Source organism: Chironomus tepperi, unplaced genomic scaffold (genome assembly GCF_022539635.2).
Source record: "Chironomus tepperi strain 1889 unplaced genomic scaffold, CSIRO-AGI_Ctep_v1 contig_196, whole genome shotgun sequence".
Classification (NCBI taxonomy): Eukaryota; Metazoa; Arthropoda; class Insecta; order Diptera; family Chironomidae; genus Chironomus; species Chironomus tepperi.
In genome coordinates, this window is record NW_027226318.1 from 53,097 (window position 1) to 1,198,072 (window position 1,144,976).

The window sequence follows — 1,144,976 nt, forward strand, 5'->3', positions numbered from 1 at the left end:
TTAGAACTTGATGTTTGAATTCTAATTTAGTGAGGTTATGTTGGGTTTGCTTATAACAAAATAGCACTACGATCATCGATCATCGAATCCAATGAGGTTAGTCTTGTTCCATTTGATTGGTCAGGTCCATTCTAATTCGTTGCTCTTGTTCCTTTGCTTTACATTACATTTCATGTTCCGGACCCATTCCTTAATCCAACGTTGCTAACAATTCTAATTCATCATGATCTTGTACATTAAGCAGTTGACTCTAACAGACAAAAAGAACGTGTTAGGTACCGTAGTGGTATTACTGGTTGTACGTGGTAGTCGTTAGCTGTGTGCGGTTTCGGTTGAGGTTTACGATCAAGGCGTGCATCGAAAAGTAAATGGTTGCCCATCACTGATCTAAACTATATTCAGATCATATTACTAAGATTCCTCGCGAAGTTTGAGAAATTGATTCAAATTTATGAAAAAGCTTTATATTCAACAAATCTTAACAATTCATCCTAAAATGCGCCACAGCCACCACCAACCATCCATCATTCAACAAATATGTCACAAAATTTCCCACTCCTCATCATCAAATAGATACAAACTTTTCAGCAAATATAAAAAAAATTTGCATGAATTTAAATGAGATACAAAATTTCTTTTCGCCTTCCTTTTCAAATCGTAAAAAAATATGAAAAGAGGAAGAAAATATAAAAAAAAAAAAATGAAAACACGTAAAAATGTCATTATAATTTTCATGCTTCAATTAACTTCAATACCGTATTTAAATTATGATAAAAGAAAGAAAAAAAAAGAATTATGGTAATGTCCCAAATGACTTTGTGAATGAAGCTAATTCAGTTCAGATGAGTGTGCGTATATAGCCACGAGGGAAATTTAGAGAGAAAATTTTAGAGTACGAGAAGTAATTTGAATTCTTAGGTAGCAAAAAGGCTAATAACAATAATGAAATTGTAAATTTTTTTCTCACCATTTGAATTGAAATTAAAAGCTTCAATTAAAGTCGTAATTTGATGCTCGTAACTAATGACATGAACAAATCGAGTCTCTAAGTGAATTCACCTGCAGGAGGAATTTTGCGTCATCGCGGTTGATAAAATTACCGTTCCACATAAACTAATACTGCTACATTACCGCTCATTTACTTATTCATTCATTCATCTATCCATCCCGTGTCGCTAATTGGTATCAAATTATCTATTAATTTCAAAATAATATAATAATGGCTCCTCATGCATGTACGTCCGAAAATATAAAAATATTTTTTGGATGGCTGATATATAATTGCACAAGATATCATCTACACTTAATTTTTTCGGTTGTGAATAATTAAAGCATAAAATATGAATCAATTTCTGTGTGCCATCAAATGGAAATGACGAATTTTTATGAACTTGACTTTTTAAGAGGAATTTTTGGCGCAATTGATCTCATTTTGACTTATTGGCTGTGTTGAACTTAAATCAAAGCTTCCTGATATTTGTAGTTTAATTAAAACGACTTCCTTACGGATTTATAAATTCACGATGATGTTTATGTTTCGAAGTTCAAACACAAACTGAACTTTTGTATGAAAAGGGGTTTTCAACTATGTACAATTAAATAATATTCAAATCTCAAATGAACGTTAAAACATTACATTACAAATTTAGCAATATTTCATCAAAGTAACCTAGAAGTAGCAAATAATGCGCTACATGCAAGCAATCCTCAATCACAACATCTGCTTTATTCTCAGAAAAATTGAATCACAAAAAAAAGTCCCATGCTGTAATTAAAATTATTGAATAATTAACTTGAATTACCCGAAAAGTATTTTGTCCATCCATGTGCAAAGTAGCTGCGCACAATTTTTACTTCATTCACTGAATATTTTTTGGTCTTCTTCATCATCACCAGCTACTACTCGATTGATGATGATGATCATTATTGCTGTTGCTATTATTATATTTGTTTAATACAGCAGATCTGTGACATGAAGACCACCCATTCATTATTAGGGGCAATGTGATATCAAATTATTATTAGATTTATTACATGTTATTGAGCAGTCAGTACAATGAGAACATGGTATATTATAATGCAGAGAAGTAAATAAAAAATATATCAAAAATTATGCTAACTCACATCACATGACACTTGTAACGGAGAACACTATTTTGCAAAAGATATATTCGCTCTCTGTGTGTATCGATACTTTTTTGCGTCAAGTGAAATCGATTGTAAAAGAATTGAATCCTTACAATTTTTAATACAGATATATGCAAAGAGTTGCTCATATGCTGAAATGATACATGATTTTTTGTGAGATTATGAAATGATCACATTTGACACGCTTGAAATGACTTATGAAACATGAAGCTTTAAAAAACCTGTGTATTGAAGGAATGAAAACATTCCTTTTGATTGTGAGAACGGCTTACATAGTAAAATGTTAAATGTTTTTATGGAATTTGTAAATTTAAACGCATTTAAAGATGCAAATTTTAACGGATTTTAAAAAATTTAAAAATAACGGATTTTTCTTATTTGAATCTCAAGGAGTGTTTTGATTTTTTACTGAACACACCAGTTTTTCACTAAATTTCATAAATTTTGCAATTTTAAAAGATTTGATCAATTTAAAGTAGATTTATTAAATTAATTGAAGCTACAACATCAATCAGAAATCAAGAACAAGCTTCAAAGTCTATGTAAACTGCAACTTAAGCAATGTAAATTCAACAAAAGGAGAAAAAATCAAAAATCGTCGAAAATGGAATCTTACGATCATCCAAAACGTATTATTCTATAAATTCAATTAATAAAACATTGCATTTACAGTAAATGTGCCGAATTACTGTTAAAATGAGACAATTTCAACGCTGCAATCCATCTTACAATGTAATGAGTTGGTAAGTGGATTTACAACTCTTCAACTCATTTCCCTTTTGAGAAGTAGTTTAATATTTCTTTACTTACTTAAAGGTATAAAATATAAGATAAAAGTCACATAGTCGCACAATGAAACGGAACATAATCTTACATCTTAATTGCCCCAAATCATCCATTCATGCAGCATTATTTACTACTTTAATTTAAAATATCAAATTCATTTAATCTACCAAAAAAAAGAAACTTTCGATAATTGAATCTTATGTATGATCTGAATGGCTTTTTCATGTTGCAGAGCTTTCCACAGCGTCATCATCATCAACATCTTTGTAAAGTAGTTAAGATTCATTAAATCATATTTTCTTTTATTTTTCTCTCAATGAAGCCCAACGAGAAGAATAAGAAGTAGCAATGTGAAGCGTCAACCATTCTTTATAAATGTTCTTTCTTCTCTTCTTATTTATGCCGCGCACATCCTGTGTGCCATCCAATTATTATTTGATAATTTTAGATCGACCGTGACAAGTTATGGAGTCATATGTAGTAGATTGATATGGAATATGACGAATTTTTAGGATGATTGTAGGTTGACTGATTATTGTGTGACAGGAGAATTAAAGGAACTGCAATCTAGTGTTTTCTTGCCTTACATGTGTAATTAAGTAGCTCTATTATTCGACCAAACAGTCAGCAGATCAATCCAATGTGCCACTATTGGTCATATCCTTAACAGACAGGCAAAAAGCATGCTTTCATGGTACAGAGGTACCATTACGTACTTAAAAGCGGACTTTTTGCCTGTTATAGTATGCAACTCCTCAAAATCGCAGTGCTGACAAAATAGAACCTTTTTTGATATATTTAGCTAGCTATAAAATAATTTTCAACTCTAAGAATTTGTTTCTTCTTTCCTATATCTTTTAGAGATCTTTATTCCACTTCTTATTCATCATTTATATCTTGGCGTAATTTCTTCGAAATATCTTTCACATTTTAAATATATTTTTGATCAATCTACCCGATAATTACATCTAGCTACTCTATTGTGCACTGATTTTTTTGTTATTTTGAAACTCCATTCATGGAAAGAAGTTAAAGAAGAAGTAGGAAAAAAAACATTGGCTGCTGCTGTTTCTGCTTGATGTCGAAAAATGCTCCAACTTTCAATCTACAATTTATCATCGAATGGATTATAATAATCATTATTAGCTTAATGATCGATTTTAGCTCGATATTTTTTCGGTTATTTTGTTGCTCTTACTTCATATTTTTGGACTATTAACTATTAATATTGTTATTGTTGCTAGTTGTAAATTAACTCCTATTTCCACTACTTGTTGTATATCATGTGTGTGTATATGTAACTAAACAAGTACAATAATTGTAGGAGAATGAGAGGCTGTGGCTCAATTTTCATAAAGAGTTTCATTTTTATGGAGTTTATGTTCAAGCTAGCGTTAAAATCATTTCCAATCAATTCAATCAAGTCAGTTTGAAATGATGAACGAATTTTTAAATAGTTCACTTTTTTACCTCGTTCCTCGAACAATGGAACGAGTTGAATTAAAGATTCATAATTGCTCGTAAACTTATGTATATCTACTTAATAATATGAGCACTGCATGCTGTATGCATCATAAATAACAATGAAATTTTATATATTATCTATGCTGCTGCTGATGCTACCTCGTCATGTATTGAACGTCGTTCACAATTGTTAAGAAAGTCAGAGAATAGGAAATTGATGATCTTTCTCTTTAATATGTTGTGTACGCGTATAAATATGGATAGATGGATAGATAGATCAATAGGTAGAGATGAAAGGAATCTACATCCACATATAGTTAGCTACAGTAGTAGTATCATTAAGTCCAATTGCTTGTAGAACTGTTAACAGAAATAAATTAAGGAACCATTATTATTGTTGTTATTCGAGTCGAGTACGATGAATAGAAATAGAGAGCAATTGACCAACAAGATGAATATAGATGGAAACGATTACCATCTCGTTACCACTTCAAGATGAGTTTCTTATTGTTGCAATTTGAAAATAACACAAATAATACATAAAAGAACATGAAATTCAATCAAGCTGTATTTAAGTAAGAGTATGGAATGAAGTAAATCAGTTTAAAGCTTTATTAATGATGTATTTTATTAAACATTTCATCTTTAATTCATTTTTTCTTCCTTTGATTTGTCTATAACACATTTTATATACATGCTTACACATATAGACGGTAATTAACACATTTTACTTCTTCTTCTGTTTCTTCAATTCTGGCAATCCACTGTCAAATTCTGAAATATTTGATGTCTTTCCAAAATTCGTTTTAGAAAAGTCAGCATGCTTCCTTTTAAGACGTTGAAAAGCCCTTTGATCACCTCTCGGAACATGAACTCGATGTGTAAAGTCGAAATTCTTATTCCTGTATAGAAAAAAATATTAAAATCCACTCAAAAATTCCCATAAAAACCACATACTTCTCCTTCCTTCCTTCTTCACCCTTTGCATACTGCCTAACGATCGATTTCGGTGCATCACGTAGACCAAAATTATTTGCAAGATGTCCCATATGAATCTCATGCAAATTAAACATATGCCGGAGCTCTTTTGAAAATGTTTTATAATAACAAATCCATGATGTAAATGCTACAGTCAGACGTGGAATTGAGAGAAAATAAATTGATTTTAGCATAATAACTACTTGAAATATCCAGCATAGAAAAGTTATTTCCCACAATCATTATGAAACCAGCAAAATGAACACGAAAGTGAAATAACTTTTTTTGATACAAAGTTCAACGATGCTTATGGAATCAAAAAGGTGAAATGATCTAAAGGCTTACAAAACTCTTGAATTTTCAAGTATCCACTCTAAAATGCACAACAATCAAAATGAGCAAATGATACGATTTCTCGTTTCAAAAACCCTCAAATGGTTTCAAACAAATGAAAATTACTGTAATTTTGCAATTTAAAAGTACTAACATTGCGCATATCATACAGTTACTTGCTCTATTGTCGTCACCATAAATAATTTCAACGTTCACTTATTCCATCCCTTCCGTTTCGTTCCGTACATTATTGAGAAAGTTAAATAAATATATGAATTTTCAATAAGGACATTGTCAATTGAACTGGGTTGTTAGTTAATAAATCAGAAGTGGAAATTCTAACCCCTCAATAAATTAATTTATATGTTCAATATTACACGAACGGTGATGACTAATGTGACTATGTTGAAGTGTCTTTAATTTGAAACAAATAATTATGAGACCGTCAAATTAAAATCGAGTTACGGGAATCGAAAATGGAAATGAGGGAAATACAGTGATCGGAAATTATGTTTTTATGATTTTACTGTCATCGGTGATGTTTGAGGATAATTATTAAGTTAAATATAGTCATGTGTTGCTAGCTCTCAAAGAATTTTGTTGTGGTTGTGGAAGATTTTCAATATGGCTTTTAACGGTTAAGTTAATTTTGAATTTTACTATCTAAGCTTAGTTGCTTACCCCTCTGAATTGTTTTGGTTTTCAGAATTTGTTCAAATTTCTAAGAATAAGCATCGATTACACAAAATGTACTTTAATTTAATTATTAGACACATAATTCGTTAGCTAACTAGCAAATAGACTCAATAACTTTACCAACATCGTTTAAGACAACGAAAAACAAGCAAATAATGTCTAAATTTTAAAAATATTACAAAAATTTCATTGATTGATGTTTATAATCTCATAATTCATTGAAAACTAAAATTAACAAAGCAATCATTGCAAAATTTCATTCACCAAATGCCTCAAATCAAACAAAATTGACTTTATTCGCAATTTGATTATCGATTCCTTTCTAAATCCGTAATAAAAAGAAAGAAACATTGAAGCTCGATTCATGAAGGATTAAGCAGAACGTAACGAAAACGAAATTGGAACATGATAGGGGATTAAAATCATTTTGATTATTTTAACACTCACTATATGTTCATGTTCAATCATTCAAAATCACTGAATCATAAATAATCTGCTAAAATAGCTTGAGGTCATTTCTTTTAATGCACATAATTTTCCATTCATCTCCACTACGGAATTATGATGAGGCTTCTTTTGTCATTTTGCCAAAATAAATCGCTTCATTACATTCGAATTGTAATTTTTTTGGAAATATTAGGAAATGTCAACAGATTTTTTTTTTCTTTTCATGCGCAGTCACATCCCCACAGAGTGCTCTTAAATGGAAGGGATTCATAGAAATTGTGTTAAACACTTCTCGCCTTCATAATTGGCTTTAAGGGTGTCAAAATAGAAATAACATTTTGAGTACTTTAAATTAAATCGTTTACACTTTCATGATTCCATTTCCTCCTTTGTGCAAAATAAAATTAATTCACATTTTGATGATATACATCCACACCCCTTACATACCTCGTGATGCTTTCATTCGCAATTCCTCATCCTCACCCAGCAGGTCCTCTAATTTACGCTGAAGTATTATAACTTTCTCTTCAAATACTCTCGTCTTCATGTTTGGTAATTGAACATTCTTCAATGGCTTCGTATAATCATCCTCTGTTATGCTGTATATATTAAATTTATTAGATATATTAGAAAATTTATTATTGACAAAAGACAAGTTTGTGCTTCATACTCAATCTTTTTTTCACGCAAAAAGTCTATAAATTTATCTTCATTTCTTGTTAGAAAGATGATTGCAGATCCTTTGTTTCCTGCTCGTGCTGTTCTACCAATTCTATGAACGTAATTACAAAACTCCTGTGGTGCTGAATATTGAATAACCAAATCCAATTGTGGAACATCTAAACCTCGCGCTATATGTGCAATAATAATAAAATTTGTTTTATTTCGCAATCAGTTTATTGACTTAGATTTTAGGGGTTCTAGGTAGGGTTTCTGGAAGCGGTTTTCCGAAAACCGCATAACCGCACTTTTTGACCCTAAAATGCGGTTTTTAAAAAACCGCGGTTTTGAAAGAAAAACCGCAGTTTCAGAACTTTGTATGGAAAAATTCTCATAAATCCACAAAATAAAATTTTTGAAGAAAATTTTTCAAAAATAAATTTAAATTTTCTACTAACTTAAAAAATGGACTAAAATCTGGTAAGAACAATCATAATAGAATAATTTGATACTTTTATGCATAAAACTCCAAATATAGGGTAATCAATGTATTTTTGGTGGTATTTTCCCCTTTGAAAACTTTGAGTGTTAATATTTTCGTAATTACTGGACGAATAAATGAGTTTTATGTACCAAAATGTCAAATGGTACTGCAGAAATCATATTCCATGCACAACTCTTTGGTATTTCCATTCATTTAAGCACAATTAATGATTTTGTATGCATTATTTTCGTTTTTGTTTTTGGAGGTATCAAATTTGTTTTTGGAGGTAAAAATATGTATTTTTGGAGGTAATTCAAAAAATGACCGTTGATAAAATTTTCGCAGAAAAAAAAGCTAAAAAATCCATTAGAGCAATCTTTACGGCTAAAATATATGGAACAGACGTTAATTAACTTAACATTTGGCGTTAATTTTACGTTATCGATCCTCTAACACGAAAAAAAAATAATTTTTTTAAAAGTGAAAAAAATGCTTTTTTAGTAGTCTAGATGTTACACATTGCTTAATATTACCTTGCTAGTGTGTGCCTATTACATTGATTCTCATTTAAGAATATGTTTTCATATTTAATATGATGAAATCAATTATATTTTTTTCCAAATTCTCATTCATTGTATCTTTTATCTTCCATTTTGCTTAATTTTTCATCGAATCACTTTACGTTTTTCAAAAATATCTCTCAAGTAGATAATTACACTTAAATTAATTAATTTATGTATAATCACAAATATTATTTACTCAAAAATTTTAGTAAACAAAACCATTTTTTTCGACAAAATTCAAAAAATTTCCGTTAAAAATACCTCCAAAAACAAATTTTTTTACCTCCAAAAATACATTTAACGCGTCATTTTTTGGAATGCTGTTTTCTCGAATATTAAGCAGTAAATACTGTTAAAACCTTCATGGAAACACAGAAATACATGGAAAATGTCATTTTTGGTTACTCATAAGGAAGAAAAATGAGATTTTAAGGACAAAAATAATCGATAAAAATTGCTCAAAATTTTCTTCATTCTTAGAAAAAATGGCTGGAGTAATAAAAAATTAAAAAACTTAGTTAAATAACTGTCGAATAGGGAATATTGTCTAACAAAACATATTTTGCCATGTTTATGATGATTTTCGTATGTTTTTGAGAACTTATAACGCGCTAAAATCAAAAATATTTACAAAATAAAAATTGAAGGCATATTACCTCCAATAACAAAATACCACCAAAAATACATCGATTACCCTAAATTGTTGTAAAAAATTTCATACATTTGTATGAAAATTAAAAACCGCGAAAAAACCGCAAAACCGCGGTTTTTGCAATATTGGAAAACCGCAAAACCGCGGTTTTCAAAAAACGCGGTTTTTCAGAAACCCTAGAACTTCTAGGTTGTCAAATGGATGTATGTGAAAATGTCATTAAGGTTATGACTTCATAATAATAATTTGTACTAAAGTCGCACGCCGCATACGATTTTGAAAATTCTAGATTTAACTAAAGTGTTAATTGCTTAAAAAATTGACTCATAAATGGTGTGCATCGTACGACTTTAAAAACTTCTTCATAAGACACATAAGCTTTATGACTGATTCACATAAAATATTTAATCCTTAATAAAAGAAACTTACCCGCGACATCAGTACACAATAAAATGCCAGATTTAGAGGCTTTAAATTCACGAAATACAGAAACCCTCTCAATTTGTGTCATCGATCCGAAAAGTCTATATAAATAAACACAAAAGAGAATATACAGCATAGAAGGTAAATTGCATAATAAAATAAATTTTATGTGCCACTTACTTAAAAATTGTCACATTAGGGAGCCAAATATTTCCTTCATCCTCTTCATCACTCTCTTCTTGTTCCTCAAGCATATCGTCTATATCATCATCATTATTCAAATATGATTTTGCTGTTTTTGGCTTTTTCGTGAACGATTGTGTGAGAAATTCAACTAATGCATCATAATGATAATCAACAACATGTTGCGTTGGGAAGAATATTAATATTTTTCGTGATCCTTTCGACATTTGTTGTACTAACAATGAACATAATACAATAAATCGCATCTTAGGTGGCATGATAAAGTACTTTTGCATTATGTCTGATGGAATTGTTATGTTCTCATCTATGTCCGCAAACTGATTTATTGTATTAGCATTTTCATTATCTACATAAACTGGATTGTCTAATGTTAGACCTGCCAATTCTTTAACCTTTGCAGTAAGTGTTGCTGACAAAAGGATCTTCTGGATATCTATATTAGCCTTTTTACTATGTTCAGCTATTGTGTCTGTAACTTTTTTGACATCATTCTCATACCCAAGTTCAAGTAATCGATCTGCTTCATCAAGAACAAACATTTGGACCTTATCAAGCTTCATAGATTCTGTATGAATTAAATGATCACAAAGACGTCCTGGAGTTGTCACTAGAATCGTAATTCCGTTCCTTAATCGTGCCTTTTCGGTTTTTCTCTTTTCACCACCACTTAAATATCCAGGAACTAACCATGTGAATGGCTTACATAATTTCTGAAACACTTCAAACGTTTGTACACAAAGTTCACGTGTTGGAACTATCACAAGTGCATGAATGCCTTGATTTCTCGTCAATTTAGGTGTAATTTTCTGTAATTTTTCGACAATTACTAATGCATAGCAAAGAGTTTTTCCAGATCCTGTAGCACTGCGAATTAATAAATCTTTTCCATCTAACGCTGGTGGAATTGCTCTTTGCTGAACATGAGTTAATTTATGGAAATTTAACACTTCTTTCAAGTTCTTAATGGAAAACTGATGAATATTTAATGAATCAACACTGTCGACAGTAAATACACTTGAATTTTGACTTTGAACTTCTAATGAGGGTGAATCTTTCACTTTTATATCCTTATTCGGTGATTTTGTTTGCCGTTCTTGCTGTTTATTCTGATTTTTTTCTTGTTGCTGCTTTGCTTTGACATTTTTTGATGGCTCATTAGGAAATGGATTAGAGACCTTTGAGAATTTTGTTTTTTGCTTTTTACGTTCATTTAAATTCATGCTTTTATCATTTCTGATCGGTTCCTTCGTGAAATCAACTACAGGTAATTCGTTCTTCTTCTGTTGGTTCTTTTTGTTCTTTTTACTAACAATGACTGGATCGTCTGGAAATTCTACAATACCTAATGGCTTCATTGGTTCAGCATTTCTTCCAATTAACTCATCTATCGTCTTGTCAGTTCCTTTACTTTCCTTTTTGCTGCCCTTTTCCTTCTTTGACTTTTCTTCTGATTTCTCATTATTGGCTATTAATTTGAATTCACTACTTTTTGACGGTTCTTCTTTTTTCGGCGGTCTTTTCCTGGCTAAAACTGTAGCTTTAGGCTTATCTTCTGGATTGAATTCGAACGAAAATCCTGATGGTGCAAAACTTTGTTGATAACTTTTGCTTTCCTATTGAATTAATATATTTTATTAATAAAATCATGCATGAACATTTAATAAATTACCTTCTTTGAACTGTTATCGGTATTTCCACCCGTAATATTTAATAATAAAGCCATTGTTTAATTAAAATCTTTGAAATTCTCGATTAACAATTTTGCGAAATATTTTGTAAATAAAAAACACGTTGGATCAATCCGGGTCAATATATTCGGTAGTTTTTGCGAAAATTTGAATTCGAATTTTCCGTTACAACAAATCGTGTGTTTTTGTTTAAAAAGTTGTTGAAAATTGTTAATTATCGTAAAAGTCAAGAATTATTGTATTTTTTAAAGAAAAAATCATGTTAAACACATCAGATAGCGCTATTGTAAGTATTTCTAATTTGAAAGTTTGATTATTATTCTTAATTAATTCATTAATAGATCACTAAGGAAGAAAATCTTACACTTTCACCTTGCTCTGAATACCAAAGTTCTGGAGATGACGATTCGGACTTTTTAGTAGCCGATATACACGAAATATTGAAAATACTGGATATAAAAGTCACAAAACTTATTGATTATGTAAATTATTCATCAAATTATGAAAAACTGGATGTTTAAAATCTATATTTTGTGTAGGTTATGAATGACGTCCATATGCTGAATAAAATATCCAAAAAGAAGGCAGCAAAGCAAGATGCTGACAAGGAAAACATCAATGACGATAAATGGAAGTGTAGAATTTACGTGGGAAACGTAGATCCTAATACTTCAATAGAAAGTCTCAAGAATTATTTCTCAATGTGCTGTGATGAAGTTGTTCATGCTTATTTCTTCAGATTCTTCCCAAATTGCAAAAATGCATTTGTCGAGTTCAAGAATCAGTCGTCTGTTGAAAAAGCACTCAAACAGAATCATGTATTTGAATATCGAACATTAAATGTTGGACCAGCAAAACGTAGAAGTGATAATGGCGCAATGAAGGAACCTTTGAATTTCAAGGCAAAATCTACCGATTTGAAGGTCTTGCGTTATCGTCCTTATTAAGTCAATTAATATTGTTCAATTTTGAAAATTAACAAATTCCATTCTTGACTTATTTAATTCCATTAATACTTCATATTAATGTCATTAGTGCTATGCACTTCATTTCTGACATTTTCACTGTTTATTTTGTGTAAAAAGTTCATTAACTCGCCAATAAAGAATCCTAATATTCCCATAATTACAGTAAATTTAAAATTTAGAAAAGTGAGCAGCATGCAGCATGCTCAACAAATATCAATTGACACGTGTCGTGGCGTGGCATATAAATCCACAAATGTAACAAATTTTTAATGTTTCCTCATGTCTAATTTGCTCTTAAAGTGGCAATTGTTTGTCTAATAGATTTTAAGAGACAAAAACATCCTATGCAGCATGCAGCACAAATTAGAGGGGTTGATGATATCCAGTAAAACCACAAATTATTGTTTGTTTAAAGTTTTTAACATCAATTTTCTATGCTTAATGCGTAAATGGGAAATCGATCAATCTTCCTAAATGTCCCTTTAATCCCTTCTTGCCTAACATGATTTAGATTTTGTGAATTGTGAACAGTGCATAAGTCAAACAAGGAAGTCATGTGTAAAGATGCATGACTTATTATTAAAATGACCCAAAACGAAAGGAATCGATGCCAAGAAATGTTTATTGCTGTAGTTTCATTGTTATTCTAATTCCGTGTTTATCCTTTTATGGAACAACTAACAACATTTATTCACTCTACAAAGCCATTATAAAATTTTGGCAATAAAATTTTACAACATTCCTAAATGTCTCAATTTCTATATGCTGTATGTGCTAGAATGAGAACTAGAAACAGGAAATTTTAGCATGGAAAATTACTTTTTATACATTGTGTATCGCAAATGGCATAAAAAAGCATAAATTTATGGAACAATAGCGAAATAATAGTCGCAAATAGACAAACAGAAGAGACTACAAACTGCACACAGCACTCAGTTATTGTTACAGATATAAAATAAAACTTTTTGTCAATTTCCGGAAGAAATTTTCGTTTTTTATCATCATACTCCGATTATGTTGGGACTAGCTCTATTGGGATGAGGAAAGGCAAGGAAGGAGGAAGAAAGCGATAAATTAAGTCAATTTGATATATTTTGAATGGGAAATTTTTTTTTTTCGTGCCTTTTTATTGAGTATGTGATGGGATTCTGGATGTTTTGACTGACTATGTTTGGGATGGCTTGCTAGGGAACATGCATATGTAGCATCTATAACTTTAAAAAGGTAAAAAAAATTCGTCAACACCCACTATTACCAAGATTGAAAAATCTAATAGGAATCGAACCTAAGTTCCTCATCATTGAGAAGTTTTCGTATTCTTTATCTGTTTCTTAAGAACTACGCTATAGTGACTTTTGATTACAGCTGACACAATAGTCTACATAAAGCTCAATACCCAAGATATCACACAGCTCCAAAATCACAAAACCCCAAATTCAGTTCCAACTTGAAAATAAAATTTTGCATCCCTCAAAAAAAAATTCAATTTAAATGCAAATAAATCATAAAAATCGATCATAGCTTGATATTTCCATTTGGGACTGTTCACAAATTCATGCACAATTCTGAAATTGCCAATCAGAAAAAATCAATTCCCTCATGAACCATAGCCAAGCATTTTGATTGTTGGAACTTTTTGCATTAAATGGACATTAAAAGAATTTTAAATTATTTCTCAATCAATTGCTTTCTTTCCTCCTTTTTTTTTATCAATTTCAGTTCCATAAAAGATTCTTATTCATGGAAAGAATGTAAAAGTTGCTCATCCGAAACATATAAGCTAATGGAATCTCTTTTTGGAAGAACATTAAAAATTTAAAAAAGCGAGTCATTTTTAAGGGATTGAACAATTTTTGTGTCACATGAGCATGAGTCAGAATGTTTCGGGAAAGATTTCCATAAAATCCACCACATAATCCTCACACACATCCATTGTCATCATGAATAAAATTAACAGAATGTAATCAGCATAAAGGACGACGAGAATCTCGTGTGAATAGAACAGAAACACGAGACATGTTGATGTTATCATCAAGATAAAGGCAAGAGATGAAAGCTAATTGAGAGCATTTAAACGGGAACAATAATTTGAATTGTCAATTAGGGACATAAAGCAGATCATCATCAAGATAATAATGAAACATAAAGTAATAGAAATAGCAGATAAATGAACACAGCTAATGCACATACAGTCAGGAATAACTTTTCTTTGTGACAATATTGTATGATTGTCTCTATATGGGGAAGAAATTAGCAACCCTACACATATATATGACACAAAATTACTCATGCTGCTGCTTCCATACAATGGAAACAATCTTTATCCCTTACTGTGATAAATATCAACATGGAAAATGAGATAATTCATCACAATTATGTTGTTGTTGATAGTACGCACGTATGATGAGTATAGGGGTTCTCAAAGACTGTTAAGGAATTGAGTTGCTTATTCAGTAAATCGATTGGAAGATTATCAGTCATTTAAAAACAATCACAACACTAATTTTGGTGTTGCATCCTACAAATAGATTAATTGTGATCCAAGACATCCATCAGATTCCTGAAACTGGCCTTCCGCTTGTCAGTTTCCGATACCAAATGCAATAATGTCTCTGTCAACAGCTTACTTCGATGAATTATTTGGACTCCAATTCTAACCTAAAAAGCATTTCTAAAGAATCTCAATAACACATTAAGAACCCCTATTCCCATCCATGTATATACATGCCAATAAAATTAAGTAACTTAAGTACATTATCAGTATGAATTAAAAATCTTTCATCGCATTACCGTTATACAAACAGGAAGAGGGAGGAAACCACCCTCATAATTTGATGAAAATCACTCTTAATGCATAATAAAGTAACAATCTCGCATAACAAAAGGGATTTTGTGGTTGAGCATGAAGAGTGTAAAAAATCTGTTGAAGAAAACTTCCTTTCATCCTTTTTATTCAGCATTTCCATAAAGTCACACATGTGTAAAGGGGGAATGAATGGAGTTAATCCAAAATATTTTACTTCCATTGTTTATTAAATAAATCTTTACGTGACCTTTTTGTTCATGCTGTTTGAAAAGCCAAAATCTTAAGTGACACCATTTTAGGTTTCCTCATTTTCACTTCCTTATTTCGCAATTTTTCATCTCCCTTACAATTGTGGACCGAGAATTTTCACCCCAATAAAATATAATAACAAATGGCGTAAATCCAATTTCAAGAGCTCACCTTTTAGTCCTTTGTCTCCATCCCTCATTCTTCATCAAATCTTGCCACTTGCTTCTCAATAAGAAAGGGTAGTTTGTAAAGTCAATAGAAAAGTTTTAATTAAATAGCAAATTTAGTTAATGGAAATATTTTCCTTACAAAGGACGGCGATAATTAACAATTATGAAAATATTTAATTGGAATTTTATTTCTTCTTGGTGTTGAATCGAAAAATATTAATTAGATTTAGTGACGGGATATTAAGAATCTCCTATCTCGACCAAAAGATGTCACTTTTTGTTGTAACGGAAATTTTTCAAAATTTGAATTTTGTGTCTTGGGTGAAAAAAAATTCAAAAATAAAAAGTCAGTTAATTTTAATACAAAGTTCAAAAGTCAATAGCAAATTTTAATAATTAATGGGTAGATGAAAATAATTGAAATTCAATCTTTTTCCTCAAATATTTCCTTCATACCGATAATTTTTATCTCATTCCTCCATAGATTTTAATTAAATTTTTTCCATCCTCCTACCTTTTTTTTACTCGATATAATCTAATGTAATATAGTATCTGTAAACATGAAGTGGCTGTTAGGACGAGAGAGTGAGAAGAAAAAAATAATATAGGAAGAAGTGAGAATCAAATTGCTCGCATCAATAGCCTCGAGGTGCAAAAAAAAAATATCCTCTTAATTATCTATCATCAATAATATATTGATCTATGTATGTCTATGAATATATAGTTATGATATTCAGGTGACACACGAAACAATCAATGCCGCTCACATCCGCGCGTGTATGCAGTTTATTTAAACATATTTTTCATTTGAATTGTGCTTTTTGTTCTCTCTCGTTGGCTTAATCAAATATTTGCAATTTAAACACCAAACACAAAAAAATTGTATAAATGAAAAGTAAGTCAGGATAAAAATATGTGAGCATCACCATCATCATCTCTATACAACATACATAATACTCACAGAAAACAGAAAAGAATGTTAAACGGCAGCATGGAAAGAGGAGAAAAAAAAAGTATTTTCTGTTCCTTCCTTCACACAACACACAGCAGTGTGCAAAACATAACAGTGAAGGCAAGACACAGTGAGACGTATAAAAAGGATAACAGCAAATATTAAATTTCTTAATCTTCCTCCGGCCGTGCTATCGTAAAGATCTTTTATCCATCCGCACACAAAAACGATGATAAAAATTCATTCAGTCAGACTGTTTAGTTTGAGATGTGAAACGTAGAACTGTGCACCTGTTTTATTATTTTCTCCTCACAATAATACACAATTCCTATCAAATGATTTCATTCACAATTCTATTTTCTACGGTAAATATAGTAGGCAATAGGTAGAGATAATAAGATTAACATCAATTGTGGAAAACAATAAGTGAGAGTGATAGTGACTGTAGAAATAAATAAAAAAGGATATAAAAAAAGGCACAAAAAAAAATAAAAGTTGGAAGCTTCACATATCATTATCGATTCATTTATCCCTCATGAGTAGCTCTCAATAAGTACCTTCATTAACGAGTTTATCTCAGCAAAATTATCAAGGATATAATATATTCTCATCAGTTCCAATTTTTATTTTCAAGGAACAAAAAAAAAGGCATTTAAAGTGTAATAAAAGATTATTGAAGAGAGAAAAATGTCTAAATTAAAAGTTTCAATGTTCCAAGCCACGACGATGGTGCTAGTTTGTCTTGCGGTCATTTGCTCTGGAAAGATTCATCGTCACCATGCCACAAGTGAGTTCTTATGGATTATATTTAATAGTAATTGATTTTCGTCCCAAGATTAAGTCAGACGAAAAATATAAACACATGAAAATCATAGACGGAGATAATTCCCATGCGGAAGAGCTTCAGGTGTCGTACATGTGTGACGTACGAAAGGTAGTTAAAGTGCAAAATTTTGAGGAATTAAGAATTTTGAGTATATTTTGTGATTGTTTTCTGTTGAAAATTGCTGTAAATTGAAGACAGTTTTTGATCGAGTCTCCAGTCTTGACTGTGTCCTTGACATCCACAAGTGTACTAGGGTGTACTCCCAGTGTGAATTCTTAAGAATTTCTATTTTTGTATGGAATTTTTGTGTTGCAATGAAGGATGTAAAGAATGTTTGAGAGTCATATTTAGCTCCCGAGCAGTACAAGCTAGTATTTCGATCATCGCTGCACAGCAAATCATTAGATGATAGATCCAAGAATGCTATGACTGTGCACATAGTGTGTCACTCGAGTCATCATCCTCATCATTAGCAGAGTCGTGTGAAATTTCAAAGAATTTAAGAAGCTTGATTGAACGAAACATGAGAATGTCATAAAAATCTTTTATGGAAGCTATCAAAAGGAATTAATCTCGCTCTATATCCCCAATTGCCATCACTAACGAACGACTCCCAACATTTCTGGCTACTTTCCTTGTTTGAGGTGCTCAAGATTAATTGAAAATTATCCAATGGAAAAAAAGGGAGAAGTAAACAAAAGGATTTTGCTTTGATTTTCACCATGTGTAGGCCTTACTTTAATGCTACGGATGCTTTTAATAGATATGTGTACTAGAGCGTGTGATAATATAATTTTATTGAGTTCATAAGCTCAAACAACGACAGTGAAAGTGAAAGGTCGACTTTTAAGGTTGACTTCATAATTTGGCACAGAAAAACTTTTGTTTTTTACTTCTTGCTTATTAGTGCCAGTCAAATAATTCCTGTTTCTTATTTCTTTTTTTTTCGGTAATGCACACACGACATCTTGAAAGCTTATATATGTTATCACGATACAAAACTGTAATATAAACACTTCTCACATATTGAAATAGATATAAACGTTCCTATCATATTGAAGAGATAGAGATGGAGACACATTCATATTACATCTACATATTATATTTGATAGAAGTAATAGAAAATTGAAAAAAGGAAAAATATGTGGACTGGGTGGGGATGAGAATGAAATAGGAAAATATTTTCACGTTTTTCATATCTCCATCTATTCACATTACTATCGTCAATTCAGTTCACTACCAGCTTGTGTCTCATACTAATAGAACGAAAATGGGCCAAAAACACCCCATTCAAAATGAACATTCGAGCTCTTTAATTTTCAAACACATTTTCCAACATAACAATTCCTCCGACTCTCAATGGCTTTTGCAAAAATTTTCGTATGACGAACGCCTATTCGGACGGCACTTTGGATGTTCGAGGAATAAATTATAATTATTTTGAAAAATGCCAAGCATTTTTTGTTCATGCTTGCTTAAATGATGAAAATTATATTCATAATTATACGCTTTAATGTTTTTCAAATTATAATAATTAATATTTATACAATTATAATGGGAAATGGAATATGTCTGCAATGCAACAAGCTATTTTTATTACTGAATTGGAATTTGCAAGGTTTTCAAACTTTTAAAAACATTTGTTCGGTTTTCAAATTTAAATCTTTGTTTACAAAAGCTTTTTTTAATCAAATTCAAGTAAATTTGCTTACTGTCTAGTCACAAACTAGTGGAAAGTCATCAACAAAACTAATAAAACATCAACAAAATGAAGGTTGCTCAAATAATCACAGAACTCATTTAATAATTGAAAAGTTTTTCAAATTTTCAAACATAACCTCAAGATAAAATGTGAATTCTAAAAACAGCGTTCAATCCCAAAACTCAATCAATTATTTAATCACTTAGATCCAACAACTTCCGATTATAAAGCTCAGGGCTGAAGACTTTTTGCTTCAAGTTAGAAAAACGAATAATATTATGTTTCGCTGTGCTTAATTTTCAAGTAATATCAAGCCCATGAAAAAAATGTATCAACTTTTAAGGCACGAACCATAATGAAGATATACAACAAGACTGAAAATTCCTTTTTCTTTTGGGGCACTTTTTGTGTATTTTGGAGACGAAGCGAGCAAAAAACAAAAAAAAAATTGAAAAATGAATTTTAAATTGAGTGAAAAACATTTTAATGAGATCTATGAGAAAGTATGACTATAAACATAAATGAATGAACAATTAGAGACATAATTAAACTACCGCAGTAACCAATCCTCAATTCCACAACAATGATGATAATGATAAAATTCCTAAAAAGAGTGAGTGCGAGAGTATAGTAAACGAATGAATAGAATATAGATGGATGGATAGGAGATGGAAGGATGAATAGAAGGTATAAAAAATATTTTCATGCGGGATGGATAGAAATGAATGAAATTCCTCATCGGAATCATTGATGAAGATATGATGGAATGATATAAACTTGGTATGAAGTGTCAACATTAATTCTTGTTTAATTGTGCCGATAAGTATGGAAGAATGAAATTTCTTCCTCATTTCCCTCTGTTGAGCTCATCTTGTGAATTGTTTTGTTTTTAAGGGAGTTGGGGAGGAAGTTTTGAACGTTGCTGCAGCGTCGAAAATTTTAATCTCTATTCAATGTCTTCATGAATTATTCATTAACGAGGCAGAATGTAATAAGGCGGCGAAAAACAACAAATTTTTTGACAGCGATAATGCTCTCGTGATGTTTACATTTTTATTTATATTTCGGCCATATTTTGTCAAAACTTCTCAGAAGGGAATCTAGTGCTTATTTCCTTCGCTTAGTCCATAAGCCTGTTTGTTTATTTCTGTCTGATCGTTTGTAGCCGAAGGAAGTGGTCCGTGAAATGTAGTCAGGATTATGTTTGCTTTTAAATTTGTCGAGATATCATCAGGACTAATGAATTACTTCCTTTTCTTTTATAAGTGCAGACTTGAGGTTGTTCACTGGAAGTTTGATGAAGGAACGGTTTTGTTCCTTTTTAAGGACAATGTCTGTAACCAAAAGTCTAAATGAACTCGAATTTAAGCAAGCTCATAGTCAAGCAAGCTTCAAATTGACCCATAAAGACTAGCATGCTTAAAGCTTGCTTTAAAAGCATTGATTTTATAGACATGAAATGTAAATAATCCCAAACGACATAGCCATCCTTTAATGTGCGCAAAAATTTCCATAAAACCACTTCATTCACACCCTTTAATTTCACGCATAACACAGACTGCCATCGATCAATTCCGCAAATAAAAATTAATGAAATGTAATTAATTTTTGTATAACGACCTTTAAATGAATAATCTGTGAACATTCCATTCTCCATTGAAATTAAACATTTTCTCTGTGGTTGAATTCCTTCAATTCCAGTAGGGGAAGTACAAACTTTATTGTATAATCAAATATCTTCAGTCTTATTTCCATCTTTAAGAAATTTAATGAAAATAAAAGAATTTTGATTAAGGAACAGATGAAAAATGCGCCTTAATCAATCAAATTATAAGTCTGTAACCACAAGCATTTTAATGTTCTTGTTATTTTAACCACAAAAGCGTCCCTAAACGAATGAGTAAATAAACGAGACTTTTCTTTTCATGACAGATATCACACCAAACCAAATGCACAAAGTTACACTTGATCCCACCGAGAAGGTTAAGCTAACATGGATGGTCGATTGGCCAGAAAAGAATGTCTTCTTTCAAATCAAGAACGGCATCAATGAGAAATATAGCTGGTTTGCTTTAGGATTTTCAAGACGTGGAGAATTTCCTCTGACAGATTTTTGCATATTTCAAAGAGAAAACGACCGGATCGATACTAATATTGTAAGTTATAAATCATCATTTGTTAGCGAGTCTTTATAAATTACATGTTTTAGAAATACACCATTGTTCATTTTTTCTGTTCCTTTTTACTCCTCAATATTATTATATTACATCATGTATTTACTTTGTATTCCGTTTAATGACGATACTGGATTGGGGTTGTTTGGATGTTAAGTAGCTCTAAAGAAGAAGTAGACAATTGATATGTCAAAGACTACTTGATTTTGATCTGAGATAACCTAAACATTGAGAATTTAACCTAGAACTTGAGGACGACTCTGATTTTGTATGGAATAATTGAGTCGACTTCGATCTCTGATCTAACCTACTTTGCTTACTTGCTTGTACTTACATAAATCCGTTTTCGCTTCGCTGATTAGTCTTAGAATTAGCTTCTCCGCGACACCCAAATTCCGAAGCTCCGTCCAGATGAACTCTCAATTGAGGATCAAACTTAACAACACGTAATATCCAAACATTCCCAATTATTGTTATTGTTGATGATGGTAGTGGCAAATTATATATTAGGAAATAATAAGAAGTTGAAAAATGAGAAAAAATTACATTTTTTATATGGAAAAATTGAGATGGGACTGTTTGTGCCGTTTTTTTCCCCGCAAATATAAAATATATTATTCACGAGCAAGTGAAATGTATAGAGAGTAGGATAAAGATGAAGAAGAAAAATACCGTCTGTTGCTCTTGCTTCTTTCTAAACAATTTTCATCATTTTTTTTTGCTTGCTTTTCTCCTTCCTTGTTCCTAAAAAACTTTACAATGATCAATTTTAAATAATTTCATTGCTCCCATGTGATACAGCAGCAAATAAAAAGGGGGAAGAGATTGTGTTAGGAGCAACTGTGAGTTGTTATCTATGCTTTGTCTGAGAGATTTATTGTCTGCTCAATGTCTGGGCAAGTCGTTATATTGCGATAAATAAACTTTTAAACTGCCAGTATTAACTGTCAAATTGTTCTTTAAGTCATTCGATCTGAACAGCTCAAAATTTTGTTCAAAGAAATCAAAAAAGCTTCGAAGTAAGAAGAAAAGCATAAAAAAAGTTTTGAAATTATTTCAATTGGAAGGACGGTTTATCAAAACGAATAAATTTTTAATGTTGGGGACTAATGATGATTATCAATGCTTCGTCTTACTTGATAATGTTAGAATTTTTTGGAAAATTATGAGTTTATTATCCGTAAACATTTTCAGGGGGGTTGATTTTGAATTAAAAGTTAGAGATCTAGAAGTTTAACACGTTTTTACAAAATCAATACAGAAAATTTGCTTTTCTTAATGATATTAGAAATGCGCCTGCTTTGATTTCAAATGATAATATTTACAAAAGCCTAAAACCTGTTGGCCATTAAATTTTAATCTAAAATGAGTTTCTTGTAAATTGGAAATGAAAAACATGAATTCGAGTAGATATTCTGTTATAGGAGATCTGTAATGACTAGTTTGTGGTTTGTAGATTCAGTTGTAAATAAGATTACTAAAATAACATATTGAATAATACAGATGTGACTCAAAACTTTAAAGAAATTGAATTTTCTAGTCTGTAAGCTTTCTTAGCAACTATTCAGACACAGTTTTAACAAATTTTCAAGTTGAAGATTAACTTCAAGATCAAATCTCTTGGAATTTTCAATTTTTTCGCAATTCTAGAAATCCACTTCAATAAATTTCAATTATTTTGACAAAAAAAATAAACTCAAGAGATCCGAAAAGCTCAGTTTACATTGATTTGACTTTTGCTCTTAAAGCAGAATAAACATAGACCGGCATAGACCGTTAGAAGGCATAAAAACAATTTAAATATCATCCAATGTAAATAAATGCCAACAATTTCAGTATTCATCAAAATTTTCCAATCCAAAAGGCAGCAATAAATTTTTGTATTCCCAAGGCTACTTTGCCAAGTAAAAAATCCAAAACAGATTTTTCACATTGAAACCTTCACTTATGAAAATTCTTGTCTTTTGTCTCATTTTTTTGAGAAAGACAAACAATATGCTCAGTAAACATAATAACAAACCCTCTGCTATGCCTCAGAGATGCTGTTTCCTTGTTAAATAAATGTTAAGCTATTTTTGTATTCAAACAGAAATAAAAAGAGTTTGATTGACAAAAAAGCTTTCTTGGATATTGTCTTGAGCATGTTCAAATGACTATATCAAATAGCTTTAATCAGCACACAAGTTTCAAAAAATTTCTTAATCATCAGAAATTTATCATTAATTATTTAGTGTTGTTTAACTACCTGGAATACCAAGAAGATTGTGATTATAATAACAGTAAATTGTTGATAAATTATTCATTAAGGTTTTCCTATCCAAACAGTATATCTGTGAAATTTCTATGCGCCACTGCCATTCTTCAAAATAAACATCCGTTCGTCTTTCATATTTCATCTCCCAGTTGCCCCATATATATTGTCTACTTTCTATCTCTCACTTTTTATGCCAATATATCCTGTCAAAGGATGCATGGTCAAGCAAGGACGGTCGAGATATCATTATTGATCATCAACAAGATTGCATCAGCATTGCACGAACGAGCAAAGATGAGATTGCATTCAGGAGGAAATTTGACACATGTGATGAGGACGATTTTCCATTTCATGAAGGAACAATGTATATTTATTGGATGCGAGGTGAAGACTTGTTAGAATTAGATGGCGATAGATTTCCAACTCCTGATCTGCCAGAATCAGATTTCGGAATGTCACATTTGCAGCTATTGAGAGCAGATTCCATTAGTATTCCGGAGAAGTGAGTATGGCTTTTAAAAAATTCATGTGACTGGTGATATTTTAAGGTAGAATTTATGTAGCTCACTCAGAAGTAGACATCTGCAAATATTATTCGCCTTTTTCTCCGTTCTGTCTGTGATGAACAAAAACATTTTCTTTGTAAATAAATGAGTTTCCATTATTTCCACAAACGGAAACAAAAATACGACGAAACTAAGTTTCATTTTATAATTTGCATATACATGAACTTTATTTATTTAGGTCTTTTTCTGACATATTTTATCATACAGAAAATGAATTAATTCTTAATGTTTTTGCCATGTTTTCATTTCGTTTCTGTATCGTGAGACCTCAAATCCTTCCCAATGCTGAATATCTTTAGTTACCTTCGAGAAGACACTATAGGTGATAAAATTTAATTTAGATATAACACAGAATTCACATTTACTTTATTTGCTACTCTTACCTGCTCATTAATGTTTTATAAACATTCATTTCCTTCTCGTTAAGACCATCAAGCATTGCATTCAAATTGTGATTTAAATATTCCATTTTCTCCATACCCATTAAAAATGTACTGACTTTCCCGGGAATATTCATTGAATGATATGCTGCCAATTTTCCCAATTCAACTCCATTTGATTTACAAAATTCCGATGCTTCAGCTGCTATAGCTTTCAATTCATCATTACCCGGATGCCATGCTGGGGGACCGTTGTTTGTTAGTAATCCCAATGCTTGTACGGCAGCACATATAATCCCGACATTCATGTCATTGAAGAATGGCAAATAATCAAGTAGCGAATCATCAGTAAGAACATAACGAGAATATGTCAAAACGGTATCAAGTTTCCCATCCCCTTTCATTATACCTTCCTTCAAGACGCTCAATGGATATCCATTAATTCCAATTGCTCGTATCTTTCCCATTTGCTTTAATTCCAAGCACGCTTTGAATGCTCCATTAATGACCTCATCAATATTATCTGCAAACTCAACGTCATGAAGCTGATAAAGGTCTATGTAATCAACACCAAGTCTCTTCATACTTTCATCAACACTTTTCATGGTACGTTCATAGCTAAAATCAAATTGATTTGGTCCTGCTTTCTTAAAGCGACATGTTTTTGTTGCTATATAATAAGCTTCACGAGGAACTTCTGCCAAAATTTTTCCAATATTGCTTTCTGACTCGCCTTCACCATAATAAACGGCCGTGTCAATATAGTTAATTCCTCTTCGTAATGCCTCAATGACAGTACGTTTGGCTTCATCAAAATCCAAAATACCGTATGCCATGTCACACAAAGTTCCTCCACCAATGCTTATTTTTGATACCAACATATGGGTTTTGCCCAGTTGGCGATATTCCATTCGTCTAACTTGGTCTTCATAATGAAATCCTTCCACAAATGTTGGCGGTAATGACATTCTTATAAGATTTACTTTTTCTTTCTTTGTTGTTCTTTGCTTTAGTCTTACGCTCTGTTATTATTATACTTTAATCTTCTTTATATCTAATTTCTCTCGATTATTTTATGTCTATAGATTCGTTGATGCTCTACTACACGTTACTTTTTACCTTGTTTATATATGTTGTGTGCTTTAAGCAAAAGTTTTTTTTAAACTGATACAATAGAAATCGATTTTTTGCCGGTTTTATACTTAATCTGATTCTCTCTGTTATTATATATTTCCTTTTATGAGAGAGCTCTTATCGTTATCAATAATAATGATAATAATATACTTGAAATCAAATATTTATTTATTATTTTATTAAAACAACTCGTCGTCGCGTACTGCAATTTGTTCCAAATCACAATTTTTGTCGTTGAATGTTTTCTTTCACTTTGTTTATGTTTCTTTGCTTTATCTTTAATGCTTCTTGTCAATTTGTTTATTGCTTTTAATTTTATTTTTGGAACGTTCACAGAGGTGTAATGAGAAAATGTGGCAATAACTTCTAATTCCTCTTTTTTAAAGTTTCATTTTCTCTCTTGTTTCCACATAAAATCTTCTTATTTATTCTCTTTGAACATCTCATCGTCGGATGGAATGTGTAATGAAATTTGCTCAATAATTCAAGTGTTAAATACCAAGCATTTATCCTATTTTCATTTGATAATTACTTTCTGAAACTCTTTGTTAATTTTATGGATAAACTTTCTGTTTATAAACTATGAATAATGAAAATTATAGAAAAAAGTTCTGAGACTTTGTGAATTAAATAACTCGTTAGACTGTACTTTTGTTAATTATTTGCATAATTTAATGGCTAGTTTCCTTTTTAATTTATTGTAGTTTTTGTTAGTTTTATAATTTGTGGTTCAATTGTTTTTAAGAAGGTGACTTCAGTAAAAAAAACAATTGAAAATTTTTCAAATAATAAAAATCCGTTAAATTCTCATCAATTTCTAATTTATCATTCCCTAGAAATGTAGCAAACGTCGACATAGTCGTAAAAGATGTTGTAATTCCAACATACGACACAACATACTGGTGTAAAATTCAAAAGCTTTCGGGTTCAATGAAACGACGACACATTGTTGAATTTGAACCACTTATACGAAGCCAAGAAGGATTTGTACACCACATGGAGATATTCCATTGTGAAACAGATGCGAGCGTTGATATTCCTTTATATGAAGGTAATTGTGATGATTTACCTGAAGAAGCAAGGGTGTGTAGCAGAGTTATGGCGCTTTGGGTAATGTTAAGCTTAATTTTAGGATCCAATTTGTGTTTACATTCTAAATAAATTATTAAGGCAATGGGAGCTACAAGATTCACATATCCAAAGGAAGCAGGCTTACCGTTTGGTGGTCCGGATTATAATCCATACATCCGTTTAGAAGTACATTACAATAATCCCGATTTAGCAAGTGGTGTCGTTGATAATTCCGGTATGAGAATCAAATTTGTCGATAAATTAAGGAAGTATGACGCAGCAGTAATGGAACTTGGACTTGAGTATACAGACAAAATGGCAATTCCGCCTGGACAGCTTGCCTTTCCATTAAGCGGCTATTGTATAGCAGAATGTACAAAAATTGCATTGCCACAGGAAGGTATAACTGTGTTCGGTTCACAACTTCATACCCATTTGCGAGGCGTTCGAGGTAAAAAGTCGTTCATTATCCGTAATAAAACTTTTATATGCAAATTTTATATACCGAATATACCTTTTTACATTATCTCCCATCCATCGTTCTGAAAGTAATGACAAGACAATTTCGTGATGGAAAGGAACTTGTGGAGCTTAATCGAGACGACTTTTATTTACAGCATTTTCAAGAAATCCGTCATTTAAGGAGAAAGCCTAAAGTTCTTCCTGGTGATGCTCTTGTAACGACATGCTTTTATGACACTCGAGGGTATCAAAATGTAACACTCGGTGGCTTTTCCTTCCGAGACGAGATGTGTGTCAACTATATACACTATTATCCAGCTACTGAATTGGAACTGTGTAAAAGCTCCGTATCAGAGAAGACACTTGCCGACTACTTTGAATTTATGAAAAAGTAATTTATTTAATATCAAATTTTTGAGCATAACTTGATAATTTTTTTTATGTTTGTCATTTCCACATCCACATCGACATCGACTATAAATTTAAAATACAAAAAAAACAACAACAGAAAGGACCATCAGAATATTGACATAAGGAAAGGTCGAGCAGCATGTTACCGAGGTATAGAATGGACATTGCCGCATGTAAATGAACTGTTCACAATGTATACAAATGAGCCATTGAGTATGCAATGCAATCGTTCAGACGGCCACCGATTTGATGGATTTGAATGGGAAGGAGCACCAGTGACCGAAGTGCCCATTCAACCACCACAGCCTTATACATCATGTTCTCGTGGCGGAAAGACCCTTCAAAATAGTGACGATTGCGATATGTTTGGCATGTGCATTTACTAAATGAATAATTCTCAATATGACATGTAATTTGTATGTATGATATATTGAATTTCACTTCCATTTACCATTAACAAAAAGCAACAAGGGAAGTAATAATAACTTTTTTTTGTTGTTGCAAATGATCATTAATATTATGAAAAATGTAGATGCCTAAAAATCTCTCATGCTCTTCATTTTTTAACAAGCTAGATAGATTCCATACATAAATATGATGCGTATGCTTCTATCATAATATTATATGATGATGATGAATATGAACATGAAAAATCTGATGTTTTTTTGAATAAAAATTAATGAACTGTTACAATTATGTTTTTTGAAATATTTACATACCAGCCAGGCACTCGACATCATAATCAATCCGCATTTGCACATTCGTGTCTATTTGATTGACAGACCAAAAAAAATTCTTTTTTTTTTTTTCATCATAGTAGGCTTTTGAATTTTTTATCAATTTTTTCCAATATTATCATCAACGGTGCGACAGGATCGAGTAGATTATTATTTCCGGGCTAAACTTAACATCGATTGATTCGACAGTATAAAATAATAATCGAAGCATGGCGTGTTTTGCGGAACAAACTGGAAACATTTTTAATGACGATGATGATTTCTTCAGTGATACATCCACAATGAAATGCTATTCATATGGAAATTCAGACAAAATTCAACGGTATGATAAATTATAGAAATAACTCATGTCTGTACTTTTTTCAAGTAGATCCAGTGTTGGTAAAGGGGATTATCTAGGTTATGTTGTCTTACTCACACGAACTAAGTGAGATTTGAGGTTAACTTACTCTTGATTCCATTCTTATTGTCTTCTAGGAGACATAAAGCTCTAAAATTCACACTTAATGCAGATTAGCTTCTATTGATCCACTGTGAATCATAGGATATCAATAAAGAACTTCAGTTCCATACTAAATCCACTCTTCTCCCTCTTGTGTCATATACCACAGCCATCAGAAGTGAATAATCCAATTCAAGTACAATTCCATTGTACAAACACGACTAACCCTTAAGCTGTACATGTAACAACACTGGATACAAACAGAAAAAAATAGAATAAAATATGTACATGCTTCATTTAATGCAATTCACGTGAAATTCCTTACAGTTATGTCAATTCCGCAACATACGTCGAGAACGAAATTTACAGAAGCGGAGATTTTGAGACAAATTCAAATTCCGATGGTGAAGAAGACACGGCATATGAAGATGATAATAATGATGACAATATCTCATCATTTACATTTAAGAAAATTTGCCGAATTGATATGTCGCCAGAGGCTGAAGCAAAGAGACGTGAGGCGTACAATAATTGGTTAAAGGCTGTAAATGAACGTGAAAAAGAAAAGAAAAGACAACAAAAGGAAAGAATTGAAGCTGAACGTAAAATGAAGCTTGAAAAGGAAGAATGTAAGAAATTGAAAAATGATGAGAAGGTAAAGGAATGGAATGAAAGAAAACGTCGGGAGGCGGAGAAGAAAATTTGTCGTCTTAATGATATGAAGCAAGTCGCAGAGAAAAAAGTGAATGAAAAGCCAAAAGAATTTAAGAAAGCTATTCGATTTGAGGAATGGGTCGCAAAAAAGAATGAGGAATATAAGGCATTAAAGGCACAACAAGTAACAGAGAAAATAAAATTAAAGGAATATAGAAAGACACGTGAAACTGTATCGGATGTCGTCTTTAAGAAATGGCTAAAAAATTCCAAAAATGTTCCTAAGCCGGTTCCATTAAACAGAGGATTAGAAAGCTTAAGAGGATCAACGACAAAGCTTTATGTCAATCCAACTCCTTGGAAATCATTAGAGGAATAAAAACTGATTCCATTTAGTCATGTCAATCAGTTGATTAATGAGATCTTGGCTTTTTTTCTATTAGATCTTCATTTATTTCTTGGAAAAAAGTTAAATAGGCTAAATTACCAATGGATGTTGTGTCTTAATAAAGGAAATCATCGATACGGATGCAATTGCGCAGATTTAATGTTTGTCTTAATACTTGATGGCATTTTGCCCATTTGCATAGGTGGAATTCCTGGTGATCCCATTTGGACTGGAACTTGTCCTGGTACGCCTCTAGCGCCTGGCTGCTGCATCATCATAGGACTATTTGTTTTAAGTCCAATTCCTAAAGCAATTGCCTTAACTAATGTCTGTGTATCACCTTGATTACATGTTTCAGTTCTGACATTTCTATGAAGTGATTCCATTTCCCATTCATCTCTGGATTTTGATATCAGGTCAAATACATGAGATACAATCTTATTGAATTGGGCAACTTGCTTTGATGCAGCCTCATTAGTTATAGCATTTGCTTTCGCTTCATGTAAATTCATTCGATTTTCAGCTGATGGATCTGGTTTTGTTCTTAAATAATCAGGAACAATTTCTGCTGCAAATATTGGTAAACGTCCTTCAGTTGTCTGCACTAATCGCTCGTCTACATCAGGGCTTAAGTTAAGTGGTAGAACTGTCAAATTTCTAATAGGAGGCGTATATTCCAGTGACAACAATTTCGACAATCCGGCAAGCTTTAGAAGAAATACAGAAAAATTGATTTACTATTTATAAACATATTTTAATGATGCAATAACTTACATGAGATGATATCAATGCGAAATTATCCAGAAATGTTGGCCAATTGATTGTTTCATGCTCAAATTCTGTAAAATACAATAAACATTAGAAAAATTTCAGATTTAGGCAATTTCAATATTTTACCTATTTTTTGTATCATTTGTCCTATCGCAATCTTTAGATCTTTTAGCTTTGATAAGGAATTATCCAAAAACATTTCCAATTGCTTCTCTTCTCGCTGCATTTTGAAGTTATTTTAATTTTATTAAATTTGTTGTTTTTATTATTGTAGACAATTTTTCCTCTAAATATTTGCATGACGAGGGGAAGGCAACACGATTTTTAATTTCACCTTTTTCATGGTTTGTGGTGGAATTCGAAGATTGCAGATAGTTTAATACAGATATATCTGCTATAATTAAGTACTCTACATGCATAATTAAGGGAAATAAATGATTAAATTTCAGTTGAATTTTAAAAAATTCTAACGGATTTTTCAAATTTTGGCGGCTTATTTTTCGAATCAAGGTAAGGACATTCGTACAATTTTCAAAAAACTTAAATTAAATGATATCATCATAACTAAGTAGGCTTTGAACAACACACATTATCATAAAAATTATCTTAAAATTCTGATTCTTCTTTTCTTGTTACCCAGTCAGTTAAATAAAAATATAAAAGTCTTTAACGGTAATTGTTTGTGTACAGTTGAAGTGTCCATGTCTTGATCCGAAATTCATTTCAATTGAATTTTCCAGAAAAGTAAAAAAGTTATTTTCAACAGTAAAACATTGAATAAATAATTTATATTTGTGATAATTGTATAACTAATCAAACAATTGAGTAATTAACGTAAAAATAAGATGTCTGGAATTGCAATTGCCCGTTTATCTGAGGAACGAAAAGCTTGGAGAAAAGAACATCCATTTGTGAGTAAAAAAGAGGCTTTATTTTCATGTTTCGCGCTATATTTCACAACTTTATGAATTACAACATACTATATTTCATGAATAAGTCGTCGAAATTGTTTAAAGTTGTGAATTAGAGTTTGTTAATTGATCCCAAACATAACCTCGAATATTTCTGTATTTATGTATTGAAAAGTTAATTAATGTATTATTTACTTTCAGGGGTTTGTGGCTAGACCAATGAAGAATGCTGATGGCACATTAAATTTAATGACTTGGGAATGCGCTATTCCTGGAAAGAAAGGAACACCCTGGGAAGGTGGACTGTATAATTTAAGAATGATTTTCAAGGATGACTATCCAACAAGTCCACCAAAATGCAAATTTGAGCCACCACTTTTCCATCCAAATGTGTATCCTTCAGGAACTGTCTGTTTGTCACTTCTAGATGAGGAAAAAGACTGGCGTCCTGCAATCACAATCAAACAAATTCTTCTTGGCATTCAGGACTTATTAAATGAACCAAATATCAAAGATCCTGCACAAGCTGAGGCTTACACAATCTACTGGTATGTTCTCTATTACTCTTCAGTCATGAATTAGTTAATTAATGTAAACATTTCATTGCAGTCAAAATCGATTGGAATACGAGAAAAGGGTTCGAGTACAGGCACGAGCTATGGCTGCACCACAATAAGGAAACAACAAATTTACACATCTGATTATGGATAACTCTTCATTTTTACAAACATACAATTAGGAACAGATCTTTTCTTCTTAAAACTATAAACACACTTAAAAATCGCCCTAAATGTCATTCAAGATATATAAGAAAACAGTGTAAAGCGATCTGCTTTGCAGATTCATTTGAAGAATTGATAATATATTAAATATACTTTTAAGTTACGCAGTTCTTTTTCTTATTCCAACAAGTGAATTTTTCATTATTATTTAATTAATATCATCCTTTTAAGTATGCTAGAGTTTAAGGATTCTTTTCTTCTATATATTCTCTTTAAACAGATGATATGTAATAATAATAAACATTTTATGAACGTGAAAAAATGACTTTCTTGTCTTTGTATTTGTTTCTGTGCCTTTTAGCTGCTTCACTTTCGCTCACAATTTGTCAATGCTGCAATTTTCAGTGTATTTTATTTTCGTATGGCTACTATGTATTGCTGTTTGAGTGACCAGGTGAAAAATTGAGATGCTTAGTCACTAGATGTGATATTTTGTTAGGTAACTTAATTATTTAGTTCATAAGATGAGAATTGACTCAATTCGCAAGCTGCAAAATGTATTGACATTCATTGGAAATAAAGGAAAAAGTAAATAAGCAGTCTCGACAATGGACGATATGAAAAAATAAAGAATCTGCAATGGACTTTGTACTTTATTTGACAATGACACAAAAAACTTTGTTCAGTTCATTTTCGGGTGAACAGTCAGAAAAGTATCAAAGATTATTGGACCCAGGTGTTTTATATTTTCAGAGTTCATGATCTTCTTCTTTTCGTCTGATAAAATTTCAAACGCTCATGAATATTATGAGAAGTTTGCTTTCACATAAATCACATAAAGCTCGTTTTCATTAGCTGAGTTTGTTGTGAATTTGAAAACCATGGCAAAAGAAAATTTCGGTCGTTCAAAATTTAAAAAATAACAGAAGTTCAAAATTTAAAAGAGGAGTTCGAAATTGAACTTCAGGAATTTTGGGCGGGAACTTTTAAGTATGAAAGGAGGAATTTTTTGGAAAAAAATTTATTCGAGTTCTAGCAATGAAGGTTCGAGGAACATCTGAAAGGAAAAATAATATTTAGCAATTGCATAATTAAGGAGTAATTTTCAGTACTAAATAAAGGATAACATAGGGTTCTTAACGAGTAGTTTAAGTATATTGATCATCCCAATTATGGAAGATATAGGAATACAGAGGATAGAATCATAAGATATTATCGGACATAAATCGTGTTGGCAACACGGCAGCAACAGATTTGGACTTAAAATTTATAAATTCTCTGGCAATTTCCAACAACGAAAACCAAAAATTGCTTACCTACACAGAAATTGCGTCACTTATGTACAAGCACAAAGCAATTTAGTTCAGAGAAAAATGCACTCAAGTCAATCGCATCGAAGAGAACAATGGCTTATTTCTCTCTCGCACACACATTTCAAAATCATATGACATTGCATGATCTCACCTTGTGTTCATTTTAGCAGACTGCAATTCTCGTAAAAAATCATTTGTTAACAGAAATGAAGGTAAACGATAGATGATGCATTTACTGTAAATAGGAAGCAATTAAAACAGATGTTTTTAGGTTGTTCTTTTTAGTCGATTTTTATTTGCTTTTTTACATTTTTTTTTTTATTTCCTTTTTTATCTTTTTGACGCTATTTGATTTATTGGAAAGCGTGAAAATTTAAAAAAATCTTCACCACACTCTCACATTTTTTCATGTTTCATACATTTTATACTTTTTTTAGTTAATTTTTTAAAAATTTTTACATTTTTTTATCAATTTTTTTCACTTTTTTTTATTTTTTGTTTTTATTTTATACATATTTATGTGTGAGGAAATTTTCTTTCATGTTTAGCTTACATTAATATCCACCTAATTTCTTCAAAAACGACGTTTATGTTTTGTTTTTTGTCTCATTTTATTATTATTATTTTTTTATATGAAAAACTTTGTTATATGCAAAATGAATTCTTTTGATTTAAATAGAAATAAATATAAATGGTTCTTTAGATTTTAGGGATTTCTGTCAGAGATCCTTGCTGGAAGATATGTGACTAAGTTGCTAGTGACTAGTATTGAGCTAGTTGACTTGACTAGAGTAAGGAAAACTAGATTTCCCAAATGTAAGTCAGCAAAACAAGCTCATGACTAGCTCATCGCTTACCTAGTCACACCCCCACCCCAGCAAGCACCTCTGATCACTGATAAGATGGGAAAATTAATACAAGAAAATTTATTTATCCTTTTCACATAATAATATAATTTGGCTAATTTCTTTCATACATTCTTTTATCTATATGAAGTTAAGATACATTTTTTAAAGAGGAAAAATAAGAAAAATAGAGCTTTCATATCAGGAACGAAAAACAGAGATGAAAACAAATAAAGAAAAAGTGATCTATGATACACAACAAAGAGATTATTGAGAAAATAATAAAAAAAAACTCAAAAACTATAACAAGAAAAAAATAGAAAATAAAATTAACAAGGAGGACAAATTAGAATAGTTTATAACTATATAGAGAATTATCCTTTGATATATGATAAGAGATAGATCCACAAAAATAATTTCTTCATCTCAACAATCAACTATTATTTGTTTTAAATCATAAAAGATTTTTTGAGAACGCTCTTTTAATGCCAAACCACTTTAATTAAGGAAATTTTCCATTAACTATGAAATTGTCCTGAAACTTTACAATTTCTTAGATTTTAAAAACATTTGAAAGGTTTTAAATCAAAAAAGTTGCTTCAAATCAATTCAAATGTTGTCAAATTTGTGTAAATTGTATAGTTTTCAAAAGGGTGCAAATCCTGATTAAAATTCAAACTAAATTTAGCGGTTATTCTTATTACTCTTAAAATAATGGTAAGAACAATAAGTTTTAGATGGTAAATATTCACAGTTTTTGTGGCAATTAATAAAATCTTCCCGTGGTTTGCCATAATAAGAGCAGGTTTCATTCATACATTGGAATTTCTTTGTAGAACAGATAATTATCATTTTTTAAAAATAATTTTTTGTTGTCTTGAATGAAAAATTTTTAATACAAAAAAATTAAGTGTTTGTGTATATTTATGTGTGTGTGTGTAAGTGATAAAAGTTTCAATTGCATGAATGTTAGTAAACTTGTGTTCTTTGTGTGCATAATTATTATTCTTCCAATTACACAATTTTTTTTCCTTAAACTTCATCATTCATTAAAATTATTCTTCACTAATCACAATATTCAATTTTTTTTTTTCATTAATTGAAAGAAAGCAAATCCCCCTTTTATAATATATTGGATTTGTACTTTCTTTCCTATACCTTTTACAGCAAAAAATAGACTTCTTACTTGTAAATTTTTTTTTTCTTTATCTTAAATTTTTTGTTTCGTTCAATTTTGAAAGCCAATTAAATCAATAGAGAAATTTTTGGAACTGAATTAATTCCTAATATACTTTCTACATGTTCAAATTTAAAGGTTTTCTTTATCGCAAAATAAAAAGTTTAACAAACTTTAGTTCCACATCACAATTCTCATTTAAAAAATTTTACATTTTTCCAATATTTTAAATTAAAAATGAGAATCGTGATCGAGGAACAAAAACATTTTGTTTATGGAAATTATTACTTTAAGCTACTTTACTCTACAATATATACCGAAAAACTCAAACAGGAAAATATTTGTTCAGAAAATAATCATAAATGATTCATTTCATTACAGTTAGCCCCAATAAAAGCATTAAACCCCTTAAGACTGACTTAAATAGATTTTATGAATTACTAGATATCTTCACTAATGAAGCATTTTCAAACTTATGCTTCATACTTTTTTTTATTTAACTTTTTTCTTCCTTCATTTGGCATTTAAAGAAATTTTGTAATGGAAAATTCTTCGTAAATTTTCCACTTTCTAGTAACAAATCAAACTGTAATCGTCTATATTATACAGTTAAGAATCTTTTACTAGAAATACTTCTTCAAATTGGTTTTTTGAATAATAAATAATAACAATTTTGTATGCAATAAAAACTTGAACGCAAAAAAACATACATTACTCATATAATATTGCATATAAAACTCTTATGGTGAATGTTTTTTTTTATTGCGAAAAACAAATAATTTCGTTCTTCCAACAAACTTTAAAAAAATAATAAGCATGGTAAATAAAAAATTATTTTTTTTCAGCACAATTCTCTTGCAAAAACAATAATGCACTTATGTGTGCTTCTGGATGTTTGAATATCTGAATGTAATAATACTTAAGTGGAGCTTCAATGTCTTAGAGGAAGAAATTTCATTAATATTCACTTTTAACCCTTTTCAATGGCTTCGGTTGCCAAGTAGCTCAAGTTCTACTTCCAATATGACAAACAATTGAAGGTTTTAGTCCTCAAAATGTCAACTTTCATAAAATGATGAAATATCGGTAATTACGCTACACTGTCAGTTAGAAAGAAGCATTCAAGATGTTTTATGGTTAAATGTCCGGGTTCAAATCCCAATCGAAGAAATAGTTCATGTGAAAATAATATTGTGTGCTTTTTTGCATCTAATGCAATTAGTGAGTCTTCCCAAAGATCAAGAAGACTACGATGGTCAAGGATAACAGTTGTTCCACTTGTGAATGATCGATGAATATCCAGTTTTTCCAAATATAAACAAAAGAGCATTTTGAGTTTGTTTTTGCAAAAAAATTGCGCTGCTTCTTCTACATTTTCTTTGTAAATAATAAAAGGTGTTTAAACTGATAATAAATGTTCGTTTAATGTTGGCTTTTTAAATCGTTTTAACAGAAAAAATAAAGATATATATTTCAAATATTTAGTTTTCGTTTATAAAAGTCTCAGTAATTAGGATAATCAACTCATAAATACGAGAATTATATGTTTTGACAATAACTGAACTATTATTTAAAGATTGTGAATTGAAAAATAATAGACATATTGATTAATTAAAAAAGTTAGAAATAAGCATACATTGAGGATAATAAGATGTTTTATATGATTACTGTTTATAACCATTATAAAGGCAATGTGATGAAATTAAGAATGAATTCTGATAATTATATCCACTTTTTTATATAAAATAATGAAATATATGTGATAATAATTTGATTCCTTTTTTTTCAAATCGATTTTTGTCTCATTATAAAACGCCAACGTGTTACTTCCTTTTTTTCACAAAATGTTTCCTTATGCAAATTTTTATGTAACCATTATCAAGAAAAAATTTACTATAATTATTATTTTTTTAAAATTGATTTTTCCGAGCTTTTTTATGATTTTTTTGTATTAGTTGTAGTATTAAGCACGTCCTTCACATATATATTCATGATTGACATAGTCAATATTACAGCTAATTTTTTTTTAAATCTTTTTTTTTTTACTGGATTCGAAATTAATTTTTGCTTTTATATATGTGACTGAATTGAAAAGCCATAAAAAGAGGCTTTTCTATATAATTTGCAGACAGTCACAAATTTGATGATTTGAATAGAAAATGATCATCCAACAATCCGAAAAATTCTTGAAACCATTATTTTCTTCTATATTATTACTTTTTTTTTGTTGTTGTAAATAATTATTTACCGTTTTTAATTTAACTTGTATTTCCATCCATTAATCCGTTGTGATTTGCCTTGGTTTTTATTATAAATCTTATGCGTGTATATGTGTGTGTTTGTATGTAATAAAGAAAAAGCGCAAAATGTATTTCCTACATATACAATGCTCCCATATGTATTTTTTTTTGTTATTTGCTCGTGTTTTGATTTTTTTTTAACGCGTAAGAGGCCGAGAAAGATCAAGCTGTTTGATAAGTGTATGCTGTTGTTGTAATATGTTTCGATAATAATTTGCGCCATCAACTTGATCCTTGTAATACTGCGATTCTTTTATAAGAGCTCCAGCCATATCATTAGCATTATTATTAAAGCAAGGATCAGCATGAATGAGGAGGATTTTTTCAATATTAACTTTAAGCATTTTAGCAGCGTCAATGAAATAGTTGTTTGCAGGATCTTCAAGAAATGATGGCGGTGTTGATGTGTCGAGATTTAAATGATACGTAAAGCCATCTTCATGGGTATGATAACGTTTATTTTCCAAGAGATTTTGGCATGTTGAATGTCTACGTTTACGATTCTTTGGTCGGTGAACTTCATTTAAATTTTGACAATCATTATTGTTTGTGTCTGCAGTAGAATTATTATAATTATTTATATTAAAATTATTCGTTACAAGCGATTCCTTGATCCAATTCAATAGTTTCAAATACTTCTCATGATTCTTATCCTTTTCCGGGTTCTTATTCCATTGCCAATGCGTTAAAGTTATCTCGTCAAAATTCTCCAAATTAAAGACATTATTTTTATGATGTCCACTGCTCACGATTGCCGACGTTAAGTTCTTTTGATTTTTTGCATCGACATTCGTTTCATAGAATTTATTCTCGTCTTCTTCAATTGTACATGTCCCATCCATACTATCATCCATAATCATATTCATATAAACATGATTCATATCAAATTCCTCACAATCATCCTCTTTCTCATCATCATCACAATAATCGCTCGTAATGTACAGATTTTGTATTACATTCATGATTTCATCACCATCCATTTTCAATTCATCTTTCATCAAACGATTGGCTGGCAATGACTTATCAGCATATGGGTCTTCATTCATTTGTGCACAACTTAAACATTGTTCCCAAAGACGATGCATGCATTGCGTTTGCTTATTATATTCGGAATCAATCATATTATTGCCATCAACTTTTACATTCCTCCAAGATTCCGATGCATCATATGATGATGTTATTGTGCATATTGATGACGATGAAGAGTTTGATGATAGAAGAATGTCTGGAAATGTTTGCGATGATAGATTGTTGTTACTATTGTTGGATGCTGTATTATTTTTGACACGATTAACTGTAAAGAATGAGTAGTCATTTGAATCATCAGAATTGTTTACGAAACGCCACTTATTTCTGCTTTCAACTAACGTGGAATCGTTGACGCCTTTAAAATATTCATCATAAATTTTACGCTTGCAATAATCTTCATTAATTTCCACGAAACTATGATTCTTTCCCATTGTGGTGACTGCGGTTTGCTTTATAAAGCCATTATCAATTGTCTGACACTCCTTATTATTCTCAATTACAGCATATTTGAGGACGAAATTTTTCTGTGATGAATCCTTTTCTATTTCATAGAGATCAATATCAGTTTCATTATAGCGAGCAAGCTTTTTCTTATTCCAAGTTCTGTAATGCTTATTCTTGTATATCAAACCTCCACTTTCTGAACGCTCATACTCAATTTCATCCCAGTTACTATCAATTATAAATGTATGTCCGTCACGAATAATTGGCTCAAAATGTGTCTTTTCCGATGTTAAATAATTTTCAGCTGATTCCTCCTCTTCAATATTTGGTTCGACTGTACGCTCAATATAATCTACATTTAATGGATGATAATTGGCTCGAATAATTGTTGTGGATATTGGAATAGGACGAAACTTTTTGAATGCACTCTTTTCAGCATGATTAAAAAGTGTAACTTCTTCATCAGTATTTTCTTCGTGTGCATCATTCATATTATTGTTGTTGCTTGTTTCATTCCAATGTTGCTTCATTTCCGCACCAATTGAACTCAGATTTTTGTAGATGTCATCATTTGAAGTCGACGATTTCGGATCAGCGACCTAAAAATAGCCCGCGCAAAAGAACAAAAAGAGGAACAAAAAAAAAAGAGAGAACATGAATCATGTGAAAAACAGATGACCTTGACGCGACTTGCATAAACGTAAAATGAAATACTAATACAACTGAATGAAAAACGTGTGCAGCAGTCTATATACATTTTCTTTCCTTTACTACGATACTATATAGTATAGCAAGCAGGCAAAGGAGAGAGAAGAAAAAAAATACTACAACGCAATCAGTCCGATGCAATGCAAAAATTATTGTGCTAGACTTACCTCTTTGAAAATCAAGCTCTCGGCATCACTTGTAAAATCACCACTATCTGACCAGATTGATGTTTGAAGATTAGTGCCTGATTTAATGAAATCAGATTTGGTCATTTGATCTGATGAAAAGAATTGTCGTGGACTTGCAGTAAATGAACTACTTTTGGAAATGGCGCCCCGTCCGCCATAATAAGCCATTGGATTATTGTTATTGCAATCGTAGTCAATGTTCTTGTAAATCTGCTGCTGATAATTTTCGGTGCATGGAGCATTGAACTCAACAAAATGATGTGTCTGTTCATTGAAGTTGAATAAACTGAGCGAATTCTTTTCACTTGTAAATGAACTGGCGAGACTTGCGCTGCCTTCATCCTCCAAGTGTTTGTGTGTCAATGGCTTTAATGTATCACATCCACCATCAACATCACTCCATATTGCCTTGACATTCTCATCAAATTTCGATTTCAATGAACTGATTGAAAGAGCTTCCTTGCTGTAAGATGGTTTGTTTCCCTTTGCATTTAATGGATCATCGACCAGCGATTCATCAATTATGAGCTTGTTTGGTAGGCATTTCATTAACAAGACATCTTCTTCGTCCTCATTTAAGCATCGTCCATTTCGATTCAAAATAGTATTATAATTCAGATTAATATTATTATTATTATTATTATTGTTGACGAAAGGATGCATTTGTTGCTGCTCTTGAAACTTGATCATCATATTAACATTATTATTAATATTATTATTATTATTGAAATTCATAGATCCATCATTCTTTAAATAATCAAATTGATCCATTTGATAATGATAATTATTGACTTCTTCCTTTTGTTGCTGAATAAATTCACTAATTAAATCGCGATCCATTTCCCAATGGCCTTTAAAATCCATATCCCAAGGTGCTCCAGAACATGTTGTTAATTTATCCAATTTCGGGGCATTTTGAGCATTTGAGAAATTATTGTTTCGAATTCCGCAGTTTTTATCGTACTTGTTTATGGTTTTCGTTGATGCATCTGCGGATAAAATATAAACAAGCTTATTAATAACCAACCACAAGCTATATTGAGTTAATTAGCTATATTACATAAATTTAGTAGGAAACTTATTATTAAAATTTGTTGTAAACAAAAATAATTGAAAATTTAGAAAATTAACTTTTTTATAGAAAAATGCCAGAGAATCAAAGTTGCTTTGATTATCAACTGATTAGATATGTCCAAAATCAGCGTTTGCAGTCATTTCAAAGGTATTTAAACAGGTAAAAACTTTGTAAAATTGAAAAGGTTACGAAACTTTTTACTTTCTATGTGTTAGTGTAGAGAAAAATTTAAATTTTGACCGTTAAATTCTACAAAATTTAAATTTCATACGTTAAAAAAATATATCACGTGACTTACCATATTGATTTCTTTGGTGATTTTTTCTGTTGCTACTTTTGACCATTTGCATTTTCTTTGGCGAAAATGTTGCATTATCATACATAGTAAAACTTTTGGTGGTGAATTGCACGTCATTTTTCTTGGGAAAGCCTTTATAAGCTTTACCACATCGTCTCTTTCTACGTGGTGTCCTATTATTACCATTATCGTTATCTCTTGCAAGCAAAGATGAAGAGGAAATTATTGAAGCTTCTTTCTTATTCGACATCAAATTAGACCAAGAGAGTAAATTTGTATTGGACTTTTTACTGCTGTTATTGTTATTGCCACTACTCTCTTCAATTTCTGTTAATAACGGTTTACGCTCTGCACTTGTTGATGTCGTCGTTGTTATTTTCTTATTACCATTCAACGCTGGAAATGCTAAATAGTAATTCTTTGTAGAACTCTCATTTCCATGATTTCTCTTGATCTTCTTTAAATTCTTATTGCTGTTGTTATTCTTATCATACTTTGGCGATGATGCTAAAGAATTTGTTGCTCGACTGTTTGTATTCATTGGACTTTCCTCACAATTATTGATTTCAAATTTTCTCAATTTCAAATGTAATTCTTCAACCAAACTTATAATGCTTGATTTCTATAGATAAATAAACAGACACACAAAAAAAAGAGAAAGAGAGAAGATTAAAAAGTGAATTTCATGTGATCATCTCTAGTCGATGACGAATTCATCTATTATATAACAATCCTATATATATTTTGGCTATTGAAATGATATTTTTGGTTTCGACAAGCAAGAAGAAGGCACAAAAATGTTCATTTAATGACGTCGCAGCAAATAAAATTGAAATTAAACTTACATTTTCTTCAGCCGAAACTTCCATTAAACTCTCAACAGCAGCAAGTCGCTTCAATTCTTCATTATTTTTGTTTGTAAAACGATAAGGTTCTTTTAAGTCCTAAACAAAAAAAAAGTAATTTAAGTGTCATAAATATGTCATTATAGATAAGCAAAAATATTGTCGTCTAGTCCTTTCTTATTCGTTATTCCTTTACAAAACAGTAATATCAGTATTACTAGAATAGATAATCTTAATGAATCACAAAACAAGTACATGATGAATATTTTTTAAAAAAGTATTATCTTCATTCATTTGTGACTCACGTGATAATAAAGTATAATTATCAATGCATTAATAGGAATCTGTTTATTGTTTCTGTTTCTGTTCTGTAACTTGAACGAACATGTTTTGTAAAAAAATAAATAGAAAAACTAAGGACAAGTGATTGTTATATACAATCGGTAAATAAGGCAAGTTCTATATATTATTAGGCGTCATTCACAAGTGACATGATTCAGGAGTGTGGGAGGCAAAATGTCAAAATTCTTGGATATGCTAGGGTTGTAGAATAATCCATCCAAATTATTAGGTTCAACGCCCCTGTTGGGAATGACTAAGCTATTCTAAATAATTTTCTAATCTTGACGACACAAGGTCACGCTTGACGGCCAAATAGAATTTGAAGTTCAAGTTAACTCTTTGACTTATTTTGTCTGTTTTGTGTCGCTCGGAACTTTAAAATTTATCAATGTATTGGGAAAACCCCGAAAAATTGATATAATGAGACTGTCTGAACAGAGGTTAAAGGTATATACACTACCTCGAATACACAAATTATATTTAAAATTAATTGATATCCGACGCCAGAACCCCGTGACGTAAACAGTGCAAAAATGACGACGTGTCATATAATTTGCTATTTTTAATGCCACTCGAAATCAACAATCCTATTATGACGTCACAAGTGATTGACCCCATCCATATCAAAAAAGTGAAAAAATAAATTTTTGCGACTTACCTCCAATAAATCAATTGCATTCACTTTAAATGGCGTGTGGAGAAGAGAGAGCAAAAGACGCGAATAAACGCCTGGATGCTCAATATCCAATTCTTCCAAACGCTTTATAAGCCAATCAGAAATTTCATTAACAGCTTTTGTAGACACCAGTTGAGGATACTTCATAACTTTTTTGTTGAAAAAAGAATTAACGTGATGTTGATGTTTGATGAGAAAAAAATAAATGGTTTAAAAAAATAAAACAAAAAATCGCGGGAAACACAAGAAAGCAAACTCAGCGATGCTTATCTTGAAGCAGAACTATGGAATGAAAAAGAGAGAAAAAAGAGAAATGTTAAAAGATAATATATTATATATGATCATGTAAAAGAAGAAAGAAAGAGCAAGTAAATGGTATGCGAGAAGATAACCAATGTTGCTGAGAATGTGGAAGTGGAAATAAAGAAAAGAAGCAAAAAAAAAACTTTACGGTACTCATCTACTTAACTTGGCCGAAAGAAAGAAGACAAAAAGAAAGAAAAAAAAAATTCGTAAGGAAATCACATGCATTATTCTCATACACACGTCTCGAGTGCGCGCGAGTAGAATAAAGCACTTTATATCTATCTTTCCACCTCACACATTCGCATAGCTAGTAAATACGCAAGGTTACTAAAGGTTAAGAAATCTATGGAGCGTTAATTTAACAGAATGTTGGACCTACCTTAACGTAGTTCGGTATGACTGATAAAAGAACTGAGATTGATGATATTTACTTTGTAGTCGGTTTAATTTATTATTGTTGCTAATAAGATTCGCTGTTCTCTTAATTAAGAACACCTTGTCTTTATATCGATGCAGTTAATGATGATGATGATGATGCTACTATATATTATTTCTATTGATATAATATAACTTCCTCTATTTACTTGCAAATGATGATGTTAGTTGTCGTCTCGACATTTAATAACATAATTCCTGTGAATATGTTACTAAACATTTTTTTTGTTTTTTTGGTAATTAATGCGCGTCGTATTCACACAAACTGATTTGAACTGATTATATCGCAAATAAATGTGTAAAAGAATTCGTGGTTGATGGATGTGGTGATGATGGATAGGATTCGACTAATAAAAGAAAATTACTAGTGACTCCTAATTAGATAGATGATAATAGAAAATTCTTTTGCTTTGTCTTATCCAGTGATGTTTTAATGCATCATTTTACGTCTTTTTTGATAGGCATAAAGCCAAATTGTTTTGGGGATGATAAAGGTATTGTTTTTAAACATTCATGATGATTCTATTGGTACTTTTTTTGCGACAATCTCTCTCTCAAAGATGATGGATGAGTGTCGAAACAAGAATTTTTCAAATTCAGCAGAATGGCTGGATGGTTCTTTAAACCTGGGTGGATTTTTCTTTTCTCTCTTTTTAGATCATCATCATTTTTGAAAACAGGATTTTGATGTTTCTCTTCCTTACTGGTTGATATATATTTTAAATATATTCTATATCAAATTAAACGCAAAAGATACTCCGATTAGTAATGGGGAAAAAAATGAATAACAAGCAAAATAAGATAATAAGAAATCCCCGCACACATTTCTACACTCGACAATTCATAGTAAAATAGAGAAAATCATTTTCATTCACTCCGTACTCAAACCATCACATTTATAATACATAGCAGCAGCAAGCACCCTACCCCACAAAAAAAAATTATTTCATCATACAAAGAAAATTTTTCAACTTCAATTTAAGCAACTTGAACTCATTCAGAACTTTAACAACTATATATATTCACGATCCTCACACACTTATCTCACTTTTTGCACTATTTTAAGGAATTAAGTGACAAGTTTTACCTAAAATAAAATTAAAAAAAGTTTTTAGGGAATGATTCCCAAAACTATTCAAGTCAATAATGTTCCACACGATTTAAACTAGGGGGTCCCTCACTTATGCAATAGGATATAAATTATTTGATATAAAAATTTTAAAATTTGCAAAATGTTGTTGCTAAAAATTTTTTATTTTCAAAATTTAATTTAAAAAGCAAATAAAATGATTGATTTTTAAATTTCAAATGTTTAATTATTCCAAAGCCTACTCTTCATTTTCTTTATTTTGGCGCTATAATGTAAGAATTTAAAATAACATTGTTATTAACAACGTTTGAAGATTAATAGATTGGATTTACAGATATCCACATTATAAGCTGTCAATCTAATGTAAAATATTTTAAAAATCAAAAGCTCAAATTGAAAAAGTTTAAAATTTGAAGATTTTTAATTTTAAAAATTTAGCTTTTTCATTCAAAAGTTATCAATTTTCCCCTATTTTGCAACCTTTACACGGAAATTTCTGGACGAATTTGGATTAAAAACGACCGTTAAGACAAATTGAATAATAATTATCATTAATTTTTACTGAATCATCATAGCAATAAACTCTAATTAATTAAAATATATGTAAATCACATAAAAAACCATTAATAAAGTAACCTTTGACACAGTTGATTTATTTAAATATTTGAATGATTTTTTTGCACAAATTACAGCATATGTGCGCCCCCTTTTTGTGACCGATAATTCGAGAAAAGCATTGTCTCATACAAGAAATAATCTAGAACAAACTTTGAAGCAAATCAATAAAAGTAAATTGTATTAATTAATTTTAGTAAGTGTTTTCAATAAAGGATATCAATAAGAATAACATGGCAAAGTGGGGAGAAGGTAAGAAAATTGGAAAATATTAAATTAACTAAAGTTATTGAACTTGCACAAAAAATCTAAAATTTCTCGAAAACCTTGATAAATTAAATTTTTTTAGGTGACCCGCGATGGATTGTTGAGGAAAGACCTGATGCAACGAATGTAAATAATTGGCATTGGAAGGAATCTAATGCAAGTGGATGGAGTAAAGATAAATTAAATGAACTTTTATTGCATTTTGAAATTAATTCACCCGACAAGAACCTCAGTGTGAAAATCATAGAATTTGATAAATTAGAAGGAGAAGCTACTGCCAACAACCGGAAAGGAAAGCTAATCTTCTTCTATGAATGGAACTTAGTTTTAAAGTGGCAAGGAACAATCCTTAATGATGAACAAAAGGAGAAAGTCAAAGGAAAAATTACAATTCCGAATTTGAGTGAAGAAAATGAAATAGACGAAATAGGTCAGTAAGGAAATCTAAATCTTATAAATAAACATCCAGTTACACATAATATTATTATTGTTTCTTATAGATATAACTGTCACAGTCGATGAATCTAACGATAAGTCCGAAATCCTAAAACAATTTATGTATAAGGTAGGAAGAGATAAAATAAGGGAGCAACTGGATAAGTACATAAAATGTCTTAAAAGCGATTACGCTAAAAATCTCATCCTCCCTAAAAAGGATGATGCTGCACAGGTAATGAAATTACTCCCACTTTCTTTAACTATAATTTATATAACAAAATTTCTCATTATCCTTTCAGGCACAAACAAAAACTTTGCCTGCAAATCATGTAACATCCAATAAAGCCGTTATTAATGATTCAAATATTAAAGCGCCTTCGACAGAAAAGTCTGAAAAACCTTTGGGCGTTAAGCTTGATTGTAAAACTTTATTGCTTGAAGAGAAGTTCCAATGTAAAGTTTCAGAATTGTGGGATTGTTTCAGCCGAATTGAGCCTATGACTGCATTTACACGCGGCGAAGTTAAGCTCAACTTTTCCAAGAATGGAGAGTAAGTAGATTAAGTATTTAATAAGAATTCAGGTCTAATTCAGATCCTTATTTAGATTCGTTCTGTTCGGAGGAAATATTAGTGGCAAATTTACTGAAATTGTCGATAACAAGAAAATGGTAATGACTTGGAGATATAAGCAATGGCCAACTGCTCATTACTCGAACGTCGAAATGGAATTTGATGACATGGAAGATCATACATTACTTAAAATGAAACAAACCTTTGTGCCAGCGAGCGAGTATGACACAACAAGAATGAACTGGCAACGATACTACTTTGATAGTATTCGAGCGACTTTTGGATTCGGAAGTTTCTTATATTAAGCAAACATTATTTTCTTTAAATCATGATTCAATTCATACCACACACAAACCTTTCTTCCTTCTCGTAAATTAATTAATTCATTTCCGTTCGATATAGAAGTTCTCTGTAGACACGTTCAAAATATCTCTAATGAATCGCTTTTTGCTAATTTAATACAATTATTATTCAAAATAAAAACCATCAAGGAATTTTAGTGAGATCAGAAAATGACATAATTTGTTTTGTTGACTAAATCTGCTAGAATTTATGGATTTTATGGACGGCATTAAAAAAATTTTAAATATCAAAAATTAAATTAGCAAAAAAATCCTTCGAGCCGGATTTGAACCAGCGACCTATGGATAGCTGATATGTCTCCGAAGAGTTGATTCCACTACAGTCCACCGCTCTACCAACTGAGCTATCGAAGGGTACAAATTGTTGAAGTCTGCTTTGCCAAAGTCTATTTATGACATTTTACTCAGTTATTGCTGGATATTTTGGAATTTTTTATTGCCATCATATGCAATTTCTATTATTGCTGAGAAAAATTTTGGCATAACTCATCAAAACAGATTTTAATCGTTGAAGGTTGAATCACGTGAACATATAAAAGTCATATTAGCGCTTTATTTCATAACATTTCTAGAACTTAGAAAAATTCATCAAGGATGAAACTGTTTCATTTCAATTTTGTTCCATTGTTCTTGAAAATGCATTTTAGGTTTGATCGATAGCGATGAAAATATTGTAAATTGTAAGCACATCACGCTCAATGCTGAAAAAAGAATCGAACTGAAACCTTTGAATTTAAAATATTTGTTAAAACGCTTTTTTGATTAATGAGTTAAAAATCTCATTGTACTCATGATGCATGATGAATTATGCTAATTTATGCTGTAAGTAAATGTCATAGGTAAAGTGCTCCAACATAAATGGGCTAATGTAAAGTTGTGAATGTATTTTGGCACCAATGCTTCATAATTCAAATAACCTTCGGTAGCTCAGTTGGTAGAGCGGTGGACTGTAGTGGCATTGAAATTTCAGATATCCATAGGTCGCTGGTTCAAATCCGGCCCGAAGGAATTTTTTGCAATTTTTTTTTTACTTTTTTTTTATAAAATCAGATCTAGTAAATTTAATTATGATTTTTAAATGGAACAACTACACAAAACCCAATAATTTTAAACTGATACTCTTTATTTTTTTTGCATCATCAAATTTTACCATTTCAATATTACATTTTATTTTAATTTGTCTCCTGAACTAGCATTATTCTTTTAAAGTTTATGTTTTTATTTATTTTTTTTTTTCATCAATCAATCATTGGATTCAGATTCTTTTTTTATAGGTATTTTCATTTTGTTTAATAGAGAAATGTTTATATACTTTAATTAATGTTTTTTCAGTAAAATCAAGTGAATAATAAAAGAACTAAGGATGTCATACACGTTAAAACGATAAACACTTACACCATTAATTAGTTTTTTCTCAATTAGTTTCTTATACGCATGGTATCTTGACATTTTAATTAATTACCATATTTTAAACTTAATTTATCAATGAAATTTTTATCATGTATTCACATCTACCGAATCATTATAATATTCAAATCGTCTCAATTTCTTGTTTTTTAGACACTAATTATCAACTATCATTAAACAAATCTATAGCTACGATTGCAATTAAATCTTTTTTCACCAGACATAGATGCACATTAAGTCACATCCATGTCCAGGACTCTCTTTTGAGATAAAAATTTTGAGGATTTTTAAAAAAAATTTTGAATTTTTTTCTTCACAAAATAAAAATCAAATAAAATAAGGAAGAAGTCTGAAATTGCCTTAGTAAGTTTTAATAACGTAAAAAAATCTTTCATGTTAAACATATAAAATAATAATAATAATATAAACTCTATAAATCTATCATTCTTAAAAATTATTTTGTAAACTAGTATTAATGGTCATTATTATGAACATATTCACACCAGTTTTAATTCAATTCTTATGTGACGAAACATAGAAAAACATGAATAAGAGGTCTACTTAACTTCTATAGCTATTATAGAATTTCAAGTGGAAATACTACTTTGAAAATCAATTTCAAAGACATTGGATGAGAGTTTATGTTAGTTTAGTGTTTAAGAGATATCTAGGAAGTAGCTATGTCTTGTCAAACTGCATCTTTTGGATGATTTATGAATAAATTCAAATTTTAAATAAACCTGAAGTTGGCTTCAATTTTGAAAAAAATTCAAATATTTCCGTTATTTAACGAACATTTTAATTCAATGAATTTTAATGTGAATGAGGACATGACTGGACATCCTTCAAAAAGTTATGGAAATAAAATGAAACAAGTGAGACTTGATTGAAATTTAGAAATGCTGACACTGACAAATTTGCAGCACTTTTAAACAATTACAGTAAGAAATAGAATAAAACATCCGCACATATGTGGAATGATTAGGTGTGAATATGATTATAAGTTACTCGACGTTGTCACAATGATATTTTGTTTTAATACACTTTCCATTACATTAAGTTTTCTATTTTAGTTTAAAAATTAAAGCATCAAAAAAATTAAATTGTTGACGAATATACTTTCATTCTTATAAAAGGAAAAAAAGGACACGATACACTTTGTGTGTGTACTTACTAATTCTCTCTTAGCTAAATGTATCTTCATTTTCTATTCTCATTTAAAATTTATAGTTTAATTATCTTTTTCTTTAATTTAAATAAGTAATAATTTTTTATATCCACTAAATCTTTCATTTTCTTTTAACCGTGATAATTATGATAACGTGTTGTGTCGTCTGCAGTCGGTTCCTCCAAGACTTTACTTCATTCTTACTTCTTCTCAATTACTCAATGCTAATGATTATGAGCATAAACATCAGTTTGATGTAAATTGAATGAAATATGAATGAAGCTTGACTTTTAAGGATTCCGTCCACAGACAACTGTAATTTTTTTAGCTAAAGGGTTTCTTTTACGCCAGAACGTGTGTTTGTTTTGTAAATATTCGATTTAAATGAATTAGATTAGATTATCAATTAATATTACTTTGATTACATATCCAATTTTATGTAAGAAAGAAAATATTACCATTTTTGCTAACTTTATACTTGATGTCATTAAATTTAGCCTCATCATTTCTTTGATCGTGTATTACGGGCTCTTGATGATGCTTTTGATGTCGATGATGGCTCTGAGGATGTCTCTACACTACTTGTTGTAGATGACTTTTCTTTTTCCTTTCCTGTATTTTTCTTTGACGGACTTTCGGGAGTCGTTTTTGCAGCTATCACTGAATCATTTGCCTTTTCAGTTACCTTAGGTTCTGACTTTTTTGCAGGTGATTTTTTCTCAGTTGGAACTGCTGCTTTCTTACTCTTTGCGCCTTTTTTCTCCTCTACTTCAGCCTTCTTGACAGGCTGTGGCACAGCTTTCTTCTCTTCAGGTTCGATCTTTTTCTCTGGAACGTCCACTTTTTCTAAAATATCAATAAAGTTAGCATAGAGTCATGGATTAACGTCAGCATTATGCTCACCATTTTTCTTAGGTACGCCTTTAGCTTTTGATACTGTTTGTTTGACAGGAGTTGTTACCTGTGGCTTTACTTCTTCAACCGTTTCTGTTTTTTGAACTTTTGGACTTTTTATTGCAGGCAACGGTTTTTCCGCGCCACGTTTTCGTCCTCTACCTCCTTCATTATCCTTGCTTGTCGAAGGTGTCGGCTGTTGATTATTCTTTTCTGTTACTTTCTCCTGTTTTGCCGGGGTTTGCTAAAAATTTAATTTTATAATCGTTAATTAATGTTATATGATGGAACTTTCCAGCATGTATTTTCTTACCTGGCTTTTAGCCTTTTTCTTAATTTCCAATAAATTCTCTTCATCACTTTCTGAACTGTCATCATCTTCAGCCATAATTTGTTTTCGCGCCGTTGATCTTGGCGTATTAGCTTTTTTTGGAGTTGATGTTGATGACTTTGTAGCTGCTTTCTTCTTTAACGGCTCATCACTATCAATGTCGTCACCTTCATCACTGCTCTTCTTTGAACTCTTTCGTTTCTTCGATGAAATTTTGTCAAGCTGTGATTCATCCTTGTATATCGATAAATCCACTATAAAACAGACATGAACATTATCATTTCATAAAGGTATAAAGCAATAAATACTTACAGCCATCAGGATTTTCTTCAGTAACATCTGGTCGCGGTAAAATACCTTTTTCAACATCAATTGCCTTCTTTAAGATATTTTCGACTCTAGATAGCTCTTCTTTTGGTAATTCATATGTTTTAGAGTCTGCTTTATCCAGTTCAACAGTCGTCAACACGCACTCAAGATCAGTTTGATCATAAAAGTCTAAATTGTAAATTCGTCCACCATTCTCATTAATCTTTCCTTCCACTTTCTCATTCAACCAGCGAATTTTAATTTTTGGTGACGATTTATAGACATTATGCATTGCTTGACATAAGTAAAATCCACCTTCACCGTTGCGAACAGCAAGAAATTCGTTTCTTAAATGGAAATAAATGATTATCAAGTTAATTAATAGATAGTAACAAACTGTATACTTACTTGTAGAAAATTGTCAATTTATCATCTCCGTTCTTTGTCGGATTTGCAGCCTGTGTTGATAATTTAGTAACAAGTGCAAGTTCAGGTGTTGGACTTTGATATGGTTGTACTTTAGTGCGAACTCGTTTTGTTTTTGGAGTGACATTTTGATTTGTCGTCGATGGTCCCGCAGTATTAGATTTTAGAGGTGTTTCTGTCTTCTTGACGACTGTTGGATTATTTGTAACAGTTGTTGGAATTGATGAAGTGGATGCCGATGGCTTTGAGGGTGTTATATCTGCTGGCTTTTGTTCCTCAACTTTTGGAGTTTCCGCTTTAACAGGAGTAGTTGCCTTTGTAGGTGTTTTTTGTGGATTCGGTGTCGTTACTTTCTTCGGAATCGTTGGTGGTGGCTTTTTACGAGGTGGCGTTGTTACTGTCGCCAATCTCATTGTACTTTTGCTGCTTTGAGGTACACTGCTCGTCGAATTTGTAGCTTTTGGTGGAGTTGGTGCCGTTACTTTTTCTGGTGTCACTTTCTCAACCTTATTGCTGCTTTCTGCTGGTGGATTTAAAGGAACTGTTGCTGGTTTCTTCTCGTCATTTTGTTTAACCGGCTCTGCTGGTTTTACAGCTGGAGATTTACTCTGAACTGGTTCCTTTTCCTTATTAATTGGTTCAGTTACTGCCTTTTGTGCAGCCTGTCCTGTCTGATTGCTAGGATTATTATTGTTATTTTTGTTAGCTGAAGGCGATGTAGCCGTGTCATTTGGTCCAGTTTGTGCTTTAAGGTTATTGGGAGATGATGAAGGGACATTTGATGGTAATGGCACTGTATTAGATGTGACAGGATTAGGAATAGTCGGATTATTGACTGTTATTGGAGGCGTTGAGACATTAGGTATGTTCGGAAGAGAAGTAGATGGAACTGCAGATGAAGTTAATGGCTGTTTATTTGGTGATGTAGAAGGTAGAGATTTATTAACTGTCGGGGGTGTTTGAGTGACTGGAACTGATGGATTATTTGTTGGACTTGCTATCGATATTGGAGGAGTTGTTATTGGAACAGAATTGCCAGATGATGCCACAGGTGAATTTAAATTAGGTGTAGTGGAAGGCACATTCTTAGTTTGCTGTGATGTTGGAGAATTTTGAACTGGATTTTGTGGAACAGATCCTGGAATTTGAGGCTGTTGCAATGTCGGAGATTTCTGTAATTGACTTCCTGGCGTTGCCAGCTTGGCAGTTGTTTTCATTTGTGGATGAATCGGCTTAGTTGGTGAATATTGAGAATGTGAAGCTGAGCCTTGATTTCCAAATGGCAAATTTCCACCTCCATAATTCATGTTAGATGCTTTCATTTGTTGCTGCTGAGACTGATACATTTGTTTGTTTTGATTCATTTGTTGGGGAATCGATGATGCTTGAAGCTTTTGGGATTCTTGAACCAGAGAATGCATGTGTGGCTGTTGATGAGACTGTGGTACATTCTGTGTTTGCTGTTGAGAGAATTGGGAAAACTGACTTGTCATCTGTAAGAGATTGTTGACTTTACTGATTGCAGCCATTTGTGTTATTGATGTCATCAACTGTTGCTGTTGAAAAGTAGCTTGCTGCTGAGTTGTCATTTGATGCATGTTTTTATTAATTTGTTGATGACCTGCAACATTCATATTTCGATTCATATTCATATGGGGTGCTTGCGTTTGTTGTTGCATTAACTGAGGAATATTTCCACTCATTCCATGATTATTATTATTGTTTTGTGAATGAATTGATTGCTGATTTGCCATCGGATTCATTTGGGGTGTTTGCTTATCATCATTAAGCTTTTGTTGATTCTGTAATCCGCTTGCGGTCGGCTGATTATTTGGGAATGATGTATTTGACATGTTACTTCCAGTATTTGCTTGAGAATTTTGCTGCTGAACTCGAAACGAATTAAAATTTATCATCTGAATTCCTAAAATAATTGATTCCTATGTTATTAACAATCATCAATGCACTCTATCCACACAAACAAACAACATTTTATAATGTATTCAGTTTCCAGTGAGCGATAAGAAAAAAATGTATTGCAAACATAACGCGAAAAATTGGCATTAAAAAAATTTGCAAAAATCCCGCAAACTAATTTGTCAATTTACCAGATTAAAAATAAATTTCTCCTTTTCCCTTCTCCTTACTACTTTTCGCCTGCTATATTATGTATTTATTAGCATTAACTTAACAGTTTAATGCTTTAAAACACGCAGAAAAATTCGGTTTTTTCTTTCGGTTATTTTGTAATGGCTGCAATACAATGATCTAGATCCGAAAAAAAATGTTCAGAAACTTAAGAATGTCATGTTAAATAAACTATTTGTTTTGAATGTCAGGTAGCAGATTTTAGGATGTCATTAATAACATAAATCTATGTTGGTACTTAAAATCATCAAAGTTAGCATATTATATTTGAAAAATACTCCTTTGTTTGGTGCTTTGACTTTTTGCAATGCTTACTGATTGAGTTCTGAGTCAAAAATAAATTTGTTTACAAAATTTCCATCTTTTATTTTAATAAATCGGCGCCAAAACTAGTCAAATTTCAAAAATTTGTAAAATAGGATTTTTTGAACATTTTTTCAAAATCTAGATCATTGTGGGCTGACAACAACGGATTTACTATGTTTATTCACCCTCAACTTTTCCGATTTTTGAATTTTTTAAAACCGGTAAAAGATTTATTGTTTTTCTTCTCTTCTTTGATATTGTTGATTGTTTTAAAGATAATATACAGGCAATTAATGCATTAATTACAGTTGAAGATTCCATCAAAAATCAAAGTAAACTTTATCATTTGTTATAACGGATTTTTACAAATTTAAAATTGTTTTTATGCTATAAAATAATGTGAAAGTATGTCCTTGAACTTTAATTGTCGGAATGTCCAAACATTTCATAATATTCGATCACAATTTATAAGATTTTCAATTTTAATTAATTAATTACCCAGTGATAGATGATTATCTTGTGCAAATCCTGCTAGTTAGTCATTAAACTTAATTAAGACGTTCAAGTTTAGTAAAAAATCGCTTTCCTAACTTTCATCAAGTATTTTTCAGTCTGGATATTTTGTGAAAACATTCATTGTCTCGAATATCAATAAAGCGGTAAATATACATACTGTTAATTAATTTAAGTACCTCAAAGTGCCCATTAAGATCCTTAATAGTTAAATTGCATTCGTATTAATTTAAAATTATCAATTTATCTGATTAAGATCAATCAGCACAATGACACAACAAGAAGCACATTCACAGCCTGAATTAGAATGGATTCAAATGAAGAAGGATTTTGATTCAGAAAGAGCAAATGAAGAGACTGCAAAGGAGAAATTCATCAGAAAATTTAAGGCAAATCCCCTAGTCCCAATCGGTAAGAATTGCATTTCTCATTGATCGATAAAAACAGTGCACCTGACATTAGATATCTCAGGTCGATACTCGACATCCGGCAGATTATGTAAAAGTTCCGATCTGTTGCAAACATAATTAATTAAAAGAAGCAATATTGATAGTCATTGTTTATCCTTTTAAAATTGTGTAGGTTGTTTGGCAACTGCTGGCGCATTATCATTTGGTCTGTACAGTTTTAAGCAAGGCGAAAGAAAAATGTCGCAAATGATGATGAGAGTAAGAATCCTGGCTCAAGGACTGACCGTTGGAGCCCTTGTCGTTGGTGTTGCTGCTACATTTACCACAGATAATTTCAACAAAGATACTAAGTAGGAGACACAAAATTATTTTATCAAGTGAGCTTATATCAGTGTGTAAATTGCATTAACAAAGAAAAATATTGGAAGTCATATACTTTGTACATTTACTGTTATTAATGAATATGTAGTTTTTTGCTATAGCGCGTACTAAAAGTTTTATTTCATAAAGTTTAATTAGAATGTGAACATTTCATATTTTTATTAATTAATTAATATTTGTTCTAGAATCCAGCAACACCGCTATGATCTTTACGATAGTCAGATATTGCATAAACATTTCGTTCATCTAATGTCAATGCATTGATTATTGTTCCTCTATTTCTGTATCTATACGTCGCGTGACCTTTCAGCATTAGTCCTTCAATTACGTTATTAATAATTCCATACTCATATTCCAATACATTTGGAATTAGCTGATGATGAAATCTTGGTGCATCGACAATTTCTTTTAAATTATTTGAGCAACAAAGAAATCTCAAAATGGCAAGTGAAAGTGCACTTATTATTTTACTACCTCCAGCGGCACCAATGATAATTCTAGGCTGATTAGTTTTTCTGTCTATCACAATGACTGGCGAAATTGATGATAAGGCTCGCTTTCCAGATTCTGGATAATTTGTAGCTGTTTCTTTCAGTCCAAAATAATTGAGATCACGTCCTGGATATGAAAAGTCATCCATACCATTGTTAAAGATTAAACCGGTTGACTCGCCTGTGATTCCTGCACCGAAGCTGTAAAATAACGGATTTTAAAATTTTAAATATTATCAAAACCTTACAACAGTTCTAATAACATTTATAAGGTTTTGCAACATTAAAATAATTGACTTACTAATAATTAATTGAACTAGTTACAGACACGGAATCCCTATTATCAGTAACGATTGAGATATGAGAAGTTCCATGATTTTGTGGCACTGTGTCATTTAGGCCATAATCGTCAATATTAGGCTTCACTGATGTATCATTAATTGACTTTAAAATGTAATTTGTAAAATTGTCAGATAGTAGATAATCGGTAACGTTACTTATGTCTATAAAGTCAGGATCACCAAAACGTGATCTCATTCCAAATGCATATTTAAAAGTCTCAATAATTCGATGATGTGTTAAAATAGTATTATTAATAAAATTTTCGCCTTCAAACCACGACGAAGCATTAAAGTTAAATTTCATTAAAGTTTTTAAAATTGATGGAATTAAAAGAGCTAAAGAGTTAGGCACAACAATTGCATGATCATCATTAATGTTAATAATTTTTCCATCATAAATCTTAACTTTATATGATTTGAGATCGTCAAGTGTGATAATGCTGTTTACTTGTTTCAAGTCATTCATGATCATTTCACCGACGGCACCAGTCAAAATGTCATCAGTATCATTATGATTAGATAATAATTCAAGAAAATTACATTGCTTATTTAAAATTATTTTAGTTCCAATACGTTTGACTTTTCCTGAGGATCGTTCTATAAACAAGTCACGTAAATATGTGTCATTAAGGATTCGTTCATTAAAGTCTATCGAGTCACGCAAGTGCTTTGTGAGGATTATTCCATTTTTACAGAGATCAATTAATGGATTTAAAATTTCCTTCCATGAAAGTTTTGAGAATTTCTTGTGCATTTCCCAAATTCCTTTTAAAAATCCAGGAACTGCTATGGCTAGACCACCATGCTTGACTGTGTCAAAAATCTCAACAGGCAATGGAAATTTCTTTGGCGAAACCATTTGTGCATCAATAATCACTGATTTCTGTTCAGATGGGATGTAAGCAGTAAGTAGAAATCCTCCAAATAATCCAGTTGATTGAACATTTGTTAGACCATTGCAAATTAAGGTGCTAATTGTTGCATCAAAGACATTTCCTTGATTTTCTTTTAGCAGATTTCTGTGAATAAAATAACGGTTAAAAATTATTTAAATTGGATTCATTGAGTAATTTTGTCAATACAGGGGGAAAATATTTGACAAGTCAATTGACGTCATTAGTTGATAGGCCCCCGCGAAAAAAACATTGGAAAATCATTCGAAAATTTTCAGTCAATCGAGTAACATCGTTTCTTGAGTAAAGAAAAGCAAACTAATTAATCAATAAGATTAAAAGACTTAAAAAACTGATTTCTAGTACAAAAAATCGAGTTTGAAGCCAATTTAGTGATATTAAATTATAAATTTTAGTGTTTTAACAGGTAAATATGATAATAAATAGTAAAAAATTCCATTTTTCAAAAAGGATCATTGTTCTTTGCACGCGCAATGTCTATTTTTTTCTTCCTCATATCTAAATCATTTTAATTACATCTGTGTGCTATTTCTCTTACACTTATACAGGTAGAATTTTCTTGAAATAAATAACTTTATCAACATGAGCAGCAATCAAGACTATGAGAAATATGAACAATACGAGTTCGAGAATGATAAGCACATGTATAGTGGACATTCAGGCAAAGGTAGAACAAAGACTGAAGCTGCAACTCATACAAATCACAATGATCCAAGCGGACATACTCGTAAAATCGTGACAAAACTTCAAAATTCTGAACAAAAAAAGAAGGAATCAAAGAATTAAGTATTTTTTCCTGATTTTTTTTATATCTATAATGTACAGCATTAAAAAAATCATGAAAATCTCTGCCAATCATTAAACTACGCGGAAAATCAACACTACTTAATATTTCTTTCCTGTCAACAGCTAAACAAAATTATCAAAAAAATCGTGAGAAGTATGTTATTGATAACTACTATTATTAAATATTGCGTTGTTTTCTTTAAGAAAACAACCTTTAAACACTTTTGGTAAACTGGATTTCTTATTTACGATAACACAACACTTGATGCAAATGATGTGTTCATCAGTCATTTAATGAATTAAATTAATTGTAAATTCTTTCATCCAAGTTTAAGGCATTTTTATCACGCAAACATTACAAATTGCGTAATTCTTCTAATCTTTTTATTTACGTACTACTAAAAATAAAGTTGATTTGCTGTTTTTCTATACTATTTTGTTCTTAAAGATCCCCTCTTGTCATGTAATATCTTTGAAAGAAAATTATAAGCATTAAATAATGAATAAAAAAAAATGTTGTAAGAAACTCAACTGCTTTCATATATACATGCTTAGCCGCGACGAAAATAGAATTGTATTTATTATTTTCAGACATTAATGTGCTGCAAGTGTTTGTGACTAACTCGTCAAGACACAACTATAACTTGTGGCTGTATACTGTGTATTTTCCGTTTGTTTTTGTTTATAATGTGAAATGCCGGTACGCGATCTTGTTATTCTACTTGTTCTCTTTGTTCAACTTCTTTTACATCCATAATCGGTCAATTTTTTTTATATTTTTTTTAATACAATGTGTTTAAAGTCTTATCTTATCAAGACTGTTTGCACTGTCGAACAGTTACACAGAAGCACATATTTTTTGGAACTTCTGTCAATATATCAAGTTGAATGAACACTTTTGAGTTCATATTGGATGTACATTTTTTTTATAAATTATATTATTCAAAAAGCCACAATGTAAAGTGAATAAGCACCGATCGCATGACCTTCACTTGTTTTAAAAGGTTGAAATTCCTGAACACAAAGACGCATATAGCTTGATAATAAGGCACGCTGATTGAATAGTCAGCAAAAAAAACTTTATCACCTACATCCAATTGACCTATTTTTTTTGTAATTTTTGTGTTCGTATCAAAATTGTAAAAAAGTAGGTTGTTAATGTCTCCCACTATCATAAACGTGCCCAGCACTTCCTCATTTCCTGATTCTATTTTTGCTCATGCTTGATCGTACAAAAAATGAAAAGTGAAGAATCAAGTTTAAAACGAAAGTCAGAAAATAATGAATTGTATGTTGGTTCTTGTGGGAAATAAGAATAAAACAAAATTATGAAGCACATATACAAGTCAGAACTTATACAAAATAACAAATTCATGGACTTTGAGAATCTATAAAAATTACTTTACTTATGCACGCATACACAGTAAGTATGTAAGTACAACAGAATATATTTCTTTACCAAAGTAATTCTCATGCTTTATAAAGCTTCATGTGCATATAAAAAAATATATATATTTCAAAACTTGACGATGAACAAAATAAGAAACGATTTAATTTTTCACGTTCATACATGTTATATTGCGGCACGTTGTGGAGATGTTTTCATCATATACAATTTTAAAATATAAACGCGAAATTCATCACGAAGCTGCTTCATATCCAAAGTATTTTGTTTTTTATCATGCAAATAGGATAGATAAAGTTTAAACAGCTGTGATGGTTGTATTCGATAAATATTGCTGTATGTCTTTGGACATTCTTTTCTGTGGAGTCATTTACATCCATTCAAGGATGTCATTGTGTTTTTGTTTTTAAACAATATTCAAATTGTTTTAGAGCCTGATCTGCTCAATAACAGTAAGTATTCTATGCTAATCGCTAAATTAAGAAACCGGTTTCTGTCTATTTCATTCAAAACTCCTCAAAAGTAATAAAACATTATCAAAACCCTACAACGGCACTTAAACATTATCAAAATCATACAACAGCACTAAACATTGTCAAAACCCTTCAACAATTAAATTGAATGGTTCCAAATCACAACACTTCATATTATTTTGAAACAATACACATTATTTTTCCAAAACTATACAACAGCTTTCATTTCGGAAGCATTTATACGGTTCACAAACATTTTCAAATTAATTTTTCCCGTTTGAATTAAAATTAATTAATCAACTTCACTGAACACATTTAATGAAGTAAGCATTGAAAATTGAATTCTACGCTTCAAGGAAATTTTACGAATATATCCCGAAATTCAAGAACAATCAGCATAGGTTATTGAATAATAAAATATCGAGCGAGTTTACCTTGCAATATCACTACATGCTTGACTATCAGACGATATTGCTGCATGTTTGAATGTATAAAGCTGAGAAGATGACGGTGGCAGTGATTTTTCTGGATCAGGAATATTTCTTTTGTTAATTGGTTCCTTATTGTCTGGTTCGTCATTTTTCAATAGAAGCACAATAAGAATCAGTAGAAAAATTAGCATGCTGAATATTTTCCTGAAATAAAAATTCTTAATAATAATAATGCTTGACTAGAAATGTCTGATTAACAATTTACCATGGTGAGGCATGTTGTTCGCTATTTGCATGGAATTTATTATGCCGGAAGAACTTTCGATCCAGAAAATCCTTTGAACGTCTTGGTCTACGCTTAATTATAGCCATTTTTCAAAATAACTCATGGCACTCGGGAATTTATCGAATTTTTACTAAAATATCTAAAAACAACGATCTGCGCAAGTCCAATTGCGTTTTTTTGTAAATTATACAGCATACAGTCATAATGACAACAGAGTAATGATACAAAACATTGTAGGATTTTACAATCAATTTATTATATCTTCACTATATGATTTCCATATTATATTTATAAGGGATAATGATGAGGTTTATGGCCATGATGGCTTATACCCTGGAGCTGAAGTGTCTCGTCCATAAAGTGAAGACCTATCTCTGTACGATGTCATTCTCTCCTTTTCTTTTTTCTCAAGCATCCATCCTAAAGTAAGTCCAGTCAATGGAAATACCCAAACCCAGTAATCTTTTGTAATTCCGATATATCTAAGAACCATTGTGGATGTGTTGGATTTACTGCAATTCTAGTTGCTGTTTTTTCTGGAAATCGGCTAGCGATTTTTTATACTTTTGTGTGTGAGCGTAGTCGGCGAAAATGGCACCGATGCTGAATGTTGGGAATAGAATAGACACACGATATCTACGCCAGAAAACTCCGATCGTACTTGCTTGGCCCATAAAAACCTAAAAATACATAAGAAAATCAAAATTAGAGTTTATTAAATAAGAATTCACGTGACTAAATAGTGATATAAGCTAAAAATGTGTTACTGTTTAATGTTGTATGTCTTGTAATGAAAATAGAATGAAATTAACAATATATAATAGGAAAAATTGTGTAAAAAATTTACCAAAACAAAATCTTATGTAAAATTCCGAAAACCGTTGAGTTTGTAGGGTTTTTAGGTTTCCCGCACTATTTCAAACTATTTTTTGAATCGTGTATATCAGTTAAGAGAAATCAAATTTTTAATGAATTCGATGCATTATTGAATAGTCGGTGGTAGCATTAAATGCAATTACGTTTATGATGTACAAATATCAGATGAAAGTATTAAGAATTGAGCGAGAAAAAGCAATTTTGTATCGTTTCTAGTCATAACGGTCAAAAAAATTTTGAAATGACCAAAAGATGCAACAAAATAAAGAAAGTGTTGTGCACCCCTCGACTTCTCGATTGATATATAAAATTAAACCGCTTAAAATATAAACGCGAATAACTTTAAATAAACATTTCTAAAGTCTTTTGAACAGTAGATTTACACAAAAAGTATTTAACGATGTCTGATGAAAAGAAGGTAAGTAATAGTTCATCAATAAAGTGCATATATCCACGAATAAAGCGAACTTTAAATTTTTTTCGGCGTCATGGCTTCCAGAAAATTTAAATTTTCATATTAATGTATTACACATAAACTAAGCATACTTTATGCTTATATTTTATTTAATCATAAATAAAACTATATTTATAATGTTAAAAGTACCTAAGAAGCATAGTCAATTTCTGAGAAAAGCCATTATATGTATGTAAAAAAATTTAAAACCACTTTGTGATATCCAAACAAATGGATATCTCCATAAAAACAATAAACAAACTTAATTTACACACAAAATATAGTTATGATATGAAAATGAAGTTCAAATAGACGAGAAAAGCATCTGTCTGGATGTTGGGAGCATCGTTTGGACAAATTTTCCGTGTATTTACATGAAGAAATTGTGTTTGTGTGTGAAAAGTTGTGAATGTATTAGTGGAGAAATTTCGAGGTTAAGTTTTTGTGTCTTCCAAATGATGGATTCTTTCAATTTTGTAGGAAAAGGGAAACGAAAGTGAGCATATCAACTTGAAAGTGTTGGGACAAGATAATGCAGTGGTTCAATTCAAAATTAAGCGCCACACACCGCTCAGAAAGTTAATGAATGCATACTGTGACCGTGCCGTAAGTATCAAATTATGCTGCATATGCGAATTTCATCAACTAACAAAATACGTTATTTTATGCTATTCTATCATTTTTTTCATTCCCCAAATATCTTTAGGGCTTATCTATGCAAGTCGTTAGATTCCGTTTTGATGGATCTCCGATCAATGAAAATGATACACCTACGTCTCTTGAGATGGAAGAAGGAGATACAATTGAAGTTTACCAACAGCAAACAGGAGGATCGAATTAAGGCGTGAGATAACAAGATATGATTCAATTTCCCTTTCTCACAAACACACACACACACATAATTTTAATTATTATATTCATAAGAAAAAAAAATCAATCTTTTCCGCAAAAATATACATTAAAGTAATAACAATACTTAATGATGATGATACATTTTGTTTAAATATATTGATAAATAAGGCCGATAATATCCGATTCATATGAGGAAAGAATATAAATATAATGTAATTTTTTCTTTTTAAATTAAATTAATAGAAAATAATAAATTAAGGACTTGTCTCTCATTAAGGAAAACTATATTGATGATGGAATTTACTCTTTTTCTACTATTATTATAAACTTCTAAGTTTATTGTTTTTTCTTTATATTTCCATTTCTCTCCTTTCTTATGATTTTTTATTATTTGGGTTTTTCATTATTCCCGCTTCTTTTCTACATAAGGCTAATTAACTTTTGTTTAGGATCAAAACATCTTTATATGATTTTTCAAGATAAGGAAGAATTTGAAGAATAAAAAAAGGATATGTAAGCAAACAACCAACAACATAGCATTTTTAATTTCTTTTTGAACATTTTATTCAATTTTTTCTTTTTTCATTCTCAGGAAACAATAAAAACTTTTTTAGAATATAAAAATCGTCCAGCCGAAATTCGGAACGATGGGCGCATTTTCCCTAACAGATGCTCTATAAATTAATTTTCTCATGACAATCACTGTCGATTTTTTTAAAGGAACCAACTCACAAAATTGACAAAATAGGGCAAAAAATCTTAAATTCTCTTTAATACCTAAAAGGGTCGAACAAATTGAAGATTATATCCAAATAAAGCTTACTTTGATCTAAAATGACGTCACCAATCAACACTAACACAATCAAACATTTTACGTAAAATTTTATGGTAAGGTTAGTGAGATTCTGTCAAATTTCGATCATAACAAGCTTTAACTTGTTCGACATACTACACTGACAGACACAGACCGTGCAAATTACGTACATTCCATTCGGGAAAATGCGCAGAAAATAAGGAAATTGATAGTTACGGTTACATTTTATGTTATAAACAAAGAAAATAAGGAAATTGACTCAAACATAAGCAATTTAACATAAACTTTTTAACTGGTTCCTGCATTACATGTTTTAGGTATAATAATATTATTAATTATTTACATTACTAATCTTATAATCATGATTGTGATTCACTTGTTGAGAGCTAAGATCTCTTCTACGTATTTTGCAACATCAGTTTCTTTCTTAGTATGTTCAACAATAAATTCATTGGCAAGAAGTTGTTCATAGTTTGGACGTTTTGTGAAATCTTTTTGAAGACAAATATTGGTTAAATCCTCAAACGACTTTGAAAACATGTCGGATGGAAGTGATGGTGATTTTTCTGTTACGACCTGCTTCAATTGCTCGAATGGTGTTCGCCATGTTGCGTATGGGAACTTTCCTGTTGCCATTTCTATCAAACTTATTCCTAATGACCATACATCACTCTTGATATCGTAATTTAATACTCCACTGCCTTGTGGATCGATCCTTTCCGGTGCCTAGACATGAGAAATAAGAATATTAAAATTATTAATTGATCTCTAAAGCTTCATAGTCTAACGGTCATTTTTCAAAATTTTGAATTTGAATTTTTGAAAACCGTTATTTTAACGACTTTTTTATATTATTTGAATTCAAATTTCAAAAAGTCGTTAATTTGAACTAATTTTGAACTTGAAATCTTACCATGTAGGGCTTACAGCCAGCATCCAAGGTTTTCGCAACGCTATCGACAAGATATCCAGAAATGCCGAAATCACACATCTTCACTTCACCCCTGCGATTTATGAGAATATTTGACCTGAAAAAAGAATGATTAATTTAATTAATAGTAGGCATTGATGGATTATGTTGTCTACAGATATTTAATTATTGTCACAGCAACCACTGAGAGAATATTTAGCATACATTTCTGTCACCATGACGAGTAAGATCAAAGGCAAATTTTTCGCACAGAAATCATATTAACGTAAATGTAGTACTTTTAAGATATGTGGATAGTGTATATGTATAACTTACGGCTTAACGTCACGATGGATCACGTGTAATTTTGAATGTAAGTAGTGAAGTGCATTAACGACGGCGACCGATATTTTACCCAAAATGTCTATAATCAATAAGTATGGCGAAATTAAGTTAAAATAATACGAAATAATACATAATTTAATTATCAGCTACTGACCTTCTGGCATTTTGAGATTATTGTTGAAGACGATAGGATAAAATTTATCTAAACTACATTCCATAACTTCCATACAAATCCAGACGTCGCCTTCGCGAAAAAGAGCGCCATAAAAGTGAACTGTAAATGGACAGTCACTTGAGCGCATCGAAATATCCAAGTCCATAAGCAATCGTTTCTAAATGGTAATTATTATAGCGACTTTATAATTATATCAGTCATAAATAATTGATCGAAATGGACAAACCTGCTCTTGTGTATTTACGGTCGCTGTGATTCTTTTAACTGCCATTACTGTGCCCGTTTTAATGTGCTTCATTTTTTCTACAACACCATAGGCACCGCGACCTAAATCGGCAATCTTTTCTAAATCATCAGCCTCTACCTCAAACGTTTTATCGTCAATAGTAATGGTCGCTTTCTTATCCAAATTCCTTGGCGGCGATAGCACTTGAATTGGAGGTGATTGTTCAGCTAAAACTAATTTAATTCCAGGCCTCGGCTTTTTTGACATTGTCTATTGCTTTTGAACTATACAGATTTATGTGATGATAACGAATTGATTTCAACTGGATGATAGATAATGAGGAAATTAAAAGTTCCGCGAAAAATTTTCCTTCCTTTATGGAATTTTGAATTTTTCTATAATTCTATAAATTTCCTTTTGTGTGTGGGCGAGAATTAATCATTAATGTTCACTTAATTTTATCGATCCACACATCTAAGATTTCACTGGTACTTGTTTAGTATAACTCACAGATTATTATTAAATATTTAATTATTATTATTTATAAATCCTAAATTCCTTAACTCTAAATTTTTACCGCATTTCCGCGTACAAAATGCCTTTTACGCCTTGCACAATGGCTATTTCATGAATTATCCAGATTTTTATTTACTGTATCATTTTCTTTTGATTGCTTTGCGCGAAATGTACTATACCTTCAATTACTGTATTATTCACTTGTATGCTGTTCAGTTAATTAAAGGACAAATTAGAAAATTTTATTTTTTAAAATAAATACATCAATGACAGCAAACTTATCAACTTTTTTCGTGGATTTTCTGGTTATTTGAATATTTTTCTGGCCGTTATTTTTTTAATTTTCAATTTTTCTTAATTAATTAGTATAGTTAATGATTTAAAAATGTATAGAGGATGTATGCTGAATTTAACAATATTCGCTCAATGTATGCCACCTCAAAAATAATTTTTAACTTTTTCCTAGTATTCTACACTATGAAAAGACATCAAACGTGCAGAAGTTGGAGCTTATTTCCATAGATTCTCAAACTGTGTGTCGTAAATCGGCAGTTTATCGTGGACCGTATGTGAAAAAAGTTTGAGAATTCCTTACAACGAGTTTGTCTTTTAAAAACATTTCTGTATTTTCATTAAAAATTAAATAATTAAAAGGAATTATTATTTTGTGCAAAAATGGACGTGGAAATGAAGGAAACACCAAAAACTGAGAACAGAAAAAGAAAATCAACAGAGCATAACAGTGAAAATGTAAAGATACAGAGAGTTATGAATACAAGAAAAATCGCAGTTCCAATTCATAGGTTAATAAAAATAATAATAATCAAAATAATCAAGTCTTAACAGCTGTAATTTATCTAATTTTAGGATAGCACCGTTGAAGGAGAGCTGGATGAAGATTTTCAGTCCAATAGTTGAACAAATGAAGTTACAGATTCGTTATAATATTAAAACTCGTCAAGTTGAGATCAGACAACCACAAAAGGAATTAACAGACAGTGATGCAAGTCTTCAGAAAGCTGCAGATTTTGTGAAAGCATTCATTTTAGGCTTTGAAGTTGAGGATGCACTTGCATTATTGAGATTAGAAGATCTTTTCGTTGAATCATTTGAAATTAAGGATGTCAAAACACTAAGAGGTGATCACTTGAGTCGATGTATAGGACGATTGGCAGGAAAAGGAGGAAGAACGAAATTCACAATAGAAAATGTCACAAAAACACGTATAGTCTTAGCTGATTCCAAAATTCACGTACTCGGATGTTATAAGAGTATTCAGTTAGCAAAGCGAGCAATAAGTAACTTGATCCTTGGTTCTCCTGCCTCTAAAGTCTATGGAAATTTAAGAAATGTCGCTGCAAAAGTATCAGATTCATTATAAGCACTAGAATATTTTTTTGTTGATATTGTAATTTTTATTGGAAATTCAAGAAAAAAAAATATTTTTACACTTATTACAGATGGATATCCGAAATTTAAATTTTGTGTGTATAAAAATCATACAATCGAAAAGAAATTCAATAAAAATGAAATCTATCACAAACTTAATCTAATCTGTTTTTATTATGCATCATTCACTACATATTTTTCTTTTCAGCTAGCTAGGTGCGTCACAATTAAGTCCTTCAACGGACAATCTACATCTTTAGTATTGATTAGTATCTTTGTAAACATTTAACGGTTTTTATAAAATTCAAATTTTAACGTTTATCTAAAATTTAAAACTGAGTTGATTTTTTGGTTTCAAATTTAAATTATGACGGTTAAAAGGTTAGCAGCATGTCCAATGTGCGCACCCATGCTTCTTTGTATGAATAAAAAAAATCTACCAAAACCAATGAAATCTTTAAATTTTTTAACAATTATGAAAGGAAATCTTTTTTTAAAAAATCATACCGAAAAATATGAAAATACTTAAGGAAATTAGAATCATAAAGTAATAATTACTTAATTAGCACATTTAAATTAGGTGTTTAGGAGAAAAGTAAAGAGCAAAAAACGTATTAGTTTGTATATGCACTTAAATCATTGGATTTCTGTCATAAGCTTATTTATAATTATTAGATATTATGTAGTAGCCTTATAGCAATAGATTTTAATATTCGTTGCTCCATGCTTAACTCTGAAGGAATAAATAAAAGCTATCTTCATTTTTAAAATTACAATTTCTCTTCATTGACGGAGGCTATTAACCATTATTTCATGATTTGATAGTTAATTAAAGTACTTTCTCTTTATACATTATTAGAAATATAGAATGAAAATTATCAACCGAAAGAACAAAAAAAAATCTTTGTAATCCCAACTTATAAGTTGATTCTTGTTTGGGATATAAACTAAATTAATAATGGTTATATAAAATTTTTATATAAGAACTTCCTTAATTATTAGTGTAAAAGTTAAGGGAGCGAGGCTGTAATGTTGTCTTCTTTAACGTCATACGGGCTAAATGGGTCATGTAAATTTGATCTTTCGTCTGACCACATGTGTATTTTTCCCATTTCGGATCCAGAATCTAATTAGGAAGAAAGAAAGTTAAAATTAAAAATCATTAAATTTTAATTAAAATTTATGTCTTTACCTTTTCTGCTGGTTCTTGATTTCGTCTTCTAAAGCATAAACCATCCTCATCGTCGTTCAAATAAAGTTCTGAATCATCTAATGCATCCCGCATTATACTTGGCGGTGAGAAAATGACTCCAGAGTCCGATGCTAGTGTCTTACTCTATTTAATTTAATTAATAAGAAAATTATTTTCAAGAAATTTAAAGAATTCAAAACAATCTAAACTTACCGGTGTTTCAACTAGGAAATTCATGTCTGAATTATCCCATGCTTGATTTTCATCATTATCATCGGTTCTCATTCTCTTAGCTGGTCGTTCATTTTCTTTTGCATCATCTCCTTCTTGTGAATCATTATCAGATCCTTCCTTTTGCATTATTTCACTGATGTCTTCATCCAAACGATTTGGACTTGGTGGGACATATCTAGATTAATTAAAATAAAATATTCAAATTAAACGTTTTTCAAAAATTCAAAATTGAACTGTTTTCAAAAATTCAAATTCAAAGCAAGCATATTCAAATTTAAGCAGTTCGTTAAAATTTTCAAAAAAAGTAAATTAACTTACAATTCTGATCGTCGCCTGCCAACTTCAGCCATTGCATTTTTGAAAGGAGTCGGAGTTCGAGTTACTCCGGAAGATTCTGCCAATCCAGCAATAAGTTTGTTTTTCAATGGAGTTTTTGTGTCCAAATCTTTGCCTGAATCTTTAACAATTGGTGTGGATAATAAACTTGAATCGTGTTCTTGTGGCTGCTTAACTGGTGTACTTGACGAAACGCCATCGGCAAATGTCAAATTATTAGCTGGTGAGTTTAAGAATTGACTCGGTGAGAATGGTAAAGGTTTAATTGGAGTCGTGGATGGTGGGGGAGAATGTGCTCCTCTTAATCGTTCAATTTCTGGCTTAATTGGCTTTACACCTCCATATACGATATTCTCGTACATATCATCTTCAGTTTTAATTGGCTTTCTCTTTCGTAATATATTTGGGACATGTTCAGCTTTATAAATATCGCCTAAATGCTCACTCGTTACTTTTATCGGCTTACGGACATTAAAAATATTCTCAATATTCTTGAATGGAGATATGATGTATGGCTTATCATAAATATTTTTGTACGAAGACGGTGATTTTAAATAATCAATTCCACGTATTGAGTATGTTTGAGCTGGAGATTTATAGCCTGCATCGACTTTACTGGGAATTGGACACACAATGAAGTCACCTTCATTTGTTGTTATTGCAATTTCTTGAGTTATTGGACCAAGATCATCGTGATAAATCCAACTATTTGGTATGTTTCTGTCTTCTGGTCTATTTCCAGTATTGACACGATATGAACGTTTCTCGCGTTTTGGTTTGTCTTCTTCAGGTCCCTCAATTGCTTCACGTTCCTTCTTTTTCTGTGCAACACGATCAGCCACACCTTCATATTTTCGACGCATCGTTGAATTCCAATGATTTTTAATAGCATTATCTGTACGGCCTGGCAAGAGCTTTGCAATTTTAGCCCATTGATTGCCCCATTGCTTATGTGCTTGATAAATAATATTATCTTCTTCTTCTGTCCATGCTGATTTCTTTATTGATGGATTTAAATGATTGTGCCAACGTTCACGACACTGCTTACCAATACGACCCTTTAAATGTCTTGCAATTAGTGTCCATTTCTTTGGACCGTATCTTTCAACAAGCTCAACAACTTTATCATCCTCCTGTATTACGGAAATAAATTATTTATTAGAAGCTATTACATAATTCATAATTTACTAGACTTGACTATCCAGAAGTTCCAATTGGAAAATTTCACTCAAAAATAATAATAATTTGCATAACTTACCTCTTTTGTCCATGGTCCCTTAATTAAATCGGGATTAACAACTTTTGTCCATCGCTGTTGACATTGGATGTCAGATCTATCGGGTAATTGCTTAGACACTAAATCCCACTTTTCACCATACTGTTCTACTAACGATTTTAGTAGTGTATCTTCTGATTTAGTCCATTTTACACCCTTCAGACCGGGTTTGCGCTCTCCATCTGCACCAAATGAATCTGTAATGTCCGTAGACATTTCATCTTCTTCGGACATTTCATCATTATAGAGACTGAAAAGGAATTTAAATTTTAATAAATTTTAAAGAAGAATTCTCAACATGCACAGACATGTTAATACATGCTGTTCATAAAAAGTACATTTAATTGCATTAGGGGAAGTACTGAATGCACGACTAATTCATTACAGGTTGAATAGCTTTAATTTTGCATTATATTATCCCCTGGTTCTTATATACAGAATAAACTTTTTTTACGTAAGCACGCAAACAAGCACAGATCATTAAATAAAGCAATGCATCCCCTAAAAATGATCATATTGTTTCTTCCGAAAAGAAGATGCAAGGAAAAAGAGATCAAAGACCTTTCATTCTTTTCTTTTATATAACATTGGAAAGGAAGCAAGATGAAAAGGAATTTCACTCATGTCTAATAGTCACATAGGAACGAATGATAATAATTGAAATGAAAGAATATCATTTTCGGGACCTCATCATACATGAATGCACATGTGTTAGTGTTAACTTTACGAGAAATTATTTCAAGCAGATGTTACGCGCTGCTGTTGTTCCTTAACACACCCTATTACTTTTTTTTTACACATCGCTACCAGCGTGTATAAATGTAATCATTTTCTCTATCTTGAATTTCTATATATATTATATTTAAAGTAGACACATGTGAAGGGTCGGGAATAATAATAAATAGCAAGAACTTGATGGTTCCGTTCTTCATACTTGACGGATTTTCGGGTCTTTCTTTCTTTTTTTATTATTTAAAGAACTTGTACATGCATGAATTATGTTCCTATTGCAGATAATTTAACTTTTTAGGGGACCGTGTTTTTCCTTAAAAAATTTTCCATGCTAGTTTTAATCTTTTTCACACAAAAAGATTCTGTATATGCTCAATATGAAGGAATTAATGTAAATAAAAGTTTCTCATGATGAGATTTTGGGTTGAAACTTGACGTTTAATTTTGTAGCAATTGACAAAAATGATCCAGTTATGAAATTCAAATCTTTTTCTCGATGAATTAAAGTTTCATGTACTTAATCCAATGAGTTTTGCGATAATTTTTCACTTAGCATCATAGAATTTCAGTCCATAACTCATCCATTAATACTTTATATCCAATATTTGTCATATTTCACTCCATTTTTTCAACAAATTTCAACTTTAAACTATTCATTTAATTGTACAATGTCGTTTTTTGTTCATAAATGTAGATCCAGTTAGTTAAAATATTATAATTTACCTTAAATCATATCCAGAAACTGTGGCTAATTCCATTACAACAACAATTCACACTTCACAACGAAAAATGCTAAATATTTTATTCAATTCTTGCACTTTATCCACAATTTTCTCGATATATTCGATTATCAATCGAATCCTTTATGGTCAAAGTAATGTTTCTTGACCGAATATTATTTTCTTAATTAACTTATCTCCGTATTTTCCGACTTTTTAATAATTGTAAATCGTTGAGTTTTGAAATATTCGTTCGCGTAGCCTATGCGCGTTTGAAAACCATTATTATGCGACGGCTGAGCTGTAAATTTTTTTCACGCGTCGGCTGAAACTTTGTAAACACTGAAAAATATTTATCACTTCAAATTGAAATGTCTGATAGCGATAATTCAGTGGATGAAGATATTACCGAGAACTTTATAGAGAATCCCACTAGAGAGTTGCTTGCAGAAGGTTTTCTAGGCTTTTTTAGTCCAATTGTTGAGAATTTAGATTCGAAAGTTAAGCAAACCAGGTACGAAAAAATAGTTTTTTCTTTGTTTACCAGGTTAAAAAAAGTTTATTAATTTATTTATTTACCAACAGTTTAGTACAGTTGAACGTTAATGCTCAGCTTGATATTTTACAATCAATAATAAAAGATCAGATCAGTAGACAAAGCAAACAAGATACAGCAGAATTTGATAGAGCACTGAAATCACTTAATGCTATAAAAAGTCGAGTTACTGTACTATCCAACGTATTACAAACAGCACAAGATAGGCTGATATCAATGAATGAACGTGTCACCGCAATTAATCAAACTAGATCTATAAACCAATAATAATGGAAACTCCAATTTTTTCGCATTTAACTTCTGACGACTATGAAAATGTCTATGAACCTGCTGAAGATACATTTGTATTATTAGATGCTTTAGAGCTTGAATTATCATTCCTAAAATCTCAAAAACCTTTAATTGTCGCTGAAATTGGCATTGGATCAGGTATCGTCATTAGTGCTCTTTCAAAATATCTTGATTATCAATCTTTTGGCTTCTTTGGCATAGACATTAATGAATTTGCATGTGATGCGGCTACGAGAACAGCCAAAAAAAATAACGTCAATGTCGAAGTAATCAACATGGACCTTCTTACATCATTTAAAAAGAAATCTATTGATTTGTTAGTTTTTAATCCTCCGTATGTCGTAACTGATTATGAAAGTGATTCTGATGGTCCTGAATGGAATAAATGTTATGATGACGAAGCTGAGAAAATGTTCGCAAGACACGATAAGAAGTTGATTAAAAGTTGGGCAGGTGGTGTCGATGGATGTGAAGTCATTAATCGTGTAATTTTTAAATTAAATGAAATTTTATCACCAAACGGAATATTTTACCTGGTTTTAATAAAAGATAATAATCCTGCAAAGATTAGAGAGCATCTTGACATTCTGGGATTTGATTCACATCAAATAATTGAAAGGAAGATTCGAGGCGAACATTTGCTTGTATTAAAAATTACTCGTAAATTAACAAAATGTAATTAACAATAAAATTATTTTTTTGCAAAGAAGGAACTGATGGATTTTGTTCCTTTCGCTGCTTTTTCAAACTTTGCTGCATTTTTTACAGGCTTTACTGGTTGTACCTTGTTCTCTTTTAATACTTCTTCCGGCTCTGATTTGATTTTCTTGCTATCTTGCTCATTATGATTTACGTCAGATTTCCTCTTTTGAGTTATTGGTTCTTTTGACTTTTCACTGATTCCGAAAATGTTGCCAAGCTTCTCATACAAATCAAGTGAAATATATTCACTTATGATACCTAATGCAGTCGATTCAACTTCATCCTCATTTTCAGTCTTATCACAATCTAATGTAGATTGAACAAAATTCATTGACGCAGATCCTGCCTTAATTATGTTCTGTCTCTTTAGTGATTCCTGGATTCTCTTAAATTTAATTTTTAGCCATTTGATAGTCTTTTCTTCATTGAATATAAATGCTTTTAAGTCATCTGGTCCTTTCTGATCAGCTACTAATCTCATTTGATCCATTTTGAGAACATCCAAGAATATAATGGCATCTTTCTCTAGTATTTGATCCAATGGCTGAGCCCTAGATTTACAATGAGCCTCAATATACTGAATAAAGATGAATAATGGATCGATTCTGGTTGTAAGGTAGATTTTCCCATTACTACAAACAGTGTTGTCAACAAAGAAGCACCTGTTCTTCTCATTAAACTGTAGAAGCTCGTAAATATCATTACTGGATCTCAGGAACATTGAAGTCTTTCGAGGCAATTCGATTTTAAAAATTTCATTTTCTTCTTTTATTAAATTTTCTGCAATTGGATGTTTATTTTGTCATATAAGAATATAAAGTAGCTATTAATTATACTTACTGTCAAGGAGAAACACTTTAGTTAAGCTGTTTTGGGTGTTTTTAGTAATTTCTTTATTTTTATTATTTCTTGCCATTCTGTGCGACTTTTTAGCGGGAAAAACTGTTTCAAGCAACTTTTTAGCGCAATTTTCAAAAATATTTTGACAGTTTGTCCTGCATAATGTTTGTAAATTTATTCCTAATTAATTAATTGATCCTCATTTAAGCTAAGAATATAAGTCAATTTTATGTAATTATCATCTATCGTAACTAGTTAAAATTAACTTAGACAGCATTTGAAAAATGAAACAATTTAGCGTATTTTGAAAATTTGAATTTAGTATGAATTTTTTCATGAATTCTTTAAAAACGTGAGTTTCTTAAATATTTAATTGAATTAAATTAGCTCTTGAGGAGTGCATATTGAACAAATGCAACCACTATAAAATGCGTACTAAACATTTACGGACATAACAGGTGATGAGTTTTTAGCGTGCAAAAAAATGGAGCTTTCAAATCATAATAATATTATTTCTTCGTGGAATTCGATAATAGAGCGAATAGAGAGTAATTTAGACAATAAGGATGAATTTAAAGAACTATTTTCATTGATATTCAACTCTTATTGGTAAGTGACGTCAATCAATTAATGAGAAAAATGAGATATTAATCTTTTATTTATTACAGCTCAGAACTCGAGAGGAATAATAATCACTCAGAAGTCCTTAAATGCTTTGAAATAGCTTTAAAATTTTACGGCCAAGACAGTAATATTCTAGTGGAATTAGGGTCATTTTTCGTTAAGTAAGTATATTAATTTATTCATAAAAGATCCGTCTTGAAAAGAGAAGATTTTTGAGGATGAAAAATTTCTTGTAGAAACTGCATAATTCATGACATAACACGACGTTGCTTTAAAGACATGAAAAAAAGAGTATCGTGGAAACAGATTAGGCACATATCAAATCAATTTCAAGCAGTAAATGATGAAAATCTCTTGAAAAATTCATTCCTGTATGATTGCGGGAATGTCGACGTTGCCAGTATTAAGCAAGTTGTAGAAAATTTACAAAACAGACGACTTATTTCATGTGACATAAGAATTGTGACATTGTCTCAAGATATTTTCATCCTCAATGTTAAGAAAATTTTGAGTCGCGAGAATTCCTCAAAATTTATAATTGACGTATCCGGAAGTAATGACAAGCCAATGTTGGTGCCGCAAGACAAAATGAACAATTTTAATGACATGTTTGAAGGAATAAGAAAACAATTAACACTTGGCAATAACGATGAAATTATAGATTTAATTATTGCGGATGATAATTGGTGTGTCACATCCATTTTCGGATATTTAATTAATTATCCAGTACTGTATTATCTACCAAACAACATCGAATCTAATTGTTTAAGTAACATTGATCTCAAAGTATTTCAAATTTTACTCGAAGATGATATTGTCATATCTTTTAGCGTTCCACTGGACATACTAAATGATAACGAAACAATTCAATGTCACATTGCGGCATATCTCAAGACTTATCAAAATTACAGCAATAAATATCAAATTAAAAGTTTTATCGCTAATCATTCACATGTCAATTTATAAAATAAATATTCTAGATTCAATCGAGATGAAGAAGCACGAGAAATTTTCAATCAAGCTTATGACAATGATAGGAAGAACCTTCGAGCCTATCAAAGCTTGCAAAATATCAAGTCTAAAATCCCAAGATGGCACTTTAAGATGCTCAACGATGAGATGAGAAATGAAGCATTTCGAAAAGCTATAAAATATTGGATTGAAAAAGAAGACAAAAATGAAGTCATTGATATAGGAACTGGAACAGGCTTATTATCACTATATGCAACAGAATGTCAAAATGTCAAGAGTATTTATGCAATCGAAGCTGATTCAGTAATGTCCAATATTGCAACAAAAGTATTTAATGATAATAATCAGTCTGAGAAAATAGAATTAATTAATAAGAATTCGATGGATATTGAAATTGGAAAGGATATAAAGTCAAAAGCATCACTAGTTTACTCGGAGATACTCGATTGTGGAGTATTTGGCGAAGGAATATTAGATACTTTTATTCATGCAAAGGAGAGTCTACTTAAAGCTGATGGTAAAATTGTGCCTCATAAAGTTATTATCTATGTTACTGGATATAACTCTAAATCCTTATGTTCAAATCATATATTACTCAATGATACCTTTAACGAGTACATTTTCCTGGATAATTATCGATTAGTTGCTGAAAATACGGAACCATATGATGCAGAATATGTCGATAGAATTAAAGACTTTCGGTTAGTGACAAATACTTGTAATCCATTGGAAGTAAACTTTAACTCAATCAAATCTATGAATCAACACTTTGATGGCATTATTATGAAGAATTTTCAGTTACAAAGTGAAGCTAATGACTACCTGGATGGATTTGTTGTCTGGTTTGACCTCTTTCTGAATGAAATGGAACCAGGAAATGTAATATCTACAAAGCCACAATCTAATTCGTGCTGGAATCAAGCAATTTTTAAGCTACGCGAAAGAGTTTTGCTGTCCAAATATGAAATAATTAAATTAACAATCTCTTGTAGAGATGGAATCCTTAAAATTGACCATACAATAGATGAACATTTAGATACTGTAGACATTCCTGTAGATCCTTATATCCTTAAATTCCTTAATGATGAAGATTACCTTGAGCATTTAGAATATGCAGCAAATGAGTACAAAGGAAATATTAAAAATTGCCTTGACTTATCACCATTTCCATATATAGGATTTTTAATGTTAAAGGAATCGCGTGCCGAACAGCTTTGGTGTTCTAAGAAAAATGAGAAAATATTGAAATTATTGGCGAGTAAGAATTGTATAGACTATAAGCAAATTGCGTTTGTGGACGAAAATGAATTATCAGAATTTTTAGAAGCTCGATTTGACTTAATTATATTAAATCCATTTCATGAGCTTGGTGACTTGAACAGTGACATTTGTAATAATTTTATTTTGTATAAAAAACTCTTGAGTAGTGAAACTAGCCTGTTGATTCCATATAAAGTTAGTCTATTTGGCGAGCTCATCAATAGTGATTGGCTGTCAACATCATGTCGTGTCGTAAATGAGAAAATTAAGAAACTTAAAATTGATAAATATATCAATGAATATTCTACAGAACTATTTTTAGATATTGAACACTTTCATGAGTACGAGAAATTGACAGATGAATTTAGAATAGCTCCAATTGTCATGAATGATGATTTTCATGAGAAAACTGTTCAGCCATTAATGAGAAATATTAATTTGCCATGTACGGCAATACTTTTATTCTTTAAAATTCAAATGACAATGCGTACAAATCGAGAATTTTCAACTCATAGATATGGTAAGAACTGTTTCTTCCGTAAATTTGCTCACATCTTACCACAAGAAAAACTTATTAGTAATGCTCATGCAAAGGTTCGTTTTATGCAAAACTATGGTATACTTAAAATTGAATGTGACTAAATAAAATGTCTAGATGAATGGATATGTGATAACTTTTCAAGCTATTAAAACTATTTGTTTCAATTTTAAAATTTAACGGTTTTCAAAAATTCAAAAGTGTTCCAAAAATCATTTTAAATTTTTGAAAATCGTTTGAATTTGAATTTCCAAAATCCGTTGAAAATATATATTTTTTATTTGCAGCATAAACATTTCTAATGCCTAAACATCTCTAGCATGGCGCGAATATTTATTGCGCTTAATAGTCCAACTGAATATATTTGAATTCATTCTGATTCAGCGAGAAAAAAATGTTTTAAAATAAAAATTTGTAAACAAAAAAGTTAGGAATACAATTTTTAAATAAATTATGGCTTTAAAGCTGCTCAGGCAAAGTTTCAGCATGAGATTCTTCTCATCGGCACCAAGTTCTAATCTGGTAATATGATAGTTTCATAAATCATTAGTTACATTCATTAAAAAAATCAATTTTAGGTACAAAGTTTATCAAATTCGGCAATTTCAAAATATTTGGGAAATGTGGACGAATTACTTACAGTCGCGCCTGAATTAAGCAGGTATCCAGCAGAGCAATGGGAGAAATCATTCAATACACTTAGAAGAATTGGATTTAATGCAACAAAATTCGCTCACATGGTATCACAACACCCAAAAATCTTAATTAAATCTGAAGATAAAATTACAGCAGCGATGAATCAGTGGCGAGGCTTTAATTTTGGTGAAAAGCAAACATTTCAGCTATTGGAACGATATCCAGAACTGCTTGATGTTAGGAATTTTCATCTCTTAAGTGCCAATTTAGGAGCAATCAACAGCTTTGTTGGACAGAAGAATGGATACAAAGTATTAAGGAATTCACCGAATGTTGCAACAGAACAAACAGATTTACTTAAAGAGAAAGTAGAATATTTACAGGAAGTCATGAGAGTAGATCCAGTAGAAGTTTATAAGTCTGATGTATTTTCAAATGATTTATTAAAAATTAAAACCCGTCACATGTTCCTCGAAAGACTAGGCATGTACTTTAAAAAGAAGAAAGGGGACAAGAACGATGCGCATGAAATTAACAAAAATCCAAAATTATCAAAAATTATCGACTCCAGTGACAAAAGATTTGCAACAAAAGTATGTCATGTGACGCTAGATGAATATGAGACATTTGTAGAAATTTACAAAGAAGAAATTGACAAACTTGAAGGCAGATATCAAGAGCCATACGAAGAGGAACTAGACTCAGATGAAGATGAATTAGATTTTGAAAAAGTCCGTTAAATGAAATGTTTGAATTTTTTAGAAAAATAAAGCATAGAACTAAGTTGATTGCCCCCTCAATAGTAAACATTTCTAATTCTGTGTGTTTTTAAAAAAGTCGATAATAAATCTAACAGTCACTATATTTCTGACATTGAACAAGTTAATTAATGAAGGATGATTAAGTTTAAGCTAAAGCAAGAAGGTAATATTTCATATACATCAAATAATTGCTGATAATTGAAGTTGTCATTCTATTTTTAAGGTCCTCATATTGACGATGAAAAACTTATTGAAGAAGTCAGTAAGCACAGCTTCCTGTACGATACTCGAAGCACAGATTATAGAAATTTACCATTAAGAGCAACAATCTGGTCAAGCATTGCAAAAATGCTGAATGTAGATGATCGTAAGTATAGTTGGATCTTATTTTGACCATCACTGGATCTTATGAGAAATTTATATCTTCTAGAAAACATTGTACAAAAACGATGGAAGGTGATTAGAGAGAAGTTTTCATTGGCATATCGAAAGCAGATATTAGAGGAAGTGAACTCTCATTGGAACCTTTATGATTCCTTAACATTTCTCGAGCCATTCGTAAATTTAAAGCCTGAATCTAAAAAATATAAATCCGAAGAATCCTTCGGATCTGATAAGTCATGTATGGTCACAAAAAGTCCACTGGATGAACAAGTATTAATTCAGTTAGTTAAGGAGAGACCTGTATTATTTGATAAGAAGCACGAAGACTTCCGAGTTGGAAGTGCTAGAAAAAAGGCATGGGACGAGATATCAGCAATAGTCAATTGGGATATCGATACACTACAAAAGAGATGGCGTGTCATGAGAGATAGATTTGTCCGTGAACTACGAAAGTCTAAAAATGCTGATACAGAAACTCAATTAAATTGTTCCTCATTTTTCCGCGAGATGCTTTTTCTTACACATCACGTGCGTAGTAAAAAGTATGAAGTAGAAGCACATTTTGATGATTCAGAGGATTCAAGAGGATATGAATACGAGCAGTGTGACACGAAACAATTTATAGCTAAAAAGGAACAGAAATTTGAGGAAAATTCAAATATTGAGATTGTGACTGAACAGAGTTTTGCACATTATATCGACGATAATGATGACATGGATAGTTCTTTGAGATATGAGGAAGCAGTTTTAGAAGAACACGTCGAAGTACAAGATGATGAATTTATCGAGGAAATTGTGGAATGTTCACAAAATGACCAAGATGAAAATGAATTAATGGAACAAGAAGTTGATGATGTAGTCGCTATGGAAGAAATAACAAAAGATCATTGGATCAAGCGTGATAATTTACTTACAGATAATAAAATAATAATCAAGAAACGACGAGTTTCTGAAGATGTCCAAAATCAATCGACAGCTAAAAGCATGCGACTTACTGAAGCACAATCTTCAACACGTAATCCAATGGATATGACTGACAACGATGAAGATCTCACATTTGGAAATACTTTAGGTTGTATGCTGAAAAGAATACCACAACATTTAAAGACAGCTGTAAAACTGAAATTATTGCAAAGTTTAGCCGAATTTGAGGCTGAACATAAAATTTAATAAATTAACTTAGGTATAGCTTTTTCGAACAAAAACTGTTTATTTCTCTTTCGAATTATTTTATAACACAATTTTGAAGATCATTCTGTACAAGAACAAGTGTTTAATTCACTTAGGTAGCAATCACATTTTACAAGTAGAATAATTTACAGCATATCAGTAATGATGGATGAGCATTATATGTTTGATTGATGACATTAAATTATAATTGTTTACCACCATCCTTTTGATGATGAACCACCATAACCAGATGAACCAGCATAACTTCCAGCTGATGAGGCTGATTGCCATCCGCTTGAACCACCATGGCCTCCTCCGAAACCTGATCCGCTACCATAGCCTGATCCTCCTTGTTGCCAACCGCTTGATCCTAAACCTAGTGATTATAAAACATTAGAAATTTTTAAGGAATAAAATCAAAAGTGCAGTATTACCTGATGAAGCTGATTGCCAACCGCTTGAACCTCCATGGCCTAAAAATTAATAGTCTTTAGTTTACCAGTTCATTTTAGAAAGATAAATAATCCGTACCACCTCCGTATGAACCACCGCTTCCGTATGAAGAGCCACCATGTCCGCCTGGAAAAATAATAAATTTGTTTAAAGTTGAAAAAGCAGAAATTTAGAATTTGAATGTATAACGGATAATCAAAATTTTGAATTGAAGTTCAATATTTGAACTTTAAAATTAGTAGAAATAAAAATTCAAAAAGTAAGCATGTAACAAAAAGTGAAAAAATTAAATATTACGCTAAAATAAGAATGCAAGCTCAAACATGTCACAATGGCATGAAAAGGTTTGGAGACAATATTGGAAATTAGTTTTGTCAAAACTACAGAAATTAGGTAACATTGGGAAAGATCAGACAAGTTTCGCACAATTATGAAACAGATGCAACAAAACAGCTCATAAATTTCAAGCTTTATCAAATACGAGTTAGTAACTGAATAATCATCTTACCTCCGAATGAGGATCCACCATAACCTCCTGCTTTTAGCAATTAGTTACAAATAACATTCAATTAGCACTTCTAAACTTAAACAACTTTTCAAATTTGAATTATACCTGATGAGTGTCCGCCGCCGAATGATTGTTGTGGAGCTGGTGCAATAACTTTGATTATTTTAATAACTTGTCCTATTAAATTATATAATTTATTATTTTTAAATATTTCATTTTCTAATTTTTAAAAACATTACCTCCTCCGAGACCTGAGCTACCTCCATGTCCACCGCCATAGGATCCACCTCCATAACCACCTGATCCGCCTGAACTCCAGCCTCCTGAAGATGCACCAGCTGAACTCCAGCCTGTTGAAGCTGCTGGTTTCCATCCACTGGAACTTCCTCCGAATGAGCTTCCGCCATATGAACTTCCACCTCCATAGCCACCAAGTGATTTGCCACCTCCAAATCCTAAAGTAAGATGGAATTAAATTTAATTTAATTTGGAATTGAAAAGTTTACAAAAGTTTTGCTGCTATTGCAAAGTTTTTTCATATTTTACGGATGCGAACATTATAACTTTATTTAGTCAATCTAGAAAGAGCATTTGATGAGATTTTGTCACATCGTGAATGCTTCGTATAAAATTCTCAGAACTAATTTCAAAGGATCATGCTAAACTTTTATAAATCTCGAAATTTATATTCTTAAGCCACAAGATTTATCAAAATATTCTATTCAAATCACGATTTTGATGCACTGTCAAATTTTGGTTTGTCTCAAAAATTAAAAATTCTGATCATATCTGCAGCTAAGTTATGTATTTACGACTTGCAGCAATTTATACAAGAATCTTTGTTCAATTTTTTACCTCCGCCACTTGACCATCCACTGCTTGATTTTTGTGGCCATCCACCTCCTCCTGATGACCATCCACCGTTACCACCACCATAACTTCCTCCATAGGAACCACCTCCACTACCTCCTGATGACCATCCTTTGCTGAATGTTGCAGAAGCGACTGCGGCGCATGCCAATAAGCAGATAAACACCTGCGAAATTGTTAGGGTATAAAATTAGATTTCTTGACTTAAACGTTTGCGATGAGTTATTAAATTAGATGCTTTTTAGAAAAAATGAGTTATCCATGCTTTGAACATATTCACTTTCAATTTCACATAAACTATGTCTTGACATTTATTTGATTTTTGGTTTTCACTTTTGGTTTAAAACCTTGTTTTTTTAATTTAACAAAATCACTTGTAACTAATTCAGAATATGTATATCCAAGCTAATTCACTTTTGATTCACTACAGTCCATAACTTTTAATTTATTTAAACTCTTTTAACAGTATAAAATTTGAAAATTTCATAAGAAATTCTAATAATCATCAAGCAAGCACTGAAGAACTTCAAACTTTTTTTTCTAATCCACAAACGTTTAATCCATTGCTGTATCGTACCTTCATTGTTGTACAAAAATAACTTAAATTTCTTCAAAATCCTCAACTGGTAGTTCACTACACTTGACTTCTTGAAGACAGGAATTAAACTGATGCTTAGAGTGATGTTGGCAGCTATTTTATATCGAAAAAAATTCTTCTTCAACCACAAGCGCTGGAGTAGACACAACACAGCTTTTCATATCGAAGATGCGTTTTTTTCCCTTTCAACAGTGGATTTTCAGAGAGTAAGCTTAGACATTGAGAGAGCGGTGGAGAGCGGCAAGTTGCACACTTGACGCGGAGGGGATTAAGATCGCTCAATGCGGCAAGATGTTCTCAAATGAAAGTGAAACAAATGAAGTAACAACAACATTGTTGATGTCATAAATAAAAACAAATTTACACATGCTTAACTTATGTATGTTTGCCAAACATTTTGTTAAGCTTTTTGTCTTCTCAGAATACTCGATGGTAAAGTATGAACATTTTTAATAGACAAGTGTAAATGGGAATTAACTAACCGGATAATTAAGTCGCAAAAAAAACTCCCGGTAATAACAATTTTGAAGGATTGAGGATGAGAACTTTATTACTCTGTATAATTATGCCAATTGTATACATCTCAAGAAATAAGAACTAATTTAAATCCATTGAGAATCTCGATTCTTTTATTCTTTCAAATGTTTGTTTGCCTTTAATCTTTTACATTGTGTAAATATTGATGATTTTTGTGTGGTCAGAACCGGCAAAAAGGTTTTATTAACTGGAAAATGCCTAACTCATCTATTATAGATCGTAAAGACAACTTGATATACATTTCGGAAATACTTTATAAATCATGAAATAATGATGATGGTAAATTAGATGATCTTTAAACAGGATACTACGTTTTAGATGATTTTGAGTTTAGTATTCCTATCGTTGCTTAGGCATACATTGTAATTTGTCCAAAAAATTAAAATTCTTGAAGATTTTGTCAATAATATCTAGATTTCTTGTGATGTCAAAAGGTTAACTCCAAATGAATCATTAATTGAGTTTTCTTTGACCATATTAGTCACAATTTGTCATATCAAAAGTTTGTTCAAAATAATCAGACATGTGAAAATCTATTCGAATTAAACAATTGCTTGTTAATTCCATATCAAGTGACTCAGAGTTTAGAGCAGTGGTGGACAAATTGTGTGTAGTGGAAATGACATGAGGTTGCCACCAAAACTAAAAGGTTGCCCACCACTGGTTTATAATATTTTTTTGAGTTACTAGAAGCGTCTTGAAATAACAATTTTGATAGATGTCAAAAATCAATTGCACATCAGGTGCGAAGCGGCAATTTTCAAAAAAAATGGCAATAATTTAATCAATTATATGATCAGCTAGATTAAATCACATATAATTTGTTCATACCTCTTGAAACCTCAATTCAGAATATTTTTATTGCACTATAAATCAAACAAAAGACAATCAAAAACATCTCTCAATCATATTAATCTCACATGCAACAAGCTGTTAATTCTTGTTCACTTGTATTCTCATAAGAACCGGAAAAGGTCAAAGAAATACAGAGGAATTAACTAAAGTAAAAAAAAACTTAATAATCACAGTTATTACGTAATGGGACGAGAGGCTTCTTGCTTTACTCATCATTTGGATACAGCTTAGCAGACGACCTTGATTATCAAAATTAAACCTTTTTGAATGTTCCATAATTAATTTTTTATTTGAATCCGATAGAATAAGAGTTCTTAATTTGCTTTGGGAAACATCTTTTTGACTGACAATATGTTTTCATTACTGAATGTTGATCGCTTCCTATTTTGGAATTAACCACAGAAAAATAATAATAATTTTCATGCAGATGATGGAAATTGAAAGTTAAGAAGCATAAAATTTTTTAATTAATTTAATCTTGCAGTTTTTAAAAACGATCTAAGTAAAGAAGAAAAAAATATCCATGTCAGGAACATCATTAACGCAATTGTGGTAGGCAAACTCATTGCCAAAGTATTGTGAGCATTTTCATGCCAACTGTAAGTCCGATTCTTAGTGTTTTGTGAATATTTTATGCAAATGAGCAAGCACTTTGGAGGTGGGAGCGTCAGTGCAATAAAGCGAAATCATGTCTAACGTATTAAAAATATTTAAATTAGATGAATGAAAATTTATAGTTTTTTCATGGAATTTTGCAATTTCATTGACATGGATTCTATTACCAGGTGAGTAATTACTTAAATTTAGTATTTTGGAGTTATATAGATGCACAAATGATGACATAAGCCAATTAAAACAATCAACAATCAATCAAGATACAGAATAAGAAGATGGGAAAACCAGGAATTCCATGAATGCAAAGTCGAAAAACTTCAATTTGAGAATGAAGTGTAAACATTCATCAGCAGACAATCAATGACACGTTGACACCTTCATTTAAAACCAGAATAATCATCGATTCAATTCAGTCAACAGCTTTACAAATGAATTTGAGCTCATCAACTTGTTACACAAATTTGCGAGAAAAAAGGATGGCAAAATAAACATTAAAAATGAATATTATTGGATCAAGACTTCCATGAAAGTGAATTTAATTAAGATCTACTTGATACATTAGACTTGTTCTTGAGAAAAAATATATCGACAATCAAAAAAGCCATCAAAATTTTAATGAATGGAATTGTTGCAAAACATTAAAAACGGCAATGATTCTTCCATGTTTTATAATTATGGAACGGATTTCATCATGTGTCAAATTCACAACACCTTCAAATAATTTTAGTAGCATTAATGTACTTAATGCAAAATCTTACACACTGTTTTCATTTTATGGTTCAGAAATTCTCTAAAATTTTACTTGACCCTCATCTTGCTCACATACATCAAGTTAGACTTTAATTCCAAAATAGTTGTGAAAGTTAAAATTTAAAAGTTTAAATTCACTTCGTGCAATTTTGTATAATTTCAATCTAACATCCGATGTCCCTGGTATCTCATCTGTAGATTCATAATTTACTATGATGTGCCAATAAATCTTGCACTCGCTGCTCGCATAGAGAAAAAAATCACCGTAATTTTAATTTGTTGCATCTGTGCTAATGAAAAATCAATTCGATGAATGAAAAATTGTTTGTAAATTAACCGAAGCAAGCTTAGCAATTATTCTTAACTCGTTCATAATTAGTTAGCATCAATTGCATACAAAATAAACACCCTGTGTCATTTACTTCTAATATACAAAACTCATACGATTTGTAAACGATGCGCTCTAATGGTTTAGCAGCTGTTTATTCATAATTTACAATGTAATGATACAGATGGTTAAAGATGTGACTCTGTTTAGGTAGTAAAGTAATTGTTTAAAATTCTATAAAGAATAGCCATGTGTTTAAATTTAGGGATGTTGAATCTTAGTTGAGTACTTAAAGGTGGAAATAAAAAGGAATTTCTGAACAATTACAATACAATGTCTTGAATACTGTAATTGATGACAATTTAGTTTTAAGTGGCTGTTCCTTTGTTTAGAACTGATATGAATATCTATCTTAAAGAAGCTCAAATGACTATACCGAATGTCAATGCTTCATCCCACCCCCTAAACATTCAAAACAAAGCAACCATTGCTCTACATCATTAGTTTCTTTCTAACCCACTTAATGACAAGTTACTTGACATTTACACCATCAAAATATTCTCAAAGACTTGACTCATAGCTAATTTCAGTAATTACAGAGGTTGGACATTTTTTTGCCCTCAAAATTTATATTTTTAAAAGTTCAAGTCATTTAAGTTTTACGAGTTTTACTATAAAATTGCTATAAATGTGAACAAAAAAAGTAATTCATTCATCCACAAATGAAGTAAATCAGATGTTATGATCCACAAGCTCATCTTCAGCTCATTACATTGTATTATAGTACTCAATGATTTGATCCATTCCAACAACCTTTAAAGTGGTTAATTTGCCATCTAATTTGTGCCTCCCCGTTCATGTCATTTAAACTTTTATGTGAATCAAGATCTTTGAGACTGCGCAATTATTTTATTTAATTTGCACATAGCTATTCGCGACAAAACAATATGCTTAAAAGTAGGTAATCAACAGCATTTCCTCAATTAGAGGAACTTTATTTAAATTGAGTAAAATGTTTTGCGTGTACCGCAAAAAAAAAGTCACAATTGAAAGTGAAAGAAGTGATTCTTGAGGCGCAAACATATTAAAATTCAATGCACGAGTAAGTGACGAACTTGAAAACTTTTATGAATGAGCTTCGATTATGCTTAACTCATTTAAGGTAGGAACAATGTGTGACGATGTTACGTTTTGAGAGAAAGATGATAGACTGAATAATGCGTATGGATCAGATTTCAATGGTAATTGTTACACGACAATTTAAGACCTAAATGGTCGTGTTTACGCATTAAGTGATGGTGTTATGTTATGATTGGCTTTTTGTAACAGTAAACACATGTGCTGTGTATTAATTCATACTTAGAACAGCGTATGAGCAGCAATGAAATTGTTTTAAGGAACAGCAAAGGAATCAGTAATTGAGAAAATGCATCTTAAGCTTAAATTGAACTTTTATCAACCATAAGCATTATTCATACTCCAGGGGCGAATTCGAGATGGAGGATTAGGGTCAAAACCTTCTTGTTACGTCCCTGTTGTAAACTTTTCAAAAGAGGCATGAATGTGCATTACAATAGATATGAAGACCTGACAATATGTTGATGCGTCAACAAACGTAAAGAAGCAATTTAGATGTCAGTTCCGCAAGTGAAGTGTGCTTGAAAGGCTTTGTTACAACATTCAGTTCATTAATCAACCTTTGCGGCTTGATCGATTGAATAACAATCAATCTAGCAATAATACTGGATTGGAGATTGCCTAGGATTTAAAATATTCAATATTATTCATTTAAGGAACTCAAAAGATCCCTTCAGATGAAATAATTTCAAACAGGAATTGATTAAACAAACCTCATAATTTGCGAAGTCTACAATATTAAGCAATCAACGCTCCTGACATACTTAGTCATCATTCAAATTCAAATTGATCGAATCCTTTCAAATAAATCTGCCAATTGTTGCTAGCTGTTGCTTTATAAAAATTAATATTCTTTCAATGTTCATTAAAATTGATGATCAAAACATAGCATAACATTTCATACGAAGAATAACTTATTTCTACAGACCCACTAATCTACAATGTATAATAATCCCCTATAAACTTATTGGCAATGGATAGAGAATCAATTGGCAAGTGACGAAAAGTCCAAGCATATTCTTTTTATTTTTCATTAGGCTTATAATGCTATGGATTATGTACATCATCATTTGAAGATGAAATATAATAAATCTTTAATGAGATTCAAACGAATGCTACGTCAATCAGCAGAAAACAGTGAAGAAGTGAAAAAATTATAGCATGAAAAATTCACTTTTATTAAATTATTCGTCTATGAAAGGCATTACTCAAAAATAATTTTAGCAGTTGTGATGTTTGCATCATGATGTTAATCTTTCACAATTTTTTTTTTGGAATTGGACGGATATAAGAAGAGAATGAAAATTGCATTTAAGGTCAACGACTTAAGAGTTTTTAATGAAAAGATCAAGCGACCAGCCCCAATTTGTAATTAATTTGGCAAGTTCTTGCTGTGCTTTTGGATTAAAATTGATGTTTGGGATAGTTCAAGTCTGTTGAGCTTTAATGTGCAATAACTAGATTAAGGCTAATTTAGTCATGATGTATGGAGATCACTGTTGTTTATACCAGATTAAAGGATAATGTTAGCATAAGCAGAAGCTCAATGGCGATGCTTGGATCCTTACCACAATTAAGGTTCTCCACAACATAACCCGGATTAGGACTCGAACCCACGCCTTCTTAATTACATGTCAAGTGGAATTATCTACTGAGCTATCCGGAGTTGTAAGGGAGTTTGGCACAATGCTTACTTATGCATAGCTTTTACTTTGTTTTGGAACATGACTCAACAGTCGACGAAAAAAGAATCTAGATATGGATTAAGCACACAAAGTTGTCAATATCTACATCAGAAGCATTGAGCCAAACACATCATCAGACTTCATAAAGCTATCAAATTTGATAATCTCCTACTATTTGTCAATGACTCAACACTTCGTTGCTTTCCCACCCAGGAAATTCCAGCTAAAAAAATCTAATTTAGATAATTGTGATGCACAATTTAATTTAATTAGCGAATGTTGAATTTTTATTGCAGAACTATTAATTAATTATACCCTCAAAAGCAGTGCTTGAGATCATGATTAATCAATAAGAAGAGCTGTAAGTATATCTATGGCAATAATGTTGCAAAATATTTCATGAAAAATCGCTTTAATTCGTCAATTGCATCTGAACTATAGTAATGCATTAAAAATGCAGTATAACACTACTCATGACCTCCAATAATTTATAAAGGAGTTGGCGAAGATGAAAATAATAGAAGAGACGTGCCATAAAAATGAGTTATAGACGTTTTGCAATTATTTTCATTATGCTATAATCATTTGGAACAAATGTGGATATGAATGGTCGTTGACTTTAATTATCATATGCTTTTGTGACTGCATTGATCATGATTTATTTGTGTGGATTACTTAAATAGGTGATTCTTTAAGTCCCGCAACGACACCTCTTTGTACTCAAAAAATATTAATATTATTTGCAAAACTTAAATGATTGATCGTGATGTGCGCACGACATGCTGCTTAAAAAAATTCTCAAATATGAACCGGAACTCTCGTCTTAAAAAAGTTGAGTTCTATATTTAGTTAGATCATCGGAATAATATGAATTACATCAGGTAATTTTCCTGCCTTTTGTGCTGTACATTTACTTTGAAGAATGAAGATTAACAAGCAGATTAATAATTTCTACTTAACTAGTCACTTTTTGTAGAGGTTAAAGCTCATCATGATGTGAGGGATAGCTTTGTTTTAGACGGAATTGTCGGGGGGTTTAGATAATTGTTAACAGGGTTGTCAATGGGTATACTTAACTAGATATAAACGAACGTATTTACTTACGACTAGGCATTTGCTAGCTAGCCATGGCACACATTTGCAGCAAGCAGAGACTGCACAAAGCATGCGATTAATGGCATAATGTGCCGCGGCATACGGTTTAATCAGCACTGGTCTATCCTGAACCTAGTCATAGACTTCTATAGCTAGCTTCAAATCTCGAAGTTAATACAATATTGTCATCATTCAATTTCGAGTCGACTCGACTTCAATTTCCATCACTCTAATTTTATTTGAAAGTTCCGAAAGTCGTGTCCAAACATTTTTTTGATTGAGAGAAATGGCAATCATATGCTTGATGTCAATTTCCTTCGATTAAACTATAATCATTTGTTGAATGAAGCAATCATTGACTTAAAACGTTTACTTCCCACGATTTTGGCAAGCATTTAAATGATTACGACTGTTGCATAAAATTTAGCAGTTAGTGAATTTAGCAGTTTATGACAAATTTGGCCTAAGATGTTGTGGAAGATTGACAAATTGCGACAATAAGTTTTGACTAGCTTAAGACTCAACATCCTAAATCTCAGACGTCATAACTCAAAATCATCTCCAAACATCCAAGCATTCCCAAATCCAAATTAAGATCATGCTTCAAACTATAAACGAAAACACGTAAAATTAATGTTGATGACAGTGACTATAAATGAATTTATTAGCCTTCAAGACGAAGTTATGTAGAAAAAAATATCAGTTCCAACAACAGAATTTGCTATTAATCATACCCGCAAAACATTTGATGTGGTCAGATTCATATGCGGTTATTTAACATGAGCTTCAAATGAAAATGAAAAGATTAAGATGGACATGCTCAAAAAGAACACTGCTCATTTGTTTGTTATACATATTTTCTCATTGCAAATGCTTTTTTATTGTCAGTTCCCTCCTTTTGTTTCATTCGTGTGCTCTGAAATTAATTTTTTTTTGTTTTGTTTTCAGCATTTGAAACGTGACTTACGCGATATGAATTCACGACGTGATTGCTTTTTCAAAAAAAGATGATGAGGAGAGATCACTTAACTTTTTATTATATTTTTGGCCAAATATTAGTACATCATGGCTGTAGAAACTATGTAAGGTAGCCTTATACATCAAATTTATGTATGGCTTTGATGTTTTATCTGTCAGATCGTAATGAAGATGTGAATTTGGCAAGAAATGCATACAGGAATGGATGGTAAGTAATTGTTTATTATTATTTGTTTTAGTTGCTGCAAATGACAATGAACTTTCGGTGAACCTTAATATTTTTTTATTGCCCATAAATAACCCATAATAATGAATTTGAATATAATTTTAAGGTAATTGTTTTAACAGAAGCTAGTTGCAGATCGTGTCAATAGCTTAATAAGCATAAATTTGTATAGTAATCAATTAAGTGATTACATGAGCCTTATTGAAATAATGAGTTTATTAATGGCTAAGTCATGATTTATTGCTTGTTTGTTTTACTATGTAAGTTAATTTATTCTTATTTAATCACATGTTGGTTCTTCAAAAAGGACTTGAGAACAATAATTTTCCAAACTGTCACAAATTATTTGAATATTTAACGGTCAAATTTTATTTGAAATTGCCATAATTTTTTAACAATAACCAAACATTTGTACGGTTTTGAACTTTTCTCGAAACATTTGTAGATATTTCAACATAAAATTCAAATAATTTTCAACCGTCAAATGTTATTTGTCAATTCACATAAAATTAAAAGTCATTTACCAAACATAATAAAGCAATTAACATTCAATGACTATCAAAAATAGGTTACTTGACTCTTATAGACCGCAAATTATCTCCATATTTGCAATAAATTTCTATATCAAGATAATAATGGCCAGACGACTGGAACAAAGTTGTTTTGTATGTAAATCCACCGAATAAAAATGCATGCACCAAATAAGTTGCTCATGAATGAGTGCCTTGCCGGTAGTCGTGATATTCATTAAACGATTTATATACAATTAAATTTGATTTGAAAGGAGGTAATGACTTGAGGCATCTATTGTTTCTCGGATAGAAATGTTTCACTGACTTCTGCTATAATTATCCAATTTTTTGATGATCTTTAAGAGTCCCTATTAAAATAACGAATTTTAAAAATTCGAAACTTCATTTTTGCAAAACTTCATTTTTTCAACCATATCATTTTTTCGAAAAATTCTTCAAACAATCTCTTATAATTTTCAAATTTTAAAAAACCGTTCATTTTTTCAAGCATTTTATTTTTCTTAAAAATATATTTTACAGCTAAATGTTCTTCTTATATTGAAGAACTAAGCTAATTTAATTGTTTTTAATGTGAATAAACAGTTTTATTGTAGAAAACATTGGAAATTTGATGTATAAATGCATAGTAAATTCAACGGTTTTTTTAAAATTTGAAAATTATAAGAGATTTGTATGAAGAATTTTTCGAAAAAATGATACTGTTGAAAAAATGAAGTGTTCGCAAAAATGAAGTTTCGAAATTTTAAAATTCGTTATTTTAAGAGGGACTCGATCTTTAACTATGATCGATGTGCACAGGCATTATTTTTTGCAATTTGGAAAAGCATTTCTATTATTTCATTCATAAATCTCAATTTTATGCTTTTTAAATTTATGCAACTACTTCCAATAAAAAAGGTAATTTTAAGTTTAATGTAATTAACAAGAAGACGAAATTAAGCGTGCAAAAAATATTTTTCAACAGCTTCGCTTAAACGTTCTCAGACATAGCATCTCAAGTAGCACGGCAAATTGAAATTTTCAGCTTTATTATGGCACTAAAAGTTAATAACTATTAAGTCATTTAAAGTTCTTTTTTTGATTTTATTTTATATGTGATGTTCATTGCATGCCTGAACGTTTGCCTGACAAATGATTACTTTATTTCATATTTCTACTATATGCTTGGTATTTCGTTTCATTAAATGCGGTAAACTTTATGGGTATTATAGCTAAACTGTGCATCATTATTAAATTGATGGGTTTAAAAGATGAGATTGAGGTACGATAAATTTAATTAAATTATTTTTTGGTGTTTTGCAGGAAATATTTAGCGGTCAAATAAAATTTAAATTTTTAACGGTCATATAATATTTGAATTTCAAAGGAGAAATAAAATTTGAAATTTTATAGCAAATTTAAATCTCATAAATCCGTTAAAATCAAATTATTTTTTATGACACCATAAATTCTTATAGGAAATAATTTTATCTATTTATGATTGTTCCTTATGTGCATTCCTAAACATTTTTATGAAAATTAAATGCAATAATTGATGCATATCAAACAGCCTTCAATATACCCATTTAGTAAAAGGAGTTGCACTTAATGAAAAATACCTGACGCAACATTTAACGCCTATACTATCCTTGAGAAATATCAAAGCGCAGCATAAATTAATGAACAAATCTATTACTTAGATGAATCACTTGGATGGCGTAAACTGAATTTTAAATTTACCGGCAAAGTGCATTAAGAGAAAGATGAATGGATAAATGCGAATCAAGCCATGCGTGAATAAAATCGTCAATTATAATGCAGTTCATGTTACCACATCAAGACATTACAAATTTTCACCTTTATAGGGAAGTGATTAAGTGTGTGTAAACTTGTTTATGCCCTGACTTGACCTTTATACCTTGACATTTTATCGCATTGATGAAAAGTCCTTAATATCAATTTACAGCAAATAAGAATCATTTATTACTATCAATTTCTTAATGTCTACAGCATTTAATTCCTTTAAATTGAATTACATAGTTCCATGAGTTTGTATGGATTTGAATTGCTCAAGAATTTTAATTCTTTGTCAAAACCTTCTGATGTATTTTGAATCCATTTGCGATTCACGTAATATGAAATACAACTATCGAATTGCCTTTCGTCATATTTGTCCACTTTAATCGGCACAAACGGATCTAAATGCTCAAAACCTTCTTTACCAAGCAAGTATCTTGGCAAGTATGATTCACGTTCCCAGCCTAGCATTCCAATTATGTCGGCAGTAAGGACACAAACGCCATTACACCAGTCATAATTTGTAATGTTGATGAATGGTTGAGTTAGTGTGACTTTATCTGGCGTTACTGGATGTTTCTTTCGCGTGTCACTAAATACTCGAGTTTGCTCATAAAAGAACGAATTATATCCATCAATGAGAACCATTGTTTTAATTTTTCCAGCAGTTGATGCAATCTTTATTTCATCCATTAAAGCCGCAATAACGTCTGATGCATATTTTGCGCGATTAATGCCATGGTCAACAAGTTCAATAAATTTAGAACCAGCCGCTGTTTGTTCACGTTTACTCCAATCATATGTTTTAGAAATTCGTACATCATTTTTCGTGAATAAGTCGTTGTTTTGTAGCTTGAAATGAATAAGCCAAGCTGCTGCATCTAATGGCAAATCGACCATTCCTTCGTGAGTTGCTGATGGGCCAAATTCTTTTGGTCGTTTATACCAATCAGGTGCATATGGAACATGAACTAAACAGAATCCATTCTGATGACCATAATGTACTAAATGAGCCATAGTCATTGTCTTTCCAGCTCCTCGTTCTCCATAAAGTAAATATCTAACGACTGGTTTTGAGAAATCTGTTCTATTGATATAATCCATTACTTCAACTGCTTGTGGACGAACCATTAAACAAGCTTCATTGAATGTTTTGATTTGTTTCTCATACTTTTTCGGCAATCCACCTTGACCGAACAGCTTCTTTTTCAGGCCATCGTCAATTTTGTAAAATTTTCCAATATGCTGTTTCGAATGATTCACTGGATCATTTTCTTTTGTTCGGAATTCTTCTAAATTGAGTTTTGGTTCAACTATTGTTGAGTAAAGCCCAATGTGCGGCTTAATTAGTCGAGTGGATCTTCTAAGCAGCATACTAGAAAAACCTATAAATGATTTTATGTAAAATTTGATGAATTTACGAGATGATTTAAGTCAAATTATAGCTACCTTAGTTTATGTAGTGATGATGTATAGAAAACTATTTAAATTATAGTGGATTTGATGGATAAAACAGTGTAAAATGACCAAAAACTGATTTTGTGAAGAATATTTTTATTTGATTGAATTTTACAATTCTCAATTCAAATTTTACAAAACCGTTAAGCATTTTCTTTAAATCTACAACTCAAAGTAGCACAACGGTCACTCTAGATTTGAATTTCAAAATAAAAATATATTTTCATTAGCTCTGCTCACAAAAAGAATTCTAAATTAATAATATTAACAGGTTATTCTTAATTTAATTAAGTGTAATGGAAGTGCATGATGATATGAATTTGTAAGTATTATGGAATATCTAATAATCCAGTGGATTAAGCGTGTTCCAACAATTTTCATAAATCAGCTATAAAATCAATAAATTTTAATCATATTTTCCGTAATTAGTTATATTACTACAGATAAATTCTATATAGAGCCCAATGGGAAAAATCAAGTCTTGATAATTGATCGAATAACCGGAGAAATCAATGTTCAAGGTAAGTTCACACATCATTATTTGTTTTACTTCGTGACATCATCAAAAATATCGTACTTGAATTATTCTCTAACTAATTAACTTGTACGCTTTATTTTAGAGAAAACAAATCAGATTCCGAGTATTGCGAGCGTGAGGAAGATATGTGGCGTACTTGGTTCTATAAATCTAATTTCTGGCAATCACTTAGTTGTTGCAACCCATCGTGTAGCTGTTGGATTTGTAAATAATCAAGTTATATGGCGATTAGCTGGATTTGATATCATTCAATACATTCCGTCGATGCTTCATTTGAACGAGACTCAAAAGAAGGAAAATGAAACATATTTGGCTATGATACGTACTATTTTGGATACTCCGTATCTCTATTTCAGTTACTCGTATGATATTACACATACTCTTCAGAGACTTCACTCGATGTCTCCAGATCAGCTATCGCTTAGCTTATTAGAGCGTGCTGATCAGCGGTTCGTCTGGAATTCACATCTTTTGAAGTCCTTCCAGCGACCTGAGCTCATTAACTACTGTCTTCCTTTACTTTTAGGATGTAAGTTATGTCACATTTTATGATCCAGTAAGCATGTTTAATTGATTTTTAATTCCAGTTATATCAATTAATGACGTAAGCATTAATGGTCATGTCTTTTCGTGGATTTTAATATCAAGACGGTCAACACGACGTGCTGGAACACGATTATTCTGTCGTGGAATTGACAACGATGGAAATGTATCGAATTTCGTCGAAACAGAACAGATTGTTGAGTATAATGGCGAAAAAGTGTCCTTTGTCCAAATTAGAGGAAGCATTCCAGTATTTTGGTATCAAACACCCAACTTGAGACTCAAACCACGTCCAAAACTTGATAAAACTCGTGATAGTTTGCAGCCATATCAATCTCACATGGATGAGCTTGTCTTGAACTATGGAAAAATTGTTCTTGTCAATTTGATTGATCATCGTGGTGCTGAAGATGCAATGGAAAAAGCATTTAAACAGTTGGTTACTCGTGCTGGAAGTGCTAATGAGCGATATGAAGCATTTGATTTTCATGCTGAATGTAGAAAGATGCGATGGGATCGCTTACATATCTTGATTGATCGTTTGGCACATGAACAGGATGAATTTGGAGTTTTTCATCTTCGGTCAGGTTCTTTATATTCAGCTCAAGATGGAATATTCAGAACTAATTGTATTGACTGTTTGGATCGTACAAATGTCGTACAAAGCATGTTAGCTAAACGATCACTTCAGCAGACATTAACAAAGCTTGGAATTTTATATAAAGGACAAACTTTAGAAAGTATCGGAAGTAGCATGATTGAATTATTTAAGAATATTTGGGCTGATAATGCTGATTTAATTTCAATTCAATACTCTGGAACTGGCGCATTGAAAACTGATTTTACGAGAACTGGAAAGAGGACAAAACAAGGACTACTTAAGGACGGAATGAACTCGTTAACTCGTTACTATAAGAATAATTTTAATGATGGCTTTAGGCAAGATGCAATTGATTTATTTGTTGGTAATTATGTTGTAAGAGAAGGTGAGGGTGCCGCCATTCCTTGTCCATTAGAGCAACAGAAAGATTGGAAATATGCAACTGTGAGTATCTGCATTTAGTGAAAAGCCGTTAGTAGAATTTTTGAAATTTTCAAATTTTACTTGACGGTTATTTTTCAAATATTTTTTAACCGTTGCTAATTTTTAATTTTCTTTCCAGTTCCCAACTGTATTACTTTTTGCAGTATCAATGTTCTTTGCCACAGCATTATTCTCGCATGAATACAACACAGAGTCGCTTTTATTCCTCATGTTTTGGGGAGCTATGTGCTTTGGAACAGGCAGCATGATTCTTCGTAATGGACGAGAATTCGTAGATGTTCCAAAACTCAACATTTTAACACTCCCACCTAGTGACTTTGGACCTTAAACACGATTTTAATTTTTTTTTGTACAATCAGAGCGATGAGAATTAATGGTAGATGTAGGTAGTTGAACTTTATTCAATCAAGAATAGTTTTTATTGGTGCAATTATTCCTCACCTTACAATATACAAGCTTTGTGGTAAATCAATCCCTAAATTATAGACATCAAATTTATATATTACACGTTTATGACAAAAAAATAATTTTTAGATAAATTCGAAATAAAAGAATTGATTCCTTTTCTTATGGGTTTTATTATATAAAAATCATAAATTGTTTTTATTTCAATACAAAAAATCACTATTTAAGTAATTGCAATTATTATTGTAGGATTTGAGTTGATTGGTGATGAGTTTGTAGGCTGATGTCAAAACTGTTTGGTTTGTGCGTTGAGAATTGACATGTTTATGATGGTAAGGAAGTTGATTCCAGTATGTAAAATCCTAGAAAATGATCCAAAGATTTCTGCTGGATCTTAATTCAAATTTTCAAATTCGATGGATTTATTTTAATCCGACGGATTAATTTTTAAATCTTATTCAAAATCATATTTTATGCACCAACAAGCCCATTTCCAATCACCTCAAACCCCACACTTGTTCATAACACAATAATATTAAGTAAATGAAGATAATTTCATCATCAATCAAGGAGTAAATGAATCCTTGGCACTTGGAAATATTGCAAAATGGTTTACTTTGAAAATAAAAAATTGATTAGAAACTATGCGACATAAAAATATTAGTGGAAATAATTGTGCTTTAAATTTCTCGAATGCCCGTTCCATAATTTGCACCTTGAGCTTTCTGTAGAACTTCCTTAAAGTAAATTAAATCCATGTCGGCTTCACATTCTATTTGCAATTCTGCTGCAAAATTCTGTAATGAAATGGAATGTCATGAATGTTATGTGGGAGGTAATGGAATTTAAAGAATTTCTTACGCTTATGACTTCTTTCATTATCGACTTATCTGTAGACATTTTCGCACGCTGCATGACGCCTACGTCACATCCGATCCATGTGAGGAATAAAAATTTGCTTCTTTTTGACATCTCGTCTCCTATAATGTTGAAAATAGCAAATAATTAGAGATTGATGCTTATTATTGATTCTATTGCTTCTCATACAAAGATTTTGTCCGTTAAAAATTCAAATTTTTGAACTTTCAATATTCAACTGTAGCCAACTTCAAGTGATACTGAAGTTTTTAGAAAAAATATCATCTTTTTGTTCATTCTGGCAGTATTAAGCAGTTTAAAGGTGGACAAGATGGACATCATGTATCAATGAATTTAAAACAAATGATCAGGAATTGTAAAATACTTTACAGACGTCAATATTCAAGAAAATTAAAATTGGAAGAAATTTAACGGTCAAATATTATTTGAATATTGTCTGACCAATCACGTACCACAACTTCTGTATGAGAATTGAATCTATGCACAATAAAATACCAAACATACCCATTTGAATTCTTATGTAACCAAATGCTCGTTCATCATCCATAAATTGTTGTTGAAAATCCTCAAAACCAATACCCTTAGCCGCACACACAATCTCAGACGACTCAAATTTAAATACTGCCCACTCTGTGTCAGTCAAATTACTTCGAACGTCTTCGTATGCTTCTCTTATTGTTTCTCGATCCATTGATGTTACCATTGGCATCTGAAAAAAATTAGAATGAAGAAAAGAAGAATTGAATGAAGATTTCTTTCTTGAAATTAATTTAGCATAAGAACGATGAGCATCAAATGACACAATAATGTAATTCGATTATTTCTTCTTATATCAATGCTTTCTTTGCTTTCGCAGGCATGGCTATCGTTGTGGTTTGATGAATTTTTCAAATTTTAGATCTTACTGGATCATGTCATCCAGGAATTTACGTAAATGACATGAAATCGAATGATAAAAGGGTAATAAACACAAAGTACGATTGCAGCATCAAACCAGCTACACCCTCAAACCTCTAAAACAATACGCTATCTAATTGATTCCTAGAATTTAAAGTTCACTTCAATTAGTGAGCACAAAATAGACAAAAATAAAGTTCAATGTGTTTTAGAGAACACTTGTGTAGGTGACTATGAACACAACAAGGTGGGAACTGTTGAATGTGGGCGCAGCGATGCTTTTAAAGTAATTAAAATTCTCATGAAAGCCTCAAGTTGACCAAACGTCAATTATTAAATCTCTTATCATCCTCTAATCTCCTCGAGTATTGAATTAATGCAATTATAAACTTTTTATGGCCAAGATTGAAAGTGAAACCAGCAAAAAAAGGCAAAAAGACAATGTCAGGCACGGGAACCCTTATTAATTGCTTTAAAAAAAAGGCCATCAACGAAGTCAAAATCCCATTTTGCACGAGATTCAATTTCCACTGTTTATCAATATGACGTCATCAAGTCCTCTCGCTCTCACCGAATCTCATCCGCGTGTAAAAAGTCAATGGAAATGCACGCGCGACAATTTCTTTTTCCTCTCTGTTTATATTCGTTTTTTCCTTATCATGCACATGGTACATGGTGAGAGGAGAGAAGCTTTTTACATTTTTGTGAGAATAACATTTTATGGTTTCTCTCAAATTTTCCTTATATCCTTGCCCTACTGCTTTCCCTTCATCTCATTTGTGTTTTAGCATTGCAGATAGATGGAAGCTTCATTTTCTTGTTTCGATTTTTTCATCTTCTAAGTTTTTGCAGTGAAAAAAAAATACAAAAATTTCAATGATAATCTGATGAAAAATTTGTTGATAAAAAAATGATGAAAAATTGCTTAATTAAGTAGATAAATTTTATCATTTTTGTGCAAAACTAGCTAAGTAACAAGTTGTAGTGTTTGTTAAACTGTAGATGAAATCTTAGTGAAACAATTTATCGCCATTTCCCTATCAAATTGAGTGGAAAATAAGAGTTAAAATAACAAAAAAGTTCCAAAAGTGAAGGAAAAAAGTTATAAAAAAAGAAAAAATTTAATTTGTGTACAAAAAAGTGCCTCAATATCCAAAACTTTTTTCCCTTATCATCGACACAATTTTCTCTCCTTTTTATTTCACCTTTTTTCCTTTTTCCATTTTCAATTAAGTGAAAAAAAAAAAAAATGAAAATGATAAACTTTTCTCAATTCTAAAAAAGCCTTTATGCCTGCCTGTGTTGTGAAAAAATAATTTTTAATGATCGAAAAGTTCCTTTTTGTTAAGGACAAAGTTAAAGTACTCGCAAAGATTTATTCAAGAATTGATATTAACACATTGAATTGAGAAGGATTGCTTTAATAAAGGCACAAAAATAAATAAAGTTTTTCGGTGCGTGTGTGTGAATAAAAGTCACGAGGATTTTTCTCATCTTTCGATCAACTTGATAAAAGTTTGAAGTTACACAGTATTTTCGGAGAAAAAACAAGAAAACTTTTAACCCAGTTAGATCACAAGTAAGTATAGTGTAAGGTCGTGTGGATTGAATTTCAAGTGTTGTGTCTTTAATTGTTGATTAAAATTTATTATTTTAATTCAGATCTAGACTTTGAGATTAAGATTTTGTGTGTTAAAGTGTCTTGTAACAGTTACTTGATTGTTAATGACAAATCCAATTAATTCCTTGCTTACTTCCTGGAATCATACTCCGATTTGGAGCCTAAGTTCTTTCGAAAGGCTTCAATCTAGTTTGAATTCATAAAATACGTTATTGTTGTAATTTAATCAGATTATCAGAATTGTTTGCTAAAATCTCAGTTACCTTTGGATTTTTAATTTTCAAAGAACATTTTGACATTCTGCTAAAATACAATAGATTAATTGTCTGAACACTTAATTATTGTTAATAAGTATGAGGTTCAATTCCCATTCGGAACTTAAAGAAAATTTCATTAGGCAAAGGGTCAAGAGAGATATTTTTTTTTAAAAAAGAATAAAATTCAGTCTAGTTTAGGTGCAAATCCGTCAATCCACAGAAACTGTCCCCAAAATAAATCTAGCAAGCACAAAAAAGAAGTCACAAATAAGATTTCATTTATTATTCGAAAGAAAATCGAAATGCACAAATCTTTACTTTGCGGAATAAGCTCTTTCACAAATGAAATAAATATTCCTCCTTCCTTCTTTTGTCTCATCGTCTCATATCATCTCATTTCCGACAATAACAAACTTTGTTTCCTTTTTCCATCATTTGTGTCAAAATCTCTCACGCACACCTCGACATACATCATTTATTTTGACATCCATCGTTCCAATCTTTTTCCCCTCATTATATTCTATGTTGTTGTTACTAATTTGATGTGATGCTGAAAAAAAGATTCGGTGCAACGTCTCGATTACTTTGAGGTGAATTGTTTTGTGAAAACAATCTCAAACTTTTGTGCCTCGCACTTTGGTCTTTCTTGCATTTTATGGATATTTGAAAATTGAGGAAAAATTACGAAGAAAAATTCAAGTTTTAAATTACAAGGAGGAAGATTGAAATAGGATATTGTGGTATAGTCCAGTATACTGTTAAGACTATAGATTCAAGTGGATAATTGAATCCTTTTAAAGATAATTTTAACTTAAGAAGGAAATGTTGTGGTTTAAGATTCTTTAGCTTCGTTCAAGCTTTGCTCTCCCTTTGGAAGTAGATTGAAATTATTCAGTTCTTAAGAGTTTCTGACAAACTTCTTAGTCAAGATTCAGATAACTTAGTGATAAGAGTCTATCACCTGTACTCGTTAAAGTTTTGCTTAATTTAGCATTAAATCTGAAATCTGGATCTTTTAGATTCTTAAATTTAGAACAATTAATGTTTTACAAGTTGCTAATTTAAGTAATTTCTGTATCTAAACATATTAATATCATTAATGAAGCAGTAGACCTGATAATTTATCAATAACAAACCATTTAAATTACAAAAATTTCTAACTAAAAGCAATTTCGAAATTTGTAAACAAAGATTCAAAAAATTCGAATTGCAAACTCTTTTGAAAGCTCTTCTAAAGAATAAAATAATTCTAATCATCTCTATCATTGATTCAACACAGTTTTGAAATTGAAAATCAACCAAAACTAATTTTTCACAAAGATTTCCATCAGAGCTTTCATCAAACTTTCATAAAAGTCGAATCTACATATTTAAAAAGTCAACATCCAAGTATTCATAAAATTATGAGCCATAAATTCAAAAAATTCCAAACATAAGTTCAAGCTATTTTCATATTTTTATGGCCAAATGTTCTTCTTATTCCTCTCATTCTTGTTTACATTCTTTCCAAACTTCAAAATGCGTTTTAAATCTCTCCAAAATTTATGACTTTAAAATGTTCGTTCCTTTATACATTCTGCAATACATTAAATTTTTTATGCTTTACAAAGTTCAAAGGTAAATGAAAAAAATTTCTCTCCCTTTCTCTTTCGTTCATCCACTCTCCCGTCTTTTCGCTTTCATGAGTTTACCCTGCAAAGCTTTGCAGCATGAACAGCAGCAAGAAAAAGACGATGACATGGAGGAAAAATTTTGTACATTTGCAGGAAGGAAATTTCCTTTTTTCTGCATTTCTCGGCAGAAAAACATCCTCAATATTTTTCAGTATGCCCATAAATATTTAACAATAACAGTAAAGAGGAAATGACACATCAGGCACAAAAAAAGAAGAAGAGAATATTGCTCTATCTAAATAATGGACCTTTTCGCCGTTCCATTGAATCAATTCTATGTGGCATGTTTTGATAGAATGAGAAAGGTTCAACAGGTTCTTTCAACACAGCTCTGTATCATCTGCATGCTTAAGCATTTTTTCCTTTTTTTTCTCCTTACATTTCCCATAAGTTTTATATATGTGGGTGCTAAGAATGTGGAAAGGAAACAAATTGAAAAAAGTAATATAATTTCCACTCTCATATCAATCGGCTCATATTCTGAATCTACTTTTCACGTTCCGATTTTGTTGAGAAATGCTTTTTTCTGCTTCGGGGATATAAAAGGAATTGGAATTCAAAGAAAAATTGAGATGGAAAAAGCGCAGTTCTGATTTTCTTTTGTTGTATCACAACTCTTATTTGATGTCTTTTGCTTTTGTATTGCTTTACAAGGTGTATCTAATTCTATTATTATAAATATTGAATCAACTACAAACAGATTCAACCCCAGATGTTGCTTTATGTCAGGTGTGAACAACCTGTTGGTTTTCGCGGCATACTTTGATGGTTTACTTCGATCAAAACCTTACACGGTGTACGGTTCTAAGCTTTTTTGAACATTTTGACTGCATGCTAGTTTGCCGCAGCACATAGGTTGCTCATCACTGCTGTATCTTAACAACTATCCAATTTTAGATGGTTAATATTTAATTGCATTAATTACTAGGGAGATTCTGTAACCGTTGGTTACTTCGATGTCAATAAAAGATTAATTTTATCCTTTTTTCTATTTTTAATATTGAATTATGACATAATTGGATCTTTTGACATCCAGAATAAATGATTTATTCTAAGAAGGCTTTTGAAAATTGAGAAAACATTTAAAAATTCTAATTTCTAACCTAGAAATTCAATAATCTATCAAACAACAAGCAATTCATGACGAAATATGGAAATACACACAATAAAAATGCTAATAGCTACTTCAATTCTATAGGACACATAAGGATTCATACATATTTCAGTATGTATTAATTCAAAACATATGAAAAACACAGTAAAAGTTCATGGCAGTCTAATAGATCAAAGAAGAGTTCAAGTCAAAGTGCCACACGGGAAATAAAGTACAACTGGGGATATGAAAATAGCTAAAAACTCCTTTTAGATTATGTACATTTTATATTTCATTGAAAATATTTATGTTATGTTTACATTACATAGGCGTTAGCTATGATGCATGAAGAGAATGTCGGATAAAATGAGTAAAATCATCTCAGCAGTGATGAAAAAAAAAGAAAATGTGAAAAAATGTATTGCTTGGGAAGAGGAAATTGATTTTCCTTCAATCCTTATGTATATTCATAAATCGTAATTGATAGAACACAATCATCGACTGTAAAATATGCTATTCTTCTTGATGATGTGAAAATAGCATGAAATGAGTGAGAATTGGAGCGAGTTGAAATGTTAAACTTCCATCTTAGATATTTTATTTTCCAATTTACTTGATCGATTGAGCAGGAAGTTTCATAATAAATGGAATTCTATTCGATTCATTATCCGATTGGTGTCAACAGACACAAAAATTTCTTATGTCACCCTCAATTTCCTTCATATTTGTTACAATATTCATCACATTAATGATGATTTCATAAATTCTTCTTTCAAGTCTATGCGTGCGTGTGTGTGTGTGTGTACGTAAGGGAAATTTCTCATGTCATCATTCCATTATGAATACATGTGATAATGTTATTCATTAAAAAACATTAATTCTAATTCAATGCACACACTCAATATTAATATCTACATTCCTAGCATATTTCCATAGCTTCATTGTAAAAGAAGAAGCTTTTCCTCATATTTTTCCCATGTCCGTTCATTTGGAAAATTTTCTATGGTAGTTTTATATGCTGAATAACATTAAACTCTTTATACCAAAGGCTACTGCCCCTACAAGATAATTGAATATCCTGTTTATGATCCAGAACTAGGGATGAAGTTATTCAAGGATAAATTAATAAATAACTCATTCTGTTTAAAGTTAGCAAGTATGGAAAATTATTTATTTTACACTATAGGAACTAACATCTAATAATGCAGCATATTTTATAATGAATTTATTATTATGACCTTTCAATTATGTTAAGGATGTTCATTTTATTATCAACAGAGTTGTGGTTTGTATTTTAATACAAAATGTGATGAATAATTAATAAACCTAGTTGTAATGTAGATTGAAGCTGATAATGTTTATTTTTCTGGTTAGAAAAATTCACAAATTCAAATATTAATGGTTTTTTGAGGAAATTGAAGCTTGTTAACATTATCAAATGGAATTTTTAATTCCAAATGTTAATTAAATTCCTTTGTATTCTGCCTGTTTGCTTTAACTTAATTAAACAGCAGTGAAAAGTGTCTAATAATTAAATTAAAGTATGAATTCTATGAAATAAAATGTAAACAATGATGAAGGGTGTGAAGCTATGAGAATTGATTTTCAAAATAATAAAAGCCGTTAAAAATCATTGATTTTAACTCAAAATTCAGCAAAATTTTCTAAAACTGCAGCAAACTATGAAAGCTACTACTCTTTAATCCAATTTAATCATAGTATGTTTGATAATTGAATCTTTCAACTCGAGCTGCATGTTTCAATACAAATGAAATGATTCAACAAAAATTGATAAAAGCTGCGCAGCGTGAGATCTAAATACAATATTTCCAAATGTGTCAGAATTTAGTTATAATGTTGAATGAACATAAATGCTGTTTAAATACGTTGCCTAACGAAAGGATAAAGTTTTTTTTTAATTGAATTTCCTTCTCCTTCGCATCCGCCATTTATTTATTTATTTATACGTATTGGTATTTGTGTAAATATTCATCGTTGATTGAATTTATTGATATTCATTCAATTCTTAATCGAAATGTCAAAAATAGATTTTAAATAAATAAGCAAGTATTAAGCTATATATATTCATATCACATCCACCCTCATATGAATCATAGCATTATATATGGCTAAAAGATCAAAAATATTACAATAAAAACGTTTATAGTATCCATCCTTATAACAAGAATAGCTAAAAAAAAATGTAAAAATTATTTCAATATAGACACAATCCGCTTAGGGCTATGCTGCATATTTTCCTTTCATTCATATTGAACGTTGGGATGAAAAAACGCGATTTTTTTTTTCGTATTTATTTTTATTACAGCCATACTCCTACGTTGACTCACTTTTAAAGCCGCTCTTTTCATCGTCTACCTCTCTTATATTCTCTTTATTTTAATATTCAGATGATTTTATTAATGAAAATTGGTTGCTCGAGGAAAGCAACTGGAGTGTAAGAAATCAAAATAAATAAGTAAAAAGTGCTCTGTTTGCTATTTACATCTGATTTGAATAAGGATTATTTTTAGGTCCAATTTTCAATTTTTGTATGTTTTCTTTGCAATTTTTTTTGAATATTTTTACTCAATTTTACTATCGATTTGTTATAAAATTGATGCTCAAAAGCATGAATGAACAATATGAAGACATTACCCAGAAACACCATTAACTTCAAGGATTAGCAAAGCATCCTAAATCTTGAATCTAATTTTCATAATTTCTCACGGTCAAAAGGTATTAAAAGGGATTTTTTCACATAAATCTAGAAATAGGTGTAAGAAAATTTCTAATGTTAATTAATTTTATGAAAGTCTCTAATCTGTTTAGGTATTTTTAACTTTTTTGAACATTTCCATCTTTGATTTTAAGTTCGTTACTTCAAGATTTTAACTTTGCGTGGGATTAAAAAGGAGTAAAGCATACCTTTTTATGTAATAAGATCGTTGTCAATATTCATTTTTCGTATTTTGAATTTTTATATTGTGGAAATAAATAAATAAAAGGAAAATAAGAGACAGGCGAAGGTAGAATAACAACGAGTTTAGGATTTCTTGGAGATAGGTTGAGATACTCAGTAATTTTGAATTCTGTGATACCTGGAAGCATCTACACCTTCAGTGCTATCAAAATACTTAGAATCTAGGCTTGGAACAACAAATCATTGCTCTGCTTCAAAGAACTGCTTAAAATTCAAATTCTTACTTCAATTCTATTATAACGTTCATTTGAGATTTGAACAATATTTATCGTACATAGTTGAAAACCCCCTTTTCGTACAAAAGTTCAGTCTGCTTTTGAACTCCGAAGAATAAACATCACAGTAAACAAATAAATCCATAAGAAAGTCATTTTAATTAAACTACATCTATACATTTACTTCAATTCTATCAAATTACAAACCATCCTTAAATAATAAACATCAAAAGTGAATCAATCCCCTTTCTGCATTGTATTACTGGCCCACATTCTACAGCAGATAAAGTAAGGCAACAATTTCCTGTTTCTCTGCATGAAAATTTCTCTTAAAAATGGAGTAAGCTTATCAAACAAAAGCAAATTCAAATTGAGGAAAATAAAAGTAATCTAAGACGAAGGGAAAGAAGATGAAAAAGTGAAATATTCATCATATCTTCGTTCCTTTTTTGCCTTTTCTCCTTATTTAAATTGTGGATGAAAACAATATTTTGAAACATAGGAAAAATGAAAGAGTCTTCCTACATCCTGAATTTATGTTAATTTTTTTTCATTAAAGGAAAATTTTAAGAGAGAAGAAACTGTAAAAGTTTGCATAAAATTAATGCTGCTCGGTTTCCTAAGCTAGAATAATTAAGCTCATATCAAACCCACTGTGTAGATCATTTGTCTGTTCAGCATTAAAAATAAGGAGGTAACTCACATCCTCATTTCCTTCTTATGTTTCACTTTTCATCCTTTATTCCCCCAAGTGAACTTCATGAGCAATGAATAAAGACTATATTGTACTATGTGTGTTTATTTATATCATACATAATGTTATTATCAATGAAATATTTCTCATATATTATTAATATCCTTAATGAGCAAATCTCGTAGTTATTAATGTAAAAATTAATTTAACAAGAAAACTCAAACTTTTACAGCTGAAAAAGAAAGTTTTCTTTTAAAAAAAGAAGTTTAAAACCAAAAAAAAAGTTTTTGAGTGCTTTTTCACATTAAATCCAGAAATGAAAAACTTTCGGCAAGTACTTAAGTTATTTCATAGCGATGGCGGGGTTTATTTTTTTGACATTTGCTCGGGAAAGCATCTCAACATTTCATTCTGTGAATGTCATTTACTGAGAAGAACTTCTTTGAGGAAAGATTTAATGATCCTTGAAATTTTTTGGTATATTATGTAATTGAAATTGTCAAGAAAAAGGGATTCATTGATGAAATTTTCATGTTGAGATACAAATTCAGTGTTTTGGGCTTTAATCTGGCTTATCAATTTGAAGTAAATTGAAATATTTCAATGTTATTGACAAATCTGAGTTTTAAAATGAGATAAATAGTTAATTAGCAGGTTAGATCAATAATAATTGAAGTTTTGTAACCCTTTTTAAGCTTGTCATCCTCATTTTAACAGGAAATATACAAAATAATACTGAAAAGTCTGCGAGGGGCAATATACTTTTGGTAAACAAATACAAAAGGGGATTGTCACACAAATTTCAAATAAAATTCAAATAATCTCTTAAAAACTGTATGAAAATACCTCATAAACTCAACAAATACTTGTCTAGACATTCCAAAAGCAATCCCAAATCTCTCCGTTTACTTTAAAACTCACTTTAACTTCCTTCTAATCTTAATGTAAAATTCAAGAAAACTCATCAAATGAAAAATTAAAATTTACGGCATGGCATACTTCGTGGATTCCTTTAATCATTTTCCAAGAACTCAAAGCTCATAAATTTCCGCAACAAAAGATTCTGCTGAATATAAATCTCGTCAGTAAAAATATATAAAATTTCCCGCATCAAGTGTTTAAACTTTTTAATGTTTTTCATGACTCAACTTTTCTTATCAAACTTGTCTTTTGTTGAAAATATCTTAATCAAATTTTGTGATTGAGGCTCAAATTTCATTTTCAAAGGAAATAATTTACATTTTATCTTATAAAGGTTTATTATGGAAATTATAAGTGAGTTTTATGAGAAAATTTATCGTGATTTTCTTTGTATATTTTCATTGACTAGTTGCTATCATATAAAACAGATTACGTGTTGTTGCCAACACATTAATTCCTTTCATCCACCTACACACAATCCCATAGAAACGTTTCTTTTCATAATTCTGTCTACTCTTTTTATTATTGTTGTTAAGCTTAAAAGTAGGGATCGTATATACAACAGAAAATATCAAATGATTTTAATAAATATCTGCTCGTGTGTATATTTGAATGGAATTGGAAATGATTTGGTGTCCTTGTAGATTTAAGTCGGATACTTTTTAGTATCAGGACAGGAGATTTTGTATTTTGATGGTCTTCGTTCTTGAGATTATGATTGTTGATGCATAGATTTATTGAGCTAAGTAGGCGTTTTTATTGTGAATTGGGAATTTTTAGAGATTTTCTTGGATTTAACGAAGTTTTTAATTTTGAATGTTGAATCAAAGCTTTGATTTGTTCTTTTCGAAGGGTGTGAAAGTAAGACAATTTCGTTATTTAACGGTTTATTTGAATTTGAATGAAATTTTTATCTAAATTTGAATTTGAAATGAATTTTAAGAATTTTCCCAAATTCCTTCAATAAACAATTGATGTAAAGGAATGACAGTGACCTAAATTGATAAGCAAACAAGAATGATAACCTAAAATTCCTTAATTCTTTAAAGGATATTCTCAAATATCCTAAAATGCCCAAAGGAATATCCTCGTATATAATGAAATCCTCCGCATAATAGAAAACATTTTGGGCATTTAACTAAAAAATCTGAATTATCATCAGCCGTCCAACGAATTCCGCCCACTACCGTTGATATGCTCATAAAAATTTCATCGTTAGGATTTCTGATAAGAATACTTTTATTAATTCATATAATTTTGTTCCTCTCATGAACATTTAAGTTGAATTTTCCTCTGTTTTCATTCGTTTAATAAATTGCTCGTGGCTTTATGTTACTTTTTTTTATGTATTCCGCTTTCATTTTGTTGTTGTTATTGCAAAAGAGAGCACATGTATGTAAACATGGGACAATATTGAAATAATAATGAAGGTCTTGTATGCTTACAATTTTTTTTACAGGAAATTCATCAAAAATGCCTGAAGTTATAACAAGCGATGGTCCCATGGCTGCTGACGAGCCTGATTTTACAATGTTTGAAAATAAATCTGGATTGGCAGAGGATTTAAAATTTCTCGCATCCATACCGGAATTATGTGATGTGACATTTTTAATAGGCGAAACACGTGAACCGGTTTGTGCTGTCAAAGTGAGTATCCGTTAATGTACATGCGTACTGATTTACAAAATATTAATTATTACCAATAAAATGCAATGTCATTTACATTCTCATTATGCATGTACATGACCAAATCTCCCCCGATTACCCCATGCTGATCCTTTTTTTTAGTCAGCAGTCAGCACATTGTACATGATATAGATAATGTAAAAGAGGATCCGCAATGAAATATGAACGAAATGAGATGAAAATTGCTTAAATATTTAATTTTACTTTTTTTTTTACGTACCAAAAACAGGCAATTTTGGCAGCTCGCTCACGCGTATTTCAAAAAATGTTGTATCAAGCACCATCGCCACAGCAGCAGCGGAGTAAAAAGGAAAAGGAGCCGCAACGTGAAACAAATAAACTACGTTTGTTTCTGAAACGTAGCAGTGAACCATTATTGAATTTACAAAATGCCGCGCAACAGGTAAGAAATTGAGTGTTATAATATTAGGTTCATATAATACACTGCCATCAGCTCATGAGCGTACATGATGTTGATGATGATGGGCGATGGTAATGACATTTATTATGGATGAAGAAGGCGCATTTTTAATCATTATTTGAAGTTTGAAGGATGTGAAATTGCAAATAATATTTAACCGTCATTTTCAAATTCAAATTTTTAGAAACTGAAAACAATTCATAGTTTTACACCCTTTGAAATGAAAATCAAATGAAATTTCACATTTTCAAACAATTTTAATGCACATAACGTGTAGCAACGAAAGCTTTTCAGCCATTTACCCAAAATGCCTATCAAAGTCCCCCTTCATTTCATTCTAAAATGCAGCCCAATAAAGGAAAAAGAGAGACGAGAAATAAAATGAAATGCTATGTACCATTTTGCTCATTTTTATACGTAATAAATAATGTTGACATGCATGGCGGTGGTATCATATAGCATATATATCGTTCTATGCAACATGCTCTATCTCAAATGTGTTTATATCTTGTATTTCCCAAAGCTCTATTAAAGGAATTTTTATTTCATTTATTAGACTCTACTTCCTCATAACTTTTGTTATAGAGAAATTTAAAATATTTTTGTTCTTATTTCATTCAACCTTCTTACCGTACATAAATGTCAAAAAGTTGTAAATGAAGAAGGAAAATTCAGGTCAAGAAGGTTGTCAACTAAAATTTCAACGAGCATAAAATTTCTTTCCTCTTTTTTTTTGTTAATTTTATTTGGGAAAATGTTCCTTTACACAGTGAAACCCATCAAGCTTCCGCTCTATTTGGATTTACTTTTGTTTTTTGTTTTCTACATAGAGGTTCTGAAGTAACGTGACTTGGATGAGGATGATGAGAGTGCTTTGTAAATAATTAATTAGGCAATTTCTAAGAAACTGGAGTCTTTTGTTAGGGATTGTTGTTAATTCTAATCTAAATTACAAATATATTGGGGCAGGAGGCAAGGAGTTTGTTGTATAATTCTGGTAGGAATGTTTTCTGTTGATCTGAAGATGGTTCTTTGGGTATTTTTATGGTTTGAAGTCCAGAACTCGAGGTTTGTTGAGTTTTTGTTTGGAAAACTAGATTCTAAAGCTAAAGTTGACTACAAGTTGCATCCAAATGCATTTAAAACCACTCCCTTAGACTCCTAACCATGAAGATCGAAGATGTCATCGCCAGATATACCAAAGAAATCAAAACAATAAGAATTAGCAACAAAATTTAAAATTGAAACTTTAAAACAATATAAACAAGAAAATTAACGAGCTAAGCCACTAGTGCCAGTATAATCTCCTTACAAAAGACAACCCTTATCCAACTATAGTCCATAAATCATACAATTTAATGTCAAATATTTTCATGACACGTAGATTGAGAATAAAATTGTACAAAACTTTTCGGTCGAAACCTCTATTTTAACAACATACAAATAAAAGCACTCGTCTACCTCCTTCAATGTCTAAAAAAAACATACAAAGGCAGCAATAATGGAAGCCTTCTTTCCATTTCTCTTATACGAGAACCTTTCTTTTTACTCTCTCACAATGACAGAATACATGCAATGATAATTGTGTGTTCTTTCTCATGTTCTCAAGTCCTTTTAAAATTAAATGTTCTATTCAACTGGAAAAACCTCCCCGAATCTGCTCTTTATTCAGTTTTGCCTCTCCTCCTTTGTGTCTGTTGTGTCCCTCTTTCTACCCTTTTTTATTATTATTTTTTCATCTCTGCTACACTTTTATTTATCTGAATGTGTAAGGTAACAGCTAACATTCAGCATATATACAATTTTAGTAATAACGGAGAACAACAGCAGTAGCTGTAGATGTAGAGAAAATATATATGAAAAAAAGTTGAGGCATTAAAAACGGATATAGTAGTCGGATCAAGGGAATGGAATTGAATTAACCTAAAAGCTTCTAAAGTATGTTGATAAATTTGAACAACTCAAAGTTAGTAGTTTTTAAGATGAATATTAGCCTTTTCTGAGAAACTGAGCAATGATTGACAAATTGAGTACAATTCTTGACAAACTGAGCAACCTTTTCCTTTTGGCAAACTGAGCAATATTTTTGATACACTGAGCAACTTTTATTTTGACAAACTAAGCAACATTTTTTGTGACAAAACTGAGCAACATTTTTGACAAACTCAGCAATAATTGACAAGCTGAGCAACTCGTTAAGCAAAGTTTTCCAAATTAAATCATTTCAAGACCATTTAACACCAATACCCAAACAATCCATCCCTTGTTCAGTCTCTATATAGTAAAAAAAAATGAGAACTAATATACAGAGTGTTTTTGTAATAACAAAATGTGTTGTCTACATTGATACTGAACCGAAATATGAATTCCCCATGTATTCTAACTTTAATGTTGAATGTATGTATAAATATATACCTATTTGTAGAGAAGTGGCTTTACGCAACAGCTAGCCCCTATATCAGAGGTAAATATTGTAATTGAAAATCTCTTTCTCTCTCAATTTCCATTTTTCTTCCTCTTTGCTCGTTCACAATAGTTCTTTTCATAATTTATAAATAAATGTATATGCACGTAGATGTGCCCTTATAGGACTATAACTATAAATGTTATGTTTCATTTACTTTTCCTTTTTTTCAATGTTTTTTTCGTTAATTAAACCCCTCGTAGCCAAAACATATTCAACATTTTTTTTTGTTCCATCATAAACTTCTTAAGTAAATGCCTTAAGAGGAAATTTCCATAATAATTAAATGTTCATGCTTTCTCAGAGTTGTTATTGGATTTGACTTATTTTTATGTCAGATTAGATTTTTTTTTCGTTCGTGGTTAGTCGGATAAATTGCAGAGATTTTTTTTCTGTATAAAGCTTCGCTGTTTTTTTAACGGATTTATTTCTTAGGGGCATTTTTACTTAGCATATTCAAAATCAAGCATCGTTCTCGTGTATTAGATGTTTACTTTCTTCTTGCTGAACAAATGCAAATATGATTTCAAGTTAATTCGAAATTTTTGGTAAATGGGGGTGGGGGATACTCTGCTTTAATGTTTGGTACACTTTTTGATGGAATTCAATGGCAGAATTTTGGGAGATGTGGAAAATTGTTTTCTAAGTTTTCATACTTTTTGAGGAACTTTATGAATCTTTATGCTGGTAACATGACTAAAAAGCTCATTGCTGTGTCATTATTCGGATAATGAATAAACAGCTTGTCCTGGTTTGGCATATGGATAATGACATATTTAGGAGTATGAAGTTTAACTAACTCAAAATAGAACAAATCGATTAATTGATCAAAAATCTGGCGGCAGGCTAGGTGTGACTCAGAATTGAACCTGTCTAATGCTGGAATGGATTTAAATCACACCGACCTGATGATAGATTTTGGATCGACTAATTCGACTTCTGATCGATATAGTTAAAAAGTGAGATTTGAACACCTACTTTGATGATATTTCTGTCTATAACCATAAACCGAGCTTATTTTCATAATGCAATATGATTAGGATTCCTTATACGTGATTAATATTCTATGCAATATTGGAAATTACTGCATTACTGAACACTTCATGTCACGGTCAAAACACCTCTATAACAGTGGTGGATAACCTTTTATTTCTTGCGGTACACCTTGATGTTAAGCCTAGAATAAAACCACACACGGCATTCATTCAATGATATTTCGAAACATTTTGGAGGCATACTAGTGTACTGCGTCACATTGGTTGTCCATCACTGGTCAATAAACATTCATGACTCAATAACGTTAGCTTGATCAGAAAAAGTAAGCTCTCTCAGATGCTCTACTTACAATAATATTAATAAATAAGTTACAGCACATTACAACAAATTATTCATTCAATTGTGTCATCATTAAAGCTCCTGTCACCCATCCAACAACTCTGAATAAACTCAATTTTTTAATGAAATTAGTCTGATGAATAAATATTCATTCATAAGGGAAATTCGCAATAATTAATGTTTATAAAAGTTTATGATTGTACAGCAGATACTGTATAATAATTATTGTCGATAATTAAAAATTATTGAGTTCGTTTATTGATTGATTAAATTTTGAGAATAATTGAAAAAAAGCTTTTTTTCCCCCGTCCTCGGTACATAAAGTAATAATGAAACTTTCAGCATCGCTTCAGAATGGAAGACTTTTTTTTTGTATGTTAACAGCGGAAAAAATCTAATTATTTTAATTTAATCTTTCTCGTTCCTTTCAACGTCCCTCACATAAAACCGCTTTATTCAGTGAAATAAAATCACTTTCATGTTTAGTAATTTGCTTCAACATCCATTTGGTGTGGATTTCATACTAAGTAACTTCACAAAGCAATTTTTTTACTTGTTGTACTAAAGAGTTTGAGTAATTTAATTTTTATTCTTTATCTGTTCATGATGTTAGTAGGCTTCGTTATTTCCTCATGTAGAGGGGGTCCTGTATTTGAATAATTGAGTTTTTATTCAAAATCTTCTTAAATTTCTTTATAAATCGAGCAAAAATCATCGCAGCAATCCAAATTAATCTAAATTTTCTCAAGAAACAAACCTTAAAGGGGTCCTCGATTTGAATAATTAAGTTTTCATTGGACATTCTTCTTAAATGTTTTTAAATTGAACAAAACCACCACAGCAATCCAAGTTCCGGCAAAAAAACATATTTTGAACATATTAAGGAAAAAAATGCAATTATTCAAACCGAAGACCCCCCAATTTCTTGTATTAGAATTTTCTACCAATATGTACGAAATAAAATATTCTATTTCTATGGCATCGAGATAATATTAAAATCTTTCAAAAAGCCATTGAAAGTAATCAAAACTTTTTCCATACCCACTTTTTTTTTGCCAACATCTTGCCAAGTTTATTTTTTTGAAGAATAATAAACATGAAGTAGCATATTATCTTCTCCATAAAGGGAGAGTTTTTCTTTTTTGTTCAAGCACATCTGAGCTCTTCCAGAATATAAAATTACTTTACCTAGTTTTGACATTAAATTGGATTTTTGGTTCTTCTTTTTTGGTCAATTAAAGTTATTTTTTGTAATTTTCATGGGAAGCAACAAGTTGGCAAAGTAATGTTTTTGAAAGGCTTTTGAATGGTATCTAGAGATTATTGGTCAGTAGATAAACCTAATTCTGAAAATTGTTTACTAATTTTGGTAAAAATATAATTAAGGATTTAATTTATGAGTCAAATTTTCATTAAAAAGATGAAAAATCCAGCCATTAGTTGCCTTGAACTTTAAATGCCAATTTGACTTTTATATTTCATTCCATAAAATCAGCTTCCAGCAGTTTGGAAAGAGCAGACGAAGACATAATATCCTTGACATCATTTCAAAGAATTTTTCATTAAATTTCAATTTTTTTCCACATTTTCTCAAGTATTAATCCTTACAGCATGCATGCAAGACTCCTTTTATTCCAAAACACTTTAACGCCAAAGTACTGTGATAACAAGCCTCTCTCTCCACGAGACATAAATTTTCTTGTTCAAATCCGAAAAAATTGTTACGCCTACTTTGATTGCAATAAAGTTTTTCAGTATGGTGTCGTAAAGGTTGTTCATATGATCCCCATGACAATATTTATTCTAGAAATTTTCCACTGACTATTACGTAGGAAATCGAAAAGCAGATTTCATACGGTCGTTTAACTCTTATAGCCTAACTGACTGTGGATAACTCTTCATGTCAAGATTTTTCATATTTTTCGTATTGTTATTGCTATTTAAGGATGGATGTTTGTGAAGTGGATCTATTGTAGTGATAATCCAGATTGATTCGGGAATCTGATAGAGCATCCAAATGTTCTTGGGAATAAGAACAACCACTTGACATTAGATCCAAAAAAGTATTCCCACATGAAAATTAATCACCCATAAATGGACATGAAAAGACCCTTTAAGATTTTTTATTTTTTATGTGCCTTTATCCCTCAATTTCATTTCCTTTCCACTTAACTAAAAATCTCCTATCCAACTTGATTGAATTATAAAAAATTTTCTCTCCTTTTTTTTGTTGGATATTCCTAAATTTTTTAGCCATTAAATTTTATCGTCTACCTTTTTTTCTCCTTCCTGCCTACTTCATATAAGCAGCAAAAAAATAAAGAATTCCCATTGCTTGTGGGTGTAAATTCAGTTAACTTTAATTCTTTTTTCATTCTCTATAGCTAACTGCTGTCTGCACCATCATATAATTGGATATAATAAAAAAAAAATTTCTCCTTCTCATCTCATCGCACGAGATGTATAAAGCACATTTATATTTGATCTTTCTAGCTTTATGCTTCTCAATCTTATTTCTAACTCTAAATTACACGCATAATAGTCAATAACTGAATCTTTCTTCAATACCCTTTATACATTATATTTCTATTATTTGCCATTATCATCATCATCATCATAATAATTCTCAACTTAACTTCTTTCTCTTTTTCTGTTTCCATAAATTTTGTTAGCCAACTGGTCAACAACATCAGACGTTAATCATTGAAGAATTTGAGCCCGATGTTTTTCGGCAGCTCATTGAATACATTCATACCGGTCAAGTGTGCTTACAACCTCGCACATTATTAGGTGTAATGAATGCGAGCGATTATTACGGTTTGGAAGAGCTACGTCGTGCTTGTTCGGGTTTTGTTCAGTCTTGCATTAATGTCGATACAGTTTGTGCTCTATTAAGTTCAGCGGAGAAGTACATCCAATATAAGTGCACAAAGTCACTCGTACAGAAAGTTTTAGAATTTGTTGATGAGCATGGAAATGAGGTATTGAATTTGGGTTCATTTACTCTTTTACCGCAACACGTTGTGAGACTAATTTTGGTACGAGAAGAGCTACAGGCTGATGAGTTTACAAAATTTCAAGCTGCTTTAATGTGGAGTAAAAAATTCTGCGATGCAAATCCATTGGTAAGTATATTGTATATGCTTATGTCTACAATTTATGTCATTTAAAGAGGGGCTTTAAATGAGTGTTTAATATAGATTGATATTGATGGATCGATGAAATGGAATGAATGAGTTTGTCAATATATACTTTATATTTTATGTATATGCCTACGTTATTTTTTCAACATTCTCTCCTTTTTTTCGTTCATTCATTTAGACACCTCTCAAAGATGTAATCAGCAACTTTTTAGAGTATATACAATTTCATAAAATACCTGCAAATGTTTTAATGCGAGAAGTTCATCCATTGGGAGTAGGTAAATACGTAAATTTATTTATACAATGTTATCTGTCTTATTCAATTGACTTTTTACATTGAACACTTTTTCAAACAAAGACTGCAATGTTTGCACATTGATTTCTAGGAAGAAGGCTTGTATTCTGTCCATTTATTTATCTCACAAGCGTAACATTAATCTCTTCTGATAGAAAAATGATGAATTTGATGTGTCAGAGAGTTTTTATATCTTAATTTAGTATTTTAATGGATCTTTCTTCTTATACTCGCAATTATTCTACTTCACTACCGTAGCAATCTTTGTTTTGTTTCTCTATTCTTACTTTTAACTACTCAAACTGTAGATTTCAATTAAAACAATTAAAATTCTCTGGAAAACTTCACTTGTAAATAAACATTTGCTTTTTGGCGTAGCTTTTTCCCCTTAAAATAATTCAAATTAAAAAAATACGCTACAAAATTTAAAACCAAAACAAATTTTAAACTCATTCTTATTGATTATTTTTCTCCATCTACTTTCAACCTTTCAATGATTCTTTTCATGTACCGCAGTACCGTATTCAATTATAATGAATGCTCTCGCATACCAAGCAGATCCTGCTTCTGTTGATCCAGGTAAGCTCTCACCGAACTCAAGTCGTGTACGGAGAGCTCGTCAATCACACGGTCGTTCAATGTCTGTACAGAGTTCATTAGATCCTTATGGTTCGAATACAACATTAAGTTCAAGCGGTAGCAGTGGCGAAGCAGTCAGTGCTCCACACAGCAAATAGCATCGGCTTAAAGACCCTCACGCTGAGGGTCGCTTGCGAAAGGCAAAATCCCAAAGTTTTCGTACACGACGTAGTCCATCTGAGAGAAGAAGTCCATCAGGTTCAGCACAATGGAATTTAAGTATGGAGCAGTCACGATTAACAAAAAGAAATTCAATCGGTCAACGTAGTCCAAGTAATTCAATTTATGAGACAGCAAAAAGTCCATCGCCATCATCTCAGTCACAAAAGAGTTCATTGTCAAGACAAGGTACAGTAAGAGCATCACATCGTCGAAAGAATAGCGCAAGTCAATCATTAAACTTGAGTGGGAGAAGAAGTCCATTAATGCCACAAGATCGTAGTCCATCGGGACGTAAAAGTCCCAATTTTTTATCACACGATTTAAGTCAATTTCCAGATGATAGAAAAAGCCCAACGAGAAGTCCGACAGGACGACGTAGTCCATTGGGATTTTCACAAAACTTTTGCTTGCCAATTACAACCCCAGATATTCGACGTAGTAGTCCATCGAAAGAAATGGCAATACAATGTTGGAATGAGCGTCAAAAAAGTCCAACATCATCGGTTCATATGCTTGATAGGAAAAGTCCCGTCGGATTTACGGGACCAAATTCAGGTGGATTCTTTTTAGATCCACGTCGTAGTCCAATTAATACACTTCCGATTCCAATTCCGCCAATTACAATTTCAAATCCATCAGAGACTTGTGGATTATCACCAAAATCTGTCGATTCTGGACGTTATTCACCAAGAATGTCTGGTGTACCATTAACGCCAAGAGATCAATCACCACTTAGAGAATATCAGCAAATGCTTCAACAAGAACTGAATAGTAAAATTGAGAAGGAAAAGTTAGAAAAGGCTGAAAAGAAGGAAAAGACAAGCGTAATGCGTGAAATTTTAGCATTTGTAAGAAAGCCATCAAAAAAAGTGACAACACGTACAAGTCGATTTGCTGCTGCCTTTTCCAAATCATCAAACAATGATTCCAATGCTCCACTTGTACGTCAAAGTACATTTTCAAATATGCCAAACTCATCGAGTCGTGCTGGTAAAGCAGCTATAACAAAGCAAATGTCATATGAGCCAAAAATATCATCAAAATTGAAAAGTGTTGGAAGTAAAATGTCATTGAGATTACGACGAGCAACGGAAATTAAAAAGGATAAGAAGAGCAGTGGAGATGAAATAAGTGATTTGGAGAGTAGTGAGAAGTTGGGTGATGAGATTAGTGATTTTGATAGTAGCGGGATGTATTGTGAATTTGAGAATGTATATTTTGAGAAAGTTGGACATAAGAAAGTCGATCAAATTGTCGAAGAGGATGATTCAAATGAGAGAATTAATGATGGTGCATCAACAAGTAAGAATGGACTTGATAAGCCAAGGAATTTATATGAGGAACTGAAAAAATCAATTGAGACTTTATTTGAGCAAAAGGAACCAATTTTCGAGAGTATCGACAGTGATCATTATAAGCGCGAAAAGAGTCAAAGCATTGACAATGACGAGCTGTTTAATTTAAAGACATCAATCCAATGTCCAATTTCTATCCAATTTGAGCCTCCATCTCGTAGATCCTCATTTGATCCACCACGATCGCCATTTCTTGAAAATTTTAGAAGCTTAAGTGACACAGACCATGACGTACCAAGTGGTGAAAGTTTTGAGGTTGTCGAGACATGTCACCGAGAATCAAGCTTCGAGGATAGACATTCATCAATGGATACAAGCTTTGACATATCTCGATATCAATCAACAAGTTATGAAGATCAAACGTCAAGTTTTGAGATTGTCGAGTCACACTTATCAGATTCTCAAACACCACAGCCAAGTGCACAACAATCATCAGTACTGCCTGTTGTAAAAGAAGATAGACTGAGAGCATCAAACATCAATTTATCGAAATCATCAATCGAAATTGTTGATCCTGAAACGTTTCAAAAGTCATCATCAGGATGCGGAAGGAAGTCGTCACTCGAGACACACTTTGACTTGTCAGAAAATTATCACAAATCTGGCAGTGCTTTTGTATCAACAGGTAAATCACATGAGTGTTTTCCCATCGGCATGAAAGCAATACATCAAGCATCGCTTCTACAACAGCCATCACATCATCGTACAAAAAGTCCAATATTATCAAATCAAACATCATCGAATTATAGTTCACGTGATAGCTATGAATCGTCATCAACATATGAACCAATACCACATTCTCATTCACAAATGACTGACTCAAAGAATCCATTTGCTGATTTAACAAAGCATCATTATCCATTACCAAGAAAGTATTCGAATGATAAAACTTTTCTATGCATTGATAAACGTTGTGCATCAATATTTGAGCCACGTTTACAATCACCACGTACATCAATAACATCAGCTACAGGTAATATGAATCAACAGCAATTGCTTAATACAACAGATACATCAAGTGGTAGTGAATTTGAGGCACCATCACCACGTCGTGCATTGTCAGCATCACCAAAACATACATTTACATTTCGTATTGTTATGAAGAAAGTTGAGAGCTCACCAGAGGATTTATGTGTAACAAATAATGCAGAACGACATACTGTACGTCAACAAAGGGAAAGGGAACGACAAAGACGTGACAGTCGACGCCGTAAAATGCGATTGAATGACGGAAAAGGAAAAAGTTTTTAAAGCACATAATTTAATTTTTTTTCTGTGTTTGTTGCTGTTGAATTCCTGTTGAATCCAAAAAATAATACAAATATATATGATAACATAAAGACATTCCTCAACATCATCCTCGATGTGAAACAAATCCTAAATTCTAAATTTTTAAGATATAAAACTGGTAGGTGAAAATTTGTAGGTCACACAAAAAAAAAGGAGGATTTCCAAAAAAGTTTATGAATAATGAAGCACTGATTAGAGTTAATGGAACATGACATTATTATGTCTATTGCCAAAAAAAAATAAAATATTTATGATGCTTAACATGTGCAGCTAAAACAGAAGATAAATGCTATAGAATTTCAAATAGGATTTTGGGGAAGTAAATTTATGGTAGTTAGGTGCTGATTTTTTGGTGGTGGAAGATAAGATGTGGATATAGACGTAAGCACTGAAGGGGTAGAACTGATCAAAAGTGATTGAGCAGTTCTGTACCAATTCAGGCATGGACACGACAATTTCTTTAATCCGGTTTAAAAGAAACTTCATTCGGAATAATTGATTGTTCATCCAGATTCCATGCCTGGATACCAATGGTTAGAACTTGGACTATAATTCAAGATAAATTGGCTCATTTGATGCATTGCAACTCGAATATCTTGGAATATCACTGAATGTCTTTAGATTCTTAAGTATTGATACAACCCTGTCTTTTTGGACATTACCCTGTAATGTTTAGTTAATGTCTAGTCCTAACTTATGTTTGTCTACTCGGAATAGGAGTGCATTGTCCTGATTGAGATTCTTTCAGAATTTGTCATAGAAACATTAATTTAAGTCACATTGAAGCAATAGAATCAAGCTATAAACATAAAGACTAATCTGCAAATGCAAAAATAAGGTCTTTATAGCCATTTTGATGAGACAACAGTCTGCAAATCCATTCAAGTACATTCAGTTGGAAAAATAAAGGGTTTTGATTCTCATCAATAATCGATTTTTCAATCATTTTAAAGGAAGTACAGTTATTACATGTATCAAAGTGCACTAGACAATGATGAACATTTACATGTCTACATGTCTGTAGTAGAGATCTCTGGAAAACTGTATGTATAAATAGAATCCTCAAAAAAAGTCATAATAATAATAACAAAGGAGCATAGATCAATCGAATTGATCATTGAGATTCACAACAAGTGAGTCATATCCACCTCTACACCCAACTAACGACCATTAATTACTCCCCATCCTATTTGAAAACTGTTATTTAGTTTTAAAGCATTTAAAATTTAATTTAAAACGTAAATGAAATTAAAATAATTTTCGAATTCATCAATTATTTCCAATATTTCATTAACCTTACCCCGACTCGATTCATTATGACGGAAACAAATATTTATTCATGATATAGATAGAAAAAAATTACAAAAGTCCTCGTGTTATTGATCGAGGGACTTAAGCGCATTTTTGTCCCAGCGATCAGTAATTGACTAATAAATCAGTTCTCGATCTACAAAACTAGATCCAGTTCACTTCTAGACCCACAAAACAAGATCCAGTAGGATCCAGGTCACTTCCAGATCCAGTAGGATCCATATAACTTCCAGACTCACAAAAACAAGATCCAGTAGGATCGAGGTCACTTCCAGACCCACAAAACAAGATCTAGTTAATTACAGGTCACCATACTAGAAATTTAAGAATTTCATAATTTAACGGATTTTGATAATTTAAACCATATAACGGTCAAAAAAATTTAAACATTGCTCAGTAAACACTGTTAAAACATCGAAGAACATTGAAAAACATTCAAAAGCAATGAAAAAACGTGTTGATGTTTTTGTTGTTGTTGTATTTGAAAATGAAAAACTGTTAATTATAGTATTTATGCTTTGATTTGGAAATTTTAAATGGCCGGCGCCGCAATAACTTTATGGAACTGATCTTTTAAAACCATTCCGAGCTCTCTACGATGTCTAGTTAAAAAGTTTTTAGCGTCAGCCGAACGCCCGAACAGCCGAACGACCGAACGAACAAAGTGATTTAATAAGCTACCTTTTTGAAAAAAAATTCAAAAATGCGCTAAAAAATTTAAAATTGACGAATTTATTCAGAGAGAATTATCATTCAATTTATTCTGTTATCATCATCGTATATTATATATATATATATATGTATATATATAGGTATGGCATTGTACAATGCGAAATAAAAATTCAAATTTTATGTAGAGAAAGAACAAAAACAAAATATTAAATGAAAATGAAAATTTATGCATTGAAAAAGATAATTCAATTTTCATCATTCAGAATCAGCGGTGTTGCCAGGAGATGGTAAATTTTATGTATTTTATATTTTGTCAAGATTGATGGATTGGAATGAAAATTAATTGGTTGGAGTTCAAAGAAATTTTGTTTAACTGAGGTATTTTGGCATATGCGTGTGTCGTATGCATGATGGGATATAAAGGGAAAGTAATTATCTTTGGGGGAATTTTGTTGTTTAGGTTAAGGTTTAGCTGAATTTGAATTTCATGGAAATTGGTCTGATTAGGGTAATCAGATACGTGGATTAGTTCTGCGGTCAAACAGTTAAGGGTTCGAATCCCTTCAATGATTTAAATTGAATTCTTCGTACTGTTCTTGAGTTCGATAATTTTTTTGTATTTTTAGAAGAGATTTTCTTACCAATTATATAAGAATCCTTCGATTATGTGGGAACTTAAGCTCGAATTTCGAACTCGAAATCGAATTTTGAACTCAAACTTTAATTTCGAACTCGACCTTAGATCTCAAAATCGAACTTGAATTTCAAAGTCGTATTTTGAACTTTAAACTTGAATTTCGAACTCAAATTTTGAACTCGAACTCGAATTTTGAACATAAACTTGAATTTCGAATTCGAAATCAAATTTCAAACATGAATTATAACTTGACAATTAAAATAAAAATTTACGTTAAAAAGATAAGTAAACAAATTAAAATTCAAATTAAACTTGAATTCGGTCGTTTTTGAGAAGGTCACATTCTCTATCCATCCCCTGACATCACCAAATCTGATGCCTGAATTTGTTATTTCATGAAATGTTTAAGAGATGAAAAAATTGTTGCTGATAAAAATTATTAAAAAGTTGCTGTTAACTTTTTTTGGAGTAAAAAAAAATCATGAACATCCATTAAAAAAATAGTCGAAAAACTCTCGAATGTTATTTCAAAATCAAGTCAGGCGTTTGAAAGTTCTTGAAAAAAAGAAAGAAAATTTACATTAAATGAGATAAAAAGTTTATTTTTTGCTGCCTGTAACTCTTTTTCAAATAAAAGAAAGAAAAAAGCAATTCAATTTAGTATTCTACAGATGTTTATGATGATTTCATGATTTTTGTGTGTATATGCTTCCTTTTCTCAACCCCACAAAGCCCATTCAATTAGAAATTAGAATCAAAATGAGAAAAAAAAATGTTTGCTATGATGAAAGCAAAAATTCACATGAAATTACGCATAAAAGAAACTTTTTTTTTATCTATCTGCACACATACTGAACATTTCATAGACGTTACTTCAATTAATGTATTTTTCTCCATTTGTGATTCCTTCATTCCATCATGTAATTTACTGATTAATGGAATTAATGTGATTCTTTTTTTAGGCAAATTGGCAAGATTCTTGATTTTCATGAGATATAGAAACAATTATAAATAGCTAATAAATGTGAAAAAAATTATACCTAGATGTGTAAGACGTTTATTTGCTCCAATTCATTATGTGTGTATTTTTAAATTTTTAAACAAGAATTTCTTGAGAATTTTTTTCCGCATCTAAAAATGAACTTTATAGCCGCAGAATGTTTGAGTCTATTTTAATAAGTTTGTATCCTCGAGGTTTTGGATATAAACCTAGTTACTGCCACAGATTGCGTAATCGATTAAAAATTCTGCTTTTGGTTGACACGACTTTGGTACTGGTTTTGAATTAAATCCTACACCATGCCAAGTACCGGATAACGGATCGATTAATCGACTTGAACAATTCGAGGACAGAAGAACTACTTGAAAATGTCCTCAATTTTGACAATTTTCTCTTTAATACAATTCAAGTCATTAAATAATAACAAAAATAGACTTTGAACTTTCTAAAAAGCCTTGCGGAATTGGAATTAGATTGTATGAAACGATATAAGACTTCCACCTCCACATGAGAAGAAAAAGGCCATTCAATTAAAAAAAAATTAACCAGATAATGCTCAAGCTTATCGAGTTGTGAAAGTGAAATTGGCAATTCTTTTTTTTTATAAAATAATTAATATTAATTAAATAAATAAAATTTGATGTTTGATCTACAGCATTAAATCATTTTTTCCCTTTCCAATTAACTGAAGCAACACTAAAATGTGATGTACACACAATGAAACGTGATTATGACTTTAAAATGCAATGAAAGTGCTTGAATGCACACTCGTTATAATCGATTGATTTAATTCATATAAAATTCACTCGGAAGTTTCAATTTCTCATTTGACTTGTACAAAAAATTTTCGAAAATGTTTTGCGTTTCACACGTTGGTGCTGTATAAAAAATTGTTCTAATTTTTTACCGCTTGAAATACTTTTTCATCTCTTGAAAGAATGTATGAATGTGTTTATTGCATTGGTGTGGAGTGCTCTGATCTAGACAAAGACTGGGAAAGTTCATTAACTGCTGCATATGTCAGTAAATCACTAAACTTTTCAGTCTGAATTTAATGTTGAATTTTGTTATGTCTAATTCTTGATGAAGAATGAAATTTATTGATTTTTATGAATTATTTGGACATAAATTGTAGATTGAGATCAAGTAGATTAACAGATGCTTGATGGAGTGCACATGTCTGTATCTGCTGGCTGATCAGTAGATTTATCTTACTTGATAGTTTAAGTGCAAGATTTCTAATTAGAATTCATAATTAAGTTAGCCAAATGCAGGCAAATCTGTCAACTCAAGAGTAAGGGTTCGATTCCCATCAGAGACCTATCTCCTTCAATCATTACAGTAGGAAGGTTCAAGTCATCCCACACCAATGAATTCTTATTCCAAAGTCATTTATCCATCAATTTCTCATCTAATCATCCTCATCCCTCAAGACAATATCCTTAATTACTTCAATTAAGTTCGTGCTTCCATTTCGTTTAAGCACATCACTAACTTCTTTTTCGACTACATTCCTTAACATTTTTAATGAACCACAATCACGTTGACCACGAGTGAATCACGTGCCGCAATTTTTTGGTTTTTACATTGCAGAGATAATAGACTCGATTTATGAGTTGGACTGTGTTGCTGATGCTGAGCAATTTGAAATTCTCAGAAAGAATTGTCTGTGACATAAAATTATAGTTACTGCATATCAAAAAATTGTTATCAGCTAAATAAAAATTGCTTCAGAATTTGAATAATTTAGTTAGTTTTGAGTATACAAACAAATGTGCCAAATAAGTTGCTATAAAATATTTAGTTAGACATGTTGACGAAATCTAGAAATTCGTGGAATAATTTTCAATTAAAAATTGAGTAAATTTGTATTTTCCCACACATATCAAAAGTCCCGGTTGACAGAAAGTTACTGGAATTGTGAAATTTTTAGAGTATTAGGTCAAAACAGTAAATAATTGCTTATAATTTATAAAATTGTATGACAAATCTAGTTTACTATGATTGTTGAGATATGATATAGCGCTTATTTATGGATAAGTTTAATTAAGCAACGGATTTAAATATTTACAATGATGTTTATTCTTCGGAGTTTAAAGACAAACTAAATATTTACATAGATGAAGGGGATAGAAACTATGAAAGGGGAAAATCAACTGAAATGAATTACTAATTTGAATTTAAAATGTCCGTTGGCATATTCTCAACAATAATAGTCAAAATAAATTAAAAACAGAGTTTCAAATTGTGAATTGACGCGCAACAAAGTTGTAAATCCAATTCCAGCAGTTGTCTGTCAACTGGGAAGTGGATTCCAATTTATTTTGAGAATGAAAATTAAAACGACTGAAGTATGACATGACGAAAGACTACCACAGAACATAGTGTAACATATAATGTAGACATTTCAATCCATTAGTAAAATGTGAGAATCAGAAGTTCTCAAAATATATCAATTCTAAAGTGTCAGACATTTTTATTAAATGTGAAACCCTTGCACTCTCCATAAACTTTTTTTGAGTGTCGATGTCAATACAAGAAACAAGAAAATATATAAAAATATATAAAATATGATTTAAATTTATGGTACACAGCCACAGAAACCTACACAAGTGCTGGTCTTTATTTTCTTTAACAAGAAATACTCTCTGTGTGAAAAATGATGAATTATTTACATAACACACAACATAAAAACATAACATAAACATTCTAAATGTCGTTTAAAAGTTATATCGTAAGAAATAATAATAATAATAATAATAATAATAAGAAAATAAAATTAAATTGAAAAATATTTTTTGATGTTTTCAAGACAACATAAAAAACTCATTATTGCAATATTTGCAGATAAAAAAGAAAGAGAATCTTTAACATTATTATGATATACTATCTGTAAATGTGAGAGGAAATAAAAAACAATTTTTTTTTGTTCAGTCAATAAAAAAAATGATGAAAAATTTCAAAAATGAATTTAAGTCAATGAATTTTTTTTTCTAATTCTTTTTCAAGAGTTTACAGCTTTAAGTGGATTTTTGATCGACTTTTTATTCCAGAAGTCTTTTGAAATGGAGAATATGGCGGTCATTTATGGATGATGTCCAGTATAGCAATGAGTATTATGGAATGCGTTTAGGGTAAGTGTAGTTTGTAACGTATTTTTTGAATTTAAAAAATTCAACGGTCATTTATTTTTTGAAAACATAGTTTTTATCCCCGTTATAATAATAACGGTCAACATTTAAAATTGCGCTAGTGAACCTTGAGTCTATTTAATTACAATGTTTCAGTCCAAATTCATGATATTCCAGTTCTACGGAGTTCTTAAAGCAACATCATCCCAGTCTTTATCACCTTCATGCCATACAAGCCAAAATCCCACAATTTCAATTGACATCACTTCCAATTAAATCCAAAAAATTAATTTTAGCACATTTTCATTTCATTTTTCTTTTATTTCTCGAGCTCATAGTGTTATTGTTAGTTTGCTTATTTTTGCTCGATCATCTCACGATTATGGCATGCGATGAGACAGGCTGATGAACTTTTCAGTCATGGTTCATTTTACACTTTACATTGTTTGTATATTTGCGATTAATGTGTTTTTATTATTGGAGTTTACATACTTATGGGATTAATGTGGAGTTGGAATGAAATACAAGGGGATTTGAGAGTGCTGCATTTAATTGAGAATTATAGCAAATTTGAGCAGAGTTGATGAAGTAATTAGAATGGTGTGACTATTATTAGACATTGATAAATGTAGGAACATGCACAATCTAAACCAGGGGTGGTCAACCTTTTATTTCTTGTGGCACATCTAGGTGATAAGACTCGATTGATGCTACATTTGGCAGTCCCATCAAAAATTGACAGCACACACTAGTGAGCCGCGTCACACAGGTTGCCCACCACTGATTCCAAACCATCAAAAATTCTTCCAAATTGAGGAAAATTCTCAAACAGCATGAAAATCCAGCAGACGTAAATTAAAATAGAAAGAAGTTAATGCGGCATGAAATTTTTTCATGGAACTACTTTAACGCTAAATGAAATTATTTTGTCATAATGTCAAAAAATCGTGTTCAATGCCAAAACTTGTTGTTGTTTAAATCGTTAGTGATCCCCTCAGTACAAATTGTTGCTGACATAAAAGAAGAACAGCATAGCTAGTCACTGACGTTACTGCTCTGCTCTTATTTACGTCTCAAAGAATAACATCATTTCAGCTTAAATGGTGCTGAATTTCTACGAAACAATATTTGTAAACCTTTTGTGTATTTGTTAAGCATCCCTTAAGGTAAGCTTTAAGATGAAAATCGTGATTCGCAATAAATTTATTGTTGTGTCTTTAAGGAGTCATTCCAATTTCAGGATGGTGTAGGTTTGGAAATTGATAAAAATATTTTGAAACAATCAGCCACAAAAAAAGTCATTTACATCTCGGCATCGACGAAAATGTTATTTTAAATGAGTTCCAGCAGCAAACGATGAAGTCATCAACAAATGGAGCATGAAATTGAAATTGTGTTGAGTGACTAAATGTAAATATGGGGATAAATAAAAATAAAGAATATTTGCCAAAGGAACTCCAAAAATGTGTTCAAAATGAATCTCATATGTGTATTATTTCGCATAAATATGCGAACGGGTAAAGAAGACATGTAACATGTGCAAATTCTCCTTAACATAACATATTTATTTGTTTCTCCTTCTCACTTTACCAGAAACTCGTTCAACATACGAATTACAATTGTATAGGGAGTCAAGAAACGATGACTCAGATGAAAATTCGTAAATGATGATGATGAATCATGGAAAAAAAACGATTCCTTCTTCTTATATCCATTTCATTCATTCTTATTATGGGTAGCACACAGTATGCATTATATTCTATTTCTTCGATATATGATTAAGTTTTCGATAATATGATTTCATTTGTTCGCAAAACAGCAACCACAGAATAGCTTATCGATGATTGTGCATAAAAATGTGAATCGCTCATTTCTTTTGTTTTCCTTTCACTTGTGTAATTATTGTGGAATGTTTGTTTGCTTGTCGGTGAACTGAGGCATTTATCTTTTGGTAATTTGATACTTTTTCTGACTTTTTTTGCATTTAATTGTTAGGAAAAGTTGAAGTTTGATACTGTTAGGTTGAATTTCGATAGGAAACATCTAATTTCAATAATTATAGACTGAGTTTTAATTAAAGATTTCAATTTCGAAGTCGAAATGTACTGGAATTGATCACGAATTATTAAATACTTCAATTTTAGCATTGAAAATCCTAGATTTTTGAAATTCAAATTATTTTGTCTTTTAACGGTTAAAAATTCAAATTTTTGGATTTTCATTGTTTTTGTAAACAGAATTTGAATTTGAAAAATTCAAAAACCTATAATTTGCTCTAAATTGAGACCTTTAAAGCAGTTCTATCATACAATCAAACTTCTAGCTACATGCTAAGACAGTATAACTTAAATAAATCCAGGTAATTGTTGAGATTTTTGAATTTTTAAAAAACTTGAGGGGAAAACAATTCTCACCTCGAAGGGTAAGTTCACCTCAATTTCACCGCTTTTTTTATGCCTTCCCCTCGATTTTCTCCAATAAATGTTCAAAAAACCATTCAACCGTTACAAATATTTTTCATATTCCGCATTTCCCTTCATATTCGTCCATTCCCAATCATAAAAGTAATCAATGACTGATATTATTTATCCATGACTTTTTTTTTTCATTTCATTAATTACTCAACTATGAATAGTATTTAATTGATTAATTGATGCCATGTGGCAATATCGAGATATGATGAGAATTTCCAATGTAAATAAGGTGTGCTCGTACACAATAAGCCAAATGAAATTCGCACATTCACGATTACATCAGGTGTTTATAATATAAAGTAAAATTGAATATATGAATATGCTCTCATCCCATTCTAGTCACACAATAATGCTGATTGAAACTGCTTTTTATGGTTTTACAATATGAAATTTTTGTCACATTTGTTTTTCGGTGCTGTTGAAATTTCTGTGCTGCTTTTTTTTGTGTATTTTTCAAATCCGATCTAATCGTAGTCAGCGGAAACCCATTACGATGATAAAAATGTCAACGAAATAATTTTGTAATTTGATGGAAATGAGTTTTTTTGGGTATAATGTGTCCAATATTGTGCAAAAAAGTTATCACGACTAATTTATTTAAGCTAATTACGCATTTTTTGATGGAATTTATCAATTCGGGAATTTAATGCGATTTTGAAGGCTTTTTTTTGGATATTTAATGAATAATGAAAAGGGTTTTGTGATGTTTACTATGATTTAGGGATTTTTGGGAAGTTCTCTTGGTGATTTTTGGAGTCTTTTAGAAGTATATAGCTATAAATAGCTGTGGATGTATCTGTACTATACTTCAGAAGTTGTTTAACTTGATTCTTGTCCTGGATTTACAATAATTCAATGCTTGAGGTTATAACATAATAACTAACAATCCTTTACAGTTCCCTTGATGCTAAGCTACTCCTCCTAACCATCAAGTCAAAAAATAACAAACTCCATACCCAATTCTGACTAAATTCTCCCAATTCCATTCAATATAAATCTCCAAAATCACTTCAGAATCGCATCGCACAAGCTGAAATTCTTCATATTTCATCTTTTTTTACTTGAATTAATTGTGTTAGTCGAATTATGTTTAATTTTAGATATTTGCAGCTACTTTCTAGACGTGTGTAGCTATAATTATAGCAGTCGTAAATCACATTCTTTCCAGAGAATTTCTTAAAAAATTCACAGAATTAAAGATTTCTTCTTGATGGAGATTATTTTGGTCTTATGTGCTGTTTTTTGGAGGTTTCAAGATGTTAGTGAGTTTGGGAGAATATTTGAATGTAATGTCATGTTGATGATGCACTTAAAGGTTAGGTTCTATCGTAATTGATTGCATGATACAAATTTAAGTATTTTAACACATTTTTCAAGCTTTTAACATACTGGATCCATAACTTCAAGCTGTAAACCAGCAATAGATCGATATCATGATAAGGAATTATGTCCAGGAAGGCTGAATTTTGAAAAAAGCAAAGACAATTCTGTTTTTAAACAAAGATTTGAATTTTGAAAATTTGAACCAGACTATCACCATTTCAAATATTGACCGTTATTATTTGAATGAAAAAACGGGGATAAAAACTATGTTTTTAAAAAATAAATGACCGTTGAAATTTTTTAAAATCGAAAAATACGTTACAAACTAAAAATCAATATTTATTCAAATTCTGATGCATGTAACTGTATGCTTTCAAATGAGCAATGATATTAATGATCATTTGAGTCTTAATTTCATGGAATTTCATGAAAAGAATTGATAATTTTTAAAAAATATTTTTCGTTGTTTGCATTCATATCAACGGTAAAATATTTTTTAAATTTTCGCATACAATTTCGAATCCTTCGAAACCAATGTCGAATCCTTTCGAAATGAAATGGCGCGAGTCTGATTTGAACTTTATTTTAATTGTAGTAAGCACTTTTTAATTAGTTCCAGTGAATTTGAATGCTGCCCGTCAATGACAATACAATTATATTTAATAGGATTACACAAATGCCTCCAAATGTTTCAATTATCAAGTAAAACCACACAACAATGCCAAATTGAAATTTACCTCATCTGATGGTATTTATTGTCATAGTGATATGCAGCCTACCCCCTTAAAAAATTTCCACATATTTCAACACACTTTTTCAATAAAAATATTTTCAGTTGCCGATCAAAAGTTCCCATTAGAAACTCCAATGGGATTAAATGTTCTCGGAAAGCTTCTTAAAAAAAATTTGACAAGAGATGTGAAAAAATTCAATATCTTTTTGTCAATCACAGCCGGTAGGATTTTATTCCTGCATGTGTGTGTGTTTCATAAAATTAGAATCAACCTACACGTCTCAATATCGGTCTCAAAAATCAGTTACTCATACAGACTGAATCACTTAAAAATTATAATTTATTCATCATCAACTTCCTTACTGTATTTTATTATTCTAAGAAATTATGAAATTAAATATGGGAGGGATAGAGTGTCAGGAAGGTGACATCTACCCTATCTATCGACACATGTCCATATGCAGCATAAAATGATAAAATTTTCAAAATTAAAAACTAACGGTTAAGAAAATTTTGAATTTTTTTGCCTCAGAGGGGAAAAAATTATTCAAAATTAAAAATTAACGGTTAAAATAAATTTGAATTTTTCACTTCAAAGGGGAGAAATTGTGATTCACGTCATTTGCATACATTTCCCAATAATTCTCATACCTTGAATTTTCAGAACAATTCTCCGACACATTATTGACCGCACCATATGGCAAGTGAATGTGCTCATTCAATCATATGATGTAATTTCTACTCGTATTTCGCATAAATTTTTTCTATACATTCCCCGCTATGAATATTTAGCACATTTTCATTTCAATTGTTTTTATCCAATTAGCAAAAAAAGTTTCAAAAAAAAAAAACAGCACGAAAATAAACTTTTAATTCTCGCATGTGTGTGTATATGTCATGCATAAAAATATGTACAAAACGATTCAGATGTGAAGGAAATTTATTATATTTTGGAAGTGATGCTTGAAGAGATTATAATCGGATTGATTAATTGCTTATATGGTAATAGGCTGGATATGACTTTAATAAGAAATGAATCTTAACTATTTTCACTTTAATGTCCATTGTCACTTTCGACGACAGACAGCCACAAATAAATATTTTTGCTATAAACAGATGTTTATTATTCATCAGCAATTCAATTAAATCTTAATGGAAGCCTTTCACATGATGACTTTCAGTAAGCAATTTACACCATGTCCATGTCCATGTCCATCCCGTTCATCGCACTTTCAACTTTAGGTAATAAAACAATATTATAAAGTTATTTGCAGACAGAGAGATTATTAATGTGAAAGAAACTTTAATTTACGGCACAAAATACATGAGATTCTCATATATTCTCAGCAGAGATGGAGATTTAGATTAAATTAGATTTATTTTTGTAACGGTTTTTTGAATTTTAAATTTTTTTCTGCTTTCAAGATTTCAAATTGTAGAAAATTTGAAAAATAAGCCTTTAAATCAATTTATGAACGACTCTTAAAGGTGTTAAAACATTGTTTCCATCACGAACTTCATGATAAAGTCATTAACACTTGATAAACTCATTGTTTAAGTTGTAAATTCCAAATAAAGTAAATTCCAATTGCTATGAAAACAATTTCAAAATATTTACGACCGTTGAAATTTTATCAACCATTTAATTATTTTCCACTTGAAAAGGAATCGAATTTCCCCATTTATTTACAATAATCAACAATTTAAACACGCCACAATTTTCATAATCAAAAAAGAAGTCACTGAACTCGATCAGTAAAAAATCAACAGCAACAACAATGTCATCGACACTTGCAGACATTAAAAACAATCACGAAAATCAGTTTTTAAACCGTCAAAAATCAACTCTGAATTTAAGCACATATATGTATGTATGAGTGAAAGAGCTGAAGAAAGGAAGAAGAAGTAGAAAAATGGATATAATCAGCATCACAGTTAATTTCATCGTAAGAACCTTGGCAAGATGAAATATAAAAATATATATATCTTGGTACATAAGGAAAAGATGAAAGTACATACATTTTGCATATATATGTATATATATTTTGACATGAACTTCTGTATGAACAGGAAATTAAATAAGAAATGAATTTATGCGAGATGATGTTCATATTTATATCATCATCATCATCATATGTTGCGGGTTATTAATGGTGTTCTAATGGTGGACCAGGGATGTGAAAATGAACAGGATATGAGTCTCTTCATTTCCCATAAATCTCAATCTTAAGCACTCAAAGACACCCAAAAATTTATCATTTTTTCAAGCATCTCTAGACACTCAATTAAATTGAGTCTGCTTTGCATCAAAAACCCTGAGATGTATGGACTAAATAGCAACAACTAAAATGTGTAATAAGAAATGCACATAAAAAAAGCCGTACATACACTAGATGGTGACTGAATATGTAGCATAAATGCAAATGTTTCTTTTATTCTTTACATGAAATGGATTCACTGAATGATGCCATCCATCCGCTATAATTTTAATTTTAAAAACTTATTCTTAAGTGTTGGCAAGAAGCAAACAAACACACAAATGCCTCATTTTCTTTCAATATTCATGTATATCCATGTATAAAGCCATAGATATATCTCATTTCTTTTCTTAATTGATTAATTTTGTTGTTTGAAAGATTTATGAAGAGTTTTGTGGATTTTGGATGTTTTGTCTTGATTATTGTTGTATTCGTGAGACGAATGGAACTAAAAATCAAATTTGAATTATAAAAAGCCGTTATATTTTGAATTCAATTTGAATTTTGAAAAGCCGTTGGATTTTGAACCAGTTTTAATTTGAATTGTGAAAAGACGTTCAATTTTGAATTTTAAAAGTTCGTTAAACTTTGAACCGGTTCAATTTAAATTTCAAAAAGTCGTTCAAATTTTAAAATCAAGCAGCATATGCGCTTCCATCAAATCAGAATACAACCACACCAATCTAGATAAAGCAACAAAATTTCTTGCTCATTCATTTCAATAGAAAATAATGATACGAAAATAAATGCTGTTCATCATCCATCGTACAATAACATCACTCACATCGGTATCGTGGATGAAACTGTTATGGGGCAATTAAATCATTTCACATTAATTAGTCAAAATAATTGCCCGAAATTCTTTAATCACTTAATAATTCCATGATGAATAATTTTAAGGTTAGGAAAGTGATGTGATTCATGCAACCGTGAGCTTTGCCCTATATATTATCTTTGCATATAACTGGAAATTCTAAATAAAGAAAGTACAAAGCTAATCCGGCTGTAGCTGCAAGATAAGCAAGACTTTCTTTTACCAAAAAAAATTGCTCATATTTTTTTTCGGCAGTCAGTGCTTAAATCATTTACGGCAGATTACATCTGAGTGAGTTGATTAACATTTAAAAAAAGATTTTTTTAATTCTTCTTCTTACTTTTCTCATTTCACGATTCTATTAAGTGCCTCCACATATTGGAATCGCAAAAATCTAATTGCTCGATTTTTCTTTTTACTAAATTCTGTTCTGACTTAAGAGCTCCTTAACTGTAACTTATATTTTTTTTTATTTCTCCTCTCTTTATTCATGACTGTTTCATTTTGCCATTAAAAAATTTGTGTGCTTGCTTCTCAAATATCTCAAAAGTATCGGAATAGCATGTAAGAATATACAGTGAAAAAAAATCATCAAATTTCTTAATATTCTTTACATTTCTCCGACCAGTAGTAGCACTTTATAGTGGCATAAGTAGGTGTAATTCTATCCAGATTGTGTTCACAATTCTATCCAGCACAAAATGTCGTTATTTTTGAATTTTTGTGACGCGAAAGTTTCATTGAATAAGTTTTTGATTAAAAAGTACTTAACAATGCAATGCATAACATGCATGAGCTTCATTTTACAGTCAATAAACTTGTTAACAACAGCAAATGTGTATTTTTAATTGTTTTTGTGGTTTTAAGGCAATAAAATCTTGCAAATTAATATTTTGTCAAAAGAAATGATGCGAAAAATTGAGATTCAAATTCTTGAAAACCGTTGGAATTTTTCATGGTTATAATAAGGACAAATTGTGCAATTAATCAAGTTATATAGCAATTGGTAACTTAATTTATGAACCCTATGATAAGATACTTAAATTATTGTTGCTATAAAAAGCTATAAATCAATTTTTATTGCCTCATTAATTACTTTGAAAATATAACGGTTATCAAAAATTCAAATTTTTTACATCACTTTCTCAACAAAAGATGCAAAATATCCACAATAGCCTTGCCAACTTCCAGAACGACTATCAACAGTCCATATGCTTCCCGGACAGTGAAAGCGTGCTTTATTCACTTCTACTTTACCTTGTGCTTCTCACATGGCAACAACAACTCTTTTTAATCCAACTTAACATTTTATGTCAAAATTATTGTTCAAAAATAATAATTTGGATGAGACATACATTCCAAATTTGTAGGCGAGACTCGCCCATATGTCACATCATATTGATTCATTAAGTTTACTCATATAAATGTGAATAAAAAACTGATAAAAATAATTATATTATTTGTAGAACACTTAAAAGTTAAAATGTAACACTAGCTGATTCACCGTAAAATAGCCAGAAATATATTCTAAATCACCCGGGATTTATGATTTCAAACCATAGTCGGGTATGCGGTGCATTGTGAGTAAATGAAAACCCACACGCGTCTTTTGTCTGCAACTTATGTATTCGTTCTCGTATGGACACAGTGAGACGAGTGAAATCGATAGCCATGCAGCAGCAACAAAAAAAAAAATTAATAAAAAAGTTTTGTTTTCACCTTTTTTGGTCGTGATTCAATGATTTGAATTTGTTCAACTTCAATTCCATCTGCCATTGTGTTTAATATTTGTAATATTCCAAGTCTGTATGTACTTTATGACTTTCCTTGACGGAGTAAGTAAGTAACAAGTAAGTTAAGTTGAGGGATGTGGGTGGAAGTCTATTTAATACACTTAATATTTATTTTTCTTATTTTATTTTATTATTTTTCTATGTATCTTTAAGCTTTAACCATAAAGCCGGCCTTATTCAACGAACGACGCGATCAAACTGAATCGAAGAACAACAAGAAAAGGAAAAAAAAAATGTTATATGTATTAAAGTTTAAGGCACAAATGGGTTTTTTTGATGCAGCTAAATGAAAAGAAAATGATTTTAAAGAGAAATGAGAGAAAAAAAAGAACTAAAATTTTTGCTGCTGTTTCATTTCTCGCGGTTTTAGTCACCGACAAAATTCTCTTGTGCATTAATATCGTGTATGACTTTTATGTCTTATCAGTAAATTAATATATTTTTGGATATTTTTTTTTGTTATCTTCCAATAAATGTGAATTTGTCCTGATGTCGTAAATGTCAGTAATTGCTTTTGACAATAATTTATTGCTAATATCGGCAAATGCTACTATGACTCATAAAAAACCGTTAAGATTTGAATTTACAACAATTGAGCAACAGTGAGCTATGAGGAATTTTATTGTAGAAAATAAATTATTTCTAAATGAATATTGAGTTACATTTAGAGATGATTATACAGAAATGTTCAGTATTTTATGGACTATACGAATAAAATTTTTAATAATTTTAATTCAATCAAAAATTTCCCACCGACGTGAAGTTGGCTGCGGTAAAAATATCAACAAAAGCTTTCAGAGTTGCATTATTGATATTGCTCAATAAGCTTTGAAAATTCTGATATAGAAGTACCAAAAGAAGTGACAGCTTATATTACCTTAATCATAAGTAAATACCAAATCTATTAAACTATCCATAACTCTTCAAGCTCAATCATTAAAGTAATTTTCTCGTAGCAAAAAACCCTTCTAAAGCATCTCTGTCCACTTCAGAAGTAAATAATCGAACAAGTAGTAAAAATTTCCTAAAAATATCTAATTAAATATTAATGTCATTTAATTAAATTGTTAAATGATTTCAAGAGTGTTTAGTACCTTACCAAATAGAGCTTCAAAATCAGCTACTGCTGCTTATTTCACATGTAATAAATTATTGATAAAATTCAGTCATAAATTTCTAATCAATTCTAATTAATTTCAATATAGATAAATCTTGGTTACAAAACGGTTGGAGAGGCTGTCATAGCAATCAAGCATCTGTCACAATGTCTGATATTAGTGTTCATATTTTGCCTGCTTTGTCTGATAATTACATGTAAGTTATTGATTCTACTGGATGTTCGGCTTTTTGCTGGAATGTTGATATTAAAGTCTGAAGCTCCTCTTTGGAATGTTTAAGACTGACTAATAATGATCCAGCAATTAATTCTAATACACAATTCTTAATCTCCATAAACAGGTACTTGATAATCTGTAATCAAACAAAGGAAGCAGCAATCGTAGATCCAGTTAAACCTGATACAGTTATAGAAGCTGTCAACAAGGAAGGTGTTAATCTAAAGTCTGTATTAACGACTCATCATCATTGGGATCATGCAGGTGGAAATGAGCAGCTTTTATCGCTTTTCGGTAAGCCATTGACAGTTTATGGCGGAGATGATCGTATTGGTGGATTAAATAAGAAAGTAAAGCATGACGATGAATTTACGATTGGAAATCTGAAAGTAAAGTGTATTTTTACGCCATGTCATACGACCGGTAAGTACAGCTATGAAGAGAAAAATCGTGAATTGACTATTAATTGGCTATAAATTTTATTTCCTTCCATTTATTGCGTTATCAAGGTCACATTTGTTATTATATCCAGTCGCCGGCTGGTGATCAAAAAATGGTTTTTACCGGTGATACACTATTTCTTGGTGGCTGTGGACGATTCTTTGAAGGAACTGCTGATCAGATGTATTCAGCCTTAATTGAGAAGCTATCAAAGTTACCTGACGATACTCAAGTCTTTTGCGGTCACGAATATTCGCTTGGTAATTTAAAATATGGAAATCATGTTGAGCCTGACAACCAGGATATTCTAGCTAAAATTGAATGGTCCAAGACCAAACGTGATGCAAATGAACCAACTGTTCCTTCTACCATTGCTGAGGAGAAGCTCATCAATCCATTTATGCGAGTCAATTGCGAATCAGTTCAGAAATTTGCGAACGCTGTCGGACATCCAATTGAGACAATGACTTATATTCGTAGAATTAAAGATAATTTCAAGTAATTGATTACTTCCTTTTCGGTTCAGGAGCTTATTGTAATTATGTAAATGTTTATGAATTTAATAAAATTTATGGCTTTTTTTGGGAAAATAAAGGCTGTGAACTTTTTATGATCAATTTTATATGCTCATTATTCAATTTCAATTAACGACACTCGATACAAGCCAAAGCTTTTCATTTTACATTACATTAAACAGCGATGCTGTTAAATTTCAACGAAAAAAATATGATAAATGCGTGTCAGTAATTTTTAATGACATCGGTTCATTTTTATGAGAAAATCCATTGAAATGTCCTTGAAAAGAGCACTTTAATGGATCTTTTTATGTTTGTTTGAAGCTCTTTAATTTGGAGTAGGCTTGTGTTTTCTGAAAGTTCAAAAATAACTGAATCAAAAAATTTGAACATTTTTGAAATTTTTAAGTTGAATTTTTGAAAACAGTTAACATTTGAATTCTGGAAAACCGTTAAAATTAAAGTTTTTTTCTGTTTTGTTTATTAAGCTTTACGCTCAGCAACCTTTAAGCTCCACTAAAACCAACACAAAAAAAAATGAGGAAGAATCAATTTGAAATGTGTCTATTTCCTACAAATGTTACGGAAATCCTAAAAGGCACTTGTAATTGAAAAAGTCTGTTAATTGTTCCATAATGGCTCTTTGGCAAGTTCATTGATAAGTACAGATAAGTATTTGAACATAAATTTCATTCACTAATGTCATCAATTAGGTATTTAACAAAAACAGTGCTTTTATGTCTCAAAAGCGCGTGAGAAAAAAAATCAAGTGATCACTCGACAGGCTTAAAAATTATAGTTTACGTGCTGCTGTAATGAGTAGTAAGTACGTGCTTCTCTAAATTAAATTGAACAATTTTTTCGGTGAATTAAGCTGCAATAACTAAATAAAGTGGATTTTAGAGCTTAATGACACGCTTAAAATTATTCAATTCTATTTCAAGTGTTCTATTGAATTTAAACTTCAGAATATTAGGATTCTTGGTAAACAAAATCACTTGACTCATCGTCTCGTGCTTGCATTAATTAATTCTAAATATTCCCAATGACTACTGTGACTAAAAATAGAAATTTAGAAGGATATTGAAATCAGATTATGGATAAAATTTTACATAACAGATTAGAACAGCAGTTAAAGATGCCAAACCTGTCTATGCATTAACAAAATGTCTTTATTAAATTCTTGAGGAATTTTTAAGTTAATTGGAATTTATTTCCGACGTATCAGCTCAGCATCTTGAATTAGCATGCATGTTTGGGTCGTGTCAAGATTATACCGAATTTAAATGCGTGTCTTCTGCTAATATGTTGATATAAATCACATTAAGGACGTTTAAATTAACACTAATTTTGTTCCTCTCAGGTTTATCTTGTTTTGCATGCAAATTATGCTCTATAGTGTCTAAAATCGACCAACTTTTGATCATGATCGCTTAATTATGATTGAAGCTCATGAGAAATATTAAGATTTTGAATTGAAAATAATGATGTTAAATTGTTCATCGCAGTAAGCATCTTTAACTATCCATCAAAGTATTAAATTGAATGATTCGAATTGTTTCTTAACAGCAGCTGAATGATGATGCTTTAATTTTGCATATCTTTTGTGATTTGTAGATGAATAACAACAGTTCATTGCCATAACATTATGCGTGTTTTTCGTAAGATGTATCACATAGTTTTAATCTGGTTGGGGATTCGATGACTTTGTTTTTCGTAAAATTTCCTTTGATACTGGATTTCCGCTACTTTGAAGTTTTGTTTACAGGTGTTTTTAAGGAATTTTCTATTTACTGATTCTTGGAAGTTTAGCTAGAACTTGAAGTGCTTTTAATTAATAGAAGTATTTAAATTATATGATTTATCTGATAAACTGCTAATTTCTTTATTAGATAATTTCTAAACCAGTGAAAGAATGAAATTTTACATTCAAGGGTCTGAAACTATGATTATTGTCTACAAAAGGGACTCAAACTACGAAAAATAAATTTGAATATTGCAAAACCGTTAAAAAGTAATTTTTGCATTCACAGCGTTTAAAGGTTATTCTACCTTGAATTCCAATCATATTTTGGCAAATATTAAAATTAATTCATTGATATTTTTCTCAACTGCAACGGAAGCTAAACGGAAGCTTTTAAAGTGTTTATGACAGCAGATTATTAAGTGATCCGAATGGCACAGCACACAAATATTTTGATAGTTTAGATGAGCTTACCAAAAATGACCACAATTGTTGAAGTAATTACCTTAAACTATTTTACTTTAAGATTGCATTGATACAAAATTACTTCACCAAGGCTGAGTATGATTACAAGGATATTGGCTACTTTATATCCTACATACTCAATATTCTGTATACATCTCATTAAAATTTATGGTATGAACCACTCAAGCATCTCAATTTCTTCTAACGACCGACCAATATGTCCAGACTTTTAACATGACCGAGACAAATAATCATCATAGAGTGATCATTACATCAGCAACTAAAAAACTATTTATTATTAGTTAAAGTATTAAAAGTCTTGTGGTTTAAGAAGATGAATAAGAAGAGGCGATAGACGAGAGACAAAAAGCACCGAAAATCGATATATAAGATGAAACTTGATTTTGGAATCTTCATTTGGTTTTCGACTGACCTAGTGCTAGTATCTTACATCTTTAAGAAGCCGCGTTTGTGGATTTATTAATTGTTTTTGTGTGTGTTTGTGTATTTGAAAAGGAATAGACAGACATAAGTGCAAGAAGAGTGTGACAAATAACTGAGAAAAGAATCCATAATGGTAATGGCACTAATGATGTTGCATAATTAGTTCAATGATGATCGCGTCTTATTGTGCTGTGTGTTTACATCTTTGTTGATCAATTTCAAGATCAAATTTCATTGTACCTTATTAATTATCGATTAATTTCCGTGAATGCGTTGTCAAGTGTGATGAAATTTGTTGATTAATAAGCAATTCAGAGACTGATGAAGCTGAAACTACGAAAAATTAGTTATGTGCTTAAAGTGCACTTGAGTTCTGAAGAGTTATGCACTCAAAGTTACGAATGAAACAATAATCAGTGATTCTAAGTTAGATACAGGATGTTCTTCTGTTTGTTTAAAGTGTTAGAATTAACTTTGACATTTGACATTCAAATTACTGGATTTAATGTGCTTATTTGGTTATATTTTGCTGCAAGTACCATAATATGCTAGTTGAATGCTTTGCTAAGTACTTTGTAGAAGCGGTGTCACTAAGACTGCAATTTTGAAGTTTTTTTTAAAGCGGAATTGAAAATGTTGATTCTACAAAGAAGAATTTATATCACGTGATGTGTGAATAAGAATTCTTAACTCGTGTGGCACAGGATAATCTCTATAGCAACGCGTCATCGTGTTTTCGTAGATGTCTCAATCAAAGAATATTCTTCTTGAATCAATTATTTGTTACATTATAATCTCATAAAGCAACGTTTCATTCTTGAAGCCTCGCTTCAATTTTGGAAGCTTTGCTTCTATTTTGAAGCTTCGTTCTATCCTTGAAGCGTTGCTCTATCCGTGAATTTTTTTTTTATACTTGAAGCTCCGTTTTATTCTTGAAGCTTCGCTCTAATCTTTAAAACTTTGCTCTATTCTTAAAGCATTGCTTCTAATCTTGAAATGTTTGAATAAAGTCCCGATTTGTCAAAAATAACCAAAACATCAATGTAAAGATCAAGGACCTCTTCAGGCATTCATCTATTTTCCTCGAAATCATCAAAATCTAGTTCGTTGTCGCTATTTTCAACTGTAACAGCATCAAATTTATCATATTCAAGGATACTACTACTGGAACCATGCTCCGACTTGGAGCCTAGGTTATTACAAAAGGCCTTCCATCTGACTCTGTTACTGGCCACATCACAAAGCTTGTATAAATTCTCTGTTTTGACATCTAATTGACATTCCCGCATTACTGTTCTACGCCAAGTTGCCTTTGGAGCACCAGGGCGTCTCTTTCCTTGTGGATTCCATCCAAGCGCGGTGAAACAGGTTTGTGTTTCAATCCCATTTACGACACATTCTCTAGTGTTTCGTTTTCGTAGCGTGTGTCCTATCCATCCATACTTTCGTTTGAGGACTTCCCGATTAATGTCTTCCTGACCAGCTCTTTGCAGCAGTACTTGGTTTGACGGCCAATCAAGTGGATCACCAGTCCACCATACTCTGAGTATATGTCTATAGCAGCGATTCACAAAAACCCGTAACTTTTGTTGTATGTTTGTAGTTACAAGCCACGTCTCGCATCCATAAAGCAGCACCGACTTGACACATGCATTAAAGATCTTCATCTTCAGTGACTTGCTTATGATGGTGGATTTCCATATGTTCGAGAGTCTCATAAATGCACCTCTCGCCTTCTGTATCCTCTGATCCACGTCCTTCTTCGTACCGCCATCTGCTGAGATGTTACTGCCGAGATACGTAAAATGCTCAACTCGGTTTACGACTTGTCCACCGATAATCAATGGGCTATTGTTCCTCGCGTTGACTCGAATCTCTTCCGTCTTTTTGACGTTGATGACAAGGCCCACTTTTGCTGATTCTAATTCGAGATCTCTGAGCTTCCCTTGCATGTCCTGATGGGTATGTGCCAACAAACACGCGTCATCGGCGTAGTCCAAGTCTTCCAGACGATCATTTAATGACCAAACGATTCCTCTTGGCTTTCCTCTCGTCGCCGAACGCATTACTTTGTCCATAATAATTAGGAAAAGTAATGGTGACAGTAGATCTCCTTGTCTGACTCCAGTTAGTGACACAAACGACTCTGATTGTACCCCATCGTGCAACACTCTGCATCTAAATCCATTATAAGCTTCACGTATCAGCCTTATGAGCTTCTCGGGAACTCCTAAATTTCGAAGTTCAGTCCAGATGCACTCCCGATCTATTGAGTCGAATGCCTTCTCGTAGTCTACAAAAACGAGGTAAAGTGCTGATTGCCACTCGACTGACTGCTCTACGATGATCCTCAATGTGCTAATTTGATCGATGCACGATCTATATGGACGAAAGCCTGCCTGCTCCTTCCTCAATCTCGTTTCGATTGGTTCCATTAACCTCTGCAGTATCACAGACATAAACACTTTATTTCATATTCAAGGATGCCTCAACAAAAAATGTATTAAAATTCAAAAAATTAATTAAGATAAATGCCGAAGTTCTCGCGGTCAAGATACTCTGAAGAATTTAAAAGTGATACATCGTGATCGATGTCTAGTTTAATGTCCGTGATTCTCACTTAATCACGTTAAGTAATTCCAAAAGTTCAAAGCACGCAAAAAAATGGGGAAGTACTCAATTCAGCAAGAAAGAGCAAACATTTATTGCTTACCGAAAGCAGGTTTGAAGACTGAACGCATAACGAAATGACCATGAGTAGCCTTGAGCTTGAGAATGTGTCTGACTCGGCTAATGAAATCAAAAGAAGGAAAAAAAACATTGTTGACAATTTATGGATGCTTTTAATGTCACATTATTGAGTTAAGGTTGCGTATTGTAACGAGTTTATATTAAATTAATGACTTAATTATGTAATTTAGCTTCTGAATTTAGCTGAGTGTGATGATGAACATCAAAAATGTCTCAAATTAATTTAGAAATTCTGAAGTTTCAACCTTGACGAAACACGGTTCTTGCGAATCCAATTAAACTGCTAATTTAATCAAATCTAATTAGTTTTTATTGTTACTAAGCTGTGCATTGTAATAAAGCTGATTATAATGTCAGATCCTTTTCAAATTGGTAATTGAGAATGTCGGCAATTTTTTGTTACTATCCGCATATTCATCAAATAGAAGTGATTGTTTTCGCACGCATGAACGTTTTGAAAGGTTAATGATATTATTAGCTGAATGATGTGCTTGTTTATTGATGTTTAATTCATAGATATTTACTAATTTCTAAGAATTGTAACGCAATGATTGCTTTTTTTTTGTTTACATAAAATTGGCGGGAATTTTATGTTCAATTCCTTGTTTTGATTGATTAAATATCAACAATTCCACTAAATTTCATCAATTCCTCATTCCAGAGACAAATCCTCATTCTAATAGCGATTACAGCTAGTGTATCATGTCAAATTTACACACAAATTCAAGCAGATGGCTATCATTATGACAGACCAGGCGTTGATGCAAGATTAAACTTACCTAGTAATGCACCACAACCAAAAGCTCTTCCTGTCAAACCGTCATTGCCTGTAAAGCCCAATGTGGCACCACGTGTTCAACCTGCTGTTCCAGAACTGCCACCAACTCCATCATTCCTTCCTCAAATTAATTTACCTAAAGTGATTCCGGTTAAACCAGCAGTGAAGAATTTACCTGTCAAGCCTGACATTCCAGAACTTCCACCAGTACCTTCATTTTTGCCACAAATCAATTTACCAAAAGTAATTCCAGCAAAATCATTGCCAGTCAAACCAGACGTCAATGCTCAACCTGTGATTCCAAGTTTACCTCCAGTTCCTTCATTCCTTCCACAAATTAACTTACCAAAAGTGATTCCAGTTAAGCCAGCATTCAAGCAATTGCCAGTAAAACCCGAAGTCCAAAAGCCAGCTCCATTTGCAGCTCCTAAAATTGACGTTAGAGGCTTAAATGACTATTTACCTCCAGTTACCAATGACTACTTGCCACCTATAACAGATCAAATTTTACCGCCAACCGAAGACTTGACCATTTGGGAGGAATGGAAGGTAAGTAACAAAAATTGTAGTAAAACAGCTTTGATGACTAAACACAAATTTAATGCTTGACACAGAAAAAATTCAGCAAACGTTACGCAACACCAGAAGAAGATCATTATCGACAGACAATTTTTGAAGACAACGTCAGATTTATTTTAACCCAAAATGAAGCTTTTGAATCAGGAAAGATATCATCTGAATGTGACATTAATAAGTTTGCTGACTTAACGACACAAGAGTTCATCCTGTTCAATACTGGAATCAGATTAAAGGGTAGATCAGCTGAACAGTCACCAACTCGATTCTATGATGCTCCACATGGTAAAACTCATGTTGCAATTGATGCTTCAAGCATTGATATTACAAGTTCTGGATTCGCAAGTACAAGTGGATCATTTGGAAGCTCAAGAAGCTCATTCGATGCCAGTGCCTCATTTGGCAGTCAAAATGCATCAGCAGGCTTAGAATTCTCAACTGGATCTCGTTCATCATCATCACAGTCATCTGACGGAACTGACCAAGGTCAATTCAAAACAAACATTTTCATGCCATCACCGATGTTAGAGAAAGAAGTCAAAGATGAAGTAGATTGGCGAAAGGAAGGCGCAATTACACCAGTTAAGAATCAAGGTGAGACTTTTATTGTTATGACTGAAATGTCCATAAAAGTTGTAGACATTATTTATGATCATGTTATATCTTATTTTATATATATGATTATTGGACTTCCTCAATAGGTAAATGTGCTAGGTGAGTTGCCATTAAATTATCTTTTCTGTGCATCATGTAATGAATTTATCTCTATATTCATCAGTTGTTGGGCATTCTCGGCTAATGGCGCATTGGAGGCACACAACTTCCTCAGAAAAAGGACAGGTCCGATTCCATTAAGTGAACAGAATTTGATTGACTGCGTTAAAGGTAAATGACCTCAAGTTGAGCTTTTTTGGAGCTTTCAAGCATCTTATAACAATCTTCTTGAATCGTAGAAAATGACGGATGTGACGGCGGGTACATGACCAATGCATACATCTATGCAGAACGTAATCCAGGAGTCGATACAGAAAGCACATATCCATATGAAGCAAAGCAATCAAAATGCCGTTTCAACAGAGCTAATGTTGGTGCTGAATGCATGACTCATATGGAAATCCAAATCGGGAATGAGAAGGCACTCGAACAAGCTATTGCCACAGGTAATACATAAATAGTTCAAGTTCATAGACTACGTGATTTACCCAATTTTGTATGGAATTTTCCAGTTGGACCAGTTGCAGCTGGAATTGATGGCGGTCAACGTTCATTCCAGTTCTATAAATCAGGCTATTATTTCGAACCTAAATGTGAACAAGACGTTAATCATGCTGTACTAATTGTCGGCTATGGAAAGACTGAGAGTGGAGAGGAATACTGGTAGGTTGATGTTATTAAGACTCTATTCGATGATAATGATACTTAGAATTAACATTGAATTATGATGATGTAGTTAATGATGATTACTGCGGTGATTTTGTTTGTTTTGGTCTCAAATAGATTATAATTTAATTATTTTATTTTTTTTTGTGCTTTCCATTTTAGGATCTGTAAAAATTCATGGTAAATATAATTGTAGCTTATTGACATTGAAATAAGATGGATTGGCCTATGCTGAAGTGGATATGACCTAACAAGTTGTTCAATTGCGGGAATGCTTGAATGTTTTATGTAACGGAAATTTAATTTTCAAATTTTAAATTTTGAATAACCGTTAAAAATTCAAATTCTGAAAAGTCGGCAAAAATCGGTTAACAATTCAAATTCCAAATGACGGTTAAAAATTCAAATCTAAAATAACCGGTAATTCAATTTATAAATTTTCAGGGACACTGACTGGGGTGAAGATGGATACATCAGAATGGCCAAGAACAAAAATAATCATTGTGGTATCACAAATCTTGCCAGTTATCCAATTGTCTAGTATCTGATACGAATTTCGCTACATTGCATGCTCACATGACTTTAAATTGCACAATGTCTGCAATAATTTACTAGAATTTCATTATTGTTGTAATTTCCATGTAATATTGTAAAAAAAAAACTGTTAATAAATAAAACTTTACTAAAGCCTACACATTGTCAGCTAAATGTTTACATTTTCAATTCAACATGCACTATAATTTCATTTTAATTCTAGTGATTTATTGAATTTAACTGCAAAACTATCGATTTGCTTAAGTACTTCAATGGTTATTAAAATAATTGAAGTATTCTGTGTGTTTTGGATTAAGTATAGTTCTCATAATTGGTCACTTAAAATGAGGCTTCCTTGAAGATGAGTTAAAAGCTCTTGAAAGTTTGCTATTGAGCTTTTAAGCTGATTGGAAGTCAACTTTGTGGAGCTTTTCAATCATTAAAAGCTTTATAACCATCACAGTAAGCTTAGAGGCATGCAGAAGATTTTATTTTGAGCTATGGAGATTGATGTGATGCCGGTTGATGATTTATAATGCAAATGAAGCTTTTGGTGAGTTATTAAGATGCAGGGACATAGGTTAGGAGTATGGGATCTTCTTAAAACTCTTGGATATATCCCTGGAACTGTCCCTAATATGGTAAGTGTATATTATAAGATATACTGGACTAGTTGGACATCAATTGGATCTCTGGATGTCATTAATCATACATTTGACATCATCAGCTGCCGGTAGCAATTACTTAGCACCCATATAATCGCAATCTAGGCTAATTAACCATCATCCATTCCCAAACGAGCCAATCTGCTAGTAATACCTCACTAGCAATAGTCATTAACATCAACATATATAACTTACTTCTCATCTTTTTTTGCATCTCCTAATTGTCATTTGTAGCACTTAGTTTAGTGCTTCAAAATGTTTTCATCTCATCTCTGCCTTCAAGTTGTTATGAATGACCCAAATATTGAATAATATTTGTAGTAAAAATTATTTTTCTCACGATCTAAAGTTGCTGTTTATTACTAAATTGAGTGCAAAGCTTTTTTTGTGGTTTGTGCTTCTGGTGATGCTGAACATAAGATTCACTCTCAGTTTTCGCATTCTCCAAAAAAATATCGATTCTTTTCAAGAGAGCGAGAGCAGGTTTTGTGAAATAATAGCCGAAAAAAAACAAAACAAGAAGAAATAAAGCGGAACAAGTTTTGTTGCTTTTGGAACTACATGCATTATGCAGTAACGAAGGTAAGTTGATTATTTATTAATTTTATTTACTTGTGTGTAAAATCCCCGTGATGATTCCATTTCAGGTTGAACAATGCGGCACAAAACGATACATTTTTTGAATGCTGATTATTTCTGCGAATAGTTTCATAATTTCTGCGAATGTTAACCGCATTTACATGTTATCATCATCATAGTAATCAAGATTAGTGTTGTAATACTAGAATTTGGACTCTTTTATTGATTTGTCTAATTTTTTATAAGTTTCAGCTTTGTAACGGTTATTTATGATTTAAATTCATATGAGCTTCCCTTCAAAATGCAAATTCATAGTTTCATACCCTTTAGTATCGTAAAAAAATATTGTGAGAATTTCAGTAAATTAATTAAATTTTAAATAGAATTGCAGTCAAGAACGTCATCAAAGTGAGTACTTGAAGAATTTCAACCTTAAATAAATCAAAGCCACTTATTTCCAGCGCTTTAAAATGATTAAGTATACCAGAAATTAAATTTTATCTCCAAATTATTTCTCATCACAAACAATCATCAGAAACTATACAAACAAGCCATTTGAATGCTTAATGAAAAAGTGAAAAGAATGTGCAAATTGCTTATCTCACGTAGTCATAACTTTTTGGGTGTGCAGTCACAAATTAGTACATGAACATATGTAAAAAATTTGAATATAATTGTGATGCCTATAAAATCTTGATTTTACAGCAGTCGGCATAAATTAAAGTCAACAATGAGAACTTTCCGCAAATTCTTAATAAATTCATATGTTTAAATAATTTTTAGTCATTTTACACTCGTGTGACTTTTGTAATTAAAGTTTAATAGCATTAAAATATCATCGTCTGCATTGATGGAGCAACAACGAGATACTTCAGACAAAATTCATTATAAATTACGAGTTGAGCTCATTTGCATAATTTATTTAAGGCATCATTGGGTAGAAGAGCGACGAAATGTGCCAAAATAGACGATCGGTTGATGAAAATTTGAATTTTTTGTTCTTGTTGAAAGAATTGTCATTCAATGAATGTCCAGTCGGGATTTTTTGGATGAGCAAATGAGGCAATTTTGATATTAGTAATATTTTGTGAATCCCCCGTGCAGTGCCAAACTTATGTCAAAGATGCAAATTGATTGAATCGTCGCATGGCGTGTTTTGAGATGTTAAAAGTCAGATAGAATAAAATCAACAATTTCAGGTTTATATCCGAAGAGATCATTGACCTTTTTGGATCAAAAATATTAACATTTATATTGACGACGTTAAGCTACCACAGAATTTGATACAGCAACTAAAAGTCAGCTCACTTTCAAAATGTAGCAATTAGATACCTTACATGCTAATGCAATCGCGTGTCCAAGTAGTAAAAAAAATATTACAAGGTAATCATCTCATTGATGCGAATTAATTTTAGTGCTGTTCGGGATCAAATGACTTTATGGTAAATGATATAAATGTTTAACATTTCCTCTGCTTTAAGATGTGCATTTTAATTTTCATCCATAAAATTATTTTAATTGCTCGATACTCGCAGCTGCTGCTCTGTTAATATATTAGAATCGATTTATCACATTCTAATTGAGTTTTTTCAATCTTATCCATAATCATTAATATTGTAGATTGAGATTAGATTAGCTAAATCGGCATTGGAATCGAAGGAATGAATTGATTGAGTCAGGATTTTAATTGAGGATTATTGTGGGTATTTTTAACTCATTAAGCATCATTGAGGGTTGTTGGTTTGTGGATTCAATTAGAATTCGAGTTTGACTTGAGTTTTGGATGGAGTTGTGTTGATTCCAACCGATTTTGAGCTCTGGATTCATTATTTTAAGTGTAGATTGTCTGGATTTGTGACTTTATTCATTCTTCTGATTATCATCACACAAACCTAACTTTAAATCATCTTATCTATCTTGTTTTCACTGAATATTCAACGCGTTTGCACACTTCCTTCAACCAATCCACAATCTTCTCAAAACTAACATTTCGGTAAATGTTGCAAACGAAATTAAAAGTGAATGATTTACTTAAGCGTAATTTACTCAACTTATTAGCACGAAAATTACTTTTAGCATGTTTTACGCTGCAAATTTACAATATTTACTTAAACTATTTATTAATAAATGTCGACTGTTTTGGAACTTAACAGATTTGTTATTGGAATGAAATGAATCTTGAGCTTGTTTTAAAGCAATAGTCAATAATAATTCCTTTTGTATTCCTCATGGCTAATTTTCAATTAATTTGTAGAAAATCTCTAAATTTACCGAGTTTACAAAATATAAAAATAAGCACTGCTTTAGGATATACCACGTAAATTCAAGATTAAGATTCCAGTCTTTGACATTCAATTGTGTTTTAGTCATAAGAACTATTTTTGAACTATATGCGTCTTGATCTTGCCAAAACATACATTTACGGTTGAAAAACTAGGCACAAAACAATAAAAAATTCCAAAACTTACTATTTTAGTGTAGCTGTTTGCATTTGGTTGACCAAAAACTATATTTAAACAATTTTATAGTATTTTAAGATTCACCTCTTTAAGCTCAGTCGGTATAAAGCAAACAAAGACCATCGCATAAATTTAGATGTCTTCTATGATAAGGGAATCATAAATGCTTCCTTACCTTGAAAGTTCTGAGCAGAACAATGAAGCTTTAGTAAAAATCTAATTAAAAAAGTAAAATATGAGCAATAAATTTAATCAGACGTTCCTCTTGGCCAGCTTCATAGCGTAAATGACATTTCTTCGCGGCACTTTAATGTGTCGTTAGCTTGCATTTAAGAATATTATGCTGAAATTCCCACTGGTACGATTTCTGCTCTAATTTCTATTCCTATTTTGCACAACATTTATCATTTTGATTTTTATTTTTCAATAACATTACTTCATATTATAAATAGCGATAAGATCTCGAAAATGTCTCAGGTTGAGATTTTTTTGCTGTATGTTTACGTAGCGTAAACAGTTGTGTCTAGTCGCGATGAATAAACCCAAAATAACACATTGAATTGCTTAATTTAATTTAGCAAAAACTTGACGATATTAGTGGGGCAAATTTGACTAAAAATACTTAAACGATTAATCAAATAGAAAATAGAATTAATCAGAATGAGTCGGAATGGAAGTAGGAATTGTATGTTAGGTACAAGACGCTGTTTGAGGTAGATTGACATGGTTAGACAAACTCTAAGTAAATCTTTTATTTTTCGCTGCACACCATAGTAAAAGGTCTCGACCAAAAGCGCACACGGCATACGGTTTATGGCATTTCCAAAATTTTTTAGCGGCACAGTAGCTTATCGCTGCTTACAGGCTGTCTATCACTGCTCTAAGTATACTAGAATACTATATGATGGATTAATACTCTAGGTCAGTGGTGGGCAACCTAAACTAAACCTAAACTGTATTCCGTTTGCGGTTTCAGTCAATGCTTACCACTAAGATGTGCCGCGGCACTCAGTTTGGACAACATTGCTCTAGGTTAACTCTATATCCTGCTATAAGATATCAATCTTCCTGAAATTTAATTAAAAATATCAAAAATCATCAATATCCATCTCTTAATTAATACCAACCTGAGCATCAATCTCAATGTTCTTCTTCTTGATCTACTTGATTTCAAGAAATCACCTGTTCTCATCAAAAATTCGTTAACATTATTTAAGCAATCAATGCCGACAATGTGCATGGATATAATACGTGTTTATATTAACCATACAATGACATTAATCATCGTGTTTAATGGTACATTTGGTTGACGTTCACATCTATTTGTAGATTTATATTATTTAAAATCTGCATAATAATGGATGATCCAATAAATTAAGAATGCTTTTGATGCCGTTAAGGGGATTAAAATGTTGACACTCACGTGAAGGATTTATTAAGAGTATTAATAAGATAACAATAAAGTGGCCTTTGTTGTTCTTGTTGTAGTGTCGCGAGAGGTAAGCAAATAGTAATGACTAAGACTGAAAAATTATATCCAATATAAAAGTCATTTGTGATTTCGCGCATTAGCAGTGATATGGGGAAGTCTATTGGTATTTAAGCTTTCTTTATGATTTGATCGTTGGAATCTCCTTAATTTCCTTAATTTGTGAATGAATTTTAATGTGAGGTCGCGTGTTAGTTTTGCTTCATTATTTTAATGACGAATTGACTTTTTATGGAACTTGAAATTGTTCAATTATATTGAATTTTATTTCAGATTTTTAGGGTTTGTATGAAATTGCATGTCTGCAGCCTTGGACGAATTATAAGGTTAAGCTGCAAACTGCTGCTGGTCTCTGTATCTAAAGCACAAGTAATGTAGGCATGCGGTGTTAGCTGAATCCTGCAGATTTATCATTAAACTCTAGATTTTGCTTAATTAAACGAAGTTGTCGATAGAGACAGTATTGCATTTGGTGTTGGCAATTGGCAGGCGGAAGCTGGTGATAGAACCAGCTTTAGGTGACATCTGAGGAAGGCTATGGATGCTTAGTTAAAGGAATTGATGATTTGACTAAGCATCTATACAAATTCAATAATTCCCTACATTTGAATCTGTCATTAGTAGCAGGAACTAAAACTCTAAAATATGCATATTTAACATATATCCGTTAAGTGACATACGCTAGCATTAGTCATAGCTGGAATTTCATACACGTTACTCGTTTCGGAATCTATTTTAAGAATTCAGTAGTAACCTGCTTCAAAACAGAGCACATGCTACATATGTCAGATTATTAAGTAAGAGAAAAGGGGAAACCCCAACCATAAATGCTCAAGATGTTCTGATGTGTCCTGGACAGAAGGTGATTTTTGATAAAATTTAGACAATTAAATCCGAAAAAAATCCCCTTCTGAATCAGCATCAGAACTTTTTGATACGAAATTTATTCAAGATAATTTCACCATCGTTGCTGATACATGTGGAATTTTTAAGTGCTAGATTATCTTAGAAATAGTCCAAAATTTTATGTAAAAATTGTTATTAATGACTATATAAAGTTTTCGAGACCTTTCGAATCTGTCTAATTTATTAAGAGATTTGGAATAATTTGTGGTAAACTTTAAGATCGAGAATCATTCCTCAAATGTATTACACCATACTTAAACAATCCAAATCCTGCTAATAGCACTTTAGACTTAAATTAAGCCTTAATGTCGTTTAACGCCCCAAAAGAAGTATTAAATCTCAGAACTTAAAGATAATCTCACAACGAACTAACAGTTCATGTATTTATAGCATCATTAAGTGACTAATTAGTTTTTAATATTCAGTAAAAGTAAGGTTTTCAAAGATCCAAATCCGATATTAATTGCCAATGATCGAATAATACAAATACTGAAGCTTAATGAGTTCCTTCATATGATTTAACATCAGCATTGCATTGACTCAATTAAGTAAATAATAAAAGCAAAACTTAAATCCTTTTTGGAATGTCTATTAAGTATAAAACGGTTAATAAAGGCTTAATGACCTTTCCACTCACTAAATTCATCTTTTCATCCTCTCACAATGCAAATTCAATTCATTGAACCCAGCAACAACGTCAACACAAGTCATCATTATTCAATGTTTGTTTCAAAACAGCTACAAAAAATGTTGAGGCTACATCTATTGGAACCGTTCATTCATGAATTGAATTGATTGGAGATGTTTATAAGCTTTCCTTAAATGGCCATAAGAATATTTACGTGTTATGTCAAGTGATCTTTAAAAACTCATTTTTTTTTTGGGAAAGGTAAGACTTTCATGGCAAGAACTCGAGTCAAATTGCTATAATGATAAATTTGCCCACTTATGGAAATTTGTCAGCCTCCAGAATATTTCTTTATTTTGATGTGTTTGATTTTTGATGGAGATAAAAGGTTATTGGTCAGCTTTTTGGTGAGTGCTGTAAGGCTGGAACGAAAGGTACTACAATTTGGGATCAAATCTGCCCTCAAGCTAGTTCTTTGTTAGCTGTTCATCCCTTTGATTCTTGAGTGAATGGAGAAGGAGATTTAATAGCAGACCGGATCAGTATTTTTGGACATATTCAGCTTTTTGCCAATGGTAACGCTAAGGGATACCGTATTCAAGGGCTATAATACACTGCACTCATAAAAAATGCACATTTATGTAGTTAGAAATCGATCATCGAGCTATATGTAGATAAATTTGCCAATGCTAGATCAACGTCTTTATTACCGAGTGGTTAGGTCATAAACATGAAGTTTCACCTCACTCTTTCATCAGAATGATGGTTTGATTCCTACTTAAAGCCATTCTTCCAATTAATAGAATTACGTCCTGCTTAAATGATAAAAATCAACAATATTGATTATTAAGCCATAAAAGTCAACATCCTTAATATATCTTATGAACTAAAAACGATTTTTACACAGGAAACTCTTCAAGTGACTTAACAACTGCCTAGCAACAATGGTAACAGATACACATTAGTAGATACAAAAAAAAAATCACAATCTAATATCCATAACCAAATGTGGTCAAATGATCATATGAAGTATATAGAACACTTGTAGAATCACTCATCATGAAACTCAAGGATCCACATCAGTAGCAATAGCACTTCAGATCATGATCTTTACATCTACATAAAATAAAGCTTAAGTTTTGCGAAACAATCACACGATCAAGCTTAATGTAACAAAACGTTGCAAGCCATACATATGAAGAATTAACATTTCAGAAGCAGAGCACTGTGACGCATTGGACAAAAATTATTGGCAACATTGTAGATCCAACCCTGAAAGTCGTAATTTGATGAAATCATTGAACGCAAAATATATCGCTTTATTGTTACTGTTACTGCTTGCGCTCTTCTCACACGCTCTGTCGCGTTGCTTCATATAACATTTTTCTTCTTTCCTCTCTCATCACTTTTGCTTGCTTTACCTCTCTTATCCCCCAAGCAGTATGGATGTTAAAGCACACAGCACACTACAAAGCAACAAAATGTTGTGTATCATTGTAGTTGTCCAAGTGCTCTTGAAAAAATATTAACTTTCTCACTGTTCTGCTTTTTTTTTGTTGTTACTGCCTTACCGTAACGTCTTCGAGTTGTGTGAGCTGTGTAGTGTCCCATTGTAAAGCGTTGTGTGTAATGTTTGTTACTTTAGTATAAACTTTTTTGTCCAACGTAGAACATCGAAAAAAACAACGATCTCTTGATATATATTCATATATTTTTTTGTGTAAAGGAATAAACGACACAAGAAGCATCTTCAAAACGTGATCGTCTACATCGATAGATGGAAAACCGGATGAAAATTTTTGTTATATAAAGAAGTCATTCTTTCGCAATTTCATTTTATTCGGGAATAAGACAAGCACTTGGAATCATCTGTGAGGTGTCTTTGAATTTTTTTTTATTTTAATTTTACTGTGGATTATTAAAAGCAAAAAAAATATAATTTAAGGATATACCGAAAAGATTTTAAAATCGTGAAAAAATTAAATAAGTGCTGTTTTTTGTTTCATTAATTAATTTGAGTTACTGCTGTGAATTCAAAATGGTAATTAAATTAAAGCAAAAAATTAAAAAAAAAAGTTTAAAATTGTGATTATGGACTCTGAAAAAATAATTGTGCAAAAAAATTGAAATTTAATGCAGAAGTTGGCATATAAATTATTCAATGAGGTTTTTAAGATTTTTTGAAAGAAAAAATGAAGATTTTTGAAATTTTGAAAATTTGAAAACCTCAAATATTAAATTTTTAAATCAAACAAAAAATCCTTTTTATGGTGAAATAAAAAGTTTTAAATTGATTCGAATAAACACTTAAAAATCATAAAATTCAATTTCATCCAAATTGAATAAATCCTGATTTAAAATTTTTGAATAAAGTTTACTAAAATGTATTCAAAAATTCATCAATCCATTCAAGTTTTGCAAGATCAAAACTAATTTGTTCAGATTTTTATACAAAAACTTGAAATTCAGCTCCTTAAGTTTTTAAAAATTCAATAAAAAATGAATTAAATTTGAAAAAAGTCAAATCAAATTTCAAAAACTTCAAAAAATCACAAAGTAGCCTTTTTCTAACATTCTAGTGTTAAACTTTAAAACTGTCATTTTAGGAAGTTAAAAATCAAGTTAAATAATCTCAAACTTCAAATGTAGAAAAAATCTTCCTTAATGAACTCTTAGAATATACACTTGAACCACTTAGGTACATACCAAAAAGATAACAACGCGACAGGAAATCTTCTGTAAATAAGTCAAACTCAAAATAATCTCGTGCGCAATTCCAAAAAAGAGATGTTTAATTTGTAGTTTTTGTATTGTAAAAATCACTTCAAATATAAATCAAATTCAAAGCCAACTAGAATTTTTGAATTATGAATGAATTTTCAATCGAAGTTCTCATCGACTTCCAATTTTACTTTATAATTCTCAAAAAATTCTCATATTTTCAACAAACTCCAAAGTATTCTCATCTCCATAAATTCTTTAAAATCCAAATAAGGTGGACACAAATGAATAACAAATCAAGCTCTAATAATGAATAGGATGACAAAACAAAATCCAGTGATTACGTGCAACTTTCTGCAGATCCAATGAATGCAATAACAAACTATGAAGTTTCATAACATCTTAGTCATTGAAAAAGTTCAAAAAGGACATTCAATAATTTTTAAATCCAAGCAAGCTATTCCATAAAATGCACACAAGCCTCGAATTTATCGACTTACTTAAAGCATTTATTACATATTTTGTATATAAAATGAAACTGACTGTATACAAATTAATTTTCACTTACGCATCCAGTTTTACGTGATTGTATTTATTAAATAATACATATAGGAATTGCAAGTCTACAGCAAATGCATCTAAAGTGTAAACTAAAAGTTGTACAATTCTCATAGAAGACACTCAGATCATTTCCATGCAAATTAAAAGAATATATTTAGATTCATATCGAAAGTTTATAGTTTAATTAAAATTCTTCTTCCATTTTTTTTTGCATGGAATGTGCAGCACATGGAGGTTGATTTCAATTGCTTCTGGTTGTTATTGTGATGTTTAAAGTTTGAGGTCAGGATTTTTTTAGAATTGGAGTGATTTGTGAATGACTTTTTATTAATTTATGAGATGTTAAGGTTGTTGTAAGCTATCAGGGGTAGCTAGATAAACAAATGTAGTCTCCACAGTGCCTTGAATGTCAAAATTGCATCAATTTATGAGTTTTTGAGATCAAATCTAGTAATTAACGAGGCAGAACTGCATAATTCCAATTAAACAACCAAACATAACCTCCAAAAATTGACAAATTGTATCAGGAAACTCACAAATCTCAATCTTAATATCAATAAGCTCTAGTCAGTTCAGACATTAATTCAAGTATACTATCACTTTCAAAAGCTATAGTTTCGCATTAATGTGATACTTTCATGTAATTGTCAAGTGTTGGTGACCTAAAAATCGATTATCTGTATGCAAGGAAGACATTAAGTGGTGAAATTATTTCGAATGTCTCTTGATCTTTGGGATTTGTTGCTTCAAGTGACTGGATTTAATTATGTAATAATTATTTCATTTAGTAGATTCAATTTATGGATTTTGCAACTATATCTGATGATTACTTCTCAGAAAATCCATTTCACAATCCAGTCCTTCCTCATATCCATCTCCTTAAGCTTCATAATTAGATTCACATTCAAAATCAACAAAAACTTTCAAATTATAAAATCCAAAACTAAAATTAATCATTCCTTACCTCCATTCTCTTATCATCATTTAAACTTCCATTGAATCCTGCTACTGATTCACGTCAGCCTTGTCATCCACACTAATTCTCATCAATAAACCACGATTAAAATGCTCGATAGCAACAAAATTAATCTCCTATATCATACAAAATATGATTAATAATTTTTTAAAATTATCTAAAAGCCTTGAGATTGTCGTCTTTGTGCTCCCGGGCAATGTATCATCCATCCACGCTGAATATTAAATTGAATTTTTACAGTGAATATATTTTATGCTCGATATAATCCATCCATATATTGTTAAGACAATATTTACCTAAAAAAGTATCATCGATGATGGAAGTAAGCCTAAAATAATTATATCCATATTTGTGCGTTACAGATAGACACAAAAGGATGGGAGATGTGCTGCTCTTTTATCATTTGATATTTCTAGCTCATTGTTAAAGTGCAAAAGCTTGTGAGAATGTTAAGTGGGGTATTTGTTCTAGAATTTAATGCGAATTGGGTTAGAAGCACCTAGGGATATTGTTCTTTATGCTCTATTGAAATCGATGCATTGTTGATATTGTTCAAGGACGGAAAAACAGCTTGTCGGAAGGCTGTTTTAATGTATCAATTTACAATTTTGATACATATTTTTGGAACAGAACAGAATTGAAGATTTATAGACTGGAAAATTGATTTTATGGATGGAAATGTTGTTGAATTTAAGAGCTTTGTAGAGCAAAGAACTAGTTTGTGGATACAGCTCCAAAAACACTCAATAAAGAATCATTCACAACTGCAGAAATGCAAATTCAGTTCCTCGTTTCTTTCTAAAATGCTAAAGAACTAAGACAGTCTAAATAACAAAGTTGCAGCAAACAGAAACTGCTAATTCTTATGTCACTTCAATTCCAAGTGTCGTGATCGATTGTTGACTTAACTGTAGGCAAAAGTAAATAGTAAATCAAGTGATTTCATAATAGTTCTTGTAGCTATTACTGGTTCTTGTTGCTACTTATTCTATTGAATTTCATTATTCTTTTCTATGGATTTCAAATCAGCTTTGAGCGATGTATTGTTACAATTTAGTAGTTTATTGGAAGTGAACTAGATGTTTGTTATAAAATTGGTTGATATTTTGCTGTTTTGAGTAGGAAATACCCGAAATTTAAGATTCCTGTTATTGCAAAATTGACAAAAAGTTAAAAAATGCATAAAATTCCACTTTTCACATTCTATGGCTTAACATGGATTCAATTTCTAAACTAAAGTCAAACTTACTCACTTACTCATTCATCTAGCCATACAAATCAATTGTGGTTTATGATGTTCAACCTAGTTCTGCAAATTTCATGTCTCTTACGTAACATTGGCGTCTGTTAAAGAACGGTCCATATAAGGGCTCCATAATTGCCGTATCTATAGCTTAATTGTTTAATAATGGCTAACAAATGTCCATCTGAAGGCGTAAAATAGCAATGAATGAACGCTTAAAAAAGTAAAGAATAATTTTTTATTAACCATCTTCATTGAGATTTTTTAAGCAGTTTGATTTAAAATGTTATTAACTAAATTGATTGCTGCTATTATCTTAATTTGTATCGCTTTTGAGGATCTTGTGATTCTTTCCATAAAGATTAAATTTATTCCTTTTTTAAATAAGTCATAAAAGTGGATAAATATGTACAGAGATCTGAAGATGCTTTTGTATGCATTCAGTTATGTAATAAACAGTGAATAATAAATAACAGACACGAAACTGTGCGATTTTGAGTAATGAAAAGAAAAGTATTTAAGGCTGTGAATCAGAAAACCCATTTATAGGGGGTCATAAGGCATTGGAATGGTTATTATAGGCTTTAATGGATTTTTTATATTTAACGGATTTTTGAGATTTGAAATCCACTCAAAACTCAATGATTGCTTCGTAAATCCAATGACGATTTTGAAAATTTCAAATTTTGAAACTTTAACGAACTTTAAAAATTTAAAAAAAATTCAAATTTTAATAAATTCAGCCTAAATTACAAAATACCATTCCAACTATTACTTAAGCACTAACACAACATGTCCCACATTCAAAAAAAGCAAAACTATTTCGCACAACTTTATGAAAATTTTTAAAGTATACAACACACAACGCCAGACAGATGATACAATACAAAAAGATTTATAAATAAGTTGAGCAAATAAAAAACGAAAGTGAAACCTTGATCTTGTTGATCAGTGCTTTGAGTAAGATTTTACCAATATTGAGAAATTTTTTTGTATTCACGAGAGATAATAAGTGAGACTTAATGAGCAACAGAAAGGAGTGTGAAGGGAAAGGAATTTTTTGGTGTTTATGGCATGTCGAACAGAAACTGGATTTGAGTCATTAAAAAGTGGAACTGCTTGTGATCTTTGGGGATTAATATAATTTTTTTGGCATTTCTGTGGATGTTTTTGAATTTTGTTTGGAATATTTCTGGAATCGATTGCATAATCGATGGTATTAATTTGTTTTAATGGGATTGTTTGGGTTCTGAAAGGAATTAGTCGACGATATTTTGAATATTTTTATCTAAGTTGCTTATGAATTGAGCTGAATTGGTTTTAAATCAACAATTCTTTAGAAAATTGAACAAATAGTGCTAAATTCAGCTAAACTGGAATGAATGGTGATGAAATTCAGCTAATGTTAGTTGAAAAGTGTTTGACTCAACTTAATAATGCTGAATTCAGCTGAAAAATGATGAAAAAGTGCTGAATTTGATTAAATTGAGTTAAATCGTGATAAATTCAGATGAATTGAACAAAAACAAAGCTAAAATTAGCAAGAATCGCCAAAACTCCAAAAACCCATTGAATAATATAAACAGAGTCCAATTAAATCATCAAATCCTGAATCTTAAAATAATTATTACCTAATTAAAAAATTACTTCTTATTATTTCCAGAAGAGATTATTATGCATTGCATTGACAATCATCAGCGTAACAGCTGATGTTTCTCACCTTTTCAAAAACGATGGATACAACTACCAAAAACCAGGCGGCGGATATGATTATCCTAAACCAGAAGGTAATTAATCAACTTTATCTCTTCTGATCATCAACAGCAGTAAATTAATTTAAAATTCATAATGATCGAAATTAAGTTGATTTCTGTTGATGAGCAAAACTATATTAATTCACGCGATCAGCTGGGAATTTATTTGATGAATAATTTGCTACGATGACGTACTAAAATCATCAAGTGCGAAATTAAATTGACTTTAATTAAAACATCATGAAAAATGAATTTCCAGTGTGAAAAAAAATTGATGATGATGATGATGAGGATGTTCAGACTAATTAATTAATTTATGATTTATTTTTGTAATTCACAGTGCCATTCACATTGCCACCACAAACTCCACCGTAAGTTACAATAATAATTATTATTTGATTATCACAGAACTGTCTTCTGACTATAATTAAATGTAAAATGTGAAGAAATGAAATTGTTTGAGGGTTGAAGGAAGTTTTTCTTATTAAATGAAAAGTTTTTCTTTAATTGTTGAGGGAAAAGTGGATAGAATGGTGTTTGAACATTGGGTTGGGTATGTTTGTTTAAGAAAATTGAGTTAATTTAAATAAATTATTGAGTTTTCTTGATATTTTTCGGGTCATTGGACTCATACATTTCAAATTTTAAATATTTTGTTTAGAAAAATTAATTTAGAATCATTTTGGCGATAATGTTTGGGTAAAAGTAGGAATTTCAGATTCTTACTCAATAATATCAAGCTATTTTCTCTAGTTTCATGCTTTAGAATGTGAATTTCTTCAATTTTTCTTGATAACCTCACAAATTTTAATCAAATTCGCCTAAAAACTACAAGTTATTCCACTTCAAATCTACCAACAAACCTCATAATCCTCTTTACATCAACCAAAAGCTCCCAGAATGCTAAACATCCAGAACAGCATAAATCATTCCTTCTAATTAAGTTTCGACAAATTAACTTTATGAATTTATAAAAATAAATTACAAAATTTCATGCTCCGGGAAGCTAATTAAATGACTATAGAAGTAACATCATGTAATCTTGTTTCCTCTTTCAACAGTTCATTTAGAGTAGTTGGAATAGTATAGAAAGCCACTTTTAATTTAATTCTCATGAATTGCCAATTCTTTTGAGGTTTTAACTTAGTAAATTTATAGCTTATTTTAAAGGAATAATAGGCTTAAAGTATTCAACACATGATATTTAAAAGGAATTGAGCATCTTTATTAGTTCATTCCTTCCACATTTACCTGTAATCCTTGTAAATATTAATGATGCAGCAATTTAATAAACAGATTCAATTATAATCCGAATTTAACGGTCATTTAAAATTCAAAAATTAAATATTGAGCAATTTGCCTAAAATTATCGATTTAATGCAGCTGAACTCAATTACTTCAGAAATTTATTAGTTAATTTAATAGCATATACAAGATATTATTCATCTCATTATTGCGGAAAAAGATTAATTCACATTTACTGCAATGAACTTCCGTTACTCAATACAAGCTTTAATCTTTTCATTTCTATAATTTAATATCCAATTCACTTCATGTCAAGGATTTTAGAATTTGCCACAAATTATAATGTTAATTATGCAATATTTAATCAGATTAGGAAATTAGCACTTCCATATGAATTATGGAATTTGATACATGACTTGCACAATATCAATGAATTGAGTTACATTTTTTGAATATAATATCATTACGGTAAAGTTTCTTGCTGCAATTTGCACTTATTTCGATGAATGAAAATCAATATAGAGGCCAATGACATAGAAGTGATTTGTAAGCTTGAAATTGATATAAGAATGTTGAATAATCTGAAATGTGAATATTTAGCAAATAATTTATGATTTTGAATTTTCAACGGTTTTTTGATATTTGAATATTTTGCTTAAATTTGAGCAATTTTCTTTGCTCAATTTTGAGCAACTTGATTGCTCAGTAGTATTTAGATAAAATTTGAAGCGAAATTATAAAATAAGGTAAATTAAATTAGTTTAAACGCGTAAATCTTCAACATAAAATCATTCTGGTTAGGTTAATATTCATTCTGAAGACTATATCCTGGATAGAACTAATAAAACACAAATTTATCAATAAAATTCAATTTTATTGCAAAAAGTTTTCTTAAGCATCGAAAATTCTTAATAATAAAGAAGAGATGACGCTAATAAATTGTATTCACAAAGCTTACCACATACTTATAAGTAGAAAACCGGCAATCGATACAGAAATGAAAAGAAAAAAAAAATCACCGTCAATAATATTACGAATGGGTTTCTTAGTGATGTCATATACGAAAATCCAAATTTATTTAGCTTACCAATTATGAATATCTTAGAATCGTGTATTGCTTTAACTTAAAAGATCTTCTCGTATAGGTATTTTTGTTGCTGATTCAGAATTAATTAAAATTGACTTAAATTCTTAGAAAATTTATTACAGACTTTACAATACGAAGTCTACTTTCAATATTCAATCAAATGTCAATCCGCATTCTTTTCAATAACTTATAGCTAGTTTCCTTTTCCATCGATAAATATTAATGATTCCTCTGTCGGATGACTTTGAAATTTATATTGTAAATTAAATGAAATATTATTTAAAATAAATTTTTAATTGACCTGCTGCACAGCGTGTATCGAGTAGCATAATCTGTATTTAAAAGCGTCATCACATTTGCAATATGAAGCACGTACGGTGCACTCGAACGCGTGTAACACAAAAAATATTTTAAAATACGATGACATATAACCTTGGTAAAAAAAAAAATATTTCACTTATCGCATCCGTTGTCCAGACATTTTTTATCGCGTAAATATTTTGTTGCTTCATAAAAAAATAAACAAGTTTAAGCCTCAGTTGCATAATATTAATTAATCATTCCCCTTTCCATTCCTCAATTGACAAGGCACTGAGCAAATAACACTTGATTATCTTGATAGAAAATATGTTACCAGAATGCTTAATATCCAGCATTATGTGCATTTTATTCTCACATGATACAAAACATTAAAAATGAAAAGCACATCCAACAATTTTGTAGTCGCATAATGTAAGCTGGTGAACTACTGCTCTTTACAATAATCATTTTTACATGCATTCTTTGAGATGCCCACAAGCGTTTTAAATTGCTGTGAAAAATGTATTGCACATTGTGAATGAATTCATTTATGGTGCCTTTTAATGCAAGAAACTTATTATGATGTCAAGATCAAGTTTATTGTGAATTTTCCATATTCGTGTAATATTTTTTTTGTCAACGTAAATGCATTTATGGATGTTCATTTGAATACCGTGAATAAAAATCTTTTTAATGGATTAATGTGGGTTGTGGTCTGTATTTCCTTTGTTATTTTGGGAATGCAATTTCTGAAAATTAATTAACTTCCCGCGCAATTTAATTTGAGAATATCCGTTTATTTTTAAATTAAAATTTTTTCATCCAGACAACCGGATTCTGCTGTCATTAAATAATTATGACTTGATTGGATATAATTTTTATAGTTAAACGACACAAAAATTGATTCCTTCCAAAAATAACCAATTTTTATGTCTTCTTTCATTTCAGACCAGTCACATATCTTCCGCCAGTAACTACACCACCAACACCTCCACAAAATACTTATCTTCCTCCAGTAACTACACCACCACCAGTAAGTTCTTACATATTTTCTTGATTCCTTCAAAACTTATAAATTTAAATTCTTTAACAGTGTCCAAATGGAGGAAGCGGACCTTTCTGTTGCATAAACGGCGCTAGTAACCCCGATTGTTGTACTACTGGAAGCGGACCATACTGCTGTACTAACGGAGCTAACAATCCTGATTGTTGTGAAAACGGTGGAAGTGGACCTTTCTGTTGTACCAACGGAGCCTCAAATCCAGATTGTTGTGCCAACGGAGGAAGCGGACCTTTCTGCTGTACCAACGGAGCCTCAAATCCAGATTGTTGTGCTAATGGAGGAAGCGGACCTTTCTGCTGTACTAATGGAGCCACAAACCCAGATTGTTGTACAAATGGAGGAAGTGGACCTTTCTGTTGTAAAAATGGAGCCACAAACCCAGATTGTTGTGAAAACGGAGGAAGCGGACCTTTCTGCTGTACTAATGGAGCTACAAACCCAGATTGTTGCACAAACGGAGGACGTGGACCATTCTGCTGTGCTAATGGAGCTACAAACCCAGATTGTTGTGAAAACGGAGGAAGCGGACCTTTCTGCTGTACTAATGGAGCTACAAACCCAGACTGCTGTACAAATGGAGGACGTGGACCTTTCTGCTGTTCTAATGGAGCAACAAACCCAGATTGCTGTGCTAATGGAGGAAGTGGACCTTTCTGTTGCACAAACGGAGCTAACAACCCAGACTGCTGTACAAATGGAGGAAGTGGACCATACTGTTGTGAAAATGGAGCCACAAACCCAGATTGTTGCGCCAACGGAGGAAGCGGACCTTTCTGCTGTACTAATGGAGCCACAAACCCAGATTGTTGCACAAACGGAGGAAGCGGACCATTCTGTTGTAAAAATGGAGCAACCAACCCAGATTGTTGTGAAAACGGAGGAAGCGGACCTTTCTGCTGTACTAATGGAGCCACAAATCCAGATTGTTGTACAAATGGAGGAAGCGGACCATTCTGTTGTAAAAATGGAGCAACTAACCCAGATTGCTGTGAAAACGGAGGAAGCGGACCTTTCTGCTGTACTAATGGAGCTACAAACCCAGACTGCTGTACAAATGGAGGACGTGGACCTTTCTGCTGTTCTAATGGAGCAACAAACCCAGATTGCTGTGCTAACGGAGGAAGCGGACCATTCTGCTGTACTAATGGCGCCTCAAACCCAGATTGTTGTACAAACGGAGGAAGCGGACCATTCTGTTGCAAAAATGGAGCCACAAACCCAGATTGTTGTGAAAACGGAGGACGCGGACCATTCTGTTGTAAAAATGGAGCCACAAACCCAGATTGTTGTGAAAATGGAGGACGTGGACCTTTCTGCTGTGCTAATGGAGCTACAAATGAATTCTGTTGCACAGGACCATACATTAATCCAGGATGTGTTCCAGATACAACAACACCACCAAACACATACTTGCCACCAACAACAGGAGGATATCATTATCCAAAGCCTGCCATTCCATTCTTCTACAGAAAATAAGACAATAAGTAGTTTTAAACCAATTTCCTCTATAACATCCCTTCATTCCGATTCCCTTGTAAAAACTCAATTGTATCCAAATAAAATTTCATGAAAAGACATTCACACAAGATGATATGCGAAAATCAACGAATTTGACTTCAATAAAGCATATGACTATTTTCGGAAGTTAAGAAAATGAATCTCAGAAAAAAAAACTGGTTTTTTTACTTTACGCCTTTACAGCTTTCTGCATCATAAAATTAAAATTTATTAGCTAGCAGTTGAACTTAACTTCTCTTTCTACTCGTGTATCTATTTCAGAATTCAGGTTCATTAATTCACAGTCAGATATGAAAATGAAAGTTCTGCTTTTTTTTGTGACCGATGCTGCGCTGTTCTTAAATGGAATATTTTAGCATCTAATTGTCTTTCAAAAGTCATTGGCACCAAAATCGTTCCTTTCAAAGATTAAAAACGTCCACTTGTCTGCTTGTTGATCTAAAATCACGTTTTCAGCACACTCTATTAGCAAATACCGAACGTTCCGACAACTGGTTCTTTATGCGACAGAGAAAAGTCCTAATGAGAATATAAAGTTTTTAATCTGATGCATATTGAGTTACGTAAACGTTTTTTTAAGAAGCTTTAACCTCACGAAAAAAATAATAATTCCATTTATAAGGAATTTATGGTTCTCGTGCCGGTTGACGATTGCAATTTTTTGAATTTTTGTGGATATTTGTGGTTTTTTGAATGTATTTTGGGATCGATCTTTGTTATGGACGATGATAATTACTTCAAACGACGTCTTAATGCAGTGGTGGACAACCTGTGTGCCGCGGCACATTATCAAAGTTCCATGAACCGCATGTCGCGTACGACTTTGGTCATGGCTACCACCAAGATGTACCGCGGCACAGAGTTTGCCCATCACTGTCCTAAAGCAATTAAATTGTATATTCTTATCCCGGATGTATTCAACCTTTGAATTCTCCCTAAGATTAATCTAATCCACTTATAAACAATTTAGCTTACATGTCCCAAATGTCACTAAGCAATAAAAATGGCCCTCGAAATCAAAACTTTCAGTTCTTTCAACCAGAACAGCCATAAATTAATGACCACAAGATTCTCGCTCGTTTTCAACATCTCGTGATCATTAATCCCTTTATATAATCCAGAATAAATTATCTCGTTCGAAAAATTGTTGCTGCTTTTGTAACTTCACTGCCAATTTAAATGCTAAAATATTCAAATGCGTGTGTGTGAATTTAAATAAATAAATAATGAAAATGAAAGGAAAAATTGGAGCAGAAAATAAACATTTTTAAGGTGAAACCCACTATGCCAGTAACACGAGCAATTTATAGCTGAAGAATCTCATCTGCTCTAAAATGGAAGAACTTTAAAGTCTTAATTTTTCTAGCGAAATTCTACACGCGTTTTTATTAATGGACAATTTTATTGTGATTGGATTTTGATAAGCCATAAGCCAATAATATGCTAAATTGCCTTTCCTCGTGCTTTATTAGGTCTAGTAAAATTCAGGAATAATAAAAATATCCAGCTATGATTAATATTAAGAATGTTTTAGTCCAGAAGTGAACGACCTGTGTGTCACGACACGCTTGTGTGCCATTAACCGTGTGCTGAATGTGGTTTACATCAAAGCTTATCTCCAGGATGTCCCACGAAAAACAAAAGTTTCCCCACCACTATCTTAGACGGCAAAAATTAAGAATTTCATAAATGAGCTGTCAACGGCTTGTGTTTGAAGCAGGCAGGATGTATAAACAACTCATTTGTCATCTAAAAAATAGATCAGATAAAATTTTTATCAGGGATTATCTTGTTAACTTATCGTACCATACAAATCTCCTCACATCAATTACAGGAAGGCTTAGCAAATCATTCAAATTTTTGGAAATTGTGGGAAATAGAGTTTTAAGATTTATAGGTGACATTTGAGATATCTGAAGGGCTTCTAGTTTGAATAATATGGTGTAATGTATACTTTTAGGAATTTACTGCATTTTAGTTTGAAAATGACAGCTTTCCTTGACAGGCAAAGAGCATGTTTTAATAGGACAGAAAGGCCACTATGATACCTAAAAGTAGTCTCTTTGGCTTTAAGGGTTTGAATGCCTAGTTGGTTTCAGTGCCTTTTCACTGTTGTCTATTAATCATACTAGATGCTACAATGTTTGTATAGCATCAGTATTGAATTCATTTATTGCAGCGGAAATGCTGCAATAGTCTAGTTGGTTAGAAAATCGGGCAGCCAACTCAAAGGTCCAAAGTTCGATCCTAGAGAAAGTCAAGTTGAATTTCGGATGCTTTTTCGCTGTTCCTAGTCATTTCAACTCAGTTTGCATATTAGCGACATTCAAATTGTGGATAGATACATTGCATTGATTTATCCTGTATTGCAGCGTGCAGAATTGGATAAAGCGATGCGTCCATCGGGACAAAACCATCATCATGACAAGAACCAACGTCTTTAAGAAGGCATATCTAACCACTCAACATTATCTACCAATTTACTAAATCTAAGAGTGTGCAACTCTTCCTGATTATAATTACTGTCTATCCACCTGTACCCAATCATTGAAAAGCTCATCTATCAAATAATCTTGACATCGAATTAGCTGATTGCAGAACATTTAGAATTATTGTTGTCATAAATCTTGCCAAAATCTATATAAAACCTTATTTATCGGTGATTCCTATATTTTTATCTCCACTGCTGTGCTCCGCAAGCTTTAAGATTTTATCAAATTTTCATAATTAAATTTATAATCAATCACAAAGTCATCTTTTAAGTATAAATAATAACCTTACCTTGTGCATATAGATTATATTTATAAACTGAAATCAATAGATTCTATCGGTGCAGATATGTGGATCTAAAAACAGACATTTTAAGAATTTGATAGCTATTTTTTTCTCATTTTGAATTTTATTAGCATAAAATTATATAAAATAGATACATTTTACATTCTTAGATATTTTCTTTTTCTTTCGAATCCAATGCCCGCGTACAAGGCCACCAAAAATAATAATAACAATATTAATATTAAGATATGGAATTGAAAAAGATTCTCATTCAAGTTTTTGTTTTGTTTTTTTTTAGCAATTAAGCAAGATGTAGGAGCTCTTTTGGCTCGTTTTGTTTGGACTTAAACTTCAATTTTTATTTCCAAAATTAACGAACATTTGAAATTTGAATTTTCAAAAAAAAAAAATTGTTCCAAAAATGAACTTTTTCAATAACGAATTTTCAAAATTTGAATTTTTTGACTAAAGAACTAACTTAATTTGAATCGGAAAAAACCGTTAAATTTTAAAATTGAATTTTGATACAAAAATGCGTTTATTTTCCAATTCCTGATTATCATTGCTGATAAAATATTTATAAAACATTTAAATTCAATCCAAACAAAACCGAAAAGAGCAGCTTCATCTTGACTGCTATTTAATCCTTTTAATTTTCATTTTTATCAAAAAAAAAAGATTCCTTTCAAAAAATTCCCCGCTGATGACAATTTGCTTCTGCATTTTTTTGTGTGCTATAGAATCGTGTGTCTGAATATATTTAATACAGTATCTATGTTTGGAATCGCTATATAAATAATAAAAAAAGAATTTTGACACATGCAGCAAGAGAAAATACTAAGCAGTATGAGAGCAAAATTATCAATTCAGCAGAAGATCCAATAATTTTTAATTTTTTTTTATCGACGATCATTTCTAATTAGATTTTTAAGTCAAAGGCTTGTGATTCTTATACTTTAGAATTTTCTAAATCCGTGAACAGTTTTTGTTTTCTTTTGGTTGATATTAAATAATTAAATTATCATCATTAATAATTTTGTGTCTGTTATGGTTATTTGAGATTTTTTAAGGAGGATATGCGTCCTGTGATTGAAATTATTTAATTGGAATTTGATATTTTCTTAAGAAAAATCGACGATTTTTATCAATAAAATTCATTAAAATCTCCAAAAGTTGAAGCTAAAATGAAATTGAATTTAACGGATTTTTCCAATTCAAATTCAAACATTTAACGGAAATTTTCAATTCAAATTCAAAATGTAACGGAAATTTCCGATTCAAGTTCAAAATGTAACGAAGATTTCCAATTCAAGTTCAAAATGTAACGGCTTCAAATTGTATTTTCAAAATTTTGAAAACCGTTAAATTGAATTCTTCGATTTTCTCATTTTAATCCAATTTAAATTCCAATTCTAATCAAAATCCAATCAATTGACACAACCCGGATCCTCAAAAATCTCAATACAACGTCTCACTAATCTTCATCTCCCCACAACATGGACAAAAGTAAAATTTCGGGCGCTTCGGTTCCTTCTTTTTCTTTTTCTCATTTAATTTACTAATTTTAATTAAATTCATTTGTCGAAAATGTAAATATTTCCACCAATTAATTAATAATTTCATCACAAAAGTGTCATTGGCGTGTATCAAGGCATGAAAATTTGTTTGATAACGTGCGAGAAAAATCATAAATCAAATTAAAAATGTAAAAAATAAAAAAATAAAATTAAAGAAAATAAAAAGAAAGAAAAAAGAATAAAAAAATAAAAATAAATTAATTAATTTGACAAAAAAATAAATGCAAAATAATAAGAAATACTTTGAATATTCAAATCGACATGAAGATTAATATTGGAACTGAATATGACATTAATTATACTTGTTATCAACAACTCTAAATTTATAACAAAATATATCTTGCGATCAGTTAATTTTAGAACTGATGCAGTTCTTAATGTGTTAAATGGACTGAGATTTTGTTATGGTTTCAATGTCGAATGAAGTCGATCCAGAGATGCTGACGTCGGTCCAGATTGGTGAATAGCTGTTTTGAGGTTAGGATACTTGGAAGGTATCCTAGTCATTGCTGTATATGTTACAAGTTTTTGGAACAATTTCAGTCAAAATACCATTAAGGATGTCGACAATTAGGCAATCAAACCATCTTCCTTCCTACCTTTGCAGCTTGTATGCTTCAAAGATCCAAAAACAATTGCCATGGCACCCACAGAAACCACAAATTAAGTCTAAAACTTCAATTACTAACAAAATAATTCCAAATTGTCAACAGCAACAGCTTAATCTGATTACATATGAACATTTAATGACATTACATAAATTCATCGGAATTGAAATTTTCAAAACAGCAAATCTATTTTAATTGAATCCCAAAAATTATTAATTTTCACATCAACAAATAATGTCAATGTCAACATGAATCGTGATAATTTAGTGATGTGGGCAATAATACATAATGCAGCATGTGTAGGCTATCTATAGCTTCATTAAATGCATTAGGTCATTATTGTGGAAAATTTTACCACGAATGTTCTAATTGATATCACGATTTTGAGGTTTGATTGAATTGACATTTATTGTTTCTATACAATGCTTAGAAATTAGCACTACAGTCAATTCTAATTCTGTATATTTACTAATTTGATTTGGTTCTGACAAAAACAGTTAATTGTTCAAATCATTAGGCATTTGAAATTGTGTTGGGAGATAGTTCTAAGCTAATGAATGTTTAACATGTCATTTTTGTAGACCGTGTAGTATAGGCATTCGCTTAAGGCATATGCAAATAGGGTGCTCAAACACATATCATGCTATGGCGAAATAACATGTTGCAAAACAGGAACTGCAAACAACTAAACACTTGAAATAGAAATGGCTGGCGTCAAGATCGACTTAACTCTTATTTGAGACCAGATTTCGTCGAATCTGTTTTAATGCCTGAGGAACGATGTACTGAGGTTGAGTTTTCTACCATATCTACTCATTGTTCCTTCCGAATTAGTTGTCTATGAGAATCTAAAGCAAATATAAGGATTTGAACTTCCTCTTTTTAGCCTTTAGTGTCTGTAGCCAGTTTGCTGCTTACAAATGAAACTAGGAGTGGCATATGATGCATAACGGCAATAAAATGTCATTTTTAGCATATAACCCTTCCTTATTTTATTAATTATCCACAATTTGATTCATTTTTGGAATAACATGCTCTATGTCTTCAACCCATAACTATTATATTAGAATTGCTGAATTTGGAAAAGCTAAGGGCTTCAGTGCCAGTATTGAAAAACTAGGGTTTTTTCTCAAATTACAAGCCTGCAGACTTGGACGAACTATAAGATACATCCGGCTTGCGAATCTAAAATGCAGAAAATGCGGATCTGTGATTATTGACATGAATATTCCGAGTAAGTCTTATACAATTATGCAATAAAATCAGCTACTGATTCCCTAATTGATGATGACTGTATAAATATTGCGCAATCTAGTAAATCTTTGTTAATTCTTACACAATTCCCAATTTAAAGCCATAATAAACTGTGTAAATATGGTGTAATTTGTGGATCAACTTCTAGTAGATCACGTAAATCCTGATTTGCCATTCTTTGCAAAAATCATAACAAAAATTAGCACCAATACTCTAAAATTCTCACAAAAAGAAGCGACAATTTCTAGCAGCGATAATAAATTAAATCGGAAATTCCTCTGAAATCTTCAAAAGTAACTTCACGACTCGAGAATATATATAAATGTATTGATATTTACATAAAAAGAAAGGTTCAATAGTCTCATAAAGGATCTAAGCATTACGAGAGAATGATTTGAACTTTCACAAGTCACAGAAATGGTAAAACGATAAAAAATAAAATAAAGAATAAAGAATAAAATAAGAAAATAAAATTTATATGATACACGTAAAGAACATTCTTGACTGAACTTTAGACTGGTGGAACATAAATGATGACGATGGAGAAAGAGAAAGATAAAAATTTATGATTAAAAAATTTTTTCACAGAAAAAATATTCTTAAGAAATTTTTTGGCAATTATTAAATTTATATACGTTAAACATACACAAAAGAGACACAGAGACGAGAAGATTTTTTTTTTGTTGGATATTCACGTTAGAGTTGCGTTTGGATTTGTGTAACTGAAGCCTTCAAATTGCTTCTGATCCATGCTTATGAGTATGTTTTTGTCGATAGGTGTGAGTCTGGCACGTTCTCGAGTAAATTGACTGTCAAAGTACTGTGTGTCGAGTGGATGCCGCTAGAAAAAAATAAAAGATAGATAAATAATAGAAACAAAGATAAATTAAGAGTTATTACATGCTTAGAATAGTTAATAAGAAGTGCATAAATGAGTTAAATCATAAATAATTAGGTATTTTTTCTAGTAATTTCTAATTAAGCTTGAAATTCAGCTCAATTAGGCTTGAACAGTTCACTTTAGTTATATGAGCTCAATTCAGCTAATTCAGCTCAATATAGCCAATTCAACTCAATTCAGCTAGTTCAGAGTAAGCTGAATTCAGCACAATCTAACAAAATCTGCTCAATTCAGCTAATTCTGCTTAGTTCAGCTGAATTAAAATTTTAGCTGAATTCAGCTAATTTGACTCATTCTGCTCAATTTAGTTGAATTCTTCCCAACGCAACTAGTTCTGCTGTGTTCGACTAGTTGTGCTTAATTCAACTAATTCAGCTCAATTCAGCAAGTTAAGTTAAATTCAGCATGTTTAGCTTAATTCAGCTGAATTTAGTAAAATCAGTTTAATTCAGCAACCAAATCAAAACAATTAAAATCTACTTACAACTTGCGGTTTGAACGGCGGTTCCAATTCCCTCCTATCCAACTTCTCCCAACTAATTTCAGCAAAGAACGGATGATACTTAATATCTCCGTCTGGTGCACCCATTGATCCTAATCGTATACTAACATCCTTTTCTAATAATGACTGAAGAATTTTCAGTGACTCCTTAGACAAAAAGTGTGGATACCACGGAATCTCATTACAAATTGACCAAAATAATTCGTCCTCATCACAACCACTAAATGGACTTTGTCCGATGAGCATCTCGTAGAGCAGCACACCAAAACTCCAATAATCAACCGATTGATTATAATGTAATCCCTGAAAATTATTTTGAAAAATTTCACCCTGAATAAATTTGAGGAAATTGACACAAATAAGGATGGGCTACATCTAAGAGACTACTTTAACTTACTTTGATGATCTCGGGTGGCATGTAATCTGGACAAAGAATCAAATGAATCAACATTTTAGTTAAAAAGACCTTCAAAAGTGAGAATAGTATTTTTAAGTACCTGGAGTTCCGCAAAATGAATCTGTTTCATTCATTCGCATGAAATAATTTGAAATGAAAAGAATTGAATTAAATTTTAAATAAACAAAAGTCTTTTTTTGAATAAATATTGAGCAATACCTGCAGTCTTATCCAAATAAATCTCAAGTTTACACATTCCAAAATCGGCTAGTCTCACATGTCCATCATGATCCAAAAGAACATTGTCAAGCTTCAGATCGCTGCGAATTTTTTGAGAGTATTAAAAAAAGGCATAAATCACTAATAGTTTTAAAGTAGAAGAAGAGTTGAGGTTTTATGGATTTATCGGAATTTGTGATGCAGGGGTGGCTTTGAATGAACTTAAATTTGAATTTTCAAAACTTAAGACTGTCAAGATTTCAAGAAAAAAAATTGTTAAAAATTCAAATATTTTTTGACCGTTATAAATTTAAACTTTTTAAAACCGTTACAAATGTAAAAGATTTTTTGAAATTTTGAATTTTTGACCGTTACAGATTTGAATTTTTTTATAATTGTTAAAAATTCAAAATTTTTATGACGGTTTCAAATTTTTGTGACATTTAAAATTTAAAATTTTTATGACCGTTACAAAAAATTTAAATTTTCAAAATTTCAATTCCCAACTCTGCGTATAATCACATTAAAAATTTTGCTTACAAGGACTATCTTAAGGAATTAATCTTAATTGTTGAAACGAGATACTAAAATTAAGATTCTAAAGAACCTCAATTCATTGTGTAGATGAGATAAATGTTTTTTGGCTTTATTTATTTTTTAAGCAGGTAAATAAATAAAGAAATTCAAGAATGGCAAAATTTATGATATCATTCGAAATTGAGAATGTATCTTGACTAAAGAACACTTGAGATTTCTTTTCGGGTTTTTTATTCCATTCCATAAAAAGTCCTCAAGTGGTCAACTTGATCATTTAAATTATTCAACTTGACCGGTTGGAGTTGAAGAATTATTTAAAAAATTATTAAATTCTAGTTAAGGTATTGAGAAGCTGTTCTGATGAATTTGCAGCTTCTGTTGGACATCTGATGATTTAAATTGATTTGTAGAATTGAAAATCGTTAAATTGAATGATTTTTTGAGAATTTTTGAAAATAATTAAAAAATTGAATTTTTGAAAGCCGTTAAAACTTTTAAATTTTTGAAAACCGTTAAATCTTTGAATCTTGTTTCGGTTTTCAATAACCTTTAAAATTTTGAATTTTTGAAAAGTGAAAACTGATTGATCTTGAATTTTTGAAAACCGTTAGATACATTTTTGAATTTTGAAAACACGTTAAAATTTTAAAATTTTTGATATCCGTTAGACACAAACATGAACAATTACTAATTTAACCTTCAATTTTGAATGATTTTTCCATATCCAGTAGCAGAAAATGTCAAATTTATCGCACTTTTTTAACATTTTGTCATTTGAGATTATCAATAAAATTTATTTCCACATTTTTCATCCAAAAAAAAAAAAATCTCCATGATTAATCATGTTCATAAATAAGCCCGAAAAAATTTATTCAAATCCCTCATAAACGTGATAAATTAATTAAATACCTTAAAAATGATGATAAAACTTTATTTAATCTTACCGATAAATAATTCCTTTTCGGTGCAAAAATTTCAAACCCGAAACAATTTCAGCGGCATAAAATCTCGCCCTTTTCTCCGTAAATCGTCCGCTTTGCTGTATGTGAAACATTAGATCACCTCCCGTAAGGTACTCCATCACAAAAAATAAATGACTCTGCAATTTGTCAATGTAAAAATTTTACTTAAATGTATTTAAATTAAATTAAGATTTCAAGGGATTTGGCATCGATAATGATGATGGTGATTGTTGTAATTTCAATAGCTTTACATTTCAAGTTCAAGGTCAATTGAGCTTGAATGAAAAAATTAAATCCTGTAGGCCGATTTACAAACTGTAAGTTTTATGGCATATGGAAGATCAAGATCCACGTGCTGATGGAAATATTAAGTCTAAACATCATCGAAATTGACTAATTGAGTAACTGGATGTAAATTACGTGAGATAATTAAGAAAAATTCTCCGCATTAAGCTTCTCATCAAACAAAAGAAATTCTTTTTGCACCTTCGAATTTTTCACATTTTTCCTACAAGCAATAACAAACTTGCTCTACGTGTAAAGGTGAAATGAATCAGGAAAATGAATTTCTTTCTGGGATTGAAGAAAAAATATTTAAAAATAGACATTGAACTTAATTTTTGCTTTAAAGACGCTCTCTTTTCTTGTGATTGCTGATTTTTCGTGAACACGATTGAACTCACGATCACGTTACGGATAGATAAACATTGTCATGTGATTATTATTCTATACTGCTTATGTACACTCATCAGTTGAATACGTATGGATTGCTCATGACTGCAATGAGTTGTAATTGCGTGACTATTTTTTGTGGAATCATTTGAAGGATTATTTGTTGATTTTTGGTGACTATTTTGAATTATGGAACTGATTTTTGTAGAATCTTGGTTTTAGACAAGGCGTGGAAACATCGAAATATTCTAGAACTTCCTAATATCCAGAAACATTGAGTATACTCATGTAAATAAGCGTACTAATGAATAAAGTCAAATGAAAACAAATTGTAGCTATTCAGACGTTAAGATCCATAGCTACGTGTTATATGCCTTTAATCCAAAAGATGAGACAAATTCTTCAATTTTCAAATGAATGAAGCCTTGTTCTAGTGTCAAAAAATTGTCATTAGATTCCTAAATTCTCCTTTTTCAATCCAAATCCAATTCTAACCTTCCAAAGTTCCATAAAAATACACAAAAACTTATTAAATAAAAATATATTCCATCAAAAAAGTCTCAAAAATGCTTCTTGTTTCTTCTATTCTGAATAATTTATAGTCGTTGCTTTGTTTCAACAGCTAATAACTGTTTCAGTTGTAGATACATATTTGATAGAAGCAAACATCATAAATAATATAATATTGCTGAAGAAGTCTCGGGTGGAAACACGAGTTTGTGGATTTACATGTTGTTGAAATTTTTGATTTAATGATGTTTTTGGCAAAACAAGATTAAATATGAAGAAATGACCTTGAGCAGGTGAACTTTCTCTGGTTTTTTTGATAGCAATTGCGTTGTATTTTGTTGGGGTCGATTTGGGAATGATGTAACTTTGAAGATAATGTAAGGAATGCGCTGCAAAGTTGATTTTGGGAAGCTTTTAGACAATATTCAACAATTTTTAGGTTATGCAGGGGAACTGGAACATAAAACATCAATTTGGGACATTACTGTACGATACGGAACATCCATCCAACTCCCAATCCTCATTTCAATTCCCAAAACTGTCTATTTACATTAAAACTATTTCAGCAATGCAAGCTTGTTTAATATCAAATTTTCATTAAATTTTTGTTGACTTTTGTGATTCTCGGAAGGACAATTTTGTGTTTTTCCTTCCTCATACCCAACTTTTTTTGTTCCATCCACTCATTCATGATTGTTTATTCAAACATTTTTGCCTTTAAAATTTTTTCAAGTTTGTTCCAATGAAATTTGTTAAATGAGCCTTAATCTTCCACAAGTCACTTCAAAACTCATTAAAAATCTGCTGATTACATGATATCCAAAGAAACAAAATTTACAGCATGAAGATTAATTTTTAATCAACATTTTTTTTTGGTTTTCATTTTCATCACTGTCAGAATTTTGATTGATAAAGGTCTCGAGACTCGATTGTACTTTTTATTAATATTTCAGCACCAAGCATGGATGGATATGGATGGCGAGTAAAAGTTTTTAGATGTTTAATTACTGAAAAAAAGTTTCGGAACGGAAAAATGTTATGTAATGAGGTTGATCAATGGCAATAGATTAATATACGATTGGAAAAAAAAAGTTTTTCGATGAATTTTTGTATTGGATTCATTTTGGAGGTTATTAAACTTGAAGAATCTAAATTTAGAAGGATTTCTTTGAGATGAATTCTTAGTAAAACTCTGATTTTGATTCAAAATGAAATTATGAAGCGCAGAATTGAACGGTGAATGGAAATTAGAAGCGCTGAATTAAGTTCAACAGCATTGAATCAAGTTCAAATTGCTCAATTTAGTTTGAAGGCGCTGAATAACATTCAAGAGTACTGAATCAAGTTCAAAAACGTTTTATTAGGTTCAAAAAAGCTTAAAAAAGACGAAGAGCGCTAACTTAGATTTAAACGTGCTGAATTAAGTTCAAATACACCGAATTAAGTTCAAAAATTTTGAAAAAAGTTCAAAAGTGCTGAATTTAGTTCAAATGCGCTGAATTAGCTTTAGAATCGTTAAATTACGTTGAAAAGCTGAATCAAATTGAAAAATGTAGAATTTACGAATTTCATTAAAGTTTCAAAACATAGAACTAATTCCAATTGTTAACATTTACAAATTAGCAGGTTCTCATTGAAAACTATTCAAAACAGACAACTGCTTCAAAATTTCAGCTCTCAAAGATTCATATCAACACAAAACATTTTCTAGATCCTTCAACATTGTTGCAAAACAACTCATCACCATCATCATGTAGTCTACATCTCATATTTAGAACGTTTCATCAAAATGCATTAAGAGATTAAAAAATAGTTCATTAAATATTAAGTAAAACTGTCAACATAGTCGTTGACAACAACTTACATCAGTTTGAAATGTACAAAACAAATGACAAAGATACGGATGTCTCGTGCCCAATGCCAATACTTTTCTCTCTATTAAGGTACACTCAACATCGTCATCTTCCAATACAACATCTTTCTTTAAACATTTTACTGCATAATAATAACTTGTGTTTTTCAATTCAGCTAAAAATACCTGTGGATGATTAGAAATAAGTCAAAATGTTAAGGAGGTGATGAAGCATGTGTGCCTTACTTTTCCAAAACTGCCCTTTCCAAGAACAGTCAAAAAATGAAAATCTTCTACACTATATTTTCTAAAACGTGGAATAACTGTTGCAGGTGCCGTCATCTTTCCAGTCTTCTGGAATTGTGTATACGTGTACGATGTCTCTGTTGAGATGAATAAAGGGTATTATGTGATTAATCAGTATAAAAGATGAAAAAAGAGGTGATAATTGTCATCATTAAGCTGCTAAATATTGTTTTATTAAAAAAAATATCTCTTTTTATGAAAATTAATTAGCAACTCATAAGCAGCAGTTGACTTGTTCAATTTTAGACACGTTTTTGTATTTCTTGTGACGATTTCAGGTCATGATGACGATTAATCCTTTTAACTTAATTAAGATATACCATTTTTATATACAGAGATAATTAATTTAATTAAAATTAATTTGTCATTTTAGAATATGAAAAATTGAAATCTATTTACAAATCGTAATAAGGTTTAATTCTCAAGGATAAATAGCCATAGCGGGATGAAGAGAGATTCTTTCGTCATTTTTCCTCATCATAAATTAACTTTTGCAAATCTTGAGATTGTTGGTTTTTTTAATTGTCTGATTTACTTAATTGCTTGATGTTTTGGAAGGTTGGAGATTATCTTAATAGATTTGTGGCTGTTTATGAGATTGTTTTTTGGCATTTTCACACTTAAGATTGTGAAATTTTCAGGTGTGAATTTTACAAATTTAAAGTTCAATGATAATTCGATTGATTTTAATCAAAATAATTTCAAAATCAAATTTTGATTTTTGCGGTCAGTAATTTTAAATTTTTTAAGACCGTTGAATTTTGAAGTTTAAGTTTCCGTTAGATTTTGAATTTTTTAATGACGGTTGAATTTTTAATTTACAATCATTTATGGATGTAATATTTGAATTTGTAGTGACGGGTAAATTTTGAATTTACAATGTCTGTTGACTTTTTAACAACAATTTTTGAATTTGCAGTGACGGTTAAATTTTGAATACCCAAAAACCGTTGATTCTCATAAAAGAAATTTCAAATGATTACTGTAACTAATTTACATCAAAAACATGAATCGATTATCCAATCTGTAAATCAAACCGCGAACCTAATTTCCTAAATGTATCTCATATTCAAAAATACAAATTAGACATGCATGATATTTTATTAACACCTTCAACTTTGAATTATTGTCTTTTAAACGCCTTAATTTGTCTGTTGTGCTCATATTAATTTATATATATTTTTTGGCTGGCACTTATAACTAATGAAGCCAATAAATTTCTCAGCAGATCTGAGATTCATGTGAGTGACGAGCAAAAAATCAGTACCTGAGTCCTCATCATGATTTAGATGATCAATCTGATATGTCGGCTTTAAATTTGGCGGTGTCAGCGACTCTCGACTATTCCTCGATGCATCTGCTTCAAGTCTTTCTGTAAATAACATAATATGGCACATGCAGAGGGGTCGTCTATTATGATATTTTTTTTATTATTTATTGTCTATTCCGTTGTTGCACACGGACGATGTTAATTAAGTCATTCAACTTTGAAATTTAATTACCTTCTTCTCATTCGCTTACAAATTTATTTTTTTAATTGCTTCTTTTATGCACTTTACTCATTTTATGAAAATGCCTATTTACACAGTAAGTCACAGCTGATGGTAAGATTGTGTTAAAATAAACGGAATGTTGCAAAATTTACTGTTGATGAATTGTACTCAATATTTCATAATAAGCTCCTACAATGAATCTATATTGCAGGTGAGAATGTCTGAGATAACTTGAAGTAGATTAGTGTCGACTTCCTTTATGGATATTGTCTTGAGAATTAACGAAAGGTTTGTTATTGATTAAAACAACTCCTTGACGACTTTTAAAGGAGGAATGGGAATAATGACTTGCATTTATGTCTTTATAAATAATTTATTCATGTCATGGGATTTGACTTGTGTAAATTTATCAGACCTAACGATCTGTAGATTTTTATCTGTTTAGGTAGTTTTACATTAAATGCTACTTTGTAAATGCAGAAAAAAATATGAAATGCTTCATAATTATTTCCATGCAAAAATAATTATGAACGAGTTCGTGAGAAATTAATGTTTGCCAAATCTTGTATCCGGTCTGTTGCATTTTCTAGATTTTGCTAATACTAACTGGCATTTAGTAGTTTTTTTCCGCTTGCAAACTTTTGTTGGAAACTATTAGTTAGATATGACAAAACTAGCTGTCAATAGAGATTCAGAACAAATTGCTGAATTCATTAAAATTAGCTGAATTGGCTGAAATCAGTTAAACTAGCTGAATTAGTTAAATTCAGTTAAACAATCTGAATTGTCTAAATTCAGTAAAATTAGCTGAATTCAGTAAAACTAGCTGAATTGACTGAATTCAGTAAAACTAGCTGAATTGGCTGAATTCAGTAAAGCTAACTAAATTGGATGAATGCATTCAAACTAGCTGAATTTGATCAAATCAAAAACGAAAACTTAATGAAATATTGCATATAATTTCCATCCATGCCTTAATTCTGTCAAAGCATCAAAATTTCTAAAAATAGCCTAACTCGTCTCCTTTCACTGACAAGAAATCCCATTACATGTATCAAATGACTTGTAATCAATTTCGCTCCATTAAATTGAATCTATCATTAATATAATGAGAAAATAAGCACATTTCATCATGTTGATTCTGATGAAGAATCTGTCACATCTATAATTAAAAGCATATTGAATCAGACTCATCGTCCATATTAATTATTATAGCAAACAGTAACTATTGTCACAATCTGCATTTTTAATGTTTACAACGTAAAATGTAAATTTGTCTTCGTCACATAATGAATGGTCTCGTAAAGATACATTTTCATTGTGACAGATGGACCTGAGACAAAAGCAAAATGTTTACACGACGAACGGACGGACTTTAAAGCATTTTCATGTAGACGATGTTTTTTTACACTTAATTACTAATTCCAACGCATCTTGAATGTTATAAATTTACATTTTTTGTGTCTTTTCATGCTTATTTATGTGTCTTCTGAATGCGGTAACTGAACTTGGCCCATTGAGAGAGTCTTTTGATCTACAAACACATCACAGAAAGCGAAATAGCAAATCATAGTGTATGGCACTTTCCCATCGTAAATTTAGTTTTTCGTGTCTATTTTCACATCAACATCAAACAGCACGCAACCTATGACAATTGTGTTAATTTAATAATTGAAAGATTAATTGCTGGTGATGAACTGAAAAATTATGGAAGTCAGTAATTCGTTAAGGTAAGAAATTAGGGGGAAAGCAATTAAAAGGAGCTGGTGACTATTGTAGTTTTGCTAAATAAGCTGAATTGTCTGAATTCAGCAAAATAAACTGAATTGACTGAATTCAGCAAATTAACCTGAATTAGGTGAATTTACCAATTTGATCTGACTTGACTGTATTCAGGAATTTTAACTGAATTAAATAGATTCAGCAATTTAGGCTGAATTGGCTGAATTCAGCAACTTAAGCTGAATTGACTTAGTTCAGCAATTCGAGATGACTTGACTGTATTCAGCTATTTAATCTGACTTATCTGAATTCAGCAATTTAAGCTGACTTGGCTAAATTCAACAATTTAAACTAAATTGACTTGATTCAAGTCATGTTTATAGAATCAGCACATAAGTTGCATATCCCCTTTCCAAGAAGTCACACAAAAAAGCTCAAAAAATTCGTCACGCCTGCATAATGACTGAGTAAATATTGCTACAAATGTAAATTGATAGTTTTGTAACAATAATATAGAAATAAAAAAAATTTAATTAAGCCATTTGATGAGTAGTTTATGGTGAGAGATTTGTGGATAGCTTGACGCTGACCTTGCAAAATTGAAAGATACAAAAGATAAATAGATTAATTGATAGTTTTGAATGCTACCATAAACTTCCACTCGCAGATTATGCAAAACTGGCACAAGCTTAACATTTCGAAAGAAATATTGCTACGTAATTGGCAATGACATTGGGTAATTGTTGCAACAGTTGTGCTACAAGCAATTTATCATAAATTTATAATCATTTAAAGTTTGTTGGAAGCATTAAAAAAATCAGCATAATTTTTATTCAATTTCCAATGCATTCATCAATAACTTTATTATTGCTTTATACATGGTCCGATCTATTGTCCTACCGAACTGCCTTAATGAGCCACTCACGACATCCCCAAAAAAAGCACTAATTGAAATAGTTATTTATGGAATGCGCTTAATTGCGTGACCAAAAAACTATAAAAATCCATAAATAGTTTCGCAAACATCCAATTTGACAAATGATAACTGTCTACTGTTGTCGAGATTAGATGCAAACATTAATGACACTTGGATGGAATCAGCAGGCAGATTTTTTATTTTGTTTGTTTGTAGCTTCTTTTCAATTTATGCAAATCTTGAGATGATTTTTATAAGCTTCCGTAAATCAAGAGATAGGAACAAAAAATTAAAATTGATGTGTGGCATCCGATTGCTTTACGCGATACATTTTTTGAAGCTGTTTTGATTGACAATTCAGTGAACAAAATGATTGAAAGTCGTTAGTTGAGAATGAATTGGATTTTTAAGGGTTAAAGCGCTGTTATAAGGAATCATAGAATTGGTTCGGATCCCGCTATAAACTGTAGGTCTTGGTTTGAGCGGAAGATCTGACGAATGCTCACACTCGTGTATTTTCTATACACTCTGTAACATAGAAAAGCTTATAACGAGTAGCTACGGATCTCGGAGGTCTGAACAGCTATGAGAACAGCTGAACAGATGTTGACTTCAGTCGTACTTTGCATACAAAATCTTAGTTGACTTCATGGTCTGTTCTAGGGTGTGGCTTAACTTATAATTTCTAAATAGTTTTGGTTATGCTTTTGTCATGTGGGTAGTCAAAGAACTCAAGGAAAGAAGTTGTCGATTAAGACAGTAGTTCACTTGGAATCGAGAATTGGCAAGCAGTAGTCAACAAAAGAGCCAGTTTAAGGCGACTTCTATCGGAGATTATGGAACACAATTAATTTAAACGACCAGCGAAGAAAGTAAGCAAGTTAGATTATACCTGGAGATCTGTTGATCTATTATTTAGATCTTGGGTACTGTTGCAAGCACCTCCTAAGCCAGACGTTCTACAGACTCTGTTTGAAACCCATTCGAGCTTTGTCTATAATATACTGTTTCTACTGCATGTTCTAAAATCATATAACATTTGCATGACATCACCAATTTAACCCCGCCAAAGAATGTCACTTGAATATTAAAACTAAATGAATTTCTAAGAAAATTCCATCACACATGAAAGACCAAAAAAGCTAGTCATAGGATTTTACCTCAATCTAAATGCTATAATAAGCTCAGCCATGAAGTCAAAGTGTACAACAACAATCCATTGTCATCCACATCACGTGTGCATGCAAAGAACGCCTTCACAAATCAAATTTTTTTATTTCTGTGTTTCTGTATCATTTTAAGAATAACAAAAAGTATGTCGTAAAGATCTTTCCGGATTGTCATCTTTTATATTTTCGTCTTATTTTATCTCATACTGTCTTGTTGATCTACGACAGTGAGAGGCAGATGATTTGTGAGTAGAAGATAATTAAATTTCAATGACTCAAAAAAAATGTAAAGAACAAGAAAGTGCATGACTTAAAATAACACCTTGATTTTCTCGTCGCACGGTTGCAATTGCTTCTACAATTAATTTCTGATTTACACCACACAAATTTGCTGCGAGCTTCTCACATTTTTTGTGACAATTTACGTCACAATCTGTAAAAGAAAGAAGTTAAGAGAGTATTGTGTTTATTCCTTCATGATTATTATCACTACTCAACATTCATACATCCAATCACAAGCTGGTGATGTCTCACGCAACATTTGATTCACTTACTACTTGTTGGACTATGTCTTTGGGCAATGAAGATGAGAAAAAATAGTCATGCTAACTACCGGGTAATTAAACAGCTTTTAATTCAATTGAATTTTTATGTCGACTGTCTATATTTGATATTAATGAGTACCAATAAAACCGCATGTCTATTTATCTATTTAATATAGTTTATGACACTCATTTTACATCTTTACTGTTAGTATAAATAAGTAGTTATGTCTTTATTTGTGGCAATTCATAATAGTAGGATGGTAGTTGGCTATTTTGGATCGAGATGTGACATGGCATTTTTGAGGCGCATTTTTGATTGATTTTCTTAAAATTGACAGATTTATGGACGTCAATTGATTATTAGTTCCTATTCATGGAGCCACATTAAGGATTGATTGATTGACTGCTATTCCACGATCCACTGTGAATCATAGGAACCTTAAAAGTCGTCGCCCTCAAATCCTGTTCGATTCAGTTAGTGACACTTCAAGTCTGGAGTTGGAGATGTCAGCTAAAACATCCAGACTTGCCTGTTAAGCCGTCAACATGCCGCAATCACGCCTCACTGGTAACTTAAGAGGAAGAATTGATTGGAATTGCGGATCAATCCATAATCTAAAACAGTGGTATCTTATGGCAGCCTGTGCATCATCACAGGTGCAGCTTATTGAAGACTAAGGCACTGCAATCTGCAATCCAATGAAATCAAATCCTCTGATTCATAAGGATGGAATGTAAGGAAATTTCTCAATAGATTACGTAAAGATAAGCCAGCAAATGCAATTTTTATTACCAAATCCGAAGGTTTACAATGAATCAAGCAATAAATTTATTGCATCGACAGACGAAGGTGCTTTAAAAAGCATAAAATGTCTCGTCATTTCGAAGGATAAAATCAAGATTATGAAATAAAAAATAAGTCACTTAAAAATGTAAAAAGATATCATTGAGGATCGTAATATTTAAAATAAAGTAGCAGGCAAGATAGAAATTTCATATCTGTTGATCAATAAAATTCATAAATGTCTATCAATAAAATCACAAAACACATCTTAATCAATAGATAAGCGACACGACAATGTGATTTACTTTACATAACATAAATGTCGCTAAAAATATTTCTGCTCTAAAATAGCAACATCCATTGCAGTGGCGGACAACCTTTTATTTTTCATGGCACACCTTCATGACAAGCCTAAATACAGCATACAGTTCATGGCATTTCCAAACAATATTACCGATACACAGGTTGTCCACCACTGCCCTATTGTATCTTGGCTATGAAGAAGTTATTGAAATTCATGACCTTGATATTGGGAAAGATTGAAGTCTGAAATTGAATTAAAATACAGACACAGCTAATTTGTCTAAGGCAACACAACAATAGTGGGAGATTAATCTACAAATATATTGTTGTTTTCTTTTCTTGTGACTTTTTTTTTCTTGAGATTTGATTTTCTTATTCTTTATTTTCACAATTTCACTTGAAACATTTTAATTGTTGCAGTCTGTGAGAAAACTTTAAAGTGTGGATTAAGACGTAAAATATTGTCGTCTACGCGATTACGTGAGATATTTATGTCAGACATTTAGTTTGTTGTATTTATGTCAATAGAATATTTGAATCAAAAGAGATATTGACTGAATCATTTTAAATGAAAAGAATTTTGATTGTTTCGGGTAGGAATTTTAATGAATTGGATATTAAAGTGCTGAATAACGCTGAATTGGATGGCAAAATCGCTAAAATATGCCAAATAAAATTACAAGTGGCTTAATATGGCTGAATTAGACGTGAAACTGCTGAATAACGCTGAATTAGATTACAAATTGCTAGAAAATATTTGAAAAAATGCTGAATTAAATTTGGAATCTGTCGACAATTGCTGAATTAGATCAAAAAGGGCAGAAGAATGTTGAATTAGATCAACAACTGCTGAATTGGATCAATTAAGCTGAATTGAAGTTGAAAATACATAAGTATCTTCAATCAAACGTAATCAAACCAGTTAAAAAACGCTGAATTAAATCAAGAATTCTCAATTTCTTGAATACATCATCCTCATCAAGCCCAAACACTTTACATTACTATCTCGAAGCTAATAATATACTTCTCACATATCCCATAATTTAATTAATTAGCACAAAAACCAAGCAATTTGTAATGATGATTCAAGATATGTTTAGGCGTAAGTAATGACATATTTTACCTCTGTTGTCATCAAGCTCATAACTAGCAAGGTCATTTTGAATATTACTGCCGTTAATTGTAACTCGAGAAACAATAAAAGAACAAGGCGCTTCGAGCATATGTGAAGTATCACTTTAAGGTATATTAAAAGAATCTAGGTTACAATTACAAGTGGATAATGTTACAACCTTTACACATGATTGCTATGTACGTCAAAAAAATATTCACAAATATTTTGCAAATATACAATTTTAAGGAAATAATAACCTTAGACATTTCCTCGCTCATCCATCATCGCCACAACAGCTTCAATGATAACAATCCGCAATTTCAATTTCAAATGTGACATTTCTAGCTCGTTTAAACATTCGTCGTCTTATGATTGCATTTATACAGTAACACGTTTATTGGTCATAAGACATTAAGCTCCCACGCATCTAATAAAAGAATCATTTTGCATGTGTTCAATTTTTATATTTATTCATTTATAATGAATGGTAATGGATTCAGAATAAAGATGCTGGAACTTTCGTACTGTAATTTATCTTGTTGGAGCAAACAAATCAAGGATGAGGATCTGATGGATATTTGGGAATTTTTGATGCGATTTTAAAGTCAAAATTTGCACTCTGTCAGCACTGTTCAGCTTGGAGTTGATTGATTCAGCACTATTCTGCGCTTTAATATAGAATTCAACATTGTTTCATGTATCATTGAGGAATATAACATTGTTCAATGTTTCAGAGAAGAATTCAATGTTGTTCTTTCTAATTCATTTCAATTAGGCGTTTTACAGAGCAATTCAGCAGTATTCAGCTAAAAAATTCAATTGGCCAGAAATTCAGCAGTTCTAACATCAATTCAGCACGATTTTTAAAATGTAAACTATAAAAAGCATCCAATTAAAATTCTAAAACGTGAAAAATTCTGAATATTCGTCCAAAAATAGCAAAAAATCCATTAATTCCTCAATATATAAACTATATTCATTCGAAATAAAATCATCAATGCATTTAATGAATATAAATATTCAATGAAAAGTTTCAGGATTTAAGAATTTTATAGCTTATTAATAGCAAGTTCTAAATTCTTTAACACAATAAATTTATATTACTCAATAATATTTTCATTCAGAATATTGTGTGCGTCTATTCATGAACATCTGAATTGTTTTGGATTTTATAGAACATTTTATAGCTTAACTGTCAATTTTTCTTATTTATCTGTAAACATAATAAATGTTTTTATTCAAATTTAAGGTAATAAAAAAATCTTTACAATAAGTCACAAGTGCAAATAAATTTAAGAAGACCACGCTCTATTGTGTCTCAAGAAGAGATTTATATTATATCAATTTCTCAAAAGAATCGTCAACAATGAACGCTAGTAAGGAAACGATAAATTGGCACCTGAATATAAAGAGCAGAACATCGAATAATTGAGACACATTCTTGTTGCTGATCTTTAATTACAGTTAATTAATTAAGACTTTGCTAAATCTCTACGATTAATTTCTGAGCTATTTTAATAACCTCCTTATTGATTACTGTTGACACTTTGGATGTAGCTTCTGCTGTTGAGCTAGACTAAGTCTCATCGCCCAATTCATTTCAAGCATCATTTAATTAAATTTGATCGATTAATTTCATGTCAAACTTCAAAGATTCTGCCGACTATTTGCAAATTGCCATTTGCAGTTCTTGCACGTTTCATTTTTGATTTTAGCAATGCTGTGCTAATATAAAATTCACAATGGAATTGTGCCAAGCAACAAAATTGACAACAACAAGTTGAGTGATTATAGGATAGATAGAGAATTGGATTTATGGCGATGATATTAAATTGAGTAGGTTTAATTAATAGCTAAGGAGGTTTGAAGGGTTTTAATGATGTAGATAATACTGAGGATGTGGTAATGGCATTGATTGGTGCTGGTTGGAGATGACTGAAGCTCCTGATGGACATCAGCAGAACTAATTAAAGATTCTTCATCAGATCTGTGATAAAATGACTTAAAATTCAATTTTTGAAGAATATCATTGACATATGAATCCTAAACCAGATTGGATTTGAGGACATTGCAGGAACTATCGATCATCCAGTTCAACAGAGTTTAAATGACAATTTTTCTAGATTTTTCATTAAATTTTCCGAAATTTCCTATTTCTATTCATCTCTACAGCTCATCAAATTTTTGATTGACATCTATCAAGCTATATCCACATAGTAGCAAGCATAAACTCACAACAAACAAGAGAAACTGGAATATTTACAGACTTTATGTCAACTAATAAATTTTTCTCATTAAAATTTTTTCCTCATTCACGCGGTTTTTCATTTTCTTTTTCCGTCCTACGTCACAAAAACAGAATCTGAGACTGTTTTGATTTTCCTTCACGCGGTTGTTGCTTTTGAGTCAAACGACGCACTCAAGCTTGCGTAAATGTTTTTAATAAATTAATATTTTGCCTACATTCCTGAGAAGTGTTCGTAAAGCGATCAAAGATGATTCATAAATAACAGACTTAAGACTTGTGCTCTAGAAAAATTTTCATTCTGTTTGTTTTTGTGATACATTGGCCATAAACTTATGTAAATTTTTATTACTTTGTGTCTTTTTGCGGATATATGTAGATCTACCAACTAGTTTCTGCACATCAAAGGAATTTTGCTTTATTAGATTTAATTCTACTAAAGATTGTATTCGGATGTGTCATGGGAATATGACATTAATTAAAATTTGCATACAATTTGCCATATAAGTTTTTTAATACTCTGATTGGGGCTTTTGACTCAACGATGATGATGAAAGTGGGTCTGGCTTGATTGCTTTTGATGAGATTTTTAGTTTTGGTGTGAAAAATTGCAATTTTTATATCAAAGATGTTAAAGTCTAACCGAACAGCACATTGTGGTCGCTAGGGCGTTGCTACATCGTTGTATCAACAGCAAGACGCAAAGTTGCTTTGATGACATCATGACAACTAGTTGTGCTGCTCGCACTAGTGGATTAAAGCTTTCTGTTGTACATTTCATGATTGAGAATGGAATTTGGCAAGATTTTGATTAAGTCCTCAAAATTAGATTTTTATCTATGTTTAATAGGTTATAGAGGAACAGAATCCATGAAAATAACAAAATTTGAATCCATGACACCTCAAATAATCCTTACCCAATCTTTCCATCCTCAACAACAATTTTTCATCCCAAAATTACCTCAATTACTTCAAAAATGCCGCATTAAACTCCCTCAGCATGCTCTATAACTTTACAACCAAATGATCTCAATTCATTAAGGCACAGAACAATTTGATTAGATTTTTTTTCTAATTTAACGCTCATCATTTACAGCAGGAAGTTTAATAAATGAATTTAATTATTGGTTTATGGCTCTTTTGTAGCTTTTTATGGCGTTGATTTTAAAATAATGTTTTGTTGATGTAAGACTTTTTATTGGCGTATTCACTGACGTTCTCAGATGAATTCTTTGAGAGAGAGAAGCTTTAAGGAAGTTGAGCCGGATTCTAAGAGACGAATGACTATGAACAAAGATGTTAAAAATGCTGCAGTTTTTGAAAAGAATTCTAAAAATAATTTATGGATGTTATGCATTTTATAGCTTATTTTATGGCAGAATGTTGTCTTTAATGAGTGGGTTTGCACTTCCTTCATGTTTGATATTTAGGTTAATTGTCATAAAAGTAGGAATTTGCACATTTGTTAGCTTTAAGAAGCTGTGGACTGGAGATGATTGAAATATTAGATTAAGATATCCTCATCGGTCAGTATACAAGGATTTGCCTATGCATATTACGATCCAAAGATCGAGAACGACTTAAATTCCAAGAATCAACAGATTACTAACATTAAACCATATCATCCCCTCTCGTTAACCCTAACTAATGCATCCACAATCAGCATCAACTCTTCCAAGATAAAAAAATACATAATTGCATCCAAAACTAATTAAATTAAATCCAAAAGCATCAGAAAAATTATTGATCTATAAAGATAATTGATATTTTATTAAAATAATCGATTCCGCTGTGTCTATTTGTTCTGCACGCCAGCAGTAATCATCATAAACATTTTTAATTATACCAATAGTAATTCCAAAGCATCTTGCATTAAAATTTAATAGTTCTAAGGATGTTAAAGCACTTTGCATTGCTGATAAGACTAAGGTGTGTCATCAAGGCATTTGACTCCTTCAAGCCTTCAACAAAATCAAGAAGAAGATCAGATTTGAAGGTTAAATCATAGTTTCCTGACACAAAATCTCACGAAAGTCATCAAATCTTTTATTGTCACGAAAACAGAAATTTACAGCCACACGTTTATTGCATTTATAGTGCGATATTTATTTTTATAACATCATAGACATCAATTTTATGTGAATCCGCAGTAGGCCATTGTTATTAATTTTTTTTCTCTGCATTTTTTAATTAACCGATCCATTTTTTCGAGTGTGAATCATTATGGATATTGTAAAATCAGCACGAGTGTCTGTAAAGTGTTTGGCAAGCAATTCAATTGGAAATTCCTCAACTGATGAAATCAAGGAGTTTCTCAATTCATTCACAAATGTTTTAATTGCCTTGAAAATATCGAAGCAAAAAATCTTCAAGGACATTTGTCGGAATCGCAGCTTCTTAGAAAAATTATTGAAGTCATTTTCTTTAGACACAACGCCAGCAACAATTACACACTTGGTTCTCTTACTAAATTACTTGTCAAAGACTTCAAGTTCAACGATCCTCAATTCAATGCGATTGCATTATGCGAATATTGAAATTATTCAAGCATTGCTTGCTGTCGTCGATGCAAGTTCAATTAAAATACTTATGAATAATAATAATTTTACATCCAACTGTGCAAATGAAGTAATTAATGATCGTGTAAAGGAGGTGAGTGAGTTTCTTTACTTAGCATGTTTTTCATGGTGTGTGGTGAAATTGTTCTGGCTTTGAGGAGGATTATCGATGAAATATCATCAATAGTTTAAGATGTAGGGCGTTGCAGGTTATGTCATTCATTATTCCAGCTTAAAAAGGCTGTATTATCAGTATTTTATTAATATGGGACGATTTTCTGGGAATATTGAGAATATTTTAACTGCTTAACAAGCATATTGTTCGGATTATAGTCCGTTAACACTAGATATTGCAGCTTAAGGGTATAAATTTTACCTTTTATCGATAGCGATTACGTTAAGTTAAGGAAGGGGAAAATGTGGACTGAAGGACACAAGTCAAGATTTAAGGTGCTTTGTGACACTTAAGGACGTGTTCAAGGCTCCTTCTTGAATCATTTTTACAAAAAAAATGCGCCCTATCCACCAAAACACCAATAAATTTCCTTACTTATTTACTAATTAAAGTAAACAAACTAATTTTGCAATTTAAATCATAGATTGAACATTTAAAGGCAAAATTGAAAAGTTTCTCATTACCGGATAGTACATCAATTAATTCATCAATATATACTACAAATTTCCATAAAATAAAAAGCTTCGATACCGAAAGCAGCTATGAAAAGTCATTACAAATTAAACAGAAACAAAGAGAAATCAAATGCAGGAAGAATGTTGCATCAGTATTAAGAACTGGCGCAATCATGACAAAGAAATTGAAATTTAATGATGCAATTGTGGAGAAAATTATTGCCGGTGGTAATAATCCGTTTGTACTCGAGTCGAATGTCAAGAATATCATTAAAATGGCACACGAGGAAGAAGTAAATGAGATTGAGCGTCGTCATTTGTTGGGTTTGATAAGCAATGAAGAAGTGAAAATAGCAAAATTAGATGCAATTAAACGAAAACAAAAGGCAGCAAATGATCTAAAAAGGGAAAAAAGGCATTTGCGGAATCTAATGAATGAGGAATTTGAGACAAGTGTGTCAAAGTCTAGAGTCATTGTACGAAAAACTCACTTGAATCGATTAATTCTAAAACGGAAGAAATTCGATTCCGTTTTTAAGAAGAAAATTAATGCTGATGAAGTTAAGAGAATTCGTAAAAAATTACAGGATGAAATTAAGGCAATAAAGGAGAAAGAGATGGAAAGAAAAATCAAATTAATTCAAAAGATAAGAATTCTTGAGACGAGGAAAAATTTGAATGGAAAATCGTCAAATGAATGCCTGAAAATGTCAATAGATGAGGTATGTAAGCAGATTTTCTCATGAATATCATTTTTTTTTGAATCTTTAAGTTGTTTAAGCTACTTGACATTTTCAATTTCTATGGAATTTTTTATTATTTATTTAAATTTCTTTTAAGCATTTCTGAATGGAAATCTAAATCAGAATTTTGTTTTCTTTATTTCTGTCTCGTGAATGAATCTAATTTTAAAAGCCTATTAAAAACGTTTATTTTTGAAGATTTGTTAGGAATGATAATTAGGAAGTTGTCTTTAGAGAATCTGAGGCGCTTTTCTATTTTGGTTCTTTATATTTTTTGTTTTTATCATCTGAAGGTCTTTAAATGTTTATTTTTAATGGCAAATCTACATCTAAATCTTAATATATTTTTGAGATGTAACGAAGATGTTTTTGAGTTGATGCTTCCTCATTCGAACAGAGATTAATGTTGACTAGAATGTCGAGTTCACAGAAATAGGTTAGAGTTAGACATTCTGAGTCGAAGTGGCTCGGTGGCGGAATGGTTTAGTAATTCGGTAAATAATTATTGTAATACCGACTATGCGGTCATAGGCTCGAAACTCGACAGGAGAAACTTTTCAATTGTTCTTTTTCGAATCTTATGTAGTGGAAACTCGACTCGCAGCCTTCCTTTGCAGAAATAAGTTAGGAATGCCATCATAGAAGTGGTTCTAATCCTACTATAAACTTATCTAGTGATCTTGTAGATCTATTGAAAACAGGGGTCAGCAACTTCACTCGAAAAACATTTATTAGCCGCGAATCGCTCTAGCGCAGCTCTGAACCTCAATGATCTGAATAGATATTAGCTAGTCAGAACAAATTTATCAATATAGAATTCATATATGAAGTCTTAGTCGGCTTTAAACAATCATTTAATACAAAATCAAGCTCTGAAGAGGAGACCAGACACTAATTTTCATTTGCTATAGTCTGTATTTCATTTCCCTACAAACTTCACACTCTATAACTACTAATTTGATTGTTATACACATAAAGCGAAGCATAAAAATTCTTACATTAACTACGCCTGAGTAAAAAAGTTCTCCTTTTGATCTCAAAACTTTGTATGAAAAAAACTTCTCATTTAACTAAAACATTTTTGTTTCCACTAGCTGCGAGCATCAATAGCAAAACTACAGCAACAGATAAATCATGAAAGAGAAAATCGTCAGAAAAGAATTCACGACGAGCACAGTCGACATAAACAGCTGATACAAAATACAGAAACGTTGATTGAAATTGGCCGTAAGCTTTATCGTCATCGCGATCAAATCAAAATTGAAAAGGTTAAACGACATTCAAATGTTTCGACTGCTCCAGATCTAATGAAGTTACGTGAAAAACTAGTTCAGGTGCGCAGAATTGTCTCTAATTCTATAAATACATAAATTTATTGTCAATTTTTTTGTGGATCATCCTCGTCGACTTTTAAGACACAAGAATTTAAATAAAATGGAAATAAAAATAAATTTTAAGAATTTTTTGGAAGTGATGCGATGACTCTATCTATAATCATCAATTTATAATAAAAGAATGCTGTGTCGTATTAAACAAAAAAAAATAATTTAAAAATAAATTTCAAAAAAAGATGCATCTTGGCATGGCCTTTCAGACTTCTCGTGTTTTCTCCGTCTGACTGAGAGTTTTTCGCAAGAGAGGAAATTTTTTATTTATCTTTTATTTTATAAATATAAAAGTACATCACGTCATGCGGCAATAATAGCGAGAGAAAGAGCTCTTCTAATTATATAATTTCTCTCATTTAGTTCCTCGACATGAGAATAAATTAAGCTTGAAAAATGATTTTTTTTTCGCAAAGACATCACATGCTGTCTTATTTCGTTCTTCAGGTGAAGGAACAGAATATATAAATTTACTTTAATGACATTATGGGGAGGAACAATTTTATTGTAATTTATTTTTGTGCCACATTAATTTCTAATTTAATTCGTAAAATTCAAATTTTAAATGTCGATGCATTTAATTAAATATTTTAAATGATGGCATTCTGCATTGTTTTGTTGGAATGAATTTGGAGACGATAACAGACATGGTACTTAAGATAGCTGGAATTTATGCAAACTAAGTCCATTAAATATGGTTGTTGTTGTTGTGGAATAATGGATGAATTTTTTGAAAGGAAGATTGAATGGAAATTAGAATTTTTGTCGATTAGAGTTGACTTCGTGGTCTGATTTATTGATTCTATCAGGATAAGTGACCAATTTTAGGTGCCGAAGTGATTTTTCTGTACCATGAAAGCATACCCTTTGCCGGATAGTGCGAATGAGCTTCTTAATAATATGGCCTTCAAGAATAGAACTAGAGAGCGCTTACATCAAGCAAATGCCTGCTTGAGTAGAGCCAATCAAGCATATTTTAGGTCAGAAAACTCTAAAGAGCAAGGTTTCAGTAAGAAGTAAACAAAAATTCTTGTTTGGAGATAATTCATAATATTAAGACTGGAATGGAGATTATGAGGCAATAATCTTCGATTTTTGCTCCAGATTCAACTCAAGACTTGATCATTGCATACTCAAATGTTATGAATGCATCAAACTATCCAAGTCTGTCACTTTGTTCTTATCAAGCCTTTAAATCGTCAGGAATTTGATAATTAAAATAAATTTTTTATCGATTTTGGCTTCTTGAAGAAATCTTAATATCCAGAATCAGCCCAAGCTAAAACTTCTGAACAGAGTAAATTAAGTCATTCAAAAAACAAATTTAAATGTGGAGCTCCATAAAGGAAATGAGACAAAAATATTAGGAGCGGTAGCTATAAATGCTAGAATATTTTTTTCGTTTATTTTCTTTGCGGTGAAAAAAATCAGGAATTGTGGATTTTATGGACTTTAGTTGATGCTGACATTTGTGATTTTTGGCTTCATTTCATCTGACACACATGTTGAATATAAAGGTTTGGATGAAAAATTATGACATGACTTTTTGAACAAATGTGATAATTAGATGAGTTTTATGGAGCAATCTAATGTTTATGGACGTGACAAATCTTATTAGGTTAGGACTTTAAAATTAAAAGGGCAATAAATTATTATCTTAATTTCGATTGTGATTCTCAAAATTAAAATTTATAATAAATTCTAATCTTCATAATTCTTAAAGATTTATGGACAAATTATACATTCCTTTGCATTTCTTTTGTCCCTGTCAAGCTATTCCCCTTTTGCAATTTCTAGACATGCCAATAACGTTTGTTAAATATTTTTGCTCAAGGAAATTTGGCTACAAAACTTAAAAATAGAAATTGAAAACTTATATCAAAGAATTTATAGACACTTAAAAAATTGAGTGATTTATGAGAAATTTTAAAAGAAAAATTAAATTATTGCAGGTGGATTGGCCGTCTTTTGAGACTTGCATGATGATAAACACATGTTTTTAGAGACCTTAGAAATAAAATTGCATTATTTTTGTGTGTGTGGGCTCACGTTAATCAGAATTGGATAATTAACAAATATTTCAAAATAAATGACTTCTTGGATTGGCTGTAATCTGTGAATCTTTAATAAAAACCAAAGGTTTATTTCATATAAATAAATTATTTGAAATCCGGGAACATCCTTAAAATTTAAATTGTTTTTTAAGGGTTCATGCGTCAATGATGTGTCGGAAATATTTAAAAAATATCAAATTTCCATTTATTTTGAATTCACTTCCTGACATTAGCTTTACATATTAAGCACCTGTCTCTCTATTTCAATTAACTCTAATCATGAACCTTGGACGTCATTAGTGAATTTTTTTTGGATCTTTTGAGTGAAATCTTTCAGAAATTTATCAGAAATTTGCATAATCACCATCACTTGCATGAGGTTCTTCCATCTTTCTGAAAAACAGTCTGCAAATGCCAGTCAAAATGATAATTTTCAAAAGGAATCCAGACCATTCGCCGCAAAATATAACGAAAGACTATTTTAAATAATTAAACAATAAAAACTTCACGTGAGAATTAAAAATATTCTGGATTTAAGAATGTTATGCAATAATATTTATCACATGTTCCAGTCGTTTAATTTCATAACAAATCTTAATGACTGCCTTTTTTCAAACTCGATTAACGATAAAATAAATTACTTTATTTTTTGATGCTCAAATATTTTTCAAATTCGATCGGAAAGCAAAAGCTAATAAAGAAATGAAATTTATGTGTGAATAGTACATGAGATACTTCATAGTCTTCATCAAATTAATTATTTATTTTCTTCTCCTTGTTAGTTCACTAATTGATTTCCATCGGCGCGAAAAAATAATTTTTTGTTTTTACAAACATTTTAAAAATATTTTTGAAAAAAATTCAACACATCTTTTTGATTTTAATTAATTTGAGAGAGTTTAATGTGAAAAATGTGCAGTCAGACTGCAGACGATACAAAATAACACTTTTGTTGTGAGTTTTTTGTAATTAATTTGACGCAATTTAAGATTTACAATCGTTTTATCGACTATAAAAAATTATCAAAATCTCCTTATTTGGCCGTTATTGTTCAAAAACGGATTCAATTTTATCACACAATGCCCAACTGTCCTAATTTCAAAACAATAATCTCAGGTGTTAAATTACAAAATCTTCAATAACAAAAGCATCCAAATTCCAACAAGTGACATAAAGAAAGTTTTGCAGATTATTTAATCATTTGTCTCTCGTGCATGAATGATTTTCATGCACATCTACATATATTTTGTAAAATGTCATGTCATCGTCTCAATTAGCACCAGCTTGTAAATTCGCACTACATGCAATTCATTGTTATTTATGACAATTGCGATTAGAGAAACTTCACTGATCCAATATTTCATCGTAAAATTGCTTAATCAAATAAATATATGGATGCTAGAAATAGTTTATCGTGTGCTCGTTTTGTTATTCATTTGGATTAATATTATTAATCGTAAATTGTTGTTATTTACTGTTTCAAAGAAGTCCGATCGAACTATTTTGCTATAAATGTTAACTAGCTTGTTATATTTGATTATTACATGGACTAGTGGATTTGCTCGTTAGTTTGAAAGAGTTTTTAGAACCTAGTCTTGCTGATAGCATTCTATGAGATGGAGGAATTGAATCCATGTCTTTGAGAAACAAAGAACTTGAAGTTGTCGGTCAATTGCTTAGCTAATCGGCAAAGCGACATTTCATTTCCAGGCAGATTCAACTGCATGCACATAAAACTTAAATCCTCAGGTTCTTGCCCACCCAGTACATATCGAGAGCAAAATCATCAAGCTACCTTTCAATATTTTACACAATATAGTAGTTTTCAGGTAGATATGCCATGAAAAGGACAGAAATCCAACAAACTAATGACGCTTATTATAATTCAAAATAATATTCATCTTCAAACTTGTTTTCGGATGCCTATTAATAAGATTAACTAAAGTAAATAGCAACGATAAATAATTAGTGTCAAGTTCAATAAGATTTTCATCGTCATCATCAAGCACAGTCGTCGCGAATCAATTAAGAAATAAAATAAAAAAATATATCGGAGCAGAAATAATTGTCGATTAAAATCTGAAGTAAATGTCGATTGAACAAGTCAGCTGCTCATCGTAGATATTCTGAAAATATTCCACTCACCCAAAGCCTTTCGTGGACTCCTAGCAGCAGTAGCACCGATTGAACTATATCCTGAGTCATGGCTACTTGTACTAAAACGAGTTTGCTTTTTCTTTCCAGCATCTTCGCTGGCATTATCATTATCATCATTATCTTCATTAAGATTAAGATTTTCCATAAGTGCAACAATATTTTCTGTTGAAATTTCATTTCCACTTGATTTCTTTTTACACACTGTCTTTACAACTTTTTCACTATTTGTACTACTTTGACTTCCACCTGTTGCCGAATCACCGCCACAAATTTCTTCAACTTCCTCATCGTCAGATTCCGATTCTGACGAGCTAAATTTCGCGTGTCGATTTCTTTTAATTTTCCACAAAGGTCGAGGACGTGCGACGAGTTTTATCTTTGACTTTTCATCCGTTTTAAAGAACTTTTGCATGCTCGTAAAGTCTATTTTGACTTTCTTTTGTGGATCAAAGTCTTTCTTCCCCATATCTTCTTCTTCTTCCTCACTACTCTCTTCCTCGTACGATGATTCTTCTTCTTCTGATTCACTCTCCTGTTGCAATTCTTTCGTTTGCTTCTGTTGCTCAGAAGCTGTTACCTGTGAAGGTTCTAACGCGATACTAATTTTCTCTTGCTCCGATTCATTCAATTGTTCACTCGCGATTGATTGATTGTTGTCATTTGTTGTTTTATTATCTTCAACTGCATCATTCATTGCAATGCTATTTAAATTATTTAACGTTGGGAATTTCGATAACGTGCCAAAACTTTTCTTACTTAAACTTGTCGGTGATATTTTATTGTTGTTAGATGTCGTCGAATTTAATTCATTTTCATTGAGAACTTCATCGATTTGCTCCTTCTTCTTGTTACTTTCAATGCCATCGTCATTTGTTGTAGCATTAAGTTTATTCTCTTGGTCATTCACACTCGTCGATTGATTAATTAATGATTTAGTGTCTTTCTTTGGTGACAATTTTTTATCTACGGTAGGAATTGATGTTTCTACGTCAGCTGATTTGACGCCGTCCTTAGACGCCAGTGATTTATTGTCACTCGTGTCTTTATTTCCTTGTAGCTTAATTTCTGTTTTCTTGTCTGTTGCTGTCAAAGCGGCTTTTCCATATAGTTTTTTGGCGACTGTTGGTTTTGGGGGATCTGATGGCTTTGGTGGATCTGATACTTTCGCTAGTTCTGGAACTTTTGGAGTTTCTGTGACTTTTGGAGTTTCAGTGACCTTTTGAGGTTCTGCAGCTTTTCCAAATGTCTTTGGTGGTGACTTTTTAGCTTCTTCTACTTTGTTTGCCTCTGACTTATTGACTTCAGCCTTCTTTGTTGGAGATTTCTTAGCTTCCAGTGGTTTTGGCTGAACAGTCTCTTTCGGCTTTGGTTTTTCCTCAATCTTTTGTGTTTCTGTTGCTTTTGGAAGTTCAACTTTCTTTTCAGGTTCTGCAAGAGCAAGCTTATTTCCAACTTTGGATACTCCGTCAGATTTTGTCTTCTGAATTGCCTTTGTTGGAGATTTCTTAGCTTCTAAGCCTTTTGGTTCAATCTTTGCAGTTATTTTTGGTTTTTCATCAACTTTTGAAGGTTCAACAGGTTTTGGAGTCTCAATTTTAATTGATTTGTCATTAGATGGTTCAGTAATTCCATAATTTGTTTTGGTCTGCTTAATTTCCTTGCCTTTTAATGCGTCACCGATTTTCGCAACATTTTCATTCAATTTATTTTCAATTACTTCTGTTCTCTTTCCCTTCAATTCAATTTTATTCAATACTTCAGTCTTCTTGGCTTCCAGTTCCTTTTCATTCATTTTCTTGGCATTTACTTCAGATTCTTTGTCGGCCACTTCAGACTTTTTATTAAATTTGATATCAAATTTCTTGGTTTGTGCTTCCTTTTTGTCGCTGGTTTCAAGTTTATTTGGTGATTGAGGCTGCTTGTCAGCAACAGGTTCTTTTTCAGATTTTAAAGGCACTTCAGGTTTCTTTTGACTATCCAAAGATTCAACAGGCTTGCTTGCATCCTTCAGATCCATTACTTCTTTAACCTTTATAACCTTTTCAATTTTAACATTTGATGATTTAACTCCAATCATTTTCTCGACGGGTTTCATGGCAACAGATTTGCTTGCATTACCGAAAAGTTTTGTCTCCGCCTCGAGCTTCTTTTGTGGCTCAACACTCTTCTTTAATACCTCAACCTTATTATCATTTTCTGTTGAAAGTTTCTCAACTTTTCCTTTTCCTTCATTTTCATTCACAAATGCAGAGATTTTCTTTGCGCCCACGCTTTCATAACTTTTTGTGTCAACTGTATCTTTTAATAATGACGACTGCGATGATGATGCACCTTTAAGTCTATTACTTTCACTTGATTTTTGTTCTAATTTTAGGTTGTTGACTTTTTCAAGTGATGAATTTTCTTCATCTTCCTCATCGCATTCCGGAGTCCATGCAATTTCAATGATTTTCTGTTGCTGTTCCTCAATCACTTGTTGCTTACGTTTTGCAAAGACTGTTGTCTCACGTGATCCTAACATACCCCAAAAATCATCAGCGCTTGGCTCTCGTTTCAAGGGATACATTTTCCCCGGCACTTTTACATCTGACTTCATTGAAGTTTTTAGATTCACTGAACTCTTTTGATTTTTCTTAACCTGCTCTTCACCGGGACTAGAACGAGCATCATTTGCATTTTTCGCTATTAATAATTTTGTATCGAGGTCAGAAGAATGTTGCTTCTGCTGTTTAGATTTAATATTAATGAGACTTTCAGGCTGCTTTAGCTCTGTTGCATGAGTTTCCGCAATTTTTCTTTCATTTTCATTCTCATTCAACGTCATTAATTCTGTGGGCGTTTGTATGTGTGATGCCGTTGACATATCTGTTGAATTTAAATCACAGGTAGGAGTTTTTACATCTGTCACTTTCTTTTTCTTACGGAGTGGCACTTTAAACGTACATAATTCAATTTCTGTCTCGTTAGGACTTTTCATGTCTAATGCAGTCTCTTTTATTTCATCAACTTTTTCAGCTATTTCACTCAACAATGTCTTTGATGTTGTTCTCTGTTTCTTCTTTATTTTACGATTCTTCAGCTTTGGTTCAGTCTCATTTTCATCATCACCATCGGCATCAATTTTATTATTATTTTTATTGGCATTATCTTCATCACTAGTCTTTTGCAATTCCAAATTTGTTGATTCAATATTTGTTGTGAAATTATGCATCTCTTCCTCAATGATGAAGGATGCACGACGTCTTAAGTCGCCTGCATTCAAATCATCTGTTAATTTATCGGATGAGATATCAGAACAAATTTCCTTAAATGTTGGCAATTTTGGGGCACTTTTTCGTCTGATAAAATCACGCTGTTCATATGGCACATCATCAATTGTTAGATAAACTTTTGGTTCCGGTGCTGGAGTTTCTTTTATTGTATATTTTTCAATAAAGCTCTCCCCAAGACTCTTTGATGTTGGAGATAATGGCATCTTCTCATGTAATTCCAAATCATTTTCGAATTTTTTACGCCATGAACCACTTGATCGTTCACTCGATCCATATCCAGGATCAATGTCAGTTTGTTCGACTTTTGGTTTCTTTGGTTGCTCAATTGGCTTAGCATCAGGTGTAAGTCTTATAGTACGTAATCTGACTAACCCTCTATCTCGTCTAATTGTTGTTCTAGCAACAGGAGCATCTTCTTTATTTTCATCTTTCTGTGCAGGATGTGACTCTTCAGTCATTGGTATATCAACGATTGGCTTAACCTCACTGATACGACGATTTTCAAATCGACTTGCTGACACATCAATGTCAGACGTATCCATTCGTCGTGGCCTTGGTGGGATATATTTTGATGTATTATGTGCATTATGAGTTGCAGCCATTCGTGATAAAGCAGCAATTCGATGTTTTGATAATGGCGCTTCTGAGATTGTTGTTAATTTTGGCATAAAACGTGAAACGCCACTTCGTATTACAGGGGAATAAGGCAACGATGAGTAGCTTGGTGACGAATATGATGGGGAAGAATATGAAGGTGACGAGTATGAAGGTGATGATAAAGAGTAGGAAGAAGATGCAGTACTATAGGAGCTATAATTTGAAGATACAGACGGTGAGGAACTATAGGAGCTATAACTCGACGGTGTCACCGACGGTGGTACCGAATTTAAATAATTATAATACATATCCGAATAGAGTGGCATGATGATAGATTATGTAAATATTTCTTCAAGTTCAAAGTTCTTTTTTTTTGCGTATTTCTACTTTGAGTTTATGGATGATGCTTTTGATATTGACAAGAATAAATTGAAGGTCTCGACTCTCTCTTACTCACAAAAAATTAAATAAAAAAAAACACGAAACACTGAAAAATTCGACTATTTTTCTTTCTTTTCACATAAAGGATCTTCTTCTTCTATCATCAGCATCATAACGATATTTTCATTTTTTTTTCTTTCTGATCTGTACTGTGTGTCTGTTGGATCGGTATCAAGAAAAAATTTTTTTTCTGTTCACTTCGTATTTTTTCAAATTCGTGGGAAAAATTCTTTAAAAATACTTTTTTTTTTGTTCCTTAATTAACGCCTTTATGTATGATTGTGAATATTAGTTTTCACTGCCTTACTAATTAATTGAAAAATTGCATAATTTTTTTCTCATTTACGATTTGCACAAATCAAAGGGAAAATTTAATTTTCCATAAAAAATCGAAGAAATTTTCTTTCTCGTGATATCTTTAAGCTATTTTAAAAATAATTTTCTTCTTCTTTTTTTCTCTACCCCGCACACGATATAACTTGTATTAAACTTTTTCCGATCCGTATTGAAAGAAAATTTCGTCAAGACTGAGTTGAAAATTTTTGACCGCAAAAAAATTGCCTCGCTTTTTTCAGTTTAAAGAAAAATCTTTTTTAATTTGGCGCAATTTTTTACTAGACAGGTGACTTGAATCAGTCGCTTTGTATTGATTGGAAATTTGTGACTTAAGCTGGTATGGGAATTCTTAAATTTATGTCTGATATTGAGGTTTGGTAAGAATCACTTTCAAGATTGATATTTACTTTGATTAAGCTAAATTCTTTCCACGCAGTTCAATTTGTAACAATTTGAAAATTATTTTGTCAAAAATTCAAAATTTGCTGTTTTTAAACTTCTTAACTAGTTTTAATGCTTCTCCTATGCTTTATGGTTGCTTTTTCCATACTTTTTGTTAGTTTACGGCTATTTAAATCTGTTACATCTTACTTTATTCCAAATTGAGTTAAAATTTTCAAACAAAATAGTTTGTTTACAATATTACGGTTGATAGTCCCCTTAGTATTCATGGTATTGCATCATCTAAACAATTCAAACTAAAACTGACCGTTACATTTTTTATGGTGAAATTTTAGCATTAAAAATGCGCCTAAGGCATCTAAATCAACACAATCATTCCTATTAGCATTTTCTTTTCTTTTCGGGGAAGAAAATGTTCATTTTCATTTGATTGAATTGCTCACAGAGACTCTCGTGAGAAAAAATCAAGTAAAATTCTTGTATATATTTTTTGAGATAAAAAGATACAAAAATAAGTTCTTATTTATATTTATATTTTGCTTTTCTTTTCTCTTCTTGTGCACAAAAAACATGTGAAAATGTGTAAATAAAATAGGAAAATCGTGTGATTGAGCATTTTCATATCTTTTTTATTTTGTTTATTTCACCGAATTAGATGTGACATGGAAATTGTAAATTTTGTTGTCAAATATTTCATTTCCCTTTGTAGATTCTCTCTTTAATGGTGAAATAACAAGTTGCTGTTATTAATATGTACACGTTTTCTAAACTGTCACACTTAATCTCCAATTTGCATATTGATTTGATATTAATGATAAGCAAGAGATGAAAAATGTATTAAATACCAAAGCATTGAGACGAATGATTATCATTTTAGAATCGAAAATAGAGTAATAAAATGCGAAATGCGACTTGAATATTCTTGAATTTGGCTAAGTCAAATCTTTGTTTTGTTTTGGATATTTATAAGATTTTAAAAATAATTAAGAGGTCAATAGCTTCTGGAATCCAACATCTGTGAACGTCATTTGTCTGTGACCTTTTAGATTTGTTTTGATTCCATACATATGCATGAGCCACACTCTATATTATAGAATATTGTTAAAGTATAATCTAGAAACCTGTTCGAAGAGTTCGGATTAAGTCCTCAGAGTTGGATAGATTATCGATTGCGACACGGCGCACAGTTTGGACAACAACTGGTCAAACCTTTCAGTCCAAAGTTTATAAATATAAAATCAAAACAAACACTCAAATTTCTCCCACCCCTGCTTAACCCACAATCCAATCACTAATAATAGAATTCAATTCTTAATTTGGAAGTTCACTTAGTAAAGAAAAATATATCTTTAAATACTTTCTTTCATCATATTTTAGGACATTGTATCAACAAATTTTAAACACGTAGGTATTTAACACTTGTGTCATGATTCTTTTTAAAATCTGACATGCTTCCGTCATCATCCGTAATTTTAGTTATTGGAAAAATTGTTTTGAAAATTGGCGAGGATGATAATAATAAGAGATTGTGCCTGTGTAGTTTTTAATTTTGGCTAATAAAAGCATTTGCAGCTCGTAAATCATCAAGAATTAAGAATTTCCAATGTATATCAACTGTTTATACAGTTTTATAAACATAACAAATGATAAATTCTGCTTTTATTCACAGAACTTGACCTTTTATACCACAACACAGTCCATGATTCACAATTACGTCCATAGCTGTCGATGTAATCAAATATCAGCTCATAACGGTCTCCTTTTGTGGAATATTTGCATTAAAAATTTCTCAAGTTCTCTTCCTTGTACAATATTAAATATATTTATATTATATTTGCTGAAAGTAATGCCTCATATCATCCTGCATTCCATGATTTTCTTTTCATTCAGCTTACACGCTTTATGAGCATTTTACATTACATTTTACACACAATAATCATAATGAAAAAGTTATTAGCATTTTGCTGAATTCATTGAACTCAATGCAAAGATGAAGATTATTAAACTTTACTTTTGTGACGATGTTACAGTTGCTTAGATGCGGAAGATTCAGACTCACAATATTTCATAGACAATAATCTTTGAGATATCGTGAAATATTAACATGCTCTGGCTTTATTCAATTTTGTTTAAATTTTCTGTTGAATATGAAGGCGTTTTTGAATAAATAAATTGCACAAGATTGAATCTAGGCGGCATCTAGTGGTGAAAATTTTAATTTAAATGAGTAGATTCGGTTTGAATTTTTAAAATACGTTAGACATTTTTAAAATTTGAATTTTCATTAATATTCTAAATAGCACAAAATGAATAATCGATCCCGAATCTTAGACCAGACCGGCGTGACACTGACTTGATGCCATGCTCGATTTAAATCAGGTTTGAACGATTTATGCTGCCAGGTATTGTTAATGAAGTATAGCAATTTAAGCTGCTTTCATTAATTACCCAAAGCCTCCTTTTTCTCATCTTCTAAGAATACCTTTGTAGTTCTTTTGTGACAAAGTAATTTTATTCCTAAATATTTGTGTGAAAAAATTAAATTTCCCACAGGAATTCCTTTTTCTTTTATAAAATCATCACATTCATGCAATAAACATTCACTCGATCATCAAAGAGATATTGTTCAAATCAAAGCTTACCTTCACATTTCAAGCCTTGTCGGAAAAATCCATACAGAAGTGATCCTATTGAGCAATAAAGAGAAAAGAGAGAAAATGAAAAGCTAGTCTAATGATGATCATGAAGTAGATGATGAGACACCGAAAATGATCTGAGTAGACATGTTTTTAAATGGAGAATGAGAAATGAGATATTTTTGATTTTCGTAGCAGTCAATTAGCGATTAATTTTGGGAAAATGAAATGTTGTTCATTCGAGATGCTGTGACTCTTGGATTTGAATTGAAATGAATGATTTTTGATGGTTTTTTAAGCACATACAATTGAATAAATTATGGTTTAGATTCAGAATTTGTCAAATGGATTCTATGAGTTTGGAAGACAATCCCGAAGGGCACAAGACATTTGTCAGGTCGATGTTAAGCCAGATTGGGAGAGAAAGTGTCATTAAGCCGGCACAACACCATCCTCACGCCACAGTTTCATCCTTTTAGGAGCCATGTGCCATTCGGGAAAGCTTACAGGTAAGTTAGATCTTCAAAATCCAAATCAATACTCACCACAATGATCACAAAACGTTGGACTCATAAATGTATACACCTTAAATCGATGCGGCAAGTCAACTTTAAATCGTTCCCTTAAATACTGCAATAACAATAATAATAAAAATTAATAATTTTTTCACATTTTCTCTTGATGATTTACAGACTGCACTCTTTTATGGCACTGCTATTAATTAATTATAAGACAAGAGAAATTGCATCCATGTACTCACAATTGTACTTTGAGAGTTAAAACTAGATTCTGAACATGTTCCCAGTAATTTATCATGACACTTTTTATGTACTGCCGTTTGACATGCTAAAAATAATATAAAGAAAATTATGAAAAATATATGAAAATAAGAAAATAAGTGTAAAAAGAGACGAAAAATGTCGGAAAAATTATTGACAAAATTTAGTTTGCAGCTTCGACTGTGGCCAAACATTAATATTTCCTTAATTATTTTAACGACTTTGTTCAATTTTCAATTCCGATTGAATCTTAAAACAGCACTTTTCACTTTGTTTTTCATTATTATTGAAATTTCTACTTCTGATAAAAATTTTAACTCATTCTGAAAGAGCTTAAGAAGTGACATTTTTATGGAAATTCGTACGAGTCATAAATTATTAAATAAAAAGCCGAAAAATAAGAAAAGTAGACTTGGAAGTGACCACAGAAAGGAGATGATGATAAAGCTTGAATTATTATTTTTTGATGATTTTTAATAAGATCATAGAATGAGATTGGGAGGTGCTATCCAAGCAAATATAATTTACGATTCTTTTTTCACACTCGAAAAATTGTTGAATAATTTGACAAACTTTATTTTGAGTCTTAATGACTTCCACACGCAACGTGAGATTCCTTTGATGCTTGATATTGATGAATTTAGTGTATTTTGGCATTAAAAGTCTTAAGTTAATGAAAATCAGATTTATTTGAATTTAATGAGTTTGATTCAGCACATTTACACTCAATTTAGTAAAATTTACCACAATTCAGCTCATTTTAATTCAATTCAACTCAATTTAGCTCAATTCAGCTAGTGTTGAATGAGATAATAATAGTTAAATTCAGCACTTTTCAATCTAAATCAGTACGATTTAATTTCATCCTCAAATCTACATTCAAAACATAGTTATTAATACCAATAATATCCCACAGCAGCTATTCAAGACAAAATATTCATCGCCACTCAATCAAAACATTCCAACAGGTCATTTCTTGATATTATGAAAACAAACTTTCTAAAAATATTTACCCAAGATCGATTACGAATTTAAAAATACATGAAATGAAATGTTTCTCTTCCTTCTGATACTGACATTGAATTATCACGTCCTTGAAATGTTTGAGATCTTAAACTGATTGAAAATTTGAAAATCTTTGAAAAAAGATCACGGTGTGTTTCGAATGCGATCAAATAGGTGATGGTTTCTTTGATTATTTCATTGTAGCCATTGGAATATAATAGTTCCTTAATTGGACTACTAAATTAACATTGAATTCAATCTAAGGATTATAAGAATTCAATGAAAATCATGTTGAATTATTAGTGACGATCATCTAAAGCTTCTTTGTCGTTAAAAGAACGTCACATATACTACTCCAAGTTTAACGACTAGACGTGCCTATAAAACACAATACAATAATTTATCCTCAACTAAAACTTAATCCCATTTCTTCCCAACTTAATATTCCAATAAATCTCACTTTAATTCGCGACTTATCCGACTTAATTATAAGGAAATTTCATCCTATAAATAACATACTTTATCTACATTGTGTGTGGAAGTCAACAGATCTGAGTCACAAAAAGCAGAAGAAGAACATTCAACTTTATGATTCATATAGATTTTGGCGTGATGCTAACACAAATTATAAGTGACAGTGAATATTTGTAGCAATATAATGTGGTGAAAATACTCACTTTTACACTGATACCCTTGCTGTTAGTAGATGTAGGAACATCATGATTGATGGATATAAAAGTAGAAATTGTTAAGATTCTGATTAAAATTTATTAAAATAAGTGACCAAACCTTATTAAATCCCCAGAGGAACTCTTTGCAATAGGCACAAAACGTGGGCTGACGGAAAAATTTTGATATAAATTTGTGTCCATTAACTTCGTTGATTCTATTGGAAGAAATTTGATATTGCAGAAGACATTAAATATTCAGAAGCCAGCAAATGTTGCGAAAAATTTATGTCCCATAAATCATATTTTTATCAAAAAATTTTCCACAAATTGCATAGCCTCAAAAATAAATCTTACGTGAGTCGCTGGATGAGTTTGATAGCACCACGGCGCTTTGTGATATCTCTCGCTCGGGTTTTTTGCACATAAAAGTCATGCTTTGGCTCATCTAATTCAGGTATTGTCATATAAGATGAACTATTACTCGACCTTGGTGTAGAATAGTAATTAGACGAAGCTGATGGTGATAATGATGAGGAATGGGATAGTAAGTATGAACTGCTACATATTGAATCTCTTGAGTTCTCTCTTGGCATTCTCTGTGCTGATGGAATTCTGTTTCGTCCCTGGAAGTTTGAAATGACATAGTATTAAATTCATAGATTCCAGGTAATTGGAAATGCTTACTTCAGAATTGACGTTCTTTCTTCTCTGACTGTTACTCTGTCCATTGTCTTTTTGGTAACGTCGTTTTGCATTGTTACCAGTAAATATCATTTTTTCATTAATCAAACAAAATAAAATTATTGTGGCTTAAAAGTCTTGGTCCTTCTCCTATCAAATACTACTACTTTTATCCATTATTTATAATGTTTCTTTTTGAATTATAAAAAAACAAAAACTTGAAAGGAATTTCTTGTGCTTCTGAAAAGAGAAAATTTGAAATAAACAACAATAAATCTTTTGTTGAATCAATCGGAATAGGAAGAAACAATAGGAGATCTTCAAAAGAAACATAATTACTACATTATTTTTGTTAAATCCACCATTAAGTTCTTTAATGTAGGAATTAATAAGATAATGAGAAGATTTGCTTTCATTTTGTCCGGCGAGGCACAAATTATCTAAATTTTTATATAACTAAGCTTGAAACTGATCTAAATGGTGAGTTAATTAGCTTGAGCATTAAAATGCTGCACTGATAGATATCTAATAATTAAATTAAGGTAAAATTGATTGATGTTTCACGTTAGAAATTCAAAAACAGACTAAATATCAAAACAAAACAAAGGGGGTTGAAACTAAGTTTAAGAATAATAAAATTCAAAATCATAATGGCCGTTAAAATTTCCTACATTTTGTGTTTCATAATTTGAAAGTATGCGCTTCCTCAATCATCCTTCAATGCAAGTATATCTCGTTGAAATTTATTAGTATTTAATTTTCTGCATGAAAGAAAGCAACGATGACAGCAATGAGAAGTGAATGAGTTATATTAACTCATCATCTGTTAATGAACCGATGAGGCTCTTGTTATGCATAAAAATTAATTTCATTTATCTCACTAGCGAAAAAAAATGCATTAAGACACTTGAAATTCATTTCTATTTAACTTTATATGCATAATATTTTGTGCCATATGTACAGGACTGTGAATTAATTTATTGTACATATGCAATTTATTTATTTAATTTGCTTTGTTTGTTTTTATTGAATGTAAATGATTTAAATGTTTAAATAAATCAGACGAAATAATGAGGAATGTATAGAAAGTTTTATAGACATCAAGGGATAGACAATTGATCAAAGCATTCTATATTCTTAACCTTAAAGATTTCAAGTTTAAAGACAAATCAAAAATTTCAATTTTTAATTAGTTTTTAAAGAAATTTTCCACACGTGCTGCTTAAAATCGTCATAAATTCCTTTCCTATTCCTAATATTTATTCTTTTTCACATCATTCAATCGTCAATCAATATTTTGACTGTTGTTGCAATAACATTTGAACTTAAACAGATTTTTATGAATAATTTTCAATTTTATCATCGTGAGAAAGTCATAACTTTTAAAATACAATGTCGGGATCGTAATTTTGCAGTGAATTTATAATTTTTCTGCAAAGAATGCATGAGTTTTATAAAATATAGACTTTAAAATATGGTTTCAGGTGAAGCTGTCATATGCAATATGAATTTGAGATCATGGCTGTTGAATAATTGAAAATACTTTGTAGATTTTGCAGATTGCACAAGACTAGTTAGTCAGGAATCTACATACAGAAGCAATAATATCCTATTAAATATTTTAAATGTATTTTTAAGTGACTTTACAAGCTCAAGTTCATGAATGAAGATTTAACAAGCAATTTAAAAATGTTAAGGATTTAAAGCTACATTTTATGCACATGTAAGCACGAAAAGGTTGAAATTTTGAGTTTAACAATGTCAGCAATATGTAATTGAGGCGAAAATTAAAGGAAACGAAATGACGAAGGTGATGAGCTTAATTAAGGGTAATTATACAAGTTTATTAAGTCGTGGTATTAAGCTTGAAAGAATTTTAAACAAAATGTAAGATTTGAAGAATTTTGAATTGAGGACCGCAAAGTTAACTAAGATTTTTGTTTGAAAAAATCAACTTTAAATCCGAATCCACCCCATACCTGCAAACTTGAAATTAATTTTGCACAATTCATTTAGAATGTTGTGTTTTGAAATTCAGACAATGTAAAATATACAAAATTAATTTTAATTCTCTTTCAAGATCCACACGAGTGGCAATTTCCATAAAAAAATCTTTTTAATGTATTTCAATCATGAAAATTGATTTTTCAAATCGTAAAGTCCCTTTGATATTTATTTACTTTCCTCTCATTCCACATCCCATTCCTTTAAATCATTTTAAAGTGATTGAAAGGTCGTAAAAAAATTCTTTTTCAATCATAAATGAATAATTGTTCACTTCAGCACCACTTGTTGTATTCATTTATGTTTACTTGATGTTCTACACACAAAGTTATTTTACGATCTTCATTCATTTTCAGTCCGAATGATTGAGGAAGGAATTGAGATGGAAATATTTCAACATGGAATTGTGACTTTTATGAGAACTTTTATATGATCATGTTTGTATTAAAACGAGCGGGAATCGTAAAAAGTTTGTTCATTTGGTGATTTCAAAATATTTTTTAAATTATTTGACTGCATAAAAGTCATTTTGTGTGAGGTAACACATAAAAATTTTGTAAAATGAATTTTTTAATGTTTTTCTTGATTTTGGCATTTTCTTGAGGTTGTTAGCTTTTATATTACCAATATTTGTTATAACGGTCATTGAAGATTTGATCAATATTAATTGTACTTAGTTGAAACCCCCTTTTCATATAAAAAGCTGAGTCTGTTGTTGAACTCTGAAGAATAAACATCTCATTTATTGATAAATCCATAAGGAAATAGTTTTAATTAAACTAAATTGACAATCATATTCAAACTTTACGTAGACATATTTCATCACTTTGCAAATAAGGAATTACACCGAAAATCTCAGTTTTCAATCTTCTTCAACTCAAAATTCTCATTCCGCCTAGTCACAGACTTTTTCAGTAATCTTTCATTTCTCCATCATCCTAACGTAAACATGAGAGTATTTTAAACTTTCGTTTGATACACATGGAAATGAAAATAAGAACACAAAATCAATAAACAAGCTCACAATCATGTGATCAATATTTAATTCACTCATGCTATTTTATATTCAATTGTTATTCGATCTTTTGTATAAACATCCTTTTTTATTGTTAGAAAAACACAAAAATTCTTCTTTTGTTTAATTTTAGGTATTTTGAACTGGATTTGAAGATTTTTACGATTTTAGAGAAGATTAAAAATAGGATTGGAATTTGACTAGTTTGAGTCTTGGCAATTAATGTCCATTTAATATTGGGATTATTGGAACAGTCATCAATTCTTATTTAAACAACCTCGACCTCCTGAAAATTTGTTTAGCCAAAAAGACAGTACTTCATGTCTCATGTAAATAATATGTCAATATTGAGATCTAATTCAATTATCGTGTCAAATCTATCATATAAATTAAATTGAGCATATGTTGATTAAACATTAGAAAAATATTCTCTGATCAATTTTTTTTTCTCTAAAATAAAACGTCTGTCAGACGAAATTAAATTACGTCAATCAAGGGATTTGATTTTTGATTTGTCATTTTGCAATATTATTGCGTGACGTCAAGATGAAAATATTTTCAAATTGATTTTTAATTTGATTTTTTGGTTTTTGAAAGAATGGAATTTAATTTGCATTTTAAAACGGAAAATTCAAAATTGAAAAGGGGTCTTAAACTACAAATTTCTTTTGTAACTGTCATTTTGAATTTAAATTCATAAGTAAACAGAAAATGTTGAAAAAAATTCAGTAGGCACTGAAAATTAATTAAAATACATTTTATTCGTTATAAAATCACAATTAACCTTTATCAAATCATTCGGTAAGTAACAATTATTGAATAATAATTAAAATGACATGAATTGAATCTTAATTTTCAGAAATTTTGTGTCAATAACTTTTAAAGGACAATAAAAAGATCAAGGACTAAATAAAAATGGATCAAATGGACAGCAATTTTGAGAGCCAACAAGTTTTCTGGCAAAATTCTTTTAACAAATTACCAACAATCAAAGAGGATAATGAATCGCTTTTATTTGAGGTAAGTTCCTCTACAACCTGTTTTTATCTGACAAAATTTTAATTTACAATGCTTTTTAAGGATTCATCATCATCCGATTCATCGTATAAGGACATCCAAAGTTCAGTAAAGATTCCAGAACAAGAAAAAGACTACACAGGAAATCAAGTGCTGTCAGATTCCGATACAGTGGAAGATTTTGAAACTGAATATCAAAAAAATGTTGATCAACGATATTATGAGAATACAGACATCAATAATAATGATATAGATGATAATGATGGAAGGTCTGAAGCTTCCAATTTTGGATCACTGGATGGTTTATCATCATATGATGAAGAGGACAAAATTGATGAGGAAGAGCTGGAAAATTTAGTGGATGACGACAATGAATCGATGATTTCTATTGACAAATTCATATCATCACTTCCAGTTGACGATGAAATTTTCTATTCACATCTTCCAGCGATTAATCGTGATCCAACAGCAACAGTTCCATTACAAAACATAGAAAAGGATTTTGAGGACAAATTAGTGTACATTTCGGAAATCTTTGATCCTGTTCATTTCTGGTTCCAGTTTGTGACTGGTGATGAAACGTATGAAAATTTTGACAAGCTTCATACGAGACTCAATGATGATTACACAAAATTAAAGGAACGTGAATTAATGATTGCTGATAATAATTTTCATCAAGGATTAATTGTTGCTGCATATGTCGATGAATTTAAGAAATGGTTCCGTGCACGAATCATCAAGAACTATAATGGCGAAAAAAAGTTTGTGAGATTATTTTTCATCGATTATGGTACAAATGGAACTTGCGAAAAGTCAAATATCCGGTATCTGTTCACATACTTCATGAAATATCCAAAATATTGTTTTCGTGGACGTCTTCATGGAATCGTTCCAATTAAAAACGCAAGAAGCTTTGACATTTGTCATATTGAGGAATTTTTAAAGAAAATATCCAACTACACAACATATGCAACAGCTGTTAAGTACGAGGTTGAAGATGATGTATATCAATTAAAGTTAGTTCGCCGTAAAGGCTGTATCGATATGGCTGAATACATTATAGAAAATAATCTTGGAGAAAGAATGCCACCTTGGGATAATGACGGTGATTTTTCAATTGGACCACCTTGCTACTTAATTCCAACGTTCCAGAATCTTGAACTTAATTATCCGACTTTTGCACAAATTGAAATTATGAAAAAGTGTGATATTGACTTCAATTGGATCATCGACAGCAATCATCTTCACATCTTCCGACGCAAGGACATTGAAAGTAATGAAGATTTAAAAATGCTTGTTAATCATCCTCAATTCTCAAATATGAGAAAGTATTTCTTTGGACATAAATAAATCATACAAGATTTATTGACTTAAGGTTGAAGGTAAGGGACATGTTTGAGATTTTTAATTGATATTTTACATTTAATTAGTTAGTAGTTTAACAATCTATGTAGACGATAGTAGAAGAAAAACAGACAGTAATTGATTTTGAAGACATTTAAGTTTGAATAAAATTTTGAAAAGTTAGAAACTTAAGGTTGTCTGTGAAATTCAATGCTCTACTCGCTATGATCCACACGGATAGATTATAAAAAATCAATTTGCATATTTTCAAGAGTTAATCTCTTTTTTGCGAAAAAAAAAAATGCTCAAAATTTTCATTTCTGGCAAAAATCTTTTCATTGAATCAATTAAAAGAATGTTTATACATATCTTTCGTGTTTCATAATTTTCATCCATACGAAAGGAAATTAAAATTTTGCAAGGTTTTTTCAGCTTCATTAAAAAAGCTTACTCTGCTTGATGGAAAAATGAACTGTTTAATTTGATAATGATTTGATGCTTTTCTTTGTTAATGGAATGTAGATCAGCTTTTTATTGACTGTGAACAGTTAAAATAGCTAGTTTGTCATGATTCGAGTGGCATCAAAAGATAAGCAGAATAGAAACAAATACTAAATTATACAAAAATAACAGACGGCAAATCATAATTTACACAGTTTAAATTTCATCCGAGTTCAGTCCACTCAGTTAGTTGAAATAATAGAAATCAGAAGCCTCTTCTTCCTCACCACACGCTTAAGACAGTTTGAAGTAGTAGAAGAATAGATAGATAAATTAAAGACATTTCTTGAAACGTTTGAGGGAAAGATTTATCTTGAGTTTCACGTGAATGAAGGATTCGCAGATGTTTTTTTCGCGTTTGGGTATTTACTATAATATAATCTACGTACAAAAATTCTTCTCTTGTTTCCTCACCGGCTATATTTCGAAAAATTACTTCATTAGCATTAAAAATTCTTCCTTCTGCTTTAGTTAGAAAATTTACTTTATACATACCAATAAACTCAATCGACTGTATTACGGCTATTCCAAAAATTCAGTTTCTTTTCTTATTTCTTCAAATAATATTATTCACAAAATATAAATTTCACTTGGTTATATGTAAGTAATATCGTTTTACACACATATCACGTTTAAATGAACATTCTTCAAATTTATCTTACTGTTGTGTGGGCTCAACAACTCTCACTCACTTTATTATTGCAGTGAAAATTTTTTGGATTCACTAATTCTGTAGGGAAATGGGAAAAATTTGTGATTCTTCTTTCAATTTTCATATTTTTTGTTGTTTTTGTGGGATTTGAGTAGTCAATTTGTTCACATTGGTGCGTTAATTAAGTGGAATTACAGTCTGTGTTTGATAATAGTGATTTGATGCTTATGGATTGACTTTAAATCCAAATTTGTACAAAATTCCTTTTTTTAAGCAGATTTTGTGTCAATTTTTTTTACTGAATGACAAAACTTACTGAACTTTCAAAATTTCGAATTCTAGAAATCCGTTAAATTTTAAATTTTCCCTCTCATAATGCGCTATAGTAACATTTACTTACTGAAATTTAATCCTCGTTTTCTTGCCTTCTCGTGCAATAAAAAGACAAATTAGTATTGTATGTGAAAATGAGAAGAAAAATTTCAAATATTTATAAATTCTTAAAAGAAAATCTGATGACTCAGACCTGAATTTTAATGTAAAAATTTTTTCTTTTCAGCACAAAAGTTTTGCGAAATAAATTTTTGTGTATTTTAAATAAATCATTCTTATTAGGTGATTGCAATAAATTTTAAACTTTTTTTGTTTCAAAATTTTAAGCTTTTCTAAGAAGAATGAAACGAGTACTTTGAGGATGAAAAGTTTGACATTTATGTGAATTATCTGATGATTTTTAGCACAGTTTTATGATCTAGAGTTGGAGTAGTTAAGTCTAGTGAGTAATGTGGTATTTTTGGTGATTTTGAATAGAATGACTGTATTGCTAGTGTCATTGTAGATCTAGAGACTATTGAGTGTTCAATTCTTCTGCTCGTTCAATTTCATAATTCATCAATAAACAAGTTATGTCACAGAAATGCTTTATTGCAATAAGAATATCTCAGAACCCAATCTAATTAATTACTCTGGCAGTTAATAATCTAATAAAATAGACATTTATGTTTCTGTTTGTGACTTTCTTCAGGAAATTTCAAGTATTTATAGGTTTTTGCGCACATAATGCATAATTTACGCTGAAAAAAAATTGATGACCTAAATATATGCTTCAAGATTCAAATAATGGGAATTTTTAATAGAATTTGAGAAAATAAAAAATGCATTAAAAAGTTTTTAACTATTTTTCAAGAGTCCTTAAATTAAAAACGTGTGAGAGTGGCGAACGTGCAAATCAGAACAAATTCAGATGAGGGGATTAGAAATGGAAGTATTTTAATAGATTTTCGGAAAATTTGGAAAATATTTAATATATATTAGATTTAGATGATCTGCAGACCATTAGATCCAGACGTCTAGATATTCAATCAACAAAGAATCATATAACACTAACATATACTTCCTGGATATGTATGTAATTTGCCCTTGATTTTAGTCAATAAATAAGCCGTAACCTAATCTGGATAGCAAAAGAGATTCAATCAAATGAAAATTCGTACCCAGGCTAGGAAAGACTTTGTAGCATAGGCAGTGCTTATGTAAATTTCATGCTATGGTGAAATAGCATAGTTGCAAAACATGAACTATACATAGCTTCCTGAACTACAACTTGTGTGTCTGAATACGGTTTTCCGTCACCAAGTCTTGTCGGAATTGGTTTAAATCCAGGATCATGTCATAGTCACGCCGGCCTTTCGTGTAAGCTAAAGCCAACGCATAAACATAAAAGCTTTTAGTGTCACTAGAAACTAAAGTTGCTATGACTTGAACAAATGACATGATAAATTGAAATTATGGACATCATTTTCACAAATTGTCCTCCAATGTGCACTTGTGTATTACTAAGGATAGTTCTGTCATATCAGCAAATGACAAAGTAGTTCCATATAATGATAATGGCTAGCAACAGACTTAATTAACCAATTCCCAATAAATTTATCAATGAAAATCTAGAGATTAATAATTTAACAGCTTGTACATTGTATGACTTGTAATAAATAACAGCAGTTGTTACAGTTCTTAATGCACCTATAAATTTATTTTAATTGCGGCATTGAACTTAAAAATATATTACAAAAAAAAGTGTTTTTTTTTCTTTCGAAATAAAAATAATAAAAAATGTAGAGAAACAAAATTTAATTTAGACGAAATGAAAGAGAAAATTTTTATTTAATGTGCCTGAAAAAGAAGAATTTTCATCCTCGAGTAAATTATTTTTCGCATTTTTTGACACATAAATTGCCTCATTTCTCCAAAAATTTATTGTCACCTTTTCGACTTTAAAGCGGATTTTTTCTTTTTTTCGAAAATGGTGAAATTTTCTAAATTACTTTTTTATCAGTTTTTTGCTTTTTTAATATGTCAACCAATAAATTATCAAACACTAATGCGCTGAGTATGCAGCATCGTCTGAGAAATCTCGGTGATTCCACAAATTTATATTCACAACAACAACAAAAAATATGAAAAAGTTTGAATGTATTTGAAGAAAATCTTTTTTTTTTCTTCTCTCATAAATTTTCATCACTAAAAAATAGCACAACTGATCACTGACACACGTTTGAGAATAAGTAAGTAAAAATGTTCAATGATTTGCTCTCATCAGTATGAAATTTTATTTCTTTTTTGTAACTAAATCATGACGAAATCCTTCAAGTATTTTCATGTCAAAATTCTTATTTTTTTCATATTTTCATTTGCAAAATGCAGTGTGAAAAACTGAGAAAAATCAAAATTTATTTATAGTAAGTGTGAACAATTGGAAATATTGATCCACAAATGCACAAAAAAAATATTTTTCTTTACTTTTTTTTTTATTTTTCAAAAATTCACAAACTTTCTTCAAGTTATCCAACAATTGCTTATAATCGACAAAGTCTAGTGCTACAAAAAACTTAAATTATCAATGAATTTGTCTCCAAATGTGCCGACAAAAAATTTAAAATTTTCTATCTAGAAAATTTACTAACAAGAAAGTGAACTAAACGAGTGAAAAATCCGTTCAATACTGATGAAGAAAAATCATCACACGATCAGCTCAATGCTCTCAACTCAATTTTTTAGTGATTTTTTTTTCGTTTCTTTCCTTTCCGTTATTTAGAAAATTCAATAATTTTCATGAATTTTTTCTTATTTTTCTCACAGAAAAAAACGTTTTCATTTACGTGAAAAAATTCCAAAACGACATTTTCACTCACATTTCGATGTAAACATTTATAAAGCACTATGTGAGATCTCGAGAGCGACGAGAATATTTTCAAAATTATTTTTTTCATCCACAACCACATAAACTCACGAAAAACTTGCATGAGATATTTTTCTCATTTTCATATTCAATATGGAGGAGTCGGTTCCTACACGTTCACATATTTAGCAATATCATCATCGTCATCATCATGAATTTTCATACCTATACGTACATATGCACATATGAACATTCACAATTAAAACAAACATTCTCAATGGATCATCTATAAATAAATAATAAACAATTTCCCACTCTTTTCGTCTTTTTGGTTTTTGTGGATTTTTTTTAGCGCAATTTTATTGTTGATACAAAATTATGTTTAAAGATTCACTTTGGGGTGGGTGGTTAGATGATTAGTTGGATGACTATAGTTACTGGATGGGTGTTGTTTGGGATTTCATATTATTTGGTCCTGTAGTTTCGGATCGTTTGACTTAGTTAGTTTTTTGCGTGCCGTGGACCATGTTAGTAAGTAACGGCAGAAACCGCATACGGCATGTGACAATATCTAGATCTTTAACTCAGATGTCAAGTCAGTGCCTCTTATTGGTGCCAAGTCATGCATAGAGTTCAAGTTACTTACAATTCTAAAAAACTGAGACTAGAGTCCTCGATCACCTTCGTTAAACTCTTGGATCGTCCTCGTTTTTAGATTGCCTCAAAACTCGCAACTGCGTTCGAATCATCTTCTGCTTGATAAATACACATTCATATTGACGATTTTCCTACAATGTAGTTCGATTTTCCTTTCACATTCTCTTCATTGCTTCCACTCGATCACTTCTAGTCACCCAAAAAGGTTTATAAAAGTGTGATAAAAATAACAATGAAGAAAATTTATGAATGAAAAGAAAAAAGATTTTTTTTACATTTTCCTTCAGTTTGCTTTAGTCATCGAACAATTTATATTTAAAAATTTGAAATATTTTTTCACAAGAAATTTTCGTATTTTTGGTCCATTGATCTTGTCGATTAAATTTATTTCTTGGTAACAGAAATGGTTGCGGTCGCTTTTATCCTCGATATAATTAAAACGAATCAATTTTTTCAAAAATAAATCATTCAATTATGTTCGCGTTAAAATCTCAACAAACATCTTTATTACATATTTTGACAATTCTAATTTTAATTCGCTTATAAATAAATTTTATGTATCAAAATATCAAAGTTTAATTTCTTTGATACAAAGACTTTACGTCACTGGTCATCGTATGTTGACGCAAATAATTTTCTATAGGAAAAAGTCGAGGTGATAAATTTGAAAATTGTTACCTAATTAATGGTGCTGAAAGCACATCCTGTTTATACCGAAAAGGAAAAATGCCATTGTCAAAAATAACGCAAATATTTGCGAGTTTTTGCAGAAAATTGATTTTAAATTGAGTTTTTAAAGGAAATGAGGTAGATTTGAAATATTTCAATTAGTAAACGGATGTCGTTGGTGATTAAATGAAGGAGAGTTAAAATTTAATTTCTTGGTATCGATCATTTCAAGGTTGTGTCTTTTACATTGTGAGTTTCTGTGCATGTCTTAAAGTCAGGCCTTTTAGAAGGATGCTGTCGATTAAGACAGTATAACACTAAAATCTGGAATTTGCAAGCGGTAGCCAGTAATATAGTCAATTTGAGAGCGATATCCATGAGAGTTCATGTTTTACAATTGATCTGTATAGTCAGTGAAGTACGTGAGTAAGCGGACGTAGTAAGAAAATCTACAAGTCAAAACTCCGTTCACATGCGTGCAATTTAAAGTTTATAAAAAAAAATTCTATCAAAACAGGAAATTATATCCAATAAGATTTTTCTTTACGATTTATTTATAGTCTTGCAAATTAAATCGAAATAAGAGTTTCACACTTTACTTGAATATAATTGAAAACACGCGCTGTATCATTTACTCAAGTTCTTAAACCACGTGTAAAATTAGTATTTCTTGGAAATGGTCATTAAGATAAAGTACGAATGCTCCACTAATTTTGCTATATATTCCTTTTGATATTCTCACTCATTTTTAAAACTTTTTTACAATGCAAAAATGTGGATTGTTTAATTTGAAACTTAAAAAGAAATAGGATGAACTAAAACTTTATTCCCTCCGTTTTATTTTGATGTGAATTTCGCGGTCGGGGAAAATTTTTGCATGTTTTTGAATATTGTTTTTATAAACAAAACAGGAAAATTTTTTTGGATTGAGTTCTGATGGAATTATTGGAATAGTTGGCAGGAATTTGATCTGAATTTCAAAACAGAAAGACGCAATTTTTGGAGGTTTTTTTGATTCAGGAAATACATTTTTTAAGGTGGACTAAATTGTGTTAAGCATTAATCATCAAAAAACAGTCATCCAATGAAGAGTCTATGGTGAAATTAATAAATATATCAGCTACATGTCAAATGTAAGTAGATACAAACATCATTAAATGAATTTGACAGTATTTGCACCACGTGAAAACTCCTCTGTTTTCATTTTCATGACTGCAACTTTCAAAATAATATTCATACAAAATAAACACGTGTCCGTCGATGAATCACGGATATATATTAAAAAATTTTGATGACAAATGTTTCGGTGGAGTAAATTTAAATGTGAGAAATATGTGTTAACAGAGAGATTGATTGAGAAGTGAGAAATGTGACAACTTATTGCAGAGCTGAGCTTACAATGAGACAGTAAAAATAATTGTTTTAATTTAAATTTTTATAAAGAAATTTTGGGAATATTTGAATCATGCATTAAAAGAGTGATATCATTTTATAGTGGATATAGACATGACAGTGAAGTCAGAGAAAATCTTGTGGTAAATAAGCTGTAAAATGGTGCAATTTCCCATGGATACACAAACTTGGTATGCGTTTGCTGCATTTAGATCGCTGAAACAGACCTCTAGGTTTTCTTGAACTTTATACGAAGTTAACTTCACTATTAAATCACGATCTTGAATCCTACAACCTTGCGTACTTAACAATACCATCAAATTCTTATTCATAATCAAACCCCTTATGAACCAAACAATAACAAAATCAAGTACACAGCCAAGTGAAATCATTGCAAAAATTTTATCATTTGCACTTAACTGGAATCGGTCGATGACAAAAGTCGTGATTTATATGGAAGATAACAGTCTGAATTTTTGCGGAATAAACTGAAACTTAATCAATTATTGTCTTTTTTCCCCCACTATAGACAGCAATAAAAATACCCAATATGTGTTTTTCCTGAGTTGATGATTGTCAAGTGCTTTTAATTCAACATTATCACTATCATAAACGAATATTTATCACTTCCTCTTCAAAATGTCGTCATTTTGCAAAAATGTGTCATTAAATTTCCACACTGCACGTTAGGAAATTTTTCAATATTTTTCCAGAAATTCTAACTTTTAGTGATTATGATAGTTCCTTATGTCTAGTATATGAAACCGCAAAGAAAAAATTTTTTCAACCCATGGCTGATGAGATATAGGGTTTTGAAAATTGGAAAAGTGTATCGACCACTTTTACTAAAAATGCTCTAACTTTTTAAGGTTTATATCAATTTCATTCAAATAACTTTTACTTAGTAGATATAATTAGGAACTATATTTATAGCAACAATTTCAAAAATTTCAAGTTCCTTGGTGCTTCTAAAACTTAGATTTTTTGAAAATATGAGAATTCTTCATACATATTTTCACTTTTCACAGGCCGAATAGTGCCGATTTTATTAAATGTTATTTTGTGTGTTAGGTACTACCAATATCTACCAAATACTATAAAAATTATTTTTTTCGACTCCGGTTTATGTAGACAAAAATGGACTTTTTCCTCAAAAAATAGCGTTTTTTCGACATTTTCGAGCATAGCTCTAAAATAAGGGTGCATGGTACGGTATATTATTACAGTTTTGAATAACTCCTATATTATGCTACAAGATTATGGAAAAATATATGCAACTTTATCTGCGCGTTTTCGAGAAAAATGACAAATTATCTATTTTCTTGCAACATTTTCATAAAAAAATTAATTTAAAATCATCTAATGGCATTTTATGAGGTAATACATATGTTAATTCAACATTTTATGATAGAACTAGATTATATGATAATAATTCAATTAAAAATTTGAAGTTTTTTTTCTAACCTATGCTGGTTGCTTAGCTCAGAAATCTACTATGTACTCAAACCTCTACTGTTCAGCACTGCTGCAATATTTTTTATTTCTGTCTTAAATTATATTTAGCTAAAGTCAAGAGCTTTCCAACGATATATAATACTTATGTGTTTAGTCTTATATTAGTGGCTAAATAGTCAAAAGTTTAAAATTTCAATTTTTCGACCTCATTTTTTAAGTCAAATTTTCATTAATTGATGTTTGGGAAGGTTTTATAAGATAATATGTAATTTTTTTGACTGCTTGTGACTTAAAATGATCAAAAGTAATGATAGAAATGTTTTGTGCTCATCCCATAGTGTAACTGTGGACTTTGGACCTTTGGCCATTCGATGAGCCGAAATTTTTTTTATATCCTCTTTCAGTCATTTTATGTCATAATCAGTCGAAAAAATTACATATTATCTTATAAAACCTTCCCAAACATCAATTAATGAAAATTTGACTTAAAAAATGAGGTCGAAAAATTGAAATTTTAAACTTTTGACTATTTAGCCACTAATATAAGACTAAACACATAAGTATTATATATCGTTGGAAAGCTCTTTACCTTAGCTAAATATAATTTAAGACAGAAATAAAAAATATTGCAGCAGTGCTGAACAGTAGAGGTTTGAGTACATAGTAGATTTCTGAGCTAAGCAACCAGCATAGGTTAGAAAAAACTTCAAATTTTTAATTGAATTATTATCATATAATCTAGTTCTATCATAAAATGTTGAATTAACATATGTATTACCTCATAAAATGCCATTAGATGATTTTAAATTAATTTTTTTATGAAAATGTTGCAAGAAAATAGATAATTTGTCATTTTTCTCGAAAACGCGCAGATAAAGTTGCATATATTTTTCCATAATCTTGTAGCATAATATAGGAGTTATTCAAAACTGTAATAATATACCGTACCATGCACCCTTATTTTAGAGCTATGCTCGAAAATGTCGAAAAAACGCTATTTTTTGAGGAAAAAGTCCATTTTTGTCTACATAAACCGGAGTCGAAAAAAATAATTTTTATAGTATTTGGTAGATATTGGTAGTACCTAACACACAAAATAACATTTAATAAAATCGGCACTATTCGGCCTGTGAAAAGTGAAAATATGTATGAAGAATTCTCATATTTTCAAAAAATCTAAGTTTTAAAGCACCAAGGAACTTGAAATTTTTGAAATTGTTGCTATAAATATAGTTCCTAATTATATCTACTAAGTAAAAGTTATTTGAATGAAATTGATATAAACCTTAAAAAGTTAGAGCATTTTTAGTAAAAGTGGTCGATACACTTTTCCAATTTTCAAAACCCTATATCTCATCAGCCATGGGTTGAAAAAATTTTTTCTTTGCGGTTTCATATACTAGACATAAGGAACTATCATAATCACTAAAATTTAGAATTTCTGGAAAAATATTGAAAAATTTCCTAACGTGCACTGTCCATCTAAATATTTAATTACAGACACTAAATGTGTCTCATATTAATCACATCAAAAATATTTAGCAAAATTTTGTAAATTATAAAATCACACCTGCACATTACCGGTATCTAATTTTAAAATCAGAAAATCAGTCATTTCCTTCACAGTATTAAATCATCATCAATAACGTCATCATTAATCACTCCGACTATCACCTACCTCTTAAAATAATTTTCATTTTTTTTGCTCTCTTTTTTTTGTGCCTGCTTAACGTGAATATAAAATAAGCGAATTTATGAATGAATTTAAGTGTCTATTTTCGCTCACGAAACTTTTTTCCTTTCCTTCATTTCTTTTGATGATGATGATGTTCTTACCAAGTACTTATTTGCTTGCGAAAAAAATATTATTTCATTTCAAGTGGTGCCAGTTTGTCACAGTGGGGTAGATATTGAGATACAAAATGTATTGTTTAGGTTTAGAAATATTTTCAACTTTATTTATGGTGAGAATGATAAATTTATTGAATATTTTGAGGATTAGTGATGAGTTGATGTGAAAAATGAGTTGATTGAAGTATTGGCGTGTTTTTAAACTTTTTTTGAATGTTTGTTATAAGCTTGACTACCCTGTGAGATGCTAGGATTGTTGAATATACATATTGTTTCTGTTAAATTATGTCTGTTGATGTGGAACTGTGTGCTTTATTGATTTAACTTAGTTTCTTTCCTGGTCGTACAGATCAAATGTGATCTATGGTCTGTCTGAGTTGGCGTCTGAAGTTGGTTCTCCCGCTGACTTCCGTGTGTTAATTACCAATATCAAATGCTACTGTCTCTGTCAACAGCCACTTTGCTGATCTTAAAGACCACTAAAGATCGATAGATCATCCAATACTATGTTGCTGGATGGTCGTGAATGAATACTATGCTGTCCTTCAAAATTCAAAGACAGACAACTCGACGTCCAAGCTTCTGTAGCTTCTGTTTAAAATATATTTTCACCATTATTCCCAAAAATGCCTCAAGATGGACAAGTAAATCATCACAGATGCTCACTCTAACTTTTCACTAAATGGAAATCCGAGAACAATAAACGAAACACAGAGAAATGTCAAATCGTAAAGCTGGTTGTAGGAAGGATTCACAATAATATTTACATCAATCAACCTTGAACTTTTTTTTTTCTTCGCTTTCTACATTTTGTCAAAGAAAATGCTTCACATACGAGCAAGCAAAAATATTCCGCAATATTTCACACAGCACATTATAAAAAAAAACCTTATTTTTCTATTTTAATCAATATTCATTCTTCTTTATTTGTTCGCCTGGTTTTGATACACAAAAAAATGTCAAAACATAAATTAAAATCAAATTAAATGATTCGCAAATTTAATTTAAAGTCCATCAATTACAGTGAAAGAGAAAAAGAATTTTTTTTTCTGCTGTACAAAAATAAATGAAGGAAAAAAAAAATTATTGTGGGTGGTGTGAGTGAACTTGACTCTCTCCCTCTCGTGCATTATACTGTCCGGCTGTGTGTATACTCTTGGGTAATTAGAGATGAAGCAAAAGTGAAATGTAATTACGATATTTATTGAGATAGATTTGATGCTGGTTTGGATTGTCTTTTTTGGGAAGGTCAGAGATTCCATTGAGAGTTCTTTTAGAAGCTTTTGCATTTAGGAATCTTTAAAATGCAGTCTAAAGCTCAATTTTTGGATCAGAAGAATTAATCCACAAAATTGCTCAGAAAATGGACGGTTGCTTTAGTATTGGATTTGTTCACAAACGATCCAGGTCAATCTTAAATAAGATCTAGCCTGAAATTCTTAATTTTGCATATTTTTCCTAAAGTTTGAACTGCTTTATTTATATGGACAGTCTTCATAATTCCATTCATCAGTAATTTACTCCACTAGCCTAATAAAATCAAATTCCAACTATAATTACTCCTCATATCATTAATTCTCAACAAAATTTGTAAAACTCGTTAATAAATTCATTAATTTCATGATAAATGTCGTGATGAAATGTTATCACGTTTTTCTATAGAAAAACTTTTGTCATTAAGCAATTTAAATTTTCTCAAGCTCATTGACCTTCCATGTAGATTCTATTTTTCTAAGGTAAAGTGGATATCGCTTCAGTTTTAAGAATTTATGGTGTAATTGGAAGTATAAAACGCACTTAAAGTCAAGAATCGGAATGAAATATTCAATAGCATCAGGCACGATAAGATAAGATTACATAAATCCCACTGATAACAATAGAAAATGCTTTTTTACCTGCTTGTACCGTTAGCCAGATTCCATTTCTATTAGACAGCAAGCCGACAAGCATTTCACTTCAAAAAGTGTAAAAATGACCACATTTGTTGATCAAAAATGTGCTAAAAAGTGATTGGCAATGAACACTCGAATATTATTGACAAGTGAGAGAGAAGAAAATCGACAATCCGCGTCACGCGAGAATGAAACGTAAAGTGAGTACAGATATTGTCAAAAGAAGAAAAAATATCACATATTTTAGAGATTAAGGTGCCGCTAATTGCTTTTCATTGTGATAAAACAAAAGGAATTGAAGTGGAATTTTTTGATATACTGCATGTGCATATTATATCCCTTAATCTAATCTCTTGACAGCAACACTAGTCGCGAATGTTCTTTATAATTACCGCACTTAAGTTCCTCATACATTAATAATTTTACCATTTATTGGATGATTATTGCTGACTATTTATTTTATTTTATTTCTGTCTGAGTAAAAATAATCATTGATTTATAATTTTCATTGCCATGATGGCCCACATTCAATAAAGAAAATGAAAAGAATTTAATAGGCACAGGACACGGAAAGTGAAAACAGAAGAAGTTAAAAAAAATATATATAATCATAAATAAGAGACTACGATGTGAGGGAATATTCATTAATTTTACTTGCCTGATTTTGTCTAGCCTAAAATCAAAATATTCAAATTTTCGATAGATTGGAGATTAATGGATAGAAAATAATGGAATAAGGAAGTGAATTGATTGAAGACGCATTGGTAAATTGATGAAATATGTCAGAAGGTAGCTTGCAATATTCTGAAGAATGAAGTTCTAGATCTGTGTGGCTCCATATGCAAATTTTGATGTACATCTCTTTTAAATGACACCTCGAAGCTTCTATTCTTAAGTATCTAATGATATGATACGAAATTATGGTTAAAGGTATGATTTTTCAAGTATTTTTCATTGACAATGGAATTGATGAATTATATTTTATTACTTTTGATAATTTTTTAATCGTCTTAAGGAGTTAATTGTATATTGTATACTGGACACAAAAAGACACAAAAAATTCAAAAGTTCAATGCGTTTTGAATGTTTTCATCAATCTTCATAGTCATAGTCATAATGACCCAGAAATTGTTTTTCATTTTCGGCCAAAATGTGCTAAAAATGAAAGAATTGTGAACTTGGGAATTATCGGAATTATGAAATAATATTTTATATATTTAGGTATATTGATAATATTTTTTTTACCTCCGTTTATCGATCATTGTGAAAAAAAAATATATATATTTTCGCTCACTTACCTACACTCACACTAGAAATTAATGCCAAGTGCTCATTTCATGCATTTTGGAAAAAAAATTATCAGTCTACTTTAAGCCTTCGAACTGAACACATTCATACTCGTGCCTTAATGTGATAAACATTATCGGAAGTAAACAAAAGTGAAAAAAATGTATAACAAAATTCCCGACAGTATCGGTATGGATAGCAATTAAAAAATAATTAACTGGACATTAAGAAATATTTATTTTTACTATTTAGTTACAATTTCATTCATTCCGACTGGACTTTGTCTGGGGCACTTATTCTTCTTACCATGGATACATCGAACACTTTATGACGAATTTCACGTATGGCCATACTTTACACTCCTTTTTGCTATCGTCACAACAGCATCAATTATATCAATCATAAAATTGAGCAATGGCAAATATATTTTTGAACATTTCATTTACTTGTCCGCTGCCAGTGTCCTCTTCATCATTAGTGGTGTTCTTTTTATTGTATTCAATATTGAAAGTGAGTATGACACATTTATAAAATATTTATTTACTTGATGCTCGGTGAACGGTACGAAAATGAGTAGAGATTTTGTTTGTGTACCATCTCTAGTGACTTAATGCGCATTTGGATTTTCGACAAATTTTCGGTTCTTTTTGCAATATTTGAAAATTCAACGATTTTGTACAATTTGAAATTTTAACGGTATTGTAAAATTTGAATTTTTAACGGTTTTGTAAAATTTGAAATTTAAACGGTTTTGTAAAATTTCAACATTTAAAATTGGAATCTAAATTCAAAGCTGACTGTGAATTTCTTCATGACTCGACAAAATTAGACATTTGTTCCTCATTTCATTACCTAAATAAAATGCTTCAGTATTTATTTCTTCTTCGTGTCGTCATTATTTTTAAGTGGAATCTGAAGTGAAAAGGAATGTACACATATAGTGTTGACTGTGTACAAATACATATGATATCTTACAATATACACCAATTAATCATTTTGCGCGCGGATTATTTTTAAACCCACAAAAGTTGTCACCACGTTTTTTTTTTTCTATTATTATATTTTCATCTCTTTCTTTCTTATTTTCCCATTTTCTTCTTCTTGTTCCTTTTCTATTTACAATAGAGTATTAGTGATCGTTTGTATCTTCTTACTATAAATTTTTATTACCCTTCATTAATCTTATCTGTTATATTTGACTTTACGATTTGCCTCTTTTAATGTTTATGTATCAATCAATTACAAAACAATCTATAGTCAACTGTGGTAGACCATTTATAAGCGGTTACAACAGAAGTATCTTTGAATGTATTTTTACTCATTAATGCGGTAATAGAATGTGATATAGTATGAAAGAAAAGGAAGAATTAAATATTATTTACTTTAGATTATACGCAGTCATATATTGTGCGTAATGACTATGAATTTATTACAAATCAACAGTAAGCATGGTTGAGTTGTTGATATAAGGAATGTGGTCAGGACAAGGAGATTCCTAACAATTTCTAATCGCACAACGCATTCACTAGGACACAACTACGTTGCTGGATTAACGTTAAGACGTCTTGAAGGTACATGACAGCTGATTCCTTTCGTCTCATTGTGCCGGTTGACTAGACCGGCTTTGTTCACCGAGTATCCTAACTTACGTATCCATCATGTTCATACATGAAAAACTAATTAAATTTTTATTCCTCCCTAGACACTGAAATTGGACTATTCTTAACTGTCATAGCAAGTGGAATAACAATAATCGCGGGACTGTCATACGTAAACATTCGAACAATTAAACATGAGCGTCCTATGAGAATAGCCATATGTCACATGTGGAAGTTGTTTGGTTTTTCAGGAACATTTACAATTTATTTATTCTTATTTTACAACCTTGACGAGACATCCAATGTAGATGAGAAACTTAGAGAATTTTACCAAATTTATGGATACTCAATTATTGGATCGACTGCTATATTCCTATTATTTTTGATGGTCAACGAAGTTTTTCAACGTCAAGGTCTTTTGTACAATTATCGTGATTGTTTGGATAATGACAATAATATAGCCAATAATTACTGTAAATTATTCTCAAAGAATGAAGTCACAATTGAGAGGAACACGACAATGACAACAGCTGGAATGTGGAAATCAGCTGAGAATCTAAATTCTGGTACAAAACAAAACAGCTGCTTTAATGCTTTATGGACAATTTACGTGTTGATTGGAAAGCTTCATGGTGCCATACTTTTCAATTACTTCCTTATGACTTACTCTATGAATTCAGCATTTGCTACCTTTACAAATGTTGATTATGTCCATGGAATGGGATTGTGGTTGATGATAGCAGAAGCTTTTATTGGATGTCTATTTATGAGATTCGTGCATAGTGTCAAAGTTTATGTTGGCACTTCAATTGTTGCTGTAATTGCCATAGGTGTATCAATAATTTTCTACGGTGAAATTCCACCGACTGGTGTCGCAATTTGCTTGTGGATATTTTATGCTGCAATGGCTATTTCTATTTCTGTACCTGACATAGTGTTGCTTGAAATGTCAAAAATACGTTTCAATGAAATTATTCTTGCGGCTGGATATTTTGTGGAAATTATAACAATAGCTTCACTTCAGCAGTGGCATAATGATGCACACATACGAACAAATTTATTAGAATACACTGATGACTTTTTCATTCCATTTGTGATTGCATCGATTGTTGTTTTAATTGTGACAAGCATAATCTACATACTTCATGTTCCAAATACCTTTGGCAAGTCCTTACTACAAATTCAGAATGAATTGCTGAAGCACCAAAGTTATTTTGCATTTATACCAAATGAGAAGCAAGAGCAAGTGATAATTGAAAGGAGGGAAGAGAGCCGCAATCATAGTCAAATGACAGACGTGCATGAAAGTTCTATTGAGCCAAGAAGTCGACTAGAAAGTACAACACGATCAAGTATATATGCTGAATTGCAATCAACTGATCCACTTCCGATTGTCAATCAAGCCAAATTATTTGATCCTTATTCAGAGATTACAAAGCCACCTGCAATTATACCTAGAGCGACACTTATAAAAGCACATCCAAGTTATGAAAATATTTAATTTTGTTACATTTGATTCTCAATCCATTAAAGCCAAATTCGTCCGCAGACACTTTCTGTGGATTTAACAAAAATATGAAAGTGCAAAGAATTAATCGTGTAAAAAATCACAAGATGTAAATTATTCAAAAAAATCCATGAACCAAAAACTTAAGTTAAATTATCATAGACAATTTATTATAATCAATAAAAAAATCTATATTTTTTCACCCGAATTTCACAAAAATATATATTTTATTGTGTACATAATAGTTGATGATATCATGCAAGGACAAAGGCTATCATAACATACATCTGGGGAACTATCTAACAACTTTGCTTAAAATGTTGAAAATATTTGAACATTCCTATCTACTATATTCCTTTCAAAGCTCCAGAAACACAAAGTTCAGATTCAAAAGGAAATTTAGATTGATGAACCAGCCAACAGATGGCAATAGCTGTACTTTAATGCTTTTTGGAATAATATATAGTTTATGATATGTACGTTTATAGAAGTTTTATATGTTTGCTTTGGCATTTCTTTGGCAATTTAATGTTTACGAGCTACAGCCTTCAATCTAACATCATGATCAGGTCTGAGTGGGAAACTTTTGGTATCAAATTTAACATCTTCGTGGTATAGTCGGTCGTCATCTAAATAGAATGTGAAATTCGATAATAGTACGGCGATAATCAGTTTGAAGCTTGCTCTGGCCATTCTCATTCCTGAAAGTAAATTATTAAGGCTGATGGTCATGAAAATGAAGAATAATACTCACCAATACAGTGTCTCGGTCCATCGCCAAATGGAGAATAGAAAATTGCACTTTTTTGGTCATCTAACTTTGAGTTTCCAGTTGGTGAATCCAAAAACCTTTCAGGAATGAATTCATGAGGATTTTCATAAATTTCTGGATCTCGATGAAGTGACATAATTGGAACTTTGATGTCTGTGCCTTTTTGAATGACCAAATTAGTATTTGGAATCTTGTAATCCTTTGTACATTCACGGGAATGTATTGGTGCCGGCGGATATTTTCGTAAAGCTTCAAGCATGCAGGCTTCGAGGTACTTAAGGTTTTTAACTGCATCGTAAGTCACATCGAAAGCTTGAAAGACTTCATCAACTTCATTTTGAGCTTTCTTTTGTAATTCTGGATTCCTTGCTAATTCTATGAGACAGAAAGTCATAGCTGCACTATTTGTTTCAAACGCTGCAAGATAAAATACAAAAGCTTGTGCTGCCAATTCATTAAATGTCAATTTTTTTAAAGTTTTTTGATCTGTTCCAATATTTTCTGTTTCAATATGTTCTTTCTCATCATCCAAATCCAAATCATCTTTATCAGCTGAGACGTAACCTTGATTTTTTAGTTGAATCAATAGGTCCATAAAGTCATTTCGACTAAAATTGTTTTTTTCTCTGTATTCAACAATTTCTCGAACAATTTTCATAAAAAACTCATCAACATCATTTGGTGCGAATTTGACTTTGAAGACAGACATTAAGCTTGGCATAAATGTGAATAAAAATTGTCTGATTGCATTTCTGAAGCTATTCTCAAAATTCTTTAATCCATAAATATAGAAATCATTATTTGGATTGTTGATGCAGTCATTGTCGATTCCAAATGCAACAGATGAGATTAAATTTGCATTGTAACGTCTGAAAAGTTCACCAAATCCAAAAACTGGTTCATTTTTGTCCAATCCTTTCTGAATAAAATCCACAAGAACTTCCGAGCTTTGCTTCATGACTGGGAACATCCATCTCAATTTTCCAGCCGTAAATGTTGGGGAAAGCTTAACACGCAAGTCCCTCCATTTCTGTCCTGTCAAGCTGAATAAAAATCCAGCCAATGGATCATGTTCTGTGTCAAATTCAATTGAGTGATCGTGAAAGTATGCAAAGTCCTTGATAAATATGTCATGGATCATATGTGGATCAGTGACAAGGAGGGAAGGCTTGTACAGGTTGTACATTCCAATAAATTTCTCGCCCTTACTCTTGTAGTAAAATTCATCAAAAACTTCATAGAATGATGCTGTTTGTGCCAGTAACCTCTTACTGTGGCCAAGAAGGAAAGTCGGTTCAAGCTGCTTAAATCCATTTCTTTTCCAATAACTCATTAAGTATCTATCGAGTAGATACCAAGCAATTGCTATCAAAATAAGAGCAATAATAAATCCCATCTTCACTCTTTCAAGCTCACGAAAAGACTGAATATGAAATTTTGCATCATTTGGAATGATTTTAATTTGAGAAAATAGATTAAAACGACCTTCGGAATCACTTGTTGATAATAATCAATTAAGTGACATGATTTTTTAATAAAATTGCTCATTTTTCCATATTAGGAATGAACGGGCGCAAAAAAAGGTCAACAGCACGTAGCGTTCCCAAGCGGCCACCCATCTAAGTACTAACTATGCTATATGCTGACTAAAATTGGATATATTAAGAAGTAGAACGAGCCACAACAAACCTCGTCAACGTCCATATCACGTTGAAAACACCGGTTCTCGTCCGATCATAGAAGTAAAGCAACGTCGAGCGTAGTTAGTACTTAGATGGGTGACCGCTTGGGAACGCTACGTGCTTTCTCAAAAATTACTATCTGTCTAAGGAAGAAAACACATGAAATCATGGATTGTTATCATCAAGTGATTCAGAATGTCGTTTAAATTTGTGAAAACAAATTATTTGAAATGATGCAAAATTTCATTTTCAGTTCTGTTCGTTACTTGAAAGAGTGATGAGAGGATTTGTATTTTCTCCTTTCTAATTCTAGCAAGCATTGAGCTAAGAGCTGAGAGCATTTTTGTGTGTTAGGTTACATTCAAGCTTAAACTTGTTGACTTAAATCTTTAGCACACAGAACTTGATTTTGAACAGTTAAGGGAACAGAAGCAATATGTATTGACAGTAAAACAAACTATGGTCAAAAATGTCTTAATGTTTTTACCTTCTGTATTAACTTTGTGTGTTAAACCATAATAGGTAATTATATACTAAAATGTACTTAATTACAGTTATAACACCGGTTTAAAAGCAAAGATGGCAATTGTTTATGTTCTGTTTGATCATCCAGAACGTGCCGAGAACCTTTTTGCAATTCAATAAAATATATTGTATTTAATGGAACTAAACGATTTCCGAGAGAGTTTAAGAGAACCAGTCAAGGTCATTATCAAGAGAAGATTTCTTAACTCACATGAAGAACATGCTGGTTCCCGATCAACACATTCTTGGTGTGGCTTTTAAAGGAAATTTTTCTCAAATTTAATTTTATTGGAGTCAGGTGGAGTGCAAAGGTTTTTTTAGTTCTAAGCCGATAACATGCCACTTAGTGTTGCCTAGTCTGATCGACATTCACTCAAATGTTATCAGCATGACCCGAAGACGGCAGTTTATTTAAAGGCTAATTTGTATTTGACATGATATGAATTTATTTTAGTGATTTTTAGGCGCCGCTTAGGATTCATTCAATTTAGAGTGTAAAGGACGAGGACAATATTAGAGAAAGATAAACAATTGCTTGCATGATGCCTTTTTACAACTTTGCCAATAGACCCACGCTGTGTCTTTATCTACATCTAGCATGAACTTCTATATTTTTGAGGTAGATAACCTCAAGATACAATAGAATGTTAAAGAACAGATGTATTGTTCGGACTAATTTCACTGTCATGACCACACATTTATCTTCTTTTAAGCAATCAATTGCTCATTACAGAAGACATAAAAAGTAAGTATGCAAATCAGGTAGGAGTTGATAATAAATGACGTGATTTAAAATGTTATTTAAAGACTTCCTTATTCTTATCCTAACCGGCAATGAACATACTCAGCTAAATGACCATGCTGATGAGGATAGTCATTTAATATAATTGAGTATGATCATCAGCATGTTCGCTGTCTGTTCGAGTCATCAATGTCGTACAATTCCCACTGATAACAATAGATTACGCAGGGTTTTTCTACAATCACCCAATTTCCAAAAAATGATTATTCTGATGACACAAACTTGAAATCAGATCAAGAAAATCCCAGACGCCACAAAACAACAAAAGAAGAATGCCGGGTAATTTTACGTATGTGTTTACTATTCCTGCACAACCATAAAATAATTAGCTCAAAGCAGATTTACTCAGAAAATCTCTATAAAAATGAGATGTTCCTTCTCTTTAACAAACTTATGGCTCATTCTCTCAATCGGTAGACTTGCACTCGACTATAAATTAAGCGACAAACTCAAATATTCTTACAGTCTTGTTATAGCCTTTTGAATAAATTAACTTATTGTACAGAAAGTGAGAATTAGAAAAATGAAATTATCAGTAATTCTAGCCTTTGGATTATTATCCGTAGTGTCTGCATATCCATCAGCATGTAAATAAGCAAAAATATTCTTGTGTTTAATTAATTAGCATTAATGTTAAACTTGATAATTTTTTAGTGTACATCCACGATGGACATCAATTAGTTCGTTATGTCCGCGATTTGTCTGGTTCAGCAGCAAATGCCGGTAAGTTATTTTTAGAATTTGTAATTTATTTTCTGTGGAAAAAATAATTTACTGATAATGATTAATTTGATTAGGAGCCTCAACACAGACATTAAATTCAGGAATTGGTGGAACTAGTGGTAGTGCTGCTAATGCTGGTATGAAAAAAAAGTGATAATTTTAAGTTTGGCTAATTGATATTAATGCATTTTACTCACTTAATTAGGAGCTTCAACACAGACATTGAACTCAGGATTAGGTGGTGTTAGTGGAAGTACTGCTAATGCAGGTAGAATAAAAACTAATGCATTATTAATTAATGGAATTTAATGGGAAAATGTCAATTTCAATTAGGTGCATCAACTCAAACATTAAACTCAGGTTTTGGTGGTGTTAGTGGAAGTGCTGCTAATGCTGGTGCCAGTACAACATCATTCAATCAAGGTGGATTCCCAGGTGGTTTCCACGCTGGCTTCCCAGGTGGTTTCGGAGGTTTCCCAGCATTCTCAGGATCAGCTGCTAATGCAGGCGCTAGCTCACAAACATTCAACCAAGGTGGATTCCCAGGAGCTTATGGAGGTTTCGGCCAATCAGGCAGTGCCGCTAACGCTGGTGCCAGCACACAATCATTCACAGGAGGTGCTCCAGGTTTCGGAGGTTTCGGAGGTTTCGGACAATCAGGCAGTGCAGCTAATGCTGGTGCAAGCACACAAACATTCAACCAAGGATTCGGAGGTTTCGGACAATCAGGCAGTGCCGCTAATGCTGGTGCAAGCACACAGACATTCAACCAAGGTGCTCCAGGTTTCGGAGGTTTTGGACAATCAGGAAGCGCTGCTAATGCTGCCGCTGGTACACAAACATTCACAGGTGGTGCCCCAGGATTCGGTATTTCAGGAGGTCAAGCCGGTGCTAGTGCTGGAACCCAAGCCATCACTGCCCATTAAATGATCAATTCTTAACGTATTTCCCTAAAAGTCCTCATTTTCTGTACTTATTTTGCAATAGAATTTTGGAAAAAATTAATAAATATGAAATTTTGTGATTAAACTTTATATTCCTTTCACTTGCTGAACTTTCGTGACCCTTTGTTTAGTCGAATATGATGAAATCATCTCAATTCATTATGCTGATAATGGACAACTAAAATGTCTTATATTTAGCTGATATGAACGAGTGTGACAATTTATTTTTGTGTTTATTTTGGGCATCGACTTGACCTAATGTGATGTAAATAATATTACATCTTGATTTCTTTAAATTTGTTAACCGATTTTGATGCAAAATGTACAAGATTGACACGGCAGTCAATGCTTTGATGTTGTTTATCCTTTTAATTATCGTGATACTTGTAAAGTTGTACATTAAGTGTAAATATTGACAACTTAGTATTGTAATAATTCTTGCTAAATTGCTTGTTTAGACATTAATACGGAATTCTAGGGAAATTGGCTGGGGTTTTACGTAGGAAGTTCTTGATTTGTTGTCAGTTTTAATTGTGATTATTTAGAGGTCGTTGACATGCGGATGATGTCTGAAATTTAGAAAAATATTAACTTTTGTGAATCATAATGGAATTAGTGATTATTATGAAATCTAGCCTAATCAGTGCTCTCCATAGCCATAACAGAGTAATCAGTCCTAACATACGAAAAGCATGTTCACATTACCTATATCTTACTTCCTAGACTGGGGTGCACGAGGTCCCATTGTCGTGAGTAAGAATGTCTAAAGATAGTTCAATCCTTCGAAACATTCTGGCAGTTCGGGATATTAAGGACTCTAGCGTCCTTTTCAACACATCCAAACCAGGAATTCTTTGGTCTTTCTCGTGATCTCTTGCCATCTACAAAGTGGATTACCTCACATTAATGAGCATATTTAAAGAATGATTTTTTCATACAATTGAGCATGCTTACAAAAGTGAGTATTCTCGAAGTATGCTCTTTATCTGTTAGACTAACTGGTAAAGAGCTTGCCCTCCATAGCATGTGAACAACTTTGTGGACGACAAACAGAGGCAGCCTCCATTTGGCATTAATAAATAAAAGAGGATTGATGAACTGTTTAAAGTTCCGTGACGTAACCTCATTTATTTGTGTCTCAGGTAAACTGAGAACAAAACTAACGAGAATGCTCATCTAGTGTACCTGAGATGAAAATGGCATGACTTCATTCTAAAGAATCGTGTTAATTAGATCAAGTAAGACAAAATACAGCATGATGCACCCAACGATCAACAAATATTCAAACAAATCTCAAAGATAATCCAAAAAACCACTCAAATGTTATCATAAAAACCTCAAAAATGTTTCAATTCCATACATGCGACACAATGAGAGAATTGCTCTCCAGTGAGTGTAAATCGAGAGCATGAATTAAACATTTTACAACTATCCATTCATCTTTCTGCTAAACAATACACGTTGTTTGGCTAAAAACCTTAAATATTCTCTCAAAACAGAGAGAATTTTATGGCTGTATTGGTGAGAATTTAACGTTATTTTCCTACTGTGTGTGCTACATCATTTTACATTTGCTGCTCGCACCGTTGGAAAAAATAAATTGTATGTGAGGAAGAAAAAAAAAAATTATTTCTCAATTCATACAAAAAGTCTGAGTGAGGTTTTTAAGATGGCTGTCTTTTGGTAGAATAAAAATAATTTTTTTAGTTAAAATAAAGAAATTAGAAGGTTTAATGAGAAATGGATTCGAAGAATCAGAAGATAAAGAGACCGAAGAGACAACAGAAAGTAATTGAAGACTATTGGGATTGTTCAGTTTGTACATTTAGGAATACAGCAGAAGCCTTTAAGTGCTCAATGTGTGATGTCAGAAAAGGTGAGATTTGACAGAAAATTGACAATTTAAAGCAATTTTTTGAATGCGGAAGTGAATGAAGTGAAAATATTAAGGATGTAAAATGTAAATATCGTAATTCCGTAGCAAAATTCATAGCGGAAAGTCCAGAAAAAGAAGTTTGATGAAATTTTTTTCCCACAAAAATTTTTCTTTTCGAGCTATTAACAGCTGCAGACAGTCAATATACTCTGCACTAATACAAATATTCCCAAATGTTGTGAATGTGTTAGTGCATGAATATGTAAACAGTAGATGAAAATCAATATTTTTATGATTCATGTCGGGAAACAATAAATACACAAATACCGCAAGTGTTTTGTTTTTATTTCTCTCAAGCATAAATGGAGCATGAAATTGGCTGAAACTAATTGCCATAGTAATAATTCTTAAAATATTTTCGTCATTCCACCGCATCATCTCATTACCGACTTATACTCATATTAATGAGGACATTATTTTCTTTTTAGGTACATCGACACGTAAGCCACGTTTAAATTCCGCACTCGTTGCTCAACAAGCTGCCACACAAATTCAATTCCCCGGATCTAGTAATTCACATCCCTCAAAATCTTCCAGTAAAATATCACGCAATAAAAATAAACGATCAAAGTATGTACGATTGAAAAATATTGACCGAACGACAGGACAGACACGTGAAGTCACGGTGAATAGTGTGACTGTTGTCATAACAGAATATAAAGCAAAGATAGTGAATAATCGTGAATCGAGGCATGATTCAAGTGATTTTAGTGAAAGTAATGATTCAAGAAGTTAAATTAAATGAAAATTTTTTTGTGGACGGACGGGAAAAAAATCGATTTTTGTGATTTTTTTCGTGGACATTTTTTTTGGTGAGGACGGAATCCTCAGCCAACTTGTATAGTGTGTAAAAAGAAAGAAAAAAATAATATTGGGAAATGTCTTAAGACCCACTTAAGGAACATAAAAAAAAATAATAATCCCACATCCATCCATTCATATTTATCCCATGTGCTATTAATATAAACATTTTTTATTACTGTCTATGTCTTATGGAAATTTTGTTTCTGCAAAGTGGACTTTTATTGATTAATCGTGAGGATTGAAGATCAACAGACTATGGCAATTACCATTAACTACCAGAAATTGTGTATGAATTACCATGAAGTACCACATCCAGTGTCCTAGTCTAAGAGGATGATAATGATAGTTTATTAAGATCAATCATCATATTGGAAGCTTGACTTATAAAGATCAAGTGACAATGAAGTTTAAAGGCAGTTATTTAAGGAAGCGATAAGTTATCTTTGCATTTACTCCTGTAAGAAGTAATGAGGAGGTAGTTTCAATGTTACAATATCACTTATCACAAGCATAAATGTGAGAAGATGTAAAAAGTTACAAGAGATGGATCACAATAAATCAGTATGGCCAGTGAAAGAAGTAAGAAGGACAAGGGATTTTTTCATAATTTCAATATCGCATAACTTTGGAACTTATAGTTCATAGTAAGATAAGAACCACATTTTGATGCCGTTTCTGTCTAAAGTCTCCAAAAGGAGGCTCTGATTATCGTTTACAGTGCAAATGATTTGAGCATTTTTCAGAAAATAAGGCATTAATCAAAGACTTCCTCTGCCAAGTCTCAAACCCCAGTGATTACTTTGTCGGAACAATTAAGTATCAAAGTTTAAATTCATCACGCCATCGAACTACTTTAGCTCACAATTTTAATTTGTATATCGAGAAAATCTAGTTAGATTGCCACCGATAACAAAACTAAACTGTTGGAAGCATCCTTCTTTGTGAAAAGGATTTTAAATTCTGATTGAAGTCAGTTGTAAAGTCAAATCTGGATCAGATCAATTGCTGAAATTTTTTGGGATAGGACATTGTGAACTCGATAATCTGGACTTACTAATAATAGATATAAATACTAGTGCTTTGCCATTTTCTGTACTGTATCCTAGTTCGAATCATAGGAAAGTGTTGCTAACAATTCAAATAAGACCTAAGATATGCTTGGATTAACGAAGAGGATCTAACCATAATTGCCATCATTCCTTGATCTTCTGGATTATCAAACGAATTTCACGTGAAACTTCAAATCAATTTAAACCCAAAATTCGGCATTAATTCACCAAAAGATCAATCTAATAAGTTCAATCATCTATAAGAAATCCAACTTCAAAGGTCCTCAAAGGAAAGCTTAATTGAAAATTAAATTCCAAGAAAACAGCATCAAATCTCCAATTCGCAGAAATTAAATTTCCATAACAAGAACCCCCGTTAGTTTAAAGGATATTCCTATCAAATTATTTAAAGTGCGCGCACAACAACTCCTTAGTTAATTTAAAATTGATTAATATTATTAAATTCAAGTGGAAGTACATTATAGCAGTAAACCCAAAATTATTTAGTTTTAATTTATAGATAATCATAAAGGAAGATAATTAAATAAACAACAACAAATAAAAAATGTGGTGAATGTGTCTTCAAGCATATTAATTTACATATAATGGAAATAATCAGCACATCCATCAAAAAAATAAGTTTTTTTAATTTTTTTTCTTGTATTTTAAATTCATATATAGTTGAAAAATACAATGGATGCATTAATTAAATACTGCCATTACCTTTAGTAGCACGAAATAATCACAATTGATGAATAAGATTCATTTTAAAAATGTGTAATTCAAATTTATTGACTAAAAAGTTCTGCCAAGTTACAGCTAACTGTAAAACTTCGAGGGGATGCAATTGTGAATGTGGAATAGAGTTGATGTGTTATGAATCATAAATATTATGGACATCTATTGTGTTGTGGAGATTATTGAATGAATGGCTGGATTCTTGAGGATATGAGATTGGAACTGGAGGTCAAAGTCGACTCGAGTACGGAGTTGAGTTGACTTTCAGAGTTTGGAAGTCGACTTGGATTTTGCATGGAGATGAGTCGTCTCAAGTCGGCTATTGCATACAAAATCAGAGACGACTTAGAGCTCTGATTGAAACTTTTTGTATTTATGACATGAACAGATCACAAAGTTCCGTTACAGGCAAAAATCATGCTCTTGAGTGTCTGGTTATCCTAAAAACTAGGTAAGCAAGCTCATTAGCGTGTTTTCAGCATACTTTGCTCTTGTGAGCACGATCTTTGCCTGCCAGGGACTTAAGTATACAAATTCTGTTTTTACAGACATGACAGCCATTGCCTACCAATTGTCGCTCAGACTAAAAGTCCACAAATGCCTGTAAATTCAAATTCAAAACATCGACTAATCAAATCACAGCAAAAACACATTTTTAAACAAATCAAAACTCAATCAACAAGCCTACAAATGGCATCACTAACTTCATCGAACTACATTCGACCAATTAAACTCAAAAGCTGCCAATTTTGTGCATTTTGATATCCACACGAATGAATGCCGCCACCAATTAAAATACATTTTTGTGATCCACAACACATTTTCATCACTTCAACATTCTCAATTTCAGGCAAACTCTCATTTCCAATCCATTTTGAAAAAAAGTTAGCAGTGCTTAATACAAATTTATCCTCTTCAAGTTTTTTAAATAATTATTGTCTTCACTACATTTTTGAAAATGTACATTAAATGAGTAGATATCACAATTATTGTATTTATAATAATAATAAAAGAAGTCTTCATGTAAATGAAATAAATGCCTCATCGAAATGAAGGAGTAGACAGTAGAGTCAGATGACTCATTATGATGAAAATTGCATGGCAAATACGTGTCATTATTATTTGTCGTAATTTTTACCGTGAAATTTTAATGATGTTGACTGTAAGAAGATAAAAAAATTGTGAATAATTCATTGTGATAGGAGTTCAATTTTTTTTATGCTGTTGATTCGAGGAAGGAAGTGGATAATTTGTTGTTGGGTGGTTGATTTTATGGGCAACTCAATGAGTTTGGGTGCTTAATGATGAATCAAGACATTGTTGTCATCTAATGATCGGTCTAGACAAGGATTGTGTATAAAAATGGCTGGGAAACTAAGACAGAAGTATATTTCTGGACAAGATATGCTAGGCATTCATAGATCTAGTTAAAAGAAAAGTTTCCATGATACATCTTGACATTTTTATAAATGGACTTCTAACAACTCTGATACAAAGATCAACTCGCATATCTTGAAAATATGAGAGCATTTAAAGCATGGAAGTTAAATGAAGCACTGAGATGCTGTAGAACAGAGAAGAATTTAGGGTATTTAGTCTAATGAAGATGATTCTGCATATTTGAGAGAAAGATCTCTGTATCCGAGTGGTTGTGTATCAAATCTGAAATCTGTGAACTATCCCTTCATGAGAACAAGTTTGATTCCCACCAGAAGTCAATCTCTCTGTCATAAATAATCATTTCGAAAGTCAGAATGCCCCTAAGTCGGTGTTAAGTCAATAATAATCCGAATGTGACAATAAATTGAGACAAAATAAATTAGAAGCTGCTTCACGGCAATATGTTAGCATTGTATGCCAGCCTGGATGACATAATGTTCAAGTCTCTTGACACAACTTCCAATAAAGCTGAGAATATCCAATCCACTTCCAAAAACAATTCCTTAAATTTTAATCAACAGCAATCATAAAATAATACCATTAAACTTAATGACTGATAGATAAATCAATGAATTCCTCCCCAAGATAAAAAGTATGTAGCATTCAACAATTCCTGCCCGAAGTTCTCTTCCCAAAAAACAAAACAAAATCAATGTCATGTTAATCCTTAAATCACAGCATCTTACTAGTTGGGATGTATTTATTTATCATTCACCTCACGAACCACTCAATAATACCTATAAGCATCTTACTGTCTGTCTACATGTACGAAAGACTATGTTGAATGTCATAAATTATGACAATTGTGAACTTAACTCAACCTAAATTTCTAATCACATAAGCACACACCGTTTGTCGTTCATTAACATTGTAATGTGACTTTTTGCTTAAAAAGTTTTTAAATTCTTGTTTCTTCAATGTACAATTGGACGTTGAATTATTGGCAGTGAAAAGAAAATTTCACGAAATCAGTTCTGAAAATTAATCATAAAAAAAAGTATTTATTCAGCATAAGTTATTAGAATCGATGGATGTCAAAACGTGAAAGAAATTGATGAGAAATTCTTTTATTTGTTTAGAAAATGGAACTAAAGCCTATTAAATGAAATTTTTATGTAGCTAAGAATTTTTTCCCTCTTTTAATCTTCATCACTTAATTATTGTATATTAACACCATCCATTAGACTGCTTTTATTCATAATTTGTAAAAAAAAACGAAAAAATGTTTCTAAATCTTAATTTATAAAGCAACAATAGTAATGAAATGATTCTGTTGTAAAATTATTATTATTATTATTATTGTATTGACTATTATTATATGCTATACATATATTTTTTAAGTATGAAAAGAAAAATCGTAACTATTGAGAAATAAAATGAAAATGGAATGAATCACTTTTTATCTATGCAAAAAAATTGACTGCATGATGAACTCTTTGCTATGCTATTTTGGCTTTACAGATTTTTCAGTGGATAATAATTGCAGAGCTCGAAGTTGACTCGGATTTTGTATGAAAAGGATGACTCAAGTCTACTCGACTTCATACAAAATTTGGGTCGACTTCAAGGATTGATTAACTGGGCTTTTGCTATTGCCGAGTGACATATTGCTGCGAACTGCAGTTTCCAATGTAAAATCAACCGTCAAGATGAAATCAGGGCAACTTTGCGTTCTACCGGTAATCCGGCAACAAGTCAATACCTTTGCAAATACGTTATGTTGTTCTTGATTGTTCTTTAGACTTTAAGTTGTTCAATTTTCATAAATTAAGTTGATATTACTGTCTGCAAGATGTTTGTTTCTTTGTCAAATCAGAAAAAGCAAGGAACTTTCCCTAACTCTGAATACTGCATAACCCAGAGTTTATGAACGTAACGCCACAATTTGGGTATCGCGAATTACAAAAACCTAGTTGAAGTGACTAGAACATCGAAAAAGCACATGAAATCAAGGAGCAGTTAGTCGAGAAATTGAATAGTCTGATATGGAATTGTTGTAGCTCCATAGTAGTCCGAATTTGTAGCAAATTCTTCATATTATCGTAGTGATATCCATTCGTGAATTGCAAAAAACCCGATTTTAGGGCATATACCTAGCCAATAGCTAAAACCCTCTCTTTTGGACCAAATTCTTCAATTACATAAAGATCTTAATAACAAATTCACAACATATCCCCCAAAAAGATCTTCAAGCTGCGTCTCTGATAGACACCATAACCAAACGACCACTAAGAAATTTCAATAATTCAACATCTTCTGTTATACCAAAAAAGTAAAACCATAACTCTTTTTTTACTTACAAAAATACCATCCATTAAGTCACAAAAATGCAAGTAACAAAAATATTTCCACACGCTGAGTTTCCACGTCGTATTTTCCATAAATCCATATGTGTCGTTCCATAAAAAGTGTTGACAATGTCTCACAGCATTTTTTTCTGTCTTGTATCGTTGCTGTACATTAAAATATACGAAAAACTACTGTAGCGCTTCAATCGGCAACTCCAAAATGATTTATTTCTTCCTACAGTTAGTAAGACGAAAAAAAATGTCAACGAGTAACGACAATTCAAGTGCATCCGTTGGTTGTTTTCGATTTTCAACTCGATCTGTCTCCTATGAATTGAGACTTTTTTTAAATTATTTTTCAAAGTGCATAACTCCTGTTGACTTTTCATCTCAGTCATCATCTTCATCTTGATGACTTTAAGATGAAAGAAATATTTTTTTTTTCTAAAGTTAAATATAATGGACATACTCAAGAGCACTTTATGAGATTTTTTTCTTCTTTTCATTTCTATGAAATAGGTAAGTTGAGGGGACTTTAAGAGACGGCGATGATGAAAAATGTATTTTTGATAATTGTTTTATAATTTTGGTACAATGTCTTGAATATTTTTTGAGTTTATTAGAGCTTCTTAAGTGTATTTATAGGACAGCGTAAAGTAATTTGCTATTGACGATCAGAGACGCAGTAATTCTTGCTCATGACGTTGTCAAGGAAAGCATTCCTAAGTTGGAATCATTTCTCATCATTACTTTTTGAACAATTTTGATACTTACTTACTTAATCATGATCCTATGTGGAACTTATGTGGAAAAAAACTAAACTAAGGAACATTCCAGGAAAGTCGCAGAATTTCTACTTTCCTAAAAAACGACCGTTATAAGGGAATGGCTACATACTAACTTACTTACTTCGCTTGCCTTACAGATCAATTGTCCATCAATTGTCGAATTCTTGAAAGGAGGCATCACTTGATATTGATAATTGACAAAGAACAGTCACCGATAGAGCCAGTTTCACAAACAACTGCAAGAGGTCATGGATTACAGTTGAACTGTATGGCCAGAGAATTAAATTGAAGTAAGTGATATAGAAGAACCTAACACAGTCATGTGAGATTTTGATCATCTAAGAACTCCACAAACATTCCAATTCGGTTCAAATCTCCTAATACTTTACGCTAAGGTGCAATCTAAACAGAACAAAGTCCCACAAAGTTATGTCATATTCCCATTTGAAAAACTATAAATTATTTATTAAAATATCTAAAAATAATCCTTTGTCACCATTCCTCATTCACTATACGCCTTTAGTTTCATTCTGTGAATTTATTATTAGGTATATTCTTTTGTCAATTCTCAAAAATGTAAACTAGCGAATAAATTATAAAAATTACTTGAAATAATGTGCAAAAAAAAAGTTGTCAAGATATAAAAACAGAGATTCTACATCAAAGGCGGAAAAATATCAAAGAAATTGAAATGAGAAAAGTGAAAAAAAAAAAATATTTTTTTTGATTTAGATGAAAAAAAAAGAAATGAAATTTATCTGCGCTTAAATTGAACAAATAGTTAAAAATAGAATTTTAGAATGTTTTAAAAAATCTAGTTTTGAAAATTTCAAAACTTTAAATTTAAATTTGACTGATTTGGAATTTCAAAAATTTTAAAAGTGACGGAATTATAAAAAAATTCATATTTTTAAATTCATTTTTGATCACAATTTAAAATTTTAATATTTCATTCAAAATTCATATTTTTTAAATTCAAATTTTTAATTTTAATCAAAATTGAATTTAAAAATTTGAAATTGTTCTTTTTAAAATTCTAAATTAGAAATTTCAAAATTTTTAATGAAATTCAATTTGAAATTCATTAAATTAAGTTAAAAAGGTTAAATAAATTAAATAAGTCACTAATTCATTCAATAATTAATATCTTGTTAATATCAAAACTGCACAGTTTCATCCATAAAAGCTCAATCCTCAATTCATTTCAATCCTCAATTCCAAATAAAATCTTCAATTAAGACAAAAATTGATGACCAAATCACTTAAAACTTTATGATCACCAAAAAAGCTCGATTGGATTTTAATAATTCTAATTTATTTGAAATATTAATGCACAAATCTAAAATTGGTCAAAATTTTTAATTAAATCAAATAATCCTCAAAAATGTTTTCTTTTGATCTATCTGAATGAAAATATTTCGGATATAAAATTTGAAATTTAATCCCTCAAAGCATTTACGCGAAATTTGCATTTTTAGCAATAAAATGCTGTGCCTAGTGAAAAATTTTATTTATAAATTTCCAATCATTTTATTCAGTGATAAAAAAATCGGCAACTTTAAACTTAAAAATTTATTCCAAAATTAATTCGTCCATAAAATAATTTTTAAAATGTCATCTTAATTTTACTATAATTTGCATGCAAAAACTATTAGCCAATTTTTTACAACGATCACAAATTTTCTAGTGTTGACGTTAACGATCAGCTGTTATTGTTATTTCCTCGAGTTTTACGAAACTTTGGACGACTTGTAAGTTATGAGACTCTTAATCTAATTCGATTTACACATTTAAAAGCTTCCAAATATTTATTTATGGCAAAAATGATTTTATTTGTTTTTTATTGATAGAGTATGGGGATTATAAAGCTGTAAATTCAAATTGTTGAAGATTTTCAAATTTAAGCTAGTCAGTAATTGATGGTGCTGTGATAGTTTTGTTTCTTATTGTTTCTTAATCTAGGTTTATTTAGAAAATTTATGGAAAATTCAACAATTTTAGCAATATTGAGTAGAGTTCAGTCAAGAAATGCAAGTCTGGATTTCTTGCGTTTTAGAGTCGGTCTCTTTGCCGTTGTGGCAACATTTCAATATGTGCCAATCCGGTTGGAGGCACGACAGCTTGTTCCACTCGAGATAATTGAAGATCCTATTAATAACTTCAGCAACATTTAAATTAACAACTTGTAACAACCAATTACCCTTTACAATACTCAATACCCAGTACTCAATACCTCCACATCAAATGTCTTCGATCACGCATGTTTTCTCAAAATTTTATCTTTTGTGTATTCTTTGTTACATAAATTCAATAAAAATTCTCATTGAACATCTTTAAGTCATTCGTCTGCACTTTGCATTTTCCCAAAGGGAAAGGAAGTTCAAAATTACTTATGTGCATCACAATTTCTTACCATTTTGCGATAATAATATAGGTTTACTGATTTAAGATGCTTTTGAAAAGATAGTAGACATAAAAATGTTTCAAATGACTTGTGGGAAAAATATTGCAAAATAAGACAATGAGCAGTATAAAAAAATAAGAAGTATATAATTTTCCTATTAAAAGTATTTTACAATGTAGTTTAAAACTAAAATTAAGATTTACGACCTTTTAAGGGCAAAAGACCTCATGAGATAACATATTTATGTCATTAAGACGATCAGCTTTCATCCCTATGTAATTTACAGTATTCATGAGTGTGCTGGATGTCATAATCCTTTGATAAAGTAATTTGTGTAGGAATGTCCAGTTCAGTTGAGGGATGTAGTACTGTTTTTTGAGAAAAATGATTTTTTTAATGGTTTTACATTAAGGACTATGGATAGGAATCAGAATAGTAAGTAGGAAAAACAGAATATTGAATAATTAAGTTTTGCAAAGAATATGTCATTAGGGGATGTATCTAGGGAGACAGGGAGGATCAATTGTTTCAAATTATTTGCTAATCAGCTTTTGTTCCAAAAAGGTCACCAAATTTCGAAATATTCATTTAAACATCCCAAAAGCTCATCATTTCAATGTATCCACAAATTCAACACAAAATGTGCCAAAAATATCAATAAATAACCCGAACAACACGCATTGAGATGTTGTCCACCGCACGATCTAGCAAAGAAATGTCAAAAAGTCCAGACACAGGTCAGAATGATCCTGACATGTCGCCAGATTTGGTTTAATTCGATTTTAGTCTAAACTTATGTTGGCTTAAGTCCAAATTAGCAGTAACTTCCAAATGTTCATCAAATGACTGCCATTGTCAAGTGAATGCTTGCTTTTAACTACAATATCCAATTGCCTGCCATGAGAAAAACCATTTCAATGTGTTCTGACTAGGGTTGGGCAAATATACGTATATATACGTATATATACGTATAAGAACAAAAAAATAAACGTATATATACGTATATGTATACGTATACAGATTTTTCAAATCCGAAAAAATACGTTATTTATTTTTTTAAAAATGATCTTTAATGCTCAAATTAGAAGTCAAAAGTGGTTATTACATTGTTTTCTTACATCCTTTAGCATTTAAATGTGCTTAACTTATGATTTATGGTGAAAATTAATTAATTTTGTAAAAAAATAATTTTTGTCTGTTTACAAATTTTTGTTGAAAGTTTGAATTTTTTCGACCGTTACAAATTTTTTTTATTTTTTGACAATTTTAAGCATTTTAATAACATTTTATAAGGAACACAACTTTAAAACAGTTTCAATTTCATTGCAGTTCAATTTGTTACTAAGATTATTGTTATAATTACCAACTTTTATGGCTTTTGAAATGTAACGGAAAAAAATTTGAAAAATCTGTATACGTATACATATACGTATATATACGTATAAAATATACGTATATTTGTATACGTATATATACGTATACGAATTTGCCCAACCCTAGTTCTGACCGAGTATACTTCCCAGAAATCACCGATACATTTTTTGTATTTCCTCAAGACATTCGGAAATGAGTCATAAAGTAAATTATTCAAAACTGATGCTTTTCATACGAACAACTTTTGATCTTTAATTTCATCCATTAGACACGACATTGTGCCAATGTAAACAGAACATTTTGCCACATCAAAAAAAATGTGGAATTATTGATAATTTAAAATTCCGTAAAATTGCAGACGAAAAAAATTTATGAATTTGCGTTTTTATGTCGATAAAAAAAAACATTTTGCAACCGATGCATATATCATGTATCCATGAGCATTATGTATATGCGTAGGTATTTAAAAAAAACTTTAAATGCAAAAAAAAATGTTTGTATGAGAAAAATCCATTAAACTTTAAATGAGCATACCATAAAACTAAATTACATCTCATTCATCAATTCACTCATTCATTTCATTTCATTCATTCATGCTACGTGGATATAAAAAAAAACTTCTTAGTTCCTCATGCACAGCAAAAAATAAATAAAAATTTAAATGAAAATTAAGTAAAAAGTTTTCAAAAGAAAAATAAAAAATTGCACTTGAGTGATGATAAGAAAATTAAATGGGGAAGTTCAGCTTGATGACCATATACGTATATATATGTATAGAATTTCCATTTTTAAATGCAGTATAATCGAAAGCTTGATAAAAATTGCTGCGAAATAATTAAAATTTATGAGTAATTTGCTGAAATTGATGTTACACATCGTAAATGCCTTAATGACTTAATTGCTATTCACTGCATAATGAGAAATGAAATCAGATGGAGTTTGTGTTATGTGATCTGGACAGATGAAAAGGTTGGAAGGTGCAGCAGACAGAGGAGCTCGTAATTAAGTCGCATTTTTCAACGATTTTTTGGGTGAAATTTGGAAATTCAGTTAAAGGTCAAGCAAGACATGCACAGTCTGGGGACAAGATCTTATCGACTTTAAGCTGATAACTTCCTGGATTGGTGTCGGATGCTTGTCACTTGTGCTATCCAAATAAGTTAGATCCAACTCTTGAAAGGGAACCATTAGGTGCCAACCTAACTCAGTTTAGCTTCTGAAAGGAATCGAACACACATCTTCACAACAGATAATATTACAGATCTCTTCTCGCTTGCTGCCTAGCCAGTCGTCTATGGAGGCTGCACTCTTACGTTGATAGATTCACCTGCAAATAGCTCGATTACCCAGATTCCACTAAACGGCACTTACCTAAACAAGAAGCTCATTCTATTGAACCATGTAAGTTGTCATCTCAAAATACTTCAAATGCACAACAATCCACAGATATAAGCTCAATATCTCATTGTAAAATACTTTTTGAACCACAAAACACAACTTACCACAGCCAATTGTCAAACATAAACCACCAGATTCAAGGAATAATAAAAGATTAAGGCAAGTCCACCCAGCAAGTAGCTTAAGACAAAAATATTTTCAAAACATATAGATTACAGAAAATACAAATTCCATCCATGATAATAAAAGACACAAGAAATAAGAAAGGAGTAAAATCTGTATGGAGAATGAATTCCCACATTCATCAGAATAAATCCACATAAACTAGATAGATGTATAGTTTTAAACCACACAAAAGGATGTGTAATTTGTTGCATGCGAAACAAAAAAGCAATAGAAGGAATAGAATGAGAAATAATGAATACATTTCCATACTTAAAGCCATAAGACACATACAGAGAAGGAGATTATCCTAATGAAAATGGGAATTGTAAGTCGTACGGGCTGATGATGATGATGTTGATAACACAGGAACGAAAGCGATACTTTCGGTAAAAAACAAGCAAAGCAAAATGAAGAAAATCAACTCAAAAGGGCGGAAAATCCAACTAAAGTGCCCGTCTGTGTCTACCTTTCATCCTTTCTTTAGCACTTCAAAGGATATTTAGCGCTATTCAATGATAATTAATCCTTGAAAGCAATTTTCGCCATTTCTTTTCAACGCTCTTCTTCATGCTTATGGTTATACATTTTTTTATTTTACTCAGCACTGCTGCAGACTTTCGCATAAAGGATGCAATTTTCTCTGTCTTTATGCTTTTCCGCATGAATGCCTACGAATGAATCTCTTGTGCTGCAAAGGAATTTACTCCTCATAAATTGTTGTTTTTTATGTTGTTGCAATTTTACTTCCACGTGTCGCATCCTTAGTGCTTTACACTGAATTCACGTGATTAAATGGGGAAAAAAAATCTGACGATGTTGATGACGATGATAGGAAATTCTTCAAGTATGGTGAAAATTTTTCTATTTCCTCTTTTGTACGCTCTTTACATTCTACGTGTACCATGTATATCCAATGCATGGGCAAACGATGAAGGAAAAAAATGCTTTAAATTCTTTTGAAAAGCAACAAAAAAAAAGAATGAATTCCTGAATGCTGGAGAAAAAATTATGGTTAAAAATTGGAATGGCAAGGGTTCACAGGGGGTAAATTGAACGCATTTCCCAGAGTTTTCAGAGTCTATAGCTGATTGTAATTGTCTACTGCAGTTGTGGGTAATTTTTTTTTCGCGACACACCTTTTGTTAAACCTCGACCGAAACCTCACACGTCATTCGGTTCATGGCATTTTCATTAACTTTTGGGTGCGCCACGACACACAGGTTGCCCATCACTGGTCTACTGCATTGTTGTCCAAACTGTGTGCTGTGGAAATGTCATGAGCAGTATACCATATACGGTTTTGATCGAGGCTTACCGCCAAGATGAAGCTTGGACAATACTGATCTGCAACACTTAGGAAATCAGTTCCTATGTTTATACTTCTTATCTATGGGCTGCACCTTTTAGGAATTTTACAACCAAAGCCAATCATTTTCATGACTCGCGTCTTATTTTCCCAGACGGTCAAGTGCTCAAGCCACAGCAGTCAACCCATCAAAATTACATCACTGCCGCATATCCATAATAAATATGCATCAAAAAGATATTTCAACATCAACACAGAAAGAGAGAAAAGAATTTCCAACTATTTAATCCATCCAAGCACTTTTAGGAATGGCATTTGCATTGGGATTCTCTGACAGCTAAACACATAGATGAAAAAGGATGAAAGGAATCTCTCTTCTTTTTTTCAATATGAAAAGAAAGCTCTTGTATGAATAGAATGAAACATCAAACATGTAGAAGATAGCACACACAAAAAAAGGAATGAGGAACGAGAGAAATTGCAATATTGCATTAGTGATTATATGAATTTCTGTCTAAACTCGCCATTCATATACTCAACATGCCCGAGATGCAGCTTTCAATTTCAATAGATCCTTTTTTTGACTTAAAAGGATTTTTTCTATATCCATCTCACTCTCCCACTTACCATTCTTTTCATTCCTTCATCCTTCTTTGTGCTGTCAGGCTGATTTTGTTATACATGTATAGACTGACTATATCCATGTATAAGTAGATTTTTTATTTCAATAACAAAATGAGAAAAAAAGGATTTTTTTTGAAGCAAATAGTGAAGGAATTCCGATGAGTTTCTCATAGCAAATTGTTTCGTTCTTCTTTAAATTTAATTTTCTTGAGGATTTTGAGGCGAAATTTTCTCACAGACTAGATCAGTGGTGCACAACCTTTTATTTTTTGTGGCACACCTTTGTGGTAAGCATCAACCAAAACTGGACACAACATACAGTTCTTAGAATTTCTAAAAAAATTGCAGCATACTGGTGTGCCGCGGCTTAAAGGTTGCCCACCACTGGACTAGATTCAACCCTTTTTTGTTTGCTGATGTTTTAGCTTCATCTGAGCAAATCCAAAGATCCATATTTCCTAAAATATATTAAAGCACACGAAATTCAGCTTTAAATATTTTAATTCCAGTCATCTCCCCAATAATAATTCCTATCCGATACCTTAGTAAATTAAACCACAATGCAGCCATATCACTTCAATAATTGACGATCGAAATGACACCTTGGTTAATATGAGAGCATCGTACATTAATTGAAAATTTTCGAGGAATACATTATCCAAAAGGTTTTTGGTATGGTTGATTCATCAACCACATATTATGCCTCATAAATGAGTCGCATTGAATCCTTTCGGTAATGTTCTGGTTTTAAAATTATGAAAATTAATGCTAATTGTCAATCAATTTGGTAACATGATGGAGAAAATTCAACTTTAATTCACAATCATATTGTAATTTTACAGGCACAGCCTGAAATACTCAATGTTACTGATAAGACACATTCATCAATGAACAATAATCATTCATTAAAAAATTTCCATAAATATTAAAACTGTATTTTCATAACAAAATTCCATGACTGACATGACTTTCATGACTTCATGTCTACATCAAGAAATTAGATGATTTAATGTCTTATCTTGTCAATAATTAAGTGTCAAGTAAGATTAGTTTTGACATGTTCTATGAACTATTTGATTATGAATGTTCACTTTTAAACCTTAAAGGAAATGAATGTTTATGAGATTGAGTATGGCTGTTGATAGTTTGGTGTATTTTAAGGTTGGGAGATGCTGATGTAAATGATGTGAATTGTTTTAATTTACAGGAAGAGTACAGTGAAATCGCTAGGACTTCGTTACTTTACTTACTTCGCTGGCCGTACAGATCAACTGTGATCCATGGCCTCCTTCTGATGTCGCCTATAACTGGTACAATCGCCGGCTTCCGCCTGCCAATTGACGACTAGGGCTTCGATTCGTCGCTGCATTAGCTAAAGGAGTTAAGTTGCCGTGACAGGTGATTTCGGTCCATATTTACGACAAAATATGAAGTTTGCTGCAATATGTCACTCAGATTTAGTTGTAACAACTCAGTTTAAATCTGAAACAGAATTCATATTGAGTAGCTTGAAGCTATAGTCAAAATGTTGCCCAAACAGCAGCCAAGTGGATGCTAAATATGATTAGATCAGTCAAACGCCTTCTATTCCTGCCTTTAAGACGTAATATTCAACTGATCACTCAGTTCATGATCACATTGTTGCAGCCATCAAATGTAATAAATCTCTAGGAATTCACACTATTAAAGACAGACACAGCCCATTGATATTGTCCATTGACAATCAAATTTAGTAAATTATCAGCCTTATAATCCAAAAATCAAATCAAATTTATTCAATTATTCCAATCAAATCTCATCGGAATCATCATAATAACTTCCAAAATATCATCAATAATATCCTCATCATCCATTAAATCCATTGCACTGACCCAAAAAACCTATAGTTATTTTTATTCAATATTTGCATAAAGTTGTGCATATACACTTGAGAGAAGCACAAAAAATTATTCATTATTTGGTAAAGTCCTCCACAATAACAATGCAATGAGATCATATATGAAGTCAAATAAGAATAACAAGGAGAATAAGAAGATGAAAAAATATTTATACACATGCACACATATTGATCTACACGTAGATGTGTGTACATATATATTTATATATATATTTTGGGTAAAAGAAATGAGTTCTTTCCAGTTCTTCTAATGGATAGAAAAATGAACCCCTTGAAGCAAGAAAATCAATTCAATTTCTACCTGCCCCCGTTCTCTATATTGTTTATTGCTTTTTGCTTCATACATGCCTAACTCTCCATCTCTCTTCCTCACTTTAGCATTGTCGGTGTAGGTTCAACTTTAACGGTCACGCAACAGTGAGTTGGTTGAAGGAGAACGAAGCAAAAAATGAATGCGATGTGCCAAAGGAATTGAACAAAAAAATATAAAATTGGAATAAATACAGTACAAAAAAATGCCCTAAAATTAAAGGCGGGATGAAAATTGCTTTAAATATTTTTTGCCTGCTATTTTTTTCTGCCTGTCTCGTGCATGGCAGCGAAAAATATGTTTTTGTTGCTTCTCTTCCATTTAATTTTAATTTTTTAAACATTTTTTAACAAAAATTCTTTTCACTCTCCATCAGTCAGTCATTCAATCGGCAATGGTATTTTTTTATACTGTATTTCTATTATTACCAGCATGTGTCAATCGGGTAATACCGAAAATAATTTTTTTTTTATCGTGAATGCAATTTGCGTTATCAACAATGCACAATTTTTATTACCTCTTTCCTTTTAAGCTTGAAATTTTGTGGAGGTTTATTGGACTAGTTGCATATTGTCTGTCTGGAATTATTGTGATTCTGATTTGAGTTAGTGAGTCTTACTAGGTGCTTGGTCAATATTTTCAACAGATAATTTATAGACAGCAGAGATTGACTAAGATTTCTGATGATCAGATGGCTCTACTAAACATAATCAATGCTCATGTCTCTGCCTGAAATAGTCTTATAGCTTATTATTCCGTATAAGCCATCTTAGAGAGGACAATGATCTGAATTGATCTGTATAGGGAGTAAAGTTAGGATGTATAGTCTTATTGCTCTAAAACCTAACTGGTATTTTTGTTAAAAACGATGCTTTTACATGCCAATACCAAGCTTCAACTCCAAACTATACAAAAATTACCTATTCGAGTCATATACTGCTGATTGGTAAGTCATCGAGTTGCGATTCCGCTGTCCTTAGAATTTGACTTGAACTAGATATACAACTGGTCAATTAAAATCTTGTCTACACGAGCAGTACAGTATGCTACTCGGAATAGCTCCTAAAAGTAAAACAGCAACTCCTACATACTCCCAATAAACAGACTCTACTTTTATATCTCTCCAGAAACATTCAGAGGAGTGCCTACCAACTCAGCAATAAACACTTTTATGCCAGTAACTAAAGTTATTCCCAAGCTAATCAATACCCACTGCTGATCGCAATTCAGACACTATAACTGATAAGAACATTTGATAAAAAAATATGAAATTTTCACGGCGACTCCAAATAAAATTTGATAAAAATGTCATAAATTGTTCAATTCCGTAGGACTGTAAATTTTATTTTCTTTTTATCACTAGCGGCATGTGTCGAATTAATACTGTATGGCAATAAAATTCGGGAAAATTGGGACTTAAGTTGAAGTTATGCTTATTTTAATAATTTATTGCAGGAATGGTGCCAAAAAGTTCCTGAAATCTTGAGAATTTTATGTTTCTTAGCATCCAGTTGGGGTATATCCAAAATTAATTGAAGATTTTATGGCTGAGTACATGGGAAGTGGAGCTCGACAGTTGCTCATGATTTTGAGGAAGATATCAAGTCCACGATTTGAGATTTATAGCTTAATAAAATGACATTAAACTTCAATCTAGTTCCAAACGCTTCACGTCAACTCAGGTCGTCTTGACTCCATCCAAAATGGCTCGACTTCGAACTTTGTTCAATACTAAAGACAGCAGCCATCCCCAACAAATGCGCCAAAACCAAAATCCCTCCCGAACCTCAAATTTACTTCTTTTTTTTCCTCACATATTATAAATTTTTTTCATTCAACCTGTTTTAATGTCATGCATTGCATTTGCATTTCAACAACAGTAAAAATAGCGACATCCATATGTACAGATATAAATGAACTTATCTGCCGATATACACACAATGTGTAGTATAAAGCAACAAGAAGAAGTAAAATAATAAAAAAATTGTAGATGGACAATCAAATAAGTAGGCTGACAGACAGGAGAGGAAGAACAATTGACAAAAAAAGAGGCAAAGGAAATAAGCACAAAAGAACTGTTATGATCCATCATCATCATCAGTATCATCAGCATATAAAGGCGTAAAGTAGGTAGAAAGATGACGGTATGTAAATTAATCTGAAGGATTTCCTCGAAAAAGTACAGTAATGAATAGTCGTATGGCAATGAAACATGAACCATAGATGATGGTTGGATTCATCCACACAAAAGCCATGCAACTTAACAATAGTTGGGTATGATGATGATGGGGGGGACATACGTAGAGCATGAAAAGGAAGAGCCACACATTTTGAAATTAAAATTCCTTGTTCAATAGGCAAGAAAAGAACAGAACAGCACAGCAAACATTCCAATGATTCTTTGTCGAATCGTATACAGCACAAAGCAGGCGGAATGAGTAGGAAAATGGAAAAATTCTTGCTCGCACTTTTTACTCATCCATTCCACAATTGGATAGATGAAAATTTCATCTTTAAAGTTTATTTTTTTTTTTCATGTTCAGCTGGTTCCTGCTCCTGGCTTCAAAAACGCTGATGCTTTTTGTAGATTCTACATTTTTTTTTGTTTCTTCTCTTTCCTTCTTTTCTTCTCGACTGTATGGAACTTCTAAAAGAAGAAGAAAAAAAAAAGTTTTTTTTCTGCTCCTCTCTGCTGTGCTACGAACAAAAAATATATATAAAACACTATACAACAACGGAGGAGCCTTATACAATGTGCCTATAGTCGACAAATGGATTTCATTGAAAATGTAAACCGACGATACGAAGTGAGCGAACAGTCTCGTGAATCGAACGACTGTACTGTATCGTACAAGAAAGTATTTGAATTATCATAGCACATTTTATGTGCACAAGATTTTCATATACGATAGTACGGATCATATTCCTGTTTCAAATGCATAGAAAGTATGAAAATGTTGTGCCACAGACAATATCTGACAATTTATTTGAATTTTTCTTGTGCGACGCACAATGAAGTATCAAGTAATGCGAGTATTTTGACAGATAGGAAGAAATTTTTCTACTTTCTGAGCCGTCGTCGTACAATCGTGAATTAAAATTTTCATCCAATTCAGTCGCATGTTAAAAATTTTCATTATTTCTTGTGCGATCGTCTCATCAAGTTGCGAGTTTTTTTCATTATGCCATGGCATTGTTTGAAATTCCATACATGATGGGTCGAGCACCATTGCAATACGAAAAAAAAAATTGTATGTATATAGCTATATACACTCTGTGTGCTATGTGTGGAGCTAAAAAAACTTCTAAGGCAACGTTGCTTTCAACTTGTCATTCTCTCTCTCTCATCTCTCTCTCTCTTGTTCTCTCTCTTACATGCATGCATGTGTGTATGATGATGATATGAATGTGTTGGATCTAAATATAATTGTATGTGTAGTTTATCTATAAGCAAGTGCTGGAACTTTGAGTAAAAAATTCTTACTCTATAGAGTTAAGATCGACCGACTGACTGAGTAGATTCATACACACATGTGTATTTCATATTCTTGAATTCTATTCCTATAAAGGCATACGGAGAGAGAGAATTTGAAAGATATCATAAAGGCAGGCAGGCAAAGACTTGTGTAGGTATTTTGTATTGCATATAATGTGTAGAATTCTCTCTCACTCACTTCTATTTCCATCTTTATTTCTATTTCATCTCACTTACATATATGTATTTTATCGACAATATTCTACTCTATGCTGTATACATGCCTTTGTGTTTATATATTTTTTATACACTTTGAAGATGATGAAAAAAAAAAATTAAAAACATGCACTGGCACTATTTTCATTTCCATCTATTCCGTACATTCAATACTACTTCTTTCGTTCCTTCTGTCTTTAAAAGACAGTGAATGCAACACACAACATAGTAAGAAGAAGAAATAAAAAATAAATTTTTACTTCAATAACGCGAAATGTTTTATTTTTTATTTTTTCATTCTCTGCCATACGCTTCTTACGGATTCTTTTCGCATATTTTTTTTTGTGCCGTTCTTTTTGTCTTCCTTCTTTATTTTTATTCATTGTAGATTTGAATATACGATGGATGATTTTTCCTTAAACTGAGAAAAATATGTACGAATTTTTATATACAACATTTAAATTGAATGAATAAGAGGAGAGACTTAAGTGAGGTTCGGATGAAATGACTGTGCTTGCTTGTGATGCTAGGTTTTTCCCAATTTTTGTGCATTTGTCGATGAGATGTATTCTGAGTTGTAAATGGAATTTACTTTGTTTTGATGAATTGACGACAAAACTCGAATCTGAAGGGTTCTGGATACCAAGAACAGATCGATCTCGAAGATTTATCGAGGCTGAGACTCCGGGAAATTTTCTTAAAGTCTAGATCTCGAGAATTTGTCATACCCAAGACTTCAAGAAACCTTACTATTCATAGGACTAATGACTTCATAGGACTTCGAGCAATTTTTAGAGACAGAAAAATATATATTTTTTGAGCCATATAATCTAACAGATAAAGAACATGCTTTTATAGTACAGTAAGACCATTACAGTACCTAATAGAGGTGGTGCCTATTAGGAAATGTTTTTGCACTCTCTTATTGAAACTACTATAGATGCACGGAAAAATTTCTTCATTTTGAATAAGTAAAGCAATAATGTCACATCAATATCGTCGCTATCAGGTCAGTATAAAGCCTCGTTTTAACTCAAAGCCTAATAGTTTGAATGTTCCAAAAAAATTATCAAAAATATAGGGAATTCGAGCAGTTTTTAGGGACAGAAAAATATATATTTTTTGCCAGTTAGAGCTATATAGCCTAACAGACAAAGAGCATACTTTTATGGTACACTAAAATCATTACGGTACCTAATAGAAGTGTTGGAGCCTATTAGGGAATGCTTTTGCACTCTCTTATTGAAACTGCTATAGATGCACGTAAAAATGTCTCACATCAATATCATCGCTATCAGGTTAGTATAAAGCCTCGTTTCAACTCAAAGCCGTATTTTAGTATTTTGGCTGCCAAGTGTGTTCCAAAAAAAAATTATCAAAAATATAATAATGGGAGACATAAATACAACTTTGTACAATCTTAATAAGTTCTTTCAAATGGGATTTGAACCCAAGTTACCACAGAATCTTTACTATTGATTCCGAATATTTAAACTTTTATGATTTTAAGTTTTGGTTAAATCACTTTATGAACTACATATTATGCTCAAAATCGACAGTTTTCATGCAAAATAGTGAAAATTGATAGAGATCTAAGGTTAGTCCTTCCTGGAATGAATATATCAACGAAAAATACCTCATTATGGAGCGAAGTCAAGAAGATCTAAAGCCTATCCAATAGCAATAAAGCACCACTTGCAGTAATCTATCCAAAAACCAGTTGAAATTCTAACAAAATTCGGCTAAAATCATTCCAAAATCTCATTGAAGTACGTTCCAAATCTGAACAATTTGTTCCCACAAACCACCCACATAAGAAGTCATTTTGATGTTCAGAGAAGCTGTACAGCCTATAAAACATTTACTCAAAAATCTCATATTAATTCTAGTCACAATAAGAAAATTTCCATTTTTCTCCGTCAACCCCCCGACTAGAACTTTATAAGACGCGATACTTTGTTGTGATTCCTTTTTATTTTATTTTAATTTTTTTTTCTTTTCTCTCGTCTTATTGTTGTTGTTGTCATCATTTTGCAGGAGATGACGAAAAAAAAATGGAAATAAAAGAAGAAGAATAAAATAAAAATAAAGTAAAATAAAAATTGAGAAAGAAATCAAATGAATTACAAATCAAGTGAGAAAATGGAAATTGAGAATTAAGTTCTTATTTTTATTGCGTGATGTGACCATGAAGAGTAAAAAAATATCGTTAAATTTGGTTGTGATTTGATTTGAATTCCATTCAAAGGTGGAGTCGTTCACAGGCAATATATTAAGGTTTACTTTATGTTCATTAAGGAAGTCTGTTGCTGAGTTACATTGTGGGAAGATTTTTTTAAAATGCATGAAAAATTTTTCCATCCTGTTTACATATGACTGCATATGACATCTTTTTAAAAGATTGTTAGATGAGAATGAAGTGGATATGGGACAGTTTTAAGTGTTTAATGGCCTTAATGAAATGTGTTTTCAATTATCGGGTACAGTTTCGATTTTTTAACAAAAATTTTGAAGCCTTAAAATATTTTTTTACGTATTTTAAACTTAATACCCGAGCGACACAATTGAAGAAGGTTCTGCCATGGCTTCCATTTTTTTTGTCTAATTTTGGAAGCCATAAGGACACCAAAATGAGTTGACTTCCATTTGGTGCCAATAAAAGACGTTAAGCTGGGCCTACATGGCGGACCTTTCATTATGTGTGTTGCTCGGGGTACGATTCAATAAAGTTTCAAGTCGACTCGAACGTCATATGAAGTCATCCCATAAAATTACTTCAAAAACTATCTTAAATTCAAACCTCAAAATCCATAATAAATTTAGAATCCATTCACAAATTTATCCCATTCGCTTTGCACACAAAAAAAGGATTAATCCTCTGAAATGCAATAAAATTTACCTGTAATTAAAATTGTATTCATCCACCTGTGAATTTAAGCGTTTTATTGGCTCAGAGAGAATTAAAGCTTTAATATTTAGTGGGGAACTTCTGTGGAAAGGTGAAAGTTTTTGATAGGTTTTAAAGGAAAATTAATGGATGCTTGAGATAATTTACTGAAATTTTAAAGTTTGTAGCTTGAATATTAAGACTTTATTTATCTTAAAGTTAAGGATTTGTAGTTTGAGATTTTGGAATTAGAAAGGAAGTTATAGGTATGAAATGATGGGAAAATAGTGATTTTGGCATTTTAGACTGGAAGAGATTACAAAGGAGTTGTGAATATATATTTCAAGTGACATAAATGAACAAGACTCTTCCACGGAACTTTGAAGGCTTCGCTGAATCTCTAAATGATATCCGCCTCCATTTGATGTCCATATGGCTGTTTAAAGTTCCGAAAGTAAACAAAAGATTCCATGAGAAATTTATACAGAGTCGTAACGGACACCGATCTCCTTTTGGCTTCCAGATTGAGCCTAATTAAGCTTTGCGTCACTTAACAATTAGCTATTCTAAAGTCTTAAATATCCAATTGTTTCAATTTGAATTTTTCATTGAAGCTTTAATTACAAATTTCTCCAAATCTCAAAATGTGTTCACTAAACTTATCAATATCAGACATAATTCATCTAATTTTATAGGAAATCCTCCTCTGACCAAAATTCTTTACTAAATATCCTACATAGAAAATTCAATACAATTTCAAAAATTCATCGTCAAAGGATGCCAAACCATCAAAGCTCAAAGAAAACACGACTAAAAAAAATATATTCATTGAATTTCAAATTCTTCCTTTTCATTATCAAGAAAATTCTTCGTTATTCAGCACCAGAAACAGAAATTCATTCAAAAGCTTACAAAAATAAATTCCATCTCATATTTTATTCTTTAAATTCCATACCCATCCTTAAAATATAAATTTAAAATTCTAAAATTAAAACTTTTCATTCACAAAGAATTTTTCCATCTCAATTTTAATTCCTTGTCGTTCCTCCAAACTTCATCCATATCAGTTTCGATCTTTATAGTATAAAAAATAGAAAATTTCCACCCTTTTACAATTTTTTTTTGTTTCCGTCGTGTTTGAATATCAAATTCATAAATTTTATTTTTGCGATAACACAAGCAGTATAAGAGACATAGCGCACGATAGATGGATAGATGAGACGGAGGGAAAGAAGGAAGAAGGGAGAATATTTTTCTGTGAGGTGCATCGATAGCTATAAAAATAAAAATTTATTTTATAGTCGTCGCACATGAGATCACCATGACCATAAATGAAATGTATGTGTGAGTGAGATGGAGAGAGTCAATTCAATGCATTTTTTATGTGGGTTATGTGAATTATGAAATGCACCTTACATCTTTTGATTCAATAACAGATTTTTACACGTGCGTGTCAACTACAAGCTTAACATTCAGACTTACTCTATTGTCTTTCAATTGGCAATATATTTGCGTAATTTTATTATGTCAGTTTTCTTTTTGTATTGTCGTCTCCGAAATAGAATTTCTTTAGATGTTTGTTGTTGTTGCTTTAAATTCGCATTGTTTCAGAAGAAGATATACGAATAGGCATTCAGTTTTTATTGTATGCGCTCAATTTTCCTTTGTTTCTTTATTTCTTTTCCTCTATTTTTCATTCTTTTACGAAGAAATTTCTTCAAAGCCCGTTTTTGTGCCTTTTTTTTGAAAATCAAGAAGAATGAAAGAAGAAAAATAACCAAACATTCAGTTCCTTGCGATTATTTATAGTTGATTTGATAGTTTATTGTAGCTGGATGTGTTTTATTAAGATTGTTGCTATTTTAGCTGTATCTTAGTCATTAGCGGTGTTAGTTAAATTGAGCCCGTTATGACTGGTTGATTGCAAGTTAATGTCTAGTTGGTGACTAGTAAATGGGAAGCTAATGTCCAGTTGATGACTAGTTCTAACGTATTTTTGTTTACTCGGGAATTTGGCATACATATGTATTTGGAGTCTTCATTAGATTCATAGATTCAAATGCCAGATTGTTGTGGTTTTGGTCCGATTGAATTTGTCGGCTTAGGGCCCTCAGGGATAAGTTTAAGTATGTTATCTGAGTAATTCGATAGATTTATTGTAGAATGTTGATAAGAAAATACTACTATAGTCATAGTTTCTAACAATCTAAGCTGATATTGGCCTTCATGACATACTTGACCTCCTTACTCTTTGTTCACTTACTTCTATTTACCATTACCGCATGGAAATGATGTTATAAGCCGGCTCAACCCTTCGAGAACTTCCGTCAGTTCGGAATGCTAAGGACTTTAGCTTTTGTGTAATATGAATTCAAATCGAAATCTTTGGTCTTCTTTGAGACTCTTTGTTCACTGATTATAAAAATCAGCTACACGATCCTTTAACTTATCGTGAATATTTCGACATCAAGTCCTTAATATCGTCCTAAACATGAAATTGTTTAAAATTTCGTTCATACTCAATCCCACTCATTTCTATAAATTTTGCTTAAAAAATGTGAATATTTACAGCTAACTCAATTAAAACTTAGAGAACAAGCATCATCCACAAAACATTTCCGCTTCTCCTATTCATTAAGACTAGAAATCTTTTATCTTAAAACTTAAAATCTTCAAAGACGATTCCCACATCTTGATAGCTTCCCCCCGAACAGCATCAATAGCAGCTGATCAAACAAAAATTCCCTACAAGGGACCCATCTGTAGATGTACATATACGTATATAAATGAACAACAAAGAATTATTGTGGAAGCAAATCGCAAGCAGCAAAAAAAAAAGACGAGAAGAAAAATGTTTGAAATAAAAAAAAGAGAAATGAAAATCGTATGTTTGCAATGCCTTTAAAGTTGTATTTTATTTTCATTTTTATTTCTTTATTTTTACAGTCTACAAAGCGATTCTCCGCTCCGCGTGTATTTCTATATTGAAGCAGCTATATATACACAGAGAATGAACGACTGGCAAAGAAATATAAATTTCCATTCCTCGCACTTTTAGTACACCATTTCACATTAAAGTTCTTTTTTCCTTTTTTTCCTCTCTTCTGTGCTCGTTCGGCTCAGAGATAGCACACACAGGGACGACTATGTGATTCCGATGGATGGAGGAGATGGAAAAAAAGGGAAAATTAATGTCGAAAAATATAAAAAGGAGGGAGAAGAAAAAATCCTTTTTTTTCCTCATCAGGCCTTTTTTTCCTCTTTTGCTCGGTACATACCGTTGAGTTGAACAGTAGCAAGCAGCATCAACAGCAATGCCGCGCTATGTGAGAACAGTTGACTGTTGTTGTCGAAAGGCATTGAACGGTATAGAGATGAAAATGTTGAAAAAAAGAAGAACTAAAAATAAAAATAAAAGAAGGAAAAGCTTCTCATATATACTCATACATAACCGAGAGCATTATTCGTTATCAGAATTTTTCCAGATATTTTTTTTTTCATCCTCTTCCTTTACTTCACTTTTTTTTTTTGTTGCTTAGACTTACGTACAATTTTTTTTCTCATGTTTTTACTTTCTAGCAGTTTTTCATGGAGGAATGAGTGTGCAGTTCTTATTTAGTTTGTCTTCTTTTTTATGATGGAATTTTTATTTTGTTTAAGATTATTTCATGTGAGTTGGCAGTTGGGTTCTGAAGAAATATTGTCTGTATGATAGATTTTTGTATATGTTTCAGTGCATGTTCCCGATCGGTACACTTTGAATTGTTGTCCAATATGCAGCCAATCAGACTGTATACTAATGACCCAGGTGATCTCATCTCTGAACTCGTTTCATAAGCGGGCGCTGCTTTATTTAAAGCATAATAACTGCCTAGAAAGTGGAATTTGGGAACTCAAATTCTGACTCAGAAGCTGACTAAATGACAATTGAATTCCTACTCGTGGTATCCTTTAATACCGCTAAATACACCGCTGGCGTCTGAACTAAATGCTGGGATGAGAACGTTAAAGGATTGTGTAAAAGACTGTCCAAACCACCTTGCCTGAACTATCACAGCAGCACAATGAGAGTAGAGAGGTTAAGCAAAGAAAGCAACATAAGCCAAAAAGGACCCGCTTAAAAACAATATAGATAACACTTCAGCATGTGCCGATCGGAATATCAATCTTTGAATTCATCTTAACATGTGTTCTATGCTTTAATCAATGCTGACTCTATTTCCTTCCAAGCGTCACATCCAACACACAACTATCATCAAATCTACTCAAAAATTCTTACTTCCTACTTCTAAAAAGCTCAAGAAGACATACTACAACCATCACATTGCCTTTTCATGCACATTGTATGAGAAGTAAAGAAGGAAATTTCAAGTAACAAAGCCTAGTGGATGGTGGGATTTCTCATACTGCAGCATGCCTTGTCTTAACAGGACACATCTGTAAATGATGAATCCAAAATGACTAGAATGATGAGGAGAAAAGGAGTCGTAAGTGGATGGAGAAAAAGGCACTTAAATTTAATGATCCAAACTTTCATTTTCCATTTTTTCTCACCATCCAAAAAAAAACAACAGCAGCAGCAAGCACGAAATAAAGGAAAGCGCGAAAAAACGTTAATTTTGCATCATCAAATTTTCAGCAGAGAAGCAACACATTCCATAGCCTTAACGTTCTCAAACTTTTTTTTCATCTCCCTTTTAAAGCTGACAAAGGAACAACTTCTGTTGCCTATTGCCGAACGTTTGGGAAAAAAAGGAAAAATTTAATGAATGAAAAACTGAAAATGTTTATCGCAAAAAAAGAGTCGAATAATATTGGAAAAAAGGCACCCCATTAAAGTGTATTATCTTTCATCTACGGGGCCTCTATCGATATATGCTACACACTATCTCGCATACATTTCAATGAGGGGTTCGAAATGTTTTTTGAAAAGTATAAAAAAGTGACTGTACAGGCAAAAACGAAGAAGAATGAGAGGAAAAATTAAAGCACTACGATGAGAAATTTCCTCAATGCGCACTTCGAATTCTGAAGAGTTTTCCCAACAGAGACAGCAGAGAAATTTTTCTTTTTTATTTCGGCATCAAAAAAAATTTTTTTTTTATTTCTCTTCCTTCACAAAAAAATTTTTGCTGTTCTTCCTCCTCCGTACACCCTTCATTCATTTTCAGTTTGTTTCGTCTATTTTGCTCTGCTGCTGCTGCTGATGCTCCCACACCCCTCTCTTCGCACACTCAACAAAACATCAACAGCTCACTGACAACAGTCAGAATAGAGGATGATGATAGAGAGTGTGGGAGGATGGGTAAGTGAGTGAAGTGAAATTAAAGTCGCTTTTTTTTGCTATTGTTAGGATGGGTAGGGAAAAATGAGACATAGAAAAAGTGAGAGAATAAACTGATGAATATACTGAATGTGTGAAGGATAGATAAATTTTTTGACTATAAGGTGTGGAAGCTACCTTTGTTGACGGAATACTTTTTGAAATTTCTAACCTAAAAAATTCCTTAAAAATTATTTTAGACATTTTAGAAAATTCCTGCGACTTTTTTTCCGAATTTTCCCACCCTAAATAGTAGACACATACCTCATCATCCTCCCCATCCATCTTCATACTCCAAAATATATTCACATTAAATAGTACAGTCGAAATTTTCACTTCTTTTTCCTTTCGCTAGCGATAAGAAAAGGGAAAAAGGAACGAAAATACAAATGCCATACCAAGTGGAATGAAAGCGTCGCTCATCGCATTGTAGAAACTAAACAAAAAAATATAAAGGCATCTATGCTATGTATAATGGATAAAAAAATTTACTTCGCATAGTGAAATGGAAATTCCTCAATGCTTTTATTTTCTTCGTACTTTTTTAGTTTTTTTTGTGTGAGTCTTCAATCTATATTTTTGAAGGATGGATTCGTTCTGTTGATGAGGGGAACTCAGTTTGTCCGGATTGATCGATAATCAATTTTATTCGATTAGGGAGTCAATGAACAATTTTTGGAAATGCATGATAACTTAAATTCATGGAACTTCAAAATGTATATAGCTTAAAGACTTCATTTATGTGTCAAAGATTGAGAATTAGTTCAAAGAGTCACTCGAATTTTGTTGAATTAATTATGGTTCAAGTGTGGAAAGTCTGTTTAGTTTGACTCGTCCAAACCAGAGCTCGAAATCTAGTCGAGTCGAGTCAGGTGGACCGGAATAAACCTGGGGTTATAGCAACGGCACTGCGAGTCGACTAAATTTGAGAATCATATCGACTTCGAGCTTTGGTCCAAAATCTAAAGGACATAAAGTACATAAAGTGCATAAAACCTCATAATACCCTTTCGGCACATATAATCGGCAGCACACTTAGAATTAAGTGGCTACCGTTTGACTTTAAGCATACTGCCGCTTCGTCGACGTATTGGCAACATTTCAAAATAAGCTGATTTGGATAGTCTTACTCTTAATCCTTTTTTGATTTAATGCTAAATTAAAGACGAATAGGTCCTACAGATATAAACATTAATAGCATGGATTGCTTACTTACTTAATTCGCTGGTAGTACAATTGTGATCCATGACCTCCCACAGTAGTCGCCTGAAGCTGGACTGGAACCGGATTGGATCAATCAACAACAACCAAGGCTAAACGTAAGCAAGGATTATAAAGTAGTAAAAATTGATAATTTATGCGTCTGCCTCACAATATTCAATCTACCTTCCATACTCATTTATTCAGTTAATGCTACTTTCATTCTATTTTTCATTCTAAGGCTCCAAAAAGTAAAAAAGAATGAATGAATATAACTAAAAAAAAATACATACGTATGTATCTGAAATGATGATGGCAAAACGAAAGAGTTTTCTGATAAGCACAGAACAGAAAGAAAATGTACAACATTATACATCCATCTATACGTAGTACTATAATATCTATAGAGAATGTAAAAAAAATCTCATTTTGCTTTTACCAACCCCAAACATCTCCTTAACTTCTACATCTCTCGGTACTGCTATTTTGCCCCCATCTCTTCTTCAGTTTTTGCTCTTTAGATCGTCGTCATGTGTATAGTCTCGCATTTATACACTATATAGAAATGTACTATGTGTGTGCACATAAAAAAGGGACATCAAAGTCATATCAAGTCCATGCTTCGTAGAACATTCATAGATATATCTACTCTAGTCACTACTATTCTTAACATAACATGGTATTATACTCAACATAGCATAACAACATAACATTGAATGTTGTAAAAATGAAGGAAAAGTAAAGTACAAAAAAAAAAGTCCAAAGTGAGTGTCGATGGCACAGGAATAAAAAAATCTCATTGAATATAACTTTAAGGATATGTGTATGTAACTGACTTGATTTTTTTTTGCTTTTACTTTGTAACTCTTTTAGCTTACCTTTTCTGGAAAGGAACTGAAGTGTCTAGAGAAAGGGGTTGAATGTGAGCTTACATACATATATTTTTACTGTTATTACCTTATATAAAGAGAATTGCATGGGACTTTTCAATGATAATGGAAGGTCTCCAATACATATATTGCGTATGGGCATCAATGACTTGCCTGCTAAAGGAACAGATATGAAAGGTAGGTGAAATGGATGAGGCATATCAAAAAGGCATTTGGATGTTTACTATCGTCATTTATTTTGCAATTTTCTTGACATTCTTGTCTTCATGCCAGCAATACTTTGAGAATACAAAAAAAAAAAAGTTAAAGTTAAGGAAGAAGACTTTAAGTAAAAATGAGGGTTATAGTAAGTAGGAATTGAGAGTAATGGGTGGGCTTGCACAAGATATTGTGGAAATGTGAAGGGCGTATTGATTTTTTAATGTAGCTCATATATTGCCACCCCCTCACATACATTCTTCTTCATTCCTCTATTCATCCACATCCATTTTCATTCCTTTCTCTCGTACACTCACTCTTAGTGCTCTAATGTATAATGTTCAACTATATATGCTATACGTAGACTTATATGAAATATATTTTACACAACACAAAATATTGCTTTTCACTTTTTTTCCCATCGCATTACTTTCCTATATATGAAACAGTAAGAAGAAAATTTTGTACGTACGGTATGTAGAGGCAACAGTATATAGCAAAAATTTGAATAGAAGTAGAAAGCCGACATGAGGGAAATTCCTCGCTTTACTTCTTTTTGCATTGTTTTGCTCTCTTTTTCACTTTTTTGTATGTGGGTGGCAGAAGGAAAAGGGTTGCTTGGCTTGCCTTGCTTGCTTTTGTTTTAGAAAGGCTTGATATATTTCAAAAAGGGGGGTGAAATGTGTGTGTGTCTCTATAGTTCCGTACTTGTTAATGAGAAATGTTTTTTAATATTTTTAAGTAAAACTTTTTTGTTTTTTTTTTTGAAAAATTCTTTGGGGCTCTCATGGGATTTGAGATAATGTCTAGCGCTGATAAATGATCAGCTATGGAGAATTCTTCCATGGGGTAAGGTATGGAAAGTCAGGAATTTTTTTAAATTCTACTCATGGCTGCTTATTTGTAATGAGCTATAAATTTTCTTCTGGTTGAGTCTGGATCGTTTCTTCTGGATGACTGTATAATCCAGTGGTGAACAACCTTTTATTCTCGCGGGACAGAATGGTGGCAAGCCTCGACCTAAATTGCACACGGCATACCGATCTTGGGATTTTGGCGCACACAAGTGTATCGCGGCACAAAGGTTATGCACCAATGGTAAAATCAGATATAGAAAATTTCTAAGCTCCAAATCTACTCGAATTTTATATAAACTAGTTCCAGCTCTACAAAATTCTTTCAAATTAGACACAGCGCAAGACTGTATCAAGCGGTTGAAAAGACTGGACATTGACATTTGACCAAAAAGTGAGACATTTACCAAACTACCTACATCTGTCTAACTTTAATTCCAAATAAAATCCAAAACTGATTCAAATTCAATATTATTTCATGTAAATTGTCACAATAATTCAACCCCTCGACAACATGTACCTCTAGTATCTACCCCAAAACTTAAAAATCTAGTAACAAGTCAGCCCTACTCATGGAACAACAATTCTAAAGAAAATAAATGAAAATATTTCTTTGCCTTTTTTTTCAACCCCTTTTCGTTCCTTTTCAAAAACTCATTTTCATTCACTGACAGAGAAGAAAAGAAGGCAAGCAAGCAAGCAGAGAGGCAGGAAGAACCGGTTGTTTTGTTGCCTTTTTTTTCTCCAGATACATTTCACATTGTTTGGTATGTATCCACTTGATGTAGAATTTTCATACCTCCCGAGATAAATTAATGAGCAAGTTGCACAAGAAAAACTTTCATTCTCCACTGAGGATGTATGAATGTGCAAATGGATGATAAATAAATGGAATGAACATTTTTTTTGGATATTATTTAATGTGGGAAATCTTATCCATACATAATGTTATTGGGGACGCAAGATAATATGTGAGATATTAAATATAAATATAAATTTATAGGTGTGCATTTATGTGCTGTACATTGGGGACAATGGAAATAAAAGTTTTCAGCCATTGAGGCTTTTAATATGTCCCCAATGAATAGATAGGCAGGCAGGGAGAAGTTTATTTATGAAAATGTTACCCTATAAATGAACTTTTTGAACTGTTTAAAGGGCAGTTATGCTTCATTAAAGTTAATGTATAATTTTGTTTGAGTCTTTTTGTGCTGGTCTACGTAGGAAGGAAAGTTTTGGGGATTCCTTTTGTGATGAAACAAGACTCAATTGTCTGTGAATTTTTTTTAAAAATTTGAATTTTCTTAGAATTTTATTTGGTCTTTTTTGCCAAATTCAAGCTTTCAATCCTACACAAGTTGCATCCACAAGCATTTAAAGCTTGAATTGTATGCCGTAAAAACCTAAAGCAGATTTCAAGAACTGCCTCATGCAGTAGCTTCAAACTTTTCTTCTTTCTCGAAATTTTTTCTTTTTCTCTACTTGCTCCCACATAAGAGTTCGATTTCATGACTGAATAGTCAACAAGAGAATGTTTAAAGTCAATATTTCTACACATTTAAAGCTTCCCAATGAAGGAAGGCAATGAGGAAAATTTAAAGTGCTTGGTTTGGTTTGGTATTAAGTTGAATAAGGTTGATGAATGGGGTTTTTTTAGGTTTGGTGCTTATGAGTGCTCGATGTCGAATTGTATTCGGAATTTTGTGTCCGTATCCAGAGCTCTGGTCTTTGAACTCTAATGGACGCACGTGATATACCATGACAATGACGTTGTCCGTTATAAGACAAAAATTCATCATGACGTCATCAATACATCATTGCAGATACACCTGCAACGTCAAGCCATGCTGTGACATTCGGAATAACAGCTAGAAATCGATCAAGACTTCAAGAAGGTTCATGCACATTCCATAACATCCAAACAACCCCTTCCTTTCGAGAATATTTCCACAAAACTAACAATTCTTGTTGTTCCATCCACAATGTAGCTGCGGATGTTTATTTTTCATCGAAACAAAAATTCCAAAAAGTGTGAGTTAAGGAAGAAGTAGAAAAAAAAAGTTTTAAACCAACTTTGCGTGGCAAAAGTAAAATTTTTTTCATTTTTCTCACTTTCAACGTAAATTTTTTTGCTCTAAAATCATCAATGAATCATAATAAATGAAGCATAGACCGCCCTAGTTGATTCTGATTCTATTCTTCCACCTTCATAAGTTTGGAATGAAGTCAGTAGAAAGTGGATAAGTCATGCAACGTTGAGAGAAAATGAGGAACATGTGAAGTAATTCCCAACTCTTTACAAAGGGGTTGTTTACTTGTGATGTGGATGTTGAGGAGGAAATGAGGATCTGGAGATGAAGGAATTGAAATTGGCAATAAAGTCTGGATTGACATCACTTATGGATGGTCCCCAAAAATAGTTTGAATAAAATTTTTTAAAGACTTTCCATCAATTTTTCATGACTTTACTATTTTTTTCATTCCTTTTCTATTTTTCATCTCGTCTAAAGAAAACAAACGAAATAAAAAGAAGCACCAGAATGAGAAAAGGATTCAGTGGTTGATGAGGAAATTCTCTGAAAAGGAAGACGAAAAGAAAAAAATTGTGTATTGGTAAGAATAATATGAAATATGAAGCAGTAGAAGCAGCAGAGAGCTTCAGCATGAGATGAAAAAAAAGGATCAAAATGCTGTAGGCAATGTATATAAATGTAGATATATACATTTTCAAGTTGTTTTTCTTACCGACGAAACGAACTGAACGAAAGAAAATTTTCTTGTGTATACAAAAAGTTTTTTTTTATATTTTGGCATTGGCAGAAGTGAAGTGAAAGGTTTCCATTTTTTAGCTGAAAATTTTCAAGGAGATTGCTGCTGATCGAAAGTGTGGCAGATTGTCAAGATTGATGGATTTTGGTGGAGGAAGTTTTTATTGAAGGTTTATGAAGGTTTTGACCAGTTTTGACATTGAAGTATTAGAAAGTTGGGGAGTTTGGTGAGAAGAATCACGTGCAAACTGATTATATAGGCATAATTGGTCCTTTATTGAATATTAAACAATAATACGTATCCAAATGACAAAGTAATCAGATCTAGATAATGCATAGTAGCGCCAGGGACATTCGCGGTTGGCTGTAATTGAACGAGTTAGGTTTAGCCTAGATACCGCATTCAGACCTAAATGTACAGTTTTTGGTGGGATTCGAACCTCTTTTTTGACAACATTATTGCTTTTACCATACAAAGGAAGGCTTTAGCTCATTTATTTAGCAAATATGATTGACATCCTGAGTCTCGAATCTTTGATTGTTGAGTAAATGTATAATGACTTATCCAAATAGTCAAAATTGGTTAATCAATCCGAGATCCAGCACTAAGATGGCGTGACGCTGACATTATGATGTATTTAAGTCGAATTTGACACGAAGTCAGTGTCATGCCAAAGAAGGAAGCCACGTCCAATCCAAAAGATCAAATACTATCTTGCAAATAGTTTGATTAAGCTATGGACTTTACAATCATTCATAAATTTAAAATTCGATAGAGCGCTGAGCTTCACAACTGACCAAATTGACCATATCAATAAAAATTCTCCAATGCTTTTCATCTATCAAGGATCTCCAGCAATATTTATTGCAAATAAAAACTGAATATGCATACAAAACCAAACAAATTCTTCAAGTCATTTTCAACTCATTCGTATCTAATGAATCTAGCATTTCCATCTACAATTCTCGTACACAAAATTTCCATTTCAATATTATGACTCTACTATTCAGGCACAGAACAAGAAAAACAAATTTCATAGTTGAAATCTTAAGACATCATGTGACATAACTGTCATTTTAATCCTCATACATAGCATTCAATGCTTCTTCTGAACGTTGCTGGAGATCGTTAGATTGATGTATACTTTTTTTTCATCATCATGAACATCCCCAAGGCAATTTCTAACTGTGAAGAAATTCTCATTCTTTCCATCTTTTCCTCATTTTCCATTATAATGCATGTTGAACAACTAAAAACTAAAGAATATATTCTGATAAATTTTTACAATGTGAACCTTAAGGTGGTACACATACATTTTCTTTCTCACATCCATGTCTGCTCCTTGTGTGGGTCTTAAAGATATTCTTCTGTTAAATTTCAAACTGCAAAAGCACAAGAAGCGACGAAGAAGAAGAAATTTTATGAACTGTGAAAAAAGAATGACGAGCGAAGTAACTCATTTGAAACGGAACGTTTGCTTTGAAGGTTGTTCATTGTCGGAATTGCTTTTTTTTCGGGTATGAGAAGAAAAACAGCACAAAAAATATTTCTTGTAAAACAAATTTTTTTTCTTCTTTTTTTTTGTACTTTTGCATATCAAACATCTGTTTTGAAGGCTATAAGGAACAAACATTGGAATTTACTCGTTTTATATCTGCAATAATCCTTTTTGGAGCGAAGCAAAATTATCGTGTCGTAAAATTGTCTGTGAAACAAAAGAAATTTAATTCCCTTTTTTTTCTTCTTGCTTTCTGCTATATGTATTTTGTATGTTCACATCTTGCAGTTTTTGGAAATGGAAATGGGTTGAGATTAAGGGTGTGATCTAGTTACAGAAAATTCTGCAGATGTAAAGTTTCAGCTGATAGTTTTTTTATTAAGGGAATTACATTCTTATTTTTGGAATTTAATTCAAGTAAAATTAAATAAACTTTAATGAGTTCTTAGTATATTGAAATATAAATTGGTAATGTGTAAGGAAGGCAGTGGAGGGCAACCTTTTTTATTTTGCGGTAAATCTTGGTGGTAAGCCTCAACCAAAGCTGCACACGGTTGATTGCATTTCCAAAATTTTTGGTGACACACTAACGTGCCGCGGCATACAAGTTGCCCACTACTGGAATTAGAATTGTTCTCAACTATCCTTAATAAGGAATTCTTGATGCTTAAATGCAGAAGGGAAGCTAGTTGGATACAAAACTCCTACTATGATAGAAATTTGAGGCTGACAATAAGACAAATCATATTGAACATTTTATGATCAGCTAGACATGGTAAAGCATTGGCTATCTAGCGAAACATCAATGACACAAATTCAATGTCATGTTGTTGCTAACCCGGAAAGGACACTGCGTGTAAAAGGCTAAAAATCAAGATAAAAGCTGTCGTTAGTCTAATTAAGTGCCGAATTTCACTGGTCAGAGCTAAGCTGGCTTGAAGCTGGAGTTTTTTGCCTTTTCTACGTCGTGTGTCTTCCTGTAAAGTCTTGCTCGCTTAAATCAACATCACTTAATTGTTCTAATATAAGTCTATTTCTTGTCAAGTGAATTCTATATAAAATTTGGTTTAGTTCAAATTTTAAACATTAGTATTAGGTTCAATTCCTAAATTATATCAAAGAAATATTTCATCTGATGAACATATACTATTTGTTTATTTTTTTGCACCGCTCAAATTATTATTTTTTTTATCTCAACATTTCCCACCGTGGCATTGGCATATGTTAATATTGAGATAGAATTCAACAGCAATTACATCAATTTCCATCACTTACTGTTTTACATGCTCACCATATTACCATAATATCGTGCTGCTTTACATTCATTCATTCGCTTGCATACGAGTGCAACGTGTGGAAGGAAAACAAGAGAATGCTGAAAAGACAGTCAGGTGAGCAATTGACGTGGTGAGAAGGAAAATGGCAATTAAATATGCAATTGAAAGTTAGACATTCACTTTTGTTCTTGAATTTTTTTATACTTTACAATCATCAAATTGCTTACCTTTATGCATACTCGAAAAAAACAAAAAATGTGCTGAACGTGGAAACAAAAATTACAAATCGACATATTTAATGGCCATAAAAAAGGCATAACATATTGCGAATAAAAATGTACATAACCTTTTCAAATTGATTCTTTTTTTGACGAAAATAAGAAGTTTGTGAGGAATTTAAAGGAGTTTGGTGGAACTTAAGCGCATTTTAGAGGAATTGTGGAAATTGTCTTCTATTTAGGCAACCGATCAGGTCAACTAGAGCTGTAGATTTCCAATGTCTCGACCTCCACAGTTTGGGCATCGAAAGCTAAACTGAACTGCACATTTGGAGCAATTGGGTCTAAAACAGCCATCACGATGCTTCCTATATTATTGTCAACTAGGCAACGTAGCTACGCACTAAGAACTGCATTGTACTGCTCGGGTAGAAATTATCGAGTAGTTATATCCAGACAGTAAGTCAATTCACAATCAATCTCTTCTCAATCCGCTCAAAAAACAGCTAAAAATTGCCGTTTCCATTTCCAATGTGACTGTTCACAAAACTACATTCATTGTGCATATTGTAAGAGGGTGCAACCTTAAAAAAAATTTCAAAGAAAACGCGAAATATCATGCAAAAAGGCCAAACAAAATAAAATTCCTGATGATTAGAGACAAATAAATTTCGTATTTACGAAATTTCCGCGAATTGTTGCGAAAATTCGTATTTTTTGGCGATAAATGCGAAATTTCAAAAATTTAAAATAAAAGCGAAAATCCGAATTTTTTTGAAATTTTAGCGGAAATTTTTAATGAATATTAAATTTAAAAGTAAATTAATTGAATATGTAACTTCAGGGCCCAATTTTCGTGATTTCTGTTACGAAAATTTAATTTTATCTCATGAAAATTTTTCAAAAAAAAATTTCCGGTATGAATTTCAGTAACAGTTTTTTGAGATTCAAAATATATAATATTTTTATGCGCGAAAATTAAAAAAATTTGAAGTTCTACTTAAATGAAATTACAACAATGTTATGGTATAATGATTTGTAATTTCTTTAAATATATTTTTTCTGCCAAAATATTTAATAAAATTCATGTTTTTAATTGATGCGAAATTTCAGCGAAATTTTTAATTTCCAAAAAAAATAAATGCGAAATTTACAAAAAATAGATGCGAAATTTATCTGTCTCTACTGATGATGCATGAGGGGTGCATTTTGTTAGGATATTAATACAAGAGTAAAGTTCAAGCAAATGAAAATTTCATTTGCATATTTATTGGATACAATTTTCGTGAGTGAGGATTGAGGGAGAAATAAGTTTGACCTTTATTTTTTCCTGAGTTATTGTGCCTCACAGCAAGAGGTTGAGGAATTGAAAAATATTTTTCATTGCGCCTTGATTGTAGATAGGGTAACAAATCACTTTAGGGATCAATAAAGCACTTCCTTATCTATGAATCATTCGAGAATTTTGGATATTCTCTTATACTTATCGATTGACCTAAGGCATTTGGATTGAATGCCTTGTGTTGATCCTGAATGGAATGGTAAATTTTTTTTGATTGTGGACTTGCTGGATGTGACTGCTGAGGATATTTTTGTCGATTTTTAACCTCAAAATTGAAAAAAATGTTGATTTTGAGGAATTAAGTTGGCATCGAATTTCTAATTTTTGTGGCTAGTTAGTGACTATTCAGTGACTAGGTTAGTTCATTAATGACGTCAATCATCCTAAAGAGACTCGCAATACTCAAAATATCGCATAAACTTCAAGCTAACCCCATCTCCCCTAATAAAATACGAGACATCTTAAGCTAACCATTCCTTAATTTATAGTATTCATCATAACTTTTATTATATAAGTTAACAGAATTAACATAACGAAAAATATCAATTTTCGGAGTTTTATTGTGAATTTGACAATCAAGAAATATTAACATACAATACTGATGAAATGACCAGATGCTATCAGGTAAAGTTTTTAAATGTGAATTTTTTGGTATAAAAATTAAAATATTTATGCATAAATTTTGGTGACATACATAGCAGTTGTTATTCTTGGAAATACTTCTGTTTTTGTTTTCCAACTCCCATACTTAATTTGGTATTTATTAAGATATTCTGTATGCAATTTGCGTCATTCAAGCTTCTATTTATTCATCGAAAATTTATTCTTATTTTATTGAGGAGAATATGTTAAGATATCGTTGGAATATTTGGGTATCTATCTAGGTATGGATATGTTGAAAATAGACTTGCTTCAGTTCCTTTTATGTGGAGCCTAGATTACTACAAAAGGCTTAGTATTTGACTCTTACTCAGTAATCATTAGCATAACTTGAAATGTAGCAACGAGACTCTTTGTATAAGGATCTTTGTAGCAGCCATTCGAAAGTCAAATGTGTTTTGTGAGAGTTCTTCTTGTCTATTTTGTGTTGGCCAGGCCAATAATGCAGGTACAACTCAACTTAAGTCTACTAGTTGATTAAAACCAGCTCAACTTCATTTTAATTCTTGTTGACTTAAAGCTCTACCTTTCTAGCCATTCAGATCGATTGATGGCTATGGCCCCTTTCAGATGGCATCATAAGCTGACTCTATCGTTGGCTCCAGCTTATTAATTACCAAGATCAATACCCGAGCGGCATAATGCGAAGAGTTGCATTTTTGCCAGTTAAAAAGAATCGAAATTAGGCAATATGGATCTAGCAGGGAAACCTCGTGTTTGTACAGGGACTTAATAGCGCCCAATTAAACATGCTGTTCTGTTCGAGATATGATCCCAATATCATTTACCCATAAAACAGCTAAATCTCCAAACTAAAGCATGTTTCCGCTTCAAATCATCAACAAATTCCAGTCCATATTTCCGCACGCTGCCAAACGCACAAAAATTCACGAAAAACAAAAGTATAATTAATTCAATAATTTTCTATGAAATTTTCTGCATAGAAACAATAGCAAGAATATGCGCATAAATTTCCCTACTTTTGACATAAATGAACTAACGCAATAGAGCATTTGCAAACAAAATTGAAAATGTTTATTTTGAAGAAGCAACAGCGAAGAAAAAAAAAGAAATTCTTGAAGTGAATTTCCTTTCCAAAAACGACGAAAGACACGAGCTATGTTTATAATAAAATATGAAATCGAAAAGGAATGTCAAAAAATGAAAATAGGGAGTGAAATGAAATAAAAATAAAAATATGTATATACATTTACATGCTTGGATATACGCGAATGAAGAATGATGAATCATAAGACATGAAAATGCTTTTTCTTAGATTAAAATATTCTCTTCTTTTTTTGTTGATTCCGTTCCTCTAAAAAACTAATTTCTGTGTTGTTTTTGATATCGAAAAAAAAAACGCAAAGAACCTGATTGTCGACACGACGTGATTTTGCAAATTTTTATATCTCCTCTCTCATTTTAGATACGTCTTTGAGCAATGTCGAGCGACTCACATGGCGTGTGTATATGCAGCAAAAAATATTTATTTTTTTTTTCAAGCCTCATCCGTTCCGATATTTCAAGAAAAAAACCTGTCTTCAATCTTTCTCTCCACCTTTATCTATCTACCGTAATTATTTATTTCTGTTTTTAGTTTTTCTCTTTTAAATATTGAAAATATTTTTTTTTTGTTGCCTGATTTTACGAATTCTTAATTCTTCTTTATCACGGAATTGTTTCTTGAATATTTTGTTATTTTTTCTGATGAAAATTGATGCAGTTGAGGAATTTTTTTATGGCAAAAGAAATTTTTTTTGATGCGAATTCCAATGAAATAAAAGGAATCATTTAAAATTTTTTAATAGGATGATGAGGGAATCAAAATTATCGAGGGGTTATTTGCTAATGATGTATAGAGGGCGTGAGGAGTGGGTATTAATATCATTGAGGGGTTGACTAAAGATGTTCAGAGAGTATGAGGAGGTGTTGTAGCTTGAATTCAACCACAACATAACTCAAACTCGAGTGGACAACTTGACAAAATGGGTAATTATTAACTAGATCTATGGTCGACTAGAGACATTTCCTCTTGAACGTTCCGTAGCATTTATCATTAGTCGACCTTAGGTCTAGTAATTTGCTTGACATTATGTCAAGATGATTCTTTAGTATCAATATTCAGTCTCCCCCCAAGTCTCCTCGATTTCTGATTCTTCCCTAAACTCACACATCATTTACTAATTACCCCCCTAACATAAATTTCTTAATTTCGAGAATTTGAAAATTATATTTAATTTCGAAATTAATACGTGCAAAAAATTATGAATATTTATAGGTGATTATATGATTTGTGGTGAGATTTGATAGCAATTTTATGATCGAAATTTGATTTGATAATTAAGATTGGAACAAAGATAAAGACATGCCTGTGTTTTTTAAATGTTCATCAACATTTTGAAATTTTTGCGTGATTTTAGAAATTTTTGAAATTTATGTTGAAGCTTTGCTTAAATGCTGAATTAATTAAAGATTTTTGGCAATTGTCTGATCCTTGGCTGCGTCATAATCTTACTTACTTTCTTCGCTGGCCATATAGGTCTCACTCAGATTTCCCCTAAAACTGACCATATCGCTTGTTGCCAATCGCTCATTATCACTCACATCTAATCCTCAAAATCTCAAAATCACGGGCTACATAAAGCCTTAAAAATCAATATTACCATAGCGCAATTCACCTAATCACACAATAATTAACTGCCTATGAATCTCCTCTTCCTCCTTCCTATCAAAAATACCATAAATGAGGCAACTTCTTCCCATTTCTACAAAGCAAACCAATTCGAGGAAAATTTTGATTGAGAATATTGCAAAATATCATTTTAATTAAACTCCCACGAAATTGTCAGTCAGTCCTCATATCAATTTCTCATTACTGACATCAAATAATTTTAAATTTTTTTTATGCCAATTATGTTTAAGGAATTCAGATTGAACAAATATTTTTCCGAGAAAAATGCACTATCAGAGCACACAAAACAAGCAAACTTTAGAGATATTCGATAGTAGAGATGCTGGATCATATTTCATAGTCTTTTAATTAAAAGAATGAAAGCAACTGTCAAGAATTTACAGCATATACTCAAAATATAAAGCTCAGACATGAAGTTGGAATTTATGTCTGCTTTTATGAAATCACAAAAAATAAGGTATTCGAAACAAGAATTTTTATGAAAATATTCATCCATTCCTACATAAATGTACAAAGTTCTTTGATAAATTCCTCACAAAAAAAAGTTCTATAGACTCGAAATTTATTAAACTTCAAGTTAATATTAATTAAAGCCTGTAAAAAATCATTCATCAAATTTCTTCAATACCCAAGACTTACCAAGGAAACATCGATGCAGGAGCATAAAAAAATGATGAAATTTAAAGCGAGAATGAACGTTTCTCTGCTGGAGGGCGTCAAGAGTCATACAACAGAAGCACGGCGTACGAGAAGCAAATTCATCTTCTCGATCGTATTTTCTTCTTATTTCATATAGCTACTTGGATGATGTTACTACTCGCTACTCCTGCTTTCCATCATGTAATTTATAGCATGAGAATTTCTTTGCTTGTCTTCTCGATATCGCAATTTTTCCTTGATTTTTTTGTTCATGTACACATGAACGGAAGGAAATGAGAAGAAATTTTTTTGCTTGGGATTGGTTTGGATGGAAAGTTGATGATGTTAAGGTTGTCGATTTGATAAGTTTATAAGGTTTGAAATGTTGTTTTGGATTTGTAAGCTAAAGTGGCTTAGTTGAGCAGAGATCTGGTGACTTAGTTAATTGAAAATTGTCCTAATTAATTGTGCTGGGTTCGAATCCCAAGACATCAATTGGTCTCGGTTGAATTCTATAGATCGAATCATTAAATTCATGGAAATACGCTGTCGATGGAGATAATACGCTGTTGATAGAGATAATATTGCTGTTGACATCTGTAATTTGCAAGCTGCTGCCGCAATAGAGTGAGAATCAGTTCTAAACCATGTCAGCTATTTGAAGAATCATCCTCAGAAAAGCGTCAAAAATCTTCCCTAAAAAAGTCTCAGTCAGACTAGATTCCCAACTAGTTTGATTTAATTCCTCATTGTTCTTCATTTTTCCATCTATCCATCCATCTTTCCTTACTTACACCAGAGATGAAGTCAGGACTTTTTAAACAAGTTTAAATTTAAGGAGAATTTTGAGATTTTTTAACTTAAAACCCTTAAAAATTGAATAATATTGCCCAAATACTGTAGATTTGACCCCTAACTACACCCCTGCCTTACACACAAAATTCCCTTCCTTCGCAGCATCAGAAAAATTAAACCTCCCTCAGCATTGATGCTGTGTATACACACATATATTTTTCATACTATACAAATAGAAAAAAAAATCTCAAAATTAATGAAAAATTCTACAGAAGAAGTAGCAGCAGAAGCAACATCAGTGCTCTGCTTCTCTCCATTTTCAAGATGCTTAATTGGATTTTGTGCTGTTAATGAAACTGGAGATGTTGCCTATACATCGATAGCAACAAAAAAAACACAAGGCAGCATAAAGCATTGGAATGAGAAGTTAGAGATGATATTTCGATTCATGACAAAATGAAATTTTCTAATTTAATTTTTTTTTCTTCCTTCTCGTCTCGTTCTCTGGCTCATTTTATTTGTTATTTGACCTCATCGCACAAATTTTCACTTGAGGCAAAATGTAGGAACAATTTTACTTCTATCGTTGCCGCCAATGAGTCCAAAATATAATAAAATAAAAAAAATACAAAAACAACAATTCTCATTTTTTCGATATCAAAAAAAAGGCTAAGAATGTAGGCAGGCAGGAACTCTTATCACTCACATATATTTCATTTTTATTCGTACTTACGATAGAAACAAACAAAAGGCTTTCATTCTCGCTTTGTCTCCCCTTTTTCTTTATATTTTCCCTTACTACCCCTCCTTCCCCACCATAATAGTAAATACAGTCAGTCATTTGATAAGATAAGAAAATTCTTTCTTTTCTTTCTTCTTTTGCTGTCTTTCGCAACCATTAAATGTAAGCGAAATGAAGGAGGAGAATCTTATGCTATTATATAAAGCATGCCATTGCCATTTCGATATCAGTAAGAATTAAAAGGAAAGGAAGAAGAAGAAGAAAACCTTTACTGTTATAATGTATAATATGAAAGTCGAAAGGAATAGATTCAAAGAAGATAAAGAGGTAGAAAGCAGAGGGATGTGATAAGAAAGTTCTGCACGTGAATATTCCAGTGGGAAGATTGATATGAATATCATTTATAGTTATTTGATAACGCTCATTATAATTATTATTCCTTTAACTTAATGTTTATGTTGGATGGAGGTAGGCGGTATTCTGTATGGAAAGAAATGTATATTGTAGGAATTTAATTGAATATCCAGTCTTTAATTGCGTTTTTGGCATTTGAATAAAATTTGATATTCATGAGTGTAATGCGGGCTTTTAATAATTTGAATTTTATGATTCTCCATGTGGATTAAAGATTTTTTTGGGGGGTTGAAAGAGTTAGGAATGGGGTTAAGTGGTTTGTTTTTAAAATGTCTTTTGGGTATTGCAATCCTCATTGAATAACCATCAATTCATATCAATTTACTTAAAACTATTATTGTAATTTCATTAAGAAATTTAGTTTCTGTTGGAAATCAAACCTTTGCCTCGCATTTTATTCTGGGATGCTTCAGAGTTTTTAATGTTTAAGGGTTGGACAAATATTCCAATTTATTCGTTTTGCTCAACACTGCCAAGTTCCAGAAACAACTTTATAATCGCATTGACAGATAGAGTCTCTAGTATATAACACGATACATATATGATAGATTTGTGCAGATGATCGAAACTTTCGGTGGATGTGTTTAAGTATCTGCCACGCACAGGGCTACATTAGTTAGATATTGAAGTTAGTTTCATCGAATATGTTCAGAACATACTTACTTCCTTATTTCCCTGACCATGTAGATCAATTGTGATCCATGACCTTCCTCAGATGACGTCTAAAGCTTACTCTATCGCTGTCATTTGTTTGTTTAGAGCTTTCTTTGTCAGTTTAATTGATTATGTTCAGTTCATGAAAGTGTATATTGTGCTTTACGTGTACTAATCGCGTAGTACTCGAGATACTCAATATTTTTCGAATAATCTTCTCGAGAACTTAAGTATCTATCGAGTATTAATCCCTATTTCTAGCTCACCTCAATAAAATAGTAACTTAACCCCTTCATGACCCTTAAAGCTAGCCCTCTTTCAAGATTAGCAAATACTTAAGCAATCTACGTACACAACAGCCGACATCAGCAACACACAATCTGGAAGACGGAGTCTAAAGCAACACACAAGCTGATTCTCATCAGAAAAATTCTTCCAGTTCACATGCTTCATCTGCAAACCACTCACCACCTCGCCATAAAAAATATTCTTCATTGAACTCTTAATTTTTTTCACACATGCATCGTAATGTATGTAACATATTGAAACCGAAAAAAGTAAGGAATAAAGAATCGGTAATAACAATTGCATGTGCGAAAAAGTTGAAGAAAGGAGCACAAAAAATGAAAAAATAAAATATGCTCAAACAATAGCAAAAACCTGAAGGATATCGAAGAATGAATCACTAAATCATGTATTTCCTCCTTCATTTCCACCTCATAGCTTCATACATCACAATTTTTTTATTATACACATACCCGTCTCTCCATCTCACTCATTTCTTTTTCCTTTCATTGTTCATTGTGCCTTTGCTTCATCTCCACACCATCTATCCTTCTCTCCTACCCATTCATTCACATCCTGTGCATTATTATCGTTGACACACAATAGTGCAATTGTTAGTTTTTCATGTGAAGAACGAATAAATGAATGAATGAATGAGAATCATGATGTTTAAAAAAAGAAGAAGTGTATAATGCATTATATGTATTTTCAAATTCACAAACACACACTCACGTTCTCATTATATGATGTATGAAAGGTAAACTAAAGTACCTTATACGTTCAGCACGTAAAATTGCCAAAAAGACGATTCTTTTTCTCTTCTATATTTAGAGACGACTTTTTTTGTCGTCTACTACTGGGAATTGCAATGGAATAATCAAAGAAATTTTCTGATGGAAGTGAAATTATGTTAAAGACGAAAGATCTTTTTGCGATAAGAAAGGAAGAAGGTTTGAAGCTCTTAAAAAGGAACAAATATGAAAAGAATATTTCACGTGAATTTTGAGTCAAAAACTGAAAAAGGAACTGGAATAAGACATAAAATAAATTTTCGATCTGTTTGCTGATTTGGATGTGAGATTTTCATAATGAAGGAACGTGATTATGATTTTTAATTTCAGGTTAAAGACTTCATTTGGGGAGATTTTTTAAGAAGGATTATGATAATTTTTTGAGTATTTTCCTTAAGGGCACTATTGCTGGAATTTAGTGTGAAAGTAGTTATCTTGATCAATATTGGAAATATCTTCATTAAGACTATTTGTAATTTCCTTGAATTAGGTAGTGAGCAAGTGGCATTGGAGTAGTTGCTAGAGTGTCTTCCGACCGAGTTTGATTCCCAGAAGGGTCTATTAGGTGCTTTTCAAAAAGGGGAAGTAGCTGAATACTTCCTTCCGACCCTAAGGGCCTACCGACCCTAAGGGCCCAAGTTTGATTCTCGAAAATGTCTAGTCGGATTTAGGTGATTTCCAATGTTCTAGCGACGACAATTGGGCCAGTTCCTTGAATTTTGTAAATAAATAGCAACTAGGGACAATGACGCGTAAACAGATAAAAATTAGAATTGAGTACATAGGTCGCATGTTCCGATATTGATTAGTCACAAGACTGTCCATCAGATAGTTCAGTGATGGACATCGTGTGTACCGCGACAAACTAGCACTAGTTCAGAATTCAGAAATGCCAAGAACCGAATGCTGTGTTCGGTTTTGGTTCTTGCTAGAGTATGAAACCTAAGTGAGTTCAGATACTTCTGAAAAATCTCATATAAAAAATATATTTACGAATATTGATCCAGCGCATTTACAGATCTCCATCTCCCTCACGATCTATAAACAAAAAAAATATATATGAATATTCAAACAAGAGAAATGATAACGAGCAACATGAGGCCTCCATCTCTCACGATAAGCTCGTCGATGATGATAAAGCCACGCATATATATACAGTCATATGCAATATCACATCAATATCATTCTCATATGTTTGTTTACCAAAGTAAAAAAAGGAAAAAAAATCTTTAATAAATAAAGTACACATTTTTACTTCTTTTTTGTCTTCTTCTTCGTTGTCTCATTCTCTTTGCTGCGTTGCATGGTTTTAACTTCTTTTTATTTCTACACAACGGAATAAGCAAAGATTTTTTTGGGATTGGAAAAAAGAAGAAAACCAGTTTTAGGATGCCTTCTTCTTTTTATGTCTCTTTGTAGCTCCATCTTTGTCTCTTTTTGTTTTTTTGGGATTTGTGACGCAAAAAAGTGAGGAATTTGGAGGGACCTTCGGTGAAAATATTGAAAAAAAAATTGAATAAGTGGAGAAGGATCAAAAAAAGTGGTCCTAATCTATTCAATAGAAAATGCTTTTAATTTTTAAGATTCGAACTTTTGCATTGATATGAAGATATTGCAATTGATTTTATAACTTGATTATTCGCTTTAGTTATTGTGGATAAAATACTATAATAAATGTAATTTAGAATATCCAAAACTGTCAATCTTTGACGTGAAGGAATGCTCTAGACACTGGTGGTGGACAACCTATCATTTTCAACGGCACACCTTAGTGGGAAGCCTCGATCGAAATCGCATATGGTTCCAACTTCTTCTTCTACTGCTTTTCAGCTTGTCAATCTTAAGATTAAACGCTAAACTTAAGAATTGAATAATTTATTGATAGTACAAAATGATATGACTCCGAGCGACAAAAATAAAGAAGATTTTGCCACGGAACTTCAATGGATTCATATGGACGCCAAAGACAGGCGACTTTTATTTGGTGCAGAGTTGCAATTCTTATAATAAACAGCTCAATTTCTTGATAATATGTTTGGTTTTTGCCTGTCACATGTGCCAGTTTTGCTAGCCTAAATACTCAAAAGCGTAGCTTTCTTCATGTGTGTCGCTCGGAAACTTAGGTGATAAAACGAGACAGTGTCACATTAATGTGCAAATGATGATGAATATAATATGAAGCAACATTGCTACTTACTTTATATATTTCAAAAATTTAACATTTCTAGTATGTTTACAAAGTTTGAAATGGAAAAAATTCAACAATCAAAATCATCGACACATGAAAATTAACATTTATTTAGGGATCATTCATTGATTACGTCTATAATTTTGTGGATCGGAGTACATAGAATTGTGAAATGGCGTTGGGAAAAGGTCGACAAGAGGCAAATTTTGTACCTTGACACCAAAGTACGAAAGTCCTTGTGTGAGGAGATAGAGCGCTTTTTCAATTTTTCAACTTCAAACGGTCATAGCTCGAAATTGTGCTTTATATAATTTGGATTTGAAATGTTAACTAAAATTCGAAATTATTGATGAACATCATAAGTGAACGGCCACTAAAGTAAACAATGGAAAGATATTGAGCTAGTTTATATACAAAAGTTTTCCTCAGTGCTATGTAAACTATCAAAAAAATAAAAATCTATTTGAATGATTATGAAAATTTCATATCAAAATATTTATCGACATATCCCAAAAAAGAGTGTTCGTTTCCACATTTTTATATTTATTAAATAAATTTTCGTATGTGTGAAAATAATTTCTTCTGTGATTTTCACCCCTTTTTTCATATTTGAGCTTTATTGTAGTTGCTCCACAAAAAAAATAAGTGTATAAAATAAATATTATTATCAACAGTTCGAAGTCAAATATTACAAAAGTAAACATCACTTCCAGCGGAGTCGAAACAAACAATTGTCGATTTTTATAAACATTTTTTGAGTCATTTTTTGCCTTTTTTTTTGTTATTTTTTTTATATATATTATTTTTCAATACACACATGTGTGTATATCGATATACTTTGCAGTCATCTCTAAGAATTCTTTTTTTTGTAACGTTTATCGTTTGAGGCTACAATTTCATGAGAAAACAAGTTGCTGTTTTGGACCGGGAATGTATATTTGGTGCATTTTGTTGGGATTTTGAAAAATGAGTTGGGGATTGTTGCATTTTGTCTGGATGTCTTGATGGATGAATATGAGATTTGTATGATTGGGGGTCAAATTCATACAACTGACAACTGTAGGACTGTAGGACTGGAGAACTGTAGGACCGTAGGACTGTAGGACTGTAGGACTGTAGGACTGTAGGACTGTAGGACTGTAGGACTGTAGGACTGTAGGACTGTAGGACTGTAAGACTGTAGGACTGTAGGACTGTAAGGAAAGAGGGAGGGGGACAATATTCATGAATCATAATACGGTTTTTCTGTGGAACATTCAAAAGTTAAAAAAATATAAATGTTTCATACATAAAAAAATAAAACCAAATCAGAATTAAATCCTATTAAATTGATTTTAATTTAAATTCTGGGATTCGAACCACCAAACTACTAATTTTCAGCTTTGCAATCATCCAACCAATGTTATCACATTTGTATCAAATCTACAAATCTCACAATATAAGCCAAACAGCCGTAGAATAATAATGCGCCTTAAAACCCCAAAGCATCAACATTCTTGACCAACTCCAATTCTCTTATGCGTTTTTGTTGCCGATTGAGTCAGATTTCACATATACACATGGATATGTACACAAGAAAAATACGTGCATGTGTGTATATTAGTCACTTTTTTGTTGCCTTTTTCGCCTGAAACGTCAAGAATCGAACAAAAATAAAGAAAAAAAAAGAGTCGGAGAAGACGAGATTTCAAAGTACAAACAAAAAAAAAAGGCACCGAATGCGTCTGAAGAATCGAATGAAATTTCTTATATATGAACGACTAACGACTAAAAAAACAATTTTTTAACAGTAAAAATATAAATTTATATTCATTTATTCTATCCATCCACATTTCTTTCTTTCTCTCTCGCATGCCTGCCTCGACTTTCTTTAAGTTAGAAATGAAATTATGAAAAAAATACAAAAAATTAAAATTCTAAATGAATATTTATTAGGAAGTAAGCTGAGGAGAGTCCCTATCGCGCGAATGGGTCGATCAGTTATCATGGGGAGTGAGAGGAAGCACCTCCATACCATTCATGGACTATTACTTTTTTGTTGTTGTTGTTGTTATTGCGCACATTGCACAATTGTTGAATATCTTCAAGAAGAATGGAAAACTACGTGATAATATGCAATAAAGAGAAGAAAAAAGTGGAAAGACTGTAGAAATGAATAAAAGAAAAATGTAAAAGGGAAATACACAATAAAGCACTTTTACTGTTGCTTCAAACGCTTCAATACATATTGCGATTGAAATCGAAGTGACGGAAGCGGAAATGCTGAAAGAATATTAAAAAAAAATATTCCCATCAGAATGAATTTCCATTTTTTATCTCTGCTTTTCTATTTGTCACCTTCAAGGGAAAACTGAGTTGAAATTATTCCCTTTGGATATCATCATCGATCGTGTCTCTGGAGAGTGCCTTTTTGTCATTTTTTAACAAGCTTGAATTACATAAGTTTTATGACACAGTAATGATTCTGGGAAATTTTCGAAATAAATTTGTAATGCCTTCTATGGATCTTTGTATGTCTAGATGTTGGATTGATAATAGTGAGTCTATTTGTGGAGTAAATAGTTAAATTGAAGTCTCAGTGGACCTATGGGGGCATTCAGATATTAAGTGTAAGTTGGAGTTGAGCGTTTTGCTTTCCGATGGCTGGTTATCTGGTTTTTAATGCTCAAAGTCGACAGACTTGATTTCGGCTTGAGTCAATTCGAATCAAATTCCGATTTTGAGAGTGTCCGCTCATTCCAACTGTTAAGTTTCATATCATGTGTCTGTTTCGATTTGGCTGTTATCGTCATTGTTAGTTCCAAACAAACCAGTTCGCTCTTTGGCTATTTTCGCTAATTTAAGGATTTTTAGGCCAACTTGGCTGTTTTCGAGTGAACAGAAAACCGTCTGAACCACTCGGGGTATTAATTAGATCCTCGTTTGACTCTGTCTCACTGCGTGGCTTAGATTGACGGTCTAAGCAGTTGACACAGGTAAAGTTAAGCTAAGTGCTACATAAAATCATATATTGTGCATTTACCATTTTGGGAAACCGAAACTAATTCATAATTATGTATTAAGAATTGAACCTTACAACACCTGATGTATTTCATAGACCATACCCTACTAAATTATCATATTCAACATCACATCCAAGAAACAACTTACAAAGCTAATGATCCACACAAATAAAAAGTTTAATCATGAATTAATAAAATCTAAAAGAAGCCAGAGCTTCTAAGAACAAAAGCATCTGTAACAGCATCCATCCTTTAATTCCATCTACAAAATTACTGAAAAAAAAAGACATCTCATTCCATATTATTTCACAAGATATCTGTGATACTTTTCATTCTTACTTTACTGTAATGCCAAACTCAATTCGATATTAACATCATAACCCTTTTTGTGTCGTTACGTTAGAGCATCTGCCTTAGTTCACAGAATCACCTTAATTTTCCTTCAACTTCATTTCAATTCCGAAGAAAATTTGTGTCAACTGGGACAAAAATTTTTAAAAAAAATATACACAAGTAGTGTAAAGCAACAGCATCGAAACTCCCTCGATAATATTAAATGAGAAAAAAAGGAACGAAAATTGAGAATATGCAGTAAAGTAAGTAAAATTGTCCATGCATCGATATCGACATCTTTTTTTTTCTCATCATCATCTATACTCCCTGCACGATGTGACTCGATATTTTTACAAAAAAAAAACTAAAATTATGGATTGAAAAAATTTTTTTTATTAAGAAAGTAGAAAGAAGTAAAAAAAGGTCTGCCTTGAATGTAATCGACCGGCGACGAAGAAAAGAGTAAGAGAGAAAAGAAATATCGAAGCATTTATTTCTTATAAATATTAAATGAAAGAATATACGATGAAGATGAAGGAAGAAATGTCCATAATGCATATATATAAGTATACAGAAAAAAATGGATCGAAATTTTACTCAGAAGTGTATTAGTGAATATATTCTTCTTTTTTTCTCAACTTTACTGTTGCTCCTCCATCGAATCTACAGAGCAGGTAGATTTTTTTCTTCTCTTTTTTCATCATCTTGTTCATGAAATTACAGAAAAAAAAGAATCCCAAAAAATGAAAATAAAGAATAAAGTTTTTTTTTCTTTTTCTGTGGATGATTATGAAGCATTTTTCTAAGTTTGGTGCATTTTATGTTATTTTAATAAATTTAGAACATTTAAAAATTTCAAGAGTTTACTTTCCTTAACTTAGAGTGACCAGAAATCTCGAGGAGAACAACATAGTCGTTGGGATGAAGCTATGTTGTCGTATTGACAGTAAAACAGCCAAATAACCTCGTGACCGAGTGGACAAAAATATTTTAAAACTAGGCATCAACTGGACATTAACTTGCCTTCAACTGATCATAGAGTATTTATGTTCTATCGGGGTGTTTTTGGACAATTTATTGACAATTTAATTTAGAAGTATTTTTATGCTGCTGTCTTTACATAAGCAGATTTCGCAAATGATCGGTTGTAAACCTTATTATCCCTAGCCTGATTGTGGGTCTGCCAACCTTCAAACGAGGTGTTTTTGATAGGCTTTTACTCTATCATTTGAAATACTTATACTGGCACATAGTTGAGTCAGCAGTGGTTTATTTAGCGATATCAAAGGATACCGCGATAAGGTATTGACCAGCTTCATAGTCAGACTTTGGATTACTCAATCCCACCAAAGAATATTTACAAATAGACAAAATAGTGCAGAAATACCTCAAAAGACTTAAGAAAATGAAAGAAGAGAGATCAAATGCAATTCATAGATAGTGTCATTATGTCCTCAAAAGCAGAGTTCGTAGATGACTCGAATTGTATGCGGAGTGGAGTCAACTTCGAATTCTACTCAGAATACTATATTCCGACTACTACACATCGTGTGCCCTTCAAGATATAGACTGCTAAATCTTCCTGACAGAGCAACAATTCAACTAAACTATACTTAAATCACTCCTAGTCAATTAGCTGCCAACAACTAGGAGCTTAAACGTAATTGTAAACTAACCCACCCAAACTGTACTTCCTTACTCATTCATACTCCAATAAAACTCCCATACTCGAAATTGTATAGAAAACGAAATGAGAAGAAACCTGAAAAATGATATTTCGCTTCGATTCCTTTCAGTCTTTCGCCTTCTTTATGGATTAGGAAAAAAGGAGAAAGAAAAAAAAAATTCGTTCATTTAAGGGGCGAGCGGAATGGTTGTACAACATATAGTGATAAATTTATATTCAGAGGAAGCCCTTCAATGAATGCACGTCGAAAAATTAAAAAGAATGAGTTCTCTCATTTTTTTCGAAAATCCTTTGGGGATTCATTCCCTTTTTTTCGTTTCTTTTGATTTCATGCTTCTTTTTTTTTGTGTGTATGATCAATTCCTTCAAATATGCATCGAATGCAGTTCAAATACATATTCATAAAAAAAATTATTGTATAGGGAAATTTGAGATCAGAAAGCGTAGATTTTTGCTTGTACGTTCTGCATCATCTCAATTCCCTTTGGTACAATAACTATCCGTACTTCAATGCTCTCTGATTTTTTCAATTTTTTTTTATAAATTTTATTAAATATAGCAAATTCTTACACCGTCTTTTTCAATAACGGTGAGCACAAATGAGAATGGATGTGTATGGAATAAAAGACTTTGAAAAGATGAAGATGATCGTCACATAACAGCCTTGAATTTCAATCTAAGCGCGAATGAATATAAAAAATATATGTAATATGGAAAAAAGAATTACAATGGAAGGCATGGCAAAAGGTAAATTGTGGTTTAGGTTTGAACGCTTGAAAAAAATTCATTTTTTGGTTGAATATTTTTTATGTGGCTTTGATTTTAATGAAGAATTTCGTAAGACATATGTTCTGTGATTTTATTATGTGTATAGGTTGATATTGTCTTGTGTTTAGATATGGTTTGTAAAAGACATTTGGTAGGAAATGTTGGATTTTTTGATAGTTAGCTGGAATTTGAGGAATTGTCGTAGAAGTCGAAGTCTAGTCATGTCGACTAGAGGCCAACTTAAGGCATTAGGCAAGAGATCTTAACAACCAGACATCGTTGAGAGCTCCGATTTGAAGCATTAGATCAGTACTCTTGACTTATTAGCTTATCGTTTGGTTTTCTAGCCTAAAACTGTAGTTAAATGCTTTAATTAATGATTTTTTTGCTTAATTTGTACAAAACTTCTTAGAAACTTTCCCTTTGACAACAATTTGAATTTATTTTGATCGTTAATTTTCGAAAATTTTGACCGTTATTTTTCAACATTGACTTATTTACATGGATCGTAAGTAGAACTTAGATTGCATCAAAATGCTTTCTCTGTTGCTATGTGAGTTAATTGCTTGTTCTGTCACCTAGTTTAAGGATACTTTTTGCTAACTAAATACTGATTGCTGGGCTAGAATACCACTTATGTCCCTCAATCAATAACACAAGAGCTTCAAACAATTTTTAAACTCTACTCCAGACGACTTCTAAGTATAATTTGAAAAGATCTATATAAAGACATTCCCTACAAAAGTCTTCATAGTTGAGCACCCTTCACATCATATAACCTTCTCAGCTCAACTTTAGAAAAGTCACTCTCAAGTCAATTCTTATTCCCTCCTTTAAAAAAGTCAATGAACAATCCACTCGACTGAAAAACAAAAAATTCTCTTACAAAACCCAAACAAAAAAGCAATCAGTTTCACTCCCTAACCTAAAGAATTCATTTGTTTTCCTTTTTGAAACTTTTATTTTTGTTTTTTCGAGACAGTCATCGTCGTCATCATCAATATGTGTTCCAAGAAATTGAATGTATAATTTCATATACATACACGCTTATATAAAGTATAAAATTTGTTTAAATGTTACAGAAAACAATTTTTTTTTCTTCTTATATTTAAAATTCATTTCATAAAACTTGAACGAAATGAAGAGAAAAAAAGGAATTAAAAATGCTGGTCAACCACTTGCCGCACACTCTCCAAATGTGTTTTTTCGCCTTATATCTCTACTCTTCTTTACATATATGAGCAGCACAAGATATTTATATTTTTTTTATCTTTGGCGACAGCTCATGGAATGAATTAAAAGGCAAATGAGAGACGGAGAGAGAACCAAACCAGGCAAGATAAAGAAAAAAAAAATTATTTATCGTCAAGAAAGCTGAAATTTATCGACAAACAAAAAAATTAAATCTTGTTTCATCAGCAAAAAATTTACATATCCCCTCATTGAATGCGATTGTGATGTGTGTGCGGTGTGTTATGGTCAAGTGGATTGGATAATTTGTTTTAATCAATCTGTAAAGAGATTGTGGGAAGAAAATGTAACGGATGAAAGGAATTACATATTTTTGTTCTTGTCGTAGAACATTACATGCGATTAAATTCTGGGAAGATTGAGAGAAGTTAAATGTTTTGTGGATGGTAAGGAATGTGAAGGGTGGGTTAATGGAATTGGAAATAACTTAATAAAGTTCTTTAGCTATTCAGATTATTGAGATCCTGAGTTGCGCTAAGATGGATCCAGAATTGCGCTAGAGGATTCAGAACTGCGCTAGGAAATCCAGAGTTGCGTCAGCTGATCCAGAGCTGCGCTAGTGATTCGCGACTAGTAATTTCAGAGCTCGAAGTCAACTTGAGTCGGCTCTTCGATAAAAAATCCGACTGGACTTCGAACTCTGAATAATTGTTTGACGAGAGATGGGTGCGCCGAGCCTCTGAAATCAGTAGACCTACGGTTCATGGTAGAATTAGAACCACTCCTTTGATGACAAATACAGACTCTAAAGGAAGAACCGCGTTTCAACTGCATATGATTCGAAAAAGGGACAAATGAAAAATTTCTCCTGCCGAGTTTCGAACCATGATCGCTGGGTTGGTATTGTAATAATTAGATACCGAAGAACGAAACCAATCCACCACCAAGCCACTTCTACTCACTAATAAAATAATTAATATATAAAGTATTAATGTATAGCTCCTAAATCCCATTGGGTCATACCAGTTTTATTCATTCAATATCGTAGCTTACTAGCTTATACTAGCTTGTAACTTCAAAATTAAACCATACATCGCACGGTACTTAAAGACCCACAGCAACACTTAATTATTCTCTCTAAAAAAAGTATAAAATATAAAAAAAAACCATTGGCACTCCTTGGGGAGCTACACATAACTAAATAAGAAGATGACACACAAAAGAGGAGAGGAAAATTATGAAAAATTTATGAATTGTATGTGGCTTCAGAGAAAGAAAGAAAAAATTCATTAGCAAAAAACGTTATCAATAATTAAAATCAGCTACGACTTCAATATAGCATGTTCAAAGCAAAAGAAAAACGAATAGACGAAAGGAAAGAGAAAAAAATAGCAGAAAAAAGGCGACCACAGAAAAAAACCAGTCATTGATAGTTGTTTATGAAGAAATCGAGAGGAAAGAAAGAAAAAAATAAGCATAAAAGTGGGTTTTTGGTCAACAACATCCAGCTAACCAACCCGACCGAATCGATCCATTCATTTATATTTTATTTATTTTTTTTGTGTTTTTGTCTTGCTGCATCGATGTGAATATTGGCAACAATGTTTATCATATGCGAGATATCTTCTTATATATTTTATGAATATTCATATTATGAAATTATTTTTACTTCTTTTGAAATGCAGGTTTTTGAGGCGAATATGTAATGATGACGGATTGGATTGTTTGACATTCTTTGAATTGGTAAGCTGATATTGAGGTTAAAGCTTGAGGAAACTTGAATATCCTATCGAACTTAACTTACTTACTTACTGCAACCATGTTCTTTTGTGGAGCTTAGATTACAACAAATGGCTGTTCATCTGAATCTGATCCTAGATCTGTCACCTAATTTGTACAAATTGTCAGTCTGAACATTTGATTGTCATTCTTTCACCACTGACGATGGCCATGCCTAACCCTTTGGTCACTGACCTGCTGCTTTGGTCTAGAGACGTGTGTTTTTCGTTTGCCGACTTGCATTTTTTCTCTGCAGACCTGCAATCTTAGTTTAATTCTATGTTTAAATCGTTTAGCATATTCTGATCCAGACACTATGAAATATTGACAACTAGGCTGCCAAATAGACTAAGTAAACAATATCAAATGGCGATCACTTGCCGTGACTGGCAGCTACTGTTAAATAAGCTGGAAAAGGTTGATCTAAATGTTTCTTAAAACTACAAATCCAGAACTCGAAGTCGGCTCAGATTTTGTATGGAAAAGTCGACTTGACTTCATATTAAATTTGAGTCGACCTCAAGTTTTGCATAAATCAAATTTTATCAAGATCATGACAGAATTAGTTGATTAAAGCCAATTCTACTGTATTTTAAATTCGAGTCAACTTCAATCGTTGTCAGAATCTCAACCATTCAACCACTCCAACAGATCCTTTCCACAGCAGCCACTATCTCGATTCTATCAAATGCACCACAAACCACTAAACCCTCACAAAGCATTTCTCCACTTGTTTCCTCCTGTCTCAGCCGAAACCAAAAAAAAAGTAAAGAAAGAAAAAAAAATTCATTTTCTTGTGTATTTGTGCAATCATCGTCATCATCATCAGAGATACAAATGAACTGGTTGTTAGAGTTTTGAGACAATGAAACATTGTATATACAAAACTATAGACAATAAAAATATGAAAATCAAATAATATAAACAGCACACACATGCGATGACATCATTGATAACTAAGCGGGAAACAAAAAAACGTGGAAGCAGCAAGCAGCAAGCTGAAAACATATTTTTTCGAGACTTTTAATAAATGCAAAAAAAAAAAATGAGATTAGTGGTGATAGGAATTTGGTCAGATACACGATTTCCATTAGTAAAAAGTCACGTATGACAAAAACAGAAGTAAAAAAATTTTCTCAATAGGATGAGAAAACAGAAGTAAGCAACATGAGTTGAGAATGTTAATGGTTAAACACAATATTTTCCTGGTTTTGATAATTTTTATTAGCAATAATGAAACATTATTTTTTTGTGTTCATATCGCGAGTTCCTGCTATTTCCAATTCTCTTTCAATGAATACCTTTAGGCTTGTTGCTTGCCATGCATTGTTATTATTCTCTTTATCAAAATCTTGTAGTTTTAACTCTGCGAAATATCAATTTTAAGGCAGGCATTTGAATATTATAATATGCATTATTCATGGTCAGAGGTGGGGTTTTGGGGTAATTAGAGGTGATTGTTTTAATAGATTCTGGCCTAAAGAGTCTCACTCGACTCAAGACATTCGCATTCGACTCAAGACATTCGCATTCGACCCAATAGAGTCTCATTCGACCCAATAGAGTCTCATACGACTCAATAGAGTCTCATACGACTCAATAGAGTCTCATACGACTCAATAGAGTCTCATTCGACCCAATAGAGTCTCATTCGACCCAATAGAGTCTCATTCGATCCAATGAAGTCTCATTCGATCCAATAGAGTCTCATTCGACCCAATAGAGTCTCATTCGACCCAAAAGAGTCTCATTCGACCCAAAATAGTCTCATTCGACCTAAAATAGTCTCATTCGACCCAGTAGAGTCTCATTATACTCTAGAAAACCACATTTGATCATAAAGAGTCTCATTTGGCCTTTCTAGTCACCTCTAAAAATACAACATCTAATGCCTAGCTCAATCCATTCAACTCTGCCTCATTCAATATTTTTCTCTTCTCTTCTCACTAATGTACATTCATTATCTAGATGCAAGTAATATTCCATGAAGGAGAAAAAAATTAGATTTGCAATACACAAAACTTATTTTTTTCTACTAGAATTAAAACATTATTCATGCATTTCTACGGAATGAACAAAAACGAATTGCTGTTCTCAATATTTGATTCTTGATCAAATGTGATCGATTTGTGGTTTCTGTGTTGTGTAACGATTAGTTATAGAATTTTGTAAGCAAGACATTGTGTGATCAATATGGAAATGAACAGCACTGAAAAATATTTCGAATGTAGTTGGTGCTATTGTTTCTGTAGTGCAACTGTCGTTTTGTGGTCATTGAAATTTCATTTGGAAAATTTTTTGAATTTTCTATTGTGTCTTGTACAGTTTACAGTATTTTATGTTCTTCACACCAAAAAGTGCTTTTGTAAATGATAATACAAGTCTTAATTGGAATTGACAAGTCAATTAATTCTTGGATATTTTATTCTTTTTGGATGTTTCGTTGGGAATTTTGATAAAGTGCGATACAAATTATTAAATTTGTATCTACACGCTTCATACTTGTTATTTAATATTCCCCAGTCATGTCTGGAACCCCTCAAAAATTACCAAAACACCCAAACTACAACCAAAAAGCTTTAACAGAACAAATCGTTGCAAAACCTTTTCGTTTCTAATTTATTTGTATGTTTAATATAAATTTTCCCCCATAAATCTTACATATGCGAAATGTTAGAATGAAATTTATGCATAAGTAAACAAAACAATGCATGCAATCAAATTGTACTAAAATGTGGCGCCGCAGTGATTGCCTATTGACTTATGGTGTAAATGAAACCTTTTTTTAATTTTAAAAGAATTAATTTTTGCATTTCCAATTATTTTTAATTTAACAATGTTTTGGGTCAACATTGAGTACAATGGATATGGTTTGATATTTGTGTGACTAAGTCGCGAATTAAAGAACTGTGCAAAGATCACTGCTTCTCTAGCTTTAGTCTGTGACACAATCGCTTAAGAATGTCAGCGACGTACGGACAGAGAATTTGAAGAAGCTAGACGACAGTGCCAGCGATAAAGTATGATAACAGATGATAAGCATTTTATTGTAACCTAAGTTCCACAAGTCCTAAGGAGCATAGTAACAGTAAGTAGTAGTACACTTTAGCAGATAGAACCTATCAAAAGTTTAGGCAAATTTACTATGAGTATTAAGTCACAGTTACCTGATTAACCAACTAGTATCCATAAAATTGACAATTATTTATGCTCAGAAGCTAGCTCATTAGTACTAGATCACTTATCCCGAGCTACACATTATAGTCTTTAGGACGTCGCATCGCAACCGTGTAGACAAATGACTTTGGATACATTTTACGGCGAAAAACGATTTGTATCCTGACGTCCCTTAACCCAACTGTTCCATCCAGAAAACAGAACAAGCTTCCTCTATTTCATATTTAATGAGTAATGCCTAACTGTGAATTTTACAATCTTAGTTCTCGAGAATACTTGAAAAGTTTATTAAAAATACATGCACATTGCAAAAAAAAAATAATAAAAATTTTCTCAGAATTTTTTACAAGTCATTAACGTTAATTGATTGAAATTATATATTCGCAAAACGTTAATCAAGATAACACATATTGGGGTGTTATCAAACATATTTCAATCAATTTAAAAAATGACATGAAATATTTTGGATCATAAAATTTTTGAACATAAAATTTGTTAATTTCTTACAGCCATAAAATGATACACAGCAAGTGTGCGTAAAATGTGCGATAATTATTTGAACAAACTTTCTTAAGTCACACAATACTTGGTTGATGGAAAAGAGTTCCCTTAAATCCTTAATTCCTATAATTATTTCACGATAACATCTGCAACACGAAAAAATATATAAATTGATCATTTAATTACAATTAAATATATTTCCTCCTTTTTGTAACCAATTAAGTTCCTTGCATGTATAGCATAGAGACCTATCATCATGAACAATTTTTCATTCCCAACCAGCATTAGAGTTTTAACTTTTTATACTCAATGCCAAAATTAAAATGCAAAAAATATTTTCCATGAATAACCAGCACAAGATGTTTCTTTGCGGTTCTGTTTTTTGCAATGAGTACTTCAACCATCAGACCAACAAAAAAAATTGGCAACAACAATGCAACAAGACGCACATTCAACCCGCACATATTTCTCTATAATTTTTTATTTTATAATATACAAACAACAGCAGCAGCAACGACAAGCATGGAAACCCATTTCATGCAATATTACCCCATTGTTAATTATGCACGCGATTATGTGTCGCAAGAGTTTCACTTCACCAAACTGAACTGCCTTCTCATGGCTGTCAATATATAAATATTTTTTTTTACAATGTTCGACTGCGAAGAGAACTTACTGAAGCGAATCGAAATGATAAAGTGAGCAAGAATGATATTTAATGGGTAAACAAAATAAAATAAGCAAGCAGTCATCAAGTTGTATATTTATTTTTTTTATCAGTTTATAAGTTACACTCAATAGAATTTTTTGAAGACTAATGTGCCAGTATACAACTTACTTATTTACTTCGCTGGCCGTACAGATCAAGTGTGATCCATGGGCTCCCTCAGTCGGCTTGTGAAGCTGGCTCTATCGCTGGATACCGCTTGACAATTACCAATTCCAAGTGTGACATTATCTCTATCGACAGCTTCATTCGATGTGTTCTTTGGCAAAGAGCAGCTAGCGGTAGAGTCAGAATTAGATGCCAACTATGAGAGGGTATGGATCACATCTGATCTGTATGGCTAGTGAAATAAGTTTGTAACGGAATTTTACTAAATTTTTGGACTAAAGTCGACTTACTTATTTACTGTATTCATGCTCTGGTGTGGAGCCTAGTTCAAACCTAGGTTACTACAGTAGACTTTCCATCTGATTCTACTGCTGGCATCATCACAAAGTTTGCACAAATTATCCTTTTTTGAATCTTACTCTTAGAACTGTCCTACGTAACTTTGCTACTAAAGTCGACTGGAACTTCTTAAAAAAATTTGAGGAATACTTGAAAAAAATTCCATAAAATATGATAAGCAAATTTAATTCCATCTGATGTCTTATTAAAAAGCTTTTAAGCACCTGATAACTTTCCCAAAAATCCATTCTTCATCATCAAAATTGAATCATCATTCAACTATTGTTACCCATTTCAAAACTTTTACAAAAGATAAATCCTCACAATTCAATAATTTTTCCTGCGTGTAACTGTATAAAAATACATACTGATTCCCACTTACTCCCATTATCAATGATAGACAGGTTTACAAATCAAAATATTATTATAAAAAAAATTATTCTGAAGTACATAAATAACAGCAGTACATGATGAGATAGTGAGAATAAATGATTAGAGAGTTAATAGTCGTATTGAGGGCATCGCATAAAAAAAATATGTTTACGCACTTTTTTACACGGTTGTCAGTTTTTTGCTTAATTTACGGTTGGGTGATGAAAAATTTCCGAGAAGAATCAGAAAGGTGGAAAGTTAGGTTGAGTGTTTTGGTGAATATTTGAGGGATTTTTTGATGGAAAAAGTTTGGGCATTAAAGCTAGTTGTTTTAGATGAGTTTTCAGGCAATCTTTACATACTTACCAATAATTTACATATTGGAGATTGTAGCCTAACTACGCAAAATATTGAAGACTCCGCCTTGGATCTTTTAAGACTTTTTAGGCAGTCACACGGATGACAAACGAAACAGCTCCATGGAGAAGTCTTGTTCATTTGTGTCGCTTGAGTTTTAAATAGCCATTGACAAAAACTTCTGGTTTTAGAATTCTAATGACTGGAATCATGATTTAGATCACCTAATTCTATCATAAGTTTTCCTAAAGTCTTGGCTTTACCAAATTTTCGTGTGCAAGACCAAGAGCAAGACCAAGGCCGGGACCTAGATCACAAAGAAATTATTCAAAGTCTTAGTCTTAAGAGCCTTTAATTTCCAGTGTCACCAACCTTTATGGTTCATGACATTGGTGGCACACAGGCTGCTCACCACTGCTTTATCCTAAAATTTCCAAAAATTTCTCACTTTTAAATCCAAAAATTTATTCAAAACCCAAATAAACTCCATTATCAATTCAAAGATTCAAAACAGCTTATTTTCAGTCCATAAATCAGCTCAATCTAAATCAGACTAGAAATTTCGCTCAGCCTTGAAATTAAAATTTATGTCAACAAGACTCCCAAGAGCTGCTAAATATTCAATAATTTTAAATATATTTTAGATTGTAGATAGAAAGATTTAAATTAATTAATGCATTGGCAACAAATACCAAAGAATCAATTTGTTGCCATCGACCGATTTGCCATTTTTTGCGCAGATCCCGGACAGCAGCCTTAATATTATCATAACGGACACATCAATGTGCAAAAATATAAATATTTGTCATAAAAATAATATGGAAATTTCCTCTCACTTTTAAATGCCCCAAATATTCTCAATCTGTGACTTCCAAGAAATTTCAACATTTTTTTTGTGTATATTTAACATTTTCCCATTCATATGTACAATACATCATATCGTAAACATGTCATACAACATTATACAAATCTTGATATTTTTGCCTTATTTTTTTTCAAAGACAATTTATTGTGCAAGCCAAGTCTCATGCTCCATTCATACTCAGTCAGTGTGGTGGGCGATTAAAAAAAAGCAAAAGATTTTATAATAATCTCATATCTACTTACATATACGTCGAGGAAAACAAAACGCTGAAAAAAAATGAAACTAGTTCTATACAAAAAAAATGTACGAGACATTCGCATAAGATTAAACAACACACAATGCGATTTTTTATTTTGTTTGTGTCTCTTGTTGAATCGTCTTCCAGAAACAACAGTCATTCATGTCAAATGAAGCTAAGCCTTTGTGATGACAATAAAGATCTTTCTCAAGATGATGCTCTGAGAATAAAGTAGAAAAGGCAGCGGAGAAGATGAATTCAATGGGAAGTATTTTAGAAGGCAAGTTTGAGATTGGAGGTTGATGGGTTGAAGTGGATAGACGCATAATTGAGGTTGTGAAGAGAAATTTGTTCGTTTTATTAGGAACGATGAACATGGGAAAGTTCAGAATTTGTTCGTAAAATTTCGGATTTTATTCGCAACTCATTCGTTAAAATCCGGATGTTAGTCGTCTTCTTCGGATTTGAATAGTAAATCTCGAATTTGTTAGGAATAGTTCGGGTCTTATTCTCAAAACTACGGATATCATTCTCAAAAGTACGGATATCGTTCTCAAAAGTTCGGGCTTCCATAGGAAATCTCGAATTTAATTCAGCAAAGTTCTTATTTTGCCCGAAAAGGTTTGAGTTTGGTTCGGGAAAGTTCGGGTCTCATTCGTTAAAACTCGGTTCTCGTTCGTAAAAACTTAGAATTTTGTTACTAATTTAATCTCCGACAAAATGACCCAACCAACCACCCCATCTTCCCTAATCTAATGGATAAACAGATAAGAAGCAAAGAATAGAGGCAACAGCATGCATATCAGGAAGAAACGTCAACGATGAGAAAGCAGCGAGTTACAATAATAATAATAAAATAAATAAAAATCAGAATGATAAACATCCAAGATGGTGCAATAAAGCATATACAAAAGGCAGTATCAGCAGCATCTCACTTGCCAGGTAGTCTTGATGATGAAAAGAAATGAAAAAAATGTGGCGATTCATCTTTTCATTGCCGTGCAATCGCATTTCTTTCTCGCTCAGTTTTACGACGCATCGCAATATATAACAGCAGCGGTATATGGCACTGAAATGGATGGATGGATATAATGTGCATTTTTACAACACAAACAGCTATAAAAAATCAATAAAACAATAAAAAAAAATTTTTTGTGTAGATTTTTAAATTGTTTAATTGTTCTGTTACTTTTTCCTCTTCTTTCTCCCCTCAATATCATGTCTCAGGCACAGTCAACTCAAGCAATTCCATTCCTCTCCTCTTGTCTTTGTTGTTGAGGCTGATCAAGATATGCAATAACTTTACAAATATGATCTTTTACTGTTGTTGCTGTAATGTAATGGCTCTTTATGATTGAGCATTTAAATGCACATTTTTCGATTCCTTTTCACTTTTTGTTTCTGCCAAACAATGCTTTATGATTATGATTTTTTTATGGCTTTACAATGTAACCTATCTGTACATAGAAGACAACGATAGGGGGTGTGGGATCAAAATAATTATTGATGCAAACAAAATGAAAGTTTTTATTAACATGACCTTCATCCTGAATATTATTTTTTAAGGATTGTAAAATTTTTGTTCCTTTTGTGAAATGCCGACCAACGAAAATTTCCTTTTATTTATGATAATGGGAGTGATAATTGCAATTTCTCTATTCCTATTTTTATTGAATTTTTTTTACAGTCGGGCTTAAAGGTATTGAATAATTTAACTATATATATTTTTTTTATTGCTGCTGTCTCAAGGCTATCTGACATATGGAAATGGGGGAATTTTGTGTTTTATTTTTTGTTATTTAAGATTATTTCTGGTGCGCTGTTTATGATAATTTAGTTCAAGTTGTAAAAACTTTAGTTGCTTTTGCTTGACTTATGGAATGTTATTAGATTGACTTGGAACTGCAGTTCTGAGGAAATGTTTTGGGTTGAAAAATAAATCATGATGATTCATGTGAGATCTGGAGGTTAGATGAAATTAGCTAGAAATATGCAGCGATAGAGAAAAAGTCGCTGGAGACAGCAACAGAAGCTTGTTTAGCATTCATAAGAAAATCAAAAAGAAATAGATTTATGTAGGAAATTTGAGATATTGTCAGACTTGGATCTATGTATGAATTAGTGCATTTATTCAGAATCTAACCGAAATCGAATTAAGATTCGTTTTAAATCCAGAACTAAGCAAGTGTCAAGCCAGCTCTGTGCTGGATTTTGGATCGATTAACTGACTTGCGTCATTCGGGTAAGCTTCTAGAGATTCTACACTATTTTACAATAATAGCCTGAATGGAATTAGATGCCAAATGGTCTTATCTCCTGAGCTACCAGGAGATGTTAGGGATCGTGGCACAATGCACATTTAAACATTTTCATCTATTTATCACCGGCTGGTCGAAGTGTAAGAGTGCGATGTTGGATGAGGAAGAATAAGTAGCTCTCTCCAACACAAGCTACACATTTATAGGCTTCATTCAAAACTGCAGATTTAATGCTGCAGATACACTTAAAGATACTGCCGATACCTGGAGGCCTGCACATCTAAAATGCAGGATACGCAGGTCTGCAGCAGCTCTCAAGCCTGGTCTAAAGTTACCCAATTTTGATTTTTATCTCCCTCATTCTACATCAACTCCCACAAAAAAGTCACCTTCCTTCATCAAAATGCAATTATTCTGATTACATCCCCCTTTCCCATACCAATTTCCACATCAAAATGCCTGCAAAAAATTTCGATTGTTTAATTTTTAATAAAAGCACACACACGAAAAAACCAAAATCTAGAATTATGAGCACTTAAATTTTTTTTAATCTCACACAAGAACTATATTTCATGTCAAGTCACCATTACACCCCTCCTGTAATTCCTTTAAAGCTTAAAATAATTTTTTATTTTGTGTGTACTGAAAAAATAAAAGTTTAATGTTGGAAAAAAAGGCACATAAAATCATTATAGAGATGTAGATAGACAATTCAACTGTAAATTTATGCAATTATATGTATTATTCCCCACATGACGTAGGCTATAGCATGAGGTTATCGAAAAAAAAAACCCTAAAAATATTCATTTTTTGTTGAATCGTGGAAAAAAAATTTTCACCTCATTTTCCTCAGTTGTGCACTATTAAAAATTATTTTTTATGCACTAAATGAAACACCAACAAAAAAAAAGCATTTTGTATTCGATACGCGATATGCGAGGTGAGAAAAAAGTGCATATATCTGCAATAAACATTCACATGTGTGACTGACTCCCTCGCAGTTACTTCCATGCTTGAAATTTTTTATTTTTAAAAAAATTGTATATATTGTGAAATAATTACAGGAATTGTGGCAGTTGTGCCTTGGGGGTGAAAATTTAATTTACAAAATTTCATGTCCAGTTGCTCAAAAATCAATTGTTTATATTTGTTGCAGTTAATAATAGAATTTGTTACATTATATTATGCATTTACTGTCAAATGATTGCATTAAAGTGAATTTTAATGAATTTAAATTTTGTTTAAATTTGATCAAAAATTTAAAATTTATTAAAAAATTGAAATATGTAAAAAAAAATTAAATTTGTATAAAAAAATTGAAATTAATCAAATTTTTGTAATTTATTAAAATATTGAAATTTATCAAGAGTTGAAAATTTATCAAAAATTTAAAATTTACAATTTAAGTTTAACTTTTTATTTAAAGTTAAAGTAAAAATTAAGGTTATTTTAAAATTTAAAATTTCATCTAAAATTGAATTTATATTAAAATTCAATCTTAAAATTAGATTTTATTTGAAAATTCATTTGAATTTCAATTCAAATTTTTAACAAATTTTCATTTAAATTCTTTAAAATTTACATATTCTAAAAAATTCATTACAAATTTAAGTCAATTTTTTAGCAATTCAAATTTCAGTTCCAATAACTTAATTGCATTCATTAAAAAATATGAATCAAGTCATTGAACATTTCTATTGATAATTTGACTTTAAATTTTAATGAATTAATTAATTGCATTTTAAAATGCCTGGCTACTGATGACATAATCTCAAAGAACCTAAAATTTATTAAAAATTCTTGCTGAATATTTATTATGGCAATAAAAAAATTTCAACAAGGTAAAGATTTGATCAAAAAAAGGCTGGCTAAAGAATTGACGCCCATTTAATATTTTAGGGTGCCTGACCTTAAACATTTAACGTTCTAAAGTGACCAAGGTAGAAATATCCTAATTGAGATGAAAATATATTAAATTGAGGTGTTAATTCATAAATCCCGAGCAATATGGGATTGCTGCATTCAGAACAAAAGATATATTTTGTGAATCTAGTCACAAAGTCGGTTGATGCCTGAGAAAATGTTTCAAAATTAAGTATAACATGAGTGTGCTAAGAAAGGTTTTAAAGAGATATTAAACACGTGTGAATCAGCGATCAGCGCTAGAAGCAGCATTTTAAAATATTTCCATGTCAAGTGTCATCAATCCATGATCACTGTGTCTATGCTGCGATGAATAATGCCGGAATAAGTATAAACTACTTCAGGTTACAAAACTATTGGATAACAAACTGATTTATCAACGATATTCTACAGAAAGATCAACGAGGTTGGTTCAAGAACCGCAGGCCTGTATTTCTTGCATTTAAAGTGCGCAGGCCTGCGGTATTCAGTTGTATCTAAGTTGTTCCTTAAAGTTTGTCATCAGACATGCAATTTTGAACGAATTCTATTAAAAATTGAAGTTTATGGCCTTAATTAAGGCCCTACTCACTTTATAGACATCAATCCTGAATGCATCCCAATCTAGTTAGCAAGAAGATCTCACATTCCATCCAAATCACATGACAAAAATCCACAAACTACAAACCTTCATAAAATATCAATCCACCAGCAGTACACCAATCTAGAACACGAATCAAGTAGTTCAGTAAAAAAATAAATTCTGTCCACGTTTGACTTTTTCAGCCTTGACACAAGCCAACAAGCTCATGCATTGTTCTTCATTAATTTTGTAAATTAGCTACTTATTTATTTAAGTTTTAAGCTATTCCATTATTGACATTTGAACTGTTTCGTCGCAATATCAAGGACTGACTACAAAAATACTACGTGGAAGTCAAATTATGCACACCAATCACATTTTTTTTTTGTATATCCACAATAATCGGAAAAAATGCATCGCGAAAACCCAAAATGAATATGAATTTAAAATATATATCTATATACTTTTTTTTTCGAAAAAAAGCAGCAACAACACGAAAAATATCATCATTATTTCAAAATTATATATGTACGTGAATGTATGTACGACTGTATTGTATATATATAAAAAATATATACATTGAAATGCATTTTTGGATTTTTAATGCTATATAAGCTGAAAGCACGTAAAAATATTTAATCCATTTTCCATCATGATGGATATTTAGTGCAGATTGCAAAATGCATTTCGTGACCTGCACGGATGGAGAGGAGAGAAGCGTAAAATGAGGTGTGTGGATATATATATTTATGGGGGTGGGCAACAATGTGAATTGAGTATAGGTGGTAGAAAATTTCCAAGCTAGTAGCTTTCTGACAGTATGGTTGTAGTACTTTAATAAGCTATATAAACCGCGATACTTTTGTCTGTATATTTGCTTATTTTTTGGGTAATTCTGAATTTTGCGGAACCGCTTCAATAACTTCATCTTCTTTTATTTTGTTGTTTCACTAATTTTATGCACGCCATGTACAACATCACATAATCTAGTTCATGATGAAACATACGTACGTACGTAAAGAAAAAATATAAATAAAAAATATTGTGTATGGAGAATAAGAGAGAGAGAAGGAGAGAGTGAGTAAAACGCATTTAATATTCATGCATGTTAAACTGCATGTTTTACATGAGAAGAATCAGCGAGAAGGAAAGAAGAATTACGATGAATTGGAGCAGAGCATAAGAGAGCTATACTTTATATATTTTTATTGCAATCATTATATTTCGTTACGTACCACCTTTGCGATCTCATTGACAAATGGGACTGAAGACAGGCATTGATGATGATGATGACGACGATCATGATCGTTGATGATGGAGACAAGACACCTGGAAAATTGATAGCTTATAGTTTGAATTCCTTTTAAACACGTTTTCATTTATGCACACAAAAAATGCATGGACTTCAGTTGATGGCTGGTGTACAATGAAAGTAAAGCTTGCATGATGTGATTGATTTGATGGGGATTAGAGCGCATTTCTTGGAGATGCTGATGACTGGAATGCTTAGAATGTAGGATTGTTGTAGATTATGCTAAGATGAAGCAGAAACCAGCTGACTCTGGTATCAAACTGTATTTTGTGCAGCTTATACAAATTTAGGATCCTCCATGATTCTGTCCTAGCTTATCATGATTACCTTGTATAGTTCAAGGCTCCTTCACACTGTAGAAACAGGACTAAGATACCCTACTTTATATTCTACGCTAACATACTTTCGGTTCCTAACTCAAGCACCTCATGGCTATCCCTTACTCATACAATAGGGCCGATATTTCATTAGGTCCGTAACCCTCAGCCATCCAATTCCAATATCACCAATACCTCATCACCCAGTCAATCAAAATGACAGCCAAATCATCCCTCAATCCAAAAATTCCAGTAATAAAGCGAGATGGAAAGATAAATAAAAATGGCAATGGAAACCCCCATCGATCGTCGTCGTGGATGGACATGTATACATTATACATTCACATAAATGTATGCAAATTATAATGTGCTGCAGTGGAATTTTTTAAAACAGATTTTTTTTTTTTTTTTTTTAAATAAACTTTTTATTCATTAAATTTTTAACTTAATTATGTACAAAGTTTGGATACATTTTATTTGTATTTAAATTTTTAAAGGATTCTGGCTTATCGCATTCATCACTTAGTTTTTGATTTTATTTTGAAATTGTTTTGCTTTAATTTATGTTGTGGTTTATTCGGTGTTTCGCGACGCAAGACGAGTGTTGAAATTCGTTTGCAACTTTCCGACGTAGTCCTCAATAGAGGGTATTTTTGCTTCAGTATGTAGATCTGATATCCTTTCATATCTTGTTTTGTTGAGAACAATTCTCAAGAATTTGTTTTGTAGTACTTGTAGTTTTTGTCAAGGGGGAGGAACTTACATTTTTTTCATGTAAATGCAGGTGAAATGCATGTAAATGCATGTAAATGCATGTAAATGCAGGTAAATGCATGTGAATGCAGGTAAATGCAGGTAAATGCATGTGAATGCAGGTAAATGCATGTAAATGCAGGTGCCATAGAAAATGAAGCAATATATCGGAATTGCCTCGATTTTCCTATAGATGGGTGGAAAATTCCCGGAAAAACCGATTTCGCCTCAATTTTCTTACTTATGAATAAAAACCAAACGATAATAACCAGTAAATTGGTATTTAAAAGTAGTCTTGAAAAAGAAAGTAATAGTTCGAAAAAGTCCAATTTTTCCTTGGAATTTGGATGAAAATTCCTCAGAAAAACCGAATTGTTTATTAGTTTTCCTTATTGCCAAGTCAATCGATGCTTAACCTATCCGCTTAACCTGACCCCTTAATTTTGTATCAAGCTTAGCCAACCTGAAATACTTTTTAGGGCCCGGTGTGAATATATCAAGTAGGTAGGGCTTCTATCCAAAATACTAGTTGATACTGGATGCTACTGGATTTTAGTTTTGTGTACTATAGATCTGGAAATTACTGGATCTTATTATTACACTTTAAATTGACTTGGATACACTTTGATGTTTTGTACAAAGTTGTTACGTATCGAATTATTATCAAAGGCAAAAATCCATCACAGATATTACCTTTAGAAAGGAAAATAAATTTGCTTCCTTGTAGGTTTGACTAGCCAAAAACAATACCTAGGCAAAGGCACTGCCTAGTCATAGGTAATAGTATTTATCTAGGTACATCATTTTTTCTCATTTCTACAAAAAACATTATATATTTACTCAAATCTTTGCTAGGTTTGCTTAGGCATAGGCATACTTATCATAAACAAGTCTATGTAAAGACAAAAAGTATTGCCTTTGGCTATACAGTGCCTTTGTATTGGTATTGTTTTTGGCTAGTCAAACCTACAAGGAGGCAAATTTATTTTCCTTTCTAGGCAAATTAGTTTGCCTTTCTAAAGGAAATGCCTAGGCTAAGTCAAAATATAACAAGAAATAGCTAGCCACCTACTCACAGACATCTATCTGACAATTCTGTTATATATTTGAGTATTCTGGATGTACCTGGATCTTATTATATAGTAACCTTGTTTTGGATGTTACTGAAATGTAAACATACCCGAGCAGATATGGACCTTGCTTGATAACAAAAATGTGCATTCTCTATAATATTGAATGATTATAGTCATGTTAACGCTCATTTAGGGGAGTATGCTCATTGTCTGTTAGGGATAGTAGCACTGAATGTTGCTGGATAATATTTTAAACCTGTACCAAACAATTTAATGGGGATTATAAAATCTAGTACCATCCTGGATCATTATTTCCTTCAATAGATAAACTTAAAGACAATTTTCAGAATAATAATAAGACTCAGCAACTTTTAGAACCATTATGAACAAAAACTAAGATCCAGTGACATCCAGCGCGAACAAATAGAGCATAATAAATCTAAATAACATCCAGAATCCTCAACTCTTTAATCTATGAACATCTAGACTCATTATAAACAAAGAAATGATATTTAATAATGAACAAAACCACATACATTTAACGGTTTTTGTGATTTTGAGTATACATATACGTAAATTTTTTTGTATAAAGTACGCATATAAACGTATATTTATCCAACCCTAATCTACAGTGAAAAACTCCTCTTAAAAATCGAATTTCGAACTAATTTTCTTATAAGAGGAAAAAAATTCTTCAGAAAAGTCGAATTTTGTCATTTTTTGAATCACTAAGTTGTTAAACCATAAAAAAAATCAAATTTCGGCTCCATTTAGTTACCAGAGTGTGAAAAAATCTTGGAAACATTATCAAAAAGTTTTTAGGATGAATATAGCCGTTAAAAATCCAGTTTTATTAAAATGCAGGTAAATGCATGTGAATGCATGTGAATGCATTTAAATGCATGTAAATGCATGCAAATGCATGAAAATGCATGTAAATGCAGGTAAATGCATGTAAATGCAGGTAAATTTTTAAGTTCCTCCCCCTTGGTTTTTGTAGATGTGTTTTTGCCATCCGTTCAAATGCTGGACAGCCGTATGTGAAGATGGGTCTCACGGCTAACTTGTAGATGAGAAGTTTGTTTCGAACGTCGAGATGTGAGTTCCTGCTGATGAGGGGATAAAGTAGTCTTAGTGCAGTGTGAGCTCTGTTGGTCACATATTCTACATGCTGCTTTAATGTCACTCTCTTGTCGATTATCATTCCCAGATATTTAGCTTCGGTTTCCCATTTGATGTTTTCGTTGAGGAATTTGATGTTGTCTCTAGGAAGTTGCCTGGAGTACCTACTTGTGATGAATAAGGCTTGAGTCTTCTGTTTGTTGAGATTTATTTTCCATTTGTTCATGTATTGTTGTACTTTTCTTCCAGTGTGTTGTAGATGTGTTACAATATCGGCTGAGTTTTCTGCAGAATGATACAATGCAGTATCATCTGCGAAGAGTGCGATATTGTTAGTTGTTTCTCTTACAATATCATATGTGTAGATGTTGTAGAGAGTTGGTGAAAGCACTGCTCCTTGTGGTACTCCAAATTTGATTTCATTGGTTTCTGAGAACTGACCTTTAATAAAAACTGAGAAAGTTCTTTCACTTAGGAAAGATCTTACAGTTTTTATAAGTGGTAGTGGAAACCCTAATTTGATCATTTTAAACAAGAGTCCGTTATGCCAGACTCTGTCAAATGCTTTCTCCACATCTAGGAAGATCATTCCTGTTGATTTCTTCCTGCTTATGTTTTCCTTTGCTGTTTTGATTACTTTGATGAGTTGGTGAGATGTTGATCGTCCTGTGCGAAAGCCACACTGTTGAGTCGGAATGATGTTGTTATCCTCCAGATGCTCGTTTATTCTATTCAGCAATACTCTCTCCAATATTTTGCTTAGGGAACTAAGCAAGCTTATTGGCCTATAGCTGCTCACTTCGTTTGCTGGTTTGCCAGGTTTTGGGATCGGGATTACTTTAGCTTTTTTCCAAACTTTCGGAAAATAGTTAAGTTTGAGACACGTGTTGATGATGAACTTCAAATATTCGAAGCCTTTTGGTGGAAGATTTTTAAGGAGTATGTTGTTGACATCGTCTAATCCTGGTGCTTTAGGATTTTTCAGATTTCTTACAATGTATGAGATTTCCTCTACATTTGTAAGTTCTGTGCAGTCACTATTTTCTCCTTCCAATGCTTCCTTCACTGCGTTGTCTACTTCCTGGGTATGTACTGGGTTGTTGTCCTCAAGTGGATTTTCGTGAGCTTTACGAAAATAGTCACTGAGGACGCTGGCTTTTTCCTTATTAGTGATGAATGTTCTATCTGCATCAATCAACGGTGGCATCGATTTTGAACCTTTCTTGCAATGCTTTGCAATCCTCCAGACTGTTTGGTTTGATGGTTGGATTTCTGAAAGCCGCTTATTCCAGTTTGTATTTTTGAGTTCCTTAATTTTGTCTTTGATGACTTTCTGCAGAATGTTTAATTCAGTTTTGATTTGATTATCTCTGCTACGTTGCCATCTTCGTCGAAGACTTCTTTTCGTCCTGATTAAGTCTTTGATTTCTGGTGTGAGCTTTGTCGATTCAAAGTTGATCTTTTTCTTCTTCACAGTTTTGTTTCTGGAATCCATGATGAGTTCTGAGAATACTTTGATATGATGTTCTATCTCCTCTACTGTGTTGCATGGGTTTTCCAGAGTGCTGTCTTCGATGCGACGAGTTATATACGATTTGAATTTTTTCCAGTTGGCATTTCTGTAGTCATATCTGTAAACTGTGTTGTCTGTTCTGTCAACTTTGGATGTCCTGATTTGAAAATACACAGCGCAATGGTCACTCATTGCCTCTGTGCATTTTAGTTCTGTAGTGTTCAGACTGGAATTTGAGAGCATCAGGTCGATTGTTGATACAGATTTCGTCGGATCTTCTGGATAATACGTTGGTGAATCGGGGTAGTAGATCATGAACTCCCCGGACATATCCTGTAGTATTGTCCCAGCTTTGTTTGCTACGTTGCAATTCCACTCTCGATGTTTTGCATTGAAGTCTCCGCAGATGTAGTAGTTTCCTCTGATGTTTGTTATTTTGTTGATGTCATCTCTTAGATGATCGTCTATTTCCTTCCTTTGCTTCCTCCTGGAAGATAGACGGAGAGGATGTGGCAGCTTATTGATTCGTTGATGAAGACTTTTATTCCGATGCATTCTATTAGCTTTGTGTTGTAACTTGGTTGAAGCTGATGTTTTAGATTTCTTTTGACAATGATCGCAACACCGCCTTTTGGTCTATCAATGCGATCAAATCGATGAATTACGTAGTCAGGATGCGAGTCTACTTTGGAGTTTGGTTTTAGGAATGTTTCCGATATGCACGCAACATCAACGTTTTGCATGCTGAGGTAGTCGAGAAATGCTAACATCTTATCTGCAAGGCTGTTAGCATTCCAGTAAATTACGTTGATTCTTTGGTGACTACAATCCATGTTGACTCATGTAGATTTTGGCAACTTTTTGGCCGATGGCTTGTTGTACCTGTTCCTCTTTTAGGTACTCTGGCTTTTTGGTGATGATTTCGATGAATGAGTTGATGAAGAACATGCATTCATCGATTGTGCCTTGGGCTGGTGAAATTTGTTCCTTTGTATTACCACTGGATGAAGGTTCAGGATCGACCTTGTTTGTTTCCAAGGTTAGTGAATTGAAGTCTAGGTCCATAATTTCTACAACCTGCGTTGAGTTCTGTTGATGATTGTTATTGGTCTTTGGCTTTGACCTGTTGTTATTTCCATTCCTTCCCCTTCTCCTGTTTCTTCGTGTTTTGTTTTGATTTCCCTGATTTGAGGGTTTCTGTTGTGGATGATTATTTTGCGATTTTATGGTGACTGGTGCGGAGGTTTCAGAAGCTGGTTTTCTAGATGTTGTTGGTACCGGTTCTGGGATACTCCTAGCTGGTCTTTGTGATGTAAATTGATCAGATCCGCCTGATCGTTCACCTGCTTTTGATGTTGGTGGAGCATTCCTTTGTCCAGCAGGATTTCGTGGAATCCTTTGTTGTTCACCTGATGGTCTGTTTTGATTTCGGTTGTTGTCATTCGTTGATTTAGCTTTCCACTTCTCGATTATTTGTTTCCTGATGTTGCATTCTTGTGAGATTGCTGTATGTTTCTCGCCGCAGAAGTGACACTTTAGTTTTTCGATTGGGACCTTGTTGGTTTCAATCGAAATGTAAGGACAGGTTTTTGAATCATGCTGTTCAGAGCATCTGAAACAGATTAGTGGTTTGTTACAACCACGTTGTCCATGACCAAACTGCAAACATTTCGAACAGAAAGAAGGTCCGTTACGCCTGTTGTTGTATTTAGCCCATTTTACTTTGAAGCCGTAGACACAGTTAACCTTTCGAAGGTTTTCCAAAATGTTACCTTCCTGTACTTTATTAAAATACAGAAGGTAGTTCTGGTCGTCGTCGTTTTCGTGTCTCCTTTGTTTCATTGTCATTTTGACAATTTTAACTGGTGATATGTTTTCCGTTTTCAACTCCTTTTCCAAGTCTACGATCTCCATCATTGGAAGTCCGTAGAGCACGAATTTCATCTGTGGTTCCTGGTTTGCATAGGTGTGAAAGTGGTGTTGTTTTTCTCTGAGGAGTTTGATGAATCTGTCGTAGTCGTCCCAACTCTCCGTTGATACAACTTTTGTTTTGAGTTTATCCTTTTTGACGTTGATCATAAAACTCCTGGGTTGGTTGTTGATCTGGGTCATCAACCTTCTGATCTCCTGTCCTCCACCACTAGTTATATGGATCGGTGGTGGTTTTGGTTTCTGCTGTGATGTTAGGTTGTTGTCTTTCGATGATGATGATATTTCACGTTGTTTTGGTTGTTCTGGTGCTTTGCTGTTATCTCCGCTGAAGTTGAAAAATCTGTCATCGTACAGATTCGTCCTGGCATTTGAGAAGTCAAATTGTTTTTTGTTGTCATCTTTCTTTTTGCTAGCACTAGATATCTTTTTGGCTGGCGCACTGAAGATTTCAAGTTGGCTGCGACGTTTTTCTGCCCTTAATGGTTGGACGAATTGATCCATTGTTGTCTGTTTTGTTTTGAGATTTTCCATCTCAATGTCATGTTGCTTTTCGTTGTTTATATCCTCGGTGATGAGAGTTGTCACGGGTGCTGAATCTTGTTGTTGAGATTCAGGTTGTTTTTCCGAAAGTTTTAGGTTACTTTCCTCGTTGTTGAGATTTGTTGTTGTTTCTACCATTTTGCCGAACAAGTCAAAACACGTTTGAACAAGTTGAACTGAGATTCGAAACTTTAATCTCTGTTGTTGTTATCTGGAGCTTTTGAGGTTTTTAAAACAGAAATTATCATAATAAAATTTATTATTTTACAATTTTTTTTATTCATTCATATTCCAATTTTTTCAAGCTACACCAGAAATTGTGTGTGTAGGTGGACAGCAAGTGACAGTAGCCAGTGCATGAATGGACATAAAAAAATAATGTCGACATAATGTGCAATGCTTATTTATTAATAATAACAGTTTCCATCTCTGATGATATTCAATGAATGTTGCCTGCCTGCTTGCTACCAGTCACACAAGACACCTCTCACTATAATATCAACATCTCTTACACATATCACATACGGTCATTGATGGTGTGAAGCTGAATAGTTTTTCTTTTCCTTCTTATTTCTCACTTCTTCATATCAGGAATGCAAGTCAAGCTGTGCATCAGCTAAAAACAGCTTGAAAAGTGTTTTGTCATGTGTGTACTGTACATTATAATATTTTTTTTTTTCATGAATAAAGTATACTAGTTGGCAGTGCTCGTAAATGTAGTTAACATGAGATTCTAGAGAATCTTGAATAAATCAGTATGTACAGTGAATATTCATGACTTTTGAGGAATCTGTGATATTTTGAATAAATTAAGTATTTTTAGCCACAGAAGTCGGAAATTCCACTGATAAGCGAGTATAATACATTTTAAAATCAAGTGCTGTATTGCAATGGAAGTGAAACATAAGTTGAAAATCTACGAATAATAACGCAATTTATCTTATCACAAATGTTGTTTAAATTGTAAGGAACTGTTTATAAATATTGTGACACTGAAGTGACACTCAGATCTAGTTCATTTTTAAGCAGATCCGGCATCATACCGACTTGACTCTGTTCTGAGGCCGGATTTCATCAAATCTGGAGAGTAATAATAGCCTTCCGAATGGACAAAGCTAAGTTACAGCTATTTGATTGCAATTTAATGCCCAGTTTGGGCCTTGAGCTGGCATTTGGTTGTTTCTACGCCGGTGACTTATGGACTAACCTTAACTCAGGGCATTTACGCTGCTAATAGAGACAGTCCTGTGAAAAATTTGAAAATGGTAATCATCAATAGAATCAGCTTCAGACAATGTCTAAAAGAGTTCCTGGATCATGATTGATTAGTAATAAGTGTACAAGACTTGGAAATTCCTGAATTTGAGGTATGGAGTTACTGAACTGAACTAGAAGAAAGATTGCTAAGAATTTGACATGAGTCAGATATTCCCTAGGGAAAGTAGCAGATGAATGTGCAAGAAGCCTAGGAAGTAAGGAACATTTGATAAGCTTATATTCATTATTACCTATGTGAATTCCTCAGTTAACGGTATATAGCATCCAAAACAGACATCCAACGAAAACTTTACAAGACCCTCAACATTGCCTTTCTCAATTCCACCGCTAGCAGCAGCCACAACTCATTCATTTTTCTTTGTAATTTTCGTATATGTTCACGCGCTCCATCTCACTTCCCGCCTTGCCACTTGTGATGACTTGTCTAAATGAATAGAAGTGATGCACTGTCATTTTGCGAATTATATATTTTAAATTATATATGCGAACCACACGCGAAAATGTATAAAAAAAACTGCCTCTAAACTTCATTTATTATAATTCTTTTTATTTCGCTGTATCTCTCTCCCACTCACTTACTCGCTAAATGTATGTACATACACATCCATTCGCATTCATCACGTCAATAAATTTAATCATCATTTTTTTTTTTTTTGTGTTATGTGCTTGTGGATAGTGTGAAAAAAATTGAAATAAAGAGCCATAAAAATATGCTTCCTCATAAAAAAACAGACTTTTTATTGTTGCTGTTGCTGTTCATTTTAATATTTTCATAGCTGACGGCATGTACAATATTCTTAATCAAATTAAAGGAGCATTTTTGTTTCACATTTTTTTTATATTGATGGATATAAAAATGCACAACAGTATATTTCAGTCGTAACCAATTGGCCTATCTAACTGACCGTACGTGTAGCAATTGATTGATAGAATTTTCAGCACAACGATTAATGCATACACAAAAAAAAGAGTGCACAAAGGAAAAATAAATAGAATCAGAATCAACTTGCCGCCGCGTAATTATTAAGCCATAGCGAAAAAAAAGATAAAAGAATGGTCGATTTAGTCAGCAACTATTCCTATCCACAGTGATGATGATGATATTTCTGATGGTGAACAAAAAAAAAATTCCCGCTTGCGGATTTAGTGATGAGCGGATTATACTGTTGTGGCAATAGCGGTGAGATGGAGATCAAAACATACAGCAGATAGTAGAATGAAAAATAAGAAGAGCTGGCTTTATACCATGAATACATGCATACATGTGTGTTTACTTTACTCTTCTTTTTTTGTGTTTTGTGTATATAAAAATGCACAGCGGCAAAACTGCATAAAAGCGAAGCGGCAAAAAATATTTTTTTGCATACAGCAGTTCGCCTAAAAATTCATGAGGTTATTGGTGAGAAAATGAACGAAAAAAAATCGGAGAGACGAGGCAAAAATTGGAAATGAGGTACGGGGTAATTATTTTAATGAGGATTGTAGATGAGACGCATTTGGTGAGGTTGGTGGAATTAGAATACTTATGATGATTAAATAGCAATAAGCTATGGGCATAGAGTTTGAGAACTCTTTGAATGCTCAATTGTACTTACTTACTTAAATCGCAGATCAGCTGTGATCCATGGCTTCTTTCAATTGGCGACTAAAACTGGCTCTATGGCTGGATTCCTTTTGCTAATTAAGTTCCAGTACCAAATGCTTCACTGTCACTATCAACAGCCTCTCTTCAATAGTTCTTTGGCCACCGTTGTACTCTTTTGCCATCTACAAATCAGGCTTATCGATTTTATTAATGGGAGCTTCACTAAGTCACCTAACCCATAGTACACCTCAGTGGTAAGGGTATGAAAATAATCACAAATGTTTCTGGCTGTATCGTGGGAGCTTTTGTCTTTAGTTGGGCACATTCTAGGCCTATTTATGCTTAGGGTAATGCAAAACATTAGGTTTTGTCTATACTTCGTTATCTTATATGCCTTTGTATACTTAAAGTAATGCAAATATCTTGCCTTTGAGTAGACATGGCCTTGATAATCACCATAGCAGACACTCTACCTTAAATCTGTTAATAAGAGCTCTAACTCCAAACTTTAAGTTGACTTTAAGTCAATTTGAGCAACATTGTGCCTTATTAAGCATCCAAAAACCCAAATATGGTCGCCAAAAATGTCACCTTTAGCATCACAATGCAATGATCACAAAGCAGTTCTAACAAATAATTCACAATGACACCCAGACACTCCAAATTCAATCCCACGCCATCCTCTAATAATCAGCAATAAAAAAAGAGTCGCTTAATGCACAACATCCAGTGGTGGTGGAAGCTGAAAATTATAATAATTTACCTGAAAAAATATGCATCGCCACTGTGCATACAATAAACTGTGTTTTTTCGAAAAAATTATGCACCATTGTGCAAAAAAATAAAAATATTATTGCATTATAATATTTTTCACGGACCTCTGAAAAAAAGAACTGAAACTACACAAAAAAAAATCATTTTAATTCGAAATGAGAAATGAGCTGAATTTATAATAATAAAAAACACAACGAATTTATAATTTTTTGCGAATTTTTTTTTTATTCAATAATGAATTTTTTTTTTTGCTGCATTTTTTTAATTTTAAAATTGAATTTTTTTTTTCTCTTCTTTGTGTGTGTATTTTTCTTTTATAATATAATTTTTGTTTTGTATTTTTTTTTTTTCATAAAAAAGATGGCACAAAAATAAATTAAATAACATTTTTTGGTTTTTATTTTCATAATCATTTGTGAATTTATAATTTTTATTTTATTTTCATTATTTTTATTATTTTTTTTATACTGAGAATATCTGAGAATGAAAGAATGATAAAATATATTGGAGGATTTTTTTGATGGAATTATTCTAATAAATTTGATTATTACGGCTGCGTTAGAGCTTCACGAGATCGCAAATTCTGGTTTCATGTTTCATTTTATTTGAAATTGATAGGAATTGTGATTAAAATTGATATTTTATTGGGTTTTGAGTCAGTTGAAAGTGATACTTTGTGATCAACATGAGATAGAGTCATTGTGAGTTTGCATGAGTTTCCAAAAATGAGCAGAGTTGGAACATTGTGGCAGTTATCTACGACTTTAGTATCTGATCTTCCCTGTGGTCCTAGGTTCGAATCCTAGAGCCAGAAATGAAGTCCACAATCTATAATGCTAGTCTATCATAGGCAGTTTCAGGGTTTGTGCTTGAAAACCCTATTGGCATATGCTTTGGGCAACTGCCAATGCTACTCTAGCATGTAGACGTAAATAGAGCCATTATCCCAAGTCTAACCTCGAAAACTTCTAGTCAGACACAAAAATATCCCTTCCTTAAATCCAATTAAGTTCAAAATATCCAAACTCTTTAAAGTTTAGACCAAATTCCTCCCCTCAGGCTCCAGTCCATCTCAACCTTTTCGACAACACATCTTAAAACTTATTTCCATCACAAAAAGAGAGATATCTAATCCAGAAAGACAAGCATGGCTCACAAAAAACATTACAATTATAATCTCAATCATCATCGTCTTCATGACTTGTTTCAATCCTCAACTAAAGTGGACATTGAGGCCTCTTGAAAACATCAAAGTCAATCAATTCAGTCAGTCGTTATTATTGATTGAACCTCAATCGTCAATGTGATTTACTTGTTCTTCACTCACTCTCATCCATGATGTGGATGCCTAAGAGGGGAAGAAACAAATCTCGACTATGACTTTAAGATGTTATATTGATAGAATCAGATGAGATTTAATCCATGCTCAATCCGAAAAAGACGAAGGAAAAAAAATATAATCTTTTTGATGTCACTCTGACAGGCGAGAAAAATTGCTGCTTTCGTCCAAAGAGCGACAAGCCAAACAACATATCCGGCACATGTCGCAAAATATATATAATACATAAGAATGTAGAAACGAATGGCAACAACAAGAACGACACAGAAAACAAAAATGTATGTAGAGTGAATCACGACTCTTATCGTTACCCATCACTCTCTCTCATGCTGTATGTATGACTTCGTGTATATGTCTATCTTTATTTCTATCTGGCTTACTCTGCACGCTTCTTACTTCCTCCCCACATCATCTTATGTATATATGTGAAAGGTCTACATGTGAGACCAGCAGCTGTGTGTGGATTTTTATGCTACCATGGATTGAACATCATCTTCAAATCTTCTTTTAAGGGGGTTTATTTATGAGTGATGGCTGTTGGAATTGGATATTTGTGGGAGGTCGGCATGAAATGGTTGTTTTTGATAACATTGAGAAGCAACAGATTTATGTAAAATTGTAGTGGAAGATCAAATGGATTCCACATGGATTCTTAGTTTTGAACCTAGATTGTTCGCAATTTTAGTTAAATGGATAATCTCTGTCTAAGAAAAGCCGCTATGTCAAGAGGGGAGCAAGGGGTCTCCCATTCATGAGATTCTTCTCATTCAGGAGGGTCCTCTCATTCAGGAGGGTCCTCTCATTCAGGAGGGTCCTCTCATTAAGGGGTCCCTCATCGTTAGATCGCTTAATATCACCAACAAATCACCCCTTATTCCCAAATCAACTCCACATCAAATAAAGAAACTCAAAGATTTTTATACTTCAAAAACAGAATCTCTTCGTGAAATTTCATGCTTTTGATAAAATTCATAAATTTTCCAAAAAAAACATTTTTTTTCTCGATTCCGTTACGTAAAGAATATTTTTTTCTCTTTTTACTGCTAAAAAAATCACAAATAAATTTTAAAGTGTACATAAAATGTGATATTTATGGCTTCTTTCTTCTTCTGTCTGTGAAATTTATATGAAATTTAAAACACAACTTTTTTCACATAGTTTTTCATATTTTTTTCTTAGAAATTTCTCAACTTTATTTTTTTTTAGCGTCGATTTGAAAAACTTTAAGAATTTCAAGTGGATTGAAAACTTTTTTTCAGCAGAAGTATTTTCTACACCCGCAAACAAAAAAAAACTTTCTTCTTTTTCTCTTTTTGCGTCTTCTTCTTTACAGTTTTTTGCTCCATAAAAAAAAAGAGTTGAGTCTGTTAAGAGGAAGAAATAAATTGTGTATTTTGTGATAGTGAAAATTATTAATGATGGAGATTTTTCGCTTTTGGATTTTTATGATCTTTTTTTGCTTGCCTTGCTTGCTCTTACAGTTAGAATTTTTGATGATCAAATCGTCTGGAAGATGTTCTTTTAAGTGATGGTGTGGTCATATTTTTAGAGGGTTTGGCAAATATTCATGGAAGATTTTAGGGCATTTTTGGAGATTCTGTGAGTATTGATACACAAAATCAAATGGCTTTGCAACAATCAACAATTAAATTCAAGTGACTGTCACTTGATTTGTCCAAAGTGTTCAGCTGCCCTGTCGTCATGATGATAACAATTCAATAAACGACAAAATCCCTCGTTTGGCGTCCAAGTGGCAATGTTCATGTTGACTGCCATAAAGATTGGCACTTGGATGGCATGAGGTATTCATCTACCTGTGATGTTGAACTTGTGCCGATCGAGTACTAATCAGATATGACTATCAAGCTAATCTTAGCAATTGTTCATCGAATCATACCACAGTTCAAACTTCCATACAAATCTACTGGTACATAAAAAGTGCGTGTTCATGACCATGCTTAAAAAATTGATTGATTATACTCAGAATCGCGATCATTTAGGTGAGACTGCTCATTGTATGTTAGGTATAAATTCTAGTTTTGCATAATTTTCAGTTTATTTGACTGAACAAATCTCAAAAAGATTGAAAATTTCAGCTTTGAACCTAAAATTTCTCTTTTCTTCCCTGCTCAGAAACTCCTAAAACCTCTTCAACTCCACAAACTCTTCCTCACCTATCAAAACACCATAAAAAATTCCAAATCCACCGACAAAAACATTTCCTAACATCACATGTAATGCTCCAAAAACCCTTGACTTTCATAATCAAATTTCATCAAATCCATTCCATTGTTGTTTACTTAAGCATTGCTCGCCAAACAATATTAATTATTATCAGAGCTACACCTGCACATAAGCAATTAGTGCCGCTTGCAAAAATAATGTATTTCAACTTGACTGATAACGAAAATTTTATTTTTTATGTATTTTCGCACACAATTTTCATCTCTAAAAAATCAGCAGCAGAGATGAGAATCAACATAATCTTTAGTTAGTGCTAACTACAAAGTACTTAATATTAAAATAATGTGCTAACTCGCTTTTCTTTTTGGCCGCTTCGGGGAAGATCTCATTTAGATAATATCTCAATTTGATTATTCATCAGAATGTAATAATAATTTTGAAGGGAATGAGATATAAAATTAAGGCTTGAAATGCTTGATGGAACTTGAGATTAGTAGGTAGATAAATAAAATTGGTCTATGATGTACTGTATAATTTCGTATTACAAAGTTGCAGTAAATATGATTTTGTAGACGGAGATGAGGCTTGATAATTCCCCATAATCTCATTCATAACGGATTTTAATAAAAAATAAGGAATATTTTCACTGTTTACACGATAAAAACGGAATCAATTGGCAGATAGTAAGTGTAAGTTTTTCAACGATTCTCACGTTATTTGTGGAAAAATTACAGAGTTTGTTGAGAGAAAAATTGCAGTTTTAAGAAGTAGCTGATCATTAATTCTTTAGAGTCAAAGAGGTCATCTTTAAGTACTTTGATGATGCTTTTTGCTTCTCTCGCAGCAACACAGAAGCTGTGGTAATTTATTTTGTTTTGAAATTAATGGTAATGGGTGTGAAAAGCTGTAATTTTTAAGGAAAATTGCTGTAAATTTTGAAGTTTGAATTTCTTAAAATTTTGAAGATTGTTGTGAAAGTTATGGGTTGGGGTTGCATTGATTTCCTTAATAACTATGCTAGTATTGTTCAAACTGTTTAGTGCCACGGCACAGCTTGGTGTTAAGCCAAGATTGAAACTGGTCGTGACACAGACTACACTGTCCTGGGCATTAAAAATGCTAGTTTTAACTGCAAAGCTTGAAGTCGATTAGGTTTTTGAATGAAAATGTCTCTTTAACTCTATAGAGTCGACTAAGAGCTCTAGTTTTAAGTCGCGTTATCAGAAGTCTCAGTCTCGATATATTTTTGAGACCGAGACCAGAAACGTGACCGATATTCTAGGGAATTCCTCGAAGTCTTTGTCTTAATGAAATCTCGAGAACGTGACTGAGAAGTCTTGGTTTCGGTCTCGAAAACCGTAAGTATCAAGCCAGACCATAATCAAACCGATTTATTACAATTTACAAAATGAATTCCTATCAAAATTTAGCTGAAATTCCTGAAATTTTTCATATAAATCCAAAAAATCTACATCATTCACCTATCAAATACTATGAATTCTTTATACTGACATCCCTATTCATCACAGCATGTACTTCCGCCTCAATACATAGAAACAAAACTGCACGATAGAAAATGCATACTGCACCGTAAATTCCAAACGAAGAACGATCCAAAAGAAGCCAAAAATCAACAAAATTTTCAAAATTTAAAAAATCACGAACGAAAAACAATTTAAGGCCATTCTTTGCGAGATTTCCTTAAGGAAAAATTTTCACTGAATTTCTTTTTCATCTCCTCCTAGAAAAGTTTCTAATTTCCATTGAATAATTTCATTTGCTATTCCGTACACGAAAAAAAAACATAATTCTTCTCCATTCGTAACGATCAAAAATCTGTAAAACTTTTTCTTTTTGTTCAATCAACTTAAAAAAATTATAAAAAAAAAATTTATTGACGAAAAAATAAACTTTTTTGTGTCGTTCCTTTATCATCAAGTGAAATGAAATAAACTAACAAGAATTCATTCTTTTATATTTCTTACTATTACTATTATTTCTATAGTTTAGTTTTTTATTTATTTTCTTTTTCTTTCTTCTTTATCTTCCTAAAATTTTGTCCACATATTGTTTTGTATCACATAACTTCTTAGAATTCTAATAAAAAAAGTGTCATTTTTGAGATATGGATGGATCAGCATGATGCCGATCGATCCTTTACTGTATTTTATAAAGATTTTTTTTTATTCTCACAGAAAACAAAAAAGTCGTGTCCATACCGAAAGCATAAAAAGAGTCAAAAAATGAAGTTTTAAGGCATTCAATTCTTGGAATTTTTTATTTTTTATTTATTTTGTGCCTTTCCTTATGTCTTGTGATTGTTTATAGAGAAAATAATGTTAGATAATAATTCTGATAGTTCTTAGTGATTATTGAGTATCTTTCTGTTCCTTTATCTTCCTGACTTTAGGTTTTGTTGAATGAGAATTGAAAGAGATTTTTGCTGGAATTTTTAATGAAAGATTTGCTTCTTTTTGTTCTTATTTTGCAAGCAATTGTTGTTATTATGTCATTCACAACTTTTCTTCTTATTATTGTTGACTTCTTGCAAATTTTTTTATGACTTCATTTCTTTTTGGATTATTTTTTTGTTCTAGAGTTTTGTAAGGTTTGAGGATGATTCTATTGTTCATTAATTAGAGATTCTTGGAATATCCATATGAGGATGACTGGGGAAAATGTTTTGAAATTGGAATTTTGGATGATTTTTAAATTTTTATGAACTTGATTCAGATTTTGTTGGATTTACCAAGAATATTGGAATTTTAAAACTTGATGTTACATTTTAAGTTCAGAATCAAAATCCACAGTCTACCAAACCACAATTCTCATAACATTCCATCTCCAAAACAACAAAACTCCCGATCGTCATCACCAAAACCTTACATCATCAAACAAAAATCACCAAATTATTCTAAGAAATACCAGAATTAATTCAGCAACTCATTTCATTTTGGTCATCTTCACAACTCTAGAATAATCTGAATTAATTTTGTCTATCCACATCATTTCCATTCTTTTAGTAAACAGAATTAATTTGGTGATGATGATTAAGATTCTGGGAAAATTTTTAAATCTTCGGTTTTTCATTGTAAGTGGAGAGACTAGGTTCTGTATAAATTAGCGTTTTAACAATTTTTCAGTCAAACTTGAACTAATTTATTGAGAAACTGAATTGGAGTTTTGATGAGGAATTGAGAATTTTTGGGAAAATTGAACAATTCCTTTGAAGATTGAACAATATTGAGAATTGACTGGCAATTTTGTGAGTGAGAATCAGGGATTGATTGGTATTTAATACTCAAGTTACTCAAATTTCCTCGATTCTCAATACTCGAGTCTTAGAACTTCGATAAAGTATCAAAAATCCTAAACTAGAATCTAATATGCTGTAGAGCCTATACAATCAATGTACTCAGTATTTCTCATACAGTCCTCAACTCCAGTAACTCTTAAATCCAACAAAACTGAATAGTTCAGCATCCCAAAAACCCTCATCTCATCCCCAATCCAAAATATATATTCATTAAAAAAATTAAAGCCATTGAATTAATTTCAATTCCTATCAACATCAACCGATAATGTGGAAAAGCATTAAAGCAGCACAAAAATATATGAAAATATGAGATCAGCCAAAAGTTTTATAATTTTTTGCTTATTTGCCTCCATAATTTATTATCAATTTTTTTGTTAATGTTTGCATTTAATTTTTTTGACCATTAAAATATGAAAAATATATATTTCGAGGGGGGATAAAATAATAATAATTTTTTTTAACTCTAAATTATTGCTAAAATTTTGAAATAAAATTTTTAATCATTTCCCATAAATCATGCTGATTAAATTCATCCTCGGATATTTCAACTTTAAAAATGTCCATAAAATTCATGATTTTTTTTAAAGAAAGTAAGTCCATAACTTACATAACTTTATGAGACATCTTTGCTCTCATTTTCGTCCATAAAATAATTAATAATGAATTCTCTGCTGGACATTCATGAGTGACTGTATGTGTGGATGCAAGTAGAACACAATAAGAAGAAAATTGAGGGCAAAAAAGTATCTTTTTTAATTAATCTCTTCTTTTTTTCTATTCTTCTCATCTTCCTTTCTCTCCCATTTTGTTATTTTTATTTACCTTCCAAGAATTTTTTTCAAATTCCTCTTTATCTTCATTTTTTGATCCTTTTTTTTGCTTTACTTGACAGACAGGTTTCTTTCATCTCAAAAAATTTCGTCTAATAATAACTTTTCTTTGAAAAATTTCTTTCCATTTCTTATTTCGGTTTCATTTCTTAAAGCAATTTCTTATCAACTTTTACTTTTACTTAATCCAAATGAGAAAAATTTCCTTTCATTTTTTTATTTTTAAAAAGATTTTTGTTCATTCCTGAATATTGCAAATTAATTTTAACTAAAATAAACATTTTATGTGCACGAACGTTGCATTGCATTTTTGTTTTGTAGTTTTCGTTTTTTTCGGACACGAGAAATTTTAATTTCTTCATTCATTTGATTTTTTGTGTGGCTAGGGTGGTGATTTGATGAATATTTAAATGGATTTTTTGTGAATTTTGAATTTTTGAAATTTTGATTGAAATCTGTATTTTGTAGAGTTTAAAACTAACAATATTTAATAACTTTAAACACGTGAATCATAATTTTTTCAAGAAAAACAAACTCGTGTAAAGATTAAAAATTAAATTCAAAATCAATATTTTGTTATTTTTAAAAGAAACACAATGAAGTTCAAAAGAAAACATAAAAAATTATTCCACATGTGCAGAATGGTTTGAACAGCAACAAAATATTTTTAAAATAAGCAATTTTATATAATTTTTTAACAAAAACAGAATTTTTTAAACAAAATATTAACTTGAAAATTTTGATTTTAAGGAAATATTTTATTGCTTTTTTAATTTACTAACTTAAACTACGCAAGAATTTAGTTTAATTCTCAAAAAGTGTTCATAATTTGTCAGTTGAAAATATCCAAAACTTGAGTTTGCTGAGAGAAAATCTCAAAATGTTTAAAAAACTTTTAAAACTCTGAATTTGAAGTTTCATACTTGAAAATCTTAACTAGAATCTTGAAATTGAAATTTTTAATTTAATTCTTTTTTTGAAATTTAACTTTTAAAAATTTTGAGAATTGTCATTTAAAACTTTGAAATTGAATTTTAAAGTCTTCAAATTTAAAATTGAATTTCAAATCTTCATAATTAATTTTTAAAAGTTTTTAAATTTCAAATTGTAATTTCAAAAGTCTTCAAATTTAAAATATAATTTTAAATCTACAAAATTTTAAGATTCTCAATTTCAAAATTCTTCAAATTTCGAAATTGAACTCTAAAAGAATTCTTAAAAATTTTAAAATTAAATGTTTTAAACACTCAAAAATGAATATATTCAACGAAAAGTTACAAAAACTCAAAAACATTTCAATTCAAATTGTCTCAACATTATTCCATCAAATCTTCAAAATTCAAAAATCCTCAACAAATCTCCACCAAAGAATCCATCACACGGACACCCTAAGCTCATCCTCCGAACGATAATAATAGCAATAATAATAATAATAATAATAATAACATTTGTTGTAGTTCTTTTTAAGTGTAATAATCAGAAAGATAATAGTTATGTCTGATAATAAAAATCTTTTCATTCCACATTTTCGCTATAGCTATGAGAAGAGTTCATAAAAATGGAATTTCATCGTATCGTAAATGTTTAATTTATCAATTATTTGGAGTAACATTTTTTGGGACGTTTATTATTATTATTATTTATTTATTTTCATCTAAATCTTTCATTTTTTTTTGTCATAATTAATTATTTTATTTTAATATTCTTTCGTATAAAATCTTGTTCTAGATTTTTTTATATAATTTGGGAAGCATGCAGCCATCCATCCAAATAGTATTTAGTATAAGTAGATGCATTATACATTATTTATAGTCTTTTATGTTTCCAACATTTATACGTACACACAATAATAATAGTAAATTTTAATAATAATAATTATAATAATAATAATACCACAGTCAGAGCATCATCATCATCATCGTCATCATCATGAATGATCAGTATTTCAGTATTATCATCAGTTAGGTAGACAACAATAATATTCTTTGTATACACAACATCATCAACATCATCATTCTTTTCACCTTACAAGCCATAATCCGAGGTTGACAGATTTTAATTTTGGTAACTTCATGATGATGTCTATCCCTTTCGATGTTATTTTCGTACAACCATACAAGTCAATTGATTGTAAATTTACTAACTCATTGGCTAATGTCTCTAATCCCTTATCGGATATCTTACTGCATTGTCCGACGTTTAATACCTCGAGCTCATGCATTTTGCCTAGCTTCTCTAATCCTTCGTCACTAATTTGACATGAACTAAGACTAAGTGATTTAAGATGAAATAGTCCTTGGGATAAATGATGAAGTGCCTGATCGCCAATCTTCTCACAGAAACTCACATCAAGTGAGCGTATTGAACAGCCACCTTCTTCAGCTAATCCAGCCATACCTATGTCCGATATATTATCACATGCACGTAAATTTAATTCTTCTAATTTTGGCATTTTTGATAAGAATTTAAGTCCACTATCTGTCACGGATATGCAGAAGCTTAAATTAATTACTTTTAAGCTTGTGAGTCCTTGTGCTATATGCTTTAATGACTCATCTGATAATCTTTGGCAATCTTGCAATCCTAAATATTCTAATTGCAGGTTACCTTCGGCCGTCTCTTTACTTAATCCAGCTAAATGTCCAATACCTTGATCTGATATATGCCAGCATGACCTCAAGTTCAAACGTTTTAACTTTTTCAATCCCCATGCTATTAGCAATAGACCGGTATTTGTTATATTACTACATCCGCCCAATTCTAATACTTCTAAATTTTTCAAATGTTGTGCTATACGACCCAAACTTGAGTCAGTTACTTGCTTACATAATGATAAATCTAATACTTTTAAATGTGGCAAATCGAGACTAAATGCATGCGCTAGTCCTGTATCAGTGACATTATAACATCCAGATAAGTTAAGTTGTTCTAAATTTGTTATTCCAGTTACAACATCCTTTAATGTTCTACGTAATGATAGAATTTGGACATGACGTATACCACGTTTCATGAGTGATTGAAAGAATGATGGCGATGATCGTCTTAGATGAAGTTTTGCTTCAACTCCCTTCCATACACTTTTTGAATAGCATGCATCTCTCCATGATGTACACACTTGTGCGGCATTGCCACGATCACGTACATCCAGATATGAAAATATCATTGTTAAAATTTCTGGATATAAATGTCCAATATGTGTACCCTCGGGCAATGGCGGTGATGGTGATGCAATTGGTCGAATAATCGGTGCTATTGTTGTCGGTAAACGTCGCGGTATATAAACAGGCGCTGGAGCTGATTGTAAATGTTGATGAATATTATAAGGTGCATATCGATGTATACTTAAACTACGTGTATGATGTGTATACTGATGCGGATGATGATGTGTGTATTGGTGAGGATGGTGATGATGAGTAAACAGTCCAGGAATCTCCGTTAGCATTAAATGTGGCTCGTCCATTTTTCACTTTATAATCACACAAAAAAAAATGTTTTTTTTTTATTTTTCCTTGAATGTATTTTTTTTATTTTTTTGTTCGTTCTCAATTGACTTTAATTTATTCTGTGCTGTAGCTTAGCTCTTTTTTTTTGCTTGCTCGTTTGAACACAGAAGTATAAACACAAAAACAAAATAAAAATAACGTTAGAATCAGAGAGGAGGAAAAAAATACACTTTCAATTGCAAATATCTTCAAAATTCATTTTCAATTGTAATTATTTTCCATCATTGTTCCTCACTCTATCTCTTATTCACTCACTCACTCACTTAATTTTGTGTATATTTAATTCTTTTCATTGTTTTAAATTTTAAATTTTATTTCAAGTTTTATTTTTTTTTTAGCACTGTAAGTTATTCCAAAATTTATTATTCGGTCGTTGAGTCTCTTTTTTTTAAGCAATTTACTAGATTATGCTGTATATGAAAGAATTACACACTTTATGCACGCATTCAATTGATAAAACTTTGCTTACTAAGGTTATTTTATTTTATTAAATAATTTTTTTTTTGTTTTGTTTTCTCTTTCTGTTGTAACACCAGCGGAGTCTCTATGTGGATATAAACTTTATTTTTTTTTGTAACTTTACTCTTTTTTCTATACTTTATAGAGTCTCGTGGAGCGTCTTTATATATCGAACCGTACCGAAGAACGTTCGCTTTACATCTGATTTCATGTTCAGTGCTTATTTTGCTTTGTGTTGAATCACAAAACAGAATTGCTCATTTTTATGAGAATCAGAGAGAGAATTGAGAGAAGGGTTAGTGCTTATGGTTGTGGATGATGAGAGAGACTTGATTGGGGAAAAATTCTTATTGGAATTATTCTCCTCAAAATTATTTTACAATTTTTTGGATTTCCTTAAATTATCCAAAAGTTCAAATTTGTAAAATTTGAAAGAATTGCCAATATTTCACAATCAATTTATTTCATTGTCACTAGCCCCTCAAAAAGTGCATTCGTCTCTCATCTCTTATCTAATAGTATAAAATATTTATTGTATATACACAATATTCAGTAATTGTATTAGTGATCAAGAGAGCGGAGAGAATGTAAACAACTTCTTCAAACAATAAAAAACAACGTGGATGAGAAAAACGTTGAAAGTGAAATTTGAAATTTTTAAAACATTGAGAACATTACAAATGTTTTGATTGAAACAGTTGAGGGGTTTTTGTGTATGACAAGGAATTGAAGGTGTAGTTGTGGATTTTGAAATTATTTCATACGTTAGCTTTATTTTTGAGGTTGATTGATGGATTTGGTGATCACTTACTTACTTCACTGGCTGTTCAATTGTGATTCATGACCTCCTTCAGATGCCGTTTAAAACTGAACCTATTGCTGGCTTCCGTTTACCAATACCGAATGTAACACTGTCCTTATCAACAGCTTGTTCCATGAAACTTTCATACACAACACTCTAGATTGCAGTATGCCATCCAATGAAGGTTGTCCACAACTGTTTTAAAGATCTTAAATCAGAGATGAAGCCAGAAATTGCAAAATATATTGAGGAGTGCTGGTGGAGTGCTTCTTGTAAAAACGAGTTTATCAAGGACATGAGCCTATAATATCTGATCTAAATCTTAGATCGACATGAACTTGAAGAACTAGTTCACTTCCTTACCTAGTCAATTTAGTCATCTCATTCTTATTCACCAGTATATTCATATTCTTCATTGGAACATCCATGGAAGTCTATAAACTAAATTCAATAAATCATAGACCGCGACGAGCAATGCAAATAAAGGCTGATTTTCCAAATCAAGGGGTCAATCCATAAACTGCAAATTTTTGACATTCAAAACCATCCAAAAGTCAACTTTCTGCAATAAAAAGTCTTCATAAAGTAACAAATTCAGTCATAAATGGAACTAAATATCGAACAATGAATGATTTTTTAAGAAAAAAGTTCATACTCATCTCATTCCTGACCATAACGTCGAAGACCAGTTGATGAATTATTTCATGAACGCTTGTCAATTAACCATTTAATAATGATATTATACGCTTTCTTAGAATGGATATATACGTGATGTATAAAGTAATATAACAAATGTGCTAATTATATAATGGACATTCAAAGTCACGCAATGTATAGTAATAATAATAATAATCCTCAATGCCTTATTAAATACATTCCTTTGAGGAATTTTTGACACACTCACATTATGTGATAAATGATCGTCTTGCGGTTCATTTCATATATTTTTATATAGTTATTCTATAAATGTTTATGAATATTGAAATTCATTTCCATTCTTTTTAGCCAAATGATCATCTGATTTTAAACAATGTACAGAACAGAAAGGGAAAGAGAAAAAAATTATTCTAAATGGGGTTGATTGTAAATGATGTGTGGCTATTGGAAAGGGAATGAGGTTTGGGGATGCTTTAGCAGGTTTGGACTTGAGCCTTACTTACTTACTTACTCTCACGTCGTTGACTGTACAGATCACAATTGCGTGATCTATGGCCTTCCATAGATGTTGCCTAGAACTAGCTCTATCGCTTGGTACAGGTTGTCAATTCTCGACTTCAAGTGCAATACTGTCTCGATCGACGGCGTACTTGAGTCTTACCAGGGATAAATGCCTCACTATGGACAAACCTGAGCCTTGTCATCGTAATCATAAAATTGGAGATCGCAACATTAATATTGCTGGCTTGGATGAATTTATGAATAAAATCAGACACCAGGTCGGAATCAGATCAGTAAAAAGCCGAATTTGACATTAAACCAGCTCCAACTCATCATGTCGCTATCTCCATCCTTCATTATTGACTTATTTGACTACATAGTCCCAATAATGTAAATACTAGACCTCATTCTAGACATCAATTCCAAACAACCCCAAAACCATTTATAACAAAAAGTCTATGAATGTTCCAATGTTATGTATACATAGATACCTGTTGAATATCTCCTTCAATGGCCTTTTTCTTCTTCTTCTACATGCCGCATTCACAAATACACACACACATAGTTAGAACATACAGCATCTCTCTTTTATATCGATATGCCTGATATTTCAACCGTAAGAAAAATGCCGACAATTTAACAATTTATAAGTGATTCAGACTCTCAACTTGCTTTTGCTTCTCCAACTGCCGATTTCTTCTTTTTCGACATTTTTCTTTCAACTTTTCGAATTTTTCCGAAACAATTTTTTGTTATTCTTGCGATAGTTTTGCTTTCTATGCTGTTGGATCTCTCTTTTTTTTGCTGCTGCAATTGACATTCTTCTTTCATTGACTTCTTTTGCTTTTCTTTATAGCTCTCATCGATGTGTATTTATTGCTCCATTATTGAATTCAATTCATATGCTATTGTGTATGTTTCAACATTAAATTTATTGAGCTGGAATATTTGCGAAATAGATGAGATGTTAGAGGTGCTTTGGATGGTTTTGAATTCATTTTAGGTAGGGATTCAAAGAGTTTAGTTAGTACCGAATTTCATAAATGAAGAAGGCTTCGTCACTGAGCGTTTAAGGCTCTGCAAACGTCCATATGGACATGGCTGATTCATTCTTCATTTGTGTCGCTCGGTTTAGCTAACTTTAATGGACTAACTGTTTCTAATTTCTCAAAAATTCAAAACATTCATTACAGAACCTCTTAGAACTGCGCTTTAACCGCAGTCAATTCCTTGCCATTTCCATTCATCCACAAAAACTATTTTATGGTGAAAAAATACAGCAAAAAAAACTTTTATTTTCTTCCTCTTTTTCAGCTCAATTTTTAAAAAATCCCAAAGAAATTCCACAAAGAGAAGTTTACCGCCAGGAGCTAAACAACAATATCTATTGATATCTATGGATATATCTATATCAGTTTTTACTTTCTGCTTTATCTTCACATTCGTTTCTTTTGTTTCTATTTTGAACTAAGTGAGGCTTAGGCACTCAATTGGAAATTGCAGAGCTGTAAACCCCGAACAGCACAACGTGTTTTTTTTTAAGGTAGCGCTATTTGGACATATTCATGACCTGACGGCATTGTGACAGCTAATTTCGACCTATATTTTGCGAAATATGCGGTTCGCCGCATTGTATCACGACTCGGGTTTTATATGAAAAAGTCAAGTCAACCAAAAGTTGTAAAGAACTGTCAAACAGCCTAATGAGCCTCTCACCCTTGATCACAACTTGCATTTCATGGAAATTAAAAAAATTGCAGCTGATGGCGTCAAAATAAAAAATTTACGAGATTTAAAGTGAGAAGAATTGGTTTGGTTATGCTGGAGTTGTAAATAATTTCTTATGTGGAGCTCAAGGGTATAGTTTGATAGAAAAACTCTCTACAAGACATGCTACATAATGATGATTTGAAAGATTCTAAAGAATGAATTAATTGTGAATTTTAAATAATGAATTTTAAAGCATTTTTGATTGTAAAAGTTAGTCAAGAAGCTGCAGACAATTTATGGTAGATATTTATAAAATCTTTAATGACTGAATATAATCTGCATTGAAATGTCTGAAATTCAAAGTTCTTTCCTGAGTGATATGAGCCCTGATGACATCGTACCAGCTGTTCTTGATCAATTGTCACCGAAAAACTAAGATTAGACACACCATGATGTTCGGGAAGGCTTCATTAGGCAGCGATAATAAAGGTATACCAAATTCGGTGTCCATTAGGATTCCGTACTGGTTTTTTCGTCTACTGCGATTTGGTTAGGTCTCCCGGATGTGTTGGTCACAAATGATGAATTTTATGCAGCACAAATGTTGGACATCCTGATAACTTCATTTCCTGATTGACATAACATCCAAATTCCTCCCAAAAAAGACAGTAAATAAGCCTTCCCGAATCCAACAATGCACAAGAAAAATATTTATGTTAATTGCCTCAAAAAATTCTCAGAAGAATTAATTGAATGTCCAAAACAAATCCCTAGCCAGAACAGATAGTCAGTATGGTATGCTATAAAGTTTTCTCACAACTTCATAATTGAATTCTCTTCAGGAATTTCTTCCAATTAAATTTCAATTAACAATTAAATGTTGAATAACAGAAATATTTTCTCATTTAATTCTCCATCGAATGCACCTCCCAAATTATTCCTTCCACTCTAATTTATGCTTCCACAATCTGCTGCTCTCAAACCGCAACGTTCAATTCTCATTTTTCGGTTTTCTATTTCTTGGGCAGTTTTTTTCCTTCCTTTTGTGTGTAGCATAAATAAAAAATTGAGAATTCCAGGATCTTCTTTTCTTATTGTTGCTTGATAATTATAGACTTCTGCCACATACAAAGTTCACCTTCCAAATGACTTTAGAATTATAAATCTTACTATTGTATGCTTCATATTCATTTATTAACACAATATTTTATTTTCCTCCTTGTTGTTATTGCTATTATGAATGAGATGAGGAGGATGGGACGCTGAGTAGATGCGAAGAGATGGACATGTTGGAATTTTGAGTAATTTTTGGGTTTTAAGAAGTTTTGGAAATTTTTATTTTTTAAAATTTGAAATTTTCGATAAAAAAATCTTTGAAAAAAGCTTAAATGTTCAAAAGTTTCAAAAAGTTAAATTTTTAAAAAGTTAAGAAATGTAAAGACTTTTAAAATTTTAAAATTTCTAAAATTTTCAAGATTTTAAAAATTTTAAGAAAACTTTAAATTTTCAACATCATAAAATTTTTAAAAAATTCAAATTTATTGAGATTGCACCAACTTCTGCAAACTTTAATATTGAAATTCTTTTGAAAATTTTGAAAATTTTGTTTAAAATTTAGTTAATTCAAAATTTTGATTTTTTTTTTACAATTTTGAAATTTTAAAAATTTTAAATTTCTTTTCGAAAGTTTTTTTAGCTCTTTAAAATATTTAAAATTTTGAAAGACCTTTGTAATTTTTGAACTTATTGAATTTTTTGAATTTTTTGAAAATTCTGAAAATTTTGAATTTTTGGTAAAATTTTGAAATTTGCAACCAAACTACAGTCATAATTATATCAATAAGCATTTCATCATCATACCACAGCCTCGCAACCTTCAATCCAATCTTATTACTCTTGCATTTTATCGACCCAAAAATATCACAAAGTAATGAAAATGATGAGCTTAAAAAATTTTGAGTCTCATTCAAGAAGAAATTATTATTTCGACAACAACAATAAAAAAGCTGAATATTCTTTGAATTAAAGAAGTATAAAGAGAATGATAATGATGAAGAAATAAATTTTCCTCGCTTAATTTTTATTACCACAGCATCACATACCCTGAATTTGAATAAATAATTTTTTTAATCTCATTTCTATGGAATTTCTTTTTTCGTATTAAAATATTTTTTTATATCAAAATGAGAGTCATATTATGAAAATTTAATTAAATCACATCAATGCTTGTAAGCGACGATGAAAATCATTGAGGATGGAAAATTGAATTTATTATGGATGGTGAAAAAGCGGGCCTGTTATGCTAGTTTTTTATGAGCATGCATGTTGTTGTTTGTTTCGTTGGAAGTTAATAAATATGCGTAACAAATTAACAAATGTCTATTAATATTCTTTCATGCTCAAGCCTTCCTCCTCCCCATAATACCTCCTCCTTCTTATTCTTCCATGTCCATTATTACTCATTTTGCTTTTTAATTTTTTCATAACGAAATTGTATTTTGGTAGCATGACTTCATATTTTGGGTGGACATTCATATTGTCATGCTTCAATTTGACTGGCTTGATTTTTGAGTGATCTGGAAAGCTGCTTCAGTAGTTGCAATCTTGTCTTGTGAGCGTGTCTACTGATATTGAGTAATGTATTGATATTCTAGTTAGAATATAGAATGAGACATGAAATTACCCGGTAGCATGATGTGTAATGTAATATCTGTGACTCCACATAACCATCCTAGGTTCAAAACTTAATCTGGGATATTTTGGATTTTCACATTCTTCTAACACCACTAATCATGCAAATCATACCCGATTAGCACAAGTTGGTTAATCGATCTACAATCTGGGAATAGGCAGCTTGATTCTAGAATGGTATCGGAATTAAACCTAATATGACACCAAGTAAGAATCACGCTGCACTGAAACGGATTTTTGAGCAGAGTTTTGATCGATTTATCGATTTGTGTCAGAGATCGAAGTCGACTCAAATTTTATATGGAATTGAGTCAACTGGAATCGATTTCGGGCTCTGATTAATGTTTTACGGGATATTTGATACGCAACTAAAAATACTCAACAACCAAAATTTAGGGTCTATAGATTTCAAAGCACATCCTGAAAAAATGCGTTTCTGTCACCAACGAATCAACATAATAAACCCTTTCAGACTCATTTCATCATTGTTATGGATATATCATTAATTTTCATTAATTTAAATTACTCATAATTTTCTCTCTTACTTCGATATTCTTATAGGTAGTAGCACTCGAAGGAATTTCACAGTAAAAAAGAAGTGAAGTGAAAGAATTGATTCTTCGACACAGATATGGTCAAATATTTATTTATTGTGTGTACGATTAGTGTCCATATAAATATATTAATGAGATTCCAAGCTCCTTTCAGCCGTCGAATTGGATTAGGCAAAACGTCGCGACACATATATCCAAAAATATGAAATATTTTTACGTCGCAAGATTTTGTCATTTTTTATCATTCAACAAACACGTTTTCTTCTTGCTTATTATTTCGATTGTCACCAAATCGATCGATCTTTTTATATCCAATATTTTTTGCTTTGTTAAGCGCAGTTTAATTTATGACAAAAAGTCTCTTTAAATGGTATAGAGTGGCAACAGACGGAATTTTTGTTTTCATCCATTCGAGGGTCTTTGATCTGTCAGTAAAGACGATTTATTAATTAATAAAGCTATTGATACCTCTCTCAGCTTCCTTTTTTTCTCTACTTTATTCAGTCACTATACATAAATTTAAAATTGACTACTCTCGGTTGGTGGGCAAGTAACAGAGAGTTGTGTATATCTTACCAGTGGGAAATGAAATTGATACCTAAGACATTAATAGCTTTTAATGCTTTCTGGATTGATTTGAGATTCGTTTCAGGCTTGTGACTTTAATTTGACTACCTTGTTAATTTATTCTGTAGTATTAAATGCAAGATGAGATGAATATTAAGATGTCTTTGGATGATGACTGTTTGTTTTTATGATTGAGTTTCAGTCGGAATTGACTTAATTGAGATTTAATTATAGATATTTGGTGGAGATTTTTGGCACGTGAAGAAGGTGATAAAAATTCTCATTGAGTGATTGAGTTTCACTATAAAACTGATGCATCTGATGTCTGAATTGTTGTATTTATTGCTGGGGTCTGTTTGGTCATATGAACGCTATGAGTACAATTTAGGGATGAATGTTTAGTGTACTTTTAGGTTATGGCTTAGAGTACTAGAGTGTATAAGGATGTTCAAAATAAAAGCCTAGGCTAAGCCTTAGAACCATCAAATCCTATAATGTAGCTTAAGATATATTTGAATATACTGAGTAGCTAAGAGATCGTTCACTTATTACGTTCAAATGGATGGTGCAGTAGACAAGAAGATTAAAATTTCTCAAGAGTACCCAAGTGCTTAGTATCCCAAAACCCTTAAAAATGCAAACTTAATCCAAAAGCATCACATAGTTAATCATTACTGGAAGTCTAAATAGACACGAATTTAATTTGGTATCGACTGTTCCATACATTCTTTAAGTAAACTTCTAACACAGAATTAACAAATAACCCAAAAATTCCCCACTAGGTTTCCAAAATCTCCTCATAAAACTCATTCCTTCATCTCCTTCATAATGATCTTCTAAATATACTTTTTAACATCATTTATAGACTTCTCATCTAACTGTATCAAAAGGATTCTCATCCAATTTATTAAAGCATCTTTAAAGATCCAAAAAAAATTATTGTTAAATCATCAGCAGTGCCCAATTATAGAACTCATAGTGAAAAGAAAGCGAACATCATAAAAACGTATGAAGGAACAATTCACTTTGAACTGAATTTCATATAGATATGTGAACAAAAAAAAATAAAGATTCATACTGTATAATCATGAAGCTAAAGAAAATGAAATTTAAAGGAGGAGAACAAGCTTTACAATGTAATTAATTACTTCAAGTATTGTTAATAAGATGGGTATAAATTAATAAAAGATGACTCGTCTCTGTGTGCATGACTGATGCGTTAAAATTTATTCCATAAAAATATATAAATCTCTTCTCGGAGCTTAACCGAGAAGCGAGAGTAGACGACGAAATGGATTAAGATAACGCCACTGAGAAATTTTTTTAGATGATTTCTTTTTCTCTTTTAGCTGGTGATGAAAAGGCATATGAAAGGCTGCAAAGGCAAACACTTTTTCATCTTTGTCTTATTCTTCTTGTTGTTCTTTTTAGTTTGAGAACTCTACTTAACTTAATTTTTAGTGATTTTTTTTTCATAAGTTTTTGTTGAATGTGACTTATTGATGGATGGATATGGAGGCATTTTGTTCTGACTGGTCTTTTCCATTTTTCCACCTACTCGAGATATCTTTCTGTTCCCGAGATATCATTCTTTACCCGAGTAGGTAGAGATTTCAAAGGTTAACTCCTATACCCCACACCTAATTTAATCATATGGCATCAAGCATAGGGTAATATTGAGTAGCCTAGAGTAGCTAGGATAGAATATATAAGATAGATAGAAGATCTTAGAAAGCCTTTAGACAACAAGGATAGATTACGTAGGATAGAAAGGATATCATAGGAAGCCCTAGGAATTTTAGAATAGAGTGAGTAGAGTAGAAAGGACATTCTAAGAAGTCAAGATAAGGTAGGCGAATCACCCTGGATTTATTCAAATAAATTTTCATTCAAATGGACTGATCAAGGAATCAGAATTGTCTAATAGATTCGCTCTTACTCCATAATTCAGAAAACTGTACCCAAACCCTTACAGATGATGAACCTGCTCATTTGAATGAGAGTGCTGATAATTTTACTCAATCATTTCAATTAGGAATGCTCAGTTTTACGAACATGTTCTTCATCTGTTATGGAATATTCCTACCTTATACATGATAACCCTTGTCGTCTTCTTGCTACTCAACCGAGATCCTTAAGGTCTCCTCCTGAGAAAAAAATTGATAATTTGTAACTCTTAAAACAAATGCGCCTAAATCACCAATTCATCACTAAGCAATCAATTCCTATTTATGTATTATGTCGGAACTTTTTTTCTCCTCACATCTTTTTCGTCTTCTTTTGATTCCTTTTGAAACAATAAAATGTATGAAAACATAAAAAGAAAGAAGAATGAAAAGATTTGTTTCAGAAAGTTGAAGAAAAAAAGAAATGAAAACAAAACAAAACAAGAAATGAAAAATACCATAAAATGAAAACCTCGAGATGTGGAAGAAGAAGTAAAAAAAAATGATGAAATGAAATGTTGTACTTAGATATTGTTGATACACTAAAATGTAAATAAAATAATGAATCAGAAAAATATATGCTCTTTAATGCTATTAAAAGAAATTGTAAATATTGTTATTGGAAGTGTTGCTCACAATTTCATTTTGTTTTGTTTTTCTCTCTCTCTCTTTGTTGTGTTATTATTTTTATGTTTCATTGCCGTAAGTTGGAGTTTCTTTGATCTCGATTACATATTGAGGATGATTGTGATTAGCATAATTTGTTATTGAATGGATGTAATAAAGTTATTGATATTTGAATCATTTTCTCGTTATAGACAAGTTGGGGATTTTTTAAAGTGTTTTTTGAGTTTATGATGATTATTATGGTAATAAAGATTTCTTCTTTCAATTTTATAGCTTCTCAATATGTGTATTATAGACTCTAGTTGAGGATGGGCTTTAATAATTGAAGGATTTGATTTGATATCAAACTTGGGAGTTGGAAGGCTGTCAATCTGACTCGGTGTATGGTCAAAGTCTAAGTGCTCCATATCCTCGCCTGAATAAGCATCACAAGGTAGGGACATCATAAATCCATGAATCCATGATAGCTTCACAAACAGACTAGATCAGTGATTGGCAAACTTTTGGGAATGTCATTAACCATATGCCATTGAATAGTAATAAGGTAATACGGATGTACAGAACAACTGAAAACAGTGATTAATTCAGACAAAAAACTTGTTAAAAATTCACAATTTTTTTTGGGTTAATAATCCATCTAGTACCCATTTACTCCCAAAAATAACTAAAACACAAAAAATCAATTTAAAAAAATTAAGTGAACATCCCAAAAGAACTCCCAAAAATTGACAAAATACTCAAAAAAATCCTTCAACAATTTAGGTAAGTCCTTTAAATCCAAACCTTGCAAATCACAAAGGAATTTTAATTCTCATAATCTTAATCTCATAAGTTTCTTCTATTTATGTACATGCACAGCACAAAACAAAAATCTATAATAACTCAAGCAACACTCTCTTGACATTATCTTTCAATCTCTGCTCACAATAGATCACGTATTTCGCACGAGGAACATAAAAGTTTATAGTTACCTACAAAACTTCGCTTTCTGATCATAATAATAATCATACATAATCCTTCGTGTTTCCAATTTAATCACTTGGCAAGTTGATGTGTAATAAATTTAAACCTTACAACTCTTTCGCACAAGCCTAATTTGCTGTACAAACGATAAAATATAAAAATTGTACCCCAATTTTCGATCGACTTCAACTACAAAAGCATGCTTTTATGTCTCATCACATGAAAAAAAAATCTCGTTAAACGAAATAATCATAAAACGCGATCACAGTAACTCAGTCAGGTTATTCAGTCATATTTTTTAATATAACATTTTTATGACTTGACTTGTGAAAGAAAAGGAAGAGATATTTTATATATATCTCGTCGAGTTAAAAGAACATTGAGGATAAAGAAGAAGTCAGTTGAACGATCAATTTAACAAGCGCCTTTAATAACCTTCCTTACTTGCAATCAACAGCAAATGTTGCGCACGACTTGTGAATGTGAGATTTACGGGACATCATAAAAATGATTAATTCTCTTATCATATATATTTCATGTGTATGAATGCACATAGCATGACTGTATTTATAGTTTTTTTGTTTTGGAGCATGATTCTAAGATGGAAGTGATTTATGGTGTAGAATTGTCTTACGGACTGTAATCTACTGAAAACTGATCGATGAGCTACAAAATTTTGGATTTTTAAAAACATCAAAGATCAAGGAAATCCTTATTAGATTCCAAAAGATTAATTTGAAATCATTAGGATTTGTTTAGACATGTCAGAAGCTATTGAAGTCAGTTTATTGTTATACACCTGCATCTACATACGAATATATCATTATATCTTTCCAGCTGTATTTCACAAAGGAAAGGAACGTCAAGTCTTGTCAAATTTAGTCAGATTTAATTAAGTCTAGTAGAATATAGCAGAACTTGTCAAATTTCATCGAATATAGTGGAATTTAGTAGATTAAAGTCGAGTCTAGTAGGTTACAGTCGAGTCTAGTAGGTTATAGTGTAGTCTAGTAGGATCTCGTCGAGTATAATCGAATTTACTCAATTCTAGATTCTATTTCTACTATTTCTTGGCCCTACTAATTCGATCGTTCTAATACAGATTCCATAAAACTTAATTTAGTAGAATGAAGTCGTATTAGTCAAATTTTGTCTAGTCTGGTCAAATAAAGCCGAATTTTCTTAAATCAAATTAAGTTTACTCTGATGTATTCATCTCTAGTACGCTCTAATCAATCTAGTTGTGTCTTATCAAGTCGAGCATAGTCGTATAAAATGGTAAAATCGTATAATATGGTCAAATCTAGCTTAATCAAGAAGTGTCTAGTCGATACATATAAACTTTATACTTCTACAAGTCAAAAAACGTGACTTCCTAGTCATCAACTAGTCTCTCCTCATCATCAAAAAATGCGCTTAAAGATTTCTAATCCCCAAAAAAATATATCCCCAATTCATGCTCATTGTACAAAGAACATTAAAAAACATGAATGAATGAATAAGTGCCTTTTACATGCATCAATGCTATTAAGTATGAAAATATAAGCATCTCGATCAATCATTTGTATAGCATGCCATTTCTCACGCCTTTGTAATAAAATCTAATTATAAATTAACACCGTCAATAATGTTATTATTACAATAGCTTGCTTGCTTGCTTTATAGACCCGAGATGAGGTACATGACATGATTCTTTCTAATCTTTAAATTATACATATTCTCTCTATTTTTAGCAATCATATTCACACAGCAAAGTGGTTTCGTTTCTCTTCTTTTTCATCTAATTTGCCTCTTGGCTCCGCCTTTTTTTCATTTATTTTTTTTTCTCTTAAGCAACACTTCTTCTTCTCTCCTTCACTTGCTCGCTTACTTACTTATTTCTGCTTCATGAGGAAGAAGACGAAGAAATAAAAAAAGGAATAATAGAAGCAAGAAGAAAGCAAATTGAGAATGAAGAGAGTTGGGAAATCTCACAGCATAAAAAACACGATTATACACGATATTTTGAAATAAAACCTTAGAGATGAAGTGGAAACAAGTAAGAGAAGGAAAAAATAATATTAAAGAATTAAAAAACATGAATTTTTTTTTTCTTCTACATGCTTTGATGTGATGCCGATGAGATATGAGTGTATGTTGTTAAGAAAGATTACTCAGTCTATTAGCAAAGATTTCAAATGTTTTCTGTACAAAAAAAGCTGATTGTTGGGGATTGATTTCATGTCTGTGAATTATGCGGTACGTTTTGAAATTCGCTGTAAGCAGAAATAATAATAATAATTGGCAAGGACTTAAGGTCGTCTTGAATTTCAACTTGATGTTGTTAATGTGAGCAGTAGCATTTTGGTTAGGGATCGGCTGAATATTCTGTTGTGTAATGGAATGTGTGGGATGGAAAGACTTTCTCATGCTTTGCACAAGTTTCCTTACAGGCAAAGAGCATGCTTTCATGCTGCAGAGAAACTACTAGAGTCACTTAAAGCGGTCTCTTTGTCTGTTAAGGAGTTTTGAATTTTCTGACCAAATTTTGGTCTGAGATGGCTTGTTAGGTTGAGAATTTCAGCTCTAAATAAGGATAGGAGACAATACACCGGAAAACAACCTAATTCCAGCATTTTCGATGCCGTATCTCATCCGGATCTACTGATATTTTGTCTTTCCAGAGAATTCTAGTAATCTAGTCACATTGCGTACCGTCTTCAATAAAACTATTTCCCCAAACAAACAAGAATCACAAAATGAACCATCCCTAACTTCTTACCAATCCATTCACAAATCTAAAGCCCAGATTCATTCAAAAGCCTTATCATTTCAATCTAAAAGCACAAAGATAGACATAACCTTCTGTTACGTCAACTGACAGGTACCCCAGATGGCAGAAAAAGCCGAAATATTCACAAAAATATTTATAGATGCAGAGATAAGAAATAGTAGCAAAAAACCTTTGACTTTCCTTTTGCTGCCATGTGGCTAATGTTGATTTATATTTACCTCAAAACGATTATGGTTTGGCTTTTTTTGTGTCTGAATTTCTTGAGATTTAGTCACATTTATATTTAAGCTCTAGGTCAAGGATGTAATATTTTAAACTGTCTGGTGTTCCTACAATTCATTCCATTTCTCTAGAAATCAACCTAAAAGTCATGAAAGTTGACACCTTTCGTGTTTAGTCTCGACATTTATGACTCATCAAACAAAAATTTAACATTGAATTTTATCTGCTTAGATTCGACATTCACAGCTCTCGAGCTAATCAGCTATACATACATATTTAGTAAACCAGACGTCTCCTCATGATTAATATATCTTTTCAATTAATAAAATCTTCTTTGATCTAAAAATTTTGTTTATTACAATTTTCGACAACATTTTCAAGTTTATTAAGAGGCTTCCTTCTTCTTTTTTCTCATTTTTCTTTCTTACCGGTGCTTAACGTTAAGATACTGCTTATATTGCTAATTAATATGCAATAAGAGGATTGAATGTCATGTAATGATGTGTAATTAGGGTGATCAACTGTGTGGGAATCTTTGGGACTTATTAAGTTAGTCTAGGAAGTGTTTATGCCTTAGACTCGGATTTCTGCCTTGACTCAGGTCCTTACTGTATAAATCCGCAATCCATAACTTTCTTAAATACCAAAAATCATCCAAAAACTTCTAAATTACATGAAAAGTCAATAGTCATCCTAAAGAAAATCCCGAGCAGCACATTAAAGTTGCTAATTTGCATCTACGTCGACATGATAACGTCAAAACATTATCAAACGTAAGTTACCATGTTGACTGTTCCTAAACACGCTTGAAATCAAAAAATTGAAAATTCCCTTAACCTGACACTTGGAAATCTTAAAGCAATTAATTGAAAATACACAGAACCCTTACAAATTCTTAATGTCAATATATGTTTACTGCTCATACTCACTTCTAGTCTATTTTTACTCAAAGTAATCTGATTAATTAAGAAAGATTCATTTAGATTTCTTTTTTGCTTTCGTCATTTATTGGAAACCTTAAGAATATTTCTGTTTTTAATGAACTTGAGATGTATCTATGGAGAGTTGATTACCTGGAATAATTAGAATAGATTGTCGTAGTCTTGATGTGGGACGTTGGTGATTTCTTTACATTATTCTACGTCAGAGACATTATAACATTGTTGATGGTATGTCAGATGGCAAAAAAAGATGGTCAAGGGAAATTAATGGGGGATGTTAGTGTAATGATGAGACTTAGAGCATTCTCGAAAGTTTGGTGACAAGATCATTCAACTTCTTGATCTTGAGATTCTAGAGATATCTTGTTCTAGAGCTCGAACTAGAATTTTATAAATTGCAGGCCTGAAGCCTTGGACAAGCTTTAACCGAAAACTGCAGGCGTGCTGATCTAAAATGCAGAATTGGCCAACCCCAGATTTTTAAATGAAGTCTTAAATGCGAACACTTTAGTCAACTTCAAGTCTAACTAGTTCTAGTGTGATATGTAGCTACATATTTCAAGAGTTGTATAAAATCATATCATAGTATGAGTTATTAATAGCTTATTGAATAGCTGCTGTCCTCATACCTGCATAACCTTCATAACCTCTACTAACCCAATGAAAAACTCATCATACGTCACATTATCATAGTGAATATTAATTTCCACAAACAGGATGAATATCAAAATTTTCCCACAAAAGCTTTCATAAATTTTCCAATTAAAAATGTCCAGCTATTAAAAACCAACAAACTCACACCTAATTAATTAAAAACATCAATCAAGTAATTTTACCCAAAATTATAATCCTAATTGCATGTAAATTTTGATGCCTAACACCCAACATTATTGCAAATTAGCTAATTAGCCAATATCAATGCTTAAATTTTTCGTGTCTATTCATCATCGTCTCTAATGACGGCTAAATATCCATCAATTAATAGTCAAGGATCAAAACCATACGAGACAAATAAATCTCCCGAGAGTAAGAGAAAGAATGAATAAAATATGAAATGTTAACCTCAAGCACATGGGGGGAGATCCTTGAACTGTAAACAGCAAAACAAAGCTTTTTTTTTCAAGCCAATGTTCACAAATTTCAATTATCTTTAATCTCCACAACTTTTTTTTTTGTCTTCATTTCTCATGATAAACAAAGCAACTTAAAAATTGCAATCAATCAAAAGACTTAAATCGACAAGAAGTAACAAGAGCGACGAGAAGCCGAACCGATGTGATGTTCGTGAGAAATGAGAGAGTAAGAGTCAAAAGAGAGTCTCTTGAAATTGCTCCGAATACTCTCACGATTTCGCCTCACTTGATACTATGACTTGTTACGAATCTTTCTTCTTTCCATACACTTTCGTCTATATATCCCATATCCATTTATACTGAGCCCGTTTTACTGTTTTTTTTATTATTAATATTTTTTTCTTCAACAGAACCTTCGGAGTATGCTGTTTGACTCTCTCTCACATGTTATTCAGATTTCATCGCGAACGGATCGTCGTTTCATTTTTCTGCAGTTTGATACTTTGATATTGAAATAATAATTTTATTTGTGTTGTGGATTGTGTTGAATGCAAAAAGTGAATTTTTAATTCCTCGATAACAAGGAATGAAATGAAAAAAAATTTAAATTGGATTGACCATAAAGTGTGAAAACTTAACAAATTCAAATTTTGTGCATAAATATTTAAGAAAAATATAAAATTATGCTTTGATTAAAAATTCGATATGCATTAAGGTTAACACAGAAATAAATTTTCATTTTAAGGCAGGAGAAATAAAAATAAAAACATCGAATTCGTGAATCGTTTTTTTTTTTTGTTTTTTTTTGAAGAAGTAGTAAACCGAGAAGGAAGGCAAGAAAGAGGAGAAAAAATAAATATTTTTAAGCATACCGCAGAATTGCTAATTTAACATTATCGCAATTAATTTAAATTTTTTTTTGTTACTCCATGCATCAGTGAATTATGTTGTGTATATTTAAGCAACAAAAAAAAATGTTAAATTCCATTTTGTGTGAGAAAATTTGAATATCAAGAGAAAGAAATTGATAAAGTCACTCTGTAAAGTTGAATGAAGATATAATCAGTGATTATTTTTATATATTTTTTGTGCTTTTTTTTTTTGTGTGGAATTTCTTGCATAATTAACAATGCAATTTTTACTGTAAAGGCTTCCTTCGCAATAATAATAATAATAGTTGGCAGTTGCTATATCTACAAGCAGTAGTGCAGTGTATGTTATTTATTTACTTATAATCTTTATTCTCACGATAGCATTTGGTGAATAAAATATAATAATTCAAAATATAAAAAAAGGAAATAAAAATTGATTGTGAAAGTTTTTCTCGAGATCAGGTTGAAGAAGGAAAAAGAAGTGAAAAATGGAAATTTAAAAGGGCATAAACAGCAGCATAGATATCTATCGTATATGTGTGTGCAGTTCAAAATAAAATAATCAAAAAAAATCGACAAATTCAAATCAAAACAAGGGAAGAAAAAAAAGCGAATTATAAGAAAAATGTCGCGCAATAAATTATTTTGGATTACACTTTGCTCCATCGTCTGGTTCATTGAGAGCGGAAATGGATTACAAGGAGTGCCAACATGGATGTGAGTAGAAATGCAACTTAGCCAAAATTATATAAATTGAAATGAAATTATTTATAGTAGACACTAAATTGTCATATGTTGTCCATCATCACGCATCAATTGTTTAATTGAAGCAGTTTTTTTTATTTTATTTTTTTGGATGAAAGAACTGACGAGCTGTATTGTTCGTTAGAAAGAATTTTTGTTGGGTTGATAGGTTGAATAGGGGTTCTTATTATTCTAATGGGTGAATTGACTTGAATTATATGGATGATTTTTATGAATTTAAATAAATTCAAATTTTTATTTTACTTTACTCGAAAGTATTAATGATTTAATGAATGATATTTTCTGGCTCTTGAAATTTCATTTTATTGGAAGTCATGTACTCAAAAACCAGACAAAATTTGAACAAAATTTCAAAATTTTCAAATAAAATTTACGAATTTTTATCAAAATTATTTTTTAAAATGTCTGACTTCAACTTTCATGCTTCTCTATCTAGTTAATGACTAGTTCTAATGATTTTTTGTCCACTCAATTTAACCTCAAGATTATAAGTTATGATTTTGATAAAATTTCAATAAATTTTCTGTAATAACAATTTATGATTAGCACTATAATTTAAACTAGAACAATTTCAACTAATTTTCTATAAAATCAATTGAACCGCACCTAAATTTCACATAAAAAATCAGCTTTTCAACATCCGACAATTTCCACAATAAGCTACTTCACAAAAAAAATCAATCAAATTAACACCAACACCCTTCATATTCCAGTCCTCCATTAACTATATAGTCACAATTCATAAATTACTCAATAGAATTCGATAAAGATCTCAAAATTCAACTCGAACCTCTAAAACAATTCACCCCTTACTTAATTCCATTCATCCATTGCATGCATAAATTCATTTAGTCGTCCATACAGCAGGCAGCGAGGAAAAACATATCGTTTGATTGAGGCTAATGATTGATAATTTAAATTACAATATATTGAACAGAAAGAACTATAAAGGAGAAGAACATTAATTTAAATTGAATCATTTTTATGTTCACACTTTGCCTTCTTATTATTTCGCTCTGTAACTCACATTACGTCGTGTGCTGAAATGCTTTGATCGCTGTACAAAATTCACAGAACTAAAGTTGAGAAGTTTCAATTTAAAAAAATGAAAAAAAAAATTGTTTGTTGTTTGAATAAATAATCAAATTATGAACGCCACAGCCATAATCGAAACAGCAAAAAATGTATCAGACAAACGATCGAGTTAGACTAGCTAAATTTTATTTTTTTTACCATATTAATTGCCTTTGGAGCTGTTAATGCAAATGAATTTTTGATGGAAATTAATTAATGAATGAAATTAAAAAAAAAAATCTTTTCGGCATTTTTTCTCTCATGTGGTGAGTTTTTGGTGCTGTTATATTTCTCATTCATGAATTTTTATTCTTTTTCGACTAATAAGTTTCATCATGCACGAGGATAAAATATGAAACAAACACGCAAGATACAATTTTTTTTATCTCATTTTACTTCCACCTACAAAAAATTTATTATTTGCTTATAGTTCATAGACTTTTTTGTTTTTATTTGAGATGCACTTGTGGTACTCATCTGTATTCAGTGATGAAATTGTTGGGGATTTAAATTTTTTGAACTCATTCATGTGTGCTTGCATCATGGGGTTATATTGAAATTATGGAATTTTGAGAATTTCCGCATTTGCTTGATTTTTTATATTTTATGAAAATTTATTCAATTTTTTGTTAGACTTTTAACGATTTTTATTTGAGTGGAATTTCGTCAATAATACTTTAAGCTTCGACAAATAGGAGACTGTTGTAAATTTAGTATTTGATCCCTATCGAGGGTCGTCAATGAGCTATCAGAACATTCTTAGTTCTTTCTGAAAATTTGTAGTTTCTATAGCGACACGATAGGTTTATAAGGCTAGTTTTTCGAATAAACCTTAGACAGTGATGGTCAACCTGTGTGTCGCGGCACATCAAACATTTTTAGGAACGCTTTATACGAATCCTGCCTTAAAATGTACCCTATCTATAATATCTAGCGTATCATAGCCTAAAGCGTATATATTCTAAACCATTGATTCTTCTATCCATCCTAGCTACCCCAACATATTATCTCACAACATCATCTAATAAAAACAAAAAAGAATTCACAAAGTGAACAATTAAAACTTTTTTGTAACAATTTTTATGATACCTAAAACCAGCAAAAACTCATTCTTCTTACAAAAAGAACCAAAAAATTCTCAAAAAAAGAAACTTTTTCCATAAAATCAGATTGAGGTTGAATTATTCTTGTTGTGCATGCAATCTCTTGATATTAAAGGTATAATCCCTTCAACTATTTTCATTAAGACGACAGGTGTATCTAATTTGCTGAAATATTGTGGTGACTACATGAATTATTAAGCATCCTCATGCATACGTAAATATGACGTAAGATGAGTTATTTTTTGTGCTGATTCTATATCTATAAGCTTGATAATGAATCTTATTAATTGTTAATTAATTATTCCATGAATTATTAAACGATAATTAATTTACTTCCGTATAATCAAAGAAATTTTAATTATGTTGCAAGCTTTAAAAAGATGAGAATTTCTCTGAAATTTCTTTAATATCCGCTTTTGAGATTTCTTTTTTTGTCATAATTATGAGATTTTCTGCGTTTAAAAAAACATTCTCATGATACAATACTTGAAACAAATTGTTAAAGTAAAGAAGATTATGGAGTCAAGTGTAGTCTAGTCAACGGCACTTGGATTGAAGATTTTTTTTGTGAATGTTGGGAAAAGTAAAAGTGGGAAATTAAGGGAAATGTTTATTTTAAACAAATTTATGAAGGATGAAATTAGAAATTTTAAAATTACTTGCAAGAAATATTTTAATTCTTTTAAGATATTTTAAGGTTTTAAAAATTTTTAAAAATACTTTCATAAATTTTTCATAAGATTTCTAAAAAGATGTATGTTAAATATACATTTAAATGTTTTTCAAATTTTTAAAAATTTTTCAAAAATATTTTGATTTTTTTAAAATTCTTTAAAATCTTTAAAACTATTCTCAAATTTTTTAAAAAAATTTTGAATTTATTTTAATTTTTTTAAAAACATTCTCAATTTATTTGCAATGCCATAACTGCAGCTTAACTCTCGAATTCAACAAGAAAAACATTTAAATCTAAACAATTGCAAAATAATTACTTCCAATTAAATCTAAAAATAATTAAATTTACCAAGAATCAACTTTTTGAACATTTTTTCACAAATAAATTTCTGGCAAAAACATTAACAAGAATTGAAATTTTCAATTCACTCATGAATAAATTTACAGAATCGAAATTTAAATTACTCAGAATTAAGACGAATTAAAAAATTGCAGCGACTAATGTAAATAATTTACTTCCGAAAAGTCCAAATGTTTGTTTCATTGGAATTTTATTTTTGACTTAATCCTCATCAAAGGGTGAATTGATATAAACTGAATATTATTTGAGTATCTCGAGTGCATGACTAATATCACGTACTTAGCGGACTAGATTGTTTTTTACTGAGAAATATTTACAAGCTTTTATGAAATATCGGACATTAATAACATGAAAATTCATGCAATGTTGATGTATATTGCTGATAAAATAAAATATCTAAAGTGTATATCATATGTGATTTGTGTTTTGGGATACAAAGTGTGGAAAACTAGAGATTGGAATTTTTAACTTGAGAATTTAATAGTTTTGTAATTTTTAAAATTGAAATTTTATTTTAATTTATTGCAAACTTGAATAAAAATTGAATTAAATATGAATTTTTAAAAAGTTTTTAAATTGATAGAAATTGAATTTTCAATATTTTAAAAATTTAAAAAAAAGTTTTACAAAGTTTTATGGATAAAATTAAATCGAATTTTTAAATTTAAGAAAAATTAAAATTTAAAGAAAATTAAAATTAAAATTTTAGAAACTTTCAAAATTTAGAATATTTAAATTTCAAAATTTAGAAAACTTTAAAATTGAAATTTTAAAAAACTTTAAAATTGAAATTTTTAAAATTGTTAAAATCAGAATTTTATAAAAATCATAACTTTTAAGATAACTAAAATTTTTGAAAATTCAAAGCTTTCAATCAATCAAATTTGAAAATTTAAAATTGAAATAATAATTTAAAATGAATCCAAATTTATACAATTTTATCAAACACCAAATCGAGAATATTTTCATAATTAAACACTTTTGTATACACAACAAAATATCAATTTGCTTCTAATTAAAATGTTGATCCATAAAAAAGACATTATTCAAATGCAAATATCTGCCTTGTGCCTTTAACAAAAAGCAATCAAGTTCTAAAATAGAATAAAAAAATTGTGAATATCAACAAAACAAGTAATTTCAATTTCATTTCTCGCCCACCATCATCATATTTTCTGTCTATTTAATGAAGTAACTGAAACAATGAGATAATTAGTAATTGATGAAAAGGACGAATATTGCCTACGCAGCACAACTGACTGCCTTGAAACATATAAAAATTGTAAAAATTCGTGACAACATTTCATTCCTGCATTCAATATATCCTTCACATGAAAATCCCTTCCAGATGTAGCTTAACAGCCAGCAATCAATTACAGATTTCTCATTTCATTTAACCCACCTGGGTCTGTTTCATGACCGTCTTGTTCTCCTTCAAAAAATTGTTTCATTGTTTGTTCACGAAAACTTTTTTCCTTTTGTTTGGGGCATCTCCACCTCCAATATTGTTTAATGAAAAGAATTAATTATGATTAACTTTTTTTTTTTCAATTAAATAGCATGCATGAGAAGGTATAAAAGAGATTTCATGACTATCGACTATAATAAGACAGAAGAAAAATATTTGCAAGATAAAAAGTAGAAGACAATGAGTAGCAACAATGTCGTAATCAGCATTTAATGAGAATTTTAATGCCTGATTGGCACTGCTTTATGCGTAATGCTTATGATTCTTCTTGAACTTTTGACTTTTTATTATTTTCGAGAGTTTCTTGTTTTTTTTGCAGAACAAAAATCTTCTTCAGTTCTTCTAATTTTAACGTGAGCGATTTCTTGGTAATAAATTTTAGACAGTTTGGACTTTTTATGGAAATTTTGATAAATTGGCGTGAGATTCTGAAGAAGAAGTTACTGAATACACTTATGAAGCGAAAATTCTATCTAGGATGCAAAATTTCTGCTTCAACAGTTACTGAACGCACTTTTGATCCAAAATTTTTACTTCACAAGTTACTGAATGCACTTTGGATGCAAAATTTCTGTCTCAAGACACTGAATGATCTTTGGATGCGTAAATTTTGACTCAAAAGTTACTTACTCCACTTTTGATGAGAAATTTTTCAAGCAAAGTTACTGAATGCACTTTTGATGCAAAAATTTTGCTTCAATATTTACTGAATGCACTTTGGATGCGAATTTCGATTTCTGCCTCAAAAATTACTGAATGCATTTTCGACTCAAAATTTCTGTCTCAAAAATTACTGAATGCACTTTTGATGCAAACATTTGTCTCATAAATGGAATTAAAGAACAAAAAGTCAGCCTGAAAGTCACTGAATACATCTCTGATGCGAATTTCTTCCTCATAAGTTACTAATCATCCATTTAAAGGCAAAAAACCAGCTTCAAAAATTTTGTAAACATTCCTTTAAATTCCGAATGCGTTTAAATCATCAACCTAGTAGACCACAACTGTTTTTATTCTCTCTGCTTCCTTCATCTCATTCCATTTCTTCTTCATAAATATAATCGACGTATATCGATAAAAAAAAAAATTCTTTCTTCTTTTTATTTATATATATATTTCATTCTCTTCCATTACTTTTGCGATATCTTTCTTTTTTCGTATATATACAATTTCTTGTCTCTTAATGAACACGCTACTCGAACTTTACATCTCAAGCTGTTTGATTCAATTTTTTTTTTTTTCGCAAATACAATTTGTAGCATTTCTGAGACTTGTCTATACTTATCTTTATATGAGCTCATCGAGAGACGACTTTTTTTTTAAAGACAATAAAAATTAATTTTTGCATTAAGTGGATATTATATTTATTTTAACGGCAAACATTATTGAGATTAAGACAAAAAAATACTCGACGACAACATTGTATGCAAAACCCTAAGGAAGTCGTAATTTTGAGTTTTAAATGATATCTGGATAATTTGTGCTGTCGAAGGTATTGGAAGTAATTAAAGATTCTTTGGCTGAAATATTTTGATGATATTTTCGAAAATAACGGTTTTTTGAAATTCAAATTGTATTTTCAAATTCAAAAAATCCGTTAAAATTTGAATATTTTTGATCCGGTAAATTTCTCACGATTTTTTGCCATTTTTCACAATACTTCTACCCCATCAAATTGACATTTTAATTTAAATGCAACAGAAAGAGTAGCTCCAGCTCCATTGACGTTAATGAGAATAATTTGTTGTAATATTAAGTAATGGCAACAAACAACAGCAGCAGCAAATGGAATAATGTGAAAAGTTTCTGATGCAAAATTCGTTTGAATAAAGATTTTAAAATGATGTCTGAATTATTTTAATCAGGTTGACTATATAAGAATTGGATGTAAAGCTTTTGCCGGATGAGGTTATAAAAGTTTCAAGCTCTTAATACCAATTATGGACTTAATAGGATGATGAGTTACGTAAAAAAATCAGAAAGCAGAAATTCCATTGAGATTGACTATATAAAAGGCTCATTTATCTCTTGTAACAAGCCAGCATGTCGCTTCCGAACCTCATTTTCAGCAACCGAATAGAAAGAATATTAAACCATCCATCTCCTTAATTATTCTTAATCTCCTTTAATCCTTTCGATAATATTTACCATGACTATATTTCACATCCTTCTAAATAGCCTTCAATTTATCTCTCAGCCAATACAGAAGCTGGTACGGAATCTTGATTAATAATGCATAAAGGAATGTATTTTTCATAGATTAAAATATTCAGCAATTCATGTACGTACACATGCTTTACATTTTTTATGATCTTCAATAAATTGAGATTGTTTTTGGAGCAGGAAGGTTGTGAAGGAAGTTTGGGAAGACAAACTGATTGGCTGAAGCAATGCATAACAGTAGAAGATTCTGAATTTAATTTCAAAATTTATAAATTCGTTAAAAATTCAAATTTTCCAAATTTGATAAAAATTCAAACTTTTCAAAACCAATAAAATTCAAATTTCTGAAATCCGGTAAAAATTCTTAAATTTTATAGACAGATTCAAATTTTTGAAAAACGTTTAAAATTCAAAATTCTCAAATCCGTTAAAAATTCAAAATTCCTAAATCTGTTAAAAATTCAAAATTCTTAAACTCGTTAAAAATTCAAATTTTTGAAAACCGTTGAAAATTGAAAAAATTTTAAATCAATAAATATTCAAATTCGTTAAGAAATTCGTTGAGAATTCAAAATTCTTAAATTTAGTAAGAATCGTAAATTCCTTAAAATTCGTCCAATATTCAAAATGACATAACCTTTAAAAATGCGTTCATATCCACCGCTCATTACCATAACAGCAACCTGTTTACTAGCTTTTTCTTCTTTCGTCAAACTCTCATTAAATTTTAATGAGACTTGTTTGAATGGAGCCTTTTGTGTAATATTAGAACCTTCGCCAAAAAAAAAGCATAATTACAGTTCATTTTTCTCCTAGCAAAAAAAAAGAAAAGAAAGAAAAAAATGAAGCAATTGATACATTTACAAAAAGCCGCTCATTCTGTACAACACAGAAGAAAATATAAAAATGAGACTTGGATACTTAATAGCAGACGTGCATGAATGAATATTGCCCTGTCATAAATTCACAGATTTGTAAGTAACAAGAAGTGGAAGTAAAAAAAAAACTGAAACTTCTCGTCTTTATTTTTGTGCAAACATAAATCGGAATTCTTATTTTAAAGGTTTTTAATGGTTTGAGCTTTTAGAAGGTGCATGTGAAATAAGTATAAATGTTTATGACTAATATGTAGTATGTACACATCAAAGAAGAAGAAGACAAGCTCGTCAAATAAACGACAATGAATTTATATTAATAGTTCTTGCCTTTTTTTATGACTTATCGCATTTCACTCAGTTTTTATTTTTCAATCATTCACTTATTTCTCGTGTGGTTTATGCCAGCCATCGTACCGAGATGAATGAATGTAATAAACACAAAGCAAATCATCATCATGAGCATTGCATTTGAAATAAAACATTCCTTCCATCTAAATTGAGCTTCAATAACTTTTCAATTTTTTGGAAATGGAAGTTGAAAAATTTTTTATTGTGTGGAATTTTATTGCGCATTATTATGGCTTTTAAAATCATATTCAATCAAATAATCTGTAAATTTTAAAGGTAAAAATGCTGTCAAATTTTTATTATTTTAAAGTAAAATAAAGAAATGATGAAATAATAATGAAATGCAATCGTAAAAATTCACAAGAAAATTCAATCATTGTAGTCTTGGATGTTTACAATGACAATATTAAGTCATGGAATTTCTTGTGTTTGAGTATGTTTGCAACATTGTTGCAGATGCTCCTTTTTTGGGATGTTGAATGGAATTGCTTGATGGCAAAGTGTGAATTGATATTGAATTTTAAATATTTGCAGAAATTCTTTTTATATTCAATTTAAAATTGATTTAAAATCTTTTTAATTTAATTTAAACGGCTTTTTACGATTTGAATATTAACAACTTTTTTAATTTGAATCTTAACGGGTTTATTTAATTTGAATTTTGAAGATTATTTGAAATTAGAGACTTTTAAGAATTTTAATTTTAGTTTTTTTAAAAATTTTAAATTTAAATATCCTCTTTCTGGTAATTTAAATTTAAGCTATAATTTAAATTATAACGGATTTTTAAAAACTCAAATTTTACGAATTCTGGGAATTTGAATTTCTAAAATGTTTTAAAATTTGAATTTTAACGTTTTTTCAAATTTTGAATTCTAAAACATTTTAAAAATTTTAAAAATATATTTAAAATCCAACATTTTGATATTAACTAGACAAACTGCATTTTATTCCCCTCCAATCCACTCAAATCTCCCAAAATTCCAAGCACCAAACTTCACCACACTCAAGTCATATTTAGACAAGAATTACACGAGAATTTAAAGTTCTTTTTATACGTTCTATAGCAGATAGCATAGAATTATTTCATGATTTATGAATTCTCAAGAAAATGAGCAATAAAATGCATTCTTATCACCTTTTTCTTTTCCATTCTCTTTTTCGTTCCATTTCGAAGAATAAATTCTACACAAAAAAAAATATTCAACTAAATGACATAGGGACAGGTTATGATAAAAAAAATAGACGAATGAGCATGAAAGAATGGAATATGGATGGGGAAAAAATTATCATAGACTGATGATTATTTATTGAATGCATTTTTCAGAGGATAATATTGGAATTAAAGTGAACAAAATGTATGGTTATGGCATATGACCATTATTCAATGTCAAGCACCAAACATTTTAGTATAGAATGTTTATAAAAAAAAGTCAAGAATATAAGCTCAAGAACCAAAAGTTTTCAATAATTTTTATGATATTTACAACACAATAAAATGAAAAATTTTTTGAGACAAGGTGGTCCAATGGAAGACGAGAGGCATGGAGTAAATAGGGATTGATTATAAGTTGTGGCTGTTTTGGGAGCTGAAGTGTCTTGGTGGTGTAGTGGCTTCGTGTTTGGGTACTTATAATGCTAATATGAATGTAACAGTCGATGGTTCGAATCTCAACATGAACAAATTCTCATTTGTTGCTTTTAAGACAGACTTGTTGTCAAGACAGTGGTTCAAATCCCAATTAATTGTTGTAATTACGAATCAGAGGTTTAAGCCGGCCTTCCTTGACTGTAGTCGACTAAAGATGAATGGCTAGATCTCAATTTAAATGCTTGACATCATTATTAAGCATCCCCATGACATTATCAGAACCAACACGTGCACGAGCCTCTTTTATTCATTTATATCTATTTCAAGACACCCTTTCCACGATTTACGCTGAAATGTGCTTCGACCTTAAATTTTTGTGATCCCTTATTTTAATCAATTTAAATTTGACTCACTGAGCTTTTCTTGTGCTGAATTATTGACTTTTTGAATTAATTATAAGAGATAGATATGAAGCTTCGAGGATGATGGATGAAAATTGAAATATCGCGACTGTCGTCTGCAAATAAATTATTTTAATGAAAGGAACTAGTCATTAGTTATTTAATATTCAAGATACGACAGCTCCTGCTCGTCAGCTTCAGCTGCGCTTCAATAAAATTGTAAAAATGTCTTTAAAAGGACAAATCTGTCACTTATCTCAAATTTGTTCGACATTAAGCACCAAATTTCCATTTCATACCCAAATGTTAAAAAGTTTTCCACACATTACCTCCAATAAAACTCAAACAAGCAACACAAAAATCTCATTTAGACAAGATGTTGACTTAAAAGATCATAAATGCCATTTCTATTATCCAAAATGAATGTTACATAAGCTGTAACGTCACACATATTTCCCTCTCATACCCATTATTCATTACTCAATCACTCCTCAATTCTTTTATTACCTCTCCTCGTGTGCATGTGTACAGTATTTTTTTGTTGTTAAAAAAAGGAAAATATGAATGAAAACCTTGTTGAACCTTAACAAAAGAAAATTCTGTCTTTGAATCGAATAAAATCAAGGATTTATTCTTCATGCATCCATTGATTGAAAGTGTGTTGAGCTGGTTTTTATGAAGTATGGTGTGACATAATGGTTGCTTGTTGGATGGCTGGGTATCTTGATGTGCATAATTGAATAAGAACTCGATTTTGAAGTTCCGAAATGTGAAAAAATTTAAACTGTCAATTTTGAATTTTGAAAAATCGTTGAAATTTGAATTTTTTAAAACCGTTAAATTTTGAATTTTCAAATATTATTAAAATTTAAATTTCAGAAAACTTCAAAGTTTGAAATTTCAAAATTCATTAAAGTTTGAGTTCTTACGTAACTGTCAAAATTTGAAAATTCATTCAACCAATTAAATTTGAATTATTAAAAACCGTTAAATTTTGAAAAATCCATTACAATTTAAATTTTGAGAAACCGTTAAAATTTCAACTTTTCAAAAATAAGTTTATATTACTAACAAAATGACAACCATCACCAAATGCGCTTCCTTCACCACCTAAAACCATTCCAATCACCTCAAAAAGTAATTTTGTTTTATTATTTGTGACATAAAGTATTAAATAAAGTCTCATATGCGTGTGATATAAGCAATGTTATTTTTTCCTTCATATTTATTCCTTTGTTGTTCCTCAAAATCATTCGAAGCGAAAAAAAAAGAAATGAGAAAAAATAAAGATTCTCAAGAGGAGGGCAGTGAAAGATTTCTTCTAATGCCGTTTCTATTCAAATCTACATCGCATTAAGCTACTTAGTTACTTACTTAAAAGTTAGAATAGAACAGTCGTATATATATGAATAATGAAAGAATAACATTCTTCAAAAAAAAATACATTTTGAGGATTAAAATTCTTCACTCACTCGTTATTTGTGTCTTTTTTCCCTTTCTTTCCATCTCACTCACTTACTTTATTTCTTTTTGAAAATCAACAATGCGAGAAGCATTTAAATAGAATAAAAATGAAGATCAATCAACGATATGATTAGAGATATGCTTAAAGAAATATACATTCAATACTTATTGAATGCGATCAATATACCTACAAAAAATAAAGTAAGTAGTAAGAATACAAAATGAGATGAAATGAGGAAATATGAAGAATCATATGTGAGTAATGAGATGATGATGCGTAAAGATTTTTATCGAGAATTTATCATTGTACTCTCTTTATTTTTTTGATGATTGAGGAAAAAATAAGTATCGATTGAGACTTGAAAGGAATAAAATATTGAGATTTGTCGCTATAACAATTAAATGAGGTATTGAGGTATGTCGAATAATTCTGGATGATGAAATTCATATGACGTATTTAAATTCATCCTTAAGATGCTTTTGTGATTGATTCTATGGAAATCTGAGATTGTTATCTTATAGATGACATAGGATGCTGTATGTATTACACTTATTCATACTTAAATTGGATTAAGCTGTATGATTTGAATTGTCATTAGTCTTAAGTGCCAATACTAATATTAAATTGAAAATTGGTAGCATTTTGTATATAAAATCAGGCTGCATCCTAGGTCACCGTCTTCTTTATACATGATGAAACAAAAATCAAGGCACACCGAGTAGAAATGACTGAAAATCAAGCCTCAAGCCAACTTGACTCTGGCCTAAAGCCAGATGTCATCAAATTTGGCGTAGAAACAAAGCAACGTTAACCTTGAGCAGGATTTACAGCCATTTCAACGATGTATGCTTTCTAGGAACTAAATAAAAAGCATTAAATGGCAACTAAGATCCTTCGTCGAAGCCACAGCACTCAATTACACATTGTCATACACAATAAACGTCGGAATCCAACTCTACTAACTGAAATCTTCATGCTGCTCTAGTTACATGCATCAATTCCACGAATATCTCAAATTCATTTCCATTCCGACATTAGATTCACAAAATCCTTCAGTTTGAATGCTTCTAAACCAAGAATTCTTAATTAAATCATCCAGTTATCCTACCTCAGTATCCATTTACTCAACATAAATCCACATTCCTCATCCATGAACTCAACAAAACTTTCTCAAAAACTTTTTCTTTGTCTTCAAAATCAAATTTAAAAAGTAATTCAATTGATGATCCAATAAAACTTTATTAAATCATTCCTTCCTCAATTCAGTCTCATCTTTCCAAGTCTCTGGCAATGTCAACATACAAAATTTAATTCTTCTAGTTCCGTAAAATATTTTATATTTATTTTTTCTTGCAAACAACACAAACCTGTAACAATATTTCATGCCGAGAGTAGAGAAAAATCAATACCGTATCAAATTGAATGGCTGTTTTTAGATTGAAAAATTAGCGCCAATAATGCTGTGAAAATTGCAAATTGTTCCTCACATCAAAGCGGAAAAAATTGTCAAAAAAAATTCCAGTTTTAAAACACAAAAAATCTTGGTCGATAACAACAATTTTTTACATCTCCGTAAACAACATAGCAACTCATACATGAAGTCAGTCAACAATGTTTCTCATTTTGTTCTCATTATTTCACCTTCTTACGTTGTGCCGAGCAGCACATTAAGGGGTTTTGGGCTTGAAAGAGCTCAGCATATTGATCCAAAGAAGGGAGTAGGTCTGACCTCAATCCTCCTTGCATTGTTCAATGCATCATGAGCACCCTTCCTCATCCTTGGCTGCATTTATTTTGGAATCAACACATTAACCTGACATTTATCTAGCAACTCTTAAAACCCGTTGAGTATACCTCAGAATCCTAACACAAAGAGCCACCATTGCGCTACTTAAGCCTCCCGTTGTCTCTCTCAACATTTGTCATTAACATGTCAACGGATGTCAACATGCCGACACCCCACCGACCAAGATGTATCACCCGGTCACACCATTAAAACTGTATGGTCGGTTAACATCAAAAAGAATGTCTTAATGAATAGTTTTGCAATAATTTTTCTTTTTATTTCACAAATATTATATATATGCACTCTCATGTATGAAGGAAGTAATTGAATAGCTTCATGCGTCAATTATTTCTCTCATAAAATGCGGTTAAAAATTTAATTTTTTTATTATATTTTTCTCAACTATCAATCAAAGTAAATAATATGAAAAAAATAAGACAAAGTATGTGAGACAGTTGAAAAATAATGTCAGTTGACGATACAATGATTACAGTTTGAAAGTACTTTTGACATTAATCTCGGCCAAGTCTTGGGAAATTTACAAAATAAATTCCAAAAGTTTTTCACATCAAGCATAGTCATATGACTGATGAGGAGGAGAGAAATTGAGTGAAAGGACAGGGGAAATTGTAAACAGCATCAACAACTTCCTTGACAAGAAAATTCCCACGATTGAGACACTCGATTCTTAAGTATTTGCAAAGAACAATTTTGTTTTTGAGACTGGGGGTAGGAACAGTGATAAGAATTACTAGGCTTTTGTTGTTTGGCTGGTTTTTGGTCTTTAAGGGTGATATTCGGAGTCATTTGAGGGTTTAAAAGGGTTCACAGAATGAAAAAGGCAGTAATGGATCCAGTTAAATTCATCGAGTTGCTTTCTAAGCTATAAACAGTAAGCAAAGTCTATTCAAATGCTATATCAAGTCAAGTTGATTAAATCCGACTTTTTGATACAAAATCCTAGTCAATTTCAAGTTCTGGCTATTCAAGACTCGCTTATAAGGAGCAAAAGAGTTCGATATCGACTAAATTACTCAATTGGTACAAATTTTATGCCAGATGCCATCCAAGTGACAATTTTATGGCAAATAACATGAAAAAATGGCAGTTAACATCAAAAATGTCATTTGCCTGCCGACTGCCGTGAACATTTCATGCTGATCGGATGAGAAGTCGATCTTAAGAAGCAACAACATTCTAATCCTTTGAATATGAGCCCCCAACCCCATATCCAGTACAATAAAATCTAAATCAATCTCTCAAAAGCTCATGTCACTCAAGTTCAGATTCCAGCATTTCCAACCTTTTATCTATCTCGTTTGACATCCAATTCCTCAAGACAAAAATTCCTCAATGTCAAAACAAAGCGAAAGAAATTTCCATCTGGGATATCAAAAAGATGAACTTGAGCTGAGAAGTTTTCATTTGAAAAATAAATTTTTTATTCTTCAGGCATGACTTCTTATTTATGTACCTATAAAATATTCTTTTCAAATGGATATCGATCATAATACTTACTTTGGGAATATATTTTTTATTTATCGAGAAGGAAAAATTGTTTAAGCGTAAAAAATTGATTGTTGAATATTTTTCTCATGAATTTCTAAGCATTTTTATTTTTGAATGTCAAAGACATTCTGAGGAAATATCAAAAAAAGAAGACACGATGAAGACGTAATTTAAATTTTATTTTTGCAAGGCGCTGAGGTGTGCATTTATTATTTGTATTTGACGACCTTTTTTAACAAGAATTTTTGGTATTTTTTTATCATAGCAAGGTCAAGGAGATATTTTCATGATTTTTTAAGGATGCAGCATCAAGATTCCTACTACGCTGTAGCAATCCACAAGCGGAAATGCAATTTTCTGATTTTCAAGTCATGACAAGTGCATTTATGAGAGTTTTAAATTTTTGTTCTGTCAAGTTTAATCAAGTTGAGTTTAATTCACTTGAGTATTCTCATTCCATTTGCTGCTCATCAAGTATGCTGGTAGACAGTTTGTGTTCAAGGTTTGGATCTTTTCTTAACTAATCCTAGTAAATTTTTTAAATAAATCAATTTTGAAGCTTCAAAAGTGGTTCTTAGCAGAAATGCTGACGACTTCAGAAGACACTGGCACAGTGGCTCTTAAAATTAGCTACATCGCTTCTGTTTTGGACTGATGAGTCATCCTGAGTAGACAAAACTACTTTATGACTAGACAGCAACTAGTCTCTGCCTTAGCATTACCTATTAATTAGGCTTTTTTAGCATTGGAGCTTTTTTATGGACTGAGAAGTTTTTGAACATCTCCGCCAGAGTTGGCATTAGTTTGGAAGTCTGGACTCCAAAGCAAGTGCCTTCCTATAGCAGTCCTACCAACTCTGATCTACCAGCAACAAGATCATATTGTGTTTGGACAAATCCTAGCCCTTAGTTTCGACTTTGAGCTTTGCTCTTCATTTTGTCGTGTCTTTGATCACGAAGACTCTTGAGAACTTTCCAAAATTATGGAAATCCTTCCTCAAAAAGCCTGAAGAACTAGATAAACCCCAGCCAACTCATCCTAAAACCTAACCTTAATACAAAATCCTCACCTGTATCTCACCATCATAATCATTTCAGTCACACTACAACTTTACATTCCAATCAGCATATTCAACCATAAATTTAAATAAAACTTGCAACGACGTAAAAGATTCAGAAATAAAACTTTTTTTCTATAAGACAACAACAAAAATGTAAATTTCAAGCACCTTCATTATCCTTTTTTTCTTTTCATTTTTCATCATTTTCACTTGTTTGTTTTCCAATAGAGTTTGCAATACAGTTATTGAATACAGAAAATTTACACTGAATTGCAAATTCTCATTCCTTTTATGCTGTCTGCATTTGTTGTGTTTACGTCTATCAAGATGTATTATCCGTTTTTTTTTGTGCTGCTTTCAGCGCAATTTTTTGCACATTATTGCTGCACAATTGATGTTCATCTCATTGTCGGAACGAACTATTGCACACAGCAAGGTGAAAAGGAGCTTTAGATTGAAAAATATTCGAGTGGAGATAACAAAATCCCTCAAAAAAAAAACTGTTATAAATTGTCAAGAGTACTCAGCTAACACTACAATGTGGATTCTCAATTCAACATTGCATGTCATGTAAATGTCTGCGAATAATTGATATGATGTAAAGGATGGAATGGGATGGTGTAAAAATCAGGAAAAAAAAATCCATTTTATGACATGATTTTCATTGTTTGGAGATGTTTTGTGGAGTGACGATGAGACTAAAATGTGTCAAGTCTGCACAAAATGAGCAAGAAATTTTTGAGGGTTTTTGAGAGGATTTTGTTGGAAGTTGATGAAAATTTGGATGGTTGTTCAGTTATTAAGAAACTCAATAATGTGAGGCTGGATTCTCGGGTATATATAGCTACAACATACATCCAAAAGGGAGATTCATTGGATGGTGGACTGCACAGACAATGCTTTGACTTTAGCTTGGAGTCGGATCAGATTTACACTTTCCTTGGTCAGATTTTCGACCATTTCTTCACCATGTGCCGAGATAATGCGAGATAATGTAAATGTCATAATACAGCCTTTTTTGGACAAGAATCTTCAAGTTGCTTGAGTTTTTCGAGTTAAAAATCCTAAAATGTTTACATTTCATATCTCTGGATCCTGTATCCGTTTGACCTGATCCTTGGCAGTCTTGGTAGCCTACTGCTTGTTTGACTACTGTTTGCTAGCTTGATACTTGGTATTAACCTCCTTTAAAAATCATAACCTTTTGTTGACTACATCCTGAAGGCATCTGAAGCAATTTATCAGGCAATCAAATCGTTTCTCATTTAATTCCACATCACTTAATTTATTACTCAATATTAAAAATTCATTCTACTGAAAACGGGCACTTTTACGGACGACATAAACTGCAGACTGTTTAACTGCTTCATTCATTCACAAAAAGAATGAGAAACAGTTAATAAAAAATGAAATAATTTCTCCATATAAAGTCGTACAAATTCTCAATAATAAATGTCTAAATGACCGAAATAAAGAGTTAAATTACTACTATAGAAATTCTAGACACAAGTGAATGTCTTCAACTGATTGTATCTAGTCATCAAAGTACTTTGAACTCGAAATAAAAAACCGCTTAGGTATCATATTAAAATAGTGGTTTTATAGCGATAATCAATCTGTAACATAAACATTTCATTCCATAAATGCTGCTAAATTCATGAGCCATTCAATTCAAAAGAAGGCACAAAAGGCAGCAGCACCAGAAATTCACACAATTAATTTTCATTATTTTCAGCATCATAAACTCACATTAAATGATGAATGACTTGGCTTGAGTTGAAACTAGAATTCTACTTTGCCGTGCTGCAGAACAAGAGAAATTCGAGAAATTATGCAAAAAGAGAACCGAAAAAAGAACAAATCAACAAATTAATTAAATTGCATTTTAAAAGTTTTTTGCTCATTCACTTCCAACATAAATAAAAGAAGGAAAGGATTTTTAATGAACACAAATCTGTGTTTAATTAAAATTTATAACAATTTTCATGTAATTAACAATGCAGTGTGCATCATTTAAAGTGAAATTTGTGACTTTATATTCTCTCTCACTGCGTGCATTTTAAATGAATTTTAATTATTTTGTCGTAAAGATTACTGTAATAAATGACTAGAGGAGAACAAATAGTATGTACAATATAGTAAGTAGGAAAGGCAGGAGGTGATCTCTTACTAGATTTAAATTCTTTTGGGTTTGGTTTGTTCGCGGAATTGTGAGTTGCTAGCTAAATTGAACAGTTTATTGGCTATTGAGTCGTTTTGGATATAATTCATTCTACTTGCCTGCCATAACCTCTAATCTTCCAAACCATTCGCGAGTCTGGAGTTTCTAGTCATATACAAATATGCGAATCTGCCAATACAATACTTCTGTGAGGACTTCGTGAGGACTTGAGTTCGATTCCCACCAGAGATCAATTTCTAAATTGATTCAGTATATTCATAGAGTCCTGTCGATATGACAAGGATTCGCACAATGGTCTCGAAGTTTTAACCATAATAAGGATAAGAGAAGAACATTGAAAAGGAAGATCCAGGAGTAAAGCCAGAAATTTTACATAGCAAATTGAAGACACCTATTGCCGAGGAGGTAATTGAGTCAAAATCTCTTCATTTGCTTTGCCCATGGGTAGAGTAAATCCAGTATTAAGTGAACAGCTTAGAATCATCTCTAAAATAGTACACTGTCCCCATTACAACTCAACCAGGTACACCTCATAACCCACAAAATCTCAGATTTCCTTCATTACTCCACCTTAACCAGCTAATATCATGTCAAATGACTCATATTTTCATGACACATCTAAGTTTATATGCCAATAAACTATAAAACTAATTCTTCCTACCGCAATTAATTAACTCTATACATCTCCATCTCACTCACAAGTGATTGTCTCAAATTGAAATGTGAAGAAAAACTTTTTTTGTACGTGATAATAAAATAAGGTTTACATAACTACTTAATCATTCCGGAGAGTCAGAAAGCTAAGCTATGTATGTTTATGAATCCCGCTGGACGATGATAGAAAGCTCATTTCCCACAGAGCAATTAGCCATCTCGTTTACAATCCTTAATGAATCTATATGTCTGAGATCAAATTGAGATGTCAATAAATCCGACATCTACATTGACCGAGAGACTAGGAGATTGGAGCGGGCATGTATGAACAATTTTAATCGTAAATAATTTCTCATTTACAATCGTAAAAAAAGCAGTAAATAGCAAGCAACTTACAGCCTTATTGGGATCAAATGTAGTCGTTTTAACGATTACAAATTGGATTTGGACAAATATCAAGTCAGCGATGGATATCAATGAGAAATGTAAAGATTGAAAAAACTGCTTAAGCAAGCACAATTAACTAATTGATATGAAGCTACCGCCTACGATGTCATAAGAGTGATATTGGATTTGGATTTGTAAATAGGTGTGCCAATGGGCTGGGTTTATGGAAGCTGGGAAATTAGAAAAGATGGGAAATTGAGGCTTTATGGAAGAAATATTGGAATTTAGGATGAATTTTCTTAAACATGGTTAGGCTGTCGGCCTAGTGATCTAATGAGCAAGGAGCTTTCAATTCTGGATTCGGCAGAAGGTAATGTTCAGAACTAACTGAGTATCAAGAGTATTAATAAGAATACAATGAAACTTCATCAAAATCAGCTCCGTTTTTAAGGTACAACATTCGTTAAGAACAGCCACACAACTATTGACAAGCACCTCCAATTACCGATTGGCACACCCAGTCAATTCCATTATCGCTCACATTATCATATCCTATGTAAATTTATGTTCCGTCTGCTCTTTCCTCATCAATGAGCTTTCATCGACTGAACTATATGCCTAATGTAACTGCCAAAGATTAAGCTTTTCAGCTCTGTCTCAAATGAACTGTAATGATCGAATTGATGTCGATATAGATGAGAAGAGAAAAATAAATCAATGCTTAATGCTCTGTGAAAGTGGAACGATTGAGATGGATCTCATTATTGGATCATAAATTGATTATTTTTTGCTTCTCTTCCTATTCTTAAGCGTATGTCAGGCATTGAAAGTCAATTAATTACTGTGAATATGAGAATATAATTCATTTAGACATTTATAACGTTAACTGACTTTAGGCTAAATAAAAAATTATTAACTTAAGGATCTTCTTGTTACTTTTTATGATTTCTCTGACATTTTATAGCCTACGGATTGTAATAGAAGTAAAACATTGTAAATTAAATTACGCAGAAAAAAACATTTAATTCACTAGTTGTTGTTGCTGTTGTTGTGGAATTTTCCCTGCCTATGAAATTGATATTTATTGCGTGATTGGCTCGGCATGTTTGCCTGTTTTGTGTAAATGTGTTTAAAATGTAAAAGTGCTAATGACAAATTTGTAATTGAGACTTCAAATGGTTGAATAAGAAAGGGTTTTAATTTGGAGGTTGATGATTGATTTGTGTGGCACCCACAGTCGATTCAGGAGTACGACAAGCAGCAAAATTGATCAAAATGTGCTTGATAAAAATAACGGTCAAAAAAATTTTGAAAAATTAACGATAAAAAAAAATTGAAAAAATAACAGTCAAAATAATTTTGAAAAATAACAATAGTCAGGAGTCGCTCTTTACCCCTGACCATCCCACCCAAAAGTGTACCGACTCATGCTCAGCTTAATTTCATCATCATTACCAAACAACCTCTCAATTTTAAAGTATCAAAACAAATAAAAACAACGAATAAAATCGCATTCAATTAAATTTTTGCTCCTATAAAATTGAAGTAGGTAATCAAACCGTGATCCATAGGAGTCTATCTTATTATACCCACCATGTACATGAATATCATGCAAGTAATAATAAAGTTAAACTTATTATCTTCTATTTTTTTATTATTTTTAAATGAATATGAATATAACTGAGATATTAAAAAGTTTAACGACGTTTATAGCATTTATAGTCGCAAGACATTAAATGCCTACCTTTATAAATGAATAAGATATTTAACAACATCAATACATGGACAATTTTCAACTAATTACATTAATTAAATTCTTTTAAATAATCATTAAAGCTCATTGTGAGCATTAAGATACAAAAAATATAATTATAATCGGCATGAGCATCTGGCTGTACTTAATATTATGCATGATGAAAAAGAATCACGTTTAGAATGGCTTAAAATGAATTAATAATATTTTTTAAAATTGGCCTGTAATTGAGTCATTGAAAAATGTCGAGAATGGATAAGAACCATGACCTTTCACTACCTCATTCACTTACCGAATTGTTGACTGAATCTCATTTCGATTACATTTTCGATTCCATACACGAGTATGGCTTGCATTATAATTTAAATGTTGCTGTTTCAGAGCATTTAAATGGGGAAAATTGAGTTGACTGCTTTGTATGGATTGTTGGGTGGTTTACTTGTTGCTTGACTGACTACTTATTGGAAGTTTGTTGCAAAATTACTTAAAATGACAGTTAAAATTTATTTTTGAATTTTTTATTCAATTCAAATTCAAAATTGCCGTTATTTTTGAATTCCTAACGACATTCATTCAAAATCAACTCGAAATGGCAGTTATTTTAAAATTCAAACGATAATTTGTTTAGAATTCAAATTTCAAACGATCGTTATTTCTGAATTCAAAACTTAACAAACTTTTCAATGAAATTTGATTTCAAATTTTGAATAACCGTTAAAATTCAAATTCAATATTTCGGTTAAATGCGCAAATGCGTCTCAAAACTTAAAGCTATCAAATTTCATGTACACAACTCCATTTTCTCTTTCATTCTGTTGCCGTACTCCGTCTTCCAATATTAAACTGATCGATGCAATGAGTATATTTTATATGACCGCGCCGTGCCAGTAATCAGCAATAAAATGCACATGCAGATTGTTTCGAATTAATTAAAAAAATAAGCGAATGAAATATAAGAGTTTCGGACCACACACACCGAAAACGCACAAATTACTCGATATATGTATTTTAGTATGGTTAAAGAAATGAAATTTTAATGCATAATACTGGCAAATTATATCAACAGATCAAACCACATAAATATTTCACATCAATGGAAAAACATGGAATTATTTATAGCATAAATGTGTATATTTAATGCAGGATGCTCCACTAAATCAACATGCCGCATCCGATTTTATTTGATCAATTTAATTATGAAAATTGAAAATGGAAATTGGTCGTTTTTTGAATCAATAATCTCAATGTTTGTACTGTTTTTTATGGATTGATGATTATCTTCAATTTCAAATTTATTTGCCAATGCTTCAAATTTTATTGTACAAATTCTGATGAGAAAAATGTTTGAATTATGAAAATTGACTTTTTTTTTTGTTAAATTGGATTTGAGTAATTGAACTTTTGCTTTTTGTATTGTTTTTTGTGCTGAGATTGGCATAAGTTTGATTGGAAAATTAATCTTTTGGATCTGATTTATTGTCGGAATTGGAGATTTAAGTTTGCAATTTATTGTTTTTATTTGAATTTTTTTTAATTTCTATATTATCTGTCAAGATTTGATTCAAATAAATTGATATGAATGATGAGTTGCTGTTCTGCACTGTGAATCAGTACGCCATTGCTCAATGGATTAATTGAAAATTCAAAATTCAATTCAATTCAATTCAAAATTTAAATTTTTTAATTTGATTCAAAATTCAAAATTTTGAAAAACGTTACAAATTTTTGTGTCTTAAAATCGATTAAAATTCAAATTTTTGAAAGCCGTTAATAATTTGAATTCCAAGTAATTGTTAAAAATTCAGACCATATCAAAATGAACGCAAACTTTTGTCAACAAAATATGAAATTAACTTTCAAAAAACTTTAAATAGTCCAATAAGGGTCAATTTACCTTAAAAATTTATGATACCTTGAAATATATCCGTAGACTTGAAAAGTCCGATAAATAAATTGTTTATTAATATAATCCCCAAAACTTTATAGCCAAAATGCAAAAAAATTAAGTCAATTGATGTCCATTACGATCTCATACATATCCAGTAAGCTAGCTACAAAGTAAAAGTTAATTGAGTTATCATTTTAATTAAATTTTATGCATTAATTTACATATAAATATCCAATTTCATTTAATGTTTTAAAATATAAAGGAACTGAAATTATTTAAAAGGAAATTTTCTTTCATATTAAAAGATGTGTCATAATATTTATATTAATCCCATCGCATATTCATATTTTACAAAACATTACAACCAAAATAAGATCATCGCAACGAGCTGAAAACTGAGAGAGAAAAAATATAAATTGGATCAAGCGTTTATTTCTGTTTATTATATAGACTTCTTCTTTTTTTTGTGTGTGCATAAAGGCAGAAGTAATTTTGTGAATATGCAGGAAAAACATAATCTTTCTTTTTTTTCGTTCAGCACTCGCGAGGCAAAGCAGAGGAAATATTTAAAGATTCTTTTTTTGGATCAATTTTTTACATCAATACAGGTGGATTGGAGCGCAGTTGATCTGATTAATGTATGAAAATTTAATGAATGAAATAACTGATTTTTTGGATTTGAATCTTTAACTTCTTTTTGAAATTTGAATTTTTAACGGTTTTTGGGATTTTGAATATTGACATTTTGAGAATTGTAGATTCTGAATTATCAAAGGTTGCTCGATTTTAGAATTTAAATCAGTTTTCTGTATTTTAAAATTCCCAACGGCTTTTTAAATTTTAAATCATTAACGTCTTTTCAGATTTTGAATTTTAAACGACTTTTTGAAATTTGAATTTCAAATTTTGAACTTTTTTTTGAATTCTAAATCTTAATAAAAATAAACATTGGCAAATTATCAGAAAGATCTATTAAATAGACACCCAAGAACCACACCTTATAATTGCCTTATATCTCACAAAAGTGCGCTAAACTTTATCTTTCGTTACGTTTTTTTCCAGCTCTTTCATTCCCATTCACATATTCGATTGCAATCTTAATTCTCCAATATATTTATTTACTTTACTTAAATCTCGTTTTCTTTTCTTTTTGTCTCAGTCATTTCATTTGCATCGGCAGTTTGTGTGCAATTTCTGGTTATTGTGAAAGATCTTGTTGAATGCATTTTATCAATCTGCAGGTTATCATACATGATACAATAAATGCCGTACATAAATTATTCGAGACTAGGCTTGCCAGATGTTACCTGGCTACTACTAAATAAAACATTCTTTCAGACTTATCTTATGAAATTATGCAAAGGAGATTAGAAACTATGTGGAACACCACCCATGAAAATAAATCTATATATATGCACTGTGCAAACATACTCAATTAGAAAATAAGAAACAACAAAATAATCTGCTAATAATTTACTTTATCTCAACATGTAGTTGGTAAATGCATGCGAAGAACTGGGAACTGGGTATGATAATAATTCTAAATTGTGCCATAAAACCGTTGATCATTTAAGTTTCAGATTACAGACTGAATGGCTGAATGAGAAAGATTTTGCCGCTGATTCTATTTCATAAATCTTGAATGAAATTTCAACTTTTTTTGATTGAAATATTTTGCATATTTTTGTGGTTTGGCATCAAAAAATAGCTTTTTTTGCGAATGGGCTTGGCCTTTTGTGGATTTCTGTCAATGACGTCTGTTAATTGAATATTTGATTATTTAGACCGTGACTCTCTGATTATTCATTCACCTCTTGTTCTAAATTCTGAATTTAGAAGTCTCATGTGACTGTTGGCTCACCCTGTCTAATTTTCTGTCATAGACCATCCTTAATCAGTTTAATCTTACCCAGCGTCACTCAATTTCTTCAAAATTCTCTGAATCAAGAATTGAGATCGCTTTAGTTCGTTAGTAGCTGGTTGAGACTTTTATGAAATGTTATACTTCACAAGAGTTAGCAGAAAAAAATGTTATTCATATTTTTAGTCGATTTTAGCAAACTTTCAGTAAACTTCAATATCTGGATCAAGACTTTGTGATTTAGAATTTCATAAAACTACAGAACATAGACATACAGACCATAGACATCACAACTGTATTGCCCCCATTTAGAAATCTCAAATCCATCGACTGAAACAAACTATGAATCTGGTTTAGATTCACACAAAAATATGCGACAAAAAGAATATTGATGAAATTTATCATTTTTTGCAGCTTCGGATCTGCTTCATAGCTCAGAATTCAAGCATATCTAACGATAATATCATTGAAAATTGATATGACTGAGTAGCTGAACCCGCGATCTAATCGTAATTAATGTACATATATTAATTACTTTCTAATAAAATCCAAAATACATCACAAACTATTTCCTTATTTCCCATACACACAATATCTCTCCTTGCCTTTGTGAAAGTTAGTCACCGATTCCTGTAAAACAGAATGGAATTTGCCGGCTTCCAATTACTTTCACAATTACAGCGAAAAAAAATGAAGAAAAGGAAGAAAAAAACATCGGCTCAATTACTCATAACATCGTGATCAAATTTTAATTAAATTAAATTTCACTTGAGGAGGTACAAGAGCATCAGACAGTGAGCTAATTAAATTGTTGATGAAAGAAAAGATCGATTAACAAATCAACGCACATCTGTCATACGAGTACTGTAAATCAATCAATTTAATCATTTTTTGGTGCTGATTTTTGGGTGAGGAAGTAGGTTGAATGAACAGATTGACATGATGACTGGGCTGCTGTAGATTTTGCAGACAGGGATTGAGAAGTTGGTGTATTTTTTGGGTGACTAAATAATCACTTCTAAGTAGACGAAATAACGGTCAAAAAATTTTTAAAAAAATAACTGTCAAAACTTATTCAAAAATTAGTAGTTTTTTTAACAATTCAATCAAAATTTGAATTTTACAAAACCGTTATTTTCGAAAAATATAAGAATATTGTTAGATTTTGACAAACTTTGAATTTTACAAAACCGTTATTTTTCAAAAATTGTCTTTAGTGAAATTTTGAACAATTTTTCATAATTTGTAATCAAAATGCACCTTAAAAGCGTCTAAAACATCCAAAAGTCGAATTTATTTACAAAATTAATCAACAAAAAACATCATAACTAGGAATTACAATATTAATCTCCAGCTAGACATAAGCAAATATTAAAATTAAAAACAACAATGTGGTAAATCAATTTCAAGAAAAAAAAGTATTAAAGCCGCAAAATTAATTACATACGACATGCACATAGTGAGATGAAAGAAAAGTAAATTTCTTCTTTTGTTATTCTTTCTTCCTCTATTCGTTCATAGATTAACTTTGTCATATGAAAATTCATATTCATGGCTGTAAAATTCTGTTTGTTTTCATTTCTTTTGTAGTTTTGTGCGGTTTTTGTGGTAAGCATGTATGATGCATATAAGTGAATTTTAAATAATTAATATAAAGTAATATAATTACTTATGATATGCTGAGAGAACTTGATATGTCTTGATATGGGTTTGTTGTTTGATGTTGATATTGGGAGTAAATTTTATGGAAACTGACAAGATGAGTTGATGTGCATTAAGTCAGTGAAGTATAATGAAACAAGAATTTCTTTCTTATGTAATAATGTATGTGAGTGCTGCATACGCGGAATATTGAAGATTAAGTCATTACTTTGGTAATGTTTTGCGGAATTCAGTTGAATTGTGCTGAATAATTCTAACCAAGCTTAATTGCGTTAATTATACTGAATTCCACTGAATTAAGCAAGTCTGCTGAATACTCTGAATTGTGTTAAATATGCTGAATTGTGCTGAATAACCTGACCATGCTGAATTACGCTTAACTGCAATAAATAAGCTGAATTCCTGGACAATGCTGAATACTTTTGATAATGTTGAATAAGTTCAACTACAGGCAATTGCACTAAATCAGTCTTAATGTGCTGAATAAACTAAACTACACTGAATTGCCCTCAATATGCTCCCAGCACGATATTTCAACATTTTACTATCAATTTCGCAAGACAATAATGTAAATCACAACAAAATCTTAAGTCTACAGCAGCGATAATAAAATTCCAACAAGCTTCAAGTCATCACAATTCGCATATAGTTGACAAATTACTGCTAAAAAAATTTATAACATTTAAATACAGTTCAACAATAAAGACACAGGCACAACAGAAGGAAAATAAATTAAAAGTCTTGTCTCTCCGAGCATAATAACCTAGTGACTTAGCGATTTTTAACAAGTAATAAAGCGATAAAAAAAAAAATTTCTACAACTTATGCGATAAATGTCTCAGCTAATTAAACTAGCTACTCAATTTCATGATTTTGTCTTTTCTTTCCCCTATATAGAACCTTGAACTCGATTTATTTAACAGAAACAATTCACAAATCATTTAAATTTCATGTCTCAATTCTCTCGTTGCTCTCTGTTAGAGCACAGTTCTCACAAAATGTGATGAAAATGAACAGTCAAGCTTAAAATTAAGTGGAAGTAAATCAGTATCATTCTGACAATTCAAACAGTCATACAAAATTTGTACAAATCATGTTGGAAATAATACAAAAATCATTTCTACTTCAACATTGGGAATTTCTTGTTCTGTTCATGACAATTGGATATTTTATTGTGCAACTTACAAGGAAGGAAGATAAAGACGAGAATAAAAATTCAAATAAGCGAAATAATGATGACGAAATGATTGCAAGAGATTATAGACTAGATCATGATGATCATGGTGAGAATGAAGACGATTTAACGCCAGCACTTGAAGAGATTGAAATGATTCCGTACGGAGGTGTGCAAGTGAAATTATCAGGCGGTGTTGATGAGTTCTATAACCTCATGAATGACCGAAGAAGTATCAGGATGTTTAGTAACAAGCCAGTTGATATGGAAATTATTAGGAAGTGCATACATGCTGCTGGAACGTCACCAAGTGGTGCTCATACGGAACCTTGGACTTTTTGTGTTGTTAAAAGGTTATTATTAATAGATTTTTAATTTATTTTTGGTTATTGTGTAGCAATTGACATGGAGAATGCGGAAATCAAATGACTTAAGCTGCAATATTTTAGCAAATTCATTAAGATTAATGAATGTTATGCTGAATATTGAGCAATTAAAGTTTCATTGTATTAAGATTCGAACTCTTTTCTTCTTAACAATCTCAGTTGAGACTTCAAGATGTGTTCTGCTTATATGGGGATTTGAACCCACGTCTCCTAAGCTACTTTTCCTACATTAACAGTTCCTTCCGATCAATTCCTTTGCCAAAATACAATAATCATTAATCCACAATAAATTTAAAATTTCTCTTCCAATCCTCATCAACAGTGACGAGATGAAAGCCCAAATTCGTGAGATTGTCGAGTCCGAAGAATATACAAATTACACTCAGCGTATGAGTAAACAATGGACAACAGATTTAAGCCCTTTGCGCACGACATATATTAAAGAGTATTTAACTGAAGCACCGTACATAATTTTAGTGTTTAAGCAAGTTTATGGAACTCGTTCAGATGGCGGAAGGAAGACACATTATTATAATGAAATTTCATGTGCTATATCTGTTGGAATATTATTGTGTGCACTACAAGCAGCAGGCTTATCATCTCTTACTACAACGCCACTAAATTGCGGACCAGCACTAAGAACTTTATTAAATCGACCAGTTAATGAGAAATTGTTAGTTCTGTTACCTGTTGGATATCCCACAGACAATTGTGTCGTTCCCAGTTTACAACGAAAGAGCATTGAAGACATTATGGAAGTTTATTAATGCTTAAAATTATCATTTTAATTTTTAATCACAATAATTTCATTAAAAATTTAGTTCATTCCTGTACAACAACATTATCAAAAATTTAAAGACTCTCTCCCCACTTTATTTTATTGTATGCCTTCTCTTATTCCTTCTTCATATACTTTTAATTGAGTTCGAGTGCCCATGAGCCAAAAAACGCAGTCTGTATAAGATCAACTTCTTATTAACTTGTCAGTGAAATAAAAAAGTTTATTAAGCATGCACACAAAAAAATATCAAAATCTTATGAGACTTCCTTTATTCCCTTCTCGTGCCCCTTTCTGTCATCAAATTCACATAATATAGTGAGATGAGATGAGATTCTTACTTCATTTTGATCTTTTTTTTGATAATTTCATACACGAGAGAATCCAGTGCTGGAAGAAGAAAAAGGAAGAACGAGAAAGAGAAGAGATTCTTTTTTTTTATTGTGTGCTGATGATGATGGTGATGAGGTTGTTTAAATTTCCTTTCATGAATGATTAAAATTTAAATTCTTTTCACTTCTTGTCTTCTTTTGATATGAATTGAAATGGAATGTAAGGCTGTTGTGAGTTGTATTAAAAGGGATTATTGGGAGTTTAGTGGATGTAATATTCATAATGGACTCTTTTGTCTTGTTTTAAGTGAACTTTTTGATGCTGTAGATTAAGTCAGATGAGATTCTTATTTGTAAGAGTGCAATTTGAGGAGATTAAATGTTGTGAAGTGGATTGTCAGGGGTTCTGGGACTGGCTTTTGCAGAATACACAAATGTACATCTTGGAAGATGCAGAAAGAATCTTAAACTACAGCATGAAGTCAACTCGAAGTGAATAAGTCGACTTTCTGTCAAAAAGTTGAGGATACATCCGCTTTGAGCCACGTCTTGGTTGGAAGCCAATGTACTGTGCCCCGGCATACATGTTGTTCACTGTGTCCTATTTCATACCACTCATTCTAGAATCCTAGCAAATCCTCAATCCAATTTCAATATCCAGCATACCAACAACATATCATCGAGTCTATGAACACCTAAGTATTAATCCACAATCAATCATCTTTGTTTACAAAACAAAAATTTTTGAGTTATTTTTCATGTCAAATTTAATCAAAAACAAAAACATTCAAATGCGTGTGCTTTATTTTGAACTCTATGGCACACATCTAAATTGCTTTGGAGTAGCCAAAATATTAATCACAATCGGTTCTTATCTGTGTATTGAAATGTCTATAGACTCGCGGATTTCTGCATGTAAATTTGCTGTTATCTTATCAATTATTTGTCAATGACGAGTAATCAGAGCTTACTTGATTTCGTGGGAATGTTATTAGTGGATTTCTAGGAAATTTATAGTGAAATTTATGGGCTAATTCAATAAACAGAAGCATGTTTACATAGCCGGTGAAATTTATGGAAGTAAGCTTAGTTGTTATGCAATAGAATTGGAATTTTACATTCAGGTGTGAGTCATCTGCTCTATTCAATTTCCAGTCATATCCTCAGCTACGCCAAACACTAAATAAGCTTCCATAGAAAGTGAAAATCCCAAAGCTACTTAGCACTAGCAATATCATGACATCTTTAAACTATTAGATCACTTAACAAGCAAATCTTTGCAGAAATTAATTCACATGCATGCATGATCACGTAGGTTAATATTTAACAATTCGCAATTCGCGTGACAAAATGAAATTTACTTTTGCGGAGCTAACATCAAAAAGACAGATGGATGTTCGCTATTGATTATTCATACCTCCAATCAGCATGAACATGTACATTAGATGAGCTCTTTAAATTCGGTAGTAAAAAAAAGTCGATTGACTTGACTAAGCTTTTAATGAGGTTTGTGGTTTATTTTTGGGAATTGGGTTTTCTGAGGATGAGTAAGAAAATTATTTTGGGATTTTTATTCATCTACCTTTATGCTGATTCAAGAGGGATTTGAGATGTGTTGGTGGATTGAAAGGTTAAAGTTGAGGATATTTGAATGATTTCTTGGAACTGTAGCTTCATAAAATGAGATTTTGTTCTTTTGATGTCCAGTGATTGGGTAACGGAGAGATTAACTGGATGATTGACTTTTGGATCAAACAGATGTATGAGGAAGTGGATACGGATGATCCTATAAGCTCAACATGTCATCTAATTCCTATCAGGTCAACTTCTGCTTTATACCAAATTCCATTCAAATATTCCCATGAAACAACAAAGTCAGTATTCAAATTAGGAACTGACACTACTTCTTCCAAAAATGTCATCATCATTAGTATCAAAAGAAATTTTTGTCTCTCCCACTTCTTCATGTAAATACTTTAAAATTCACAAATTTCTTTCCTCATGCAAAAACGACACCAACTTACATAATACAAATTTATTTGTTTTGTATATGCGTGATGTAAGGGAACAAGAAGAACATATTGAGGAGACATTAAAGAGAATCCAATTACTTTACTTTTTAAATGTCATTAGAATAATTCATGAGTTTTGAGGCAGCTGAGGTGTTACGCGAGAGAATTTTCATGCAAAATCACGTTGAAACTGAAAGTAAGGCATTGCCCATGACTAAAATGTAGTGGATTAAGAAGAAGAAGAAGCAGCAGAAAAAAAACATTCTTTCTGGCTGACTTTGGAAATATTCAATTTTTAATCTCTCATTTCTGTGGTATTTGAGAAGCACTCTTCTGTTGCTGTTTCTTTATTTATATTGTAAAAAAACTTGTTTCGTGATACCTCTTAGTGAAAATAAAAATAAAGAATTCTTGTTACTTTTTGTGGCTTTTTTTTTTTCATTCTTAATTCCATTCTTCTTATTTATTTCTCTTACTTCATTGCCTCTTAGTTAGTTCTTTACCTATATCAACATCATCATCATCGTCATGTTATGCAAAATCTCTCTGAGAGAATCGAAACATGAAAATAAGAAGTAACTCTTTTTTATTTCATGTTTAATTCACAAAAAAAAATTATTTAATATGAATTGGGTGAGAGAGATGGAGTATTTTGTAATTAATGTCGACGCCACTGAATGATATTTACGTTTTAATTTCCTCTTTAACAAAAATGTATTTCTGGTTTTTAGCATAGTTTCGTATGAAATTATGGCTTGAAGGTTGTTTATTTGGCTACTGGACTTAGATATTTTAGAATTGCGATGTGATGTTTGTACTTACTTTGCTCTTGTTTACCTTGCTAAGTCTATAATTGAACGAGAGAGCTTCCAAATATTGAAAAACGTTGTGTTCTGATGATTTTGAAATAAAGATGAAGATTTTTTGTTCATTTTGTATTTAAACCACTTAAATTTCACTTCTGATGGACTTTTAAACACTTTATTAAACAAATTGTAACTTATGAGTTCTTTTTCAGTCTAATTTAGCTGAAAAGTTCAATAAATCAGCTGCTTTTTCACGAAAAATTATTTAAAACCTTACAATTTTTCGCATCTCTTTCAAAACCGTACAAATTTTCGCATCTTTTATTTGAATTTCAAAAGTTCGTTGATCATGAAATTTCAGTAAATCACGAAAATCTAACTCAAATTTCAATAAATTCACTCCAAAAACATCAAAATCTTTACTCACAAAGCTCTATAGGTCTTGAAAAAATGCGCTCCAGCCTCAATCTCCCCAACATTTTCCACAGAAACCATTTTTCTCTCCTTTATTTATTCCAAAAAAGAAAAGAAGAAAAATTCATTTTTTTCTGCTGCTTTTCTTTTCTCCATCAGCAGTCGACACACAGTGTAGATATGAGATTGTGCATGAAATTGTAAATGTACGTATATAAATTAAACGGGGAGTATGATTTAATGAATTCTCAATGTAATGTAATGCAATTAATGTAGATGAATTGCAACTTGCCCTCTTACGCCCATCATGAGCATTAAAAATTGATAAATACATGTAATTTTAGCTCTCCTTTTTTCTCAAGTCCATTGGTGATGCATTTTGTTTTATTTACTCTTATTATTCTTACAAGTTTTTATTGAATAAAATTACAGTTGAGGCAATAATCTCGCATGTATTGATTATTGTAATTTCATCACATTTAAGCACTAATCATTATTATTATTTTGTACTTAAAGTTCAGTATTTTTCAAGAGATTTAAACGATTCGAGTGATATTGGCATTAATAAGTATCATCCGTTAATTTTCTTTAAGATTTAATTTTCTTAGTGAGGTTATATGGAGGGTGCGCCAATAGACTTGGTGGATTTCTGAGATTTGTAAGGCAAGAGTGATGAGTTAAGGTCATGAAAGGTATTTTGAGCCATTAGAACATGATGCGAATTGAAAATTAAGTATTTGAACACCAATCTAGCTAATCGTGACTGTTGGCTCACCCTCAAGTATGAATTGATACTTATAACCTTAATTCATAATAATGAGAAGCATTTCCAAGATTTCAAATCTAAATTGACCCCAAAACCCTTCGAATTTCTCCTTAACAAAGGATCAACTTCCAATTTACCTTAAAATCCTCTTTTGTCTCCAATTCCATAATAAACATTGCAAAACAAAAGTTATGACATTAAATACATTTTCTACATATTGCAACGCCCCGAGAGAGAGCATCCTAATGATAAATGAAGCACTCAAGCTCACAAAAGCGTTCAACATTGCAATTTTCATTCTTCGCACGATGCATAAGCTCAGAATTAATAATGTCAACTCATTTATTTTGCTTTATTTTCATTGAATTAAAAAAAATTACATACTCACCTATTTATTCTGATAAAAGATGATCAAGGCGAGTCAGAAGCTTGATAAATTACTCGCATAGCGACTTAAAAATAAGATGAAGAAAATTAATTTATTAACTTACATTAGATGTCTAACAAAATGAAAAGGAAGTCAGCAAGTAAAGTTGAAAGACATTCAACAATAAGTGCACTTTTGTGGTTTAAGAACAGCAGTTGAATTTAATGTTGATGTTTATCTGAAAATGAAGTACATGGACGAGATAATCAAAAAAATGTAGTTGCAGAATCATTTGAAAAACTTTGGAAGCTATGGTGGTTTTGGGACGATTGTTTAAAAATTTTATTAAGGAACATTTTTTGTGGTTGGTGACTTGATGTGGATTTTGAGTCATTGAACTTGAAGATTTTGGTGAGTTTATAGGTTTTGTTGCTAAAAGGTGTTGAAACCACAGTTGCTCACAGTTGCCCACAGTTGCTCAGTTTCTGTAGACTTAAGGATCAGGTTGTAATGGTGTACCGGGGCCTCTCTTGCCTCTCTTGCCTCTCTTGCCTCTCTTGCCTCTCTTGCCTCTATTGCCTCTCTTGGCGGTGTACATCCGACGACCGGAGGTAATACAATATCCAGGGTTATACGACGCCTCGGGATAATTCAAGGCTCCAGGGTCACGCGACGTCCCGGGGTAGAAGTGATCAGTCCAGTGTTTCTCAAACTTTTTGAAAGACACCTAAAGAGCGTAACGACACACTAGATTGCCACGGATTTTTAGAAGCACTTAACAAATGCAACGGTGCTCAACTTATGCTTAGTTTCACACCCCTTGACTTTTATTCCTTCACAAAACCACAAGCTCATTTCTTTACAAATTTGCAAAACAATTTTCATTATAATTGAAAAAGAAATTATCAACTTAACAAAGCAAATCCTATTTAATCTTGCAGAATTATCTCTGTGCAGAACAAGAAACCGTAAAAAACTACAAAAGTGCTTCTCGAACTCAAAAGAGAACAATTTTATACTTGAAATAGTAATTTGCAAAGAAAAATATCATAATTACATCTAAAGACAGAGTAAGAAAGTTTGCATTCCCAAAGATTAAGTCCACAAAAAGAAGGAAAAAAAATTCTCTCCATTGTTTAAGTTCCTCATTCATTTCCGCACTTTTGAAATCTATTTATTAAAAAAAAAAACTTTCTATATGTTCAAAATAAATTTAAAACAGAGCTATTTTCAATACACAAAAATATGTGCTGCATTTGCTGCCCGAAATGCACATAGACATTAAAATGGTAAAAAAGATCATTCATGCGGATCGCATAAAAATCCATTAAGCGGTGCGCGGAAAAAAAAGTATTTACAATGCCACAATTGAATGCTACTTCAACAGCAGTGGTAATATAGTGAGAGAAGAGAACGAGTCTATTAAGTTCCACATATAGCATTTTGAAATGACATTATGAATAAAAATTCCGCTTCTTTTGCATTTTGCTTTTGCCTGATTATAATTTTTTGCCTACTGAAAGCGAAAACTAGTTTAACGACGCCCCGTGGATGCCGTGAAATGCAGCCACACAAAGAATCGTCTTTCATTTCTTCCTCAATTGCAGCACAGAAATAAATGCATGCAAACAAATTCATCATCATTAATAAATTATAAATCTTCTCATATTTTATTCCAAACAAACAGCATAATACAATGAACAAAGGAGCACAAAACGCCATTAAATTGAATTAGAGACATTCTCATGCAAATATCATCAACCATATCATGTGGAATCTTTTTTTTTTATTCTTCTCTTATTTACCAAATTTAATTTATTTGCTATGCAGAAGAAAAGACGATGAGAAATACACTCTCACGAAAGATGATTCAATTGGAGATGAAATGGACAATAAGTTGGAGTGTTTTGGTCTGTTAAAGCGCATTTAAGATGCTTTTTGTGAAATTTTGAGTTGTAACGGTTGTTTTGAATTTGAATTGAGTTATAACTGTTTCAAAATGTTAGTTAAAATTTGAATTTTTGAAAACTGTTAACATTTAAATCATTGAAAGCTGTTTCATTTGAATTTTTGAAAGCAGTTAAAATTTTGAATTTTTGAAAGCCGTTAAAGTCTGAATTTATGAAAGCCGTTAAATTGAATATTTAAAAGCCGACAAATTTGAATTTTTGAATGTCGTTAAAATGTAGTTTGACACAATTTGAAATTAAGTCAAAGGAATATTAATTCATAACAAGCAATTTCGCACCAAAAGACATGCTAAAAAGATTCATTTTAAACCCAAAAAACTAAAGTGAGAAGAAGAAAGAGCAGCGAGAAATGTCCATAAAAATAAATTAACATAAATGAGGCATTACAAAATAGCAGAGAATCAATTAGGATGAAATTTTTCCGAGATGATATCAACCTGACACCATAAAGCACCATCTTAAACTATTCATATCATAAGAGCTTATGAAAAAATCATGAGAATATTGGCTAAAAATATATAAATATATTTTATTCATTCAGAATGGTACGAGAGTGACTGTATTTTGTGCCATTCTTTCACCATTCATTTATTCATGAACAAATTATTTCTCTTTTGTTTGTGTGTTCTTGTTGCTCTCCTGTTTGACGTTCATCCTCTCCTATGAGACAACTTGTCGCTTTTTGTGCAAAACTAATCTCTAACAAATCGCAACAAATTTGTATGACATTTATCACTTTGATTTTAATTTGATATGATAACTTGTGATGTTAGGTGAATTAATGAATTATTCATGCATGACTTTAGTTGGTAGTTTGGTGTTTTGGACCATTGATTCGGGTTAAATTTGAGATGTTGGGACGGTAATTTGCTGTTTGTTTGGATGACATTAAAATTTGGACAGAAATTATCTACATGAATAGGTTTTTGGAAGTTGTTTTGGGAACCAGTCATGCTCTTTCTGGTGATATTGGTGAATTTATCAAGTTTTTGTGTAAAATTTTGATTACCCGTTACAATTTAATTTGAATTATTCGAGGAGTCATTTGTTCGGCAATTCAAATTTTACAATTTTGTAAAATTTTGAAAACTCAATTTGAATTTTTACAATTTTAACGGTAACTTTTGTAAAATTCTGAGAACTCATTTTGAATTTCTACAATTTTAACTGAACTTAGTTTAAATTTCTACAATTTTAACGGATTTTTCTGGAAATTCTGATATTGTTGCCATCATTTTTTCAAAAATCAATAAAATACAATCGAGTCACAAACTTGACTTAAAATCAACAGAAATAACTTCAAAGAATTTACAAAATACTTCCAAATTCCCATTTAAATTCAAACAAAATGTTCAATATAAATTCTTTTAAATTCCCAAAAAAGAAAAATCATGCAAAATCAATTCATTTTCGTGAATATTTAACAAAAATCTCTCACTCTATAAAGCATTCAAATTCAATCAAAACAATGAGGCAAATTGCAATCACTCACATATTTGATATTTCAATATGCGAAAATATATCCAAAGCGACAAGTCACAAAGATCACAAAATGTACATAAACTATATCGAAAAGAGCAGAGGAAGAAAAAAAAATTAAATTAACTTGTTGCACATTTCTCTCTCTCTCACTCTCCCCATTCGGAAATCATCTCGACAATCTGTGCTCTGCATGAATTTATACAATTTTTTTCTCTTCTTTTTGGAACTTGATATAAAAGTGAATTCTGAATGAAAATTGGCTATATGAAACATCTGTTTGTATATGGATATGAACTGCGATTTATTGAAATTTCCATCCCATCCTGAACTTTTTTATTCATCTCCAAATTGAGCAATCAAAAAAAATTTTTGTGCCCCATACGTATATACTATCAATCACTCGATTAGCACAATCATGGATGCTTGCATTTATTGAATGAAGGAGAAATAAAAAGAGAAGTTGAGACATGTGTGATATGATAAAGTCAATATGAGCTGTGATGATGAGCATGGAAGGAGGTGGGATTAAAATTCATGCATGTGTAGATGTGAGTGAGTTATTATTGAGTCTGTTTTATTGGCGATATTGAAAATTAAATTTATGGGTTTTTAAATTAGCTAGAATTGAAAGCTAATTTGTTCAAGTGTGAGAATAGCTTTATATCTATTTTCTGAGTCGTTTTGGTTAAAAAGTCATAAAATAATCTGAAAATGTTTTATTAAAAAAATCAAATAAATTAAGACTCAGATTAAGGTCACTTAAATGACGGAAATTAAGTTATTTATATGAGCTGGAAAGAGTTTTTTAATTGACTTGATTATTATCCATAATATAATTAAAAATGAGGCTTCTCTAAATTTGGTTTATGGTCTCAGTTCCTTAATCCGAATAACACAAGTCGAATCGATTCAACATTCAGTTCAAAATCCAGCACAGGCTGACGAAACTCTAATTTGATGCAAGATTCGAATTTAATCCCACATCATGCCTGAGTTACGCTGACCGGGGGCTGGATTTTGAATCTATTAACCGACTTGTACTATTTGGGTTAGGTGTCAAAATTACACTAGGATGTGTTGGTGTCTCAGGAGGTTTGGATCCATATATAAGCTAATCTGCCAGTGCTTCAGTAAGGCTTCTGTAATCAAATGATTAGGCAAATGTTCGAAAATCAGAAGACATGCTCGAATTTCTGAGGATGTGGGTTCAATTCCCATCAGACACTCATCTCATAATCATTGTTAAGAATTAAATCAATATATGAGGTCATTTACTTATTGCGCTCGTTTTTAAGATGGACCTCCCCTATGATTGGGAACAGCGTGATAAAATGAACGACTTCTGTCAAGAATTGGTAGATTTTTAGCACAGATCTATCTCTTTATTGGGTTGGTTGTTGGCAATAGTCTAATTATTGATGATTTTGTTAGTATGTCAGTATCTTCCAAACATCTATCCCAAATCCTCATCGATAAACCATAAAATATTCATTTTTAAATCATACTTGACTCAAGATAACCCTCAATTCCAAATATATCACCATCACCATTCAGTCCACTCATTCATACATTTCATAGGAATAAATTCATTAAATTCCTAAACTTAATCCATCCAACATTGAAAACATCTCAGACATCTTTATTTATAATCTCAATTAAAATATGTTCAACACATTTTCATTTCATAGTTCATCTATACAGTCGCATGTGACAAGCAGTTTGCCATAATAATCATTATTAAAATGGCAGCTGAAAACTCTTTTGAGAACCTAATTAATATTTTTATTCATATTTCTGGTCTGTTTATATCCGAAAAAAATTTGTTTATAGACGAATGTTGTGTTTTTTATGAGCAGCCGCAAAGGATTAACGAGGAATTAGTGAAAAATGTATTTTCTCGACATGACACAAAATTACTTTTAATTTCATCATCATCATCATCACTTGCCTTAATCACATTCGAATTAATAAAAATTTATATAAATATTTTTCTCGGGGGTCGAAATTCAACTGAATTCGATAATCTCCGGAAGCATTTAAATGGTTGAAAAAAAATATATACTGAATGAAAAAATTTGTTCTGCAATCACGTCAACGACCATTCATGTCTTTTAGCACATATCTCTAGAGTGAAATTATTAGTGATGAGCTTTGATTGTCTGTCTATGAGAATAGTGGTGCTGTAGGTCAGTTCCTAGAGTATAGAATGTTTTATCTCGTGCTGCACAATGCGAGGAACTACATTTTTTATCGTCGAAGTCAGCAGTCACGATGCAGTCAGTGAAATTTCCCTAGGTTAACAATGTTACAGTTACCATTGGCACGGTGATGTCTCGGTGCCCTACCAACTATGTTGTGCTGTTAGAGTATTAGATTTGGAAGGTTCCTAGTTGGAATTTAAGCATATGCACCGAAATAGAGGCAATATCGGCGCTGTATACTATGTATCACTCCCAGTGGACAATTTGACATAATATCTAGTTAAGAGTTGTCAACTCGGGAACTGATTTAATTTTGTGTAGGTTATTTGATGACCGAAATGAGCAGAAATGAGTATGGCATCTGTGTAGAGAACTGGTATTGATTTTGCTTTGGTGCCGATACTGAATATCCTGATTTTAACTTTTTCATACAAAATCTAAATCATCTTCAAATTCTACTGATTTTTTCGGTCGGTAAGTCACTATAGTGATCCCAAGTCTCCCTTAGATGACAGCTCGTACCTCAAAGCAATCCTAATCCCTAGATTCATCACTTCTTCCCCATTCAATGCGCCTCACATCCTTCACATAAACTCCAAGAACTTCATTACCAATTCTCTGTTATTTTTATATTCCTTTCGGATGCCAATGCCATAAAAATTAATTTAATGAATTTTTTTTTTCTCGGTTGTGGCAAGAAAAACTTTTTCTTGTTTTTCATTTGGCGCACACAGAAAACAACAAAAAAAAATTTATGAACTTTTCCTCGAACAACGTCAAATGTTGTAAAAACACACAAAAGTCCGCAACAAATAGAGATTTTTCAACTGTCCTTAGTGGCGAGCATCTGTTACATTTAATAAATTTAAGTAAATTTGTTTTCATTTCCCATTTTTTTTATAAATTTTTAAAATACGTAGAATTTTTGTTTTACCATCGCGAATAGCTTTAGGGAGATGTTGTTCTTGGAAGGGATTTTTTCGAATATTTTTTGGAAGCAAATAATTTTTTTGAAAATCAATACTTCGATGTACATCGCCTACTCTTCTATAAAAAATAATCGCATAATCTATAAAAATTGAAAAGAAAATCTCGATGTTGGTCTATGCCGGGCAGCACATGACTTCGTGTGGCAATCGCTAAGAGACCCAGAATCTAAAGTTCAAGCGGATTTAATTAGGATTTATTTCATAACTTCTAGATCAGAGCTGCAAGTCTAATTGAACTTTGTGTAGTGTAAAATCAAATTTTCCATTCAAAATTCGAGTCGGCTTTGAGCTTCGGGGGTGGACAAGTCAGATGGCAAGTGACAAAAATGACAAAACTGCCAAATTTTGTCACTTAAGCTGTTCGTTTCCTGTCGAGCTCTAATTGACAATCATTCAAATTTCTTCCACACATCTTTGTTGCCTAGGACATGTCTAACCTCCTCCCTATAGGATGCTCACACCATCCATCCTCTTCCTTCGCTAATCGAGCTGCATTAAATCAGTCAAACAATCACAGCTTCAAGCAAATATTTTTAATACATTTACATAAATATCTGAAGTTTAGATATCCGCAGAACATTAAACCAGAAAATATTTAGCAATTAATTAAATTAATGATGTTAAATGTGTGGTTTGTTAATTATTTTTAATGAGTTGAGTGAAATATAAATGATTATGTGGTTGAATAATTCAACAGCTACAAAGCTTAGCTTAAACTTTTGACATATTATGATTGAGATAGTGGGTAATTAACCTGTAATCAACCTGTAATTGATTAATGTTGTGCGGAGTAATTTAGATGTTGATATGATGTTTGTTAATTTAAGTAAATTGTTAGCAACCTGTGTGCCGCGGCACTTCAATGTGTCGTCAATATTTTTCTGGAATTGTCCTGAATCCTACGTCGTATATGGTTTCTGTCATGACTTACCATCAAGGTGGACCGAGAAAAAAAAAGGTTGCGCACCACTGGTCTAGGTATAATTGTAAATTAAGAGGATAGAGGACAGCCCTCAAAGAATTCTGAAAAATCGCTCAATCCTCAAATTATCATTTCCTTGAATTCTCCAATCCAATCCACTTCCCAAAGCTCAATTGCCTTACCTTCCAATATTTCAATTCTACACAAACCACTTATGTTTTATTGATCCATCCAATCAACTCCAAAAAGTACCCATCAAAGTCACATTTCAAATTGAATATAATTTTGTATCTTGTTGGATGTCTACAGATAACAAGATGAGCTCTTTACAGTTTTTATCGTTCTAAAAAATTCTTGAGAAATACAGCAAACGAAGTCGATAAGGAAAAATGGGTATGGCTGTCAATTATGTGTAAAAGCCCTTAATTCTCTATTCGAAATGGCTCAACGAGGAAATTCCAACGAGATCATTTGAATTTTTGCCGAGACTTTACACGGAACAAGCAACAATAAATCGACAACTAGCTACTGTTGTTAATATTTCCCATGGATATGCCGATGTCATTTCACACTTTTTACCTCTTCTGTCACTTTACATTTTTACATCTCATTCATTCAACAATATTAGCCATAGACATAGGTATGTGCATAATTAATTAACGGAGACAAATACAAATAATGACCGAAATGTATTTTATCAAGCAATTTGTCAGCTACTTGTGATGAATGTTTGCGGTTGTCAACGATATTATTTATTTAAAAGATTAAAGTCTTGAACCGTCGATTATGTGGTGAATGTGATTGAGGCACAAGAGGAAGAAATCTTTGGAATTACTGAATGGATTAAAAGCTTGTCAATTATCTTGGCCTGGGTATGCCATTAGGGGCCGTTTGGATGTTGCGTGACATGAAAATTAGCTTTTTATGCTGGGTTTAGCCAAGCCTATATTTGCGGCATTTTAGGAGCTTGTTTCTTAGTGTTAATAGATCGATTGAGGCTGAAGGATAGTCAGCTGTAGCCCCACAGAATAATAAGTTAGGCCACCCAGTCTAAGTACCGCAATAGCAGCCAAACTTACAGAAAAATGCCAAACGGACCACAAATTCAATCTAGACATCACTTACGAACGTCCCATTACGTTATCAGGTTTCTTTCTTTATTTTTAGACACTGATTTATGCTTGAATTTATATAACGTTATTTTTAATTTCATCCATCAATGATGCTAATTTATTCAAGACATGATATTATCATATTTTGGATTAAATTGATAGAATTAAGTATTAATTTTTTTTGGCTGGGGATTTGCATAAATTGTTGTCATTTTTAATAATTATAATTGACATATTATCAGGAAGATAATCGGAACTGGATTGATTTCAAGCTGTTGATGGAATTTCATTCATTTTGGGGGTCGTTCACTTGTTGTGTGATGCAGCAGGCTGGTTTTGAGACCATATAGCTTCAAATAATTGCGAATTTTGATGATATTGCACCAAGACTGCTTAAAATGATGATCGCTTTCATAATGTCAACTTCCCGTCGCAATTATTCAACATCCAATACCTAAACCTTCTCAATATTGCACAACAATTCCAAAATTTGTCAATCTCTAAAATCAATTTCATCAAATCTTGACAGAGACAAATCAATTACTCACAATTTCCCAACAAAAAAAGAAGAAGAGTCTCAACTTTCGATAATGTGACATTTATGCTCGATTCTCTCCCATTCACTTGTCGGTTCTCTAATTGTACACTTTTATCTTTGTCTATGGCATATACGTAGAAATTGAAATTGTAAAGAAGAATGAGAAAAATTGCGATTTTATCGAATGTGTCTGGCAGACGAGCAGCATAGAGAAAATGTATTCTGGATGAATTTGGAAGTGATGTTGATTTCAACGGAGGTAGACACTTGATGCTATCTTTGACACTCAATGGCGTGTCATTTAACTTTTTCTATTGAAATTAGATGCATTTAGGGATTTCAGTGTCGCATCCATTGTGGCACAGCTACTGAAACTCCTAGACATAACACACGTACCGACCCCATCAAGACCAATTTGTATACATCAATAAATGAGCAAAAATCTAAATATCAGCATCGATAACAGCAATTTATGTATTTCCAACATATTATTTACGTCATTTGAAGCTTAGCAGTGAAAATCCTCAATTTTTCATGACATCCATAGAAGAAAAGAGCAGAAAAAAAGTCAAGCATGGTTTATCAATTTCACGGCACACCGCCAAGATCATTATCATCATGTATTCACAATTTTTCTGAGAAAAGTTTCAATGAAAGTAAATTAAAAAATTATGGTGTGGCACTTGATGAGAATTAAGTTCTTACATCGTCGGCATAACCATCATTATTACATGTGTAAAATATTAATGGAACGTATAAATATTTACATGTCAATTTTCAACATCCTATTCACACTCGCGCATACATTTTAAGGGAATTGTGCGTAAGTGACGTCCGAGTGGGATTTTTAGGTCATTTAATGGCTATTAAGATTGAATATTATACGTAACTAGTGGCTTGCCCCTCGGTGATGCAAAGATGTAACCTTCGTTCATCATCTTTATGCTCGTTAATGTCCATCCATCTTATAATTATTATGCTACACAATTCGATATCAATATCTGAAAATATTTATCTCATTTTTACATCAGAAATGCATTTTCGTATTGACTCTTCTTTTGTTTTTAATATTGACTTATGGACTCGTTCGTGGGCGCCGATTGAAAATTTACATCGAATTTATTGTCTTTTTATGAGACACATTTGAGGTGTCTTAAGTGTTTCTAAAAAAAAATGAAAGACAATTTTGATGATAAGATTATGAGGAAAAATTGAACACATTTTTTTATGTAATGTATTTGAATATTTGAATAGATGTATAAGCTAGCAGTGATGGCTCGAAAATATGAAGATTGTTAAAATAGATAAATTTAAATTTATGTGCTTGAATGTGATCATTGAACATATTAGGGGTGTAATTTGTTGTAAACTCCTCAATTATTTCGAGATAAGACAAGTTTATATTTTAATTTATAGACAAGAGATGGGACAGACTCAATGGCTTTGGCATGAGGAAATTTTTTCGGTATTTTATGTAAATTTGTATATTTTGTTTGTGGTTTATGGGGAAGAAATGAGCAATATTTGATATTCAAAGTGAAATTTAAAATCCACAAGATAAAATTTAAATTTCAAAGTTTGCGCGGGAAAATTTTCCTCCACTTCGAAAGTTTGTGATGAAAATTTTAATGTAATTTCTCATTGTTGAAGCATTTATAGGAACGAAAAGTGTTTTAAAACTGTGAGCAAAGACTTTTGAATTGAAATTGTTTCTAAAATTGACCTAAAAAGCGAAAAATTTGACAATTTCTTTTCCACGTGTTTTTTTTTTTTATTAAAAATATTTGTCTATGATTGAAAATTGCTTAAGAAAACACTGAAAACATCAACAACCTACAACAACCAAACACGAGTAGCTTCTCCAGTTCATTCACCACACAATGTGATCAGCATCCAAAATATATTCAAACATATATCATCTAAAAAAATTCACAATTTACAGCAAAGCCATTCAAAAGTGACTCACCGATGATTTGTAAATCCAAAGAATGACAAAAATTAATCCCAAACAAAAAATATCTTTCATATTTTTGTAAGAAAACAATAAATTCCCCCCAAATATGGTCATTGATGAATTTATTTATTTTGCTATTAAAAAAATATTGAATTTTTCTTTGTTGTCTTTTCGGTTAAAATGTAAAAGATTCTCGTTTTTTTTTAAGAGAAAGACCAAAAAACAAAGAAATACGAGAGTAAAAAAAAAAGTTATGATAAATTTCAAGTTTATTTTTTGTGGTCTTAATGCATTTTGATTATTTGGGAAAAAATTGACATAAATTTCTTGTTTGACTTTCAATAAAAAACTAAAATAATAAAGCATAAAGGAGAGAGAGCAAAGAAGGTAGACGTGACATCTTTAAAAGCAGATTGTCTCCATTTAAGTGGATAAAAAGACAAGCTCATTAATACGCATTTTGAGCAGCAACTTGCGCTTTTCTAATAGATGAAGATCACCGGACTGTTGAAAATCTTATTGGCGTCAACATTCCAAAAAAATAAATCTATACGATGTGATGTCTTTTTATACATTTTTCAAATTAAGTGTATAATCCGTAAAAAGAAGACATTTTAACGTCGCTTTAATAAATTTATATCGATATTATCCCAAAAATAGAGAAGGAAAGACAAAAAAAAAATTTAAAGACGACATCAAATGACTAATAGAGTCGACGACGGTCAACGAAATAAGGAAGAAGATGAAGAACGAAAGAATTTAAACATTTGACTTATGGCTTCGAGAAAAGAGAATTATTTGAAGTGAGAAAAGGGACTAAAAGTATTTTTCTGTTATTTGATCATCTTAATTATAGCAGAATGGCTTGTTCATGCTTTAACATGAGAATGTCCTTTGAGAGAATGGGTAGCAACAAGTTATTTTGACGGAATTTGCTCTAAATTGTTACTTCTATTTGTACTTTTTAATATATTTGTGTTTATTTAGAAGGAAAATGTTAAATTTGTTGAATTTTAAATTAATTTGTTATTAACGGCAACTTAAGATTTGAAAATTACTAAAGTGATGCGAAAATTCTAGACAAAAATTCCGCAAAAACTTGAAGTCAATTCAAAAAGTGACCGTTAGTCAATTAAATTTCAAAAATTCTGAAAGTGATGCAAAAATTCAAATTTTTTTTAACCGTTATTTTTAGAAAACTATCAAATCCAATTTTTTGTGATTCCTAGCTACATTTAGAATGTAAATCAAAGTTCTATCAATTGAATTAATCCCAAACATGCATTTCTCCATAAAAGTAAAAACTCATTCCAATCCCTTATCACCAATAATTAATTCCAGTCATCAACTTACCTCAAAATTCAATTTAGGCTCTCGAAAAAGTTGCATCGCATTAAGATAACAAAAGAGAAACGACAACAAAGGGCTAATAGTCTTAAAACAAAAAAACAAGAAGACAAAATAAAACAGAATATTTTTATTGTAAAAGAGATGAAGTGTAAATGGTCTTAGTCCGTGAGAAGGGAATCAAAAGAAACGGATCTTGTTACTTACTTCTATTTCGTTCTTTTTTTTTGTTGTTTATTTTGTCTTTTAAACATTCATTCGAGTCGAAAACTCATAAATCTGGTAAATTAAAAGCGACAAATGGAATTTATGACAACTGCTACCGATTAAGTTTGTAGTAGCATGTCAAACAAGAGCTCAAATTCAATCAAGACAATGGAGGGTATGAATCATTAAGCAATTTTTTCGTGATTTATTGTGCTCGCAATTTTCATGCAAATTTTTTTCGAACCATGGTAAAGACTAAAGTGTAATAATTTTATTTACGTACGAAATGGGCATGAAGCAAAAGAGAATGTAGAATGACAGAAAATGACTGTTGTACCAAATTATGACGATGTTGTAGGACAATGTTGTGCATGGGTGATAAAGATTGTTTTATGCAATCAGACGGAATCAGTTTTTATTGCTAATTTTTATTGAGTATGAAATGGAAATAAAGCAATTTGTTGAGACATTGAGGAGGTTTGTTGGAATTAGTTGATTACATTGTATATTGCTGGATCTGTAGTGAGTTGAATCAGCAGTTAAGTGACTGTTTGTGGCAATCGGCAAGACGCTTTGCTCAAATTCGATTTGATAACTCGAAAGTCCATAGGTTCGAATCCTATCAATACTAAAATACGAGATTAAGCTGAAATTAGAGCTCTTGGTAACTTCGAGTTTCCAAAATCATGAATGACGTAACTTATGAACACCCCTAATACTCATCAACATAATTGCGTCCTCAAAAATATTTCCATTTGCCCCTAAAAAATCTCAACATTGAGTCATGTCAATCAACAACAAAATGAAAATATTTGCAAAACAGCACTCAAAAATTTGTCGCATAAAAATTAATAATAACGTCAATCGTCACCCATCATCACATCAATTTTCGACTTGATGCTTTCGGATGTCACAACAAAATAAATAAAAATACAAATGTTTTCTTTCAATTACTGAGCATTGATAGTGCTCAAAAAGTATGGCAACAGAGAGAGAGATACACAGAATTAAATAATTTATTATAATGCATTCGATTTTGAAAAATTGTTGGCAATTTGATATTTGATTGAATGCTATGAAGGGAGCAGTGCCTTCCTCATGCAACAATGAGCTTCAATTTATATTCCTTTTCCGTTCTAATCCATCTGAACGACTTGCCAGAAATTATCGAATAATTTTTCATAAAATAAAAGCCACTTGACATAATCTTAGTCACAGTCGTAAATCTCTTTACTGAGTGAGAATGAAATGAAAAATCCTGTGCATCCTTATAAAAAGTATAAAATTTATCATGGTGTGTAATGAACTAAGGAAAATGTATTTTTTGAAGAAGTAAATGAAAAACGTCGAAAACTCTTCGATAATCCTTTTGAAAAAAATTGCTTTCGCTTAATGTCGCTTATGTAAGGTTTGAGAATGAGTTATGGGAATGTGAGTTTTAAATTTTTTGGACGCATTTTTAAAGAATTGAAAAACACATTTAACGGTTTTCTAAAATTCAAAATTTAAACGGTTGTCAAAAATTCAGATTTTTCAACGGTTTTCAAAAATTCAAATATTTATCGGTTTTCAAAAAATCAAATCTTCTAACGGTTTCAAAAATTCGAACTTTTTGACAGTTTTCAAAAATTCAAATTATTTTACGGTTCAAAATCGACTCTGAAATTCACTCAGCCATCTAGTCAATAAAAAGTCATCATAATCTCATTTCTCTCATAAAATTCTGCCTCAAAAAATTATTAATTCACATTCATATCCAACACAACATTCGTCACAGCTGAAAAGTTTTGATTTATTAAACGAGATCAGAAGAAAAAATCTTTCATGGATTTCGATTCCTCGAGTTTATTTTCTCCTAAACACACGTGCTATAAGTACACGGCTATTAACTTTACAGTTCCAAAAGCATCTAAGACGTGACATTTATGTTAATCTCAATTGGAAGTAATTTTTTAATGTGACTAGAAGAGATTTTTTTTCTTCGCACTTAATTAATGCAGTTAATTTGCACACATGCGAATCTACATCAAATAAATCGGGGAAGAGATGTCAGACATGTTAGTGTCTCTATAAATCCCCAGCAAATTGCGACATCTTCCTTCAAGAGGCATTCAAAAGAAAATGAAAATTAAATTACGAAAAAGAAAATATTTTCAGCCACGAAGCGACGGATAATCATTTTAATGACTTTATTTAAAGAGTCCCCAATTTTGTGTCTTTTTCTTTTCTTTCACAATATCAATGCTTTGATCTAAGCTCCACGTTTCTTTCTTACTTTACGTTTCTTTGGGACACTTTTTTATGAAATTAGCTTAAAGGAATTAGTGGAATTGGATTTTTTGGTTAATTCGTAGGTATCTGAACAGCACAATTCAAAAACAAGCAACATGTAGCCGCAAGAAGACCTTAAGTCCAACAAAACACAGCGACGTTGGAGAGACTAAGAATTTTAACGGTTTTTAAAAATTAAAATTTTTTAACGGTTTTCATTAATTTAAAAATTTAACGGTTTTCAAAAATTCAAATTTGATGCTTCTTTTATAGTGAAAAATCAAAATGAACACAGTCACCCACGACCCCCAAAAAATGAATTAAACTTTTCCATTACCCCATAAATCAAAATGTCATGTTCTGCATATGAGATACACATATCACAAATCATGATATAGCATAAAGCACTCATCATAGTACAAAAGGATTATCCATTATGGATTACATGTAATCTACAAATGTAACATAAACTGAAACAGAAGAAGAAGAAGACACAAATTTATTCATTCTGATGAAAAATGGAGATTAGAGAATCTGAAACTCTAAAATGGTCTCTAAAAAGTTCCATTGTCGTGCAGAATGACGAATGGATGTACATTTCTCTTGACAAATTTCCATAAAAAATTGAGTCACTTAAAGCCATTTTTATCGATAAAATATCATGTGTGACCAACAAATTGACCATTTCCTCTAAACATCATTTTCATCTTTATTTTAATAGACAGCATAATGGAGACGACGATGACGAAAAATGAGGAGAAATTTGTCAGATGAATTAAATCGATTACAATTTATCAAACTGCAATCATAGACCTATTGAATGGCAATAAATGATCGACAGTATTTTAAAAAGAGAAATAAGAAATTAAAAAATGATGTGTGATTGAGAAATGAGCTGCTCATAATTCTCATCTCACCTTGGGTTCGACATGCAAAAGAACGCTAAAGGCTTATGAATATAGAATAAAGAATTCTGATGAGTTTCATGGATGAGAAGCTGGAAAAAATTGCTGAATAATAAGTGTCTGTTATTATTCACTATCATATGTTATGCTGCATATTTATGTTGCGATATGAAAATGTATGATCGGGCACTGAGGGAAATTTTGTCTAGGGAAATTTATGGCTGATGGACATCACTGGGATTCTATGAAAATTTTTATCAAATCTTCCTGGATTTTTGGAGCTATTTTCGTTAATTGTAGCTTGAAGCTATCCATTTGATGATTTGAAGGGCTGTGAAACTATGAAACTTCCAAAATGAAAGGGTGTGAAACTATGAAATTTACAAATTTAAAGGGTGTAAGTTGATGCCGATTAAAAATTCGATGTTCGATTTTAAAAACTAAGTAACTACGTCATTTTGAATTCGAAGGGGTGTGAAACTATGCAAATGAAAAATTTAAAAGGGTATACAATTATGATATTCAAATACTTGAAGGAGTTTGAAATTACGAAATTTTAAAACCTCAAAGGGCCTGAACCTAGATCAAACAAATGAACCAAGGGGTGTGAAACTACAAAATATCATGAATCCAATAATTCCCCTCAGTGAATCCACAATCTACGCGATAGATAAGTAAGAAAAGTGCTAGGCTTACACCCAACAGCAAAAGTGCCAAGTCTTATAAGTTATAACTTGAGAAAGAAAATTGTCATAATTGCATTCTCGACACACTACACTACGTAATGCACATACTTACCATAGTCACTAAGGCGACTCATACACATTCATCAACATTAATGAACCACTTTATTTTATTACTCGTGCAAAAGATAAGTTGAGTACAGAAAAAAAAAATAAAGTTTCTAGGAACGTATGGAAAAACTAATGTGCTTACGGCAGCTAGCTATTATGCAAAAATGTATTTTTAAAAAAAAATCTACATGCTCATGTACTAGAGTGAAATTCCACTTGAACACAAAAAAATATATATTTTTCTACTTAGATTGCATAGTTCATCATGTATTATGTTGCAAGAATGAAATTTCATCTGTGCAGTTAAATCATTATGTACCATTGGGATCGTTGATTAGTGACGGTCAATACAAATAGTGCTGAAGACATTCTAACGGTCATTTCATTTTCAAAATTTAACGGTCATTGAGATTTCAAATTTGAATTTAACCGTTAGTTCAAAATTTGAACTTTAAAAGTGGTTCTTTCGAGTGACGTCAGTTGTGGACGACTCCATTCTGTGATTTCTCACTTACTATCTATTTGCATCAAGTGTCATTGCATCCACAGTTGAAAATGTTTTCATGAATGAATTAATTTTCTGAGAAAAATTTAATTAAGACATACTCGAGTGTCATGTAAGTCGTTTGACACTTGTTATGTCCTGAATAGTTGCATGTAGGCTTTCCACGACTAAAATAAGATTTTTTTTATATCTACAATAAAATAATTTTTTTGTCGTTATCTCAGTTCTTTCATTCTACCCACCCACAATCATACACAACACAACATCATTGCTTAGAAACAGCAACATTATTGTCTCACTTTTCATTTGTTTTTCACGAGAATTTTTTGTTCCTGCATACTAAAAATGAAATGTGATAAGACAGCTCAAACTCTTTTTTTGAGTTATTGACATTGGGCGTCAGTTGATAATGTAAATGACGTACGTGTGAATGATATATATACACAAAACAGAATTTGATGAAGTTATTTAGAAGAAAACATTGTAAATCAAAAGATTTACATTTATTTTTTTATTGCTGATAAACATTTTAAGCTCCCCAAAAGGGAACGGCTGATGAATGTTAATCAAGTATATTTTAGTGCTGTCAATATTGATGTTTTACTTTATATCGAGATGGGAATTAGGCAAATTAGATTAGTTCGTGATAAAATTAGAATGACACTGATACGATTTATAGAAATTCGAGAGAAAAAAGTTAAATCTAATGAAAATATTGATCTGATTCATCCAGTTATGCTGAAAGCAGCTTTATTTAGAGGTTTATTAAGATCCAGTTGACTTTTAAGGCAGAAAATTAGTTAAAATTTGCCTTTTAAAGCAGTAAAAATATAGCAGCCAACTTCATTGCAATTGAAATCAATTCAAATTTCAAAAAAACCGTTAAAAAGTTCAAACTTTCTTTGTTACAATTTAAAGTCATAGCAATCATTTAAAAACCGAAAAGCCCTTGTAAAATAATAACTTTATCAAAAAAGCATATCTTTTACGTTCCTTCCATAATTTACACCGCTTAAGGGCTCCATTATGGTTTCAATTACACATCACTCATTTTCACGTAATTAAAATGAATGTATAATTCAGCTTCTGCGATGCATACATGACGTGTGATGTGAATTTTGAACGATATACATCAGCAGTATGTATTTAATGATATACGAATATCTCACTCTGTCTGATAAGTGGGGGCTTAATTGGACAACAAATTTTATTTAAATTAATTTCATTTCACTTTTTTAAAATCATTTTAATTAATTCAATTAATAACAATTTTCTTTCATTCCTTATTCAACAGGTGCTTAGGTATCAAATCTCCATTTATAGAATTTACGGCTGATTATGAGACGATATCGGATGTGAGTGTATCTTTAAATTTAAGCGACAAAAATCCCGATCCAAGACATCGTAAAAATGGTCTACACAATTTGGGTAATTTTATTAATCCCATTGGACGTGATGAGAAGACGGCGGGATTTAAAGGCATTAATAAAACAAAATTCAGCATACAGAGTGATTTACTTGAAGCAAAAGACGCACGAAAGCATCAAGAACAGCAATTATATGAATTACAGCAACAACAAATTCAAGAATTACAGAATCAGAATCTTAATAAGTCAGCAACAAATAAAATTTTGATGGACATTATAAAGCCAATTGTGACAGACATACATAAATCTGAAGATGATGAGCATAGTTATAATAATAATAATAACATCCAAAATAATAATAGCAACAACAATAGTGATCATCCGACGATACAAATCATTGCCAATGCCAATAGTCATTATGAACAAATGGATTCATATTCAGATGATTCACGTCATAAGGTGATTATGCCATTGGCATTAAAAACAACATTAATAGAACGAGAACGTTCAATTCCAACTCCAACACCGTTACCAAAGCCACAATCAAATATTGAAGATCTTAAGAATCACCTTTTAATGTTAAAAAATTATAGTGAGGTAGATAAAAGCTTTCAGAGTAAATTTGTAGTATTTAAGAAGGCAACATCGACAACAACAACAACAACACCAGAACCAACGACAACAGAAAAAGTCACGACAACATCAGTTAGAACTACCACGATGCAATTTCCAATGACAATTGGTACAATGTATCGTACGAAGCCATCGATAAATATGCCAAACGTACAAAATTCACAAATTTTACGTGATGTCTCATATCCATATACGCGAGTTGAGCGTGTAACAATTGTGCCGCAAGTCTTTTTACAAAACGATCAACAGCAGCCAGACACTGAAGAAGAAAAGAGACAACGTTCGATAGAGGAACGCCGTAAGAATCAGAAAAATGAAAAGAAATCGAAAAAGGAGAGGAAGAAGAATAGGAATAATAAGCAACAAGCATCAAACATGATACCGACAACGACAACAGCTGTGCCATTGCGCTCTATCCGACGTGAACAAAGACAAAGACAATTATTAATGCGATCATATAATAATGGAAGTCAGGTGCTAATTGGCACATCACCGACAACATCAAGTGAACCTTATATTATAAATTTGAATGACAAACCATACGGAAATAATCCAAATATCAATCAAAATGACAATAATCGTAAATTATCACGTGCTATAAGGAGTAAGCAAAATAGAAGACGTAACCAAAATAAAATGCAACGTGATGTATTGATTCCGATTGAGTCATCGACTGTTAAAAATGAAACGAGTGAAAAAATCGATTTAAATCCAAAGCATTGTTACGATGTGAGTGGAATGAGTAAAGGACAGCAAAAGATGTGCGAGCAGTTTACGGGAATTATGCCAGCTATATCACGTGGAGCACGTGCTGCAATTCAGGTGAGTTGAGATTCAGATTTAATTATGCTATGTACGGGGTTGAGATTATGAGGTGAACTCTGTGGACTGGATGTTTGTGTCTCAAAAAAATCGTTAAATTTTGAAATTTAAAAAAAAAATATTTAAAATTCAAAAATCAAATTGTCGTTAAACTTTCAAATTTGAAAAAGCCGTTAAAACCATTTAAATCTCAAAACCCATACAAATTCAAACTTTTAAAAGCCGTTAAAATTCAAATCTCAAAAATCCGTTAAAAATTTGAAAACCAATCTTACTTGCATCAACTCTATCATATCCAAATGAAAACTTTGCACCAAGTTGACCTGACATTTAATTATTATTCCACCTACAACTTTATCTACACATAAAAAATTAATAACAACAAGGAGTAATGGCAAACAAAAGAACTCAATCAACAATAAATAAACACATTTATGTAGGATGCTGTGAGAAAAATGAAATTTTCTTCGAGAAAAAGTTAATAATATTGCATAAAAATCTCTGAAGCATCCAGCTGTTGACACAAAAAATCCTTTCACGTAAAGAAAATTACTTTCAATTCACATCCACCATTCATTTTTAATGTCCTCACATACCGATATCAATATCCCGTTGAATTTTTCAAGACTTAACACCATTCTAAAGTATTTGATGGAAGAGAAAATCCTTTGTGCATGTGCAGTAGTGAGAATAATAAAGGATGTGATGTCGTAAAGTTTTAATTTAGAATTAAATAAGTTGTGCTGCTGTTGATGCTTTGGGGATACTCGATGAGGTAGGAAGGTCGATTTGATTCTCGGTTTAGTGATTTTAGATTTTCAAAATTCAAAAATAACGGATTTTTAAAATTCAAAAATAACGAATTTTTAAAATTCAAAAAATAACGGATTTCTGAGATTCAAAAACTGCCGTATCTTTGAGAATCCCTAAATACATCTCAGACTCATGAAAGAGAAATGATGTTGAAGGAGTTTAGCAGCATGTAGAGGACTTCTATATCCATTCATGTATATACAATATTTATTTCACGTGTATTATATGAAAAAGCACTTAAAGCTTTCTTTCATGACATCCACTTGACACTTAAGGTATAATGTAGAATGCAAGCTGTCGAAATGTTTATATAAATTGAGAAATATTGCTGTTTGCTAACTCACTCACACACACATATGCTGAGAATGCAGAGCTATAAACAAAAGGCTCAAATATATAAAAGAATAATGAAGGAAGGAACGAGATCTTTTTTTGAGGGTCAGTTGTTTCAATCAGATTGCTTTCATTACAAATAGCCTGCTTCCTATTGCGGTCATTTGACCCTTTTCACCGATCCTATGATGGAAATTTGTAAGCTTTTTCACATCGTGTGACTTGCTTTACATCCTTTGATGCATAAGCTTTTCATACACATCATTATGGCATCCATGAGAGGGTTGATTTTCATAAATTTACATCATCATCAATTTCCGATTCATTACGGCATAAAATCTTTATGCCTCATGTGCTGCAGATTACTTTTCTTACCTCAAATTCAAAAATCGACTTCCAGAGGCTTTCCTTTGAGCTTCAATAAAAAAGAAAGATTTTATGCATCTCGTGAAAACATGTGAGTGGAATTAAGTGTTTTTAAAAATATTTTTCCTTTTAATCCTACGCGGATTTGACGTGACAAAAATTTTTGATGTGCGCGACTTCAAATGACTAAAATGTTGAAATATAAAAAAGGTGCTTTTTGGAACGGATGTAATGTGATTTTTGGGGAAAAAGCCCTTGAACTTGGATAAAGTGTTCTTCTGGGAAAGATTTTGTTAAATATTCATTAACATCCGATGACATGAAATGGATAGAGAATTAGTTGTATACAGTTTGTAAAGGATGTTGTTAGTGGATTCGGGGAATGTCAACTATTTTTAGTATTTTGGTGACTTATTTGGAGTGAAACATGAATGATGTGATTCCTTCAGATCATTCCAGATTTTTAGAGATTGCAGTTAGAAAGCTTCGAAATTAAGTTCGAAAAATTCGAAAATAAATTTGACAACTTCGAAATTAAGTTCATAAACTTCAAAATTAGGTTTAAAATCTTTAAAATTAAATTTGAAAAGTTCAAAATTAAGTTCAAAACCTTCAAAATTTGATTTAAAAACTTCGAAATTAAATTCGAAAAGTTCAAAATTAAGTTCAAAAAATTCGAAATTAAGTTCGAAAATTTGAATTTGTAAAAAACGGTCACTTTCGATATGACAATTCTACAAACAATAATATGACCTCTCAAAGTCATAAAATCGACCTTCTATTCTTCTAATCTTCATTATTTCCATTCCTTCTATTTGAAAGACTTTTTTTTGTCTAAATTTTTATGAAAATGTTGAGTTTTTTGGAACGGAAAACAAAACCATAAGCTACTTTTCCTTTCTCTTTAATTCCATTTTAGGTAGGATCCTTTATGTGTCTTATAAAAGAAAAAAATGAACGGAGAAAAATTAATTATTATTTTTTGTCTGTGTTTTTGAAATGTTTAGTTTTTAAACTTTATTTTACACAAAAAAATTACTTTGTTTGAGTTAGAAAAGTCCACATCAGTTGCAGTTTTTAAGGGAAAGTCAACAATTCATAATGAGGGTCTTTAAATGTTGGTTCTGTTAGCTTATGGCAAATTTATTCTAATTTGTACCGAAAAAAAGAGTCCTTTATATAAATTATTATAATTTTATGTTAATTGAAAATTTCAAAGATTTTTATCTTAGAAAATATACATCCAGCATTGATTTATTGACCTTTTACCATCTTATCATTCAAAATTCATCAAATTGATATCAAAAATAAATTTACTTCATATAGAATGTAAATAATTAATTGAGATCAATCTTGTAATGTTGTTAGGGACTGTTTGTAAATGATGTGTACTCAAAATTGAGCTTGTTGAACCAAAAGTCATAGAATCTTCATGTCGATATATCGCAATTTCAGATCAAACTCTTTGAAATTTTTTCGAAATTAATTTCGAGTTTTTCGAAAATATGAAAAATTTAAAAAACAAACTTCGATACTCCAATATTTGATTCTAATGGTCTGTGCCGTACATTTTGGTATGTCTTTAACATACCTAAGGCGTGTAAACTTAGAAAAAGTCGACTTTTCGGTCTTTCTGTTTACATTGCGAAAGAAAAGTTTCTCTAGTTTCTTATTCGTCAAGTCAGAGGCTTAGTTAGGATGAAGTTATACCCGACACACCGAGAAGCCTCGCTACACTCATCTCAAGCTACTTAATTGACGAACAGAACCCCTTTCTTTACCTTAATATCGAGATTAATGAAAATATTTACTTTATATGTGAATCTCTGAAGCTAATTAAAATTTTTGACTTGAATGCATAATTTTGTATCATGAATAATGAATATTGATAGACTTACTTGAAATTTATAGAAGTTTCGATCAACAAAACTGAGATTTGTAAAGAAAATTTGTTAGTGTGTTTAACTTTGTGTTTGTGCAGATGATGCTTTTTGGGTTGTAGCATGGAGAATCCCGAGCTGTAGAGTCAGGCAATTGGAGTTTTGGCAATTGAAGCCTTGCTTTTAGAGAGACATATTGATATCTAGATGCAAAGTTGAAGAAAGGTTTGGAACTTTGCATTAAAAATTCATTAAAATGAGCTGCAAGGTTAATCATGACCTTTGATTTCTACAAAAGCATTGTTAATCCACCCAAAAAACACATTTTCGTGGGTTAACAATCGCCATGACCTTTTTTATTATCGAATAACTCGGGGCGAAAAAAAAGTAAATTTGCATACAATTTAGTATTCAGCAATTACGATTCGGAATCAAAAAATGCTATTTCACTAACAAATTAATTATAGCAGTCAAGAAAAGGATCAACAGTTGAAATATTAGAAAAAGGCAAAAGTTTCTCACAGATAAAAAAAGGATTCTTTTCGTGCTGACTCATCCAAAACAGTTTATTTGACTTATTACTTTACATTAAAAAGAAAAAAATTTATATAAAAAAAAACTTTTTTTAAAAAGTACACGCTTTTATTCAAGAGTGAACTAAAAAGAAGAAAATAATTTTTTTCCGGACACACAAATATAAAACAAAATTTTTAACTAAAAATAAAAGCGTGGGGCGCTCATAATAGACATAATGTTATACATTCTTAGTTACTTGGATATAGTCTTGAAATTGTATATATGTCAACGTTTACCATATACAGTAATCGAATACCCTTGCAGACAATGAATATTCTCATTTTAATGAGCGTGTTTATATGTACACTCAATTAATATAATTGAACATGCTCAACTATATGAGCATACTCATGAGCATGCTCCTTATCTGTTCGGGATACTTGCTTACAATTTCCAAATTCTTTTTATGCACTAATTTAACTTTTTTTAGTGCTGAAATTTTCTTATTTGAAATATAGTATATTTAGAATTTTATCAATTTAAATATCAAACCTATTGGAGTAAATCTGCTTGTTATAGCTTGTTGTGTAGTGGGCTTGAATTTCCAAGTAACTAAGAATGTCAACATTATGTCTATTATGAGCGCCCCACGCTTTTATTTTTAGTTAAAAATTTTGTTTTATATTTGTGTGTCCGGAAAAAAATTATTTTCTTCTTTTTAGTTCACTCTTGAATAAAAGCGTGTACTTTTTAAAAAAAGTTTTTTTTTATATAAATTTATTTTATCCTTTTTAGTCATATCAAGTAATAGATTTTTCGATTCATGTGTATTCAATTCGTTTAAGTAAATACTTAAAATATTTCGGTGACGGTTCACTTCGCTTCGCTTCGTTCGTCCGACTGTGTATAGATCACAGTAGTGCCGGACTCCACTTCGCTTCGCTTCGTTCGTTCGACTGTGTATAGATCACAGATTGGGAAGATCCAGTAACATCCAGCACCATATTTGTACAGTTTAGTAAGATCCAGTAACATCCTGCACCGTATTTATACAGTTTAGGAAGATCCAGTAACATCCAGCACCATATTTGTACAGTTTAGGAAGATCCAGTAACATCCAGAACCATATTTATACAATATAGCAAGATCCAGTAACATCCAGCACCATATTTGTGCAGTATAGTAAGATCCAGTAACATCCAGCACCGTATTTATACAGTTTAGGAAGATCCAGTAACATCCAGCACCATATTTGTACAGTTTAGGAAGATCCAGGAACATCCAGAACCATATTTATACAATATAGGAAGATCCAGTAACATCCAGCACCGTATTTATACAGTTAAGGAAGATCCAGTAACATCAAGAACCATATTTATACAATATAGCAAGATCCAGTAACATCCAGCACCATATTTGTGCAGTATAGTAAGATCCAGTAACATCCAGCACCGTATTTATACAGTTTAGGAAGATCCAGTAACATCCAGCACCATATTTGTGCAGTATAGTAAGATCCAGTAACATCCAGCACCGTATTTATACAGTTTAGGAAGATCCAGTAACATCCAGCACCATATTTGTACAGTTTAGTAAGATCCAGTAACATCCAGCACCGTATTTATACAGTATAGGAAGATCCAGTAACATCCAGCACCATATTTGTACAGTTTAGGAAGATCCAGTAACATCCAGAACCATATTTATACAATATAGCAAGATCCAGTAACATCCAGCACCATATTTGTGCAGTATAGTAAGATCCAGTAACATCCAGCACCGTATTTATACAGTTTAGGAAGATCCAGTAACATCCAGCACCATATTTGTACAGTTTAGGAAGATCCAGGAACATCCAGAACCATATTTATACAATATAGGAAGATCCAGTAACATCCAGCACCATATTTGTGCAGTATAGTAAGATCCAGTAACATCCAGCACCGTATTTATACAGTTTAGGAAGATCCAGTAACATCCAGCACCATATTTGTGCAGTATAGTAAGATCCAGTAACATCCAGCACCGTATTTATACAGTTTAGGAAGATCCAGTAACATCCAGCACCATATTTGTACAGTTTAGTAAGATCCAGTAACATCCAGCACCGTATTTATACAGTTTAGGAAGATCCAGTAACATCCAGCACCATATTTGTACAGTTTAGGAAGATCCAGTAACATCCAGAACCATATTTATACAATATAGCAAGATCCAGTAACATCCAGCACCATATTTGTGCAGTATAGTAAGATCCAGTAACATCCAGCACCGTATTTATACAGTTTAGGAAGATCCAGTAACATCCAGCACCATATTTGTACAGTTTAGGAAGATCCAGGAACATCCAGAACCATATTTATACAATATAGGAAGATCCAGTAACATCCAGCACCGTATTTATACAGTTAAGGAAGATCCAGTAACATCAAGAACCATATTTATACAATATAACAAGATCCAGTAACATTCAGGCACATTATGTTAAGATTCTGTTAACATCCAGTCACACTATTTCCATAATATCAAGATCTAGATTCATTATGTCCCGATTCAATATTACTGAATAAATTTTGATGGAAATTTCATTTTAATTTAACGGTATTTTAAGATTCAAACTATAACGGTTTTTTGAATTTTAAATATTCCGCGAGAAAAATACTTAACTTTGTTTTTCTCTTCCGAAAATACTTTGAACGAATACTATATTTAACATAATTAATAGCTGGTATTATTAATCAATGCACAGTAAATCATAGAAACTAATTTTCAACCTTATAAATGGTCTAATTCATGTACATTAGAAATATACTTGATTGACTTCGGATTTTTTCCCATCTCAAATTTTATTTAATTAATTATAGCATAATTAAGAATTCTTGAGATTTCAAAATGCCTAAATATTGTATTGTCATCGGGAATACACATGTAGAAAAATTTTGAGCTCAATAGGAGCAACAGAAGTGGTCGAAAAATCGATTCCAAGATTTGACGCATACAAACAGAGTGACTTAAATAAAAGCGTGTAATAAAAAGATAATTTTTTGAAATGTTAAGTCAACAAAATTTGTGAGACAGAGAGAAAAAAAGTTGTTTAAACAGTCAGAAAAGAAGTTTCGGGGCAAAAGATAATTTTTTTTCTCTAATTTCGTGCCTTTTTTTGTGATAATTAAGAAGAGTTGCTGATATGATCTCAAACATGCAAGTGTCATACGTCATGACAGTAAAGTTAACGATTAAGGAACATTTTAATTTTTATGAAGATATGAAATCTCGCTCATTTTCATGTCGTAAAGTTTGTTTTGTAGTATAATTTTCAATGTTTGTCTGTCGATGTTTGTTGGAGTAAATCTTGTTTTAACTTGTTTTCTCGTTATTTTCAAAATTGTAGTCTTGAATTTATTTTGGCCGTTGATTTTTGAAATTTAAGTTATTGCTTCAAATTAAATAATAATGACAGACAAGGCGTCTTAGTGGGAATTTTCATACAAACTGTCATATTGCACACTATGGCTGCTATTTGGCTACCATGAGTCATTTAACAAGTTTCGTCTTCAATTTTGAGCTTCAGTTCAGCAACCTTTGAAATCAAGAATCTTGTCATTCTTAACGAGTCACAACCCTAGTAATCAAATAGTATTAATATTCCGTTTATTTTTTGGTACAAAACGTATTTTTGGTACGGTACCAAAAAAAACAGTGTTGTCAATGTTTATACAATATGGAAGCAGGTGTAGAAATATTTTTCCGACAACATCCAAAATAAATGTCAATGTCTGTACAAACATCTGTATGTGTATATACTTTTTTTTGCACAAAAGGCTGCCATTTAATTATCCAGGGAGAGATTTTTTTTTTTCGGCATAATTAAAAATTTTCTGTGGTATTTTAAGCCACAAATTAGATTTTTTTTTTGTGCAGAGATATTTTAATGTGCAGTGCAAATATTTAGATTTAATTAAAGCGTAAAGTGTTTTGAGGGTTAAAAATAATAAAATTAGCATCGTGTTAATGTGAATGTGTGGTGTGATCGGATGTTGGTGATTTGGATGAGGTTTTAAATGTGCTGAATTTTTTTGGATGTGGATTGAAGGAAGTGTATGGCTTAGAGTTGCTGTAGAATGAAGTATTTTAATGATTTTAAGCTTAGTTCCGATGCAAAATGCTTCGAAATCTAGTTAAGCATCTTAAAGTCAAGAAAACGTCTTCAATGGAACCAAAAACATCCCTGAGTATCCTAAATTCCAGCCAACTTCATTGCCTTCCAAATTTAAACATCTTCATTACAATCTAAACTTACTAGCCAAAATAAATTACAGCTGTAATCATGATAGTGTCACATTTGATGTTAATATCTTCTTCTATTAATTTTGATACAATCATATTCCTATAAATCTTGCCAAAAATGTTCTTATTACCACAGAGAAAACAGCTCTTAGCATCTAAAATACTTAAGATTCATTACGTGAAGCAAAAAGCTTTCACATTTTCATCTTACATAAATTTTAGATATAATCCCTAGCGTAAAACATTGTGATCCTTTGATGAAGAAGATGATGCATTATCTATTTAGTAGAAATCAAAAGAGATGAATAAAATGGAATTAAGTTGTTTTGATGATGTTAAATGGAACTAAATGTTTGAGATTGAATAGAGAAAATATTTTTATTACTCAAATGATTTTCTGATTTTCTGGAATTTTAATATTTTAATGGAAGATCAAAAGGGGAACAATTGAGGAATTTTGTTGTTTTGATGTAGGTAATTTGAGAGAATTTTATAAAAATTTGGAATTTTAAAAATGAAATAAGCAAATTTGAATTTTTCTTTTAATTTAAAATTTTCAAAATTTGAATTTTCAAACATTTTTAAATCTTAATTTGAATTTTCAAAATTTTTTAACTTGAAATTTGAATTTTAGAAGTTTTTTAATTTAAAATTAAATTTGAAATTTGTATTTTCAATTAAATTTGAAATTCGAATTTTTAATTTGAATTTTGAAATCTTTTTAATTTGAAGTTTAAATTTTCAATCCTTTTCAATTCGAGAGTTGAATTTTTAAATTTTTTCGATTCGAAGTTTGAATTTTCAAATTGTTTATCAAAATTCAAATTTTAAAAAGGAATTTGGACTATTTTAAAATTTTTTAAAATTTTTATATGTAAACATTTAAAACATCTTAAAACATTTTAAATTAAGTTTTCAATTTCAAATCTTCAAATCTCAAAATGAAATTCCAAATCCCTTCCAATTATGCAAAAATTAATATCTCAAAACACCATCTTAATACCAAAAGTTAAGCAACTTAAATCTAAATCGTTAAACAGCGACCAATAAAAATTTATATTCAAGTCACACAACGACCACCATCATGGCAAATATAATCTAAAACTTGATTATAAATTCAATGCAGTTCAGAACAAAAGCAATTCATTTAGCAAAAATATTGAAAAATAATTTATTATTTATCTCGTCTCTGACCTTTCTTCGATGTGACTTGCTGGATTTAAATGCTTCAAAATGAATGGCATTCTTAAATTCATTTAATATCCATTAATGTTCATAAGACGAAATTCATTCAGGATGACTTTAGAGGTTAATTAACAAAATATGTCTTAACAGAAACGAAGTTGAATTTAATTTATAGTCAGAGATATTCGACTGTGTCCCAAATTGCTCCTGCACCATCATAAATTACACCGTACGAAAAGAGACACCTCAACATTAATTTAATGACTTTTTGAATCCTTTTTTAATTTCTTTTTTATTTCATTCACAGGAATGTCAACATCAATTTCAACATCGTCGTTGGAATTGCTCAACAACTGATGATAATACTGTCTTTGGGCCAGTCAGTGCTATTGGTAAGTCTTATTCTTTTATCTGAATAAATTTACATGTGAAGATAAAGAAGAAATTCTAACTGGGGCTTCTTTTTTGATGTGTCATGAATAATGGAATGGAACGAAATGCAGACGAGACAAAAGCGAATAAAAATGTGTGTTTTGTGCCTTAAGATATTTCTCATCATTAAGGAGATAGAATTTAAACAGTCGAGAATTTGAGAGAAAATTTCAATTTCAATTAAAAAGTCTTTTGGACGTGGTTTGGAATTCCTTCAAAAAAACTAATTAATCGTGAGATTAAAAATTAATCTCAAGATTTATGAAATATGTTTTTTGAATTATCAATCTAAAGTTTGTAATTAAATTTTCATAATATAAATTATTTATGAGATTATGCTTAAAACCATCTGTTGAAGGGAGGAATTTCCTCATCAAATGTCCGAAAATTCTCATTGTGTTGTGCTAGATTAAGCCGTAACTTTTTACTTCTTTTTTTTGTGTTCGCTCTTCATACTTTGTAATAAATCCTTCAAACATTCTTGCTGCTTTGAAGTGAAACAAACAATTTTGGATTATTTTATTTATTTATATCTTGGGTAAAAAGTATCTTTGGGGGCTTTGGGGTTACAAAGGTTTTTTTTTTCATACAACATTCAATTTCATGTGGATCACATCTTATCGACGACAATTAGATTTGAGTGGATTTAATACAATAACTCTAACGGTTTTCAAAAATTCAAAAATCCCAACAAGACAGAATAATAGAAATTTAAAATCAAAATGACCGTTAAAAATTCCTACATAGTATTTTACGAATATCAATGATCAAGATTGTCTCAAAAACAAATTTTAATGACTTACTTGCTTCTTTGGCAATACAGGTCAATTGTGATCCATGGCCAATCTCAGACAGCTCCTAAAACTGGCTCTTTGATAAATTCAAATTCACATCATTTTAATCTAATCCCATAGATTGTCTAAATTCCATATCTCCTTCATAATTCCTTTATTAATCTTCTTAAACAACAAGTTTATGCGAAATGAAAAAATAATAATACTTAAAAAAACGATGAGACTCACAAACACAAAAGAAGTACCAAGAAGAAAGGAAAAACTTTCTTCAAAAGATTTAAATTCCTTTATAGCCACAAAAAAGGATGAAAAGTTTCTCTTTTTACTTTCTATTAAAAAAAGTTCTTTCGGACAGGAATTTTTTTGTTACGTAAGAACTTTTTTTTGTTATCCTACAAGATATATGCGAGATAAAAGAGGAGAACTGATTGTTTCCCTTTCACTTTCATGCCTGAATAACTACATGATCCTCGGATATATATGATGCCATAACAAATTATTATCCATAAACTCCTTCCACGGTTATTGTTGAGCGGAAATGTAATGAGAAAAAGATTGGATGGAATCCAGCAAGGGATGGGCACTTTTGTTGGGATTTTGCATCGTAGATTGGAGGTTTTGTGATCAAATCTAGTCTGTAATGCTTGAAATCCAGACAATTTGAGTAAAATTAACATATCCGTGATTATTGAAGTGTATCCTAAGAATTCCCTAACTTCCCATCCCTTGAATATCCCTTCAAAACCCGCATCGTCATCAATATCCTCGCAATGCTTCATCAACTTTGATTTGATAAGTTTCCTCAAAACAAAATAAAATCACGAATGAATACTAAAATTTATGATCATAAAATCTCGCATTCAGTCAAGCACACAATGACCTATACATGTCTAATAATGCATTGACCGCTGCCCGAGGATTTTACCATTCCATCAATGATTTATGACTTTTTAATTAACAAGTATAATTTTGATTATTATTAATAAAATAAACGCGATGCATTGTGAATACAGCCTGCAAATATGAGAAGGGAAATGGCATGTAATTGAGGTAGATAATAGAATTTGTGGAATAAAGGCACAGTTTAAAGCTGTTTTTCAATTAATTGAAGTATTTTAGATTGAATCAGTTCCTGCAATATATTAATGTACCAGCAGCATATTTTGTGCTAATTGCTCATTAAAATTCACTTTTAGTTCCTTTTGTGACTTATAATTTATTAATAAGAACTAAAATCATTTAAATCTTTTCGTCAGAAATACAAAGTCATTTGAATATTATAATCATAAGCACCCATGAAGACAATAGAGTATGGGAATCAAAAATGGGGACATTCATAAGTGATGTCCAGTAAAATTTGAATGTTGGAGCTTAAATTTCCGATTTTACCACGTCTAAACTGTTGTCATACTTAGTTTGAACATTGCATAACCTCTGACTACGTCCATGACACTCCTATAGATCCTATGCTTAATATTAGACATCATAACTTAACTATACCCTAAAGATACTTCCAAGAAAATCTAAAAATTCACCAACTGTGTGAAAAAATCGTCTCGTCTTTGAATTATTTCGTTATAAAAAAATATCAAACGATGATTCAAATGTTATTTAAGTTGGTTCTGAACGTCTTAATCTTATTTTTTTTTGCAGTAGAAAATATTTTAAAAGGCGTGAATTCTGACATGAAACTGCATGCAATGATCATTAGTAAGGAATTTGAATAATTAAGTTTGAAAGAGATTAATTTAGACATTAAACCCAAATAGCACACGATTGGAATGGACAACATTTGTTAGTCTGGTGTTTAAAAAAAAAGTACAAAAGTCATATGATTAATGTGGTTAGGTGCGAGAAAAATATTGATTTTAGATTCCGGGATTGTTAGTAAATAATTACTTACATATTGACCGTTATGGACTGTATATCTGTGATTTGTAAATTGTTTGGATTGCGGCAATAATCTTAGGTTTGTGGAAGTAAACGTCGGTGAATTTTTTAATGGTTTTAAGGGTCTAAATTTACTAATTTTGCCCAATCAGACGTCAGAACTAGATCTGTGGTTAACAACCTGTGTGCCGCGGCACATCACTGATCAAGAAGTCAAAGATCAAGATCTCAAACACAGCCTTTAGATGATTTTTGAGACAATTTTATGCAGGCCTGATATTGCTTAGTTCAAAATCATCCACAATAATTCCAAATTCCCAAAACATTCACAGACACATCGTCAATTCCATTCCCAAAACCAAATTCACTTAAAGCTTCCCCAATAAATTGCTAAAAAAATATTGTTAAACAACCTAATAAGCGGAAATCTTTATCATCATAAAATAGTTTACGCAAAAATGCTTCTGCCGTACTCAATTTGTTGTTAAAAAACAAACACTTGAGGAACCATAAGTTTGCAAATTGTTGATTCAGCACAACACAAAAAAAAATCTTCTCAAAATCGAGAATAAATTTCACCCTTCTTTATTTTCTCCGCTCTGTTTATGGTCCTCCTAGTTCAGTGGTGGACAACCTTTGTTCCACGACACTCTAGTATCGCAAAATGCCATGATCTGCATTAGCTGGTCAGCTTCAGTTGAAGCTTACCAATAAGATGTGCCGCGGCACACAGGTTGTCCACCCATACCCTAGCTACTGCGTTTCCTAAGATTTCTATAATCTATACAAAAACCAAACATATTTCACTGAAATTTTTTGTTTTGTTAACATTATGAGAGAAAACAATGGAAATAAGGCAACAATGTTGAGGATGAAAGGAAGAGAACAAAAATCAAATCAAATTAGTGTTGTAAATTTGCCCCTTCATCATACTTATTACCCATAAAATATAATACATTATACGCTCAACAGAAGGCAACCTAACATAAAGGAAAAAGAATTCTTAGACTTGCTTGCATTGTTCTTGCTGTAGAAAATAGAACGGCAAGCAACGAAGAAGAAGGAAAGGAATCAAATTTGATATGGATCGCGAAGCTGTTGAATGCAATAAATTATTTTATTGTAATTCCTTTAAAAAATTCATTCTGCATCGTTTCGTCAAAAAATCTCACTTGAGAATACTGGCTGCTATAAATACTGCGGAGGGTCTTGATATGTATTGGCATTTCTGAATGCTGGAATTAAAGTTGCACCACAAAAATTCTTACGTAAACTTTAAAATTGAGGCAATCAAAAGGATTTATGGACGTCTTTTTAGCTTAATCACATCAATTAATTCATCGTACTTACAGCATATACATGGCACAATGAATATGTGGGGAGAATGAAAAAAGTAATTGAAACATCGAAATTATTTATTATTTTCAATAAAATTTCAATTGCCATTCTTTGTTATGTGGAATGCTGAGGGCAATAGTCATTCATAAATTGACATTTCCTCCACCTCTTTTTTTTCTACTCTACATGGTCTTTATTCTGTTATTTTCATGTTATATAAGTTTTTTTTGTTAGTTAGGCAATTGAAACATATTGTGCTGGTGCTGCAAAATATTATGTTGTGCTTCATAGAACATACAGTTGGTCTGAAAGTATGAAAGGCAGGTTTGAATCTTAGAATATTTGCAATTTTAAGTTCGAATCCTAGAATATTTACAATTCTAAGTAAGAGTAGCCCAAACAGGCAAAGAAACACGTTTTAGGTACCGTTGTGGTCTTTCTGTACCATAAAAGCACACTTATTGCCTATTCCGGTACCAAGAGACTGTCATATGACTTCCGAATGCGCACATTAGTTTATGGCAAATCAATGTCTAGTTGATGACTAGTTCTAACGTATTTTTGTCAGCTCAGGGCTGCTAATGTCAAGTCGACTCCCTCTTATTCTTACTGTCATCTTGTCTAATGTATGTCGATCGGATTACGACATTCTAAACTGACAGAATCTGGATGCACTCCAGCCAAGGAAGTAAGTAAGAAGAATGCCGATCGAATAGACATTCATGTACATCTCGGGCCACAGCAAAACAGCACATTAATAAATTCAACCTCTTTAGCAATGAATGAAAAGTACTTAAAAATAAATGTCAGAGCAAAAAAGGAAGAAATTTACAAAACATTAAACAATTAGAAGAAATTAAGAAGCTACGGCGGCAACGAAACAAAAAATCAAAAGGGAAGTTGTTAAGAGGGGAAGTTGCTCAGATTTCAAATAAAAATAAATATATCCTTTTATAAATGAGACAAACTGAGAGACGAAAGCACTTGAAACCTTTTTTCTAGTGTCTAGTAGTTTCCACATCCAAACCAGAAAAACAACAGACATAATCCTTTTTTGCGACATGGCTAGTGAAATATTTTTTTATAGAGGAAATAAAATTAAGTAAACACAGTAAACGATAGTGTAGAACATAAAACTATCAAAATGTCAGCAAATTTACTGTCAATTTAGCAAGCCAGCAACAATGTAGCCGTGATTGTTTATCCGCCTTTTTGTTTTCATAATCGGAGCCTTTTTTTCATCGCATAGGCTTTGATAGCTTGATGGCATATTTTTATGTTATTGTAAATATATGCGAATTCATCGAAATCAGGGTCAAGGATAAATGACGTCGAGATTTTATGAGACAAATGAGGCTCCAAATGAAGCTATAAAGGCTTCATGCAGTCGATTTATTGGTTGTAGCTTAGGTGAACAAGATGGTATGGCTTAGATCGGACTCTGGTTGTATGGATTGGGCTTTATTCTTAACATAAGGAGTTTTATGGTTAGGCTTCGGCTTTGATCGGGTTTCGACTAAAACACAAGATGATTTTGGCTTTAGTCCATCCAGCGCTCGATTCAATGCCAATCAACTCCCATCATCGCCAAGATCCCCAAATATGGGACGTAATCCATAGATAATTCCCATTTATAACAGATTCATTTACTGTGGCTCCATCGGTTTTTAGTGAAATAAAATAAATAAATAAATTTTCTTGTTTACTATAATAATATTTATAGCCTCGTAGCTGGAACCTTTTTTTTTGTTGCTCTTTAAATAACAACAACATTGATATCTATTTTTTGCGGATCAAAATATTTCACGCATCAAAGGATTTTCATGTCAACTGATGGAGAAAAAAGGGCGACTCTTAATTATGATTTCAAATTATTGCCAATGGGAACCTGAGCATTGTCTTGCTCATTTATTATGGCATATGGCTCACGGCTGCTTATGGAAAAAATAAGAATTAATGGTAGGATGATTCTGCATGAAAAACAACTTGATTTTTCAGTACAGCTGGCATTGCTTACGCATACATACACATTATGGACAGACACGCATCATGTGAATGGTACTAAGTAGTAAAACCAGATTCACATAAATTGCTAATTTGCCCGCAAACAATGACACAATTTTTCAACTGTTTCTAATTTTTCCACTGTCAACCAGCATGTCCTTTTGTGTCCCTTTATATGAATTTTATAAATTTTTAAATCTTTTATGTTTTTGTCACATGATTCTGTGCAATTAACCCCTTTTTAAAAGGAATACATTCTATTGAAAAAAATCGACGTCATAAATCAGCATGCTGTGGTGAATTTGCCTTCAAGCTAAACTTTTTCCTACATGCTATACATCCACATTCGTACATGAATAATGTTAATTTGACTTACTATATAAAAACTTTTCAAATAATTTTTTTAACGAAAATTACTAAGGAAGGAAGTAGGATGGTGGAAGAGAAAAAAGTTTACTTTTTTTCAAAGTAAATCCAGCTGTATTAAAAATGAAAAATTTGTTTTACGTAAAATAAGGGAAGCCACTTTCCATCGTGAAGCTTAAAATAATCTACCAGAAATAGCATTAAAATCTTTCGCATCGCAGCATTCTGGAGCTCTCTTTTTTTTTTGTGCTGAATTTTCTGTACTTTTTCAACTGTTTCAAAGCAATTCACATGTGATTTTTTTTTGTAAGAGAAGATAGGAAGAGGAGGAAGCATTTGTTCATGGCATAAATGTTTATTTTGAAGAGTTAAAGGGAATAAAAATGAGCATAACAACAGAATGTTATGGATAATTGCTGAGTAGGGGTTGGTAGGAGGCGCATTTACTTGTAGGAGCAATTCTCTGAAGAGTTCAGTTCCATAAATTCACAGAATTTTGCGTCATAGATTCAATATTCTCAAATTCCGCCTAGAAACCAAGGAACTTCTGTTTAGACAAAAATACGTTAGAACTAGACATCAATTGGGCATTAAACCGAACAAACAAGCAGTATGCGCTTGAGTATTTTCACAAAATTGAGCATACTCAACTATATTGCTTGAGTTTACTTATATAGGTGACTATGCTCATTGTTTGTTAGAGCTACTAGCCAATACTTAGTTATAACATACTTTAGTCTTTTCAGTACAGTCAGACAACCAAAACTCTCAGAAAAACCGACAACTACAGCACCATATTTACACTAAATCTCCCAACAACTTTACTAAAAAAAATGTATATTCACTTACATACAATAAGCACATAATGTATACACCGGGTGGAAGATTAATGCCCAGAAATAATTCTTCTTAAAGTCAATGTTTGCGTAAGTGTGGAAAACTTTCATTTTGAAGTACCTTTAGAATAGATAAATGTTCTCTCATTGAGTCTGTAAATGTTCTTGACTATTATGGATGGATTTTAAAATGAAATAAAATATTTCATAGTCAACGTATAATCCGCATAATATCACATATCCATATCCATTCAATGAATGTAAAGATATGTTTAACATTCTTAAAATGTTTCAAGATTTTGTATATTTTGGCATTAAAGTCGTGCTGATTGTGTTTTATGATGTGGGGATGTTTGCTTATTATGGTTGGGGACTGGGGGGATGTTGCGTGGTAGGTGGAGCATCTGAAAATTAGTTACTGTAATATTACTTGCAAAACAAGGCAATTATCAAAATATTTCGAGTTTCTTGGTTCCGGGAGGTTCCGACAGGTTCCGATAGTACTGATCATCACGATCGTAGTATCTCTAGCTCACCATATCGCTTCGCAGCGTCGTATAATTGGTATTCTAGTCAACAATTCAGTGTTCGTCTAAAAGAACAGGCCATCAAACATGCTGCCGTGGACTAGCTATAAATTAGAGTCGAAAACTGCAAGCCTGCACTTCTATCTATATGCAAGTCTGCCGTTCATGGCTAAACCCCACAATAATCATTATAGAACTGGGAATTATATTCAAGCTACATAATATCTAAACGACCCCCAAGAGCTATGGGGTAAAATAAATCTAAAAAAATTGAATTTGCTCCGATTATAACGATACGAAAAATTATCTAAATTTTGATACACATATCTACGCAGCAAACTAGATACAGATTTCATAAATACATTCTCATTCCCGACGAAGAATATTTTTCGACAAAAATTAATATTAATTTCAATATAATTCGACTCGGATATAAAATTATACGCTTGAAAATAATAAATTTCCTACCATATTTGCCTCTCCTTCCCTTTCTTTCATTCACTCATTCATAATATTTTGATAATACGTAGCATAACTTCCATCTCTTCCTTACATGTTGTATGCTCGTCTTTTCAACAAAGAATTTCAGTCTTTTTTATATGTATAGCTTGATAGATGGATGAATTTGAAACATGTTGGATTTCATTTTAAAATCCAACTCTTCTATCGCTGACGTTCACATGCTGTACATACAAGTTTTTCCAATATACATACTCAAAAAATAAAAACTTTTCTTCCATGATATATAATTAAAATTACATACAATTTTTTTGGGATGGATGGGGAACATTAAAGGAAGGAAATTAACAACAAAATTATATCTATTCTGTATTTTTTTTGGAATTTTTAATGCAAACTATCTATTTTCTCATCCAATGACTTCAAATATTATAATTTCTTATGCTTATGATTTTTATGTATCTCATTATGTTTTACTATGCGCTTCTCCGAAATAGACAATGCATATTTCTCTTCTGACGAAGACGGGTTTTTTTATCTAGAAATGGAAATTCTTGGTAAATTAAGTTTTACATTTAGTTATTTTAATATGGTGCTTTCGAGAAATTTTGTGGAGCGTAGGAACTATGCATGCATTCTTTGTTTAATAGAATTTTTTGAAGCACTGCCAATAGTTTTTAATGAAGAGGAATTAATATCCTCTTGGCAGTTATTTTTATTTAGCTATTTTCACTAATGAAGACATTGATTTTGATTGAATTAGAATGGAACTCTTGTGTGGGAAATGTTGCATTTTTTGCAAAGTTAGGGATCGTTATTCAGTCCAAAAGATCGTTGTTGGTACACATTATTTCAAAAATTAAAATTCGAATTCTAATGTTTTGAGATTCAATTTCGAATTTTTCGATATTCAAGGTTGAATTTTTCGATATTCAAGTTCGAATGTTTTGAGATTCAATTTTCGAAATTTTTGACTTTCAATTTCGAATGCTTTAAATTTATCCATGCGATGCAAAAAAGTCATAAATACACTGTATTATCGCTTTATTAACTACAAAATCATCACTAACTTAGGGATGGTCTTACTAGATCAAGCCATCGAGAGTCCTTACTGAAAGCACTATAATACTCAATAAATCCTCTGATGCTTCAAAAGCAACAAAATATAAATGATCAAATCTATCAAAACTCAACCTCAATCATCCTGAATTCCCTTAAAATTCCACAATAACAAATTACTCTCAAATTCATGTCATTAATATCATTGTACCGCAAATTATTTACTAGAAATTTCCATCATTTTAAAACTACATTTGATAATCATCATCATTATCTATAAAGCACATGCATATTTCACGTCTAAAAATGTTTTTGAAAGGGTTCAATTTAACATTTTCTGGTATCGAATTAAATTTCTTTTGATTCGGGATTGAGGAACACACACAGATGTAATCGAAGAGATTTAAAAGTTACACTATTATATCTAACATTTTAAAATAGGGATATCACTGAAAATGAAACTAATTTTATTACCGTGAAAAATCAAAATTATAGAGATGGAATCAAGCTATAATTTTCTTTTGTTTCGATAGTACAGAAAGAGAAATCGTGTGTGGGATTTCTGTCAGTTGCATTTGCTAGTAACACAAAAAAAAGAATTAAAACATTTCGATGATGATGAAATGCGGGAGAAATGAGAAGCTAAAAAGGCATCAATACAACAATGTAAAATGGAAATTGGTCTCAGTCATCAGTATAATTGAAATTTGTGACGAAATAATTGCGTTCAACTGGATAGAGAAAGAGATTCTTTTTTTTTGGCCATAAAGAGAAATGGGACAAAAGGAGAAACAGAATTTCGGATCCCGAGGGTAACAAAAAAAGACAAAAACAACTGAAATGTATGCCTTAATATCCATGACGAATTGGATGTCGCATTCAAAATTATCTCTCTGTGTGTTCTTTAAAATGTGCCAAAAATTTAATAGAGAAACTACAGAAGAATAAGCATATCCAACGGGAATGAACAGCGCAGAAAACTATTAGGCATCATTTCCTCCCAAATTATATAAGGGATTTTTTAATCCTATTTCATAGTTCATAGCAACACAAATAGTATTCCTTATTACGTTTTAGACACACACAAAAAAGAAGGAATTCTTCAATACCAGAAACTTCGCATGAAAAAGTTTACTCAACCGTACATAATGCAAGCATTATTGCAATGAAAAATAAAGATATTTTAAGATTTTTCAACATTTAACTTCAAAAAATTTCCTTTTTAACTTCAAAAACTTCTGGTTGTGGATGAGAAAATAAAAATTTTTAATTACGCAGTCATCATCAAATAGTTCATGCAGAAAATATTGTTTCCACAAGTTGTTCCTTATTGTTAAATCGGCACTAACTATTTTTCATTGAAATCAGTATCGAGAGAGCCACTGAAGAGATCTATTAAAGATCTAGCAGAAGCGTAACTAGGTTTTTAAAGATTTTTATGAAAAAAATGTTAAAATTTATGAAATCGAAATAAGATATACAAAAAAATTTGTTAAAAATTAGCAGATTTATTATCTGGATCCATATAAATTACTTCCATTATTTGTGGGAATCGAACCTGATTTATCAAATTGTGATCTTTATGTTTCTAGAGTTTCAAAACTAAGCATATTTTTCCATAGATTCAAATGCTGCAAAATGATGAATATTAGCGAGTTTTTCAAAATTCAATGCAATTTCAAGCTCTAGCTCCTAAAACTGAAAATGATCTAGTTCTCCTTACTACTATTAATATTTAACATCAAATCCTCTTCAGAATATTAAAAGAAATTCACTGTCAATAATCCTAATTGAAAGTTCGAAGACATATTTACTACATCATCCATGAAAATAGATATACCAAGTCATAACTACCTTCCATCTAAACGACTGACAAGAATAATCAATTACTAATATTTTCATGACACAAAACAACCCATTAGTAACATGGAAATTCTCATATTTCATCTTTTATGCTTACCGTTTGCAAAAAATATCAAGCCATGCATTGACAGGTGTCGAGAAAATTTATCTAGTCAACAGAAATTGTTGAGTAATAGATTAATTGGTTCTGTTTAGGAAATGTTTTGATTTGGGATGTCTTCTGGCAAATGCTTTTAAGTTTTAAATTTATCATTAAAAACCCTTTTAAGTCTCTCAAATCCTCCAATTCCCATAACATCAAAAAACCGATTGCTCTCTTCCTCTCATGTCCCATTCATGCATGCATGCTATTAACCTTATGAACAATCACAGATTTAATACTGTTCGAGACAAAAAAAATTCAATAACCGTTTCCATTCTATTGAGGGTCACGAATTATGTTGATGAATTCTTCTAAAATTGTAATTTATAATTTCATTTCATAAGCAGCAAAAGGAAACAAAGAGTGAACTGCACATTAGGGCTTGTTCGTTTATTTTATTGTAACTTAATCGCATTTTAAACAACTGATGAGAGTTTGAAGTGCATTTTTAAAAAAGCATTCAGATGGGAGAATAATCGTGATTAGCATCTTTTTTATTTTATTCCTTCCGAATTGACAGAATCAACAAACACAAATGCACATCATAAAAAATAAACCATGAAATATAAGAAGAAGCATCAAAAAAAATTTAAATATATTTTTTCTGCATTTTAGGGTCACCCGAGATGGCATTTGTATATGCTATGGCATCAGCAGCAGTCACAAGTTTCATAGCACGTGCATGTCGCGATGGACAGCTAACAACATGTGGATGTTCACGTTCAGCACGTCCAAAGCAGTTACACGAAGATTGGACGTGGGGAGGTTGTGGCGATGACCTCGAATTTGGATACAAGTGAGTATTTGAAAAATATTTTTATTTTAGATGTAAAATAGCCAGGATTATGTCAAAATCCATCCTTTGTTATTAACAAAAGGGATTTCTACTCATATTAAATGCTTATGTCCTATCAATATCGGATATAAATGTATATATTTTGTTTGTGAATCATATTCAATGCTATCAGTTACCCAAACAGTAATTTTCCATTGTGGAAAACAAACATTCAGCAGAAGCAAACACAGTAGCATAACCATCCATACGATACTGTTTATTTGCCATAGCAAAACACAAAGATCACGAGAGCATGTTTGCATACAGCAAAAACCAAAAAAAGAGCTTTCCAATATTTTTATTAATCCTCTTTTATGCCAACATTAAAAGTGAATGAGAGGGTGGTGATAACATTGTAGAGGCGTATGTACACACAGAGAATATGAAAATCATTTTGAATTTTGAGATACTTTTTGAGTTTTGAGTCGTAGTGACGAGTAGAATGAATGTTGACTATTCATGCTAGGGACGAGTTAGATTGTTAATTTTGGTGGGATTATTAAAAATTGAAAAATCATTAAAATTTAAGAGGGAATTGTCGAGATTCCCGGTCGATATACGACGAAGTACTGTCCACATGGCAGTCTTGCTACCGATGCAGACTTAAGAACACTAAGCACAATATTTGATCAGTAACATCCAATGGAAATACTCAAAAAACTCCTTTTGATGCCACAAAAATTTAATTTTGCAAATATTGGAAATACTTTCACTCAAAAAAGACGTACCTATCAATCACTTAGACTTGCAAGCATATACATACTTACTAAAAATAACAATTTTCTTCCCACAACATAACAGACATCATACAAATCTGCCTTTTGTTATTTTAATATTTAAACAAGATTAATTTGTGATGCCAAAATCAAATCATTTTATGTCATACAATGACTTCCTATATTCTACATCACATTTATCTGAACATATTTGTATCTCTTGCATCAATTGTAATAAAATGATGTGAATATGTTTGGTTGGAGAGAGAGAAAGGCAGAAAATTTATATTGCATTAATATCAGATTAAATGCAGTTATGGAAACATACATTATGAGAAGATATAGTTTGTATTTTTTGTCAAGTGCAGTAACCACACAAGCACAAGACTTAAAGTGGATGACAGGAAAGTCATAAATTAAAAACATAAGTGAAAGAAATTGTATCTCTTACACAAATATACATAATATGTATTACATTGTATTTTGGTCTTAAGTCTGAAGTGAAAAAATGTGTAAATTCCTTTCCTTCTTTTTTTTGGCCTGAAGATCGTGGGGTCCATAAATTAACAAACGATAAGACGGAAAGTATAAAAATATCCCTTGACGCTTCCTTTTTCTCTGTTCTACTTCTTCTCACAGTGCGTCATTAGAATGTATGGGCATTTGTGTTTTTGTCGGAATATGCCGAAAAAGGAAATTGTTTTTTGAGTACCTAAGTATTGTGATAATAGTCGGTAGGATTCTTTTGAGATGTCGGCAGATTTGCTTTTCTTGTGGTTTGGATTTTTTTGACTTCTTCGGATATTAATGGATAGTTTTTGCAGGATTTTAACAAATTAGTTTCTAGAAGTATTGTGGGAAATTTGAGCTTTGTTTCTGGTAAATATTGATGCTTAATTAGACAAACTAGGTTTGGAAATTGATCCTTAATGTACCATTCAAGTGAGCAAATTCAGTGATGGACACGATGTACGGTTCATGGTATTTCGAAAAACTTCCAGGTGCACACGGATGTACATAGGCTGCCCACCACTGATTTAATCCATAAAAATCTAGATTTAACATTGATGATACCTCCAATTTTCACCAGAAATCTAGTTCCTCATTTCAAAATTATAGTTCTAGAATATTCAAAAATATTCCAATGCTCTTAACACTTCCGCCCCTAGTTACTCAGGTCATATAATCAAGCAAATTAATATATCCTCAAATAAATTATTCAGACAGACAACAACCCAGAGAAATTCAACATTTCTTCCTATCTTTGGCCTAATATAAAAGAGTAGACACGGAATAAATTCCGAACGAACATATCGAATAAAAAGGAAAAGAGCCTAATTTAATATAAAATGGAATGTCACTTAAGAAACATTTAATCTGCCATAAATATCTTACACAAAAAATGACATGTCAGAATGTATCAAGGAAAAGGCAATAACGTGTTTAATTTCACAAACAATAAAATTTATTGTCTTCTTCACTTATTCCGATTATGTCCAATAAATTGGTATTTAGAATCCGAAGAAAAGGAAAAATCACCACATTTTTATGACAATTTTTCCTTTTCTTGACTTCCTTTGTTAGTTGACTGCATATTGATATTGATATTTATTGAATAAGTGAAATGAATGTTGAAGGGACGGGCATTGATATGCAGCATGGTCATCTGTATAGAACATTTATGTCCCTCTTCATTATCGTTTCGTCACTTTGAATTTAATTAGTCACACTATTTTCTACATCAATGATTTTTACCCTCTGGTGTTGAAGTGCTTGAGTAGTGTGAGTCAATAACTAGTTTTGAGTCATCTAATGTCAAAAAATGTAGAACCTAATGATTGTAAAATGATCAATTACAGTGAAATGTTTGAAAGATCAGTTTTTGATAGGAATCGAACCTTTATTATCTTCATTGGATGAAACTCTACCACTCAAAGCCTATTGGCACACCCTGGCAATATTATAAACACAATACAAATCTCCTGATCTCTCTGACCAGAAAAACTTTTAATAACATAAATTCTAAATATCTTTTCCCATCCAGATTCTCTCAAAACTTTGTCGACATCCGCGAAAAGGAAAGAAAGCGTGGCGCACGTGGATTAGTAACAGTTCCAAAGACAACTGAACTGATGGGAAATGAGACAGCTGCAGATAATTCCACAACTTCAACCACATTGAGTCCCGAAGAGCAGGCAAAAACAGATGAGATGCTTAAACTCCAACAGAAAATCACGCAAGAAATTTTAAATTCAAATTTAAAAGAGAAGGAAATGAATGAGTTGCAGGTAAATTGAAAAAGTTTCCCATTCGCTATTCATTGAGTGCTGTGCACACAATGACTAGCTGCAATTAGCTACAGCAATTTATAAATATTAATTTTTCAATGAAATTTTATAGGAAAAAATCAATAAGGAAATTCTCAATTCAAAGATTTTCAACATCAATGCGGATCATGAGAATATGGGACGTAAAAAGAATCGCTTTAAGACAGCATCCAATAAGGCGCGTGCATTGATGAACCTTCATAACAATGAAGCTGGACGTAGAGTAAGTTCAATATTTGCTTAGCAATAAAGTCTTGTTTCAATATTTGATAATAAATTAACTTTTGCTATTTTCATAGGCTGCAATTAAAAAGCATCAAGTGCTGTGCACATGTCATGGTATCAGCGGTTCATGCAGTTTAATCACATGCTGGCAACAGTTATCGTCTGTTAGAGAAATCGGTAAGTAGTTTTGAGTAGAATTTTGGATCTGAGTGAGCTAAATCTATGGAAATATCATAGAAGCAGCTATAATTAAGGACTTGTCCAGAGTTCTATGAAATGCCTTTGGAAATCCACTCCAAGTTTCCATTAAACTCAATAGTCCAACTTGTGCATGCAAGATATGTTTGAATGATATCTCGATGATTAAATCAACCGTTTTATTTACTAATAAATGAATAATTATATTCTAGGCGACTACTTACGAGAACAATACGAGCAAGCAACGCAAGTAAAAATGAATAAGCGTGGTCGATTACAAGTAAAAGATTCCAGATATAAAGTACCAACAGCACTCGATTTAGTTTATCTTGATGAAAGTCCTGATTGGTGTCGTGCAAATAAGCAACTGCAATGGCCAGGTAAGAATACATATACATTAATCATTATTTATGCATCTGCCACTTGAAAAAAGAAAAAAATTTAATTAATTTCCATTTTTTAATTTTTACTTTTACTCGTCTCATCTCCCTTTAGGCACGCACGGCCGTAAATGTAATCGTACTTCAACAGGATTAGACAGCTGTTCAATTCTTTGTTGTGGACGTGGATATAATACAAAGAAAATTGTACTTTATGAGAGATGCAATTGCAAATTTCAATGGTGTTGTAATGTGAGATGTGAAACATGTAAACGAGTTATTCAGGAATACACTTGTAAATAAGATAACTTTTAATTTATGGCTTAAATTAAGTAAAACGAACGTTGATAAATTTTTTAATAATAAATCAATTGAGATGAATAAATATTTAGAGATTCGTTTTTTTCGTGCACAATATACAAAAAAAAAAAGATGTAAGCATAAATTAATGAATGAAATGATGATGACAGAGATGAGAGTTAATTTTCTCATTCTATTTGATAGAGAAAAATGTTGATTGAATTCTGTTATGGATCGAACATTACTGTAGCAATTTCATTCGATTGGAAGATTTTGAATAACTCATTACTTAGCTGATTGGTTCATGACCGAGCGATGCATAAGTTGATGTGGGAGTTTTGGAGGTAAACTTTGAATTATTAATGGATTTCTTGGATGAAGTTGAGCATCAAATGAAGAATTGTTGAAGATCAAATGATTAAACCTTCAGAATTCTTAAGCAGAACTGAAATAGATTGTTAACGCAATGATCAATGACTTCAGTACTAAAATACTGAACATTGTCATTCTTTGATGATTCTAGACTTAGTAAAGTAGCTCAAATCTTGACTGAAACTTTACAAACCATCTCCAAATGATCTGACATACCAAAAACCCAATAACTTCCTGCACCACTCGGTCATGTCAAACGAATCGATAAAAAGCTTTTGGAATTTATCCAAAAAAGAGTTAAAAGTTATTTCATCGAATTTCCAACTCAATCAACACATTAAGAAAAATTAGACGAAAGGAAAATCAATTTTCTCTCTATCTGTTCAATGTACTCTGTATAAAATTTATACAAACAATTAATTAATTAATTATTTTTGTTGAAGCTACTAATTGATAGAGAATAGAAAAAAAAGAAGTAATTTATTAAGTCATGAAATCATGTAAGCTCATCCCAATGAAATTTGATAGCCATTAGTTGATGAATTTGTTACTTAATTACTACATCAGAACATTTTTTTTTCTTCATCTACAATAGACATACGTGTATCTATAGAAACAATTTTATCTATTAATATATGAATATACAATAATAAACTTTAATTTGCGTAGAGACTTTTGTGAATAATAATAAATAGTAGGATTGTTAATATATTGAGGATAGTCGATTGTGAAAGATTTTTTTGAAATTTTCATCAATTTTTTTAATCAGAAAATTAATCTTGAAAGTTTATGGAATTAGAATTTTTCATTATGTTACGGCAATAAGTAAGTCTCTTGTAATAATATAAACGCATCTTGAATTTTAATTTATTTGAATCGTTTTGGATAGTAAAGTTGATTTAATGATTAATTTCAAAGCTTGATCCTGAGGAGCACATGACTGTAGAATTCAAATTTGCTGCATTGGCAATGACACAAGAATTTGGCAGAGCTTGAAGTCGACTCGACTTTTGCTTACAAAATCCGAGTCGATATCAAGCACTGCAAATCGGATTGAATCTAGAACTTTACAACACAAAACGACACAACGTACAAAAAAAGAAATAAAAATTTTCACAAGAAAATCAGCAACAATTTCCGTCTAATTTGCAACTAATTTAAATATGAAAGCTCTGATAAAGCTAGATGATGATGATTTGTTCATATAATTATGGATTTAAAAGATTAATATTAATAAATTTCTAAACAAGGAAGAAAAAAAGAAACAAAATCAATGTAAATATTCATAAAATGAAAAGTTTGTAGAAGTATAAGTGTAATGATTCATTTCCATCCTCCATAAACAAAATTTACATAATTTTTACATAAAAAATTTCTTTGAGGAAGAAAAAAATATTTAAAATTTATTAATAATAAATTAAATTAAATTAAGGAATAACAGTATTACCCGCATCACGAAAGAACTTTTTTTTTTGTAAAGATTTATTTCTCTTTTTTTAATTACAAAGCGATAATTTATGAGCTAAATTGACAAATTTGGTAATTTATGTACAATATTGTTTTAGATAAAGAAGATTTTAATTGAATTTTTGGTGTAAATTTGAAGATGATTTTGGCAAGTTTTTTGTAGGCTTTTGAATTTCCTTCTCATTATTCAAGGCTGAAGAAAGAGAGACTGATGTAGTGTGGACTTTGAAAATAAAGCTTATGGAACTTCATGAGGATTGTGTAAATCATTAAAACATCCAAAAAACAGATTTGCAGACTTTTTGCTAACCCTTCGGCTACAAAAGCCTTATACAATATGCAAATATGCTTAAATATGGCCTCGATACCTAAGATTCCATTCAGCTAGAACATTAAAACCTTTAAAATAAATTGAACAACTTTAATCCACAATATCAAAGTTACATCACACCTACAACCGTCAATTCTATGAAAAGTCGATGAAAAATTGATTCAAGAAGAACTAGGGCAATCAGAACAGAACAATCATTCATGCCCGATAAATAAACAAAAGAAAATCCAACAATCATCTTCAAATCATCTCGAAATTAACGTTGATTGATATTTTTTCATTTACAAATAAAAATTTACACAGAATTTTCGTAGATTCCACATAAAGGCTTAATAAATCACTTAATTAATTAATTAAATTCTCTCTAAACTTGATGTGGTAACCAAAATCTCAATTTTTAAAAGAAGATTTCTCAATAATATTATTAATAAAATAATAAATTATACTTTGTTTTCATTTTTCTCACGAGCAAAAAAAAATAAAGGAACAAAAATTAAAATGAAGGTGTAAAACTTTTTATGATGAAAAAAAAAAAGAATGAAAAGATTTTAAAAAAAGGAGAAACAAAAAATAAATAAAATAAAATAAAAGTGAATAAAAGTTTCAATGATATTTGAAGAATTCACAGCATGATTTTTTATCCATTTTTTTTTTTCATAGCTCATCATCTCCATTATTATCATCATCGGTAAATCGAAGTGCTCTTTCACAACGCTTCATTGGTTTTTTAAGCACTACCGTACCTATCGGTTCATCAGTCTCATTTGGACGATTTGCATCATATACAAAATATCCGCGAACAACTGTAGCATAAACTCTTCCTTTTACTGTCTTTCCAAAATATGGACATATTTTGTTTTTGAACAATGCCGCTTCTTTTGTGATAGTCCATTCCTCCTCTGGATCCCAAATACAAAAGTCAGCATCATAGCCAACTTTGAGTTTACCTTTATTCTTATCAAAACCACAAAGCTTTGCTGGATTACAACTCATCAATTGATGTACATCATGAATACTCATTCGATTCTTTATACATTCCGTCCAGAATATCGGAAGTCCAAATTGAAGTGAAGAGATTCCATTTGCAGCTTCAATAAAATTACCTCGATTTCTACCGCCAATCAAACATTTTGTTTTAATTGAACTTGGCAAATGACTGCTGGATATATTGTAAAAATCGTACATTTTCATCGAATCCCACAATTGATTCTTATTTTTTCCATTTCGTATGGGTGGAGAGCATTTGTATTCAGTCTTTCCATTTCCGATTTCTTCGGATGCTAATGACAGATAATGTAACGATGTTTCAACAGACAATGTTGACTGCTTTGGGGTTTTTTGGTTACGATATTTTTGTATCAATGCAGCAAAGTCGGATGATGATAAGTCTGTTAAATGAATTTTCATTTTATGCTCCTTAATTAAATCAAGTACCATTTCAATTCCACATTTTTCCATTGATGAATGCTTCATTGTTAAATATGTATTGTAATCTTTCAAGTTAGCATTTTCAGGTACAATGGGTTCTTTTAATTCTATATCAGGCTTTATCTGTAAAGTACAAAGCACTCAAATATTGATTCTGTTTAAAATTTGTTTTAGATCCTGAACCGAGCTACACATTATGGAATGACAATAAAGGCAACTTAATAAACTGCTTCAATAGTCTGAGACATAGCCACGTGCTTTTCATCCCATAAAGACCAACTGATTCTCTACTACTCGGTAATATTCAATTCAACAAAATCTGATTACTTACAGCAAAAACACAATTGGTTTCCTCCAATACTTCAAGAGCTTTCTTCAAATCTTCTTTAGTTAAATGGGAAAAGTCTGGGTAGCTGTCTTGTGGATTGAGAATTGCCTTAAAACCACAGACACCTTGATTTGCCATAGGAATAAGCTCATCATGATTATCACTTGTAACACCTCCCCAAAAACCCACATCAATATTTAAAGAGTTTTTGCTTCTTGCTTCCACAATCTTTGCCTTTAAGTTCTTTAATGTTGTTGTTGCCGGCTTTGAGTACCTTAAAAATATTTTTTATATTTACTAGATGGAAAAATATAAAAATATTTATAAATACATTGGATTGTCAACAATGCACGTGTATCCGCCCGCACTAGCTGCTTTTGTGATGGATGAAAAATCTTCCAAGTCGCTTCCCGAACAAATGTTTACGTTTGCATCGATCAGACCGCTCATTATAATGTTGTTTTTAAAATCATACACCTAGTGAGTAAATTAAGTCATTCACTCTCGGATTTTCATTTACTCTCAAAAAAAATGAAAAGAAAAAAATTTTACATCGGCTCCCGTTGAACGAAACATCCAAGAATTGATCTCTTCCTGAGACGTAAATATTCGTTTAATTGTTCCATCAATATTTGACACAAGCACTCCACCTGATACAAAATCTTTACATTCATCTGTATCAACTAGTATCCGTTTACTAAGATACAATGAATCTAATTCCAATACTTCCATAATTAAATCTTGAAAATTTTTTATTTCACTTTTCTATTTTCATCTACGATTCGATAAGAACTAAAGGAAAAATGAGAAAATGAAAACATTTTCTTTTCTTTCAGCATCACTTTTTGGCATATACGAGAGAAAATGTTCAGACAATGAGATTTCACGCTCTGAGGTTTTACTCAATGAAATGTTGGCTTTTACTAGATATTTTAAGTAATTAAAGCTTTCAATACGAGAATTCAGTTCGTAATTTATGACTAACTTTAGGCACGTGCTGTTATATATATAAAATAAATAAACTGACAAAAATGTAAATCATTTACCTAAAGTTAAATTTAAAGTCCAAAAATAATACCAAAAAAAGTCAAATTCAATTATTCCGAAATGTAAAAGTTTAAAGTTCATCTTTCGACAATTTCAAAGTGATTCATACTTTGTTTTAATATTAAATTACATATTTATATAGATTTAAATTATATATCTATAATTATTTATACATATCGATATTGATTAATTAAATTGACGAAAAATGTAGACTGTTCACCTCAAATCAGCTTTGAATGTCGAAAGCAGAGTTGGACGTACTTTGGGAGTCAAGACTACAAAAGTTCCAAAAGTTGCCACCATTTTGGAGTCGCTTCCCCCAAATCAATAGAGTCGCCTTCAATGGAGTCCGGACTTTAACGCAGGCGACAACACTTCTTTTTAAGGAGGTGCCTTCACTGGAGTCCCGCCAACTCTGGTCGAAAGTTATTCTAAAATTAATCGATTTCAAACTAATTTCCATGGTCATTGTTGACGTTACTTATTAGAAGTATGAACTCAATTTGTGGCCAGTTAAAATATATTTAGTGAATTGTGAAGACATTAAAATGAAATTCTCAAAAGGAAATTTTCACCCGTTTATGTTGCACGACCAGATGATAGAAAATTTATTGAAAAATGATGAAGCATTGTATCATCTTCCAACAATTCCTGAATTTTTTGCTGGTCAAGAAGTTTTTATAACTGGAGGAACTGGATTTGTTGGAAAAGTGTTGATTGAGAAATTGTTGCGATCATGTCCAGAAATTAAGACTATTTACATTTTATTGAGACCAAAGAAAGGACTATCCATCGATGAAAGATTAAGATCCCTTTGTGATCAAGTTGTATTTGATGCATTAAGAGTGTTTAATCCAAATTTTAAGAATAAGCTGGTCGCAGTAGGAGGTGATGTGTCTGAACTTGGACTCGGACTATCAGAATTTGACAAGACTCTAATGAAGGATGTGACGATCGTTTATCACTCAGCTGCCAGTGTTCGATTTGATGATTCAATAAAGTTTGCAGTTCTGATGAATACAAGAGGAACTAGAGAACTTATGGAGTTTGCCACTACACTAAAAAATATAAAATGTGTAATGCATGTATCAACAACTTATAGCAATCTTGGACATGATTCTGTAAAAGAAGAGATTTATCCAGGAATAGCGGACTGGCAGAAGACAATTGAAGTCTGTGAAAAAATGGATGAAAATATACTAAATTTTGTTACAAAAAAATATTCAAATTTAATGCCGAATACTTACGTGTTTTCGAAGAATCTTGCTGAAAGTGTAACTCAACATTATAGTGACCATTATGGACTTCCAGCGATTGTTTTTCGTCCATCTATAATCCTCAGTGCATGGACAGAACCTTTTCGAGGATATGTTGACAATTTTAATGGACCAATGGGAATGCTATTGGCTTCACATATTGGGATTATTAAGACTGCCTACGGCGATCCTAAGAATGTACTTGATATGCTACCTGTCGATGTGTGTGTAAAAGCTATGATCATTTCCACTTGGAAACGAGTTCACGAGCAGCCAAAGTAATGATATATATTTTATTATTTCCTGTTTCAAATCTGTAAAAATTATTTCCAGTGATCTTCCAGTCATCAATGCAGCTGCCGCTAAAATGATAGCAGTAACAATTAATCAATTGTTTGAAATAGTTGAAAGCGGTGGTTGTGTAGAATTTCCTCCTGGAGATTTAGCAATTTTTGTTCAAAGTGGTGGTGTGACTTTATGCAGAATATGGAACTTAATTCGTTGTTTCTTTTATCAACTTATACCAGCAATGATCATTGATACAGCGCTAAAAATGAAAGGAATGAAGCCTAGGTGATTTTACTATAATTAATAAATTATTTTAATAGTTTGACTTCATGATTTTTATGTTTTAAAGATTGATGAAACTACAACGCAAAATTTTTGATGCCAACAATGCACTAACATATTTCACAACTCACAACTTTGACTTTCAAAATGAAAATTTCTTAAAGCTATCTTCATATCTAAGACCTGAGGATTATAAAGCATTCGAATTTACTTCTCAGCTAAAGTACTCATTGATCACATATTCTCGCTTTGCTATTTATGGATTCAGGCGTTATTTATTGAATTTTAAGGATGAAGATCTTGAGAAAGATAGAAAAAGGGAAGAAAAACGAAGATTAGTTACAAATATTTTTAAATTTTTAGTTTATTCTGTTCTATTTTACATTATAATTTTTAAAACAGATATTTTAAGCTATATACCACAATGAAGCATCAACAAAATTCAATTTAAACTGTGTAACTTTCTTTAAGTTAAATAATGATTTTTAATAAACGAATAACTGTCATAAATTTTTGTTTAAAGTTATCAATTCCATTATGGTTTGCAATTTTTTCATTTAGGTTTAATGCACAATCTATCTTTTCTAACCAATTTACTGACTTTACGCTTTTTCCTATATATTAATTAATTCACAGTCATTTTGATTGTTATATTTTCTTGTTCTTGAGGGTCTTCAACTAACAATCTTTTTAAACATTATAATTTAATTTATATCGTGGAATTTGATTTATTTTAATTCATGGAATCTCTTTTAATAAATTAACAATAAATTTTTCAATTTTGTATCAAAATGTATTAACAAGTTGTTTAACTTTACTTTTTTACATACATATAAACACATTAAATTGACGAAAAATCGAAGACTATCCACCTCAAATCAGCCTTGAATAACGAAAGATATCCGAAAATTAACCGACTTCAAATTAATTACCATTGTCTAATATTTTTATGCTTATAAGAAGTTCATATTAAATTTGTGACCAGTTTGATTGCAATTATTGGATTGTAAAGACATTAAAATGAAATTTCCAAATGGACATTTTCACCCGTTTATGTTGCACGACCAGATGATAGAAAATTTGTTGAAAAAGGATGAGCCTTTAAATCATCTGCCAACAATTCCTGAATTTTTTGCTGCTCAAGAAATTTTCATAACAGGGGGAACAGGTTTTCTTGGGAAAGTGTTAATTGAAAAGTTGTTGCGATCATGTCCAGACATTAAGACTATTTACATCCTGTTGAGACCAAAAAAAGGACAATCCGTGGATGAAAGATTAAGATCCCTTTGTGATCAAGTTGTATTTGATGCATTAAGAGTGTGCAATCCAAATTTTATGGATAAACTAGTCGCAGTAAAAGGTGATGTGTCTGAACTTGGACTCGGACTATCAGAATTTGACAAGACTCTAATGAAGGATGTGACGATCGTTTATCATTCAGCTGCTAGTGTCCGATTTGATGATTCAATAAAATATGCTGTTCTGATGAATACAAGAGGAACTAGAGAACTCATGGAGTTTGCCACTACACTAAAAAATATAAAATGTGTAATGCATGTATCAACAACCTTTAGTAATCTTGGACATGATTCTGTAAAAGAAGAGATTTATCCAGGAATAGCCGACTGGCGGAAGACAATTGAAATCTGTGAAAAAATGGATGAAAATATACTAAATTTTGTTACAAAAAAATATACAAACTTTATGCCGAATACTTACGTGTTCTCGAAGAATCTTGCTGAAAGTGTAACTCAACATTATAGTGATAGACTTCCAGCGATTGTTTTTCGTCCATCTATAATCCTCAGTGCAATAAAAGAACCTTTTCGAGGATATGTTGACAATATTAATGGACCAATGGGTATATTTTTGGCTTCACATATTGGAATTAGTAAGACTATGCTCTGCGATCCTAAGAATATACTTGATATGCTACCTGTCGATTTGTGTGTAAAAGCTATGATCATTTCCACTTGGAAACGAGGTCACGAGCAGTTAAAGTAATGATATATATTTTATTATTTCCTGTTTCAAATCTGTAAAAATTATTTCCAGTGATCTTCCAGTCATCAATGCAGCTTCCGCTAGAGCAGTAACAGTGACAATTAATCAACTACTTGAAATTGGAAAAAATAGTGGATGTGTAGAATTTCCTCCTGGAAATTTAGCAATTTTTGTCCAAAGTGGTGGTGTTACTTTATGCAGAACATGGAATCTAATTCGTTGTTTCTTTTATCAGCTTATTCCAGCAATGATCATTGATACAGCACTAAAAATGAAAGGAATGAAGCCTAGGTGATTTTACTATAATTAATAAATTACTTTAATAATTTGATTTAATGATTTTTATGTTTTAAAGGTTGATGAAGTTGCAACGCAAAATGTTTGAAGCAAACAAGGCACTAACATATTTCACAACTCACAACTTTGACTTTCATAATGAAAATTTCTTAAAGCTATCTTCACATCTTAGAGCTGAGGATTATAAAGCTTTTGAAATTGTTTCTTCATATAATTACTCATTGATCACATATTCTCGATTTGCTCTCTATGGTTTTAGGCGTTATTTATTGAACTTTAAGGATGAAGATCTTGAGAAAGATAGAAAAAGGGAAGAAAAACGAAGATTAGTTACAAATATTTTAAAATATTTAATTTATTTTGCTCTATTTTACATTATAATGTTTGGAACAGACATTTTGAACTATATACCATAAAGTTCTTTACTCTATTGAACTAGTTTAAATGTAGATAAATCAATTGATCAAAAATAAAGAATAAAAAACATATTAAACTTGCTTTTGAAATTAAATGTGTCCAATCGATGTACATAAAAGTTGATTCTATATAAGGAGCTGATGATAACTAAGTCAATTCATTAATGAATGAAGCTTTATCGTTTTATTTTGTGACTTTTCCCAACTTCAATTTCCACATGTAATGATGATTCATCAACAAAATACAATTTAATTTTCACTAAATTTAAGGCCAATAATTGATCAAATTTCCAGAATTTTTTTTTAAACGACACTAATGCTCAAGAACACGTGCTTTCATACACATAAAAATACATTAAATTAACGAAAAATCGAAGACTATTCACCTCAAATCAGCCTTGAATAACGAAAGATATCCGAAAATTAACCGACTTCAAATTAATTTCCATTGTCATGTTTTTAAAATTTCCATACTTATAAGAAGTTCAAATTAAATTTGTGACCAGTTTGATTAGAATTAGTGAATAGTGAAGACATTAAAATGAAATTCCCAAATGGACATTTTCACCCGTTTATGTTGCACGACCAGATGATAGAAAATTTGTTGAAAAAGGATGAGCCTTTAAATCATCTACCAACAATTCCTGAATTTTTTGCTGCTCAAGAAATTTTCATAACAGGAGGAACAGGTTTTCTTGGGAAAGTGTTGATTGAAAAGTTGTTGCGATCATGTCCAGACATTAAGACTATTTACATCCTGTTGAGACCAAAAAAAGGACAATCCGTGAATGAAAGATTAAGATCCCTTTGTGATCAAGTTGTATTTGATGCATTAAGAGTGTGCAATCCAAATTTTATGGATAAACTAGTCGCAGTAAAAGGTGATGTGTCTGAACTTGGACTCGGACTATCAGAATTTGACAAGACTCTAATGAAGGATGTGACGATCGTTTATCATTCAGCTGCTAGTGTCCGATTTGATGATTCAATAAAATATGCTGTTCTGATGAATACAAGAGGAACTAGAGAACTCATGGAGTTTGCCACTACACTAAAAAATATAAAATGTGTAATGCATGTATCAACAACCTTTAGTAATCTTGGACATGATTCTGTAAAAGAAGAGATTTATCCAGGAATAGCCGACTGGCGGAAGACAATTGAAATCTGTGAAAAAATGGATGAAAATATACTAAATTTTGTTACAAAAAAATATACAAACTTAATGCCGAATACTTATGTGTTTTCGAAGAACCTTGCTGAAAGTGTAACTCAGCATTATAGTGATAGACTTCCCGTGATTGTCTTTCGTCCATCTATAATCCTCAGTGCATGGACAGAACCTTTTCAAGGATATGTTGACAATTTTAATGGACCAATGGGTATATTGTTGGCTTCACATATTGGAATTAGTAAGACTATGCTCTGCGATCCTAAGAATGTACTTGATATGCTACCTGTCGATGTGTGTGTAAAAGCTATGATCATTTCCACTTGGAAACGAGTTCACGAGCAGTTAAAGTAACTATATATATATATTTAATTATCTCCTGTTTCAAATCTATAAAAATTATTTCCAGTGATCTTCAAGTCATCAATGCAGCTTCTGCTAAAACGATAACCGTGACAATTAATCAATTACTGGATATAGGAATACATGGTGTTTGTGAAGAGTTTCCACCTGGAAAATTAGGAATTTTTGTCCAAAGTGGTGGTGTTACTTTATGCGGAATATGGAATCTAATTCGTTGTTTCTTTTATCAACTTATACCAGCAATGATCATTGATACAGCACTAAAAATGAAAGGAATGAAGCCTAGGTGATTTTACTATAATTAATAAATTATTTCTTAAACTAAATTCATGATTTTTATATTTTAAAGATTGATGAAATTGCAACGCAAAATGTTTGAAGCAAACAAGGCACTAACATATTTCACAACTCACAACTTTGACTTTCAAAATGAAAATTTCTTAAAGCTATCTTCATATCTAAGACCTGAGGATTATAAAGCATTTGAAATTGCTTCTTATAGAAACTATTCAATAATCACATACTGTCGCTTTGCTATTTATGGATTTAGACGATATCTACTAAATGTTAAGGATGAAGATCTTGAGAAAGATAGACAAAGGGAGAGAAAAATTAGATTAGCTACAAGTGTCTTTAAATATTTAGTATATTTTGCTCTATTTTACATTGTAATATTTAAAACGAACATTTTGAGCTATTTACGTCAAAGTAGACATGATTTGGCAATATCTGAATGATATGTTACTTTAAAAATTTAAATTCTTCTCCAAATGGATTTATGGATTGAGTTAAATCATTTTTAAGTTTGAATATAACTGAGAATTGTGTTTGAGAATCTTGAATGTAAATTTATTAGAATAAACAATAAAATGCATTTTAAGGTTTGTCAATGTCAATGAATAGAATTAAACTAAATTAAATTTACAGCACAGAAAATACAAAGAAATTTTTCGAAACTAGACGTTAAGATTCCTTATAAAGATTTCAGTCTGCAATTTGTAATTAGGGTGATACTGAAATTTAAATTGATTCACTTTAACTTTTCTTTATATCATCGAACTGTTAAGTTAAAGAACTTTAAATTTTTCATAACAGTACTTTTAATATTTGAACTGAACGTGTAAATGTACATATCTACTTATTTTAAAGAATATGCATATAGCAGAAGGTTGGCGTTGTTTACAACTCAAAAATAACTTAATTTCCATATTGGTTCGTTTGCCAATTTATTTTCACTAATTTGATTCGAGGATATGAATTTTAATAAGTCGGATAAGAAAAGAAAGTCTTAACTTATGCAGTTCTGAAATTATAATTTTTTTATTATTGTACTTAATAAAGGTTGCAATAATATTTTCAACTAGTTCGTTGTAAATTTGTGCATTGTGAAGTCGTGAAATGAAATTCCCAAACGGAAACTTCCATCAGTTTATGTATCACGACCAGATGATACAAAATTTGTTGAAGAAGGATGAAGCATTGTATCATCTGCCAACAATTCCTGAATTTTTTGCTGGTCAAGAAATTTTCATAACAGGAGGAACTGGATTTGTTGGAAAAGTGTTGATTGAGAAATTGTTGCGATCATGTCCAGACATTAAGACTATTTACATTTTATTGAGACCAAAAAAAGGACAATCCGTGGATGAAAGATTAAGATCTCTTTGTGATCAAGTTGTATTTGATGCATTAAGAGTGTTCAATCCAAATTTTATAAATAAACTAGTCGCAGTGGCAGGTGATGTGTCTGAACTTGGGCTCGGAATGTCAGAAAATGATAAAACCTTAATGAAAAATGTATCGCTAATTTTTCATTCAGCTGCTAGTGTTCGATTTGATGATTCATTAAGAGACGCAGTTTTAATGAATACAAGAGGAACAAGAGAACTCATGGAATTTGCCATTACGCTCAAAAATGTTAAATGCGTAATGCATGTTTCAACCACATTTAACAATCTTGGCGTGGGCAGTGTTAGGGAAGAGATTTATCCACCGATTGCAGATTGGAAGAAAACAATCGAAATTTGTGAGAAAATGGATCGTGATATACTTGCAAATCTTACAAAACGCTACATAAACTTAATGCCTAACACTTATGTGTTTTCAAAGAATCTTGCTGAACATGTATCTCTCGATTACAAAGATAGAATTCCTATAATTATTTTCCGTCCATCTATAATATTCAGTGCTTGGGAGGAACCATTTTGTGGATATGTTGACAACTTTAACGGTCCGATGGGAATATTATTGGCTTCACATGTTGGAATTAGTAAAACTATGTTATGTGATCCCAATACAGTTTTAGATATGTGCCCCGTCGATACATGTGTGAAGGGTATGATAATTTCTACTTGGAAACGAGCTCATGAACAGCCGAGGTTAGAATAGTGTGAAAAAAGTTTGACATAATGAAATATATTTTGTTCATTTTTTTCTAGTGATATTCCAGTAATCAACTCAGCCTCATCGAAAAAGATAAATATAACTTTGAGACAACTCCTCGACGTAGGAATGCACGGAACATGTCAAGAGTTTCCGTTGGGTGATTTAAATATTCTTCCTCCAAGTGGTGGTGTGACTTTATGTACAACAATGAATTATATCAGGCTATTTATCTACCAGCTTATACCAGCGATAATTATTGATACAGCCCTAAAAATGAAAGGAGAAAGACCACGGTTATTATAATGCATTTTAGGGATTAATTTGAATTTAAAGTTTAAATTTTATTCTTTAGATTGATGAGATTGCAGCGTAAAATGTTTGAAGCTAACAAGGCACTAACATATTTTACAACACACAATTTTGACTTCCAAAATGAGAAATTTTTAAAACTATCTTCATATCTAAGACCAGAGGATTTTAAGGCATTTGAAAATACGTCATATTATAGAGGATCCTTATTAACTTATATACGATCTGTGCTCTATGGATTCCGAAGATATTTAATGAAATTAAAAGACTCCGATCTTGAAAAGGATAAAGTAAAGGAAAGAAGACTCAGGAAATGTGTCACAATTTTCAAATATTCTGTGTATTTTTGTATATTCTACTTAATACTGTCAATAACAAAAATTGTAGAGAAAATTTGTTAAATTTTAAAATAAAATTACTTTCAACACATCGGTTAATAAACTTGGTGATTGAATAAAATTCAAATAAAATAAGTCTTTTTTTAACAAAATTTAGTCGATTAGAGAAATTTTTAAGTTATTTTCAAAATTTTGCACATTCGAGGATTTCAATTGACTGTGCTGAGAATCCAAAGTAATTAAAAAATTATCGAAACTTCTAGAGCCTTTACTCACAGAAAACAAATACTAAAAAATGTCAGAGGGTCTCATAAATGTCTATTTTCTACATTACACATTCATTTGTTTGGAATCAAATTAGTTAATTAGCTTGCATTTCCATAAATTAATTGTGATTTAATTAAAATTCCCTTTTAAAATGATACGCACAATTTCTCTAGTTAGTAAGTTGAGTTTGAAGGGTTACAGACGTATAAGTGAAATCGATCAATTAAATATTTTAAAATGATTAAATTCGAAAATAGTCCGACAGCACGTTTGAAAACAGATGAGGAAATATTGGAGACTTTGTTTGCTAAGGAGGAACGTTTGGAAAATTATCCAACAATTCCAGAATTTTACAATGATCAAGAAATTTTCATTACTGGAGGTTCAGGTTTTATTGGTAAAGTATTGATCGAAAAGTTGCTAAGGTCATGTCCAGGAATCAAAGCAATTTACATACTTATGAGACCAAAGAAAGGCAAAGATATCGCCGAAAGGTTAAAAGTTATTACAGATCTTGAGCTTTTTGAGCCACTCAGGCAAAATAATCCAGAACTTTTTACAAAATTAGTGCCTGTCGCGGGTGATGTCACTGAACTACAATTAGGGCTCAGCAAAAATGACTTAGACAGAATGAAAAACGTTTCAGTGATTTTTCACTCAGCAGCAAGTGTCAGATTTGATGATTCACTTAAATATGCAATAATGATGAACACAAGAGGAACCAGAGAAATTATGAGATTCGCTGAAACCTTGAAAAATATCAAAGTAGTCATGCACGTGTCAACGACTTATAGTAACCCTCATCTTCGTACTGTGGAGGAGCAAGTTCATCAAGCACCTGTTGATTGGCGAACAGCAATTGACATTTGTGAAAATGCCAACGAGGATCATTTGAATTCATTAACTCAACATTATACAAAGTTTATGCCTAATACTTATGTGTTCTCGAAAAGTCTTGCTGAGCATGTTACTGACGACTACAAAGAAAAATTACCAGTCGTCATTTTTCGTCCATCGATTGTCATATCCGCTATAAAAGAACCACTTCCTGGTTGGGTAAGTTTAATTTAAAATTTTCGAGTAAATCTCTAACCACATGACATGAAATCGACAGGTTGACAATTTTAATGGACCTGTTGGTCTTCTTGTCGGATCTGGTATTGGAATCGTACGTACAATGTACAGTAATCCTGACAATCGATGCGATTTCTTGCCTGTTGACGTATGTGTTAAAGGAATGATCATTGCAGCATGGAAGAAAGGAATGGAACACGAGTAATTAACTTTATTTCATCAAATTAAAGCTCAAACTTTAAATATATTTATCGATTTTTCAGTAATTCAATTCCAGTATACAACTGTGCCTCGTATAACGTTGCAACATTGAAAATTCAACAAATTATTGACATTGGAAAATGCCTCTGTGCTGTGACACCACTTGATAATGTAAATTATAGTTGGAAATTTTTTATTTTGTCATTCCGTATGTACTGCTTATTCTATATATTTAGATGTTATTCATACCCGGCGGACATATTACGAATAGTCGTTACTCGAATTATGTTAAAGTGATTTTCTACCAGTTGCTGCCTGCATTAATTATCGACGGTATACTAAAGCTCAAAGGTCATAAAACATTGTGAGCAACGCTGTCGAAACTCTGTATAAACTTAATTCCTGATTTTTATTGTTTTATTTTTTTAGTATGACAAAAATCCAAAGGAAAATTTATGAAGCAAACTTGGCACTAAGGTATTTCGTAATGAATGAATGGATCTTTAAGAATGACAACTTTTTGACGCTTTGTGATAAGATTAAGCTCGAAGATTTGAAAGAATTTGACTATCGCGACTGTTTTAATCATGATGTTATAATGTACATGCGGATTGCTATGAGAGGCGTAAGGAAGTATCTCATTCATGATAACCTAGAGAATGATGAAAGAAATCGTATGAAGTACAAGTTCCTTAACGTTATCCACACCCTTTTGTGTTCGGTTCCTTATATTTTATTGTATTTTGTCTTGAAAATTTTGATTTTTGACAAATTTTGGCCACAATAGGTTGATCAGAAATATATTTCACAATACTTAAAAATATTAGGCTGCGCTATGGGTGTGATTTTGTCTAATAATTATGTTTACTACAATTGAAGTTTTCTAGCACTGTTAAATTATTTTTGGAACTATATTGGATGTAAAGTGCAATGACTATTCAAAAATATTATTTTGATACTGAACAAATGCATTAAAAACTTCTAGAAATTTCTGTGCATTTTTAAATTGAAAGTAGAGTCCATTTTTATGTTAAATAAGATGTTGTACGAACTCTTAATCCATAAACTTAGTGAAACTTAATTGGTAATAAGGAACGAATCTCTCTACTATAAAGTTATTTAAAATTATTTCATTACCTACCTTAATCAAATTTATAAATGGATATGAGCTATGTTACTGCTATAACTGATTATGCATTTTATATTATCACGTAAACTATAAACCTAAAATACAATCTTGTCCTATTATAATTGATTAACACCACAACAATGAAATAAAAAAAATTGAGCAACCGAAAATTTAACGCTTACCAAAAATCAATGTATATGCTTGCTGTGTTAATTAAATCACTTTCAGTTGTGAATTGTCATTTGTCGTGTAAAGAGCCAGCTAAGAAAAAAGTGAATAGTTTGTGAGAAATATGAGAATTACAAGCCACACATCACAGCCCACAAGGGACAAAAATGAAATTTTTGAAAATAATCGTAAGCAATCCGAATGGACTAAAAATGTCCCATCAATACCCGAATTTTATGCTAATCAAGAAATATTCATAACTGGCGGCTCTGGATTTTTGGGAAAGGTTTTAATAGAAAAATTATTAAGGTCATGCAGTGAACTAAAATTCATTTACATACTTCTACGGCCAAAGAAAGGAAAGCCAATTGAACAACGTTTGAAAGAAATTTTAGAATTACCACTATTTGAGCCTCTTAAAAGATACAATGCTGAATTGTTTAAGAAATTAATTCCAATCGCAGGAGATGTCGCTGATAAGAATCTTGGATTATCGACTGCTGATGTTGAACGTATGAAGAATGTTTCTATAATTTTCCATTCAGCTGCTAGTGTCCGATTTGATGATTCATTAAAAGATGCCGTCTTTATGAATACTCGAGGAACTTTAGAAATTATGAATTTTGCTAAAGCTCTTAAAAATATTAAAGTAATTATGCATGTATCGACGACCTACAGTCACCCTGAATTGAAAGTAGTCGACGAATGTATTCATCAGCCTTATGTTGATTGGAGAAAAACTATTCAAATTTGTGAGACAATGGATGATAATTTGATTGACACACTAACTGAGTTATATACTGGATTTATGCCAAACACGTATACGTTCACCAAAGCTCTCGCTGAACAAGTCGTTGATGATCATAAGGATGAACTTCCGCTTACGCTGTTTCGACCTTCGATTGTTATTTCTGCTATGGTAAATTGGATTCTCGTAGTTAATTTTTTAGATTTTTACAATTTTCCTTATATCCTTCCAGAAAGAACCTCTTAGCGGATGGGTAAGAATTGAATCCTTTAAATTTCAATTTTATAGCATTTTCTTTGCAGCTTGACAATTTCAATGGACCTGTTGGAATGTTAATTGGATCTGGATTAGGTATAACTCGCACAATGTATTGTGATCCTGAAAATATTGCCGATTTTACGCCCGTCGATGTCTGCATTAAGGCGATGATAATTGGTGCATGGAAGCGCGCACACGAATCAAGGTGAGCTATCTTACAGGTGATAAATGATGTTATAATTGAGTATATTTCACAGTGGTCTGCCGGTAATCAACTGCTGTCTATCTAACTATCGAAATGCTACGATTGATCAAATTATTGAAATGGGAAAAGCTATTCAATATGAAATTCCATTAGGACAGATGCTTTGGGCTCCAGGCGGAAGTTTAACAAGGTGTCGATACAGCAATTACATCAAAGTAATCTTCTTACACCTTATTCCGGCGATGTTTATTGACCAACTTTTAAAGCTGTCTGGACGAAAACCATTGTAAGATTTTCCGTATTTAATTGCAGCCTTAATAATAAAGAACTTGAAATTACAGCTTGGCAAAGATTCAAAGAAAAATTTATCAAGCAAATCAGGCACTTCACTACTTTATTCTCAACAACTGGCACTTTAAAAATGATAATTTTATGGATTTATGTTCACATTTAAAGGATCAAGACTTGAAAGCTTTTAACTTTCACGATTTCTTGGAATTTGATTTGGTTTTGTACTTCAGTCATGCAGTCTTGGGAGGCAGGAAGTACCTGCTGGGAGAAAAGGATGAAGATATTCCAAGAGACAAGAAGAAATACTTCCGAATGAAAATGATTGATAGAATTTTAAAGATTATTATTTATGGAATTTGCTTTTGGTACATCTTCATACGCTACGATATATTTGGCATCAGTGGAATGTATTGTAACATGGTTCAACGTTATCATCCTAATATTATTAATTACTGATTTTGTTTAATGATGTGAAATTTATGCTGACAAAAAATAAAGTTTTTATGGTTTCGGAACTAAGCTTTTGGTATTTGGTACAATTTGTTCTAATATCCTTTCAGATACAAACATCTAGCTATATTAAAAAAATAAATAATATAAGTTTAAGATCAAGAGATAAGCTCAAAACTTTTAAAACCAACAGACCAGAAAAAATTTACACAAATTAATTTAATTATTTCGTGATATTGTGCAATCTTTTGAAACAAATAAAGTGCTGAAACTATTGCGCGCTATCAACGATCGCCAAAAACTTCAAACAAAAAATAACGGAAAAATAAATTTTAAAAAAATAATTTCCTTGAGAAATAGACTTCGGATTGTTCGCGTGAAAATCAAAACAAATCAGAATATTTCATTGAAAATAAATAATTTTATATTAAAATGTCTCAACAACCACCGCAACAATCACGTCCAGACACCTCACAACCAGCACCAGCTCAAATGTCTAGTGGATATGCTACATTAGAGCAAAGATTGAAATATATATCAGAGTGTAAGTATAAATAATAATGAAAACTGAGTAAACATGTTCAATTTAAGCTAACATGAATATTTTAATGACTTTTAGATAACTTTCCTTTCTGTGATGAATCTGCAAAGTATGAAAAGGTAGCTAAGATTGGCCAGGGAACTTTTGGGTGAGTGAAAAATTTTGAAATCCAAGTTCACTGGATCTTTTGGTTTAAATCCAGAAAATAATTTCAATTTCTTTTAATTCTTTTTAGTGAGGTATTCAAGGCCAGATCCAAGAGTGACAATAAGTTTGTGGCTATGAAACGTGTATTAATGGAAAATGAAAAGGAAGGAGTAAGTTGAATTAAAATGAAAAAGTGAATAATTTCCTAATTTGTTGTCATTTTTCAGTTCCCAATTACAGCTTTACGAGAAATACGGATTCTACAACTCCTCAAACATGAAAATGTCGTGAATCTGATAGAAATTTGTAGAACCAAAGCAAACAAGAATAACAAATACAAATCAATCTTTTACCTCGTATTTGACTTTTGTGAACACGATTTGGCTGGATTGCTGTCAAATGTTAATGTTAAGTTTAGTTTAGGTGAAATTAAGAAAGTTATGAAGCAACTGCTTAACGGTCTCTTCTTTATCCATTCTAATAAAGTAAGTAATTAATTTAAGTAAGTAACCCTAATAATCGATAATTAATCTTGTAGATCCTTCATCGCGATATGAAAGCCGCCAATGTCCTTATTACAAAGTTAGGAGTATTAAAATTAGCCGATTTTGGACTCGCTCGAGCCATTAGCATTTCTAAAAATGGGCAACCGAATCGATACACAAACAGGGTCGTAACACTTTGGTATCGTCCACCGGAATTATTACTTGGTGACCGAAATTATGGACCTCCAGTTGATATGTGGGGAGCTGGTAAGTTCAATTAATTATAACTAAAGATGAAATAATTAATGTAAGACTGATTTAAGGATGTATTATGGCTGAAATGTGGACAAGATCACCAATCATGCAAGGATCAACAGAACAACAGCAATTAACATTATGTGCTCAATTGTGTGGATCATTTACTCCGGATGTTTGGCCTGGTTTAGAGAAATTAGAACTTTATCATAAAATGGAACTTCCTCAAAATCACAAAAGAAAAGTTAAGGAGCGACTAAGACCATATGTTAAGGATCCCTCTGCTGTAGATCTACTTGACCAGTTATTAATTCTTAATCCCGATAAACGAATTAATGCCGATGATGCACTTTCACATGATTTCTTTTGGACTGATCCAATGCCCAGTGACCTAACGAAAATGCTCTCTCAATTGACTCAAAGTAACTTTGAATTCCTTGCACCGCCACGACGTTCCAATCAAATGATGCATCGTTATCAACAACAAGGAACAAATCAAGTTGTACCGAGACCACAAGATAACAGCTATCAAGATCGTGTTTATTAATTTCCCTGCTTTATCATTTCTTTATTTTTTACTTTAAATTGCCACAAAAAATATCCGAAACAAAAAACTTATGAATCATTAGCCAATTGAATGGACTTTTTTGACTTCTTATTAGTTTATGAGCGGCAATTCCTTTAGTTTTATGATAAATCAGAGAAAAACAAGCGTAAGTTGTTTTGTAACATTTAAGTTCGTAGTTTTTACGTTTCATGAATCATTCAAGCCGCAATATTTTTTGCTTTTTTTAATTTTTTACAAATCACATCTCATCTGTATGTAGTCATTTAATATATGCAACTGAATAAACTGTCAATAAAGACGTTAGATATCATGAAAAATTTTTATCTCTTAATTAAAGTTCATTGTACGCTATTATTTATTCTACGTATTTTAGTGTTGTGTTTATCACTTACCTCATATGTAGCAGTATGTAGGCTCTTAAATTTATGTACACTTTAATTATTTCACAATTTAGAAATATAAATCAAGGTTATGTCTTTAAAATTCAAATTTTTGAAATTTTTTATCAAATTCATTGTTGTTCTAAGCATCCTTCACCATGCTGCTGTTTCACTAGCTTTGTTGATGACTTTTCACTGATTTGCGACATGTAGCAACACCAAAAAGCTTGAAATTTCACAAAATTTAAATTTTGAGCGCGATTTTCATATTTTAAAAGGTTACTAAGATTTCAAATTTGATTTATAACTGAAAAAAAAAAAGGCACATAAAATACAAAGATCAATAGCTTCATTTTAAAATCAAATTATTCTTTTATTGCGCTTAATTTTCATTGAAAATAAATTTATTTTAACTTTTCTTATTTGCAATAATGTATTTACAATGCATTAAAGGAGTTATGCGCAAAAAAAAAGTCTTTCAGTACATATATAAATTAATGATCAGGGACTGTGAATGACACAAAAAACTTATAACGACAGCATCTTTTGTTTTAAATTAGGTATTTTTCTAGTACTATTAATTAGAGATAATTCTTTGATGTAGATTCGATACGCAGTTTTGTCCAGTATCGTTGGGAAACTTCCCGTTAATTTAGCGTACGAGGAATTTTTACACCGTAATTTGTAATTTTTTGTAGCTTACTAAACTTAATTTATGAAATCTTACTGATCGGAATAAAGAATTGATAACATAATACATTCGATATTAGACAATGTAATGCCTTTAAGCTGATATAAAAAAACAGGTTTGTTATCAATTAATCAACTGTAAGTTCCATGTGATGGTTTCTTTCCTGCATTTTCTTTATTCTCCTGACTACCATACTTTTTGCATTTAGCGTACTAGAAATGGATCTTTTGTGTTGATGCCGAAAGTTCGTCCATTGATTTTCTCGCTGTGTCTGTAATACCGTCCAACGATTTCTTTGTCTGTGTCAGTAAATGATCAATCTCTTTGACCTATACGAAAAAAATAAAAATAAAAATTAATAAATTGATAAGTCATGCTGTAGACAATCATAATTTTCTTTCTGAACGCATCTTTCCCCAAAAATTTTTTGGAATGTTCCAAAAATATGAATTTGTAGGGGTTTCAAACATTTTGGAAGAATTTGTATGGTTTTGGAATTTTTAAATAAAATTTGTATGACTTTGAGACATTAAAAATGAGAAAAATGCGTTCAAAATTGATAAGCCTCGTCACAAATTAGACACGGGCACGATTAATTTCGCTCTTGATAATGAAATCCGTATACTCACTTCTGTGTTAATTTTGTTAATCACCCACTCAAGGCCTTGACGACCACGATTTGCATTAAAACTAATATTTTTCGTAAGTGCGTCTTCCATGTACCGACATAATGGAACTCCCTCAACACTGACTGTCGCCTGTTGTTTTAAAAGTGTCTTTGATGAATCTTTCGGATGTGGTGCATACTGAAGAACTTCATCGACCGAAAGAAAAGTTCCGAATGTGACATTTGTGGTTTTTAAAGTCATTTGTCGTCCTTCTGCATCTACTGTCGATCTCTCACTTGCATATACTACTTTTGGAACTCCAATGATCTATAAAAAATAAAAATAAATTAATTAAATTGGGTTCCTCGTGATTGACGTAACAAAAGATCAGAATAAAAAAAATCGCAACGTGCCGTATTAGCATGTGGAAACCACATGACAACAATAGTTTTATTGCAACTAGTCATTTTGCACACTTGTTAAGTTTCTGTCTATTAATACACACATAGTAACTCAAATCAATGTCAATGGCATTCAAATAACTTTTTTGTTAAGGAATTCCTTCCTCTTCTTGTTTATAATAGAGTGTACATGCTCGATTATTATGACGGAAAGAAATTAATTCTAGGAAACAGTAAGATATTAAAAATCTTGGCCTTGAATTAATTTTTAATCCGTCAAAATAAAATTCTTAGACTGACAGACGACATTATTAGGTAATCAAAATATTTACGTAAACTTACTTTTTCAACCCATTTTGGAAAATGCCACTGTGAACTGACAATTCTGTGAGAATGAAGGACGCCGTCTTTAATATCTCTCTCAACTACATCTGTCCCAATAACTGCAGTATTCATTGGATTTGGATACTTCCGCCACGCAGCTTGAACAACTGTCTCCCAAGGATGACTAGAAAAATAAAGAAAATAATTAGATGTTATGATTATGTGAACTTGAGTTATGCACAACTTGTTTACGCACTCAATGAAAATTTCTTTTAATCACGAGAATCAGTAATCGCGTAAACACAGATATTACGAGGATTATTTTTTCTTTTCTTTTTTCATTCAAAAAGCAGCAGCGGAAAAAAACTTTCCGACCAAAGGTCTTTATGACGTTTGCAGCATATGTACGACAATCATTTTATTTCTGTATAGCAACAGAAATATTTTACATTCTTCCCGTTGCTTTTCTTGTGAAATTAATATGAGTAATACTCTCTGAATTTTTCATAATACACTTGAATCAATACCTATCTCAATAAATTTTTCAGCGCCATAAATGACTGGAAAATTTTCCATTACATCGCATTAATAATTTCACAAAAGGTTAATAATCGAGGCAGACATTTAAGGCAATCAAGAAGAAAATTATCACTGTCTTTCTAATTCATGCCGATAAGATTATGATAAGTGCGCCGCACTAACATCAATTTATAAATATAAAATCCAGCATGTGAACTATAGTCGTGTTACGTCACGAAATCAATACACAGTACTCATTTTAATATGAATGAATGAACGATAGGTGAGCGACTTGCATTTTTGTGTTTCTCATGACCTTGTAGACAATACATCTTTTTATTCTGATACTTGAAGCAGAACTTAAATTGAGCATTTTCACGCCTTTCACATTATCATTTATATATAGCCTTTAGTACTTTATTGCATAAGATATCACAAGTTGCTTAAAAACACTTTCTTATAGTCACTTAGCAACATAACGAAACATTTCATCAATCTTTTAATTCTTCTATCTGGTCCACAAGTCTTAATTGCACATTCCGGTTTTTTCAAACTTTTTTTTCTATCAAGTTCAACATTTACGGTTCACGTGAATCAACTTCTTTGGAAAGACCGTGGAATATTCTGGATAAATGCTGTGCATTATAATTTTCTTTATTGTTTTTCCTCAATTTACTTACTTGAATATATGCTCACTCGTCCAGATTTTCATTTTTGTATGTGTTTAATTAATTATTTCTTAATAATTATCTATCACTTACGTTCTAAACGTTGTTAAATTAATAAATGAAGTGCTCTTACGAAATTTTTCACTAAATTTTTCAAAGAGCAGCAGAAAGAGACAGAATTTTATTGGAGAGCGAGACGGAGAATAGAATTTGAATGGTTTTAAAATAATTTTTTCAAAATTTAAAAGTTCGTTAATCTTTATTGACTTTTCTCGATGAATTTCTCTTTGTAAAATAATTAAATATTCGCTCATCAATGATTGCTAAGATTATAGACAAAATTATTCCAACAGTATAACAAATAAATACGGTTGTTTCCTTTGGCATATCACATTTGGAAATTGTGTAATCGTCAGGTGTGAATATAGCAAGCATAAAGCTTGGATTATTAACATTTCTCCAATTGAAGGAAGTTAATGTGTATTCCTTAATTCCTGCAGTGTTTTCATGAAGACAATAATGATGGGAATGTCCACTAAAATATCCTCTGGGTTGCAGCATTTTCTCAATGAAATTCGATGCATCCTTCGACAGTACTTCCCACTTTTCTCTAAATTTGCCGGTATTAATCGAGTCTGTTTCGATACAATTTTCATCAGACGGTCGGTATGTTGGAAAGTGCTGCATCACAAATGGCTTGCTGTATCTGTCTTTAGCTTTTAATTGGTCTAATTTTCTTTTAATTGATTTAATTGTTTCTTTGGCTTCATAGCATAAATTACAGTCATCTCCTTCCATTGCCATTGAATTGAGTGTCACAAAATTTATTGCTTTTCTGCCATCAACTGTGTTGACTACTTCCCTTATTAAACTAACTGAAGTTGTATTGAATGCAATATTAAATCTATTAACTAAATGAGGATGCATTGAGTAGTGGAAGTTGACATCATGATTCCCATGAATGGCATAAAGCCTTGTTGATTCGGGTACCGAAAATATTGTATGGAAGCGATCGACATATTCCTGAAAGCCTAAAATTAATTCGAATTAGTAAAGTACACTCATAAGTGTTTAATCATGTAATAATCACCTTTGTCATTTACCCAATTTCCTTCATCAAATACATCACCAAGAATAAACACGACTTCAGGTTTAAATATTTTTATGGCTGTTTGGAATGATCTAAAATTTACGATAAAAATATTTATTCTTATCAGCTCACGTATTTGATTACAACTTTGTATGAAATTTACCTCTTCATCTGCCATTCTCGACGTAATTTGTCGACTGGATGTCCTTTAAATGGTCCCAAGAGATGTGTGTCAGCTAGAATAACTGCTTTCAATCCATCGGTAATGTTTTCTGTATCTATGTTTTTGTAGTTACACTTGAAATAAAATTATAGCTTATTACTCAATGAACACTCTGTGGATTTTGAAATTTTTGACACTTACTTGAAATATTACGATGTAATAAATTAAAAATTCACAGAAGAAGACTAATATTAATAGATTTCTTAATAATTTTAAGAAAAACTTGAAAAATCTTTTCATAATTTTTGCGTATTTTTTCGCATCTATCAACAAAAGATCCAGGGAAAAATGAAAATTGTTGCAATAAATTAATTCAATTAATACTATATTACATGCTATGATTCCACTTACAGCATAACTTTAATTAATAAAGTAATCCAAAAACTACAATCCAGCATTGAATTGATGATTAAAATTTGTATACCGATTAAACATGACAAACATGGTCTTTTTTGCGTCTCTATTGAAGCAAAGTCCTTTTCGCCTCGTTTTTTAAAACGAACACATCGAGTAAGTGAATTTCTTAATTTTATTTAATTACCAGTGTAGTATTTAATTAATTTAACTGTTTAAGTATATATTTTGGAGGTTCGTATATCGATAGAATATAAAATTTACGCAATGTCAGAAGTTTTAATGCAGTTTTTGGACATTAAAAATTTTTCACTTAGAAAGGTCCATGCAGTCAATATTAATGGCCGTAAATCAACTATATTTGCTTATTTTATCAAGCACATGTCGTTTCAAGCATTCAAACTTAGAGTTTTGTACAATATATAAGTAACAAAATGATGTATTTACATGAAAACATCACAAAATATTTGGACACAAAACATTGAGGTTAACTTTATCTTCTTACTCCAAAATATTTTACTTTCACTAAATTAATTTGCTTGCAATAATAAGTTATTAATAATACTTATATAATTTCAGCGTAAGTAATCATGGGATTCGTTAAGGTAGTCAAGAACAAGCAATACTTTAAGCGCTACCAAGTTAAGTTCAAGAGGCGTCGTGAGGGAAGAACAGACTACCAAGCTAGAAAGCGTCTGATCTTCCAAGATAAGAACAAGTACAACACACCAAAATACCGTTTGATTGTACGTTTAAGCAACCGCAATATCACATGTCAAATTGCATATGCTCGCATTGAAGGAGATCGTATTGTCTGTGCTGCATACGCTCATGAATTGCCACGTTATGGAGTTAAAGTTGGTTTAACTAATTATGCTGCTGCATATTGTACAGGATTATTAGTTGCCCGTCGTATCCTCAACAAATTGGGACTTGACAGTCTTTATGCTGGATGCACAGATGTTAACGGAGATGAATACTGCGTAGAACCATTAGAAGATGGCCCAGGAGCTTTCCGTTGTTACCTTGATGTCGGTTTATCCAGAACAACCACTGGTGCCCGTATCTTCGGAGCAATGAAAGGTGCCGTTGATGGTGGATTAAACATTCCCCACTCAGTCAAAAGATTCCCTGGATACAATGCTGAAGATAAGAACTTCGACGCAGCTGTACATCGTGAACACATCTTTGGACAACATGTAGCCAAATACATGAAAGAACTCGAAGGTGAAGATGAAGAAGCCTACAAACGCCAATTCTCCCGCTACATTAAATTAGGCATCCGTGCTGATGATGTAAGTTTCTTTTTTCAAATATTTAAATTATTGACGTCCATTCCGTATTACCAGTCGATAAATGATTTCAAAAATCCTCTGGCGTCGCAAATGGACCACAGTAAAGCCCTTGATATTATCATCTGGTAGATAAGTCAAAGATCTTTGTTCGAAATTGTGTAACTTAAAGTGTGCACCATTTCCTGTAAAGTTTCTAACATAATCCCTTAAATTTAACACGTTTACAAAACATCCAGTAAAGGAAGTAAATTAATAAAATATCATTTATTTCTCAGATCGAAACCCTCTACAAGAAAGCACATGAGAACATCAGAGCTGATCCCGTCTACAACAAGAAAGCCGAAAAGAAGGTTACTAAGAAGAGATGGAACAAAGCTAAGCAAACCCTCGACGAACGTAAGGCTGTCATCAATAAGCGCAAGACAGATTTCCTTGCAAAGTTGGAAGCAGAATCTGAAGCATAAATCACTTGATGATTCTCTCCGGAGACCTTGCGAGCATGTAGCGATATTCAACATTATGTTGCATTATGAATTATTTTACATCAGTTTCATATGAATTTATGAAGATTTTATATCCAGTCTTTGAGAATAAAAATGCAAGGTTTCTACAAATATTAAAAATTATTGTAGCTTTTAATTATAATTTTAAGTCAATCTTATTTTTCAATATAATAAACACATATTGTCATTAATTAAAGCAACTTTTTGATTCAATTCACCATTAAATCATCAAACTTCACTTTAAAAGGTAATTTACAAATATCACTAACACTCAAAAACTATTTTTGAAGGAACCGAAAATAACGGTAGAAAAAAATTTAAAATATTTTTCGTTCCCCTGGCATGAAAAAAAAATTGCAAATATTCCCCTGATAACAAAAATTTTATTTAAAAAAAAGTTAGTTTCAGAACAAACAACGATTAATTCAATGGATAACGAGTCAAAAAACAGTCCGTCAACACCTGAAGAGCAGGTGCAAAATGTTGAAAAGAGTAAAAAGTCCAAGAAGAGATCGAAAAACAAGAAATCATCAAGTCAAGAAAATCCAAAAACGAGTGAGGTGCAATCACAAAATAATGAAATTAATCAGGAACAAACGGAGAGTAATGAAGCCGGTTTTCCAATGTCAACAAACCCAGCGGATATGTTAAAGACATTAAAGGCTCTAAACCTAAATGATGTGATGAAAATTGGCAAAGATGCTGGATCAACAAAGGTTTACAAGTTTTGGAACACTCAGCCAGTTCCTCAAATGCTCGATGAGGAGGAAAAAGTAGAAGAAAGTGAAATGCATCAAGCGATTGAACCTGACAAGCAAATTAGTGAGATTAAACAAGATCCATATTCACTTCCAGAAGGATTTATTTGGGATACACTGGATCTCAATAATGAAGTCACTTTGAAGGAACTTTACACATTATTGAATGAAAACTATGTTGAAGATGATGATGCAATGTTCCGCTTTGATTATCAACCTGATTTCTTACGTTGGGCTTTACAACCACCTCATTGGAGAAAAGATTGGTAAATAACATGTGACTACTCGTGCATATATAAATCAATAACAATGTTTTTCTAGGCATGCTGGTGTTCGAGTAACAAAATCTGGTCGATTGATTGCCTTCATTTCGGCAATTCCAGCAACAATTAAGATTTATGAAAAACCATTGAAAGTAGTTGAGATTAATTTCCTTTGTGTCCATAAGAAATTACGTTCGAAACGTTTGGCACCTGTTTTAATCCGTGAAATCACTAGACGTGTAAATCTTACTGGAATTTTCCAAGCTGTTTATACAGCCGGAGTTGTCCTTCCAAAGCCGGTGACAACATGTAGATATTGGCATAGGTCGATCAATCCAAGAAAGCTTATTGAGGTAAGTACGAGTTTAAAACCATCAACAACAGCTAGTCAGCCGACTTGAAATTTACAGCACATTGTCAATTGTATTAATAAATTGTTTATGTGTGAAGTAATAAAATTTTAATTTAATTATAGGTGAATTTTTCGTGTCTCGCAAGAAACATGACTATGCAGCGAACTATTAAACTATACAAACTTCCCGATCAACCAAAAACTGCAGGATTTCGTCAAATGACCGAAAAAGATGTGCCTCATGCCTTCAAGTTGCTAACTGATTATCTTAAAAATTATCAATTGGTGCCAGATTTCAGCGAGGAAGAGTTTAGGCACTGGTTTTTGCCTAAAAAGGACATTGTAGAATGTTTCATAGTTGAGAATGATGGAAAGATAACTGATATGGTCAGTTATTATGCCTTGCCATCAACCGTTATGCATCACCCAGTTCATAGACAAATTAAAGCCGCGTATTCATTCTACAACATCGCTACAAAAACTCCATTAAATGACTTGATGCATGATGCATTAGTGTCTGCTAAAAATCTTCAATTTGATGTTTTCAATGCATTGGATTTAATGGAAAATCAGAAATTCTTACAAGAATTAAAGTTCGGCATTGGTGATGGAAACTTGCAATATTATTTGTACAACTGGAGATGTCCACAAATGAAACCCGAAAATGTCGGTCTAATTTTATTGTAGAATTACTGACAATTTATGTAGATTCGCACATCCTTTCTATTTCTAATCATTTTTCTTTGTGCATGTTAAACGCGCTGCATCATTTGGAGCAATGTTAATGATGTATGGGTAAGGTTTTGAGCCTAAACATAAGTTTTCTTTTCGTATTTGCATTTCTCAGAACTTGTTCACAAAACAAAAAAAGAATATAGCTGTAATGTCCTACATTATACACATAACAATAAAAAGTAATTTCCAAAAAATAATAATATGCCTACTTAGATTTCTTGGGAATTTTCATTTTTCAGGCATTTTGTGGGAAAATTCAAGAGTTTCAACTTTGGCAAGAAAATGCTAAACCTGTGTTAAAAGCAGTAAATGTTGGGGATAGTCATCAACATGGTTAATCAGACAGCATTCATGAAACTCAAAAGGATGTTGAATTGATTCAAAATTTGAGAATTTACAAGCATAACCTTAAGACAACGTTGAAGAAATCAAAGCACTTTGAATCAAGGCATTACAAGTTATCGATAAGCCGATAACATCCCTAAAAGTACACAAGCTATTAATAAAACAAGTTGACGTAATTTTTTCAAATTTTTTTTTTTATTATTAATTCTTATCAATTTTTAATGATTCATGATCAGTTTTTTATCTTCATCTTCCTTTTCATTCATTCATTAAGACAATTTCATGGATCTTCAAATGTGTTTTTTGCATCTGTTCAGAAAAGAAAAAGTTGTATGAAGTTGTGTCTGCAGCCCATTATTATTCTTTTTTTACAATAATACTAATTATCAGTGGATCACATGTAAAAATTTCCATCGTCAGTTTTATTTTTTGGATCTCAATATTATTTAGTTGTTGTCTCAAATTGATTATAGCTTTGCTTTCTTTACAAACTCATTCTTATGTTGATTTTTTTTTTCGATTCAGTTAATGCAAATTTCTTTTGAATTTGATGCTTGGATGATGATGAGAAAGGAAATAAGGGAGGAAAAAAGTGAAAAAGAAAATAATAAATGCGCGCGTAATCGCTTGATCCATCATTACATGATGGACAATACTTTATCACGCGCATTTCAACAAGTCATCAATTAGCATCATCGAACAGCATCATTTAAGGTGTAATGAAATAAAATTTTTATGTATGCATAATTTTTTTGTATTATCTCAAAAAAAAAGGTCTAAGCGAATTGAAAACATGCATTCAACAGCATCATTTAACAAATTTTTTCATCATATTCTTCGTCTGTATCCTTTAATATTTAGGTTTTATCTTTTTCTCATTTAGAAAATTTTTTATATTCAAATTAAAAAAACATCTTCTTTTATAGTTACGATCATAATTAATTCTTGTTTTTCTCAATTAAATTCACTTTAAATTTCTTCTTATATATTTCTTTCTTTTTTGTGATGAACTATGCCGTCATCAGGGTGCGCTGATTTCTAGTGAGCTGATATTGATTTAACACTTTATAGAAAGCATTCCGAGTGGACAAAAAACAGTTTGAACTAGTCATCAACTAGATATTAACTTGCTTTTAACTAGTAAACATATTTTTGTCCAATCGGGTATCGAAAGTCATCCAGAATTCCTTCAAAGTTTAAATTTTCAGGATTAAATCGCAAGATTAATTTTTAATCTCACGATTTAATTTTAATCTCAATCTTTTAAACCGATTCCAAGTTTTCAGGATGAACTTTCCACATCAGCACAGTCGAAATCAGCGCTAAATTTCGTTTAAAAAGGAGAGAGTACCGGAAATAATTTCCTTACCTAGCTTAGTCCGCATTTTACTATAAATTTATATCTTCAATAATCTTTTTAATCGACATTACAATTTTCCATGCATAAAAATCAAAGTTTTTTAATAAAATTGAGCTTAAAAGTGCACAGTAGGTAAACCAGACCTTCAAATCTCTCAATGGATATATAAGCATACAAATGGAGAATTTTAAAAATCTTCTTTTTTGAGGGAAATAAAAAAAATAATTAAGCATTTTCATTGAAATTTTTTTCTATATTCTTTTGTTGCAAAACGACTGTTTTTTTACTAATAGTATAAAATAATTTTTTGTGTTTAATGAATTTTTTACGTAATTATTGAACAGAAAAGAAATATACAATTAAAATTGCAGCGTAATTGAAAAAAACCTTTCCATTGCCTGAATCTTCTTTCATTTGTTTTTCCTTTTGTTGTTTTCTATTAAAAAATGTTCATGTCTCAATGAGACTTAATCTTTTCTATAAGTTTTTCCTTGCATTTATCAAAAAATCATATTGATGTAATGACAAAAAAATTGTTTTTCTTTGTGGGTAATAAACCTTTCTTTTCACTTTTTCATCTTCAATTTGTTTTTCATATTATTATTATTTTAATGTTGATTTTTTACATTATGACTACAAAAATTTGCATCGATTTGAATCAATTCAGGTCTTTGTCTTCTAAGTACTTATACTCAAATGTAAATCCTTCCTTTTTTCGTTGACCCCACTTCTCGTAATCAAAATATATGTAGGTGCCCTACAAAATAAAAACAATCATTTCCATATATTAGCATACATTCAATAAATAAATTAAAATAAATAGACACATAAATGCTGTGCCTATATCAGTGTCTTCAAAGCTTTAGTCCGTGGAACTCACAACTGTTTCAAGTTTCATTTAAAATTGTTCAAAAGAAAAGTTAGTGACTATTTTAATTTTTGAAAATTTAACGGATTTCTAAATTTCAAAAACATTTGTATGGTTTTTGGGAAAAATATAACATGCAAATTCTAAAAATTCGTTAAATTATAAAAAATTGTTTAAAGTTTCGTTTCACGGAGTAAAAGTTGAGAAGACAGAAACGCTAGCATGTATTTGCAAAATTTACCTGCTCAAATTCTTCATTAATGATTTTGGGTTCTTCATGTCGTTGGAACCACATCATGTATTTTGTATGAAATCTCCAACTTTGTTTTTTGAGAGCTTTTGCCGCTAGATATTGAGCTTTCGTTCCTTCCATATAATAAAACACAAAGAATAGAGTTTCTGTAGCAAGACGTTGAAAAAAGTCTATAGTATCCGAATGTGGAAGTTGAGTCTGTAAAGATGGAAACTTTTTTAATAAATCAGTTGTAAATAAAATTTGTGAATTTATATTCATACTTGTGGATAGTGTGGTGGAGTTGCGACTTGTTGCCGTTGAAGATAAGGTTTAAGTCGCTCGGAATCGCTCGCTGATGGTAAATGATAATAAGCTGCTTCCATCATTTGGAACTGAAATTAACACAAATTACATTCATTATTTCATTATTTTAAAGCATTTTAAGCACATTTCACAGTTAATAGACATATCCGTGACTTATTAATGAATTTCCATTTAGAAAGCATTAATTGTTTATTCGTGCATGAATCACTGTTGATAAATTGTGAAACTCACGATTTATCTCTTTGGGTTAAAATTTTTAATCCAACGGATTTATTTAATCCATCAAATTTAATTCTAGTCCAGCAAAATTAAAGGGTCGAGAACTAGGTATTTACCTGCTGTTGATGATCTTTTTGCAGCGGTGAAGGACCAAGAGGCGCAACACCTAAGAGTGGTGGAATTAAAGCTTCATTTGTTCCAGTAGTTTTTGCGGTGACCGTTGAACTTGTTGCACTTATCAAGCTATTGATATTGGCAGTTGATGATGGATCAATTGACGTTCCGTCGATAACATAAGATTGCGCCTGCTGTTGCTGTTGTTGATTTTGATTCTGATTATTCTGATTTTGAATAGGCGGGGTCGGCACTAAATTCATATTAATCGTTCTATTCACAACTTCTTGTGCAATTGTCTTTAATGTAGACGTAGACTCATTGGATGGATCTGTTGATGTATGCGATACAGTATTCGCCTGCGACGTTACTGGCGCTAATTTTTGTGAAGATGGTCCATTAAGGACTTGCTGTTGCTGTTGTTGCTGCTGCTGGGTTTGTGGAGACATGAGACTCGTTGGAGATGTCCTACTGCTACTCAATGCCGCCGACTGACTTGTAGGCGATACACAATTACTTAATGAACTGCTATTATTGTTCATATGATTCTCAATTGCCGCATTATTTGACATCACATTACTGCTATTATTAGTACTATTGTGTACACCTGAAGCGTGTTGTAACTGAATGCCTAAAAGTGCATAAAATTATTTAGCTTTCAAATCCTTTACGTCCTTAAAATGTTATAAATTACTTGACGCTGATGATACATTATTCGATAACGTCGGTGCCGCTGTTGGTGCACTGCTTTGTCCGCTTAAAATCATTGACATTGGGCCATTTTCTAGCGTTGCAACTAGACATAAATAAATTAATTAGTAAAGGTAATACTATAAGGCTCTAAAAGTAGATTTAACTCACCTGGATTTTGCTTTGCAACGGCCGAAAATGCGATAGGAGTTGGTAGAATTGTCGACGGTGATTGAATGCTATTGTTGTTTGTATTATTAGCCAATATCTGGGCAGCTGACTGTTGATTCTTACTTGGCGTTGAAGTAATCAATGGCTTAGTGCTTGGATTTTGCGAGGCAGCAACGGAAGAAGCAGTGGACGTATTGTTATTATTGTTGAGCGACAACGTTGTAGTTGGTAGCGATGTATTATTGTTTTCAATTTTCGGTTTCACGGCTGTCGGTTTCACTGGCTGCAACACCATTGTAAGCTTTAGTCGTTTTTGAATGATAAAGCAAGTTATATTAGGGAACGATTGGCACGAATGCCAACCTGACAGAATTTCAAGAAAAGAGAGGAGCACATCAGTTTTAGGAATAGTACTTACCTTTGTGATGGAATTCTCAGACACTTTATTCTTTTTAAGATCCGAATAATCCACTGACGTTGATCCACTGCTATGATTATGTTGTTTACTGGTGGTATTTGTTACTGATGAAGTTGTTGTTGGAGCACTACAGTTAAGTGTTGGCGAATTGATCGGACTAGTTGACGCGGAACTTGTTGGAGAATCACCTGTTTCATTGCTGTTATTACTCTCAGTCGTGCCCGCAACAAGATCTACATGATAATAAAAATATTAATTAATATATGGAAAAGAGGTAGCACGAAGAAAGAGAAATTACCACTCAATTCCACCTCATCGAGTCCTTCAATGTCATCATAGATGAATTCATTCTCCTCGAAATCTGGCTCTTGTGATGAATCAATATAATATTCCACATCGTCACGAATTTTTCTTATCTGCTCAACATCTACACTGTCATTATCAAGCATTCTTAAAAGCGTTTCGAGCTTTGTTATATGAAATTTATGACGCTCAAGCTTCGACTTCAGATCATCCATTTTGTCTTGTTTTTCCTTATCCAGTCGCTTCTTCTTGTTCGCTAGCAGCGACTCAATCTCACTCTCGTACTGATCAGTTTGAATTTGTAGGGAACTAATGGAATTTTGAAGCCAACAACATACAGACTCTTTCTCTCGCTGTGCTGGATCAAGTTTCTGTGCTGCTCCAAGACCTTCTTTCGAGTATGCTTTTGTTTTTGTCTCTCTCTCCACCACTTTAAACCTCTCCATTTGCTATTATCGTGTTCGATGACAATAAAAAATAATAATAATATTATTATAGTTTATGAATCAATACAACTAAGCTGTAAATCTAATTACCGTCTCTATAAGTCGTCTGTTATCCAGAAGCGATGTTTTATCCTTAATCTCGCCCGATGCAATCCATGATTTAATTTGATCTCGAAGCCTCTGCAGCTTCTTAATTTCTTTTTTGAGGTCAGCTTCATATTTCTCCTAAATTGTTGACAATTTAACGAATCAAAAACGGAGAATTAGTAAATTGGCAGGGAATAAAAAGAAATTTGGCGCTAAGTGGCAAAAAATTATATACACAAACTTTCTAACCTTCTGATTACTGTTCGTGGCATTATGCACTTTTTGCCAGATATCTTCAAATGTCTCGACACCTTCCGTCACCTTTTTTAAGCAACGATCAATTTCACCTAAAATGAACACAGAATAATATAATATTATTAATGTAATTGTTGTGCATTTATTCACTAGCGCGAGAGATTATATTCCAAAATGATAATTATTAAGAATAACAATAAAAGAGAATTGCATGAGATAATGACATAGGTAGAAATCGCCGGAGAAGCATTTTTATTTCATTTACTTGACGATCAAGATCCAACATGCATAAATTCCAACAAGATTATGTCCAAATGAGCTGTTTAATGCATAATTTATGTTTAAGTAATGATTTTTTGGTAGTTATTTGATTGGCAGATGATATCAGTTATCTGATGAACTCGTTTGTTTATTATAACTAATGCATTAAACTTTTATTATGCTTTACATTCGCCCTAAATTTTTTATTATGTTTGCAAAAACATAAATCCCAAAAAATTGCAAACTCACCTTGTAGTTTTCTTGTGGCTGCCATGGCTATGTATGAATGCTAATGAAGAAATCTGACATAATCTAAGCATAAAAACAGCTCTCAAACTTTTGATTTTCGCAAATTTGTTTTCCTTGAAGTAGAAAAAAAAATTCTTCACTTTTCACTCGAAATCGCCTATTTGACACAATTCAATGCAACTTTTGACGCTTGCCAATACTAAAGCACTTCTATTGTAACTTTTTGATTGAATATTGTATTATAAACTATTTAGTTAGCGGCTCTAGGCTTTTATTAATGAAAAATCCAAGATGAAACTGAGCAAAATTGAGGAAAAAGGGAAAGATGGGGCAAAAGATGATTTTCTGCACAATTAAACGCGTTTAAATCAACTTAAATGGGATATCCTTTACTTTAGTATCCTTATTATACGATCCTATAATTATTAACTTTTTCCCAAGTCTCGGCGTGTAATATTTTAATGTTTTCTAATCGAGTAACTTCAATTTTTTTTAACAATTATGGCTGATGAAAAGTAGCTTAATTCTTGTTCAAATATTCCACGGCCGTTACACAAATTTATTTTCTACCTGCTATTTTTAACCTAAATTTATATTTTTTGCTGTTTATTTTGGATCAGTTAGTAATATAAATTAGTGCTTTGTTGATAAGACATCGTAGATACCTCTGAATTAGGAGAATTTAAGTGTTTTTAAAGGATTTTTGATTGGATAACAAATAACGGTAAGATGCGTGAATGACGTGGATTTGATTGAATGAAACTGTACAAAAATGATGTTCATAACAAAATTCGGGCATTTTTAACTGTTTTATAGTTTGTCAGACACTACCTTAATCTACAAAATCTTCAGTATTTTATCAATTAACGGCAGTCACTTAATTATAGACTTAGGTAAGTTAGGAAATATCCCCTCATGTTAGACATCATTTGTAAACGATCCCCATAGAAAATCTTTGATTCGTTTCTTTTTCGAACAGTGCTCTAATTAATAAATATTTTTAATTAGAGAACGAATCAATTAAAAGTAAGGAAAAGTTGAAAAAGTGTTAGATAACGGAGTTCTGTTCTTGTGAAAAATGAAATTTTAATTAATATCCTTGTGACTAAGTGAACATTTCAAAAAAGTTTTCGAGAAAGGCTGCAAAAAAAAGTAGGAGAAGAAAAAAATCAATTATGCGAATTTAATTAACTAGCTGATTAAGAAAACAAATGTGTATATCCTGAGAATGCTTAATTAAGTGAATAACACTTATGTAAGTAAGACATAAATAAAGAACCTTTTCTTCTTGTTTCATAACCCTTTGTGGACGAATGACATCCAATAAAGTACAAATCGGTGATGATAAGTGCAAAATACAATTTTATTTTCTTCTATGCTAAATGAAGTAAATTGAAACAATTTACTGTAAGTAAATGGGAAGAAAATGTAAAGATCGCTTGATTAGTGAGTTACTGGAAAATGTGATAAAGCACAATTGGAATAGACGAACAAAACGGGCGGGGAATATAGGTCAACAAAAATTTCTCCAATTCGATTTTTCAATTTACTTGCCAAGTCTTGTAAAGTTTTGACATACCCGAAAGTATTTTGTGCCTAAAACGTCATAATAATAATAATTTTACTTGCCAGAAATTCAATTGCTTTAATTATGATACAGTTATTCAGCTCATTGGCATAAAAAATCGCAATTTCTCATATATCACCCCTCAAGTAGTTTAGTGCCAAATGCCAAATGTTTCTAAGAATATCATCGAAATGTGTTAATGAAATTTTAATCTACGAATGTGATTTATACTTATTAGTTTTTCTTTTTCGTCGCTGTTAGACGAGCTGTGAATCTTAACACAAAAAAATAGAGATACGAGTCTAAAGCTCAAATAAAAAAAAAATCAGAGTTTAAAGCAATTGAAAGGCAAGAACAATAAAAGAAATATATTTCCATTTGATAAACAAAATGTACATTAAACTATTTCCACACATTCACATATAATGATGTGTGATATGCAGTCAGACTGAATTCCAAACAATTGCATTCAAATGCATTTCAATGAAACAGCTTTTTTTATTTTTTGAGGAGTATAGAAGGGAATTGAATATGCTGTGAGTGGGTGGGTGTGTTTGTGCAAAAAAAAGATGCTTTTTGTAATCGCAACGGGAACATCCATTAGAAACAACAAAAAACGAAGCAAATGAAAGCATAAAAAAAATCGTGTTGATGACTAATTCAGACATAAGAAGAAGAGATTAAACTATGGAATTGTTTATGAATGACGTACATATGTGCAATCGGTTAACAAAAGTGCTTTATATCATCTATATCTGAGAATTTAATGAATAAATTGTGTGATAAGGAGGAATGAAAAGCCATTTGTCATAAATAAAAGTAAATGGCAGTAATTTCGGCATTGCTTAATTTGCGTACAATGCCTGCGAATATTCTCATCTATTGACATCGATTAGCCTCAATGAGAATAATAAGAAGAGTATACCTAAAATGCAGAAAAAGAGCTTAAAGATCTCGTTCGTATTTTTTTAATCCAATTTATATGAACGATAGCTTTAAAAGAACTAGAAGAAGTGCCTATATTAATGATTTTTGAAAACTTTCTTTTTCACGAAAAAAATTGTTTCTTTCCACATTTCTGCTCATACATTTCATATCGTTTTCTATACCCAATGATTTATGTTTAATTGATGAAAACCCGGCAAGTTGCTGTTCGTTTTCATCACTTACTTCTTTTAGTGTTTTTAAAGAAGAGGCACATATAAACAATAAGAGAAACAGACAAAAAAAGATAAAGGAAAACGATATTGTAATTCCGAGTGTTTAGTTCGCTAGTAAAAAAAGCTGTTGCTGTCGTACGTACTTATATTGTCCGTGAATAAACAATTTTTTTCCTTATACGAATTCAAGTTTTCAAATTTTTTTATTGATTTTCTTCTGTTTTTTTTTTCTTTTGCACACATTATACTTATTTATGGTGCTCTAATACTTTCTATCATCGATTTTTGACGCATATTTGCCAATGCCAATCGACAGTTTTGTCCTCATCTTGTCCGTTTGTTAGTTTAACACTAGATTCCTTCAGAATGGCCTTTTTATTGGAATTTAGTTGGAGCAAATGTCTTAAAAATTTGTGAGGCATGAGTCTGAAAATTGCATGAACACTTATTCAAACCGAAAAGTACTTAAAAAGACTTCAAAAATTGCTATTCAAAATATAACGGTCAAATAAAATTTGAAAAATATTGTTAAAAACCATTCTTCAAATTTATTTTAACCATTAATTGTAATTGCTTGTATTATTAATTTATGATACATCATTTCTCAGCGCAACATGCGAAATTTTCTTCTTATCAATTCATTGTCCAATTTCTTAAAAAATATTTTAAAACTTTCCTCTTTCAGACTAATTTCATCTATATTTTACATCGAAAAATAATTCACTTTCAATATCGCGGCTTGATCAATTGTGCTTTCGTATCAAAATAATAGTAATAATAATAATAAACAACAATAAAGAAAAATATCTTCAGGAAAACACAACAAACAGAGATATAGAAAGAAAATAAACCAGTACAGCTACAGCACCCATAAAGAGCTATTATATAGTAGAATTAAATAGTGAAATTCATAAATGTTTTATATGTCTTCAAAATCTATAAAGTGATATACAAAAATGATGGAAGTAAGTTTACAGTCAAGTAACAGTAATCACAGCACTAAATCGTCCGACATAGAAAAGGACATAATTGATTTAGATATCAATGATAAAAGTACAGATAATGAATTAAATGGAAGTTCAAATGGCGTAAATAATCTCAGCAACGAAAAGTTGAATACGTTAAAAAAGCGTATTTCGAGCAGCAAAACGCCCAACAGGACGACAACGAAAGCACGAAGAGTCAGATTTTTTCGTAATGGTGACAAATTTTGGACTGGATATTTGGTTGCTGTTAGTCAAGAACGCTACAAGTTAGTATACTATAGAATTCATTATGTTTTATTGTTCTCAATAAAAAAATATTCAACCACATTTTCATATTTTGCGTGCCAAGAGCAAGCGTCTAAAATGAAAGTGCGTGTTGATCATAATTACATATAGTTTTTGTATTTTTTGACTGGACTTTCGATTCTAATCGCAGAATGTATTTTTACCCTCTTTTTTTTTTGTTATGTAGATCCTTTGATAGCTTAGTTGAAGATTTGACTAAACAATTGGGTGAACGACTTAATGGAGCGATTCGATGTATATACTCAATGGACGGCAAAAAGGTAGAGAAACTTGAGGATCTTGAGGATAATAAATCGTATGTTTGTTCGTGCAATAATGAGGTTTTCAAGAAGATTGAATATTCATCGAATAGTATAATGAAGGTTGTCAATAGAATGTCAAAGAATGGACGACCTTCATCGCCGATGAAAAATGGGACCAATGGCACATCCACAATAGCTACACTGAATTCAACAAAAGATAATAATGAGGCGTCCGTTGTTTTTCCACGGATTGTTACACTAATCAGGAATGGCGTAAAGCCAAGAAAGATTATGCGATTGCTCTTAAACAAAAGGAACAGTCCAACTTATGATCATATATTGACAGCTATAACTCAAGTTGTTAAATTAGATTCTGGCTGTGTACGTAAAGTTTTCAAGCTTGATGGAACGACTGTATCAAAATTGGCAGACTTTTTCGACGTTAACGATGTATTTTTTGCATATGGAAATGAACGTGTCGGAAATGATGATTTTGAGCTCGAACCTGAAGAAAGAAAGGCAATTAATCAAGCTAAGAAAACTGTAAAGAACGGTACGATGAGAAATGGACCAAAACCAAAAATGCCAATTAAATCCCACAACGACACTGTCAACCACCTCGGTGCTGAAGAAGAAATATTCAATGGTGTTAGATCTGATTCACTTCCTATCGAAATACAAAATCGCTTTACACTTGGACAGATTATTGGCGATGGCAATTTTGCTGTTGTTCTAAAATTAAAGGATAAACTAAATAGTGATTGTGAATATGCTTTAAAAATCATTGACAAGTCAAAATGTAAAGGAAAGGTAAGCACGGCACAGCAAAGCACACATTTTCATCTCTCACATTTTTCTTTTATTCTCGTGCGACGATGAAAGATGACAGTGACACTGAAATATATAAATTTACTGCCGTTTAAAAAAATATCTATTTAAGTTTTTCTTATTTTTTCGTTTTGTTGATTTTTTGCGACACAAAACGTGATCATTTAGTCGCTTAACTTGCTTGACTGACTTGAAAAATAACTTAAACTTTTACCCGCTTTCATTTATTTCGAGAAAATTCTTCGTTTACTGCTAATTATTACGATTAAATTGTTTTTATATCATTCACTGATAGTCTAGTTTCATGTCTCGTAATTGCCCTATTTTCAACTGATTCCGATAATTTTTGATAAATACCGTTTGTAAATTTTTTGAAAACTTGTAAAATTCTCAATTTTAAATTTTTGAAAACCGTTAAATTTCTTGAGTTTGAACTTTTGAAAACCGGTAAATTTTAAACGTTTAAAATCCTTTAATTTAATCTTATTTAAAATGTCACTGACCTCAAAAGAAAATATGCGCTTTAAAATTATTAGCGATGATTTACTAATTTGCTAATTGAAGACAATTCTCTTTCTTTTTGTGTCTAAATTTAGGAGCACTATATCGATGCGGAAGTGCGAGTGATGAAAAAGCTTAAGCACCAACATATAATATCATTATTGCTGGATATAGACACGATAACAAATATGTACCTTGTTCTCGAATTGGTTCATGGCGGAGATTTATTCGATGCAATAACTAGAGTGACACGATTTTCAGAGGCACAGTCGAGAATTATGATAAAGCATTTAGCATCAGCCTTGGCCTACCTTCATGCAATGAGTATTGTACATAGAGATGTAAAGCCAGAAAATTTATTGGTAAGAGAAATTATTCTCTTGGGTATAACTAATTGATTCATAAATTTCATTTTCAAATAATTAATTCTTTAAAGGTGGAGCTAGACAGTGATGGAAATGTGGTGATGCTGAAGCTGGTACGTTATTTATAATTACAAATTAATTCATTTATTTTTAAAACGTTAATTGCTTTTTTAGGCTGATTTTGGTCTAGCGTGTGAAGTAAATGAGCCATTATTTGCTGTATGTGGAACGCCAACATATGTTGCGCCAGAAATTCTCATGGAAACTGGATATGGATTAAAAATTGACGTATGGGCAGCAGGTATCATACTTTACATTCTTTTATGCGGATTTCCACCATTCGTATCACCTGATAACCAACAAGAGCCTCTTTTTGATGCAATTTTATCGGGCATTTTCGAATATCCATCACCTTTTTGGGATGATATTTGTGAACCAGTACGAGATTTAATTAACAATATGCTTCAGTCAGATCCAGAGCTTCGTTTCAATAGTGAAGACATCTTAGATCATTATTGGGTTACAAATGAAGATGATTTGGACAATTATTTGTAAAAAATATTTAATTCTTCCTCGCTTCACATATAATATACATACCAACATATATTTTATCTCAGCATAGACATAATAATTCTTATTTTATTGATCCTGCCACAATTTTTGCATGCATTTTACAATTTCCTACATTTAATAGTTTATACTTCTTGCTCCTTCAACCTTCCTTATTTTTATCTTCGACAAACACATAGCAGAGAGTTACATCAGGTTTTCTTTTTGTATATGAAATATGGATTTGAGAATATGATGAATATATTTTATTGAGAATGAATCAAGTGTTATAGTCTATTACGAGAATATATACTCGTGTGATAAAAAAAAGTATGCTTTTAAAGAATAAACGGAAATCATATTCACGGTTTGACAGATGGAAAAAAAGAAGTCATGTAAATTTTTTTTGATTTTGTAATTTTTATTTTTTTATGAGAACCAACCAAAAATCCAAGGATGTGTTACAATGAAACAAGATAAAATAATAGACACAGTGAGAAATAAAAAAAAAAGATAATATTTATTTTTTGGACATAAAATATTTATATATGAAGAAGTCAATATGCCGTCACCTCACATAAATTCCGTGAAAAATAAATAGACATTAATAATAGTATATCGATGAGCAATTAGTTATGAGCGTGAACGTAATATGATATGTAGATGAAGAAAAATGGAATAGACGAAAGAATAATTGAAGTATTTCTTTTTAAATTAAATGATTACAAAAGAAATGAAAAAAGTCATTTGGACTTAAATTACAACTATTATTATGTATAATAATTATTATGTAGTTAATTAGCTTGTAATAAGATGAAAGATTCATTACTTATAGGTGCAGTTTTATTATTTTTTGTTTGTTATATTTTTTTTATTTTATAAATTAGACTCAAGTTACTAAAATGATACAAATATGATATCAATCGCTTTGCAAAAATGAATTGATGCATAAAAAAGTTTTTATTTATTTTTATTATGGTTTTTAATATCAACAAAGATAGATTATGTTCTCGCTTATTAAGAAGAAATCGTCTTTGCGCTGGAAAGATGATTTAAAAGCATTTTCAACGGCTCGACTCGATTAGTAAAATCTGAATTTTGGGATGTTAAAAATTTAACGGATTTCTAAAATTTGAAAATTTTGTCAAAAATAACGGATTTCAAAATTTTGAAAAATAACGGTTCTCAAAATTTTGAATTTCTTAAAAAATAACCGTTTTATTCAAAACTGAACTGAAGTATTACTGAACGATTTTCTGTTCAGCATTGCATTCTTAAATGAACATCCAGTCAGTCAAAGTTAAGGCAAAGCCACATGCTTCGAACGAGACCGTTGAAAATGGAAGTTAATGGAAACAAATATTTATTGAACATTTTTTTGTTGGCATAAGTTAATGCTGCTCATATCATCATATTGCAAATTAAATATTTAGAATTACCAAATTTATGGACTATAAAATTAATTGGAACAAAAAAAAAAAATGCTGATAGACTTGAACAATTATCAAATTATTGGAAACTTTAGTAGTATACATATTTGGCACTAATCCTATCAATAACTTCCGTACTGTAATTGTTAGATAAAAAGTACATAAATGGTGCACAAAAAAGAGAAACAAAAATTAAGCAAAAGCCTTGTGTTGAAAAGTCTGAATTGAATTAAATTTTTATTTTATTATTTCTAATTTTACTCATTGCTCATCTCCAGCCCTTGTTTGGAAAGTCTGTTAGATTCTATTAGTTCTTACCATCCAAATATGAAAAACTTAATATGTAACAAAAAAAAAACCTTAAAAAATCAATTTTTGACAAAAATCGAAATATTTTTTATTGCAATCAAAAATATAAAGAATGATGATAAAGCATCAAGTAATAATTTTATATGCCGAAATATGATAAATAAACAACAAGAATTAAAAAGAAGACAACTAAAAGTTTGGATTATAAATCACTCTCGTCATTCCAATTATCGTCATCACCCCAACCACCCTCAACTGTTTCTATCACTGATGACATTTGCAATCTACTGCTGTTATTTGAATTTAGATCAGTCTTGTCTGACTTTTCCTCAACTTGTTGTTTCGCTTGACTTGCTTCCACGACATGAACGTTGGAAGTTTTGAAGGTCGGTGTCATGTCAAAGTCACTGAAAAAGTCTTCAGCTTGTTCCTGTTGTTTTGTAAGTTTCTTATTCTTGATGTCTAGGTCATCGATATTATCCACAATTTTAGGTCGCACAGTTGTTGCCGGTTTCTCAATTATTATCTTCGTCGGTGTTTCTATTTTCTCTTCAATTATTGTCTCTTGCTCATCCTCTTTCCCATCCTGATCCCAATTCCATTCAATTTCATTGTCTGTAACATCGTCATCATCTATATCATTATTATTCACAGGGGTAACTTCATTTGGAACTATTGTCTTATCATTAATATGTTCATCGTCTACAATATCACTTTTTGATATAAATCCATTTGATAAAATTAATTTTGATGATCCTCGATCGGAATGTTCACTGATATCTACATGATCGACTGGACTTGATGATAAAATGTCAATTGATGAATTAATTGGGGTGATTGATCTCGGTAAATTTTCATTCGTCCACATTTCTACATTCTGTTGAGGTCTACCGTCTGCAAATAGCTTCCTGCGATTCTTTCCAATGACTAGACTCGCTCCTAATATAGGAATTAATTCCGCTAAGCATAAAAGTGTTTTTGTAACTAATAAATCGTTGATATCTTTAATTCCTAATAACAATTGTGGTAATATCTCATCAACTAGTTCCTCTTTTGTGAAAACATTTACGTACAGATGAAAATTCTCCAATAAAATTAGTCGAATTTGAACATCCAGGACACAAAAGACTTGCTTAAGTTTTGGCACAATATATTTGATAAATCCAGCAGTAGTAAAAAGATAATCATCTGATGAATTTTCCTCATCCTCTTCCAAATTTTGGGGCTTTAAAAGAAATGGGAGAAGATAATATTGCGCTGATGGTTCCAGTAGTACAAGTCTCGATAATAATAAGTCACTCAATTGACTTCCAATGATATTTTCATCAAATTGTTTCAATTTGTCATTTAAAGTCTTGAAAAATTCCTGCTTTGCAGGCTGAGTCTTAAGTGCCAATTCTGATAAGAAACTATGAATTGTTATGAAATCATGGCAGAAAAAGTTGTGTAGTTGCACAGCTGATAAGAGAGGTCTCATTGTTGGATTTTTATGCTTTAAATGTGATTGACAGTAACTCAGGAAATCCTGTGCGAATGGAATTTTACTGTCTTTCTTAATGACTGTTTCACATAATGTCGCAAATGCATATTGTTCCAAACCGGTTCCATCACTCTCACTTGGATCTATATATTCCGGATCACGGCATCGTTTTGACTGTCTTGATTTCTTTAGAAATTCAATTGAAATTTCAGAATTCTTAAATAAATGTTCAGCACCTCCTAGCTTCCACGTTAAATTATCTGTTACAAATATACTTTCAGTTGATACATTCAAGTGTCTCACATTTGCTGCCTCAACTAAAAAGATTAATGCATTTAGAATGTTCTTAAGTCCAAGACAAATTTGTATTTCATTTTGATTCTTGAGATATTTATCGAGACTTCCTATTAGTAATTCAGTAATTAATGTTTTGTCGTTTGTTGACGCAAGGAACTTAATAATTGAGTACGGATGACGATAAATCTTAAGATTTCTTATCGCCCTTGCCAACGGTCTCTCTAGTGAATAATCCTTGAATGGATTCTCTTTATTATCGCCAACGTCTTCAAATATTGAGATTTTTTGATTCGTGTGATTTAATTTCCCATCAAACATCAAAATATCGTTTTTAAGCTTCTCGATAAGCTGCTTCTCTGATATCGTTACGCTCTTCATGTGTGAAGAATTCTCAGCACCCATTATATGGTCTTAAATTACTATAAATCTCTAAATATTTCAATTATTTTCTTTTCTTTTTAATAAAAATGAGAAAGTTATGAGCTATGACTCTACACATACGGAGACTTGTGTCGGATGTCGTTTTAAAATCCAAAAACACGTTATAGTTATATAAAAAAATTCTTTATTCATGGAATTTATAGTTCTGTCTTATCATCTACTATCTAAACAGCATTTTTAGGCTGATTTCTTATTAGCTATAATATCGATCTCTTTTAAATAATCGATAATTCCTTTAGCAATATTGCGATATGCTTCGGTAAAATTTGAATCAGGGAACTTGATACATGATGGGGTACCGTCTTCACAGCATCTTATGATTTGCTTTTCTAAAGGAATCTTTCCAATTATTTCCATGTCAAGATCATTGGAAAATGTGTCAATTGCATTGTTGTATAAAATATTCTCATGATTGCAATTCTCACAAACAACATATGACATGTTCTCAATGATTCCAACAATTGGGACTTTTAATGTCCTATACATATCAACAGCTCGTCTGGTGACATTTAATGCAGCCTTTTGTGGTGTACTAACGAGAATAACGCCAGAAATTGGAACGTTTTGAGATAATGAAAGGTGGACATCTCCAGTACCTACAATTAAACCATACAAATTAGATTAAATAATGATTAAAACCATACAAATCACAAGAAATGTGATAAAATACAATATAAATTATTTCAAAACCATACATATGTTTTGAATAGAAATTGTAAGGTTTTGTGATAATTCAATTAATATTTGAAAACCATACAAATGTTTTTCATATCATAAATGCAACGTGCATCAAAACATTTTCAAAGCATAATGACTACGTGACATAACAGCACCATACATTTAAGGGCTTATAAAATAACAAAAGAATTTTTACCTGGCGGCGTATCGACAATCAAAATATCAAGTGGACCCTGAAAAAATATTTTAACGACGCAATTATCTAGCCACAATCTATAGAAATGACGTATTTATGATTTTACCCATATGGCTCCTTTCAGAAGACGTTGAAGTGCTGACATAACTAATGGACCACGCCAAATGACTGCTGATGAATCCTCAACGAGAAGTCCCATTGAAAGGCTGTGGAATTGGACATAAATTAAAAAATAATCAACAAGTGGACAACAGGACATACCATTTGATTCCATAATTTACTGGTGGAATAATCATGTTATTCTCATCAGTCAGTGGGGTTTCCTTAATATTCATCATTAAAGGCACTGTTGGCCCAAAAATATCTCCATCCAAAATGCCAACACTCTTTCCCTCAGCAGATAATGCGACTGCTAAATTAACAGCAGTTGTTGTCTTGCCTAAATAATATAAAATATGCATTTACTGGATCTTGTTGCTCATTATTAGTCAGTACATACCAACACCGCCCTTTCCACTTGCAACAATAATAATATTTCCAACATCCTTTAGCTTCTTACGATGTGGAAGGGATCTTGCCATCAATTCAATTTGCCTGACATCGAGCTTACGACTACTTCCTTTAATAGGTGTACAATAACATCGCTATAAATAGAATAAATTAATTTATTTAGATCATCAGATAATGCTCGAATGTATTTTTGTGCATTGATTGATGGCTGTACTTTTTATAAACAAAAAAACTCGCATGAAATATTTTAGAAAGATGTAAACAAAACATTAAAATGATGAAATAAGGCACAAGTACTGGACATGTAACATACCTTTAATGTCTGGACAACAGTAACACTGCGTAGAAAAGTTTTAAACATTTTTTAAGCACTGATAAGCTATTTAAATAATATTTTATTCATAAAATTCTTTCACAGAAGAGAAATAGTCAAGAAGTGTGTGAACAGTTAAGCCTTGCTATAGTGTACATTCGCTACTTCCCCTTTTGGAGAATTTTATTTTTATTGTCTGTGAAAATTGATGAAAATTCCTTAAAAGAAACAATGGATTTTCATGCTGGACAAATAATCACTGAAAAGCTGTATAGAATCTTACAAATATTCCTTAGTAACAAGTGTCAGGCATCAATAGAGCTAGTTAATCTCATTTCATCGGAAAATTTAAGCTTAAATTATTTACAGTAATTGATGGGCGAGAAAAAATTTCTTTTTTTGATCATTTTTTCACATAAAATGTTTTTTAATTTTAGGGTATTGGCATCAAAAATAGCTATTGACGCGTCAGCTAGACTAATACATCGTGAAAGTGGTAAAATTATCCTCCCATATGAGCATTGGGCAAATGCAATTTTCCTTAAACATTGTGAGCGACTCTAAAGAGTTCCAACTTCCAGTACAGCTATTTAATGCTTTAATTCCAATTATTTTAAGGTTCCGGCATTGGAGGTCTTCATCTGAATTTAGACAGCACTATTAAGGCAGTTTTTGAAAGTTATAGTTGTGGCAAAGATGCATTCGGATTTGATAGAGATTTCATCTTAGAAGTATTAGGCTCATGTCCATCAAACACATGTCGATTTTCACCATTTAAAGGACAAGCTCCATTCGAACAACCCCAACAACATCAAAACTTTGCCCCACCTCCACCCAATATGAATATGGATTATGGAAATAGATCTCCAGCTATGATGCAAATGCAGCCACCGATTGATCCAACCAAGATGAATCGACCATTAACAAATCAGCAAATTACTCAACAGATTTTACAGCAACAACAAAGTCGTATGAATCAATCAATGGAAAGTTTAGAGAAACAACGAGTTATGCAGCAATTAGATAAGAAGCATTATGAGACAGTTGCTGCAATTGTTCAGGCGAACAACAATTTGGGGCTTCCAAATCAAATGAATCAAATTAATACACCCAGTGTTTCCATCATGCCACCTGTGCACAATATCAATCATCAAAAGTCTGTGGATTTTGCAAGGTATGTAATTTATTACTTTCGTTTACTTTTTATAAACTGGGATTTACCCAAATTTAATATTAAATTTATGTGTAGACATCAGCTATGACTCTGCAATTCATAGTCACGTGGTTGATTTTTAACGGTTTTTTTAATTTTCAAAATTCATCAAAACCAATCAATTCCATTTGAGGCAGATTGACATTTGTAGGGTTTTGAAAGTAAATTTGTCAATTAATTTTAGACGCCCGAGTTATGATGGAATTGAAACATATTCAGCTGGCAGTTATTCATCATCAAATCGAGAATTATTGCAAAATAACTGGATATCACCGAGCATTCAACCGGTTAGTTTGGATAATCGTGACGGAATGATTGCCGGTCAAGAGAAAATTGTTCGAGCATTTGCGGAACTAATGAAAAATATGGCAAGAATGAAAGCATTCATTCGTCCATCTATGGTAAGTGACGAATTGTATATGTTCTGAAATTTAATATTTTAACTTATATCCTCCATTAAAAAAGGTCAAACCTTACGGGAAACAAAGTGAATCTTTGCAAAAGACATTGATTGATAGCATTCAGTTAGTTCAAACATTGCGTAATTTCCTACCGAAGCCTCATATAAGCATAAGCAACTGGAAGAATGTCGACCAGACTGAAACAATAACAATTCAGTAAATATTCAGTTGAATGATCTCCAATAATACTCATAAATTAGATTGTTTTTCGATCTCTTTTTTATCTTAAAAATCGTCACAATTTTTACGTGATTTCATTATATTGTACTTCCATGAACTACTTAACTAGTCGTTAATTATTTTTTAGACACTCTCAAAATTTTTAGGCAATAACGAATCATAAATGAAAAAAAAAAAACAAAATTGGCAATTAAATTATTAAAAATGCTGTGATAAAATTTTGTGCTTAAATTTAAATATGTTTTTGAATGAAAAACAATTTTTGATATGCTAAAAAAAATGAAAAAACAAAAAAAGTTGTAAAAACGTTGCGCTTTCCGTTTCTTTTAAAAAAGGATTTCTGCCAAGAAATGAATTGATTAGCTTTTATATATGAAGGCAAGCCACTTTTTGTTCCTTAAAGCTTTATAATAATAATTATAATATGATATAATAATTGATTATTATCGTTTAAGTCTCGCCATATCTTATAAAGATAAAGTAAACAATCAATGGAATATAAGCGTCAATAATATGGAATGGGAGCTGTACAGATTTTATTTGACATGCATCGGTCACGTGGTTATCTTGCAATTTCAAAATAACGGATATTTCAATTTTAAATCCGCACAATTGTTTCTAAATTGAAAACTGTTGTATGGTTTTCAATTCAAAATAACGGAAATTTGATATCATTGAACTAGAAAAACATTTGAATGGTTTTAAAACACATTTTAAAGAATTTGTACAGCTCTCAAAAATCAAAACTTTGACGAACGAAATCGCATAATTTTTACTCAGTAGACATAAATCAAGCTATAAAGAAAAATGAAAAGCAAGCAAAAGTTCCTTTATGTTATTTTTATAATAGTTTTTATACACTTGATATTTTTCATATCTCTTCTTTTTATATGTTTTTTAAAAAAAGTATATTTTTAATTCAAAGTCAGGCTCAAATAATAGTATTTGCATTAGATACTTCAATATATAAGTGTAGAAACGTATTAAGTAGATGTCAGTATTAAATATACATGAAGATTTTAATGAACGAAACAAAAAAATCGATGGCCAATATTGATAATATTAGAAAAAATGAGGCTTAACTGTCTATCATGAATTTTTTTTTATTTCTTCCTTAATCGGCATAATACAAATACTTGTAACGTTTTCATCTCTAATAATCTCACTCATTAACAAAAAACAAACTTTTCATGTCAACGTCCATCATTTCTTTATTCACAAAAAATATATCAATAATTAACATACTACATTCATAGTATCGCAGTCTAATTCAGCACACAGAAAACTCTCACTGTAATACTCAAAATATGGATTATCTACATAAGTATTATCATCGAATCTTGATTAAAACTATCATTAAACTAAAAAGAAATTCTACTAACGTATGAAAAAATTAAAAAAGGATATCAAAAAATAAAATAATAAAGGAAAAACTTTTATCTTCCTTAAACGTGTCATTCATGATTAAGTCACTTAATTTTAATGCATTTTTAATTTTCCCTAATAAAAAATAGCTTCCCTACTTAAGAGTTGTTCAAGATTTTATAAATCTTATTCAGTTTTGTTTTTTTGGTAATCTTGTTTATAACAAGTGCTGAGAATGGAACTATATGTACATTATGGAGTATATGATTCGACGACTGGTATTCTAATTTTATAAACATCTTTTGGCAGCAGCGATAATAAAAAGAAATGAGTCACTAAAGCAGTCATTCCCCAAAATTTCTTCTTTCCACCGGTATAAACTGGAAGTACATATTGATGACCTTTCGGCGTTCGAAATTGTGTATGTCGGAAGTAATTTGGATCTATTAATCGTTCTAATGGGATCGGTATGATTTCATCAACTTCTTCTGGATTCCTTTCCACCATTGACAAATCGAAATTTCTCACTTCTGCAATTACTGGAACTATTGATACACCAAATGTCGGTGTAATTTGACTACCTGTTCCCCATACTTTTATAAATTCTGAATCTAATCCTATTTCCTCTTTCGTCTCTCGAAGTGCACATTCAATCTCGTGACCGTCTTCATCTTGCATATGACCACCTTAAAAATAGTAAATTTAATCAATTAGCATGAATGGATGAATAAAAAGTCATATAGGTCAAACGAAAGAGAAAAGTGATATATGAATTGTGCCTGTACGTTCATAACAACTTAATTTTTTTGCTATAAATAAAATTTTAATAGATATTACCAACCTGGAAAAGATATTTGTCCTTTATGTGTTCGGAGCTTTGTACTTCTTAATGTATACAATATACTCAATTCATTTTTGTTTGATACACAAATTGGAATTAAAATTGCTGCGTGTCTCTTAATTTTCTCCCCATACTTAACTTTAGTTAATTTTTTAAAGCTTTCCAATGTTTTTACTTTATTTTCTTCACTTAACAACTGTTCAATATTAAGCGTACTTAAATTACGTCTCAGTATTTTAAATGCACGATGAATGACAATCCTTGACGTATTCATTATGAATGAAATTAATAAAACAAAAACTTATCGAACTAAACTTCTCTAGACGACTGTTGACAGTGAAAGATCCAGTCGAAAATATAATGTAAATCACTAACAACGGATAGTCTCTGAGTTCTAAATTACTTTAGTACAGCTTTTTAAATGATACCTATTCATATTATCCATGCTGTCTGCTACAAAGTTCTTTACATTTTGTACTGGATGATAAAGTTTCGATTGTTGACATTAAACTTGATTTTACTATGAATTTAGGTAATTATATCACTTGTTTGTTGACCATTGGATGTCATCTGATTATTCAACGAAGTTGTCAATGCTTAATTCATACAATTTTATACAAATAATTGACAGATCCAGGACTAATTAAGATAAACAATTACACATGTTTACTATGACTTATTAATTCCATAAATTTGTACCTGAATGACAACACTGACTATATAAATACCTGATTAATTCCCAAAACTGATAACAATCAGCTAAAAATATCACAATCAGTTCTGACTACCTTAATGCTGAAAATCAAATAAACTTGATAAGAACAAAAACCATTTTTCTCGGTAATAAATGTTTCTTTTATTCTTTAAATGTCCATTGCCACATTTAATTTTGTCTTCGTTTTTAAAATTTTACTTTATGCTTCATCTCAATAATAATAAATTTCATTATTGTTAGCACATTTTTATAATTGAAACTAGGTATTTTATTTAAATTTAGATTCACCACTTTTTATTACTCAATAAAACTTCTTTAAATTTATATCCTCAAATCATCATTATATATAAAACAATTTTGTATAAATTATTTCTCTACTTTATTCATTTACTAAGTATATTTAATATCTTTTTACTTTATTTAAAAGTAATTCCTTAAAAACTTTGGAAGAATTGTAAGGAGGGAAGGTTAGAGAGCGAAAAATGAATGGAACAATAGATATTAATCTAGTAATGTATGTTAGTTTTTTTTAATAGATTAGAGCTGAATTCAAAAATTAGATTTTCATCGGAACCAACCGGAATGAGTGCCTATTGAAATAACGAATTTCAATAATTCGAAACTTCATTTTTACGAATGCTTCATTTTTCCGAACATATCATTTTTCCGAATAATTCTTCATACAAATCTCTATAATTTTTAAATTTTGAAAAACCGTTGATGAAATCAAGAATTTTAATTTCGTTTATAATATATTTTACAATTGAATTATCTATTTCTACACGTTAAAAACGATTAAATTAGCTTAGTTCTTCAAAATAAGAAGATAATTTAAATGTGAAATATATTTTTGACGAAAATAAAATGCTTGGTTTCATCAACGGTTTTTTTTAAAATTTAAAAATTATAGAGATTTGTATGAAGAATTATTCGGAAAAATGATATGGTCGAACAAATGAAGCTTCGCAAAAATGAAGTTTCGAATTATTGAAATTCGTTATTTTAATAGGCACTCAACCGGAATTTATGAGTATTTTTGAAAGATCTGCAAATTATTCTCATTAGAACGTTGAAGAGTTCAGACGTTAAAAATTTTGCTCCGCATTTTTTTTTTTATTATTATCAAAGTGATTAATTTTAATTAAAATCAAGTGTTCCGCGAGTGTTCGTGGTTATGACAAAGAAAAAGCGCCAGCACGGCGATAATAGTCCAACAATTAGCCCAAATAGGGATGACCAAAAAAAGGTTAAAATTCATGTTCAGCAAAAAGCTGTAAATTCAGCCGATAAGCCAAAAGCATCTCAATATCCACTTGAAGATGATAACAACAAGGCATTCAAGCCAATTGTGACCAGATCCAGCTTGACAAAAATCAGAGAAGTATGCAGCAAACTAAAAATTTCACAAAAACCTATTTTTAAGGTTATCAGCAATGAATCGACACAAATCATTTGTAAGTCATTAAATGACAAGAAGATCATCTTGGATGTTTTAAAGGACAAACTCATCAGTTATTTCACGTACACGGAGCCGTCAGAAAAACCTATCAGCATAGTTCTCAAAGGTTTCTATGACGTAGATCCAGCTCGACTATTATCAATTTTAAAGGAACACAATATTCCAGCTGTCAAATCAAAAGTGCTTTTCAAAAACGAAAATCATACTCTATACCTCATCAACTTCAAGCAATCCACCACAAACTGTAATATACTCAATCATTCACATAGAATAATTGATGATATATCAGTTAAATGGGAACCGATCAAAAACAAATTTAAAATCACACTGCAATGTCACCGATGCCAGCGCTGGGGACATTCAGCATCTAATTGCGGCTATCAGCAACGGTGTGTTAAGTGCACCGATGATCATGAAATAGGCGAATGTTCAAGAACAACTCGCGAAGGAAGCCCTAAGTGCGTTAATTGCCGAGGTGATCATTCAGCTAATCACAGGGGCTGTGAAGCTTACAAGGCATTCGAGAAAAGACTCAACAGGCAAAGATCCATTAACATTCAAACATCAACGATAATTCAGCGACGTTTACAGGAAAAAGATTTTCCTGCTTTACCCAATTTACAATCGTCATCGAGATTGACTAATCATTCACATCCAGTGGATTACATAGTCAGTTCACCATCCACAAATAATGAACATCAATTAACCAACCAAATCAGCTATGCTGATAAGCTGAATGAAGCTATCAATAGCGAGAGCCTATTCAAAAAGTTCAGTGAGGCTCAAGAACGCCTATATAAAATCCCCAACATCGAGAACATCATCGACGAGTACTGCAAATTTGTCAGTGACATTGAAAAACTCCCAAAAAACGGCGGATTAGGACCAATATTCTTGTTATTGCACAAATACAAACTGGATCCCTCAAATAAAGAACCAAGAAGTTCTTGTTAATTTAGTTTTAAGTATAAAATAATTTTTTTTTTTTTTTTTTTGTCTCATCAAGGATTTTTTTCAAATTTTTTTATCCAAATTTCACCACAATCAATGATATCATAACACATAATTAAGCTTCAAATTAAATTTAAATTGAAACCGAAAGGTTGGTATTAAAAATTAACAATCATGTATGATAAATTCTAATGTATTTACTAAACTCACAATAAAGAAAGTTTATTATCTGCAAATTAATCCATCGGATTTAAAATTAATCCGACGGATTTAAAAATTAACCTATTGAATTTTAACTCACAATTACAAAAGAAATCAAAGTAGGCATTTATAAAATTAGACAGCACATCACAAGAAGTAATCAACACAATTAAGAAATCAATCAAGATCCATTGACAAGATAATGAGAAAAATCCCGAAGTTAATTTGGATGAAAATCTAGTTTTTATAATTCGCATGGAATGAGTAGATATCAAAGTTTAGAGACAGAATAGACAGGAATCACTAATAGAGTAATCAGTTAACTTTTTTTTTTATCTCATCTAACATTTTTCTTCTCAATAATTTAATATGTCACTAGATTGTTGAGTATTTTATGTTTTATAAAAATTTATCATTTTTCTATTCTATGTTTTCATCTTCATCCTTGTAATTTATGTCGAGTTAAGCGAGTGGAAAGATCTATGACTTTATATGGAATAGACAAATTGAAAAAGATTCATCTTTGGTCCTATTGCAGTGTTTAATCTCTTCGATTCCTTTACATTTACTCGCTATATCTTGGAATATCCATTTATCATCGTCATTTATCTTAAACATTACTCTCATTAAAAATATATAAATTACTTATGCTCGCCGGCGTGGATCGCGAATGTGTTGTGACAGGAAAAATTTTTGGTGATTGCTGTATAATTGGAGGTGTATGAATGGCTGGATAAATGACTTTCTTACGCTTCATATAATTTGTTGGCGATGATTTTTCCACTAGATTTGATAACAATGGTAGTGATTCATTACGTGCAAAGCCACCAAAGTCATCGTCATTAGATTTCTTCCTCATTGTTGTTATGTTATTGCCACTACTTGTATGTGAATATCGTACGCCTTTTCGTTGATTATTCTTCTGACTCGGACTATTCTCATGTGATAAAAGTGATGACCTTTCATCACTCGAATCAAAGTAGACCGGAAAATGTGACTCTAATATACCGGAACGTGTAATTGATGATATTGTTGTTGGATTGAGAGTAATTGAATCGTGAGTTGATGGTAATTCACATGTCAAGGTCTCCTCTTCATATGTTCCTAGTTTTGATAATAATACTTTCGTACCATTCTGTAAAAATCCACATTCAGAGCCTGTTAATGAGTAATATGTATCACTTGAACTTGTCGTATTCGTTATTGAATATTTTCCACTCGTTCGATATTCCTGAGCACTCAACATGATGCAACTGATGTGGTCGTTCTTTTGACAACACTCCTCGGCTGGAAGTTTTGTACATGGACATACAGGGCATTGTGATTTACAATCACTCAACATTGCACTGTCACTCACAGTATATTTACGATTATTACTATTATTAGTATTGTTATTATTGTATTCATTAGATGTGACTTCATTGTCAATATTGTCGGCCGATTTCCAATCTTTCGGTTCGTCTTTATTGTTAAGGAAATCTTTCAAGTCGTTGGGAAATCCTTTTGTAAAACTTTCAGCTGTTCCATAGCTACCATCTTCTTGTGAATCACTTTCGGAACCTGTCATGGGCGGATTATTAAGAAATACTTTTCCCATTCGCTTATAGCTATTTTGTGATTTCCAATCTGCTGCACATGACGATAAATTTTCACTAAATTTTGGCGTTCTTCTCATTACCATTGGCGGTGTTTGTAACCCATCATCACCCAACATACCATTACTGCTATTGTTATTTGATGAATCTGTGCTAATTGTTTTGTTCCTTCTGAGAAACTTTTCAGGTGTCGGTGTATGAATGTTGCTCGTAACTTTATTCAAAAACTTTTCAATACTATTCGATAAATTTAAATTAAGACTAATGCTTGCACGAGAACTAATACTGGATAGTTCCGAAAGACTCTCTGGAGATGCTAACGGAGCAAGTCCAAACCAGTCATCATATATTAAATCAATGATTCTTCCTTCAAATGGATTTGGACGTGTCTCACATAACGAAAGCGTTGTCGGTTTATATTTTTGTGGTGGATAGGCAACACCATTGTTACTGAATGCTACACTTTTCGATTGCTTCGAGGGATTTTTGGCACCATGCCCATTTTGTTGTTGCTTTTGTGTCTGCTGCTGCTGTAACTGATTTTGAATATTTTTTCTTCCACTCTCCGCTCTCGGTGGTGAACCAAAGGATGTTTCTAATAGAACACGTTGGGAATTTGGTGTTAATTTCGATGCATTTGCAGAGCTTTGAGTTAAATTGTTATTGTTATTATTAATATTTGTATGCTGATCATGATGTTGCTGATTATGATGATGATGATGTTGTAAATTATGTTGTTCCTTTGCCAATGAATTGATTGATGGATCCGATGCAATCGAAGATGAGTACTGTCGTTGAGGTTTTCTTGGCCCAAATGTTGTTACAACCTTTAAGTGATGAATTGAAAATAAATTTTCTTTCCATTTGTACAAATGCTGCTATATATATACATTTTGCAACTTTTTTCCGCCTCAAAAAAGAATCATTTTTCATTTCGAGAAGGCACGGAATATTTTGTTACAAAATGGCACATTAGAGTGCTCTTAAAAATCTTGACACATCTTTTGGCGCATTTTTTGGGTAGCGAAAGGAGCTTATGGTGTGTTGATTGTCCTGAGGACTGTTTGAATTAATTAATTTTTAGGATTGTTTATTTGAATTGATTGATTTTAATTTAATTGTGAAAAATGAAATTGGCTCGAAAAATTTGAATTTCAAAAATACGTTAAATTTTATTTAAAAATTTTCAATGGTTGCTTTTTGATTTTTCACACCTTTCAGAAAAATGCGCCAATGCCGTCGACAATTGTAACTTCATTACCAGCACAAGAGTGTGTCAACATTTTTTTACGATTATGCTTGATGTTATTATTGTTGCTTTAATGTAAACATAATTAAGATGCTTTTCAACGCCTACATTACTCTCAGAATTAAGGATATAAAACGTTAAAGAAAATCGCGTGCAACATAATAATATTTTTTTTATTGATACTTCAATCTACAATCAATACATCTACAGCTATTGAACTACACAATGTTGTTGATTGAATTTAAATCTACTCACCATTAATAATAAAAAATTCATATACATAACGAATACATTAAATCATGTCCATCAATAAAAAAATCATAGAATAAGGAGAAATAAGGACGGAAGTTCCAGCGCGCATAACAAAAAATCAAATGTAATTTTCACATCCAACACTACATCTGGCATGAGACATTTTTATACTTTTTCATTGCATTGAGGGTGTGGGTGTGTGATGTAAATAAGGAATTTTCAATAGAATCAAATCAAAATGATAAAATAAAAAGTTGTGGCACATAAAAATAAAGAAAAATAAAAAATAATTTTAGCGTAAATCAATAAACTAAAATTTTCACTTCTTTTATGCTTATAAGACATGAAAAAAGAGTTATGTTGAGGAAAAATAAAAGTATAAAGAATAATAAAAAAATACCTGACATCATTGAATGTCGTCTCGTCATTTCTCCGTTTTATCAATTGATCATCATCTACATTTGACGATTTCTGAAGGTCATGAAAAACCTAAACATGATGATTTTAGGACTTAATATAGAATCATTTCGTTTATTATTATTTTCACTCTCTTAACTTTAAATGAAAATGAATAATTAATGAAAATGGGATTTTATTTTAGATAAAAATAATGGAAAAAGCATTCGGAAGGGATTGCTTTATGCTAAAACAAAGTTTTTGAAAATTTAATGGAATAAAATATGTTTATGATTCTAAACAGACCCACAAAATACAAAACAGGGTTGCAATGACAATTGACTTGGCACAGGCATTAATTACAGAATCTGGCTTCTTGGGTATACTCTAGCAATTATTATAGGTTAAAGGGGACTAGCAATCAAACCAAATATTGACCCTGTGAAATGATATGAATATTGACTCCTATGTCATATGGACATCCAAACTGATTTAGATTTCAGATTCTGATTAGAATCGAACACCGAAAGAGAGGGCTATAGATTTCTTGTATCTGGTTACTAACTAGGGTTTCTCAGTCATGGTTTCGACAAATTCTCGAGATCTAGAACCGTTATGACTCAAGGTTAAGAGTTCAGTAAAAAAGAATCCAGGAGTAGGATAGGGTCAAACACTCCAACCCTCAATATTTTTGAATAAATTTCTAAATTTACAAGAGATTTTCTAGAGAATACCTGAAAAATGGATTATAATCAGCCGTCATAGTTCTGTCAGGGTAACTAAGTGTCTCATCGTTAATACGACTACGTGATCGCAGAGTTTGAATTCTATTCGAATATTGTGTTGATTTGAGTCGACTTTTCCATACTAAATCCATCTAAACTTCGAACTGCTGATTGGTATACTTCTATCGAATACGTTGTGCTGTTCAGGATTCCCTAGACTGCATCTCTTTATTCTTCCGTTCGAATCAGAACCAAAATTTAGTATTTGAAGTCGACTCTAAATTCACATGGAATCGAGTCGACATTTTCATACAAACTCCCAGTCAAGTTCAAGGTCTGCCACAATTCCATTCCTCCCCAACATCAACTCTAAAGTATACCCAAGAAACCACTCCTGATTGCCATTTAAATAATCTGCCTGTCACCAAAAAAATGACATTTTACAACCCTGATATAGAAGGTAATAAAGATAAAGCCAATTCATATATGGTAAGCCATCATTCAACATTTACACAAAAATCCTCTTTTTATCTAAATAATTTCGGAGAGAGCGCTATTATTAATTAAGTCGAATTCAAGTTAGCAAAATTTATGGCAAAATAGATTTTTTGTGATTTTTTCCGTTTAAGCTAATTTTATGGCAAAACAACACGACTCTTGTGTATAATTTTTTTTGTGAGTGTGTATATGTGTGTGTGTGTGTGTTTGTGGTTCTGAATGGGGTAAGCATTTAGCATATACAAAAAAAGAATTAATTCACAAAAAAACAAAAGTTGAAGTTGGGAACTATGGGATTTAATATAATTCACAGTCAAGTTTCCTAAAAATTATTGCTTCATTCTTCTGTGACTGCTTTTGTTTTGCAGCATAAGGAAAATTATGTACTTGGGGATGATTTTCTAATTTGTGGCTCAAGCGGTTTTTCTTATCAGAACTTTATTTGGATAAAAGTTCCTTAAAATCATTACTCATGCTAAGTTATGACTACAAGCTGTTTTTGGAGAAAATTATCTTGAGCTCAAGTTTCGAAATAATCAACTCCTTCCTCAATTTGTCATGCCTTTTAAAGGGTTATTCGTTCTTGACATCCAATAATTAGAAAGGAATGGGGGAAGGAGTGACTTGTTGGTGGCATGACTGTTGATTTGTAAGTTTTCTGATTTGTGCGACAAGAAACATGAAAGGAAGTTGTCAAAAACTTAATTTGAACTCAACATTCATGAATCTATAATTCACATACCCGAGACTAACCTCCATAGTCAGTTCATAGCAGTTCATAGTTGTGTCAATTTGTCAGTAATATACACAGTAATGCAGTAATGTACACTACATTGTAAATGTTTAAAGACTATCCACAGAACACATCTTCAAATTATGGGAAATGCTGAAAATGGGTCAGCAAAGAGAACTCAAGAAATGAGGAATTGAAGTCTTAGATTAAGAACAAGACGTAACTTGGATGCAACGAACCAGATGACAGAATAAGCAACAAAGTCACATTGAAGACCTTTATATTGTAAATAAACTCCATCCCGGCTCATAGCTACACTAAAATAGTAAGCTTTCCCATTACTGAACAGGATGCTGAACTGACAGGTTCCGTTCCCAAAAAACAGAACCAGTTCCAAACCCACCCTATTCACAGCATTGAGTCTACAGCATAAACCAAAGCTATGAAACTAAGTAAGCGATCATAAAACTCCAGATTGAGTGATACGTCCATAAAAACGTATGTCCATTAAATTCCCACCAACTTCAACTTTCGACTATAAAAAGCAAACAATGTAAAATCCCATAAGAGAAGTAAAACCGCTTTTTTATAAACTGCATCAATAATCAGTCCTGTCTCAGTGTTTTTGTTGTGTATTTTTCACTTTCTCAGTGTACGAAATTTATGATAGGACGTGACACAATTTATAATGCTTTTGGGAAGAATGAAAAAAATAAAAATTGGAACAACAGAAAAAGCAGAACTAGAAAATTGGGAGGAGATTGTTGAAAAAGTTTATCTGATTTATATTTATAAAAATAACATAAACAAACAGAAAAAAAAATATATAAAATTAAATTAAATTAAGTCGATCGAGTTAGCATACAATCATATATGTTTGCTATTCTTTGAGGGTCGTTCAATTATGACGTCTAATAGGGGATGGGTTTGGAATATTTCTAAGGATATTTCACCTTAAAATGTCCTGAAAATAAGTTTAGTCATGGATTTGAATTTAAGTCGTCTATTCGAAAAGAAGCGACACACAACTTAATGACCTTGAGACTTGAGCTAGTTTGTCGATAGATTCGAATGAGATTCAGGATGTTTTACGGCAGGTTGGATTAATGAGAATTGACCAAGTTGTCGGATTAACCTACAAAATATAATGGAATCCAATCCATTCAATCGAAGACATTTCTTTCATTTTGCAGAAAGACCACGACGGTTCCTAGAAGCGATTTCTTTGCATTTTAATGTTATTGAAAACTCTTGTATCTTAGGTTGGATATGTATCCGTATTTATGATACTAATAGTTCTGATTTAAGATAGCTACAGCTTAGAAGTTGATTAAAATCAACTTTCTACCGATCTGGCTACTAGAGATTCTGTACGTAAAAATATCGACACTAGACATAGTCTGAAAAAGATTCAATAATGTCGATGGACGTCACTCATGAATAACCGTCACGTATGCAAAAAATTCACTCTGATTAAGCAGCATCGTATTCAAAAGCACAGCACAAAATGCAAAAAAAAAGTTATCTGAAAGCAGGACATTAGAAGCATACACACAAAAACAAAATGAAAATGAAAATAAGAAGCATGTCTGTTAAAAAGCTTAAATAATAATAAATAAGTATGTTTTAATTCACAATATTATTATCATAATCATTACATTACAAATTTACATGATCATGTAAGAGAAGCGTATTACAGTGAAGCAGCACATCGTACACAAATTATGCGGCAAAATATTAAGATAAAAAATTTTTTTATCACATAAAAAAATAAGAAAAACACGACAAAAAATATTAAAAAATTCCTATTCTGTAGGAAGGAATAAGAGAAAATTGATTTTTTTTCCTCTTTTTTTCACGATAAACTCACTTTTTCAAGCGCTGAGAGAACTGTCTCGGGCATATGATCCTGCAGCATAACGGGTGATATAAGCACTTCATCAAAATCAGTTGTTTTTGCCCATATTGCTTGATATACGGGCTCATGCTTATTCAATGCTTGCCTAAACGACGGAAATAAGGAATAAACGAGAAAAATTGATTATAAATTTTCCATTTTCATGTTCGTAGCTTCTATAAAAAATAATGAAAAATTCTTCCTATATTAACACACACTGCATAAATATCACAAAATATAAATCAATCAATATTTTTAAATATCACAATTGAAAATGACATGCTCTACATGTGTACGGATAATAATTTGAGTTAAAAAGGGAGCAATTAAGAGATGCGAACAGATTTTTTCAAGGTTTTAATTAATTTCTCATGTCTCTTATTTTTATACTTTTTTGTGTACTTCTAATTGAATTTTAATGGAACAGAAATTAAGTGGAATTTAAATGAAAAGGAACAAAAGTAAAAAATTCTACATTTCGTCATTCAACTACGCATGTTTTGATTTCATCATCATTATTACAATTACAGATAATTAAAAAAATGCAATAAAAAAGATTCAAGTCTACATTGGAACAAGTAAGGGCAATGCTTCAGAGCAACTTTAATTTGAATTAATTTTTCATCCTTTTAATCTTCCAAATTTGATTCTCAATTCCTTAGGCTATAAGCTTCATTTCTATTACATATGATTCGAAAAAGCACTAATAAGGAACAACTGTCTAGAATTTTCCCGCATTTTTTGCAGGTTTGTTTACAAACATTTAATAATTTTAATAAAATTGGAAAATTTAGGTTAACTAAGCTGATCCATAAAGGATATTGCATGTTAAAGCATTTGCTCATTCTTATTAAATCATTTGCAATAGCACAAATAAGCAATAAACATCATATCGAGCTAAATTTTAGAGTCAAACTTTCCAAGTGAGAAATATAAACAACAATAATTACAGTTTTCCCTTACTAGCATAAAAGATACTAAACATAGAACTACACAAGGAAGCAGCCTAGCTGAAGAATTGCCCATTAAGAATGAATTCCGTATAGAAAAGAATAATAATTAACTCAAAAGGCCAATCTAAAATGGAAATGTTCATTCATTACGTCAAAATTCGAATAATCTCAAAAGTAATGAACAGATTAAAATCAGAAAGGGTCTATAAATTTTCATGTTCTACGTAATCTTCAAACATTTCCTCAATACACTCTATATATGGCTTTTATCGATTCAAGAACCAAGTAAAGAACAAAATAAAATTCTGGAGATTGAATAATAGGGAAATAAATGCTACACAAAGTAAAAATGCATATAATTTTCATTATAGTTTGTTAAGCAGCACCACACAATCTCTATTGTATAATAAAAAAATTAAGAAAAGGAAGAATATAAAAAAAACAGTTGCATTCTGGTTTTCTGGTCAATGTCTGTTTCGAGATAGATCTCGTCTTTTTTTTTTATTTGGTTGGCATACCTCCAGTTCATTTTCTCATACTTTTGTCTGGGTTGATAAGAGCATGTTAAAGTTTAATATTATTTTTTTTTTTGTATTTGGAAATTGAAAAATGAACGAACGAACGATGATGATGATGAGAATGAGAAGAAAAGAAAGAAAAGAAGATGAAAAATAGCAGAAAAGCGAATGAAAAAAAGGTTTCCTTTTTCATTAAAAATGTATGTAATAAAAAGAAGGAAAATCTACTATAATTCTACTAATAAGTGAACAATGAAAAAATATTCGGAATAAAATATTTTATAGAAGTAGTAAAAATGACAAAGTTTAAATATTGTGTGTGTTTCTTTGCGATTGCCTTAATTGCAAGCATAGGATTAGCATTAAATTAATTTTTTTTTATCATGACACGTTAACATAATTTTGAATAGGCGTGAATTAATTACTTTAAAAAGTTTTCCAATTAGCAATTTAATTTCCACAAAAATGATAGGGGGGCAATTGAAATTATATTGCACGGTAGCTTTTCTAGTCAATTAAACTTTATGAACACATTATTTTGATCATTTGATGACTTCATTGAATATATCGATAAATTTAATTTCCTTTAAAAGTTTGAAATTGTTTTTAAAACCATACAAATGTTTTTGAACTTCATTGAATTCTGTTGTATGGTTTTATAACATTTAAATCTTAAAAATTCTGTTGTATAAAACCATTTTCATATCGATTTCAGAATTCTTAAAAATCCGTTAAAAATTCAAAAATAGTTTGTAAGGTTCTAGATTCCTCAACCTAAAAAAAGAATCCTTTTGCTGTAAATTACACAACGTTTACATGACCGCAAAAAAAAAAATTATTGATTAAGTCTGGTATTACAAAATCGAAAAGTAAATATTGCAATACCACAATGGAGACAATATTTGTAAAAGGAAATTGTGTTCAAAATAAAATCGTCGGACACGCCTTAATAGCAATCACAAGTTCTTGTCCTATTATTATTTGTTAGTTAATTATAGGAAACAAAACAGATGGAACATATTAACCCAATTATTACTTACTCATTCTGTGTAGTATGATGTCGTACAATGTGTACGATTCTTCCTGGCGGAAATAATGGATGATGTAGCGATAAAGCAATAGACTTATCATTTGGATGGACGGTACTGTGTCGTGATTGCTCTTTCTTCTCGTTGTATGCATTGACATAGGAATCTTGTTCACCCATTTTAACCACAGAAGCAGGCTCAGCACCACAACAACAGCATATCATATTACATGCTATTGTTTTCCATTTTGGATCAATACTTTGCTGAATTGCATTTATAAGGTCAGCACGTAGTGCTTCCATTTGATGGAGTCCAATGCGCGGAACTACATCTTTACCGACAACAACGGATGTAATAAACTCTTTACTATATTCAACAGCTGGCATTGACAGAAGACCTCCTATTATAGATCAATAAATAGTCCTTAATGTATTACTAAAGCTGATTAAAAAGGAAATTATGTCAATTACCTGGTGGAGAATAACTAAAGCACTGAAGATTTGTAAATTCTTGTTTGAGTAAAATGGCTAAAATTGCAGCCGTTCCTGCACCTAAACTATGTCCAACAAGGATGAGACCAAAGTCTTGAGTTCCCTTTGCTGGATTATGATTTAAAGCTTTTTCAATTAAGTTCTCCTCCTGTAATTTATTTTTAATATAAACAGCAGCCTGGACCATTCCTTTATGTGCTAAAAAGTCTTCACGCGGTGGATTAATTGGCAATGGTTCACCCTCAGCATTCAGATCTGTCAATACATCTTTCATCGATAAAGTTCCACGAATCGATACGACAATCTTCTCTCTTGCATAATCAACAGCAACAAAAAATGGCGTCTCTCCAATATCGACATGATAAGTTACATAAATTATCTCAACGTCTCCATCAGCGAGCATTTGTTTGAGTGCAGTATAATTACACAAACAGCAATTATCTTCAATTACTTTTGCATTATCTTGTTGTCTAAAGCACAATAGATTACAACATTTGAGATTTGGGCACAGATCGCATATGCCTGTTGTCGAATGCGTCATAAGATACATTGGCCATCCATATGAAGCAATCGCGTAATACATGTAGTGAATAACTGATTGAAAATGTTCATAATCTCGGCTGTCATTTAAAGCTAAAAATTGTGTTCGTTCTGTTACTGGAACTCCACTAAGATACTCGTAAATTCCATGTCGTCGCTACATTATTATGTATATACATACATAGAGAAATGGCATTGAGAGGAGGATGAAAAAAATGAAAAGGAAAGAGAAGAAAATTTTATGGCATAGATGAATAGGAAGTAAGTAACAATCTTGCAAAATATTATCACAGACTATGTATTCTATTATATGTATGAATAAATTCCTTTAAAAAATGAAGGAAGCTTTATAAGGATTAATCAGACTAACCTGTCTCACGATAGCTTCACGTTCAAGTTTTTGAAATTTTCTCAGAAGTACTAATCCTGCAACAACGTCAGACGGAACAACATCCAAATCTCGGAAGAAATCACTTAATAATCGAGCAATATCCGTAAATGAATTTCGACTACGATCGGATGAACCCATGCAACAAAATAATATCCTACATCTCTGATTCCAGCTATCTTGATAAGCTCGCATTACTTTTCGTTGCCTCCAATTTCGACTTCGACTTCCGCTTCTTCGATAATTGAAACGTGATTCTGATTCACGCATTGAACGTTGATATTGCTTCATTTTCACCCATGAACGACCTGCCGCATCGAATGTACAATACATTGTCATAATAACTGATAATTCTACAAGTAAATTGCACACAACAGATGTCATTACAATCTCCTTTGGCTCCTCTATAGGACATTTCCAATAAAATTCCTTCACCCACACGATTGCACTTATCATCGCACCAAAGTCGAATAACATTAATACTATACAGGATAAAGGAGGAATTATATGAGATTATTAATATGCTTAATTGAATTAATTTAGACATTGTTTCTTACTGAATCTAACATACAGCCAATATTGCATTGAAGATCTTTTACTAGTCTCTAAAATTGATCCACGCATTGAGACTATACATATGCATAATTCATTAATTGATATAACTAGATTTAAATGAAATACAGGAATTGATTAGTTATGCTATGGATGATAAAGTAATCATGTCAAACTCACCAGCTAATAGACAAATATAAATTACAATGTAAAACCATAAAAGTTCTACACATTTTATCGATTTGTCATATTCAAATAGTAATAGAATTGTTGTAAGTATAATTAACCTGTTTAAAAGCATAGGAAGAAGTTTAGTCACGCAATTCTTAAGAATTTCTCTATTTAATTTTTTCTCACCATACTATATGTATTACAAACAAAAACAATCCAGGAACTACCAAATCATCAGATCCTACTGACCATCTGCGTTGAAATATTACTATTCCAGGCATTTTGGAACTTTATTTGTATAATTTATGCTCTGAAAACATAAATAAAACAAGTTTTAGTATTTTTGACATCATCATCAGCTGTTTTGTTTTGCGCTACCATTCATACAATGTTTTGAAGCTATAATGTTTATCGCAAGTCGTAAACAACTTCTTATTAGATTCTAATGATGATACTCATCAACAAAAAGATTTCAAATAATTTAATGGAAAAAGTTTTTTTTCTGCCTTTATCTTTTTATATCTGAGTAGGAATAATGTCGGTCAAGTGCTTTCAAAAAGTTTTCCCTTTGTTTTTGGACATAATTTTCTTCTTTAATATCGCAAATGCAATATTGAGACAATTTCGTGAGGAAGTAGAATCAAGGATGGAGGAAAATTGGAATTATATTTTCAACGGCTGAAAATAATTTGAAATTATTTTCAAAATTGAGTATTTTTTCCATCAAATTTATTTTTTCTTAATTTTTGACTTTTCTGTACCTTGTTCCTTCTTTTGAATATTTTTAAGTTGAAAATCATTGCTGGAACTTTACTTTACTTCACTTTAATTCTTTATTTTAGATGATTTAGAGGGAAAATTTAATGAAATTATAATTTGTTTACAACTCAGCATTTTTTTACTGAACGCACTCATTCGAATTTCTATACAAACATGATTCAAAATTGAAAAAGCAGTTAATTGTTAACAATCATTATAATTTGTTATTCAACAAATTTGAAGCTATTAAATGATTCAAAAAGTCGTGAACTGTGATCAGATAACACGAAGAAATAATAATCTAATAGAAATGAGAAAAAAAATTAAGAAGTTTTAATGAGTTTTGAAAAAATGCTTATCAGCAATTCCTTCTTAAATCGATTTAGAAAAGGCTAGAAATGAAACTCAATTTGCTTTCAATTAAAACTTTAAAATTCAAGAAATAATAAATTGTAGCATGGAACACCCAAGTTGACGCAAATTTTTCACCGAATCTTATCACAAAGCCAAAAAAATCATCTTTTTCAATATTTTCACCCAAAAATAAATGAGTAAGAGAGAGACTTATGGTAAAATGTCACTGCGATGTGATAAGGAAATCTCTCAAATCCATCAAGTTTTTGTATATATTAAAGCTACTTTAAGATATCGGATACACCTACACAGGCATTCATGTATGATGATAATTTCTCTCTTTTGTTATTAATGAAATTATATTACATGTGTACATACATTGTGGTATTAAGAACTAATTGGATTTACAAACTTCGGTGTTCCGTTTTTTGTGTTTACTTGCATGAATAGTGCCCGCATTAATATTCTCACTGATTATTCACTCAATAACACAATGCTTGCGACTTTTTTTCAATTAATCATATGCACGTGCACAACTATTGTAAACGTTAAGCACCTGATAACGGTCGTGGATAATTAAATAGCTATGGTTATTGAGGATTTTGCGACAGTTTTCATTTAGTTTGGAATTGTACGGTTTTTGAACATTATTAAAACATTTGTAAGGTTTTATTTGCAATCATTTTGAAATTGGATCAAGTAAACATTTGACAGGTTTCATAAAAGACATTTGTAGGGTTTTATGATGGATTTCGGGTTTTAATTTAGTGATTTGTTTAGTAAAAAGCCTTTGACCCAGTGAATTGTTTTGTTTACAATGATAAGCTATTTTGGTTTAATCTAATCTTTAAAACTTTCCAAATAAGTCATGTTACCGTGAGAAGAAGAAGTGATGAGTCTAAAAATGTAATTTTATTTAAAATTAATGAAATTCCTCCTAATTGTCTACACAATAACTTATTAATAGAGATCCATGAATGACCCATGAATTAGTCACTCTTATCATGCAGCGTCATGAAAGCAACAGAAATTCCATTTCACGGTGTAAGTCACATATAAATTACTAGTTGACTTCACGGTTTAATCTTTATAACCAAAAAAAGACTGAATCAGCATAAATTTATCTGATTGCAATTCTTCAGTAATACGAGTCTACGAGAATTAATCAGTTCGTTGACTACAAAATTACAATTAAATTAAAACAAAAGAAGAAGAAGGAAGGAATGTTTTGAAACTACTCGCTTGCATTTATTCTTCTTTGTATAAACGACGATGCACTTTTCATGGTCGGCAAAAATGTGATACATGGAAAAAATACGGTGCTGTTAAATGGGTGATAATCATTTCAACTTTCAAGTTAAATATTGAAAATCTACTTTAGAGGGTCGTTTGTGGAGTGTCAATATTAAATTGTGATTCTGACTCACAATCTCGAGTAATACAAGTCAAATCCGGCGTCAAGTCAGAGTTTTGTTGTTGTTATGGCTTTAGTTCAATTAAAATTACTTCCTCACGGATTAATAAATAAATGAGATGTTTATTCATCAGAGTTAAAAAACAGACTAAACTTTTGAATGAAACGGGGTCTTGAACTATGTACAATAAATATTATTCAAATCACAAATGAACGTTATCACAATACTGAAGTGGATATTCCAAAATCAAGGACAATCCACTTAAGAAAAGTCGTCTCGATATGGCAAAAGGTCACAAGGTCTATAAAGATTCAACAATTTTTGAGAACAGATTCCAAATTTTAATAAAAAGTCAAATATTTCCGATTTCGAATGGAATTATGCAAAGCAGGAGATTAAAAGAAAAAATATGAATCATAACTTAATACTCACATTAATAATTCAATTGAGAAATTAAATATTTCTTATGAATGACTCTGACTTCTGGCAGAAATCAAAAAATAATAAAATACTCGAGTATTGTTACTAAACACTTAATAATTCACATAAACTATATCTGTGCTGTTCTGTATTTCACTTTTTTTCTTCCTTTTTCACTTAATCTTCTTAATTCTTATCTTCTGGTTCTTTTAAAGAATTTCCACTGTTTTTTTGAATAAATTTAATTAAAGTCATGGAAGGAATAAAATTTCATTGCATTTATGTATTTAATTATGCATAATTAGAATTTTATGCAAAGTTTATTATGAAATATAAGCACAGCACGTTTGCACACTCACAATATATATATATACACAGTTGGAATTTTTTAGCTTCTCCAAACTTATATTTTTCGGGGTAGATAGAAATGAGAGTAAGTAGTGGATAAATAAAATTGAATTAAATTCCACACAATACAGTCAATATTAGACATCATCGCTTCATCTTTTTGCAGATAATAATGTCAGAGATAACTAAAAACATGTTAACGTCATCAGTTTTTTCACTTAATATAGTAAAGCATTCACTCGTTCACAAGCTGCAATTTATGACAAAATTAACAGTAGCTGTATAAATGATCATAAAAAAGATTTTCAGCGAATACACAAGACGTTAAAAAATATTTTCATGAATATCTCATCATTTTCTTTCTCATCGTCCCCTATATTGCCAGTGCCTCGTTTTTTTTTTCTTTTCCTTCTCTTGCCTATTTCAATATCATTTTCTACGAATTCCGAAAATTGCGGGGATGTGGAAAAAAAATTCCTTTTTCAGAGCATTTTTTCTTCACGTTCCTTTTTGCTGTTTAGATTAAATCTTCAGTACACTGTGTGAGTAAATCCCCCTTCTGTGTATAAATACATAATTTTCCTTTCCTTTTTTTCTGTGCCTGTGTTTGTATACGTTTGGAAAAAGAAAAATCCTTTTTTTTATGTGTATAAAAATTTTCCTTTCCTTTATCACTTTAATTTTTTTTTCTTCTATTCCTTTTTATCCACCAGTTATTTTATAGCAATAAGCTTATTGTATATTATTCACAATTAATTAATTCTCAATTTTTTCGAGGTAATTGACTGCTTTTTGACAATCAAAATTGTAAAATAAGAAAATTTCCAAAAAAAAATGTCAGTGAAAAAATGTAGAAAAATTGAGGAACTACGGGTATTCACTAATTCCACCACTGATAACTTTGACGTCCCGATGCAAACTGAGTTGTGTGGTAAATTTCATTTTTCCTCTCTCTGAGATAGAATTTATTTTTTTTTGTGTCTCACACATACATCCACAGCTGATATGGAAAATGTTTTTGAGCGACGGATAGTAAGAAATTGTAAAAGAAAGCACATGCGGAGAGACGTAAACAAACATTTTCTTGAATGAATTTCCATAGTGTCAAGCGCATGCCTTTACCGGCACGCTCATATTCTCTCTCGGCACTCATCTGCTCTTGCTATGGATAATTTTCATTATTTTATGTATGTGAATAAAACGCATTTTATAGTCTCATGACGACGATTGATCTAAAAGGGAAAAATTTTTTTATTTTGCCTCTTTGTCTTGCTTCTCATGTCTCTCGTGTACTCTAATCTTATGAAATATTCACCGACTTCTTGTGTTATTGTAATAATTATAGAACACTTCTTTCCTTTCCTTTCTATTTTTTTGATTTTCATTTCTTTAAATGTACTTTTGTGTGAGGGGAGACGGAAAATGTTATGTAAGGTGTATGTTTAAGTATGTTAAACCTCCTATATATAAATTTCTATTTTGTGACGATCAACGACCCTCATCTCATTTATATTCTTACACAATTTTTATAGTCTCTCTCCTCCAGTTTTTTGATACAATTTTTTGGAAATGAAAAAGCCAACAAAATAGTAAGTGTTTTGATAAATGAGGAGAATCACAAGGAAATTCATGTTGGGGTGGAAAATCCATCCTCTCTCCCTCTATGGGAACGTGCGAAAAAAGTACAGGGAGAAACTGTTTAAAAAAACATCCACATAGTCATTTTGTGATGTTCGACTAGAGATTCTCAAACTTTTTTAATTTGTGGCACACTATGTGACAATATTAAGGATGTAAATAGTTTGCTTGACAAGCTTGTTAAAGATCTGTTAGATGTTTGACTACAAAGAAGATTCTCAGGACTGATCTATCAAGTTTGGAATTCAAAACATTAAAAAATGAAATTTAGTCAGATACTTTAAAAAGGAAAAATAGACTTTGATGGCACAATGAGTAGCCAATGGATATATATTTGATGCTTGAAAAAGATAAGAGTTCGATTCCTTATTAATTCAATCGTTTTGTAGTTAGTGTATCAGACTTTTTTTTTGCAAAAATTCTACTAAATTAAAATGATTCAATTAAACTATTGGGTTTCCCAACCCCCTCAACAGAAGCTCATACTCCTACCTCTAAGGCGTTACGTAATAAGTGAATTACCCCTGTGCTAACCCCCATAAAATGCAAACGAAATGAAATAATTTATTATTTATGTTCCACATAAAATAAGTTGAGAACCCCTGCATCAGTTGCTCCTCTGATGACTCTCTTTCTGCTATTGTAATTTTTCTGCATCATGAGTTTGCATTTCAGTCCAAAAAGTGTGTAAAAAGGGGGTAATAAAATTTATTTCAATGCAATAAAACGAGAAAATCCCGTGAAAAATGTTACAGTCTTAAACTTTTCAAAAAGGGATTTTCATTTGAAAATTAAATTTTGAAGACAAAATGGTTTGCTATGCGAGGATGATGTAAGAAGTTGAACTTTGCCATTTTAAAGGCTTTAATTAGCAAATTCCTTAAATTTTCATTCAAATATTTATAAAGAATTTATAATTTTCAAAATTGATAAAACTTTTAATTAAATTACTTGAATTTTTCATGAAGTTCTGTAGTTGTCTCATCTTTTTTATTGCTGTTTGGTTTCCTCTTATGTTCAGTTTATAGCTTCTGCTTTGGGGCTTATTATCTAAATGATTTCTTTTCTCTTTAAGATGCCTTACTACACACGATTATGGTTGATGATGTTTACGATATTGCCAAATGTTTTATGTGAAAAAGTTTATTTCTATTTGGATTATTTCTCTTTAAAGTCTCAAAATAAACTGAGAAAATTCTGCAGTGATTTTCTTTAAATTGCTTATTTTGGCGCCAAAAAAATGTTTTAATTTTTGTTATTTTTGGAATAATGAAATTCATGAAAATTAAAGATGTTTTTCTTTTGAATTACACAAAGGTCTAGGGTAGAGTGTGGAAAATGTTAAAGAAGTGCTGTTGACTTTTGTTGTCAAGTTGGTTAGAATGAGCAAAATTGATGTTTTCGAACCAAAAGTTCAAATTCAAAATTGATTCATCTTTCTTCTTTTGAATTATGCAACAATGTCTAGAACGTTTAGGTTGAGACTGTAGTACAGTAATTCTTAAGGCAAGCAATGGATCACAATTGATCCGCAGGGACCGCAAAGTAAGTAAGCAAACAAATTCTTACTCTCATACCGCTTTTAACCTAAATATATCATCGACGTCTCTATTTTTCAATCCTGTTTAAAACATGTACTTTCACGACCATCACCTTGCCAACTGAACTATGAATTCAAGCAACATAATATGACAATCCTCATTTTTCACCATGAAAATGAATCGAAATCAGTCGTCAGGGTATCATCAGGACAACTTCGCGTCTTATTGTTAATACGGCGGAGAAGCTGCATCCTAGGAAACACAATGTGTTGTTCGAGTAAGGAACTTTAGCTTCTTGAGAATGATGAGGTTTAGTTTGAATGAGTTTGAACCGTTTTAGTAAAGAATTTATTTGAATTTACATGCAATAAGCTGTTCCACCAGAAGCGTCATCTTTGCTAACTCACCATACTGTTACAGTGCTGCAAATCATCTCTCAATTCTAAATTCCAAAGTTGCCTCCAATTTCTCATGAAACAACCCAAAAGTGTCTTAAATTTTTAATGCATGATAGCTTTTTTATCCACAGAAATCACCTCTCACACATCCTTTTCACTATTTTAAAATACATTTTTCAAGAAAAACTTTTATTTGAAAAATACTAAAGAGTGAAATTAAACCAATAATTTGTGTTTCCATTGCCACCCTCTAACAATAATTCCATATAATACCACAATAAAATGTTGGAAACATTTTTGACCCTTTTTTCATATTTATTAGGAATATAAAGTTTATTTTTCACTGGTTTTTGTGTTTACCTATTCTTCATGTCTCTTTTTCTCTCGTTTTTGTGCCTTAAAATTGAAATTCCTATTCCACAATAAACACACAAAGAAAACCTTTAAAAATGTAACTTTTTTTGCTCACTTTGTTGTATAATTAGCTTGTAACAGACTTACACATCAATTACTTTTTCATATACCCACTTAATTTTCTCTATTAACTTGAAAATATGTTGTAGAATGTCGGGTTTTTTACAATAACAGAAATAGTTCACTTTTTATGGCACTATTCATCTTTAGACACAAAGTAGAACTTGCTATTCCCATTTTCTGCTTATACGTAGCACAGAAAAGCAAAAAAGTATGTCACATATGTCATCAATGAGTGAAAACAACAATATGGTAAAAGTTTCAATTTTCTTCCTCATTTTTTTGCAAAAAACAGAACTAGAAAGGTTATCGGATATACAACATCTCTTCGAATAGAATCAAATTAAAACAGAGGAATGTGAACGGAACGTGGGAAAGTGATAAAAACAGAGTATTACATTGATAATGAACTTACGTGCAGATTTACATCCAAATCACTATGACGTCGTCTCAAGCAAAATAGATTGATTGATTTGTATTAAGGAAGGAAAAATTAAGGCAAGCGAGAGTTTAATTTATGTCTAATATACACAAAAAAGAAGAGGAAAATCTGTGCGAGATGTGTGCATATATACAAACAGATTTGACACGCCGCACTGATTTTGACGAGATTTTGTGCGGTATATGTACAGAGAATGATGTGTGAATGTTTGCCAACAAAAAAAAAAAGCGAAAATTTAATGGAAATTTGTATACAAAAGTAATTTCTCGTTAGCCGGAACAAAAATAAACGTTTACTGTATAAAAACGAATAAGAAGAACTGAAATTTTTCACTTCGCGCTTTACAATTCTTTTTATTTTATTTTTAGATTGCTTCGATTGTTCAATATTTTTTTTTCTTTTTTTGAGATTGGAAAGCAAAATAGAAAAATCACAATATACTTTTAGACGCGTGTACACAGTCGACAGAAGTTACTGTGAATTTGTTTTCGCTGCCTTCTTTTCCACTTAGGAATCGTTAGTAGGCCATGACATCCAGCTTTAGAGAAGAATCTGAGATCCGAGGAGTCTCTAACTGCATCGTGGCGGCAGATTTCGATCTATTTTCACGGCGAAAAGTTCGATTCGCCGCATTGTGCTGCTTGAAGGAGTGACATTGAGTTTCAATGGTTCTTAAGATCGACACCAAGATTTGTCAGTCTCGAGATCTGTCGAGATCAAGACTTCGATGAATTCTTGGAAAGTCTCGAACTCAGTCTCCAAAATCCGTCGATATCGATACTTCGGGAAACCCTATTGAGTTCCATATGTACAACATTAATCATCACTAAACGATTCGACACCCATCATTTGAGAACAATCCCCCCTAGCTTGTTGTATATATTTTGGCTTTTTTAGAGACAACAAAAACACAGCAGAAGCAAAAAACACATAAAATAAAACAGTTTGCAATGTGTTACCAAGGCAAGTTGTTGAATATGGTAAGGAATACATCCATACATCCATAGACTGTTCGATGAATAATCAACTGCTATAAAAAATTGTATACACATATCTTTTATGAAAGAAAAATGAAATATGGGAATGAGTAGAGCGCGGATGGGTGGTAAAAAAAGGTAAAAAGGCAGTCATTCCATGTTTATGAACGGAAATTCACAAAGACAGAGAAAAACATTCTTTTTTGTTATTTTTTTTGCACAAATAAATGTTTTTTTATTATTTTTCTTCCTTTATTTTCCAATATATTGTCACTCCATGCCATAAATATAATAAATTCACATCAAATCCTACACAATACTCTATATTGATCCAATATATCTCGCTCTCCACTCTACGGTTAAGTAGATGGATATCTTGTTTATCCGTATTTGCTCAATTCATATTTTTCTTTATAGGATAGGAGACAAAAAAATATATATCTGCGGATATATAAATATTTTAAATTGGAGCATAGGATGGCTCATTAATTCTCTGTTCTGTTATCATTCTCCTGTATATCTTCATGTCACATCTCTCTCTTTGTTATCCTTTTCGATTATAAAATGCACACATCATTCAATTAATTCATGTTATGCATTGCACAATCATTTATGATTGCAATTTAAACTGAAATACGTATTATTATATTTAATATGAAAATTTTTGTCGTAATCATCCTTTAGATTTGTCAATTGATATATCTGCTGTTTCTTCTTCCCTTTTACGTTTTGCGTCAATATGCCTTTTAGCGGGGGATTAAGTAAATTTTAGGTATTTTTTTAAACATAAATGTTCAAAATTGAAGCTTTAAAGCTTGATTGTAGCTTAATTGAATATTTAAGGGCATAGGCAGTCAAATCAGCAATCAAAATAATACAGTCTTGATAATAATTGAGGTTAGTTTGATCAAACTTTCAGATCGAAGAAAAATAAATTCCTTTAAGTAAACTGGATCCAAGCCAGTGGTGGACAACCTTTTCTTATTTTATGCGGTACACCTTGGTAAACCATGACCGAAACGGCATACGATTCATGGGATCACCAATTTTTTGGCCCCATACTAGTGTGCTGCGTAACACAGGTTGCCCACCACTGATTCTTAACCTTCAAAACATCCAGTAAATTAACTAAGAAGTTATCTAAAGACAGATCCAGCTTTCGACGAACTCTAAATGCGGCAATTGGCCTTCGTGCGCCTTCGCCAAGGAACAAAGAAATAAGTAACTAAATTTTGGAAATTGCACATTGATTCCACAAATATATTCCTTCCAACCTCATTCGTATTCAAAAATAGGGAAAGTATCACGTCAATAATTCATAACTGCATTTTAAACCATAGAAACCATCAATTTTTGACAGGCATAAAATGCCCTTTTTGAAAGTTAATTTGAATATGGCTTAACACGATACATTTTTGTTGTGCACAAAGAAATGTTTTAATCAATAAGAAGGATAATACAGCTTGTTTGTAAATATATTGAATAATTTATATAGTGATATATTTATCAGTTTTGAATATATTGTTAGGGTATAATAAGTATATTAGTAAACAATTTGTGTTGAATTTAAAGTTAAGGATATTAAAGCTTTTTTTGTTAAAATATTTAAGGTAAATGAAAAAAGTTGAAGCTCATTCAAACAATGCATTGCGAGAGATAGAGAGGGAGATAGATAGATAGATAGATAGAAAGATAGGCAAAGAGCGTTTGAAAGCAAAAAGACTGGCGCGGATAGGACACTGTTCATTTATAATTTTCCAAATTATTATTCTCATGCTTATCAACCATATCAAAAGCCTCATTGATTCGAGTGTTCGTGAGCAAGAGTCGGATATTTTCCGTTGATTCGTTTGGTAGCAGTTTCAGTAATTCCATACTTGCAACGATGAGTTGTGTAAGTGATTTCCTTTTGCATTGTTCATCCTTAAGTATACTCAATTTCCTTTGTTGCTCGATTTCTGGTGAAACTTGTTGTTGTTGTTTATTATTCTCGTTTGTCGTTTGATTTTTATTGAAGGGATTTTCACGGTTCTGTTGCTGTGTCGGCGATGACGTCGATGAAATAAATGGATTGGAATTATTCGATTCCTCGTGTTGATCCTTTAAAAATATCTTTACACTTTCTTCGCTTGACGCTTTTTCAATCTTATTGATACTGTTACCGCTTGTCGAATTACATTTCTCGAATGTTGGAGATGGTAGAAAGACGTCATCATCTGTATCATAATTGTTCAGCCCATTCTCGAGCTGTTCTTGAATTTCAACCATTTTATTCTCAACAATGTTGATTTCATTTAGGAAGCTTTCCCTTTTCTTAACAATAGGCGATGATGTTTTTGCAATTTTCAAATAAAGCTCCGATACTTGATTCCATATTTCTCTCAATAGAAACAAATTTCGTACAAAAAATTCCTTCTTCTTTATGAGCCCATCACTGTTATTATTACATGAATCAATGATGTAATTTAAATCATTTGATGATAAATTTAATTTGCCAATATCATTCAAATAGGAATCGACGAGGCTCATGAAAATGATGATAAATGAACTCGTACACTGTTTGTATAGATTAGCAGCATAATCCAAATTGGATACTTTTTGAATGAGAAATTTTAAGCCTGGGCGATAATCAAATTCAATTGAACAGTTAAAATATTGACGTAGGCATCGATACAATATTTCCTTTGCACGATAACTTAAATTAAATTGTGGCTTCTTCTCAGTATTTGTTGATGTATTATATTCATAAATGACTGAATGTAATTCGGATGGTACGCATTTCAATTCCCCTAAGAGAATATTTGCAATTAACTGAAGAAGCATTTGTGATACAAGTAATCCAATCACCAAATTTCTATAAGGAATTCTCAGTACAAAATTGCCATCAGCATTTAAATTTGTATAGAGTAGGAAGGCATAGCTTCTATCCTCATTTATTATTTTTATCTCACTTATCGATTTGTTTGCCATTCCGTCTCGCTGATTTTGATTATCTAATTGAAAAACTTGCTGCGATAGTGAATAAACTCGATTAATTTCTTCCAACGTACAATCACGTCGTGCTGCGACTTTTAATGTCATAATGTCACCATAAAAGCTGTTTGAATTTTCATAAAATGCAAATGAAAGTTGACGCAATGGTGCTAAATTGATTGTTGCCGCTCGATGTATTGCTGAACATATTGTCAGCCATTGCTCTTCGTTGAAAAGGTATCCAATTGTAAAGAGGATGTGCTTGAGGCATGAAACCCCAATTCTTGAAATCGCTTCTTGAGGTTGAACAGAACATTCAATAAGAACAATAAGCATTTGCTTCAATGCAAGATTTGCGGATGTTGGAATTTTAGATAAATCCTCCTCATCGTCATGATTGTCAGCTTTAGTCTCACTCTTGTTTTTCTTTGCAGTTTTTGTTACTTGATATTGTGATTTTTCAATAAATTCCACAACCAAATCAGTCGTCATGCAGCAACAATGCTTGAAGTTTTTCTCAATTGTTGCCCAATTTTTTTGTGTTTTGTTTATATATCTCAGCCAATCTTGATTCAATGGGATAAGTAGATGATTGACACAATAAAATCCAAAGTCAAGACCTGGATTATCAAATACTGAACGGAATATTTTAAAGATAGTTTGAATAATAGGAGATTGATGTGGTAATGGACATAATATTAATGCATTAGTAAGTCCATCAAGGAGTAAGAACCAAACTTTTAATACACCACAATTGTTCTTCTCAAGTTCATCCAATTTTGTTATCGAATCCTTATCAATATGTAGTGATCTATATGATATCATAAACTGTTCATCACTAAAATTTTGTAAATGCTCATTACCAAAATATTGAAAATTATCTAACGAATTTTGCGTATTAGCATCGACAATGTGCGTATATGATATTCCTTTAATCTTATATGTTGAATGAAGATTAGGTGTATTTGGCATATTATAAAGACATCCGAGTATGGTTGAGCATCGTTCTAAAAATTTCAGCACATCATGTAAGAATTCAATGGCATTTAATTTCGGTGTTGTAGTTCCATCATTTTGTGATGTCGTTGCACTGCATGTTGTATTACTGTTGATTATATTTCCATCCTCATCATAATTACCAGTCGACGTTTCCAAATATGAAAGAAGGCATAAAATACAGTCTAAACCAGCATTAGCAAAAACTAATGTATTTTCAGTTTCAAGAAAGATTCTAAATATATCCAGTATGACACTTGATATTTGAAGTTTTTTAGTTGTTAATGTTCCAAATAATGGACGCCATCCAGATCGTATTTCTGTACGATGTGCCTCAACAATTTCCATGCAACAAGTGATAATTTGATCTTGCACATCCATATCACAATTCTGCATATTAAGAATGTTCTCAAAAGGCTTAAGCAGTGCCTCATTAAAATGAAAGTGAGGCAACTCCGATTGCTCGACAAGCAGTGCTGTAATTATATCATGTATGTATTCAATTGCACGCTTTGATATATCCCGATCTTTATGGCATGCGGCCTAAGTTGTAATTATTTCCATCCACATGATGATGACGATGATGATGTTTGTGGGTAAAAAAGAAGAGCAAAAAAGTACGGAGAAGGATTAAAATATCAATTTCCAATTTTTTTCTCTTCTTGTGCTTCATGCGTATACAAGAAAGAGCATAACATAATATATTTAGGATGAGGATAAGAGGATACTTACATCCATTAAATGTGGGCCTGAAATAGCCCATATCTTTACAATATGTAATAAGGGTCGAGAACTTCGGAAAACTTTCAAGGTAATTTCACCGACGCGATGAAGTAGAAGGGATAATGGCAACGATTGATTCTTAATTTTCCATGGACCACCTAGCCACCAAGATTTCTTTCCCTTTTTATTTGTATTACCACGATAAAGTTGCTCACGTGACGCACGGCATAGTGATTTTATAAATTGACATAAAGATGGTAAATTTAGGCGATCTGCAGCATCATTAAATAGATTATCAGCCAAATGTGAAAGGGCACATAAAACTTTTGCCGTATCAGCTTGCGTTAATATTACTGTATTCGGGTAGGCCTTTAAAATAATAGCAATGCTATTGTTTGGACTTTGTAATGGTGCTTGTAAAAAGCTATATACATCCACGCTGTAAGCAGCACAAATAAAAATAGAAAGTTAAAAATGAGTTTGCACAAAAATATTTAATATCAATTTCATTATCGTTAGTAACTTTATGTGACTCACCATGTTTCATCTTCATCGATAAAATAATTTGCAGGATTGTTCTTGTCTTTGGAGGGTGAATCATCATTTTTATTTGAATTTCCATTTGGCATATTAGCACCGGCGGATACAGAGTTTGAGCTTGAGAATAAGTCATGTTCAAGTTGCGTTACATGACGACATACTGAGAATACTGGAAGCCAGCAATCTTCACTGTAACTACCCAAATCCAAACCTTTTGTCAACACCAATTCCATTGAAAGAGCTTGTGAACTTGGAAGTTTCGGGCCTGATGTTTGACAAACATTCGTAGCAATCATGTTCAAAATCTTTCCTGCCAAATGTTGTAATTGAAGACAATTGCTTAATGTCGCAGCCTAAGGGAATTTCATTATTGTTATTAAAGCACAGTTATACAAATAAGCAACAATTATAACTTACAGCATGCAGCCCTTCTAAACTTAAAGCATAAAGTGCCGCTTCTCCTGTATTTCTTTTACGATTTGCATTTCCAACATTTAAATGTTTCTTTGAGAACTTTACAAGTTTCTTAGCTTTAGAGTCTTCCATTTCACCTAATCCAGCACTTAATATTACTACCATAGAGTCCCAACAACACGTTAACAGTCTTCTAGCCAGTTTTTTAGCAGCTTTCTGCTTTTCAGTTTCAATTTCCGCTTGATTCATATATTTTGATACAGATTGTAGTCTTTGCCATTCTGACATCATTTGAGTTGGACCAACACCCCCAGCATCACAAATCATATCAATCAATGTACAACGATTATTTACTTCTTCCATATTTAGAGATTCGAGGGGATTTGTGGCCAATATACATTGATATAATTCCCGAAGCCAAGCTGATGATAAATAAACCAATACGCCTGCATTTTGAACAGATGTCACAAATTGTTGTTCGGAGAGTGGAATGGATATCTGTCCCTAAATTATGCAAAGACATTATTCAAATAATTCATACAATAATACCATTTACTTACAATTGTTTTGTCATAATGTCCCACTCTTATCAATTGTAAGCTTAACAAGAATGTTGAATAAGTAGCTAGATAAATCCCATCAGCATTGATTGCCGTCAAATTGTAATCGAAATCTGATATATTTAAGCTATTTTGATGACATATGTTTGATGAAAATTCTTGAATTTCGGAATCAATTTCAATTGAGCTGTGAAGTTTTAATAGCTTTGGAACAAGTTGTATTCTTACAATTTTAGCAAATTCCTTGGCGTGTTTTCTATCAGTCTCACCGTCAATTTTTGCATCATTAAAATGTGAATAAAGCCAGTTAGCTTCAGCCTTTGATTGTTCATCAGATGATTCACCATCTTCAGGCCCTTCTGTCTCTCCACTTCCCATTGATACTTGATCCAATTCTTGATTTGGTGTTGGATGTCCATCTTCATTATCAGAATCAGATGGATCAAATCGACTGTGCTTTAATTCAGCTACAGCATCACGATAGTCTCGTGGCAAACGAATTAATGATTGATAAGTTAGTGGCCCGTGATAATCAGCATCTTTTAAATTTGCATATCGATGATTTATAGCTTCTGCAACTTGATCACTTACAATTGTTTCTACATCTCCTGTACATAATGTTTGAAGACTTGACAAGAGTGCCACTAAGCTTTCGATACTTGCATGAAGCGACTCATCTGAGCCAAATGTTGAATAAGTACTGACAGCACATTCTTCCATTGAATCAATAATTAAACGAAACAATTCCATATCATCCGATACACTTTGATTCTTGTCATAATGTAGTATGACAGATAAATCAATCAAACGTTGAGGACTCTTGAAAGCATCACGAACACATCTTAATGGTTCGGCACGGTTTTGTGGCAATGGGAGGAGAAGCATGCGATGAAATAGAGCTTCTAAAACAGGTCTCAAACTACCTTGAGCTCCAGCAATACGAAGTAGTTGTATAGCAGTAAGGTAGACGCATCTTGCTTCAGGACCATCAAGACCAGGACGAGTAAAGAATCCTCGATTCTCACTTTCAATCATGTGAATTGCATCCTTGTATGAAAACTTTTTGTCAATATTTACTCTCCCCGGTGAGCCAAGTGCTGCAGCTAAGTTTGGAAAGAATGTTTTCCATAAAAATGCCGTAAAATGCGGAGAGCTATGCACGTCATTCGGTAGAGAAGACGTTAATGTTAATATACTTTCTATAAAGAATAATGAGCTATGTTGTTTCTTCGGCGTCGAGGTATTTCCTGGTTCTATAAGTTTGCTGCATAACCATTGCATCACCGGTATGACCTCATTATATATTGTTGCAGTTGCGACTAAATTACTGCATGCAGGTGCCGTCTTTTCATTCATTTTCATCAATTCATCAGCTTCGTCTTTTAAAAAGCAACAAAATGTTCGAAGACATTGACTTGCTGCTGCTAATGCTGATGCTTTCACCGAACGTGTTCCATATTCCCAAAACTCATGACAGCGTGATAGAACTTCAATTAATAACCGTCCGTTTAATGTCACATTTGAAGAGCATGCCATTGATAAAAATAACCTTAATACATTCACAATTGTTTCCTCACTACTCGTGCATGAAATTCCATTTGTGGACCGAAGTAATTGAGCTGGCAACCAAAAATTGTCATCTTCTGGTTCGAGTCCAATAAAAAATCGTTCATCACGTATTAAACGCTAGAAATGTCATCAAGCGATGATTTTTATTGTTGTTCGGTTAAGGAACAAGGCAGGCGATGAATAAAGAGACAGAAAAAAGAGGAAAATTTTTTGATGACGTCATTAAAATGATACCAAATTTATGTTTTGCATCCTTACGTGCATGCCATTTAATCCTAATGTTATTAAATTTTTCTTATGGCTATCTAACGTCATTTTCAGTGCTATGAAGCAGACACTTCTCAATTCATGCGGAACATCCCGATTCATACCATGCTGCCTGTACAACTTATCTAAATCATAAATTCATGGGGAAAAAATATTACGATACTTATGAATAATTCATTGGGGTATGAATGTATTTTCGGCATTAAGTGTTGAAAGTAAGGATTCGTAACTTCTAATCTATAACTTTTTTAGGTCCCTAATATCAATTTGGGAATTAAAGATTAGAAGCTGGATAGCCTTTTGTCAATAAAAATATATCCATATGTTATCCATACCATAAGCAATTTGTGTTGCATTCTTCAAATTTTGATGCTGCTTTCCCGAGGCTTCTTTAATGATACTTTGTAAAACATCCTCCATTTCTGCGTGCATAGATATATTAAGATAAAGATATTAAGTATGTGAAAATTTTATAGGATATTAAGGAATTGGAGAATAGACGGAAATCTTTGCGGAAATTTTATGACTCATTTTTGGATATAAAAATTGATATTCACAAGCCGTATCTTTTTTTCTTATTCCATTAATAATTTCGAGTTGGATGGAGCTTATTTAATAAGTATTAATTATTAAAATATGTTTTGAGTCATAAAACAAAAAAAAAGTCTGTCAATTTTCATGTCTATTTTCCACAAATTTTGGAACTGATATCCACTGTACTCCATGTATTTCCAATGATACTCACTGTTATCTATCAACTTCTACTAATTTTGTTTAACTTTATCAATTTTATAGCTTAAAATTTAGAAAAATATTTTAGCGACGAAGTTTCTCACCAAAATAACTGCCATCTTTTTACCAAGTGTAGGAGAAGAAAAATTTTAGCGATTGCGCATTAATACTGATAAAATCGATAGCATGAATCATAACATAACTTGCTTATATTGCTTATGTTTGTAAACAAAGACCAACAAGTAGCGTCGTGTTACTATAGAAACGGTTGAAAATGTTTGACACATGGCCTGAAAGCATGACTATCCACGTGTATAAACAGAAAAATCATATGTTTTTTATGTATTCGGCTGACTAATACATTGGAAGTTCCGCATGTAAAATAAAGTTTTTCTTTTTAAAGTTCAATAGCAGTAATTTATCAAAACATTTCCATTCACAGTTTACGTTGTGTACATAATGTACATGGAACAGCTTCTGTTGTTTACTTCTAGTTGGAAATTAATTTCTCATTAATCTTTCGAGCATGAAAAGTAATTTATTGAATAATTATACATTTGTCTTGACAAATTTTAAGCTAATATAAATAAACATCAAGCAATTAACATGAACACCAAGCACGTAAATGCTGACTAGAAGAATTTTGATAATACAAGTGATACATTATTACAATGTAGCTTCAAACATGTCCACAAGTCGTTTAATTTCCTTTATTCTCACCGAAAGTTGTTCTGCTTTGTGCATTGATTTTGAGATTTCTTCAGTTTTAGCCATCACACTATACATATTCTTGATATTTCCATCAATGATGTCTGTTAATTTATTAACAGATGTCTTGTACACTTCGACATTATCGGATGTGATTGCTGATATGGAATGTAGCAGGTTTGATAAATTCTCAGTCAAGTTGTCCACATTTGCAGCTAGATACTGAGCTTCAATTTCGAGATCACTTAAAACATTTGAATCTAGTTGTGGGGGAAGTGATGATGACAATTGTTTTGGTAATGTACTGAATGGCTGAGGTTGACTGGACGATATTGGCGATGATATTTTGATTTTGTACTCCAAGTCATCAGCAACATAGTGCTTCATATTATTGTCATCTACTGTAACTGGAAATTTAAAAAACTTATTAATATTGCATGTTAAAATCGATGAAAATCATCATAACTTACATTCTAAGTTATCATAATCGTCAATTATATCTTCACCGACTGTTAGTTATTATGGAATTATAGGATACGCTTGTTAGTAAAAATATGACCATAGACCAAAAATATATTAAGACTTACCGTCCATTTTCTCATAATTTTGGTTCCCAATAGCATTAGAGATCTCTCCATAAGATGTAGACATGATGTCTCTCTGAAGGAATGGATTATTTCTACTGGATGATGGAATTTCCTAAAAGAATAAAAAGAAAAATTAGATTTTCATAACAAAGTAATCATGTTATCGATATTCTACCTTTGGTTGAGTTTCTTCATTGTTCTCCATGGCTAGATCTATTGCTATAAATGACTATGAATGTTGATAAAGTCTTAAATATTCCGTTAATTAAGTTAAAAACAATTTTTTTTATTATTGTTGATTCAGAAAATTTTTTATTACAAAAAACATTAACGCTAACTTCAAGTGATACAATACGCAATTCAAAAAAATGTCTACCGTTGATAATTGTTAAATTAAATATTTGGTATTATGCACTAACTAAGTGTTAATGAACATTACGCATAAACTTAAATGTTATTGACGAAATTCTCAAAAAAAATTCCACTCTTAAACGAGATTATTCCTATTTTTAATGGTTGCTAAATCTTACAGTAAACAAGAATTGTTCAAATTGGCACGGTACTTATTATTAAATTAAATAAAGTCTATTAGCACTACCCTATTTATTAGCTTATTCAATATAATCTCAGTGAAATATTTTTCTAGGTACATCCTTTTGGATTTTATTTCTAATGACCAAGTGTCTAAGTGTTCTATCTAAAACACATGAACTACAACACTCAGGATAGCTAGTAACATTTTTGGTTCCTAGAACTGATTGACCTCTTAATACTGTATTTGATACATTCTCTTAGTAATAAACATATTTACAGAATTTATTTGAACGTAATCAACAGCTTAATGGGTGGTATAAAATATTTTTATCTATATAAGTCACTCATCGTGCTTATTTTTCTTTATTGTCTAAAGATAATGATATGCCATTGTCCGATTAATCTGTTTTAATGATATACCGGAATCAAATATTGTGTAGATTAACCCTGCACATAACTTGGCACTTTAAAGTTATAGAAAATAACTCTGAGGAAGATAATAAGAATCATGAATTAATAAAATAATAAATTTGAGTGACGTTTGATTGATTAATTACTTTTTTACGTCCTTCTTTAATACATCCTCAGCATCAATTACGATTCCTAGTTTTAATAAAGAAAATACGCAGTAAGGCACACAAACTTTTTAAAAATATTATTAAATTTTACTTCTTCGATTTGGTTTTTCCGATTTTTTACGTGATGCCACCCTTTTCTGATTTACTGTGAATGGAAATTGTGGTGACGGTGTTGGTATAGCTAACACAAAACATTCTAGTAGCACCAGAAACATAATAACACTTAAGAGCACAGTTGTGAATTTCATGACTGAATTATTCTTAATCACTTCCAAAAAAACTTGAACTTTTTCACACAAATTGTCAAAAATTATTAAAATGATTATTTTCTCAAGTGGGGCTTATATACAGATCAGAATCAATTAGCACAGTGAATTCTTAATATTTGATCAAGTGTTTATTGTTGAAGGCCGTCCAAATATTTACAATTCCAATTCTGAAACACATTTTTCCAAGAGTTTACCACTAAGTTTACTAATAAAAATTTCTTTTTACGGATGTATTGCAGATTCTTCAAATATTTTCTATCCACTAAAATGAATTGGACAGGACAGAGAATTGTAAATATTTTCAATAATTTGGAATTTGAACAGTCTTGATGAAATCAGCATTGATTTCACGAATTTATGACATAAGCCTTGAAAAGAAAACTTTGTTGTAAATATTTTGGTACTTAAAGCTTTATCACCAAGCACTTGAGCATTAACAGATGAAAATATAATAATAATAAACTTTCGATTTAAGTGTTTAAGCTGTTCAGGGGGTAACCATGAGAAAATGCGTGTATTCTTATCGAATTATCTTGCCGCCACATATATTCAATTAATCTATTATTTTATTGGATTTCCCCATGTTTTCCAAATAATCACTTAAAATTTATGATTGATTGCTTTTTTATTGATATTAAATTGATTTTTCACTTTATTCTTTATCGATTCTCAAGTGTATCATTGTTAATTGCTTAAAATTAAGATAAAGCTATGTAATATACTGAACTTTTGCTGATTCTCATATGAACATGTCCATTGACTAATAAATGGTGCAAAGAAAGAGCCTGCTTAAAAATCTATGAATATTTGATGTTTAAAATACTGATTGGATACAGATAAATTATCTTGACATTCTAGCCACTTTTAAGGTACTTCTCATTATCATGTTTGTAATGTTTCTCACAAAACACCTTAATTCGTCCACAAGCTTCAATTATGAGTTCTTCCGGCACAGTCAATACAATTCTGAAAAATCCAGGGAAGTTAAAGCAAGGAAATCCAGGAAATACTGAAACACTCTGTTCACTTAACAGAATCTGAGAAAACTCAAGGCAGTTTTTGATGCTTGGAAATCTTTCAAAATCAATTTTCACCATTAAGTACATTGCACCTTTCGGCATTATCGGTGTTAATCCAACACATGTCTTTAAAATATTAAATGCTGATAAGGAATGATTCTGCACAAACAAAAAGGACAATCATTTAATTTGTATGGAAACTTAAGATATGAACTTACAAATAAAGCTTTTGAATTATCATCAAAAAATTTCTGAGGTGTGTTGCTTAATATTTCAGGGAGTGCTCTTGTTAAAGTGCTGTTTGGTACAAAATTTCTTCCTGCTAAATTAAATAAACCTTTTCTTACGTTATCGAGCGAATTATTTCTGTCATTTATCACAATCCATCCCATCCTAGAAGCAGGCATGATGAATCTTTTTGTAATCCCAGAACATGCTGCAAGGATATTCGAAAATTACTATAAAGTAGCTTATTCTAGACATGTTCTTACTTAAAATTGGCACATTTTTAGACAATGCAGCTAATGGGTAGAATTGAACTCCAGGAAAAGTAAAGAACTCGTATATCTCATCAGCTATTATTGGAATTTTGTGTCGTTCAGCAACTTTTAAAATGTCTAGCAGATGTTCTTTGCTATAAACATTTCCACTGTAAAGTTGGAAATAGATTAACTTAAATTCAAGCTTTTTAAAATTAAATTCCAACTTACCAAGGATTTCCAGGATTGTTGATTAAAATTGCTTTTGTCTTTTCATTAATCATAGACTCAAGATGGTCAAGATCGACTTCCCATTCTTTTTTTGGATCCAAATTAAAATACCGGACTTCAATTCCACACCCCACAATCCATGTCGAATATCCCATACATGGCTTCGGGAACAAAATATTATCTCCAGGATTTGCAAGAACACGGAAGCACATTTCGAGTGCCATTGAGCAACCACTTACGAGAATGACATCGTTGATGGTAATTGGTTGAAATTCTTGAGTTACTAAACCTTTATAATTTTCATTTACATATTTTGCAACAGCTTCTCTAGTTGTTTCTAACCCAGCACAAGACATGTACGAAAAGTTGTCATAGTCAAGTGCTTTCTTAAGTGCCGTTTTGGCTTCTGGAGCTGCTAAAAAGTCTAACAGGATATTAAGAACTAAGAGCATGCATCTATGAAATTTCCATAAATTTGGACATACTTTTAAATATCGTCGGATCACCTATTTGCAGTGGAATTAAATTTTTCGATGGGTTAGGAATACTTTTACAACCTTCCCAAATACTTCTTATTGGATTTTCAGTCTTCCTAGCCAGTTCAGACATATCAAGATTCCATCTTTTATCGTTCGACATTGTACCTTTTTCCGAAAATCAAAGGAGTGTTTTTAAGCACTTATTAACAGCACAAGACCCAAAGTTCGACTGAATTACAAAATTTAAGTTTAAAGAGCTATTCGGTCGGTTTTGAACCAATCAATTAGTTTATTATCTTTTGCTTTGCGAATTGTTAACTTATCAAATGAATTTATAAGTGCTAAAACGTTAAGTATTAAACTACTTGAAATTCTAAACGAATACATTAAGTTTTTCCATTGTTACTAAAGTGCCCTTAAATTCCAAGATCAATGGTATCTTGAGATTATGCTGATTATTTTTTAAGCATTTAGTAATAGCCATTAATTTTCTCTTCAGATTTACTCAATTAAGACAAACTCTATGTGGGGGAAATTATCTTCCTTGATATCTTTTATTGATTTGTTTACTTACAGAAGGTGAATAACTTTTAGAGATAATTTCTCGAGTCTTTTACTAGGAAGATCTTGCACTCAACTGCATTTTGCTTTTAGGAAAACTTCTTTATATATGACAAATAACATAAAATGTGTAAATTCACGACTTTTCTCTTTCGCTGTCATTTCACTAATGAACAAATCTTTACAATTCATGTGTAAAACTTTACATATCAATCTTCTTTGAATTTTAACCGAACGTTAATTTCATCAATGAATTCAAAAAAGCACTTTCGTGCTTTACTCAAGTATCTCGTTATTGATTTATATTTAGAATTATCTGTAAGCGCCAATGTTAATTAAAAATTGAGGTATGACTTAAGCTTTGATATGTATAAAATAAAAATAAATTTATTCATATTACTGATCATTACGTTAAATTTATTCTAGTCTATCCACTTTTTAAGTATTTCTCACTATCTATTTTGGAGTGCTTCTCACAGAATTGTTTAATTCGTTCACAAGCCTCAATTATCATTTCTTCCGGCACAGTTAACACGATTCTGAAGAATCCTGGGAAATTAAAGCACGGATATCCTGGAAAAACAGCAACGCTGAGTTCATTCAGTAATTTCTGAGTGAAATCAAAGCATGTTTCCATCTTCGGGAATTTCTCTAGCTCAATTTTTGCCATTAAGTACATTGCACCTTTCGGCATTATAGGAATTATTCCGACACATGTTTTCAAAATTTTATATGCTGATAATGCATGTTTCTGAAAAAGGAAATTAAATTCCAATTTTGAAAAGATTAATTTTTTCAAAAGATAAGGCGACTTACGTATACTGTACTTGAGTTATCGTCAAAAAATTTCTGAGGAGTGTTTTTCAAAATATCAGGCAGGGCTTTCGTCAGAGTGCTGTTTGGCCAAAAATTTCTGCCTGCGATATTAAATAGACCTTTTCTTACATCACTGAGTATATTGTTTCTGTCATTTATCACAATCCATCCCATTCGCGCGGCAGGCATGATGAATCTTTTTGTTAGACCGGAACATGCTAATAGAGAAATTTTTTAATTATGCTTATCAATTGTTATCTCGAGAAGCTGTCTTACTTAAGATTGGCACATTCTTAGACAATGCAGCCATTGGATAGAATTGAACTCCAGGAAAAGTAAAGAACTCGTATACTTCATCGGCAATGATAGGAAGCTTGTGTCGTTCAGCAACTTTTAAAATGTCTAACAGATGTTCTTTGCTATATACATTTCCACTAAAAAGTTTTAAATATATCAATTGAAACTATAAACCTTATAAAATTCAATTTCAACTTACCAAGGATTTCCAGGATTGTTGATTAAAATTGCTTTTGTCTTTTCATTAATCATTGACTCAAGATGATCAAGGTCGACTTCCCATTCCTTCATGGGATCCAAATTAAAATATCTGACATCAATACCACATCCAACGATCCATGTTGAATATCCCCAGCAAGGTTGTGGAAGTAAAATATTATCTCCAGGATTTGCAAGTACACGGAAGCACATTTCAAGTGCCATTGAACAACCACTAGCCAATATGACGTCTTTTGATGTAAGAGGTTGTAAATCTTCCAAATTAGTTAAACTTTCATAGTTCTTATTCACATATTCTGCAACAGCTTCTCTAGATGATTCCAATCCAGGACTAACTGTGTATGAGAAGTTGTCATATTCGAGTGCATTTTTGATTGCTTCTTTACTTTCAGGCGCTGCCAAGAAATCTAATGCGAAAAAAAAAATGTGATAACGTGTCATGCTTGGTTAATCACTTCAATGTCACACATACTTTTGAATACAGTTGGATCGCCTGTAAATAATAATTATGATTAGTTGAATGATTGAAAATAAAAAGATTAATACTTACCAATTTGCAGCGTAATCAATTTAATTGATGGATTTGGAATGTTTTTAGGGCTTTCCCAGATTTTCCTTAGTGGATTATCCGTTTTTCTTGCAAATTCTGACATCTCTAGACTCCATGTCTGATTATTTACCATCTTAAAAAAATATTTAATCCACAGTTTAACCACTTCTGTTTTGTTCAAGTTTCAGCACACGACTAACTAATTTAAATAATATTAAACGTCTCGAGAGCATTGATTGTAACGTCTCTCTCACTAGAGATAAGACATTCTTTTCTTGAAATGATTCACTTATTTACTACGATGTATTCGTGACCTTAACATTGGGCTACTCCGCTTATCATGATGATTTGGGTAGGGTTTCTTCATTCAAAAATTTGGTTATTCTATTTTTAAACATTTTAAGAGATAAGATTTCTCAATATATCGAAATCCAGGTCATGAAATGATTTTTCTCTCTTAAAAAACAATATCAATCGTAGAAAAACAATCGATTGTTGGAAATGCCGACTCATGTTTACTAATCACAATTTGCTTATTATCACTTACTTGCAGTTCCATTAAGATTCCAATCCTGAATCAATTATTTATTTTTTATACGGGAAATAATCAATGAAAATACCGCATTGTCTTTCAAATGCCGCACAAATAAAATCAAATACAGATTAAAGATCAATGATTTACCTCAAGTATTTGATCTTGCACAAAAAAGTAAAAATAATCAAGACTCGACTGAGTCAAAGTACAAATCAAACTAATTGCCGCATTCATTTCTTAATATAAGTCGGTTTATTTGTATATGTTATTTTTCCATATAGTTTAATATTTTTCTAGGTCTTCTACAGAAGAGTAAGTGGAGTAAGTTAATATCTTAAATATTTTTGTAAGTCTTCATTAGAAGTATAAAAGTAATATAAATTAATAAGCATGACGTCTCATAAAAAAACATAAAGTTAAAAGTTTTTTCAAAAAACTAAAAAAAGTAAGTTTTACGTCTTTACAAAAAGTAAAGGCTATTGTTAAGTAATTCATTGGGTGGTTGGTGTAGAAATTGAGATACCAAAACACCCAATTTTTGAGCATATTGAAGTACACATGGAACTCTGAAAATATAAAGCAGTATTAATTTACAAATGACCCTTATATGAAAGGGACTTGCTTTACATACCTTGTAGTTCCAGACCAATTGTAGTAAAGATGACACATCTTATAAGTTAATTGTTGTATTTTATCCGGTGTTAGTCCCAAGTTGTCAATAATTACGTTATAGCTTGTTGGACTTACAGTTCCTTGTCGAACTGATTGACTAATTAAATAAAAATCATAACGTTCAGGAAGTGTAACAACGGAATCAACTACTGTGCCTGATGTCGGATTTTCATGATTTGATCCTTTCGAGGTGAAGAATCGTGTGTTAATTCGTTTAGTGACGATGATAAAAGCAAAACTTGGATCATTCTGACTAACATTCGATCGATAAATGGTGCTAATTGCCTCTTGAATCTGATTTACTTCTTGAGTATGAACTCGTTCGATGTCTCCTTCACCAACACCATCACGATAGAATAAAATTCTTTGGGGCAAGCAGCCATGTAACTGCATATAAGATGCAAGTGCTTTTCGCATATGATTAGCTATTTGTCTTGAACATTCTTCTCCATCAGAATGAGATGCAACACTGCTGAAGAACTTTGTTGACTGCTTCAAGTCCATAGATGCAACAAAAGCGCCATATGACTTTTTCTTGTCAGATGTATCACGACTGACGTCAAATCCAACTGTCATTAATCCTTTTATTGGAATATTAACCATCCATGCACATCCACCAAGTTTGCAATTCATTTGAATTAATACTTTAGTAGCAATTGACTTAACACTTCCAATGTTGCCTTTCTTGGGTTGCATTGTCTTTTGAACAACAACTTGTGTTGGAATCGAGTTGTTAACACAAGTAATTTTCTTAATTGCACTATAACGATCAGCACTAGCATTTGGAACAATTACCATAATAAACTTAGGATCCTTAGAAACGAAATTTTCTAATTCCTTTGCATATGTTCCAACTCGATCGTCTGATATTTCAATACTTTTTGGTGCTTTCATTTCATATCTCATTCCATGTGCAACTTCTTCCAATAATTTTAGGAACGTACGAGTGTCATTAGCAGCTCTTGATGGAAAAATTATTCCCCATCTTTGCAATGACTCATTTGCATACATCTCATTCATTTTCATTGGATTTGTCCAATCAACACGATAATCATTTTTGGCAGTCTTGCCATTACCAAACAAAATAGTTTCTTGATCTAATTGACGTCCTGTCAATTCAACTAATCTTGGTTGCAGCTTAGTTTGAAATTGATCGAATATTTCAGCAGACTTTTGCGTTGATAACATACGATCATTAAACTTCATTAATCGTTCGACGCGCTTCTTGGGATCCATTCTTGTATAATCAGCCATTGCTTTCATTAATTGAAAATTGCTTTTCATATTCTCAGTCAATCCTGTGGTGTTGCATAACTCAGGAACAAGGCAGATAACTTCATTTTGTCCTCCACGAATATCACGAGGCTAGGTAAAGAGAATTAATATGAATAATGCTAGCAAAATGAGTAGTAAATGAAAAGTTTTTACCTTTGGATTTGTAATCAACAATGGTTGATTTGGCTGGTTAATCTTAATACCATACTGTTCTTGATAATATTGCACGAAAGTCTTTTGTTGGCCTTTCATGTCGAATGTTGAGGATGCTGTTTTAGAAAAGTCGACATCATCAACGCGATAAGTTTTATTATTATAGCGAGTGATGACAACAGATCCTATTATTTCCCGTTTAAAGGCAGTCTTTACATCGTTTGATTCTTGGCGACATCTTTCAAATACATCATATGCTGTTTCTTGTCTCAAAACTTTGTGAGATATTTCGCAGCATAAAAGAATCTTGTCTTCATGAATCCTAATGGATGTTACATATCCAGGCCATAATTCAAGCTTGTAATCATTTAGCATAATTTTGGCTTTTGCATCATAATGATTTCGTCGTAATAATTGAAGCTCTAGACCACCCATCGCGCGACGTAAAATTACGTTAAGCAACATCATTCCCATTTTACTTTTCATGGAAATCTTGTTCTTTGTTTTCTTCAAAATTAAAGTGTACTGCTTATTTTCATGAGAAATGCATTCGAATTTCATTGTATCACTTTCGACTTCCTTTGTTAAGTATAATGCACTCGCACCATCATAGATATAACCTGTTTTATAAAAATAACATCGATTTCACTTAATTTTAATCTCGTTTCCTAAAATTTTAAATTTTCACCTCCTAAAACAGGCTTTTGTTGTCCAATGAAAGCATTTCTGATTTTTGCAATATCCAATTCTGGCACAAAATCAACACGATACTGTGTAAACTGGAAGTTTGGCAATTCCTGAATCTCGAAGTAGTTCGAGGTTAATTTGACAGGAGTTCCTGAAGTTCCACATTTAGACGAAACTCCTTCAGGTCTTGTATAATAAAAGTAATCATCTGAATCAAATGATGAGCTCGATTTCGATCGCTCTATATTTCGTCCCATAGACAACGAATACACTTTTGCGCTTTCCGACATCTGAAATAATGATTTTTAAGTCATTTTTGATTAATACTTTATTAATTTTACCTTCTTACCTTGATATTTTTCTTAAAAATTCCTTCCTGACGTACTAAAACTAAGTAAACTAACAAACATTCACATAAAGTTAAAATACGAACAACATTTGATAAAACTCAATGCACAAATGATGAAAATTCTGAAATTTTAATTCTTAGTCACTGAAGATTTTAATTAAAACATGAAATATTAATTTTTGTCATTATCTCTCTAGATTTATTAACATTTTATGAAACAACTTGCTAACATTATGCATACTTCTTATATCAAACATCCTAAATATAACTTAAAATAAGAATATCTTGATGAAAAGCGTTCAATTTTTTCACGGAAATCTTTTCTTAATATTTAAATTTTCAATATCCGTTGCATAACGGAAAAAACATAAAATAAGTAATTATTAATAATTTAGGTACAAAACTTTATCAATTTTCCCCATTAATATCTATGAAATCTATAGGAAGATCATCTATCTCATCATGAAATCCATTTTTAGGTGGTTTATAATGATGCTCACAAAACTCATTAATTCGTTCACATGCCTCAATAATCATTTCTTTTGGAACGGTTAATACGATTCTCATGAAATTATCAATGTCAAAGCACTTTCCAGGTAAGCAAAACACACTTTGTTCACTAACAAGCTTCTGAACAAAATCCAATTCATCATTTATATCTGGAAAATTCTTCATATCGATTTCAACCATCATGTACATGGCACCTTTCGGCATTATTGGAGTCAATCCTCTGATTTCCTTCAGCAATTGATATGCAATATTTGCATGATTTTGGAGAGTTTCAACAAGTCCATCATAAAACTTTTGTGGTGTATTTTTGAGAATCGCTGGCAATGCACCTTGTACGAGACTGTTTGGACCTAGAATTCTAGCTGACAAGTTCAACAATCCTTTGCGGATGTCTTGTAAGGCACCTAAATAATATTAAATTAGTATATGCTATATTTATCGAATAATATAATTCATTACCATGTCTATCATGCACAATAATCCACCCCAAACGCCATCCTGGAACTAAAAATCTTTTTGTTAATCCACCGCAACTTAAAACTGGCACATTCTTAGATAATGATGCAAATGAATGGTATTCATTGCCCGGAAACACAAAATGCTCATAAATCTCGTCGGCAATAATTGGTAAAAAGTGTCGTTCTGCAATTTCAATAATATCAAGAGTGTGACTCTCTGTAAACACAGAACCGCATGGATTTGAAGGATTTGTTACAATTATGGCAGCTGTATTCTCATCGATTAATTCTTCCAAATGATCTAAATCAATTTCCCATCCTCTTTCGGGAATTAAGTTATATGATCTACATTCAATTCCGAAGCCTTCAGCAAGTGTTTTGTAAATTGAAAATCCAGGCTTTGGAATTAAAATATTTTGTCCTTCATTTGCTATTGCTGCAATACATAAATCTAATGAACAACTACATCCGGAGCACAATATTACATCTTTTCCTGATATTTCCTTAATTTTCCCTTGATGTGCTGTAAAAATATCAATTTATTAGATAGTGGAATTAATTAAAATTTAAATAGTCAACCTGAATATTCAGCAACGGCTTCACGTGCTTCAATAAATCCTACAGATGGTGCATATCCATTGAAATTTTTCTCATCAATCACTTGTTTCATTGCATCAAGAATTTCTTCGGCAGGTTGAAGATTTCCAAATGTTGTAGGATCACCTGACATTATAAATTGGACATAAAAAGAAAGCATATAAAAGACTGGATTTGTAAAAAACTTGTTTTATATCTTTTATTGATATGATACTTGATTTTGGTGTCGTCATTTTGAATATTTTAAGTACGCACACCTCCAAGCAGTCAAGGCTTGAAACGTCACATGCTGTATGCTATGTTATCATCAACAGCGAAAAAGCTGGTTTGTTAATTATTAACATAAATATGGAAAAATTCTGAATATTTTATACAAAATGATTGGATTCTTGTGAAGATTCTAGAAGAATTAAAAAGACGCACATAAAACCTGATTTTTCACAATAATTTTCAGGATAACATCTTTGGGATTCAAGGTCATGCAAACTTTCATGGAAATAAACATAATATTTATTTGCAACGCAGTTCATTAATTTCCTTGTTTTTCTTAGTGACTAACAGTAAACAAATAGGAATTTTTCCAACAAACATCGGAGGCTCGATCTGCATTAATTAATTAGTTGTTTACGTCGATTACATTCTTTAACATTTTATGATGACCGACTGTATATTATAAATTTATTAGCCTCACTGCCACTCATGCCTCGATCTATCTCCAAGTGAGATATTAAAGTATTTTCATCGATATGCAAATTAAGTCGTTTTTTTCTAATATTTTAATTCATTAGCATTTTTAAAATGATCAAGAGTCCTCACATTCTATTTAGCGCATTTTGATGTTTCTAGATTTTAGTTCAATAATTTTAACGAGTTTTGTTGCCGATTTTAAAAAATTCAAAATCTAACGGGTTTCAAAAATTCAAAATTAAGCGGCTTTCAAAATTTTGGGAATTAACGGTTTTCAAAAATTCAAATAATTTAACGAATTTTAAATTTCAAAATTTGAACTGAACCGAAATGAACTTTTTAACGGTATTCAACCACTAAATTCACAGAATCACCAAATTGAGGCACATTTCAAAGAAAAATTAATTCTCCTTTTTGTATGTCGCGCGTGGCAGCAACTATGTACTTGTAACTTTACACTCTCATGATGAAATTTCTAGAACTGTGAGTGAGAGAGAAGTAAAATAAAAACTAATGGAACTGACCTATGGATAAAGCTATCATTCGTTTGTCAGGATTTGGTTCAATTTTCATTCCATCGACAATTGCACGAATTGGGTTGTGTGTTTTTTGAGCAAAATCACTGCACTGTACATTCCATTTTAAGTCACGGACGGTACTTTGTCGACGTAAAAGCTTCCTTTTGAATTCTGTATTTAATCGATTCTTATCTTTACTATTAAAATTTCCGATAAAATGAAGCACTTCATTTGTCGTTTGCTCCACTTTCGTTGCCATTTTGAGCAATTTATTCTAAAAAAAAAATCACTGCCTGCTTAATCCTTAATATTTCTCTCTTTATTTAGGTATTGATATCTCCTCGATCACTTGACAACTAACTCAAGATATTAACAGCTTGTGCTTTTTATTTCATCTCACAAATATCAACAAAGACCCCAAAAAAAATCTACTGCGAATATCACAAGCTTAATGAAAAGTGTTTTGCATGTTGCCAGAAATGAATCTTGTGCTGTATTTTATTATCATGTGAGCAGTTGATTAAATTATATTGTTGTCCATTCTTATCTATATTATTTGCTAGTAATACATTTTGCATGCCATAGAAACAACGTGAATGACGAATTCCGCTGAGAATTGCCCTTAAGTTCCTCCATACATACCTGTGTTCTCCTGTTTTAAATTTTATTAATATTCAAATGATATTCCATATAACAACAAAAATCTGTTGCAAAAACCTGAAATCTGTTTTATTTTCTCTCTCACATACAAAAATACCAGCAAAAATTTTTTGAGCCAATAAATGCTTAGGGGTCGTCTATCAGTTACGTAACACATTGGATGTTGCTGTGGAAATAGTTTGGTCATGAAAAGGAAATGCAAATTTGTACCTAAGAGACAATTTTCCTATTTTTGGACCATAGGAACTGAAAATAAAGTTCAAAGCCTTCTTATTAAAGACAAATGCCTGAAGACATGTCAATAGTGAGTTTGAATTAAAAATTTATTTTCCAATCGTATGTCCTCTCTAATAAAGTCATGTCACATCATTTATGATCAGCCCCTTTGATGCTCCATGTAAGTAGCATTGAATCTTGTGGATTTTGGATCCTTTACATTTAAAAATATCTACATCAACGGCAATGAAATTGAGCAAGTGCATTTTTGTTATATCCATGGATTTTTCATTCATTTCTCTTCTTATTTTATACAAAAAAATATTAATTAACATACTAATCATGTTGCTGTGGACTTAATCTTTAGCTATGATTCTGTAATTGTCGCAGGAAATTTTTCTTAATTCTTCACTAGAATAATCGTTTGCCATTGGGCGAATTCTGCAATAAAAAGATGTGAGAAAGTTTGTATTAATCATCAAATAATAGAAATAAGAAGTAACTTATTTAGACTTTAATTAAATTAACAGCTCCGATTTTATTTTTTGGTAACAAATTTAGACAAATTAAACAAAAAAAAGGTTAATTACGATTAAAATATAATAAAGTAGCAAAAAGACAAATAGTCAGCCATACAATCACAATTAGAGGAACTGGCTTTTTAATGTCTTTAAAATTAAAGTCCCAAAAATCATCATCAACATTATTGGGTAGCTTTCGATAAGGTGGCGGTGCTTGATAATCAGACATTCTATTATATTCAGCAAAATGAGATTCAATATAATTCCTTGTGCATGTCTTTATCGGTGTCTGCAAAGTGCTGTTAAATTGTAGTGAGCATTCACTTTGAAGTGATCGACAACTCCTAAATTTATCCCAATCATCTGATGATACTCGAGATAATCGACCTAGAATTTTTGTATCTTTAGAAATGGAACTTTTTCGATTGTTATTGAAGCTTCTACGACGCATTTTCTGTTGACGTTTTCTAAAGTTTTCTCGTTGCTTAATATATTCCAGCGATTTGTCTTGTTTCGATGTATTGGAATGCCTTTCATAATTGTTTTCATCGTCTTCTGTCCATTCCGAATCGTTAGAACAAACTGTGACGTCAAGCGAGTCATCTTGTAAGTTCGGCCGGTTCATGTCACGAGCCTTATCTCTTTTCTCTTTACGATTCAATTCCTTTTCCTTTCTAGAATTTTTGGCAACATTATCATCACTATCTGTATCCTTTTCAACTATCCATTTATCCTTTCCATTCTTAGAACGCAATGGTGTTAAGGTACGATTATTTTTATCAATACGATATCCACGTAACTTTATTAAGGAACAATATTGGTATTTTTGGGAATTAAAAAATGAGGGCAATGATAATAAACATTTCAAGCATCCATTCACAACACACAGAACGTTTACATTCAGAAACTGGAAATTTATTCTAATTAAGTCATAACTTACCTCATCTTTTGATCTTATGCTTGAAAAAAATGCTTTAATACGGCCTGGTGTGGATATCTTTTCTGGACATTCTGTATTTGTTGTATCCTTGAGAACAACTTTAGGACTAGAGTTGATTGAGTATCGAGCATTTTTCGACGGAGTTGGAGGTCCTGGACGACGATAAACTGGACTTTCCTTTTTCTTTCCTACATTTTCACTTGTCGGTGGTTCTGGTGCAGCAATGTTTGGTTGGGAAATCCCTTTCTAATTTCAAAATAAGTACTTGGTAAATTTTAGAATTTAATTAAAGTTTACTAAAAATAAAAACCTTACCTTCATCTCATATTCTGGTACATCCTTATCAAGAGAACCTACAGCATACGAATCCCTTAAATGTGGAGGATATCTTGAATTTCTTTGTATGAAAATTGAGCTTGAGCCAGTATTAGACGAATCATCAAATCCATCTCCATTTTTCAGATTTTTCAGGAACATGTTATCGAACGCTTCCGAAATCATATTAGGGTTGCCAGAAATGACTTCAGATTCACTGCCTTCCAAAAATTGTAACTTAGAGTTTATATATTCCTTTTCATGCTTTTCCTGTGTCAAGTCGGCTGTTAAATTTTTGATTGTTCTGTCCCTTTCCTCAATTTCGTGCCTATATGATGAATTTTCGATTTGAATTTTATTAATCAATAGATCAAAGTTTTTGATGATTCCGTCCTTTTCCCCGAGTTGCTTTTCCTTGATGCTAATTTCATGTTCAAGTTTGGCTACCTTCTCATTGATACTCTTACTTTCTGCTGTAGCTTGTTGATATTTCTTAATCTAACGGATTTTAGTAATTTAAACCACATACCGGTCAAAAAAAATTCAAACTTTGTTCGGCAAACACTGTTTACGTAAGAAACAAGAAGTTTTATCGCATATTCTTATCATTTAATAAAAATTTACATATTCTTGGTAACTTTATATCTTTATTTGATAAAGATTGAGGTAGAAAAATGTCAATCCATTCAATGGATTTTAGGTACTGATTCTTTAACATAAATCTCTAAATTGTGTTCATTTAAGTTGTACTTAAACCAAACAAATAATGTAAAATTAAACATAATTATTGCTAATGGATATTTTATAAAATTCACAACATGATTCTTGAATTCTTCCATCCTTGATCTCGTAATTAATTTTTGTGCTTTTGTGGATATCTAGAATGACATTAATTTCACAAATTTTCATTCATAGCAACTAAGTATGTAAGCATAAATGGATGTGAAACTCATGCGTGTTATGATGAAGAATGAATGAATTAGTGGATTCAAATGACAGACAGTGAGGATGATAGACATGAATATGAAATTTTAGAACTAAATTTATTAATACTTACCATATCTGCTTTATATCCTTCAAGCTTTTCCTCCATTTTATTGAAATGTTTACGCTTTTCATCTTCTGTTGATACACGCAAGTCTTCCATTTTCTGTGTCACTTCCTTTGTTTCATTACGGGACCTTTTCAACTTTGCTGTCAAAACTTCATTATTAAGCTGCAGTTTATCATGAAAAATCTTTTCCTTGCTGAGATTTTCTTCCATTTCCGCCAATTTGATGTTTAATGATGAAATCTCATTATTTTTAAGGAATACTTTCTCTTCTGATTCCTTAACAAATACATCATGCATTCTCTTATAATCTTCTGTCAGCTTAGCAAGTTTGAGCAACTTTTCATCCTTTTCTTTTATTTTGCAGTTAATGTTCTCAAGAACCTCATCAAACTCTAATGACTTTTTGGATATTATCAAAGTACATTCCTTTCTCAACTCGCTGTCATCTGATTGACTTTCCTTAGCAAGTTTTAAATCATTTTTCAATTTCTCGAATTCCACTTTGTTATTAGCGATTTGTTCCTTTAATTGTATAACTTCCTCTTGAAGATGTTCTGCATCATTTTTATGAGAATCGCTTTCCTTGAGCATTTTCAAATTTATCTTTTGTTTCAAATCCAGGTCACGTTGTAGTTCTTTATTTTTTGACATCATGCTGTTGAGTTGGTTCTGGAGTGTCTGTATTTCTGTCGATTTCTCTTCAAATATTTTATTCTTGCTGGTTTTGACGTCATTCATCTCATTTTCGAGATTCTTTAATGTTTCATTCAGCTCAGAAATTTTTAATTCCAGATCATTTTTGATTTTATCGCTGGAAGTCAGCAGTTCATTGAGCTTCATAATCTCATTTTCTTTTTCTTTTAATTGCACTTCGACGACGCTTTTAGCTAGGCTTTCACATAGATCGCTCGTTGTTGTGTATAAAGCTGTAGAGCAGGAGAAATCGAGACAATCTGAGGAGATATCCTTTGAATTAACACCATTTCGAGTTTCATTAATAAACTCCAAAAGTTCCTTCCTTTCTTCCTCCAAATTGTGAATCTGCTGATCCTTCATCGTCATATTACATAGAAGCTCATCGAGAGAAGCATCCAGTTCTCTGATTTTTAATCTCATTTCATTCATTTGTCTTTCCATTGCATTAATCTTTTCCAGATACTTTTTATTGGTTGCATTTGCATTTTCAACTTCGTACTTTAAATCCATGATTATATCTTCGCGATGTTGAATTTCTTTTTGCATTTTTCGACGAATCTGATATTCTCTGTGTGCCTTATTTGGTGATAAATTCTCAGAATCATTGTCAATAATCGAATTGGATTTTAATGACTGGACTTCATGATTTAAATCTTTACACTTCTTGACTAGATTATCGACTTTTTCCTGACTTTGTTTAAATTCTGTTTCCAACATATTTCGTTCATAACGTTCATTTTCGAGTTGTGTCTTGAGTGATTTTAATTCCTTCAATTTTGAATTGATGAAATCTTTACTGGGTGTTGGTGGTGAAATATCAGATTTCTTAGGTGTTTTTAAAGGACTAGTTACTGAGAAATATCTTGTTTGTGGTGATGTTAAAATAGCTGCTTGTTTGATTCCAGTACGAAGTGTTTCCTTGTTGAAAATTGTTTGTTTTGTGATATATTCAAAAAAAGTGGCAATACACATTTGAAATGTCGAATTTAATTTTGTGCATGCAAGTTGAAAGTATTCATCCTTTTCCTGAATACAAGAATAGTGCAGGAGTAAGGAAAAGACGAAGACAAAATCTTGGGACGACACATTGTTGTTTTCATCATATAAAGTTTCGTAATCTGGATAAGTTTCTAAATAACAAAAAATAAAATAAAAGATCCAGGACTGGATGTCATTGAACTGTAAAATGTGATGAAAATTTACTTCCTACCTTTTAGAAAATCACAGATTTGCTTGTCCTCGAGACTATCTTTGATTTCTGAATGGATCTTGTGATAAAAGTTGAAGAAAAAGTCATCTAACTGTACATGCTCTAAAGATCCAAACACGTCAATTAATCTTGTCGCTTTAATCTATAAGAAATAAATTTTTATTAAAGAAATTAACAGTTTTTTTATGAATTACTCACCCAATCAAATAAAACGAGTTTCCATTGATTCATATCCATTATAATAAATATAATTTAACATTAAACAGTAAAGAAACAAATAATTAAGTTGTGATGAAAATATTGCACTGAATTTAAGTTTATTATTTTTGAATTAAACTGTCAATTAACAATCGTAGCTTCAGTCCCCTTTTTTTAACGGCTGAATAAAATTTAAATTAAAGTTTCCAAAAAAATCAAATTTTCTCCGGATTTTCATGAATTAAAATCGTAACTTTATAAAGATAATTAAATTAACATAATAAGGAAGCAACAGTTATTGATAAAAAATAAACAATCACCCTAGTAATAAACAAGAAGAAAAGGAAAATTCTTTTGCTACAAGGGCTGAACGGAAAATCCTTAAGAAAAAATGAAAATTTTCAATCAGTGAATCAAAAATATTTGAAAATTATTAATTAAACTAAAACTATCGCCTGCTGACAATTCTAAATTTGTACAACAGAAGCAGCAAGATGAAGTGAACTGATAGAATTGATTGATTATTGAAAATTGAGAGGAGAAAATCAAGTTTTCTAGTAAGTTGGAAAATTTTCATTAAAATAATTTCCCAATTTTCCAATAATTCATATAAACGAAAAGTAGACATTGCACAACGCATAAATTTTGTTTTAAAACATAATCTAATTATAAATGACATCAAGTTTTAAATGTTTAAATGCATTATTGGGAAAAATCGATAAATTCAAAACGGGAAAATGGGATTGCATGTTTTGTCTGTAATAATTATTTACTTAATGTGCCTGTTTTTTTAGATGGATACTGAAAAATCGAATAAGAGCGACGAGCTTACAAGAAATGATGATAGAGGAAATAGAGAAAGTCAAGCAAACGAGAATATCGTATTATTTAGACTGTCACTTCGATCACTATCAAATATCACGCTTATCCTTCCTCTATCTGGACTATTCATTTGTTTTGTGACTGGATATATTTTTCAAGCTGAAGAAATTCATGAAACTCATTGCCGAGTAAGTATCCATTCATTAATAATGCTTATGTAGCCAAATTTTTTTCTCTTATTTTCATCAACATTTTTATGTTTGCCTCACATGACATAAAAATTCGAATTGAGATATGCGAGAAGAATATCTTGCAAAGTAGTTCATTATGAATGCTATTTTTATAAAAATTAGAGTGCTTCTTGAAAATTTGTTTGCTGCTAGGAAAAAGTGGTATGAGAAAAATTTAATGTAATAATTGAATTAAATCACTTTTTTATATGCAACAAAATTCTCAAGAGGCACTGAGCTACTAAATTATTAAAATTTCAATCCTTTAGAGCTCAAAATCTGGTTATTTTAAGTTTGCCATAGCTTTTTTTGGTGTATTATGTTTCGTTCCTTCCTACTCTCCACTTCTTTAACTTAAGTTTGTTAAGTTGTGTGCTTAGTTGCATTTTTTGAATATTTTTCTCATGATTTTGTTTGTTACAAGCAACAATAGAATCTATTTTGAAATACATTCAAGAATTACAACGGAATGAACCTTTTATTATTTAGGAGCTCTATGAAATTGAGGACATTTCTCAAATGGAATTTTTTCAGGTCTATAACATAATACCATCAATTTCCTCAATCACCGGCATACGTCCACAAATTTATCTGTGGCGTTCAATCATCGCCTTACATCTAACTCCGCGATTAGTTATAGCATATGTGCATAAAAATTTTTTAAAGCACCATGTCTTGACGAAGATTCAAGATCAAAGTCAATATGCAAAAGCTGCGAAACTAGCAACAACTGTGCATTATTTGAATTTGATTGAAATATCTGCTCTAGCAGGTGTCACTTATGTCTCAAACAAAGAAAATTATCGTAAGTCATACTTTTATGCTTATTACATGCTTATCACGCACTCTAATAATGTTCATTTCTATTTTCAGCAATTCACGAGAAAATTTTCATCACGTTTATGATAACGTCGCTTACGTATATGCTAGTCTCATTGAGATTATTGAAAGTGCTTCAACCGAATGGTCCTTCAAATGAGCAGGAAAGACGCTCGCTACGTTATAAACAAAGCTTTTTTGCGCTGTCAATTGCAAGCACAATTGGACTTATCGTCTTCTTTTTAAAACATCGCTTCTTATGTCATGATTTAGCGTTTAGTTGGTTCGCATTTTGTGAGTATGTTGTAGCAATATCAAATATGGGATTTCATTGTACCACAACACTGATCGACTTTCCACCGCTCGATCTTGTCGTTAAGAGTGTTCATGGGAATTTGCTTGTTGAAAATGAACAGCAACATAGGGTGACGACCGAGAATGAGAAGAAAAATGACTAAATCACATCATTAAATGCACAATTCATTATATATAAAAATTATATAAATAACTAAACTTAATTGCAAACAAAAAAAAATCTAGTCTAAAAAGAAAATCCTTTTCTAGTCCAATATTTTCCGAGGATTAATATTTATCCTCCTTAAAGTGATTTTATCCTTAATATAATTACTACTTTTAAGAGACGTAAATGAGATACCAAAAAAATTATTGAAAAAATATTTGCTATTTTCTGGCTAAAATTTTTTAAAATATAAGAAAAAGGCACGAAGCATGTACCATCGATTTGATCGACTTTTTCGAACTTATTTTTTTAAAAATATTCTTTTATTCTTTTCACAATACACACATAAAAAGAAAAATCTATTTAAACTTACAAAAAAGTGATAACGAAACAAATTCGTGATTCATGAGGATATGAAAATAATGATGAGGATATTGTCTATAAGCAAATGTTACTTAATTCTAGAATCGAAAATAATACACAAAAAACAGTCAAAAGAAAATTGGAAAAATGTTCACCAATAAAATGAATCATTTTAGTTAATTTCTAACATATCATACCAAAGAATATACCAAAATGATTGATGTAAGTCATAAAAAAATTGAAAAATCTTTAGAGTGAAAAAATTATAAGAATTGAACAAATTTTACTTATCTCGATTCGATTTTAGAACAATAGAGCAGATAATTATATTATAGCGTAATTAGTCATTTCCGTTTTGCGTATTTCACTGCATTCCTACGAAATCTTTTGGACCATTACGTAAGCAAAATTTACACTCGTTTTTATCATAAGATAGTCATGTGAAGTTATGGGAAATGATGCTTTGACTTTTAATGCATTTTTAAGGGTAGTTATAGTTCCTGGTTTAATTACTCCTAAGATTCAAATTTTAATCCTTAAAGTTAGGATTAGATTAAAAATAAATCCTGAGATTAAAAATTAAATTATGATTTATATGCTACGAATTGAAATTAAATTAAAATTTAAATAATGCTAAAAGCACTACAAAACCCCAAGATTGCATAAAACGTAATCAAATCCCGAAATCAAAAGTCAATTTGATGTATTCATAAATTATTGTATTATTTTAAAAGACCAAAAATTATTGGATTATAAAAAGTATTATTTGTGTCCATTTGCACTCTTCGTTCCAAAAAGTCAAAGCTAAACATTTCCTAAACTTCTCATGACCAAAAAGTAGATCTTTCGTCCCTACTTTAATTCTATTAAGTTGCGTCTTCCTCGAATAGAATTCCATTTTCCGCTTTTTTAGGTAACTTATTAAGTGTTTGTTTTGAGTCCCTCAAAAACTTGTTTTGAGATTGTCAAATTTTAGAAAAAATAAACAAATAAAAAAAGCTAAAAAAAAATAATAGAATAAAGTTTTTAGAGACTTAGTGAAAGAAGTATTAATTTTTTCCACATCCTTTATTGACAATAGATAAGAGAAAAAAAAGTATGTAATAAAATGTAATGATTTTTATTTCAAATTATATAGCGTAAATATACATATAAAACAATGTATAGTTCCCGATAATAGAAAAATAGTAATAATGATGAAAAATTGAGGCAGGAAGATGATAAAATTTTAATTGCATTGAATTTTTATGGTAAAAACTACACCATTACCATCATAGTTGATGAGAAATTACGAATTGACTTTTATCATCTTTAATTTAATTCACCAATAAAAGATTGATAAAGGAAATAAAGAATTTAAAAACACAAAAAAATAAATACATGAACTAATATTGTAGTAAATAGAAAGTGGGGAAAAACTTTTATAAAATAATGGTAATTTTGAAATTTTGAATTTACTTACTTAATAGTTTACAGTTCTAGATTCATAATTAGTTCCAAATAATTCAAAAAATCGTTAAATACTCAAAATTCAAAATTTAAACGGTTTTCAAAAATTTAAATCATAACGGTTTTCAAAAATTCAAATTTTAAAACCTTACAAAAGTTCATTAAATAATTCAAATTTTTGAAAACGGTTAAAAATTTCAACTTTCAAAATCCGTTTAACATTTAATACTCAATTCTTTGATTCAAACAAAATTGATTTTCTTGAATTAAAATATAATTTTCATGAAAATTTTCAAAAAAGAATTTCCCCACGAGAAAAAAAGCAGCAAGTCAAAATTGAAAATGAAGATCTAATCAGCGAAATTGCTAAATAAGAATCATTTTTAAAAGAAGAAGAAAAAAAAAATGAATTGATAAATAAAGCAAATAATAAAGAAAGAAAATCGCTGAAGAAGCATGTATAATTTAATTTTATGAAAGTAATATAGATTGAAAATAAAAATTTGCCACTCGTTCAACAATTGACTGTGCAAAATTTTCTTTTCTTTATCTTTATTAATTTTTCCTTCCTCGTCAATAGCTCGTCACGTCATGTCTTACTCGTTTGCAGACATTATATTAACTGCTCATTGGTATCGATACAATTTCACTTGAAACTAAAGTTTTGTGGCTTCATGTTTATCTGGTTCTTCATGTCTAGGTATCAAATATCATGTTACTGTAACTTTTTTTTAATGTTTATAATTCCCATTACAGTGTTACTCGTCGGCTAATAAAGAAGTTATTAATTAAAATCACTACAATAGTTCCGCGACTAATTTTTTGAGAATGATTAGTTAAGCCTTGTTAAGTTCTTGTTTGTGGAAGGGCTAAATTATTTTAATTTTTGAGAATACTCAGTTGCAACAATATTTAATGTGTACTGATAACGTTTAAAAAGTAAGAAGCAAAATGACATTTTTATAGCCGCAAATTACGTGAACTGCAAATTTTGTGATAGCCTCATATGTTCATAAATCAGTAAATTCTATAATAGAGAAACGCCAGGGAGAAGATAACGTGGCATTATTGGTTTATAAAATCTTAAAAATAAATCGGCGCAGTTCAGGAAAGTTTTCATAAATAGTCCAAAATTCCAGAAAGTGCAGCACATTCGGAAATTTAGTAAAAAAACGTAAAAAACGTGTATAAAACGTATTAAAAGTGTAAAATCTTACTCTCAAAAATTCGAGAGAAATTTAAGGCCGTGTTATCTTTCCCGGAGAAGAGCGATAATGAATATTTTGGTCAGTAAGCAGATGATTTTATTAGAAAGCATTAGAATCTTCAATAAGTGACGTCGTTTTTTGGAATTTAAATTTTTTGATAATTGTCTGTGTTTAATCTGACCTTGAATATACTCAATTAGGAATAAAAACTAGAACAAATTTAATCGCATTACAAATTATTTTGGCTATAATATTTTATTAATCTCGAGCTTCATGGATGACAAAGAAGCACTAACAACTTCGTATTCACTCTCAATTAATGAGGATTTATCCAAAAGTGATGATAATTCAAATGTGTTTTCACGATCAATATCGCTAAGGAGTTACAACAAATGGTCGCCGGCAGAACATGGAGTGACTTTGGGTAAGTAGCAGGGTCGTCAATCTGTCTCACATTTAACTTCTGAATAAGTCAATATCCGATAAAATCAAACATTTACTTTCCTTAAATTCTTAAACGTTTAAGTGTGACCCAGAAGTCCTACGATAACAGTTAAACAGAAGCACTTCCCTTATTTTCAATATCATGTTTTCAATTTTATTTTATCCATTTATTTATCAAAAAAATAAATATTTTTTAAGCATGGCGTGACGTGAGCGTTTATGCAACGAAAGGCACAAAAAAGATCAAGAGGATTATTAATGGATGTTCGGGAGCGATCACAAGTGGCTCATTGATTGCTCTAATGGGATCAAGTGGAGCTGGAAAAAGCACTTTGATGTCTGCATTAGCTTATAGGAGTACTCGTTAGTTTATGACCTAATTGTATAATTTAATTAGCCTTAAAGTCATTGTCGATTTTTGTTTATAGCCGGTATGGTGGTTGATGGAGATATTTTAGTAAATGGCTGTCAAGTTGGTCCATTTATGCGTCGCATGTCTGGTTTTGTACATCAAGATGACATTTTCTTTGGATCATTGACAGTTATTGAGCATCTTACGGTTATGGCACATCTGAAATTGGATCGTCGTGTGAAATCAGATGAGATTGCGTTTACTATACGAGATTTACTAGATCGAACAGGTTTAACTAAATGCATGCATACAAAGATTGGAGAAGATGGTGAAGGAAAGGTGCTGTCGGGTGGTGAGAAAAAAAGGTTGTCATTTGCCACAGAATTGCTTACACATCCTGCGATACTCTTTTGTGATGGTAAATTGAAGTTACTTTTTATTTAAATGAATTAAATCATTAAAATTTATTATATAGAACCAACGACGGGTCTGGATTCATATAATGCTCAAAAACTCGTAGAGACGCTGCAGGACTTAGCTGAAAGAAGAAATACTGCAATTTTGTGTACAATTCATCAACCGTCTAGTCAACTATTTGCTATGTTCGATCAAGTTTTGCTATTAACTGAAGGCCGAGTGGCATTTTTTGGGGATCCAAGTGATGCCATTGAATTCTTTGCTGATAATGGCTATATTTGTCCTGTAAATTATAATCCCGCTGACTACCTCATTGGCGTTTTATCAACAGAATATGGTCAGTCTGAAAGATCAGCACACAGGACATCAGCTCGTATCTGCGATTTATTTGCGGTTAGTGAAGCTGCTCATCAACGTGACCTCTTAGTCAATCTAGAAATACACATGCATGAAAGCGGAGTTTATCGAATTGAGGATGAATTGTCGAATTTCAAACCGCCTTTGGCATTTACCACAATTTATTGGCTAGTATGGCGATTCTTTGTCACTACAATCCGTGATCCAACAATTCAAAACTTGAGAATTTTACAAAAAATTGGAATAGCTTTGATGGCTGGATTATGTTATGCGGGTGCTATTGATTTATCTCAAACTGGTGTACAAGCTATACAAGGAATTTTATTTCTGTTTGTATCGGAAAATACATTTTCTCCAATGTACTCTGTATTGGCACATTTCCCTCAATTGTTTCCAATTTTTCTACGTGAATATAAATCAGGACTTTATACAACGGATCAATTTTACATAGCCAACGTCATCGCGATGGTAATTTGATACTTTTATTGAACAAGTAATGATTAATAATTCCATTTAATTTTTTTTAGCTTCCTGGCTTAATATTCGAGCCTTTGATATTCATCATGATTGCATATTGGCTTGCAGCTTTACGTCCAACAGTTTTTGCATTTGTAATAACAATCATATCATCAGCATTAGTCATGAATGTATCTTGTGCATGTGGAATGTTTTTCTCAGCAGCATTCAATTCCGTGCCAATGGCAATGTCTTATTTGGTTCCATTCGACTACATTTTAATGATAACATCTGGTGCCTTTATTAAACTTGAGACTCTTACTCCTATATTGTCATTTCTACCGTACTTTAGTTGGTTGATGTACGGAAATGAAGCTATGAGTATTGTTCAATGGGAAAATGTCAATAACATTAGTAAGTTGGATGATTTGTTGGGGTTGTTTGATAGTGACGTCTAGTGATTGAATTTGAACATCAATCCATACAATTGTTTATGAAAAGTATGGAATTATGTTTTTTTTTGCTAGACATCATTCACAAACTCCCTCCCAAACTATTGTTGAATCTCATCAGATTTAATAAATATATTTATAATTTCCAGCATGCATCGACAGCAATTCAACAGACATTCCATGCTTCAAAACTGGAGATGAAGTGCTGGAGCATTACAGCTTTAAAAGCAGTCATCTATTCATGGATTTACTCTCGATGTTTTTACTCTATATTGGATTTCATACACTCGCCTATATCTTTTTGCAACGTCGAACGAGAAAGTAGAGAGAAAATTTTCATTAAAATCTGAAAAATAGAAGAAAAACTTCCTCAATTTATTTTTTTCTTTTTTACTTTATTTATAAATCTTCATTTATCTCTTTCACATAATTAATTTAATTTCTTTTATTTCTTCAATTTATGCAATTAAAAAGAAAATTTACAGAGCGGCCCGTTGAAAAACAGTTTTTTTTTGAAGAGAGATAGAGAGAATAACATCTCATTTACTTATTCTTACATTCTTTCTGTTTCAAGTACAACTTTTTTATTAATAATTATCATAATGTCCATCTAATTTTTTTTTTTTTTCATATTTCTTATCATTTCTGCCATTCGATTTAATTTTTTTTACTTACATTGTATATGCGAAAAAAGAAACGAAAAATAGGAGGAGGGAAAACTTATGACATTTAAAAAGAACATTTTAATTATTTACAAAAATATTATCATTTTTCAAAAAGATTTTAAGAGTTCCGGGAGTTGATTGAGGCTTATTTATTGCCTAAACGTTAATTTTCAAAATTAAAACCTTACAATTCCATATAAAGTTCGAAACATTTGTATGGTTTTGATACACATTTCAAAGCAATTGTAATGTTTCTGTTTTCAATTTTTCGTACAAATCCTTTATAATTTGATCAAAACCATTCAAATGTTTTCGAAAATTGTAATGTTTTATAATAATTAAATCTCAATCAACTTCAGGCTCTAATAACCAGACCGCCAATTAGTTAGTTTTAACCAAGCTAATTGCCAAACTAAATTCATATGGACTAGCTTTAAGCTTGCTTAAAACTAACTTGATAACGGCCTAGTCGCCATGAAGATGCTTAAGGTGTGCTTCTTAATAATTGTCTTTCAATAGAATTGCAGCTGAATGTGATTGTTGCTTTCAAAGCTGAGTGACTTCTAAAGTAATGTAAATTAAGTCCATTTGCTTTTTAAAGCTTATCCTTAAAGCGATTTATGCTGATTTTCCGAGATCTTTTTAAGCTCTTCCCACATGATTTAAGAGAAAAATTCGTGCAAAAGTAAGAAGCACACCTGACACAATTTTTTATTTATCATCGATTGGACATTTCGATGCACATCAGTTAATTACTGTACATCTCATTTAACTAAAAAAAATCATCATAACAAAAAAATCGTTGGAAACGATTTCATCTAATTAAAAATTTAAATTTATATAAACTCTTTTTTTATTTTTTCTTTATAAGTTCATACCAAGGATCGGATTATGAATGGGTTATATCTGTGTGTTTTGCAAATACTATCTCTTATTCTTTTTTTTTCGTTTAATATCAAATTTGAGTGATTTTTTTTAATTATTTTTTTTTCTCTAAATGTCATCCAATTGAAACTGTAGAAAGAATATTCTTTTAGGTACTTACTCGAAATCTTTATTTTTTTTTTCTTTTTTCAAATATTTTTTTTTTGTTTTTTATTCTCATCATCGCGTTGTCGTAACTATTTTTAATAATACATTTGACTAATTAAGAGATCAAAATGAATATCTTGCAATTCATTTAAATAATAATTTTTCATTTCTTTTTTTATATCTTTTTATGTTATGTTATTGAAACAGCAGAGATGAATGAATTTGTGATTCTGAGAATTTTTTTGCAGAAATGTTCAAAAGTCGTGTTGCGTGCACCATTTTGGGTTGACATAGTACAAACTTCTTATGTATTAATCATAAAATTGTTCAAAACTGCACATAAACTACGATTTTGAACATTTAAATGCAAAACAGCTTTAAAAGTGTGAATTTGCACAGAATCATTCATAAAGTTGCCATCTCCACTCCAAAAGAAGAAGAATAATTGAATTAAAAGAGAAAAAAACGAAATTGAATTGAAGGAAGAAATCAAGCGACATTGAAAAAAAGTTCATTGCTTGAATAAAGCATTAAAATGGCTTCTTTTGGTCTTGGTCCCGAGATATTACAACTGAAGAAAATTAGCTTTCATTTTTTTTCATCATAATTTCATTAGTTATGGCGTCGAGGGAGCAAAAAATGGAAGGAATTTTAAAGTAAATTTTAATAATCTCGAATTGCATTAAGTTCGTTATGAATGTGCAAAAAAGAATCAAAACATTAGCCGCTTGATGCTTGTATAAAATATATAAAAAAAATCTTAATTAAGTAATAAAATTGTTGTGGGGTTAATTTGGCTAGAGTTTGTGAATTTGTCAGTTCTGGAATTTTTTTGATGAATTAATTCTCATAGTACAGTAGTTTGGGAGATTTACAGTCAATCTAAGATTAGGATTAGATTTAAAATTAATCCAATGGATTTAAATTTAAATCTTGTGAAAATTCAATTATGTAGATTAGATCTACATTGAATCAACTGCAGTAAACCAAAGATCAAGTGCAAATCTCCACCCAGAACATCCAACCATCAACACTAGCTCAATCAACCCCCAAAGGTGGATTTTTCTTCACATTTTTCTTGTTTATGTTATTTTTTTTTTTTTCATTTCTTGTTTAATTAGTAAAATCAATGGCATTTAAAAAAATTATTTCTTATTTTTCTGCTTGTTTTGCGTTAATCTTTAGAGGAAGAGACAAAATATTAAGGATAAATAATAAAAAAATCTATAAAATAAAAAATATAATGTCACAATAATTCATTTCCTGTCAGCACATGGTGACAAGCTTTACATATTTTTTTGTAAAAAATAATAATATTAATAATAATTTCTTTAAGCATTTTTCTTTTTTTTTTCATATAAATTGCATATCATCTCTCCTTATGCTGATTTGAACTCTGTTCTTTGAAAAAAATTAAAGCTCGGCATGAATGCGGTTTTTGTTGGTTGTTATCATCATTTTTTTCTACATTTATTGCAACATGAAATTATAAAATTAGAATTGCCGAATTTCTTTATTGCACCGAAAGACGTTTGGTGAGCATGGCGATCGGCCGAGAATATTCATTATTAATGAGATTTTAGCTGAATTCATTTTTTTTATTTGTTTTTATTATCAAAGATAGTGTTTGTTCTTGACATTTTAATTAGAATTGATTATTTGTTTTGTATCGAAACTGTACAAATGTTTGAATTTGTAAGGTTTTGATTTCAAATTTTGACATTTGCTGTTGTAATGTTTTGAAACACTTGCAATGTTTTCGATACAAATGAAAACATTTATATGGTTTTGACACATAAATGAAACATTTGTAGTGCATTCAATGATGAAATATCTGGAATTGTAAAGCTTCCGATTTCTCGACATTTGTACAGTTTTAAAACAAAGACTAAACATTTATACAGTTCCAACAATCAATTCAAATTAAATCTCAAGAACAAAATTAATTTTTAAATCTTTACAATAGATACTTTTCATCTTTTTTCACTTTTGTCTTCTTCTGTTGACTTTTTTTTTTTTTTTTTAAATAGGCACTGATGATTTTTCATTATTATTTTTTTTAAACTCATAAAATAGTAAATGTTTAAAACTTTTTTATTCCCATCATATCAAGATCTTTACTTAATTATTGTATGTACTCGTTTGTTTTTTGTTTATTAAAGGACAGAAAGGAAATCGAAAACGTAAAAAAACCAAAAAAAAAAGTAAAATAATTTTAAAGAGAATGAGAATATGTTACATAAATTTCATCTACACATATCCATTGTATTGTTTTTTTTAATCATCATGCGATTCCTTCTTAATCAATTTTGATGGTTCATTTGATAACGTTGGTACTGGTTGACAAATAAAATTATTATAATTATCATTAACGCTTACGCTTGTAAAACTACCAATAGTACTCTCATTATTGTTGTGTTTCGAATTAAAATTACCACTTAATTCACTATTATTATTATCCGTCGATGATGTACTTAGCATGCTACTTTTAACATTAACAATTGTATTTGTATCGTCAATCAATTGTGTGAATTGATTGTCGCTGGATGGTGCAATTATGATTGGATCCTCTTGCTAATCTTTTATCAATCGGTAGATGTGATGCTGTGCACCATGTTCCGATGTTGACACTTCAAATACAAATGCAATGCACAAAAGGGTTTCTTGTGTCTCTTTGTTTGTTATTACCTGTTGAGGAATTATGGAAAATGCTTGGATTAGAATTTGGTTCATAAGAGCAAGATTTAAATCCACTGGATTAAAATAAATCCGACGGATTAAAAATCAAACTAGCTTATGCTCACCTGTAGGATGGTAAAATTCTCTAAGACACTATTCATCATATATTTCTCGGGCAGTCGTTTAAGTTTGTTGATGAAATTAATCATATAATCACACATCGGTGACCGATGAATGCGATAGACAAAACGTCCATTTTCCAATCGCGAATATTCTGTTTCAACCTTCTCGACCACCTGCTTCCCGAATGAACACACCTTTGTCGAACATGTGATGACTACATTCTCATTGCTCTCGAAACTATAAAAATAAAGTGACATTTAATTTTTGGATGTCTTATGAAATGTGTATTGTGTGTACTTACTGACTACTGACACCATAAAATGCACCGGTATCAGTTTGCAGATTTGTATTGAGATCGGCCCAAAATTTAACCAAGAAGAATCCATTTTGTGGACCTTTTTCGTATAGCTCCTTCAAACCGCCGCTCTTTTGTGGGAATTTGTCGTAAATTTCTTTCACATCCACAGATTCAAGTAGTGGATGTGTTGGCTGTTCTGCTATATGTACAAAGAGATGCTTGTGATACGACTAAAATTAAAGGAATCAATTAGTTACTAGTCATTAAACAACAGTAGATTAACTTACTTCACTTACAGCTTCATCGGCGTTAAGATCAAGATATGCAGAGAATTCAACGAGCCTGAATTTTTGTGTTGCTATAGATCTGCCTTCCCATGAATGTTGTGTCTGTAGATTACTCTCGATTGCTGATACGGCTGTCGCTGTTTTACCACTTCCAGGATAGACGGGCTGTGCGAATGGTTTGACATCTTGCGATGTACTTGGCTGTAATCCAGGCTGCCAGAATTGCTAGAAAACAAATGAATAATAACAATAGTAATGAAATTGATGTGAGCATTATTGTTGCTAGTAAATTGAAAAATAGCAGTTAGAGTTATGACATAACAATAAATGTTCATTTTTACTACACATTCCATTGCATCAATATAGCATTTTTTTAATAGCTCACAATAATGTGAAATTCCATCAAAGCATTGGGCATTTTTTTATTTTTTGTGCGGTTACAAAACGTGTTTCGATGGCATTAAAAAATATGCATTATATTGCATTTGGTGTTAAGTTACATTATACTAAAAAATTATAGCAACGAGTTGTAGCGTTAGAATTTTTTTTAAACAGCGAGAATTTACACATTTTTACTTTCAAATGTAAGCGATGTTGTCAATTTGCATATATTTACTTAGTGCTTGCCTTAGAACTAATATGGAGCTTAATTGAAATGTTTATGAGTTGAGATATTATCATAAAAAAAAGTCTTAATTGAACCATTTGAATATGATTTAGACGCATTGAACTTTGTCATACTTACAAAGTAGCGTAATGTGCATGACTAAGCTTGTTACGGGCCATTTATAGATATAAGTTGTTCTGCTTCTGTTCATTTATTTAGACATTAATTAATTAATTAGGTTGTGAATTTTTGAAATTAAATTGTAAATTTATATTAGAACTACTCAATTCCTTTACAGGGAGCAAAACTGTTGTATGGCTTTGATTTTCCAAAATAAGATTATCCACAAAAAACTGTTGTATTGTTTTATTAACGATAATTTTGAATTTAAAAAAGTCAGTTAGAACAATACAATTTTAAAAACTGTTGTAAGGTTTTCATTTTGAAATCTACAAAACCGTTAAACTTTTTCTCGGCATAAAAATTAATCTATGTAAAACAATCTATCCAATAAGAAGTAAAGTAATAGGCACCTGTTACTCTGAACTTTTTAAACTGTCTGAAGGTAATCAAGTATTCTAATAAGAAGTTAAATACACACGCACAGACAAAAACATTAAAATCTTCTATTATATAAGAAGTGAATTTTGCAATTAGAAACGCCATAAATTAAGTCAATTTTATATTCGCCAGTTATTCGAGGTCCTTGCTCCAGTCACAAAACACAATTACATCTATGCGAATGTTGTGTGTGCACATTAATTAAAATTTGAATTATTGCATATATCGTGTCGTAGAGAAACTGAATGAGTGAGAGTCGTGGGCTTTCAGCATTTAAAACAGAACTATTTGATTTATTATGACTTTTATTGAGGGCAACAGCAAATGACTGTAAAAATAGACAACGAAAATCCTTTAATTGCATACAATTACTACGTCACTGTACTTAATAATTATTCATTGAACGTTCATTGACCATTAATCAATAAACTCATTTATTATCGACATGATAAATGATGTTGCAATGCTTCTCACTTGACACTTTTACCTCTTATCATCTCATTTATGTATATTCAATATAAATTTTCAATTAATTCCCGCTTGTCATCGACAAAATAATTCTCTTTTTTTTGTTATTGTTGATGTCTACCACTGTTGTTTGGGAAGATAATTTACATAGGTAAGATCCAGGTAGTATCCAATTGCCAATTAGTCTCAATTTTGTGTCATAAAACTTTAACAATAAAACTTAATTACTAACTCTTATCAGATTTTAATTTAACGGTTTTTATTCAAATTGTAATGATGCAAACGTTTAGAAAAAGAAGCAGAAAAAAATTCAAATTAAAATATAACGGTCATTTTATGTTAAACTTTAAAAGAATCACTTAGAATTAATTTTATTTTTTTTGCAAAATGACAGCAACAACAGCGATAAAAATAAAAGGAAACGAAACCAACAAAACCAGTTTTCATGGTTTTATGACCCATTATTTTTAAAACGACTTGAAAGGCAAAAAAAAAGAGTAGAAAGAATATTGACGTGCTATAAAGTGTCTGAAACTGGTTCTGTTGTGATTTTCGTATTTCTTATTTTGCTGACACTGCCCACGCTTCATTTGACTCATCTAATGACTTTTTAGGTATACAAAATATAATCATGTTTAACAGAAAGAAATGATTTTTATGCATATAGGCGCCATAGAGGATTTACATTTATGATTGTTTTTTGGCGATAAGGATGAGTTGTCTAAACGGAAATTTCAATTTGTTTTACGATTATGTCCTTCAAAGAATTCATTTCCTGACTTTAGTGGTTCTTAATGATATGTGGAGAATTGTGTTTAGTGTTTTATGGTAAGTTGTGCTGTACAAAGTTTGGATTCTTGTCAACAAAATGCGATTACAAATGAATAGTTCGTGAAATTAACAAATTTTGGAAGTTTTAAAATTCAACGGCTTTTTGAAATTCAAATGATGCGTTCAGTGAAAAAATTGACGCGAAAATTCAAAAAATAACTGAAATTTTTGAATTTCTCAAAACCGTTTAATAGTAAAATTCTTCATACTTAGAATTTCAAGACATGACTTGAAATTGCTGTACAGAACAGCACGTAAAAATTATTTTAGACAAGTCACATGCACTTTTGTGCATAAAAATCTTCATTTTCACACGCTCACTTCACGCGCCGTCAATTTTATTCTTTATTACTATTAATTGAAATGTTCATGAAATTGTTGAGTCGTGCCTGTAAACGATGACTTAATTTTCATCTCATAATTTGCTGTTGTCTAATTTTTAATTATGAGATAATATTTTATATTTCGGTCTATGAACTCTCATATCTGCAAGTCGATTTTTGTTATTATTCAAGTGCTTACAAAAAATTCACAATTACTCACTATAGCTTGATAGTGTGGTGGATATAAGAAATATTTTAAAAATAGAATCATATTCTCGTCTGCTCGCGAATGAATATGATCCATGCTTCAATGATGATTAATTCAGTGAAAATAGAAATGGAAACATCACAAAACTGATCTAGACTGAAATTACTTGCTGAGTCATCATTGTTATGATTATTATAAATTGCGGCGCATTAGGATTGAGTAAGTTAAATGATTTTATTAGATCCAGTTTAATTTTTAAACTGGTTTACAACATTAACAACATCCAGTCACATACAGTCAAAGCGCTTCTCATCACCGCTAATTCTTAAGAAAATGTCGCTAAAAATTAAACATTTTTTTACATAAACATGATGATTAATTGAATGTTAATGTGCACGACAAAATGTGAGAGACGTAGACACAGTCACTTGTTCTTATTTATGGCACGACGACTTTAAACGCATTAACACATGGAAACAATGTCATATAAATGATTAAGCATAAATTTTATGGGGGCTTGTGTGTGTATAATTATGTAATTTTTTTTTTCATATTATTTTTTAAGCATCAAGGATTAGTCATACAAATCATACAATTTTTGTGAATGATGAAGCATGTTAAGAGTGCTTATGTCTTGTTTATAATACATTTATGAGATATGAATTTGATATTTTTTTCTTGGTAGTGCTTAAGATTGCTTACAGTGTAAGGAGGAATACATGGTGGATTTAAAGTTAGTCCTTTTGCGGCCACTGAAATTAATTGGGCAGAAGTCATCGAACTCATCGTTTGAAACGCCTTCTCTTTGCCCATTGAATGGTCCTGAATATTGAAAATTGTAATAAATTTAAAATTATAAAATAATAAATATTGCAAAGTAGCCATTGATTTATGGAAAATTTTAGTGGATTTATAGGAGAATTCGGAAGGTTTTCAAGCAGTTCGGGTAGGAAGTCTCTAATTTATCGCGAAATTTGCAGATTTAGTAAGATCCAGTAGAAATTATCAAAGATCCAGTGAAAAAAGGTTAGTTTTCACAATTCATACACAAATTTCCATCAAAATCTGCCTAAAACCACTTCTATAACTTTACATCATCAATTTTACATCCATTAATTCGCTAATTACACGTCTTTAATTAATAATTCTCCTCCCTTTCAGTTTCAAATTGCTTTCTTTTTATTCCCCATCATCAATTTGCACATTAACGCACGTTCAAAAGGCCATCGTCGTGTTGACTTGTTGTCTTGACAAAATTGAACATGATAGCGATCGCTTATAATTTCCGTCTCATTAAGTCATCAAACAACAAAGTGCGATAAGAGAGACTGTTCCAAGAATTTTGCCTTCCTTTAATCTTGTCTTGCTGGTTTTTACGCATAAGACACATAATGTTAGCTTGGTAATTATGATTGTCGTCACTGTCTGATGTTTGTGATACATGAGATCAGGGTTGTAGCTAGGAGATGATTCAGGAGAGAGACTAACTGATGTTTTGATTGAAATTTGAATTTTTAGGTTATTTCGAATTTGTTTACTTATAGAAACTCAAATTTTTGAAGGTTTAGAAACGTTTGATGGCTACAACCCTGTACATAACAATTACTGTATCTTATTATCATTATAAATTGCCTTAACAATTAATATTAATATGTAGAAACACAGACTTTACAGTGAATTGTAAATGGAATAAAAAGAAACTCTTTAATTATTAATTAGCATTTGACATGATTGAATAATGATTGTATATAGTCGCTGTACTTCTCGCACTTACACCCCATAAATGGACTGACAGACTGTTCAACTTATTAAAAACAATGAAAACAACAACAACATGTAAAGTGTGCGCTGTGCAAATCAGCAAATAACTTTAAATGGTGCAATGTTGGCAAATTTTTTTATGCTTTTTAGCTTAAAATCATGTGTATGTGTGTGGGCTGGCTGCCGTTGCCTTTTTTGTATCGCTAATCAACTCTCTCATAAGCAATAAAACGTGAATAAGACAATAAAGTCTGACTAGTCAACAATGTTGTGTTGTTCTGTGGATGATTTGTAGCGCATTTGTTCTTGGGGTTGTGGAATTATTGGAGACATTTGGTTTTGGAGCGGGAATTGAAGAAGTTTTAGGTTAGATCTGGAGTTATGGACTGAAAAATGTTCTAAAAATCGAAAGTAAACAAAGTTGGCGGGAAAATTTAAGTTTTCATTAAAATTTGACGCGAAATGATGTAAACCTCAAGAAAATCGTGTAAAAAAGGTATCAAACCTTGTTATAAACTTATAAAAAGCTAAAGGGAGTATTAAAGAGTAAGGTTTATAAGCGACGAGCCTCCAAATCATCCTCAACAGCCTTAACTCTAAGAAATTCATTGAAAAAAGTCAATTTGTAGATTTATTCTCAAAACATTGCCAACTAGACAACTTGCAGCTAGTCAAACCCAATTATAATAAAATTGCGCTTACAATAACAATAATAATAGAAATTACAAATCACTTTGATGGCGAAATAATATAAAAATTACGTTTTTTTTGCACCAAACATAATTTATGAGTGCAATTTGAAACAATTTGCTGTGCTTTTATTGTGATTTATTGCAAAAAAATTTGCGGAATTGACGTCTTTGTATCGAGACAGTTCGAAATATATTTTTGATATTAATCTAGTAACCCGAATGACACAAAGGCGAATTTTATTAGCGTTGGGGCGGCTTAGCTTGAGTTTGAAGCTTATTGGTGGGATTTCAATTTAAGGAGTCGATCATTCGAGGTGATATTCAGTGGATGGAAGCATAGATCGATGCCGACTTTACAGACGATACGGTCAACTAACCGCAACCTGTTCCATATAGATTCACAACTGGAAACAAATCCACTATCAAGTCGACATTAAGCCAGTGTTAAGCCGGATTCGATGTGGAACTGTCACCAAGCTGACCCAAAGCTGGTTCTATGCCACATTATTGTGCATCTCAACACTTTATGTCATCCGGTTGAAGATCAGATTATAGATTAAACAAGATACTTACCACCTTCATTTTTGCTTGAAATTCGCGTAATTTTCTTCTAGCTAAAACTTGTATGTGTGAGCTGACTTGCTTTCGCGTTCTCGTTTTACCAGTTCTGAGCTTAATGTAGCGCGCTATTAACTCATTTCGTCCTAAAATTGCAAAAAAGAAGAAAAATAAAGAAAATGAGTAAATTGTATGTCTAAAATATAAAAATGATCCGCACATCAATCGACTGAGCATTTCAAATGACTGCTAATTGCAATGTAAGACTTAAACGACTTTCATTTCATCAACAATAAGAGCTATAATGTTTGTTGGTAAGTAGATGATTGTCAGATGTTGAGTGAAATTTGATGAGTCATATTTGTAAATAAACAGCTTGTGACTAACATAACTTCCATTAATTCTGTCTTGTGTCGCGACGTCAATGTGATGGAAAAAAAAAATTAAATCATCAAAAAATTTTCATGCTTTGATATTAATCATCGACATGAAGGCGAGAAAAGAGTTTTGAATTATAAAGAATGCCGCAACATCGATTGCATCATGTGACTGACTGAGACTTCATATTTGCATAAGTACATAAACATAATAATGCATTGTGGGCAGAAAATGAATGATAAATGACTGAATTTGTGAAAGGTAATAAAAGACTTGATGATAAGAACACAGAAATAAAAGGAGTATAGTCTCAATCATCCATAAAATGATACAATTGGACATGAAGAAGAGTAATTATTAATTATATAGAGATGATGATAATAGTAATGATGATGATGATGAGAAGATAAATGGCAAGTTGATGTTAAGAAACACTCGTATTAAGATCATGATTCCACACCCATGTATAGTATGCATGCACCATCAATTCAATTATGGATGAATAGTGAAGTTTGCAACATTGCTAAATTGAGATGAGTTGCATTGGAGTTTGTCATGCCTTTTTGTCTTTAATGAACTTGATTACGTGAAGCTATGCGATGCTTTAATGGCTGGGACTTATTGGAATTCTTGATGTATTTGAATCTTTGACCGCTTTTGAAATTATAAGCAATTTAAATTCTCAACTGTTTTGCAATTTTTGAATTTTCAACGGTTTTATAAAATTTAAATTATTTGTTGTTAACGGATTTTTAAATTTGAATTTTTGGATACTTTTTAACGATTTTTAAGAATTTGAACAAGGTTTTACTCAATAAATCTTGATTTTAACGATTTTTTGAATATTTGAATAATTTTTAAAGCAGCGCTGCATCTTGAAAATTAAATTCAGACAGAATTCAGTTAAATTGTCCAGCCAACAGCTTCTATGATGGTAAAATCATATAAATTATACAGCAATCATCCTAAATACTCATCATATCCATCCAGCTACCATTCATTTAGCCATAAACATCCAGAATTAATCGCAATAGACATTAGTGACAACGTCATATTGCAATATCTTAAAATTAATGTTTTCAAGCACACGAGAATGATAAAATGGAAGAAGAATGAAACAGCTGATAAATATGATTGATGACCGCCCATTTATTGATAAACATTTTTTATTTTTTGTTGTTGCAACCTTGAAAAATTTTCTCGTGACGCAAAAGATTTATGAATTCAATGGGGAGTGATTCATTAGCTTTATTTTTCGCTGATAATGGAACTTCTTATCATTTTATAAAATTAAAAAAATCACTTGCTTACATTTCCATTATGCCTTGTTATCTTTAAGAAATTTCCACTGTATGGGTATGCTTTTCTGTTAAACAATAGGAAGAGATAAGATACAAACAAAGTGTGTTGGACGTAACTTTAAAATTAATAATTTTTTCACCTTCAATAAATCATTTAGAATGGAAATTTGTTGACTTTAGTCTACATTAAGGCAAAGAAAATTTGTCATAAGAAGTTTCCTTTCAACTCCCCGGATATTTTCCATATTGTTCCTTCCCGAACAGCACTAGACAATTCTGCAGACGTTTTGAATCTCAGGGACTGTTGAGTCTTGCTTTTACTGTCTGATTTTAGCATTGTCTGACTGCCACATGAACTCTTATGCCACCCGGGCTTCCCATTCATCTACAAAACTTGTGCCATTTACTTATGTAGACATTAGACGATGGGCGTTTGGTATGAGGCACAACAACAAAAAAAAAAGGTACAAATTCAATCTTGCAAATGCATAAAAGCCCAGGTTCTAACCGCATGCGGTTGTAGATGGAACTGAAAAGTGATTATACAATATTGCAAGGAATGTGGAATGAATAGAGTCCAAAATTAATATTATAGTCACATTCGATGCTTCCTGCATAAAAACTCATTCCATTATTCCTTACTTCTTCCATCACCTCACATTATTCACAATTCATTGTGTCCCACCGTATGTATGTGTGTGTAAGTGTATGCTCAAGAGCATTATTATTGGGAAGTCCAAAGGCAAATAAATTAGATAGACGATGAACTCTCGACGTAAGGTATCATAAATTTTCGTACATATGCAAACATTTATTATATTTTATGTAATTATTATTACTTCCCACACTCAAAAACTTCTCATTCACATCTTTTCATTATTATTTTGATTAAAGAGACTTGAAAGGGAGTCGATGTAATTGTTTTGTGGTCAAAGAAATTGCAATAAATCATTAGAATGAGAATTAATATGAATTAAAATATCATTTGTGCCTATTTTGAGGGTGTTGCTGGGAATGACTTTGGGCTGGATATGTGGTGAGTGTGACTGAGGAGGCATTGTAGTCTTGAAGTTAAGCATTGGATTTATGCTTAAAAATTGCAAGAATTTTTAAGAAATTCTAGCTTAAAAGGAATTTAAATTCTAAAAAACCGTTTAAATATTCAAATTCTAAAATGCTGTTAGAAATTTAAGTTTTTGAAAACCGTTAAAAAATTTAAATGTCAAAAACCGTTATAAATTCAAATTCTTGAAAACCATTAAAAATTCAAATTCTAGAAAGTTGTTAAAAATTTAAATTTAAAAATACCGTTATATACTAAAAACATAAATGAAGCACATCCGTCAATCCAATCGAGAAGAACAAAAAGTTAATTGAAAAAAAAAAAATCAAATTATAAAATTCCGTTATAATGCATCAGAAAATGCCCAAGCAACAAAGAAACAAGAAAAATGCATCATGAGAGTGCATCATCGATCGAAAAGAAATGTGAATGAATGCTGAAAACGAAATTCCAAACTAACAGCTGATTGTACATATACACAGCGAGAAAAGAAAAGAGAGAGAGAAAAACGAAGCCAGAATGGCAATGAAATTTCATTTTTTTTTGTTTCTTTTCATTCACAACCCTCGTTAAAATAATTCTTTTTTTTTCTCTCCTATGTACGCACATCGTAAGGGATGGATGTAAAAAAAAGTATGTATAAGTCTAGAAAGAGAAGGAAGTCATCCCTGATGACGTATTGTAAACCCAACGAGCGTCCGCATTTTTCGAATATTTCAAATAGTTTTGAAATAGTCGAGAGACGAGTGAAGAAAGAAAAAAGAGAAAAAAAAACTCGTCGGTGACGTTTCACTTTACTGTATGTTTTTTTTATATATATGCATATATGGTGTACACACATATGACGAGTGGCAGCAACGAGCGAAGAGAATAAATACGTTTACCATATCACAACTTAATGATTCTCGTTGTATTACTGAACGATTAATTTATTTATAAAGACTCGACTCGTTTCTCCTCCCTTTTCGATGACGATGTCGACGATGATTATCATCAGCATATAGTTTTTCTTCATGTCACATGCTATGAGCGAATGAGTCGAAGCAAGAAGAAATAGAACTTAACAAAATAAAAAGCAGGTCAATTTTGTTTAAAGGAATTATCTTTACTGTCGTATTTCATAATTTATGTCTCTTCATATGCATTAATATCGAACGGTAATTTACTTTTCCGAAACTAATCAACTTTAAATGAGAAATAAAGATAAATATGAACCAACAACAACAAACCAGCTGCAATGCTTGAGCATTAATTTTGAAAAATGCTTCCGAGTGAGAGAGAATTATGGATATAATGAGTCATTAAAACATATACTTTGTGATACAAAGTTTTGGCTCTTGGTGAGAATCGAACACAGCTAGTAATTAAAAAATTTCTAATATCATATGATTTATGGACTGTAGACATTCGGGGCAGGCGATTTGAGATAATGACGAAATTGGGCATTAATTAAGTTTTATGGATGTTTTGGAATGGATGATTCTGGATGTAAATTTGCAATCATGTAAGAAGTCAAAGAATCTTGAAGTTTGCATTATTGAATGAACAATTTTGCAGCATAACCTTCAATTTTCTACTTCATGCTCATCTATTGAGAAGCTTCTAGATCGGCACACATTGTAATGCTGTCCATAAGGAAGCCAAAGATGAACTAAGCAACTAAATAATGAAATGAAATTTGAAATCAAAAATGTAAACAAACCATTTCCAGACACAATTTTCAAAAGTTAAAAAACAGTTATTCAATATTCAATATAATCGATAATTCCCCAGCATCTAGTCAGTCAGCACCAAACCCAAAACGAAATTCAAATTTCTCATAAAAATAAATCAACTTAAAAAAAAATTGAAAAGCAGAGAAAAGAAGATAGATGAGAGGGCGGGAAACTACTAGATAATTAATTTTTGAACTCGCTACTTTTCCTACACAGTCAACTTCAACTCATTCTCATTCACTTCCTCAACGCTACGATTTTCTCTCTAAAAACATTTTTCCTTTTTAATTAAATTACCATCCAACAGAATACAATTTTCCACAGAGTAGCGGCGGCAACGGTACTAAAGGCAGGCATAAGCAACTGAGCATTAATGGGGTTGAAAAAAAGCAGCACGAGAATACAAAAAAAGAAGAGCTTGTGGGTGGAATCCTTTTGTTGTATTAATTAAAAAGGGAAATTTTTTTTATTTTCAAACACTCAACAGCCCCTTCTCTCATTTCACTTCCTCACAATACAAGCAACAACAACAAATTCACATTCTTCTCATCATTTTATCGTCGTCATCATCATCATCGTCGCTATTTTCATCTTTTATTTCCTTTTTTTTGCTCTCTCTTGCTATATTGTGGAATAAAAATTCCTTTAATCACGAAGCAACGAAATATTAAAAAAAAGGATTAAGAAAATTTTCTTATTCCTTCCTTAATCATTAAAGATTTTTTTTATTTTCATCTCTTTCTGGCTGTAAGATTTAGTCTTTTGTGCCTTGTGACCCGAGTGACATATAAGAAGGCAAAGGGAGTCATTTGGAAGGGTAATTGTGGTCCAAAAGGTGTCTAAGCGGATGGTTTGATTAGAAGCATGTGCTGTACACTTGGCAGTGTCTGTCAAAAGCTTGCTGCCAGCCGACAACCATTTCCCAGTCGACACCATTTGATTCTACTGTTCGCTAAGTGGCTCTTTGGACAACATATCAGAGTTGGTACAACTCTATTGTGCACTGAGTCCGAACTCCAGTGGAGGCGCCTCCCAAAAAAAAGTAGACTCCGACTCCACAAAGTCCTGCCAACACTGCAACACATCCTTTTCGGATCTCTCCCAAACAACATCCAAATGAAGCCCTGTGTCGCCCGGGCAAACAACAATTAAAAGCGATAAAAAGGATATTGAAGGTCCTTTTCTTCGAATGTCCTTGCCTTTTACCATTTTTATTGTTTCTGCTATCGAAATTCCTCAGAAAAATTCCATCCATTTTTATCCATCATCATCATCATCATCAACATCATTCACCATTGTTTCAATATCTAATAATTCAAGATACATCATCATCTATCCATTTGACATCAATTTAGATTCACTAGAAATGATAATTGCTTCTCATCTCACCCAATGGGATGTCATAAAAACGAATGATGATGATCTGTGATAAGATTTACAGATGGTTTTAAAAAATAAAAAGGGAAGTGTGGAGGGGTTAAAGTTTAAAAAGCAACAGCACATAAATGGGGTAGTAAAGCGAATCATAATTATCATCTGTTAGGCATCATCAGTTGAAATGGGTTTTCTTTTATTAATTTTTTCTGTTCCTTTACAAATTATCCAAATAAAAGGGGTGGAATAAGATGAAAATGAGCATTAAATGAACAGCAATTAAAGCTTTTGGATTGTATTTTCTTGAATTTTAATTTAAAATGAGATTCAAGCTTTAGTTTTGGCGGGAAAATTTTGTAAATGAATTCTTTTGCATAATTTCATGCTTATTAAGCTCTTGAATGATTGCGAATTGTTAATTTCATGTTAATTGCCTTGACTGTAGCTAGATTCCTACAAAAGAGAACCTTTATAGCTGGAAAATTCAATAAATTTTCAATTTAACCTTTGAATTTGTTTACAAAGTAGAAAAAGGAAGGAAAACATCAAAATAATTCACAAAAAAGCAAATTTGTCAACAAACCAAGTGACTCACACCTTAATTCACTCAACAATCATATAAATAGGCTTTTAATTAAAGCTATTAAATTTAAAATTAGTAAATTAATAACACTTCAAAACAAATTTTGACAAAAGTATCACAGTAAATATCATTTCCCGCCTATATTATTAGGGTAAAACAAGTGTCAAAGTGCACAATATAAGGCACTTGAGAATCCATTTAACCTTTTCTTAGAAAATAATAATGGGGAAGGATGATGATGTGATACTCTTGTTGTATCTACACAACCAATTATCGTAAAAATTGACTTGCTAGCAGCAGAAGCAGCAGAAGTGGAATGAAAGGGAAATTTGATATCCAATTTGGAACAATCTCAAAAATTTTGTGCTCTTATTCTGTACAAGTAAACACGCGTGTTTATGTGTTGCTTCTGTGTTATACTTGTGGAACAAATTGCGGGATGAAGGAACAAAGAGAGTCTCTTTTGAAGGAGGAAAAAGTTTTTCTATGGAATAAATTGTCATCTCCTTTTACAATTCATTAAATACTAATATTATCCCCATTTTTTCTGTGAATATACATGTAAAAATTGTTTGTCGGATGGGAAGGAGATGCAGACTTTTTACGATGAGACAATTTTCATATACAAGATTTATTATGACATATCTTTGCCAATGATGCTATACCATAAATCATGTGTGTACATATATAATATTTTTCTCGTACTTTATATTGTGCTTTCTTTCTTCTTTTCATCTTTATAGCTCCATCTCACTTACTTTTCTTCTTTTACGATACAAAAAACCCAATGTCTTTGTGGTTTTTGCCTCGTTTTCCTTTTCATATTCATTTTCTTATTCCTTCAAGTCAGTAGCAAGAATTAACGAAAAATGATATGAAAAAGAAGCTAGGAAGATAATTCATAGAATATTGGGAAGTTCTTGAAAGGATTTGGATGATTTAAGCGCTTTTTGTAGTAAGCATTGTGTTACTAACACTACTATGAAATTTGTCAATGAAAAGTTTTCATTAAAATTGATTTTAAATCGATTAATGTCAAGGATTGAGGATGATTAACTGCATTTTGCTGCTTTCTACATGCTAACTGAATCATTTTGACAGATTTAGATTATTACTTAAGGAATAAAGCTACAAAATTTATTAAATATGGACTTTACTTGTGTTAGTGAGAGAAAATTCAAAATTTAAATTTTGACCGTTACGAAAAAAATTAACGGTCAAAAATGATTCCAAAATGCTCCTAAAAGCAACAATTTTTAGGGAATCTAGATAATAAGGATCCAATGGATTATTATTAAAAAAAATTCTTGTGGCTTTTCGCATTTTCTCTACTCTCAGTGCCATTATTCAACTTTTCCTTTCATCATTCTCCTTCTTGTTCTTATTTCTGCTGCTGTTTATAGTTAAACAAAGCTTTTTTCTCCTCTCAATACTAATAAAAATAATGAAAAAATTGTGCCTTCTCACACAAGAGCTCAGCAGTAGCATCAGCATATCCAACAAAAAACTTCTTTTTATTCTATTCTCTTTCATTATGATTATTATTAAAAGTAGATAGATATGACAGCCAACGATGATGTTTGACCTCTCATGAGAGAGTGAGAGATGATGATGAAGGGAAAGTGCTGCTAGCAGATAATAAGTTTTTCCTTCTTTCCTTTTTTTTTCTTTACTTCATCTTTTGCCTGATGTTTCCCCAGCGGTTGGTAATAAATCTTTCGATTTCATTTCCGTCCATCCACCCAATATTCCACCTCATTCCTAGTTCCACTGACTTTTTTCATTCGCAATTTTATTTTTTTCATTAAATGCTCTATTGACTCCCGTACTCACTCACTCACTTTTCATTGATTTATTTTCAACATGAATGGAACTAACACTTTACATTCAAGAATTGTGATTATAGTGGCAACATTGAATGAAGTGTTGAATTGCTGTTATTATTACGGAATCATCATCTTCATCAACATGAAGTATCATGATATAAAACAATAATAAGAAAATAATGTGAAAAAAAGATGAAAATCTTGTATTGTGATGGAAAATCAATAGCACAAAAAGGATTGAAGACGAAGGAGAAGTGGAAAGGATGGAACAAAAAACTATTATTATTAGTTCTTGTCCGGAAGATAAATTCATTTTTCTTATCTTTATAGCTTATTCCATGTCTATATGCTAAGATAATTTGCCAAAAAAAGAGCCTTGCCTCCATCATTTTCTCATTCTCACCATCCCAACCCATTCACTTTTTGATTTTCCATCTCTTTCTTATGGCTTTGAAAAATTGTCAGATTATTAAAATTAATTACAACGAACTTTTTAAAGAGAATAGAACTAGAAGAAAATGAAGAAGTTGAGGAAAGGCAAAAGTTTTTTTCTCTTTTTTATGATGTAAAGTTTGTGAAATGATTTTAAGGCTTCGTCTCTTCTGCTTTGTCTAGCTTTTTGTGGATTATTTACTTTGTGATTTGGATTAGGATTCTAGGGAGTATTTTGGATTTCCTGGATGTTTTCAAATCTTTAAAACTTATATTTCATTAATGGGGTGTGAAACTATGAAGCTATGAGTCGAATTTGATCGTTTTGTCTTCAAGGGGTGTGAAACTACTCCAAAATTTCTTTCAATGTTTAACAATTTTACTGTGCAATGCCAACCTGATAAAGGGTCAAAACTATGAAAATTAACCAATTTCAAGGCACACAAAACAACAAAAGGAAAAAAAAGTAGTTTTAAAAGGGTATGAAACTACACGAAAATATCCACCAGTGTCACATCCTTCCACCCAATGAATCTTAAAGATATGAAAAATAGAATGAATTTTAACTTTTTATTTCTCCTTAATTTTTTGCTGTATCTAAAATTTCAAAACTTAAAAGAAGAAGAATTTTCAAGCTACAAGTATGAATAAGATGAAAAGGGTTGATTTTAAACAAAAATTATAAATTTTTCTTAACTTTTGTGCTAGTACAAAGATGAAAAAGATTTTTTTTTATTCTGTGCCGAGGATTTCAAAGGCAAAAGGTAGGATTTAATTAAGTTTTTTTAAACTCATTCCCCCTTATTATTATTAGTAAATATATATCATGTACATGTACAGAGAGAGAAATCATCAGTTAACAACTCTTTGACATTTCAAGTAGGATTTTAAAATAAAAATTCAAAAAAATATTACACAAAGTTTTTCCGCTTTAAGGGATTTGCAGTCTCTTAAAGAAGCACAGCGGAAAATTTTTGCTGTCGAGATTTTCTTTTTCCACTTAACATTTCCCTTATTGTTGCTATTATTATACGTGAAAGAGTTATGTCGATTCCACCGCCACTCCCTCAATCTTTCTTCTTCTTTCTTTATTCAATTTTATATTTTTTTATTATTTTCTTTTCGTTTCAAAGGATGGGAAAATTTTGTATCGTTTGATCTTCATCATCCTCACTTAACTTAACTTTCAACTTTTTTTTTCTACTTCTTCTTCTTTTCATTCCTGTCTGTACGTATAGTATGGTGTATTTATTTATATAAAATCTTTTGAACTGGAAATTGTTTTCCTTTCAACATTTCATTCCGTACTTCTTTGATTACAACAGTAGCAAATAACAAACGATGCTGATGATGAGTAATATGAAGAAGTGCTCACTTTATTTTATTCGAAGATTTATGGAAGTGAGTAGATTAGATATTTTTAGTTTAAAGAAAGTAGATAATGTGAGATGTATGGAATGCACTTGAGATTGGTTTTAAATTTAAGGAAAAGATAACTTGAGTGTCATGAACGATTTATATTTCATATTTTATTGCAAAGAGGATTTAGTTACAATATCTTCAAGATTCTTTGATGTTTGCTGTTTGATGAGATATGGGGGTGAATAGCCAGTCATTAATGTATCTTTGTAGATATCACTAAATAACGACTTGAAGACTTCGAAATGAACTATCATTGAAGGATTTGGAATTTGATCAGCCTCGTATTCTGTAAATGATGTAAAACATTCACTACTTTTTGTCACTTGGGATCGGTATATTGATACATTTCAAGTCATCAATGTAGAATTAAGACTAAATTACAAATTTAAGAAATTTTTTGGGGTTAGATTTACAGTTTTCCAATTTAAAACTTAATTTTTGAATATTTCATTGCTTGCTTGAAGCATCCAAATTTAAAGAAAATGATGGCAAAAGTTGATCTATGCAGCTTTGCCATATGGTTTTTCATCCTTTATAAAGAAATTTTACATTTTTTGTTTTTGTTTATATACATTTCGAAAAATTCGAACTTGAAATAAACGAATTCCAAAAAATTCGAACTCAAAACAGTAGAATTTCGAAAGTTTGATCCAAAAATAATAAAGTTCAAAGAAGCAAGAATGTGAATATAAATATACAAAGAAAAGCATCTGATAAGCAGCTATAAATTATTAATTTAATCAAAAATCTCACTTCAATAAACAAGAAATTGGTGGAAAATTTCGCTCCATGGCTACAGATCACCTTGACAAAATCATCAGAAAGCTATTAATAACTCACTTTATTTGATGAAAATAACCACAATGAAGGATTTGAGAATTTAATTACAGAAACGTTATTTTGACTTGAGAATGTCAAATCTTGTGGTCATAATGAAATATTTTGTCAAATCTTCTGTGAAAAAGTCATCAAGAATCTCGAAAAATCTTGCTAATAATAGCAGATATCAACTTATGAAGCATGAAAATCCATTAAAGCAAACATCCATCATCATTTTATTTCTTAAATCAATTATCTGTCATTTGAATCATGTTTTGACTTTTAAAATCTCTCTCAATTGCCAAAAGCTTTTTCTTAATTTGCTGTGAAAAAGCTTTTAAAATTTTTTGCAAGAAAAGAAAAAAAAATTGCTTTAAGCACAAACTTTATCAATCTTTTCATCTCTTTCCATCTTGTTCTTCTCCTTTTTGGAAATTTTATTTTACTTTTTTAAAAGTTTTTTTCTTTCTCTTCGGCTTTTTTGATGTCTAAATTTTCCAGATGAAAGCAAAAAGACGAAAAAGTTGAACATGCGGAAAATTTCAAAAGAATGTTGGGTTCAAGTTCCTTTCATTCTCTCTCATTCCATTCGTATTTTCATTATTATTCTTCAGTGTGTCTTTTAAATTTTTCATCCTCGATAGTGTTACAAATATATTCAAATCAAAATCAGTAAAGAAGGATTTTCTATTGGATATATTGTCAGTAACCGGAACAAACAAAATGTTAAAATTTCAGAGACGACAAATTTTTTGTATTCATGTGGAAAATTTGTGGAAATTGAATTTGATACAAAAAAAAAGTCAAATGTGAAAATTTTCATAATTTTCATATCCATTTCTACATAATAATAATAAGAAGGATGGAAAGCAATGTCCGATAAATCTCAGCAAGTGAAGGCTGAGAAGCAAAAACGTTCAGAAATTTTCATCATCTCGATTTGCGACCGTCTGCGATGTACGAAAGAAAATTTTCAAAATTTTCCGCATTCCAAAGCAACTTTTATATCCTTGTGTTCAATGGCACAAGAAGGAAAAGGCATAAACAGCTGTAGAGATAGATGGCAACCCTTTCACACCATGTCTTTAGTCTAAAAGCTTCGTATTATTTTCAATTTTTTATTCTTGCTCGCTTCCATGCTTGCTCTATGTTACTTACTCGACATAATTTTAATAAAATATATTTCATTATGCTCATCTCGCCCATTTCATTCATCCACTCCACACTCTATCTAAATTCATTTTATTTCTATGAAAATATATATTCTCGCCAGTTATTCCATCTCTCTCCATCTCCATCCATTCTCTCCTGAATGTTCTGCATGTATAAAAAAAAGAAATAAAAGAAAAGCAATTTTTTTTGCCTTTTTTTCTCGCTGATCGTAATCATACTATACAGTTGACTATCTACTGCTATTGCCACTGCTTTTTCCCTTCATCTATCTACAGCCAACACCCTCGCAATAGACTATTGTAAGATAGATAGATAGATATATATAATTTTGCGCAAAATATCACGAAAGAAGCTATATAAAAGCTAGCTAGCTTGCTAGCAACACATAAAATAATATTACGTTCACTAATTGCACATTCTTGGCATAGTTTTGTATATTTTTCCATCATCCATGCGTCCCGTTTACTCTTTCTCTATTCAATTTTCATTGTTATTCAACCCCTTACTCCTCTTCCTTTTCTCATTCTCTCTTTCACTTACTCATCTCATCCAATGTTGTTCCTTAGAGTCATTCATAGAGCTATGGAATAGAATTTATAGAATATAGCGAGGAAGTGAGATAGAGGCAAGCGAGAATGGTAAATAAAACAAAAGGATGAACATTTACCAACCCTATTCTTTATACATATAGAAAAATAGCAGTAACAGCACACTATAGATGTACAAAAATATAGTAAGCAGTAAATAGAATAGAGAAATTGTTCAGTACAGTGATGACAACCAACCCCCCTCACAAAAAACTTTTTTTTTCTCAATTCCATTATTTTATCGCTATTATTGTTATTGCCATTTTTTTGCCATCTTCTTCATCGAGATGAATAAAAAAAAAATTCTTCTTTCTTGCCTTATTGTGTACCAAAAAAACAAAATTGAGTGAATATAGAGGCAGGAGACGTGGAAAGAGATTTTTATGATAAAGAAAAGTTTTTGGTTTATTGTTTAATTGGAGTTGGGGAATGAAGCGCATTTGCATGTTATTGGCATGGATGTTGAGGATATGTTAAGAACTTCCTGGGAAATGATGTTAAAGGGGTGTGCAACTAACATTTTAGATTCAAAATTTGAAAGTTAACTTAAAATTTTTTTTTACATAGTTTCACACCGTTTGGTAAGTTCTTGTTGGTTCTAACTTGGTATGGAGCTTAATAGCTTTAAAACCATTTTGGAGTATGAAACTTAGATACAGAAGCTGTCAATATTAGCAAAGAAAAGTCAACTTTAGAATTTAGGGGTTCATAGTTTCACACCCTTCGTGCAACTTTAAAAGCCTATAACTCAGAAACGAATTGACTAAATTGAATTTCACTTTGTATTATGAATGTCAGACTAAAATCCAATAAGTGTGTCTAAAATCAAGTGACTCAGACTGCATATGACATCAGAATCACTAGATCAGACAGATAATCCAAAGGACAATATTCCAATTCGATTTAAAATTCACTATAACAGGAAATAAGCCATAAGTAAATTCATTTCCACAAAATTTTATACAATCATGAATTTTCCTAGAAATTCCTCATTTTTAAGGTGGAAAGAAGAATTGAAAAAATTCCCTCCGCTTAAAAGGTTGACGAATATTAATTCATATCTGTCACTTGTTTCGTCACCACCTTAAATTTGTTGTTCCTTTTTCTTGATAACGTGAAAAAAAAGTAAATCTAGTGTTTATATGAATTCTCCCCCTTTTTCTAAAAAATCATACACCACAGCCTGACTCTCCCACTCCTCATCCTTTCATGCTTGACAATGAATTTATTGTTTTCCATTTTCAGCTCAATATATCTTTCACAACTTGTCTTATGCTCTTTCGCCTTTACGGTTTGTTGTACACAATATGAAAATAAAATAAAAATATAGGAAAATAAAAGGATGAATATGGAAGGAAGTGAATTGTGGAGTGAGACGAGGTTGTGTTGAATGAAAAGTGTTTTGGTATATAGTGTGAATGATGATGATGATAAAAGAGAGATAGAGGATTGGGTTGTGGGGGAGGTTAGAAAAAAAGGGGGAGATTTAAAAGTCGAGAAAGGAAAATGGCATTTAAATGAAAAGCTGAACAACTGCTGGATGGTGTTAACGTCCAACAATGATAATATCTGTTATTTGCCATTCACATACACATCAACCATAGCAATCTTCTTGCATGTTTCTTTCCTTTAAGAAACATGAAAAGGATGCTTTTTTGTCGTTTAATCCTTTTGGTCCATATTCATTGCTACTACTCTTCCTCCCACATCACTAAATTTCTCATCTTTCGTTCTTGCTGTTACAGCTTTTTTTTTTGTTGTTGCTCTCATTTTTATCTCCTCTGAGGAGATAAAAAAGGGGTTATTGAATTTTTTAAATTCTCACACAATAAAACATAAAATAAAATATGTAAGATACATAAAAGGGAAGCCATGAAGTGGTGGAATGGGTCGAGTGAACGACGACAAAATTTAATAAAATATTCGACATGATGAAATAAAACATAGCTTTTTATTAAAAAGAACGCCTTGTCCCTTTTTTACTGTCATCATGAGACGCGCGCCTTTTCATTGCCTTGACTCATTCTTTGGTATAAAAAGAAATCGGGTTGCTTGAGATAGCTCCTTCATTAAATGAAACAAAAAAAATTATTTAGTACGAAAAAATTTAATGCCATTTTATCCATTATAATGGGTGAGAATTGGAGGACGGAATGGTGTAGGAAAGATTAAATAATTTAAGGGTTATGTTTCATTATCTGCAGCATTGGTGGGAGGTGAGATATTTAATTGATGTACATTTTAACCTTTTGGATATATAAACAAATATCGCTAATTATTTTCCAACAATTTTTTGTTGATTTTTTGTCAGGATTTTGTCCGTAAGGTTGGGCGATTGATAGAATCAGCAAGTTATTAAACATTTTAAGTAAAGGTCACAATAATATACAAACTAATAAATCAATAGATTTGAAATGATAATAGAAAGAACATTTGTAGGTGTCTGTGGTAAGTTTAAAGAAGAAAAAAGTAATGTGTGGGTTAGATAATTGGATTATTAATCTTTACAATATTAAGGTTAAATATCAAGAAGTTTAAATATTGATCGAAGTAGTCGGCAATTAAAGAAAAAACAAGTTTGTTTTGATTTTTGGTTACTTTTTAGAATTTTTGATTTTCAGTAGGCATGGAAAGTGAAATTTTGCAATTTTAAGTTTACCTAAGCTGAATTTTTAAGGAATATGATATAAAATCATTTGCTCACGTCTATTTAATACTTTACAATTGTTGAAAGAATCAATAAACATCAAATGAAGTTGAAAATTGAATGCAAAATCTTCAAGTGAAGAATGTAAACAAATGATTTTCGAAAATGAATATTTTGCATTCGAAATTGACAATTAAGCATAAAAATGGAAGTTTGTCAATGATTTAGTATTTTGTGGACACTTTAATCTTCTTATAATGTTTATAAAACATGAAAAATGCCTATATTTATGTGAATATAAAGTAAAATTGACAGCATATTTCATCATTGATTCAATTTAAATCAAAATGTTTATACTCGTGCCTGTGAGCTTACAGATTCAAATCCAAAAACAGAAGATACATTTATTAAACAGTTTGTATATTTATTTAATTTGAAAGAAAACTGAAAAAATCTTCTTATTTATGACCTACTAATTGTGTCGTCGTCTGCTTTGAATATCAATATGTATAGATAGTGAGGATGAAATCAGCATTTTAGCGCAGCATATGATATATACACGATGACTTTTACCGCTATCTTGTTATACCCCAAAAAAATATTAAATTTACATTTTAACACAGTAAAAAAAAAGACACAAAAAAAGTTGAAATAAAATGAAAAGAAGTAAGAAAGGCAGAAGAAGAAGAGAAATTTATGAGACATTTTATATATTTTAGTGAATAAATAAATATCATAAGATTTCATTAAGAAAAATTTGTGACTCAATGTCGACTCATTTTTCTTATAAAGTCTAATTTTAATCATATTCATCTCTTATACATTCAAGCAAATTGATTCTCAGTTGTGTAAAGTTTTTGAGGTTTTCTTTCCTTCCTAACTAGTGTCTGATGAGATGATTCATTAACATGTCTCATTTATGTAAATAATATATTATGAGATCTCGCTCATTTACTTTCTTTCCTCTCATCTATTCGGGATGTCATTAATCACATAAAATATAATTTTTTTTTAGACAACGACACAGTGCGTAATGAATTCATGCATGAATGATTATCTCTGCTGTCATGTACCATTCATATGGACTTTTTTTCCTTCTTTCTAATCTTGTAGAATGGCTGAGAAATGTATGAACTTGTATACCGCAAGGAATTCAGTGAAGAATGAAATGTTGTGGGATTCTTCGTACTTTATTCTTTCTCTTTACGACAGCCTTTGATGTAGTTTCTTTCTACTTTGCCTCAAAAGCATCAAGGAGGAGGAAAAAAAAATGAGTAAATTGGAAAATAAAGTTCAAGTTTTTTTCTATTTACTAAAAAGAGGAACAAAATTGAATAAAAAAGTTTTAAACTTTTTGTAAAGAACTTTTTTACGGTAGTTTTTATTAATATTTCTTTGCCTTCTATGCCAAACTTTCCTGTGTTGTTCTTCTTTCATTTTACTTAACAGAAATTAAAGTTGAAATGAAGCCTGCCTGTGTTTAAAACAATAACAAAATACATGAGTTCAACTATTCCTTATCAATTTAATTGAATGATATCATTTGCTCGTAATCGTGTAGCTTTTTGCTGTATATGTAAGCTAGTATTGTAAATAACATTACACGACACATTTATTTAAAGCCTTTGAAACTTGAAAATATTAATAAAACCTCGTCATTCAATGAGTTCAATGTTTTTTAGGGGATTTTTTGAAGCTTTGGATTGAAAACAATGATAACTTGAATGAAGATCAGATTGGTAGTTGATGTGATGTCAAACTAATTACATAGCTTGTTTGTAGCTACACATAATATTTTAGAATGGCTGACTAATCGAAGGTTAGTTCTGAATTTATAAATAGATCTCACCGAGGTGTATAAAAATGCATTATTACTAGTTAAAGGCAAGACACAAGACTAATGTGTTGAGACTCACATCTTCCTCACAACTGGTCTAGTGAATGGATTGTGCTATTGGTTCTTTGTCCAATCAGGACAATGATCTGTTAAGAATTGGTAAAACCATGTCCTACAGCAGAACTTAAACCAATTTCTGATCAATGTCAATTAAGTCATACGTAAAATTATGATACATAGCATTTTTATTGCTTAGATCCAGACATCATGGGGTATTTCTAAATGATTTCACCATATAAAGCTCTTTAGTTGAATTAATGATAAGATTTAAGCTTTAGGTACTTAAAAATTATTTTGAAAATCCACTCATAATCAATGGATTGAATCACAAAATTTAATTAATTTGATACTAAGCTAATCATGCAGTCGTTATCATCCAAAGATAATTCGATTTATCAACAGCACCACCTGTCTATTTTCTTAAGGAAATTTCCTAGAATATTATTTATTCATAACAAAACAGAATCAAGTCTTATACTTCTACATCAGTTCCTTATCAAAACTCATTACTTCCATTCAGTACCAAGGTATTTACTTAACAATAATATCTTATCATATCAAGAACAGAATAGACTTTTAGTCCCAATATTATCAGTCATAAAACCAAGATTAGCTGAGCTTCTCCACTTCAGCGTAAAGTCTGTAGATTGCATTTCTTTTTTTCTATAGAAATTTTCATTCATTTCCACTCCAGGTATAAACTCATCTATTTCCGACATATTGAAATAATATAAAGTTAAATCCCAAACAAAAGAAATTCTTTTCCTTCCCTTTTTTTTTGTGTGTATGCTTATATCATCAATATAAGTTCATCTATTTTTCCCCAACTGAATTCCTTTTTAGCTCCTTTTCATCATAATCATCATCATCACATCTCATCTCATCTCCAACATCTCATCCATATGAAATCGGATGATGGAACAAAAGAAATCGAATGATGCCTTGTTATGTTCAAATGATTAAGCTAGATCGAAATAGGATATAAATACATAAAATGTGTGGAAGTTGAAGAAAAAAAAAATCTTACATTATCATTCAATTCATTTCCATTCATCTGTTAACACACCACAGTAGCTACATATATGTATTCTTTAGAAGATGAAGAACAATTTATCCAATATCATATGCTTGCTATTTTTCATTGTGATATGTGATGATGAGTTTACATGAGTATAAGACAAATTTTTATATTTTGTTTCCCCTCCATATGCGATGATGTACGGAAAATTCATATCATGTAGGAAGTTGATAAGCGAGTGTAGTGTTCGTGGGGTTAGAAAGCAACAGGAATGTTTCTGTTCAACATTATCTAAAACTATCGTGTAATTTTGTGGTTGTACATTTAGACTGATTAATATCCACGCAAGCGAGCAATCACTGCCTACATGCTCAATTCTTTGCCATAATGTGTAGTATTTTGAAAATTTTTATTAATCCATTTTCCCCAAAAAATCTCTTCCATCATTAACCTTTTTTTATGATGATGTGTCATGTCTGGTAAGATGAAGTCAATGGAATGAGCAAAAATATGTAGGCACACACAGGCTTACAGGAAAAAGGAATTTTGCTCAAAAATTTTCACACAATATTTGTGGCATCATCATTTTCTCTCTATAGATGCTTTACATACACATAACAATAAAAGCCACTAATTTTGTAACATGAATCCTTTTTCCTTCTATATATCTTTTCCTTTCATCTTCTCCTTCTGTCTGTGTTTTAAGCATAAAATCATGATAAAATATAAAATTTTTTACTCCTTCCACATTGTAACCATGTAAACAATTTATCCAAGAAAATACTTTTCCTGCTTCGTCTTATCTTTCAACATCAAATAACGATCTTAAGAAGTAGATTCGGGAGGTCGATCGACAGTCATGTAACGCAGTTTGTGGACATATTGCTGCATAGTATCTCTAAATCACGATATTCTATCAGATTGTCAATTATGACAAAGTCTTGGACTTTTCCTGCTTTCCAAAGCTTACTTCATTGGAAAAACAGATCAATTGTGAACCATGGCCTACCTTATGTGCCCCCTGAAGCTTCCTAATCTCCAAAGTCTCAAACGCAACAGCACAACAACTCCCAAAACGGAAGAAAAGTTTCAATTTTCTCAACTTCAACCTGTGTGAGCTTGATGGGGAGTCAAAATTCGCAACAACATAAAAATACGCGAATTTTTCCTTCATATCTACAACAATATAAATATACACATGTCAGATTACACGCTTCTTTATTATATATGACACACTTGTTTGTATAAATGTGAGCAAAAGCAAAATAAATTCAATTTTGCCATTTTTTTCTTGTGTGTATGTCTCTCATTCTTTCTCCATTACTTTTTCATGCGAAGTGAAACAAGATAAAGAATAAAAAAAAAATTCATACAATAACAAGGAAAGGAAAAAGGAATCAACAGAGATGAGCGATAATTCACGTGGAAAATCGTTTTGCAAACATTGAAGTGCGGGTAGAAGAATGAGAAAAATTGAGGAAGTAAGGTAGGTGAATTGCCATTTGTTGGAAGGAACACGTGTGTTCACTTATTTTTTCGTCTGTGAAAGATTATGACATGCGGATTATTTAATTATAAGAAACGAAATGAGATAAATTATCTTTAAATATCAAAGTTAATTATGGAAGAAACTTTTTTTGAGCAAATAATTAAATTGCAGCCGAGATGAGTTGGCTTTGAGGGAAGTTTGACTTGACTGTGGAAGTCTTAATTGATGCTCAGTTAAGGATCAATGTGGAATTATGAGTAATTAAGGATGTTTAGGTATAAAAGATTGCCGACTATGATTTTTTTTATTAATTATGACCGTTACATTTTTATTTGAAATTTAATTCTTGAAGCTAACTTCAAGTCATATATTTTGTTTGTTTACATTGAAAAATATTTGAATTTTGGTAAGTTTTTAGTTTTTAAGTCCATTTAAGAAGCAAAATCGAATCATTCATATCTAATAAAGCATTTAGAAGTTGCATCAAGCTTTAATAATATCAAAATCAAAGCAAGAACAATCAAATACCAAAGATTCTTCATAAAAATCACAATTTTATCAGCACATCTGATCTTCATTAAATTATCACAGTAAATTACCGATATCTACCCACGAAATCCCTCAAAATAATCCCCATAAACCTATCAAAAACCCGCAGAATGTCATCAAGCCGAAAAAAAAACAAAGAAACTCATACGATATTTATAGAAACTTTACCTCATCTCATAGCTCATTTCGTTAATCACAAAAGGTGTAAATAAAAATCCATTCAAGTGCTTCCATTAGTGTTTCATATATTTTTTGATAAGAATAAAAAAAGTACATTGATAAGATAACACATGAAATGAAAAGGAATTGGACGGAAAATGACGACAGAAATTAAGTCATTCAATTCCATAAAATTAGTGTCAATGTTTTTTGAATTAGATAATTATGATGTACATGCTGACGTGAAAATTTTTATGCATGGGTCAGTTCCCATAAACAAGATTGAAGCAATTGAGTTGAACTTAATAAATCAAGAACTGGAAATTCTTGCATAATTTATTTTCTATCCATTCGCTGTAAAGTATTTTACGCGAAAAATTTAACGAGTTTTTAATTAAATTTCATCAAAATGGAAAAATTCTTGCTTTTTTTAAAAGAAATACACAAAATGATGGCAAGTCAAGAGATTTCTTTTGAGAATGAAGCTGAAACATAGCAATTGAATGAACTTCATTGAGCAAGTAAAGAATGTTTTCTTCTTATTTTTCCCAGTTTGCCCTTCGTTAAGCACAGAAAAGCGTCAAAGCGACTGGAAAAGTCTTTGATGAACATTTTTATCGACATCATCATCATCGCTGTTGCTTGTTGCTAGAGAGAATTATTTACGGATAATTTTTTTAGATATCTATCATGTACAATACAGTATTATACATTTTAATTTGCACACGTTGTGCTTGATTCTTATCGAAAATTGTGTTTTTCAGTTTTTTTATAAATTTGAAAATAATTATTTAAATAATTTCTTCATTTACTTATGATCTAATCTAGTAGGCATTAAAAAATAATCAAAATTAAAATTGTTATTTGATGATTCACTCACTGAAATACCCTCAGCAAGTAAATTTACCTATAGCCATAATAATGCTAACAATAATAGCAGCTATAATAACAAAAAAATACAGTAGAAATGAATGATATTAAGTAAGTAATTTAAAATATTTTTTTTGGAAGAATCTCATCTTTAGTTCCACTATGTACTTGTGGCTGTTTATTGCTATGCTATTTAATATTTAAACATAGTTCAAGAGATAAAGTACGAGCATGAACACAGAGCTAACAAACATTAATATCTAAATAAATCGCTTCCATCGCTCAATTAACTTTTCAAATCGCCAAACAAATCAGCGGTGGCTTAATTACAATTTTTTTTAACCTCTCCTTCTTCTTCTTTAAACTTTTCTTCATATTCTTGGAATGAAAATTATGAACGTGCATTGAATTGGGAATGTTTTACAACATGAAATGATTATTAGACGTATTCAAGTGAGGTAAACGATTAAATTATGATTTTTTTTTTTATCATAATGACTATAGGCGTAAAACTGGAAGTTGTTTGTAATCAATATCACAGTTGATATTATGAGAAGCATTAATACTTAATCACCTTATGCATCACATGGATGGTTATTAACCTCATTACTTTTTTAGCGGGAATTTTAGGTAACTAATGTCTTCATTTTGATCTGATGGAAGGCGGAATGGTTAATTAAGTTGCTAGATTTATGGGTTTCGTGATTTTCACTGACTTCGACTGAGTTTTTAACTTTAAAATTAGTAAATATTTGTTTACAAAAAAACTCTAACCTAAATTTGGTTTTTTCTATAATTTTACATCAAAATTAGCTTTGTGTTAGTCACATTGCTGATCTTTCCAATCTATACAATACTAAGGTTGATAATTATTTGATTTAGACTTGCCCAAGTCTTTTTAAACGAGGAAAATTAGCAAAATTCATAAAATTTGTTTTGTACTAAAATTTTTTGTACTAAATTGAGTTTCTGATTGTACTAAATGTTGCAAATCATTAGAATCTTTGAAATATAATCTAAGCCATCTAAAAAAAATGCTTCACAATCTCAACAACATCAAGCAAATCCCCAACTCAGCAATTTCTTTCACTTCTCTAAATCTCTTAGCTTCCATGAATTCAAAAAGTAATAATTAATGGCATCAGAAAGCACTTAATTTATTTATCTTTACCACGTCATGACAGGTTTGTTAACAATATGATAGAATTAGCAGCAGTAAAGATAACTGATTGCAAAAAATATATACAATGAAAGAGAGTTTATTTAATTAAGGAGGAATAAAAAAAATGGCAATCGACTGATTGATTGCCCCCACTTGCACAGCTCCCTTAGTGTGCTTAGTAAGTAGAAACTTTAATACATAAATTTGCAACAAAGTGCTTGTGAATCGCCATAAAGCGAGTATTTTTTGCGCGCAAATATTTCCGCGAAATCGCATTACTCCGTTGATGGCAGTAGTGTAGCACGTCACGAATTAAATGAGTCATTCCCTTTCGATAGCTTGGAAAAAAAGTTGCAATTTTATTTCTCTCCTCCTTAAAATATTCAGCACTGCTGTGTATGTTAAATACTACAAACAATAATAATAAATGCAAAAACAATTATGTAAATTTATACGATATATTGAGGCTTGTGTTGCTTTTTTTGTTGTTGTTGTTCTGTTCTTCTTCGTTTATTTTCCCATAAAATGCAATATTCTACATCAACTTGCTTACATATGTGCAATTCATTCTATAAGTGAATAGTTTAGCTCTTGAATAAATCAAACAGAAGTAAAAGGAGAATGAATGCCTTTAAATAGCACGGGGAGGCATAAACTGATTTAATTACTGTTGCATTTAACTTGATAATAAATTTTATTGCCATTTAACAGAAAGTTAAAATAAAGACAAGACGAGAAAAACTTTTTCTTACTGTGAGTTCACTTTTAATCTATTTTATTCGCATTCCCACCCACTGCACTACCCGTATTTTCTAACTATAACTTTTTTTTTCAAATTTGTTTCTCTTTGGAAGACATTCTGCTTCAAGAAATTAATTGAAGAAAAAGTTGACTTACTAAAGTTTCTTTTACTTTGATTTGCTTTCATTAATTTTAAAGGATTTTTTTTTATTTTATTCTTCTTTCGTTCCTTTGATTATTGAAAAGTAAATGAAGTTTTATTGTATTGTTGTAGACCAGAGACTGGCAAATCTTGCGAATAAAGAAGTTTTTAAAAGATTTCAACTTTTGATTTTCGAATTTTCGAAGTTCTAAGTTCGAAAATTGCAAAATTGCAAATTTTGAAGCAAACAAATGATTTAGATCATCTTTACTCATATTAAGCTATAGTTTGCCATTGATTCAATGCTTTGCAAGCATGTATGAATATTAGATAATGATGAATAACCCATAAATAAGTCAAATATTCAAAATATATTCATTTGTTTACAAAATGACTAGGTTGACAATCCCCTCGAAATTTCAGGGGAATGTTTCGCTTAAAATTATTTGAAAATTAACAGTTTTGATGCGGGTAAAAATAGTTTCACGATTCTAAAGCTCAACTTGACACAATTTTAATTAGTCCAGGAAATTATTGTACAACCTCAAATGCCTTCAAACCACATTATTCCATCCTGGATTGCAAAACAAAGCAAAAATTACATCACATATGCATGACATTAAAGTGGCGCTTGCATAACTGACCTACTCGAATTTTTCTTGAAATTCATGGACTTTTAATTTTTAGTTCCATTGTTAGGCTTTAGAATGGAGACCTCTTAGTAGAATTTTCGTGACTAAAATGCATTTAAAATTATCATTTTTATGGGAATTTCTTTATTTTTGCAACTGAATTTTTATTTGCAATCTTTCAAGTCTTTCCAACTCTTTCGCAAAGCTCTTGCGTAAAATAAATTTCCACTTAAATTCCACAAGTTTTTAATTTCTTCCCTTTTTCTTTTACTGTGGAAAATAAAAGGAAAAGAAAAAAGTCAAAAACTATAGCGACTATGTAAAGTCACAAAAGAAAGCATAAACCAAAAAGGAGGAAAATCGTTGGAAAAAGTTTTTCAACTCAACGGCATGTCAAAAAGAAAAAAGGAAAAACTTTTGTGGAAAATTTTCCTTTTTTTTGTATTTGTGAAAAATATTTACAGAGTTTTTAAAAATAATAATACAGGACTTTGTCATATGAAAATGCATGCATGCAATTTTCACTGTCGGAAAAACTTTTTTCTCTGTTCGCAGAAGGAAGATAATTTTTTTTGTATTCGTTTATTAAATTTCATAATTTTATTCCTTTTTTTGTTTTTATTTTGCATTTTTTTCTGACAAAAATTATGAATTTTAAACTAGATCATAACTAAAATATTAGTGTAGAGTAGAGTGGGGATGATAAAAAAAGAGGAACGCAAAAGTTTGGCATGTGCAAGTTTAAGCTTTCGTTTTTTAAAAAATTTAATGAAAATTTTCACCAAGGGCTTGATGATTTAGGTTGAGTGTGTGTGAAGATCATTGGGGATTAAAGGTTGTTGTTCTAGGGTTGCAGAATTTTGAACAATTTGAAAATCTAATCTGGATTAAAATTCAGACAGCAAACTCAATTATCGTGTAGGACGACAGATGATAGACGTCCTAAAATCTAAACAATTGCTTGATCCCTAGTATATCAATGCAAAGTAAATAGCTACAATTTGTATGTCGCGAATACACAAATCGAGTTTGTGTGACTAGAAACAGCGAAAAAGCACCCAAAATCAGATTTGACTTTACTTGGGATCGAACCCGGGTCGTTAGAATTGGTTGTCTGACGCTCTAACCACTGCACCACTGTTGCATTTTTACTATCTAGAGCTATAACAGCAAAAAAGCACGTTAAATTCCACTTGGGATAGAATCTGAGTTGAAGGATCAGTTAACCGACACTCTAACCACTGCTTCTTCCCTCCATCTAATTCTACCACAATATACCCTTCTAAATAGTTGACCCCACCTTGCAAAAACACACAAAAAAAAATTTATGAATACAAAAAATGTTTTCATGTGAAATGAAAAATGCTAACCATGAGCTTCCTGAATGCAAGAACATAAATATCTATGTACATAAGTATGTACAAATGCAGATGAAAACTTTTTATTCTTGTTCTATTTCTGTTGATATTTCCCTACCATCACCACCACTGTATGAAATTCCCAACTACTGATGTGATAATAAATTCAAGAATTAAAAGCTAAAAATTTTTTATTTTGTGTTCTGTTTGCCTTTTTTTAATTCTTACTCCATATTCATGATTATTGTTCTTGGTGTACATCCATACATCTCACAAGTCACTTGAGTTTGCCTCGAATTAAAGTGTAATTAATTTTATCATGACGACATAAACGTCATCTAGAAATAAAACAGCAAACTGAATTTGGGCGGAGAGTAGTAAGCATGTGAAGTAAAATTGTTATTATTTTATTTCTCTACTCTATCTCATGCTATAAACCCGTGTGGCTTGTGCTTATTTACTATGAAAACAACGAAAAAAAAAAATCAAGCAACTTTTATTTTTCGCAATGTGCTCTATATGTAAACTCGTCGGTAAATCATGTCTCGCGTGTGTATTTACGTGCTTCACAGCTGAAAATTATTATGAAATGAACACAAAATAAAAAAAAAAAGTTCTGTCTCTAACATATGCAAATAAATTACAATTAAAAGAAAATTTTCTCACTCGGAACAAGCTTGAAAGTGTCATAAATTTCATGATGCATGAGTATCGTCCCTCAACTCGATGCTCAATGGGCCAACTGTATTAATTTTACTAATGTCCACACAACTGTGGATTTTTAAGTGCTCATTTAAGTTTTTTTTTTATGAGTCGGCAAACAATCTTTTTTTTGTTCATTTTTCACGTTTGCTTAATTCTTCTTCTTCTTGTTCCTCTCGTTTCTCTCCTTTCAAGCGAATCAAATAAATTTCATTGTTTAATTTCTTTCGCTTAGTTTCACATGCAAAATATTATTGTAATTAACAAGGCAGATGAGGAGGTAATTTATTGTCAAAATTCATGATGACATTTCTCTTTGCTTGTCGTCGTCGTCAATGAATCAAAGACATAAAAGAATAATAAGAATATTTAAAATTGACTAAATCAACAAATTACTCAAAAGAAAGCAATATTCGATGTCGACTTTGATGTTTTTTTCTTTTTTTAATTTCATTTGACGTGGGAATTACTAATAAATTTTAAAAGAATATGAGCATTTTACGTTGTGATAATTGGTTGGATTTCATTAAGCATTTAATAGATTTGAATTTATTTCTTTTCTGATTCTTAATTGTGTTCAGTGATTTCTGCTTCTTAAATGTGTTCAGTAGCTTTTGCATCTCAAGTGCATTCAGTGATTTCTGCATCTTGAGTGCATTCAGTAACTTTTGCATCTTAAGTGCGTTCAGTAATTTTTGCATCTCGAGTGCGTTCAGTGATTTCTGCATCTCAAGTGAGCGCAGTAACCTTCGCGTCATAATTGCATTCAGTAAATTTTGCATCTTAATTGCATTCAATAATTTTCGCGTCTTAAGTGCATTCAGTAACTTTCGCATCTCGAGTGCGTTTAGTGAATTCTGCATCTCTTAAATCATTTAAATCTTTGTCATAAAAGTCACAATTACATCAAAGTTATTAAGATCCAATGCAAATTCCTCGTAAACTTCCATCAACAAATTCCCTCTTTGTTTCAAACCATAGTGTCATAATAACTCGAGGATAACAAACATTTCAATAACTTAATCAGCTTATTTGTAATTAATTTTGACATTGTCAATAATGAAACCTAAAGATCTCAAAGTCCTTTTGTTCTTGAGTCGGAAAAGTAGAGCACTTACAAAGTATGGAACAAAAATAATACAATTTTCATTCATAATGCTTAGCTACTTTAAGTATTATTAATTAATTTACAGACACAATACTCTTAGACTGACAACTCAATCTGACTTTTTCTTTTAATTACTCAACACAAATCATTGCAATTTAGTAACTAGAAAACAGCAGTAAACGCTTGAAAAGTGTGTAAAAAATAGTAAGAACAATAAAAGCAGGGAAAAATGTAAATTCCAATTGACGTAAGTGATTTGAGTAGTGGAGCAATTTAACGTGCATTTAATGCATTGATTTACTCATCAAAAAAGTATTTTTTTGCATATAGAATAACGTAAACAGAATTATCTCGTTATTCAAACACGCACACATGACTTATTCGTGTGCATATAAAAGATGCATGACATTTCACACTGCGCAAATTGAAATGCAAAAAAACATTTGTACATTAATCTTATAGCACTCGTTTAATTTTGATTTTTGACTTGGAAAGGCACCAAAAAAATGTTGAATTGGGTATAAAATTGCATTTTAAATTTTCTCCACCTACGAGTTTAAGTATTGTGTGCGCCAATCGGTCTAGCTTTGCGTTTATTTTTTTCGCGTCAATAATGTATTCAGTAACTTTCGCGTCTCAAATGTGTTCAGTAACTTTTGAATCTTAAGTACGGTCAGTAGCATCAAGTGCATTCAATAACTTTTGCTTCAAATTTCGCATCTCAAGTGAATTCAGTAACTTTTGCATCTTAAGTCAACTTTGTAATTTTCGCATCAAATGCATTTAGTAACTTTTGCTTCAAATTTGCATTTCAAGTGCATTCAGTAACTTTCGCATCCCAAGTACATTCAGTAACTTTTGCATCTAAAGTGCATTCAGTAACTTTCGCATCAAAACTGTTTTCAGTAACAATTTGCATCACAATCAACTCATAAACATCTCTCAGCTCACAATAAGGCATAAATAATAATTTTATTTCATTTTTTTCTATTTCAATTAGTCTGATGTCATGACGGTTAAAACGACTCGCGGCTGTTTTTTTGTGTTGAAATTTTGAATTTCCATATTTTCGATATAAATATAAATGCACAAAGGAGAATAAATTTTACTGTTTTGTGTTGTATTGCGAGGGAGGTGAAAGGAAAGAAATATAAAAAAAATTTCAGGAATTCGATCTATTTGTGGCATTTCCATAAAACTTCCACACAATGATGCAAAGGCACATAATAAAAAATGCCGTCTTCCGTCATTAATATACGTAACATTGCGTAAATATAATAATAATAATATCATAAAAAAGCCGGTCATTAGAGGAAGAAATGTATACAGCAACAACAGCAATAACAATTGAGCATGGAAAAGAAACAAATTTCGGTACTTAATTACAATAATTTTTCCATTTTAATTCATAAATGAAAGAAAGCACCTGAAAAAAGAGCGATTAGTGCCAATGACCAGAATATGAAGGAGCTTAATTGTCACGGAAAGGTAGAATAAATCTTGACATTTTCATGAATTAGACTTAAACAAAGCATGAAGACAAGTTTCCATTAAGTACATTATAAGTGAGACGTAAAACATGTGTATGAGTGACTTTTCTGTGACATAATTGATGCCTAATTATCCAATTCTCACGCAATGCATCACATATGATCATTTCCAGAGTTGATAATTGCCTTGAGATTTTTCTATGCCATCGCATGATTCAACTAAATTACCGACAAGTGTCAATTGGCTAATAAATGAGTTAATTTTAGCTCTAACAAATCAAATATCAACTAGATATTAATTACCGAAATCATTTCGAGTGTACCTGACTATTAATTCAATGCTTTTTATCTAAAAATTATAGTTGCAGTGAAAATCAATTAAATACATTGATTGATGAGTATTAAGTGAACATCAATTTGGGAAAGGTCAATATCAAAAAATTATATTTGTTTCATATGAATTGTCGAAAAATTCGAGTGAATTTCTAATGGCAACACAGCATCATCAAGCGCGTTTCTCTAAACAGTTGTTGAGGTTCAATTAAATTTAATTAACCTTCTATGGTGATGCGGCTCGCGGCTTCAACCTTTTCACATTTATTTGGTTATAAATAAACATCACATATCTATCTATTCTTAACAACTATCTATTATGCCAATCATTTCGAAAATGCCTGAATGTGTAGCACGAATAATTTGCTCATAGATCCATAAAATTTCATTTAAAATCTACATACGACCGCCTCTCATCCTCACTCTTACTTCAACAAAAATTATATTCATGACGAGGATGCCTTATTGTATTTATATTGTTTGCTGTGGGATGTATAGTACGATGTGTTTAGCTTCAAAGAACTATTGATATCATATCATTTAAAATTGCTATTTTTAGAATCTATGAAAAGGCGTGAATAATCCATAATTGCATAAAATTCATAAACAACTTGCTTCTGTACAAAAAATTAATTTTCACTTCATCTGCCTGAGAAGAGCAGCATTGGAACTATTAAAATTGTGTATCGAATATTGCCTTGAGATAAGCATCAATATGAGTCATGAAAATTGGTAGTAATAATGTGCATCAGCATATAGTCATGAACTAGTCTCAGCCAACCACACGATGATGATGTTGATGCATTTTTAATAGAGTCTAATTAAATCAAAATTTTCTTCTTCCTATTCTGGTTCTGTCCGATAAATCAAATAAGTATTTCTCTTTTTTTTTAATGACAATTATCAATTTATATCGAATATTATTATTATATGCGTGCGTACTATTAACCCCTTTGCCTCATCATAATTCTTTTATAACCCATACACAGACAGCTGCTGGCTGACTGGCTGGTCTACAACTGAATGTAAAATTATCAATAATAAAATTAATGATGAACATGGGAGCACTTTAATTAATTTAATTCTCAATTCACTTTGATGTGGGAAAATGAAATGCTCATGTCTATTTGATGGTGCGGTTGATTGAATTTTGATTTAATAAAATTGTAATTTATCCATTTTGAGAAAAGTTACTACTTACCATACATCTTTCCTTCTTCTGATAAAATAATTTTTCGTCTACCGCATGGTGGATATATGGCGAGAGCCTCTTGGAAGCTTTGCTCAATGTCCGGACTCCAAACGCCTTCGGCGTCAGCTGATGACATATCTTTTTCATCCTGTAGCACAGAATCACATTTCATTAGTCCTGATTCACATCAAGACACAATGCATTTTCTATACTCACATCACTAACATCACTCATATCGCCGACATCAAGATGCTTTCCGTCCACTCCTGATCCGTTTGTGTCTGCTGGCCCGAGTGTTGGGCCAGCAGCTACCGGGGGCCACCTCGACGTTATTGTGCCGGCTCCTAGTCCACCGTCTGGAAATAAATGAAAAAAAGGAACAAAAATTTAATTTAAATTTTTCAATTCAAATGAAATAATTTAATAATATTTGAGCAGAATCAGATATGCTTTATGTTCATTGAAATGTTGAGACTTGAGAGGAGTCAGTGAATTGCAGACAAGAGAATAAAAGAAAGTGAACATCAATGAATTTAAATTGATTACAAATCAATAGATTCCACTTCGTCGCGTAATATTATCAATGGATATTTTTTTTGCTGAATATTTTATTGCTTTAAGTATCCTCGACTTGTAGCAGATTATTCCACATCTCTAATTTGTCTGAATGTTGTGATGAAAAATATAAAAGTTAAATTGAATTGGACAATCATTTGGATTTGAAGTTTTTATGGTTTTGTTCTTGGCATTTTAATGTGATTTTATTGATTTAGGGTGTTAATTGTTGGGCTATAGATTGCTATTGGAAAGCTTGGATTGTTTCTGGATTAGATCTATTGATTTAATATTTAATTTGAATTAGAATCCTTGAAAATCCAAAATATTTTAGTTTTGAAAATTGTTTGTTTACATTTTATACCTCGAGATTTTGACTTCAATTTTTGACTTAATCTAATGCTTATTTGTGGTTCAGACATGATTAATAGATTTAATAAGTGTGAGCAAAAACGAAAACAACAAATTCTAACAATAAATGAGTCTAAATAGTTAAAAATAGTAATCTTCGAAATTAAAAAAATTACCAACAAAAGTGCGGGAAAATTCAGATATTCCAAAATTAACATTCAAACAGCCATAATCAAATCCCAAAGTTCATCAAAATATTCTCTCCCAACATCCAGCAGTTATCTCATCTTTTGTCCATAAATATTTCCTTTATTAATCAATGAACATCAATCGTGATGCTTGCAGGGCAATGAAGAATGAAAGCAATACACTCAATATGCTGGCCAATAACATTTATCCAAAACCTTTTCAGATGAATATGAAAATAATATTATGATTTTCAATTAAAAAGTGCCTTTTTTTTGTACATTTTACGGCAATAATAAAATAAATAAAAGCATCAAACATGTATAACAATTGTACACAGACAGCGTCGAGGCGAGTAGAAATGAGATAGAGATTCATTAAAAAAAAGCAGAGAGAATTGAAGAATTCAATTTTTTTTTATTTATAGCGAGATCAAAGGGAAATTTCCGCGAGGGATTTTTTTTTTGTTTCAACTGCAACAATTTTTTTTTGTTCTGCTTTACACAAAGGGCGGCTTTGATTTCAATTAACGTTTGAAGCTATGTGAAAAATGAAGAGTATATTGAGCATGTTCATCCCACCCTTGAGGCGATGTTTTCTTTATGTTGTGTGTATATTCTGCATAGAATATGATGTGAAAGCACATCATTCTCGTTGAGCTGATAAATGAAGAGATAGAGAAGAGGAAACATCAAAAGCGCGTAAAAATGCATGTTGCAGAAGCTTCATAAAATAAACATTTTTATATTGCACAAATTAAAAGTCAATTAGCACACTTAATCCCAATCGTATATGCATATACGATATGGTATATTGCGAACATTTTGGCTGCTCCAGGGCACTTATCGCAAATTAAAGTGTCGAGTTGACTTAATTAAACTTTCATGCGGTGACTGCTGTTGTTTTGCAGCATATAGACACACACTTTATATTATTAAATTGCAAGTGTATCAATCACCTCAACTTAATTGCACATATGCATGTGAGCTGCTCTCTTTTCTCGCATTTCACCTGTGTGTTTATGATGAGGAACATAAAAAAAATTATCATGTGCATGTCATAGCATGCAGCATCAGTAGCAGCCTTTTTTTATGAATGAAGTACTTCTTTTTTTTCACTTATCTTATATGAAATTGGCATTTAACATCATCATCGATATCATATGATGATGTTGCTATAGATGTCTTTATGTACATGCACAAAACATACAGGGGACATACACATTAATGATATGAGAATGAAATGTGCAAGCATGGAAGTAAAAGGGCCAGGTGGTATTGACTCACATAGAATTCTCAATCAATCATTAAATATACAACAAAAGGAATGGAATTACGCACAACTGCCACTATTATAGCTTTTTTTCATCATAAAAATGTTTCCTTCATTAATATTCAAAGCTAGTAAAATAGCAACAGCAGTAACTCAAAAATTTATGAGAAAATTCCTGGAATTCCTCATCATTTAATGTGATACAATTTCTAAATGTCGACCTCATTAACCGTCGAGGTCCGTCAATAATAAGTCTCTAGCTACAGAGGCTCATAATTAATAAAAACTCATTAATTCCATGAAATTATTACACAACACAGACTTTTCATCTGCTTCTCATTTCATTCATTATTTTTCGAAATAATAGAAATAAAAAGGGCCATTTAAAGACATTCCTGAATAGTAAACAACCCCTTTCAATGTCTCTCATTCGCGCAGAACAACAAAAACATATTTTTTTTTAAAAATAAAATTCCAAGTGGGCAATTGCGTGTCCATTTTTTTCTAGTTGTGGTGTTTGTGTGCGAGTTAGTGAATGGCACAATGTGCAAATTTACCGTTCCTTATTTCTTCTAAAGAAAACGATGAATGAGCTAATAAAAGCTCATGATATCAAAAACGTGTATAGAAAGTAAAACAAAAAATATTCATTTTTTAACCCTTTTTACGGCTGTTATTATTATTATTTGTCGTTCATCGCGTTCTATGTCCTTTTAACCGGTCTGCACATGTTGGAATGTTGTCTTTGTGATGGTCTCGTAGACAGTATCATTTTAATAAAGCAGTGTCCATTTAAACATATCTGTCTAATTCTAACTTGTTCATCCGATTAGCTGCCATGTCGTAGATCAGCAGGGATGGTCCAGCAGATCAACCATCGCAGTACTTGTTTGTAATGACAAACCCCAAATTGCCCTTAACTGTTTTATATTCAGAATCCTAATTGACAGCAACTACCGCGAACGCTACTTCACTATATCCATACTGCTCAACTAATCAACCATGCAGACAACATCCCAACCTTTACCGACCGGGCATAGTGCTTAAAATTCTTTTATTTCAACAATGAGTCAATGGGGTGTCCTGGTTATGTGTTTGTTAGATTAAAAGCAGGAAAAAATTTTATTTAATTTATTTTATTTCCAGTTCTGTTGAAGTGCCTTTCCTGCTGAATATTTCTCTTTCGCTGCTATATTACTTTTGTAATATTTGATAGATTTGTTGATTTAATTTGATTTACGAGGAAGGAATCTCAAGTATTTTGTTTGGGAATTTCATCATCTGTGCAAAAGGATTTAAAAAATCTGAAGAGGAAGTGATACTTTTGCTTAACTAGGAGGAAGTAATAATGGTTGTGAGTTCATTCACTCGTGGTTAGAGCTGGAAGTCGGCTTGGTTAGAGTTGACTGGACTTGACTTTAATTCTAGTGAAATGGGATGTCCATAACACCATAAAATACTCTAGAAACTTAATAAATGTCAACAACCTCCTTCAAACCCAAAATATCATCAAAATATTCCCAGAATCCCTCATATCACATACTTCCACAAACTCATATCCAATCTCACTTCCCGAAATTCCATAATCTAAAAGTATTCCCACATCAATTACTAGAAAAATGTTTATAGGAAGTATATTAAATCATTTCTGATAATTCATATCAACATTTTTTGCATTCCAAGTCATTTAACTGACACGTTTCGTGTTTCACGAGCTGCTTCTGTTTTAATAACATTTCTTTCTAATCTTATAAGATAACTGATGCACTTGAACTGTTTGTGTGTGTGTGTGTGTGTGTGTCAAAATATACAGCATTGCTGTCTTTTTATGACAACAATTGCACATTTACTGTTGCATTTTAGTTTTGTGATATGTTGACATTATGAAGTAAGAAGGGGAAGGAGAAATATTAAAATAATTAATAATTTTTATTACACTGGATGATGTGAGGAACTGATTAAGTGTGAAGATGAACATGACTTAGGTGATGTATCCGATTAGTCGTAGTAATCGCTGCATTATAGCGAACTTTAGGTGAATAACAATGAATTATTCAAGTTCAAATCCCTTCAAATACAGCATTTAAGATTATGGAGGAACTAAGAATCCAAATTGAGTCCAGCAGAACTATCTGCTGCAGCACAGCTCCCCATAATCATGGAAAAAACCAGTGTAATAAGTGAATTCCATTTTTATAATTAAATCTCAGCTTGTATGTAAGCTCCAACAAAATGCCATAGATAATAAAAGTTCACTTCCAAGTAGAATGTGAGAGGAGATTGAGCAGTAGAGAAATAAAAAATAAGTAAAATAATGAAAAATATTTATGGAATGTTCAAAAGAAAATCATCATTATGAATGTAAATATTGTGAACAGTGAGACAGAGAGGAAAGACAGTGAGCATATTTACATAAATAATGATAAGATGCAAATGCACAATGACAGTAACATTGGGAGGTCAACAGCAAGCAATTGAATGTGATACCGAGACATGAACTGTGAGCACATCTAATTTTACCGTTTTTCATGCATATTGAAATTTGTTGTTGTTCCTGCACATATGATGCACTCCAAAAGGGCATCAAAAAATAACAAAACAAAGGAGATACAAAAAATGCACAACTGATATCAATTGCATAGTAATTTTGCCATTCATCGCAGATAAATCGTATTACAAGCGACTATCATCAGGCAGTAATTTAGTACGACGTGATGTAATACACTATCCATTCATATAATGCAATCTCATGCAGTCAAATGAAATTTCCCTTTAACATTTTTTATTCTCTTTTACTGTAGCTTATATCAAGCAATAGAATCTAGATTTTTTTAATAAAATATTTTTTTCTCTATCATAGCGTCCTTCCATTTCGAGAGGTATACTTACAAAAGAAGCAAAAAAGAAAAAAATTAATAATAAAGACTATGACTGTCATGATTACGTCCTCTTTACAAAGGCATAAATGATTAGCATTTGCAGTAGCAAGCAGTGATATTAAATTAATTTTCAGCCTGAACTGTAACTAAAATGACAGCAAATTGAGTTTTCTAGCTTGAAATTCATATAAAAAATTGCTTTAAAATGAAAAAAAAAGGGTCGGAGTCGCATTTATGAAAAGAAAGATCGTCATCGTCATTGTGAGGATTGTCATCCCCTTTCTATTCATACTGCGTATATACATATGAACATATATGGAGGGATTTTTTATTAATAATAATACAATAATATGAAACTATAGATGGAAGCGTACTAGATACAAAAGACAGTCGTGGAATTAATTTTGAAGGAAGAAAAATGGAACGAAATGGCCAGGGATTGTGAAGTTTTGGGATTGTTTTGTGAAATTCTTTTGTGTTCAACAGGCTGAATTGGAATATGTTTTGAATATTTGTGTTTTTTATGAGATTTTGTGGATTAATATTGAAGTTGTTTATTGTATTTTCTCTGCTATGTGCTGCTAAAATTGAGTTTGAGAATATTTTCGAATTTCGAAAATTGTTTCGAAAATAAATGAAAACAAAAAATTTTTATTTGTAATTTCTGCAAAATTAAGTAATTTAAACCTTGAAACTGTCATTTTAAATGTAATTGATCAACGATTGCCATGTTTTTCTGTCAATTTTTGTGTTTAGTTCATAATTTACATCAAGAATGAAGCTAAAATTTGAAAATCAAATTTTCAAGTGAGAAATCCAAAAAGACGCGAAAAATTCAATTTTCAAAGTATTTAAATCGACAGTTAAGTCAATGCTCACTAAGACTTTCTTACTCTAGATCATATTAAAGAAACAAATAACTCAAATTTCATCAAGTCACCAACCCTCGAAAAGAAAATTTCTCATATTAAATGAAATTCAGCGAGTCCATCAACTAATACTGCACAAGAGAGAAAGGAAAAGAGAGACAGAGACAGAGTGGATGAATAACGTATAAATAAAAATTTCAGGGACGATGAGTAGAATTAAAAAAAACAAAATTGTATGATAGCATGATAATATCCTCGGATCATGTCGAAGCATCTGCTTTATGAAAGGAATTTTTCCTTCGTTCATGAAAATATTTCTTCTGTTGGCGCTGTTTAGGAGAAAAATATGCGAGAACGAAATATTTTAACAATGATTTTTCAGCATATTTTTCCCGTTATAAATGTAAGGGAAAGAGAAATTCTTCTATTAAGTTATTATGTTACATGAAGCTATTGAGGATTCATAAATGAGGCAAAATTGAGATCAGATATGCAGCAATGACCTCTAATCACATTCCATGAATATTTATTATTACAGCAAAAAAGGAATTTTTGTCTTTTTGAAGGAAAGAAGAAGCCACCCACGATCGTATGGCTTCATATATGTAATATTTTGTGTGCCTTATGTCCAATGTTACGACAGTGAGCACGTCACAACATTTCATATGGATACAAGTCTATCCGTCCGTCCACACACATTTGTGTAATATTATAAATACATTACGAGCTACATGCGGATTGAAATGACCAGGCACAAAAATATCACAGTAATTTCAGTTATTCACCTTTCCGAGAATTACTTTTTTTTTGTGCCTGTTTCTTAAAAAAGTTCTTCTTCATTTACTCAACATTCTCGCCAAAAAAAAAAAATTGTGTGCTATAAATACGACATGATTGAAATAACTAATTTTTATGATCCATATTCTTCACTCATTTACTGACATGTGAAATTCTTCTTTTTAATATCTTAAGACGACGACGACGATGATGCGTTTCATTCAATTAATGAACAATAGAAAGAATTATTGAGAATTTTCAACTCTGTCTCTTGAATAGAACAATACAGCTTGTCGTCTCCTCGTCTTTTTTTTTATTTTCTCGGCTCTCTCTCTTGCTGAATGTCTGTCAACTTTATTTATTTGTTACTCGCCATAAAAATAAACGACGAACAAATGACAGAGTAAAATGGCATAAAAAGAAAGACTGAAAAAAAAAATTGAGGAAAGAAGAAGTGAAAAAATAAAAATTTCATATTCAATTTGCATTTTTTACGCCGAAGCTAGGAGCGGGAGTGAGAAGGAGTAATAAAGAATAAGAATAAGTGATATAATGAACTTGCGGAGCTTATGAATGGCAACTCCGAAAAGTATATACAGTAAATGAAAAGAATATGATGAAGATAAATAAAAATTAATAAAAAAACATACATTATGCATTCAAATCATGCTCTCGCGCACAAAACATTAAAATTTCGACTTTTTAATAATCTTTTCTTTTTTCGTCTTCTTCTTCTGATGTGCCACTATAGGCTCCCAAATGTAGATGGATTTAGCGATTTTTATCATGATAAATATGCTATTAAGTTTAACTATAGTCGATTGAATGTTGGAATGTTTTTATTAAAATTTTAATCTTTTACTTGTATGGGATAGAGACTCGAAGTCTAGTGACTTACAATTTGAATTTAATTTTGTCAATTTTTGAGGTTAAAAATTGATTAACTGTAAATAAAGTCGTTATTTTACGACAGATGTGAATATAGAACAAATTTGTATTTAGTACAAATTTCTTTAGCACTTAATTTAAAGAATTGAAATTTTCTAGACAGTTGCTTGTTTTAGTGGCTTTGGATCTCACAATCATCAGCTATTTGGACATGTAGAATACAGTGATCAATATTATGACAAGCACAAAGCTTGATTTATCACTAAATTTCACAATTCTTAATATTTGTAAACAAAGATTTTAGAACTAAATTTCAATGCCAAATTACAAGCCATCTATTCATCAATGCACTGCGTTATAGCTCCCTTCTACTCCATATTCATCACACAAGACTCCACTTAAAGTCTGCACTGGTTTCATTATCATATTCACTACAATTTTTCATGCATTAATATGTACCTCTCATATATGTAAATTATTTTCATCAACTTGACCCTTACTTGGTGTTACAATTACATTGATTATAGCTGTTTTTGTACACTACAGCAGCATCAAGTGTCATTAAACTTGCTGCTGCTGCACATAAAGCAGAATCTCAAAAGCTAAACGATAAAGTCATTAAAGAATGATTCTGCAATATAAGGGAGGAGACTGAAGACGAGAAGAGCGAAAGTATAAGGAAATTGCAGTCATCAGTAGTTGTGGCTTTATGATAATTTAATCCACATAATAATAATAAAAATAAAAATGAAAGGAAAGAAGTTTTGAGATCACTTAAAAGCTCTTTCATTATCATCCATAAAAAAGAAATATATACACGGTCTTCTCTTATTCAATTCCAGACATTTAACTAACTTTTTAGTTCTTTTCATGCTCATTTTCTCTCTTAATATTGATGAATCATCAAGATTATATCAGTTACTTGGATATCTTATGCTTTAAATGAATGGGAGTTTTATACATTTGCTTATTTACGCATCGTGTTATTTTTTTGGAATCAATAAATAAGCAGAAAATCATTTTTCACATTCTAAATTGATTCTCTGAAAATTTTACACGAAATGATTTTTAAATTTGTTTATAGGAAGCAATTTTCAATGGCAATTCTTGTGAGATGCTTGAAATAATTGAGATTTAAAGTGGTTAAAGTGTTATAATTGCAGTAAGACTCCGTAGTCATGTTTGTTTTTGAAGAAATAATCATGAATCATTGAAATTTCATTCATTGTTGCAGATTTTGGAGGTTAAAATTCAAATTTCAAAAAGTCGTTATTTTGAATTTATGTAATCAAATGAAAATTCAAATGTCAAAAAATCGTTTATTCAGAAATTTCAATTGAATGAATTTTCAAACATCAAAAAACCGTTATTTTGAGTTTCAAACTTTAAAATGTCGTTACAAACGAATTAAAACAAAAAAAGGCATGACAATCACCAAAAAATCATTTAAAAGTTGCAAAATATCATCTTCCGCTGCATCACCATAAATTTCGTGTTCCAGTTGAGGTAGATTACCCAAAAAAAAATACTCATTTAAATCCAAAATCACGATATAAGCGATTGAAGTGCATTAAATTTTAATGTCATTCAGTCTTTCATTTCTCTCTTCCATTTCACATGAATTTTGCCAATTTCTTGCTCTTCAAGCCTTTTCCTTTTCGCCTCATTTACATTTCTTTTTTATTTCTCATCTTCAATTTTGTGTGTGCCCATTTTTTTGGGTTAATTGAACTGATCGCTTCCGTAATTTTTTTGACTATGGTATTATTTATTTCTTTACTTCTTTCTTGTGTTATTCAATAAATAAATTTGAATTTCAAAATAATATTGAAGATTGAATAAAAAAAAAGAACGAAGAAAAAGAAAATTGAGTGTAAAAAAGCTGAACACCTGAGACCACAAAACGCATTTACTTTTATTCATGTGTCCATTAATCTCAATTTTCATTTCATGACTTTAAGACTGTATTTATCTTTCTTATCCCTCTCTTTTGCTCCACCGCGTGTTCTCCAAAAAAAAAATCATTTATGTATGTACATATAATATGCAATGTATTTCTTTTTTGCTTTGTTATTCTTAGTAAATGTCAATAAACTTTACTGTTCCTGTAGTGCACACTTTGGAGCACTTTCTTATAACACAAAAAGGCGATAGAAGAGGTGGAGAGGAGTACAATAAAAAAAAAGGTTTGACCTCATAAGAAAACCAACTAAGAATTGAGGGAGATGAGGAGAACAAAAAATATAAATTAATGATCATGTTGGAGTTCGTTATGATAATTTTAAAGACCCGTGTTGCTGCAGCATGTTGATGCATAGATTAACTGTTTTTTTTTCTCTTTTTCTTATTCGATACTTTTTTGATTGCTGATAATAAATCTTCAAAAATTATTTTATGGATGCAAAAAATTCTAAGAATTTATGGATTGGATTAGAACTCTGGATCAATATTTCTTGGTTTATATTCATTTTTATTAGGTATCAAGTGTTAGACAATGGCTGTAGAAATTAACGATTCTTTGATATTATTGAAAATATATCATAAATCTCAAATTTGAATCTAAATAGAAAGTTAAGAACGACTCTATACTTACTAAGCAATAGCTTATAAGTATTCTAACAGTTTAAAAACTGCAGCTTAGCCTAAACAATCTTAATTTGTATTAAAAACAGTGAAATTAATTGTTTGTTTACAAATTTTTAGGTTGACATTCTCCTAAGTTGTCAGGGGAACATCAACCAACCATAAAACAATGAAAAATCTTCAATTGTCCTAGAACATCAGAATTACGAATTCAAAGATCATTTCCCATGATTTCAACACAGTAATCTATGAAATCAACTAAAACAGCTAGTCAACAGAATCCCACACTTTACAAATAAATCACAGTAATTTAATTTCTATCAATAAACCTCATACACTCATCCATAAAACCATCAAATTGAGCAAGAAAATCATTACATAATTTTTATTTGATTTACTTCAGACGCTACTTTTAATTTTCAAGTACAAAACACTTGAGAGCTGCATCATCCTGTATATTTTTAAAAAATTTTCAAGAATCATAATTTTATCTCATTTCTTTAGAATATATAACCATGACCATCAACCATGATGTTGAAAGTGAACACACAAAAAAAGAGTAAAATTGTACACACTGAGTAGCGTTTATGTATTATATATTTAATTTTTTTTTTTCTGAAGCACACCTGTGTTATTTATTTATTTTTTATATTTTTTTAATGTTTCTTCTTTCAACCAGTTTTCTCTTGATTCTTTTACATATGTTTCGTATTCCCTCTGATTTATAACGATGGACTTTTCATGTAGTCATTTAGAGACCTTCTTCTATTCTCATTTTTCAGGAGCCAGCAGCATTTAAATGCTTAATATTGAACACTAATTATACAATTTTTTTAAAAACTTTTTATTCTTAATCGATTTGTCAAAAAAATATAAAAAGATGAAAAAAAAATTGATGAATGATGTCAAGTCAAATGTTCCTGCCAAGTCTATAAAATGATTAATAATTCTCGATCGAAATCAAACAAAGGAGAGGAATATGAAGAATATTAACATAAAAATTAAATTATTCAATAAAATACTAATAACTATATAGATGTGAACCATCTACAGGAAGAAGGCATCACGATGACTGCCAACTCCCTAAATTGTCGCGACCAAAATATTAATCAACTGGCCTGAAAGTTCTTTAAACTCTCGACTTTATGTGTGTATGTCGATATATGCAATGAAGAATTTTAATAATTTCATGCTCTCTCGGCATTTTCTATCCTGAATATGAATTTCATGGTTCATTGTTTGAGAAATTTTTAGAATTTTATTATTTTTATAAGCCGGGTGCTTTCCAACCATACGAGAGTCAATAATACATTAAATATTCATACTACATCACTTTGATTAATGTGAAATCAAATAAGAGAATAGATGGAAGTAAACAACAGAGAAAAAAAAATTGACTCGATTCGATTAACATACAAATACACACGGTACAGTACGAGCAAAGGGAATAAGGGGAGCTGAACACTTTATGTATCCATTCAAGCATGTCCATTTTATACGATTTAATGTGAATTCACTATGAGTTGTTCTCTCCTTGTTTGTTGTTTTTAATTCCGTGTGAAATTAAAAAATTTAATGAGTCATCGTATCGAACCTTATTTTTATTTTGGAAAAAGGAAGTTGAACTTATTACGAGGAATATTTTTTAAATTGGGTTAAATTGAGTTTTTTTGAGCATTAAAGTAATCGTTGATTTAATAAATTTTTGAATTTTCCCGCACTTTTTTGAAAATGAATTTTTGTAATTTATTAATCTTTAAAGTAGAATAAATAATGAAATATAATACAAAAAGCTTTGCTCACGCTCAATTAACATTTTACAATCATTTAAGAAGCAAAATAATCTGCAATTAATTCAAAATTGCATGTTAAAATCTCCATGTGAGAATGTAAACAATTTGTTTTTCGCAAATATCTTTCAAAACTGAAATCTTAATGCATTAGATAACAAAACAAAAAGTTGAAGTTCGATACAATATTGACAAATCACTAAACTGCCTCAGAAAAAGGTTGAATGACCCTTCCAGAAAATTCCTAATCGAAAAATCTCAAAAATTTCGAGACAAAATTAAAATTTGACCGCAAAATTATCAATATTAGCCTTAAAACGTTCACCAAATGCCAAACATCCTGGCATTTTTCATAATATTAAACCTCGCCTCGAGCATATCTCATAAAAAACTCTCAAATGTACCGAAAACCCATTCATCCATCCAACATAACGATATAAATATTTTTTTTGCACAAAAAAATATGGAATAAAGCCCTTTTAACTTTATTTTTCAATAAATACAACACAGGAAATTCATAAACATCCACTTGATACATCCAGAGCATATTTTCATTTTTTATGTACATTAACAACCGAGAATTGTTATTTTTGGGGCAGCATTCTCATTCAGTTTAACGATAATTGATACTTTTTGATGAACGAATTTAATCCACCAAAAATGATTATCAACAAGATACTTACATGGATGTGGAAAATCCCCAATCAAAAAAATTATACAGTCGATCAATAAATGACCAATTAATTGATCATTACAGGAGAGGAAAGTACAAGGAATTGAGAATGAGAGAAGGAACTTCTGTCTGCACAGAAAATTTGTTTAATAACAATAACGTATTTTTTTGTTAGATGTGGCACAAATAAGGCGAAAAAAAGCGACGAGATCTTGCTCTCTAACTTCTTCTTATTACCCTCGTCTTTTATTCTACCTACGAAATGATTGTTATTATATTGTTGGAAATACAACAAATATACGCCTTATATTCACTTCATCTAATGTTATAATTCTCTCTGTTCTTATTTTCATCTCTTCGTCTTCACCATTTCTTCTCGACTTTTATTTTTTGCTGTGTATATTCACTTTATATTGTGTATACAATCATGAAAGTTTTTTTTCTTTCCTTTCTTTCTTTTACACATAATACATGCAGCATCACAACAGAAAGAATGAAAATCATCGAGAATTGTCTCATTGTGGATCAGTGGAGCGCATTTAAAAGTTTGAGGATTGAATGAATGAATGAATTTGCTGATTTCATTTATAACGGTCATTTTTAATTTGAAAATTGATTAGGTTTTTCATAGTTGCAAACCCTTTGAAGGGAAATTTAAGTGTTTTTATTAAATTTCAAAGAGTAAACATCGTGTTTCATTTTTCAACTATATTTGAGTGAACATTAAGCTTTGAAGATGATTTATTGACTCAAGAAGCTGTAAAGATGGTAAGTGAGCAGCTCTAGCATATCTTAAAATACTATTTCAATGATAAATCATAAAATTTCCATTTATTTGTTTACAATTTGCAATTCTTGTCAAAAATGCATTAAATCATTCATTATTCTCCCAAACTGTCAACAAATCACCCACAATTCAGTAAATCATGCACCCTAATGAAATATAAAGAATAAAATAAAGAAAGGAATCGACGTTAAAGCAACTAAGAAAGACTTGTATGATTTTTTGAGAGAAGAAAGAAGTAAAAATGATGTCTTCTTCTTGACTTTATTTTAACTCCACGCAGCAACCGAATTTAGTCGATGTCTCGATAAAAATCAAGAGTGAGAGACACGATGCACATCGTGGTTGAATGAAATATTATGTTTGTTAGAACGACTTTTCATTACGCGAGGTACGATTCTTTGAATTTAATGATTTTCCATCGAATCTTCTGAGAGATATGTGATTATATTCATACATTACGGGTAGCAATTATGTGGCTATAAAGTTGTTGATTTTATGTGATTTTTAAAGTGTTTCACTGGGCAAATCACTTAATGGCTTTGTAATATTACACGGCAAAGTAATTAAGTCAGTCGATTATGAAATTAAATTTTTATGACTGCCTTCGGACGAAACCTTTTTTTATAATTAATTTTTTTCTCTGCCTTTTTTCATGCAGATTGGAGAATTCTGAATGAGCCTCAATGCATATTCAAGTTCTAGTTAAATTTTTGTCATGTGGAGGAACCACATCATACAAAAAATTTAATTCTCGGAACTAGTAACTGATAAATTTAACAAGTTCTAGCATGAAACATTTTGCGGCGCGTGGTTTGCATCCAGCACAATAAAAATTAAGCAAAAAATATTTCTATTGACTTAAAATTTTACTACTAATTGGTGATTTTATCCATAAAAGTCAAACAATCGAGACATTCATGTCTAGAAACATCAAGAAAATTAAAACGTGCTAAAAGACACATACAATTATATCACATGCCGACAACAATGACTTTTTATCAAATTGATAAGCTTTCACATTTTCACAGTCAATTTTGAAGACGTTTTTAATTGACAAGGTAAAAATGTTACGCGTGATTTTGTTGCTTAGTCAGCTTTTTGATGTTTATGAGATTGAGTTTTCTGTACCGGCGTTGAAATGTATCCAGCACAGATGGTGGTGAGTGCCGATGCTATATTGATATTGGTACTGGCATTGAAAATCTTATTTGTGAACAGGAGGTTGGGGGGGTTTGTGCAATTTTTGTGAGATTATCCTCTGTTAGGAATCGAACTCACGTTCGAAAATGAAGGAAGCTGTTCCTTACCACTGTCCTATACAATTCATACGCATGTTTGCCGCACTTATGAGTTGCTTAAATAGGATAAATTACATTAATTTTGAAATTTTTTAAATCGCAGCAATTTCAAGTAATTCATAAAACTGTAATACCGAAATGATTTTATGTGATTAAAGCCTATTTGTCAATGAATTTCGTTATATTCTGTCTGATCAGATTGTTGTTTATTTTAATCTTAGTCACTGTACAACTGACTGTGTATATTAATAGAATCAGTAACTCAAATTCAATTTAATTTCATAATTCTAAATTAAATCCACTAAAATCCTCTTTCAAGCCTATCTAAGCACAAAACAAACATTTTCTATCAACCTTGACTAAAGAAACTGCGTCATCCTACCAAATCTCAAGCAATTTAATCTCATTAAATTTTAATTACCTCAGAAATTTCCGAGTTTATGAAAAGAAATAAGAAATAATAATAAATCCAAATAGAACAAATAAGAATATCGATCCTTGAGTTGAATATAATCATTGTAAGTACATAAAAGCAAACCACATAAAAGTGAAATCATCTTATTTTAAGCCTTCGTCTTTCTCTCTCTTCTTTACATGTCTTGTTTGATGTTACTTCTTTTATTCATTTAAAAATAAAATGTTTTTTCAATCTTAAATGACTAGAGAGAGAATAAGAAGTTGAATGTAGAACGATGAACATAAAAGAGAAATGAGAGAGGCAAGGAATTAGATTAGTCAGCGAAATGACGAAAACCCTGCAGCAATCAAGCAAGCCACCACTAAGATCAGTCAGAAAAAGAGACAAGAAAGAGTCAACAATAACAAAAAAAAGAATTGAAACCCCAAAAAAGTATTTTTTCTGGTTCTTTTTTTAAATTTTATGTTTCAACTTTTTTTTTTTAAAACTCGTGTTTTTCATTCATGGCACAGTCAGTGAATCATCGCCCTGAAGCAGCATCACTCCATCTCTCTTTTTTTCTTCCCTTTTTTTTACCTCTTTCTTACAATATTTTTGCCTTTTTAATGTGGCGGTTTTATGCTTGCTATGCATTTAAAATACATAAAAAAATCTACAATGTTGAAATACATACTGCAATGATCTAAGAGAACTGCTGTTGCTTTTGCTGCTGTTTGTTGCAGTCCAAAAAAGTTGTATTTTAACATTTTTATGTTGTGTGTTGTCTCAAAAAAAGAGTTATTTTTTTATGTTTCATTATATGCAGAAGAAGAGCAGTAGCAAATGTACTTGGGATGGCGAGGAGCAGCATTTATTTATGGTAAAAGGTAGCAATTACTGTTGACAGTCGTTTTATTGTTGAAATTTACTTTTCATCAGTTTTGAAATTTAACAACTTTTTCATATTCAAATTTTAATGACTTTTTAGAATTCAAATTCTAACGTCTTTCAAAAAATCAAATTCTAACGACTTTCTAAATTTTAAATTCTTTAAATTCCGAAGAGTCAAATTTAAAATGTTTGCCTTCACAAAACCTTCAAAAATTCAACCTTTTGATCCACGTTTCAAGCAATTACTAAATCAGTCATAAAAACTGCACACATAACTCGATTCAGTTCGCAAAAGAAAACGTTAAAAAATTAATTTTTATGTGCACAAAAAAAAGAGCTAAGCGAGTGAGATGGATAGATAGAAACAGAGAGCATGGAGGCAATTAAAAGAATCAGCACAACTACAACAAGAACACATTTTTCTTCATTGCTAAAAACACGGCAGAAGAAGAAGCACAAAAAAAATTTAAACATTTTTAGAATTCTTTTTTTTATATTTTTGCTTCCTTCTCTCTAAAATAAAAACCTTGAAAAGCCTGTCTGACAGACTTACTTACTCATTCCACGCACATTTGGATGTATTGAATGTTCAATTAGATTCAAATTATTATATTTTTTTCGAAAAAGTTTTCTGTCTGCTTCTCTCAATCTCTTTTTTTTATTATTACTTCATCTCAACTTGCTACTCGCCGTCATCGTAGACGTACATAAAGGCATAGTGAATGCTATTTATAAAACTTTTGAGAAAATCCGACTATAGAGTAATTAACGCCTGATGCAAATGATGAAAAATATGCTATTAGATCTCAATTTTTTTTGTTATTGTTGTTATAAATTAAAGGCGCTTTGTATGGATCAAAAGTGACTGTTCAATGTTTTTTTTGGTGGTGGTTGTTGTTGTTGCTGTCGATGAGTTTCAGGTGTCGATGAGAAGATTAAATTGGTCATGGGTAATAAATGTAATCTTGTTGACATTTTCAAAGTGTTTAAAACTATTGTTTAATAGAAGTATTATTGTAATGTGTGGATGAGTTAGAGGCACTGGGCATATGGGTGTAAAATTGAATTTTTAATGATTTGAACTACAATAACTTTCAATCTTGAATTTAGAAAAAGTAAAAAAGTAAAAAAGTAAAGAAAGAAACACAGATCTAAAATTTCTTGTATTGACCGGGGATTCGAACCCACGACTACTTGCTTAGTAGTATTAAAGACTAATCTTACATAACCTTTTTGCTCACTGAGCCACAACCACAATTTAATCTCTAATTAGTAATTGAATTTTTGCAGATTTAAACTTCAGCAGTCTCCATTTAGTTCCAATAAACTCCATAAAAGTACTTAATTCCAAAACTATACTTAATTTTAATACACAAATAATAAAGCAACATTCGAATATTCCAAAATAAGAATAATGACTTGATTATTATTGAGAGTTAATAAGATCTAATAAGCCAGCCCAGACAGCTCTACAATACCTAAACATATTTCAATTAAGAATTATGATTTCTGTCTTATTATTAAAAGTTCCCATACACGAATCTATAATTAGCATTGATTTAAATTAGACCAGAGGGGATTATAAATCAGACAATGATATTCAAATTGATTTTTAATATGTGATAAACATTTTTATACTGTTATTTAGTAGACTGTGACTTTTATAGCTGTTTAGAACACGAAATACATCCTGATGATCGAATTGCTTACTTTAATGGTTGAAATATTAACGGTTTTAATGAAGCTGATGGTTTTTTGCTAAATTAACTAACTTTTATGACTTAAACGTAAATTTTTAATGATAAAATATCGATTTTTTTCCATAAATATAGGCAGGAAGACACTCGACATTCCTGAAATTCTTGAAATATTTTCACTCAAATGACGATTTTTCTATGAAATTTTTCTACTTTTTCTTATCTTAATTTTGTTATCTTTATTTTTTCCTGCCGGTAAGTAGCAGCAGGTGGAAATAAGTGAATATTATTCCTTATCAATGCAGTTTATATACTTGATAGAGTTTAATTCTTATTTCGAAGTCTCAGATAATCTAAAAAATCACAATTAATTCCATTTTTTTTCACTTGATGCTTTATCAAACTCAGACCTAGAAAAAGTTCTTCTTTTTCAATAGCAAGTCACATAGTAACAAAAAACAATTGTCAAGCCCACATTTTTGAATTACTATAATCACAAAAAATGATTCCTGATAACTAAAAGCTGATGAAATTTACTTAAAGAATTTCTTACTTGGTGACTGATAATTCTTATTTTTTTAGCAATCAAAAACATCTGATTACTACAGACGTCAATTTTATTGTCATGTCTCTGATTATCAGTCATTATATGTGCGTTAAAATGGATTTATTAAGCATTAATTTGCATTTTGAGATGATTAGCGATTTTTTGGGGATTTTTCTTGACGCACATTTGAGTTGGACTTTGCATTTGCAGTTTGAAAGTTGTTTTTATTAGGCTGAAACTTGAAATTTTGAATATTAAGTTGAATAAAATTTCCCATTTTTGAATATCCATAAAGAATGATTAAATGCAAATTTAATGCTAAATTCACAGATTAGATTTGTGTAAATTACTCAAGATTACAGAAAAAGATAGCAAAAAAGCACCGATTCATATGAAAACAACGATTGTGCTGCATAAAGCTGTTAAATTTGTCATAAAATTCATTTGTTTACATTTTATTCGAACTTATTTTCGAAAATTTCGAACTAATTTCGAGAACAAATTAGCAATCGACGTTAAAATACAGAACAAAGAGACATAAAGATCGTCATTCAGTCCACAAATCAGTTAATAAAATTACCATAATTCCAATTCATTTAATAAAATCGTTGCTACCTGATTTGCATTAGACATGAATCATAATTCATAAATTAAAAGTTTAAAAATGAATATTTCATCACGTTTAATTAAAAAAAAACCGCATCGATTTGTCGTTAATTCTCGACAGTATATCCAATATTTTTAAGAAGCATGATAAATCGCCAAATGAGTTAAATAAGTGATTGTAATGAACACAAAGTAAATATGAAATCGTGGCATTGAAATGAAGTAGCTTTGCTAACATTTATGTTCAATTATTGATTATTAATGTGAATATGTTTATCTCCTGTGTCAATCGACATGAGCTGTTTAAGTAATGCTTCGCGATATGATCGAAAAAAAATCATTTGTTTCGTGAGTTTAAAAGCCAGAAATATCAAAAAAAAAAGTTTATGTCTCAACTGTAAAAACATTAAATTTATTAACCAAAACATATTGGTAATGTATAGCAAGTCATAGACGAAATCAAGTATTTCCTGTTAAATTACAAGCAGTTTAAGCCTCAGACAGCGATTATGCAGAAATAAAAAAGTTGTAGCATTTTCTAGAAATGAACATAATTTCCATTTAAACTTGATTCATAACTCATTGATGCTTTAAAGTTCAAGACTTGGGAAAAATTTATCATTTTCATGTAATATGAATATTCTCAATAAATATCTCAAGCTTTACATTGATCTAAATCTGGAATTACAACGAAGAAAAATAAAACTTGAATGAATTTTGTATTCAAAATATTATTTCTAGGAAATTTCTAGTCTTCTTTTTCCCCAGCTAATGATATGGACTTTTTTCATCTTAAATGTTAATCGAATCATCTTCTTCTGTATTACATCATTCGCACGAGAGCGAAAAAATAAAAAAAAATTGAAAATCATTCTCATTGCAAAAATATTGTTGATGTTTTTGGCAAGTTTTTGGGGTTATGATGGATTGGTGCGCAGTTTATTTTATGGGTTATATATTGGGGCATGGTGTGCAGTTAGTCTATGTTTGGATTATCGTGAGTTTTATGCAAGCCTTGGTCACGTCGACTGCATTCTGGATAAAGATTGAGCAGATTGGTATCTAGTATAGTGTAATCTATGAAATAATAATACGGATTATCGGCTTAGATGCCCACACATGCGACCAAAGTCGTCTAAATATTGTACAAAACTCAAAGTCTACTCGATCAAAATTTGGTTCGAATTTTCGAAAATTGATTTCAAAATATTCAAAAATTGGTTCAAAAAGTTCAAAAATTGATTTCAAAAATTTTGAAAACGGAAATTCCAAAAAAAAAATCACTAGAAAAATATTTAAAATTCCGCAAATTCCCCAATCTACAAATCTGAACCTTGCTCTTCTCATTCAAGCATCAAAATACACAAATTGTATTACAATACAATTCCAAAAATAAGCTTTTAAAATCTTCTCACATTTAACTAAACAAAAAATTCACTGAAACATTTTTAAATGATGATATTCCGCAATATTATATTTCGCATTGTTAGAACTCACTTAGTGAGGAGTTTACATATGAGACGGCCTACCAGCAAAAATAGGCATTAAAGAAAGCTAATAAGTGAGATGTAGAAGAATGATTTACATAAATACGGTTTAATCCATCATGAAAATTTTCATATTTACCTCCAAAAATTAGCATTTACTTAATTGATATTTCTTATTATTGCTTTCTTCGTTTCCTCTAATTTTTCGTTCGTTCCTTTGTTGCTATCTCACAATCAATATTAACTTTGTTTTCACAATGATTGCTATGATTATATCTTTAAATTAAATCCCATAAGTTTCTTATACGTTTTTTTTTCTTGAAAATATAAACTTTTAATCACAGCTCGCACACTTAAAAGCAGGTCATCAAAGAACTTCTTTTTGCTATTTTATTCGAAACGAGAGACACACTCGCGGTAACGGGTTATATGTGTAAACATATATACACACTGTGTGTGCCTGCCTTGTGTCTCTTCTTTTCTTTTCTTTATGGTTTTCAAAAAAATATAAAATAAAAATCAACTACACAAATAATAATAATGATGATGATGATGGTGATATTTTTTGCACATATATCACGTCACCTTTAATTTATAGAAATTAATATTTCACTTCTATTGCAACTCAAATATATGTTTTCTATTCTTTTATATATTTTTTTTTTTGATTGACTGACTCACACAGGTGTGTATTTTGCAATAAATAATATTTTTTTGTTGTTGTTGCTACAACGTTCACTGCACAATATTCTCTTATATATAATTATATTGCAAATTGGTCAGATTTTTTACTTTATTTACTTAATTTTCGTACATAAGACGTAATTCAATATTTTTTTTTTATTTTTTATTTTGTTTCGTACAACACAAATCGATATATGTGATTAATTTCCTGTATAATGTTGCTGTATATATGTCACATGTGTATGAGCATGCAGAAAATTGTTTATTGGCACACGGGACTGTACTTCTACTTTAGGTCTGCCAAATATTATTGGCTATTAAACTTCCATTAACAAATTTACTTTAGATTTGTTATTTTTTTTAAAAAAAATGGCACAAAATAACTTCCGAAAAATTGCAAGGTAAACATTCAATTATTATTTCCAACAGAGTCTATTTTCTATACAGCATGTGAAGTCATTAAGCGATTTCAACATACACTACTGCTGTTTCTCAATTAATCTTTAATCTCTTTTCTTCACTAAAATGTTTCACTCGATAAACTTTTCGCGGAAATTTTCTTTTTTCCCATACACGAAAGTTCTGTATGTATCTACGCAACAGCGCGACGTCTAAAAATATTCCAAAAATCTCGAAAATGTATTTTATTTTGCGCACTCAGCACTGAAGAATTCTTATTTTTTTTAGAAAAATAAAAAAATCTTCTATTATTGTGGCTGCTGCTGCTACTGTTCGTATTTTATTCCAACTAAATAAATGTGGTAAATACACAACACCGATCAATGCGCGACGTGCGTTTTTATTTTTCTGTATATTTTTTTTTCTCTCTCTCAGTTGAGTTAGAAAAATCTAAAAAAGCGATTGAATAATTCACGAGAACAAAGCCCGCTGACGTGCTTCATATGGTAAAGCGTCTTTGTGAACTGAAATACACATTCGATATTTCAGAGGAAAAAAACCGATTTTAAGTGTACAACATGTTATATTGAGAAAAAAAAGAGAAATAAATGTTATACACATATAGAGAGATGTACGAATGTATTATAATACACATAGCACAGGCGAAAAAAAGAGGGAACAGAATATAATAAAAAAAGTGAGTCATTTGAAAATACGTTGGTATATCTATAAATACTCAAACTAAAAATCTATCTCTGCACAATAACACACACTCATAATTTAAACATGTTTGTGTATGTCTCACTGTCTCATGTTTTATTATTTCTACTTCTTTTTTTTTTTTCAAAGCATTCATTCAAACGTACACACATGTACAGATTGATTTTAATGTGTTTTATTTGCTGTTTTTACTGCACACAGGGATATCGAACGGATGGGAATAAATATCGATGCTTTTTGACAAATTGCATTGCACAAAAGAGTTTAGATTCTTTTATATGGGATTTTTTTTGGACTTTTTGATGACAAGTTTTGGATGGGAATTTAGTAAAATTCTTGTTTAGATTTCTGCTGATTCATAATTGGAGATCGACTGTTTTGAATTTCATGAATTTATGAAATTAAAGGGTAATTTTGGTTTAAAATCAAATCAAAAACAAAGGTTACTTCAATTAAATAATCATAAAAACATTAGAATCCGAAAATCTTCTACTCAATGCTAACTTCAGGTCATAAAATCTATTTTTTTAAGAATTAATTAAAACTAACTTCAAGACAATTTGAACATTTAAATTTGAAGCTAACTTCATGTCTTAGAAAAAATCTTTTGTTTACATTTGAATTCAATTGAATTTTTAAATTTTCCTCATCTTTAAAAGCAATTAAGCAATTAAATCGTCAATATTATGCATTATTAACTGCTCAACAAGCATTAAGAACACTTTAAATCCATTAATTGCATCAAAACAAAGAAAAAATATCAATTTATAAAATCTAAATTTTCTGAAATTTCTAGAAAATTAAGTTAGTTCCAAAAAAATACAAAATTTATCTCATTGATAAAGAAACCCATCATCAGGTCTATTCCTTATTAATGCTCACACACGTACAACTTTTTTTTTTTTTTTTTTTATTTCTCAAAATTCATGTAAAATACATTTAACAATAATTCTCTCTATATTGCTTCCAAACTGGATTTTTTTTTTCAGGAATTGAAAGTATTTTATGTGCCTTTGCTTACTTTAAATCCAGCTGTGTGCCACAATGCATTGTGTATAGATGTATACATGTATACAATTTATTAAAAACGTGTACGAGACACAAACATAAGCAAGCCATGGTGCTTTGCTGACTTCTTCTCGGTCAATGTTTGTTAGGAGAGAAGAAAGAAGAAAAGAAGATGAAAAATGGAAAAGAAAGAAAAAAAGATTCTAATTGGAGTGAAGGAACAGCCTTATTACCAAAGTGTTAACTTTTGAAAGAAATCGTTTTCGTTATTTTATTTCTTAATGATTTCAAGGCACTGTTTTTTTTTGTTTTGTTCCTTCTCACTGAGAGAGATCTCCTAATGATTTGTACACCATTATTATAATTTTCATTTTTATTTCGTGTATTCTCCACGTTTGGCATCAATAAGAGGATGATGTGAAATGTAATGCATGCATGAATTTGTATAGAATAAAAGAAATTTTAGAGATTTAAATCAAGGGATTTTTATAGAATTTTATTTTCTGTATTGTGCATATCTAGTATATTCATTTTATTAATGGTGAAAGGAATAGGCAAGGTGTGGTCATGGTTTGTTGTCGGAAGGTTGAGGATATTCATAAAATTGTTGAATTTATAAACGATTTAAACGATTTTTTAAAATTGATTTATGTAATTAGTTTCGAGTGGAATATTATTAAGTCCGAGGTTGAGAGTCAGGGGATTTATTAATGTAAAAATGACCGTTATTCTTGAATTTTAAATTTACAATTTCTTGACATTTTATAAAAGCAAACATTTCGAAGAATATTCGAATATCGAATTTTCGAAATTCCAGCTATGAAAAATTCGATTCCGAACTTTTGAAATTCTAACCTCAAAAATTCGATTTTGAATTTCGAAATTCTAACCTCAAAAATTCGATTTCGAATTTCGAAAATTCTTCAAATCACCTTCAAATGCCTAAATTTAGCGAAATCATCACTTTCAATCAGCCAATATTAATTGGACATCCGCAGACTATCTAAAATAATCCCCAAGACATCAAATTTTAATGATTTCCATCTAAACGGCTAGGATTTTCCAAATAACTGAAATGACAAATGCCAGCTCATGGATGAATTTCATACAAAATATTATTCAAGTCTAGTAAAGTTGCAACATTTAATAAATATTCATTCAGAAGCTTAAATCTGCTGCTATATGACTCAGCGACAAATGCAAATTTAAACTGCTGTGCTTAATTAATTTTGTGATGCCAATAAAATTGTTAATTAAAAATGCAATAATAAAAAAATCAAATTCTTTAAATTCTTTCCGGTTGTATGATTTTGTATCAAATAATAGACCCTCAAGATCTCATTCTATTGATAAAATAAAGGAACTCAATTATTCAAAAGTCGTTATTTATTGCTAATAGTTCCCTCATATCATGAAATCCTATAAAAAAAAGAGTATCAAAAGAGAATAAGAAAAAGGAGACAAAAGCATCAAAGTTAGTGAACCCGTTGAGGCTCAGCACGATTATTACAAAAAAACAGGGGTTTCTAATGTGTTGAATCATCGATCAGAGGAAGAAATAAAAAATCTTTTTTTAAATTCAATTCTATTATAATATTTTTTGTTAATCTTGATATGATGTTCAGCATATATGAAATTGCTGCTCATGCAAAAGAGAAGGGAGGTAAGGAGAGAAGTATAAAAAAATTAAATAGAATTTCTAGAATAGTTTCAAACATGCATGTTCCAATTATTCCTCTCAAGAGATCAAGTTTTTTTTTATAATTTCAATTCTTTATTCATTTTGCCTTAAAGCGATGTGTTCAACTGTGTCAGATGTGGCAGCACACACAAATACACATGCACACGTGTGTAGATTGAAAAAAACATGTTCTTTAAGCCTTTTAGTCCACTTATTGTTGCATGTGTACGATGTCTATACATTTACTTTGTGTATCAATTGGCTTGTGTATATATATTCGCGAAATCAGAAATTAATGTTGGACATTTAAAGCTGTGTATAGTCAGTCTCTCTTTACATTGATATCACACCACCATCATCATAATTATACTAATAATCGTCATATTACTACTTTATACTGGATATATTGGAAATAGGAGTAAATAATATCAAAGCGACATTATTCATCGGATTGAGTTAACTTCAACATGTTGCATAATAATCTTGCCTTGCTCCTTTTCATTCCAATTTTTATTTTATCTCCTCATTTCACATGCTTTTGTTCGCCATAAGCATTATAACTATTTTGTGGTTCATTGATTTGAAAATTGATTCTAAATGTAAAGATTACGGTGGCAATATGGTCTATATATATATCCTATATAGATACCTATGGGGGCTTCCAAGTAATGGATTGGCATTCAAAGAATTTCTCAAATTTCTATTCTTAACAAAATGATGCAAAACGAAGCCACATTGAAGGAAGGAAAAAAATATATTGCAAGAAACTTCACATACATCGGACCAGACTATATCTAAACTATCGAATTTCATAAATTCAATCATCATAAATGCTGTGAGGTTAGGTATTGAAGGTGAGAGATCAAAGCGCATTTTGTAGAGTGATATATTTTTGTAACCGTTTTATGAAATTTAAAATTGACAGTTTTGATTTTTAACCGTTATTTTCAAACATTTGAAGCGACGACTTGAATTTTGACATTTTATTACCGTTAAAATTTAAAGTTTAAAGCATTGAATTTTTATCAACTGGGTGTTTCTTTGGATAAATTTTTTCAAAATTTTCGACTTTAAATCAATTTTTCTCATAATCTGGCAATTTTATAGCTCCGTTCTTTATACACACTTATAGGGTTTGTGCAGATCTTTATTTATGTACAATTATTTTTTACTGTCATGCTTTATTTAATTAAATATTCCAATTTTTATGCCAGTTTCTCGGAATCAAAATATCAAATTCCGACTTTCAACATGAATTTTTTGCACTTTATTCTACTTGTCACTATGGTTGAGTTGATATTTCGAGTGTATTACACCTAAAACTATCATTTGTTGCTCCTTAAACGCTGCAAAATTCCTTAATTAAAGAGAAAAATTAAAATTTTAGTGATTCCGAGAAACTTTTTTCCTAATCCGTGAGAAAATTCATTTTTTGATTTTATGTTTTTGCAGGAATTATAGACTAACAATACAAAATAAAGACAGATTGAGATAATATAATTAATATTTTAACGAAATTAGCAATTAGTTAAATTGTTTAATAAGTTAAAGTAATGTTTTTCTATGAAGCAAATTTTGTAGTTTTTGAGACACGAATTAGACGAATTTGACTTATCCAGAGAATCACCCAACTGTCAATTTTGAAGCAACGACTTAATTTTTTTTTGAATTTTTATAGGCCGTTATTTATTCAAAATTACTTTAGTGACCTTCCATCAAATTTTTCATTATCAAAATTGATTTTATGGCTTTAACACCAACTTTACAAACATTCAATCATAAGAATAGCTCAGTCTAGTTGACATCAGACCAACAACAGACCCAAAATCCCATCCATTTCACAAATATTGATCTTACAAAAAAAAATTGGAAAAATAAGAAAGAAAATTTCTTGTTCATTACTTTCAAGCCATATAGTATAAAATATATAGATTCATGCATTATGTGAGCTCTTTATGCTGTAAAGAATACGAAGAAAAATTTTCATGAAAAACTTTCGCACAACTTTTTTCTCGATTCGTTGGACATGACAACAAAAATTAGATTGAGGCTTTTGTGAAGTTCACATATGATCAATAATACTGCTGTGTTACAATTTAATATATCGGATTTGTTGTTGAGAGCACAAAGAGAAGCAGCAGCAGCAGCAGCAAAAAATAAATCTGCTCGAGTCATCGAAATATAAAACACAGCGAACTAAAAATAGCTTTTATGGAGAGTGAATGGAATAGACAGAAAGAGACCTGTTCAAACATGATATTTAATTTTTCAATTTCAAGTATCTACAACTTCCAATTCTGTTTGTTGTTTTGTTTTGTTTAGCTCAAGATATATAGATGTGTTCATATAAAAATTCGGTCGTTTTTAACGGTCAAAAATTTGAATTTTTTGTAAACACTAACACTAAGAAAGAAAATTGCTAAAATTCATAAAAATTTGATTTGCAAAATTTTCTACTTTTAGATGAGTTTAGTTAGTACAGAAGCATTGTAAATGCTTTATTATATGCTAATCTAACTGACTAAAGCTCAAAAATAATGTATCTTTTTATATTTGTTTGAAAATTTTTGAATGTAATTTTACAATATTTTTCAAATGTTATTGTTTACATTAGTATACGAAATTCCGTATGGTCGAGTATGGTCGAGTATACTTTGTATGTACACATCTATATATCTTGGTTTAGCTATTGGGTTTGGCACACATGTGTTTTATTCTTCATAATAATCGTCAATCTACCTGCATGCAATGCTCTTTTAAAAAACAAATTATTTCCTCATCCCCCTGTTCATTTTTCAATGCAAAAATTACAAGACGTATAGTAAGGTAAGGAAGAGACGAAGAAAAATGATTCATTGAATTTATGAATGAGTACGCAAAAAATAAGTACATAAATGCACATGATGTTTACTGTGTACGGTCGACATGTTAATGTATCAAATTTCTTATTGCATCTTTCTTATTCCATTTATTTCACTTAAATACAGTCACACAATAAGAAGAAGTAATTCTTATTTGCACAAAAATAAATAAATGTAATACAATATGAACGGAGATTAAGCAGTCTTAGACAAAAGTTGGGATTTTTTTTTGAGTATGCACAATAATCCATTTGAAATTAGTATAGTAACTGCTTTCCGTTTGTATAAAATATCAGAGTTCATTGCTTCATAATATTTATTGAAATAAATTTTTATGAAATCGGAAGTTTTAAAAATATTTTAAGACAATTGGCATTTGCATGTAAATATTAACATTTCTGAATGCTTCTTCTTGGCAGTTTTTTGGCTTGAATTTATGTGGAATTTGGATATGAATTGTATATTCAAGAGATCTAGTCATTATTGGAATTAGAATAGATTGTTGAATGTAGATTTAGAAGTCATGAGCTTAGAATCTGGAGTCTAGTATTTGAAATGAAAATTAGGATGAGCTTTGTCCAGAGAGAGGGATGGGTGTCCTATGTCAGGGGTTTTAAGTTGATGTCCTTCCAAAAGAAAATGTTACAAAATTCAGATCTGCTGTTTAGACATTCGGCTACTGAGTTATTCAAGTTGACAGATTTCTATGAGTTCTGAAAGGAACACATGAAGAAGGCGCAGGCAAAGAGCTTTTATGGCTTTTCTAAGCTTGATTCCTATTTTTGCCAGCCATATGGACGTCAAATGAAGGTGGCTTAAATGGTGTTAATCATAGAGGCTAAGTGGAGCCTTCTTTATTTGTGTCGCTTAAGAACATGACTATACCCAAAAGTTGGAGCTGTATTTAGTTGTTACTTACTCCCAAAACTTCAATCCCTATAAACTTATGAAACCATTCCAAATTGTAAGCAATATGTAAATTGCTCCTAGCAAAAGAACTTTATCACTTTGTTCTGTAATTAAGGAAGCAAGTCAACAATGACCAAAGTGTAATAATCCAGCACTTAACACATGATTTAAATATCAAAGAGAATATCTCACAAAACAATTGAAATTTGATTGCATAGCAAGCTTTCTTGTCAGTAACATCGATTTACTTTTCAATCCTCACTCATTTCATAAAATGCAAAAATAAAGTAAGTGAGAGACGGAGAAGATTTTACAAATAATCTTTACATCAACGCATATGATACTTAGAAAGTACTTGAACATATCCATCATCCGTCGACTTACATTAAATCGATTTGTTGATTCTCAATTCACAATCTATTTTTTTTCCGGGATGAAAAAAAAACTAGTTTATTTATGCATATAGAAGCACACATACATAACTAATAGTGCTCTTCAAAGTATCATTCTCGTCATCCTCATCAGCATCATCTGTAAAACTTGATGGCATTAAATTTCAAAAGCTGATTTTACTTTCAACTTTTTTTTTCTTTATTTTTCTATTCTTTATTCTATTTTCTCTGTGCTGTGTGTGATGTTCATCCATCTAACTATAAATATGGATGTATATTGCATGGCAACATTGAAGTACTATTAAAAAAATTTTGCTTCTTGCTTTCATCTTTTACGTTCTCATTTGGATATTACATATATGCGAGAACAGCTACACAAAAAAAAGTCATCTTGAAAAGGACTCTTTTTCACATTCCTTTTTGTCGTGAGCGCCATTCATCATGGAAGGAGGAGATGAAGGGATGTCAAGTAGTCGAGGAATAAAATCTTTTAAAGCAACTTTTTTTGACATTGTTGGATGAAAAAGTTTGCTTTGACTTGGTTTTGTGGCTGTCATCTCGAATAATCTTTCAAATAAGACAAGGGTGAGGAACGTTGGGCTGGTTGTTAGGCTGATATGACACAGACAGACTTACTTCCTTGACTATAGCGTACTTCGACGCATTATCACGCTTAAGGGCAATCTACACAAAATTTGCTTGATTGTGGTCGCGTGCCGCAAGCTTCAGCAAGCTAATTTGACAAATTTCAGATTCTAAGATCGGTTGGTGGCTACATTATCAAATACTATAAACAGCTAACGACTCACTGAATCTTCCATATCTTCTGAAACATCGACACTTGGGATATAAATCAACAAATACTCTAAATAGCCTCCAATTAGCTTTTAAATTGATGAACAAACCCACGACCATTAAAAATATGCGCCTCTAATCAAACTACCTCTCAATAATCTCCTTACCATCCCATATCTTTCCTCCTTTTCATAAATTAATGTGCATACATGTGTGTAAATTGTGCGCACCTTATGAGCCTCTTATACATCGTATTTATCATCACAGAATGATAAAAGGAAGCGAAAATCATTTTTTCAAACGTGTTCATGTGAATAAAAAAAAATTTTATTTGTTGCAGTATTGTAAATCCTATAAATGTCTCGTACATGAAAGGAAGAATCTTTCTTTTTTTCTGTGAATGAAAAAATATTTGTCGACGCTTTTTCAGCAGTTTTTACACTCGAATTGTCACAAGAATATCTGAATGTGAAGAAATAAATTCTCTCATTTTTTAAGCCAGCAATGATGACGATGATGGCAATTTATTTCTATTATATGCCATAGAAGGATTGAAGATGGAAGGTATTAGAGAATTATAGGTCTGAATGCAATCAATTGATGGTGAGACATTATTAAAATTGATGTATTTTGGGTATGGGATTCAATTCTTTTGAGATTATTTATCGAGAAGCTTTCAAGGGCAGCAGAACATCTTTATTTGAGCTTATCATCATGTAAACAACTGTCAATTTATTTATAGGAATTAAAAAATTATGAACAGAAACTGTAAACAAGACAGTTCTTATCAATTCAAAAGATTTGCAACATTATCTCATCTCTCGACGATGGAATCAAAAAGTCTAATAAAAATTATATATTGAGGTCGTATGGCTTCGGGGGGAAAATAGCATTATTTTCAATAATCTTTCAAAACACAATATTGAACGTGCCACACCTTGTCTGGAGATGTTAAAAGACGAAAATAATCAAGGAAGAAGATTTCAATGATGATTCTTACTAATCCTTTCTTTATGCATAATGGTTTCACGTTGCTTTGAAGAAAATCAAGTATGTGAAGATGTAAAGGTAGGTATGGGGTTAGAATGCATTTTCTGAGATGATAGCTGAGAAAACCGTTAAATTTGAAGTTTTCAAAAATTTCCCGCACTTTTTATAAAACACGTGGAAATTGAAATTTTTAAATTTTCAACTATTCTAAATTGATTAGTTGTCAAATATGATAAAACAAGCTTTGCTCACGTCTATTTAACCGATTGCAATCATTCAATTAACTGAATTTTATCAAAATAAGCTAAATTTCAGCCACAACATGTTGAAGTGAGAATATAAACAAATCATCCCGTCGACAATTTCCACTAAACTCGAAGATAAAATCAAATCTATAAAGGCCATTAAAGAGGATTAATGGCCAGTTAAAATTTAGAAATCGAATGTACCACCTGCGAAATTCGTGGAATCAAAAATCAATTGAGTATCAGCCTTTTAACTAATTTTTTACAACAAACTTTTTTCTTGGAGTTTTATTGGAAATCCAAAAAAAACTTCAAAGTCACAACTACACAAGAGACATAAAAGAAACAGTTTCTTCTTCCTTATAATTCTATGAATGACTCACAATGAACATGGTTATTATTATTTTATATTCTTCTCAATTTTTTTTTATTTCTTTTCGCTGCTATTGGAACTAACAAAAAAGACTTTGAAATCAATATACGCGCGCGACTATATGTGCGAAAATGGAAGATTATATGAAAAGAAAATTAGACAATATAAAAAAAGCATCAAGCAACTAAGTAACTAACTAAGCAATTCAATATAACTATATGCTCCATGTCTTGCTCACTCAATTCAATTATGATTCACCGGCAAACACTTGTTGCTTTTTTTTTCATGCCTTATTTTCTTCTCTCTTGTGTATTTTCTTTATGATACACACAAAAATTTGAAACATAAAATTGAGGTGCGGCAGCTAAGACAATTACTGCATCGCTGCATCTCCATAATGTATAATTCTAAAACAATTGTAGAGAAATAGAATATTCATTGTCATTTCCGCTTCTTGGATATTCATTTATTTGACTTGACACTCGTGCGTGAAGTGTCTAAAGATTCTCTCGTTCAATCAATCACATGATTATCAGATTGAAATTTAAGAAAAATATTCAAGTAATTCGTAAACAAATAACGCCCATTCGAGTCATAGAACTCGAACTTTTTTCGTCTTGATAGCGTCAAATCGTACGATTTGATAATGTGATTTGTCTTTTGTGAGGTATTGACGTGGATGGGTGATTAATATTTGGGAAATATTGACTGCTGTGTGAGATATGAGTTTGTGTTTGTCTGAGTCAGTTGGTAGAGTTATGAATAGTTGCTGGACGATCTGAAACTATTGTAGATATCGATACAATGACCAACTTAAAGATTCTGTCCTTAAAGCTCACAATTCTAGAATCTACAACCAATTAGCAACAAACCAGCTTACACAGATTGACAAAAAATCTGGTTCATCCCAATTATATTCCTTATCAAATAAATTGTCTGATTTATATTCAGCCATAAAATTAAAATTTCGGTCAACAAATCATGACACCCAAATAAAGCAATTGAAATATTCAGACTGACTCATCTAGGAAAATATAATAATAAAAAAAAAAGAATCTTATCAAGTCAATAAGAAATAAAATTTTATTCAGCAACATTCCTGTTCCAACTCCTATTTATAAATACAGCTGATAAGAACAGCCAGCTTTCACTGTTATCAATAAAGTAGCTGAAAATGTCGACTTAGGGTTAAAAATAAAACGAGAGATCGTGTTACATATTATTATTGGCAGTATCACATGCATGTGCGACACAAAACATGTTCTACATGACTTTCATTTGTATACAGCCAACAAAATATCATTCATTTTTACAATATATGTGATATATTTAAGGTAAGAAATAAAAAGTCGAGAAACCTCAATCCAATTATGCATCCAATTGCACAATTACATTGCATGCTTCATTTTTCTTTAGTAATATTTCCTAAAAGTAATATATAAATCAAATAATAATGAGAAAATCCATTTCTTCTCTGTAATTTTGCAATACCTATATTCGACAGCAATAAATAGAGGTGAAGCTTTGGGAGTTGGTTCATGTTAAGTTTAATTGTAAAACTTTTTTTATGCTAAATAATTTTTACTGTCGATTTATGAAAAGAAGTTCATGTGCTCGATTAGGCTTTGTTGGATGTTGAAGCAATTTTATGTTTGAGATTTTTAATGGATTGGCTGATGTAATAAAGCAGCAAAGAGCTACCCGAGCAGTGCAAGTCAGTTAATTGATATGAAATCCGACACCAAGCCAACGTGACTATTTCATGGTACAAGACTCAATCCGAATTTAGCACCAAAGAAGACTCAAATAGGCATAGAGCCAGATATTCGATCACTTAGTCGATATGTGCTATTCGGGCTAGATCAGTGCTTAAAGTTTGAGCAATTATGAAATTTAGATTAATTTGTGAAGTTCGTCTAAAATTGCAGGCATACAAACAGAAAACGCAAGCCTGCAGCATTGGACAAACAATAATATACAGCCTAAAAATGCAGACCTCTAAATCTACAGCAAATTTGTCCCAAACTGAAATAATTCTTCAAGATCTCGTGAGATTTTCGTCAGTTCTTCTATTTTTCGTCACTCAAACTCATTAAAGATGCCTTGAGCATTTCCCTTAGCGACAATTCAAAAAACCTCTCACAGAAGAAAAGTCTCAAAAGATCACAAACAGAAATTCATCAGCAACAAAAGAAGGTCTAGCACATAAATCCTCTGAGCATTACAAAAAAAATATAAGAGAACTCGCGAATCATAAAAGAAAGAATCATCATCATCATCGTCATTACGAGTATGATTGTAAATATTGACAAAACAAATGCACATCACAAGTCCAACATCGACAACAAAGCGAGTGGAGATAGAAGCAGCGAGAAGAAAAAAAAGGCAATAGAAAAGAAGAAAAGTTCATAAGAACATAAAGAGAGTACATTACAACATCGTTTATTAAAAAAAAAAGAGACGAACAGAAGAAAATTTATATAAACACTCCGCATTTTGAAAAAGCATTAACAAGCACAGAATAAGAAAATTGTGCTAACGGTAAAATTATAAATAAAATAAGGCAGAAAAAAGAGAGAGAAAAAAAAAATATCGACGACTTTACGCCAAATTGATTTGAAAAAAAGACACAGAAAAAAAAGATCTACAAGAGAAAAAAAGAACCCGTGTATGTGCTTTCTCCATAGCTTGTTGTGTTGTTTTTTTGTTGTTGTTACTCTTTAACAACTTTAATGCCATGTGGAAACAAGATAGGTATGAAAAGAAACATAGTGCAGTGCAAAGAAAGAAAACAAGCGTCTTTTAAAAAAGGTGTAAAAGCGAATATCGCCTCTGGACACTAATCCCATCTATCTCCAATTCTTTTTCCTTTATTTCTTAGTCATTTCAACTCATAGAGATCTCTAATAAATTGTGCAAACAAAGCTAGTGTGCATGATTAGTTTTCTCTTTCGTCAAACTCTTTTTTTAGACCATCTTATGAAAGAGAAATGTGTCTATGTCCTCATTTTGATTGGTTGGCTGATAACTTCTTCTTCTTTCTTTTGATGTGTTATATAAGCTAATTTGATAAGTTATATATAGAGTCTTGGTCGGTTTGAGACTTTGTCGTGATTGTCATGATTTATTTGTGGAGAATGTCAATTTTTACACCTTATAAGAATGGATTGTTGATCATTTAGCGATATATGAAGATTAGGTCAATAATAAAAGTGTATTATTGTTCAAAATTGCGAAATTGCTCAAGATCAAGCTCAAAATCATTCTATTTTGCATTCTTTGAGTACAATTATGCTATAGATATGCAGTTGCATTATTATTAGTTCGCAATAATCAGTAAATTCAATTAAATACATCCTTTGAAGCAATTTTTAGTTCCTTTGACAAAAAAAGTAAACAAAAAGGGTATGAAACTACAATTTTCAACTTAATATGAAAAATTTGAATTTCGAATGTCCGTTAATTCAAAAATATCTTAAATTAATCTTAGTTATGCGCTCATGCCTCCAAATTCTCCAAAATAAGTCTCACAAACTATTATTTCATTTAAAAATCATAATTTCCATCAAACAGCCCATTGCCTGTAGCTCGTCACTTTTGGATCCATATATCTATTTATCCATTATTTCTATACAATTCGAGTGTGGGTGTTTTCACTATTCTTTAACAAAACGTATGCCCATCAGACATTATCTCATCATGTTTCATTTTAATCAGTAAGAAAAAAGAGTAGAAAAATGAATATTTTAGGCACATGTCATGACTGAAGCTATTCTTCATATTTTTATTCATTCTTCTTTCGTCTTCTCGCATCTTCGTCATTACTATTATTATTAAATTCATTGGCGCGATCACAGCTCTTTTTTTTTCATCAACACTTTACAACGAAACTACATCGAAATAAAAAATAATAAGCAGAGAGAAGAACAACAGGCACAAGAAGAAATCTCATTAAATTTCATTAACATATTTATTTGTAACTACAACATATTGTTTTTTTATTAACGAATTCATTGTGCGTTTTGTTTTCTTTAAATTATACATTTAGTCATCGGTGTTTGCTGTACGGTTGTCACTTCTTTAAAAAAGACGCTAAACGTACACATATACGCAGAGAGCATTAAGATGTGTCATTGTTTTACACAAGTTGTTGTCAAGCTTAACAGTTTTTTTGATTCTATAGTGAAAATTGGATATATTTAGCCAGTATTATGTAACCGTGGAAATAAGAAGTTTGGATGGTCATTTACGAACCAAATGAAATTAAGGTTAATATGAGTAATTCTCGGAATTTCCATATGATGAACAAAAAATTATCATTTACTTAATGATTTTTTGAGTAAATTATATAGATGTCTAATAATAGTGGACGATGCTTGAGTCACTTGTGTTCTAATCTTTAAACCGTAACATATGATTCTTGAAAAAATAATATTTGGTGTTTTGATGTCTTGTCTTGGTGGGAATGGTTAGCATGTTGTGTAGATATGGATATTAGAGGTCAATGTTAAGAATTGCTTCTAATTGGTAGAAAATAGAACTTACTAGTGATTCTAATTGTTCGATTTTCGAAATTCATTTTATTCGATTTTCGAATAAGCTTAAATAAGCAGAACCTCATTGAAAGAAGCTGTCCATAGAGATTGGTATTGGTAATTAGCAAGCGGTAGCCAGCTTCAGGCGCCAACTGAGGGAAGCCATGAATCACACTTGATCTTTACGTCCAGCGAAGTAAGTAAGTAAGCTAGCTTGAGGCACCAACTGAGGGAAGCCATGAATCACACTTGATCTGTAGAAGCTCACAGCTTCACAATCTAACAATTTAAAACTCAATGATTGACCATAAATAATATCGAAACATTCATAAGCACAATAATCATCAGATGCAATTCTCATCAGGAAATACAACTAGACTGAATCACTCCCAAGCATTTTGCCACTTAATCTGAATTTTTTTCCATCATGACAGCATTATTACAATTTATAAAATATAATGCGACAAAACATGAAATCTTTTATGAGACATACAATTCAATTTATCTGAATTTCTCTACAATAATTATTTATAATATAATAAAATAGCGATAGAGATGGCGAGATGTTTAAGTTATAAGTGTAACGCCCATGTTAACATGACTTGATGTTAATGTTTATAGCCATTTCTTGGTTACATCTTTCTTTCATTTCACATCTCTATGTTTTAGCTTGATTTTCTATTTCAAAATTACCAATTAAAATTGGAATATAATGATTTATGCCACATATATAATATTGTAGATTATAGACATCGCTATATGCTTAATAATAATAAAATTATCATACATTTTTTCTTCATTTCCTCACATTTCTATTTCTAAAAGCTTTAATGCACGCGAAATTGATCATCATGTAAAGAAAATAATATTAATGTCCATGTATGTGTAAGTACTTTAATTAAAAATGATGACTATAATTAAGAAATTGTCTTAAAACGATTGGATATCTTATAGAATTGTAATTTATCGTGTGGCGGCGCAATCCATTTATCCTAACATATAGCTAACTACATCTTCATCAGCACGTATAACAATTTCTCTGCATCGTTTAACCGCGGATTTGATCACGATAATTTACATGGGAATCTAATAAAAATGGCGACTCTTGTGAGCTTTTATGCTGCATTTTCTCAAGTTTATGTTCCATTTTGAAATTGTTGTTTTTTCATGGTGAGCCAATGGGTCATTGTGTTGAAATGAAAATTAGCTCTAATGATTTTTCGAAATTCGAATTATTTTTCTTGTCAAATTCGAATTTCAAATTCAAGTCCGAATTTCGAATTCAAGTTCAATTTTCAAATTTAAGTCCAAATTTGGAATTAAAGTTCGAATTTCCAATCAAAAATTGGAAGCTTTACTGTTGATGTCATTGCAATGCATCCAAAAATGTGAACGACAATGTTTAAGTTCCATTGGCACAACCCACAACGATTCATTACAATCTTGTATCAAGAACTGCGAATCAAAATGTTTTTGCCCAATTTTGGTTGCAGTGACTGCAAAATTCTGTTGAAAACATTTACCAGATAAGTGAGAGTGGAATTTGTTGATGCTCATTGATCGATCATTTGATAACTTTATATGTCTAACAACAATGTCTGGGGAATAATGAAAATGCAAATTCAACTTTTTAGCTGCAGATGGAAAGGATGGAAAAATGTTTATTGGAAATATTTTGATTTCATTCGTTGCTTTTTCTGAATGTGCAAATAACATAAATGTGTGTGCATATGTGTACTGATTCGTTTGAAAAGAGCATCAGCATTTACGATTTGACTGTTGATAGAGATTCAAAAGAATTTTTTCAGTTTAAAAAAAATATATATAAATGTACACAAACAAAACGTAACTCGAGCTGAGGAATTTCAAATATTTTCGCTGCATATTTTCCTTTCTTTTCATCCTCATTGTCGTTTCGTATCTCTTTTTTCCTCTCCTCCATGCTTACCTTTTCGCTATCAATTCAGATCACAGTTTCGCGAATTTTTTTTTTATATTTAATTTATTTATTTAGCTTTCATCTTTTGCCGAATCCTTTTTTTTCTATAAAAACATAAAATGAAATAAAATTCCAGGAAATAGAGATGAATGAGTTTTTAAATGGAATTACATCGGGTAAGGTGATGAAGGGGATCGTGAGAATGTTTTTGAGGCTGTTTGAAAAAGTTGCGAATTTTTTCTAGAAAATTCATATTTTTTAGGTTAGAGTATTTGTTGACTTTTGGGAAATTGAGCCATGATTCACAGTTCTGTTGATTTTCGAATTTATTCATCAAATTTCAAATATTCTAGTTTGAAAAACTAGATTTTCCAACCAAATTTCGAAAAATTCGATATTCAAAAAATCAATCTCGAAAAATTCGAAATCCCAATTTAAAGCTCTAATTGATGGTGTAACTGGGTGGAACAACGAAAAACCATGTCACTGACACCACATTTAAATATTGGAATGCCAAATTTTATTCGACGTATCGAAATTTTTCAGTTATTTCCAAGTTATTTCAATCAAAAGTTGTATAATTTGCATATTTAGATTATCAATCCAATGACCACATAAAATCCAAATATTCATAAATTACAATTGAGAATGTGTTTTTTTTTTCATCAACAATCCAACTCATAATCCAGTAGGAATAGATAAAATATTTCTCATTCAAAAAATGAGCAGAAAATTTGTGGAAATCAAATGATGCAATGATAAATTTGAAATTCCTGACTCATTTCTAAATTACGAAAATTTATTAATATCATATTCATATTAAGCTAAAGATGTAATATAATAATAAAATAAATAAAATTATTAATAATAATTCCTTCCTACTTTATTTAATAACGAAAATTCCTTACGAATGAACGAAAATTTATCTCATAATGACATTTTTAACATTTTATGCATCTATAGATGAGTTATGATATTCATGTATGTACATCACCCACCCTTCTTAGAAGATTTACTATAAATATATATAAATATATGTACGTAATATCAAATTATACGTGCAGGAAGAAGACTATCTACAATTTAGAGATGGAAAAATATTTAATATCACATTCGTGCAAATATTTTTGTACTTTTCGAATTATGAAATATGAAATGTTGCAATATTTTGTTACTTACTGTTGAGCAGAGCTGGATTATTTGACTTTTGTCAATTATGACTTTTATTTTGTAATTGAAGTACGGAAATCTTTGTTTACTAACATTGCGGATTGAAAATTTTGTATTTCTTTATCAAAGTAGGCTGTGGCTTAGTTACAATGTTGATCTACTCATCCTAAATTCACAAATTATGGTGATTTTATGGTCAAATACTTTTAAAATTGATTGAAAACGGCAAACTTCACCAATTTGTTACTTCCACAAATCTTGTACTAAACTAAATCGTACTAAATTTGAAATTTGTACTAAAATTACTTTTCTCAACTGAATTGGATTCAATTGAATTCAAAGAATAACTTGAAGATCTCAGTTCCACCCAAAGTGACAACCCTGCGACCCAAGACATATCTCTATAAATACATTTAATAATAAATCTACCTATCTACCTTATATTACAGACACAAATATTTTTCTCTGTTACAACGTCCCGAACTCGAAATTGTATGATGAACTCAAATGGAGGAGAAAGAATGTCAAAAGGAATTTGTTTTTCGTTCAGTTTCAGTAATGAAAGAGACGGCAGAAATATATATATATGAAAAAAAATCTCGAAAATCCATCCCGAACTCCATTAAACCACTCTTTTTTCCTACATTCGAGAAAAATTCTCTTTTTCTTTCTTAATAATCATTTTACATTTTATGTTATTAAAATTCATGAAATGTCTGCCGACTAAATATTGCGGTTTGTATACAGATTTAATATGAAAAGAATGTTACATGAATTTAGCGTAAATCAACAGATCATTTCGGCACGGTATGAGCAATAAGCAATAACAGACGAAAAGGAAAAATGAGAGAAAATAATAATAATAATACAAAACACAGCGGCAATATGATTTAGCTAAAGCACGATTCTAATAAATCAAGCAATGACACGAGGTGAAAATTCATCATCATCATCATGATATTTCGATGACAAGTATAAAGTAATATATAAGTTTGAAATTGTAGTCAATTTGTGTGTCATATTTCAATTAATATACATGTGTACATCATTTCAGGAAGAGAAAGACGAGATGGAGAAAAGAGAAAATCATTATTTTATGGTCGACGCCGATCACGATCAACGTAATAGCATTTTATTTAATTTCTCGATCTGAATTATTGATTTTTTTTTTCATTTATTCTCATAATTCAACGCATAATGGATCGATGTCTAAATTAGTGTAAGCTGTAATATTTAATAGATTAGTACGTCTTTCGCTGATGGGTAATTGTGAGGTAACAGCATTGGGACTCTCAGTTTCATTAGTCGTTTGATGAAAATCATTGATTTTACGCTTTAAACATGCAGTAAACATTCATAATTGATTTAACGGACTTTTGAGATTCAAATATTATTCTCTTTGCTAAGCAATCTTAGTTTCACTCCCCTTTTGTTTACAACTTTTCAGGATTGAGTTCAATAATATTTCAAAGAATGTATTTAATTAAATTTATTGATTATTGTGGATTATTGTTATGTAAAGACAGTTAAATCACTTGGTTCTATCAGTAGCAATTGCCAAGATCACAAAACTAACTGAATTGAAGCTATTTCCGTAAGATTATGGAAATTGTCTCTGCCCAAAGAAAATCAAGCAAGTGATAAATATCCCAAAATCTTAACACATCATTAGTCCACTTCAACCCAAAAACCTTCAAGTTTAAAGCACACAAAATAATATTACTCACATCCCATCAACTTTAGTCATGGTAAAAGTGCGCTTGAGTCATCAGTAAATCATGGCTCATTCCTTTCGATTTCTTCTTAAGCTAATTCGATGACTCAACAAACAGATATTGATGGCTACTCAATGAAGATCGAAATACTTAAAATAAGATTACAAAGCTTTATTCCATCCAACCAAAAAAGATGAAAATGTTAAAGAATATAAAGTTTTAAGTTCATTGGACCGTTTTGACAATTTTTTTGTGTGCTGTGTATGCTGATGATTAGTTCTGTAAATTAACTAAATAAATATTCTGCGTATGATAATCGTCAAAAAGCTATTAGCTGTTCCAAGAAGATATTATAATATCAAAGAAGCTAGCAAAAAAGAAGAACAGTTGTGTTTCAAGAGCAACATCACTTATGACTTGATGCTTTTTGTTTTGTTTCGCCAAAAAATGAAAACAACAACAATTTTTTTATTAGTTCTCGGAAGGTCTTAATAGATGAAAATAGAGCTGCTCTTTCAATTGTGAACCTTTTTTTGATTTCTTCTTTATCTAAACCCGATATCTGCTGTTTATTACTTTACATCAGAGGGGAATCGAGAGCCATGATTTTTCTATTTTTTCTTCTTCTTCATATTAAAAAAAAAACACTTGAAAGACTTTTTTTTCGATTTGTTATTCATGATGCTCAAGTGATGTATTTTATTCGTTGTGGAAAACTCAATTCCATCTTTTATTGTTGTTACAGCGAACATTTGCTTGATATTATCATTACATGATGATCTACTCGAATCGTTTTTTATTGCTCCGTTGTAACAATAGCAAACAGTATTTAAAATACTCAATTCATTATTGAGGAGATATGTAAGCAGCATCAGCTGGAGAGATTGACATTAAAATCACACAAATTGACAACTGCAGACTTGTTACTGTCTTTGTAGCTTCATCGTGATGCTTTTAGGTTTATTTGGCATACTGAGTTAAGTTTGAAGAGGTGTCTAGGACTGTGAAGTGACTTGTAAGCTTAAGCAGGTTGCCCTAGCGTCCATGTTGTCCCTCTCTGAAGAATAAACTAGTTTCCTAAGGTTTGCTACCTTCCTAGTACGGCAATAGGCACATTCTAAAGCAAAATCAATTTCCTGAGCATTTTAAGCCTCAAAAACACAAAGCCATCTCATTAGTGCCCAAATCCAATCAACAATTCCGATGAAATCTCAACCCTGAATTAATTTTATGTAAGACAAAAATCATCAATATGACTAGTCAATGACTATGTCATCCAACTACTGTAGTAGACACAAAAGCAGCATGACAACAACACCAATAATGAGACATGTGTCCAAAAAGAAGTGTAAACTCACTTCCAATTATGGTCATATCAACATTTATTCGTCTATTATCATCGAGTTTAAGATCGACATTTGATTGTGTCATCGATTAGTGATTCAAATTTATGTGGTTTGATGAGCGTGGTGCGTGGGATGTACATTAATATAAAAATAAAATAACTATAATTTTGTTCAATGTGAGAGAAGCTTTTTTATGTCTTTATAATGAATTACAATGCCATACAAAGTTAAGGTTTCAATTAATCAGCCATTGTCATTAATTATATTATGTGATAACATAAAACATTTTCTAAAACTTAATTCCTTTAATTTTATGGCATCATTTAATCCAATGCATAAGTGTACACATTAAGAACCAGTTTTATTTCATTGAGTAAGTACAAAAGAGTGTATGTATCACGTACGGAGAACAAATCTTCTTCGAAAATGTACTTAATAATACACTTTAAATGAAAAACAGAACAAGAAGTGGAATTGCGCGCATTGGAATCAAAAAAATACAAAGATTGAATCATCATTTCTGTTTATTGATATTCCACTTGAAGATGCAAAGATATACACGAAAACTTGTCTGACTTACTTGACTTGCTGTTCCTTCTTTTTGGCTATATTGTAATCAAATTTCTCTTTGGTTTATTAATGAAAAGGTTCTTGAATTGTTATTGTAGTAATTATTGTGCCTTTTTTTCGATGTGTGCTTAATTTAATTGTCAGATTTATTAAGTGTTTATGGGTGAGTGTAAAGTGAATCATGTGGGAATTGACCGAATTTCTCATATTACTGAATAATCTGCTGAGTATTTCGTGGAATATTTTAAATTCTTGATTGTTTTGTTTCAGTTCCATTGAATTCAAGCAATTGAATGATTTTACAGAGAATACTTTAATTCTTGCTGTATTAAGTAGTAGATAGAAAGTCAGTATCTAGCCCAATTTGACCCAAATTAGTCTCACCTGCAATCTACTAACACTCATAAACCCTCGCAAAAAATCAACTCCGACGGGGAATTTCCTGTACGAAACTCGCTATCTTCTCCTTGAACTATAGAATCAATCCGAATTTACAGAAACTCAGAAACAGGTTGTATACATTTAAGAATAAAAGAACTCATTGAGAGTTAGCAAAATCATCGAAATTAAGAAGAACATAATAAGTTGAAGTTCATGAATGAAGTGGAAACAAGTTGTTATTGTAAAAAAAAGTTACCTCAATCTCAATATTTACAAAGAGATTTTAAACACAAAAAAAAGAACCTCGTGGAAATTAATAATGTAAACACTTAAGGGGGGTAGCAGAGTTGGTGGGTGGAAGATGTGTACCTTTACGTTTTTTTTTCAATTTTTTGTCAAGGTTTGTAGAATGCTGAACAAAAATAGGCATAGTTTTTAACCTAAAAACATCATGTAGACTATGCTGAACCTGTTGGATGAAGGACTATCCAGTCATCTTTGTGCACCGGGGTAAATAATCAAAAAGTGACCAGCCTAGTCGCTAAAATCCAATTTAACAAAAAATATCAAATATAAAATGAAAGCTTTGAACCCAAAATCCTCATCCTGACTATGTTAAGCCTGTTGGATGATGAAGCATCGACTCATCTTAGCGCCCCAGGATAAATGATCAAAAAGTACCCGCCAAGTCACCAAAAATCCAATTCAACAATTATTACAGCATTTAACAGCAATTATTAAGCCAACACACTGCCATCATCCTTAATAATCCCACAAAATCACCTCTGCCTAAAGGTTTTGTTGATCATTAATTAAACTCCCTTTCCACACTTAAAAGTAGGCGAAATACTCTCATTTGAACAAAAAAAAAATATCGGTCAATTTTTTTCTCTACATCCTCAACATGAGTATAATATACACAGATATATATTTTAAAACGAACAGATATCTTCATTTCCATAAACAATTAACGGTGCTTCATCCATTCATTCAATGTGGAGTAAAATATAAAAAAACAAAGAGAAGAAGAAGAAAAATTACAATTTCAGATATGCCCTGAATATTGAACTTCCGAGAAGTGATGGTGGTTTATTGATTTACTTAATTGTGAGGATTTCCCACGCGGAAAATTTCTCTCACTTATACTAAATGATTCTTCTGCCTACCATCCACTCATTTTCATTAATTAACATTCTCAAAGTGTATTTTTTTATTATCGTTAAACACTACGTTCATGTGATTTATTTATGCTGTTTTTTTATTATGTGCTCTTTTGCCTAGTGAGTTTTTACCACTTAAACAACTGTCATGTCATGGTGGAAGCAGCATTGCTTTATTTACGCCACATAATCTGTTCTTGTTCAATTTGTATTTTTTTTTTTACTTTTTTTCATTCATATGCAAAATTAAGTGCAATATTTTTTATATTTCACTGAATACTATGCTGCACATCCTCAGGAATATATTTTTTTTTTCGTCAGCAGCTCGCAACAGCATCATCAACAACAGCAAAAATTTATTGTATGTTATTTTTTTTCGGAAGTTGATTTTTAGCGCATTTTTGTTAAAGTCGGAAATTTTAAGGTTATGGTGACAACTCATTGGCTGTCTGACTGTCTGTCTATTTTTCAAATCAAATTTGACCGTTAAATTTTCAAAATTTTTTTTGACCATTATTCTTTCAAATAAATTTCTGATAAATTTTGTTTGTAATTTTTCCGACGGAAAATGTCAGGACTTTCGACAGCCCCGTAGACTTCATGACTTGTCCCATACTTTGTTGCGTTTCCTCATATGCTTATACACAAAAACGAATCCAGTCAGAAAAAACGGCACACATCACATAATATGTGTTCATCATGCTCCATCCACCCTCAATATACATATTGCATCGACTGACTGACTAGTTCACATACAATTTTATTTACCGTACATAAGAGAGTGGATAATTTGGAGCTCGCATAGTAGGGAGCAACAGAACAGATTATTTGCTTCATATCAACAGTCATTCATTCAATTTTTTTTCATCTCTTTTTTTTTGGCTTTTTGTGTTAACTTTCCCGCATAAAATTGAGCATGCAGAATAAAAAAAGTACATAAAAATAACAACGAAGCCAGCAACAAACCCGAAAAAAAAGTAGCAGCTAAAAAATTAATAATGCAGAATGCATTCAACGAATTGAGGCATAAAGCGATGCAATTGCGATGAGATACATAAAAAAATATTTGTGCAACAATTGAAATATTCAGTATGTGTGCTGTTTTGGTTTGACAGGATTTGATTTTAAACTGTTGAGCTGATTTTTTACAGTAAATTTTTAATTGATAAGCGAAAAAGTAAACGGATTAAAAATGACTTTTTTTGGGATGTAAATTCGTAATGAATGAGTGTATAGCTTTAGGTTGATTGAATTTTTATGTATGGGGATTGTGTGAGGGTGGGGACGTGTCCAAAGAGGGGATTTTGGTGCCAATTATTTCTTTGCCTTTGAAATGACGACAGGAATAGATCTACTCATGTTTAGAAAAATGATGAAATTGATCTTAGGCAGCAGGAAGTCATAATTTGGTTCCAAAGCATTAAGGTATAGACGGAGGAGTCTAAAAAAGCTATTTTAAGCGTTCCGTAATTTCCAAACATCCCCAAATCAAACAGCATTTCAAAGTAGACTGAGCCTTTCGCTAATAAAAGCTTTGTGCTTTGAAGCTCTTTTTTAATGGAATTAGTCAAATTCACCTGACAATACAATCCTCCCATTCTTTATTCTCTGCCTATCATGGTCAATTTAATAAATGACAAAACGCTCAAAAAAGTCCATTTTTTTATTTTAGATTACAAAGTCAAATGCAATTCAACTCTAGTTCATCATCATTCAGGACAGACAGTATTGATGATCAATTTGAAAAATTCAATTCAATTTTCGGAATTGAATGGATGGAAAATTTTCCAGATTGAATATTTTTCGAAAATATGAGGATTTTTTTTTGTTCTTCATCTTTTTCAATTAAAATAATAAAGGACGTTCCACTCATGACCAATTTTTGCAAAAAGCTCGTATGCTCAATTTATTTATTAATCTACATATCTTCTTGTCCGGATGGCTACTATGTAATAAACTGTAAAACCAACTATTCAAAACATTGATGAATATGATTTATCAGAGAATATTTGCCCATGTTAAACTGTATATGTCTATGAATCACTGAATGGTTTTTTACCACAATTTTGTGATGATTTCATCTTTCGATGTTGAGAATATTTAGTTTTTACGATATATACTGAATGAGTTGGAATATCATTTAATAAGAGGAAGTTCGGACCTATTTGGATTGAAAACTTTGTGTACGGAAATGAAGACTGTCTTAGTTTCAGCTGCTTTCAGCAATGCATCGAATCTGAATGTTGATGTGACTAGAAACAGCGAAAGAGCACATGAACCCAATTTGACCTTGCCTGGGATCGAACCCGGGTTGTTAGGGTTGGTTGGCCGACACACTAACCACTACGCCATTGCTGCTATTTCGATTCTTATTTGAAATGTTCTTTATAAACAGCTAATTCTTAAACTATCAAGCAATGTCCCAAACAAAGCATTCAACCCTTCACAGTAAATGCCCAATACTTCAAAATAAACAGTAGATATTAATAATAAAAACAGCCAAAAAATGCAAGGCAGCAGTAGCTAAATTTTCATTTCATTTTTGGTTGTTGGTTTGAGTTATTAAAATAAAATTCCATTCTAGCTCACTCTCTCCTTCCTCTCTCTCTGCCTGCACAACTTCATAACATAATAAATTTGTAAATGTTTGGAATGTTTCATAATTTTTTTTTGTGTGTGCTATTTTACTGTTGCGACTCACCCCAAAACGAAATAAAATGTAATGAATATGTAAGAGCACATAGAGAGAATTTACTTTTTTTTTGCAATGTTATGCGCTGTTCTATGCTATACTTTTTAATATTATTATTTTTATTATTGTCTATTTGACTGCGAGGCAAAATTATGCTGAAAAATTATTTTTCACACATGCACTTCCGAGAGAGATATTCATTTGTGTTTGTAGATAGCAAGGCACAATTATTACACAAGTGAATGAGAAAAAAGGGAAGGAAAGTGCCCAATAGCGTAGCAATTCATTGAGTGAGAAATACTATTATTACTTTTTTTTTGTGTATATAAAAGTAGCGGCGGTAATCGAAGGAGGAATTACAACGTAATAAAAATGTTTCTACTCTCAAACTACGCACTGAATGGCAGCAAGAATGAAAAAGAATTTTTTTTTTAGTTCCTTTCACTCGCCGCATTTACAAAATGCGGCAGATGTTTCAACTTCATAGCTCGTTATAACATTCATATACACATTTATATATATCGGAAGCTCTAAATTCAATTATTATGCTTGAACATTAAATATAATTTTTTTTTATATATATCCATTCATTCATTCTCGACTGATGTGAAATTGATATCCGTAATTGACCTATCAAAGTGGAAATTGTTATTCATATAAAAATCAAATTATCTTTTTTTCTCTTCGTTCCTAGCAATTGTTTCAGCTCTTTTTTGCTGCTGATGCTCCTGCTGTTAAACCAAAACAGTAGCGATCCTACGCATCATCATGAACATCAGCATCAAAGTGAATAAACCATTCTCAATAATTGCACTCTGTTTTTCACATTCATAGGCGATACAATTATCTTACCCGGGTGGTGCATGGCTGGAATTAAGGATTCGGCTTAAGGAAGTTGTGTTGCATTAAAGGGAGGAACCTGAAAGAAGGATCTCTTTTCTTGTCGTGTTAATCTTGAGCTTTAACTGCACCATTTTGTCAATGTTAGTGTAAGACTTCTATGGCCGAATATTTAACAGACCGAAAATCTGCACTTTTCCTCCACCGACAGGATGTTGGTTCGATTCCCAAACTGACAAATTATAATAAACACTCCAACTTCTAAAACCCAAGATTCTATTGTTGACTAATAACTTTGAACCAATTGTCAGTTCCAAACCCTTTCTACAACCCCATTCCCCCATCATGCACACCCCGGGCATGTTAAAACAAAACGATTAAAACAGTTTTTCCTCTTTTATTTTTCGTGTACAGCCATATACAATGCCGTTATATCTCTCTCTTTACCATCGATACCAATATCATCACTGGTCTTGCATGCTAATTGTTCTCCACTTAATTGAAAAGCGATACACAATATGATATCAACATCAGCTTAGTAATAGAAGGAAATAAAGAGCACGAAAAGCGATGAGAAGAACAAAATAAAGTAAAAAAATTGTTGAGAATAACAGAAGAGAAAATGAATGAAAATAAAAATATTGTTTCTCGTGCGGGTGGAAAAACGAGCGGACGTGACCTTTAGTAATAAACAATATCAGCATGAAATGTGATGAACATGCTTATTTCTATACTCACAAAACTGACTATAAGTCGGAGAGTGAGACCTTACTAAAAATGAAATATCTTCATTCTTCTTTTCTTCTTTTTTTTGTGTATTTAATTGCATGCATCGATCGTGATCTATCAGCAGCAAGCGACTTGTATTTATATTTATGTACATGAGAAAAGAAGCAGTTATCACACATCTTGAATGTGACGCATAGATGATTATTATGAATCATAGAAATGACACCTTATTCATATTTCTTTTAACATACATTAACTGACTAATAATTTGATTATATTTGCTTAATATGTAGTCGTTCTGTTTATGGCTAACAAACTTAATGTGATTATAGGTTTCAGTGTGATTCATGCACTTGAGACTGGTGGTTATATACGATGAGATTTACATAAATAATTTTTAATGAATGATAAAGTTGTAAGTTGAGGAATTGTTGGTGATTCTTGCTTTAGAATTGAGTAATCGTGGATTTGTTTGATATGTTGATCAAATTCGAATATCGAATTTCGAAAATAAGTTCGAAAAAAATGTGTTTGACAAAATTGATCACTTTTTAGCAAGAAATTGTAAGATTTATTACAATTGATCCATGTGTGCCACTTTTTTGAATCAAATAATGAGTACTGAACAAGGAAAAAATGTAAAATGAGTTCACAAATTGAATTTCAAATTCTCTAGTGAGAATACAAAAAAGGCGGGAAAATTTTAGAATTTTCCCTAAAATTTTCATACTGTCTACTCATTTTAGTGCCTTAAAGTTAAGAAATCGAGCATCTTCTATAACTTTTCTACTAACTAACCATTAATCAGCAATAATTAACAACAATCCATGATTTCTCTAACAAGACTAAAGTAAATTGCATGCACATTTATGACAAATTATTCGTGATAAATTAATTAAGTGCATTTTTTACTTCCTTTTTGTGAATTTTTTTACTTCCCCATGAAATTTTTAACCTCCAGCAATAAAGTTGGTAGGACAACAGTGAATTAATTTTCATTCATATTTTATCACCTTTTCAATCTACTTTATTTATATATTCCATAGAACCCTTTCCGAAATCTTTCAGGGTCACTGAACCAAAGCGAAAATAAAAATATTTTAACAAGAAAAATATGGAAAAAAAAACTAAAATTTAAATAATTTTTTCAGTTGTTACCGAACGCAGCATATGCTTAGTTACAGCTAAACTCAAATGTGTTTGTATACAATATCAATAAATAAATACAGAACCTGGTTGAAAATTTTTTAAATATTTTCATTACGATGTCTATAGAATTGAGTCAAACGCACAAACAAATACACATACACACACAGCATATATGCGGATAGGGACATGAATGTTTCATAGATCACGCATACATAAGTTGAAAGTTTGAATTTCCGAGGGTGCACATTGTAAAAAATCCAAAGTCCAGGTGCAAGCATTTTTTCTATGTGGAATGTTTATAGACAGAGGGTATTTAAATATTACATACATTCCACATGCACTACGTCACACGATGTTAATAGAAATTCCCTATCCCTATAAGACTATTTTCTACTTTTACATTACATCCTCAATGAAATTTTATTCCGTCGGTTCCTCTCCCATTTTGTCATAAAGTGCCATTAAATTTATTAAGAGCTTATTGTTAAGGACTCTTGTCTTGTCATAATATTTTCATCCTTAACATTTCATAAATTATTAAATATGTTCAAGCTTCTTCTCCTCAAAATTTAATAAATCTTAACATTATGTTGTGAAATATTTTAATTATGTTGATAGTAACAATAATCGTCATTTCTATCAGCATCCTCATCATGAATATCTTTAAAATATTTCCTTTCTCAAGAATATTTCAATAATAATATCTATTGTATCATAGTTACTATTGTCCATGATAAAATTCCTACAACATAGAATTTCATACGATATCGATCCAAGGCTTGCTTTGATATTACATCTGTATAAGTCTAAATTGTTGTTGCTTTTATGAGACTCTAAAAACATTACTCGAAGAGCATCTTGAAATGATAATGTAATATAATAAATAGATTTTAACTATTTCTTTATAGACAAAAAAAGGGAATCTTCGTTTTTGCCTTCTGTTATTGTGAAAGGGGTGGATACTGCTTTGTAGTTTAGGTATGAGCACTAAGTTGAGGAATTTTGAATTGAAAATTAATTCTCTTATGAATCTTGGAATTGCGGAGCTGTAGCATTTGGAAACTATATTTGGAGGGCACCGCGATGTCGTCGTCGTTGACTGGATACAGTTCAAGTAAGCATGTAAATGAACTTCAACTCTAAGCAACCATTCCATCCTTTGAGGAACTTAATTGAATCAATATGATGGAATTCATAATCCTCAATTATCCATTCTGACAAATCAGGTGGAGATTACAGTCGATGTCTACATACGTACATAACTTATTAAATCATAATACACAACTAAATGCGATATTAATCAAATGTAAGAAATTAGACATAGAAATTTACACCAATTTATACTGTAAGTGTCCACATCCTTTATCAACTTGATCTAAATTCCCTTTTCATTGTTTCTCTTCTCGAATTTTTCCTTACTTCCCTCCTACTACCCAAAATCTCCTCTTTTATCTATTTTCATGTGAAAATAGTTCTGTGGAAATTTTCAATTCAAAATGGAAAATTTTGTTATTGTGATGAAAACTATAGAAAATAGGAAAGGACTTCAATAACAATAAAGCTTTTCGACATTGTTACATTACAAATTTTATACATGAGAAAGATGTATATCTGTGTATGGTAAGAGTCATCATCATTCATCAGAAATCATAAAGATACAAAATGGAATTTAAATTGAATATTTCTGATCTCCTTTTTCTGTGAGGAAGAAAATTCTTCCTTCTTATTTTATTTTTTGTTGCCCAGAGTCCATTTCCAATTTTATATACAACAGAACTTTTTTGCTTCTCAATTAATTCACAATTTCATAAATTTTTTTTCAAAAAAAAAAAAAAAAAATACTTTTTTTAGTTAGAAATGAACGTTGGTCCTCGATGGTGCTGCATAAAATTTTTCACATATATACATTTGATTACATTTGGACAATGTAATAATAATTTCTGTACTGCTGTTGCTGTTTTGTATCTATCCTTCCTCTCGTCTAACTTCTAACTTTCGAGTAAAATATTATAATAAAACTTATTCATTCAAACTTCAGGCTCGAATAAAATATAATTCGTATGGAAGTGGTCAGTTGTGAATGTTGGAAGCGCATTTTTCGAACAGGATGTAAAATTCAAAAGATTAACGATAAACAGGATATTGAAAAATTAACGGTCAAAATTTATTTGAAAAATAACGGCTTAGAAATATTTGAAGATTTAATTTTTAAAAATTAACGATCTTTGAAAATTGAATTTGTAATATTTAACGGTTAAAAAATATTTAAAAATTTAATTTCGAAAATTTAACGGTCACAATAAATTTGAAAAGTAAAAATCTTTAGGTAGTGTAAAGAGGAATTAAAATACAGATAGACAGTCAGACAACAAACCATTATCCTTGAAAAAACTGCACCCAAAAAAAAGTTCATGTTGTATAGGAAAAATGTTTATGAATGTTATGTTGAGGACAATGAATATCAGCAAGTGCTCTCAGTAGCTTGTAGCAACTCCTCATATGAATATTAAATTTTCTCTTGACTTTTTATTATTTTATTTTGTAAATGATAGTTAAACTACACAAAAAAAAAAAAGATCTACTGTTGCTGTGCATAAAAATGCAAAAACTAAAAATGCCCTCAAAAAATCATAACTCAGTTTGATGAAAATAAAAAGTTACAACTATTCATAAATGTGGAGAAAAATCTATTATCAAAAACATTCATTCGGAAACATTTTTTTCCCTTTTCACTTTGAATTTTATTTCCTTTTTTTTTGTTACATGGGAAATTTTTCAAGGAAATAAATGAATAGATGCTATAGAAATGAATGCAATAGGTCAAGTTGTCTTGGTGAAATTAAAGTGAAAATTTAAAAATTCTTGAATGTTCGTCAGTCGACTGGACATTCGATGACGCATGGAGGTTAGAAATTGGTTGAGGGATTTGATTGAAAATTTATGAAATTTCATATTTCTAAGGGAAATAAAATTATTTTTAGGTTATATATTGGAAATTGGATCAGAAAATTGATATGAACACGAATCTGCCAAATTCAGCAAAGCATCCCATAGCACCTTAGTAGTCAAGTGCTTAGAAAAAAGACCAAAATATATTAAGGTCATAAGTTCGATTCCCATTAAAAGTCCAAAGACTACTATAACTCCGTTTGGAGTCCATATGGCCGCCCAATTTACACTACTTCCATTTGGTGCTAATAAAGAGGTTTTGTGGAGCCTAAAAAGCACTCAGGGAAGCTTTCTTCATTTGAGTTACTCGGGTTTGGTCAACGTCACAAATCATAAAGTTATTAATATCTCAAACAAACTTTTTCCAAGAATTAAGGTAAAAAATGTTTAATTTTATTTGAATTCATCAAATATTCTTAGATGACTGAGATTATTCGGAATAATTTAAGGCATAGACAGTTTTGCATGAAAAATCATAAAATTAAATTAAAATCTGCAAATTTTATCGACGGTTAATCGTGTAAGCATTTAACATTTTTCTATACTATATCGAATTCAGATGCACGCAAAGTAACTGAATAGCTGCTTCCTTTTATTACATTTGTTAATATGTACATGCTACCGAGATGGAAAATCATGAAATTCCAAGAAAAGAATGATAACATGAATAGTTGTGAGGCATTTTTTCATAAGAAATTCATGTTAATTGAGCATATACAAGCATATAAACATACATATGTAGGATGGAAGAGAGATAAGTTTCTAAGTTCCATTTTATTATTATTCATTTACTCACTCATATTATATGATATCTTAATACATGAAATTTCAATTAAAATAATTTTTCAGATTCCTTATGCTCTTCGGTTTAATGCTTAATGCAATTTCATCCTCAATGCCTATAAAAGATTGTAATTTAATCAGCATTGCATTGATAAGCATGATAAAAATATTTCTGATTTAAACGACTGGAAAAAGCTTTCTGCCATGATAATTGAAATTCTCATGAACTCTCAGGCAATTTCCTCTACGTTTGATGCTTGCGCTATAATATTTTCAATTATTCGAAACTGCCTTTGAGTGTTGCTGCTCATAAAAATGAACAAAAAATAAAAGTTTTTCCGCGAAAAGCTCTTTTGACCCGTGAAATAATTATGATTAATTAATTTTATAGCATAGCCATCGCGTACAATTATTCCTCCCAGGTGAATCCTTTTATCATTATTTTCCCCATCCGATATAATTAACATGTACATGAAATCATATTTTTTTTAAATACAAAAAAAAAATCATTTGCAATGCAATTGAGGGTTCATCTGCCTGCCTGCCTCTCTTTTTTTTCATTATTATTGTTATTAATGTTAATATCAGAAAGAGAAAATTCTTTTTTTTATTAATTACTGATAAACCTTTTTTTTTCATTATTATTTAAAAAAAAATCATGATGATGCATAAAAGCATATTTTTATGGGGATAAAAATGTAATAATTTATAAAAAATATATATATTTAAAAATCTGCATTGTTATTGTGCATCTGATGCGGTTAAAGCGGTTGATATGCTTTTTATCAATTGAATGAAAATACCACAAATGAAAAATACAAAAAAATATTTCACTGGCTTTTCTGGTAGATTTTTTTTATTCCTGCTCTGTTTTTAATTTTTTGATTATTTTTGCAAAAAAAAAAGAAAAGAATTTTTCATTAATTATATTTTAATATTTTTTTTATATATTTTTTTGTGAAAAAATGAAATTATGCTTTGGGACGTTTCAATTAATACAAATTAATAATTATTTAAATTAAATGAACATTTTTCGGCCAAAATGAAAAATTTTGTGAGGCACACAAAATATGGTGATGACATGAAAAATTATATTTTTAAAAAGGAATTTTTAATTCTTTTTTTTTTTCTGTGATTAATTTTCATTTTGAGAATTTGAAATTTAAATTTGGAGGGGGTTTAAAGGTTTAGAAGAATTTGTTGAATTTTTACGAATTTTTGAACTTTTTTGTCAATTTAATTTCATTAATTCCTATGCAATTTAGAACGGATTGATAGATTAAGCCAGTGATGGGCAACCTGTGTGTCGCGTTACACTAATGTGTAGTCAAAAATGTTTGAAAATGCAAAGGTGGCTAAGATGATATTCTGTCAAGTTGTGGATCAACCTGTGACAGACTTGTAATTGCAACATAAGCATCAAGATCTTGAGAGCCACGAGTTCAATTCTCAATTTCTGAAGTTTTTTAGAAATTTAACTAATTTCTGCTAATTTCTCAAAATTAAACTCCATAAAGAACTTTAAAATCATTTTCAAACAAGTTGTTGACCTAACCTCACATCACAATGATGATCCCTTTCAATAATCAAATAGTCAATCAACTTCCAATACTTATTTAAGTAGTCAATCATTTCCATAAAAGATAATTACTAGATGTGACATCCATTTAATTTCAAATTTGTTACCGATTTTGCTATTAACATAATAGTCGTTTGATCAAATATTCATTAAATTACATCCAGTTGGCAAAAGTCACTTGTTAATTAATTCACTAGACTGCCTAGTTCAAAAAAAATTTAATTCAATTCCTTTTATGAAGTGCGCTAAAAATTTTAAAAATAATAGTAAACACATTTTTACAATTCCTCAACTCTATTTTCAGCAATATGACAGCATAAAAAATGGAAACATAAAGATACCAACATGAGACAGCAAACAACATTGTAGGTCGCGAAAAGTATCTCGAAGTAAAAAAATTACATAAAAAAAATGTCAGTTACTTTTTTTTTCATTGCGTAAACTAACTTTATATACATTTTTCCTGTATCAAACACGTGCTGATTAAGAGAAAAAAGTCTATTAACATTTCTGCTATATTTGTCCATTAACAGATTCAGCAGTTGACAACAACAAAAAAGAATGTGTACGAGAAGTAATTAAATTTCCATTTTAAATTGAAAAATTGAAATCTAGTCATGTTTATAACACATGATGTGATCAATTTCACAGTGAGAAAATTGAAAGTAACCAATGTTGAGTGAGAGTGTCAAATAAACATATTGCTCACTATCAGCATTAATTTAATCCAAACAGTCGCGACAAAAAAAGAAAAAGTCTTTTCAATCTCTAAATTTAGAAGCTTGAGGCATAAAAATAAAAGTTTATAAAGATAGACATGAGGCAAATTAAGGAATTAATGTAATACGGTATAAAAACGCGATGCTGAAATGTCAATCGATAGAAAATTTATGACCATTTTTACCAATTCTCATGTCAAAAAGCTCGAAGCCTTCTCAATACCTTAATTTGAATTTTTCTTTTTCATTCAACATACTTAATTGCATGCAACTGCTTTTCATATTTTTTTTTAAACGATTGCACCGAAACTAAAATGTTAAATAACATTTCCTGGTTTTATGTGCATTTGAAATTGGAAAGAAAGTCGAAGTTGGTAAGGAAATAAAGCGCATACTGTGTTGAGTATCTCTTAAGCGTTTAAGGTTCAAGTTAAGCTTTCATGATTTTGTTGTTCCGTAACTATTTGGGTGGAACTGGAAATTCTTTGCAAAATTCCAATCAAATTGTTGTTTACTTAGTTGCATGCCCCTTGACTCTAATAACACCATACTCAGATTCAGCAGCTTGAGCAATGTTGTGCATATAAAAGCGAGAAGTTCTTTTTGACTCGTAACCACATACAGCAGCCAAAAGGATGACAGACAAAGCAACCACAACACCACCATATCCAACAAACTCAGTAAAATGCACAAAAAAAATGCCCTGAATGAGAGCTTAACTTTATAAAGCTATCTAATGGCAAAAAATAAACGACAAACAATGCAAATTCATGCTCTCCACAATAAATTGAATTTGCATGTAATTTGCTTATTCATTGCACATTTTTTTCATATTTCGGGACGTTTATTAATCGACTTTTACACGCTTCCAATTTCAATGTGTCGAAGAATATGAGAAAAAAAAAACTATATTTATGCATATATGCATAAAATAGCAACAACGAATAAATTCCCAAATGCACCCGCATAGCTAGTGAATGAGCATTTAAATTGCTTTTTATTCTCAACATGTTATATTTCATGTGTGCTCACCTCTTATGTATAGCTCAATTGACTCTATTTTATGCTCAATAAATATATAGTTTTTTTTTCAAAATGAATAAGAAAAATGACACAAAACTATTGCCATTATATTTCTTCCTTATGAAATAAGCATCATGATGTGAATATATTGACTTACCTAGAAAGAAAAAAGAGAAGAAAAAGAATAGGATTATGAATGAGTCTTAAATCACAACATATTTATGATTCTACATTAATATTATTGTAAATGAAGTCAATTTTAATTTTTTTATACTTTTCCTTATGATCGCGTAACAATATCTATAAATTATTCTTTCTTATTGTAAATAAAATAATGAAAACGACACAAAAGACCTGTTTATGTAGAGATTTATTCTCAAATTATCCAACTCGCGGTTCTCTTTGCATGGATAAAAGTGAGATGTAAATGAATACATTTGCAAGGCGTTGCATAAGATTCTGGCTTGATATCAAGTTATTCATGATTGTTATGGTTGAATTTTTAAATTGTTTCCTATATTTCATAAAATGGGACTTTTAATTGAGTTATTTAAATCACTATTTAGTATACCGCTGATTTTATGATAATAATAATGGTGATTAATGACAAATCTTGAAATTATGTCTTAATTTCAATGCAGATTGGATGATAATCTTTAGAACTGGAATTGAAGGTGTCAAAATTATCAAAATACAACAAAAGTAAGCTTTTGAAACCAAATTTTTACATTTTCGAATGTAAAATTTGATTTTCGAAAAAGGTTTGTTTACCTTTTCTCATGGAGATTTTGTATTGTAATTTTGAAGCGAGATCACTCTAATTAAATATTGTTTTGCTTAAATCTTGTAGATTAAATGTGAGCAAAGCTCTATTCGTTTAATTTCTTCCAAAAATCATCTTTGATCCTCAAAAAATCACAAAATTATAAAATCAATGCTTTTCGAAATTCATTTAAAAATTCTAACATTAAACGCGAAAAATTCTAACATTAAAAATTGCCTACTCTGATCAATTATTGAAACCAATAAATTGAGTTCTCAGAAGTCAATCAATATTTTTCCATGAAAATCCACAGAACTGCTAACTATCTAATAATTCACAAAGTCAATTCACAATCTATCATAGAACAGCACAGCTAATTCTCATTGAAAAATAATACAAAGTGGTTTAATTTAGCTGTGACTAATTTATAATTTTTTAACATTGAAGCAAGAAAAAAAACTCGTTCTTCAAAGAAATCCGAGATGTTGCAAATAAAAAAAGAGCAGTCATTAGTTTGTCAGACGAAAGAAAAAGGCAAAAAAAAATATAAAATCTATTAACAGCAATCGATATGATTTGATCGCATTTTCTGTAATTGTTGACGCTAATACTACACAACAGCCGCAACATGTTTCTTTGCTTCTTCTTATGTACCTCTATCGATTGTTTGATCAAATTAAATATTACACACAGTAGCATCTCACGATAATAATGGTGATGAAGAGAATAAAGGAGAAAGAATAAAAAGTGATTTTTCTTCTCGTCTCCTTCTTCAGTTCCTCTACTCTTTCTTAGCATCAACAGAAACTTGTTTTTCCTTCTTTTTATTCGTTCATTTCATCTTGATTCTTACAAAATCTTTCACTTGTGAGTGTATTTTGTGTGTAAAGTAAAACGGGATGAACTCAAGTAACAGATCCATAACTAAAAAATTAAACAAATCCATTCGAGTGTTTATATTTCTGTTATCATACATAATGAAATCTTATTCCCGAATACATCACAAAACTTATCATATCAAAAAACTGAAAGCAGCATGCAAACAACATTTAGATTATTGAACAGCAGAAATCGTTTTTCTTTTACAGTTTCAATAATGGCTGACAATGTCGGTTTTGATTCTCTCCCCTGAGGCCCAATCAAGGTACAATTTACTCTCTATTTATCTTACTGAGTGCAAAAATATAGATAAAATTATAGAAAAATAAAAATCAAATCCACTAATTGTTAGTTGCACGCTTGATGCTCTATAAAAGACATCAATCAATTGAGCACAATTACTGTGGATAGGCAATTGTTTTAACAGCATAATTTTTTTTGTTGATTGGCCTTAGCAAATCATAGCCGTCGGCAATCGCTTGCTGTGTAAGTGTGTGTGTGTGTTGGTGCGCGGATAGATAAACTGTAACTTTGAGGTTTTTTTTTGCGAAGAGTAATGACCGGACGGTAGACAGACTGATTGGCTGAAGTTTGTGAGATGTAAAATTATACATTTTGATGCTTTCAGAATTTTTCACTTGAATATTCTAAAATTACGTTAAATAATGCTTGAGAACAAAATTTGAATTTAGAAATGACAGTTGCATTGCATACTAGATTGAAGACATTTGGCATGCTCTAAATCAATTCATGAATATCAAATGCACCACAGCCACCGACTCATCCCATTACTTTCCAACTCAATTCATGATCATCACACTCTAGTGTTATTATAATGTTGTGGCGAAAGAAGGCAACAAGAATTGACTACAGAAACAAAATTAACCTTCTCAGCAACAATACAGTGCAATTCACAATGAAAATGAGAACTACAACCAGATGGTTCTAATAATCGACCTCGCGAGACTAAGTGCGCAGTGGAAAGAAAAAAAAGTTTTCTTTTCTTCTTCATCTTTCACAATTTATGATAATCGCCATCGTGCTCTACAAAGAATATTCTTTCATTTCTTTATTGTTATTATTAAAACTTTTTTTTTAAATGTGTGTACTTTAAATAATAATTCAAGTCTATGGCACCAGTTGAATATGTTTAGCTTGTTTAAATTATTGTTGTAATAAGAAGTAAGCAATGTGTCTTATTACTTTGTATATGAAATGTGATACATTTTAGTGATATAAACTACTTTGACTGTTTATGCGTGTTTTATATCAATATTAAGTTATTTTAAAAATTTTCGGTGTCATGTGAATTTTGTGGCATATCAAGAAGGTAGTTATTAATATTTTATGATTTTGTATAATTGACGTTAATTAGTCTGTGAATGTGGAGGACATCTTGATACTTTTAAAGACTCTTAGGTCTTTAATTATGCTGAGTCAACAGCAATCTCTATGGAATTGTTGTCATGTGTGGTTAGACTAGATGTTTGGGGTAGACTAGGCTAGCAATTATGACCTATGGCATTTGTTTATAGATTGAGCTATGTTTTGTTTACGAACAATTAAGACAGAATTAATTCTGGTAATCTGATGACCGATTGAGACAGTCTATGAGATACTCTATCAGGTGGAAGTTCGAATCCCATTCAATAATTATTGTAAACATTTTAAATAGTAGCAATTTGATTAGTTAAGCTTAACAAATAATTTCAATTCTAATTTATTGACAGCCAGTCTATAATCAGTAAATGAAAACTACTCAACCCAATTAAATCCACAACGGTTCTTTTCAATTAAAATTCGCAATGCAAAGAAATTTCACCTAAACTCAATATCCACACTGATTCTTCCAATTTTCCACCTCATTCTCATAAATAAATAAATCATGAGATTTAAATTCATAGAAAAGAATCTCGACCAAAAGAGCAATCACTCAATGTCCATATTTATTGACCAAATAATAAAACCCCATTAGCGTATGGCATACAAGGAAGCAGGTGTGAAAGCATAGATTGATTCTTAATCTCCCTAAAAGCAATCGACAATCAACATTTGATGCAACAACAATTTTCAAATGCCGGATGCAATTTGATTTTAATTGATTGCGGATGAGCCATAAAAATCAATTTTGAAATGAAAAATTTATTGCATTATGTCATACTCGATTATACGCTCATTTTCATTCATAAAAAAAAGCAGTCCAGCAATCGATGGGATGTCCGAGAACAGGTTAAAGATATTGCAAAAAAGCAGACATAAATCGCCTTTATTTTTAAAAGAAGTAGAAGTAAAAATTAAAACAAGAAAAAAAAAAATGAAAGAGGAAACGTAAATTTGAATTCGAATAAGATTTAGATCCAGCACAGTGACTATATATCTTTCGATTCAATTAATTTATGTGAGGTCAGTGGTTATGATATGTCAATTTAAATTGAACTTTTCATTAATTTCGCGATCTATTTAGTTAAAACAATTTTTAGAAATAAAACATTATCAAACATCAATCATTTGTGTTAGATATACATCAAATTTAATTTTTCATCTTCACAATCACCCGCGACTTTTTATGTTGGAATGGAATGATATGAAGAAAATTTATTGAATTTATTCATAGTTAATTCATTCAGAGTAATATCATTATTTAAATAATAACAACAACAATAATATATATGAATAAATACACTTCTTTTAAGCGCTACATCTCAAGCTCCAGCACAAATCAATTTATCATGTACGGAGATGAGATTAATAATATCTTTCTTTTATATTTTTTTTACGCTTCCCCCTTTTCCATGCCATATTTCTTATTCTGTATTTAAACTTTTTATTTCTTCTCTTTCTCTTGCCCTCGTCATCATTTCATCGTCTGCGAGCATCAACAAACGCGCGCGACGAGAACATTTTCAATGACAAAATTCAAATAAAGAACAATAAATTAAAATTGAAGCACAGAAGAACTTCGTTGTGCTCTTTATCTTATTATATAAAACAAAAAATAAAAATAATAATTTTTTGAATAAAGTTTATAGCTTCATATCGAGAGATGATAAGATGGGAATAATATTCATTCCTTATGATGAAGTATGCGATGTCTTGATGTAATTTTTTAAAAAATTATTATCGATTATTTTCAAAGAAAAACTTGAAAATTCAATAAATGAGATAAAAATTAATTTAAATTGACAGATGAAGAATTTTTGGATGCACCAGGATTGTTTGGAATGATTTTAATACAGGTTGAACTCTATTATGATGGCATATTGCTTTTAATTTGAGTATAAAAGAAGCGTCGTTGTTTAAATTTGAAGTGAAGTCAATTAAAGAAGGCTTTGTGTCTTTAAAAAGTTGTTATTTAAAAATATCTATTAAGAATCATGTTCCGTAGTTCCTCATACAAGAAAGTAGACAAAAGTCAAACCTATTCAGTTGATTTCAATAAGAATAAGTCAATTCAAGTCGACCAAATATCAATTAAGTTGACTTGATGTCGATCGATGACACTATAGACTTGACTAGATCCAAATAGAATCACAGTACTAGCCGCATTTAATTACATTTTATGCATTTGCTTAGAGCATCGCTTACTTTGTTGACTTGACATTGAGACTTAGTTGCAATGCTTTAAAACCCCAAATATGCATTAATAGATGAATTTAACTATTTCTATTCAGTCTTAAAAAGTACATGAATGCTAAGTCACTAACATGCCGAAATTAAAATACTCTGATTTTCAACAACCCATGTGCCTCTAAGGTCATATTCCGAAAAAGTCTCTTAAAGCTACGAGACCAATATTATAATGACCATAAATAATTCACCATAAGTAGAAAAGCCCATGTTAATAGTAAATAATCCAAAAAAAAAGTCGAAAGCTTGGCATGGGCCTAAATAAAAGTTTATCTAAGATCATCACGTTTGTTAAATGAAATCATGTATTACAAAAGAAGAGCCTTTATTGAAATAACTCAATGGTCATTGATTAAATAGCTATTATCATTCAGCAATCACAAAAAAGGATGCCTCGAGGGAAATGATGGACTTACATATGGGGTTATATTTGTGTGACAATCCCAAGTCATTCTAAAATTACATCCATTTATATCCCTGGTCCTCGAAATTCTACATGTCTATCATTTTACATATTATTAAAAAAAATCCTTTCACATTTAAATGAAAAGTAATATCAAGCTTTGTAGCCATTATGTCGAATAAAATTGAAGGAAAATATCCCTTCAAAATAACCATTGAGTAAGGAATGTATATCCATGCATCTACATATGACAATACATACAAAAAATAAAAAGGAATGGGAAATTTGCATTGAAATAAAAATTTTATATATATATAGCATGAAAAAAAGAAAGGATAATCGTTAAAGGATGGAACTTAGACTTCTATGAATAGATATTGAGCAATGAAAAGACAATAACAGTGCAGGGTGCTACTTGTGTTTGTGGTATGAAGAAAGGGAAAATCATCTTCAAACTGAGACACATGGAGGATGGTAAAGGAAGAAGGCAAAAAAAGAAATGGGAAGAAAAACACTTTGGAAAGACACCACAATAATCAATAAAACAATAATTCGATTTTCATTTTCCACAAAATACCACTTTCATTGTTAAGAGCCAAACACATAAAAAAAGTTGTTTGAGGAATTTTTATTGGATGGAAAATTGATGCGCATTTTGGCAACGGAAGCTTAATGAGATTATGGATCTTATGGTTTGAATTTGGTTAAGTAATCCTGTCTGCAGTTGAATGTTTTGGGTATTTAAGGTATCAAAAGGTTCTGTAGACGAAGATTTAGCTACGACTAGGTAGGAGATCGATAGAAACAGCATTGCATTTGATATTGGCAATTGTCAGAAGGAAGACGACGATAGAACTAGTTTTGAGTGACATCTGAGGGAGTCTATTGATCAAAGTTGATCTGTATAGCCATCGAAGTAAGTAAGTAAGGTAGGAGGTCTTTATTTAGGAATACATGATGCTGATATGGAAGTTCAGACTATTTAATATAGAAAAGGTCGTTGCCCCTGAATCAAAGTTCTTTAGAATACTCAAAAATTCACAAATAATGAAAATTTCATCACAGGATGTCTACCTTAAACTGAGTCTTGTCAAGACAGACAAATTGCCATCACTAACCCTTTAACACAAATTAAATTGTAAAGCCATCAAAAAATCCTAAAATGCAAAATAATAAAGGAAAAGAGAGACAATAGAAAGTAGGAAAAGAAAAAAAGGAGGAAAAACTTTTTTTATTTGTTTCTTAAATTTCCATTCCTTCTTAATTTTCATCATGTCGATAGAAGCAGACCTGCCATTGTCACAGAGAGGAGGAGGGTGAAGAAAAAAAAAGACTTTTTGGGAGTTTGAGGAAAGAAATGATGAGAAATTCTTTTGAATGAGCATTGGTAATGGAGAGAAAAGCTGTAGAAGTAGAGAATAAAAGGATAGATTCAAAGAATATAAAAAAAAGGTTGAAGAATTGGTATTTTTATTTATTTGTCGTTTTCCGATTTTGCTTTCGAAACCCATTTTTTTTGTGCTGAATATATTTGTTTTTCCTCTTATACTTTGTCATTTAATGTTAAAGGCCATAAGGAGTAAGAAGAGGGTGTATATGTATGTATGTGAGTGAAAGCTACATGCTTTGCTGTCACAGAAATCAATAAAATAATGGAAATAAAAGGAGAAGAGTGGATAGAACAAAATTAGCATTAAAGCATTTTCTTCCGAAACATTGCTTTGATTAAATTATTATGGCAATTTCATGATACCTCAAAGTCATCAATATCATCATCCTACCCCCACTCCCTATTTTTTTTTCAATAATATTATTTATCATCCTATCTACGCAATTTATTGAGATTCATTTCATTTCTTCTTCTGCCTTAACTTTTCTTTTTTTGTGATGATCACACAACAAGTCACTCATAAATTTCATCATTTTTTTACGCTCCTAACGCACCACATACTTTTATTACGCAATGAAAAGATTGATGGAAATAAGCCGTAAAAAAGTGACTTCATTTTGCTGATGGACATCATAAAACTATTTATGTTCTCCTCATTTTCGCATACCGCATAAAATTTCTTTCTTTTCTTTCTTTTTTTGCGAGCTCTCAGCATCAATATATCTATGAGATGGGCGCACTAACATAACCAATTTTTTATATCTAGTAGCGCACTTTTTAATAATTTATAGCTCTTTTGGAATTTTATTGTCTATTCTCATTTATATGAGAGTGCCTGTATACACAAAATAAAGGAGGCTCACTTCTCCTTTTTTCATGAAATAACATTAAAATAATTTTTTTATTGCCTCTCCATCCTTTCCATATTTTACTCAATGTACGATATAAACAGTCACAAAAGAAGAAAAAAATAATGAGAAAAAGTCAAGTCCACCCCCGAAAAAGAAGCGAGAAGTGGTATAATTGCAACCAAAATAACAATAAATTTTCATTTCAGATCGTTCCTGCATCTTTGTCTCTCTACTTTTTTTGTGCTACTACTACAATTGCTGATGCTGCTCATCTACATCCTAAGTGTGGCTTTTATTCCACATAACCATTGCTGGGAAAGGATATAATGTGTAAGAACAAGCCCAGTGTCGGATTTCAGTTTGTCCAGCGGAATGACTTTACATAAAAAACAAAAAAAAGTTCAAAATAGGAGAAAAAAATTCCATCACTGTCTTGACGACGAGCGATGACAATGAGATATAATAAAAAGCTGTATTTTATTGCGAAACAAAAGGACCTTTTTTCCATTCACTTGCTGTGACATTGATGCCACAGTTGCTAGCGGTCAAGCAGCGCATGTCCACATGATGCTCATAAAGGTTGAATTAATTTCAATTTTTGCTCATCACATTGCATCCACTTGATTTTCCATACATAGAGAATCATAGCATAAAGAAATTTTGCTGACAGGCATCGGAACGAGTCGAGACTCTTTTTTTATACATTTTCATCTAGTGCTACTTTCCTTTCAAACTGTATTTTTTTTTTGTCATATCTTTTTCGTTGGGATATAGCGAAGGATTCTCACAGGTACAGATGATACATGAATACATACTCACTCGTACACCGGAACCTGCTGACATGATAAATTGTCTGTAATATGACAATGCATAGTGCTCAACAAATTTTCATCACTCTACTATTGTACATCCAATCTCTTTTTGTTTTCATCATTTCCACTACATCTTCCTTTATAGCATCAGCGGAAAATTTACTTTAAATTTTTGCGGTGGACATGGACGAAGGATCATTTTTGACAAATTTTTAACGATACCAGAAAGTTTAATTCCGTTATTATTATTGCAAATTGTTGCACATCCCTTCTGTTGTGTTCAGTTTCTCATGAATATTTACTGTGCATTTATAAAAAGCTCTTATCATGAATTCTATTCCCACCCTTATACTTGCTCTTATTAATAGCACTATTATCATCAACATCATCAGATATAACTTTTAATATTCTCATTCCAACGTTTTTTTTGACAAACCCCTTAATCGTTTTAAGCATCTCAAGTGGATTTATCATCATGCTACTGACTAATACTGCTGTTGCAACCCTCTGGCACTATCAACAACGATGTTTTTTAATACAATACGGAAGTTTTTATTTATTTCAAAATTAATTTCCATGATATGTTGAAGATTATTATGGCTGTATAGCGAAAATTTAATTTAATAGTTTGGAATTTCTATGGCTGTAATTATCATCCTTAAAATCTGAGCGATAAAAATCTTAAAATATGCGTTTATCACATTTTACCCTCAAATAATTATCCTACTTTATAGTCTGTGTTAACTGTTTATGTGTGCGGTCATGTACAATGGCTTAAGATGTCAATAAAACATAGATGAAATTGAAAAAAGGGTCGATTGCTGTCTAATCGTTTTTAATATTAAATTATGTAATGCATGAAAAATTATTATTAATTAATTTTTTTTTCGTTTTTGATAGTTGGGTAAGGGATCATCCTACCTACATAGTCAAAAATTATTAAATTTTATGAATGTTAAGAGTCATATGTGGGAAGGATTTGGAGGGGATGTTCATAAGAAATTCATTACTTCCCCTAGCATCTACCCGACAAATCCAGAATATAGTTTGGAAATCTGCAAGAATTTAGGTATCATTAGCTAAGATGCAAAGAGACAGCTTTTGGATACCTCAGTGGTAAGTCTGTACCATGAAAGCATGCAAGGGATTTCCTAAACACATCCAATTTCCAGTACTTTCAAAACACCAAACTACAAAGTACGTGCTAGAAAAATCTCAAATTATGAATGCGTAGGCACAAATTTATGATATTCATGACAAATTTCATTTCCAACTGCCCACACTCTATAAACAAATTATCGAATCAAATAAATTTCCATTCTTTCACAATTCATATAAAGCTAGCAAGCACACAAGACAAGCATGAGGGTCATTTTTATGAAATGCAATTTCATTTTACGGAAGCTTTTAAAGCATTTTATCTCAACAATTGAGGACACAAATTATTAGACAAAATCTCACTTTTATTTTTATGTTTATCGTTATGAGAAAATTTTACAGCATTTTAAATAGATGATAAAAAAGAAGGAGAGAATAGGAAGAGAGTCACTTGATTGTTTTGTGAAAATGTCTTGGCAATAAAAATGTGTGACGATAATCTTTTAACTTCATTTAAACACAGAAGAAGATTTCCAGTATCTAAAGTTCAGTGCTGCACAAACAGTGTTTCATGACACAGCAATAAGCTTCAGCATAAGGATGGCAACATACCAAATTGACTGCAATTATGTGGACAAGCTGGGAAAAAGGTTGGTCACCACTAATTTAGTTTCTCGTTTCCTTAATATCATTTGAGAATGAAATAAAAATAAAAAAAAGTGAAAATTTCCTTTCCTTTTAAAAGGAAAATAAAAAGATTCAATCCACATAATGTATACATTGCGGAAAACCAATTTGACCTCGCCACATGCTCATGTTTCGCTTTTAAGAAGAAGGAGAAAGAAGCAATGAAAATCAGAGACAATTTTCTCACGTAAAATTACTAATGCAACTTGTTGCTTTCTCTCTTGCTTATACCTCCTTCCTTATATCCGTTTTTAATAGTTATAAAAAAAAATATTCAACTTTCACACGTAAGTATTACCAATTCAGCTAATGTCATTAAAACCATAAAGAATCATCAACAGTATTATTAAAGGTAGTGTAAAAGACGAGAATACCCTGATCTAATGTGCTACACTTTATGTTATACCACATGGCAATGAATATCATTAAAAGTAATTTTCTTTAAACGCCGACACATGCACATAAATGTAGTATGAAGAACAGAAAGAAACAGAAAAAAAAAATAAGTTACAAGTAAGTTTTAGGTAAGGGAAATGGCATTAAAAATAATTGGCCATATTTCACACATACATATATATAATGTTAAATGAAGGAACTTTGTCAGTCTCATGTCCACAGTATCTTTTATTATTATGATAATTCGCTGTATCACGCTGAGGGAATTAAAACAAAAGCTTGTGTATGCGCATGTGATTGACATGAGCATTTTTTTAAAAAGTTTTTATTTATTGAAAAATGATGTATGAAGTCATGAGTTCTGTGGGTGAAGACAAGACCCATGAAATTACAAAATTTTAGTACTGCTTTGGATATCTAATTCCATATTTATGTAGAGACTAATTTGATATTCATGTAGGTGATTTATGGATGAGAAGAAGAAAAGTTTGATGCTTGATATCGTTTTTGACATTTGGAGCAAGACATCAATAAGTTATTGATTGTATTCAGGAATGAATCCATATCTTGGTATTTAAATTCCGAAAAATCAAATTTTGATGCATAAGAACCACAAAATTTGAGCTTGAAGCAGTTCCCATCCTCAAATAACTAATTCTTGATTAATTCCTTAAAAGGTCAAATAGTTCCTCAATTCCTGGAATTTTTAAAATAACTTTATCTACCCAGAGCCTCATAAATCATACAGCAATCTTTCGGCTGCACATAAATTTTGAATAATGTTTTTCGTAGAACTAAAATAACTTAGCAAGGAGCAAGGAAAATTCCTCTAGTCCGAAGGGTACAATAACCTTAAACGATAAGCGACACGCATAACCATTAAAAAGTTCTTCAATAAATTTTATTTACTTTGAAATTATTCTGAATGTCCATTATGTCTCCATAATTTATGAAAAATAAAAGGTAGTTAATGGAATATGCCTTAATTTATATTTCTTCATTCCATAAATTGATTTTTGTCATCGTCAATAATTGCTTGGGCGTTGGTAGCTAAATAAAAAGAAGAAGAGAGTTCTTAATGCCCTTTTACACGTGATGGACTCCTTCAATGAACTTGAAAACTATTTCTCATTTTTTTATGATTATACATTGAAAACATTTCGGTCATCAGTTCCGTTAATTACATTTGAAAAGCATTCGCTTGTTCCATTTTGACAATATACAACACATTCTGTAGTTTACAGTCTTCTTGGGTGTGTACATGACATGTATCCTGTGCCCATTATGAAATATATATTTTTGCTTTTGTGTCTCTTTTTCTTTTCTCCTCATTTTCTGTCATTTAGACTCTATATCTTTAATTATTTCACGAAATGTTATGGAAAATTGAATTTCTCTAGGGCACAGCTTATTGCGACATGAGAAGTTATTCAAAATAATAATAAAAGAAATGTTTTTCTCAGAAAATTATTGGTGTGCATTCAATCGCGCACGTCTTCCGGTCAAAATTGTTCAATTTTTTTTTTCGATAATTCATTCTGCCTCTTGCTGTTTCGCGTATAACAATGGAATAATTCTCATTTTGGCAAATTTGTTTATTTATTTGGTAATTTTCTTATTATTCCTTCAACTTTTTTTTTGTTGTTGATTCACAAAACATAAATGAACTTATTGTGAATGAATAACGCGCGCACAATTCATCAACGAAGAAAAAAAAGAGAATAAAGTCATGTCACAAGTCAACAGGTGTAAGTAACACACAAAAGAGAGAACTTAACGCACACACGATATAAAATAAAACAAAAAATTTACAAGCATGATGACATTGCCTAATAACCATAAATTGAGAACAAAATTATACCATATCACTAACCTTTTATCTTTACAACTCATCGTAATGAACAAAATAAAATTAATGAAAATGAATAAAAAAAAAATCCCCTCCAATTTTCACATTTTGAACATAACACGCAGGAGTCATCAACTGTCATCTTTAATTTAATGCGGCAACAATTTTCCGTTTCACCGTAAATGCTTAATTTAATTACAAACTTCTCTCTTTTTATATTCTTTATTTATTGTTTGTACGCTTTTCTTCTTTTTTATGACTTTTTAGTAGTCAACTTAATTTTTTTTTTCTTTTCCTCTCCCAGTTCCCTTCTTAAAGATTGCTCAAATCATCAAACAGAGATATATCTTTGTTCGCATGACATACTAATCACATCATTACTTCTCTTTTATCTGTCTATGGTTTCATTTATATACTGTTCATATTATACCAAGGTTAATTGTTTGACAAATGAAATCGGAAATAAGCATTAGATCAAAATAAAAGTAATAACAAGAAGAGAATACAACAAAGGAAAGAAAGGAGATGTAGTGGACGAAAACATTGATGAGCAAGAAAATTGTTTCTTGTTTTCTGTTTCTCTTTTGAGTGCTGATTTTGAGGATTGGTGACTTATGGATGTTGGGTGAAATTTCGCATTCAAAGCTTGCTTTTGTAAATTCGATCGGAAAAATTGTTGACATTTTTGCAAATTTATTCTTGGATCAAGTTTGTTGATCATATGCTTGCCACTTTTTTCAATCAATTGCAGCTACAACAACAAAGAATCAATGCATTACAAGCTTAAATTTGCAGATTAAAACTTCGAAGTGAGGATTCAAAAATGGCGGGAATTTTCTTCTAAGAACTCAAGATTTTGATCAAATCACTTTCTAGTGAAAAAGCCTTGCTGACTCCAATTTGATTTCGACAAACGAACAAAAATAATCATTTGATGTTGTGCTGAAAAAAATTCCTAAGGAAATACCTTTGCTGTTTGTCTTCCATCCGCTTTGTTTTAATTTTTTTTTCTTTTCTTATTTTATTGCTTTTTAAAGCGAGTCGGTCGCTTTTTCTTTAATTCTGTTCTCTTCTCTTTTTTTTTTAGCCGCAAACTTATGTCTTTTGTTCTTAATTTATTATTGCTTCGTTCACTCTTTTTATTCACTCTCCCTATTACTTTATAGATGTTGTATGTTGTTCATTCTTTACATGAAGAAATATAAAAAAAAGCAACAATACTGAATTAAAAGAAGAACCTTTTATCGCAGCAATTAATTTTCAGATGAAGAGAAGAAAAAAAATAAGATTCAGTATAAGGAAGTGAGAGGGAGAGAATAAGGAAAAAAAATATGAAGATTAGATGGGGAATTAAGTTTCATTTAAGATTACATACATTTATATTAGATGAAGCGATGAGCCCTAGAAATTACTTGTTATTAATCTTCTCATTCTTATAATCATTTACATAATATATATGTGTGCATATACGCACATACATGAGTATTAAATTATTACCTACTGTCTTTTTCATTAAAAGGGCTTTACCTAATCTTTTCGTATTAAATTTCTATTATTATCGTCATGTTAATTGATTATCTCTCGACTTTTTTTTTTGTGTGTGTCTATAGCTCCATTCTTCCATTCTTCATGCTCGTGAATATTGAACGAAAAACACACATGAAGAATTTTCAATTAAATTAATTATTATAAATGATCTCGATTTTTAATAAACCTATATTCCTTTAATAATAAATGAATAGATTTTAATGAGACAATGCACGATCAAGCATATATGTTAGTTGTAGGTTGTTTCTTGCACATAATATCATCAATACATGCATTTTTCACATTTCCGCTAACAGACGTGAAGAGATTATAAACTTCCCACCTACATTCACTCCATGATTAAATTTTATTTTTGCGGCATTTGATGTGATTCACAATGCTGTCTCAAAAGCTGAAACACACAAATCGCATCATCATAAAATTCTTTTGAATTCTCTTTTTTTTTTGGTTTGAAGATGAAACATTTTTAAGAAAATTTTGTGTCTTCTTTTGTGTTGGAAACTTTTGCATGAGGAAAATTTGAATGAAGCAATTGTCTTTGAGACAAAAATAAAAGGAAATGAGAATTTTTGAAGAGGTTTGAAAGGATTGTTGGGTTATGACTTCTATTATCGGTTATATTTTAAAAATAAGCATTGGATTTCCTTGAATATCTCTTTGATATCACTATCTATCTAGCCAGTGATGGGTAACATGTGTGCCGAAATGCCATGAACTGTATGCCAAGTGTGATTTCGATCAAAGATTGTCCTCCACTGCTCTATTCAATTTTCCTTCTGTATCATAAGCGAAAAATATCAAAAAATAAGATTCAAAGTAAATTTTAATTGATTTATCAAATCTAGTCTATTTGCATGCCTTTCAGTATATGATCTAGATGTTAAAATTAGATAGAGCAACCAATTCCCATTCTCTTTAAAACTCAAAACCCACCAAACTCTGAAAACTATTTGAAATATTCAAAATTAATATTTTTTTGCTATATCTCAGAAGGAACACATGCTTTTGATTAATGTCATGATCACAAAGAAAAGGAAGAAAGAAAAAATCTCAAAATAAATTTTGCATAACAGAAAACAAAATATGAACCTCCAATAAATTCTCACAGCAGAGCTACTAAATTTATCAGACAAATTCTTGAAAATTAAAAAAAAAAGCAGCAACAAGAAAATGAGAAGGGAACCCTCAATAAATAAGATTTCTCATTAAAATATATTTAATATTTCGACATTGTGTGAAGCCATGAAAACTAAAATTAAAACAAGAAAACACTCTTGTGGAGGTAACAAACAGTAGAAAAAAAGTAGCAACTGAGAACATAAGAGGAGTACAAAAGAGAATAAAAACATGAAAATATTCGACAAAAGAACAAATGAAATAACTTAAATTCCTCGCGCTAGCAAAAAAAAAAAGTTTTTCTTTCGTCTTTCTCGGTAACAGTGAAACACATTAGCAGCAAGCAGCTTCAATAGCAGTGGCGATGTTGCGTTTCGATGGCAACCATTTTGAAATTTCGCACAACACAGCTTTGTGAATTTTTTTTTTTATTTTATGCGAGAGAATTTTTTATTTATTTTTTAATTTTTTTACACAAAAGCAGCGCAACCAACAACAAAAAAAAAAATACTGAGATATACAGCATAACGCAGTAAACTAAGTGGAATTGGAATTTTAGTTGCACCTTGTATTATATTCTTCTACCTGCTAAATGAACAAAATTAAATTCCGCATGACATTCTGGGTGCTCCACGTCGATGGATAACTTCTTTGAACAAACACAACAGTCATCGATCTTTTGTTTTACAATTTCAAATTAAAAAGCTATTTCATTGTTAGTTTGCTCACTGCACAAAATGAAATAAAATTCTTAGCAAATGAATTCATTCGTACGTACAATTTAAGTACGTAAGAATAAAAAATAAGGCAAAGAGCGGCAAAAAGTTTCTTTTCCTTTCATTTCTTTTGCTCCAAATTGTTTCTTCTTTTTCAATATTTGTTTTCGGGATGTGTTCATGTAATTTCAAATAACAAAAACAATCTCTCTTTTGTTTCTGATCTTGGCCGACACTTGTACTTATATTATTATATACATAAAGTGAATTTGAATCCTTTGAATTTTTACTTTTTTTTTTCGCTGTATGCATTCGTAAGTTTACACACAAAAACGAGAATAGAAGGGGGGATAAGATGATGATAATAAATTATTGAAATTTTCCCACACCGTATGTTGCTAGTGTTTCTCATTCCTTCTTATTATTGACTTTCATTTACATACATGCTCTCTCAAAATTATGAAGAAGAATTAAATTTTTTTTTCGGGTTTTTATTTAACCATGTTGGAGTTAGTCGAGTACTGATTGAATTTTCATGATGATGAAAACTTTTTAATCTATTTTTATGGCTAGAGAATTGTTTATATGAAAATATTGAGTCAGTTTTGGGAACATGTGCACAATGCAGGTCGAGACGGCTACTGATTTGAGTTAAAGTTTGGAAATTTTTGTTTACATGGTTTTGAGTTTGAAGATCGAAGTCGACAAGAATTTTATATTAAATTGAGTCGACTTTTACTTGCAAGATCTGAGTCAACATTGAGTTCTAGTTTGAAGAATTAATTTTTTTCAAATCTTAGCAATTTCTGATGCATTAGAGTCGATTTTCTTTCAATTAAATTCTCAGACTTCTTTAAGTTGAGTCTGCAAACTTTAATGAGTACGCTTAAAGGTTAAATTGTAATATGAGATGATGCTACAGAGATCCCGAGAGACACAAATGAAGAAGGTTTCCATATGATTGTCAAGTTTAAGTGGGTTTCATTTGGTGCTAATTAGAGGTTTAGCGGAGTCCTAAATGTTTCGTGGCGGAGCCTTCTTCATTTGTATCGCTCGGAGTTGTCAAGGCCGACATTGAAATTGAATCCGAATTATCAAGAAATTGAAACTTTCATTGATGGAAATTTTTAAGAATTAATTGAGAAATAATGAAGTTTGAATCTAATTCTAATCTTCAGAAGACTTTGGAAAAGCTTAGCTGTTGCTGATATGATGAAAAGAATTCTCACAATTCTCATAGTTTTCCAATGACAACAATTTACAAGTAGATGTAATTGTAAAATGATCTCAAAAAATTCATAACAAATCAAATTTATTTAAAATCAAGAACTCCAACAAACTTGTCCATAAAATTCACAAGAGACGATCTCAAAAGTATCCTTGAATAAATTTCTCATTCTTTTGATAAAATTTTCTTATATTTAAATTAAATATTTGAGATTACAGATTTCTTTCCTCCTCTGCCATTTCATGTTGCATATCGATTATTAAATAAAAATAAAAGGAACTAAAAGGCAAAAGAGCAAAGAGATGAAATTGGCTTTTGTGATCCTGTTAAGTATCATCAAAGCGGACAAGAAAATTTCTTTCAGCACAAAATAAAAAAAAAGTTTCATTTCTGTAGCTTAAGTAAACTATAATTTATAGTTCATAACTTTTTTTTTTCCTTTTACTGAGCAGTTCCGACAACAAGGAGAACTTTTCCTCTTCTTTTAAAAAAGAGAAGAAAAAAAAATTCTTCCTTTGAGGAAAAAGCAGCAAAAAAAGGAGGATAAAAAAAAGTTTCTGGCTTCACTCGGCCATGGAATTTTTCTTCATTTCTCTTTTACATGTAAAAAAGCTTTTTAAGCTTTTCCTCATATTTTATAAATATTTTTTCCTTTCTTTCTTCATCCTCCGCCCATCCACTACTCATTCATGTTTGATCTTATTGCAGTAGTCAACAAACGAAATGAAAAGGGAAGAGGAGACGAACAAAAACAAGGAATAAAAAAAAATAAAACAAAGATGAGAGAAAAATTACTCAAAGAGAAGCAAAAACGGATTGCAAAATGTTGTTTGAGCATTAAAGGACTCTTGACATCAATCTCAGACAAGTGCTTTAGTAAGAAGAAAATTCGTTTTATTTCATCATTCATTTTTTTCTTCTTCCTTCTCTTCCTTTAACTCGACTTTATGTTGTGCATGTAATGTTATTTTATATTTTTTTTTATTCTCATATTTTTTTAATACTTATGTTGTATGACATGAAAGTTTCAATTTCCGAAGATGTCATAAATATCCGCTTTCCCTTTGTGCACAATGAAGGACTCTTTCATGTTTTTGGCAAATGATTTTTTCTTTGTTAATTTTTTTTATTTTTATGAATGCGATTAAATGTTACTTTTTCTGTGACTTTTCGAGCAAATATAAAGCAGATTGTGGCTTAACTTAGCTTAAATCTCGAGTAATTGATGACTACACATGTTATCTGGTATTTTAAAAACTTTAGCACAAACTCAAATAGCTTTTCGGTTGAAGTATGCGACCGAAAGCGTGTGATATGCCAGCAATGACTCCCTCTGCTTTATCACTGCCTTGTAGGGTTGGGTCAAGGACTGAAGATCTGCATTTTCTGCATTTTAGATGCGCTGGTCTGCAATTTTCTGGCTGTACCTTAAAGTTTATTCAAGGCTTCAAGCCTGCATTTTTGGACGAAACCTACTGCCTAGTTGTGATCAGCGATCGACATGTTTCTTGGGACTGATGTACATAATCATGAAAATTTCACTCCATATTGACAGTAAGACTAAATATAGATAATATTTCTACATCATTCCCGAATATTACACAACAATGGAGCATTACTAACCTTAAAAATATTGTTATTCAAAAAATTCATTCTTAGATACCTGAATACGAGGCATTTTTGAAACATTTGTCAGTTTTATGAACCGCAAATATTATTCATTTAATATTTTTTATTTGAGCAGTTTCTTATTATTATTAATATTGTTGCTTCTGTTATGTATATTTTTCTATAAGATCTGTTTTAAGAAGCGAGCAAAATAAATTAAAATAATAGCTTGAGATAAAGGCTTACTATTATAAATTATGGACGATTTTATGGAATGAAGAATTAATTTTCAATAATAATTTGAAGTTCATATTTTTAAAAATTTATTAATTCCATCAAATAATAATTCTATATCAAATGTCATTCAAATTAGTCAAAATGCGTCAGTCCAAAAATCAATATGTACTTTTCGTGTACAGTTTAACAATTTATTTGGATAATTAAAACAATAAATTGATAGTGACATTGAAACAGAAGCACTTGCTTATTCTTAATCTCCCCATATGATAAGTATTCTCCTACATATATACAGCACAACAAGTATTCAGTATTTTCGTCGACGTGAACAATGATCAGCATCTGATCAAATAGAGACTATATACTTTATTTTCTTCAGAAATTACACATTTTTAAATTATTGGCTGAACTCGTGTGACGTCATGTAGATATCCAGAATTGCGTACAGACACGACTAAAGTAGTTAAAAATGAATCATTTACATTTGAGGGCGCTTCATTCTCTTAATTAACATCCAATTAAACATTAAATCATAATTAGCAACATCTGTTTCATGTCAAATTCGAGTAAATCAAAATTTTAAATAAGAAAAGTAAAACGAGTACATTTCATAAGTGGCTTCTCTAATTGTACTATGATGAACTTCGATTTCGAATAGGTTGTATGCCTGCTGTTTATGCTATTTCGCTCAAGTATGGCCATTTGCCCATTTTATTTTATATATTTTTCCTCTCTACAGATTGTCTCGCAATTTTATTTTATATTTTCGTGATTCAAAAGAAGAAAATGAGAAAAAGAGAAAAGGAAAAATTTTTTACATTCCTTGGGAAAAACCATTCTAGCCGTCTCGCTCATGTGATGCCATGATGATAAAAATAAATAAGTATACATGAATATAAAATACAAAGAAACGCAATATTTTTTTTCCTTTTCAAAGTGAATTTAAGTTTTTTTTTTTTCATGTGCAAAACAATGGCAGGGCAATGAAATACAATTAAGTCTGAAAACAATTAAATTTTTTTATTCCTTGTAATTTTAGACTTGGAAAGTGAGACAGAGAGAGATGGAACGCGAAGAGCTGAAAAAAAAGAAGTTCATGCAAAAAGTCAAAGGAAATAAATAATGTGCTGAGAAGCAGCATAATATGTATGAAAAAAATGGTTAAATAATAAATGAAAAATCGCGAAAACGCAAAGGCACATACAAGAAAATTGCTGACATTTTTTAAGGCGGAGTTTAAGTCTCTTATTTTTATATTTTGTGCATGTTACTCCACATTTCTCGCTCTCACTCACTCCCTCCTTACTTTTTTTTTCTCCAAAATGAATACAAAAAAATAAGCAACAGCATACGCTTTAATTGCAAGCTGAAGAAGTGTACTGAATTATTAATTACATTTTTCTTTACATGCAATTGCAACTGCCTGCAATTACACGTCTCTTTTATTGTGTTGTTAATTCACTTAACGAGTTATTGCAACTTCTACTTTGATGTAGATTCATTCATACGGTACAATTTTGTTATATGACGTGTAAAATTGAATAAAAGAAGTATAAAAATGGGTGGAATGATAAAATCTGTTACATAAATAAGAAATATAAATTATTTCATGAGAAATTCAGGGGGTGGGCAAGTTTAGGATTAGCATTTTTCATTTTTTGTGCATCATAAATAAGTTTAGTTGGAACGAACTTAATAAGCAGTTTTGCAGAACATCTATAAAGTGTTTTAGTAATCCGAAAAATAATGCTTAAATACATTGATTGGATTCAGGTTCAAATCCTACATAGAATTAAGTGTTTATTGATAACTCGGCTTGATTGTGTAATTTTTTGGCGGAAAAGAATTTCCTTTTTTTAAATTTTTTTTGTGTCCAGTATTCAAATTGATCCTAACCAGGACAGCAAGGTAAAGAACTAATTTAAAATAAAAATCAATTATTCTCATTACACAGATTTTTCAAACATAAGAGATGATTTAACAGCCAAAACACTGACATATGTACATAGTGCTTTCTAAAGGTCAAAGATTCAGTAATTTTTCGTATAAAGTTCAAGCATACGTTGATTTACAAGACAACTGTCAACATTAATTCTTTTTTAAATTTTTTTATTTCTAAATTTAATTTTTTGAAGGTTTTTGTTCAAATTATTAAGAAACAAGCATAAATCTTTCTGAATAATAATCAGTATCCATCCCTAGATGAAAAATCCGACAACAAAATCACAACACTTCATTCAAAGAGAGAAAATTACACGCACTGTTCGCCACAGCTAGTTAATTTCTAATTAATTGATTTATAGACAATTAGTTCAGTATATATAGCATCATTTATTTCTCGTCTATCTATTACAAATTTCCCTCAAACGCCCCGCAATGAAAATAAAAATAAAATGCAATAATGAAATATCAAAAAGAAATTAGTGTCTATAAATAGAGCACGAAAAAGTGACATCATGTAGGCATTAGATACATACAATTCTCAGAGTTAACTCATGTATCATCACATCACAACAAAATAATGTGTCACGAACGAATTGAAGAGGGAGAAAGATCGTTCAGTCAACGTAAATATACGATTAATTATATTAAATTAATTTCTATACATTTAAGTGCGCTATGATCGGGAAAATGTTCACTGTTAGACAAAATCTCAGAGGATGGAATTGAGAAAAATAACAGAAATGATCGAGCGTTTACTCACACCAATAAAGTCTGCGACTACGACTTTTCTCGCAATTGGATTTTTTTTTATATTTAATTTAATTTCGTCCGGCGTTGAATCAGTGCCAGGCGCGCTTTTTTTCGTATATTTTGTTTATTTTTAATTTCTCTTACGATCGTATTTTTTCGCTTCTTATTTCTTAATGTCAATTTCGAGGAAGACAAAAAAGAAGAAACAAAAAAAAAAGATGAAATAAAGTAGAAATTTCTTTTCCGTGTCCATTCGTGCAAAATATATTATATTCTTATTCAATTTTTTACACTCACTTACTCGGCTCAATGTTGTGTGTATATTTTGAGTGTTTTTGATTTTGATTGAAATTAAGCATATGGTTGTTTTTTGAGGGTGTTGAAGATGATTTACAGCTTAAGTCATCTCAAGTGGATTACACACGTCATTTAGTCCGTAGACTTCACGTTGACACTTTTCCTTGAGAAAAATTTTCCCTTTTTTCTCTTGTTCACCTTGCACGCATAATAGACGAGCACGAGCTGAATAGATGGGTGATCGATTTCAAATATGCTTTATTATTATCAACAAGAAGATAAGCGAAGCTTACAAACATGTAAGTTGGGGTTAAAATTTATTCTACTTTTTTTTTGTTTCCATCCTTACCTTTTTCCCAAGTGCTCTTTTCTTTAGCATGCGAATATGTAGCATGGCAATTTATCTCCATGACTGGCACGTGTGCCAAAAAGACATTAAACTCTTTTTTTTCACGCATAAAAAGATGCGCATATATATGCTCAATATATAGCATAAAATGTTAAAGCATCGTTGTTGAAAAGTTTAGATCTACAACAAATTTTTTTAATGATACCTTTACGCCATTTTCACCCCCCACATCCAATTTTTGCCATATTTTAAAGAAAAGAAAAAGGAACTTTTCATCGGAAATTTTTCATTTTGACAATGAATTTTTCTTTTCCTCTCTACTTTAAATAATTTATTTGCATGTGAATGCTTCATCTTAATGTCTTTTTTATTGATTTTCCCTCGACGCCTTCAAAATGTAATATTTAAATAATAATTTATTGTGTGATTTCTCACAAACGGCGCGTACATATATAAATTTAATTTTTTGTTGCCATCTTCATTTTTCATCCAGCAGGCAGCAGTCGTAAAAATGATAATAGTAAAATGACAACAATGCCGATTAAAAATAAAAAAGGACAAACAGTAAGGCTTTCCTCAACATGTCATCCTTCGAAACTTTTTTTCATCTTTTATTTCATTCATTTTCCATCTATTTGTCTTTCTCGCTAGACAGCATCATCATTACGACACACATCAAAGTGATTTTTCATGTTGTCTTCTCAATTCATAAATAAAAAGATTTTCTGTCGTACAAAATGACCATGAAAAAGAACTGTGATGATTTTTCGGGAAATTTGAAAAATTCTGACTCATCAATATTTTTAAAATTCATCTCCGTTCAATGCCACCACCTTAATGATATTGCAACACCTTTCAGAAAATATTCAAGATATTTTAGGAATTTATGATATCATACAAAAATGTCAATGACCAATGAAAATCTCATTTTTCACAATTACGTTGAATTTTTTTTTATGGTAATTAATGTCTGTGGATTTTTATTTCAGCAATTTATGGCTTGTTATTATTTTTTTCGTTTAACAAGAAAATAAGTCAATAAAAAAATTCGCGGTAAAAATCCTACTCATTAATTTATTTTTATTTTTAAAGTGAGTACATGCTAGTTTCCTGAGGAAATATTAGAGTAAATATGGTGTAGAATTTATGGATCGTTAAGTAGGATTTACGCGATGAGGCTGAATTGTTAGATCAACAAACTTTCCTAGACTATTGATATACAAGCTTTATATCGAATGGATGTTGTTGAGTTTGATTGTTTATATCAATCGATCTTTCTAAGCAACCTAAACCTGTTGTTAAATCATAACCAGGACTTAAGACACAATAAATCAACGCTCTAACCCTCAGGACACTAATGCTATTGTCCTAAAGCTTATTCTTTCCCCAAAAAACCCAATTAATCTCCATAAACTACACAAAGTACTTAGAACAGACAAGTCTACAGCAAATTTCAATATAATCCTCATAAAATCCTCAAAAAAAAAAAACTTTGAAACAAGAGCACTAAAGGTAAATTTTACAAATCACAGCTCTTAATTCAAAGGCAATAAAGCATTTATTAAATTCCTTTACACAATACAAATTTTATTTCCATTCTGAAGTGGATGAAGAAGAATTAAAAAAAAATCTCATACTAAATCCAGAAGCAATTAAACTTCCTTTTTTCCAATTCTATTCAACTTTTATTCATGAGATGAAAGGAATGGTTTGAAAAAAAAGTTTTTTTATTTAATTTCTCACAATCGCTTCTACTTTTCTCCTCTCTTTTTTATTCCCTTCATTCGGTTGGCAACCGGAACAAAAAAGTCCTTAATTTCTTGACTCTTGGCTTGCTTGCTTTTTTTTCTCACCGCATCGTTCCTTCATCTTTGCTCGTTTATTCTTTCTATTATATCTAACTACGATATGATGATGCCTCCGGCTCTCAAAATTGGTTGTTTTGAGTAAACGGCAGTGGGATCATTGCCAACAATTCATCTTCTTTTTTTCCTACTCTTCTCATCGTCGATTTTTGTGTGTTCTATTTTTACGATTTGTTTGTGTGTATCATATGAAATTGAAATATAAGAAGGAGAATGAGAGACGAAAGCAGCAGCAGCAGCCGAGAGATGAAATAAAAAAAAAGTTTTTCCACAATTTAATTTCTCCTGTATTTGTTTCATCTACAACAAGAACAAAAAAAAATTGCCTTTCTAAATTTTCTTTTTTTTTTTCTCTCGTGCTGTAGACGGATCAGCATAAATTTTAAAATCATTGAACGGAGGGAAAGAAAACTTTTTTTTTTATCTGTCATTGAATGCGGTCGTTTTTGTGTAGTGAACGACGATGATCATGGTGGAAGAGATATACATGATACAAGATTAGAAATGACATTGATGGGAGAGAAAAGCAAAAGACGAGAAGAGAAGAAAGAAAGAAGAAAAATTTATGAATATTAAGTAGGGTCATGAATATCAGAACACTAAAGCTTTGATATAGGTACTTTATGTCAATGAGTGATTTTCAAAACAAAGCATCTGGTAATTGATACATGGACGATGATCTGCTTTTAAAGTGCACTAAAAGCGATTCTCTTTCATTTCGCAGTTTGACGTATGTTTTTTTTTTGTAACAGCAAGAAGAAGTCGAAAAGACATCTTTAGTCATAAATCTTTTTCGCCGAAAAATTATTCTCAACTGATGAATGTTTTCTGTTGTTTCTTATTTTTTTCGTTACGCCGTTGTGATGTTAACAACATTATAAATTGCTTTCTATTCTTAAGCATTTATTTATTTGCATAAGCACATATCCAAACTGTATAGATAGCAACAAAGGAGTCAAAATACATTTAGTATGATAGATCGTGTTTTGTTGTATGGAAATTTGACTCCACATATGAGTTGACCTTCCTTTTTTGAGAAGAAATGAATGTTAAGCAAATAAGGATGGCGGTAGTGCCACTAGAAAAAAAATTTCTAAAATATTTTCAACTGCGAAATAAATCCTCATGAAAAATTGATGGTCTTGAAATGCTGTGTGTGACTTCACAAGTGGCCAGCAGCAGAAATGAAAAATGTGATAGAAAATTTTTCACTCTCAGCAATATTCGACAGTTATCAATTGGCAAAAGCATTTATGTCATGTATCCAGAAGCAAATTTAACACATAAACGTCATAAATACATTTTCACATTTTCAGATTTTCATCTCAGCTCATTTTCATAAAAGTTGAATAGGATTTTCGACCGGATGCTTTTATGTCGATTTTTGGGACTTGATTTGAAAATTTTTGGAAACATTTTGTTAAAAGGAATGTTGGAAAATACGCTTTAGTCAGTCACTAGTGACACAATTTAGTAATTTTGATTATAATCTCTATTAAGAACTAATTCTAAGCATTAAAATTAACAAATTGTAACTGTTTGTTGCTTAGAAAGTCTAGAGGTGGTTAAATTTTCAATTTTTACGCTTCAGACTGCTGTAGCTCATTGTATTTACAGCCAAAAAGTCACATAATGCAGTTGATAAGTCTGGATTGTTTACAATAAGTTGTTTACATAGCTGAACACAAAGGACCCTTAACTAGGAAGTCATAGAAACACAATCTTGCAGAAATCAGTCCAAATCCTACTTAAGATAATTGCAGAATCACAATACTTTACATAGCCAATTATTTTCTAGAATACAGCTACCCTAAATAAACATTTTGATAATTTCGTATATATTTTCAATTCCGGAATCTTGCTACAAACTCAAAATAACAGTGACACGTTCCAACCAACCTTAACTCTACAATAACAAACAGAAAACTGTTGTTTCCCCGAAAGTTAATCCTTTAAATGATTTCATTTGACAGAAGAAGCTATTAAAGTGATTTATAAAATCAAGCAAAAGCTCTTTTAATGTCAGTGCAACATATGAAGTAAATCTAATTTCCACAGTAATCGCTTTCTCAGCGAAGATACTCTTTTTCCATTTTTTATGGAAAAAGTGAAGGAGAAAATTCAAGAACAACAAAAAAAAATTCTTTCTCGTTTTACTAATGTGCGGAAAATTTTCTTTCCTCTCCTTTCAATATTTTTTTTTCCTTATTGTTTTCTTCTTCCTTCGTTTTCTATAAGCCAGCCGTCGAACAATCAATCTTTTTAATCTTATCATTCGTTGTTTTGCTTTCTCGATGGAGCGTAAAAAGAAAAGAGGAGAAGAAAAAAAAATCGGCACAGAGAAAAGGAAAAAGTTTTATTTTTTGGCATGTTTTTCTTATACATATTATATTATATTATATTTTTTTTGCCACCACTCGGTACTCGGTTGTGGTAAATTGGCAATATTATGTGCCATAGCAAGTCGCTTCCATGTGTAATTTCATTATCGATTTAAGAAGAAAGGGGGGAGGGAAAGGGAGGGGTAAATATAAGGAGTATTTAAGTCAGGAGGTTGAGGGATATATATTTTCCGAAAAAAAATGGAGGAAAATTAATTATCAAAGTTGTAACGATTTAGGGAAAAATTGATTAATATTTTCTTTCCTTTCTTACTAATTCCATACAATTGTCGAAGAGAAACTTTTCATTTTCACGTAAGATAAGAAACATAAAATAAGAAAAAAACTAATTTGTTATCATTTTAGCTCATGAATTTTCCTCTTTTGCAATCAAAATATAATTTTACTGAATTTTTTTTTACTATCCTTTTTCCAAGAGTTGTTTACAATTTGGCCATCAAATTGTCTAGTTAAAAGTGCTCCTTGTCAAGGTTTTCATTTGAAGATTGTTTAGAATAGTTGTCTGTCTAAGAATTTTTTCATAGAATTGATGGAAATTTTCCATTGGATATAGGATTGGTATCTTTACCCCTTGTCTTTTCTTTATACACCACTGTTTTTGACTGACTTCACAAGTTATTTGTGTTTATTTTGAATCATATGTTTGATTAAAATGTGCATGCCACTCAATAGATCAAAGTTATAGAATATTTTTAAGATTTGTTCCTTAATTCAAGAGAAAAAGCCAAAAAACTTTTTGAAGTGGATCAAAAAAATATTTTTTGAAAAAATTTTGCCCGTTAAATTTCAAATCAAAAATTGTCGTTATTTTGGGAATTTATTGTAATTTCAGTTTATAATTAAAGTTAACTAGACTTAAATCTTTTGTCTGTTCAAATTAATCTTTCATCTGTCCATAATAGACCATAAATGAATCCAAAGCAAAATGTTTGATGTCTGGCAGCCTTAAAATGTTACAGATGTACCAAAACACATTCTATCTTCATAGTTGTGACACAAATAAGCAGGATTAGCTAAAGAATCTACCCAACTAAGCCTCAGACCAAAGAACATAATGCGCTACTACTCAAAACAACATTATTAATGTGCTTCTTCCTCCATGCGACGGCAATAAAATTATACGAATCTTTAATTGTAGAAATTGTGGCAATTAGCGCTTAATCGATGAAATTTTCTACTCTTATATCAATCTATTTATGTTTCTTTTTTATTATGGAATTTCTCACAAGAGGAAAAGTTTCCTATGGAAAAAATATAAGGAAGGGAGAAAATAGAAGAAGAACTCAATAAATTTGGCTCAATTTTATTGCCACATTCGACGATTCAGAAAACCATAAAATAAACAGTATTTTTCTTTTTAACGTAAATATATCACACACAATTTGATGCTGAAAACAAGCAGCATAAGCATAAATAAACAAGCCTCCATAAAGAGAAAGAGAAAGAAGAAATGAGACAGCTAAGAATAGATTGAAAAAGTTCTTTTCAATGTTAAAGAAAGAATTTTTTTTTAAAGTCATTTTGGAATAAACCAATGCTGGCAAACAGAAATTTTAGGAGTACCAATTTTTCGAACTCCTAAATTAGGAGTACCAATTTTTCGGACTCCTAAATTAGGAGTACCAATTATTCGAATATATTTGAATATTTTAAAACCGTTACAAAAATTTTTGTTAAAATTCTTAATTTACAGCTGTAATTTTTCACACAAATCATTAAAAACGGTTAAGAAGTGTTGTGTTATTGTTTGTAGTAGTTTTGTAGACACTGGAAACAGTTTATTTAAGTTTACATAAAGTTTTTAACGGTCAAAATTTTGAATTTTTTGTAAACACTAACACCACGACAGAAAAGTGCTAAAATTTGTAAAAATTTGATTTGCAAAATTTTCTACTTTTAAATGAGTTAAGTTAGTACAGAAACATTGTAAATGCTTAATTATATGCTAATCTAGCTAACTAAAGCTAGAAAATAATGTATCTTTTTATATTTGTTTGAAAATTTTTGATTGAAATTTTGCAATATTTTACAAATTTTATTGTTTACATTAGCATACAAAATAATCGAACTCGAAACATTTAAAATTTTTCGAGTTTAACGACATAACCTCTTGTTTGCCAACATTGGGGAATAAATATAAATTTAATGCTCCGACTGCGATTTTATAAGATATCTTAAACTGTATACACATATATTTTTAGATTAATTATTTTCTCAGTCACTCTTTTGTGCCTCTATTGAAATAATACACAAAAAAAGAGAAAAACTTTTTTTTTTCTTTCTTTTTTGGGTTCGAAAAACATTCCTGGAATATTTTCATCAGACGCAGTCGAGTCGTTGTTGCTTATAATTTTTTTTATACGTTCCTTGCTATTTCAGAATTTCAAAATTTTTCTTTTTCTCTTTTCTGTTCATTTCCATTTTATTTAATACTTTTTTTTTATTTCTGCGGGAATTGCAGAAATTGTTTCAAATAGTCAAAATGGCATCGTAAATTAATTAACCGAAATCCTGAGAAAAAAATATATATATATATTTCTTTCAATATTTATTGCCACTTCTCTTGTGCTACAATTCAATTTCATATAATATATATTTAATTTTCTCTTTTTCTGTCTTTCTGTTTATTTTTATTTAATTTGCACTGACAGTAAAAACTTCTGCTTGATTTGCATCGAAATTAATTTATCATTTCAATTGCACATGTTTAAAGCAGTCACTGTGTCTTTACACGATCCATGCAATATGTTTTTTTCTTCTGTGTATAAATGTCCCGAGCAGCACTAGTAGACAAAAAAAACTTTTGAGGTTATGTTATGGCAGTGTCATACTTAGGTGTTGCTTTGAAAGGTCAATGAGGGATTGGATTCATGAACGATATTAGAATTTGTTAAAGTCCTTTATAGAATTTTATATAATAGAATTTTTTGGAACGTTTCCCTAATAGTGAGATTTTGCTCCTTATACACACTAACAACTTTTAACTAAATTTGACTTTTGATTAGCAAGACCATAAATTTGGAGCTCACCAATTTTTCACCAACTAAGCAGTGCCAAACATCGCATTCAAATGCTGCTCGGTTGTGTGTATGGAGTTAATAAAATAAACAGAAGGAGGCATACTAACAATATATTTATGGCATAAATGTCTCATTCATCACCTTTGATTTGCCTTCTAAGATATTATATGTACGATAAGAGAGATGAGAACAGGAATAACAAAAAAAAAATTAATAATTTATTTATTTTGTTTTTATTATGCTCTCATTCCATGTATCGTGTGAGTTTTGCGACTCGACTCAGGCCACTCGAGCATGGTAACATTGAAAGATTTATCGCTGACTCTCTCAGAACTTTTATATGTTTTTTTATTTATTTATTTATTTGGTCGTATGGAAATGTCATAAGCGACTGTTCCTCTTGCCTGCCATTTTTTTTCTACGAATTTTAATTAAAATTTCAAGCATCTTTAAGCATATTTTGTAGGCCACTTATCTCACAACAGCTCATCATCATCAACAAATATTATGGGATTTATAGTCATTAGTCAGCATTGTTCAATACGGAAAAAGAAGAGCTTTGAATAGGAAAACAAAAATATTCAAATGCAAAAAAATAAATAGTTAAAAGTCATAAATTAAAACATGTTTAAAGCCCTCTTGATTTTTAAATTGGCGGTTCAGTAAAAATCATCATTCTCACGAAATGCGATAGACAGATAAGTTTTTAGACTTGTAAATCCTCGTGCGATGACCACCCACGCTCTATCATCATCATTCACCAGAAGAAATAAAAATATGTACAAAAAATATAATAATTTTTTAATTTTTATATTCTCTTCTTGGAAATTGCGCCGATCGACACACATTCGCGTCATCAATTGCAAATATATTCAAATGAAGTGAATTCATTGTGATTCCTCATGCTTCTTTACAGATAAATTTTTGAGGAATGAAAAATATTTGAACCATTTGTTTGTATCTTCTTTGTTATTTTGTCGTTAGTCGCCGAGATGTGTGCTACTTTTGACTGTACGTCAGAAAAATTTAAATTTCATCATGAAAAGTAAATAAAAATTTTCATTACCGACTAGTAGTTAGCTTAATTTATGGCTTTTCTAGTTGTATGGATGTGGTCATTTTTGACTGTCGAAATGACTTAAACGCAGTTTATTCCAGAATCTGTATTTCATATCCGAGAGTAAGGAATATTAGGCAAAATCTTGTGTATACCTAAAGATATACCTTAAGAAGCTAATCCCAGAACCTTATTCTACTATATGAAATTAGAGCTCTGTATACAATGGAATAGAAGCGTGTGAATATAGCGTTTATAGTAGTGGACACTCGGATGACGAATCCCCAATATCATTCGCTATTTAGTCACACATGCATCAAAATATGATGCACGTATTAAAACAACAGACGATCGGACAAAGAGAGCATGATAAAATGCACATTTTCCTTTTCAAAAATCGCCATAAAAAAGGAAATAGTTTGTGAAACTGTAAAAAATTAAGCTATAAATATTTAGATATAAATGAGACTTGACGTTAACACGTGAATAGTTTTAAGCTGCACATATTTTGATTTTCTAAATGGAAACAGTTTGAGTGTGCAATAATACTAATTACTTACTATATTATTCATAAACATACGAATGAAATTGTAGAGGAAAAAAAAATAAAACAAAACATTAGTTTAAAGTTCATGGATTTTTAATGCATGCTTCTCCGAATACTTTTTTTGTTTACATTTTATAAGCCTTTTAGATGCCACATCATCGTACAGCAAGCTGTTGCCTTGAAATTCGATATCAACACTTTAACTACTGTGTCGTTCCTTACCGAACTAAATATGAAAAGTTTCTCATATAAAAGTTTGATTATATACATAATAAATACATGGATAAAGGTATAAGCCACTATTATCTAGAAACATAAACTGATAAAAATTGTTAAAGGAGCACATACATTCACCTTAACTATCCGACTAGTTTTTAAGCACAATGAGAAAAAAATATTATCTTTCTGCTCCTTTCATCACCCTCAATACGCCTGAGAATGCAAGCTATTGATTTTTATTTGCGTTCTACAAATTTTTCTTCCTCCTTTTTTTTCATGTTTAACGTCCGAAGCTGCAAATGATTTTTCATTTTTTTTTTGCAGCTATAAATGAAACCTTGAAATTTACCAGACAGTAGAGAATTTAATAAAGACTGTATAGATGAAAGATTTTCATTGTTGATAATTGATTGGAATAAATTCTGTTTTAAATAACAATGAAAATTTGGATTACTTATTGCTTCAAATTAAGTTACTGTATTGGGAGTGTGAAATTGGAATTAATGGAGGTGGACGACGTCATCTTGTTGGATTGATGTCATAGATTATCAGGAATATTTTAAATTCTTTGGAATCTTTTGGGATTGCTGATTCTCGGGTCGAATGCTTCATATGAACTAGGGGAAACCGTTTCTCATATGGACTGTTATAAACTCCAAAAACTTCTTAACCCAAAGAATCCAACACAAATCTCATTCCTAAATCTACAAAACAATGACAATAGCAATCTCAAGCTGTAATCCCCAAAACAAACGCAAATAACTCATCTAAAATCACTTATAAATGGAAAATTACAACAACATTAAATTACTCATTGTATTTACTCTAAAAAGCAGTAATGAGTTAGATCATGTAAATTGATTAAAAAAAATTTCCCATAGCGGAAATCAAAATTTCCGACGAAAAAAATCTCACTTTAAAGCTCTTTTCTAAATAATTTAATGATTTATTTAGGAATTAATTATTAAGTGATCTGATCAGGCGTCTCGTAAGCGCACACATTTTGGATGTAAAGTCTATATTTTAAACAAATATTAATGATGTGAAGACTTACAATTTTAAGTAAGTATTAAACTACATCATTATCGAGTCTTAAATAGAAATGGTTAAAGAAAAGAAAATTAATCAGATTTTCATTAATTTTTATAGCATCAAGCTGGCGCATCAGTTTGTAAACGCATTATTTATTTACTGTCCAATTACACTTCCAACATCCGAAAGATGCTCTCGGCTATTTTTTGATGTTAAAACGATAAATCATAGTGTAAAAAGTGTACAAAAAGGAAAAATCAATTATCTTTACAATGTTATCTGTTCTACATGTGTGTATTTAACTTTCTAATCATTTGTATATGGCTATTTTGTTTTCTATTTATCCGATATGGATGCTATTATACATCATATATATATAATTATCGGCTATTTTAAAGCGTAGGAGATAATATCTCAATGAAATGCAATTTCAATCTTAAAGTGAGAAAAAATATATATTCTTTGAGCATTTCCTTTCATTAAAGTAAACTGTTTTATGCCTCATTTTCTATTATTTCACTCTACACATTTTAAAGATTATAAGAAAACATCATTGCACTTCTGTTGTCGATGAAAAAAACCTTTTAAATCTCATCACTAGATTAATTTACACTCGTTATAATGCATAAGAATATTCACTTCATAATCACATCATTCAGCATAAGAAAGAAATAAACGAGAATTGAGAATAGGAGATGTACAAATGAATAGTAATAATGGGGCTTTCAAAAAGCCTTAAACACATACAGCCTCCTACACACTTTAAACATCACATATTGAATAAATATAAATTCTATATAAAAAAAAATAGCAGAGAGACACTGCCACTTGCCACACATATTGGTATCTCTCAGGTTCATTTCAACCATTGTTCACACATCAATGATGCTTTATCGATTTTCGTTCAATATTCCATTACATTTGTGCTAAAAGCGACTTTAATTGAGCGTAGGTGAGAAGTACACACATATTTTTACTGATTGCCATTTCTTTATAAATGCAGAACTAACTTAACAAGGATCGTTTAACTATTGCAATTAATGAGCTGACAATCCCGTGAAAGTCTAGTCTAGGGAAATGAAAGCCTAATAAAATTCTAAATAAACGAATAATTTTGTTGATTCCAGCTTGATTTGCTTTGTTTACGGAAGTTAATAGTTTTGAGTGACTACAAAATACTGTTTGCAATGCATAAAGATCTGTAAAATCATCTTTTCGCAATAAAATTTGCAATTTTGAATTTAGTTATTCGATTTTTTGAATTCTGTATTAACATTTACATTGTAAACATAGTATATACATTGTAATTCTTAATTAACTTAAATTAATTAGTCATAGCCAAGGCAATGATTTTTAGCTTAATTAAAATGATTTTTATTGATTGACGATCAAAATCATACTGTATAATAAGGAGCAAGCAACTCTTAAATGGAAGTTCAACTAATGGCTAAATTCCACATTCAATTTAAATTTTTAAAACCCGTTGGTAAATTCTTGACATTTTTAAAGTAACCATAACTTAAATAAAACCCTTAATCGGCTTTAAATTTGCAATATATTGAATTATATTAATTTTAAAAACAACTCATTACTATTTTCTCACATCCAATGAGTCGGTGGAATATAGGCAAAGAGTAATTGTAAACCATAGTGGCGACATTTAGCGTCAATTTTCGTCTATAAATCATTTTCATTTGTAATGCAAAAGGAAAAAGAGCGAAAGAAAAAAAAAAAAACTTTATTCACATGAGCTACATAAAAACATTAAATGTGACGGGCATTGAGGAAAAAAAAATGTACATGAACGTACAATTCTAATGCCTTATCGCAGAAATAATAAACTTTTTGCTTGCTTCAGATTTCAAGAAAATATAAATGTGAATATGTGAACAAAACTTGAAAAGGTGCAATTTGAGACGCATATTTATGACGAAAGAGCATAAAAAAATGGAATGAAGGAAGCAAGAAATGAAACAAATATTCAAAATATTCAACTCTCTTCTTTTAATTAAAATATTTTTTAATAATTTTTAATTACATTAATTTAAATTTTTTGTTCCTGCAGCACGTTAATGAGCAAAAACTCTAATGACATCAATGGCAAATAATAGGCATATTATATTAATCTGTGACTCATAATTAATAAATTGTATTTACAAAATTGTAACAATTAATAAAATCACTATTGCTGATAATTTTTCATAGTTATAGTCATTGTTATTATTATTATTATTTTTACAAAATATTTGCACATGCACTGAATTGTTTGGCAAAATTTTATGCCGATGAGAATCGTGATATTCAGGGATTATGATACAAGCTTGCCTTGAGATATTTTACAAATTAGAATAATACACACTCATTCGTCCCTGACAGTGACATTTGAAATGTAAGTAAGTAAGCTAGTTAGCTATTAAGTTAGTGAATTGAATATTTATGCGCATTTACTTTTAGTTCATGTGGGTGACGGTATGATGTGGAAGAGATTATAATCATTATGTGATGCATAATTTAACAGAGCTTTTCATTTTAAATTTTATTTATGTGGAAAACTTTAAATTTTTATATATTTTTGATTTTATTTTATAAATTAAACATTTTGGAAGCTTTTATATTTAAATTATTAAACAGCATATTAAATTGCCATGCTTATGGTCCGATATCATTAAATTGACAATCAAGGTAGTAAAAATGTTTAAAATTTTATTCTTAAAATCAACAAAAGTTCAAATTAATTGAAAAATCTGTTTTACTAGGTTACTGGATCTTAGACTGACATGATCATTGATTAATTGGAATGCAAACTATAGCAGCATTATTAATTGTTTACTAAACAAGTCACAGATTAGCTTTATCTCATCACTTATTGATTCCTTTGAAGAATTCATTTATGAATTTAAATTTCATTCAATTTAGATCCAATTCTAACTAGATGACGAATGCCAAAAACGTAATTAAATGAGCCTCCAAAAATTCCAGACCCGAATATAACCTCGTACAAGTCAAAACTTAATAACCAGGACTAATAATTCAGCAGCGAAACAAAAAAGTCATAAAAATCCAATTATTTATCAATAAACAAATCAAAGAATTCAAAATATCGGTCAGTCGATCAAATTGAGCATACGATAAGTCACGTTTTGATGGAAAATTTGCTCTGAATAATTGCAAATATAGTCTGTCCAGGCGCGAGAGATACAAAAGGCTAGAGAAGCGTGACAACTATGTTGCAAAATAATAATTATACTGCACACTATGCAATAATTCTTAAATGTGAAAAACGCGCAAATCCGATATTTTTTTTTTGTGCTATCGACAGCAAAAATGTGGCTTTTATTGTAAAATTGCACCTTTTTTGACATTTTCTCACTTGCCGCTTATCAGAGAAAATAGCGAAAAATAATAAATAAAAAAAAAAAGAGTTTTTGTCGTAAATCCAGCACGTCACATAACGTCGGCATTTACATATATACAGCACATCGAATTTTCACTAATCTTTCAGTGGAAAATATTTCAAATTTGTAGCAAGGCTGACTTTGTAAGTTTATTTAAAATTCATCGAATATTTGTATTAAAATTGACTTCATTGTGTCATAATAAGGAACTATAAAGTCTCATCCACGTTAATATTTTCCAGAAGCGAAGATAATTAAATTTCATACTTACGTTTATAAAACAGCTTCGAGTAGTCACAATCCATAGTCGGAAAATTTTGACGGAAGATTGTGTCTTGAAAATGTGAAAATCTCTGTTCGTTAGCTATTTTGAATGATTTTCTAATTTTAACTTTTCACAAAAAAAAACTTTTCTCTCGAAAGAGAACTTTTTTTTACTTTTTTTTCTATTTCTTTTAAACAAAAAAAAACTTTTATTTTTTCACGGCACTTTTCGTCACTAGAGCCGCTTACTTTTTGCACTCCTTTAAATTCTCAAACTAAAATTTTCCTTTCATACCACCAAAAAAAAAATAATTATTAAATGTTGGCGTGCATGCGATGAAATTTATCAATCATAAAACTTGAATTGTCAGTTGTGCGCCAAAAGCTAAATTCCGTTTTTGTCCTCAAAATATTGTAAGGAAATCGTGTGAAAAACACGGCAAGAAATCAACACAAATTAAATTTCATGACTTTTCTTTCCTTTTTTTTTCTTTTGCTGCTGTTCACTTATACTTTATTTTCTTTTATGTCGTGCGAAATTTGTGTCACTGTTAATGTTAATCGACGGGAAAAATGATCGAATTTTTCCCCAAAAACTTTTCAATTTATTTATTTTTATTTTTTAAAATCTTCAGCCACAATAAATAATAAAAAGCTTTCCCCAAATATCCTTATGTTATGTCGTCATCCGAGAGACCACCAAATTTCTATTCAGAATTAAAAGTGCACTCACGAGGTCAGAGCTTAAACGATTCACTTATTCACTCAATGGGTTCATAAACATTACTGACAGAATCAACACGATGAAAATCGTATATTTTTTTTTCCTCTTCTTCTTTCTTCTCTATTTCATTCTCCCGCCGTCGAAGCTTTTCCCTTACAGCCAGAGTGTCAGAGCGACTTGAATATTTTTTTTTCTTTTTTTTGTGTTTTCGTTCGGATTTTTCATTCTTCTCCCCCGGCATACAATTTCGTATTACTCGTGTATTCGTGTTTGAGAGATCCCTCTAAGCGACAACATGCTGTCTTGCTTTCGGTTTTCTTTTCTTCATTTCATACCAGAACAACACAGCAGAATATTATACATAAGAAGAAGAAAACACAAAAAAAAAGTTGAAAATTCAATTGGAGAGAAATGTTTACGAGCGAGAGAGGAGACGGGTTGTATAGTATTTGGAGCACGAGGCTCTGGGGGATGCTTATAGTAAATTAATATTAAATTATTGTGCAACAATCAATATTCCAATTAGTTATAGTAAATTTATAGAAAATTGGCAATAAGCAACAATTTACAATTTCCCAAGTGTCGATTCAAATGCCGCTGCATAAGCACACATGTACAAGGAACGATTCTCAATTTTTTTTTTATCCCATTGATAAATTCTCATTTGTGAATATTTGGCTCTCTTGAAAATACCGATGAAAAGCTAGTTCTGCTTATTATTATGATAAGGAAAGGAAAGAAAAAAATCCCCCAAAATGTTCGGCATTTCACACACATGTACACGATGGGAGACTAAATAGTATTGTACACACAGCAGCAAACAAATTGTTGCTTAAATATTGTGTAATCGTATAATCTCGGTGAGCATCATCATATCTCTCGGTACTGTATTGTATTGTGTACATACTCATTTTATTTTTGTTGAATTTGCCGGGACAAATTTATGTGTTGTGTACATATATTATGAGTGAATATGTTGCCGAAGGGGGATCTTGATATATATTTCTATAAACAAAAATACAGTATATATGTGAGAGGATTTTCCGCACGAGTCATGGAAAATTAATATGTTTTTCTTTTCTCGTCTCCTCGAACATATCATTTTTGTGTACACACTCATAGCTCATATGCGATGAAAGGAAAGTTAATGGTAGATAAATTTAAAATTCAGGATCAAGAAGAAACGCGCGAGGTTTTTTTTTTGATGTTAAGCGTATATACAGCAAATGATATGCCAATCTTTTCCATATGACATTATACGTATTTTATTTACTTAAAAATATTGATGTTTACTCTTCTTGATCCTTAAATTGAATCCTCAAATTTAATCATGTGCTAAATATATTCAAGCTGGTTTAGGATTGAGCTTGATTGGGACGATAAATATGATTAAAATGTCAAATTCGTGATTTTTAATTTTTAAAACATTTGTATAGTTTTGATAGCTGTTGTATGGTTTTCAAATAGAATTTTGTATAACTTTTGGTAGAATTTGTACGGTTTTTGATAAAAAAAATTTATGGTCTTCAATATCTCGACATACAATTTAAATTAAAACCCGTTTCCAAACCAGCATCCACATGCATCCGAGAATGATATTTTTCATCAGTCAGTGTCAATAGAAACGTGTCTTCACCGCGGTTCTTATTTCCAAAGAATTATGATTACGGAAATGTTAAAAATAAAAAACCCCAATATGCTGACGAGATGAACTTTTTTCAGCAGCAATTCGTGATTACTTAATAAACAAACATATTCAAGTGATATACATCATAAAACAAATACAGGAAATCACAAGGTTGCAAAAAATCACAGCATCAAATCTTTTTCTTTTTTGAGCTTCATTAGTCATCAAAATCATCTTCTTAATGACAGCAAGCTAGATTTAATTTTCACAGTAAATTCGTTTAGTCTCTTATTTTGACAAGAAAGACTTAGCATAACAATATTTTTTTTCTCGTCGCTTGTTGCTTCATTGACTTGTTTTTATTGCTTTTTATTCCTTTTCTTCTTTCTTTCTTTCTCTTTTATATATTATATTATTGTATGTGACTTAAGATTTTTACACGAATATACTTCTCAGAATTTTTATTCTTATTATTTTGATACAAATTTGTTTGTCATTTTTAACTCAATTGACGTAAATAAGATAAATTTTTAAAAAAGGATTCACTCACCATACGAATCATCGTCTGAATTTTGAACAGATTTTCCCATGCTTCACGGCAATTTTCCACGATTTTCCCGCTATATGATACAAATTTATTGCACAAGTTATCTTTTGATTTTATGGCACTTATAGACAATTTTATTTTAAACTTTTATGTGATCAACACTGCAATTTTTCACTTTGATTTTTCTTATCAGATTACTGAGTTTTCTATATTGTTATTGATAAGTTAAAATATTTTATACATAAATATTTGAAATTCCACTGCACAAGTAAACAAATATTAGAGGATTATAGAAATTCAGTTGACGTTCCCCTTATAAACCTTGATTCAAAATTAATGTGACCGTTACGAAACTTTTGTGATTTTTACTGGCTTAATTCTTAATATTTTTATCTGATATTTGCACAGCATAAACTTTATTTGATCCCAGACTGTTACGATCTATATCCAAGTGAATTGGGTCAACTATTTTTTCATTTATTCAGCAATTCAGCAACGGTTGTTTTTAAAGTCCATGTTGAGATCGCTCTAACATTTCTAAGGAATTAAACTTCTTATTTTTTTATTGCACAAAACAGGATTTAAAGTGTAGTTAAGTGAAATTCATAAATAATCACAGACATAAGCATGAAAAGTCTTCATATAAGCTGTGAAAAGTGAAAGAATCCAGTCAATTTTAAGTTTATTTACAAAATAAATTTTGGCGCGAAAATTCTTCTAAATTGTTTAATTCAATTAACAGCACAAAATGTTTATTAAAAATGTAAGTTTCAAAGTCAAATTATCAATATTATCCTTAATTAATCAATGTCATTCATTTTAGATAAAAATTTGTGGATTATTCGACCTAAAAGACACCAAGGAACACAACTTTAAATATAAAGATGACAAAGACACTGATGACAACTACATAAACAGCATAAATGACATCAGAATTATCCAAGGATTAATGCTGATATTTGATTTAAAATATGATTCCAAGTTTGATTACAAAAATATTATTAATAAAGACTTTAAAGGCGAATCTTTTGTGGAAATAACATTACATCAAAAGGAAGGAGATAAGTTTAGTCACTACGATTGGGTAATATACAGTAAATTAGATTATTTTGCATATAATAGTAAATGACATCTCATTCCAGTTAGTGAGAAATGAATTAAAATTGAAGCGAGTCTTTCAAAATCCAAAAGGGATCTTCATCAACAAGAAACGATGTGAATTGAGCATTTTTCATCATGCATTGAACAGCTTAGGGTTTCAGAATGTCAATAATCTTTCGATTCATAAATTAATGGACGAGGATATCACAAAAGTCAGCAAATTTGTTGGTGATGATTTTTGGAATATGTTGATCAAGATGATTGAGCATGAAGAGATTATCGAGATGGTTGAGCGACGTGAAGTAAGGAACACGAATGTTTATTACTATTGAGCTCTTAATTTATTGCTTTTCTTTTTTTAGGGTATCGTAAAACAAAAAGCAATGACCAGGTCTTATGAAATTGTCGCCGACACAGTTCTCAGGGAAATTCCAAAGAAAGTGCAACTCAGAAATGACATTTATGAACGAATTCAATTAAACAAGAGCTTCTTCTCACTGCTTTACATCATCAATGAACGAAAAATTGATTTTTTCAACACACAAAAGGATTTCGTAGATCAAAAAGTTCAGGACATAAAGCAAGAAATCAACGTGAGTGTCAGCGACGAACACAAAAAGGAACGAGAATGTTTTGCAAATTTTAATCAAGTCTTAACATCTGAAAATATACTCAAAATTTTACAAGCTATGCATCATGAACTGAACTGTTTTGCTGAGAATTATAAAGGAGAAGCACGCGAGCAGCTTATTTTCAATTTCCTTCAAGGCTTTGCAAAATTCACAACATCTAGCGTGGGTGAACATTTAGATGATGATTTTGATCCAAATAAATTTGTAGACAATGAAATTGCATCTGCAAAATTATCTCTCGTGGAATCGATTAAGCATGGCAAATTTGATGAAACTAAGGAAATCCTTAAAGCTTTGAACGAATTTGACCAGAAATTCATCAATTTTATGGAATCAGATCAAGCATTTCCATTATATGACCACATCAATAAAGTCGATTGTAGTGTGAAAGGAGACTTGATCTCAGAATTCGAACATTGGAGAATTAGTGAAGAAATGTCAATAGCTGAATCAGCAAAAACTTCCAGCACTGCTGAAAACTATTTATCGCAAATTAATAAATATTTAGTGGATCTGAAAATACCAAATGAACAGTTTGAGACACTTCTGAAAATTGAGAAATTAGTTGATTCATTAGACGAGATTAAGGATGAATACTTAGGTCCAGTTTTCAACTTCCTGGACACAACTTCAGGTCTCGATGTTAAAATGTGGAATGACATTTCGTCCGTAGCTTATACAATTTTATTCAAAACATCACTAGGCAAGCTCTATTTTATGAAAAAGTTTTTCGAAAGTGATATGGCTCATGCTGAATTTACGTTCTGCTCGGTTGAGGACTATCCAATCAAGGAATTTGATGAAAATATCCACGAAAGTGAGTCGTTCATATCCATGAAGAATTTAATCAAAAAGAATCTCAGCTACAAACAACTAGAAAGTGTCATTTTGTCAATGCTGTATCCATACCTCCTTGCTGACGAGACAGATTATGATGATTTGGAAGTAGACGAGCTTGGTGCTTTTTGCATTAAAGTTTATGACAATATTTCCTCAATTTCTCACCATGATGGAGCTGCTATAGTTAACAGCGAGTGGAACAACATTTGGGAACAGTCTGAAAAGGGTCCAGTCCAAGTTGCTCAGGATTATTATCAGCTTATTAAGGAATACGTGAAAGTTGATGACAAAATTAAGAACAAATTTAAAAGCACTGAAAAATTTGAGGACATAAAGTTCACAGCATTTGATGAGCGTATCAATAAAATATCTCAAAGTAGCACCATCAAGAATGAGAAAAATGATCCAATGGTCAATGCCAGAAAGGATGTCCTTAACAAAATGAATCAAGTGATGCAAGCAAGTCAAGAAGAATGCAAGAAATGGAATCAAAATGAGTTAAAGGAACAAGGAAATTTAACAGCTATGGCATCAGCTTATGAGCAATACAATCACATAGACAGCATAGTTATGGACAATAATATTTTAGTCGAGTTCAATAATTTTAAGCTGGCAGAGACTTTTTCGAAAAGTGAAGGTGCACACATCAGAAATAGAACTGACAAAATCCAAAAAATGAAGCAAACTGAAAGATTCCAACAGCTTTTAGAGAAAATTGACATTTTTGAGGCTTTAAGGATCGACAAGGCAAAAGCTCTTGAGGATTTACAAGACAATGCTGACATCTACATCAAGGACATCTCTGAAGATCACGAGCAAATGAGAGATTTCGGTACTTTATATGCTGAAAAAGTTGTGATTGAAGACATGATCAGCTTCCTTAATCAATGCATAAAAGATATCCTCAATTACAGCACAGTCAGCTTCAAACAGTCAATTTATGATGAATTTCAGAATCAGGACTTGGAAGTTATTGTCAATGAGATTTCTGATGTCTATACTCGACTGCTTCGTCTTAAAGCTGTAAATAGAATGGACCTAAAATGCTTGAATCCAGCTGCATACCAAAACTTGATTGACTCTCTAGGAAAAGTTAAGGAATTCTCAAATAAGGATCTTTATAATCCAATGAAGATCAGAAAGCGAGCATATCCACTAATGAATGTTGTTGTTGTTAAAGTTCTTAAGGATACAGTCCATAACTTTACACTCACTTACAATTCAGTGCTGTCTAACTACATATCCAACTCGAATCTATTCTTTTATACAAAATCGGAAATGAATGAAGTTGATGACACAAACTTCACATGGAGATACTTTGATATTTCAAAATTAAAGTCAATTGACTTTGTGGAGAAATGGAAGGACGAAAAGAGAACTTTACCATTAGCATGTCGACAACTAATCAAAGCTTTGCTGCTTATCCTGCACATTATTAATTACTTGTCTGTCTTTAAGTTCATAGTAATTAGCGAGAAGTTGTTTGAGGTATGTAGACATAAGTTTAGAAAAATTAGAGACTTTGTCCTAATGTTAAGCATGTCTTTTTAGGGAATGGACAAGGATCTAATCAATGAACTACGTAAATTTTTGAGAAGTATATCCAAATATGTTCAAATTATTTTATATGAAGAATCTGGAGATGAAGAGAGTATCCAACCAATGGAAGTCGATTATCTTGAAGAATAAGCTGTGGATATTAAAATTAAGAGCTTAATGTAAGTTTTTACCTAATAGATTTTTAATAAAATTAGTTCTAAAATCTCAAAGTACATAGGAGTTCCTTAACTAAATTTTGAACTAGGTTTACTTATCCATAATTTTCATAATTTCTTCTACGCTTCTTCCTTTCGTCTCGGGTATGCATATCACTATAAATACTCCACCAATGAATGAATTCAGTGCAAACAAAAACGAGACTCCGTGCAGTTCCATTATTTCGATAAGGTTTGGTAAATACTGAAAATCGTATGATAAAAAAAAGTTCATTAATTAAGGATGACATATTAATCTTGAAATTAATCACCTTGATAACAGAGAATACACATATCCATAGGACGCTCATACACAGAACTGACGTAAATCCTCTTATCTGCAATAGAAGTGATGCAATAGCCGCGTTCTTAAATTCAATGTCATTATCTTACTTTTGGCGGTGAAATTTCGTTAAGGATCATAAAAGGCAGCGTAATAACTCCCAAATTGCCCAAAAATATCGCGGACGAAAATGCAACAAGGGGTATGAAGCTATATCCTTCAAATTTCATTCCTATTGTCTGTAGATACAAATACATTCCCAAACTGCTGAATCCAATAGCAATACCAAATGATGAGATGATCATCATGAACTTTCTGCCTGCTCGTTCCACAAATAGTGACGCAAATAAAGCACCGACAATTTGAATTGATCCAACGATTATTGTTGAGTTAACTGGCGATAAATTTGAACCTGATATTTGGAATATTGATGCTGCATAAACAACCATTGCGAAGCATCCACAAAATTGATTCAAGACCATTAAAGCTATTCCGTATGTTATGGCTTTTTTGGATGATTTTGATGCTATGGATTAGATTTGATTAGAAGCTGAATTGTCCACAGTTTAACTAACTTACCAAAGTCCTTAACCGAAATTTTGTTGTCCTTTTCATCATTGCTCTGTGCATTTAACACATTGTCTTCAAATAAAGACTTTGCTTCCCTTGAATATTTCTCTATGGATCTATAAAACAGGAATGACTTCTCAGCTTCCTAAAATTAAACAAAAAGCTCCATAAAAGCTTCAAATACATTAAAGCTTCTGTACTTACATCAAAAAGCTTTCTTTTTATCAACGAAGTAGGCGAGTCAGGATATTTGGCAAATAAAAGGATGAATGCAGCACTGAATGGAATAATCATGTAGATCTGAGTGTAATAATCGAAATATCCACCACAAATGTATGCAAATAAAAGTCCAGCATTACAAATAAGCACTAAAAATGATCCTAAAACGCCACGAACTTTATCATCGGATATTTCAGCTGTGTATAAAGGAACTAGCGTGAAGAGACCGCCACCAGCTAAAAAATCATAAATTTAGAATAAATTTACAATTGGAACTGCCAAATTATTTACCAAATCCACCAAGAATCCTCGACACAACGAGATAGAACGGAGTTCTTGCATAATAGACGAAAATCCAACTGAGTAATTGTGGAACAACGACTACATACAGTGCAACTTTTCTTCCAGTTCTCTCTGATAACTGCGTATGTAATATATTAAAATCAGTCACAAATCACAGATAAAGCTATAAACTCATATACCCATCCAAAGAATAGATTCGCTACAAATCCACCAATAGCAATTGCACTTGCTATCCACCCGATTTCCTCGGTTTTTAACTGTTTTGTAATTAAAGGTGTTTCGTCACTATTAAATATAATTAATGCACCTGACAACCATCCACATGTAAATCCATAAGAAAATGTCAACAAATTCATGCAAAGAACTGCCGAATATTGTCTGGATGTACTAAATTGTCTTTTATTGTCGATTCCATTATCGACTTGTAGATTAAATAATTCAGGTTTTAACGATCCCATTGCTAATGTGAGACTGATGGGAAATAGAATAATGAGTAGAAAAAGGAAGAGCTATTCATGCCTCTCATTGCAAATACATTATTAATCATTATCAATGAAATGGCTATGAGATTAAAACAAATCTTACTGAAAAAGAGAGCGAGAGCATTAGACTTGACAGCTTTATGGTATTTGAATATTAACGTCAAATTCTTTTTTGTTATCAGTGTAGCTTAATAAAGCACCACACATAGGAAGTACGATTATTTTAGATTGTGAAACGCATAACATCTGTAGAGGAAAGTAAATAAACCTCTCCCGTGCATGTAATGATGGACGAATTCTATACTCTATTTACAAGGTCAAACATATGTTTTGGGTTTGAAGATAAGAATGTCAAGTGTATTGAACTTATCGTTCGAATAGTTTCTGTATTCAAAGAGATTAGGAATTTTATTTTAACGGTTATCGGAAATTTGAATTTCGAGAACCATACAAATGTTTAGATCAAAACCGAACAATTCCTCAAATTTTTCAAAAAATTAGTTAACCGTTAAATCAGAACCCTTCAATGAATTAGTCAGAACATTTGTATGGTTTAAGCACCAAGTAAAGGAATAAGACACAATTTTTGTTTCTTGAATCAGTAAAATTTTACCAAAACAAATTTTTTATTTAACTTTTTTTCATCAAAAAGAAGAACTTCATTAAAATCGAATAAATAAATCGTCATTTTTTACTAATTGCACTACATCGTTAACAAAAAAATAAGGTTTATAAATTTTTTTCATGGGAAAATTAGAACAAAAATCAAAAAAGTTAAGGAATTAACATCAATTTTCTATTAACATAATTATTTGATATTAATAAAGGAATGAGCAAGTATTTGTTTATTAAATTTTGAGAAAAATGTAAATGAGCACCAATGCTACGAAAGAAACTTAAATAAATTACATCACAATACATCGTCCTTCCTCAGATTCTTCAATCAACTCATTTTCTTCATCATCCTCGTCGTTATTAATATTACTGATGTTTGCTGGTGGAGTTGAATTCTTTGAATGATCATTTGTTGAGGATGACGATATGGAACTTTCATTTAATTGTTGATTGTTAATGCTTGATCGACTGTTTGTTACAGATCGTTTCTCTTCAACACTGATCTTCCTCTCGATTGTATTTGTAGTGCTTGATGTAGAAGCTCCGCTTGTGTTTAGTATTTTGCTATCGTTTAGCTTTTGTTTGATTTCGCTTTCATTATTCTGTAAATAAATGTTGTAAACAATATTATTAGTTACGCTATAGTGAAAAGATTGAAGATTAAAGTTGTAATAAAACGGCTATTCGGTGTGATTAATTAATAAACGAATCTAATTAATTCTAACGGTCCCAAATAATTTAAAATTTTAACGGTTTTTGAAATTTTAGAATTAACACCAAATTCAAATTCCTAAAATACGTTAATTCTAGACCGTTTAAGCATTCATAAATGAAAAACGTAATACACAGCAGCTATAGATTGTTAAAAACAATAAATAACTAAATTAAATTGTTTATAAACAAACTCTGACCTCTTTAAGTGAATTATCGCTCGAATTGTGAGAATGATGTTCAGTTAGCGTCTCTTTATTATTATTCATCATCGCCAAAACTGGTGAAATTGATTCCTCACGAATCACAAAATTATCTAAAATTGAGATTTGTGATTTCAGCGATAGCATGAATGACTGATATCCAAGACTGTAAGAACAAAAAATACATAAGTAATGCATGAATAATTTATAAGATTATTTCAAGTCTTACCATTCGTAAAGACTCCATCGAGTGATGTCTTTTAGACCATTTCTCAATTTACGGCACAAGATGAGTGAATTCGATCGAATAGCTTTATTTGTAATTCGAACGACTGCGGCCTTATCGAGAAGCATAATGCTCAATAGTAAAGAGAACTCCAAACAATCTCCTTCAATAAATAATTGCAACAGATATCGTAGCTTAATTTCCATTTTTTGAATTGCTTGCTTCGAATTAGCATCTTTCTTCTTCTGTTCCTCAATTGCATGATATGTTTGATCTTCAAGTTCAAAATTGGCAAACACTTGACCGCTCATAGCTTTATCATCATCCCACAATGACACTTGTTCGGATGTTACACTCATCATTTCCATTTTTGGCAAGAGATTTGCTTCGACAACATCATGATATTTCCCATCCATAAGATTACCCGATTTTGACTGATAAGCACCAAAAAATGGTGCAAAATTTTCCGGCTCATTTGAATGATATCCAGATTCTGTATTATCTGTGACTGGCGTATGTGACATTGTTGATCCATTGTCATTAGAATTACTACGTACATTCTCTATACTTGGTTTTGGCCATTCCATTTGATCATGCAATTGCTTTAATGTTGTCACAAAGTCGTCAATCTTAGCAGACTTGTCCTTTTCTTTTGACAACCATCCAACAAGTTGGAAATCAAGCTTTGCAGCCATATACCCTAAATCTTCCAATTTTCGATTCTGTAATAATTTCGTTGCATGCCTCTGAAGGATATCCTCAATAAAGAAATCCTCAACAATCTTAATCTTTTCCTTTGGAATCGATGATACTCGTCGTTTGTTCCTTAATGGATTTATTGCCGTTGATATGACAAATTTATCTTTATTAGCTGGTGCATCGGCGGGTTTTGTTTCTAGTGCATGTTTTGGAGGTGTTTGAGTTGTTGAGAAGCTACGTCCTCGTGTAATATTTCCCAAAATTAATGTTAAATCCTCAGAATTTGGTAAAACTGATGATTGAGTAATGCCAAACTTACTGCCCATAATAAATGACGTTCTTGGTGATTCGACATCATTTGGATCAATAGCACGCAAGAATCTTACAAGATCCTTAGCTAAATCCCATTTCTTCTGTTCTAATGCTGTATCTAACAACATTGTTGCATATTGTCGACTAACTGACGACGGTTCCAAATTTTGTAAAATAATTAAATAACTTGCAGCAATTTCCAATTGATTTTGTGTTATGCATTGCTGAAATAAATCTTTAGGCTTTCCAGCCATTGAAAATAAGTACGGCCATAGTGCAATTTCTGTTTTACGTGCACATTGTACGACTGTTTGAAGGTAAATCGGAAATTCTTGAATGAATTCTAAAACACTTGGTAAAAGTGCATCTGGAATTGGTTCCTTACTCGTTGCCTCTTCTTCCAATACTTCGTGCAAAAGAAGTTCCAGTGCATGAGGAAAATATGGTAAATTTGTACAAGTTCGTGCAATTTCCCAAGCATTATATCCAAGATTTCGTCTTATCAATTGCCTGAGTATTTGATGTAGGTAAACTTGCGTAGATCGTTCAACTGTCGAGAATGGAAGTGAAAAATGAAGATCCAAATCATTCGTATAGAGTATTGTATCATTCTCAGCGCCAAGAATTATTGCTTCCTCGAAAAGTATTACGAGTGGATAAATCTTCAGATTAAATGTCAACATTATTCTTTTTGACATGAATGTATGACGTAAGCTTCTACTTCCATTCTCACCTTGTCGTGGAAAAACCGGGAGCCATACTCTCATACCAAGTTTACCACAAAAGAGCCATAATGAATCTTTTAAATGAATTTTTGATGAATTTGCTACCCATATACATTCAACGGACGATGCTAAGCATGTCGATGCCAGTTGTTGATTTTCCGCACCAATATTTTCGTAATGTAACATAAATATTTTGCCTGACACATTTAATAGTAATGTATCGGACGATTGTGTCGCTGGAACTTTCGTTATAGCATCATTCTTTAAATTTGCAAGTGAAACGGACACAACGCATGCTGGATGTACACATAAATTTTTAATATCATATACTTTAAATTTGATTAAATTGACCGTATCCACTGTGTTTTGAACTATCGCAAAAATTGTTACATATCCATCAGACGTGAACATGATGAGTTGATTCTTATAAATATTCATCAACATAACAGGCGATGCGATTTTAATGATTGACGCAAATCTATTGTCCAATTTTGAATCTTTTGGATAGATTCGTATCTCATCGCTGTGATCTAATAAACTATAACTTCCCAAAATAACAAAATTATTCCACCATAAAATCGCACCAGACACAACAAAATCTTTCTCCTGAGTTTCATTGCCAAATAATTTCCATTTTCGGCTTATTAATGAATATAATGCCATTCCAGTACGTCCGGCGACGGCTAAATTATTTCCTGTAGAGTCAATTGCACTATAACGAATTGGCCAATTAGATGCTGCATATTGTGTTGGTAACGTTATAATTAGCCAATGTTTACTCTCTGATAACGTATTTATTGATGTTATCGTCTTCTTATTATCACTTCCATAATGATAATATCCATAATCTTCTTCCGTCTTTTCAGCACTTCCATCATATAAATCAAGATAATTCTTTGACTTTTCCATTGTCGCGTAATGTGCATACATCTTCTGTAATGCATCACCGCGATTTAAATATAACTTATTGTCACCTTGTAATAGTAAATATGGATTATAACTCATGGATGGATTTACTGATAGGACACTTTTGACAAAGTCCAATTGAATTACTCTCGTTTGTTGCTCCAATGCTTCACCCTCTTCTGAATATTTCGTATGTAATTGAATCATTAACAATTGATAGCCTTCAGTTGACCAATCCATACTCAGAATATTAAGTGGATTTTGTTTATTCAAATCCACATTTAAGCCATAATCCCAAGCTAATGATGACATAAGCATACTGCCATATGTTGACCATAAAGATATTCCTCCCGTCGACCAGCATAGGACCATTGCACAACCATCTGGTGTCCATTTGATTTCACGTACATATCCCGGCGATCCAGGAAAATCTTTTGAGCTCAATGACATTGTATGGGAAAGTTCAAGGCCACCCGTCAAATCATCCACAATATATACATTCACTTGGCAGCTGTGAAATTAGACATTAAGGTATGATTAAAAATGTCAGTAATAAATTAGAAATTTTGTGTCACATACTTTCGTCTACCAAATGCAATTAATCTATGTTTATGATTGATTGATGTGCAAGTCACATCGTCTAAATTTTGAGCCCAAATTCCACTAACTTGCTGTAATTGAAAATGAACAATCAGTCATTAGTGCTAATTAAATAAAGTCTAATTCTTACGTTCGGATCAAATTTTAAATTGCTTGATGTTAAAAAGGCAGCTCGACCATCTTTTAGGACAATCGAAAAGCCTGCCAATAATGGAGAATAGTCCATTGACACAACATAGGCATCTTTTTCCAAAATAGGGACGGCTGCATCAATGAAAAAAAAAGATTTAATATAATTTTTATGCATTATAATCAAATTTATATTGATTGGAAAACATTGAGAGACAAGACGTATGAGAGTAGGAGGAGGCATAAAGGAAAGGGAAAATAATTGGCATGACAATGTATCGGATTTTGTGCACGAAAGCGCATTGAATGACATTTTTGCTGATTCATGAGATTTTAATCTAATTAATAGGTTTAAATCTTGAGATTTATTTTTAATCCAGAGATTTATTTAAACCGGCTAAAAGTTTTACGGGTTAGGAGGGACAAAATGCAGCTCATACTGTCTTGTCACATACCAATATTTCGCTAAAAAGCGGATTAAATCAGTAATGAAATTAATATCATTTTCTTACCATAATGAACTTGTTGATTTATACTAAACGGAATTCTTCTAAGATCTAACGAATAGTCGCGTTCTTCGACACCTTCCCAATTGATTCTTAATATACTTAACTTATCAGTGGCAACCATCATTTGTGCCACATTTACGCACGATATACTCGTTATATTACAATATAGCTTAACAATAATTGACTGCTCATATGGAAATAGAACAGAAATTATAAATTAATCAAATTATGAATTATTAAGTACGGTCGGTAATTATATAAACTTACCAAATTTAGTTTTAAGGATGGAATCGTCTCTTTAATGAATAATTCGGCTGAATCTCGCCGTAAATAATTGAAAGGAGAATCATTCTGTGTATATAAACCTCCAGTGGTGTCATCATTCACTTGAACATCATAAATAATTAATGCACCATCATTTGTCTATATGTTATATGATGAGTAGAAAGAGAATGGAAAGATTATTAACATTGTGGAAGTAAAAATAAATGGTACATAAACAGACAAATGAATAAAACAGACAAGAAGAGGGAAATCAAAACAAAACGGGAATTAGACACTAAGATGCGTAGAAGAAAAAAAATCCAAGTCAGCAAGCAGAACTTTGATTATAAGTGGGACAAATGGATGGAAAAATTATATATAAAACTTACAGCAACTACAATTTTTGAACTGTCCACTTTCCACTCGACAAATGCGTTAGTTCCGTTCTCCTGGATGCATTTATCATTACGTCGGTGATACGTTATTGGAACTGAAGGCGATATTAGCCATATCGATATACTCTTTTCATATAAAATTGCAAATAAAATTTTTACTTTGTCCACTGACAATTTTAATGGTGCTTTTTGCTGTGTATCCAGTAGCTTTGGCCATCCCACTGAATAATACATGATTCAAAGAGCTTGTTTGGCACAGTTATATATAGATTAAATGTCTTAATTATACTAAGAAACCATTTAAATAAATTTTTTTTATATCCACAGTTTTTGAAGGTAGGGAAACTGAGTAACATTAGAAAAGCGCTTTTTAAGTTAAATTTTCAAATATTTTTTGACCGTTATTGTATTCGTCTACAAAAAACGTAACTCTTGAACGAGCCCAGTCATTTTGTGTTGATAATTTGAAAATATTAAAAATTTAAATTAAATTGGTTTTTAAGCACCTTCAACTTATAAATCAATTCAATTCATCAAAATAAGCAGCTTGACATCAATTTTATCATAAATCCGAGTGCATTTAATTAATTATAATGGCACAATCAAAGTTTAATGATTTAGCTGGAAAATTCCCAAAAGGCACACCTCCAGGTCTTGGATTAGCCTTAAAATTAGCAGTAGGTGTTGGAGCTGCTGCTTATGGAATTTCTCAATCAATTTATACTGGTATGTCAAACTGTATTTCACAATAATATTAGAAAATTTCGGCGAAGAAACATAACCTAAATTGCTTTATGTATCTCGTCCATAAAATTGCGTAATTTATGTTATTTGTTTATAATCTCCATCCTAACTTGTCGTACTTACTATTTCAGTTGAGGGTGGTCATCGTTCAATCATTTTCAGCAGATTGACTGGAGTTCAACAAGAAGTCAATTCAGAAGGACTTCATTTTCGCATTCCGTGGTTCCAATATCCAATTATTTACGACATTCGTTCACGTCCAAGAAAAATTTCATCACCAACAGGATCCAAGGATTTACAGATGGTCAACATTTCCCTTCGTGTCTTGTCCCGACCAAATGCCAACAATTTACCAACTATGTATCGTCAATTGGGTTTGGATTATGATGAAAAAGTTCTTCCATCAATCTGTAATGAGGTCCTTAAGAGTGTCGTCGCTAAATTCAATGCCTCTCAATTAATCACACAACGTCAACAAGTAAGACATGACTTATACTGGTTACAATTCCTGGATTTGACAATTTTGATCCATTTTAGGTTTCACTTCTTATCCGTAAAGAGCTTGTTGAGAGAGCAGCTGACTTCAACATTATCCTTGATGATGTTTCATTGACTGAATTGAGTTTCGGAAAGGAATACACAGCAGCTGTTGAATCCAAACAAGTTGCACAACAAGAAGCCCAAAGAGCTGCTTTCTTCGTCGAAAGAGCCAAGCAAGAACGTCAACAGAAGATTGTCCAAGCTGAGGGAGAAGCTGAAGCTGCAAAGAAACTCGGTGAAGCTTGTAGCCAAAATCCTGGTTACTTAAAACTCAGAAAAATCCGTGCTGCACAAAGTATCGCTCGTACTGTAAGTTTTCTTGATTGATTCCAATAAGATATTTTGCTAATTTATGGATATCCTTTACAGATCGCTAACTCACAGAACAAAGTATACCTTAATGCAAACAATTTGATGTTGAACATCCAGGATTCAGCATTTGAAGAGAATTTAGACAAAGTTCACTTAGATAAGATCAACAAAAGTAAGAAATAAATCATTTAACTTGCTTTAGTCACTTATAAAAGAATTAATGAACTTCTGTTAATTCAAATTACTCTTTTTATGATTTTCCTTAAATGTTTTAAAAATATCAATGATTTGTAGAAATTGCCTGAAAGTTTCATTAAATTTGGACATAATCCTTCCATTTTTATTACGTCTTTAGCTCGCATTTCACGTAATTCGGAAGATTTGTCTATGGGTAATGAATAAAGTGAAATATATATGAATAAGCTACAAATAGAATAAAAAAGTTAGAAATTTCCAAAAAACTAAAACCATCACTCATCTATGTGTCTATTATTAAGGATCAATTAAGCTTTTCAGATGATTAATTCGATGATTGTTTTTCAATTGCAGGTGAGGTTTCTGAAAAACAATTTAAAAGGGAAGTTAGCGACTTGAATGTTGTTGATAAAGCTGTTAGTGAAGTTATAGGAAATTAATCAGTTGTCATGTTAATGTCTAAAGTCCTCAATGTAGCATAAAACTCCAATATTATGTACAAAAAGTAACGGTTGCTTAAAATTTAAATTTTTACCGCCATTTTTCGGATAATCTTTACAGATTTTTGTTTTAATTAAATTTGATTAACTTAAATAAAGACAGTGCCATGAGCGAAGAAAATATAAGACATAAGGTATTGAAATTACTTAAATTAAGTTCTGCTGCGTTCGTAGAAAGTTATAAAAGGTAAGAATCATACTTTGAAAAGAATCACAACAAATTCAAAATAAACAAAATTTACAGCGATAAGGATGAAAAGCATGCAGCAGCCAGAAGTAATGTTTATCTACAGGAATACACCAATTTGATTACAACCACCGAATATATTGACCTTTTCCAGAAATTTGATCTCATTAAGCCAACCAAATTGAATGCAAATGATGTCCTCAAAAAACGCAAATGTGCTGGATCTTTAGACATTTCATGCCAGAAAAATGAAGTGACTGATGAGAATGTAAAGTCACTTGTCGGACGATTAAATGGCAACAGTTCAAATACCAATAATATCAATTTTGAAGAAGATTTTAACAATATTCTCGATAGTATCGAAAATTCAGTTATGGATGTACCATCAAATGAGTTTGAGGATATCCAGTCAAGTAATAGTGATGGATTAATGAACTTCAGCCTGAGTGGTCCAATAGATTTAGGGAGTACCGAGAAGGAAGAAAAGAAAGTTAAAAAGACCCGAAGTAGTTCTGAAAATGAAAAAGTTCCAGTAAATCTAGCATCAAAGCCATTTTTCGCACCAAAAGCAGATAAGAAGGCTCTTCACAATCCATTCAAAAAGCCAAAAATTGAGACAAATGACATTTCAGTATTTTTCACTCAACAATCACAAAAACCAAATACGATACAAGAAGCCATCAAAAAGGCAGAAAGTAGACTCGGTACTCACAAAGAGTGCAGCGAGAGTGAACTAAGGAAAGAATATGAACTCGAATTTTACAGGTCACGAATGCACGAACATAAACAGAAGCAAGAAGAAGCAGCAAAATCAAAATACTCAAATCCTTGGAAAGATGACAAAAGCAACTTTAATGACATTTTTGACTCAAAAGAAGACAAGCCCAACCTGTTCAACAAAAAACCAGCAAAAGAGAACTGCATTAATAAAAGTCAGAAATATACATTCGAAGATGCTGAGAATCAGCATTCCACAAAAATAAATACATTCAAAACTCATAAAAGTAAGGATGAAGAAGAGAAAAATGATGCAAAACAAATTAATAATCCATTCTCCTCGTTCAGAACTGGTCATCAAGAATTAGAATGGCAAAAGAACTTGCAAAAACGACCTAAAGAAAGAGGATTAAGTAAGAAACGAGCGATAACAAATGTCATTGAACAGCCACAAATGCCAAACATCGATACGGATCCGCTTAAGAAAAGATTTCATTGTCCGTCATTTCCAAAGGTCAATAATGAGAATAAGAAGAAGGAAGAAGATGATTCTGAAGATGTCCATCCGGATTTGAAAAGCTTTGATAAAGAAATTTTAAAGCGTATTGAACGTGAAATTGTAATTGACAGCAAGGAAGTATCATGGGATGACATAATTGGACTTGATGGAGCAAAGAAAGTGATCAAGGAGTCTGTCATTCTTGCTATTCGTAGACCTGATTTATTTACTGGTTTAAGAGAAAGCTCTCGTGCAATAATGTTGTTTGGACCTCCCGGAACCGGCAAAACATTAATAGGAAAGTGTATAGCAAGTTCTTGTGACGCCACATTTATGTCCGTATCTGCAAGTTCATTGACCTCAAAATGGATTGGAGAATCTGAAACATTGGTACGAGCGATGTTTACTTATGCCAAAATTAAGCAGCCATGCGTCATTTTTTTCGATGAAATTGATTCGTTACTCGAGAAGCGATCAGAACAAGGAAATGAAACATTTAATCGCATCAAGACTGAATTTCTCGTCCAACTTGACGGAGCAAATGCTTTAAAAGAAACGGATCAAGTATTGCTAATTGGTGCAACAAATCGCCCGGATGTTATTGATGAAGCAATTTTACGTCGTTTTACAAAAAGAATTTTAGTTCCATTACCAGTAAAACAAGCCAGAATCAACATGTTTAGACATTTACTTTCCAAACATTGTCATACATTAACAGATAGTCAAATCGATAAGATTGCGGATCATTGCGAGAAATATTCCGGTTCTGATATTTCTCAAGTATGCAAAGAAGCTGCTATGATGTCCATAAGACGTCTTGATGCTTCAACTCTTGAATCTATGAAGGTTGATGATGTAAGTAAATTTAATTGAGGTATTTTTTGGACATGAATTATGAGATTCTTTAATTATCCACAGATTCCGCCAATATCCCCGAAAGACTTTGTCAAAGCTCTCAAAAATGTAAAGCCAACAGTCTCGCAGGAGACGATCGTCAAGTTGGATAAATGGAACAGTAAATTTGGATCTTCAGTAGATGCAAACACAACAAATGACAATGACGATGACTTCTTCAATGATGATGAATTTGATGATCTTTAAGAATTGTTAATTTGTATCAAAGCCTTAATATAAATAAAAATGCTCATACTTAGTCTCTCTGTGAGATGTCGAATTGAATTAGTATTAAAATGTAAGTAATAATCGCCCCAAAAATCTAAAATATCGTCAATTAAATTAAAGAAAGCTCATTTCAAGTCCAAAATTGACTTACCATGCTGAATAATCCCAAGTTAATTTCAAACAATTCGAATGGTGCAAATTTAATTTTATGATGCAAAATTTGAAGAAGAAAGATCTTGATCTGTAAATTAATTAAATTTCATTTCCAATAAGCAATTTGTTAGAAAGTGATCATACTTTAAATTTTTCATCCAATCTGTTCGTGTGCAATCCAAATATATGAAGATAATTTCCGATTTTTTGACCCTATAATTTTTTAAAAACATTAATTTGAGGAGTAAAGAAAGTAAATTTATGGATAAATAAAATATTAATTTGTTAAATTAATTTAAGTAAATGGTTCCATTGTGGAAAATTTAGGTGATTTTTTGAATTTAGAAATCGATACTCAATTATAACGAACTATTTGGATTTAAAAATGTTCATTTTGTAGAATCCTAAAAAACCGATAAAATTTAAATTTTTGAAAACCGTTAAGGATGTGAATTATCAAGGACCGTTTAAGATTTGAATTTTTGAAAACCGTTAAGAATTTGAATTTTCAACAACCGCTACATATTTGAATTTTTGAAAAACGTTAAAAATTCAAACATTTAAAAGTCGTTAAAAATTAAATATTCTCAAAAAGCGCTTAGACATCCATATTCATCCATACTTGCATTTCTATTAATTGAATTTAATTAATAAAGTGGTTGTTAATATGTATCTGGTTAAGTTTTTTAACATCAGGCATTGAATGAATATTGAGATGTTATCATAATAGCCATCATTACTCAATACAAATAATGTCTAATATCCGCAATTGAATTTAAAATAAATGCAGTCTAGACATGAATATCAAGTTCTTTATTTACCTCATCTACTGTGATATGAATGCAATAGCACATAGAGTAAACCTTGTACATGTAAATTGAAATCCACAAACCAGAGCTCCATACTTCATCGATGGCTGCATCTTTGTCGGCTGCAGTAATGTTAGATGACAGCAATCTATAACGACGTTAATTTACATGCAAATAGAAATTTAATTAAGCGTTAAAAATCAATATTTATTAATATTTGGTCATTTTTCTTTGTACTCTCTATGTGCTATGTACATAAAGCATGTACTTTCTCACCTAACGATATTCATTGAAAAATTATACATTAGTGTTGTCAATGTAATAAACTGAAAGGCTATTATGGCGATAATTTGCATGCCGTAAGCTTCACTGATCAAGTCAAATATTTCATGCAGCTTCGAATATATTGTTTGCATACACATTATTCGATCAATATAATTGAAATTGTAATTTATGTCATTTTCAGTATTATTATCATGAAAATCGTGACTACTTTGATATGTAAACAAACTCTTTAGGAAATTTAGCAACTTGACGATATGAATCTTAATGTTCGTCAAAACTTTCCGTGATGCTGATTTATCAGCAAATTTGCGTGGCTGTGGGAAGTCATTCACATAAAATACAGTACCATCGAGTAATGTCCATTTAGGTTTAATGACTTGGATCTTGATGGGATGTGGATTAAATTTATTTATGTTACTCTTGTAATTGTGTATTAGCGTGTTTATCACTTTGTAGCGTGCCTTGATAAGTAGGAAATAAGCAAATACTCGACATTCAACTGTTGCAGTCACAAGCAATGGAGTTATACACAAAATAAGGCAGTTGCTGACTAAACCTGATGTCGGTCCGATGTACATTAAGCAATTAAAATATTCAACAGTTGATATCATAGAAAACATGATCAGGATTTGGGTATAGACGATTCTAGAAGGGATATAAATTTGGTTAATGTCATTTAAGGTAGAACTGATGTCTGTAGCTACCTCATTGTGAACAAATTTTCAATGTCAATTTTCAAACTTTTCTTTGCAATTTTTTCAATCTCAATGAAAACTTGATGAATCTTTGCCGTCTTTGATTGCTGAAAATATCCAATAACGATCAGAATCACAACCAACAGAAATCCAGAATATTTATTGTAGACATCGATAGCATAAGTCACAGCTTTGAATCGATTCAAGGCACCATCATTCTCAACATTGACCACATACGATAGATGAAAGGCAGAGTATGAGATGAATCCAACAACAACCTGTAAATTGGAATCCGAAACATTTTATCAAACTTCCTGTTTTATTAATTAAAATTAATGCCAAGGTGTGCCAATGGATTTGATAAAAAAACAATTTGCTATAATTTAATTTATTGCCGTCTGCTTTCAATTCAAGTAGGCGAGGAGCAAAGAGAAAATAAACGAGAATTTTAAGTAATAAATCAAAATTAAAAGTGAATATGTATAGCTATGGAAATGAGGTTAGAAAAATATAATAGAAAAGTTTTGCGTCATTTGTGACTTCAGTGAAGAAAATGCTAAAATTGTGAGTTCAGTGACAAAAATGCTAAAATTCAGTGACTTCAATAAAAAAAATTGCTGAAATTGTGACTTCAGTGACAAAATTCTGCATCTGTTATGTGTTCAGTCAATATTACGCATCAATAGTGCATTCAGTAACATTACAGCATCAATTTAGTAATACAAACAAAGTGTGCTAACAATAGATTTTTCACTGCCACACCCCACATCCAGCGACTGTTAAAAAACTTTAGTTCCACTTGATAAATCAGTCTCTACGACAACACACTTATTAGATAATATAGATAATAATAAGCAGATCAGCAAGACTTGCAATTACTTTACCAAAATATTAGAGACTGTACAGGAGTTCCATGATGGCAAATTATCATCTTTCGATACTTTTCCGCTCGGTGAAAGAAGAAAAATTTTAGAAATAATATCGATAGAATTGAGAAAGCTTTTGACATGCAGCACAACCATTGCTTTAAATGTGGAATTGTGTTTTTCAATCGCTAGTTTTCACTTTCTTTTATAGTCATTGACCATTATTTGTCTATCTATTATTCCATAAAATTGACTTTTAGTAATACATATTTGTATTATGTCACATTAAAGATAATAACCATTTATTTACTTCCTCGCACGAGACATAAATTAATTTAAATGATTTACAGGCCCTTTTATCTCTTTAAACATTTGCAAATCTTATGCCTGCCTTATCACAATGATAATGAAATTAATTTTTAATTCTCATTGAAATTATTCAGTTCAGTTTAGGTAATTGAAGAGATATGGAGCCAAAGGAGGAAAGCAACTTTAAAACGCAAGTCTATACTGCCATTTGTGTTAATCTTCTAGCCGTAAGTGCCATTTCTAATAATCAATAATGTTTCAAATATTGCTTGACATTCATTACGGGAAGTATATGTCAAAGCTTATCAAGTGTCTAAGTATCTTGTATTAAATCACGAGTGCTTTGAAATCAATGCTGTTTTTCAAACAACTTTCATTTTTATCATTCAAGTATGATACAATGTACTTGCTATATGCTACTGTACAAAATTTCAAGTACATTCTCAATATGACTACACAGAAAAAAACAGTGATAATTTGATTTTTTTCATAGCAAAATACTATTAAAATAATCAATGGAACCATTGAACTTTGAAAGGATCAGTTCTTACGAAAACAATTAATATATAGACAGTATACTTTATGAAAATTAATTTTTTACTTATTATCAGTAATAATTTGCGTTCTAAGAAATTTATCTTCAATGTGGATACCTTTATCTTAAATTTAATTACGTCGTTTTAAGGAATTTACGTCGTTTCTATTGAGAATATATCAACTGCCGTCTAATATTTAAATTATATTTGCAACTATTATTAGTTGATTTTCCCCTTTTAAAGTTGTTGACCCCTTCATGTAAATATTTTAATCTGTATACTAACTTCGAAGAACAAATATCATCTTTATTTAAATCCGTAAGGAAGTTCTTTAATTAAACTTGTTAATAAATAAGTACTGCTGTTTTATTACCTCAAGAATCACTTAGAAAGATCAATAGGATCAAGTTTTAATAGCAACAGTTAATTAATGAAATTTTTTCAAGGAATCCCCTATTATCCAAGAACATGAGATCAATGCTTTGGGTTTACCGTTGAAATCCTATTTTATTACGCTAATGGATTGTTTTGGCGGCATATTGCTTAAGCAAAGAAATTAAAGATTTTATCAAATAAAAGCTTGATTGCCACTCGAAATATTTGAGAGTTTGTGAACGGAAAATGCGAAAATTGCTATTTTTTAGCTTAAATAATTAATCATATCTAAAGTATTGGAACTAAGTATCATTAGTTCTAATCTGCTGTCATATTAGCTAATAATCTACAAACCGATATCTCAATAATTCCATTCATCTCTTACCAGGTCGCATATGGCAACTCATTTGGATGGATATCACCTGCTCTAGATCTTCTCAAAACAGAAGCCACTCCATTACCGAGCGGTCCATTATCAGATTATGAAATAGGAATTGTAGGATCTGCAAGTAGTTTTGGTGGCTTCTTAACGTCATTCATTTATGGATGGGTAAGTTGTCATCAATTTTTTGTGCAGCCTCAGCAATAATTACTTACAATCTATAGATTGCCGATAAAATAGGAAGAAAACGAGCACTAATTTCAATTGCTATTCCGCAAGTTATCGCTTGGTTGTTAATTTATTTCGGACAGAATGCTTATTATCTCATAGCAGCTAGATTTTTCCAAGGTTTTTCTGGAGGAGGTGAGTTAAAGTTGTTTAAGCTTTTAGCATTTACAATTAAATATCATATTTTACAGGTATTTACATTGTTGTACCTCTATTTATTACGGAAATATCTGAAGACCGGTAAATCTGCAATTTTTTTCAGCAATCATTCGATTCGCATAGTTATGCAAAGTATTTTCTAGAATTCGCGGTCGTTTGGGATCATTAATGGTGCTTTCCGTCAATATTGGAATGATTATGGCTTATGTATCTGGTGCCTATATCAATTATCATTGGAATTGCATCATACTTCTGATTGTTCCTTTCTGTTTCTTCATCAGCGTCAGTGTCATCCACGAATCTCCTATTTATCTAATGGAAAATGGTAAAACTAAGGTGACTGTCATAAATTTTAAGGAGGTGATCAAATATTTGTCTGATAAGCTACCTATTGTGCTATATTTCAGCACGCAGAAGATGCACTAAAATTTTACAGAAGTGGTTTTGGATACAAAAAAGCAGAAATGAGTAGTAGAGTAAAGCATGAGTATGATAACATGAATTCTCTTATCAAGTCAGCACATCTCGAAGGCGACAGTAAACTAACATTATCAGATTTTAGTAAGCATCAACATTTTGTTGTCGCCATGACCTTTCTCAAGAAATAATTTACAATGTCTTTATTTACTCTTTTCTTTATCATTTCATAGCAACAAAAGCTGCGAGAAAATCAATCATAGCTGCAATGGCTCTCATGGTTTTTGGTATTAAGACATACGATTTACCTCATTAAACTTTCATAATTATTATTCGGAAACTATTGTTTCTCTTTCTATTCAGAAATATTTACCGGAACTTACGCGCTTCTTAGTTATGCTTCACTAGTCTTTGATGAATCTGGTTCGACACTTTCACCAAATGATTCGGCTATTATTGTTGGTGTTATTCAAGTTGTAGGTGTTTATGTTTCGACACTTTTGGTCGATCGTGCTGGACGTAAACTTCTTATGGTAACATCTGCTGCATGCTGCACAATCGGCTTAGTAGTCTTCTGTGTTTATGACTATATGAAAGTCATCGGTAATGATGTATCGGATTTTAAATTTATCCCGTTATTAAGCTTCTCATTCGTCATCTTCTTTGCAAATCTCGGTAATATCACATCAATTTACAGCTTCTTCTTTACTAATTAAATTATCGCCTTTCATTTCATTCCTATATTTAGGTCTTGTGTCTCTTCCATTTCTTATAATCACTGAGTTGACTCCAATGAAAATTAAAAGTACTGTATACTCATTTGCCTTAGTGTTTTCTTGGGGCTTGGCATTCTTAACGATATATGTAAGCTCTTTGTTGTTGCCTTTCACCTGCAAATATTTACATTCTATTAACTTAAAACTCTTTATTTCTCCTTTCTCATACGCAAATCTATAGTTTCTTCCAACAACCATTGTCGTATTGGGAATTTACGGAACGATGTCAATTTTTGCGATTTGTTGTCTAATTGGCGTCATATTTAATATCTTTTATATTCCGGAGACAAAAAATCGCAGTATAGAGGAAATACAAGCAATCATGTCAAGATAGACATTACAAATAAAGAAACTGGTGCTGTGGCATATTGCAAATTCCAAAATGATCATTTTTTATTTATTTTATTTTAATTAACTTCATCAAACTTGCTTTACAAACCAAAACTTGCTTTTGTTTGATGGAAATCCGCTAACCAGGTTTATAAAAAAATGTATGGCATCCAAGTGCGTACATTGTTGCTTCTCTATGATAATTAATGTACCGACTCAGGTTTCAATTTAATAAATAATTTAATTAGAGATTATTGGACTAAACAATAAGTTCATTCATAGCCGTGGTCCATTTGAGTGCATATATACTTACTTATACTCATGTGGTGTGCTAATGAAATAATTTTGTTCAATGATCATACAAAAAAAAACTATACAATGATCGTAATAGTTACAACAATTGAAGATTAATATGCTGATTATCTACCAAAAGAAAGTAATTTCTCAATTTCATCTTGAAAATACTAAATTTCCCTCCAGTCAAATACATAAAATTGATATTTTTTTCATTGTATCGATTTCACACGGTTGCTTAACCAAAAGAAAGAAATGTTGGTAAGAAAGTCGGTGATTCACAGATTCTGGGAAGATGAAGCATTTGCGTTGTTGATTGTTTACTTTCTTTGATTTAACGATCGATAAAATTTTAAATTATGTTGGAAAGTTTTGAAAACGTTACAAATGTCATTGTGTGGTTTTGAGTTTATTTACAAATTATCAAAAGTGAAATTAATTTAAATTTGCAGGAAATTGAAGATTTGATCCAACACTATCTATAAGAACACGTTTTTGAAACATCATATTACAGGAAAAGGCTGCTGAAGTTATTCAAAAAGGCAGAAAAGGGCAAAATATCAAATTTTATCAAAATCAAGACATCCAGCTTACAAAAATCAGTCAAAATGACTTAGAAAACAATAATCACAGTGAAAACATGCTAAAAAAACTTAGCAAAAGGTTCATAATCACAATTTAATCGGCACCGGTGTGAAGAATACGAAACAGAGAAAGAAACAAAAAAAAGTTATGAAAAGCACTAAAACACATGCCCGAAAATAATACCATTAAAAGTTTATTTCATTTTAAAGTCAAACGGAACGATGGAAGTTTGAGGTTTACAAAAAAATAACAAAAATTTTTTTTTCGCTTTCAGTCACTCGGCAAGTTTCGAAGAGATCAATACCTTTTCGTTGACAGATCAATTGATAAGTTCAAATTAAGTTTTTTTTTTTCAAGTAAATTTTTGGAATACCTTGAATCACGGAATTTTATTAACAATCGTGAACAATGTGAAAAATAAGTAACCATTGTGAAAATTTAATACAAAGAACAATAAATTTTCAGTGCTTAATTTTGCGTATAATGTCCTCAAAGACCTCTAAATCTTGCATAACAATTATCAAAGCTTGTGAATAATATTAAAAGATCAAGAGATAAAAACTTGTTAAACGACTTGAAATAAATGCACAAAAAAATCAAATAAAATTTGCATAAATTAAGATGATGTCATCAACACAATATCCAATAACACCAACCATTATCAGCGTCAGTCAAAACGAAAATTTGCAAAATAATGCTGAAGAATTTCAACAAAAATCACTGAACTCGTACAACATCAGATTATTTGATGAAGACACATCAACCAATGATCAACACATGTGGTACGACAACAAGAGCAACAAGTATCATGCACAAAACATTCAAATATGTGGTAACATCAATGATTGTTTTGATGCGAGCAACAAAAAGAGTAAAATTTCAATAACATATAACAACAACTCAGAAAATGATGGTGATGATGATGATGATCAGCATATATCAAGTGATGGAGAGAAGCTGAAGAGAAGTTTAGTCTCATTTCAGCCATCAACGGAATCAGATGAAAATTTCTCGGATGAAAGCCAACATCGGCATATATTAAAGATACAAATTTCTCCAACGACAGCAGTAAAAGCAATAGCTAAGACCAGAAATTCCTCGTCGAGTGAAATTGTCGACAATAACAAATTGAATAAATCATCGTCAATAATTGTGAATAGTAATAATAGTAAGAGTAAAAAAATGTCGGTAGTGTCAGGCAATAGATGTGAAAACGATTCGATTTATAGAAATGTGACAATAATAAGAAATAGTAACAGCAGTAACAATGATGACAATGAGTTTGACGATGATCAATATGAAAAGGATGAATACGATATTGAAAATTTAAGTGATGATCAAAAGTTAGTTTTGAATGGACATCATATAACTGTAAAATGCGGTAGTGGCAGTGCTAAAATTAATAATAATAAGTTAATTAGGAATAAAACATCAGAAATCATTCAGTTGTCTAATGGACATAGTGGAAGCGAAAACATAATGAATATTGTAAATAGTAATGATTCCAATGGAATAATTTTGAATAGTGGCCAGTGCTCACCAGAAGAATGTATCAGTGTAAATGGTGAGGATCATATAGATAGTGGAACATGTAGTGATGTGGAAGTAAATGGACTTACATGTGGCAGCGGTGGTTTTGATTTAATTACAAAATCAATGTCTTCATCACCGCCACCACTTCCACCAAAAGGTATGAAAAAGATCCCAAAATTGAGTGAAAGTACATTCAGTGATGCATCAAGTGCATCATCATCCACTGATTCAATGCAATATCAACATCAACAAATTGATGATCAACTCAAATCACCGGATCTTATTCGGTCTATTGAGAACAGCACTAAATATAATCAATCAATAAAAAATAAAGAAAATGACATGATCAGTGGGTTATTACCAACAACCTTATTACATGACATACGAAATCATTCAATGAAAGCATTTTTACAATCAAGTCTCATCCATGGTGAAGATGATGACGATAGTGAGAATGACATAGTGTTGCAATATGATAGTGGTGAACTTAATTATAGTGAGATTGACTTTTCAACAAATGAAAAGAGTGTGAAGGAAGTGAATAACAAAGAAATTGTCATAAAAGAACATTTTGCAGTAAGCAATAAAAATAATAAAACAATTGTGGACTTTTTTGAGGATGATAAGTTTTACAAGTTCCATTTGAATGAAAATTCATCAATTGAGAATGACAAATCGACAGCAACACATGAAGAAAGTGATGAAAGTTTTGCAGGATATAAGGATTTAAGAAGTGGAACATCTACAATAAGAAGTGCAAAAGGAACAATTCGTGGAGTAAAGAATCGAGTCAGAAATGGAATAGCAACATTCCTACAGATGCAACAGTCAACAATTAAGGTATGTAGGCCACCTTATCATTATTGTCAATAGTTTGTAGAACATTCTTTGGCGTCTCATACTCAATATCTTTGATCGCACATTTATTGTATATGATCAAGAAGGAGAACAAGTAAGAAGTTTTTATGTATGAATGAGGAAACAACGGGAATTTCCAGTGTGCAGAAACTGTTTGCTGCTATTGATCTTGTTGCTAATTTTCATTCATGCTGTTGTTGCTTAGTGACATAAATTTTACCTTTCAAACTATGTTTTGCTCTTATTTGGTTCCAAAACAAAATTGGTTCCAATTAATAATGAATCTTCATTCAAGTAGCAACATCAAGCTCTTCATACCAATTTCACTCGTGCTTACTAAAGATGAACAAGAAGTGAGCAAGTGAATGTAATTAATTTTTTTAATTCAATTTTCTTCTCGGCGTGTGTAATTTCAAGTTTCGTTGCTCTTAGAAAAGAAGAAAGCATTTTTGAGGCATGGCCTGCTATTCCTGAACTTCTTAAATTTCAAATTAAAACAATAAATGTAAAAGTGCTGCTGCTGCTGTTGCTGCTTTAAACGATGCCAATATCAGATTATACAGTTATGTCTCTCGCTCATTTTCTTTCAATCTCTCGATTTCATTCATGACTCAGTTTCACAATCTATGCATGCTCAAATAATGCACTCGCTATGCCTTATTATCTTACATATTGACCCTGACTTGGTCTACTTTAGTTTGACTGTAAATGATCGATTTTGTTTGGGTTTCTTTGTTTGTCAGATCCTTAAGATGTTGTTTGATTTAGGAATGATAAGTGGATGCGCTTCCGATTGCATTTTTCAACTTGCTTTGTTATTATCCACTAATGAGTCTCTCGTTCGATCGATTGAATAAAAGAAAACTCAATTCAGTAATACTTGTTCTTCTCGTCATCATAAAATTGTTAAAGCAGATATAAATCACGAAGACAAATTAGATCAGCACTGAGGCTGTAAAGTCTTTAACAGTGTCAAAAAAATAGAAATGGAAAAAATGGAAAGAAAAATTGGAAATAATTGAAAAGATTTAATTAAGTCTAATTTCATTTGAATAGACAAATCAGCAACAGGTAGCAATTAGAACAGCAACGAAATCTGCAATATTGGGTCAAAATTCAATGTTTTGTACTGACTGGATGGACATACATGATTATTAAAATTTCTTTTCTTTTATTTGTTTTGAGCTTGAGCTTTGCCTGAGATGAAAGAGAAAACTTGCAATTTTGCCTTCCTTCCTTTCAATATTCCTACTCAGTCAGATGCAATGCATGCACACGTATTGAATAGCATTCTCATTAATATCAGCAAGCAAAATTTGAGCTTGAAAGAAAACAAAGCGATAGTTAACATGCTAATTAAGTGGCTAACATCTCACTTTGCTTTATTTATGCTTAAGCCTGCCTGTTGATGGATGAATGGACAGATTGAGACTTTGTGAAATTTTATTGCTGCTTTGTTTTTCTCTCAATGAGAAAAATTCATGGGATCTGACAGAAAATTCACTTCCTCAACAATTTCTTACTTCCATAAAGTTGAGATGAAGATCTTTAAGGCACAAAACAATAGAAATGAATTTGCTTCTCATCATTCATCTCTCAGCAATCATTTTTTGGATGATTTACAAAATACTGTAAACTTGAAACTTGAAACTTTTTGGCTCGAGACTTGAATTAAGTATCAAGAAATGAAAGTGCAATCGTTACCGTTTTGTGATTTGCAAGTTTAACAACATTTTTGTGGAATCCACAATTAATCAAATTAACATTTTTGCCGCGCATTTTGCTTCCTTTTCACTTCTTTGACACTCCAGCACGTCTCACGACACTTTGCAGGATTTCCAATAACTAATTTAATTTGATCCGTGATAGAAGAGAGCAAAAGCACCAACATCTTGTAATAGAAGAAGAACCGACTGACCTGCTTTCTCTTTTCATTTCGTTAAACTTTTAAGCAATGCTCAAAATATTTTCTTTCTTTCTTGCCTTCATCGCCCAATCTCTCGAGTATGTTCATTCATAAAATTTACAAGATTATGATAATGTAAATATACAGCAACAACTATCATATCATGTCCATAATTTATTTATTTAAATTAATTCGCCGCAAAATTTCGCTTTCATTTGATTTTGTGCCATGCTAAATTCACTGTACCTGAATAAAGTAGCAGGTCTGACCGCACATACTGCTTACAGAATATCAATTATTAGCAATCTTCTCAATCAACACAGCATGGACTGTGACTTAATTCAATAATAACATTATACATAATATGTTGGAATTAAAAGCCACTCCATCATCAATTTATCAGGTGCTATACTCCACTTTGATGCATGTTCATTGAATAAGAAGTCAGGTCAATAATTGTAAAATATTTTCGCAATAAGCATTAATGCGACGACGATTCCATTGCAAACATTGATGTACAATGAATCTGTCGTAAGAAATGCTTTATAGCAGCAGTAGCTATAATGTGAAGAATCTTATGTAATGACTTGCTGCAATTGCTGCTTTATTTTTGTTAACAAATAACAAAAACATTTATGATATTTAATTGCACTCTGTGTATGTGCTGTGCTATGCTGCACTTATCTAACAAAGAAATCATGACTACATGACCAAAAATACCAAACAAATATGATGTGCTGCATATCATAACTATATATTTATGAGATGAAAAGAAAGCATGTAGAGCTGTTGATGCTCACAGCAGTAATTAGGTTGGAACCACCAAAATATTTCATTCTTGACAATCTAAAGACATCTATAGACAAAAGATCTACTTGCTACTGCTGTTGCTTATGTTTTTAGAATTTAACGACCCATAAAATTGTGGAAATTTATTTTAATTCCATTATTATTATTTTATTGTATTTTGACAGAACTTCAAGAAGAAAGACGGCGGAAAGATTGTGCTGTATACAACAAGTATGGGAGTTGTTAGATCCACTTATGCCAAATGTCAAGCAATGAAACAGATTCTACGAACACTGATGGTGAAATTTGAGGAACGCGATGTCTTCATGTGCTTTAGTCATCAGAAGGAAATTCGAGAACGGATGCAATCTGATGACATTGATGTCCCACAATTATTTGTTGATGGACACTATATTGGTGTAAGTTGTTGTCTTGTCATTGAAACTTGTTCATCACCAGCATTATTGTCATTACTGCCAAACTGTCCATTGACAGTAAGTTCTTGTAATTAACAAGTAATTAGCCGTTAAACACACATCAAATTATGTCATGAACTATGTCAATGCTTCAAGAAAGTCTCACGCATAATTTCTGGCACATTCCAAGTAGTCAATACTCGTTCTTGTATTGGTGATAAATACTCAATCATAACTGTACATGTGTGATTGCAAAAAGAAGTTCATTTAGCACATTTGTGCTACCTGCAACATTAAGTGCCAAATCGAATTGAAATTCTATCTCAATTTGCACATCTAATGATCAAATGATGATGATGATTACTATGATTGCCATTTATGCAGCTATAAAGATTAAATTTTCATTTTCTATTATTTTTCTCCACAGAATGCTGATCAAGTGGAACGACTCAACGAAACTGGTGAGCTGCGAATGATGCTCAAGCCATTCAAGGTAGATCTCAAGTTACCAAAATTCAAGCTTCAAACTTAATTTTATTATTTCCGTCTTCCTTTACAGACTCAAAACTCATTAACAACGTGCAATATGTGCGGAGGATATAAAATGTTGCCATGCACATCATGCGGCGGTTCCAAAAAATCCATACATCGTAATCATTTCACAGCAGAATTTATCGCACTCAAATGTATGAATTGCGATGAAGTTGGCTTAGTCAAATGCTATAACTGTGCATAAAAGTTGTTTTACATTTTCCATAAAAGAAATAACGTTTTCATACTTTCATCTGTATTAAATCTAGAGAATGTTATTAAAGTCATATACGTGTGTAGAAAATTCTTTCTCATTCAATTTAATTGATTTACTTTTAAACCTGACGAACATGTGAATAAAGAATGTATTTTAATAAATGTTTTAATGATCTTAGTAAAGCTTATGTTCAATTACTTCCATTGATTTCTTCATTTCAGTTTGTAATCGTCTTAGAGATTCTCGAGTGAAGATCTTTTGACTTTCGAGTTCATTCTTTAATATTTTAGATGTGCTGGATTAATAAGTGGATGTACGGATAATGGATATAGAGGTAAGCTGTATAATCTGCGATAATTTTCAGATTTAGAAGTCATTGAATACCTGACAAGGTCAGTTGATCAGCAATGTCATTAAACTTCCAGATCTCTAAAAGCTGTTACTTCACAGCAATTGCATATTAATGCCAAAGGCCCTTCAAAAAGTATGTGACATATCATTAACAATCTTGGTTCCTTGAATGTAATAATTTTCATTATTTCATAACCAGCCATTCAACATATGCAAAATCACCAACATAAGTGCTGATCATCAACTTTATAGCAACGATTAACTTCATGTCGTACTTACGTATCTTATTACAAAGTATCTAAATTACAAAGTAGATATGATAATATTGCTGCCTATGGTGTCGTGATGTCGTAACCAATTCGAAGTGTATCAAGTTGATCAATATCGAATATATAAAGTTGTTAAGCTGAAAGAAATAAAAGTTGGAATCACAACAGCACGATCACAATAAACATTTATCCTGATTGATTATGTCTTATGATCATCAATATAATGGCACATCAATCAAAGGTTGTAGATTGATATGTCATTGGGTTTATTGATGAAAGGAATTCAAGGGGATGAAAATGGATTTAAAAATTGAGATAAAGGTTACTTTGATCAAAAAGGTTTCTTATACACAAGATTAGGTTTTTGTGGTCAAAGTCGACTTGGATTTCAAATGAAAAAGTTGACTCAAGTCGACACGGCTCCATGTGAAATGTAAGTCGATCTCGAACTCTGGTTTAAAAACATAGCAAACTAAGAGATCACGTAGGCAGATGGAAAACTAATGGAGACAAGATGTTGATAGAGACAATGTTGCACTAGGTAGTGGTAAGCAGGAACTGATGATTGAATTAGCTTCAAGACAAATCATTAATCACAATTGATCTGCAACGACAATCAACTAAGCAAGTAAGGTTTGACCATAGAGAACTAGAGATGAAGACATTTTAAAGCAATAAAGAAGATACTATGAAGAAGTGATCTCCATTGTGCTATCGGAACTTATCTAGCTATATGATATGGTTCTAAGTCTTATTCATTTCCATCACACTACTGTGTGTTTCAAGTGCTTCTCAATAAATTATTTTTACAATTTTCAAATAATTTCAATCAAAGCAAGCCATATCTTAAAATTTTCATTATTATTATCCCCTTGAATGAGCATCTACAAATAGTTTCTAAGGTGTAACAATCTTTAAGCCATTTTTTCAATTACAAATCCATCATGTCTACATGCTTAACTCCGTAATGAATCTATAGTGAGAGAAAAGGGCTTCAAAAATAATGAAACAACTTAATAAGTAATAAATAAAAAATAACTTTATTAACAATTACAGTAAAAGCAGTAACAGCTATGCATACATAAAAAAAAAGATCTTCATTCATTCTCTTCTTATAACAAATTTCTTCAAATGAATAAAACGTTAAAGAGAAGAAATTTAATTAGACTACTACATTGAACATTCAGCACACCACATTGCCTTACCAAAATTTTTTTTAAACCTAATCATTTATTTTATTATGATTTGTTTGAATTAAAATTTAGAAAATTGAATTTTCATGTTATTGCAATTATTTGCTCGTTTTACTTTAATGACTTTCCTCAGTATTAATGGAGTTTATAACATTTCCCCTCAGTCTTCATTTTGTGTTATTCTTCTTAATGCCTTTATTTTAAAAAAAAGAAAATTTCTTTTTATCTAAAAACACTTTAAGAAGCATTTATGCACAGTTATAGCATTTGACTAAGCCAACTTCATCGCAATTCATACATTTGAGTGCGATAAATTCAGCTGTGAAATGATTACGATGTATGGATTTTTTGGAACCGCCGCATGATGTGCATGGCAACATTTTATATCCTCCGCACATATTGCACGTTGTTAATGAGTTTTGAGTCTGTAAAGAAGACATAAATAATAAAATTAAGTTTAAGGACTGATTTTTGGTAACTTGAGATCTACCTTGAATGGCTTGAGCATCATTCGCAGCTCACCAGTTTCGTTGAGTCGTTCCACTTGATCAGCATTCTGTGAAGAAAAATAATGGAAAATGAAAATTTAATCTTTATAGCTGCATAAATGGCAATCATCACACTATGGGCCAGAATTAAAAATTCTTTCAAAAATTATTTCTGTTGCTTTTATGATAGTACCTATATTACTCTATATAATGGTAGTCAAAACAGTTTCCAACTCAACAGCATGTAGGAGAAATAGCACTTTGAAGTTAGTATGTCGCCCATTTTCAAGTATCATTCAAATTGATCTCGCCGATTACTGTATTGATGAATCTTTTTGAAACTTTTTTTGTATATTAGCTCAATATACATACTTATTTTTGAGATATAAAAAATTTTCATAGATATCGGAAAATTATGTGAAAAACTTAATTTTTCTTGAAAACCACGTGGTCACAATACTTCCGTTTGTCTAGCTCATTCCTAGTGGAATTTTATATTCTTAATTGTTCTTTATATTAAAGATATTATAATAATCTACAATTTTTGTGAACATATTGTATAGTTTTGTCCAAGTTCTGATAGTGAAAAAATAGCTTTTTCCCAAAAAAACTTCAATTTTTCGACAAAAATCGCTCTAGCGCTTCAGGGCTATAGATGGTAGTGGAATTTTATTTCAGATTTTGAAAGCTCTCTGTTACTACTATCAAACAAAGCAATAAAATAAGAGTGCGTTCTCTTGGCAAAAGGCACTTTTTTGGCTCTGAAAGTCACATGTCACGCACTCCTCATATAGAAAAAAATTCATAAAAATTTTGGATTCAAATTAAATTTATTAATTATAGTCTAAATTGATAGATCTATTCAAGGCGCATATTTTGAGTATGCATATGTCATGTTTTGGTTCAGTTTTATGGGCAAAATTTCAAAATTTCGATTTTTACTAAAATTTTTGAGAAAAAAAATAACTTTTTTTCTCGAACTCAATGAAACTTGTTCAATTTTTTTTTAAAAGTTGTATTTTTATGTGTATAACAACTTTTGTTCTGCAAGTTCTCATAAATATTTGATTTTCGGCCTGAAATTTTGAAAAAACTTAAAAAAATCCTAATTTTTGGGTTTTTTTTGAACAAATGTTACGAAATCTTATCAAATATCTATTTTTAACATGACATTATTGACTAACTTTATGTTTTCGAGGATGATCTTTCATTTTCCGATGAGAAACATATAGGTTTTTATATAAAAATGTTCTGAAAAATGACTTTATGTAGTTCGAGCAAGGAGATCAAAATATTCAAATTCACTTTTCCATAGCTAAAACTATTCAGATGACTTTAAAACTTTCTGAATCCATATATTATTGTTATATTGACTAATTTATGGCTATTTTTGGTATTAATAATAGTTATATGATAGGATTTTAGAGACTGAACAAGCGGAAATTTCCAAAAAATTTAGGAAAATATAAATCACGTCTAAATTTAGTTTCCATTATTATTTTGCTTATATTTAGTGTCTGTTATCTGTCTGGTTGGGCAGAGATTGTTGAAAAAGTTTAAATATTTGAACAAAATCAAGATTCAGTAGTCATACAAAGCTCAAAACGAACTAACAGTTGACCATGCTTTTTAATGCTTTTTGAAGCATTTTTGTGGCAACATTTTTATGCAACTGGGTCAAAATTCAGTCAGAAATGATGTTTCAGTCAAAAATTCGAGAAATTTAGTAATCTTGAGTACATCTAAGAATGCAATATTAAAAAAATTATTTGTTGAATTTTAATTGCTAAAATTACTAAAATCTGATCAAATAGCTGTTATTATTACCACAACTAGCCAAAAATTAGTCAATATTACAATAATAAATGAATTCAGAAAGTTGAAATTAAAGTCATCTGAATAGTTTTAGCTATGGAAAAGTGAATTTGAATATTTTGATCTCCTTGCTCGAACTTCATAAAGTCATTTTTCAGAACATTTTTATATAAAAACCTATATGTTTCTCATCGGAAAATGAAAGATCATCCTCGAAAACATAAAGTTAGTCAATAATGTCATGTTAAAAATAGATATTTGATAAGATTTCGTAACATTTGTTCAAAAAAAACCCAAAAATTAGGATTTTTTTAAGTTTTTCAAAATTTCAGGCCGAAAATCAAATATTTATGAGAACTTGCAGAACAAAAGTTGTTATACACATAAAAATACAACTTTTAAAAAAAATTTGAACAAGTTTCATTGAGTTCGAGAAAAAAAGTTATTTTTTTCTCAAAAATTTTAGTAAAAATCGAAATTTTGAAATTTTGCCCATAAAACTGAACCAAAACATGACATATGCATACTCAAAATATGCGCCTTGAATAGATCTATCAATTTAGACTATAATTAATAAATTTAATTTGAATCCAAAATTTTTATGAATTTTTTTCTATATGAGGAGTGCGTGACATGTGACTTTCAGAGCCAAAAAAGTGCCTTTTGCCAAGAGAACGCACTCTTATTTTATTGCTTTGTTTGATAGTAGTAACAGAGAGCTTTCAAAATCTGAAATAAAATTCCACTACCATCTATAGCCCTGAAGCGCTAGAGCGATTTTTGTCGAAAAATTGAAGTTTTTTTGGGAAAAAGCTATTTTTTCACTATCAGAACTTGGACAAAACTATACAATATGTTCACAAAAATTGTAGATTATTATAATATCTTTAATATAAAGAACAATTAAGAATATAAAATTCCACTAGGAATGAGCTAGACAAACGGAAGTATTGTGACCACGTGGTTTTCAAGAAAAATTAAGTTTTTCACATAATTTTCCGATATCTATGAAAATTTTTTATATCTCAAAAATAAGTATGTATATTGAGCTAATATACAAAAAAAGTTTCAAAAAGATTCATCAATACAGTAATCGGCGAGATCAATTTGAATGATTCTTGAAAATGGGCGACATACTAACTTCAAAGTGCTATTTCTCCTACATGCTGTTGAGTTGGAAACTGTTTTGACTACCATTATATAGAGTAATATAGGTACTATCATAAAAGCAACAGAAATAATTTTTGAAAGAATTTTTAATTCTGGCCCATAGTGCATCATAGTAATCATCATCATCATTTGATCATCAGATGTGCAAATTGAGATAGAATTTCAATTCGATTTGGCACTTAATGTTGCAGGTAGCACAAATGTGCTAAATGAACTTCTTTTTGCAATCACACATGTACAGTTATGATTGAGCATTTATCACCAATACAAGAACGAGTATTGGCTGCATGGAATGTGCCAGAAATTATGTGTGAGACTTTTATGAAGCATTGACATAGTTCATGACATAATTTGATGTGTGTTAAGCGGCTAATTGCTTGTTAATTACAAGAACTTACTGTCAATGGACAGTTTGGCAGTAATGACAATAATTCACTAATGATGGTGATGAACAAGTTTCAATGACAAGACACAACTTACACCAATGTAGTGTCCATCAACAAATAATTGTGGGACATCAATGTCATCAGATTGCATCCGTTCTCGAATTTCCTTCTGATGACTAAAGCACATGAAGACATCGCGTTCCTCAAATTTCACCATCAGTGTTCGTAGAATCTGTTTCATTGCTTGACATTTGGCATAAGTGGATCTAACAACTCCCATACTTGTTGTATACAGCACAATCTTTCCGCCGTCTTTCTCCTTGAAGTTCTGTCAAAATACAATAAAATAATAATAATGGAATTAAAATAAATTTCCACAATTTTATGGGTCGTTAAATTCTAAAAACATAAGCAGCAGCAAGTAGATCTTTTGTCTATAGATGTCTTTAGATTGTCAAGAATGAAATATTTTGGTGGTTCCAACCTAATTACTGCTGTGAGCATCAACAGCTCTACATGCTTTCTTTTCATCTCATAAATATATAGTTATGATATGCAGCACATCATATTTGTTTGGTATTTTTGGTCATGTAGTCATGATTTCTTTGTTAGATAAGTGCAGCATAGCACAGCACATACACAGAGTGCAATTAAATATCATAAATGTTTTTGTTATTTGTTAACAAAAATAAAGCAGCAATTGCAGCAAGTCATTACATAAGATTCTTCACATTATAGCTAGTGCTGCTATAAAGCATTTCTTACGACAGATTCATTGTACATCAATGTTTGCAATGGAATCGTCGTCGCATTAATGCTTATTGCGAAAATATTTTACAATTATTGACCTGACTTCTTATTCAATGAACATCAAAGTGGAGTATAGCACCTGATAAATTGATGATGGAGTGGCTTTTAATTCCAACATATTATGTATATTGTTATTATTGAATTAAGTCACAGTCCATACTGCGTTGATTGAGAAGATTGCTAATAATTGATATTCTGTAAGCAGTTTGTGCGGTCAGACCTGCTACTTTATTCAGGTACAGTGAATTTCGCATGGCACAAAATCAAATGAAAGCGAAATTTGGCGGCGAATTAATTTAAATAAATAAGTTATGGACATGATATGATAGTTGTTGCTGTATATTTACATTATCATAATCTTGTAAATTTTATGAATGAACATACTCAAGAGATTGGATATGGAAAGAAAGAAAGAAAATATTTTGAGCATTGCTTAAAAGTTTAATGAAATGAAAAGAGAAAGCAGGTCAGTCGGTTCTTCTTCTATTACAAGATGTTGGTGCTTTTGCTCTCTTCTATCACGGATCAAATTAAATTAGTTATTGGAAATCCTGCATGGTGTCGTGAGACGTGCTGTAATGTCAAAGAAGTGAAAAGGAAGCAAAATGCGCGGCAAAAATGTTAATTTGATTAATTGTGGAACTACAAAAATGTTGTTAAACTTGCAAATCACAAAACGGTAACGATTGCACTTTCATTTCTTGATACTTAATTCAAGTCTCGAGCCAAAAAGTTTCAAGTTTCAAGTTTACAGTATTTTGTAAATCATCCAAAAAAATGATTGCTGAGTGATGAATTATGAGAAGCAAATTCATTTCTATTGTTTTGTGCCTTAAAGATCTTCATCTCAACAATTGGATTTATTTGTCTCACAACTTTATGGAAGTAAGAAATTGTTGAGGAAGTGAATTTTCTGTCAGATCCCATGAATTTTTCTCATTGAGGGAAAAACAAAGCAGCAATAAAATTTCACAAAGTCTCAATCTGTCCATTCATCCATCAACAGGCAGGCTTAAGCATAAATAAAGCAAAGTGAGATGTTAGCCACTTAATTAGCATGTTAACTATCGCTTTGTTTTCTTTCAAGCTCAAATTTTGCTTGCTGATATTAATGAGAATGCTATTCAATACGTGTGCATGCATTGCATCTGACTGAGTAGGAATATTGAAAGGAAGGAAGGCAAAATTGCAAGTTTTCTCTTTCATCTCAAGCAAAGCTCAAGCTCAAAACAAATAAAAGAAATTTTAATAATCATGTATGTCCATCCAGTCAGTACAAAACATTGAATTTTGACCCAATACTGCTGTTCTGATTGCTACCTGTTGCTGAATTGTCTATTCAAATTAAATTAGACTTAATTAAATCTTTTCAATTATTTGCAATTTTTCCATTTCTATTTTTTTCTTGACACTGTTAAAGTCTTTACAGCCTCAGTGCTGATCTAATTTGTCTTCGTGATTTATATCTGCTTCAACAATTTTATGATGACGAGGAGAACAAGTATTACTAAATTGTGTTTTCTTTTATTCAATCGATCGATCGAGAGACTCATTAGTGGATAATAACAAAGCAAGTTGGAAAATGGAATCGGAAGCGCATCTACTTATCATACCTACATCAAACAATATCTTAAGGATCTGAGAAACAAAGAAACCCAAACAACATCGGTCATTTACAGTCAATCTAAAGTAGACCAAGTCAGGGTCAATATGTAAGATAATAAGATAAAGTAAGTGCATTATTTGAGCATGCATAGATTGTGAAACTGAGTCATGAATGAAATCGAGAGATTGAAAGAAAATGAGCGAGAGACATAACTGTATAATCTGATATTGGCATCGTTTAAAGCAGCAGCAGCAGCAGCAGCACTTTTACATTTATTGTTTTAATTTGAAATTTAAGAAGTTCAGGAATAGCAGGCCATGCCTCAAAAATGCTTTCTTCTTTCCTAAGAGCAACGAAACTTGAAATTACACATGCCGAGAAGAAAATTGAATTAAAAAAATTAATTACATTCACATGCTCACTTCTTGTTCATCTTTAGTAAGCACGAGTGAAATTGGTATGAAGAGCTTGATGTTGCTACTTGAATGAAGATTCATTATTAATTGGAACCAATTTTGTTTTGGAACCAAATAAGAGCAAAATGTAAAATTTATGTCACTAAGCAACAACAGCATGAATGAAAATTAGCAACAAGATCAATAGCAGCAAACAGTTTCTGCACACTGGAAATTCCCGTTGTTTCCTCATTCATACATAAAAACTTCTTACTTGTTCTCCTTCTTGATCATATACAATAAATGTGCGATCAAAGATATTGAGTATGAGACGCCAAAGAATGTTCTACAAACTATTGACAATAATGATAAGGTGGCCTACATACCTTAATTGTTGACTGTTGCATCTGTAGGAATGTTGCTATTCCATTTCTGACTCGATTCTTTACTCCACGAATTGTTCCTTTTGCACTTCTTATTGTAGATGTTCCACTTCTTAAATCCTTATATCCTGCAAAACTTTCATCACTTTCTTCATGTGTTGCTGTCGATTTGTCATTCTCAATTGATGAATTTTCATTCAAATGGAACTTGTAAAACTTATCATCCTCAAAAAAGTCCACAATTGTTTTATTATTTTTATTGCTTACTGCAAAATGTTCTTTTATGACAACTTCTTTGTTATTCACTTCCTCCACACTCTTTTCATTTGTTGAAAAGTCAATCTCACTATAATTAAGTTCACCACTATCATATTGCAACACTATGTCATTCTCACTATCATCATCATCTTCACCATGGATGAGACTTGATTGCAAAAATGCTTTCATTGAATGATTTCGTATGTCATGTAATAAGGTTGTTGGTAATAATCCACTGATCATGTCATTTTCTTTATTTTTTATTGATTGATTATATTTAGTGCTGTTCTCAATAGAACGAATAAGATCCGGTGATTTGAGTTGATCATCAATTTGTTGATGTTGATATTGCATTGAATCAGACGATGATGATGCACTTGATGCATCACTGAATGTACTTTCACTCAATTTTGGGATCTTTTTCATACCTTTTGGTGGAAGTGGTGGCGGTGATGAAGACATTGATTTTGTAATTAAATCAAAACCACCGCTGCCACATGTAAGTCCATTTACTTCCACATCACTACATGTTCCACTATCTATATGATCCTCACCATTTACACTGATACATTCTTCTGGTGAGCACTGGCCACTATTCAATATTATTCCATTGGAATCATTACTATTTACAATATTCATTATGTTTTCGCTTCCACTATGTCCATTAGACAACTGAATGATTTCTGAAGTTTTATTCCTAATTAACTTATTATTATTAATTTTAGCACTGCCACTACCGCATTTTACAGTTATATGATGTCCATTCAAAACTAACTTTTGATCATCACTTAAATTTTCAATATCGTATTCATCCTTTTCATATTGATCATCGTCAAACTCATTGTCATCATTGTTACTGCTGTTACTATTTCTTATTATTGTCACATTTCTATAAATCGAATCGTTTTCACATCTATTGCCTGACACTACCGACATTTTTTTACTCTTACTATTATTACTATTCACAATTATTGACGATGATTTATTCAATTTGCTATTGTCGACAATTTCACTCGACGAGGAATTTCTGGTCTTAGCTATTGCTTTTACTGCTGTCGTTGGAGAAATTTGTATCTTTAATATATGCCGATGTTGGCTTTCATCTGAGAAATTTTCATCTGATTCCGTTGATGGCTGAAATGAGACTAAACTTCTCTTCAGCTTCTCTCCATCACTTGATATATGCTGATCATCATTATCGTCATCATCATTTTCTGATTTGTTGTTATATGTTATTGAAATTTTACTCTTTTTGTTGCTTGCATCAAAACAATCATTGATGTTGCTACAAATTTGAATGCTTTATCAATGATACAATGTTTTGTTACTCTGTGTTGTATTGCAGAACTAAGTAAACTTTGAATTACGTTTCATACAAATTAAAAGTCAATTTTTATTGTTCAAAAAGTGATTATTTTATAGAAATAATTATAGTCATCTACATATAAAAATTAATATTCACACCAAAAGGTTGAATGGAAGGAATTACAATCCTTTTCAGTAAACTTTGCTGCTCCAGACACAAAAACTATCCCTAAGCATAATCCTGGAACGGGAGCTTTGACCAATCCATACCAATTATTAGAAGTATAATTCCATACACGATGTGGATCAACAACATACCATTCTGTGGATGTTGTAGTATACTCAGCAATTCCATTTATCCAATGAAATTCATTGTTGACTGCAAAAACTTTAAAAAAATTAAACATGGAAATTTCCTTGTAATATGTGTTGATTTCAAATAAACGGTAGCCAAGTGTCACACATTTCGCTTCAGCTTCATACCATGTCAGTGATTCATTGATGTAGCATAACTTTATAAGGGCAATTCCATTTGCGTATAGAATCGTTCGATCATCGCAAGGATCTACAAAGAATGTTATCAATGTTTAGTAATGTTTTATGAATGTTTTAACAAACCTTTGATTGGTGCTTTTGTTGTTGTTGCTACAGTTGATAATGTTTGCGTTGTGGTTGGGGTTGTAGACTCAGTTTTCAACGTTGTTGATTCAGTTTTTATGGTTGTTGGCACTGTTTGCGTTGTAATTGGGGTTGTAGTCTCAGTTTTTGTCGTTGTTGGTACAGTTTGCGTTGTAATTGGGGTTGTTGTCTCAGTTTTTGTCGTTGTTGGTACAGTTTGCGTTGTGATTGGGGTTGTTGTCTCAGTTTTTATGGTTGTTGGTACTGTTTGCGTTGTAATTGGGGTTGTAGTCTCAGTTTTTGTCGTTGTTGGTACAGTTTGCGTTGTAATTGGGGTTGTTGTCTCAGTTTTAGTCGTTGTTGGTACAGTTTGCGTTGTAATTGGGGTTGTTGTCTCAGTTTTTATGGTTGTTGGTACTGTTTGCGTTGTAATTGGGGTTGTAGTCTCAGTTTTTGTGCTTGTTGGTACTGTTTGCGTTGTAATTGGGGTTGTAGTCTCAGTTTTTGTGGTTGTTGGTACCGTTTGCGTTGTAATTGGGGTTGTAGTCTCAGTTTTTGTGGTTGTAGGCTCTGGTTGCGTTGTAATTGGGGTTGTAGTCTCAGTTTTTGTCGTTGTTGGCTCTGGTTGTGTTGTTATTGGGGTTGTAGACTCAGTTTGTAAAGTTGTTGATTCAGTTGTTGCGTCAGTTTGCGATATTGTCGGTTCAGTTACAGATGCCGTTGATTGAACTGTTGTAATGAAAAAAGGAATCGTAACAGCTTGAGAGTTCTTTTGAGGACTCAAAGTAGTGGTTGCTAAAAATTGAAAACAAAAAATTAATCTAATGAAATTTAAGAATTTCTCCAATTTTACAGGATGTTGTAGAAGATTCAGTTGATACAGAGGTAGTTGTTGAGAAAGAAGTGCTTCTTTCAGGAATAGTTGTGGCTACAAAAACCCATATTATAAAATTTCAAATAATCATAATTACATCAAAAGCTTACTTGAATTAAAATTCATTCCTATAGTAGTAGTTACGGGAGTCATTGGAGGTGTTAGAAAATGTCCGTGCAAAGCATACCAGAGATTGTGGCTATGTTGATTATATTGTTGATGGTGATACGCCAGATGTTCATAATTTTGCATTAATCTTGAAGTTAATCGTTCTCTCACACGATGGATGAGAGGTGCACGTGTTGTAAAAATTGTATAATCCAGTTGCCGATCATTTCTGGTTCCAGCTGTTACATTATCATTCAAGAATAATGCAAGAAATGCCAGCAGGAAAAAATATTTCAACACTTTCATTTTTTGACTGTCACTTCTCAAGATTTTAGGATATACTACTTAAAAATATAAAGCATCAGTCTTTTTATAGTCCCAAAAAAGCCCATAAAGGAGAATTCCCATAAAAATTTTATTAGCCTGTTACACCGTGCTTTCTTAAGAACATCAACAAGAATGACCTACCAGAACAGTATATTCACCTTGTATTTTAAGAGATATTACGTCTTTTCGGTGTAAATCTTGAATATAAATAGATTTACAGGCAGGTTTACAGGATTAGTCAAAAAGGTCGGATGAGATAGACAAATTGTTTATTATAGATGCTGTTTAATGCGTAAGGGCAAAATAGCTAAATATTTAGAATGTTTAATAAAATACAACACATTGTAAACCTTAATCAAATTCCTAAAGATAATCAATAAAAAATCCCCTTTTTGAGGTTCTTTCGAGAAATTTTAATCACTTTTTGTTGGTTTTATTACGGTGGTTGATGTGGAAGTGATACTTTTTGTAACCGTTGGTTGAGTTGATGAAGTTTCACAAGATTCATTTTCTGTTGAATTATTCGTTGAATCTGTGGACTCTCGGGATGTCGTAGTTCGTGTTGAAGGTGTGGAATGTGTAACTGAAGTCATTGATTTAGTCACATCTCTTGTAGACGAGGTTGGCTGAGTAAAAGATGTTGTCGATGTTTGAGTATCTGTGCTTGTAGACGAAGTTGGCTGAGTAACAGAACTTGTCGACGTTTGAGTATCTGAGCTTGTAGACGAAGTTGATTGAGTAGCAGAACTTGTCGACGTTTGAGTATCTGAGCTTGTAGACGAAGCTGACTGAGTAACAGAACTTGTCGACGTTTGAGTTTCTGAGCTTGTAGACGAAGCTGACTGAGTAGCAGAACTTGTCGATGTTTGAGTATCTGAGCTTGTAGACGAAGCTGACTGAGTAGCAGAACTTGTCGATGTTTGAGTATCTGAGCTTGTAGACGAAGATGGTTGATTGACAGAACTTGTTGATGTTTGAGACATTGAACTAGTAGTTGGCTCTATGCCAGTATTGGTCATTGATCGAGTTTCATAAGAAGACGTTGAACTTGATTTGGAAAGAGAACTCATAAAATTCTGTGATGAGTAAGGTGAGGAACTCCCTATTGAGATTGGCTTTGAGGGTTTTGCTTTAAAAAACAGTAAAATAGTAAGCAATGCTATAATATCATCGTAATGAACAACTTACTTGTCCAAATTTTGGGTTTTGTGTAGAGATGATAAAGCAATACATTCCAATTGTTATGATAATTTTGAGTATGACTGTAAAGTTCATAATTTTGTGGAATACGAGTCATCTTATCCTTTATTCGTTGGAAAATCGGGTTAACAGTAGCGAAGTTCAAATAGTAAATTTTCCTGTCAGTTCTGAATTCAGAATTGGTCAAATCTGCTTCCAAACAAAGCAATAAGAATGAAGATAATAAAATATATTTCAGTCTGTCCATTGCTGACTATTAATTACCAAAATTTCGAGAATAACTGCTTCCAAAATTAATTTGCCAGCCTTTTTATAGGCATCAGAACCTTCAAAATGTTGCAAAAGAACAAATAACTCAATTAACGATGCACTAAAATTCTTCCATATGCATACACATGGTCGTAAAGGATCATTACATTATTTTTGTAGCTTTTATCTCCTCAAGCTCACTTTTAAGAGAGAACAAAATAAAGAGAGGAAGCTTTTCTCAAAGAGAGAGAAAATAGACACGTTTATGGAAAAGCAGCACACACTTGAGTGTATATGTAGGTGTAAACAAGTTGAGTAAATCAGCTGTAGTCCACACTTACAACAACAAGAACCTTCTTACTCACGCTATGTGAGAGTGATCAAACAAAATTTATAAACACATTTCTGATAATTCTCATCGACTGTTCTTTCACTTATTTATGGAAAAAGCATTGAGCTCATTTTTGTCATTTCAGTGTTTGTAAGCAGTTGATCGACACGACAATTGATCAGGTAGATCAATCTTAAAAAAGTTTATTACTTTATTATTGCGGCTCTAAAAAAATCGTTAGTTTGTTAAGTGCACCTGATAAGCGTGGACCAAAAGAATTTTGTTTTTCATCATGACTGACTCATCGCCTTTCGAAAAATTCTCATCATTTACTGACCTCTGTGATTTTACATTCATTGTAAATGGAAAAGCATTTCGAGTTCATCGCATCGTGTTTGCTGGTAAGTTTGTTGATTTTGTTTCCTGAGAAATTTGACATTTTTAATCAAAATATTTTTTATATGTAGCACAAAGTCCTATATTTGCTAAAATCATCACAAACAATCAAAATGAGGCTGTGATTGAGGACATCAAGGAGGACATTTTTGAAGAAGTCGTCAAATACATGTACTCGGGAAATGTTCACGTGACTGATAAGAATGAAAGGAAACTATTAATTGCTGGAGAAAAGTTTGAACTGAAGGAGCTAACAGCAGCAGTTCAATTATATAGAAACTGTCGAATGGAACCGATGAAGGCCAAAGAACTCGAACAATTAAAAATTAAATTTGACGAAGCTAAGTACCTGTATAAAATGACAAAGGATCGTTACTCGACAAGAAATCCTTTCTCTCAACTTCCTGGTCGATATTATTAGAGATGCACAAAGACATTCTTTTACTCATGTTTTAATTTTCTGAATAATAAATTGTGACATTTTAAGCAATAGTAAAAATAAATTCAATTTAATCACTTATATCTTCTTCATCAGTATAATCATCAGCATAGTAGTCAACATTCTTCTTTTTCTCCTTTCTTTTATTCTTCTTTTTACCTCCAGTTTGGGCATTTTGTGCTGGTTCCTCCTCCTCCACATCATCAATATTCTGTTGCTCTTCTACAATATTTTCCTTTTCTTTTTCTTCTAATTCTTGCACTTCTTTGTCTTTTGCTTCCTTTTGTTTCTTTACTAATTCAACCAAATATTTATAGCGTGTCTGACATTCTTCTTTTGTTTTACCTGGCACGCTATTGGCAATTTTCGACCACCTGTCTTCATTACCGCGTTTTGGATATTTTTGAATTGCTGCTTCGAGTGCTTTCTGTTGTTCTTGTGTCCAGCTTTTCTCGGAGCTTTGTGCGTCTGCCGATACTGCTGTTGATTTACTTTTGACTTTCTTTGACAACTCTTTGTTGATATTTTCTACAATTTTTTCAGTTTCTCCTGGTGTATGATAGGCATTGTCTTTCAATTTGTAAGCCATGAATGTGACTTCGCTGACATTTCTTCCCATAGATTCTGCAATTATCTCCCATCGATCTGTAGTTCCACCTGGATATTTTTTCGTTAATCTAACTAACTCTGTAAGATCTTCGTCAGTCCAGAGACCTCCGCTGATTGGAATCTTTCTAATTTCTTCCATTCCTGGTCGTCTTGAAATTATTGTTGCGGAATATGCTGCTAATTCTTCATCAGTCTTTTCTATTAATTTTGCTTCCTGTTCCTTACGTCTTCTTAAACCTTCCTTTCGCTCAATCTTTTCACGTTGCTTCTCAGCTTCTAATTTTTTCATTAGTTCCTCTTCTTCTTTTTCGCGTTTCTTTTTGTCCAATTCCTTTTTCAATTCCTCAGATATTACATTGACTGATCCTTTAATGGCTGATGGAGCTCCAACTATCATACGATATATACCAATTGGAATTTGGAATGGCAATGTATTTTTGACACTCGGTCTAGGTATTTCATTCAGCAGCATATTAACATCCACATTTGCCCTCCGTACTTTCTTAGATTTTGACTCAAATAGTGATTCCTATAAGAAAATTCTTTATTATTGCAAAATACTATTTTATTAAACATTCATGACTTACCATCGTGTATTTTTTCTCAAGATAGACTCCCCAAGAAATGATATATTGAGATACAGTAATAATGAGGAACAATAGTGTGGCACCTTCAGCAAGTCCCATTTTTCTTGCCTTTCGGTAATAATAAACAGCTGATCGCCAATTCGGCATACCATTCTTAAGTACATTGTCATACTTTTCACGTTTTACTGGATCTTTTAAAATTTCATATATAGAGACTATATTTCTGAATACTTCGTTTGCATCTTCTGCACTATTTTTATCTGGATGCATAGTCACAGATAAGTTCCTAAATGCTCGTTTAATATCAGATAATTTAGCATCTTGACTAATTCCAAATAGTGTGTAAAAATTCTGATTTTTAACTGCATCGACTACATCAAAAACTTCTAAATCTTCGTTGTCCCATGCTTGTACGGGTGATATTATGTAGAATGTAATCAACAATGTACTAAGAAATATTATTTTCATCTTGGAACGATGATTAACATTTAAAAATATTAAATTCTAAAAATTAATGTTGATTGTGTTGGCAAAATTTTATTTACTTTCTAATTTTTTTAAAAGGGCGAATTTTTGAATATTTTTTGACCGTTAAAATGTTTTGAGAATTTTTAAATTTCAAAGCCAACTTTGAATTAAAATTTAATTTAAAGTTAATTATTTCTTAGTATCAATCAATTTCTATTCGATTCCATAGTAATTACAGTGACAGAGTAGATTTACATGGGCAAATAAAAAATTTATGTCAAGAATTCTTCATAAAAGTATACTTTACAAGGACATGTGAAATCTATACGCAAGCGCCAATCATAAAAAGGAAAACAAAAAAGGATTTTCCAAAAATCAGAAAGAGAGAAAGGAAAGGAAAAGTTTCGCAAGTAGAATAAAATATTTAAAAAGTTATGAAAATTAATAATTTGTGGTGAGGAAAATCCCATAAAATTTATCAGATACCATGATATGATCGAAAGTAAATGGAAAACCAGCAGTTTTCGGTGGATAATAGTGAAAGTGTAACGTTTTTGTTCCATCTATAATTGACTGTGTATAAAAAAAGTGGAAAAAGGACTTTGCATAATTTCAAAAAAATATTTAAAATATAATAAGGCATTTTAGTGAACATTTATCTCAAAAATCGTGCATTATTTGATCATGGAAATTTGTTTTATCGTGCAATAACTCATTATCATATTATCCTCCGCGGAGTGAAAAGATTAGAAAAGAATTTAAAATTAAAAAATAGTTCATTTCTGGATCTCTTTCATGTTTCGGTCGGAAGAGATAAATCGAATAAAATACATATACATAAGGACAAACGTCATCATATAGAATCATGCCAAAATTTCATCTTGAATTCACATCACTAATTTTTAGAAAATGTTCGCAATGGAACACCTGATTTGGATTTACTCTAGTTTGCTCGCTGCCCTTACAATCAATCTAGTGAGAATGCCCATAACTTTATCCATAGTTCTTTATAATTTTTTTCATTTCATTTTTTTGACGTAGAAAAAGGAAAAATGTTTATTCCTAGAATGTAGCACTTGATTTTTTTATATATTTTATAGAAGTAGGGAAAATCAATTTTACCAATTTCTTATACATGCATTCAATAGTAGTTGTTGTTGTTGCTGTATATCATACATTTTTATTTGAATACCTAACACAATTCAATCATGAAATTTTCATGAAAACATCTTTTGTGCCTTTTTTTGAAGGATATGAAGATGTCTCATCACAATTCAGTTTATTAAACAAACAATTCTATACGGCATATCCTTGTTGAATGAAACGCATTTAATTCCCATAATAAAATCAACATCATATATCTCTCTTAATCCCTACGTTATTCATGAGAATATGATTACATGTTCTTAGTGCTGCATAAATTTTCGATGAAAAATTATCCGTGTAACCCACAAAACCTTGAGCTCGAAATAGTTGGTCAAGGTGATGATGAAATATGAACAGTACAGACAAATGGACACAATAATTAGAACATGATGTATTTTTATTATTATACAGAACATAGAAAGAAGGTTGAAGAAGATATTATTCATACCTTTCCATTACTTTTTCTTTGTCTGCTTACTTTCGTATTTTCTTTTATCTATTTATCCTGAATGTATCATAAATAAAATGAAATTTTTTTCGGAGTTGCTACACGATGTGTCAGATCTAATGGATTGAGTTTGTTTATCACTACAATTGAATTTGTTTGTAGATTAAACAATTGTTCAGGGTGTGTCAGGTGGAAATATGGTAACATTTTTGTCAAGGAAATACTTGAGTATAGACCGAGTTTTTGCAATGATTTCATTTATTTATATAATAAAGTTGAGGCAATCTATCAAGCAGAACTCGAAGTTGATTTGGTTCAAGTAGACTTGACTTGATTTAGACTGAGTTGACTTACTTGATTTTGTATTGATTCAAGTCAGTTTGATTTTCATAAAGGCAAATCTTTTGTAATTCGACTCAAGTTGACTTGATATTTGATGAGTCAAGTTGATTCGATATTTTGAGTCAAGTTGACTTGACATTTTTAATCAAGTAGACTCCGAGTCAACTTGATATTATGTTAATCAAGTCGATTCCGAGTCAACTTGATATTTTTGAATCAAGTCAATTCCGAATCAACTTGACAATTTTGTATCAAGTCAATTCCGAGTCAATCAATTTGAGTAGATTCAAGAAAAACCGAGTCATCTAGACTTCAACCTCCGCACAACAGCAGAATGTACATTGTACACCTGTGAACAAACATTTCCCACATTTCTGGTTTTTCCAGCTGTAGAAAATTCCATAATTAATGAAAATTTATTTGAATGGATTTTCCCTGTACAGAAATCAGTTGGCATACACAAAACTCAATAACAACATCCATCCTCCATAGATACAGAAATCTGAAACCTCAAACAATGACAAAATAAATCTTTCATAACAAGTTCATTAAAAACTCTATGAAAAAATCAATTGATTAATATCCCAAGAGACAACTCTGACATAATCATCTCTATCTTTTGTATCGAACGGAACTAAGATAGAACTGTCAAAAACGTGTAGCAGCATTCGAATTTAATCATTTTCTTCTCATTCTACATTTCCGATACTTGTGTCTTCCGTGTTTACGATGAAATCATTATAGAAATGAGAAACTAATTCGTGTGTGTGGGTGGAATTACATTATGTACGTACCATCGTGCCTGTCATCTCTTGTACCATTTCTATTCACAATATATTTTAATTCTTTTCCACCCCTCTATTGACATATAAACAAAAAAATAAGAGAGTAGGTAGATTATTATTGCTAGATAATGATATAATCTCCAATGCACAGCATAAAGCACATCAAGTGAAATGAATTGAAAGGAAAATTGCAAACAAATTTTCATAGAATTTTTCTCTATTCATCATCATTTTCCATTCTCACTGTCTATTCCATGCGTCCTATTCCGTCCTACGAGAACATTAAATAAATTTCTATTCAAATAAGCAGCAGGCAATCACAAGGGGAACATAGATCGTCAGAAAATAAATATGACGAAAATTGTTAAAATTAATTCCACGACAGTTTTTCTTCTGCTTCTGTTGTTTGAGCAGCAAAAAAAATTTTCAATTGCTATATTCCCTTCCGTCATTTTTTATTCCTGCCTTTTCAATTCATTTTTATTTGCTCCTCTTTTGCAATGAGCAATTTTTAAGCATGAACATTACTGAAATGAAATGAATGAAAAGTTTTTTCGTTTTAATTTGGGGCATAACTTAGCATTACTGCCTTGTTGGCTAACTGACTGTCTGGTTGGGGGAATAGGTGGTTTTGTTTATATTGTGGCTTTTTGAAACAGAGTAGACATTTTGGGATATTGACATGTGTCTGACTTTGAAGCTGATCAAATGTCAAGTGCTTTTTTTATCTGTTAAATACACCTCTAGCGACCGATGTATATGTCGAGATGCATATGTCGAAAGGAAGATTAAATGCCTGTTTGTATAATATTTCATATATGATGGCAGCTTCACATTTGGGTTAGGGATGGAAAGGTTAACAACCGGCCATTTTCAAATGTAGTTTGTACTAGCAAAGCAGCATAATAGGCATTTGCCAAAGCAGCAGTAAGGCTTAAATTGCCGAGTGGCTTGACAAGAGTCCTAAAATCTTTGACATTCTTTATACATGAAGATACGAGTTCAAATCTTACTAGAAACTAGATTTCTTATTTAATATAAAGAATGTTGTTAAGAAAGCTCTTGCCGGACGAGTAGCATAGATAGACACAGAGTTAGAAATAGACATACAGTCTACAGTCTCTACATTGCTATCATACAGAATATTCAGTAAGAAGAATCTACTTTTAGTTGAGTAAATACGCCATAGTTACTCAAATCCAATGTTCTATTGACTTTTAAACTACTTCTTTATAGACAACTAGTAATTTTTTTTTTCAACAGCTACCTTCAAACGATAATAAACCTGAAAAATTCGTATCGTTCAACTAAAAATAACTTTTTTTTTTCACTTACGAGGAAGAATAATTTTACTATGAAATAATACGTGACTATAGCGTAATAAAGAAGAGTAAGGAAGGAGGAAAAAAAAATATTTTTATAGTTTACCATAAGCTTTTACTGCATTCTTTTCTCCTTGATTTCTTCTTATTCTTAGAGCTTCTGTCATATATTATAGAGCTTTATGTATTCTTGTACAAAACTCAAATTGACCCTTGCTATAATTAGGAGAAGATATTCATAGGCGTTTATGTGCTAGTTACTAAATTAAGTGGAAAATGTCTTGAATGTTCTTTTGTTCCATGATTTTGCAATAAAAAGATAAAGGCAGTGCTTGATGATCTATAAAAAGATTGCTGAACTTTTTTTTTTGTATTTGATTCTGCCAATTATTCACACAGAAAATCATCAGAAGTTTGGCAAAGTTCATTTATTTATCTGATATTACGCAGTAATATCCTTTCGTTTGCCTCTTTTACTGTGTAGAAGGTTGTTTGTAAATGATGTCCATCAAAGGAAATTGGTAGGAAATCAGGAATTTTGAGATTTCTAAGACGTCGGGTCATGTTTTAATTATATTCATGTCTATGCTACTTTTAAACTTGTTTAATTTGTGTAAAATCTGTTATACCGTATCCTATAGACCAGTAGTAGGCCTTGGTGGTAATTTCGATTGAAACCGCACACGACATACAGTTTAAGACATTTGCAAAGACTTTTTGGAACCACACAGGTTGTCCACCGTATCCTTTAGACCAAGAGTCTAAACTTGAATCCAAATCACTTGCCCCAAATTTAATACATCAATAAAATGATTTGATGTCACAGATGAACGACCCCATCCAAATAAAATAAAGGAAACTTTTTGCTGTTATATCATTTTGAGTGCCTCGTAGGAAGTCATGAAAAATTTAGTAGCGTATATATTCAATTGAAACTTTTTGATGATAACAAAATATCTTATTCATGCCAAATATCCCAAGATAAAAAATGCTAAAGTTCAAATTTGGTGGAAAACTTCCATAACTTATGCCTACACACACACACACATGTATAGTTTAAATATTTTTTATTGAAATTTTGTCGCCTCGAAATGTAATGCGCTGAAAATCTGTTACATAAAAATTTACATAACTCTTCTCTATCATCATATTCGCATATTATGTATGATGTCTCAGAATATGTTTGCATGAACAGTGTTTTAAATGTCATTAGACTTTATTATGAAGACAATCTTTGTTTTTTGATGCTTGCTTTACGTAAATTTAACATAAATATGAAATTAGGAATAAGGAAAAAGGCAAAAAAATCAAAATTAAATTTCTCTTCGAGCATATTTTCCTTCATCCTGCTTATGTCCGTTCACCACTGTTTCCTAAAGCAATTTTTTGTTTTGTATTGTTTGGTCTAATAAGAAATAAATTACTTGTCATATCTAGGTCTCAGCTCGTTTTTGTGAGAACGGAAATCATCGCTGTTTGCCACCAAAAGAATGTTGTGCACAAGGATGTTGTTACCTTTTTTCACCGCCTAGTGCACCACGTCCACAACAACCGGCAGATCATGTACTAAATCTTTTCTTCATTAATCATTGGTATTTTTGGTGAGTAATTAAAAATTTATTTAATGTCGAGTCACGGCTTATGTTTATGACATGTTTTTTTATATTGATTTCTGCAGGCTATTCCTTTTTGCTATTGTTATAGCACTTTTATTGATATGTTCATTGTGGAAGAAACGACATACATTATTCTGTACAGGATGGAGTACATCATCAAATCATCGAACACCATCTGAGGGTGATTCTGCGGGGTCATGTTATGCACCGCCGCATTATTCTAGATGTAGTTCATTTTATCATGCTCCTCCTCCTTACAATGAGGTAACGATGATTTATTATAGCTTTTTGCACTTGCAAAAGTGCCAAAATATTTTTAACCATAACTGACATTTCATTTATTTATGTTGTTAAAGGTCACATCGAAACCCGACTTGTATCCATTAGTATTCAGCTATACAAACGATGGATCAAAAAATGGCGGCAGTAATGGAGCCGCAAATTATCTTATGGTGCAATATTTTCGAAATTATATAGTACGTCCAATTGGATCGTTGTCAGCAACAAGTACTATCGACTCGTTAAGTTCTAGCTTTATATGTACAGCAAATGAAGCAAATACAATGGTGCCACCACCATACTCGTCTGCAGCATCGCCTGATGATCTTTCGATTTCATTGCAAAACTATGCAATTCCTCGATCAGCATCTCAACAAGGCTATAATAATAATAACACGAATAATAATAATAATAATAATAATTTTAATAATATAAGCAGTCATAATAATAATAATAATAGTTCTAGTCATAATAATATCGGTAGTAATTTTAATATATCCAACGAGAATCAAATAGAATCGCAACTTTTAACTGGAAATGCAGCACACATGGCCAATCGACCAATGTCAGTTCCGAATACGACAATTAATTCACATTATCATTTTCGAGCATCGGAAAGTGCTAATTTCTCTCATTTATTTCAACTTAACGATCATAGTGACATTGAGAATCGAAATTATCGCATTCCAACATCGTCAAATTCAAATTCCACAATGACAACGACACATACATGCTCGGGATCGTCACGAAATCATAATATTAGTATATCGGATGATGATGACGATGAGGATGAAGAAATCTTCCATCAAGCAAGTGAAGGTGCATCGATTGGAAATATTGGTAATGATTCGGCCGGAAATCAAGCAAGTAGCATTTATCATTCGAATGATACAATGCTCTCATTGTCGGCAGCAATGATAGATAAGATAGCTTATAGTAAACAAACAAATGATCACACAAAGCTCGATATGATTCAAAAGCAATTGGAAAAATGTTGTGAATTGATACAGCAACAGCAGCAACAAATTCAACAGACCCGATCACATTTTAATATTACGACTAGTTTTGATAGTGCATCGGAATCACCAATAAGTTGTGAAATAGCTAAGAAAATGAGTGAGAGTGCCATTATGGGATTAGGTTATATGAATTCTAATACAGGCTCGACAGTTTCGAGTCTAGCTAATTTAAATAGTCCTTCATCGCCGCCTCAAGCCACTAGTCCTACACAAGAGGTTAAAGATTTATTAGAGCAAATTAGGCAATTAAAGGATAGAACATTCTCTGATGAGGAACTGAATATTAATTTAGAAAAGAAAAATAATAATGTAAAGCTTGAAAATCAACCGAGGCCTGGACCATCGACTGAAATTTCGTTTAGTAATACGATAATTAGACCTACGATAGCCACGACAAACAATATGATTAAGAGACCCACATCCCTTAGCAATAAACGTCGATTCTTTAATATGAAAAATCGTTCTGTTTACATTCCAATTTCCTGTAATCCTCTATCGTCGCCGAATGGACTGAATACGAAACTACGTAGTCCACTATCTGGCACTGCCAGTGTTTTCTTAAATAAATCACGTGGAAGTAATAAATATAAAAATGGATACTCAAAATCAGCTCCAACAACTCCTGGAACATTTCCTGAGAATTGTGATAATAGTCCGTTGTTAGATGAACATGATGAGGATGCAGAAACGGAAGCTGATCAAAACTGTTGATAGTGATTATTTCAAGAAATTCGATATAGAAGAAAAAAACATTTTTATATGACTTAACTTTTAGCAAAAAAATAATAATAATAATATTGATGATAGCAACAGCTTTAAAATGTAGCTTGAAGGAAAATATTGTTACGAATGAAATCTTAAAGAAAAGTAGATAGCTGATCATGTTTAGTATGAGCAGTGAATCGTTTAACGTAACACAAAATAAATTTGGCTGTTCAAAAATAAATCGAAAATGAATATTAAGGGAAGTTAGGAACGACGAACATAATAAAGAATAACTAATAATTTGGAATGGTATCATGAGATTTACTGGCTGTTTGACATGGATATGATATCTAGGATGCAACGATATTACATTTTTAGGTATTGAGGAAGCAGTTTCCTTCAAAAAGGAATGAAAGAACTAACATAAAATCTTAAGAAATTCTGTATGCTAACAAAAGAACCAGAAACTATCTATAAAGATAAATATTTTTTCACGAAACGCCTGAATGGACTTTTAAAGCCAATACAAACAAGCTTAAGCAATAATTCTTAAAAATTTCACAACTTCTATTTCCTTAGATGCTTCAAAAAGCAAGTAAAACATCCAATAGCTTAAACAAAAGCTTTTTCAAACATTTTCTAAATAACCTTTAGAATAAGGAATGGATATCCTTGAGCAGTCAGTAAATTTTATGATATCTTGTCACACGACAACTTACTACATTCAACAAACAAACGATTTGTAATTTAAAATATTGACGATAAATTTTTGTAAATCTTTTTGTGCGTTTAAATAAGAAGATGAAAAAAAGAAAATAATTTTTTTAAATTAATTCCTTAGCGTAGATCAAGCATAATAAAGTATATATATTTTTTTGCTAAATTAATTGATGATTTCTAAACGTAGTGTAGTTCAAAAGTGCGTATTTTCTGAAGATTCAGTTATTTTTGTAAGGTTAATTTTTAAATTTCGCAAATAATTTAAGTCAAAGATTTATTTTTAATGATATTCTGATATATTTTGATGATTTCAAATGTGATTAAGGGAGAAGACATGGGAGATGAGGAAGGACAATGAATGATTTAACGGTAAGGTTTGAGGATATTTCATAAATCTGTGGCAAAAAAATAAAACTGAGAGTATGAGCCAGTGGTGGGCAGCCTGTGTGCCGCCAAGAGTTTTTGGAAATACCATGAACCGTATACCGTGTAAGGTTTCAGTCTAGGGTAATCACTAAGGTGTGCCACAAAAATAAAAGATTGCCAACCACTAATATAAGCTCTTTTATCTTTTCGAAGCTTTCTCAGAAGGGATTCTTTTAAAAATTACAATTTTTTCATAAACTGAACCTCCTAAATTGTGTATTCCATAATATTATAAAGCCTCAAGATCCATCGCGAGAATATATTGCCATGGACGTAACCAGGGTGTATTTAAGAGGTTTAAAATTAAAATTTGGATGGAAATTAAATATTTGGAACATTCTGTCCTCAAGCCATTATGGAAATCATCCATATCCTTAACAGCAGCTCCCATTTCTTGTGTGTATAGATGCAATTTACGTTTCGCACAAGCCACAATAATTTAAATTAATTTCGCCGCATTAATACTAGTCATTATGATTTAATGAATTCCGCAAAAGCAACAAAAGATCGTAAGATTAAATCGTGAAGCAAAGTATGAAGATGTAAAATTAAGGAATTTAAAAAAAAAGGATATTTGTAATAATTTTTATGAAAAGTGCCTAAAACACGAACTTACACTACCATACATTACACACGAGTTAATACAAGACAAAAAAATAATAAAAATTATTGCATGTTCATAGAAATATTTAAATGATTTATGGACATTACATACTAGAGGAACGATGAAAAGTGCAAGCAATAAATAACCTAAACGATCCCCCCCTTCATACTTTGTGTTACTTCAAGATTGTTAAGCCTGTACTGTATAACAACTATATTTAACATATATACACACATAATATAACCATCATTATTTTTAACAGCATTAAATTTACATAAAAATGTGTTCAAGGGTGCCGTAATGAAGTCCCTCTTGAGCCACTCATACACATTATTATTATTTTTTAAAATCCAATCTTTGCTCCTTCAGACTATGAGCGCTAAACTTTTGCGTTTAAAACAGATTTAATGTAATTTTTCTAGTTCACCTAGGACTTTTCTTTCTCTTATGACATAAAAAACAAAGGATATTAAAAAAGTTGAATGAAAAAGCATTTTTTTTTTTGAGAAAAACTTAGTTATTAAAAATTGCATGAAACATGATATGATGTGTAAAAAATGATGAAAAACTATGATTAGATAAAAAAATGAAGAAATAAAATGCGAGGAATTTGAAATTGTTTGTGTTTTTCCTAGGTATTGCAATATACTATGTGATGGATATTTTAGTGTTTCAGGCAGAGTTGGGAATTGGCAAAAGACCGCCAAAATCATCATCCATTGGTGTGAACGACCCCTAATTGGTCACCGATTTCAACAAGTCAAGTTGGCTTTTCCATCAAAAATCCAAAGTCTACTTTGTGTTCTGCAAATTAGTGTAATGTTTTGCAAATTGTAATCAAACCCTAGTTCTACCAAGAGTTGTTTACAGATTCTCGGTACGCTACCTAACTTGGCCAAAGAGTGCTCTTGCATTAGCAGATTTGCTAACATTATACTCAGCACCGCAGGGTTCTCAACTTCAAAGATTAGACAACTATCTAATCTTTATCAAAATCTGAACTTTCTTTAAAAACACAACTTTCTTAAGTTCCGAAACTTTTCAAATCATTGAACTTCCGTTACACTAGATATGAGTAGCAATACCCTAACTTTAACTGTAGTGAATCTCGTAAACACAAACATAATTTGATGAATTTGCACTGTTCTAAATAAATAAACTCAATAGCATCATCATGAGATCTTGTAAGTAATAAAAATTGAGTAATAAAGCTGATTATCAATGTTAGCTCAGACTTATTATATTTATCTCTTATCAAGTCGTAAACGATGACAAAATACATATATTTTGCTTCATTTTAAAGTTGAAATTTGAACCATTCACAAGCAAGACAAAGCGGAATCATGAGTAATTCGAGAAGAGATTCAAATTTACCAAATGAATTGTACGGAAAGACATTGATGGAATATCTTCAAAATAATTTGGAGAAGCCACTAGATAACTACGAATTAAAGTATGGATATGGATCCTGTAAAGGTGATAACTATTTAGGGATAATATACAGAGTAGAAGTCATTGATATTGAGGAAAACAAAACAGTAACAAGCTTAATCATCAAGCTATCGCCAGAAAATAAATCAAGACGATCCATTACTGATACTCATACATGCTTCTTACGTGAAATAAATTTCTATGAGCACATCTATCCGATTTATGAGAAATTTCAAAAAGACAAAGGTATTGATGTTGAAAAGGACGGATTTCATCATGCACCGCACTGCTTTAAGACACTAGCTGAAGAACCCTACGAAGGACTATATTTTGAAGATCTAAAAGCTAATGGATTTGAAATGTTTGATCGATTAAAGGAAGTTACAAAAGAGCACGTTCTTCTAGTCATGCAGACCCTCGCAAAAATGCATGCAATATTTTTCTGCATCAAGGATCAAAATCCAAAAGAAATTGAACCTTACCAGAATGTTTCAGACCATTTTGTCAAGCAATGTGAACAAGAAAATTCCCCAGTCAGAGCATGGTTTGAATCATGTAAGCAACAAGCTTTAGAAATGATAAATAAGAAGGAATGTAACGATGTAACTGAGAAGATTAAATCCATTTACAAGGACGAACTTTACAATTTATATAAAGAATGTATTAATATTGATGACTCGGAACCTTATGCTGTATTGTGTCATGGTGATGTAAGTTGATATTTTCTCATTTTATTCTGAATTGGAGCTTAAGGATGTTTTTTTTACATTTTATATTCTCAAACATACAATGTATCTTCTTTTTAGTGCTGGAATAATAATATTATGTACCATAATGAGGTAATAATGCTTTAATTAAAATAATTCTAGAAATAAGATGATTACTTTTGGTATTTTATAGAATGGAGTTCCAACCGACCTTCGTCTGCTAGACTTTCAAATCATGCGTCATGCTTCTCCAGTAACAGACTTAATGTATTACATCTTTAGCAACACTAGTAAAGCACTTCGAGATAAGTTTTATCAAGAATTTTTGGATACCTACTACAGCTCCTTATCGAGTTTTATTATAAGGTAAATTTTGGGTTTATATGCTATTTGAGAATGACGTCCATAACAATTTAAATAGCTTCTGAGTGTAACGCAGAAGATATAGACGTCATTCCTGCAAAATATCAAATACCTTTTTGTACATAATTTATTTTATAGACTCGGATCAGACCCCAACAAGCTTTATCCACATGAAATATTCAACGACCATTTAAAAAAGTTTGGAAAATTCGGTCTTTACATTTCCACAATTGTCCTTCCTATATTCACAACTGACGTTAATGATATGCCTGATATGGATGAAGTTTCAGAAAAGCTTGTCAAATCCAGAAGCACAGGAGAAGAATTCGAACCAAGTGTGACCAACTACACATCATCAAAAACGTATGATGCATATAGTGAAAGAATGATGGATGTATGTGTTGATATGTACAATTTGGGATACATTTGAAGACCGCATTAGTTTACAAAATTCGTTTATTTATCCATACTGATAAAATTTAAAGAAACAGTAATGCAACATTCATAAATAAAGCTATTGGCGTGTTTATACACAGAAATTGCATGTTTCATTGTTTGATTCTTAGGAAATAATTGCTTTTGAGTAAATTTTAAAGGGGAGAATATCCAAAAACACTCAGTCTGTCGTTGTTGTTCAATTCAAGCACATTTAATCTATTGAAAATTGCAAAATGAGTCATAAAAGTGACACATTGCTTACTGTGGATGAAAATTTCAAAAAATTACCTAATAAAGTATACGAGGACAATTTAAAGGAATTATTTAAGGAAATTCTAAATTTATCAAGTGATGAATATGAAATTAGATACAGTGAAGGATCTTCTAAAGGAGATAACTACATTGGAGTTATTTATCGTGCCGAAATCATCAAAAAGAATGCTTTAAAAATGTCAATAATCATCAAATTGCCACCAAGCAATCCAACAAGACGCGAAGAATTTTTCCTCCACAGAAGTTTCGTCCACGAAGCTGATTTTTATGAAAATCTATTTCCAATGTATAAAAAGTTTCAGAAACAAAAGGGAATTACTGTCGAAAATGACGGATTTCATCAGGTTCCACTGTGTTATAAATCTTTAACTGCCGAATCATTTGAAGGACTCTACTTTGAGGACTTAAAAGTTAAAAGATTTGAAGTGTTTGATAGAAACAAGGAACTGACAAAAGAACACGTCATGCTTGTCATGGAAGTGTTAGCAAAAATGCACGCAATATTTTATTGTATGAAGGATCAAGAACCTGACTTGATTGATGTCTACCGAAAGAGGAATGACTATTTTATTATGAGATGCGAACGAAAAGGATCACTAATGAAATCTTGGTATGAAGACTCAAGAGATCAAGCATTAGAAGTAGTTGAAAAATGCGGAAATACAGAACTGATTAAGAAGGTCCAAAAGTTATTGTCGAATGATATTTTATCATTGTTTAAAAGTTGCTTAAATCTCGACATGACTGAACCATACGCAACACTATGTCACGGCGATGTAATTTAATATCTAAATTCTAAACATTCAAAAGTATTTCATTATTGCTCTATTTCCAGTGTTGGAACAACAACTTGATGTACCGATACGATAAGGTATGAAATTTAAAACCTTTATTACAACCTGTTTATATCCCTCAGTTTTTAGAACGGATGTCCGATTGATATACGTTTCCTGGATTTTCAAATAATGCGATATGCATCACCGGTCTGTGATTTGATGTATTATATTTTTAGCAACACGACTAAGTCACTGAGAGATAAGCATTATCAGGAATTCATAAATTTTTATTACGATTCATTGTCACGTTTTATTGACAGGTATGTAAATGCTTGCCAAATTTGTATTATTCAAGGTTGGAACTGAACTAATCAATATTCTATTGACAGACTTGGTTCTAAGCCTGAAAAGCTCTTTCCACGTCATGCATTTGACGATCATCTAAAGAAATTTGGTAAATTCGGATTTATAATGGGAGTTCTTGTGCTTCCTGTCTTTACAAGTGATGTGGATGATGTTCCAGATATGGATGAGTTTGTATCAAACCACAACGAAGTGGAATCAATTATTAAATGCGAGACCAAATCAAAAGGAGTTTGCTATGTTACACCAAAAACCTATCCAATTTATGCTGAACGATTGCTGGGAGTTTGTGAAGATTTATGTGATTTCGGGTACATTTAGGAATTCATCAATTTATTATGAATTGTAATGGATATAAGTGGACGTGCCTTTTCTCACAATAAAAAATAAAAATCGCATCTACTTTTTAAATGCTTTTGAGATTATCTTTGTTTTATTGACAACTCGCGTGCTTTCATACGCGATAAATGCTATCTCGTTTTTTAATTGCTGCTTAAACTTGTGAGATAAGCATGTGGCATCAAATGTGACTGTAATAAAATGACATTTAATATTCACTTGTTGCAATATGTACTTCTGCAACTGGAAGTTATTTTAAGAGGAAATCTACTTAAAATATGACATAGATAAGTGCCAAAACCAAAAATATTTGGGAATCAAATAAGATTCTTAAAATCATCATTCTAAATATGAAGTTCAACTCCTTCCGTATATGGAGAGAAATAATAAATTTTGATGTGAAGTACGGCGTCATAGATAAGATTGTATATGAAATATTTTCATTGATTTAATCTAAATATTCAGTTGCTCACAGTATTTCAAAGAGTCCGCATCAAATCAGAATAAAGTTCCTGCGCGATGACTACCGAAATTAATAAAAGTTCATTGCCAAATAAAGTTTATGAGAAGGCTGTCGATGAAATTATCGAGAACAACTTAGAAAAGTCAAGAGATGAATACAAAATAATTTGTAGTGCTGGATCTGCTAATGGTGATGGATATGTTGGTGAAATGTACAGAATTAGAGTAATCGACAAGGAAACAAATGAAGACAAGCTAAATTTGATTGCTAAAGTTCCACCAGAGAATCCAGTTCGTCGTGATCAAATGTTCGTAAAAGCTAATACAATATTCGGACGGGAATCTGACTTCTATGACAATGTATATCCAACATACAAGAAGTTTCAGGAAGACAAAGGAATCGACGTTGCAAAAGACGGTTTTTATCAAGTTCCGATTTGCTTTAAAACATTAACTGAGGAACCTTATGAAGGACTTTTCATGGAAGATTTAAAAGCAAGTGGATTTGATATGTTCGATCTTCGTAAGGACTTAACTAAAGATCACGTCTTCCTTGTCATGAAAGCTCTTGCAAAAATGCACGCAATATTCTACAGCATTAAAGATCAGAATCCAGAATGGATTGAGAAATATCGAGAACAAGTTGATCTGTTTGTCTTAATGACAGAAAACGACCGATCTCCAATGGATCCCTGGTTTGAAAGCATGAAAAAGCAAGCACTTAAAGTCATCAATGAAAGCGAAAATACTGAAATGGTTGACAAGATCAACAATTTGTTGAACAATAAATTTAACAAATTAATCGAAAATTGTTTTGACCGTGAAAAAACTGAGCCATACGCGACGTTATGTCATGGAGACGTAAGTATTTTTTATTGAAAAATATAGAATAGAAGTAAATTATCTTTTTTTGCAGTGTTGGAACAACAACATGCTTTTCCGATTTGATGATGTATGTATGACTTGCTATTAATATGATTAATATGTACTAATGATCACTTTTAATAACAGAACGAAACGCCGGTTGACCTTCGTTTTCTAGACTTTCAAGTTATTCGATATGCATCTCCAGTTTGCGATTTAGTTTACTACATATTCTGCGGTACAACTAAGGAATTAAGAGACGAGTACTATCAAGATTTCCTGAATGTATACTACGAGGAACTAACATCCTTTATAAGAAGATTAGGTTCCGACCCAGAGAAGCTTTTCCCACGAGAAGCTTTTGAACATCATTTAAAACTTTTTGGACATTTTGGATTGTTGATGTCCTTAATGACACTTCCAATATTCACAAGTGACACAAAGGAAGCACCTAACATGGATGAATTAGCTGAACAGTTCGTCAAAATGGGAGAATCAAAGGATGAAATTGATGAGAATGCCTTTCATTTCACAAAAATAAGGAATCAAGACAGATATTCAGCTAGAATTCTTGGAGTTTGTAATGATATGGTTGAGTTTGGTTATGTATGATACTAATTGATGTCTAATTAGCTAATAAAATGTTCGTAAACGATGTTTTTATTAAAATAGAAATGAATATTGAGTCATAACTCCGATAAGCTCAATTTTAGAGTAATTAGGAACAAACAATCTAAATTTATATACAAAAATGAATAATCAAGAAGTTAAGAAATATGTCAATATTCATCAGCTGACAGACTTTAATCTTCTAGCCGGCATCCCACAAATCTTCTTATCAACAGTAGTAAAAACTGACTCGTGCCTTAAAAGGAAAGTTAAATAAAAAAGATTAATCTGCCTTATGATAACGATAACTGAGCATTTTTATTGCTTAATTGCAAAAGTGGCTTTTATAGGGGATGAAGCTTAGATTAAAAATGTCATTGATCAGACCTGCTAATCGAATACTTGAAGTCTGTTACGACATGCACAATTTGGAATCATAAAAAAGTTCCCAACCCCTTCAACCCATTCCCGAAAATTACAAAACATTATGAAATACTAAGTATATAGGTGAGCACGAGAGTAAAATCGAGCATTGACCTTGTGAAACATGTGCTCATGTAAGAAGATATTCTCAAACATATAAATACACTCAAAAAATTCTCTCCGAAATTGATAAGTCGTGAACAGAAAAAATGAGAATGTAATTAGTTTTGCGTGATATATAAAGCATTACAAAAGTGTGATTTTGACTCAGGAAATTAAGTTAAATTAAAGTATGGAAGACACTGCCTTAAAATTCCCAAACGAAATTTATGATAAAGCTTTAGAAGAAGTTGTCAGCAAGCATTTGAATTTATCTAAAGGAGAATATGAAGCTAGATTCAAAGAAGGATCATCAAAAGGTGACAATTACAATGGAATCATTTATCGAGTAGAAATAGTAAAGGACGAGGAAGTAAAGATGAGTATTATTGTGAAACTTCCACCAGACAATACAGCAAGACGTGAAGAGTTCTTAATTCATAAAAGCTTCTTCCAAGAAGCTGACTTTTATGACAATATCTATCCAATGTACAAAAAGTTCCAGGAGGAAAGAGGAATTGATGTCCAGAAAGATGGATTCTTCGAAGTTCCAGTTTGTTACAAAACATTATCAGAAGATCCTCTCGAAGGATTATTTTTTGGTGATCTTAAAGTCACTGGATTCTCAATGTTTGATCGAAAGAAGGATCTAACAAAAGATCACATATTTCTAGTTATTGAGGCTCTTGCCAAGATGCACGCAACTTACTTCTCCATCAAAGATCAAAAACCAGAGCTGGTTGAAAAGTATAAAGATATTGAGGACTACATCCTCCAACAATGTCGTCGCAAAGAAGCTGCCATGAAAATATTCAACGAAAAGATGAAGAATCAAGCTCTTGATGTACTTAAATACTGCAAAAATGAGGAGCTAGTCAAGCGTGTGAAAGAAGTATTGAGTCCAGAGTTGCATTTTTTATTAGAAGAAGGCAACGACGTGCAAGCTGCTGAACCGTACGCGATTTTGTGTCATGGTGATGTACGTTAAAATGATTGTTGTAAATTTTTATGGCTTATTACCTAGTTTTTTTCCTATTACGCAGTGCTGGATGAACAATGTCATGTATCAATATGACGAGGTAAGCTTTAATGGATTTTTAGGTTATGCCTTGAAAACTCATAACATTTATAACCTCAATTTAGAACGGAACTCCAATCGAATGTCGACTACTTGACCATACAATCATGCGATATGCTTCCCCCATTACAGACTTAGTTTATCTTTTATTTTCAAGTACAACGAAAAGTTTGCGAGATAAACACTACAACGAATTCATGAATGTGTACTATGATAAGTTATCAGACTTCATGCAACGGTGAGTTTGATATTTTTTTGAATGACTTTACAAATTTACTCAATTGCTGTTCACAGATTGGGTTCTGATCCAGCGACTGTTTTCCCACGAGATGTATTTGAAAGTCACTTAAAGCAGTTCGGCAAGTTTGGACTTGCTATGGCAATAATCTTAGTTCCAATGGTAACAAGTGATGCCGATGATGCTCCAGAAATTGATGATGTTGCTGATGCCTTTAAAGATAACAAGGAGCAATCAGGTGACGTGATGAATTTTACAACAGAAAAGACTTTAAAAGTCTACGAACAAAGAATGATGGGAATATTTGAAGATATGTACAATTATGGTTATATATGAAGGAACCGCAAATTTTAATGTAATCATAATAAGCACGCGTAATAACAGCAATAAAGATTATTCTACCTCATGACAAAAAAATAAATTATTTTTATTTACAAAGCATTTTCCTAACTAGGTATAAAGCAAATTTAAATGTTGACTTACTCAGTACTCGTTGTATACTCAGTGTGTCAACATTAGATACTGATCTGTTAAGCTATGGATTCAAATAAAGCTGAATTTTGTTTACCAAATAAAGTTTACGAGGAGGCTTTGGAGGAAATCCTTAAAAATAATCTATCCAAATCCCTGGAAAACTATCAACTGATTTACAGTGCTGGATCTGCCAAAGGTGACAATTATATGGGAGTAATCCACAGAGTTCAAGTGATTGACAAAGCGACAGATGAAAATAAATTAAGCTTAATCGTCAAATTACCGCCAGAAAGCCTTGCAAGACGAAATGAAATGTCCACAAATGTTTTATTCAGACGTGAAGCTGATTTCTATGACAATGTCTATCCAATATACCAAAAGTTCCAAGAAGAAAAAGGAATTAATATTATGAAGGATGGATTCCATCACATTCCATTCTGCTATAAAACATTAACTGAGGAACCCTACGAAGGACTTTATTTTGAAGATTTAAAAGCAAGTGGATTTGAAATGTATGATCGTCACAAGGAAGTAACAAAAGAGCACGTCTGTCTTGTCATGAAGTCTCTTGCAAAAATGCATGCAATATTTTATAGCATCAAAGATCAAATGCCTGAATTAATTGAGTCTTATACAAAAATTAAGGACATTTTCTTGACTTTAAGTGACAAAACCAATTCTCCATTGACTCCTTGGTTTGATTCCTTGAAGAAGCAAGCATTAGATGTTGTGTATAAAAGTGATAATAAGGATATGATTAAAAGAATTGAGAATATGTTGGAAAGAAGTTTCAGTGAGCTATTGAAAGATTGCTTTGATCTTGAAAAGACCGAACCACAAGCTGTATTATGTCATGGTGATGTAAGGAATTTACTTACTTAAATTAACTTTTGATTGACATTAAACAAATTACTTTCCAGTGTTGGAACAACAATGTGCTGTTCAAGTATGATAAGGTAAGATAGATAGAATCTTACTAAATAATGTGACTAAATACCTTAATTTTCTAACAGAATGAAACTCCAAATGATCTTCGAATTCTTGACTTTCAAATTATTCGATATGCTTCACCAGTTTGTGACTTGATGTACTACATCTTCTGTTGTACAACAAAATCGTTGCGTGACAAACACTATCAAGAGTTTTTAAATGTTTACTATGATGAACTATGCAGTTTTATATCGAGGTAAGCAAGCTTTGACTTAGTTAAGGTGTTAGAATGAAGTAAAAATTTTATATTACTAGACTTGGATCAAACCCAGAGAAGCTGTTCCCACGACAAACATTTGAAAAACATCTAAAAGAATTCGGAAAGTTTGGACTCATCATGGCTATGATAGTTCTTCCAATCTTCACTAGTGACGCAAGTGACATTCCTGACATGGACGAACTAGCCGAAAATTTAAAGAAAATCGGTGAATCAGAGCAGGTTGACAAAGAAGCTTTCAAGTTCACAACAGAGAAAACGTTTGATAAATATGCTGATAGAATGATTGGAGTATGCGACGATATGTATTCACTGGGCTATATTTAGATGTTTTATTATTTTTTACAATGTTAATAATAATGGGCAATTTAAGGTATTATTCAATTATCATTAATTTTTTTGTATTTAATGATAGTTACAAGCTGTTACTAACAAAGAGTTAATAATAAAGTGATAAATCATTTAAAGAACTTTGGAATAATCAGAGCTGGAAGTCGAGTTAAATGTTATATGGAGTCAAGTTGACTAGAATCGACTTTTTCATACAAAATCCGAATCGACTTCCAGCTCTGAGAATAGTGTATCAAGGATAGAGCAACTAAACTCTAAGTTTACCACTATTAATGCATGAAATTTTTCTTCAATTTGATCAGTTGTTCTATTCTAAAAAGATCCAGTTGATATCAAGGAACACTAAAGAAGTCCTGCTCTCTATGTATTTGTGAAAATGTCATATCTCTTTCGAATAAACAATAAAGCTTCAACAATTTGGTACAATTTGTTTGACAATTCAATAGAAAAAAGATAACACTTGTTGTTCCTACTTGTTGAGTATTTTTTAAAATTAGTACAAATTCTCTCAGTTACGTTCAGTAGTGATTCTGAAGTCAAAGTATTCACATCGTTAAGTGTAATTTTTACAGATTCTAATGGATTTAAATCACAATGAGTTTGTGCTACCTTATAAAGTCTACGAAGAAGTTTTAAAGGAAATAATCAGCAATAATTTGACTAAAACTGTTGATGATTATCAAATAATCTACAGTTCAGGCTCTGCAAAAGGAGATGGCTATATGGGAGTTATTTGTAGGATTAAAGTCATTGATAAAGAAACTAATGAATCTAAATTGAACTTGATTCTAAAATTGCCCCATGATAGTCCGATTAGACGACAGGAATTGTCAATAGCTAAATTTTTCATACAGGAATCAAATTTCTATGATAATGTCTATCCTATGTACAAAAAGTTCCAGGAAGAAAAAGGAATTGATGTAGAAAAGGATGGATTCCATCATATTCCATATTGCTATAAGACTATTATAGAGGAACCACATGAAGGACTGTTCTTTGAGGATCTAAAAGCTTGTGGATTTGATTTGTTTGATAGATTAAAGGAAGTGACAAAGGAACAGGTGTTTTTGGTCATGAAGGCTCTTGCAAAAATGCATGCTTTATTCTACAGCATAAAGGACCAAAAGCCTGAATTAATTGAGTCATACGTTGGACTTAAAGATCCATTCACTATGTTATTGGACAAGGAAAATTCATCATTTAATCCATGGTTTGATAATTTAAAGACACAGGCACTTGAAGTCGTCAATAAAAGTGAAAATAAGGATATGATTGAGAAGATTAACAGTATGTTGACTAATAAGTTTGGTGACCTTTTGAATAGCTGCTTTGATCGCGAGAAAACAGAGCCTTATGCAACTTTATGTCATGGCGATGTAATGTCTACAGACCATACTTAATTATGATAATAGAACTGATTTATGATTTTATTTTTCAGTGTTGGAACAACAACATGCTTTTCAAATATGACGAGGTAAGCATAAAGCAATAATTTTTTAATTTGTTATCTACATACCTAACTTATTTTGACAGAACGGAACTCCGAGTGATCTTCGACTTCTTGACTTTCAAATTATTCGATATGTATCACCAGTTTGTGACCTTTTGTACTACATATTCTGCTGCACGACCAAATCATTGCGTGATAAGCACTATCAAGAATTTTTAAATGTTTACTATCATGAATTGTGCAGTTTTATACTGAGGTAAGCAAGCTTTGACTGGTTGGAATTTAATTAATTATCAAACCTTCCTCTAATCCTGTACAGACTTGGATCAGACCCCGAAAAGCTATATCCACGCGAAGCATTTGAGAATCATCTAAAGGAATTCGGAAAGTTTGGATTGATTATGGCTATAGTAGTTCTTCCTATTTTTACAAGTGACGTAGATGACATCCCGGACATGGAAGAACTAGCCGAAAATTTGAAGAAAATTGGTGACTCAGAGAAAGTGGACAAAAGTTCTTTTAACTTTACATCTGATAAAACCTTTGACAGATATGCAGAGAGGATGATTGGTGTTTGTGATGATATGTATTCACTAGGTTATATATAAATGTTGGCTATATGGCAAATTCCATGAAAATATTAATAAAAACTTAGATTGCTGATCAGCAATTAAGACAACTCAATCTAATCTTTTAAGCATTGTAATTTTAAATCGGAATTCCAAAACTCCATGCAATTGTCAGGTATTATTGCAATCATGCATTCTCACCTAATAATAGGCTGTCACACAAGTTAATAAATATAAAATTACAAAAAGCAAGTTGTTCCTTAATTTTCCGAACAAGGTTATAAATCTAAATAATTTGCACAACTTAATGATACAGATAACGTCGTTATATAGAAGTAGCTGCATATCATTTAATAAATGTTAAGTACTTCAAATATTTAAGTGTATGAAACATTACGTCTGAGTTACTTATCATGCTTTCAGTATCAAGTGTCATCTCATAGTGTATAGACTTAATAGAATGGAATCAGATCATGAAATAATTATTCTACCTCAAGTGTATGAGGAAGCAATTAGAGAAATTATTAAAAATAACTTGAAAAAGTCATTTGATGACTATGAAATAATTTACAGCCCTGGATCTAATAAAGGAGACAATTATGCTGGAATTGTTCATAGAGTTCAAGTTAAGGATAAGACAGAAGATGAAATAAAATTAAGCATGATCCTTAAAGTTCCACCTGCGAATCCAACAAGACGTGAGGAATTTCTGGCAAAAGAACTTTTCGGACGTGAAATTGGATTCTATGATCACGTATATCCAATCTACAAGAAGTTCCAAACAGACAAAGGAATCGACATAGAAAAAGATGGATTTTATCAAGTACCTTATTGCTATAAAACTTTAACTGCCGAACCATTTGAAGCTCTTTTCTTTGATGACCTAAAAGTCAAAAGATTTGAAATGTTTGATAGATTAAAGGAAGTGACAAAAGAGCATGTCTTCATGGTCATGAAGTCTCTCGCCAAAATGCATGCTCTATTCTATAGTGTTAAGGATCAAGATCCAAAATTAGTTGAATCATATTTTGAGCTTAAAGATCTGTTCATCATGTTCTGTGAACGAGAAAATTCAGCTATGGATGCTTGGTATGAAAGCATGAAGAAGCAAGCTGCTGTAGTAATCAATGAATGTGAGGATGTTCAGATGAAGGATAAAGTCAATGTGTTCCTTAAAAATAGAATTTTTGACTTGATGTCTAACTGCTGTGATCGGAAGAAAACAGAACCGTACGCAACGCTGTGTCATGGTGATGTAAGCTAGTTCTTAATTTATGATATGTTTAGAAATTGACTATAATGTATTTTAATTAAGTGCTGGAACAACAATGTGATGTTTAGGAACGATCAGGTATAATTTGTGACTTTATATGCTATTCTAATACCTAATTTCATGAACTTCCATCTAGAATGGAGTCCCACACGATCTTAGACTACTAGATTTTCAAATAATGCGCTATGCATCGCCCGTCTGCGACTTAATGTACTACATATTTGGATGTACTGTAAAATCGTTAAGAGATAAGCATTATCAAGAATTTTTGGATGTTTATTACGATGAATTATCAAGTTTTATGACAAGGTGATATGCTTATAAAGCAACGAAGTTCTATTGTTAAGAGATATTGCTGCGCGTGCCTTCATAATCAAAATAATTTTCTTTATCGTCCACAGACTTGGATCTGACCCCAAAAAGCTTTATCCTCGCGAAGCTTTTGAAGATCATTTAAAGACATTTGGACATTTTGGACTTACAATGGCACTAATCATTCTACCATTTTTCATCAACGATGCAAATGACGCACCTGACATGGACGAGCTGGCCGAAAATTTTAAAAAAATAGGAGAATCTGTTGAGGTTGATGAAGATGCTTTCAACTTCACATCAGGAGTCAATCGCGATAAATATACAGAACGATTATTAGGAGTCTGCAAAGATATGTGTGACCTTGGATACATATAGATAGCTTACCTTCAAATTATAGCAAAATTCTTCTTAATTATAGTAGTTCTTCTAGTTTTCCTTTATTTGTAGATATATAAAAATATAAAAAATTTCCTTATTCCTAATCACTGCAAAATTCTTATCAAGTATAAAGTCCTTAATTTTAATTAATGTCATTATTTTAATAAGTTTTTCTGTGGAAGTAAAAAATATAAAATTTAGAATCACATAAAGCATCAAATAAGCTTTAAAACCTTACCTCGAGGAACTTTTCCCAAGCTTTATCCTTCATCGACAGAGCCTTTTTAACGTCATTAAGTGTTTTGTACTTTCCTTTCACCATCCTGTAACTGACTATTTGATATGCTGTCTTTGCTCCAATTGTCGGCAAAAGTTGTAAATCTTTTACTGATCCTGTGTTAAGCATTTCCATTATTGCAGCTTTATGATCATTTTTTGTTACTTTTGTGACATTTTCAGTGGACTGTCCATAATACGATGCGACAATTTTGTTCTTAACAACTTGTCTCTTAGCTAAGCGTGGAACCTTTTCTTCAACCTTAACTGTTTTATTTTGAATGACATTGCGCATATCTAATATTCTTGTACTACGTCTAGTCGGTCTAATGACTGTTTTGTTCTCATCAGGTGAAGTTGCAGTAAAAACCTGAACTTCGTTTTCCTTATTTTCTTCAGGAGACTTAATGGGAGAATCGTTGATCAATTCAACAGTCATTAATCGACGATTTGTCCTCCTAGCTAGTGTGACATTTTGTGGACTTGATGATTTACGAGATATAGTAGAACTAACTGGATCTGTTGTGACTTCAAAAACTGAATTATCTAGCGACTTCCTTACTTCTTCAATTCCATTCATTACAGCTTCTTTCATTTGCTGATGGACAATAGCTGTAGAATTTATATCAGCAGCTGTTTGATTACGAAAAGATTCCATAAAGGTCGATAATTTCTTGTCAATTGTTTCCTCAATACGTCTCATCAAAGGACTAAAGCTCATAACAGGCGCAGCCTGTAAATTAGCTAAATTTGTCGTAGATCCGAAGCGTGAAACTGAAGGTGTAATTCCTTCAACTTCCGTTGAGCATGACATGTTCATGATATTAAAGGTGTTATTGTCAATTGATTCTTTTGGTGCCATTAAAGAATCTTTATGTCCAATTAAAGATTCTTTTGGTGCCATTAAAGATTCTTTCGGTCCGGCTATTAATTCTTTTGTTGTAAACTGATTGAAATTACTTAAATCAGCGAGATCTCCAAGATCTGTGTACCTTGACTTTGACACGTGTGCTTTCTTAGCAGATGGAGTGATGAATGAAGTACAGCGGTTAGCAACACCGGGTTTCTTAATAGTTGATAGTGGTGGCTTCAAGCTTGAAATCCTTCCAGGCGTTTTTGCCTTGTCATTCTTCGTGGTTGGAAGCATGTAAGGCTTGAGCGGAGTACGAGCTTCTAAGCGCTGTAAATAAATCGAGATAAATCAAACTATTAATAAAGGAATGTAAAAAGCATTGCGATAGGTCAAGTTTGTAGCTGATAAAATTTTTTCGACCTTGAGTTCATCTTCGATTTCTCATTTTTTTATTCAGGTTTCATCAATTAATCTGTACGTACAAACTCGTTGAAATCTATTTATAAGATTCTTTTGTCAATTAATGCCGCTAATTAAAGTATCGTAATCAAATAAAGTTTACTGAGATTGTCAAGTTTACCAAATCATATGCATGCATACAGAGAGTATGAAAATAAAATTCTATATTTTTAGTCGCTCTCTCGCTTTACTCTTCAGTTTCTTGTCAGCCTTAGAGCTATAAACACACATATTTCAGAATATATAGAAACAATCTGCATCGTCAAGTATCATAAAATTAATCAAGTATAGAACGAACTGTGATCTATAGCATACCACTTGTTTGAGGCACTTAAGTGAGTTCGAATATTCTGTTTATTTTTTTGTGCTTGTTAATCATACCAAATGTGGATTTAAAGTTGTTTTTAAAAAAATAAATTAGTATTGAGAATGATTAGTAATTTAATAGCTTGATGCAGTCGTACTCGCCAGATTGCTTGAGATTTCTGATCGATCATTTATAAATGACATCCAGCAATTAAAATGCTAGAGGGGTCTCTAGTTCCTTTATTTGTGCAAATTTAAGCAATCTTCATGAGTACAAAAATTTGGAACATGATATTTGAATAAACAGACATAAGCCGACACTGCTTCAATGATCTAAATATTTGGAGCCAATTTCATGCTTTAATACGGCCAACCCAAAGTTCAAACCGATTAAATATTTTGTGAAGCAACCATCTATGTATGTTGAAAGAATCAACTATGACTTAATAAAGATAGAAGAACATAAAAAATTTTTGTCAATAATGTCATACTGATAAATGGAACTCGGCATCTTGAAAACGAGTGTCAATGAGTCATGGTATATTGTTCATGATAAAATTTGAGAATCGGTGTTAATCTTTGGTATTTCGAAAGCTATACGCACATAAAACAAGTTTTGTAAATTTTCTCATTTTTGATAGTCATGAAGATGCATCAAGTTGCCGAAAACATTGGGGACCATCCTCAAATTATGTTAAGGTGTGGACGTAGGGAGCTGTAGGGAAGGGTCATACAATAGCAATTCCGAGAATTCCATTCTGTAACGTAATAAGTGAACGGTGCCTAGCCTAACGTGTGACTTGCAAAAAAATTAATTCTGTTTATTTAATAATTATCACTTGGAATTCCGTTTCGTTGTTTAACGGACTTTGTATGAAAATCAAGTATGTTCAAAAAATCAAGAACATTTGATGTCCAGTGACGTCATTAGCAAATGAACCTATAACAAATCAAAAGCATCAAGCTATTAAAACCGCAATTGTATACATCACAAAAGCATCAGCACATGTTCTATCTGAATTACGCAACAAATATATATCCAACAAAAGGAACATCACATAATTAGATCTAAAAATTAAATTGTCATGATTAATTTGCGTGCTAAAAAAGGTTTTTGAGATGAACACACATTGATATATTGTCGAAAATGTTCCCATCATTAAATTGTTGGACTACATTTTTATTAAAGCTGATGACTACATGATTCAAATGATGAATGTTCACTTAATTTTCATATTATTAAGCCGCAAATAAAGCTTAATAAAATTTCAATGTCAAATTCCTGTCACTCTATTAATTCTATTTTATATACAGACATAAAGCACAATGGCTGAAGATGGAATTGAAATCAAGAATGAAGAAGCTGAGTTCACAACTTTACCGAATGAAGTTTATACCCAAGCATTACATGAAGTCATAAAGAACAATTGCAATCTATCCGAAGATCAATATGAAGTCATTTGTTCTGCTGGTTCCGCAAAAGGCGACAACTATATTGGAGTTGTATACCGTATATCCGTTAAGAGCAAAGAAGACAATTCAACTAAATTAAATTTGATTGTTAAATTGCCACCACAAAATGCAGCTAGACGAGAACAATTTTTCGTACGACCTTGCTTCATCCGCGAAGCTGACTTCTATGATAATCTGTATCCAATGTACAAACAATTTCAAGAGGAAAAAGGCATTGAGATTGAAAAGGATGGATTCCATCAAGTTCCGTTCTGCTACAAAGCCTTAGTTGATGAGCCTTTTGAAGGACTTTACTTCGATGACTTAAAAGCCAGTGGATTTGAAATGTTTGACAGATTCAAAAATGTCGAGAAGGAACAAGTCATGATTGTCATGAGAAGTCTTGCAAAAATGCATGCTGTATTTTATTCCATTAAGGATCAAAAGCCAGAATTAATTGAGCATTATCGCGAGATGCAGGATATCTTCTTACAGCGTAAAGGAGATGACAATATGAGTCAATGGTTCCAATCTATCAAAAAGCAATCCAAAGACACTATCGCTGATAGTGGAAATGAGGATATGATTAAGAAAGTTGACGAATTGCTGTCTCTAGACTTCTTTGAACTTCTTGAGCTGTGCATTGATGGTAAGGCAGCTGAACCTTATGCTATTGTGTGTCATGGAGATGTAAGTTACTGCCTGTAGTTTGAGAATGCCAATTACAGACCTAAAAAATGTTTTATAATTTCTAGTGCTGGAATAACAACATTATGTACAAATACGACCAAGTAAGTGCCAAAAAATTATTTACTTCTCAAAGTATTTACGATTTCTTTTTATAACACGTTTGCTAACACGTTTTGGTACAGCATTTGATGCTGTATGTTCAGTCTTTTTCCTTATTCCTTTCTCAGATTGTTTCTTTGCATCCATTGGTAGATCCTTCTTTATTGAATCTGTCTTCCTTGATATTTCATTCAAAATTATCTCCTGAATTGATATTCGTACTCTTAATTTCATGGTAGGATCCATCATTGATAGATATGGAGTTATTGACTTAAAAAAATGCATAATCTCATCACCAGGTGGATGTGGACAGCAATCTTGAATCATTTTCTGTTGATTAATTAATCTCAACCTTTGTTGTTCTTGTTGCTGTTTCACATAATCATAATTATAATTATTAGACTCTGAATTACATTCATCATCATCACTAGGCTCAATCACAATCGTTTCTATATCGTCATTAGCTAAATCGTTATTACTTTGCAAATTTGAGCTGTCATTTTCGTACAGCACTTGAGATTGAATTTGTCTTTTGTCGAGAACATTTTCCAAAAATTCTAAATTATTAAAGTGGATCCAACCGCTTATTGCTATTTTATTTGACATTTTAAGTTTAAGTAACTTTTTATATTCACGACGATAGTTGTCACGTAATGACTTCCACTTAGACTTGCAGATGGGCTCTAAAATAGTTTTAAAATTCCAATTCTCAAAATAATTCAATTACTATTAATTGAGATATTTTACTTGGTATTCCTGTTTCTAAGGAGATTTCATTCCATACTTCAATAACTCTTGGTCGATGATGATATAAATGATGCTTTGGATCCCATATTTCTGGATATTTCTCAACTTCTTCTATTAATTTCTTTATATCCATTTCAATTTCAATCGACTAAAAATCTTTTATCTTACGCGACGCATGCTCATACAAAGATATTAATTTCTCTTCTCAGAGCGGAACGCCGGTTGATATTCGTTTACTAGATTTTCAAATAATGCGTTATGCATCGCCTGTATTAGACTTGATGTACTATATCTTTGGATGCACGGTTAAGTCATTGAGAGATAAGCATTATCAGGAATTCATGGACGTTTATTACGACACACTGTCTGATTATATTAAACGGTAAGAATGCTTAGATTTTAATGCCATAGAACTAATTAAACGATTGATTTTTCACAGACTTGGATCAGACCCAGACAAACTATTTCCACGTGAAGCATTTAATGAGCATTTAAAGAGATTTGGAAAGTTTGGCTTTATTATGGCAATGATGGTTTTACCAATGTTCACAGCTCAAGCTGAAGATATTCCAGACATGGACGAAATGGCAGAGAAGTTCAAGGAATCAAAAGAATCTGGCGAGAAGTTAGAAGCTTCAGATATGATTGATTTTGCATCGTTTAAGACCGTTAATATTTACAATGAAAGGATGAGAGGAGTCATTCAAGATATGTACGATTTGGGATATCTTTAAGGAACTCGCATTGATATAACTTTTATGTTTGAACGCAATTTTGTTAAATAAAGGACCAACTACTGTTATAACTTTATAAAATAACTCACCTGTTTTTCCTTCAAGAATTCATTCATTTCTGGTAACATCTTGTTCTCTAGATTCTTGCATGACTGTGCGAATCGAATTGATGACAATGTTTCACTTCTGTTTTTTCGAGCTGGTGATATACATGCAATAAGTGTGAAGAACGATTCTAAATTCAAGCAATCTTGAAGAACAGTTGTAAGGATGCTGTCACGATATGGCACTAAATTCTTTCCACTGCTTAAAGCTTGGACAACTTTGCAAACAGCCAACAAGCCTTGATTGATATGAACGCCTTCTTGTTGAGCTATTCCTGAATGATTTGTCTTACGTAATCCTTCACTTCCAGCTAAATCTACTAAATGAAGCACTGACGATCGTTCGCTATTATTTGTTTTCAGAGCAAGCATAATTGTAAACATAGCATGAGATCTTGAGCTTGCAGCATTCATAAGTGTTGATCGAACATGTCGATTTTTATTTCCTTTAAGAAGCAACTGTTTAGCTTCAGATGAATTTTTGATTGGAACTTTTGTTGATCCTGCATATTTTGTTCCTTTAGTATGTATCGATTCTGAGCTCTTTTCACTTAACAAATCATAAACTTTTTCATTGTAAATCTCGATGTATGATACACTAACTGAATATTCACCATCATTTGTAACTGATTCGTGCTTCTCTTTAATTTTTTGAAAGAGAGTATCTAGAGACAAAGATATTAATCCTAGACTTTTCTCATCTTTCTCGTTAAATCCCATCGTGTATGTTTTGCCTGCTCCTGATTGTCCATAAGCCAAAATACAGTTGTTATATCCATTCAATAAATGATCAACATTAGATTCCTAAAAAATGAATGATTATGAATTAATATTTGCTGGATATGGCAAGAATAATGTTTAAATTCTTTTAACTTACCAGATTATAGAAGATTTCTTTGTTATTTGAGTTAGAATAAAAGATTTTGTCAAAAATATATGGCTGGTTCTCCAATATAAACATTTTCTTCGTACTTTTATCATAATCGATGTATGTTTTCATCGGAGACGATGTTTCCCATATATTGGGCGGTCTTATACGCAAAAATATATTAACCTTTGATGTGTTTTCCATCTTTTCACTGGACTTTTCTTTAATTAATTTAATTATCAATTTTCACAGAATAATCTAAACAAGCTTTTCAAAAAAATAACGTCTTTTGTGGTTCAAATATTTTTTGACCGTTAGAATAAGATCATAAAGTATAATGGGATTTTCAACCTTTGAATAGCATTGAATGCTTACTATTTTAGCTGTAGTGAGTTAATGTTTTTATAATCTATGTCAAAAAACTCAATAACTAATGAAATGAGTTAAAAACTTTTTTTACTAACGGAATTTCAAAGTTTCAAAAATTGTTTTATTTACATCAGTGCTGCTAAAACTTTAATCTGCGATCGTTTAGCATTCATTGAATGGATTGCGTACTGAAAAAGCTTGAGAACGACTGTTCTACATCAAAGTTCATCAAGTAAAATATTATTTAATTTATTTAAATAGGTAAAATGCTTCCAGAATATGAGATTCGATCGAGTTTTAGCAAAAGTGTATCATTAGCATTGGATAAGTCCACAAACAAATATGTGGCATTGAAGAGAATAGCTGTGGACAAGTATAATGATGAAAACTTCAAGAAAATTTGTGAAGAAATTAAAATAATTAAAGATATACAGCATGAAAACATAGTTCAGATTTATGCTGTATTTGTTAAAGAACTCGATGTCCATATAGTATTTCCATTCTTTTGTTTCGGAAGCTGTAAAGAAGCTATCAAAAATTTCTTCTTCACTGGATTTCCGGAAATCATTTGTGCTTTAATTTTAAAGGATCTCTTATTAGCTGTAGAATATCTTCATTCTCGAGGAATTATTCACAGGTAAATTACATTATTTTATTAGATCCAGTGAATAAATAACATGTCAATTGCAGAGGAATTCGTGCATCTCATATTCTCCTTAATCAAAATCGTGCTGTACTTAGTGGATTTCGCGATGCTACTTCTCTTATACAAAATGGTGAAAGAATTAAAATTCTACATACTTTACCACTTCATTCTGCAAAATCTATCAATTGGTTTGCACCTGAATTACTTGAACAAAATCTTTATGGATACAGTGAGAAAAGTGATGTCTATAGTATTGGAATTACAGTGTGCGAATTGGCAAACGGAATTGCTCCATTTGGTGATCTTCCTACGACTTTAATGCTTACAGAGAAAATTCGAGGCAATCAGCCGTCACTTCTAGATGCTTCCACTTTTCCCTCAGAAGAAATCATATTTCAAGCTATGGATTCAGGAATAGGAATCGGTGAGGCATGGGCTGCAGACAATACAAGGCAAATTTATTCTAAACGAATGCTGTCCGATCCTTTCCATAAATTTGCTGAGGAATGTATGGCAAGATATCCAGAAAGTCGACCAAGTGTTCAGCAGTTGCTTACTCAACACTTATTTTTCAAGCAATGCAGACACACGAATTTAGAAGAACAATTGAGACAGGTATTAGAACCAGTTGATCTTAACAAATTGAGCCTTGAGAATATCGCTCAAAAAAATATCAGTGACAGTGACAATGACTTAATTAGAGACATTGCATCTCTTAACATTCACGCAAACACGGAATGGGATTTTTAATTTACTTATTTATTTAAACGTGCAATGCAATGTTCAAATGAAAAAAAAGGAATTACATTTATGTATAATATAAAAATTTATTAAGTAACTGATTTTGACAAACAAATCGATTTAGCTTTTTCATTTCAAACTTACTTCCTTTTTTGTTTTTTAGAAATTAGAAATTGTGAATTTCTCTTAAACTTTAATGAATAAAATAAAAATGCATCACTTATACTTCTTGTTGAACAGAACAAATTATGCCAGAATACTTTAAACAGTTATGATAAATGGGATTAATTAATTTTTTTTGTGGGCTGTCTTATGATTTGTTGCTTCCTCAAAATAAAAAATTCATAATTGCGACGCAATTTATCCATTCATTACCATTCTGACAAATTCTTCATAATTTACATTTCCTTGCGAATCTTCTTGATTTGAAAGTAGCTGTTCGACCTGCAATTATACACAAATACAAGCATGATTTACAGATCATTCACACGAAATTAATCATTTACCTCTTCGTCACTCAATTTCTCTCCGAGTGTCGTTAATAAATGTCGGAGTTCAGCGGAACTGATGAAACCACTAGCATCCTTATCAAAATGACGTAATCCTTCGATAAAGTCATCAGCTGTGTCACCTGAACGTTGCTTTGAAATGGCCTAGATTTTAATTAAGAGATTAGGATTAAACATTGGATTTAAATTAATCCGAGGATTAAAAATTGAAAACATTGAATACTAGATCAAATTTAGACTTACTTGATAAATTGGAAGAAAAACTTCAAAGGATATTCTCTCATCAGGCTTCAATTGATGAGTGAATTTCTTTACATCGGATTCGGTAGGATTTTGTCCCAAGGCACGAAGACATTCGCCAATTTGTTGCTGTTGGATCTTTCCATCTCCTCGATTATCAAAGAGGTTGAATGCTTCTTGGAATTCTAAAAATAATAAGCAGAGATTTTTTTACATGAATGAACATTTTTGTGTATGATTTTCAAGTACCATCGACGGATGAAAAGGAATTTTTCTTGGGATGATCGTACATATGGAAATGATTAAATTCCAATTAATGAGAAAAGCAGATAATTATTATCAAGTATCTACGCGAGTGGTCAACAGAGACTGATTTTTATAATATTTAAAAAAAATCAGCAAATGAAACAAGTTTGTAACAAACATACAAGCATATAATATATGTGTGACTGCAGTAGTAATAATAAAGGCTTTTTTACTTAGTCAGCAGCACACATGTTATGTTGGCAAAAAACTAGTTAAAAGGAATTTTGAGCAATTGTTTTTGTCCATTTTTGGAAGAAATATAAAGTTAAATGGCAATGAAAGCATTTCGCGAATCCAGTGAAGTCGATTGATAAGTGATTTTTTTACATTTTCATTTCTCTCAGCTTCCAACGACGTCTATGTCATGCGAATACATTTTTTTTTCAGTCTATACACAGACTTAAAGAAGTAAATGAGTATGAAAATGTTTCTCTTACAATCATTCATTCGTCATGACCATATAAAGATATAAAAAGAAATTGATCATTGTTGTTGTTGTCTCGGTGCTTAAGCATTATTGATGATTTTTCATTCTGCAGTAAGAATCAGTAATTGATAGCGTCGGGTTTGATAAGGAAGTCGTTAAGCGCTTTAGTTAAAAATATTTGTGTTTGACAAATTAATGCCGCATATTAATAGCTACTCATACAGATGCAGTTAAATCAATTTAAATTTTAAGAATCCAAAGAATCTCCAGTTATTTAGGTCAATGACTTCTGTCCAAAATATGAGAGCATTACTCTTTCATCCTTGACAAACAAAATTTTGCACATTGTGTGAATTGTGTATAGCAAAATAATGCCAGTATTATTTTTATCACCTTATATGCTTCAAGTTTCCGTTTTTGTTCATTATTCACCTACATATGATTCATAAATTTTATCTGTCTCACTTATTTTACACAAACAAATCACTTAGTTTCATGTTTGCTTTTTTTGCAGCCTGATAGCATTACTGGATCAATAGAAACCTTGATAACATCGCTCGGTAAGCGATTATTCAGTGCAAATTTTAGGAATTTTGGTGTATAAATAAAGTAATGAGTCATAAACATGATCCAAATTTTTTTGTGACTCAAATGGTTGGAAATTTGCGGTTTTATTGCATAATTTGGGAACTTACCAGCAAGTTGATCCTCGGAATAGTTTGTCTGTGAAGAATAAAGGATTAATAAGCTTAATATGTCTTTTAATTATAAGGAAATCAATGATTATTTACCATTTTAATATTTTTTATTTGAATGAATTTTGTAATTGAATAGAACTGCCTAAAATTCCAAAGCTTTTCAGTTTTGTCACCAGAGGTCTGAGCTTTTTGAATAAGCTTTAACAGTTATTTTTCGGAATAATTATTTGAAACGAAATTATGTCAAAATTCAATGAAAGTCGCTTCAATGAACGTATTAACAGCTTCTTTATGCCAAAAAAATAATAAAAGTTCAAGGGAATTGAAATTTAAAGAAAAATCATGCAAAATTTAAAAAAGATCAACGGATAAAAATAATTTGAATTCAAAAATTAGTGAACTTCCAAGTGGTTTTCTAAATTTTGGAGACTTTTCGTTTTTACCTGCAAATAAGCATTATTTCGTTAAATAATCAACAAAGTAGTCATTTATTAAGAAAAATAAATCATAAATGTGAATGTGAAAGAAAGAATCTCTGACATAAAAAACATTAAGTGACCAAAAAAATTTAGAAAGTACAGCCCTAGTGCCATCGCGGAAGTGAAAATTGTAGAGCACAAAAAGTTCAGAACAAAGAAATCGAATGAAGAAAAGTACGAAAGAAATTATTGGAAAATTGTTGTTTAATTAAGTGAGTGTCGAAATTGAGGCAACAGTTTGACCATCATTGGCTAGTGGATCATCGTAAAGTCACAAGTTTTCGAAAAGCTCGCGTCAAAAGACTTAATAGACATTAAAGTGAAAAAAAGTGAAGATAATATTTTGAATAACATTAGTAGTGAATAAACAATAATGATGAATTATAACACCAATCAACTACAAATTCGGAATAATAATAAATATGAGGTAGGAAATGTCGTGTATACGTGTGGACGATTCTTATTAGAACACAAAGATAATAAGATCCAGCAAGTTTTTTTTTTTCTCTTCGTTCGGTTCTGTCTGTAAAGAAATTCGTCGCAAAACTTTGGGGACAAAGAAAAATCAAGAGAAAAACTGTTCTGGAGTTAATGAATTGCAGTGCAAAGTTCCCATAATAATAATAATAATTTAAATTTGAAAAAAAGTCTGTGCTAATAAGCAAAAGAGTTCATTTCAATTAAGCTTTTATGTGTATCAATAGAGTATAATAATGTAGGGAGAGATGAGAAAAAGAATGTTAAAAAATTCATATTTTTCCTTCCTTTCGTACTGTATTTTACGAGAGAAGAAATTTATTTTTGAATCACTATACACTTTCCGTATAAATACATAAGACACAGACCTGACAGACACTCATAAAATTATTCTTCATTAGAGTTTCTCTTATATCCCATTCCATAATAAAACATAGGCACGGAGAAAGGTTTTTATTTTTCTTTTTTTGTATGTGTTATTGTTGTTATCAGCTGGTTTTGACTGATAAAAACGAAAATAATACGCAATAGGAGAAAAAGTTCCTATAAGAATCATGTACAGTGAGGTGAAAAAGAAAAAAAAAAATTTGGCATGGGAAAAATTAAAGGATGTAACTTCATTTAATATTTTTTATGCAATCAATGTAAATTCTAAATATGTAAAATACCTCATTATACACAACATGCTGAATGTTCAGTTTTTTCATGTTATTAAAATATATTAAATTTCCGTAATCACTCAATTTCTCTTCCTCATATCTACAAGTGTGATGATACCTTTATTTTATGCTGACTTTCAAGGTAGAAAGAAAATAAGTGGATTTCCTAGAAAAGGAGATTTTTCTTTGTTCTCGATTGATTCTTTGTCGTCTAGTTTGACTCCTTAGCATACCTTGCTGAATTTTCTGTGCATTTTATCACCGCACGTGTGTGATTTCTTTTTTTCCTGTATATCTTTTTTTGAGAAAGCAACAGCGATTTATCAATTTTGTTTATTGCTTAAGTTTATGCAAAGGAATTTGCATAAATTTTTTATGAAACTATGGGGAAACTACAAGTTTAGCTGTTCAGACTTTAAGATCCGTAGTTGCGTGTTTAGAGGCTTATGAAATGAATGTGGATCCGCCCGACCTCTTGGTAGTCCTTTATTTGATAGGAACTGAACCATTTTGATGACATTTCTGCATGTAGTCCATAAAGGATGATTGCAAGCTTTATTTCCATTATACATGATTCAAAAAAGCAACGATACTCTGTAATTGAGGGTTTTTCTTTCCTGCGAATCATAACATATTAATAGTCTGCAATTCCACTTAATCATGGGTTTTTCAATCAGCATAATTTAACAATCAGAATGAATGGAATTAGTGTAAAGAATGTCATAAAAAGTATTGGATTTTTTTCCTTTTGTAAACATGCATGAGTGGGTGGTTCATTAATGACGTCCATAGACTTCTGAGAACCCCCATCCCCTAAACAGGATTGATTCATTCATGGATTGCCAATATCCATCGAGTCTCATCATCCGAATACTGTTAGACGCCACATGTGAACGACCCCTAATTTCTCTCATGGAATTTTTTATGTTCCTTTGTTGTCTGTTTTTCTCAACATAAGAAAAAAATATAAAATGGAGATATGCTCTTTGTTCTTATGCTAAAGACATGACTTTTTGCAATTGCCAATAAATTTATTCATTTTTTTTTTAGAATTTCCCTCAATCTCATCAACTGATTACCACTCTAAATGGCTCTGTTGCGACATCTCAAACACTACTAACGACAGCTACATTTAATAACAATATTAATTCTTCAGCATCAAATGGTAACGCTAATGTTGCTGGTTCTGAAGATGAAATATCGAAAAAACTGCCAAAGGAAATTTTATTACGCATTTTATCATATCTCGATGTCGTGTCATTATGTCGTTGTGCTCAGGTAAAATAGATTATATAAAAACTCTGTTGCTGGAAACAGTAAGAATAATTAATTGTTTCTGTCTTTTTTTATGTAATCGCTGCATAGGTATCAAAATATTGGAATATTTTAGCTCTTGATGGATCAAACTGGCAAAAAATTGATTTGTTTTATTTTCAAATGGACATTGAGGTAGGTCTTGGCTTAATATCAATGTGTCACCAAAGTAATCATGTCTTTTTTTAGGGTCCAGTCATTGAAAATATTTCTCAGCGCTGTGGTGGATTTCTTAAATATTTATCACTCAAGGGATGTCAAAGTGTTGGCGATCAATCGATTCGTACTTTAGCACAGCACTGCCATAACATTGAACACTTAGATTTAACAGAATGTAAAAAGATAACAGACGCTGCAATAGATCCATTAAGTAAACACTGTCCCAAATTGACTGCAATTTCGCTAGAATCATGTTCACTAATCACAGACTTGTCAATGAAAGCTTTATCTGACGGATGTCCTGTAAGATAACAATTTTTTGATACCTATGAGAATTGCATGACTAATTGAAATTGTTTTTTGCAGAATATTTTGGAAATTAACATTTCTTGGTGTAATTTGATAAGTGAAAATGGAATCGAGGCGCTCGCTCGTGGGTGCAATAAAATTAAAAAATTTAGTAGTAAAGGTAAATGCTACAGAACAACTTTTTAACGAGAACAATAGCAGTTTAATGTCAAATTTCATTTCGCAGGATGTAAAAAAGTTAATGATCCAGCACTAAACGCTCTAGCCAATTTTTGTCCTAAAATTGAAATATTGAACTTACACAGTTGTGATGTAAATTTCATCTTTTATTGCACCATACTGCATACAGATTAAACTAATAAAATTTTATTTTTATATTCTAGACTATAACTGATTCGTCAGTCCGAAATATTACCATGAACTGTCCAAATTTACGTCAGTTGTGTGTCTCAAAGTGCGGTGAACTTAGTGATCAGACGCTCGTTTCTCTAGCGAATAATAATCCATTTTTAAGTACACTAGAAGTTGCTGGATGCCAACAATTTACAGATTTAGGATTCCAAGCTCTTGGAAAAGTATAAAAATTTATATTTTATGGCTGATTTGAAATAGTTTCCTAATCCTAGAATCTAATTCTATCTTAGCTCTAATCCCAGGATTTAATTTATTCCCATATTTAATCTCAAGAATTATTTTTAATTAAGGCAAAGAATAATTAATTTTGAATGATTTACAGAACTGCAAATATTTGGAAAGGATGGATCTTGAAGAATGCACTCAAATAACTGACGCAACTTTGGCTCATTTAGCAACTGGATGTCCAAGTTTAGAAAAATTGGTGGGTTTTCCTTAACAAAAGAGTTCATAACTGTTGCTAAACATTTTTTCTATTGCTTCCTCCCTACACGCGCAGACCTTATCACATTGTGAGCTTATAACGGATGATGGAATTCGTCAACTAGCAGCCGGTAGCTGTGCTGCCGAAAGTTTATCCGTCCTTGAATTGGATAATTGTCCTTTGATAACAGATGCAACATTAGAACATTTAACGTCATGTCATAATCTTCAGAGAATTGAATTATATGACTGCCAATTAATTTCAAGAAATGCCATACGAAAGCTGAGGGTAAATATAGACATGAGAACAAAAGAAATATTTGCTGATATAACTTTTTTTAAAAAAAAATAAACTTTTTTCTCTTTCTTTGTTTTTTTAGACTGTATTGCCTAACATAAAGGTTCATGCATATTTCGCTCCAGTCACACCGCCCGTCGGAGGAATAATTGCTGGTATGTTTGTGAATCCAAGATATATAGATGTGTTCATACAAAGTACATTCGACAATACAGAATTCAATGAAGACCTTTGAAACGAAAAAACAAAGGGAAAATATTCATGTTTGGCAGACATTGAAGGTTGCTTTAGTTTTTAATGCTTGAACTTAATTAAGATTGTGTTGTGATCTAGTTCTAGTGTGTTGCAAACTCTTTTGTATTAATTCATCTATATATCTTGAGTATATCTCGATTTAGGAATAGGAACGAAATACTAAAATTCTGCTTCTTTAGGACCCGGACGACCACGATATTGTCGCTGTTGTGAGATATTATGAGATCAAGCTATGGGTTTTGCTCGTAGAATTCTATTATGTAAGAGAGATGACTGATATTTTAATTTATAGTTTGAAACATTCAACATTTTTCGACAGCTAAAAGATTTTTCGAACTTTATGACCTTTTCAAAATCAAACGTATCGTTTTCTTTATTTACCGTTTGTTTCGTTACTTGATAAAAAACCAAAAAAAAAAACTATGTTAGACAAAAATCAATCGGATTTTATATAAATCAAAAAAAAGGCTTTCGTTTTCTTATGAATTATCATTTTATATGTATATGTATAGTAGAAGTATCACACAATTCTACTTTAAAACCTACCTTCTTTCTTCTTTCTAAATGATTTAGAAATTTCAAACAATAAAATGTGATGTATAACTGCGAAAAACATCTCGTCGAATTCGTCAAAACCCATGAAATAAAAAAAGTATATATTCTTTTTTGATAAATTAAAGGATTAAAATTGATTATAGGTGTTTTAAGTTGAGCTTCAAAAAAAAAAGTATATGAAATTAAGCATTTTTCCTAAATATACTATAAATTTTCTTTGTGATTACATATTGGTAATGGTAGTGAATGAGCATGTAGAATCGATGATGCTAATAATTTGTGCAGTTTTTCATTAATAATATTGGATTATAAAATGTTTCCTCTTATATTATCTACAATACCATGATAAAAAAAAATAATATTAAATTCATTCTAATTACAAGAATCATCTTAGATGTGTGAATAGAAGTGAGATGAGAATGACGTAAAGAAGTTATTAAACAAGCATACAAACACAATTATTTCATTAAATGAAATCATAAAAGTTTACATTTTAGTAGACACATGGGATTGCATGCTAATGACGTCTATCGAGAATTGAATGTAAGAGACACAGCTTCAATTCCCTTACCAAAAATTCTGAATGTCATTAGTGAACAACCCCAAATGAGTTTTTAGCATATTTTCATCAATTACTAACTATTCACATCCAACTTATCATAAGTAAACAATTCCTATATTCATCTTAAAATAATTCGAGAATACACACACACACAATTGTCTTACACACATACACACACAAAAAATATAAAAATATATTTTAATACATATGGAGAATAAAGGATCACAAAAGAGGGAACAATTTTTCGTTTTTCGAAAGTTGATGAAAAGTCATAACAAAAAAAAAAATTATAAGGAACTAAACATTTTAAATTCACTGATGAAAATAGTGGAATCTCAATTACAGTAAAATTCACTGATAAATTTTTTAAAAATGTATTTTGAATTCATCACAACATTAAACACAACATACATCATTCATAATGATTTTTAATGAGAAAAAAATAAACTATATATATTTTAAGTATTGTAATGTGAAATGATGTTATAATGTGTCCGCATGGCGGATGAATTGTGGTGCATTTTTGCTGACAGGCTTGATCAGTAAATTTTTTTTGAAAATTTGTAACGGTTTTCAAAATTTTGAAATTGAACTGAAATTAATTGAACTTTCAAGATTACTGAATGATTTTTTCAAACGGTTTTCAAAAATTTGAACTATTTAATTTGAAATTTAGTCAATTTTTGAACAGACTTCAGGATTAGATTTAACTTTGAAGAATAAACAATTAACAAACTCAAAATATAATAAAAATAAAAACGAGGTAAATACCAAGCAAACGCTTATCCAGCCAAATAGAATTCCAAAGTGAAACCCATCGATTAAGCAAAAATGCACCAAAAAAAAATAAAGATTGATGATTTTTTTGTATCAATTGAAATACAGCTCAATGTGTTAAATGCGGTAATTGTTCAATCAAAGTTAATAAAAATATACATACACGTTTTGTTTACATTATTTAAATTAAAAATGAATATGAAATGATAATTTGTAAAGCATTTTATGCGAAAATGTGCTTTTAAAAAGAAGAAATTTTCGAAGCGAAAAGAGAAGTCGTTTTAATTAATATCTACAAGGAGAAATAAATACAAGTTGTATGATAAACTGAATTCAAAATATGTAATCAGTTTGTAACAGTGATAACGATGATGATAATGATTTTTACACAAGAAAAAAAAACCAATGCGGAACAGCATTACTGACTTATCCGACACTATAAAAAAATTATTATCGTATCTCTAAAAAAAAAGTTTGATGTGAGAAACTTTAAACGTTATTTATATAAAAAAAATGAAATTCGAAAGGTGCTAGTCTTAAATTTATACATAAAAACTACATTTTAAAGAAAATTGATAACATAAAAAAATGATGAGACATCACGAAAAGTCCTTTGATCAAAAAAATTTAAAAATGCTTAAGATCGACCGAAAAATGAAAAAAATAAGATCTAAACTGCAAATCAGATCTTTTAGGATGATTTTTTTTTCATAATCAATGATTATAAAAAGAAATATTATTGAATTGCATCATGGCTAATATAGACTCTGTCATGAACAGATTAAATAATTAATATGATTACTTATTATTAATAGTCGTGTTAAGGCATTAGTAATATAACATTTCATAATAAAAAAAAAAAACAATTTGTAGTTACTCAACATGTCATCAATTTTTTTATCAATAAAATAAAGAATCGCAAAATGACCATTTTTGGTTGATTATTTTGTTTTTTATAGGGTGCATCAGGTAAGTTGTGTACAAGATCTAACAGATCTGAAGAGATGTTCAATATTCAATTAGAATTCAATCGAATTCAAGTATGTGAAGAACTAGTTAAATCACGTTAGTTTTAGTTTCCAAATGGATTCTGGAAGTTCCGTTTGGGGAATTGCATGAAAATGTCAAAAATCATTCAATTTTGGACCAAAATCCATTACTTTCTAAGAGTGTCAACAATTTGAATCATCAAAAAACCACGAGACACAACATCTTAAAAAAAGCACACTTTAAGGTTAGGTTTGAACCGATGAAATGCACATTATTCTACATTAATTAATATTTTCTTTCCAGACCACGACGAAGAAGAACCGTTAATTTCAAAAATCATATGTTTTTCAAATGAAACAGCTGTTTTGAATTTTTTCCTACCCCTGGCAACTAGGGAAATGTCCAGAACATTTGTCAATACACATTATGAGATTTAATTAAAGTTTCTGAATTTTAAAGGTAAGCATGTTGTGTAGGAATCTAGTAACTCATGACAATAGTGTAATTAAATGTCAATTAAAGTTTCGAGACGTTACATGACTTGCTGAGCGAACCCCAGACGTTTTGCTCACACAGAGAAAATCATTCAGGTTTTCAGTTCATTTTCATTCGTCAAGTCGTTCATTTGGAAGGAAAAGATTTGTGGAACTAAAAAATAAATTGTTCGCAATTTTAAAATACGGATATTTTAGTGTCAAAAGGCAAGCAAAAAATAATTTAAAAACATTTAAAAGAATGTGTATATTAGAGAGAGACAAAATAATAATTGAAAATGACTTCAGGAAATAACATATGATAAAAATTTATTAAAATTTGCCATCAAAGAGAAATTTTGTTTTTTAAAGTCACAAAAAAGACGTCTGTAAAGGATAAAAGTGAAGGATAAAGAAAATTTTAAACGTGGTAAGTTAATTAACTTAAGTAAAATAAGCTAGCAAGAAAAAAGAAGTCAATTAATTGGGGATAGACTTGGGAATTGTGAAAGTGGAAAATCAATATGAGAAGAAAATTTTTTTTTCTTTCTTGCTATTTGAGGCAGCGAAAATACATAAAACGAACGAAGAAGACTGAATATAAAAAAAATTACCTAAATTGTATTCGTCATAGGAAATATTTGGAATTATAGGAACGAATTAATATGAGGAAAATGCTGGATTATTACATCAGCATATAAAAAAGAGATTCCAGTTTGTAGAAGAAAGTTCAAATTGATAATGATGAAATTCTTATCATCATCATGTCACGACAGATTTTGACATAATCACATGAAATTCTATGAAATTAGAGCATACGTGCATAAGTGCCTTGACAAGCGACAAGCAACAATTATCTCATATATTTAATTTAGTGACATAAACTAATGCGTATTAGTATGGTCAATACATTTATGTTGCGCTAGCATAAATCTGTTGAGCATAACTTGATTGTGCATTTGATGATAAAGAACGAACGAAAATTGGGGATCAAGGAAAACTCAAAATTTATTGAGTGCATTGGCAAAATTTTATATTCTTTTCTTTTTTTTCAAAGTCCAATACACAGAATCAAAACATAAAAGGTTGTATTAGATATATATCTCGATTTCAACAGTGTATGTACAGCACAAACATCAGCTGTATTCGTGTATAATCAACGGTGCTACATGGTTAACATGAAAAGTTTTACACAGTCAGCTGTGCATATTTTCAATGTATATAAGTGCTCTGCCACACATACAACTTTAGATTATTTAATAATATGAATGCACACATTCATAACTCACTTTTTTTCGTACAATAACTAGCAATTAAATCGTACATCCAATATTCCCAACTTGAAGAACATTATGAGAATGAAAAAAGTTGAGTTTATTAATTGATTCCCAAGTTATTAATTTCTAATGAATTATTAATGACTGTGCTTACTACGTTTTTAAAATTGTAACAAAAATTGTCATTTGGATGGAAATTTCCAAGCACTAGTTCTTGTTTATCAATGCTCCTATATGAGATATGACAAATCACGACATGATACCCTAACAGGCAATGAGCATGATCAGATGCGATATTTGTGATGATGAAACGGAGTTGTGATCATGATGAATTTTCATCATCACTCCATACATTATTTGATGACGGTACGGTACCGACGCGATCGCGCTTTTGTGATTATGATCACTGATCATGATCATTATTGCGTCTGATTACGATCATAACTTGTATGCAAGTGCAAACTTGCATGCAATTTTTTCAATTTCATAGTCACTGATCGTAATCAGACGCAATCATGATCATGATCAGTGATTGCAATCACTGAGCGTGATCAGTGATCATGATCACTTCGGGTTAGTGATCATGAAAAAACAAAAAAATTAATTAAGTTAACCAATTTTTTTTTGGTGTTAGCTGAATTTTTTTAAGTATTTTTTTGTATGTGTGTTAGTAGAAATTATTAATTTTTTTTTCTGAAAATTTTAAACTTAGAATTTTTTTTTTCGGTCACCCATCTTATTGCTGCGTTGCTTAACTTTCGAGATCTCACGTTTTTCCTTGAAGCCACCATCTGTAAATATATAATAATAAAAATATGGCAAAAGACATATTTAAATTATTATATTTTTTAATGATGCAAATTTCAAGAAGTTATGATTCTTTATCTATTCGTATACCATTCGGGTTTTATTAGTTAACTTAATTAACTTTTTTTTCTTTTCATACTCACTGATCATGATCAGTGAACATAATCATGTGATTATGAAAAAAGTAGAATTCGAGAAATATGTGCTTACATGTGCAAGCATACATATGCATACGTATGTATACAAATTAAAATTAGTGATTCCTTAAAAACATTATTTAATCTGATAAACAAAAATTGAAGATGAAAATAAATTTTCCCGAGTTTTTCATTCTAATTTGGGAAAAATGATACAAAACCTTACATTTTATAAGGTTTTCATTTTATGAAAACTAATGAAAATCTTGCGAAAATCTTTGCAAAAAATCACATTTTTTCAAGTTTTTTTTATAATAGTTTCTTGAAATTGACTTAAATCTTTCTGGATCTTGCTTTAATGTTGGCGAAGTGTCTTTGACCGCTCTGGATCTTGTTATTTGACCGGGAAAGTATTTTTACCTTACTGGATCTTGTTTTTAGTTCGCGAACATGACTTGGGACTTTCAGAATCTTTCTTTTAGTCACTTAAACGAACTAAAAACAAGATCCAGTCAGGTCAAAGTCATTTCTACAAACAAAACTCCAGATCCAGTAAGATCAAAGTCATTTCCACAAACTAAAATCAAGATCCTGTAAGGTCAAAATCACTTTAACGATCAAATAACAAGATCCAGTAAGGTCAAAGTCACTTCCACGAACTAAAATCAAGATCCAGTAAGGTCAAAGTCACTACCACGAACTAAAATCAAGATCCAGTAAGGTCAAAGTTACTTTCCCGATCAAATAACAAGATCCAGTCAGGTCAAAGTCATTTCTACAAACAAAACTCCAGATCCAGTAAGATCAAAGTCACTTCCACGAACTAAAATCAAGATCCAGTAAGGTCAAAGTTACTTTCCCGATTAAATAACAAGATTCAGTAAGGTCAAAGTCACTTCCACGAACTAAAATCAAGACCTAGTAAGGTAAAAGTTACTTTTACGATCAAATACCAAGATCCAGTAAGGTCAAAGTCACTTCCACAAATTAAAATCATCGTATACGTTTCACGCCTAGTAATCTTGCCCCTGATTGAAGTGATCATGCTCAGAACACATTTGATTATGTTCATTGATTACAATCAGTGAACACGGTCATATGACTTTGAAAAATTTCGAAAAGTTTTGGAAGTGATTATGCTCTGATTACGCTCACTAATTACAATCAGTGAACATGATCAAATATCACGCTCATTGATTACAATCAGTGATTATGATAATTTGAAAATAATAATTTCCAGTAGTGATTATGATAAGGTCACATCTGATTGCGCTCATTGATCGCGATCAGTGAACATGCTCAGATATTTTTGGTGTGATCGTACTCAGATGACATCTGATTACGCTCAGTGACTATGTTCAGTGATTATGATACGGTGATGATGAAATTTTTTCAGAGCGATCACGATCAGATACGATAACGATTGCGATCACAAGCTGTGATCATGAAAAAACACGTTGTGATTGTAATGTGATTGCAATCACAAACTAGTGATCATGATCATTGCCTGTTAGGGATATTTAATGCACAATTTTTGAGCTGCCCCTACGCATAGTTGCCATATTTTTGAAAAAGTCATACATATATACATACATTATATATGCTCAATTCCACCAAAATTTTCCCTTTTATTTTGTACTTTGTAAACATACATTCGTATATATATCCAACCATTGTCGATTTATTTTTTTGGCATTCAATTCCATTAGTATCCATTAATACGAAGATTCATGCGAATGAAGCAAGTAAAATGAGTAAAGAGAACTAAATTAAACTAAATTTAAACATACATGTAGATATATAGATATATTCCACTTCTCTTTCTCACATTCCTTTATATACACGAAAAAAATATATAAAAAAGAATCAGCGATTTTTTTTTTTTGGTTTGTTGACGTTCTTGACGATGATGTGCACAGGATGAGATTCTTTTATTTTTAAGAGGAAATTTTCCTTATTTCCTTTCCTTGACATTGGAACTGACGTGAATGAAAATCATTGAATAATCTTATACATTGTACGTAACTGATTATTTGATGTACTTTATACTTTTTATTGTGCATTAAAAAAAGGGATAGGTCAGGTGTGGAGCAAGGGGGTAATTAGGGGGTCAATTTGTGAATAGTTTTCTGACGGTTTTTTGAATTTTGAAAATTTCATAACCTCTTTCTTGATAATTTCTCGATAATGTCAGTAAATCTTGCATCAAGCACTCAACAAAGTAATTACCATAGATTAAGCTCCATGCTAAGTCCATGGATATTCCATGAACCAATTGTTAGGTACGGTTCAGGTCGAGGCTTATTACCTCGAATATCTTTCCCACGATATATAAACAAATGCTCACAAGGCTATGTTTTCTACATCAAACTCCCTAGATACACCTCTACATAGCTGAATTGTAAATTTGCGTTGGGTGCTTCAAAGTTCATGCTAATTGAATGCATCGAATTAACATGAATATGAGAAAATAAAATATAAAATAAAGTTAGCCAACATTCATAACAAAGGCCTTATTTTGCGGATGATTGTTGAATATAGCAATGGAACAAAAGGCACACACAACGTTGCCAACTTGTGCCAGAAAATGATCATTATCATATGATTTCAACATTTATTTTGGAAGTAAAAAAATAAATAAATTTGAGTTTTGTTTTTGGTCGTCTCTCGTTTGCCTCGACGTGTTTGAGCACTGACCAACATGCACAGGCATGAAAAATATTCTTTTTTGTGTTTGATACGCACATTTTAAATTGCTATTTAAGCAGTTTTTGTTCACAAATGTAACTGGCGAGGAAGTCATAAAACTGAGACAAAGAAATGAACAATTTAAGGATACAGATTGCCAATTTACAGCTGCTACTCATCTTTTTGAAGATCATTGATCGCTAAATATTCTAATTATAGGCATGAAACTGATTTTTTTTAGAAAAACGATCATTACAATGAAATTTTCTCTCTCTTTTGTTGTTGCTAAACAAGTTCTGTGCTGTATATTTTTTTTTTTTGAAGGTGAAGAAGAGACATACATATGGAAAAAGGGGTGATTGATCGTAGTTTCTTTGACTTCTTTTTTTACAATATGCTTCAATGAGTGAAAGACATTTAAAGATTAAATATCATTAAAAAAAAAAGAATTTCATTAGCGAATCTGCGTCATTCCACAAGCGAAACATAGCATACACTTATCATGTGATGCTCACGAGCTTGATTAAATATGATTGACTTATAATCATCTTCTTATTTCTCTTCATTCATATTTTAATCTTCACAGGTTTTAATTACTTTGACTAACTAACCTATATCTGTGCTAGTTTCTGCATGAATATCTGAGGTTGAATTAGATAAAAAGAAAGTAAATGAATGGAAAGTGAACTGCTGTAATGAATTATTTTTTTGCTGACTATCAGCTCTTTTTTGGAGCGCATTTATGTTTACTAATTAACTAAAGTTTATATTATATTTTGTTCGAGAAACATTATTTCTTATTTACTCAAAGGAAGTGAACTTTTGAGATTTTTTTTTTGCTGTAATCAACAATTTTCATTGCGTTTCAGTTTATGTCAAGGAAAGCTAATGATACTTTAGTTCACTCAGCAACAGAAGTGCAATTTAGGAGATTTTGATATTCAATTTAATTTTAAAATTTCAAATTTAGATTCAATTGGCAATCAATAGACTCATTAGCGTCAATGGTTAGATAACAGACATTTTGAGTATTAATTTAGAATAATGTCATGATATCCAAATATGACATTATCTAAGTTTGTCATAGTTGACTAGTTTGCTGTGGTTTTTGGTAATTTTAAGATTTTAAAACTTGAATTTTGAGTCAGGATTGATTAATTTAGCTAGCATAATCAAAGATTAAAGCCTGAAAGTCCAAATAAATTATTCTATAGTTCCTCATCAACAGATGTGAATAGATTAGAGTTCGAATTCACTAGAATTTTACAAATCATAGTAAGTCGTCACAGAAATAATCAAAATAATAATCCAGAATCTAAAAATACAAATTCCAAAACAAAAAATCACGAACTAAAATCACAAAATCGGAGTTCCAAAAATACATCAAATATCACAAGAGCATATTTGCTCACGAGAGTATGTCCAGAGAAAAAAAAACTATGTTTACAGTAGCAAACGAATAAAAAAATAGCAGACGACATTCAGTTGGCACACCCCAAATTTTATGATATTATCAATGTCAAAAAATTCATTTACGACAACAGAAATCGATCAATTGTATACATTTGATACTTGTGTATAATATATCTTTCCTCATTCCCTATAAATAAGTTGTCCAACTGCACACGTTTAGTTGGAATAGATCAAGGATTTTTGTGACTGTCGTTTTCATTTCAAACAAAGACTTGTCAATGAAGTTTTTTGCATATCCAAGCTGCTTTAAATAAATATTGTCAAATGGTCAAAGTGAGCATTAGAATCTTCGGAAATACTTGCTACGTTGACGTAGTTTATTTCCATAATTGTATATAAAGCTATAATGCTTTCAATTGTTAGATAAGTGCATTGAAAGTAAAAAAAACTTTATTTTCAGAAATAAAGTGAACGGTTCAGTGCGAGACAAGTCGACTGCAATATGTTGATTACTCAATACAATTGTAGTTTTATATAAACGAGAATATTCCTCTATATATATATATCTACTACAGCTCGTGCTTGCTTTAAAGTCAAATATGTAGTTGTATTTTTCATTTTTTTTGCTTTATTTCTTATTCCACTTGAAAAACCTCATTGGAGTTGAGAAAACTGAAATAATAAAGAAAAAAGAGATACTTGAAGCATTAGAACAAAGGGAAAAAAGTAATCCTCAAAATGTAAAAAGAGAACCTTGTATGTGGGTAGCAGTTAAATGCAAAAAAAGTATAGAATCGTATAATTAACGTAAATCGTAGCTTTACAACTACTATTTTTATCATAGGTGTCAGAGAATATCAAAATGCTGAATATTTATTGTAATATTAATGCCAAATAGTAGTAAGTGTTTCATGAACTGAATACAAGTACTGAAACGTGTCGCTCGTGTTACTAATTATAATTTTATGTATAGACTGTGTAGATAGATGTACAATAATGCTTACAAGTTCAATATGACCTCGTTATGACTAGATTTTTTTGTGTGACTTACCTATGTACTTCCAATCAGCTGACTTAGTTCATTAGTTCGATGAATAGAAATGCTGATTACAAAGTATATAATCTCTCCTAGTTACTGAAACTATTGTGCAAGCTTGAAATTATTGAAATTTTATTTATAGCTTAACACCCTACAATTCACAAGTGAATCAATAGGAAAATCATCATCATTATTACTTGAAGAACATGCAAACCTGAGCATTTTATGTTTGCTGATGAGGAAATTGGAATTGCTAATACAGTGGTTTTGTTTCTATGTAGCTAGTTGTTCACTGGATCCTAGAATCATTCCTCTAAATTGAGGGCAGCTTTAAATTTCTTAAGAATAAATAAATCGCACTTAATTCCGGAAATTTTAATCTTTAACAAATAACAATGTATTGTAAAAAGTTATCAAGAAGCTGCTTGAATAACAGATGACAGTTGACAGCCTGATTAATGCTATAGTCGATAAAGTCAAGAAAATATTTACGACGAGAATGAAATAGTAAATAAAATAATTTACGAATGAAATAAGGTCTTGGTTTTTGGGACTCTTGTGTCGATTGCCCTAAATAAATCTTATCACTACCTTTTATTTACGTTCAATTGAATTTCAAGTATGAACCGCTTCATAGCAACTGATAACAACAAATTATTTAGTACAAACTCTGACTTTACGGAGATAGTACTGGAACATTTAATGATACGTGTTAATGACACTATAAATTCACAACTATGGAGTGCATTGTCATCCTTTTTCATTTCCTTTTATTGCACATGCTTTTTTGAGCAATAACTTAACAAAAATTTTTCGTACAATAACAATACTGACACGAATACTTAATCGTAGTTTCTGCATTTTTTTCTTCTGTTCATGACCTAATGCAACATACAACAATGAAATACATGGTTTTAAAAAGTATATTCGGTTATCATACGTACAGTAATGTTTATGACTATGTACGTCATTGCGCTCGCTTAAATCTATTGAACTTTTATGTCTGATGGAAGTTTGCACTGAACTTTCTCTCTCTTTCCTTCTTCTTCTTCTTATTTTACTTGTTTTGTATGACAACAACAACAATATTGTAGTACGAAAAAACTGAAATGAAGAGATGATGATGGGTGTTTCATAACGGCATTTTCAATACTATATGTATGTATATATACAAAAAAAATAACTAGGCTGGCTGCGGATTTTACTTTCCGATTACAACATATATAATATATATTAATGTTCATACGAAAAACCACATTTCAGTGGTAATATGTTGTAGATACATAGAGGCTAAATGACCTTCTATTTCTTTAATTTTCTTCATTTATATTATTCGTTGATTTTTTTCGCATAATTATTTATCGATTCCCTTTTGTGTCGATTCTTCTTTTGTGCATTTTGTGAATAATTAAGTGAAGAGGATTAGCATCAATTTGATTGCAATAACAAAGAAAACGTTTTCATTTTTCATAGCACGACAAATGTGTTAATAAAAGATTGTTTGCTTTGTACGGATAGCTGATTGTCCGAGTGGAAACTGAAAAAATTGGGAAGTTTTTTTTGTGGTGTTTAGATATAATTGAACTGGTTTCACAATCTGGAATATGGGTTTTTGATACTTAACCTCGAACGATATTAATGATAGGATGTTTACGTTTGTTCTAATACTTTTTGAGTTTTCTTCATAATATTATTGTTTGTCTATCCTTGTTGACGACTTTTTCCTTGCTTGTGATTGTGTGAAGCACTGAAAGACCTGGAAAATCTATTATTATTGAAAATAACAAAGCACTTTGTGATTGAAAAATTTCCAAAATTTAAAAAATTCCAAAATCAAAATTTAAATTTTTGAGAACCGTTGAAGATTATTTCGCATTGAAAAAAAAATCAAGTTTCGCAATAAAAGGTGCGCTTTCAGTCGTTCAACCCTATTTCAACTGTTTCGAAAAAAAAGTCAACAATGTTTTTTAAGAGTGAGAGGAGAATTGACCTCATTTTAAAAAAACCTCCGTCTATTTTTAAATGAACTGAAATGAAAATTGGGTGATTGAGAGCATAAAATGTGAAGAAACGGGGAATATTCTTTTTTATACGTAAATTTCAGCTAATAACAAGAATTATTCTAACCGATTGTATTCTGAAGCAGCAGAATTTAACTTCCAATTTCGGGAACAGATTATTATTTTGCATTTAGTTTTACGTCGTTCGAATATTCAAATGCCAGACCCAAACAGAGAGAAAAAAAATTACGTTTCATTACATTCTAAGCAAGTGGATGTATGAAAGATAAATAAAATGTTTCCTATAACGTGTGTAGAGTTATGATGAATAAGTGATGAAGAAACGGCAACATGTATTTGGACTTTGAAATCGGGCTGAAAAATGATGCGCAGAAATCAACTGTTTCGTTTTTATGCCTGAAATATGTAACAAATTTACATAATTCACAATAAATTTGCAACTGATGCGGCACGTGTTAAGTGTCTTTGTTTGGAAAGACTGTTTAGTAATCGATAGCCATAATGGATTATCTAATTTCAATCTATAGTTTTGAGATAATTCCAAAAATGTCAATTAATTGACTTATGAATGCTTCTTATTATGAATACATTTTGTGATGAATAAAGATTGTACTTTATACTGCAGTAAATCGGATTGATTACTTATGTATAAAGGTCAGTCCATAAATGAGATTTTGCGAACGTAATGCAAATATTTAATCTAAGACATAAAACTCCCAAGAAATAATTGCAGTTATTTAATAATTTTTTTTTCCATTTATATTCTCATTATAGATGCATAGTGGCAGTGGCAGGTTGGCTGTTAAGCAAAAATCTGCTGTTTCTGTCTATGTAGGCATAGCAACATTATTACTTGAAGGTCGTGTATTAGGGAACGAGGACGATGAAGAGAACTTTCTTAATCAGGCACAACATCATGTTGTTGTCAATGAAATTGAGACTGAAAGGTCTATGTCACCGTCAACGACTCGTCATTCCGTCATGAATGTCTTGAGCGAAAAATTGATGAGATTACGTCAATTTCCTGGAACTAGTAAAGATGTTGTTGAGACATCGATTGTAGTGCCAGTTGTATCTCGTGATGACTATGAGAGACAACCGAGACTTCATCATGTTGCATCTGCCAGGGAATTTCAACGAAATCCTCGTCTTACATCGATTCCGGCATCGTCGACAGCGAATTCATCATCAGCTGCATCTGTTCTGCATGATATTGATGTCGATTGGAATGACATATCTATCGTGTTGAGTGGATTAGATACAATGTTTAAAGTTCCATCATTTCCATTGAAACTCTCAACAAATCACAACTTTAGAGTTACTTCTTCATCAATGCCAATCAGTCAAGAGTCATCAATGAAATTGTACAAGATTAAAGCACAACAAGAGAAAATGTTTCATGCATCAACACCGAAAAGCTGTGCAAAGCCTAAATTAGGTCCGCATTGTGAAAAGTTTTTAAAGAAAATCGGCCTAATTAAAATGGAACCATCCGAAACGGAAATCGAACATATGTGTGTTCACGTCAACAGCTCTGTAAGTTCATCTTAACTTTATAGATAAAAATAATATGTTTATTTACGTCTCTAAATTCCTCTTCTCATCTTTATTTTCATTATTTTATAAACATTCAGTGTCGTCGTTGGCAATTTCATCTGAAAAAACTTTTACAAATAATGTCGAGAGCTGAAGATGCCTGTATTGAAGTTTATTTGGGTCCAGAAAATAATGCGATTCTCTTGGAACAATGGATTTTGACTATAACTGATAAGTAAGTAGCTCTTTTCGTCAAGCTTATTGAATCTTTTTACTAAATACCAAATAAATGAAATTTTCTAGACCTTCACCGTCAACAATGACTATTCAGGCATTGTGTAGTGCTATTCGATCACAATTGTACTTCTCGCAAATTTCATCGTGGATTGACTTATTGAAGAAAGCTTTTGTCGATGGTGATATGAGTGTGAAGGAACAAATGCCAAGCTTGTTTAGTCCAGAAATAATGCAAAATCCACGCTTAAAGAAAAATTTACAAACAATGCAAGTTGATTTGGACATTTTGTTTCGGATTAAAACATTCGATGGAACAGCGAACTTTAATGAAAAACCAAACATCCATAATTTCCCGGATACAATTGTTTCGGACGGAATTGCAGTACGTGTATGTCTAAAGAGTTTACCACGGTTGGAAAAGATTCCAACGCTAAATACAGAAAAAGCTCATTTGAATGGATTCTCTTGTGACAACCGCATAAAATCTTCACTTCTTGGAATGGAATCTCCAACTTCTGGTTCCAGTAGTCGTCATGTTGTTCATGATCGTATGACATTTCCATCATGTCATGAAAAAGGCAAACATCGATGTAAAGATGAGTTTGAAGATGAAGAAATTGTGAATGATGAAGGAGGAGTCAAAAGTGATGAAGAAAGTAAGAAGGAAGTATTGGAAGTAGCAAGTCCTTCATCAATGACCGATTCATCATCATCTCCACATGATTTATCAACGTCAAATTCGTCTGTATTATCATCAAGTCTTACACATCGTGAACGACAATTATTAAAATATAAGAAACGACTTATGAAACGAGAGAAACAGAAAAAGAAGCAACAAGAAAATGAGCAGCAACAACATCAGTCTTCAAATTTTATTGGCAAGGATATGAAATATTCTAATACAGCTGATATAAATAATATGGAAATTCCACTGTACAACAATAATAATAATAATAGTTTCATTAATAGTAATAGTAATGAAATAGCAAAAGGTAGTGCTGATATGGATGAACTTGAAAAATCCACTGCCATCAATACAAATTTAACAACTACTACCGATAACACTGATAACAATAATAGCAAACATGCCCTTGCAACAACAACTCTTTCGATTGCCACACAAACTGAATTCAATGATTCTACAGCATTACTGTCATCCTCATCATCATTACCAGTCACATCGTCTATGATGTATAAATGTGATAGTTGTGGTAATCAAATGCAATGTTTGAACTGTGATAAAGTCAAATTAATTAATAATAATACTAATGCAAATAATTATAATCAAATGGCATCACCATTATCTACAAATTTGTCAAGCCACAATTATTCCTCATTGTCCACAACACCACGTTCAATGATTATCAATAAAGCTGAATTGCTATTGCAAGCAATTCAACGAACAGCTATTGCTCACAAAAATGAATCAAAAGATGATGGTGTTGCTTCTCCTAAAAGTGATATAATAAATGATAATATTTTCTCTAGTTCTAAGATACATAATAATAATAGTAAAACTCGCGACTCAACAACTATTGAAAAGGCAAGGACCTCATGTGATGCTAATGCGAGTGAATGTGATAAATCCACGAATTCTATATTGCGTAATAAAATCGATAAAAGCTCTATCAATAATAATAATGATCCGGAATCCTACAATAATAATATGCAGTTGGAATCTGAAATGGATTGTCGCTTATGCAAACGCCAAAAAACAAACCATACACCTTCCATGAATATAAGTGGAAATAATAATAATAACAGTTATCGTCGTACTATGTCGGAATGTTTGGTAAGCATGAGTCCAGAAGATGAAAATTGCATGTATAAGGCAAATCAAGGGATATATTCATCGCCTATATCAATGCATAATTGTGATGACTTAAATGTTATGAATCATTCGACCAATATGATGTCTGAAGAAGAATATAACTTATCATACGGTGATCTTAAAGCTTATCGTCGTGCATTCTCAGAAGATGTCATAAATCAATTACCAAATGAATCAAGTTGTTTCGAAAATGCCAGTGATAAAAATGATGATGATTATGATGAATGTATTACGTTCAAATGCGACCATAATGATGATGAAAATAAAGTTTCTCAATCAATTCACAAATTGACACCAAATGTTACATTACAGCAGCAGGATCCATCTTTATCCATGCGTAATTTTATCAATAGTAATAATAATAGTAATCAGAGTCTTAATCAGAGAATACCAAAAATAAATCTCAGTCAAATATTTGATAAACTTCAACCAGCACAGTCGAGTCATTATAATGATTCAGGAATAGGACACGATACGTCAGAATTGATTGATTTCTCACCGACAAGTGATAATGTATTTATATTTAATTCACCAGTAAAAAGTTATCCACCGAAAATGCAAATATCATCACGTCCAACAAATTCAATGAATAAACGACGTTCAAGACATTTATCAGATCGTTCATCACTCTCAATATCGGAATATGCATCGGATGAGGATGATATATCACCATCAATAGATGATATCGGTTCAAAATGCAATACATTAGATAGTAAAATGCCATCAATTCCATCATCAAAGATCTCATCGCTGTACAAAAAGTTTGTCAATAAAACTCAAACGGCATTTAATAAATTCTCCAAATTACCAATGCTAAGTACAATGGAGGAAAATTTACTTCATAATCGTTTTCAACCAAAATCAACGGTCGAGGGCTTTAAGCTATTACTCTGTGCAAGCGGCAGTTTTTGTCCAACACAATTGACTATCCCAGCTCAAACGTACTTTTATGAATTTCAAGGCATTAAACATATGTCGACACCATATGTGGTAAGTGAATTGACATAAATTCTTTAATCACGCTATATTTTCTGTTTTGCAAAACTGTCATTACCAGTGGATTATTGCTGTGACCTATATTTTGTGTGTGTTTTGGGGGGATAGAATTAAATTAATTTAAATATTTTAAAGCCGTTAGAATCAAAGAAATTTTTTCAATGATAACATGATTAATTTTGAAATTTTATTCCACTTTCAGTGTGAGTTCCGGTTGAATCGAAAGTATTCAATACCAAGATTCGGCACCGTACAAGCAACTTTATTAAATCCACAAGGAACTGTCGTACGGATGTTTTTCGTACCCTATGATTTTCGCGATATGCCATCAATGTCACAGACATTTATAAGGCAACGTGTACTTGCAATCGATGAGCATTGCACAGGTCAAAGGAATGTAGAACAAATGAGCACAAGTGAACAAATGAAGCATCTGCGATATGTCATTAATTTGAGGTGATGATGAATATTTTTTTATTTCATTTAAGGAAGTAAATTTTAACATCTTTTTTTATATTTACAGATTTCAAACTGGTCGTAGTAATCGTCTTTGTTTGCACACAGATATAAAACTTATAATTTCACGTCGTACTGAATTCGATACAGCAGCAGCTCACGCTAAAAACTCGCTTGAATCACCAAATGATCTAAAAACGATTATGATAACTCCAGACGATCCAAAATTTAGTTCCCGAATTGATAAGAGTTAAAATTAAATTAAATTTACTAATCATATTAAATATCTTAAAAGAAAAGTAAATTGAATTAAATTAGAAAATTCATCGAAAGGTTTCCCATACCTTATAATTAATAATTCTATAAGAAGAAAAAAAAGTTCTATTTTGTGAGACATAAGAGAAGTAAAATATGGATTAATGGAAATTTAAAATTTTATTCTGATACCTATGATAGCTAAATGTATTTTATAGTAGGATTTATGGAATGTGCAGTAATAATAACGAAAAATTTAAATCCCCCTCTGATAAAACGCATTTTAGGAACTCCTTCAAAATCAAAATCAAAAAACGATGAAATTTATATTGGAAGAAATTTTTGTTTTTCTCAGTTTTAAAAACTAAAAAAAATTTAATAATATGCAGAAGTGATGAAAAGAAATATTTATTTAAGCTTGCTCTAGAAGAGACGATAAATTTGTTTTTAAGAAAAGTTAAAGGCGTAGGATATGCATATATAAATTATTATAGTAGTTGGACGTTATACTTTAATTTGAAATTTTTCAATCTATTTGCAAATAAATTGACATTTTTTTGGAATGACTAAATATGTGCTGCAATTTTGACCAAATTTTTTTTTCGCAGCTACATGGAAGTCACTAGTTCTAATCAGAGCTTGAAGTTGACTCGGATTTTGTATGGAAAAATTAAGTTGATTCCATATAAAATTTGAGTCAACTTCCAGTTCTGGCTCTAAGGAAGTGTGCATCACTCAATAACAATATTTTTGCTTATTTGTTGTTTTAAGGTATATTAAGGTAAAGGAATTGAGAAAATACCATAATTTCATGTTAGTAAAGATATAATATTTGAAATGCACACGTTGTATAAGGCAGTGGTGGGTAACCTATGTGTCGCGACATTCTAGTGTGCCATGAACCACATGCCTTGCACGGTTTGGAACGTGGCTTGCGAGCAAGATGCGTCGTGACACTAAAAAGGTTGCCCACAACTGATATAAGATTTCAGACAACTAATCCCCAAAACAAATTGTTCGTCCATAAGACGACTTTATTTATAATGCCGTAAATGTCAGCAATCTGTTCTTTACATCTATTTGTTTGGTAATTTTTGAGAGCATAAAGATGCTCTGTTTTGCTACATAATTCCCTTAATTTTTGTTTCTATGGTTTCATGGTTCTCATTTTCATCACCCAATAACCTTTATAGATGTTTATAAACGATGTGAATAACTGCCATGCTAAACTATTTCTCAGCGAAATGAGGATTAGGAAATAATCATCTAGTTACATTTTTAGAGAAATAACACGAACAGATTAATATAGCTATGAGAAAATTTTATTGATGTAGTTTAAAGTAGAAATGGTTCACATGACGTAGTTTTAACAGTTCCAAAAAAATTTCTTCCCGATAAAAAGTTGTTTTAATTTCATCTGCGATTTTTTTTAATGTTTTTTGCTTGTGTTTTGTCCACCTGAATAAGTTTTTCATTTTTTCTTGTTTTAGTTCTAATCCAATTTAAGTTTTTAAAGATTGAAAGGATTTTTGTGCCGAATAAAAAAAGCAAAATAAAAATAAATTCTTAATTTTAAGATTTGTTGAAAATATACACTTATTAGTAATGATTAAGAAGAAAACAATAATTTTATCTTATTATTCAATGTATTCGATCGGTAGTAGTTGTGGAATTTGAAAATAAATGATATAATCAATAAAAATTAACAACTTTTTGTTGCAATAGTTGATTTTCAGGTTGAAGCTGTTTGTGTCTAGAGTCCAAAATCATTTTTCAGAACCAGAAACAAAGTTATTAGCGCTTTTGGTTTCAATTGACAAAAATCATGCTTATTAGTGTTATAACGTTCATTTGAGATTTGAATATTATTTATTGTACATAGTTGAAACCCCCTTTTCATACAAAATGTCAGTCTGTTCTAGAACTTCAAACAATAAACACCTTTATTATTAATTAATGCTGTATGCTCTTTAAGTGAGTATGCTGCACTGTCAAGGCTGAACCACAAGTATCATATAACAACCTTACAATATAGCTATCTGCGTCATTAGTACTACAAAAAAATCAATTCATATATTTGGAAATCACTCAACTACTTAATATCTCAGACAGAAAACACTTTACATTGTGGTTCCTTATTATCAGCTCTTGAGTTATTCAATGGTCAGTGACTATATAAGTGCCATTATAGTATTTCATTTGAATATCAATAATCATGTGTTAAAATTCGTATAATTAATACAAAACTAGCACATTAAGGCAGGAACTACATTAATGATTGATCATGTTCTAGTATAATGTATGTTAAAGCCATTAATTTTAGTCACGAATGTTTTTGTTTCGTTTTTGAATCAATCAAAGTTGATTGAGCTTTATAGAATGTGAGAGCTTTTGAAAGCTTTATTGAGATTATAGCTGATTTGCTTAAACTTCCAAAAGCTTACTATAATCTAATATTTTCTGCGATGTTTCGAGATTTTCTCAAGTTCACGCTAATTTGTGATTTACGTATGCTAACTAAAGCTAATCAATATTTAGTTAAGCTTCTTCAAAACCTTGCAATTGCCCATTTTTGGCAACACAATAACTTCATATCACCTGCCATAGTTCATGGACACATCAACCAATAAATCAATAATCAATAAATTCATCACTTTGCGATAAAGTAAATTCAGCCAATTACATCCAACAAAGGCAAAAAAGTCAGTCAGCGAATAAATCACTTTATCGCAGGCTATAAAAACATCGTCTGAAACATTTTTCTGCTGTTTATTTTAATTCCATACCTGAAAAAATGAGTAAATGAGTCAAACACCTTTTCATCAGTTCCTTAAACTTAGTTTTATTTTTTGAACATTTTCACATGACTTTTATATTTTTTTGGGAATTTTCATTAAAACTCTTAGGAGCTAGATTTGATTAATGCAATTCTTTTAAGGTAGATTTTTCAATAGAATGTGTAATTTCTAAAAATATATAATATATTTGCTTTTTTTTATATAATCAGGTCATTAACGTACTCCTGTAGCTCTTGTGATTTATTTGAGAAGATAAGCAGAGCTCGATGTCGACTCGAATTTTGTATGGAAAAAGTCTCGACTCGACTAAAGTTCGAGCTCTGGAAATAGAAAAGAAGATTCATAGGGAAATTTACAATAATTACAGACCATAGAAGGAAGGAATAATAAATAATAAAGGTTTTATAATCATCACAATAACAAGTCATAAACTTAATTAACTTTTCTTCATAAATAAGAATAATTAAGAGAGTTTTTCACAGTATAATTTACTATAATATGAACATCGATACACTATGCCTAATGAAGTATTTTGGCGCATTTTATATGTTTCTAGCAGAGGTGCAAATCAGGCACCTGTCACTGGCAAAAACCTTACAATTTCTTTGAAAATTTGTATGGTTTTCACAAAAAAAGGAAATTAAACGGTTTTGGCCTATAGCAGGTGCCTGTTTTGCAACTCTGGTCTCTAATAATATTGTTATAGTTGCTCACTCTGTTTATGGTTTTTAATTAATTCTATGTTCTATTTCTATTGGATGTTAAAAAGTTAAATTTGATGGTTTCAAGACTAATTTACTTAATTTTTCTGTGTTATATCTTCAGATTTTTGAATGAATAGTCTAGATCCAGTCTAGAACTAGTCATTACTAATAAAATTTCCAAAAATTGCTAGACCTTCTTATGGAATTAATGAAATTAAATTAATTTATGCGGCTCCGAAAGTTTTAAATATTTTTTTCTATATGATTTAAATGTAGCTAAAATTATTATGTTAGAAGTCGTTCAAAACTTATGTCTATCTACTTACTGGACGTATTTAGTGAGCGGTTGTTAAGGATCAAACCCCCCATATTCCCCCTTTTAAAAGTTTTTAATTAGTGATAAAAATCGCAAACATCGAGCCCCTCCTGCCCCCTATCATCCTTACAATCCATGCAAAGATTCCATCTAGCGTCCCGACCCTCCCTTCAATAAAATTTTGACTAAGTCCCTACTTTATGGTAATTAAACCCAGAATGATAAGCTGCTGGATAAATACTAACCAATTAGTGGCCAAATAAAATAAATAATACATTTTATGTCCAAGAAAAGTTTAATTTTTACTGCCAAATAGGATATGAATTGTCAACAGGACACCTTGCGTTTTCTTAACGTCCGACGTTGTTCGTCGTAGGCTGCATGCCCGTTAATTTGGACTAGCCCTAGATATAAGCAGCCTCTAAACTAAACTCAACATTGTTAGAATTACTTTAAATGCCTTTTAAGCAGCCTGATTAATGAATGTATATTAAAATTTAAATGCCGAATATAATTCCTACAACATTTTCTGATAAACATCATTAACGAACGACTCCTAATTAATGTATGATACATAAAAATGCGCCTTATTAATATAATTTTTTTTAAAATTTACATTATACAGACATATATTTTCAGAATAAATACATTACGCATTGCATCGTAATCAATTTGAAAAATAAACAAATTTACTTTCGTCTATTTCTTTTCTTATGGCCTTTAACTGAGTCTCATGCCTGACACATAGGTGGAAAATTAGTCTCATCAAAGATCTGGGCATTTTTTGACTGATACGTATTAACAGGATCAATTGGATTAACAACTGACTTACCTTTCATGACCTCAGCAAAGCTTGTTTCAAATGCTGGCGTATTAGAAGGTGAATCGACTACTATTGTCTCAGGAGCAGATGTACTTAATGATTCGCTTGATGTCTCATTTCCATTCAATTCAGTTATGTCATATAATGAGCCACGCAAATCATGACATTTTAAAAGCTTGCATTCACCGCCGTTTGCATCAAGATTGTAAATGTACAGAAAGCCGTCTTCACATGCAACCATTAAACGCAATTCTTTTTCTAATTTTGCAACAACGCATGTATGTCGAAGTCCAGGCTCGCTAAGTTGGACATGAGCAAATGCTCGATCTTGATATAACATCGTACTAACAGGTATCAATGTTTCCATTGCTTTTGAAAATGCTTTCATAATTCCTGATCGTTCATCTGACTTATCTTCCTCGTCGCCACTTTCAGTCAGTGCTTGCTTATCTTGACGTTTCTCGGCTGCCTCTTTGGCCTTTTGGTCAATCTTAAAGATATGGATTGTTTCAGTGTTGGAACTGACTGAGAGGAAACTCCCACAAATACTAAAATTAAGAGACATGATTTGTGCATAACGCTTAACGCCGCGTCGGAACTCCATCACACGTTGACCATTCTTAGTACAGAATACCCTAATGACAGTTCCTTTTTGACTTGCCGTAGCCAAAAGTGTACCGGTTGATGAAAAATTCATAGCTGCAACAGGTGAGCTATGAGCTTCAATAATAATCCTATGTTGAAGATTTCCAGCATCATAGATCTGAATGTTGCCACAATCTTTTGAACACGGATAAGCAAGATGAGAGTTTAAGCTTAAAGTTATGAGACCAGTTGGATTATCAGGTAATTGCTTGATGGCATGAAGTAAACGCATATCACGTATGTTATGTATATAGACGCTATCCTTAAGACCAACGACCAGTCTCGAGCGATTCATCTTCACGCTCAGGATGTTCTTAGGGTACTTAAATTCGCATATGTCAGTCCGTTTCTTGTAGTGAACAATCTACAAGGAAGAGAAGAGAAATTTTGTGAGTATTTTGATTGATCTGGTTAGGCACAGTTAGCGAAGCTTTTGAGAAATCGCATCTTGATGCTGTTATTACGGGAATTAATATTAATCCGAGGATTTAAAATTAATCCTACGATTTAAAAAGTTCAACCTGGGATGCATATTGCAGTGCAAAAGCAGTATTGCTAGTTCCGACATTTATGGTCAATAAATCAAAAAAGTAAGCTTCAAATGCATTCACATGCCAGAAAATCAGACAATAATTTACAAAATAAGAAAAGGCATGTGCATAAATATTATTTTATTACATCAAGTCACGATCAGCCCAAAAAAACAAACTGATAAGAAGAAGAACGCATCTGAATCTCGTGATAAGTCGTACAGCACGACTACACTTATTGTTTATCACGTGTATAGAATGAAAATAATTTTCACATTATTTATTAATAAGCTTAAAGCAAATAAGCACAAAAAAATTGTAGAAATAATAACAAAAGGAGGTCTTTGTACTTACTTTCAACTTGTACTGCTCTCTACTGATAACGATAGACACCAAACTAGAACCAAACAATCGCTCAGCAATTTTCGTATCAACATTACTCTCGCTATTGAATATCTCGTCGATCTTATTAACGGAATTGATGGCAAACAGCTTATAGCCGCATTCATTAGCTACAGATAACGATCTAGAGTAGAAATAAACAAAGCATAAAGAAAGGGAATTTAGGAATGAATCGTTTGCATATTTCAGAGATGACTAGATCGTGTAGAAAATCATTTGTTCAGCGTTACTTGTTATTCACTGTAGAAACTCAAAAACAAAACTTGGCATTCGCTTATGCTTATTTTATATTATTATTATTGTATTTCATGGTCGTAGCAGTGGCGCATTAAATTTCTACGTAAATTAATATTTATTCAGCCCTAAACTAATCAACTGCGTCGCAAAATTCACTTGACTCGACTAAAAGGTAATTGACATCAATGCACACAAAGCATAAGATTAATCTTTTAATGGGATTTTATTGATAAGTAATTGAGGCATTGTCAAGGTAAAATCACGCCACTGTATTGTACACAGCGATGTTAGTAAGTATAAATAAAGCTATGAGCAACGAACAAACACAAATTTACACAACTTGAATATCAGCTGGCCTCAGTTGTTGATACTTTTCGTTATTATTGTTTTTGTATATATCGCGCCTTCTTTGATATGACGTCAGTGCCTTCTTTCAGCACTTTGTGCATGTATTTTGAATATTTTTTTTGTTTTTGTTGCTGCGTCTGTATTTTTATTACTTATCATATGATATGCAAAAAGAGCACTTTACAGCTGTTTAATGAGAACGATGATAACACTAGTGCCTTAACAATTGTCTTAATAATAATGAATGCATTAATGTATATTTCGAGTTTTATTAGCAGTTTTTCAAGAATTCCTGATTTTTAGCAAGTTTAAGCTTGAATATACACAAAAGTGAAAACGGAATGTACAGACTTGTATGAAACTTTTTTTTGTACATTCTACCTGGGTTCCTTTGTGAATTTCATGAAAATAATTTTTGTTGCATGATGCAAGCAAAATTTTTATTGCACTTGAAAGCTGAGAAATTGGAGTGGGGATACTTGTTAATTTATCTACTGATCAGACTATCATTGATAATTACTCGAGCTTCGTCATGTGAACTTTAAGATTTGTTTATAGTTCCAAACAACACTAAAGCTCCATTTGGAAGCTGTATGGAATCTAAAAGCAGCTGCCTTTAATTCCTTTGTGTGTATTGAGCCCCAAAAATCTCAAAAATTCCCCAAATACGCGCCTAATTAGAGATAACCTATTTGACCTGGATGTTTGACATCATTGGAACCCTCTCAAATTTCAAAGCTCACTCAGTTTCTTTCCTCAATTGAATGCACTTTTGATGCAAAGCTTTATGCATCACTGAGCTTCATGGATCACATAATCAGGAAACTAATGACACTCCTAAGCACATCAATCAATAATAAATCCAAAGCTATCATAATTCACTTTAAAATATTCATAAATGCGCATAAATAATTCAAATGCAATTAAGCTACAACTTATTCCTTGTTATTACACATCTTTTAAAGAATGTCCTTGAGTTTAAAAATAAACGACAACTTGCGAATAAGATTTGAGCATATATATTTGCCGTCAACTCGTACGTACGACTTTTAAACTTATGAAATCCAATATCATGTAATTTTTAGCAGCAAATGATGATAATTTATCGTAGTTAAGGCACACGATAAAATGCATTTCACAATTATTATTACAAAGAGATCCAGAAATGGGTCATCAAATCGATTATTATGCACAAAATTATGATTCTTTGTTTAAAATTAATATTCAGCTAATCCTTTATGAATAATAGTGAACAACAAGTAGCCATTTTTAATGATTTAGCACTCGTAAAAAATCGATGTCATTTAGGCACAGTAAACAACAAAATAGTAATAATAAATAATATTTACGTATAATCTTGGTTGAAGCTTATTCTAAAATTTCCATTGCTTGAGTTTTTAGATTCCGAATTTTTCTTAATATCACTCATTTGGTTTAAAGCTTAGTACTTGATTTTTTAAAGAGAATAATAACTATTGCTAGATATATGCAATAATAAATGATATATATTTTTGTTGTTTGTTGTGATTGCACTAATAGTCGCAATATAACTGAACCACTGGAATAAAAAGTCGATTTTTTTTCTCTCCAGTTACAAACATACAGTGACGAACTTGTTATACAATACTCGCAAAAATCAAGTAAATTTAATGATTTTCTAGTCCGTGACTGTATATTATCAATGTATTAGGATCACTAATACAGCGATGACATCAGCTGTGTAACTGTTCATTTGTCTGTGTATTGGAAGAAGAAGTCGTAAAACCTAATAAGTATTTTTGACATTAATGTAAGTTCAAATATAATTAATTTTTATATTAGTTAGTCTAAAATCAAGTCTAATGTTGTAAGATGATCAAGAATCAATGAATCATAGCTGTTAAATGTAGGAAATGGAAAGTGATTCAGGGTTTTGTTTGTAAACATTAAACAAATACATGCACAACATCAGTCAATGAAAAAAGAAGAAGCAGAGTTAGTGGATTTTTCAGCATAAATTTAGGAATGAAGCTACGTACCCACTTTAGAAAGTTTCAGAGAATCTTTAAATCATGAATTTTTGTTAAGTCTATATGTGTCAAGTTCATTAATTTATTTTTAATTTGTCACTTTCCTTGGGTAATTTGTAAAAATTGTAAGTGAACAGCTTTAGCTCCCATATTAATCATATGAAATATGACAGTTTCAATAAAATAGTGGACAAAGTGTGCATTAAAGTGTCTAACAGTTTTATAGTGAAATAATGCAATCGAAAAATTAACAACAAAAGCACAAAAAAATAATTCAAAAGTTTTTTTAAGCAAAAATTAACCAGCTATTTTAATTGACCTTTATCTCAAGGTCTTACAATCAAGAAGATGTCTTCAAGACTCCTGGATCTCGCAAGGAAATTTAATGTATTCTATTTAAATGGTAAGTTGATCAAAAAAAAATTTTTTTCCTTATGAAATGCGACATTAAAGTGACTAAAATGTACTTGAGGACGTCAATTTTCTACATTTCTTATCAGATCCGATTGGAATGTAAAATCGACACAATGAATTTGTTGATTACACAATGTTGTAATGCAAAGTTTAAAAAATTTTATGGAAAAATGCCGACAAAAAATCGATTTTTTGCGCAATGATTTTACTTTTCTGATCATCCATCTTCTGAGTGCATTTATCTGTTCATTTTATCCATCTATTGATTTTATACGACCTTAATTTATATTTCTAGGATTTGAGCGTAATGTATGTAAGCCGTTCGTAGTAAATGGATATCAAGTTGGTTTGAGTGAGTAGTCATTAATTATTAATTTTTTTCAATGTTCACTATAATTAACATTCAAATCTCATTTTTTTATCGTCTAGTACGTCCTGATGTATTTATTGAATTATTAAAGTATCCTGAAGTGTTTTTTATTCGTGATGTTCGTAAGCATGATAACTCGTCTGAGGTATTTAATGATTCATTATCCGATGATTTTTGATGATATGGCATCAATGTTTAATTGTGTGTCTATTTTATAGACTATAGTTGAACTGAATCCAGCTTATAGAGACTATTCAGAAAGGACTGAAAATGTTGATCTAGTTTTACGTGATATGATGAGTAAAGGACTTTTTGCATCCGCTTTAAAAGGTCTGGTTCCTCTATTTGGACTTCCTTTACAATTTACTAAATGAAAACTCATTTACAGGCTGGAGAAATGAATGCTATGAAGTAATGAATACAAGCAATGTATCACTGCTTAAGATGGATCGATCAGCAACATCTCTATTTGGGATCAGAAATTTCGGCGTTGAAATTAATGGATATATTAAGCATCCTACTAAAGGGTTATGTATTTGGCTGCAACATAGATCAAGTATGACTCATTTATAATTCTCAAAATTCCTTTACTCAAATGATTAACATTTTAAGGCACAAAGCAAACATGGCCAGACAAGTGGGACAATATGGTCTCTGGCGGCGTGTCTGTTGGCTTTGGAATCAAAGAAACAGCTATAAAGGAAGCAGCCGAAGAAGCGTCCATTCCAGAAAGTCTTGCGCAGAAAATTGTAAGTGTCATCAGTTTTAGACTCATACCTTGAAATAGATACATTCGGTTTCAGGTGTCAGCTGGATGCGTTAGCTTCTTTTTTGAGAGCGAAAGAGGCTTGTTTCCTAATACTGAATTTGTATTTGATCTCGAGCTACCATTGGACTTTATTCCTTTTAATACTGATGGAGAAGTAAGTTATGACCTTTAGATTATAAAATGACGTCATGCTAATTATTTGTGATTGTTAGGTCCAAGGTTTCGAGTTGCTGCCAGCAGCAGACTGTCTAGAACGAGTATTCTCATCAGACTTTAAGACAACGAGTTGTCCAGTAATTATAGACTTTTTGATCCGTCACGGATACATTTCTCCAGAAAACGAGTCAAAGTTTACGGACATCGTGGAGTTATTGCATGTTCCTTTATGCAATCTATTTACATATTCGCGCCAAGCGAAAACCATTGAGAATGGTGAACAGAATGGCCAAAAGTAATGATAATAATGAAGATGAAATCAATCAACAACAATGAAGCATATATATACAGACACACACACGTTTTTATATAATTAACATTTACATAAAGAAAATGATGACAACTAAGAAGTTATTTATTTATGATGATCGTTTTTTAGAGCTTAGATAGTTTTAAAAAAGTCTTCTTCTATAATTATTGTTTAGAGTGGAATTAAGGAGTAAGAATATTCAACAATCTTTCAATCTCCTCTACTAATAATTAGCTATAATGCATAAATTATTATTTTAATTTAACTTACCTATAAAACTTGTAATCAATCAATCTATCTACCTAGAACTCTTTTTTTTTGGAAGATATTTATGAAAAATCTCTTGTAATATCCGTTAATGTTTGTCACCGTACAATTCAAAAAATACAATATGAGCAATTAAATAATGTAATAAACCCTCTCATAATTTCATTAATCTGTAATTGAATTAAATTAACGACTTTTATTCATTATAATATTTTAACGGCTTTCAGGATTTGAAATTGATCAGCGAAATCCCCGAAAAACCGTTATTTTTTCAAACATTTTGAAAGTTATGCAATAATGCTCTAAACTGATGATAATATTGTGTATGAAATAGAATGGAGATCTATTATAAAGAGGTTCAATTCAAAAAGTACGCATTATTCACAAGTAACTACCCTCAAATACCTCAGATACTGGAACTATGAACTGTAATATCTCAAAGCTGTGTTTATTCTTTCACCCGGCACAAAGTTAAACAAATTTAAAAATAATCTAACAATCAGATCCCCTCACATCAAGTCACCGTTCTACTTAGTACACGATATTTACGAGAAAAAAGAAAATTAAAAAAATAATTAAGAATCTAAGTTATATTAACTCTTCCTTATTGTCCATCTACAGTTTCTTGTGCTGTGAATCGTCTAGATTAAGGATCCCGTCGAATGAAGCAAAATGAATAGACAAATGAATAATTTTAACTTTTTTTCAACATTATCACCTAGCATAAAATTAATTTCGACTATAACTTTTCTTGGATATCTACTATCGTTTTCTGAGACAGCTGTTAATGTAAGTATCTATTAGTGAAACCGGTTGACAAAAGTAATCAGCATTAATTACTTTAGAAAATGATTTTTATTTCTACTGGATGTTATTTCAATGTTAAAGTCACGAAATTGCATCTATCAAGATTAATTGACACGTAAATTGACTCTAACTCTTCTTTTTAAATATTTTAGGCACTTTCAGTTATTCCTGGTAACTTACTTCCCTCAACATTTGCTATTTGGACTGCATTTACATTCTGTTTTCTGGAAATTCACATTTGGGAAGTGATAATTGACATTGTTTGTGTAACTTTGTGCTTAAAACTTATCGAGCCGTTGTGGGATCAACTGCAGATTTTTGCATTTTTCGCCGTTGTTAATTTTAGTGTTGCAGTTTTATCAAGTTTATATTACTTACTACTTTATGCAATCACTAAGAATACCGAGATCCTTTTCGATGTTAAAATTCACGGACTCATTGGATTCTTAGCTGGATTATGTGTAGCAATAATGCTTGTAATGCCTAACTTATTAATTGCAAAAACACCATTTGGAAACTTTACTAATAGGTAAAAGGCCCTTATGCCAATTCTTATGTCTATAAATTTTTTAACGACTTTTCTTCTTTTTCAGAAATTTACCAATAACGTTCATGATAACCAGCATTTTATTGTGGGCATTAAATCTAATAAGTGGAACGTATCCAGTAATGTTTTGTAGTGGCTTGTTTTCATCGTTTATATACTTACGATTCTATCAAAGGCATTCTAATGGCATACGTGGAACAAATTCTGAATCATTTATATTTGCTAAGTACGGGTCAATGATAATAATATTTTCGACATTCTATATAATACATTTAATTTCCTTATTTTCAGTTTCTTTCCTACTGCAATGCAGCCAGTAATTAATTTATTAGTCAATCCTATTTATAAAATGAGTCTCAATATTGGCATCGTTAAGCATCAACCTATAATCCCACTTAATCATAGCTCCAGTGATATGCGCTCTCTGACAATGTCTATAACGCCGTCCGATCAGCAAGATAATGAGAGAAGACGAGCAATTGCATTAAAAGCATTAAACGAGAGGTGGAAAGCACTCAATGCTGGAGATACAAATAAATCGCAACTACCAAAGTCATTTCCTCAAACGAATGTGTCTTCTAAGTCACAATCATCACATAGTCATCATGGACATAGTCACAGTCATCATCATCCTGAGAGAAAAGTTATTCCAAAGTTTAATATTGATGAGATAATGAAGCCTATTCCTTTGCCTCCACCTCCATCAATGATGCAATCATCGCCACCAGAGACGAACGATTCACAGAAGTGAATCTAATTTTCTATAGGTATTAATAAAAATTAACTGAAAATAATTATGTATAAAATTTTTAAACAAAGTGTAAATAAAAAGATGATTCAAAAGTACTGCACTTCCATGACTTTCTATCCAGTTCATCTTTTATTCTTCTTTGCTGGTAAATTGATAATTGTGTTGAATATGACCAGTGAGCTCATATATTTTCATAACGTATTTTAAGATTTCAAATTCATGCCAAAACTGTACAACAGCATTGAAAGTTCAAAATTTGGTTTTTAATTTCATTAAAGACGTACAACAAATTTGAACTTAAGTTCAAAACCACACAACAGTTTCAAATTTGAAAAAACCGTTGATATTTCAATTGATATTAGAAATTGGTAATTAAATGATTTCCAAGTTCTAGATTAATTAATATCTAATTATGAAAATATATGAGTGACTGGTGACGATCTCGTTAATAATCAAATACGAAATTTGGGTTTTCTTATACTTCTCTGAACACATTAATCTTTATTTATTATACACAAAAATAATCGTTTCTGCAAATATGTGGATATCCGGAAAAAATTCCTCATTCTCATATAAGAGATATGGTCTACACATCCATACTTCAAGAGCATCGTAGCTAATAATATAATTTGTCTCAAAAATTTATGAATTTTTTTTATTTCTTTCAACTTTATTTACTTTATTATCATCAAAAAAGTATTACTCATTATTGTTATTTATTATTATCCATTAACACATTCACGGTTTTCATTACCACTTAAATATGATTTTTTTTTGTATTATTTTCTAATTTTCCATTTCCTATTTATCTTTTTTCAATTTCCTTTAATATTCTCACGGCATATAAAATTTAAAAGATTCAAATTCCGAGTATGTTTGGAAAAAGTTTCTCTTTAGCATTAAATCAACAACATAATCCAATGAATGACTTAACAAATTATTGGATTTGACTATTTATTTAAATTTTCGAAAGGTTTTAGTCTCTAATCGATAAAGTCAACAAAAAGATATGAAATTTTCATGATATTTGATGATAGAAGTTAATTTTCTTACATATATGTTATTTCTCTTTGGGGATGGAACAGTAAATTTCTATTATTATTGTCTCTAACGTCTATAACGTCTTCAATGTTTCCCTTTACCTCTTATTATTTTTTTTTATTTTTCATCTTTGAATAGTTATAGCTTTCCTTTATGGGTCACATAAAATTCTCAATGCAAATAAAGTATTAGAAAGTTAATAAACGGCTTTCAAAAATTTTAACGGTTTTCAAAAATTCAAAAATGTTAACGGATTTCAAAAATTCAAAAGATTTAGCGGGGTTTTTTTAATTAAAACTTATAACGGTTTTCAAAAATTCAAATATTTCAAAAAGCTTACTTCAAATGCTTTTGATTCATCAACTTCCTAATCAAAAAGCTTGATTATCTTTATTAATCGTGGCTTCTTTAAAATTATATTCTTGTTCGTATACCTAATTTGACTATGTCTGGTTCATTATGCATTAAAAATTCTATGTGACTCAATAAAATTATAAATAAATAAAACTTTTCTAAAACAAATTCCTATAAAAAATAAAAGCTTTTGTTAATTAACTCATTTTGAACTTTAATAAAACTTTAGTTTAATTATTTTTTTTAATAAAAAAGAAACACAGTAAGTTTAAAAAATAGAAGTTATAAAGATTCCATTGCATATAAATATTTCCTTTTCAAATCCTACGTGTTACCATCTTTTTTAATTATTTTTAATTCAATTTTTCGTCCTCGTTTTACGTTCATATCAACTGATTTAATTGAATATACTTTCCTTTTAAAATTCATAATATGAACAATTAGTATGAACCACATTTTTTATTATTTTAGCAAGAGCAATCAACTTCAGCTGAAGTGTCATAAAAATCTTGGAAAAGTAATGAGATTAAGTAGCAAAGTTACGTCTTTCGAAAAGTTTCTCGTCATGAGAATGCAAGTAGCATAATTATAGATGTGAGGAATTTCATGTGCTACTGGCAGTAAACAGCTCCTGTCAGTACCATTTTCGGGCAGTGTAAGAAACATTTGCTGTTTGTGCCAGCATCCGGAAATTCATCGCTACTACTCAGATGTATCTTAGCTTCTAATCTCAATGTGCTTTTTTGACATTTCAGTCGAAGTTGGTTCCCCTTGTGTTTTAGTAAGTAAAAATCATTTTTTTATGAAAAAGCAACTTAATGAAAGCTTTCATAAAAAGCTTTTTCTTGAAAACTTATTAAATGAATGAATGCATCTTTAATCTTTCGATTGATGTAACTCGACTAATTCATGTGGCTCTCCGAGTTCCTGTTGGATGTAGGAAATTAATTAATACTTAAATTTAGCTTTTGAAAAGCTTTCACAACTTACTAATTTTGTGGCCGTTCCACTTAGCTCTCCTTTCGATAAATGGTCCACAAGGATTGTTCCAAGTGCGTCACACATAACGTTGATTGTTGTACGGAATCGATCACTAAATGGATATAATAAACAATTACTGGATCAAAAAGCAATTTTAAAATACTTACAGTAACCAATCGACAGCAATAATTATCGTTACATCTTCAGCCGGTAGACCGACAGTGTCTAGAACCATAACCATAGTAATTAAACCCGCCTGCGGAATTCCAGCTGCGCCAATAGAAGCTGCTGTTGCTGTTACACTTTAATGACATTTATATTAAAAGCTTATGATGTACATTTTGATTAATTTACACATAACCTACCTCACAGCAACAATTTTACCAAGTGTTAATGCTTTATTACGTAATTGAGCAATAAATAATGCAGCGACAGCTTCATAAAGTGCAGTGCCATCCCTATTGTTTAATATGAAAATTACAAAATTTATTGTCAGTACAAAATGATGTGCTACTCACATGTTAATTGTGGCACCAACAGGGACTACAAAACGTGTCACTCTTGGGTCAATTCCCATATTATCAAGACAGTTGATTGTGATTGGCATTGTTGCTGAACTTGAGCCAGTACCAAATGCGGTGGCAAGAACTTGAGACATTTTTACGATGTATCCGTACGGAAGTTTTCGAACGACAATATAGAATATGATAGCTATTGTACCGAGACCGTGAACGAAGAGACCGAACATGACAGTTATGAAATATTTTCCCAATTTTCCAATAACTTCAGCGAGAGACTCCATCTCAAGAATTTTGGCGGCAATCAAGAAGAAAACTCCAATTGGTGAGATCCTGAATAAATATTTAATTATATTAAGGAATAGTAAGCATAGTCAATTTTGACATACCAAATAACCCATCTAGTAATAATCATCATAGCTTCGCTCAATGAGACCAAAAAATCTTGAATTGGCTTTCCACGTTCACGCATCTTACCGATTGTTGCTCCAAGAACGACACTAAACATGACCAAACCCAAAACGTTCATTCCTTCACGCCATTGTCCCTTGATTTTGAATGATGTTAATGGAACTATTGATGATATGAAAAAAACATTAGTAATTGTTCTGTAATTTGCCACTTGTTTGCTTCTGATTGTGGATGAAAGTCTTTTTATATCATAGCAAACAAGTGGCTTAAAGGAATGCAAATTCTCTAAGATATGCGAAAAGTATCTCAAAGAATTTCCAACAAAAAAGTTAGTTCCCAACACATTTATTGTGAATTAGTCAGATTAAAAGGATTATCATGTCTTGCACCAATCATTCTTGTTATCATCAACAGCTGTCATAGTAAGGTTTAAAATGATCAGTATAAGGTTTACACCCCTTGAAAAATTCCACGAAAAATATCTATTTTTAGTATTATTAAAATTCTTGGTCAAGAACCTATTCATGAAATCATTCCATATCAACAAATTTAGAATCATTTTCTCTGTAAATGGCCATTTTACTTTAAATCATTCTCTCACATCAGCATCACACATTCCAAACGTTCACAATTTTCTGTATTATTGCTGCAAAAGCACCCACTGTTTTTCAATCAGATTCACACATATTGTATTAACAAGTACAGCATCATTGTAGTGATTTCTCACTCGGGAGATATCAAGTACTGCTGGTGATTTACGTGAAAAAAAAGCACACAGAGTATTGTGTCATTGATATGGGAAAAACATTGAGGATATCCTCAATTAATAAATGTTATACAAATACAACTGTTGATTCTTTCATTTGGAAAATACAAGCGCATATTAGCACCCGATTATCATGTTATATACATTATAACGGTTATTTTAAATCATTAATGAAGGTGATCACCCAAACAAATAAAATGTCTACTTTGGTTAGTGGTGCATAATGTTGTGCATATAAATATGTTATTACAATATCAAACCATATTATGGATTATTTATTTATGAGTTCTGGCAGAATGTAATGAGTCTCATCCTAAACATAGCTAGCTTTTTCTTCCATTAAAATTTATTAGCATTTTTTTTCTTCTTCACCTATATTTTTTGAATGTTTATCATTGTTGTCATCATTGAAGTGTGAAGTTTGTAGATTGAGTGCCAATTTATTGTTAATAACACTTTTTATCTCTAACTAATGTCGTGAATACTTGCAAATGAATTGTACATATTGATTTAAGTCCGCAAATTCTTATTTATCGATAGAATTAAGAATAATTTGTTTGTTTACAGTTTTAGAACACTTTTTGATGCAAAAAATGAAGCAGAATGTTCGCATCTTTTTTGCATCTAAAGTTTGTTTACAAAAATCAAAATTTCTGAAATTTGATCTTTAAATTAAGCAAGTTGACACATCAAGCCATCCTCCTCAACTTCCAATGAGTAAACAACGATAAACTTTCATCAAAAAAAGCGATTTAAAGTTACCAAATTATTAAAATTTTAAAAATTTTCCTTAAAAAAAGTAAAAATGATTAATTTTGTCAAGCGGTAGTTGGGCATGCAATATAAGCCCACACACCATTTTATGCCAATTAGATACAAAAAAAGCCTAATTAAAAAAATTCATGTCTGATTGGTTGATTTTTGAAAAGAAATAAATCGCCTAACCTTCTCTGCCGTCAAAATCGGTAAAATTAAATTTGCTAAATGTGAACTTGTTACGCTCATCAGGGGACAATTCGGAAATTTTTATTTTTGTTCCATTACCCATTTCAGCGGTGACATTCTCTGGTGGCTCTAAATGTGTACGATATTGAAACATCGTGGCTTGTACAATATTTGGCGGGAATAAATTTCTGTAAGTAAATAAAAAGAAAATTTTGATAAAAAGTTTAATCATGTGACTCTTATCACTATCAGACAAGACATCTTAAAACATATGTAATTTATTGCCATGGCGATGAGTTTTTCAATCTTTTACTTTTTTATATTTCGTTGTTCATCTCTTCTTCTCCCCATCGTCGTCGTCGTCGTTAAAGACACTTGACAAGCAAAAAAAGAGATATAATATTTACCTCACTAAATCAAGAAGAGTATCAGCAGTAAGAACATCTCGAGAAACTTTTTCATCTTCTTTATCATCCATCTTGTGTCCTTTGCCAGGTTGGAAAACAGTTACGAGTATAATACCGAGTATTACCGCACAAACAGTTGTTGTAAAGTAATATACAATAGATCTGTAATGAAATATTATGTAGGGCAGTATGACAAGGCCAGTATTAATGCATCCAATTTACCTCAATGCAATTTTTTTCGATAAACTTAGATCTAGTCCACCAATAGCACTTGTAATTGATGCTACAAGCAATGGCACAATCAGACATTTTAGCATCCTTAAGAATAAATCACCGGGATATTGAATGTACATTATGTCGCGCTGTGTCCAATTGTGGTCGGATTTTTTTAAAATAAGTCCAAAAATTGTGCCTCCAACAACACCAATGATTGTTAATATTGTTAGCAAATTCTCTCCTAAGACACTCCGACGATCTCTGTTCGTGTTGTTCGCCTGCCCTTGTTGCGGCTCATCATGATTCGCCGTGTGATTTGTCGTCATTTTTATATATTTTTATTCAATAATTTTTATGCTTACTTTAATCACTTTATTTACTAAAATTTTTTTTATTGTCTTTTAAAGTTACGGATTAGAAAAAATCGAATCTTGTTGTTCCACGTCTTATGTCTTGTTAGTTTCTGTTGTTCCTCCGTCTGAATGCAACAATCTCGGATTGGATCTATAAATATATGCAACAAAATGAAAGAAAATGTGTCAGTGATATGTGGAAATTTTTTCATTTTTAGTTACACTCAAATTAGAATTGTAAACCTTCGTCACATTTCTCTTCTGTATCAAAGTATTGCCAAACAAATAAAATATTATTAAACTGTCATGTACGAAAAATCAGAAAATCACCCAAGCGTAAATAACAAGGAACATCAAACAGGATTATACAATATATTATGTGCGTAAGATTTAACCATTAAATTGCGGAAATTAATCTGCAAAATTTCCGCTAGAACACTAAAATTTACATAATTTATACCAGTGTTGTCCAAAATTTTTGTCACGGCCTACTAAGATAGGGCCAAAACTGTTTGAAAATGCAATGAATTTCATGCATAGCCTGATTTAGATCGAGGCTTATCAGCAAGGTGTGCCGTGACGCAAAAAAGTTTGGACAGCACTGATTTATACACAACGAAAGGGACAAAATTATTTCATCATTTAAATTTGCTTTGCATACGAGTTTATCATCATATGAATTGTTTACGGTGTGTTATACTATGGGAAAAATGATGATGCAAGGTTTTAAAGTATTTCGAGAACTGAAAATAGGAGAGAATTTTTAGGTAAAATTTAAAACTATAACTTGATTGATCAAGCTATAAAATGCGGTTCATCTCACAATATAAGGGATCGTTCATTTATTGAGTTACAGAATAACGAAATTCTCGGAATTTCCATTGCTAAAATTAGATTTATCCCTACTCCTCCTCCCTGAACGTAACAAGTGAACGGCCTCTAACAGAACATCATTTTAATGATGTTAATCATTGCATATTATCAGCATTGTCTTGATAAAATGTCAATCAATTCCCATATAATGTAATAATGTTATCACTTAAAGGGCAATTGACTCATAACGCAATACAATTATTCGCACATAAAATGATTAAAACAATTTTTCATCAACACCAATAACTGTCGATCACAAGCAAAAATTTACTGTCTGTGGTCAGTAAAACAAAAAAAAATTATTTTCGTCTAGTCAGTGATTAAACGATCATCAAATTCATAGAATATGAGATAAATTGTTATAGAACTATTGCACACTCTCTAAATTAAGGTAATTACACTGAGTCGGCATCTTTCACTTTCATGACATTCAATTAAATAGCTGAGCGATGAGTTCTGAAGATAAGTCTATTGAAAATGTTCTTTATGTCGTTACTGACATTAGAAATTTGATATTGAAATGTCTGGATGTTTTGAACAATCTTGTTTCTAATGAAAACTTTCCATTAGATAGGTTGCAACATGATTTATAGATCAAACATTTTGGAAGTGAGTAAATTAATAAACAATGTCACATATATCCTCAATTCCCGACTTAAAATTACAAAACTCAATTAATACAATCTTTCCAATTGTTATAACGTTCATTTGCAACTCAAATTATATATATTTTACATAGTTGAAAGCCCCTTTTCCAATGAATTGCCAGTCTGTATTTGAACTCGGATAAATAAACATCTCTTAGGAAGTAATTTTAATTAACCTACATTTAAAAAATTACAAAAGCAATGAAAGTCAAGTATGAGTCAAGTTAATCAAATTTAAATTGTTCATTGTCAAGGTTCAAACAAGTGAAAACAAAATTAATAGCCTCATCTTGCCAATATTTATCGACTGAATACAGTCACAAATTAATTGAATTTTGTAAACAAACAGGTGAATGACCACATAGCAAATATCGTAGACAATTGGACAGAATTACGGCAGTTTACAAAATTTCCCTTAAAACAGCTAAAAACAAGTTTTCAAGAACTTTATTTACATTATCGCCGATAACTGTTTCCCTCATATCTGTTTGACAAGCACTTGATTTTTCTCGATATAGAAAAAAAGTTAGAAAAAGTTTCCTTTATGGAAGTTTAAGAACTGTGACAATGATGACGATGTTAATGATATTGTGTGTATATATAGAACACTTTGAATGCAACACTTGAGTGGAAGAAGAATGTTATTGTTATGCCATTTTTCTCTCTTCAATATATTTCTATTTCCCCATAATATTATGCATGACATGCTTCGGATTCTTTTTATATGTTTGTTTCTTTAAATCGAAATCTGTGCTATGTTGCGTTTAGCAATAGATTTTCAATATCTGCCAACCTCTTTTGTGTATTTTTTCATGCTGTTTTGAATAATCGATGTCGTACTTTTACAGAATTACAATGAATATTAAAAGTTTCAGCTTGTCTTGTTTCAAGAAATATATTTTATTGAGAAACAATCAGATTCCTTACAATGAAAGCTTCTGCACCCACTCCATGTCATTTTCTCAAACTTTTTATTAAGAACTTGAACATTTATCTCGTTTCCAAGTGAATCTGCTTGAAACAGAATTTCTGATTAAAATTTTCTGTCTATTTTAAATTTTTTATATTAAATAAGTTTTCAAAAAGCTTTTGAAACATAAATTGATTATGTTTAGTAATGTTTATCGAATATCTCATCTAAAAGTTTTAATTACAATATCAAGTTGTTATTGAATCATGTCAAAACAATACTTATAGTCTTCGATTTATCTTTTGAAAAGGGTTTAAAGTTCTTGTCCAATAAGGATTTTATATTGACTTGGTCTTGTGGAATTGATTTATTTTGCTGAAAAGGTTGTGAAAAACTTCAACAACATTGCGGTTGAACACTTTATGGATGTTGTCATCAAAAGGATATTAAATTGTGTAGACTTGAGTGCTGACTTCTATATTATATTATGAAGTCTAACAGATTTTGAAAAAGGAAATCTCTTTGATAGAAGACGTGTGGCAATTTTGGTATACAATATTAATTGACTGAAAATTGTTGATTTTAGCAATTTTAGTAACTTTTGTATGAAAAGGGGTTTTCAACTATGTTCTATAAATATTATTCAAATCTCGAAAAGAAATATTTCAACTTCTTTAACAAAAAAGCAGAGAATGCGAAAATTCAAGTAGAATTAAGAATTGCATGCATTTGCCTTTTATTTATGTATTAAAGCTTCTTTTCTGTTTTGATATGGATATTAAAAGAAAATTATTTACATTTTTTATGATTTGTTCATTTTTTGCTTGTTGAAGGAGCATTGGGAGAAGTTCTTAGGATTATAATCTCATCCTCATTGTGACTTGTTGTATTTATATTATCCTGTGATCAATGTCAAATATTTTCACTTTTATTTATATTTTTTTGGCACTCGTGATAAATGAGTCTAATAAATTCATAACTCTATCAAATCAGACCATCCGTCATTGTAAACATTTCAACAATTCTCTCGTCACGTTTATTTTAATATCAATCATAAATTATTTTGGAACCAACGGTCTAATATTTAACTAAATCTGAAGACGTTTTTATCAAATAATTGTTATCACCAAGTTTGCGTTAGCACGAGACATTAACAAACAATTTTACGATTCCTGATGCTTTTTTATGATGATGATAATGATAATTATGGAGTTATAACAGTTTTATTTCAAGTAGCAGTAATGCATATAGAATATTCTGTTATCTTTTTGACTCCAGAAGGAGTAAATACATTAAGAATTGGATATTTTCTTTGAGCATTCATTTTAATGATCTAGGGTCATTTACCGAGTATTGTCATTCAGTTTATGATACGCTCAGAATTCTTTAGGATTAATTTTGACATCAAAAGTTCAACAATTTCTGTATTTAAGGTTTTTTTTTTGAAAATTCAAGTTGATGTTTAGCTTTATAAATTAGAATCATTTTAAGTTGTAGTCCAACCCTTAAGAATTTCATGACCGAATCATTTGAGTAAGAAATTTCTATGCAAATTTTAAGCATTAAAATCAGTTCTTACAGTAATAAAATCTGATTCTACCCCAATTGACTTCAAAATACTTGCTTACTCAGCACAGCTTGTTTCATTTGAGTGGAAACAAATGCGCCCAAAAGACATTCCATCCATACGAAAAGCTTCAAATTATTTATTACATTTTCATCATCGCATTTTTTTGACAAATTTTCATTTCATTTAATATTTATTTATTTTTGTTATAGCAAACAAGATAGCGAAAGAATTATAGTCTTAAAAGAGAAAATTTTTCATATTTTCTCATAAGGAAGATGATGAAAAGTGTCATGAACGTCAGAGAAATATTTGATACTCATGTTTACATCTCAAACCAATCATTAAATCGAATGGAAGAAGAATATTTTTGACTTTTTGGCTTTGAATATTTTTCATGTTGCGGTTCAATTATTTTCCTTTTCATCGAAGCTTGCTGTTAGCGTTGCGTAGGACAAATAAATGATATTGCCTTATGTAGATTCTACTCCAGCAATAAATAAACAGCTAAATATAAATTTCTTTATAAAAGAGAAGCTTTAGAAGATTGAAAATGGTTGTGTGTACAATTCTTAAACACGTTTGCAGCTTCTCTTTTTCCATTCCAAACATCACTATACAATAAAAAGGAGTTTATGTGTACACAATAAGACGGTATGTATACAATAAAGTATCAATAGATCTAAGTCGAGTATTTGAGTAGCCCACAGTCACAATAAACGCATGTGGAGGGTAGAAAAAATTCATCATATGCTATGAGAATATCCATTCAAATGGAAATTGATTTTTCTTTCCTTTTTTATTTCATATTAAATTTAATTTTCTCATAACACATTACATTACGTTATCAACAAACTGAGTGATGCTCTCATGAGTTCTATTCTTGAATAACTTTCAGATTGAAAACTTTGCTAATCATATTTAGAATATTTTAAGATGAAATCATCAAAAACTATTTGTTATTAATTTCAGTAATCATTGATCATTAATCGGAATTTTCTTCTTGATCGTTTAAAATGTTTATAACAAAATCGGCATTGCGATTGATGATCTGATCTTGATACAATAAGAAGTTCACGATCAAGAGATGATAATAACAACAAAAAGTAGTTCAAAATAAATATTTTACAACACATAAACAAAAGAGTTGTGACAGTCAGGAATCATATGAGGGTAATAATTAAATTTAGTTAGCGATAAGTCAAGTAATTGCTTACAAATTGTACGTTCAAGTTTTATGTGCCATAAAACACAGTTTATCACGAATCAGATTGCTATTAAATAATAGTAAATAACACCCAATGATGTGAGTTTGCATATGAAAAATTAAAATATTTGTAACATCCAGGAAGTTTCGTACTTTACTACACTTGCTAGTCGTATTTAATACAAATTGCTAAGTGACAATGACAAAAGTCATGAAGAGAAATTCATAATTGAATCAAATGATTAAATTTATGCAATTAGAGACGGAGAAATGAAGAAAATTTTATTTGCATAACAAATTGGGTTTCTGGAGTTTTATAATGCGGCTTTGAAATTAAATTGATTTAAGTATGACTTTAATTAAGCCACAAACAAATGAATTTAGAGATTGTGAATTCCATTAAGGGCTTCATCCTTTGTTGCTTTTTTATCGTAGCTTTCTATAAAATCTTATAGAACGTGAACTTTTACTGTTTCAATAATCTTGCTATTGAAATTTTCTTTTGGAAGGAAATTGTCGTAAATTGTTTGTGTTATTTATTTTTTAAATTACTTTGATCATAATATTTACAATTTTGTATAAGAATCTTTAAAAATTGTGTCTAAAGAAATCAACAAAATTGAACTAGGTATTCTGACAGAACTCTATAAAGAAATCTACCGAACATTTGATCTACTTCGAAATGTTATTAAGTTCATGTTATAGCCTCATCTATCAATGACTCTTAAACTTCATCAAACTTTCAAAAGTACTCGAAAACAACGAAACTTCTTCAAAATAACATTAAAATGTTCGTGACTTTTGCTTTCACAACAACAATAAAGCAATAATTTATGTATCTGCAGTTAACCATAAATTATACCCCGAATATCCGGATAGCTCAGTTAATGTGGGATACAATTTGGTAACATACCAAAGGAACAGAATGAGAACCTTTAAGAGAATTTAATTATTAAGCATCCTTAAACAAATTTTAATTGCTATTTTCGTTTAACGCTAATATGTAGATATTTCAACGTTGAATTCAATTAATTTTAAATTCACAATACGAAAATGTTCACTTAATTAACCGATAATAAATTTTTAATTGCGAAAAAACTTTTTTTTTTGGCATAAGATTTTTTCACATTGAACGTGAAACGTAAATATCGCGTAACCTAATGAAAATTTACTATGACGATAAATTCTTACGAATATTAAAAGTTGTACGATCTTGAAAAAATATTATTGAAACAATAATGCTTGTGTTTTAAAAGGCAATGAGAATATTTAAATACCAATTTTATTTAATGTTTTGCTAATTTTATCGAAAATTGAAATTGCAATTGATATATTTTTTCTAAATTTTAAGCATCTTGTCGTTAAAAGGTTCGTTAATTATGACTTCAAGCTTGTGATTCTCAAACATTTACGATTTGTTATGTGAAAATGTTGATCACAAAGGACTTAATAAAATTTTTCAAGATCTTTTAAAATCAGAAAATAGTTAAAAATCAATCAATCAGGCCATCAACTTTGTTATTGTCCTCAGTAAAATCCAAAATCTATTAAATCACAAAATAAACGTCAAGGTAGACGTTTCATGTTTCAAACCCTGAGTCATCATGTGGTTTTAAATTTCTTTAAGCAATTCCTCGTTCACCCAGAGACAATAACATTGTTTGGCAAAGTCTGTTCTTATAAAAATAGATTTGTCAGCTATCTATAAATTAATTTTACTTCTTTTTATTTTCATTGAAGAGGCAGAAAATTGCTTAAAATTTAATAATCTTTGTCTGTTTAATGTGTAAACGAGATGAAAAAACAATTGAAGAAAATAAATGAGGAATTTCTTCGCAAAAATTAAAATAAAACCACAGAATATCCGAAAAAGTCAACATATGTTTTGTTAGCGAAAACCACGTTTTAAACAAGTGATCATGACAAATTAGACAACAGTTTGTAGTTTTGCTAAATCAAATTTTATGTGTGCATGACAATTTGTAAACAGTTCTTTATCTGTTCCCGAAGCTTCCCTTACACATCGCGTTTTGACATTAAGGTCACTGTGAAGAAAAAGTCATTAAAAAATTATTTTTGCACACAATCAAAATTTGAGTGACTTTGTCATCTTTAATGACATTTCTTGAGAAAGATTTGTTGTGTCGTTAGACTCGTGAAAAGAAAAATCAGGTTCAAGATGCATCAGATGAATCAGACTTAAAGGTATTTGTATCTATGACATTTATTCGTAGAAAATCAGCTGCTAATCAAACATTTACTCATAAATCTTTCAAGTTAATTCCTTAACAACGAAGTTATTTTTATAAAAAGTAAAATAAGGAACAATAAATTAACAAAAGCATTCTTTCTTTCTAGGATATTATTTACACCATCACGTGAAAATTACGGAAAACCATTTGTTTCTGAGGCACGTTTATGCTTTATAATAGATAATTAACTTTATGTAACGCACTATATTATATTCACGAGTAAGTGTGAATATTTTATATGTAACATAAATAAAATAACTAGATGCAGTCGACTAGTTTGTTTAAAATCCATATCATAAAAAGAATATTACATGTTATACTGTAATCAGATAATTTGATATAATCATCAACAATAATATCTGATGATGTTTGTTTTATGGCAGGGGAAAATGCGATTACTATTTCACATTGTTGGCGTACATGATATCATGAGAATTTTCTGAATTAATCTGCTATTGATATTCTAATCTTTCAGTTCTTTAATTTTCAGATGGAAGGACTCAGATAATTGGAGGATATTGAAGAAGTGGAAATGCTATTTACAGCACATTAGGCTGCTCATTATGGAAAATTTTTAAATTGAAAAGAAAAACTATGTTTAAGAAAATAGAAAGAAAAGTTTTAAAATAGATTAGACTGGGTCGAAACAATACAAAACTCAAAAAGGTTGAGAAATTAATGAGCATGATATATTTCCGTGCCTTGCGTGTTGTTATGTCGAGTAAATTTACCAGATTTCATCTGTCAACAGGGCGCTTAACGGAACGAAATGTCATCGACCTGGATGTAATGTTTTGGCATGTTACAGAAATATTTGTATCTTATTAAGACATTTAATCTGATTAAATCTTTGCGTAGCAAACCCTCTTTAATCAAGATAGAACTACTCAGAACTTAATATTTCGCCAAGATGTAAGATTAAATCTGTTCATTGATATTTATTATTGTTTTAAAATCTCGTATTTTTTAGAATTTTTGAAAAATTTCTAGATTGTTTTAAAATGCCTTATGTGATTTTCTTGAGAATTATAAATGCCTTGATCAGCCTTGATAATAAAAGTTACATTATCATCCAATAAAGAGAACCCAATAAAATAATTAATTTTCATTCCAGTTCAACCGAGAGCAGAAACAATTAATAAAATGTTCATAGGCCTAAAATGGAAATGCCAAAATTCTCAATTTAATTTGTCTTTATAGATGTAGAGCTCAGACGTTTTTAAGTTGGAGAGGTCAAGTTTAGGAAATAAAATTTATATTTCTGACGAGTTCAATGAAACCTATTTCGATGACAAATAGTGACAAATCTCTCAAGTTTAAACATAAATCTCAAATTTCCATAACTTAGCATTTTATTATTCTATTAAGGAGATGATTGTGCTACAGAATAATTGTAGTCAATTCTAATTCATGCCTTGATCAAGCTCAAATTGCTTCTGAATTTCCACTCAATCAATGTAAGTAGATCAAGTTGTAATTGGATTGGAAAAGCGATTAAATTTGAAAGGACATATTTTTTATCGCAAACAGCTTTATTTTTGCTAGATATCTGTTGTAAAAAAAGTAACCCTAACGTAACTATGGAGATAATCTGATAAAAGCAGAGTAAGTAGAATATGTTGAATGATGAAAAGTGCATTTCTGCTCTTTTACAATAGGAAAAACATTGTGTAGTCATGAGAACTCTCTGTGAAAGTTATCAAGCATTAAAAATAAATTGAAAGCCCCAATAAAATAAAATATGAAATATGAAAAAAAAAAAAAATCATCTCTACAGGCATTATAGTCTATTGTATTGTTGATATGTGTCACATTCGGTAAATATACAGGCAAATGTATTGCGGTTAATTTCATGACATCATGAAAGCATGAAACCGCTTGGCATTATCGATAAATGGCTATACAATTTGTTGCATTGTTTGCATAAGTACTTATTTTACTGATTGTGCAAGCAAAGAAATTACTACTGGAGACGTTCAGTGTATTTGACAGATTTCATTAGACGAGAGATTCAAACTTAAATAAGAAGAAGAATAATTCCGCCTTCATCAATTTTAATTAATTTTTTTCTGAAGCTACCGATGATGATACTAAAAGTTGACAACTAACTTTTTCATCCATCAGCATCATTATTGGGTCAGGTCTGGTTCAATCAGTGTGTCACATGTCATAATTCAATATCTCCATTCCATCTTTCTTAAACTCATTAATGTCATTATTGACGCAAAAAAAAGAGGAGGAGGAGAAGGAAGAGGAATGGATGAAGACGAGAGGAAAACATTTTCCTAGAGATTTAATTTCATTTACTATATAAACAAACGTGGCGTTTATCATTTTACCCTTTTTATGCAAAAATACGGATATTTTATGCATATTCTTCGGGTACGGAAATGATGCTTGATTCCGTTTCTCTCCATTTTTTTTTTAACTTCCAACTTTAAATTGTTATTGACGATAACAACAGAACTAGGAGAGTGTGAAAAGGCTATAGAATTTAATTTAACTCATTTAATCCTCTAACTGAATGCAATTTACATTTTTCAATCTCATTCTTGCTATCAATAAACCCACATTCTACCCAACCGAAGGTGAAAGCCTCTTTAAAGCTTAAATTTTTTTTTCTTTATCATTTTAGATCTCTTTGCAAACACAGTTCTTCCTTGTGTATAAGACTTTCCTTTTGAATTTATGTCTCTATAGAGCAATTTAAGATCTCTTTTTTTATTTCATTTCCTTTTCATTTATCATTTACCAGAGAATGATGTTCTGACTTATTATGTCTTTTCCATTTGCTTTTTTCTCGCTTTTTACACTCATCGAATTGGAACAAAGCTGATGAATTTCCACCAATGCAAAATGACATTTGAAAATACTTAAAAGTAAATTGGCAGGATTGTTGTCTGAGGCTTTGATTGTGTCAAAGTTTTATTTGGACAGAAACGTGTCTGAGTCAAATTTTCATTTTCTGTTACCTAAATTAGATATGATCTGACGTGTGTACAATCCCAAGATACCAGGAAACCAAAGAACTCAATCTCAACAAGCATATCTGAAGGCTCACGTGCGTAAATACAAAGGAAACAACACTGAGTGCATGCATGAAATATTTAGAAGAGGAAAATTTGCCTTTTGTAAGTAAAATGGTACATAAAATTGAATGCAAGCATAAAAAGACTAAAAGCTTGCTATTTTAAAGTGAAATTTAAAAGGAGCAGACACATTGTGTGAGAACATAAAAAAGTAATACTTAAATTTGATTCTTAACATTAGCGAATCTAATAGCTTTCAACGGAGTTGCTTTCAATGGGATAATGTTTCTTAAAGGCATTGACAATACTCAACAAATTCAAAAGAAATCATAAGAGCAACAAAAAAGCTCATTTCATCATCATAAAACATCTACATTATCCTTAAAATACGCTTTCTAATGTTTAAAATCTTTTTCATGCTCTGTTTATGAGTACGAAAAGCTAGCGATTTCAGAGAATTTACACCCCTAAGTAGAAAATAAATACAATGATCTGAATTAAGTTTTATTTTTTATTTTCTTCTTTTTCTTTTATGTCATGTGTAGTCAATTTGTGGATAAAAATGAATTTAACTTTATACAGTCAAAGAAAGAAGAAAAAAACAATTTCAGCTTTATTCCCGAGTGGAACAAACAAACTGTTGCCGCCAAAATTTGACATGTATAGGTTAAGAGAATGAAGTTCGAAGCATTTAAGGAATTCGTTGCTCAACACTTGACTATTTTCTAAGAAATTGTTAACAAGACTTAGTTACTCGGGATTCTATTTCATTTATATCGATATCAGCATCAAATTCTTTTTGCTTGTTAAACATATTTATTTTGTTTATCATAGGGTGCTTTCAATTCCTCCCTTTTTTCCCTTAAAAAATTTTTTTTATTCATCACAACCTTTATAAAATTTAATAGAATACAGAATTTAAGGAGAAGATGAAGCAGAAGAAATGAAACGAAAATATATATATATTGCCTAGGCGATATTTACTTGAAAATAAAAAAAAAGTACTTGAGGCTATATATTGAGAGACGGAGATAAATAAATAAATTATTGCGTTCAAACCTCACGCTCTTTGAAATGCCTGAAGAAATGTTCATGAAATATTCAATTCATTAAGAATCTTAAATACAGAAAAAGAGTATCCGACCCAATGTTTCATGAAAATTCCATCACTTTCTCTCATTCAACAGCAAATAATCCTTTAATACAAGAGCACTTAACTACCTCATTTGCATTTTAAATGGTCGTTCATCGTGAAGCTTCGAGAAGTTTTAAATTAAAAAATCAAAGTTGGAGAATAAATACTTGAATTTTTTACAACGATTGAGGATAGAGAGAGAATTCGTGATAATTAATTTAAATCAATAAATAAGAACGGAATATAACAAACAGATTTAAAACTGGTTAGAACTTGATCGTATGCTCTGCTCATAATCGAAAGTACTCGAAGATTATTACTGCTATAATATTTATTATTTTTCTAAAGACATTTTGTTCCCTGTTGTTCATGGTTTTATGCTTAATTGATCAAAATAAAATTTATCTTTAAGGAAAGTACTTTAATGAGACTTTTAAAGGTCAGGAAAATTCCCAAAGGACCAACATAAACATATTTTCAAATACATTTTCAAGAGAAGTTAAAGTTATCTAATGATGCCAATTACTGTGGATGACAAAGACGCATTTCTGCTTCTCATTATAAATCAAGAAAATTTTTGAAATATTTTGAAATTTAGATTTTTAAGTTACAAAATTAAAATATTTAAAATTTTTAGAAAACTATAGATTAAAATTGATGGAAAATTTGAAATTTAATTTAGATTTTTCAACTTTTTTAAGAAAGAAAAATTTGAATAAATCTCAAAATTTATAAAAACATTTTTTTGTAATTTTTCAAAGTTTCAAAATGCGATGAAGAAGTCAGACAGTCTAACTGTCTGAAAGTTCACATGTTCGTTTATAAAATTTATCAGCTCTATAAATTAGCATGTTCAACTGTCACCCAAGAAACTCTAAAAGTCAAGTTACATGTGAAATATAATCGGAGGATTTCATTTCCACATAAAAATTGAGAATATAGAAAAATTTTCTGCTGGCAATGCACCAAAGCTTTTCCTTTGAATCTCGAATGAAAGAAACCATGAAGTTACTTGCAACTTGTTGAATGTAATAATATAAAATATTATTTATAGACATAGAGTGAGACAAATAAGATGTTTTTTTTTGCTACAGAATTTCAAATAAATAAAATTATGAAAGATGTTGCTAATGAATTGTCATCAATTTAAGGCATTCATGACATCATTGACAAGGCAGAGTAAAAGTTTACAGCAACAAAAAAAAATGAATATAATTTAAATTCTTCTTTATAATTTCATCTAAATCACTTATTTACTTACTTCTCGTCACAATTCCCTATGATTTTTATTAAATTCTTTCCTCCTCTTTATTCTTCCACTCACAATCTGTTGAATATATTTCTTTTTTTATTTTATTTTTTCTTATATTTGCTTTAAAGATTTTCTTATTCTATGTACTTTTATTTTTGTACGTTATCGTCGTATACCACTCAATTGTTGAATGACACTTTTCTTGTAATCCAGCTTTTATATGCAACGAACTTAATCTTTTCCACTTTTATGCTATTTCACTTTCAGATCTTTTCTTTTTGCCTTTTTATATTTTATGATCTTCTGGATGATCTCTATTTACTTTCCGTCAATAAACACTTAAGAAATATACTCGAATCTCTTTTATTTTAAACTTATCAGCATTTCATGTTTTTTCTTTCATTTAATTTCTAATTAAAATATTATTTATGTCAATTAAAAAATAAAATAAAATATGTTGATGAGCAACAGTTAAGGTTCTTAACGCTGATCCGCAACCGCGATGTATCGCGAGCTGAATGAATTGATTATTCGAAATAAAAAGTGTGATGAGAATAAATTTTTTTTTGCAGAGCAAGTTGCATGCGATTAGTGTGAGATGAGATGTGAGTTCTTCCTCTCGCAATGATTTTATATATATTTTTTTAAAAAAATTATATTGAGAAGCTCAACAGTTAATAAAATGTAAGTTCTATGTTCACTTTATTTTTTTTTTTTGAGATACCGAGATTGCCTTCCTTATTCGACGACGGGAACAACGATACTGAATGAGATGTTTTGGGAAAAATGATATGATTTTCGTATGCGATAAAAATGTGTGTGTTTTAATTCAGTGGCGGGGTGCGATGCGCATGATTCTCGGATTCTTTGTTACATTTTGCAATTTTATAATGACTTTTCGACAAATGACTCCTTCGTAGAGTATCACTTGAAGATTAATATATGATGGGAATGAGAGGAGAATATTTAAAATTATAAGTGAGAATTGCGCAATAATTTAATTTATTCTCTTTTCCTTTTGCCTACATTCTTACCTACGTCTCGTTACTTTTTTTCATTCAAGTTTCTATTCATTCATTCACTCTTAGTTTTGTCATTTCATGCATTACAGTCAAAAACTAATATAGTGTATATGAATTTTCATACACACATCCATATTTACTTATCACTCGAAGTACCGCGCGAATGTTCATATGTATTTACTTTTTTAAATCACATTTCGTTTCATATTTTCACATGTTAACGACAATTGAACTTTTTTTTCATATTCGTTTTGAATTTTCTTCCTCATTGCGATGCATTTGAAACATTTATGTATAAATAAATGTGATTTTTTAAAAAATGGTACATGCATAGGAATAAATAAAAAAATAATATCGATGAAAATACAAATAAAAATCTCTTCATGCTTCATAATCCCCTCTATCAAAATATCCTTAAGTCTAACTTAAATGTTGAAATACCGACATATGAAATGTTTGCATGTGAATATCTGAAACGCATTTGATATGCGTAGATTGAGATTGATTTGTTTTTTCAGAAAAATGCTTAAATATTTCTTAGAAACGCAATTGTTTCAGAATAGATTCTAGAACGATTGTCTCAAGATTCTCTTTTCTTGTTAATAATCGATAATTGATGTGTAGCATAATATAAGAAATCATATACTTACCTCTGAACTTACCTGATTAGTGATCCATAGCTGTTTTGACCAATTATTGATTCTCCTTTGTTTTCGATTAAAAACCAATTTTACTAACCCTAAATCTAACTGGATCAAATCAACTTCCAAGAATTCACAATCATCATCCTGCCAACCATCACTAACGATCTGTGTCCTAAACTTCACAAATAGATGCTATAACAATAAGATAGATAAAAGAGGAAGCATTAAGTGAATGATTCCATCAATATTGACAGTATCACGAATTTGAGCGCAAAAAGGTCAAAATTGAGGAAAATAGAAATCTTCATCAGTGTTTATGAGCATCATTGTGATTTCTTTTTCCGTCTTATTCTCCCTTCTCGTTTTATTATTTTTACGTTCCTTTTTCTTGGCATCCCTTTTCACTTTTTATTTTTCGTACGCATCTAATGAGAATAGAAAGAAATGAAAATTTATTCAGCAGTGGAGCGAGTGAAAGGAAAAGTTTGGAAGCAACAAGTGCTTGTTGAGAAACAACAACAAAAGCTGCAGAAAATTCGGAAAAATATATATCCGATTTTTCTACGCTCATGGTATTTTGGTGTGGTTGTGGTTGGTAGGATGAGATCAAGTAGGTGCTATGGTAAATAATTATAATTTCGTAGGAAATTTGTTCAGATTCATCATGTAGCAATCACATTAACGAATGTTGCATGTGCACAACTCATACACGAGAGGTTTTAATTATTGTTAATGACGGATGTTTGATGGAAAAATTAAAATTATGGAAAATTTCATCTATGGATATTAATTTTCATATAGGATACATTATTTAAACGAAGAAATATAGATTAATATTGTATTTTTATTTCTAGTTAAACATGATACTTAGTAATATGTTCTGTATGAAAAAAAAGTACACAATCTAAATATTGAGAGCGTTATGTGTACAACACTCATCCGGTATTGTAATGATGAATTAAGCCAATGAGGGTATCACTCACTTGTTGTACTTTAGAGGTATCATAATAATAATAGTAATAATTTGAATTGAGAGATGGATAGAGAGAAACTAAATCATCGTTATTTCCAAAATGCAACAATTATTTAGACATGCTCGAACGAATACGTGCGGCATCATTATCAATGCACTTTTTCACCATACATGTATGAACATACACATTGGTGCCTTTTTCGGAGAATGATGTAGAAAATGAGGGAAATTTGTGAATTGAGAGGTGATACATGACACTTTCTATAGATGGATGTTATTAACGCACTTTAAGTTTGAACAGCAGATTCCTCTAACTGAATCTTTGATCCAGGTATGAAAAATTGAAACTTTACAGTGAAATGACCATTTTTACATATTTTAAATATTCTAATGATAGTCAGTCAAAATGAAGCTGTGCATGATAGCTGTGCACTAGATCTAAATAGTCAAATGAATTTGATATGTAAACCATAATAAAATGGGTTACAGTTTAAAATGTCATAAATTTAAAATTAATTGAATAGATATTACAGCTTCGTGCGATGCTTATCTATTCTATTTCTTTTATTATTTCATAGAACAATTTATCATATCTTTATTGGACATATCACGGAGATATATATGTAGATGAAATGAGTAAAAATGAAATTAATAAAAGCTTCGGATCCGACAAATAAAATTTATTACAAAAATGCAAATTAATTGGTGTCAAGTTCTTCTTGAAATAATTTCCTTTCTCTCTGATGTATCAATTTGTGCTTCAGCGTGTATCAAATTTATGTTATTTATTGTTTAATCTAGATTTTTATGACTTCAACTCACCAAAACAGCCTCATCACTTTAAATTGTTTATTTTCATGGACGTGAAGCAATTGAGAACTTTCGCAGATGTGTGCAATGTAATTTAATGTATTTATCTTACAATAAACTCCTTTTAGATTGCTTAATTTAACCTAATTCATTATTTTCTATGCTATCTATGATTACACAAATGCTCATTCTTAACGGTCATATTCATATTCAAAAACTGAGTGTTCAAGTAGATAACTTAGCAATAACGGTAAAAATAAATTTGAATTCGTCCACTTTTTCTGTTAACCGACGATTCTTTCCGATTTTCTGTCTTTTCATTTCGAGCATTGAGCTTCGACATTATATTTGAAAACGTGGTTCTGAAAAAAATCATTAAAAATGGTAAGTATTGTTAATTTATACTATAACTAATGAACAAAGTGTAGTACACATCAGGACTGATAATTGCATGTAGAAAATTTCTGCGAAAATAGATTATTTTTAAGAAAATTATTGATTTTAATTTTTCCGTACTCGGTTATGCTCATTTTTTCCGCAAGAGTCGGAACTAGGAATTAGTCACTAAAATGGAAGAAGAAAAATGCATTGCCTAAAAGTAATTTCACAATTGCATGAAAATGCTCTTTGAAATGAAATTTTTCTTTGTTCTTTGAGAAAACATTAATTTCTTCAGAATATGAAATTCGCCATTGCTTTAAAAGAAGAAAAGCATGTAAGAATGTGAATGAACGGAGAATGTGAGAAGCAAACCTGATGATTTTACATTTTTTTCATACTTCCAACAATCATTTTTTGCAATGAATAATTTCAAATTTTCTCTTAATTTAGGTCAACTTTACCGTCGACGAAATCCGTGCTATGATGGACAAAAAGAAGAACATCCGTAACATGTCCGTCATAGCTCATGTCGATCATGGAAAATCCACATTGACTGACTCCTTAGTATCAAAAGCTGGTATTATTGCTGGTGCAAAAGCCGGAGAAACTCGTTTCACAGATACTCGTAAGGATGAACAGGAAAGATGTATCACAATCAAGTCAACGTAAGTTATTTTTTGAACTTGAAAATTTTATGACGTAGTTACTTATATATCGTCATTATTACAGTGCCATTTCTATGTACTTTGAATTGGAGGATAAGGATTTAGTTTTCATCACAAATCCAGATCAACGTGACAAAGACGAGAAAGGTTTCTTGATTAACTTGATTGATTCACCCGGCCACGTTGATTTCTCATCAGAAGTCACAGCTGCTCTTCGTGTTACTGACGGTGCTCTTGTTGTTGTCGATTGTGTATCAGGTGAGCTCTTCTTTCCTATCTCTCATTTTATATTATTTTAAAAATAAAATTCTTTATTTGTGTGCGTTTTAAGTCATAACTGTTACATGTACATGTATATACATATATTTTCATCTCGATTATTTTTTTTTTCTGTTCTGTTTCGTTTGATGACGTTTAATAGGTGTATGCGTCCAAACTGAAACTGTCTTACGTCAAGCTATTGCCGAACGTATAAAGCCTGTTTTGTTCATGAACAAAATGGATCGCGCATTGTTGGAATTGCAATTAGACCCAGAAGATTTATATCAAACATTCCAGCGTATTGTTGAAAACGTTAACGTTATTATTGCTACATACAGTGACGATGACGGTCCAATGGGAGAAGTCCGTGTTGATCCATCAAAGGGTTCAGTCGGTTTCGGATCAGGTCTCCATGGATGGGCTTTCACACTCAAACAATTCTCAGAAATGTATGCTGCAAAATTCAAGATTGATGTTGTTAAACTCATGAACCGTTTGTGGGGAGAGAACTTCTTCAATCCAAAGACAAAGAAATGGGCCAAGGTCAAGGAAGACGACAACAAACGTTCATTTGTCATGTATGTTTTAGATCCAATCTATAAAGTATTTGATGTTGTTATGAATTACAAGAAGGAAGAAATTCCCGGTTTATTGGAAAAGATTGGTGTTACACTTAAACACGAAGATAAGGACAAGGACGGCAAAGCACTTTTGAAGGTTGTTATGCGTTCATGGCTCCCAGCTGGTGAAGCTTTACTTCAGATGATTGCCATTCATTTACCATCACCAGTCGTTGCACAAAAGTATCGTATGGAGATGTTGTATGAAGGTCCATTAGATGACGAAGCCGCTGTTGCAGTTAAAAATTGTGATCCAAATGGTCCATTGATGATGTACATCTCCAAGATGGTACCAACAAGTGACAAGGGTCGTTTCTATGCTTTCGGACGTGTATTCTCCGGAAAAGTACAAACTGGCCAAAAATGCAGAATTATGGGACCAAATTACACACCAGGCAAGAGAGAAGATTTGTATGAAAAATCAATCCAACGTACAATTTTGATGATGGGACGTTATGTTGAAGCCATCGAAGATGTTCCATGCGGTAACATTTGCGGTTTAGTCGGTGTCGATCAATTCTTGGTCAAGACCGGTACAATCTCAACATTCAAAGATGCTCACAACATGAAGGTAATTATCACATTTATTTTATTTTTAAACCTTAATAATTTCAATGATGATAACAACGGACCTGTACTGATGCTTCATAAGAAGAAAAACTCGTTGCTCTTAACTGAAATTATTAAATCTATAAATATGTTTTACGTATGTATTGTGAACAAAAAAGTAATGCATCAATATACTTTTTTTTATAGGTTATGAAATTCTCAGTATCACCTGTTGTACGTGTTGCCGTTGAACCCAAAAATCCAGCTGATTTGCCTAAACTTGTAGAAGGTCTTAAACGTTTAGCCAAGTCAGATCCTATGGTACAATGTATCATTGAAGAATCTGGTGAACACATTATTGCTGGTGCCGGAGAATTGCATTTGGAAATTTGCTTGAAGGATTTGGAAGAAGATCATGCCTGTATCCCATTGAAGAAATCCGATCCAGTTGTATCATATCGTGAAACAGTCTCAGACGAATCAAGCATGATGTGCTTATCAAAATCACCAAACAAGCATAACCGTTTGTTCATGAAGGCTGTACCAATGCCTGATGGTTTGGCTGAAGATATCGATAGTGGTGCTGTTAACGCTCGTGACGACTTCAAAGTCCGTGCACGTTATCTTGCAGAAAAATACGATTGGGTAAGTTTAATTAAATTTTTTTTTAAATGCTTACTTGACTAATTTGTAATTAATTAATTAGGATGTCACTGAAGCTCGTAAAATCTGGTGCTTCGGACCTGACGGAACCGGTCCAAATGTAATTGTTGATGTCACAAAGGGAGTCCAATACTTGAACGAAATTAAGGATTCAGTCGTTGCTGGTTTCCAATGGGCCACAAAGGAAGGTGTTTTGGCTGAAGAGAACATGAGAGGTATGTACATCTTCTGTCTAAGCATTAATTTATTCATTTCTGTGATGATTTTTTAAAATTTTGACCATATTCTCAATGTGATGGTTTCAAACTTAGCTCAACAGGTCTGAAAACCCTTCTCATTGAAAAATGCTTTGTCATTTAAAGATTAGATTACTAATAAAGCTAATTTCTTGCAGCCGTTCGATTCAACATCTATGATGTCACCCTTCATGCTGACGCTATCCATCGCGGTGGTGGACAAATCATTCCAACAACACGTCGTTGCTTGTATGCTTCATATATCACAGCTTCTCCACGTCTTATGGAACCCGTATATTTGTGTGAAATTCAATGTCCAGAGGTAGCTGTTGGTGGTATTTATGGTGTATTGAATCGTCGTCGTGGTCATGTCTTTGAAGAATCACAAGTTATGGGAACACCTATGTTCGTCGTTAAAGCATACTTGCCTGTAAATGAATCATTCGGTTTCACAGCTGATTTACGTTCAAATACTGGTGGACAAGCTTTCCCACAATGCGTGTTTGATCATTGGCAAATCTTCCCAGGTGACCCGGCTGAACCACAATCAAAACCATACCAGATTGTACAAGACACAAGAAAACGTAAGGGTCTTAAAGAGGGTCTACCAGATTTGACTCAATACTACGACAAAATGTAATCGCGTTGTAATATCAAGCTTCAAATTATTACTATTATTATTAAAAAAAAAAATCTTTCTCTTTTCATTTTTTAACAATTTTTTTGATTTAAAAAAAATATATTATATTATATATTGAAATGTCACGCGATATTACGAAATTGAGAGCCTCTCGTCACCATGCGTTGATAATTATTATATCAATTATTTCTTTTTATTAATTAATTAATTTTAATCAATTTGAAAAACTTTTTTGAGAATGAGCCTTTCAATTTTGCAAGTCGTCTTTGATTTGTGAAAGATTTAATAGCCATAAGATAAAAAGTTTGCTTATTTGAGCCGTCAGCGCGCATTACGATTTGGTAAAATAATGATCATTTTTCCAGCAAAACATGGCATAAAACACGTCAGAACTACAATTTCATGTGTCCTTTTTGTTCACATTGATATAAAAAAAGTTTAAGATTTAAAATGTGAGAATAAACTCTATTTTCACGAACAAAATACCTTGTCTTTTATTAATTATATTATTTTTGTGGTTGCTTTGACCAATTTTCAAAATTCCAGGCCATACACGTGTAAAACGCGATTATTTTTATAATGATAAGATAGAAGAAGTGCTCTTCACATGATGATCACGTTTTGTTATTGAACTATGTCAATCGAGAGTTCAATGTCACGTGTTCCTAAGCGCATTCTATTGACGTTACATACTTAAATTATCAACAATCATTCAGTTTTCAAAATTTAACGACTTTTTGATATTTGAATTATGTCACGTTAAAAATTTTGATCAGAAATTCAAAATGCATTTATTTGCCAAAATAAAGAAGAAGCACGAAAGAAATCATGATAGACAAAAGTGTCTAATGACTTATCAGTCTGTAGTAAAAATACCAATTTGTTTTGAATGGAATTTAGGATACACATAGTTCAACGGATATCTAGATTTTGAATATATCTGTATTTTATTAGAACTTGTACTAATGAGTTTAATAGGAAAAAAATCTCTAAAAATATAATATTCGCTGAAAATTAATTAATTTAACAACTTTTCTTGTAGCTATCCCTTTCCAATCAATCCATAAACATGGGGTAAGTGAAGTTAATATGAAGTGCAGTGCATATTAAGTGTAATTTTATTCACAAATAAATTTTTTCGATTTTTCTCTCCGCCCTATACATTAAAATGTATGAGAAAAAAATATTTGTATATGTTTTTGCGAAAAACTTGCAATTCCTTAGTGAACTGATCTCATTTAATATAATCAAATCGTTAATTGAAATATAAATTGGATGTCTATTAAAATAGACTGTATTGTGAAACATGCTTTCATTAGAAAATTGAAATCTCCATGTTTACAAGTCTTGTCGCGTTTGCGTATTTTTTCATCCACGAAAAATCCGTGTTTTAAAGTTTTCCTTTTGTATATAAAGTTAATGCTAAACATTATTTATAATAAATTTTTAATTATCTTCTGTTCGTGTTTTTTGTGCGATTTTAGTGAGCAGCCAATATTTACATGCCAGGCTCATGTATTTCATATCGATCCAAAGACTAAAAGAACTTGGATAACAGCTTCTACAAAAGCAATTAGTGTTAGTTTCTTCTATGACTCGTCAAGAAATTTATATAGGATTATTTCGGTGGAAGGAACTAAGGTAAGTAGATCATAATTTATAAATTAACTATATGTGCTGATTTTCATATCCATTTTTAAGGCTGTAATAAATTCAACAATCACTCCAAACATGACATTCACGCAAACATCGCAGGTTGGTCATTAAAATGATTTTTTTTATTATTTGTTTAATCTCACAGCATTAAATCTCTGTTTAATGTAAATATTTGAATCGTTTAGAAATTTGGTCAATGGAGTGATGTGCGAGCAAATACAGTTTATGGTTTAGGGTTTGCAAGTGAGGCGGAACTGGGGAAGTTTATAGAGAAATTTCATGAAGTTAAAGAGGCTACTAAAAATGCTATGGCTAAAGCAAGTACAAATGGCAGTTCCGCCGTCACTCCAGTTACTTCCGCTAATGCATCACCAATAACATCGAGATCATCGATCACACAAAATGACAGTTTTGTATCAGACATCGCAGAACCACCGCAGTCAGCATCTGGCTCAATCGTATGTAACATACATAATAATAATAATGTAATTAACATTGACACATAATTTGGTATTATTTTTAGAAGAACGAAAGTCCGCAACATTCAATTTCTGCAAATAATAATAATACCATAACAAATGAACATAAAACGGTATCAAGTAATTCCTCGACTGAAGGCGGAGCTGCAAATTCAGATCAACAAATGAAATATGAAAATGAACGATTAAAATTGGCTTTGGCACAGAGGTATGTGCATTATTGATTATCGAAACAACCTGATTTCTTATACATTATTTCTTTTTCTTTCATCCACATTTCAGTTCTGCGAACGCTAAGAAATGGGAAATTGAATTATCAACCTTAAAAAGTAATAATTTACGACTAACTAGTGCTTTACAGGTAAGCTTTTTCAATAAATCTATAAAAGATACAAAAGTTTATAACGATAATGTGATTTTGAAGGAATCGACAGCAAATGTTGATGAATGGAAACGCCAATTACATTCATATAAAGAGGAAAATCAGAGGCTGAAAGTAAGAGTACAGGAGCTTGAAAATGCAAAAAGCGGAAGCTTATCGAGTAGCGAAGCATTGACAGATGATTTAAGACGAGAAATAACATTATTAAAAAGTCGCATTGAGAGTCTCGAGAAGGAACTAATGAATCAGGAAATCGAGTTGAAAGCGGCAAAAGTTAGCTTAAAGGATAAAAATAATGATCCAATGATTAAAAACTTATCGGCAGTATTTCAACAATTTTCAATACACTTAAGCGACTTGCAGAACGTACAGAAAGAAATGGATAAAATCTTTCAATTACATAAAACGACTTGAGATTTAAAAAATTTACAAGCTAAATTGAACCTTATCGAGAACCATCAAAGTATGTTTTCAGAAGAAATTTATAATTCACTTCATAATACAAATTTAACAATTGAAAAAGATAGAAATAATAACTCAACAATTAGTACCAAAGGAAAACCGAAAATAGATAAGCAGACTAATAAAAATGAATCTAATGACACTGTTGTTGTTGCATCCGCAAAAGAGAAGAAAAATGTCAAAATATCCGATACAAAATCGTCTATTGTTTCCGAATCAAGTGGAACAAACACCTTGAAACGTAAACGAGAGGCAAAATCACCCGTAAAGTGTGCTGATTCGCAACTCGAGCAAGAGTCGAGTAAGAAGCAGCAAAGTGGAGGCAGTCAAACAACAACAGCAACAATTTTAGTATCAAAAACGAAAACGAAGTCCGGACTTCCAATGCTTTTGAAAAAATGAACTGTTTGATAATTATACATTTTGAAATTACGATGATGATGAATCATATACATGCATAATATAAATATACATATTTACTTAAAGGATGAAGTAAAACAAGAGTTATTCTGTAACACGGTATGTACATTAATTCTACGTAAATTTCTATCTGGGATGTGTAGATGAGTTGATATGAAAAAGACAAAATTTTATTATTATATTTAACGGTCAAAAAATATTCGAAAAATAACGGTTCAAAAATATTTAAAAATTAAGGCTCAAAAAAATTTAAATTTTTGACAAACGTTAAAAAATCAATCGGAAATTATATTAATTCATCTATAAATCCTGGATCTGTCGTTTGCAACTTAACTAATTCTTTCGTATTTGGGTTGCATAGAGAACACACATCCTACCACTTTTTTACTACTATGGAAAAAATGAATTAAAAAAAAATTAATTAAATAAACTTCGTTCCATTCCATTAATTAATGCATTTAAGATGGAAACAAGAATTTAGGAGATCAAAATTTGTTTTAAAAAAATGGTAAATTTAGTAAAACATTGTTAGAATATTGCAAGAAAAAAAATGTTAGATATAGTTAATGTTCAGAGGAGCATAATTGTAAATATATGTCCGATTTCTCGGACATGACTTCTTAATCGAAAAAAATCAGTGATTTTTGAATTGCAATAATTATTTATAAATTTATGTCATTAATGATATATTTTTCACACTTAGTTCTATTCCTGCCTATCTCAAATTTTACTTTCTACATTCTTACTTTAGTTTATGATTTAATTATAATTACACTTACGCACAAATCACTCTCTCTTTCTCTCAAAATTGTATATCCACTAAAACGAGAAATTTTATGCTAGAAATGCAAAATGATAAAGTTGTTTAAAATTTTTGTATGCGGTGTAGACTTCTTGATGACATATATCGTTCAATCAAATTAAACCCTTATAAAAATATTTGGGACTGTTCATAAATGACGTCTGTCAAAAAAATCCTCTATTCTAACTTTGTCACAAAATTTAAGACTCTCATGCCCAATTAATGCCAGACGTCACTTACGAGCGATCTCAAAAAGCTGTATTATGTTCTTAAAACATAAAGCTCATATGCCATAAACTTGTAAAGACGTTGAAACAAAAAATAAAAAATTTGTGTCATTTAAGGAAAAAATTTTGTATACACATTCATTGGTATTGATAATAACTTGAGATCCACAATTTGTTTTCTTGTTGTTAATGGAATTAAATTGAGAATCATAAATGTTTCAATAACCGCCATTTTCAAATTTTGAATATTTAAGTTTCAACGCCATATAAATTAAAAAGAAAATAATCTGAAACCTGAAAGAAGCAAGTTCCTAAAACTATACAATTTCCATAAAAGTATTTCAAAAACTATACAATTGATTTTAAAATCTAAAACCATACAATTGTTTTTAAAATGAATCATAGAAACTTTTTCAAATGTAAGAAACCATACAACAGTTTGCAAAATTACATGAAACCATACGAATGCTTTCAAAATACATAAAACCATGCAATTGCAATTAACAGTGTTTGAAAACCATACAAATGTTTAAAAAAATGATAAACGACAAAAACCACCAATTACCACCAAAAAACTTAACATATGCTTAATTTATCTCTCATATCCTTAAATTCAAGTAAAATACTTAACACTGGATCTCGAGTAAAAAATCAAAATTGAAGACAAAAGTAATGTCAAATGACATGTATTAAACACGAAGAATTTTTTTTCTTATCAATCGAGAATATGTGTGAATATGAATATGAATTAACCCCAAGAGTGGAAAGAGAATAATGAAAGAAAAAAAGGAAAATATTCGTAATAATGATTGATTGACATTTATTGAGGATGGAGGAATCAATTAGATGCAAAATGTTACTTAATAATTTTTTTTTTGACAAGTCTTATTTAACTAATAATTTTTAAATTATGTTGAGAATGACACATAATGTTGACAGAGCCAAAAATAAAGGGCAAATTAAGTCATAAATCATGAATAGTGTGATGATTCTTTTGTATTATCTTACTTATAAAGCTATTATAACTTGTTCTTTCCATTTAACCAATGATATTAAAAATGAAATGAAATTAAAAAAAAAAAAACACTATTTATTGCATTAATTATCAACTTGCTGCAAAGATTGGACAAACTGAGGTGATAAAAAAATTTGTGCTCAAAATGTTTATTAATTGCAGTAACTTGATACATGTCGAAGTTCATTAAGTAATAGAAAAAACAGTATTTTAGAGAAGAGATGGATGGATGGACGTTAAAAAAAAAAGAATTAATCGAACTCTCTCACATACAAATAAATAGTTGCCAAAAAGATTGTTAGTTCAAAAAAAAGTAATAATAAAGTATATTGTTAAGATATATAATTGACACTTTTTGTTTTGTTCAATTATTTTCAATGATAAGTAATTTAAAGAATGAATAATATGTACTTTAACTTACCCGCCTTGAATTTAATAATGAATCTTAATGGACAAAATTTTTTTAAATGCTTGGCTCTCTCTTTCTATCTAAATGAAAAAAATGAAAAAAAGTAAGTAAATTAAAGACGAAATTATACTTTCCACTAATAAGACTACACTAAAAAAGAAAAAGGAAACATGTATGATGGATTGTTTAAATCCCCAATTATTCATGATGAAAAATTAATTTTCAATAAAAATTGTAACTATTAATAATAATTTAAATCCTCTTATTATTTTTATTATTCTAGTTTTTTTTTCTCTTTTTTTCAGATTGATAATTCAAAAAACACTCAAAAATCAGCTGGTCATGAACAGCTATTAAAGTTGCATTTTATAAATTGGAGAAGCTTTGAAAAAACTTTTTTTTTCTTTGTCAGTCATTGAATCAGAGTTGTATGCAATAAGTCGTACGTTAATAATTTATTAATGTTGTCTGGTCTAGTATTTGACATGCTGTGTGTGCTTGTTGCGTGATTTTTGTAAATAAAGACTAGAACTGAATATTTTGTCATGCTCTTTTTAGAACTTTAATTTGAATAGTCTTGGCAGTTTTGCTTGGGTGAATTTCATGCATTCATCTCACATAAATCAGTAAAATGATACTATGAATAAGCTGACTGCGTAAGCTACAGCTTAGAATAAAAGAAATAGAATTTACAAAAATAACGGTTTTTTGAATTTTAAATTACAAAACCTCTCAAATTACTTTACACATAAAACCTTACAAATTATTTTATTTTAACATTTGTACGGTTTTCAAACCAATTCAAGATGTTGTAGCAACACACAGTTTGTCAAACACTAGACACAATTCAGCCAGAAAATGAAACAATCTTCAAATAATTTAAGATTTTCACAAAATGACGAACTTTAATACCAGTGCCATACTCTTACAAATATTATTGCATGAATTAATCTAGAATTAATTAAATTTCATATATCTCATCTTGGTGCTAAATTTACACAGCGACAGAAAACAAAAATATATGTGTATGTATATTTTTTCATGAATTTCTTAACTCTCTAGATTTATTAGAAAGCACACAAAGAATTATGAAAAGATTAGTAATGAAAGAAAATTAATTATAATTTTTTTTAGTGACATCCATAAATGGTAAATTAATTAATTCTGTAATGATAAAATTTCTAAGAAAAGCTTCAAAGATAGACTTGATCAAACTGTCTGTCTTAAGGAATTAAACAAACAAACAAAAAAAAATAATTAAAGAGAATGCTTCTTTTGGATTGCATATAGAGATCCTGAATTTTGTGATAATTTTTGTTGAATTAATGATAAATTTTTTAAAACTTCATTTATGGCTTTTCAAAGACGTTTTAAGATTCTCTTTTTCTCCTTCATAAGTTTCTCTTTTTTCTTGTCCTGGATCTTTTTGTCGGATGCTAATTTTTTGCTTGAACTGCAACCGTCCTCCTCGGCATCGTCCTTTTTACTTGAACTTGCTCTGGCGTGGATTTCGGTTAGTAGTTTTGCTCTTTGTGAGTAATCATCGTAATGTTCTAGTAGTAATTTTCCCGCTTCCTCGTTCAGGGCAGATTCTAAAAGAATCAAGGATATCATTAACCACTATAATAATCATAAGATGCTTTATTTTTACCTGGGTTTGGTACGATCAAGAGGCATTTTATAGTTAAAAGAATATGTTTGATTCCGAGATCAGGCTTCCAGTCCTTTTTAAGTGTGTTTACACAGATTTCTCCGTTGCTGGCAACATTTGGGTGGAATATTTTAGTTAAAAAATAAGCTTTTGGTGGGTTTGATGGAAAATCTTTAGGTAGTGTCAATTTCACACGGAATTGTCCTCCGCTGTAAGGTGTTCCAGCTATAATAAGAAAAATCAATTAATATATGGCTTAAAATAGCTTATCAGACTGTACAGTTGACCTTTAAAAAGTATGTGAAATTAATCATACATGCAAGAGTTGGCAAGATAAAGGCAAACAAACAAAACGAAACAATTACATTGCATAGGAAAGCGTATAGGTAATAAAAATTTTAATCAAGGTCAGTGCATAAGCAATAAGATCGTACACACCTGGGCCATCAATAATTGCTTGAATATCAGTAAGGTCTGCCTCATTTATATTTCTAAAATTAGAACATAAAATTTTTAATAATAGCTCTTTGTATTGCGCAAAAAATTAATTAACATACATTTTAATTCCTTCTAATGTTTCCGTTGACAAAGTTTTGACTTCCTTGGTGATTTGTCTTATTACTTGAGGATTGTGATTCTCTAAATTAGACATCTGGAATGAATAATTAAGCAAAATAATACAATTAAAACAATTGTATTGAAAAGAAAACATAAAATGGGGAGGAGAAAATTTTGTGAAAAATGTTTGATACAAATTTTCCCATTTTCCCCATTAAAAATATCAATTTTCCAATTTTAATTGATTTTTCAACTCTACCTAATCACTTTTTGATACTTACAGAACTCATTTTCTCTTATTATAAGTTAATGTACGAATTTTAAGAGATAGAAATAATAAATTATTAGCTTTTTTGAATTTGAAGAACTTCTACACGCCAAGCTTGTTGAGATCCAGTAAGAAACCGTTAAATGCAGTTGCACTTGATATTTTTTTCGATTTTTTGCTGTTATTTATTATTTAATTCACTTGTTTATGGCTATATAGCTGATTGAGGATGAATATCTGGAGATCCAGTGAGGAATAATGCTTTTTTTGACAAAAATTTATTGAATTAACGTACGTAAAATTTAGCTATTGTTTGCCATACTGAACTTCCACGCTAACAATAAAACATTCAATATTTCAAAGCATACTATGATCTGTTTACATTAATTAAGTCTCTAATTTGATTATTATCACATCTATCATGCAACTAAACCTAGTAAGCCATTCTTATCACAAAATCATAGCAAATTCATCAGCCAAATGCCGCACGGAAGTGAAAAGTAGGTGTGACGTAATTGACGTACAGTGGATATATTGCGTTTTAAACAACAACAACAAAAATACACTAGAATTAAATTTTTTTGTTGAATTCAGTTCATAAATGTACTTTGATCGGAAAAGTGGGAAATATCGTTCATATATCTTTCATATACACAACAATTTGGTTCGAAAAGTGTGTTAAAAAAGGAACCATTTGTCGATTACATTATTTTCTAAAAATATCATTAAAAAAATAATTTCCAAAAAATATCTGAAATTTCATCGTATTCATTGCAAAAGATACTTCCGTTCATGTGTGTTTGTGTATAAATATAATTGCGTGTTTTCGTATATTGTGCAATAGCAATCATCAAGATACAATTTTTAGAGATCCAGTAACATAAAAAGACACGTAGAGCAATGTCTGAAGAAATAATTGACGAAAGTGTCGAAAAATCTTTAATTCAGGGAATCATTGATGAGATTATTGGAAGTCCATTAAATCTTATACTTGTTGGAATCATTACATTTTTAATCTACAAAATCTTTAAGAAACGTCAACCTTCGGAACCAGCACCACCTGAACCGTAAGTCAATAAAAGCAAGAGATCAAAAAAGTTAATAATATTAAATTAATTTGTCATTTGACTTCACAGAGAACTTCCAAAATTAAAAAGAGATTTTACAGTTCAAGAGTTGAAGGCTTTCGATGGAAAACAAGAAGATGGACGAGTGCTGGTTGCTGTGAATGGAAATGTCTATGATGTCACGAAAGGAAAACGATTTTATGGTCCCGGTAAGTGAGGCCTGGCCTTTATAGTGTTATTTTGCTAGTGAGTGCTACTCCCATACATTTCAATAATCAGTCTACCATTACATTCCACATTTCTTTCCTCCTTCATTTTTATTACAATATATATCTACATGCATATAGACTTTTTTATATAATGTCCATGACTTCTTTCTTGTTATTGCTTATTTTGCCTTTATCTTCATACCGGTTTATGCTTACCGCTGCATACAATTCTACCTAGATCTTTTTACAAAAGAATTACAGCACAGCAATATAGTTCTAGTTACTGTCAATAACATATTTGAATGATTACGAAGTTCACCTCTTGTTTCCATATCCGTTATTTATTCATTTATTCGAAATACTTAATGAATTGCCGAAAAACATATTCCATTCATTCTTATTGCTTCTTGACTTTTTTTTGTGTCTCCAACACTCGTGCAAAGCCTGAGAAAAAGATTTTTTTAATGTAGTCAAAAATCCGCATATATTTTCTCAGCTTTTAGGAAATAAGAAGCAATTTATCTTGCATACAAGTAAAATAAATTGTCTTAATACATCTATCCAAAAAAATTATACAACCACAAGTATTGAGACAAAAAGCCGGCATATTTTTCTCTCAATGATGATCAAAAAACTCTTTATTTATTTTTTCTGTATTCTCATGTCCATGTGTGACATGTTTAATGCACAACAACCGAAAAAGGGAGGAATGATTAGATTAAATGACATTTTTTTTATCTCTCTAGTTCAATGTGGAAGTAGACTGATAAGCGTAAAGTATGTGAGTTTTGAAGGTCACCTTTTTTTAAGCCGCTCCTGTCGGCTTTTAAATCAATTTGACTGTCATGATTAGGATCAAATTGTTTTTGATGTTCCGTAATGAGATCACTTTTCACAAAACTGAACTTGTCCTTGATATCCGAAACTGAACTTATTTTTTCCATAGTGTAAACTATAAAACTGAATTTATCCTCTAAAAATTGAACGTATCCTCATATAAATTCTGCCCTCATTCCTCAAAAACTGAACTCAACCTTTAAATAAAACCAATCCTATCCCTCAAAAACTGAACAATTTGATCTGGAACTTCTCAAATTTCCAATACACATCACTTTTGCACAACCCCAACATTGTTTGATTAATATTTAATTATATATTAAACGTCAGTTAAAATAAATGCGATACTTCAATTAATGACTATGACGTATGACTTTGTATACATTACTAGGTGGACCTTATGCAGCTTTTGGTGGAAAAGATGCCAGTCGAGGATTGGCAACATTCAGCGTCACTGCCAATGAAGAAATTGAATATGATGATTTAAGCGATCTTTCACCCGCAGAAATGGAGTCCGTAAACGAATGGGAAATGCAGTTTAAAGGTACAAAGTTCAACAAAATAGTACATGCTAATTATAACTAACATTAGTTATTTTTTTCGTATTTTACAGAAAAATATGACTTTGTCGGACGTTTGTTAAGGGTATGCTAATTCATTCCGTATAATTAAATAAAGCAGTCACTTATCAATTTTAAACATTTTTACGTATTTTAGCCTGGCGAACAACCATCAAGCTATTCCGAAGACGAAGAAGATGAACAGAACTCATCAGACAAATCAGGTGGAGAAGAGAAGCTTATTAAAGAATCTAATGAAAAGCCAGAAGAGTGAAGTTGCAGTGCCGTGTGTTCATAACAGCTTAAAATCACTAAAAAAAACTATGATACATAAACGCTCACAAAATATTTTGATGCATTCATTTCTAAAAATATAAGCAGATTGATTGCAAATGGGACGAAATTCTTTTTTTTACAATTTTTTGTATATTCGTTTCCATTACTTTGTGTCGATTTTTGGAATTCCTGCTAAATTTTCATTTTATTTCTTTTTTTTTTGCTTTTTTTTCTATTTTTCTATTCCAATATTTTTTATTCATTTAGAGTTAGAATCTTTTAGCTATTATGACGATATTTTTTTTAATTCCTTTAGAATAATACCAGAACTAGATGGGAGATAAAAAGTCTTTTTGGTCAGTTTATGAAGCAAGAGATAAATTTTCATTCTTTATTAAACAGTACTTATTCCTTAAATCGCTGTTTTTCCTGCATAATGTACTATGTCATGTTGATAGTAAATGCAACTGGATCAATGTCGTTTTCAAATTTATTAACTATAGTTATTTCCAACATATTTCAAAAAAAAGCATATTTTTAATAATGAAAAATTTTATAAATAATTAATATTGAATTTGGTAAAAAATAAAGAATTAAAAATTAATCACAATGTGCTGTATATTATTGTGTCGAGGCTAGATTGAGAAGATTGAAGGTTTTATTTTTCAGAATATTAATTTTGCTATAATTTGAATTGTTTCCTATAAAAAATATAAAATTTGAATTTCAAAAAACCGTTGAATTTTAGTACTCAGATAAGTATTTTCAAATTTTAAATGGCCGTTAATAATTAATCATCTTGATATGTATCCAATCTACAATAAAATTAATCAGCAAACTGTCATAAATTACGAGAAACGTGCCTGTAATAAACAATTAAATTGAAAATGTCAAGAGCTTACATTAAAAATGCAAGTAAACTTAGTTTCTAAACCGTAGCAATGACTTATATTCTTTATTACACAAAAACTTCGTTCTGAATTCCATGAAAATTATTTTTTACTGCTCATTTTTATGTGTTTTTTGGGTGATTATGATAAATGGACTCATTTAATCTTTTATCATCCAAAAAGGGATATTTTTTATTAATATTATTATGTCTATTTGTAAAGAACTTGGGACATGAATGCATGATTAAGCATAGTTAGTCATGCATTCGATAGTTTTAAACTGTGTTTTGAAAGTTAATGAAATTAATGAGATTACTAGGATGCACAACCTGATCTACATCCTTGATTAAACCTATGGTCCTTTTTTACCAATAATATCAATGTGTGACTGACTTATAAACAAAAGCCAACTTTTTTAATCTCTCAAAGCGATTCTTTCTTAGTTAGACAGAGCCAAAAGCTCATCAAATATAGCATGCCTTACATCCTATGAATAGAACTCTTATGACATTTCTTTTCTTTCACTTACACAATATTTAATTATTTAATTAAAAAATCACAACTCATAAAATCATAAATAGTATTAATTCAGTGGTTCTTAAACTATTTGAGGTGCGGCACTTGATGTTTCTTTGGTTCCAAAGTCTATTTGTCTATTCCAAACACATTGGCATGAAGAAATTCATTTGTCTAGACTATAGACTTTTGCCAATCGATATCTTTGGTACACGTTTTTGTGTGCCTCAATGTCATAACATTCTCAAGCACAGCATTTAATTGCCACAAGTCAAAAAACTAGAGAATCACTGTATTAATAATTACGAAATGCCTAATATAAAATGTCTTTTATCCAATATAAATAATATTTTTTTACATAAAAGAAGCAGTTCCTTAAAACTTTTTTTTGACATTCCTTACATCCTAATCACCGATTTAACTTTAAAAAGAATTATTAATTCAATAAATAAATTTTGAACAACGAAAAGGAATAAATTTTTAGTGGAAATGATCACACGGTTACAAATGTACGATTTGTTCGATGGATATCCATCTAATTTAAAGTATCTAGTAATTAGAACATTTAAAAATTAATCTATAATGTGTATAAATAAGTTCATATATAGATATTTGCTTTATAAAATTCACTAATTATAAAAAGGGTTAAAAAACATTATGGACATTAAACACAGGCATAAGGTAGGTGATTTCTGCTCTGCACAAACACTTTACTGAGTATGAATTTTATCAATTATCCTTTGGTATTCATTATCAAAAAGAATGCTATGTATAATATTAGTGACTATTTTTTTATCATTCATGAATCATTTCATTATTTTAAAGCAATACAAACTTTTTACGATTATTTTTTTTTCATCTGACTAAATGATTTGGCTTCTTTTTGTGCAAATTCTTGGGATTGTGTTGGAAAATCAATACTTTTGGAATTTAGATATAAAAAAAAAGGCAAATCAAGAGAGAAACAATTTTTTTTCGTTACAATTTAGCATAACATTAAACATTGACGTAAAGCCAATCATGCAATTATAAAAATAGCATCAGATTTTTCTTGCCGAAATAATTAATAATTTAGAAAATAGATTATTCAGACTCAATTTAGTCTGTCTTTTCTGAAGCAGCTTTATCAGGTCGAATTTTCTTCAAATATGGACCAACTACGGCTTTAATTTGATCCAATACCAACTTGACGATGCCTTTTTCTTTCAATCCTGGATACATCGCAAATACGAGTACGACTAAGTACAGAAGGAATAGATTGTTGAATGTGGAACCGATATATGCAAGGAAAATCGATCCGGCAGTTACTGTTATCAAATACTGAAAATATAGTTTAATTAAGCAACATTATATGATGCAAATAAGGCTGATTACTTACGAAAGTGGATCTTTCAGCACGACTATTGAAGAATGATGAAATTGAACCTTCAATGCACAATTTAACATCCACGATTTCTTGGATGATATTTTCGTACAATTTTTCTTGTGTACCACTCCAATTTTCCGGTTTAAAGATGAATTTAGAAACGAGCGGATATCCATAATCCAAAATAGTGATTAACATTGTAATGAATGCAATAAGTGTTAATGATGAAAGGTCAAGCCACCACAAAATGATGAATAGGAATGTGAGGACGCCAAAAATAATTCCAGGAAAGAAACTTTGCTCCCATTTTAAAACACCATTCATGATGCATAGAACTTCTCTCCATTGTTCCAAATCATGCTTGACTTTGTTAAAGATTTTCTTCTGGATTTAAATTTTAATAAAAATGTGGAAGAAAATAAAACAAAAACAAACAATCAATTTTTTCACATATGACGAGCTTTTCTTGTAAGATTATCGATTTTTCCGATGTTTAGGGAAAAATTTCTTATTTCATTAAATTTTCACATTACCTTATCGTTTTCCATTCTGACTTAACTTGCCTCCTTTGGGTAATACGATCAACTGCAGTAAAACACTTGTTATGTCTATTTATAAGTCTTTATTGCAGATTTTTTTTAATTATTTCAATTCTTCTTTGTTATTCTTCTTTTTGCTCTGAAAACAACGCAATACGTTACTTGTATGAAATACGCAACCTAATGGTGTCTTTAGCGCATTTAAACTATGACTCATCATGCAAATTTTGTATGGGTTTAAAGTGACTTTTATTTCTTACTGTATGTTACTTATTAGATTGAATTCATACTTTATGTACAATCTTCAGGTAGAAAAATATAATTAAAGAATCCTATCAGACTAACGGACAAACTGTCGCAATTTTCCAATGTTGCTAGAAACACTGACTTGGATCTAAGAAATCCATGAAAATGATGAGAATTTAAAAATTCAATTTCCATCATATACCTGTTTAAGTTAGTTGATACTCACATCCGATTAAAGTAAGTAGTTTGATTAATTAAATATATTAGATATTATTACACAAATATAGACTTTTCATTCACATTTCATGAATATTTTCAACAAAACTAATTTTCACAATTTCAATGTTGGATTGATCAGAAATTTTCGAATTTTAAAAATCCGTTGACCTGTTGCTTAGATAATTTAATTAAATTGTCCGCTTAACACTCATTATAACCCCATTAAAAATTAATGCCACCGATCCGTCGAGTCCTTCGATTGTCAGATGTCCTTTTTTCTCTCATATCCTAATTATGTCTAATAACATGATCTCCGCAGTTCTGTGTGCCTTGATCTCTGTTCCATCATTGGAATGTATGTAAATAGTATTAATATTTTCTATCCATCTCTCTCTGTTTCTTCAATTCTTTTTACTTGCTTCATTCCTCTTCTTCTACCTGTTGCCTCTCATTCCGCTCATTTTTTTCTCGTTGAGTACTGAAACACGCATTTTAAATCTTTAGCATTTAATTTTCAGCGTTCAGACAAGACTATTGCATTTTTGTGTTCGGAGATTTTTATATTTATTTCAATACGGTCAGATAGAGCTTTTAGACAAGTTCTATTTTACGTGTTTTAGTTAGAGAAAAAGTTCTATTTTCATCGGAATCTGTGTAATCTCTTAAATATATAAGAATAGTGCCTAAAAACAATGAATCATAAGAAGAGCAAAAAAATGTGAACTTTGTGAGTCAAGTTTATTATCATAATAAGAAGAAGTTTCTGAATGTTTTTTTCCATTCTGGATGTTTAATAATAAGTAGTTTAGGTAACTTAAAGAACGATAAAGTTGAGAAACTTTGATGCGAACCAATTACCGGACACGTGAATAAACTTAATTAGAAAAATAAATCTAGCGAGAAAAGTGCCATAAAAACTTGCAAAGCAGCGATCGCGTATAAAATCAAGTATTTCTCATTTTTTGGGTGAAACAAAAGTCAAAAGTGCTTTATTAATGTGTGAATAATCAAGTACAAATAACAAAAAAAATATTAATATCAATTAAACAGCACTGAATTGGAAAAAATAACAAGAAGATCACAATGGCATCATATAATGATTTAAGTTTAGATTGGGAAATTCTTCTTGATAGCATGAAAATGTCAAAAAATATCAACAACGGTAAGTCCACTACAAAACAATTGGAAATTATTATTATTTTTATCTTCAGAAAGATGCAAGTCAGACATTTAAAAATTAGCATAAATATCTGCAGCATTAATCATGTCAAAGTCCTCAAAACAGCCATGTGACATCATTCAAACTTGTTTAGGAATAATATTAAATCATTTCTAAAGCATTTTTCTCAACGCTCAAAATGCAAATTAGTGAATATACTCAATCTCGTTCGGATGTCATCATCATCAGCTGTATTAAACTCTTCTTTTTTTATCTCAACTCAAGACATTTTGCATAAATTTTTTATTACACCTCTTCATTGCCCGCTTTAGGACCTTGAAAAAATGAATTTAATAGTGAATACTGTTGAATTGCACGTTTGGATGAAAATCTCCATTCATGTCTATTTCGTACATAAAAAATGCCACTCATTTCATGCAGTTTTGCCAAAAAATAATATATATAAGGCTATTAACGATAAGATTGTTTCGTTTACAAAAAAAAAAGTTTTGTTGATTTAGCAAGATACAACCACAGCCAATTGAGGGAACTAGAGTGAGCATTTACGTCAATATTGGGTTTTGAATGATAAAGGAAAGTTGTAATTGCTGCTACACAAAAAATATAATCGATCAAAAATATATTGCGATAAGCGATAAGTACACCACATACTATTATTATGAGTAGTTACACAGATGAGGAAAATCTGCATATCATTATCGATTTATTCTGTGCTACATCATAATCATTACATGCAAGTGCTCTGAGAGTATGAAAGGAAATTGTCTTATTATAAGTAAATTGGAATTCTTGAGGGATATTAACGGTTATTCTGTCTGTCTAAAATTAGATCTAATTTGCATAGAAGGTTCAAAAAGTCAATTTAAAGGAGAATGACCATCAGGAATTCCTTAAACTCTATCCACTCATTAACTTTTGCTAATTGTTAACATATTTATCAGACATAAATCTAGAATTCTGTCAAGCGTGGATTTTCCAGACACGAAAATGAATTATAATCTCAGGCACATTAAAGACATAAAGCATGTCGATGAGAGCAACAAAAGAAGAGAAAATTTGCGGATGTTTTTATTGTCTTTCGTCGCCTTTAGAATATTTTTTTTCTGCTCATTTGTCATTTACCTGACGATTCTTTTAATTACCTGCGACACAAAAAAAGTATTAACTTTCTAGCCATGCTGCAGAAAAAATTCTCAAAGGATGCAAACATTATCAGCGTCATAATTAAATATTTAATTATTTTGTCGGCTCTATGCATTAACACTTTTTTTTAGATGCTATAGACACTAGATAGTAATGCTCTCTTACAAAATAGTCATTAGCCTACATCGCAATTACCAACAATGTCTCATGACTTTATATATATGCATTACCGATTAACGCAAATTGCTCATAAAATAAATTTTGTCCGTAATGCATTTAAAAGCAATTAATAATTAAGAAATCTTTCCTTTCAAATTGTGATTTGCCTCTTCACATTTTATAAGTTGATGACATAAAATATATTTAAGACAATAGCATAACTGTGGCACTTCCACTAACAATGTGAGAATAACAAGAAGAAATTGAAAGTTTTTTTTTTTTGCAAAGCACGTGATTTGATCATTTGTGTATGGAATGTCGATGTCCTGCGAAGTGATCACAACATAACTATTCAATGATCAATCAGTGATGAAACAGCACACCTTAGTGCTGTTAGACGTGTTTTATTAATCTCACTGGATCTTAATCCAAGCGACACGATGTCGCGCAACAAAGCATTTTTCGCTATAAAATGGGTCAATATTGGCAACTTTGTATCTTGCTGCTTACATGGCGGCATAGCGATAGCCTTCCAAACAGGATGTGCTGCTCGGTACTAATATCAGATTTTAAATTAATCTTCTTCTAAGAATTTAAATTTATGATGCTATGTGCATCTATGACCGTTATTTTTCACGTGGCTGTAAAATAAAGGATAAAGAATGTAAATTATAAAATACCTGCCATAAAATTAAGTAGTAATCCATGATGTCATAAAATTCATGCCCTCTAAAACTTGAAATATCATAATGTTTCATGGGAATGTGTGGCTGATCGTAAAAATTTGACCTTTTTGACCCTTCTGCGAATGTCCATCATTTGTCATTGAACTAGACGTAATAAATGGACGATCCCCAAAGACAAAATGATCTTTTTTTGTATGCAAAACTTAGACACAAATTGGAATCGATTTTAATTCATAGTTATGGAGAGAAATGACCACAAAAGTGATCATGATCGTCACATTGTTACTAAGTAATAACAAACATTACTTCCTTTGTTTTCTTTCACCTGACAAATTTTTTTGTTTTGTAATGTACAAATGTACATGTTTCGAATGCTGGCGATCATGCCAAGTAGCCCGATGAACTTTCATTTCAAAAAAAAAGGTGTTTGGACAAGCGGCGAGAGATAATAATAGATTTATAGTCAATAAGAATTTGTTATGAGTGTTACCAATTTTAACAGACAGATGTAACAGTTTTCCCTAATGTCAATTCCATTCCATTTCCAATTCAAAAAATCGTGATTTACATTAATTGACTTTTTCTCCTCTTTTTTCCTCGAGTCTCCTCCGTTTTTTTGTTGCTTGTTGTGCGAAAAGTCGCACATTGTAAATATGTAGATAGACGGAAACTATAGGGAAATTTTCGTTAGAGACGCTTAAAGGTCGTTGACTATGGTGGCGAAAAACTTACTTCTTTATTTGTGTTCATTCCACAACAGTGAGTACATAAAAATTGCAATGCATCTAGCGATACTTTTTATTTTAATGATTTATGAAATATTATAGGGAAATATACATAACTTGGGAAAGGTACGACATATATCCACGTCTGATATAAACATTAATTTCCAACATTATGAGTAAATAATTGAAAAAAGAAAGAAAAGAAAAAGTTTATTGTAGGTGTGGTATGAAGCATAAGTTGATGTCTTAATGGTCAAAATATGCGACATAATGCTTCTTGAGACTACATGTTACTCATTAATATTTCAAATAATCGTCACGGCGATTGATGAGAGTGATGAAAGCTATTTGTAGCCTATTCTTATCTTCATTAAATATTTTCTACAATTATTTGATTGCTATGATTGCTTGCGGGGGTCATTCGGAAGTGATGTCTGAGGAATGTTGAGTTTCTTTAAGGCATAATGCCTGTTGGGATTGCTTTCTTGAGTATAGCATAGCTATTGTTTCTAATACTTGATAAACCGGCTCTTAATCTAGTCTTTATACTTACTACCTGCTTGCTTCTTTGGCTGCAAGGGATCCATTGCCGCGTTTAGAGAACGGCTGTAGACAGCCCTTTATTTCGATAATTTCTGCCAGTTCGGGATATTGAGAACTCTAGCGTCCTTATCAACACATCCAATCTAGGAACTTTTCGGTCTTCCTTCAATCTTCTGCTGTCCACAATGTCTGCAAATGTTACTGTATATACTGGGGCATGTTAGTGTATATACCAGAGCATCCTATGGTCGTCTGTTCACATGACCTCCCCACCTCACTATATACTAGCCGTCCACATAATCAGACACAATCACTGTACGATGCCTCATCGGAAATGATCAATATAGGTGTAATAAAGCTCATCGGTAAAGCTCTAAAATATTAAATTGATGGACAAATTACAAGCATTTTAAGATGATCATTTGAGCGAGCATTACATTAAGAAAAGCAGTAATAGCCAGACAAACATGATGTTACATCACGTGCCTAGCTGTTATGATTGATCAGTGCGATTTATGGCTTTACCTTATTAAAACATTGCTCAACATGTCCAATCGTGACGATTTTTCCAGTCTACAATGTAATTCATCCTTACTTACTCCATTTTTGGTCTTGTGCAGAAACATAAACAAACATTTTTCATGAGACTTTCTTAATTAGCGCTGACAACTCTCACCCAATCTTAGTTCCATTATTTTTGTTTTGTTTTTTTTCGCAAATGTACCTTACTTTCCGATTGCCTAACACTTCTCATTATGTTGTTCCACCAAACATAGTCATATAGTAGCAGACATAGACTTGACTATGATGATATCATGGGAATTTAGCATAAAGTCTTAATTAAAAGTCATTGAAAGTGAAAGATTTAATTTTTTTTGCGCATACAGCATACAAAAAACAGCAAATGTAAATGCTACACTCCCAGACTTTTAGGTACGAAAAACATCTTAATAACAATGAAAAAATGCTAGATCATTGTTGGTGGAAAATGATCGAGTTCACTATGGACTTTTTTTTCTCTTCACCCAACTTGTTACACCTTCTTTCTATCATTTTTTTGCAGCATTGCTTAAGAGACCTTTTAAAAATTTGTACTGTAAATAATTCGCAATACTTTCGATATGTCAATTGCTAGGTATTATAATTCGACATTTTCATTTCACTTTCATTTGGACGATGATTGTGTCGATATTACGATATTGTCAATAAAGTGCTCTTTCTCATTCACCGGCATTCCTATAACATGTCTCACGTCATATGTGAGTATATTAAATTACATTATACTTACTTATACTTTACATTTGCATTAAGCGATAAAACTTTCAAAATATTTTAATTTATTTAATGCTCTTCTTATCAAAAATTGTGTTACGTTGCAAGATTTAATGCTATGCGTTTTTGTTGGTGCTGTTGCTTATAAAAAATTATTATTATTTAAATTATTAATGGATTTTTTTCATATCTAAATTAGATTGTGTTAGTCTAGAGATTTAATTATACCGATTATAGAGGAACTAGGGGTTTTGACTTTAGGAAGCATGATGTCTCAAAAATGACCGTTAAATTTATTCAAAAAAAAATTTGTCGTTTATATTCAAATATTTTTTGACCGTTACTTCTACTTTTCTTCGTAACGTAAATTTTTATTTTAAAATAAGTATATAATTTTTGTCCATTTTGGATTTTCGTAGTGCTTGTAACCATGGCAAACTCGATCGGCACAAGCTTTTCAAGGTAGGCAAGGTAGTCATAGAGCATCCAAGTTTCAATATCCAAGAAGCACTTCGATTTCATGTGACTAGCAACTGAATGTCTTGAAAAACTTCTGCCTATCAGGAAAGTAAGTCTATGGCTACCATGCTCTTCCAAATCTCAACCAGACATCAGATCCCATCCTCTTTACAACACTCCAAATTACCTCAACTAGTAGCTGTCGGCACATCCAAAAAGGTTTCAAAACTGCGAAGATAAATTGAGCGGCATATATGCTGACCCAAGAGTATTAACCACATGTGTGTCACGACTTTTTTTATTTGTCTAATGTCAATTAAATTGTGTGTAACGAACAGCCTAAGCTGCAAAACTCATTCTCATTATACGGTTATTAAAATTTCTTGTTCAATTAGCCATGCGTCTTGTATATTTTCTGGTCCTTAAGACGTATACCTTGCATAATATTTGTAGGATAACAAGCAATAATGCATAACATTAAATTCATTAATATTTTGATTATTAAATCGTAAATGCGATTTGAGATTTTCGAGATTCTTCAGTGGGGAACCTCTACATGCCACTTTTTACTTCTTTTTCGTCCGAGAGTGAAAGATAAACAATTATCTGTTGATGGGATTTAGACATATTTGACGTAATAATCTGTTTCATTTGAATATATGGATGTGAATATTGAATCTGTAATAGAAATAATATTAATTAATGATCCATAAGATATTTCGCATAAGAAATATTAGTAGGAAAGTCTTAAATGCCCATTAGAAAGTTTTATGTATGAAATGTTGCAATATTGTGTGGAACAGCCAATTAAATTGTATGAATAAATCAAAATTTCATGCATTCAGAACAAGAAATTCCTGTCATTCCTTACGTTACAGTCATATAGGCAAACTTGCAAGTTATAAAGATGGTGGTATTTAGGCTAACAGCATTCAACATTATATTCTGCTCTCATTTCAATACAGTTGTTTATTTGCAAATCATTTTGGGTCTGAACAACTTACTTACGCTTATAAAAGTTCTTCTAACCTTGAAAGATTCATGTATAGCAGCAACTACGTGCATAGTGGCAATAAAAATTTCAATACATTTAATAATCATGTGCTATGTATAATTTGTCTTTTTTACAAGACACTAGACGTCATGATTGACTTCTTTTTCAACTGTATTTGGTATTTTAAATAGAAATTCAAAATTTGGTTATGTTTGGCTTTTCTAAAATGGAAAAGGAGAGTGAGCTTTAACCTCACAAAAATAAAACTCGATTGCATAACTTGTTGTTCCTTTGTATTTTAAAACCATGGAGAATTTATTTAAGTTCCATTCATGTCTCGATGACTTTTAGATCTCATTGATGTGATAATTTTAAACAAAAGAAATCCAATTGATTCATGTGACATAGTTAGTCATGATTATCTTTCGCTACAGCAATTATGACAAATAAAAGTTTAATTTATGTTTTGATGGACACCTGTTGATTGAAGATGTTACACGCCTATTGCATGTTTTAAAGCATATAAATAGCTGTACTTGTTTATTCTCTTTGGAATTGGAAGGAATGTGAATTGACAGGTTTGCAAGAAATTGACTCACAGGCTTTATTTATAGTTCTCGATTCTTGGATGCAGTTTTCTCAGTGAGAGAGACTTGGGAATTGATTATGTGAGAATTGTATGGCTTGATGCTGATTCAGATTGTGCTGACCTTACTGAGATAATGTTATGAATCACTTACACTAGAATATTAATGCATGGACAAAGAATCATAGTTTGAGTTTGATAAAATTAGTTAAAATCATGACTGGACTTAGACTTTGAAGTATGTCTCTGATTAGAATAGAATATAACACATTTAAGGATTCACTTCCGATTGGACAAAAATACGTTAGACTTAGTTGATGGCAAGTTAATGTCCAGTTGATATCTAGTTCTAACGTATTTTTGTCCACTCGGAACTTGAGAGAAAAGGTATTTTTAGGATTTACAATTTACTTTAAAAATCTTTAGAACTCTTGATGAATATCATCAATGATTGCAGGACATCACTGCCTTCCAGACTATTGATCTGATCTAGATAATATTCAGATCAGAAAGAAATCAAAGTCGAACGCTAGAAAAGTAGACTAGATATGCATTCAGCACATACGCTAGGATAGTAATAATATAAAATTATTAAAAATTGCATTGTGTACAGCATAAAGAAGTTCAAGCCCATGAAGCAATCACACAATTAATATCGAAAATAAATAAAATTGCATAGAATCATTCAAGCATACAGCAAAATGAACTTACATGGGAGGTGTACTACGATTAAGCATAGAAAAATTGTTCAAAATAATTTACAATTTATGTACGAATATTCATGCCTTCCTTCTTTTTAATAACAGTCTTAACAAACCTTCTATTTTGAGCTCTAAATATTTTGTAAAAGAATTCCAACATCGTAAGCAACAAAAAGCTATTCGCAAATTCATGATTTCTTTAATTGCCGCAATTTTTTATTTGCTTCTTTTTACTTCTCCTCAATCAAGTCTAGAAATTTTTTGTTTTCTACTGCACAGTATACTGTGGATGTGAAAAAAAAATTGAACAGAACTAGATTGATACAAGTTAATTTTCAATGTGATATTAATTCCACTATGGCATGCAAAATTAAATTTCATTGAATAACACGTGGCGAAGAAATTGGATCCATAATGGAAGTGAAAAGGCTTTCATTTAAAGTTTTTTGAATCATAATGTGGAATAATCCGAACTTAACTCAATAATATGTTAGATTTATCATGCATCGACTAAGGTTCTTTAGAGGCAGTTATGGAAAAATTTCTTCTGTGTCCAATTTCCTTATGTTATGGAAAATCTTGTAAGGCGGCAAATTAAAATGTAAAAAAATGACTCAAAATTTCTTATTTTAAGTAAACAGAGTTGTAAAACAACAAGCATAAAGGCTTGAAAATTCATTATTACCGCAAAAATTTTATTGAAATATACAAATCTAATTTACATGCCGGTTGCAATGAAAGGCAAGTAATGTTGCTAAAAGAGAAACAAATATACAAAAATATTTCAGAAATGTAGGTTCAATGATTCCTGCCGTGTTCATGAAAAATATAGTCAAATGTATTTTAATTGCTTGATTTTTTTGCATGGAATTTAAATGACCAAAAGTTATTTTTGCATTCATTGACTGCACGTTTTGTCTGAAATTTATTACAGGCTTTAAATCCTGTCTAACTTTGCAGTAGATGCTCATAAAATTGTTTGACCGATGGGTCATATATGCATATGCATGCTAATAAGGTGGATCTGATGAAAGTTGATTAACTGATTGCATGCCTAACTACTTAAGCGCATCCTACGTGTGTGTTCCATGTGACTTCTTAACCTAAAAGGTGGCACAATGCGGATTGAAATCAGCCTTAGTGGTATCGTCAAGGTTACTTGATGTCCTACCGATAATACGGCGACATGGCGGTACCTTAGTGAGCTCGTTATGCTGTTCAGATTGCAAGATTAAGATTATCTTTAAATAGACTTGACAGACTTACTTGCTTGTCTCTTTGGAAACTAGGAATGTCTAAAGATAACTCTATCCATCGAAACCTTCTGTCAGTTTGTGATATTAAGGACTCTAGCTTCTTTTTCAACTAACCCAATCCAGGAATTCTTCGGTCTTCTTCGCGATCTCTTGCCATCCACAAAGTCTGTAGTAGTTACTTTAAGAGCTTGGGCATCACTTGGCCTTCTGTAAGCATGGCCTACCCATCTCAAGCTATTTGATAGACAATTCAAATAGAAATCCCAGGATAAAACCCTGCTCCTCTCACCATATCCATAACTAGAAAATTAAGCAATCATCATTTAAGACAGGTCATACCTCCTCCAAGATCATCTTGTTACAATGTCTTGAGCATTTAAAAATGATAAAAATCATATGCCATAAATTTTTACATAGAAAATTAATTACCAGCGTGGAAAATTAATTTTCCAATTCCATGTATGTCATGCTTTATGTTTTGCTGATTATCATGATTAGGTGATATATGTGCGAGAGATGCAATTACTTAATATCATCTTTTAATTTTGTTAAAGAGTCGATGAAATGCCATTGCATGCACGCATGACGTGTAAATATTATGAAAGGATGAAAAACTCTCACTTGTGCATAAGTCGCATAAGTTATGTCATTTAATATGTGTATATATAATTTAATTTATTGCTAGAAGGAAGTATCTAAAATGTAAATAGTTTATCGCTCAATTTCATACATCATGTCATCTACGTATGTCGATCAATATACCATGATTATTAGCGACACAATTTTTCACTCGACTCGGCCATTTATTATGGTTATGCAAAGGAAAGACTCAATAGGTTTGTGTACTTTCATTAGTAAGAGATACTTATCATGTTATAGTAATTGAAACACATCATTTTGATCAATTTGAGTAAAAAATTACAAAAGTCCTCGTGTTATTGATCGAGGGACTTAAGCGCATTTTTGTCCCAGCGGTCAGTAATTGATTAATAAGTCACTTTCAGACCTCAAAAACAAGATCCAGTAGGATCCAGGTCACTTCCAGAAGTAAAACACAAGATCCAGTAAGATCCAGGTCACTTCCAGGCCTAAAACCAAGATCCAGTAAGATCCAAGTCACTTCCAGATCTTAAAAACAAGATTTATATAAAACTTCCAAAAATTTAAGAACTTCATCATTTGACGGATTTTCATAATTCAAACCTCATAACGGTCAAAAAAAATTCAAACATTGTTCAGTAAACACTGTAAAAACATCAAAAAACATTGAAAAACACTGTCAAACAATGAAAAAACGTGTTGTTGTTTTTGTTGTTGTTGTAAATGAAAATGAAAAACTGTTAATTATAGTATTTATGCGTTGATTTGAAACTTCTAAATGACCGATAACCCAATAACTTGATAGAACGAAGCTATTAAAACAAACCAGAGCTCTCTACGATGTCTAGTTTTCGAGATCTCGCGTTCCAGCCGACCGAACGACCGAACAAAGTGTCTTATTAAGCTACCTTTTTGAAAAAAATTTCAAAAATGCGCTAATAATTTGAAAATCCAATTAATTAATTAAATTTGAATGTGCAGCATGGCAGGTAGTGTAATTTAGTTTCGAAGGTGATGATTAAAGTGTGTTTATACACATTTGTAACTAATCGGAAACGTCAAAAAGAAATTAAATTATTTTTTTGAAAAGTTTTTCAATATTTCACGCATGTTTTCCGTACTCATTCATACCAAATAGGTGTTAATAACTAATCGACAATTGTATTGGAAGTTGAAAGTGAAGAATTGAGAGAATGTAGATCAAAAGTGCTGTAGGTACTCAATATCGATATTACAAATGAGAAATAAATGTTCATGCATGAATTGATGCGATTTGAATTTGTACTTAAATCCATAATCTTTTGTAATCTCAAGATATAGTTTGAGGGCTCTCAAATGACTCTCAAGACTGACTGTTTATAACTTTCACAAAAAAATAACTTTATGTTTGCTTATTTTTTTATGCTGTATAAAAAATCATCATAATTTATTAGAAAGAAATTATATGTGAGACATAATCTTGGGAAATTTGTTGATAAGCATCATAAACAATTGTCTCAAATAGCCATTAAATGACTTTTCCGTTATTATCTTATTTGCTTTGAATTGATAATTTCTGCCTTAATTGAGCCGCAACTTTATACAATTCATCTTCAGCTTGGGAATTTTATTGTCACATTATTTAAATTCCACAATAAATTACAAAGGCAGAGCCCAAAAGGGCTATAAAGTTAAAAATGTTAATCTAATCTCGATGACTTGATGGGAGTTAAAAGTCATCTTTAAAAGCACCAAAAATCACAACGATTTTGACGATCCTTTCTCTTTATTTATCTTCTTCATCTTAATATTAAGTGTTAAGTGGAATTTTCGCATGATTGTTGATTATTGTAATTTTCGTTGATCTTTCCGTGATCTATCCTCTTTCAACTCGTTGTGTGAAATATCGGAAATAATAAAAAAAAATGCTTTTTAAACACAATCTTTTTCGATTTCATTCATTCTGTCGACGATAATTAAGAGAAAGACTATAAACTACATGTAATAACGACTTGTCCAAAAATTTAAAATTATTATGAAAAATGAAAGCGATCTGACGAGATTTTTTTCTTCTCTCTTTAGCCATCATGATCATGTCAAGTATTATAAAGGCACATACTTTTAATTTCTGCGTAAATTGATTCATTTTTTATGAAAAAAAAGCGTGGTCAAAAGAGATTATTTTAGCAAGTCTTTAAATGGTGGGTTCATTGTGTTATGGATCGTATGCATGTTACGTAACTCTTATTATTAGACTTGTGTTCTCAATTGTTGTTGAAAATATGTCAACTGTCATTTAATATTTGAATTTAATTTGCAAAACAATTGGTTGATTTTCCCCTTTTGTAGTTGATCTATTTACAATTATCAAATAGTAAGCATTTGTTTGTTAATATCAACTTCATTGCTCTTGAGCTGTCAAATCCATTTATGTCAAGCTACACGAGACTGTCTTCTTTGTTAGACATCACTGTTAATTAATCCCCAAAAATGATTCGAATTATTTTTATGTAATTGAAACTTTCGCGGTTCTGTCATCAATCGGTTTCTCAATTTTTCATTATTTATTATTCCACATCATATAGAAATGACACAGTTTAAAGTAAATTTGTGTGCCTGTTGTTCATGAATAGAAGAAACAAAAATAAAATAAGTAAATAAATTTGCATAAGACAGAAAATATGATTCGCATTCGAAATTAGACAAGACAAGACGCAATGATTCGTGAGAAGGGAAAGAAGAAGCAGAGAAGCCAATAAATAAATCTTCAGTTCATTGAACTTTATTCCAGAAAAAAAAATAAAAAATAATTCTATTGTTGTTAAGCTTTAAAATGTAAACACAATTCATTTATTACGTGTGTGCACATTCAATAGTACCAAACCATCATCATTATTTTAAGTATGTTGCAATACTTATTCCTCTAAGCTTATTATGTACAAAATTATGTGCATTGCCGCTTCTCTGGAATCATCAAGAACAGGTTTCACGTTTATTCTCTCATTTCGTTGATCATTCTCTTTCTTCTCGGGCAGAAATTACACATTCTCAATGTACATGCTAAAGTATTACATACAGCATGAAATTCTTCACGAAAAATAAGAATTATGAATGCTTTGGAAATTGAAGCAGATCAATGAATTTCTTATATATTTAAAAGAATGTGATGTGAATGAGATTGAAGACTGCGGTAGAGTGAGTGAGGAGGAAACGAATCATCCCATAAGACAGCTGTAAGGTCATTTTATTTATTCCCTTATAGGCAATTGTATAAATAAAGCGAGGAACTTTCATTCATTCAAATGAATCATGATAAACGTTTTAAAGAAAAAATTTCAAAACATTTGATCTGCGCATGCACCGGTCAATGAACAACTGCGTGTCATGTGCGCATGAATCATCCTTTTCCAGATTCTTCCCTTTCGCATAGAATCATGCAATTTTCATGTCAATCGATGAGAACTGAATTTAAGATAATAATGCACAGAAGTGCATGGATGTTTGTATTAGTGCAGGAAGTGTGCGGGAGAACCTTTTTATTTTGTCGCATAAGGAAGAGCACATATCATGTTGCATTCCCAACCCCTTTTTTATTATATTTTGAGTCATACTAACACAAATAAACAGCTGTTCCTTCCAATTATTCCACGAGTCCTCGTCGCACTTTATTTCTTGTGTTTAATCGATAGCGAAGTCTTGTAAGGTCTAGTTCTATCCGTAGACATTAAATTCGGTGTGTGTGCTTTTCAAAATTGTTTTATTGTGTTGCTTTGTGGATCTTTAAAGTCTAGACGTGAAATTTAATTAACGGCAGATGTAGGCATTAAAAGTTCTCTCAATTCCATTGTCGATTAGATGCTCAAATTGTGAAGATGTAGAACAGTGATTCATTTTGTGAGGAATTAATTAATTCCGTATCGATTTTGAGTGTGTCCAAAAACACATTTTTCTTTGTTGTCCAAAAATCACGACGTTTGAAGCTATAATGCTCAACTTTAAGTTTTAAACAAAATGCTATAATGAATAAGTCATGTACGGTGTACAGTTTTACCATTTCATTCAAAAAATTTTAATAATAGTACATATTGAAAAACCAAAGTCTGTCACGTTGACATAGAAAAAAGTATGAAAAGAGAGAATTAAGAAGAAGACCTTGATGGATGTTGTTGTTTTTGTAATTTTTTTCGATTTTTTCAAGGGACAAATTATGAAATGTGCAGTAACAAAATAAATGAGGTTGGATTCTTAATGCTAGCAAGTGGCAAGAACAAAAGTCCATTTTTAAGTCTGGCAACAAAGACCATAGCCTTAAGCTTCAAGTTGAAATTGCCAAATCAAGTGCTTTTAATAAATTTAATTATTTGCAATAATAGCCAGCACAACTTTTTGCATAAGCATTAATAATATTTTTATTGACAAACATAACGTAATTGTTTCGTGCATTAATGTTGTTGTTTTCTTCAATTAAATATTTCTGTAATGTTTGCAAGATATTTAATTTTTTTTTGTAGCAACAACTACACATGCACAGAATAATGAGAGAGAATGCAAAAATATTGAGTGCAGACCGAGAGGTTTTTAAAAAAAATGTTTATGCTTGTTAATTCACAATCAGATATTACTTTCTGTAGTAATTTGAAATTGATAGGTCTTTTTAAAATTCAATCATTGATATATGACGGGAAAGTTCACAAATGACGTCATCTAGAATCTTCTTTGTCCTTGATATGAAAATTGACACGTGTCTTGATCAGACCTTGAAAGTCGTCCTGAATTTAGTATGCTGCCAAGTCGACTTGATGTCGAGACGACTTCATACATAATCATAGTCGACTTTGAGTTCTTATCTTTACTAAGTTTAGATACGAATGTATAAGTATGGTATTAACATGCTATACAGCATCTTGTTTCTAGAGATTATAATGTCATCCTTACTATTCTTTGCATGACATCATCTAGTCTCCAACTAGATGACTACATGCTTTTCGCAGTGGCAAATTAACAATTTTACAAGTTGCGAACCATATGATTGCTACATTAGCTGATAACTACCGAATATTAAAAATTCATAATATACGTCATTTGTGAACATCCAGCAGCTATCAGATCATCTATTCGCGATTTCGTTTAATGACTTTTTTTCTCATAAAAATTCATACTTTTTAAAAAATCAGTAATTTTCATAAAGTAATGTACAGCTTAAACATACAATTTACTATTTAAATAACAGATCCTATCATTTACATCTGAATGTGAAAGTGAAAATCTGACAATATCATGAACTCATATTTGATTAATATGGTTTAATTTAAAAAGGTGATAAAGTGCACCTTTATAACGTAAAAAATTTGCAATATGTCAATATCGACAAGAGGAAGTAGATACATAAGATTTTTATATCCACATGTTGTTGACCCTTCAGGCCATGATCGTGTGGTCAATTGGTTGAAAGTCAATTGGTGCTTAGCTTTATAGCTGCTTATTTCAATTTTTATTGATACCTCCTTACTTATTTTCCATTTGATTAAAAATCGATTTAATTGGAAATGCAGAAAAAAAAATCGTGAATTGAGTTTAATGAAGCGATTCCATAAACTATGTATATGCAGATATGCTGAAACATTATGCTATGAAATTAATTACAATTATTACTTCTTTTTTTTTGCAACCTCTTGAAGATGATTTAAAGTGAAAATTAAAAAGCAATTTGATGTGGATTTAAAATAATAAAAATTGAAATAAATATCGTGCGTGTCTGACATGATAGACAGTTCACTTTCTTTAAATTGATTCGCTTCTTTTCGCGAAAAAAGCTATAAAAATTATTTAATGGCACTTGACCAAGATATTTTTTTAACGGAAATTTCGAAATTTGAAAAATATTTAAATATCCGTTACAATAAATTCCAAAGACTACTTTACACCGTGTAAATGTATTTAGAGACACAAAGGGGGGTTAATACGTGCGCAAATTAGAGTATGAGTAAATTTGTAAATTACCGACTGGTCGAGAGAGTCAAGGAAATTTTAACATATTGTTGTATGTTATTTCGAGGTTAATAATTATTTGAGTAAGACGTAAGACACAAAGTGTGTAGTTTTTGCTGTGCTGTTAAGTAGCTCTTTTGTGGTGTAAAGATCATCAAATTTGTTTGATCTTCAAAAAAAAAACTATTTTTTATTCATTGTCACAATCATGCGCACTATCTATCGATTTGACATATCATCGTCTGAAAATAGTCACTGAGTCTACATGACGACAATGAATTTGAGAGAAAGAGAATTGGCAAAATCAAAAAATTTGTGTTTATATTTGTGAATATGTTTTATTCATAAAAAAAATGTTGATTATTTTAGTGATGCGACCATCGTCCGAGAATTAGTCACACAGCAGTCAGTGTTCAACGATTTAATTTTCCGGTATTTTTAAGTGCTTGTGCCGAACTCTTTTTTGCCATAATATAATATAGAACTAAAATAATTTTAATTTAATTAATATCGATACCTTCGAAACAGTTTGTGAGCTTTAAAGGCTATTACTTAATGCATTGTTTATATGTGTGAAAAAATGTTGGCGTAGATAGTGAGAGAAATAAATATATAATGACCCTGATCAACTCATAAGTATTCCGTATTAAACTTCTCTACTTGTATTCAAATACATCAAAAAAATTAACTAAAAATTCACATAGCAATTTGACTTAAATAGTGACTATATAGTTGATAATAACCTGAAAATATATAATTAATAAAAATGAGTTCGGTTGGATTGAAATCAACATCTACGGAGGATAAGATGAGCATGTATGAGAGTATGGTTGAAGAGTTGGTTGCTGATGAAAAGTCTCGCTACATTTTGGATGGTAAGTTTGGAGGCATGTTGGCTCCATTTCATTATACTTAATTTTCATTGCCTGACATCACATCTATCTTATTTGATGTGATGCTTGCATGTGAGATCCAATATTTGTTTTAATTTGGCTACACCAGTGGTGCTTGAACTGTGTGCTATGTCACATTTGTCTATTTAAGGGAAGTTGGAAACTTGACAATCTGATATAAGCTTTGTAGGTTGATATGATCTTGAAATTCTTCATAGCTTGGCTATACTAGTCAGTCGATTGCCAATAAAGCTTGCGAAACTCTGAGCTACAGGCAGAAGAAATACAAAATTTTTAAAAATGATATTTATAATCCGTGGTCACATAAAAATGTATTTATAAACACAAGAAATGTGAAATTTTGATTGATGCTGATGACTGCCTCATCTTCTTTCCGGACAGTTTTCTCACCCAAAACCTTAATTCATAATTAAATGAGTGTGGCTTCACACATAAAGTAATTTAGAACTTTCAAACGTAATAATTGATTAACACAAAGTAAAAGTGTAGGAAATGAACATTCAAACTGTAAGTGGAACAAGTGATTTATTAAAATTAGAACCTTACCTTCGAAAACGACATGACTTTCTATATTTGTAACATTGTACAGTCCAATTTTAGCTGTAATAGTAAAGTGGATTTAAAAGCTGAATGAAAATTATTGACAATCAATTAAATTTGTTGAAGGCTTATTGATATTTGAAAGACTGTGAATTTTGCAGCACAGCCGACAAAAAGAGGTTCATGCCAAAATGATTTGCAAATAGCGACATATTTACACTCCTCTATCTCAAATATTTCATAATAATTAACAAGTCAAGTTGATACCATCAATTTTAAGCTGAAGTTCGACTTTTTGACAGGAAATTATTTATGAGATTATTGCCGAAAGCATGATTCGATTTCTTCTTTAATGTACCTCATAGTTATTGCCAATGTGTGGTCGTGTCAAATTCGAACATTTCGAACTCAACTTACGAACTTACGAAGTAACGGTCAAAAATAATTTGAATTTCAACGAGATTTTTTTTGAAAAATAATTAACGGTTGTTTTTGAGACAGTCACACTATGATTATTGCGATTGTAAATTTGCGTAATATATCAAGTGAATTGAAGGGTATTACACTCGTAAACAACTGTTATTAAGCTTTTGAATTCTCAGTCGTCAACGCACATGTGTATTTGTCAGAACCAATACAATAACAATTTTTAATTAACGCATATTCGAACACTTATTGATTAATTTACTTCCGTTAGCTACAACCTTACCTTTTGTACTTGTTAATATTCCATACCAACTTTTAATTTATTTATGACGTTAATTTAATTATTTTTTATAGTCTAAAATACATGATCTTGTGTCAATGTTGCAACAGCAAAATGTCTAAAAGTGTTTTTTGAGTAACATGTGTATGAATTGTACACGAGCAAATATTCATTTCCACGAGATGTCTTAATGGAGTCCAATTTCTCAATTATATATTTTTGCAAAAATATATAAGTACATTAGACTGACTGTCTGAAAGAAAGTTTAATTTTTGTTTCATTTATTTTTATTATTGTTACTTCTTTAGTTTTTCCATCCATGAGTGAGAGACTGAAGGTGGAAACATGTAAACGAGTACTTAATGACATGACATTAAGGCGCATTTTTCATTTGTCAAGATGAGTTGTCAGATCTGTTTTTTGGGATATGGATGTGATTGATTATGATGGGCATTTTCAAGGGTAAATCTGCTCCTTTATTTCTTCTTGCTCAACTTTCTCGGTGATCAAGGTTTGCAATTATGTGAGATTTATTGAGATATTCAGGAGATTGCTCTCGATTGGCAGGTTTTTAAATGATGGTACTAAAGTATATGAAGTAAAGACAACAATATATATTCAACTGTAACTCAAAGTTAGCTCGAATTTCTCGTCTCTTAGAAGTCGAGTTGACTTCTTGATCTGCTTAAAACCTAACAGCTTTATTTGGCTTTAAGTAGATCTCGAAGTCTACTCATATTTTGTATTCAATAGTCGACTAGAATCGATTCGACTCTGTTTAAAAATCAAGCTGAATTCAAGCTCTGCTTCTTAGTTTGCTGACTGGTCGTGCCTAGGCATTTCAAAACGGGTCCAAAATTTCAAATCCAAATTGAATTCTTCCTACTCGTGCCGATTGCATTTACAGCCTGTCAAATCGAAATTAATTTCATGCTTGAAAGTCAGAGCATTTGAGTACTTTTGGATAAGAAATTCAATTTTGTTGTACGGACGGAATTCTAAAGTCTTCATCCTTCTGTAAAGACTATCGGAATACCTATAAAGTTGTGCATAAACTATACCGTCCCCACAATTAAAATACAAGTAACAAGAACCAGCAAATTTACTCTGTTTAAGAATCATCGCCAACCAATAAACAGGAAGTCTGAGGTTATTCTGTGCATTAATTTGACCACAATATCAGAAAATAAGTAAATAACAGCCAATTTTCCATTAGCAGTGCAGGAAGACTTGCAAATAAATTATCAAAAAATTATTCAATTAAAGATCAGGAACTTATTGGATGTTATGACAAGTCATGTCATTTTGTCAAGTAATCCTTCCTTAAATAACCAAAGTGATGAGCTCATCAGATTTAACTGCCAGAAATTCGTTAAAAACACTAATGTTGAGTGAGAGAGAAGTGGATACAAAAATTATGCAATTTCGTAATAAGATAATTGGCTTGAATTGCACATATTTTTCTCTTTCATTATGCTGAATATAATATATAGAAAAAAAAAATTCATAACAAGTGAGGATAAGCATGATGATGATTGCTGGAATTGTTTGAATTGTTAATCGATAGTAAATGAATTGCTTTCATCGTAAATGCTTTTTTTTTCACTTCTTTTTTTATTGACTCAATGAAATGTAAAATTTACACTTCATTATTTCCAAATAGCTGACTGCATTAGACTCTTAATTGCATCATATAAATCATAAGATAATAAAAAAAAAGTTCAGAAGTTGAAATGATGGGAAAAAGTTACAGAATTGCTGCCTATTTTGTGTTTATGCAAATATCTTTGCCACCGGCACTGGAAGTAACATTTTTTGCCTTAGATGAAAAGCTTTTCACATTTTTTTTTGTAACTTGTAACTTGCTCCATTCTTTTAATATCTATAGACATGTTTTTGTGTTTGGAACAATTAAATTGAAGATGTATATAATTAAGGGCATATACGTCGCTACTTCCACACACTAAACAATACACTCGCATACATGTGATCTTAATTAAATAACAATGATAAGCCAGATTAATGTAATTATAACTTACACGCACTATACTCTTTCCTATGTATCTGTACCTTTCTATATTTCACTAGTGTGAGATTAGTCATGAACTCAAAAAAATCTATCTATAGATAAAACAGCTGTTGATAAAAATCACAGAAAAGGAAACAAAAATTAACAGTAGCAGCTTAGTTTATCTCATTACGTCAGTTACCATTTGACTTGTAATTATATCGCGGGAACTTCGCATCTAGTATGATCTAAAAAAAGGTGGTTATTAATGCTGCTACTGTGCTGTGAGACGACGTAAGTAGATGACTTTGTTAATGAACTCAAGTATGACAGCTAATTAGTGAGAATCTTCTGCAATCTTTATGACTTTACTTGCGTATTTTTCCTTATTGGTTTACAATTATTCCGTACTCAGAGTTCAAGACAGTCACAAAGTCCATATCTATGTTTTTTTTTTGGTTTTATTTTGTAATTCTATTCGAAATTTAATACCCACTCTTTATCGTATTATACAGTTCTATGTAATCAGTCTGTAAATAGAAACCGGGTAAAAAAAGAAGTCTACTTAGTTCTTTTATTTTTAAAAAGTGCCTTACATCATCATCTGCTTCGAATTACTTATTGTTCTTTCAGTATTGATAAAATGTCATATGGTGAGGCAATAAGTAGCTTTAAGTCGTTTGAAGACTTTACAGTGCATGTATAGTCAATCCGATTCAGATAATTACAAATTATGTCTTAACGGGTCGAGGTAGAAGATTCTCGATTGTTCTTAATGGAAATATTTTCATAAATTAGTCTTGGGGATTGTTTGTTAGGGATTTATATCAAGTGATTGACCTTCTAGACGAAATCATGACCTCAGAAAAAGGAATAGATACTCTAAATCCACATAACCTTCAAAAAGATGCTAAGAAAATATTTTTATATCCAAAAAGTACCCGAGAGTAAACATTTCATTATCGTTCGCTAATCCACATGATAAATGATAATGCGCACCTCATAACTAATCCAGTAAGAAAAGATTAAGATACAAAACAATGTAGGTCTTCATTTCTCTGTGTTGATGATAGACATAAAACATTTCTCATGTTTATAAATGCAATGGAAATTGTTGCTACCTACCTAATGTTATCTACAAATTCTGTTTACTACTTTATCATGTCGATTCCGTTACAAAATGAGAAATACAGAAAGAATAAGTATTGCAATAGAGTAATTAATGCCTGCGAAATTATCTAGCAGCTAGATTGCTAAGATTATTGCAATTCGTTATCATGTGAGAGAGTTTTTTCTTCTTTTAATACGTCAATTTTGATAGAGATTCCGTGAGTAGAAAAAAAACATTAAAATTGGCCTCAAACACTACAAAACTGCATTAAAACTCCCCACGATGGTAACATACATACACAAAAATTTAATACCCAAGAAACCCGACAATCTCGCGAAGTTTTGCTTCTTTCTGCTTTTTGCGAATTATTTTCAATTACATTTGCTTTTTTTATTTCAAAATATATAAAACGAATATATAAAAAAATAAAAAAAAAATACACTGCGGCAGCAATTTCTCAGTTGTTTCTGTGTTGCGGTAGGCGATGGAAGCAAACGCGCAGTTTAAGTGCAATTTACTGAATATTTAGTGTCTTAAAGAAATAAAAAAACATTTTTTTGAGAGTAAATTGAGACATAAAACCTTATTTAATTTGCATAAGAAATTCGTGAATGTTTTCGCTCAATTTGCTTTAATTGAAATTGACATATTAAGAAATCATCAAGAAATCATAGCAAAAAAAGTTAATTGTGTGTTAATTTATGTATTCAAAGAAGTGTTAAAGTACATCCGGACATTCATTTGTCATCTCTCAATATGCTGCATTCAAAATAAGTTTGGCAATATACACAAATACAATAGGAAATGACTTAATTTGATAAAAAGTAATAAAAAACAATATCGGATGATACATAAAGTAAATAGTTGTAGTGTAATACAAAATTTCAAGTGCCTTCAATTGGAATGAAAAGAAAAACAATTGCCTATAAAAGTAAAAATTGATTAGATGTTTAGTCACACATGACTGAATCTGACGTAGTTAAATGTTTTCAATGTGCACGAAAATGAAATTTATCGTGAAAAATCAGTGAAACTTTTCGCAAAAAAAAAAAAAAAATGAAAACTCGACGAGTCTAGCCTATCGTGACTGATTTTAGTGCAAAATTGCTACTCTTGGTTCAATAAAGTTTACTTTTATTTGTTTAAAAACTGCTCACTAACTTACATCTTATGGCTGATTAAGCTACTATGAAATTGATATAAATTTATAAATTAGAAAGAAGTGAAATTTGCAAATGAACAAGCTTATTTAAATAATTAAAGGATGGAAATCGATTGGAAAATTAATTGAAGAGCATATTTAAAAAGTCAAGAAAAGAAAATGTTGATAAATTGAACTTCCGTGAGATAAATTTTGTTATTTTTTCATCTAAAACAAAGCAACCATTGCTTTTATCAATAGAAAAATGGAATTAAAAGATACACAAACACAATCAATAACTGTTATCAGTGAAAAGGTTCAATCGGTAACGACTGTTGGACAGAAAAGTCACGAGGAAATATGGGATCGAACGCCAATGTTATCTCGTATGAATTCAATGGAATGCTGGGACTATACGATTGAATTGGAATGTCTGAATGGACCACAAGGTTAAAGAAATTTTTATTTTCTCATACTTACTTTTTCGTGTTAATTGATTCTTAACAAAGATTATTCTATGACCATGTAAGGTACATGCTGGAATGTTATGGACATTAAACCACACACAAAACAAATGGGAGGAATAAGAAAATCTCAAAAAAATTAAAAGTCATTGTGTGCGCAATCAAATTCAATGACTACTTTATCTTCTTACACATAAACGTCTGTCTGTCTGTTAGTAAATAAAGTTTTTGGATGGAAAATTAAGTCAATCGCTACAAAACGTTTGCTTATTTTGATGCTGAGAAAATTGCAAATTTCTCAAAAAAATATGAAAATTTATGACAGTGACTAGGTAGATCTGTTTGATTATAATTGGAAAGTATGATAAAGTAAGATTGGAATTAATTTAGTTGTTACTGCCTAAATCCAACAAAAAATCATAACGTCCACAACCAGTAGGAAATCTAAATTCAAATAAGAAACTTTTCCTACAGACTTCCTCAAAAAAAGCAATGATATTCATCGGATTATAATTGTATTTTAATTAGTTAATGTTATACATAAGGTCTAAACAACCTAAAAAGTATCATTGTCAAAAATAATAGATAATAATCTACAACTATCATCAAGATTTCAACATCATTAATTTTGAATTTCCTTTTTCACTAGATTTTTTGTGTCTCGTGAAGTTTGTTGGCACTAAAATGAGTTGTCTACGTCAGTGTCTTAAGGGTCATTTGTCTTATTACGCTATAGATTTGAGTAATCTTTGTTTTGAAGGTTGTTGCAGATTATACAAAGTTACATACCAGGCAGGGAAGTTCTCTATGGTTTCATGTGCCGTCGGCTAGAGCACTGACTGTAATGTTTAGAGAAGTTTCTTGGACTTTCCAACAAACTAGAATTTTACAACAATTGTCCTTCACGTTTACATTCCCAAATTCTTATTAATAAGGTTGACTCAGGTGTTGATTATATCTGTGACGGACAACCTGTGTGCCACGACACTCTAGTGTCCCGCCATAACTTTTCGAAAATTTCATGAACCGTAGACCGTGTGTGATTAGGGTCAAGTCTTAGTATCAAGGTGTACCACGAAAAATAAAAGGTTGTCCACCACTGGATTAGATGAACAAAAGTCAAAGCTCCAAAAAATACCCGACGTCATATCATCATTCCCGACGAATTAATTTGCATATTTAATGAAAGAACAGCTTTTCGAAAAGTAGAAATGCTAAATATGAAGTCATTCACATGGGGTCATATGTGATTCTAAAATTAGAAACTCAAAGCTTGTTGCAATTTTTTCGTTCTAAAGTTTCATATTTTTTTGCTTGAACAATAACCGACCTTGTATCAGGAACGATTTTAAAAAAGTATAATCGAGTTGTTTATTTTTATGAGTTTAAACTTCCTTCTTGATTGAATGGATCATGATGATTTTAGACTTGGATCATACAATTAGTAGCATTCTCATGGGAGAGTTTATCTCAGTTACCATGGTGAAATGAATGGAAATTTCAATGCGATGCTAATTAAAAGAACAAAAACATGAAATATGATGGAAGTGAAAAAATATTGAACTTTGATTTTTACCGACACTTGTTTATTGCAGTCGGTTTTTTGTTTCTGCTTATTATTCTTTAATACTTCTTCGTCTTCCTCATTCATGAATTCAAATTGGAAGCTTTTAAAATAGTCAGGAAGACGAACTATAAAAAAATATTGATTTTTTTCGTGTTCAATGCAATTCTGTTTTTTTGCCATCGAATGTGATGAATAATTGCTATCGATTTAGCCTTTGCCATCATCCAAGCAAGCTGAGAGAGTAAAAAACAATTGGTGCTTATTGGATATCATTTCTCTTTATGCTGCAATTCTATGAAAAATTTTAACCTTTACATGGTCGGATTTCTTGTTTCCATTAGAGCCTACATGCTGAAGAGAGCTACACAGCTGTTTCATCACTTACAAAATATTTCAAAAGTAATTACTTATTGTTTCTTCATTGATCGTTTAAAGTCTAATTATAAGGTCTTTTGATGATGAGCAATTAAAAACGAATAAATTTGTGCTTGCTTGACTGTGTGCGATACTCGATTCCGAAAATTATGAGTATTTTGAGTTGTAGCAAAACAATAGCCTCAGGGCACTACCTGCTAGGTATTCAATAAATCTTTTTTTAGCAAGTCTGATCAGAGATCTCATTTACTTCACCACATGTCAGATGATATTTAATTATCCACACTTACTTTATCATTTTGTAAATTGAAATCATTGGTTATGCGATGATGGTAATAATAATTACTATTATGATGTGAGCTATGCGGTTTGTAAGTGAGATTATCCATAATGGCATAATTAATCCCCGCATAAACGCACTAACCGAGAAAGTGTCTTAATTTAATTTTAAATTGTAATTAAATGTTCAGCTTAAAGGCGTTAAAATCGTTTGTCACAATCGCTTCTTTCATTGTTTATGATGTTGGGAAAAAAAGAGTTTAAAAGACTGACTGAAGATAAGCACTATTCGAACTGTTAATGATAATAAACATAAGCATAAACCGATGCACACAATGCAGTAGCTAGGAACACAACACAAGAGACTCAAATAGTTTGCAAGGTGTGCCGTTCGATTTGTTAGGAAAGTAAGCAGTCATTAATGAGTTTTTAGTGTCAAAATATCGTCACATACAGCTCATTTTCTATTGATAATGAAATAGAAAGAAGCGACTAATTGTAAGGCAATTAAACTTTATTTACCATTATTCCAAACATTGCTTAGCAACAATTATAATGTCTTCTAGAAGTTAGGCTTAGTTAAGCAAACAATAAGCACAAAGTAACTAATTTTTCTCATGATTTCGTCTTTCTCTTTCCTATATATTTTGTATAGTTCATTGTTTTTATAACAAATTTTCATTATTATTGATGCAAATTGAATCTCTTTTCTCTGTTACATTTTTCTGATCTCGACAAGAACAATGGCTTTTTTGGATTTATTTCTTTCTTATGCGCAAAGTGAGCATAGAAAATTACATTCAATTAATCATTTATTCATTTATGCTGCTATTACAAGCTTAGTTTATTAGGAAGTCAACTTATGTTTGATGATCGCATTACATCCAATGTTAGTTTTAATTTTTTCATACATTAGCACACGGCTATAAAGCTACAGACACTAAACTAATCTGTTACGGCGACTTTTTGTTACATTTTTTAATTTTCAATTCCATTTCATTCAGTTTTAATTACTTCTTCTCTGTTTGAGTATTAAAGTGTCTTTATTGATGGATTAGCAATGTGTTGATCAATGTTGAGTGCTGTTTTTGGCGAGAGGAAATTGATGATTTTTAAATAGCTGCAAGGTGATGTCTTTTAAATTGAAATGGGTCAGGATTAATAATTATTTAAAGGAAATTGATTATTATAGCCTCTCTTGAGGGCAAATTCCATAAAACTTAACAACCTTTGAGCTCTTGTAAATTGGAGCTAACTTAGATATCAAATCATATGTTGAGGATATAGCCTATGTGAGAAAAAAGTTTATGTGACCGAAAAGTTAAGCAACAGATCAGTTTCTGTAATCATATCTTGTGTGACGGTGTTAGACTGTATAAATATCAGCAATGCTAAGTTTAGTTAAAGACTCCACACGAATTTAAATTAATAACAACGATTTTTATTCTTCAGAGATCAGAAACAGACTAAATAGTTATATGAAGGGGACTAACAACTATAAAAGGGGAATTCAACTAATTGTAATTCCAAATATAATTTGAATATTAAACGACGGTTGATATATTCTCAACAGAATGATTGAATTCAATTTCTTTCTGAGAGCAATCTTGAACTTCCACATTTTAATTCCGTTCCCATAAAAATTCTTCTCATATTTTTCATAACCTCAAATTATTTTTATTCAAAAATGCTAAACGACATATGTAAATTCACGACTTCCAACTTAAATACACTAACTAGCGCTAGCTTTTAATATAATTCAAGCCTCTCCACCTACCTCTTTCTATTCCCCATCATAAAAATAATTGAAAGAAACGAGCACATTAAAGTGATCTTTAAACATTGTTAGTAATTAAATTCACATCTAAGTTGGTAAACATGCAGCCACACCTATTCCACCCAAGAATTTAAGCCTATCTTCCAAAAAAAATTTCATATCTAAGTCAACGATCTTCCAAGAATTAATGGAAATTTCTGTTGGCAATAAACAAACATTACAAAGTATACAAATTCTTATACTGTAACTTGCTCCACATTTCCTTATCTCATCTTCTCCACTTTTATGCTAAATTAAATCATTTTGAAAGGTTCATTGTATTCAAATGAAGCTTGTATTGTGTCACATTATTTCTCTATGAAGATAGGCATTTGCACACGCACATAATAACAATGATGATAAATGGAATGGATTTAATTTGTGAAGAATTCCCTCGAATTCGATATTAGATTATCGAAAAATTCGAACTCAAGTCATTTTAAAATAAAAATTTACGTTACGAAGAAAAGTAAAAGACGGTCAAAAAAAATTGAATTTTAACGGTTGTTTTGAGACAGCCACACTCTGGGTATAATTTATGAGGAATCAAGTAAAAATCGGAATTAAATATCCCGAGGTATGAAATGATTAATAATATTTTAAATGTGACCTTTTACATCGACGCTACCCAAAATGTTGAATAGATGATGATGGATCGGCTGAGAATATAAAATTGGTAGCTGTTGACTAGTTATGATACACAATAATGTTCTTATTGAATATTTATACAGTTCATTGTATTGCAAATAAGCGCAATCATCGCCTTCTCACACAAGATCGTGATTGAATAAAAAAAATGGCAACAATTGAACAATTTTACCGACATTCTCAGAGTCTATTCAAAAATCTAAAATATGTGTGCTATGTGCTTAACTTTGAATAGCTACATAACCTGTCGAGATTTATGAACCTTCTCTAAAAATGGTTAAAAAGTCATTGTTGGCTGGCGCTCTGGAAATAATCATAATAATTGTAATGTCGCAATTTAATATAATAAATTCTTGTTATTGTTGCTGTTTACTAAGAATACCTACCAGATTCCCACAGATAGAGCCAATGCCACTTTTACTATATTTTATAAGTTCATGTTTGAAACATTTTTTTACAAATTATAATTGGCAATAAGCATGAATTTGATCGAATATCATGTAGGCATTGCTTTTTGTGAGCAATTTCCTTTGATAATAAATTAAAAATTCTCTGTCGAACACCTATTTCTATAACTGCTTATTAATTTCGATGAATGTATGTATAGCTGTGCTTAATGACATAAAGTATAGATATATTGCAAATCATGCTGTTTTTTTAGTAGCCAAAAATTTCTCATTATTAATTTTTTTTTGCAATTCACTTTTTATTGATGTAAGAAGGCAAAGGGCATTTTATTGGAAGTTGACATGAGGATTATTGCTACATGATTATTATTTTTTCTCATATTAAGTTTAAATTGCTGTGGGAGCAAAGCGATCAAGCATCCAAATATGATTACTGTTACGTCGATATTGTGGGTCATAGGTTTGAGACTTGATGGGGTGACTTGTTGTGCCTTGTTTGGAATTATGTGCATTTAAGGCGCTTAAAATGACAGCTTTTTAGATAGACGTGTCCCTAATTTATTAAGTCGTCCCGTACAGATCATCTATGATCCATGGGCTCTCTCAGTTCACGTCTATAACTAAATTGCTTCCTGCCATCAGCCAATTGCCAATACCAAGAGCTACTCTATCAACAGCCTCCTTCCAAGAATGCTGCATGCTCAATTATATTGATCTAATATACTCATGCACACGCCCATTCAGCAGAGTAACCTCTTTGTCTGTTTGGAGTCAATAGCCATGAACCGCATTTTAGCTACAGCTATGGATTTTCATGAATCAAAAACAAACAATTTCCTATATTTACTCATTAATACGGAAGAATAGTGCGTCTGTGTTACTTGATATTCAAGAACTACGTACTTAGAACAGTGGTGAGCAGCATGCATGCCGCAGTACATTAGTGTGCCGCAATGTTTTTTAGAAGTGCTATGAACCGTATGCCTTGTGCAACTTCAAACAAGGCTCACCATCGTAGTGTGCCATGAAGAATCAAAGGTTGCTAAGTCAGTGGAGGACTTAGATTGATCCAAAATGTTCTCTTTAAGCTACACATCATTTACAAACAAATCCCCATCGTTGCTACATGATCAAAAACATTCATAAACAATTTCCTAAGTCGCCATAAAGATTTCACAGAAGTCTCAAATGGCAAACGAAAATCTAGAGCATCGAATGCTTGCAGGAAAAAATAAAATTTATGCAAAAATGTGCAACTTGTCACATGAGACCTTTCTGCTGCAAAAAGACTAAGTATTTGTTTGCAAAAAAATGCTTAAATATGTTAACTGTAATGCGATACTATTGTATGTGAAAATAGATAGTAAAAGTCGTTCTACTATTAAACGCATTATAACTGCGCATTCTATCGTAAAGTCATGGATTTTTATAAATTACTTTTGTTTTGAAAATCACTGGATCTTAGCAACTAAGATTCTTATTATAAAGCTGTTTTGTAAGCATCAAGGCGTTTGATTTTGCAATCTTTCTGACTTAATCACCAAAATATGAATCAATTACTAATAATATTCCTTATCTTATCAACTTACAGATCTACAGCTAGCTGCTGAATTGGGAAAGACTTTATTGGAGAGAAACAAAGAGCTTGAGAATTTATTGAGGGCACATCAGCGAAAATGTGAAGATCAAAAGCAGGAAATAGAGGTCAGTTATCATTATTTGGTCAATAGAGCTACGGCATCTCTATGGACGTGTCTACTATAAAGACTCCGATACAATTTTGCTTTTAATGGATTTAGACTTTAAAGTCTTCTTTTGTTGAATGCTGTAAGCATGTTATTAATGCTTTAAATTAAAGAATTTCGCAAAAAAGAGGAGAAAAGTAATTTCGTGATTCATTGGCTGTTGCTTCCATTGCGAACAAGATGGAATTAAATGTTAGAAAATTATTTACAGTCTAAGGTGTGCCAATGGACGGACTTACTGTTATTATTTATCAATCTTCTTCAATTACTTTTCATGTCAATTTTATCAGTTTTTTGCTGAACAAGAATCTATGACTTTTATGACAGGCTGTCAGTCAAGTATTGGCATATTCCGATGAATTTGTTAAATGTCCTCAAGCTACTCAATTCCTCACTCTGTCATAATTGTATGTTGTCGAGTAAATACGTTCATAATGAAACACTAAAATAATGTGAAGGCCAGATAGCTTAGATAACTTGAAACTCAATAATAAGCCACAACGTGCTCATCTAACAAAAATATATTTTTTTCATCTTTTTCAGTTTCTGACGAAGCAAAATCTCGCGCTTAAGGAAGTGAATGATACTCGAATGCAGATTTACGAATCGCTAGATATAAGCATTCATGATCTTGAACGTGAAAAACACCAGCTGATTATTGAAAATTCATTCAACAAGAAACATATAAAAGAGTAAGTTATATCCAACAGGTTTAAATCAAGATCATATGTTAATTAATTAATCCACAGATTAAATGAGACGCTCGAAAAGCTCGAACAGAGATGTGAGGATGCAACGAAGCAATTTGAGGATGTGAGGCACATTTTAGAGCAAGAACGGCGTAGAAATGAAAGAGATGGTAATGTTTGTAATAGCAGCAACAGCAGTAATAATACCAGCATCAACAATGATACAAATGAGTCTGTAATTAAAGCCACAATAGTCAATAAAGAATCTACCATGCGCCATATAGGAAGTGCCAGTGAGCCAGAAAGTGATGAGGTATATACATAATATTAAGCTATTGATTTCGACATTAATCATTATTAATTTGTTATTTATTCATAAGCAGGCTTCCACACCAACAAATCCATCGAAATCATTCACAACAAGTGGACAAATGTCGATTACACAGACAACACCTTTTATGAATTATTCTCAAGACTTTTCGAGTATTCAGCCAATTTATTCGCATGACAGCGAATCACATGATAGTGGATTTAAAACAGGTAGTAGTAGTAGCAATTGTGCTGATCATGAGGAACTTCTACGAGTTATTACGGAATTAGAAGAGACAAAGCAGCAGGCGCACAGTGCACAGATGACAATATCTGAATTAGAGCAGCAATTATCAGTATTGAGTCATGAGAACTCAGTATTACAAAATCGTATCGTGCAATCAAATACAATCGATGAGATGAAGTCAGTACATGAAGAGCTATCATTCTTAGAAGAAGTTCGACAGGGAGGACAAATGTGTACGAGATGTCTGAAAAGCTATGATGACCGCATGACAGATAATACATCATATATTGGTACCGAAGGAGATGATGAAGATCGCAGTTTAATGGAATTGCTCAATGAAACAAATACCCATTCATTACCACCTGTCTACCGCTCGGCTGTTACAATTAAGGTAAATAGCATTTTATCAAATTTCCTGGGATTCATTCCATTCGGTGAATCATTTATTTAAAGTAGAAAAGAATCATTAAGTAGATATTGAATTGTAGAAATTTTATATAGCTAGAATTCCCAAAAATTTGCTTCCCCGCTGATTATATTCCCGCTTGATTGAATTCCTCAATTCATTTTAGATCCATGCATGACTTATTATTATTATTTTATATTAGCGCATTTTTGCACAATTAAATAGATTTTCAATTAATTTAGATATTTGTTAATTAACACTATTTGGGGTGGGACTGTAGACATTACCCTTAAAAGACACATTTTAAGCATAGTGAGATTGGTCATCAAATAAGAATTGCTACAATTCATTTAAAAAATGATTCAATTTGCGTCATGGGTGATTGTCAAATTCACATTTATATATTTCTATTGTCACACACTATTATTATTGGTTAAGGCTCAAAGCAGGTCCTCACACAGCTTGATTCTATTGTAAAAAAATTGAAGTTTTGACAGTTATTTTTTAAATTTGAATATTTTGAATTTTACAAAACCGTTAAATTTTGTAATAAAAAGCATAAGTTTTGAATTTCAATCGACCGTTACGATTATCAATTCCTGATTGTAGCAAGAATGCGCTCATCTATCAAAAACACTGTACATAATTATCGTAGCTTTCAACTTCATTTTATCATTTTCATTCACTTAATCTTCCTTTTCCGCTTTAAATTAAAAATTTTCAGATGTTTTTCAAATCAGCACGCTTCATATTCAGAGTATTCATCAATTTAGTGAAAAAGGGTCCGAAAAAATTTTACGCGCCCTTTGATCCATCAAACATTTGCTAAAAACTAATCAGCACATTACTAACATTGCACTATTTTTTTTTATTTTCATATTTTCATTTGTATATTGCCATTTTGCACATATTTATACACAATAAGCTTGATTGTGGAATGGAAATTTGAGACAATGAATCCTGCTTGATGGGAATGACTTGATACAAGACAAATTCAATGACTAAATGCATGAACAATGAATTTGACCATAAATCTTGCAGATTCTAATTTAATTTATGTTTTAATTTCAATTTATTTTGTGTGTTTGTGACTTATGCTTTAATTTTTTCACTGTTATTATCCTTACTTAAATTATGTGTTTTACACACGAAATATATAAATTTTAATTTTCTTGTTGGAATCTTTTTTAAAAAGTTTAAATAAATTTATGTACAATTAAATAAAGCTTTATTTTATGTTTAAATGATGACAATAAACGCAATTATTTTTATTCTCACGAAAATTTGCTTAAAAATAGGTGCGAAAATACTTTGATATTTGTATATAATGGAAACGACATCAACGTTTTCTCGCACCTAGTTGCTTATATTGCATATATTAATTAGTTTATGATTCTATTGAATTGAAATGAAATGTTTTATGCTGATTAATATTTATTAGATATCTAATTTGGGGTCATTCAGATATGATGTTTTAGTATTTTATTGACATCATTTTTGAATGACCCCCCAACATGATTTATTGCATAGTATATCAAAATTGACCCAATTTATATGTGATAATTTTGATATACTTGAGCACTTAAAACACACATTTTATCATATATTAGGAAGAGATTAAATTGTCTCAACCTTGTTGATTAAGTATCCGTGTACAGCAGGCCGCCTTGACACTTTTTAGTTCCATAAAACATTTCATTTCAGTACTTTGTGTTTATCTTTTTATTTTGCATGGTGTGAGTCTTTCTGCTTCCTTTTCTATGCTTTAAACATTATTTTTGGCCTATAACTATGACAAAATTGGTGATGGAAACGCATTCGCATTTGCTGCACAGCACAATTTATTGCTGTTGAAGTTATTTGATAATGATCTCGAGATCATCGGAATTGCTTTGGACATACATTTTGGAATATAAGGGATCTTTGGGAAATGGAAAACTAGCAAAAGAAACCAAATTATAAGCCTTAACTGCATTTTTCATTATCACTACAAAATTAACGGTTTTAAAAAATTCAAAATTTATGAAAATCACTTTGGGACTTATTGGTTGACTTATTCATCTTGGGTGGACATAAGCCGATAAATGTCAGCTTAAGCAACTAGCAGGAGCTCTAAATAAATAGCTCATGCTACCAAAATGCTGTCAACTGCTGCTTATTCACTATTAATAATAATTTAATCAATCTTACATAAACAGCACGTTAAGAATTATCCAAATAACTTCAACTACTTGTAAACTTAACGGAACCTTAAAAATTCACTTTGCAAACAATTTGTGTATCTCTATGACTGTTTACCCACTTAACAGCCTCCACTCACTAGTTTCTTGTTTTCTGCGTGTTTATTTCTGTAATTTTGATTTTTTTGCTACATTTACAAATTTTTCTTCAGAGAAATCAATTTGGGACATTGAGAAAAAAAAAGACTTTTCATTTAACTTCCTTCACAAATAAAAACACACTCATCATATTCAAAAAAACAAGCTCCATTCATTCATTATTACTTTATGTTTTTGTATCGCATTTCTCTGATCTGCTCAATCAACTATCCGGTACATATGTATAAGCTTTCGTATTTGACTGCTTTTTGAGATTGACAATGCCATTCTGTGTTCATCATTGTGGATTCAAACAAATGCAAGAGCGTCTGAATGAAGATTTATAATAATTTTTCAGCACAACATGAATTCATATTCGTTCATATATGCCTATCCGTTTTTCTGTTTGATGACTTTTTTTTCGCACTCATCTTCTAAGAAAGATTATTGAAGTCTTTGAAGGATTTTGATTAAAGCGCATTTTTGATGATTTAGTAAGAGACCAAATCAACGGTTTTGTAGTATTCAAAAATTAACGGATTTGTAAAATTCAAAACTTCGATATTTCTAAGAATTTTATTCTTTACCGGTTTTGTAAATTTCAAAATTTAAATTTTAGTTTAAAATTTTAACGATTTTTGTAGAATTCGAAATTTTTATTTGATCTTAAAGTTCAAAATTCAAAAATTTTAAGGGTTTTGTAGAATTTGAAATTTAACTGATTTTGTTGAGTTCAAAATTCTTTTTGTTGCTCAAAATTTTTAATCGTAGGATTTAATTTAAACCTTTTCAAAAATTAACTTTAATCCAAGGATTAATTTTCACAATTCTAATCTTCACGACTAATAAGATTAAAACCTTTTTAACACTTCTGTCAAAACGACTAAGAATGTGCAGAAAAAGTGCGCTAAAGAAATTTTACATCTTTTCACATATTCTTCAAAATAACTTGAGTACTTCTCGAGAATATGCTTCTTTCTCTTACATGCTTAACTTTTTTAATTTATATTATAATAAAAATATTTCTCGTAAATAGTTTTTCTTCTTTGAGCATACAGCAAAAAAAAAAAAATATTAATAATGTTTGACACATTTCTCCTTCACAAAATCTTCTTCAAGCTGTTTACCGTGTGTGTTTTTTTATAATTTTTATTTTTCTTTTTTTTATTTTTTTATTTTATTTTTTTCTCATTTAGGCATGTCCCATTTGCACCTATTCACGCAATTTACAATTGGCAAAAAAGCTGCATGAGCTTCCATTGAACTTGTCAATATTCTCCATTTTTACATTCGAGTTGTGGCTTCATATTGAAAAGTTATCGTATATACGATGGATTATAAAATTATTACAATGGCCTGCCGTTCTAATTTGTCGACTGATAAATTTAGATGACTTGAATTATGACAATATTCGATTTATGTAGCAAAATTCATGCTGTATAATGAATTATTTAGATGAAATATCACGTGGTTGTGTTATAGATGCAAATAATTTTTATTTGTGCTTCTTTTGTTAAAAGACTGACTGAACATTTTTTTAATTCCTGAATGAATTATAAAGCACAAAGTAAATGTTGTGTATCATTGATAGTATTTTTTTTTTGTTCCAAAGACCTAGTTATTGATACATGTGGTCTTAATTCTACTATTGTCGATGTCCATTGTTCTATTGAGGCATCTTCAAGACAATAGACTAAAAAAATTGTGATGTGCCAAATGAAAACAAATTTCAATTGGAAAGAGATGACTTTATTTCCATTTGATTGTTCCTTAGATTTTTAGATGACTTTTTTACAGTAATTTATTAGAAATTGCATTTCTCCTTGACATTTCCTAACATTAATTGATGTCCTCAGTTTTGGATGTAGTAAAATGACCGTTAAATTTTGAAAAACACTAACACTATTACATTTTTACAAATTAAAACCTTTTTTAACTTTAATGTAGTTTCCAAATCAATTTTAAGCATGACTTTGATTTAGACTGATAAATTATTCCATAGTAAAGCAACAGCAATATTTTTGTACTTAGAAAATTCAATGGAAAGCTCAAAACTTCGCGATTCAACATTTAAATTTTCCTTTCATTGTGTTAGTGTTGTTAGAAAAATTCAAAATTTTGACCGTTATAATTGACCAAGATTACTATTGAGTACATCCAGTAAGGAACCGTTCACTTATTACACTAGAAACATGTAATAAATGGACGACACCTAACTGAATTTGATAAAATAAATTAACTTAATCAAGGAGAGAAATGCGCCTTAAAAATTGCCGTACCTTAATAATGTAGTGATATATTTAATTAAATTATTATGTAAATATAGTAACACCAAAAAAAAAAAATTAGAGAAAATTGGATGTAGCATCGCGAAAAAATTGAATAATGGGAAAATTTATTAATAAATTAATGATCAATGGGTAAAGCTTTAGTTGATATATACTTAATAAAAATTTGGGTACAATTGAGACTTAATATGCTCAATTTTTTAATATTATTATTTTATTATGTTACGTTAATAATCTTCTCGAAGTAATAATAATAATAAAAACGAAAGTGTTTCTTAAAATCATAAAGCTTTCCACTTATTTAGCAAAAATGAAAAATTCACATATAAATTATATCAAGTCTATTCAGACATCACTTTTCAAAATCCAATTTTTAATCTGACGTTCAATTATTATACAATGAATTTTTAGGATGATGAAGACAAGTCAGTGGATGCAGAAGGTAATGACATAAGTGAAGAATCTAAGACGATACAATACAATCCGTATAAAGAGCTTGTGGCGAAATATGAAGCACTTTTGGAGATTCAACGTAATCCACGAACAAAACAACCGCAACAAGCACAGCAGCCACAACCGCAAAGTTTACATGATGAATTAAATTCGACAGATTTTAGCTCATTGAATACGAAATATACATCAGAAGATGAGAAGAAATCAGGTCCTCGACATCCTGACTTTTCAGAAGTTGAGTCATCAAGTTCAGGCTTTTCGGATGAAATTTCATCATCAAAAGCAACGCAGACAGACAACAGTTCATTCTTGTTTACAATTGTTGATGGTGAAGATTGTAAATTCAGTATTTACGATGAAGCCGCATCGGCACCAATTGAATCAAGATTCCGTGAACGTCCAAAATACCGTGAATTATTTAAAGAAATTTTTACGGTTCTCAAGAAGGCAGCTGAAAATAAAGAAGAGGGTGAAAGCTTACCATTATTAGACGATAACGAGAAAGTCGCCGAATCAGAAGCCAGTAAAGTTCCACCAGTCACACCAGCTACTGAAAATATACCACCATGCAAAGATTTTGACATGCAGAGCATTATATCGTCAGCTATTTCTGAAAATTCCATTGCAATATCCGAATGTATTACGAAAACTGAACGTAAAAAGGCAAAATCGTATAAGAAACAAGCAGCAAAAGAGGAAATTGAAAATAAGCCTCCAGCATCGGCTGTTCAAGTTATAGGCGGTAAACTTGTTACACCTTATAACCGAATTGCTCTTGATTTTGCCGCAATTAATGCGAAGAAACGCGCACGTCGTAGTCGTCAGCGTAGTAAAGACAAATATGGTACTTCTGGTCGAGATTCGAGTGCTTGTAGTGCAGCTTCAGAAATGTCAACATCTAGTGCACAACGATCGACTGAAAAGAAAGAGAAGGAGTTAAATGCTACAGCAGCAACAGCAGTTGAAAAAGCACCATTAACACCTACAAAAATGAAAAGAATTCGACGTCCACGCGAATTGCTTCAGCTTACAACACTGTCAACTTTAAATGCTGGTGAATGGAATGGCGATTCTATCACAATTTATAATAAGAATAGCAACAAAGCTAATAATCCATCTGAATTTTACTGTCGTCCAACAACTGTTGGCACCGAGCAAATTCATTTCAAGGCAAGTGCTGCATCTCATGAATTGAGAAAATTGAAGAAATTAGATCTGTCATATGCTGAAGTTCTCAAACAATCTGCAGCAGCACGTTTACGTGCGCAAAGGCATAAATAAACAATTACTTTTTTTGGATATTCCTTTTTCAAAAAGCCTTCTTTGACCTTTAAAAGTATTTAATTTAATTTTGTTTCCATTCCTTAAAATTCTATGTCAATTTTTCCTTTTTAATTTAATTTAATTAAATCTTTTTTTGTTATGTTGATTATGTTTTTTAAGTACATTAATTTCTTTGCTTAAGGAATGACAAGTACGTAAAGTAATGATGACCGTAAATTGTAATGTATTTTTATAAGACGATTTTTGAAGAAATAAACATTTTCCTCCTTCAGATAGAATTTGGCCATTAATTAAATAATATGTCTTTGTATTTTTATCAATCATGTGATCTACATTTATTTCGTTCCTCAAAATATAGATTAATTTATTTCATCATCAACATTCAACTTTCTTTCATCAAATTCCTTAAAATTGATTTTTTGTTAATTTTTTTTAAGTAAGGTAAGTATTTCTTATTCTAGAGACAAAAAAAAATATTGTGAATTGGAAAAGATACTCAGAGCTGTATGACTAGTGTGATCTGAAATGATTATGATCTAAAAACTGAATATTACTAATTTACATCGTAGTACAACGGATTTATTCTAATTCATTTTGGAATGCTACAAAATAATAATCAAGTTTGTGGTGGATCAGCTTTAAGAAACGTGGAATTCAAAGGTTCATCCAGTTTAGACTTCAATCCTTTGATTTCAATTGCAAATTTTCAAAATCAAATTTTAATCCAAAGAGTTAAATCCTGAGATTAAAAAATTAATCCCAAGATTATAATCCCAGGATTAAATTTTGAATTTTCAGATTTTCTAACAAGTTCCTTCATAGCTGACCTCTCATAACTAACTTTTTCTCTCTCCAATGAATGAAATTGCAATTTAAATACTCAAAATTAAGGATCTGGTCCTCATATTAGTCTAAAAATCTATCATTTCCAAAAAAATTGTTTGAACTTTCAAAAATAGGTTTTAGATCCTAATCATACACACCAAACTACTATAAAATATACACAGGTAATTTCGATTAAGTTTAGTAATTTTTTTTGTTAAAATTTCTCAAGAGTCATCACAACAACAGACAAGAAGCATCCCAAGAATTATTGCGTTAAAAATTTGTAAATTTTCTTCATAATTTTTCTTTTTTAAAGGTAAAATTTTTTAATATCTTGGCTTTAAATTTTTCTCATTCGAATTGGCATTAAGAAAATGCGTGCACGCACATTAACTGTTGCTTCTCAACGAATCATCATTCATCAAATTTATTATTATGACTACAACTTTTTGATTTTCTAAGAACTGAGAAATATTTTGTTTTAAATTTAGAATAAACCATCCCAGAAATGATCAATATTCCCTGTTTTCCAGCTATAAGCCTCTTCACATCCTTAAGCTCACTTATTTTCAGAAAATAACTTTCATCATTACTTAACCAGAGAGTTATTACTGGAAAACAGGGTTGGTAATAGTAAAACATTAGAACTATATACAAATCACAAATACTAAGCACAATATATAATATTCATCCGTTCCTACAATTTTTCTTTCGTTCCTTCATTCTTTGTGTATTTAACCAATGTACACTGAAGTCATTCACAAATGACATTCATCAAATCTTATTCCATTGTCACAAAAATTCTATACAAAATCTATCAAGTGCCACAAAACTTCTTATTCAGACTTTTGGACATGATTTGTGAATGACATCAACTACTTAATTTTAAATGCAAAGACTCAAATATGGAAACTTTAACCAATTTAATCAGTAATGAATAATAAAAAAAATTATCCTAAAAAAGAAATGCTTTGGACATGCTTACTTATTAATGTTAAGAAAAAGAGGTTTTTGTTCTTTAGTTTCGGTTATTTGAACGATCATAAAACAGCATGTATGCAGGTGCACTTAAAACTTCTTCTATCGATACTTCCTTCACAAGATGATCAGATGTTAGATACCATTTGTGGTAACTTCTTAGTGAACCTCGTCTATATGTAATGAAATGACCGCCATTTGCAGCATCTCCTGCATGAACGACAACAGCTAATAATCTATAAAGGTTTCTAGGAAATCCACCTAATGTTGAGAATGGTGAACCAAATTGCATATTCTCATTTGTTGGTGTCATATTTGCTAGAGATGCACTATACAAACTCATTGTACTTCCCCAAGGAGTTGAGCACTGACCTGTAACGAAACGATAATAATAAGAATCTTCTTGACGCAGGTGCAAATTTATCACGTCATTATTGTCGAGTTACTTACTTAAGGAAGGTTGAATGAAGGAGTATGGAGCCATTGAAAGACTTTCAGGGAAATGAATAAAATCGTTGCGCTTTGTTGCATATCCATTTGACCAACTAGTTCGTGAAATATGGATTGCCTTTAATTAAAAAAATGTTAATTAGTAAGAATGCAGCACAAAAACAGTTCATTAAAAATCACTTACTAAGCACGGTGGGAGTTTTGTAAAAGTTATAGTCTTGTTATGATTTGAAATCTGATTGCACGACTCACACTCAACATCGTTTAAAGTTTCTGGTGACACATAATCGCTTAGCAATTGTCCCAAACTTAATAATGACTGACATCTTGTTTCAGGTAAATTAAGAGTAACAGATTCAAATTTATCTACTCGAACAACACTTTTGTAGCCACAAGATGAACACATCAATTGTGAACTAATGCTTCCTTTAAATGGAATTGCAATTTGTTTAGTTACTTTTTCATTCCAAACAGACACACGTCCTGGCCCACGTGAGAGCCTATCTAATGATCTATATGATCCACAATTACGCTTAAATGCGTCACCATTTGAACTATTTCGAGGACGACCAGTCGTTGATGAAATAATTGATGGCGGAGAGTCTTGAATTGATTTGTCTTTTTCATCATCATCAAGCATTGAATGATCAAAAGACTCATTTTCGTCTACTGTGGATTGATTTGATTCAGGCGTTTGTGCTTCACTTCTAACTAATCTTAACAAACTGGATGACTCGTTATAAGTATCTTTGTCGAATTCTGTTAACATTGCGGAACTAGGTCTGGCAGGTAATGATTGCTGAATGGCTTTAATATCACCCAATGCGTCTGACAAGCACCCTATTTTCTTTGGTTTCATTGCTTCTTCCTCTAATGAAGTTAAAATAACATGAAACAACTCATGAGGATCATGCTCCTGTTCGGGAATGACCTAAAAAGATAAAACAGACACAAATAATAAAAATTGTACTTAAATTATTCAATAAATTATAACATACCCATCCAAGACTATTTAAAGCTCTAATAACGGCAGCTGGATTAGTTGGATCACATCTTATAGTTGGATGCGTTCCATTAACACAATCAAGTATAGTTTGAAGAGATGAAATTAATGATTTTTTATCTAAAGAGTCATGCAATTGAAGCCATGTCATGAACTGTGGACTTGCTGCGAATGCTTGTAAAAGTGTATTCAAAAAACAAGTGTTCCCAAAATTTATCAAGCCTGAAATTTGTCCTCGTCGTTGTCTGCAATCAAAATTGTATGAAAAAGTAGGGAAAAATTTTCATAATACAGGAAAAATCGATAATTTTAGAAACTCGATTGAGAATTACCTTAGCTTTGATTTTTTGTTATCTGGCCAGAAAACAAATGATCCAATGCCTACTAATGCTGCACCAGCTATGACACCTTTTGTAAAAAGCAATTAATAACATTAAATTTTTGAAAAAATTTCAACTTTTTTGTATTTTCAAAAATATTCCTTATCTTTTAGATATTTTGGCACCAATTGTTTATTAGTACATACCCATCAAAAGTTTCTCTGATTCCATAATGAAATGTCTGCGACAAACGTTAATTAAAGTAAGTTTTCAATTATTTTTGATTTTCTCTGTTACATTCTTACACAAAAAAATATATTTTTCGTTTTCTTTATTTCAAATTTCTTTCGACCGTTAAATAACGATTCCATATAAAATTTATTTAGTTAAATTTTCTCCTAAATTTACCAAGGAATGACTTTGATATGCTTAACTTTATCAATTAATCCCTTCCTTGTTTCTTCATCAAGTTCACGATGCGTTTTGTAATGGCTGGCTAGATAATCCTTTCTTCCAAACAAGTGTGTACATCCATCGACTTCGCATGCTACTTTTACATCATTATGTTGACGAGATACATGTCTATTGAGATGCTTAATAGTAGGAAAATTCAATCCACATTGATCACAAGAAACTGAAGAATCAGTCCTTGAGTGATGAAATTTAATATGATTTAAAAGTGAAGTTTTAAATTGAAAGACTTTATCGCAATTTTCATAATAGCATTGCTGCTTTTCTTCATGAATCTGCATGTGTCGCTTAAGCTGAATACCTTTGGGAAATTCTTTTCCACAAATCTCACAATTTTCCATAATTTTTACTGAATGACACTGCTTGAAATGTTTTTGGAGATACTGCTTAGTAGTAAAGCACTTTTCACAATAGTCGCAAGGAAATTTTCCAGTTTCATGGACAGTCTTTCTGTGCTGCAATAACTTTGTTCGAGTTTGGAAGCTTTTCTCACAATTTGGATAGTCACACGGATGTATTTCAATTACATCCGAATGGAAGGTCTTCAAATGGTTGTTCAATGCTGACTTGGATAAAACGGAAGTTTCACAAATTGGGCATGAAAACTTCTCTCGACTGTCCTTGCTCATATGCTTTCTCATGTGTATTATTAGGTCATTTTTGATATTACAAATCTTTCCACAAATGTCGCAATAATATTGTTTTCCAATAAAATGAGCTCTTCTCATATGATTATAATATCCACTCATTCCCGAAAATGATAATCCACAAATATAGCAATCTTTTCCATGACGAGTCTTTGGTTCTGTTATATGGACGTTTTCATAATATGTCACTGCTTCACTCTTAATGATCTCGTTATTCGAATTGTCTATTATACATTCAATCTTTTCTGACTCATAATTTTCAACGATTTCCATGACTTCAGGCTTAGTTTCAACGTCAACATCATCTACAAGAACCTCTATAAATCCGTCTCTAATTTCCTGCAAAGTCCTTTGAGATTCAAGTAATTCGTTTTTGAAAGTGACAAATTCATTTATCTTATTGTTGCAATAGTCACAGACAATATCTGAGTACACTTCCGGTTCATATGCTAGCTCCGTCCCTAAAAAATTAATTTTTTAAAATTGTTCCTGAATATTTATTTACAATTTTACCTGTAATTTCATAAAAGCTATTTCTCAGTGACTCATCGACAGCAACTGCAATTTCTTCAGGTCCAAATCCTCTCAAACAACATCTGCAACAATTTACAAGCTCCACTAATGTCTCCGTCATGCTTAAAATTAATAACCTACTGATTTTGAGTTTTAAAATGTTCACAAGACAAAATAAACAAATTGTTTTGTTTACGGAAAAATTCAAAATAATTTTGACCGTTACGTATTTTGTTGGCATAAATATTAATTTTATTAATTAAAGCAAATTAGTTTAATAACAGATAGGTATCACATAAAACATAAAAAAATGTAATTCGTTTACATTGCATCAAAATGAAATCTCTGTGCTTCTTGAAGTTTCTCCAGCTTATCTTCTCGTCGTTCCTTCAAATGCAGTCCAATAATAATAAATGAGATGACTATGATTATTCCTGTAAATTGAGATTATCATTAATATCATTCATGATTTTTGTATTTTATGTACACTTACCGACTAAGGCAATGACTGATTGAATAATTATTTTACTAGGAGTCACAAACAGCTGTGCCTTCCATGTATAAGTTTGTTCTGGATTTCTGGGAATCACAAGCATTTGTGAATTTGGAATAATTTGAGGCCATTGCTAAAATAAATGAAGTCATTAGTCAATAACATGTCTTTAAAATAAATATGTGATGAAGTACCTTCTTTTTTCCAGCATACATAATTTCTACATTATCTACGAAATTTGGAGTTCGTCCAAGTCCAAATATCTGATATGGTAAATGTAATGAAAAGTATGCCGATTGTGACAATTGAGTAGCTACTCCATGTTGTGCTTGTCCTTCTTGTGTTGTTGTATGATATTTTATTTTAGGCCCTGGTAAATTTGATCCATAACATTTAGACTTTGATCCAAACGGTGAATTTTCCTTTGGTGGCTTTTTTGCATTTTCTAGTCCAGTAAGAACAATTACTTTGACAAAATTTGCATCATAATCGAGTGTATTTCGGAAAGCTTGTGGCTTATATTTATCGCCATTCTTTTGAAGCATAATAACGTCAAGTATACCGTCTTGATAGAAATCATAGAAGCTTGCCATCACAGTGTCTTGTCCGAAAGGTGACAAAGCATTCCAACGGACAGCAAATGTCCTTCTTACTTTATCCGTATCACGGAGATTAGTTCTTTTGATATTTTCCAGTAAGAATGTTTGAATCATTGGTTCTTTTTGACCTTTCCTCTGCAATGTTGCTAATAAATCGATATAGCCATCGTTATTAAAATCACCCATTCGTAGAGTCATTGTTCTTTCATAAAATTTCCCATCTTCTTTTGGCGACAAGAATCCCCATTGTGTTTTGTTATCGTCTTGGAAGAAATTTATTTCCAATTCCTTATAATGATTTTCGGTATGGACATAAATTCTAGACTCTTTGCAATCAGCATCAAGACAAACTGGAATCAGCTGCGTCATATTTCCATTCAATTCTAAATCAATGTATAAAGCCTGTCCAAAATGGGCAGTTGATCCTGTTGGAAACATCAATTCTTCTTCATAATGATACTTTTTAGTATTCTTGTCAGCAATCCAAAGCTCAAAGCCTTTTTCTGTTGACAAGCTCAAGTCAGCAAGGAAATCATCATTCAGATCAATAGTTGCATGAGAATGTGGATTTGTTAGCTTGCCTAGTTTCTTGTCACCAATTTTAGTGTCTAGATCTTCAATTCTTGGTGGGTTTCGGGTCTTGTCAAACACCCAAATGCTTCTCTTTTCAACTCCTTCATCCATTCGTACTCCAAATAAGTCAATAACCATATCATTCTCATAATCGAGTGCTAAAGGCTCGCCTATCATTGATGATATCACTGGATCACTATTATTAGTCGTAGAACAATTTAAAAAAGTCAATCCTCCATAATTTATATAGATATCAACTTCCTTCTTGCTTTTACGAGCTGTAAACATTACATCCATCAAAGCGTCTCCATCGAAATCGCCTGGAACTACTGATGTAATTTCTAAATGAGGATAGTGACATTTAAAGTTCTTTTCATTTCGCCTCAATAAAGGCGGTGTGTCTGAGGCTAATAAAATTTCAATTGTCTTGAAATTATCTCGAATAATAAATACATCCGTAAGCTCGTCGGAATTAAAATCTCCATAAGCACTGATTATTCCATCATTAATATTTGAAAAGACTAAATCTGATATATCTGTGGCGTAGATTAATTTCACTAAAGTTACGTGGAATATTACGGAAAATATCGTGCTTTTCATCGTTAATTTAAATAATTTAATTCTAACACTAGCAATCACAATGTTTAAGCTACAAACTTATATATTAATCATCTGATTTAAGATCCAATTGACAGTAAAATTATTAAAAAATTTCTTTTTGTTCCTTTCTTTTGTGTTGTTTTTAAAATTATGAAATTTCTTTCTATGAAAGTCAATCATGAATTATTTATGCTCCTTTTTTTAACAATTATTTTAATGTTGTCACTGTCCTTATATGTAGATTATGCTATAACTTTTAGTGTCTGAATGATATTTTACTAAATCATTAATTAATTTAAATGAAATTCTTACTGAAATTTATTGTTTGTAGAGTTTTCCATGCTATGTGCTTTTTCACTGGATCATTTTAGTACCTGCATCATGATTTATGCTAAAGTTGTTCCTTTATTTTTGTTTTGTCTATGCTTCTGTTATCCTTTTGTATTCATTGGACCATTTTTAGTTGATTTCACTGAAATCCTGTGATATTCGAATTTCTTCATGGTTTTTTACTACACTTTACTCTAATTTATGCAATTAAAAACTTAATTAACTGTTTAAACCTAGTTTAATTAATAATTTTAGAAAGTTTAAAGATGAATAAAAATGTGAAATTGAGGTTCAAATTTTGAACTTGATATTTCCTGCAAAAAACGAACAAATTTTAAATTTTACAAAACCGTTAAGTGTGCTATGGAAAATGCGCTTATGTCATTTGAGTACTAAAAAACAAGTGTGAGTGCTTACTCTAATCGAAATAATTTTTTCACAAGCATAAACGAGTCTTCAGTATTTAGAGAGCTTCTGTAATATCGAGAAGGTACATAAAGTTGTTTCGTGGAAAATATTTTTAAGAAATTAAGAAAATCCAGTGGTTTTCTTGAATTTTAGTGTGTAAATTAATGATTTTTTGAAAGTCAATCAAGTTAGACGCAATTTTTCCATAATTCTGTGCGTAAATATTGCGCAAATTTGTCAAAATTTTAAAGTTTAACTAACGCGAGTGAGTGAAAAAATTAAGAGAGAGATACCGCGCCCTGTATAATTAATTTTATAAGCATTTCTCATGGAAATTCTCATTTAAATTTGCTAACAAAAAATTAATAATTTACACATTAAACGGGAAGATTGATATCTGGAAAAATTTGTGCATTTTCTATCTGTTCTGTGAAAAACGAAGAAGAAAAAATATTTTCCAATATTAATAATAATAAGAAGAAGAGTACGAAGAAGTTAGTTGGTGTGCGCGAATCGAAAAAAATTTTCTTTTTATTTTTAGCTTTTGTTGTTGTGAGTTGCTTGAAGGAATATGAAGAAGTAATAGAACCGACGAAAGTTAGTGATAAAAGAAAATTGGCGAATAATTCAAACACTAAAGACATAAAAATCATTTTTGGATTAGTTAATTTTTTCAAACAGGTGAGTCAAAATTGTCATTGTGGAACGGGCGTTTACCAAAAAAATATTTGTTCTATTCTATTCTATTTGCTGTTTTCTCGACAAACAAGCGTTCTTTGATGCCGCAAAGTTAGTTAGTGATCAAATGACAATTAATGGATGATTCAAAGTGATATAAAACTGAAACATGCATAAATTAGACATAAATCAACTCAAGTGCAAAGCTTAATTTGGTGATTCAAGAGGTGACACACATTCTATGTGCTACAATTAATTAAATTGCTAGTGACTTATGCGAAAATTGATCCAATGAGGTCAGATATTACTTAAAGTTTTTTATATTTGCAATATATAAATTGAAGCATCTAAAAATATACCAAATGAGACGTATGATCTCATTGCTGGTGATTCTTGAATACATTTTAAAACGTGTGAAGAAGTGGAAAAGAAACAAAAAAAAATTATATTCTCGCGTATCTCGTCGTTAAAGTTTGCATCACGAAATCTCTTCCTTTTCAACAGAAATATGACAATTGGAAGCTTTGAGATTAATCTACAGTAGAATTAAATTTGCCATATTATGTCATGAATTGAAAGAATGTACAAATATATTCATGAATCAGCAACGTATTGCCTTGACTATTTTTTTATATATTTTCATAGTCGTTATTATTTATTTCGGTAACGGTAAGAGTTTCCGAATTTATTCATAAGAACTTTTATGCCGCTTACATCATCCGGTATAAATAAAGAAGCAAATATTGGAGAACTTTTCTTCATTTTAATTACTGTTTCGTGATTCCACAAGCTACTGAACACAAAGTAACAATATTAAAGAAATTTCTTGTGAGAATCTCACTGTGTAGTCGAAGAAATAAAATATAAAACAAAATAGTGTTATTCTGAAGGTCAGTCAGTGGAGGAAGAGAGAGAAAACAAAAAAACAAATTTAACGTTTAAAGGCTTTTCATTCATTCGTCATGTACTACCACAGTTAGCACATCTTAATTTTACTTCCCTCTATATGACTCTCGTGTGTGCGTCAGTTTAAATGAATTAATTAAGAAAAAATTTAATTTTTTAGTAATTGAGAATCTTGAATGGCTTCCAAAGAATGCAGACATATGCATATTGTCGGAAGCCGGTCATAAAACTAATTAAAGAATATTTTTTTTAAAGTATATGTTAGTAAGGAACTGAAAATCCTTTGTTCAACATTGAATGCGTTACTCTTTTTCTTGAATGGAAGCGGAAGAAAAACTAGAACTAACATTATCGATTTTCCGTCTACCCTTCATTTTTTTTTTGCCTCCAGACGACAGGAAACACAATTTTTTACCTTTTGTTCGTGGTAATGGGGGAAAAAATTTCTAAATTGTTGGGGAAAAGTTATGCGAAAAATATTATGTTAGTTTCCTATTCTAGTTTATTATTCATATTGTTCAGTTATAGAAATATCCACATGATTGATGATATAATTCTATTTATTTGTACTTGAATTATCTTCAGCTTTCATTTCAATCAAATAAATTTTCTCGTCTCTTACAATAGAAATTTTATTCGCAATGATCATGAATGCCTCAATATACTACATGATATATTCATAATACTCTACAATAACCATAATTTTATGTCTGACGCCTGTTATGTATTTTTCTTCTTATTTCTCTCTTCCAAAAATGTCGATGTATATTGTCCCATTCTTAATCTTCCAATCATTTGCATATGTGTGCCTAACTAGTTTTTTTTTCTACTTTACTCCATCTCTTCATTGGAGATTAACGTGGATAGAATTCATGACTTGAAAATCATATCGTGTGCTCTGAGTTTTTTGTTTACAAACATGAAATGGAAGAAGAAAAATTTTGTATGAGATGAAAAATCAATATCAATGTTTCGTGTCAGTTCCAACGCTTTCATATTGCTCTTATCTTTTCGAAGTTTTAATTTTCTTGTTAAATTGAGATTAAGAAAATGTTGTTGTGGTAAATGGATGTTAAGAGGTCAAAGTGTGGTCGTAATTTAGATCTATTGATGATATTGTAATGCTGAAGGGTGATTTAGTGCTTTTAATCTAAATATATTACTTGAGAATGTATCATGGAGTTCAGGAAGTCAGTAATTTAAGAATTATTTGGAATATATCTTAAATATATTCCAATTTTTTATTATCTCCATCATCCATTATACTTGCATGAACTTGCAAAAAGCAGTCAGATCGAGAATTTTGTTTCATTCATCTTAAAAGCTATAAAAATGTGTTAAGCAGTAAAATTTACTCACTAAATGTCATACCTTTTTATAAATCAGTGAGTCAGTCAATAAACAATTCAATTTGCTCTAGTACCTGTCGATATTTACATAATAGAAGCAAGTGCTGAAATTTAAGAAATCTTTTGATATTTACATACGCGACATTGTAGTCATTAAGGAAGTTCCACATGATTGTTCACGAGTAAATGATACGTAGAAAGTATATCAAAATGACAGCATTAATAAATTGAGTAATTTGAAGACAAGTCATCATGTTTTTGAGAACACAAGAATCGTTTATTCAGTTGATTCATTCATTTCTGTTTATTTTTCTTCCCATTACTTTTTTATGTCCAAACTTATCACAAAGTATCGTTGATGTGTCTCGTATCGTAGAGACCAAATCTAATTAATATTCATAATTTGATAAATTAAATTGTATGTACGAGAAAGTTTATTGAACTTTAAAGTTTATGCATGTCCAATGCGATTGCTATGAGAAAAAAACATGCGAGGAATTTCATGCATAAACAATTGATTCAAAATTGTACTAGAAAAAGGCATTAAAAATAGATTTAACAACAAATGTTTACAGGTTTCTGTTTAGAAAGATGAAGTATAAGCATAAGTTCTAAATGTAATCTAAATTTAGACTCTTGAATCTATTTTCTACACTTGCATACATATTTCATTGCCGGAATTGCCGCGTATGTATTTAAAGGTCGTAAATTTAATTATTTTTTTCAGTTTAAAATAGATACGCTACTACTGTTAATAGTCTAAGAACGCTTGTCTATAAAAATATTTATGTTTGCTTGTTATGATACCAGTATTTATGTTATTTTACGAGATGAGACGAAAAAAAAAAGAATAAGTTTAGATAAACAAACTGACTGGCATTTGTCGTTTGTAAATTTTCCGTCCCTGAAGAATTTCTTTTAAATTTCTTTTTTCCTCTCATTTTCTTTATTTGTGTTATATTTAAATAACACACCCCAACTGTCTTTCAGTATTTTCGTCATAATTTTTATGGTGACAACTTCCTTTCCCTTCATTTGTTTATGTTTATTTAGAAGAAACCAGAACTCTTTTTAAAAATTGGTCTCTAATGTATTATTTATTAATAAATGACTTAATCTGTGCTATACACTCATCTAATCAATTTCATCATTATTGACTCTATTTACAGATAATTGACAGAGATAAACACGAAAGATATTTTTAAAAACTCAACACATTAGGTTAAGAATATAATAAATTTTCAAAATGTGGCGATCAAGTCTACTGCTGGTCGTTGCATTATCCGTAACGTCATATGCAATAAGTAAGTATTATGAATGATGGAATTATGATCGATTAAGAGTTAATAACATTAATCTTTCACACTTATTTAGTTCATTCACCGCCTCGGATAACAAAACAGCCGATTGCTGAGGAGATGCTGTTTCAAGTAGCATCAGCCGGTGATACAGAAAAACCATTCATTATTGAATGTGAAGCAGAGGGAGAGCCGGCGCCAAAGTGAGTATATCTTTTACAATAATAATTTTTCAATTGCGAAATCATGCGCTTAATGGTCCAACAGTTAATTCAATTTTTATTTTTTTCGTTCATACTTCCTTGGATATATGAAATGAAAATAATGGTTGGATATATGCATATGAGAAAAAAGGGGAGAAATGGCAAATTGATCGTAAATTATTCGCATTTCATATTCTCATAATTTTTATATTTTATTATATTCTTTTTTTGGCAAAAAAATTTGACTTTAACCTGCTAGATTTCGACTGGTAACATACATAATTTACCAAACGATGAGTCAGCAATCGATATTCCTTCCTTATTTCTCCCCATTCATAACTTTTACAACTCGTTTACATCAATCCTGAGGTTACGAAAATCACTATTTCTTTCACAACTATCATGCTGTGTTCTGTGATCTTCAATTAAATGAGCTTAGCGTGAGATGATTGAAGGATAAAATTTTCAAAGTTTTTCTCCATCTAATCAATACGTCTGGAAATATTTTTTTGGAGATATTTTTAGTACATTTTGCCATTGAGATTTAGATGTAGAAAAAGAGTAAGAGAGATTAAATATATCTTGTTTATGACTCTATATCTATGGAGCATAAAATGCTTCTAAAAATACATCTTTATATACGAAAACATTTATTTTTCAAATATTGAGAAGAAAAATATTTCGCATGAATATGTGAAAATGTGCTACACATGGCGAAAATGTGCGTGAAATTTTTGTCTGTGAAAATAATAGACGAATGAATCTTGTCGGCATAAAATATTTCTTTTCCTTGCATTACCATATCATAGAAAAGTCGAAAATAATATCAATCAATGGGGTCGTCTGTTAATGATGTCCAACATTTCTTTATCTTGGTGCTTAATGTCAATTTTCAAATATTTTCTATCGTCATTTTATGAATTAAATCCGAAAAAATCAATCGATTTGATGGACGTCACTTGATAATCCCCTCCAAAAAGCTTCATTAAGCAATATTTCATCGATATTTTTAGAAAGAGGCATTAAAAAAGTTGTGAAGGCTAAAGCAATAACTATTATGCATATCGTTCAATCAATTATTCCTTTCTTCAACCATTTCTATCACTTTACCAAAAAATAAAGCATTAGGGGGAACAGGAAATAATCAAAATTAGTTTTATTGTAGACGGAATTTCCACAGATCAATATTTTTTTTATCGTTTTGGGAGCAATGAAAGTATAAGTGAAATAATAAGAAAAATTGGAAAATCACTTACAATCACAATAAAAAACATTTGCTTTCACTGGCTCAGGTTTCATGATATTGATTTTTTTCTCCTTATTTTAGAAAAAGCTTTATTTTGTTGCCTAGCAATTGAATTTTGCCAGAAAATGTTACGAAGAAGAAAGCCGGTAACATTAAATGCTGCATTTTTCTTTTTTTCGTCCTTTGCTCGATTTAACTTTAATGTGAACAAAACGAGTTAATCGTACACAATCATTTTTCACATCTTCTGACATCGTTCTTGTTTGCTGTGCCATGATGATGCGATGAATCACAATCGCTTCTTTACTTTCTATTTAAAAAGAAGAGACTTTATTTTATTTTTGAAAATTTCATCGTTTTAATGGCATTATGGGAAAAATCCATTTGCAAGATGATTTTTGATGTGAATAGCTGCATATGCTTATTATTATGAAAACAGTGACTTCCCGTAACACTCTTTTATAAAAGTATGGTATGAGATGTTATTGATGATGTCAGTAGATAAATAAGATTCAGAAGTGTAATCCCATCACACAATTATTCAGTCCTTGAGACAAGCCACTCCTTTTTATTGGAGATTAAGTTGCATTTTAAGTCCCACACAATCTGAATATTTAAAAAGTTAGCTCATCAAGTTACAAAAAGTAAAGGACGTGTAGGAAACAAAAGGAAAAGTAACTATTTGAATTATCGACTATTCAAAACGAGTTTTAAGCTTACAGAAGAGTGCTAATTTACTCTGTTACATTCCCAAAACTTTTGGTATATTTACTGTACTTTTCTGTGACTGTTTTTAGCGATTAACATAAGAAACGTGCTCATAATTGCTTCACAAAATAGAAAAAAATGCTGAAAAATTTGTTGCATGCTAGCAAAGATTAAAATAACAAGTAAAGTTCTCTCTTGTTGTAAAAAGCCATTATTCGAATAAACAACATAAAACCTATTATGGAAATAAGACTAGTATTTTTCTTCCTATAACATACGATGATGAAAAATACAATATAAATCGATGTGCATGCATTCGGAAAAAATCCCCTTACAAGAAAAAATGTCTACATTTTATTTTGGGGAGAGTTTTTTGATGGTTTAATTCTAATATGGATTGTTGCTGCTTTTACATCATTATTCCATTTTCCCAAATTTACAATTGATATACATAAGGAAACTTTGTCGATTGGGGATGTAAATTCTGATTATTTATTCATAATTCTGATTATTTTCCTTATTTTTTTGTGAGCAATCAAATTTGGTTCTTGTTGGATCTAGAAATCCAGAACTTTTTCGTTTAGAATTACAACTTGACATAATAAAAATTTGTGCAAGCCATAACCGAAATGGAAATGTGATTATTGTATTCACTCATAAAAAAAAAATTATGTGACGGAGATTAGAAGAAGGAACCAGAAATGATTGTTTTAACTCACGTTTCAGTCTACACTTGAATAAATTGAAGTAAGAAAATTTTTACATTAGACAATATGGAAAAAGTAAAATTAGGTCGAAATAGAAGGGGACTGACTGTCAGTTCTCATTATGGTTCAATTCTCACTTCCGACTCTTTCCTCCCGAAAAAATTAAAGTAAGATGGAAATAAGAATATCTTAGAGTGATGATAATTGAAGTGCTCTCTTACGTCTGAGCAGATTTCTTCTTCATTTTTTTTATTCTTGGTGTAAAAAAGGGGTTGTATTGACTGGATTTACTTTTGAGTGTAAGACGAGAGTGTCAAAAAAGTAACTTGGGGTAGGAAGGCAATGAAAATTTAATTCGCATTAAACAACAAATTGCTTTCCTTTTGTATAGATTATTGTCAGATTTTAAAATTCAATCCTTTAATAGGTAATTTCGGTCAAATTAAATTAAATTAGATAGGGAAATGAAACAGTAAGCAGGTGTCACTGATCCATAAAAGTATTAAAATTGTTTAAAGACATTTTTAGTGACAGTTTAATTAATTATGCGGTGAAGTATATAATTTCACGTAAAAATGTAGTATTTTCCCTCATATATGCTGTAGGAATCAACCGCAAGATTGAAATCATGCTTAGAAAATAAATTAGGGTCATTCATAAATGCTGTCAACTTGAAAATTGATTTTTGGTTAGCTTTACTGTCTTAGTATCTGTTGACCTTATAGACAAATTGACCACAAATGAGAAATATCTTTCACACAATTCTGTTTATTTCTTTCAACTCATGACTTATATTTTAAAATAATTTTTAAAGGCCATACACCATCTGCATAACATTGTACGATGATGATGATGATGATCACATATCCACTTTTTTATTTCGCATCCATTGATTCCCATATAATTTCTAACACTATGCGTCTAAATATAGACTTTCGTCGATACATAAGATAGTGAGAGAGACTCAATTCATGTATTTATTATTGATTCAGTTAAATTGAAAAAATAGATCAAAAGAGACTTTGTTAAAAAATCGTAAAAAATGAATTGAGTAACAAATTCTTGAGTAGACACAAAAATGTGCATCACATTTAATAAAATAATTTACGATTGTCATTGAGTTTACTTCTTTGCGACTAAATTTCAAAACTCTATATTGTGTTTTTATTTCTTCTTACTTGTTCGGAATCTGCGTTAATGAAATGTATTACTAGTATCAACCATATGTTCCCAGAGTAATCTAATTTTATATTAAAGATGTAACACATGTTGATTAAAAAACTTTAAAAGAAAAGAAGAAAAATCTTATACTTTTCGCTTTGGTTGTAAATTCTCATTCATTGGTCTCATTATGGATTAGTAGGAACTTAGAATGTGTGAATGATATGTGTGGAACATAACTTTAAGAGCAAATAAGACATTTGAAAGTTGTGTTTAAAGGTTAAGTGTTTAAAAATTTTGCTTATTTTTAAACTAAAGATCCTCTGACATTTACGTAAACTTTTCATTGCCAATTTTTACATTAAATTTTTATCGCACACATACGAGATATTCCCCGATTTATTGTTAGATCAGCATGAGAAATAATCGAGTATGAATTTTTATTTAAATGACTGGATTTTATTCCCAACGAGTGTCAAATTCCTTAACATTGACATGTTATGCTTCAATTATAACCAAACCTTATTAAATCGCTGAAATTTGACTTTTTCACCTAAATGAAATGCGATATTTGGATGGAATGTAAACAGGCATAAGCCACAAAATTTTTCAATGACTCAGTATCATCTAAATAATGCTTACCTCATTTTTAAAAGAAGTATAATAATTCAATATTAAAAGAATGTTTGTGATGCAATGAGCAGATGCTCTAAGTTCAAAGTATCCGTTTCAAAACACCGGACATGGAAGCGAGAAAAGAAAGAGAAATTAGATTAAAACTGATATTAAATATCTTAATCGTAACTGTATTCTGCCTTTTGCATATTCTATCTAAGTTGCGCATGCATATTACTGCTGTACGGAAATCTATTTTAGACTTTAAATTGCTACCTGTCGACTTTTCTATTTTTATCAGTAAATGTTAACAAATTTCTAAATATCATCATTATATATTAATTAAGGCATAAATGAGCGAGTAATATTTGCTGTAACTGAACCTTTAGGCTATGTTATAATTTGCATATATTTCTATTCGTAAACATTTTCTTTTTACAGTTTTGGGTCTATTTTTAAAGCGGAAATTAAATGTGAAGACACGTGTAAAGGAAGAAACAAAATAAAACTGTAATATATGCTCGAAAAACCTCCTCTGACACAAATTGCTCTTTTGCCTCCAGGGCATCAATGTTTGCACTTACTTCTGTGTCTAAAGTGAAGCCCTTTTCTGTCTGAAATAAATTTGTTCATTTTAATTATGCTAAAACATTCCAAGCTTCTTCAGCACAGCATCCTTATATTTAGAATGTTAAATAAAGACAACAGGTTTATTTGCTAAATTTAAATATTTATAATGTAGCATGCTTGCTTTTTATTTTAGTAAGTTTTAAATCATGTCGCATTTCTCTTTTTACGCTCACCTTAATATTTAATGTTGATCCTTTTTCAATTTCCTTAAGTAAACAGTTACAATGAAAAATCAGTAAAATGATGAAAAATGATGCCTTTTCCGGCTGACAAAAAATTATGACATTGCCTCAGTACTTTAATTCTTCAATTTCACAAGAAGAAGAAGGCCCTGTAATCAAATCAGTAGAACTCTCTGAATCAGGCATGAGTCATAGCATTACCATGAAAAAATGTTTCACCCCAAATAATGTTATTTGGATTAAATTACCTGGGTTGTTATTTTTTCCAATTTCTCGAGAAATATGAGGTAGAAAACGGAATAAAGTCCATTAATGGAGGGGATTGAGACATAAGAAAAACAACCAAAAAAAATGTGAAAATTAGAAAAAAGTGAAGTTTTAAAACACCCCAAATAAAAATAGCCAGCCTGAGTTTCGTATATCCGTAATCTCGCAATTAAAAATCAATAAAAACCACACAAAATTGTTCCAAAATTTTTGGAAAGAATCAAATATCACACAATATAAGGCATGCAAACATACAATTTATAACTGGAAAAAGAAGAACTTCAATGTGGGATGTATCAAGTTACTAACTTAATTGCTCGCAATTCTCAAAATTTATGAATATTTTATTGATATTTTGTGGAAAATTGAAAATATTTTGTATATGTGCTTGCTCCCTAATAATAATTTTAAGGTAAACTTCCCCATATTTCCCAGCATGTTATGTATGTATCTCCCGTCTGATTACAAACGATAATGAAATAAAATTGGGTACTTGTGATATTGCTCATAAAACTGACATAAATATTAATTTAGGAAGAAATATACTCAATTTTATAAATAATTTAATGACTCATTGACACGCTGTGTATGCACGGTTTATATGTAGTCAGATGACTGGAGGTGGTTATGTTCTTTTGAAGCATGGTGCTGCAGTAAGCAACAAATCAAAGTCAATTTAAAGAGTCGTCGAGGCACACGCTCAAAAAAATTAATATTTTGTTTTGTAATACCATGCTGTATAAGTGGATGATGTCATGTACCTAAATTTATTCTATTGAATTTCCCTATGCGCTTTATATGACGGTGCATATATGTCAACAATAGAGTGAGAGATGCGGTAAAGAGTAGAAAATTTATTGGATTAAATTTTATATGACATTTATATCGTATTCAGGATTACAAACTTTTTTATATTCATAATCTACTAACCGTGAGATTGTTCATTTTATGCACTTTATGGGACGAGTGGCTGTGGATGATTTTTATTGGTTTCTTTTGTAATTCTAGTCATTCATTAATCTGCTTGCGAGCATTTTTTTATTTATATTCTTCCTGCTGTGGATTAAAAAGTTAGAGCATTTAATTTAGAAGGAAAGATGATGAATGGCAATTAGATTCATTTCCCCCTCATTAAGCACACACATTTGATGATTCCTGAATGTATATTATGAAAGATTTTACTATGAGCAAAAATTATTTATTTATATTGTTGTTTAAATTAAGACCGAAAAATTGCTTAATGAATGAAGGAAGTAAGGGGGTCTTCAATTCTCTCTTTATTGTCGGTGTGTAACACATATCCATTAACAGCTGCCTTCATAAAAATAGAGAAAAAAATCATTTTCTCTCACAAACTATTTTGTGGGATATGCATGAACAATAATCGAATGTGCCGATTTATAGGACGATAAGGGTCAAATTTGTATCAAACATTTTTATTTATATACTTGATGAAACAATTCATTTTTAAATGATTTAAACAATATTTTTAGTGCTTAGCTATTGTTGAGACAATCAAGCTATATATAGACATAGAACTTGAAACAAAATTTCATTCAATAAATTTTTTTAATGCAGATGTGGATGAAAAATTAAAAACCAAACAAAACAATTAACAAAATGTCATACATGATGTTAAATGATGTCTGCATCTGCGCATTTTTGCTTTTTCATAAATGTTTTATTTTGTTTAGCACTATCACGATTCGTTCTGCACAAAGAGGAAAAAAAAGAAGTCACTTAAAATCAGGAAAAAAATTTACTTCCTCATATTGTATAACTTTTGAAAATTTAAACATTATGGGAAATTGCATTTGTGGAATGGATATTAATCAAACAGACCATAATGCTATGTTTTTGCGACGTCCTTTTGTGCTCTTATCTACCTAATCGCGTGCTAAACGACAAGAATGGAAAAATAACATTAAAGAGTAGATAATTTATGGTGGCTGGTTCGACCGAGCGGCATGCAATATGCTATATTTTGAAGGATAATAAATTTAATTATTTTCAGTCCTTAGATATTCTCTATGTACACATATGTATACTCTTGTATAGTCATTCTTCTTTATTGACATCATATCCATCGCTTTCACAGACATATGCAGTCATTGTCCTTTTTCCCATACGTGTTTATACAGATTTAAAATTAAAATAGAGCACGACAAAGCAGCATTAAAGCAGGCAACGAAGCCCTTTATAGATAATTTTCTATACCATAAAATAATGAAAATCCTCTTTAATTAATTCGATAGTTTTTACTAAATTTTTATATCTATGGATTTTTTGAAATTTGTGGCTTCATGCTGAAAATCATTCATATAATCGGGGGTATTAAGTTCATTTAATTTAGTGTAGGTTGGTATAGCAATTAATTCTGCTTCTTCTTATTCCTCATATTTTTTTTCTTTGTGGTGAAATGCACTTTGATATGATATGAGCGTATGTCGGATGGACGTAAAATTAATGTTAGTTCCGTCATGGTTGAGTGAAAAGTGCTCGTTGTGTTGTGTTTTGTGTGTCTTTAACTCGAAAGCGAGACATGATGAATGAACATTTTTCACCCATTTTCACGCGAACATATAGTTCCTATATACCTTCACACATTTATGGTTGTAGCTTAAATAAACCATTGAATGAAGAACAGCGGTTAATATGTAAATTATGTCCAATAATCAACAACTTGACGTCGGCATAGCACATTTGTTTTTAATATATATAAATACACATACATAGGCTAAAGAACTGAGTTATTTGAGTACGATGGACATAAAATAAAAATGACTAGCCCTTTACGGAACAAATAACTTTAGAAAATGAAATTTCAAACAGCAAAAATTCATTAATTTTTTTTTCTCCATCATATTAAGTCATTCTAATAGCAATTAACAAAGGATCAAAAATTCCATTATGGAAATATTATAAACATCCGTGGAATGGGAAATGATTATTTTTATTATGACAATATTTATGCAATTTTCTGCTGTCTCTAGTGTATTGTCAACCACAATTATGTCATTTTCTATATCTATAGTGATGATGTTTATACAGCATCATTGACAAAGTTCAAGGAGTTCATTATATGCGCTTCAAAATGAACAAAGAAAAATAAGAAGTTAAACGCCTAGAAGAAGTGTTATTAATGCTATCCATGCACAAATAATGAAAAATATATAGGAAATTTGCGGAAAATTTTACTTCTTTTCTTCGTCCAATTCTCCCTCTTTATTCTCTCTTTTCTGTGGATACACAAATGCAAAAATATTTTTATTGACATAGTTAGGGATGAATGGTATGAATAAAATTTATTCAGCTATGGTTTAGAGAGCAATTTCAATTTTTATATTTTAAAATGATCAAAAGGAATGAAAATTTGCTATTGTGCATTTCTTTTGTTAAATATTTGTTTTATTCTTCATTGAATATACAGCTTTAATATGAGCAAATAATAAGAGACTCAATATTAGAAAAGGTTTAATACAAAAGATTATAAACTGACTTTCTGGTTGAGATTCTTGAATTATTTATAAGTTTGTTTAGTGACTTTTATTCACATCTAATTTAGTGGAAGCAGTTTTGATTGGAACTTAATGTCAATATTTATTATTCGCAACGGTACAATTTAATATACAGCATAATGGACATTATGTTTGACGGTAAATGACAGAATTAAGGCGTGATATCACTGAGAAATGTATTCAGAATTTGTCAAAATATTCATAAATACACTCGCTTCCTTTATATGATACACGCGATTTTTTTCAAAGTAAAAATGGAACTTATGCTGTTTTTTGCTTATTCTGTCACGTTGCCAAATTTCATCAACAACTTACCGTAATTTCCTCGTGATTTCTCGTGATTGAATGTTTCTTTGAGTCTTCAAATAACTTTTTGTCGTGCCTGACATTGCTTCACATTTCTACTAAAGGATTTATTCTAATAACCTAATTTCATGACTAATGCACCGACTCTAGAGTTCAACCATAATTCTATCGTCAACAATCAAGAAATATATAAAAATGAATTGTAATTCTGTAACATTACACATCACATGAGCTCAATAAATGCAGTGCCATAAAACTTGCATGAATGAACTTTTCGCAATCCATAAAACTTGTAATTTTATTGCTTGTCTGATATGCTTTTATTGCTCTCATATCTCAATTTTTCATAAAAACAAATAAGAAACTGGGGAAATGGGTATTAGACGCAAAACATCTGAATGCCTAAATAAATCACAAATAAATACATTTCCTTAGTTCCTTTTTTATTACAATTGATTGCGAATAAATCTCATGGCATCTTAATTAATTTATAAATTTAATGACTTAATGGAAGTACAGTTAGTAGAAAGTTTTTGGGTAATAAAGTTAAGAATAGAATATATCGTTTTAAATAATTCATCTTCTATATTTAGGCATGAGGATTCAATTATATTCAGTCATTAAATGAATAATTTACATAAGAATACAATAGACGAAGGATGAGCCAAAAGGAGAAAAATCTGCATGCCAGGCAGTCTGTCTGTTTCTTTGTCTGTCACTTTGTTTTCTTAACACAAATTTACTTCCTTCAGATACCATAAACAGCATATGGCTGCTTATTTATTTATTTATTATTTTAAAAAGGATTTGCAAATAATTTTAAGGCGTTAAGACTGCAATAAAACAATTTCCATATTTTTATGATGGGAAATATTTTCTTTCTGTGCATTAAATTGCATCTCATTTTTTTAAGGAGGCGCTTGCGACAGATGAAAAACATCCTGTCATGAGACGGGAAAACAAAACAAAAAATAAGTAAAGAGTTTGTGAAGCAATAAATAAATGAAGATTTATTTTTATTAAAAAAAAGAAAATTTTCGTTCATCAGTTAACGCCTTCCTGAATGTTTTTACAACTGCATGCATCAACAAATCATTAAATGATAAATGAAAATAACCCGAAATATTTCTTTGCTTGCAAGCCATAATTTAAAATTGATTCATTCTAAAATAGCCGATAAATTTGCCCCAATATGTTAGAAAATATCCGTCAGTTTTTATTTGCCACCACCTGCGCATTAAATGAATAAACAATTGTTTTGGATGTGTGGTATGTATAGAATTTTAAAAATTTTTATTTCTCTTTTGTGATGGACTCATCCATGATGAATCATTTTTATTGTCAGAATATTTAATTATGTTCTTCGAAAATTCAGAGTTGGGAACTGATTATTGTCTTTGACTTTGTCCTTCATGTCCTAGAATTGTCTCAAGCTGAATTCCAATCGATATTTCATGTAAAATTCTTCAACTCAGCCAGTTAAAAACCAATAAGGGCAAGTTTCACTAAACCAATCGAACCTTGACACCAAGAACCAACTCAGCTCACAATATTTCCACATATAAGTATGTTTCGATAGCAATATGACCAAAATACATAAAAATTAGTAATGTATAACGTGTCAGTTGTTAAATACAATGGAAATGCATTTAATTTAAATTAACAAAAGAGACACAAGAGAGTTCCAAAGGTTAGCCTAACATGTAAACTATTTTTATTTGGTATATTTTGTGTGTGATTTCGTTCATTAGACAAGAGAACACACATGACAAATATGTGTGCCATAATCAATGAATTGGAATTCGTCAATGTCGGATGGTAAGGGTTAAAAGTTTCAAGAATCAATTAAATGGAAACAACATTTGATGAATATTAAATTGATAAATACACGAATGATAGAATTTCTTTAAAATTTTGTCACACACTTAATGGCTAGACGAATCTATGCTTGGTGTCTTGCGCAAATGATGTCTGTAAGATCAGAGATTGTAACTTAACCAAATTTGTTCGTCCAGAATACTTGACGTCATTAGCAGACGACCCGATGTATGTGATAATTTGTTTAACTAATAGATTTCGTTCAATTCTCTGTGCCCACTTAATATGTAGAACTAAAAGCTTTTTAGTATGTAGCATAAATCAGTTTGTAAATTGTCTCGAATGGAAATAAACCAAATGAATCTCTTTCTATGCTGCTCTATGATTGCGAAAAACAAGAAAAAATTCTAATAAAATTTAATGAGAATTCTCGGCTTGAATGTCATAGCCTACACGAAACTAAATAATTTTTAACAATGATTGCTCGTTCCTTCACATTCAAAATAAACAAAAAAAAAGTTTTTTCATTTTGTTTTACTTACGAACTTCTCGCTCTTTTTGCCGGTAAATGAAATTTAATGGTGCTTCATGAATGAATCTTAATTGAAGTTTTTTATGCGTCTTATTCGCTTTTCTTTCAAGCTTTTCTTTTTCTTCACATTTTTCGATCATCTCGTTGACGTTTTTGTCTCTTCGTCTCTACATACTTCTTATATGCATATGATGTCATAAGCGATTCTTAATAAGATAATGTGATGAAGTATAAGTTGATGACAGTGAATAAGAGAGAATGTAATTAGGTTTTTAAACAAGGCAATATGGATGTGAGATTGATTGCAGCATTATTCATTCTCTTACATTTGCATATGCTCGGTATTTCATTATGCTTTTAATACTGCTTATGCTTTGTGAGAGGAAAACAGTGTTGCTTTATGGCATTTTGCCTTCATTCATTTTGGCTACAGCACATATATAGTCTAGGAGATGGCATGAAACTTGTCCAAAAAGAGCATTTCGATGTCTGTGTCTAAAAATAATTTGGCATCAGTACAATTAAAAATTTACCGCATTGTTGTCGGCTCCAAATATGATTTCGTCAAGAATCTACAACTTTTGGTGACTGCGATAACAACACTGCGGCAAAAATTTAATTTCCTTCATACGAGAAACGTGCATTTCTTCAAAACAATAGAATATTTTAGACTGAACATATCTCGAAATGTTTATACGATCACTTAAAAAAGTTATTGAGAATCTCTTATTACTCATGCTTAATATGATATGATTTCCTTTTTAAAAAAATTTCAGTATTTCCACTCACTCATGAAGATTATGAAGTTTTGTACGTGAATCATATGAGCGCATTTCCATCATATTTTTTGAAAGTTAGACAGCCAATTATTTGAGCAAAAGCATTGCTTCCATTTCTATTTTTATTCGAAAAGTCCATAAAATTTTGAAATGTTTCATTAAATTTTTTATAGCATTAATCACCGGGTATTCTTTAAAAGTTCAATTAACGCCTAACAAAAGATAATTTTCTTCATTTTTACTTCTACTGCCTCTTCTGATTACTCACATTCTTCAGACATTGTTTGATTATTGTAGACTCCTCTTTTATCAGTAGTTTACATACATTTGTTGCTGTTTTGCATGTTAAGATGCCTGACCATTGACCGTACAAACTCAAAATATAAATAAATTGAGAAGAATGATCACTGACATAAGAATGAATGATGATTTAATCTTAAAATGATTTAAGTGAATGAAATGAACATAAAATCAAGGACGAACTCATCAAAAATTCAAGAATTTTATTAGGAATTTAAATGAATTTACGTATCTTTCAGTTTATCAATGAATTTTCTCAAATTATGCAAATATCCACTCCATTCCTTTTTAGAACAACCTGCAGCATTGATTAATTTCATTATTCTTTTTATATCCTTTCAGATATCGATGGATTAAGAACGGAAAGCATTTCGACTTCACAGCATACGATGACCGAATAACTCAACAGCCTGGACGTGGTACATTGACAATTACAAAGCCACGTGATGAGGATTTGGGTCAATATCAATGTTTTGCTGAAAATGAACATGGTATTGCAACATCAAATTCAGTTTTTGTGAGAAAGTCTGAGCTTAATAATTTCAAAGATGAGCAAATTCATAATATAGAAGCACAAGAAGGAGAACCATTCAAATTACAATGTCAACCTCCAGATGGTTGGCCAAAACCCAATGTCTATTGGATGCTTGAATCAACAGTTGGTGGAATTAAGACAATTAATAACTCAAGAATGACATTAGATCCTGAAGGAAATTTATGGTTCTCAAATGTGACTAGATTTGATGCATCAGAAGATGCTTATTATGTCTGCTCAGCCTCATCACCATTCAGAAATGAGTACAAAATCGGAAATCGTGTTATGCTTAAAGTAAATCCAGCAAGTAATGCAGCACAAAATAGATATGCACCAACAAAGCAATACGTATCAAGACGTAATGAAGTTGCACTTCGCGGTCATAGAGTTGAACTTTTCTGTATTTATGGAGGTACGCCACTTCCTCAAACAGTTTGGAGCAAAGATGGACGACCTATTGCTTGGAGTGATCGTGTGTCTCAAGGAAATTACGGTAAATCTCTGGTCATTAAGCATACAAGTTTAGATGATAGAGGTTCTTATACTTGTGACGTATCAAACGGTGCTGGACAACAACAATCATCGACCATTAATCTTGAAGTTAAAGCAATTCCATATTTCACTGTTGAGCCAGAGCCAGTAAATGCTGCAGAAGAAGAAACAATTTCATTCTCTTGTGAAGCAAGTGGTATTCCAGAACCAGCAATTAAATGGATTCACAATGGTAAACCAATTGATGAAGCTCCACAAAATGAACGTAGAACTGTCTCAAAGAACAAAATTACAATTAAGAATATTTTGAAATCGGATACTGGTAACTACGGTTGTAACGCAACAAATGCTTTGGGATATGTCTACAAAGATGTCTATGTTAATGTGTTGGCACTTCCACCAGAGATTGAAGAAGCACCAGGACGTGAAGCAACAGTTGATCAACGTGACATTACATTAACATGCAAAGTATTTGGCGCACCTAAACCTAAAATAAAGTGGATTCGTAATGGACAAGAGTTGACTGGAGGACGTTATGAAATTCAAGAATCTGGAAATTTACACATTAAGGCTGTTCAATTCTCTGATGCTGGTGATTATATTTGTCACGCAGAAAATAAATTTGGAACTAAAGAAGCAACTGGATCATTACTTGTTCATGAACATACAAAAATAACAGAATTCCCACAAGATTACGAAGTTATTGCTGGTACTTTGGCAACTTTCCGTTGTAATGCAGTTTCAGATCCATCATTGCCACTTGAAATTGAATGGTTGCTTAATGGAGAAGTTATTGATTTTGATGCACAACCACGTTTCACAAAATCCAGTGATCATTCATTGACAATTTCAAATACAATTGAATTAGATTCTGGATCATATACTTGCCGTGCAAGAACAGAACTTGATGAAGCTGAAGCAACATCTACTTTAACCGTTCAAGATACACCAAATGCTCCAGCACTTACTGGAATTCAATGTAATGAACGTGATGCTTCAGTTTCATGGGAACCAAAAGGTGACAATCGTTCACCAATCTTATACTTCATTATTCAATACAACACAACATTTACACCTGATATTTGGGTTGATGCATCTAAGACAGTTCCTGCTACAGATTTCTCGTATATAGTTCCAATGAGTCCATGGGGAAATTATACATTCCGTGTTATTGCCGTCAATAAAGTTGGAGAGTCTTTGCCATCAGAACATAGTGAATCATGCAGCACACAACCAGATGTTCCATTTAAGAATCCTGACAATGTTGAAGGAAAAGGAACTGAACCATCAAATCTTGTCATCAAATGGTCTCCAATGCCTCAAATTGACCATAATGCACCCCAATTCCATTATCGTGTCTCATGGAAACGAGATATTTCTGGACAAGAGTGGCAGAAACGTGATATTTATGATTGGCAACAAGGTGAGTTATCTGTTCTCGATCAACCGACATTCCAACGGTACAAAATAAAAGTTCAGGCCGTCAACGAAAAGGGTGAATCTAATGTTGCTGTAAAAGAAGTTGAAGGTTTCTCTGGTGAAGACAGTGAGTATTGATGTTTTAACTAATATTTATTAATTATTTTTATTCTGATGATTTTATAAATCAGAAAATGGTTATTTCGACCGTTCATGTTGGCTCTAATATTATGATGCTTTTTTGAAAGTTTTTTTTTAATGAGTAATAACATTTCTGTATCTCTATCTTCATGATAATCCAATTTCCATTGATGTTTCTTAACATATTTCAATTTTCTAATGAAAGACTTTTCTGAAAAAATACCCCAGAACTGCATATTAATGTGTATATCATCTTAATTGACATTTATTCAGTATGAAGTTCTTAATAAGCGACTATTTTGTGAGTTATTTGTTGTTCAAAGTTCCAGCATAAAAAAATCGCTAAACAGGTAAATAGGTCTTGCGGAAAGAATCTTCTTCGTACACTATTTCAAGTCAATTTTCAAGTACTATGCCAATGAGCGAGTCATTTGCTTCCAATATTATTCTTCTTCATTGCATTTGACCTCGTAATGGTAATTTAATATTTGATCATTTTAGAACCAACGGAATCTCCAAAGAACTTTAAGTTAGTCGATGTTGTTAGTGGAAATAAAGCTATGGTTTCATGGGATGAAGTGTCACCCGAATCAATTCGTGGACATTTCCGTGGATATAAAATTCATACATGGGTTGAAGGTGATGAAGAAAATGTCAAGGAAATTCTCATGAAGAGTAACACATCGAAAGCTCTTGTGGATAAATTCACACCAGATTCAAAGAATTATGCTCGTATTATGGCATTTAATGATCGCTTCAATGGTCCACCTAGCAACACAATTGAATTTGAGACCCCAGAAGGAGTACCGAGTACAGTTCAGTCATTACAAGCATATCCATTGGGAACATCTGCTTTCTGGTTGACATGGAAGAAACCTTTGTTGACAAATGGCAAGTTGCAAGGTTATAGAATCTACTATGAAGTCGTTGAAGGAACTGAATTGAAATCAAGACAAGAAAGAGAACCAAGAATTTTAGATCCAGATCAAAAACAAGCTAAACTTGCTGGTCTTCAGTCGAATACTAAATATCGCATTCACATTGTTGGATTCACTAAACAGGGTGAAGGAGATGAGTAAGTGCTTAGATAATATTTTTAAATTGAGCTGTGCTTGACATTAAATTCTGTTTACAGCTACTATATTGAACAAACTACACTGAGTCCAGCATCAGGAATCACAAAACCAGATATTCCATCATTTGAGCACTCTGTCGTTACAGGAGACAATGGCTATGCAAGAGCTAAGATCAATTGGCGACCAAATGTTGCCGGACATCCTGGATCACATTTCTATACTCAATATCGTAAAGCTGGTCAATCATCTTGGGAAAAAACTCCAGAGACAATGAATGAAGATTTTGATGAAATTACTGCACTTGACGCTGGATCTAGATATGAAATTCGTGTTGTGTCAGTTGACGGTAGTCAGGAAACTCCTAGCGCTTCTAAATTCATCGAAACATCTGATTCAGGTATATATTTTAGCATTAAATTAAGTTTAACTATTGTTTAATTATATAAATTGTGGCTATAGATGGTGGAGTGGTGATCGTACATCCTGATGATAATAGTATTGCAACAGCTGGATGGTTCATTGGAATGATTCTTGCACTTGCCTTCCTCATCCTTCTTTTAGTTCTTATATGTATAATTAAACGAAATCGTGGAGGTAAATACGATGTTCATGACAGAGAAATGGCAAATGGACGCCAAGATTATCCAGAAGAAGGAGGATTCCACGAGTATTCACAGCCGTAAGTAGAAATCGATGGGAATTTAGTATTTGATAGTCAAAATCATACAAATACATATAACCATAGACTCTCAATCATACATCTTACTCTTATTTTATTTATATTATCATAATTTTGCTACATCTAAAAAGAATTCTTAGTGCTCATATTCATCAGTTATGGTAGCTCACTGAAGGTTTTGTGTTTAGATAGGGTTTCCAATGACTAATAGATTGTCACGAACATTATTAACTTTTATTTCTGGAAAATAATTCGTAAAAAAACAAAAGACAACACAAACATCAAAATTTCAATTTCATTTCAGTTCATCAGATCTTCTTCCTCCCTCCCCCACTGCTCCTAAAGATAATGAAGAAAAAAATATGGCCAGTATTGTTATAGGGAAATTACATTTTAAGAAAATGTGAGCTTTTATTTCGTAATTTATGGTTTGTCTATAGAATTAAATTTTTTTCTTAACTTTTTGATGTTGTTTCAAAATTAACGAAGTAAGTAAGTCTAACCCGAACCAATTTTGGCATGAGATTTATTTTTTTTGTTCACTAGCATCACTCGAGTTTTCTTTAATTTTTCACACAAATGGCCGAAAATATATATTTTTTCAATAAATTTACAATTGGACAAAACAAAGCCTTCAATGAGTCTAATTTTCTAATTTCTCTTAGACAAAAGAAGTTTCTGAAAACAGAAATTTTGCTTTTTTAATCTAACAAACATAAATGTCACTAACATTAAACACTGACCACATTAATATATGACATACCATTTTTTTATTTGAATGGATTCTGACTCAATTAATGACAAATTGTCTTTTAATTGATATATCTTTTTTTGAGTTTGAGTTTTTTTTTTGTTTTTGAAAACCCAAAAGATCAATTTTTTACACACATTTACTGTTGATAAGATATATATATATTTTTTGATGATCATATGGATTGGGTAAGATATTTGTTATTTCCATTTTTTCATATACTGATATATTGCCAATACAGCAATATCAAAAAGACAAGTTTTTACTGCTTTTTCATTACCAAAATCATTTTTTTGTGGGATTGACCTTAGAGCATTCTAATGAGACTGATTTTTGAATAATCCAAAATTGACTGATTTGCTTGTGTCAATCCCGATCATTTAATTTTGCAAATTTGGTGAAGATCAACAAAATTTACATTTATAACTCATTAATGCTTTAATTCCTTTTGTGTGGGGTCACATGCAAGTGATGGCTATCATATTGATTGTTTCATTAATTCCATGATTAATTTTCCCAAATCATATCTTTGATCTGTCTAAGAATTTCAAAATTTGCAGTTTAATTGTGTCGTCACATTGTATCGCAACACGATCTTTTTTGTGTTGCGTAACACAGTTTCAACAACACTAAACGCAACATTTTTGAAATGAAAGTCCAAATTTCTTTGAAATTTGATTTTATTTGATATACATCATTTATGGCTCCCCCATCTTAAAATTCATTATTAAAGTGGTTCAGTTTTATGAGAGAAATTAACAAAAATTTAGTATCTAACAGGGATTAAATCATATTAACTCATTCTATTCATCATATCTTTAAAATCTCATTTAATCCAACAAAATACTTTTTGACATTATTTTGTATATCTAACCCTCCCCGCCCATCACATAATATCTTTTTATCCCCCATTTAAAAATAATTGAATTTAATACTTGGATACAAAAAAGAGTTTAGTGTATTACGTGATTTCAGTCTGGATAACAAATCGCAAGGTAGACAATCATTAAGCTCACAAAAACACGGTCCCGAAAGTGATACAGATTCGATGGCCGAATATGGCGATGGTGATACTGGTAAGGAGAAATGGACATCAAATTCTGATTTTTTCTTATTATTTATTCTATTTGATGGTCACTTTCTACAAAACTTGCTATTATGTCTTATTTTTTGATACCTTTTTAAAAAAAGTTTTGTTTTTGAATGAAAAAGTCGCTAAATTTTTTCTTTAGCTTGCTAATTTATTTTTAATCTTGCTAATTCCTTTAGCAATAACTTTATGTGTTTGTCTTAGATAGAATATTTATTTTAATTAGTTTATCAAGGAGAAATTAATTTTTATTGTTTTGTCCGTCCTAGAAAGCATATTTTTTTATTACTTTATACTTATTATTTATTATTCTTGACATGTAGTGCATCCGATAGAAGTAAATGGAAAAAATATAATAACAATGGAAAGTTTCATGAGCATTTTTCACATTCATGCAATTTTCCAGGCATTTATTTTTATGTTATTCTCATATTTATGCTAGTTCTACATACTACATTACATTCCTTAATTTATGGTTTTTGCTTATTATTTCGACTCTTTTTTTGTACCTTTCATTCACAGAGACAGGCATGAATGAAGATGGTTCATTCATTGGACAATATGGCAAAAAAGGAAAACCTCCACCGTCGAATAATCAGGCGTTTGCAACGCTTGTATAATTAAAATCATCTTAATTTAAGTTACTATCGTTATTATTTTCCTTTTTATCACTTTCAACTGCTGATTTATTACACAAAAAAAAAATCAATTATGCTGAATATCATCGTCATCCTTTGTCAAACCAATCAAAAAATCATAATTTTTGTACGTTAATATTATTTTCGTGTGTGACTGCATATTGCTGTTTAAAGTAGAAAATTATTGTTATTTAGTTCCTTTAAGGTAATTATTATTAAATTTTATGCTTGCCTATAGATCCTTTATGTCCAAAATTTATATTTTTTTTTCAATGTCTTATGAATTTCATTGGATTGAATTATTATCTATCAGAATTAACTCTTGATTCATCAAGATTCAAATTTGACATTAAATCTATAGAAAATGAAATTCCAAAAATAATCAAAGCCTGAACTAAACAAATACTAATGCAAATTCAATATTATAGGCGGTCAGTTTGCTGAAGACGGATCATTCATTGGACAATACATCCCTGGAAAGCTTAATCCACCCGTTAGTCCGCAACCAATTCATCATACACAAGCAGGAACTAGTTCTGGAGCTGCAACGTATGTTTAAATTAACATACAAAAACAATCTTTTATCCAACGAATAAATGTCAGCACAGGACACAAAACTATAATTTTGTCAAAATTGCATAAAAGAGTTCAATAACAAAAATTGATGGAAGGATGAAGATGATAGGACAAAAATAATGTGTAATAAGAATTATCTATTAGATGATAAACGCTTCTTCTTGTTTTAAGATTATAATACTATTATGATGATAATTAATTAGTTTTTTCATTAAATAAGTCAATGAGCTCTAAAATGGAAAGCTATAAAAGAAAAAAAAGATTGAAAAAAATTTACGGAAACGAGATGAAATCTCATTTATCAACACAGAGATCTGATTATTGTAAAGTAAAAAAAAAACACATGAATCTCCTCATTATTACTAAAACTTTATTAATTCTTTTTCGCTGAAAAATGTGTTCAATTTTTAAGAATTTCGCCTAACGACAACGATTTGGCGCAACATGGAAATTTTAAGATCATAATTTTTTTATATATAAAGATCATAGTTTATAGCTTAACAGAAAACAGATATTTTACAAAAAGAAAAAGAGTTCTTACTATCCTGTGGAAGTAGTTAATATTATAATAATGAGAACATACCATTTTATTCAGGATTTACCGATGATTATTTCTTCATAAAAACCACAAAAAAATCTTTAAAGGAGAAATCGCGATAATTTTAATGTTGCTTTTTTGTTATCAAATAGCTCAAAAGAAAAATTAAAAATCACAATCTAATCAGAGAGAACGTCCATTTTTAAAAATATTAATTATATTTTAAGTTAAGTTTCGCATACAAATGCGATGGATATAATTTTTTTATGCTTTTTATAACACAAAATTTTCATGACCAATATTTCGAATTAATTAAGAATCTCATGAAAAGTCTCAATTTTATTTTTATTAAAAAATGAAAAATTATGTACTCTAAATGATGAGTCTCTCTCTCTCAAAAATGTATTCTTTACAAAAAAAACACTATGACAGCTCTGTAGAAAATATCTATCTTTATTTTTATTAATTAAATAATTCTTTATTTTTTTATTAGTTAGAAACGAACATTGTTTAATTAAAAAATTGAAAACTTCGACATGCATTAGGGTCGACTTGACTACGAGGAATATTCTCTGAAATTTTTAACCGCAAGCTTAAATTTTTAATCCGATGGATTTATTTTTTAATCCAATGGATTTAATTTTATTTCTATCAAATTTAAAAATTTTAAATTTTCGCAAATTCGTACATTCTAAGAACAATCTGAATTAGTTAAGTCGAAACCTAATAAAGTAATTATTGCATAAGTGAGCTTTAGGTTGAAATTCTTCAATAATTACACATAGTTGCAATTATTCAAGAGTCTTTGCCTTTGGTACAAATTGTGAATTAGTATACTGTACATAAATTCACATTTCATTTGTTATTTAAAATGAACAATCAAAAGAAAAAAAAATCTTACATAAATTTAAATAAGAAAGCATGAAAATTTCCCAATTAATGCTTAGCATAGCTTCGTGACTTTATTTTCAATAATGGAAGATGAAGCAGTGAAGTTAAAAATTAGAATGGCAATTTTTTGATTAATTTGACGGAAGTGGATGGAAAATTCAATAAAAAAGATATTGATTCATTTTATAATTTCCTATTTATTTACTTTTTATGTTGTATTTTCAGTTCCTTATAAGTTGACCTAGCTGATTTAAGCTAGTTTTATTATTTGACGTCTCCATTTTGATTAGATTAAGACACAAAATGTGGAAACAGGTAAAAAATCAGTTTATTAGGATTCATAATTGTACTTGTCATATCCAAACACATCCCATTAATGCATACCCTTTTAGATATATCGGTCAGCCGCTTTTAATGCTTTTGACCTGATTCAGCAAGTTCAATGTAGCTTAATGCCCAAGAAAAATGAAAAATAATATTAATGATTAATGAAGAAATTCTTTTATATTAATTAATAGTCATTGCTTTGATGTTAACATACCTACAACAATTAAAAGTACGCAAGAAATGATATTTTGATAATGCAATTTTTTTTCTAAGTGATAACACATAAATGGTATGAAAGGAAGCAAAGGAAAGCACAAGAAAGTCATTTTTTTGGCAACATGAACTAAGAAAAATAAAAATATTTTTAAGCAAAATTGGTGCTTTAGATGATGTATTTTGGAAAGAAATAACTAGAATGTGTGAAGAAAAATATAAAGGAAGTGATAGCATTTAAAATTTAGATAATCATCATTTCATCACATCTACTCATCATCATTCATCAAAAAAATCATTAGAAAACCCCTTACAAATTTAATAAAGGATAAATGAAGAAGAAAGAATCACTTCGCTTCGTGTCTTTAAACAAATTCTTGTAAAAAAATTAATTAATTAATTAAAAATTTAATGTTAAAAACGCTGAAAATTGAAAATCAGATTTATGTAATTGCATTGATTGTAAATATCATTTTTATGCTTTTTATACTTGATTTGATATAAATTTAAATTTAAAATGATGCAAGTACATTGTTAATTGGTTATAAATTAATTAAGTGGTGGCATAAATCCATAAATATTGTAATCATGAATTGCTTAAATTTATGCTATGCAAAAGTTATCAGATTCATTTCTTGGACGAAGCTTTGAGGCAATTATGCTGATTGAATCTTTTGTCACAGTTTCAAGATCCAGTTGACTGGATGTTGTAGATGATGAAAGATTCAAGCAGCATAATTGACATGAAGTTTCAATAAATATACCCACATAAATAGTTGCATTCCAGCTTTTCATCACATTTTGCATAAGATGAGAAACTATAAATTAAATAATAAATAATTAAAAATAAATGAAGAGAAGCAGTTAGTAGTCAATTTATGAATGAATGTCCGCGTGCTATGAATCTTTTTATTGTCAAAAAAACTAAATCTATAAAATTCTTTCAAGAGCTTAATTTCATCTACTACCAAATTCGAGATAAACACAAAAGTTAAGTTTCATACTTACGTAGTTACTATTAATGTGAGTTAAGGATAATTAATTAATTTACCTGCTTTATTTGTTATGCACATTTATTAAAGTAATATTTCGATTTATTGAATAATCACCATATATATTAAAGTAATGAGCTATATTATTCTAAAATTATTTATTTGAATTATTAAAGGATGGACTCAATTTTTGGGAGAGCTTTTAAACCAGTCGGATTAAAATTAAAATTCTTAAATTTTTAATCTGTAATTCGAATTTATTTTGATTTTCAGGAACCTTTGGATTTTTCCAAGAGTTAAATTTTTAATCCGACGATTTAATTTCAAAACCAAACTTTTTGACCCACCCTGAATTTACCCAAGTATTTTAAAACAAAAAATATAAAAATAAGCTTCAAAATGACAAAGAAAAAAAATGACAAAATAGCTCTTGCATAGTCTAGAAAAAATGAAATATAATTAAATTTTATCTCAGGCGGTTAAATCATCTTTATTTAACAAAAAATCTTTTGTACTAACATCACTGCCGATTTTTTCATACAACAAATGACAAGAAAATTTTTTGAGATAAAACAATGCACAGATTTTCCCTTGTAGCGCATACATATTTATTGTAAAAGTCTTAATTTATATCCTCTGATTTATGGAAAGACTCGGAACAAAAAGGAAATTTTGAAATATCATTAAGGATTAAAGACGATGGTAAAATTAAAAAAGAGAATGCTATTTTTATGAGATGGAATCAAGATGACAAGAAATATGTGCAAGAGAATATTTTTTATAAGATAAAATATGTAAAATCTCTTAATTTTTAACAACTTAATAATATTATTATCATGATTAGGAAGTAAAATTTTTTATGTTGCCTATGCATTAGACCTTAAGTTCTAATTACATTTAATTCAAATAAAATGCATTGAAAACTGTATTATTTAAAGAAATCAAGCCTTTTCTTTAATTCAACTTTTCAGATTCCATTAAACTTCAAAGCTTTTAACGGAAAATTAAAATTCAAAAACATAAATCGTTTTAAAGCGTTGCTTTAAAGATCGTTCAAATGAAAATTTAACAACAGACCGTTAATTCTGACGAAAAGTCTAAACTTATATATTTTTATACATTAATTAAGTAAATGCTTTAATATACATATATTTTTATACAAATATGCTTAAGGCAAAACGTACAGTATCAAAGAAGAATGGAAAAAGTGACAAAGAAGAGCTAGAAACGGCAAAAAACGAGGTTCAAACAAAATCGTAAGTATTCGTGCGCATGAAAATTTCAAAATAAACATTTTAACAAAATTTTTCTAGTAAAAGCAGCATCCATAGGACATTAAGAAGTAATAAGAAGGCAATTGAGGCAGTTGATGAGAGTGACAAACTTCCGCTAAAAGAAAATAGTGAAAATGAACAAAATAAGAAAAAATATGTGCCAAAACTTCCAGTAAAAGTGTACGGTGACAACAGCTCATTCTTCGATTCCGTTTATCATGCTTTTAAAAAAGATAAGGAAGAAAAGGTCAAACTAAAGCGGAAAACTCAGCGAGATCGAGTAAAAGCAGTCAAAAATGTTGAAGTATCTACTCCAAAAAATCGTTTGAAGAGAAAATGTGATTTACACTTTGATATATCTCCTATTACATTAAGGAACGCCACAATTGATTTGGCTTCATTTGAATGTGATGAAGAACCAGTAAATAAATCACCTAAATTAACACAAGATGATAAATCACCTGAAATTGCTGAGCAAGTGGGAGAGGAAGATTTATTCAGTCCAAAGACTCCAGAGTCCAAAAATACTAGAAGTGAATCACATAAGAAGAGCTCTATAGAAATTGCTGGAGACTCATCTAATATTCCAGAACAAGAAGGCATTCCTGAAACTTATAAAGAATCAATTAAAAATAAGACTTTGGAATCTGTTGAGCAGAGGGATGAGACATCACTTAAAATGCCGCAATCAGCTAAAAGCTCGCTTGCTGTTCCAGAATCAAGCATAACCGTACAAAATAGATCTAAATCACTTGAAAAGTCATTAACCGTACCTGAATTAGATAATAGCTCATTTAATGATCCAGAATTAAGTGTTCCTCCTAGTAAAGTAAGTAAAATTGACAATAATAAGGACGACAGCTCTTTTGTTATCCCGGTAATAGATGAAAGTATCGAAAACGAACCAGAAAAGGACAAATCAAAACATAAAGTCGTACAATTTATTGATGCTCCTGAGGAGAATAAGGCTAGTGAATTAGAAGTATCCAAGATAAATGAGAATATTACTCTTAGACCTGGAAAGTGGAGAAGATCATTGGCTGCCTGGAGAAAAAGTCATAATCCCGCAAAAGTCATTAACAGAACATCTCGTAGATTTGTTGCTTTATTCCCAATCCGTACAGATCCAGGTGTCCTTGAAGGATATAAGAGGAGATTGCATGAGACACTCGAAAAATGTAAGTACATACTTATTTTAAAAATACAGTCAGTTGCATGATGCTTTTACAATATTTAACGGCCATACAAAACTCAAATCCGTACTCAGCACATTGGACACACTAATACATATAGTAAGGAACAGTTGTTCAGCGTATATGAAAATACGTAATTTTCAAATCGTTTTCTCGTGAACTAATTTTTCGTTTTTCGTCTTGAAAGTTTGTTAAAAAGTTAATTAAATTTGTGAAATTTGTTTTATTTACAAAGTAAGAATACCAAAAACATTTTAAAATATCAAAGTAGGCTGAAATATTGCTCACAGCATTCAAAAACAAAAATATAAAATAGTTTTTGCTATATGACGCTAATGACTCATTTTGTATAAATTTTCAAAAGAAATTCCAGAACACACACAGAATCAGTAAGAAGATATAACAGCATTTTGCAATATTTGTGGGTGTAAATTTCCTGGAATAATTTTTCATAGTAGGCTTATCAAACAGAAACATTTAATTTCATTTTAAAATTATTATTGCGTTACATTTTCACAATACATCCATAGCTTCTTTTTCTTACGATTTCCTACACTATACGTAATTTTCTTCTCCTTTTCTCGCTGTACATATAGTTTCTTTTTCTCTTCATACGAATCAATAGCGTCAATATAAAACAAAGAGTATTGTGAGCAAGTTCCAGCCAGATTCATCCGACAATAATTGCTTTAATTTTTATTTTTCTACTTTTTCTTGCGTCCTTGTGCAATTCATTTAGATAAATTAAGAAAAAAAAGATTATTTAAAAAGAAAAATATTGTGAGTTGATAAATTGAACGATAAATAAACTGCGTACATAGAAAAACAAAGTGATACAACGTCCAAATAACTGTAAATTAAATAAAAAAAGTATCCAAGAAGTGAAAGTTTGTGTGTAATTTAAAGGCACAAAACAAAAAGATATAAAAAACTTAAAGAACAATTTTGTGGTGAATTTTATTAATAAATTAATTGTAAAAGCATCATCGGAATTGGCTGATAATTGTATGCATTCAGATTTAACAAAGAAAGGTAATTGAACATTACATGAGTCATTGCATGCGGAAATATTTTTCATACATTACGAGTCTGAAGTTATCCTTGAAAAAAATTTCACAGTGTACTCATTCGAATGATGCATGATTAGAATATGAAAATTTTCATGCCTGACCTGAATATTTTTTTTCACTATAAGGTCACACATTTCTATACATAGGAGCTGCTGCCTATTTTCTTTCATTTTCTCATCATTGAGATAATGGAAAGATTTGTGTCTTACGAGAATGAGACTGAGAGAAATGTGCAATGCTTTGAATACAAATGAACATTAGTTAGAAAAAGTCAGGTATGTGTGGACTAGATGCGCATTTTTGGTTCACATGGCGCAAAAACAATGTTTTTTGTCGTCCGGCAATCGTCAGGTTGCTCTTTTGTCACTGTGACGCCAACAGCGATACCGTTGTGTCCTAGTGACTATGTTGTATCTTAGTGACTGCTGTCTTATGAGATTAAATCTCAACATATTTCTTACCATCCGTACTGTTAAATTACAATTTTAAGTAAGCTTATTAAAGCATAATAATCAACCTTGAGCGACACAACATAGGCACCGCGTCACAGAGACATAAAATCGTTCAAGGTTACAAAAACATTCGACAATCAGTCAAATTGCATCTACAATCTACTCTTAAACTAGGAAATTGCTCTAAAAATTATTTAAGTGTATCAGTAAAGTGCCCTGATTATTCTGAAAAAGAAAAAAATATTCATATTGTATTCATGTTAGACTATCTTCCGGCATTTTTCATTTTTGCTCTACATGACTCATTTTAAAATGAATTGAGCAACAAAAAATATTTCCCTTGCCATTGTTGCGTCATTCTCACCTGAAGTCATGATTCATAATTGTTTATATTATTTCATATCATATAGCTGCATTGTTGGAACAATCAGATGAAGGAAGGCTGCAAGCTGAACTATCGTTATTTGATTCTTCGATCGACTGTGCATCAATCAATAAATCTTATGTGCTTCAACGGACAGCGAGCCAACGAGAAACAATTGTTTTCAAGAAGTCGTCAATCTTCTATGGGCTTGCATCCCCAATCATCGATGTTGATATCTTATCAGGCCTAAGTGCACAACAAATTTGTTTACGTCGATGTGGTCAAATCGAACCACTTCTTTTTGATGATATTTATTCCGAAAGGTATGTAGCTAGGTCCTTGATTTGAAAAATCAATTCAATACCTTAATTCCATTAGTAGACAGCTTAACTAACAACTTAAATTATTGCAGTCAACTTCCAAACTGTCATAAAATAGGCGAAGGAGTTTACGGAGAGGTTTTTATGTACCAACCTCCCAATGATGATCCGATTGTCTTAAAGATTATACCAATTGAAGGCGATCTTATTGTTAATGGTGGACCGCAAAAACGTTTCAGTGAAATTCTATCGGAAATAGTCATAGCTGAGGAATTGAGTGGATTAAGCAATGGAAAGGAGAACAAGACCGATGGTTTTGTAAAGATCAAAAGTGTTAAATGTGTTAAAGGAGCTTATCCACAACATCTTCTCGACGCATGGGAAATTTATAATGATAGTAGTCTAAAAGGAAGCGAGAACGATAATCCCGAAATTTTTGACGAAGATCAACTTTATATTGTTTTTGAACAATATAATGCTGGTTTGGATCTTGAAGCTTTCATCTTTAAGAACGCTGAGGAAGCATTCTCTCTTTTTGTGCAAGTAAGTTATTCAATTCCTCATTTGCTGTTTTTTTAGTTGTTTTGTGATTTATAAGTGATTATTGCTGTTTTTTGGGAGTTTTTTTTTGGCTGTTCTGTTGATTGGAACAGATGTATAGTCAAAAAGCTGTTTTATGTAGATATTTGGAATATTTTAATATCGATTAGGGATCGTTCAGTAATGATGTCAATAAGAAATGGGAAGTAAAGCCTGAATATTGGACATCATGACTGAATGATCCCTCTACTGCTGTTCGATATTTTTATGTAACCTTCGAGACTGTTCATGCTTGTGTATGTTTATTGGCACAGACACAGAAATAGAAACTTGAATGTTCGATGTAGACATTTAGATAACGAGCATAAAACAGCTGTTTGGCAAGTAAAAATCCCCAAAATTGTGTTTATAATTTATTTTTGTTGATTTTAATGCCAATTGTCGCTTGGTGGGTGTTGATCTAGTGCATTTTCATATACAAATGTTATTAAACTAATGACTAGATTACACACTCATCCAGTGCAGTTGGCTAATTCCTTCTAATTTATGCTTAAAATTTTATTTTTCTTTTGTTTTAATTAGCCTAGAAAAAAGATATGTTTTTGAGAAATTATTGGAACCTTTATGGATTTCAATGTATTTCTTGAATGCGAAATTTTTAAATGGATATGATTTATGATTTTGTTAGTAGATGGGTGATAATCTGGTGCGTGATGAAACTTGATGAAAAAAGGTTTATTTTTTTCTTTAATTATAGAAAATGTTAATTTCATGACTAGATTTTCACTCATCTATTAACTTAATTGTTGAGCTGCTTCTTTGAGTTTTATTTGAGAACCTTATTTTTATCGCTTTAAAAAATAATTTGTTGATGTTGTTATTGTTGTCGGGTCGTGAGTATAGAATGATGAGACATGAGACAATATTTATTATTTTATTAACAAATTAAATGATGTCGTTGGACTTGACACTCTCTCATTGTATGTACATAATTACAATAATATTTTTTTTTATTATCTTTATCCCACTCGTTTAGGTTGCATTGACTCTTGCTGTTGCTGAAAATAAGTTTGAGTTTGAACATCGTGATTTACATTGGGGTAATATTCTTATCGCTCGTACCAACCAGAAATATTTGAAATATCATGTAGACGGAAAAGTCTACGAAATACCGAGTTATGGTGTTAAGGCAACTATTATCGATTTCACATTGAGTCGCATGGTATATGATGGTGCTGTTATTTATGACAACTTAGCAAAAGACCAGGAACTCTTTGAAAGCAGCGGAGACTATCAGTTTGATATTTACCGTTTGATGAGATATCGTCTTGAGTAAGTCTTACTACTTATTATGTCCTATAGTTTGGAATCTAATCTTTGTATTCACTTTCAGGAACGACTTTAGACGTTACGATCCATATACAAACTTGTTATGGTTGCATTATCTCATTGATAAGCTGATTGACGGAGCTCGTTACAAATTTTCAAAGAGCGATAAGCATAAGAGTGCATTGAATAAGATGATGCAGTTGAGAGATTCATTATTGGAAGAAAATCAAAGTGCCTCTGATTTTGTCAAGTCATTAAAATATTGAAACGTAACAGAAGTGAAAAAAATTTTCGTCCGGTCGTCAATAGTAAATCATCCATCATATGCCAATATTCTCATCATTTATCTTCTTTATATATTTTTTGAATAATCTGTATTAATCTGGTTTACTTTGTAACTCCTTTATATTATTATTTACACTTTCTATCTCTTTCTTTTCGAACAAAAAACTAAAGTAATGGAACTATTAGACAAGATAGTTGAATGTCATTGTTGTGAAAAGACAGTGACATTTAGAATCAAAACTATTATAACTACATATGATTTATTTTCTAGAATATTTATTTCCTTTTCGCATGGACAAATGTGTTTAGAAACTAACAGTAATAAAACATTATATCATCTAACCACCCAAATCTGGTGTCTCTTCATTTCCAGTTCCATATTTCAGTTTATTTTGTGCTTTTATTCTTGTCGTTTTCGTTTCCTTTTCGTATGATTCCATACTTTCTGCTGGATATTGATCGCCCCAAGAAGAATGCCTTGCACAGCGGTATGCCTGCTTACCATGTCGTGCTTGTGTGAAAATAACTTCTTGAAGATCTCCTTCCTTCGTACACATTCTACATATCGTGTGCTTACTTTTGACTAATGTTGGTCTTACAATCCTTGGCCACTTATCTGTCGTGTCATTTGACTCGCCTTTTTTTATGACTAAATATGAATATAAGTGATTATGAATTTGGGATGGTCTTGAAAATGGCAGGCTATTAAAACGGACTTCAAAATTGCATGGAGTGCCATCATTTAATGTGAATCGTGGACAATCAGAATTATGTGGACATGGTGAGAATATAAATGCTTTTTCATTATTTTGCTCTTTAAGGTCCATTAAAAATTCGCGAATCTCATTGAGTAACTGGAATCCACTGTTAGTTCCATTTTCGACAAAAATTAAATAATTTTCGGTTTTATTCCATAAATTGTTAACGACTTTAAGACGTTCATTGAGATTTTGCTGCTCAAACATGGAATATGCCGATAATACAATATCATATTTTTGGTCTCGTGAAGGTAAAAACTGCCTTTGATAGACGTTCCTTAATGAGATATTTTTATTGATATCTCCGTCTCTTAATATGAGATCTGACAAGTCATTCATATATTTTGATGCATCAACAAGATAATATTCAAAAAGTGACGAACTCCAAAGTTCTGATGCTGCCCAAGTGCCAGTTCCAACACCACTTCCGAAATCAAAGAATGTTCTTGGTGCAAAATTCTCATCTCTTCTTTCAATTTCCTTAAATATCTTCAAGATTGAAGCATACTCTTGTGGTGCTCTTCCAAAAAGATACAGTAACGATTTATATTCATCATATTCTATCGCTTGCCATGCATAAACTCTCTGATGCATCAATGTTTCTACTCGATTCCTTTTCATCTCATTGTAAAACTTTACAGCTTGTTCATTTGTTGGGTCTGGAAGAGTTGCAGGCAACTTATATTTTGTTGGATTACTCTCTACAATTTCTGTCAACTCTCGAATCTTTTCTCTCAAGCTTTGATCTTCCATTGGTGCTTTCCGGCTGAATAAATACTTTGAAAATGCTGCTCCTTTATTCATTAAATTCCCTAGAGAATGATCGCCTGTTACTTTCTCCATTGTGTCAAGGATTCTCGATGGTAATGTGGTAATTGGTATTTGATTGATTCCATAGTGCTTTCTTGGCTAGAATGTGAGGAATTTAATTAATAATACTGAATAATACTTGTACAATTATCAAAAAACTTACCTTAATTTCTTCAGTTTCTAGTTTTTGTTCTAATTCTCTGTTTAATTGCACTTTTATTGGATCTAGATGTGCTGATGAGACTGTGAATGTTCGTTCTACATTGAATCGTAGTTTGAAATACCTTAGATTATTGGATAAATTAAGATTTTTTAAATTCCTCGAAAACATGCTATAAACTTTATTTGTAAACAACTGAATCCCGAAAAATTACCGAATTGTGCAATTCAAGTTAATGATGAATAATTCAAATTTCATTTGACCGTTACAAAAAAAGACTGAAATATTGATTTGTCCTAGAAAAAGTTAATTAAAAGAGGAGGATTTACACATAATTTTATTTCTTGTTTTATTATAAAATTAATTCACAAAAATACATAGTTTTTAAACAACTGCATTCTTAATAATCTTTCATTAGATGTAAATTAAATAAGTTTATCAATAAAAAATAAAATGATCATCTGTTTATTTAAGGTTTTTGTGTCTGTTTGGATGGGATATAAATCGAGATTTGAAAAATATATTATTTTGTGATCATGTGATATCTCTTTTGTCTATTTCAATGTTTTTAATGACTTTCTGCTAAACAACTCATTTTGTATTGTTATTCTCAATGTGGCTATCTTGCACTTACTCACACACATTCATTTATAGTTTAATAATTATTGAAAGCTCCTTATTATCTGCTATTTTGTATTCATAGTTTTTCATCTTATATTCTTTAATTATTACTTCATTTAAAGGCAATTATTCGTTTAATTTTGAATGAAAAATTCCAATAAAATAACAAAGAATAACAATAATACTAAACATCACCAAATATATCTGCGCAGTATGCATTATAATAATTTTGAGAGCAATAATTAAAATTACTAAATATAGTACGTATATTAAATAATACATAATTATAATTTATTTTTAACCATCTACCAGTCTAGTGAAGCTTTAATTAAATCTAATATTTTTTTCTCCTACATAATTCAATAACATAAAACATTACCAATTTTGTCATACTTAAAACTCATTCCATGTTGTTTTAAAAAGTCTTAAAATTTCAAAAAAATCTTCAGATTTTGGATTTGTTGGAAAACTTCTAGTGACATACATTTAAATTTTTAACGGTCAACAGAGATTTAAAATCATAACGGTTTAATTTATTTTGAATTTTCAACAAGTTAAATTTTATTTGAATTTTTAACGGACAAAATGGATTTAAATTTTTATAGCAAAGCTTGAATTTTTATAGCAACTTCAGAAACTAAAATTAATGCACATTCCTGAATTAGACATGATTTGCTTGAAATCATCGTTGTAGACATAAATTTTTCAGTCTTGCCAATATTATTTCCATCAGCATTTTCATAAAACAAGAAGGAAAAAAATGGAATCTTTGCCAAGTTTAAATCATTTATATTCAATTACGGGTGGAAAAATCGTGAATGATGACAGGATGTATAAATCTCTCGAGATCTACAAAGTGTAATCAAAATAAATCAACAGATCATGCCATTAGAAAATTTCCAACTAACCCCCAACCCTTGCGAAAACATTTAAATATTTTTATAGTATCTGTTCCAAATACTTTTTCGTTTCAAGTCATTGCATACTCAATAAAAATGGAGATTTTCTTTGTCTTCCTCAGTTTCATGTTAATTTTCAGTTTTTTCTTCCAATGCTGTTTACAGTTAGAATTTTCCTTATTATCAAATTTTTTAAAAGTTTTTTTTTTTGATTTTTAATAATTTTGAGAAAAGCTACAAAATGCAAAAAATTACCTAATTTAGAACTTTTTTGAGTTTAAATTTTTAATTCGAATTTGAAGAATTATTTTTTTTTTATTTTCATTTCATTGTCATCCATTTTAAGTTCATATTAAGGCTCATCTTATACTTTAATTAATATGCAATGTAAAGATTTTTTTAATAAGTATATATGCACATGGCTCTAATTATTATTATTATTTTTTTTGATATAAAAAAGCTTGTATCCAACACAAGATTAGGATAACGACAGAGAAAGTAATGTTTTTGGCCTAACTGAATCATCTTTTGTCAACATTTTCTTATTAAATTTTTTATTTTTTTCGATATGGGAGGCAATTTCATTATTAAAACTCTTTTTTATCTCCATTTTTCAACATAAACATCCACAACATATGGAGACAACAAAAGTTTTCCTTCTAACAAAATGTTCATGCCTTTTTTCTTCAATTTTTTTCTAATTTTCTGGGAGGAATTGAGAGGAAAAAGGAATGGAAATTTTGCATACAAAAATTTTTGTGGCCTACTTTAGTTAAGTGGAACTGTCTTAAACCTTAGGATTTAATTTTAATCCTAGGATTAATTTTTAATCCTTCAAATTTTTAAACTTTATTTTGTGAATTAAAAGCTTTAATATTTTAGAAATTCCATGAAATTTAGGACATCCACTTAACTAAAATCGATCACAAAAGACGATTATAGTCATTGTTTTACCCTAGTTTAATACTTTTCAATCAATGTTCTCAACATTCATTCATTCATTATAGTTTAATAAAGACATATTTACATTTATTATTTAATAAATATTTGTAAGCAAGGAACATAATTTCCTCAATTTTCATTTTTTTTTTATTATTTGATTTCTTAAGTTTTGTTGTGATTGAATGTTAGTTCTTTTAATAACTTTATTTTTAAAAAAATGTTTTGAAAACTAAAGTTTTTGCCTCACAACTTCATTCTTATTTCACGAGCTTTTTTCATATTATTCAAAAATTTAGTAGTAGATAGGTATATAGTTCATATATATGATGATATAAAAGCGTATGAATTATGATTTTATTTTTCACTTATTGTTAGGTATTTTATATTCAGTGTTGACGATAATTTATTGAAGTTGTTTTGTATTTTGAGAATAAAATCATGAAATTTATGGTTAAAAGGATTTAAGGTTTTTTAAGGTTTTCATACACAGAGGTATCCTTGATGGCAATGAATGATTTTTAGAATCTCTAGCTCTAGACATTCTTAGTACCAACTTCCTTATTGGACCAAGGTGTCTGCTTATCAATTCTAAATCCACAACATATATGGAATATTAAAGAAGCCTATTGACTCAAAATGCATTTAAGACATAAAATAAAACGTACATCCTTTAAAATTGAACATGAATAATTGATCAAGGACAGTGTCGAAGACTATTCATAAAAAAAACTTATGAAAAAATCCCAAACAATACAAAATTGTCACGAACAGTGAGTATTGGCAGAACTATTCGAGATTATAAAGGAATCACAATAAAAAGTCCTTGTCGATAGAATTCTAGATAAAATAAATCCTCAGAATAAGCTAGAGATTCACAAAAATCTTCCATACCTTTTCATGTCAACTTAATCCTTTTATTCTCTAAATTTCGTGATTTTTTCCTCTCTGTGAAATTTATACGTATGTTTTGAAGCTTTAACATAAAAGCTTCACTATATCTTTGTATTCATTATTAGTTATAAAGGTTGTGATGAGTACGATTCCCTGTCTCTTACAATTCGTTTATAAAAAATATGATTTTTTTTTTTATTTTCATTAAGAACAAATGATTTCTCAAGTATGGATAGATATAAATAGGAAAAGAAATTTACTAATTTATAGATCCGTAGGTGGAGGAATGTGGCTGTTCATGATCTGATTGCTGCTGCTGGTGTTGTTGCACGAGAAGAGGTTTATCTTCATTAATGTTTTCTTCCTTAGAACTATTACTGGTGTTTGTGGTGGAGACGATTCGATCGTTATCTCGTCGATATTTACGGCGCATCACGCCTATAAAGAAAAGAAATACACAAATTTATAGTCTAAATGTTTATAAAATACATAAATTGAATAAATAGTGATTAAGCATTTATTCTATAGAAGTGATAAGTGAAATCAAATTAAAAATTTAGAAGCTAATTACATCACGAATTAATAGCATTGGGGTCATTTACGAATGATGTCACTCAAAGTAATATTTTTATAGCGAAATCAGCTTTCTGCACTGACATTAATTAATTGCTATGGCGTAATATTTCCACGAATGCATTACATCATCGATGTCGCTGAGTATTGATTCGCTGAAATATTGGACATCAAAAGTAAATGACCCCTAAACATGAAAGTCCAACGTAAAATAAAAAATTCCCATAAGAATCAATAAAATTTTTAGGTTCTACTCAAGTCAATCTACTAAAAATTTCATGATGTTCTTTCAATACTAATGAGAATGAAAGTTTATCTACGACGTAATAAAGTTATATGTGACATTGTATAGCTCAGTGGGATTTGAAGGTAAACAAATCCCGTATAGAGTCAAATGAATTAAAAGTTCTGTCATAAAATTTATGGTCAATAAGATGAAGTTATCAGACAGTGGGGATTTGAGTAACTGCATCGAAATGTAAGTATCAGAAGTAATGTGTCGATGCAGTACTGATACTGAAAACCTTAATAGGCAATCTAAGGATTTAATATTAATCCACATGCATCCTTGACCGCAACCTTCTTGTATAATCCCATAAGTTCTTTACAATCCACCAAAGCTTTATTCCAAGACCAAGTTATACCAAGCAAAAATTATCAATAACATTTCAAGACCAATACCCGATTATTGAAGTTAACAACAAAAATTATCATGAAATCATTGAGAGTCAAGAACCTTCCTCAATTTTATGCGGCCTCAAACTTGACTCACTATGAAAATAATAAAATCTGATTTAAATTGATCATCTATGGAAATTAATGCAAATTTTATTGCCAAACTTTTCTTTATCACTAAAATGATGTTAAGGCTAGCCTGATTAGTATCGAAAATTATGGAAATTAAACCTTTAGCTTGCTACATAATATGCGAAATCTGATTACTAAATCACCAACTTAATATGACTTTAAAACTTGCCGGTAAAACTTGAACGATGCAAAAAAAGCTTGCAACATTTATGACATACATCACCTATGACTACCACTTGATGTTATCGTAATAAACTAGTTTCAAGTTGTTTACAAAGTTCAAGCTTGTTATTTTTATAAATTAAAATAAGAGTGCAAAATAAATAACCAAAAAATAAAAAAGTATGTAGGAGGATAGACAATTGATAGGTAAATAAAAAGGATAGAATCGAGTATCTGGCAACCAAGAATAAACATGTGAAAGGCAACATCATAATACAGACTGTGTTAATAGCAAAGCAAAGAATAAATGATTGTTTTTCAAGATGATCTTACGGTTGACAAAGACGTTTCCTGCATTTCCTTTGCTCTTCGTCGATACTGTGCCAGTTTTGCTTTATTAATTGGAGCTCCTGTGATATTGTATGCCAATTAAATAGTTTAATTTTTTCATTTTTTTAATGACAAAGATAAGAAAGAAAAAAATTCATGTTCAAAAGATCTGAAATAACTTTTTTTGATGAAAAGTGTATGATTGGATGGGCTTTGATAGTCATGCTAATGTTAGTATGTCAATGATAAAAGCATTAATTCTTATACTCACCAATATATGATAGTAAAACAGGCAGGAATATCAATCCATGTGCAGCACCAAATACGACGATTCCAAGATACATTCGGAAATAAAATACTTGAAAGATTTGACTCTGAGCGAAGCCAAGGACGAGAATTCCAGCGAATTTCGTTAATGTGATTCCAGAAAATATTGAGCTTCCCATTTTTGTGAGAGAATCTGCAGATCTCTTTAATTTTGTATCCTCTACAGACACACTAAAACTGTGTACAAGATGTGAACAGAATTCAACTGAAATTCCAACAGCCATGACGAGATTTACTAATGAGACGGCATTCAATGATATATTCCAATAGAACATTAGTCCACCAATGTTGATTACAATCATTGTAATTGTAATGACAACGACAATTGATGAATGTATATCAAATCCCATAAGAAGAAATGTAACAAGGAAAATTGATAGAACGGAAATTCCCATACTTTTCACTGTATCAGGCCACATTGTCAGATATTGCTCGTAGAAAACATAAAAGACTGAGTATGGGAACACTTCAACATTTTGAATTTCTGATTCCGGTCGTCCTGACAATCTCAATGATGCATGTATTGTTTTCGTTATGTTGTCAGAAATCTTTCGAGCTGATCGTAGTGCCTCAAAATAGTCCGATGATGATTTTAATATTGTATGATACGTCATAAAATAGCTTGCACCAACAGCCTGCGTATGATTAAATTTCTGAACATTAACAGCAGATCCATAAGCTGCATGTCCGCCCTTTGCACATGATGAATCGGGATTATCTTCCAGGAAGAAGCTCACATATCTATCAAATTGACTTGGCTCCGGACGATTCATTTTATTGAGTGTTATGTTACAAGCTTGACATTCATATTCACCATGCGGGCAAAATTCACCATCTCCTGTGGATTTCATAATCATTTTTTTATTATGATGAATAAATTTAATTAAAATAATATTGACATAAAAATATCGAATAGAAAGTAGAAACTTACTTTGTTTGCAGCATGCTTCGAGTTGTGACCAGTCAAAGTAGTCGTCAAGCCAGCTACTTGAAGGTCTTGCGATAAAGGTTGATTCGGGTAGCTTCGATGAAATATATAGTTGCGTTGATAAACTGTCGGAATTACAGTAAGGTCCTCCGCATATTAGATTTTGATCAAGCGAATTTGAATAATTTAAGCCATTCTTTACGACAAAATATGTTGGAGGTCCAATGGATAGATAACTTTGCAAATACTGGAAATATTTAAGCACGAACGAGTCCTTCGGCATTGACAACTCTTGTTCTAGTCCAATTGGTATATGTGGAGCGACAGCAATACTTGAACATAGCCATCCGAAAAAGAATACCATAACAAACATCCTTACGACTTTTTTCATTAGAAAAGGCACGTAAATGACTTTGAAAAATTTATAAAGTACAGTTTCTTTTACTTGTGTAGAATGTCCTGAATCTTTTTTCGATCCACGCAAGAAGCATAAAACATCCCATCGATTTTCTGATTGCCGTGCTGTGTCCAAAGCTAATAAACTCACAAAGCATGTTATTTGTAGCAGAAAATCGAAGAAGAGTGCCATTCCAGCATATAATGCAAAAGCCTTCACAGCAGGCATATCAGACAATCCGCCAAGGAAGAAGCATGTTGATTCACTAATTGATGAGAGGAGAATTGAAGGACCGACTTTACCAAGAGTTCTTCCAATATGTTCTGCATTTGTCTCATTTGGTCGTTTAACGTCACGCTGATGTGTTTGTACTAAGATAAATATATTGTCTACACCCACGGCAAGGACTAAAAATGGAATAACTTCAAAGATGATGAGTGTTGCAGGTACTCCCATATATCCGAAAAATCCACCTGAAGCAACGACTGATGCGAGAACAATTATGACACCGCCAATTCCCAAAGTTATTTTACTATCAATCATCGCCCGATCACATTCATCAACATGTCCCAAAGAGATGGCTATATATGCAAACATAAGAAGATACGACACGAGTATTGTGAAAATATCTGATTTTGATTCACGATTTAATTCATCCTCAATTGAGCGCTCCGATGTAAATGCTATGTCTAGATACTTTGTTGTATTTTCATCTGATGTCCAATTTTTCATTAATGAAACAAACTTCTCTTCCCACAATAAAGCGTCTGTTAAGTCTGATACATTATAATGATTATTAACAAGGAATGTGAGAATAACTGATGTCGCATTTTCATAATGTGGATTCTTTGATAATGTATCACCAGGCTTTAAAAATCCTCCAAATGCAACAGCCGGATCAATAATGCCGCCATAAGATGCCAAACAGTCAATGTTATAAGGATTATTAAAGCATTCAAGGAATCGATCCAAGTAATTTACAGTAAAACCATCAGGGTCTGTCGATGTATCTTCGAAAGTATCTATTGAATCTTGGAAGTAGCCCCAAACACTCTGTACGACACATTGTGAAACATCAACTTCTTCATCTATGTACGGCGATCTGAGTGGCGCAAAACAAATATTTTTAAGCGAGCCTCCATCAATCTCCTTAATTGATTCTTGTAGCTCATGTACTTTCAATAAGAATGTGTTATTAAATACAGGGCCAAAGGTGACAACTCCACTTGATGTCTCATGAGTAATTGGCTTAATATTTTTTGTCGTTATGATAATTTGTTCGATACGATAAAATGGCCCAAAATGTGTATCAAAATAATCTCGTTCAATACGCGATCTTGAATGCGGCGATGCCCATAATTCCACAGGATTTGTTGTAACATGGAGAAATCGAAGGCCATAACCCAAGGATATAATGAAAATGCAACCTAGATTAAAGGACAAAAAAAATATACATAATTACTTATTGCATGCATTCCAATTGACTTTGTAAACTTATTATAGTCTTTGCACATAATATAATCAAACTGCATACCTAGTAATAAAACATTCCATGGATTATTTGCACACCATGTACCCCACACAGTGAAAAATTGTTCGAGAAAATGTTCCGTTTTTGCGCCGAGCTTTTCGAAATATCCGCTTTCTTCCTCAAGTTCATTATCAATAATTGCCGACGGATGTGTTCTCAATTCCTGATCATTATCATATGATTGACCTATAGCGTGGAAAATTAGCAAAATAATCAGTTTTTTGTTTATGGTAAAATTATTATAGGAACAATGACAATAAGCAGCAGTATTTCCTTTGACTATTATTTTAAAATTATATAATGTACATACATACATACATAAAATTGACATTGATTATTATTACGATTCAATTCTTTTATTTTTTCTCTAATCTACACATAAAGCCTGGGTTTTGATAGCAAACATACTATATGATTTTGATGAGTAACACAACATAATCGCATTATTATTTAATGATGTGGGTTTGTGTAAGTTTATGTTTGATTTACTACTCTTTTCAGTCTTATTGTTTGTGGGTATTTGAGGAGGTTTGAGACAAACAAAGAATTGACTTTTTTTTCATAGGGGTTGCTTGCTAATGACGTCTGATGGAGCGGGAATGAGTAATTTTTGGTCATGGTTGGATTAATGATTCTATTGATAATTCATGAATATCCCACATTTAGAGTTACAAATTATGTTTCTGGACTCAACTACTTTAAACTCAATAAATGATGGATGAAGCATATGTAGTAACTTAATGATCCTAATAATAGCCATTTGAGTATTTTTCGGTAGATTCCAATTATTCAACAGACGTCATTAGCTGACCAGCTTAATAAATAACAAATTATCACATGACACCCTAATAATCCCCCACAAATACATGACGTCATTAACAAATAACCCCGAAACAAAAAATATACAACATGAGAATGGGACTTGGTTGGTTGATTGGGGAGGTGGATATGGAAAGGGGACGTAAATACATCGAATGACATTTATAAATTGATTTTTCGACACTACCAACAACTTTTTTATACTATCGATTTTTTTTACTGTTGGTATTTTTTTCAATCTTTTGTTCTAGTATATTTACACACAAAGAAATGCGGCACAACGATAACAACAAATAAAATTATATGAATATTATTATTATTATGGCGATAAGGATATGTATCAATGAGAATGCAGTATTGTGTATATGTGTGAATGCACGTGTGATGTTTTTTTGTTATGAATATGGAATGTTATTTGATGGTGAAAACATAGAGGATATGGTGGTGATATGCATTAGTGCCATATAAATTGATGTGACGTTAATTAGTAAAAAATGCTTATGTTGAGGACTAAATGCACACGAATAGATGTAAAGCACATAGAAAATAGGGAGCAATTAATAGAAAATAAATGTTTTTACTTGACATACTCGAACGTTTGCTCTGCAATGGAGAATCTTCACGATCAGTCGCAATATCACCAGATGACGATAATCTGTCTTCAGCCAATCGTCTTCCAATCTGCTCATGTAAATATGATTCCACCGACACCTCTGTATTACATGACATTTTCAGGTTTTTTTTTGATTTATAAATAAAATTTTTAATATTTTTTTGTATGCATATCCATATGTGTGTGTTTGTGCATTCATTAAAAAGAAATAAAGATTTTTTTCATGAAATTAATAATGATCTTCATTTGAAATCTTCGATTAAGATGTATTGTGAATTAAATATAAAATTTTCTATTAGATTGAGTTATTTTTGAGATTTTTAGACTTTCTCAAATGGGCTAGTATAATGGATGGGTTTTTGTTTTCTTTTTTTCATGATTAATGACAGTGATTCTTAAACTTTTGTTTCTTGCTGATTTATTTGATAGATTGCGGATGAAATTTAGCGCCACATTAATGTATTTTTAGATTTAATTGCAAATTATTCAGTATTATTCAGTATATTTAGAAACTATGAAATAGCTTCAGTAAGGTAACAAACTAGTCAAATGTCCTGGACATGAATTTTCAATACAATCCACCACTGCATACAGTCTGGGTCTACATCTCAGATTAGCTTAAACCTTGTTGCTTCCATTTACACGATCAAGTCTCATAGCTCTAATCGTGTACTGGATATTGTAGTGACATCTTTGACATAGATTATGTGTTCTTTAGTAAGATAATAAACCATGACATTTGAATTGTTTCTATATTATTTATTCATGAGTTGTGACTAGGTCAACATACATTTTTGGCCACAATTCTCACTTTAATGCTGCATTTTCGCCAGTAAAAGTTAAATGATTTCTCAATTAAACCAAAAATTGTTGACTTATGGCATGTTAACTAATCCGTTTAATGAGTTCAAATATAATGATATGCAGCATACTACACAATACAGTTTAAGAATCACTGATCAATAAATTAAGAAAGCTTGCAGAAAGTTCATTGAACCAATGAAATAAGAAGAGACTTTTGAGGGTTGTTTAGTACAAATTTTCACCATACATTCAAAAAAAGAAAAAGCACAAAATATTTTTGAGGAAGGAAAGACAGAAGAAGACATAGAATAGAATAAAGCATGACCTTTGTTAACAAAGAAAGATATCGTGTTGTAAATTCATCATTTTTCACTTCTTTTGTACAAAGTTTTGAGCCTTAGTGCTTTCAATGCAGTATTCATGGCTGTTTTTAGTAATTTCTAGTACGTTTATCATGGACACTAAGTAGAAATTATATGGGAAATGTATTCATTCTTGCTAAAACTCTAATTAATCAAAATTATTATTTATATTTCTACAGTCATCGACCCGCTTAGATTATTTGCCTAACAAATTTTAACATGTTTTGAATAATGGCTAGAGAAAGTCCTTTCTAGAAATTATAGCTCATAATTAGAATACCACTCACTAGAAAATGTAAATCAGTCGAAATAGAAAAGAAAGGAAGAAGCGAAAATGGAAAAATATATGAGAACAATGGCTGAAAAACCCTTTTTCAGCCATCACGAAATTATGATTCTTTTTTTGTGCTTTTGTTAATGAATTTTCACGATATTGATCATAATGTGCCAATTTTCCATTTCTCTACGTATCTAGGCAAAGCCAATTCAAATAATTTTCTGTGCTGTCTTGTTGGATGAATATGAATTATACGCAATTTTTTTTCATTATAATCGCTGACACGCTTGGACAGCCCTTACTAAATTTTATAGTGAGTTCATCTAGTTTCTTCGTTCTAGAAATTAAGGAACGAAATAACATAAATGTCAATTTACGTAAACGAAACAATTTTCTTCTTTACGACATTTGGAATTGCTTTATATCTGCTTAATTATAGCGCAAGTGCAATTTATTTTATGAGTAAATTTCATTTGAAAAGTTTCCGAAGCTCTTGTTGTTGTCAACCTGACATGATTTCTGCATTTCTATACTTCTTGCCCGAGCTTCGTTGCAACAAGTATCATATGGTAATTTTAAAGAATATGACAACAATTACAGTCTTTAAAATGCCGAACTGCATTTTCAGCGATGAAATGGATCCTTAAACAACCTGTTGCAATCACAATTCATCTGTGCTACTCGGGATAAATAAAAAGGTTTCAAACCACTCAATTTAATGAAAGAAATGTCTCGAGTTCCTTAATTTGATTTTTCATTCATTTTAAAAATTAATCTGCTGTAAAATGAGACTCGAAAAATACACGATTGACATGTAACGAAGATATAAATTTACGGTAGTAAGGAGGAAAAGACATTTCATGTCTTAATTAAGTTAATAAAATATGAAATATGATGAGAGCTTCGAAACGACGCGAATTTTTGTGACTAATGGGGTTTCCAATCGTTCTACTGATAAGGAGAATACTCCATTCAGTATGTCTGACTATTTTGCTACATTTTAATTGTATTACGAAGCTAAATTATTCTAAAAATTTTGTTATTTATCTCAATGTTGGAACTGAAACTTGATTATATTACTTTAACCGAGTTCTGAATCATTTACGTTCTTTGTTAGTCTATGACTAAGTATTATAAAAATAAAACATTTCTTATCGTAACTTAAATCTACTAATAAATAAAGTAAGGCTTTATTTCCGACAGTCTTTGCAATAAAAAATTCATACGAAAAATATGATTTTCGGTCATCATAAAATGTAAAGGTATAACAGAGAGATAAAGACCGTAATGGTGTTCTTATCAGTTATTGAACACCTGCGTTATATTTCGTCATTTTTTCGGGGTTTCATACGATGACACTGGCTTTAATTGAAAATGACTTATTCCTACAAAATATGTATAATCTTATCTAGAATAAATTCCAATTTTTTTAATCAGCACGAATACATAGTAATGCAGAAGTCAGGGTTATAATTAATATTCCAAAAATATTATTAAACAGAAAAATGTTCTGGAGGCAGTCTCATTAGTTATAAAAGCTCATTACAAATGAGAAATGGAGCGAAGAAATTATTCAAATTAAGGGATATATCTCACACTTTTTTTGCATATTATTATTTGCTTGCGTTAGGTATTTTCTTTTCTTTTTTTAGAGGCATTGGTTAGTCGAGCGGAGTAATTTCTTGGATTTTGTACAAAATATTATCCAATTTCTTTTTTTATGTCAAGGATCAAAGAGAAAATTTATTTAGATTATAATAAGACTTACCCGATTCGGATGTTGAACAACATCCTGCACCCATTATAAATATTAAACTTCCCAATAAGAAGATGAAAAACATAATCACAGCGTATCCATCAAAACCCCAAATAACAAATTTTTGTGGAATCGGTTCTGGTTTTGGAGGCTTCGGGCATGACGTTTGACAATCTACACATGAACATGGTGGCAATTTTCCCTATATAGAAACATATATAATAGAATAGAATAAAATAAAAGTTTTGAGTTAAGGTTGAATGAATTTCAAGGAAATGCCAAAACATTCTTACGTCTTTTGTAATAACCGGTTGATTGCATGGTACGACCTTTGGATTTAATGGCTTAATTTCATCGTTGCGATTCGAAGAGTTTTGAGGCAAATAATTAATTTGGAACGGAACAAAAGGATTAGATGCATCACCCATCGATCCAAACCATTTAGCTGGCGAGCATTTAGAAGCACCCCATTCACCACACATCAAATCAAGCGCAAGTTGTCCTGTTGACGGATATATCACATGCTTGCATGAATCATATGCTCCATTGAAATACTCGTCCTCGATGTAGATATCAATTTCATCTATGTATGTTTCTATAGGAACAGAAAGAATATACGATAAAATTTTGTTTTTCCCGATAAATCCCTAAATTGTAATATGAACTTACTGTTCTCAAAGTCTGGATTGATTTCAGTTTTCTTCACTTTTATAAAGTCCGATTGATGTGGACTGCAAGTAAACTCACATATATGTCTGACAAAATTATTCATACATGATGGACAGCGGTTAAGAATTCCAGAAGCTAGCTTAATTTGATTATTGAACTCAATCAACTGTAAATTTAATCAAAAGTCATTAGACATGAAAACAAATAGACATTACAATTATACCTGTTCATTATCACAGCACGTTAAAACATTATCTGCATTATCTTTAGGCAGCAAATGCGAGCACCATTGCTTTAGAGCGTCAACTCCCGTTGAATTCAATGGAAGTGCAGTTCCATCGTAGGCACAATTTTTCTTTTTTGAACCATCATTGTAGCATACTCCGCGCCATACACAGTGTCCATTATTTTCTTTGTTTTGTGTCTGACCAAGTGACTATAAATGAATTAAAAAGAGAAGAAGAAGAAGAAAATGTTACAAATTTACTAAGCCATTGTTTGGAAAACTAAAAAACATTTTGGAATATCTAGGCATTGATTCATCACCATTCATGATGAGTATGCGAAAAAGTGTAATGAAGTACGTAAATTTGCAAGTTTATTGGAAAAATGAAGCAACAAAGATGGAGAAATAATAAATTTTGTGTTTACATAAAGTGTATCTGTTAATACTTAATCCATCTTTTTTGAATTTATGTGCATTAACCGAAGCTGTTTTACTTTTAATAAATATTCAAACTGTAAACAAAAAAAGGAAAATTCTCGAAACTCATGTATATTTTATAGCGGAACTTGATGTTCATACTAGACATCATTTAGTGTAAAGCAAGTGTAAAATTATAATTGGTAAACAAGAAAAGCTCATTCATGGAAATGAGCAACTTATCATGTCAAACTCATAAAATCAAATTGACAATGATATACATCAAAATTTCATGACATCACCTGACTGTACAGTTTTCAATTCTTTGACATAAAATCATGCACTTCTTTGTAAATAATATACGTAGCTATTATCTAATCTAGTTTCTTAACTAGGGAGTTTCTAAGAGCTGTGACATGTTTAAGTTTCTTATTAGCAAGCTCTTGCCATTTTTACATTCCATCGATTCCACATATATGTAAATACATCTCCAATTTTATTGATGACTATCATTTAAATGTGTACATCGGTAAGCATATATAAAAGTTTACGCTTAGTTAATTTGTAGTTCTGCACAATAAAATTGATAGTAATTAAGACAGGTCTTTGTGTGAACTAATATATCACAAACAATCTGATGACAACTTTGACCTTGAATTAATTTCTACATGTTGACAGCGGATGTGATCAACTGAAAATTGTTGAATTTTAAATGAAATTGGGATAATTTTTTAAATATTTTCATATTTAGATCATTCGAAGCGGAACAACATCCTATACTGGCATTAAAACTTAAACTTCCTACGATGAATCTGCAAATTTATTCAAACCTTGATTACTACGATCGATGGTGAAATTAGAAAAATAGATAAGCACATGAAAATGGTGAAATTTTATAAAGAGTTGATATTAATATACATAAAATAGCCTGGACATAGCTACGTGTAAAATTATTACAGGGTTCGTTAGCTTTATTTTTAAATTTACAGCAAAACTTCGATGTCGACTCGACTGATCTGTTGGTTTATTGTATTGTATTGGTCCAAAAAAGTAAAAACTCGAAATGATGAGTTTAAGTTGTATGTTGCTTTATACTTTTAAATTGAGTCTTTTAGGAGAAAACAGAAATTTCCTGAATCATCATATTAACCTTTTATCATCCTCATCTTAAGTCTTTATGCATGTAAATATCATACGTAAATTCCAAACTATATATTAAGACATGAGTGCTAATTTTCGAAGAAAATTCAAGAAACATTGATGACAAATCGAAAGGTTTAAAGTCCAGTTTATAAATCCAGAAAAATTCTAGTTCAAAAGTATTACGTTTAAGGTGCTTCAAAAGTCGAGCATTAAAATTGAATCAAGTTCCAGTTGTTTGGTTTTTCCAACTTTAAAAATGTATTTAAATGTGTCTAAAATATTAATTAATGATCAAAATTAAAGTATTAAGTTATTACTAATGCGTAATGCATTCAGAAATAGGAACCAAAAAAACAGATAAGTACGTAAAGTCAATTAAATGAACAAACAAAAAAATTCTCAAGCGCTTAATGATGTATTTTGAGCCAATAGGAATCTTAGTCTTAAGCATAATTAAAGAAGAAACAGAATGAGTCATTTGAGAATTCGATAAATATCTTATTGGACGTCACAGAACAAGTGTCGATTTTTATTCAAGATTTCAAAAATATTTTTGACCAGCTATAGCTGTAACTGTACATAGTATATATTAAATTTATAGCTGATTTCACAGGAAATTCGAAAATTTCTATATTGAGATGAAATCAAATATTAGATAAATAATTCATGATGACCGCTACGAGTAATGCACATGCAACAGACATCTTCTAAGCAAGTGAATCAAATACTGCAATTTTTATTAAAAGCAATTGAACTGTGAATCGTTTGAGAGAGAAAAAAATAAAAATCATTTCACGTCACGAATTAAAGCAAGTCATCTCCATTAGAAGATCACATTCAATGAATTGATTGTGTAAAATAGAAATGAGAGATAAAAGCTTTAATGGCCTTTTGTGTATTAATCTCGTTGAGAAGAAAAATTGAAATAAAGTTTTTGACACTGAAAATCTTTTTCTTTTCTGTGTTATCATTAAGTCATGTGTGGAATCATAAAAATCGATTTTAAGCGTACATAAATAGAATCTTGGCCCATATTTTAGAAAAAAAGAGTGAAATGAATGAAAAAACAGACAGAAAATAGTTCAGGGCCGTATGCCGAGCATATTTGCTTTTTAAAAAAAAATTCGCAATTGTTTTGGTTTATGGAAAGTTCATGTAAAGTAATTCAATGTAATTTGTCTGACTTTGCATAGTGTTACACGATTCCTGCATTTACTCACTCACGCGACATGGTAATTATTTATATGCAGCAAGGATATTTTATTGGGGAAGAGAAGTTCAAAGAGAAACCAAAAATTCAACATTTTCATAATTCAGTTAAATGGAAAAGTAGGCATTCAATGTTCCCTTCTTCTTCATTGCAAACTTGTAAGGATTCATCCATTGATAGGATGGATGACTATCTTTGTGAGAACTCTTAGGACATGTCTAGCGCCCACATATTGTTTACATTTCCAAAGAGACACGGATCGCTAAAGATAGTCAACAAACAGCACAATCGTGTATCGAGATGTATCCAAGCGTATAACTTGCGATAAGTAGCAATATAAATGTTATCTTAGGGACAATAGAGATGTTAGTCGACCTGAATTTGTATAACTAAGTAAACTTATTTGACTCCATAAAACTGGTCGTGAACTGTAGAAGAAACAATGGAAAGAAAAAATTGCCAAGAATTCCCTTTCATCCCTGAAAACATCTGTCCAGCCTATCGGTAGTCTGATTTTATGAAGCGCAATACCAATAATATTTCTTAATTATTACTGAAAAATTCATACACGTGAAAGCAATGAATCAAACAAGAAAAGAACAACATGTATAGCACAGTACAGTCAATAACAACAATATTTCCTTTACGATATCTATTAAATTATTGATGATTTTTTTTCCATATCAGAAGGGGTCAGTGATGTACGTACAAAACTAATTCTTTTGTACGGACTAGCATGTTATCGATAAAAAGGAGTAATAGGTACGTATGAATACTTAAAAACATTCATTAATAAGAAATTAAAAATCGAATGTAATTTTCTTCAGAATTGATTTTATGACAGTATGAATAAGAATTCTAATTTTGTATCTAATTATTTATTATAATAGCTCTATATGCATACACATCAAGGTTTAAAGCGTTGAAAAGACCGACTTTTCATTTTCTACACATACTAAGAGAAAAGCTTGCGAGAGACTCAATGATATCCTCCACTCTTCTCTTCCTGTCTCAACTGTATATGCATAAACAAAACATATTAATTGTAAAATGTTGTGCTCAGGGTTGAAATCTGTGGCTATAATCAGACTAAATGTGTATTAGATAGAATCTAAAGCAACTGCTTGATCGGCAGTTTAATATAGATTAAAAATCTATGAGTAAGGATGACTAAGCATATCATAAATAATCAAATCCCTAGTCAACAGCTATGGTTTGTTCTTATCTATCTTACAATGTCCACTACTTGCTACTACACAATATAATATCATCACATCGTATCGTAGAAGATATGAAGAAAATCGAATGAATCGCATTAAAGCTACTTTTTGTTATTAAAGCGTAGAAAGACTTTATGGATTTTCCTTTCAGTCTGTTGTTTTCTTTTTGTGGAAAATGGAAAAATCAACTGAAGAGAACTTAATTGAAAATTTTTTATCGCACAATTTTTAAATAATTTAAATGTGTATATTTTTTTTTTGTTTTAAAAACAGATACAAGCCGGATCGATGAAAGGAATGAAAAACTTGGCTTCTGCGCTAGCTTTTTTTTTCCTCAACTCAACAAAAATATTCCGTCATTGTTGTTGCAAGTATGAATAAAAAGTACACTATACTAAATAATAAAGGTATATACGACGACGAGTATGAAAAGCGAGTGAGACGGAGTAGAATTTATGAATATACATGCATACAAAATAATAATGTATATAAGATGAATCGTAAATCATCAGCAGTGTCGGTGACGTCATGCAGAATCCAATGTTTTGACCGAGAAATGAAGGAGAAAATCGATAATATTTTTCACGCACCATAAAAATTTTAAATTTAAAATTAGGTATACAAAAAAATTTGCACAGCACAGCAAAAGAAAATCAGAAGAGAAACTTGTTCGTCTGCCTGCATATGTAACATCTTTTATGAAATATTATCTTTTATTCAATGTTATCGCGGTGTCTTAGGAATCTCTTTTATTGACCAATGATTGCGCCTTTATCCTTACTTTTATTAATTTATTAGCATTCGCATACACGAATATTTTATAACATGCGAGACTCAAAAAATTATAACATTTATGCCATTCTTATGCTGCTTGTTTGTGTAAGTCATTGGAATGCAGTGTTAAAAGAGATGCTAAAATGAACATTTTTGTACTGTGCTGTGTGTTGAACAATTTGAGGTATTTAGCAGGTGAATTCTGCTGTTTTTGAAGACAGTAAGTGTTAAAAAAATTCACATAGTAATGATGGAAGTAATTATATAAATATAGCTAATTAGCTCAAATGGTTAACTGCAATATTTCCTTTCCAATAAACTGCATATCGTACGATATGACGAGAAGGTTGTAAAAATAATTATCTGATAAAAAACAGTGATGGTGAAACTTACCAAAGCGATAGATGAAATGATTACTGTTAATATTAGTATAATCCTTATGATCATTTTTAAGGTTTTATTATCCTACGGGTACTTATGAATCGCACACAAAATAACAAAAAAATCACTTTATTATTTATTTACACTTGAAGAAAATTAATTAGGCAAAAAACTTGTAATTTTTTAGGTTTTTGCAGTTTTCTCCTTTCTATTTCCACATTTTTTGTCAATATTTAATGCATTTTTGATATAATATATACTGTAAACACTGTAACAATATCATATATTATTTAAATTTACTATAATTAAAAAAAACTTATCAGACTTGTTAATTTACTTCTATTCTCTTCAAAATATAAAGTCTTTATAAAATTTTGTGTAATGGGACAATTCATGAGTTTTGTCAATTATCGAATTTTCGAAGGTTCAACCGAACAATTTGAATCTCAGAAAAGCGTTACTTTTAATAACGGTTTTTATTTTGCTTTGTTAATTTATCTTAACTTGGTCTAGTAATCACTGGAAATCACGTCTAGAACTCACTAAGAAACTAATTGACTATTGAAATAGAGGTAAACACTCAGAAAAGGTAAAGTTTCTTATAAAATTCAACGTAATTGAGCGATGGACCCCAGTTTGTTTTGTTTAGTCTGAACAGAAAATATGAGAATTTTAGAAACTTTTTTAATCACTGATTTTCGCATGAAATCAAATATATTTTTCACAGTTTACTAAGTTAATTTAATCAAATTTTCACATTAAATATATTTTTCATAAAAAGCTGCGACAAAAATCCACAAAAATAAATAAAAAGTGATAATAAGCATAACGTACACAAAAAATTAAAAGTGCAAAGTTGAGTACGGTGCTTCACGGCTAATAACGCGATTTTCTCAATTCAGTTCCGTTTAACCGTTTATTGATTATTCAGAGAAAAAATCATAGTGGAAGAAAATTATTATTTTAAATCATTCAAATGTGTTTTTAGTGCATAAAAATCATCAAATCTTATTATTAACTTTGTTTTTGTATTAAGTGTTAGTGCAATATGTCCGCGGCAGATCGAGAAATTCCAGCTGAAGATTCAATTAAGGTAGTTTGTCGATTCAGGCCTCTCAATGATTCGGAGGAGAAAGCTGGCTCGAAATTCATCGTAAAGTTCCCACAAGGTTCCGAGGAGAACTGTATATCGATTGGGGTAAGTCCTTAACTATTTCTAATACAATTTTATGATTTTTCATAAAACACGGAAAAAATCTATAATGATAAATTTTCAAAGGAAATGAGTTTTGCTGAAAACGACTATGGCAGAAGCTTACATGTGAAGCAATTGATTGATTTTTCTTGCTATTTTCCCATCGGCACTTGACTTGTTTTCGCTCTTTTTGGATATTACATAATCATGTCATAAATTTACGACTCTATTCATTGCTTACATTACTATCATCAATTAAGAAAACAAACAAAATTGATGGGAGTGTAGCATTAAGGCATAAGTGATTATAGCAAAACACGAACATCTTCCATGTATCCATCTTGAATTTTCAGTCGATATGATTTCGTCTAAACGAAGAAAATTTTACGATTGAGGAAAATCCAATTCATTGATAATCTAATTTTCATTTACACATCAGTCATTGCCGAAATGTTTTTTCGCATCGTCATTAATTTCCTGCATTCTTAAAGTCATATTTTTGTTGAATGAAAGGAATAAAGTTCCACATCGCTCTATACTGTGACTCATTATGATACATTAAAGCAGGCAGGCAGAGACAAATCGATATTCCATGACGTCATTTTTCCATTTTTGTTTCACATCTTGCAAAAATTTATATGTAAAAATAAAAAGAGAGAACAACGGAACAAGTGAACACATAAATGTCTAATAAGAAGACACGAAAACGTGTAAATGCCATTTTCAGGCCATAAATGCTAATCCAATTTCAAAGGAAAAGCGACAAGGATCATCTTCCTTTTTGGAATGACTGGATGACCTTCAAATAGAATAAAGAATGGCATTGAGCTGAAAATTTGTCATTTTTCTCCTGTTACTGCTGAATACTTGAATTGAAATTAATATTGGAGACCGACCCACACTCGAGAATTTCTTCTTCCTATACACTGATCTAAATAAGACGTCTTACTTTATGCATAATTTTTTTTAGCGCATTTTTAGTACGAGAAATTATATTCGTAGTTCTTAACTTTGCAGCTGCTGTATTTGGTCCAGAAATTATGTTAGGTCATTAATCCTTCAAATTTATTATTCTGTGATATTTCCATAGTAAGCAAACAAATATGCGCTTTCTTTACTCAAAATCAACAAAGTCAGTCACTGACTTTAATAATATTTTGACAGAGCTTTACATTGCATACACATTTTTATGATGCTTCATAAACATTTATGAATTTTAACAGCAACTATAACTCATTCATTGCTTTTCCGTTCCTGCCGTTGTTATGGTTCAATTATTTTTCTTCTTCATTTATGTAACTTTATTCATGTTCCTCTATTATTTTTTTTTCTTTGCATTTCTATTTTCAACCGCATCAATTACCAACCAACCGAAATTTAATAAAAAATAGGGCAAAGTATATTTGTTTGATAAAGTATTCAAGCCGAATGCAACACAAGAGAAGGTTTACAGTGAAGCCGCAAAATCAATTGTCGCAGACGTCTTAGCTGGATATAATGGAACGATATTCGCTTACGGTCAAACTTCGTCGGGTAAAACGCACACGATGGAAGGCGTTATCGGTGATCCTGGAAAGCAGGGAATCATTCCACGTATTGTAAATGACATCTTCAATCACATCTATACAATGGAAATGAATTTAGAATTTCACATTAAAGTATCGTATTATGAAATTTATATGGATAAAATTAGAGACTTACTTGATGTCTCGAAAATAAATTTGAGTGTTCACGAGGATAAGAATCGTGTTCCATATGTGAAAGGTGCTACTGAAAGATTCGTCTCGAGTCCCGAGGAAGTTTTCGAAGTGATTGAGGAGGGAAAGTCTAATCGACATATTGCTGTAACAAGTAAGTTCCGAAAATCGTTGAATCTATTCATATCCCTAACTATCTTATTTCTTTAGACATGAACGAACATTCATCAAGATCCCACTCCGTATTTCTCATCAATGTAAAGCAAGAGAATCTTGAAAATCAAAAGAAACTTTCCGGTAAACTTTATCTTGTTGATTTGGCTGGTAGTGAGAAAGTATCAAAAACCGGTGCTGAAGGAACAGTCTTGGATGAAGCAAAGAACATCAATAAGTCATTGTCGGCTTTGGGTAATGTAATTAGTGCATTGGCTGATGGAAATAAAAGTCATATTCCTTATCGTGATTCCAAATTAACAAGAATTTTACAAGAGTCACTTGGTGGTAATGCTCGCACGACAATTGTCATTTGTTGCTCACCAGCAAGTTTTAATGAATCGGAAACTAAATCGACGTTAGATTTCGGTAGACGTGCTAAGACCGTTAAGAACGTTGTCTGTGTCAATGAGGAGCTTACAGCTGAAGAATGGAAGCGTCGTTATGAGCGCGAGAAGGAGAAGAATGGAAGACTTAAAGGAAAAGTTGAGAAATTGGAGGCTGAATTGGCAAGATGGCGTAATGGTGAGAAAGTTGATCTTAATGAGCAATTTAACATGGCAGAACCAATGGAAGCAAGTACACCGAATGTTGAAGCTGAAATGGTTCGTGAAGGTCCTGTTCCTGCAACACCAAGTGGTTTGGCATTGATTGGATCAATTTCAAATGATGAACGTGCACGTCTTGAAGCTGAACGTGAAACCTTATATCAGCAATTGGACGAAAAGGATGAAGAAATCAATCAACAATCACAATATGTTGAGAAGCTCAAAGAGCAAATTATGGATCAAGAGGAACTTATTTCAAATTCACGTCGTGATTATGAGAATTTGCAGATTGAGATGACTCGCATTCAACAAGAGAATGAAAGTGCAAAGGAAGAAGTTAAGGAGGTCCTTCAAGCATTAGAAGAGTTGGCTGTTAACTACGATCAGAAATCGCAAGAAATCGAAAATAAGAATAAAGAATTGGAGCAGGTTAATGATGAATTCCAACAAAAGCAATCAATGTTGAATACGACAACAACGGAACTCCAGCAGTTAAAGGACATGTCTAATCATCAAAAGAAACGAATCATCGATTTATTGGGTAATCTTTTGCGTGAGTTATCAGAAGTCGGTCAAGCTCTAAATACAGAAACGTCAACTGAATTGAAAATTAATGCCGACGCAAATATCAATAAGATTGAAGAAGAGTTTACAGTTGCACGTCTATACATCAGTAAAATGAAATCGGAAGCGAAGAATATCACACAACGTTGCAATAATTTGGAGACGCAACAACAAGCAACGACAAAGAAAATTAATGAAAGTGAGAAGGAACTGAGCGATTGTAGACTTTTGATCTCGCAACATGAGGCTCGTATGAAGTCACTCCAAGAGTCAATGCGTGAATTAGAGAATAAAAAGCGCACATTAGAAGAGAATATTGATTCATTGCATGAAGAATGTGCAAAATTGAAAGCAGCTGAGAAGTTGACATCTGTAAATGTTGAAGAAAAACAGAAAGCAGAACAGCTGCGCGTTGAATTCGTCGAACAGATGGATCAATTACGCGAAGCTCATACTAAACAAGTTGCAGATTTGAGAGATGAAATAGGCGCAAAACAAGAGCAAATTAATGAATTGAGAGAGTATGTATTGATGCTTAATATCTTAATTTAATGCTTATCTGTGAATTTTCTTTCTTATAGCACAACACAAAAGCTCACATTGGAGAATCAACAAATGTCGAACGAACACGAGAAGTTGAAGCAAGAAGAGGCCGAAAAATCAGCTCGTTTACAGGAACTCATGTATGTCAAATCACATAAAAATAACACAAAAATGACTAACGATATAATTAATACTAAATTGGCAACACCAAAAAAAATTTATAGTAGCAAAAAGAGTAACAAAAGAGATTCTAGGAACAATTGGAATGATGATAAGATCATCGACCATATATGTGATTATTATGATGAGTTACAGTACAATTACGAGTATTTTAATAAGGAAAATAATAATGATGATAGTAAATGTGAAAATATCACTGATTATTTACATTCCAATTTTGGTGGTGACAATAAATCCACAAATAGTAACAATTATCACAATAATTCCTTAAATCAATATTATAAATTAACAAAAATTCGTAAAGATATTTTAAATCGTAAATTAATTGATCATCGTGAACGACTCAAATGTGAAAAATTTAAATATAATACTGATAAGAGTTTAGTTACATCCATTTCGTCACTTGTTGAATCACTTACGATTCCAACATTCCATTTTCACCTCATTTTATCTCTAACAATGGTTCTTTTAACACATCAATGTCCACAGTATCTGCTTGTATTGTAAACAGTATGACATAAATATGGACACAATACTCAAAGGGATAGACAGTCTAGAATGATAAATGGATATAGCATCTTTTGATACTGTTAGACTTTTGATACACAAGTTATGAACTTGAATTTTGTGCCTACAAACCATTATTATCCATGCTCAGCACGGACATGTTTCTTTCATGCTCAAAGATCTTATACTTTAAGTTTTGCCTCCTCATAGACATTAAGTTACATTTTGTGTTCAGTTCCATTATTTAATTAAGATCTGAAATTGTGTTCAAAATTTGAATTAATTTAATTTTATTAAATCAGAGATTTCTATGACTTTGAGTTATTGTGCAGCATTTCCTGCTTATATGCGTATAAAGTATAAGCATAAGTAATGCAGAACGAATAATTACTGTGGATATATGACAGATTTGTGCATTAAGATTCTCAAAAACATTTCCTTAGTCTTAAAAAATAATTCATGACTCATTAAATCATTTCACTTTTAGAGCTTTACTATGTCTAGTCATTATTATCGAATATAAATCTAATCCTTAATTAAGTTCCTTTATATGCCATTGAAATTGCGTTAATGCTTCTAAATTTATGCTGCTTTTGAGAATCAAAATAACAGTAAATAATAATTATTTTCATTGTACCTGCGATAAATTTTTAATTGAAATTTTGTCAAAATTAATAACAATTAGTATTCAAGTCGCCGTTAGAGTATTAAACGGACAACTTATGCGCATTTTCCAAGAAATTAGTCTTGAGATTTCAATTTTAAAAATATAACGGTTAAAATATTTTTGAATTACAAAACCATACAATTTACCTTAAAACCATACAAATTCAAAACTTTTGTAAGGTTTTCAAACAGAGCTTTTGGTTTATTTTTGAATAAAGTCCGTTAAAAGTGAAATATGCATGAAAAATCTTGGAAAATTGACGCAAAAATGTGAATTAGGGAATAAAATAAATTAACAAAACTTAAAATTGGTTCAAAAAAATCGGCAAAAAAGCAAATAATTGAATTAATATTTGATTTACTGTGATATTTAATGTTAATAAATTTAAGGATGACGAAAACAAAGATAAAATCGTAATATTGATGATGAATTATGCTTTTTAAGTATTGTAACATAATGTATTAATCACACTTTGAATGATAACATGTTATAAAAAAGACTATAAATTCATTATTACACACATTTTAATGTATTTACTATCAGTTACATATTCATATTAATTAAATTAAATGAATTTGTAGTTGTATATTGAACATTTATGATTTATTCATTAATATATACCGCAAGAATGATCGCCATTCAGTTTGAAAATCGAAATTAATTGTTAAAAAAAAGTTTCTGGACACGCGGTGACTTTAAAAGAAATTTTAATTAATGGAATGAGTTAGTTGTTGTAATTAAGAGAACATGATGCTTCTAAAAATGAAAAATTCGATTTAATCGCTTTTTATTAATTCGTTAAAGCCTTAGGGATTAAAAGTCAAATTTGTTAAAAAGCCAGGAATCGCGATCATTGTTCGAATTATTTTTCAGTAGAATTTTCATTTTAATTTTTTCTAATTTATTTAAATACATTAATCCTGGCTGTATTATTGTGCTTATGATTTGCATTTTATCATTTTTCTCAAACAATTAAAAACACATCGCGATGCTTACAGAATAGAAAAAAATATTAATTAATTAAATTAATAACAAAAAAAAAATGAAAATTATGTAAATTCAATGTTGTAAAATGCAGTTGTAAATGAAAAAAATTATATTCAAAATACAGACAGAGAAAAAAGGTTATTTATGCTAAAAAAAAACAATTCAACATGTTCTCTTTTTAATGAATTAAATTAAATTCTATTCACTTTGATCAAATTTTACATTAATTCATCTCTTTTTTTTCTTGAGATTCTTTCTATTCTCTCTTTTTCTTTTTCAAAAAAAAAAATGTTTTACATTTTAATGCATTCTGAGTCAAACTGAATGGTAATCTTCATAATTATATTAATTTCAATGTGTTGCAAAAATCATACTTTATGCTCATTAAATTCATAAGTTCTTAATTTTTAAAACCTTACAATTACAAATGTAGATTTGTAGGGTTTTAAATGGGGATATGAAGGAAAATATTCAAAATATTTGTGAAATTCAATCAAATCAAAATACATGAAGGATGACTGAGGTCACAAACTAAACAAATTATTGATTTTGTAAATCCAAAGCTAAATGTTGACTGAGATTGTGTATGGAAAAGTCAAGTAGACTTCGTGTAAAATGTGAATGAGTCAATTTAAAGCTTTGATTCAAGCTCTAAAATGTCATAGCGTGCTTTACAAAGTTGTGCAATTTTTGAAGCTTTTTGTCACGATTTTCACTTTTAATGGCTTTAAAACTCGTCAAGTTTTGAATGTTTAACTGAAATTTTGATAAAAACCTAACTAACTTTCTTGACTTAATCTCAGATATCTGTATTATAATCTAACACTTCAGAATAGAACTAAACTGAAATAACAAATTGCCCAACAAATGGAATCATACATGAACTTGATTGAATTTCGCAATTACATTGGAAAATTTCCTTCAATCCACAATATTGATTTGCATTGAATTTATCAAGGTCGAATAAGCGGAAGCGAAATAAAGCCTTTGATAAATTCACTCGAAATCGCAAGTGATGATAGATTCATTTAAAAATGTTGACCATGACTACATACTAGATTACGTTAGCTTGTTAAAAATCATTTGTAGTATGACTTTTGATATCGAATTTATGATTGGATTAATTCTCCTGTTCCTTAGTTTAAGCTATTGATTAGTTCCTATCTCATAATGTCCAATTTATTCGATATTGAAAGTCCTTATTTTAATTAAATCATTAATTATTTTCCATTTAATTCCTTATTAATTACCAAAATCTTCTTTCCTCAACTTCCAGTTTAACAAACGAGAGACGCGAACAGGCCCGCAAAGATTTGAAAGGATTGGAAGATACAGTCTCAAAGGAGCTCCAAACTTTACACAATTTGCGCAAATTGTTCGTACAAGATTTGCAAGCTCGCATCAAGAAGTCTATTAATTCAGAAGATAGTGAAGATGATGGCGGTTCCTTAGCTCAAAAACAAAAGATTTCATTCTTAGAGAATAATTTGGAGCAATTGACGAAAGTTCATAAACAATTGGTTCGTGACAATGCAGATTTACGTTGTGAATTACCAAAATTAGAGAAGAGACTCAGAACGACAATGGAACGTGTAAAGGCTCTCGAGACAGCATTGAAGGAGGCTAAAGAAGGAGCAATGCGTGATCGTAAGAGATATCAATATGAGGTTGATAGAATTAAGGAAGCTGTGCGTCAAAAGAACTTGGCACGTCGAGGTCCTCAGGCCCAAATTGGTAAGACTTGCAGACTTGATAAATTATTATAGGATATTAATACATTTTGTTTAATTTACAGCAAAACCAATTCGTGCTGGACACGCACCAATTCCTCAAGGTATCAGAGCTGGTATGCCACAACAAGGACAGAAGATCCTCACAGATAATCTGAAAAAGAAAGGTGAGTTGCTGACTATGGATTTAATTTTAATCTTAGGATTTATTTTTAATCCTTGGATTAATTTAATACTGAGATGTTGTTATGTCCCAAATATAGAACTAATATTGAATGAATACAGTAAACAATGATCCAATCGTTTGTATTTATTCAGTAGGCTCTAATGAATCATGTCAACGTCTGTTTAATAATTTTGACTTTGATCCCATGATGTCATTTTGTTTTTGGCTATTACTAATCGTTTAATTTTATATTCTTCCTTCCTTTTACAGAACTCGAACAAAGTTGAATGAATTAAATCATCGTATATATTTATTAACAGATAGTAACAGCAAAGCAGTGAGGCAGTGCGTAATGGAAAAAAAAAAAAAACAAAAAAAAAAAATTATGAAAAAAATATAATATTTTTACTATATGAACTTGCTAACTTTATTGGGGCATTAGAATGTTTTTAGGACTTGATCATCAACAATGATTATTCATTCAGTTTAATTTATTGCTTCTTGTAGAAACAGTTTACATTTTTTTTTAAAAAAATCAAAAACGAAAGAATATGCTAAAGACAATTTAGCTTTTACTTCTTGTTCTCTTGAAGAATCAAAAACTATCCATATTCATCCTCTACTACTATTTTTGCTTAATGTAATTTTAGATAAAGTGAAAAATATTAAAATTTTTGATGATGATTCTCTTAATTGATACATAAAGAAAGAAGAATTCAACATTCATGTTCATTACTAAAAAATATTCTTAAAGTTTTAGGTTCAATATGACTATAATTAAAATAAAACTACAAAAAAAAATGTAAATGTGCATTACAGACATTAAATAGTATATTTTATACATTCACAAATATTTTTTATTAATTACAAACTACAAAGATTCAATATTAGAAGAAGATATGAGAATTAGAGTATGGAAAAGTTACTTAAACGATTTTCAATAGCTTCACTGCAATTTTACTTCCATGCTTAACTCCCTTTTTCTTCATCCAGTGAAATTTTTTGCATAAATTCAATTAATTGGGAGTTGATGAATGTTGGGATCTTTAATTTTGTTGGTTTGGTGAATTTTGGGAGTCATGTTGTGGATATCACCTTTGCTTGCTCTTGGGTATACTCTAGGATGCAATCTAAATTGTATTCTGGATGATTTGTGAATAAGAGCATCAGTTTGGATCAGAATACCTCATTTGTGCTCGAATAATATCAAAATATCAAAGCTTTTGGTTCCTAACAGCAGAAACTCAGATTCACCATCACCATCAGCTCCCATAACCAAATATATGATGAATGCTTTATCTTTTTAATGATAAAAAGTTTAAAAAATTATTAAAGAGGTTCTGATTGCAACATTTTCTCTATTAAATTACTAAGATTTAATATCACACACACAACAAAAACAACACAATTAATTATGCTTTATTTGTGATAATATGAAAGATAAATGAAAACATTTCTCCGCAAAAAAATGGATATGTACGCTTGGGAAATGATAAATCATGCTTATTTGTCTCTCATAAGGAAATAAAAAAATTAAATACATATGCATATATGCATTGATAGTGAAAATGTTCCAGCGCTAAAAAATTCAATTTAAAAGAATAAAAAAATTTTAATGGCTTGCCAAAAAATAATAAATGAACAGTGTGTTTCGAGGAATTTATGGCGCTAATAATAATATTATTTATCATTAAATCTGTCCAGTTAATTATTTTTGATTTGATAATAATTGTATTAACACATTATATCCCAAAAAAACGATGAATTTTTGAATTCTTTCATAATATAATTAAGTAGTTTTTATTAAATGAATTCATTTTCATAGATATTATTAAAAATTTTATCTATCCTCCCTTAGTTTAATTCCATTTATTGCTCCATCAATAATTTTCATAATTTTTTTATAATCCCCCCCATCCCCTTTTAAATTGTGCACCTCTCGAAATGGCATGATGTAGTAGATTTTTATGAGCACAATATGCAAAGAATGAAGCAGTTTATGCATACCATTTAATGGGTATTTGAAAAATAAGAATTAAAAAATATGAAAAAAATAACAATGAAAGAAAAAAAATATGAATGATAAAGAATGTTCGCAAAATTCATGATTTGAATTGATAATAAAAGTGAAATAATTTTTAATCTAGTAAAGGAAATCTTATTTTTATTAAATTGATTCCATTTTTCAGATTATTGACAATTTTAAACAATTTTTCATTTGATGTGTAAATGAAAAATAATTTGTATAGTTTTGATGTGTAGAATTGACTGTTGCAGAGTTTTAAAGTGTAAAAAGCTCATTGAAAGCTTTCATATGTAAAAATTAACAATTGTAGAGTTTTCATGTGTAAAATATCAATTATCAAGTTTTCATATGTAGAATTGACATTTGCATGGTTTTAAATTCAAATTTAGTCGTTAAAATTATTATTTTTCAACATATGAATCTTGACAAGCTTCTTAAACAGCTGCAGACTATGTTCTGCTTATGAAATATTTGCAATAAACTAATCTTGAGCAAAAGCAATTTGAATTTTGACCCTCGAGATATAATACATTCATCCATCAAGTGCAAGAATTCATGCTGAGTCTTCATACCCTGTACTTATTGCAATCCTGTCAACAGCAACTGCATAGATTGCAGTTTAAGACTAAAATCAATATTAAAAGCAGAGATTCCTTCTTAAAAGTGTTCTTACATGTAAAATCCAGCAGCTTACATTAAGTATGCATGACTTTGAGGGATTATAAACATCATTTACATGAGAATCCATTATGCACTTGTATCATGTGCAAATTCTCTTAATTAATTTATGCATAAACTATAATGGATTTGCATGTATTCGTAGTAAACATTAATGTTCATGTATACACGATTTATGACAAGCTTTCATACACAGAACTGTTTGATAAGTATGCTTTAAATTTCACTTACATGACTCTTGTCAAATGCAGGAAAGCATGATAATAAATCACTTGCTTTGAATGCCTTTTAATGTTCTGATTTGTCCTAAATTTCATCAATTATTTCGTTTCTTTTTTGACTAAATTAATGACTCCTCATATGAGGTCTATCCTCTCCTTTTTTTTGCAAATTAACTATCTTGTATGTGAAAAATTTCTGCACTGCATGATTTGATATATCTACATTATGCATGACATAGTTCCATAAAAGATTAGAGGACTACCAAAAAAAAGAAGTTTTTCATTAAGTAGAACGACCACCTGTGAATCGTACATTAATTTTCTATGATTAAACGTTTACTGGATCCTCACAAATTCTTATCGATAAATCATTCTTGACAAGGCATATAATGTCTTGTTGCTAATTAACTAATTACCGTTCTAGTTCTAAGCAAATTAAATTTCCTCTTTTAATGGATCTTTTCATTGTAAAATTGAATTGTTAGGCAGTAATTTCATTTTTTGGCTGTCATGCCTTCTCAGTATGACTTCCAAATGACTGAAAATCTATGATTTTTCTAGAATTTTCATTTCCTGTTATATAAAATTCTTAAAATCGTGAAATTTCAGATTTTTTTTTCACTGGATCTTTCAAGTTTGTTTACTTCTAGTTTTAAGATCACAATACAGCAATAATATGGCAACTCTGCAGCATTAACATCAATGAAAACAAGAAAACTTCAACAAATTGATCAAACCGACTAATTTTTGATATTATTCCCAAAATCCATTAATCATGTCTGAAATCTACACAAACATTTTAGATGCAATTCAGAACCTTTTTTCACCTTCATCAATTTGTTCCTTTTGTTCGTCTTGACCTCCTTTACAAGACTCAAAATATTCAATTAACAATTTTAAACGTCATTAAGAAGAAAAGGCACCCTAGAGTGTCTGGATATTGAATGTCCATTTGATACTATGTAACACTTTCAGTGTCGTCATGCAGCAGTCAACAGAATATTGAATGGATATCTCTCAAGACGAGAGGAACGTGAAAGTTTTTTTGGGTATGGATCGAGATAAAATTTAGCACGAAAAGGATAAATAAATTCATCTATAGACTGATTCTTTTTGCATTAAGCTACACATGAGAATTTACTGAAGTGTGCCTTAAGAATTGAGGCTGATACGTTTAAGAGGACACAGATATTTTTACGCATCATTTTTTGGGGTTAATGTCAATTTTGTTAAGGAATCTTGACCTAAATGCATTAACTCTTATTGATGTGCCTTTAAAATAAAATTTTATTTATATCCAAAACCTTTGACACAAATACGCTGCGCGACATTGTATGTAAAACTTAATTATAGAGTAATGTAAATACTACAAGTCATACTCAAAGATCTTTAGCTGCTTTGGAACTGTTCCAATAAATTTTTTTATGCTGCATAATTGTGGAATGATTATGAGAAAATTTATGGACTAAATGTGATCCTATTGCTGCCTCCGTTAAACTACTTTTCTCTATCATGATTGAGGTTTATGTGTCATTTTAAACTTTAGAGAGCTTTACAGTGATAAAATATTTATTAAATTCATGCTGTAATGGGTGGAAATTGGATATTTAAATTGCTTCTTGTAGACAGTGAAGTTGAGTGATGGAAAGCTTTAAGTTTTTCAATGCTTTCTTGATTTGAATTTGAGTTTTTACACAAAGCTCATTTTTAATCAGATTTGCCATGAAAGCTTCCAAATTTAAAAGCTTTTAGATAAAAAGCTCATTTTTTGGAAAACATGAAACGTTTCTAAAAATTTCAAATTTTATTTTAAAAGCTCACTGAAGCTTATTTTCAAAAAGCTCACCGAATGTTGCTTCAAAAAGCTTCCGAGATTTGTTTTTAAAGGATTCGTGAAAGCTTTTTCCAAAAAGCTCACAAAAGCTTGCTTTCGAAAAGCTTATAAAAAGCTTGCTTTCAAAAAGCTCATGTCTTTTAATATTGACTTTTAATTCAAACTTAACATACCAATGGAAATACTTCTCAAATTCCATCACCAAGCAAAAAAGCTTAAATTTTTTCATCATCCACGCGAATGTCAATAGCACATAAAAAATTAGCTTGTAAGTAGTAATGTATTGAAGTGATTTTTTATGGTATTTTTATGCCGATGTTATTTTCTTCTTCCATCCATAGCTAACTGAGAATGAAAATTTATGGGTTTAAGAATAAATGGGAAAAAATTGATGAATAGAAGTTCAATAAATGCTCACAATGAGGCTGATTTTATTGCTCCATGCGATGAACTTTCTGATCATAATCAATTTCAATTATTTTCCTACTCAATGCACAAGTTAAATTTAAGGATGAAGCTAGTTTCCTTAAAAGCACCATCCAATTTAAAGACTTTTTCTTGGCAATGTCTACATATGGGACACAAACATAAATTTATGTCCTGAAGAAAATAGGATGGTGTGGTAAATTTCATTTCTTTGGCTACTTCCAAGCACTTACTTAATGCTCTGGTTTATTTATTTATTTGGCTTTCAAGAAATACAAATGAAAACTTCTTTTGTATGCAGAACATGACGTCAGATGTTCTATTGTCCTACTAAACAGATTTCAATTGCTGTTTATGCGTATTTGTTGGAGTTTGGAGTGTTCTTATTGTCAATTTGTCAAAATGGATTTTTGCAGTCATTAGCTGCATTCATAGCTTCTGATCAGCAGGTTTCCTCAAAAGGCAAACCCAGAAAGATGATGTTTAAGTAGGGTTCAGTCAATAGCAAGAGGGTTGTATTTCATGCATTTAACATTCATATGCAGGGAGTTTTAGACTGTACTTTATAGTTTGTACAAGGCAGGCCGGTAGTTTTGGAGGAACCCTGTTTAAGACGTTCTCTGTACCGTGTCCAATCAATCTATGAATTCTTCAATCCCCGTAAGTGTCCAGATCAACTTGGATCTTTGCCTACAATCGAGAACTTAGTTACTTACTTACGGTAGCCATACAGATGAACTGTGATACATGATCTCACTTAAGTGGCTGCTTATTGCCAATTATCATTACCAGATGCTACACTATCTCTACCAACAGCCACTTTCCCAGAGTTCTTTGACTGCAGGAGAGCTACAAATGATTAATAGTCTTAAATAAGTCGTAAAAGTGGCAACGTCGGAAGTTGAAGATCAAACGATTGAATTGGGCTGTCCCACCTTAGCATTTACATTGATTGCTGCATTGATTAAGCTAAGCTAAGTAAGTTTCTAGTCTCTTCTAGTAAATCCAAGAGAATCAACACAACTGCGCTTCTTTCACTACCGTAGTAATCCATGACATTCCTTACTTTTTCTATATTTATCTTCAGCTGTTGTTTGAAACTGTTTAAATACATTCTTAAAACATTTCATTCCCCTCCAACCGCATTATTTCTTTCATGCGTATCCTCGCCGACGACTTCTTATTTATTATGTTGCTTTTTTTTATTGTTGTTGTCACCAACACTCACCACCACAAAATGTCCTTGTTATTTTGCACACAAAAAATTTCTATAGAAATGCCGTAAAAAGTCAATAGGATTTGATGTAAACAATATTTCGTCCTTTTTCTTAAACGCACGTGTGTGACCTACTTTGGAGTTACGAGTATGGCAAAAAAATTTCAACAGGAAATTAATTTTGCGGGTGCGATAAGGAGGAAATTAATGTCTTGCGATTTTATCGGGGATATTTTGCGTATGCTGTAAGAAATATCGACATTAATTTTACATGACCTAGATTTTTAATATGTCTTTAAAAGGAACCTGTTGATGGCTTTTTATTTGACTTTATTGGTTGTTGTTTGTTGTCGGAAGTACAACCGAGGTAACTTAACGCGGCTATAAAAGAAGAGTTCTGACATTGTGCTGAAATCCTCATCACGCAGTTCCACTCGCCTACTTTTTCATAATTACTGTCATCATGATAATGCATTAAACAACTATGCGTTTGAGGCATATCCATCTGATGAGTGATGATAAATCATATTTTATATATTTCATAAAAGTGACACAGAAACCTCAATCATAACTGGATATATGGAGCAGAGAAAGAAGCTGGAAGCAGATCACACTAAGTCCATAAATTTCTCATAATCATTTCACAATTATGCAGCATAAATGCTGTTGGAATAAATCCAAAGCAGTTCGAGATATCTTTGTGCATGAATCATTTTCATAATACTTTTTTAATTAAGTGTGGCATCGAGCATAGCTCGTATTTTTTGTGTCAAAAGGTTTTGGATGTAAAGGAATGTTTTTAAAGGCATCAAATGTAAGGACTGAGTGGAATCTGAGGTACTCAGTGGAATCTGGGGTACATAGAGGAATCTGAGGTACTGAGTGGAATCTCTGGTAATGAGTAGAATGTGGGTTACTGAGTGGAATCTAAGGTTCTGAGTGGAATCCGGGGCACTGAGTGGAATCTGGGATACTGAGTGGAATCTGAGTTTCATAGTGAAATCTGGGGTACTCAGTGGAATCTAAAGTACTGATTCATATGTAGGTATTCTTGTCAATATGCTCAGTAAGGACTTAGTAGCTGAGTTGTTAGGCAGCAGACTGGAAGTTTTTTAGAATTATTCTATAGCCACGTGGGTTCGATTCTCATCAGAAATCGACCTTGAATCCCAAAAGTACAGAGTCTGCCATAGATACACATGTCAACAGCATCGTCAATATGACACAGATTCACACAATACTGTTAGACACAAGCCTTTATGCAGTAATTCAATAGGATTCCACATATAGATTTCTTATGGTTGCCGTACCTACATTGTGTTGCTCATGCATTTAGGTCAAGATTTCTTAACAAAAATTGACATTAACCTCAAAAAATGATGCGTAAAAATATTTGTGTCGTCCTAAACGTATCATCAGCCTCAATTCTTAAGGCACACTTCAGTAAATTCTCATGTGAAGCTTAATGCAAAAAGAATCAGTCTATAGATTAATTTATTTATCCTTTTCGTGCTGAATTTTTATAGAATTTTGTCTCAATCCATACCCAAAAAACTTTCACGTTCCTCTCGTCTTGAGAGATATCCATTCAATATTCTATTGACTGCTGCAAAAAAATGTCACTAATAGTATCAAATGGACTGTTGCCATTGAAATGTTCTTGATTTTCTTATTGTTCATTTTATTGTCAATCTTCAGCAACTCAAATGGAATAGAAAGGAAATTTATTCTGAATGGAGCAAAAAAGGAGGTCAAGGATATGAGGCAAATATAGGCATCAATTTATTTTCGCACATATGCGAGTGTCATGAGCATCTAAAAGAGCGTGAAATGACAATTGTACGCAATTACTTATATAATAAAGCCTTAACCAAATCGTGATTTTTATTTTGACATGCATTAATGCTTTTTTCCGGAATGTTTACGTTCTTCAATGAAATTTCCATAGCTGACGTGATTGCATGCATGGATTTTTGTTTGTTGATTATTTCAAATATACATTTTTTGAGGATTATTTTTATGATTTTTATTTCGGGGTTGGTGATATATATGATTTTTATGGCTATAATTCTTGACTTAATTGAATGTTATATGGATCATTTTTATGAGGGAATTTTCGGACATGCTTCTTAAGGAATTACAAATTTTTATGCATCTGTCGTAAGCAGAGTGTAAACTCTTATGATGTCAAGCTACACTCTATATGATGATTGAGAATTTGGTCATCTTGTTGGATTAGACTTGAATATGCTTTAATCCACTTTAATAATTCAGTTCCTTTAAGTGTTCAGTTGACAAGGTGCTCAGTCATCAAAAGTTGGCTATGAATTTGATCTCTCGGGTTCAAATCTCAAGATCAGACTTGCGATTTTTAGAGAATTTAGTATATATATATATCTCTGCTTCCAAAATTCAGCATTTTTATGACCCAAACTATAAATAATGCAGTATAAATCACACTTTGTCACAACAAAAGTGTCAGGCACTTCCAATCCCGAGTGACACAAATGAAGGCTCCGCCATGGAGCTTTTAAGGCACAGTCTATCTCTTTTATTGGCACGAAATGAAAGCCGCCTCAGTTTGGATTCCATTGGGCTGCCTTCATCCTTTCTGTTGCTCGGGAATTTATGGAAACCTTCATTATCACTTCCCCAATCTAAGACATTCCAGATACAAGTTGAACTCCTTAATTAAATCTATTGATTTTAATTCCAATTCTTACATTTTCAATCAATAGAAAGTAAGAATCGGAACCAAATATTTTTCGTAGACTAAAAAACATTTACTGCTGCAAATCGACAAATATTTACATCCAAGTAAGCACAGACATTTTTCATTTAACATTAAATCCTAACAAATTCATTCTAGAATGCCAGTTGTTGGTGCAAATTTAACAAAGGCGGATCCATTCATGGAAAATCTGACGATGATTGTGCTTTATTGTTTCCTAGTGACTGCTATTTTAGCTGGTATCGTTATATTTATATGTTGGGTAAAATGTCAGATGAAAGTACTGAAGTGAGGTTCAATTGTGACAAGAAATATTAATAAAGCTGCACTTGCTGTTCTTGAGTATGTACGGATTGAAAATTGAAATCAAATAATAAGCAATTACTGGAAGAACATTGAACTGATGTAGCTACTGTTTTGTTTGTTGCTGTTTGTTTTTAGTCGTTTGCTATCCTGGATTGTTTAAGTTGTAACTTTGTTAAAGGATTCGTTCACAAATGACGTCTATGATTGTCTTGAATGTCACAACCTAAGCGACACACATGAAGGAGACTCCGGTGAAGCTCAATAATGGATTTCGCTTCTATGTGAATGTCATATGAAAGCGGTGCCTTCTTTATTTGTGTTGCTCGAATACCTAACTGCCTTTCAACCCCATAATTCATTTCGAGTTTTACGTCATTTGTGTACATCCCTTCCCTAATGATGTTGTATTTTATCAAATTTGGTGATATACCTGAATAATTTCATGTCCAATGTTCAATATTTGTGGGATTAATAGCACTCAATAAAGTTTTATTAAATCATTCAATCATATCCCTAGTCTGACTGTATTCAAAGTCATATATCCAATTACATTAAACTGGATGTGATGATATTGTTTTTGGTATAATTTCATTAATAAATTAATTAAGGGTGAATATGCAAGGGATGGGAAGTCAAGTGTTTTGGATATCATGCTTTTTGGATGTGCTGGATGATTGAGGGTCTAGATACTATTAGGAATCGGACATTCGGCTTCATTATATGGGGAATTGTCGATTTCTGGATTCTCTCCAGTTTAGCTCTTAAACAGTCACTTACAGGAAGCAAAAATGCATCAATTCCAAGAACATGACATTACTGAAACTTCGCTGCACAACCAGCAGTTCATGTTCATGCTTCTCGTTCAAACCTTGACGAACTTCACCCTCAAATAGTCAATCCCTTGCAACATATCAATAAAGGTATTAAGCATTAATAATAATTAACTTAAACTCTATCCCTGAAAGCATTAAATTAATTAAAAATCAAGCGATTTAATATAAGTTGATGGGAGCTTCGTGTGATATTTAATCGCATAATTACAGCGTTATAATCAAGATGATATTAAGTGTATTTATGACACTTGGATTTTTATTTTCATCATGTACATCCAATAAATTGCTTGTTCAACAAGTTGATTTTACAGCAAGAGAACATGATTTCATGGAATCAATCTTTCAATCTCTTGATGTATTTTATCGTGAGCATCATTGCGTGAATATCAACGTACTGCAGATGATACAGAGGAAATTTTACAGCCATGACCGAAAGTTAAAGAATCAATTGTATCATCATATCCTCTCAACATACGCAGTCCGTTTGGCTAACAAGAATGTGACATTGAAAGGTCTACATAAATGGAGATGCAACATGTTTATCATTGAGAACATTAAGTCATTCGAGGAAGTCAGTAAGATTATTAATCCGGAAGTATTTCGATATCATGGCTTCTATTTAATCATATTGATTGATGGAAGGATCAAAGAGTTGCAGGCTATATTTAAGACTATGATGTCCAAAAATATCGTCAATGTCTATGTTCTTTATGATGATGAAGATGGCATGGCTTTATCAACATTCTTTCCATTTAATGATCCATCAAATTGCTATAATACCCAGCCACAGGTCATCAATAAATTTCGGAATCAAAAGTTTATGACTGACTTAGTGCTGGAATCTAAATTTGATAATTTGAACAAATGTCCCATCCGATTGACGACCTTCCCATCAAACGTTGGAGTTATGAAACGGAACTTATCAGACGGAACTTACGAACTTTATGGATTTGAAATGGAAATGATTAATGTAATTGCAGACAAATTGAATTTCACTTTGGATATACAGTTTCTTGATGGACCTGATCCATGGGGTGCAGTTCATATTAATGGAACTATAACAGGTGTATTCCAAGACTTGAAAGCTGGAAGAACTGACATTGGAATGGGCGACTACTTCTTAAAAGTACACAGATTGAAATACTTTGATGCAAGTGTTGCGTACCTTAATTATCCAATTGTCTTTATTGTTCCACCAGGAAGTAGACTTACTGCAATTGAGAAGTTTTTTCGACCTTTTGAGCCTGTAGTGTGGCTTCTATTGCTGTTTATCTTTTCGATAGGAATTGTTGTCATTATCGCTATTAAATGGAAATTTAGATTCCTGAAGAACTTTGTTTTCGGACGAGGAATTAATCATCCTCTAATAAACATGCTGATTATCCTAGTCGGTCTACAGCAACCTAAAGTTCCAAAGAGAAATTTTGCTAGATTCCTACTCATCATGCTGATTTTCATGTGCTTTGTATTTCGGACCATTTATCAAGGATCTTTATATCAGTTCCTACAGTCAGATAGACGTCATAAGGAAGTACAAACGATCGATGAGATGCTGGAAAATAATTTTGAAATTTGTCTGCATGAATCCTTTGTAGACATCATAATGTATAATCCAAAAATTCAAAAAATGAAGCATTATATAAAAGGAGGTGAAACCATGGATGATCTGATGAGTAGATCCAAAAGAACAGCATTTGTTGGAGGTAGACTTAATCTACTTGAGTACAGTCGTTCACACCTTGATTTTCCATACAAAATATGTCCAGAAAATCTGATTACGATTAACATTGTCCTTTACTTCCCCAAAAATTACTACCTTCGAGAAACTTTGGATCACAAGATTGGACGGCTCATATCGACAGGATTTATTGAGCAATGGGTGAAGATGTATGACAATACAAGATTATGGAAGAAAGTAAGAATTGGTCCAAAAGCAATAAAATTGCAGCATCTCAATGGATGCTTTTACTTATTATTCTGCGGATATATTACTGGAATTACTGTCCTGATTGGTGAAATATTCGTCCATAAGAAAAATAAAATGAGAAAATTGAGTGACCATCTGAAGTCGCAGAACATTAAGAGAATTGGTAACATCATGTGATCCTAGCATATATGCTCCCCAAGCGACACGAATGAAGAAAACTCCACCAGTTAGGCTTCATTTGGCGGCCATATTGCTGGATCTAAAAGCCTTGATCTGTTTCGTTCGGGCTCGTAAGCTTGACATTCATTGGAAATTAACGTTGAAGGTTCTTGACCCTCCCTAGCTACACCTTTGAGCAGGAATATTCAAGGAATTCATTCATAAGCATAATTAATATTCCCAATTTATATAAGTGGTTCTATCCTTGAATAATGTTATAAATAAAGTAATTAAATATTATGTGAATGTGTTTTGTTCTTCCTACTCAGAAATGCTATACTATTGTCTGCTTTGTTTCAATGAATTAATAATGAAATAAATACTACAAGGAAATGAATTTAGGTATGAAGATTGTAGCTTTAATATGGACGTAATTTCATAAATTTGCTAATCCCTTTCACCTTAAACTGATCATTTCTGTATCATCATGTCATAATTCTACTAATAGGACAATTCTGATGCATAATACAGGAATGATTTACTAGAAATATGTATGGAGAATTTATTATTTATGCTGCATTTAATACCACAATTGTTAATATCAGGGTTTTCAATGCCGGGATCAAAATGTACTTAATGTCGAAATTGGTACCGATTGACCTATTGATCCACTGAGAATCTTTGGATGGCTTCTGTTCCTGTTTAAAACTGATGTTTTCTTTTTGCATGTAATTTAATCCCGAGATTGAAAACCCTAGTCCTTATATTGATCCCATGTCGATTTGAATTTGACCTCTGTGTCTAAATGTAACCTAATTGGTGTATATGGAAACATTCTCACCACAACGACGCCCGAGTGGACACAGCTAGTTAATGTCTACTATTAGACACCATTCAACTAGCCATTTATTTTGCCAAAAATATGCACGACAACGTAACAAGACATTAACGAGACTTTAACTTGACACATGGAAAGTTGATTTCTAAAGAAATTTGTGTGAAACCATATACTTCACAAGTGCAAGCAGAAATTACAAATAGAAATTTGTGTGAAACCATATACTTCACAAGAACAATCAGAAATCACTTTTATATGAGCAATTTTTTTCTGAAAATTTTTTTAATACATTTATAAACAGTGAATGGTATGCACTTAACGACTTTTGCCAAAGCGCAATAGTAAGTTACTATGTGCCTTGCAAAAATGTTTTTCTGGCAGCTACTAACGTGTAATTCTGATTTTTCCAAAATAATTAAATTAACAAATGTCTTCATATTCACACATAAGTCATTAAGCAAATTTTGATTTTTTCATGTACGTTAAATGGTTATGGTTAGCTAGACATTAACTAGACATAAGTACTGAACATATGTCTAGTTAAATGGAACGTTCCAAAAATGTCATTAGTCTCAGATACGGTTAGTTACATTGGCTAGTTTAATGGAAAGTAACTAGCCATTGATAGACAAGTAAATGGCAAGTTTTTAACTAGATGCCTGTCCACTAGTCGACTAGGCCTCAGTATATTTGGAGCCAAGAGACATCCGCTTGGCAACAACATTTCAAAATGTGTCGATCGAGTAAGTTTATATCGATGTGAATGAGTTATTGCTGCCAAAAAAGGACGTGATGTAGTCAAAGATCAATAAAAAATCAAAATACTTGTTCAATTAATTCCAGAGCTTGAACATCAACTTTAACTTTGTACATATAATTTATATTCCATAAAGAAGACAAGAATACATAAAATTCCAAAGTTATCAATGAACAGCAAGTGACATCTTACATAATACTCAATAAAATCTACCGTTGATAAGTAAAACTATACACAAATTTATGATGACATAAAATATTATTTATGATTTTTAACATATCAAGTTGTCTGTGAGTTTCTTGACTTTGTCTATACTTTTAGGCATCTTCTTTCGCTACCTCAGGTTCCTCGTTGAAGATTTATTTGCTGAAAAGTTTATTGAATTTTTATGAGTTGGATTTTTTTAAAAGTAGGTCTTTGAACTTTTTTATGTTGCATTGATTTATGGCGTATGAGTTCCAGTAACAATATTAAGGAACTTATTCCACATCCAATCAGCCAGGCTTGAAATCCACCTTGTAACTGAACTAAATTTAACTTTTTCGGTCCAACATTCGATTCTTGAATATTTAAATACATCGTGTTCAAATATTTAGATGTCCAATAATCAATCAATCCAGCTGACTTGTATAAACTCATTTTGTTATTAAATGCATTCAGGTATGGGGAGTTCTTTTGGAAATAAATCACGTAATTAAATGAATACAAGTATTCCGGCAGCACACGATATATGAAACTTTGGTGATTAATTTTATTCAGGTATAGCACTTCGTCAAGTGAACTTGTCACTGCACCTTTAAAGTTTGGATTCAATGTCATTTTATAGTAGTCTTCAGCTTCCGTATCTTTTATCATTTTGCGTCTGTAATGGATATAGGCAATTTAAATAAAAGTTTTGGGGATGATGAGGAAAACTTCCTACCTTGGAAAGAACTTTAACTCTTTGGAATGTTCGACATACACAGGATACATGTAGACATCAAAGTTTCTATCCAATACATCATCTATAGTCATTACTGGACTCTGTCTATCGTTAGATTGAAGGAATGTGAATAAAAATCCTTGATACACTGTTCGTATGACTATACAGTATAGTATAAAAGATGTCAGCAAGACTCTCGGTGTGCTCCTTTGAGGTAAGACATGCAAAGTTCCTCCAAAAATTATATTCATCATTTTTAGATACGGCGCACGATGATCTTCTCCAAAAATAATTTCCTTACACAATTTATTGCCAAATTTCAGTACAAAAGTAATGAACGTGAATCCACAAGCAAATGTCGTCAGCACATAAATCCATACAACGACACTAAACGGTCTGAATAACTTTTGGAATGGACTGAACTCCTGACCAGGTGGAACAATTAAAACAAATGGAAAGCTTATAAATGAGTCTGTACTGTCCATATACTGAAATCGGAGAGAAGTAAGTGCCATAAAACCGAGCATGAGATCTGCTTGTTTGTCGATGACCATTCTAACTGCTCCGGTGTGATTTCCATTTACATTTGCAGCACCTGAATATAAATAAAGTGAAAAATTTACTGAATGACTTGATTAAAAATCTAGAGAGGATTTCTGGGGATGTTATGTAATATTAGGGATGTGTCGAGGGCTCAGTAGATATATCAGACTTTACATGGAAGAGATTACGGCGTTGAAGGATACCTATGGACACTGAATACCAGAAATCGAGTAATCGATCATAATTCAGGCTTCAAGTCTGGCTGATTCGATATAAATCCGACATCATGTTAAAGTCATACTGGCCTCTGGTATTGTGTCGCAGAACAAAGTTTGAGAAGCACTGGACTAGCTAGATCTTTGATTTACAGCTTAATCTTAAATGCACGAGCAATAGGCATGCCTTTATTCCGACTTATTCCCATTCCTTCTTGAAATTACATAATTTTCCTAAATAATCCCTCTAAATCCTTACCCCATCGTTCCTCTTCGTTCTTCATTTTCAGTATTTCAATAGTAAAATTAAAATCCATTTTCAATCCCTTCATCATAATGTCACCGTCAATTCCCTCAACAATTGTTTCGTTTCCTTTTTCCTCAATTATTAATCCGGGAAAATAATTGAGTTTGGGAAATTTTAATGGACATTTGCACAGATTTTTGATTTTATCAGGAAATAGATTTTTCGTGTTAATTGTGACTGCTTTTGTGTTTCCACAAATGTTGTCAGAGAATGGAAAAAATGTTGATATGCTCCATTTTCCGGCTGTCATTTTAATTGCATTAATATTACTAATTGAATTGTTCCATGCAATTTTATACACAATATCCAATTGTGTGTGCTGATCGAGAAATATAATTATGTAATATCCACGATAATCGAACGTCTCGCTTGTCATTTTACTCGTTAGGTCTGCAAATTCATTTAAATTCTTCATTATTGCAATGTTGTTAACTTTCTTCCGGCTTTTTATTCTTGAAGTCGAGGAAAGTCTGTAAGACGAGCAGTTTGAAATCACGGGAAGAATATCCTCTAACATGTCGTTGATGTCTCGACTGTTTAATGACAAAATTGTTAAATCAATTGATGATTTTTCACAAAAATATGAATCCATGATGTCAGACATGATCAAATTCAAATTATTTGACAGTTTCTGGTTCCTCATAAATTTCTGGACTTCCAATGAACCTGAAAGTTCAATAAAAATTAAATTAATCAACAATATTCTCATTTGTGGAGCTTGAAGACTCTAATTCACGGAACTGACTGTCCTAACTAGATGATAATTTATTAGCTGTATGAAGCTTGTGTCTATAATTAGAGCAATAATGCATGTGAGCATATTCACACTGCTGTTGTTGATTGTGTACATGATTGGAAAAACAAGATAATTTTGATTTCGGCAAGACTCAAAGGGTATCCTGGAACAATCATTAAATATTCAAGTTCATCAAAGGCTTGATAAAAGCTCAATGGACATGAGGATTTAAATATTTAATTACATTAATGTTATCAAAATGTTATTTTGTTGTCTTAATGGATGATTTATTAATTATTTCTTCAATTTCTTTGTACAATTGTGTACTTTGTGACTGAGTATTTTACAGAAAATCAGGTATGGCAATGTGTACATTGAAGCTACCTCCACATGAAAAGCATGAAATTTTATTTTTTTAATGAAAAATGCAAAAGTTTACTTGATTGGCGTGAAATATAAATAGACTGAATATGTATTCACAAAGTTATCATGTGGGAGGTACTGCATCTAAAAATAACTCAGTGAGTTACTTTGCATGACATTGAAAGTTTGTGAATCTGTCAAGATTAAGGACGTCTTCAATCAATCTAAAAATTTAAAATTTTGAACACAAAAAGCTCATATGTATGGATCTGACCCCATTCCCACTCATTTCAGCCATATGAAGTAAGTTGTAAGTTGCCGTCAAAATGTACAATTCAGCCATGTATGGATCGGGGTTATACTCAACGCATCATAAATTCTCTACAATAACTAGATCACATATGCAGTAATGACATACAAATTTTCGGAAATATGTATCATAAAAGAATTGCTCCAATTTTTGTTCGAATTATCATTAGAATGGCAAATCCGATAAATAATTTAGGCCACAATATTATTTGTACTATTTAGAAAGTAATAAATCAGTTGTTTATATAAACATGACAAAAACGCGCTGCTTAATCAAAACGCAATCGACAATATTTTATGAAACGTGGAAATAACAAACTAAAGACCAATTTCCACTGAAAATGAAAATGTGAAAATGATTATTTTTGTTGGGGGCTATTAAGCCTGCTATAAAGTTAATGTTTATGGATGGATTCTGTGTGGGCAATCTGACTGTTTTGATTGTTCTTTCAATTTGTAATATTGTGGATCTCAAATAGGCAATGGATCATTGATAAAATGGACATTGTAGAGTCATACTCACCATATCCACCGTACTCACCATTCCCACCATGATCACCTAACTCATTAATATTCAAGCCATAAAACTCGATTTGAATAGATTCGATAATCGGAACTCCATAAGCATCAATTCCTAAATCGATCATAATAGATGTCCAATAAATTATTTAAATTCCATGTATTCAACATCTATAAATTTCCCCCATTTATCACAAAACGCGAGTAGACAGCACGAAAGTATCATAAAGCTTATGCTTTTCCATCCAGACATTTCTCAAATGTGCACAATTTATCGCTTAATGATACCACAAAAGTTTTTGTTTCTATTTTGTTTGCTACTTCAAATGCGATGGTAAAGTGTAAACATTCTATTTGTGCTTACAAACTAGCCATTAACTTTTTTCCCTTTGTTAATGAAAGATGGAGGAAGTGTTTGTATTTAAGCTATAAAAACAAATAGTTTACACAACCAAGGGAATGAAAATTAACAAAAAATGCATTAACAAAATGGAATTTGAAGCCATTGTTCTTATAAAAATCAATGGTTGATGACTTTTTAAAATAAAAATCGTTACGGATGTCAACTAACTGTTATGAAGTTATAGTATGGAATAATAATGTTGTGGATATTACACACCAACCAGCAATAAAGCATGAATGAACGATGATGATGATAACAACATTATAGAAATGTAACAAGTTGTCAAGTCAACTAGACTGTCGTAACATTTCTTGCATTTTTCATTGTCATGATTCATGAATCATCCAGTAATGGCTAAACTTTAAAGTGTGTTCAGGATGCTAAAAGTTTTTCTTACTTCCTTTAGAATTTGAATTAAATGTTGATGTTGAGATCTTATAAGTATTTAAAGTACTTGACGGTCGATGAGTTCAATCATGCAGTCTTGCAGCCCGAAAGGTACACATTAGATTGTTCCCAAGTGGAACAGACACTGCTATTAGCCTGACCGTATGTCTGGCAATAAACTTGACCTTTGTGGAACTTACTATGGAATGTCAAGCTTAAAACTAGTCGAACAGTCAACTAATCACAGCATGTTCCAGTTGGTATAGTTATACCGGCAACACTATCTTCAATTCCTCGGAATGCCTGCTTCTGAAAGGAATCAAACTCACTTGCAAACAGAAGAGAAGAACTTATAATTTTGCCGACTGTTGCTTAGTCAGATCCAAAAACATGACCTAGCAACTAAATTCCACGTTGACATCTGCTGTATATGATACTTCATACTTAAGTAACTCCAATAAAATACCCTGACCTCCGTTCATCTCCTCTAAAATTCTCAGAATAATAAATTCACTTCGATTCAATCAATGCTCAATTCTATTGCTTGATATCATATTAAAATTCGCAATAAGCTCTTATTCAGGCTCTTTATTATGTATCAAGATATCAAGATATAGAAGCAGAATATTTATTTATATCCACTGTATGTCCAATTGTGCAACAATTCACATTTTATTGTTGAGCAATTTTTATCTTACACAGCATGAGGTGGATGTCATTCAACTCTTACTTGAACTTGCTTACATGTATGTATGTAGGTATGTGCTGTCAATAAGATAAATGTATGTTCTATATCATAATAGATTTCCTGTAATACAATGAGTCTCCAGTAAATGTTCATTATACTTCTTTATTGAAGGTGACAAAGATGAAAAGTTGACAATAAAAACGCTTTTTATGCTGCTTCTATGCTTATTCAATCTAAGGTAAATATTTGAACATTTTGTATTCATGCTTCATATAGCAAAGTTCGATGATGAAAAGGAGAAGACTAACAGCGGAGCCCACGCCAAGGATCATAACGGAGAGCATTAAATCATCGACTTGAAGTGATCTCTGATGGGGTTCGGGTGGATGCATACGTGATGTTTCTAACTTTATACGAAAATTTACATCCTCAATCCATTTGCTTATCAATCCTCCTTGCTTAAGATTAAGTATTATCATGTCAAGTTCTTCAGATAATACCCAATGTTTAGGTACAATGTAGCTTAAATGATAAGTACGTGGACACTCAGGAACAACATGCACAAAATCTTCTTCCATTTGAACTTTAAGTGTTGTTTTTCGAGTAACGCCTGCCATTTTCATCTGTTGTGTCACATTAAATACATTCAAATTAGGATTTGGCATCAGAACCATACGAGTATACAGTGTGTGAAATAGAGCAGATGAATCTTCGGGGAATATGTCAGTCATCATTGCTGGATATTTAATTACAATCTTCATCTCGGAATCAGCAAATTGTTCCAGTGTTTCGATATTTTTATAGAACATTGGATGTAAATAACACGTCGCCAAACCTGACTGAAAGATAGCGATGATATTCAGACTTAACATACAAACAGTTGCTGTATATATTCTTTCACTCTGTACTCGTGGAAATCGTCGAAGTGGCGCGTTGACAACCAAAATGAGAGAGTCGATAAATATTTGAAAGTATTGTGCAGCAGCTGACATTTTTGCAATATGTGATGGCAAATTAAATTCGATTCTTTTGACTTCAATTGTTGGATAGATTTTATTGTTCAATAGCCGTATTATCGACCAGATTGTCACTCCTACAAAAGACATGTTTAAAGTGTGAATGAAAAATGGACGTAACAATGTTCAGTAGGGTAGAAATGATGAATGCCTTTTTGATCAACAACTATAGCTTGTTAAGTTTTGAGGAAAGCTTGATTTTATATCAAATTTTCATAAGCACACGCTTGAATTGTCATCCTTGTTACATGAACAGCAAATAAACCCAAACTTCTTATTATAAGTAGAAAATCAAGTATCAAAAGCAGTCAAATAGGAAGAAAGAAAAAGGTATTTGGACGTAGTGTAGTAAATCGCAAGAATAAATCAATGTAATTTTCCAATAAAGAATTTTAGCTTGTTATGGCAACAAGAATGAAAAAGGTTATTTGCCTTTCCTGTGCATAAAGATTGAGTGCTAACTATTGGGAGAATTATTAGCGTGTTTGGAGGATATGAATGGATTTGAATGATTGATTTGTCTTGGTAGATGAGATGGCTTGAAAATGGTATACAGCCTGGTATGAGGCGAGATTTTTTGAGTTCGGGATATTCCGTGATTGTCTTGATCTCGAGAAAGTTTTGATATCGAGGAAGGTTTCCGCATTTTTCTGGCAAAGCAGTGACTTAGCAGTACCCTGGTGAACACATTGTGTTGCTTGGGGGTTCATCAAATAGCAAAGAGCGTCCACTTAGCTATGGAAGTCACACCATACGAATAAAACGGTAATATGGAAATTTGGAAGCTGCTTAGCTACTCGGCCAACCGTTTAGTAGCTCCTTAGGAGTCATATGAAGGTGATATCCATGGGTTGTAACCAGAAACCAGGATCTCTCGCTTCGCCGTTGAACCATTGAATAAGCTCTAGAAAAAGCTTCCTATCCACACCCAAAAATCCAATCACAACTCAATTATTCACACCTAAGGTGAATACCCTCCCATGCCAGTTTCTACATCTAGAAATGCCTGAATCTTTAAAAAAGCACTTCTTTTACACAAAAGGAAATCGATAAATGGAAATGAAAGTACTTTTATTGTTATGATTATGCGAAAGAAAAGAAAACTTTTCTTTTTAAGGAAGAGCAAATCGTATCAAGTTGAAAGACATTCCTTTATTGTGATTTGATTGATTTTCATTGTTACTTGAGGATTTTCACACAAAAAGAGAGATCTTTTGAAGAACGTATGAATTTTGTCTGCACGATTGGATCTATCTAATAGAAACATTTTGATTGCCATTTTGTGTTTGATATTTTTCTTTTTGGAGAGAATTTTGAAGAGTTTGAGATGATGTGTGATAATAATGATGGATATGCTCATTTTGAGATGGAAATTTTGAAGATGTCACTTTAATTTTCTTTTAAGGAAGCTCTTGTTATGTTTGATCAGAAGAAATCTCATCAGTTTAGTAAACACTTCACAGAATTGATGAATATCAGCAACTTACCAAAAATACAGAATATACCCAATGCGATCCACAAGCTTTTATCAAATGTAATCAGCGGCATCATGAATTGCGGAATCCTTTCAGCTTTTTTCACAATCAGGCATAGGTCATCGGAATAAACAGGAGCTGTAAAATCAATACTTCGTGTCTCATAATCCTTTATGAAAAATGTCACAAAAGCCACATCAGTTCGTCGATCTTTAATTGATCTTAAAGCTCCAGTAAAGGTTCCATTAGGACTTCTGAAGCCGAATTTTGCACCGTCATTTTTGATTAAAATCACTGGAAGTTAAAAAAGAGAATAAATTTAAAATATCCAGCTTTAAAAGTTCGTCAGCATACTTGTGGCATTTAAAACTTCCTTCATTGTCTTGGCAACGTCTGCATCGGGTCCATGAAAGTCATCAACACTCTTCATAACTCCTTTAACTCGTGCCATTGTATATGTAGCTGGAAATAATTCCACCCTTAAAGGATATCCATTGAGATTCTTAAATCCAGCTTCTGAACTTTCAAACGACACCACAAACGTATTCAATTTACCAAAACTCCCATCATCATTCCGATGAAATGGATTGAATGTGATGACTCTATCGTATAGTAAGATAAAGATTTTTAAGGCTCCATTATCTATCCATGTACTGTTCAGCATGTGTGTAATTGATGATGTCTCTAATGCTGGCATTGTGGTGACAATTATAAGATATCGACTCATTGGCTGTACAATGCACTTTAAAATTGATGCAATAAATTTTGATGATGTAAAAATTATAAAGTCACTGAACTCTAATAGATATAAAATGTCATCAAGCTTGCAGTTCGACTGGAATTTTGTTAAAGTAATTTCAGTCTCGTAAAAATCGACATTTGCGTAATTGCTGCAATTTTTAAAAGAACTTGAATTTAATTGCAGTACATGCTTTGGTGTCAAAAGAAACTGATTAATGAGCATCGACGTGTTCGTTATTGACTCATCGATTGATACAAAAGTGACTGTTCTGTTTGATGAGCTAACAAACTTTTCAATTATTTCATTTGCTTTTGGATTCTCTGTTGTCGATGACTTTATTAATAGAATTGCAACAAAAAATCCAATGACTTCCTTCATCTTCACTCGTACGAACGGAAATGAGCAATCAAATGACTGAGTTAAAGTCAACAAGTTTATAGTTGTGTCGTTCATCATTGACTACCTTTATGAGACAAAAATTTCACTTAAAATATGTCCACATTTACAGAAAAATAAGCTCCTAATGGATGTAATTACAACTCATTTCTGCCTTTAATTTCAATAAATTTTTGTCCGATTGCCGTAGGTCATAAACTTATTGTCAAGTCAATCAACATTGACGAAATGAATTGTTAATAATTTAAATAAATAAATCAAATGGATATACTATTTCTGATACGCAATTTGGCAGACTTCTTCTTACTTTTTTTGTCATAATGTACGACAGAACGTAATTTCTCCTTACATAGATATTAGGCATTATTGATGCATAGATGTTAATTACTATTTTTTGGATGGGATTTACCAGAAATGATGTTGATTGAATAATAGAAGAGGCTCGTCAAACTGAAGACTTGCAGCTTGGAAGATAAGCCCAATACTGCAGATCAGTGCATGTAAATAGAGGGGTTTTGACCGAACCCTAAATAATAGGTATTTTAAGGGAGCCGCTTCAAAATGGTGTGGATCAAGGAACAGAGATTTTAGATTCATGGTCAGCCAGTGTTCGAATGTTGTCCATAAAGGAGCCATTTGTCAAACTTGATGAAGATAGTTTAAGTTCAGTGTTGTCCAAACTATGTTCCACGGCACTGGTGTTCTGACTAAATGTTTTGAAATTGCCAAGGCAAACCGTATGCCGTATGCAGTTTCAATTGAGGCTGATCACTAAGATGTCAAAGATTGCCCACCACTGGTTTAGCGTGTCGTTCCTTGAAAAGCTTGTGAACTGCTCGCCAAGATCCCCAATCCTTTCCAACACTGAATATTATTTGTCTACGATCCCCATACTTGCTTACTATAAAAAGTAAAATTAATTTCAACCTATTCATTATTTTTGATGAAGGTCGATGTGTATTCAAACATATCCATATAGCTTTTGTCTTCAAACTCAGCATCTGATGTGTTCATCTGCTATTTGAATAAGGATTATGTTAATTTTTCATGTAAAATTTGGGTCAGTTGTTCTGTATGAACGTAAAATCTATTTACGACACTAATTGAAAGACATTTTTAGTATTAATGGATGTCATGTCATCTCATAGTTTATTTTGAGTATTCGGAACATTTTTTTATTAATCTCAGAAGGAAAGAAAATTGGGTTATGTAAAGGTCTGTGAATTTATTTGGACATGTCTGCTGATAATATTGTGATTATTCTTTTGGGTTGATGGATGTAAGTAGGCTAACGATTGCAATCTTATCTTATGTAAATTGATAAACTTCCGGGCGGCACAAGGGCCTATTTAGCAACATCCAGATGCACACAAGATACAGAATTCATTCGGCATATTTTGAGAATTCTTGTCAAGCAAGCATTGCAAATGCGCTCTAAAAATCAATCAATCGACATCCAAACTTTCATGTTTCTACTAATTTCCCACCTACATAAGTAAACCTTTTTTTATTTATACAGCGTTAATGATTGTTTTCTCAATTTCCTCAATGGAGTATTAATGTAAGGAATTTTCAATTACATGTTTCATATTATTAGACGCTCATTAATACATAAAGCAATTCCCATGAATGGATGGGGTGAATGAATTTCCAATAAAATTACAAATCTGCTGTATTGGATATATTTGGTCTAGAATATTGTGGTTTGGAAAGTAAATTAATTTTCAAGGATGACTAGAAGATTGATTAAGTTTCTTGGATATCTGGAAAATATATTTATGCCAACTATGAGTCTATTTAGAGCCGTAATTAAGGTTTATGTTACGTAGAGCTGTGTTGTCCAAACTTCGTGCTGCGACACATTGTTGTGTTTTTGGAAATGCCATGAAATGCATGATGTGTGCGATTTCGATCCTGTCCATAAACAATGTGAATCCTCTTATCCCACATGTCTTTGAACAGAAACTGACGACCTTGTTGTGATAGTTTTAGCTGTTTTATGAAGATTACTATGCATATGGACATGACTGCTTACTCAAAGGCTTATGATGTGCATCTAAACGGTACGTTGCTATACATTTTATATATCGACCTTAAAATAGACCAAATACAGACAAAACTATTCATTCCCTAAATATCTTGCAGGTAACCAGGCGATGTAGCAGTGTCATAGCTTCAACATTATGCTGCTTCATTCTGTACTTTCATTCTAGATATTATAATATCTAAGATTCTAGCATATAGACACCCAACTAGTCTACAAATTATTATGAAAGGTCAAAAGCTTCTTCTTCATCTCCATAAATCTTTCCTCAATAATTTTCATTTCCTTTTATAGTAAAATTAATAAACTTTCATAAAACTTTTTAACACAATAAAATTCAATTACAAACTTTTTCCTCTCAGGACTGTATAATAAGCGACAATGCTTTAAATTAATTTGTATGCCATTTTCCCTCAATACGAAGGAATAAGCCAAAGAAGCAGTTTTATTATTAAATAAATGTTTTTGATAAACATATTTTTGAGAATAATAAACAATAAAGTTTATGGATGCCATGTGTATATGAACGCGTGATCTCGTTCCTTTATTCAATTTTTTTTGGAATTTGAGTATTTATCATCAACACGTGTAACCATGAATGGCTTAATATAAGCATAGTAAAGCTATTTTTGAGCTTTAAGCATAACCTTTGTGAATGAATTTGAATTTATAAAGCAGTGCTATAGAAAGGAGCTTGAACTGTAATACACGTGGCTTGTGCTGTAAATTTCAATGATTGTAAACAAATCAAGTAGTCATTTCCAGAAATTAATTAAATTTTCCATCTTTATTCATCATAATTACAATGAAAAATCTAAATTTAGACATTTGGTTCTCTTTTAACTTCAGTCACACAAGCCTCAATCTTACCAACAACTTGTGTGATCTGAATAGCAGCAATTTGTGCTGCTGATTGAATCAAAGTGTCAGCAATCTGCAAGTTTGTTGTAACTGATGAATTGGTCGTCATTTCCCACATAGATGCACTTGCTGGGAATGTAAGATCAGCTACAGTAAGGTAAGTGGCAATACATCCGTTATCAATTGGTAGATCAAATCCAGTTGATTTGCAGATTTCGATGTAGCTATTGTCAGCTGATATCATTGCATCAATTAACATCTCGTTCGTATTGAGGGCGGCATTTACATTGGTCACAGTGGTCATGGCTGTATTTATGGCTGCATGAAATCCATTTTTAACAATTTCCATGATTTCATCGCGATTTTCCATCCAGCATTTTCCGATTTTTGGGTTGTCCGTCACATAGGAGACTAAGTCTTCGATCAGATCTTCAGCTTGCTTGATATAGCTTGAGTTAAGGATGCCCATATGCTTTTGCAGTTCTCTGCTTAATATATTAGAATCAAGAACTTTTGGGTAGTTTTCAAGCATATCTGTGATTCTTGTTGTAATTCTGTCCACAATTTCTTCATTTTTTGCATCAAGATGCACGCCAGGAATTAGACTAATATTTGAAAAATGTGTGAGGAGCTTCTGATGAGCATCAATGTATTTCAATACACGAGCATTAACCACAGGCTGAAGTTCACCAACAAACACAACTGCTTCGCGACTATAATTATCATATTCTTGCTGAAAATCAGCAGATATTTCCAATCCAGTTGGATATTGTGCGAGAACTGCACTTGAAAGCAGTAAAATTGTTCCAATGAACTTCATTATACTTCAATGCTTTTTTACTATCCGAAACTTATTTAAGATTAAGTGAATATCATCTCTGCTTATATACGAAGTTTCACTTCTTTTATCTCAAAATTTCTCTCAACAACCTGCTGTTATCTTTATTTGAGCTGTAAAAAACAATACAGAACACTCGCGATGGGATTTTTTTATCTTGTCTTGCTAGAATTTTCTCAAGAATGATACAGCACATAATTAGACAATGCAAGTTATGTGAGGATGGAATTAGAAAAATTCAAAGTTCAGACTACCTAAGCTCTCATTTATTTGCTTGTAATTAGATGATAAGATATGTGTAAGCAGTTGTCTACTGGGGGGTCGTTCATAAATGACGTCAAGCTTTTGAGGGTCAATCTGACATTGCAATGCATTGTGCAGTGTTTTCAGAATCGAAGAATGCTCTTTTTTGAATATTTTGTGACGAAAAGGGATGTGCAACTTATAATTTTTGAATACTTAGTAAAGGGGTGTGCAACTTATAATTTTTGAAAACTTAGACGTCATTTCCGAACGACCCCTTCTATAAATTCGATGATTTTTCATTCAAACCCATTCAAACCATCGTCATAACAAACAAAATCATAAAACAGCCATAATTATTGTTTGTACTTATCAAGAGGATTATAATATTAGTCATAATATTGAAAATTTGATGAAATTTGTATACGTGCCATAATAAAATTCATAAACTGGGTCAAGGAAACAAATATAATTAAGAATTTATTTGCAGCATCATTTTTGAGTGTGACGAGAACAAAAAAAATTGGGTCTTGATTTTTTCTTTTATTGAAAATTGTGTTTATTTCCTTTTAATTTGGGTCTCCATGCCATTAAAGCTTGCTAAAAAATACTGTGTTAATTAAATTTCTTCTAGAATTGAAATTACGATGCTTTTAAATTGGAACAAAGGGAAATGTTGTGCCTACTTGATTTTGTAAATGCTCTCTAAAACTAATTTAAAGGAACAAGACTTTAAGTTCTTTTTACGCATTTAGAAATATTTAAAATGTTTAATTTCATGTTTTCTTCAAAGATTCCAGACTTGACAGCAATGTCCACTAACGTCTCGTCTTTGATTTTATTTGCTGTTGCTTCAACATTTGATCCAAATTGTTTAATTGAAAGAATTGATGACTTCCAGTTCATATTAATCTGGGAAATAGATAATGTATGGATGAGAAAGCTAATGCTAGCTTATTGAATTTCTAATTTGAGGATAGAGAAGGTCTGAAACTTTGTGAATACTCTTCTATGATTCAGGATTAATCACTAACTCTCAATTAATTTTGAAACAGAAAAGGAAATTATTAAGAATTTTTCAACTGTCATTTAATATTCAAATTGCAATTTGCAACCAAAATTATCTAATTTTCATAGTTGTTAACCCCTTTCATAGAAATATTTAGTCTGTTTTCAATCTTCAAACACTAAACATCATTTAATATTTAAACCAAGAGCAATTAATCTTTAGATGTTCAGCTTTAACTAGTTCCATTGATATTAAAATCGCTCTTATTATCACCAACAATAATCTGTTGTGTCTTTCTTATTATTTGTAAAAAATTATCCATTGTTAAGCTTTGTAGCTTATGGGCATCTTTTATATACCCAAAATTCCATTTGTAGCCATGATCAGACATTCCATCTACCTTTCTCGACTCAAAAAAAAAAAAGCTTCTACTTACGTAGTCATTTGAGCACTCACAAAGATTTTTTCCAATTCCAGCACACATTAAAATGTTTGCAGATCTGTGAGCAACAAATTTATCTATTTCAACTTGAGTGACCAGAATGTTAGCTTTAAGTTTGTGGACATTCTCGACAATAACATCCCTTGTTGTCTCAAAGAATTTTTTAAAAATGTCAATAAATGAAGATTTTGTTTGACTTAAACATTCAACAGCATTTGTAGCATTACTGATTGAATCGAGTATGTCTTCAAACAATTGAATTGATGGACCAAACAACTTTATAGCCATTGCTTGCAACTCAAGTGGAAATGAGTCACATTGTAGTGAATTATATGCCAAATTTATTTCACTGTTGATAAGTTTACAATAAATTTTCGTGTCATTCTTATCAGCACATAAACACAAAAGAGACTCAATTTTTTGGTAGTGCTGCTTAAAGTCATTTAATAAAATTTTCAGTTCACTGGTTACTGAATCAATTCTGTTTCTTTTTGCTAACAAATTTTCATTCAACTTCTCTTGAATCTCGGATCTAATTTGAGTAAAATCTTGAGCTGATATAGCTGCTGTGACTGTAAATAGTAAAAGAACCTTTAAAGAGTTCATTATTTTTTGGGAGTAACTATTCGTTTATGTATCTCTTGGTGGAGCTTAAATTTTAGACTGACAATATTTGGGTACAAAAACATGAAGCTATTTTATGTTATTGTTTAAAGCTATGAGACACTCATCTGTATACACAAATTATATAGCACACGAGTTGACACATTTTAATCGAAAATTTCTATTTATTGTGGCATATTTGCTATGAGCAATATGACAGATATGTATTGACAGAGTTCTTGTTATGTTTTGGTTAGTCTCTAATTTGGGACAGATGGATGGACGACTTTTCAGACCTAATGTAATGACTGTTATGGAATTTTGTATGTTTAAAATAAAATGAATAAGTCCGAATAGCTCAAGTGGGTTATAGGCCTGTATGACTGTGGTATGGTGTCGATTCGGATCAAATTCGGTATCATGCCAGAGAAACGCAAGCTTGATGCCAGAGTAATACAGGCTTGATGCCAGAGATATGCAGGTTTATTGCAAGATTCAAAATGAACGGAAATAAAATCGGATTCAAACAGAACCTGGCATCAAGTTAAAGTCACCATAATTCTGGTCTGAAACTGACACTGGCCTGAACTTGACACTAGCCTCACCCTGACTCTGGAGTGATCCTGATTCTGGCCTGATCCTGACCATGGCCTGATCCTGTCCATGGCCTGATCCTGACCTTGGCCTGATCCTGACTCTAGCCTGTGATTCTATTCGTGAGGCAGGAATGCTGTATAAACGATTCAAAACAAAACGAATTAAAATTCCAAAAATTTTACATTCCTTTATTGCAAATAGTCAACAACAATAATACATCTTTATGCTCCAGCAGGGGGATTCTTAGGTTTTGGAGTTGCACATTCAGTCACATTTGCCAATATATTTTCATAATCAGGTAGAGCTTTTGTAAATGCATCATCAATAATCGGTTTCAATACTTCTGTCTGATTATTTTCATGCTTAAGTTGAGTCATGTCATTCATCCAGCGAGTATGAAGATCCATCATTGCATTGATGTTTGTAGTGAGCTAAAATTAAAATTTTAATAATTAATTCTTTGAATTAATAAGCTGTGAAATTCATACAAAGTAGCTTGCACTGTTTCCGGGTCCAATTTTTTTGCTGCCTTCATTGAAAGCCATGCTCTCATTTTTATACCCAGAAAATTTGTTAAATAAAAAATCTTCAACTTTCTTATAAACAGCTGTAACAACGTAATATTGCGTCACATTCTTGACGTTTTCACGGAAGCGATTCCAACATCTTGGTGCCTTTTTTGATGTCATTGTTTGCAGGAACCTATCATTGATGCCGTACATAGTTGTGAATACATAATTTGCCTCTAAGAACCGTCTCATTTTATTGTACCAAACTGTCATGTAGTCATTACTGAAGAATATAGCACTTTGTTGATAATTTGTCTTAGTTAGTGCCTCTAATGCATTAATACTTTCTCTCGCAGGAGGTGTCAACATTTTAGGCTTTAAATTATTGATTATTTCCTTATAATGTTTGAAAAATTGATCAGCATTCCTAAAATTCTTCATGATGATATTAATTGGACTAGGTCTCAAGGACAATCGAATTGCAACCTCAATATCACTACGTATTTCAAACGTGGCATCACTAAATGACAGCGGGATTAAACTGAATAAAATCAATGTCGACAGGAGGACAAATAAAATTTTCATGATTTTTTCTCTGTACTGTACACGACAAAGAGGATGAATTGATACTGATATGAGCTTGAGAAGAATGATTAAGTTTCATTGTCTGTGTCTATTTATTCAGGTGTAAAATGTATCTATTGAACTTCAATAATATCAATATGAAGCTGTGAATTTCATGAAATTGCTAGATATTTTTATCAATTAAGGTAGCAAGTAAGTTCATTATACATCGGCAAATCCAATTTTAAATTCAAAAGCTACAATTAAAGTTCAAAAGTAAATTTTAATTGCTGTGCTTCTTTTTATATTCAAATCTACCCACTAATTGGACCAGAAAGAAGAAAAGAATAATTAAAAATAAATTAAAATTCATCCAAAAAGTGCTCGTCTTATTCATCATTTTGCGATCAAAATAAAGTCACAGAAGGAAAGCTTGATTCTGATTGTGTATGATTTCGTGCATAAACAAATGGAAAGCACTAAAAAGTCATTAATTTTCTTGTGCTAAACGAAATAAACTTATTTGAATTGTGAAAGTTTTTTGGATGGTTCATTAATTAAAGTCAAAAGTAAGTGGAAGTATAGGATGAGAGCAGTGGATGTTTACGTTTAACACAATTTTTTAAGGCTTTTGTGTTCATAACTCAATTATGGTTTGTATGATACCTAGATGCTGTTCGTTTTAAGGGACTTATCGAAGTATTTCTGAAGAGTAAGATGATATCTCGAAGCTGATGCTTATCCTAGGACAGTGATGGGTAACCTGTGTTCTGCGGCACACTAGTGTGTCTCAGTCTAGGCTAATAACCAAGGTGCTGTGTGAATTTTGTATGCCGTCTCGAATTTTAGTCAAGTTTTCCATACAAAATCCGAGTCGACTTCGAGTTCTGGTCTAGGAGTAACTAATATCCTAAATACACTCCTTAATTAAGGGTTCTCGATGTCGAGACTAAGACTTCCGGGTCTCTGTGTTGAGATTTGTCAAGAATTTTCGAGACCCAGACCTCTGGAAATTCCCTTATAGTCGTGGTTCCGGTCTCGGCCTCGGTCTCAGTTTGCACCAATAAATATGAATTGATGGCAGATGTTCCTTTGGAAGGTTCTAATCAAAAAAGCTCACAAACTCTAGATTCACCAATAAATCCACAAGTTCTTCTACTTGCAATCCTCATTTATCACTTGAATAACATGAATGAGTGTATTTACTTTCATGTCTAATTAGCTAGGTTAAGTGAGTCCTTTTAATCTTTCTCAGTCTAAATATTTGCATTTCAGTTCATTCATTAATCCAGTCGATTATTTATGTCATCAAATTAGCTAAAGAAACTCTTGTCACAATGGTCATTACTTTACTGCCATTTAATCAAATCGGATCATCAAGTTCCTTTAGCTAAAAGATGAGATTCATTTCTCTTGTAATTTTGATTGAAATTTTCATACTTAAAAATACAGAATGTGCTGCTGGATCACAAATAGCTGTGCATACAACAAAAAGTGATTTATTAAATGCCGCAAGTGACATTATATTGAGTGATTTCGCATGGAAGACAGAAGCAATAAATTTCATTATTGCGTTAAGCAACGAAACCAAATATGAATGGAATTTCCTGATAAATGATTTTATAGTGGAGAATAGTGGAAGAGCGACGATCTATGTTGAGGATATAAACTTTATACGTAAACGTCAGAGATTTTACAATATTCTCATTGTGGATACATATAAATCCTTTTTGAATATATATACCAAGATATCAACAGATACATTCGTGATTGATGGCTTCTATCTCATGATTTGTATCAATAGATTGAACTTTATGGAAATAGAAGAAATGTCTAAGCTCTTGTGGACTATTTTTGTCTATAATATTGATTTTTTACATATGGATGAGCTTAATATCAACAAAATAAATCTCTTGACATTCATACCGTTCTTGAAATGTGAGAATAGCTTTTGTGAACAGAAGGAAGTGTGCGGAAATACGAAACCAGTGATAATTAATCAGTATGTGAATGAATCATTTCAATTAAAGACGAATCATTTTCCCGAGAAATTTTCCAATTTACATCAATGTCCTGTGAAAATTGTTACATTCAACTGTCCACCCATGATGATGATTAATTATACAGTTAGTCATGATGGAACGAAATCATTTAAATTGTTTGGAGTTGATGGTGAGATGACCAATACATTGGCAGAGGAACTAAATTTTAAGATTGATTTGTACCACATTTCTGATCTAATTAGGTAATTTAATTAAAATTGTATGCAATTTGTGCTGAATTGAGGTTAGGAGGTCTTGAGGCTCAGAATCTCATTAGAACAAAAAGCAGACAAATTTCGAATCTTCAAGAAATGAAGCAGAAAAGCATGAAAAATCATTTTTTGGTCCTTTACATTCCATTCTCCTCAGTCAACAATAAAAATGATTTTTTATGCTTGCTACTTACAAATATTCAAAATGAGTTTCTGTACCTTAATCAGCACATGTCCTAACTTTTCTCTCTCCATAGATGGGGATCATTAAGTCCAAATGGTACGAGTAAAGGAGCATTGAAAATGATTATCGATAATGAAGCTGATCTGACTGTCGGAATGTATACCATCACATACCTTCGGACGCTTTTTATGGCAACATCTGAATCGTACTTTTCAGTTCCATTCATTCTGATCGTGCCACCAGGAAGTCCTTTTACGTCATTCGAGAAGCTTTTTAGACCATTTCAATTATTCGTTTGGATCTTGCTTCTACTTACCTTTATCATCGCATTCATTGTAATATTAATAATTAAATTACAAAGGAATTCGGTAAGAGCCTTCGTTTTTGGACGTGGAAATAGGTCACCATTTCTAAATGTACTCATTGCTTTCGTGGGTGGCTCTCAAACTCAATTGCCTCAACGCAATTTTGCACGAACACTGCTCATGATATATTTATTATTTTGCCTTGTAAAAAGGTCACTGTATCAAGGAGCTTTATTTCAATTTCTCCAAGTTGATGACCGACACAATGAAATTCAATCGATTGATGAATTAGTCGATAAGGATTTTAAAGTATATATGCTACCATCGTCGTTGGAACATACGCAGAATATGAAGTTTAAAGATAAGTAAGGGATTTTTAATGGATGTACCGATTGGCACACGTTGAAATGCTGTCCATGCGGAGGTTAAGCGGATTGAGCATACTTAGAACTAAGCAATGGCTGCTTCATCATGTGCCGATCAAGTTTAGCGTGTGTCGATGGAAAATGAAGAATTTTGGTACAAATTTTGCAAATCAAGTTCCATTGGCACACCTTATACCATCTAATTGATAAAATATAACCTCAAAATGCACACACAGAAGTAATTCGAAATTTATTTCCATTTTTTAGACGCAAATGGGTAAACGCAACAGTTCTAGCGGATAAACGTATGGAAACATTAGATCCATTAGCCAAACATGCCGTATCAAGCAGTCTCGAGCAGGTCTCATACTATAACAAATTAAATTATCGAGACAATACATTGACAGTTTGTAAAGAATATTTATTTACGTTTCAGTATGGAATCTATTTCCGTAAGAATTCATATTTGGTAAAGTCGTTCAATAAGAAAATTTCCTTGTTTAAGACGAGTGGATTGATAGACTTTTGGGCGTCAGATTATATAAGCAATAAATATCTCAATATCAAAAAAGATAGCGATGGTCCGAGAATGCTTAATGTTGAACAATTGATGGGTGGATTTCAAGTGCTATATATAGGCATCATAACTGCTGTAATTTTATTCATTTGCGAGGTCATCGCTCGAAAATGCCGAATATCATTCATGCAGAGATTCTTCCGGTTTTTTGCATGATGGGATTATGGAAAAAGCATTCATTTTCATTTGACCCTTCCCTTAATGGCGGTACGAATAGATTAAATAAACTTTGAAGAAAAATTGTGAATTTGAATTGAAATTTTACGGCCACAGCTGCCCTCCCAATTTTGTTCATGTCCATCCATTATAATATAATATTCATCCATCAAATTTGAATGACCATTCACGATGTATATGAGCATTTATGGATGAAGGAACTCCATTAATCATCATCTCGTCAAACAACAGCATATGGCCTTCCTCCAAAAACAAAAAATTCTCACTTTTTTATAGGAAAGCTCAGCGAAAATAGCACATAAGCTTTTTCTTGGTATCAATATATGCAGACTAATCAACAAAGTATACACAGACTAATCGTTGTGCTAACAAAAAGAACATATAATTTTTCAAGTTAGGATGTACATTTGGTGTAGATGGATAAAGCGCATTTACTGTTCAAATAAAGGATTCTGTCTACGATTCGAATTTTGAGGCTTAGATGCTACATACTAAGGTTCAAAAATGGTTGAAGAGAATTAAGGATTGATAGCGTATCCAGTCTATACAAAACTAGAATCAAGTCGGTTCCTTGAGTGAAACATACTACAATTAGTCAATCGTATTTCTAGTTGCAAATAAATTGCATCCTGTACCACCAAAGCATCCAACATTAACATAGTCCATTAAAAGTCACACGTCATCCAGCCACATAGCCATTAAGCCAGTTGCAACCACATTATCACTGAATAAAGCTCACCAAAAGCTTTTTTTCCCCACTTCTTTGTTAATATTATTTTCTCTTTCGCACATAATTTTACTCTTCTTTGGCTATTATAAGCATAGTATGAAATAAGAGCGATGATAATGGCGATAATGTGGTTTGTTTATCATCACATAAGAAATTCAATCAAATATGTTTTTTTTTTTTGTGCTTTTATGCCGAGCAGAGGTGGAAGTTGAATGGGATTTTATGTGGTATACTTACTTACTTGCTGTAGACATGTTCCTATGTGGAGCTTAGTTATCAATAAGATGCTTTCCATTTGACTCTGTTACTGGCTCTGTCACTTAGTTTTTACAAATTCTAGATCCAAATGTGGTTCATAGTTGTCTTATTAATACGAAATTTTAATCGGCATTGAGCTCTGATTCCGAGCGATTTGACAAGAAGCAGATAAGTGCAGCTACTTGATCTTCGACAGGCTTCCAAACGGTCGCCATATTAATCCTTGTGTCACCCGGGCACGTTTATATTTAGATATGTAGATTTAAGCAAATATTCATAAAAATAGCATCGATCAAATAAATGGCACTTCCATGAGTCAAAAATAAGACAACAGATTGAATTGACTTGAGTATCAAGTTTGTTTATTGAGACTATTTTGTGCCTTATAAGGATTTAAATAAAAAATATGAGAAAATAATAATCTTTAATGTGTATTCATGGAGACAGAGGTTAAGGAGATTGACATGCAGCATCAATGGATATCAGAGGCATAGTCAAGGAGACATGGGGGTGGAGGAAGTGCTGGGTTGCTTTTTAAGTTTGCTTTTCAGTCATTCTCCTCCTTGCTTTGCCCTTCTTCTTCTTGCGTTGCCCTCCACTTCCTTACTATAACTTACCCTAACTACACCCCTGATTGTAATTGAATTTCAGATCCATTTTTGAGGTTAAGTATGCAATATTGTAATGTATTAAAAAGTTGTTTCAAAATGACATTTTGTGTTGAATTTGAAAACCAATATGTATGCCTGAGTCATATGAGATACATATTTTTATTAATACAATATATTGAAAAACTAATAACAAAATTGTTTATCAAAAACAGTCATGTTGACAAAGGATAAAAGCTTTCATCTAACGTTTTTTTGAAGCTTTCAATATGAATACAATGCCGGATTTAATTTATTTCCTCATATCATATTCAGGAGGATATGAAAAAACACATCAAGGTTCAATAACCTTTGATTATGAATGAGAATTGGGGTTGTTAGTCAATGATGTCCATTAAGGATGATAAAGGATCTCCTTAGATCCAATTTTGTACATCTCTCCATAGGATGCTTAAGGTCTCGGATCTGATTGCATGTCACTAACTCTACAATTGCGTCTTCTTCACTGGAACAACCCCACAGCAACCAATCCGATTTTCATTCATACCAAAAAAAGTACGAAGCAATATGTCAAATCTTGATAATTGATGAAGATGATGCGAAGTTTTTATAAGCTGCTGTACACAGAAAATTCTGCAGCCTCATTAAAGTACTTTTGACATACGACAACAGTAAGAACATTTTTTCTTGTTGTCATGCAATCAAGAAGCTAATAAAATCAAGTTCCTGCCTATAAAAATACAGTCTTGAATCTCTGATAAGGCTATGGACAATCCCATTTTGATTACATTAACAATTTTAATTTCGATAATCTTCGAGTCTTTCAACATTCAATAAATTTTGCAATTGGCTGAATAGCTTCAATAAATTATGCATACAATAAGAAGGAAGAGAGATGATGCTGATAAAAGTTGACTTGGGAAAAATGTGAAAGAGAATATAAGCTGATGTTGGGTGTAGAGATGGGCATAGTGGGTTACGGAAAGTAGCAAGTTCTTCTGGATCTTGATGTTGAAACTACAGTTGGCCACTATCTTGAGCCTCTATCAAGGCCGCACTCGGTGTCCGGTTCAAGGCAAGTTTATGGCAGCATACTAGAGTGTCTCGACTCACAGGCTGCTCACCATCACCTTCGTATACCTTTCTAAATATTGGACGTCATTTGTCAATGTCCCTCCATAGAATTTTCCGAAAATATTCATAATAAGCAATATTTTTATTCCGCCCACCTCAGCACAAAACTTAGTTCCGTTAAAAAAAAGTTTCTTGGTGCCATAATAGTTTTGCCACTTGAATATTTTCTTCAACACCTCTTATCTCAAGCAGTCAATTCACAATACAATTGAATTTATCATTCATAATTTCCTTATTGATTGCTTGCTTGCTGCTTACGTTTTAAAAATAGAATTTGCAATAATTTATTGAGGCATTTTGCGACAAGTCAGCTCTTATAAAATGATTATTCATCGTGGTATATCTTATATAGTCAATTAATAATGTAACAAGTACTGCCGTCATGATGTCTTATTTGATGTAAAATTTTTATCGAGTTCCTAGTTATGGTAATGACATTATTGTATTGAAGAGAGAAGAGAGAGTCATTATATGAATTTTTTATATGACGTCATTACAAGCTGTACGTTATAAATATCCTCATATAACTTATACGATAGACTATTGCAATGTAGGACAATTGCTCTCATGAATTAGCAATAAATCTATCCGTCTGGTCGATGTGGCTTTACAATTGTTGATTTTTTATATCCATAAAATGTTCAATTGCGTAATATAATTTTTGAATGATTTGTTTGGAATCATGTCAGGATGTGCAATGAAGGGGAATTGTCACTAGACCGAGCGACACAAATTATTCATGGAAGTCAAGTGGCTCCTATACATATGTCGTTCAAATGCCTGCTTTATGACGTCCAAGTAGCTGCTTTATGGCGTCCAAGTGGCTACTATATGGCTTTCAAGTAGCAAGTTTCATGCTAAATGCCATACAAATTGAATGACATGAAGCTGTCATCTGGTTGCCATTTAAACTTGTGCTGATCGAGTACAGTTGCTGAAAATTAATTTGAGAACGGTTTTGCTCTATATAAAATATATTCATAGGTCAGTTCCGCTGCTCTTCAACAAGCCTAAACCTTGTGTTACCCGAGTAACACATGTTATTTCCATTTATAAGCCCATAAAGCCATGTAGTCTCAAAACCCAACAAAATCCACATCCAAATCATGTCATCCAACATTAAAGCACATCATTCACAGCTTTATATCAGCAAATCCCATACAAATTTTCATTCATCTTCAAGTGTGCAATCATAGATGCTACACAGCTTTACCATAAGATGAATAAGTTTCCAAATGAACTAGATTCTCGCTTTTTCACATTCATCATCTGACAAAATTACATATATTGAAGTAAATGTGATGTAAATTTTCCTCAGCACATATTTACTCAAAAAGTATGTCTAGTGATTTTTGAATGATAAGACGGAAGTTAAATTGGGGCAGATCATTTCCAGGTGGCTGTTTGTGTAGGAATCTTTAAGAATGAAATGTTCAAGGTAACGTCTTTAACCATAAATTTATGACACATCGCTGTACTGATGTATATTGTGTTCATGATTTTTTGAACAGCATGAACAGCTTTACCATAATTTATGGCATTTTAATCGGAGTATGTGATAGACTCTTACTGATTAAAGGAGGAATTGGGAAGTGTATGGGAATTTTTGAACATGATTTAAGGGTTTGGGAGTTGATTCCTGGAACTGCAAACTGCTGAATTGCGCCTTTTACATTTTCAAGTGCTGTTGCTCAATTGAAGGCTAAATAAGCATGTGAACAGTGAGATTCAAACCCTAATTTACACAGCATTTGCAACTCCTTAATTTATTAAATAATGCCACATAACTGCTTATAAATAATGCAGCACTTAAGCAGAATCCATCCTGACATGTAAACACCCAAAATTTATTCAAAAAGTCAATCAATATAAACAATTTGAGCAATATTTTATGATAATTTGATTTTATGCATTTAGACTCTTAAACTAAGCATCATGTAAGGTGTAAATCAATAAAATATACAGCTACGCTGCTACGAATAAATAGAAAAGGAAGAAAACTTTCAGAATTTAATCAAAAAATATTTTTACGATTGAATCGAGAATTTCTCATACAGTAAAATTACTTCCATAAAAAGCTTATCTGCTCCATATTAAATTATTTTCCATTTTCTTAACGCCTTCGTGATAATGCACGGCAATAAAATTTGCATTTTTATTTTCCAGTTACTCGCGAAAGCATGACATTCACAATAGACTTCATATAGGTCGTGTAGATAAGAGTTGAAGCTTTTTTTATGGGAGAATAACTACACCGCGATGTTGCCAATTTGCTTCTTTTATGCTAATAGTTAGACGTTACAGCAACAGCGAGGAAAATTTATGCATTAATATTAAGGTAAGCATGCTTATGGAAGATAATTAGTTGCTGATGGCAAAATTATAGTTGAGAATTGATATTTTTCTGCTGTATTTGCAGGGTGCTGGCATTGAGTCTGTGAGTTTGCAGCATAACTTCTAGAACTTTTCAGGGACTATCTCTAGTTGGACAGGCTGTGGGAAGTTGACCGTTTGTCTGGTTATAAGCTTGATACTTGTGTAACCTGCCATAAAACCTCAAGTTTGAAACTAGACTTAAAGACAATTAATTGCTGCCTGTTCAAATAGGTAGAGTTGGCAATCAGCTGTCTTAGGACATTTTTCGACTTCGGAAGTCAACGGCAACTAATTGCAGCCTATTCTAATGGACAGAGTTGATAGACGGCTGTCTCATGGACTGTATTCGGTATTCAACCTGCCGCAGCATGTTCGGGTACGCACTTGACTCCAGAATCCATAAATAATGGATAAATTCAAAAGTAAACGACCTTATGGGACACATCCAATGAAAATTCAAATCCTCAAGTTGGACATAATGAAATTCCCAAGGATCCATAAACAACCATCAAAAATCGTCCCCAGATGAGCTTTACAGTATTAAATTTTGATCCTTTCACATCATGTTCATCTTAAGGCATCAAAATTAAACTTTTTCTTTTCGGTTGTAAATGTAAAATGAGAAATGACATGACACGTGTTTGTGATACTTACGTACATACATGTTCATGTACATATGCGAAATATTTAAAATTCTTGTATGGGAATTCCATCTATTCTAACCTACTTTTTAAGGCTTATAAAATTGTCAAAAAAATAAATTTATGAGATATTTTTTTATGGATATATGAATGCAGGAATGAACATTTGATTAATTATTTGAGTTTGATATATGAGTGTGCCTCCTTTGGGTCTTCATTTTTGTGAAAGCTTAAATACTCGAAAGTGTACCAAATGTGAAAAGCTCTTTAATACCCAAAAATATTTACGTTGATAAATGAACAAAAAATTGTAAAAAAGCACAAGAATATGACATAAAAATTAGCATCAGATGCTGTAAGGAATCTCGCAAGTTTCTTTAGTTTTTAATCCATAAAAAGTAAACCTCTTTCATTCTTTAAGTGTTATGCATGAAAAGTTGATCACATCTGATGCAACATAAAGGAAAATATGTGAACAGCAATTTCTTGATTCTGCTCCATTTATGAAGAGCTCTTCGCACCTGAAAGACATTTTTCAACAAAAGCATGCTGAGTGGCTGTTGAGTATTTGGCACATTACTCAATACCGAATGTAATATGCCCAATTTTTCAAGGTAATGGGAAAGGAATTACTGTTTTATGAGTTGAATTTTGATGTATTGGGGTAGGAAGGGTGCCTATATTGGATATAGGCTGTGATTTATTTTGAACGATATGGCTAATTTATTTATGATGCCTATTGTTTAAGATCTAGAGTGCTGTGACATGTTTAATAGAAATTATGGCTTCTTTGCCATTTTTGTGACATTCTGTGTGACATAATTCAGTCTTGCGGCTGTCTATGTTCTCTAGAAGCGTATTCAAAGGAAAGAGAAGGAAGGGCTGTGCGGGATGTGATTCTGAGGATAGTAACAACCTTACAAGAGCTATGATGTCATAACTTGAATCATTAAGTTTGCACCAAACAGCTTTAAAGCTATCAAATACATAAAAACATTCATCTCCTCTTAAAAAGTTCTCAATAACCCATTGTGCATAAGAAAACTTAACAGCAATTTGTTTACTAACGAAACAGTCATTTAAAGAATCCAATTCAAATTTTTTAAGCTTCATGTCTGTCGCAGAGTTCTTTACATTTCTTCTAGTCAAACAGATGAGAACATCACATGGCAAACTCAGTTTCAGCTCATTTAATGATAATAGTGATGATGATTCTGCAGTAAACATTTGATGATGCTGATGAAAACGAAAGAAAGAGCAGTTGTTGTGACTTTTGACACTTTGTGGATAGCTTATATACTTTTAAGTTATCAACTTTATGTTCTTTTATGTTGATATGACAATATTTTATGGTTTTACTTGATGTCACTGTATCTTTTTTGATAAATGATGAAAGTTTTCGTTCCTTTTTATGCAATCTATTTGTTTTAGTGTCTGTTTGAAGCTATAGAATAGATAAAAGTATAGCTGATTATTGCGAAATGGAATTTTGATGTAAGAAGTATTGATTAATCGATGAATATTGAAGGCATTTACCTTTAAGCGTCGATTGTTGGTGGAAATAATAAGAATGCTCAATATTCATTAATTCTCAATTATATTCATTAAAGAAATACAATAAAGTTCCGTCTAAAAACAATAGGAACAAATGAACCGATTTGGGGTTGTCTGTAAATAGCGTCCTTTGATTGATTGATTTACTTACGTTATGTGAATACTTTTATGGCATATCCGGCTATCATGGCATAATCTATTATATCAAGTTTCACAATAAGGATGTAAAAATGGGCCAAAATCAGCCATTGGCGATGACGTCTGGCAACTTCGCGTCGAATCATTAAATCAGCGGCGTTTATGTGCCATAGCAAACGCCTTATGCTGTTCGGGTATCATAATTGACTGTCTCATCAAAACTGCATGATAGTCATTCTTTCAACATATCCAGTGATGCCTATTGAGGCTATCCAAATCTAAAGACATCATTAATCAACATCCCCACTAACAATAAAGGAAGGAAAAAAGAAAGCGGAAACATCAAGACAAAAGAAACTCGATATATTCATCCATATTTGAACTCAAAATTTTGTAACAACATCAGACTGTTACTACGTTCATGACCTTTGAAGGAAGCTTCATGTTGCCGCTTCACAGACTTTTTCAATCGAAGTTTCGTGTTCAAAAGAATAAAAATTAATGACTCATGCGAGCGAAAAGTTGAGGAGAGATTGATGAAAAAAGTTATGGACAAGTTTGTCAGAGATGTTTTTTTTTTACGTGGAAGAACTAACTTTAAATGCCCAGAAGTAAGAATTCTTTTTTATTGGATCTCGATTCTTATTAATCGTAACAAATAAAATGGAATCATTTACTTTAAGAGACAGTTGAAGATGGATTAGTTGGAAAAAGTTGGATGTTCCCAAATGTGTCGAAGTTGATGCCATAAAAGCTAAGGAATCAGATTTTTAGGTCACTTTTTGTGGAACATGAATGAGAATTTACTGATTTCGGATGTCAGATTTTTTTCTTTACAGCGCTTTAAGTAGTACTAAATTTGAATTTGTAACTCCAAGTTCCATTTATCCACAAACAATGCATATGCAGCACCAAAAATCAATTTTTAATCATTTATTTAAAATTCTCTCATTTAATATTCCATTTATTCCAGTTTCGATTTCATATGGCAAATTGCCATTTCATTTCGAGTATGTAGTACAATACAGTTCTACATTATGATAATCTTAAATATATTGAACCAATTTGCATCGCTCACTTCGATATGATATTGCAATTTAACCTTTAATTCACGAAAAAAATTTAAAAGATATTTCGCTGATGGGGGAGTTTATAAATGATGTCATTGAAAAACTGCATTATATGATATTGCAATTTAACCTTTAATTCACGAAAAAAATTTAAAAGATATTTCGCTGATGGGGGAGTTTATAAATGATGTCATTGAAAAACTGCATTTTGGCTGCCTGTGCAACAGCTTGGTAATTGCAGTTTATTAAAGCTCTTCGTCTGCATCGAAGTCCTTGTTGTTTAGATTTGATGATCATATCTCACCTTCCCATGATAGACGTAATAACTGAATAATCCCCACTCCAAATTGTTCATGAATCCAAAAAATTCAATCTCAGTTGTTATGAAAACTGAAGATTATTGCATCATTCCCAGGTTCCATCAAAATTCATCCAATTCCATAACGTCATCAAACGAAAGGAAGACAGATAGAGAGAGAGTTCAAGGCACACTAATAATAACAAACGTTCACGTTTTTAAACAAAATCACAATTTTCCGCTGAACAAAGTAAACTGAAGTATGTTCTACAATATTAATTGGAAGCATTCACTGGATATAGAACACTTGATCCTATACAATCCCATAATAACACCACAAAGCTTTCAATTCATTACAACTGGCCTAGTTGTAGCAATTCCTGGGCAACATAGTTTCATTTGCGTCACATAATGATGCTGGGATTTCCATTGCATAGCATAGCTGCAAAAAAGGAAAAAAAAATATTTTTTCAAGTGTACTACAACAAAAAAAACATGAAATTATGATAATTTTTAGATAACAGGATGTCCTGTTCATTAATGATGCAACGAATTCTTTAATTCCATTCAAATTCTGCTGCGGAATCATCTACGGAAGGACCAAAAAGGAGTGAATGAAAAATTATCGCGCGAAAATAATTTCCAACTTCCTTCTTTTTTCAATGTTACGAGAGAATAAATGCTGTATTTCCAACTGTTTGCATTTTCATCATGATTTATGGCAACTGTTGGTGGAAAAAGCACTCACTGCGATGCGATAGTTGATAGTGAATTTTTATTTTGTATTTTTTTCTTTTTTCGGGAAGTGATAAAAAAAGCAAAGATCAAGGGATGTGATTTTAAGTGCTCGAGCTTTGACTTTGTAGTTTTGTGATTGTTTGTGCTGCATCCCAGATATGGAGTATAGCATATATTTATTTATTTGTAACTTTGTTTGAATTTAATAATGTGGAAGTGCTTGTTTATGGTTTTAAGTGCCATATGGTTGGATGGTGAAGTTTTTAAGTGTAGGGAAAGGTACGAATCCCAAAAAGTTGCTGCTTAGTGTTCAAACTGATTAAATAACTTGAAAACAACCCAATTGGTACGCAATGATGTTGTCGACCTGGCCATCAGGTGAACAGCTCCTAGACAGCACCTAAACAGTGACTGACGATGGACTTCATTTGATTCATATCATCTACTTGACAGCTCCATGTCCTGAAGACTTCAACTTATCTGACCAAACAATCTTCAGACAGTCAACAATCAAGCATGTTCCATTCCAAAACAGCATCCTAAAATGTTTACTTCTCCCTGGATAACAATATCCATTGCCAGCATAAAAAATGAGAATCAATTTTTTATTCATTCATCATCATGATTTATGACTTTTAATTTTATTTGCCAATTCTCATCTTACTGCACCGCATATGATTCTATTACTGGAAATAAATTTTATGAGACAACGCTAGACATTATTGATGGAATAGATTCACATGCTGTTTTGAACATGTATTAGCAAATGCATAAAGTTTGAGAATCTAGTCATGATTATTATCATTACATCTGTTTGATATTTGATAGTGATAGTAAAAGTGAATGATATGATGGATGTGAATTTTTTGGGGATTATTTTGGGGTTCAGAGTTTTAAGATGGGATTAATGCGGAATGCTTTGTTTGTCAGGGACAAACTGATGAAGTAGTGCACTATTGCTGATTAGGCCGTATCAAATTGGTGTCACAACGTACGAGAATGTCCACTAATAACCCTAAAAGTCTTGAATTCTCGTCCTTATCTCGTCCTCGGACTCCAAAATTCGTCGAAACCAAGACAGATGCAGCAACGTTACTAAGAAATCATCAGTGCATCAATATAGGGTCATTTGTGAAGCTTTGAAGAAAACTCATACCTGGAGTATGTTCCTTTATAAAAACACTAATTACATACTTACTTACTTGCCATGACATCTCTTAGTTGGTGTCTGAAGATGATTGCAATTTGCCATCACCAATACCAAATGCTAATGTAAGGTTTCAACATTCAGCATTGAGACTTTAATGTCTTAGAACGACATTACCAGTAGAAATTAAGACATACAGCATCAAAAAACCCCCTTTAAATGCCTTAAAAATTTAAAAAATCAAACAAAAATTGAAATTGAACCCAATAAAATTCAAGTACACCTCCAGCATCTATAAATAACCTCAAGGTAGTATTTTCTGACTGAGTCTGCAACATTTGAAGAATAAGAAAAGAGAATATAAGAAAATATAAGTGTGGAATGAATGTCAAGAGCCTTGAACTCAATCATAAAAAATTATGATAATTTAAATTGTATGAACTCGACATAAAAGGAGTAAAGGATCATCATAAAGTCATACTATGATACAATCATTTTGTGCTTGATTGGAAATTGTTTCATACACGTGATGAGTCAGTCTACTACTTGACATTAAATTGCATTAAACATAGTGGAAATAATAGACGATGAAGCTTCCTTAATTTTATGGTATATGCTACAATCAAGGAATTCTCTCAAGTTGAATAATCGCTTGTCTGACCTTGACATCTATCATGTATTATCCATAACTGCCGTAAAAAAATAGAAGATTCATCTTTTTAAATTGCATAACTTCAAGGCAAGAATCTGTCGCGATTTGCTTCCTTTTTTCACATGCTCTATAGCACAGTACTTTTACTTATGCAACTTTCTTCCTTGAAAATAAGTTTTTGAACATTTTTTTTTGTTACCGATGAAAAAGTTTCTACTGTAATGTAAATGGTATCAAACATAACGTTCCATCCATTCTATGGTAAAAAAAGAATATTTGACATTGCATGCAAAACGCTTCGGAAGTTCAATGTTGTTTCATGCTGTTTCACAACGAGACGTGATGCAATATTATCTAGTCGACAATAAGCCACCGACATGGGGAGGAAGTGATGTTAACATCATTGGCTATTAAATTTATATCCAGAAGTTTTTTTTATTGAATACTTAATGTGTTTGGTTTTTGGAACTTTGCTTGAACTATAGGAGGAATTTGATGCCTTTCAATTGTTTAAGTTGCTGACTTGGGAGTGTCTCATTTTGTTATTGATATTGCTGTATTAAGTATGATCAGCTAGGATCTAGAGCTTCCCGAAGATATTACTTATTGACTATAAAGCCTATTAAGAGACTGCAAGCTGCTTTTTCAGTAGATAAGCTTCAAAACAGCTACAAGTTGCCCCTGTTGAGTTTTGAACCCAAGATCGCAGTCCATTCACACTCGATTTCAGATACCAAAGCTATAATCCATGAGCATTACCGACCAACTTCATCTTTAAACCATATCATCCTTTAATTAAGATCAGTAGCTTCCAGAACTTTTAATAAACCTTTCAATCTTAATTTTTACAAAGTTTACTTGTTTCATCCTTAACTTCCATTATACCAATATCAGCATATACATGGTATCCACAACATAATTTGCATTTTCCCATTTTGAAATATATGCATTAAATTATGTCACAATCTACTGCAACCATACTTACTTATGCATATGCATATGCAAAATTGTCTTCAAGTAGAAACTCTCAGTGGATGAAAATTCTTAAGAATGTTGACCTTTCTGGATAAAATCCATTAATATCATAAAATACACGATTTCGGCATGAAGCATAAATTAATGATCTTAATGAATATTTTGTCTAATAGAAGATTAATTGACGATTTGTGGTAAAGCATGCATGCTTAATACTGAATATAATGTTTAATCTTTGAGGAATCAAGAAGGAACAAAGAAGCGCTAAATTTTACTCTTTGATAAGTCTTATAAAATTCAATACAATGACCTCAATGGGTTGCTGTGAACGTACAAAGGCACAAGGCTCTCGAGCATGTATTAACATATCAAATTGATTATTTGAATCATATGCATCGTGTCTTATCTTATTGATGGCAAGAGAAAATTCCCTGTCAACTTGTGAGAATCTTACTTAGCTGGATTTGTGAAGACACTTGAAGGTCCTGAAACTTTTTCAATTATTTGTTGCAAAAGTTGCGTGCAGCATAAATATGTTTACATGACATTGAATACCCATTGTGAATTAATGATGCATTCGACTGTGAGTTGACAGTTTTTGTGGACATATTCATGTTGAATATGTGCATGGCTCATTGGCTAGGGTAATTGCTGAATTTTTGATGGAAGGTAGAGAGTTTAAAGGAATTAATGAATATTTTGATGGGTCGATTCCTCATGTATGGTTTTCCTGACATCCCAAAGCATACCCGAGAATCTGACCTAGACTAAGGTTCAAATTTTGCATTCATCATACTCAAAAAACCTCAAAAGTTATGTCAAACTGATCAAAATATCCTTGAAGGTCAAATATCACTAACCCAGTCAATGAAGCCAATCCCAAGCTGACAATGAAAGCTCTCCAAGTAAATGAGTTGTTATTTACAGAAGTTTAAAGCTCAAACCACAATCTTGACTACACAGTTGCTAATGAACACTAAGAAGCCACAACTATCTTCTCCAAACCGCACAAGATATTTACTATTACCCTCCTACAGCAATCTTCAAAGCTTAAAATATTCAATCTATTATGAAATCTTGCTATTTTCTACTTCGTCCGTAGATGTTTATGTTTAGCTTGATACTGGAACTGATAAAATGCTGTCTAATGAATTTGGGAATGTTCTAAATAGCAGTTGACATTTCATGGTGATAATTCCTGATTTTCAACTTTGTGACACGTTTCCGGTCAGATTACAGCTGTGAGGAACAGTTTATTGAAATTTTGGTGCTCAGAAAGAGATTTTTGGATTCAGGAATGGACCAATAATGTTCTATATATTGAATGATAGAGATCGGACGGTGGTGGGAATTGAACTCACGTCAGCTAATTCAGACTTCCGGTTTGTTGCCTATCTACTTGAGTATAAAGGCAGTGCTCTCCCACTGGCACATTCGACTATATATGACTTGACACCCAAGATTCCACTCTCCTCAAACATAACATGATGGACATCATTTTACATATAACCCCAAATAAAGTACATTCCTTCCAAAACAATCCTCAAAACCTTCCTTACCCGTTGAGATTTCACGATAAACAATAGAAACTTGCAACAATTCGTAAGTAATTTTTGAAGAGGGTTCAAATAAAGAAATCCGTAAACGATAACAGACGGAAAAGAATCGCAATAATTTAAACTTTTAAAGCATCTCCCTTTTCTATATCATCGACTCAAAAAGGAGTGAGTTTCATTGTCTAAGAATGCTCTATGTCTTTGAGGAAAGTTTAATGAAATGAGAAAATGTGAAATTTTATTAAAAAAAAAATTTGTTCATGTTTCAACTTTGCCATAAAATATGAAGTACTTTGACTTTTTAAAGTAAGAACTTAATAGAGTGACACGAGTTGGTGATGTCATAATCAATTGTGTTTGAGGTACATCCCTTTAGGTACAAAAAAGGTATCAAAAGATGATGGAAAATTTAATTTAAGCTTAGAATATTTTTCCTTTAAAAGCGTTCTAGGAAGGAAAGATGAAGGGATGTGATTTGATTCTTCATTGAACGTTGATGTACATCCACAATTTGATCAAATTTCACGTCGTTTACTTTTTCTATTTGAATAAGCAAAGAGCAATAAAAAATTGAATTTTTTGGTATTTTATTTGAATAATTTCCAGAAAAATCTTTTAAAAGCTTTTGTCAATAACTTTAAATGTTACTTTAGGTATGCAACCTGACTCTTCAGGATGTTGACCTTGAGTAGTGTCGTTTGATAGCTTTAGGTGTGTTGTGAGATATTTACATGTTTGACTAAGGGATGAAGCTGTCAAAACTAATTAGAGTGAATTGGGTTTGATGGACTAGACATCTTATAAGAAGAACTGGAGATGTTCCGGTAAATAAGGCCTATAAGTCTGACTGTTGTAGATTGTTAAAAAATCTCTAGAGCGACCTGACAAGTCATGATAAGAGGCTGTTGGTAGAATAAATATCGCATTTGAGATTGGCAAGCAGTTGCCAGCAACAAAGCCTAATTCAGACGTCATATAAGGGAGATAATGAATCACAATTGATATGTACGGCTAGAAAAGTCTTTAAGTTAGTAAGGGAACAAGCTAGAAGAAGAGTAAAATGCAGTCGTTATGTCTCAATCGATATGTGACATAACCACCGATATGACGATAGCTTGGTTCTGGATCATTCCAATTGCCATGTGCGTGTGCTTACACCACATTGTCATCATACATTAAATTTGATTTTAATCCCTAAAATTTCTGAATTTTCCAAACCAAAAAATTAATTAAATTTCTTTTTAATTTTCAGAAAAATCGCATAAGCTTTCTTATTTCCACATAATAGATTTCCATTAAAATGTTCTGTGAATATTCCAAAAATATACTTAACAACTCCAATAAATAAGCTTTAAATCTTAACATTAACAACAACATGCAATTGCGATAAAAATAAGAATCCTTTTATGTCAAAACGTAAGATTATAATTATTTTGAAATTTTTACTTTTTCACTTCCTTTACAAAAGCTCACTGTGATAAGAATGAAAAGAAAAATAAAACTTTATTTTGTTATTTTCATTCAAAGAGTTTGTTGAACTTCACATGACGCCAAGTATCACAAAAGAGACGAGAAGGTAGTGGAAGAATGTCTTTAAAAAACATAAACATTGACTGGATGTATACAGGAAATCATGAGTACGTGTCCTTTTCCGTGTACCGAGTGATTTCATCAAAATTATGATATAGTAAATATGGGAGTCGGGGAAGTTCGAAATGAAATAATAATAGGAAAATATTTATGGGATGGTCAAGGCTAGGAAAGGACAAGTAACATGATATTTCCGTCTTATTCAAGCTTTATGAAGATTAATGTTCATAATTTTTGAATTTTCTTGTTTTAACAGTTTTGTAAAATTTGAAATTTTTACAACATGAAGTTAGCTTCATCAAAAGTACTTTAAATTTCAAAATGACCGTTATTATTTTATTTTAAATTTTTTAAACTTCACTTTGAGAAAATTTGATTTTTTTTTACAACTTGAAGTTGGCTTCATCTTGAAAAATTTAAATTTAAAATTACCGTTACTGAATTTTCTTTAAATTATTTTTCAATTTTCTTCTACATCTTTAAGGCTGTATATATTCAACATTTACTTCTTGATTAACAAGTACTACAGCATCAGATTGAAAAGCAAGACCTTTTTTCTTTCAAAAATACTTAACCTTTTATAAAGATTTGCATATAAAGTATAAAATTACATAATTCTCTAATAAGATTCATAGGCAGGCAAGATAAGCAGCAACCACAAATGGATAGACATGAAATATGATTCAATCAGCGGCATGACGCAACCCTTTTTTCCAAGAAAGGACCTCATTGATAGTAAAGATGTCCCCTGTGGCTCATTTTTATCAGCATTGACGAGAAAATGTTTGCTGATCATTGTTGACGATTCCTTTTTTTTAAGAATGATTTGTGCGAGAAAATCGTGTTGGTTTTTAATTAAGTTTTTCCCACACTTCGTTCCTTGAAAATTATTTTCTTGGAAGATATTTTAATGATAAATCAATTAATTGGCAGAAATAGACGACATAAGGACATTGAACCTCTCAAATGAGAGGATGTTATGTATTGTCTCGAAGTGGTTGTCATAGATTTATTGTCATTTGTATACAGCAACAGGTTCCCATCCATCTATTTAATATTTCGGATGAGTAAATTTTATAAAATGGAAAATATTGAAATTTGAAGCTCTTGCTACCAGGGTATTTCATACGGAAATTTATTCAAGGGAAATAGAAAACTTTACAAAATATCACGAAATGGATTAAAACTTTTCAGTTGATGGGATTTTGTAAATTTTCCTCATATTTTTTGTGCTGCTCACTGCGAAATATGAATCTCTGTGGTTTATTATTCCGCAGACACTTCGATTTATCATGTAGATAGATGTTATTCAAGTATTTTTAGAATTCAGATGAAAAATGTCAATTATTGACAGAATGGTAATTGAATTAAAATATTATGTTGTGGGGTTAATGTAAGTGGGTTGAATATACTTTGTAAATTTATGTACATGATGATGACAATGAATTGAAGATGCAATCTTAAGTGAGGAACTAGAAGTAATAAAAATTTTCCATGCTTTTTGAAGATTTGGTTGAATTTTGAAATCATAAATTTGCTTTTTTGAACAATTTAAATCAAACTATTGAGAACATGCATTGCTCACTTTTATAGCATGCTTAGCACTGCTTCAATGGCTTGAAAACCAAGAAATGAAGTCAAAATTGTATGACAAAATGTTCAAGTGCAACTGTAAACAAACATCTTTCGAACATAAATTTCGAAAATAAAAAATATTTGAAATTCGTCTTTTTTGAACTTTTTAAAGTAAATTTATGATTAAATTAAATGAAAGCAGCTTTGCTCACTTCCAATTTATAGTTTGTACTTCTTAAAATGTTCAATAAACATGAAAATAAGCTAAAATTTAAGGTTAAAATGCTTAAGTTAACTGATATTTGTTGACCATACATTTCGAAAATTAGCAATAAGCTAGCTATTCTATACATTTTGCATCTGTGCCTCACATAACTCCCTCATGATTCATTCTGATATTGAAAACTTCTCAAAAAAAAAAATTGGCACAACATATTTAATTAACAATTGCAACACGAATGGTTTCTAGATCAAATCATTGATGCTCTAAATGGCAATGATGATGAAGGAAGCAATTTCCTCATCAAAAAGGAGATACAACATGAACAGAAGATAAAAGATAACGAAATGATGAAGCGAAATGAATCCATCGAATATGTTCTTTCATGTCTATTCATTACTCACGGAACTTTGGATTGTAACTGAGTAAAAAAGAGCTTAATAATAGAATTACATGTGAAGAAAAGTACACAATGGATTGCTGGAAGCCACAAAAAGAAGAAATACCCAGTGCGTGAAAAATTTATTGAACAATGTTGAGGAAAAAAATGGAACTTTCTATGTTAAAAGTTTTGTACTTGCTTTTGTTCGACATTCATCTTTCCACTTTTCTGTACACAACAATGAGAGTGGAACGAAATATGATGAAGGCGAGTGCACATATTTCATAAAGAATTGTATTGAAAATGAAATGAAAGACTTATGTGGAAAGTTGGGATGTTTTTGGATATGATGGTGGAGCATGTGGCGCATTTGGAGGCTTTTTGAGGTTAACTGGCTCATTTTGGTCTGAAAATGCCAATTTTTGTGAATTTTCAAGACTTTTCTTTAGAAGAAACCTCCAAAAATGCAAAAATACTGAATATAACCCAACTGGATGTTACTTCCGCTATTTCTCTTCCTCAAGAGCATCGAATGACCTTGACATTTTCTCCGTATCAACACCAATCGTGAGAATTCAACCGAAAAACTTTTTTCTCTTCTTTAAGCTTCATTTTTGTCACTCGGGAAGCTTTTTAAACAAATTGTGCTGAATATAAGGAACCATTTCATTTCTTTCATAAAACCTCTCACTTTTTCCTTCCAGAAGGCGTATAATGTGCTCGTGAATTTGGAATTATGACATGAACTTTTTAATGTTATTTCGAAACGGAAGTAAAAAAAGAAAATTTATTTGCTCCATTTTTGTGTTTCTTCCTTTTTTACATCCTATGAGATTTCTTCTATCATGTATCGAATGAGAACGCTCAGTTATCGTGTTAATAGCAAAGCATTCTATTTCAAATGAAAAAAGTTTCTTTTTCAAAGAAGTTTGAAGCCTATAAATCTCTTAAAGATGTCTAAATTTTTGGATGCCTATCTAAAATTAGAAATGAAAGGGTTTCGTTCTGTTTAAAGAGGAAATAATCGTATTTGATTGCTATTTTCATTGACTAGGTGGTGATGGAGATTTTCCCGGTCGGCACACGTTTTTCATGATAGTAAGGTGTCGACCACATGGCATCAAAGTAGCAATATCCAAGTTATAATGAAAATTGTAATTTGGATACAATTTGGCAGCAACTTGACTGTCATGAATAATTTGTACTGATAGATCCTATGCCCAGATTCACACCCAAGACCAACCGTATCGAAAAACTAAATCAATTTGATAAATTCATGAAATTTAATATACTTCACAAGAGTTTGCAGAAATTACAATTGTTTAAATTCCTCAAAATTGTTTATCATCCAGCCCCATCCAGCGTGGAAATTCGTGACTTTCTCTATTATTTCTCATTTAAACAAAAAGCGTGTAAGTCATTGACAAACACTTTCAACGAATCTTTTCCACAGAATTTAACCAAGGAATTTACGTCTCTATTAAATGTTCATAAACTTCAAAAATAATTAGAATTTAAGAACAAATAAGCAATTAACAAGCGCCACGTGTCATGCTCGTTACAAGTATTTTTCTTAGAAGGGATTTTCCACAACCAACAAAAATAAAGTTGCCTATAAAAGTTAGGCATGCAGAAAGTAAACACTCAAGAAGAATTGAAGGACAAGGAAAATAATCGAGCATCCCCCAAGAATCGTAGAGCTTTAGACATACGAACCGTCTTCATTTCCGAAAGAAAAACTGTCAAATATGAATAAACAAAATTCGATGCGATACAAAAGGCAAGGAATGATTGACATTGAAAGTAAACAGAGTAGTGGAAGTGATTTAGCAGAAAGCATGAATCATTGGTAAGACAAGTTCATAATTTCGACAAATATGGTGTAACTCATTTTTTAGTTCCTTTTGGTATTAAATGACAAATTACGGTAATAAGTCATAGATGTTCAGGAAGAAGTTTTTTTTCTGGCATTATTGAAAAAAATCAAGTTTGATGATGGTAATTTGTCACGAAAATCACTAACCCTTCTAGAAGCTATAAAAAGAATGGATGTATGGAATAATCATAGATTAATAGATTTTTTTAGAATAATCGATATTAACTCAGTATGTAAGTAGATCAGGAAGGACAGAATACATAAATTAAATCATTAAGTGAGTGGGAGTTTTGGTCATGACATTCAGGAATGCGTAAGGAATGATCATTAACTCATTATGTTCATTATTCATAGGAAAATTGGGAGATATTTGGACAATTCAAATTTTTTAGACAAGTTACAGAATTATCAAGGTTTGAGTCCCTTGAACCTTAAACATACTTACTCTAGGAGCATATCCTAGTGCACTATCCCAACGTTATGTCATCCTATATCTTGATCAACGGTTAGGCGCGTCTGTTGAGTAATCGGTAACCTTCTTGATGACAATTTGATGTAGTAACTCGATTTGTGTAAGTTCGAATCCTGAAATTCTTAATTCTTTGCATTCTCAGACGTTTAGAACCTTCAACTGCCTAATGTACACGGGAACAAGATGTGATTGGATCTCTGAACAGCGTAGGATTAGGATACAATATAGGAACTTCAAGTGTAATACAACAAATAGGAACAAGAAGCTTCACAAGGTAGCAAAATATTGAAAGAATCCCTACAAGTCTCTTGAACTTATAACATTCTAGAACCATTTCTTTTCTCCTTCCTTACAAGAATTCCTTTCTATTTACCAGAAGAAAAAAATGACAAAAATTACACGTTTTATTATTAAGTTCCAGTCCGACGTAAACAACTTTTGTTATTTATTTTCATTCTTATCCCATAATTTGTAAATATTATGTGTCCGTTTGTTAATGAATGACTATTATCGAGTGCTGATTGTGATCTTTATTTTGACAGTCAACAACATTCTACAGAGAGGGAATTAATTTCGATAAATGTCTGAGCAGTTCTATTTTAGCCATGAAAGCGTTGATTTGTGTCATTTTAATTCTCGGCATATGTATCGTATATGCGAAATTTTCAATCAAATCAAAGCCATTCATTGACATTGCTATTGCTGAAAATTCTAGAAAGATCCAAAAAGTCTTTCAAAAGACATCAACCATAACTGTTTTATTGAAGAACTATGAGCAGCCTGAAGGGATGATTAAATGGCTTGAAAGTATCTTCGGTGGAAGTGGAAATAAATCTTTTGTCGTTCACAGTTTTCCAAGTGATGAAGGCAAGCGCGAATGGATGAAAGAATGTGGAGATTATCTTAGCAATCCGGGTAATAAAGTAGCATATGGCGAGCGAGTCTATCAACTGAAGTACGGATCGACAGGAACCAAAGGTCCACAACTCGAAGAATTTGAATCAGAACTTGATCCACAAGCGGCACCGAACACAAAAACAAGCTTTCAAGTACTAGAAAAATTCGCACACGGGCTTGACAAATGGTGGAAATTCCATTATGCTGGCTACATTATATTTAGCACATTTTATGGCCTTGATTATTATACAGGCTGCCTGTTCAATCGCGCTGGCACATTTCTATTTGTTATCCACGAATCAATAGAGGAAAATGAAAATTATTTGGAAGTGATTAATTCAACATTTTATAAGGCTTGGCAAATGGTCGGCAATATAAAGCTTTACATTTTAATTAACAAGCAAATTCTCATTTTCAATCCATTTGACCGTAATAATGATGGAAAATTCGGAAAAATAAAGTTATTTGATGAGGAAAATCTGTTTATAGAAGAGACCTTGGATGATCTGAATGGATATCCGATGAATATTGAGATGTTTTGGTCTGCATTTTCGACAGCAACAGATGGATTTAAAAATTTGGATTTTAGAACTTATCGTGGACCTGATGCTGATGTTGCTAAAATGCTGACACAAAGGATGAATGCATCAAGTGAGTTGGAATTGACATAATGGAATGACTATCTAGTAGTAGTTAGTATGAAGATGGATGTTGAACCTAGTTGGTCATTTTTCATGCTTTCTACTCCTCAAGGTGCCTCAAGGCATAGACAATCAATTGAAAAATTGTTTTTCAAAATGTCTAAGCCTTACTACACCTGGAAGTATCAAAAAGCACAAAGGAACCAAATTGTTCAGCATTAAGCTAACTTAAAGACAGCATTTTAGCTCATTCGGGTTATTCCATGATCCAGCCAGTCCCAAACTGCTTTAATTAGCCTTCCTTCCATTCGGCACGGTTCCTTTGATTTGAAAAATTAATTGATCTCCTGTCAATTTTTTGACTATTGCCTAATATTTATCATTAATTAACTCATATCTCTTATTTCTTACAAAACAATCTCCAACACACCAAACTGGCAAACAACACAATTGCAAACAGTAATAACTGTACCTAATAAAGGAAAATTCGGTTACAAATACCCAAATGGAACGTTATCTGGAGCACTTGGCAATCTACAGAAACGAAAATCAGATATTGCTCTGACAGCATTTTTCATGAAGGTTATTATACCCTAAAAAAAGTTTTTGAATGTGAAAATATTTTATTTTCCCTCATTATGACTTTATGCGTTGCATATGCTTGGATGAAAAATGTTACTGTGATATTTTTCTTGGCAAGAAGTGAATGAGGTTCTTGACTTTAAAGAGCGTTGCAGTGACAAAATTTTTGGGTATTTTTTGGTGGACTTTAAAGCATCCTTAACAATTATGCCTAAAAAGCATCCACATCACTTAACCTCAAAAATATCACAATACCTTAATTCAGCCCAAAAAAGTAGCAACATTTAAAGCATCCTTTTAAGGATCAAATCTATGACAATGCATTTTCAGCCCAAAATATACGACACCTCCGACATTTAAAATCAGCACCATTAACACACATATCCTTATGTTAATATTTATTTGTAGGACTACGAAACGAGGGCGGCAGAATTCACATATCCTCTATACACAGATCGATTGTGTGTTGTTGTTCAGAAAGCAGGTCGAATACCATCAGAAATGCTACCGATGATGATATTTGTCGACAATTTATGGATCGCATTATTCATCGCCTACATTCTAATTGCCATCATTTGGACGTTGTTACGTTCAATAAACAATCAAATTAGACGACCTTCAAATGATGCGAATAAAGTAGACTTTCATATCAACAGCTATAATATGAGTCCTTTTTTAGCGCGTCAATCATGGATACGTCAGTGTATGCAAATATTTGTGGACACAATAATGCTATTTCTAAGTATACCAATGAGACGATTAACACGTGTACAATATGAGAGACTTTATGTTTCTGCAATATGCCTTGTATCGATCATATTTGTATCCATATATCAATCAAACCTGGCAACAGTCTTCGTCCGACCAATGTACTTTCGTGATATTGACACATTGGAGAAGCTTGATAATTCCATTAATAATATACTTGTAAAATATGCTGGATTTATGACAGATGTCTTTCCGAATGATACATCACAACTCTTTAGAAATCTTCGGAATAAAATGAAGCTTGTCGAGACACAAATGGATGCGATGGATTTAGTTAGATTTGGTGATAAAGTGGCAACTGTTACACGAGAAAGTACTGTCTGGCTGGATAATTTTCAATTTTTTCATCAGAAAATCCTTTACCTCATCGATAAAGAATGTCCAAAGGATTACTTCCTTGCTTACATGGTTCCATCCAAGTCTCCGTTTAAAAAACGAATTAATAAAATATTAATGGATATACATCGCTATGGATTTATTGAGAAATGGATTAATGATTTTTATTTTGCAACGGAACTAAGGTACTTGAAGACGATGGGAGACGAAGACGAAGGATTGAAAATTTTGACCTTAAATGATTTAAAGTTTCCATTTTATGCATTGATTGGCGGCAATTGTGTAAGCATGATTGTGATTTTTATCGAAATATTGATTGATTGTAGAAGGAAGCGAAAGGATAAAAAGCATGCACAGAAGTATACAACAGAAAAGAAGGTGGAACTTGTGGTTGTAAATTCTGTCAATATTTTAAAGGAGAATGGGATTGATAAGAATGATTAAGGTGTCCTTGAATTTTTAGGGACGCATTTTAAGCAGTAGGTAGTATGGAGGGAGGAATTGACGGCCAGTCAATCATAATTTTATATTAGAAAAATTCAGAAATCTTTTTTATGAATCATGAATTAACTCTTGATCCCGAGTGACACTAAATGGAAGTAGCCTCATTGTGGAAGGCGGAGTGTCACTCGGGAGTTGCTATAATAAATTTTATGTCGCTTACTCAATGTGGAAAACAAGTTCGTATCAATCTTAATTCATTTATGTTTCCCATCTTTGAAGATTTCTTACAGGTGTGATTCCTGCAAACATCCATCATCAAAAATTTTTCACATCTATAAGTTCATGTAATTTATGGTAATTTTTATTAACTTGTATAATTAATCAGACCTGAGATACAGAGATCCTTCATTACATTTAATATTGATAATTAATCAATCTAATTATTGTTGGTAATTTATGATACCCCTGATGATACCTATCACCACAAAAGTGGAATGAACTATCCATCGTGGAAGAGAAGTTAGTGAAAGTTTATGGAGATTACCTCAAAGTATCCTGATTGGTTATTACTACATATTCGGATGTTGAGTACAAATCAGAGCTCGAAGTCGAGTCGAGTCGACTCAAGTCGAGTTCATTTTTTTTAATCGACTTCGAGTCGACTCGAGTCGAGTGTTTTTTTTCAAGTCGACTCGAAGTCGACTCCGAGTCGACTTCAATTCTCCAAGAAAAATAATTTTTTCTTAATTAAACTCATTTCTGTTTGCGCTTGTGAAGTATATATTTACATATAAAAAGATTGCAAAATCTACTTTTTTTCAAATTTTTAATTCTTTTCTGATTCTTTATGCAAGATAGGTACTTTCAAAAAATTATTGAAATAGGAATTTCTCCAGCTTTTTACAGAAAGAAATTTAGAAAAAGTTTATAAATCTCTTAATTTATTTTTTATTTGTTATTTTTATTATAATGTTTTAAAATTAAACAAGATAATCAATTAATGACTATTAGTTATTTATTTTTTGAAAGTTTTTTGCATGAAAAAAATCAAAAAAGAATAAATGAACTCTGAAAAATTTGATTTGGTAATTTTTTTGCATGTAAATATATACTTCACAAGCGCAAAGAGAAATGAGTTTCGTTAAGAAAAAATTATTTTTCTTGGAGAATTGAAGTCGATTCGGAGTCGACTTCGAGTCGACTTGAAAAAAAACACTCGACTCGAGTCGACTCGAAGTCGATTAAAAAAAATGAACTCGACTTGAGTCGACTTGAAGTTTAGTGTTTTTGAGTCGAGTCGAGTCGACTCAAGTCGACTTCAACCATATCGACTTCGAGCTCTGGTACAAATTATCTTGTGTGATACAAATGAAGATGGCTCGGAGCTTTTAAGACTCCGCTATATCTCATGTATTGACTCCAAATGGAATCTGTTTCGAAGAGGTCATATCATATGGTAGCCAAATGGATTCAAAAGGAAGTCGCCTGCAAATGTGGAAACCAAATAACTGCCATATGACATCAAAATGGATGTGGCTTCCATGTAGAAACCAAATGGCTGCTTTATGACATCGACATGGATGTTGCTTTCATTTGGTGTTAGTAACAGCACTTAAGCTACGTCGCGGATATTTTTTCTATTGTGCCATTTAGGTTAAACTATTACTACTGGATCTGCTGGATCATCATACATAATTGTAACAAATTCCACAACAATCCCTAAACAAAGCAATAATTCCAAATAATCATCCTCAAAATCTGCTTCTAATTCTCATTCACAATGACAATAATTTGACAAAAACTCACTATCAACTTACAGTAAATTCAATTAATAAATGAGAATTTCTGTTCTTACTTGCCACTCCTCATCTCATTCATTTCTAATTGTAACTGAAGCAAATCACGTTCAGAGATAAAAAAAATTATTAAATTTATGTAACAGACATGACTTGCAATTAGAAAATGATTTCTCTAGGATTTCTATTGTTCCTGAATAAATATTTGCATTTGAAATGTTCTTTCATTTTGAGGTACAGCACATAGTACTGATATCATTCAATAGCAATATGTGAAATGAATATGAAAATTCAAGTTAAAGTATGTAAAAATAATTGAAAATGCTTCAAAATGTTTTTCTCTCCATGATTTCACACATATGCATGCACGAGAAAATTTTACAATGCTTAAAAAACTTTTTTTCATTTATTTCGATCTCATCTAAATGGTTTTGTGATGATTGAGGAAGGTATTGCAAATTAAATTGAAGGAAATTAGATTCCAAAAAGTAATGACGAAAATGTTGGGAATGGGGAAGCTGCTTGGTATTCAATATGGAGGTTTTCTTCCTGGTTTGTGCTTTTTTGTATCGGTGGGATGATGTTTATGTAACTTTGACATATTGGTGACTGGTTTTTACTACTTGTACTTTCCCGGCTTTAGATGTAAGCATTCAGCCCGAACAGCACGCTATGTTCGTTAAGACACCGCTACGTCGTCAACAAGGCGCGTTGCCTTGACAGATCTACGTCCAGCCGCCTAATACGTATACAAACCATGTACTCAAGCATATGTGCCAATAAATGACGGATTTTGACCCATTCTCAGGGCACAAAAATGCTGTTCATCAAATTGTACCGCTCGTGTAAAGCATAAAACATCCATAATAATTCCATTCCCACTCAAAGTTCATAGAACTCTTAAAGCTATTAAAAAGTTGACAATAAGCCTAAAGAGCAACAAATCAAAACCTTTCATCGGATTATTTTCAGTCTTCGATGACGATAAAAATGCTATAAATCTTGACATAAAATTCCCAAGTAGAAGAAATAATAAACTAAAATCAGTTTCGAGTAGAAACTTATGTAGTGCTATTTATAATATTCAGCATTTAATGGATATTTAATGGATAAACTATTAACAATGTTGAGGTCATGACTGCATGTAGACATACAAAACAATTTTCTTAAAATGAATGGAAAATTCATAAAATAATTTACATTGTTATGCTTAGCATATGCTAGATTCTCTATGTATCTCTAATATACCAAAATAAACCATTCCAATAGATTTCTGGTTGAGCTATACATAAGTAAGAACACATTATCAATCTAGTCCTAATGACTTTTGGCTACCTTAACGGATGTTCTGTAGAAAAATTTGATGAAAATCTTTTTATGAGCATTTAAGGTCAAGGAATTAAGAAAGTGATTTTTAATGGATATACAATGATCAAGACTTAATAGAATCTCAGATAGAATCTTTTTTGGAAGGATACCTTCGAATCTCACTATTCTGAATTTGTTTTGACACAATAGAGTGGAATTGAAAGAGTATTGTCACTTTGGATGGAATAATGTTCAGGTTTAGAAGCAGCTTCGCTGAACCTGTGACTGGATTCTCAAGTATACCCTATTGATTGCCTCTATGAGAAGCTTATAACCTAAGATAAACTCTAGAAACTGGCCCAAGAATTCATTGTTTACCATATTCAGTACCCTATCAGGCAAGAAAACCGCTTTTGGGTACCACAGTGGTATATCTGTACTATAAAAGCATGCAATTTTCCTGTCAGGGTGTAACTGACTCAATAATTCATTCTAAAAACTCATCATATACCGCATTTCCCACCAAAAGCGATAGAAAATAAATTTCATTAGACATATCAGTTCCTGTAAGATTCAATTTAAATTTATCTTCTCATATCCATATCCTATTTCATTTTATTTGTTCAACAAAAAGATGTCAAGGATAACAATAGAAGGAGTATAGAAGGATGGTCCATTCAATTTCAGCAACAACTATACGATTTCATTGTTCAGAATGACAATTCATTGATCGTAAATTTGTGACAGATATCAAATGCTGTCTTGTGTGCTGTATACAATAATACATTCATATTGATTCCTCAATACTGAATACAAACAATTTTATACATGCCAATTGTAAAGTTTTTGTATATACATCTGATAAGGACTTTTGTGATCGGCCATAAAATTATAAACATTATGAGTCTTCATCGTGAGAACTTCCCACCCTTTATGTCCAACAATTATGTTTATGACATTGAGGAGTGGCGTCCTTACATTCCATCCAAAAAAGAAAAACATTGAGTTATTTGAGATTGTCCTTCTGGTATGCAAATGACTATAATCGTAACAATTTTGAAGGACATCTATGTAGACTCAATATTTCTTGCTGAATAAATTTATTAGTTCCATATATTATTATTTTGATGTAGCACAACGAAGCGTAGCAAAAATATCGGAAGTGATTTTATGGAAATTATTTTGTGCCTTGTATTGTCATTTTTATTTTATGTCAACTGTTCCCGGAAGCTTCGTGTGCATTTGTGAGTTAATATGACATTCTTAGAAGCTATATCCCTAGTTTAGTTGTCGAAATGCTGGATATCCAATTCTGGATAAGTTAAGGTTCAAATTAATAATATTGGATTCCTGGAAAGCATGAGTGCTTATCAAATTGACGTCAGATCGGTTCAGGGATGATCAGAATTGATTTGGGAATAAAGGAACAGCAGAGGACCCAAAATTCCAATTATACGATAGACGTCACTTGTGAACATTCCCGTTTCAATACCACGAATTACAATTAATCAGTATGCATCAAATATCACCACAAATTCCCTGAATTAACTGCATAATCAACAAATTCATTAATGCACCAGCCGTAGCTTCAATTATCCATCACCACCATTTATCTGAGTCACGTTCTGTTCATTTCTCACAATCACATAAATAGGCAAATTAAAAATAGCCATTTTAAATGCACAATGTAAAAAAAATTTGCATTTCCACTTGGAAAAAAGTTTACTTTATGCTCTGAAAAGTTTCCCGATTCTATAAATATTTCATACCACTGGATGAACTTGACCGCAAATGTCCTCCGTTCCGTTAACAGCTAGGTGTACGTTATTACAACATTTTCACACTATTGCAAGCGAGTGAAGCAACAGCAGCAGCCACATTTAAAATATACTTCTCACTGCATGATGTCCAACATTAATTTGACTTTTGATTGAGAAACTTTCACCGAGAACGGTAATGAAAAAATTCTACAATGAATGGGAAAAAAAGTATGAGTTTCTGCAATAATCTTCACATTCATTGTTTTTTATGACGATAAGCACAGTAGGAAAGGAGCTATAATTGCATTATTTCTGTCGTTCTGGGTGTGCCAATGTGATTGAATTGGTTTTTGAGGGATGCTTACTTACCTCCTGTACTCATGTTCCTCATGCGCCTCATGTTGGAGCTTATACTTAATAGTTTGCAGGCAGCATGACTACGTCCTGGTGCCTAAACGATTATTTCATACAATTTGATCAAATTCCTCACAATTTAAATTAATTTTCAATTAAATAGCAATGCTTACTAAGACTTTAACAACAATTCGACACCTCCAGACCATTGGCACACCCCAGCATCCAATCCAATCCTCAACAAATGAATCTTCAAGTGTCCACACTTATACTTTCCTCTCACAGTTCCATTTGTAAATAGGTCAATTGTGTCCACATCAGTCGGATGTGATGTAACTTTAATTATGTCCAGCTTAGATGTTGTGTCGCCATATAATGAAGCGATAATTTCCTTAACAGCATGCAATAAGTCGTTGAAGAAAAAAAAATCTCCGTAGATTCAGCAAGCAATCACATTAAATAACGTTTTTCCCGGCACTTGATAGTGATTGAATTAACGCGATGAGGAATAGATGAAGAATTTCTTATGGATAACAGGGCGTGTAGTTGTCGATGATGATAATGAAACTTGTCGAGTGTCGTTAAGGTATTTTTTTATCACTGTCGTATTATGTACAATGCTTTTTTGCAGCAAGACTTCTTCCTCTTTGTGATTCATTTGATGTGAAATTTATTTGACATTTTATTTGTTCTAATGATGCAATTTCATATCACGGGATGATGATTTAGTGATTGATTGATTGCTACTTAATGTATCCTTTGTCATGTTTGTGTGCAGTCACGCGACAATTGAGAAAAGTCCAATTTAATCAAGTACAACATCTGTGTGATTTCCTTAACAACAACAAGCCAACTCCAAAGGACTGCAGACCAGCTTTCCGTGCTGCAAAAACTCGCGACAATAGTCATCGCCTTCTTTTTCACACGGCTGATCTGACACGAGATGCCAAAGGAGGAAACCAAACCAGTCGTCAATCTTTACATTGTTAACTCTTATTCACGTTGAGCACGTAGTGACCGAAGTCGTAAGTTTGCCTTGAGAATGAAGTCCTTGTCGTGTACCTGGGAAGAAACAAGAGTTTTATATTCATAATTTATGTAATTATTAAGAGTTTTGTATTATGGGATATACCTTGAGTTAACCTTCAATTTTGATTGCGGTCCTACATCAAATCCATCAATGATACTTAAAAATTCAAAATTTGACATTGGTTCCTTATCAAGTTCAAAGAAACAATTTGTTTGCTAGTCACAGCAACCTTCGCACAAAGTAAAACATTAATTTAGTTTTTAATTTTTTTTATTGACCGTGTCACGCAAAGAAAATTGTCTTGTTCTCCACATCCACTCATCTTTGGATAACAAGACGCAATTATCAACGGCTTAAATAATTTAGAGCTCATTAAAAGTTGTTCAGTATGAACACAAAATTGTCACAAATTAGAAGACTTTTCTCATCGGTCGAAAAATTGAAAACATATCGGACATTTAAGGCTTTGGACCTTGATGGAAAAACAGAAATTGAATATAGAATTCAAGACTATCCGAAGGACAGAATTGAAGAAGGAATCAAATTTAATGCTGGGTCATTTTTAAAGCATGAACCAATGTCAAAATCAAGATATCTGATTTATCAACCGGATGCTGTTGGGGAATTTTTAAATATGCTGCGCATAACAATGCAGAATGGAAAGTCATTGGCTTGCTTTAAGGAGAACTCCGATGAAATTATATCGACAAATATTTTGGCTGTGAAGAATGAGGAGGAATACATGGCAGAACCTGATGTAGGTAGACTTTATTGAATTTCAGCTATTTCCATCCCTAACACTCTCATTAATCTATTCCAGTTCAAAAATTTTGACTTAAAGGACATCTTTGGCGTTATGAGCTATGCAAATAAGCAATTCAGTCCATTCAAGCATTATAACGTAGATCAAATTCTTTATGCATTCACAGTCGGTGTTAAACCAGAATACAGAGGACGTGGAATTGCCAATCACATGTTTCAATGTCGAAGTCTTCTGTGTAAGGAACTGAATGTGAAGGTTACAACGACTCATGCAACGGCGAATGGAAGTCAAAAGGCTGCACTTAATGCTGGATTTGAGGAGAACTTTTCAATCAAGTAAGTTGAAATTTTAATCTTTGAGGTTAACTGACTGCTGGATATGGACTTGCTGATCTGTTCTCTTGCAAGAAATGGCATGTAGATTGTAGAATAACCTAACTATTCCTTAAAATTTCAGATACAGTGAGCTTCTGAAAATTGACCCAAAATTCAACTTTCCGGACATCGACACCAAATTCTTCAAAGTTATGAGCTTGAGAGTAACTTAAATTAATAAACTAGAGCCTTTTTTGCATAGAAATTAACTTATAACTTATCACGAAATGCACATGATGTCGAAATAGCTGATGTTCCGGCTCCAGGCCATAGGTCAGGGGGCAGTCTTCCTGGATCCGGAAAATTATCAATTTCTTCTCAATATATTTAAATAAAATCCAAATTTCGAAATTCCCTCCATAAAACCACTTCTAGCTCCACCCCTGAACACTTCTAAAGCTTAGCTTTGTCATAAGACACTCTTTATGTTGCAACAATTACTTCACAAACAAGCGAGTCTTTTTGTCTTCTTCCCCCATACATGATGACAAGACAATACAACTGTCAGACAGACAAAGTCCCTTTCATCAAGACAATATCCATTGACTTAGCAACTAACAGTTATAAAGAGCATAAAGAAAGACACATGTAAAGTAACATCAAAAAGCACTTGACATAAACAGGCATCGTGAATTCACCCCAATTCAATTTATACACAAATATAGGGAATCTATGGCACATAAATAACAACATGGCATGTGAGAATAATGTGATATTAATGTTCAACTAACAAATAAGCATGTTTGACAAGGATATGAAAATAATAGACAATAATGGATGAGCGGCCTCTTGATAAATTTACGATGAGCTAAAGTCATAACATAAACAGAAATTAATTATCAGTCCGAGAACCAGAAAGGAATCATTAAATCTCATGACAGCAATAAAAAATATATCTTACATATGCATGTTGATGGACTGTGATTGCTTGCTTACAAGAATTATTCTTATGGAAATGTTTATTAAGAAACAGCAATCTGGACAGCTTCGCTTTTTGTCAGCTTCATACATATTCAGCAGTTCAGTAGCAAAAAAATAAATATACAATGACCTTCAAAGAGGTTTAGCTTGTTTGAATCGGGTAATTTATTGAGGATCACTTTAGGATGTAGAGTCAATGACCTTGGGCAATATTGATTTCTAATTGCTATAAAATACCAACTTTTAAGTTTGATTTTGGTCTACTGTACCCTAAGTCTGATATAATTTATGAATCTCAGCCTTATTACTTCCTTATTATAACCATGTTCCTATGTGGAACTTAGGCTACAACAAGATGCTTTCCATTTGACTATGTTACTAGCTCTTCCACCTAGTTTGGACATAATATTTGCCCGTACGTTGAGTTGCCACAGTAAATGCGCCTTAGTCACCATACTCAAATCACTTCCAAACTCAATTCAATATTCAGCTTCAACGAGCTTGGAGATTTATTGTTAGAAATATATTTGTAAGGAATAACATAAGCAAAAGTCCAAAATGGTAAGCATGGGAAAAGTTCATTCACACAGGAAGAAATTTTAATGGAGGAACGAGCATCAACAACATCAAAAAGACAGAAGAATAAGAGCTTTCAAAGTGGCGACAATATAAGAAAAATATGAAAAATAAGCGGAAAGCATAGCAAAGATTGAAAGCCTTTTTTTTCTCCTTTTTTTTCATCTCAACAATGGGACAGAAATGTGTTTGTTGCTTACAAAAATAATAGCGGATTGAAAAGGAAATGAAAATGGCAGAACTGTTGTGATATGAAAGATGACTTGATGGCGTTGATAATAAGAGTTAAAAAAATAGATTTTTGTCAGCATTTGTGATGAGATAGAATCGAAATGAGTTGACTGTTTTGAAATTCTAAGTGACTATGATGTCCACAGCAGGGTGGATATATTATGCTTCATATTAAGAATCATAGCTCTCAAGTAGATGAATTGCTGATAAAGTTAATGAATAAGATTATGAATAAGACATGAGTCGCTATTTAATCTCAATTTGACTCCATTTAGAAGCTTCCTCTCACGGTCTTCAAACAATTTATTAGGACAGTTGTGTCCAACCTTTGTGCCACAGCACAAAAAAGGTTGTTCACCACTGGACTAAGATGATTTCAATGACAATTCTCAAATCATTATCTCAATCAGGACAACATACTTCAATTTAAAATTCAACATCAACTTAATGCTGAAACTATTGCTAAGGCAATAAAAGAAGCACACCATCCTGTTGTGATATAAGGACACAAAATGTGCTTCACTTTCTCTACGTTTTGATTGCTCTTAAAGAGTTTACGTGACAGTTTTTCTAAAAAATTACTTCGTCACACCTTTCAGAATTTTGCAGATTTTCTCAGAATTGATGTTTGGATGCTTGGTATAGACGATGAGTTAAAGCATATTTTAGCAAAAGACCTTCCTCAATCAGCTGTAAAAAGTTGGGATTCTGTACTAAAGGAAACTCAAACAAGGACCTGGGGGGCATGCAAGGAGCATTCGATCGACACATGTTGAGACATACGAGTACCATGCGTACATGGAAATGCAGTCTCTTGGTAATCAACCTATATCGTCCGCTTGAATGCCTTGTAGCCGTGTCGATCAGAAAAGCAATACTAAGTTCAATATTTGATACACTATATCTATTAGCTATTGACTAACCCTAACCAACAACAACAACAAATTCAATCCCGGCAATCTCCTTCCTTCAATACAGGCAATTTTGGACAGATTCTTTATTAAAATTCTATCCATTGTTTCCCGACTATATTGACAATGAATGTCAACATCCCCAAAAAAAATGAAAATTGAACGCACAAAAATAAATCGGACGTGAAAATATTGTGTGAAAATAGTAAAGTCAGTAAAGCAATTTATGTATGTTATTCGTTCCTAATTCCATATTTGTGGGATAAGGGATGAATGAGAGGAAGAAAAATGACGAGAATATGCTTGCTGCATATAAATGGGAAAAAATGGTTAGATTTGAGATGTTTTTGAGTATTTTGAGCTTTATCCCCTTAACATTTTCATCAAATAAGCCTGCCATTATAAGAATCTCTTCCTTTTATGAGAATAATCTTATAATGTAAAAAAGCAGCATAAATAACACGATGAAATGATAAATATTAAGGCAATAAATTAGATGAGAAAATCTTAAACGTCAAATTGTTTCTTCCCAATTTGTTGTTGCTTACTGCTGGGTAATTTTTCATGTTAGAATTATTTCCGTTGAATATAAAGACCCTTGAAGGAAGTGAAATTTGCAAGCTACTCGACTTTCTATTTATTTTTTCTCAAAAAACAGCCTTTCAGGCATAACAACTTGTTGCTGTTATTTTTTTTGTGGATTTTTTATTTTCAATTTTCAATTTTGAGGGGATCGTTTGGAAGTGACGTCTGGGACTAAGACACTCAAGTCTCATACCCAAGATCAAGACCTTTTAGGGATGCATGTTTAGTTATGCTACATCGTGTGACAAATGCCAAAATATTGTCCATAAATGCAGTTAAGCGGTCAGTATAGTTAGAATCAGGACTCGACTTAGTTCAAAATTCGAGTCAACACTGAGTTTTGATAAGGACCAAGCGGCTACCAAGTTTGCTACCAAACTTACGCCATTTAGGTTTATCTATACCAGTGGTGGGAAACTTTTTGTTTTTTGTGGCACATCTTGGGGGTAAACTTTGATCGAAACACTACACGGCCCAAACACGGCCAACGGTTCATGGCGTTTCCAACAATTTTTACCCAGTGAGCCGCTCCACACAGGTTGTCCAACACTGATCAAAACTATTCAACTCATTCCAATGTCTACAACATTTCAATGCATGCCAACTAAAACAATACCAAAAATTTCAATTATTGAGACGTCATTCATGGACAACCACCAATAAACACATTTCATTGTGCGTGACATGCCAGAATCAAAAAAATTCCATACCACCATCACGTATAAGTGCTTTTCATTCACAGCCATGTAAATTTAACATTGTTTTATGAATTGTTAATGCTTTATAGTGCTCGACTAATGCAAAACAACACGCAAATTAAATAAAAATGTTCATACATTTACCGTTACTTTGTTAACGGTTCCTAGCCATATTGTACGATTGTGCCAATTGCATCAATTTTCATTCTAACTGGATATTATGTTAATAACGTTAAAAAAAATGTCGTAAAATTTTATTTCATGACATTTTTACGTGGCTGATGTTAATCTAAAACATTATGTAAATTTTAATGGATGGATGATATGGTGACGGTATGCAGGAGATACCACAAAATCATACACTGCTCAATATTTAATGGTGAATTTATTAAATTAAAGGTTTATGATTTTTACAGGTTGAGTGAATATTGGAAAGTGAAAACGAAAGATAACAGGATTACAGACAATCCATCCCGAGGGACATAAATGAAGAAGGCTCCGCCGCGGAGCTTTTAAAGCTCAGCTAAATCCTCTTTTATTAATATCAACTGGTAGTGGTAGGCGGCTGCCCCGGTTAGGCGTTCATATGTAGGCATCCAAACGGAAGCGGTTATCGGAGTCTTTAAAGTTATTTGGTGGAATCGTCTTGATTTGTGTCACTGGGGCACATGACATTTGATAATTTTTGTGTGAGGATATAAATTTGAGGATTTTGTGACACGTGTCAAATATTTTATTTTGCAAAGCTGTTTTTAAGGTCGGAAATCGAGGTGTTGCTAACGGAAGCTTTCAAAAGTAATAAATGGAGTTTAAATTTTCTCAGAAGGCTGTAAGTCCTAACTAAAGAAACTTATGTTCTAATTTAAGAACGTGATAATCATTCACAATTGATGATAGCCTTAGCGATGGGCGTGATTAGCACATGAGTTCCAAAAATCCAAGAATGTGGCTTGTTAACAGTTTTGTGTCGACTTGATGTCAGGTCCATGTTAGATCCAAGTTTCAGACTCTTAATTCTGAATTGAGTCTACTTACTTGTTTCTCTGGCAAATGACGCCTAAAGCTGACTCTATCGCTGGCTTCCATCTGCCAATTACCAATATTAAATGCAGTACTGTCTCTATTAACAACTTCCTTTCGGGATTCGGAAATAGAGTCACTATTCTTTTATTCTTGAAGTAGTTCCAGACCCTCATAATCACTTCATCCTCAAACCTATGATTCCGATTTAAACAATAAAGCTATTTCAGCGTTCCACACCTTATATGTGTCATATCTATCTTTAAACTCATCAGACCCACATACATGCTTATCTATCAAGAAGTTAAAGCACTAAGAAAAATCTCAGTTGACATCCACTTCAGACACCATTCAATGTTTGTTTTTTCAATTGAATCGACTTAGTCACGAATGAAATTTCATATTATAGCATGTACTTAAGGAATCTTGTTTCATCAACAATGTGGGATTTAATTGGACATAAAAAATAGTCCAAATATTTAGACTGTAAATGTTCTATTGAGAGGCTATGAACGCCTACAAATAGAAATAATAAAAAAGCAGTAAATCTAGTCATCAAGTTGTGTACTTTAGCCTTGAAATTTTTTGAGCTAGAAAGTATGTCAAAAAGTACGTAAATGAGCTCATTTGTCATCGAGTAGCTTCAGCTGTGACTGAACTTTTAGCTTATTTATTTAAAACAGTTATTTCCTTTTAGAATTTTTTCCCAGAACCACCTCTGAATGATCGTGCGCAAAATTTATTTATCTTCTCATTCGTGCATAATCAGCAGTTACAATAACATTCACAATGATTTTGCACAAAATCAGCTACAGAAAAGTAATTTGTCTTGTGAGACTACAAATGCATTATTTTTCTTGTTGAGTAAATATTCATGATTCGACCAGTCATGCAACGTTACTTCTTCCGAGAATTATCTCATCGCTATCGCCAAATCCTTTTGTCATGTCCTACATTATTGGCACAACATTGATATCTGTAATGTAATGTAATACAACTGGTTCAATTTCGGGGCATTTATTCATTTGATTTATCGGAATGGATTTCATTTTCATTCTTATTTTTAGAGAAGCAATAGAAATTACATTAAAGAAGGTCAATTGAATCTGTAATCGAACTTTTATCAATATTGACATTATTATTTTTTTGGAAGTTGAAAGGAAGTTGACATTTTTTGCGATTGTTATCTATGCTGTAGATTTAGCTGAAAGAATGGATTTGTTTTGTTTACCTTTATTTTAGAATTTATGGTGCCCTTGAGAAATTTGTTCAATTTGGGATGGTCATGTTTAGCATGTATTTTGTCTGTTGTGGTGTGGAATGTCTTAAAGATTGCTTAAAGACGTTGTGTTCATTTTTGGAATTTATGACTGAATAAAGATGAACTGGGATGGTTTAGTGGGTCACTGACCCGAGCGACACAATTGAAACAGGCTACGGAGCTCTTTGAGCTCCTCTAAATCTCCTTTACTAACACCAAATGGAAGCTGCCTTCGTTTGACGTCTATATGGCTGCCAAAATTTGACTGCTTCCATGTTGTTACCAAATGAGGTTAAGCGGTGCCGTGACTGAGCCTTCTTCATCTGTGTCGCTCGGATAATTTTCGGAGCATCAATAATATGGACTAAATGTAAGGATACTAGATTGAAATCACCTAATGACTTTTCTGGTTGTCAATATTGAGAATGATGACCTTCTCTAGAGAATAGATAGCAATATGACAATTTTAAAGGAATTGTAGCTGCAGCTTTGATATCCGGAGTCAATCACACTCCTTGTTCTATCCAATTTGAATACTGCCAATATTGATTTCCTCTCTGCATCAATCCAGCATCACATATTTTCCGAACTTTTCGATAAATTTAGTATCAATTTATCCTTGATTTCATCCAGGATACAAACGTCGATTGGAAATTCTCAAGGTTACTGATCTATAAAAATGTATTTTTTTTTTTATAAAATGTCATTAACAGCACTGCTGATTTTCAATAAATAATTTCCATTTTAAAAAAGTCAATTTAGAATGCTTGCAACACAAAGCCAATTTCCCGCAGCTATGACCTCAAAGAAATTAATTTAAAATTCAACAGAAAGTCAACAGCCTCAATCAAATAAATAAATTTATTGTTGGCATCAACTAAAAATACATCCAGATTGATTTTACGTTAATTAATTATTTTTGGCATAGTGAAAAATCGCGAGTAATCCAATCAATTGTATTATGTTCAGTTCTCATTAATCCAACAATGAATTTAGTTGTAAAAAAGCCCCGATCGTCCTCATTTTCCACATTATCAATAATACATTTTTTTTTTGGATTATCGAAGCAGTTCATTCAGTAATTTTTATTGGAATGGAAATCCGGTTTTAACTAGAAATTGGGGGGATTACTGTTTGGTATTTTTGTGAAATTATGGTGTTTTTAATAAGAAGGGATTCAAAGAGAACAGGATGTATTGGCTTCGAATTAATGGGAATCAAGCTTCGATGTGCTGGACATGCTTTTAGGGGATACCTGTGGAAACTTCATTAATAAAGGTTTTCAAATCTGACTTACTAGATGGTTACATAGCTTGTAGCGGGCGAAAGAACTTTTAGAAGAAAGCTGTTGATATTCGAAGCTGCTGATAATGGAAGCTGTTGATAGTTGACAAGTGGAAGCCACCGATAGAACCAGTCTCGGGTGATATCTTTGGGAGGTCATGAATCACAATTGATCTGTACATCCAGCGAAGTAAGTAAGTAATCAAATAATAATTTGAATCATTAGGTACCGAGCACCAACACTCTATGAAGGAATCGGTTAGAGTTTAGACCAATGATGGACAACCTTTGTGCCGTGGCACATTATTGAGCAGCCAAATATTTTTGAAAGTGTCATGAACCGGATGTTTTGCGCAGTTTTGGTCGAGACTTAACACAGAGTGTGCCATAAAAAATAAAAGGTTGTCCACCACTGACTTAGACCATACCAAATTAGAGTTAGAGAACCAAACCTTCATACACCAAGTTACACGTAGTAAAAAAATCAGAAATTTAATTAAAAAATTCTCGAAAATCAATTTAGTTCAAACATTTCACATATGCTACCCCCCGCAAATTTAACTGTAAAAATAATCGTTTTAATACGATAACCGCATCAATTAAATTGCATCATCATGATAACAATAATTACCCCATATTCAGTCGATTTTTCATCGAAAAAAAAAATTTTCATTTTATTTTCATACTCATTTCAACATCAATATTATATTATTTGAGCTTATAACTCAATCATATTGAAAGGTAATTAGATAGTAACGTACAAGATAAGGGGCTGATTGTGATAGCAATTATAAATATTTTTTTTTGTTGCCAATTATAACTCTTTCTCGCATTTTTTACTCTATATAAACAAAAGGAACATCATTCAATGACCCACATCACATTGATTGTTGTTGTCCGTGCCACATGCTCTCTCTCTCGAGCATTTTTCTCTCTCACAGCATGAAAATTGGAAAAATTCTCATTGGAAAAATGAAAAAAAATTTTCCACGCTTGTTGGCTTTGCAGACGACAGAAAAATTGTAAGTTGAAAGAAGTTTTGTTGGCAATAGAATCGTAATGATGTTCAGTACGTTGAGACGACTTGATAGGATCGGATGAAAAATCGGAAAACTCTCCCTATGGTCGGGAAAAATAATAAATATTATTTTTTTGTGGGAAAATTGTGAAAAATTTTTAAGTGATTGAAAAATTCTGAATAAGGCATAAAAAGTATATAGAAGTGCATATTTTGCGAAATGACGCAAGCATTAGTGAAAATATTGAATATGATGATGATGAAAATAATTGCAAAAGTGCTCAGCAATACGTGATTTATGAGGTGAAATTTTCTTTGACACAACTGATGCATAAAATGTGAAAATTAATTGCAAAAAAAAAAACTTCAGATATAGAGTCTCGCACAATGTTTGAATATTATTATTTAGTGCTAAAAACGAGTTAAAAAATAAAACAAAAAACGAGTGTTAATGAACAAATAAAAACGAGCATGTGGAAATTTATGGCACTTGAACGATTTGTTTATCGTAAGTTCCTTTTATATAGCAAATGAAATTTTTTCTCTCTCCATCCTATTAATTACTCATAATAAAAGTCAACAATCGAAAAAAATAATAATATTTTCAACACATTTTGTTATCGCTCATGTTTTGGGACTGTTACTGTCTAATCGTTCAATTATTTTTATAGCTGCCAAGACATCAAAATTAATAATCGGAAAGGAGCTTTTATTGTAAATTTGTGTCGTTTATTTTGTTTTGGGGAGGTCTTAATAGTTTTTGTGTGTTGTAAATTTTTTTACATGTTGTCACGCACTTATTGTTATTTATTAAACCTTTTGTTGGTGAAAATATTGAGAAAAATTTGATTTATCATGTACAATTTTGATTGCAATTTGATGGACATAGGTAACTTTATAAATTGTTTTTGAATGCAAAGTCTTAAAAAATTTACAATTTTGATCTTCATTAAAATTTTCTTAAAAAATCCAAATTTCATAAAAAATTGAAAAATTAAAATAATTTTAAAAAATCTTTTGTTTCTTCTGAGAAAGCTCTTTTTATGGCGGGAAACTTAGGACTTAGCTCAAAATGTTTCAGAATCCACAATGTTGAAAATGTTCTCTTTAATTCTATAATAATTTATTCAATATTTAAGAAGCCTCGAGCGACACAAATGAAGAAGGCTACAACCGCTTCCATAGGCTTCTCATTTGATTCCTTGGTTGACTGGCGGAATATTCTTCTTTTGTGTCTCTTGGAAAATTTATGAGATTAATATCGAACTATTTAATATTTTTCTCAATTTTTTAAACGAAATATTCAGTGAATTATTACAAATCCTCAAACTTTTCACGCCTTTATAAGGTACTCCACAGGATAAATTTACATTATGACTATTTAAATGCAAGTTAATGTTCAGCTAATGACCAGTTCTAATTGTCTTTTGTCTATTTGTGTTATTTCTGAATTCTTAAAGAACAATGAACGAACCAAAAGGCAAGATTTAAAAAAATCTACCATAAAAAAATCTTTAAACAGCCTTCACAAAATCAGTTCTTAATCCCACGAACATCTTTCATAAGTAGTGAATTTAATAAAATATATGCGTTGAATGGCGTTGAATATTAAAAAGGGGTTTTAAAAAAGTATCATGTTTCAAAGATTGTGAAAATGATGAAAATAGGAATCATTTTGAAAGACTTGATAAAAATAGCCTAAAGGCACAATTTTCTTCAACATCGTAAGAATTAAGGATGAAAAATATCATTTAAAGGTTCTCATAAAAATCCGCCACATTTTATACCTATAAAAGATTATTTGCGGATTCAATAATGTTTTCGTTCAATATATTTTAATGCCTTTAAAGAAAATATTTCCCATCATCGACTTTAAATTCCTTTACAGTACAAAAAATTCTCATCCTTCGATTTATTTCCCCAAATAAAAAAAAGATTAGATTTAGCTCACTTCAAGTCGTCTCGTAGGCATGAAATTTAATAAAATTTATGGAGATAAGACGAAAATCATGTCAATGCGATGTGATTAAATCAGAAAACTTTGTCAACGATACAAGGCCTAAGGGAATGTTTGAAAGTTACGGAACCGTAAAATATAACGATTTCAGGCTTTTTCTTCAACGGAACGCTTTGAAATAAAATCATGAAACAAGAATTTGAACTCCATAACCAAATTTTAGAGAGGCTTCCATCCCTTAAGGCGTTGATGGGCAACCTTCTATTATTCGCGGCCAGAATTGTTTGACGAATCACATAATTGTGCCACGGCTCACAGATTGCCACCACTGCCCTTAACCGTTACACATCCTCCAAACTTTCCTTAATACGACAGACTTTATGGTTGTGCGTCCTCTTATTTTATCTTGTCTGATGTGTCGTAATCCACTTATGGAAAACTCAATACATAAAGTTAATTTTAAAGCCTTTAAAGCCCTTCCATGAATGAAAATTTCATCAACAGCAGCAGAGAAACCTTTTTTAATTCAGCAGAACCAGATGGAATTTCTGCTTTTCATATTTTCCACCTTAAATGCTTATTACCTGTCGATTTTCCCAAATGTATTGATGAGAATGAAAAAAATAGTAAATGGAAAGAGCTCACGTGGCAACATCTTGAGATTCAGTTAACGCTTAATCATCACATCATTTATCAGTGAATCAGCTTAAATGAATAAGGCACGAACAGTAAGCGACTTTTATCGTTTGTTGAATTTAATTGCTGTAACTAACTTAATATACAGCTTAATGTAGATAGTTACGTGATTAAAAAATATTAATAAATATAAATTGTTACATCCGGTGGCAATGTCGAGGGCGCTATGTCTGGTCTAGATATTTTATGTAAAAAGGAAGACGTTCTAATTTCTTACCGATGAATTATTCTCGAACAAAGGAAAAATTTTTAATTGAAAGACATTATTTTGTCTGAAAAATGTTTTGTCTACGAGTAGGTGTGTAAACTTAGTCATCAATAAACTTTTTGTTTTTGGGAACATGGTGTGAAATGTGCTGGTTTAGATTTTGATACCTTTTTTTCCATCAGTAGTCAGCACATGTGTAATTGAAGATTTTTTTGAATGAATGTTGGAATTTTTTAAATTTTTCTTGAGTTTTCTTTAATTTCCCGAGTGACGCAAAGGTCAATGTAGAAGATACGTAGAATTCTGAGTACAATTGAACTTACTTTGGATTTCTTTGCCTACTATTTGCTCATAAGTGCAAAAGATGTATCGAAGCAGATTTCATTAAGCATCTGTGACAGAGCCTCGACAGAGATTTTTTAATTGTGTCGATTAAGTTTGTCAAAAATATGAATTTTCCTGATAGGCACAAGATATTCATGGCAGCCAAGTGACTGCTATATGTTGTTTAAATGATAATTTTCATGTTAACTGCTATAAAAATTGCCACTTGAATGCGAAGTGGTCGTCATCAAGTCGTCATTTGGCTGATAATTATGCCAATCGCATGTTCCATTTGGTTGAAGTCCATTTGAAAGTTCTCAATTCTCACTATATGTTTCTGGCATTTTTGAAATTTTTAAAACGGTTCTATCGGTTTTGCATAGATTTAAAGTCATTGAGAGGTTCTAGACTTTCGATATAATTGTGGAGAGTCATTCATATTTTAATTGAATTTTCTCTCAAATTTAGAACGTTCTGGTCTTCAAATTTGCTTCAAATACTAAACTTAGCAAATGAATGACTCAATTCAGATGAAATGAAAAATCTAAAAGTAAACTAATTGAGCATTAGGGGCTACCTTTCTGAAAAATCAAAACATCAACAAGAAATCCAAACAATTTCTTATTGAATTCAAATGACATTTATGTAAATCCTACGCGCAACATTCAAGGATGGCTTGGCAATTATTTAGAAAATTTTATTTAATTTAAATTGAAAATCATTGGAAATAAATCAAATGAATATAGGGATTGTTCACTAATTACGTGATGCAACTTCCCCCACTCTCCGTATTTGATTCTTTTGAGTCAATTGAGTTTTGATTGTTTCAAATCTCGACCCCCACCTCTCTTTAAGTATGTTACGTCATAAATGAACAACCCCTAAATTATGTATCCCGTAATTCCTCGTATAACGATATCCAATTGCCAATATTTCTCATAAATATCCACCATAATCGTTAATAATCTCCCACAAAAATCCAAAACAGATATACCTTTAATTACATGGCATCCGATGCTATTGAAATGCGTGGGGGATCATGTCTTAAAATAAATCCGCGTAATTTTCCCATGAACCTTTATTTTTTTCAATTTATATATTGATGCTGCAGGTTTTAAATACTCAAAAGATAATTTTTTGTGTACACTAAAAAAGTGCGTAAATTTTCATTCTCAAAATTCTTTAAAATAAACAAAAATAATCATGTTAATCAAGAAGTATTTCATTTTAGGTCAGTAGGTCTATGGAAATAGAGTCTATTAATATAAATAACAAAATTTCTATTGTTAGTTTACAAATAAAAATGTCTAAAAATAAATCTCAATTAAAGATGTATAAATATTGTGATTCCATTGAGATTTGTTGATGAGGATGTGAATTATTTGTTTGGGTTTAGTGTGAAGGAGTTAGTGATGAGCTGGCACAAACTAAAATATTTTTTTTGTATATCATGAAAACTTTTGGGAAATGCCATAAAATATTTTGGGTTTAAATAACAATTATTGTAACATGTTGCTTGCTATACTCTCAGTTATTTTGGGTCAAGATTAACAGAACGAGTGGATTTAAAATAAACAAAAATTTGTTAATGGAGCTTCCACGTGTAATTAAAATAATATTTTGATCGTGCAATCTAATTAATTATTTTATGGTCTGGAGTCTGTTGAGAATGTATCAGAATTGAATTATTTTAGAAAAATTGATTTTTTCAGTAGCAATGCCAGCCTGAGAGATCCAAAACAGTCAATGGCCAGCCAAAATTAATGCACATGAACTATAAACTCTATATGACATTGTAGAGGAACTTTTGTGCCACTCAAGGGTGAAATTGACGTTATAGTAAACATTTTAAGGTTGAAAATCACTCTATTGCCAGAGTATGGACTCATAACATCCCATGAAGGTTCATGGATCTTCAGACTAAGGGTACAGAACTGATTGAACAGATTTTGACCGTTTTAATCAAGGGTTCGGTTAAAAACTGCAGGATTAACTGAATTTCCTCTATTTTAAATGCACAAGCTTGTATAGTTCGTTTAAGGCTACAAACCTGTAGAAGAACTCTACAAAATGCAGCTTCAGACTCCTCACACTTAAATTCTATACATCAAACTTGATAAACCCTCAAAAACTCTTTAAATTACCTCAAAAATTCCATCCAAAAAACTTTTCCAACAGCTCTTTAAAGTTGAAGAACCTCAAACTTATTTTCATATCAACATCCACCAAAATGAATCCATCCAAATTGTGTATCTTTGTGGGAATCTTAATATGACTTCTCATTTTCATTTCAATTGAAAGCATGTATACATTAATATCTCCTGTGAATAAAGATGATTGCTCACATAATTTTATTAAAAATCGTTCATTGAACTCTATTTGCAGTTTTGTGGAGTTTAGTTCTGGTGAGACGAGCATAGACAAACTCATGCAAAGTTCTCCTTAAAAGGCAATTTGGGGAGAAAATTTGATGTAATTTTTTTGAGAGACATAAAAATGTCAGGTGCTAGTCAACGTGTCATTTTTGATATTTCTTACTTTATGAAGTAAGTGATGTGATTGATATGTTGTAACTGGTTTATATGATGGATTTTTGATGGTGTAATTCAAGGAAAGTTATTTTGGTATTCAGCATATAAATCTTAACAAAGGCTTTTCTGGGCGGAGTCGTTAGGCCATCTCTATTATGACGACGAATATTCGAATTCCACCAGAGGCTCTATAACTTAATCCATTCCATATAGTTCCATCAACTAGACAAGGATTCCATCTATCCTCACAAAAGTGCACCTTAAAAAATCCGTTACATGCTGCTCGGGTATAAAGAAAACTTGATACAAGAAGGATGAACTTTATAAATAGAAACAAATTAGAATGCTTAATTTCAAATAGATTGATTTCAAGTATAGCAGTATGTACATCAGTATTTTGCAAATGACCATAATTCCGAAGAATTCAATTGAGAAGATTGAAAATTATTTTGAACTTTGACTTTGGTTTAAATCAACAAAGAAGTTCATGTGGATTCGATGAATTGGGGTAGGAATTAGTGAGGAAGCAGGAAGGTTAGATATTGTGTGGAGCAGTGATGGGGAAACAATGTGCTTTGGTACACTGGTGTTTCTTCAAATTTTTTGGGAATTGCCATGAAACGTAGGCCGTGTGAGATTTCGGTTGTGGCTTACCACCGAGATGTGCTACTAAAAATATAAGGTTGAATACAACTGATGTAAGGCAATCGACATCTTGAGTATATCCATGTCATATCAAAAAACCTTGTTTGCCACACCATGAAGAGACAATAACAAAAGTATACCCGAAAACTCTATGACTCTGTAATGCATTTATGACTATATGACACTGACTAGATGCACTACTGCTATCATTAGTTCCTATATTTGGAAATACCAATGTCTATATATAGATTTCCCCATCAAAACCTTACCGAACATGAACCATAATTGAAACAGCAACACAAAACCATCTCAAATTGATTCAATTTAAGACAAGTTTGCTTTAATGTCAGCAAACAAATATTCTCGGTTCTTCTCATTCAATTTTACACCACACTCAAAAATGTCTAAACCACATAAAAGAAATAAATGAGCAAAAAAGTTAATTAACAACAAAAACAAAACTTTTCCATTTGCTTCAAAATATATTTCATAATTAAAGCTTTTTCATCATGTGCTGAGAGAAATTGTTTACAAAAATTATATCGTATATATTGTTATATCTGATTATGAAACAATAAGATATGGAAGATAGAAAAGAGAAGCAAATAGATTCTCATCTCATGTGGTATCATACATTAAATCATTAACTTGTATCAATTTCATTACTCTGTAAATAAAAGAACGAAAATGAATGATGTAATGAAATTGAGATGGTTGCAACTTGTTGTTGTAGCTTTATAGCATTTATTGAATTAATCATAAGAGCATGTGGAGGAGTCAAGAGCTTTTTGCATTGTTGTGCTAGGATTTTTATAGAGAATAAGCATGATCAGGTGAGCTATAGCAGATTAGACATCTGTGATCTTGGTAATGAGGTCAATGGGGTGTCGATTCTTAAGTATTTGTGAGCTGTGACTTGAATTTGATTTTACAGATCTAGTTGATGGAACTGCCACTCTTCAAGGGCTGTCACTCTTCAGGAAAAATTTGGATAAGCTTTAAATCTATCCTTTTAAAAAGACATCCCGGATCAGGGATCGGTCCTCGGTGATGCATTTAGTGGTACACTTGACATTTGGTCAGCTTCTGAGTCAAAGTTCGGCTTTCCCAATTCCCTGATTTGCGTATTATTCCCAATAATTCTAACTCGAGAATGACTTGACTTTCCCTTCCTAATTAATCGTCATTTCCTATATCTAATGGGCCATTTACTTATTTTGCTCAGGAGAGAGGATGAGAAGGAGGAGGTTAAATCCCTTTAACCGTTTTTCAACCCCATAATTAATCATTCAACTCTGAAATCATATCAAACATCTAATTCTATCAGTGTCACACGTCGTAACCATTTTATTTAAATTCTTGTCAAACTTCTTCATACTGTAAATTTCCCACAAAAACCTTCAAAATTTAATCATACAGAACAAAAGCTTTTGTGTTATTTTTTTCTAACAAGATTAAAACATATTGCTGTAGAACTTTTCAAACTGTGCTGCAAACAAGCCGAATATTTTTAAAGTATTTTCTTCCTACTGAGACTCAATTGTGACTTTTTGCAACGTGGGAATTAAATTTTTAAAAGAAGAATTTAATTTTGGAATCTGATGAAAAAGTTGGAGTTTGTATGTCTTCTATTTTAATTCATTAGCATTTTGTTTTGTTAAGTGTTTAGAGAGGATTTAAGTGTTTGGGGGTCATTAGGATGTTATGAAACGATGAGTATGCAGCAGGGAGTGGACTTAGTAGCACAAATTGGTTAATCGAACAAAAATCGAGCTTTAGGTCAGTGTGACACTGACTTGGCCAGAGTTGTGCTAGTCTGGGACTGGGTTTTGGATTGATGTGCTATTTAAGAATCGAGTCAAAGATCCTATAATAAGCTGAAGATAATGTACAAAGTAACTACTCGACTTGAGCTCTACTACTAAAGCTACAAAGCTCACTCTCTAAAAGTAGAAGCTTCAAATCTTGAGAATCAAAATCCTCATCCCTCAAATTCCAGCATCACAAAATATCCAAACAACTCCTCACAATTTCAAGTCATAACGAAACAATTTTAAAGCTTTTCTAAATTCTATCTACCGAGTATATGTCGCATCAAGGTCCCAGATCGGGGAATATTGAGTACAAAAACGCAGGCAAAGCTGCAAAAAAGAAAAATAAACAACTTTTCATTTACATTCTCAATGTTATGCTCAATGTTGCAATCAAAAATCGATGAAGATTGTCTGGAGACCGTTTAGTACAATTGAAAATTTTTTTGTTCCGGTTCGTTCAAGGTAGAAAGAAATTTTTTTTCCAACCACTTGTGCTTTATAATTTTCACTGTGAATTTTCTACCGATAGAATTATGCTTTTTCATGTAAGGTAAGAACATTTATTTCCGCTTACATATGCTCACTTCCTCACACGCTTCAATAAAGTTTCACAATCTTTCAATAAATATATGTTAAAGTTTCACAAGAAGGTATACAAAATTTTAGCAAAGGAAAATATTGTCGATGCTTGAGATGTTCTCAGATTGGATTTAACGTGTGTTGACTTTGAATAACTTGATGATTTTCGGGTGTGCCAATAGTCGACCTTGGTGCTGTAAGGAGACAGATTTAAAACTTTGAATATTGAGTCACAAGTTCACTTTTTATTCAATTTAACAACAGATCTTAACTGTCTATCCACCTCATGGGTTAAATGGAACAGCACGCTTGTCATCTCTTTGTCCGAAAGTATCCACACCAAGATAATTAAGAATGAATTCATCAGCATACTGGGAAAATGAGTCGACATTGATGTTTAAATCATAGAAGTCATTTGGAAGATTTTCTGGAAAGACATCAGGTCTGTCATGCAATTGTCCATCAGATTCCATTATTATGCTTATTAAATAAATTGAGAATAATTTTATCAAATATGTCATTTTTAGAGTCTATTTGACAATATTTGAAGGAAAAGCTATACTAAGCTTTCAACTAGTTACTCTGTTAAGTTTTCACATTTAAACTGCTTCAGATTTTAAAATTAATTAAACAAAATTGGAATTTGTAAAAGATTTGATTGACGTTTTACATTATTCGACAACCTTTGATTAGTAAAACTTGATGTTAAGCTAATGTTCGTGAAATATTTGATTTGACATGGATCTAGGATTGCAAAAATTGCAAAGAATGTGTTGCTCTGTAGAGTAGCGGATTAGATGATTAGATTAATTTTGTTTGTCGATTCAAGGTTGTTGGTTTGAATCTGCCTTACTTAATTTCCCGAGCGACAAAAATGAACAAGGAACTCTGCTACGGAACTTTAAAGTCTCCGTTTAATTTATTTTTAATACCTCTGTTTGGAGTCCATATAGTGTCCATATGGCTGCAAAAAATAGAATCGGGGTCTTTTGAACTCCATGCCGGAGCCTTCTTTATTTGTGTTGCTCGTGCATTTACATACTCTCAAGTCCGAATGAACACAATTATTCCCAAATTTGTACTTGATGATCATAATTCACTAAAACATCTCTGCTCTCCAATATATTCAGTACCTAACCATCTCAACATGCCTTTAAGTTCACATAAATATCAATTTTATGTCTGTTTCTATAACATTTAAAGCTTTTTCATAACGTAGCAATGTACCTTATCTGCCGAACGAATACAATTAATTTAAATTCACGTAAAAAAAATGTAAACAGATATAAAAGTAAGTGATGCAAAAGATTGTGTGTGGGAAACTAGAATAAATTTGAGAGCAGGATTGCTTCATTTTTCATTCGTAAATTTTTCTAGGATGGAAATATTTTCATTGAAAAATTGGAATCGAATTGAATTTGAAATTCAAGTTAATACTTCAAAGTGAATATTTTTATCGCTGAATTGCTGATAGATGCAAATATTTGTCTGGCTTGTAAAAATTCATAGCTTAAGAATCGAAAGCAATCTTTTTCGATTGTTTTGTCTTAAAATCCACATGATTGACATTTGAGTATTGATTTTACATGAAGAATATCCTTCGGTTATTTGCGTTGGAACATAAATCCACTCATTTTGAAATGTTTTTGTATTACTTTTCTGAGGATTGGATATTGTGATAAATGATTTGAGTAAATCAATGATAAAGTTTGGAAATTTGGATCTGATGACGGTTGTTGTCTGGTAAACATGGTTTTCTTGGAAAGCTATTTGTGGAATAGTAACGTTTGTAAGCATTTTTTTAGTTTCTATCATGTCGTCAACTATTAAGAGATCTAGCCTACGGTGGGAATCGAACTCACGTCCTCACAATATAGGAAGTTCCAGATATTTGCTCTGTTACCTAACCATTCGGTCACAATGACCTTATTATTGCATTGGTATATTCAGCTACATATGGCTTAAGACCTCGGATTCCACTGTGGGGTGACTCCTTCAGCTTTAACTCAAATAGCTGACTAGTCTACGCAGACGTGGACCCGAGTGTATGAAAATACATCATAATTAGTTAATGTTGAGCTAATGCTCAATTGATGCTTAGTTCCCATGGGTGTTTTTTGCCCACTTAGGGTGTGCTTGTGAGTATCCTTAATCCTATAAGTTGACCGTGCTCAATTTTACGACTGTACTCAAAGACATGCTATTTATATGCTAGAGTAAGCAAATTTACAATATTCATTATCGTCCATCGTCTGACTCAAGCATCAAAAGCTTAAAAAATGAATAACTGCATTTTCATTTATTCATTTATCCTCAAGTGTATTGTCTCGACTGGCTCCTACTTATCATATTTTACTCCACCCCAATCATTACGTTAATAAAACTGAGAAAGAAAAACTTTTCAATTATAAGTTTCATTTTGAAAATGAATCAACTATAATTTGCCTTTAAATCTTGAAGGAATCTTTATTTCCAACAGAATCATTGCCATCATAATCATCATCATCATCAGCATCATGATTATAAAGTAAACTTGAACTTTATCATTTAGGAATTTATGATTCGTGTCGTAATTTAAATTAAACAAAAATTTACTTCTGTCGCTTACTCTTCTTTCCCTTAATTTTACCCTTCTGTCTCGAATATCTCATTCGGAAATTGCTCATCAAAAAAGAAGACATGGCAAATGTGTGCTTACTTAATAAAACATTCATGAGAAAATAAAATTGCAAAATCTCTTTTTTAAAAAAAATCATAAAATTTATTTGTAAAGATGATTGTGCTACATTTGCTTTTATTCATAGTCCTAGACCCTCTTAATGGTCAGTTTTGCTGTTTAAAGAGGAACAAAAAAGAAAAAAAATCAAGAACAGAGAAATTTTTGCCGCTTCATAAATTTTCAACTCGAGTTTTTTTTATTTGGAAAGAAAATCAAATCAGCAAAGAATGAAATAGGGTTGTTCATAAGTGATGTCTGTCGAGTCATTCTCGAAAAGTACAAATCGGTTAATTGATTAAAATTCCTGGGCCAGAATTGCATGCCTCTGACCATAAAGTCTCAATCCGAAGGAATGTCACTGTCACACCTGTCTAGTGCTGGATTTATAATCGATTAGCAATTGCACACATTGCAAGATGGCCATTTATGGTCCACACTATGGTTTCCTTATTGTATTGGCAATTGGCAGGCGGAAGCCGACTTTAGGCGACATCTGAAAGAGGCCATGGATCACAGTTGATCTGTACGGCCAACGAAGTAAGTAAGAACTATGGTTTCCCGAAGTCTCGAAAACTAAGACGGGGCGGTCCATTTGACTGGGGCAACAAATTGACTGACATGTTGCTGAGTCTGAAATATCGACAAAAGTGAAGAATACTTTTGGAACCACAAATTGGACGTCACATTCGTACAAACCCCCAAAAAGAAAAAGATTCATACAATAAATTGATTTAAAAGTGGAATGAATGGAAGCTCCGAAGAAAAATGATTTAATTATGGATTATGTAGAAGAAAGTGATACTTTTGGAGCCTAAAAGTTGCGATGGAATTACAGAACAAGATGTGGAGGTGGTGATTTTTTTATAACAATTTATAATGCGGACTTTTTCCTTTTGATTGGATGCTTCATTTGTTCATGTATCTAAAATTAGGAAGTTGCTATGCGTTTTGTTGACAAGCCTAACCGACTAGATGTGAGAGAATCTGACTCAGCGTTTTATGTGTGTAGCAATTTTTGTTTGAAGTTCAGTTGACTTCCTTGTGGAACAAGTCACATGAAAATTGAACTCCATTTACTCCTTCCATACTTTTTTTTTGGTCGCTCGGACGGTTAAAGTTGTTGATCTAACCGAAAAAGTACAACAACGGATCCCGAGTGGGATTCGAATCCACATCCTTCCGATTTCCTGTCGCATGCTGCTTCCAGGGGTTATATGACTATATAGCAAAGTGACATATATAAATTATATCTTTCCTGTATCCCAGTAATATCCCCTTTATTATTGTTCCCAATGATGTACTGTTCCCAATGATTTACTGTTGATTGACCATTACAGGAATCCCATTCCAAACTTCAGACTATGAAAGCAAGTAAATTTCGGGAGGGAGATTAATTTATAGCCATAAGGAATTAATTGACATGAACTTCGGACTTTTATGAAGAGTTTAGTAGAACAGCTACACAGACTTTGATTTACACTACGATAATCTAGTTCATTTAGACAGAAACCACAGAGATCTTGACACAAAAATCCAGAAAACTCATCAGTTTGTTTATCAATTCCCCAAAAATAAATCCGCATCTCATAACATTGTGCAACCACAAAGACCACCTGCTAAATGATTGTAGCACTGACTGTAAAATATTACGGAATAAAATTTTATCTTACTTCCAATTTATTTTTAAAATCTCCATAACATTTGCTTACATTCCATCCATTGATTATTTTTTTGAAACGCATATCGAGTATGAAAACTTATTACAGCAGTTTCCGTTGCATAATGTAAACACATCGCTATATATGGAAATTTACTTTTCTCATCAGCAATGCTCAATTTAAACTTTTTCCTATGACGTTCTACACACACACACATACACACGTAAACTATTATCATTCTCACCTTCGACTGTCAGCTAATAAAGCTTCATCGAAGAGGAATAACAGGCAAGGTACGAATAAAATTATGCAAAAAAATAATCAGCATAGTCATCAATTTCTCCCATCTCGATTACACAGTTTTTGTATTTACTGTTCATCGGCAATCACAGCAAAAAGCATTAATGACGTTGTCGAACATAAATTATTGAGAATTTGCCTTTTCCATTAATAGAAAAACTTTCCTTTTTTTTGCCATCTCCCACTCTTGCTCTATATATGACTGCTGTTCCAGATTTCATTCGGGATTTTTTATGTGCACGTTTATATCTCTACAGGAATTTAATGTAATGAAATGAAGTACAAAGTTGGCGAGGGAAGAAATGAGGAAAGTTTCGCATTGAATGGAATAGAATTAATAGCTGAACAGTTGTGCTGTCTACTATCAAAATTATCTTGAAGGAAGTGACGAGATTAAGGGATTTGTAAGTTGTAGGCAGTTAGGTGTAATTGGATTTTCTTGTCATATCTTTTAACGGCTTTTGAAAGTTTGAAAATTGTTGTTCGAAAATTATTTGAAATTATGTTCGAATTTTTTCGAATGTTTATAAATATTTGAATTTTGAATATTGTCAATGACATGAAATTGAAGCTTAAATTGCCATTATCCAGCTGTACTTCAGCAATGAAGTCATTAAATGACGCAATGCTATTGAAAGAACTAAGGAACTGTTGAAAGATTACAGTAAAATTACACAAACTTGTATATTTTCATTTAACTCCCGATTTTTCCGGCCATTCCCTTTCTCTTTCAAAATACAAACAAACTTTTCATCCAGGCATCGACTCCAAACGGTTGATAGAATAACAAATAAAAGAAAATTGTTATTGTTGATATTTTCCTTGCAGGCATTCACTTGTCTCACCCCTTATTGCTATTGCTTCTACTGCTGCTGTGATGATGGAATGAAATTGATGAAATGACCTATTTTATGCCAATAACTTTTCTCTTTTTCTTTAATATTTTTCTATTTCCTTCTTCTTTTTTCCATTTCTTGACTTTATTCATTTTTATGATTTTCATTTTTCTACTGGATACGATAAGAAGATGAGTAAATCGCTTTTCACAGTGTGGATAGTATTTGGAGTTTTTGAAACAAATAGATCCAATTTGTGCAGACTTATGGATGGAAATAATATTTTTATTGTTTTTAGAGGGGATCCCTGAGGGAATACTACGGCTAATAGCATGAAATAAAAGTATTAGATAACATTAAGTGATAATGCTGTTATGGAGTGATTAGAGACGTACAAATTTTAATGTTTCGGGATGGAAATTGAGACTTTTTTGTTGTGGATTTAGGGATTTTTTGGGAGAAGTTGAAAAAGTTTTTATTGACTTTTATAATGAATATTGCCTGAATACATTAGAAATTTGATAAGTAAGTGTTTGTAAGTCTATAAAATTAGGGATCAGCCTGTATACTTGGAAATTATGTTACTCTCGGTTGCTACCACGAAGCTCATTGGTTACTTAGTTGCGAGTTTGTTGTTCGGAAAGAGATCAATTGTAATTTGTGGTTTATGACTTCCTATAGATACCGTTTGTATATTGGCAATAATAAGCTTCAATATTTCATGACTTCAATTCATGACTTCAATTCATGACTTCAATCCTGAGGCGTAGCCAGAAAACAAGTTTTGTATGAAATGATGACAGGGGAGGGGTAGGATTAGTTTTGGAAGAAGTTGATCCTGATCCCGAAATCCCTTCCAATCTCTGAATACGCCACACTGATGCCTCAGCATCAATACCTTTCCTAGGAACTCAGATTCTTAAAAATGTAACTTCTGCGAATCTCACGATCCTAATTGATATTCATAGTGTTAAGCAGCAATTTACAAGTCTATACACTAAGCATTCTATAAATAACCAAAAAAAGCCATACTGTTCATGCTACAGTAAGTCTCTAGCACCAAACGTATTCTATCATTGCTAATTATTCACACAAATTATTCAGTACAATTTCCATAATTACCGAGCATCGTCTGACAAATAGCCTCGCTGAATTGCCTAATTAAAGAATAAAATGATTTATCAAGGAAATTAGAAATCGCGGCGGGCGTTGACATCGATAATTAGCGAACACCTTAAATTTGAGTGCTACTTGAGACATTTGAGGCAATTTTGATTGAATTTTTGGCACAGCTGATCTTTTGATTAGATTTGCTTTGATTTGAAGCAGATGAGGTCATCAGTCATGAATGGTGCTAATTGAATTCAGATGCCATACACTAAGTTCAAGTACCTTTCCCAAAAATAAGGTAAATAGCTACATCAAAATTCCATTAACAGATGCTAGTTGCAGTAATTCCAAATTTTATCCATTTCTGTTTTTCATGTCCACTAATATTTAATTATCTTATGAGCACTTATTTATGCTTAATACTTAATTATTTTTTAAAAAAACAAAAACAGACAAAACAGAAAACATCAGCAAAAAATTAATAACAATATTAACAGAGCAACGACATCATGCTGATTATTAGTCTTTGTTTCATCTTAAAATGTGAAATGTCTACCCGACTACTTAAGACTTTTTTATGGTCGAGTGACAAGAAGTTGAAGATGAAAAAAAAATGGAATTTCCAAATAAATTCAGATTAAATATTTTTAATGGCTTCTTATGCTGGATGCTTTCGGAACAGATGCTGGTTAGGTTTAAGGGGTCAATCTCGCTTGCTGGGATCTGGATTTGGCAGGGAAGCAGCTTAATTTTAATGAAATCCTTTTAAAACCGTTAAAATTCAAGTTCAACTTTTTTTGCAGTTTTCAAATTTCAAAAATCCGTTAAATTTAAATCCTCTAATTTTTAAAATAATTTCATCCAAATTAACTTCTAAACCTCCATTTTCCCAATCCAGTCTTGCAAAAACCCAAAAAAATCCCTGCAGTATCAACTGCATTAAATCTCAATTCTATTCATCCACAGCAAAATTCACAAACAAAAATGAAAAATGAAGTATATTTCACAAGGATTGCCATGATATCATCCTATAAATAGCAATAAAGGGATTTTGCGACGAGATTGAAGTCAAAAAGCTGAAACTAATGCTTTGTTGTCTGACGGCAATAAAGTGTATCAAAAAAAATAGTACATATTGCTGTGTTATGCGTTAAACACAAAGGTCGCATTTTGACGTCAACATGCAATAATTCATTGGAACTTTTACATGCAGGATAAAGCAAAAAGGTCGACTTTCGGACATGAAATGAGACACAAAGCTGGATTATATAATCGAAATTAATCCTTGAGTAAGCAGAGATCAAAAAAATGCATCTTATGTAATAAATTCATGACTCGTCCGATTGGATGTGCATGAATGACCTTGATTGAATTTTCTCATCCATTAAAAATTATTTTCGGTCATGCATCATGGCTTATATCATATCAGAATGCCAGAATAATTTTCAATTTTATTTATCGTCATGATAATGTGAACTGACAGCATGTCCAGTAAAACATAAGAATCATATACGAGGCAGCAAAAAAAAGCAATAAAAAAATGTTCAGCATCTCTTCCTGTTAGTTCCATTTTTTTGATACGATCCAGAGCTTTTAATTAATTTTTCGTCCAATTCCAAGTTGTTTCCTTTATTTTTTGGATAATGAACATTTTTATTGACATGGACAGAATCAGGACATTTTTTCATGTACATCCAGTTATGAGAACTGAGTCTGATATCCAACGACCAGCACATTCCTCGAGCATTGCTTCAAAAAGTCTAAAACTTAATGTAGTAATAGAAAATATTTGCAAGCTTAATGGACTTCCAACACATTTTGGAACGTCTTTCCAATGAGTAAAATTCATGAATGAATGTACAGCTGGAGATCACAAAACCACCTGTTGCATGTTATTTCCCAACTTCCAGTGCGAGAGAATTTTCAAATATTTTCTCATTTTCTTTAAGCATTTGAACCTTTTATGAAGCAATGCAATTGCATGAGACATGACAGCATCATCATCAATGTTGTCGTCATCGCCAACACCATCACCAAAAGTTAATGAAATTTTTACGTTCACAAAAAATTAAAATTAATTTCATTTGTGAAAAGTTTCTGCTGTCTTTTCACTCATTAATGCTGTCTACACTCATAAGGGAGCTTCCACATGCTTTTCTATGATATTAACAAATAAAACTGAATTAATTTCACTGACATTTGTTTGTGGTGACAATTTAATGTCAAGTACAACACCTCACATTATTTTGTCTGCATCTTATTCTACAAGTTTTATATCCTTGAATTAGAGAACGAGATGAAAAAAAGTCAAATTAGCATGAAAATGGTTTGCCTTTTTGCTTCTTTTGTGTTGGGGTGATGGCATTGGGATATTGGCTAGTATGTTGCGGGTATGACTATGGGATGGTCAAGACGCATTTGTGGGACTTTTTTGTGATTTCGTTCTTTAGAATTACAAAACTGCTTTCTAAGCACTTACCTATTTACTTTGATGGCCGTACATATCAACTGTGATCCATGGCCTCCCTCAGATGTTGCCTAAAGCTGGTCCTATCACCGGCTACCGCCTGCCAATTGCCAATACCAAATCCAATACTGTTTCTATCGACAATTTCCCTCCAGGAGTTCTTTGACCTACCACGAACTCTTGCTCTGTAAGCACATGATGCATAAATGGCTTTAAATCCAGCTCCATTCCAACTTAACTCTGTCCTGAGAACTGATTTCATCGAATCTGGTCGGGGTCAGAGTCATGTTGCCCTGGAACTGGATTTTTGTCCATATGTCGTTCCGATAGTAGCTACGGCACTGCTTCGTCGCAAGATGTGAATCCTAATGACACTGGAACATCCATTTTTGGTCCATCTTTACGGCCAAAAATGAAATTGGTCGCTTCGTGTCATTCGGGTGTCTTAATATGTAGCTTGATAAAACAGTTGTGTGTCTTGCTTGGAAGGTTAGCATTGAATCAGCTAAACAGTCTTTTGAACCTTGATTTAGTATAATCCATACAGAATGTCCTCACAAATGCAAAATCTCATAGGTTTCTATGTAGATTATTCACTTATAACTTATCCCAATGAACCTTGATCATTTCATTTCAGTTCAGCATTCAGCAAGTCAAACCTCACACCAAACTTTACTTCCTATTGTAAAAATGCTCATGCAAGAAACTTTTGTGATTAAGTTTTTAATTATCAAGTTAGAGGACAAAAAAATATATTCTTTAATCGTGATAAGTGATTCAAGACAAACTTTCATCGCTTCCTTTCTTAAGTCTCTCTCGAACAAGGAAACTTAAAGCAATGTCGTTGTCATCAAAAGAAATTTGTACTCGTATTCAGGATTGTGCAAATTAATCTGTGACTTTTTTTCTTTCTTCACTTACTTTGTGCTTCACACAATTTTTTAAAATACACTCTTGGGTGGGAATAAGAAGTTGGAATGAATGAGTGACAAAATTGTTTGTGGCTTTTTTGGGGATTTGTACGTGAGCAATTTTGGAATGGAATTTTGTGATTGACTAATTTTTAGAGTTACATCTGTGTTTGGAGACTTTCCTTTTGAATGTCTTTGAACTTTTGGATATTTACAATTAGCATGACATGATAGAGCCATACTGCAATGACATGATAGTGCCATACTGTAATGGCATGCCAGTGCCATACTGTAATGACATGGTGGTGCCATACTCTAATGGCATAGCAGTGTCATATTGTCATGGTATAGCAGTGAAATACTGCAATGACATGGCTGTGCCATACTGTAATGGCATGACAGTGCCATACTGCAATGCTTTGGCTATGCCATATTGCAATGACATAGTTGTGCCATATTGGATTGGCATTGCACTGCCATTCTACAACAGCATGGCAGTGGCATACTGCAATGACATTGGAATTGAGTACCACTTAACCATGTGCTGCTCGGGAGCTTTAAAAGCTCAATTAAGTTTCAATTTAAATTCATTCTTTTAAACAATTCAAAATGTTAGACAGATTAAACTTTTTATTTGAAAACTTACAACTTGAAATTATTCACTGTAGTTTATTCCAAGTTTATTCAAATTCATATCCACAATGAAATACAATCTTTTTAACAAAAGTTCATCTTAACCCGCCCAACCAAAATCACAAAAGTTCAAAAACAAACTTTATTCTTCCAAAAAAGCAGCACAAAAATGAAACCCTTGAAAAAAGTAAAATCTGTTAAAATTTAATAGACTTATCGCGAGGATTGTTGGAAACTTTTCCCTTCAAATCTGCTTTACTTGCACAAATCTTTAAGCTTCTTTGAGCTTATTTTCATTGTGTGCAAACAATTTTTTTTCTTAAATAGATTTTTGAGTTGAGGTAAGTTGTGGATTTGTAAGAAATTTAAACGGTTTACGTAAAATCTTGGAATTATTCTTGATTAAAATTTGAAAAATTTTGTCATCGATGATTATGTAGCGATGGATTTAAAGAGATAATTTAAAATTTTGAGCATTCTATACTGAATTTAGCATTTTATAGATCCAGGATGGCAAACGGCGTAGAAAAGGCGACATCTGATCAGATTTCACCAAATCTGACCCCAGGTCAAAATCATACCTGCATGTCGCTGGATTTTTTGCCATTTCAACGCCATGTAATTAAGTGCCATAATGCGGCAAACTGCATTTTTTGTCATAAAAATGGATCGAAATCAGCCGTCACAATACCGCCAGTGCAACTTCGCTTCTTACAGTTTCTATGATAACGAACCTAAGCGAACAGGTTGTACTTATCGAGATTGTTCATCCTTCGGTCGATTTCTCCGAGATATTTTGTCATATACTCTATAGTATCTCATACACTTTAGCAAGCAATCCATATATTCATGTATGTACTATACTCTATGGCTAGCTAGTTTATATACTTCAAGAAACCATCCCCTCCATAAAGTCAATAAAGAATCAATGAACTATACATGTAAATTCAGACTAAAACTAACTCAACACAAAGAAATACTTCAAAATAATCACAGTTTGTAGACGAAAATTGTAGAGAAAAATAATTGACAAAAGGGCAATTAAGGGAACCAAATTCTTTTACAACAAAAACGATAACAAGAAACTTTGCCGTCACTAAATAGAAAAAAATAACCAAAAAAAAAAAAGAGAACTTGTTTGAATACATAATTCAGCAGAAGAAAAAAAGTTTTCTTTCCATATCTTCACATCATCAATTTTGAGTGTGTGTATGGAAATGTAAAAGAAATGATGCTGAATAAAAAATTGTTTTCCTTTTGTCTTATTGAGTAAGCAAATTTATTTTTTTTTTGGGGGAAATGCTAGAAAAGTTGAAATTTACTTTTAAAATTTTCTGTATGATGAACTTTATTCCAATAAAAGTTTTGGAACAGATTTGTTAAAGAAAAACACAGAAAAAATTTTATGGAAGAGATTGAAATGTGCATTTAAAATTGAGAAAACAGTATGTTTATGCAAAATGTGTAGCATATTTTATCTGGAAGATATGAGGATTGTTGGCTGTAGATTTATATTGAATTTACAACTAGTCAGTGCTACGTGAGTCTAAGTGGCTCGATAGCCGAATGGTTTAGTATCTCTGTACCAAATTATTGCAATAACTCAATGATCATGGGTTCGAAACTCGACAAGAGCAATTTCTCACTGTAATGGAAACGTGACTCACAGTCTTCCTTTGTAGACTGCAGGCAGTAATGTCTTCAAACGAGTGGTTCTGATCCTACTATGAACTGTTGGTCTTATGTTCTGGTGCAACTCTACTCGTTAAACAGTTATTATCTGTCAGTCACTCTAACGTTCATCTTTGGATCTCTATGATCTGAGTACCTCAAGGTTTTTTCAGTACTACTTCAATTAATTTATGTTCTGGTATACACCGAAACCTTTAAATGTCATACAATGTTTAGCGATGTAACAAATTAACATTACATTTATGAATACATACTTTGTAGTTTCGCACTTGAAAGCCAGACATAAGCAACTGACATAACAGTACGTGCAACTATGTATGCATGTCCAACATTGTATGCATGTCCTATAGTTTGCAACTTTGCCGACAAAAATGGAGTTTGAGAGATTGAATACCTTTCAATTCTTAAGTTGAGTAATCAGTGAACGACTTCATAGTTGATCCTGAATTTAAAAAGTTCATATTTAGAGATCAAAGCCGAATTGAGTTTGTTCTGGTTCGCTAAGCTCCGATTAAAATGTGTACGAAATGTAAAACTTCTTTTTCATGTAAATTTTTAGTCAACCTGAACGAGCTACAAAAACATTTTTTTTTTATATTCACAAACTTCCAGCAAAGTCTTCAAGGAATTTATCCATATAATAATTTAGACAAAGCTTTAATGTAATCCTCATAAAGTTTTTCTTAGATTCTTACATCACAATATTCCATCTGTAAAGCTTCATACTAAATTTCTCAAACATTTTAATAAACTTTACTTAAGATTGGTTTTTTACGGATACATCAACATAATGGCTGCATAGATCATTAAATTTCAATTTTACAATGTCTGAAGTTTTTAAGTGCCTTTAATACCTGAGATTTATTCCGCAGACCCAAATGACATTTTAAAAGTTTATAGATCATAATGGGGTCGTTCACTTGTGCTGTAGATTTTCTGTTTTGGTTTGTTACAGTCATAAGTCTATGGATTTAGTTGCTTCTTCTGGTCAAGTGTTGTCCAAACTAAGTAGTGGCACGACATTACTTGGTGCAATCGAAACAGTACATGGAATGTGGTTGTGGACATTTCTAAATAGTTTTGATGACACACTAGTCTGCCGCGGCACACAGTTTGGACAAAACTGCTCTAGTTTGAACTATCTAGTTGATATCTGATCAGCAGTTCTATGCTACGCATTGTACATCTTTCTGTAGAATTTATATAGCTCCTTAAAATCCTTTAATGCTGCTCAATTTATGGTGATTTTGTTTTTCGATTTTCTAAATTGATTTTTAAGAGGGAATCGCAAGCTCTGTACATACTAATCTGTTTATAACAAGTACTCATTAAAGCATTCAAGTCTAGTTGATTTTTCAAGTTCAATGTTCTTGAGTCAAGTCAAGTTGATTTGAAACAAATTGTCTTCAGAACTTGCATGCAAGTATTCGCTCATTTGCATGCGAGTATCAGTCACTTGCATGCAAGTATGTGCTTACTTGCAAGTATGTGCTTACTTGCATGCAAGTTCTAAACTTCTAAAAAAATGAATTCTGAATTCAGCCTCAATTATGTCGACTGTGAATTCAGATTAAAGTCTGTCGCTGTGCTTTAAATGAAACAAATTATATTCTCATTATTCCAACTTAATTAAAAGCTAATTTTGGTAATTATTTCGCAAGAGACTTGTTTTGATGTGAGGCTTTAAAATGTTTACTATAATTAGGCTTCACATATAAGCTCATTTACAGATACACAAGTTGATTTTAAATCTTCAATGCTTTCGCGTTAATTACCACAAAATTTACATTTGAAGCATAAAATAATGAGCATAAAATTCTAATTAAAGTTTGCTTTTTGCAGTTGCATCAAGTAACAACCAGAATATGATCTGTGCTGATATTATAAGCACATAAATTAAAATAATTTAATTAAAATCCATAACAATGTCTACATCCACATCAAAAAAAATATCTAACGAAATTAAAAACTTCTATAAAAGTATGTCATTTAGTTCCAATAAAAAAATGAAATGAAACCATTATGCAGATTAAATGGACATTTTTCCTTCCTCTATTCTCTTTCTCATATTTTAATGAATATTATATGTGTGTGTGTGTGTGTTTGTGCCTTGATCCTTGTTTGTCCTAATTTTTCTTTTTGTCATCACTTTATTTACCATTGTGCTTTATGTGTGTCCATAAATCTTTAATGATATTAAATTTAATGAGCAACAAGTCATTTTCATTAATTATATTTTATTATTCTTACTGATCACGTTTCTTATTCTTTCTCAAAAAACTGTGTCTGATGGTTCTTTTTTGAGGGGTATTGTTGAAAAACAAATCCGAAAGATTGGGGTTGTACAACAGTGGTGTTCAAATTACATTTTTTCATGTTCTATTTCCCATTTTGTCATGAAATGTTCTTAAACAAATCCACAAAAAACTAAAATATCGCTCAAATTCGACTCAGATTTTGTATGGACAAGTCGACTTGAGTCAACTTGACTCCAAGTAAAATTCAAGTCAATTTCGAGTCCGTTTAAAGAGATTTTTAAAATGCTCAAAATCCAAAAAATCAAATCTTTGTTTATATTTTGAAAATATTTTGATTCTATAAGTTTAGCTTTCCTGGACATGATTGCTTGTCATAATTCTGATCTTTTGCTATTTTATAGCTCAGAGTTGCGTACACAACATGCTTTGAGCTTGTAAAATTGCCAGAAAATACTTTAATTTGTAATTTTTTAAAATGTACTAAAAGTAGTAAATGTACTAAATTTGTACTAAAATAATATGAAAACCGTTACAAATCCAGAGTTGTTGGACAATATTCATATTACAGTGACCGTCTTTAGATACAGCTTACTTAGTTACTTTCCTGGCCGTACAGATCAATCATAATTCATGTCCTCCTTTAAATCCAGTTTAAGATCCCTAAAATCCCTGTTTAATCCTCAATTATATTAGGAATCTGCAAGTAGCAAGATCTGAGCCTCATGCTTAATCCTGAATCATATACAACATCACCAGTACACAACCCCACTTCCATTACAAGTAAAAATTTATTCTCTTCTTTCCATTTTATTTTTGTAAACAACGAGAATTGTGCGAACTAAAAAAGTAGGACATTCGCAATATAAGAGCATTATCAGCCCCCATAAATAATACAACGATATTAAGAATTGTCTGTTAAAAAATTGTTTCCAATGCATATATGCGAATGCCCCATACAACCAAAAAAAAGAACATCAAATGATTACGTAAATGGAGCATATAAAAAATTCTGTTCATGTTCCCGTTGGATAATGTTCAACTGTGTATGCCGATCTATTCGATATAGAATTTGAATTTATTATATCAAAGAAAAAAAAAGTATGTAGGGGGGAATGGAAATATTCATGAGTTAAAGTTTGGCATAATTTTCGAGCATTATAGGATAAGTTTTATTCATTATGGGGAGATATGATGAAAGACTTTAATGGCATAACTGTAAATTATAGATAATTGTAACTGAGACACACAAAATATGGGATTGTAAAACATGAGAGAACTTCTTCCTCTTTGGGAAGTTTAAGTGGATGTAAAATTGTTGGAATTACAATAAAGTTCATGTTCTTGAGACTATTTGGGATTTTTTATGAATAATCGAAAGTATGTCAAGATCATGGTGTGGCTTCTAAGCAGATTGTCGCTTCTGGTGGCAATTGATGACAAAAATGGCACTAAGGAATATTTACGGATCTCATATCCATCGTTTGAGATCATTTGACATCCCATTCAAAACCGTTCTGAGAAATCAGAGCATGCAAAGTCATTTGGCCATAAGGGTTTCTTTGAGGTTCTAATGAATGAAGTGTTGAAGACGCTGCCAACTTTCAGTTCCAACTGCAATACTGTTCCTATACACAGCCTCATAACAAAAGTTCTCTGACCGCACTAGTGTCTAAAGCCTCTAAAGGATAGTCCAAAGCTAATACGCAATAGAATAGCCACAGCTCATATCCAACAGTCATTAACCCACCTATAGAATCGCACTTAAGCTTCCCATAAAACAATCAGGAAGTTAGGTAATAATGTATTCAATTTCACAGCATTTTCGCAAAGCATTCTCTCACTCATATGCTCAACTGTCTATCCTTTACAGCTTACTTCTGTCGACAATGCTTTCAACAATGCTATAGCATATCCAACAATGAGTTTATATATCATACAAATCTTGTATTTTTTTCCGTCATGTATTATATCATATCTATTTCAATATGAGTGTCACAGAATGTGTATGTATGAATGATAAGATAAGGAAAGAGACTGAATAAGAAGTATTTTTTTTTATGATTCTCAAAAGAGGGGAAGTGGGGATGAACGATGAAGTCTTATAACAATGTAAATCTTTTGTTATTACAACTTGATTTCTAGGAGCTGTTCGTTCCCGTATTCATAAGATGAACACAAACATTATCGATTTGACCCAATTTTTAGCAAATTTTTTTTATTATGTTTTGCAGACATAAAGGAATAGTCAGGATGAAAAATCGCTGTTATAGCAAATTTAAAAATCTTTTCTTACAACTACACATGAAAAATGGATATTTTATTGCAGACAGTTAATCACAACAGTGCTGTATGTTGACGTATGAAGTGAAATTTTTTCTGTCATGTCCTTGCTGGATTTACATCATCAAATATACATGCAATTCACATTTTTGATGAATAACAAAACATGATGTATGTGTACACAATTCATGTCAAATATTTAATTTAATTAACACATATTTTTGTATGAATTTTTTTCAATTTCCACATGTGGAATTAAGCGATGTAAATGTATTCAGGTTGAATAAACTTGCAATCATGATAGAGCTAAAAAGTGTGGCTTTGTTATGCATATACTTTTTTTTTCTGTCAATGGTAACTGTCTCAATGTCTTATTTTCATTTACTGAGAACCACAACAAAATGCTTACTTTTTTTTGTTATCATAGCTGATCGAGAGGTATAGATATGGGCGCGATGAACTGTTGTGTATTCTTTTATTTTCAATTGGAACTTTTTATATTCATTTTTTGTGTGGTTTTGGTTAGTGACGCGGTTTGTCATTGACGTGTAAGAAAGGAGTTGGTGATGATATGATTGTTGTTGGAAATGTTGAACTTTGGTTTAATTGAGAGTCTAGTAAAAGTTTGAGAATGTTGACATGAATGTCAAGATACAAGCCTGAGCGAGACAATTGATGAAGACTCTGCTAAGGAGCTTTAACGGCTCGTCAACTCATTGGTCATAAAGATCAATTGTGACCATTATCTGCCACAGGCGTTGCCTGAAGCTTGCTGTATCGCTGGCTTCCAATTGTCAATTTCCAATACCAATCTTTCGACAGCTTCTTCCCAAGTGCTCTTTGGTCGTTCACGAGCTCTTTTATCACCCAGAAAGTCAGATTGAAAGACCTTAATTTATGGAGCTTCACCAGGTCTCCTAATAACATATCAAGCCCATCGAAGCCCATCAAAGGGTCTACTAAGCGGCGAATTTGATAACGACAAGTTGAAGCCGCTTGCATTTGGTATCCATATGCTTGTTTAGCATCCATTATTTATTTGTGTCGCTCGAGAAGCGAACGTTCTTAATGCTAAGATCAGAACTGAAATCTAAAGCATAGTAATTCAGGCTCAAATCCGGTATAAAAGACATTCTATAAAAAAGAATTAGTCCATCATACGTCCTTAGAAACTGACTCAATGCCCACCAGACATACCAAAAAAATTTGCAATTTTAATGAAAATTTTCACAACTTTTTTCACTGGAATCAACACATGAAAAAAATTCGCAGAAATGAACAATTTACAAAATAAATAAAAAAAAAGCCAGCAAATACGACACGTGATGGAAACAAAAGTAAATGGGAATGCGGGTGGAAATCTACTTTTAAAATTAATGTCGCTTGGGTGTGCTGTTTTGTCCTATGACGAATGATTTATTTAATGCATTTACAGTTTTAAATGAAAATGTCGTGCTCCCCGCTAATGTGAGGTGGAAATTTAAAAAAAAGTCGCAATTTTCACTTTATGGATAATGCCTATGTGATATATTATCTCATTATTTTTTAAAAAAGAAGCTTTTATGGAAGATATTTTAAGAATAATGGGTTGTTGCTGGCTCCATTTAATGAAGGTGAAGGTAAAGATAAAAGGCACAAATTGTTTAGTAAATTAAAATTTTCTTGGAGATTTTAAAGGAGATAGGGTGGGGGAGGATGTGAAAAGAAAGACTTCATTATTTCTAGATTGTCAGCTTTGGAGTAGGCAATCAATCTCTTTTTGTGGTATCTGGGTATACACACTGTAACCATAGATTCTTAGAAAAATTTTATAAATTGCTCATTTTAAGGGAGTTTGAGCTTGAAAAATTATATTATGTTCACAGGAATAAGAGTCGTTTATAAATAATGTACATCATTTAAAAGGATTTTCAAAAAATGTCAGTACTAACTTATCAATTGTGATCTATGGCTTCTTTCAGATATTGCCTGAAACTGTTCCTATTGCTGCCTTCCGCTTGCCAATTTCCAATACCAAATGCAATGATGTCTTCCTTCGTTGAATTGTTTGGTTGTACTCGTGATATTATGTCATCTGCAAAGTCAAACTTGAGTGAGAGACTAAAAAGTGTCAGAAAACAATCAAAATTCAGAATGAAATTCATTGCTGGATCGAGATGCTTTTCTTCGGGAATCTCAGACTGTGTGTATATCAATAGATTTTCACAGCATAAGCTTACAATTGACCAGAGCTTCGTAAAAGACTTACAAATTATTCTGTATAAAATCTGAGTCAACTTCGAGCTCTCTAACAGACTAGGATGGCGAACACTGCCAAAAAGGTCGTCAATGTCATACTAGGTCAATGTCGTGCAAGCTTTGTTCATATTTCATTCCAAATTCGGCTTTAAAAACTGTCCTAATTTTGGATATTTTTATCACCATTTTCCAGAAGGCTATTAATATCAAATACTAAGAATAAATTAAAAAGTTTGTATAAATAAGCACAAATCCAGGCTTTTTTCACAAATTGTCACATTTTAAACATTTTTCATTTAATCATCAAAATTTATGTCAAAGCAAACACTGCTGACATCAAAAAAATTGCACATAAAGTATGTCAATCCAAAAATAAATTTAATATCTATCCAAAAAATCTGTTGATTCATGCTACTCACCACAATCTCCTCCTTCATAACTTTATCATCTCTTACGTAACAAGCCGAAAGCTCATCATCCTCATCTCATTAATTCTTTGAACAGAAAATTAATTTTAATTCCTTTAATATGATCATCATGAAGATAATTGACAATGAGATAAGAGACAAAAGCTATTTTTTTCTGTCATCAAGCTGTCTTATTTTTTCACGCTTTTATAGTTCAGACTAGTTAAAAATTGAATTTTAATCATTTTCAGTTGCTCATTTTCTCTTTAGGGAATTTTGTCATGGGAGAAAGAAATAAGTTGGAAGATGAAAGGAATAAGAATGGAAAATTTGTCTCGTTATTTAATTAATTAAGATGAGGAAGCTTTGACAATAATTTTTTTTACTTAGTTTAGTTTAGTAAACCAGTAAGTTTTCGTAGTGACAAACTTGAGTTTATTGGTTGACAACTGGTGAGTTCTTGTTTATATTCACTATGAAAATTCCTTATAGGTGCTGTTTCCCAAATGCTCTTAGTCTCGGCAAATTCTCAAGATCCACGCAGAAATCAAAACCGAGACCCGGAAATTTTGGTTTTGGCATCGGGTGTCCATTCTTACCAGTATATGTTATACCTGTTCAGAATTTAAGTGTGGTTTGAAGCTTTACAGAATTTACAGAAAAAATGGATAATTTAGCAATTTTAGCACAGAATTTCAATGTTTACTAAGTTAAAAAAAATAATTTTTTTTGGGTTGGAATCCGGATTATGTGGCAAAAGATTGAGGAATAATGAATAAAACTCCAACAAAGAAGCGATGGTCTTCCACAGTATCGGTTCCTAGAAATGTATGGTCAAATTTGGGTATTTTCGATTCAAAACCAAAAAATAGCTTAACTTGCCTGGTGCTCTAGTTGGTCACTCACATCTGAGCATTCCATACCATTCAAGTGGCACTAATCTGTTCAATACTAACCAATTAATCTTCTAAATTCCCAAAAATATATCACCATGTACACCCATCTCAAAACATCTCACAAAGTATCCTTTGTGCATCCATTCATCATCCAAAAAATATCCTCACAAAGCAAGAATCCATGTATTCCACATGTACATTCCTTTCAGTTCCATGAATGACATCGTCATGCTTTGTGCACTTTATGGAGACCAATTATTTTTTATTTCTTTGTCTCCCTTAATGCTGTTCAATAATCTACAGTCAGTTTAGCGCAATATGAATAAAGATCCGAGTGATAAACGTGCAGAACGGATGAGCAAGACTTAGTAAAAGATATTTTAATGCTTTTAAAATTACCTGAAAGTTTAATGAAAAATTCCTTAAATTGAACATAATTTAATGGCTGTATTCTTGATAAATAATAATGAGCAATAAACGTTTTTTCTTTACTTCCAGCAAATCCCAGCAGTAAATTATAAAAGAGAAGCAAGCAAGCAAGTGTTTAAAAATTCGTGTGAAAGGAACTGTAAGAAATGTGTCAAAAAAGGCGTGATAAATTACTGTGTAGTCAACAAAAATGCAAACAAAGAAACAATTTAATATTAGTTGGTTCCATAGACTATAAAATTACAAAGGAAGTGAATTTTAAATAAGAATCAGACTATATCAACCTGGACATAAATAAATAAAATTAAAATAATAATTGTTAAATTAAATTAAGATAAGCAAAAATGTCAAAATACTCAATGGTGGATCAAATATGCTATCTGGTGTGGAGTGCCAATGAAACTCTCCCACCAATACATCAAGTAAGTATATCCATTATGTAATTCAATATTATTTTCCCCCATTTATACTCTCATAGCTTCAAGTACTAATTAAATTTTATTAGAGTGGATAAACACTCTCAAAGTGACATGATACAATCGATGGGATATAAGAAGATGTTGGTGTTGATGCAGTGGTGGTCAACCTGTGTGCCGAGGCACACGTGTGCTGCTGAAATTTCAGGAAATTCCACGAACCGCATACTGCTCATGACTTACTATCAAGGTGTGCCATGTGCCACGATACAAAAAAGGTTGATCACCACTGCATTAATGTGAGAATAAAATTAAGTTTAATTATATAGAATTCAATGTGGACTCAAATGGATGTATCCATTCTTATTTTAAAGTTTCTTTAAATTTTAAAGAAAAAGTTTCTGGATGTGCTGTTGTTTCTTAATCTTGATTGATTTTATTTTTCAATTTCCCTTTGGAGCTTAATTCCATTCTTAAAATGAAATGAAATTCGAAACTATTTGGGAGCATTTGGAATTACAGTGGGATAGTTTTGTGTATTATATAGTGGCTTGTGAGGTCATTCATATGGGGACTGACTGAAGAAAATAGACCCATTTGTTAAATGTCTAATGAAGTGATGAGCAACCTGTGTGCCACGGAACTAAAAATGCCATGTACCGTGTGTCGTATACGGTTTCGGCTAAGACTTACCAACAGTATGTGCCGCGAAAAATAAAAGGTTGCCCTAGAGCATGTCTGAGTCTTGAGTCTTCATGTTTCGATTCGGAACTTGATTGCAATATGCGTATACTCTTTCCTTCTCACAATGGTGCCTTATGAATGACAATCCTCATTCTTTGTATACTATACATCATTTACTAACAATCCTCAACAGCATATCAACTGATATTAATGGCCCATAAAAGCATTTCCAGATATAACTAAACAACAGGAAACTGCATGAAACCATATCAAAAATCACCAAAAGGCCAATGTCCTTTACGGTTTATTAAAGCTGCTCATTTTGCAGCAATTCCTATCCGATAAAAATCGATGACATATACTGTAAAAACAAGACAAGAAATTGAAGGGCAATTGACATTTTATGGTGAGAAAGGCTCGAAAATTTTGATCGTTACTCAGTTACCGATGATAAAAGAGACATTGATTGACATGATGAAAAAGTCTTGTAAATTCAGAATGTATTTACGGTTCAATTTATGCTGTGAACTTTGAACGGCACATCATTTCAATTTGAATGTCTTCTGCTTGCCATGGATATGATTCTTTTTTTTGGATCTTGATAATTTTTTATGATTACTGAATAAATTGTATTAAAAATATTCAGTCAATCCGAAATATGATGTAAACTTCCCAGAAGTAACACTTAAAGATAATTTTAAAGCCTCCGCATCATGTTGCCAAGTTTACATCGACATAAAGCTCAAGTGTCAGCAACTCAACACTGACGAATTGTTTATTAAAAATAATCATGCTTCCCAGTCCACTTCCAGTCCACTTGTGAACTTGATTTTGAAACTCGAGACATCATAAATATGTAGATTGAATATTGATTTAAATGAAGTCAATGCTAAACGAGATAGTTGAACAATAGGAGATAGACAAGCACTTTAATTTCCTTAACTTTATTGGATGCATGGAAGAGTGAGCTTTATGAAAATCGGATTTTTGAAACTTTATTGTGAGTAATTCGATTAATTTTACGATCAATTTTGAGCATCTAGCTTTATGAGAGTAACAGACGCGGATGTGGCAAGGGATAGACACTTTACAGAAAATTATGCAATTTTATTAAATATTCCCGAATGCACAATCCAGTGAATTGTATTTTTGACATAAAAATAGGTCGGAATCAGCAGTCAAGGTTCTGTCAAGCCAACTGCGTATCTTAATGAGAATAGGGCGACTTAGGGAAGCCCTAATGAACATGTTGTGCCACTCGGGATTTTCTTATAGTTACGTAAGCTTTGGAACATAGTTAGTTCATCATTTTAGGCTCCATCATTTTAGTTGATCCATTACGCAATCCCATAACCCAATGATGGAAATCCCTTTATTTATTGGGGATACCGAAACACTACAGATTCGACCGAACTCACACACAGCATACGGTTTATGACCCATAGGTTGCTCACGACTGCTATAACTTGTCCTCAAGCCCTCAAAACCCCAATTGCAGTCCCAAAATTCATGATAAGAAACATTTTAATTGCCATAAAAATTGATACTTGAACGCCATGTAGCTGCTGCCTGGCTGCCCTGAAAAAGTCGTCCTGTTCGGGATATCCACAACCTAAAACCATCGAAAAGCAAAGGATTAATTATATCGATGAGATAGATAACATCTTGGGGATTTAATGCAACGTCAGTTTATCTAAAATTTCCATTCATCATTCTTCTTTATCTCATCGCTGCTTTTTTCCATCAAGCATATCCCACATAAACTTTCAAATTCAACAAATGATGCAAATTAGTTTTGAAAATGATGAAAAATTCAACCCCGTCTATAAATTATTTTTTCCCTCCAATTTTACTTCTTCTTCTTTTTCACACGAGTCTTACACTGCATCAGCACATTGACTGGAATTGGCATTTTTATACATAGAATCATCTTCTTCCTCTCCTCCGTCGTCATTTCAGACGAAAAAAGAAAGTCTTCATCATGAAATCAATTTTTTTTTCGCCAGCATATAGAATGTAATTCAATTACATTTTAATACGTTGGTTTATTAAACTTCATGTGAGACATACCGCATGACAGAAAATGTCGTATTGGTGTGGGCTGTTGATAAGCCTCAACACGTTTGATTTTCTATTTTCTCATGTGGTTTGATTGAAAGTTTGTTAAGGAATGAAAGTTTGTTAAGACAGGGTTGGGGAAGTTTTGGAATTTTTGAGGATGAAGCTTGCAGTTTTGGGACTTTAAGGCAGGAGATAAGCTTGAAATCTAACTGAATTTTCGATTTTGAGGATCTTACCAGCAATTCAAGTACCTGATTAGTATCATCCACTAAAAAAGCTTGTAATAAGATAACCTTATAGCCAATCTAAGTTCATAAAGACTAAATTGCTTCAATCTTGCTCCATAAGCTCCAGATTCTACATCATATCCTTTGTCTAGCACATTTAAAGCACAATTATGTAAAAATCCAATCCACTTCACAATTCTCCATCTCTGCTTGTTGTAAAGAAACTTCAACACACGTTTGACATTGTAAGACTTCTCGTCCATATCCGCACAGGTCATCGTCTCGTATGTTTTGAATTTATTCTCATATTTTGGCTCGTGTATGGCTATACAAAAGAAACAATAGTCACTGTTGTGCTTTTATTTCAAGAGTAGCCTTACGACAATAGAATGCATAATTCATACCTATACATATATAGCCAATAAGTTTGATGAAACGAAGCAGAAACAAAGCATCAAATGGAATGAATTTTCATCTTTAATCTAGGATATGAAACTCTGGAATTCTTGCTTACTAATGCTGTATAATATGTGGGAAAATTTGTAGACGTCGTGCACAAATGAACCACGAAATTGAGTAATTCTTCGAGTTTTTGATCTTGAACTGAGTGCAAGCTGGAATCTATAATTGAGCATCATAAGGGGGTTGTTCATAAATGACGTCTAATATTTTGTAACGGAAGTAGAAAGACTGACCAAAGTTCCATACCGAAGTGTCTAAAATGACAGAATTTGGAAACGTAATTGACAGACTTTTGGACGTCATTTATGATCAGCCCCTAATAATTTAATACCAACAATTCTACAGTCTACATCGACTCATGTTCCAATCATCAGCTTGCTTTTCCTTTATTTAACAATCAACACATACAATTTTTCTCATTTTCTCTTTTCCTTTGTTTCCTTTTCATGAATACAGCCACTGGATGACCTGAGGACAGAAAACTTGAGAAAACTCTCGTACGGAATTGTTTTACCAATAATTTGTGCGTTCGGAATAATTGGAAACTTACTGAATATCCTTGTATTAACACGTAAAAATATGCGAGGAACTGCTTACATTTATATGCGAGGTAAGTCTTGTTGTGTTTCTTTCTTTTAGACAGACTAGTAGATTAGATGAGAAATGGAATTAAAGCTTCAATGTCTTTGCTTGAAAACTTAAAGCTTTTCTCATAAAAGGAAATTTGGGTCTGATTTATGGGGTTTTAAAAGAGGATAGAAGAATCTTCAAAGTAATGATTAATAAGCGTATTAAAAGAGATTATCAATAAAATGGAAATAAAATATTGGACGCAGATGTTTCTTGAGGGATGATAAATATCAGCTTAAATAATTATGAGATTATTATTTCTTTTGGTACACAAAAATGTTTTATGGATAAGAAGAAGTAATTTTTGTGATAAAATGATAAGCAGCTGTATGATCAATATTTTTTGACAAATTTAAGTACAATTAGAGGTCTTGTTGAGAGCAAGCTTTCGTTAGAACTTCTTTTTTTAGACTTTTTTTGAGGATTCTAGTAGGCTTTGAATCTTAATGGATCTAGTGATGGATTTAAGTGATATAAAAACCGTAAAATGAGGTATTTTACTGTTTAGAGCAGTGTTGTCCAAACTGTGTGCCGTGACACACTATAAACGAACTGCATGCTGTATCCAGATTAAGTCATAACTTACCACCAAGGTGAGCCGAGACGCAAAATAATTTGAACATGACTGATCTAAAGCTTCAGAAAGCACAAAATGACTATAATCTCCTTAAAAATAACCTTACTGACCTACATCGCCAACCTTACAGATCAAATGTGGTCTATAGCACTTCTTATCTGACTGTATCGCTTTAAACGACCACAGACCACCATACCCCAAGCATACCTCATTCTATCCAATCAACTAGCCTTCATTATTGCCTTAAATCCCCAACTAAGTTTTAAATCTTGTTACATTAAATATTTAAACTTAAAGCATCAAAACATCATTTAATCAGCACATAACAATCCCACGTGCCTGAGTCAAAGCCTGACTCAAAGATCAAAAGCAATGACGATGCTTTAATGACATTCCAGTGGACTTTGTATATATTTTTCTCAATTGTGGGCGTTATTTACGATGAAAAATTCTATAGTATGCCGCAATAAAGCTTTGACTAATTTGTAGGCGATTGCAATAATATCTTAAGTAAATATTTGATAAGGCTAAAAATAATCGAATTAGTCAAGGTTGAATTTCATGCAAATGATGAGATAAGAAAGGTGATAAGATTATTTGGTAGGAACAGTCACGTGGTAGGAAGAATGTTTAACATCCGTTTGGCTGTTTCTCATGAAACTTCAAGTGCTGTTATTCACCATCGATGGTTGAGCAAGGTAGCGTGGGATATCCAGTGAAGGATGTAAACCCCCTCAATATGATTGTCTGAATAGTTCCTGAGCCTTGACTTTGGTCAATTTTTCAAGGACCGTTCTGCTCCATTTCCTGAAGGTTGCTTGATATTTCTAGAAATTTAAATTATCCACGACTTTGCGTGTCTAGTTAATAATGTATGGCCATTAATTTTGAACCATCAAAGTGGCAAGGACATCTAATTGTCGTCCATTAGTCTCATTACTTACTAAATAACAGACACTTAGCCATGAAAAGTCTAAAACAGACACTCATCATTTAATTCTAAAAATAGAAAAACTTTCGTGCATCATTTGAAAGTTAAAGACCTTTTCTTCTTGCCACTCAGCACATCGTCTATAAAAATCCACTTCTCAGTCATCAATGAAAAATTACACATTTCTATACTCAGTGAAAATAAATATCGTCAAGTCGAGTCGAAGTCTGTAGAGAAACGGAAGAAAGTTTATTTTTTCTTTGACGAACAATCATAAGAAATGGAAATAGAATCATTGAGTGGTAATTGCTTTTCAATCAGAAGTAAAGTAAATGAAACGCGGCGTGTAGGTTGAAGAGAAAATTAAACAATTTCTTATTCCAATATCCTTTCCTACTCGATCGCTAAATGTTCTACTCAATTATACATAATTGAATGAAAATTGCTTTTTAATTAGAGGAGTTGAGGATGGGAACTGAAGTGAGAGTAATTTTATGAAGTAATGAATTTCAAAAGTTTTGTAATAAAAAAAGTTTTTAAGCGATCGAGAATTTTTCCCACGAGATGCGGAGGATTCAATTAGAATTGGTAAGGGAGGGCAGAGTAAATTAGGCATAGAAGCACACAAAGTGAAGATTAATTGAATAATTTCAGTGTACAAAAATAACGGTTAAAAATAAATTGAAAAATAACGGTCAAAAAATATTTGAAATAATGTCGGTTGAAACTCACAATTTTTTTGAAAAATAACCGTTATTTTTGAAAAATTTCCCCAAAAACCATTCAAATTGTCAATCTTCAAATGCATGCCATCTGCCAATCTGACCAAGTGTGAACATCATTACATCCAGCAAAAAAGCATCATAAAAAGGCACAAAACATCCCCCCAAAGACGAGAACATTTCCTTCATTAAGCTTTGCGTGTCTTCGCCCCTCAAAGATTAAACAGAAGAAGCCTTTTTAATGCCTCAGGAACATCGATTTGAATAATCATTGTGTTGAAATGTGTGACAAGGACATGCGAAGGAGTAAAATATTGTTTTGTGTATCTATACACAATGTCATGTGGAATGAGGCTTAATATATATCTCAATATATTTCCTAATCTATTATTTACTGTAGCAAGTCATGAGAAATAAAGACATGGAACATGATGATAATTGTTAATACCTTTACTGCGCATTTCATTAAAATTCTTTGAATTCCTCAAGTACATATCTTGGAATTACGTAGCTGTATGCTTAGTATAGCTCAAATTATTGTAAGATTTCTAAACATTTTGAATTTAAATTAACATTGAATGCTGCCTGATGAATGATAATCATATTGAACTTTAGGAATTGAATATTAATATTGAAAGAAGTTGGGGTTTTATGAAGCTATAGACAATGACTTGCTCTTTAGGATACTTTTGTTTAAAATTGTAAAAAAATAGATTTTAATTGAAATTTTGATACGCAGTAACATCCAGTTAAGGATCTTAAACTCTATTTAAAGGATCATTAAAGCTCCTAGACAGTATTCAAGTCTACAGCACATTTAAACATCCGAAGACAAAGTCAAACATCCGAAATTCTAAAATTCAACCATCAAACAATGAGATCAGCCTACAGCAAAGTCAAGACAATGTCTCGCATCCCACTCCATTTCCTCCACTGGGATCCATTCATCAAGTTTAATCTTCTATGCTGTAAATAATCACCGAGAGCCGAGATTTCGATGTAAATTGTGAATTCTCGATGTGCTGAACATTTATTACATTTTCTATGAAGAATGTTACACAGTCAATAAGACTAACCTTGACTCAGTTTCGGGTAACACTTTCTGTTTACTCAATGAAGAAGACTGAAAAGTTATTTGAATGCTGAATCCTCTGCCTAAATAAATTTTCAATTATTTTCAAGGAATTTTTGCGTTGTTGCTGCAAAAAGAAGCTTCAATTTATGGAGCACAAATAAAAGATCTTTCTCGATAAAGAGTAAAAGGATATAAAAGGCATATTTCGTATGACCTACTTTCAGCCTACAAGCTTTAAGAAATATAATAAGATTTTGGAAGGTAATTAGAATTTGAGGAATTCCCTTGGATCTTTTCTCCCTTAAAATCTTTTGCTATACCTTAAATGGAATTTTTTTAATTTCAAGGAATTTCATACCTTATGTCTTGAATGTGCAAGCACAGACTAAAGTTTAACCTTTCAGTTCAAAATACGTGAAAATACTGTGGAAAATTTCTTAGCCTTCAACAAGTTTCTCACTATATACATCAGCTCGTTTTTGTTGTATCTTGGTAGTAAACAGATCAACACTGTAATTTTCCCATATTTACATACATACTGATGTTGTAGCAAAATAAGAATTTCCATGCTGTAGCAAATGAAAAAGGAAAAATTTATTCGAAAATGAAGAAAAACATTTCAAAGGAAATCGATCTTTGGAAGAAGATTGCTGCAATCATTTGTTGACTTCTATTCAAAGAATTATTGATGGTCGATTGCTCTCGATGGAATTTAGTTATTTATGAATTCATCTTGAAAATTTGAATGTTGAAGTTCTTTGTTTACAAACAATTTATATTGAGATTAAGCTTTTTATGCGAAATTTATGGCTTGAACAAGCTTAATGTCTATCTTGTTACTGATCATTGTAGGCTTAATAACCTGTAGATAAGGAATAACAAGATCCAGCTTAACTTAAGCAAGTAAAATAATCGAAATTCTCCATTTAATTAAATTCCCAATATTTAGTACACAAAATGTGCTTAACCAACTTGTACTAAATTCAAATTTTGTACTAAATATCGCCCCTATCGATACAACATGATTTATTACCATACAGACGGTAAAAAATCGAAATGCAATGGATAAATGAAATGAAAAATTCTCCATTAAGTTCCAACTTGCTTTCTCAATAGTACACAAGCATCATTTAATCATGCACAAATAAGCAGCAAAAAAAGCTTTTGATAAGAAAAAAGTTAAGTAAAGCTGAAATAAAATGTTTATCATATGTAGACAAGCAAGCACGAATGGAATGAATAGAATGTGTGGAAGGAAGAGAATTGTAACATCCTTATTTCCATGTAATAAACATCTTCATGCTTTAAAAAATTGTTTCAAAGACGTTGTCATATTATACGGTTGGATGCAACGCATACTTAGTTAAAGTTTCTTTTTCTTAATTAAATCATTTGTGAAGGAATTTTTGAAGAAATTTTTTTGTAGACGCTTACGTCAGTCTGGAATTAAAGAAGAGTTCAGAATTTGCATAAAATTGCACGTGCATTAACATTTTTGGATAATTTAAATTAGATGCTTAAGAAAAGTATTATGGCGGATCTCATTATGTATCTTATGGAATTTTCTGACGAGAAATTCATTTTGCATTATATCTTGATATGTGCTTATCTTTAGTGGAATTGCTAAAATGGTATAGACAAAGTAATTTAGAACAAAACAATTAAGACTTGCAAAGTGTACTTAAGTTAAGAAAATCAAAGCTTTTTGTAAGGTACTGTCATCAAGCATTTAGGTTTTAGTAACTTACTTGCAGTAAAGAACATGACTATGTGGAACTAAAGTCGCAATGAATGGTTACTTGCTCTGTTACTCAGTATATAGGAGACTTAAACTCAGACATAAAAAACAAGATATACCATAATATGGACACAGCACTAGAGAAGCTTAAAATTCCGATTTCCCACCATCTTGTAGCTATCTGCATGCTCAATTCAAAATATCCACAATCCTCACACCAATTTAGTGGTAAATTCCCACTTATGATTTCCGGACAAGCAGCTCTCAAAGCTCCCAGTTGCCCTTTTCCAAAACCTATAATCTGTTCTGATCCATGTTCCATAAATTCATCATAAACCTCAACTTTAAAAAATCTCATTTACCTTAAAATATTCCCTTAATAAAGTCTGATGGGATTTCAGACTACAGTAAACGTGGGCACGTCAGGAAGATGCTAAATTAAAAAATATAAATCTTCATGTCTCGACGGTTTCTCTTATAGTAAACTTTATTTTCTCTTGAGCAAAGTTTTACGCTTGTTGATCCATAAAAGATTCTTTTTTGCTCATATCCAACAACATTTTTTTTAAACGTTATGAAGTTTGGTGGCAAATGTGGAATAAAAAATGTAATTTTAGTTAGTGTGAGATTTTTTATTAAGTTTGAGTGTAAAAAATGTTTTGGGGAAGTTATGTATGATGAGGAAAATTGAGGGAAATCTGGTGGAAATTTAGGAAAATTGAGGGAAATTCTGCCATTTTATTAAAGTTTTGATTGGTACTGAGCAGCACAAGTCGACTAATCGACCCGACTAGACACGATCCGAAACAGGATCAACGTGGCTGAAGCGTGCCGAATCCGACAACAAAACAGATTTTTTTTCCCAGCTCTGCATGCTGCATGACCCAGGGTATATCAATACAATGGGGGAGGGTATATCAATACAACATGTTGTCATATTTGTCAATCAATTAACCGATTTGTGCTGCTCGGGTTATTAGTCTGCAACGAACTCAACATCCAACAGTACTTAATTTTAAACTTATTTCTAATAAATTTTCCCAAAAAAATCTTATCAAGTTCACAATCCACTTAATTTAATACCTTTAGTTACCATGACTGCACACATTGTGTACAGCATCACTAATATCTGTTTCAATTATTCTCCAGTTAGCTTCGAACTAAAGCAACTTTGAAGGTAATAAAAAAATTATTTCGCATAAAAGCAAACTTGAACAAACAATTCTTTTTGTTATTGTATCCATTTAAAAAGTTTCCATTGAATGAGATTAAAGTGTAATCTGTTAGATGCTTGCTAATAGAATTTTTTTGGTGCTTTTTGTGTTATACGGTGCTTGTAAAAATTTATTTGACAAAGAGGTTTAAAATGTTTTTGATGAAATTTAAAGTAAGAAATTAGATTGTGGATTGAGAAATGTTTAGAGTTTTGGGGTTTTAGTGGAGGTTCTGAACCGGACCATAAATAGCGGTTCTACTGTCTGTATTATGGTGCTTTTATTAAAACCTCGATAAAACATACATTTTGGAGTTGGTCTCGAATCCCCTAATTAAGAGTGACGTTAAGGCAACTTATTTGAACGGCATACAGCTGTAGATTCAAGTATTTAACATTAAGCAAATGCAGAAGCAGCCATCCCGTCATCCGTCACGGCAACTGTCGTGGATGCTACTGTAACAAGTTTTTGCAGTTTAAATGTTGATCAGGTGGCACCGTTATGATGAAATCTTCCTTATACCTGATTGCCGAGTAGGATTTGAACCCTCATCTTATAATTTCCTACCAAATATTCCTATCGCTGATCTATCAAGATGTACTTCAAGTTGATTAATTGTTTAAACCTCAAAGGCTTTTAATAAGAATTCCAAATGTTTCGACTCTGACCAGTTCTCATAGTTTAGCCAATCCCGAAATATCTTGTCCTAAATTCAGTCTGTGTAACCTTCAACTCCCAACTTTTATCTCAAGTATGTTTCTCAATTGATAACAAAAATGATTTAAACCAAGTTAATATTACAAACCCAGTTATTTAATGTTAATTTAACTTTTAATGAGGCTAAACAATTATTATACTTTTCATTACGTCTATAAAAAAGGCAGATAAAATGTAAAATTTCATTTGAATTAATTAGACTTTCTTCCATTCTTCATGTTAAGTAAATAAATTTTATTGTAATGAGATTCCGACACAGACAGAAAAATCAACAAAGTCAAAAAATTCGAGTACATGGCATCAAGTTCATTATAAATTAGAATTTTCCCTATTTGACAAGTCAGCAGTTTTAATTACCAAAATCAATAAGTTACAGCCTACAGACTAGACATTTAGAATTTTCGTGCTCAAAGAAACTTTTTGTCCTTTTATGGATTGAATATTAATTTAACGATTGACCCCAATCACTCAAATTTAATTCTTTTTGGTATTCCGCTTACTTTTTTGTGTTTACTCACTGTTATTGTCATCAACATTTAATTATTCACGGCTGAATTTCATTGTCAGTTAGTCACACAAGTGTATAATTTGTTTGTCAAGCTTTGGGATCCGGTTGATGGATATTTGTTTGGGAGTTTTCAGGGTGAGGAGACTTTGTGGATGTTTGGTAGCTGTCCTGTGCCTTTCTATGCTATCTTTACCTACCTTTGTAAGGATTTTGATCCGAGATTCACAATTACTATAATTTGTAGGACTGATCTAGGTTATTATTAGTTCCTTAGCAATTGTGTATGTTAGCTCAATGCAGTCCATAGGAACTTACTTAATTACTTCGCTGGCCGTACAGATCAAGTGTGATTCATGGCCTCCCTCAGTCGGTTCTTGAAGCTGGCTCTATCGCTGGCTACCGCTTGCCTATTTCCAATTCCAAGTTCATAGGAACAGCACCTACAATTAGTTCATTCATTCTAAGCCTTTTGCCAATAAAATATACTATTGACTCTAGACCAGTGTTGCGCAACCTTTTATTTTTTGCACACCTTGCATCACACAGGTTGCCTATTTCTGCTCTAGACCTTAAACGTCAGTCCTCAACCCCTAAACCAGTCTGCGCACCTAGTTCATACCACAAAATTATTCAAAACTTCTCAAAAGTGCCCTTTCCTTGCACCATTTACTACTATATTCTAACTATCCATTCACATTTCATATGTTTTTCGTGTCAAAGTCCTTTTGTAATTCTCAATTTGATTTGTTTATTCATTTCCTACACTACCCTACAATTTGAACTATTAATGACAATATGTAGGTATGTGTAAAAATTGAATAGTATTATTATTTGACATAGAACATGTTGTTTGTATCATCGTACGTTGTAGATAGATAATATCATATAATTAGTGAAAAAATTCATAACAGCACGTTTCATGGAGTCTTGACAAAAGACAGAAACAGGAACGACAGATCTGTTTAACTTTATTACAAAATATCAATTTTAAACAAACACGGAAACAAAGACGTCGCATGAGCTTTTTGTTGTTTTCACGTTTTATGTTAGTGACGATGACAGAGAATTGCAGATATTCATTCAACCGTTAAAGCATTAAGCTCATAATGCGATACTAGGAAAAAAGAATTGTCACTGCTGAGTGAATCTGACTGGTGCACATTGTGATTAACTACAATCTGTAACTGCTGTGATTATCATTTAACATTTGATTCCATTTGTATCATTATCTGATGATATCAAAGATTTAATTAGTGGAAAGTAAGGCTGTTTATTGTTTGTGATGGCATTCAGGCTTATATCCGCTACTGATGCATGCTTATCAAGCTATAATATTTTGAAATTTAAGTCAGACTCCTTCCTGGATGACGTAAAGTTTAACAAAGAAAAAGTCATTTCTAAGCTGTTTGCCTTCCGAGCTTGATCATGTCGTGGGTAGTATCTAGACTCTGTCAATAGTAGATCTGCTCAAATCCCATAAAGGGCCTCAAATACAGTTTAAACATTCGCATTTCCTTATTTTGAATATGTACCATAAATGAGGCAATCTCTTCAAACCTTTCGAAGTACATCCAATTTACCCCAAACACCTCCACATCCTTTTGAAGTAAAACTCAAAAGTGCAAAAGAATCGCACGTTGTTTTCAATTTTCTGCTTGCTTTATCTTACTTATCATCATGACTTTTCCATCCATTCCAAACACGACGTTAGAAAGTTCTAAAAATAAAATTCCTCAAATTTTTTGATGTCGTCGGGAAATTTTTCACACGCAAAACAGACAATCATGAACGTAATTACGTTACGAACTTGACTGTCTCTTTTATATAAATGATGATATTGTTATTAATATAAAAATGTAAAAATATGTTCAAAGTCATTCAACATTGGAAAAATATTTCATAAACATATTCATCAAATTCATTCGTCAGTCACATAATAACTAGACCTGTTGCATTTAGAAATGAATTTCATAAGAAACTTACGGGAAAATAACGAATAAATGAAAATTGAAGCTTTTAATCTAAAGCTCAAGCAAAGACACATCAAAAGCTTCCTCAAAAGCTTTCATGAAAAAAATTTTATGAAAAAATTCTCACAAAAGCTTTTACTATGAAAGCTTTATACAAAAGATTATATTAAAGCTCAATATTTACTCATTTATTTTCTACAGGATATTCAGGATCTGCGCTCTTAGCTATAATATTAGCAATACCGTTTGGTCGAAGACTTTTAACACAAGAAGATTACGGAAGATGGGAGAACTTGGGTGAAGCTTTCTATACGGCACATTTAGAGCTTTTTCTCGGAAATGCTTGCCTTGGTGAGTATTGAAAAAATTTGTTAAATTTTCAAATTATTTTAACAATTCATTTTTAATTTTAGGTGTTGGAGTTCTTATGCTTCTTGTATTGACCATTGAACGATATGTTAGTGTATGCCATCCGACACACATGCGACCTGCTCTTGGTGAACCTACGTATGAATAATCGACATGATTTGAATTAATAGACAGCTTCTCTAAAATTCCAATTTATTTTATTTAGATTGACTGTGATCTTGATTCCAATAGTAACATTTATCATTTATTTGCCGAGTTTATTCCGCTATGAAGTTGTTAAATGTGTCTTATCCACTGATGGATCAATTACGTATTTTAAGCGCAATAATGTCGAGTTTCTAAACTCAATGTTTTATTCGGTAAGTTGGATTTTATGGGATGAATGTTAATTAAGGGTTGTTTAGATATTACCTGATATGTATGGAAGGGGAGGAGACTGAGTCGCAGTCCCGAGTGGCACAAAGCGACGAACAGCAATCCCGGGCGGCACAATGCGAAGAATTGCGGATTTCGCAATAAATGTGGCTCGAAATCAGCCAGTATGATGCCGTTATGACAACTTCCTGTTCTACCGTAAATACGGTGCCTGACGAAGCCCTAACAAGTATGTTGTGCTGCTCGGGAATGTAAAATTAAACATTTTTAATGGCCTTATACAATTCCATAAATATTTCCAACAATAAAGCACATGAAGCCTAATAAACTGTAAAACTTGCAATTACACAAAAAGTATTTTTACCACAGAAAGATGTAAATTTAATGAGACTCTAAAAGTAGAGCAGGAAATGAACAGAACTTTACAAACTCTTACACAACTGCCGATATAAATCATATATAAAACTTTGAATTAATTATCACATCATTTATCACACAGGTGTACAAAGTAATATTGGAGATAGTATTTAAATTAATGCCAACAGTGCTCATAGCATACTTCAATGTGCGTATCATGATTGTCTATCGTCAAACATGTAATAAACGAAGACGAATGACGTTATCACATACGAAGGATGATGATTCGAGAAAATTTGCGGAGGAGAGAAGATTAATGTTCTTGTTAGGTTAGATATATGTGAATTAGATTTTATGTCGATATATTTTCATTGCCTTATTTCCTTACACTTGGATCCTTTTGCGTATATGCTTTGATTCTGAATGATAATAGATGCACACGTGGTTGGAGTATACTCTCTGTTTCATTTGGTTAATGGATGTGGATGAGTTGGGATGGATTATTGTTAAGGAGGAATCATTGATTTATGCAGTGGTGGACAATCTGTGGGCTGCGGCACGCAAATGTGTCTATCAATATTTTGAAATACCATGAACCTCATGTTGTGTTCGATTTCGGTAGTGGCTTACCACCAAAGTTGGCCGAGACACAAAAAAAGTTGTGCACCACTGGATAAATGTCTATATATAAATACATTTGAATGATCTGCTAAGATAATTGCTGATACTTCATTTTGTGAGTTCCTGGTCTTAATTTTTCAGTTTCCTTTAACATCAGAGTTGATATCCGTGATGCATTTGTGACTGCAAAGCAAACTATTCTATGTACTCAAAGCATATACCTTACATTTCCCAATTGAACCCCACCATCATAAAATATAGACCATCTGCCCAAACTACCAATCAGATAAAAACAATTTTCATTTCTATTACCATAAATTTAGGTAGCACCTCATTACTGTTCCTTGTTTGTGTTTCACCAATGGTAATTCTTCATGTCACACTGTCCGAGGAAAATCTCTCGAGTTTTTCTTATCAAGTAAGTTTCATCATCATCATTAAGAATTCATTTTCATTATTAGGTATACATTTCCATTTTTTATGATTGTGACGTGTCGATTGTGTAAGCTTATTGCTGGTAATTAATGATTATCGTAAAGGAATTGACTTAATAAAGTGAAATTGTAAATATAATGAGGTTTTCGTTTCCGAGGTTTGTAATGCTGATAATTTTGCAGTCAAAAAATATGGTTGCTGTGATAAGAATGAGAATGTGACATTTAGGGTTGAAAAATCGATTCCAACAAGAATTTGATTCAAAATTAATCAAATTTAAAATTCTGAATTTTTCACATTCTCAAGTTTGTTTTGTCAAGCAATCAACAATTCCTAAACAAACAGCCAAAATAATTCAATAAAATGCTCGTCAGTCATGCAAAGCACAGAAACAACTAATTTCACAATCATATCAAGAGTCCAAAATCACCAACATACAGCAATTTACATAAAATTGTGATAAATTTATGTTAATAACCCATTAATGTCTTCCTCTCTTTCTTTTCCTCCATCGACCATACTTTATGTTCTCTTGATAGGTTTTTCGTGCACTAGCAAATGTTATGGAGCTCACAAACTATTCAATAACATTCTACATCTACTGCTTATTTAGCGAGGACTTTCGTAACACTTTAATACGTACGATGAAATGGCCATGGTTTAATGATAAGACTAGTATTAAGCGCACTGATGTAAGTATTTTTTCGAATTTTATTTTGTATGGAGTATCCGGTTAAGTTAGCTGATGTGACTCGGTTGCGGAGTGCCTTTCACTTCATAAAAAAAAAACACAAATCGATACGGTGACCACGTGTTTGAGAATTTGACAAAGGAAGTTATGAACTTGTCTCTTTTTTGAATCTAATCTAAAGGAAATGCAGCTTACACAGTTTGATTGCAGGCGAAGGACAGTGGTGTCGTCGAGGATATTGTTTTGATCTAGTTGGTGTCAATAAGTCTCGGTAGTCTTGGGAGCCCTTGTAGTGTAAGATTGTTAGCTGAGCTAAAGTGCCGGAGGAGCTTAATAAATGGTTGTTGGTAGCTACAAGTCGAAGATTAGGTTCAATTCCTATCGAACTATGTACAATCTTCTATCCATCGACAGTTTAAAACATCTATATCTATTTATAGGAAATAATTTAAATCAACAGCACCAAAACTCTTATTATGGAAATGAAAAATCAGATTTCCAATTTCACAGTAAAATCCTGTGTGTTCCATTGAGCACTCCCAAACAAAACTAATTTAAATAACAATGTAAAATTTATTCATTTTCTCTATATCCTATTCTCTCTCTCTATTCACTTAGTTCCGATTGACAACAACGCAGCCGATTATAACACAACACAAAATCCCAATAACCCAACAATTTCCACAACACAGTACGTCGGGGTTTGTAACGGGAAATGGTAGATCAAGTAGCATTTGATGTCCTTTGCTAGCAACGTATAGCCATGAAATGTCAGCTGTGTAAATAGACAATTTGGAAAAGTGTGAGGCACAACAACACGATACTGCAAGATATAACTGTGTTCAAAATGGAACTAAAGCTTATGATTTCATTAAAAGAATCAAAAATAATTCAGAATTCTTCTGACCAAAAGCTGAACTAGCCTAATTTTACGTCAAGAGAAGCTTGTTATGAGTGTCACATCCCTTTACCACCTTTTAACACATACAAAAATTCGTCATAAATTTTGAAAATATAAAGCATTTGGAATGAGATAATTTAACAACTTTCATATAGTTCTGATAACAAACATTTATTGTTGATTTATGGACTGCTATGGGAATTGGATAGAATGTGAAAAAAATATATTTCTCTATATATGTTTTCGGACTTTAATCATGATATATTGATTTCGGTGTAGAGAAAGTTTTTTTAAGGCATAAAAAGTGCAAATGGGGAATTTAATTTGGGAATTTTTAAAAACATGCAGGAGAATATGTTGCTGTTCAGGTAGGCGTGATAGTCGCGGTTTGTGGAATATATGAAGATTTTTTTTTGTGATTTCAACTAGTTTTGAGCAGGATCTTTATTGAATTTTGAGGAAATTGAAGTACATATTTGGTCTTTTGTTGCCTGTGATAAGTTATTAATGTATTTTTACATCCATAGACCATGCTGACTTATTTGAATGGCTAGGGCGCATGTAGGTCCAGTGCTGCAGGGGAAGAGCGTCTAATGTCGGCTCTATCTTGCGAGAACTTCTGAATGTGATGATTCTGATTACGAGTTCAGAGGGCAGCTAAATCTGATATAAACATCTGGGGAGCATCAAATGTTCATTTTTGAAAAATAAAATCATTATTTTTGTAGTATGATAAGTGAAGTGGCTCCTCAAACTTATGATTTCTTATAATTTTAAAAGTTGAGAAATCAAGGAGCAATGTGACACTTGGCTCGTGATGACAAAGTATTTTAAAATTCAAACCCTGAAATTTTTATGATTTCAATTCCTGATCATTACTCGAGCGACACAAAGTATATAAAGCCTATAAAATAGGATCCATATGGAGTTCATAAGTACTTTGAGCTCCATGCCCCGAGTAGACAAAAAACCGCTAGAACTAGTTATAAACTAGACATTGACTTGCCTTTAACTAATTAAGACGTATTGTTGACTATAAATGAAGCCTATAATACGTCATGACTATGTCGCTTGAGTTTGATACAGTTTTACCCTAAGACCCAATCTTGATACACAAAAACCTTGCTAAAACCAGGAGGCCAATTCCAAAATTCCGTTTTTCAGAATCTAAATCCTTAAAACTCTTGTAAAGTCTCCTAATCCTTTGAAAAATCTATAAATCTTTTAAAGAACCTCCCAATCTTTTGACCATAAAGCATCTCCAAAACTTGATATAATAATAAACAAATAGGAAAGGTCTTTGTGTAATGTGCAACAAAAAATAGTGAATAGATATAAATTGAATAAAATAATATGCCTAAAAAGATAATATTAACTATACAACAAAAAGTACCTTCAACGAGAACTGCCAGTCTATATTTTGTTGATAATGCGTAAAGATTCCTTCAACAAGGAAGTCGGAATGGGGATAACAAGTGAGAAATAGTAATGTATGTTTCAGAAATAAAAGTATAATAATGCTAATTTGATTACTGAATAAAATTTACATACATGAATGTGTAGCATGCGACAAGTTTAAAAGTTTGTTGTTTCTATAGAGTCGTAAGGAACATGAATAATATAAAAAATTGTGTGCAATTAATTGGAATGTTATTTGCCTTCAAGTTCTATGTAAATATTGCATTGTGTTAGAAGGCACTGCTCATTGGTACATACAAAAATCACTGTATGTACATATTGCTGTTGTAATTGAAGTGTCTCGAAAAGGTGAACTAGCAAATTGGTATGCCTCGTTTATTGTTAATGTACTCATACAATTTTAAATTGTAGATTTGAGATGAATAAGGTCTGTAAAGGAAATGTTATTTAAGTGGTAAAGTGCTCATTATTGTATTAATTAGAACAGATTTAGAGCGTTCACATATACAACATACTTATGCATTAAATTCCATTCATTGAGTCTTTTTTTCACGTAACTTTATCACATTTGAAATGATTCTTTTGTAAAAATTATACAAAAAAATATTTTAAATGTTTAAAACACCTGCCAATAATGTATGACATGAGAATCCGATCAGCACATACTAAAATGTTCCCACCTCGTTGCTTTGGTGCCGATTCATTTCAATATGTGCCGATCGGGGAAGTTATGATGAAAATGAGTAATTGATTTTAATGGAATTGCATATATTCTTTTTTTGACAAATGTGATATCTTATGACATTGAATGTTTCGAGAATGTAAATTATGATTAGATGAATAGAATATACACGCAACGAGGCGGGAAATATTTAGAAAAAATGCGTTTTAATTATATTATAAAGAAGATGGAGATGAATTTTTTGTGAGGAATGGAGTTAAATGATAGATTTTTGTGATTAGTTCCAATTCATTCGTTGTGAATCGTAAAGTCCATAGATACATAGATGTTAATCGATACTAAGTCTGGCAGCAGGTAGATGAGACTCAGACATTGCGGATAATTTAAACTAAATCCGAAACCAAGTTAGTCACGTCGACCTGTTTTCGAACGACTTGTGATATTCAAGATGGTTACGTCCTTCATGAGGTACCTATCAAATTTTCCAAAACTTAATTAGAATAATGAAGGCTTTACTCGTAATAATTCAAGATTTTCTAAGTAAGGGTTCAGCATGTCTCAATTTCATCTGATCCTAGAGGTCGAGAATCCTTAATTCTAAAATAAATCAAAAGACGCTTCAAATTGACAGTTGAAACCTTAAAATTTCTATCCTGATTGTTTAGCTGGCGCTCTAAGAGCTTAATTTAGACTTTTATGCTCATATCCCGGAACATGATTCAATTGACAGTAGATCATCTAGGGATATCTTAAAAAGTTATACACTAGTCAGTCGGTTTCCTTAATCTTTAATAATCATCTAAAACATCAGATTCAGGATTTTTACTTGTATATTTTGACAGTAGCTAATTCGAGCACCGAGCAACAATGTTAGCTGATGCTTTACAGGTGCTTTACTTGTTTGTTAGCAGAAGAAGAACTCAACTCAAAAATTCATGCATTTACCTTCATTCCTCATAAAAATTGATAAAAACCAATGTTTAATACTTAACTAGAAAATTTTGAAAATTTAAAAAGTTTTTTGACTTTAGTGAAATTTGAAAAGAAAGAAAAAGGACTGAATAGTTAAGGTGTACGCAATAAACATTTATCATTTCTATCTGCTGTAGATATTCACTGTTCATATTTCGATAATAATAACTTAATATTGTCATTTTTTCCTAGAGTATGTCACTAATTAAACCAATAAGGTTTCCAAAATAAAGCTCAACACGTTCCAAGAGATCATCAAGTAAATAATATTATACAGATACATTCACATGTCTTTGACAATATATTCCAATATATTTAATTAAATCCACATCATTTGCACCTTGAATTATTGAGTCCTTTTTACTAATACGTGACTAGATTTTATGAGAGTAAAAAAAAATATTGAAAAAGTACCTATTAATATATACTATGCATAATTAAATAAATTACAATACATTACATATTTGAAGTAGATAATATCTATAGATACAAAAGAGATTAATAAAAAATGTATTACGATTGATGATCTTCTTTATGATAAAAAACAAAGTTTAATTTTCAAAATTAATAAAAACAGAAAAATTCAAAAAATAAAAGAAAATTTAAATGATTTAAATTTGGTGTTCCTTTATTGAGTTTCAGCAGTATAAATTCAGTTTCAGGACACAATCCCGAGCGGCAAACGCGTCAGTAGACTCGTCAATTGACACAGCTATCAGTAGACATAACCGTCAATAGACATACTCGTCAGTGGACACGGCCATCAGTAGACACACCCGTCAGTAGACACACCCGTCAGCAGACATATCCGTCAGTAAACACACCCTTACTGACGGGTATGTCACTCTCGTCAGGAAACATACCGGTCAATAGACTCAACCCTCAAAATCAGTCGTCATGGTGCCATCAAGGCAACTTTTCGTCTTACCTTCAATGTGGGGACATAGCAATATCCTAGCGAACACATTGTGCCGTTCGGGAAATTTTGTGAATTCCAGAGTATCCAATAAAATCGATAATCTTAGTCTAAAACAGGTCTGAAGCTAAAAAAACTGGAATTTTAAATAAAATAAATCTAACATACCCGAGCAGCACAAAGTAGTTGAAAGGTTGTCGAGCTGATAACAAATAGCTGTTCCATTTTGACGGCGAAACTTGCTGTTCCATTTTGACCTCTAACAGATAAAATGACTGCTTTTAGGTACCGTAGTGATTTTTCTGTCCCATAAAATCATGCTCCTTGTCGGTAAGTGCTTACCGCAACGTACCGTCTGGAAAAGTACAAAAATCCTTATCTCCAAATTAATTTCAACTGTTTTTATTAAGCCAATGAATCATCTCCCAAAACATCAACTCATTATCAAGACATAACTAACCAATTAACAATTTATGTCAACATTTTTCGCGGCTGATAGTCTCATAAACGTGTTACTGTAACAAACGGCGATTAAATAAGAGCAATGACTAATTAATCATGAGAATTAGTCAACAATCAAAAAAATTCAATAACTTTCATATCAGCACTTATTGTTTATCAGCATGTGATAAGTCTCGGCAGCTAAGATTCAATTGCAATTATTCATCCGATTTTTGGCAGGTTAGTCGATAAGAAAAGTAAAGTTTTATCGCATACTTAAATATACTTGAGGAACTAAAAAATTTGGTCAGTCTAAGTTTTGAGGTTTTACAGTCAAGAATCCAAAAAAAAAATAATCAAAATGAAATTCTTTGTTGCTCTTGTTGCATTCGTTGCTGCCTTCTCAGCAGTCAAATCAGAAGCAGGTCCAGTTCAAATCAGTGGAAATAATGTTGGAGATGTTGTCACAGTCGATGTCAACTTGAATGCCGTCGTTAGCAGCAACGTTGAAGCTAACATCGTCACAGCCCTCTTGGCTGCCTTGAACCAACAAGCTGTTATTGGCAATATTGATCTTCCAGAAGGTATCGCACCAACTGAAAACAAGGAAGAATTCACAGTCGTTGATAAAGTTCCAATGGGACTTCCAAACTTGAAGGATGTTAATGTTAAGGAATTGATTCAAAAGGTTAAGGAATTCAAGGTTACACCAGAACTCTTGGAAAAGCTTAAGGCACTCATGAAGAAAGAATAAGCTATAGATATTAGATGCAATTTTAAATCTTTGGTGCTGCTTAATGTTGAATAAAAATAATTTCGATTGATTTGAAATATTTATTTATTTTATAAGATTTGTGTTGTTTTATTCCAATTTATAAGTGTAAGTAGCAGTGATACAGCAAATCTTTTGAGGCTTAGAGTGAGTTTAATGACCAATATACCCTGATTCGATCTCTAATACTGATGAACAAAGGTTTAAGTGGTTAAATTGTGAATTTAATAATAGATAAAGAGCATGCTTGCTCTACTTAAATGTACCGACTGCCCTTTCATCTCTCAATACGTCCCTGGTAATTAAAAATTGTCAATATGTCACTCTCAACCTACTCAACCTGCCGGAACACATTTGCTGTATGATTCTCTACCAAAACCTTAATCATCTTCCAGACAAGACTATTACAGATTCCATACTCAATACTCCTTCATTTGTAGGTGGTGATGATCTCCCAATACTTCTAAATCCGTCTGATGATGAGCGACTACTCCAAAGATTATTAAATTCATTGCAAACTGTTCTCCATGTTCCTTTAACATCTATTGAATCTCTACTTTTTCTGCTAAAAATGTCCGAAAATTTTCCAGACAATCCCCTTGACTTAATTTTAGATACATTTGAATCTGAGTGCGATCTGTACATTCGCTGAGTATTTAAAAACTCAATTTCAACATCACTAGTTGCTTCATTGTTGCTATTCACTGTTTTCACTTCGCATTCAGTCTCTGTATCTTCATTTTCATTCAAGTCAATGATCTTACTTTCATAGTTGTTGTTCTGGTCACAATAATTTATTACAATTGTCACTTTATGCTTGTTATTCGATGACATTCTTCAGACTTTAATTGACTACTCAACTTTACTCTTTAAACATTTTAAGCAGCACTTTACACAAAAAATTCCAGCAATTCTTCCCGATTGAGAAACTAAAGCTTTGAACTTCACAAACTGCAGATGTAAAGTGATGCAAAAAAGGTATAAAAATAAATGCAACTCTCTTTAAAATTTATTCACGCGAGAAGATATAAAGCGGTTCTTTCACATCTTACGCAGTGCTGACGTATCTCTTTACTTCGTCGATTTCTCTCTGTCGCGTGACAAATTATTCATAAATAATAACTGATTATTCATCGATTTGCGTAGGTAGCTGTGGGAATCGTAGTGAAAGGTAGCAATAACGTATGAAGCATGCAATTCAGGTATGTATCTCAACCTAATATTGCATATTAACTGTTGCATATTTTCATAGACTTTAAGCGTGTTCATTAGTATACTAAATCAACAATTGAGCATACTCAATTTTGTGACCATGCCCCAAGTCTGTTCGGAATTTGGATTTACTCTTTCAGAAGTGGAAGTTGACTTTTCCATACACAATCCGAGTCGACTTTGAGGTCTGGACTTTGGTACATTCACAAGCATTACCCACTTCCCCCCGTCCTCTTCCTTCCAATAAATCCAAACAAATTCAGCCTTGACTACTTTTCATAATATTTATTACATGACTTATCAACCTAGATTAAGCACCTCAAAAAGATTTACACTATAAATAGTATTTCATACCTTATCCTATCAAAACTTATCATGCTGATAACATTTGTAGTTGTAAGTATGACAATTAATATTTTTTGGTAATCACTGTTGATACATTTGGTACTAAATAGTTACAGTATCTTTGGGACAAGCTGTAATTATCACCGCAATTTAGAAATAAAATTCTGCTTGCTGCTGTGCCAATGTTGCGTTTGTAATAAATATTGTAGATTACGTTACAGATGATGTGCAGCATTAGAGATTAACTTTATTGCTGCATTGGGATGGTCTGCAGATATTAAATTTCTATGCATAGAATTGTCATTGTTGTGTCTGAATCACATAAATATTGGAGTGAGTCTGGTTTTTTAACTGTACATTAAGGACTGGTCGGGCGACAATATGCTGACATTTGGAAGTTACTCGGAGCTCATACAAATAGGTTGCTCAAGTTATACAGCATCAAGTTATCAAAACCTTGACAAATAACCTTTAATATCACCATTAAGAACTGTGATGGATATTCTTTAAGATAATCAGAATAGCCATAAAATATATTTTAATTAAATGCCAACATCCTTTAATCAAAAGAGCAAACAGCCATCAGCATCCCTTCCAAGCTTCATTTTATTGCTTATCACTTGAATTTTTGGTCGTAAAAATTTTTGTGGATTGTAAAACGTTAACAAGCTAAATGATTTTCTTATTCCTTTCCAACATTTTCCCACCTATACCAAAAGGCATGTGAACCGGTAACACGACACGGCGCGTGCATATGATTACTTATATTTTGAATATATAACCAATAAAATATGTTTGGACATAAAAGAGACATGACATAAGAGGTAAATGTAAGTAAGTAGGTAAGAAAAATCATCAAAGGTACGGCATGAAATAAGAAGTAAAAAACAATGCGAAACCTTAACATTCTTTACTTCCTAATAGCTTAAGGTATTTTTTATAATAAAATTTACGTCTATGCGTGTATAATTCCAAGACATGTGATATCATTCACATATACTACATCCACCTACCTTCTTATTGCTCCGTCTGTGGCTTTCGAAATGAAGGAGAGAAAATATTAAATTTTCCGAGTTTTATGGCGCACCTTTTTACGATCACATAATGGATATATCACATTTAAATGCGGGCATGCTATTCGGTATTCATGCTTAGAAATATTTTCCTTTTTTGTGTGCCCTTTTTATCAATTGTCATAAAAATTTATGACTGCTTGCTCCCAAAGTACTTCTCCGCTGTACCTTTGCATGTTCCAGCTTACTTCCTCCTACGTCTTTCGGATGTCTTTCATTGAGATTGTGTTATGATAAATTGCCTTTTGTGTTTGGCTGTCACGTCAAAAATTCTTTAAATTCTTTTCATTTTAAAAAACCGCACGCTTCCTTGTGTCTTGTGCCCTTTTCAACACATTCCTTTATGTCATCATGCGTACGTTATCGTGTATATAAAAAAAATCTCTTTATTGTATTGTTACTTCAAAATAACTCATTACAATTTATTATAATTCAATTGAAATAATTAGTGAGAATGGTTGTATGCTGGATTTAATAACACAACTGGGAGAATTCATTTAGTTTGAAACAAAAGTAAATCAATTCAAGTTTATTGTCATCCAATGTGATTTAACGTATTTTGATATTTTAAAGTTTAACGTATTTCGAGAGTTCAAAAATAATCATGTGTTCTAAAGTTTAGTACTAAATATTGTAAACAGATTTAATTTCATTAAATTAATTTTAAGTGATTTTAAAGTGATAAATGGGCAAAAGAGTCGTGTTTAAGATGTTAATTTGCTCTGCAACTGTTAAGGATTAAGAAGAAGGTCAATTTTGCTCAAAAAGTGTAGTTTTTAATCGTTTTTAAATTTTGTTGCGTTTTTCATATTTTTCTGCTCAGGAATCAATTGATTAGGTATGTTAATAATCGTTTGATCTGTGAATTTTGCTAAGCCGACGTACTCGAACCAATATCATCAGTTTATAGTGGATTTCGAATCCCTTCTTTAATGAATAAGATCAAAATTTTATTTCGCATATTCAAATATCATAAATTTCCAGCCACATTGCTGAAATAATGTGGTTTTAAACAAAAATTCGCTTAAAATGTAGATATTAACTTGATTGTGATTTGGCAACCACAAATTAATGACTAATTTATGTGACTGAATGCTTACTGATTTTTTGGAAGTTATTTTCATAAATAATTTTTTTCATTTATAGTCAAACTTTTAATAGAGAAGGTTCAAAAAGTTCTCAGTAAACATTGAACAGTGACAAGTTTATTATTCAAATGAATTTAATAATTTAGTGTTACTCAACATGAGTTTTAGAACCAAAAAAAATCTTTATCAAAAACTTTTCAATAAGCACGATAAAAATAGACACAGTATTGGTATGTTAATCCATACAGCTCAATCAATTGTTATCAGAACGATCGTTTAGATCTATGAATCAACTACTTATTAATATTGTTATTTATTCCTGTTTAATCTCTTTAGATGAAATAATTATTCATCCAAATCAAAGCAATGATGACCCATCAACATCACAAAATCTCGATCATGACAATTTTCAAAAGATTGAAAACCTAGTAGACTTCTTCGAAACTTCCTACGCTAAATCATTGCTTAAGGGCACTAGTAAAGTTTTATTACTGAAGCTTGAAACTTGTATAAAGCCAAGTGCTGCAGATTTAGTAGAACTGACCAAACAATGCTTAGGAAATTCAATTGTTATTGTTCTGACTGTAGAAAAGAAGAAGAAGTTTTTCCTTTATTGGAAATCAAAAGATATTAAGCATTTTTTGACCCTTAAAATTAATGATAGAGATGATTTTATGTATGACAATGAGCTTTTCGAATTTGTGGCTGATTTTCTTGCAAATTCGATCACACAAGGACACTTGGGTAAGCATTTCTAATTCTTCTAAATTAAAATCTACGCATTACCCCATTCTGAGGCAATGAAAATTTTTTATTTTGTATATAGGACTCCATAGCAAGGTTCCAATTAAATCCACTGTAAATGCATTAGAATTCCATTTGTTAGCCGATCATCGAGACTTTAACCTATTGCTAGTAGCCGCTGATGTTGGAAATGCACATGTTGTTAAAATCATGCTTACACTGGGACTTAGTTCTGAATCTCAAAAAATCAATGCACAAACTTTGGCATGGAAGAAACGGCATTTCGAGGTATTGTCATTGCTTTTAAAATCTAACTTAACGTATCCGTACTCAATTTATATTGATGAATGTCCAAATGACATTAAGGAATTCTATGAGATTAGTCGTGAGCTAAATGAAGCCATTTTAGCTAAAGATGAGTCAAAAGTTTTAAATATTTTATCTCAAAGCACAGACATGATTCATTTCTATAATTTAAACAATGAATCAGCATTAGCTTTTGCTTTGAACCGTCGACTTTTTGATATGTACAGGCTACTCATTTCTAAAAATATAATGTTAGGTCCTCATGAAAATTTTAGTGAAATTAAGGAAGACATGAAAGAAGCTGATCGCGAGACGCTTCGAGAAATTCACTATAAAGAATCAAAGATTCTTCCTGATAATCACATGCATGTTCTCCTTTCAAACTCGCGTCTCGGTCATGATTCATCCGATGTCCAAAAAAAGTTTAAAATCATCCAAAACGCTTTCGCAATTTTGAATGGAAATGCCTTCATTCAAATCATTTTGAAGATTGTTGCTGCATCAAGGAACTTCCGTATCATTTTCGACTTCAATCGTGATTCTGTAGAAGTGGTTGATCCAACTGTAGATGCCTCAAATTATGGACTTTTTTATTTATCCGGAATAATTTACATTGGCGCGAGGAAGTTGCTAGATAATAACTTAAAATATGAGGCATTGGGAGTTTTGGCTCACGAGCTTTGTCACTATGCAATGAGTTTGGTCTACAAAAACTCAGCCAAACCTTATCGAGGCAATGATTCTAAAACGAAAAAGGCATTTGAAGAAATTGTCAAATTTTGTGTTGTAGGAAAAGAGACAATTATTGATTATGTGTTTGGTTGTTATCCTGAATCTGAATATCATGCTGAGCTCATCGTTCGAGTTCCACATTTGATCATGAATTATCTGAATAATCCAGAGAAATTCAACAAGGTTCGTTCTATTTATCAAGAGCTATTTGATTTTTACGAGGATAAAACATTTAAGGAAATGAAGGAGGCATTACCAAGAATTGAGGCTAAAGCTGAATCTGAAAAAGAGAAGAACAAGAAAAGAATCAAAAGATTAAAAATAATTTGGAGCATAACAGTTGTTTTTTGCCTAATAGTATCAACTTTGGGGATATATGTGACTCGCAAAATATTTTATAGACCGATTTATAAATTTTCTACTCTGACCTATGAAGACCAACTACGAGTAGAGAATGCTCCAGTTATATACAATCACGTGGACATCGTTTTTCATGATTTGTTCCCACGAAACTCATCTGCTTATGATTTACTGATTTCCGATGACATTTCACAAATGCTTGACGAGATTCCTTTGGATTTTAGTAATCCACATCTATCGTACCTGAACAATTTGATTGTTTTCGAGTGGAAGAATTTGACGACTAAATTAAGGGATAAGTTTCTAGCCACAAATTTCACTTTTCAAAGTGAATCTCTAAATTTTGAAATGATGAACATATCAAATGAAGATGTTTTCAATTCCTTGAAATCGAAACAAATCATTGCCGTATTGGAAGGGAAACCTTTTATCTTACATAACATAATCGCAAATCTTACAGCATTTTACACAGAGAGAAGCATGTTCACTGATTACATCTATCCAATTTATTACATGTTTATGAATAAACTTAATGGAGATAAGACACAAATTGACTGCATTTATAAAAATATTACTGGAACTGTTAATGATACATTCAAAATGTTTTATCATAACTTTACGAATTTAAATTTCATAAATATAGTCACTAAAACTAATGAAATCATACGTTCAGATTATTACTCTACATGCTTGGTGACAGGTTTTAAAATATATGATCCCAAAACCAATAAGGTAGTTGACTCGCTACTGTCTCAAAAATCGTTTCAAAAAGGTTTTGACGATATTCTTAAAATAAGCGGCGTGACCCCTAAACTAAATTCATCACGACTCTTTATTCTCTCAGCAAATGCAGGAGCAGGGAAAACGGAAACATATCGACAATTTGCATTAAGACTGAAGAAAATGTATCCAACTCGGTGGGTATCATACATTGATTACCGGCAAAATAAAGAGTTTTATAATGGAAAAGTCCGGAATATAAACGAAGCTATGTCAGCTTTAGCAAAAATAGTCAAAATTAATGCAGAAAATCAATTTGAAAATAAAACATTTGAAGAGCTTTTCAGGACAGGAAGAATGATTCTGTTTTGGGATGGATTTGAACAAGTATGTCCAGATTGGTTGGATCAAACGAGTGCTACTGCAATCATACAACAGATTCATAATCATACAAATATTATTCAGTTTGTGTCCACAAGACCAACACTTTCTGATAAATTAAGGACTGCATTTCAAATTGAACCCTACACATTTGTTCCTTTAGACAAGGCCTCAAAACACAACTTCTTACATGGATATTTTGTTACTCAAAATATTAGTGAGGTACGAATTCCTATTTACATTAATAAAGTTCAAAGAATTGTTAATTCGACTGGTTCAACAAATGATTTCAATACACCAATGACACTAGAAATGATTGCATCTGTAATATCAACTGATAAAGAAAGTTTTACAACAGAAAATTTATATCATATTTACATGAAATTTGTCGAAGATAAACTTTTGGTATGGTTAAACAACATGAAAGAAAAAAGGAAGTTCATTCATTCTCTTTTGATGCACGGAATTAGTGTTTCGCAAATTTATCAGAAATATGCAATAAGAGTTGTACCAGACAATAATATTAGAACATTTGATCGATTTCTATCATTGAAATTAAGAGTTTCAACGATTAAATATCCAAAAGATATAAAACTTGATCAACTTTCGGAAATGGGAATTTTGTATATTAACAATAAAAAAAGATCATTTTCATTTGCTCATTCAACATTTATTGAATTTTTTATGGCACAATACATAATTACTAATGTATTAAAAGCATCTGAAGATGTAAGCGAACAGGAAGCTGAAGGAAGGATTCGGTTGTTTTATTGGACTATTCAAGATCGCGGAATCATGATATTTATTGAATCATATTTAAAAACTATTCCTTCTGACAGTAATTTTCGTTTCAATTTGCAAATTTTAAAGTTATTTCAAACTTGGTACAGTAACTTAATGATTAATATGCTTCATAGTCGTACAGTTCCGATTCCATTACTCATTAAATTTTTTAAAAATCATCAACTTTTGACTCAACAACTTCAAATAAATCAAGATAATAGTGTTTATGCTTCAACCTATGATTATTCGCATTTTGATATTTTAGGCTATGATGCAATCAATAGATCAGATATAATGTATACTGCACGGCCAAATTTGACACAAGATGAATATGAAAAATTCATTTCACTTGAAAACCACAAGGGAATCATACTGTACAGCATGTATTGTATTAAACAATTTCGGAATTCATCAGAATATGCTCGAAAGTCTATTCCTGATTATGATTTAAGTGATGAAGTTTTCGATAACAATAATATCTCAGAAGTATTGACTTTGATAGCGCAAAATCTTACACCAACAGAGCTCAAGAAGCTTTTGACATCTGAAACTGTTTGGTCTAGGCTTAATATCTATAATGGAAATGATTTTAATATTAAAGATAATAATTTAGAATTCTTTAAAACTTTATTGGACTTTGTTAAACACAACTTGATAAAACAAGATCAGATAAATTGGATTTCAAAGATCTTCAAGTTTCCATTCTTATTGAAGGATAAAAAAACTCGCGATTTTCTATCAACTAGTTTTACAAAAGTAAATTCCCATCTCAACATTTTTAATCTTTTTTCAACATCTAGTATTTTACATTTGACTGCAACAATTGGCAATACTGACATTGCTACATCCTATGAAAGATTTAATTATGCATGGAACTTTTTTGTCTCACATACGAACGCTACACAACAAAAGCAAATTTTAAAGAGATTGGGAAATATCGAATGTTATATGAACCATAAATTTGCTCATTTTTGCTATCTTGTACCAAAAATTTATTTACTTCAAGCTTCGTTGATTGAAAACTTGGGATGTGATGGATGCAATAGTTCTAGATCATTTAAAAATATGGTGACCATCTACAAATCTTACTTTAATAATACAGAACTTCAGGATTTAATATTAACAGGTTCTAAAGAGTTCATTCCATTTCTAATTGTCGTTAGATCTTTAGAGGACTGTAAAGTATATGCTAATTTTTTAAAGAAATTGTTTAAAGGAAATGAATCGTCATTGAAAAATTTTTTGTTAGAACCAGTCGAACCAACAATATTAGATATTTTTGATTTATTTATTGATCTACACTATGATAGAGACAAATTCGAAATATTCAGACATTTGCTTTAAATTATCAAAATTAAATTAATATTAAAAAAATAAATTTTCAAACAATTGCCATTATTGAATAATTTTTTTCACCTAAAAGTCTCATATGTATTCGCATCTTTATCAGCTTATCAGTACTATATTAAATGTTTGAAGCTTTTTATCTAAAAAATTAGAAATTTAATACAATTAAATTATACTATTTGAATTAAAAAATATTAAAGAAATAGAGTGAAATTTTTATTTATCAAATTAGAAATAAGGTTCCCTAACATATATTTGTAAACTTTACCTAACTTTACCTTTTGATGGAAATTTACAAAATAATAAAATATATTTAAGTAAAATTCTGTTTGTTGAAATTATCTTTTCAGAAATATTTTCTTTTTTTTGTAAATTTAAATTTTTCTACTTTAACATTTTAGAATTTAATTATGCGACTGGAATATTATTTCGAGTATTTTGAGTTAAACACATGGACTTAGTTACAGAAAATAAGTGATACGAATTCCTTCAATCTCGTCAAAATATTTTAAATAACCGAGATAAATTTGAAAAAATATATGTTTTTATCTCTCGACTGAATATGCACATGATTCATCCAAATAAAACTCTTAATTACTAATTTCTCGTCGTCAACATGAGCTAAATTATATTATAGCAGTTTTTGTTTTATGATTTTTATTTAAAATTATCATTATCAAACGAACTTTCAGTCAAGAAGGTTCAAAAAATTTATAAGAAAATGAAAAAGTTTTTTATTCAAATGAATTTAATAATTTAGTGTTGGACAATATGAGTTTTATAAAAAAAATTTCAACAAGAAGAAGTGCTTATCAAAAGCTATTCAATAAGAATAATAATAACGTTGGTGAGTTTAGTTCAAATTTTGAAAATCAAAAAGCTTCTTATATAAATTTGTAATTAAAAAAATATTGTGTTTAAAACGTTCAAATTGATAAATTCCTTTATTAAAAAATAAATCCGAATTATTTAGATAAGATTTTCAATCCATTTGATGAATTTTATGATATTTACGATTTATGAAACTTAAAAAAGTAAAAATCGTACTTACCAATTTCGCAAACCAAAAAATTAAATATTTTATCATAAAGTGATTCAACTGTGAATATAAATTGACTCATATATAATTTAGCAAACCGCAAAATATATGCATGATACTATAAGCAAAAAGAGTCATCTGTGACTCAGCGATAGTGGTTTAAGTGCAAATGAACATGTCTAATTGCAATTTATTTTCATTAATTTTTTCTTTAGATGAAGTAATTGTTCATCCAAATCAAAGCAATCATGATCCTTCAACATCACAAAATCTCGATCATGACAATTTCCAAAAGATTGAAAACCTAACGGACTTCTTCGAAACTTTTTACGCCAAATCATTGCTTAAGGACACTAGTAAAGTTTTAATACTGAAACTTGAAACTTGTATAAAGCCAAGTGCTGCAGATATAGTAGAACTAACCAAGCAATGCTTAGGAAATTCAATTGTTATTGTTATGGCTGTAGAAAAGAGAGAGAAGTTCTTCCTCTATTGGAAATCAAATGAAATCAAGCATTTTTTGACACTTAAGATTTATGAAAAAGCCGATTTTATGTATGACATTGAGCTTTTCGAATTTGTGGCTGATTTTCTTGCAACTTCAATGATGCGAGGACACTTGGGTAAGAATATTTTAACAATTTAAGATCTTAATAATTACATTTAGTCTTTATATTCCATAGGACTCCACAGCAAGATTCTAAGGGCTTCCACTAATGCATTCGAATTTCATTTGCTTGCAGATCATCGAGACTATAACTTATTGTTAGTAGCCGCTGATGTTGGAAATGCACATGTTGTTAAAATCATGCTTACACTGGGATTTAGTTCTGAATTTCATGAAATCAATGCACAAACTTTGGCATGGAAGAAACGGCATTTCGAGGTGTTGTCATTGCTTTTAAAATCTAACTTAACGTATCCGTACTCAATTTATATTGATGAATGTCCAAATGACATTAAGGAATTCTATGAGATTAGTCGTGAGCTAAATGAAGCTATTTTAGCTAAAGATGAGTCAAAAGTTTTAAATATTTTATCTCAAAACACAGACATGATTCATTTCTATAATTTAAACAATGAATCAGCATTAGCTTTTGCTTTGAACCGTCGACTTTTTGATATGTACAGGCTACTCATTTCTAAAAATATAATGTTAGGTCCTCATGAAAATTTTAGTGAAATTAAGGAAGACATGAAAGAAACTGATCGCGAGATGTTACGAGAAATTCACTATAAAGAATCGAAGATTCTTCCTGATAATCACATGCATGTCCTTCTTTCAAACTCGCGTCTCGGTCATGATTCTTCCGATGTTCAAAACAAATTTAAACTCATCCAAAACGCTTTTGCAATTTTGAATGGAAATGCCTTTATTCAAATAATTTTGAAGATTGTGGCTGCATCAAGGAATTTCCAAATCATTTTCGACTTCAATCGTGATTCTGTAGAAGTTGTTGATCCAACTGTAGATGACTCAACTGATGGACTTTTTTATTTATCTGGAAGAATTTACATTGGTGCGAGGAAGTTGCTGGATAATGATTTAAAATTTGAGGCATTGGGAGTTTTGGCTCACGAGCTTTGTCACTATGCTATGAGTTTGGTCTACAAAAACTCAGCCAAACCTTATCGAGGCAATGATTCTAAAACGAAAAAGGCATTTGAAGAAATTGTCAAATTTTGTGTTGTAGGAAAAGAGACAATTATTGATAATGTGTTTGGTTGTTATCATGAATCTGCTTATCATGCTGAGCTCATCGTTCGAGTTCCACATTTGATCATGAATTATCTGAATAAGCCAGAGAAATTCAATAAGGTTCGTTCCACATATCAAGAACTTTTTGATTTTTATGAGGATAAAACATTTAAGGAAATGAAGGAGGCATTACCAAGCATCCAAGCAAAAGCTGAAACTGAAAAAGAGAAGAATAAGAAAAGAATCAAAAGATTAAAAATAATTTGGAGCATAACAGTACTTTTGTGTCTAATAGCATCTACTTTGGGGATATATGTGACAAGAAAAATATTTTACAAACCGGTTTATAAGTTTTCATCTCTATCCTATGAAGATCAACTACGAGTAGAGAATGCTCCAGTAATATACAATCACGTAGACATCGTATTCCATGATTTGTTTCCACGAAACTCGTCTGCTTATGATTTACTGATTTCTGATGACATTTCACAAATGCTTGACGAGATTCCTTTGGATTTTAGTAATCCACATCTATCGTACCTGAACAATTTGATTGTTTTCGAATGGAAGAACTTGACGACTAAATTAAGGGATAAGTTTCTAGCCACAAATTTAACTTTTCAAAGTGAATCTCTAACATTTGAAATGATGAACATATCGAATGAAGATGTTTTCAATTCCTTGAAATCTAAACAGATTATTGCCGTATTGGAAGGGAAATCGTTCTTTGTGCATAACATGATCGCGAATAATTCAGCATTTTACACAGAAAGGACTATGTTCGCTGAGTACATCTATCCAATTTATTTTTTATTTATGAAAAAACTAAATGATAATAGGAATGAGCCTTACTGTATTTACATCAATAAAACAGGAGGTATTAATGATACATTTGAAAATTTTTACAACACGTACATTAATCAACCATTTGAGCATATAATGAATGAAACAAATATGATCTTGCATTCAGAGTACTACTTAAAATGCACAACATCAGATTTAAAAATATATAGCTACAATACAAGCTATAAAGTTGTTGACTCTTTACTATCTCATTTATCATTTCAAAAGAGTTTTGATGAAATTCTAATGGAGAGTAGCTTGAAACCTAAATTTAATTCTTCAGGAATCTTTATACTCTCAGCTGATGCAGGAACAGGCAAGACAGAAACATTTCGACAGTTTACATTAACAATAAAAAAAATGTATCCAACAAGATGGGTATCATACATTGACTATCGAAAGAATGATATATACAATAGAACAATAAACACTTTACATGACGCTAAGGATACGCTGGCAGAAATATTAGAGGTTGATCAAGAGAATCATTTTGAAAGGAGAATATTAGATGAATTTTTCAACACTGGAAGAATGGTACTTTTATGGGATGGATATGATCAAACATATACGAATTTTTTTGGTGCTTCTAAATTGTTGCAATTAATTCATAATCATACAAAAAATATTCAGTTTGTCTCAACAAGACCATTTAAATCTGATGAATTAAGATCAATATTCAGAATTGAGCCATACACATTTGTTCCTTTAAATGAAGCTACCAAAAATAGTTTCCTACGTGGATTTTTCGCTAGTAAACATATAAATGACTCAAAAATTCCTGATTACATTGATAAAGTTATGAAAATAGCTAGTTCCACTTATTCATATGATGATTTCAATACACCATTATTGTTAGGAATGATTGCATACATGATATCAAGTGATGATAATATTTACAAAACAGAAAATTTATATCAAATATATAAAGGATTTGTGGAAAAGAAGCTTGAGATCTGGTTAAACAACATGTATGACGGACAGAAGTTTATTGAAACTCTTTTATTGGAAGGGATTAGTGTCTCAGAAATTCATCAAAGATACGCATTAAGAATGATACCGGATAATAAATTATTACTGTCCAATCGTTTCGCTTCCTTGAAACTAAAGATAACAACCAAAGTTTTTCCCAGAAATGTTGCAATCAACCAAATATCAAGTATGGGCATACTGTATTTAAATGGACCGAATAGCTATACATTTGCTCATTCAACATTTATTGACTTCTTTATTGCACAGTATATAATCAACAATGTTCTCAATTCAGATCCTGTATCGTCAATCGAAGAAGCGGATATGAGAATTAAAATATTTTTCTCTTCAATTCAGTGTAATGGAACTGCTATATTTATTGACTCATATTTTCAATCGAAAGCTACAAACAGTTTTAACAATTTTGAATCGAAAATCTTAAAATTATTTTTGACGAAATATAAAAACTTCATGCTTAAAATGTTACAGACACCGACAACGCCCATTCCATTATTGACAGAATTCTTTCAAAGTGATCATCATCTCCTTACAAATCAACTTAAAATTGATGATAAATTCAATGGAGTATACTTTTCAATGTTTAATTACGCATCATTCAACTTTTATAACTTGGATACTATAAATCGATCAGGCATAAATGAAACTGCAAGAACGTATTTAACAAGAGATGAATATGAACATTTTACTTCCATTTATGATAATAAAGGAATCATACTTTACAGCTTGTACTGTATTAAACAGTATAAAAATTCATCAGATTTCGCTAGACAATTATACATTGATTATGATTTAAGTGATGAAGTCTTCAATAGCAATAATGTCTCAGAAGTATTGACATTAATAGCACAAAACCTTACCACAAATGAATTCAAGAGACTTTTGACATCTGAGGTTGTTTGGTATATGATGTACATATACTATGAATTTACTTTTTACTTTAAATATAATGATTTTAAGTTCTTTGAATTATTACTTGATTATATTGAAAGAAACTTGTCTCTAAAGGAACAAAAAGAATGGTCTTTACGAATCCTCAAATATCCATTTCTGCTTAAAGAGGAAGCAACACGAACTTTTTTATTGCCAAAATTCAATAAATTACTTTCAAGTTTAGAAATTTATGAGCAATTTAAAGCTTTAAATATTCTGCACTATACTGCTACAGTTGGTGATCGTGTTACCGCCTTTGGAAAGTTTAATTATTCATGGAATTATTTCGTATCTCATACAAATTGGACACAACAAAAGGATATGCTAAATCAATCAGTTGAAATTGAATGTTATCTGAATGTAATGGATATTGAAACGTGTTACTTTGTGCCGAAAATTAATTTACTACAAGCATCAATTTTACAAGACATAGGATTGAATGAATTCAATATGCCAGGCGTTGAGACATTCCATAATATGCTTGAAATATATATAACCTATTTTACTGATCAAGAACTTCGAGAATTGATTGTATCCGGTTCAAAGGAATACATACCATTTTTGATCATTACAAGATCTGATGAAGAGTGTAAAGCATATGCTGATTTTTTGAAGAAACTGTTTAAAGGAAATGAAATGAAATTGAAGCGTTTTTTGTATGAACCAGTTGAACCAACTACTCTGAATATATTCCAATTATTGATTGATTTTTATGATATAGAAGATAAAATTAATATCTTTAGCAGCCTTCTCGACTACTCATAATTCATCCATTACCAATTAAATTTATAATTTACATCAGTGGTGAGCAACCTGTGTGCCGTGATACACTAGTGTGCCTCCAAAAAATCCGAATGCGTTTTGTGGTTTCGGTCGAGGCTTACTACCAAGGTGTGTCGCGAATAATAAAAGGTTGCCCACGCCTGATCTTTATGTTTAATATATAAAGTTATATAAATTACACTATAATATTAATATAACATAATTTTGTTACAAAACTTGTAAAACTTATCATAATAAAATAAAAAAAGTTAATTATTACCCCGAGCGAAACAAATGAAGAAGGCTCCGCTGCAGTGCTATTAAGGCTTCACTAAATTTGGCATCTATATGATCCATATTCTTCATTTATGGTGCTCGGGGTGAGTATTGTTCATGAGTAGAATTCCCAAAAATCTTCTCAACTGCAATACATCTTCTAACATATCAAATTACTGTATGTTATCGAAAATGCAGCATTGAATATAATATATGTTCAGCATAAAAGTTTCGTTGTAACGCTATGCAGTCATCATCAAGCTTGAAATTATTTTACAAGACATAAGATAAAGTTTGACTTAAATAGTCTTGCACATTCCATAAAACCTGTTGTTTCAGCTTAATTGCTAGTAAATAAATTATTTCAAACATCCACGATGTAACTCAATACTTCATGCTGACGAGTACCATCATCTTATTTCAATTTGTCAGTCTTACTCAGATTGTACATTTACAAAATCAACAATGTACTTTAGGAAACTTTCGTCGTGGAAACTTTGAAAGTACCTCTTGTGCTACACCGAATGAAATAAGATCTACTTTATTATTATATAAAACTTTATCATCGTGGAACTGCACTTTAATGGATGCAATTCCATCAATTTTCATGACCTATTAAAGAGTTTTTGATAAAGAAAAATCTTTTTTGAAATTTTGCTCGGAGATTGAAGCTATTGGAAGGAAAATACTCGAGTTTGATGAGATTTGTAAGTGATACTTGACTATAGTGCTGGATGGATAATTTATCTAAGACTTCGTTTACTAGATTAAGCTATTAATTTTCAATTTCATGGAAAATTGCTTTAAATATGACTAAATAGTCAAGTACCGCACTAAGGACTGTAGTCAAGTGCAGACACTTCCTTAAGTACAGGCTTAAGAGTGTATTTCCATTAACAATCAAGCTCAACAGCTCTGCCAAAATTGAATTCTACGTTTAAAGTCTATATAATCTAGAAACCGTCTCCATACCCATATCAACTATCCAGATACCAAAAAAGTTCATCTATATTGATTCATCCAACTCTTTAAATCTATCCTAGAAAGCAGTTTTTAGCTTAGATGTGATTTTTTCCCTCTTAACAGCACCGATGAAGAATGGAAAGGAAAATCAATAAATTTCAATTTCACGGATGATTACCACAATTAAATTTTATCCTTATATGAATATCTTAAAATCGCTTTTTCAATGTGTTTTGCTTTAAAATTTATGGATGTAATAGAAGAACACTTAGAATGCCTTCTGGCATCGGAATTAGATGCTTATTATAGGGAATCATTGAACATTTAAATTAAATAAATCTGCTTGAATATTTTGTACACAGAAAATTAATTAAGTTTAGCTCAAAATTCAGCTGCGGCATACCTAATATCAAAAATACATAAAAAAATCTTTTCATCAGCCTACACACACAGGGTTTGTCACATGGGAAGGGAGAAAAAAATACCTTTTGTGGTTCAGTGGATTTAAAAACTCTTCCACGAGACACACAAAAAAGAATCTTTTGATAAAAAAATAATATTGAGGTTGTGGATGGCAAAAAAAGTATAAAAGAAAAATTGAATAGACCATAACTGTTGAAATGTAAAGAAGGACATTTATGTAAGGCTTGAATAAACTGAGGTGAGGTGGATATCTTAATAAGTATAGTTAAAGGTACTTGATTATTTTTCATTGAAGTGCCTTTCATATTTTTCGTGTGAAATTCAATAATGTCTGGATCAGTGATGTAAAAGAAGTTTTTTGAGAGAGTTTGCTAGGTGACGAGACTGACGGGGTAACCTAATGATAGTGGATTAGGGCATATTTTGGATGATGCAATAACTCGCATGGATCTGAATCTAAAATTTATAGTTACTCAAATTTCTGGCACTGGACTAGGTTTAGTTGACTAGATCCAATATTTAGTAAGTTCAAAAAGAATCTTGTTCAACCTGCGTGACGAGACACATTGAACTGAGCTTGTTATCTGCTTGTCACTGATGATTTCTTTAGATACTCAAAATGTTCAGCAATAAGAGCATTTAACAAGTTCAATTATCCTTAACAAATCAAAAACTTACATAAATGACCCATATCAATTATCCAGTTCATAAGTTGAATATTCCAATAAGATTATAATCTGCAAATTTATTACATGCACATCATCAAATCAGATAATAATCTAAATTAATGCACATTATGGTTTTACATCCTATATAAAATTTTCTGTGCATCTAATGCAGTATAAAATGAAAATTTTATGCATGCATGATAATTTTTCCCTAAACATTTTAAAGCCGAGCAATCTCAGCATGAAAACCACAGCCTTAATGCCCTCATTTAAAATAAATCCAAAGATGTAAATCTGGGCTGTAAAAAAATAGCTCAATAAAGAATATTTCCAGCATTAAAAATCCATTTCTATTTTTATTATTATTCATAATAGTCTAATAATAAACTTGAAAAGTCATCACATTCTATTATAAGCTTTAAAGTCCATTCTTCCTCATACACAATTTTTCCTTCTCAGAAATTCGATAAAAAATAACGGAAAAAGCACAAAAAAGTTTTTATGAAATCATTTGCTCAGTCTTCTGCGCATGCCCGACACTCTGCACATGCGCAATGTAGAATTTCTATAGGAAGGGTTCACGCTTTCATCCCCACCACAATAATTTTGTTGTAGGCAAAGCTTCACATTTTCAAAATTAATTCCGTTGACAATTTATAGTTTAGCTGCACGAAGGTAATTGAAATTAAATTATGCAAATTATCTTCAAATGCTTAGTGCATAATGACAAATTACCGATACATAATTTTCTATAGAACACATTAGGGCTGAACTAGTAATAAATTATGGATGAAAATTCATAATTTAACAAATTATTTAGTTCAATTAATTTAAATTTGTAATTTATTGGATATTAAGTGTTGAAATATTAGATAGTAAGGAGGATCATGAGGTTGTAGTTAATTGATTGCTATACCTCCTGTCATTGCATGTCATGCAATGAATTAGGATATGTGGTTTAAAATGAAGACTTAATTGCTGTTATATTGTAATGCGGATAGATAAAATTGAGAATTTTTTGACATTTTTTGCATTTTTCAGCCGATTTCTAATTTCAGCCTGACTGGGCACTTAGACTGGAGTCATTTAAGTTTGCTGGGTATCCTAAAATATCCATTGTGCCCATAAATGCTTCCAATTCGATCCCTAAGATTCATGACATCTAACGTTACTAGTTCTCTAAGCTTAAACAAGCAATATACGCACTAATAGAATGTATTCAGCATATTCCTACAAAAATCATATTTACCATTAACAAACAATTCCTCTTTCGCTATTCTACCCTCCAAAATCTGCTCAACAAAATCCATTCGCAGTAAATTGTGATGACAAAGTCGTTACTACCAACAATTAGAAAACAAATATAACTGTTGAAACAGTACAAAGTTAGAAACTATCACCGTACCGCACGTTCTATATGAAATACAAGCAACAAAACAAATTAAACTTTCTAGCCATACGATGTGTTAATAATTCCCTCTCCTCAATGCTGGTTTGCTGAAATTTTCTTTGTTAATTTGTATGCTCACGATGCTATCATGTTATGAGATGTGAAGTGAAAAAAAATTTTCGTCACGTTAACTGGAAGGGTTGATTGTTAGCATATAATGTCGCCAAAATTTTTACTAGGGAGAACTAGATGAGTGTGGTGCGTAGTGGAATTCTAGGAAAATTGGCTCTTTTGGGTAGTTAGAGACTGAAACTAGGATATTGCCTGTGATCCTTTAGGGACCCCGTTTATGAATCTAAAGTAGATTTTAGAAGCATATCCTTGAAATTTGATTTTAATTCTAATATATTAGGCTGTTGTCTTTAATACCAAATGGTAACCATAAACATAAGTAAACCATAAACAATATCCGAGAAACTGGATCCTGATGTATCCTAAAACTCAAATTTTAGGACATACATCATTTATCAACGACCCTTGCCTAAGTATACCCTCAAAAAAATAAATGTTCCAATCTAAGCAGCCTCGTCTGCTTAAAATATTTCGACGCATTATAAATGAGAACATACGCAATGGAAGTCGTATCCTTACATTAGAAAGAAGCATGCCTTACATAAATAAAGAGCCGTAGAGCAGGTGGCAATTTATTATGTATGAAAAATATTTTCACTTGACCCTCAACGTCGCTTAGCTGCATTTTTCACGTTTGTCTCAATGTCGATTCAGGCATGTCATTCGTGCGTGCAATAAATTCATTCTTGATGCGGAATATGTATTCGTGCATTTACATGCTTCATTAGATTCCTCCCCAAGTGATGGATTAAAAATATTCATAATTTATTAGACTCAAACTTGCTATATGCTACATGTGAGAATTTACTGCCTTTGTTCGTGAATTTAATTTTTTTTTATTTCCCCGCACACATCAACGCTTAGTGAAAGCGCGAAATTTGATCCACGTTCACGCACATCCGTGAACGACGTTGACGAGACCAGACGATGAAATCGAGGAAGATGCTCGAACAGTTGTTATTGCTTTTTCAAACCACAATCCAAAATATTGGACATTTGCTGGGTTTTAATACATTTTACTACAGCCGGAAGCATAAATCATTTATCAATAGCAAGTGGCTCTGCATCTATTGCAAATTTATGGCACTAGTCTTTCTGTTGGCGTATCCATTAGGCTTGTTATTTTACTTTTATGAAGATGATTTTACTCCAACTGGTGTCACTGACTATGCGAGAATCAGCTTATCTGTTACCAATTGGCTGTTTTGTTTCGCAATTTATCTTAATCAAGCATCAAATTCGTCATCAATATGTACGATCTACAATCAAACTATTGCCTTATATCACTGCTATGTCGTGACTTTCGGAAGTGAACGAGATAAAGAGTTTATAAATGATTTAAGGCTCAAATTTATGAGGAAAATCGTAATGCGGTCGTTCATTCTTTTGTTTGGATTTTTAGTACTAAACCTTTATAAATTTGGACGTCGTGATACATCGGCATATGACACTGTCTTTGGATTTATTTTATTTTCCGTCTTATTCATGCCAAGTGTCATTATCACCTTCGCATCAAATCGTTTCTATACCATCGCCACGTGCTGCCTGTTTTTTATTAAGGTCGGCAATGAAAATTTGAAGGCAACAGAAGTAACATGTCGAGAGTTTATTGACCTTCAAGAAATTTCATTGCTCCGAGAGAAATTCATCATGTTTCTTGATGAAAAGATTTCAATGTCTTTAAGGAATCATACTGCATTGCATCAGCTATTTATAAAGTATCATGATCTGAATGCTAAAAATATCATCTTTATTATTGGATACTGCATTCTTAACGTAATCTTTGAGGTGAGATTTATTTTTTAAACATTTATTATAATCTTTGGGATTTGTGCTAGCATGAATTTTGCGACTCTGTGGCTGTTGACTGTAGTCTATAGAGCATTTTTCTAAGAAAAGTTAGCTTTACAAAATTAACGATCAAAATCATTTTAAATTTTGTGAGAAAAATTCAAGAAATCGTTAAAAAGTGCTCAGGTTGTTCAGATTTAGCTGATTCATAGCTGCACAAGGTGTGAGGCCAATAACCATTCGGCTGATCTTTGAACTCAAGCATAGACCTACGAAACCCACAGTACCCAAGAAGAAGAAGCTCTTTCTGCACTTTAAAACACAGATCTACCTCTGCATAGCCAAAGTACTAAAAATCAAATAGTCTCTCAAGTCAGACCGACAAATGAGCATCAATCCCCATTTCCTTCAAAAAACATGTTTAAATATTTTTTAGAACAAGAAAGTAACGACTGGGGCATTAAAGTAGTGAAAAGATAGGATGTATTTATAATGCATGACAGTCATGAGGAAATTTGATGTCTCTGGCATTTATGACTGTGCTTAGAAAGGAAGTGAGAAAGATTATGTGCTTTTGAATGAGCATTTGATAGCCTTGATTTTTAATGGAAAGATTTTATGCTTTAAATTGAAAGCTTTTTAGGTATTTGTCAGATTTTTTGGTTCCGGCTAATCAGAACTGTTTATAAAATTCATATTGTTGAGATGAATGAAGGATGTAAAGACATAAATTCATCTTTAAGCTGTACATAATCATTTCATTCTGCTTAATAATTTATTCTTCGTATTTAATGTCTTAAGAACAATATAAAAATATAATCTTGGAATTCCTACCCCAAAAAACAAACTCGTTTCATCATCTCACAATAAATCCCATAAACCTGCATCCCATTATTATTCATTGTATTAAAAAATATATCCTCACAGATTATGTACACATTAAGAAAGATAAATTCATTTTTCATTTAATCAAAAGAAAATCTATCTCTTCTTACAGTTATTCTTTCTCTACCTCAACATGTCTGTATCCATTCAAAGTGATATAAATCTAAGCACAGAGTTTATATTTTCCTCATGCGCTCAAACTTCACTTTATATGTATGAATTCATCTCAATCATATTCATTTATAATAAGTTAAAGGTGGAATCTGAGGAATGCTCATCAATATTGCAGCAGATCAGCATGGCATGTCGAAGTGCAATGAGATGTGCGAAGGTATGATACTGTATGATAATGTTCATAAGACTTGTGTAGGTAGAGGAAATTAAATTAACAGGGTAATGAATCGTTGTGAATAAATAAGTGGATATTAGGGGCTTCTGAGATTTTGTAGGCATCTTAGTCCAGGTATCAAGACATTATATTCACACCATAGTCTATAGGGAGCTGTTTAATTGCCGCATCAACGACAAAACATCAAAAAGACAAGCGGGCAGTCTTAAATGTCATGTCAAGCTGCTAGAGCCTAGATACAATCATCATTCAAATCATTGCCTGCTGCATATAAACACAGCCAATCTCAGAAGCCCTAAATACCAAAACAAACTTGACTACCTGTCTATCACTTAATCTATATATCATAACTTCCACACAGATCGCATGTCAAATTGAAACATATTCCATCCAATTAATGCATTGCATATTTGATGTCACGGTATGTGGATTATTCACCGTTAATAAATCTCTGCTGTTTTCGGTATGTTAATTCATTTCTTGCTACTTTTCCATCCGTACATTCAGTCATGTACATAAAAACATTCATGAATTAATAATGTTAAAAATAAAGGCAAGGATGTGATGTTATGTTACATACTCTAATGATTTTGTTTGCACTATCACTCATTCCTGCTACTTAATGATGATAAAGATGGAATGATGCAACGTGCAAACAAAATTAAATTCCTTTAATGCATTCCATGTATTATGCTGAGTACTAAGCTACTTAAAATCTAATAGACATTACTATGCTGTTTATTTTGAGAAAGTTTACATGCTGCTTAATGTAATGATAGGGATTATGTAATAGAACTCAAAGCCAAGTGGCCACAAAGTTGGGAAACTGAATTACATGATGGGATGCCTAGAAACTTTTACTTATCCGAAAGTATACATGGAATTAGTGATAATGTTTATTTAATTTAACTGGATAATGAAGTAAGCATGCATGATATACATATGTAATCTGCTATTTAATTTAATTGGTGTAGGATGTGAAGGAAGTTGTCATGGATGAATAAAATGTAATTAAAGGTTTTGGGGATCTATATAGGAGCGTACTAAGGAGGTCTGGACTTCCAGAACATGAATCTATGGATTTACCAAATGTAGAGTATGCAACGATAGCCAAGCATAGAGCTAATATTTACAGTACCACAAAGAATTCCATACAATGTTGCATGTACTCAAAAAAGTAACAGACTCTTCTAATTGCAGATTATTTCATCAATAACTACATACTTAATTATCATCATTCAATTTCGTGTCGAGGAGACAACTCATTCAATAGATCCAGAAGAGAAGAAAATCATTTCCTTGCTCGGACAATTTGAAAACAAAACAATCGATCGCATGCTTATAAACTAAGTGGCACTTGCTGCAACTTTTACGACAGTGAAGGAAAATGAAAATTTTTCCTTTTAATAAGAAAATTAAATTGCTTGGTAGATTGGATTAATAACAACATTGTTATTGAGCAGACATTTCAAGCAGTAAGAAGTTTCAACGTGATGTAATTATAGAAATTAGCATATCAGCATTAGCATTACCCGTTGTGCTCTTTAAAGTCGTTTTTTTGCAGCACATTTAAAATTTCATTATTCTTCGTTTTATCGACAACTTTGGCTCCTTTTTTTGTGCATGCTTATCTGTCGAGCAATTTATAGTTATGCAAATTACATTGGAAATGCAAAATGTGATGAAATGTGAATATGATAACTAACTTTTTTTGAATATAAATGAGATTTGGATTCTGGGTGGAAGGGGAAGTAAGAGGGCTGTTCACTTATTACGTAAGTAGGAAAATCAGCTTTTTTAGACCTCCTCTTCCCTTTTATAACAAAGACCTAGACCGTCCCCCTTAATAGCGTTACGTAATAAGCAAACGACCTCCAGCTGTGTCTATGTAGCATATAAGAAGTCCATGTTCGCGTAGATGTATTATCGTTAAATAAACTGGAATCCAGAATCATAAGTTAGCATTTCTGTACAATCTTCAGTTCTAATGCTAAGATTCTTAAGTACTCCTATTTGCCTTTGGGTAAGTTCCAAGCAAATCCCATCTACAATCATCTCTGTCCATAGAAACACCATTAAAATTTAAACTGCCTAGGACTAACTTATTTATTACTCATCCATTATTTTATCATATCCTTCACAGTGTATCCCATGAAATATTAATGACGTTGATTCACATCCAAAATAAAAATTTATGAAGTCACTTCCATGCTGATGACTTATTTAAAACGAGATAAAGGTACCTGTCGCACATGTCATCTACAACATTTAATGCTGTCATTTAGAGGTGAATACTTGTGTGGCATTTTGACTTATTGTTATAGCTAGTAATACATCGTGCATATATCGCAACATGTGTCACATTGATTGATTACAGCATACAAATGGATTTTACATAAAAAAAATTGATTCATAGTAAAAATGGAAATTAAGTTGAAGCACTGAAAATATTTGACTATTCTTGTGATGAATAGGAAGTTTTTGATGAAACAAAAATGATTTGATAGAGTTAATAATGATGTATGGATATAGATTTTAAATAAATATACTCGATTTTGTTCAGCTGAGATATGGGGCAGAGCATTGATCAATAGAGTCCCTTTCTGAATACTATAACCCGACACCTGATCAGCGTGACTCTGGCATTTAAACCGAATCCAACACTGAATCAGATTAACGCCGGCCTTCAGCCGGATTTCCGATCGATTAGCCAATTTGTGCCATTTGGCCTTCTTGTTGGTTAAGATTCATTGAATTACACGTCCCTCAAACCATTCCATTCAACAGATCATGATTCTAAAACCAATAATTGAGCAAACATTAATTCGAAAGGATTAAGGTGTATTAAACATCAATATATGCACCATAATCCTTTCATTAACGCCTAAATGAATATGTACGCTAAATTACGTAATATTAAGGAACGCTCAATTATTTACTCACAATTGCATCTAAGTCATGTAATTCATTAATTTTATGAGTGTTGATTCAATAATTCTGTGGTTTTGGGCCTTTTGTCTCTTAACAAATTGAAGACTGAGTCAAAAGCTGACCAAATGTCAAGTGCATTCCTTCTTATCATGGTATCATGGTATCCTCTCTACAACTTCTATCATAGTATCTCCTCTGATACCGATAGATGCACGATTGGCATCCCAACTATCTACCGGGATAACTACTTTAAAGAATATAGCAAAATACTATCCAAAGCATCTCATTCATTGCTAATCCCAGAAAATCCTCATTACTTCATATCGATTCCTCCAACAAGACTGCAGAAAATTATTCCATTTAACAGTATTTACTTATGAACTGAAGCATAACATTACTAAAAACTTAATGAACCCTGAAAAAAGAGAAAATTGAAACTGAAACAGTAAGTTTGTAGCATCAATATCAGCACAGATCTAATTTAATAATATTGAATTTCATTTTCTTTTAGTTCTCATTTGATCGCATCGAGAATCGTTTTTTGATATTCAATTCAACTGGTTGCAGTCATTTTATTGCTGATAGTTTCAATATTTACTCAAATACGATAAATGCTTTTGGTATGAGAAGGAAAAGTCGATAGATAGAGAAAATTGCTCAGTGATTATTTTACGTGCTAACAGCCACCTTTAAGCTTTCATCTCACTCTCAATATTTATCAATACAATTGCATTCAATGAGCAGTCGTTGGTTCGACAATATCTCGTACTTTTAACTGAGCATTTAATCACGATTAAACTCTTCAAAACTCGTCTCAGATCAGCAAGTGAATGCATAGATAATTATCTCTCGAAATTGACTTTTAGTCTATATTCAACAATCGATTAATCGAGCGGACAAAAGAAAAGATAGGAATTGGATTAAAAATTCCATCGCGTATATCCTTAGCTGAAAAAAAATATAAATTAATATCGTGAAGTATTTTTTCAAACGTAAATCATGGTCGTGGATATAACATTACGTCGAGAATTAGGCCAGCCATTTGGTTTCCGTCTAATCGGTGGTAGTGATTTTGAAATTCCCTTGACAGTGTCCAGAGTACGTAAAATTTTACTAAGCATTATGGATATATTTTTTGGGGGAGTGTCTAGCAACTAATGAAAATGGATGTGACACATTTGGATATGATTAAATATGAATGAAATTCGGATAAAATTAAGTGAATGTCAGTGATTTTATTTTTCGATTGCATAATGCATAGAAAAAAATTAAATTTGAAAAAATTAAGAAAGTTTTTGTGGTTCATTGAGTGATATAAGCGCATTTATATTGAAGATGCAGTTGGGAATGAGATGATAAGTTATTGTGTCTAGTTACTTAAATGAGGATTTCAAGCATATAAAGTTACTTAGTGTAGATTGTGTTATTTAATGCTATTTAATGATTTCTATGCAGAACTGTTAATCAATCGATGAGTTATTTTTGAATTGAATTTTTAACGGTTATTCAGAATTTAAAATTGTCTGTAAAAGTGAAATTTATTAGATTTGGTATGTTTACACATTTAAAGATGCATACTCCGATAGCTCACGTCACAAAAAAGGCCAAATAGGTGCTAATTTCATGCCAAAATCGATGTTAGATTGGCTTGGTGCCTGATTCTTTCACTTATACTTTCATTATACTTTCTGGGATACAATAATTTACAAGGCATCCCTATTGAGCATCTTGACATAATTTCTAATTCATAACTAGAACTAAGGTCGACTAATGACATTTTATTAGAAACGTAACGTAAAATTAGTCATTCGCTGACCTAAAGTCTAGTAATTAAATAATTATTATATCATATTGTGCAGTCATGATGTCCTTAGTATGATTTACGATATTTTAAGTCAATATATGAGCCACTAATAAGATTCCACAGCGTATCTTCTCGATATGATGCCTTACATTCTCAACCATCTAACTGTTCAACCTTCCCATAAATCACATATTTGACCAAAATGCATCGCAAGTCAATCTTTATCTCAAAGATGCGCTAAAAACTCTGATTTAATCGAGAATCTTTTTTTGTTGTTTTGTTTCTTTCTTTCTCATTGCAAAATTTATTTTTAAAAATAAAATAAAATAAAATTCGAGTCACATGCAATTGACAGGCATTTGGTTTATTTATATTGAATTTGATACTGAACAGTAGTTGTGCTTGTATTTTCCAATTCTTCTTGTTGCCTGCATATATACAATATAATGTATTCAAATGAAATAAATCGATGTTTCGTTTATTAAAGCATTTCAATTCCTTTTTTTAAATATAAAACAAAACAAAAAAAAAATCAGAACTAAGTGGATAAATCACTGTCGATAGACCGTAATCATCAATTAATTCTCACTTCATTCAATATGCATTGGAAAATTTGTGAGAAAATGAAATGAAAATTGATAAAAAAGTTCTGTTGCTGGTAGACAAATTCAATCAAAATTAAGTTCTTTTTTCACGAATATTTCACTGATGGAAATGCATTTTGTGATGGAAATTAAATGCTATGCTTCAATTTATTAATTATTTTTTCTGGAATGCAATTTCCTGTAAAAATATTTTTTAATTTATTTTGCATGAGTTGGAATTTTAAGAGTAAATTAAAAATTGCATATTCCTAGGGTTGGGAACTTTTTGATGAGATTGTGAACCGTAGCTCATCTTAAATACACTAGATGAACATGATCGCATTGCCTTCATCTTACTCTGCACTTGAGAACAATCTCTTTGTCTGATATGGACCTCAAGGATTTGATTGATATTTAGTAATTTAAATGGGAAATCGTATGCTTTTGACATTGTATGAGCAGCACAGTGTTTTGATTCTACCGCACCTAAAATCGGCAAATCTCGAGTTGACTCCTGAAGTAGATTCAAATTGAGTTGATTGTTAAGGCAAAGACTAAGACTCTGAGGTAGATTTGTCTAAACTGTGTGCAGCGGCACATTAATTCGTCGCTAAATTCGTAGAGATATCAAAAATCCCATGCCGTCTGCTATATTGGTCGTGGTATGCGTCCAAGGTGTGTTGTAGCCCTTAAAAGTTGAGAAAATACTGCGCTTAGGGATTATTCGCTCATGCATGACATCTACCCAGGCATGCACGTATAGAATAGAAATAAAATTTCAATATCAATGCTAATACAAATTGCTATCGCTAATGGCGATGCTTTAGATTCCTGATTTGAATTTTAATTTTGAATTCCCAAAAATTAACCAATTTACCACCCCTTGCATTACTTGTAATTTAAACAATTTTTCGTAATTAAGTAAATTACACCACATTATGATAACAATAAATTACCATCACGTAGGTACATAGTTCATAATTTAATTTTTAATAATTCAGGAGTCTGCCAACAAAAAAAGTTATACATTAGAAGCAAGCAGAAATGAAATCATCGATTAATTGCACACTGCGTCACTATACTGTGCGTGATCAGTCAAGAATGCAAATTCTATGTCTGAAAATAGAAAATGTTTCTTCTTCTTATTTTTAAAATTGAATGTAGTCGGGGAATAAAGTGAGGGAAGGAAAATGAAAAGTGATTTTATCCGAACAGGAAAAATGTATATTATAAATTAAATATGCGGTTTTTGCGGAACTAAGTTTATAGAATCCAGTTGGGGATTAAAAATGCATGGCGCATTCAACTATTCTATGGAAATGCCACAGAGAATTGTTCGTTTAATACAGCAGTACTGTCTAAACTTTTTTAAGCCATGGCACACTTAGGTGGTAAGCCACGATCTGAAGCCACACAGGATATGCTATACATGCTTGCATTTGCAAACATTTTTACCAGCACACAGATTGGACAACACTGAACTATAGAAGCAAACCGACAACAATTGGATATTCAAACGTTCATTGTTTCTGCTGCATTTCAAGCCTGTCAGACAGCAAGCTTTTCATTTTAATTTCATAAATGAAAAGTGTGAACAATTTTATTACTAAAAGCATATTTTGTCGCGTTCATAGTCACTTGCTGAATGAGTTTTTAAAAAAAGAGATTCCACACAATATGCACAATTTAAAGTGGAATTCCATTTTTCCTAATTACATGAAAAATTCCATTTTTTATGAAAAGCACAACAGAACTGCCGTTTTTTTATGAAAACAATATCATATTTTACTATTGTATACCACAATAAAATTATACTCTGTAGGTTGTTGAGGGTGGAATTGCACATAAAGCCGGTTTGCTAGAGGGTGATGTAGTCGTTCGTATTAATGATCAACCAGCTATAAATATGACTCATGAAAATGCACACGACGAGCTTGTCGCAGCTGGAAATGAATTTACTGTTGGTGTCATACGGTAAACTACAATTTCAATTTTTATGAAAGAAGTAAAGTCCTGCATGACATAATTTATCACTTTTTTTTTGCAGTGCAACGAATCCTTTAGCAGATGTTAATGCAGTGGAACAGCAAGATACAACTGTTGCTGATAACGAAACGAAAAATGAACAGGAGAGAATTGATAAAATCATACCCGACAAGCCCGTAACAGACGAAGAAATTGCTGAATTACTCAGTGGGGAAGCAGAATTACTGAAAGAACATGGTGTTCTTGGGTTTGTTGTCATCATATCATGCTGTCAATTACTTCATTTAATCATTTACAATTTTCAGTGTCAATTTTAATCGCATGATGCCAAAATCAGGTGTTTTTAAGCGCAGTGAAGTCTTTCAAGTTCTCAATGATCAGCAATTGAAGGCCAAAGAGGCTGAGGAACAACAACGTTGGACGACATTCTTACAAAAGCCAAATAGGCCACCACCACAGCCAAGAAATCCTGATACAATTACAAACACATATAAGCCAGTCATTGTGAAGCAGCCAAAGCCTAAATGTGCACCAGACTATCGAACAACTCCACCGCCTGTAAGATTCATATAATTTAAAATTAATGATGCTTCATATGTGCTTCTCATTGACTATTTTTATAGGAACCAGTTCAAGTACAAGTTCAAGCTGTAAGTGAATTTGTCAACAATGAAATTGTCGAAGAAAGACAAGAAGAAGAAGAAGTTCAGGAAATTGTTCAAGTTCAAGAGCAACAAATTACAACAGAAATGTCATCTGAAACTATCATTACATCAAGTGAAGTGACGACAACATCAACAACGACTGAAGTCGTTACATTTGAGGAGCTTGCTGCTGATGCTACAGGTGAGGCATTAAATGAAGAATTAGTTGCAGAAGAAATCAAAAGTCAATCGGATGAAGTGAGTATCGTAAGTTCCGCTTTTGCTGAGCAACTTGAAAATGTACAATCTCAATTGATGGCATTGAGTCACTTGCCAAAAACAATTCAATCAACCCTGGATGAAATAACAAAACAATTACAATCATTGATACCGACGTCAAAACTATACAGTAAGCAGAAATCTGTTGAGCCCGAAAATACTTTGAAAGTTGAGGAGAATACGAAGACAAATGAAGGTTAAAAGATCTTGAATTTATTATAAATCTTCGAGAATTTTTCTCACGACTTGATATATATTTTTAATTTAGAAACAGTTCAGACAGCTACAGACACAGAACAAACAATTGTCGTTGAAAGTACAATTAGTTCAGTTGAAACAACGACAACAACAGAGACAGTTGAAGTTGAAATTGTTAATCAAGAACATCAGCAACAGTTAGAACAAAAGAATCACGAAGACGAAATGGAACATCATCCAACAAAAGATGAGATTGATGAATATGAAGAATCTCAGAAAAAGTTCCGCGAATTGTGGGAAAAGAAACGCGAGAAAGTAAGTTATTCCTTCATTTTAAGAATCTTTGCATTCGGCATATAAAAAAGAGACTTCCGATGCCTTCTTTATCCAATACAGACTGTATCATGAATACAATTTTTCTAGTAAGTTTATGCAGGAAGTCTTTCCTTTTCACTGAGTTCTCTGGGATTGTAAAATGAAAAGAAAAAGCGGAATCGGAAATTTATGAAAAGCAAAAGTTTTTGTCTTCGGGACGTAAAGAAAAATTTGTGAGAGATTTTGATTACTTGAGGGAATCTTATTCTCCCTTGCTTCCTTTTTCTGAAATATTTTTAAACTCTCAAACTTTGCCTGTGCATTCATTTATTGAAATAAGATGTAAGCCATAAGGAGGCTGTAACTTTAAGTTTCTGATTCGCAATTTGTGAGTGTGACTCAAGGTGGAATTACTTTATTCACGCTGCTACTCAGCTGATAAGCAGGTATGAGGTCGGTCTGTTTTTGAGTCTAAAGTCCAGATAAGGATACACTAAACCGCAGACATTCGAGTATTAGATTCAAATTATAGATTCTTGTAATGTTACATGGACAGATATAAGAGATCGAGAGATCCGTATCTGGTGGGAATAGAACCCACGAACTCTCAAAAGAGTGATTCAGATTTTCAATTTGTTCCCAAATCATACGGCCAGAGAGGCCTTATTCCCGCATTGACAGATTCGCTCATAAGTATATATGGGCGGATACTTAAGATTCCACATAGCTCGTACAGCTCACAGACTAGAACTCTGTGGATTTCCTTGATCCTATATTCATCACGATCTTAGTCTCACCTCTATTTCTATCTTGTGCCTTTCATAGTCGATACATCTAGAACCTTAATAAAAATAAATTTCGTCATTAAAGCTGTTTTTTCTCGAGACTTCCATTGTTACAAAAGCAGATCAAATTCAAATTGCGAAATACATTAAGCAACAAAATAAAATATGAAGCTCAGTAGTCAGGAACACAACCCACGTATAGAGTCACAGATGATTTCATAAGAAACAAATCAAATTGTTGATGTAAGGTTGCTCACGTCCCATATATCTTCATCGACTGTATCAATGCATAAAAAATTTGTGTTCTTGAAGACTTTTTATTATTATAATGAAAAATTGAAGGCTTCCCATCCCAAGGATGATAAAAAATATTGCAACAAAGTTGGTTGCTGATTTCAGGGACTCATCTTACATTTAATAATCATTGACTGAAATTTGTTATTGATACTTTAATTTTCGATAAATTTCAGTCAGGGATTGTGTATCATATGAGAGAGCAATAACGATTGTAGACATGTCTATTCATTGTAATATTTTATGGAAAAAATTATTTAGGTCTTCTTCATTTTCAAGCATTGATATGGCTGAAAAATAATAATAGCAAAGGTTTCGTATGTCTGACATCTAAATTGGAAAAAGTCATCAATGTGAAAAATCAATGAAGTCAATTTTATGTCCTGACTTTTTGTCATATCCACATTGAAGTCTTTATAATATATAGACAGGAAAAAGCAATCAACATAATCAAAAGTTTTCATGTTCTATTCGCCATTTTCATCGAACTTAAAAGACACAGACTTCTTCATAATAGCTTCAGACAAATCCATAAAATTATCATTGTGCTCGTAAAAGTCTCAATTTTGTTTTCAACTGAACTTCTCATATCCACTTTTATTTGATTATTTTTCAATAATTTCTTCTTTTTTTAACATTTTGTGGTTAAATTACGGTTCTGTTATCAACAGGCAATGATGAAATGTTTTCTTACTCATACAAACTTTCTTTATATTTATGAAGACATTTGTCTGCTGTATGACAATTGTTTGAATATTGCAATGTAATCTTATGAGAAGACTTTGTTGCTCGAGGCTAGACGACGCAAGTTGAGTTTGTTACCAACTGAGGCTAGACTGAGTTGGGTCGACGATGATAATTTACATGGATACAATTTACTACTTAATTTAATGATTATTAAGTTGCTCAATGAGATGTCGAGGTTTATATCGAAGTTAATATTTGGAGGATACAGAGGCGAGATTTATTTGAGCTTTAAAGCTGTCAATTTGATCCAATTTAAGCTAATATTTAGTCCGTCAAGGAGATCATTAATTCATTTACATGCAAGCATATAGGAAGACTAATCAAAGATACTGATGAACAACTTTTTTAGAGTCACAGTTCACATGACCGATGTTCCACGTCTCACAGGCTGTCCATCAAAGCATTTTATGAGCTGATTCCAATTTATGATAATATATTATAGTGCCGATAGGTCAGTAATAGACCTACAAATAGCACATTATAAAGATTAGAACAAATTCGACTCAAACTAGAGTCATATTCGGCACTATAAGGTAGATTCATGCTTAGTAAGATTCGACTCTAGTTCAAGCTAGATTCCAGACTTATTAATGACTATAGAGTCTGTTTCTCGAACATCAAACCAATTAGATCCCATGAATCTCCGCAAAATCTCCCAGAGAACTCATAAGCTACAAAAATAAATCCATCAAAAAGCCATCAAACTTAATAAACATCAAAAAAAGAATATTTTCTAATTTTCACCTTTCACATTTTCATAAATTTTGCCACTTTTTATTCGAATTTTATATAAAAAAAATCCTCGACGATGTTCAACGGAACTAACATAAATTGTATAAAATAATAAATAAATAAAAATGAGTAGAAGTCACGCGTTAAAATCGGCCCATGGACAATTCATGGCGTGCGAGAAATTGAAGACAAAAACTGTGTGGAAACAGTTCCAATGTATTATTTTGAGGTGCCAATACCGAAAAAATTTAGCGATTATTAGACAACGTATATCCTAGACAAAGAAAAATTATTAAAAAACTTAACTTAACCTTACTTTTAATTAATTGTTTTTTCTCTTCTTCTTCATCACTTTTCTCTGCATTTTTCATGATCCATTCATCAATCACATCCATCATTGCTTCTATCAAAATATTTGATAATTATTTTTAACCAACTCCCAATGTATAATTAAATAAAATTCGCAAAAAAAAACACATTTCAAAACGAACTAAATAAAAATAAAAATAGCAGGAGCCAGTCGATGCCAAGACTGAATTGACAGCTGAATTAAAGCAAAAAGTAACAGAAGAGCGAGTAACTAAGCAGAAAAAAGCTAGAAATTTCCGCGGACTTCAACCGCAAGAGCGTCCAATTATTTTGCCAGGCGGTCGCAAATGGAAGAATGCAAAAGATGCAATGAATGATGAGTTGATTGCTGAAATTATATCATCACAGGCTGAACTTATTATGGGAACTACACTTGGGTAAATGGACATTTATGGCTATTTCTTTATCATTCCATAAATACTAACTTATTCATGATTCAATTAAAACTTTTCATTATTTTATTTATTATTTCTTTATTTTGTGAATTCTTTCATGAATATTAATGATCGTCATCCTCATCATCATCACAATAACTTAAACATCATCATCATCATCATTATTTATAACTGTACATGTACTGACAAAGAAGCAGTCACCATTATGAAAGTCCAATTTTGACCTTTGATGACAGGTAAATGTTCATTATTCTATGAATCTATACCGTGCCTCCTACTAAATGCTACTAAAAATTAATTATTCATTGAATAGAATGTCTATTTACTGTGTATTGACAACATGTTGAATATTCTCATGACTGTATGCATAATCAATAAATGTTGACGCTGTTCATGTACACAATTCGTTTGACACAGCACACACAAACACACACACACACACACACACACACACACACACACACAGCACTCGACTAGGAATTTCCTCAATTAAAATTTACTGAATTAAAATTAGGAAAATGTGGTTTTTGAAAATTTTTGGAAATGATTTTATTAATTAGTGCTGAGATGATTATTGACACATTTTGAATATGCAAATATTTTCCGATGAACAAAATGACACACGTGCTGGAAATTGGGGGGAAATAAAATTTAATTGGATGGAAGTATTTACATTATTTTTCGAAAAGCTGTTAGTTTAATTATAATTTGTGGCAGTTCCAAATACTTGGTGGTTTTTTGATTTAATATATAAAGGAGCTTAGCTAAAGGGAAGTAGAAGTGGCTCGGTGGCGGAATGGTTTAGGACTTTGAGTACAAATTTATTGTATTCCCGACGAAGCGGTCATGGGTTCGAGACTCATTAGGAGAAATTTTTTCACTTGTCCTTATCTAAATTATATGGACCACACTGCCTATGGACGCCGGATAGGCTATTCACAGCCTTTTTTTATAGCTTCAGGCAGTAATGTTCAAAGAAGTGACACTAACTTAATTAAAAACTGCAGGTCTATTGAGTGCGAAAGTCTGGTGAACTGTCACTCGTTAAACAATCACTTTCCATGAATTGTCCTAGTACAGCTTTCGGTCCCAATGGTCTGAATAGCTTAAGGGTTTTTTAGTCAAAGGAACGACTAAATGAAGATCGACATTCAGTTCCTTTCTCGAGTCATGGCGCTATTAGTTTAGTCAAAAAATTTAGGACTTTTGTTTAAATTTTGTGATTTTTGTCTGAACAAGGGAATAGAACCTAGCCTACTAATATAAATTCTCCAGCATGACAAAAAGTTAGGCGCTTCTGCTTGAGAATATTTCCACAAATTCATCATTTTACGATCATCGCAATCAATTTAGACTCGAAGACATAATCAATACATCATAAACACCACCATTATATTCAATTCCTCAAACTCTAACCCCAAAAAAACATCTTAACTAATTTCAATTCATGCCCCTATAACTCAAATTATAATCTGCGTGTTTTTCAGCATTACAGAAAACACATAAAAATGTTCTCATAATACTAATTCTCAATGACGCAAATTCAGATTCACAAATTAGGAGTCATCAATTTCAAGAACAAATGTTGGGGAAATAAAGAACAGAAATAATTTTTTTTATCATCAGACATCAATAAATTTTTCTTCCTTTTATTCCTTTCCCCTCCATCGTTTCGCAAAAAATTTTTATTATGTGCCTTCCTTGCTCTATTGTAAGTTGCTCTGGTAAATACAATAAATTATTCATTTACAACAAAAAAAAGTAGTCGAATGTGAATTAGATATTTATAGCCAAACGGCAACAATGTAAATGATGTTCTTTTTTTCCTACTCTATGTCGATTTTATATTTAATTGAATTTTGTTCTAATTATAAAGCTAACCACCAAACCCAATCCGACCAAAAAAAAACATTTAATTTCTAATCGATATGGCAAAATTAGGTATTCAAGTCACAATGTCAATAGTTTCTGTGTTTTTATTGTATCATGTAGAATAGAAATTTGTGCTTATTACGCATTATGATTTAGATATTATTATGAGGGGTGTCCAATTTGAGATTTTTTGAAAATATGCTTGTCTTAGTTGGTGTTTTTAGGGTTTATGGCAGTGATGGACAACTTTTTGTTTGTGGAACACCTTCGTGGAAAGCCACAACCGAAACCACACTCGGCAAACTATTCAAGACATTTCCTAAAATTTTATGCCGGACAATAGTGTGCCACGGCCAACAGGTTGGTCACCACTGTTTTAAGGGGTTCGATTTGAAATTCGAATCGAATTCAAGCTCTGCTGATTTAATAGTAAGTTGGCTTAGAGAGTCACTGATTAATGTAATCCTGGGGCCAGTTTCTAGGATAACCGAGGGTTACGCTACCTTAGATTAGAGTCCTTCGATGTTCAGTTTGAAAGGTTAAGGGCCCTATAATGCCCTAGAAACCGGCTCCTGGTGTAATCAGCCAGGAGCAATCTGGGCTGAAGTAATCAGCCTAACAACATGCCTAACATTCAACCAAAGTCAGCATATTTTCAAATATTTTCAACATGCATCCCCCTTAACTCTTACAATAATTAAATTAATATTCGAATTTTATTACAGAGTCAATTTCCTTAAATATCAAAAGCCTGAGAAAGACTTGAGCTTCTTGAAGAATTCAGAGACTTATCGTACAATTCATCATATGAGACCACATGAGAATGGCATTGAGAAGAGACCTGCTATGGTTGCAGCCGAGGAGGATGTTTTGAAAGTAAAACATTTAATTCATATGCGCATGCCGGTTTATCAACTTTAAATAGACAGTCTTGAAATGTTAAAATTGTTTTTTTTTTTCTCTCTTTTTTGCAGTGTGCATCACCAAATCCATTAAATCAGACCTCATCTTAATCACTTCACCAAAAATATCAGAATAAAATAAAATATGAATAATTCTCGAAGTTAATTGATTCATCCATCGACCGACATCCACTGATAAAGAAATATTTTTATAATAATTTATTCATATTACTAATTATGAGAGTCATTTGAAGCTACAATCTAATTTAATGGTCAACTATTAATTGGGTTTTAAGGTGAAATAATTTGATTGTTGTTAAAGATGAAGAAGAAGTTCTTTTGTATTTTTATGGGTAAATTGCATGAATGCTTGATATAAATTATTCGAATGTTCCGGGGGACAAAGATTTTGGTCTGGAAATTAACAAGCATTGCTTTAGAAGTGCATTGATAGTAAATTCATATTGATCTACTATGGTTCATTATGGGTTAGTTAAGCAGTAGTCATTTACCCAAAAATTTCTTTATGTTCATGGACTAGAATCTAGTCTTGTCCAAACTTTGCGCCACGGCATTTGAAAATATCATGATCCGTATGCCGTGTGCGATTTCGGATGACACTTACTACTAGGATGTCCCGCGGCGAAAAAAAGTTTGGCAGTTCTGGACTAGACCGTTAAAAAGTTTGTTTTGAGCAATTTCAAAGTAGTCTTGTTCGGCATAGATCTGCATTCGAGGTTAATGTAGCATCTAGTTCACTCAATGCTACTTTTATGTCACAGTTTTGGCACCATGTGCCATCTGGTAATGCTTACATTATTTAAACTAGTTTAAAACGTGCAAAAACTAGCTTTTTGACAGTCTAATTAGTGAAATACCTCAAAAAGCGGAACTGATCAGTTCCGAAATCATTTATTTTCAACCACCTTAACAAGCACGGTGATTGAAGCACCTAAATAACAGTACCAATTCTTCCTCACAATCAAATTAATTTTTACATTACCCACCTACAAAAATTGATATTGATTCATTAAAATTATGACATAAAATTTTTATTAATTTTCAATTAATTGTATATTAATTTATTTATCACATTTTTTTTCATCATATATTCTCTTAAATGCTTAACAATCTCTGACCTGTTTGTTGTTTATAAAAGTATGAAAATTTTTTTTTTCTTCAATCATTATTTTTTCATGAATTGCTCAATGAGATAATTAAAAAATTTATTCATTCTCCTGTTTTTTCAATTAACATCTTGCCATCAATAAAATATTATTGCAAAATGATTGTAAAATACATAAAAAAAATTTGTAATGTAAAATTAAGCACAATGCTGAGAGAAATAAATTTTAAATTATTGTATTTTTGAAAAATTAAAAACAACATTTTTTTGATTTTTTGTGCCATGTTTTTCAGCCGAATATCCATTAAATATAGTGTGTTTTTATTTTTTACAGAAGTGATATTTATTTAAATTAGTAAAACACCAAATAGTTACCACAATGCGAAATGAACTTTCTGCGGGAGATTAATCAGTTTCCGATTTTATTTTAATAAATTTCATTTTTCAGTATTTTTTGATTGACTCAATTCACATTTAAATTTAATTTTAGGATTCAGAAAAGTGTTGAATTATTTAAATTTTGTACTTGAATTCAATAACTTTGTACTAAAATTCAACAATTTTGTAATAGAATTCAATAACTTTGTACTAGAATTCACCAAATAATTCCTAGATGTAAGCAAATTCTTCTCTAAAACTTATTAATTTTGTACTAGAATTTAGAATTTTGTACTAGACTGTAGCAATTTTGTACTAAAATTTTATACTAGATTTTAGCATATTTTTCACTAGAACTCATCAATTTTTCTTTAGAATTCAACAATTTTGCACTACAATAGCAATTTTGAACAGGAATTCAAATCTTTTTAATACCTTTTTTTCATTACCTTCAAAACTTCATTTCAAAATATAGTTCTTAAAAATTAATTAAAATAAAGTATGCTGCAATCTTTTAAAACTTTACATAAAATTCCAGATTATGTGCTACTCTCGAGATGAACATCTTCAAATTAATTCAAGAGAAAAATTGATTTAATTTTTCATAAAGACGTGAGCAATTTCATCACAATCTAGTTCAATCTAAGATTTATAAAAATGAAGAATGTTTCCATTAAATATTTGAATGTTTATTAGCTGTGCTTAATCTGTGTAGATAGCAGATTCCATATTCATAAAAGAGTCTTAAAGTTCATTCAATTATTGCTTAAGGACTTTGTTGTTTTAATCCAGATAAAGTCCATTTACCTTTCTCAAATGCTATTGAAATAACATCCTTATTATGAAATGAACGATCCATAAATGCATACAAATTTAAAGTCTTTTGTATATTGATATATCATACTAACTAGCATGTGTTATGATTCATATCATATGTATAGCAATAACAAACATTACAATGAATGGGGAAGGAATAGATCAATATTTTTTTACATCTGAAAAACATAGCAAGCTCATAAATCACGAAATAGCAGAATGAGATGATGCTTAATAGAAGAAAACATTCATTCCCAATCGTGTGTTCTACCTATTTTCTCATATAGAAATGATATCGTAGAAATTGACTTTTGTTTAAATTTTGTGATTTTTGTCTGAACAAGGGAATAGAACCTAGCCTACTAATATAAATTCTCCAGCATGACAAAAAGTTAGGCGCTTCTGCTTGAGAATATTTCCACAAATTCATCATTTTACGATCATCGCAATCAATTTAGACTCGAAGACATAATCAATACATCATAAACACCACCATTATATTCAATTCCTCAAACTCTAACCCCAAAAAAACATCTTAACTAATTTCAATTCATGCCCCTATAACTCAAATTATAATCTGCGTGTTTTTCAGCATTACAGAAAACACATAAAAATGTTCTCATAATACTAATTCTCAATGACGCAAATTCAGATTCACAAATTAGGAGTCATCAATTTCAAGAACAAATGTTGGGGAAATAAAGAACAGAAATAATTTTTTTTTATCATCAGACATCAATAAATTTTTCTTCCTTTTATTCCTTTCCCCTCCATCGTTTCGCAAAAAATTTTTATTATGTGCCTTCCTTGCTCTATTGTAAGTTGCTCTGGTAAATACAATAAATTATTCATTTACAACAAAAAAAAGTAGTCGAATGTGAATTAGATATTTATAGCCAAACGGCAACAATGTAAATGATGTTCTTTTTTCCTACTCTATGTCGATTTTATATTTAATTGAATTTTGTTCTAATTATAAAGCTAACCACCAAACCCAATCCGACCAAAAAAAAACATTTAATTTCTAATCGATATGGCAAAATTAGGTATTCAAGTCACAATGTCAATAGTTTCTGTGTTTTTATTGTATCATGTAGAATAGAAATTTGTGCTTATTACGCATTATGATTTAGATATTATTATGAGGGGTGTCCAATTTGAGATTTTTTGAAAATATGCTTGTCTTAGTTGGTGTTTTTAGGGTTTATGGCAGTGATGGACAACTTTTTGTTTGTGGAACACCTTCGTGGAAAGCCACAACCGAAACCACACTCGGCAAACTATTCAAGACATTTCCTAAAATTTTATGCCGGACAATAGTGTGCCACGGCCAACAGGTTGGTCACCACTGTTTTAAGGGGTTCGATTTGAAATTCGAATCGAATTCAAGCTCTGCTGATTTAATAGTAAGTTGGCTTAGAGAGTCACTGATTAATGTAATCCTGGGGCCAGTTTCTAGGATAACCGAGGGTTACGCTACCTTAGATTAGAGTCCTTCGATGTTCAGTTTGAAAGGTTAAGGGCCCTATAATGCCCTAGAAACCGGCTCCTGGTGTAATCAGCCAGGAGCAATCTGGGCTGAAGTAATCAGCCTAACAACATGCCTAACATTCAACCAAAGTCAGCATATTTTCAAATATTTTCAACATGCATCCCCCTTAACTCTTACAATAATTAAATTAATATTCGAATTTTATTACAGAGTCAATTTCCTTAAATATCAAAAGCCTGAGAAAGACTTGAGCTTCTTGAAGAATTCAGAGACTTATCGTACAATTCATCATATGAGACCACATGAGAATGGCATTGAGAAGAGACCTGCTATGGTTGCAGCCGAGGAGGATGTTTTGAAAGTAAAACATTTAATTCATATGCGCATGCCGGTTTATCAACTTTAAATAGACAGTCTTGAAATGTTAAAATTGTTTTTTTTTTTCTCTCTTTTTTGCAGTGTGCATCACCAAATCCATTAAATCAGACCTCATCTTAATCACTTCACCAAAAATATCAGAATAAAATAAAATATGAATAATTCTCGAAGTTAATTGATTCATCCATCGACCGACATCCACTGATAAAGAAATATTTTTATAATAATTTATTCATATTACTAATTATGAGAGTCATTTGAAGCTACAATCTAATTTAATGGTCAACTATTAATTGGGTTTTAAGGTGAAATAATTTGATTGTTGTTAAAGATGAAGAAGAAGTTCTTTTGTATTTTTATGGGTAAATTGCATGAATGCTTGATATAAATTATTCGAATGTTCCGGGGGACAAAGATTTTGGTCTGGAAATTAACAAGCATTGCTTTAGAAGTGCATTGATAGTAAATTCATATTGATCTACTATGGTTCATTATGGGTTAGTTAAGCAGTAGTCATTTACCCAAAAATTTCTTTATGTTCATGGACTAGAATCTAGTCTTGTCCAAACTTTGCGCCACGGCATTTGAAAATATCATGATCCGTATGCCGTGTGCGATTTCGGATGACACTTACTACTAGGATGTCCCGCGGCGAAAAAAGTTTGGCAGTTCTGGACTAGACCGTTAAAAAGTTTGTTTTGAGCAATTTCAAAGTAGTCTTGTTCGGCATAGATCTGCATTCGAGGTTAATGTAGCATCTAGTTCACTCAATGCTACTTTTATGTCACAGTTTTGGCACCATGTGCCATCTGGTAATGCTTACATTATTTAAACTAGTTTAAAACGTGCAAAAACTAGCTTTTTGACAGTCTAATTAGTGAAATACCTCAAAAAGCGGAACTGATCAGTTCCGAAATCATTTATTTTCAACCACCTTAACAAGCACGGTGATTGAAGCACCTAAATAACAGTACCAATTCTTCCTCACAATCAAATTAATTTTTACATTACCCACCTACAAAAATTGATATTGATTCATTAAAATTATGACATAAAATTTTTATTAATTTTCAATTAATTGTATATTAATTTATTTATCACATTTTTTTTCATCATATATTCTCTTAAATGCTTAACAATCTCTGACCTGTTTGTTGTTTATAAAAGTATGAAAATTTTTTTTTTCTTCAATCATTATTTTTTCATGAATTGCTCAATGAGATAATTAAAAAATTTATTCATTCTCCTGTTTTTTCAATTAACATCTTGCCATCAATAAAATATTATTGCAAAATGATTGTAAAATACATAAAAAAAATTTGTAATGTAAAATTAAGCACAATGCTGAGAGAAATAAATTTTAAATTATTGTATTTTTGAAAAATTAAAAACAACATTTTTTTGATTTTTTGTGCCATGTTTTTCAGCCGAATATCCATTAAATATAGTGTGTTTTTATTTTTTACAGAAGTGATATTTATTTAAATTAGTAAAACACCAAATAGTTACCACAATGCGAAATGAACTTTCTGCGGGAGATTAAATCAGTTTCCGATTTTATTTTAATGCATTACATTTTTTAATATTTTTTTAAGGACTCAATTCATATTTAAATTTAATTTTAGGATTCAGAAAAGTGTTGAATTATTTAAATTTTGTACTTGAATTCAATAACTTTGTACTAAAATTCAACAATTTTGTAATAGAATTCAATAACTTTGTACTAGAATTCACCAAATAATTCCTAGATGTAAGCAAATTCTTCTCTAAAACTTATTAATTTTGTACTAGAATTTAGAATTTTGTACTAGACTGTAGCAATTTTGTACTAAAATTTTATACTAGATTTTAGCATATTTTTCACTAGAACTCATCAATTTTTCTTTAGAATTCAACAATTTTGCACTACAATAGCAATTTTGAACAGGAATTCAAATCTTTTTAATACCTTTTTTTTCATTACCTTCAAAACTTCATTTCAAAATATAGTTCTTAAAAATTAATTAAAATAAAGTATGCTGCAATCTTTTAAAACTTTACATAAAATTCCAGATTATGTGCTACTCTCGAGATGAACATCTTCAAATTAATTCAAGAGAAAAATTGATTTAATTTTTCATAAAGACGTGAGCAATTTCATCACAATCTAGTTCAATCTAAGATTTATAAAAATGAAGAATGTTTCCATTAAATATTTGAATGTTTATTAGCTGTGCTTAATCTGTGTAGATAGCAGATTCCATATTCATAAAAGAGTCTTAAAGTTCATTCAATTATTGCTTAAGGACTTTGTTGTTTTAATCCAGATAAAGTCCATTTACCTTTCTCAAATGCTATTGAAATAACATCCTTATTATGAAATGAACGATCCATAAATGCATACAAATTTAAAGTCTTTTGTATATTGATATATCATACTAACTAGCATGTGTTATGATTCATATCATATGTATAGCAATAACAAACATTACAATGAATGGGGAAGGAATAGATCAATATTTTTTTACATCTGAAAAACATAGCAAGCTCATAAATCACGAAATAGCAGAATGAGATGATGCTTAATAGAAGAAAACATTCATTCCCAATCGTGTGTTCTACCTATTTTCTCATATAGAAATGATATCGTAGAAATTGGCAAATATTGAGAATAAAGTATGAAGTTTGAATAAATGAGGATGTAAATGCGGTGCATCTGGGTGCATTGCTTATTTTGCTGCTAGAGCTTTATGACTTAAACCAGGCAATTATGCTTTTGAAGCAGTTTAAGAATTATATTCATTATTTGTGGCCTCCGACTGACTAAGATTCAAATGGACGATGCAACAATGTGATGCATAAAATTGCCAATACATGACATATTTACTCCAACCTTACTATTTTCAACTATAACACAACAATCATTCGGATCCATCAAATATGCAAACATTCCATATTTACACAATCAGTAGACAAAACGAATGTAATAGTTCCACAAACAAACAATGCCAAATATTCCATAGAGAATAAAAAACGACGAAATGGAATCAGAAAAGTATGAAATCAAGGTCAAGGTGTGGAGATTTGGCAGAATTGTCCTGAAAATGTCAAAAATGATAAATTGCTGAGAGAAAGTGGGACTGGATCTAAATTTCCGAGAAACACAAATAAAGACGGATCGGACACGGATCCCTTATAGCTCCGCCATGGATTTATTTATACGAAATGAAAGCTGCCTCCATTAGACCTCCTGTTGCTTGAAAGGGCCGATCGGCACATACTGTAAAGCTTCCATCTCGACGACGAGGTGGCAGCATCCTTAGAACTAAGCAGCACTTAATTGGCAAAAGGAACTCAATTATTGAAGAAAAAAAATCCATGAATACATTAAGAGCTCATCCAGATTTCCCAGATATTAAGCTTCTTAACACAGGGATTTTTGGATTTTTTAAGTCAATCCCAAGTTCCCACCCCTCAATCTGGACCGCCGCGTCAATAAATCTCAATGTACACTTTTTGCTCTGCATTATTATTTATTTTTAATCCATTAATGTCAATAACATTTGTTGAGCATTTCAGCGTAAAGATGAGACGACATGGGAGGATGGAGAAAAAAATGATTTTCGATTTTCTTTTATGCTGCTGTCGAATTCTTATGCTTGATATAGAACAAAATTCTATCATGAAAAATAAGAAAAATGTCGCGAATTTTTCCTAATGTGTCATCGTAAAATCTATTGCCGTAATATTCCTTACTTATTTCTATTTTCGCTTTTATATCTTGTCTTTCCTTTCTTTCGTTCTTGCCACTGGAGATTTATAGTTGTACTTGAACAGCAGTGACGGCAAAATTTGCTATAAATTATTCCAATTTCTTCCTCTTCTTCCTCAATTTCGCATCGTGAATGATTAAGTTGAGTAGTTTTCATACTCAGACTCCAAAACGCAATTTATATCTGCTGCAAAAAATGCCGTGTCGGATAGGATATAGCAAGCAAATAAGTAAATATAAAAGTAAATGGAAAAAAATATTTTATTTTTTTTGTATAGTTTATGAATGACAACTTTTCTCGTTTTTATTATCATATGGAAAAGAATAAGGATGGAAGTTTCATAAACAAAAATAAGCAATTTATAGAATTAGCATTTTATGTGATATACACGGAGAATGAGACATAGAATATATATACATATCATAACTTGATTTATTTTAGTTTCTAATTTTATAAATTTGAAACTTTTTTCTGTGGCGTTTTTGATGCTTTAAAGTTTGACTAGTCAAGTTGAGTTTAACACCTTTAGAATTAGAATGAGATATCCCGGGATTATCTTGATTACCGAAAATCGGCCAACGTCGATGTAACGGAAAACCATACTAATCACTTCTATTTCTGAAAATAATATTGACTCTCATCCAGAGCTGCCCGAACAGAATTGGACTAGTCGAATGTCTGACTATAAACTTGACATGCGGTCGAATAATCTCAGTCTGAATGTCATAAACTTGACATAATTTCGACTAATACTAACTAATAACGATCGAGTCCTATATCGAGCTTAAAAACCTGTTAAAACTTTTCATTAACTGGACATCAAATTGTCTTTAACTAGGTACATAGTATTTTGGTACATTCGGGAAGCCTGTTCCATTTGAGGTTTATTTAAATGTTGGACATTCCTCAATGAAAATATCAAAAATGTTCAGTCTAAATTGGCATACTGTCAAGCTTATTTGTGAGCACGTGATAGCTTGTAAGCCTAGTAGGCAGAGACCGGACTTTGAAAACGTAGCGGTGTTTCTGTATCATGAAAGCATGCTCTTTGCCTGTTAGTAAGGCTATGATATTAAAAATTGCAAGGAAGCTAGTTTGAGACTCACATATTATTGAGAAATTCACTATTTCTTGCTGAATATTCAAACTAGGAATATATTCTTTAAGTTGTCCATCAAAATCAACTTCTCCTGCCTACGTCCATGCCCAACTCTGACTTTCATAAATGCCAAGATCATAGTAAATTCTGAAGAAATCACTCTCTCAAAAAAATCACAGAGTAGTAAACACCCATACAAATTTAATGCAACAACAAACATCAAAAGCGACTAGACAAGAAATTCTCATAATAATAACAATTGTACAGAAGACATAAAGAAGAAAAGATTTTATTTTCTCTATTGAATTCAAAGAATCTACAAAAGAAATAATAGTGTGGAAAAGACATCATTTTGAAGGCAAAAAAGAGTCGTAATAGAAAAAAAGAAGGAAGAAAAAAGTTTTACCAATATTTGGCGTCAATTTTCTTTGAGGATAAAAAAAAATGTAAAAGACACACGGCAGTGACACATTAGAAAGTAAGAGGAAGAATATGCTTATTGCCATCTGCTAATCTCTTAAACAAATTTAACCTTAACATAATTTATTGGAATCGTGACAAATTAATTTGTGCTACGACGGAATTAGTGTTGGCTACGAATGTTGTGGTGATTTGAATGTGGTCGATTGATTTGTTTTGTCATGGTGTAGTACAAATTTAGTACAAATCTTTGTTTACAATTAATTTTAGTACAATATTTTTAGTACTGGAAGAAGTTTGAACTTAAAATTAGAATTTTGGTAATATTTGGCTGTTTTATCATCACTGGATCTACAAAATATCAATTTATTAGCTATATTCTAGCGAATGATCAACATTTTGACACAAAAATCTTCGATTTGAAGCAGTAAATTCCAAAAATTTGAATTTTGTCAATTTGTGAACAAAAATTTGCAAGAAATTTCAAATTGAAACTGGATACTGGATTAATACTAAAACTGACAAAGACGCAGGCAATAACAATTAATTGACATTTAATTGAGTCTAATAGGCATCGATTTTCCTTTAACATTTAATACGGTAAGCATAATTTTCCACCAAAAATATACGTCATGCTAGAAAAATATTCAGCGCCAAATCTAGTTGACGCTTTCTCTACATTTTTCACATCGATTTTTCTTCATCTTCTGTTCTCACAGTTAAAACATACAGCATAGAAAATTTCTTTTCCCTTTCCTTTTTCTCACATTCCTTCTTCTTCAATACCAAATGACTTTCTTCTTCATTGTGAGAATCTCACACACGTCGATTGCACAACATTTTCCTTTGTGTGGTATTTTTTTCTGGCCTGGAGCGTTGCTCACTTCCTCTCCCACCATCAAATTTATTCATCCCTTCCACAAATTTTCTCTCATTTTTTGCTCTCTCTCTCAATGGACATAAAAATTCTCTCAGCATATACTTTTACTCTTGTGTCATAGAGGATTAAAAAGTTATGTGATTTCCTTCCCTTTTCCTTTTTTTTCGTGAGAGATTTTCATTGACCTTCAAAAGAATGTGGCAAAAAAAGTTCACAATTCATAGCTTCATCTTTAATATTCTTGGATGGAACGAACATTCTCAATATCTAGTATCATAGGCCATGAAAATAAATTCACATTCCTTACTGTCATGAACAAACTTTTTGGTAATATTCGCTCGTGATGTCATCGAGGAAGTCGTCATAAGACTATTTTCTCACGCATAGCAGCTATGCTGTTTTTTTGTGAATGAAAGAGGCATAGGGAGGAAGAATGTACAATTTTGAGAAAAGAAAGTTTGCGGAAAACCTCGAAATTGTGTTATGCCTTTTTTGCCTCTCTTAATCCGTTTTTAATGAATGAAAAGTGAGAAGAAGGTTTTTTCCTTGTTGGATATGACTAGATGATAATATCGAATGAAAAATGAAAATGATGAAAAATTAATGGGATGAAGAGCAATAATTATTTGGTTGTGAATAACACCCGAAAATGAGCATGATGAATAATTTAAAAGAATTTTTAAGTACCGACAATTGAACGTGAGGTGGTGGAAATTTTACAGGAGGAAATTCTTGGAACTTTATGCACGAGTTATTTTTTTGCGTGATGAATAAATAATTAGGGAGTTTTGAGGAATGTTAGAGTTCAAAATATGTAGCATGTTAAGCAGTATTGCTTGATCTGTTTTGATTTGTGTAATACTCATTTGATGTCTGACTGGATCAGTGTTGCTCTAACTATACAGAAGTGTTGTTCAAACTTTTTTGTGTCGCGTCACACCTTGGTGGCAAGCAACGACTAAAAATGCACGCAGCAATTGTTAATGGCATTTGGTGCCACGGCATACAGTTTGGAAAACACTGCTTTAGAGAGTCATACTGAAGCATTTGGCGGCACACTTGACCATTGTTGTCCAAACTATGTGCCGCGGCACACTAGTGTTGAGTTTCAATCGTTGCTTACCCCTAGAGTATGCTTTGCTACAAAAACATTTGGACAACACCACACTAGAGTATCACGGAACATAATTTGAGTAACACTGAGCTAAATACTCGAAACACGCTGTGCGTGGAAGTTAAAACCAGTTAAATCGTTAACTTTGAAGCCAATTCTAATTAACATAGTTGTGTATTTAAATATAAAAGTAGCATGCTTTGATTTTAGTGGCGATATGAAGTTTCCAACTCTAAATAACAGCGATATTAGAGTGAAACACGGAAAGTTTCCTTAATTGTATGACTCTGGCTTTATTTCCCTCGTTAAGCATAGGTAATTTATGTTTTTCAAACATTTTTCTGCAATAAAATGCACGGAAAGAGCGTTCATTAAAAAATTCATGTAAATGCGTCTTAACACAATTCAATTGATTTTGAATTTCTAAAAACCGTTAAAATTTGAATATTTTTTGGACGTTAAAATTGATTCATTAGATGGCATTAAATATAGTCATTGAGATAAATTGACTATAACAATTTTCACATTATAATCTAAGCCAGTCTTAAAACGTTCAACGATAAACAGTTCCTATAATAGCTCTAAAAATAATTCTAAAAGCTACATCCTACCATTAAGGCTAACGAAAACATCAATACTCTTATTCAGTAACGACACAAACATTTCCTAGAAATTTAAATTTAACAGAGCACGAGAAGTCTTCAGAATGAACAAAATTCTCCTCAAAGCCGACGTGCCTGCAATTTCAACTTGAGATTACCATCCATAAAGCTTCATGCGTGATATTCTTAAAGGAAATCGGCTTCAATTTTAACAAGACTGATTATTTTAGCTTTTACGTCAGTTCCTTTTTTTGACAAAAATTGACTTGTTTTGGTACACAGCATTAGAATAGCAACGTATGTCGAGACTAAAAGCTCTGGTTCTGTAATTTTTCATCTCTAATGGAAAAACAAAACCAAAATGTCAACAACATTTTTTTTTCCCGTACGGATTATTTATTTCCAACTTGGTTCCAACTCTAATTTCCTAAAAAACAATTTCAATCCCCAACCCACAAAGTTAAATCCTTTAAATAAACATTTACAACAAATAAATAAATTGATGCGGGGAAACAAAATTTTCCCTCAGTCTGTCTAGCTGATCGCTATGCTTGTGATGGCAAATAAAGTATAAATTCCCATGTAAATCCAATTACACATATGTGTCATGATGGATTTTTATTTAACAAGATAAAATAAAGTAAAAGACAACAAATGTTTACCAATATTGTTTGACAGTGTGTTTTGAGGTCCTTCCTTTATGTCTTCTTCATTTTTACTTCCTCTCATCCATTACCATCGATACCATTTATCCGAAATGTCCTCAATCAATTTATATTGTATTCAACCTTAAATGTTGTCAATCAATGAAATGAAAAGGAAGTCGCAAAAAATGCTACAATGGAAAGGACAGGAAGAATGTTTAAGAAAGACAAACTAAATATTGAGGTATGGAAGACTTTTAATTGGATATTCATGCCGTGATTAATAATTTTCTGTACTATTTATGATAATTTTTGTACTTTGAAGTTATAATTTAAGAATCTAACAGATGAGTCCCGAGTGGAAAAGGCTGTGATTGATTAACTGTGTAGCTCAAAGTTGATTGATTAATCAAACTCTTTTACGCTACAGCACACATTGGTTGTTAGCGACGACCAAAACCACACACTGCATGTGGTTAAGTGTGTTCATACTCGTGTGTCATGGCACATTTTTTGGACAGCACTAGTACAAAACTACTTGGACAACACTGACATTTATCATGATTTATAACAGGTCGACTAATCGAATTCGGTTCCAATTGAGAGCAACAATAATACAGAAGATAGAACAACATTATAGAATAACTGGTGAATCCAACTCTGACAGGAATCGAACTCGGATCGTTAACGAATAAACTGGCAATTACTACAATACTTCTTACAATGAAATAGCAAATATTCCCGAACGGTACAATATGGTAAGCTGCATTTTTCGTTACAAAAATTATCTATATAAGCCCAAATGGTGCCGTCAGGACAAGTTTAAGTTTTGTTGTTCGGGACTATTTTTTTCAAAGTTAACTAACTTATAGACTTGAAGAGCTGAAATTCTAGAAATGGACGATGGGACAGCGTTGGCATAGACTTCTTGCAGAGAAACATTAAACCAGTTGAAAGTCCAAGTCTAAATTAGGTACTCCGAGTAGCACAATGCAGCCAAATGCACTTTTCACCTTAAAAATGGAATTAAATCAGCCACTACAACGTTGTTAGGCCAACTTCACGTCCTAATGTTAATAGGGCGACAGATCGACATAGTTCTCTTTAGATTAAGGATTTAGTTCAGTTGCAGACCATACCTGCTCAAAAATATGCAACCATTTGACTTTAATATTTATAAATTATCTCATAAGACGTAATACGACACAAAAACAGTATTTCCAATGAAATTCTCAATTTAGATTATTCAAATGTCAAAGTTTCATAAATTCATTACTCTTGAGGAATTTGTGCATGCAATTGTAAAGCTATGAAAATTCATTTACCTCAAATTACTACAATAGAATTTTCATTCCTAATACAATTCACAATAGAATACAATAAACTCATCAAATTAAAGTTCGAACTACATAGTTCACAAAAAAAGCTCTCATGCATAGAAACTAGACATTTATCATAGATAATGAAATGAAATGTAAGAATTGCGTGATGAAATATGCTTCCTTTTTTTTGTTTTCTATGATAATTCATAGCTCTCATCATTTTTATTTCTGCTCATATCAATAAGCTCGCTACTTCTTCCAAAACCTTATCGGCACTATGTCTACAGCATACCAAATGACAATTTATCAGATTCTACTTGACACAATAAAGCCTTTGTAGTATAAATATCTGCAGGACGTTTACATGAAAATGAGGAAAATTATCTCGAAACTGACCTTCCCATTTTTAGTGCTGTTTGGGTACCTAGAAGAACTTTTTTTATTCATTGTGTGAAGATTATTATGGCACTTCTAGATATTTGAGAGATTGTGGTGATCAGGGGCAGTTTTGTGAATGGTAGTTGCTGGATATCTATGGAATATCTTAGATTAGCACGCCTGAAGTTTTGGATGATCCCTGGTTCAATTACAAGGGACAAGTTCAGTTTCTAAGGATAAGTTCAGTTTCTAGGAATAAGTTCAGTTTTACTTGATTAGTTTAGTTTCAGTTGCCTGTGTTTCTTGGCCGATGCTTAATTTAATATTAAATCTTGGTAGAAGTAGGCAGTCAGCAGATTTTTAAGCGACATTTTCAGGTATTTTGAACCAAAACCAGTCCCCGACTGTCATATAAAGTATGTTGCCTGACTAACGGTACTTCCAAGTATCAACAGATTAAGCCTGGCCAGAATATTCTTACATATCCCTCAAAATGTCATTTCACATCCCCCAGAACTATACCCCACAAATAAAACAATAAAAGAGTCAATCTTAAAGCAATCTTCTTGCTCATAAAGTGGAAAAAGCAGCAAATGTATCTCTTGGGTGTGTAGAATATGAATAATAAGTAAATGCATTGAAACATCGACAGATATAACAAAAGTATGTAAGGCAATTCCTTATTTCCTCATTGCTTTTATGTCATGACTTTCCATTTCATTTGTTTATTGTTTTCGTTCCGCTTTTTCTCCATATTTGACCTTTACGTTTCATTTGCTTCTTATTTTGTCTTTATTCTTCATCCTATTTATGTATGTGCTGAACATAGCAGAGCTTTCGCCTTGAAAATAGAATAAAAATGGGTAAGGAAAATCGTAACTAATGAAGAAGAAAATGAGAACGACAATTTGGGGCTGTCTGGATGTTGAGTAGCAATGTTGGGAATTGTGGGGATGGGGATTGAAGAGGAAGGGATCAGAGTGACTATTCGCTAGGTTCTGGTCTTTTTGTCATTTCGTTATATTCAAAGATCCAGATTTGAGATCGATTACTGCTCAAATGTCTATTTAGTGCCTTAAGATTGACATTTTTGAAGAGTTTCTGGCTTCGTGCATTGCAGGAACCTGAACAAGCCAAAAAGTACCTTCCAAACCGTTACTTAACATGCAGACAGTTCTCCAAAGCATAAGAAGCTCGAGTCATTTATAAATTGAATTTCCGTTTAAGCAATGGCACAAAAAAAGCTCTAATATTAAGGATGGGGAAAGAGACTACACAGATAGTAAATAAATGTTTAAATGACATTCGCTCTTTTCCTTAGATTGAGATTTTATTTCCTGAAAATTAATCAAACGTAAAAGGGAACAAAAATGTTTAGATATCAAATTTAACTAGCTATTAGTGCCATTAATGAAACTTAATTGTGAGTAAAGTAAAGTAAGTTTGTAAATATAAAGTAAATTGTATGGAAATTATAGTGTTGATACTTGTTTTGTTGTTGGAAGGGACATAATCGTTTGGAGAATTATCGCTTTTGGGATACGGAAAAATATTCAGCATTGAGAAATTTCATGTCAATGAGGGTAAATAAGAATATTTAATGGGAATTGAGTCAATCAAGAGTTCATTGGCGTATTGGAAGTGGGGTGAAGGCTTTTGTGAGTTGCTGGATCAGAATTTAAATATTCAGAATGACTTGGTGAGCTTTGACATGTCTTAATCACTTGATTCATTGACTGGGATATACGTTAGTCCTTAGCTACGCTTAGGGAATGTCTAAAGCTTGCAATTGCCTTAAAAACCCTAAGGTAGTTTGGAATATTAAGGATTCTAATGATCTTTCTGATATCCAATTTTAATCCTGAGCAGCGAAAAGCAGCGTATCAGCAACTTCGCGCCTTATCGTTATGGTACGGCGACGAAACTGTTCCTAAGCGAACGCATTGTGCTGCCCGGGAATTCTAAACTTCTAAGTCTCAAATCCAGCCATTGAAATGACCAAATCATCCAATTTTGCTAACTTTACAACTTACTTGACCTTCTACCTCCCCCATTAAACCTTTGCCTCTAAATCCCATCTTCAAATTCCTTTACTTCCTTTAAAACCAATTGAGAAAAATCCCATCTATAAATTTAAAGCTTAATTTTTTACTTTTTACATCCGTTCCTCCTATTATTGCCATTTTCATCTAAAAAAGCATTTTACGAATAAAGAGTAATCGTTAAGCCCTTACTGTAATGTAAATTTCCCATCGCCAACAAACCAACTAAAGAACATCCAGTAATTCAATAAATCTTCACTTTATGACCATTTTCGTGTATTTATATAGAAAATAATTTTAATAAATTGTATAAATGATAAACACTTAACCATCTCCATTGCGTGCACTTCAGTATCCTTCCTTCCTTCCAATTTCAGAATGTAATATTTATGAGACCGAGGATTGGGGGTGGGATTGAAGATGAAATGATTTAATTGTGGCATGTGCGATATGGGAATACATAAATTATTCTATTGTTAATATTTTTTTGTAAGGATGAATAAAGGTCAGAATGCTTTGAGATGGGATTCTTCTTTGGTATCGTTATGGATATCATGTGCTGGATTCTATTTAGCTGTTATATTTTGAAAATATTGGTTTTGATTTTATTTTGACCGTTAAAAATTTGAATTTAATTTGACCTTAATTTGACCTTGATTTGACCGTTAAATATTTGAATTTTGTTTAAACGTTGAATATTTTGAATTTATTTTGACCGTTTAATTTTTGAACTTATAGATAAATATTTGAATCTAATTTGACCGTTAAATTTTCAAAATTAACTTTAATTCTAAAATCTCCAATTCCAACCCTTTAATGCTGAGAAAACAAAAGCGAATTAAAGTAAAATTACGTGACATGCTAAGCAGGCTGTGCATGCAAGAGGAAAATTGTCAAGAAACCTATTTAGATAATAATCTTCAAGCTCAAAAAAGTATCATCCATGTATTTTGTGATATGAATTTTAATATTCTAGAACCTGATGATTTTTTTGTGACTGTTTCCGTTTTACACCTCATTAAATTTTATTTCAGTAGAATAAAGAGTTTAAGGGAGAAAATTGACATAAAAATGAAGTAAATCTTTAATCAGACCGACTTCAAAAAATAATCCTTAAATTTCATTACTTCCACCACCAGTTTTAATCATTTCTTATTCATCCACAGTGAATAGCTGTTAACAATCTCCATTCCATATATTTTTAAACAATTTAACAACTTTGTAGCGTTTTTGCTCGTGGGCATTAATTCATCTTTTTGTAATTCACACTATTAAGCGTGTTTCCATTGGAACTTAAGTAAAATGAATGGTTAGAATCTACGATCTTTAATCTCTAGAGGACTTCTTTTTTTTGTTCCATGCTGTTGCATTTTGATGATATAAATGTTGAAAATTTTATCCACTGATAGCTACCAGCATAGTCAAGTTGTAAAACTGGATGTACAGTCTAGTACACAAGACTGGTCACTCGTGAGTTACAGAAGCGCTGTTTTATAGACAGTATAAAGGATCTGAGGAAGTCTGGGATATTTTAATGGACACTGATGGTATCAGACGAACTGTGGCTGGTTTTGAAGAATTCTGTTGGCATCTGATGAATTTTAATGAACTCGGAAGGACTTTGATAGACTTTGGCTAACTCTGGTAGCCTCTGATGAGCTCTAGCAGTCTCTGAAGGACTCTGGCAGTTTTTGACAGACTCTGGAAGTCTCTGACAGACTCTGGAAGTCTCTCATGGACTCTGAAAGTCTTTCATGGACTCTGGAAGTTTCTCATGGACTCTGGAAGTCTTTCATGGACTCTGGCAGTCTCTGGAAGTCTCTGACGGACTTTGGAAGTCTTTGACGGACTCTGAGAGTCTCTAACGGACTCTGGTAGCTTCTGATGGACTCTCAAGATCATTGACGGACTTAAGGATAAACTCAGGACATTAGCCTCAATTCTTATAAGTATTACATCCTGTAAAGTAGAACAAACAATGAATGTTCTCGAGTACCATCATAAAATTATTTTCAGTACGTTACAGAATGGAAAAAAAAATTGGATAATTTTTGTGGTTCTGGACTCTTGAGACTTTCCCTCAATTTGATTCATTCCAGAACATTATATGAATACCAAAGCAACTTTTTCTCACAATTGTTTGCCTTAATTACATCAATAAAATCGACAATCCTATCCAGAAGCTTAAAAAATTTTTTACAGCACAATGAAATTTTTTGAACCATTAAGCGGTGCTTTTCGTCATGTTATAATTACTGTATGCTGAATAATAATGAGATGAAAATTCCTCGTTTTTTGCTTCCTTTCGAACCGCATGCAAACACAAAAATATTTTTCTCACAACAAAGTTACATCCTATAGCTGAAAATAGCAGTCATTAAAAGCTGCCTCATTTGCTTGCGCGTACCGAAAATGAGAGTGAATTGTAGTCTATTGTGGAGAATGGATTATTGCCATCATGCTGAGTGAATGAATCAGTGGGCGAATAAGTAGGAACTATGTAATAAAAATGGAGAAGCTTTAAAAGAATGATGGTGATGAATGAGCTTAGAATGAATGATGGTAAGACGTTAAAATAACAAACAATGTCGTGTGAACGGACGCATTTTGTGGATGTGACACGTTTTAATTTTCTTTGCATTAAAGATACCAATCTTAATTAGAATTTTTTGTTTTTACCAGACTTGGAAGTAAAATTGATTGTATTTCATGTGACATGCAAATATTTACGTAACCTCAAAGCTATAAAGTTGGTTGGTGGAAGTAAAAATTTGTTGATTGTGTTGCGGTTCGGCGATAAAAGTACTGATGTATTGAGTGACTTTTAGCTGTACTAAGTGGGAGAGGAATTAGTAGACGGAAGCCAGCGATAGAGCCTACTTTAAGCGTCATTTGAAGGAGGCTATGGATGACAATTGAACTATATGGCAAGCGATGCAAGTAAGTAAGCAAGTAATTAAGCAAGTAATTAAGAATATAAGTAATTAAGCAAATTAGTAATCAAGTAAGTAAGGAGAAGAGAACCTAAAGATCTGATTTATTGATGATGTAAAATTAACTGTCAAATTAGATTTAAAATATAACGGTTAAAAATTTTTCAAAATAAGTTGTATGAAATTTTTTCAAACAAAAACTGACCATTAAAAATGGATTTTAGAATTTATTGCTGTTTATTGTGCTTAAACAGCCTGTTTTCAATCCTCTTTAAAAACAAAGCTTTTGAAAAGCTCTTTTGTCATGCAAACATCGCCAGTAAGAGTTGGAAAGCCTCCAATTTAACACAATAAATTTTAATTTCTACTAAATATTTCAAACAATTCACGCACTAAACCTTACAATCCCACAAAGGGATTATAACAAGCGAGCTTTTATGTAAAAAGAAGAAAATAAAATGGTATAATAATCTTTGCCCTAAATCTTTATCACATCCATATAATGTATGAAAATCAATTTAATTTATTTGTTTAAACCTTTTTTGTGCCTACCTACGTGCTATATATTTTGTATCAATGCTATTAAATGATTCCCTTTATTTTTTGTATAAGAGGAGTAACCTCTTGAGGATATGATTGCTGCCATAAGATATAGAAATTTAAAACTTCCTGATCTTCACTTCGATTACCTTTTAAAACTTTTCGAATTGCTATCACAGAAGCAATCTTGATTAGCTCTTTTCCCAAAAAAGTACGCAAAGGACTATAAAATAAATTTAAATTACTATAAATTCTATTCAGGAACATGAAAAGAATTAAATGAATAAAATCACATGTCGTGTTACTTGTTCTAGTCGATGGAATACTCTGAGGGAATAAAAATGACACCGACATTAGAGGATAATGTCACATACTCAATGAGAAGCATATAAAAATGTCACAAAAATCATTATTTACTGATCTTGATTAGATCAAGAGGAAGTTTATTAAAGCTTTGGGGTTTATCACACTAAATGAATGGTATTAGTAATGTCATATGACATGTAAATAAATTATAGCTTGTGAATGTGTATTTTGTAAAATTCTTAGTTTGCTGCCAGAAATCGAAAGTTATTGAGGAAATAGAATATGAAATTCAATGTTAAACAGGAGTTTTATTTAACGGATTTTTGAAATTCAAATTTCAACGGATTTCAATTCAAAGTTACCCTGAATTTACGTTATAAGCCAGTGGCTTATCGGAAGAAAAAAGTTTTCAAAATCGTAAAAAAAGGCTTAATAACGAGTAATGGCTTAGTAAAAAATGTAAACAAATGAAGAAAAAACGAAAATTTTCATTAAAATCTTAAAAATTATTAATTTCGTCTAGTCCTTATAGATTGTTTATAATCAAATATGTCATTTAAAATCGGAAAATTTATTTTATCTATTCTAATTAATGACTTTTTGGTAGTGGCTTATTAACGGATACAAAATTTTTCCAGAGTCAAATTTCTTTACTAAGCCAGTAGCTTAGTACCGAGTAGTGGCTTATAACGTAAATTCAGGGTAATTGAATTTTTCATACTCAAAAATAACGGATTTTCAACATTCAAATTTCAATTAATTTTCAAGGTTCAGATTAGGGGTGTCGATTACAAATCCCAAGTATTTGGGATTTGGGGTATTTTGTAAGGATTTGGGGTACCCCAAGTACTTGGGTTTTTACCCCAAGTACTTGTACAAATCTTTATAACATAGAATTTTTCCTATATTATTATATTTTTTCATATTATTATTTTTTTAGTTCTTCAAAATTTTATTATTCATTAATATTTTCATAAATATTTGGCAAGAAAAATCTAGGGTTGGCCAAAAAAACTACAGATCGGCATTTTTTTGCCAGCCCTTAGTTGAAAATGCATCAGAGTAAATTTTTATTATATGTGAAAATTTGTTTTGGTTAATTTTAGTTAAATTTAGTGTAGGAAAATTCAGTCAAAAATTTACAATTTTCCAGAAATTTTCACTTTGATAAAAGAAATTTGAGGTGAAATGCCATAAATTTACAGGATTTTTCCGATTTTTAAGAAAATGTTGGCCAAAATTGCCATTTTTTGCAAGGTTATCGTTTTCGACAGTTTTATAACCTATTTGAGAAAATTCAAGTGAAAAATCGTAGCTTTAAGGATTTTAAACAAGATTTACAAAAGTAAATAACAATATATGGTTAAAATCTGACTTGAATCTAGATGCGTTGGCCTAAAATCCCAGAAAAAACGCCTATTTATAATGATATTTTGTTCTTATTGGGGATTTGGGATTTGTACAAGTACTTGGGGTCCTGGGATTTGGGTATTTGGGATTTGTACAAATCCTAAAAACCCAAATAATCGACACCCCTACTTCAGAATTTAACGAATTTTGAGTTTTCGAATTTTAACGGAATTCATTGCTCAAAATTTAAAAATCAACGAACTTCTAAAATTCAAATATTAACGGATTTTTAAAATTCAAAATTTAACGAGCTTTAAACATTAAAATTCAGCGATTTTCAATGAACGTATTTTTGATTTTCAAAAATTGTCAAATATGATGTGCAGACTTTAGACGGCTTTTACAATCCAAAAGGTCTTGCTAATCATATTCAGCATCAATAAAACTTATTCACAAAACACATTTCAATCCACATTTGCATTCCACATTCAAAATCACCAGTTTATGACATAATATCCACCCTAGAAACTTTCCCGTCATATAAAACACAAACCATGTCACATTATACAAATAACTGTAGATAGAAAAATCATCAAAAAGTTTCATTCAAAAAAAAAAAACACAATTTTGTATGTCATGAATCATGAGGTAAAAGCTACCAAAGCGAAAGAATGAATGAGTGAATTTTCATGCTGAATCATCCGTTCATCTTTCAGTTTTTCCACCATACCCCAGCCATAGTCAAATACACAGTTCCATTAATGATACATCACACACTTTAACTCCCGAGTCATAATGAAAAAAAAAGAATGTAAATTAATCCATTTACGTCAACAAGTTTGAATGAAGTGCGTTTGTGCGTGCATATGTGAATGATTTTGTCAGAATATTCTAAAATGCTTCCATTTTTTGTGCTGTAGAAAATGAGAAACTCGCTATGCATTGTGCCTGCCAATATTCAGATTTCGACAAACTCTCATCACGTTTCTAGCATTTATGCTGCTCATTTTTAAACAATATAAAGTCGTCAGCGTGTGTTGAACATTGTTTTGTGAGTTGATTTCAAAGGGACTGACTAAGGATTGCGTTGTTGCCGAACTGTGTGATTTTTCGAGCTGTTTAATTGACATTGTATATGAATAATTCAAAGACATGCTTGATAAAAGCTAAATAGGGTGATTTTAGACTAGAATTAGTGGAGTATAGAATTCGTAGTTTTGAGCTACATATACATATTAATGACTGTATACTTCAGTGCTGTCCAACCTGTGTGCCGCGGCACATTCAATGATATTGCAAGCCAAAATGTAGTTTCGATCGCAGCTAACCACTAAGGCAGTGGTGGACAACCTGTGTGTCGCGGTACTCAAGGTACCCCGCGGCAAACAGTTTGTGCAACACTGTCATACATGATTCTGGAACTGCATAACACTTTAACATGGCATTGAACATTTTTCAACATTTTTCTATGCAGTTAACAAAAATGCATGTCCTTCAAAATTTTACGCCCTAAATAATTTTTGGCACAGAACCCAAAATTCAAATTGAATTCTATGTCCAGCTATTAAAATTCATTACTATTTTTGTGTCTCTCGGCAATTTATAGACAATAATATTATTTGCTTGGATTAACTTTGACATTAAATTTAATGTGTGTGAATCTGCAAACAACAATCAAGGAAGTTAGATTGTGTACTTGTCATTGTATTTATGGATTATTCATGTAACTTGGTGTAAAAGTCGAAACAAAAACTTATGCATGCTTAGATTAAGATAATTTAGTCTATCTTGTAAACCAAGCATTAAATCAGATTTTGGTCATATAATTTAAGTCTTTTCAACTTTGTCCTACATTCATCCTTTACATCACGTAAAAAAGAAACTTTTATACCCAAAATAGTCTGTTTTGTTTTACTTCATTCAGTGCTAATATTTTCTTGTGCTGCATACTTTTATATACAAACTTTCTCCAACTGTCTTCTTCTTCTTATTCCTTACTCTTCATTTTTAGATAAATCTTGCCATAGGATGTGTCAGGAAACGTGTCAAAAATTATTTTTAGAATAAATTTATGGTGAAGTTAATATTAGATTTAGTTTGTAAGGAACGTGACGTAGATGGAATATTTTTGGAAATGTTGTGATTTTGTGGGAAAAATATGAGGATAGAAAGTGGAAATTGAATGAATCTGAATGACAAAATGATTCTAAATGGAAGATTAAGGTGATGATTTTGATTTTTGGTGAGCAATTCTTGCTGGTTATAAAGTTTAGAGGTTAAAGTGTGAAGTTAGCGTCAATCACTCTTGACTTGTAACGGTTTTAGAACACAATTTGAAACTAGAATTCTAAAATTTTAGTACTTAACGCACTAAATTCCAAAATTTAAGAAAATTGCAAATTTAATTACTTTTTAACTGTTTTACAAGCTCGCATCATGCTTAATACATAATTTTAAGGTAAATACTAACATAAGATCGATAACATGACAAGCAATTGTTTTCCAGAAAGACTAAATTTTGAAGAATAAACAAAATTTTTGAATGTAAACAAAGATTTGAATTTTTGAATTTTGACTTTTTTTGAAAATTTTTTTAACGACAAACTCCCCATCGAGAGTTTTTAGATCAAATCTCCTTGAAATAAATCAAAATGACTTGAAACAAGAATTGAATTAACTCAACTCATTTTCAAGCTCCACAGCAACCTCAGTAAGGTCGTCATCATCGAAAAATTGGCAGCGTGTGTAGACATCATGGGGGGATTTGTATTAAAATAATTTCGCAAAGGCATTTATAAAGATAAATCAAACTTTAATTATCCAACACATGTGGAGAAAATTTCTCTTTTTTGTAGCAATTATTCCATGCCTAATGACGAGAATATTTTTAGATCCAAAAATGAAAATTTATTCAAGTCATGTAATAAGATTCAATTAGACCAAAACTTCAGCTTTATTGATGTTAGGAAGTATCAATATTTGTGCAATTGTGATTCCTCAACATACCGCTGCCACTATTTGACATCCTTATCACACATGCTGACGTTTTTTTTATTCACTTATCCACACATATCCAACATACATGACAAGTGTATCAAATTCAATGGAAGACGAACATGGAACTTTTTTCCTTCTTACTTTCGTGCTTTTTTATATTGAAATAAATCCATTTAAAGGGAACATAAAGCAGCATATAGAACATATTTTGTTATGTATCGTAATATTTTGAGCAACTCAATTTTACCTTTGCATCCATAACTTTTGTATATTTCATTACATCATTTGGAATATTTGAGCATATTTTATACTGACTGCAGTCTCAATTTATTACTAAATTAAAAAATCTTTTAGTATCCGTAATTCTTGGGTTTGAAAAATTAAAATAAACGTTGGATATTAAAATATTTTAAGTGTTGTAAATTTTTATGCCGTCATTCAAGTCGTTTTATGCGGTTTTAAAATTGTTGCAACTTGGAGCTTAACCTCAAAATTTAATAAAGATTAAATTTTTAAGAATCTCAATCTTGGCTTAATTTTAGCTACTTCCTTACATACTTATACTTCGCTGTGCTTACATGTAAATTGTGATACATGATCTCTTAAAGATGTCGCTCTAGCACTGGCTTCCGATTGACTTTTGCCAATGTCAAGTCCTTTTGAGATGTATTTTATCAATAATTTTGGAGCTTTTGTTTGACTTTATGTCAGGGGTGTGCGACCTGCATGCCACGACACACCAACGTGCCACCTAACATTTTTTAAATGTCATAAGCCATAATCCAATTAAGTTTCCGACCGAGGCTTGCCACCAATTTGTTCCGTGAAAATTTAAAGGTGCTCACTCTTGCTTTAAGTCATTCTAAAACTTATCCTTACTGATAAATTATTCAATCAATGATTTTCATGTTATTTTAAATAATATTTCGTGTCATACAGCAATAAAATCGATATAGAAACATCTGCTGTTTTTGAATTGATTATCAAACAAATCGATACATGAGTTGGACAAGTTTTGTTTGAATGTAAATTATTGCAACTAATCAGGATATGCTTAAATAATTTTTAATGAAAAATGGATGATTTGAAATTCTTTCGTGTTCATGATTTCTTTAGAGTTTGACCTCAAAAGTGCTCAGGGACTGCATTTCAGAAAATATAAAATTAAAAATTTAAGCACAAGTAGGTGTCCATCAAGTAGAACGGTGACCTAACGAGTTTAGTGAAACACTATATATGGGTTTTTTGTGCTAATTTGTGAAAACAAGAAAACAACTTTTAAAAATTTTGTGAAGGTTCCTGCACCGAGATATGAGCATTTAAAGATGCAATTTTTGACGTTCTGGAAGTCAAAATGTAACTCCAACATAACAGCACCAAAAAATTTGAAACTTTGCTGTTATTTTGTGCAACCCATACCCAGTAAAATAAGCCAAAAAAATTTTTTCAAAATAGTTCCGCTACAGAGCTTTATCCATTTTTCGATTTAAGTGCCGAAAAAGTAGTGAAAAAATCGAAAAATTTTCACACTTTTTAATCTGAAATCTACAAACCTTCACCAAAATTCTTTAAATTTTGCCTGTTTTTTGTGCAAGAGTTACCTAACAAAATAAGCATAAAATAATTTTTGGATGTAGCTTATGTGGTAAGATATAGCCGTTTTTCCGTGCAACCTAAACTCAAAAAATTCAAAGTTTTTTACAATTTTGCATCGAAATTACGCAAGACTTTACCAAAATTATTGAAAATTCTCCTGAATATTGTGCATATATTAGTTGTTCATAAAAAGTTTAGTAAAATATAATTTTTTAATTATATATAGAAATATAACCATTTTCCTCTCCAAGATAGTGAAAAAGTTAGTTTTTTTTAGATTTTTAGCTCTAACTTCAACAGGAAGTAACAAAAATTTTTGTAACTTTGTCTGATTTATTTGCAATCATTAGTAAATGAAACAAAAAAGTTTCATAAATTTTAATCAAGATTTGCATTTCTGAGAGTTAAAAATATGAAAAAATAGAGATTTTTAATACTTTTTTACACCTTCATATATGAAAAAAATTGCCATAATTTTTCAAATAAATTTTTTTCAAAAAATCTTTTTGCTTTGTTTTATTAAGTAATGTTTGCAAATAAATCAGACAAAGTTACAAAAATTTTTGTTACTTCCTGTTGAAGTTAGAGCTAAAAATCTAAAAAAAATCTAATTTTTTCACTATCTTGGAGAGGAAAATGGCTATATTTCTATAAATAATCAAAAAATAATATTTTACTAAACTTTTTATGAACAATTAATATATGCACACTATTCTGGAGAATTTTCAATAATTTTGGTAAAGTCTTGCGTAATTTCCATGCAAAATTGTAAAAAACTTTGAATTTTTTGAGTTTAGGTTGCACGGGAAAACGGCTATATCTTACCACATAAGCTACATCCAAAAATTATTTTACGCTTATTTTGTTAGGTAACTCTTGCACAAAAAACAGGCAAAATTTAAAGAATTTTGGTGAAGGTTTGTAGATTTCAGATTAAAAAGTGTGAAAATTTTTCGATTTTTTCACTACTTTTTCGGCACTTAAATCGAAAAATGGATATAGCTCTGTAGCGGAACTATTTTGAAAAAAAATTTTTGGCTTATTTTACTGGGTATGGGTTGCATAAAATAACAGCAAAGTTTCAAATTTTTTGGTGCTGTTATGTTGGAGTTACATTTTGACTTCCAGAACGTCAAAAATTGCATCTTTAAATGCTCATATCTCGGTGCAGGAACCTTCACAAAATTTTTAAAAGTTGTTTTCTTGTTTTCACAAATTAGCACAAAAAACCCATATATAGTGTTTCACTAAACTCGTTAGGTCACCGTTCTACTTGATGGACACCACAAGTAGAAAGCAGGTTAAAGGAACATCTCTCAAAATGATAGCTTTTCCCAGTTTTTGCAATTAATTATTCAAATAAAATGTGCTGCATTCTAAATTTTATTTCCTGGACTTCAGGCATGACTTCTTATATTGCACCCAAAAGTCCCTCTACAGAACGTTGCAAGACTAGAAAAATGACAAAATATTAAATTTTTAATGCCTATCCCCAAACAACATTTTAGAATTTTAAAAGCATCAATTAACATAAAAAGGAATTTAATTTAAAATTCAATATCCACTCAATGAGGTGCTTTCATTTTTCCACTTCATCTCTTAATGCTTACTAATCCACTTATTTTAACTGATTGCACAGTAAGACGAAAATTTGACGTTGATTAGTTAGATTTTATGCATGAGATTCCGTTGGTATTAAAGCGAAACATGAAAAATTGAAAATCGATTTGATTGATTATAAGATTATGGAGGTTTAATATGATAATTATGCAATGAGCTTTTCGGAATTTGAAAATTTGAGACTTTAAGAAAATGTCTTTAATTTATCAATTCGCAAGCACCCCTTAAACATAACCTCATTAAGGAAAATTGTGAAAAAACTTTTCACCTGACTGGAAAATTTTCCACCTAATTAAAATTCAAAGAAAATAGAAAACAGAACCATCTGCAAAAACATAAAATACATCTGGTTCCTTAAAAATTGAATCAAATTTCAGCAAATTATTTTCATTTAAGTTACTGCTTCATTTGTAAATCCAGTTCTTAAGTATTTCACAAGAAAATGAAAAACATGAAAAACATTTTGAGAAAACGCAAAGTAACTTCGAGGAGTGGATTATTGAAAAACTTTTTATTCGCTTCAGAAAGTTCACTTAAATCCATATCTTCAAAACTGCTATCGATACATACAAAAAATAATATTACCAGGTGAAAGTTACAGCTGATTGATTTTATGCTTGCTGAAAAGTTGGTGATGAAGCCTTACTGCATAAATATTACTGAACAAAGCGCTGATTTTAAATTCCTAGGTTATAAAAAAAATTAAATTTTTAACGGATTTTGAAATTTTGAATTTTTAACAGATTTTGAAAATTCAAATTTTTGAAATTTCAGTCCCCAAAGTGTCACATTTCTTCAATACAGATCCCAAAATATGTGCAAATCTAGAAAATTTGAGAATTTTCTTCACCCGGCTAAGAACCAAAAACTTTGAGAACGGTATTGAATGAATTTTTCTTTATGATGATTAGTATTAAAGGTTAAATGACTCTTTCTAATCCAAGGTTCCTTTGCATTTCTTTCTTTTTTATTATTTGGGCTTATCCACCTCCGCATATCGATTACCATCTCACGGAACTCGTAATTTTACGGCTTTCATTCATTATTTTTTTTGTTCCTTTCTGCCTTTTTTTCCTCATCTCTAAAATGAGAAATTTTTTGGTTGTTCTCTAACGTCTCATTCTCCACAGATTACAATAAAATACAAAACCTTAGATTTCACTTGCTTTCTTTCGTTTTTCTATCCACCATGAAAATTGTGAATTATTTCATACGATCAAAGTGAATTGAATTTCAGTCTCTCTTGAGAGGGATTAAGTACGGCAAGAAAAAGGAGCTTAGGTGTGCGTATGTACACGGAAAGATACTGTAATGGAAGCTTTTGGATAAGTAATAGACTCCATAAAATGTTCCTTGAAGCAAACAATCTCTCTCATGAATGAAATTTAAAGTCATGATTTGTTCCTCTTATGTATGCTTCTACAGTTTTTGTATTGTGGGATTTATATTATGTGAAGAATTGAATGTAATCTTTAGAATTGAATTTATTTGAAAAACCTTGAGAGATGTGTGCTGATTATAGCTTATTTTGACATTTTTAGTTATGATCATTAAATTGTTTTTGTAACGGTAATTTCTGATTCAAATGTTTTTGAGTTTTACATAGTTCATTGCCCCTTTTTCATAAGTTTTTAGTTTTTATTTGAATTTCAAAGAATAAACATTAAAATTCTCTTATTTTGGACAGATCAGTTGTTTTTAATCATTCAAACATAGTATAGCATAGTAAAGTTAGTCCAACTAGACAGGATCATAGCAATTATCATCAAATTCAATATTAATTGCTTTAAAAACTCAAAAAAATCAAGAATTTAGCAAAAATTAAAGGAAATTGTCTTTAGAAAGACAAAAGCTATAGAAGAATCATTAACAAATCTTAAACTTCAACATCCTACAAAGATCTACCACTTCTCCGTTAACTGCCTCTTTATCAGCTTTAAATCCACCAAAAATATTTTTTATGGCCAAAAAATAAGCAATTTCAACCAAACATACGTTTTTATTGCATACACCTGGCTCGATTAAGGATTATCTGATAAACCAAGGAAACGTTTTCCTAATACAAATAATCTGACCTTCCTGTAAATGGTCTTATGCTTCTTAGATTTGTAAGATAAATAAAAAATGGGTTGTGTTTTGTTCGAGGGCATTCTTTCAATAATTAATGTGTGTTCTTGTTGTTATAGAGCATTTATTATTTTTATGGTCATAAAGCCACAAGTAAGCACGTGAAACTCATAACATTAGCACTTAACACTTTCTTTTTTTATCCATTTGATGGCTTTTTACAACATTTGAAGTAGTTTGTCATCGCATACAATTAGCATCAGTTAAGGAGTGTCATAGTTAGGAACCCGAGCGACACAATGCGGTGTACCGCAACTTTGACCGTAAAAACCAGTCGAAACGGTGCCTTCAGAGCAACTAAGCGTGGTAGTGTTGCCTTACCGAACACATTGTACCGCTCGGGCATAAAATTGCTTTTTTTCTGATATTTTAAGTCAAAAAAATGCCACCCACACATAAATCCTTGAGAGCATTCATTTATTTTATCTCCATTGACATATCTATCAGCATGATTTGATTCTGCAAAAGGCACATCAAAATGAAGTAAATTTCTCACATGACTGAATAATTGATTACATGTAGGAAATCATAAACGAATGATTTCAGATAAATTTCAATATCATGAATAAATAGAAAATCAATGGATGTAGTAGAAGCAACAGAGGCATAGAACAATGCAATCAATATAACTCATATCTACATATTTCCAATCATTTTGGGTTTTTTCTTTCTTTTCGTTTTATTTTAACAGTTTATTCTTGTACGTGAGATGTTTTCCTGTATGTGCTTATGTTGCATTAGTTTTTGGGGACTTATAAGGGAGGTGC

The 1,144,976-nt window shown here is 31.4% G+C and overlaps 117 protein-coding genes, 3 long non-coding RNA genes, 2 other non-coding genes and 2 pseudogenes across 175 annotated transcripts; 69 read left to right on the plus strand and 55 right to left on the minus strand.

Moving 5' to 3' along the window:
* Nucleotides 1–5,000: 5,000 nt before the first annotated feature.
* Nucleotides 5,001–11,628, minus strand: LOC139089958 (probable ATP-dependent RNA helicase CG8611). Its single transcript, XM_070639624.1, has 7 exons — nucleotides 11,508–11,628; nucleotides 9,815–11,451; nucleotides 9,641–9,735; nucleotides 7,523–7,703; nucleotides 7,300–7,451; nucleotides 5,356–5,524; nucleotides 5,001–5,300 (listed from the first exon to the last, which is right to left on the minus strand). Exons 1-7 carry the CDS (start codon nucleotides 11,559–11,561, stop codon nucleotides 5,126–5,128), a joined length of 2,463 nt encoding a protein of 820 aa, XP_070495725.1. The 5' UTR covers nucleotides 11,562–11,628; the 3' UTR covers nucleotides 5,001–5,125.
* Nucleotides 11,629–11,717: 89 nt separating this feature from the next.
* LOC139089959 (uncharacterized) lies at nucleotides 11,718–12,619 on the plus strand. Its single transcript, XM_070639625.1, has 3 exons — nucleotides 11,718–11,812; nucleotides 11,868–12,008; nucleotides 12,066–12,619. Exons 1-3 carry the CDS (start codon nucleotides 11,786–11,788, stop codon nucleotides 12,471–12,473), a joined length of 576 nt encoding a protein of 191 aa, XP_070495726.1. The 5' UTR covers nucleotides 11,718–11,785; the 3' UTR covers nucleotides 12,474–12,619.
* A 4,241-nt stretch (nucleotides 12,620–16,860) lies between these two features.
* On the plus strand, nucleotides 16,861–28,344 carry Tbh (Tyramine beta hydroxylase). 2 transcript variants are annotated; one of them, XM_070639518.1, is made up of 8 exons: nucleotides 16,861–17,036; nucleotides 17,306–17,458; nucleotides 21,132–21,355; nucleotides 23,840–24,129; nucleotides 26,544–26,817; nucleotides 26,878–27,229; nucleotides 27,328–27,631; nucleotides 27,749–28,344. In XM_070639518.1, exons 2-8 carry the CDS (start codon nucleotides 17,359–17,361, stop codon nucleotides 28,035–28,037), a joined length of 1,833 nt encoding a protein of 610 aa, XP_070495619.1. In that variant the 5' UTR covers nucleotides 16,861–17,036; nucleotides 17,306–17,358; the 3' UTR covers nucleotides 28,038–28,344. The 2 variants fall into 2 exon arrangements, with proteins under 2 accessions (XP_070495619.1, XP_070495618.1); XM_070639517.1 differs by having other exon boundaries at nucleotides 16,861–17,458.
* On the minus strand, nucleotides 24,329–26,355 carry LOC139089886 (uncharacterized). The gene is made up of 2 exons (XM_070639519.1): nucleotides 24,577–26,355; nucleotides 24,329–24,509 (listed from the first exon to the last, which is right to left on the minus strand). The coding sequence occupies exons 1-2, from the start codon at nucleotides 25,539–25,541 to the stop codon at nucleotides 24,416–24,418; spliced, it is 1,059 nt and encodes a 352-aa protein (XP_070495620.1). The 5' UTR covers nucleotides 25,542–26,355; the 3' UTR covers nucleotides 24,329–24,415.
* Nucleotides 28,345–28,597: 253 nt separating the features above from the next.
* Nucleotides 28,598–30,025, plus strand: LOC139089963 (coiled-coil domain-containing protein 34-like). The gene is made up of 2 exons (XM_070639628.1): nucleotides 28,598–28,710; nucleotides 29,158–30,025. The coding sequence occupies exons 1-2, from the start codon at nucleotides 28,598–28,600 to the stop codon at nucleotides 29,861–29,863; spliced, it is 819 nt and encodes a 272-aa protein (XP_070495729.1). The 3' UTR covers nucleotides 29,864–30,025.
* MED8 (mediator complex subunit 8) lies at nucleotides 29,905–30,936 on the minus strand. Its single transcript, XM_070639487.1, has 3 exons — nucleotides 30,770–30,936; nucleotides 30,647–30,711; nucleotides 29,905–30,579 (listed from the first exon to the last, which is right to left on the minus strand). The coding sequence occupies exons 1-3, from the start codon at nucleotides 30,867–30,869 to the stop codon at nucleotides 30,001–30,003; spliced, it is 744 nt and encodes a 247-aa protein (XP_070495588.1). The 5' UTR covers nucleotides 30,870–30,936; the 3' UTR covers nucleotides 29,905–30,000.
* A 413-nt stretch (nucleotides 30,937–31,349) lies between these two features.
* lwr (ubiquitin conjugating enzyme lesswright) lies at nucleotides 31,350–32,599 on the plus strand. The gene is made up of 3 exons (XM_070639627.1): nucleotides 31,350–31,554; nucleotides 31,756–32,102; nucleotides 32,164–32,599. The coding sequence occupies exons 1-3, from the start codon at nucleotides 31,489–31,491 to the stop codon at nucleotides 32,228–32,230; spliced, it is 480 nt and encodes a 159-aa protein (XP_070495728.1). The 5' UTR covers nucleotides 31,350–31,488; the 3' UTR covers nucleotides 32,231–32,599.
* A 1,254-nt stretch (nucleotides 32,600–33,853) lies between these two features.
* LOC139089960 (homeobox protein 2-like) lies at nucleotides 33,854–45,410 on the minus strand. Its single transcript, XM_070639626.1, has 7 exons — nucleotides 45,345–45,410; nucleotides 44,202–44,987; nucleotides 43,499–43,798; nucleotides 42,499–42,597; nucleotides 41,654–42,275; nucleotides 40,260–41,269; nucleotides 33,854–39,983 (listed from the first exon to the last, which is right to left on the minus strand). Exons 3-7 carry the CDS (start codon nucleotides 43,661–43,663, stop codon nucleotides 38,049–38,051), a joined length of 3,831 nt encoding a protein of 1,276 aa, XP_070495727.1. The 5' UTR covers nucleotides 43,664–43,798; nucleotides 44,202–44,987; nucleotides 45,345–45,410; the 3' UTR covers nucleotides 33,854–38,048.
* Nucleotides 45,411–46,069: 659 nt separating this feature from the next.
* Nucleotides 46,070–47,751, plus strand: LOC139089738 (activator of 90 kDa heat shock protein ATPase homolog 1). The gene is made up of 5 exons (XM_070639338.1): nucleotides 46,070–46,214; nucleotides 46,312–46,659; nucleotides 46,730–46,899; nucleotides 46,967–47,217; nucleotides 47,273–47,751. The coding sequence occupies exons 1-5, from the start codon at nucleotides 46,196–46,198 to the stop codon at nucleotides 47,541–47,543; spliced, it is 1,059 nt and encodes a 352-aa protein (XP_070495439.1). The 5' UTR covers nucleotides 46,070–46,195; the 3' UTR covers nucleotides 47,544–47,751.
* A 100-nt stretch (nucleotides 47,752–47,851) lies between these two features.
* Nucleotides 47,852–47,954, minus strand: TRNAY-GUA (transfer RNA tyrosine (anticodon GUA)). The gene is made up of 2 exons: nucleotides 47,918–47,954; nucleotides 47,852–47,887 (listed from the first exon to the last, which is right to left on the minus strand). It is a non-coding gene; the product is annotated as a tRNA-Tyr (tRNA).
* Nucleotides 47,955–48,516: 562 nt separating this feature from the next.
* On the plus strand, nucleotides 48,517–48,608 carry TRNAY-GUA (transfer RNA tyrosine (anticodon GUA)). Its single transcript is given in 2 exon segments — nucleotides 48,517–48,553; nucleotides 48,573–48,608. It is a non-coding gene; the product is annotated as a tRNA-Tyr (tRNA).
* Nucleotides 48,609–48,702: 94 nt separating this feature from the next.
* Nucleotides 48,703–54,399, minus strand: LOC139089737 (probable serine/threonine-protein kinase nek3). Its single transcript, XM_070639336.1, has 6 exons — nucleotides 54,244–54,399; nucleotides 52,118–54,059; nucleotides 51,713–52,056; nucleotides 51,383–51,654; nucleotides 51,079–51,313; nucleotides 48,703–51,021 (listed from the first exon to the last, which is right to left on the minus strand). Exons 2-6 carry the CDS (start codon nucleotides 54,049–54,051, stop codon nucleotides 50,678–50,680), a joined length of 3,129 nt encoding a protein of 1,042 aa, XP_070495437.1. The 5' UTR covers nucleotides 54,052–54,059; nucleotides 54,244–54,399; the 3' UTR covers nucleotides 48,703–50,677.
* A 972-nt stretch (nucleotides 54,400–55,371) lies between these two features.
* LOC139089964 (HIG1 domain family member 2A, mitochondrial) lies at nucleotides 55,372–55,866 on the plus strand. Its single transcript, XM_070639629.1, has 2 exons — nucleotides 55,372–55,513; nucleotides 55,685–55,866. Exons 1-2 carry the CDS (start codon nucleotides 55,372–55,374, stop codon nucleotides 55,864–55,866), a joined length of 324 nt encoding a protein of 107 aa, XP_070495730.1.
* Nucleotides 55,867–55,962: 96 nt separating this feature from the next.
* Nucleotides 55,963–61,237, minus strand: LOC139090013 (scoloptoxin SSD14-like). The gene is made up of 4 exons (XM_070639682.1): nucleotides 61,000–61,237; nucleotides 60,738–60,938; nucleotides 56,686–57,744; nucleotides 55,963–56,585 (listed from the first exon to the last, which is right to left on the minus strand). Exons 1-4 carry the CDS (start codon nucleotides 61,104–61,106, stop codon nucleotides 56,075–56,077), a joined length of 1,878 nt encoding a protein of 625 aa, XP_070495783.1. The 5' UTR covers nucleotides 61,107–61,237; the 3' UTR covers nucleotides 55,963–56,074.
* Nucleotides 58,189–60,720, minus strand: LOC139090016 (uncharacterized). Its single transcript, XR_011544346.1, has 2 exons — nucleotides 58,958–60,720; nucleotides 58,189–58,895 (listed from the first exon to the last, which is right to left on the minus strand). It is a non-coding gene; the product is annotated as an uncharacterized lncRNA (long non-coding RNA).
* Sumo (Small ubiquitin like modifier) lies at nucleotides 60,050–63,734 on the plus strand. Of its 2 annotated transcripts, none has more exons than XM_070639686.1 (3): nucleotides 60,050–62,314; nucleotides 62,837–62,956; nucleotides 63,057–63,734. In XM_070639686.1, the coding sequence occupies exons 1-3, from the start codon at nucleotides 62,297–62,299 to the stop codon at nucleotides 63,189–63,191; spliced, it is 273 nt and encodes a 90-aa protein (XP_070495787.1). In that variant the 5' UTR covers nucleotides 60,050–62,296; the 3' UTR covers nucleotides 63,192–63,734. The 2 variants fall into 2 exon arrangements, with proteins under 2 accessions (XP_070495787.1, XP_070495786.1); XM_070639685.1 differs by having other exon boundaries at nucleotides 60,588–62,314; nucleotides 62,831–62,956.
* Nucleotides 63,735–63,741: 7 nt separating this feature from the next.
* On the minus strand, nucleotides 63,742–66,344 carry lic (dual specificity mitogen-activated protein kinase kinase lic). Its single transcript, XM_070639684.1, has 5 exons — nucleotides 65,673–66,344; nucleotides 65,426–65,603; nucleotides 65,263–65,350; nucleotides 64,930–65,044; nucleotides 63,742–64,742 (listed from the first exon to the last, which is right to left on the minus strand). Exons 1-5 carry the CDS (start codon nucleotides 65,937–65,939, stop codon nucleotides 64,389–64,391), a joined length of 1,002 nt encoding a protein of 333 aa, XP_070495785.1. The 5' UTR covers nucleotides 65,940–66,344; the 3' UTR covers nucleotides 63,742–64,388.
* Nucleotides 66,345–66,760: 416 nt separating this feature from the next.
* l(1)G0004 (lethal (1) G0004) lies at nucleotides 66,761–67,736 on the plus strand. The gene is made up of 2 exons (XM_070639427.1): nucleotides 66,761–66,991; nucleotides 67,056–67,736. The coding sequence occupies exons 1-2, from the start codon at nucleotides 66,864–66,866 to the stop codon at nucleotides 67,567–67,569; spliced, it is 642 nt and encodes a 213-aa protein (XP_070495528.1). The 5' UTR covers nucleotides 66,761–66,863; the 3' UTR covers nucleotides 67,570–67,736.
* Nucleotides 67,721–72,346, minus strand: Myb (proto-oncogene like protein Myb). The gene is made up of 6 exons (XM_070639424.1): nucleotides 72,071–72,346; nucleotides 70,598–70,865; nucleotides 69,322–70,472; nucleotides 68,983–69,178; nucleotides 68,770–68,913; nucleotides 67,721–68,703 (listed from the first exon to the last, which is right to left on the minus strand). The coding sequence occupies exons 1-6, from the start codon at nucleotides 72,103–72,105 to the stop codon at nucleotides 68,569–68,571; spliced, it is 1,929 nt and encodes a 642-aa protein (XP_070495525.1). The 5' UTR covers nucleotides 72,106–72,346; the 3' UTR covers nucleotides 67,721–68,568.
* A 33-nt stretch (nucleotides 72,347–72,379) lies between these two features.
* Snapin (SNAP associated protein) lies at nucleotides 72,380–72,889 on the plus strand. Its single transcript, XM_070639428.1, has 2 exons — nucleotides 72,380–72,580; nucleotides 72,652–72,889. Exons 1-2 carry the CDS (start codon nucleotides 72,438–72,440, stop codon nucleotides 72,887–72,889), a joined length of 381 nt encoding a protein of 126 aa, XP_070495529.1. The 5' UTR covers nucleotides 72,380–72,437.
* Nucleotides 72,890–72,891: 2 nt separating this feature from the next.
* Nucleotides 72,892–73,626, plus strand: HemK2 (HemK methyltransferase 2). The gene has a single exon (XM_070639426.1). It carries the CDS (start codon nucleotides 72,892–72,894, stop codon nucleotides 73,594–73,596), a length of 705 nt encoding a protein of 234 aa, XP_070495527.1. The 3' UTR covers nucleotides 73,597–73,626.
* Nucleotides 73,538–74,552, minus strand: LOC139089805 (ribonuclease H2 subunit B). The gene is made up of 2 exons (XM_070639425.1): nucleotides 74,456–74,552; nucleotides 73,538–74,395 (listed from the first exon to the last, which is right to left on the minus strand). The coding sequence occupies exons 1-2, from the start codon at nucleotides 74,529–74,531 to the stop codon at nucleotides 73,605–73,607; spliced, it is 867 nt and encodes a 288-aa protein (XP_070495526.1). The 5' UTR covers nucleotides 74,532–74,552; the 3' UTR covers nucleotides 73,538–73,604.
* A 336-nt stretch (nucleotides 74,553–74,888) lies between these two features.
* Nucleotides 74,889–78,003, plus strand: LOC139089850 (protein arginine N-methyltransferase 9-like). 2 transcript variants are annotated; one of them, XM_070639482.1, is made up of 3 exons: nucleotides 74,889–75,064; nucleotides 75,124–75,240; nucleotides 76,060–78,003. In XM_070639482.1, the coding sequence occupies exons 1-3, from the start codon at nucleotides 74,940–74,942 to the stop codon at nucleotides 77,951–77,953; spliced, it is 2,136 nt and encodes a 711-aa protein (XP_070495583.1). In that variant the 5' UTR covers nucleotides 74,889–74,939; the 3' UTR covers nucleotides 77,954–78,003. The 2 variants fall into 2 exon arrangements, with proteins under 2 accessions (XP_070495583.1, XP_070495584.1); XM_070639483.1 differs by having other exon boundaries at nucleotides 75,046–75,064; nucleotides 75,316–78,003.
* A 241-nt stretch (nucleotides 78,004–78,244) lies between these two features.
* Nucleotides 78,245–79,236, plus strand: LOC139089910 (transcription termination factor 4, mitochondrial). Its single transcript, XM_070639549.1, has 2 exons — nucleotides 78,245–78,371; nucleotides 78,428–79,236. The coding sequence occupies exons 1-2, from the start codon at nucleotides 78,303–78,305 to the stop codon at nucleotides 79,223–79,225; spliced, it is 867 nt and encodes a 288-aa protein (XP_070495650.1). The 5' UTR covers nucleotides 78,245–78,302; the 3' UTR covers nucleotides 79,226–79,236.
* A 26-nt stretch (nucleotides 79,237–79,262) lies between these two features.
* On the plus strand, nucleotides 79,263–80,835 carry LOC139089909 (uncharacterized). The gene is made up of 3 exons (XM_070639548.1): nucleotides 79,263–79,409; nucleotides 79,470–79,613; nucleotides 79,677–80,835. The coding sequence occupies exons 1-3, from the start codon at nucleotides 79,382–79,384 to the stop codon at nucleotides 80,798–80,800; spliced, it is 1,296 nt and encodes a 431-aa protein (XP_070495649.1). The 5' UTR covers nucleotides 79,263–79,381; the 3' UTR covers nucleotides 80,801–80,835.
* On the minus strand, nucleotides 80,817–83,367 carry LOC139089911 (uncharacterized). Of its 6 annotated transcripts, none has more exons than XM_070639553.1 (8): nucleotides 83,209–83,367; nucleotides 82,617–82,797; nucleotides 82,001–82,216; nucleotides 81,867–81,938; nucleotides 81,762–81,788; nucleotides 81,335–81,379; nucleotides 81,235–81,273; nucleotides 80,817–81,176 (listed from the first exon to the last, which is right to left on the minus strand). In XM_070639553.1, the coding sequence occupies exons 1-8, from the start codon at nucleotides 83,212–83,214 to the stop codon at nucleotides 81,013–81,015; spliced, it is 750 nt and encodes a 249-aa protein (XP_070495654.1). In that variant the 5' UTR covers nucleotides 83,215–83,367; the 3' UTR covers nucleotides 80,817–81,012. The 6 variants fall into 6 exon arrangements, with proteins under 6 accessions (XP_070495654.1, XP_070495652.1, XP_070495653.1 ...); XM_070639551.1 differs by having other exon boundaries at nucleotides 81,332–81,379; XM_070639552.1 differs by having other exon boundaries at nucleotides 81,762–81,791.
* A 10,535-nt stretch (nucleotides 83,368–93,902) lies between these two features.
* On the minus strand, nucleotides 93,903–95,317 carry mRpS29 (mitochondrial ribosomal protein S29). Its single transcript, XM_070639506.1, has 2 exons — nucleotides 95,194–95,317; nucleotides 93,903–95,129 (listed from the first exon to the last, which is right to left on the minus strand). The coding sequence occupies exon 2, from the start codon at nucleotides 95,116–95,118 to the stop codon at nucleotides 93,970–93,972; it is 1,149 nt and encodes a 382-aa protein (XP_070495607.1). The 5' UTR covers nucleotides 95,119–95,129; nucleotides 95,194–95,317; the 3' UTR covers nucleotides 93,903–93,969.
* Nucleotides 95,318–95,393: 76 nt separating this feature from the next.
* Nucleotides 95,394–97,912, plus strand: Sac1 (Sac1 phosphatase). Its single transcript, XM_070639591.1, has 5 exons — nucleotides 95,394–95,524; nucleotides 95,632–95,723; nucleotides 95,823–96,269; nucleotides 96,328–97,328; nucleotides 97,447–97,912. Exons 1-5 carry the CDS (start codon nucleotides 95,499–95,501, stop codon nucleotides 97,654–97,656), a joined length of 1,776 nt encoding a protein of 591 aa, XP_070495692.1. The 5' UTR covers nucleotides 95,394–95,498; the 3' UTR covers nucleotides 97,657–97,912.
* Nucleotides 97,913–98,096: 184 nt separating this feature from the next.
* Nucleotides 98,097–138,126, minus strand: LOC139089939 (coactosin-like protein). The gene is made up of 4 exons (XM_070639592.1): nucleotides 137,826–138,126; nucleotides 99,117–99,321; nucleotides 98,595–98,713; nucleotides 98,097–98,530 (listed from the first exon to the last, which is right to left on the minus strand). The coding sequence occupies exons 1-4, from the start codon at nucleotides 137,880–137,882 to the stop codon at nucleotides 98,414–98,416; spliced, it is 498 nt and encodes a 165-aa protein (XP_070495693.1). The 5' UTR covers nucleotides 137,883–138,126; the 3' UTR covers nucleotides 98,097–98,413.
* LOC139089900 (serine-enriched protein-like) lies at nucleotides 100,393–128,137 on the plus strand. Its single transcript, XM_070639539.1, has 8 exons — nucleotides 100,393–101,088; nucleotides 110,423–110,610; nucleotides 110,879–111,052; nucleotides 113,496–113,534; nucleotides 117,542–117,994; nucleotides 118,191–118,290; nucleotides 118,824–118,951; nucleotides 119,072–128,137. The coding sequence occupies exons 2-8, from the start codon at nucleotides 110,437–110,439 to the stop codon at nucleotides 121,712–121,714; spliced, it is 3,711 nt and encodes a 1,236-aa protein (XP_070495640.1). The 5' UTR covers nucleotides 100,393–101,088; nucleotides 110,423–110,436; the 3' UTR covers nucleotides 121,715–128,137.
* Nucleotides 138,127–138,698: 572 nt separating the features above from the next.
* On the plus strand, nucleotides 138,699–140,291 carry tzn (tenzing norgay). 2 transcript variants are annotated; one of them, XM_070639521.1, is made up of 4 exons: nucleotides 138,699–138,787; nucleotides 139,105–139,213; nucleotides 139,358–139,656; nucleotides 139,743–140,291. In XM_070639521.1, exons 2-4 carry the CDS (start codon nucleotides 139,164–139,166, stop codon nucleotides 140,174–140,176), a joined length of 783 nt encoding a protein of 260 aa, XP_070495622.1. In that variant the 5' UTR covers nucleotides 138,699–138,787; nucleotides 139,105–139,163; the 3' UTR covers nucleotides 140,177–140,291. The 2 variants fall into 2 exon arrangements, with proteins under 2 accessions (XP_070495622.1, XP_070495621.1); XM_070639520.1 differs by lacking the exon at nucleotides 138,699–138,787 and adding an exon at nucleotides 138,860–139,040.
* Nucleotides 140,292–142,820: 2,529 nt separating this feature from the next.
* On the plus strand, nucleotides 142,821–149,019 carry LOC139089803 (cathepsin K-like). Its single transcript, XM_070639423.1, has 9 exons — nucleotides 142,821–142,975; nucleotides 146,255–146,920; nucleotides 146,986–147,541; nucleotides 147,649–147,661; nucleotides 147,726–147,832; nucleotides 147,901–148,107; nucleotides 148,174–148,324; nucleotides 148,490–148,507; nucleotides 148,772–149,019. Exons 1-9 carry the CDS (start codon nucleotides 142,973–142,975, stop codon nucleotides 148,866–148,868), a joined length of 1,818 nt encoding a protein of 605 aa, XP_070495524.1. The 5' UTR covers nucleotides 142,821–142,972; the 3' UTR covers nucleotides 148,869–149,019.
* Nucleotides 149,020–157,280: 8,261 nt separating this feature from the next.
* LOC139089865 (adhesive plaque matrix protein 2-like) lies at nucleotides 157,281–168,210 on the plus strand. The gene is made up of 5 exons (XM_070639499.1): nucleotides 157,281–157,628; nucleotides 162,752–162,875; nucleotides 163,183–163,213; nucleotides 166,423–166,507; nucleotides 166,568–168,210. The coding sequence occupies exons 1-5, from the start codon at nucleotides 157,626–157,628 to the stop codon at nucleotides 168,011–168,013; spliced, it is 1,689 nt and encodes a 562-aa protein (XP_070495600.1). The 5' UTR covers nucleotides 157,281–157,625; the 3' UTR covers nucleotides 168,014–168,210.
* A 3,575-nt stretch (nucleotides 168,211–171,785) lies between these two features.
* Nucleotides 171,786–205,863, minus strand: LOC139090000 (uncharacterized). Of its 2 annotated transcripts, none has more exons than XM_070639664.1 (9): nucleotides 200,934–205,863; nucleotides 181,068–181,204; nucleotides 180,834–181,007; nucleotides 177,770–177,924; nucleotides 176,289–176,389; nucleotides 176,170–176,190; nucleotides 176,070–176,095; nucleotides 175,655–176,002; nucleotides 171,786–175,110 (listed from the first exon to the last, which is right to left on the minus strand). In XM_070639664.1, exons 1-9 carry the CDS (start codon nucleotides 205,138–205,140, stop codon nucleotides 174,961–174,963), a joined length of 5,319 nt encoding a protein of 1,772 aa, XP_070495765.1. In that variant the 5' UTR covers nucleotides 205,141–205,863; the 3' UTR covers nucleotides 171,786–174,960. The 2 variants fall into 2 exon arrangements, with proteins under 2 accessions (XP_070495765.1, XP_070495766.1); XM_070639665.1 differs by having other exon boundaries at nucleotides 175,655–175,975; nucleotides 200,934–205,861.
* A 24,560-nt stretch (nucleotides 205,864–230,423) lies between these two features.
* LOC139089798 (uncharacterized) lies at nucleotides 230,424–233,992 on the plus strand. The gene is made up of 3 exons (XM_070639409.1): nucleotides 230,424–230,868; nucleotides 230,932–231,189; nucleotides 232,382–233,992. The coding sequence occupies exons 1-3, from the start codon at nucleotides 230,841–230,843 to the stop codon at nucleotides 233,776–233,778; spliced, it is 1,683 nt and encodes a 560-aa protein (XP_070495510.1). The 5' UTR covers nucleotides 230,424–230,840; the 3' UTR covers nucleotides 233,779–233,992.
* LOC139089799 (probable cytochrome P450 6d5) lies at nucleotides 233,928–235,986 on the minus strand. Its single transcript, XM_070639410.1, has 2 exons — nucleotides 234,539–235,986; nucleotides 233,928–234,485 (listed from the first exon to the last, which is right to left on the minus strand). Exons 1-2 carry the CDS (start codon nucleotides 235,950–235,952, stop codon nucleotides 234,310–234,312), a joined length of 1,590 nt encoding a protein of 529 aa, XP_070495511.1. The 5' UTR covers nucleotides 235,953–235,986; the 3' UTR covers nucleotides 233,928–234,309.
* Nucleotides 235,987–236,248: 262 nt separating this feature from the next.
* On the plus strand, nucleotides 236,249–236,366 carry LOC139090049 (5S ribosomal RNA; annotated as a pseudogene).
* Nucleotides 236,367–237,995: 1,629 nt separating this feature from the next.
* On the plus strand, nucleotides 237,996–239,317 carry LOC139089826 (PE-PGRS family protein PE_PGRS47-like). The gene is made up of 5 exons (XM_070639449.1): nucleotides 237,996–238,152; nucleotides 238,220–238,288; nucleotides 238,363–238,425; nucleotides 238,494–238,556; nucleotides 238,622–239,317. The coding sequence occupies exons 1-5, from the start codon at nucleotides 238,089–238,091 to the stop codon at nucleotides 239,212–239,214; spliced, it is 852 nt and encodes a 283-aa protein (XP_070495550.1). The 5' UTR covers nucleotides 237,996–238,088; the 3' UTR covers nucleotides 239,215–239,317.
* Nucleotides 239,318–240,863: 1,546 nt separating this feature from the next.
* RYBP (ring and YY1 binding protein) lies at nucleotides 240,864–246,491 on the plus strand. Of its 2 annotated transcripts, XR_011544333.1 has the most exons (3): nucleotides 240,864–241,108; nucleotides 241,597–244,210; nucleotides 244,308–246,470. XR_011544333.1 is itself a non-coding variant. In XM_070639484.1 (2 exons), the coding sequence occupies exons 1-2, from the start codon at nucleotides 240,973–240,975 to the stop codon at nucleotides 241,902–241,904; spliced, it is 444 nt and encodes a 147-aa protein (XP_070495585.1). In that variant the 5' UTR covers nucleotides 240,864–240,972; the 3' UTR covers nucleotides 241,905–246,491. The 2 variants fall into 2 exon arrangements, 1 of the variants encoding a protein (XP_070495585.1); XM_070639484.1 differs by having other exon boundaries at nucleotides 241,597–246,491.
* Nucleotides 246,492–291,545: 45,054 nt separating this feature from the next.
* On the minus strand, nucleotides 291,546–302,884 carry LOC139089870 (uncharacterized). The gene is made up of 3 exons (XR_011544336.1): nucleotides 302,748–302,884; nucleotides 292,098–299,260; nucleotides 291,546–292,022 (listed from the first exon to the last, which is right to left on the minus strand). It is a non-coding gene; the product is annotated as an uncharacterized lncRNA (long non-coding RNA).
* A 13,646-nt stretch (nucleotides 302,885–316,530) lies between these two features.
* On the minus strand, nucleotides 316,531–321,488 carry LOC139090009 (uncharacterized). 2 transcript variants are annotated; one of them, XM_070639677.1, is made up of 3 exons: nucleotides 321,387–321,488; nucleotides 320,018–320,211; nucleotides 316,531–319,754 (listed from the first exon to the last, which is right to left on the minus strand). In XM_070639677.1, exon 3 carries the CDS (start codon nucleotides 318,645–318,647, stop codon nucleotides 316,860–316,862), a length of 1,788 nt encoding a protein of 595 aa, XP_070495778.1. In that variant the 5' UTR covers nucleotides 318,648–319,754; nucleotides 320,018–320,211; nucleotides 321,387–321,488; the 3' UTR covers nucleotides 316,531–316,859. The 2 variants fall into 2 exon arrangements, with proteins under 2 accessions (XP_070495778.1, XP_070495777.1); XM_070639676.1 differs by lacking the exon at nucleotides 321,387–321,488 and adding an exon at nucleotides 320,367–320,914.
* A 9,541-nt stretch (nucleotides 321,489–331,029) lies between these two features.
* Ppa (Partner of paired) lies at nucleotides 331,030–333,966 on the minus strand. The gene has a single exon (XM_070639476.1). The coding sequence runs from the start codon at nucleotides 333,273–333,275 to the stop codon at nucleotides 331,836–331,838; it is 1,440 nt and encodes a 479-aa protein (XP_070495577.1). The 5' UTR covers nucleotides 333,276–333,966; the 3' UTR covers nucleotides 331,030–331,835.
* Nucleotides 333,967–350,259: 16,293 nt separating this feature from the next.
* On the plus strand, nucleotides 350,260–433,525 carry Wnt5 (Wnt oncogene analog 5). 2 transcript variants are annotated; one of them, XM_070639358.1, is made up of 10 exons: nucleotides 350,260–350,844; nucleotides 351,058–351,393; nucleotides 403,237–404,764; nucleotides 414,452–414,536; nucleotides 426,470–426,650; nucleotides 429,450–429,693; nucleotides 429,806–429,955; nucleotides 430,032–430,134; nucleotides 430,368–430,535; nucleotides 430,651–433,525. In XM_070639358.1, exons 2-10 carry the CDS (start codon nucleotides 351,302–351,304, stop codon nucleotides 430,836–430,838), a joined length of 2,739 nt encoding a protein of 912 aa, XP_070495459.1. In that variant the 5' UTR covers nucleotides 350,260–350,844; nucleotides 351,058–351,301; the 3' UTR covers nucleotides 430,839–433,525. The 2 variants fall into 2 exon arrangements, with proteins under 2 accessions (XP_070495459.1, XP_070495458.1); XM_070639357.1 differs by lacking the exon at nucleotides 350,260–350,844 and having other exon boundaries at nucleotides 350,859–351,393.
* On the plus strand, nucleotides 378,749–380,512 carry Iyd (Iodotyrosine deiodinase). The gene is made up of 2 exons (XM_070639623.1): nucleotides 378,749–379,237; nucleotides 379,593–380,512. The coding sequence occupies exons 1-2, from the start codon at nucleotides 378,804–378,806 to the stop codon at nucleotides 380,035–380,037; spliced, it is 879 nt and encodes a 292-aa protein (XP_070495724.1). The 5' UTR covers nucleotides 378,749–378,803; the 3' UTR covers nucleotides 380,038–380,512.
* LOC139089759 (allantoinase, mitochondrial) lies at nucleotides 432,651–435,553 on the minus strand. Its single transcript, XM_070639359.1, has 4 exons — nucleotides 435,314–435,553; nucleotides 435,093–435,238; nucleotides 434,765–435,035; nucleotides 432,651–434,556 (listed from the first exon to the last, which is right to left on the minus strand). Exons 1-4 carry the CDS (start codon nucleotides 435,491–435,493, stop codon nucleotides 433,660–433,662), a joined length of 1,494 nt encoding a protein of 497 aa, XP_070495460.1. The 5' UTR covers nucleotides 435,494–435,553; the 3' UTR covers nucleotides 432,651–433,659.
* A 752-nt stretch (nucleotides 435,554–436,305) lies between these two features.
* On the plus strand, nucleotides 436,306–438,144 carry LOC139089930 (putative fatty acyl-CoA reductase CG5065). The gene is made up of 3 exons (XM_070639579.1): nucleotides 436,306–437,342; nucleotides 437,398–437,637; nucleotides 437,702–438,144. Exons 1-3 carry the CDS (start codon nucleotides 436,357–436,359, stop codon nucleotides 438,060–438,062), a joined length of 1,587 nt encoding a protein of 528 aa, XP_070495680.1. The 5' UTR covers nucleotides 436,306–436,356; the 3' UTR covers nucleotides 438,063–438,144.
* A 499-nt stretch (nucleotides 438,145–438,643) lies between these two features.
* On the plus strand, nucleotides 438,644–439,804 carry LOC139089965 (putative fatty acyl-CoA reductase CG5065; the record flags this gene model as incomplete). The annotated part of the gene is made up of 2 exons (XM_070639630.1): nucleotides 438,644–439,634; nucleotides 439,690–439,804. Coding segments are annotated over exons 1-2 (1,095 nt in total), but the record flags the coding sequence as incomplete, so codon positions are not given.
* Nucleotides 439,805–440,875: 1,071 nt separating this feature from the next.
* Nucleotides 440,876–442,781, plus strand: LOC139090011 (putative fatty acyl-CoA reductase CG5065). Its single transcript, XM_070639680.1, has 3 exons — nucleotides 440,876–441,872; nucleotides 441,932–442,171; nucleotides 442,235–442,781. Exons 1-3 carry the CDS (start codon nucleotides 440,893–440,895, stop codon nucleotides 442,620–442,622), a joined length of 1,608 nt encoding a protein of 535 aa, XP_070495781.1. The 5' UTR covers nucleotides 440,876–440,892; the 3' UTR covers nucleotides 442,623–442,781.
* Nucleotides 442,782–443,331: 550 nt separating this feature from the next.
* On the plus strand, nucleotides 443,332–444,573 carry LOC139089966 (putative fatty acyl-CoA reductase CG5065). Its single transcript, XM_070639632.1, has 2 exons — nucleotides 443,332–444,263; nucleotides 444,324–444,573. Exons 1-2 carry the CDS (start codon nucleotides 443,332–443,334, stop codon nucleotides 444,571–444,573), a joined length of 1,182 nt encoding a protein of 393 aa, XP_070495733.1.
* Nucleotides 444,574–445,370: 797 nt separating this feature from the next.
* LOC139089818 (putative fatty acyl-CoA reductase CG5065) lies at nucleotides 445,371–447,776 on the plus strand. The gene is made up of 5 exons (XM_070639438.1): nucleotides 445,371–446,240; nucleotides 446,299–446,459; nucleotides 446,522–446,630; nucleotides 446,696–446,823; nucleotides 446,889–447,776. Exons 1-5 carry the CDS (start codon nucleotides 445,422–445,424, stop codon nucleotides 447,244–447,246), a joined length of 1,575 nt encoding a protein of 524 aa, XP_070495539.1. The 5' UTR covers nucleotides 445,371–445,421; the 3' UTR covers nucleotides 447,247–447,776.
* A 66-nt stretch (nucleotides 447,777–447,842) lies between these two features.
* LOC139089817 (putative fatty acyl-CoA reductase CG5065) lies at nucleotides 447,843–449,777 on the plus strand. Its single transcript, XM_070639437.1, has 5 exons — nucleotides 447,843–448,675; nucleotides 448,737–448,757; nucleotides 448,807–448,967; nucleotides 449,020–449,253; nucleotides 449,309–449,777. The coding sequence occupies exons 1-5, from the start codon at nucleotides 447,881–447,883 to the stop codon at nucleotides 449,712–449,714; spliced, it is 1,617 nt and encodes a 538-aa protein (XP_070495538.1). The 5' UTR covers nucleotides 447,843–447,880; the 3' UTR covers nucleotides 449,715–449,777.
* Nucleotides 449,778–450,053: 276 nt separating this feature from the next.
* Cdk9 (Cyclin-dependent kinase 9) lies at nucleotides 450,054–452,021 on the plus strand. Its single transcript, XM_070639439.1, has 6 exons — nucleotides 450,054–450,252; nucleotides 450,328–450,397; nucleotides 450,485–450,566; nucleotides 450,624–450,881; nucleotides 450,935–451,148; nucleotides 451,205–452,021. Exons 1-6 carry the CDS (start codon nucleotides 450,141–450,143, stop codon nucleotides 451,681–451,683), a joined length of 1,215 nt encoding a protein of 404 aa, XP_070495540.1. The 5' UTR covers nucleotides 450,054–450,140; the 3' UTR covers nucleotides 451,684–452,021.
* A 411-nt stretch (nucleotides 452,022–452,432) lies between these two features.
* Nucleotides 452,433–455,467, minus strand: slmo (PRELI domain containing slowmo). The gene is made up of 4 exons (XM_070639729.1): nucleotides 455,308–455,467; nucleotides 454,127–454,292; nucleotides 453,405–453,710; nucleotides 452,433–453,104 (listed from the first exon to the last, which is right to left on the minus strand). The coding sequence occupies exons 1-4, from the start codon at nucleotides 455,337–455,339 to the stop codon at nucleotides 452,988–452,990; spliced, it is 621 nt and encodes a 206-aa protein (XP_070495830.1). The 5' UTR covers nucleotides 455,340–455,467; the 3' UTR covers nucleotides 452,433–452,987.
* Nucleotides 455,468–455,547: 80 nt separating this feature from the next.
* PGAP5 (Per1-like protein PGAP5) lies at nucleotides 455,548–456,862 on the minus strand. The gene is made up of 4 exons (XM_070639725.1): nucleotides 456,750–456,862; nucleotides 456,549–456,682; nucleotides 456,386–456,477; nucleotides 455,548–456,326 (listed from the first exon to the last, which is right to left on the minus strand). The coding sequence occupies exons 1-4, from the start codon at nucleotides 456,846–456,848 to the stop codon at nucleotides 455,548–455,550; spliced, it is 1,104 nt and encodes a 367-aa protein (XP_070495826.1). The 5' UTR covers nucleotides 456,849–456,862.
* Nucleotides 456,863–457,055: 193 nt separating this feature from the next.
* Nucleotides 457,056–458,880, plus strand: RpL5 (ribosomal protein L5). Its single transcript, XM_070639529.1, has 3 exons — nucleotides 457,056–457,118; nucleotides 457,542–458,257; nucleotides 458,533–458,880. The coding sequence occupies exons 2-3, from the start codon at nucleotides 457,553–457,555 to the stop codon at nucleotides 458,719–458,721; spliced, it is 894 nt and encodes a 297-aa protein (XP_070495630.1). The 5' UTR covers nucleotides 457,056–457,118; nucleotides 457,542–457,552; the 3' UTR covers nucleotides 458,722–458,880.
* Nucleotides 458,881–459,112: 232 nt separating this feature from the next.
* Nucleotides 459,113–461,062, plus strand: Nmt (N-myristoyl transferase). The gene is made up of 3 exons (XM_070639436.1): nucleotides 459,113–459,784; nucleotides 459,840–460,134; nucleotides 460,257–461,062. Exons 1-3 carry the CDS (start codon nucleotides 459,189–459,191, stop codon nucleotides 460,818–460,820), a joined length of 1,455 nt encoding a protein of 484 aa, XP_070495537.1. The 5' UTR covers nucleotides 459,113–459,188; the 3' UTR covers nucleotides 460,821–461,062.
* A 324-nt stretch (nucleotides 461,063–461,386) lies between these two features.
* On the minus strand, nucleotides 461,387–467,735 carry Not3 (CCR4-associated factor Not3). Of its 3 annotated transcripts, XM_070639719.1 has the most exons (12): nucleotides 467,607–467,730; nucleotides 467,214–467,326; nucleotides 466,698–466,795; nucleotides 466,452–466,586; nucleotides 465,911–466,364; nucleotides 465,613–465,845; nucleotides 465,195–465,495; nucleotides 465,028–465,129; nucleotides 464,336–464,964; nucleotides 463,958–464,068; nucleotides 463,683–463,907; nucleotides 461,387–463,330 (listed from the first exon to the last, which is right to left on the minus strand). In XM_070639719.1, the coding sequence occupies exons 2-12, from the start codon at nucleotides 467,236–467,238 to the stop codon at nucleotides 463,232–463,234; spliced, it is 2,412 nt and encodes an 803-aa protein (XP_070495820.1). In that variant the 5' UTR covers nucleotides 467,239–467,326; nucleotides 467,607–467,730; the 3' UTR covers nucleotides 461,387–463,231. The 3 variants fall into 3 exon arrangements, with proteins under 3 accessions (XP_070495820.1, XP_070495822.1, XP_070495821.1); XM_070639721.1 differs by having other exon boundaries at nucleotides 465,195–465,477; nucleotides 467,214–467,735; XM_070639720.1 differs by having other exon boundaries at nucleotides 463,683–463,892; nucleotides 467,214–467,734.
* A 372-nt stretch (nucleotides 467,736–468,107) lies between these two features.
* LOC139090035 (serine/threonine-protein kinase GL21140) lies at nucleotides 468,108–475,339 on the plus strand. The gene is made up of 6 exons (XM_070639723.1): nucleotides 468,108–468,468; nucleotides 470,626–471,192; nucleotides 471,399–472,284; nucleotides 472,899–473,165; nucleotides 473,240–473,281; nucleotides 473,343–475,339. Exons 2-6 carry the CDS (start codon nucleotides 470,897–470,899, stop codon nucleotides 473,721–473,723), a joined length of 1,872 nt encoding a protein of 623 aa, XP_070495824.1. The 5' UTR covers nucleotides 468,108–468,468; nucleotides 470,626–470,896; the 3' UTR covers nucleotides 473,724–475,339.
* Nucleotides 475,340–475,515: 176 nt separating this feature from the next.
* LOC139090034 (protein-associating with the carboxyl-terminal domain of ezrin) lies at nucleotides 475,516–477,737 on the minus strand. The gene has a single exon (XM_070639722.1). The coding sequence runs from the start codon at nucleotides 477,633–477,635 to the stop codon at nucleotides 475,659–475,661; it is 1,977 nt and encodes a 658-aa protein (XP_070495823.1). The 5' UTR covers nucleotides 477,636–477,737; the 3' UTR covers nucleotides 475,516–475,658.
* A 44-nt stretch (nucleotides 477,738–477,781) lies between these two features.
* Nucleotides 477,782–479,530, minus strand: Nubpl (NUBP iron-sulfur cluster assembly factor, mitochondrial). Its single transcript, XM_070639726.1, has 6 exons — nucleotides 479,372–479,530; nucleotides 479,048–479,192; nucleotides 478,810–478,987; nucleotides 478,655–478,754; nucleotides 478,549–478,585; nucleotides 477,782–478,270 (listed from the first exon to the last, which is right to left on the minus strand). Exons 1-6 carry the CDS (start codon nucleotides 479,417–479,419, stop codon nucleotides 477,852–477,854), a joined length of 927 nt encoding a protein of 308 aa, XP_070495827.1. The 5' UTR covers nucleotides 479,420–479,530; the 3' UTR covers nucleotides 477,782–477,851.
* Nucleotides 479,345–481,390, plus strand: LOC139090036 (uncharacterized). Its single transcript, XM_070639724.1, has 5 exons — nucleotides 479,345–479,739; nucleotides 479,809–479,921; nucleotides 479,990–480,545; nucleotides 480,769–480,985; nucleotides 481,050–481,390. Exons 1-5 carry the CDS (start codon nucleotides 479,603–479,605, stop codon nucleotides 481,203–481,205), a joined length of 1,179 nt encoding a protein of 392 aa, XP_070495825.1. The 5' UTR covers nucleotides 479,345–479,602; the 3' UTR covers nucleotides 481,206–481,390.
* Nucleotides 481,391–482,410: 1,020 nt separating this feature from the next.
* Nucleotides 482,411–484,042, minus strand: LOC139090040 (mitochondrial coenzyme A diphosphatase NUDT8). The gene is made up of 2 exons (XM_070639727.1): nucleotides 483,432–484,042; nucleotides 482,411–483,276 (listed from the first exon to the last, which is right to left on the minus strand). The coding sequence occupies exons 1-2, from the start codon at nucleotides 483,703–483,705 to the stop codon at nucleotides 482,843–482,845; spliced, it is 708 nt and encodes a 235-aa protein (XP_070495828.1). The 5' UTR covers nucleotides 483,706–484,042; the 3' UTR covers nucleotides 482,411–482,842.
* Nucleotides 484,043–484,982: 940 nt separating this feature from the next.
* On the minus strand, nucleotides 484,983–503,170 carry inaE (inactivation no afterpotential E). Of its 3 annotated transcripts, none has more exons than XM_070639715.1 (10): nucleotides 501,704–503,170; nucleotides 498,930–499,053; nucleotides 498,753–498,859; nucleotides 498,578–498,682; nucleotides 498,003–498,502; nucleotides 497,072–497,789; nucleotides 496,614–497,001; nucleotides 495,574–495,600; nucleotides 494,076–494,208; nucleotides 484,983–489,179 (listed from the first exon to the last, which is right to left on the minus strand). In XM_070639715.1, exons 2-10 carry the CDS (start codon nucleotides 499,022–499,024, stop codon nucleotides 487,368–487,370), a joined length of 3,885 nt encoding a protein of 1,294 aa, XP_070495816.1. In that variant the 5' UTR covers nucleotides 499,025–499,053; nucleotides 501,704–503,170; the 3' UTR covers nucleotides 484,983–487,367. The 3 variants fall into 3 exon arrangements, with proteins under 3 accessions (XP_070495816.1, XP_070495818.1, XP_070495819.1); XM_070639717.1 differs by lacking the exon at nucleotides 501,704–503,170 and adding an exon at nucleotides 499,122–499,219; XM_070639718.1 differs by lacking the exon at nucleotides 495,574–495,600 and having other exon boundaries at nucleotides 501,704–503,168.
* A 4,561-nt stretch (nucleotides 503,171–507,731) lies between these two features.
* LOC139089908 (brefeldin A-inhibited guanine nucleotide-exchange protein 3) lies at nucleotides 507,732–516,403 on the minus strand. Its single transcript, XM_070639547.1, has 8 exons — nucleotides 516,297–516,403; nucleotides 515,887–515,973; nucleotides 515,543–515,676; nucleotides 513,716–515,401; nucleotides 513,159–513,659; nucleotides 512,739–513,094; nucleotides 512,211–512,640; nucleotides 507,732–512,021 (listed from the first exon to the last, which is right to left on the minus strand). Exons 2-8 carry the CDS (start codon nucleotides 515,969–515,971, stop codon nucleotides 509,253–509,255), a joined length of 5,961 nt encoding a protein of 1,986 aa, XP_070495648.1. The 5' UTR covers nucleotides 515,972–515,973; nucleotides 516,297–516,403; the 3' UTR covers nucleotides 507,732–509,252.
* Nucleotides 516,404–516,801: 398 nt separating this feature from the next.
* BORCS6 (BLOC-1 related complex subunit 6) lies at nucleotides 516,802–518,987 on the minus strand. Of its 2 annotated transcripts, XM_070639611.1 has the most exons (6): nucleotides 518,782–518,987; nucleotides 518,670–518,715; nucleotides 517,754–518,599; nucleotides 517,579–517,690; nucleotides 517,462–517,500; nucleotides 516,802–517,398 (listed from the first exon to the last, which is right to left on the minus strand). In XM_070639611.1, the coding sequence occupies exons 3-6, from the start codon at nucleotides 517,781–517,783 to the stop codon at nucleotides 516,950–516,952; spliced, it is 630 nt and encodes a 209-aa protein (XP_070495712.1). In that variant the 5' UTR covers nucleotides 517,784–518,599; nucleotides 518,670–518,715; nucleotides 518,782–518,987; the 3' UTR covers nucleotides 516,802–516,949. The 2 variants fall into 2 exon arrangements, with proteins under 2 accessions (XP_070495712.1, XP_070495713.1); XM_070639612.1 differs by lacking the exon at nucleotides 517,462–517,500.
* A 403-nt stretch (nucleotides 518,988–519,390) lies between these two features.
* LOC139089967 (tyrosine aminotransferase-like) lies at nucleotides 519,391–521,044 on the minus strand. Its single transcript, XM_070639633.1, has 4 exons — nucleotides 520,689–521,044; nucleotides 520,470–520,627; nucleotides 520,197–520,414; nucleotides 519,391–520,137 (listed from the first exon to the last, which is right to left on the minus strand). The coding sequence occupies exons 1-4, from the start codon at nucleotides 521,042–521,044 to the stop codon at nucleotides 519,814–519,816; spliced, it is 1,056 nt and encodes a 351-aa protein (XP_070495734.1). The 3' UTR covers nucleotides 519,391–519,813.
* A 1,038-nt stretch (nucleotides 521,045–522,082) lies between these two features.
* On the minus strand, nucleotides 522,083–524,321 carry LOC139089833 (tyrosine aminotransferase-like). Its single transcript, XM_070639460.1, has 7 exons — nucleotides 524,158–524,321; nucleotides 523,611–523,743; nucleotides 523,533–523,553; nucleotides 523,041–523,467; nucleotides 522,821–522,978; nucleotides 522,545–522,762; nucleotides 522,083–522,479 (listed from the first exon to the last, which is right to left on the minus strand). Exons 1-7 carry the CDS (start codon nucleotides 524,167–524,169, stop codon nucleotides 522,156–522,158), a joined length of 1,293 nt encoding a protein of 430 aa, XP_070495561.1. The 5' UTR covers nucleotides 524,170–524,321; the 3' UTR covers nucleotides 522,083–522,155.
* Nucleotides 524,322–524,605: 284 nt separating this feature from the next.
* On the minus strand, nucleotides 524,606–535,979 carry LOC139089968 (uncharacterized). Its single transcript, XM_070639634.1, has 11 exons — nucleotides 535,862–535,979; nucleotides 535,664–535,805; nucleotides 533,761–535,583; nucleotides 532,704–533,201; nucleotides 532,389–532,634; nucleotides 531,518–532,247; nucleotides 527,282–527,379; nucleotides 526,934–527,222; nucleotides 526,246–526,865; nucleotides 524,777–526,182; nucleotides 524,606–524,711 (listed from the first exon to the last, which is right to left on the minus strand). The coding sequence occupies exons 1-11, from the start codon at nucleotides 535,898–535,900 to the stop codon at nucleotides 524,606–524,608; spliced, it is 5,997 nt and encodes a 1,998-aa protein (XP_070495735.1). The 5' UTR covers nucleotides 535,901–535,979.
* On the minus strand, nucleotides 527,454–530,417 carry LOC139089736 (tyrosine aminotransferase-like). The gene is made up of 4 exons (XM_070639335.1): nucleotides 530,058–530,417; nucleotides 528,829–528,972; nucleotides 528,251–528,772; nucleotides 527,454–528,195 (listed from the first exon to the last, which is right to left on the minus strand). Exons 1-4 carry the CDS (start codon nucleotides 530,308–530,310, stop codon nucleotides 527,690–527,692), a joined length of 1,425 nt encoding a protein of 474 aa, XP_070495436.1. The 5' UTR covers nucleotides 530,311–530,417; the 3' UTR covers nucleotides 527,454–527,689.
* Nucleotides 535,980–536,222: 243 nt separating the features above from the next.
* Nucleotides 536,223–540,506, plus strand: LOC139089898 (post-GPI attachment to proteins factor 2-like). The gene is made up of 4 exons (XM_070639536.1): nucleotides 536,223–536,418; nucleotides 536,656–536,871; nucleotides 537,448–537,718; nucleotides 537,787–540,506. Exons 2-4 carry the CDS (start codon nucleotides 536,656–536,658, stop codon nucleotides 538,188–538,190), a joined length of 891 nt encoding a protein of 296 aa, XP_070495637.1. The 5' UTR covers nucleotides 536,223–536,418; the 3' UTR covers nucleotides 538,191–540,506.
* Nucleotides 540,507–541,481: 975 nt separating this feature from the next.
* Nucleotides 541,482–544,176, plus strand: st (ATP-binding cassette transporter scarlet). The gene is made up of 6 exons (XM_070639714.1): nucleotides 541,482–541,636; nucleotides 541,855–542,019; nucleotides 542,085–542,426; nucleotides 542,484–543,250; nucleotides 543,310–543,652; nucleotides 543,840–544,176. Exons 1-6 carry the CDS (start codon nucleotides 541,486–541,488, stop codon nucleotides 544,013–544,015), a joined length of 1,944 nt encoding a protein of 647 aa, XP_070495815.1. The 5' UTR covers nucleotides 541,482–541,485; the 3' UTR covers nucleotides 544,016–544,176.
* sd (TEA domain transcription factor 1 homolog scalloped) lies at nucleotides 544,065–681,272 on the minus strand. 6 transcript variants are annotated; one of them, XM_070639710.1, is made up of 9 exons: nucleotides 681,065–681,270; nucleotides 585,162–585,301; nucleotides 584,955–585,093; nucleotides 554,799–554,929; nucleotides 552,475–552,594; nucleotides 548,784–548,999; nucleotides 548,491–548,717; nucleotides 548,192–548,426; nucleotides 544,065–548,075 (listed from the first exon to the last, which is right to left on the minus strand). In XM_070639710.1, the coding sequence occupies exons 1-9, from the start codon at nucleotides 681,102–681,104 to the stop codon at nucleotides 547,962–547,964; spliced, it is 1,362 nt and encodes a 453-aa protein (XP_070495811.1). In that variant the 5' UTR covers nucleotides 681,105–681,270; the 3' UTR covers nucleotides 544,065–547,961. The 6 variants fall into 6 exon arrangements, with proteins under 6 accessions (XP_070495811.1, XP_070495809.1, XP_070495810.1 ...); XM_070639708.1 differs by having other exon boundaries at nucleotides 548,775–548,999; nucleotides 681,065–681,267; XM_070639709.1 differs by lacking the exon at nucleotides 681,065–681,270 and adding an exon at nucleotides 678,171–679,018 and having other exon boundaries at nucleotides 548,775–548,999.
* A 345-nt stretch (nucleotides 681,273–681,617) lies between these two features.
* On the plus strand, nucleotides 681,618–685,392 carry LOC139090003 (uncharacterized). The gene is made up of 5 exons (XM_070639668.1): nucleotides 681,618–681,824; nucleotides 681,885–682,145; nucleotides 682,204–682,464; nucleotides 682,525–685,122; nucleotides 685,186–685,392. Exons 1-5 carry the CDS (start codon nucleotides 681,810–681,812, stop codon nucleotides 685,321–685,323), a joined length of 3,273 nt encoding a protein of 1,090 aa, XP_070495769.1. The 5' UTR covers nucleotides 681,618–681,809; the 3' UTR covers nucleotides 685,324–685,392.
* LOC139090005 (facilitated trehalose transporter Tret1-like) lies at nucleotides 685,354–687,294 on the minus strand. Its single transcript, XM_070639670.1, has 7 exons — nucleotides 686,943–687,294; nucleotides 686,752–686,881; nucleotides 686,446–686,696; nucleotides 686,251–686,386; nucleotides 685,782–686,197; nucleotides 685,661–685,726; nucleotides 685,354–685,593 (listed from the first exon to the last, which is right to left on the minus strand). Exons 1-7 carry the CDS (start codon nucleotides 687,219–687,221, stop codon nucleotides 685,441–685,443), a joined length of 1,431 nt encoding a protein of 476 aa, XP_070495771.1. The 5' UTR covers nucleotides 687,222–687,294; the 3' UTR covers nucleotides 685,354–685,440.
* Nucleotides 687,295–687,915: 621 nt separating this feature from the next.
* Rich (Guanine nucleotide exchange factor subunit Rich) lies at nucleotides 687,916–693,880 on the minus strand. The gene is made up of 8 exons (XM_070639667.1): nucleotides 693,534–693,880; nucleotides 693,148–693,303; nucleotides 692,884–693,064; nucleotides 692,373–692,506; nucleotides 692,222–692,313; nucleotides 689,004–692,153; nucleotides 688,772–688,940; nucleotides 687,916–688,462 (listed from the first exon to the last, which is right to left on the minus strand). Exons 1-8 carry the CDS (start codon nucleotides 693,771–693,773, stop codon nucleotides 688,151–688,153), a joined length of 4,434 nt encoding a protein of 1,477 aa, XP_070495768.1. The 5' UTR covers nucleotides 693,774–693,880; the 3' UTR covers nucleotides 687,916–688,150.
* A 90-nt stretch (nucleotides 693,881–693,970) lies between these two features.
* On the plus strand, nucleotides 693,971–695,897 carry Phb2 (prohibitin 2). 2 transcript variants are annotated; one of them, XM_070639671.1, is made up of 5 exons: nucleotides 693,971–694,265; nucleotides 694,415–694,761; nucleotides 694,821–695,132; nucleotides 695,193–695,307; nucleotides 695,685–695,897. In XM_070639671.1, exons 1-5 carry the CDS (start codon nucleotides 694,133–694,135, stop codon nucleotides 695,768–695,770), a joined length of 993 nt encoding a protein of 330 aa, XP_070495772.1. In that variant the 5' UTR covers nucleotides 693,971–694,132; the 3' UTR covers nucleotides 695,771–695,897. The 2 variants fall into 2 exon arrangements, with proteins under 2 accessions (XP_070495772.1, XP_070495773.1); XM_070639672.1 differs by lacking the exon at nucleotides 695,685–695,897 and adding an exon at nucleotides 695,491–695,602.
* On the plus strand, nucleotides 695,877–698,407 carry LOC139090004 (fidgetin-like protein 1). The gene is made up of 3 exons (XM_070639669.1): nucleotides 695,877–696,017; nucleotides 696,075–698,088; nucleotides 698,152–698,407. Exons 1-3 carry the CDS (start codon nucleotides 695,938–695,940, stop codon nucleotides 698,332–698,334), a joined length of 2,277 nt encoding a protein of 758 aa, XP_070495770.1. The 5' UTR covers nucleotides 695,877–695,937; the 3' UTR covers nucleotides 698,335–698,407.
* A 3,189-nt stretch (nucleotides 698,408–701,596) lies between these two features.
* On the plus strand, nucleotides 701,597–704,728 carry LOC139089852 (facilitated trehalose transporter Tret1-like). Its single transcript, XM_070639485.1, has 10 exons — nucleotides 701,597–701,699; nucleotides 702,772–702,933; nucleotides 702,990–703,128; nucleotides 703,185–703,233; nucleotides 703,296–703,488; nucleotides 703,560–703,713; nucleotides 703,803–703,856; nucleotides 703,933–704,244; nucleotides 704,318–704,433; nucleotides 704,527–704,728. The coding sequence occupies exons 1-10, from the start codon at nucleotides 701,631–701,633 to the stop codon at nucleotides 704,677–704,679; spliced, it is 1,401 nt and encodes a 466-aa protein (XP_070495586.1). The 5' UTR covers nucleotides 701,597–701,630; the 3' UTR covers nucleotides 704,680–704,728.
* A 1,117-nt stretch (nucleotides 704,729–705,845) lies between these two features.
* Nucleotides 705,846–711,986, plus strand: LOC139089951 (probable serine/threonine-protein kinase DDB_G0283337). The gene is made up of 4 exons (XM_070639610.1): nucleotides 705,846–707,927; nucleotides 710,826–711,059; nucleotides 711,484–711,549; nucleotides 711,616–711,986. The coding sequence occupies exons 1-4, from the start codon at nucleotides 706,176–706,178 to the stop codon at nucleotides 711,790–711,792; spliced, it is 2,229 nt and encodes a 742-aa protein (XP_070495711.1). The 5' UTR covers nucleotides 705,846–706,175; the 3' UTR covers nucleotides 711,793–711,986.
* A 1,630-nt stretch (nucleotides 711,987–713,616) lies between these two features.
* On the minus strand, nucleotides 713,617–722,302 carry LOC139089969 (glutaredoxin domain-containing cysteine-rich protein CG31559-like). Its single transcript, XM_070639635.1, has 5 exons — nucleotides 722,296–722,302; nucleotides 720,674–722,142; nucleotides 717,571–717,804; nucleotides 714,108–714,173; nucleotides 713,617–714,042 (listed from the first exon to the last, which is right to left on the minus strand). The coding sequence occupies exons 1-5, from the start codon at nucleotides 722,300–722,302 to the stop codon at nucleotides 713,866–713,868; spliced, it is 1,953 nt and encodes a 650-aa protein (XP_070495736.1). The 3' UTR covers nucleotides 713,617–713,865.
* A 67-nt stretch (nucleotides 722,303–722,369) lies between these two features.
* LOC139089970 (mucin-2-like) lies at nucleotides 722,370–724,139 on the minus strand. The gene is made up of 4 exons (XM_070639636.1): nucleotides 723,836–724,139; nucleotides 723,705–723,779; nucleotides 722,852–723,646; nucleotides 722,370–722,798 (listed from the first exon to the last, which is right to left on the minus strand). Exons 1-4 carry the CDS (start codon nucleotides 724,137–724,139, stop codon nucleotides 722,380–722,382), a joined length of 1,593 nt encoding a protein of 530 aa, XP_070495737.1. The 3' UTR covers nucleotides 722,370–722,379.
* Nucleotides 724,140–724,573: 434 nt separating this feature from the next.
* LOC139089971 (uncharacterized) lies at nucleotides 724,574–725,179 on the minus strand. The gene has a single exon (XM_070639637.1). The coding sequence runs from the start codon at nucleotides 725,177–725,179 to the stop codon at nucleotides 724,574–724,576; it is 606 nt and encodes a 201-aa protein (XP_070495738.1).
* An 814-nt stretch (nucleotides 725,180–725,993) lies between these two features.
* Nucleotides 725,994–726,828, plus strand: LOC139089825 (protein maternal effect lethal 26-like). The gene is made up of 2 exons (XM_070639448.1): nucleotides 725,994–726,341; nucleotides 726,408–726,828. The coding sequence occupies exons 1-2, from the start codon at nucleotides 726,233–726,235 to the stop codon at nucleotides 726,755–726,757; spliced, it is 459 nt and encodes a 152-aa protein (XP_070495549.1). The 5' UTR covers nucleotides 725,994–726,232; the 3' UTR covers nucleotides 726,758–726,828.
* Nucleotides 726,773–728,500, minus strand: LOC139089824 (uncharacterized protein F54F2.9). Its single transcript, XM_070639447.1, has 2 exons — nucleotides 727,972–728,500; nucleotides 726,773–727,913 (listed from the first exon to the last, which is right to left on the minus strand). Exons 1-2 carry the CDS (start codon nucleotides 728,437–728,439, stop codon nucleotides 726,846–726,848), a joined length of 1,536 nt encoding a protein of 511 aa, XP_070495548.1. The 5' UTR covers nucleotides 728,440–728,500; the 3' UTR covers nucleotides 726,773–726,845.
* Nucleotides 728,501–728,829: 329 nt separating this feature from the next.
* Nucleotides 728,830–738,404, plus strand: LOC139090010 (putative mediator of RNA polymerase II transcription subunit 29). Of its 2 annotated transcripts, none has more exons than XM_070639678.1 (4): nucleotides 728,830–729,414; nucleotides 733,920–734,083; nucleotides 734,161–734,362; nucleotides 734,455–738,404. In XM_070639678.1, the coding sequence occupies exons 1-4, from the start codon at nucleotides 729,349–729,351 to the stop codon at nucleotides 736,105–736,107; spliced, it is 2,085 nt and encodes a 694-aa protein (XP_070495779.1). In that variant the 5' UTR covers nucleotides 728,830–729,348; the 3' UTR covers nucleotides 736,108–738,404. The 2 variants fall into 2 exon arrangements, with proteins under 2 accessions (XP_070495779.1, XP_070495780.1); XM_070639679.1 differs by having other exon boundaries at nucleotides 728,830–728,984.
* A 757-nt stretch (nucleotides 738,405–739,161) lies between these two features.
* Nucleotides 739,162–740,891, plus strand: LOC139089879 (uncharacterized). Its single transcript, XM_070639512.1, has 4 exons — nucleotides 739,162–739,992; nucleotides 740,089–740,121; nucleotides 740,183–740,355; nucleotides 740,491–740,891. The coding sequence occupies exons 1-4, from the start codon at nucleotides 739,195–739,197 to the stop codon at nucleotides 740,780–740,782; spliced, it is 1,296 nt and encodes a 431-aa protein (XP_070495613.1). The 5' UTR covers nucleotides 739,162–739,194; the 3' UTR covers nucleotides 740,783–740,891.
* Nucleotides 740,892–740,990: 99 nt separating this feature from the next.
* Nucleotides 740,991–744,542, plus strand: LOC139089972 (uncharacterized). The gene is made up of 7 exons (XM_070639638.1): nucleotides 740,991–741,839; nucleotides 741,899–741,934; nucleotides 741,987–742,159; nucleotides 742,229–742,513; nucleotides 743,051–743,864; nucleotides 743,920–743,955; nucleotides 744,015–744,542. Exons 1-7 carry the CDS (start codon nucleotides 741,024–741,026, stop codon nucleotides 744,477–744,479), a joined length of 2,625 nt encoding a protein of 874 aa, XP_070495739.1. The 5' UTR covers nucleotides 740,991–741,023; the 3' UTR covers nucleotides 744,480–744,542.
* Nucleotides 744,543–745,060: 518 nt separating this feature from the next.
* LOC139089881 (uncharacterized) lies at nucleotides 745,061–746,718 on the plus strand. Its single transcript, XM_070639514.1, has 4 exons — nucleotides 745,061–745,977; nucleotides 746,042–746,077; nucleotides 746,142–746,314; nucleotides 746,371–746,718. Exons 1-4 carry the CDS (start codon nucleotides 745,192–745,194, stop codon nucleotides 746,648–746,650), a joined length of 1,275 nt encoding a protein of 424 aa, XP_070495615.1. The 5' UTR covers nucleotides 745,061–745,191; the 3' UTR covers nucleotides 746,651–746,718.
* Nucleotides 746,719–746,812: 94 nt separating this feature from the next.
* Nucleotides 746,813–748,751, plus strand: LOC139089880 (uncharacterized). Its single transcript, XM_070639513.1, has 4 exons — nucleotides 746,813–747,649; nucleotides 747,709–747,744; nucleotides 747,802–747,974; nucleotides 748,034–748,751. Exons 1-4 carry the CDS (start codon nucleotides 746,852–746,854, stop codon nucleotides 748,320–748,322), a joined length of 1,296 nt encoding a protein of 431 aa, XP_070495614.1. The 5' UTR covers nucleotides 746,813–746,851; the 3' UTR covers nucleotides 748,323–748,751.
* Nucleotides 748,752–748,882: 131 nt separating this feature from the next.
* Nucleotides 748,883–752,435, plus strand: LOC139089974 (uncharacterized). Its single transcript, XM_070639639.1, has 8 exons — nucleotides 748,883–749,722; nucleotides 749,785–749,820; nucleotides 749,880–750,052; nucleotides 750,116–750,403; nucleotides 750,789–751,620; nucleotides 751,681–751,716; nucleotides 751,775–751,947; nucleotides 752,040–752,435. Exons 1-8 carry the CDS (start codon nucleotides 748,925–748,927, stop codon nucleotides 752,326–752,328), a joined length of 2,625 nt encoding a protein of 874 aa, XP_070495740.1. The 5' UTR covers nucleotides 748,883–748,924; the 3' UTR covers nucleotides 752,329–752,435.
* nod (no distributive disjunction) lies at nucleotides 752,280–759,594 on the minus strand. Its single transcript, XM_070639339.1, has 5 exons — nucleotides 759,418–759,594; nucleotides 758,929–759,186; nucleotides 758,037–758,855; nucleotides 752,570–753,787; nucleotides 752,280–752,504 (listed from the first exon to the last, which is right to left on the minus strand). The coding sequence occupies exons 2-5, from the start codon at nucleotides 759,121–759,123 to the stop codon at nucleotides 752,487–752,489; spliced, it is 2,250 nt and encodes a 749-aa protein (XP_070495440.1). The 5' UTR covers nucleotides 759,124–759,186; nucleotides 759,418–759,594; the 3' UTR covers nucleotides 752,280–752,486.
* LOC139089740 (uncharacterized) lies at nucleotides 754,114–758,031 on the plus strand. Its single transcript, XM_070639340.1, has 5 exons — nucleotides 754,114–754,254; nucleotides 755,540–756,367; nucleotides 756,433–756,468; nucleotides 757,423–757,595; nucleotides 757,653–758,031. Exons 2-5 carry the CDS (start codon nucleotides 755,552–755,554, stop codon nucleotides 757,945–757,947), a joined length of 1,320 nt encoding a protein of 439 aa, XP_070495441.1. The 5' UTR covers nucleotides 754,114–754,254; nucleotides 755,540–755,551; the 3' UTR covers nucleotides 757,948–758,031.
* On the minus strand, nucleotides 756,483–757,375 carry LOC139089742 (uncharacterized). Its single transcript, XM_070639342.1, has 2 exons — nucleotides 757,214–757,375; nucleotides 756,483–757,149 (listed from the first exon to the last, which is right to left on the minus strand). The coding sequence occupies exons 1-2, from the start codon at nucleotides 757,344–757,346 to the stop codon at nucleotides 756,488–756,490; spliced, it is 795 nt and encodes a 264-aa protein (XP_070495443.1). The 5' UTR covers nucleotides 757,347–757,375; the 3' UTR covers nucleotides 756,483–756,487.
* Nucleotides 759,467–760,790, plus strand: Stlk (Ste20-like kinase). The gene is made up of 2 exons (XM_070639341.1): nucleotides 759,467–759,925; nucleotides 759,979–760,790. The coding sequence occupies exons 1-2, from the start codon at nucleotides 759,555–759,557 to the stop codon at nucleotides 760,682–760,684; spliced, it is 1,077 nt and encodes a 358-aa protein (XP_070495442.1). The 5' UTR covers nucleotides 759,467–759,554; the 3' UTR covers nucleotides 760,685–760,790.
* Nucleotides 760,737–763,054, minus strand: Mlc-c (Myosin light chain cytoplasmic). The gene is made up of 5 exons (XM_070639343.1): nucleotides 762,949–763,054; nucleotides 762,853–762,880; nucleotides 761,428–761,609; nucleotides 761,182–761,328; nucleotides 760,737–761,119 (listed from the first exon to the last, which is right to left on the minus strand). The coding sequence occupies exons 1-5, from the start codon at nucleotides 762,949–762,951 to the stop codon at nucleotides 761,036–761,038; spliced, it is 444 nt and encodes a 147-aa protein (XP_070495444.1). The 5' UTR covers nucleotides 762,952–763,054; the 3' UTR covers nucleotides 760,737–761,035.
* A 396-nt stretch (nucleotides 763,055–763,450) lies between these two features.
* On the plus strand, nucleotides 763,451–770,463 carry LOC139089836 (F-box/LRR-repeat protein 20). 2 transcript variants are annotated; one of them, XM_070639465.1, is made up of 11 exons: nucleotides 763,452–763,761; nucleotides 765,521–765,748; nucleotides 765,836–765,919; nucleotides 765,974–766,246; nucleotides 766,310–766,412; nucleotides 766,479–766,564; nucleotides 766,636–766,827; nucleotides 766,989–767,090; nucleotides 767,166–767,378; nucleotides 767,470–767,542; nucleotides 767,822–770,463. In XM_070639465.1, the coding sequence occupies exons 1-11, from the start codon at nucleotides 763,708–763,710 to the stop codon at nucleotides 767,863–767,865; spliced, it is 1,452 nt and encodes a 483-aa protein (XP_070495566.1). In that variant the 5' UTR covers nucleotides 763,452–763,707; the 3' UTR covers nucleotides 767,866–770,463. The 2 variants fall into 2 exon arrangements, with proteins under 2 accessions (XP_070495565.1, XP_070495566.1); XM_070639464.1 differs by having other exon boundaries at nucleotides 763,451–763,761; nucleotides 767,470–770,463.
* A 672-nt stretch (nucleotides 770,464–771,135) lies between these two features.
* atos (atos homolog atossa) lies at nucleotides 771,136–787,347 on the plus strand. The gene is made up of 6 exons (XM_070639399.1): nucleotides 771,136–771,429; nucleotides 781,156–781,917; nucleotides 782,016–782,152; nucleotides 782,221–784,975; nucleotides 785,184–785,437; nucleotides 785,505–787,347. Exons 2-6 carry the CDS (start codon nucleotides 781,156–781,158, stop codon nucleotides 785,689–785,691), a joined length of 4,095 nt encoding a protein of 1,364 aa, XP_070495500.1. The 5' UTR covers nucleotides 771,136–771,429; the 3' UTR covers nucleotides 785,692–787,347.
* Nucleotides 787,348–788,508: 1,161 nt separating this feature from the next.
* Nucleotides 788,509–794,056, minus strand: LOC139089822 (WD repeat domain phosphoinositide-interacting protein 2-like). 2 transcript variants are annotated; one of them, XM_070639442.1, is made up of 4 exons: nucleotides 793,845–794,056; nucleotides 791,863–792,034; nucleotides 790,343–791,342; nucleotides 788,509–788,810 (listed from the first exon to the last, which is right to left on the minus strand). In XM_070639442.1, exons 1-4 carry the CDS (start codon nucleotides 793,922–793,924, stop codon nucleotides 788,797–788,799), a joined length of 1,266 nt encoding a protein of 421 aa, XP_070495543.1. In that variant the 5' UTR covers nucleotides 793,925–794,056; the 3' UTR covers nucleotides 788,509–788,796. The 2 variants fall into 2 exon arrangements, with proteins under 2 accessions (XP_070495543.1, XP_070495542.1); XM_070639441.1 differs by having other exon boundaries at nucleotides 788,509–791,342; nucleotides 793,845–794,054.
* On the plus strand, nucleotides 793,778–796,934 carry LOC139089823 (uncharacterized). 3 transcript variants are annotated; one of them, XM_070639443.1, is made up of 9 exons: nucleotides 793,778–793,823; nucleotides 794,836–794,907; nucleotides 795,214–795,270; nucleotides 795,348–795,433; nucleotides 795,507–795,618; nucleotides 795,677–795,844; nucleotides 795,901–796,037; nucleotides 796,092–796,211; nucleotides 796,270–796,934. In XM_070639443.1, the coding sequence occupies exons 1-9, from the start codon at nucleotides 793,793–793,795 to the stop codon at nucleotides 796,510–796,512; spliced, it is 1,026 nt and encodes a 341-aa protein (XP_070495544.1). In that variant the 5' UTR covers nucleotides 793,778–793,792; the 3' UTR covers nucleotides 796,513–796,934. The 3 variants fall into 3 exon arrangements, with proteins under 3 accessions (XP_070495544.1, XP_070495546.1, XP_070495547.1); XM_070639445.1 differs by lacking the exon at nucleotides 793,778–793,823 and adding an exon at nucleotides 794,199–794,284 and having other exon boundaries at nucleotides 796,270–796,933; XM_070639446.1 differs by lacking the exon at nucleotides 793,778–793,823 and adding an exon at nucleotides 794,368–794,629 and having other exon boundaries at nucleotides 796,270–796,933.
* A 379-nt stretch (nucleotides 796,935–797,313) lies between these two features.
* LOC139089894 (transmembrane protein 115) lies at nucleotides 797,314–798,995 on the plus strand. The gene is made up of 4 exons (XM_070639532.1): nucleotides 797,314–797,579; nucleotides 797,750–798,126; nucleotides 798,191–798,370; nucleotides 798,436–798,995. The coding sequence occupies exons 1-4, from the start codon at nucleotides 797,463–797,465 to the stop codon at nucleotides 798,893–798,895; spliced, it is 1,134 nt and encodes a 377-aa protein (XP_070495633.1). The 5' UTR covers nucleotides 797,314–797,462; the 3' UTR covers nucleotides 798,896–798,995.
* Nucleotides 798,996–799,359: 364 nt separating this feature from the next.
* On the minus strand, nucleotides 799,360–818,512 carry Eaat1 (Excitatory amino acid transporter 1). 3 transcript variants are annotated; one of them, XM_070639431.1, is made up of 11 exons: nucleotides 817,907–818,512; nucleotides 817,769–817,834; nucleotides 804,541–805,038; nucleotides 804,319–804,480; nucleotides 803,912–804,099; nucleotides 802,179–802,362; nucleotides 801,790–802,122; nucleotides 801,637–801,729; nucleotides 801,439–801,573; nucleotides 801,281–801,383; nucleotides 799,360–801,217 (listed from the first exon to the last, which is right to left on the minus strand). In XM_070639431.1, the coding sequence occupies exons 3-11, from the start codon at nucleotides 804,858–804,860 to the stop codon at nucleotides 801,167–801,169; spliced, it is 1,569 nt and encodes a 522-aa protein (XP_070495532.1). In that variant the 5' UTR covers nucleotides 804,861–805,038; nucleotides 817,769–817,834; nucleotides 817,907–818,512; the 3' UTR covers nucleotides 799,360–801,166. The 3 variants fall into 3 exon arrangements, with proteins under 3 accessions (XP_070495532.1, XP_070495534.1, XP_070495531.1); XM_070639433.1 differs by having other exon boundaries at nucleotides 804,011–804,099; nucleotides 817,769–818,512; XM_070639430.1 differs by having other exon boundaries at nucleotides 817,769–818,512.
* Nucleotides 818,513–821,483: 2,971 nt separating this feature from the next.
* eEF2 (eukaryotic translation elongation factor 2) lies at nucleotides 821,484–825,706 on the plus strand. Its single transcript, XM_070639451.1, has 7 exons — nucleotides 821,484–821,592; nucleotides 822,040–822,254; nucleotides 822,319–822,512; nucleotides 822,676–823,706; nucleotides 823,892–824,329; nucleotides 824,391–824,562; nucleotides 824,742–825,706. The coding sequence occupies exons 1-7, from the start codon at nucleotides 821,590–821,592 to the stop codon at nucleotides 825,221–825,223; spliced, it is 2,535 nt and encodes an 844-aa protein (XP_070495552.1). The 5' UTR covers nucleotides 821,484–821,589; the 3' UTR covers nucleotides 825,224–825,706.
* LOC139089831 (ubiquitin-conjugating enzyme E2 S) lies at nucleotides 822,910–833,692 on the minus strand. Of its 3 annotated transcripts, XM_070639455.1 has the most exons (7): nucleotides 833,566–833,692; nucleotides 833,284–833,378; nucleotides 833,165–833,217; nucleotides 832,727–832,951; nucleotides 831,088–832,667; nucleotides 829,402–829,461; nucleotides 822,910–829,012 (listed from the first exon to the last, which is right to left on the minus strand). In XM_070639455.1, the coding sequence occupies exons 1-5, from the start codon at nucleotides 833,572–833,574 to the stop codon at nucleotides 832,435–832,437; spliced, it is 615 nt and encodes a 204-aa protein (XP_070495556.1). In that variant the 5' UTR covers nucleotides 833,575–833,692; the 3' UTR covers nucleotides 822,910–829,012; nucleotides 829,402–829,461; nucleotides 831,088–832,434. The 3 variants fall into 3 exon arrangements, with proteins under 3 accessions (XP_070495556.1, XP_070495558.1, XP_070495555.1); XM_070639457.1 differs by lacking the exon at nucleotides 829,402–829,461; XM_070639454.1 differs by having other exon boundaries at nucleotides 822,910–829,461.
* homer (protein) lies at nucleotides 826,182–828,292 on the plus strand. Of its 2 annotated transcripts, none has more exons than XM_070639452.1 (7): nucleotides 826,182–826,297; nucleotides 826,708–826,864; nucleotides 826,925–826,978; nucleotides 827,065–827,337; nucleotides 827,403–827,566; nucleotides 827,641–827,719; nucleotides 827,783–828,292. In XM_070639452.1, exons 1-7 carry the CDS (start codon nucleotides 826,293–826,295, stop codon nucleotides 828,152–828,154), a joined length of 1,104 nt encoding a protein of 367 aa, XP_070495553.1. In that variant the 5' UTR covers nucleotides 826,182–826,292; the 3' UTR covers nucleotides 828,155–828,292. The 2 variants fall into 2 exon arrangements, with proteins under 2 accessions (XP_070495553.1, XP_070495554.1); XM_070639453.1 differs by having other exon boundaries at nucleotides 827,406–827,566.
* A 406-nt stretch (nucleotides 833,693–834,098) lies between the features above and the next one.
* Nucleotides 834,099–837,105, plus strand: LOC139089832 (membrane-associated progesterone receptor component 1-like). 2 transcript variants are annotated; one of them, XM_070639459.1, is made up of 6 exons: nucleotides 834,099–834,619; nucleotides 834,689–834,828; nucleotides 836,057–836,209; nucleotides 836,279–836,310; nucleotides 836,383–836,449; nucleotides 836,818–837,105. In XM_070639459.1, exons 1-6 carry the CDS (start codon nucleotides 834,453–834,455, stop codon nucleotides 836,820–836,822), a joined length of 564 nt encoding a protein of 187 aa, XP_070495560.1. In that variant the 5' UTR covers nucleotides 834,099–834,452; the 3' UTR covers nucleotides 836,823–837,105. The 2 variants fall into 2 exon arrangements, with proteins under 2 accessions (XP_070495560.1, XP_070495559.1); XM_070639458.1 differs by lacking the exon at nucleotides 836,818–837,105 and having other exon boundaries at nucleotides 834,104–834,619; nucleotides 836,383–836,704.
* Nucleotides 837,106–837,422: 317 nt separating this feature from the next.
* Arl6IP1 (ADP-ribosylation factor-like 6 interacting protein 1) lies at nucleotides 837,423–839,972 on the minus strand. 2 transcript variants are annotated; one of them, XM_070639407.1, is made up of 3 exons: nucleotides 839,807–839,972; nucleotides 839,286–839,654; nucleotides 837,423–839,227 (listed from the first exon to the last, which is right to left on the minus strand). In XM_070639407.1, the coding sequence occupies exons 1-3, from the start codon at nucleotides 839,819–839,821 to the stop codon at nucleotides 839,006–839,008; spliced, it is 606 nt and encodes a 201-aa protein (XP_070495508.1). In that variant the 5' UTR covers nucleotides 839,822–839,972; the 3' UTR covers nucleotides 837,423–839,005. The 2 variants fall into 2 exon arrangements, with proteins under 2 accessions (XP_070495508.1, XP_070495507.1); XM_070639406.1 differs by having other exon boundaries at nucleotides 839,286–839,657.
* Nucleotides 839,973–840,802: 830 nt separating this feature from the next.
* On the plus strand, nucleotides 840,803–878,555 carry Cen (cerebellar degeneration-related protein 2-like). 5 transcript variants are annotated; one of them, XM_070639701.1, is made up of 7 exons: nucleotides 840,803–841,004; nucleotides 841,082–841,439; nucleotides 870,116–870,228; nucleotides 870,813–870,961; nucleotides 871,019–871,271; nucleotides 871,339–871,905; nucleotides 876,938–878,555. In XM_070639701.1, the coding sequence occupies exons 2-7, from the start codon at nucleotides 841,361–841,363 to the stop codon at nucleotides 878,258–878,260; spliced, it is 2,484 nt and encodes an 827-aa protein (XP_070495802.1). In that variant the 5' UTR covers nucleotides 840,803–841,004; nucleotides 841,082–841,360; the 3' UTR covers nucleotides 878,261–878,555. The 5 variants fall into 5 exon arrangements, with proteins under 5 accessions (XP_070495802.1, XP_070495801.1, XP_070495800.1 ...); XM_070639699.1 differs by lacking the exons at nucleotides 840,803–841,004; nucleotides 841,082–841,439 and adding exons at nucleotides 854,237–854,376; nucleotides 856,918–857,423; XM_070639700.1 differs by having other exon boundaries at nucleotides 840,803–841,439.
* A 922-nt stretch (nucleotides 878,556–879,477) lies between these two features.
* Usp30 (ubiquitin specific protease 30) lies at nucleotides 879,478–882,147 on the minus strand. Its single transcript, XM_070639702.1, has 6 exons — nucleotides 882,046–882,147; nucleotides 881,852–881,927; nucleotides 881,515–881,764; nucleotides 880,701–881,447; nucleotides 880,517–880,634; nucleotides 879,478–880,438 (listed from the first exon to the last, which is right to left on the minus strand). Exons 1-6 carry the CDS (start codon nucleotides 882,068–882,070, stop codon nucleotides 880,107–880,109), a joined length of 1,548 nt encoding a protein of 515 aa, XP_070495803.1. The 5' UTR covers nucleotides 882,071–882,147; the 3' UTR covers nucleotides 879,478–880,106.
* An 8-nt stretch (nucleotides 882,148–882,155) lies between these two features.
* On the minus strand, nucleotides 882,156–883,640 carry LOC139090026 (zinc finger and BTB domain-containing protein 41-like). The gene is made up of 2 exons (XM_070639704.1): nucleotides 883,471–883,640; nucleotides 882,156–883,418 (listed from the first exon to the last, which is right to left on the minus strand). The coding sequence occupies exons 1-2, from the start codon at nucleotides 883,589–883,591 to the stop codon at nucleotides 882,244–882,246; spliced, it is 1,296 nt and encodes a 431-aa protein (XP_070495805.1). The 5' UTR covers nucleotides 883,592–883,640; the 3' UTR covers nucleotides 882,156–882,243.
* Nucleotides 883,641–883,697: 57 nt separating this feature from the next.
* Nucleotides 883,698–885,876, minus strand: LOC139089802 (T-cell immunomodulatory protein). Its single transcript, XM_070639421.1, has 3 exons — nucleotides 884,158–885,876; nucleotides 883,964–884,096; nucleotides 883,698–883,904 (listed from the first exon to the last, which is right to left on the minus strand). The coding sequence occupies exons 1-3, from the start codon at nucleotides 885,733–885,735 to the stop codon at nucleotides 883,792–883,794; spliced, it is 1,824 nt and encodes a 607-aa protein (XP_070495522.1). The 5' UTR covers nucleotides 885,736–885,876; the 3' UTR covers nucleotides 883,698–883,791.
* Nucleotides 885,877–886,474: 598 nt separating this feature from the next.
* Nrg (Neuroglian) lies at nucleotides 886,475–912,691 on the plus strand. 7 transcript variants are annotated; one of them, XR_011544343.1, is made up of 11 exons: nucleotides 886,475–886,555; nucleotides 887,015–887,154; nucleotides 890,576–890,710; nucleotides 890,781–890,907; nucleotides 904,019–906,249; nucleotides 906,765–907,338; nucleotides 907,399–907,736; nucleotides 907,799–908,018; nucleotides 908,323–908,421; nucleotides 910,382–910,702; nucleotides 910,926–911,065. XR_011544343.1 is itself a non-coding variant. In XM_070639618.1 (10 exons), the coding sequence occupies exons 3-10, from the start codon at nucleotides 890,653–890,655 to the stop codon at nucleotides 911,054–911,056; spliced, it is 3,798 nt and encodes a 1,265-aa protein (XP_070495719.1). In that variant the 5' UTR covers nucleotides 886,475–886,555; nucleotides 887,015–887,154; nucleotides 890,576–890,652; the 3' UTR covers nucleotides 911,057–912,691. The 7 variants fall into 7 exon arrangements, 3 of the variants coding, with proteins under 3 accessions (XP_070495719.1, XP_070495720.1, XP_070495723.1); XR_011544341.1 differs by lacking the exon at nucleotides 908,323–908,421 and adding an exon at nucleotides 909,727–909,845; XR_011544342.1 differs by lacking the exon at nucleotides 908,323–908,421 and adding an exon at nucleotides 909,745–909,845.
* A 2,429-nt stretch (nucleotides 912,692–915,120) lies between these two features.
* On the plus strand, nucleotides 915,121–916,527 carry LOC139089975 (transcriptional regulator ATRX homolog). Its single transcript, XM_070639640.1, has 2 exons — nucleotides 915,121–915,290; nucleotides 915,348–916,527. The coding sequence occupies exons 1-2, from the start codon at nucleotides 915,199–915,201 to the stop codon at nucleotides 916,525–916,527; spliced, it is 1,272 nt and encodes a 423-aa protein (XP_070495741.1). The 5' UTR covers nucleotides 915,121–915,198.
* A 118-nt stretch (nucleotides 916,528–916,645) lies between these two features.
* Nucleotides 916,646–921,212, plus strand: Haspin (haspin). 2 transcript variants are annotated; one of them, XM_070639497.1, is made up of 6 exons: nucleotides 916,646–916,735; nucleotides 917,241–917,533; nucleotides 918,434–918,710; nucleotides 918,800–919,250; nucleotides 920,284–920,579; nucleotides 920,641–921,212. In XM_070639497.1, the coding sequence occupies exons 2-6, from the start codon at nucleotides 917,509–917,511 to the stop codon at nucleotides 920,840–920,842; spliced, it is 1,251 nt and encodes a 416-aa protein (XP_070495598.1). In that variant the 5' UTR covers nucleotides 916,646–916,735; nucleotides 917,241–917,508; the 3' UTR covers nucleotides 920,843–921,212. The 2 variants fall into 2 exon arrangements, with proteins under 2 accessions (XP_070495598.1, XP_070495599.1); XM_070639498.1 differs by lacking the exon at nucleotides 916,646–916,735 and having other exon boundaries at nucleotides 917,065–917,533.
* Nucleotides 921,127–922,533, minus strand: LOC139089862 (ribosome assembly protein METTL17, mitochondrial). The gene has a single exon (XM_070639496.1). It carries the CDS (start codon nucleotides 922,460–922,462, stop codon nucleotides 921,200–921,202), a length of 1,263 nt encoding a protein of 420 aa, XP_070495597.1. The 5' UTR covers nucleotides 922,463–922,533; the 3' UTR covers nucleotides 921,127–921,199.
* A 380-nt stretch (nucleotides 922,534–922,913) lies between these two features.
* On the minus strand, nucleotides 922,914–941,998 carry Npc1a (Niemann-Pick type C-1a). 5 transcript variants are annotated; one of them, XM_070639696.1, is made up of 11 exons: nucleotides 941,681–941,997; nucleotides 936,521–936,733; nucleotides 936,298–936,463; nucleotides 935,922–936,223; nucleotides 935,641–935,830; nucleotides 932,407–932,529; nucleotides 931,001–931,183; nucleotides 929,073–930,893; nucleotides 928,086–928,979; nucleotides 927,818–927,894; nucleotides 926,239–926,380 (listed from the first exon to the last, which is right to left on the minus strand). In XM_070639696.1, the coding sequence occupies exons 1-11, from the start codon at nucleotides 941,732–941,734 to the stop codon at nucleotides 926,375–926,377; spliced, it is 4,029 nt and encodes a 1,342-aa protein (XP_070495797.1). In that variant the 5' UTR covers nucleotides 941,735–941,997; the 3' UTR covers nucleotides 926,239–926,374. The 5 variants fall into 5 exon arrangements, with proteins under 5 accessions (XP_070495794.1, XP_070495793.1, XP_070495796.1 ...); XM_070639694.1 differs by having other exon boundaries at nucleotides 932,398–932,529; XM_070639693.1 differs by lacking the exon at nucleotides 927,818–927,894 and having other exon boundaries at nucleotides 922,914–926,380; nucleotides 941,681–941,998.
* Nucleotides 941,999–942,566: 568 nt separating this feature from the next.
* On the plus strand, nucleotides 942,567–952,815 carry Khc (kinesin heavy chain). Its single transcript, XM_070639344.1, has 7 exons — nucleotides 942,567–942,866; nucleotides 944,255–944,714; nucleotides 944,771–946,406; nucleotides 946,467–946,568; nucleotides 950,046–950,503; nucleotides 950,565–950,666; nucleotides 950,936–952,815. Exons 1-7 carry the CDS (start codon nucleotides 942,717–942,719, stop codon nucleotides 950,950–950,952), a joined length of 2,925 nt encoding a protein of 974 aa, XP_070495445.1. The 5' UTR covers nucleotides 942,567–942,716; the 3' UTR covers nucleotides 950,953–952,815.
* Nucleotides 952,816–961,159: 8,344 nt separating this feature from the next.
* On the plus strand, nucleotides 961,160–963,040 carry LOC139089976 (ionotropic receptor 21a-like). The gene has a single exon (XM_070639641.1). The coding sequence runs from the start codon at nucleotides 961,160–961,162 to the stop codon at nucleotides 963,038–963,040; it is 1,881 nt and encodes a 626-aa protein (XP_070495742.1).
* Nucleotides 963,041–970,226: 7,186 nt separating this feature from the next.
* On the minus strand, nucleotides 970,227–973,757 carry LOC139089923 (uncharacterized). The gene is made up of 3 exons (XM_070639569.1): nucleotides 972,855–973,757; nucleotides 972,513–972,794; nucleotides 970,227–971,102 (listed from the first exon to the last, which is right to left on the minus strand). The coding sequence occupies exons 1-3, from the start codon at nucleotides 973,696–973,698 to the stop codon at nucleotides 970,243–970,245; spliced, it is 1,986 nt and encodes a 661-aa protein (XP_070495670.1). The 5' UTR covers nucleotides 973,699–973,757; the 3' UTR covers nucleotides 970,227–970,242.
* Nucleotides 973,758–980,436: 6,679 nt separating this feature from the next.
* LOC139089925 (uncharacterized) lies at nucleotides 980,437–981,422 on the minus strand. The gene is made up of 2 exons (XM_070639574.1): nucleotides 980,764–981,422; nucleotides 980,437–980,706 (listed from the first exon to the last, which is right to left on the minus strand). The coding sequence occupies exons 1-2, from the start codon at nucleotides 981,367–981,369 to the stop codon at nucleotides 980,497–980,499; spliced, it is 816 nt and encodes a 271-aa protein (XP_070495675.1). The 5' UTR covers nucleotides 981,370–981,422; the 3' UTR covers nucleotides 980,437–980,496.
* A 160-nt stretch (nucleotides 981,423–981,582) lies between these two features.
* LOC139089924 (probable glutamate receptor) lies at nucleotides 981,583–986,581 on the plus strand. Of its 3 annotated transcripts, none has more exons than XM_070639573.1 (4): nucleotides 981,583–983,593; nucleotides 983,860–984,456; nucleotides 984,724–984,817; nucleotides 984,893–986,581. In XM_070639573.1, the coding sequence occupies exons 1-4, from the start codon at nucleotides 982,746–982,748 to the stop codon at nucleotides 985,187–985,189; spliced, it is 1,836 nt and encodes a 611-aa protein (XP_070495674.1). In that variant the 5' UTR covers nucleotides 981,583–982,745; the 3' UTR covers nucleotides 985,190–986,581. The 3 variants fall into 3 exon arrangements, with proteins under 3 accessions (XP_070495674.1, XP_070495673.1, XP_070495672.1); XM_070639572.1 differs by having other exon boundaries at nucleotides 981,583–981,917; nucleotides 982,019–983,593; nucleotides 984,724–986,581; XM_070639571.1 differs by having other exon boundaries at nucleotides 984,724–986,581.
* A 19,224-nt stretch (nucleotides 986,582–1,005,805) lies between these two features.
* LOC139089977 (uncharacterized) lies at nucleotides 1,005,806–1,008,868 on the plus strand. Its single transcript, XM_070639643.1, has 3 exons — nucleotides 1,005,806–1,006,748; nucleotides 1,007,199–1,007,320; nucleotides 1,007,729–1,008,868. Exons 1-3 carry the CDS (start codon nucleotides 1,005,806–1,005,808, stop codon nucleotides 1,008,866–1,008,868), a joined length of 2,205 nt encoding a protein of 734 aa, XP_070495744.1.
* Nucleotides 1,008,869–1,024,824: 15,956 nt separating this feature from the next.
* On the plus strand, nucleotides 1,024,825–1,075,554 carry LOC139090001 (probable G-protein coupled receptor B0563.6). Its single transcript, XM_070639666.1, has 10 exons — nucleotides 1,024,825–1,025,266; nucleotides 1,054,416–1,054,768; nucleotides 1,058,653–1,058,806; nucleotides 1,068,480–1,068,629; nucleotides 1,068,692–1,068,785; nucleotides 1,068,853–1,069,006; nucleotides 1,069,522–1,069,708; nucleotides 1,070,324–1,070,418; nucleotides 1,070,975–1,071,127; nucleotides 1,071,745–1,075,554. The coding sequence occupies exons 2-10, from the start codon at nucleotides 1,054,691–1,054,693 to the stop codon at nucleotides 1,071,862–1,071,864; spliced, it is 1,185 nt and encodes a 394-aa protein (XP_070495767.1). The 5' UTR covers nucleotides 1,024,825–1,025,266; nucleotides 1,054,416–1,054,690; the 3' UTR covers nucleotides 1,071,865–1,075,554.
* Nucleotides 1,075,555–1,075,701: 147 nt separating this feature from the next.
* On the minus strand, nucleotides 1,075,702–1,076,530 carry LOC139089999 (uncharacterized). Its single transcript, XR_011544345.1, has 2 exons — nucleotides 1,076,185–1,076,530; nucleotides 1,075,702–1,076,126 (listed from the first exon to the last, which is right to left on the minus strand). It is a non-coding gene; the product is annotated as an uncharacterized lncRNA (long non-coding RNA).
* Nucleotides 1,076,531–1,103,390: 26,860 nt separating this feature from the next.
* On the plus strand, nucleotides 1,103,391–1,114,498 carry LOC139089978 (uncharacterized; annotated as a pseudogene).
* The last annotated feature ends 30,478 nt before the right edge of the window (nucleotides 1,114,499–1,144,976 follow it).

What these genes read in the sequence shown, in the direction of transcription:
- LOC139089959 (XM_070639625.1), top strand. Translation starts at nt 11,786, where the DNA reads ATGTTAAACACATCAGATAGCGCTATT. An exon ending in ACACATCAGATAGCGCTATT is followed by an intron (nt 11,813 to 11,867) that starts GTAAGTATTTCT and finishes ATTCATTAATAG; the next exon opens with ATCACTAAGGAAGAAAATCT. An exon ending in TCACAAAACTTATTGATTAT is followed by an intron (nt 12,009 to 12,065) that starts GTAAATTATTCA and finishes TATTTTGTGTAG; the next exon opens with GTTATGAATGACGTCCATAT.
- LOC139089972 (XM_070639638.1), top strand. Translation starts at nt 741,024, where the DNA reads ATGAGTCATAAAAGTGACACATTGCTTACTGTGGATGAAAATTTCAAA. An exon ending in GAAGATTTATGTGATTTCGG is followed by an intron (nt 742,514 to 743,050) that starts GTACATTTAGGA and finishes ATCAGAATAAAG; the next exon opens with TTCCTGCGCGATGACTACCG. An exon ending in CGACGTTATGTCATGGAGAC is followed by an intron (nt 743,865 to 743,919) that starts GTAAGTATTTTT and finishes CTTTTTTTGCAG; the next exon opens with TGTTGGAACAACAACATGCT.
- LOC139089817 (XM_070639437.1), top strand. Translation starts at nt 447,881, where the DNA reads ATGAGAATTACAAGCCACACATCACAGCCCACAAGGGACAAAAATGAA. An exon ending in AAGAACCTCTTAGCGGATGG is followed by an intron (nt 448,758 to 448,806) that starts GTAAGAATTGAA and finishes TTTTCTTTGCAG; the next exon opens with CTTGACAATTTCAATGGACC. An exon ending in CTGTCTGGACGAAAACCATT is followed by an intron (nt 449,254 to 449,308) that starts GTAAGATTTTCC and finishes TTGAAATTACAG; the next exon opens with CTTGGCAAAGATTCAAAGAA.
- Ppa (XM_070639476.1), bottom strand. Translation starts at nt 333,275, where the DNA reads ATGGACGAGCCACATTTAATGCTAACGGAGATTCCTGGACTGTTTACT.
- LOC139089951 (XM_070639610.1), top strand. Translation starts at nt 706,176, where the DNA reads ATGATGTCATCAACACAATATCCAATAACACCAACCATTATCAGCGTC. An exon ending in TGCAACAGTCAACAATTAAG is followed by an intron (nt 707,928 to 710,825) that starts GTATGTAGGCCA and finishes GTATTTTGACAG; the next exon opens with AACTTCAAGAAGAAAGACGG. An exon ending in TGATGCTCAAGCCATTCAAG is followed by an intron (nt 711,550 to 711,615) that starts GTAGATCTCAAG and finishes CTTCCTTTACAG; the next exon opens with ACTCAAAACTCATTAACAAC.
- Npc1a (XM_070639692.1), bottom strand. Translation starts at nt 941,734, where the DNA reads ATGATCATAAGGATTATACTAATATTAACAGTAATCATTTCATCTATC. An exon ending in ATGGAATGTTTTATTACTAG is followed by an intron (nt 930,894 to 931,000) that starts GTATGCAGTTTG and finishes CCTTTAATCTAG; the next exon opens with GTTGCATTTTCATTATATCC. An exon ending in TGTTTTACTATCATATATTG is followed by an intron (nt 926,381 to 928,085) that starts GTGAGTATAAGA and finishes TTTTCTTTATAG; the next exon opens with GCGTGATGCGCCGTAAATAT.
- LOC139089826 (XM_070639449.1), top strand. Translation starts at nt 238,089, where the DNA reads ATGAAATTATCAGTAATTCTAGCCTTTGGATTATTATCCGTAGTGTCT. An exon ending in GTCTGCATATCCATCAGCAT is followed by an intron (nt 238,153 to 238,219) that starts GTAAATAAGCAA and finishes ATAATTTTTTAG; the next exon opens with TGTACATCCACGATGGACAT. An exon ending in TGGTAGTGCTGCTAATGCTG is followed by an intron (nt 238,426 to 238,493) that starts GTATGAAAAAAA and finishes TCACTTAATTAG; the next exon opens with GAGCTTCAACACAGACATTG.
- LOC139089923 (XM_070639569.1), bottom strand. Translation starts at nt 973,698, where the DNA reads ATGATGAACGACACAACTATAAACTTGTTGACTTTAACTCAGTCATTT. An exon ending in GGAAGTTTTAAATGCCACAA is followed by an intron (nt 972,795 to 972,854) that starts GTATGCTGACGA and finishes TTTAACTTCCAG; the next exon opens with TGATTTTAATCAAAAATGAC. An exon ending in GGGTATATTCTGTATTTTTG is followed by an intron (nt 971,103 to 972,512) that starts GTAAGTTGCTGA and finishes TGTCTTTTGTAG; the next exon opens with GAGTGACAATCTGGTCGATA.
- LOC139089738 (XM_070639338.1), top strand. An exon ending in AAAAGGATGATGCTGCACAG is followed by an intron (nt 46,900 to 46,966) that starts GTAATGAAATTA and finishes TTATCCTTTCAG; the next exon opens with GCACAAACAAAAACTTTGCC. An exon ending in AACTTTTCCAAGAATGGAGA is followed by an intron (nt 47,218 to 47,272) that starts GTAAGTAGATTA and finishes ATCCTTATTTAG; the next exon opens with ATTCGTTCTGTTCGGAGGAA.
- LOC139090011 (XM_070639680.1), top strand. Translation starts at nt 440,893, where the DNA reads ATGAAATTCCCAAATGGACATTTTCACCCGTTTATGTTGCACGACCAG. An exon ending in CGAGTTCACGAGCAGTTAAA is followed by an intron (nt 441,873 to 441,931) that starts GTAACTATATAT and finishes AATTATTTCCAG; the next exon opens with TGATCTTCAAGTCATCAATG. An exon ending in ATGAAAGGAATGAAGCCTAG is followed by an intron (nt 442,172 to 442,234) that starts GTGATTTTACTA and finishes TATATTTTAAAG; the next exon opens with ATTGATGAAATTGCAACGCA.
- LOC139089818 (XM_070639438.1), top strand. Translation starts at nt 445,422, where the DNA reads ATGATTAAATTCGAAAATAGTCCGACAGCACGTTTGAAAACAGATGAG. An exon ending in AAGAACCACTTCCTGGTTGG is followed by an intron (nt 446,241 to 446,298) that starts GTAAGTTTAATT and finishes TGAAATCGACAG; the next exon opens with GTTGACAATTTTAATGGACC. An exon ending in AAGAAAGGAATGGAACACGA is followed by an intron (nt 446,460 to 446,521) that starts GTAATTAACTTT and finishes TCGATTTTTCAG; the next exon opens with TAATTCAATTCCAGTATACA.
- LOC139089852 (XM_070639485.1), top strand. Translation starts at nt 701,631, where the DNA reads ATGGAGCCAAAGGAGGAAAGCAACTTTAAAACGCAAGTCTATACTGCC. An exon ending in ACTAACATTATCAGATTTTA is followed by an intron (nt 703,714 to 703,802) that starts GTAAGCATCAAC and finishes ATCATTTCATAG; the next exon opens with CAACAAAAGCTGCGAGAAAA. An exon ending in AATGGCTCTCATGGTTTTTG is followed by an intron (nt 703,857 to 703,932) that starts GTATTAAGACAT and finishes CTTTCTATTCAG; the next exon opens with AAATATTTACCGGAACTTAC.
- LOC139089958 (XM_070639624.1), bottom strand. Translation starts at nt 11,561, where the DNA reads ATGGCTTTATTATTAAATATTACGGGTGGAAATACCGATAACAGTTCA. An exon ending in CCTAATGTGACAATTTTTAA is followed by an intron (nt 9,736 to 9,814) that starts GTAAGTGGCACA and finishes TTATTTATATAG; the next exon opens with ACTTTTCGGATCGATGACAC. An exon ending in GAAGAAGGAAGGAAGGAGAA is followed by an intron (nt 5,301 to 5,355) that starts GTATGTGGTTTT and finishes TTTTCTATACAG; the next exon opens with GAATAAGAATTTCGACTTTA.
- LOC139089881 (XM_070639514.1), top strand. Translation starts at nt 745,192, where the DNA reads ATGGAAGACACTGCCTTAAAATTCCCAAACGAAATTTATGATAAAGCT. An exon ending in CGATTTTGTGTCATGGTGAT is followed by an intron (nt 745,978 to 746,041) that starts GTACGTTAAAAT and finishes CCTATTACGCAG; the next exon opens with TGCTGGATGAACAATGTCAT. An exon ending in TTATCAGACTTCATGCAACG is followed by an intron (nt 746,315 to 746,370) that starts GTGAGTTTGATA and finishes TGCTGTTCACAG; the next exon opens with ATTGGGTTCTGATCCAGCGA.
- lic (XM_070639684.1), bottom strand. Translation starts at nt 65,939, where the DNA reads ATGTCAAAAAAGCCGAGGCCTGGAATTAAATTAGTTTTAGCTGAACAA. An exon ending in CCGTAAATACACAAGAGCAG is followed by an intron (nt 65,604 to 65,672) that starts GTTTGTCCATTT and finishes ATTACCATTTAG; the next exon opens with AAACGATTGCTTATGGACTT. An exon ending in CTGGCTGTAAGCCCTACATG is followed by an intron (nt 64,743 to 64,929) that starts GTAAGATTTCAA and finishes TCTCATGTCTAG; the next exon opens with GCACCGGAAAGGATCGATCC.
- LOC139090004 (XM_070639669.1), top strand. Translation starts at nt 695,938, where the DNA reads ATGAGCGAAGAAAATATAAGACATAAGGTATTGAAATTACTTAAATTA. An exon ending in TTCGTAGAAAGTTATAAAAG is followed by an intron (nt 696,018 to 696,074) that starts GTAAGAATCATA and finishes CAAAATTTACAG; the next exon opens with CGATAAGGATGAAAAGCATG. An exon ending in AATCTATGAAGGTTGATGAT is followed by an intron (nt 698,089 to 698,151) that starts GTAAGTAAATTT and finishes AATTATCCACAG; the next exon opens with ATTCCGCCAATATCCCCGAA.
- RpL5 (XM_070639529.1), top strand. Translation starts at nt 457,553, where the DNA reads ATGGGATTCGTTAAGGTAGTCAAGAACAAGCAATACTTTAAGCGCTAC. An exon ending in TAGGCATCCGTGCTGATGAT is followed by an intron (nt 458,258 to 458,532) that starts GTAAGTTTCTTT and finishes TTTATTTCTCAG; the next exon opens with ATCGAAACCCTCTACAAGAA.
- LOC139089879 (XM_070639512.1), top strand. Translation starts at nt 739,195, where the DNA reads ATGAGTAATTCGAGAAGAGATTCAAATTTACCAAATGAATTGTACGGA. An exon ending in CTGTATTGTGTCATGGTGAT is followed by an intron (nt 739,993 to 740,088) that starts GTAAGTTGATAT and finishes TCTTCTTTTTAG; the next exon opens with TGCTGGAATAATAATATTAT. An exon ending in ATATTATGTACCATAATGAG is followed by an intron (nt 740,122 to 740,182) that starts GTAATAATGCTT and finishes GGTATTTTATAG; the next exon opens with AATGGAGTTCCAACCGACCT.
- LOC139089825 (XM_070639448.1), top strand. Translation starts at nt 726,233, where the DNA reads ATGACTGACTCATCGCCTTTCGAAAAATTCTCATCATTTACTGACCTC. An exon ending in TCATCGCATCGTGTTTGCTG is followed by an intron (nt 726,342 to 726,407) that starts GTAAGTTTGTTG and finishes TTTTATATGTAG; the next exon opens with CACAAAGTCCTATATTTGCT.
- LOC139089740 (XM_070639340.1), top strand. Translation starts at nt 755,552, where the DNA reads ATGGCTGAAGATGGAATTGAAATCAAGAATGAAGAAGCTGAGTTCACA. An exon ending in TTATGTACAAATACGACCAA is followed by an intron (nt 756,469 to 757,422) that starts GTAAGTGCCAAA and finishes TTCTCTTCTCAG; the next exon opens with AGCGGAACGCCGGTTGATAT. An exon ending in CTGTCTGATTATATTAAACG is followed by an intron (nt 757,596 to 757,652) that starts GTAAGAATGCTT and finishes GATTTTTCACAG; the next exon opens with ACTTGGATCAGACCCAGACA.
- LOC139089822 (XM_070639441.1), bottom strand. Translation starts at nt 793,924, where the DNA reads ATGAGTGATATTAAGAAAAATTCGGAATCTAAAAACTCAAGCAATGGA. An exon ending in AGCTTCAACCAAGATTATAC is followed by an intron (nt 792,035 to 793,844) that starts GTAAATATTATT and finishes TTTCTACTCTAG; the next exon opens with ATCGTTATCTGTAGCTAATG. An exon ending in GAGAGCAGTACAAGTTGAAA is followed by an intron (nt 791,343 to 791,862) that starts GTAAGTACAAAG and finishes TCTTCCTTGTAG; the next exon opens with ATTGTTCACTACAAGAAACG.
- Myb (XM_070639424.1), bottom strand. Translation starts at nt 72,105, where the DNA reads ATGGAATTAGCCACAGTTTCTGGATATGATTTAAG. An exon ending in AGGGACCATGGACAAAAGAG is followed by an intron (nt 70,473 to 70,597) that starts GTAAGTTATGCA and finishes TCCGTAATACAG; the next exon opens with GAGGATGATAAAGTTGTTGA. An exon ending in GGCAGGCGACGATCAGAATT is followed by an intron (nt 69,179 to 69,321) that starts GTAAGTTAATTT and finishes TAATTAATCTAG; the next exon opens with ATATGTCCCACCAAGTCCAA.
- LOC139090035 (XM_070639723.1), top strand. Translation starts at nt 470,897, where the DNA reads ATGATGGAAGTAAGTTTACAGTCAAGTAACAGTAATCACAGCACTAAA. An exon ending in TAAAGCCAGAAAATTTATTG is followed by an intron (nt 473,166 to 473,239) that starts GTAAGAGAAATT and finishes AATTCTTTAAAG; the next exon opens with GTGGAGCTAGACAGTGATGG. An exon ending in ATGTGGTGATGCTGAAGCTG is followed by an intron (nt 473,282 to 473,342) that starts GTACGTTATTTA and finishes TTGCTTTTTTAG; the next exon opens with GCTGATTTTGGTCTAGCGTG.
- Eaat1 (XM_070639431.1), bottom strand. Translation starts at nt 804,860, where the DNA reads ATGACGACAAATCACACGGCGAATCATGATGAGCCGCAACAAGGGCAG. An exon ending in ACTCTTCTTGATTTAGTGAG is followed by an intron (nt 804,100 to 804,318) that starts GTAAATATTATA and finishes ATTTACTTACAG; the next exon opens with AAATTTATTCCCGCCAAATA. An exon ending in GTGGAACGGCCACAAAATTA is followed by an intron (nt 801,218 to 801,280) that starts GTAAGTTGTGAA and finishes TACATCCAACAG; the next exon opens with GAACTCGGAGAGCCACATGA.
- Iyd (XM_070639623.1), top strand. Translation starts at nt 378,804, where the DNA reads ATGTTGGAAATAATACAAAAATCATTTCTACTTCAACATTGGGAATTT. An exon ending in ACTTTTTGTGTTGTTAAAAG is followed by an intron (nt 379,238 to 379,592) that starts GTTATTATTAAT and finishes CCTCATCAACAG; the next exon opens with TGACGAGATGAAAGCCCAAA.
- LOC139089930 (XM_070639579.1), top strand. Translation starts at nt 436,357, where the DNA reads ATGAAATTCTCAAAAGGAAATTTTCACCCGTTTATGTTGCACGACCAG. An exon ending in CGAGTTCACGAGCAGCCAAA is followed by an intron (nt 437,343 to 437,397) that starts GTAATGATATAT and finishes AATTATTTCCAG; the next exon opens with TGATCTTCCAGTCATCAATG. An exon ending in ATGAAAGGAATGAAGCCTAG is followed by an intron (nt 437,638 to 437,701) that starts GTGATTTTACTA and finishes TATGTTTTAAAG; the next exon opens with ATTGATGAAACTACAACGCA.
- Usp30 (XM_070639702.1), bottom strand. Translation starts at nt 882,070, where the DNA reads ATGGAATCAGAGAAACTTTTGATGG. An exon ending in CTTTAAATAGTCTTGGATGG is followed by an intron (nt 881,448 to 881,514) that starts GTATGTTATAAT and finishes TTATCTTTTTAG; the next exon opens with GTCATTCCCGAACAGGAGCA. An exon ending in CAAAACTCCCACCGTGCTTA is followed by an intron (nt 880,635 to 880,700) that starts GTAAGTGATTTT and finishes TTTTAATTAAAG; the next exon opens with GCAATCCATATTTCACGAAC.
- LOC139090040 (XM_070639727.1), bottom strand. Translation starts at nt 483,705, where the DNA reads ATGAATACGTCAAGGATTGTCATTCATCGTGCATTTAAAATACTGAGA. An exon ending in AGGACAAATATCTTTTCCAG is followed by an intron (nt 483,277 to 483,431) that starts GTTGGTAATATC and finishes ACTATTTTTAAG; the next exon opens with GTGGTCATATGCAAGATGAA.
- PGAP5 (XM_070639725.1), bottom strand. Translation starts at nt 456,848, where the DNA reads ATGAAAAGATTTTTCAAGTTTTTCTTAAAATTATTAAGAAATCTATTA. An exon ending in ATTACATCGTAATATTTCAA is followed by an intron (nt 456,683 to 456,749) that starts GTAAGTGTCAAA and finishes TTTTATTTCAAG; the next exon opens with TGTAACTACAAAAACATAGA. An exon ending in CGAGAATGGCAGATGAAGAG is followed by an intron (nt 456,478 to 456,548) that starts GTAAATTTCATA and finishes CGTAAATTTTAG; the next exon opens with ATCATTCCAAACAGCCATAA.
- Nmt (XM_070639436.1), top strand. Translation starts at nt 459,189, where the DNA reads ATGGATAACGAGTCAAAAAACAGTCCGTCAACACCTGAAGAGCAGGTG. An exon ending in CCTCATTGGAGAAAAGATTG is followed by an intron (nt 459,785 to 459,839) that starts GTAAATAACATG and finishes ATGTTTTTCTAG; the next exon opens with GCATGCTGGTGTTCGAGTAA. An exon ending in ATCCAAGAAAGCTTATTGAG is followed by an intron (nt 460,135 to 460,256) that starts GTAAGTACGAGT and finishes ATTTAATTATAG; the next exon opens with GTGAATTTTTCGTGTCTCGC.
- LOC139090003 (XM_070639668.1), top strand. An exon ending in AGTTTAGTCACTACGATTGG is followed by an intron (nt 682,146 to 682,203) that starts GTAATATACAGT and finishes ATCTCATTCCAG; the next exon opens with TTAGTGAGAAATGAATTAAA. An exon ending in TTAGCGAGAAGTTGTTTGAG is followed by an intron (nt 685,123 to 685,185) that starts GTATGTAGACAT and finishes ATGTCTTTTTAG; the next exon opens with GGAATGGACAAGGATCTAAT.
- LOC139090001 (XM_070639666.1), top strand. Translation starts at nt 1,054,691, where the DNA reads ATGTCAAAATACTCAATGGTGGATCAAATATGCTATCTGGTGTGGAGT. An exon ending in TGCTTACATTTATATGCGAG is followed by an intron (nt 1,058,807 to 1,068,479) that starts GTAAGTCTTGTT and finishes TATTTTCTACAG; the next exon opens with GATATTCAGGATCTGCGCTC. An exon ending in TAAACTCAATGTTTTATTCG is followed by an intron (nt 1,069,007 to 1,069,521) that starts GTAAGTTGGATT and finishes TTTATCACACAG; the next exon opens with GTGTACAAAGTAATATTGGA.
- LOC139089823 (XM_070639443.1), top strand. Translation starts at nt 793,793, where the DNA reads ATGTCATTTAGGCACAGTAAACAACAAAATA. An exon ending in TAATGTATTCTATTTAAATG is followed by an intron (nt 794,908 to 795,213) that starts GTAAGTTGATCA and finishes TTATATTTCTAG; the next exon opens with GATTTGAGCGTAATGTATGT. An exon ending in AAAGTCTTGCGCAGAAAATT is followed by an intron (nt 796,038 to 796,091) that starts GTAAGTGTCATC and finishes ATTCGGTTTCAG; the next exon opens with GTGTCAGCTGGATGCGTTAG.
- LOC139089798 (XM_070639409.1), top strand. Translation starts at nt 230,841, where the DNA reads ATGTATAACAAAATTCCCGACAGTATCG. An exon ending in CAAAATTCCCGACAGTATCG is followed by an intron (nt 230,869 to 230,931) that starts GTATGGATAGCA and finishes TTTACTATTTAG; the next exon opens with TTACAATTTCATTCATTCCG. An exon ending in TATTGTATTCAATATTGAAA is followed by an intron (nt 231,190 to 232,381) that starts GTGAGTATGACA and finishes ATTCCTCCCTAG; the next exon opens with ACACTGAAATTGGACTATTC.
- LOC139089736 (XM_070639335.1), bottom strand. Translation starts at nt 530,310, where the DNA reads ATGGCAACGAAAGTGGAGCAAACGACAAATGAAGTGCTTCATTTTATC. An exon ending in AATGATAGCTTTATCCATAG is followed by an intron (nt 528,973 to 530,057) that starts GTCAGTTCCATT and finishes TTATAATGTCAG; the next exon opens with GTGATCCTACAACATTTGGA. An exon ending in AGCCGTTGCTGAATATTCAG is followed by an intron (nt 528,773 to 528,828) that starts GTTGACTATTTA and finishes ATATTTTTACAG; the next exon opens with CACATCAAGGGAAAATTAAG.
- LOC139089832 (XM_070639458.1), top strand. Translation starts at nt 834,453, where the DNA reads ATGTCTGAAGAAATAATTGACGAAAGTGTCGAAAAATCTTTAATTCAG. An exon ending in AAAACGATTTTATGGTCCCG is followed by an intron (nt 834,829 to 836,056) that starts GTAAGTGAGGCC and finishes ATACATTACTAG; the next exon opens with GTGGACCTTATGCAGCTTTT. An exon ending in ATGGGAAATGCAGTTTAAAG is followed by an intron (nt 836,210 to 836,278) that starts GTACAAAGTTCA and finishes CGTATTTTACAG; the next exon opens with AAAAATATGACTTTGTCGGA.
- nod (XM_070639339.1), bottom strand. Translation starts at nt 759,123, where the DNA reads ATGGAAAACACATCAAAGGTTAATATATTTTTGCGTATAAGACCGCCC. An exon ending in AAGAAATCTTCTATAATCTG is followed by an intron (nt 758,856 to 758,928) that starts GTAAGTTAAAAG and finishes TTCATTTTTTAG; the next exon opens with GAATCTAATGTTGATCATTT. An exon ending in AATTCTTGAAGGAAAAACAG is followed by an intron (nt 753,788 to 758,036) that starts GTGAGTTATTTT and finishes ATTTATTTACAG; the next exon opens with CGCTTAGAAGCTCGTACTCC.
- LOC139089963 (XM_070639628.1), top strand. Translation starts at nt 28,598, where the DNA reads ATGGCGTGTTTTGCGGAACAAACTGGAAACATTTTTAATGACGATGAT. An exon ending in AATTCAGACAAAATTCAACG is followed by an intron (nt 28,711 to 29,157) that starts GTATGATAAATT and finishes AATTCCTTACAG; the next exon opens with TTATGTCAATTCCGCAACAT.
- LOC139089803 (XM_070639423.1), top strand. An exon ending in TTTGATTGACTGCGTTAAAG is followed by an intron (nt 147,833 to 147,900) that starts GTAAATGACCTC and finishes CTTGAATCGTAG; the next exon opens with AAAATGACGGATGTGACGGC. An exon ending in CGAACAAGCTATTGCCACAG is followed by an intron (nt 148,108 to 148,173) that starts GTAATACATAAA and finishes GGAATTTTCCAG; the next exon opens with TTGGACCAGTTGCAGCTGGA.
- LOC139089969 (XM_070639635.1), bottom strand. An exon ending in TGCAACAGTCAACAATTAAG is followed by an intron (nt 717,805 to 720,673) that starts GTATGTAGGCCA and finishes GTATTTTGACAG; the next exon opens with AACTTCAAGGAGAAAGACGG. An exon ending in TGATGCTCAAGCCATTCAAG is followed by an intron (nt 714,043 to 714,107) that starts GTAGATCTCAAG and finishes TCTTCTTTACAG; the next exon opens with ACTCAAAACTCATTAACAAC.
- LOC139089886 (XM_070639519.1), bottom strand. Translation starts at nt 25,541, where the DNA reads ATGTCATTACCGCCAACATTTGTGGAAGGATTTCATTATGAAGACCAA. An exon ending in TATAAAACATTAATGAGCAG is followed by an intron (nt 24,510 to 24,576) that starts GTAAGAGTAGCA and finishes TATCACCTATAG; the next exon opens with TGTCTTCTCGAAGGTAACTA.
- atos (XM_070639399.1), top strand. Translation starts at nt 781,156, where the DNA reads ATGCATAGTGGCAGTGGCAGGTTGGCTGTTAAGCAAAAATCTGCTGTT. An exon ending in ATTTTGACTATAACTGATAA is followed by an intron (nt 782,153 to 782,220) that starts GTAAGTAGCTCT and finishes GAAATTTTCTAG; the next exon opens with ACCTTCACCGTCAACAATGA. An exon ending in ATATGTCGACACCATATGTG is followed by an intron (nt 784,976 to 785,183) that starts GTAAGTGAATTG and finishes TTCCACTTTCAG; the next exon opens with TGTGAGTTCCGGTTGAATCG.
- LOC139089911 (XM_070639550.1), bottom strand. An exon ending in CGGCGGCGGACACTCATCAG is followed by an intron (nt 81,792 to 81,866) that starts GTATAATTCAAA and finishes AATTGCTAAAAG; the next exon opens with CAGGAGGTTATGGTGGATCC. An exon ending in TGGTGGATCCTCATTCGGAG is followed by an intron (nt 81,380 to 81,761) that starts GTAAGATGATTA and finishes TTATTTTTCCAG; the next exon opens with GCGGACATGGTGGCTCTTCA.
- LOC139089971 (XM_070639637.1), bottom strand. Translation starts at nt 725,179, where the DNA reads ATGACCAATACTGGCATAGAGCCAACTACTAGTTCAATGTCTCAAACA.
- Cdk9 (XM_070639439.1), top strand. Translation starts at nt 450,141, where the DNA reads ATGTCTCAACAACCACCGCAACAATCACGTCCAGACACCTCACAACCA. An exon ending in TGGAAAATGAAAAGGAAGGA is followed by an intron (nt 450,567 to 450,623) that starts GTAAGTTGAATT and finishes GTCATTTTTCAG; the next exon opens with TTCCCAATTACAGCTTTACG. An exon ending in TCTTTATCCATTCTAATAAA is followed by an intron (nt 450,882 to 450,934) that starts GTAAGTAATTAA and finishes TTAATCTTGTAG; the next exon opens with ATCCTTCATCGCGATATGAA.
- LOC139089894 (XM_070639532.1), top strand. Translation starts at nt 797,463, where the DNA reads ATGAATAGACAAATGAATAATTTTAACTTTTTTTCAACATTATCACCT. An exon ending in TTTCTGAGACAGCTGTTAAT is followed by an intron (nt 797,580 to 797,749) that starts GTAAGTATCTAT and finishes TAAATATTTTAG; the next exon opens with GCACTTTCAGTTATTCCTGG. An exon ending in TTTGGAAACTTTACTAATAG is followed by an intron (nt 798,127 to 798,190) that starts GTAAAAGGCCCT and finishes CTTCTTTTTCAG; the next exon opens with AAATTTACCAATAACGTTCA.
- LOC139090009 (XM_070639677.1), bottom strand. Translation starts at nt 318,647, where the DNA reads ATGGTAGAAACAACAACAAATCTCAACAACGAGGAAAGTAACCTAAAA.
- LOC139089968 (XM_070639634.1), bottom strand. Translation starts at nt 535,900, where the DNA reads ATGGATATGAATCAATGGAAACTCGTTTTATTTGATTGG. An exon ending in TACTTTATTATATTTTAATC is followed by an intron (nt 527,380 to 531,517) that starts GTAATTAACCTT and finishes TTGTGCATTGAG; the next exon opens with TTTTATCAAATGTTGTTCGT. An exon ending in AATTGGTCTGGAACTACAAG is followed by an intron (nt 524,712 to 524,776) that starts GTATGTAAAGCA and finishes TTATATTTTCAG; the next exon opens with AGTTCCATGTGTACTTCAAT.
- LOC139089974 (XM_070639639.1), top strand. Translation starts at nt 748,925, where the DNA reads ATGGATTTAAATCACAATGAGTTTGTGCTACCTTATAAAGTCTACGAA. An exon ending in CAACTTTATGTCATGGCGAT is followed by an intron (nt 749,723 to 749,784) that starts GTAATGTCTACA and finishes TTTATTTTTCAG; the next exon opens with TGTTGGAACAACAACATGCT. An exon ending in TGATGTTTAGGAACGATCAG is followed by an intron (nt 751,717 to 751,774) that starts GTATAATTTGTG and finishes ACTTCCATCTAG; the next exon opens with AATGGAGTCCCACACGATCT.
- LOC139089977 (XM_070639643.1), top strand. Translation starts at nt 1,005,806, where the DNA reads ATGAAAGCGTTGATTTGTGTCATTTTAATTCTCGGCATATGTATCGTA. An exon ending in ACAAAGGATGAATGCATCAA is followed by an intron (nt 1,006,749 to 1,007,198) that starts GTGAGTTGGAAT and finishes AATTGCAAACAG; the next exon opens with TAATAACTGTACCTAATAAA. An exon ending in TGACAGCATTTTTCATGAAG is followed by an intron (nt 1,007,321 to 1,007,728) that starts GTTATTATACCC and finishes ATTTATTTGTAG; the next exon opens with GACTACGAAACGAGGGCGGC.
- LOC139089802 (XM_070639421.1), bottom strand. Translation starts at nt 885,735, where the DNA reads ATGAAAAGCACGATATTTTCCGTAATATTCCACGTAACTTTAGTGAAA. An exon ending in TGTATGCTGGAAAAAAGAAG is followed by an intron (nt 884,097 to 884,157) that starts GTACTTCATCAC and finishes CATTTATTTTAG; the next exon opens with CAATGGCCTCAAATTATTCC. An exon ending in ATCAGTCATTGCCTTAGTCG is followed by an intron (nt 883,905 to 883,963) that starts GTAAGTGTACAT and finishes CTCAATTTACAG; the next exon opens with GAATAATCATAGTCATCTCA.
- sd (XM_070639708.1), bottom strand. Translation starts at nt 681,104, where the DNA reads ATGGGAAAATCTGTTCAAAATTCAGACGATGATTCGTATG. An exon ending in TTTTATGGTGTCAGTAGTCA is followed by an intron (nt 548,427 to 548,490) that starts GTAAGTACACAC and finishes TTATTTTTATAG; the next exon opens with TTTCGAGAGCAATGAGAATG. An exon ending in AGAATTTTACCATCCTACAG is followed by an intron (nt 548,076 to 548,191) that starts GTGAGCATAAGC and finishes ATTCCTCAACAG; the next exon opens with GTAATAACAAACAAAGAGAC.
- Arl6IP1 (XM_070639406.1), bottom strand. An exon ending in GTGCTGAAAGATCCACTTTC is followed by an intron (nt 839,228 to 839,285) that starts GTAAGTAATCAG and finishes CTATATTTTCAG; the next exon opens with TATTTGATAACAGTAACTGC.
- LOC139089862 (XM_070639496.1), bottom strand. Translation starts at nt 922,462, where the DNA reads ATGGAGAAAGTAACAGGCGATCATTCTCTAGGGAATTTAATGAATAAA.
- Cen (XM_070639697.1), top strand. Translation starts at nt 863,234, where the DNA reads ATGGAATTAAAAGATACACAAACACAATCAATAACTGTTATCAGTGAA. An exon ending in ATCAAAAGCAGGAAATAGAG is followed by an intron (nt 870,229 to 870,812) that starts GTCAGTTATCAT and finishes CATCTTTTTCAG; the next exon opens with TTTCTGACGAAGCAAAATCT. An exon ending in GCTCGGCTGTTACAATTAAG is followed by an intron (nt 871,906 to 876,937) that starts GTAAATAGCATT and finishes ATGAATTTTTAG; the next exon opens with GATGATGAAGACAAGTCAGT.
- LOC139089964 (XM_070639629.1), top strand. Translation starts at nt 55,372, where the DNA reads ATGACACAACAAGAAGCACATTCACAGCCTGAATTAGAATGGATTCAA. An exon ending in AAATCCCCTAGTCCCAATCG is followed by an intron (nt 55,514 to 55,684) that starts GTAAGAATTGCA and finishes AAAATTGTGTAG; the next exon opens with GTTGTTTGGCAACTGCTGGC.
- LOC139089737 (XM_070639336.1), bottom strand. Translation starts at nt 54,051, where the DNA reads ATGATAAATTTTAATTCGTTTCGAGTTCAGCAGCAAAATTCTCAAGCA. An exon ending in TGAAGAAAATCCTGATGGCT is followed by an intron (nt 51,655 to 51,712) that starts GTAAGTATTTAT and finishes TCTGTTTTATAG; the next exon opens with TGGATTTATCGATATACAAG. An exon ending in AGGCGTACCTAAGAAAAATG is followed by an intron (nt 51,022 to 51,078) that starts GTGAGCATAATG and finishes TTGATATTTTAG; the next exon opens with AAAAAGTGGACGTTCCAGAG.
- LOC139089880 (XM_070639513.1), top strand. Translation starts at nt 746,852, where the DNA reads ATGGATTCAAATAAAGCTGAATTTTGTTTACCAAATAAAGTTTACGAG. An exon ending in TGCTGTTCAAGTATGATAAG is followed by an intron (nt 747,745 to 747,801) that starts GTAAGATAGATA and finishes ATTTTCTAACAG; the next exon opens with AATGAAACTCCAAATGATCT. An exon ending in CTATGCAGTTTTATATCGAG is followed by an intron (nt 747,975 to 748,033) that starts GTAAGCAAGCTT and finishes TTATATTACTAG; the next exon opens with ACTTGGATCAAACCCAGAGA.
- LOC139089975 (XM_070639640.1), top strand. Translation starts at nt 915,199, where the DNA reads ATGCTTAAGGCAAAACGTACAGTATCAAAGAAGAATGGAAAAAGTGAC. An exon ending in AACGAGGTTCAAACAAAATC is followed by an intron (nt 915,291 to 915,347) that starts GTAAGTATTCGT and finishes AAATTTTTCTAG; the next exon opens with TAAAAGCAGCATCCATAGGA.
- LOC139089805 (XM_070639425.1), bottom strand. Translation starts at nt 74,531, where the DNA reads ATGGCAAGAAATAATAAAAATAAAGAAATTACTAAAAACACCCAAAAC. An exon ending in TAAAGTGTTTCTCCTTGACA is followed by an intron (nt 74,396 to 74,455) that starts GTAAGTATAATT and finishes ATCCAATTGCAG; the next exon opens with AAAATTTAATAAAAGAAGAA.
- LOC139089898 (XM_070639536.1), top strand. Translation starts at nt 536,656, where the DNA reads ATGGATACTGAAAAATCGAATAAGAGCGACGAGCTTACAAGAAATGAT. An exon ending in TTCATGAAACTCATTGCCGA is followed by an intron (nt 536,872 to 537,447) that starts GTAAGTATCCAT and finishes GAATTTTTTCAG; the next exon opens with GTCTATAACATAATACCATC. An exon ending in CTCAAACAAAGAAAATTATC is followed by an intron (nt 537,719 to 537,786) that starts GTAAGTCATACT and finishes TTCTATTTTCAG; the next exon opens with CAATTCACGAGAAAATTTTC.
- Khc (XM_070639344.1), top strand. Translation starts at nt 942,717, where the DNA reads ATGTCCGCGGCAGATCGAGAAATTCCAGCTGAAGATTCAATTAAGGTA. An exon ending in CAAATTAATGAATTGAGAGA is followed by an intron (nt 946,407 to 946,466) that starts GTATGTATTGAT and finishes TCTTTCTTATAG; the next exon opens with CACAACACAAAAGCTCACAT. An exon ending in AGGTCCTCAGGCCCAAATTG is followed by an intron (nt 950,504 to 950,564) that starts GTAAGACTTGCA and finishes TTTAATTTACAG; the next exon opens with CAAAACCAATTCGTGCTGGA.
- LOC139090013 (XM_070639682.1), bottom strand. Translation starts at nt 61,106, where the DNA reads ATGGCTATAATTAAGCGTAGACCAAGACGTTCAAAGGATTTTCTGGAT. An exon ending in GAACAACATGCCTCACCATG is followed by an intron (nt 60,939 to 60,999) that starts GTAAATTGTTAA and finishes TTTTTATTTCAG; the next exon opens with GAAAATATTCAGCATGCTAA. An exon ending in GCATGTAGTGATATTGCAAG is followed by an intron (nt 57,745 to 60,737) that starts GTAAACTCGCTC and finishes TTTTATTCACAG; the next exon opens with AAATCTGCTAAAAGAAAATC.
- Mlc-c (XM_070639343.1), bottom strand. An exon ending in TTCCGAGGATCAACTTGCTG is followed by an intron (nt 761,610 to 762,852) that starts GTAAGTTCCCAA and finishes TATTATTTTTAG; the next exon opens with AATTCCAAGAAGCATTCAAC. An exon ending in AGAAATTGAGTGACGAAGAG is followed by an intron (nt 761,120 to 761,181) that starts GTAAATGATTAA and finishes GTATAATTGCAG; the next exon opens with GTCGAACAGCTACTTTCAAA.
- lwr (XM_070639627.1), top strand. Translation starts at nt 31,489, where the DNA reads ATGTCTGGAATTGCAATTGCCCGTTTATCTGAGGAACGAAAAGCTTGG. An exon ending in GGAGAAAAGAACATCCATTT is followed by an intron (nt 31,555 to 31,755) that starts GTGAGTAAAAAA and finishes ATTTACTTTCAG; the next exon opens with GGGTTTGTGGCTAGACCAAT. An exon ending in GAGGCTTACACAATCTACTG is followed by an intron (nt 32,103 to 32,163) that starts GTATGTTCTCTA and finishes ATTTCATTGCAG; the next exon opens with TCAAAATCGATTGGAATACG.
- LOC139089924 (XM_070639571.1), top strand. Translation starts at nt 982,746, where the DNA reads ATGAGATTCATTTCTCTTGTAATTTTGATTGAAATTTTCATACTTAAA. An exon ending in CACATTTCTGATCTAATTAG is followed by an intron (nt 983,594 to 983,859) that starts GTAATTTAATTA and finishes CTCTCTCCATAG; the next exon opens with ATGGGGATCATTAAGTCCAA. An exon ending in AATATGAAGTTTAAAGATAA is followed by an intron (nt 984,457 to 984,723) that starts GTAAGGGATTTT and finishes TCCATTTTTTAG; the next exon opens with ACGCAAATGGGTAAACGCAA.
- LOC139089900 (XM_070639539.1), top strand. Translation starts at nt 110,437, where the DNA reads ATGCCTGAAGTTATAACAAGCGATGGTCCCATGGCTGCTGACGAGCCT. An exon ending in TCTGCGATGCAAATCCATTG is followed by an intron (nt 117,995 to 118,190) that starts GTAAGTATATTG and finishes TCATTCATTTAG; the next exon opens with ACACCTCTCAAAGATGTAAT. An exon ending in AGTTCATCCATTGGGAGTAG is followed by an intron (nt 118,291 to 118,823) that starts GTAAATACGTAA and finishes CATGTACCGCAG; the next exon opens with TACCGTATTCAATTATAATG.
- LOC139089836 (XM_070639464.1), top strand. Translation starts at nt 763,708, where the DNA reads ATGATGAATTATAACACCAATCAACTACAAATTCGGAATAATAATAAA. An exon ending in GATTCCAAGCTCTTGGAAAA is followed by an intron (nt 766,828 to 766,988) that starts GTATAAAAATTT and finishes AATGATTTACAG; the next exon opens with AACTGCAAATATTTGGAAAG. An exon ending in GTCCAAGTTTAGAAAAATTG is followed by an intron (nt 767,091 to 767,165) that starts GTGGGTTTTCCT and finishes CTACACGCGCAG; the next exon opens with ACCTTATCACATTGTGAGCT.
- homer (XM_070639452.1), top strand. An exon ending in TTTCGGTGGAAGGAACTAAG is followed by an intron (nt 826,865 to 826,924) that starts GTAAGTAGATCA and finishes TCCATTTTTAAG; the next exon opens with GCTGTAATAAATTCAACAAT. An exon ending in AGTCAGCATCTGGCTCAATC is followed by an intron (nt 827,338 to 827,402) that starts GTATGTAACATA and finishes TATTATTTTTAG; the next exon opens with AAGAACGAAAGTCCGCAACA.
- Tbh (XM_070639517.1), top strand. Translation starts at nt 17,359, where the DNA reads ATGTCTAAATTAAAAGTTTCAATGTTCCAAGCCACGACGATGGTGCTA. An exon ending in ACCGGATCGATACTAATATT is followed by an intron (nt 21,356 to 23,839) that starts GTAAGTTATAAA and finishes ATCCTGTCAAAG; the next exon opens with GATGCATGGTCAAGCAAGGA. An exon ending in CCATTTGCGAGGCGTTCGAG is followed by an intron (nt 27,230 to 27,327) that starts GTAAAAAGTCGT and finishes TCGTTCTGAAAG; the next exon opens with TAATGACAAGACAATTTCGT.
- mRpS29 (XM_070639506.1), bottom strand. Translation starts at nt 95,118, where the DNA reads ATGCTGCTTAGAAGATCCACTCGACTAATTAAGCCGCACATTGGGCTT.
- Stlk (XM_070639341.1), top strand. Translation starts at nt 759,555, where the DNA reads ATGCTTCCAGAATATGAGATTCGATCGAGTTTTAGCAAAAGTGTATCA. An exon ending in TCTCGAGGAATTATTCACAG is followed by an intron (nt 759,926 to 759,978) that starts GTAAATTACATT and finishes TGTCAATTGCAG; the next exon opens with AGGAATTCGTGCATCTCATA.
- LOC139089970 (XM_070639636.1), bottom strand. Translation starts at nt 724,139, where the DNA reads ATGAAAGTGTTGAAATATTTTTTCCTGCTGGCATTTCTTGCATTATTC. An exon ending in TGAATCTTCTACAACATCCT is followed by an intron (nt 723,647 to 723,704) that starts GTAAAATTGGAG and finishes TTCAATTTTTAG; the next exon opens with CAACCACTACTTTGAGTCCT. An exon ending in AACAAAAGCACCAATCAAAG is followed by an intron (nt 722,799 to 722,851) that starts GTTTGTTAAAAC and finishes CATTCTTTGTAG; the next exon opens with ATCCTTGCGATGATCGAACG.
- LOC139089833 (XM_070639460.1), bottom strand. An exon ending in ATTGATTACGCTGCAAATTG is followed by an intron (nt 523,554 to 523,610) that starts GTAAGTATTAAT and finishes TATTATTTACAG; the next exon opens with GCGATCCAACTGTATTCAAA. An exon ending in AACAATCCTGGAAATCCTTG is followed by an intron (nt 522,979 to 523,040) that starts GTAAGTTGAAAT and finishes AAAACTTTTTAG; the next exon opens with TGGAAATGTATATAGCAAAG.
- LOC139089865 (XM_070639499.1), top strand. An exon ending in TGATTATCCTAAACCAGAAG is followed by an intron (nt 162,876 to 163,182) that starts GTAATTAATCAA and finishes TGTAATTCACAG; the next exon opens with TGCCATTCACATTGCCACCA. An exon ending in TTGCCACCACAAACTCCACC is followed by an intron (nt 163,214 to 166,422) that starts GTAAGTTACAAT and finishes CTTTCATTTCAG; the next exon opens with ACCAGTCACATATCTTCCGC.
- LOC139089742 (XM_070639342.1), bottom strand. Translation starts at nt 757,346, where the DNA reads ATGGATATAAAGAAATTAATAGAAGAAGTTGAGAAATATCCAGAAATA. An exon ending in CTTAGAAACAGGAATACCAA is followed by an intron (nt 757,150 to 757,213) that starts GTAAAATATCTC and finishes AAACTATTTTAG; the next exon opens with AGCCCATCTGCAAGTCTAAG.
- eEF2 (XM_070639451.1), top strand. An exon ending in TGTTGTCGATTGTGTATCAG is followed by an intron (nt 822,513 to 822,675) that starts GTGAGCTCTTCT and finishes GACGTTTAATAG; the next exon opens with GTGTATGCGTCCAAACTGAA. An exon ending in GGCTGAAGAGAACATGAGAG is followed by an intron (nt 824,563 to 824,741) that starts GTATGTACATCT and finishes AATTTCTTGCAG; the next exon opens with CCGTTCGATTCAACATCTAT.
- RYBP (XM_070639484.1), top strand. Translation starts at nt 240,973, where the DNA reads ATGGATTCGAAGAATCAGAAGATAAAGAGACCGAAGAGACAACAGAAA. An exon ending in AATGTGTGATGTCAGAAAAG is followed by an intron (nt 241,109 to 241,596) that starts GTGAGATTTGAC and finishes TTTTCTTTTTAG; the next exon opens with GTACATCGACACGTAAGCCA.
- st (XM_070639714.1), top strand. Translation starts at nt 541,486, where the DNA reads ATGGATGACAAAGAAGCACTAACAACTTCGTATTCACTCTCAATTAAT. An exon ending in TGCGATACTCTTTTGTGATG is followed by an intron (nt 542,427 to 542,483) that starts GTAAATTGAAGT and finishes TTTATTATATAG; the next exon opens with AACCAACGACGGGTCTGGAT. An exon ending in GGAAAATGTCAATAACATTA is followed by an intron (nt 543,653 to 543,839) that starts GTAAGTTGGATG and finishes TATAATTTCCAG; the next exon opens with CATGCATCGACAGCAATTCA.
- LOC139089909 (XM_070639548.1), top strand. Translation starts at nt 79,382, where the DNA reads ATGATTAAGTTTAAGCTAAAGCAAGAAG. An exon ending in GTTTAAGCTAAAGCAAGAAG is followed by an intron (nt 79,410 to 79,469) that starts GTAATATTTCAT and finishes TCTATTTTTAAG; the next exon opens with GTCCTCATATTGACGATGAA. An exon ending in AATGCTGAATGTAGATGATC is followed by an intron (nt 79,614 to 79,676) that starts GTAAGTATAGTT and finishes TATATCTTCTAG; the next exon opens with AAAACATTGTACAAAAACGA.
- LOC139089960 (XM_070639626.1), bottom strand. Translation starts at nt 43,663, where the DNA reads ATGAAGTATCCTCAACTGGTGTCTACAAAAGCTGTTAATGAAATTTCT. An exon ending in ATGCAATTGATTTATTGGAG is followed by an intron (nt 42,598 to 43,498) that starts GTAAGTCGCAAA and finishes TTTTTTGTTTAG; the next exon opens with GACTTAAAAGAACCTTATCG. An exon ending in TCACCAAAGAAATCAATATG is followed by an intron (nt 41,270 to 41,653) that starts GTAAGTCACGTG and finishes TTTTATCCGCAG; the next exon opens with ATGCATCAACGAAAACCATA.
- LOC139090010 (XM_070639678.1), top strand. Translation starts at nt 729,349, where the DNA reads ATGTTCGCAATGGAACACCTGATTTGGATTTACTCTAGTTTGCTCGCT. An exon ending in ATTAATCATTGGTATTTTTG is followed by an intron (nt 734,084 to 734,160) that starts GTGAGTAATTAA and finishes TGATTTCTGCAG; the next exon opens with GCTATTCCTTTTTGCTATTG. An exon ending in CTCCTCCTCCTTACAATGAG is followed by an intron (nt 734,363 to 734,454) that starts GTAACGATGATT and finishes ATGTTGTTAAAG; the next exon opens with GTCACATCGAAACCCGACTT.
- BORCS6 (XM_070639611.1), bottom strand. Translation starts at nt 517,783, where the DNA reads ATGGAGAACAATGAAGAAACTCAACCAAAG. An exon ending in ATGAAGAAACTCAACCAAAG is followed by an intron (nt 517,691 to 517,753) that starts GTAGAATATCGA and finishes TTATTCTTTTAG; the next exon opens with GAAATTCCATCATCCAGTAG. An exon ending in CGATTATGATAACTTAGAAT is followed by an intron (nt 517,399 to 517,461) that starts GTAAGTTATGAT and finishes TTAAATTTCCAG; the next exon opens with TTACAGTAGATGACAATAAT.
- LOC139089966 (XM_070639632.1), top strand. Translation starts at nt 443,332, where the DNA reads ATGATACAAAATTTGTTGAAGAAGGATGAAGCATTGTATCATCTGCCA. An exon ending in CGAGCTCATGAACAGCCGAG is followed by an intron (nt 444,264 to 444,323) that starts GTTAGAATAGTG and finishes ATTTTTTTCTAG; the next exon opens with TGATATTCCAGTAATCAACT.
- LOC139089967 (XM_070639633.1), bottom strand. Translation starts at nt 521,044, where the DNA reads ATGTCTTGTGCTGGGTTAGAAACAACTAGAGAAGCTGTTGCAAAATAT. An exon ending in AACAATCCTGGAAATCCTTG is followed by an intron (nt 520,628 to 520,688) that starts GTAAGTTGGAAT and finishes CCAACTTTACAG; the next exon opens with TGGAAATGTTTATAGCAAAG. An exon ending in ATAATTCAAAAGCTTTATTT is followed by an intron (nt 520,138 to 520,196) that starts GTAAGTTCATAT and finishes TTGTTTGTGCAG; the next exon opens with AATCATTCCTTATCAGCATT.
- Nubpl (XM_070639726.1), bottom strand. Translation starts at nt 479,419, where the DNA reads ATGTTTAAAACTTTTCTACGCAGTGTTACTGTTGTCCAGACATTAAAG. An exon ending in TTCTGAAAGGAGCCATATGG is followed by an intron (nt 478,586 to 478,654) that starts GTAAAATCATAA and finishes ATATTTTTTCAG; the next exon opens with GGTCCACTTGATATTTTGAT. An exon ending in GATTGTCGATACGCCGCCAG is followed by an intron (nt 478,271 to 478,548) that starts GTAAAAATTCTT and finishes GTTTAATTGTAG; the next exon opens with GTACTGGAGATGTCCACCTT.
- Nrg (XM_070639618.1), top strand. Translation starts at nt 890,653, where the DNA reads ATGTGGCGATCAAGTCTACTGCTGGTCGTTGCATTATCCGTAACGTCA. An exon ending in CGTAACGTCATATGCAATAA is followed by an intron (nt 890,711 to 890,780) that starts GTAAGTATTATG and finishes ACACTTATTTAG; the next exon opens with TTCATTCACCGCCTCGGATA. An exon ending in GAGGGAGAGCCGGCGCCAAA is followed by an intron (nt 890,908 to 904,018) that starts GTGAGTATATCT and finishes ATATCCTTTCAG; the next exon opens with ATATCGATGGATTAAGAACG.
- Snapin (XM_070639428.1), top strand. Translation starts at nt 72,438, where the DNA reads ATGTCTGATAGCGATAATTCAGTGGATGAAGATATTACCGAGAACTTT. An exon ending in TCGAAAGTTAAGCAAACCAG is followed by an intron (nt 72,581 to 72,651) that starts GTACGAAAAAAT and finishes ATTTACCAACAG; the next exon opens with TTTAGTACAGTTGAACGTTA.
- LOC139089910 (XM_070639549.1), top strand. Translation starts at nt 78,303, where the DNA reads ATGGCTTTAAAGCTGCTCAGGCAAAGTTTCAGCATGAGATTCTTCTCA. An exon ending in CGGCACCAAGTTCTAATCTG is followed by an intron (nt 78,372 to 78,427) that starts GTAATATGATAG and finishes AATCAATTTTAG; the next exon opens with GTACAAAGTTTATCAAATTC.
- LOC139090005 (XM_070639670.1), bottom strand. Translation starts at nt 687,221, where the DNA reads ATGGGATCGTTAAAACCTGAATTATTTAATCTACAAGTCGATAATGGA. An exon ending in ACGAAATTTCACCGCCAAAA is followed by an intron (nt 685,727 to 685,781) that starts GTAAGATAATGA and finishes CTTCTATTGCAG; the next exon opens with ATAAGAGGATTTACGTCAGT. An exon ending in GTGTATTCTCTGTTATCAAG is followed by an intron (nt 685,594 to 685,660) that starts GTGATTAATTTC and finishes TACGATTTTCAG; the next exon opens with TATTTACCAAACCTTATCGA.
- inaE (XM_070639715.1), bottom strand. Translation starts at nt 499,024, where the DNA reads ATGCCTGGAATAGTAATATTTCAACGCAGATGGTCAGTAGGATCTGAT. An exon ending in GTGAAGCTATCGTGAGACAG is followed by an intron (nt 497,790 to 498,002) that starts GTTAGTCTGATT and finishes ATAATAATGTAG; the next exon opens with CGACGACATGGAATTTACGA. An exon ending in TATGAGAAAATGAACTGGAG is followed by an intron (nt 494,209 to 495,573) that starts GTATGCCAACCA and finishes TCCGTCGTTTAG; the next exon opens with GCAAGCATTGAATAAGCATG.
- slmo (XM_070639729.1), bottom strand. Translation starts at nt 455,339, where the DNA reads ATGAAAATCTGGACGAGTGAGCATATATTCAA. An exon ending in TTCCAAAATGGGTTGAAAAA is followed by an intron (nt 453,711 to 454,126) that starts GTAAGTTTACGT and finishes TATTTTTTATAG; the next exon opens with ATCATTGGAGTTCCAAAAGT. An exon ending in TTAACAAAATTAACACAGAA is followed by an intron (nt 453,105 to 453,404) that starts GTGAGTATACGG and finishes TTTTTCGTATAG; the next exon opens with GTCAAAGAGATTGATCATTT.
- LOC139089925 (XM_070639574.1), bottom strand. Translation starts at nt 981,369, where the DNA reads ATGAAAATTTTATTTGTCCTCCTGTCGACATTGATTTTATTCAGTTTA. An exon ending in GAAACAGTGCAAGCTACTTT is followed by an intron (nt 980,707 to 980,763) that starts GTATGAATTTCA and finishes TTTTAATTTTAG; the next exon opens with CTCACTACAAACATCAATGC.
- LOC139089976 (XM_070639641.1), top strand. Translation starts at nt 961,160, where the DNA reads ATGATATTAAGTGTATTTATGACACTTGGATTTTTATTTTCATCATGT.
- LOC139089759 (XM_070639359.1), bottom strand. Translation starts at nt 435,493, where the DNA reads ATGGAAGTATTGGAATTAGATTCATTGTATCTTAGTAAACGGATACTA. An exon ending in TTCGTTCAACGGGAGCCGAT is followed by an intron (nt 435,239 to 435,313) that starts GTAAAATTTTTT and finishes TTTACTCACTAG; the next exon opens with GTGTATGATTTTAAAAACAA. An exon ending in AAACCAATTGTGTTTTTGCT is followed by an intron (nt 434,557 to 434,764) that starts GTAAGTAATCAG and finishes TGTACTTTACAG; the next exon opens with ATAAAGCCTGATATAGAATT.
- LOC139089908 (XM_070639547.1), bottom strand. Translation starts at nt 515,971, where the DNA reads ATGGAGGATGTTTTACAAAGTATCATTAAAGAAGCCTCGGGAAAGCAG. An exon ending in TAGGATTAAATGGCATGCAC is followed by an intron (nt 515,402 to 515,542) that starts GTAAGGATGCAA and finishes TGACATTTCTAG; the next exon opens with CGTTTAATACGTGATGAACG. An exon ending in CAGGCCCACATTTAATGGAT is followed by an intron (nt 512,022 to 512,210) that starts GTAAGTATCCTC and finishes ATTACAACTTAG; the next exon opens with GCCGCATGCCATAAAGATCG.
- tzn (XM_070639520.1), top strand. Translation starts at nt 138,971, where the DNA reads ATGATTTCAAGAGTGTTTAGTACCTTACCAAATAGAGCTTCAAAATCA. An exon ending in TACTGCTGCTTATTTCACAT is followed by an intron (nt 139,041 to 139,104) that starts GTAATAAATTAT and finishes ATTTCAATATAG; the next exon opens with ATAAATCTTGGTTACAAAAC. An exon ending in TACGCCATGTCATACGACCG is followed by an intron (nt 139,657 to 139,742) that starts GTAAGTACAGCT and finishes TGCGTTATCAAG; the next exon opens with GTCACATTTGTTATTATATC.
- HemK2 (XM_070639426.1), top strand. Translation starts at nt 72,892, where the DNA reads ATGGAAACTCCAATTTTTTCGCATTTAACTTCTGACGACTATGAAAAT.
- LOC139089824 (XM_070639447.1), bottom strand. Translation starts at nt 728,439, where the DNA reads ATGAAAATAATATTTCTTAGTACATTGTTGATTACATTCTACATAATA. An exon ending in TTGAGAAAAAATACACGATG is followed by an intron (nt 727,914 to 727,971) that starts GTAAGTCATGAA and finishes ATTTTCTTATAG; the next exon opens with GAATCACTATTTGAGTCAAA.
- LOC139090036 (XM_070639724.1), top strand. Translation starts at nt 479,603, where the DNA reads ATGGATTTTCATGCTGGACAAATAATCACTGAAAAGCTGTATAGAATC. An exon ending in AAGTCTGTGGATTTTGCAAG is followed by an intron (nt 480,546 to 480,768) that starts GTATGTAATTTA and finishes AATTAATTTTAG; the next exon opens with ACGCCCGAGTTATGATGGAA. An exon ending in CATTCATTCGTCCATCTATG is followed by an intron (nt 480,986 to 481,049) that starts GTAAGTGACGAA and finishes CCATTAAAAAAG; the next exon opens with GTCAAACCTTACGGGAAACA.
- Sac1 (XM_070639591.1), top strand. Translation starts at nt 95,499, where the DNA reads ATGGAAGTGCATGATGATATGAATTT. An exon ending in GTGCATGATGATATGAATTT is followed by an intron (nt 95,525 to 95,631) that starts GTAAGTATTATG and finishes TTCCGTAATTAG; the next exon opens with TTATATTACTACAGATAAAT. An exon ending in AAGATTGGAAATATGCAACT is followed by an intron (nt 97,329 to 97,446) that starts GTGAGTATCTGC and finishes TTTTCTTTCCAG; the next exon opens with TTCCCAACTGTATTACTTTT.
- LOC139089799 (XM_070639410.1), bottom strand. Translation starts at nt 235,952, where the DNA reads ATGGGATTTATTATTGCTCTTATTTTGATAGCAATTGCTTGGTATCTA. An exon ending in TGGACCGAGACACTGTATTG is followed by an intron (nt 234,486 to 234,538) that starts GTGAGTATTATT and finishes ATTTACTTTCAG; the next exon opens with GAATGAGAATGGCCAGAGCA.
- LOC139089850 (XM_070639482.1), top strand. Translation starts at nt 74,940, where the DNA reads ATGGAGCTTTCAAATCATAATAATATTATTTCTTCGTGGAATTCGATA. An exon ending in TTGATATTCAACTCTTATTG is followed by an intron (nt 75,065 to 75,123) that starts GTAAGTGACGTC and finishes TATTTATTACAG; the next exon opens with CTCAGAACTCGAGAGGAATA. An exon ending in TTAGGGTCATTTTTCGTTAA is followed by an intron (nt 75,241 to 76,059) that starts GTAAGTATATTA and finishes TAAATATTCTAG; the next exon opens with ATTCAATCGAGATGAAGAAG.
- LOC139090034 (XM_070639722.1), bottom strand. Translation starts at nt 477,635, where the DNA reads ATGGGTGCTGAGAATTCTTCACACATGAAGAGCGTAACGATATCAGAG.
- Wnt5 (XM_070639358.1), top strand. Translation starts at nt 351,302, where the DNA reads ATGTCGCGCAATAAATTATTTTGGATTACACTTTGCTCCATCGTCTGG. An exon ending in GAGCACGTGCTGCAATTCAG is followed by an intron (nt 404,765 to 414,451) that starts GTGAGTTGAGAT and finishes TTTCATTCACAG; the next exon opens with GAATGTCAACATCAATTTCA. An exon ending in TGGGCCAGTCAGTGCTATTG is followed by an intron (nt 414,537 to 426,469) that starts GTAAGTCTTATT and finishes TCTGCATTTTAG; the next exon opens with GGTCACCCGAGATGGCATTT.
- LOC139089831 (XM_070639457.1), bottom strand. An exon ending in ACATTAGAAGGAATTAAAAT is followed by an intron (nt 833,218 to 833,283) that starts GTATGTTAATTA and finishes TTCTAATTTTAG; the next exon opens with AAATATAAATGAGGCAGACC. An exon ending in AGCAATTATTGATGGCCCAG is followed by an intron (nt 832,952 to 833,164) that starts GTGTGTACGATC and finishes TTCTTATTATAG; the next exon opens with CTGGAACACCTTACAGCGGA.
- LOC139090000 (XM_070639664.1), bottom strand. Translation starts at nt 205,140, where the DNA reads ATGCCACTCTATTCGGATATGTATTATAATTATTTAAATTCGGTACCA. An exon ending in TTATTTGGATAAGACTGCAG is followed by an intron (nt 176,191 to 176,288) that starts GTATTGCTCAAT and finishes TGAATGAAACAG; the next exon opens with ATTCATTTTGCGGAACTCCA. An exon ending in TGCCACCCGAGATCATCAAA is followed by an intron (nt 176,003 to 176,069) that starts GTAAGTTAAAGT and finishes AAATTTATTCAG; the next exon opens with GGTGAAATTTTTCAAAATAA.
- Sumo (XM_070639685.1), top strand. An exon ending in ATGCATACTGTGACCGTGCC is followed by an intron (nt 62,957 to 63,056) that starts GTAAGTATCAAA and finishes AAATATCTTTAG; the next exon opens with GGCTTATCTATGCAAGTCGT.
- Not3 (XM_070639719.1), bottom strand. Translation starts at nt 467,238, where the DNA reads ATGGCAGCCACAAGAAAACTACAAG. An exon ending in ACAGACGACTTATAGAGACG is followed by an intron (nt 466,365 to 466,451) that starts GTAATTAGATTT and finishes ACACGATAATAG; the next exon opens with CAAATGGAGAGGTTTAAAGT. An exon ending in CTCCACCACACTATCCACAA is followed by an intron (nt 463,908 to 463,957) that starts GTATGAATATAA and finishes TTATTAAAAAAG; the next exon opens with TTTCCATCTTTACAGACTCA.
- LOC139089939 (XM_070639592.1), bottom strand. Translation starts at nt 137,882, where the DNA reads ATGGCAGATGGAATTGAAGTTGAACAAATTCAAATCATTGAATCACGA. An exon ending in TTGAATCACGACCAAAAAAG is followed by an intron (nt 99,322 to 137,825) that starts GTGAAAACAAAA and finishes AATTTTTTTCAG; the next exon opens with ATGCCAATGGTAACATCAAT. An exon ending in TAATGAAAGAAGTCATAAGC is followed by an intron (nt 98,531 to 98,594) that starts GTAAGAAATTCT and finishes ATTTCATTACAG; the next exon opens with AATTTTGCAGCAGAATTGCA.
- Phb2 (XM_070639671.1), top strand. Translation starts at nt 694,133, where the DNA reads ATGGCACAATCAAAGTTTAATGATTTAGCTGGAAAATTCCCAAAAGGC. An exon ending in TTCTCAATCAATTTATACTG is followed by an intron (nt 694,266 to 694,414) that starts GTATGTCAAACT and finishes TTACTATTTCAG; the next exon opens with TTGAGGGTGGTCATCGTTCA. An exon ending in CACAAAGTATCGCTCGTACT is followed by an intron (nt 695,133 to 695,192) that starts GTAAGTTTTCTT and finishes TATCCTTTACAG; the next exon opens with ATCGCTAACTCACAGAACAA.
- MED8 (XM_070639487.1), bottom strand. Translation starts at nt 30,869, where the DNA reads ATGCAGCGAGAAGAGAAGCAATTGGAAATGTTTTTGGATAATTCCTTA. An exon ending in ACAAATGATACAAAAAATAG is followed by an intron (nt 30,712 to 30,769) that starts GTAAAATATTGA and finishes TGTATTTTACAG; the next exon opens with AATTTGAGCATGAAACAATC. An exon ending in TCGCATTGATATCATCTCAT is followed by an intron (nt 30,580 to 30,646) that starts GTAAGTTATTGC and finishes TTTCTTCTAAAG; the next exon opens with CTTGCCGGATTGTCGAAATT.
- LOC139090026 (XM_070639704.1), bottom strand. Translation starts at nt 883,591, where the DNA reads ATGACGGAGACATTAGTGGAGCTTGTAAATTGTTGCAGATGTTGTTTG. An exon ending in TAGCTTTTATGAAATTACAG is followed by an intron (nt 883,419 to 883,470) that starts GTAAAATTGTAA and finishes TTAATTTTTTAG; the next exon opens with GGACGGAGCTAGCATATGAA.
- Haspin (XM_070639497.1), top strand. Translation starts at nt 917,509, where the DNA reads ATGCATTCAGATTTAACAAAGAAAG. An exon ending in TTCAGATTTAACAAAGAAAG is followed by an intron (nt 917,534 to 918,433) that starts GTAATTGAACAT and finishes CATATCATATAG; the next exon opens with CTGCATTGTTGGAACAATCA. An exon ending in TTGATGAGATATCGTCTTGA is followed by an intron (nt 920,580 to 920,640) that starts GTAAGTCTTACT and finishes ATTCACTTTCAG; the next exon opens with GAACGACTTTAGACGTTACG.
- Rich (XM_070639667.1), bottom strand. Translation starts at nt 693,773, where the DNA reads ATGTATTATTCAGTGGGATGGCCAAAGCTACTGGATACACAGCAAAAA. An exon ending in GTTCAAAAATTGTAGTTGCT is followed by an intron (nt 693,304 to 693,533) that starts GTAAGTTTTATA and finishes TATAACATATAG; the next exon opens with ACAAATGATGGTGCATTAAT. An exon ending in CGATGGAGTCTTTACGAATG is followed by an intron (nt 688,941 to 689,003) that starts GTAAGACTTGAA and finishes TTGTTCTTACAG; the next exon opens with TCTTGGATATCAGTCATTCA.